Below are 1097163 nucleotides of genomic sequence, written 5' to 3'. Positions count from 1 at the left end.
CTTCAATTCCTAGCATTCACTTATTTAAGATTACTTATACAATAACTTTCTAGGTTCCTATATGAATGAGCAACATTCAAAAAAAATATCAAAAGTGATTTTTAAGGTTCACTATTGTGCCCATTCAGAAATCAGATGTATTAAAACCACCTATCTTAATGAAACAGTCATACTCATAATTTCCATCTTCCACTCTTAAAAAGTAATTGGTTCTAACATTCATATATTTAATATGCATGTGCTTATAATGTAAGATAAACCATCATGAATGATCATATATTCAGTTAATTTATGGATTAATAGTGAATTATTTTTTATTAAAATAAATGATCATATGCAACTTTCACTTAAATCCAATATTCTAGTTGATTAGGTACATGTCCAAGTTAATGTTTAAACTATCAAGCATTAAGATACTGGAATAATATTTTCTTTAATAGAATTCTTTTCGTGTTAGGTTATCAGGGTTTTTTTCTGGGCCAGGTATAATTTATTAATTAAATATTATATTTATATGTATGCACATATTGAAAACAGCATTAACCTATCTGATAACCTCAATAGCTGTAACTGTTAGTCAACTAAACGTGGTTAGAAAGGCATTTTCAAATTGGGCAAAATAGATTAACATTTTCAAATCTTTGGAGCATTTATTGCTCATAAACAAGTAATTATGGCTATGTACAGGTATATATATATTGAATCACATAAGGTACACTTAGATGAAAATGCAATATAATTATGTTATTTTTACAATATGACTTAGGATAAGCCTTTGCTTGGATTTATCTCTAAATCAGAAATAACTGATTCTTCAAAGTTCTTTTAATCCCCACCCCTAATTTGTTTCTTTGATTATTTTTAACAGCAAAAGCACACATTATCTCAACAAAGATTTTAAGCTTGCTTTTGTCTTATTGTGGGGACACCGGATGATTTGCATTATCATCCTCACCACCACTATCACCATTAAAATACAAATACTCTTTTATGGGATTTATCAGTTTCTGAGTTTATATAGATCTAGAATCTCTTATCTCTCCTCTGCCACACTTAGAGATCTTATTCCCTTTAAAACTGGTGATCTTATCCCCTTTAAAATTGGTGAATGCCTATTTTGCTCAATGTTTTTTTCCCCCACTATTAGTATATTTTAGGCCTTAAAAGCACTTGGACTTCTTTGGAAAGGGTGAAATAAATGTTTTAAGACAAATAAAATAAAAAATATAAATGAAGAATCAAAGAAAATAGCCTCTTTAACTCTTCGTTTGATCATCAATTCTCCTTTATGGTCCTATCCCTTGAGCTAGCCTCCTGCTACTTACTTCCACTTGACTTGAGAAACAACAGTTGGGAAGCTGCCTAGTTAAATAGTAGGAAAGAAGAGCAGGAAAACTAATGAAATATAAAGTGTCTCCTCGTGGCAGTCAGTTTATTATGGCTGACTGCATACAAATGTGTAAAGACTTGTCCTCCAATTTTACCAAAAGCCATTGGAAAAATATAGGTAGTCCTCAACTTATGACCACAACGGAGCCCAAAATTTATGTTGCTAAGTGAGACATTTGTTAAGTGAGTTTTGCCCCATTTTATGACTTTTCTTGCCACAGTTGTTAAGTGAATTATTGTAGTTGTTTAAGTTAGTAACCTGGTTGTTAAGTGAATCTGGCTTCCCCATTGACTTTGTCAGAAAGTCGCAAAAGCTGATGACATGACCCTGGGACACTGCAACAGTCATAAGTGTGAAAAAGGATCATAAGTCACTTTTTAAGTGCTGTTGTAACTTTGAACAGTCACTAAATGAATTATTGTAAGTCAAGGACTACCTGTACACACATCATTCAAAAAGGTCCATAAAAGGATGTAGGATGAATGTCTATGATAACATTCTTATCATTGTTTCTTTCTTCCCCTAAAGGTAATTGCAGGACATAAATTCTTGGATGCAAGGATCAACATGGGAATTATGATATTTAACAAATGTTACTATAAACAGCTAATTACTGTGGAAACTGGAGTAAAACAGCGCTATCACGTATCTATTTGCTTCTTCAAACATTTTTTCTCATCACAAATTTTATCACATCTCCTCTGATTAAAAGCCCAATACAGTTTACACTGCTTTTTTGTGGAAACAAATGATTTAGCTTATCCTCCTTCACTATCATTTTCTGGGCTAGCATGTATGCCAATTTCCTTTGTGGAAGTTAAAATAGACGATACACTAGAAGAGAAATAGCCAGTCTAAAATTGTCAGTATTCATGTCACACTGTTTTAAATGTGATAGGCTTCTGAAGAGTTAAAAAAAGATACACTAGAATATAGTTTCAATATCCATCTGCCCCTTGATTTATTTAGAGGATTTTTTTTACAGAGTTTTAATTTAAAAATGGAAACAAAAATTTGCCAGATTGGAAATGTTCATCTCAACCAAATCAAATTCTAGTATGAAGAAAAGAGTAATTTTTCAACTTGAATTGGAGATTACATCATTTAATTTTCAAGCTATTCTAAACTGAGAGGGAATAAAAGACCAAGAGTCAACCTCCTTTCCAGCAGGTGCCCAAATCTTCATATAAATTATTAGGTATATAAAGAAATATTAGTAAATTAAAGGATTCAAAAAGCTCCTTGTCATATTCAAATGATTCAAATTCCACACTGATTAGTTTAGTGCCTGTTGGATTCTCTTTTCACTGTCTTCTTCTTTGGAGATTTGTTTGCTTTGCAAGTAAAATGTATTCAGAATGAACATACAATTGGTGAAAAATCAATGCTAAAAATCTGAACTGATTATGTTTTCATTTATGTGATTCTAACAGAAAATTGTGTTGCTTTCTTTCTTTTCATTTTTCTCTTCCATTCAATCGTGTCCAATTTTCAGAGACTGCCTGGACAAGTTCCTATAGTTTTCTTGGCAAGTTTTTTTCAGAAGTGGTTTGCCATTGCTTCCTTCCAGTATCTGAGAAAACATTACTGGCCCAAATAATTTAGCTGGCATGGTGCCTAAGGTGAGAATAGTACTCAAGGTCTTCTGGCTTCTAGTCTGATACCTTAGCCACTATACCAAACTAGCTTACCTGGAACACAGTTTTCTTTTTTCACTGCAAAACTGAAGCATAATTTATTAGGATATTTGAAAAGAACAGCTTGTTAGAAATGTGGAAGGAGAAATGAAAACTAACATAAACCAATATTTTGAAAGTGAGATATTATTTAACAAATAATATTTGCCAGTATTCCATCTCACCGAGAAATATGTGAATTCAAAGTGGATATCTTTGTATTCTGAAACTAGATGCATCAAAATGTTTTACGAATTATCATCTATCTAACTAAACAATGACAGTCAATGCCTTTTCTTTCCCCAATATTAATATTTGGGACCTTGAAAAAGGGCCTTCTTGGTGGTGGCCCCTTCTTTATGAAACATTATTCCCCTTGAGGAATGGTTATTCCCCATACTGCTGCTTTTCTGAAAGGCCCCCAAAATCTTGGTTTTGTCAGCCGATGGAGATGGAGCCAATCAAGTGGTTAATTTGACTGGGTTATGTTGCCACAGGAGGTGGGGGGGGTTATGGGTTTTTATTATATGACCATTTTTTTATTTTTAATTTTTTTCCTCAGAAAAATAAGCCCAGAGTCAGCTTATTTAAATTTGATAAATAGGTAGGTAGGTAGATAATTTGCTTTAGCCAGTTACAAATATGCAACTCTGCTTGTAGGAAGTAATCAAGCAAGCCACTGAGATATTTATTTATTTATGAGACTTATATACCGCTTTAAGTGCAAGCACTCTCTAAGCGGTGTACACCAGTAAGCAATGTATCTATATATTTACATTGCCCCCAACAATCTGGGTCCTCATTTTACCTACCCCGGAAGGATGGAAGGCTGAGTCAACTTTGAGAGATTTTGTCAAAGATTATGTAATACAGCAAAAATAATATTTATTTAGTTGTTTACTAATATGGCATTTTTAAAGACTATTTTAGTTGTTCTGATTAAAAAAATATTTCTTATATATTATACTACTGTCAGATCACTTCATTTCTGGATTAGACTTTTGTCAATTTCTTCCTATATATATTCTCTTGTACCTTTCTTCATACATGGAAAACATGGATGTGTGAAGGAGAATAACATGAGACAGTAAGTGATAAATGTACATAGCAATGTCACAACTCTAACTCTACTCCTGATACCTTTTATGCAATGTCACATCCCAAGTACAAAGGTCACAATGCATCTTTCATTATTTTGGCATAATTGTGATTATGACTATGGTAGAAATGACTATTTGACACGCCTCTCAGCTCACAGCCTTGCTTCCCATACACTAGATCAGGGGTCCCCAACCCCGAGGCCATGGCCCCTACCAGGCCTTGGCTCATTCGGAACCAGGCCATGGAAGTAGTGGATGAGTGTGTGCAGCTCCACTTGTGCAAGCAATGGGTTAGCTGCACAAGCACACGTGCTCACTCACCACCCACACGTAACCATGCTCTCTCCCTCACCTACCGGTCTACAAAGATGGAAAGGTTGAGGAATGCTGCACTAAATACTGCAAACTAAAAATCAAATGAACTTTAAACAGTCCTCTTTCCCTATTCCTGTCTGTATTATTTGCCTCCTTCCAAAGTAGCTTTTCACCAACATAAAAGACCCCAAAGATTTCATTACACATTAGTGGTTTCTAAGATTAAACTCTCTGATAAGATATGAATGAAACATTATTGGGCAAGTTATTGTTTCTTATCTTTAAAAAAACACCTTTATTAACATAAGACAGATAAAATGAATCCAGGAGATATATTTAAAAGTTTGGTCGATTCAATTATATTCCCTTGAGGTAGTCATTTCAAATCATTTTCAACGACACTTATGTGAGTTGAATCTTTAATACACACATTAACTCACCATAAACAACAGATACACAATTTTCTTCACCCCTTTCTGAAATCTCTGTGGGCACTACAATTTTTATTTGTAATGTCTCTGGAAAGCTAGAGAAGAATCATCTCAGCTCCTTGAAGTGTACATAAAACAGCTTGCCACATGCCAAAGGTGGCTATGAGAAACCATTTAAAGGTGCCTATATTTAATAGAGTTAACATTAGTAGTGGACCTTTAACCCAAATATTCATACTCATATATTTCCTTTCAGAGATGTAATTTTGAACAGGAGCTGTTTTACCAAATCCTGCATATCTGTTCATGAAAACGTCAGATTGCTCATTGGTCTCTGATTTTAATATCTTTGCTTAACAATGTCTGCACCTGAGCTTACCCACAAGCAATTGAGCTGAGTTCTTCTACCATATCTTCCTCGGCCATCCTGCCATCATCATAAATTTACCAGGTCAAATACACTTTCTACTAAACTTGTATTAATCTTGCTTAATAGTAATACCACTTAAATACCGCTTCATAGTGCTTTACAGCACTCTCTAAGCAGGTTTACAGAGTCAGCATATTGCCCCCAACAATCTGGATCCTCATTTCACTGACCTCGGAACGATGGAAGGCTGAGTCAAGCTTGAGCCAGTCAGGATCAAACCCCTAACAGTTAGCAGAGCTAGCCTGCAATATTGAATTCTAACCACTGCGCCCCACAGCTAATCACCTTATTCTTCTAGTCCAGCCTTTCCTAATCTGGATATTCTCCTAGATGTATAGCTTTCAAAATGTAACATTTTCAGCTACTGGGAAATTCTCAGAGCTGAGATTCAGAGATCTGGAGGGCATTTGAGGCATGAAACATCTCTCTCTGCCTGACTCATCTATGGAAACGGTTGTGGCTTCCCCCCCCCCCCCGCTCAATGTATTTTTGTTGTTTTTAACTTTTTAGAACTTTAGAGCAGTGGTTCTCAACCTTTCTAATGCCGTGACCCCATAATACAGTTCCCCGTGTTGTGGTGACCTCAGGGGTGTGGCCAAGTGGGTGTGGCCACCAATAAGAGGGAGTAGGACAGCTAAGGAAAAGGGAAAAAAATGGCGGACAGCGTGGTTTGGCGACCCCCGTGAAATGGTCGTTTGACCCCAAATGGGGTCCCGACCCACAGGTTGAGAACCACTGCTTTAGAGTCACTTTACAAGTCAATGGCAATATATAATGATTATGAAATGTTTACCTCTATTTAGAATATTATTAAATATTTGTAAACACTGATTATAAATACTTCACCATGATATAGAAAACATTAGACTTACTTTGGATGTGTGAATACATCTATGAGCTTGACTTCTTCCACCATGTCTCCTCCAATAGATCGGATTAAATCATAGAAGTCATTTTCACAATATTTTTCGGACGGCAGCCAAAAGGATATATCATTGATTACAGGAGGGTATTTACTGAAAGGCTAAAAAATAAACAGAGATTTAAAAAAAATGAAAACCAATGCTCTGAAGTAAGAGGTAAGCGAGAATATAATAAAAATAGGTAAATTCTTCAGTGATTGCTCTGAATATTAAGTCATTGTGTTTATTTACTACTTTTCATTATAATCATTATAAATTGATTGCAACATAGGTTAAGCAACTATAAAGTTACATTATGTTAAAATAATATTGCATCTTGAAAACAGAATCTTTTACATTTAACTTTAAATAAAGTCATTTTAAGCACATTTAGAGTATTTTCACCTAGCTTTACCACATTTCAGATTAGCTCTTCACATGCTGATGTTCAAAAACCAGTTTTCAGTTTATATGTGTTTAATATCCATAGATACAAAGACTATAGACATCAGCACTGCTCCTAAGGTTAGTAGATTTTTAGTTAGCAAAACTAAGTAAGAAATTTAAAGAGAAACTTGAGTTAAAAGTATGCGCAAAATGGAAAATATCTCAAACCAAAAATGAACACAATTTTGGCACGGAAGATTAATTTAATTTAATTAATAATTTAATTTAATTTAATTAATAATTTAATTTAATTATTCACGATAATTTTGACCACCCACTTCAGAAGACTCTAGGCAGTTTACAAAATCCATGGGGGAAAAAATTAAAACCCACTAAACCAGCAGCCTGGACTCAAACAGATATAATGAATGAATGAACGAACGAATGAATGGAATGAATAAACAAACACATACATACATATATACAACAAGGGCTCAATCAAGAAATCATACTCTATCATGCTCAAGGAACCAAGAATAAAATGAGCTACTTCACAGTAGTTTCTTTATTGTTCGCCTATGAACAGAAATCTTGCCAAACGAAAGTAGATGCTGTTCCTGAGGCTGGGGATTATGACAGAAAAGGCGTGTTTATATAATCAGACCCCATGTCATGAAGAGCTTTGTAGGTGGTGACACCTTGTGTTGCATATTAAAGCAACTTGAATTGCATCCGGAAGACTACTGGCAACCAATGAAGCTCACGGTAGCAGCAGTGACTTTACTGCTTGTGTCACTGCATTTTGTGCCAGTTATAGCATCCAGATGGCCTTCAAGGGCAGCCCCTTGCAGTAGTCCACTCATGAAGTGATCAGTATTATGCTTTTCAGTTTCACTGTTACCATTCCATTTTAAACACTGCCAATGGAGCCTGTGGATATCCAGAATAAAATCACCATCAATAGGAACTTCATAGCGTGTGCATGCATGACGAAGTATATTGTACTGATAAACACCCATCATACAAGGGAAAGGAAATATTGTGTGTTATATTTTTCTTCTATTTTCCCCCTGGTATCATTTTGCCATTCCTAAATCACATTTTTAATATAATGCCATTGCAATATCGCAACCTGTTGCAGTCCAATCACAGGAAAGATACTCTTTTAAGTCATAAAATCTATTCAAAAAAAGGACAGGAAATATTGCCTCTACTCAGATGAGCTTTCTGAAACTCTGATTTATTGAAAAACATTCTTAAATGTTCACACTCCTTAAAGCATCACTAAACTTCTAGGACAGTGGTTCTCAACCTGTGGGTTGGGACCCCATTTGGGGTTGAATGACCATTTCACAGGGGTCGTCAAACCACGCTGTCTGCCATTTTTTTCCCTTTTCCCTAGCTGTCCTACTCCTTCTTATTGGTGGCCACACCCATTTGGGGGTCACCACAACATGGGGAACTATATTATGGGGTCACGGCATTAGAAAGGCTGAGAACCACTGTTCTAGGATTAGAAAAGCACAGAAAAAGAAAGAAGCATGGAAAGGGGGGAAAGTAAAATGTCTTTAAAGGGCAAACATTCATGAACATGAAATTTGATTCTTTAGATTTGGGCAATCTGGGCTGCACACATATACACACCGATACAACTATGCTAAAATGATCACAAAACAATAGATTATTTTCACCGAGATTATTAACGAATTCAGCGTTCCCAAAACTGGAATTGGACATTTTAAAAATAATTCAAATACCGGCTTCCAAACCTCTATCAATACAGTGACTCTGTACTGCACAGAAGGCCGAGTTGTACATAACATAAATCCAGGCTTTGTTTAACCCAATTACAGTTTGTTTAAACATCTGAACCCATGTCAAGCATCAATTTATGATTTATTTCTGGACAACTAATGCCACCGTTTGAAGCTGGATTACAAATTTCATATACTTTCTTTAAAAAGAAAGACCCTGAAATACGCAAGCAAACAAACAAATCTCACAGCCTGCATGAACACACAGCTTCCATCAGTGCCTTGCAAACATGCAAGTAAAAACCCCATGCTCTTCAATAAACAATTGTTTAATATTGTTTAAACAAAAGCCCGCTCCCACATAAACAGGAGCACAATAGCCTTTTACTCCTGGGAAACCTAAGATCCATCTGGATACTGTAATAGACAGAGGCAAAACAAATCATAGTTGTCTTAATAAACTGGGATTAGCCTGTCTACAAACTAATACATTGTTAAACAAACCATACTAAAGCAGTATTGGCTTACAATGATGAGTAAACAAAGAATTATTGAAACTCCTACTTTTCTCATCATGTGCTAAGACAGAGGAAAAATAGAACTTTTAACTTTCATGGATATGGATGGCCCTGCTCACAGTTTTTATTTGTAACTTTTTTCTCTAGCTAGAGGACCCAGCCAAGATGGACAGGATGAAGTAGAAAACAAAAACAACACAAAAAGGTGCTTCCTGGCTGTCAAATCCATCTTGCAAATGATCCACCTCCACCCTACATTCATGTTAACATGTTTCCTCTTTTGTCCTGTGCCCTATTAACTGATCCCCAGCTGCTTCAGCTGTAAACAATGTTTCTTAGTTTCCCTTTCTGCCCACAGCAGCTGATGCACTGCCTGATTAATACCATGTATTAACTCAATAGGAGAATATATATTATGCCTGGGAAATATTTTATGACAGAACAGTGGAAATCCTAAGTGAATACCTGATAAAGTAATAAACTTGTAAGAAGCGTAAATTTACAGTAAACTGATTTATACAGACCTGGCTGCAGATGACGCAAACATTTTAATGAATATCTGATCAGGAATACTATGAGAATTTCAAATTAACAACCCCACAGTGACTCCAATTGTGAATCACAAATGCTTATCTAACTTGTTACACGAATAAACTTGTCAAACAAATTCATTGCCTCAACCGTGCTTGCAAAACTCAAGCCTTGATAAAGCCATCACACATTTCTTGATAAAATACCAAAGTGTATGAATAAGCCTTTTGAATACCAATACTATTGCAGCACGTTAAAGAGCCTCTACAGAAAATGCATGAGCACAAAGCTCATGTGAACTGTGTGACTTATGTTATCAATATAAAACACTACTATGATTAGGACTGTATTTTTATGGCAAAAAATGTTGTTTGTATGTATTTCCAAATATGTTGTCCTGGAACATTACATATTTTATCCTGGAAATTAATTAAGTCAACCTTGAGCTGCAGAAGTACTGTGGTTAGAATGCAGTATTAGAGGCTAACTCACTGCTCACTGCCAGCAGTTCAATCCTGACCAACTCAAGGTTGACTCCGTCTTCCATCCTTCTGAGATCGATAAAATGAGGACCTAGATTGTTGGGGCAATATGCTGACTCTGCAAACTGCTTAGAGAGGGATGTAAAGCTCTATGAAGCAGTATATAAGTTTAAGTGCTATTGCTTTTACATGTTCTATTTATTCAAACTTATCCTATCTTCCCCCTGCTCCATGCAGCATTCAAGGAAAGGAATTAAATTGTATCATTAAAAAAAAAAGGGGGGGGGACTTAAATCAGACTAAGTGTGATGAAAAAAAGGATAACTTAATCAAACAGTGAAGCCAGCCAAAATGAAGGCCTACTTGGGTCTTCTGAGGTAAAAAGTTCCATTATCTAGGACGTTAAAGGCAGGGCTTTTTTTCTCATAGAATGCCCAGAACGGAGTTCCGGCACCTTTTTTGGATGGAACCTTGTAGGGTAGGCAAGGCGGGTTGTATGACATGTGTGAGTTCTGGCACCTTTTTTTTTTTTTTTTTTTAGAAAAAAAGCACTGGTTAAAGGTATACATATTTAGATTTTTATTAAAACGTGGCATTAATAAAAAAAAAGCCGAGGATACAACTTAACTTATAGACATGAATTGGCTTACAGTAAAGCTTTAAAAATGTTATGAATTGTGCAATGACATAAAAGAAGAAGAAAATGTTTAGTCACTGAAAACATAATAGAATACCGTAGACAAGAATGTCTTCATTCGTATTTGAGAATTCATTACAAATGCATAATCCAGAGTGTGAATTTAGCACTTGTTAGTAACAGACTAACCTATAAACCAAAAAGTTCCCAGGAACCAAAAAATTCCTATTTGCCCCTAGAAGTACCTTAGGATCACTTTTTGATATTGTCCTGTGCAATCTCCCTTTTCCTTCTTCTTTTATACATCAATAAGCACTGAACATAATATTTTTAGAGAGAAACAGAGAATGAATCAACATTCATAGAAAATTTCCTTGTACTGAAAAATGTCAACACACACAATCTTCTGTCTTAAATTTATATCATATCAGAACAAAATTAATTGTCATTTTGCTTGATTAAGCAGAAATCTCCCACTGGTCATATAGAGCTAAACATATTTCTTCTCCCTTCCAATTATAATTATCCATCTATCTGGAGAAACATGATGTGTGATTTTGCATATATTTTACATATATTTTGTTACATACAAATTACTGCAAAAACAAACATGCAAACACAAACTGCATCAGTAAAAGCATCTCAATTCCCCAATTACTGAGCTAATGTAATCGTTTCACAGTCACTGAGGAAACTGCTGTATTTAAATATTTTGTTTTCTCCAGCTGACATAATTCGGTTCACTGCTCAGGACCTTGTTGCAACGGCAGTGAAATATGAATCAAAGGATAAAGAAAATGTCCTGGCGTCTGTAAAGTTCCTAATATTTGGACAATTCTACACTTTTCAGTGTCACTAAATCTTTGTTCCCTAGGAGATTATTCTAAGGGTTAATATTCTGTTTGCAACTGAATGGAGCTCAGCAGCAGTGGATGTGAATTATTAATTGGATTAATAATAACATATATATTCTATCCTTCCCATACAAAATGTATGCCAGTTTTGAAACTACAGGCAATCATTTCTCACATAGGGACTGCATTACAATCTTAGAGGAAGTCCAATCTAACCCTTAAACAATACTAATAACTTTGGCCACTTAGAAAATTGATTTATCTTCATAGTTCTCAAACATCTAGAGGGAAAAAAACCCAACACAATAAAAATAATTATAATGTATGGCCAGATATAACAATAAATTATAAGAATAATACATGGTGAGAATATAAGATGCCAATCAACAGTCTTTGATATACAGAAACTTAAGGAATTATTTGCACATTTATGTATAAAAATACCATGCTTTTGCTGCTAGAAGTGACACAATCAGATTTTAATTAAATAATCCATGTTTGTTAAATTAATCTGCAGGCCACTTTTTTTTTCCACAAATATAGTAAATTCTTGGAATTTTTAATACATTAAAATATACCTAGACAAAATATTTTATATGTTAAGTATGTATTCTAGAATACATTTTGAAAATTTTAAAAACATATAGATGGAAAAAAATACAGTATTATAGCTTTTCTTTAAACAAACAAAAAAAAAAACCTTGCAAGACTTAGAGCAAAAATAGATTTGGCCATCAGTAAACAGGAAATCACCAGATCGATTGTTTTAGCTCAACATTTTGAAAAAATATAAATATTTTCTCTTAATCTACTAAGCACCTCCAGACTGATACACCCCCCCCCCCAGACTTGCTGGCAGAGCCAGGTCTTCAAATGATGTTTCAAACGACATCCAAAGAAGATACATAATAAATAAAATAAAACATGTAATGCTCTGACTTGCTTAAGTTGCAGCTTTCATAACATAAAAAAGACAGCCTCTCTTTACTGTTCAAACTAATAAGGTGGTTTAGGACAATGTTTTCTGCTATTAATCATAAGAATTTTTAAGAATTGGTTTATGGCTATCTGCATTTTTCTCGCTTTGTCACTGCTTTTGTTAGTTGCAAGCTAATGTTTGTCTGTTGCAAGCTGACAAGATATGTATTTGATATTGATGTATTGATATGTATTTCAATACCGGTAGTTAGAAATAGTTCTGTATGTTCATATCTAGCCTCCATGCATCTCTGACTTCAGAGGGATGGTATGTGTGTCATAATCTGCAAAATCCGGCTTAGCTGTGACACAGGGCACAATGACCAGTCCCCTCTAGTATACCAGGGCTTAAGTCTAAACACACAAACACACACACACACACACACACACACACACAAAAACACACTTATTTAATTTTAAAAAAACAACAACATAAAAACAAAAAGAAGAAATAAAGCTTTAAAAAGCTAGAAATAAAATAAAGGGAAAAATAAAAAAAATATATAAAACAAAACAGATATAAGGAAGTAGCTTCCAATATTCTTTACAGCAGTACTAAGACTAATGTACTAGGCTTTTTTAAAAACAACATGTCTACATTTATTTTTCCCTAAGCATCAATTCCCTTGATTTTTGAATTTTATTAGACTGCTTTTGTCCTCTTTTTAACCTTGTTTTTATTTTCTTTTACTATTTTATTTTATTCTTGAAGTATTTTATATGTGTTGTAAACCACATCAGGATGGCACAAAAATGCCTCAGATAAACAGATGCTACATTTTGCGATCATAATAAAAGCTAAGCTTTAAAATATAGTCATGTAAAAAGGTAAATACACCCGGTTGATTTTATTTTACTCTTTCAAACATATTTCAACATACAGATATTTGATCTCCATTTCAATAATGCTAACAGATAAAGAGAATGTAATATATCATGCACTGTTTACATTTTGTCGCACATTGTGTAACTTAAATAAACATAAATGCACATTTTGCATGTGAAAAAGTAAGTACAGCACTACATCTATCAATATCTCAAATACCTACAATTAGTATCAGATGCAGTACAGCTAGTGCAAATGATCAGAACATTGAGAGGATCTAGGAGGAACCTGTCTTATTTAAACATTTAATTTGATTTGCTTTTTGAAGTGTGTGGTGCCTAAATTGAAAATGTTCTCTAACGTCTTCAGAAAAAAGATTATAGATGCCTACGAGCTTGGGACCACCAACAAGTGGAGAAGATATCAAATAACTGCCAATTTGTCCAGGCCAGACATCCCAGCAAGTTCAGAATGAAGACAGATATTGAAAGAAATTACTAAGAATCCCAGAAATTACCTATGTGACCTACAAGTATCTTGCCACATTAGAAAGAAACTGAAAAAAAAAATACGAGATCTACACTGGAGGTCTGCCAGGAAGAAATCTTTGGTGTCCAGAAAAAACATCTGAACAAGACTAAAAGTTTGTTCATGGCACCAGGATTTCTGGAACATTGTGCTCTGGACAAACAAGGCCAAAACTGTATAGAATTATTTGATTATATCAGAAAATAAGTTTTTTATTAATGTTTCAGGAGCTTGGGTTTCAAAGTGTTCCATGTAGAGGTTTGCTCAAGCTCTAGAAAAATCGGATCACAAACCCAAACTCTGGCTCAGATACGTAGACGACACCTTCATAATCTGGCCACATGGGAAAGAAAAACTGGACAACTTCCTCACAGACCTCAACAGCCTACACCTCAAAATACAGTTCACCGTGGAAACAGAAGCTAACAACCAACTTCCCTTCCTGGATGTCTTAGTCTACAAGAAATCCAATGGCTCCCTAGGACACACCATCTACCAGAAGAAAACACACACAAACCGCTATCTGCACGCTCTCTCACAACACCACCCAGCACAGATCAACTCTGTAGCCAAGACACTCATCTCCAGAACAAAACGCTTAGCTGACGAACAACACCTAAAAACCGAACTACACACTCTCACCAATGTACTAAAATCCAATGGATTCCAAAGAAATAAGATTACAAACCTAATCCAAAAAGAAACCCCCACTAAAATCCAAGACGAAGAACAAGAAAACGGCAAAGCCCTCCTCCCAATATAAAAGGCACCACAGACAGAATCAGTAAGATCCTCCATAAACACAACATCAAAACAGCATTCTGCACAAACAAAAAAATATCCACCATCCTTAGAAACCCCAAAGAGAAAATTGAATTAGAAAATCAAGGAGTATACGAAATCCCATGCACCACTTGTCCCACCACATACATTGGACAAACCAACAGAAGAATAAGTGCACGCATTGAAGAACATAAGAACTCAGTCAAAAAAGAGGAACCAACATCGTCCCTGGTCCAACACCTTAAAGCCACAGGACATGAAATTGACTTTAAAAATACCAGAACCATTGTCAAAAGTGAACATTTTAATAACAGAATAATCAGAGAAGCCATCGAGATAGAAAAACGCCCACACAGCATGAACAAGCGAGATGATACCTCCCGCCTACCAGCCATTTGGAAACCCGCCCTTATTGACAAACGACTCCCTAATACAAAAAATGATACCAGACCCACACTCACAAAAACCACACAGGATGTCACCACCACACATCCACGCAAAAAGCCAACCCAAAGCCACACCGATGATGAGGCACGACCACAAACCAGAAGCCAGACCAGAGCTGCATTATTAGCCACTTTAAAGCCCTCCAATCCATACATGAAGCAAACTGACACCCTCCATGAAAATGAGGCACGACCACAAACGCAAAGCCAAAAAATAGCAAGGCAGCCCAAAATCTTAAACCCCTCTGCAACTCAGACTAACCTGAGCACAACCAAACAGAACACTCCCCCAGCCAATCAGAGCACAGCCAACCCCCCAGACAATCAGAGCACAGCCACCCCCCCAGCCAATCAGAGCACAGCCACGCCCCTAACCAATCAGAACACACCTCCACCCAATCAGAACACAGCCAAGCTCCCACCCAATCAGTTCATACCCCCACTGGCAGTTAAAAGGAAGAAACAGCTAAGACCACACATTGCTCCTCGAAGCACGAAGCTGAAAACACCAGCCTGAAGAGGACGAATCGGGCACTTCAGCGAAACGTCGACAAGACACTTCCAATTTTACGCGGAGAAACCCGAAAACCAAAGACATACATACAAACACCCGCGAAAAAACCATCAGAAAACATATATAAGATATATAATATATATATATATATAGATAATATATTTATATATATATATATATATATATTTCGCCGGGTATTGATGTAGTCTTTGGTTGTGGGTTTTCTACCGAGTCAAAATTGGAAGTGTCTTGGCGAAGTTTTTCGACGAAGTCCATTCGTCATCTCGGTGGTGTTTCAGCTTCTGCTTCGAAGCAGACTGTGTGTCTTAGCGTTTCTCCTTTAACTGCCAGTGGGGGTTGAACTGATGGTGGTGGGAGCTTAGCTGTGTTTCTGATTGTGTGGAGGGTGTTATGATGGATTAGGGGCGTGGCTGGTGCTACGATAGGCTTGGGGGGTTGGAGTGCCCTGAATGGTTAGGGGCTTGGCTGTGCTCTGATGGCTGGGGGAGTGTTATGTTTGGTTGTGCTCAGGTTAGTCTGAGTTGCAGAGGGGTTTAAGATTTTGGGCTGACTTGCTATTTTTTGGCTTCGCGTTTGTGGTCGTGCCTCATTTTCATGGAGGGTGTCAGTTTGCTTCATGTATGGATTGGAGGGCTTTAAAGTGGCTAATGATGCAGCTCTGGTCTGGCTTCTGGTTTGTGGTCGTGCCTCATCATCGGTGTGGCTTTGGGTTTGCTTTTTGCGTGGATGTGTGGTGGTGACATCCTGTGTGGTTTTTGTGAGTGTGGGTCTGGTATCATTTTTTGTGTTAGGGAGTCGTTTGTCAATAAGGGCGGGTTTCCAAATGGCTGGTAGGCGGGAGGTATCATCTCGCTTGTTCATGCTGTGTGGGCGTTTTTCTATCTCGATGGCTTCTCTGATTATTCTGTTATTAAAATGTTCACTTTTGGCAATGGTTCTGGTATTTTTAAAGTCAATTTCATGTCCTGTGGCTTTAAGGTGTTGGACCAGGGAAGATGTTGGTTCCTCTTTTTTGACTGAGTTCTTATGTTCTTCAATGCGTGCACTTATTCTTCTGTTGGTTTGTCCGATGTATGTGGTGGGACAAGTGGTGCATGGGATTTCGTATACTCCTTGATTTTCTAATTCAATTTTATCTTTGGGGTTTCTAAGGATGGTGGATATTTTTCTGTTTGTGCAGAATGCTGTTTTGATGTTGTGTTTATGGAGGATCTTACTGATTCTGTCTGTGGTGCCTTTTATGTATGGGAGGAGGGCTTTGCCGTTTTCTTGTTCTTCGTCTTGGATTTTAGTGGGGGTTTCTTTTTGGATTAGGTTTGTAATCTTATTTCTTTGGAATCCATTGGATGTTAGTACATTGGTGAGAGTGTGTAGTTCAGTTTTTAGGTGTTGTTCGTCAGCTAAGCGTTTTGTTCTGGAGATGAGTGTCTTGGCTACGGAGTTGATCTGTGCTGGGTGGTGGTGTGAGAGAGCGTGCAGATAGTGGTTTGTGTGTGTTTTCTTCTGGTAGATGGTGTGTCCTAGGGAGCCATTGGATTTCTTGTAGACTAAGACATCCAGGAAGGGAAGTTGGTTGTTAGCTTCTGTTTCCATGGTGAACTGTATTTTGGGGTGTAGGCTGTTGAGTGTGTGAGGAAGTTTCCAGTTTTTCTTTCCCATGTGGCCAGATTATGAAGGTGTCGTCTACGTATCTGAGCCAGAGTTTGGGTTTGTGATCCGATTTTTCTAGAGCTTGGGTTTCAAAGTGTTCCATGTAGAGGTTGGCAATGACAGGTGAGAGGGGTGATCCCATGGGTGCTCCTTCTGTTTGTTTGTATTTTTGTCCATTATAGATGAAGTATGTGTTGGATAGGCAGTGGTTGGTCAGATCTAAGATGTGTTTGGGGGGGTTATATTTGTTTTGGATAGCTGTCAAGGCTTCTTTGATAGGCACTTGGGTGAAGAGGGATATGACATCGAAGCTCACGAGTAGGTCGCTGGGCTGTAAGTTTTGTTTCTTTATGATCTCTAATAAAGTGGAATGAGTTTTTTTACGTGTGAGGTGATGGATTCTGCATAGGGCTGTAGTTGTTTGGCAGAAATTTGGCTAGGTTTTGTAGAGGTGAGCCTATGGAGCTGACTATAGGTCTGAGTGGGGTTCCTTCTTTGTGTATCTTGGGAGACCATAGAGTTTGGGGCATCTGGATGATTTCTCTCTGGGAATGATTCTTTGCTGGATCTCTTCGCTAATGGGGGAGGCTTTTATTTTGGATCTGGTGGTTTTTTCCAGGTAGGTGGTGGGATCTGTATTTAGGGGTTTGTATGTGGAGTCTTGGAGTAGGTTGGTTAATTTGGTTTGGTAGTCAGATGTGTTCATAACCACCGTGGCGTTGCCCTTGTCTGCTGGTAGGATTATTATGCTGGGGTCTTCTTCAGGTTACGTAGTGCTGTCTGTTCCTCTTTGGGTAAGTTGCTTTTGGGTGGCTTGCTGGTACAGAGGATGTTGGTGATTTCGAGTCTGATTCTGTTAGCATCGTCGGGGTTGATTTGGTCAGGCTGGTTTCAACTCCACATATAATGGTTTCAGTGGGGATGTGTTTGGGAGTGACTGCAAAGTTGAATCCTTTGAAAGGACATTGGTTTCGGCTTGGTGAAGATCCTATCTGAGATGTTATGCACTGTTTGTTTCATGTGTGGCTGTGAGGGAGGAGGGGTTTGTTTCTGGCGTTCTTGTAGTCTTCGGAGTTTGTTGGTGTGTGTATCTGTCTTGAGGGTGGTCTGTGTTTCGGCTCTCCAGACGGCGAGTTGTTTGGATTTGTCCCAAAGTGCGGGGTGGATCTTGTTGCTGATTTGAGGTGGAGTGTGAGGAGATCTTTGTTAATTCGGTCTAGGAGGAATCTTTTTGTGTGAAGTTCATTTCTGATTAGGGCCAATTCTGTTCTTTTCAGGATCCGTTTGGTGGCTGCAGAGTTGGAGTGGAATTTCAGTTGGAAACATGTGGGGATTAGATTTTGAGGATCTCGGCAGTTGCGTAGGAATGTGAGGTCGCATAAAATGTAATCTCTTTGGACTTTCAATTTTTTTCATAGGTCCTGGTCAGATGGTGGATTTTCCTCCCCGTATAAGGTTCAATATTTTTTTCTGAGGTTTTCGCGGGTGTTTGTATGTAGGTCTTTGGTTGTTCGGGTTTTCTCCCACGTAAAATTGGAAGTGTCTTGGCGACGTTTCGACGAAGTCCCATTCGTCATCTTCAGGCTGGTGCTTTCAGCTTCGTGCTTCGAGCAGCAATGTGTGGTCTTAGCTGTTTCTTCCTTTTAACTGCCAGTGGGGGTATGAACTGATTGGGTGGGAGCTGCTCAAAGCACGAAGCTGAAAACACCAGCCTGAAGATGACGAAATGGGACTTCGTCGAAACGTCGCCAAGACACTTCCAATTTTACGCGGGAGAAAACCCGAACAACCAAAGACCTACATACAAAATACCCGCGAAAACCTCAGAAAACCACACACACGCACACACACACACACCCACCAACACACACACACACATATATATATAATGTAAGGTCTTTGGTTGTTCGGGGTTTTCTCCCGCGTAAATTGGAAGTGTCTTGGTGACACCCCGGAAAACCTCAGAAAACATAATATATATATATATATATATATATATATATATATATATATATATATATATATATACATACATTCATACACACACAAACATATATATACATATATATATGAAAGTAATATAAGAAGCAGCTTGATGCTTCTTATTCATTTTAGTTTGCAGTTCATTGTATGAGTCAATCTGGCAGGAAGAGGGCACTATTACCCTGAAATGTATGGCAACAACAGCTACCGTATTTTGCCAATACCATTGTTGAAAGTTGTTCTGCAACAAATCTGCTGCTCAGGGAAATTTGTTTAAATTCTTCCTTAAAACAACTTTGGTGCAAATAGTCTAGAACTCTAAAATATATATGTGAGTGATGTCTCCTCCTCAATTGATTTATACAACAATAACAGCAACTTGTGGTTTTCAGAAACAATCATTTATTATGTAATTAGCTAATCCTATATATGAAACTACTTGTTCTAAATTGCTTTCTGTAAGAAAAGACTTGATTCTGATTTCCAAAATAATAATGTATTTGTAGTTAAAAATAAGGTTTTATTTTCCATCTAGGTCATGTGTTGAAATGGCCAAACAGCAAAATGCAGTTACTATTTAATTTTTCTTACTAGTTTTATTCATTTATAACATAAAATGTGAAAATACAAAAACAAATAGTAGGGGACAACAGTAGAAAAAGGGGAAACAAAAAAGGTGTGAAGAAAAGGAGGGGAAGAAACAAAAAGCATTAACGTCCGACTCTCTCTGTTGCAGTAAAATCAGACATTAATATCAAATTTCAACTTTTTACATTTCTATAATAGTATGCACTAGCATTTCTGTATCGGCAAATCAGTCTAATCGGTAAAACCCAAAATCATAATATCATTTTATTCCACCTCAAGCACCAAATCCAGAAGTGGTTTCCAAGTAGAAACAAAAGTACTTATATTCTTTTCTTTTATCAGCACAGTCAATTTGGCCATCTCTGCTAATTCCATCAGCTTTTGTAACCATTCATTCATGGTGAGAACGAGCATCCTTCCACTTTTGTGCATAGAGCAATCTTGCTGCCATCAACATATATAAAATCAGAGTTCCAAATTTTTTTCCAGTTCTCTTTCCATTAGACCCAGAAGGAAAGTTTCTGGTTTAATCTTTATGTTCACTTCAAGAATTTTCTGCATCAGTATATGAATCTTACTCCAATACTTCTTTGCCTTTTCACATGTCCACCATAAATGATAAAAATAAATGATTTACATTTCCAATGTTCATTTGAAATACAGTTACTATACTATTGACATACTAAAGCATTGATTACATTAGCCTTTAATAACTCAAGAATAAGCATTTGCCTTCCGTTGGTGTAGGCCATGAGTCTTCAAACTTGGCCCTTTTATGACTTGTGGACTTCAACTCCCATGCATGCCTAGCTGAGGAATTCTGGGAGTTGAAGTCCACAAGTCATAAAAGGGCCAAGTTTGAAAATCCCTGATGTAGGCTAAGAATTCTTTCCTGCCCCAAAAATGATCAGATTACAAATTTGCTTCTGCTTTAGTGCTCTTATGATTTAATTGTCTCCCTGCCTCTCGCCTCTGCCATTTTCAAGTAGCGTATCTTGTAGTTGCTAAGTGTAAACATAGACCTAATAGCAATCATCAGTCTTCCATGGTGCTATTTATTCTATTTGATTTTTTGCTAGATGTATATCCCACCTTTTCTCTAAGAGCAAAAGGAGGCTTACATAGAGAACTCCTTTATCACAACCTTAATAATACCACTATGAGGTAGATTGAGTTGAAGAAATGTGATTGGCTCCAAATCACCAGATGAATTTCCATAGTTGAGGGTGAATTTGAATTTCAGTTTTCCCAGTCCTAGTCTAATGCTTTATCCACTCTATTATACTGCTAAATAGACCATTGGCCATCTGCCTCATGTTATTCTCCTTAAGGCTTTTGAAAAAGCCTTCAGTTTTGTTAGTGTAAATAAAATTTCAAAATATATTTTTTCAAAATACATCATCTTATTTATTAACATGTCTAGGTATACTTTTGTAATAAGCATCTGATAAATTCAATCTCAGGCTTACAACTTGAAAAATAATCAGGGAAGTGCTCATAATCTAGCAGGTTCATAGAGATTAATTGCTTTATTATTGTCTAAGTCAGGGGTCTTCAAACTTGGCCCTTTTATGACTTGTGGACTTCAACCCCCAGAATTCCTCAGCCAGGCACGCTGGCTGAGGAATTCTGGGAGCTGAAGTCCACAAGTCATAAAAGGGCCAGGTTTGAAGACCCCTGGTCTAAGAGTTAAGGCCCACTAAGTCTTTGCTTTGCTCTAGTCTAACAGATTCACCTAGCCATTTCTTTAAAAAAGCAATATAATGACTTAGCAACACTGATTTTATTTTTCTTATTGTCTTTATTCTTATTTTGTTCCTCTGAATAAATGTATGCTTTTGATTTTTTTTAAAAAAGCCTGCATTATTCTTAGCTCCTGAACATTATCTAAAGCTCCAGAATGTACAGACATTTGTCTAGACTAGAAACTGAAATTTAGGCTGCTCTTTGCAAAATGGGTATTTAAGAGAGAACAAACGGTGAAATGAAGCAAAGGTCCCTTCTTTAAACTGGGAGAGAAGTATTTCATTTCCATTCTGTCTGAAATTATTCCCTTGTCCCAATACACAGGTCTTTTTTTTAGGAGCAAATAAGTGGTGACTATGGGGTTTTTGGTCTTTTGGTTTTGCTGAGATCTACTCTGAAAATGGAAAAAGGTTATTCTCTGTCTTTCAAGAGTACAATTAACTTTATGCTCTGGAGGCAGTACCATGCCATATACATTCTCAGCTCACTCCTATATTATTAGTACCCAGTGCTTTTTCTCTAAAAAAAAAAAAAAAATGTGCCAGAACTCACGCATGTCATACAACCCGCCTTGCCTACCCTACAAGATTCCATCCCCAAAAGGTGCCAGAACTCCATTCTGGGCCTTCTATGAGAGAAAAAAAAAGTCCTGTTAGTACCTACAAAAATATTGTTGTGGACTCACAGAAAAGGATTTGGAAGACTGTATGTGGCCCATGAGTGATGAGTTTAAATGACCAGGTCTATATATAATATTACTACCCTCTGAAACTCCAGACAGGAGTCTTTCCTAAGGTTATTTGGAAATCTGAAGGACTGGGCCTTCATCAAGCTCTGCCAAAGAGCTATTAGACTCTTTACTGGAGATCCTCTCCCCTCCCTCAGTCTAAAGATCCCATCACTCCCAACCAACATAGCCCTTATAATTATGGCAGGTGCAGTCCAATAGTTCTGGAGATCTACACCCAGTGGGGCAAGTTGCTGAGCAATTTACACTGCTGAGGACCTCAACTGTTGTTGAACACCAGCTGTGTATCACTAAAGAGTCTTCATCAACAGATCAAATCAAATCCTTATTATAGTTATAGGCCAGCATTAGGAGGGTGAAATACAGTCAATTTAAAAAAAATAAAAATAAAAGGTACATCAAAATCTATAATAATTTTTAAAAAGCTAAAAAACATAAAACAGAAAGTCTAATAAAAAAATCTAAAAAGAGGGGTAGGAGTATTAAATGGATGTAAATGAGCATAAAACTTAATGTTGAGTCCTCGGCTAATGGCAATGACGACGCGAGACATTCTTGATGTTCAGTAACCTTCTTTATTTCTCTTCAGCAGCCCCATTACAACTCAAGGCAGCACGGACTTCTCAGCCTCTCTTAAGGACATTTTTCCCCGGGCCAAAAAGGCAACATTTAGGCGTGCGAAGCACCTCGCGCATGCGCGCGAGCGCTGGCGCCAACCGGTCTGGTCCCCGGCAACTTGCAGCTGCCCAGGACCGTTGCAACGTCCCGAGCCTGCCCTTTTGCAGGCTCAGGACATAACACCCCTTCCCCCCCGTCTAAGACTACATGACAATTTTAACGCGACCTCAACACGAGCGTGGTATACACTCTTGTTAAATGGTACCACGCTATAGTGCTGGGGATTAACTCCAGTGTTCCCATTTCCGGCTTCCACAGAATACACTTAAGTCTTCTGCCTGGCCAGTAAGGTTATAAAATCTTCAAGATATTTGGGAGACCTCTTATCTCTCTGTGACGTACATAGGCCTGGATTATTTACAAGTACACCTTGTCCTGTGGAGGTTATAGGTTCACCCCCCTTCTCAGACCCTGGTGGCCCCCGTGGACTGTGCCCTGATGCCTGGCCTGCTTGCTTGCCCGCCGGGCTCGTCAGGCCAGGACTTTGCTCTCTCTCTAACCTGGTTGACCTGCCTAGTTGCAGGCGATCTGACCCTTCTATTAAGCTGCCATTGTTGGGTAGCTCTGAATGGCCTCTCAAGCCCACACTGGACCTAACGGGAGGCTGGCTTCCTCCACTCCCCAGTTCCATAGCAGGACTGTCTGTTATTTCAGTATTGTCCCAAAACTCAGTTCCCCCCTCCGTTGAACCAGAGGGTCCAATGTCTAAAATTGGCTCTTCTCCCACTTCCCTGTGGCAGTGTCCTTCTCTGGGGACTGTGGCTATGTTGGGCCAATTGTATTGATTGTGTGCCAGCTCTCTTGCAATGTTTGAGTTATTAGGATGCTCCCGGTTATTCTCCCTGACTGGAGTGCTGAAAGGTGTACGTGTGTAATGATTATGCCCCCGGGGTGACTCCCTGGCTGGAGTCTGTGCTGTAGCTTGTGCGCTAACTGGTTCCCTTGAATTCCTGTTTGGAACACTCGCAGAATCATGCGAAAGGCCGTCTGTGGCCTCACTGTGAGAGTCTGAATGCTGCCAACACCCTTCCCTTTGCCCGTAAGGGTCCCCCTCCCCCCCTGGAAAAGAACCAGGAGTCTCTGCAGGTGAGTCCAGCCTTGTACACAGCTGGTCAATATGCCGTCGCAGGATGCGGCCGTCTTCCAACGAGACCTCATAAGACAAAGGGCCTGTAACCTTGCTGTAAGGAACGTCCTTGAGTGAATCAGGCAAACAATACACCAGGCACGCTCCAGGATCCAACAAAGTTTATTGCACGTTGCAGGAAACAAAGTTTACCCTGGGGGAGGCTCCAAGCCCGCGCACTATATGCCGTCCCGGGCTACACCCATAGCACACACCCTCATCAAGCCTTATAAGGAAACCCCGCCTATAATCCACCCATCCACCCCACCCTGTGTTAACCTCCACCGTAGCAAGCCCCATGAAACAAATCCTCAGTCAGTCAGTCCCACAGCAGCAAGCCCCGTGAAACAAGTCCGGTTCCCACGCCCTAACTGATATTAGATCCTGTCAGACCCAGCGTCAATGCATAGCTCCTGCCCGCAACCCCCATTCCGTTTTGGCTTTCACGTGATGTCGTCACATGCACATTCAGCTGGCTGCACGCGGATCACGCCGGCGGTGTGGGTGCCGTTCCGCCGGAACCGCTAGGACGCGTTCGCCGTCGGCGCAGGCTGGAGGCTGCAGCCGGCCAGGTTGGCAGCGGCCAGGGTGGTAGTGTGCTGGGTCTGACATTCGGCTTCCCCTCACCACAACTCCCCCTGAAACAAAGGTAATAGATGAGTCACCGCGTGTACCTTTTGGCCAGATACACCAATCAACCGTCCCCTTGCCCCCGCCGCGCTCCGTGTTGTACCCTTTTGTGATACCTTTTAACTAGCTCGGGGGCGGATACATCCCCACTCAATACCCAGGAGGCTTCAGACAAAGGATACCCCTTCCACACGACCAGGTAGTATAGTCTATTACCCCGTAGTCGCGAGTCAACTATGTCCTCTATTTCGTACCGTCCTGGGGTGACAGGGCCTGGGGGTTGTCCATGGGATGTCCTCCCCACCGGCTTCAATAAACTTACGTGAAATGTCGGATGCATTTTTCCTAGAAGCTTTGGTAATTCGAGCCTCACTGTTACCGGATTGATGATTTGTGCTATGCGAAAGGGCCCGATATATTTTGGTGCCAGTTTCTTGCAGGGGACCTGCAACTTAACATATTTGGTTGATAAGTATACTTTATCCCCCACACGGAATTGGACCGGTTGTCGACGTCTCTTGTCGGCGTGGTACTTAGCCACCTGTGTCGCCTGGTCTAATGCCTGCCTTACATTACGCCACACCTGGCCTGCTCGAGCAAACCACCCCTCTGATCGGTGTAGAGGGGGGTCTGGTGACACACAATCGGGTAAGGGGACCACATCATACCCATAAACAACCTGAAATGGGGTTAGACCGGTACTGTTATGCACTGCATTATTATATGCCAGTTCAGCAAATGGAACATAGTCCACCCAATCCAGCTGTTGATACGATACATAACAGCGCAGGTACCGTTCAATGGCTGCATTTGCCCGTTCCGCCGCCCCGTTGGTACAGGGGTGGTATGCCGAGCTCAATCCTTGTGTGGTTCCAATACTGGCTAGGAAACCTCGCCAGAAGCGGGCTGTAAACTGCACACCACGATCTGAAATAACTCGACGGGGTGCCCCATGTAGTCTGTAAATATGTTGTACAAACAATTTCGTCAGGCGTTTTGCAGATGGCAGACCCTTGCAGGGGATGAAGTGGGCCTGTTTAGAAAAAAGATCCACCACTGTCCAGATCACCGTGTAACCCCTCACGTTTGGCAAGTCCACAATGAAGTCCATCCCGAGATCCTGCCATGGCCGGTCCGGGTCCGATACCTGTTGTAGTAAGCCCATGGGTTTTTTCGGTACCGTTTTCGCTTGAGCGCAAAGGTGACACTGTTTGACATATTCCTCAACATCCTTCCTCATCCCTGGCCACCAGAATTGACGTCTCACTAGATGGAGTGTCTTTACGAATCCAAAATGGCCGGCCGTTTTCGAGTCATGACATCTGTGGTACACTCGGTTTCTTAGTGCCAACGGAACGTATAGCTTATCCCCATACCAGGCCAACCCATCACGACGACTCAAGACCCCAGGGTTAGCTAAAATCCAGGGGTCTGTTAACAAAGCCGATCTCAGCCCATCCTCGAAAGCTCCTAACTGTGCACCCTTCTCAGGCAGGCCGGGACCCGGATCACACGGAGGTATGATAGCGTGAATCACCTGCTCTCTGTTACTATTGTACTGTGGCAGCCGGGATAGCGCGTCGGCCAGGAAATTCTTTCCTCCCGGAACGACTTTCAGGTGGAAGTTGAACCGTTGGAAGTATTGCGCCCATCGCACATGTTTGGGTGCTAATCTTCTTGGGGTTTGGAGGACCGCTAGATTTCGATGGTCTGTCCACACCTCGAAGGGATGCTGTGCGCCCTCCAGCAAATGACGCCATGTCGACAGGGCCCATTTCACGGCAAACGCCTCCTTCTCCCACACTGCCCAGCGGCGTTCCGTGTCCGTGAACTTTTTGGACGTGTAGGCGCACGGTTGTAGAAGTCCGTCTTTATTACGTTGCAACAATATCGCCCCAATGGCGACATCGCTGGCGTCGGCCTGTACGACGAATGGTCGGCCTGGATCAGGGTGTATCAGAATGGGTTCTCGTGCGAATAGTCCCTTAAGGGACTCGAAAGCCTGTTGGCAGGCCATAGTCCAGACAAGAGGTTGTCCTGGGCGAGGTTTTCCGGCTACTCGCTTGGTGCGCAACAGCTGAGTCAGCGGCAGGGCCACGTCGGCGAAGGAGGGGATGAACTGCCGGTAAAAGTTTGCAAATCCTAGAAACCGCTGTAGCTGACGACGGGTTTTTGGCGCTTGCCATTCCAATACGCATTTTACTTTATTGGGATCCATTTCTATCCCTGCCGCCGACACTCTGAAGCCAAGATAGTCAATACGCTCCTTGTGGAATTCACATTTCGATATTTTACAGTACAACTGAGCGTCTAACAATTTTCGTAGGACTATGCGCACCAATTCCACATGTTCTTCTAGTGATCGTGAGTAGATTAAGATGTCATCCAGATACACGAGGACACCCTTGTATAAGTGGTCGTGCAGCACCTCATTGATCAGCTGCATAAACACAGCCGGGGCCCCTTGTAACCCGAATGGCATTACTTTGAACTGATAACTGCCTAGCGGACAGTTAAAGGTTGTTTTCCACTCATCGCCCTCCCTGATGCGAACCCTGTAGTAAGCTTCACGGAGGTCCAGCTTTGTGAAGATGGTTCCAGTAGCCAAGTGGGTCAGAAGATCTTTTATAAGGGGCAGGGGATACACCTGTTCTATACACACCGCATTGAGACCGCGGAAGTCGACACATAACCTTAAACCCCCATCCTTCTTTCCCTGGAACAGTACAGGGGCGGCCATCCGGGACCGTGCTGGTACTATAAATCCTCTGGCTAAGTTCTTATCCACGTACTGCCTCATCTCCTGTAACTCCGTAAACGTCATTGGGTACATTCGGGCCTTTGGTAGTTTCGCCCCAGGGATAAGTTCAATCGCGCAATCTGTACGCCTATGGGGAGGCAGGCTGTCGCACTCCCGCTCACTAAAGACCATAGCAAGATCCTCGTACACTGCTGGGTACTCGCTCTGGTTCCCCTCCGTTATGTGATCTGCCCCTTCCCCTTTCATGTTGCTATTATACCGCTCCGGGACCGGTGGTTGAGGGCCTGCTGTGAGGCGTAGATGGCGGGAGCCATCTGCCCACCATATGGTTGGTGTCCACTTATCCAACCACGCCAACCCCAGGATAATAGCCTCTGACATGGATGGAACTACTATGAATCTCAACATCTCCCAATGCGCGGCTACTTCCATCCTAACGGGTTCAGTCACAAGCGTAGTCGGGGCCCCTCCTAATACGGATCCATCCACCTGCTCGAAGCGAATGGGGGACTTCAATCGGGTCACCCTGATATGCATCTGGGACACCACCTCCTTGCTAATGAGACATCTGGTGCAGCCAGTGTCAACCAAAGCCTGGAATGATTTTGTCTCCCCAGTGACCGGGCTAGTCAATGTTATCGGAATGTTAAACGGGACTATCGGTTCACTTACCATAGGATCCTCCACCTGGCCTTCCTCCTCATATTCGTGGAGCACTGGGGTCGTATCACCAGGGGTTTGGTGGAACGATGTCTGAGCCGTCTGGGATGCAACCCGGGACTTCTCCGCAGTTCTCTTCGGCGTAACGCCCGGTCTTCCGATTGCCGTTGGCGTCCCGGTCAGTTCGGTTAGATCTGTTATCCCACACTCCGCGGCCCGGTGACCCGGCCGGTTACAGCGGAAGCACCTGAATACGGGCTTCGGCCGGGTGGTACCCGGTATGGCTTGTGTACTGCCCTCCCCGGATCGGTCCGGAGCACGACGTGCGGGCGGCCTGTCGGCACGTACGTCAGGACGGTCCCTCAGTCCAAATTCCAACTCCTGGGCTGCTTTAAACCAGTCAGCCAGGCGTCCCACAACTCCTCTCACCGCACAGGCGCGACGTATGTCCGCATCCAAGCCAGCCTGGAAGTGGTGAATCAGTAACCGATCCGGCCACGACCTCAGCCTCCCAGCTGCCTTTTGGAATTCGCGGATATAGGTCTTCACCGGTCTACCCCTCTGCTTTAACCCCACTATTTGGGCCTCAGCTCTTTGTAACCGGGTTGGGTCGTCGAACCTTGCTCTCAGCGCCTCGAGGAACAGCCCTACGTCGGTCAACTCTCCGGCCTGGTCGCTGTATAGATCTGCGGCCCAAGCAGCGGCTTCACCCTGCAAGCATGCTGTGACCGCCACCACCATCGCCCAATTGGAGGAATATAAGGTGGTATAGCGGTCCAAGTGGTTTAGCACGTGGCTCAGGAACACTGCTAGCCGATCTGAGTCACCATCGAATGTGAGGGCGATCGGGGGGGGGGTTCCATACCATGTTCTGTGGCCATGGGGCTGGCGCCTGACCTCCGAAGGGGGCAATCCCCGGGTGAGGTGTAGGGCGAAACCCCTCCCCCATGGACCCTGCCCTTTGTCTGTCAGTACCTAAAGATTGTCCTGCCACCGGGCGTGGTCCCAGGCTATAACGGGGTCGTTCCGCTTCAACCCGCCCCGGGCCAGGGTCCTGGAACGCAAACTGGTCGCTTGATTTTAAATCCAATCCTGGACTGGACAGACGGAAACGGGAGGCATAGGACGGACTGTCCCTAACAGGACTACGGAGTGTTGCGGGGTGGAGACGTTCTCCAAACTGCTCTCTTAGCACATCTAAGGTATACTGTCCTGGAGCCGTGGAGCAGCTCCATTCCTCCTCTAGATCCCCAGTCACCCGACGTTCCCTCCATCCGGTGAAACTCGGCGCTAACCGCCGCCCCCTATTGTCCTCTGGTCCTCCCCACGCCGAACCTAGCCACCAGTCGGCCTCGCCCCCCCCCCGGGCGTTGCGGCTTTAAACTTGGTTCCAGCATCTCCGGAATGCGAACCCTCTCCTTTGGCCGCACTATTGGCTGCTCGACTGCTGCGCTGCCGACATCCGGGCTCTCCAGCTGTTCGTCGGGTTCCGCCGCCTCTGCGGTCTCCACCGGGTCTGCCCCTTGTGTTCCCTCCGCCATAACACTGCAGGTAACCGGCGTCGAGCAGCAAGCAAAAGGATGAGTGAGGGTAAACTTACTGTAAGGAACGTCCTTGAGTGAATCAGGCAAACAATACACCAGGCACGCTCCAGGATCCAACAAAGTTTATTGCACGTTGCAGGAAACAAAGTTTACCCTGGGGGAGGCTCCAAGCCCGCGCACTATATGCCGTCCCGGGCTACACCCATAGCACACACCCTCATCAAGCCTTATAAGGAAACCCCGCCTATAAGCCACCCATCCACCCCACCCTGTGTTAACCTCCACCGTAGCAAGCCCCATGAAACAAGTCCTCAGTCAGTCAGTCCCACAGCAGCAAGCCCCGTGAAACAAGTCCGGTTCCCACGCCCTAACTGATATTAGATCCTGTCAGACCCAGCGTCAATGCATAGCTCCTGCCCGCAACCCCCATTCCGTTTTGGCTTTCACGTGATGTCGTCACATGCACATTCAGCTGGCTGCACGCGGATCACGCCGGCGGTGTGGGTGCCGTTCCGCCGGAACCGCTAGGACGCGTTCGCCGTCGGCGCAGGCTGGAGGCTGCAGCCGGCCAGGTTGGCAGCGGCCAGGGTGGTAGTGTGCTGGGTCTGACATTTGCAAACAGTGGCAGGAACCCATAAATGGTTACGGGTCCATACAGGGGCACCCACTTGCAATTGCCGCGGTGCCCTGGGCTGTGTACCCCTAGGCGGCAGTCTGTCCGGATGCAACCGGTCAAGTTTAGTAATCAGTTTGCGCCCCCAACGAAGTTCAGCTGGGCTCCTCCCAGTAGAAGTGGAAGGTGTAGTGCGGTAGGAAAGGAGGAAGTCAGCCAACCTGTGATGCCAGTCCCCATAGGTAAGTCTCTTTAAAGCATCCTTGGTGATGCGGACCATCCGTTCAGCCATCCCGTTGGTGGAAGGGTGGAAAGGCGCAGAGGTGGCATGATGAATCATGTTGGCCTGTAAGAAAGCTTGGAATTCGGAAGAAGTGAATTGCGGGCCATTGTCAGACACCAAAACATCCAGAAGCCCATGTGCAGCAAAAATTCCCCGCAGTACTTGGATAGTCTTTGCAGTGGTGGTGGACGAGACAGGTACAACCTCAAGCCATTTTGAATAGCTATCAACCAGGACCAAGAAGAATTGACCCTGAAAGGGCCCAGCATAGTCAATGTGCACCCTAGACCATGGGGACTGTGTTTCCTCCCACCTATGTACGGGAGCCTGAGGCATTTCTGGGCGTGAGTGTTGACAAAGGTGACAAGCATGCACCTTAGCCTCAATTTCCTTATCTAACCCAGGCCACCACAAGTGGCTGCGCGCAAGCGCCTTCATTCGAACAATGCCAGGATGACCCTCGTGAAGGGACCCTAAGACTCTAGACCTCATTGAGGTAGGAATGACAACTCTGCTACCCCACAGCAGACAGCCCTGGAAGGTGGACAACTCGTTCCTTTTTAACCAGAAACTCTGAAACTCAGTACCTGGACAACTCTCTGGCCATCCAGACAAAACCCAGGATAAGACTCGAGAGAGTGTAAGATCCGTGGCTGATTCAGCAGCCACATCCCTGGCGTTAAGGGGTGACTCAGGCAGTGCTTGAATTGAAAGAATATTGATTGCCGGGGCAGGGTCAGCCTCAACTACCTGTAAGGGTAATCTACTGAGGCCATCAGCATGGCCCATTTCTTTGCCCGGTTTGTGAATTAAAGAAAAATCATAAGCTGACAGGAAGATTGACCATCTGAGCATCCTGGGAGAGATAATGTGAGGGGTCTGTTTGTTAGTTGTAAACAATCCCAACAAAGGCTTATGGTCAGTGTAGACCGTGAAATGTCTGCCATATAAAAAATCATGGAATTTTTTGATTCCAGCAACAACAGCTAAGGCCTCCCTGTCTATCTGGGCATAATTCCTCTCAGCAGAGGATAAAGTTCTGGAGTAATATGCAACAGGAACCTGAGTTCCATCAGGTGTGAGATGGCTGAGTACAGCTCCTACGCCATAAGGGGAAGCATCACAAGCAATGCACACAGGGAGTGTTTCATTAAAATGTGCAAGCACATTGTTAGATGTTAGCAAGGCCTTAACCTTATTGAAGCTTGCTTTGTGTGCTTGTGACCATTCCCACACAGCTTGTTTGTTCAGAAGCCCATGAAGTGTTTCAGCTACATTAGCCTTATTAGGAATGAATGAATTATAAAAATTCAAAAGTCCCAGAAAAGCTTGCAGTTCAGCTTTGGACTTAGGTCTGGGAGCTTGTGTGATAGCTTTTAATTTGGACTCAGCAGGATGAATCCCATTGGCATCAATTCTGAACCCCAGAAAATCTGTAGAAGACACCCTAATTTTACATTTGTCCTTTTTGAGTTTGAGTCCTGTTTTCCAAAACCTCAGCAGGACAGCCCTCAATCTTTCAGCCAGATTTTGGATAGACTCTCCAGCAATTAAGACATCATCAAAATAGGGGCAAACCCCTGGAATACCCCTCAAGGTATTTTCCATTACTCTTTGGAAAATTCCAGGAGCTACGTTTACTCCAAATTGCAGTCTCTTGACCTTGAATGCCCCCCTATGAGTTACAATGGTTTGTGCCACAGCAGCAGATTCGTCCACAGGAAACTGTTGATAAGCCTGAGATAAATCAAGCTTTGCAAAAATACGCCCCCCTTTGAGGGAAGCCAGAATGTGGCTGACAATAGGCACAGGATAGGCATGTTGTTGTAATGCCTTATTGAGCGTGCATTTGTAATCTGCACAAATGCGAATATCCCCATTAGCCTTAAGAGGCGTTACTATGGGAGTTTCCCATGGACTGGAGTCAACAGGTTCTAAGACTCCTTGCTGAATCAATTTGTCCAATTCAGCATCAATTTTCCCTTTTAAGGCAAAAGGTACCCTTCTTGCCTTTACTCTGATAGGAGTGACAGTGGGGTCTAATTTCAAAGACACTGGGGGACCCTTGTATGTGCCCAACTGAGGGCTGAATACATCTGCAAATTCCTTGCAGACTTCCTGTAAGTCTAACGTTTGCAAGCTGTTGAGCCCTGTAACTTGTATTCCCAGGGCCTCAAACCAATCGAGTCCTATGAGACTCGTACAATCACCCCCCACTACCAATACATCTAATGGACCTTCAAAATCCTTATACTGCACGTTAAGGGTGGCCTCCCCCTTAACACACACTTTGGAGTTTTGAAAGTCTGTTAGTACTATGTTAGAAGGCCTAAGCTTGGCCTGGAAACCACTACCAGAACAAATCTTTCTGAATGTGTGAATGGAGATGATTGAAAGTGCAGACCCAGTGTCTAGTTCCATGACCAATGGAACTCCTTGCAATTTCACCCTAAGTGACAGCTTCTTTTTAAGTGGTCTGTGTGTGCCTGTCTTAAAAATGCTTCTTCGTGAAGCATAGAAACCCACCCTGTTTTGGCTGGGGACCCTGGTACCTTTCAGGCGCAATTCTTCTTGGGGTTGTACCTTCTGTCGGCCCAGACACACAGCTGCTATGTGGCCTTGCTTCCCACATGCTCTACAGATTGCAGAATGGAACTTGTAGTCGGTCCTCTTGTGGCGACCTCCACACCCAAAGCACTTGGGTACAGGTGAAGATTTTTCTTTGCCTTCCCTCTGCTTTCCTTCTTTGGTTGGGTAGAGATGATCTATTTCTTCATCAGGCTCCTCTTCTGAGCTTCCTTGAACTCCCTCGTGATGCACGGAAACAGCTTCTGGAAAGCTTTTGATGGGCCTCATATTCTTGATTGCCCCATTTGCTGCCTCTTCTGCAGTAACCTCTCTCAAGGCATCTTGGAATGATATGTCCTCTTTGGCAAAAAGCCTTTGTTGTACATCTCTGTTTCCCAGTCTACATACAAATCTGTCTCTCAGTCTTTCCTCTAAGTCTTTAAATTCGCAATGCTTAGCTGCCCTTCTTAATGCAGCAATGTACTCTTTACCTGATTCACCAGCCCATTGATCCCGCTGTTCAAAATTATGTCTCCAAGCAATAACAGACAACTTGGGTTGAAAATGCTCTTTCAGTAATTTCTTAAGATCTGTGTAGGTAACAGATTCAAGAGGTGCAGGGGCTACTAAGTTTTCAGCAATTTCAAATGCATCTTGACCACAAACGCAGAGTAGGGTGGCGACCTTTAAGCCCTCTTCTCTTACTTGATTAACTCTGAAATAATTTTCTGCTCGGGCCACGTAAGATTCCTATCTTTCGGGATGTGTAATATCAAACTCTGAAAGTTTTCCAATCTTTGCCATTTTAGTAAAGCAGGAAGGGTCTATCAGCCAACTTACCTCCAACGAAGCTGTATTGGCAGGCAGTTGCTGAATTTAACGCCGTTTCCTCGCTGTGCTGGACTCCAGGGTAAGCTTAAAATTGTTTGCGTAATTGCAAGGCTATCCCATCCTCGTCGCCAGTGTTGAGTCCTCGGCTAATGGCAATGACGACGCGAGACATTCTTGATGTTCAGTAACCTTCTTTATTTCTCTTCAGCAGCCCCATTACAACTCAAGGCAGCACGGACTTCTCAGCCTCTCTTAAGGACGTTTTTCCCCGGGCCAAAAAGGCAACATTTAGGCACGCGAAGCGCCTCGCGCATGCGTGCGAGCGCTGGCACCAACTAGTCTGGTCCCGGGCAACTTGCAGCTGCCAGGGACCATTGCAACGTCCCGAGCCTGCCCTTTTGCAGGCTCAGGACATAACATTTAACATTGTGACAGACTATATCTATTACAGAGCAGTCTAAAATGACGAACAAGATGCTCATTTTACCTAATTTATGGCACAGCTCATCATCCGATAGACACTAAGTGCTACAGCACAGAACCTGGCAACACTATATGTTATAGCAGGGTTGGTAACTGACAGTGGAAGGGGATATAGAATTGCCCTATGTGGCTTGCCTATTTATGCACTAATGGTGAAGTGAGGATGGCCAAAGGGATGTCTCTGTCATATAGGCCCTGGTGAAGCACATGCTTTACTGTTTCAATGTGTCCAGAGTCACAGGGGAATTGTCTCTCTGGGTAAGGAGGTCTTCTTGTATCAGCATTCAAGACAGCTAAGTATGACATTATGCCAGAGTAAAAACCCTCGGATGTTTAGTACTTTGAGATTAGTTAACTATTCCATAGGGGAGGTTTTATCAACAGAGTAGTCATAATCAAGCAAGACAGCCATTTGCAAATCTATGCACTGGAATGCAGCTTTATTTTTATGGTATTCTGAAATACATCTGAGCTCAGCTCTGGTGCTATTAGCTGATCAACAACCAGTTTTTGGAGATTTTTTTTTTGTTAAAAAATATGCTCTTTCTAAGCTGGACAAAATTGCTGTTACCAGTAGAATTTTTCTATTTGTAGCTTCAGTCTGTTCTCCTAGCCGCCTGACTGAGAATCATACTTCAAGCATTGACTTAAATGTCTCACAGAAGCAGCCAAAAACTTTAGCCTTGTGACGCAATTCACAGAGGGGTTATTTTGGAACAAAGACAGAAGCTGTTTATAAAGATGCCAGCAACAGCAGCATTGCAGCTCATGAGTCTGTACAATCTTTCTCAGATTACACCAGGCAAGGCAATTGGAATTATGAGAACCAGTGCGTCTGTGTCTATCTCAACTATTATCTCTACAAGTTGATGGGTAGCATATTCTAAAAACAGAAGTGGGTTCTGGGCAATATAAAGATGACAATGAAAAATAAAAAAAAATGCCAGGAAATTGTTCTCTTGTCTTTGCTGCCACTTTTTCTAGACAAATTACCCTGTATCACTACCAAAACGGTTGCCTCTTTAAACATCACAAAATATGTTAGCTGGTTGCTGTACAAAGTATCTTATGCAATAAACCAGTTAAAAAAATATGCTGGAAGCTAAACATCTCAGCTCATAGCTTTTAAATTAACTGGATAACTTTGGAGACTTCACTATTTTTCAATAGTAAGGTAGGGATAAAAACACTGGTTTCCCATATAGGAATGTAACATGATTCAATAATTAATCAAATTCTTTTAATGAGTAATTATATAATTGAGTTGCAACATTTGTGCTGGAAACATTTTTGATTACACCAAGTAAGAATGCCCTTTGAGCAGCCTTAACTTTGATTATAGTTTTCAAATACTGCCTGCAGTGGTAATTGATCTTCCATCTTTGAAGACTGAGACTCAAATTTTGCTTTAGGTCTGACCTGGTGTCAAGCCAGTTCAGCTATACTAGAAATCCAGATTTCAAAGTCAGTGCTTATTAATTCTGAAATAAATGTCAGGCCTATGAGGTGGACTAGATCAGGAAATCAACACCACAGAGAAACTAGAATTATGTTTCACTGAGGTAGGCTGTAGTAAGAGCATCTCATGACTGTAACAGTAACTAAAAGGGCATAAGCAGTGCTTTTTTTTCTAAAAAAAAAAAAAAAAGGTGCCGGAACTCACACATATCATACAACCCGCCTTGCCTACCCTACAAGGTTCCATCCAAAAAAGGTGCCGGAACTCCGTTCTGGGCGTTCTATGAGAAAAAAAGCCCTGGGCATAAGCATTCCTTAAACTCTGGAAAAGGTGATAGTATTAGAACAGGAGTGTCCAACCTTGGCAACTTTAAGACTTGTCGACATCGACTCCCAGAATTCACTAGCCAGCCATGGAAATAACAGAATAATAGAGTTGAAAGGGACCTTGGAGGTCTTCTAGTCCAACCCCCTGCTCAAGTAGGAAACCCTATACCAGGGATAGGCAACCTTGGTTCTTTTATGACTCATGGACACGCTGGCTCAGGAATTCTGGGAGTTGAAGTCCATGAGTCATAAAAGAGCCAAGGTTGCCTACCCCTGCCCTATACCATTTCAGAAAAATGGTTGTCCAATCTCTTCTTAAAAACTTCCAGTGTTGGAGCAGCCATAACTTTTGGAGACAAGTCGTTCCACTAGTTAATTGTTCTAGCTGTCAGGGAATTCTGGGAGTTGAAATCCGTAGTTATAGTTGTCAAGGTTGGACACCCCTGAATTATGAAGAGACTCAGATTGACTCTTCTGTTAGAAAGAAGGAAGGAGAAACACAAAGGAGCCTTGCTAGATTCTGTTAATTTAGGAAGTCTTGATTAAGTTTATTGTGAAGTCTTCCTGTGGAATCTGTTTCCTCATCTGGCCAACTTTCAAGGGCTGACAAATGAGAGCAGTAGGAATACGCTACACGTCCCAAGATCAGGAAAAGTTCTTCTCTTCTCATGCATTTATTCCAGACATGTCAAACATGAGGCCCAAGGGCCGGATGCGGCCCGTGAAGTGGTTTCATGTGGCCTGTGAAGCGATCCTGGAAACAGTGAGGGAACGGCCCCCACTGCCTTGGCCCTGCCCAGGCCAGCTGGGAGCCAATGTACAATTTTGTGGTGGTCATCTATGCTGAAATGCATTCAGTCTTAGCTCCATAAGCCCCCCTCCTGCATGTCCTGAGAGGAACAGTGAGGCTCCTCCAGTGGACCATGCCTTGGCACTTGCCCTGGTCCCATCCCCTTCTGCCAGAGACCCTCAGATCTATCTCACTCCTTCCCAGGCCACCACAAGGCACCTTTGACGCGAACAATGTACAGCTGGCCACACCCACCCAGTAGGCCACACCCACTCCATCACGCCCACCCAGTAGGCTACACCCACCCTGGCCACACCCACCCGGCCCCCTGAGGGCAACCGTAATGCTGATGTGGCCCTCAGTGAAATTGAGTTTGACATCCCTGATGTATTCCAACTCTAAGGGTTTGCTTATTGATAGTCCCTTCCCTTTCAGCAATAGCACTTAGAGCAGGAGATGCGCTTCAGAAGACATTCTTAAATTTGGCCACTGGTGGGCAAAATCTCCCTCTCTCTGAGCCTCACAATGAACGGCTCTGTTGCTAAATTAATTTTAACTTTGATTAAAAAGCTGCCTCTGTTTCTGTCTCTCTCTTTCTCTTATAACCCACTTTTCAATCAAAGTAATGCAATTAGTATGGTAGGATATAATTCACGCAAGATACTAGGTACTGACAGACATAAGGCGACTATGCCTGTCAGTATTGGGTGACTTTGGGCCAGTAACTATCTCTCACACAACCCATCTCACAGAGTTGTCTTGGGGAAAATAGGAGGAAGAAAGTATGTTGGATATGTATTCACCGCCTTGAGTTATTTATAAAAATATTAAAGGTGGAATACAAACAAACAAATGTTTTTATAAGGATGTTGAGGCTTGCCTCAAATATTACAGATGGATTCAGGGCTGGGCAGCATATTTGGATGCCTCAGGCAGAGCAGCCAATCCCACCAAGTCAAAGTGGATAATGTTGAAAATTAATTATGATATTTTACCATCTGTCTGAAAATACCTGGAATACTTCCCCTCCCCCATTGTAACAAGCAGTGGCACTAAATTAAAAAAAAATAGCTAGATAGCTTTGCTGTATTGTTATTGATCAGCTTTGTAAGATCAAGCAACACACGTTAGGAAGAACAGCACTCATTAATATCTATAATTGACAGGAAACACTAATATTTTTACTGAAATATTTCATATTTGAACATTTGATCACGTGTTAGGAGGGTGAAGAGGCAAATTTAATAAATTTCATTATTACTGAGGATTGATATGCTAGTAGTTGAATTACCCAAAGATTATTAGAAGGGTTATTAACTGATAAAATTGTAGACCATGGAAGGGCCAGTAAAGAGGTACATGTGTACTTCTCTCTTTCCCTAATTTTACCTAGATAAATCTATCTTTATCTGGGCATATTACTGCATTTCCTTCCCTAAAATACTGAGATTAAAGCATATTTTCCCTGGTTATGTAAGAATCTCTTTGATACAGGGCAGAGGCATCATGGGGTAGTTGGCAGGTATAAAAGATCATTTTAGCCACTTCCCTTAAATGACATAGAGAATACAGTGACTTCTGTTTTATGATTATATTTGATAAAAGGTAGAGGTGGGGTCCTTGGTACTCTCTGAGCTTGATGGTATTCATTACCATACTAGGTAACATCATCAGTGCTGCATCATTAGAAGAGGTATCCTTGAACTGAGTTTGATTCCTAGTGACTTCATGGATATAACCAGTGTTTTTGTGATCACTTTGACATTATCTTTTCTCAGGAAATGTTTGATTTCCCCATTTTTCTGGTAGTCATAAGATCTTCAGCTGGATTCCCATCTAACTGCTAATCAGTTCTGATCCTCCTTAGTTTCTACTTGCTGCCTAACTTTATTTGTTCAGAATTCAGCACAATCAAAGTTTGCTTACAGATCTCACAATATTAAATATAATTTCTGTTTATGTTCCTCTGGGATGAAAGATAGCTATCTAGATGTGCTGGACAGACCAAACATCCAGTCAAAAAGATTGGCTGAAGCCAAAAATTAAGATGATAAACACCTCAAATGAGGCCTTCCTGGCTGCCAAAAGCAAAGACATACTGGGAATACATCAAAGGGCTTAAAACACAAGCCCTAATGTTTTTTTGACTGGGCACCTTCCAACAATCTGCAATCTTTATCCATATAAACCTAGGAGCTGTACAACATTTGGCTTGTTATTTTGGCTTTAAAAAAGTTAAGGGAAGCCAGTGTATAATTGTCAGCTTAGTAAAAAGGAAGATTATCTTAGGAAGAACTTATAACTACTTTGGACATCATCAGAGACAAGCTTTGTTTGTTCCCTCTAAATGCCAGTGGATGGAAAAGTACCCATAGGTGTTTTCCAGGAATGATGCAAGGCTTCCTGTTTCACTTATTTCTTTGAAATACCTAAATTTTCCCAGCCCCTCAAAAAAAAAAAATCCAAATAATTGGAATTTTGTACAATAATGAGCCAAGCCCAGAGCCATTCTTGGAAACAAAAATGATGAGTAGTTGTGTCCTACTGTTTTATTTGGAAAAGTGCTCACCTAGTAAGGGACAAAGAGAACTTAGAACCATAGAGAACACCTGGACCAGAGAAGGTAGAGCAACCACACCAGTTTTCTTTCTCAAAAAGTCATTTTAGACAAAGCAGCCATTTTGCTAGAGCACCTTTGACATGTTTTATAAATATGCCTCACCTTCCATCTAACTCCTGTCAGGAAAGAACGGTCACTTCAGATTTTCAAAAATTTCTTGACCTCTGGGCCAGGCCCAACACTGAATTTCTGTTTTTGAAAAGTCCTGGGCATTTGCCCTTTCCCTCTGAAAATGCAGAACTGAATGGAATGGAAGGAACACTTCAGGCAATTCAGACATGGTGCCACCCTTCATGTAGACTTAAGATGGAGTTGCCATAATTAGTCAAGTTGGATTCTGAAGGAATTTGTCCTCATTCTATCACATTCTGTGCATGTCAAATCACAAGGAATTATCTCATACACTGTGAGCTAACAAGGAGACTAGATTTAAAGTAAATCCCTTGTTTTTACAACTCATATTCAAGATAGTTGCTTCTTACTAAAATATGCTTATTTCCTCAAAATGTAAAGAGTGGGAAGAACAATACTAAGGGATAAGCAAATTCACTCTGATTCTCTAATCAGATCTATTAAAAATCCAGACTGAATATGGAGATAAGTTAGCATCAAGCTATTGCTCAAGAGAAATGTCCTTTACAAGAAGATCCAGATTTGTCTTTGGCATATCAAGAAGTTATTTTCTCATAGAAGCCAGGGATAATTATCATGCTAAAAAAATGAAATATCCCAAATATCACGACTCTTCCTCAAACCAGTCATTTCCAAATCATCTGAAGCCAATGTGTAAAATAGGCATAACTGTTTTAAATTATTGCAGATGATTTTATCAGTCTTGCATCCAGCAAGATTAGGTAATGAGATGGAGTAATGGATAACAATTTGACATGGCTATTTGTCAATTCCAATGGTGGAGAGTTTTTGCATTAGTCTTTTTTTTTAATTCAAGAATTTGTGCTTTTCTTTCAGTTGTGGAATGAGCAAACAACTGAAACCCTGCACACATGGAGGAAATTCAGTTAAAGAAGAGCATTCCAGAGAGCTTATATGATTTTGCTAGGCTCTGCTCAAGACTTCTAGACTCAAATAATCATTATTATTGGTAAGTGTAGAGATCCATACAACTGTTTTTTTCTTTTAAAAAAAGGAAAAGTGTTTTCTGTGGATCTCCATCTTCAGGGTCTGGCCAGAATGGAGTCACATGTCTATGAAAATGCAGTCTGGTCCCCAGGCTACTCAGCAGCTCTGAGCTGTTTATGGGAATTATGGTGTGAACATATAGTCCATTTTTACAGTTGCAATTTGGATAGCAGTCAACAAACCACTCTGCTCATCTGGTGACTCAGTACTTGGGAATAGTCAACCTCCAATTGACAATTATCTTTTACTATTGCAATTTTCATCAGGTCAGAATTCCTAATGCCAGCAAATAATGGCAGAATTCAGTCAAATATAATCCTAAAATGACTCAGAAATGGTGTTCTCCATGGATCCCAGTGGAAGGATCTCTTGTTCTCAAACATATACTTTTATACTGTGTAATCTCTTCGCCTTATTTTGTATTAATATGGAATAAAATTGCTGTTAAATATCTAGAGTGACCTAGCAGATAAACTTCAAGCATACCCTTCCCCAATTTGCATTGGCCAACTTGACTTTTAGTTCCCATAATTCCCAGATAGCATAGCCTCCTTGTTAGTTTAGATCAGGCTTGACACTCCATCAGCACCAACTTTCCAGACAATGCTATCTTCTCTCCCCTTATCAGTTGCTACAGTAAGTAAAGAGCCATGGAAACCTCTAGTACAGGAGGCTGCTTTCTTTTAGGCAAGGTGCCTCTGCACTATGGCATGCTTGCCAATGTCATATACTGCTTATCTTACTTACTCTATTACTTGATATATTCACATGCTAATGAATTCAAGGGCCAATACCACGTTCTCTTTTTATTGTGGAATACATGAACGCAGCTCTTATTCATAACCTTGAGAATTTCAATATATCCAGCAGGGGGAGCTTTGAGACTGCTTCTGAAGCTTAGGCAGTAATTTAGCAAGCAACAGCTTCCTTCGACTTCTGTTTCTTCTACTACTTCTTTACTTCCCTTTGCCTTCATGTTGGTAAGTTTGGTAAATCACACGAATTAAAGGAACTAAATTTCATTGACTCATTGTTTCAGAACTTCATTCATAATCACTAATTCTTCCAAAACCAGGAAGAAATTATATGTTATTCCCCACTGGAACCAAAGGGTGTGTTTGCGTGGGAATTTCCTACATTGCCAGAATTCATGCTGACCTGAAAATTTGAAAAAATAGGGATTTTTAAAAAGGAAGGGTTTTGTTATGTCAAGCAAGGGGAGGATTTGCATTCACCTATTAATTCTTTAGTAGTTGCTCTGGCCTATAGTTCCTGTTCTCTAACATGGAAACTTGTCCAAAATTGTGCTGAATTTAAGAGCTGCTACTTATCATTTGTCTCTGTTTATTATTTTGAAGCATTGACAACTCTTTCTTGACCTTTCTTGGCTGTATAAGAACTTCTGGGAACTGGATCCAAGCCTGACTTATTATCCTGATGAATATTTTACCAGTCTGAACTATGTATGTCTCTTATTTGGCATCTTACGCAGTGAGAATCTGTATGGGAAGGAAAACAACCAGATATCATCATTCTTTAAAAATCATTCTTTCTCTTTTACTCAGTTTATATCAGAGACCTCCAACCTTTTGGGCACCAGGGACCAGTTCCATGGAGAGAGTTTTTTCCGTGGACCAGAGTGGTTTCACGTGCTGCCTACATCCCGCAAATGGGGTTTTGCACTTGATTTTGGTCAAGCTGTTCTAGATGCCTGCGAGATGAAAGACATTCCTCAAAGGTAGTGCCAATCCAAATTCTTATTTCCAGGGTAACTTAAAATTCTAGATTCTCAATAGGTTTTCCTTGGGTTTTTTTGTTCCCTACCTGAAGTCCCAATATGACTATGGGCATATATCAAGGCAACAGACTGCAGATAGTAACCAAATCTCCATTTGAATTTAAGATTTCTGGAAATCATGACAAATCATGACAAAAAGTAAACCTTGACTCCTATTGGGTTCATCAACCAATTCATGTATTATTCTTAGCACAATATGGTAGTAGCTTATTTTTGTCCAGGATGTTTCTACAACTTCCCCATGAAACCTTCGGTTTTAGAGTTTTCTGGTTGTCTCTTATGAGTAGGGATGTGTGAATCAGTCCTGATTTGATTCGAACTGGAAATCTGAAATTCAAAATGACATAATTTAATTTGAATTTGTGTTCAAGAGTCATGCAATTCAACACATGTCACTTCAAGAGTCAATATTTTATTTAAAAACATAAAGATTTGTACAGAATTTGTAAGAGGGAAATTTGAAAGTCTCTGAAGTGCTGCAATGTTTAGCATTGTGGGATGAATATACTAGAATAGTAGATAATAAATCTTGTCACATCTCACATGAATATTTTCAAGGGTTTAACCACAATACATTTAAAAAATACTCCCCCACAATCTCTTTTAGAGAAAAGAAGGCAGTGATGAGTAAAAGACAACACAAAAACTTCTAATTTATCCAGCAAATGCTTACAAAGAAGCTGTCTGAATCAATGCAGAAAATACCCCACTCCAATTTCAAAACATTCATTTTCAAAAATCTTTCCCCTGACTTCCCCTTATGAACTTTCTGCATCTGGTCACTGGATTTTCTGGGGTTCCTAGAAGGGCTGCCATAGCTAGTTGCTAATTGGACTTCTTCTGGAAAAGGCTAGTATCACTATTGGGAGGCGGGCAGGACATGTTGGCAAAACCTGGCCTATGCCTAGCAGAACTCAAAAGAATTACCTCAGATTTGCTCTCCTCGGTAACGAGTAACATTAGCTCTGCTCTTTCTGATCACTGAGATTCCCGGGAGGCAGCCACAACTTGTTGGCATGCTTAACTGCCCCCTTGGAAAAACTCTCTCCTCAGTGGTAGGCCTCAGTTTCATATAGGTTGGGGCCTGGTGCCAATATTCTATGTCATTATTTAGCAGAGAAAGCAGAAGCAGATAGGCACAGTAAGATCCAGGCAAGCAGCAAAGAAGGAGGCTGGCACAGAGAAAGAGGAATCTGTAGTCTAGCTACCTCATCTTTACTTTTGGAGCACCCAACATTTAGTCTTTTCAATCCTGTATGTGAGAACAAGTGATTATTATCAAACAACTTGAAACCAGCCCAGTCTGAACTTCCAGTTGAGTTGACAGGGCCAACCCAGATGTGTAAATTGAATACTGAAACAGGGAATGAAGCGCAGAATAACATAACCCCTGACATCCCAGAAGAGCTGTGATAAGCAGGGAGTTAAATGAGGATTAAAGTTTGGCTAATCATATTAATATCCCCCATTTCATGCTTCTCCATACATGAATTGAATTTGTAATATTGTAACACCCCTAAAAGCAGAAAAGTCTTTGAATCTGCAAAGCTATGAAGGCTAAGAACTGTTTTGAAGCCACTTGATTCAGCTAGTCGCTTCAAGCAGTTTTTCTTTTGATTCGGACCTCTTCTTTTATGGGGCTATTTGAATTGAAGCTTCATCAAGCTTAAGCTCTTTCAGAGCGTTGTATAGCTGGATTAATCAAATCCAGGCCTGCTTAGCTTTTTAGGGTCAACCAGGGTCGTGACATAGCTGAATAGAAGTCATGATGGGCCATGCATATTTGTATACTTTTTAAAATACAAAACTGCAAAACCTGGAGAGAAAATTGACAAGACAAAGAATATTGGCTGAACTTATATATCAGCTGTTTTAGTCACTGAAATATTTTTTACTAATTACCTGCCTTTCTGTCAGTTAATTAATTGTTTAATCAATTAAATTTAAACACTTGTGCAAACCACTAAAATCTGCAAGATGATGAAATGCAAAACGTTGGCAATAAGAATGATTCTTAGACAAATTACTTATCTTAAATAGATGACTCAATTCTTTCTATTAATTTAATTTCTTATTACAAGAATATATCATAGCCAGATAGCTTAAAAATGAACTAATATCCATTTCACTTATAAAGAACTGACTTAGCCCAGAGTTTCCCAATCTTTCTGGGTCGGTGGTCTGGAGTGGAGGGAGGGGGAAAAGAGGGGATGGTTATGTGAGAGGGGCAGGTGTGCACGATCATCTGTTGCTCATGCGAGTGAGGCCAAAAGTACCCATGACACTTGTGCGAATGAGGCCCCGAGTGCCTGGGACGCTCGCGCAAGTGAAGCGCTGAGCACCTGCGATGCTCACTTGAGTGGGGCTCTGATTGCCCATGTGTCCCAGCTGGCCACTCACGCAGCCCAGTTGCGAATAGGCCACAGACTAGTAGTGGGCCAAGGCCCATGGGTTGGGGACCCCTGACTTAGCCTACCAATTAAACAAAATATTTGTGCAACATATTTCTGGGATGATTTCATATTCAAGTACCTTGACTCTTGCTAGGCCAGCTACACTTTGGTTAGTACTTCCAAACTTAATGCTCATTGCTGTAAGGAAGCCCTTTTTAGAAGGCTATTATATGAAAAATTGTGGGGTATTTTTCTTAGAGCAATATTCACATATGTTTTCCTATCAGGAAGACAAGTCTGGAAAATGAGATAATCAACTATTTTCAGCCTATATGGTTTTAAATGAGTAAGCATACATGAGCTGGTGGCTACTGTTTCACTCTAAATGGTACCAATGATTGCTAATCCTGCCACTGCATGCATGCATGAATAAATAATTAAATAAATGGGGAAAGGAAGAAAAAGATAAATGGGTATTACTAATCCATTTGAAAAAAGCATGCAACAACAGCTGATACATACAAAGGAGCCAACTGATAATTTTAAAATGTTTAAATTTTTGATCCATATTGCCTTCTTCACTCACAGAGAGCTTCCAGGTCTTCTAAATAATTTTCCAACTCAAGATTATTCTTTTTCTCTCTTGCTATTTTTTTTTTATTTCTCTTATTTCCTTTGAGGCATGACCAAAATAGTAAAGATGTTAAAACATTTGACATCTGAGTAATTCCAAATATATAAGCTTCCTACCATTTCAGATTTTGAACAGAGATATCTTTGCCCTGCTCTGTGTAAACATGGAATATTTGAAATCAAAATTCTTCCAGCCCTGTTAGAAACAATGAATACATTGAAAACTTGACAGCTTAAGGGAAAGAAGCCCATTTGGAAACACAATGTGTACCTTAGGGAGAGATGAGTTCACTGTATTCTGTTAAGAGAATTTCCAAAACAGTTTATTGATTGTTTAGGCCAGAGAAAACAAAATATACTCAGCTGTTCACACACAGAAATCCACACACACTGTAAATCATTAACACAAATGCAGAATTGAAGGAGCTATATTTGTCCACAAGGTGAATTACAAAAGGAAATCAGTAACCTGGTGGTTAAAAGGGTCAGAAGTCATAACAGGTGTCTTGGTTCTTTCCTACTAATCCAGTGGTGATGAACCTATGGCACGCGTGCCAGAGCAGCACTCAGAGCCCTCTTTGTGGGCACGCGTGCCGTCGCCCCATCCCCACCTCGCCCTGCAGCCTCCTCCTCACCAGCAGCTACCCAGGAGGAGAGTCGCCCCCAAGTGCGACCCACATGGAGGAGCGCAGCCAAGGACATGGCAGCCAGGCAGCAGGGACAGGACTCCGCCCTCGCTCCCCGTCACATGCAGTTGATGCTGTGGGGCACAGGCGGAGATCAGAACTAAATAATAATAATAATAATAATAATAATAATAATAATAATAATAATAATAATAATAAAGTTGGAAGGGACCTTGGAGGTCATCTAGTGCAACACCCTGCTTAGGCAGGAAACCCTATACCATTTCAGACAAATAGCTGTCCAGTCTCTTCTTAAAAACTTCCAGTGTTGGAGCATTCACCACTTCTGGAGGCAGGTTGTTTCACTGCTTAATTCTTCTAACTGTCAGGAAGTTTCTTCTTAGTTCTAGGTTGCTTCTCTCCTTGATTAATTTCCATCCATTGCTTCTTGTCCTGCCTTCAGGCGCCTTGGAAAATAGCTTGACTCCCTCTTCTCTGTGGCAGCCTTGCTTCTGCTACTTACATGCTTAGAGGCTACAGTCTTCCTTAATAGTCACTCTCCCCACAATTGGGTCTTCAGGATGATCCTGTTTTGAAACATGTCATCTAGATAAAATAATTACTTATCAGCGATGGATATCTAATAGCCACTGTGAAGCCTATCAATGGCCATTTCCCCATTAATGACTTAAAATGTCTTCATAGCATCATCCAAGCCATTGCTGAAGTGAGAAATATCCTGTCCCCATTGTGCCACAATAATGGTTGGATAATTCTAAGAGATGCTGTGTCATTAGTAGGAAACTGTACAATGACTGGAAATACTATTCTTATGATAGAATTGTTTCTTTGTATTTTTATCTATATAATTTGCTTTATAATTTTATACATGTATCTGTGAGCGAGCTGGGCAATCTCTAAAATAAATAAACAAATAAACAAACAAATAAATAAATAACATCTTTTATCCTCCTTTATTTTATCTCTACTTTGATTTTTATATTTTTCTTTTTGCACTTTCCCCAGTAATTTCAATCATTTCATAACGACTGACTGTATGGTGACGCTATTATTCCACTTTCTTTCCTAAGAATCCTTATTTTACTATTGTAACAATAGTTAAAATTATATAGACAAGAATCCAATCTACTAATAATCAAGGCAAATTGGTGCTAGAAAAGAGTTGACAGAATTTAAGGGGTTGGATTTAGGTCTCTTCTGGGAGCAGAGTGATTCCAAACTGATGATGCCTCAGCCTGGTCACCTCCTACACATTTGGAGATAGGGACAATGCCTTGTTTATCAGGATAAAGTGAAGCTTTGGTTTTTTGTTTCCTTTTACTCTCCCCTCCCCTTTCTTTTGCATTTTTCTGTAATCAACGGAAGCCATATGCTGAAAACTATTGCAAATTCACTTGGCTTCTCAACTTCCTGTGAGATTTACTGAGGGAATCTGGTGACTTAAAACTCAACTTAGGAGAAGCCCAGCTTTTCATGTTCTAAGTGACAGAGTAGATCCAATTAACATGGATTCTGGGTCTATCTTATAGATCCCAAAGAACAGGACAGATAGGTTAACAGAAACAGAGATCCAGCCGATGAACTGCGGCTGGTATGCACTGTTGTTTGACTGTTGAAGAATCTCAGTTGCATCATATAATAAGACAGAGCTATTAGGCTGAAGGAAGTGCAGAAAAAGAGAAAATATCAATCATTTTAAAAAAGACACAACCAACCCCAAAATAAAAAAAACCCCAAAACTACCTCTCGATATACATACATGTTGAGTTAAAATGTGATTAGTTTTGCTTTGTTTAATTTGTTGGATAAACCTAGTTAGCTGTGATTTCTCATAAATTTTGATATGTAATTTTTTTCAGTCCTACTGTAAGTCTATACAGTCCTCTACAGTTGTATCTGAGTCCACAAACTATTTTAAGTAAATTCAAAAATGTTTCCACAATGGCTAGACCAGTGACGGCTAATCTTTTAGAGACCGAGTGCCCAAAAACCACCACCCGCCCCCACTCCCCCTCCCGCCCTGCCTGCTCCATCCCCTTCCCTGCCCATCTGCAGGGCCAGGCACCGCCTCCATGGCCCGCCGCAGATTGCCCAAGCAGCCCTGCAGTGCCATGGCAGCCACGCCCTCTGCCCATACCCCGCAGCAGCATCTGCACGCTATGGGGCGTGAGGGCAAAGTCTTGTCCGTGCTGCCTGGTTACATCCTTGGCTATACTACTCCATGCAGACCGCGACCGGGGGCGCCTCTCTTCCAGGGGGCTGCTGGTGAGAAGGGGGCTGTGGTGGGAGGTGGGGCTGGGGCGACGGCGCGCATGCCCACAGAGAGGGCTCTTAGTATTCAGAATTCATTCTCTGCCATGAATGTTGCACTTGCAGGTTAGAAAGTAGATGATAGATGATTTCAATTTTTAATGAATGCGAAATAGATTTACAAATGCAGCGTATACAAAATGAGTACATAAGCACTGATTATGGAAATATTCCTCATATTTAAAGTAGCTATGGGAATAAATTGAGACATTATTATATTTATCTCAGTTTTATGGCTTCTGTTTTTTATGCAAGTCAGAGGATGAAGGTTCTGAATTAAGCACAAACTTCTAAGTCTAAGATGGAGATGGAGATGGGAAAGGCGGCTATAATGCTTCAACCCAAATTCTCTCCAGAGTCATCTGAGGGAATGCTAGGAAGAGACCACTATAGCCTTCCACAATATCACCTCCCATAATCCACTTTGTTTCAGATTTCTGGGAATTGTAGGCCAACATGTTTGGAAAACATCTGAGATGAGGGGAATAATGTAATCTCATTCTCCTTACAGGCTACTTTGAAAGCTGGAGAATGAATATGACATCTTCCTTCTATTACATTATTATTTGGCCCTTTTTACAATATCATTTTCACCCCGTAGGGATGTTGTAAAAGATTTATAGAGATTTTGTAACTGTTCTTCAATTTTTCTGCTGGGCTTTGAGAATTTGTGAGATGAGAGAATGCCTGCCAGGGAGTGATGAGTCTAATACACCAGAGGACTCCAGGTGGGAAAAAGATGACTGAAACAAAAACTAAGAAAAGCTGGTTATAGACTGAAGTGAAACAATGGGAGAAACACATCTTTGTAAATCAAGGAAACCATGGCTTTCCGACAGACTAGAGTTTTTTAACTGGAGGAATCTCAATACATGCCTGGAAAGTGTCCTTGTAAAAACTAGATTTTAAGGCCCACAGATGATTGCTGCTTCTGTGACATGCAAGAAATATTCAGGGCTTTCCAATGCTGAAGAACAGCTTGGCAGGCAGAAGGAATAGAGCTAATTACCTTTGTCACTATTTTCTTTTCTACCTAAAGTGAGCAGGAAGCATGTAATCTGTCCTGTCAGAGAGGAGATTGTGGAGGGTGAAGTCCCGCCCTTAGCCTTCTGCAACCCCGCATGCAGTTCCTCACAAGGCTGTCAGTGCCAAACAGTGGGGGCTGATGACAAATATTTTGCCAGGCTAGGAAAGGCAAAGTGGGAAGAGCAATGTGATTCACAGGATTCATTGGCAATTTGGAATTTAGGCTGAGAGAACAACAAGACCCAAAATGTAACTTCAGCTTTCTGGGTCCTTAACTCCTTATCCTACCAGCAAAGGAGCTAAATTGAAGAGCGAGCATTTATTCTTCATCATCTTGAATGAAATGTTTTCCAAATAATGTTCTTTCCATTCTGTTTGAGGCTACTTTGATCCACTCAGCCTACACTTACTAACAGCAGTATCAAAAGGAGTTTAATTAGCGCCATGTACTGTTGCACAGTTTTTGAACCCAGAAGTCAGATAATGAGCTGCTTAGTTCCTATTAAATCCAGGCAGCAAACCTCTGTTGGAAACTTCTGAAATTCTAAGCAGGACACAGTTTGTTCAGGAGGACAAACAACCTTAAATGAAAGGAAGAAAATGATCATCACACATCATTGCTTCATACAGAGTGGGCAACCCAAGGCTGTCTAACTCCTTTTGGGTTCTCTAGCCTTTGGGTTCTATGGATACAGAGATTGTCTACTAGTGACCTATCTCATACTTCCTAGTGCAGCTTAAGTCCAATAAAAGGGCAGACTTTTGTGTAAAGCCATTTTATTGCCAGAGTAACATTCTTCAATAATGTATTGCTTCCAAATTTTTCTCCAGCAGAGTAGGAGCATAATTCACGACAGCTGCATTGCTGTTCCTCGGAAATCATGCTCTAACAGGGTCTTGATTGTATAGAGGTTGCTGGGCTATTTTTTAAAAAAGATTGTTTTCCACAAATGTTAGAGCTATAGGATCCAGGATACAAAAATCCCGATGACCATTAAAGAGCAGCAAAAATTTAGAGCTTTCTGTACCCCTTTCCAATGTCTCATGGTTCTTTTCCTCCTTTTTCTCCTTGCTGCAAATCTGTGACAATAACTCCATTTTGTTCCACTCCTCCCAGGAGAAAATACCCCTGTCCCATAGCCACCCTCATTGGTCGATGGTTTCTTCAGTTACACAGCACCCCCCTCAAGCTTCCCTACTAAATTGCTTAGCGCTGGTTTCCCAAAAGAAAAAGGTTTCCAAGGAGTGGGAGAACGCAACAGAGTTGCTCAGCTTGTATGCACACACTTCTCTGCTCTAATTATTCACTTTCAAACTCTTCTGAGGAATTAGAGCTGTCTTTAGGCTAATTTATTAAACAGAGGTTCAGCTACTGAAACAGCTTTTGCGTTTGCAGGTCTGCTACAGCCTGGGAAGAAGGAGGCTTCCTGGGACGCACAATCCAGACTTCCTGAGTCTTGAGAAACACAAGTTAAGATAGGCAAGAAAATCGTTAGTGAGCACCTGTCCAGCCTAGATGAGTTCAAATCGCCAGGACCAGACGGATTACACCCCAGAGTTCTCAAGGAACTGGCAGATGTGATATCGGAGCCACTGAACTATATTTTTCAAAGATCCTGGAACACAGGGGAACTACCAGAGGACTGGAAAAGAGCTGATGTAGTTCCCATCCTCAAAAAAGGAAAAAAAATGGATCCAGGAAATTACAGACCTATCAGCCTGACCTCAATACCTGGGAAGATCCTGGAAAAGATAATCAAACAACGAATCAACGAACACCTAGAGGCAAACAAAGTCATTACTAAAAGCCAACATGGGTTTGTCAAAAATAGATCATGCCAGACAAATCTTATTGCATTCTTTGACCAAGTGACAAAATTAGTGGATCAGAGGAATGCTGTGGACATAATTTACTTGGACTTCAGTAAGGCATTTGATAAAGTAGATCACAACCTACTACTTGACAAGATAGAAAAATGTGGGGTAGACAGAACCACCACCAGATGGATCCGTAGCTGGCTGACCGGCCGTACTCAGCGAGTGGTCCTCAATGGAACTGCATCTATATGGAGGGAAGTGTGTAGTGGGGTGCCCCAGGGCTCTGTTCTGGGCCCAGTACTCTTCAACATCTTCATCAACGATTTGGATGAAGGGATAGATGGGGAACTCATCAAATTTGCAGACGACACCAAGCTGGCAGGAATAGCCAACACTCCAGAAGACAGGCTTCAGATACAGAAGGATCTGGACAGACTTGAACACTGGGCACTAACTAACAAAATGAAATTCAATGGTGAAAAAAGCAAGGTTCTACATTTAGGCAAGAAAAACCAAATGCACAAGTACAGCATAGGTGGCACCATGCTCAATAGTAGTAACTGTGAGAGGGACCTCGGAGTCCTAGTAGACAATCACTTAAATATGAGCCAGCAGTGTGCTGCAGCTGCCAAAAAGGCCAACACAGTGCTAGGCTGCATTAACAGAGGGATAGAATCAAGATCACGTGAAGTATTAATACCACTCTTCAATGCCTTGGTAAGGCCACACTTGGAATACTGCATCCAGTTTTGGTCACCACGATGTAAAAAAGATGTTGAGACTCTAGAAAGAGTACAGAGAAGAGCAACAAAGATGATTAGGGGACTGGAGGCTAAAACATATAAGGAACGGTTGCTAGAATTGGGTATGTCTAGTTTAACGAAGAGAAGGACAAGGGGGGACATGATAGCAGTATTCCAATATCTCAGGGGCTGCCATAAAGAAGAGGGAATTAAGCTATTTTCCAAAGCACCTGAAGGCAGGACAAGAAGCAACGGGTGGAAACTAATCAAGGAGAGAAGCAACCTAGAACTAAGGAGAAACTTCCTGACAGTGAGAACAATTAATCAGTGGAACAGCTTGCCTCCAGAAGCAGTAAATGCTCCAACACTGGAAGTTTTTAAGAAGAGACTGGACAGCCATTTGTCCGAAATGGTGTAGGGTTTCCTGCCCGAGCAGGGGGTTGGACTAGATGACCTCCAAGGTCCCTTCCAACTTTACTACTATTACTAATTACTAAATCCAGAGACCTGGGTTCTCAGAGGCCCTGAACCCACTAGTGAAAAAAGATGTGCATGGGGCTGCTGGAATTCCAGAGTTTTCAACCTTGGTAACTGTCTAGCCCCAGTCATCTTGCCTAGGGGAGTTAATGCAGTCAGCAGAAGACATTCATTAGAAGGCGTTGGAAGTTAAGCAGGTGCTTCTTTAAATTATGAATTGCTAATCAGGTTCTGGCATCTTGATTAAACTAGGGGAATTCAGCAAAAAGCCAGATTTGGTAAACAATTTTTTTCCCACAACAGAAATACCGGATGCCTCTTGCCTGTTGCTTATAATATTGCAGCAAGGCACTCCTAATGCCTTCCTCAGCTTCCAGTCTCCATGTTGCATATTCTTTTTCTCTTTGTTTGATTTTGCCACTAGGAAATCCCACTGTTTTATTCATGTATTTATTAATCAAATGTCCATGCTGCCTGACTCCCAACCAGTCAGAACATTATCTGCCATAATGGAGTGCAAGTTCCCACAATTAAAGACTAATGCTTCCTCCCCCCCATCAATTTGTTCTATGTCTTATAACTGCTATATGTTTTAATAAAGTATTTATTATTATAAAGTTCTCATATAATAAAGAAAAGAACATTAATAGTTTTATATGTAGGTATAATACTATACTATTATACTAGTTTACAGTATATATAAATAGTATATATTTATATAAATATAGTACAGCCAAAGCTTGTAGCTTGCAAAAAGGCTCATGTGGGTAATTTGATGGAATACACATTCAGATGGCATATTTGCAACTCAGCCAAAGCCAACTTGGAAGCCATCCTTGGCAGATGGCCCTTGAAATATGCTTGCTGATTTGGCTATACCTATCCCACCTGCATTGGGAAGTTTGTATGAAAATCTCCCACTTGTTATGATGACTCTGAGCAGCTGTTTGTTTTTTTTTCTTCTCTCTTGCACCCTAGTTCTGCTTCAGGAGAGAGTCTCATTGGCTTCCAAGTTCCAACTGCTCTTTATCATGCTGAAGATTTCAGAGTTGGTCAAGACTGATTTCCTTGCAATCTCTTCCAAATTTATAATTCTGACAAAAAGGCAGTTTTAGAGAGCAAGAAGACGGAAGTAATTATGGGCTACTTGCTTTGCCCCTTCTAGGTAAAGAGAAAGGGTGAATGAAGTTTTAGTGGGTATGAGAAAATGGGCCTGAAAATAAAGTAGGATATTAGACTTTCTTCTGTGCAAATGATCCTGTGTGTTTGTGTATGTGGGGGGAGTGGACAACATCCCCTACAATTCTGATGGAAACAGAAATCTATGACAATAGTGCTATGAAGTTTAACACGCTCAGGATACACAGACATATTTATCTTGCTAAACATTATATCATCCTAAACTGCAGATGGCATTCTTTCAAGGACATTGAATTCTGTGCAAGTACTAGCACTACAGAAACATTTTGTCATCTGAAGTTTGGCCACATATGTATAATAATATGAGTACGAAGCTGAATCCTGGCCCTGTTCAGAAATCCTTGCTGTTCAGAAATTATATGCATGAAGCATAGCTGTCCCAAGTTATGCACGGGATGTTAGAATTGTCTACACTTGGTCTGGTTAAATATTGCCTTCTTGATTTGTTGCATGTTAGCTCAGCATCTTATGATTCTTATTCTTACTGTAATTTTTTTTGTAGGTTTCAGAATGGAAGCTAAACAGGGTCAAGCTACCAGGAAATATCTAGGCTATTTGCTAGACTGGCAATCAAAGTAACATTCTAAAGAAGGCAGTGGCAAACTCCTTCTATAACATTGCCATGAAAACTGCACAGTCATGTCCATGAAATCATCAGGAGTTGATCCCAGCTCATGAGAATTTTTACCTATGGTGCTCTATTTATTTATAAAGCAAATGAGATAAATCGGTCCATTAGAAAAATAAAAGAAGATAACACGCTGAGTACTAAGGCAGGGTGTAGCTTTTAATTCACCCTGAAGCAATGGTCAACCAGATGGAAATGATTAAAGCCTCCTCCACTCTCTGACCAGGCAGTTCAGAAGCTGTGACCTGAATGTACAAACAAGCTCTTTGAGATGTGATACTGCAGATGTTCCTTCCAGTCATCATGGGCATTTGTCAAGAGTCTACATAGGTCAGCATCATGAAAGTCAATGTTGTGAAAAAGCTGACAGTGGCAAGAAGAGCATATGGAGCTGTGCTGAGCTTCTTTGTTGTATTTCACCACCCAGGTGGCTCTGCAGGAGCGTCATGTGGATTTGCAAAGAATAAATCCAAATGTCACGTCTCACTTTAGGGCTGATCCTTGGCTACATTGTACAACGGGTGTTTCCGGATCAACGAGCAGCCTGGTAGCCCTGAAAGCTAAGGCCATTGTTAGACGACTTGTTACGCAGACCTAGGTTTCTGCCTCACAGTAAAACAGTACAAGTCAGTAGCAAGTTTGGACTTGTAGTGTCAGGTTCAGTTTTGAGGCAAGCAATACATTTTAACAAAATCTAAAACAAAAAAAATGAGGGAGTTATCATTCCCTAATGTGTTTCCATTTAAATCTTTTGTTCTAAAGTAGCCTCGGATCAAACCTCTGCAGCAAGTGTCATGGTTCCAACAGATGAAACCATCAAAAAAACTCCCAGGCAAAACCTTCCTTAAAGAATATTTTATTTGGGAAAAAATGTTAGCAGCATTAACAGTAAGATTTTGAAACCAAAAGTATGCTGGAAAGATTGGTGTACCAGATGTGAAGCCAGATTAGTTTTCCCACTTTGTGAGCAGCGATTCCCATTTCAAACAGCCTCTCCTCTCTTAAAACATCATTGTCCATTGCCATCTTATCTGGAAACTTTGAAAAGAAAGAACAAGGAACGCAGTTATGAGAGTAGGGTGTTTATAATACAAAAAGAGACTACCGTAGGTAAGGAAATGAATTAAGTTAGAGGTCACAAAAAGGGCATTTCCAAAGTTGGGGAGGGCAAATAATAACATGTGACAAACGTGATGAGGTCATTTTGCAAATGTTCATGTACTTCTTTTTTACATTTATATCCGGCCTTTATTTTGTCTAACAGGCAACTTGTATAATACAGCCACCTCCTATTTTCCTGCAGTAACAACCCTGTGAGGGGGATAAATCTGAGAAAGAATGATTGTTCTAAATTTGCCAGCTGACTTCTGTGTCTAAGGTGGAACTAGAAATCATGGCTTCCTTTTCTAGCCCAGTACCTTAATCACAAATGTAATGCATTGGGTTGGATCAAATATCATGATGCAAGTACCTAACTGTAGTCTTTGTATGGTGCCATTCACACATAAGTCATCGATTTGATGCCCTCCTTTTTAGTTACCAGATCAAGACAAACTTTTAAATATTACTGAGAGTAGAAATCAGATGTTTCTTTAGTAAAAGTAATGTTTGAAATATATAAACAGCAGTTAGACCAGTGGTTATTATTACTATGAAAACAGAGTTTAACTGTTTCTGAACTTCAGTTTGTGCTCTTTTGAACCCACATTTTCTGTTGCATAATTTCAAAAAGACAAACTAAACAGACTTAAAGAGCATGAGTGCAAAAAACAGGTTGAAGCACCAGAAGCAATGGGAAAATTGGGGGAAAGAGTGAAATATTTGGAAATATTGGAATACCCAATACATAAATCATAATATTGGCTATTAAATTATACTCCCCAAAGCAGGAAAAAATAAAAGGGTTGGGGGGAGGGAAAATTTGGGTTTCAAGAAATCCCTCTCTCTTTTCCCCTGGCTAGGCCAACTATTTTTTTTTTTCAAAAAAAAAAAAAAAGCAATTGTAATCTGCACTTAATTCTATAGAATAAATAGCATATGTAAGCAACCCTCTTTTTAAGGACTGATTCAGGAAGCAAATGATTTTTCCATCTCACATCACTTTAATAATTGTCCTTGTAACACTCCTTGTTATTTTAGCAGACCTACAAATCCTCCACCCTCGAGTCCTCTGCTTCCCTTTCTCTTTCTGGCTTTCCTCCCTCACTCACTTTTGTCCATGTTCAGTCCTCATTATGGTGCCAAACCGATGTCACTGCTGCCTAGAAAGGGATGATCCTACCGATTATTACTTTCTTGTTGCTTCAGCGGAAAGAATGAATGAAGAGGAGCTACTGTGGTAGTCAGTCCTTGGTGCCACCATCCTCCCCTTGGACCAGGGGTAGTCAACCTTTTTATACCTACCGCCCACTTTTGTATCTCTGTTAGTAGTAAAATTTTCTAACCGCCCACCAGTTCCACAGTAATGGTGATTTATAAAGTAGGGAAATAACTTTACTTTATAAAATTTATAAAGCAGAGTTATAGCAAGTTAAAGCATATAATAATAATTACTTACCAAACACGACGAGTTGTGTTTCTACCAAACAGTTCTACTTTGGTTTCATCTGACCATATGACATTCTCCCAGTCCTCTTCTGGATCATCCAAATGCTGTCTAGCAAACTTCAGACGGGCCCGGACATGTACTGGCTTAAGCAGGGGGACACTTCTGGCACTGCAGGATCTGAGTCCCTGGCAGCGTAGTGTGTTACTGATGGTTGCCTTTGTTACATTGGTCCCAGCTGTCTGCAGGTCATTCACTAGGTCCCCCTGTGTGGTTCTGGGATTTTTGCTCACCGTTCTTGTGATCATGTTGACCCCACGGGGTGAGATCTTGCATGGAGCCTCAGATCGAGGGAGATTATCAGTGGTCTTGTATGTCTTCCATTTTCTAATTATTGCTCCCACAGTTGATTTCTTCACACCAAGCTGCTTGCCTATTGCAGATTCAGTCTTCCCAGCCTGGTGCAGGTCTACAATTTTGTTTCTGGTGTCCTTCGACAGCTCTTTGGTCTTCACCATAGTGGAGTTTGGAGTGTGACTGTTTGAGGTTGTGGACAGGTGTCTTTTATACTGATAACAAGTTCAAACAGGTGCCATTAATACAGGTAATGAGTGGAGGACAGAGGAGCCTCTTAAAGAAGAAGTTACAGGTCTGTGAGAGCCAGAAATCTTGCTTGTTTGCAGGTGACCACATACTTATTTTCCACCATAATTTGCAAATAAATTCTTTCCAAATCAGACAATGTGATTGTCTGGATTTGTTTTCTCGTTTTGTCTCTCATAGTTGAGGTCTACCTATGATGACAATTACAGGCCTCTCTCATCTTTTTAAGTGGGAGAACTTGCACAATTGGTAGCTGACTAAATACTTTTTTGCCCCACTGTAGAAACAGGAAGTCTGATGAAATTACATTTAATTAATTAAATTATTAATAAGATCCCTGATGCTGATGCTGCGAAACTAAATACTGGATATCTGGCTCAATTTTTGTAAGGAACAAACGAAGGTCTCCTCTTTCGGAAATATTCAGGCGGTTTCTTTCTTTGGTCATAATATGATTAACAGCACTAAAGCCTGATTCCACAAGATATGAGGTAGGGAAAGGTATCAATAAACTGAATATCATTTTCCACATATTTGGATATAAGGCAGGCATTTTTTTACTTTGCCATAGGTTTTCATATCCACCACTTTCAAATTTATGTTTACTTTCTTCATCATATCTAATTTCTAACAGTTCTTCTTGGCAAGTTATATCAGCCTCTTCAATATTTGCGGTAAAAGGATTTTTCATCCAGTCATACACCTTCAATTTCAAAATATCTTCAAATCGTTTTTCCATGTCCAATTTAAGTCCTGGGCAAGCAGGAATGAAGAGAAAGCCTTTATGGCCTCTACCTTGGTATTGAGGGAATGCCCAGTGGTTTGCCCCCGATCCGTGCCTGTCACAGCAGGATGAAGAGAGAGCCTGGTTTTTGTCAAAGATGCCTGAAACCTCTATGACTGAGGGCTCTGTGCGGCTCTCAAAATGGCGGCCGCACCAAAATTAGCGGCCGCTTTTATTTCGGCTGGGCCTTCCCAGCCATGAGGGGCTCTAAGAGGAAGCTTGTTGTTCGTTGTGCCTTTAATTTCCACCCCCCCCCGAAGCCGAAAATGAGGTACTTGCAGTTTTATCTCGTTGCGCAGCCTCTGCTGTGATCTGGATCGTTGAGAAAGTTGACGGGAGCCTCGCGATGATGGCGCGCTTCAGCGAAGCTCTCTGGCCTCCGAGAGCTCCGTGGGGGGTCGCACAGCTGAGGCTAACACCCCGCGCCTGCTGGAAAGCTCTGTGAGCCGATCAGAGGGCTCAATGGATCCAAAAATTTAAACGGCTCAATTGAATCCCTACCGCCCACCAAAAAAGCTGGAACGCCCACTAGTGGGCGGTAGGGACCAGGTTGACTACCACTGCCTTGGACAAAGGTTGTTATGTCCTGAGCCTGCAAAAGCAGGCTCGCGATGTTGCATTGGTCCTGGGCATTCCAAAAGCTGCCCGGGATCAGACAGAGCAGTGCCGGCCTTGTGTGTGCATGTGCAGGGCGCGAAAACACTCTGTTCCTATTGGTTGACACTGTCCAGGCTTCTGGCCATATAAAAAGGCCTGTGTGCCTTTTGCTTGCTTGGTTGTTGTAGAAGGAGAATAAAGTGTTTGTTCAGCATCGCCATGTGTCTTCATCATTCGCACGCGAACGAAGTATATAACAAAGGGAGACTGGCAACAGTCAAATGTGCAGATAGTCCATTGGTAACAGCTATTCTGTTGTCAATGATGGTTGTAACTGACAATTTCAACAGTTCGCTGCATTTGCCTGCTGTGTTTGAATCTAAAATCTCCTAGTCTGAGCTTTAAAGCTTTTTCTCATGTTAAAAGACATGTCTAGGAACTGAGAGTTTTAACTTGGGGGAAATTCCGCTGACTGTCTGAAGTGGAAGAAGAACATTCTTTGTCGTAATGACTGAAACTGGGAAGGAAGGAGCAGAGAATCTCAGATGATGGAAAGGCCCTTTACTTTGTTCATATCCATGAAAAGATGGGAGATAGACTGTCCATGGGGACTGGTGCACACAGGGTTCCTATGCTTTGTGGTAATTGTGTAGTATTGTGTAACCTTCTGTAGTATCTGTGTAGATACTAATCTGTTCTGATCTGCACTAACCTTTTATCTACTATGCTGGATTCTGAAAAGTTCCACTGCTCTTTGTTTCATGGAGATTTTGCTCTTAATTAGTTACTGAGTGTTAAAGTAGAGTATCTAAAGATATTGTGCTAGGAAGATACTAGTTTCCTAGAAACACTTGGAAGCTTGGCGTTCAGATAAATCTGCCACCAATAGACACACAGAAATGAACTATATTTATACATCATTTAAAGGAGACAAAAAGCTAAGAAAGGAAAAAAAAGTTAAGAATACATCCTGTCCAGCAGCCAACACTTAGATAAGCAGGGGTTAACATCAGGCAAACAATCAGAAAACAATTCCCTAATCAAAAACTACCAAGGAGAAAATCACACTCCCAGCAAAACTGGCAGGTCAAGCTATTGTATATAAACAGGGAGCACTCTCATATTGTTGATGTTATCTAGTTTGCTAATGAAATGTTTACAAGCAAACAACCAAGCTCTGAGAGGACCAAGCACACCATGGTATCTGAAGAGTGTGAACTGAGACATGCCGTTATTGAAGTCAGACATTTGGGAGCATCTTCATTTTGTCTGTTTCATAAGGTGAATGAGAGTATTGTCTGAATGATCTACTTGTAGAAACAGCTGTGTGGGAGTTCAGTGAGAGTACAACACAACACACACCTTTTTTTAAAAAGCCTGAGCTGCATTATTCTCTTCCTCTTCCCCATTTTGTACCCTTATTAATTGAGGGAATCTCCAGTAGATTATTTGTCTTTTCTGATACTTTGTTAGGTTGGGTCGCTCTATTTTTCTACAACTGCTTTTTTTTAGTATTCAATTTTTAAAACTATGTTGAAGATACCTTGAATGTTAACAAACCGGAATGGTCATCTTAAATATTAATAGTCAAATCACTCACTTCTTACCATTTTATTTCAACACATAAACTGATCCTCCTTACTCTCCCTCACTCAATTCTGGATCTGAAGATAGCATCTGTGGAATTACATGACCACAAATCTTGGAGATGACGATACCATTTTCCCCAAAGCCACCCAATGTTTACAGAGACATTTGTGGTTCAGGTACAGGCTCTATTCTATCCATAGTGATATTGTGGTATCCTCAGGATGATCAAACCATTCTTCCATTAGAAGCATGCTCTTCTGCCAATGCTCCAGAGGAGAGAGCAAAAAGCAATCCTCCTTTTCTCACCTGGGGTATCCAATTCTTTCCTGCACCATCAATAACAAGATGCTAAATCTGTTACTGAGGTTTGTGGGGTGGGTGGATTTGCGTCAGTGGGTGACTTTTATAGCTAAGAGAGTAGAAATTGGGAGGAGGGAGGGACTTCTGGAATGTGAAACAGCTGGTGTCTGAGTCATGGATCCAAAAGGCCTTCTTACTGGAAGGTTGAAGATGGGGAGTGGATGGCATTTATTACTGTCAATTTGGCTCTGTCATGAAGGAAAGGGTGGGAGGATCTGTCACCTTCTGGATATGGGCAAAAAGTCTTTCCTGGATTTCACCTTGTTGTGTTTTCTACAGTACTTACTCAAGATAGGTCTGGCAGGATGAGATTGAAAATATGTGAATCAGAGCTTCTTCTCCAATTCTCTCATCTTCCATAGATTGGGGAGATGCTTTACCCATGAAAATTATTTTCTGATTAGCATTTCCCAGCCATACATTTTGCACAGCACTCCACTACGATAACTGATTTCTCTCTATGGTGCCTCCTTTGTATGGAAAATCTGTTAGAGATAAATTGTGCAAAATTCTGCTTTGATCAAGGGTGCCCTTTTATTCAGTCTAGACTTTATCTTGAGGTCAATAGATGTCTTTGACTTCAGTTTAAAATGTCATTATCTTTCATTTTAATGAATGGGCAGAAACTCTTTCTATTTCACAGTAAGAACTTAAAGTAGCATTTCCTAATCTTGGCAATTTTCAGGTACATAGGCTTCCCCTCCTAGAATTCATAACAATTGCTATTTTGGCCGGGGAATTCAGGCAGGTAGTCCATTCCTCCTGAAGTTGGGGAACATTGTGCTATATATTTTGTGTCCGTGGTTGTGCTGTCTATGAGGTGTTCAACATAAAAATAGGTCCCTTATCAAATTTATAGCAGAAATGTATATGCAAAAATATAATAGTGATTTTCTGGAAGCAAAAAGAATCTAAATAGGATATTAAGGGATTGAATTTTTAGCAATTGGTAACATCTTGAAATAAACATTTTGTTTTATAGAAATCCCTTGTTCTTCTCCTATGTTTATAATTTTCAACATAAATGTGCTTGCAGTTCCCTATTCCCAATCTCTGTTTCCTCCACCAAATGCAACATATTTCTGAGTTTTATCTTTCAAAGGCCTGTACTGAAACTCATAATGCTATAATCAAGGGAATGTCTATGTTTTTGCAAGACTAAAACCTGCAGGGAACATTGACTGATCAGCTTACTCATTTTTCCTCCAGGCTTGCACAGTACCTAAGATCTGTCCTTTGATCTGTAGGTTCTGCCCAATATATAGAGATGTGAATTGACAAAAATAATCCTTCGTCTTCATTTCATAAAAAGAAAATTATTACCTCATCTCATCTGTCTAGATATATTTCTTAGAAAAGCTGCAAAAAATAATTCAAAGGGACTGAGAGATGGAAGAGGACCCCATTTTCTGTGAGGGAAAGAAAGATACTTGTGGTTTCAGAAGGTGCTAAAATGAAAGGGGAGCAAGAAATCAGAGAGGATGTGGTATAAAATCAGGCCATCTCTGTGAGCTACAGAAGCACTGATGAGTTTCCCATAAGATGAATGGGAACTCCAGGAACTCCATGTATTTCAAAGGAAGCATTTTAAACCAGTAAGAAATATGGGAAAAATGAATAAATATGTTAGAAACAAGACTGCACTGATTTCATGAAATTAGACATTGGACAAGAATTTTACCGGAAGACTGCCAATTAAGATTATTTTAAGGAAAAGGATGCCTGTAAGGTCCAAGAACTTACTTTTAATTCCTTGTCTGGAAAGATATACAGAATTTTCATTTAACTATCTACAGACCGTTTCTTGCTTCTAAGTAACTTTAAGAAATAAAACTGATTGTGCTTACTAGAGAATTCTGCTTATTTCCCCCCTTAGGCTCATCTGGAGTCTTTAGACCTATCCTGTCCTTCTTCTGCAGCTGGCACATCCTTATATAGTTCATTAATTTTTAGTGGACGTGGTCTTACTTTGGTATGGTAGCAAAACCACAATATAATTCCAGAACAGAACATTGGCAAGAGTAGGAAAGAGTCTCTCTTTCTCAACTTCTACTAGCATCAATTTATTATTTTTTTCTTCCTCTAGCATGTATCCTCTCGAGTTTTTGCTTGGCTTAATAATGAACTCAATAAGGAAGAGAGAACTGTTTTTTAAACCAGACAATTTCAATAGTCAATCATATTTTTGGCATGAGACCTATTCTGTATTTTGCAAATGGGAGAGGGCTGAGGGCTTGTGGTACAAGTGGGACATGAGAAAGAAGCAGGTTTAGCAGACGGCAAGTTGTCTGAAATGAAGATTTCTTGTCTTCTAAGCAATCAGGATAACAATATGAATAGATATTCTGGTTCTCTTGAGATATTTTGGACTCAACTTGCATCAGCCCCAACTAGCAATGAGAATAGAAAAGAATGATAGAAGCAGCAATCAAAATATCTGCAGTCACTAGCATGGGGTTACTCAGCTCTGAAAACAATCCCCTTTTCAAGTAATTTTAACCAGAAGAGATATCGAAATACAGGAGGCAGAGAGATGATGAAGTGGACTAAGTTACCATATCAGTCTAATTAATATAAAGCACCATAGATCCAAATATCTCCATAATAATCCTTCTTGAGTAGCAAAGCCTTGCCCTGAAGCAAGAACAGAAACAATCCTAATTAAGCTGCACAATACTGACAGAATCAGGAAGTGCTTTAGGTTGTGACTCCAATTGTGTGCTCCTATCTTTTATTTTTATCTCAGGTTTTTAATTTATTCTGTTTGTCTTCTTTCTTTGCCACATATCCAAATAGGATATTGAGGGTGAATGAACAAAGAGAGTCTGCAATCCACAATATGTAAGAGGCACAACACAAAGCAGAGCAGCCTGTCTTAAAGTCCCCTGAAAACATCAGACTCAGTGGTGCAATTCAGCCTGTTCACATCACTTCAGAAGAACCGATAGCTAATTTTTTGTTGCCCAGGCCCAGAATGGACTTCTGGAAGCAATATTCACGCAGAGAACAGGTTGTTCACATATTTGAATCCCACCACTGATCAGAGAGCAAGGTATGATTCAAAGGGGATTGATGGCAGAATGCAGATAGATAAGTAAATACTTCAAGAAACTAAATCCATGGTGACTATTCCATTTCCTTTGGTTCAGAACTCCATGTACTGAAAGAGCCTTTCCACATAGAACCAGGACCCAAAATATCACAGCCCTCTTCCTGAGCGACTCCATTCTCCTCCCTGCATGATAAAGCTCAAAGCAGAAAGTTGTTAAAAGGAGTCATGGTCACATCATTCATGAGCAGCCTGCAGCCATCTGGACCTTCTGTGTGGTGGAGACAATCTGTGTAGGAAAGAAATTGGAAGGATGTGTCGGAACTCCTTTAAAAGGGCAACCAATTTCATCTAATGGAGTTGTTACACGAGCACAGGAGGTGATTATACCATACAAAATAGCCACTGAAATGTTCTAGTATTAGGAGTGTTTAAGAAAGAAATGGAAGGAAAAATTATTTATATTAGCTAGTAATTACCAGAGTAAATAATTCCAGCTAGGAGTTTTAATTTTGTTATTGCTGTTCTTTTTCATTTTGTAACATGACAGTCTTTGGCTGTTCAGATAAAGATTCCATATTTTGAATATGTGTATGAGTATGTCTGTATAGTTACAAAAGCTTTGAGGGTGAAAAACTCCCAAATGGCTCTATTTTATAAGACAAGAGGTGGTTCAAGGGGATGGGGCATTGAGAGGGAAGTGGATAAATTATTAGGGAATATCATAATTCAGTGTTGGAAGTGAAGGCTATTAGTTTTAGCTCAAAATAAACTGGAATTCTCCATGTCAAAATGAACTTTCCTGAATCAGTAATATTATCCAAAGCACTGGAGGTAAGTGAGTGACATGCTCTTCCAGCTGTAGGTACAAAAACAAAGTCCTAAAGCCCTCTACATCTGGGTGGTTATAATACAGATATAAAGAGGTGGGGGTACATTAATTTCCCCTCAACTCTAATTGTGATCTTGTCTTTTTTCTTTACCTTAGAAAAAAAACTTATAAAAAACTAGAAAATTTTGGGTTCAACTACACAGTGAAGCAATGAATTTTAAAGATTAATGTTCAACAGAAAACCAAACTTTTTTTATTGGGACTAATGGACAGACAATTAGGAAAGATTTATGGATGATTATTTCTTGTAGTGAGATTATCATATGCACAAAAATGGAAAGACTCTGAAATAGCCACAGTGGAAGAATGATTAGTGAAGATGGTAGCATTTGTTTGATTAGGGAAAAGACAATCATACATTTGTCGGAGACTGGAAATCTTTATGGATATTTGCTGATAACATGAAAAAAATGAACCTATGATTTATAGGTTTGATGATTTATAAAGGTAGAATTTGGAAAGAAGAGGGCCACGATGTTATCTTAGAGAGAGAGGTTATAAATGCATTTATAACTCTGGTAAAGACAATTGGAAGCTAATTCTTTTTATCTTTTATCTTTTTCTTTCTTTTTCTTTTTTTCTAAGCTTCCCAGCCTCTTTTGCCACTGCCTGATTGATTGGGATATTGGGTTTCTGCATTGCTGGCCCACAAGGATAAAGCATGTCTCCCTTCAGGAAGTGATACTTGGTTCAGTGATGTTGTAGGAACCCACCCTGCATCTTTCCTGGGCAGGGCTAACAGATTTAAAGGAGCAAAAGGAGAAACTTTCTGAAGTCATGATTCACCTATCAGATTTTATGCAGATATTGAATCAAGTCTGCTCTCAGTGTTCTGTGATAAACTGGAATATGGAGCCTTGAATCCAAAATGCACATGGTTAGATATGCACCATTTCAATATCCCCAGTTTGAGATGTGTTCATTATCATTACTTTTTTTTAACCTAGTAGGCCAGTTTTCAGGAAGCTAGATAGTTGAATGTCTGTTGGAATATGCATCCATTCTATTTTTTAAGTGCCCAAATTATTTTGTCTATTAGAAGATAATGCAGAAGAAGAGCTGTGTTAAACTATGATTGCCCCAAATCCAAAGGAGTCTGATGGACCTTTTCATAATCTTCACATAAGCTTTCATGAGCCATAGCTCACTTCATCAAATACAATCATGAAATGAGCTGTAGCTCACAAAAGTGTATGTCTTTTAATAAAACGTAACAGTCTGAAAAAGTGCCACCAGAGTTCTGATTTTTTTTTATTACTCCAGAAACATACTTGCAATCAAGTCAGAAGTAACTATGGTCCCAGATCAATGCAATTGGGTAGGAATGAAATGTGGTCCTCCTTTGTATTATGGTTTATCATGATTAAACTCAGAATCTAATTGATAAAAATGAGTCAAATACAGACCTACACAATTCATTCAGAATAACAGCATAACAGAATAACAAGTTGAAAGGGAACTTGGAGGTTTTCCAGTTCAACCCCCTGCTCAATATAACCCTGTAATATTTCAGACAAATGATTGCCCAATCTCTTCTTAAAAACCTCCAGTATTGGAATTGTTCCTCATTCAGAGGAAAGGGGCACACTGATAAATTAAAAATAAAGGAATTCCTGCCATGGCAACCGGCTGTTTGGTGAGTAGTGGTGCAGGGATAGCAATGAGCTGGCAGTGCTGCTGTGGCCTGGAAGAATTGGAGATGCTTGACAGCCTGTTTATTGGGATGGTGATAGCAATGGCATATCCTTTCTGGAGGTGACAATGTTTGGTGGCAATGGATTTGCTGAGTTTTTTTTTAAAAGCACTAGTGGGTCACACAAGCCCGCTTGGCAGGCTCCATTTGTGCAGGCTCTGCAAGATAAATTATGGGAGAAAGACAGTTTACAAAAGAGTTTCTATTGGTGGTAAAGATTTTCTAAACCTATGTAAAACTTTAGAAAACTCAACTCTGGTTCTTCCCATATTTGACCCCATCATGAACACCAAGCATGTCAATGCTCAGCCACAGAAGGAGTCCTAAAAACTTTGTAGAGTGACTGTGTGAGAGTTGAGGCTTTGCTTCAGAGTAAGGTTTCTCCTTGACATGTTGATTCTGAGTTCAGATTCTTTCTCTCGCTATTCATTTCAGGATCGAAAAGGACGCTGAAGCCATCCTATTTTTTTTCTCAGAGAAAAAAAGTGAGGTAGAAATCTGTTTTCCCTTTTTAAGTGAATCCACCAACTAGGATTTCTCTGTTGTTAATGATAGGTCTATATGGGGTCATTGTGTTGCCAAGGAAGGAATGTATACATAATTTTGGAATACTCCTTGATTCATCTTTCTCAGTTGTTGGCTGTAATAGGTTTGGAGACTTCTGATGGTTTCAACATTTTCAATTGGTCTGTCAGTTTCTACAGATCCATGGATAGGCCCAGCCAGAAGACTTTACATCAGTGGTTCTCAACCTTTTTAATGCCACAACCCCCAACCGGTCGTAAGTCTAGGACTACTCAACCGGTCGTAAGTCGAGGACTACTCAACTGATGCAGCACCGTTTGCAGAATGGGACTTTTGGCGGGCTCAGCAGAGCAGAGACAGCCTGGACAATTCCTATTGGCTTTTGAAGGCCAATAGAATTAGACTCTATTCAAGAGCTAAGGAAAAGGGGAAAAAATGGCGGACTGTGTTGTTTGGCGACCCCCGTGAAATGGTCATTCGACCCCAAATGGGGTCCCGACCCACAGGTTGAGAACCACTGCTTTAGATTATGGTAACTTTCTCCCTAGAGTTGGAGCAGGAAACTGGTGTTACAATGAACCAGCTTGTTGAATCGTAAAACCAGTATTGTTGATAATAACTGTTGGCAGCTGTCTGAACATTGGAGCAGGTGTTTTTTTTTTTAGACTTAATTGGATAAATTGAACCCTCTACATGCAGAAAAGGCATTTTATTACTGAATTACAGCCTGTCCATTATTGTAATAAGCTACACTTAGGGCTGTCTTTTTTTTTATTATGAAAGAGGCAAGTAGAACAAACTGTGGCAGATTTTTGGTGCCAGGTATAACTGGGAGAAATCAAATGTAAGTTGCATTTTGAAATATATGCATTGGTTGCCTATGGACTTTGTACTAAGATCAAGAAGAAATGTTTAAAGTATTAAATGGCTTGGACCTTAGTACTGAATGCCTCTACTTGTATGTACCTTCCAAGTATTAAAGTCTACAGAGGGCTCTCTTTTGTATCTTACAGGTGGAATTATACTTTTTGAAGCAGAGATTTTTCTTGACTTTGGTGTTTGACCAAAGATAATTTTGATTTAAATTCAGTGTCGTGTTAAAATATTATAATTTATGCAAGAATCTGAACAGGCTGAATACAAAAGCGCGTTTCATCTTGCTTATTATCCATACCAATGATGTTGATGGGAATTGAACTGTATCCTTTGAGTATTATTCAGATGTTCTTTTATATCACATTCTGTGCTTCTGTGTAAATTGGGAATATTTTAACAAAATATGTAAATAAAACTGGAGGACTAGTTTGGTGAACAGGGCTCATTTTTATTGTCTCATTTTCTTTCCATGCATTCTTTGAATGTAGATTGACACACAGAAGACACATTGTGATAATCTGTTCATCTGAATTGCTGAAAGAACCTTTTTGGTCAACCATTCCTACTCTAAGTATTTTTCTTTCTTACTAAACAAAAGCATCATTTGTTCCTGACATGTTCAGGTTTGTTCTACCTATGATTTTATTTTGGAATTACTGGAATAAAGATATTAAGAAAATACAGATAGCAAGATCCTGGGCCTCTACTGTAATTATTAGAGGCTGGAAGGGAACATAAGTGAAAGCATTCTAGAACAACTCATCAAACAGTTGTTGCCACAAAACAAGAGATATTCGTGATACATTTGAGCAACATGGACATCTGTTGAGTTATGGGCTTAGCCAATCATATGTCACAGACAGTCAGCTTTTACAAAGAAAGAAGGCTTAATGAGCTGGAAAGGGAGCTCAAAAAGACCATAAACTTGAGTGGTAGAATGAGATGGAAGAAAAGCTGAATACAAAAATGACAGTATGCATCAAAAACAGTAAGAAAAAGGGGGAGGGAAAGAGTAAATTATACTAGGTTGTAAAAAGAAAAAGATAAAGACAAGAAAGATGCTTACTAGAAAATATATTGGAGGAATGTTTTTTTCTGTCTTTCAGATTAATCCCTATTTCAAGCTTATACAAGTTGGAAGATTTTACTTTTCCTTGCATAACAGTATCAGTTTACACACAGAATGTAAATGTAGAATTCTGCATTAAGTATAAAGGTATATGCAGAGATCTGTCATAGATGTAACCAAATCAAAATCATCAATATTTTTCTGTATGACAAGGAACTTTGGAATCCATCAAGACATGGGGAACTAAGGGCTACATATGGTTCCTGGCCCCACTTTTTGCTTTTCCACTCTGAGTTTTAAAGTATAAATATAGCTATAGCTCACTGACTCAATGTATCATATATGGCACATACTGATGGATCAGCTCAAAAACCTGGCTAGTGGGTAGTTAAAGTAACTACCTAGCTCCTGATAAATAGTCCACAAAGAGAGCCTAGATATAGCCCCCCCCCCACACACATACAACTCATACTCATGTTCCTCAGTAACTGATGTTCAAGTCATACTGCTGCTTATACTGGAGGTAATACATAGCCTGTAAGAGAAGGAATGGCACAACCTAGGATCCTTTAGCTAAGTTCAACCCCCTTGAATTCCATGGACCTTTATCTAACTCCAAGCATATATTAACTGTTAGTTGAGAACATTCCTGTGTGTAGGCTGTTTGGCAATAAATCACATGTGGACCTGGTCTTTCAAGCCTAATATAGCCATTATAATTATCAGCTATCAATCCTCCACAAATTTTCCTTAATCCCTTCTTGCAATCACCAACCAACCACTCAAGCAAATTCCATAATTAATCAATGTGAAAAATTACTGCCTTTTATCTGTCCTGTACTTCCCACTGTTTGGCTTCTTTAGCAAACACCAAGTTCTAGAGTAGACTTATAAAGGAGTAAGTAGCCCGTGTGGGAGAAAATGATCAGGATGCCTGCATGTGAGCATTCAGTTATATTGTAGTATATTCATTATAATAACATTAATGCTATTATAATAAATACTATTATAATACTATGATACTATTATAGTAAATAATACTTGATCAAGACATCCATTAAAGCAATCTTCCCCAAATTGGCACCTTCCAGATATGTTCGGAGTATAGGTTCCATCATCAAGTAGTAACTCATCTTTTCTAGAGACAGGTTGGGCAAGGCTGCCTTAAAATAATATTTGCAATCAGAGTGAGTTGGAGTTGTTGATATAATTTGTGAAGATAAGGGTATTTGTATTTAGCAATGGTTTAATCACTTAGTTGATGGTAAGTGGCTTTTATGCTTTGTATACTGATTATTCACTGCATTTAAATGTCCTGTTATGCACAGAAAGATAGTTTACAAATCTTGTAATCAATATATACATAATTTTGAATAAGAACAATAGCATTGGTTCTGCTGAAATTGCTACTAAAATACTATTATACTGTGCAGCAACTTGTAATATCAAGACTGTAAAAACCACAAGTAGATTATGCTGCATATTTTCAAAATAAAGAGAAATAACATTCCTTCTAAATGGTTCAAAATATGGAAACTCTTCAAAGAAAATATTTCCATTTTAACTGAATATGTATTTTCACAATATTTTTAAAAGCAGCTGATACAAAATAGGAAAAAAAATCAAGTGATCATTAAAGTTTGCATTGAAGAGGTCAAAACATATTGAAATAAAGTCAGCTGCAAAAGGATATAAAGGCCTGGATTCATGTCTAAAAACTATTAGAACTGGTTTTAAAGTTGCATCAATATCAACAAAACATTAAAGAGAAGAAGGGAGGGAGATACTTAGTAAGAATGGAAAGGAGATGTGGACATGGAAAGGCTATTTAGTGCATTCTTCAGACTTAGTTAGTCCTAAAAATATTAACAGTGATCCTAGTGAAGGAATTATTGATGCAAACAGAAAGGGATAGCATAAAAAGAAAAGATGTTGAATTTAATGTGACTGTGGTTGGAAAAAAACTCAGGATTTTAAGAAGAGTCATGTGAAGTTTGGTTTGTATCTGACATTATTCATCTGACATCATATCCATCAAATTATTTATATCATGTTATATCTTATATCATATATATCATTTTATATTTATGTCATTTAACATCTCATTCAAAGACTAGCCAAACCAACTTTATGGGAGGCTCATGGGGCATGAGAGCAACAGTTAGCAAAATTGACCTGAAATTCTAACTGAGCTCAATGAGATTTACTCCCAAGTAATGTGGATAGGGTGATAGCCTTTATTAGTATGTATCTTGAAGATGAGATTCTTTCCATGTGAAAACATCAAATTGTATATAATAGACCAGAACCACTTGTGATATATCTAATAAAATCTGTTTTCCCTATGAGGTAGCTGGACAAGAATTGGGATAACTAGAATCACTTTAGAAACCGCAAAGTAGAATAGAATAGAATAGAATAGAATAGAATAGAATAGAATAGAATAGAATAGAATAGAATAGAATACTATATTGGACATGTGTGATTGGACACACAGGAATTTGTCTCCAGTGCATAAGCTCTTAGTGTACATACAAACAACAAGTGTACATACAAACAATAAGGTAATATAATCATCAGATAATAATAGGAGAAGGTAACGGAAAAGATGAGATAACAGTGATACAGCCACACTACAGGGATAAATATCCTTAGACATAAGACAGTACTTTGGTAATTAGATCTTCAGCAGAATGATGAGGGGAAACCCAAAAGTATGGTAAATATCTACCATGCATGTTAAAAAAATAAATTTATTACAGAAAATGAAAATATAAATTATTATATAAAGAGGGCAAGTTGGACATTATGCATAGTCTGAAAAAGGAGGGTAAGGAAGTGGTTAAATGGAAGCAGAAACTTTTATATTTAAAGATAAATTCACACATTTTGCAGTGAAGAAAAAAAGCAGAATTTCTCATTAGGTTTTTGCTACTGATTATCCTACTCGGAGAACAGCATTAATTTCAACACCTCAGTGTGAGTTGATCTTCAGAAAAAGGAATACAGCTGAAGATGGAAGGACATTTAGGGAGAAGGCAGGTAAAATCATCTGTTTCTTATGAGAGAAGATTGAAGTAAGATAGCCTGCTTTCTGCCCCAGTAAACGAACTGAGAAAAATATATTCTCTATTCTATATTGAAAGTCCAGTATATAAAATACCTTGAAATTATTTCATCAGAAAAAAAGAGAATAACCATATCAAATGAAATTCTGTGAGCAATAATTGTAATAAGTTAACCTGATGAGTAGAGCCCTCAGAATGAGGAAATGGGAAGCAATAAACAGCTTATGATAGTGTAACAATATTGGCTTGATGAAGAGATTATTATTTGGGGCTCTATGTCCTGTAAAAGATTGTTAAGGTGCTGGTCTACAAACCAGGAGACTGTGAGTTCTAATTCTGCCTTAGGTATGAAAACCAGCTGGGTGACTTTGGATCAATCACTTTCTCTCAGTCCAACCCAACTCACAAGTTTGTAATTGTGGAGAAGATAGAACGAAGGAGGAATATTGATACATTTTCCATCTTGAGTTGTATATGAAAAAGCAGAATAAAAAAATGGCGTCCTGCTTTTTTCAAAAGAGAAGACAATTGAAAACCTTCAAGCAACTTTTGTGGGGTTTGATTGGAGATACACCCTAAACACAATCATACTGTCTTTTTGTGGAGATAAGTGGAGGATATCACTTAGTATTGACAAAAAACTGTTATAGAACTGAGATGTTATCATTCTTGTTAAGATGCCTTCTGAAGAACAATTCCAGTAGTGCCTTTTCTTTTATGCCTAGTTCGCAGAATGAAAGGGCAAGGAATATGGAAACTGCTCAGCAGGGCAAGTGAACAAGTAATAATACCAAATAGGAAGAATCACAGAGACAGGCAAAGTTGGCGATGGCTATGCAGATGGGAATGATTCTCAGCAGGTGCATAGTTATTCCAAGCCTTGGCACTGGAATAATACTTCAGAATTAAGCAGGCAGGAATTGAAGAAGATTCAACTAGATTGGTACCATTGCTTTCCTTTATGCCTAGTTCTAGACTACGTTTAATGAGGACTGTTGGTGCAACAGTCAAGGTGAAATATAAGACAAGGTTTTTCCAAGTCAGCCTTGACTCCTGGTGAATACAGGGGAATATTCATCTTGGCAAAAATAAAGGGACTGCCAATACATTTTCCCAGGATTTTTGTTACTTCTCAGATTATTCTATCTAATTTCCCATCAATAACTAAATCAGTTATTGATAACTGATTAACATGTGATCAGCCTATGTTAGCTTTGTTTTGTCATCTGTTGCAACAAACTTCACTATAGTGAAGTTCCAAATATCACATAAATTCTCAACATTATTTCCTCTTTATATATATCTCCCCTGCAGATCCTTCTTCAATGACTCTTGTATCTACTGCAAATTATTCAGCCACCTGACAAATTACTGTAACCATATATATTTCCAGGGGTTGTCACAAAGTAGAGGAGGTCAAGCTATTCTCCAAAGCACCTGAAGGCAGGACAAGAAGCAACGGATGGAAACTAATCAAGGAGAGAAGCGACCTAGAACTAAGGAGACATTTCCTGACAGTTGGAACAATTAATCAGTGGAACTACTCGTCTCCAGAAGTTGTGAATGGTCCAACACTGGAAGTTTTTAAGAAGAGATTGGACAACCATTTGTCTGAAATGGTATAGAGTTTCTTGCCTGAGCAGGGCGTTGGACTAGAAGATCTCCGAAGTCCCTTCCAACATTATTATTATCATCAGTGCTTTTTTTGTAAAAAAAAAAAAAAAAAAAGGTGCTGGAACTCACACATGTCATACAATCCACCTTGCCTACCCTACAAGGTTCCATCCCAAAAAGGTGCTGGAACTCCGTTCTGGGCATTCTATGGCAAAAAAGCCCTGATGATGATGATGATGATGATGATTATGATGAGTAGTAGTAGTAGTAGTAGTAGTAGTAGTAGTAGTAGTAGTATAGTATTAGTATTAGTTGTTGTTGTTTTCTATGTGAGCATTAATGGCAAAACAATACCATATTGCCTCTGAGAACAAAACCTCACACCTTTTGCCATACAAATTGAATATTCGCATTCTGAATGGTAGCACTTATGAAGCAAAGTGCCAAGTATTAATAAAAATAGCCATTTGTTATCTGAAAAATGAAATACATCTTGGAAATGAATAATCAATAATTATTATGTGGTTTCTTTAGCTAGATATTCCACCATTATGGTTTGCTGATAGCCTTTCTTTGTTACCATACCTCAAACCACCTTTTCATTGGAATTTAAAATAACTGTACCTATTTTCATTACCTTCTGTTGAAAGGCATTTTCTCACGTCTCCTAGAGAATAGAAACTGTCATGATGTTTTTAGATGTGTTAATTCATTTAACTTTGTAAATTTACAACTGTTCATTCTTAGGCACTAAGGTTGACCTAAAAAGTAATCTGAAGTGAGGGAAATGTAAATATTGACTAATTAGCAGTCTTATTTTCTCTCATAAAACTTGATATTTTTACCACTTTGGCCTCTTGTTTGATTGCATTCAATATTTTCCACTGCCCAATAAAAGCACTTTCCTTCCTTTCCACCAAGGCTAGCTATTTTTCTGGCTTTATAGATCTCTCATTGTCCCAATACAATGATGAATAGTTTTTTCATCAGATTTCTCCTTTTTTGAGCATCATACATAAGAACACACACACAAAACTGCCTCCCACTAGTCTTCATTGGTTTGTTCCTGGATGTAAATTCTTTGTTTCCTCTCACGGTACAAGTGTCATTTTACTCAGCAACACTGAGGCATGATGTTATCACCTCTTTCAGTTCCTGCAAAGGGTCACTTTGCATACATTTAAGCTATCAGAACTGCCACAGGCTGTAATTTATGTTAACATTTAGCTTCTGATTTTATATTTCCTCTGTTTATACCATGTGAATGCATGCGACTGAGGAGGTTTGTTCTTGCTCACAAGAGCAGGTCACTGAGCCCTTGGCTGCCACAAAGACATACACTAAACTTCTTATTTCTCTGACTAGGAAATCATGCCTATCAATGAAGCCTCACAGATAAAAAAAAATGCTCAGTGGATTTCAGTGCTGCACCCACACAGATTTTCAAACCCCTTGCTGCAGATGCACCTGACTGAGAGTTAAGCCTGAAATGAACAAAATGGTTTATCACCTTTGAAATGGAGTCCAAACCGTTAACATCTATGAACCTCTTCCCAAGCTTGGAGAAAAGAAGAGTGAGGAGGAGACATGTAGCTGTACATACAGGGAAGATAGTCAAGAACCCTCTTCTATGTCCAACAAAATCTAGGACTAGAGGTAATAAGAACAAGTTGCAGGAATCTAGAATATTTTTTAAATATAAGGAAGTATTAGCTGAAAGTAAGACCTGTATAAAACTGGAATATTCATGGTAGTTTTAAGGAAGAGGCTGGATAAGTACTTTCTGAGATAGCCACTTCTTGAGAATGAATTAATTCATTTCCCACACATTACAGAGCATTGGTCTAGATCAACTCCCAGAATCCCCAACTAGCATGCTGGGAGATGAAGTCTATACACCATAAAGTTACTGAGGTTGAGAAGCAATGAACCACTAGATGACCCTTCTGCTCCCTTCCAACTCTCCAGTTTTCACATAACCAGCTTCTTTGATGCAGCAATGTGATCAGTATTACATTTGGCTGTTAGGAAGACTAAAAGAGATAAAAGAAAGAGGCAAAGAAGATGGGATCAGAAGGAGCCTGATTTTGGTATCAATTTATTAATCAGAGAAATGCTAAGAAGGATTTCCATCTTGATTCGGAAATGTATAAAACTACTCATTTTTAATACATCAAAATACGTCTGTCAAAATCATAGCACTGCTAGATGTGAAACTGTCCCTCCAGGGGATGATGGGTAGGTAGTAATAGCTTTAATGAGATGCAGTGATGGAAACTGTTCTTTTATGGGCTGTTGCTTATGGGAAGATTGCCTAAACTAAGCAGCACAATGTACCCATTCTATGACATGCCTTCTTCTCTGTTCATTTTGCTTCAATTTACCTAAACTGGGAAATATTTCAAGGCATTTCATTCAAAGCAGGGATTGTCAATCCCTTCAGGGTTTATTCATGACATGTGGTGTTTGGCTCAAAGATAGAAGAGACAGAGCAAACAAGGTCCCAGAGAATCAGGGGTTTTGTTTGCGATTCTTCATAGTAATGAATTTGTAAGCAAAATAGATTGGGAACTTGTTTTGGATCCACATTTTTTTTTTTTACATTTAATCTGATTTTGAGAGCCAGAACTGAACTTGAACTGAACTCATTTGGCATGCAGTTCCCTGTGTTTTTGCTATCCAAGTATATATCTGCTACAATGCCTTTGGCATGGCATGTGAGATAAGCTCTTCTTTCTAGATTTCAGGGATTTGTCTGTAACCCCAAAGGATCCTTGCTTAACCTGGGTGCTCTAGGAATGGGAAGTTCAGAAGACAACATAATAAACACAAAGACACAGAATGGAAGAAGCCGAGGAGCAGAAAGAGCTATGAAAAAGCAGGAGCTCTGCAGAGAAACAGGAGGGGAAAGAGGAGGTTAGGAGCTCTTTTTCACTAGCTGTGTGAAGCTGACAAAGACTCCCTCCCACAGAAAGCTGGTAGCAAAGTACAAATGAGAAGAATACCTGGATGGAGAATTATCTCCCACTTCTCTCCTATTTACGCGCTGGATAATGCTAACTATAAATTAGAAACTGGGAGATGTTTCCAAAATATCTCATGTTGAAAGAAGAACTTTCATGAACAGATAGGAACCCAGCCATGATGAACACCAATTTTTGCATTTGGCCAGCAAGAATGCAACAAGATAAAGCTGAGAATAAAAGGGAACGGAGTGGATTCTAATTGTACTTCTATTATTCTGTCATATTCTTGAACAATGGTTTTTCTATCATTTATATAGCTCTGGCTCAAACAAGGAGTCAGTCCTGAGCTTGAAAGCTTCTTTCTCAGACATTTCTTATGCAGAATCACTTTACCTTCTAATGGAATTAAGACTCATCAAAACCTAGTGCCAAATGTCTATGGACATTCTCAGTCATCCAGGTCATAGTCTCAGAGGTTTTTTTTTTTTTTTTTAACCAAAGGCAACTGGACTGTTCTGCCTCAAGGAAAAAAACTGACCAGTTGCCTTTTGGGAAAAAAAAGCACCTTTGAGATCCACTGCCAAATATTCCACCAACAGGAGGAGTAATAAGGGAATTTCCCTCCCTTCTGGGCATCCAATAGAAAAAAGAATATCCCACCTCTAACTGTGAATTTCTGTAATTTTTCCTTATTATTAAAAAAACAGCATACAAACATATGAAAAGTATAATATACAGGTAAATGGGGACTTTAAACAACACTAAGGTATTGAGAGACAATACTTTTATGGAGCTCATGCATACATTGAATTCTTACAAGTAACCATGTTCTAGTTAGGTTTGGCGAAAGTCTCATGAAACTGTCTAGTTGCACTTGCCTTGATGGGTCATGATGTCTTCAGTTTATTTTTCTCCCCTTCCATCCATTCCTGCCTGTCCAGAATTGAGTCCCTTTGTGTGATCAACTTGCTGGTGAAACCTGATTGTCTCTATGCACTCCATATTAGCTGAGCTGTGACATGATGCTCTGGAATTCATCTCATAAAGTCTCTGACTAATGAGTTGTCTTCCCGCCATCAGAGGACTAGCTCCCTGCCCTGCCAGTTACAAATTTCTTCTTTCTGTCTCTCCCTCTCCTGCTTTACCGCATCCAACATTGGGGTCCTATATATGCTTCTAAGCTCTCTGCATCCTAACCACAGGTAACTCTCAAACCTACAGGTCAAGTAGCTGAAGGAAGGAATTTTATTATTAAATTATTAAATTATAATCTGGGGCCAGCAGCTCTAGCAAGAGCTAGCATAACGCTTTCCGAAAACCTGGTCTTCTATTTACCTAATATCTCTATTGCCTGCATCCTGCTGTTCAGTTTAACAAGCTCAACCTTTCTTTCCTTTTTTGCTTTACTGCCACCACTTACAATCTCAGTGGAAATGGAAATGTAACATTGAATCTTCCAACTCAAAAACACTTCCAGTGCTCCAAAAAGGTGAATTGTGTTTTCTCATTTCAAGTATTGGGAAATGAAAAATCCTGTACCGAAAGATTTCATATTCTGTGTGAATTGCCTCCCCTGATAAAAACAGATTGTGGGTACTTGTATATGATAACCTAGACTCTGCCTAAAAGCTAGAAGACCACTGTATCCCATCCTCTTATTATGAAAACCCTGATTTGTGTTTGGAAGCCGATTAAGAGCTTTTGGAAAGCTTATCGGTCAGAGACACCTGATCCATTCGTCTTTCTTTGCCTGTTGCTTCTTTTCAGGAATCAGTTTTTCCTGCAATGTGATTTAACAACAACGCTAATGCTGAAAAGGAGGAAGAAACCTTAAAGGAAAGGATGAAATGAAATCTAAGACAGGGTCCATGGGAATCAGTGGAAAAACCTCTCGTTGATTTTGATGAGTTTCAATGCAGCTTCCTAAAAGGACAGACGTGCAGGAGGCTGTCACAAAGGCCACAGGCAGCCATTGAAACAATATCATTCGGGGTACCAGGAGATGATCTAAAGGCAAAGAGATTGGAGGCAGTGCTCTTTCATTCTCCCCTCACTAGCGTGCTATGCTAATATTCTCTTTTTATCTTGCCCCTTTGTCTTCAATTAAACATTCTTTTCCTAGAAGATATTGTCACTGGCATTTTTGGCACCACCTGGCTGATTATGAGGCAGGTATGGGGATGGCAGTGTGGGGAGGAAACCTTTATCCCTGTCCCCTTAAAATCCATTGGGTCTATAAGTGATCCCCAGTGGAGAGTCAACCCAGCCTTTCCCTATCCCTTACCTGCTGCAGTTTGAAGTCAGGGTCATGGCAGGGAGGGAACAAATTCCACATGAAAAACAGAGGTTTGGGAAGTGTAGGCAATCAGATTTTCTTCCTCCACAAGAGATGTGATGGGAATATTTTTCCAATATTTGCTAAGCTGCACCTTTTTCACCTACTCCCAAATACTCTACCATCATCATCCAGACCATAATGAGACTATAAGCAAGAATGTTGCAAAAGGCAGATATGGGATAGGATTTTAGGGACTAAGCACACCCACACCCACAAGATGTTGTGCAGCATAAGTTGATGTGGAATAGGCAGACCCTCCCTTCTTAGGTATCTACCAGCCCCAAAAGGACAACCACTCAGATTTCACACACTGTGATGTATGTGAGCTATGTCACACATGCTGGATAGGAGTTTGACCCTTTTATAAACATTTTATCAATCTAAGAATGCATTGAGATTCTGTGTGGGTTTTTTTTTTAACCATTGATAGAAAATACTATAATTGGGAGAAGTGTTTCTTGAAACAAAACCTACTCTTCCCCATTTATTGTGTGGAATTATTTTATTTCTTATATTTGTATCCTGTCTTTCCTTCGGAAGCTGACTGTGGTACATAATGCTTCCTCCTCCGCTTTTATCCCCAAGACAAATTTATAAGAGGATTTATAATGGGAGTATAATGGTATAGCTGAAAACAGACCTGGATCTCCCAATTGTACGGGAACCACTAAAACATATTAGACATCCATTAAACTTCTTTTAAACCATACTACATCCAGTATAAAGTCTAAACTCTAGCTGAGCTAGCAGTTTAACCAAAGTAACTTTCCTTACAGACATCTTCCATCAGACACACTTGTGCTCTGACTACCCTCTCTTTCTTCTGGCAGAGCTCATGTTCTCAGCTTCAGAAGTCTAAGAGAGGAATTTTCCTCTCTCGGTTGAGAAAGCAGGGATCAGGGATGTGATTGGTAGAGTAAAATCACCAATCCATCATCAGCATCTGGGGTGTGTCCCAGTCTTACTCATCACTGTTAATAACAGGATTCTAAATCTGTCTCTTGGGGGGTTTTGAGGAGGGGTAGGTGGGAGGATTTGCTTCAGAGGTTGACTTTTATAGCTGAAAGAGAAGGATAGCAGTCAGTGGGGGAAGACTCATGACATGGGAAGCAGCTGCTGTTTGAGTCACAGAGAGAGAAGGTTTCCTTTCTGACAGGCAGTCAGTAATAGGTAGTCCTATCACATTTGGACTGCAAAAATCTAGATGACTATTACATGACAGCTGAGAGACACAGAAACATCAAATACTTTGCTACTATCCAATGGTTCTCTATATTTTTGCACTACCAATAAAGTAAAGTAGTTTAGCTGCTGTTAGATTTATATCCTACATTTAAATTGTACAACTCAAGATATACATAAGGCTCCCACAACTATGCGGGATGGGGAGGACCAAGAGAGAATGAGTGGGCCCAAACCACCCATTTGCTTCATGCCAAAGGAAGGACAAGAACTTATGTTTCCCTACTCTTAGCCCAATACCTAACCTTTAGACCAAATTGTCTTTTATCTATATCAATATCCAAATCTATATTCTGGGCTATCCTGTCCCCTACTATGACATCCCACTTTTGAGGCTTCCTCTAGCATATAGGCTCTTTAGGATTCAACAGAAGAAGTCTTGGCAGACCCATTGTTCTGAGAAAGAACAAGACTGTTGATAATCTACCTATGGAGAAGATCAGAACTCTTCACTGAAGTCATGAGTGTTCACCTATGCACAATATAGGGTGAACAATATTTAAGCATTCAAGTCATAAACCCCTTCAATTATCCCAGCAACTTTAAATGATGTGCAAATATTAAACCAATAGAAACAAATACAAAAGAGTAACAAAAAGCTGATTGTAGTGTATGCATATGCATCTCCAGGAAGGAAACACCAAGCATGAAGAAATAAAATCCCAGTATCAGTGCGGGGTCAAAATCACCTTGCCCAGGGCCTGCTGAAACATTTTAAAGGTTTTCCTAAATGACACAACAATTGAAGCTGTGTGGGCTTTTCAGGAGAAATCATCCCATATGTTGAGGCAACTGCATAATGTGGAGGATCCCAGTGGATGAGGTCTTCAAATGATCCTTATTTTAAACCATCAGTTATGAATGACCCATTGCATGACAAAAATTCTGAATTATTTTTCCCCAATGGCAGAGTCTTTCTAGAATCTCTTCATGAAAGTTCCCTCTTACAGCTCCCATGTCCAAGGAAAGCTCATTGTCTGTGGAGCATCTCTCTGGAGAATGGCAAATTAAATCATAGCTGGATAATTACACTGCATGTTTTACAAAATGGCAGGGAAAACAAGTTTGCTTTGCTTTAGTATTGCTTGGTTGACGGAATGATTTTTCAGTTAGAAAAAAGTACTAACAGTCCTCAATACTTTTAAGTCCTATTGCCAAAGCTGACTAGCATGGTAGTTTTTGAATCTGATTTTGATGGAATAAGAAATATGGATTACAGAAAAAATATACAAGAGGTATAAATTTGGTTTTGTTCCATTAACTGCTTCAGGCTTCTAATCCACTGAGATGACTCCCCTGGACCTTCCCCAGATACCTCTTCAGATGTCAGCTCCGAGGAAGATGAACCAGTTCCAGGCACGTCAGGAGGGGAGTTGGTTAATGGCTCCAAGCAGCCATCTGAGAATGATTGGACTGAAGCACAGGACAGCCCTGAGGCTTCAGATGGGGAAAGCAGGTGGCTGCGGCCAGTCAGCAATGAGGAAGAGGAACTGCTTTCTGCACCTGATCCAAGAACATGTAGGGCAGAGAAAAGGCAGGAGCAACAAAGGTCAGTCAGATTACTTATGAGGAGGCAGCCATGCCCCTCTTGATGGGCTGCACCATAAGTTGGCTATTTAGTACAGCAGATAGATGGAGGCAATGCTGGGAATAACGTGTTTGTTTTCTTGCTATGTGTTATTGCCTTGAACTTTGGATCATGTCTCTTCAGCTGTCTCCTTTGCCCTGCCTTGCCTTTGCCTGTGGATTTGCCTTTGTCTTGGAACTTGCTTTAGTCTAGAGGATGGGACTTGCCTTTTCCTTGAGGATTAGTGTTGATTTCATTTGAGTAGCCTGTGGAACTCATTGATGTTGAGCTGGCACAGGAAATTGCTGGGGAATACCAAGTTAGGCTTTGGAAGCCTTAATAAAGAATCTTTACATGCATGCTGTATGTGTGTGAGAGAGTGGAACATCCATATATAAAGTTTTGCTAGATGCAGTTCTAACTTTTACCATTCAGAACATAAGAGATTTTGTGGTTGGTAATGTATGATCTCTCTCTCTCTCTCTCTCTGAGACATGGTGACTTGGTTCAACCAACTAGAGAATTTGTTTACCTGTGGTTTATTTAATCAACCAAATCAAAACAAGAATCTAGATGATGGTTTAATAGAGTGTGCAACCCACCGCATGTACAAAGAGTATATAACATTGTATACAGTATATGCACTTCTTCTACATCTCTGATGGGTATGTGAGAAGATATGTTTCATCAGATCTCTTACTTGCAGATGAAACTCATTCTTCTGTTTATTTATTTCCATTTGTTGTCTCATCTTTTCTATCATCTCTAAGAGTATCTCTAAAAGTTGATTTGCACTTGTAGTTACTCCTCTGAAAATCATTTCCTGTCTCTTGTAGGCTTCAAATATAGGTAGATTTCAAATATGCCAATAATTACATTTTTAATCTTGTGGTCAACAAATGAAGGCTTTGCCTCACAGATGTTTGTAAAGCCTCTACCACACAATAGTCACTTTGATTATCTCCAAGATACTTGAAGAACATTGCCCTTTCAAAGATCTAAAGCATTATCCTGGCATCACCCAGGCTCTATATCATTAAGTGATATAGAGCCTGTCTTCATGACTGTTAGTTTGGCACAACAAGGCTTAGACATCTCTAGAAGACTCTATAAGTTGCTGCTAAGGAAAAGAACTAAGACAAAATTGCTGTTCCAGATAGTTAAGCAGATGATTAAGGTTCATGCAGAGATTTTAGGTACATATGGGAAAGATCTATTTTTGCCCTCAGACGTTTTACAAAGAGACACTTCCTTCCTATCCAACTTACACAATAATCTAAGAAGGTGAAGTGAGCTTGGAAGTTGAAACCCCTTGAGAAAAAGTATCTAATTATAATCCTAAACAACAATCCTGGTTACTGTGGGGTGGGGTGGGGGCTGTCATCTTGCATTCTCTGAAGACCAGGAAACAAATGGGCAGCCAGAGGTGCAGGTGACTGCAGACACCGCAGTGGGAAAAGCATGGAGGTTTTGAAGATAAGTAGTCCTTTGGGAGAGACTGATTGCCTGGGAGATGGCTTATTTCATTTTTTAATGTAAAATATTTATAGCCTCCCCACTATCCAGAAGTTCTTGTGGTGGGTAATAACCATTAAAAACACACTGCAATAACACACTTCCCAGGGCTTCACTCTCTCTTTGTTTTTCTCCCCCCCCCCCGCCTCATCTTCATTCAGTTTCCTTCTCTGTGCAACTGCTCCTTCCTCTCAGCCCGACTCCATTTGGTTTGGGTTCCTCCTCCCCACCACCCTTTCTTTTTTTCTACAGATTCTGCTAGAAGAAGTGAGGGGAACCTATGTAACTGGTTCTGCTATGTCTCTCGGTTTGAGAATGTTTTCTGTGCAAGAGGAAAAATGGTTGGTGTATGCAGATGGGGATCAACATTATCAGTGGGGTCTCATTTTACAGGCAATTGATTTTAATTGGTAGTTATAAATCAGTTCATTTCTTTCCCTCCTGAATTTGCTCTTGTTTTTCATTGTGTTACAAGAGCCAGTTGGACGTAGTGGTTAAGGTGCTGGCTTAGAAACCAGGAGACTGTGAGTTCTAGTCCCACCCTAGCCATGAAAGACAGCTGGGTGACTCTGAGCCAGTCACTGTCTCTCAGCCTAACCTACCTCACAGGGTTTTTGTTGTGGGGAAAAAGAGGAAGAGGAAGGAGCATTATGTATGTTTGCTGCTGTGAAGTATTTATAAAGTAATCAAGGCAGTATAAAAATCTCATAAAAAAATAAACAAACCTACAACTGACAAGGTAGGGTAGATTATTTCGAATATAGGGTCATCGTGTTCCTTTCAGGCAAATCCAGTTATAATAAGGCAATTCTTAATTTACAGCACTGCTGTTTTGGGGTCTCCTTGCTCTGACAGAAGGGTTTCATGTGGCTGAATATCATTTTTACATAAGCTTATGTTTCAAAAAAAAAAAAAAAGACCGATCAAAGCTCAGAAAGCCTTTGGTGCAAACTGAGCCTCTGGCTCGGTGTTGAAGGGTTTTGTTAGCCAGAGGACTCCCGACAACCTGTTTGCACGTGTGCGACCCGAGATAGACTTGCAGATCCATTTGGCCTGGCAATCAGCAGCTTTTGAGTAAGAATGGATTATTAAAATTCCCAGAAGTGTCTGTTTCCCATTATTGCTCAACTGCAGAGTCATTACCATTTAATAAGCACTAATCTCCCCGTGACCAGCTCTCCCTGCTCAGTAGGCACTCAGCCATCCCTAAAGACGTTATGCCCTTTTCTTTGTGTCCCTCCCAAACCTTTTGGGAACAAACCCAACACATTGCTTTGGCTCAGGGCCAGAGCAAAAATAAGCAATCCTATCTCCTCTCAGGAGAGAATCTGCAGGCTGCTCTAACAGTCTTTGGTCTCCTTCTGCTGGGAAGCATATGTGCTGCATACCAGGTTGGAAGAGCAGACTCTGAAGATCATATTGCTCCTCCATGGGAAAACAATTTCATTCAGTTGCTAGAGGCGACTGCAATTTTTAAGAAACAGAAGGGAAAAATATTCAATACAGGAGGAGTCATCATATCAACTGCACTTAACATACTCTACGTTTATAGAACATTTAATAAATGTGTAGTAAATCAAATTTGCCTTCCTTGGTCCAGCTGGTGGAACATGGCTCTTGGCACACCATTCAAAGATCAAGGTCTGTGGGTGATAAAATATGCTACCTGTCAGCATCTATCATTCTTTTGAAGATAAAACAACGCCAATTTGGAAGCACTGAATGTACATAGTCGTATAGGACTCTCGCTGTACAACTGTGGTGTAACATATTAGCATCCCAGCATGGGTAATGGCCACAGCTCTGTTCTCTCTTTCCTGTGTTTGCTATATTTGGAAGGGAAAGATTTAAATAAATCTTAGGGTAAGCCTGTATACCTGATGGCTCCCTAAATTCAGCACAGTTCACTAGTTACATCAGAGCTTACAGAGCTTCTGGTTTTGGCTGCCTGGCTTTGATTGCAGAAGCAGGAGGAGGATATTGGCAAGCACCTGGTGGCACTCTATACTCATGGGCTAGAAGGATCCAGTTCTACCATTTGCTTGGAATGGGGGGGGGGGAAAACGGGACATTGCATTGGAAATTGCCCAAGTTATTAATGTTTCTCATGCTTCACTTGGGCCAGGATGCTGGGAATTCAGGAATAACACATCAGGTGGGGATGAAGGGATCAGGATTTGAAAAAGCTAAACCTGAGCTTTCATTCAATCCACATAAATTGTCTCCACTGCATTCTTTTCACGGGTGAATCAATGTTTACTTTAAGCAGAGCATTAGTAGACTTTGACACTATCTTTTTTGCCTTTCAAACATAATAAAACCATTGTCATGTTCATTGGCTCGCTTGTCTTGAACATTTGCATTATGGATTATGTTGGTCCTGGGGACAGCTACTTTTGCTCCTGTCAATTGGTTTGACTAATTTCTCTTATAGTTCTTGGTGCACTTCTCTTCTTGTATTTTGTGCCTTTCTCCACAGACCCATGACTTACTAAAGATAAATATTTTTTATTTGTAAAGCACTCTGCCTAAAATAAGGCTATTGGATATATTCCAGAGTGTCTGTCAGATTTACATCAAACTCAGTGTTGCCATTATTCCATCCAGTGACTGCTTTTTAAAAAGACCTGGCTTCTGTGAAATCAAAACACGGGACCCAAAGCAAATAAACAAGGCTCACTGCAGTATTTATTGTCAACAGTGCACATTGGAGGATTTCCTCCAGAGAATAGTGGAAGGCAGAATGGGATAAATTGATGTGGCCAACTCACCGCAGTCAACTTGCCATGGACAACTTGCCACAGACAACTTGGCACGGCCAACTCACCCTGGCCAAATTGTGATGGGACAATTCGCTGTGGCCAACTCACCACGGGACAATTCAACAGTTCAATTTCAGAATTATTTTAATTTTTGTCATTTTATTTTATCCCTACTTTTTTGCATCCGTTCTTTAATGATTCTATTCCACCATTTCTTTGATATTAGTGTAACTCTTGTTCTGTGGCAAATTGTCCTGCAGCAATTTGCCCCACGGCAAGTTAGCTGCTTGTTCGCCATGGCAAGTTAGCGGTGACAAGTTGGCCATAATGAGTAGGCTACACCGAGTTGTCCTAGTCCCAGTGGGAGGAGTTCCTACAGACAAAAGGATGCACTCATATTTATACTTTTCAGAAAGGAGCAGAAGTTGATAAATAAAGGCATACAAATGCATAAGTAATAAATGATGCAAGCATATATATGAACAAATCTCAAGTGACTTCCCCATCCTTCTACTGTTAATAGCTTCAAGAATGAATTGTTATCAATAAAAGAAACATCAGTTAGTTGTCGTAGACATTTTGGTAAGATTTACTGAAAACCAGACACTTCAAGTTTGCCTTTTCTATGTGCCAATTACCACACATTCCTTCTATGTTTCTATTTTCCTAACATGCTTCTATCCTTTTAAGAATTTACTTTTCCTACATTTCCTAGGTTTAGACATAGAAGAAAGATATTCAGGACTGATTATAATACAGGAAGACCAATGATGCCTTTTAAAGCTACTGGTAGTCTTCACAATGAAAAGTAGGTGAAAAGCCTACTATTAATTGAACAGGCATGCCATTTGTTTTGACTATTGGTCAATTTTCTTGCCTGTCACTTTCCAAGAACTTAAGGCACGCAAGGGATCTGCAAATAACCCTCCCCAAACAAGCAAGAGGCAATCTAGGAAAGGTACACAGTACCTTATCCCATTCAGAGAGCAAGGCTGGTTACTATCTCCATACCTGATGGAATAAAGAAATCCTGTGATAATTCCAAAAATTTGGAAACTCAGAATGTTGAGCTACCAGTGAGAAAAGACTTCTGCTGTTTCTGGTATCTGAAGACCCAAAGCTAAGTGACAGATGAGGCTGGACTCTGAAACTGGTCTGGTTATTTGTGTGGTTAGCAGCTGACTGACTTCTCCATTGCTGTAAGTCTTAGAGTCTAAATCGTGATTCTTTAGTCATAGTTCACAAATAAGCTTGAGCCAGAAACCCTTGTTTGTGCATCATAATGGGTTTATATACACTGCATTAAATCAAAATTAGTCAAACCATATTATGGTTTAGCATGATGTGTGCACCTCAGAGCCCAGAGTTGCTCAGAATTTGGGGCTGCCTCTCAATTAAGCTATATCACGGTCTTAGTTTCCATAGGAAGGCTCTGTCAGCATGATCTACTAAGAAACAAATGCAAGGAAATACAGAAAACTGCTATATCTTTTATTTAGGATAGTTAATATTGCCTGGCAGAGATGTTCCAAGTCCTTAAGTAAGGGGTTTTTTTTTTTTATCATCACCAGGAGAGACTAAGGATTGAAACTGGTACCCTCTATTTGCAAAGGTGTGCTTAGCCATTGTCCTACTCCTTCTATTCAGTTAAACCTACTACCGTAATATCAATTATACTGCTACTAACAGAGAGCCTTCAGTGTGTGAGAGAACCACAATATTCCCTTGAAGGCAAAGGCTTAGTCTGCAGTACGCTGGCTTCGAAGCGACTTGGAAGTTACAAGTTCATTCTTTGTAGGCCTCTTGCCATCACATTGTAGCCTGGTCAGTTGTAATTCCTATGAGATGCTGGGACAGGGTGACACAACCAGAAGTCCTATCTGCTGAAAGCAAGCGGAAACCTTGCAACTGATCTTTGTATTTGTTTGGTGGCTTCTTTGCAATGGCCCATTCCCAAGACATTTTTATAATAAGTCATTTTTCCATGGGATTTTTATAATGAAGAGAAAACAAGTCTAAGTTGCAGCTAGGCAAGTATCAACAAATACTGGGTTCTAATGGATTTCCAAGAAGTGACCCTGTCAGTCTGCCACAGCAACACACAAAGTAAGGAGCATGTGAAGAAAATCTCCTCCTTTTCTTTTGGCAGAAGGCAGCAGCAAGGCGGGATTAGAACTCAGTTTTCTAGTTTCTAGTTTGATGTTTTAACCACTACACCAAACTCGATTCATTTCCATCTCTTAACTAAGAAGATTCACTTCCAGGAAACTGTGTAATCCTTGTCCTGGAGAATTAATGTTTGCATTGTTTCTAAAGCTTCACAATATGCATGGTTTTTGAAGCATGTTAGAGATAACAGTCCTATTAAACGACTTGTGTTTGTGTTTGTGTATCTGTATTCCTTATGAGTACATTACTAAATGTGTCATTTTTATTTCCTTTGCTTGACTTTAAGATACAACAAGAACAACCAATTCATCACTGTGCCTTCTAAAGGTCATGTTTTACAAGTAATACCCCATATGTGAATCCATTATTTTTAAACTTTGCTTTTGAATTTTGTAGCATTTACATAGTCAGCTCCTCAATGCTGTGGCCATTTCAACACCTTGAAAGTAATCATCAGGATTTTGCCAACATTTATGCATTTGGTCATATGAAAGATTGTGTGGAGACATGCTTCTGTCAGAAAATGGGATTTTTATTAGTCTGGTTCTGTTGTTGGAGAAAAAAGCTGCCTGACTGTGGATGATGGGGCTTATAATTCAACCTACATAGAAGTAGCCAAGTCAGTTGTGTCAAGGGGAGAGACAATGATGGTTGGGAGAGATTTGAATGTGGAGTATTAAGTGCATATAAAAAGTGCATATAGACAAACAGTTTCTGGGAAAAATGATGACAGAAAGATACTGTAAGAGATGACGAGGTGGAGCCTGAAGGCAGGGTCAAATGCACAATCAGTTTAGAGTTGCTATGCTCCAGCCCCTCCCCCCAGTGAATTCTGTTGACTCTTATCTAGCACCAATTTGCCCTGACCATTAGTAGATCAGATTCTTGTGTATAAGTAGCTTGCAATAAACTTGAAGTGCTTTTAGAACTCAATTCCTACTCCTGGTTACTTGCACCTGACAGATACTATATAATGCGCATAGAGAGGAAAAGTTACAACAGTTACAAATAATGTAGTCAAATAGATTGAGGGATAGTTAAGATTAAAATATGAAGAGAAAATGCAGAACAATTTTGATGGAAATTTATAAAAAGCAAAATATTTTGGAAGTGGGAGAACAGGTTTAAACAAGGAACATCCCACGTAATGAAGGAAGTTAAAAATATAAGTGACAAATTTATTTGGGGCACAACTGAAGGGAGGGAATGTCAGAAGGAATATGTTAGAGATATGTTTAGAAAGGATAGCACTGTGTCAAAGAGTGGAATTAGAAGAAATGCTATTAATGTTAATGTCCAAGAAAAAACAACTGATGAAAAGAAAATTATAAATGCTATGACACTATTGATAAATGGTATAGAGGAAAGTGTAGAGGGTATAACTAGAGAAAAGTTAAAATGTGAATGTGCATTGCTTATATGACTTATTTCATGTTTGTGAAAGGACTGCATCTATGCCTGATAATTGGCAGAATGCCAGTATTACTTCTTAAATATAAGGAAAAGTAGCAGTGTGAATGTACCAAGTGCAGGGGGGGTAAATTTGAGCAACATGCATGGAAAAGTAATAATAATAATAATAATAATAATAATAATAATAATAATAATAATAATAATAAATAATAATAAAGTTTTGAGGATGGGAACTATATCAGCTCTTTTCCAGTCCTCTGGTAGTTCCCCTGTGTTCCAGGATCTTTGAAAAATATAGTTCAGTGGTTCCAATATCACATTTGACAGTTCCTTGAGAACCTTGGGGTGTAATCCATCTGGTCCTGGCGATTTGAACTCATCTAGGCTGGACAGGTGCTCACTTACCATTTTCTTGCCTATCTTAAATTGTGTTTCTATTTGGTAGAACTCTGACTGAAAGGTTATAAGAGGTTAAAATGAATAAAATCTGGGAGGAATAGAGAAGCTTTATGCTAATGTATGTGTGTGCATAGACCAGATTCTTGCTCTTCTGCAAATCATTAAAAAATGTACATGAATGTGAAAAAGAAAGGCATATTTGTTGATTGAAGGGTATGCTAGAATAAATGGACTTGAATTATGGAATATATTGCTCAGAAATAAAGTTGTAGCTTAGTTACTGAATGTGATAAGAACAGTATATGATGAAAGCAAAGCATGCATGAAAATTAATGAAGAGCTCAGCAAGCGATCCAACATTGCACAGTGATTAAGCCAAACAGTGGGATGTGTCCTTGGTTGTTAAATATAATAGGTACAGTATATCACAATCTATTTATAGATAAATGTATAGAGAATGCTTGTGGTGACATTAGAGATGGTTGGTGTATATAAATATGTATGTACTTTTGTGTACAGATGAGTAATGTTCTTAGCTAAGAACATGACTGATTTGCAGCACAAGTAAGATAGTATGATACAAGGAATTATGGATTTGAAAATTAATGTATTAAATATAAAAAAAATTGTTTGACAAGGAAAATGGAATGAACAATTTCAAGTTATAAATAAATAGCAAAAAGTAGTTCAAATAAATAAATATGTCTGTCTACCATGATAGAATGTCTACATGGATAATGGATAGAGAAATATTAAGATGTGCTAATCCTGGTAGAAAAGTAGAAGGGAGCATGTGATCTTTTGCAAGAAATGAATGATGAAAGAAGGAAACCCACCTGAGTATAATAGTGTTCGAGATTTGCCCCTCTTAGCTGTGGAAGGTTAGAGTTGGTTATATCAGGAGAAACAAAAGTAATTTGAATGTAGTGGAAATGGGGTAGGTGAAAAGTATGTTTGATAAAACAAGAAAGAAGAGGGTAAAGAATGAATGCATGCTGAATGAATGCTGATGTAATGCAGTAAAAGGATGTTGAGGTAATTTGATAATATAGGAAAGAGATTAACTCACCAAACAAACATATGGATTAAAAGTCAATGGGTTGAGGGGAAGGGGAAGACTGAGAAGGGAATGGTTGAGTGAAGCTGATGAGTTCCTCAAGAAGAGAAAAGTAAGAAACTTAAAAAACAAAAGACAATTTGTGAAGCAGCCAATGGGTGTGGTAGAAGCAAGGATGATCTGCACAGAATCGCACTCTATCCCACCCCAACCCACCCTTATTTTTTAAATTCTTATGCCTTTATTTCTGCACTTCAGGTAAATTGCTTACTCAAAGAGGGCATTACATAATAATTGTTACACATTTAAACATGTACGTTGGAAGTGGAATGCTGAAGTCACACTACAGAACATCCAAAACTGATTCCTCTATTAGCCTGTGACAGTATTTTCCACTCCAGTCATGATCTGCGGTTACCACAATCTCTGCAACCGGTGACTCTCCTTCAGAGTTCCATGCAGAACACCAAATTCACTCTTCATTTGGTGTCTAATGATCTTCTTCCATTTATTTCTACAATGGCTGCATTTGGCTCCCTGAAGAATTTTCTGCCCTGCTCTTAGTTATTCTATACCTATAGATTATTTTGTGATGCAGCCCGTCTCAGGATTTAGCCCACTCACTAATGCAAGTATAGAATAACTATCATATTTTGGCCAATCCATATCCACAAATATTGCCCCGGTATGTGAGTGCACACAGTAGCTGCTATACCCTCACCAATGAAGCCATCAAAATGATAGCAGTGTTATTCATATACAGATTTTCCTCTTTACATAAAGGTTAGCTAGCACAATCACCCACAAGGCTAAGCTAATATGTTTATCCCATGCCACAGATGACAGGATGTAAATGTAGTCATATCTTATGAGCAGTAACAGCATTGTCCTATATACATGCCTACTCACAAGTAAACCACATTTAGTCCAATGAAGGTTGCAGCTTAAGTGAATTTCGCAGGTGAGGTGTGTAGTGGTTAAGATGTTGGATTAGGGTCAATGAGACCTGGGTTACAAGTTTACCCTCAATTACAGAAGATTATTAGATGACTCGGGGCCATTCGTTTCTTCCCAGTCCAAGTTACCTCTGAGAGAGGTTATTGGGAGGAAGAAATAGGAGGAGAGAAGGCTTGAGCTTCTGGAGAAAGACAGGATATAAACCAAACAAACATATAAATATGTAATGCTACATATAAGAAGTAAGAACTTCTTCATCCCTGCAGTTGAGAGCTTCGTTCACAGATGGTTCTTCCCTGTGTTCTTACTGCTATTCATTTAAAAAAGTGAATCAATTTTACAAAATGTATATTTTTACATATAAACATACTGTATAACAGAACAATTAGGAAGTGTCTGAGGAGTGTGTTGTCAATAGAATAGGCCTTACTGGCTCAGTAGCTGAAAGGGGTGGCAGTAGGTACTTTGACCAATGATTTATTGACAAACTATTTGAAGAATAAAGTTTTTCCATCTTTCCAGCAGAGATGGAGCTGAGAGAGGGGGGCTGGAAATAGCAGCAGCATTGGTAACATTTGTGCCAGACCATCTGGGATCCACACTTTCTGCCGAGCTTGTGCATGCCATTCATTCATGGCTTCCTGGGTGCAGGAATAGATAACATCCTCTTCTTCCAATTCCTAGCCTATTGCAAATGCATCCCTCCTGTGTTTTCCATCTTTGACAAAATAGATGTTTTCTAACCAAAACCGTCGGAAGCCCTTCAGAGTAGATGGTCTCCTGCATCTTTGTTCTGTTCTAACATTATCCACAGCTCTAAGTGAGTGCAGTGCCTGGCATATCCCTTCCCATGTAACAGCTGGACAATCTCTTGGACAGCAATTTCCTTCTGAGTTGCTGGGCTACTCTGTTCTCTGCTGATTGACACTTGCTGGGTTTTGTTTTTAAATAATCCCACAATTAACCCAAATGAAGGACTGTTAAGCCAATCCTCAATTTTAGAAGCTTATGCTCCCTTCAGCTCCTGCATCTCCCAATAGGCATCTTTTAATTTCTGTCCAGGCTGGATAATTCCAGAAGGCTATTTCCACTCCCTGCCCCACAGTACTGTAAAGCTTCTTTTCTTTTTTCTTTATTTTTTTTAAATAGGGACAACAACCACAGCAACAACACTTTTATTAGATTTAGAGTCTTGCTAATTTGTTTCCATGAAGCCAGGGGCCTATAGAGGAAAGTGCGAACAAAAGAACAACTTGTTCCCTATTGTTTTATTGTAGCATCAGAGTCAGAATAGTACATTAAGGGGGAAAAGACAAAGAAAAGGTCTTCATTAGTGTCAAAGGAGACAATATGGTAAGGAGATAAGACAGCCATGTGTGCAAACTTCTAGGAAAATAAAGAAAAAGACCAGGGATTAATGAGAAGAGAAAATTTCTAAAAGGAGAAGGCAGGCACTGGTACACTGGTCCATTCAGGAGCCAGCCAGCAAGATCTGCCCTCCCTCCATGGATGAGAAGTGCAAAAAATATGGCTACTAGAGGACCTGATGGGAATAAGGCCCTGTAGTAACCATAGTCTGGAATGAATGCCAGTTCAGTCTGATTGCCAACACACTACAGTTTGGATAGGAATGTCTGAAGTGGGCTTAAACAGCTGAGGACAGCATGGGAAAGAAGCTACTCAGGATGCAGAGCAGAATTGGGTGGACTGTCTTGCAGAAGAGCTAAGTAACAGTGAAGAGGGATTGTGGAGCACCTGAGTTCTGATGCCAGTGGGGTCTCACTCTAATAAAACAACTCTCAAGAAAAAGTTGGCATCCTTATATTTTCAATCTGCACATTATTCCCAAAGTGGAACATTGTTCTTCAAGGATTGAACAAAACTGGTTTGAATTAAGAAGTTCTCTAGATATGAAATGGGAAAGTGTTAGCTGAAATGAGAGTGCAGGGGTGTGTGGGTGTAACCTAATTTAAGGCTTTAATGGTTGATGGAGATCCTTTGGATTTTATTTGGAAGTTTGCTTTATGAAATAGTGAGAGGAAGTATTTTATTCACGAAGATGCAGCATGATAACTTTCCAGATTGTTGGCCTACATAGGAATGATTGTGAATATGTGAGTGAGATGGCTGTAGTTAATCAAGTTGATAGGGATACTGTATATCACAATGAAAGTGAGCACAACATGATCCTGGTTGTGACAGGTCAGAGACTGGGTGGAAAATGTCAGGCTCGCCATTTTGAGGCATTTGGATGGCAATCTCTACTTCTAGTCTGATGATCCCAGTCCTAGTCATAGTGGCCAGGTTGGTAGTGATCTTGGCCTCAAGTTGCTGATGGTAAATGCAAAATCTGTCTGTAATAAGGCTTTGCTCATATACAATCTGATTGAGGATAAGCAGGAACACCATTATCAAATCCTGGTTGGGTAAAGATGACAATGTTTTCAGGACTATCTGCCCATTCAAATTACCATTCTAACCTTTACTAACCTTAATTCCAGAGATGGAAAGAAGTGGTGTTGCTAATCTTTGGGGACCTTCTGTGACCAGTTCTTCCATTTCTGAGGTGACCAGGTAAGAGTGCCTGTACATTAAGAAGGGACAAGTTGGGTATACTTTGTAACCTACGTCCAGCATAATCCCATCCCAAGCTCCTAGATCTAATATTTAGATAGGTGATGGAGTATTTTTGCTTATTGGTATTCAGTAATTTTAATTTCCATTTGTTGGGGGTTCGATCTGAGAGGGCTTGAGAGTTCATGGCCATCATGCTGACCATGGCTTTGTTACAGGTAATGCCACACAGATGGTCTTAAATTAGAACTCATGTTTGCCTCTGAACAGTTATTTAGTGATCTATATAGGAGGAGGGCATAAAGAATGTTCAAACTATCGCACCATTGCACTCATTTCACATGCTAGTAAAGTTATGCTTAAAATCCTACAAGCTAGACTCCAGCAGTATGTGGATCGAGAACTACCAGAAGTACAGGCAGGATTTCGAAGAGGCAGAGGAACTAGAGATCAAATTGCCAACATACGCTGGATCATGGAGAAAGCTAGGGAGTTCCAGAAAAACATCTACTTCTGCTTCATTGACTATGCAAAAGCCTTTGATTGTGTGGATCACAACAAATTGTGGCAAGTTCTTAAAGAGATGGGAGTACCAGACCATCTCATTTGTCTCTTGAGAAACTATATGCGGGTCAAGAAGCAACAGTGAGAACCGAACACGGAACCACTGATTGGTTCAAAATTGGAAAAGGAGTCCGGCAAGGCTGTATACTGTCGCCCTGCCTATTTAACTTATACGCAGAGCACATCATGAGAAAGGCAGGGCTAGATGAATCAAAAGTTGGAATTAAGATTGCCGGGAGAAATATCAACAACCTAAGATATGCAGATGATACCACTCTAATGGCAGAAAGTGAAGAGGAACTAAAGAGCCTCTTGATGCGGGTGAAGAAGGAGAGTGCAAAAGTTGGCTTGAAACTCAACATTAAGAAAACCAAAATCATGGCATCCGGCCCTCTCAATTCCTGGCAAATAGATGGGGAAGAAATGGAGGTAGTGACAGATTTTATTTTTCTGGGCTCCAAGATCACCTCAGATGGGGACTGCAGCCAAGAAATTAAAAGACGCTTGCTCCTGGGGAGGAAAGCTATGGCAAATCTAGACAGCATACTAAAAAGCAGAGACATCACCCTGCCAACAAAAGTGCGTATAGTCCAGGCCATGGTTTTCCCAGTTGCAATGTATGGCTGTGAAAGTTGGACCATAAGAAAGGCTGAGCGCCAAAGAATTGAGGCCTTTGAACTATGGTGCTGGAGAAGACTCCTGCGAGTCCCTTGGACTGCAAGGCGTTCAAACCGGTCAGTCCTAGAAGAGATCAACCCCGACTGCTCTTTAGAAGGCCAGATCCTGAAGTTAAAACTCAAATACTTTGGCCACCTAATGAGAAGGAAGGACTCACTGGAGAAGGGCCTAATGCTGGGAAAGATTGAGGGCAATAGAAGAAGGGGACGACAGAGAATGAAATGGCTGGATGGAGTCACTGAAGCAGTAGGTATGAACTTAAATGGAGTCCAGAAGATGGTAGAGGACAGGAAGACCTGGAGGAACATTGTCCATGGGGTCGCGATGGGTCGGACACGACTTCACAATTAACAACAACAACAATATGGAGGGCATAACATGTAGCCTATTATCATGGTCAGACCACTTTCTGGTCCAAATGAGATTGGCTGTTACCTATCACTTCATAGGAGGATTGGGCAAATTTGTATGATCTTTCCTAGGTACCTTATGATTATAATTAGATTTGGGGCTGCTTTCTTCGGCTAGAATCAATCCATCCTTAAATGAAGCTCCTAAGGGAAACAGTTCTTGTAATCTCTCATTAAATGTACTTATGGGGAACAAGCCCAGGAACAGTACTTTCTGTGACAGCCTTCAGGTTAGAGAATGGCTTTCTTAAGAAAATTAGACTTCCCTGGACCTTGTTTTATAGATGCAAATTAAAACAGAGCCCTTTTGGGGAGCTTTTAATTAGTTGAAAAATGCAACTGATATTCTGTATAATGAGATATCCTCTATTTTAATTTAACTGTAATTATTTCATTTTATGTATCTTTTATTGTGGATGTTTTATGCATACATGACTGAGAATACAGAGTATTCTGAGTAAATGAGTATGATAGATAGATGACAGACAGACAGACAGACAGACGGCTATGGAATTTAAGATGATTTCAGCCACAGCTGCCCTTGAACTATACATCCCCCTTATGGCCTTTCAGATCCAAAGGAACACTAAATGGCAAACCCATAATTCCTGCCATTTTTGGCTTTTTTTTTACAGCCATATTAAAAAGTGAATTTTATATTTATATATCAGAGTGTTTCTTCTATTGTAGCATTTGCTGAACCAAAGTGTGCGTCTGAAGCAAAGAAACTATTGTAAGCATGTCTATGAAGGAGATACATTAAGAAGAGGACTGCTGCATAAAGGTTATCTGTTGAAATTGGTTCCTGACACAATACATGTAATTAAAACTTGGGGATCAGACTGTGTAAGAAAGAGACAGGCAACTGATGACTGGACCAGAATGCCCAGGTTTTTACTGCTAGTTTGCTCCTTGGAGGAATCGTCCTGATCCTAACTTTCAAAGACTTGACTTGCACTTGTCATCAGAATGTCTGCATGAGTTCAAAGGCTATTAGTCATGAGGGTTATATTATATTACTTCAACTCATGGAGGTGTTGGCATCTTAATACCAGATGCTGAAGGACTCAGTAGGAATGTACTTTTGTCTTGTTGTCCTGCCTAAGAATTTCTGACTAATATTTGGCTGAAAGATCTTTAGTCAATAGTCAACAGTGAATCAACACTTATTCTACATTCACCAGCCTAGAGTAATTAAGCTCTCATTCTGACTTCCACACATATGGATTAAGTACACAGAGCTTATGCTTTTAGAACCTCAATTTGTGTGCAATTAACATCACTCTATGAGATCCTGCAAAAAAAATGGGAGTGGGACAAGGATCAGATGTTATATAGACAATTGACACTGATACTTTTTTAAAATACAGATTCATATTTTGAGAACACATATATGCACAGGAGCTAAGACCAGACCAGAGTACAATCACACCTCATTTATCTTCTTAAATAGCATGGACTAAAAATATGTCACCTGTTCTGGGTTTCTTCTTCTGGCTAATTTAAATGAAGAAAGATCTGTGTGTTACACAGTAAAGTCCTATGTGGATTCTCTGCAAAAAGCAGTACAAGCTGTTCTAATCAGACAGTTAATCAGACAGTAATTCTTAGGATAACAACAGCTCCTTGTAGTCCCAGCTGAGACCAGTTCCTCAATCTGCTACATTCTGTGCAAACATGAACGGACAATTTCAGCCCTCAAATAAACCTACAGTGTTTGGACTATTCTTTGCTTATGTCATCAACAAGATCATTTACCTTACTATTTGGTGAACTTTACTTGGCATATTGCATTTTTAAAATCTTTTCCTTCTACTTGGCCAATTGTTGATTTAAGTTCAAAACAAAGCAATAATTATTTGGAAAAAAGGAAGGTTCATTTGGAAAAAGCAAAGCCTTAGAGGCAAAAGTGATCCAACCACAGATGCTTATTTAATTTTTTTTTTTTTAAATGACCTCTATCCTATTATTAAATAAAATGGTACTGTCCAAGTATCCAGTGTCTAGATCGGATCTGTTTTTTGGGATAATGCTCAGAGAAACTGTATTAAGGATTGTGAGTTATAATCACAAAGATAGTTATACTTGCTGTGATTCATTTTTTGAGGTGAATGACAGCTGATGTTGGGGTTAAGGAAGGGACAATTTGCCCATTAGCAGAAAATTAAAAGACTTTAACTCATTTCTTTTATAGGACAGAGCTTTTTAGGCAAACAGAGAGATTAATATGGGATTGCAAGAGTTGCAATTACAGTTCCCAGCTCTCCTCTATATTGGCATATTAATTGTAACTGTTGGAGTTGTCCTTAGAATGAAGCAATGGAAAAATATAGACCATAAGCCCTGCTGGGTCTCTTGTAATATTGTTTGAGTAAGAAGAGAGTTTGTTCTTTTGTTTGGAACAGCCTCTCTTAAAGAGGGAGCAAATTCAGGGGAAAAGCGTTGGTGTATATGGGTGTGGGTGTGTGTACATGAAAAGGCACATTTTAAAATAGCTTTAGAAGGCTTACTGCTTCATTGTATTTTGAGAAACTGATTTCTGTTTGTTGTTAGTTGAAAGGTCTTTGAAAGACATTAGGCCTATTTAAGCAAACATCCTACTAACTGGTATAGAACTCACTTGTCAGAAATACAATTAACTCTCTCAATGCCCATATCCTCGTTTTTCTCTATGGCCAAAAGAAGGAGCAATCACAAACCTCCATGATAACATATTTTATGCCTACCTTTTTGCAAGGGTTATTCAGTTTTGTTCTATTGAAGACAGCTATTCTAGTTTTCTTGTCTTAGGCTGAGTTCTGATCCAATTAAAATTGTTTCTCTGAATTGATTCAGATTGTTGAATCAAATTAAACTGGATCAGGGTTGATTTACTCAACTTTTACTATTCACATCAGCGCATGAACATACGATTTAAGCAAACATAAGCTAATCAGCATCTAAATAAAACTCTCTTTTTATGACCCTCCAATCCCTATTTGGGGGTAGAGTGAGGATGACTGGATGGAACTGAGAATTTACTAGCCAGATGCCTTTCCTAACAACCTATGCAGCAGATATGTTTTCTTTGTGCCCTAGGAGAGAAACATCTGCCACTACCTAAGATTGAACTCTCAGCCTTCCGAGTGGGAGGCAAGCATCTTCATCACAAAGCCACCATGCCCCTTTAATCAACACCTAGATAGTTTTGCCTAATTCATTATTAAGAAAAAGGTATATTTAGGACAAGCAAAAATGAAACAGTCTTTTCCCCTATTATGATGGGAGCAAGAGCCCTGAATAACTGTTTTCAGTAACAAGGAACACCTTTGATTAATGTTTCTAGTTTCTTTGAAGTAAACAAGCAAGAATGTGAAATTCTGATAAAACCCTGCCCAAACAGGCTGGAGACAAAAATTGTACAAAAAGTTGAACTGTAATAACCTGAAAACTCATTATAATGTCCAAAACACATCTTCTGAATATTAATTTGGTCATTAACAAGATTGTGCTAAGAATACTATGAGATGATATGAACTAGTAGATATGAGGCTAATGAGCATGCTTGGTGACTCAAATTATGCTAGCCAATGAGAGAATACCTGTTTGAGCTGTTTACAAGAGATTTTTTTTAACTTTTTAAGGATCATCTCACCTTGTATTTGTAAGAGACTTAAGTTTTATTTATGCATAAGTTAAAAGATGTTAATCTATTTTTCCAGGATGATCCTATTTTGGCAAAGGGCACTCTGGGCTAAGAACCTTTTACTGCTTAAATTACAGAAATTTGGGATTCTGATATGAAATTTCCAGGGTTATATAATGGGTAGATGATTTCCAGTCAGGAAATCTTTCAACTCAGTGGTGCTATTTCCAATCTTCTACAAATCCCTTTGTGGAAACATCTGGTTTAATTTGAAAATCAACTTATAAAAGTATGTATCTTGATTGAAGATAATTTTCTTGCATTTATCCCATATCTTGCCTGAAGAAGAGTTCTAGATAACATAAAAGTTTGCCAATTCTTAGGCATTTTGGTTGCTCATGATACTTAGGTTCAAGTATTACATAAGTCTTAGTAAAACAAATGATTCAATTATTGTATTTGAATTTCTCCCTGGAACAATATGCTTATTATAGGAAGGAGAGTTTGCTAGGGAAGAGGAAGTCTTCAACCATTTCTCTCCTGCAAACTGGCCTGAATTCAAAGTAGGAAGACAGTCCAAAGTTTAGAATCACACAAAGATTTTATGGAACCAGCATTTTCAAGGACAATCCAATGAAACATTAACACAGACATCAACACAGAAACCTATTAAATGCAACAAAGATGCTGATGGTAAAAGCGTAATGAACCTTTCCTTTCTTCAGGGAAGAAACAGATAGCTAAAATCGTCAAAAAGTCAAAGCTCCTAGAACGTGTTTAATTAAGATGGCAAATGTTTCCCTTTATGAAAAGAGGCTACAATTTAGAAATGAATTTGCATGTGCTTTTCTCTATTGCAAACAAATTTCTATACTGTATTGTGATAAAAAATATTGTGATAAAAATGCATTTTTCGTGTTTTTAATAATTATTTTAAAAGGAAATAAGTTATGAGAATAAGAAACTGAGTTCTGGCTTCATTTTTGGATTAATGAATCTCTCAGTTTCTGAGTTACTTACTATCTTTCGAAATCAAATTCCATCAGTATCAAAGGATGCCATACGCGGTATGTTTAATTCACAGTGGGCTTCCTACTGGCTTTACATATCTGAGCTCCACATTATCACTTATTATTTTATTAAAGCGATCTATAGATTACCTCTCAAAAAAGAGAAGGCAGTTTATAAAATAAAATGGTATTTGTAAACTTAGCCACTGTAACATGTAACTGCTGAAATAAATAAACAATTAAAATATGAGTATAGATGAAAAACACCAATAATTATTGCTAACTACATTTGGGGGAGGACATTCCAAACCAAGTAAGCATTTTTTGCAAGTCTTTTGTGAATTCTTGCTTTTTAGCTGCCTAAAAAAAAAAAATCAATTGAGCTCTTTTATGCAGCTAAAGTGCACCCTTTCCTTTATTTTATGCAAAACAAAAAAAAGTACCTGGAGATTTCTAAGGAGGAAGCTATGCTTAATAGCAACTTCTTGTTCCCTAAGAGCTGTTCCAATCTCACCTTTAACTGTTTGGGGGAAAAAATTGTCTGATTCAAAGAGGAATTGCTGCCTTTTACAAATCTCAGAGTACGCAGGATTAAGAATTGCCATTTTTGCCTGTAGTAGGGAGAGAGAGAAAGGGAGAGAGATGGCCTGAAATCTATTTGTGGACTTTTTCCCACCAACCTGCCCCTGTGAAAAAACACTGTACCTACCGTGGTCCTTTTGCAATGCTATGAAAATGAGGTTACCAAAGTTGGTGCCTTTGCCCAAAGATGGAGTCAGCCATTTCTGCAGTTGTATGCTCGTTGTTTCTCCTTCCCTGCAAGGAAAAAAAAGAAGGGAACATTTCTTCCTGCCACTCTCCCCATATTTTCCAAGTATGGATCCCACCAGGAATACCTGCCCTTACCTCTACATTTTCTGTTGGGGTGGCAAGGTACGATTCTTCCCCTTCTGTGCTGTCTCCCTCTCCCCCCCCCCAAAGTGATTCCTTTGCCACCTCTTGTGTGGCAATCCCTGCCCTTGCTTTGGTCTCCTCTCTATTATAGGAAGAGTAAACACAGGGATTGGCTTTCTGAACTTTATACCCCTATTGACCATTAGGGTCAATAAATGAAATGTAATGATGGCTGACGATTCTGGTTTTGCTTCCTTAAATCGCATAGGAACGCTTCCTTTTCTTATTGTAGTTTCCTTATGTTGATCAAGCCTTGGTTTCTCTTTGCCATGTATCTGGCAATGGACAAAACACCCTGCCAATGCTAAGGTACAGGTAATCCTCATGTAATGATTACAGCTAGAACTGGCAACTCAGTCATTAAGCAAACTTGGAGTTGCCAGTTCCAGTTGTGACTGTGCTTATGATCTTATTTCAGCTTTCCTTTTCTTTAAAGACCCGTGAAGATCAGAAATGCAAGGATTGGTCACAAAGTTATTTTTTCATCACCATCATAACTGCAAAAGGTCACTAAATTAGGCAGTTGCTAAATGAGGACTATCTCTATAGATAAACTGGTAACTTAGGCTTTCCTATCATAATGGCTTTTTTTATAAATAAAGATTATCAATATAGTATTTTCTTTGGTGCAACTTCTGAATCTACTGGATTTTTTTTAAGCATAATTCCAATTTTGTTTTTTCTCTGTCCTTTTTTAAATCACTTTATAAAGCTATCTGTGAATGTTAAATTATGTATCCAGGACGGAGGGAGAATTAAGATTAAAAAGAAATAGAAAGAATTTTTTTTTCTCTAAGAGAATGAATGCTTGTGAGTTTGCAAAGCAGGCAGTTTAAGTAAGACAGAATGGCAACATGTATTCAGCAAGGAGAGCTGACTCAATCAAACTGGTGTACAATAAAAACTACAGAAAATCCTTGGGCTACCTCATGTTCTGGAAGAACAAAGAACAACAGAGATTGAAAAGAAATAAGAAGAGTTCCACAAATAGAAAAGCCATGGCCACATATATCTCTAACTATAGATGATAATGTACTTGTACAAATAGAGGATAAGCAATCTGCAAAAAAAACGAAGAATACAAGAATGATTGCCAATGATTTCAGTGGAACAGTATAATTTCAGAAGTTCCTTTGATACTCCAGTTACGTGGCAGGAAAAAAAAGACTTAAGCATGGAGTCAATTTTTCAGCACACATGAACTTTCTCTTGGAAATTTTAAAGATGTTGGGGACTTCTGGATAAGAATAGCAGACTGCTATTGAGCCACGTGATACCTATTCTGTACTTGTGCATTTGGTTTTTCTTGCCCAAGTGTAAACCTTACTTTTCTCAGCACTGAATTTCATTTTGTTAGATATGGCCCAGTATTCTAGTCTGCTGAGATCCTTCTGGATCTTGAGCCCATCTTCTGGGATGTTGGTTATTCCCATCAGCTTGGTGCTGTCTGCAAATTTGATAAGTTCCCTTATATCCCTCATCTAAATTGTTTATGAAGACATTGAGGAGTACTGGACCTAAGGCAGAACCTTGGGGTACCCCACTGCATACTTCCCTACATGCTGATGTAGTTCTATTGAAGACTACACATTGAATGCAGTTTGTCAGGCAGTTATGAATCCATGTGGGATGCTGTCTATCCCACATTTTTCTATCTTACCAAGAAATGGGTTGTGGTCTACTTTGTCAAATGCCTTACTGAAGTCCCAAGTATACTATGTCCAGAGCACTACATGTCTAGGTCAGTTGCCAAAGAATACTCTGAAAATTGTGGGAACAGAACAGAACAGAACAGAACAGAACAGAATAGAATAGAATAGAATAGTTGGAAGGTCATCTAATCCAATCCCCTGCTCAGGCAGGAAACATTATGCCATTTCAGACAAAGGGTTGTCCAATTTCTTCTTAAAAACTTCCAGTGTTAGAGCATTCACAACTTCTGGAGACAAGTTGTTTCACTGATTAATTGTTCTGTAGAGGAAATTTCTTCTTAGTTCTAGGTGATTTTAATGAGACATTTGCACCAGTAGTCAAGCACATTTTAGTTAGGACACTTCTGAGCTCTGCAACCTCAAGAAGAATGCATGTTTAATTTCTGGCAATAAAGACAAGGGGTTTTTTTTGTATGTAGCCATAAAAAAAGATATATAAATGCAACAGTGTCCAAAATTCAATTACAGATTATATGAAGAAATACAATGACTAACAAAGATTTTCCATTATTATTCTGATTGAAAGAGAGAAATAATGGAAGATTCTTTTGTAACCGAAACAGAAAATCTTGAACAATATGGTTTATAGGATTGTCTGATTCTAATAAGGAGAAATGTAGCACCACATAACGCTGCCCATTAGAAAAGTTTCTTTAAAGACAAGGAAATAAACATAAGATAACAGTCAATGCATGGTAGCAATTGGTAAGTTCCTGGTTATGTAAATGGTGTCAAAGCCAGATTTTGTATCAACAATAGACATACTGAGCAGGAAGATGACTACACCAACAACACAAGATTGGACTGTTGTCAAGAGGATAAGAAGATATTTAAAGGGAACTGCGTGAATGATAAGCTATAAAGATGAAAATTGGGCTGAAGACGGATCCACTGCTCTAATTTTTAAAATGTTATTAGAATTGTTAAGGGCACTCAATCCCCCAAAATTATCAGATTAATTAGAAAGCAGCTTAAATTTGTGAAGAGCTAACCTAGCAACATCACTATGATTGGACTTTGAGACTAATAAACCAAACTTGCATTCTCCTTCCAAATTACAGAACATTACATTGTATGCAAAGCATTCTGATGCCAAATATCACTAAATGTGAGCTATGCAGGAAAATAACCTTGTTAAACTGAAATAACATTTCCTCCTCTCCCTCACCCTCCTCACCCCACTGGAAAGAAATTGTAGCAGATGCACTATAAAAGCCATTGCCAAGAGACCAGTTTCAGAATCTTCATGAAGCAGTGGGAGTTGTAAAGTGGTGCAGAAACCACTGAGAAGGGAAATATTGGAAGATTCAAGATTTAATGCCTAGGCTTTTAGCAACTTAAAAATCTTGAGAAGGTGCGAACTAAAAATTGAGCTCAGTGCCTGTCTAGACCGTCCTTTCAAACCTGATTTGGCCATTTGCAATCTTTCATTCTGGGGCAGGAAATCTTTGACCTTCCATGAATTATTGAGCTCCAGTACTTGGTAAGCAATATGAAACCAGAAGTGTGTGTGTGTGTAGGGCACACACAAAGGCACAACTTTCCGCTCCTATATCAGTCTTTACTTTTTTAAAATCTCCATCTGTTCATATCTCTCTAATCTTACTTAGTGCTTAGCCCTAACTTTTATGTTTGTTATCCATCCTATCATTATTCTTAATAACGCATCCAGGTTGACTCAGCCTTCCATCCTTCTGAAGTTGGTAAAATGAGGACCCAGATTGTTGGGGGCAATATGCTGACTCTGAAAACTGCTTAGAGAGGGCTGTAAAGCACTATGAAGCAGTATATAAGTCTAAGTGCTATTGCTATCTCTCCCACCTGTGGACATTTTTCTTTTAATTTTTCAATACAAGCACTCAGGGCTTTTTTTCTCATAGAACACCCAGAATGGAATTCCGGCACCTTTTTTGGATGGACCCTAATAGGGTAGGCAAGGTGGATTGTATGACATGTGTGAGTTCCAGCACCTTTTTTTTTTTTTTTGAAAAAAAGCACTGCAAGCACTAATCCTGCATTTGTTCTGCCAAAATTGGCTCTTTCCCTCCTGAAGGGAATCAGAGAAGCAAAACACACATGGCCTGTGAAGGTTTGATGAGGCTAGTACCATTCAGAAGTCTTCCCCCTCCTACATATCCACAGTAATCCATGTGCTATAAACAGGAATTAGAAAGGAAAAACAAAGAGGTGATGTTTCAGAACTAGCTCTTAGGTCAAAAACAAATCTGACAACAAAGTGAATAAATAATAATAATAATAATAATAATAATAATAATAATAATAATGGTGGTGATGATGATGATGATGATGATGATGGAAGGGACCTTGGAGGTCTTCTAGTCCAACCCCCTGCTCAGGCAGGAAACCCTATACCATTTCAGACAAATGGTTGTCTAATCTCTTCTTAAAAACTTCCAGTGTTGCTTTTTGTCCTGCCTTCAGGCGCTTTGGAGAATAGCTTGACTCCCTCTTCTTTGTGGCAGCCCCTGAGATATTGGAGCACTGCTATCATGTCCTCCCTCATCCTTCTCTTCATTAAACTAGACATACCCAATTCCAGCAACCGTTCCTTATATGTTTTAGCCTCCAGTCCCTAATCATCTTTGTTGCTCTTCTCTGTACTCTTTCTAGAATCTCAACATCTTTTTTACATCATGGTGACCAAAACTGGATGCAGTATTTCAAGTGTGGCCTTACCAAGATATTGTGATCTTGATTCTATCCCTCTGTTAATGCAGCCTAGCATTGTGTTGGCTTTTTTGGCAGCTGCAGCACACTGCTGGTTCATATTTAAGTGATTGTCCACTAGGACTCCAAGATCCCTCTCACAATTGCTACTATTGAGCAAGGTACCCCCTATACTATACCTGTGCATTTAGTTTTTATTGAAGAATCAGCCATCAGTATGATATTTTTGGATTCCAGTTATTCATAAGGAAAAATTTAACAGAATGAGGTCATGAGGTACAGACAGGTTTATTATTTATTTATTTAAAACATTTATATAGCTGCCTATTTTATAACCAACTCTGGATGGTGCCCTATCAAAAGTTAAAACAGCATAAAAGCCATATTAAAACTACAGTATAAAAGCTAAATACATTAAAAACCAAACCAAACCAAACCAAAAAAATATACCCCTGGTACCAAGTTAAACTTCTGATGTGCCATCACTTCATTTTATTCCAGCCACTGGGGGAAAAGTCAGGTCTTCAAAACTTTGCCAAAGGCTAAAAAGTTGGAGGCCTGCCAAACTTCAGGGTGCAGAGTCTTCCACAGGGCTGCCATGGGCAAGGCATACTTCCTAGTTCCCATCAGAAGGCAATGTTTAGGCGGAGGGACTAGGAATGTGCCAACCCTATCTGACAGAGTTGGATGGGTGGGTATCCTGGTTTTATGTCATATTGGGTAGGGTTAACCTGGTCTTATGTCATATAGGGCTTTAAAGATAACCAGAACCTTGAATAACACCCCGAAAGAAACGGAAGGCCAGTGCAGTTTGTGCAACAGAGATGCTATATGAGGCAAACCAAGGGGCCCCCATTACTGTGTGTGCTGCTGCATTCTGAACCAGCTGAACTTTCCAGGTGGTCTTCAAGGGCAGCCCATGTAGACCAGGGCTTTTCAATCTTTTCACCGATTGTACCACTTTTAGGATATGGCAATATTCAAGTACCACCTAGCAAGGTATCAAAAACTTGATGACCAAAAAAAAAAAAAAACCTGTTCAAAATTGCAATTGCACTGAAATGATTTATGACCATTTTTCACACTTATGACCATTACAGCATGCCCAGGGTCATGTGATTTATATTTGGATGCTTGGCAACTGATTCATATTTATAATGGTCACAGTGTTCCAGGGTCATGTGATCCCCTTCTGCAACCTTTTGACAAGCAAAGTCAATGGCAGGGCTGCTGGTGGCCAAGTGCTAAGGCGGGACTTCCTTCCTTCCCTCCCTCCTTCCCTGCCTCCCTCTTTTTCATTCCCATCTCCTTCTGAAGGAAGAATCCTCCCCCCCCCCGTATTTTCTCTCTTCCATATATTTATCAAACAAGGAAAAGCCTCCAGAGACAGAAAAGACAAACTGCTGAGGGAACTAGCTTTAAAAAGCGCATTCCCCTTTAAGAATTAGCTATTGGCTAGAAAGGAAAGTTAAGGAGCTGGCAGCCCAGCACTTAAGGAAGAAAAAAAATGTAGTAAGTACTGGCTGCAGGCTAAGGCAGTCTCCCCAAATGCTTCCATTCATAAGTAAAGGAATGCTACAGGCAAAATCCATACAGGAGAAAAATACTTCAAAATCTCTTGCAGCAAAACTTACAGCTAACAATAGCAGAGCAATAGAAGCTAACATGAGACATCAGCCAAATAGAAATTGCCAAACACTCCTTAAGAACACAAAGCCCACATTGCACAAATCCCAGAACTTCAAAGTCCCCAAAGCATATAAGAATCTTTCCACTCTCCTGGTTTGTTGTTCAGCTGAAATGGTACTTCGCTTCTGCCATTAAACGTCTCTGGAGCAGTCAGAGCAGCAGCAGCAGGAGGTTTGCTTCATCTGGTCTATTTTTTCTTTTCTCCTAAAGGTATAGCCTCCCAGCTGGAAAGCAAGCCCTTTCCTTCCAACACTCCCTCCCTCCTGCTCCTCCCTCCCTCCTTGTTATTGCCATCTCCCTCCCTCCGTCCTCACTTCCAGCCAATGCTGCCTTTCTTCATTCATCATGGAGGGCAACCTCTCCCCCACTGTATTTCTTGCCTATTTGTTGCTGCCAGCAGAGATGGCTGCCATGGAACTTGTAGATCAGCTCATGGCAGGCCTGCTTGATCGCCTCTCCCCCCCCCCACCCTCCTCCTTCTTTCCCTTCAGTGCACCTACAGCTGACTCCATCTCCTCCCAAGGCTGCGTCCTTTTTTCTCTCTCCCTCTCCCACCCAAACTGCCTCCTTTTATAGCCTCTTCTGTCTCTGCCCCCCTCCTCCTTTCTCTTCCAGATTAGTTGGAAGTGAGCCTGGGGCCTTTGCCTCACCCTAGCCACTCTGCAGCAATGTAGGACTCTCTCACAGTAAGTCTGCGTTGCACTGGCTCATTCCCTCCCCACTACACTTGGCTGGACAGGGCCACATACCACCTGCCATGTGCTAATGTACCACAGGTGGTACATGTACCACCTGTTGAAAAGCCCTGCAGTGTAGACTACATTGCAGTAATCCAAGTGGGAGGTGAAGAAGCATAGGCAGAGAACTCTAGATCACCACTAGATGGCAGCAACGAGTTGAAATTTTATGTACTGGACTGCCATTCTATGGTTTCTTGGATTGTTTCAGCCTGCATCTTACTTTCTGCTGATGTAGCAGTGTATTTGCAGAAGCCTGTTTCATCATGCTCCTTCTATCCCCAAAAACCATACAGTCATGATTAAGGAAATAACCTTTTTAAGATTAGAAGCAAAAACTCTTTCAAACTGATGTATAAACTCTCTTTCAATGTGACAAAAGAAGAGTGCATGGTTGGTAGATTCAAGAACAGTCATCTTGAAAGTAATTCTTCCAAATTTATAATACTCTTATCCTGCTGAATCAATAAGTTTACATTTCCTAAAGCAAACTCTTAATTTAAAAAAAGGTCTTTAAAAGGGTTAAGAAACAGTGGGAAGACAGTCGGAAGAAGATAGCAATTAGATAATTATGATTTGAAGAAAAGAAAAAGCATAGAAAATGATGTACTAGGAGGCAGAATGAATTGAGCTAACAAGTTTCATTGCATATGAACAGAGGATCATTCTTCTTTGAATGATTAGACAATGAAAGCTGCTGCTTTGTTCTTGTTACCAAGTAAACACCTAAAGCTGTGTCCATTAAAGAAGTGCAACATAGCAAAGTTGACTTTATTGCATCTTTCATGTCATCCTTTGCTTCAGTGGCCATTGTTCCAACTCCAAGCATAACAACATCTCATCTGATGCCCTAACACAGAACACAGAGAAATTTAATGGTCCTTGGTGGATGTTAATCCCGTTGTTCCCAATGAAACTAATTAATAAAAGATTTAAAACAGAGATGAGAAAATGTTTCTTCATGCACCATATAATCAATCTATAGAACATGCAGCCATAAGATGTTACGTTGGCTATTAGACCACATACCCTCCAAGAGTTCCTGGGCTAGAGGACAGGACTATCAATTACTGTAAGCTTGGCTGACTGAGTACTTCCTCCAAGGATAGAGTCCTGTCTGCCTCTACCTATAGATGCACAAGAGCAATAATAGGAACAGAGAGTTGCCTTGATTTCCTGTTTGTAAGACAGAAGGCTAAGTGAGCCAAAGCTTGATCCAGTTGGGCTATTGTCATGGTCTCATGTCCTCATGCCCCTTTCAAAGCCAAAAAAAAAAATTAAAATGCTCCCCATTTGTTCTTTCCATTTTGGCAAAGTAGATTCAGTCCCATTACACTTTTTTTCCAGTGAATATTTCATACCACCTCATTGTCATACATGTTTTCAAATGCAACTTTGATATTTGCATTAGCATTCGATGCTTTTATGTCTCTATACGGAACCACCAAGATGATCCTGGAGAAGGTACGTAGACGCTGTAAGCAAAATATAAATGAAGCTCTGGAAGGGAAGACGACAATAGAAAGAAATGTAAAGTGATCCTGCCTTGACTGTCTTTGACGTAAGAGGGAGGGAAGGGAAAATGTTATCAGGCCTCCAAGAACCTGTTACTATAGCTTGTATCAATAAAGTAGAATTCCAGTATGTTTTGGGTATTCTGTGTCTTGATCTGGCCTACCTTCAAGGGCTAATGTCCTCTCCTTCTTCTGCTTTACTATTCCTAAACACAGTAGGTTTTGTCAGTTTAGCTGCAACTTTGGTGCATCTGAGCCCACCCTTCTTAAAAATAAGAATTCTCAGATTTTGGAATACTTCAGGTTCACTATTTTGAAAGTGTGCCTGTTTTCTGCCTATTTTACTCGTCAAACTGAAATGAATATTTTGCATATCTGCATAAAATAATATGCGAGAAGTTGTGTAGCTACCCACAAACTACTGTCTATTCAAAACAAATGACTTCTTGTCATGAAATTCTGCAAGATACCAATATTTGGCTTTTCATATTCAGCAAAACAGAAACTTGTGCTTCGTGCCTCCTGCTGAAATTATGAGTAGACATATTGCTTGCTTTCTTCACATTAGCATTGCTAGGGACAATTCCTATAACCGCTCATCTGCTTTAGCTGACTTAATAAAATCTGCTATTAATGATTTATTATTGATACAAAACTCAGAAATACCAATATTGTAATAGTAGGACTGAGCAAGACATGCTAATTATCTGCAGTATTTTAAAATTTGGGTTTTTTAAAAAAGGTATTTATGCAGGCAAAAGGTATATTTGCATGCACACTACAACCAGGATGCATCTAGAGAAGGAAAGAAGAGCAAAGAGAAAGGGTAGGCTTTCCATATTTGCATGACAAAAATCTGGAGGAGTAGTAGATGATAACCAAGTGATATAATAATCTATCTTTGCTGTCATCTGTCCATCTATCTATCTATCATAAGCATTTGTAGGCCTGGTACTCCTTCAACACCAGGCAGTTTACAGTCATATAAATAGCAAATAGATAAAACCCATGAAAAACCCACAACCCTTCACTAAATAAGGTTTGTTTGTTTGTTGGTTGGTTGGTTGGTTGCTTGGTTGCTTGGTTGATTATCAAATTTGCACAGCCACCCATCTCACAAAAAATGATTCTGGGATGTAACTCAGAACAACCAACAAATATAAAAAGTACATTAAAATGCTATAAAAATAAGCAATGAGAGGATAAAGATAGTCACCTCAGCAATGGAAGCATCTAAGTATGTCTCCAGGTCCTTGGGAGCCCCAGGCCTGATAACAATCTTCAGTGATTCTTCTTGCTGAAAGCTTTAGGGAAGAAAACAGCTTAACTTGCCTTCCTAAATGTCATCAGGTTGGAAGCCAACTTGACCTGCAGGAACAAGCTATTACACAGTTTGGGTGCTGAATCAAGAAGGCTATCCTTGAACCCCACCACCACCACCACCACGTCCTTCGGTAGATTTAATCAGCCTTCTCTGAGCACTGACCCTGGAAAAGAACAAAGGTGTCATCTTGCTGTCAACAAGTATGTCAACAAGATATTTGCTCCTTGGCTGAAAATCCCAGGCAGAGTATAGTATTCAAAGAACAGACTCTGCTTCAAGACATATTTACCAATTTAGAATATAATTGTGCAAACTAAGATCAAAGATTACAGGAGGGTCCTTTCCTTTTCCTTTTCCTTTCCTTTCCTTTCCTTTCCCTCTCTTTTGCTAATATGTAAAAACAAAACTGAGCAAAACTGATGTCTTAAGCCATAGATGTGAGTGTTTGCTCTGAGGGCCAGCCTGCCCTTGAGTAATGTGCCAGAGCATGCTATTCCAACATGTAGTTGAAGCCCTGAAAAAAATGTGGATAGGTCCATTGAATTTGACTTAAGTGCAATTGTAATTGAATGAAGTATAGTTAATATAACAGCTCAACTTGCATTTAGTAAATTTATCCATCTTTCACGTTAAACATTACAATCTACTGGAAACTTTAAGAGGGAATTCTGGAAGTCTTTAGCCAAAGCTTTGAAAAACCTCTATTTTGAAAGTCTCTAAACTTGCTTTAGCTGTGGTTGTGGTTTTTGCTCCTTTTTTTCAGTTTAGGACAGATGAGCCAGTGAGATTCATATGAAAAAAAAAATTACACTTGGGAGAACAATGCATAGCTATCAGATTCCTATGAAATTACTCCCAAGAAAATCAAACTGGTTTATAACAAGTAGCACGGCACACTGATGCTTTATCTGTATAAGTTCTTCCCTTCTAAGAAAAACTATGGACCATTCAATTGAATGGAAATTCCATTGTATAATACATTTCAAAGCAGAGTGATATTCATCACCGCTGACTATCTTGGCTGAGACTGGATGTTTGGCAACATCTAGGAATCCACAGATTCCTCACAGTTGTTCTATTCAACTATGTATCTATGAATTTTTGATAATCAGGATAGCTGCCTGCTTATCTTCAGCTATTCATGAGCCATTTGATTACAGTGTAGAAAGTTTATGGGTTCTTTCATATGCTACCCACAAGTATATCACATGAACGGAAGCTTACACTCACCCACATATATGCCAAATGCATAAACATATACATTGTAAATGAAGCTTTCAGATGGACACATTAATATATTTACAGAGTAGGCAGAAGGAGAATGTAGTCCTTAAAATGAACACAGAAAGATTCAGGCATATTGGAAAAAAAGAGTTGAAAACTGAACCCAGATTTGATTACTAAGCTAACAAAACATTACATCAGCTAGGTATTAACCCATCAGGGGAAGCTGATATATTACTGAAAACCAAAGATAAAACCAAGGCTGCCTCCATTAAAAACAATTCTACATGAAAGGGGTTATTCATAAATAAACAAACAAAGAAACAAACAAATAAATAAATAAATTTGAAGAGAAACTCTAGTCATAGTCACAAAGGTATGGCTGCTATTGTTAAATAAATAAAGATGTAGGTCTTATATGTTTGCTCCACCGTAAAAGGACTGTGGTAAATTTTCCAGAAGAGGAAAAGAAAAATAATTTAAACAAAATTGCAGGGGAGACTAAAAGTAGGTTTGATATGAAGCAATAAAAACTATTCCGTGAACCTTTCTGTTCATTCCTATTGTAGTTCTGGTCCTTCTCTGCTTCATACCTGGTACCTCCAAGAGCTCCTTTCCCTCTGTTACGCCAAGCTTCATGTCTAGACGGTATCTATTTTTCTATGCAGATATGGGAGAGATCCCCTTTATGGATTACTGCCTTGTCATGGCGAAGGGGCTTGTGTAACTCAATGAAGCTATAAGCTATGCCGTGCAGGGCCACCCAAGATGGACAGGTCATAGCAGAGAGTTCTGACAAAATGTGATCCACTGGAGAAGGAAATGGCAAACCACTCCAGTATCTTTGCCATGAAAACCCCATGGACAGTACTAAAAGGATAGTGCGTATAGTCCAGGCCATGGTTTTCCCAGTTGCAATGTATGGCTGTGAAAGCTGGACAATAAGAAAGGCTGAGCGCCAAAGAATGGAGGCCTTTGAACTATGGTGCTGGAGAAGACTCCTGCGAGTCCCTTGGACTGCAAGGCGTTCAAACCGGTCAGTCCTAGAAGAGATCAACCCTGACTGCTCTTTAGAAGGCCAGATCCTGAAGTTGAAACTCAAATACTTTGGCCACCTACTGAGAAGGAAGGACTCACTGGAAAAGGGCCTAATGCTGGGAAAGATTGAGGGCAATAGAAGAAGGGGACGACAGAGAATGAGATGGCTGGATGGAGTCACTGAAGCAGTAGGTGTGAACTTAAATGGACTCCAGAAGATGGTAGAGGACAGGAAGACCTGGAGGAACATTGTCCATGGGGTCGCGATGGGTCGGACACGACTTCGCAATTAACAACAACAACAACAATGGGAGAGATTCTCTCTGTCTTCCAATTGTCCTTTTCAATCATCAAGTAGAGATTTTCCTCTCAAGTTTACTGCTGAAAAAGAAACTTATCCATAAAATTTACTGTTGGAACTATTAAAGGTGAAACCCAGTTTCTCAGATACGTAAATGTTACTTTATGAGAACATCCTTGATCCAAAGTGTAGGCTATGCTCATGAAAGCTCCACTGGAACCAGAACATTCATGAGCAAACTACAGTTAGTAGTGGTGAGCTGTTTGTGAACATCATCCAAGCAGAGAAAAGTCTTAAGTGTTGAAGTGCCAAGAGGGAAAGCCTGAACATCTTTTCATCTCTATTGGTTTTTCTTTTCTGATAGTGATATATCTATCTAATTCCAAGATATACTTCAAGTCTACTAAGGCAGAAGCAGGAAAATTGTGAACACCATCAAGAAAAGGAAAGTGGATGATTTATGGCACATGACGTAGCTTCAGAAATTTCAACAATTTCAAAGAAGGATTCAAGAGAAATCCAGTGCTGGAAGATGACACACATCACCTCCCATTTTCTGTTTTTGTCTTTCACTTTCTCTTCTTGCTTGCATAGACATATTCTGGCCTATCTCATAAACATCTTATAACACACAGTGATAATGTGGAAATTACAGGCAGAACTAGCTAATATGGCTACTCTCCTTTTACATGTGTTTAGTAAGTACTTGGTCAGAGACAGTGTTATCTATGGAGAAAAACCATAAGCTGTTAAAAGGCAAGCAGATTCTGAAAACTGAAAAATCAAACCACAGTTAGGAAGAAAAAGGAGAACACAGAAGAGCATTCATATAAAGCACACACATAGATTGTGTATCTTAACGTGTAAAAAGCTGACTCTAATGTGAGCTTTTGTCCAAATGAACAGGTGGAAGAAATAAAATGTCTATTTTATTAGGTGGTTTTAGAGATCTTGGTCTTTATATTGCTTCCATCTTTTCCTCATACCTGATTCCAAAGATGATATTTTAAAGCTATTGAATACTCACTAATATTAACACTCACATCCATTTTGTGCAAAACTTCAGTGATGTAGAAAAGAAATGATGGACCCAATAAGTCCTGAATTTATTACTCTGATTGAAGAAATTAATTACAGATGCAAGGGGAAAGAGGGACAGCTCCTCAGTTATTATCAATTATACTCATAAACTGTATACATTAAATCATGGTTGCATACACTAAATGCGAGTTGTAGAAGACACAAATAAAGTTGCAATCTAATATACACTCACATGAAATAACTGCCCACAAAGGCAGTGAAATTTGTTTCCAGTGGACCATAAGTTCTATCTTTGGGTCCCCATATGACCTTCCAGGAACCGTAGAAGATGGGGATATGACAGCAGCATAACGAATTCAAGAAAAGTATCCTGACTTATATGAAGAAGTGGAGATCTATCAAACCAATGCTTTGGAACATATTCTCCTTTTGAAGTACATTTTACAGGCAAACAACGGCTGGCTACTGACACTTATTTTGTCATTATCACCTTCATACAAGAAAAAGAAGAACAAAACTATTTTGAGATAAATATATTAGGCTCAAAGCAAGTTGCTGGAGGGAGGCAGTTAGCTGATATTAATCTCATCTAGTGCTTCCCTCCTCATACTTAAACTCCTCTTCATGCTTAGACCTCCATCAAATGAATCAGCAGGGCAGTTGCTCATTGTGTATTTCAAAAATCAGATTGTTTAGCTCTTAGTTACAGAAGGAAAAGCATTTCCAAGATTAATGAAAGATGTTACTCTTTATTCTTTAGACTAATTGGCTGTAGAAACAAGCACTGCATGGGATGTTTCCCCGGTGGGTGGGTGGGATTGTTCCAGTCAGCAGTTTAAGCCTGTGCTTTTCTGAAATATATGACGGTATGGATGGATGGATGGATGGATGGATGGATGAATGAATGTTAGCTCTCTTACGGAGCATCTGAAGTCTTTTGCACAGAAAGAAATGCTGCTTAAATATTACAATATTGACTGATATTCTGCCACCTCACCCTAGAGCTGCATTACTGTATTAATGAGCAGACCGCACACAAGATAATTAGAGCTTATTTTTTGCGCTCATTCCCAGTCGGTCTCCCAAGCTGAAGCCAATGACTTTGCTTTCCAGTGTGAGCCCTCATTAAACTTGCCAACTGGCCCTGGTGAACAACTTGTAGGTCATTATCTTTTGCCTTAACTCTAAATTCATATCAGATGCCAAGGAACTCTGTATATTCATGCAGGAAATTATTCACTGAGAATGAGACTAGAAAATTATGTTATCATACCTTTTGTTTTCCTTCCCACTAATATTATGGGTCTATATCAGCATTTCCCAACTTGCTGCCCTCCAGACATTTTAAACCTCATATCCCATAACCCCCAGTCAACATAACCTTTCCTATTTAGGAATTATGGCCGATAAGGACAAGGGGGGACATAATAGCAGTATTCCAATATCTCAGGGGCTGCCATAAAGAAGAGGGAATTAAGCTATTCTCCAAAGCACCTGAAGGCAGGACAAGAAGCAACGGGTGGAAACTAATCAAGGAGAGAAGCAACCTAGAACTAAGGAGAAACTTCCTGACAGCGAGAACAATTAATCAGTGGAACAGCCTGCCTCCAGAAGCAGTAAATGCTCCAACACTGGAAGTTTTTAAGAAGAGAATGGACAGCCATTTGTCCGAAATGGTATAGGGTTTCCTGCCTGAGCAGGGGGTTGGACTAGATGACCTCCAAGGTCCCTTCCAACATCATCATCATCATCATCATTACTATTATTATTATTATTATTATTATTATTATTATTATTATTATTATTATCAATCATCGCACAGTCAGCCAGATGTTCAGACTGGATTTGGCATTTTGTCTACCTATCGAGTCCTTACCCAGGACCTGGATAGGCAGATGTGGATGTTTGATGGTATTACAGATATCGTCGCAGGATGGAAGCAGTTCCTAGTAAGGCTGCCTTTTGCAATTGACTAATAGCGAATTTGTCAATGCCAATGGTGTTCAAGTGGTGCTCCAGTTGTTTTGGGATTGCACCCAAGGCGCCTATGACTATTGGTACTACCCTTGATTGCTTTTGCCACAGTCTTTCTATTTCTATTTGTAGGTCTTTGTATTTTGTTATCTTCTCCAGTTCCTTCTCTTCTATTCTGCTGTCTCCAGGCACTGCCACGTCCACTATCCAGACTTTTTTGTCTTTCTTATCGACAATTGTTAAGTCTGGGGTGTTATGTTGCAGGTGCTTGTCTGTTTGAATTCTGAAGTCCCAGAGCAGTTTAATTTTATCATTTTTCTATGACTTTCTCTATTTTATGATCCCACCAGTTTTTGCTTACAGGCAAATGATATTTTTGCAGATCTTCCAATGCACCATTGTTGCTACTTTGTCATGCCGCTGCTTGTAGTCAGTCTGTGCAATCTTCTTGCAACAGCTTACCAGGTGGTCCACTGTTTCTTCAGCTTCTTTGAATAGGCGGCACTTACTGTCTGTTGCTGTCTTCTCAATTTTGACTTTGTATGCATTTGTCCTTAAGGCTTGGTCTTGTGCAGCCAGAATTAGTCCCTCGGTCTCTTTCTTCAGTTTTCATGCTCTTAGCCATTGCCAGGTTTTATTATTATCTGCTTTCCCAGCTATTTTTTTCATGTATTGGCCATGTAGTGCTTTGTCTTCCCATGCCTCTATTCTGTTCTTCATTTGATCTTTCTTGTAGGCCCGTTTGGTCTCTCCAGTAGTTAGTAAACCTTCCTGATATACTAATTTCAGTGCATCTTCATCATTGTTCTTCAGATATTTTTCCAAAGCCATTTTTTCTTCTTCAACCATCTGATGTACTTGTAACATTCCACGCCCACCTATTTGCCTTGGTAGATAAAGTCTATCAATGTCACTTCGTGGATGAAGGGCATGATTCATTGTCATTATTTTTCTGGTCTGCCTATCCATTGCTTTTAGTTCTGCTTGAGTCCAGTCCACTATTCCAGCTGTGTACCTAATGACTGGGATTGCCCAGGTGTTGATTGCCTTTATGGTATTTCATCCATTGAGTTTGGATTTTAAGATCTTCTTCACTCTCTTGATGTATTCACCTCTAATCTTTTTCTTGACTTCAGTGTGCTTGATGTTGTCAGCTTGAAGGATACCCAAGTAGTTGTAGTACTCTTCCTCATCCAGACTCTTAATGTTATTTTTGTGGGGCATCTTGATTCCTTCAGTTTTCACTATTTTTCCTTGTTTGATAGTAAGTGTGGCACATTTGTCCAAGCCAAACTCCATTACAATATCTTGGCTAAATATACGGACAGTGTTGAGCAGCGATTCTATTTCAGATGATGTTTTTCCATACAGCTTCAGATCATCCATGTAAAGGAGGTGGGATAGTCTGGCAGATGTTTTTGATGTTTGATAGCCATGTCCTGAGTTATTCAGTATTGTTGACAGAGGAAACAGTGCAATAACAAATAGTAATGGTGATAATGAATCTCCTTGAAATATTCCTCTCTTGATATTAACCTCTCCCAGCTTCTCACCATTGATCTGCAACTGTGTCTTCCATTGTGCCATCGATCTTTGCACAAATTTTCTGATGTTTCTACTGACTCCTGTTATTTCTAGGCACTTTATTATCCAATCATGTGGCAGAGAGTCAAATGCCTTTTTGTAGTCAATCCATGCCACATTCAGGTTGGTCTTCCTTCTCTTGCAGTTTTCCAAGATCATTTTGTCTATTAGGAGTTGATCTTTTGTTCCTCTGCTATTGGGGCGGTTTCCTTTCTGCTCAGGTGGAAAGAGATTGTTTTCAACTAGATGCTGTTGTACTGCATCAGCTACCACACCAGTTAGTAATTTGAAAGTTGTTGGTAAGCAGGTAATTGGCCTGTAGTTACCTGGTGTTGCCCCTTTTGCTGGATTTTTCATTATTAGGTAGGTTTTCCCAGTTGTTAGCCACTTTTCAATTTCTCCTCCTTGTAGTATATTGTTGAACTGCTTGGCAATGAGTGGGTGTATAACAGTTAGATGTTTCAACCAAAACCCATGCAGTTCATCTTCACCTGGTGCTGACCAATTTTTGATTTTCTTTGCTCTTTTTTCTACCATTTTTGTTGTTATTACTAGTTCTTTCATTTCAACTTCTGTTTTATTTGCATCCACCTCTTTTAACCAAGCCGCATCCTTGTTGTATTTCTTTGGGTTATCCCATATCTGCTTCCAGAACTGCACTGTTTCTTCCTTGTCAGGTACTGACTGATTCCTTGCAGTTTCTCCATTGATGGATTGGTAGAAACGTTTCTGATTGGATTGAAATTGGAGGTTCTGCCTATAGTTTGCAATTCGAGCTTCATATCTACTGATTTTCCTGGCTATAGCTGTTATTTGTTGCTTTATTATTTCCAGTGCTTCCTTGATCTTCCTTGTTTCTAAGTGGTATTTCTTGATTAGGTATTCTTTGGTCTTCTTGTTCTTCAGCTTCTTTTCTTTCATCTGTTCTAGCTTGCTTGCATGTGATCTTAACTTGCTGATCTTATTTTCTAGTCTAACCTTCCATTTTTGTGGTGCACTGTTTGTTTGTTTTTCTTCTTTGTTGATTTTGCATCCCAGGTATTCAGTTATAACTGCAGCTGTGCTGTACATTAGTTGGTTTGTTTCTTGCAGTGAATTGGTGCTTATACTTGATATTGCAGTATTTGCATCTTTTAATGTTTGTGCTAGCTGTTTCTTTGAAACAAGCTTCAATGCAGGCAGTCTTATTCTGTTGTTTTTGTGCTGTTCTAGATGCTCAGTTATTCTTTGTTTCAATTCTTTTATTTCTTTAGTTAGAAGGTTTTGTTATTATTATTATTATCATTATTATTATTATTATTATATATTCATACTGACCTGGAGGGATTCACAATATTATTATATGAACATCTAAACCATGAAGGCTATTGGTTTTATTGGTCTATTCCTAGAATATAAGGCTATTGGTCTATTCCTAGAATATAACCTAGGAATATCAAAATCTGACCTAGAACTAAAAGAAGAATGGAATATCAAGAGTCTTATTTCAATTTTTAAATATATCATAAAATGTATCCCCATGGATATTCTCTGCTACCATTCCTTTTGCCAGTATTTTCTAACTCAAGCATATTTTGAGGGATCAATATGGGTGAGACATTTCCGTTGCTTCAGAAGTACTTGAGGCACTTTCATATTGATGGAATACACGACAGAAATAAAATCCATAACATATCATTATCAAAAGCTCCATAACATTTTTAAAGCAGAATTGTGGACTATTCTAAACACAGACTAAAGAACTGCAATCTCCAATATTTGCCCATTCCGGGTTTCATATCCTTAAAATGTTTAAATGGTATCAACGGATTTGGGAATAATATTGACTTATCAAATATTGTATTTCGAGTACATTGGATTCCCCAAAGGATTTACTTGAAAGGATAGATATCAGATTTCTGGGTGTTTATTTTTATTTTTAAGAACAGTTTCTTTAGGTTTTTTTTTTTTACTGTATATTGGTGTTTTGCTTATATTTTGTATTTTTCTAAAATTAAATAAATAAAACATTTGCAACTATTGCTTCTCATATCAGCCAAATCATGTCCTGCCCTGAACTCAGCCAGCAAAAATGGCCATCACAAAAGATAACAGGGCTGGATTGTTCCCCTTTGTCCCCATGCACAGACTAGTAATATAAGCACAGATCTCAACCAAAGGTATGAAAATATGGTCAGAGCTCGAATGGATTGAAGATGGCATTTTCCTGTGTCAATACCATTACTCCATCCTCAGGTGAGTTCGCATGCTTTGCTATTTGCAGAAACAGTTTACAAAAGCAGGATATTACTAACCTCTTTAATGAAAGCTGGCATCAATTTTGTACACACACACACACACACACACACACACACAAAACTTTATCATGAGGAAGAAACATCCACCCTATCATTTAAGCTGTTGCAATTTAGAGCATATTATTTATTGTGGCGTGTCTCTATCAACTCCATAAACCAAGAAGGCAATGGGATACAAATCAGATATTTAAAATAGTTTATTTATTTCGCATATGGCATAACATGCATGGACTAGCAAAATGTATTAACATTTCAGCTAGCTTAATAGAACCCAGTAAAATATAAATGTTAAAAAGATCAATGTTCAAATATCAATGTCTAGGCCATTTAACCATTGAAGCACAGCATCGTTTTAGCATGACAGCATGAACCAAACAAACTAAAAACTGCTGACAGCCAGACTACTTTATAGATTTTCCTGGCTTTCAAAATACATGGCAATGAAAATAAATTTTAAAAAAAGGCCCAAATGACAACAGAGATCAGGAATATTATTCAAATTTGCCAAATCAATGTTGAAGGGCTCAGCAGATCCAAGAGCCAATATGCTTCCAAACTTTTATTTAAAATAGTATCGTTAACATACTCCAGAGATGGAAGTCAATGAGAAAATGTCTGAGTCTTCAAGAATATTTTATAGCATACTCTAAAAAGGTATCATATCATACTATTATAATAAACTATTTCTAAGTGTGGATTCTCTAGTAATTGCAATGCCAGGGTTTATTAAGAAATCCACTATTTTTTCACAATAATAAATAAATCCTCCTTAAGTGCTCCAATATATTCTTTTTCATTTTTCTTAGCTGCTGTAGGGTCCTTTCCAGAAAAGAACATATATTCATCAGTGGAGAGAGATAATTTCCTTCCTTCCTTCCTTCCTTCCTTCCTTCCTTCCTTCCTTCCTTCCCTCCCTCCCTCCCTCCCCCCCAATGTCAACCAGTCTTAACACATAAGCTTGGATCATCCTATAGCTACGGGTAAGGCAGGACCAGTGGGTGGATTGAAAAACCAGAGTCATGGGCTAGGTCACTGTGTTCCATTTACACTTGCACACTTCATCTATTGAAGCCACATGGTGTCTCTCCAGCTGATAACACCTAACTATGCAACAGTCCATTATTTCATGCTGCATACAAAAGGGGAGGGGCACAACAAGTTCCCTGGTTGATATGAAACATATCAAATTGCTTATCTAACAGTTCGATATGGTTTGTAGCAACCAGCATTTACATTTTTTTCTGAAATTGAAAAAGCTGCACCTTTCCTCGTTTTGCATCCTTGGGGCTCCTGTCACTTAAGCAAGGTCACTGGAGGGGAACCAGGAACTGTGTTTTCTCTGTTGCCATCTTTCCCTTTTGGAATACCATCCTCTCTGCTGGACTTGACCTTGTCTGCATTTTGCAAGGCATTGAACTTCTTTCTCCAGGCACTGAATTGGGGAGTGACATTATCCCACTGGATGATTTTATGTATTCTTTTTATGTCCTTTTGTTTTGCATTAATTATTTGCTACATTATTTTTATATGGACGCAGTGGTTGTACTGATTATGTACATCACCCTGAGTCATGTGCTGAATGGGTGGCTATAAAAATTGAGCAAATGAATAACAATAAAAATTGAGTAAACAAGTAACAATAAATAAAGTGATGAATATATAAACAAATTGCTCTAGAACTTTGCACCGAGGGCCTGAAAAGGATTTAAAGTGGGTATGACAAGGCTCTTTTGAGAAGGAGCTCGTAGATAGTTGCAAAATAGTCAAAGCAGAAGAAGTGTGCTGATGCAGGTGAGGATGGAGTGACAGAGTTGTTCTTCACCCCATGGCCTAATGATTGTCCCTTCTTTCCTTTGTGAACTGAAGAGGAGCCCAGGATCAGCCCATCAAGACTGCCCACATTATCACTCTTGGGAATGCTCCATCTGGCAGGAGCTAGTTAAGCAGCAACATTTCCTTCTTCTTCCAGCTGGAAGAGCTTGCACCAACTGTATGGATGTCTTTGCCCTGAGCCTGCAGGATATTCTCCCATGTTTTCATGCTGAGGAGCACCAGGCAATTGGTGCAAGCTTGACCCATCAGCTAAAATTGCTACTGTCAATGGTGGTAGGAGACCATATCAGGGTGTCAGAACATACAAAGGACTTGGGTTTGGCTAGTCTAAAGAAAAGAAGAAACAGGGGTGACATGATAGCAGTATTGCAGTATTTGAGGGGCTGCCCCAAGGCAGAGGGGACCAGGTTGCTCACCAAAGCACCAGAGGGAAGGATGAGAAACAATGGTTGGAAACTGACCAAAGAGAGAAGCAACCTGGATTTAAAAAGAAACTTCCTCACAGTGAGGACAATTAACCAGTGGAACATCTTGCTTTCAGAAATCATGGGCACTCCATCACTGGAGATTTTAAAGAAGAGACAGGACAGCCACTTTTCTGAAATGGTATAGGTTCTCCTGCTTGAGAAGGGGGCTGGCCTAGAAGACCTCCACGGTCCCTTCCAGCTCTATTCTATTCTAAGCAGGTAATGGGGAATGCTACAGATGAACCCATTCTCTCATCTTGTCATGATAAGCTATTATTAGAACTGGTTGCTCATTAATTTAGATAACACCCTTGAACAGGAGCTTCCCACCAAGTTAGGTTGCTTTTTTTTTAAGGTAATGAACTAGAGGAAACTTTGTATTTGTGTGTGTGTGTGTGTGTGTGTGTGTGTGTGTGTGTGTTTGCTTTACTACAGAGAATAGGAAGTAGCCAAATCGAAAGAGTAGATCGGTAAATAAGGCTTTCACATTCTTCTATTTATGTTCTATCTTAGCTAAAACAAAGAAGCAGAAAGGAATAATATTAAAAGAGGTTGAGAAGGAAATAATATTACGTATAATAATACACTTTCTACAAGGGAGGCATTGCATTTTCGTTACTTAGAAACAGGATCAGGTAGCCTTGGAAGAGATTTTAATTCAAAGCCTCTGTATTTTATCTTTGTGGAGGGGTTTTCTACTTTCCTCCTACTTGCTTCTGCCAGGAGCATTCCATATCTCCACCTTTGCTTGTCAGTTCATGTAAAAATTAAAGTATCTACTGTAGTGATAATATTCTTAATTGCTAAGCCATCTTTCTCAAATAGGTGCCATGATTTCTCCCTCATAATATATATGCTCAGAGTAGTAACTTTTGTCCTATAATGTCCTTTAATTCAAAAACTGCATGTTTCCATACACTGCAACATTCTCAAAGATGCTGATAACTCTTCCTATTGAAAGTGGTATGTAGGATTAAACTGTTAGAATAACTATCAACCTTATTGGCATTTACACTTCTCAAAGGCTAGGTAACTTGCATTATAAAGTGTGCATTTTCTGGACACAGGGATGCCCAAGTTCCTCTGAACTCCCTATAACTTATTGGTTGTAAGACAGTTCATTGTCAGTGGTCATATGTGCATGTGCGTTTGTGTGTGTGTCTATGTATATTCATCTTCAATCTCTGAAATCTTATATAAGAATTCTGTGAATCAGTCTCTAGCATTCTTTAGTTTTAAAAGCAAGAGACCAGTGACTCCCTATAACTTGCTAGCTTTAATACAATAATTCTTGGATCCTGATTATTCATAAATTCTGAGTTTTTTCACCACATCTTGTTACCTTGTAATGGCCTAAAGCAGTGGTTCTCAACCTTTCTAATGCCACGACCCCATAATACAGTTCCCCATGTTGTGGTGACCCCAACCACTTATACATCACCAGGTGCCAGGGGCTTGGCCAAAGAAAAGGGGGGAAAAATGGCGGACAGCCTTGCTTGGCGACCCCCCTGAAATGGTCGTTCGACCCCAAATGGGGTCCCGACCCACAGGTTGAGAACCACTGGCCTAAAGCCTGGTGTTCTACCGGGATTAAGAAGTACTCCATTTTTGTTGCTGTCAATAGAAAACGTATCAAGTTTTATTTCAGTGCATTCTTTTCCCCCTTCACAAATATGAAAACAATAAACTTCTGTGAGGGCAAACATGATTAGAACAGAAAAAGAGAAGTTTTTGGTGTTTTTCTCAAGGAAGCTCCATTTTCTAGATATAACAGGCTCAGAGATGCTCTGTTAGTTGGTTCCCCCATTTAGTCAAGTGAAACTGAAACATTAAAGCACTAGAAAAGTCTCAGGGGAATCTGTGAGGTTTCACTCATTTGTCAGTCTTTGGTTCATAGAAAATCATGTTTCTTCTCATCCAGGCAGCCAGCACTTTTAAATGAGCAAAAGAAGCCCAGTCAGGAAAACGGAGAACTAATTTACCATACAAGTAACAGACACATCATAAAAAGGAATTATAAAACAAGATACACAAGTAGTCCTTGACTTATGACCACAATTAAGCCCAAAATTTCCATGAATCATGTTGTTGTTAAGCAAATCTGGCGTCCCCCATTGACCTTATTTGTCAGAAGCTCCCTAGGAAGGTTGCAAATGACAATCTCAGGACCGTGGGACCCTGCAACCTTTGTAAATACATGCTATTTGCCAAGTGCCTCAAGTTTTGATCATGTGACTATGGGGATGCTGCAATGGTCATAAGTGTCAGAACTGGTCATAAATCACTTTTTTTCAGTGCTGTTATAACTTTGAACTGTCACTAAGCAAATGATGACCCATATTTCCCTACAAAGTGATACTTGCCAATTTACCATACAGCTGTATATGAGGGTCAGTTCGAATCTGTAAATCCTAACACTAAGACAAGACTTTCATTTTCACTGTTCCATATGATTTTCCCATGAGAAAACCATGCTTGTAATCAAAGCTATACTTCATATATATTCTTATTTTTGTTTTATTTTTTGTGGTTGTGTTATTTATATGCCTTTACTAGCACTAAAGCTATAGCACTCAAGTAGGTGATTAATTTACCAACTGAGGGATTTTATACCTATCCATATATAACTATTCTGAGAACTTTTATTCTATACTTTTCAGCCAATGGAAAATTATTCCAGGAAACCAAAAAATTGTAGATTCTAGACTCCAAGCAGACTGTGTGAAGAACCACTGAATTCCAAGATACGTTATCAAACAGCTGAAAATGGTTCGCAGGAAAAATGGAATAGAAAATTGCAACATTTAAGAAATAATGGAACAATGGAAGAGATTACTAGAAGACTCAGAACATATACAGAGGCGATAAAATAAACTTCCGAAAACAAAGATCTAAATTCACAATTGGTATTAGTAAGCCAGTGATATCAAACACGCTGGATTGGGACAAGAAAAGTCCCATTATGGAGAATTAGGTTACAGTCCCAGGAAGAACTTTTGATATGGCACTTGAATGTCAGGGGAAAAAATGTCTGTGCTCTTGTATCAATGTTAGTATGAGGAGGTGAATATGCATAAATGTAACCTTCATGAGCTTGATTTAACTAAAGCAGAAATTAGTTTAGAAGAAAAGAATGTTGTCTTGAGAGAAATAGAAAAATGGAAAGTTCTTTAGTAGTGAGTCAAGAAAGCAAATCTGACTAAAATTTAAATAGATTGGCATATTTCTAACCAACCTAGCTAATCCATCTACAATATTATAACGGTTAAGAAAGTATATAAAATCATCCCTGTATATTTCTGCCCACATTTATTATCCATGTTTAAGAGTGGCAATATAGTAACTTTTGAATTTTGTCCTCCTCTTTTTAATAGAAATTTTATTAAAAATTACAATTACAAAGATAAAATCTAATATAAAATAAAAGAATAAAAATAGAAAGAGAAAGTGCAGAAAAAATAGAAAGAAAAATAGAAAACAAAGAAAAAATAATAAAGAAAAAAATTAATGACTTCTTCCTTCATCACAAATATAAACAATCTTACTAACTTATCAGTTTTCTTAAAATACAACAAATGATCTCTTCTTTTCTTATCCCTATAAACTAACAAACATTTATCTATAAACAAATCCTTAAAGCCTTCTTGATCAACAAAAGTCCATTAAGAATTACCCGAGATAACAACACATTTATTTTAACTTTGATGAAATATATCAACTTTTATGTTCTTTTTTTTTTACTTTTAACAATCTTGCTATTTAGTCATCTCAAACAATATCCTAGAACTTTATTTCTTTTCATGTTATCTTCATTCCCTCTCATACAATTCTTTAAAACTTTAACAAGATTCTTTTGTAAATCCAGTATAGCAAAATTATCCTGGTCACTCTCTTGGTTTGTTATTTATATATTCTTTTTAATTATTAAGACATCGCCTGGCTTCTTTTATTTGTCCAGTGAAGCAACTTTTTCTATATTATTTTTGTGGTTTGTCATGAGCCGTGATTCGAATGTAGCACTGCAGGCTAATTCTGCTGATTGTTGGCTGCCTGCAATTTGGCGGTTCAATTCCCACTGGCTAAAGGTTGACACAGCCTTCTACCTTTTTGGTAAAATGAGGATCCAGATGGTGGGGGCAATACACTGACTCTGTGAACCGCTTAGAGAGGGCTGTAAAGCACTGTGTATATAAGTCTAAGTGCTTATTGCTATTGATATTTTTAAAGCCACTTTCAATCTGAGGGTCCAATCTTACCATTTACAGGTAATCAACCACTGGGACCAAAACTGCCATCACTAAGCAATGTGATAATTAAGTGAGTCACACCTGGTTTTACAACCTTTCTTCTGTAGCAGTTAAATGCATTTAGCTTTCTCTTTTGATAGTTGCTTTGCTGGGACCCCCTTGGGAAGGTCACAAATGGTGATTACATGATCCTGGAATACTGGAACCGTCATAAATGTCTGCCAGTTGCCAAGTGATCAAATTCTGATCACAATACTACAGGGACATTGCAATAGTTGTAAGTACGAGGACTGATTGTAAGTCTTTTTGTTTTTTCCAGCACCATCGTAACTTTGAATGGTTGGTAAACAAATGGCCATAAGTTGAGGACTACCTGTACTGATACAGGCAAACACTCTTAAAATTAACTTTTGGGTGCATTTTTTAAACATATCCTTCAACATTAAAATATTTTGCTTCATTCTATATTAATTGTAAAGTTTGGTTCTTTCTGGTTCCCTCTAGTATCCAACCTTCGAAGTCACAATCTATCATTCTTAACGAGAATTCAAAACAAGTATTTTCCCATGGGAACGATTCTTATAATTAATTCCAAAATCTTATCGTAACTTTCCAAAATCAAAGTTCTAATCTTTCACTGTTTATTCCAAAATAATTTTTTAATTGCTTAGAATTTCTTTCACTAAGAATTAAAGGCAATTCACTTGGTTCTCTAAAATGTTTTGATTCAAAGGTTCCGAATAGCTGAAAAGCAGCTAACAAGCAATTTCTGAAAGTGATTTAAAAAAAAAAAAGAACGCAAACCCAGTGTCCTTTTAAAGCAAGATTCCCTTACCTTGCAGGGCTCTAAACCTGCCATAGACTGCAACTGTATGGAGCACCTATGGATTGTCTCAAATCCTCTCCTTATCCTGAGAAGAGTTATAAAGATCCAGTATTTAGTTGAGCCATATTCAGTTTGCAATTTCTTGTCTGGATGTTACCTTGAATTCTGTCCCTAATGATCCTATCTTTAAGCCGTTTTGCAGAATACAGCTCTCAATATTCTTCAGCTGACAGATATAAAGAGAGAAATGTACAAGGAGAAACATCGTAATGCATTGCATTTATCAAAACTCCACGACTAGTCCAAAAATTAGCAACATTGTTGTAGTATGAGCAGAAAATTTCATGGAAAATGACACTGAAGATTGTATTGAGTATGGCGATAATGTAATAGCATCACCAGAGATGGCAAGTATATTGTGGGTTATTTTTTAAATTGATTTGGTGGCTGACCATATATAGTCTCTGTTGTCTGAGACAAGATCCCAAGTACATTTGGCAAAGCAACAACTGGTGATGGACTGGAAAATGATTGTCATATATTTTACTTGATATTCCAGCTTATAGAACAGTTGGCTCAATAACAAGGGTAAATATAAATTTAGTGATGGTAATAAAATTGATTAATATAGTGCCACAAAGACAGCAAATCCTAAATACAATGGTCATGATGACAGCAAACGCTAAGTAAAATGAAACACAAGTGAGAAAATGGCTAAGGTGGGATTCAAATGCAAACAGTCCTGATAAATGTAGAAACAAGGAATGAGATCACTTAGATCAGATTCAAGGCCATTTGATTTATGTGGAAAGAAATAACTATAAGCATCTGCATGAAGTAGGATGAATTTATGAGGTGGGCATCCAGGCTGCAAAGAAGGGACTGAATGACAAATTGAAGATCTTGAATTGTGATGCACTTGCAAAAATTGCCAACTCTATTGGGCTGCATTTATGGGAAAGTCATGTGTACAGCTAGATTTTTTTTCACTCTGAAGAAGACCCATAGTCTAGCACTAGTCTCCCTCTTTTTAGTAGCACAGTTAAATGTGATGGTCTGGCAAATCATCAAAAGTGATAAGGAGAAGATCCCCTGAGGAAAGGTTAAGTGAGACCAGGATGTTGGACCTATTTTAAAAAGTAGCTGAGTAGCCACAAAATAGCAACTAACACAAAGGGGATATTTCTCACTAGATGTGCAAAGGATAATGGGGAAACAAAACAATCTGGATATAACTGCTGTTAGAAACACATGAGGTAAAAATTCAGAATACTGATTTTAGAATTAGACCTTAGTTTTGAGATGAAACAACTATTCTCAATCTGATATTGGATGGCCAGGGTGCTTGGTAAATCTGGAGGCACCACGTTGAAGAAAGATGAATTCGAATAAACAATCAAAACCCTTGTAGGAGTGGTTTAGCTATCCAAAGAGAATTAAATTATCCACAGTGATCCTTGCTAAGGACAGCAAGAGAAGAAACAAGGTGATCCAAAACTGTTAGTTTGGGAACGACTGAAAAAAGAGGTAACCTTCACATCCAAGAGTCAGTGTAGGATTTTGAAACTGGCACATCATCTGAACTGAAATATTTGTTTCCACTGAGCTCTGTAGGGAAGTGATCATGGCAAGATGATAAACCTATGTATGATGAGAAGTCCATCTGAGCTCCATATGCTTTCCTTCAAGAAAATGTGCATACAAGATTACAGCCTAAGGCTGTAGCAGTCAGCATATTTTCTTGATAGCATATCCCACTGAATTTAGTGGTACTTCCTTCAGAGATATAATCTTAGGCATACTCTATTAAGTTTGAGAGGGGGGAATAGAAGCAATGATTAGATTCACAGGAATCCGAACAGCTCTGATATTAAGACTGTTTAAAAATAAAGGTAGATCAGAAGTATCTACATAATGTCCGCCTGCTAAATCTTACCTGCTTCGGTGATCAGCCAGACATTTTCCTAAATAACTATTGTAATGTTACAGCTGAATTTAATGATTCCCACATTTCTGGAGTAAAGACATTCATGTATATTTTCCATATATACACTTGAGAAATCTACATTGTGTCCAAAATAATTGAGACACTTTTGATGGTTAAAGGATTACGAATGTAAAATTACATTCATAATATCCCAGGAGAGAATATTTTTACTTGGTGTCTTTAAAAGAAAGTAATGAGATTATACAACTGTGATATTACCTGTGAAAATAAACTTGCCTTGGAATTATGACCACGCTCCCTCCATGTGCCTGCAACATATCATCTGGAACAACTGGTTCAGGTGTCTGTTAGCCATTTTTCTTTAATGCTCTCAGCTGCTACAAAGGAGGCTGGGAGACTATAATTTCCCACTTCATTTCCTTTGATTTTTAATTATTATTGCCTCCCAGCATGAAATTTTGTTTCTTAGAAGTTACCAGTTATCACCAGACAAGGACCAGAAAAGTCCTTGTCTTGATTCTAATAACAATTTCAACCTCTGTTCTTCTGGGTGTTTGTGGAATTACTTCATTTATAAATATGCAAACACCCTGGCAGTTTAAGTGTGCCATAGGAATAGTGCAATGGCAAAAGTGATTGATTCTTCCCTTGTAATGAAAACATGCACAGAGCATTACATTATAATTCTCAAATATTGAATAATGCAACAATGTTTTATTAGAATATAGAAGTAGGCAACAATTGCTCCTGTAAATGCTTAGGCGTTTAAGTTACAGGACCATTCATACAAAGTAATACTCAAAACCAGGAGTAAAAATATTAAAATAAGAATCATTTAGTGATGGTTATAATCTTTAAGCACTATAAACAAGTATCCTTCAAGACCCAAACATAGCTGGTCATAATAATCCTAGTGGCTAACTTTTACTTCTTGGGTAAAATAGACAAGGAGCATGGGTTTTTTCAGAATTCCTTTTCCAAGAGCACTCCATTTTCAGAGGGGAAATCCAATTTCAGAAAATTTCTCCTGCTGCTTCCTAGAAAGTTCTGAGTAGTACTTTCCAGCATCAGAATTCTGACAAAGAAAGAATGAAACTCAAGACACAGGCATCATTCTTTTTCAGTGCTGATGAGGAAGTAGAGATGGGACATTCTCTTCAGCTCAAATTAACAAAGCATTAGATTCATCAGAGGCTCTGATACTAAAGTAATAATATTATACTTTTAGAGAAGTCATGGATCAAAAGAATCTACAGAATATTCACCTGATAAATTCTTATCTGCATATAAGTATGCCTTTATAAAAACAATAAAGCCTGACTTGAATTTGATGGCTTTCAAAAACAGTCTTACATTTCTGGGGTAATCACATTCATAGGAGAATGGAAGACAGAAGGATAAAATGCAGAAAGAAGCATATCAACAATTCAGTTAAAGAACTCTGCCATGCTCCCCAAAGATAAGTTGGATAATTATCTGAGAATGAGCGTGTTTTGGTTAAGAATGAGCTGATTTTGGTATATTGGTACTGAAAGTAATACTGATAGTTACCTGAAGGCCTCATGTTAACTCAAAAGCCTTCAGTGTCTTTTCTGAGAGTTTACCTTCCTTGATGTCAATACCAAAAATTGTCATAAGGGATATATTTATGCTAGGGATAGATTCTTAGAGATTTTCTAAGGAAAATGACAGTGGCATCTTTTCATTCTGATTTTTTGTTTCATAGTAAAATAAATGGAAAAGTCTGATTGCCATTGAAAATGAAACTAGGGTTAGGGTTAGTGCTAGGATTACAGTTATGTTTAGGTTCCATTGGAGTCAAGGGTTAAAACTAATGCTAGGGACAGATTCTTAGATGTTTTCTAAAGAAAGCAATGCTGACAGCTTTTCCTATTGCCCTAGAACAGTGGTGGCGAACCTATGGCACAGGTGACAGAGGCGGCACTCAGCGCCCTCTCCATGGGCACGCATGCTGTCGCCCCAGTCCTAGGCCTTCAGCTGGGTTTTATAAAACCTTTTCGCTTTAAGCCTCCACCGCTGAGTGCAAAAAACAAAAAAGTTCAATCAATCAGTCAATTTCAACTTCTTGTGGGAAAAAAAAAATCTTGCAAAGTTGGAATTGATTGATTTGAACGTTTTAGACCCATTCAGTCTGCCATTACCACCGCAGCCACGCCCAACCAATGAGCCACACCCACCTGGCACCTGACAATGCATAAGTGGGTTTTGGGTTGCAATTTGGGCACTCGGTCTCTAAAAGGTTCGCCATCACTGCCCTAGAAAGTTAAGCTAGGGTTGTGGATAGCGTTCAGGATCTGGTTAGGATTAAGTTTGGTGTCAGGACCAAAAAAATGACATATGTAGAGGTTATCAAAGAAAAGTGAGGCTATCAGTTTTTTGTTCACATTTATTTGCAAACAACACTAAGATACTGTTAGGATTAGTGTTTGGGTGAGATTTCCTTGGCATCAGGCCCTAAAATTGACATTAGGGCTAGATTTGTAGAGGTTTCCTAAGAAAAATGATACTGATAGTTTTTTGTTTGGACCTATATGTGGACAAAAGGAAACTGCATGGGGATATCCAATTACCAGGGAAAATTGACCTAGGGTTATGGATAGGGTTAGGATTAGAGTTAGGTTTCCATTGATAGGGGCAAATGCCGATGTCTGCATTAGATTCAAAGAGGTTCTCTAAAGAAACTGAAAGCTTTTCATTCAGACCTCTTGTGAACCACAGTAAAATGCCTGAGAAAAATTCAATTACCAGTGAAAATTAATGGGGGTTAGGGTTAGGTTTCTTTGGCGTTCAGGCCGAAAACTGACATCAATGTTAGATTCACAGAGTTTCTCTAATAAAAGTGAGGGTGACAGCTTTTTGTTTGGATTTATTTATGGACCACAGTGATATGCATGGAAAAATTCCATACCAAGGGAAAATTTATCAAGTGATAGGTATAGTGTTAAATTAGGTTTTCTTGATGTCAGGGCCTATAACTGATATTAGGGTTAGATTTGTAAAGGTTTCCTAAGGAAAGTGAGGCTGACACCTTTTTGTTCTGACCTATTTCTGCACAACATTAAACACGGTATCTGCATAAGATTCATAAAGGTTCTCTAGAGTCTAAAGAACCTCTAAGTGAAACAAGAATAAAAGCTTTTCATTTTGACTTCTTTGTGGACCACAGTAAAATGCATGGGAAAATCCCATTAACAGGAAAATTTTAATTAAAGGTTAGGGATAGGGTTAGGGATACAGTTAGGTTTCCTTGGAATCAACAAAAACCTAGATGTAGGTTAAATTTGTAGAAGTTATTTAAGAAAAGCTTTTCATTCCAACTTATCTGTGGACCAGTAAAATGCATGCTAATTTCCCACTATCAGGGAAAATTAAACTAGAGTTAGAGACAGAGTTAGGGTTGCTCTTAGGATTAGGTTTCCTTGGTGTCAAGGCTGAAAACTGAATCAACATTAATGTTTGGGATATTCTCTAATAAAAGTGAATGTGGTAGCTTTTTCTTCTGATCTATTTGTGAACCAAAGTCAAATGTATGGGAAAATCCCATTGCCAGAGTAAATTAAACTTGGATTAGGGATAGGGTTTGGGTTTGGATTAGGGATAAGGTTAGGTTCTTTGGCATCAGGGCCAAAAATTGTCAGAGTTAAATTCATCAATATTCTCTAAGAAAAGTGAGGGTGACAGCTTTACATTTGGACTTATTTGTTGATGATACTTAAATTCATATTCCTAATGCCAGGGTAAATTAAACTATGGTTAGGAAGTGATAATCCCTTGGGCTTTGGCATGTCCTGGAATTACATAAAATTTCCTTCCTCTAAAAAAACAACGAAAGGGAGAAAATAAATTGTTAGTTTGTCAACCAGAATGTACAAAAGAAGGAAGGACCAGTCAACCAACTTGAGCTGTTGGAATAGGAAGAAAGTTGCTTGATATTTAAGACATACTTCTTCCTTTCATTGAATTTCCATTGATAACAATTCACTTTTCCAACAGCTAAAATCATGATTGTGTATTAAAGGCTTTATGTAAGTAGATGGGTGGATGGGAAGTTAATGAACCCAGGGCCTCATAAATAAGATGAAGAAAGAATTTGGTACACATTATTTATATAAGCAGTGAAAATCATACCAGGCAGTTTTACAGGGATGGTAAACTAACTAGAAATGGACTATTATAGAATGATAAAGATTGGAGCTGTGCAGAGATCTGGGTTCAGAATGAAAAAGGAGATTTGCTTGCATTTTTTCCTGACTAACCTCATGGCAGCAGCACAGAAAAACATATAATTTAAGTATGTGTTGCAAGGTGCAACTCACGTAGCCATGAATGGCTGAATACACCTTTACCCTTTGAAGCCCAGCTTTTGCACAGACCTAATAAAGAATGTGGTTTGTTTGTTAGATTGTCTATGAAAGCTCTTGGAGAGTTCAAAGAATGAATGAGATGCAGCAAGAGTCCCTGTACATTGGGGCTACCAAATTAGGATTGCAACAAGGCAGTTAGCCAAGAAATGACAGCCAAGAAAAACCAGCAAATCTAACTCTTTTCTGCCATTCTTGTAGAAATTCAGATTTTTGCAGTCCAATTCTGGTAACCTTAAGTAAATGGGAATCTGATCCTCCTCCTGAGTCCTATGAAGCTCCAGGATTTCAAATCACAGAATAAAAGTTTGCCATTTGAGCTGTGTTGCAGCCAAGCCAAAATAATGTTGCTTATGTTGTTTGAGGAAGATAATATTGTGGGGAAATCTGGGTTACAATATCAGTGCCAGGTCAATGCAAATGTCACCGATGGGAAAAGAATTCATTGATTTACCTCTAATGTCCATATAGCTTTGTTTAGGTAATGTTTGGGCTGGGAGGAAATGAGACCCTACTTGTATCTTCTTTAAATGTGCTATGCTTATACAGCAATTACATATTGAGTCTGTTAATCATTGACAATCATTGATATTTCCAGGGATCAGGGCTATTGCACTTTCTTCAGCTCTCCTGAACACAGAAACAGCTGCAGCAGTCATCTGAGAAATAATTACTCCCCTCTTCGCACCAACATTTATTTCTCCCAATAGCCACAGGATCCCTGCATTATGATTCAGAGGTTTTAAAAGCACCACACAAACAGAAAGCTTGTATAATGTTTTAGAGCAGCGGTTCTCAACCTATGGGTCACGACCCCATTTGGGGTCGATCGACCATTTCACAGGGGTCGCCAATCAAGACTGTCCGCCATTTTTTTCCCCTTCTCCGACAGGTGCCTTACCTCCCTTGGGCTGGGCCGATGGTCGGCCTGCTCCGTCTCTGCCGCTTGCCAGCTACGCCTCTGCCAATGCAGGGGGCGGCACCTCACATGTGCGGTGCTCCCGGGCAGGGAGAGTCCTTGACTTACGACTGGTTGGGTAGTCTTCGACTTACGACCAGTTTAGTCCCCGACTTACGACCAGTTTAGTCCTCGACTTACGACCGGTGGGGGTCCCGGCATTAAAAAGGTTGAGAACCACTGTTTTAGAGAAACTTTTAATAATCTTTCCCATTAATTTCAATATAGATTCCCAGTCACAGTGCTTACAAAAACCTCTGATCATATGCTTGCAGAGTCACTATCATGTCCCACCAAAGAATTAAAGCAGTAAAATGTTTGGCCATACAAACCCAGTTATTGGCAGAACCTGTAATATATCCAAAGAAGAAGGAAATAACAGTACACCACCAGCAGAATGTAGTTCTCATTCCCAGTTTAAATTGCCCTTCTGAGCAGCATGGGATTGGCATTAGTCCAGTTTTTTCAATACTTTTTCAAAACAGCACCACACTTGTATTTATAAGGATCCCACATAAGACTGACAAGCACTATGGGTTTCTGGGGTAGATGTTCTGTGGAGACCAGATGCCTGGTCTCTCCTACACCCTGTGCCAAAGTGACCATGGAGGACAAATTGCTATAAATGGATCTCTGCCTAAAGTGATTAATAAGAGTTTGGCAAATCCCAAACACTGAACATGTTAGCAACTATACCACTGGACTCAGTTCTTGTGAGAGGGATGGCCATATGTGATAGCTAGCTAGTTAGAGAGGTAGATAAATAGATATAAAGAGATGGGGAGAGAAAGGGAGGAGAGGAGAGAGGGAGAGAGGGAGAGGGAGAGAGAGGGGGGAGGGAGAGGAAGAGAGAGAAATGTTATCCACAGCATTTCCATGCTTTGGGTAGAGTTGGTTCTGAATGTTTGCTGTCCAGCCCTTAAGCACTCTGCAATTAATCCTATAATCTGGTGCCTATCTACTTGGAGTAAGATCGCTGAACTCAACAGAACACAATTCTATTCTAAGCCGCCCAGAGTGATGTTGAGGTAAGATAGTTGGCCTGTAAATTTTATAATTTATAATTTATAAATTTATATTACTGTATTACTGCTTATAAGTAAATACATTCTTACGAGATGTGTAGAGAAGTAATTATTCATTTGCTACTTCTCTCATAATTTCGGTGATAATAATGATGATGATGACTATTCTTGTTTACAGAGTTAAAGTAGTACCTAGCTAAATGTCCTTTTCTTCCCTTCTCCAGCAGAACTTGAATTGAATGATCCTCAAGGGTCAGAGTTCCTCTGCCAGGAAGCTCTGGTGGTTATTTCCAGTTTGCTTGACTGTTGGATAAGAACTGTGATTTGTCAATTGCACCATACTTGTAGCATCACACATATGCATTTTAGCTGTCATTGCTTCAATTAGCCAACGGCAGAGAAGAGTTTGCTGATGAGAAAAATTTTGAAAATTGAAATAACCAATTGAAGTCCCGGGGGCAGAATGCTTCCAGGCCTGCTCTTCCTTTCTGGCCATGCAGAAATTGAAAATCTGAAAGCTACATCGCCCAGTGCAAAATACATGCAGAACTAAAGGTCAGAGGATAAGCTTAAGGATTCTTTTTTAGCAGCATCACTGCATTTGACTTAGTGTCAATTCACACCAAAATCTGCTCCTAGTCATCCAGGCTCTCCTTATTTCATCAGTTTATTTTAAGTGGGAAAATTAATCAGATGCCTTTCTCATTGTATTGCAGATCACCCAGAATTGTTTCAATGTTAGAATACATACACATGTATCTAATTTATCATACAAGTTAAATAATTCTAAATTCTAGTTAGCCACCTGACTGGTTCTACTTCAAGCATGGTGTTTACACAGAAAGACAAACAAGATGCCTTGTCATCAGGTATGATATGGCTCCACTTCTGCTGAAAGAGGAGCGTAATTGCAAAACAGGTTTATGTTCCTCTGCTGGATAAGGAGACTTCACAGCCATGACTAAAAGAACAAATGTGATATCACATCTATATGCAAGATTGTATTGCATTGACCTAAATGTAATTCCCTAAGAAAATAGAAGGAGACAGAAAAAGAAACAGATGCTTCCAAGCTTTAGCAAAATGTTGATAATGCTATTTGAGCACTTCCCTGCTGCTAGCAGTACAAAATCTGGGGGGGGAGGGGAATTGTCATGAGTAACACAAGACAAATAAAATCATTTCAAATTCTTTCCCAAACCAGGTGACTCTCAAGGCAAATCTTGGAAGCAGACATTGAAATATTTGGCACTTTCACTAATGATTTAATACTGTATTTTATCAGCATCTATATTATTCTGTAAACTGAATCTAAAGTGTGTACTGACTGAAATTTCTATTGGTTATTAATATGGCTCTCTTACACCTTTTAATCAACATTAACAACATTCCTATAATCAACATACAGGAGTCAGAAGTATTATCTGAATCCTGTCTGCAAAAGTCTTGGTTGAAACCCTAGCTCTCAGCAAGATATACATCAAGACATATCCATCAAAAGTAAGCAAGATATGGTTGGCATGGTCAGTGGCAGAAAGAAACAAGCCCAAATAAAAAAAAACGTAGTGGCTAAACAACATCAAAGCCACGATCAGTCAGAGCATAAACAACTGAAATAAGCTGGAGAATGTGGAGACAGTTGATTCCTACAATCACCAAGAATCAGGCATGATTGAATGGGTAGCTGCTTCTTCTTCTTCTTCTTCTTCTTCTTCTTCTTCTTCTTCTTCTTCTTCTTCTTCTTCTTCTTCTTCTTCTTCTTCTTCTTCTTCTTCTTCTTCTTCTTCTTCTTCTTCTTCTCCTCCTTCTCCTCCTCCTCCTCCTCCTCCTCCTCCTTCTCCTCCTTCTTCTTCTTCTTCTTCATCATCATCATCATAACAAAGGGATAACTATTTATTATGCATAGGCAGTGGGAATCTTTCAGTTCTGGTCATATGCTTCCATTTCTTCTTTATTTCGATACCTCCTTCTGCTCTTTTGCTTGTTCATTTTTCTATTCCCTTCCACTTTCTGCTGTCTTCCTCTACTCTCTTGCTTGCATGACATAGAATACTTTTATGAATTTAATTTTGGGTGCTATCCACTTTCCATTTAAAATAAATTATGTACCGTATTTTCCGGTGTATAGGACGACTCAGTGTATAAGACGACCCCCAACTTCGGAGCCGATTTGCATGCCTAGAAAGTCGTCTTATATGCCAGAAAATACGGTACTTGAAAAGTTCTAACTCCAAATACAGCAAATAGTTAAAACTGCAAGCACAAGTCACTGTGAATAATCCAATATCTAAGTCTCTCTCCTTTTCTTATGAATCCCAATCTTTATCTTATGTGAATCTAGATCTAAAATTGGAAATAGCTGACAGTTTTTATTTTGCCATATCACTTAGGACAGTTGATTGTTTGGAGCACCCTGCAGTCAATAAAGCTAAATATTGCAAGAGAGCACACTGAAGATGACCGTTGGTGCTCTGTAGTCTGCATGCAAAGTGTCGGACCCCAGCGTGAACACAGAATAAGCATCTTTCTTCTTCTTCTTCTTCTTCTTCTTCTTCTTCTTCTTCTTCTTCTTCTTCTTCTTCTTCTTCTTCTTCTTCTTCTTCTTCTTCTTCTTCTTCTTCTTCTTCTTCTTCTCCTCCTCCTCCTCCTCCTCCTCCTCCTTCTCCCCCTCCTCCTCCTCCTCCTCCTCCTTCCTCCTTCCTCACATTTCTCTTCCTCTTGCAGACTTAATAATTTAAGGTAACTGCACTTTCCATCTCAACATCACTGCTGAAATGTGAATGTGTCCATAAGTACTAAGCCGCCATTGCATTAATTCATGCTTGAAAAACACTGAACCCTCCTAATGGACCATATCGAGGAAACCTGATGACTTTTAGAAGGTTGTCATTTGACCCCCTACTTCATTGAGGAAGAAGTCTTTATAAGCCATCTTCCCTGAAGAACGTTATAGGAATACATTACAGAATTTGCAAATTGCAATACATTTGATGGCAAGACTTATTAACATCTGCATAAAAGAGGGGCGTCTGAGAAGTAGAGAAAGTCAGCCCATTGTGCTCTGTCTACACTTCTATTGTAATTTATAATAGTTGGTTTCCTACCAGGCTTACAACAGGTAGTTCTCATTTAACAATCACTCAGCAACTAGCCTGAATTTCTGACCATCACAGCATCCCACGGTCACATGACTGTGACCTTGTTGGCTTCTGACAAACAAAGTCGGGGAAGTTGGCAGGAAGTCAAAAGTTGTGATTGCATGAGGTCCTTGATTAACAACAATAACCACAGGTTGAAGGAACTGTTGGTGCTAAGAGCTGTAGACACGTGATGACCGCATTGTTTAACAATGGTAATTCAGATCTTAGTTTACATTGTTAACTACTTATATTCCTTTTTGCTGTGCAATGTGCATTGTTATCTGTGCACAGGTACCCAGTTTATAGTGCACCCTCTCCCCTTAACACTGGACTATTCTTTGTCCTGGGTCAGAAATTTAGCATGAAACCATGCTGCATATGGAGCCAGTGCTATCAATAGATATCACGAGGGGATCATCTCAGTTCACAGGGACTAGGAGGTTAAAGCAACCTCCTTGGTAAACCTCTTAAACTTGCTGGCTCTTTCCTTCTGGGCCTTTTCCCGCTTGCCCCCAGGTCTTTTGGACAAGCCTGAAGAAAAGGTACATGTGTTGCCAGATTATCTCCCTTTTCTACACTACTACATTAATGGAGAGATTGAAACTATTTTAAGCTCTTTCCTTATGATCCAGAATTGAGGAAAACTAGCTTGTGGAAGACCATTGATAAGAGAGGTCAAAAGAAGCAGCAGGGGGAAGTGGGCGAAGTAGAAGAAAAAGTAGAACATAAAAGGGCAAAGAAATCACCTGTGAAATTTCCAAACTTGGAATGGAGCACTGTGACATACAAATCCATGGAGCAACTGGCAGGGACCCTGTGTGATCCCCGTGGGATGTGGGCAAAGAGGTTGTGCAGAATCTTTGGGAAAGTTTAGCTAGACAATAGAGAAAATTGTGGAAGTACTTTTTTTTACTGCTGAATGTTATAATACCATCATGCAATAGCTCAGAACAATGACACTTTGTACCAACGTTTCCTCAATCTTAGCTATTTTAAGATATGGGGATTTCAACTCCCAGAATTCCCCCCAACCCATCTTAAAATGGCTAAGGTTGAGAAACACCATTCTTCGTATTATGTACTATTTATGTTGAGCCTTCTTGTTCATGGCCCATGAAATACAGTGCCGGTTATTAATCCATACTCATAATTTTTTGGTTGCTGATATTCTGTCTTTCCTGCTGCTGTTTCATTGTCACTTGATTTGCGAGGTATTGTTTTTAATTGTCATATAGTTCTTCAGTCAATCACCTTAAGCAGATACTAAGTATGGTCTCTACATTAATACCTCTTTTCAGAACAATTCAAACAAAGGAATAATAAAATACAGGATTGCTTGAAGAAGATACCACACAGAGCTAGGATTCTAAAATAAAGGTGATGTTTTTGCACCAAGTCTATGGGATAATGCCATAGGTAGGGTACAGTCCTTTGGGGGGGAAAGAGAGATGACCTGTGGCTTGATTTGCTCATCCATTTAATAAATATTCCTATCTATTGAAATTGCCAAAAAACAACAACTGCTATTGATGCAATTGCTTGAAGCATTATTGCAGCCATAACGTTTCCTTGAGCTACTTAAAGAATGAGTTTTCAAAATGAAAAGACCCATTATTTTTTCTTTGAGAATAAGAACAGATCACGAACCTGGCATAGAAAAATGTAGCCTGTTAACTTTCATGACTTTGCAAAAAGTCCAGAAACTGCTGGGGATGGGGAGATGGAAGCCCCGAAGCACCACAGGGTCTGGGCTGCTGGAGAGAAGGGGAAAATCCCAAGAACTGAGAGACAAGATGAAATGGGAATTATTTCCAGTAGGAAACCACAAATCCTTCAGGTCTAGAGGAAGTGCTAAGAAAAAAGATATCTTTGTCTGGGACAGAAGCAGAGCTGATGAATTACATAAATACAACCAGTTTAGCTGTCTAAGGCTCCCATAAGCCCCACCACTACACTGTAAAAAAGTGGCATTGATCTAATCATCAGACTTCCCTTATCCATAAAAGGGGCTTAAGTTTCATGCAACCTCTAGAAAATTAATCTCCAGACATGTTTTGATTAGTGTTCGGTTAAACTTTTTTCCCATTTTAATTTGCTCCTTCTTTGCAATCTACTGGTTATTCTCAAACCAGAAAAAAAAGTTATGTTTTTTATATAAGAACTTTGAAGGAAACTTGGCCAGATAATGGATTTTTCTGAGTCATCTGATTGTGGCCCACACTCCCCTTGTTAATTATCAGTCATTAAAAGTTGTCAGATGCTTCCTTTCTCTTTCTAGACTGTCCTTCTCTGCTTGCAGTTATTTAACATGCAAAAATCTTGTTTTCCATCTGCATAAAGCCTCTAGTTTGTGTGTGTGTGTGTTAGAGAGAGAGGGAGGGAGAGAGAGAGAGAGAGAGAGAGAGAGAGAGAGAGAGAATTTTATTATACTGTTAAATATAGTAGGACCCTCAGGATATTTATCCAGTATTTATTCACTTGGTACCTAATATAAACTTGGAGGAGCACAAGGTATTAATGAAATAGCAGATTTGATCTTCCCTTTCAGAGATCTGGAAGTTGTAATTCCACATATGTGGAGGACTCCATGGAGAGGAAAGTAGATTACATCATAGCAACTCACATGCTCCAACATGAAATGTTCTTAGCTACAAATGCTGCTTTATAATGCTTGTTCAGAAAACTCTTCAAAATGGAACTGTTTCATTCTTAAATCTACAGGATCTCTCTTTTGATGTTGGCATGGCATACACCACGAACTGAGATAGTGGGATTCAGGTTGTGCTAGTCTCTTTTGAAGTCATGTGAATTGGGGCAATATAGTCACATCATTAAGAACTAATGCAATCTAAGGTATATGGGCACTTTTGACACAGTTCACACAAGCAAGGCATGACCAGAAATCTTTTAGTGCACAGAGGTACAACATGTTACTTTATGCACAACTGTCCTTTAGCCTGTAAATTCCCAGTTTCACCACAGTACTTCAAAATGTTTTCTGGCATTTCATAATCAGATGGTGACAGCAGCTAGATAGAAAGCAATAATGTTTTTGTCAAAGTGAAAGCCAATATTCCTGAAAAAACAGTGGCACTTCATAGAATATGTTCTTATCATGCTATCCTGCAGAATTATACCTGCTTGATTTCCAAGTGTTTTTTTTTTAAAGAGAGAATATAGGTAACCACTCCATTTTTAAAACAGAAACATGAATTTGAAAAATTGTGATTTTCTTATACTCTAGTCAATGAACAATTTAAGATTTTAAATCATAGTTGGGGCCTGCCTCATTCCCATAACAACCTTAAATCAAATCAGAGTTTCTTGAGTTTGGAATTTACATGGATCAATTTATTGATCTAGCTATTGATCTAGCTATCAAATCTCTCAGAAGCAAAACATTTGGATTGGTTCTTCTGGACTACAGGTGAATTTAACATTTTAAGTGAATTAAAAGTTAGGGTAACTCATAAGCCCAAATGTGATTCATTTATGTACCAGCAACCTATGTTTCCAGTTGTATCTGAATCTGAAATCTTAGATTATGAAAGTGAATCTTATAACATGAACATAGCCTTCAGTTTTCAAGGTTGCTAAATACTAGGCAGTACTTAGAAAACAAAGCTCCTTTTATTGCCTTAGAGTGAACTGAGCTAACTGGAAAAACAGATTCTCTTTTTCCATCTTCACCACCATTTCTGATGGGCAAAAGAAAGATGTCAAACCTAACACATGCACACATATGCACATACACAAATAACTGATTGAAAACATTTTAAAAATTCAGTTTCTTTAAACTTCATTTCATATCCAGTTCATGCACTCCAACATGGTATGAAAGTGAAAAGCCCTCTTACTTTTAGTATACATATACATATACAATACATATACACACATACATATGTATGTGTGCATGTGTTAGGTTTGACATACATATATACGTTTCTGTGTGTGTTTAAGACAGAGGAACAGCATATATTAAATGGCACAACCAGGTAGCTAGTGTTGTGTACAGGAACATCTGTACAGAACATGGGCTAGCCTAGACCCTTCTAAGTCTCGATGGGAGATCCCACAGAAGGTTGTGGAAAATAAGAGAGCTAAGATCAGGTAGGATTTCCAGATCCAAACAGACAGGCAGATTAGCCAATCAACCAGACACTGTGATAATAGACAAAGACCGGAAGATAGTGGCGGTGATAAATGTAGCAGTGCCAAGTGACAACAAGATTAGGAAGAAGATGTATGAGAAACTGGAGAAGTACCAGGGTCTGAAGGAGGAATTGGAGAGGATATGGATAGTAAAGGCCAAGGTGGTCCTGGCGGTAGTAGGCACACTCAGGACTGTGACTCCTAAGCTGGGAGAGCAGCTCCAACAAACCCCAGGAACAACTTCAGAGCTCTCTGTCCAGGAGAGTGCATGCTAGGAACAGCTAAGGTCCTACTAGAACCTTCAAACTCCCAGGCCTCTTGTAGAGGCTCTGAGATTGAGGAAGACACAAGCTACCCATTAGGGTGAGAAGGGAGCGTGTGTGCAATTCCATTTCCCCCAATACTGGCTGTCACCTTTAAAGCCCTTCATGACTTAGGACAAGGCTACTGAGAGACCATCTTCTCCCAATTGTTTCTAACCTTTCCAATAGCAATAGCCATAGCACTTAGACTTATATACTGCTTCACAGTGCTTTACAGCCCTCTCTAAGCAGTTTACAGAGTCAGCGTATTGCCCCCAACAATCTGGATCCTCATTTTACCAACCTCAGAAGGGTGGAAGCTGAGTCAACCTTGAGCCAGTGAGACTCAAACTGCCGAACTTCTGGCAGCCAGGAGTCAGCAGAAGTCACCTGCAGTACTGCATTTTAACCACTGCAGGATGCTCTGGATTGCATCAGCCAAGGAATGTCGACTGGCAGAAGGAATGGCATCTGTGCCATAGTGTGTGCCCTCTGGAACATTTTCCCTCCAAGGAAAATGAAAGATCTTGAAGTACTGGTATATACCGAGGCTTGGATCCCAAGCATGTGATGGGCCCCTTTTTCTGATTATGCTTATATCTACAGATTTTAATAATACTTGGCTGCTATATGTATTACATTGTACTATGATTGTCACTGGTTTTAATTTATTTTATTATTCACCAGCCAGAGTCATTTGTGTGAGATGGACAGGAAGGAAGGAAGGAAGGAAGGAAGGAAGGAAGGAAGGAAGGAAGGAAGGAAGGAAGGAAGGAAGGAAGGAAGGAAGGAAGGAGGGAGGGAGGGAGAGAGGGACGGAGGAAGGAAAGAAAGAAGGGAGGGAGGGAGGAAGGAAAGGAGGAAGGAAGGAAGGAAGGAAGGAAGGAAGGAAGGAAGGAAGGAAGGAAGGAAGGAAGGAAGGAAGCAATTGTTATATCGCTTTTCTGGACTGCACCTATTGTGTGCCAAGCCCACAGACCTTGGTGGAACTTATATATATATGTGTATTGTTTTGGAAATAGTTATTTATAACTCAGTGAATGAAACTCTGAAATAAAAGATCTCATCACAAATACAAAGATAGGAAATGCATAATTCAGCTAACACTAATTTTGACAACTGATAGTTTTAACACAGTTTAGCACCTTGAAAGCTGACAACTGCACAAAATCATTGAAATAAGTATTTCTACTTGGTGCTTGCCATTTGTATCACTGGTTATGCGTGTTAAATCTAATGAGGGATAGACAGTGGCTCTATGGTGAGAACATACTTAGTATCTGGCGAATATTGGGTTCAGTCGCTAGCATGGGAATAGGGAATTTCTAGCTCTTTGGCAGATATAAAAATACAGTGGTGCTTAAAAATTGGTGAACCCTTTTAAATTTTCAATATTTCTGCATAAATGTGATCTGACTTATTCTGAGATAAGTCCTAAAGATAAAGAGAAGGCAATTAAATAAATGAGTCATAATCATTGTACTTGTTCATTTATTTATTGAGGAAAATTATATTTGTGTTTGGCAAAAGTATGAGAATCTTTGCTTTCAGTATTTGATGTGTCCTCTTTGGGCAGCAATAACTGCAACTAAATGTTGCCAATAAGTGTTGATAAGCTCTTCTGTAGGGAGGAATGGGCTAAAATTCCTCCAAGCTAATATGCATATGTGGCTGGAACACCCTCCCTAATTCACATGGATATAAGAAAGGGAAGAATACAGCATAACCAGATTTGCCATATTCTGTGATTATAGCTATTCCCGGTAAGTCATAGCCTTCTTATGGAGTTGATTCCTTCTCTGGTCTACTCGATGAGGCTGACAGTGCCATGGTCCCCACATTCATCTTTCAGCAGGGACAGATTCTTTTCATATATGGTCTGTCTTTTAGCTTAATTACTAAGAGCTACTTTACTTTTTTTAAATTTTATGATGCAGCTGAGAGACATTTGCTTGGGAATAAGCCATAGCAGTGAACTCTCTGTAACTATTTTAAGAAAAGACAACTTTACTATGGATTAACACTTACATTTCTCAATAGGTAGCAATTAGCCAACACTGGGCCTCTGCATCTATTCCATTCTATTTATTTATTTTTATTTTGTATAAGCAAACCACACAGTGATGGTGAGGACAGGAAGAAGGAACCAAGATAGATATTCAGTAATGTCAATCTCCCAAGTAGACCAGACAGGAAGCATGACAAAATGAGCTAATTCTACTATACTGCCGAACTATATTAATTGTATAAATAACTATATTTATTTTTATTCATTAAAAATAAATTTAAATTTATCAATTAATTTTTTTTGCTGCCAATGACATATGAATTTAATAAAGAATCTTGCAAGTCTGAAAACACAAATCTCCCACCATCTTATTTTTACAGCTTGATAAGATATGACAGATCCTTTCTAAGTTTCTTTCTCTGCCGATTGTTGAGCTGCAGGCTCCCCCCACTCTTTTTTATCTGATTGTTCCCCCTCATTTTTCAAGGTCATTCACACATACCATTACAGACAACTTTTTTCTTTCAGCAAGAGACAATAATGTGCTTCTGCAACCTTCCTCAAATTGTTGACTCCCCTAATGCTGGCTTTTAACTTCCAGAATGCCAACATGAAGAGTTGTGGCTGAGAATATTAGACAGAATATTGGTTGTGAAGATATTAATTGGGACTGAGCAGTCTGAACACAGTATTACTTCATGCCTTGCTAGTTCCACTGGTTCTGAGCTCAGATGGAAGTGCAAGTTTTGATCTTGAAAGCTCTTCACAGCTTAGAGACCGGGCACCAGAACTCTATTCCCAACCGATCTGTTTTCCAGATGTCTGCTCATTTGCAATAAAGGTCATGGCAGACTGCAGGGGAAAGGCCTCCCTATAGGTGGCCCCTTTCGATCTCCCCAAAATTTCATCTGATTTCTTGAGATCATTTCAGACCCAGGCAGTAATCCATTTATTTTTCTTCCAGATCTTTTATTCATTGGCATATTCCTTTCATGTTGACAGATGTTCTTTTGTTGTTCTATTCTGCTGGTAGTTCTGCATCTTTTTCGACTCTGCAGTATTTTTTTTTTAATATTATTCTTTTCAGGGCTTTCTGATGTTTTCATTCACTGCCCTGCATCTCTCTTAAGGAACACACTATAAATCAAATAAATAGGCTGTATGCTGTACTACCACTATGTTTCTACACCACCCTTAATTTAAGGAGAATATGGATATATGCATTATAGCAAAACGTGGAAGGAGGACAGGTTGAAAAGTCTGCACCTCTCTGGGATTTTCACCTCTGTTGGTTGATTAAAGGTAATATTCTGCTCTCTGGTTGAAAGAGTCAAGAGCTGCTGAGGAATTGCGAGATGATTGCCTGAAATGAAGAAACTAGAGTTTTTGGCATTTCTTTCCTGACAATTGCCTAAATTATTGCTTGAATTATGACAAGGCTTTTCCTATATTGCTATTGTGACAGCATTCTTAAGCAAGAATGCTGCTGTGAGCTTACCTGCCACCTTTCTGAATTTACTTATTCTGAAGTGACTGAATTCTTAAACATCAGACTGTAGCTGCAGAATGAGAACTAAACAGATCCTAGACAGAGCTTGTAGCAACTGCATTCCACGAGAATTGGAAGAATTCCAGAGATTTCTCTATGGGCACTATATTTCAAGGATGAAACTTAGAAGGACTCTGGCTGAATAGTCTTCTGTATATATTTTTTCTTTAAATACATACATTTTTCCTTGCTATATGTTCTATTGGGAGTATTTTTCTGTGAACTAGTAGTTTCATCTAAGCATATCTACCCTTTCCCAGTTTTTCAAGGATCTCCTACGTTATGTTTCATGTCTGCATTTCAGAGGATTTATCAGCAGAAAGCAGGCCTGGAGAATACCTTCCATGCTTTGAGCACAATCCAGGAAATTTATAGAGAAATAAGGTTTATTATTTTTTGTTACTTTTATGCAAAAACATCTTAATTTTATTAGTTAAAAACCCAAATGATTATACAGTGTTTTGGGATAGAGGATATAGATATTATGACTGTGCAATGTTTCTGGTTCAGTTCTGAAAAAAGTGCTTCAAATCCCATGAGGTCACAAATATTAAAACTGAGCTCTTTTGCAAAACATTTATAAACTAGAATTAGCCATCAATGAATATATTGATTTAACATGATGGTGCAACTGTTTTGGTCTGTAACGTTTGATTATTGTGTGGTTTTATTGATTTGGGTATTTTAAATTATGTTCACCATGGACGTTTTAGTTATTTTCTATATATGTTAGAAACCACCAAGCATTGTTTTTGACCATGGCAGGAAGTAAATATAATACACAAGTAGAGCATGACACAACTGTTCAGAACAGCTACATCTTTTCCCACATTGTGTAGCAGCTGCCCAATGCTAGGAAAAGGAAAGTGGCTTTAAAGAGTTGTAAATAGGTACTATATTTATGCTCCCCTGTCCAAAGAAGCATCTTTTCTGAATTATTTCTCAAGCATTACACAGTACTAAAAGATACTGTTTATCCACTTCTTTGTTCCATTCTCACAGTATTAATAATAGTGTGCAATGTCCCTTCCAGAAAACATAAATCTAAAATGAATGCAACTTCTGGAATATTAGTAGGAAATGGAATCATTTGACAAAAGCTTTTGAGGTTGTCATGTATGAAGCCTTGTACATGGCATAAATATAAGAAAGGAATAGAAACGAAAATGAACAGGCAAATCAAAGCCACCTGATGATCTTGGAGAGAGAGGAGAAAGATAACATAAATCAAATTATCTTTTATTTGGCATGAAGGCAGGCTGCATATGAACAAAATAAATGCCGTTGTTAGAACCTGTAATTAGTATGGATTATAGTCCAGCTGGTAGAGAAGAATGTAGAGATGCTGGGGTAACCATAATAAGAACATCTCAGTATTATCGGATATTACATTCCACTCATAAAAGCCACCATATGATTTACATTGCTTTATCATTTCTATGTAACCTTTCTGGGGTTATATAACACATAGCCTTCCTTAGTAATTCCTGTACTCAAGAGTCCAGTGTCAACTGTAGCTGTACATGCTAATAAAAGATAGTCTGTTGCATCTCTCTCCAAACAGTTTGGTTGTTTATTTAAATGGGCATCTTTCTGACAAAACACTGCATTTTAAGGCTATGTCTGAAATGTTCAATGAAAATTTCAAATCACAATACTTTAATAGAAGACATAGATTCCCCTTTAAAAAGGCAAGACCCAAGAGTCTAAATTTATTTATACTCCAGCAATACAGTTCTATTTAAATATTCTGCCCCTAATATATAGAGTTCCTGTGCATGAATGGGGCGAGGAAGGATGATAAAATCAGCACCATGGAAAGCTCAGAGAGTTCCAGTGGCTTCAATCAAATCTGAGAGTGAGACTTTTCTAGCTTTCAGGACCAGCTATTGAAGAGTGTAAGGTGCCTTAAAGGTGGAAACAATGCGAGTCTTGGGACTAATACTTCTAACACCATTTTCTTGAGTGCAGGTTCTCCTCGGGGCTGTGTCCTAAGCCTGCTGTTGTTCACCCTGTTGACCCATTACTGTTGTGCTAGGTTTGCCACCATATTGTGAAGTATGTGGATGATACAACCATAGTGGCCCTTATTCAAAATGACAGTGAGGGTGCTTACTGCAAGGAGGTAGAGCAGTGTTTCTCAACCTTGACAATTTTAAGGCATGTGGACTTCAACTCCCAGAATTCCACAGCCAGCAATGCTGGCTGTGGAATTCTGGGAGTTGAAGTCCACATGCCTTAAAATTGTCAAGGTTGAGAAACACTGAGGTAGAGAGTTTGGTGAACTGGTGTAACAAAAACAACCTCATTTGAAAAACTAGAGATCATTGTCAATTTCAGAAAAGGCAGGCACAGCCACACACACCTCAGTATATTAATGATTCATCTGTGGAGGTGGTTAGCCGCATCAAATTTCTGGGTGTGCAGCTAACAAATAGGCTAACTTGGTCACCCAACAGTGAGACACTGGTGAAGCGGGCAGAGTAGTGCTTGCATTTTCTGCGTCACATGAGAAAAATACATCTTCCTTCCCATCCTTACCACTTTCTATAAAGGGACAATCAAGAGAATCCTGTCATATTGCATTACTGTCTGGTTTGGAAACATCAGACAGAAAGGCAGTGCAGAAAGTGGTAAGGATGTCAGAAAAGATTATTGGTAGTTCACTTCCTTCTATCCAGGACCTAGCATAAATTAGTTTGTGTAAAAAATGACAATATATCTTATCTTATCTTTTTAAAGTTGCATTCAGAAGTCAGGTCTCTGCTGAGAGAGAGGATCCTAATATCTACCTCCAGTGAAACTGAAGAAATGATTTTGACTACCCCTCCTTATCAATTCTGGAGCCCACACTATTGTTGGGTGGGACAAGACTCTATATAAGGGTTGCTGCAGGTGGCTCTGAATCAGAAGATTGCATGCTTCTTTGGCATCCTGTTTGAAGAAAACCATATTCGCATATTGGAATCACTGCACAAAATTTGCATTGGCATCATAATTTAACAACGCAGTGCAGCACACAAGGTAATGCTTTATTTTCTTACTTATAGTCGTCAGAAAAAGAAGCTCAGTCAGTTATATCTATCCTCTTCCAATCTTGCTTCCTTGCTTGCTGTTACCTCCCTCACAGAATCAGAAATACCTTGGGCGAGTTTCTTGGTATAATTATTCTTCAGTCTGGTCCTTTTTTGATACTACAAACTTTTCTTTGTTACGTAGTTTTGATTCTAGCCTGGCCAGTTTCTTTTGGTACTTTGCCTCTCCTGAAAGTAGGTAGTTTTGTAAAGGGGCTTTCTAAACCTAGACTTTAAGGATGTATGCACTTCAACTTCCAGAATTCCCCAGCATGTTGGATGAGGGATTCTGAGAATTGATGTCAACAGATCTTAAAGTTGCCAGGGTTGAGAAACAGTGATTTAAAGCAGTGTTTCTCAACTTTGACAATTTTAAGGGATGTGGACTTCAACTCCCAGAATTCCACAGCCAGCATTGCTGGCTGTGGAATTCTGGGAGTTGAAGTCGCTGGCTGTGGAATTCTGGGAGTTGAAGTCCACATGCCTTAAAATTGTCAAGGTTGAGAAACACTGATCTAAAGCAGTGGTTCTTAACCTGGGCGATATTGCCCCTCAGGAGGCGATTTCATTTTTCAGGGGGGCGATGGAACAAAAAGGGGTGATGCGGGGGCGAAGGAATGAAAAGGAGGCGATATGGGGGCGATGGAGCGAGAAGTTTTGGGGACACTTTTGAGACTTTTTTGTACAGTGAATCGCTGTATATCTGTCGTACAAAAACATCAGATCGCTCACTATTAGTGGATTGAATTGTGTTTTCAAATGTTCCTCCAGCTAGCTTCAGTACATATGTGAATACGCATCGCTTATCTTCATGCGCGTTGCGCAGCAGCCTCTACCCACACAGTGGCGCGCCATTGGCCAGAATGGGTAGTGATGGAGGGGGGAGCGCTTTTTTCGAAACATCACATGCTGAGTGGCTGTCCCCTGTGACATCAGCTGTAATGTTGACGTCACAGTTTGAGTTTTCAGCTTCGTTTTCTAATTTTTGTTGTGCTCTGTAAAACATTTTGTGTGTCTCTTTGTATTGTACTTTTTTAGCGTGCACTCCAGTTTGATATTAAATTTTCTTTGTGTCTTTTTAATCCTTTTTACAGTGTGCGTGACTATATATACTTTCCTCAAATCTTAATTTAGTTTCAGAGTTTTCGTCTTGAAATTCTTAGTTCCTGCATTGCGGTTTGTTCTTATGCCCTTTTTATATTTCTTTTTACGTCTTAAATTTCACTTGTAATTCAATCATTAAATGTTACTGTTTTTCTTTTCAGGCATTTCACTTTCTTGCAATTGAATTTTGTTTTCAGTGGTCATTACATTTAAGTGTCTTGAATAAATAAGATAATAATGAAATACATGTATCACGAAGTTTGGGAATAAAGTGCTGGGTGGCACCAAAATTTTTCACATAGTTGAGATATGGGAAAAAGACTGGAAATAAACTATTTGCATCGATATGTCCTGATGACAATTTTAAAGAAAACAAAAAAAGTGTTTGCATAAATTGAAGAATTATTTCCTATGTTGTGATTGAGAAGTTATGTTGGGGGAGAGGGGCGATGACAACTTCTCATTGGCTCAAGGGGGAGATTTGTTCAAAAAGGTTAAGAACCACTGATCTAAAGGATAAGGGACTTCTAGCTAGTTCTGTCACAACTTAATTTTTTCACATCAGACTCTCATTCTTGCCCAGTTGTTTAGTCTCCTATTTCACCACACAAAAGATATTTGGGTGATTGTTCCTTTCAGTATATTTCATCTGCTGGCTCTGGAATATCTACAGGTGCCTCTGAGTCAGAGCGTGAAGTAAGCATTCAGCTGTGCTTTGTTATGACTGCAAGCTCAACTACATGAGTGCTTCTTCCAAAGAAAACAGTACACTTAATTACTTTTATCACACACAAAGTCTGAGTAGGACATATATGATCTGAAACCTTAGCAATACACTTCTCAGGTAGAAGTCCTACAGCCACCAGCTTGAGTGATTCCCACTCAGGTTAGGATCCTATCTATATACCATATCTTACTTTCCCCGCCCCCCCTATGGTTTTCATCTCTATACTGTTTCAAAACATTTTCACAGCCTGTACTGAGTAATGTTCTGATATCAGGATAATCGTTCAAAAGAAATCTGATCTATGTTGAGTCTTATCCGCGCAAGAGCTTGCCCCATTTGTACAGCAGCTAATTACAAAAAGCAAGAAACATTTTTTTTGAATATGTAAAACTAAAGAACTCTCTTCTTTCCAGCCTTAATGTATGGCAGGGTTGACCTTGTTAATATTTTTTAGACCTAATGTACAGCAATTCATTTTTCTTAGCAGCTTTGTTCTATTAATTACTTCTCGTAACAGTGTGATCAATCAGAACTACAGTTTCCTTCCTTTTCTGTTTCCAGCTGATAGGGAAAAATGTTGATCTGTCCTTAACCACACGCCCTTTAACTTTCATTGTTTCTGAATTGTAGCCTCATTTTATTATTCCAGTATTCACAAGGCTATCCTGTTTACACTGCAGAAGCTCGTAGGATTTTTAGCAGACTTTCCCACCTTTAGGTCATCAAACATTAACCACCCTGAGATCTGGATTATGCAAGGAGCTTGTAAAGGCTTCGGCCACTCGAACTGCAGCATTTTATTGTCACACAGGGAGATGACTGCAACATTACATATACAATGAGAAGCATGTGCTTTAGTCTGTGGCTTAGAGGATCTTGATGCTTGTAAAGAAAAATTACAGTGTAGTGACAAAGACTACAGCAACTAGTCCATAGTTAAGTGAAAGGGTCCCACATAAAACGTTCCTGTTTCTCTGCAGATAGCACCATGTACCAGGTGGTGTATCTATGTTATACTGAGGGTAAAAACAGGACAGGCTATTCATTTGCCTTCCCCATTTGAACAAAAATGAATTCTTATAGCCTCAGGGGAAGCAAACAAAATCAATTGTCAGACAAACTACTGTTAAGTGCAGTTGCTGGAAATATTTGTTCATTATTAAAAAATAGTGAGTTTGCTGAAACTCCAGTGCAGTGTTTAACAACTTGTGTTACATTATTAAATGCCACAAGTCTATGATTTGGGGCACTTGCCATCTGTAGCACAATGTAACCTGTTATACTGCTTCACTCCTGTTACCTCTTTGTTGGCATATGACAAACTTATTTGGGAGAGAAATAAAAGCAGTTCCTTTGATTCCCAGTCAGCACAAAAATAATTCATTTGTAGAAAGGCAAACAAATGCTTATTCCAGATCAAGCTGAAAATACAAGATGAAGAAATCAAATTCTTCTACTGTTCATGTTTACTTCTTTAAAAAAAAGTAGAAGAAATTAAAGACATTTTTAAAAGTGTATTTCAATCTATTCAGTTTTCTCAGAGACATTACAATATTGTAATTACAATTATTGTTATAATTACTATATATTATTATATAATGTATTGTAATTATTATTATAATTATGTAAAATATACTTTAGTATTTCCTTTTTATCTCATTTTTTTTTTCAAACCTGCCCAAATTGGATTAATTAGAGAGGTAGGAACTGTAACTTTAAAAGAAATAGCTTTGCCAATCTGTGATAATGAAGACAACCGATTTGTAGCATCCCAGGGTGAATCTTTTTAAGAAAGCTATTCCATCTATCTATTTCCAAAATAACTGTTTTTTAATAATGGTCCTGTGGATATTATCTGAGAAAAACAGTATTATCTTTGTTTCCAAAGAAATAGATTTGTGTTATTATTTCTGCAGTAGGTTAAGAATTTAGTGGTAATATCCAAAACACTAATTACCACTTAATAATGATTTATGGCATAACTTCCACTGAGTCAAGTAGGATTTATTTGTTTGTTAATATGTACAGAATTGGATTGCAATCTTTATCTTTCTATAAAGTTGGGAGAAAATCCTATCAGGAGAAATTTAGTCAGGATTGAGTTAGATAGGTACAACCTTATATTCAAGCTGCTTAATTCACATTGATTTCAGAAGCATAATGTGCAGAGACTGTAGCCCAAAGGGACATCCAGTTATCATTCTGGTTGATCACATTTAATTTTAGTTATGTCCTTACCTACCTCCAGTACAATTCCATAGTGTCTCTTCCTTACTCTGATCTTTCCGACAAAGGAACTCATACAAACAACACGTGGGAAAGGGAAAGGAGGTGGGGGGATTTTGAGATGGGATAATGAAGCAGCTACAGAGAAGAAAAATGTACTGCTCAAAAAAATAAAAGGAACACAAATGTATAGGATCCTATACGTTTGTGTTCCCTTTATTTTTTTGAGCAGTATATTTGTTTGAAAAACAAAAGGATATCTATGATGAACAAGAATATAAAACTATAGTTTGTGTGAATGAATTATTATTTTTTTTTAAAAAAGACTCCGGCAGCGAAGAAAAATGAGTGCAAATCTTCAATTAAACTCTTTAATATGATTCAATCTTTTGTATAAAAAAGTATACATGCATATGAAACCTTAGTGTCAGCACACATGAAGTGATGCCGACTAAGCAACAGCCCCTCAATGTCTGTATCAGCATTACTGATAACTATGTGCTTAGTGTTTTGCAAAAGGGATTTGTAGATTATGTCACTACCATTCTCTTTTTAATAACCCTGTCAAGCGGACAATGTAGCTACTCCAGACTTTCATTTGGGAGGTAAGGAAAAGGAGGCCGATGATTTTCACAAATAAACTGAAATTTTAACTAAACACAAGATATTTAAGGAAAGATGAAATCTAAATCAAAGATTTGGAGGCTATTTTGGAGGAAAAATAAACTGCAGTTATAACTACATGAGCATGGAATTAAGGTCCACCTAAATAAAGAATTCTTCCAAAATTCAGAACGGGTTTGAACTAAATTACTAAGGAAATACTGGAGTGGGGCTGTTTTTAGTGCTCAATTTCTTTCTTATTTTTTCTCTATACAGTATTACTTCTCAGAGCTTTGTAATGAAAATGTATTCTGTATGATTTGGACTTCTTCACACATTGGGACAATTTTTGTTTTGACAAACCTCTTCAAGTATCTTCAGCAAATGTTAATGCTACCCTAAGAGGCAGGAACAAGATACCAGCTGTGCATTTATTTGCTCTAACAAGAAGTCAAGAGTCCTGTTCTCCTGGCCCCAGCTAGAATTCACTCTTCCCCAGAAGAGCCAAAATCCACTCCAGTTTTTAAGCGAGATTCCTCAGGCAAGAAATTTTTATGCTTATCATGAAGTCTGGGGGTTGATGCTTTCTCTTAATTTACTAAAGGCATAAACAAAAGAAACCCTGAACTGGAGCATATACACTGGAACTGACTTTGGAACCTGCTGATTACTTCCAATGAATTCTGCCCACACTATGCCAAAGACATGAATTAAAACCATTAAAACAGTGGTTCTCAACCTTTTTAATGCCGCAACTGCCAACCGGTCGTAAGTCAAGGACTACTCAATCGGTCGTAAGTCGAGGACTACTCAACTGGTGTAGCACCGTTTGCAGAATGGGACTTTTGGCGGGCTCAGCAGGGCAGAGACAGCCTGGACAATTCCTATTGGCTTTTGAAAACCAATAGAATTAGACTCTATTCAAGAGAGTCTATTCTATTGACTTTCAAAAGCCAATAGAATAAAAGGGAGTAGCACAGCTAAGGAAAAGGGGGGGGGGGGAAATGGCAGACTGCGTTGTTTGGCAACCCCTGTGAAATGGTCGTTCGACCCCCAAATGGGGTCCCGACCCACAGGTTGAGAACCACTGCATTAAAAGGATAGTAGACTGCTCTGGGTGTGAACGGAACAGGCCAAATGCTTGAGGGACTCAGAACAGACAACTTCCTCGTTGTAAAAAAGCAATGGGAACGAAAAAGCTGCTTCGCAACTGCAAGGTTGTCAAGTTCGTTAGCTACCGAGGCACCCGCTCTCGAACTGGACGGTCCTCGATTTGGTATCACCCCGCTCCACTCCGCCCCCTTTAGTAAGTTTTCGAGTTTTGGTACCATGCGTGGGGGGTGGGGTGGACGGGGGATGAAAAAAAGGCTTCCAATAGTAGTGCAAACTACTAGCTGGACAGATCCCTGCCCAAGCCACATTTTCTGTCTCGACGCTTCTTTGCTTGGGGCCTTTTTAAGAAACAGTATGCTTACAGGAGACCCTTTTTGAGGCAGAGGTCCCCGCCTAACCCCCGCCTCCTTCCCCTTCCAGTGTGAAGTTAGCGGTGCCCAGGGGAAACTCTTGGACCACTTTCATTGCTGTTGGCAGAAGGGCGTTTAAATGCTCACGTGCACGCCCGAAAGGTTTAGCAGAAGAGCAAAGCCGCCGCCCCACGGGAGGGACGAGCGAGCAATCAAAAGGAGCATCAAACTCTCGCGCTGCTCCGGGCCACGTCTTTCCCTCGCTGCTCTGCCTTGCAATTTCCTCTCCCACCAGCAGCGAGCAGCAACCGGACGCCTGCGAGAGGAGGCTTGCGGCGCGCGCGCTCTCGCTCTCTCTCTCTCACACACACACCCTCACACACACATCGAGGGGAGGGGAAGGGCTCCAGAGGCTTGGCGTGTTACTGGGTGGAGGGGAATCAGTCAGCGAGCCTCAGCCACAAGGCACCTCGTCCATTCATCCAGCCTCCTCATGCCGGTTCCCGCTCTTTCCCAGCAGTCCGCCGCCTGGGACGCCAACCTGTTTGTGGAGGTCACTCCGGGGCCGCTTGCAGCCTGTGGCTTCTCCCTTTCCTCGCTGCCGTGCAGCGCCTGATGGGCTTGCCACTGCGAAGACGGCTCGGAGCTTGACACTAAGCGAGAAGCATCCCGCCTCGCCGCGACCTCGCACACCCACAGCGGAGGGATTTACTTTGTCTGGAGGAGCCCGGGGACTCGCCGCACGCCGAGAAAGAAAATGTTCCTCGACCCAGACGGAGCCAAAGGTAATAAGCGCCGCACCTCGCCCCGCCTGACTAACTAGCTGCATGGCGATCGGGGCAGGGACCGGTCCCCTGGGCAGCGCCAAGCACTCGCCGCGGGCCGCTGCCGCCTTTGTATGGAGGGACGTGGGAGAGAGAGAGAGAGAGAGAGAGAGAGAGCAGGAGAGGGAGGCGGAGGTGGAGGTCGTGGCGCCGCTCCACGCACCTGAAGGAGGAGGAAGAGGATGAATCCCCGCGGCTGATTGGGCGGGGAGCGCGAGGAGGGGAGGGGAGGGTTCGGCACTTCGCTAGGAGGCGGCGGGGAGGGGTCGGCTCGGCGGCGTCTCGTAGCTGCGGCGGCGGGGCGGGGCGGGTGGTGGCGGGAAGCAAATTCGGCGGCGACCTGTCGAAGAAGGTTGCGAGAGGAGGTGTGTTGGGCGCCGGATTCGAGTGGCCTGGCTCGGCGGGAACTTAGGGGGAGAAGAGCAGGGCCGCCTATGGAGGCGGAGCCCAGCCAGCTCCATAACTGCCTTGCCTTCTGGAGTCTGGCAAGTGGGGCTGTCGACGCCGGAGTTTGGAACGGAGGAGGGAAAAAAGGAAAAGAGGCCACCAAGGCGCGCGTAATTTCTCAAGCCCCCCGCCCTCTCCCTAGTTCTGCTCCCTTTGGGCTCCCCGCCTTACGCGGCCAGGCCCTGCTTCAGGTCCCCGTCGTGCCCGCCCCCTTCCCCTGGCTTCCCTAGACTTTACGGAGTTTCTCCTGGCCCATAAGCCCGGGGAGAGAAGACTCTCCGGCCGCCGCCGCTTTTCTTAAAAATCCGCTGACCTTCGGAGCCGCGGAAGAGGAGGCGGCGGCCCTTGCTACTGTATTCTTGGGCGAAAGTATGACCCAGATCGCGGCCGCCTGCTTCCCAGCGCCAGTGCTTGACCCGAGCCAGCCTTGCCTCGCCTCCCCTTTTCTCCTTCTGGTCTGAGATAGGCTTCTGGCTGACCGCAGCGCCTTTTTTTTCCCTCCCAGCGACAGGTTTTTTAGTCAATGAGATGCTGGAATGCTTGCTTTTCCAGGAATGCAGCGACCACCGCTGCCCTGCTGTGAGCAGACAGTTTCCATGAGCTTAAAAATAGCAAACAATACTTACATTTAACCCTACCCCACCCCCAGCAACTGTTTTAATTTGGGAGTATTGCTCCAGCCAAATCACTGTCTGCCTCTATATTCAAAGAGAAAGATTAAATCCCAAATAAAAGTGGCACCAAAAGTATGGAAAGCCGTGACTGTACTGCTTCTGCTATCAATGTGTGTATAAAAATCCACAGCTAAAGGAGGTTTTGCCCATTAATAGGGACATTAGTGGTTTCTTTATGTGGCCTTCAAAATCCTGTTGTGAAACAGAAAGGACTTGGGAGGTGCAAGGCTTCTTTTCCCAGTGCTGAAACTTGGGATTTCTGACAACAGATCAGCCTGTGAAAAATCTAAACGTATCTTGCAAGTTTATGCTTCTTCTAGTTTTTCAAAATGAGCAAAATCTGCAGCTGCAGACTACATATGATTTCTCAGAGACTTATTGTGAACTGCCAAAAAGTTTTTTTCTTTCATGACATGGGTGCTCTTTGAGTGGATGGACCTGCCGAGAGTGGTGTGATCAATGTGTCAAATTGAACAGAGCTGGGTGTGAATTATGAATTTCCTTGGGTTACAATCCTCTCAAGGACACTGTTTATTAGAGACTATCACTACACAGCCACAATGAGAAGATACAAAGCCTGGCCTTGTTATTGTTACATTAGCACTAGAATGACTGGGATAGTAATAGTAATAGTAGTAAAGTTGGAAGGGACCTTGGAGGTCATCTAGTCCAACCCCCTGCTCAGGCAGGAAACCCTACACCATTTCGGACAAATGGCTGTCCAGTCTCTTCTTAAAAACTTCCAGTGTTGGAGCATTTACTGCTTCTGGAGGCAGGCTGCTATGAATCCCTAGTGATGAAATCACTGGCCTGGTTTACCTCAGTAGATTGTTATATTGATAAGACGGGCAAGGGGGGGGGGGAAATATACACTTACAATGAATGGATGGAATTGCAAATGTATGGATAGATGGAACCTGTATATAACAAAGCTGTATATCTTGAAAAAAGCAACAACTTGATTAGATGGAATGAATACTCTTGGCTTCCTGTCTGCTTCTATACATTTGCCAGATGCCTCAGATCTGGTCACTACTAGAAAATAATGAAGCTCTGATAGAACTTAAGTTTGTTCCAGCAAGGCTATTCTTATGCTGTCATTGAAAAAACTGTAATCCAAAATCACCCTCGGCAATATCCTATGGCAACCATTAACACAAAATAATTATATTGTATATACTTCAATCTGAATGTTGCAGACTTGCTTTTACTTTTATTCAGGTGGAAGCTGAAAGAACACCCAGGAACCATCCTTTATAGTATTCATCATTAATAGCTAGTGTTATGTGTATAATTTTCTATTCAGAACAGCTATTCTTTTCTTCCCAGTCTCAGCTCAGCTTTTGTAGGCCTCTAAATTCATTTTTTCTGTTGTTTTGGAAAATAAAGAAGTCAAAACTCTGTACTGAGCCAAATCAAAAGAGAGTCTGCTGAAGAATGGAACATGGAGATGTGTTTTCACATTTTCCATGTTCCTGCTAGTTTATTTTTCACAGTTGCATTACACAATTCAGAAAAAGATATTAAGTTAGCTTGTGCTGTCTCAAGTAGTTTTTTTTTTTTCTGGTATACTCCCATTTCTACAGATTGTAGTACTTCAATAGCTAAATTGGCAATTCATTTTCAAACCATCACAGGGTCCCTTGCTTTGGGAATAGAGGTGCAGAGAAAGGTTTAATGTTAAAGATATCATTTAGCATAATCCAGTTTCTTTAACCCAGTCCCTTTTTAAAAAACTAACTCATACTGAAGACCAGATTAAGTTAAATTGTCTCTTTGCATTCCGTTCCTCATATACATGGCCTGTAAGTATGTAAACATTAATTCTTTACTTCCTTTTATCAATGAAAAAGGTCAGACTCTGTTCTCTAAAGCAGAGGCTCCCCACCAGGGACCGGTTCTGTGGAGAAAGATTTTTTTGTGGGCAAGAGGGGGTGTGGTTTTATGTGCTGCCTGCATCCAGTGGATGGGGCTTCACTTGTTTGCGTGGCCCAGTTGCTGGTATGCCACAGCCCGGTGCCGGTCCATGACTGGGGGTTGGGGACCCCTGCTCTAAAGTCTGTATACATCTTTCTCAGTAAAGATAATTATTCCAATATTAACCCTATAGCCAGTTGTTAACATTGTGGCTATGGACAATTGCTAGCTGTGCTCAAGGGAATTTCATAGCATAGTGAAGATTGTTCATCTTCCTTTCAAATTTTGCTGAAAACTGTTTCTGTTGAAATATATTTCTACCACCTGTCTACCTGCAGATCCTCCCCACATCTTAACTAATACCTTAACTAACCTATAAGTTTTTTAAAAAACTAATATATAGGTATGCCATCTCAGAATTCGAAGCATCCTCACACAGATTCTTTAAAAGTTCTATAACATAAGGAAATCTATGTTTTTTAAATTGTAGTATTCCACAAAAATCAATCTGTAAGAACATTGTGCCATAATTAATGCCAACCGTTTTTATTTTTAGTGTATTTTATTTCATTCTCTAACGTTATATAAACAACCTTAGGTTGAGTGTTTTTTATGAGTCTAATTCTGGCTGATAGCTGAGTTCCAGAGCTTATTTTGTGTACAACAGTTGTAAACTTTTCTGCTCATAAATCTCATTGATTTCAGGGAAACTTTCTTCTAGAGAGATGTGCATAAAAATGGAGTTTGTAATTCATTAGCACAAAAAGTGTATGGGTGGTGGTGGAAGGGGATGGGTTGAGGAACAGAAACAAACCTTATCCTTCTGCACAAATTATTTGCAATTTGGTACTCCAAATGTATTACACATTTCTGTTTGAGCTTGGGAATCTGTCAGGAATAGATAGGAATTAAATTCAAACTGTCTTCACAGTATGTATCGTAGATGATCTAAAAGAAAACAATGAATTTGAAAATCTTAACATGATAGCTAAATTATATATCTGAAGCCTGAAGAATTGAGATGGCCAACCTTTCCAGCCTTAAGGACTATGAGCTAGTGGGTCAGAGGTAGTGGTTGAATGCACGTCCATATCCAGTTGGATGTTCATATACCTACTCTTTCTCTCCTCTTTCGCTCTCACACATGGATTGCTCCATTGTTACAGACACACTGACACACTGTCATAAATGCATACAGTGTAACAGCCCTCTTTCTTTTATATAGACACACTCAGAGCATGGTTACTGGAAAGAAAGGGAAAATACAGGATTGCCTCCTGTTTGCTGCTTATTGGTTTTGGGCTGCAGGCATGATCTGTTACAGCAGGGATAAAATAATAAGATAACTTGACCTATTCAGAAACAAATTCAGCGGGTATGTGGGAAAATAGAATGTAACTGCCACCAACAGGAGAACAGGATATAGGCTGTGTGATATCATACACAACTGCATTCTAGATTTGTAGACTAAAGACTGACTAACCTTTCCCACTCTGGTGACTCCAAATATGTTCAATTACAATTCTTATTCCAAAGCAAGAAATTGATCAGATTGACCAGTTGATGATTAAGAAAAGTATCATTTTTCACACTCTCCTTGTTATTCTGGATGGGAATAACTGATATTTTTATTTCAACAATTGGAGAATAAAATGTCAGGAGAGGTCACACCAGTCCTATTCAAAGGCAGTGAATTTCTAGATCAAAAGGATCGTTTCTCCAAATTACATTTGTCCTCATTTGATCTTCTTTGACACAGCAGAGGGATGCCCTCTTGTTTGTGGTATGTGGTTACTGCATTGTCCCAAGCAGATACAGAACATTAAGTTCACTGAGGATAAAAAGGTTTTATCTGGCATACAGATTCTATAGCCAAGGCTGAAATGAATAAAGGTAGTCCTCAACTTATGACCACAATCGAGATTAGACATTTTGTTCAGCAAGATGGTTGTTAAGTGAATTGTGGCAATGTTACGGTCTTATTTGCCGTGGTCAAGCAAATCACTGCAATTGTTAAGTGAGTCAGGTGGTTGTTAAGTGAATCTGGTTTCCTCCATTGACTTTGCTTAATGGAAGATAGCTGGGAAGATTGCAGGTGGTACCATGTGACTCTTCCACAATTGTAAATACATGCTGGTTACCAAGCGCCGGAAGTTTGATCGCATGATTGTGGAGATCTTTGGAGGATTGTAAGTGCAAGGACCAGTTGTGAGTTTTTTCAGTGCTTTGTAACTTTGAACAATTACTAAATGAATGGTTTTAAGCCAAGGACTCCCTGTAAATTACATTTGCAAAATGTTACACACTAGCTTCAGGTCTTTGTAGATGCCAAGGATTTGCATTATTAATTTCAGCTTCACTCATATGGCAGTTGGAAATGTGGTTCAATTCACACTACTTCAATATCTGCAAAAATGTGGTGTCTCAGAATTTATCTGAATCCTTAGCAACACATAGGGGTGAACTCGGATGCAGACTACATTCAAATGAATTATGGAATACCACAAAAGTTATGGGAAGTGTGGGATTTAGGAAAGAAGGAGGAGATTTAGTTAGTAGAGTCTATATAAATATAAAGGGAAAAAACAATATGTGAAAAAACTGACCACAGAATTAACATATATGCAGTACACGAAGCAGATAAGCAAGGGTAGAAGTGGGAAAGTAATTTGAATGTAGTGCCAGAAAGCTTTACGTGGAAAAAATGGGAACTAGACATGACCATCTCATTGAGTTTACACTCCTCTTTTAGATTCTTGGCAGAGTTGCTTTTGTGAAGAATAAATTGAAAGAACAGACGATGTTAGGTCTACTACTGAAAGTTACTCCTAAAGCTCCTTTAGATTTTCAATATTTTGGAAAGTTTGAAGATGTGTAGTGGACAGTGCCACAAAACTGCTGTCACTGAGCTAGTAAAAACAACATTCTGTAGAAAAGCCAATCAGTGACATTAAAGGGCAAATAATCAAGATCTTAGATGTAATCATATCTAGCAAAAGGGAGATTGTATTTCAATTTGCATTATTTAGGATTACCCTAATCCAATTCATACCTGCAGTTTCTTCCCAAATTGGTTTCCCCCGCCCCCACCCCGCTTTCACCCTGCATACTAAGCATTCTTCCTGTTGCTCCTTGCAGCCATAGCATTAAGGTGGGTGGCCACTTTTGGGTTTTAGTTGTTTTACCCCTCCCCCCACTCTCTCCAGAAATATACCCATTGCTCCCTTCATTTGCATGATACATCTGGGGGGAAGGCTAGGAACAGTTTAGAACAGGGGTCCCCAACCCCCAGTCCATGGACTGGCACTGATCCGCAGCATGTCAGAAACCGGTTTGTGCAAACAAGCAAAGCCCCATCTGCAGGATGCAGGTAGTACATGAAACCATGCCCCCTCCAGTTCGTGGAAAATCTCTCTTCACAGAACCGGTCCCTGGTGCCCAAAAGGTTGGGAACCTCTGATTTAGGATATCTCCAACTTCCATCCGCAGTTGAGACCGGAATTTTGGTCACTAAGCAATGTGGTTGTTAAGCAAATCATCACTGGACCTGATTTTATGTTCATTTTTTACTGCAATTGTTTAAGCAAATCATGCAGTCGTTAAGTGAATTACACAGTTGTTAGGGAAATCCAGCTTCTCTCATGATTTTGCTTGTTGGGAGTCAGCTAGGAAAGTCACAATCACATGACTGCAGGACGCTGCAACCATTGTGAATGTGAATCAACTACCAAGTGTCCAAATCCTGATAACATGACCATGGGGATGGGGTGATGGTTGTAAGGATGGGTCATAAGTCACTTTTTTCAGTGCCATCATAACTTCAAACTGTCATTAAGTACATTATTGTAAGTATCAAAGAATACCAGTATTAGTTTCAACCCATTGCTAGCTATACTTTGTAAGAAGACTTTAGTCCTTATCTGATCAGATGCTTACAAAATGAACAGGCTGGGTGGTTAGACATTCACCTGAGGTTTTCCCAGTCATATGGGAATGAACAAGAGGGTGTTATTGGGAAAGGTGTCATATGCATTAATATTAGTTGCCTTTCCCCCCCATTTTTGAGTCAAAAATAATTTCACCTTTCTGTGCCTGATTGCCAAGAAATGTACTCATTGGGTGCATAAATTGTCATTAGGTCAACCATCAAATGTTTTCTGAAATGACTTGAGCAAGGGCATACCAAATTGTGACAAAGTGGTCCAGGAATAACAGGTTTAAATTATCATTTTTGCCTTTACCATAATGTTTTACAGGATCAAAAAAAAAAAAAAAAACCAGCTGTCAGCAAGATTGTTCCTTATTGTAGATAAATGAGTCCAGAATAAACATTCCTTTTAATTAAAATATTGCTTTAAAAAAAGCAATTTGTACAACCCAGATAACTGTTGGATGGTCACAAATAGTAAGTGCTGAAACAACTCTTGACGGTTGACCCCCTTGGGCGTCTTGCTACTTATTCACAGGCTGCCACCCAGATTGCCTGCCTATTTTAGGAAAAACGTATCTGCTGCAAATTGTGTGGTGATCGACCAGTGTTGATTTGAATTCATGTATTTGCTCGGCTGACTCCAGGAGAGAAATCAGGTTGTGTGTGTGTGTGTGAGAGAGAGAGAGAGAGAGAGAGAAAGAGAGCACAGTATAACAACCCACTAGGGATTGTGTTGCGCAAAAGAAAGCGTGGGATTCCTGCCCCACCCCTGCCCTCTCCAAGATAAAGAAGTCGCTTTGCTATCCGTTTAGTTAGGAGGGCACCACATGTCCGATGATCTTCCCAACCAAGACAAACGCACGGTGCTGGCTCGCTCGCTCCAACCGAGGGCTGATCAGCCCCGCCGGTATTGGACGGCGAGCCCCTCAGAACGCAGAGCGTGGCTGGTTCCCGCCGTTGCCTTTAAGGGCCAAAGAGGCTTTCTGACCCGAGCTAAATGTGGGGAGGCGGATGTTGAATAACCGAGCGCCTCGAGGGTGCCCGAATCAACCCCGCTTTTTCTTTTCCCGGAGGAGAAACAGGTCCGAGCTCTCTTGTAAGCGTCAGATGGCGGCAGAGGCAGAGTGGAAAAGAAAAGGGGGTTTCGAGCTCGGCTGGTTCAGAACAGGCGGAACCATCAGGGAAAAAAAATGTAGCTGAACCGCCTTTGTATTGTAAGGAGGCAAAAAAAAGGCCGGGGAGTAAGAGAAAGGGCTGGGCCGAGGTTCCCTGCGGGCTTTCGGAAATGGAGCGCGGTTCCCGGGAGAGAAAAAGGTCTGCGTGCGCAGCGCATCTCCTCGCTGCGGCTGGCTGGGCGCTTCTTCGAGCACGGTCAGACTTCGCCTGCGGGGTGGAGCCGGCACTGCAGCCGCGGTACGCTCGTCCGCCTTTGCCTCACCGAGTGGAACGCCCTCTACCGCTCCCAGCGATAACTACCGACGTGTTCTTTCACGCACATGGCTTCTCGGAACGGGCTCCTTCCTTTTTATATACGTATATACCGTATATAAAATTATTTTATATATATCCCGCCGATTTGTATCGGGATCTTTATAGCGATCGGTCGGTGCTGAGCAATCTCTTCGGTTTTCTGTTATTCCTAAACCGTGGGGCCCGGACTATTCAGGGATGACCGCTAGAAGCTCACGTTCTTGGGATTTTAACAAGGGACGGAGGCCAAGACTCCTGGGGGGACGTACGAGCCACGAAACTGTTGCTTTCACAGATGCTCGCCTTACCCTTCTAGTCTGTGGTCTAGATCCAGCCCCCTCGCTGTAAAATTCCTTTGATGCTGTCAGGTGTTAGCCGCCTCCCGGAATAGCTCTTGCCGTGCGCCCTGCCTGTGTCCTCCCCAGTCGAGCGGCAGGTGAGGCCAGGCAGCTAAAATTAACCCCAGTTTGGGTTAGAAAGAAGGAACGTATTTTTGCTAAAACGAATCTTCCGTCGTGGAAACATTTGGGGGGCGCGGTGCAGATTTGAAGTCAGAAGATGGTTTCTTCATCCGAAGAGGGGGGAGGGGACCAAAAAAACCCACAAAAAACCCTGGACTTAGCTCTTAACCTTCCAGAGAGAATCGGAGACTGACATGATGATAAAGATTGATGGAGATGGTATAATTGCTGCCATCTTTCAAGTCCCCAAGGATCTGGCTACTATATCGGTGATGAATTTAACAGGAGCAGGGTTTAAAGGACAGGGACTAAGGCTGCCATGGAGAAACTCTGTTTAAAAAGGACAAGCAGAGCAAGAGGAGAAGTGCCTCTTTGAATATGAATAAAGAAGGGGCTTCCCCCCCAAAAAAATCATCTTCTCAATTAGTCCACAGATATTAAGGGAAACTTGTATAGCAAGAAGAAAGATGCTGGGCACTTTCCCTTGTTTTAATGAGAAGATAAAGATTTGAGAGTGCAGGGAAAGTATTAATGACACTTGAAAGTATTATTATTCCCAGGCTATCTATCAAAATTGAACCACTCATGCCACCAATAACTCTGTAAAAAGGAGAGGCAGAGAAAGTAAACAATATAATTCTGTTGCCTCTCTTTGTACTTTGAGCATTGACAAATACACATTTAAAATACAGGTTTCTGATTGGTTCCAAATTTACAACCACTTCAGTTTTAGTAGAATATCCATATAGAATAGCCATTAGCTCACCATTAGGAAGAACTGTACTCTGTGTGGTCAGTAAATAGCATGCATAAGCAGAGCAAAATAATCAGCTGGTGAACAGTTAGAGTGGGACATTAAAATCTCGCATCTAGAATGACCTATGATTGTGTCTGTACAATGTTTATTTTATTCACTCGTTCATTAGATTTTAATCCTTTTAAAAAGTTCAGTTTCCTCTGCCATACCCAGAAATTGCTTTACAATGTCCGTCAATTTCAAAAGCAGCTAAATAAGTCATAAGGGATTAAGAATATATAAGCCTGAAGATTTTGTGTCTGTGTGTCTAATGCAGTTCTTCAGATATCTGTAAGAGTGGGTACCTGCTTCTGACCCATAATATGTGCAATGCTTACTGTGCCTTTTTTCACATTGTATTGCTGGCAGAAACATGCTGTTACTGACCCTGCCACCCCAATTGATGATACCAATTCATACATTATAAGTTACAATTCGGCTACATTTGCTGTAGACTGCAAGTTACATTTTAACATGTACTCCACAATATGTAAAACATTACTAAAGATGTGGACATTCAGAATTGAAAAATCTCTAAGCTATTTGGTGTTATTTTCTTTCTCCAAAGAATTCATTGTTTTTCTGAGAATAGAAGTTTGTGGTGCAAAAGCTAAAATGCAAGGTTAGTTGTGTTTTCATTTGGGATTGTTCATATTTGTTCTCTACTTTGGGAAGAAGTTGTTTTGCCAATCTGCTTTAAGATGGAATGCTTTAAATTATACCACTAGATATGATTTCCATCTCTTTTTAGATGTGCAGAATAAGACACATTACTTCTTTCTATACAAGATTTCTTAAAAGTAAGATATAGGGAACCCCAATATACATTGTGTTATTTACCTTGGAAAGATTTGGACCAAAGTGTCTTTTTAAAAAATCCTTCATTTAGCATAGTTTGCCACAATTGTACTTGGCTTAGAAATTATAAATCTTAAAAGTGAAAAAAAAGTGTGTATGTGGAGGTGGGGGGTTCTGCTGCTGCTCATATCAATCCAAAATTGGATGATGATGATGATGATGATGATGATTCATCACACAGCCGAATGTACAGACTGAGTCTGGCATTTTTATCCACCTGTTGAGTCCTTCCTAAGGACTTTGGATAGGTAGATGTAGATATTTGATGATGTTATAGGTATCATTGCAGGATATAAGCTGTTCCGAGTAAAGCTGCCTTTTGTAATTGACTGATGGTGTATTTTGTCAATGCAGATGTTGTTCAAGCACTGCTTCAGTTGTTTCGGGATTGCACCCAAGGCACCTATTACTATTGGTATTGCCTTTGCTTTTGCCACAGTCATTTTATTTCTATTTGCAGGTCTTTGTATTTTGTTATCTTCTCTTCTATTCTGTTCTCTCCAAGTATTGCCACATCCATCCAGACTTTTTTTTTGTTTTTCTGATCAACATTTGTTAAGTTTAGTGTCTTATATGGCAGATATAACTGAATTGCAAGGTCTGTTTGAATTGCAAAGTCCCAGAACACATTAGCTTCTTCATTTTCCATGGTCGCCATTTGCAACATTCTCTGGCTTCCCCATTGACTTAGCTTGTACAAAGTTAACATAGAACATTGAAAGTGGCAATCACATGATTGTGGAGGCACTGCTTTCAATGTAAGTGACATAAAATATAACTACCACTTGTTCAGGACCATCGTAAGTTTGAATAGTCACTGAAAGAGTGGTTGTTAAATGAAGACCACCTGTATATAAAATGTTTCTCATATTCTAAATATGTTGTTAGTTTAAAGAAGGTGAAGAAGTTTCTGCATCATGCAGTATCCCATAATCTTACGCTCACCAGCCATTGTGGATTACAACTGTTACAACTGTTGATTGGTAGGGATAAAGGGAATTATAGTTCAAAACATCTGAGAGGCTGAAGTTTGGTGAAGTTCATTTTAGATTTACTTTTCTAAGTCATCAAACGTTATAGGAATTAAAGCAACTAAAAGAGGGTCCAATCCAGACTGCTCGTATCTTTTTCATGATCTCCAACTTAAGTTATAGTGGTTTTTCATAAAATTAACCCCAACTCACCAGTTCAAAGAGCAAAAGACAGTTTACTAAAAGCATATGTCAAATACACATATACACACTACTATAAATAAAAATAGAGTTTTGTTGGGCTAATTCAGTTTGACGTTTATTTAATCAAACCTCACATAGGTGCAGATTTGTAAAATGAAGAGGTGCAGTACTTAATTTATCAGACTGAGACCTCCATGTGGCTTTGCTGCAGTTGCTTCTCCTACCCTTGTCTCTTGTCTGTGCATAAAAACTCCTTGCTTCAAAAGAAAGCAGATGGTTGAGGTGGATCAGCCCAACCTCTAATGCTTCCCTTTGAATACTAAGGCAGGTTGTATTACTGCTAGAACTTAAAGTGAAACAATAAGGTAGGCAATGCCTGCTTTGCACAGGCCTATGGAGCACCTCCTCATCTCATCCTTTCTCTGCCTTCCTGAAAATTCTAATCTGTGTTTAACTTACTTGGGTTGCAATACAGAGGATGGACCCAGGTGAGATTGCCTCTCACAATGCAGAATAAAAAGGATATATAGGAGGGAAAGGTGACCTTGTATTAAAATAATCAAGTCTGGATGGAAGTGGCCAATTGCATAACAGCAGGTAAAGGTAGGTCTTATCTAAGTCCAAGGAGATGATGGAACAGACATGGGAATTTTCATGCTCTTTAAATATTCTTTTTTCTTTGCCTTTTTAACAGATTTTTCCCCTGTTACAAATATTTACATGACTAAAAGACTGCAGCATTTAACAGTAATGATTCTGTGGCAAGAACTGTATGTTTTCAAAAACCTGGAAATATTCACTAATGTTAATATAATACATATTTATACATGCAAAGGAATTTAATTACCAAAAATGTCATTCCAGTACAATAAATGGATTTTTTTAAAAGAAAGAAAACTATAATTACAGAGGAATTGGTCCCTTGCATGTGGAAGCAATTTTTCCTCCCCTTGGAAGATCAATCTAGCTCCCAGTTAATAGATATATTTGTAATTGAAGTGGGTTGAAACTTAAAGAATGTAGTACTTATATTGGCATCAGGGGTACCATTTCAGGAGTGCTATTCCAATGCTCTGGAGCATCTTGTCTCAGCAATTGTCAGGGTTCCACTAGTAGCTGTAAATTTCCAGCGCTGGAATGCAGAATATTTATAAGTGAGCATGGGAAAAGAAATAATAACCAACTTGCTATTATACACTATGAAACACATATAGAGAAAAATATTGTTTTTGAAGCCAGGGAAAATATAAATGCAGGATTCAGCCTTATATAAGACTACGTCATTTGTAACGATTGAGTTCCAGTAAAGATTTACTCCTAGTCATGTCATACTTATTTTCTGGGAAGCTTTAGCCAAACTTATACCATTCTTGGGGAAGCCTCCCAGAAATGGAGGGAGAATGCATGTTAGAAATGTTACCACATTTTTCATAGTCTAACCCAGGGGTTCTCAACCTTGGCAACTTTAAGACTTGTGGACTTCAACTCTCAGAATTTCTCAGCCGGCAAAGCAAGTCTTAAAGTTGCCAAGGTTGAGGACCCCTGGTCTAACCAGTAATTGGCAACCTCTAATTTGTAAACTCTACAAACTGCAGACAAAATTTAATACCCAAGGCACAAAACAGTTATTAGAAAGTCTGGTCAAATGAATCTCCCATGTGTTCTTAATATATGAGAAGGAATGTCTATGGTGATTCTCAGTCATCCAGACCACGGTTGTCCCAAAGGTGTTTTTTTCAAAAGGCAACTGGACTTTCTTTGTTTTTTTCCTTGAAGATGTTTCACTTCTCATCCAGGAAGCTTCTTCAGATCAGATGAGAAGCAAAACATCTTCAAGGAAAAAGTTGCCTTTTGAAAAAGCACCTTTGGGACATATGAGGAAAAAATTATAAGTATGCATTATAAAGATCTGGACTGAAAAAAATGGCAATTAAAAGTATTGAGGCTAGCACTAAGGGAGAAGCAGAGAAGGAAAACATTGGCAGTTATTTGGAAGCAGAGTTCTTGATACCTCATGACTGAATAGTATAAATCTTTGATTTGATGTTGGCATTGTACTGGGACAATATTTGCATGATTTACATATGAATATGCATGACCTAAGAGAGATTGACTGACCTTTGTTCCAGGATATTGAGGCGCATGAATGAATCAAGGAACATATCTCCTTATAAAATTATCTGATTCATCCAGTAGTTTCACATTACTTTATTTCAGAAGCACATCTTTGAAAGGTGGCTTACAAAATAAAAATCTAAACCCCAAAACAAGTTAAAATGCAACCATAACATAATGATGCATAACAACAAAACCTCTCAATAGGTCATAAATAAAACACACTCACGTACTTCAACTAAATAATGCACACTGCAATAAGATGAATTTAAGAGACTGATAATAGACTGTAATGACATCAAATAAACCTCCATTAGAAGGCTGAGAAGTCCAACAGAAAGTGTCTTCTTATTCATTCTTACCAGCTCTTGTTCCATTGTTAATGAGATACTATATTGTAGAGAGCCTCAGATCTCAAGACGTTCAGATGTGAATATAAACTGGGGTTGTGTCATTTCAAGTTTTAAAAGTGTAATTAGCACCTTAAGTTGAGCCCAGAACTGAATTTGTCATTATATGAGCTACCTTACTGATTCCATGCTAAATGTAACCACAGTCTTCTGAAACTATTGATGTTTCAGGTTGACTTCAATCGCAGCTTGGTTTTAAGTGCATTACAATAGTTCAATGGAGGAGAGTCTGCAGTAGGAATAGTCAGAATTAAGTTGATTTTTGAGGGGAAAAAAACAGTTCATTAACAAATTAATTAGTTTGCAATAGTGGCAGATATCTGTAGCTTGGGTGTAGGATGAGGGTGAAGGTTCGTTCTCTGAGCTTGAGGGTTGGTTTCCAAATGTTTTGTTACCAGGCTAGGTAACATCTTCAGCGGTGTTTACGGGATGTCAGTGTTCTACTTATATAAGGGCTTCAAGTGTGTGAGTGTCAAGTGAGGGTCTTGTGATGGGCCAGATGGTGAGTCGTCAGAGACTGGCTTGTGATGGTGAGGTACTTCAGGTAAGGGTGATTGGAGGGTGTGAATTAGTGGGTCAGGAGTGAGTCATCAGAGGGAGGCTGGTAATGGGTCTTGTGATGGGGAGACTATATCAGGTCAGGGTCATTGGAAGGTGAATTAACTAATTAAAATTAATTATTAGATAGACTTGATTGGAGGCATATTTTTCTATCATTGTAACTTACAATTATATAAGCACAAATTGGTTGAGGAACAACTCCCAAGATGCAGATTTTTTACTTCCAGAATAATGCAAATTTATTTAAAGCAGGATGAAGCATCTCTTCCAAGATTATCAGTACTTCCATCCAATGGTTTCCATCACATATTTCCACCTTATTTCTGTACAATGTTGTCCACGCTTTACAAGGCATTCACATATTTTTTCAGATAATAAAATAATGCTGAAAATATATAAACATAATAAAATTAATAATAACTCAAAATTGTTACCATGTAGTGATAGTTGTTGAGATGTCCACGTACAAGTTGCCACCCTTTCTTATTCTATAACCTCCTTGATGCAATAATCCATACTGTGAACTATTCTAGTGCCCCTTTCAACAGAACTGTCTTCTCTGATCCCTTGGGTCTCTTTGCTTGAAAGGTCTGACTTACTGTTAGTATACAACCCTCACTCTCAGTTCTTGATGTTAGCTGGCTAAAAAGCCTGAACTGATCATATTTAGTGTCAAATTTTTCCAGTAGCACACAACCTGGTTAAGATTCATGATCTCCTTTCCCTTGATGTTATTGGCATGGTTCCCCACAGTGCATGTAATTTCACATTAATTCATCACATCTCTGACTGGGTAGCAATAATGCCTTTCTAACAGGGGGCATGAATAATATAAAATTAATTCCCTACTAGAAAATTTGCCATGAATCAATGCTTAGAATAAGGATGAAACATGGAAAATGGAGCAGCCTTGATTCAAAGCATGGTTTAAAAAATAAAGATAATCTTACATTATTAGGAATTGGGGAACAGATTGGAGCATGAGTCCTGTGAAATTGTTGGATGATTGCATGGTCATTCAGTTCATATGAGACAACCAAATTACAGAAGGAAGATGGCTGTTTTCTGTGGACACTTCAAACAGGAGCCATTATTTGTGCCAGTTGGACCAGACTGATGTCCTAAGATGCTTGTTACCTAAGTAGAAAAATGGACACAAGAGGTGGTAAAAAACACAATGAGATAGAAAGGAAGTTTGGTTGTAATTGCATGTTTTTGTCTTCTAAGGTAGTATCTCCTAGTATAGGCAGAGATACAGAGTTAATCAGATATTTGAATGAGTGCTTCCTTTTTCCTAGCCATGTTAAAATAAACCTCCAGGGAGCCTGTTTTATTGCAGCTGTATACAAGCAATAGTTAATTTCTTTAAAAAAAAAAAAAAAGCTGGGCTTAACCTCTCTGAAAACAAGGTCTTTTTTTCAGAAGGCTGCTTTCTAATCCACCAAATATAAGACATGTCCGTAATTGCTGATGAATGAGGTAAACACACTGGACATTTGGTCAGGAATATTTTTGATATTATTATTATTATTACTATTACTTGGCAGCTCAGGTTTGATTTCAACTATAAGCCTATCCTCTGGATTAGGTTATCCTTGTTTAAGGAAGTATCTCTAATTGTTCTTCTCAGCTTCACACCTCCCCCTCTTCCCCCGCTACCCCTGTCTCTGTCATCATAAATGCATATAAATAATTGAAATCCTTGGAAGCAGAACGGAAAAGTGATTTTGAATGCTGCCAAGGTGTAGGGCTAGTCCAAGGCAGCTGGCAGTTTCTGGCTATTCCTGTTACACTGAAACCATTTAGAGAGCTGTCCAGCAGGGCAAGGATTTCACTCAAAGTTTGCCCTAAAGGGATGGCGACACAAGTTGTATCTGAAGTGCTATAGTCTGCTTCTGCACCTCCCTCCTCTCACAGTGAAATATGCAGACTATCTGGAAGCTGTGTTAAATGTTTAATGAGGCCCCTGACTGAGCAAAGCTGGAGGAGCCACAATCAGAGGACTAGTTTCTTCCTCATGGGTCACTGATTTTACACATGGCTCACTCTGTGTTGCTACCCAAAAGCCCTTTCCTCATGGGAATGATTGTATGCAGAAAAAAGGGCATTAATATTTATAAAGCAAGCAAGCTCTACAACTGCTCTCAGGACTACAATTAAACTTTGACAATAGTAATAAGGAGTCTTGTGCCTTCTGCAGCTGTTGCTTGCCTTTGGTTCTGAGGAAGCAGACCTCACATAGACAATTGGGGAAGTGATATCCAGCCCACAGTCCACAATGATTGATGCAGTAGACCTTTAGAGTTTCATATGTGCAGTCAGAGGCAAAAGGGCTAATACTGTTCCTAGGTCTGTAGAAAGCATAAAAATCAGATGGGAGGTATTTCTCTAAACCCCTGACTCAGTGAAGATAGTTGAGGGCATCCTGTAAGAAAGGACCAGAGCTCTCCCACTGATGCTATTCTTGAAGAGATGAATGGATTGGTGTTAGTGGGTTCAGTTAATCTTAGACTCCAGATATTAGGGGCTCAAATTCTAGAATCTACATTTTTAATTTCGGGTAAGGCCAGGATGGTGGCAGTCTTGCCTCTGTAGTTCTACTTGCTTCTATGCGACACAGTTTACTTTTTTGGTTTGCAGTTTTGCCTTTAATGGCAGCATATTCTTAGGTTCTTTTAGACAAAAATGCACCCACCCCTTTGCCTTATAATACTGGGCGTTGTTTGACTATCAAGAAAGTGGCTTTAAGAGAGGGGTTTCTTTCTTCTAGCCATTCTAAGACACAGCAGTGTTCCAAGAAAACTCCTTTAGAAATCCTAATGGCCCACTTCCCCAGGGATACCCCTTCTAAACTGCATTCATTTGAGAATATTTCTTATGGAGGAGAAAATATATGTTGTTTCCTCTGACTCCCATCAATATATAATTCAAATTCAAATGCTTTTATGGCCGGTCTTGAATACTATAATATAATCACTCTCTAGTACTAGATTAATTTTTGTCTGAGTGAAATCATGGTTTCCTGGTGTCTTGCTCTTATTTGAGAGAGAAAACCAAATTCTTATTCAGTGTTTCGACTGCTGCATCCTGCAAACCTTTTAAGACCTCTAATTCTGTACACTTGAGTAAAATTCCATGTTGAAATTATGAATGGTCTCATTACAATGCAATTTTACTGGGATTTAAAATTATTCCTGGAATTTTCCACCACATTCACTGTTGGCCTTAGATAACTTACAAGCACAAACCTTGAAGAGAAAGAGAGAGGGGGAGGGAAGGTGGGAGGGAGGGAGGGGGAGAGGGAGGGAGGGAGGGAGAGAGAGAGATGACCATGTAGATCCAGTGGGAAACAAAATCCAGAAATGATTAGAGGAAGATTTATTATTTAAGCTAATGGCCACCACTTGGGAAAATGTTAGAAAGTAAGGCCAAGTTTGGCCAACCGAATAGGCATTCCAAGCAATTAAAGAGGATAGTGTTATTTTTAGGAGCTGAACCAATGAATGAAGCAAACATTGATTTGAAAATTATTTTAAATAACTGGGCTTTTTTTTAGATCAAAATGGGGATTGTCTGATTTGTGTTCAAAGCAATGATGTATTAATTTGTATGCAAAGAATCTTTGTCCAATGCCATTCAAATTATACCTATTTTTAAAATTTGAAATATATTTTTTAGAGCTGTTTGTAGCAAATCCTTTTTCCATCCCTAATTTTGACTTAGTGCTTTGGAACTAACGCTTTACATGACATTATAAAATGACAGTGAAGTAGTAGTGTAGTAGCCTCTTTGGCTGTTAAGTTAGAAGTGATACTGCATTTCTTGTGAACTTAGTAAAGGGCTGATTTTAGGGTGTGGTGTTCCAGTTCATTTCCTGTATTCATATAAACATTTGCATTCAGTGGGCCATTGAATGAAAGTAAACGATCCATTCATTTTGCATCAACTTCCAGAATTTTTTATGAAACAGTGACAAATTAAACAAGCAGTGCTACCTGAATGGTTACCTTGCTCTACTTCCAACTGCACATGTAAGAACTGAGGATGACAGATTATTAAGTATAGATTGATTACACATTAATGCACATTAATCATATTGCCATACTAAATCAAAATGGGGTGGGTTTTTTTGCCATAGCATGCTAATGAACTGGGATGGGGAGAAGGAGTTTAATTTGTGACTGTGAGCATGTGCCTTCATTGACAGGTCGGTCACAAAGACAGAGGCTAATACTGGGGAGTGGGGGTGTCATCTTTTTTCATTGAAGACCAAGGTCAGGATATGACTACTTAAAATGTATTCACTTCTTTGTTTATTTCTTTGCCAAGAATTTCTTAGTGACACATAGAAGTATTTAAAGTTACAAAAAAAAAGAAATTAAAATACAGTAGAGATAAACCAATATAATCACAGCAAGCAGATCTAATGATTTCAAACAGAAACCTTTGAAAGTCTCTTAAGTTTGCAGACAGCCTGGGTGAAACGGAAGGTTAGTTTCGGCAGCTTTCCAATGGATCTTACTACTTTAGGGTTAGGCTGCCTGAATTTGTCTTCCATCTTTCACACTCAACATAGCAAATAGCGAAGGACTTTGGAAATTATAACCCAAAACATCTGGAGGGTGGGAATCACTGCTATTACTGTAGTAAACAGTGTTGCTCAGAGAGCCTCCAGTGAATTCAAGGGAGGTGTGAATGAAAGCAGTCCTTCAGATATCTGGCCCCAAATGATTTTGATCTTTAACTGTTAAAACTATGTATGTATATAGGTGTGTATGTGTGTATGTCAGGCTCTCAGGTTAAACCAGATAAAAATCATAATCAAATGAGCTAATTCTACTTTATTATAAAGCTACATTTACAGAATATTGCAGGTCTAAAAGTACAGTACAATCCTCCACCCACCTATCTCCTTTACAACCCAAGAAACTAGGAAAGGTCCCTTCTGAGCCTCTTGCCCTGCCCACATTCCTGCAGTAGGCTTAGCTGCTTTTTACTGTATCTGACCATTCCCTTGGCTATATCTCTTTGCCTTGTCTTCCAAGGTCTTTCCCACATGCAATTGCACCAGGTATTCGGGTTCAATCTCTTCCATTTTATGTCAATGAGATACAACTAATATTATTGCTCCTATTGTTTATTTCAGACAGAATTAAAAAAAATAGTTTTTGCTAATAAAATAGCCGTAGGCAATAAAAGTGTGAATAATCAGCAAATCCAGAATAATCTCAAACATAATTTATATAACTTTTTAAAAAGAGTATATATTAATACAAGCTGGATTGGAAGAAGATGGGTATGTTTTTAAAACTGGAAGGAACATTAATAACCTGTGTTATGCTGCTGATGCTACTTTTATAGCTCAAAATACAAAAGATCTGCAAGCTCTTGTAGTGAAAATCAAGGAGCACAGTGGAAAAAATGGAACTCAAACCAGATATAAAAAAGACTAATGACAAGAGTACAACAATCTTAGAATTAACAATGACGATAATAAAATGGTAGGCAGCTTCTGCCTGTGTGATTTTGTAATTCCCAAAGGAAAAGGACAAAAGAACTGGCTCACCCAGTTTCAGCACACTGTTGACAGTCAGCTGTTTGGCGGAGCGCCACAGCTCCTTGCTTTTCTTCCAGCTGGTGACGACTTGGGCTGCCTGGGCAAACCCGGCAGCCTCTCCTCTGTCCTTTCAGTGGGTTTCTTCAGTCCGTCCAGACCGATTGTCATCTGGTCCAGACTCCTAAAACATCCCTCCTTCTTCATTGCCCCTCCAGGGCACCTTTCCGACCCCTTAGGGTCACTGGGCAGAAAGAAATCGAGCTGGGAAGCCGGAGTCCCGGGTTCTTCCACTGTCTCGTTGCACGCCAAACAGGAAGTCTTAGAATTAACATGGACAATACTAAAGTGGTAGGTAGCTTCTGCCTGTGTGACTCAAGCATCGACAGTAAAGAAACAAGTATTCAAGAAATTTGCTGCAAATTAGCACTTGGTAGAGTAGTTACGAAGACCTCGGAAAAGATAGTCAATTGCTGCAATGTATTTATAATTACAAAATCAGAATAGTACAGGGAGTGGAATTCCCCTTGATACTTTATGGAAGTGAAAGTTGGACTTCGAAGAGACAGGATAGAAAGAACTGCAGGATCCAGTCTGGGCCAGTCACTGGGACCAGAGGTTTTCTCTTCCAAGCTTTCAGACTTGTACTGGAGTCCATCTTCAGGGAACTTCTCTCTAGCAGAGTACGTGCTGTTCTGTGTGTAGTCTTTATATAGTGCCTGTTGTATGTGGCTTTTTAGATGTTGATTTGGGTGTTGATGTCTGGCTATTAAGTTGTTGGCTGTCATTTGCTTGTGCTGCCCAGCCCTCACCTTCTAAATACAGGTAATCCCCGAGTTACGAGCATTCACTTAACGCTCGTTCAAAGTGTTTACGAGCAAATCCCAAAATTATGATTACAGTACATGATAGGCTGGTGGTAAATCAGCACTCCTGTTGATTGACAAGGGGCCCATTTCCCAGACTTCAATCACTTCCCTGGCTGTTTTTGTGCCTGCTTATCCAACAAACTTTATAGATGCAAAATTGAATGCATGTCCTAGTTCATAGCACATTGACACTTTTGAACTTTGGTGTTCAAAGTTCAAGACTTCTGAGTAGCCCATGGACAGCCAGGGAAACAAATGATTTATCCAACCAACCAATCCAGAGTTGTCACTCAAGGCAAAAATGACCAGGCTCAAATCATCATACTTCAGACATTTTATGTCAAGATCTAATGCTGGGAAAGGTGGAAGGAAAGAGAAGAAGATGACTAGTAGCAAGGTAGATGGATACAGTTACAATGGTAACATAAGTTCTATTGGACCAGGTTAAGGACAGAATGCCATGGAGAAAATCTGTCTATGTGAAAGAACATAACTGATAAAGTTAAAGAAAATCTGAAATTTTACATTTTTTTAATGTATTCTGAAGATTAGAGAGGCTGGTCAACATGAGCTCATTGTGTCCAATACAAGACAGTCATTTATCTCCACTACAAAGTACATGCATATTATGGATTCTAAAGATACATTCCATGTAGGTCCTAAGGCAAAAGCTGATTAACTAGCTGGCAGCTACATCTGGTTGACTACAAGAACTTCAGCTAGCAGAGTGTCTAGCACAAAACTCTTCGGAGATTTTGGGTCCATGGTTGAGACCTCCTGAGCTTCTAAAAGAAATTAGTCTTCAAAAGACAATTGATGCCTTAAAGTGGTCTTCCCAACTTAATGTCCAAATGGACCTTTTAATTTTTATTATTTCTGTGTATCCTTTTTGCCTCAAGCTCTTTGCTTTCCATTTTTCTTTTTGTTGTTGTTAATTGTGAAGTCGTGTCTGACCCATCGCAACCCCACGGACAATGTTCCTCCAGGTCTTCCTTTTTTAAGGTGCTCTAAATACATTTCTCCTTCCTGCAGTGCACCTACTTTCTTTGCCTCTTCCTTTTTTGGTTCCCCTCATATGGTGAAGCACAGAAATATCATAAAGAATTATTGGATGAAAAAACAAGAAATCATCTCTCAGCCATTTAACTGGCTTTCAGGCAAAGGTTCTCTAAATCTTTGTATAAAAATGAGGAACTTACCTGAAACCATTTCCCTAAAGTGATTCTACTTTGCCATATCACTTCTTTGCCTATCACCTGCTTAACTGACTTATTGAATTAACCCAGTTACCCAGATGGGTAAAACACAGTGAACCATACACTAAACACATGGTTGGGTTTATATAGTATACCAAACCATCCACAAATTAGCCTGCCAGTTTTAACTTAGCATATTATGTGAACACAGCCAATATTTTTCATTGGGTTCACTTAATCTTTTGCTTGGGACATTTTCTCAGGCAGATGTCAGTGAACAATCAACTTTATATAAGCAATTAATTCCAGATCTAAGCTAACGATTCTGATTCAGTCTTAGACCTATAAATGTTCAAAATAAAATAGTTTTAATTATAATTTCCCTAGAATAATTACACATAGATAATGCAGTTATCTATTATATGTATTTCAGCTCTGATTTATATTAGCATTTTGGTGAGAGTGTTTTGGCGATGAGAAGTAGAGATTTTGCCATTATAACTAGACAGGCTTGATGAAAGGATTGTTTTATCCCTTTATTTAATGCTGTTAATCTCTTGCTTCAATGATGAAACAATCAATTCTGCTGACTTATTATATAAAGAAATATTTTCATTTATCAGTTTTGAATGTACCACTTTCCATTTCCATTTGTTGTTAATCAACAATTCTTTAGGAGGTGTTAAAAGCCCTTATTAGGAACAGAGAGTCACTTTGAGGTAATAGCTGTTGCTGCTGAAGCTTTTTAAAGACCAAAGTCACATGCAGAGGGAAAGGAAAGAACAGCCAAGATAAGGAGAGACAGTTTTTGTAATTTAGTGTCTGAAGTTTAGTTGCTGGAATAAAATTCCTGGCAAAGCATGCATTGCATAGCTACTTGAAATTCCAGCAAGGTTAGATAGCATCATTTTTAAATTATTTCTTGATTTGAGTCATCTTGCAACAAGTTTGTCTGACCTAAACACACACACACACACACACACACACACACAGAAATAAGAAAGAAAGAATGAAGGAAATAGTAAAGAAGACACGGTACAGAGCACGAATCACACGAACATTAGAAAATAGGAAGTGTATGAATAGTTTAATTACTGTGGAGGAAATTGGCTTAGCTATTAAGCAGTTAAAGGTTGGAAAGTCTCCTGGAACAGATGGACTGACTTCTAGGTATTATAAGATTTTATCTGAAGAAATGATAGAGCCACTAAAGGAACTCTTTAATAGTATTTTGTTGGGTATGCAAGTTCCTCCTTCTTGGAAAAGAGCTTTTATATCACTGATTCCGAAGGAAGATCAGGATCTTACAGAGCCTAAGAATTATAGGCCAATTTCATTATTGAATGTTGATTATAAGATCTTTACAAAAATTTTGGCAAATAGATTAATGCAGGTTATGAAAGACTTGATTCATAGTGATCAAGCAGGATTTATAACAGGGAGATATATGAAACATAATGTTAGACAAATTATTAACTTAATTGAGTACTTGGATAAGAATAATCAGATTCCTGTGGCTTTTATCTTTTTGGACGCTGAAAAAGCTTTTGATCAATTGGACTGGCAATTTTTATTTTCTTTGGTAGAGAAAATGAATTTTGGGGATAATTTTTTACATGCACTTAAAGCTATATATCAGCAGCAATCTGCACAAATTGTTGTAAATGGGGGATTGACTGAGAATTTCAATATTCAAAAAGGGACAAGACAAGGATGTCCATTATCCCCATTGTTATTTGTTTTAACATTGGAAATTTTATTGATTCAGATTCGGGAATCGAAGTTAGTTAAGGGTGTAAAGATAAGGAAGAATGAGTATAAATTGCGGGCATTTGCGGATGATTTGGTTTTAATTTTGGAACAGCCGAATCAGGCGATTGATGGTTTATTAGAACTTATAACACAGTATGGGAATGTTTCTGGTTTTAAAGTTAATAATTATAAGACTAAGATATTATCTAAGAATATGTCAGTTAAAGAAAGGGAAAGTTTGATTAAAGCCACAGGTTTTCAGATGGTAAAAAAGGTTAAATACTTGGGAGTATATCTAACTGCTTCAAATGGAAAATTGTACAAGAACAATTATGAACCACTATGGGCAAAAGTCCAAAAGGATTTAATAGATTGGAAAAAATTGCAATTGTCATTGTTGGGGAGAATTTCAGCTGTAAAAATGAATGTTCTACCAAAGTTTCTTTTTTTGTTTCAGATGATACCTATTCTTAAAAAAGAGGCAAATTTGGAGGAATGGCAAAAGGGTATCAATAATTTTATATGGGTCGGGAAGAAACCAAGGGTTAAATTTAAGATATTACAGGATGCTCGAGAAAGAGGGGGACTTAAGGCACCTAATTTGAAATTATATTATGATGCAGCCGCCCTAACTTGGTTAAGTGATTGGCTTAATTTAACAAATATGGATATTCTTTTTTTGGAAGGTTGGGATTTAATATATGGTTGGCATGCATATTTAATTTTTAATAAGAAAGTTGATCGGACTTTTAAATCACATATTTTGAGGAATGCCTTACTTCGTGTTTGGAAGAAGTATTATTATAGATTAAATTATAAAATACCTATCTGGGGGATTCCCAGACATGCAATTGAGGGAACCTCTAAGGGGACAAATTTTGATAAAATTTCATATAAAGAATTGTTAATTTGTTCTGGTTCGAATTGGCATTTGAAATCCCTAGATGTATTAAGGCAGCAAAATATTCTACAGTCATGGTTTCAATATTTACAAATAATGGATAGATGGACTGTAGACAAGAAAGAGGGAATAACACTAGAAGATAGACAATTTGTTATTCAGATTAAAAACCAAGGTCCGGCTCATATAAAAAGAATATATAATGTTTTATTAGAGTTAGATTCGGAAACAGAATTGGTTAAAGATTGTATGATTAAATGGGCTCAGAATATACAGGAGCCGATCTCATTGGATTTATGGGAGATAATTTGGATAAGAAATGTTAAATTTACACAAGCTCAAAATTTGAGAGAAAATTTTTATAAAATGTTTTATAGATGGCATTTAGATCCTAAAAAATTATCTTGTATGTATTCCAACATACAGCCCAAATGTTGGAGATGTGGCAATAATGATGCGACATACTTTCATATTTGGTGGAATTGTAAAAAAGTAAAGGCTTTTTGGATTATGATTTGGTGGAACATTCAAAAGATTTTTAGAAAGAAGATAAAGTTTACTCCTCAACTATTTTTACTTGGTATTTTTGTTGACTTAAATGAAAAAGAAACTACTTTGATGTTGAATTTATTAACTGCAGCAAGGTTACTAGTAGGTCTATATTGGAAGAAAGATTCTTTGCCTACTTTAGAAGAATGGATATTTAAAGTATCTAGTTTTGCAGAAATGGCAAAAATTTCTGCTTATTTAAAGGATCATACACAAGAAAGATATATTACTGTATGGGGAAGGTGGATAGATTATATTCAGAAAAAATATGGAATTAAAAAGTTTTATTTATTTTATGAATGAATATCAAATATTATAGAGAATTGTTTTATAAGTTATGGAGTTAAAGGTTAATTATGATATTTTTTTTTCTTTCTCTTTTTTTTTCTTTTTTTTAATTATTATAATTTTCTTTTTCTTTTTTTTTCTTAACCCTGTATTCTGCTCTGGGAAGTGAAGGGAGGGGGGGGGGTGGGGGTGGGAGGGAGGGTAAGGGGGGGGGGTTCTCTATTTTAAAATTTTATTGTATTTTTATAAATGATTGTATGTTTTAAAAAAATAAAAATTTTCAATAATAAAAGAAAATAGGAAGTGTAGTTGTCTGGACACAGGTTACTATTTTTTCTCTTGAGCATCTGGCAATAAAATATTAATATGATTGCCAAGAGTCAATCTTTTATTAGCTAGACATGTCTTATCATGCCATTACTCAATTCATTTTAGAGATCTTTCTTAGTCTATTCCAGCTGGATCTCAGATAATTGTGCTAAAATTGGATGCCTCAGAACTTTGCTGAATCACAATATTGAAAATAAAGGTTTGTTACAGGAAACTTCCCAAGGTCCAAAGATGAGATCTTCTGCCCAAATGAAAGTGAGATGGGGTAGGGAAAAATCAGTTTTAGACTGTTTACAATGCTGGGATAAAATCAGGTTTGCAGAAGATACTTCATGACACATAATTTGGACCTAGAAGAGAAAGTGCAAAAATTGCATTCACTATTTAAATGGTAACTCTCACCAGTTTATGCAGGAAAACAATCCTCAGCACCAAATTAATTATGAGGATTGTAAGATTGCTGGCAAAGCAAGAAAACGTATGTCACAGTAACATCAATTCAGTGTCCTATTTTGTGCTAAAAATACAAGATGGCATATATGTGTCTGTATTCATGTGAAAATTACTTTGGGGAAGCTAATCCCAAGATATTCATAGTATTTTACTACATTTTTCTTGTCGCTCTGGATTGGAGGCTGCATATAAATTGATGATAAACTTCTCAGTTAATATTCATGAAGCTTAAGCTTGGTAATGTCAAAGTGACTTGAGTGGTTCAGTTATACCTTAATGGAAACAGCTAGCTGGGCATGCTCGTCTCTTTTGGTTTGGCAGGTACCTTTTCTCGGATGCAAGTGTGAGACACTAGTGCAAAGGCAGTATCTATGAAATGAAAATATATCTTTTCAATCAATCAGAATACAGCTGAAAGGGACCTTGGAGGTCTTCTAGTTCAACCCCCTGCTCAAGCAGGAGACTCTATACCATTTCAAACAGGTGATCCAGTCTTTTTTTAGAAACCTCCAGGGATGAAGCACTCATGGCTTCTGAAGGCATTCTACTGCTTAATTTTTCTCACTGTTAGAAAGTTTCTCCTTGATTCCAAGTTGCTTCTCTCCTTGATTAGTTTCCATCCATTGTTTCTTGTCTTGCCTTCTGGTGCTTTAGAAAATAAGTTGGCCCCCTCTTTTTTGTGGCAGCCCCTCAAATACTGGAATTCTGCTATCATGTCACCCCTACTTCTTCTTTTCTCTACTCTAGCCATACACAATTCCTGCAACCGTTCTTCATATGTTTTTGTATTCAGGCCTTTAATCATCTTAGTTGCTCTTTGCACTTTTTCCAAAGTCTCAACATCTTTTCTGTAATGTGACCAAAACTGGATGCAATATTCCAGGTGTAGTCTTACTGAGGTTTTATAAAGCGGTACTAATACTTCACATGATTTCATTCTTCCTTTTTTTTGCAAAACCTTCCTTAGGGAACCTGCTAAGTTTGCTTACCAAAACATTGTTCTAGAACAGTGTTCCTCAACCTTGACAATTTTAAGGCATGTGGACTTAAATGCTGGCTGTGGAATTCTGGGAGTTGAAGTCCACATGCCTTAAAATTGTCAAGGTTGAGAAACACTGTTCTAGAATGACAGAGGTCTTGCTCAGTCAAGTTAACAGAACAGAGAACTGAGGAGTTAAGTGGATGATTTTGGTTTTGGCCACTTCTTACACCTATAAATTAAGCCCAGAATTCAAGGCTACTGTATATTAGGAAAGCCCAGTTGTGTCCTTCTGTATTAGATATGGATTGCTTTATTTCATTCATTTCTCTTGTTAAGTGCTATCAATTTAGTGTTTGGGCTTAGCTTCTCCAGAATAATTTGTTTTCAAATTGGTCTTTTAGGTTTCTCAGTGGTGTATTCCCTAAGGTTTTAATCAACTACATCCAGTTTGCTGCTGATCGTCTATGTAAATGCTCAATCATCCAGGTCATGGTTGCCCCAAAGGCAACTGGACTTTCTTTGTTTTTTATTAAACATCCTCAGTTCTGATTGAATGCTGGGGAATGGAAGGATTTACATTCTTGATCTCTCTATGTTTTACTGTGGATGGGGAGTCCTAAAGACAGACATTACTCACTAGTATAGTGTCTTGATTACGAATTCTGAGGTGATACTTGTCATTATTTTAGTCTTCTTTATATTTAATTTTTCCCCCTTTTTTCTCTTTTTTTCCACCGTGATCCTTGTTTTTCATTACTAGAACTTCCAGAACATTCACATTTTCAACTACTAGAGTAGTGTCATCAACACAGTGGAAACACTAATGTTTTATCCTCAACTTTTAAAATTTTAAAGCATACAGACTGAATAAACAAGGAGAGAGTATTTATTACTATTTATTTATTAATAAAATTTATACACCAGCCATCTCACTATCTAGAAGACTCTGAGTGGTTTACAAGTGAAAATCCAGCAGGAAGTTTGTACCTTCAGACTTGCAAGATTACAATAAAGTAGAGTTAGTTCATCTAGTAGTGTTTCCTGTCTGGTTTGCCTGGGATGACTGACATCATTCTTGTAAGTTTGCTGCCACTTTTAACTGCTTGATCCATGATTGAGGCAAGTCCTTCCTAAATTTCTTTCTCTGACTGTTAAGCCACTGGAGGCTCCTTCCCCCAATGCCTAATTATTTCCTAGGCAGCATCTCTTCCCTTCATCCCCCAAAGTCATCCACACATTCCATTCCAATTTTCATCTATTTGCTATCCAGTCTGGTTTCTTCTGTCTGTTGATCTTTGGCAGTCATTTTACAGGAGGGGTGTCAAACAGCTGGCCCAGAGGCCAGACGCATCACCAGGAAACCGCACCCACCCCATTGCCAGCAATGGGGAAAAAGCTCCGATACATTGTGCAACATCACGTGACGTCGCGAGTTTGACATGTCTGTTTTACACATTCATTCTTAATAATTTTGTTGAGTATAATCAACAGTTCCTCTGGCCCTCTCTCAATATGGTTCAAGGCTTCAAAGCAGTCACTGATACTCTTCGTGAAAGTTATGATTATATTAGCAAAAATGTGTTGCAGAAGCTGGCTGGGTCTTCCACTTTATCTTGACTTAGAACTTATAAATGAGCAGTTTGTGAGTGGTATCACAATTAGTTGCTGTACACAATTGTGTTGTTATAATCGAGCTCTTCCACTTCCTTGTACCAGTAATATAATCAGTTTGATTTTAGTGTGTTCCAGTGCTTTTTTTCTAAAAAAAAAAAAAAAAAAAAAAAAAAAAGGTGCTGGAACTCACACATGTCATACAATCCGCCTTGCCTACCCTATAAGGTTCCATCCAAAAAAGGTGCCGGAATTCCATTCTGGGCATTCTATGAGAAAAAAAGCCCTGGTGTGTTCCATCTGATAATATCTGTGTACATAGGAATCCTTTTGCCTGTTTAAAGAAATATTGCAATAGAAGAAATAAGACTGGCAGAAAATTGATTAGTCATTCTCTGTTTCATTTCTGTTTTCTAGGCTATAGAGTCTAACTGTGTTTTCCTCCTTACTTTTTCCAATTTAGGTAATCTAGGCTCTAACCACTAGTAGCACATATTGCTTGCATATTCTATTGACTTCAATCACACTCGATCATAAAAATAATCAACTTCCTTTTTGTCTGCATCAATATTTAAGTATAAACTTGAATAATTACCATGCTGAAGGGTTGTCTGCAAAATCTGATTAATATGATTTATTAGTCACTGATACCATTATACATAAGTACTTTGTGCTATATCCTTCCTATCATTGTTTTTCTTTGGTGTGTGTGTGTGTGTGTTTGTGTGTGCATTCTGGGTAGTATATAGTATGATCTTCTGACAAAAACAAATCAGAAGATTTTTGATAAATTATGGTGTTCTTGAATACCAACCCTCTTAAAGATAAACAACAAGAAAAAATATATAGAGAGAAAGATAATAAGCGAAGTGGTTGCTAAGTAAAACCATGACTATGCTTATGATCTTGCATCAGTTTTCCTTTGCTTTATAGACCTGTGAAAGTCATAAAAACAAGAATTGGTTATAAAGTTACTTTTTTAAATTAATGAAATGGTCGCCAAACAAGGCAGCTGCTAAACAAGGACTACGGGTATATGTAACAATTAGGGCATAAGCTACTGTATATATCTAATAATAAATTTCTAAAACTAAATTGGATATATATATATATGTGTGTGTGTGTGTGTGTGTGTGTGTTTTCTGAGGTTTTCGCGGGTATTTGTATGTAGGTCTTTGGTTGTTCGGGTTTTCTCCCGCATAAAATTGGAAGTGTCTTGGCGACGTTTCGACGAAGTCCCATTCGTCATCTTCAGGCTGGTGTTTTCAGCTTTGTGCTTCGAGCAGCAATGTGTGGTCTTAGCTGTTTCTTCCTTTTAACTGCCAGTGGGGGTATGAACTGATTGGGTGGGAGCTTGGCTGTGTTCTGATTGGGTAGAGGTGTGTTCTGAATGGTTAGGGGCTTGGCTGTGCTCTGATTGGCTGGGGGAGTGTTCTGTTTGGTTGTGCTCAGGTTAGTCTGAGTTGCAGAGAGGTTTAAGATTTTGGGCTGCCTTGCTATTTTTTGGCTTCGCGTTCGTGGTCGTGCCTCATCTTCATGGAGGGTGTCAGTTTGCTTCATGTATGGATTGGAGGGGTTTAAAGTGGCTAATGATGCAGCTATGGTCTGGCTTCTGGTTTGTGGTCGTGCCTCATCATCAGTGTGGCTTTGGGTTTGCTTTTTGCGTGGATGTGTGGTGGTGACATCCTGTGTGGTTTTTGTGAGTGTGGGTCTGGTATCATTTTTTGTGTTAGGGAGTCGTTTGTCAATAAGGGCGGGTTTCCAAATGGCTGGTAGGCGGGAGGTATCATCTCGCTTGTTCATGCTGTGTGGGCGTTTTTCTATCTCGATGGCTTCTCTGATTATTCTGTTATTAAAATGTTCACTTTTGGCAATGGTTCTGGTATTTTTAAAGTCAATTTCATGTCCTGTGGCTTTAAGGTGTTGGACCAGGGAAGATCTGCATCATTAGCCACTTTAAACCCCTCCAATCCATACATGAAGCAAACTGACACCCTCCATGAAGAGGAGGCACGACCACGAACGCGAAGCCAAAAAATAGCAAGGCAGCCCAAAATCTTAAACCCCTCTGCAACTCAGACTAACCTGAGCACAACCAAACAGAACACTCCCCCAGCCAATCAGAGCACAGCCAAGCCCCTAACCATTCAGAACACACCTCCACCCAATCAGAACACAGCCAAGCTCCCACCCAATCAGTTCATACCCCCACTGGCAGTTAAAAGGAAGAAACAGCTAAGACCACACATTGCTGCTCGAAGCACGAAGCTGAAAACACCAGCCTGAAGATGACGAATGGGACTTCGTCGAAACGTCGCCAAGACACTTCCAATTTTACGCGGGAGAAAACCCGAACAACCAAAGACCTACACACACACACACACACACACACACACACATACATATATATAATTATATATTATATATATATTATATATTATATGTTTATATTATATTATATTATATTATATTATATTATATTATATTATATTATATTATATTATATTATATATTTAAAAAAACCCTTTCCCTCACATATCTGAGATGTCTGTTTGAGATACCGCTCTTTAAGTACCATGATAATGATTGGAACTATGTCTTGTTAAATGTTGAGCTATGAGTTATTTTTAAAGCAAGTTTTACTTTCTTGCTTTTGTATTACCTGGGATATTCAGGCAGGAACTGGGAATATTAGGAATGTTTGTTTGGTTATCATCATTGTAATCCTACTTACTGGTTTGCCTCTTTTTCTGTTACAAGAATACAACAAGCACTGCTTAACTAAAACATATATAATGCTGCAGCACCCTGTGTTACAAATAGATGAATTGTGCAACATTAGAACTCAATGATTGGACTGCATAAGAACATTGCAGTTAAGAAAAGTTAGCTGAGTCACCAGCACAAAAGAAAGGCTAAACAATGTAAGCTGTAGCTTTAGCTATTCAGATGGATTGAAGTTCAGAATATAAATCACAGAATCAAGTATTTGTGAAAAGTGGTCTTCTGGCCATAGTTAGACATCCGTCAAGGATGAGCACTACTTCCCAAGAAAGAGGGAGGCCTAGGTAGGATATTGCTTTGCAACAGCAGAAATTCAAGCAGAATTCCTTGCTGCATTCAGTTTTGTGATGAGACAGAATGAGAAAAATCAATTTGTAGTTTTATCCATGGCTTGTGGTTCTGGGTTGACTTAAAATTATTCTTTAGAGAATATCCAAGATGTTTCCAGTAATGAAAAAACAGAAGCAGAGGAACTGTGGGTAGATTGTGGTGAAAGGTGAAAGAAACAGTAGACTTTTTTTCCTCTGTTCTTACGTCAGCAAGGGTCAACAGAGACAGGTGCCAAGCCATTTACAAGCAGTAAAAACTACTCATGTTGCTACCTCTAGTAAGCATTTTACCCCACCTGTCTTATGATCAGCTCCTGGTAGTAAATTTAATCTTAATCTTGTTTCATATTGACTGTTTCCCTGGCTAAAGCTATTTCACATAGGAACTAATGATCGGATTATCACTGAACTGCTAAATATTTTTAGCATTTAATCTTGGAAAAAGGCTACACATTATTTATACACATGTACCAGTTATAAAGTTGATTCCTGTGCAAACATATGAGCAAAAGAAAGAGGCTTCCCCCAGATCCATTTGGGCCTCACAGTTATGGGGTTGTGAAGCTCTTTTCTCAGGCCTTTAGCGAGGGTGAATGGAAGCCCTCTTGGACAGTATGGGTGCCTTTTATTCTTTCTTTTTGTTTCTTTTTTTAATTTTTTATTATTATTTGTCAGCAACCCAGAGTTGTTGGAACCTGGGTGGCATACAAATTTAATAAATACATTTCTCCTTTGACTGATTCCATGAAATTGCAGGATACAATTGAGTTGTAAGTGATCCACTTGGATGTTATGTGTACCAGTTAATTCATTTTACCTTCTTCCTTCCAGAATTATATTTTGGGATTGGGTGAGGCAATGGAAAATTTTATTTTTATTCTTTTCATCACTCTACCTATATTGAAAGAAAACAGTAGAAAAATTTCTAGCCAACATAGATGGCGCACAATGCCTTGGTTGGGTCAGTTATGTGAACATACTACCTGGCAGAAACTTCAGTGAGCCCTTTGGTGACACTGTAATTCATTCCACATCCATACTTTTGACAGATTTGAATGATTGAATGAATATTTCTGTAATTTCTTTGAGGCCTCTTGGGAGCACTTTACCTTCTGTGCATGTTGCTCAGTCTCAGGAAGAACTTGTTTCCTGATGTAGCCTAATTACACACAATGTTCTTGTTTTAAAAATGAGCTGTTACATCACCTTTAGAACTGAATCATGTTTTTTGTCCACTTATTGACAGGAAAAAAGATTCACCAGTTGAACTTTGAACATTTGAACTTTGTGGATAATGCTGTGGATAATTCTGGCATGAATTCTTGGTTTGGGGAGAGAATTGCTTATATTAGAAGAAGGGCAAAATTAAAAATTACTAGCGCCACTATTAATTTGCCACTTAGTTAACACAAAGCATGTCAAAAACTCTGTTTATAGTAAATAAAAAGAAGCTGATTGAGAAACCATACCCTTATCTACCTATCCAGAAAATCACAAGTGCTGAAGTATGATTCAACTTCTCAGCTTCTATGGGCCTTTCCCCACTATCAAATTACAGTGTACTCCACCCACTTCTGAGTTGATAGAAAACTATTCTTGCGTGAAACATACTGTTCCCATTGCCAATCCCTATCCTGTCCTTGTTGCTTCTATTCTTAGACAATGCCAGTTACCTAATTTCTCTCCACTTTAATGAGTGAGAAAGCTTGTCAGACTTTTAACAAATATCAAGGTTGCCCTTGAACAATGTTAAACTAAGGAGAGAAATTCTATTTCAACACATGAAAAACTAAGTGCCATTCATGGCTGTACCTGAATTCAAATAGAAATTTTGCCCTTATTCTAACACTTTGGGGGCAGCTTTGAGGTATGTAAAACTGTCAAAGCTGTCTTTATTCATGGGCTGGGAACAAGATAAAGTCCACATCAAGGACACCAAGCAGCAGAAGAAAGAAGATGTTTATGATGTACTTAATTCCATGTGAGTCTAAATATAGAATGAAATTAGGGTACTATATTTTTCTTTACTCCATACAGCAATGTGGCAACACCACAGAACATTTTTTGACTTTAATGCAAATAGATAAATTTCTAACCTTAGTGGTTAAAAACTACTTGTGTCCAATAATACAATTATAAGCATATTTGTTGAGATCAAAGTGGTTCCCAGTGATGTTTGTGTGAGTTAGGAATGTAGATTCTTGTTTAAATAGCTTTTGGTGCTCTGCAACATTATTAATAAGACCACTTTTAATATTTTTTTAGAGAAGCAGAGACTTCACTGAGATCAAAGTGAGAGGTATGACCATCATTACTATTTAAGAATTACAGGTCCAAACTGAAAATGTAATCCTCAAAGGCTCTGTATTTTAGTTATATCCCTCTTTAAGTTATAATGAATGGTAAACCTGGTATCAGGTAATGAATCACTCATTTAGTGATTGCCTCCTTTAGCTACTGTTTGCAGGTACAATCATGATGCAAAAGTAACTTTGTGACCAATCCTCACATTTACGATCTTCACAGGTATGTAAAGCAAAGGAAAGCTGAAATAAGATAATAAGCACAGTTGTGGTTTCACTTAGTGACTGCTTCACTTAAAAACTATGTTGCTGGTTCCAATTTTGGTCACTATACAAGGACTACAGTCTATTATGGGCCATCCATTAAGTGATGTAAGATCCTTATATAAAACTGTTAGCAGCTGAAAGAGAAATTGTAGATGGGATCCTGGCCATGTAATTGAATATGCAACCATAACCCTTTAACCTACAAGCAAGATTATTGATCTTCTGAATTCCTATTCAGTTCCAAAAGCCTTTTCTTTTCTTGCTGACATTGCCCAGGCATCATCCTAAGTTATGTTGAACAAGACATAATGGTTTGCAAATACAGTAATATTGTTATAAATGTTGGTTACTAAACCACCATACCTGAGTTCATATCACTCCAGGTTTTTAAGAAGATATTGGAGAGCCATTTGTCTGGAATAGCATAAGCTCTTTGCTTGGGTAGGAGGTTGGACTAAAAAACCTCCAAGGTCCCTTCCAACTCTTGTTATTTTATATTCTGTACAAGGGTAGTCCTCAACTTGCAACACTTGATTTAATGATTGTTCAAAGTTACAGCAGTACTGAAAACAATGACTTATGACCATTTTTCACATTTATGACCATTGCAGCATCCCCATGGTCACGTAATTTACATTTGGATGTTTGACAACTGACTCACATTTATGACAGTTGCAGTGTCTTGGAGTCATGTGATCCCTTTTTGTCACCTCCTGACAAGCAAAGTCAATGGAGAAACCAGATTAACTTAACAACTGTGTTACTAATTTAACAACCGCAGTGATTCACTTAACAAATATGACAAGAAGTTGTAAAATGGGGCAAAAATTACTTAACAAATTTTTCACTTGGCAACATAAATTTTGGGCTCAGTTAACTTGAGGACTACCTGTATATCACATTAGGCCAGGGGCGTCAAGCTGCCGGCCCGTGGGTTGGACACATCATGTGGAAGTTGCGCCCACCCCATTACCAGCAATGGCAAAACCGCCCTGATATGTTGCGCGACATCATGTGATGTCGCGAGTTTGACATGCCTGCATTAGGCCATGACTTTTCTTAGCCATAGCTTGTTGAATAAACTACAATCTGTGAATTTACGCAGGGCTTAGTTATCAGTCATTATGCATATAGCACACATTCCATTAAGCAAATCAGAGGAACCATCTGTGACTTGAAGTTGACAGAGTATTTCCAGTGAGACTAGCTTCTTGATACAGTAAGTGGCAGTCAAACATAGAGGATGAGTGTGGAAATAGATTTTATTTGTTTCTTTCCTGCATGCAAATACAAGGCCCAGTTATAGTACAATATAGATTGTTGAAGGACATAAGAAGAGTGTCATTGGTCAGTGATCTGTTTCTGATCATCATGTTCTTCCTCTTCCCCTGCTGGTAGGATATCACCCATGGTATAAGGCAGGGGTAGGCAGCCTTGACCTTTTTATGACTTGTGGACTTCAACTCCCAGAATTCCAGAGCCAGGGTTGCCTACCCCTCGTATAAGCACATTTATGAGAGATTCCCAAGTAACCCCTCTTTGAAAATCCTTTGGTGGTATTAGTAAGTGCAAACTAAAAGTCACACAAGCAATGAAACTTCAGTTTTCTGTGACATATTTGTGTTTATGGATGTGCACAGAACATAAGATGATGTGGCCTGATAGTCATGAAGTTCAAGATCAAGTTCAAGGGATTCAAATTGTTCTAATAAGCTTTACTTTTTTGTCCTTAAGCAACACAGAAGCACAGCTTGGAACTAGTGCCGCAATATTGCTGTTGTTCTCTTAGCTCTTTGTCCTTCACAACGTAAAGGACTCAGCAAGGAGGCAGTCAAGAGAGAAAGAGTCATAGAACTTTTCATTGCAGCTGAGTTAAAATGCTATTTCTCAGTCTTTGAGCTGGCAGAAAAATTATACTAATGTAACATTTGCCCCTATTGCCATGTCTTTTCTACCACAGGCACGGTGCCAGCAGTTAGTGCTGTCTTTATTTACATATTAATGGCATGGCTTCATGGATTCCACCAGCTTTGTTTCTCTCCACTTCTACCAAACATTACTAGCCAGTGGGAAGATATTCACTAGTCCCTCTCCTTGATGTTTACTAAGATCGGGGTTGAGGAAAGAATTAGGCTTTGACAGGTGGCTGTACTAGCAGCCAGACGGCATTTAGGCTTCTCTTGAACATGACTGTAGTGCCGTAGTAAAGGAATAATAAACTATATTCAAAAAGAGTCTGAATAACTGTCAGTGTGGGTTTCACCACCATGAAGCAATAGAGAAAATGGTCACCCTCTGTTCAGGCTGATTCAGGTGTCTGACTTGGGGATGGTCTTAAAAAGTACAGGTAGTCCTTGACTTACAGCCATTTGTTTAGTGACCAAAGTTATAAAAGCACTGAAAAAAGTGACTTATGACCATTTTTTACATTTACGGCCATTGCAGCATCCCTGTGGTCACATGATCAAAATTTTGATGCCTGGCAACTGACATGTATTTATGATGGTTGCAGTGTCCTGGGATCATGTGATTATCTTTTGTGACCTTCCAACAAGCAGAGTCAATGGGGAAGCCAGATTCACTTAGTTACAACAGTGAACATTACTAGCTTGACAACTGCAGTGATTCAATTAACAACTGTGGCAAGAAAAGTCGTAAAATGGAGCAAAGTTCACTTACCAATTGTCTTGCTAAGCAACAGAAATTTTGGGCTCAATTATGTTCGTAAATTGAGGACTATCTGCAGAAAGTATGGTGGTGACTCAGTTTGAAAGAACCAGGTTCTTTTACTGCCTAAAGCAAAATGGATTTAGAGCAAGGGTATCAAACTCGCAATGTCACGTGACGTGTCGTAACTTTTTTGCCATTGCCGGCAATGGGGTGGGCGTGGTTTTGTTATGATGCATCTGGCCCATGGGCCGGCAGTTTGATACCCCTGATTTAGAGGATAGGGAATGAAGAGGAGGCAGTTTATCCCCACCAGCTTAAAGTGGGCAATAGGTCTGGGCTTACTAAAATTGAGTCCTGGGAATCACCCTGACTGTCTCATTAGCACAAGGTTGGAGAAGCACATCAGATTGCGTCCAAGGCAAAATATATTTGGGATAAGGAGGAAGCAATGCTTTAAAGTTGAGTAAGGGCATCTTAAATCTATCTCTGGCATGGGCTGAGGATCAGATGAAGGTAACAACATGAGGACATGTTAGGCATGTTTGTGCTGCAGGTAGATACAAGTGAAGAAAAACTCGAATTCAAGATTCATTAGAATACAGGCCTGAAATAGATTGCTCTTTTATTAGCCTAGTGGAGGAGGAAATGCTATGTATGTATTCTTCACAGATCTTCTGGGAATTGCTGTCTTGGCAGATTTCAGTGTTGGAACGAAAAAGTGGAAAGTTCAGTTCTCAGAGAGATAAATCATGATGCTTATTGTGCAATGGGAATAATTTTCTTCCGAGAGACATAGGACAGGACCTGAACTTAGGAGATCTTATATTTATTTATCATTAATGTGCCAAGTGTTTGATATATTTATCTAATTTAGCATTAAAGCAACCCTATGAGTTGGATGTTGTATTTCCATTTTACAGGTGGGAAATCAAGGCTGAAAAATAATTGCTTTCCTCAGCACTAAGTTAGAATTAACTTAATTCTTCAAAGATTATCAGCCTAGTTATTCTGTATTCTTTCTGCCATCAGTATTCTGGTATGGTAACGTACTATGGGATTTTCTGAAGATGCAGTGCTAGCCCTGATAAAGCCTAAGACAGTGATTGATTAATTTGCCAGCTTATCAAAAGCCAAAACAAAAGCATCTCTTCCCAAACAGATCCATCCAAATGACCTGTGGTTACTTTTGTCTTCCCTATCTGCTTATCAAAGAGAGACTAGTGGTTAAAATGACATTGGCAATGATCAGCTGATGCTCATATATTAATTTGAATTAAGAAGTGAATCTTTGGCAATTGCTTCTGCCTTGGATTTTTCTGTAGTAAAAAAAAAAAAACAATCTTGGCATAGAATTTGCTGTCTCTGCTGGTGATCTCTATCCTGCCATAGACATGATGCTGTTCTTATTTGTAATTTACAGGGCACATCAAGGAAATAAATTTCCATGCAGTGGTTTCCTCTCCTCTCACAAAATATTACCAGGCAGTAAAAAAAAAAGCCATTAATCTTGACCATGGACTGGGATGGAAAAGGAGATGAGTTTTCATTTAGCTGGTAGTTTTTTTTTACTGGTTTAATATTACTGTATTATAGAAGAGCACTGTTCCAGAATCAATTGGGAGTCAAAGTCTTTTGTAACATTGTAAACCAATCAGCAATGTACCCACAAGGAGCAGGGAGAGTTTTGCTGTGAAGCAGTAGAAAGAGTTGTCTCTTTCTGATTTTACCATTTTTACGTGACTCTCCTACTCCCACTTGCTCAAAGATTCAGAATTTATCTTACTCGCATACTCAATTAGTCTGCTCCTACTGGTAGTTGTCTACTGTTTGCCTAAGGCTGCTGCCATGGTAGATGTCTTAGACCAGGGGTGTCAAACTGGCAGTCCATGGTCCGGATGCATCATGCACAGGCCATGCCCACCCCGGCTGCAAAAAGGCAAAAAAAAAGTCACAATACGTCGTATGACGCAATCGAGTTTGACACCCATGTCTTAGACTGTACTTGGTTCTCTCATTTGCTCAGACCTCCCCCATCCCCAAGAAAAGGCTGCAGATTGCAACATCCATTGTTGGTGAGTGCATATTATCCCCAGAAGAGTAGAACAAGGTTCTCAGTTGCCTCTTCAGCTTTGTAGTGAATTGGAAAGTATCTAAGGTTTAATGATAGATGTTTGAAATTGATCTAAGTCCACAAAGTTAGAATTGATTACATGCTCCCAATGAGTATGCCTTTATTGGTCTCTATTTCCTTGTTACCATGTTTCCCCGAAAATAAGACCGGGTCTTTTTTTTTTTTTTGCCTCCAAAAGAGGCACCAGTTCTTTACTTTCTGGGAATATGTTTTATACTCACCTCTGGCACTGACAGCCCCACCCAGCTGGTCCACTTCTTCTGGGCGAAGGAAGAGCTTCATTCTGCAGCTGCATTCCGGCCTGCATTTCGCAGTCAGGCCTTTCCGGAAGGCCACTGCAACTGAGTACTGAGCTATGGATTCAATCTGTAGCTCGGTTCTCAGCTCTATAGGCCTTGCAGAACCAAGCTATGGATTCAATCCATAGCTTGGTTCTCGGCTGCAGTGGCCTTCTGGAAAGGCCTGTGACTGAGAAATGCAGGCCTGGCTGCAGAAGATGCCGCAGAAGAAGTGGGCCAGCGAGGAGAGACCTGGCTGCAAAGTAAGTGGGTGCGAGACGCATAGGGCAGCTCCACCCCCATCCTAGCTTGATTTTTAGGTGTATGCCTCACCCCCAAACTAGGGCTTATTTTGGGGGTAGGACTTATATTAGGCTCATCTCCAAAATCAAACTAGAGCTTATTTTTGGGGTAGGCTTTACTTTCAGGGAAACACGGTACTTTCCCAACTGAAGTTTGAAGATATTTCTTCCAACACATTTTGAAACAATATTATTGTACTTGGAAGTTGACCATTAACACCTTTGGAAGAAGATGGCATGAACCTCTTAGAGAAGTAACGTCCATTCATTGGTCATGGTTTTATATCTTCAGGGCCTCAGGATAAGTTACTTCAGGTTCTTCATTGACAGAGCCAGTAGTAAGTACACATGATAACAATTCCTATGTTTCTATAGAAAGAGCATCCTTTTGGAAGAACTAATTGCCTTCAATATCATTATACTATTCTTACTGATAACAATATGCCTTTAATGTATTGCCTTCATTACAATGTGCACATATATATTGTAGGTATTAGAGCAGGAATATTTTATGGAGTTCACTACTTCTCAGCCAATCTACCTCAGCAATTTGCTGCTGAGAAAAATTCCTGGGCAATCTTCTTGAACTCCCAGAGAAAAGGTGAAATAAAAAGATAGCAATAAACCAGGAAGTCAAGGCCTTTCATGTATATAACTCCTGAATTATTGTAATAATCTTTTGTACAATTTAGACAATACTGCACATGAACAAATAAAATGGTATGCTGCTATCCTTACAATAGCAGTTTATGAAAGGGTACATTTTGAATTAAGATACACAACGTATAGCTTAGTGTATTCCAATTTAAAACATGTGTCACTGTCAGCCACTACATAGTAACCACTGGCCCTCAAAATTCCATTTTTAAAAATATATTTGTAAATTAAACTACCTGAAATCCTATGAGAGAATACATTTTTAGAAGAGTTATGTATATCTGACCAAAACCTTTCCTCTCTGTATATACCACTTTTAAACAGCAGAATAATACTTGTCTAAAGAAATAACTAATAGAGTGTAAGGGAATACGGCTATACCAGAGGTAGGCAACCTCAGCTCTTTTATGACTCATGGACTTCAACTCCCAGAATTCCTGAGTCAGCATAGCTGACTCAGGAATTCTGGGAATTGAAGTCCATGAGTCATAAAAGAGCCGAGGTTGCCTACCCCTGGGCTATACCTTTCACTGACAAATACTTATTGTCACGTTATATGTATACAGACAACCCTCACCTGGCTCTAAATTCACCAATGATCAGCAGGAGCTAAAAACACTGTGCTCTAATTAGTGTGTTTATTTTGGGTGTCTTTGTAAAGTCAACACTAAGCAACAAGGTGTCTAATGGTATGTAAATCCCAAAAGAAACGGCAGCTTTTTCTGCCTGGGATTAGAACAAAAATCTGTTTGCAAAAGCTGTTAAAAATTCACATGTGTTTCTAATATGTATAGACTTTAAGCAATGCAGAGTTGGGTGGAAGAAATCTGATCATCAGCCTAGTCTCTGGGCTCCTCTTTTCTCATGATTTTATTCCCTTTTCCTTGCTGTGCATATTACTGCAAATGCTGACGAATGTAACACAGGACTCTAAGGGCCCTAAACAAATATTGGAGAGTTCCCAACAAGCTTTCATTAACCATCGTGATTAGCTTTTGCACTGAAAGAAAAGCTAGAAACATACATGTGCAGAGCATTGATTACCTCTAGTGTTAGAAGAGGAGAAAGTCTAGACATTTCTGCCATAAATACAGTATGCAGTGGTCACTGGTTGTCCACTTACAGGGCTAAATTTTCAGTAAAATAGACCAAAAGAAGCAGAATTGGCCAACATTATTTTGTTTACACCATTAGATTAATATGAAATGTAGTGATTTCAGTAGACCTAAATATTACTAGATCAGGAGAAACAGAGTCAGGTACCTTGGAGTCTAAAGATAGAAAATCCTGGATGGACCACTATCCTGTTAAGCTAGCTTCTGATTGTGCAGCATCTGGGTGAACTTGACTGATTTTAGAGATTGGAAAACCACCAGAAATTTCAGGACTGTTGGCAAGACTGGGGTTTGGAGCATTGAAAAAAATATTTTTGAAAAAGTCAACAGCAATTCCCTTCCATAATATCATCAAAAAATGTCATAAAAGTGGCAATCAGAAGTTGACTTAAGGATTTGTGTAATTTACTTGCACTGTAAGTTCTTAGTGATTGAGTGATTATTTGCCATCAAATCAATGTTGACTCTTAGAAACTACATGGATAATTTTTTCTATGATCATCTGTCCCTAACTTTCACTTCAAGACTTCCAGTAACACACCTATCAACACTAAAACTGAACCCAGCTCTCTTATTGCTGGACGCTGTCTTCTTCCCTTTCTTCCCATCTCTTCCAGCATTAAAGTGTTCTCCACTAGATATCAACTCTACAAATGAGCATAGCTGCAGCATAGCTGCAGCCATTATTCCTACTCATTTTCATTTGCCACATGGTGTCATTCTTTGTGTTAGGGACTCGTTTGTCAATAAGGATGGGTTTCCAAATGGCTGGTAGGTGGGAGGTATCATCTCGTTTATTCATGCTGTGTGGGTGTTTTTCTATCTCAATGGCTTCTCTAATTATTCTGTTATTAAAGTGTTCAGTTTTGGCCCTTATTGACAAACGAGTCCCTAACACAAAGAATGACACCAGACCCACACTCATGAAAACCACACAGGATGTTACCACCACACATCCACGCAAAAAGCAAACCCAAACCCACACCGATGATGAGGCAAGACCACAAACCAGAAGCCAGACTACAGCTGCATCATTATCCACTTTAAACCCCTCCAATCCATACATTAAGCAAACTGACACCCACCATGAAGATGGGGCACGACCACGAACATGAAGCCAAACAACAGCAATGCAGCTCACTATCTCAAATCTCCCTGCAACTCAGACTAACCTGAGCACAACAAAGCCCCCACCCAAACAGAACAATCCCCCATCCAATCAGAGCACAGACAACCTCCCATCCAATCAGAGCACAGACAACCTCCTAACCAATCAGAACACACCTCTACCCAATCAGAACACAGCCAAGCTTCCATTCAATCAGTTCATACCCCCACTAGCAGTTAAAAGGAAGAAACAGCTAAGATCACACATTGCTCCTAGAAGCAAGAAGCCGAAAACACCAGCCTGAAGATGACGAATGGGACTTCGTCGAAATGTCGCCAAGACACTTTCAATTTGATGCGGGAGAAAACCCGAATAACCAAAGACCTACATACAAACACCTGCAAAAACCTCAGAATATATATGTATGTACGTACGTACGTACGTATGTATGTATGTATGTATATGTGTGTGTGTGTGTGTGTGTGTGTGTGTGTGTGTGTATGTATATGTATATATGTTTACCTTGAGCGTTTTTTGATGTACCCTGTCGGCCCAAATATGGGAGAAAGAAATCTTCTTTCTTTTTCTTTTTCTTTTGCCTGTATCAGCTCAATCTACAGCCATCCACAGGCAGCAGTCACCAACTGCGACATCATTTACATATACATTTTTTTAGATTGCTAACAAAGAATAAAGGGAGAACTGGAATAGCTATTTCGAGCTTCTTAACTCTTTTCAGCCAGACATACCCTTCTGAGATTTGAACCTGGGCTGTGTGCATGGGCCTAACATGCACACAGCCCAGGTTCGAATCTCAGAAGGGTATGTCTGGCTGAAGAGAGTTAAGAAGCTCGAAATAGCTATTCCAGTTCTCCCTTTATTCTTTGTTAGCAATCTAAAAAATGTATAGATAGATAGATAGATAGATAGATAGATAGATAGATAGACAGACAGATAGATGAAAACATTATTTTGATACCTGCAGTAAGGACCATCTACTGTACCGTTGTGAATCACCAGTCTCATTACCAAAGCACACACCGTGAACCATTCTCCTAGAAGTAAAAGGATTCCCCTTACGTTTCATTATTTATGGATTTTTTAAACTGTTCAAGGTCCATTATTATGCGATGCATGCTGTTCTTTTTCTTAGCCTTCCTATTGCTGTCTCCATACGTATTCTCTCCCTGTCATGGATTGAAATAATTGTTCCAGCTTATCTAACATGTGTTCCAAATCGGATATACTCCTAACCTGACTTTTGAAACACAAGAATAGAAATATGCAGTGTTAAAGCATGACTTACTAAGTTTTCATGTCATGATTCAATACATGCTTCAGCAATGAACTCCTCCCACTATGCATTAGAAATGTTTTTTCTTGAAGTGAGTGAAAAGTCATATTTTGATTTTTACAAGAGGTCTAATTGCTATACTATCCATATAAACATATGCTTGTTAGTAACATAATTAATTTTGTATCTTGTTTTTGAAATTGAATTGTTCTTTTTTTCATGGTGAAGTCTAGTAAATAAAATTATTTAATTTCAAGCTGTAGACTTGTGAATCAATAATTTACTCACAGTTTTGCTTCTGTGGTTATGATTTTTTCATTGTTATCTTAAGCATCACATTTAATATAAAATATATAATACACACACATAATATATACAGTATAAATATATTAGATATGGTAATATTTAATAACTGCCACAGATTCAGATAAGATGTTGATAATTTGATATCCTCCAGTTATTTCTGGATTCTGTATGTGTGATTGTCTGGGAGTAAAAATTCCACACTTCTACAAACAAATAAAAATCTGCTTCCCTAGTATGATTTATCAGTTGAGAAAATAAAGGCAAGACTTAGATAGATACTTTTATCAAAATCCTTCATTGACTTTAATTTACTTCAAACAGGTCTTTGTTTTGTTCTGTTTGCATCCTAAGTACTAACCATGAATCAAAAAAGTCTTTATTCTCATAAATAGAGAAACCTTTATCTAATAGGGTTAATCTTACAACAGAGATATTACTAGTCAGATGTGATTAGAAACCACCAAAATGAAGTGTTAATAATCTTTGGCAGTTGCTTGTTTTTTTTTTTTTTTTTTGTTCCTGGTAAAGAATATCTCTCTAAGGCTAGAAAGGAAGGAGTTAGACCAGTGGTTCTCAACCTTTCTAGTGCCGCGACTCCATAATACAGTTCCCCATGTTGTGGTGACCCCCAACCACTTATACATCACCGGGTGCCAGGGGCGTGGACAAAGAAAAGGGGGAAAAATGGCGGACAGCCTTGTTTGGCGACCCCCGTGAAATGGTCATTCGACCCCAAATGGGGTCCCGACCCACAGGTTAAGAACCACTGAGTTAGACTGAAGGTTATTTAAAAGAAGAAGAAACTCTGGGATTGTGTGATTTAGATACTGAATATTGAAATAATAAATACTTCTAATATCAGAAATAAATGATTTATTTGTTTACTTTGGATATATTAAAATAATAACAATAATAATTAACATTTGAAATATTGTGTTATTTTACTAAAGGCAGTTTACTAAAAACTGAAGGGAAAATTGGGCAAGAGTTATCTAAAACTCTCAACTATAATAAGGTTATATGAAGGTCTCTCAATTTAAATAAAATAAGAATTGTTTTTAATTTAGCAAATTAAGAATATGAAATCCATACATTTGATTACATGTTTATGGGATGCAGTAATTGGCTGAAGTATGTTGGGGAAAATTTACATTTTTGTTGGTCTGATTATTTCACTTTGGACTTCTTCCCTAATTTGTTGACAATCAATATATGTTGGTAAGTCAATTATTAAATAAACCTATCTATAAATTACTTGACATTAAAAAAAATTAACTGGATTTGAAAATATTTGTACAATGGAGCTAGGAATCAATCAGAATAGAACTGGAAGGGACCTTGGAGGTCTTCTACTTCTTGTTCAAGCAGGAGACCCTAGCCTACACCATTTCAGACAAGTGGCTGTCCTACCTCTTCTTAAAAATGTCAAGTGATGAAACACCCACAACGTCTGAATACAAGCTGTTCCACTGGTTGATTGTCCTCACTGTTAGGAAGTTTCTCCTTAATTCCAGGTTGCTTCTCTCCTTGATTAGTTTCCATCCGTTGTTTCTTGTCCTGCCCTCTGGTACTTTGGAAAATAAGTTGACCCCCTCCTCCTTGTGGCACTCTCAAATACTGGAATACTGCTATCATGTCCCCCCCCCCAGTCCTTTTTTTCTCTAAACTGGCCATTCCCAAATCCTGCAACGGTTCTTCATATGTTTCGTTCTTCATGTTTCACTTTCTATCCTTGTCCATACTATCTTTATCTTTTGAAGCTGCTTATCGTGTAACTTCACATCTCATTTTACTTTCCTTTGTTATTTCAACTTAAAAGCAAAATGGAGATTTGACCTCCAGTTCAATGAAGCTGAATTCATTTGTATGCAATTACACACAGTTATGACTTCACTGAACACAGGAAGCAACTGAATTTGTAGATTAAGCCCATCCATAAACTATCAACAACCAACAGATGAAGACATGAAAGGAAATCTGTTGAAATTGCCTTAAAAAGACAGTCGGCTGACATTCTTTCTAAGAAGCATTCATTTTTTCTTCATTTTTAATTTTTTCTTTTAAATTAAAACTGACCATAAAAAAATCTCAAAATGATAAAAAGAAGCAGCTTGCTGACAAAGGACAGGACTGCCCAGATAAAAGGCAGTTAAAATGGACATCATATTTCCAGATACTTTATTTTCTGTGACATATATTTTATTCTAAACTTTTGCAATAAAAGAGGGAAACGTTATGAACTTCAGTGTAATTAAAATAAAAGCTCTATAAGGACCAGGGAACAGGAAATAAGAGTTTTAAAAATATATTACATTTCATTACAACAATACATTACATTTCATTACAACAATAAAAAAAGGCTATCGGTTCCTCCTTCGTGTCAACATTAGAGCAAATAAAATACCTGCTTCATAGCGTCACTTCATGATATGATTCTAGTGCAAAATGCATCCATCAGTACCTTAACTTACAGGATCCAATCTGGGTCGGTCACTGGGATCAGAGGTTTAGTCTTCTGAGCTTTTGGACTTGTCCCTCCTCAAGGAACTTCTCACAACCAGAATGTGTGCTATGCATAGTATTTATGTGGTCCCTGGTTGTGTATAGCCTTTTTATTTGTTGATTGGGGTGTTGTTGGCTGGCCATTAAGTTATTGGCTGTTACTTTCTTGTGCTGCCAAGTCCTCGGTTCCTAAGTATCTGATAAGCTGATGGTAAATCAGCACTCCTGTTAACTGAGGAGCGGCCCCTTTCCCAGGCTTCAGTCATTTCCCTGGCTGTCTTTGTACCTGTTCTGGTCAACAATCTTAGTAACTGCAAAATTAAATGTATGTCCTTGTAACCTGCACCTAAGCATGGCTGTTACAAATTGTAGTGGGTATTAGCTAAATTATGTTTCAGCACTTATTAATCATCTTTTTTTAAGCAATAATCCTTTGTTTGAAGATTAAGTTACATAGATTTGACAGTATTGATAGACCATGATGATGTGTTTAAGAATACTGTATTAATGTCATGGAATATTTAAAGAGAGATTAGGAATCTCAGAGGTATTTGATTTTTCCTATACTCTCATCTTTTGTGTTATTAATAATATAGTAAACCAGTGACTTCATATAAAAGTTAAACAGAATATTTTTAAAAGTCAAGGATCTGAAGATTTCCTCCTCCCCAATAGGGATTGCTTCCAATCACTCATTGAAGAGCAGTTCCTCCACCCCCGACCCCATCCTCCAATATTATATTCTGGGCTAAGAGGAATTATCTCTGTATGGGAGGGCAATGCTCTATATACTCATCTGTAATTTAACAATGATTAAGGAGAATAGACACACTGGTACAAAGGCAGTCCATTGCCTTCCCATTACAAATGGATGACTTGCTAAGATAAGACCTTTATTTCCTGTGCAGAGTAAGAAACTTAGTGATGTCCCCCCTCCCCCGCGCCCTCCCAATTTTGCTCAGCCATTTTGCCAGCTGTAGTTGAATGAAGAATTGAACTAGTCAGCATCTCAAAAGAGTTCAATCAATCCAACAACGTAATGTTGCCAACTCCATGTGGAGCCGAGTTTAAAATAGCAGCACAAATAGCTTTAAAAGAAAAAAAGTAACTGAACCTATGGCATTCAGGAACTTTCATAGACAGTTTAATGAGTCAGAGTTAACGTCAGTGATGTAAGGAAGTTACTGTATCTCATTATGCCTGTTTTTCTTCTTAAGCGTATTAAACATCTCTTGATAAATATGTAATTGTCCTGGTGAATGCTGTGAAATGAATTCAATCACCCGAAGCACCAATACTACTTTTTTTTTAACCACTCAATTTTTCCCCAGAGACCTCTCAACATCCAAACTAAACTAGATTTCCCTGTATAGTTTATGAGAGATGACAGGATCACAGCCCAAGGTGATAAAGCTGCAAGCATGAGATACTGGGTTATCCAAGAATCTGAAATGGAAGTAACACTGAAAGCCCTTAACTCCTACATAAAGGCAGACATTGCTTGCTTCTGTTCAATAAATGATAAACAACAAACAAAATCTCAATTAGAAAGTGGCTTCTAGAGAAAGAGTTCATTTAGCCTTCACATTTTTAGCAATAGTACAGAAGTTTTATCCTAGACTTAGGAACAGTGGCATAAATATAGTAATAGCTTGTTTATAAATAAACTGAAAGCCATAGCAACAAAACGAAAATCAAACAAAATATACTACCATATATATTCTAAATCATACAAGACAGCTTAGAAATACTACAAAGCAGAACAAAAAATATTCTATAGCAATCCTTAACATAACATAAATAGTTTCTGAATACACATGCACACACACCTCATTCATTCTGTTCTGGTTCACTCCCTGGGAGAGGGAGACATTCTTGGGAAAGACATTCATCCAAAATTAGTGGATAAAATTAGTGGACCAGAGGAATGCAGTGGATATAATTTATTTGGACTTCAGTAAGGCATTTGAAAAGTAGATCACAACCTTCTACTTGATAAGATAGAAAAATGTGGGTTAGACAGCATCACCACCACATGGATCCGTAGCTGGCTGACCGGCCGTACTCAGTGAGTGGTCCTCAATGGAACTGCATCTATATGGAGGGAAGTGTGTAGTGGGCTGCCCCAGGGTTCTGTTCTAGGCCCAGTGTTCTTCAACATCTTCATCAACGATTTGGACAAGGGGATAGATGGGGAACTCATCAAATTTGCAGACGACACAAAGCTGGCAGGAATAGCCAACACTCCAGAAGACAGGCTTAAGATACAGAAGGATCTGGACAGACTTGAACACTGGGTGCTATCTAACAAAATGAAATTCAGTGGTGAAAAAAGCAAGTTTCTACATTTAGGCAAGAAAAACCAAATGCACAGGTATAGTATAAGGGGTACCTTGCTCAATAGTAGTAACTGTGAGAGGGACCTCGGAGTCCTAGTGGACAATCACCTAAATATGAGCCAACAGTGTGCTGCAGCTGCCAAAAAAGAAAACACAGTGCTAGGCTGCATTAACAGAGGGATAGAATCAAGATGACGTGAAGTATTAGTACCACTTTATAACGCCTTGATAAGGCCACACTTGGAATCCTTCATCCAGTTTTGGTCACCATGATGTAAAAAAGATGTTGAGACTCTAGAAAGAGTAGAGAAGAGCAACAAAGATGATTAGGGGACTGGAGGCTAAAACATATAAGGAATGGTTGCTGGAATTGGGTATGTCTCGTTTAATGAAGAGAAGAATGAGGGGGGAGCATGATAGCAGTGTTCCAATATCTCAGGCTGCCACAAAGAAGAAGGACTCAAGCTATTCTCCAAAACGCCTGAAGGCAGGACAAGAAGCAACGGATGGAAACTAATCAAGAAGAGAAGCAACCTAGAACTAAGGAGAAACTTCCTGACAGTTAGAACAATTAACCAGTGGAACAACCTGCCTCCAGAAGCTGTGAATGCTCCAATACTGAAAGTTTTTAAGAAGAGACTGGACAGCCATTTGTTTGAAATGGTATAGGGTTCCTGCCTGAGCAGGGGGTTGGACTAGATGACCTCCAAGGTCCCTTCCAACATTATTACTACTACTATTACTACTACTACTACTACTACTACTACTACTACTACTACTACTACTACTACCCTGGACAGCTCCTTCCGTCATTGATACGACAATATTCATGACCTCCATGGCTTGTCCCAGGCAACAACTAGCTCAATACATATGGGTGGGGAAGAATTAGACCTTAATTTTTCTTCAGAGATGTCTATATCATATGGATATAGAGAATGTTAGATTGCATTCTTTATTGTGGTCAGATATGAAGATAAAAATTAATTGAATAAAAGTTTACAAGATCCAACATGTTTGAGCACAAATTATCCTTCATTGGTAAAATTTAGAACAAGGACCAAACAGTCTCTGTGTTGGTATTCTCAAAACAAGGAAAATGTAAATGGAACATGACATTCATTTAGTACATTCAGTTTCTCAGAGTTTGGTTATCAGATATAGTCTTGTGATGACAATTTACCAGAGGGTGCACCTAGAACAGTGATGGCGAACCTTTTAGAGACCGAGTGCCCAAACTGCAACCCAAACCCCACTTATGTATCATCGGGTGCTGGGTGGGCGTGGCCCATTGGATGGGTGTGGCCAATTGGGTGGGCATGGCTGCAGTGGGTGAGACTAAAAAGTTCAATCAATCAATTTCAACTTTGTGAGATCTTTTTTTTCCCGCGAGAAGTTGAAGTTGATTGATTGAATCTATTTTTTTTTATACACGGTGGCGGAGGCCTAAAGCAAAAAGGTTTTATAAAACCCAGCTGAAGGCCTAGGACTGAGGCGATGGTGCACGTACCCACATAGAGGGCTCTGCGTGCCATCTGTGGCAGGGGTGCCATAGGTTCACCATCACGGACCTAGAACCTTGTATTTAGAATGCTGTAAGAAATAAATTGAAATAAATAAATTGAAATTCTTCTTGCTTATCTGTCTTACAACCTAGTACACAGGCTGATAGGATTCTTATGTTACAGTTCAAGAACACCAACTTACTCAAAAATAAATGTGTGGCAATAGTGGGACTTAACCTTAGGTCTATCCAAGTGCAGGACAAATCTTTAGGAACTAGGAGAACCTCTGTCTTCTGGCCAGGTCCACCGCCGATGTGGACAAATAATGAAATATTTATTTTTCTTCTGTATACATTAGGTAGATCACCCTAGCAACGCAGAGAAGATTTCATGATTGATATGTGTTTGATTGCAACTGAAGATGTAAAAAAAATGTATGATATTTCTCATGACATGGGGAGTGAGAACGGTACTGAGAAGCATCTTGGCCTCTGACAAAAATACAGACACACACACACACACGTGTGTGTGTGTCTGCATTTTTGTCAGAGGCCAAGATGCTTCTCAGTACCGTTCTCACTCCCCATGTCATGAGAAATTTCATACATTTTTTTACACACACACACACACACACACACACACACACACACATAGAGAGAGAGGGGGGGGGGTGTTCTTGAGGTGGCTATAAGGAACAAGGAGTGTTGGTGCCAGACTACAGCACAATTGGTGGTGCTGATAAAGGAAGCTCTTGAGAGCACTAGATGAAGTAAATCAATTCTCTGATGGTGATGAAAGCGGGCAGAAGTAAAAGACTAGTGTGTCCAATTAAAGAGTTAACTATGCTGCAGTCGCCACCTACCCTCTATGTCCCTACGGTGAGAAAAGTACACAAATAAGCTTGTTCTAATTATCCCTCTGGCAACCACACACACCAGCTAAGAGAAAAAAGTGCCTGTCACCTGTGGCCTTGTCCAGATTCGATTCCACATGGGAAAGAGGGAGGGAGCAGCACAAAAGTGTGTGCATGCACCATTTGTTGGGCTGTTGGGAAACATTTATTCTTGCCGTCTTGCATCTACAAGCCCTATTCTGTTCTAGGATGCAGAGAAATAGACGAATAAAAAAGTTAGTTACAGTGATAGTAACAATCTTAAGCTACTCCTTAGATTGCATGGCTGTTTTTTCCCCTTTGCATGGCCTGTTGCTGGACTGCATTGTGTAGAATTTGATTGATTTGATATTCAGCCTCTCTAATGTATCCCAAGGATTTATGTGGCATTTTTTAGAAATTCAGGAGACCACTAACCTAGCTTCAGACTGAGTGTGAAAATAGCATCTAAACCTCTTCTCTGCCTTATCTCATTTTTTGTCTGCTCTTTGTCTCATTTTTTACAGGAATAGAATTATCCTCAATGCTAGAATTAGCTGTAGAAACTGCAAGGATAGTTTATACTTTTCATTATACATTACTGTATATTTTTAATGATATAAATTATTTTATTCATGGTAATAAGATTTGGCATCTATATGTGTGTGTTCCAAATTTTTTACTATAAGGTTGACCATCTTGCTAGCACAGGAGAAGATGATAGCCTTTCATCAGAAACAGAAATTAGAACACAGTCCAAGATAAGAACTTTTAAGTCTCAGAAGTTCTTCATTTGGTAAGCAATCGAGGGGTTGCATAACACGACATTTCACTACTAGCTAGCAAAATGCAGTTCCCCTTAGACCAGCAGCTTTCTTGTGATGAAATTCTCACCATAAAGTTTTTTTCTGCCCTTGCCAAGAGGAAGGGGACGGGGAAAAAAAGGTCTCATTCTTTGTTCTCTTCAGTTTTCTGACCAGCTAAACATGTGACTGCCATATCCTCGGGGTATTGGATCTCCAACTCTGGGTTGGCCATGTAGTAGGTGTCGGCAAACTCCTCGAAGTAGCGGCCGATGTCTGGGTGAGGGATCTTGGATGAGGGATCTGGATTGAGTTCCAGATTCTCTTGGGCAGCATATCGGCACAACCCATCTTCCACCAAAACATTGTAGAAAGGCTAGTGAGGACAATGGGGCAGGCTGTGGACATTCATGTTTCGGATTCATTCATGTCCCATCATGCACGCTGGCTCCCAATCATAGATCACACAGTTTTAGCCGTATCTTTTGTGTTTCATAACCAAGCCGATGGAAAAGAGGACGTCTTTGTGTTTCTCGTTGGAATGAAGCTTCATGTCGGGACCGGCCTCTTCTTTCCGACACTCGATGTGCTCCAGGGTGTGCTGAACTAAATACCCCATGGCTCCTTGCTGGGAGGGGTCCAAGGCCTGAATGTGCTTCTCTGGCCAGATCCCAAAATGGAAATAGAGTCTCGCTTGGAGCATTAGATGCTGGACTTTGTCCGGATACATGGCCAAATACAAATCCAAAGAGTCCCTCAGGAGCTGGTATGACTGGTCAGTGCTTTCCTGCTTTCCAATATTTAGCAAGTTGCCCACCATTCGCTGTAGAACTTCTTTGGCTGTTGCCACACCATAAAATACCTCCGTCACATGGTGCCCAATCAAGTATTCACATTCTTTGACCATCAGTTGCTGCCCCTTCCCAAAAGCATCAATGTATGCATAGTCAAATATATTTGTGCTCCCTTCTTTTCCCTGACACCACCTGAGCAGAAAGTGACTGGGGAAATTGACCGCCTCAAGCTGGATGCCCAACTGCTTGGCAATTGTCAAATACAGCACCGACAAGCTGATCGGGATTCCGGTCCTGCGAATCAAAACCTGATGGATGTATGAATTCTAACAATTGTAATAATCCACCTCGTTTCCTCGGTATTTCAGCTGCTCATAGAGGACGCAGTTCATGGCATTGAGAACCTGCCCCTGAAGCTCCACCTGAGGGACTACCAAGACCTCTTCAATCCACAGTAGGATGTCTGGGGTTTCTGGATTTGAGAAATTTACAAACTTTAGCAGCAATGTCATCAATCTGAGCTTGGATACTCTTGAATGTGATGTCCGACAAAGGGTTACAGTATTGATCAATCAGCACAGCCCCTTCTAAAAAGGATTGCTTATCTGCTGAGTACTCCAGATAAGTCTTCAATTTCTTTAAAATGTTCTGTTGCCACAGGAAGTAAAGAATTTTCTTTGCATAGTACTTCCAGGTCAGCCCTTTCTGCCTGCTGTATTAAGAATGGACATTAGCTCATCCACAAAGAAATGGCTGGGACAATCAAGAGTCTTAATATCAGTGAAGCCATCACAGGGCACGTGCTCTGAAAAGAACCTTTTGGAAAACGAGGTGACGATCGTTTGGGCTTTCAATCCTGCTTTATGCCGTTCTTTGTATTCCTCCAGCCAATTCACACTGTGTGCCTGATTATAGTATTTCATTAAAGAGGGCCACCTCCTCTGTCCCTGTGCTCTGCACATGCTCCAGTCAATGCATTCCTGTCCAGAGTAAGTTCAGTGCTGAGGTAGGGGTGGGGGGAGAGAGAAAGGAAGCAACCCTACTTCACTAGGGCCGGTTTATCACATTTTGAAATAAATTATTGCTTGTTACAGGTAGTCCTTGCTTACCAACTGTCTCGTTTAGGGATTGTTGGAAGTTATGACATGTAAAAAAATAGCCCTTTTCACCAATTCTTACATTTATGAACACCGCAGCATCCTGCAGTCGCACAATCACTATTTGTGCGCTTCACCCCTGGCTTGCAACATGCAGAATTAATTGAGAAGGTGGAAGTAAAATTGTAAGTCATAGTCATGTAATGTTTTGCTGATGGGAAAATGAGGTCATAAGTCCATTCTGGTCATGTGATTTTCCGCTTAGCAATCACAGTCCTTAGCAATGGAATTGTTAGTCTCAATTGTGGTTGCTAAATATATCTTATATACTGCTCCCCCACCACAATAAGATCATTAAGTACACTCTAAAGTTACTTAACAATTTGCGGCAATTCCCATTAATAGAAATAGTATTAATATACTACGTTTGTTTTATCATTTCCTTCTCAGAGCTTGGTGGATAATGTCTGCTAAAATCCCTGCTACATCTTGTGTCTAGTTTGTGCAAAACAAATGGTACTTTCTGGCCATTTTTTAAAATCAGATAAAAACAATAAATTTCCTTGAAAATATCACTCCCTGTATACTAATTTTCTGCATATGTAATGGAGCTATAGTTGTACTTCCATACTATTTCAGCGTATAGAAAGTTTAGAAGAGGTTTTTTTATATGTAACAATGGGCGTGGTAATGAGTGCTTTGCCATTGCCTCCTTCCTAGGGCTGAGAGAAAATGAATCAGCCAGGTGCTTTGGGCACAAGTTGGGACTAAAACTCATAATCTCCCAATTTCTAGTCTGATGCCTTAACCACTATACCAAACTAGCTCTCAATGAGACTTCTACTGAATTTCTTTAAATAGTTGTAACAAAAAGCTCTTCTTCAAAAATGTAAAAATAGTATCCTTCTTTTCTAATATTGGAGATCCACAAATGTGCCAACTATTACTGCATTGACAGATCAGAAATTTTATCTATGATTTCAGAAACAGATGGATAGTGACACTGCAAATACAAGGTGGTATTATTAATCTGTTATTCTAATTCACATTAAAATAATTAGCTTTTAAAAATATTGTGCTTCATATTTCTGCACAAACCTTTTTAATGTTTATTGTGTTCTCATTTGTGTGCTGAAAAAAGATATCCAAGATTAACCTAAGAACAGCAATAAGAACAAACAGATTTGTAACTCCTGCAACCAAATCTTTATATAGCTCAAGGCTTTCGTAGATGGCAGCACCATCTAACCTTAGAGGACCCTGAAAAAATTAAAAGGGATATCAGACTGGTTTGTTCTTGGATGGATGACCTACAGGACATATGAGGCTATAAACTACACTGAAAAGTCAAAGACACTATAAAATCCCGAAGCTGTTAGACAGATGCAGAATTAGAGGAAAAAAACTTTGCAGAGGTCAATAACGAAGCAAAGTACATTGATGTGTTCATTAGACAAACCACAGTGAAATGCAACTGAACGGAGAGTTTGGGCAATTACATCTATCTATGGTATGAAAATGCCCCAGTTTCTGCCATTCCATGTCCTCATGATGATAGCGTTACCTCATCCCTACCTAATACCTAAGATAGCTTATTTAAAATTGTCCTTAATTGTCTGGGGTTAAAATAGAGATTTTCTATGTAAAGATGGAACAGGTCATGATAATTTTGCTGTGGGTACAATTTCACTAACCATTTGGATAGCGTTGAAGCCAATTGATCTCCAAGTGGTAGGATAAGTTCAATACCTATAAGTCCCTGTAGGCTATGACACATACATTTTTCCCTCTGGTTCCTGGGCACTACCACTCAGACATTCAGACATTAGCAGGGGAGTCCAAATCTTTCAAATTAGTGCACATGCATTTGGGCTCCAAACTGACCTAGATTAATTGTATAGCAATTGATTAGTGATGGTGATGATGGAGGATATAAAGTAAGGTGAAATGAAAAGAGAGATCATGTTATCTTTGCCATTTCGTGGCACAACCAGACTATCATACATGCTCATTACATTTTAACATAGGCTTACTGCTCATGTGTGAAAATAATTTAACAGATAATAAATATAGGGCTGGGGATTGTGCAATGAATTTGGAAATTGTGTTCTCATTAACTCAAACAATTTTCCTTGTTACCTGTTGGTAGGCTAGTTTTAGACTAGGGTTCAACCATTCTTCTAAAGAGTGGTATACTACATGTTTGAAGGTAACAGCTGGCAAATGCTGGAGGGCTATGTGGTGAAGCAGGAACTTCCCTGCACAACACTGTCCTTAGTGCCCCCCCATCCCTTGTTCAGGCTACTTTCAAATCAAGATTTACCACTCTGTCTTGTCCTTCTACCTGACCCAACATTGACAGATGATCTCAGCTTGGGAGAGGTGATAAGAGAAGGGGCGAATTGGCTTATGGCTTCTCTTGCTGCCACTTCTAGTCCTGATCATCTGGAGTGACTTTTGAAAGATGGTTAAACTTGTGATCTATCCAGTAATTGACTCACCTGCTCCTCAGTCCAGTAAAGCACCCGGATTGATGAATGTATTTCTACTGGCTGGTGATGTTTTATGGTTAGGTGGCTGGTGCAACCACATTCCTTAATTTGCCCTCAATTAATAAAAACAGTGATGTATGCAGGCAGTGTACCTGTGGTGGGATACAGAGCAGCAACAAATTTACTACCAGTTTAATTTTCTGCTAGCCCAAGGACTAGTAGGTAGCACCAACTGAACTGTGGGAAAGAGTCCATAATATTATTCCATTTTAGGAATGGGGAGAAGGATAATAGTTTGCCATTCTAAAAATACAGACATATCCAGTGATGCTACTGCTCTATACAGCAGTAAATGATTGTTCAACAAATAGTTTTTAAAATAAATTGTGCAGGACTTCCTGCTTATGTACAGTATCCCTGATAATGATTGTGCAGCACTGTGACATCCCATTGGCATAGCATCCATTTTGCAAAGGTCACTAATAGGCAGCTCTGTGCCAACCCCAGGATGCTTTCTGGAACTCTATGCAGAATAACAAGATTAGTCATTTCTTCATATGTTGTTGCCTGTGGTGATGACAGTATGAATTCATATACTTAAAGTTAATTGCTATTTTAAATTATTTGCAAAGCATGAGTGACAATATAAACATTGGTGCAGGAATTTTGTATGCACAACTATATGGGAATCACCAGAGGTACAGGCACTGACTTATTCTTAAACTGCAATGGAAGAAGGTCCATCTGCAGACCTCTTTGTGAGGTGTGTTGTATATATGGAATTTAAACCCTAGATTAGGCTATCAATCTATTTGTTCTCCTTTTGGAGCTAGGAAATCTCCAACATTTTGAGTTTCTTAGTAAGCTAGGAATGCAAGGGAACTCTGCCTGCTTCACTTATTTTCTCATAGGTAGGATTAGTTAAACAAAGAGTAAACATTTCTAACAGTCTACACACATAGTAGGACAAATTCACACACAGGTTCAAAATAATCCATATCAACCTACCAGTTAAATTATAAAGATTTTTTTTTGGGGGGGAGGAGAAAATATACACAGGATAGAGGAGAAAAGAGGTTAAGCACACAGTTCCAACAATAAACAAAACTGTATACCCCCAAATGTAGCTTAGAGATATATCATTTCTGTTATTTTTAAAAGAATTATACTGTATTTTTCAAAAATAGATGGGGCCAAAATCCAGCACAGGCTTGATTTGTAGGGAGTTTGTTTATTTATCTAATTTATATAGAGTTGGTATTAAAAATCTATTGATCAATATATGGGAGAGTATTAAGTGTTAATTATCCTGTCAATTTTGTAAATTTGCAAAAGGATGCTTAGAGTAGCACTAGAAAATAAGAAAAAATATGAAGAAAACTAGCTCTGCAATGAAAAGAACTGTAGCAAGCATGCAGTATGTTCTGAAGGTCCATGGCCGGGTATAATAGGGAGATTGTGTGGGTTTAATGAGTCATATGAATTCGTGCATTTGCATACGCATGCAAGTATGCAGTAGTTTGGAAAAGTAATCCTAAATATAGGGAAGAAGAGGCAGATCCTTGATTGTGGGACACTACATTCAGTTTTTTTCAAGATCAGTTAGATGCCAAGGATGGTTAAAATAACCCTTCACCTCTCTTAGTCTGTTTAAGTGGGATTATGACGGAGCAAACATGCCTTTTGGATGATACTGAATCATGCATTTCCCTGGAGATACCATAGGTGCAATTATTAATTCTCCCTCCAGAACTAGATTCCAGCATAGAATGTTTTGTGACAAAACAGAATTCCGATATTTCCTAGACCAACTTGGAGAGATAAAAATCCCCCATATTCCCCAGCCAGTATGGGAAATGGGAGAATCCCCCAAAATACTAATGTGAACTTGGGGGAGGGGGAGCCTAACAATAAAAATCTCCTTTCACACCAGAGCACATCTGCCCTGGTGATAGATTAGCTAGTTGCCCCCAGAGAAAGAGCTGCATTTTGATTATGCAAAATTAAATGAAGTAGACAAGGGATAGATGGTCTGAAAATATAAATAACTATGTGGGGAGTGAGAAGGTTTATGGTGTGAGAAGAGAGGATTGATTGACCATTTCCCTATGCTATTTTCCTGATAAACATGCAATTCATCTCCAGCTGGTATTTGTTCTTCCAAGCCAAGCATGCAGGTCTTCAAACGAGAATTGTGTGTTTTCATTTTATCCTTGGGGATGGTTTTATGTCATGCAGTTATTAATAGTATTATAATCATTTTATAAAACTGATGGCCATGGTTCCCATTTAACAAAAATAAGCTTAAACCTCTAAAAATGACCTTTGCAAAATCAGCCTTGATATTAAATCTGAATGTAAGTGTCCCATAGTCAAGGCTAGCAAACTTATTTGCTAATCTATATAATTTCCCAATTATAGTGATCTGCAACAAAAACAAGCTTGGAGAAACTATGCACTTTTAAAATCTGCCCCTGTTTATTTGTGTGATTTTAAGGACAGAATGGCTGTGTATTTTAATTATATCATTTTATCATGGCATGAAGCAAATTAGAGCCAGGCCTCTTGAACTCTCAAGAGCAATCTCTTGGCCCACTACTCACCCCAAGCAGCCACAAACTGACATGGCTCCATCTGTTCTGCAGTCATAATTATCTGGTTTTGAATTCAGGAGCTACTTTCTTTTACCATAAAATCTCAAATGGCAGGAAAATATAATTAGCATACCTGGATCTGGAATCTGTTCCCCTGGGCTAGGATCCAGCATTTGGCTGGTGTGGTAATTCCTCTGGTTGGTATATTTTCAAAATGTTTGTTTGATTGTTCTCTTATCGTCTTTGCTCATGGGCTCCTTCAACAACAAGAAACGTTGAAACTGGAAACTTCTTACGACAATAAAAGACTTTGGTTTTTTTAAAGGTGTTCATCCAGACAGAAGTGAGATTTATTACACAAATATAGTTGAGTATATTACAAATGTTTGAAATTGTATGTTGGGTCATGTTTTTATTTATTTTCCATAATGACTACTAGCTTAGCAATAAATGTTGCTGAGTAAGTTTGAATGCTCAATGAAGCATTCCTAAACATAGAGAGATGGAAATTTAGGTCTAATCTTCACAGGAGAAAAACCTTCCCAATTTTGTTTTTCAGTTTTGATGGTACAGGACCAATGCTCACGAGAGTCTACCTTGGAAGGCAGCAAGTTGAGGGAAATTGGACAAAACTTTCTTTTCTTATCTTCCAACTATAACTCTTATAGTTCAAATTAATTTTGTCTAGAATCACATAATATGTTGCTTTATGGGATCACATTCATCTATGTGATCACTAACAGAAAGCATGCCTTTTTTATTTGCCTTGTTTTTTACAGATAGTTCTTGATTATGACCACAATTCTGACTGGAATTTCAGTTATAAGTTGTTGTAGTCATAAGTCAAGTTGTACCCAATTTTACAATCATTGTAATACAGTCATTAAGCAAATCATTGTGGTTAGTGACTGTGGTCATTAAGCAAATCCATAGATGTTAAACGCACTTGCAGTCATAAATGCAAACCCATTTTTCCAAATCAGCATGTCTTTTGCTGGAATTGGCAGGAGAAAAAAAAAAGTTGCTTTGATCATGTAACTGTAGGACACTGCAACCAGTCATAAATGTGCAAGGACTGGTTGTAAATGTGAGGACCAAAGTTTTTTCCAGCACCATTGTAACTTTGAATGGTCACTAAATGAATGCTTATAAAGAGATCATAAGTTGACGATTACCTTGTATTTTAAAAGTTTATGTGAGAAGTTAGCTTTGCTGGATAAAAGAGAATTGATGAGTATTCTGGATGGAAGTTACCAGCAACCACCCATCATTTGTCTACAATACTACAGCAGACTTGCCTTGGTTGATTTACTATGTGCTATCTGGTCAGTGTCAGTTCTTAGTGACCACATGGATAGACCTTACCCAGGATGATCGGTTCCCAGCCTGGCTTTTCAGCTCTTTTTATGATGCCCCCATCACTGCTGTGATTGAATCCATCCACCTTGCTACTGGTGTCTTCCTCTTTCCTTCCACCTTTCCCAGCATTATAGACTTCTCAAGAGAGATACATTTTCACTTAATATATCCAAAGTATATATATCATTTGAACCTAGTCATTTGTGCCTTGAATGAGAACTCTGCATTGATTTATTCTATGGTCCATTTGCTTGTTTTCTTGGCTATGCAGTCTATTCTCAGGGTGTCTTCTCCAACGCTGAAGTTCAAAAGCTCCAATATTCTTTCTATTCTGCTTCTTCAAAGTCCAACGTTCGCATCTGTAGAGTGTCACTGGGAATACCATTGCCTGCAGGGTCTTCATCTTTGAAAGTAAAGCTATAGCATAACATCTGAATATCTTTTCCAAGCCTTCTGTTGCTACCTAGAAAGTAATAATCTGCAGTGTATTTCTTGAACAGGTTTATCTTACTGACTCTTAAAGGTAAAACCTGACTCTTTATGAGAACATAGTGATAATCTATGCCAAGTCCTAGCCCATTACATACAATTATCAGGTAGCATATATTGCCTGTATTGTGAGGGAGTTTGAGAACAGAAACAATGCAAGGGATTTCTGCAAAGTTGGAGCTGTCTAAGCACCTTCTTTGTGGGAGCATAATAGACAACAATTGTATTTCTTTTTATTGTTTTACCATTTATTGTTGAATGTTAGTGATTTGGCAATAGATCTTATTTGGAACAGATCATATAACACATATTTTTCTGTTTGCATGGGCTAAAAATGTTGCGCTAAAGCTGCTATTACCTACAAAAAGTCAGTTTCTCAGCTAGTAGCAAGTTAATGAGTATTGTCAGGTTATTGGTGAGGTCTCCATTACTTCTTCCAAAATGCACATCCTTCTCACTGCTTCCTCCCTTTTCTCTGCCCAGAGGAAGGCTGCTCTCATTGCCCAGAAATGCTTCTGATATCTCTTGACATTTTGAAAAGCAAAGAAGGAAATGTCCTTGAGTTTTAATCTCCTCCTTGTTACAACAATTATAAAATTGTCCTTCATCTAGTTCCATGGAGTCAAGCCTATTGCACCTGTACTCTCTTCATTTCCGTATCCCCATCGGTCATCCCTAAGGGTTTCATTGATAGGACCATTATTCAGTGCATCCAGTGGTCAAAAAATAATGAAGATGGAGTGAAGTTTCTGTTTTTCAATCATTCTTACTTCAAGAGTCCTTTTTTAAAAGCCAATTTCCAATAAACATGCTGCTTTTCCTAGGCATTTAGATTCAGCATAGAATTCAGAATATTAAGGGCATATCTGCACTGCACTCTTAAGCATTTCCTATCCTGAGCTTATGCTGATTTGATTAAAGGGGCTTTAAGTAAATCTTACTTGGACTGCGACACTTTGGCAACAGTTGGAAGATAATCAATTTTCACAGCAACTTCTCATTGCCAATTTCTCTGCAGTTGTGCCCACCCATTTTTGTTTCAGAAATTGCTGAATTCCTGAGTGTAGTTCTCATAGGATGTACATACCTTTATATGTTTATGTGCATGTATATGTGTATGTATACAAAACATTAAATCAAATTTATATATACAAAATGAAAGCATAAAAATGCATGGACATGCAGGTACAACAGCTAATTTTAAATAAAATTCCTTTCATGCTGTCCTGCTTATCTTTCAGATTTTGTATAGTTATATTCCCCCCCCCCCCAAAAAAAAATGCTGTAATAACACAAGTTCACTACGGTACTGTTTCATTATTTCTCCATTAACTTGAGTCAGGAGGGTTTGAGAACTGAGGGAGAAACTATTTTTTTCTTTTGACTCAAAGACAATGAAACAGTGCACTGCTGGATCCAGGGGAAAATAACTAATTCAAGGAAAGAAACATAGGAAATTAAAAAAATATTCTGTTGGGTTTCAGTGTCAACAACTTTGCCTTTACAAGGCAAGTGTTGTACAGTAATTATTACTCTATTATAGTATTCCTGATAAAAACAGTAAACATTGCAAACCATGATAACCATGCAGTCCTGCCTGTCTAGTAGCCGGTGATCTGCTGGATTAGCTTGCAATGAAATAAAGTACCAAACTGAATAGCAGTATTCAAGGCAATATTAGAGAGAAATGAGTAGAAGTGCAAAAGGAGTAGAAGTAGTCATCATTTAAGGACCACAATTGGGACCAGCAACTGCCTCTAAGTCATTAAGGGAAATGTCACATGACTGAGCCAAACTTATGAATTCAGTTCCACTATAGTCGATAAGCGAGACACTGTGTCACCACAACTTATGATTCACTGACAGCTTTCCCATTGACTTTGCTTGTCAGAAGCCAGCTGTGAAGCTTACAAATAGCAGTCACATGACTGTGAGACTGCAGTGGCTATCAGTTTGAGAACCAGCCATAAATCTAGTTTTTCAGTGACATTGTAACTTTGAACAGTTGCTGAACGAGGCAGTCAGTAAGCAAAGAAAAGCGCTCTCAGAAGAGACTGATCAGGTGGAGTGAATATGGAGCAATGTTCAAAAATGGTTGCTAGACTGTTCTGACAACGGGGCAATTGGCAGTGCAAATAAGCTGTATGAATGAATTAATCATGTGTCGTTCCACAAAGCAGGCAAAGAAGATTCAGTGCAGTGTTCAGACACAAATATTGTCACCTAAGATATGTGTATTCTGTATATGTCACAAATATTATGAGTAATGGGACAGATTTTGTAGTACAGAACGTGAGAAATAAAGAATTACATTTTTCTTTCCCACTTGACATCTTCTCTTCCACCATGTACTGTAGCAGTTAGGGAGAAAAATGTAACATTCTATTTGTTGGGATAAGAATGATGTTTTGTTTTGTTTTTGATCAGATTTAATTTCTTTACTAAAGAGGCAAAAAGACGAACTGGATCTATATATGGTGGTGGTGGTGATGATGGTGATAAAAAATTAAGATGGTGGTCACCGTTTTTTTAAATATGTGTCACCCATACAAATTACTATCAGTTAAGGCTTCAGTTGCACAGCCATACTCACCATTTTATCTTACATTTTTTTGATGCCTGCCTCCCACCCTACCCACAGTGAACTCTGGCTTAGGCCAGTGGTCTCCAATCTTTCTGGAAACAGGGACCAGTTTTGTGTAATGCAATTTTTCCACGGACTGGGGGGGGGGATGGACTTGTATGCAACCTAGAACCCGCATATGCACAATTGAAGCTTTGCTCACTCACCCGCCGCTTGTGTAGCTCGGTTCCTAATAGGCCACAGACCAGAACCGGTCTTTGGCCCAGGAGTTGGGGACCTCTGCCTTAGGCTATTTTTATGATACTCAGTTTTCTTCGAAGGGGAGTAATTTTTATTTTGGATTATATGCTATGCACTTCTGTTATAAGAGAGATGGAAGTAAGTAGAAAGGATGTTTAAGATTTCTGCCATATTAATCCTGCGCACCCGTCTCAACATTTTTCAGAATGACTTTTTCCAGCTTTCTTGTATTTATGTACCAGTTTTTACTCTCACCTGGTTAGATATAGCATGTAATTGGACTAGCATAACAAATATTAAGACAGCTGGTTGACCATTGATCTCACCAATAACCATGCTTTGTGAAACCCTGAATGACTTCTTTTATATTATTTTCAGCAAAACTAAGAAATGAAGACCATTACTGTGGGGCTTTCCAGCCGGGTAAATGTGCCCATTCTGTTCTCTGTTATGGACTCCTTTAAAATTCATCACACCATGGGAGGTATTATCAATGAAGTCTTCCAGGGGGAACATTTTTAAAATTATAAAGCTGGCTCAGCATGATAAGAAGAGTAGGAGCCTTTTGGATTGTAATGAGAAAATAAATGAATCTGAGTTGTGTCTCAGAGTGGAGGGGTGTCACTGGGGAAAAGCCATTGTAAATGTTTGTTGTAAGTGCTGGAACTCTCTTATGCAGGGCCAGCCTTTCACTTCGTTATGAGTGCTCTGGGATGGAAATTCCTTTATACAGGTAGTCCTCAACTTACAACCATACTTGTAAGTTGCTAAGTGAGACAGTTGTTAAATGAGTTTTGCCCCATTTTACAACTTTTCTTGCCACAGTTGTTAAGTGAATCACTGAAGTTGTTAGATTAGTAACAGGGCCGTTAAGTGAATCTGGCTTCCCCCTTGACTTTGCTTGTCAAAAGACTACCAAAGATGATCACATGACCCTGGGACACTGCGACCGCCATAAACATGAACCAGTTACCCAGCATCCATATTTTTATCACATGACTCTGGGGATGCTGCAGTGGTCGTAAGTGTGACAATCGGTCATAAGTCACCTATTCCAGTGATGTTGTAATTTTGAATGGTCTAAGTGAACTGTTGTAAGTTGGGGACTACCTGTACCTTGTCTACCTTATCCAGTATTGTCTGTTCCATCGCTCTTTTCCAAGGGGTTGGGTTGCATGGTTCTTTTAACTGGAAATGCCTGAGTTCTTCGACAATAAAAGAGATGCTCTACCTACCACTCAATTGTAATCCTTTCCCAGTATGATTAGTGTCTGGGAAGAGGGGGTGTGTATGTGTCGAGTGCTGTCATTGCTGAGGACCTGCTTTTTTCCAGAGAGGGCTCTTGTTTAAAAATAATATCAATGAAATAGAACATCAAGAGATCTTTCCCACCACTTTCCCTCGATCACACTGAGCTCTCTGGTCGTTTAGATTCAGCTCAGGATTCTGAGCGTGAAAGGCTGAATTAATCATGTGCACTGCAAACTTGCACATGATTATTTCAAGAACATTTCGCTGCGTCTAATGAAACATATTTCCAGGTTTAATTTTAAGAGGGCAGCTTACGTGGCTGTAGTGATGAGATTAATTCTGTACATGCACGCTCATATATATGAACACGCACACATATAGGCATGAAAATCTCTTACATGAAACGCCTCAGAATTTCATGGCTACAAGGCAGGCTCAGTTTCAAATCTTGTTAGAAGACATAATGCTCAAGTATACTGGGAACCACAGAGGCACTACCTCTTGGGTCTTCTGTATCAGCTTGAGAAAGATTGTTGTAGCATTTGGATCGAGGTCTTCTCGAATACTGGCTGCCTAATGTGTGATATGAAATGATAGACTAGTTGGCCTTTAGGACAAATCTAAGTGGGCTGTTCTCAATATTGAGTTATCAATTACCGATCTTTTCTTAGAAATCTGTGAAAACAGTTTATTGTTCAGTATAGCTTACTATATTAATTTCTTTACTTAGTCATTTGAAATAGTTTGAAGTAATGCTTTAAGTTTAAAATGTTTTGCTTCATTTCGTATCTTTATATACAACTGTTCTTGTGTTATTTATATGGCAGTTTTTCATTCAGCCAACCAATAGACTTGAAGCACACTTGCTGTTCTGCCATTGGGCCATTTGAATTATAAAACATAATCATATGGTTTTCTACACAGTAGCGTGTATGTACAAAACTACTATTACTCTTATTGCTTTCATCATCTTCATTAGTGTACGTGAGTGGTAGCCAAACAGAAATATTTGGAGTTCATAAAAAGATTTCTATACACAATATTTGTGTCTCTTATTGTGATTCCTTTAAGCACCTTTGAGTTTTTTTTCCTACTGGTGTGATTGATATGTATGTATGTATGTATGTATGTATGTATGTATGTATGTATATAAAACAAGAATAATATGTGCTCGTTACTGAAATAACAACAGAATGCTGATTAGCTATAAGAATTGTCCTAGTTATGCTTTGCAGCTGATACTGAGAGAATTCCTTCCATATGTATACTTTGTGTTTGTGAATAGCGCCTCCCTTCTGATTTTGGATTCTACAACAATAAGCTGAAAACCAGCCCTTGCCTTCAGAGGGTTAACAGTGGCTGCCAAATTATTCACATAGTAGCTTGAACACTTGACTGTATTATGGTAGTCTGGTGATTTCTCTATGGCAAAGTGGCACACTGAGCCTTTCTTTTTGATCAGCATTAATCAGCTTGTTACCAGTCCTTGACAGAAGAACTAACAGCCATAGCTGAATATCTTTGACTTGCAAATAAGACAGCAGGTTATCTATCTATCTATCTATCTATCTATCTATCTATCTATCTATCTATCTATCTATCTATCTATCTGTCTATCTGTCTATCTGTCTATCTTTCAGTGCTTTGTATAGACTTAGATCAGAGGTCCCCAACCTTTTGGGCACCAGGGACTGGTTATGTGGAGAGAGGTTTTTCCACAGACCGGAGGGTGTGTGTTTTTGTGTGCTGCCTGCATCCTGAAGATGGGGCTTTGCTTGTTTGTGCAGACCAGTTGATGGCATGCTGCAGCCCGGTAATGGTCCATGGACCGGGGGTTGGGGACCCCTGACTTAGATGATGCTATGCTTAAGCTTTTAAGCACAACTAAAGGATAATACTCAGTCCAGAATCTCCCCTCCCTCCCTCCTTTCAAACAAACAATCTGGACTTTCTGTGAAAGAGACATCTGGATCTGGGATGTGAACAGTTATCTTCTGTTACAGTGTTTCTCAACCTTGACAATTTTAAGGCATGTGGACTTCAACTCCCAGAATTCCACAGCCAGCATTGCTGGCTGTGGAATTCTGGGAGTTGAAGTCCACATGCCTTAAAATTGTCAAGGTTGAGAAACACTGTTCTATTACCTCTATTCACACGAATTTTGTACCTTAGTATCATGCTTCAGAACATCTGCAAAGTATGTGTGAATCTGTAAAGTCTTACTATTTATTGTAAATCCTGGTCCAATAAAATATAATGTCTGCACTGTATTTCTTATTCTGCAGGCCAATAGAGCAACAACTGTATGTATAGGGCAGTGGTGGCGAACCTATGGCACCAATGCCAGAGGCAGCACTCGGAGCCCTCTCTGTGGGCACACGTGCTGTTGCCCCAGCCTTGCCTCCCCCGTGACCCCCTCCTCTCCAGCAGCCCCCCTGAAAGAGAGTCGCCCCCGAGCATGGCCCACCTGGAGCAGCGCAGCCAATGACATGGCAGCCAGGCAGCGTAGTCAAGACTCTGCCCTCACACCCCATCATGCAGTTGATGCTGCAGGGCGCGGGCAAAGGGTGTGGCCGCCATAGCACTGCTGGGCTGCCTGGGCAATCTGCAGCGGGCCCTGGAGGCGGTGAGTGGTCTGTGGGCAGGCAGGGCGGGGGATGGGGGGCAGAGTGGGGGCGGGGCAGGGGGTGGAGTGGGGGTGGGGCCAGTTTTTGGGCACTCAGTCTCTAAAAGGTTTGCCATCACTTTGTAGGGAATAACTTAGAATCCAAATTATTAGATTTTGCAAATAGAGATGAGACTTAAAACAGATTCTAAACTAATAAAAATTAGGACTGAGTTGGATTGATTGGCCTTGAGGCTTATTCATGAATCATAGATGGGTTCTATATAGTTCTCCCAACTGTATCCTTATTCAGGATGCTTTCATATAGAAAAATGCAACATATGAATCCAGTTTCAGAACTATGGTTGCAATTCTCCAGAGTCATCTCACAATAATATGTCTCTTTTTTTTCAAGTACCGGTACCTCACTTTTGGCTAAATGTGCAACCTACTTCAAATTTTTAGAACTATTGTGTTATTTAATCTCTGGAAAAAAATTGAATGCACTATATAATTTTTTGTAATATAACATAAAATTTACCGAGTAGCATTCTAGTAAAATGTTGACCTCCCCTCCCATGCCAATAACCAACTAACCATTTTGTGAGAGTTCCTATTATACAGACTCAAAATTGCAAATATTTGGGAATTCTTATTCTGTTGTAAAATGACCTATGTGTTCTTGAATGGAAGATGAGATCAGATATTATTTCTAAAAATAAATATTCTTATCACTGGGACAGGCAATTTTTAAAACACTTTTTTTTTTAGAAAAGACTGACCATACTTATATCCCTTTCTCATTGAAAGCTTGTGTCTCTGTCCTCTTTGTATTGATCCACTGCCTTTTTGAAATCCTATACTATCAAATAGGATAGAACAAAATGGGAGGCATTCTGGATGTAAAAACAAAATGAAATACTCATCTGGAAAGAGTTATCTTTTGAACATACTTGAATGTGTTTTAAAAAAAACCAGAGCAAGCATTTCTCCATAATTCTACCTTGAAGCAATTCTGCATCATGTACCAAGCCCTGACAAACATATTAATAAGCAGTTGCATTGCAAACATGCTCAAAATACTTCATTTTTCAGAGAGGAACCCAATTAAATTCTCATGTGCTGGGTCATTATTGGATAGGGACTCTATTATTATTTTTTTCTCTGTAGGGCAGTGGTTCTCAACCTTTCTAATGCCGTGACCCCATAATACAGTTCCCTATGTTGTGGTGACCCCCAAGTGGGTGTGGCCACCAATAAGAGGGAGTAGGACAGCTAGGGAAAAGGGAAAAAAATGGCAGACAGAATGGTTTGGCGACCCCCGTGAAATGGTCATTCGACCCCAAATGGGGTCCCGACCCACAGGTTAAGAACCACTGCTGTAGGGAGTTATCTACAGTTTGGGCTAGATACAACAGTATACTGTGGTTGCATTTCATCAACAAACAATATTCCTTTTTGAGTAGCAGTTCTGAGATCAAAGCTATACCGACCTGGATATCACACATGAAATAGAAGAGTTCATATGAGTTAAAAATCCAAACGTTGCTTATTCATATGTAGTTTACCTATTCATAATTACTTTCAAAGAACTATCTTTTTAAAGAACATTAGTTGGGTCCTGCATATATAGAACATTTGTATAATTCATATCTAAAATAACAAAAACTTTTCAGGATTATTGCATTGCTGGAGAAAAAAGACTAAGGTTACATCTGAAATAGCCTGAGATAAAAAAGTCAGATCAATACTATGTTGCATATTTTGCAGGAAATTACAGCAAGAACAATCTGATTTATTAATTTATTAAGAACAAAATATTCAGAATGGTTTTTCTTCAGTAGAGATAAACTGGAATTTTATTACACATCATCAACTGCCAAACATACAAATTACTGAATTGAGTAATCAAGAAGCTAAAAACTTGTTGAGGTTTTGACCTTCCAGATCCCCCAAGAATGCCTCAAATTTTCCAAAATCACCAAATCTTATAAGACATAGACAAAAGCTGCCAATTTATTTTTGGCACTTTCAACTTGTCTGTCTATCTACCCATCCATCCAAACGCTTTTTTATGGCGAGATAATACCTAATTAGTAAGAGTGGTAACTGGCTTCATTTCTTCAGTGTTAGTTCTGGCATAGATGAGAAAAAGGAAGATTCAGATTTCTTGAAAGTCACTTCTCCCTCCCCTTATCAGAGATGGAGGAGCTTCTAGCTGATATATAATTTCTAAATACATCACCTTTACTTGATATCCTGATCAGTTCAGTATAATGGGTTCATAGCTGAACTGTCTTGACTATAAAATTAGCAGTTCTGTTCACAATGTACACATTAGACCTCAAGAGGAAAGAGGACAATCTGTGATCCAGGTCACAGTGGGCTGATCTTTCAAATAGGGCTGTTAGATATCTACAATGGACATAGAGTTGACAGTCGAACAAAACATGAGCAATATCTTTGTTGACTGGGACACCACATGTACACATCATCTCACAATATGACAAGTGATGAAAGTGCCCATATTTGGCCATGGAATCTAACAACTCAAATCTTGCTCTAGAATAGGCCTTTCTTAAGAATTGCATCAAACTCACTGAGGGCTATTTTTCAAATTTGAAAATTGTTTTGTTCTTAGTCAGCCAATTTAAATATTTTTATTTTATTTTATTTTATTTGCCAAATAGCTCCATGTCTACTTGGGTAGTGATATCTAGGACTCTCTGTTAAAAATGTTCTTTGCTTGAGAGGCTGTTGAGAATAAATACTGGATGGAAAACCCATGCTGTGAAATAACTTAGATCTAAGTCGGCTTACCCAGGAGGTGGGCCGAGCCATACTTATTTTTTTCTACTAACCATATTTTGGGTAACCTCTTCATTCAATCTATCATTGAATGGATCCTCTGCCATTATGTGAAAACTTTAATTATTGAGTGGCTATATATGGAGCAGATAACCATTTCTGTTCTGACCATGGGGACTGATATAATAATAATAATAATAATAATAATAATAATAATAATAATAATAATAATAATAATAATAACCTGCAACATAACACCCCAGACTTAACAATTGTCGATAAGAAAGACAAAAAAGTCTGGATAGTGGACGTGGCAGTGCCTGGAGATAGCAGAATAGAAGAGAAAGAACTGGAGAAGATAACAAAATACAAAGACCTACAAATAGAAATAGAAAGACTGGTGGCAAAAGCAAGCAAGGGTAGTACCAATAGTCATAGGCTCCTTGGGTGCAATCCCAAAACAACTGGAGCACTACTTGAACACCATTGGCATTGACAAATTCGCTATTAGTCAATTGCAAAAGGCGGCCTTATTAGGAACTGCTTCCATCCTGCGACGATACCTGTAATACCACCAAACATCCACATCTGCCTATCCAGGGTCCTTGGTAAGGACTCGATAGGTAGACAAAATGCCAAATCCAGTCTGAACATCTGGCTGACTGTGCGATGATCCATAATAATAATAATAATAATAATGTTGTAAGGGATCTTGGAGGTCATCTAGTCCAACCCCCTGTTCAGGCAGGAAACCCATTTCAGACAAATGGCTGTCCAGTCTCTTCTTAAAAACTTCCAGTGCTCTTGTCAGTTTCCAGGATGCTTCTTAAAAAAGAGTCTGAACTTGTCCAAGTGAGGTAGCATTTGTAAGGCCCTACAATTTCACATCATAAGTCAGCCCTGGGAATATTTTTGCCCTAAGATACTTTCAGTATGCAGGTCAAGGTACCCGGGTAATTGTAATTATATTGTTTATACAGTGCTTTTTTTTGTTTAAAAAAAAGGTGCCAGAACTCACACACGTCATACAAACCGCCTTGCCTATCCTACAAAGTTCCATCCAAAAAAGGTGCCGGAACTCTGTTCTGGGCGTTCTATGACAAAAAAAGCCCTGAGTTTATATAATCTTCTGGTAGTTGCCTTTGCCTCGCCTAGCTTTAGTACATGGTGTATATATTTCTGTGTTTTTGAGGATCCATGGGATGCAAATGGATCATTTATGACTGCCAAGTCATTGATAATTCATGTGCACCATTAGCATGCTAGAATCATCTAGTATGAGGCTACAAATCCTTCTTGGTTGTATACATAAGAACTGAGAGTAATTAACTGTTGAAACTGTAAAATCTAGAATGGGCCAGTTATCATTTTAGCTTGAAGTTCAGCATAATTCTTCTTCATCCTCATGCTAGTCTGACAAATGTGAAATAAATTAGGCACTATCAGTAATCATGTGGAAAATATCTTAACTTTCTGGATTTTTATTGATAATAGAATTCGTATTTCTACTTTGATACAGAATTTTTAGGTTGAAAAAAAAACTAAAGGAAACATTAGGTGAACAAAATTTTCTTGGGGGCAAAATAGAGCAAGTACTGGTGTTTAAAGAACCATGTGCAAATGTCTATGTATGAATCTCTGCTGGTAATTATATGTGTAAGGTGTCAAAATGGCTGCATCAGAAAGCCATTAGGCAGATTTATGCAAATAGTTATTCTTTTTCCGTCCATTTTTTCAGTTACCTGCTTGCAAACAGAAGAGTAAAGATGAATGTAGATATTTAAGATGTTGTTTAATGCAGCATTGGAGAATGCAAAATACTCGACATCTAATTTGTTGTGAATTGCATATAGTACGATTGAAAGCTCTGTACTAAGCTTTTGCAGAACTAATAAAGTAGGAAATCCAACAACCAATAAGAGCCAGTAAAAACAGATTTATATTCCTTCAAAATCAGTCCTGGTTTCTAAGCTTTCCTGCTGCTTTCTGCCATTTCAATCATTTCATCTCTTTCCTCTGATCACGGGAAAGAGGCAGTGGTCTGTTTGGGACCATTTATGCATACTGTCTGTGTATCAGGCAGTGCCAGAGAGGCAGTATATATGACAAAATAACAGGGAGGGAAGCTACACTAGCTATGGAACCATTTGCAGCCTACTATTAACAATGATTTTTTCCTTGACTCAATGGACATAGCATTCTGTCTCAAGCAAGCGACCTAAATCATGTAACCAGCAGCCACTAAATTTGGCACCAAGATACGCAATGACTTTTGCAGGCCCCAGAGCTTGCTGTTTCGCACACTTGTACTCTGAGTCTGTCTGCTTGAGCAGATAAAAGAAATTTATTGAGAGAGCTGAAGAAAGAAGAAAGAAGGTTATAATCAAGTGCCTTATTTGTCATATGTTCATCCCTATAACAGTAAATGCCCTCTCCCTAGACTTCAGAACTCTTTTTTCTTCTTCTCTTTTGTATGAGTTCAGGAACATACAGAAATAATCAGTTTCCATTACATTCACAAAATAATTACTTCATCTATAGCCTTTATATATCAAACATTGCTTTACAGGATTCCTAATATCCTGACTTTCCCTCGAAAATAGAGGCATTCCTCACTTTTTTTTATCCTGCCAGTGGAATGCAGACTTTTTAAAGATCTTTAGTAATTACAGAGAAAGAGAGAGAGACTATTAATACTGTTATATTGAAAACATTTATTGTGCATTTGCAGCAAGTTGTAGCACATAGGATCAATGTATTGACCCATCTTTTCCCTCCCTAAACCTTAGCAGTTTCACCGTTCTGTAAAGTCAGGGCTTTACAGCCATATGCAATCAATCTCCTTTTCTCTCTTCCCATAGAGCTTCCAATATTCTCATATTTCTACATGCTACCCTATCGCCATGGCAAGTTTCTGTATGCAGGTTTACTGGGATATCCTTATGGTCATTAAGCTTCAGTGTCCAGGGCTGTCTTTTATATTTTTTATAATTGGTTTTCCCTAACCACCAATCTTCTCAAGCCTTTGATCTTTTAATTTTTTTACTCGACAAAGGTAGACAAATATCTAGATTGGGGGAGAGACAAGAATGCTAACAAATTGTCTTATTTTTGTGAAGGAGAGAAAAAAATCTGCTTTATTTTTTTTCTTTTGGTTAATTCACAACTTGTTGTAGGTAAGGAATTTGCAGGCAAGTTCTGCAGCACTCCATTATTGCTTGGGTAGGGAAAGCATTGACTGGTTATATTGATTTCCACAACCATTAGATTCACATAACCATATACGTGTCCATAATGATAGTTCTATAAATATCAGCATAGATCTAAAATAGGTAAAGACAGTTTGGAAGTATTTTGAAATCATTTACTGGTTCATTCTAAAGATTTGGAAAATGGGCGGGTTGGTGAACTGAAAAGCCATAGAATGCTTTTTAACAGAATTGCTCTGCATACAGCATTTAGCTTCTGTTCATTATCCATTCATGTGTGAATCAACCCTTGCAACAATCTGAATATTATTAGGAACAACCTAAACATGACTTTTTCTCTGCAGCCTGCATGCTTTCTCAGTTTGTGTCTGTTCCTTTCCTCCTTATGGCTCAATATTCCTTTCTTTGCTGTTTCTCTTCTTTTGCTTTTTATTTTTCCCTAATGAGACAGAGAAAGATGCGTAAGTGTAAAAATGATGGAAGACTGAAATAGATATGTTTGATGAATGGGCGGAAGATACCTCCTCTCTATTGGCAGCTACTCCACAATATAAGCTCATTTTGGCCAAAAGCATTTCCAGATATTGTTCATTTTTGGAGAGAGAAGATCTTTACTGTGCTTTGCCATCAGAGATCTAAATTCCAGACTTCATTTGCCTACTCAAGATCCCATCATTTTTCAGTGGCACTTTCAAGGCAGATAATTCTGATATAAGAGGGGCTGAGGTTCTTGGGCTAAAGGTGAGGTTCCTGACTGATTCTGTCAATTTTTCAGCTGCTTAGGTGGGTTACTTTAAGTCCAATTTTAAAACCAAGTAAAAGATTAAAAAATTGCACAGATGCCTATCTTTCTGCACTCATATACTCATTTGGAGTGCCCAGTTCTCATCTTCTAAAAGGCATAGGAAACAAGATAAGGTAAAGCTTTTCTTGTGGAATTGCTGCTGTTTATAAAAATGTTCACATTTTGTGAATTACCAGCCACTTTGCAATAACACAGCAACAATTTTCTACTATACATTTTCTTTCATGAAACTGATGTCAGTTATTTTATTCTGACATATAGATGTAGTAGTACAAAAATTAGTAATTAAAACTAAAGGCAAGCCTGTTCTTTCAGAATACATTGAAATATATATGGTACATGCCCTTGGTCTTCAGAGATGTTTAAAACTGAACTTTTGTATGAATGCCATTTTTCATGCTTCCCCCCCCCCCCAAGTTCTATAATGCTGAGGGTTGTACAGATAGAGGGGCCTCCAGTATCTAATGACTGAAGGTTGTTGGGTAATTGGAAACAATTCTAGAGTAGCAGAGAGCAATAATTCCCTAAATGTGGCAGAGGAGCCCCTTAGGGAGATGCAAGCAAAGATGACTACATTCAAATACTGTCATGGTCTAATAGTGCTTAGGCTATCAGACTAAATCAGTGCAAGTTGGAATTGCATCTGTAGCTTATCTGATACCTGAAGCTGTCTGAGTCCTTGTAAAGCCACTGTCTTTTTATTCTATGGGAAGGGGTATATAGAATCTCCCTGAAGTAGGGCTTCTAAGTACAAGAGTCTGGGAAGGTAAAATCCTCTGGGCTGCAAAGACCCATAGGCGGACACTATTTCCTTCCACCCAAACCCTTGAGTGACTGGATAAGTGGGTTAAGTCTGAATAATGTAGTATAAAGTTGCTGAGTGAACTTGTTCTGCCCTACCAATGCCATAAGGTTCTTATGATGACAGAATAGAAGAGTTGTGTTTGGAACATGCAGACTGCTCTGAGTTGTGGGATAAAAATGAAATAAAACATACATTTGGGGTGATTTCTGCAGAATCCTATGCATAGAATTATACATTTGAAACCCCCTTCCTCCAACCACTTTTCTACACAATAGAAAAAAGGAGGAAAAAGTGGAATATTTCTCTGGGACTTTCAGTGTAGTGCTAGGAATTATCTATTTGGATGCCCCCCCTCCCCCAATGGCTACATGGCACAGAGCAGAGATAAGAAGCACTGTGCTCTTCTACCTCTTTCTGAAGGGAGATGCTGAAGGGCCCAGTGGTTCAGCCATATTTTACATTGAGATGCTTACCTCCACCCTTGAAAATAGAGGTTAGACCAGTCTTCCCTAAACTAATATGATATGACAGGAATCCTAGAATTTTCAGCCAATGCATTCAAGAGAAGATGGCTGGGCCTTCATTTTTCCATGACTGGTGACATGATTTTGGTACTATTAGAACCCTGTGTGTGCATTAGAATAAGTGCCTCATACTGAAATTAACTTGTTTTCAGAGAAACTGAAATGAACACAACAAATATTAAATCCTATCTTTAGAATAAATGTACAACAGAGTCATTATTATGTCATACATAAGAAGGCTCCAGTCTATGAATGGAGAGATCTGTATCTAAAATCAAGGATGAGAAATGTTATAGAAGTAACTTTTTAAAACATATCATTATAATCTTTCTACTGGACCAAGCAATTAGTAAGCCTTCATGGGTCTATCCTAGATATGCCATCTAATTAAAATCATCCTATAACTCTCTTGTGAGTGCTTTTGTAGTGATGTTTTATGTTGCTATTTGAATATTGTTATGTATTGAGTTACCATTGGTTACCATTATCAGCGTTTGTGATTTTGCTAACCCAGCAACATGGATTTATGTTTATCACTTCACAAACACAGTCCTATTCAGTAATTATTAGTCCTTTGTTTTTGAAAAGTGAGGTTCATTCACAGCCTATTATTACTTAAAAGTAAATCTACTATAATCAATAGGTCTTCTTTTCTAATTAAGAACATTTATTTCAGGTAAATATTTCACTTGCCTTTTGTTTCTCTAAGCAGATACAATTTTACAGTGCATCTGGTCTGTGGCTAAAAGGGATTGAATTTTATTACCAGGGCAGGTAAAACTTTACTTAACAGCAAAGCAAAGATTAGCATTACAGTTAATATGCATGCTTATTACATGAACTTCAAAATTAGAAACTTGGCCCAGATACCTGATTTATTATAGACCATTACATTTCCAGACAGTTCAGATTATTTATTATGGAAATTCACAGACAGAAACTGAATATTTCTGTCATGTATTACAAAGGCGAAAAAGCCTTTTTTGAACAACAAGATTGCTTGACACCTAAAATTATAAATAATTTTGTGCTATGCTGGTTATATGGAAATATAAGAAGCTATCTTTTCCCATGTCATCTCCGTTCACAGTACTCCAGTAACTGTCTAGTCTTCAATCAGTATGATTTTTCTCTTTGTTCATTCCTATTTTTCACTTATGTCACTCCATTCTTCCTGGCTATGCTGATATTTACATGCTTGCTTAATTATATAATGCCTGCCTATGTTTATTTCCTTTTTTAATATTTTTTATTGAGGTTTTTGATTACAATAGTGAAAACTAATACAAATTAGGAAAATAGAATAGTAAAAAAGAATAAAAAGTGCAAGAAAAAAGAAAAAGAAAAGAAAGAATATGATAAAAAAAGAAAAGTGTGTGTGTATATAACTTCCAACCTTCATTACAACAATTATAGACAAATCAAATTCACCCACTACAAGGTTACAAACAAGCATTGCTTCCAATCATATCCCATCTTTTTATCTATAAGCAAATACATAAAACAGCAACCATTCAATCTTGGTATCAGCAAAAAGTCTCTAAAGGGTTAGAGAACTTGATATGTCATATGCATTTTCCATTTAATTTTTAAAACTGTGCCACTTTCCTTGGTGTATACAATAAAGAGTCCTTTCCCAAATCATTCCCATGGCCTGTCATTTGTACCATATATTCTGGCGTATAAGACGACTTTTGAGAGAGTCGAAACAGCCTCCGAACTCGAGGGTCGTCTTATATGCCGAGTCGTCTTATACGCCGGAAATAAGGTAATTTCTGGCATATAAGATGACTTTCTAGGCATGCAACTCGGCGTCGATCATCTTATACACCGGAAATAACGTAGTTTCTGACATATAAGATGACTTTCTAGGCATGCGACTCGGCGTCGATGGTCTTACGACCCAGCATCGAACTAGGGGGTCGTCTTATATGCCGGGTCGCCCTATACGTTGGAATATACGGTAGTTCCACTTTTGGTACTTTCTCTGTCTTGTCAGACAAAATTTGTTCCACATCTATCATTGACATCTTTTGGACATAATCTATCCATATAATAAGATATCATCAGTGGCATTGCTGATATTATAGCTTGTAATTTCTGGCTTTGAGTCAGGCCTCCGGAACTAAGAATGACACGAAGAGTTATTGCAGAGTAATTTATTTATTGCTGCTCGCTTATAGGCAGAAATTCTGCCAGACTAAAGCAATTTTCTGCATAACTAAAAGATATACCCTGTAAACTTCTGGAGGGGGTCTGTTTTCACTCTCTTTCTATATACCAAAGATTCCAAACTATGTTGACTCTTTACTCCCCAGGAATGAGCCCTTCCCTCCTGTAAGATTTCATTCTTCAAAGATTTCCTTTAACATTTACAATCTTAGACATTTTATGTCATTTTGTAACTCCCAATTAATTCATAGTAAAAACTGGGTTACATTTTTCCCCCTTCTACTTAGAATATTTAGTCCCTTCTAGTGTCCACTTTCTAAAATCATAAAAGCACTTAATTTTGTTATGAGCCAAGACAGCCAAAATAACTCTGGATCTCACAAGAATTGATTTATTTTTTTATAGTTGATTTCAGATTATTATAATAAAAGTCAATATTCCAAATTTGACTGAAGCCTTAACACATTTTTAACTTACTTTGATCAAAATCTTGTTTTACTTTTTGCTGTTTATTTTAAATTATTTAATTTCTTAAGCTTGTAATTATTTTTTTTCTTTTGTTTAGAGTTGAAAGTAAACTCACGTTGCAATTTTTTAAACTTATTATTCTGAAGATCTCCAATAGTTTTAAGATGGTTAATAAGCAATTTCCAAACCTGATTAGAAAATAAGGCTTGAGAACTTAGTGTCCTTTGAGAGGTTCAACCCTGAGCAAGAAGGCTAATTCCTTCATCTTCTGGTGCTGAAACTATAGTTTCCTCACAAGGAATAGTCATCCAGAGTACCTGTGGGTATTCTCCTGACTTTTCCTTATCTGGAAAGGTTCTGAAGAACTGGTCTATTCACCAGTTCTTTGATCTTTGTCACAAACATCAGTTCCGCTTTTGCAGAGATGTCTCTACTTCACTACACCTACCCTAGAAATCTTCCTGTATTGATGTCCAAATTGCTGTCAGATACTTCTTAACTGTGGCTCTTTTTTTGTTCTTCTTGATAGCATCTCCCCTAGGTACCAGTGGATTGTGACTTTATCTTTATGTGCTAAAGCCATGTGGAAAAAAGACCATATATCTGATCATTTGACAACTGAACCAGATGGGTAGCTGTACTTAATTATATTTCTATCCAGTTTTCACAGGAAAACCTAGTCCAGCTTTTCACAGAATTGAAATGTCTATAAGCGGTAGGTGTTGGTAGTAACACGTTCACAAACTAATTAGTTAGGGTTAATTAATGGGGGGGGAATAGTTAGAGGATGATAGTAAAGAATAGAATTGAACCCCTCACTGTATGTTTATGTTTTTAATGTTATTAAGGTGAGAAACCAGAGCAGGGCTTAATAGGAACTGACTCGATGAGGAGCTCCAGGAATTTATATCTGTCATATTATGAGATGACTATAGTGCCATAAAGATAATTCTGTAATACATCAAATTCCACTGAAACAAACTTGTGGAAAAGTTGAAATGATTAACTGTGTAATTTTTTTCAGGAAATAATAAATGAACAGCTTTCAACAGGAGCTGAACATCCTGCTTCTGAGATCAGTTGAAGAAGGGCTACATGGCTGGCACAGTGAAATGTTTCCCAAAAGCTTACAGTCACAGAATTATTTCAGAAAGGCATTTCAATGAATTACTTAAGAGTGAAATGGTTGGGTGCTACTGTTCTACCTGTGTCAGAGAATTGTGTCAGGAAAATTCTATATTGTAATTTTAAACAATTATTTAAATTACATGTCCCACTAAGCTCTACTGAATAAACGGTAATTGGCTATAGTTCGTACAGACACATTGTATGGAGCCATTATGTGATTTATTTCACTTAGGCATAGCATGTTCTGTGACCCAGCCAAAAAAATGATAAGGGAGAAATAGTAAAGCATGGTCACCTCATGTCTATCTGTGAAAAGAACCTGCTTCATTGTACCAGGAAGTTACAGTACAGTTCTATTGGATCATTGCCCTTTTAATGATATTTAGTTAGCTATATTGTGATTCTACAGTAGGTGAGAGGCAAGGCTACCGGAGACTCAAAAGGTCAACAAAGGATTAGTTTGTCACACAGTAAGCCAGATATTTAGAATGGGTTTTGCATTTTATCTTGTTATTAAGTCCTTCTCAAAGACCTGGGATAGGCAGATGTTGTTTGATGGTATTAAAAGTATCATTACAGGATATAAGCTGTTCCAAGTAAAGCTTCCTTTGCAATTGATTGGTGGTGATTTTGTCAGTGCTTCTTGTTGGACTTGATCTGTAATAACTATTATTATTAATGGGCTCACAACAATGTGAAGTCACAGCTTTAGCTGGTGCTGGCCTTCATACATATTGTGTTCTTTCTAAGAACCTAGGATGTCATAATGTATTGGTTAGTATACGTATGGATATAAGCAGTGTGGCCTTTTGTAACTGACAGATGGACATTTTGCCAGTGTGCAGATTTTCTAAGTACCATCCCTTATTACTACTGCTTTTGCTTTGATGTATGCTTAAGGTTTCTGCCCATGGGGCACAAAAATATGACTTCAAAATGTAGGGCATGATTGATGAGTGGCTGAAATATATCCTAGAATGTTAGAGAATAATAGTGTTCACAAAAGAAGGTGCTAGAGAAATACAATCTATTCAAGAATGATGGAAGAGGATTAGGCTACAATTCCTTACATGCTTACTTGAACAGAAATCAGCAACCTGATGCTGTTCAGGTATTCAAGTCAGCTCCTGGTGATTTCATGGATGCATTCATGTAATTTCCTTGGTTACAACATGGGACTGGTTTGCCATTACCCTTTTCTGGGATTTAAAAAAAAAAAACTACTCTAGTTTACAAATCTGGAATTCCTTGATAAATTGGTGAGTTTTCATATATGTTGCTGACTTGGTCTAAAAAAAACCAACAGACAAATACTAAAATGATGTTTCATACCTTAATCAATGTTACAGGCTCATCAACTTCTGTCTTCTTGTCTTCCATCTTATTATTACATCATGGGTTGCTATTCCTCATTACTAGCCTCTTCCTCTCACGTGCCTAATTACTTCTGTTTTTCTCAGGCTTTCTTTTTTTGATTTGCATAAGGGAAGGGAAGAGAAGACAAATAAAACATCAGTGGACCAGAAATACTTTCTCAGAAGGTAATAAAACGCAATTTGCCTTTTGAAATACCTTTTTCTGTTTACATTGTTTTCTGTTTATGTGAAAGGGTATGGCAGAATGCTGTTCAGCCTAGATAATAAGTATACAAAATATTGTATGACTACAGCACCATACACACAGACCAATCCTTTTAGATTTAGCCCTGACATTTTTGTTATTTCACTGCATTCATCCATGGAAATTTATTCACAAACACACACACACACACACACACACACACACACAGAGAGAGAGAGAGAGAGAGAGAGAGAGAGAGAGAGATGTTTACTCTGTCATAAAACATTTTCTGCTTGAAGAGATTTATGTAAGTGGTAGTGCTTCTCATTTGTTGCAGAAATGCCCTACAAAATATTTGAGAACTTCCCAGAAGCAAATAGGAGCCAATATCTTTGGTAAACCCAAAGTACCAGACTTCATACTTCAGCATTTTTTCTGCATAGATATATATTTTTTAATTTGTAATCCAATAAGGATAGTGATAAGCTTTCTAAATACAATACTTTCAATGTTATATAGTTGATGGGAAGGGTACTTGCAATTACGGGCTATCATTCCTAATACATCCCACTGTTCCCTTTGATGAATTTAGTCAGTTGGCTTTTGTCCTTACTTCAATTGCTCATCAATTGGATATCTAAGACAAAAAGTCCTGTTACATATAGGGAAAACTCCTTTAGATAGGTGTCTCACCTGCAAGCCTATGGATTGGTGGAGATGGGTAGCAGCATCAAATTTCTGGGTGTGCAACTAATGAGTAGACTAGCTTGATCACTCAACAGTGAGACACTGGTGAGGCGGGCACAGCAGCGCCTGCATTTTTTGCATTGCATGAGAAAAGTACATCTTCCTTCCCCTGTCCTTACCACTTTCTATAGAGGGACAATTGAGAGCATCCTGTCATATTACATTACACTCTGGTTTGGAAGCATCACTGCTTCAGACAGGAAGGCAGTGCAGAGAGTGATGAGGAGGGCAGAAAACATTATTGGCAGTTCACTCGTTTCTATCCAGGACATAGCATGTAAGCATTGCTTGAGCAGGGTCCGCAGGATTGCCTCTTCACAACCTGTTTTCCTTACTACCTTCTGGGAGGAGGCTTCGTGGTATCCGAAGCAGAACATTCAGATTCAGTCACAGTTTTGTGCCATACAGTATTAACCTTGTGAACTCTCAAGTTTCCGCTATTTATTCAAGATGGACATTGATTAATATTTATATATAAGGGTGTAGGTATATGCATATGTTGTATATAGCATGTGTATATGTGTTTTATGTATGTGTACACTTTTGAGAGCAGGCAACAGAATTTCATCTTTAATGTGTGCCAGTGTGCCCACAGTAAAAAAATGACAGCAAAGGTTACCTTCTCTTCTCTTCTCTTCTCTTCTCTTCTCTTCTCTTCTCTTCTCTTCTTATCTTATCTCCCCCTACTCATCTGCTCATTTCCTAGGTAGAATGTAAAACATGTTGTGAGTCCATGGAAGAGGGAATGGTGAAGGAAATGTTTTGGAAGGGACCCTCATTGGTTGTCTGGAAAGTAAAAGGAAAGGAGAGGAGAAATACTTTCAGTCTTGCAAGGTTCTTTTATTTTAACTTTACAATAGGGCTAGTACTCCTGGTTATGCTGCTTATCTGGACTACCTTGCAGGGCTTACAGTCTCCCTCAAGAGACAAAGACTTTGGGAACACTTTGGGGGTGAGATGCTGTCGACATGAACCAACTCTCACTATTTACCTCTCCTATTAGAATGTGTTTCAGTTGATAAAGAAATGAGAGGCCTTATTATACCTCATATCCAGAGATTCTTAACTTATACTTATTCCAGTTCATGCTAGCAAGGGGTTTGTAAGCACTCTGGTCATCGTACATGGTCAGTACTAAGGCAATAGGAAAGCAAGTGCATAGACTCCTCTTGTCAAGCCTGAAGAACCCAAAATGACACATGGAAATATTTCTGAATGGTTTCCTTTATTGTTCTTCACCTACAAACAGAATCTTGCCAGACCATTTGCATAACTATAGATATACTCTGGGAATGGCCAGGGAGGAGCCATTTTAACCCTCTTCCTCCCTACCAAAATTTCCACGCTTCACTGCCTTCTTGGCTGCTGGAACGAAGCCCCTTCCTCCTTGAAATCCAGACTATATTCCATTTCATCTCTAGAGGTTAGACAAGGTACTCCTATCTGACTTCTACTTCAGCTTCCCTTCTATTCCTGGGTTGCATTAGAACAGTGGTGGCGAACCTATGGCACGCGTGCCACAGGCGGCACTCAAAGCCCTATCTGTGGGCACGCGCACCATACCCTGGAGATGGCAACCATCCCTCTTCAACCAGCCGCCCGCTAACTCACCAAGCTCCCATGTGGCTGGATGCATCCCACCATGGCTTGTTTCCCTCCCCCCCCCATCCCATCCCTCCTGGCCTTGCATGCTTTCCTTTTCCCGGGCACGACCCACTGCATCACCTCCTCAGCTGTCGGCCGGCTGGCCAGCTCAGAGGCAGCTTCTCTGAACTGCTGGCAGTGGGCTGCGGAGCCCCAAAGTGCGCTGGTCGAGGGGCCAGCAGGCTGTGGCTGCTGATAGACACTGTCGACCCCCATGCACTCCTGGATTCTGTGTGCGGGGGCCAATGGTGACAGGAAGCAGCCGCCTGAGCCCCTGCCTCGCCTTGCCCTGCGGCAATGGCACCCCTGCCCTGCCTCGCTTTGCCCAGCCTCACCCTGCAGGACAAGCCTCCTGCCCACCACCCCACCTGTCAGAGACTCCTGGATCTCCCCCAACCCTGCCCTGCCCCAACAGGTGTCCCTCCCCACGAGCAACATCGAGTGACCACGCCCACTTTGGCCAGACCCACCCAGTCTGCCATGATCACAGCCATGCCCACCTAGTGGGCCATGCCCACCTGGCACCCTGTGACATATAAGTGGGTTTGTGGTTGTGGTTTGGGCACTCAGGCTCTAATAGGTTCGCCATCACTGCATTAGAACTAGGCACTTGTTCATTGTTTATTTTTCTTCTGATGAATACTCATCTGGAACCCCACAGTTTGGGTGAGGAAACAAGAATAGAAGAAGCAAGCCAAGGCCAATTAACCCAAATAACTCTGCAGCTCCATTAAGATAAGATGCAGGAATTGGTTTCACATTGGTAGTACATTGCTGGCACCTGAGCATTTAGTTAACCTTTGAGCACCAGTCTTCATGCATGCCTGCATTCCTACACAAATACAACTCTGCTCTAGTTAGAGAGTAAAGCTAAGAGGAGGAGATTGACTGTGAGAAATTTGGGGGCAAGGAAAGCAGAAGTCAGATACATGGCAATTCAAATTTGTAAAGTCTCACTTCTTGAATTTGAGAAATGAGAGCTTTTAATGCTAAGTACCTTTAATTTTCAAGTAGGAAAAAATCATGTGGAGCAGGACAATAAAGGAATGACAAATCACTGTTGTTCTGAGATTACAGTTAAGACTGAAAAGCTGTGGAGACTGAGATAGAGCAAAAGCACCAATGAAGAAAAGGATAGAAGTGAGGGGAGGGAGGAAACATGTATGTGAAACAATGCCTTGGAGAGCAGCATTATTCAACTCTGCTACACAACTTCACAGGGTGCTGCTCAAGACTCTTATCCATTCCTTTCAGTCTCATGTGAGGCACTTCTGACACAATCCCAGTGCAGTGTCCAAGCTTCATGCCATACATTTTCCTCCTCCACATGTAGAGTAGCATAAGACAAGCATATTTGTTGCCAGCAGAAAACTGGAGCCAAGCACATGGGCGTCAAATACAGGTTTTAAAAGTGCAGTGTAGGAGGGCATGTTTGTGTTTCTTACTCTATGAGTGATTGTCCGTGGGTGTAGTATATGTGCGTGTGTGGGAATGTTCATGTGTGCATGAGAGAAAAGAGGACATTAATGTGCTGCTGAGAGAGAAAGAGAGAGGGGGAGGTGGGGAAAAAAAAGAGAATGCAAGCAGATAGTATCACTTTGGATTCTATAGTTATCCAGGCATTAAAGCCTCTATTCCATAAGCAGAGTAGGCTTGCACCAGCAAATTTCTCCCTCGGTCATTTGAATATTAAAAGTTGTTATGATAGATGAATTACCTGTTCTTATAATGTCTAATTTAGTTATTTCCCCCAGCAGAACATCCCATGATAGTTTGACGTCGGCTGTTGCTAAAAGAGGTAACAAAATTCGTTCTTCTCCAGATTTCCAGCAAGAGACAGAGCAAACCACACTTTTTGAGAGCAATATACCGTTTGCAAGCACTCTCTTCCACAAATAATGAGACACTGTACAAAAAAGCTTCTTTGCCATTTGCCTACTAACACAAGGCTCCAATGTTCAGCTTAGGTTCTCAGTTCTCAATCAGGACTGCTAATTATAAAACACAGTTGCAGATACCTGCCTCATTTTTCTTTCACCTCTTTTTAAATGTATGTCTTCTGTGCTCCATACTACATCATCATGTCAGTTGTAGGTAGTTTTGTTGTTGTTTTTTCAGTTCTCACTACCGGTAAAGTGATAAGTCATCTCCTTATCATACAGATTACTGGAAGATAAAAGATGAGATACTGTATAACCACAATTGGGATTATTAGAGATCCCTCTGAATGCATTAGTTTGCATGAATGAGCTTAACTGGATTAATGAGCACAAAGGGGGTTGTTAAGCTCTGATGTGAATCCTACTTGAAATATCTAAATTTTCAATAGAAGAGAATATAGGCAGCTCAGGGCTGAGCTGTGAAGTCCTTGGTAGTCTCTGAGCTTGATTGTTTGTTTGAAGACATTTCATTACCTGAGTAGGTAACATAAAATAATACTATAATCAAGGAACTACCAAGGAGAAAACCACACCCCCATCAACACTGCAACACTGTATATAAACAAGAAGTAAACCCCACTCCTTACTAGCAGTGATGACGTTACCTAGTCCGGTAATGAAACCTCTGGAAACAAACAACGAAACTCAAAGAGCACCATCTCAATTTCTCACAGAGTGCCAAATGGCGTGAGAACAAACAGCATAAAAAAGAGGGCATCTAAACTAGGGATGGGAATCTGGGTTTTGCTGAAATACAGTTCCTAGCATCCTCTGCCACACGCCAAGCTGAAGGAATCAAATTGGGGAGTTGAAGCTCATCTATAGGCATCAGGAGAAGATGTCTATATTGTATGGGGTGATAGCTGAAATATTTTCCAGAGCTTCCTGTGGATGTCCAGGCGTAGCATACAAAGATGATGTTGTGCCCTGATCAACCCTACTTTTACATACAGTTCTCTCCTTAGGTGAGATATATATATATATCTTTTTCAGCTTCAGTATTTTATGTAGATTTCTTTGGATTGTTATATTTTTACTTATTTTTTCGGTTACTATGTATTATTGAAGTTATTGTGAAGATTATGAAGTTTCACCAGTTTTATTCAATTCAAACGTATTCATCTTTTTTTTAGCTGGACAAATGTTTGGCTTACTTTCACCACTAGGTTTCTGTCTTCTCTTGTTTCTGTGTATATATTTATCACCATAAATCAAAGGTGAGGGAACTTAGCTTACAGATTTTGCAGCACTTGACATGAAAAATCCAACTTTGTGGCACATACATAGCATGAAACTGCTGCTGCAGATTATATCCTGTGTCCTGTTCACTTTATATCCATATTATGTTGCCATCAGATATCTGTCTGTGATCTATATATTTAAATAGTCGGAAAAGGGGAAATTACTACATCATGCTTTTATAGTATGGATATATCATCCTATATCAGTGATGGTGAACCTTTTAGAGACCGAGTGCCCAAAAACTGGCCCCGCCCCTGCTCTGCCCCCCATCCCCTGCCCCACCTCCCCACAGGACCACTCACCGCCTCCAGGGCCTGCCGCAGATGGCCCAGGAGCCCAGCAGCACTATGGCGGCCACACCCTCTGCCCACGCCCTGCAGCATCAACTGCATGATGGGGTGTGAGGGCAGAATCTTGTCTATGCTGCCTGGCTGCCATGTCCTTGGCTGCGCTGCTCTGTGTGGGCCACGCTCGAGGGTGACTCTACTTCAGGGGGGCTGCTGGAGAGGAGGGGGTCATGGGGGGAGGCAAGGCTGGGGCAATGGCACGTGTGCCCACAGAGAGGGCTCCGAGTGCCGCCTCTGGCACCCGTGCCATAGGTAAGCCACCACTGTTCTATATGTTATAGGAGACGAGTGCAGCAAGACACCTAAAATGTGTTCCTCCATGCTTAAAAGTTATGTGGGAATAAACCATTGGTTCTTTGTATAGAAAAAAGGAATCATTTAATGTTTACACTGAGATGGATGAGAAACAGATTCTCAGCATGTGGTTCCAAATACCTGGTGCTTCCTTTATATGTAATTTAATTCCAATGTATCCTACTATTTGCATTGTAAGAGCTCTGATAAATATTTATGCAGCCATCAAATGGTAATCTATGCAAGAATTACTCATGTCAATTAGGGTAGCATCATAGAAAGTATTCTTCTTCTCCCAATAATAGCTGAAAGCAACAGTTTGAGCTGTAATTTGGAGAGGAATAATGCTAGCAAATAGTAAAAAAAGCTGTTCAAACAGGAAGATCCAGAAAAAGCTCTGAAACATATTTTACGTCCAGCCCGGCAAAAAAGTGGTCCATTTGCAAACATCAAATGTGGCATAGCTGTCATTCCTGATACATTTTATATTATATGAAGCTTATCCCCCTTTTAAATCAAACCCTAAATGGTTTGGTAATGTGTCACAAGAATGTATATTTCTTACTGCCTTCCTGGCTATGTTAAGTATGATCTGAAGTGCAGCAGCCACAGGCAATAGAGTTGCTTTTGCTTCAGTAATGATTATTTCAGTATAGCCTAGCAAAAATTGTCATGAAGAAGCAGTAATGTAAGGAACGAGCATATTATCTAATTCTCCCTAGCACAATGGTGCTGTACTTGAAAATTGACACGGAGAGCAAATTACTTAAATATAGGCTTATAATTCTGCTTCTGAAACAAAAAGCATCTTCTAACAGACAGTATTTTGCAGGGAATTGAGCCCATGCAGAGGGGAGCTTTCTCTATAAATAGGTTCATGTACCAGACTGAACCAAATACGCTATTGCTAGTGTGTGTGTATGTATGCATCCATGTGCATCTTTATGTGTCATGCAAGCATGGCTGATCCACATTGATTCATTTATGATCCAGTATATTTTATGACTCCAGTAATTTGATTAATTCAATAACTAAGTTAAAAGGTGAACATAGGGATAACACAGTCAGGGTGAATGGCTTGGTTGAGGTGGCAGAGAAGAATCCCACCCACTGGCGATGACTTTCAACAGAGTCTGAATCCATTGCTTACAACTAGACAAATTTAGTAGGAGATCTACATGCACAATGTTTAGAATAAGATTTGATTATGCATGATTGTTTCTGTTCTCACTCATAATGGGCTGAGGATATAGTAAAATATAAAGCCGTGGTGGCACAGTGGTTAGAAAGCTAATTCTGCTAACTACTGACTGCCAGCAGTTTGGCAGTTTGATTCCCATTGGCTCAAGGTTGACACAGCCTTCCATCCTTCCGAGGTTGGTAAAATGAGGACCCAGATTGTTGTGGGCAATATGCTGATTCTGGAAACTGCTTAGAGAGGGCTGAAAAGCACTGTGAAGTGGTATATAAGTGCTATTGCTGTTGCTATAGAAGATAGTGTTACTATAGAACTGACCTAAGTTTCTACTCTTCTGCAAATAGGAAAGTTTGACAAATAAACGGGAAATAAAACAAATTGCCAATGAACCAATGTCCCCCCAGTTGATATATTTCAGTTTTCTAATCTGAGTGAATATTCTGTATAGCAGGCAATCTAGCCACCAATTTCTGTATACCCAAGAGCATTAATGGTGATCATAGAGCTATTAATGATTATGTGTCAGTCCAGCTACTGTGCAATAGTAATGAGATTGATTGATTATATATTATCAAGTCAATATTGATTCCTAGTAACCATTATCCAGAATGATTTGTCCCCTTAGATCTTCCATTGTTACATCTATCACTACAATAATTGAATCCATCCACCTTGATTGTCCTCTTCTCTTTCCTTCCACCTTTCCCAGCATGATTGACTACACAGAGAGATATTGCACAATGTGCTCCAAATATGATAGTTTTGAGACTGGTTATTTTTGCCTCAAGTGAGAAGTCCAGATTGCTTTGTTCTAAAATTCATTTATTAATAGGTTCAAGATATTATCAGGAGTTCTTTCCTACATCAAAGTTCAAAATCTATAGTGCTATTTCAAAGTCCAATTTTGAGAACTTCTATATAAGTTCAGAAGAAAATTCAGAAATTCAGAAGAAAAAAATAATGGCAAAGATCTGATAGTAAAATGGCATGGGACAGATTATTTATACGCTGTAAATTTCAGAGATGTCAATCCTCTGAACAATCTTTCACTGCCTTGGTCTTCATCAGTTTTTTATTATTTATTTCAATTTACAGATGGGTGGATAGATAAAGATAGATAAATCACTGGCAAGACCATACAAGATTATATGATAATGTGCTTTTTTCCAACAAAGAATTTTTAGGTTCTCATTTTTAGTCTACAGTATTCTGCATATCTTCTTCCTTTATGGACCAAGAAACATTCTTCTTTGCAGGCAGGCAGTTTATTTGTTTTACACTTATGTACATTTTCTTCTTTGGTACAATTTCCTTCCTTTCCCCCAAACTTTGAATCTTGTAGGAAAAAAGAGCCTTGGAATTAATGGCAGAGTCCAGAGTTTTGTTACTTTTTATTTTATTTTCCTGAGTTTATTTTTTTATTTTATTTTCCTGAGTATTTTTCCTGCTTTTGTTCTAACTACACTTATTTCAATATATGTTAAGTATAAGACACATGATAAACTCAATTTTACTTTATTTTAGTTTTCCTATAGACTTGGTCTTGCATGCAAAGGACCAGCATCACCTGCAAATAACTTGGAAGTTTAATTTCCTAATTCAGCAGGGGACAGATGGTTTGCAGTTGTGTCATATTTTTTTTTCATTCTTTCATTTTTTTTAAAAAAAAATGGATGTTGGCTTTCAAAGAGTGAAGTGGTTTCTATTTAATTAATTAATTAGTTATTAAGTAGGTTTATAAGGCCACTGAAGTCAAACAATGTAGCTTTGGGTGGCCTATGTCAATAAAAACAAAAGCCAAACAATGAACCACACATATTATTAAAGTATATACAATACTGTACATAAATAAAAAATGGTGACCAGACACCATTAAAGAACAAAAAAGGGGGGACTCAACTGGCCCCTAATGACTGGAGGAAAAGCCAGGTTTTAACAGTTTTCCTAAAGATCAGCAGAGTTGAAGTCTGTTATGTATCAGGAGAAGATCATTCCCAAGAACAGGAGTAACCAAAGGAAAGTCACCCTTCCTATGCCCCATGAGATGACAAGGTTTAAAAGTAGGAATCTAGAGTATGTCCTGTCTGTGAGAGCAGGTGGGATGGGTGGATAGTGGTTCCTCAAGTCCTTTAGGGCTTTAAAAGGTGAGAATCAGCACCTTGAATTACACCTGGAAGTCTATTGGAAACCAGTGTAGCTTACGAAGTAGCAGTGTTACATGGGCATATCGAGATGTACCCTTACCTATCCATATAACTGCATTCTGGGCCAACTGAAGCTTTGTAGATCAAATAACAGAATAGTTTATTAATTTATTACAAGATTAACTGGTAATCTTAGAAAAGTTTATTGTTAGAACATAAAAGTCTTTCAAATGTTACAGTAGGCCAAAACACTGTGCATGGGTCTTTTCCATGTACTTTGCACTTTTCTGAATTTTGAAGTATGAAAGCATGAGTATATGATCACTTAAGCGTTATTCTACTTATGCGGGAAATCTCTCCTGGACAATTAGTTTCTACATGGTAAAGAGAATGTTTAAAGAACCCTGAAGCCATATGGATATGGAAGGCAAAGCCTTTGGGCTTGTTGTCTTTCTGGGTAATGCTCTTTTAAACAGACATAATCTTTCATTTGAGATTGCTGCTTGGCTACCTTTCTGCAATCAAAAGATCTTATGAGACTCAATTCTTTCATGCACACACATGATACATATGCCAGAATATATTTAAGAAATTGAACCTTATGAGTTAGTACCATTTCATCTGTTACCTAGAATTCTTACTTGTAACAGTTCCTTTTTGAGGTTTTCTACTTTTAGCATTTGATGAATTGTCAAAATAATCAACTTTTTGAGATGACTTTTCCCTAGCTTGTCTTTTGGCAGAGGAAGTGTCCCATCCTGCTACTAAAAATACATTGGGGGTATTTGAGGGGGATGGGTAGATGGCTGGGTAGAATCTTTTCTAATGCATCTCAGTAGCAAAATATAATACTATACTATGATATATAATAATATAGTATAGTATAGTATAGTAAAGTATAATATAATATAATATAATAATACAATACAATAAACAGCAATAGCTGCTGTATTTGAGCAAAACATTAGTCTGACTTTCACTGCAAAAGCAGCATAGCTTGAGTGTCATCCAAATGAAGGTTCTGAATATTTACAGTTAGGTTAAGTTTAATGTGAATTTACAGGGAGAAAATTATTGCAATGCTGAAGAGCTGGTGGCCTTCCAGATGTTGAATTAATGGTGAAGGACTTAGAGTTTGTCCTTCAGTAACATAGACAATTTATTCATCAGCCATCTTTGTAGATCCCTGTAGACTATCATGTGGCACATACACAGAAAGAGCCAGATGCCCAAATGCCTATAGAATGCATATATGAGAAATCTAACAAACAGAAGAAGACAAACAAGCAATGAAATAAATTCTAAGCCGATCTGAATTAGGGCCACTTTTGAGTTGAAAATGTGCCAACCCATCTGTTCCTCAGACCACAGGGTCTTTCTGAGGAAAATATTATTGAGTTCAACTCCATGGATACAAATCAAGACTGCAGTACTGAAATATATGTGAATTGCACCAAACCCCCCCCCCTTTTTTTTTTTTTTAGAGAAAGTATACATTGTATGCAGGTGATTCAGACCTCTGATAAAATATTTGCTTGACGTTGTGGCTATATTCTTTGCACAATAATGCAAAACATGTATTGTATGTTATATTCTTGGCTAAGACCAAGCTGTAATTGGCAAATGCATTCTATGCGGTTTTCTAAAAATCCATTTGTAAATGTTACATTCTAAGTGAAAATTTAAATCAATAATTGAAGAATCTTAATTACCAAAATACATTTGGGTCAACTACTAAACATTCAGAACTGTGCAAAAAGTGCTTTTGAGATTACAGCTACTTTATAAGCAATATGTGTTTCATCCCTGTTCTATATTTGGATGTTCCTAGTTCATTTATCTTGTATCATTCATGCTGCTATATGCATTGTGTAGACAATATGTAGACATACTTTGTGTTAAAAGAGATTGAAAAGAAAGAAAGAAAGAAAGAAAGAAAGAAAGAAAGAAAGAAAGAAAGAAAGAAAGAAAGAAAGAAAGAAAGAAAATGTTATTGTTTAGTAGGAGAAGAAAAATATCTAAAACATTAGTCCAACTGGCTCAGAAAAAAAGCTTATGTATTTTGGGGGGAGGGGAATCAGATATCTTACTTTTAGTTAAACCAGTCATGGAAAATTGGTATGGAGAACATATAAAAGTATTGTAATGAAAACAAATGAATGGCCTATGCCATTTGATGTGAATGAGCTTTATTGAACTTTAATGGTATACTTCTATAACATGTCTAAAGATCTGATTTATAGAGAATGGCAGTACAGAATGTTATTCTTATTCACCTTTAATTCAAATAAATAGCAATGATACAAATAAAATAACTTTTATTTAAACAATGAGGAGACATTCCTATCAGTGGGATTGAATAAGATTAGAATTTTACAGTAACACAATTTAATTTTACAAAGAGAATCGTATATAATGATCCTTATAATATATTTGCTTACTAGTAAAAATATTTACATCAATGTTCCTCAATTAGTTATGGGGATGGAAGGAACCATAAGGATTTGTGATACAGTGCCTAGAAAAATCAATTTCAATTTCTTTATAGATGGCTGTCCAGTCTCTTCTTAAAAACCTCCAGAGACAGAGAACTCACAATGTCCATAGATAGGCTGTTTCACTGTGATACAGGTCTTATGGTCAGAAAATTTCCCTTATATTTAAATGAAATATAGATAGATGCAATTTATTATATCTGGTTCTAATTTCTGTGGTAATGGAAAATAGTTCCTGATCATCTTCCATATGGAATCCTTTTACATACCTGTATGCTTATACAGTATCTTTTCTCAGTCTTCTTCTCTCCAGACTGATTATCCCAGGTTCTTTCAGCTTATTTTATTACTGCATGTCTTCAAGTTGCCTTACTGTATTAACTTTGTCATTCTTCTGGAACCTGTTCTAACCTATCAGTAACCTTCTGGACATGTAGTGCCCAGAGTTGCACATAGTACCCAGGGGAATAAGAACTTTATACATCTTTGATATGATGCCTTGCTTAATGGAGCCTATTGGCATCTGTCTCAGACTATTGGCTCATCATCAGTTCTGTTGTCCAGGTCATGAATAAAAAATATTCCCAAGAGAGATGCCTTTACAGATCCCACTAGTTACCACTCTCCTGCTCAGTGTAGCACCATTAATCTTACTCTTTGAATATGGTTAATGAGTCAGTTGTGAACCTACCTTATTTAATGCCATTCAAATTGCATTTAACCTTTTGTCAAAGAGACTGTGTAATATTATCTGAGAATGACATTGGGAGGCGGGGAAGATGCTGTCCCAGAAATGGTTAAACAAAAAAGGGCATAGCTCTCAGCTGTGTAATGGATGAAGAAAGAGGTCCAGAAGGGACACACACCTCATACATTCTGAGGATATAAAGGAGACAGTGGGTGATTGTACTTTTGGACTTGCAAGATTCTGTCAATGTTTCTTTCAATAAAGTAGAACTAGCTTATCTGGTCACGTTTCCTCTCTGGTCTTCTTGGGAAGGCTGAAAGAATGTCATGTAGAAATTTGCCAGAAGCTTTGCTACGATTATGTTCCCTGTCCACTAAAATATTTTCTTCGTCAAAGAAGATGCAATTTAGCAATCATAGCTTACAAGAAACCTACATAGGCCTGATTTATTAGCTGCCCCAACATCTTATTGATAATACTTATTGGTTGATAGTTCTGGGATTGTCTTTGTCCATTCTTGAAGAATCGGATGACATTTTCCCTTATCCAATCATCTTGTATTATCCCACTTCTCCAGAATTCCTCACAGATAATCTTGTCATTTCTGAATGAATTGGATTTCAGTCCAGCATAATTCCTGGCCAAGATGGCTTTTCTGACTAGCTGGAAATTATGGGAGCTGATGTTTAACATATCTATGCAAGTAAAAGATGTATTACTTCTGCCACATTCTTTAGGTAGTACTTCGCAGAGATTCTGTGGGTAATAAATTGAAAAGATTGAGCATGGTTTCTGGCAGTTTTCACTTTTTATGATCTCTGTTTTCTAGCTTTATTCTTTTCTAGGTAGAATAAGATTCCATGACGGCTGCAGAGAATACAGCATGTATGTATACCAGTGGCTTTGATGTTGAGTGAAGCTGCTGAATCACTATTACATAGATAGCCATTTTTCTCTATGCATCACTGTTTATTCATGACATCATCATGCGATGAAAGCAATTTGCAAAGAAAAAGAAGGGAAGCTTTTGAAGTCACAGAATGTATTGAGGTCAATACAAATCTAGTGTTTGATAGTAGTGGACATAGAAGAGAGACTGACACTTCTTTGCTGGTCAGTGAAGAGCTTTGCTAATTGTTTCAATATCACCTTGGCATTTTGCTGAAAATGAATTTTGTCAGAGCTCGTGTGCATTGCAGATTATTGTTTTCATGAAAGGGAAAAAGAAAAAGCTGTAATTCAGTACCATGGACAGAACACAGTTTTTTTGCTATTTCCCTATTATCCAAGGCCACTTATAGTTCCTTAGTCCTGACAGTCTTTGATCAGCACCATGGAGAGAGACAGGTGATTCTTACCTACTTCTGCTGCCTCTGCAATTCAGGCTAAAAGAGTTTTACTGAATTACCCTTATAGTAGCTTATTTAGTTTCAGGTTATAAATGTTTAAAATTTAGGGATGGTCAAAATTCCTTCTAGGCAACTGTTGCTAAGTGTGTTCTACACAAAGGGTCATTGTTTCTGATCTGGTTAAGAGACTACATACACACACACACATGCATGCACACACACACACACACACACACACACATCTACATATACTAATGTATGTATCAGTTTCTTTAGGAAGATAAATGAGAAGTATCTATCATCATAATAGCCCATTGTAACAATTATTACAATGAGCTGATTCACTGTATTTCTCTGCAAGATAGTTATTTCCATCACTGCACCTTTTTTTAAGGAAAGAAAGCATCTGTTGAAACACATCTTAGAGCCCATTGGCAATGACACTGAAGGGGTTGAATACTTAATCAGGCATATCTTTTTTTTCTCCTCTGCTTCATTACTTTGTCTGAGAAATCATTTTCCCACCTCACCAACATATAATGCTATATTCCAGTCTTCTACAATCTGGTATCTTCCAGATATATTAGAATTGCAACTCACAGAATTGCCAAAAACTATGTTGGATGGAAATTCTGGGAATTGTGCTATAATATCCCTGTTGTTCCATCACATCTTGGGAAAGCTGCTGTTTTTTTCTTCCAGTTATTATTTCTCCTATAGCCCTGCAAACAATGTGTAGACTTAGGACAACATAGATGAGTTATATTTGTTCCACTCCAATCTTTTTTTTTCTACGTACCTTCCTACATCTACATTGTTAAAAAAAAAACTTGGCCCCAGAAAAACATCTACATTTCCCCTCTGTATTCCTACTTTCTGGACTGCAGCTGCATCCATTCTCCTCCAAAGAGGAATCTTAGTATTGTTTTTTGATTAGTGATACTTTTTTCTCTGATTCTCCCTATTTATGGTCTCTATTTAGTGTCTTTGATATACATTACTTTTTCAATTATATGCAGCATATTTTTGCCTCTGATTTATACCAGTTCACAAAAGTGGCCATTTTCCTATTTATTGAGAAGCTAGTAATGAAGGGATGAATTATGGGAGACTGGGATAGTCAGCAAAGAGTCAAGTCAAAAGCAATTCTCTAAATTAGAAACTGATATTAATAAATGCAATTTGAGAGGTTTATGGAGAAAGGAAAGGCATAGTATCAGAATGATTTAATATAATACTGGATTTGGTAATAATAATAATAATAATGGTTTAGAAATGCTGTGAAGTAGTTGAGAAGAAGGACTATGAAAAGAAGCTCTCCTGTGCCTCATGATTCATAAAACTCAGTCCAGGAGCACAAAGCACGGGCCTTTATTCTGCATCTGAAAATCAGTGCCCATGCTCCAACATCTCAAATGCTTTTCTAGCAAAATCAGCATTCTCCCATAATGTGTTGAGCTTAATTTTAGTCAAGGCATAATCTGGGATCATTTTTTCTAGCCTGGGGATAATCACTAAAAATTGGGAAGGAACAAAAAAGAGAGGGCTCAGAATGTGTAGTGCCATGTGCAGCTGAATATGATCTGTTCTCATGCTGTTGATGATTAGGGTAGGGAGTATAATTTTCAGGCTGCTTTGAGTCCTTGAATCCATTTTTTTTAAAAAGACAATGGGAGCTGGGCTTTGAAGTCACATTGATTTATTCTTTATTCTTCTTGTGTTTGTGTGTATGCTTATAATATATAAGCCTAATGGAGGGGAGATTTTGTTTGTTTCATTGGGGCAGAATGGGGCAGTCTTCCTTAAACTGATACCATCCAAATGTTCCAAATATCAATTCTCAGCTTAGTTCTGAGAGTTGCTACCCAAAAGATTTATAAAACCTCAAGACAGGGAAGGCTTCCAGAGCAATACAACAGACTGAGCACAATTCCGCTTTCTGTTGTGGAGGTGATAGCTGAATGTAGCTGAAATAAGAGCTGATGAAGGAATCACTCCTCAGAACTCCTCTCCAGATTAAGGAGAAAATGAGGATTGCCTATGTTTGGCTGTATTATAAGACTGATATGGAAAAAGATGTTGTCGATCCGAAAATGGATTTCAAAATGACAGAACAATGTAGAAAACAATGCCAAAATTAATTTACAAATGAAACCATCTGATATTTTAATAATCCATGGGGACATACAAATAATAAATCAAAAGAGTGACTTGAAAAGTCTTCTTAATTCTGGATATATAAAGAGAATGTGTGGAATCAAAGAAACTCTTTTTAAAATGAGACAAAAGAAAATTGCTCAAGTTGTTCCTGGAAATAGAAAGTGATAAGAAATCAATTTGTGGGACACTACTTGATGGGAGTAAAAATCAACTTTTTAAAAAATAAAAAGAAGATTTATAAAAATGAATCTTGGCTAAGGGATAAAATATATGTGTTATGTTTTCTGATTTCTGTTAATTAGATTTCTTTTTGACTAGGACTGTATGATGAGAACATACAGAAGAGAAGTAAACATATATACACAATCTACATAATTATATACAAAACTTCTGAGGGGGGGGGAAATGGCAGTGGCCTCATAACTGGATGTCCAATTCAGCCATTGCCTCTGGTATTGCTTCATGCAGATCTTCTAGGGCAACAGTCTCCAAACTTTTTGGGACCAGGGACCAGTTTCGGAAGGAAAATTGTCTTCCACAGATGTGGGGGGGGGGATGGTTTTGTGTGCAATTTAGATCCTGCCACGTGCAGATGAAGCTTTGCTCACTTACCAGTGAGCTTGCACAGACCAGTTCCTAACAGACCATGGACCAGTTCAACAGTTGGGGACCCCTGTTCTAGGGAACCAGAGAATGCATGTTGTGGGCAATCTGGTACAATATGTTTAGTAGTTTGCATATTCGTAGCACAATCACAACAAGGAGAAATCTTTCCATCCCCACTGAAACAGGGCAGAGGCACTTCTTCCAGTATCATACCTAATTCTGTTCAATTTTGTCCAGACAGAGCGAGGGAGGTCAAAACCATGTGGTTTGGTAGAGAGATCACTAATGATCAGATCACAAGAAGGCACTTTGAACCCTTCCTCTCTCCAGGCATTCTCAGGATTAAACTGGGGAGATGTTAACTGAATAGCTGTTTTCCATGCTGGCCTATGGGATTTTAATCTTGTGATGGGCTGTGCATTGTCCTGGTGAATAGGGAAAACCTTATTGTTCAGTATCCTTGACCATAACCAAGCAAGAGCTTGTTGTCTTCTAATGTGGGACGGTATGATATTGCTAAGTATTGGTAACCAGTGCACAGGAGTGGGATGCAATGTGCCAGAGATTATATGTGTTGTCTGGCAGAGTTGGATATCAACCGTTTGGGTGTGGGCGCTTGCACAATATTCAGCTATGAAATAAACCAAAGCCAAGGCTGTTGTTCATAGGGAGTTAGCATCAGCACCCCAGGATGTTCCAGCCAGGCTGTTCAGTAAATTGTTGCAGCTTTTCAATTTTGCAGCTGCTTTTTCCAGGTGTTGTCAGAAGGTTAATGATCTGTCCAGGGTTTCCTCCGGGTACTTCAGAGTGTGGTTACACTGCAATAGCTTTTGTATTAATAATCCTTTTGTAAAGACAAAGGGTACGTTTGGATTATATGGTTGAATATTTTGATTAATATTATGATACGTATGTTAATATTTCTAGCTCCTAATAGACTTTTGCTGATTAGGATTGAATGATGTGTTTTTGTGATTTTACTATTGGTAAAGGATGATTTTTTTGTGTGTAAATTGAAGTATTAGAGAACGTTTTTTTAAGTTAGCCTAATTGTTTATACTTGTCTGGAGGGAGATGGTTTTTTTTTTCTATTTTCTATCTTCACTTTTTCATTTCAATATTTTTATATTGTTTTCTATCTCTGCATTTGTAAACTTTAAGTAAAGTTATTGGGGGGGAGGGGAAAGACAGAGAAGACTGGTATAGTGTATATATAAAATCAGGTCCACTTTATGCTTCTGTTAAATGTTCATTGAAGAACATAAGTCAGAATATACCCATCTAAATCAAAGAAATTCTAGCCTCATAAAACCCAGGAGAACCTTCATGAAAATCCAGAGATGAAAGGATGGAGCACTGTCAGTTCTATACATAGTTCTCCCCATGCCTCAGTACAGAGGCAGAAGCCTCATGTGGCTGACTTTAACTTGGATAACAAGAAAGCAGAATAGAAGTCTATATATGGATTGTCAGAATCGTAAACTGATCTTGCCTTCAGTTGCATCACAGAGCCTGAATTTCATTAAAAACAGCTTTATGTCTTTCCATGAATGGTTATAATGACTATAATAGAATAATCAAGGAAAAGAGAACAAAAACTGTTCTAGAAGCAGAAAAATCTATACAGAAGCCCCCTCATGATGTGATATTTTTGCATCTTTTTAAAATATATGAAATAGTGAAGGTGTTAAAATAAGCAAAGAGGCATGCAAACAATGTTTGCCTTTTTATTTGACCAGTTTAAACCATCAAAAATGAGAAAAGAAACAAGAGGAGCCAAAATCTGAGAACACAAATGAAATTTTACCAAATTCAACAGCTAAGGACTTTGATAGATTCTGAAGAATTTGTCTTGTATTATTCCACATATCATATGTTGTTCATCGTATATTTTCCAGAATCTGGACCTGTTTTCATATTAATGACAAGCACGTAACTGTGGTTTAGTGAGTTTATTTAATATTCCCCAGCAATTACCTTCACCAAAACACAGATCTGTCCCGATTAAGTCCAGCCACAAACAGGCTTAATAGTCCACAAAGTAATTGAACGTTGCTCAAACAAAATAACTCCACCAGGCAAAATTTAAATCCACACACAAGGGAGCTCACATGGCAAGAAAAGTTCAGAGTCTCCAAGGCCCAATTCCAAACATGTGTCAAACAAGAGTGAAGCAGGAATCTTGATGATCAAACAAACAGCTGGAAAACCAAAATGTTGTTCCCAGCAACACCTCCGTCTGTCTGCTGTGATAAATAGCCAGCTTTCTCGTGCAGCCCAAGACGGGTGGGTTTTCTCCTCTCAAGTGGTCTGCCTGATCTCCACTGCTCCTGCCTTTTCTTTGCCCTGCGTGTTCTCAGATCAGGTGCAGAAGACAGTTGCTCCTCCTCTTCACTGGCTGTCTTCCACTGCAAACTTTCCCCAGCTGAAACCTCCTCCAGAGCCGTTCAGAGCCATCCATCAACCCAGTTCCTGATGTGCCAGGAATGGACTCAATCTTCCCTGAGCTGACAGCTGAGGAGGAATCAGGGGAGTTGCCCAAGGGAGACATCACATGATGTTACATTCAGAAATAGAATTGGATGAATCTAAACGTATTTTCATTTGTGAGAATTGGCTATTTGTTTTGCAAGGTGTTAGATCACAAACCAGATTATATACATAGGAATATCCAATTGTATTCTGAGAGCCAGTATGGTGTGGTGATTAAGGCATCAAGCTAGAAACCAGGAAACCATGAATTCTAGTCTTGCTTTAGGCACAAAGCATCTGGTTAAACTTGGGCCTGTCACTTTCTCTCAGCCCTAGGAAATAGGCAATGGCAAACCACTTTTGAAAAACTGTGCCAAGAAAACTGCAGAGACTTGTCCAGGCGGTTTCCCAAGAATCAGACATATTTGAACAGAGGTGAGGGGTAATATTCTACAAGAGTCTCATACATACAGTAGTTTTAAGTTGTAGAGAAGTCTGATTGATAGAGGATGCCATATTCTGCTTAAACTCTGAAGCTCATTTCTATCAGGTCTCTTACATTTGGAAGTCTTCTCATCTATGAAATGTACATTTATATGTATCTAATATAGTAACCATTTGAAGAGTCAATTGCCCATTTAGCTTTTCTGATATTCAACAATCTGTCGAGACCAAGTAGACTCTTATAGATCTGGTCTCTGTAGCCCCCCTTTGGACTATTTCATTCTGCATTTCAGTGCAGTACACTACTACTTGCCATCAAGTTCATGTCACTTACTGCTGAAAAGATATACTTATGGTGATCAGGACAAGACAAGTCGTTGTTCTTACTTAGAAGCTTTCTTTCCAAGGAAATAAGGGAAGGAGAGAGAGTCCATTCCCTTATTCATCCCCGTACTCTCTAATTTTCTCTCTTAAGTCCTCATGCTAAAGATTAGCAGGGGGGGGTCATGGTGCAGCTGACACTGAGCCAATGGCACCATAAGGAGCCTGAGTCTCTTTTTGGTTTCCATAATTTGAGTTACATTTCAAAATGTCAGTCAGATTTATTCCTTCTTTCTCTCTCTTTTTTCCCTTAGAAAAATGCAAAAATGTGTAATTTTTTTTTAAAAAAAACCATTTTGGAACATTTTGCTTTTGCACCCCCTCACAAGGACATAAACACATGTGCATGTACCTATACAAGCCCTACCCAAAACTGCTCCAGGCAGAGAACGTTACAACTGCCTCTTCCTCCCATTGTTCACTCCACTGCCTGCCTTATGGAACAATAGCACGAACTGCTTTCAGCATCTGTCATCCAGATGGAAGGCTCCATTCTAAACTACCAAGCATCACATCCAGAAATAGCACCCAACCATGTGTGTGTGGAACTCAGAAGTGTAATGGGAGAGAGGGGTTGGCAAGAATCTGGTGACAGTAGAAGCTTGACTGAATATTAATGGCAAGTCTTTAAAAAAGAAAGCTGTCCCCAAAAGAATGATTGAAGTGCTTCCTGCAAATTGAAGGTGGAATCTGTGGATAGGTGATTTCTGAAAGAGAACTCAGCAAGATGTTGTTACAATTTGTCCAAATACATCTTGGTTCAGTGAAGATCCCCATGACAGCTCTGCAAGGGACTCATTGTAGCTGATTTTGGACTTACAGCTCTACTTGAGTAGCAAGTAGAAACCATTGTTGAGGCACTTTGCCCAGTTTAAACTTGCATGCTGGTAGCAGCCCTATCTGCTTTGTGAAGCCCTGATAATAGTGACTCACAACTTCATCATCACATACAATGTGTTGTGCATGCAGCTACATTGAAGATGACTCCTCAGCTGCAGTTAGTACAAAATGTGGTGGCCAAAAACAAACAAGATAGGGTTAACAATAACACAAAATGCATATATTTACATTATATCTGCCTCTGGCTAGGTCTGGAAAGCGGGGTAGCCCTTTCAGAAATAGTCCTAACTGGGTTTTGGGTGTGGCATCAGCTAAAACACGAGTGAGTGTAGGGTGCAGTGATTGTTATCTGGGAATTTCTTCTGAGTCCAATTCAAGATGCTTTTCAACTTTAAAATCCTTCATGGCATGGGACTAGGTTATCTGCTAGACTGTCTGTCCCTGATTACCTCAGCCCAATAGATTCAGTTCAGCAGAGAGGGCATAATATGAGTTCCATTTGTGAGGGACTTAATAGCTGAGGGATCCCAGTGGGTGAGTCTTTCCTGTCTACCTTATGAAACATTCTCCACCCCAATGTCAATTTTAGCTCCATCCCTGTTAATGTTCAGTAAGTTCCTCAAAAGCTGTTTATGTCACCAAGCTTAAGGGTCTGAAGGAACCAATAACATTTTAAGGTGGCTCCCCTAACTTACTCTCTCCATTTGTGGTTTGTATATTATAATTATTAATATATTTTTTAAAAAATAAATATTGTCCATATTTTATTACGATTATTTTTATATTTGTTTATATATTGTGATTTTATTTGATTGTTGTAAGCACTTCTGGAAAGATGATCAGCTATATAAAATTTGAAAACTAATCAAGGAGAGAAGCAACCTAGAACTAAGGAGAAATTTCCTGAAAGTTAGAATAATTAACCAGTGGAACAACCTGCCTCCAGAAGCGGTGAATGCTCCAATACTGGAAGTTTTTAAGAAGAGACTGGACAGCCATTTGTCTGAAATAGTGTAGGGTTTCCTGCCTGAGCAGGGGGTTGGACTAGATGACCTCCAAGATCCCTTCCAACTTTATTGTTGTTGTTGCTGCTGCTGCTGTTGTTGTCTGATAAATAATTAAATATGTATTTGTAATATAATGCTTGGAATTGTGAGCCACCCAGAGTTTGTTTACTGAGATGGGCAGCTATAGAAATCAAAGAAATATATACATATATTCATGCATAAATCTCTAAGGAGCAAAAGGCATTATACAAGCTGCTCATCTTACTAGAAGTGCTTACAACAATCAAATAGAATCACATGGTATGCTTACATGATTGTAGTACAGGGTTGTACAAATTACGTGGCTTCAGATTGTTGAACTACGACTCTTAGCATGCATCACCTTTTGCTTGTTAACTGGGAATTGTTGGAAGATGTGGTTGAGCAACATTTTGAGGGATACATGTTTTCCATCCCTGCCTTTAATCCGAACTTAATGGTCCCATAGGGCCCTCTCTCCCACTCAGCTTGTTTTTGCATTCATTTTGAGAGAGAATGATGGAGCCTCTACTCTTCATGATTAAAAGGAATAAGAAATTGAGACCCCCACATTATTGAATATCCCAAAATACCTAATTGCATTTTTTATATTTAAAAGGGAGATTGGTTAAAATAGTTAAAATAGATTACAATAGTTGTGGGCTCAAAATCATCCAGTATAAATTTATTGTAGGAGTGTGAATCTGTGTCTGTGTCTGTTCTACAATCATTGCGCCATTGTTTTCACTTCCCTTCTGCCTCCATTCCTGGAACATTACTTGAAGTATCTTTTTTTTTAATGTTTCTTTGCATAGTAAAAAAAATGTTGTATGTCCACATGCGTAAGTTCTCATGTTTTCTTAACATAACAGTAATGTAACACATAATTATCTACTCTTCTACAAGAATGATCTGCCATTTTCAGAATCATTTTTAAAACCATTTTTAAAAGACGCAAGTCTTCTCCCTAGCAGCCCCCTGCCCTGTGGAACATCCTACTCCTTGGGAGCTCTCTGACAGCAAGGTTGCTAGTGACTGGATCACCACAAAAGGCTGCTCTTCCTCCAGGCTTTAAAGGTGAAGCGGGAACTAAGTGATTGTTATTATTGGGAAGTGGGTGCTGATCCTTTTGGGGATTTTTTTCAACATGTTTTTATTATTGTTGCTGTGAAGGGACCAGAATTATAATATGTAAGATGGGAGCCATATCATTTTTCCAAAGAAATAAACATAAAGTAAGAGTGTAATCTATCCTTTAAATCAGACATGTCAAACACAAGGCCTGAGGGCCAGATGCGGCCCGCGAAGTGGTTTCATGTGGCCTGCGAAGCCATTCTGGAAACAGTGAGGGAATGGCCCCCACTGCCTTGGCCCTGGCCCAGGCCGGCCAGAAGCCAATGCACAATTTTGTGGTGGCCATCTATGCTGAAATACATTCAGTCTTAGCTCCACAAGGCCGTCTGGAAAAGCGAGGAACCAGCCCCTGCCGCGTCGGTCCCACCCCCTGGGTGCATGCTGGGGAGGTGTCACCCTTTGTGAGGAATGAAGAAATGGGCCATGCCTTGGCGCTTACCCCGGTCCCACCCACTTCTGCTAGAGACCCTCAGATCTGTCCCACTTCTGCCCAGGCCCCCACAGGCACCCTTGATGCGAACGATGTAGAGCTGGCCATGCTCACCCAGTAGCCACACCCACTCCATCCACACCCACCCAGAAGGCCGCACCCACCCTGGCCACACCCATCTGGCCCCCTGAGGGCAACCGCAATGCTGATGCGGCCCTCAATGAAATTGAGTTTGACACCCCTGTTTTAAATGTTTCTTCCAAAGACTTGGTATATTCAGGAACAACAAGGCTGCTGCTTCTATTTTAATTCCTCTTTGATCTACTTGGGTAAAAATGTTTTAAGAAATTTAATGAAAAGCATAAATAACATCCACAATAAAAAAACTTATCTTGATCTTTTTAAACAACTTTCACACACATGCACACAAAACAAAACCCAAAACATTTCCTTTCATACCTAGATGATCACCATATATACTGAAACACCATTCTGAAGCCTCAGTGAGGCAGATTTCTCTCTCGACGTCCTTTTCACACCTCCTGGCTCTTTCCTGAAAACAAAATTACCCCCACCCTAAAATTATTGTTTTGCTTCAGCATCTCAACAAAAGCAATAAAGCACTTGTGGCCTAATAATTACTTTGTTCTGCTGTAGAGCCATGATATGATTATCATTAGGATTTTCTCAAAGCTCTTTGTGAGGCCTGATCTCTCTGAAGCTTGTCTGGAGATATGATGATATATTATTAATTGTCAAAGATAAATGGTTTAGCAAAAATCCTAGGAAAGAGAAGGACAGCTACAGACAATTTTTCATGTATTGGCCAAGTATCGTTGGAAAGCTTTTGAATGTGGTAATATTCCAAGGGTGACATTTCATCCTCAGTGGCAACATATTTACCAAATGAACTGTCATAATTTTCAAATTGTCTCCTTGATAGTATTGTCAGTTCACAGTCTCTTCCCACCTCTACTTTAACAGTGATGTTAACCCATTCCTTCACATACCATCCAGTTAAGAATCATCAAACTATGTAATTGTCCAGAGAATAAAGGAATCTAAAATCCAGATCAGACAAATCCAAATCTGCTGGTAGATCTTATAGTTGACAATGGAATTAGAACACTGTTTCTCAACATTGGCCACTTAAGATGTTTGGACTTCAATTCCCAGAATTCTCTATCCAAAATGGCTATTAGGAGAATTCTGGAAGTCCACATATTTTAAAGTTAACAAAGACAGGATTAGAATCATAGAATCATGCAGTAAGACCTTTCAAAAGGCAGTAGCTAACCTTCAGTTCTGTCACAGGCAATGAATTTCTTTCTAAATATCTGCTGAAAAAGCTGTGTCCTTGTATTCTAGGATACTTCCAGTCCCCAATCAAGATTTTACAGCTAGTTTTGGAAGCAAATTGGCAGCCAATGCAGCTCCCAGAGGAGATGTGACACATATGCACACCTGGGTCTGCACAAAACCATGTGGCCACTACATTTTGAACCAACTGGAGCCTTCTGCATACTTTTCAAGGGCAACACCATGTTGAGCAATGTGAGGTGTTTGTAAAGTATTTGTAAACTGAGTTTACTTTATTTATATAATAGCAAGGAAGATTGGTAATTTTTTAAGAGCAATGGGAACAGAGCTAGATTGATCTGTTTCTCTTAGCATAAATTACAGGACATGCATTTCTTAACATGAATTGCTACACAACATGAAGTAGCAGAAGCCTCTGTGCCATAATAGCAGGAAATCCAAGATATCTGGTGTGCTCCTAAGCTGTTGAGCTGACATAAAATACTAGGTAGATAAAAATATCTAATAATGCCATTAGAGTGGAGATTTGGAACAAAAATTATAGGTAAGTGGAAGGAGCAAGGGGGAGACCAAATACAGCAGGCCTGGCTTACATTTTGAAGTAGGGAAACAATTGTTACTAACTGAAGAAGGGGTCTGATAACTCTTAGAAGACTCAAAAGTCTTCCAAAAATATTTCTGAATTCAGAAGGCATTTCCAACCTTGAATTGGTTCTGTATATCAAAGGATGCCAATGAACATATAGTAACTATTTTAAAAATATCAAATGAAGAGGAAGAAGTAAAATGAAATTTTCTACAGTAGAGATGAAAATGCCCACAATGTCTATTTATAAGAACCTCTAGTAATAGAACATGCAGTTAAATTGTACTCTGGTCATTAGAAAGTGAAAAGGCTACAAGCGTTGAGGGAATCTACAGAAGTAGGGCATGCAATAGAAAAAAAATCTGTGCAGGTACTATCCAAATTATTCCAGCAAATATTGTTCAACTATATTCCACAATCTACTCTAAAATATCTTAAAAGAAAATCATGGATGATTTCCGCTTCTGTGCAATTTATTAGAAGCATATAGGTTCACTGAAGTCTTATTTTTCCTTCAAATTATATCTGGAAGACTACAGTAGATTGCATTACATTTTTCTTGGGCATGTGTATTGTGGTCTGTAGTGGTATAAAACATAGTGGAGTTCTATTATTTCATTACTATCTGAAGATGAATTCTCCAGACTCCAAGCTCATAAGATTTTCTCATTTGCATCAATATTAGTCAAGCCAAAAGGGGCTTATTTTATATCAGGCTTGCTGCAGGAAAATGCTCCCCAGAATATTTTACAGGGCTCTTTTTTTCTAATAAATGCATAAGGACTCTTAAAAAATCACATATCCCCTCCATTCAAAACACTCCATTCATGTTTCGGATGTCCTGCAAGAAGGATTCAACCTGTGTATAAAGCAACGCAATTTCAGTTGGGTAGTATTTTCTTGTCCTAAGGCTCCTATATTATTAGTGACTTGGATCAGATCTAAACTCAAGATGCTGTTATTACAGCTGTCAATATTACAGCCCTGTTTTATTGTCTTGCCATAGGAACACAAAATAATTATTCTTGTTTTGAGAGTAGACTGGATGAGGGAGAGTAACCTATACCAGCTGCTTGTTAGCTAGCCTGTAACCATGATGATCAAGGCAGATAAAAGATAACTTGAAAAGATAAACTGCAATTTCTATGTAGGAATCTTGGATTAAGCACTCAGAAATAGATGAAGCAAACAATAGCCATGTTAGCAAAGAAGTAAACATGTTAACATTTCCAAAGCGTACAACCATTGTTCTCATTCTCAAAAAATGACAAAAATCTTTTGCATATACTGAACCTATAGCTCATAATTTTATAGCTATGAAATATTTAATGTTCTCATATTTGTAGTTTTCCACAAGGTATCTACTGCACGAATTCATCTCTTGATATGCTAGGAAAAACATGCAAGCAATCTCATAGCACACTGAATACCTATCTACTATTCTTGGGGGAAGTTTCTAATCTTTAAGTAACAATTTTTATTCAGTGATAGCAGCTGTCATTGCTAATGCTGTGCAGACTCACATTAATGTCTGCCCTTTTTGTGAATTTCATTGAAATGTTTTGTCTCCATAAGGTCTACAAGTGAATTAAATATTAAATCTGTTTAATATTTATACTGCCATAGCGTATGAGCGCAGCATTTTACACTGGGGAGAATCATTTGCCAGAATCTGGGGCAACCAACTGTTAAGAATAAATGTAGATATTATCTTTTCTTTAATCAAGGAAGTCAATTTAACCATCTCTGCAAATTCCATTATTTTATCAATCATTCGTACTGTCAGAACCCATATTCTAAGGGGGCCCTTTTCTATCTTAAACTCTACTCTCTCTATATTTCTGGGTTCTGCCATGCTCCTAGAGGAGAGGGGGGAAAGCACTGCGGGTTATTGCCCTGTTTTCCTCTATCACTACACTGTAACACTTTTTGTTTCTGCACTTTGTGTTTCTTCCTCTGTGAACTATCTTTCCCCTTGATGTCAGCTAGAAAGGGGGGGGGAGAAGAAAGGAATGCACCTCCGACAACTGGTTTATCTCCGTTTCAGAAGGGAAGATGTGAAGAGCCTACAAAACATCACTGAAACCCTGAGACAGCCTGGTATTATCTGTTCTTTCCCACAATGGACTTAACACCTGAGGATTGGCCCGTTTGAACTGACCAGATGAGCCTTAGGGTGCAGTTTGCTTGGGACACTTTTAACCTATTGATCTGAGCGGGAATCCCTCAGATCCTGTCTATTATGCCTGCTATCAGCTTCTCCTAATAAAAGTTCTTTTTGGAAGAAACTGCTTCCATGAGTTCTGCTTTCTTAGGATGAGGTTTTGAAGTGGGCCCTGACACCTACATTGTGGGCAGTGTGGAATCTTTCTACTTTTGAACATATAATAATTTTTCTATAGTTGTTATATATGTAAAAAAGCTCCATGATTTTCCTTCTAGCTGTCTGTCCATTTGTTGCAAAAGTACAGCCTTTGGTTCTAATTTACTTTAGTCATTAAAATCTTCTGAATTAGTGAACATATTTAAATCCAAATTTTTATGGCTTTTTTAGATATCTACTAAACTTAAAATGTCCCTTCATGTTCATATTTCCAGTATAAATTTCAAGTATCTTTATACATTCTAGACAATTACTCTTGTGTCATATTCCAACAGCATATCATTTACAAAATTCTCTTTAAAACTAGAACATAATATAAATTTTAGTCTTTTTGACCCATATCATTCCATTGATTCATCTGTACGTTGTAACTAATAGTTTTAGTCCAATTTTATCATACATTATTTCACTTGTTCTTCTTCTGTCTTAAATTTTTTTTTATTGAAAATTTTTAAAAGTTTTTACAAATAAGGAGAAAAAAAAAAAAAAAAACAACCCTACCCAACCACCCCAACCCTCCCAGTCCATCCCCCCCACCTTCCCAGAGCTGAATATAGGCTTGATTAAAATTTCTAAAAATCTTTAAAAAAATTAAAAAAATATAAACCATTAATATATCTAAATACATTACCTAAGCTTATAAGATAATTAACAATAATATATATGTAAAAAAACAAAACATAGATATTAAAAAAAGAGAAAAAAAATTACTTAAAAAGAAAGAGAATAAAAGAGAAAAGAAAGAAGAAAAGATATATATATATAAAAAGAAGTAAAATAAGATGAGATAAAAATAAAAAATATAAGGAAAGAGAAGAAAAAAGAATACAATCTATAAAATATTAAAATTTATATATAGGTTATTGAAAAACTAAGTAATATTTTTTTATATCCAACTTATGTTGTATAAAATCTATCCATTTTTTCCATACCGCAAAAAACTTCTCTTGCGATTGATCCTTTAAAAAAGCCGAAATCTTTGCCATTTCCACCTTCTGTCTTAAATTTTAACATTGTAACAGCAACATGTACATAACTGTAATTCTGTTTCAAACTCAGTTTTATATTGTTCAAGATTATAAAATATTAATCCTCTGAATCTTTCTAATAGTTGTAAGAAAACCATTGACAATTTTACATTGTAAGATCCCTGATGGTGCAGTGGTTAGAATGCAGTATTGCAGGCCAACTCTGCCCATAGCCTGGAGTTCGATTCTGACCCGCTCAAGGTTTACTCAACATTCCATCCTTCCAAGATCAGTAAAATAAGGACCCAGATTGTTAGGGGCAATGTGCTGACATTGTAAACCACTCAGAAAGTGCTGTAAAGAACTATAGGGCGGTATATAAGTCTAAGTGCTATTGCTATTGCTATAATTCTGTTACCAGATATTCTCTTAATTTCATTTTACATTTTCACTTGAAAAAATTTTAATAGATCACAACAACTATTTATGTTTGCTTAGGATTTCTTACCTATAAGCACCTTTGATGCTAAAAGCTACAAAGATATTTTGGGTGCACAACCTAGATTTTTTTCCATATTGTCAAATGGTATGTCAAATGTAATGATTGTTAAAATCCACATTAAACTTAGCTTTATTGTACCACAAAATGCTGCCCAAATCTTAGATTGTATCATTTTAACTCCAACAGACTTCTAAATCACAGCAATACCCACTTTTTCATCCAAACTAGACAACAATGGCAAAATATAACTTCAAATCTTCCTCTTTCCTTTCCATCTTGTAACGTCTTATATTTAACTCATGATTTTCCCCCATACTAATTTAGATATATCATTCTGCCATTGTTTAAATAGTAGAGTGCATCAGTTGTCAAAATAGGCATTGTTTGAAACAAAAATAACATTCCATGTAAAGCATTCCTCTTAATCAGATTCTCCCAAGAATAACAGTTGTACTTTATCCCATCTTAACTTAACCTTTTTTATTTCATTCCATGTCTTAAGATATTTACTTTGAAATAACATACAGATTATATTTGTCACAGAAGTTCCCAATGTTTTATCTTCTTCTCAATCTTAAAGTACATTTCATTTATCAATTCTATTTGCTCTTGTATTTCTATATTCTTATTAACATCCTTTGTCTTCTATTCATTGATTTTGAAACCTACTAATCCACTAAATTTACTTTATATTAGTTGAATTATTAATAAGTATAATAAATCATAAATTAACCAGTTAAGACCTTTTGCAGATGATTTGGTGTTATTTCTGAAAGACTCTTTAAAGGGAATTTTGAATCCTGAACTTCAGTTTTTAATTAAAGATTCCCATTTCAAAATGTATTGAATTTGGCTTTTATGAGACAGTATAGTTATAGATTGGCCTCTACTATACAGTATTATCTTCTCCTTCGTCTGAAATCCTTAGGCCATTGGCCTTCTCCTTCATCTGAAATCCTTAGGCCATTGGCCTTCTCCTCTTCTTCAGTATTTTGTTATGGAAGCAACCTAACAAATCTTTTACAAATATTTTTCAACACAGAATATTTGGACTGCTAATGTTTAAAAGTACATTATTATATTTTCACATTCTGCAATTGACTTAAGTCTCATCATAATATGGTATTTAACTTATTTATCATTATGATTTATCACCCAGTCTGCCAGATATTTAAATTAGATTTGGCATTTTTATCCACCTATCAAGAACCTGGAATAGGAAGATGTTGTTTGATGATGTTAAAGGTAGCAGCATGCAACATTTTGCAGCATGGAACATTTTGAAATCCAGTTTGGTCTTTAGTGACTAAGGCTCCAGGCTAGAAAGCAGAAGACCATGAGTTGAAGTCCCACATTAGGCATGAAAATCAGCTGGGTGACTTTGAGCCAGGAACTCTCTCTCAGGCCAACTCACTTCACAGGGTTGTTGTGGGGAAAATTGGGGGAGAAAGCTGTGTTGGCTATGTTCGCCATCTTGAGTTATTTTTAAAAATAGTAAAGGTGGGGTACAAATAATAAATAAAAAAAACGTAGGATGCACCCAAGGCATCTATCATTGTTGGTAGTATATTTTCTTTCTTTTGCTACACAAGTTTTACTTATTTTTGCAGGTCTTTGTATTTTGTGATTTTCTCCAGTGTTTTTTTTTTCTATTCTAACTGTCTCCAGATACTGCTATGTCTACTATCCAGACATTTTTGTCTTTCTTACAATTGTTAAATCTGCAATATTATGTGGCAGGTGTTTGTCTGTTGGAATTCTAAAGTTTCAGAGCACTTTAGCTTCTCCATTTTCTATTTTTGTGGTCCAACCAGTTCTTGCTGCCAGATATTTATTCCAATAGACCACTGTTGCTGTTTTGTCATGCTGTAGTGTGTAGTCAGTCTGTATGATCTTCTTAACAGCAGCTGAGCAGTGGTCCATTGTTTTTTCGGCTTCTTTGCAGAGGCAGTACATACTGTCTGCTTCTGTTTTCGTAATTCTAGCTTTGTGTGCATTTGTTCTTAAGGCTTGGTCTTGTGCTGCCAGAATTCTGTCTCTTTCTTCCATTTTGTTGTTCCTAACTATTACCAGGTCTTGATATCTGTTTTGCCTGATATTTTTTTGATGTACTGTATGGCCATGTAATACTTTGCCTTGACGTGTCTCTTCTATTTTTCTTTCTTGTAGGCCAGTTTGGTATATCTGATATTCACTAAGCCCTTCATGGTCTACTAGCTTCAGTATGTCTTCTTCACTGTCTTTCATATATTCTTCCAATGCCCTTTTTTCTTCTTCAGTTGTGTGATGTACTTGCAATATTCTATGTCCATCTATTTTCCTTGGTAAGTAGAGTCTGTCAGAATCACTGTGTGGATGAAGGGTATAATTCGTTGTCATTATTTTTCTGGTCTTCCTATCCAGGGCTTTTAAGTCTGCTTGAGTCCAGTCCACTATTTCAGGTATTTAGCTAGTGACTGGAATTACTCAGATCTTAATTCCCTTGATGGTCTTTCTCCATTGAGTTTAGACTTCTTTTTCACTCTCATGATATATTCACTTCTAACTTCTTCTAGACTTCTGGGTACTTAATGTTATCAGTTTAAAGGATGCCCAGGTATTGTATGTAGTCATTGTCTTCATCCCTAGACTCCTGAGCTCATTTTCATAGGGCATCTTGATTCCTTCAGTTTTCACTCTTTTTCCTTTGTTGATACTGAGAGTGGCACATTTATCAAGCCAAACTCCATTGCAATGGCTGTGCTGACGGTGTTGAGCTGCTATTCTATTTCAAATGGTGTTTTTTCATACAGTTTCAAATTGTCTGTGTAAAGGAGCCTGGTAGATGTTTTTGATATCTGATAGCCATAGCTCAATGTTTTCAGTATTGTTAACAGAGGAATCTGTGCAATAACAAACAATAGTGGTGATATGAGATTCCTTGAAAGATTCCTCTTTTGATATTAACCTCTCCCAGTCTATCACCATTGACCAGCAATCATGTCCTCCATCGGGCCATCAATCTTTGCACAAAGCTTTTGGTGTTTCTATTGACTCCTGTTATTTCTAGGCCCTTCATTATCCAATCTTATGGCAGGGAGAGGAATGCCTTCTTGTAATAAATCCAAACTAAATTCAGTATGATCTTCCTTCTCTTGTAGTTTTCCAAAAATATCTTATTAATTAGGAGCTGCTCTTTTGTTTGGGCCTTTTTCTTTCTGCTGAGATAGTTTTTAAATAGATACTGTTGGACTGCATCAGTTACCACTCCAGTTAGCAATTTGGAAGTCGTTAGTAAGCAGGTAATTGGCCCATAGTTGCTTGGTGCTGCCCTTTTTGCTGGATCTTTCATTGTCAAATAGCTTTTGACAGATGCTAACCCATCTTCAACTTCACCTCCTTGCAATACGTTGTTAAACTGCTTTGCAACAAATGGGTGTAAACCAGTCAGATGTTTCAGCCAAAAAAACATTTGGCTCATTTTCACCAGGTATTGACCAATTCCTGATATTCTTTGTCCTTTTCTCTACCTTTTCTGCTGTTATTACAAATTCTTTTATTTTAACTTCTTTTTTACTCTTATTTGCCTGCACCCAGAACTGCAGTTTGTCAAGAATTGTTATCTGCTTACCAATAACATTTAAATTGTTAACTGATGTTGATGTAGTCCAATAGCATCTAGTATTATCATTATTTTGCCACAGCTCCTTGATACATTAAGCAAAAGTTGTAGCTCTCAGTAATGATTGCAAGGGGAAAGTTTTAACTGTATTTAGTCATGTATATTTCTTTGTATTTTTCTTGTACTGATATCTTGCCCAGTTTCTCTTTTTTTCCCAGAGTTCTTTCTTTCCTTCTTCCTAATCTTAATTGTTTGGCCAGCAGCAAAATTTGCCATCTCATTGCTCATACCTTTCCTGAACTATTAATAAATATCCTTGACATTGTTCTTCAATTTGTGCCAGAGATACACGTGCATATATACACAGTTCACTAAGGGAGGCATATTTAGAAATGATAGAAAGGACTTGAATCATACCATAGAATTGTATTATAGTTTATTATGTCAGCAACAACCACTTACACGTTTTAAGTGTCAATTAAAAGGGCTGCATATTGAGCTCTATTTCCACATTTTACTGTTTTCAATCCCCAATCTATTCATTTTGAGAACAGTTTGCAATTGTTGTCACTTCCAATGATTTCAGTATGGGAAAATCAATCATCCGATACCATGATCCAATCAGTGCTGTTTTAACTGACCAATAGCAGAGTACTAAAACTGCCAAGCAATGACAGTTCTTGGAATAGCAAAAGTCTCCTCAGCCCATTCCACATGAAAATGGGAAAAATACTCCTAACCTACAAATTGTATATACAAGTAGTCCTCGACTTACAACATTTCATTTAGTGGCCATTTAAATTTATAATAGCACTAAAAGAGTGACTTATGACCATTTTTCACATAACCGTTGTAGCATCCACACGTCACGTGATCAAAATTGGGACACTTGGCAACTGGCTCAAATTTGTGAGGGTTGCAGTGTTTCAAGGTCATGTGATTCCCTTTTGCACCTTCTGACAAGCAAAGTCAATGGGGAAGCCAGATTCACTTAACAACCGTGTTACTAACTTAACAACTGCAGTGATTGACTTCACAATTGTGGCAGGAAAGATCGTAAAATAAGGCAAAATTCACTTAACAACTGTTTTGCTTAGCAACAGAAATTTGGGGCTCAATTGCGGTCATAAGTTGAGGACTATCTGTAAAGCAAATCAGGTGTTCTTGTATACGGATTGTAAAGCTGGCTAAAAGGATGGTGTTCAGATTCACTAATAAGGTTGCCCCTGAGACCTACTAAAAAAGTCGGAGGAGAACAAGTGTAAAGCAGGAGTTCCTGGTGAAAGGGAAAATGGACTGTTCCGTGGTCCTATGGAGCTCCAACATTTGAATTTTTCTTCAGTACAAATGCTTTGTAGATAAGCCCAATGAAAATTGATTCTGCTGTGCAGCAGGACAACCTTATGAGAAGACAGCCAATTAACATCAATACCAGTCACTGCAAATGCTGTGAGTTCTTTCCACAGAATCCTAGTACATTTCTGATCCTCGGGGTGCAGATTTTATCATGCACACTAAGGCAGTAAGTAACACCTTGGTTTCCAACGGTGCTTCCAATATGGAATTATGCTGAGGCAGCCTTTACTCATGTGAGTGTTCCCAAGATCTGTGGACTTCAATTCCAAGAATAGCTAACTAATATAGGCATGTTGCGGCTTCTGTGTGAATTGATGTCCAAAATTGGAAGATGCCCAGCATGCAAAAAGCTATTCTGAGGAATTATGAGAAATATAAATAATGTCTGTCTAGAATACATCAACGAAGTGCACAATTGCAGTAAGCTTATTAAAAGTCCCACACTGGCATGCAAGCAAGATTTGTGCCAAGCCTTATTAACTTCATTGATTTGTCCCAACTGTGATTTAGCTAACTCTCTCCTATGGCTGCACAGGGAAACATTGATAACAGCAGATCAGCTGCCTTTCAGAGAAACTTGTCCTCCATTGTTTATCTTTCCTTGAGGAAGTCTCTACTAGGCTTCTAAGTCAACCACAGAGTCAAGTTTCACAACCACTGCACCAGGTATTCACAGTAACATGGTTTGTGTCTGTGTGTATGTTTTTAGAGTGTTCTTCAGTTGTGAGCAAAATTAGGCATTGCAATGCATGTAACAGGGCAGGAATCTGTTCCGAAAAGCTTATAATTTAAGAAGAGATGAAGGGAAAATCACAACTGTACTACTGATGGGAGTCTCAGGAATGGTGATTGCCTGTGATTACACTGAATTTAAATCCCGTGGGTATGTTAACTACATATTCTCATTTTTATCTTATTATATTGTTTTAAGATTGTATAAAACCTTTAAAAAGTGCATATTCTATTCATGAACTTCATTTGGTACTGGAGTAGGGAGATATGATCCAATTATGGATGTGTGTTAGGCCTGTGGGCCATTTGAACCAAAAGTACTCACAAAAACTATGAATTAGATGCTCTAGCTTTTAAAATAATTTATTCTCACTACTCTTTCAGCCAGATGCAGAGCCTATCCTGCTCCTTTTATACAATGGAAGACCAAACCCTTTAACAAGTCAGGCAAAATCCAAGGTAGCTGGAGCCCCAAAATGCTAACCATGAGAACTGATTCGTTTTAAACAAGCCAATGAAAGTTCTTATAAATAAGATTACCAGTTGACCTCTTTACAGGAGAAATCCTATATTCTAATGAAGGCTAATGCTACATAGAACATAAGCATAGGTAATTCAAAATTAAAATCAAGAGATCAGTTTGGGAAATACTACTAGTGGCCACAAAGCAGATATTCTGCTTATAGCTACAGTATGTCCACTCACGACACGTGGAGAGAGAGAGAGAGAGAGAGAGAGAGAGACTGACTCAATGAAATGTGGCTCAGCAACTCAGATCTTTAGTACAAACATTCTGTATCATCACAGAATGCCATCTCTTCCCAACTTATGAGCCTTAATGAACCATGGCCTCACTATTATGAATTCCCAAGAATTTCAGGCAAGGTACAAATCCCTTTCCTTGACAATTATACATACCTGCTTAAAAAATAATTTTGGAGCCTAGCATACTAAAGAAAAAAGAATTGTTTTCATTGTACTGTACTTGAGGATCATATATCTCCTGGAACTTGGTGGTTTTATCTTGGTGATTTTAACTTGGAAAATTATCTCTTGCCAAGCATCCACAAACACAAGCTGACCTGCAGTGGCTCACTGCCTTGGGCATATTAAAGGGTTGAAGCAAGCAGAGCCCCATTCAATTATTGCATGGAAAGAAAAGAAGGGAGGGAGGGAGGGAGGGAGGGAGGGAGGGAGGAAGGAAGGAAGAAAATAAATGGGTGTGGTTGAGTGAGTGTGGATGTATTAAAACCAATATTGTAAGCATAGTAACTTTCTGACATGGGTGCATTCTGGAAGGAAAATCTATTTTTCTGGGACTGTCAACTAATCACTCGAGCAGGCAGAGAAATGGGTAGTGGGGGACAAAATAGGCAGGGTGGTTCATGTGATTTTGCAATGAATCAACTTCACACAGATGCACAAAGGGGTGAACTTACATTGTGATATTGTGACCATATTCTTGCCCTTTTTGTAACACTTTCCCATGCAAGTGGTTCAAAGAATAGCAGGATTACAGAAGCCAAAATATTCTCTTCTGATACCTTCTATTATCTATAATGGTTTGCTATTGGGAGTGAGCATTTGGCTTTCTCATTCACTATTTTTCACATATTAAGACATTCTGGAACCTCTCTAATATTTCAGGAATGTTAATCCATTCAGTATTCCTTTTTAAAATTCCAGCTACAACTATGTGCACACAAAGATATGTAAATGCCCATCGCCCTTTGAGGATAAGCAATGTTATTCAGAGCTCAGCAAAGAAGTAAAAAATACACTTCCAAGCAGCTTCCACATTCTTTTTCCTTATGTCTACTTTCCATTCATTCTCTTAGGAGATGAATATATCTTCTGCTACTTTTTTATTCTTTCTGTACTTGTACCATATTTATTTATTAAATCTATAGGCTGCCTTAGTCTTTGCAACTTGGGCAGCTGATTTATAGGATACAACAGTTAAAAAAAAACATAAATTCTATAATCCACAAAGAAAATCTGGGTAAAATTCAAATAGCTAAATAATAAAAATATCCCATAAGGTGTCTATCATCCATTTTGAGCTAATAATATCATGCCCCAAACCAATGGATGACCCAACCTAGTGCCCTTATATAAATATTAAACAGGAAGGGCAAGAAAGCCTGAGACATGCTTAATACTATGGGTCTCTGGTTTAAACTCTGTCCTCTCCATCAAAGCCCGTTGCATTTGACCACAGCAAAAAGAGGAGAACCCACCAGAGCACTCCTATTCCTAATAAGTAAACCAGAAGGATACTACAATCTTAAAAGCCACTGAGAGATCATGTAGGACAGACATGTCAAACACAAGGTCCGGGGGCCGGATGCGGCTTGTGAAGTGGTTTCATGTGGCCCGTGAAGCCATCCTGGAAACAGTGAGGGAATGGCCCCCGCTGCCTTGGCCCTGGCCCAAGCTGGCCGGGAGCCAATGTACAATTTTGTGGTGGCCATTTGTGCTGAAATGCATTCAGTCTTAGCTCCAGAAGGCTGTCTGGAAACAGCGAAGAATCAGCCCCTGCTACGTTGGCCCCGCCCCCTGGGTGCATGCTGGGGAGGTGTCACCCTTTGTGAGGAATGAAAAAATGCACCATCGCCTGGAAGTGGCCAGCAAATGGCCCTCGCCTACTTCACATATCTGGCTTGATGGGCTCTGCCCTGGTCCCACCCCTTTCTGCCAGAGACCCTCAGATCTGTCCCACTCCTGCCCAGGCCCCCACAGGCACCCTTGATGCGAATGATGTAGAGCTGGCCACGCCCACCCAGTAGGCCACATTCATTCCATCCACGACCACCCAGTAGGCCACACCCACCCTGGCCACACCTACCCAGTCCCCCAAGGGCAACCACAATGCTGATGCGGCCCTCAATGAAATTGAGTTTGACACCCCTTGTCCCAGCTCCACTAAAAGTCATCAACCACCATGACTTATACACAAACAATTGTAATATTTTCACTCATTTCTTTTACTTTTTTTCTTCCATTTTTCCTATAGGTCCATTCTTAACACAAGTATATCTGTAGAAAAAAAGCATGACTTTTCTATCCAATAATTTCACAAGGCTTGTGGGGGGGAAAAAAACCCCAGAAATATTAGACAATGTATTTAAACAGATCTGCTCTAAAAACAATTGTCCAAACCAGAGACTCATCGTTCCTACTGACTTTTCCATTCTCTTTCTGTTTTTAGAACTCCACATTATTGCTAGGCAGCATGAACCCACTTAATGGTCCTAAATTTCGAACAGGGTACATGTGAGCTGTTTATTCTACCAATTGGACTGTCATTAATTTGCCTTCATTTGGGAGCATGGACTCATGGAAATATTCCATATCCTTTTAAGTCAGAGCAAGTAAATGAAACTACCCAAATACTACATTATACAATTCTTTATATTATTAAGACAGGAGGACATGTGCAATAAACAACCTGCTAAAGACTTTAAAAAAAGAATTAAAAAAAATAACTAAGTTTATTATTTCAAATAATTCTATAATAATAACATAGTTTCCTTCCCTTTGTTTGATCTGATTTCTTACATTAATTTGTCTTCTTTTCTCTATAAAGGTCAAGTTGGTGTACATGCTATGTTTATTTATTTATTAAAAATGTTTTATATCACTGTTTATTAAAACAAAGGTTTCCAAGGGATTCACTATTCCTAAACACATTTCAAAATAAAAATAGCATAAAAAACCCAAAGGAAGAGTCAAAACAAACATCACAACATATCCCACTTTAAAAAAAAAAAAAAATCAAATAAAAGTAGACTGTTATGAATTAAAGCTATCATAAGATTTAGAAAAACATCAACATTGTGTGCTGTTCTGCTGCAAATGGGAATAGATGCGTCCACAGAGATATTTCTCCAACATGCTGCCAAACAGTAATCTCTCTGATGTTACAGAGAGCAGATCTTCTCCAGTACAGGAGATGGATAATCCACTGATGGGTTTTCTCTGTCTGCCTGCTCTTGAGACCAAGTAGCCAAAATTTGACACGCCCCCACTTCCTGTGGAGTCCATTCTTAACTTGGTCTCTGCTCGAGAAGACTCATTTTGGCGTGGCTCTCAGCTTATCAGGTCAGACAAAGAAATCCATTGATTGATTATCCCTTAATAATTGGCTTCCCCTTCCAAAAAATTGCCACCTATAGGAGTTTAACCAAAAAAATTTCTGGAGATCAGTTCTGATCTCAAACCTAAAACTTAAAAGGGGATTGGTGGGGGGGGGTAACTTCCCCACAGATATCAGCCAGCCCTAGGGCTCTGGGGGTGGAAAGGGGGGGGAGAAGGTATCAGCAGAGACCACTTGCTGAACCTTTTCCCCAACCACTAATTTTTCCTTGGGATCATCCCTGATCTCATATCTAAAATTTAAAAAAGGGATGTGGGGGGGGGGAAATTCCCCATGGATCCCAGCCAGCCCCAGGGCTCTGGGGGTGGAAAAGGGGGGAAGAAGGCATCAGCAGAGACCACTTGCTGAGCTTTTCTCTCCAACCTTCCAAAAGTTTTTGTTTTTTTCCTCAATTTGGGGGAAAAAAAAAATAACAATCTCCAGGTCCGGATTCAAACTTGAATTCGGATTGTCGGAGATTACCTAGCAGCCCAGGGCAACCGCGGGAGCCATTTTAGTTGCCGCTTTTAGGCAACAAAGGCAATCCCCGGCTGGGATTCCCCTAAAACGTCACCAGCGTGCCAAATTTAAATCCCCGGGCACAAGCAGCTTCTGGGAGGCCGCGGAGCTCATTTTCAGAGGGAAACGAGCCGCGGCCACCCTCCCTTTTAAAAAAAGCCGAAGGGAAGGGAGTAAGCCCCAACTAAGAACCGGGGGCTAGAGAACCTTCCTGGGAACCGCGGAGCTCATTTTCGGAGAGAAACGAGCAGCGGCCGCCATTTCCTACCAGAGGAAGGCAAACGGAGATTAAGGAAGCTCCACAACATACCTGGAAGCCCTGATAGCGGTGGAATAGGAGCGCACAGCCAGCGCTCCACCCCCGATATACTTATATAATAGTAGAATAAAATATAATAATAATAAAAATAAATAATTAAAAAAAATTAAAGCTAAAAATTAAGCCACTGCAAGGCCAACAGTCCTAAAGGCAGAACACACAATATTACCATCATCATCATTATTATTGTTGTTGTTGTTATTATTATTATTATTTTATTATTATTATTATTGTTCCTATTACTATTATAATAGTAATAATATTAATAAGAATAAATTCCGCTCTTGGTGACCACCATTTGATACCTTGTTGTGTATTAGGTCAGGCCTACAGACCCTTTTGAGGTCGCCACTGATATTTTTTGCCTCCCCTTTTTCTACTGGTGCACGTTGCCTGGTCACCTAAGGCCTCCGGGCAGAACCCAAAGAGTGGTTCCAAACGTGCCTTCGGTACCTCCCTCAGCTACTGTGACCTTAGCCCAGAGAGAATATTTTTGTTGTGGTCGGGTGATCAGGGAAACAGTCCTGGTACTTGTTCCAATTTCGCTCCCGCCAATATTTGCCTGCCTGAGCGTCTTCTCAGTTTTTCTGGGACTGCTCCAGAGGAATGGAGGGACCCTCGTTGCCTCAATCCATGAGCACGACCCCTCCATCTCCCAATTACGGCTGCAACACACCTTCTGACCAGAAGGCGGCAGGCAAGTGCAAAGTGAAGACAAAACACTCGCTCAAGAGGCCCTCCAAGTTGGCGGAAAAGCAAGCCAGCCGTAGGCACCAGGCTCTGGAGAAGGAGTTCTCCAGAGCGCAGAGGCAGGCCCAATTGGAATTGGTTCAGATGGCGGCCACCGAGATGGAATTACCATTGGGTCCATCCACATCAACCCAGAGCATGTGGTCCATTCCAGGAACACCGCAACCACTGGATTTGCCATCCACATTGGCCCAACAAACAACCATGGCGGCAGGCACAACCACTAAGTCCACCTCTCCACCTGCGGTCACCACACCCAAAGGTAATGACATAGGGGACATCTGGGCAGATGGACAGCTAGAGGCCCTATTAACCAAAGTGGTGGACCGAGCCCTAGCACAGTGCTCCGCCCACCACAACAAGGGGCCCTCCACCTCAGCCATGCCACACTCGGAACTCCCCTCAGAGTCCTCAGGCATTCAGGAACCCGCCTCCCCAGCCCAGTCCGCCATGAGTGGTTATTCTTCACCACAAGAGGAGGATCAACCTGGGATCTCTATGTCAGAGGATGAAGAACTTCCCCCTGAGCCCCCCTCAGGGGGATTATTTAATCACAAACGCTTCCTCACGATACTACGCAAGGCCACAGCCATTGCGGACATGGGGACGGATCAGTTTTCTCAGCCGCAAGCGACACCGGCCACCACATCCAGACCCGTATTCGTAGAAAAGGTGACAACGCAGCACAATATACCTTGCCCCGCCATTTTCCTGAAAGGGATCAAGAAGCCATGGGACTCTCCCGCTTCCTTCCCATCAGTGAGAGGTACGGACAAAAAATTATACAGCACTGCCGCAGACCTCAATGAGACCTTAGAAATACCTAAAGTAGATGAAGCCTGGACCCCCTTGGTCTCCCAGACAGCCATGGCTGGGGACCTAGTGGAGGCCCTTAAGGCAGATGACAAAAAGTGGGAACAAGCCTTTCGCAAAACCCACCAGACAGCGGCATGGGCCATCAAAGCAGCCACCTCGGCTTCCTTTTTTGTCCGGGCCACCCTCATCTGGTTGCAACAACTACAAGCCATAGTTCCGATGGATGACATACGAACACACCAGGACCTGGCTAAGATGGTAGCAGCCACGGAATACGCTGCAGACGCAACGCTCCAATCGGCCATTTTTTCATCCAGATCCATAGCATCCAACATAATTGCCAGGAGAATGCTATGGCTAAAACACTGGCAAGCTGACACCAAGGCTAAGTGGCGGCTAGCGACCGCCCCTTACTCAAGCAATGGTCTGTTTGGGGAGGCCTTGGACCCCTATCTTGTAGAGAACAAAGACAAGCGGAAGGTCATGGCACACTTGAACAAAAGGTCAGACAAACGTACCACACCTTACTTTCGTAGGCAGTACTTTCGCCAACCGACAACCACGCCTATCAGTCAGGCACCCAAGCCATTCACTCCCAGGCAGAACAAACCGTACGGCCGCCCCTACGACAGACCGGGGTTCCAGCCCAGACAACAAAACCGGTCGAGACGACCCTTTCGTGGAACAGGTCGTCCGTACCGGAAGACAAAATGACTCCTACATAGACCTACCCATTGGAGGAAGACTAGCTCACTTCTTCCACCAGTGGGAGCAGACCTCCACGGACAACTGGGTACTACAAACCATCCAGTCCGGGCTGTCCCTGGAGTTCCTGGTCACACCCCCAGACCGACTCATCAACTGCTCGGTCTCCAGGAACCCCACCAAACGCAAACTCATGCAGGAGGCCATCCAACACCTGTTGGACATTCAAGCCATAGAACCGGTCCCAGCGGAATACAGAGGCAGAGGATTTTACTCCATCCTCTTCGTGGTTCCAAAGACTTCAGGAGGATGGAGGGCAATCCTGGACCTCAAAAACCTCAACCGCTACATCACATACAAAAAATTCAAGATGCAATCCCTTCAGTCCATCCTGGGAAGCATCAGAGAAGGAGACTTCCTGGCGTCGATAGACCTCACGGAAGCCTACCTTCACATCCCCATCCACCCAAACCACCGTCGGTTCCTACGTTTCTGTTACGGGGGAAAACAATTCCAATACAGAGCTCTCCCCTTCGGTCTATATTCGGCACCCAGGGTATTTACCAAGATACTAGCAGTGGTAGCCGCCAAACTGAGAAAAATCCCAATACGCGTCCAATGTTACCTAGACGACATACTAATCCAAGCAACATCCCTACAGACAGCTCAGGCGGACGTAAGGACCGTCATTCGCGTCCTCCAATTACATGGATTCTCAGTAAACTTTCAGAAGAGCCAGACAGTTCCCTCGTCCAGGCTGCTGCATCTGGGGGCCACGATAGACACAACCAACTGTATGGTCTATCTCTCCCAAGAGCGGGTGGCCGGCATCAGGGAACTGGCTCGCTGGGTTCACAGGCAGCGTTCAGTTCCGATACTAACACTTTCCCAATTATTGGGCAAGATGGTATCAGCCATAGCCATTGTACCCTGGGCCAGGTTCCACCTATGGGAACTACAGTGGTTTCTGCTCCCTTACCAACGGCAGAACACCAGCGCATCCAACCACCTAGTCAGGGTCACACCACAAATCCGCAGGGCGCTACGGTGGTGGTTCTCTCGGGCCGTGACCAAGGGGTCACCCTTCAAGGAACCAGTCAGAGTTACCATCACTACAGACGCCAGTCTGTATGGTTGGGGAGCCCATCTGGACTCCCAGTTTGTACAGGGACGTTGGTCTGCCGCGGATCTGAGAAACAACATCAACTGGCTAGAACTCAGGGCTATCCACCTAGCCTTGCAACAATTCAAAGACAGAATCAGAGGCCACCACGTTCTAGTCCTAACAGACAACGTAGCAGCCAAGGCACACATCAATCGGCAGGGGGGGACCAGATCAAAAACCCTGATGACAGAGGCACGACTCCTATTCAGCTGGATAGAGCCCAATCTGAAGTCACTAAAAGCGGAACACATATCGGGGGTCAACAACCAGCAAGCGGACTTCCTAAGCCGCACCACAGTGGACCCTTCGGAGTGGGGGCTACACCCGAACTTGTTCCTAGACATCTCCTGCAAGTTCGGGTACCCGATCCTCGATCTGTTCGCATCGTCAGACAATGCCCAGCTCCCCAGATTTTACTCTCGTTACATCAACCCGCGAGCAGAGGGGACGGACGCCCTGAGAACTCAGTGGTCTCAGGGTCTGCCTTATGCCTTTCCCCCACTCCCACTCATACAGGCGGTCATCCGCAAGCTGATTCACGAGTGGGCAGAAGTGATCCTAGTAGCACCATATTGGCCACAGAGACTGTGGTTTGCCGACCTGATGAACCTGTCTCAGTCGCCCCCATGGAACATTCCCCCTCATCAAGTGTCCCTACACCAGGGAACCATCAGTCACCCGGAACCCCAATGGTTACAACTGACCGCCTGCCACTTGAGTGCCGGATAATGGCACAGGAACTATTCTCTCCCGGGGCCATTACCATAATTCAAGCTTCACGCCGTCCGGCAACAAATCGCATTTACGACTCCACTTGGAAAAATTTTTGCCTTTGGTGCAGGGAACGGCAGTTTGACTTACACAAACTCTACATTCCTCAGAAGTAGATTACCTCTTGGAGGGACTAGACAGAGGCCTCGCCCCCGCGACCATCCGCAGGCAAGTGGCGGCCTTGTCCACCCTCCTCACCTGCACGGATTCAGTTCCCTTAGCTCACCACCCCAGGATCCGCGCCTTTATCAAGGGCGCCTATAACACCAGACCTCCAGTAGTTCACAGGTACCCGTCCTGGGAACTACCGCGAGTCCTTCACACGCTTATTCGGTCACCATTTGAACCATTGGCGACCGTTTCCTTGCGACACCTGTCGCTAAAGGTGGCGTTCCTGATTGCCATCACATCGGCCAGACGAATTTCAGAACTGGCCGCGCTGTCAGTCAGAAACGACCTATGCATTTTCCACAAGGACAGGGTGGTCCTTAGGTTAGATCCTTCCTTCATACCGAAGGTGAATTCACTCTTTCACAGGACACAGGAAGTAATTCTCCCAAACTTCTGTCCAAATCCAACACATGACCGGGAGCGGCAGTGGCATACATTGGACGTCTGCAGAGCCTTGCGGCGTTATATAAAGCGTACAGAACCCTTCCGCAAATCGGAGGCCCTATTTGTATCCTTCCAAGCGGGCACCTTGGGGCGGAAAGTTTCCGCGGGCACCATTGGAAGGTGGATCCGAAGCTGTATTGCAGAAGCTTACAATGTATCATCCCTGCCGCCCCCAAGTCATCTCACGGCCCATTCCACCCAAAGCGCTGCAACTTCGGCGGCATGGGCTACCCAGGCGTCAATCGAGGAAGTTTGCAGGGCCGCGACATGGTCCTCGCCTTCCCCGTTTATACAACACTACAAGATAGACCGCTTTGCATCGGCGGACACCTCCTTTGGTAGGAGGGTCCTCCAGCAAATTGTCTCAGAGATTAATCTACCGGCCTTATCTGTTTCCCACCCCTTGGGACAGTGAGGCTTTGGTACGTCCCATTGGTGGATTATCCATCTCCTGTACTGGAGAAGGGGCATTGGTCTTACCTGAATGCCTTTTCTCAGTACAGAGATGGATAATCCACACCCAACCCAAGGGCAGCAGGCCGCTAGTAGGGAGCTGAGAGCCAATACATCATCAATCATCAGCCAATTCGCCCTCGTTAAGAATGGACTCCACAGGAAGTGGGGGCGTGTCAAGTTTTGGCTACTTGGTCTCAAGAGCAGGCAGACAGAGAAAACCCATCGGTGGATTATCCATCTCCGTACTGAGAAAAGGCGTTCAGGTAAGACCAACGCCCCTTCTCTAAAAACCATAGGTGTCAAAGAGGCTAGAGAAACTAAAGATGTTATTTAAGATCATATGATTTCAAGGGATTTGTATATTAATAGTGACTCTTTAAATCTGAATTAGTAGTAGACTGCTAGAGATAGTATAGAATTTTTAACTCCATTATAGCATGCATAAGCATCCTCAGGAATGGATGGGGGGGGAGACTGCACTGTGGTTAGTACACAGATGGCTGAAATAACGTGCTGTTTGACAATCCAACCAGTAGCTTAACTGCTGTATTCTACAATAGTTGTAATTTCCGGTCCCAAATACTATATTGTGGTAGAAAGGAAGAAAGTTGCAGTTGATTCCCAGCTTATGTTTCACAGTAATAGAACATTGGTGGCAGATCTAAGATCACCCAGTGTGTCACCCAATGAGAATCTAGATCTCTCAAGTCCTAATCTGGCAATTTAACCACTATACCATATAGGCTCAAAATACAGAGGGCTTGGATATAGCAAGTCCCCCCATTGGTTTATTAATTTTGTATTCTTGAAATTGACTGGTTCGGTTATTTTTATTTCTTGCCTTTATTTAACAAAGAGAAAAAACTAAAACAATAGTAAAAGGGAAGGAAGGGAAGGAAAAAAATGCATCAGAACAACAAAATTATGTATCTGAAATTTTGTACAATAGTTGCAGGAATAGATGACCATTTTCACTGAAATTGTCTATACAGAATGTAAATCTGTAAGAAAATGCATACAGTTATAAGTAACAGCAGATCTTCAATCCACTGAGTAAATGGGTCTATAAATGTATCTTTCCATTGTTGAAGGATTAGTCTCTTAGCAATAAGAATCCAATTTCATTGTCCAGCTGTGAATTTCAATGTAATAATTCAAACAAATATGGACTTCAAAAATACTAAACCTTGTCTCAAACTCAAACTAATATATGTAATTGCTTTTTAAAGTTTTTATGTTCCAAGAAGAACTGACTGACAGTTTTAGAAGCATGTTACATTCTGCTTGGAGAAATAAAGAATTGAACTTGGAGCATTTGTTTTCATAGCATGAGCCTCCTCCTCCATCTTCTCCTCTGCCATCCTTCCCTATGTTACTGTTTAGGCATAATACTGTAAAGCATAACAAAAATTTCAAAAAATAACATTTTTAGCACATTGTTACTGTCAAAAAAAGTTGACTAATGGCAGACAGATTTGCCAAGAAATCAAATTTATCTTCTGATTTATTTAATCACGATATTGATGAATATTTACAATACAGAAATACCTAGTGCAGTGATGGCGAACCTTTTAGAGACTGAGTGCCCAAACTGCAACCCAAACCCCATTTATGTATCGTTGGGTGCTGGGTGGGCATGGCTCATTGGGTGGGCGTGGTTGCAGTGGTAACGGCAAATTGGGTGGGATGAAAAAGTTCAATCAATTCCAACTTTGCGAGATCCTTTTTTTCCCTGCGAGAAGTGAAATTGATTGATTAAACCTTTTTTTTTTTTTTTTTTTTTGCATACGGTGGCGGAGGCCTAAAGCAAAAAGGTTTTATAAAACCAAGCTGAAGGCCTAGGACTGGAGCAACAGAGCACGTGCCTACAGAGAGGGCTCTGTGTGCCACCTATGGCACGCATTCGCCACCATGGACCTAGTGCATTTCTGTAGCTATAACTATATACTTTTTCTATAGAATTAAAATGTTTTCATTCTCTCCTCTTCCTTTCTCAATTTTTATATCATGCTGTTATTCCAATTCAGTATTTTAAGCCTTGGGCCACACGCTTAAGCACCCTAGCCTAGCTTCTCAACAGAAGCATTAAAGCCTGCATATTTTTCCTAATTAGTAGTCTAAATAATTTGTTGTGAGACTGCACTGATTTAATAGCTTCCTCTGCTTTCAAGCTACCCTAGAAATAAATGTCACTAGTCTGCAATTGTCAATAATGCCAAAAGTATATTTTCTTCAGAGAGGAACATAGTACTAGTTACTTTCCAGTGCACCAGTGGAAAAGTAGCTATTCTTCATGATAAATTGTCCCTTTTGCTTCGTGGCCCTGACACGTTGTTCCTGAAAGCCTTCCAAGCTCTAGGAAAAATACCATTTGGCCCCAGTGATTTATGAGAAGCAAAAATATCTGATATCTGAGGAGGCAGTTCCATTCACAGTTGCCAAGAGAAATGACTGGATGGGAGACAGTTGTCCAGCTTTTCCTGGAAGCAGGAGTAAGTTTCTAAAATGTATGTGTGCAGAACCTGATAAAATTCCATTTGACACTTCTGAGACACTTGACTGAAGAAAGATGACAACTCTCTCCTAAGCCTTATTGTTGCATTGTGATTATCCATATTAGACTTTTTTAAAAAAACAAAAAAAATTCTCACTTGCAGAAAGCAGGCTTATTAGGGCTAGCTTTCATGCATGTACAAGTAAAAGAAATTCAGAGTAGTGGGCATTTGGTCTTTTTGAATAAAATCAGGTCACATCTTTAAAATATATACTGTACCTATAAAAATAGCCTTGATAACAGGCAAACGAGCCTGTAGCTTTTTTCCCCCTCTGTTAGAAACTGGTTTCCTGACCTAGAATAAATTATACCATTTCTTTGGGCTACAAATAAGCCAATTCGGTGAAAGAAAAAATAAGTTTACAAATGTTAAGCTCAAGAATATGCAAAAATGATTGCAGCATCAAAAATTACCAGGACACATTATAGTTATCTCTAATCTTGGATATTTCCTTGGTTGATTGATTGCATGCATATATTTCAAATGGCCTATTACAGCCTAATACTGAAGCCTAAACTTCAGTATTAGGGGGGGGGGAGTTACAAAGCTATTATGCAATTCATAAATAAGAAAATAAATGTGATCTGATTTCAGACAGTTTCAAGATAAAATACTGTGGCAGTTGTGTCTTTCAAAATCTGGGCAACAACAAACTAATGTGTTCTTGGAGGTCAGTAGTATGATAGATAGGATTTTGTTAGAGTACAGATGTCCCATCTTACTAACTAGCCGTGGGATTTTTCACTTGCTATAGGCAAGTCTACGAAAATGAATGTTTTGAAATACAGTTTCTAATTATTTCCAAAAGTGCAGTGCATGTGCCCCCTACTGACTTCTACCAATTTTAGCTTTCATTAGAATAACTCTGGACAGAAAAACAACAAAAAAGGACTAATGTATGTTATTTGCTATTTCATAGATATTTATTCCTGGATAAGTTGGATAGTTTTATAGAATAAGTCCCATAAACATAGTAGGTGTTACATTTGAATAAACATAAAATTGACCTGGTACATCTTTAGATTAAAAATAATCAAACCCCTGTTGTCTATTTGTGTTGAGGTATGAAATCAAAATTTTGAAACATTGAGAACAGCAACAACACTTTTGTTTGGAGGGTCCACCTATCACTGTTCCTATGAACCTTCATAACCCCATGATAAATGCCTCTTGGCTTTTAAGTGTTCCCCATTTAACCCTATAGCAGTGGTTTTCAACCTTTTTAATGCCGCGACCCCCAACCGGTCGTAAGTCAAAGACTACCAAACCAGTCATAAGTTGAGGAGTACCAAACCAGTCGTAAGTCGAGGACTACCCAACCGGTCATAAGTCAAGGACTTTCCCTGCCCGAGAGCGCCGCACATGCGTGGTGCTGCCCCCTGCGCCGGCCGAAGCGTAGCTGGCAAGTGGCAGAGATGGAGCAGGCCGACCACCGGCTGGGCCACCAGCTGGCCCAGCCCAAGGGAGGTAAGGCACCCACTGGGCCCCACATGCACCAGCAACCCTCCCTGCACCCACCGGCCTCCCACCTCCCACTCCTGGCCCTTTTACTTACATTTTTAGTAGTTGCTCAGCAGAGAGGGGTGGAAACTTCCAGATAGCTTGCCTTCGCTGCAGACAACTTGCAGCACCGTTTGCAGAATGGGACTTTTGGCGGGCTCAGCAGGACAGAGACAGTCTGGACAATTAGACTCTATTCAAGACAGTCTATTCTATTGGCTTTCAAAAGCCAATAGAATAAAAGGGAGTAGCATAGCTAAGGAAAAGGGGAAAAAAATGGCAGACTGCGTTGTTGGTGACCCCCGTGAAATGGTTGTTCAACCCCAAATGGGGTCGCGACCCACAGGTTGAGAACCGCTGCCCTATAGCATTAAATTGAAAAAAAAGTGTCTGGGAGGGAGGGTTTTCAACAATGGTACTAATTCCTGTAAGTCTGTTGTAACTCCTGGGGTTAAAAACTGCCTTACTGATTATCCTGTACCTGTTTATAAAGACATGTTCAGTTAGACAATACAGTAACAGTATTAAAGTAATAATAATAATAATAATAATAATAATAATAATAATAATAATAATAATAATGTTGGAAGGGACCTTGGAGGTCATCGTCCAACCCCCTGCTCAGGCAGGAAACCCTATACCATTTCAGACAAATGGCTGTCCAGTCTCTTCTTAAAAATTTCCAGTGTTGGAACATTCACAGCTTCTGGAGGCAGATTGTTCCACTGGTTAATTGTTCTAACTGTCAGGAAGTTTCTCCTTAGTTCTAGGTTGCTTCTCTCTTTGATTAATTTCCATCCGTTGCTTCTTGTCCTGCATTCAGGCGCCTTGGAAAATAGCTTGACTCCCTCTTCTTTCTGGCAGCCCCTGAGATATTGGAATACATTCCACTTGAATGATTGTAGTGAACTTAGCCTGGATCTAAACCAACATGAATTTCACCTTAAAGGCAAGCAAATTTAGCATTCCTTGCTTATTTTTTTGAAGAACCTTAAAAAATCTGATCTGTTACGTATCATTGAGGTGGCGCAGCAGTTAGAGTGCAGTACTGCAGGCCACTTTAGCTGACTGTGTTCAGCAGGTCAGCGGTTCAAATCTCACCGGCTCAAGGTTGACTCAGCCTTCCATCCTTCCGGGGTAGGTAAAATGAGGACCCAGATTGTTGGGGGCAATGTAAATATATATATACATTGCTTACTGGTGTACACCGCTTAGAGAGTGCTTGCACTTAAAGCAGTATATAAGTCTCATAAATAAATAAATAAATAAAATTCAAACAAATTGCACAAATCCTTTCAGTTATTCATATTGCTGTGTATCACATTTAGGTTTAGGTATTTTCTCCTTCCAGCACTACAACCTTTACATGCAGCTGAATGTGGTCTGCTGGGATGAATGTACTTATTCTATAGTCTCCAAGGCCTACATAGATATCATAATAGATAAGAAGGACAGATTTTTTAATTTAAAAATGTAAATTATATAGAAGAGGAAGAATTGGTGAGTGTGCTTTTTCTCAGTTTGGACTTGACACCAGGAATCTGCCAAAATCCCTTTTCTGCATGATGACTAATAATGATAGATAAGCCCTGTCCTCTGTTGCACCCCACCTTAGTTAGTAAACAGGGTCATGGGTTTCAGTGTATTTCCTACTTTTTCTTCTTTGATTGCATTCTTTATTTATCTCAAAGATGATGGAAAGGTAGTTGTTTAAGAATGCAAGAAGCAGCATTCCTTGCAATAGTTTTTATAGGAGAAGAGCAGGCAGAGCTAGGGGACAGAGTTAAATGCATCATCCTGGAGCTGAGCAAGTGTGACCAGTCCAAGGTTACCTAGTTGGCTTTGTGCCTAAGGTGGGACTAAAACTCATGGTCTGCTGGTTTTTAGAGTGATAGCAATAGTAATAGCACTTAGATTTATATACCACTTCATAGGGCTTTTACAGCCGAATAGAATAGAATAGAATAGAATAGAATAGAATAGAATAGAATAGAATAGAATAGAATAGAATAGAATAGAATTCTTTATTGGCCAAGTGTGGTTGGACACACAAGGAATTTGTTTCCAGTGCATAAGCTCTCAGTGTACATACAAGTAATAGTGATAATCATGATCATATACAACATGAAAATACATTCATAAATCGTGAAATACAACACTTCATCATAAATCATAAGATGCAACACTTAGTGATAGTCATAGAGTATTAGCTAAGCATACAACATAAATCATACTAGGGTACAAAAAAACCCAATATAAATTGTAAGATACAAGCAGCAAAGTTATAGTCATAAGAAAATAAGGATAGGTAATAGGAAAGATGAGGAACATCATAGTAATACAGCTTTACTAGTATTTTGAGAGTGTTGCAGGAATTAGTTGTTAAGTAGAGTGACAACATGGGGGAAAAATTGTCCTTATGTCTAGTCATTCTGGTGTGCAATGCCCTATAGCAGTGGTTCTCAACCTTCCTAATGCTGCGACCCTTTAATACAGTTTCTCATGTTGTGGTGACCCCCAACCCTAAGGGCTCTCCAAGTGCACCGACACCACCCACTCACCCGCCGGGCCGAGGGTTCAGCGTGCCTCACCTGTCCTCGCCTCCCTTCTGAAGGTCGCCAGCCTGCCCGGCTCCAGCTGGCTGGGGAGGGGAGGCAGGAAGGCTGCTCCGCTGGCTCCGCCCAGCCTGGTTGGAGAAGGCGGGGAGAGGGAGAGAGCGAGAGAGAGAGCCAAGAGGGCAACAGCGCAAGCAGAGCTTAGTTCAGCCTCCTCCGCAGAAAGGGCCGCTAAGCAGCCCAACCTCCCTTAGGAGATGCTTGACAGAAATGAATCCGATGCTGCAACGGCCCCCAGCTCAAAGCCATGTGGAGACGGATAGAGGAGGGGTGTCTCGGTTCCTATGACCATCGGAAATATGTGTTCTCCAGCATGATAGATGTAGCATCCACCGATTGGGTAATCAAAGCCTTCCTGCTCAGATTTAGACTAAGACCAAACTTTAGCCACGCCTCCCTTGGGCGCTCCTTTCCCAGTTTTGTCGTAGTCTATGCTCAGAGAGGACACAGTTTTGTTAGCTCCTCAGCAATTGTTTGTGTCTTTCCAACCTTCTTCCATGGGTCTGAAAGTATCATCCTCGACCATTGGTAGATGGATTAGGGCCTGCATCTCTCACGCTTACGGGACTCAGTCTCTTCCTGTTCCTCCTCGCATCACTGCTCATTCTACACATAGCGCTGCTACATCTGCGGCCTGGTCCACTCAGGCCTCGATTGAGGAAATTTGCAGGGCAGCCACCTGGGCTTCCCCCTCTTCATTTATAAGGCATTACAAGCTTGATAAATTCGCTGCCTCAGACGCATCCTTCGGCAGAAGGGTTCTGCAGCAGGTAGTCTTTACGCATGAGCCACAAGCCTAGACTTCTCTCCCGACAGGGACACGGGTGGCTTTGGTATGTCCCAATAGGTGGATGCTACATCTATCATGCTGGAGAAGGGGCGTTGTCTTACCTGAACGCCTTTTCTCAGCATGAAGATGTAGCATCCACACCCACCCTTAACACTTAGTCTAGGCAGATTTTTTTCAGGAGGAGCTACTGTGTCGGACCTAATGAACGCTTCGCCTCAACAAAACTGGGAAAGGAGCGCCCAAGGGAGGCGTGGCTAAAGTTTGGTCTTAGTCTAAATCTGAGCAGGAGAGCTTTGATTACCCAATCGGTGGATGCTACATCTTCATGCTGAGAAAAGGCGTTCAAGTAAGACAACGCCGCTTTTCCGATGGTCTTAGGCGACCCCTGTGAAAGGGTTGTTCGACCCCCCAAGGGGTCGCGACCCACAGGTTGAGAACCACTGCCCTATAGCATTGTCTTGAGGGAAGAAGTTGAAATAGTTTATGTCCAGGATGTGAGGGGTTTGTAGATATTTCCATAGTCCTCTTTCTTGCTTGTGCAGTATACAGGTCCTCAGTAGAAGGCAGGCTGGTAGCAATTGTTTTTTCTACAGCTCTAACTATCCGTTGAAGTCTACGTCTGTCTTGTTGGGTTGCACTTCTAAACCAGACAGTTATAGAAGTGCAAATGACAGATTCAATGATTCATTTATAGAACTATATCAGCAGCTCCTTGGGCAGTTTGAGCTTTCTGAGTTGGCGCAGGAAGAACATTCTTTGTTGTGCTTTTTCAATTACATTTTTGATGTTAGGTGTCCATTTTAAATGTCCACTTCATAGGGCTTTTAAGCCTCTGTAAGCGGTTTACAGACTCAGCATATTGCCCCCAACAGTTGGGGTCCTCATTTTACTGACCTCAGAAAGATGGAAGGCTGAGTCAATCTTGAGCCAGTGAAATCGAATTCCTGGCAGTGAGCAGTGAGTTAGCCTGCAGTACTGCATTCTAACTATTGTGCTCCTTAACCACTACAGAAATCTAGCTCTCTAAATTCTATACTAACTCACTATCAAATCAAATCAGGCAGCCTGATCAGGTTGTCATTAAATGCTCTTCCTTCCTTAGTTCCTTACAGTAATTCTTTCAGATCTAATCTTACGGTACAATTTCAAAAGGTAACAGAAATTGCTTTAGGTAAGGATATCCTTAAGTGGTTTTCTACTGATCAGTACCTGAGAAAGAAGATTTTCATCATATTAAACATCGCAGCGCCTCCTTAAGAGACAACAGAATCACTTCTTCAGAATTCTTCATGGATGATGTGAGGAATACACAATCTGAAACTCATAATAAATTACTGACTCTGCTACCAGAGGAGATGATGCTTAGCTAACATGAATATCTTTTAATAGGATTTGGATAAATTTATAGAGGAAAGGCTACTCATCATGAAGATATATGTTACTTCAAAGATCAAAGCCTTTGAATGAAAAAAACAGTTACTAAGGAGAAAAAAGGGATCAAGAAGAGATTATTTCCTCCTATTTCTCAGCTTCCCAGAGGCATTGAGTACTGTGAGAAATAGGACACTACAGTAGACAAGTCTTTGGTCTGGTCTCTTAAGTGCATTTCTAATGTTTCTTCCTCTTCTGTTATTGCACGCATGCTTGAGTGCTTTTTGCCAGTGACATAAAATCTCTCCTTGTGTTTAATTCTGAATAAATTTATTTTACTACAGATATACATAGATCATGCTAGGGTGGTTTTTTTGCCTTGAGCTTAGTATGTTGTAACAACAGCCACTGTGGTTATGACTTAACTAGGATGTGTGAACCATGCTTCAGCTTTTAATTGCAGTTATGTATCTTCCACTCCGGAAATGACCAACCTTAATGGTTCTTCTGTATTAGAAGTCATTTCCAGATGTTCAGTCCAAATATAAGAAGTATGGTAATTGTTTGTTCTTGATAGCCTACAGAGATTCAATTATGTTTGGCTTATAAAGCAACTGTTGGTAGGTGAAAAATTGGTAGAAGGATTAGATGGAAATATCACAACACCAATATATTAAGCTTAATAACTGATAATTACAATTATTAGCTCAAGTTTAAGGCATGAGTTTCACTAGCAAATGAGCCCCCCCCCCAATACACGGACGGGAAAACATACTTGATTTGTACCTCTCACTGACTGTTTGTACTTAGCACGTTTTATGAACTTAGGCAATTGTGAAATATTCAATAAACAATTATCAAACTGTAGCTTAGTTCCTAACTTGATCTTAGCCATAAACCCATGCATAAAACAGGGACTATAATAGTGTCAAGGAATAATAAAAAATAGAGTGCTACCATCAATAGAAAGGGGTCCATGTTTAGTCCCAAGCATTTCTAGTTAGAGAAGAAATAGGACCTTTTGCCCTGTGTTGTAAGGTGGAGGGGTCTTAAGCTGTGTGGTTGGCAGCAATATGAAAAAGTACTTTTTTCCTGTTCTATATAAGGAAAATATGACTTATCAGGCAAGGCACATACTAATGCGCAATACTTCATTAGGTATTACCTTTAATTTCAGTCAGATTTCAGCTGTTGTACAATACCTTTTATGCTGGCTAACCTATCAGTCCTAGTAATTTAATGATCTTCAAAAAAAACCCCAAAGCTTCATGTTAATATTGTGATAGTTTTAATCTAGTGAACAGTTATGTGTATGCAGTACCTCACTTTTGTTTTGCATTTCTTTCATTTGCTGTGTGTCAGATGTTTTTACAACTGATAGTTAATAGAAAGCTTTTAGAAATCCAGGCTCTTTGGTAAACAAAGAGGATTCATTCCCCAAAGATTTCAGAGAGGAGTGTCTAAAGGGCATTGTTTATTGTACAATAAATACTCAATCGTTTGGCAGATCCAGATGTTCTTTCCAAATGTAGCACAGCTGCTACACATGTAGGAAAATTATCTTGTTATTGAATTAAGATTGCACCATTTTATTTCTGAGATTCTTGAAATGTATATTAGGGACTTGGCAGTGGTCCAGAAATGGGCAGCTGAAGTGACAGAAAGGTTGGAACAATTATTTATAAGGAAATATTTCAATGTTTTGCCATTTTAGTTTGGGGGAAAAAGAGCAAAAGCAAGATAGATACATAATGTAAAGCATGGTGTTGGAGAAGCTGTAGAGAAATGCAAATATAATTCTGACAAAGATACTCAGGAGCCATTAAGAACATAAAAGACAACTCAGACCTGGGAAAGAGGAAGGTGTGAGAAAGAAACTGAACATAAGTTAAGGCTTTGATTCTGATTGGCATAAGAGAAAGCAGAAGGAAGATTGTGGTTATATCCTCCTATAGCAGACCTCTACAACTCAGGGTGGAAAGAGGCACATTGATAAATTAAAAATAATTGCAAGCCATAAAGGAATAGTTATTTTTTACTGAATTGTTTGGTGACTAGCAGCCTTGTGACAGTGAGGAAGCTGACCATGTCCTGGAGGCATTGTTGTCTTTCCAGGCAGTGATGGCAGATCATTCCTGGCGGTGGGAGCAATGGATTTATTGAATTTTCAAAAAGCACCTGGCTGCAAGGCTGGTTGGCAGGCTGCATGTTGTACAAGCCTGTCCTACAACAATAAAGTAGCATTCTTGTAATCCTTGTAAAGTCTGTTTCCTGACCTAGCCTATCTCAAAGGACTGACAGAAGCTAAAGAAGAAATTGACCTCCCTGTTTTAAAAGTGGGATCATTTACAGAGGTTGTATTTGGTAGGACAGATGCATCTTCACATAGCCTAGGGTAAAACCATTGAATTAAATTTCTCATGATTGTCGTAAATTTAGATTACTTTAAGGGAGGATGGACAAATTCTTTATGGAGGATACAGCTACTAGCCGTGATGGTTACTGGGGAGGCAGTATGTTGTGGACTAGTAGGGAGAGATGGTTATTGTCCTCAAGCCTTACTTACAGGCATTCAAATTTGTGTAATATATCTAAGCCTAATACCAATCATTTATACTGGTGAAATGTACCCACTGGAATTCTAATCAGTGGTAAAAAAAAAAAAAAAGGTGAACAGAGTTAAAGAGGAGTCAGATAAATGAGAAAGGATTTCTTGCATTTCTTTCTTGTATTGTTTTTATACATGAGCAAACTACCCTGAATTTTAATAAGCGCCTGTCTCCAGGATTTTCTGATTTGCCTTGAGTTCCTCCACAGGTTAATGACATGATTTGGAAATACGTTTTGTTACTACCGATAGATGTGCATTTGCTTCTACTGCACTTAATTGGGCCTCTTCATATTCATATCAGCAAAATATGTTGGAACACTCAGTTTGTTCTGCTTATGATGTTCATTGTTTTTCAGAACTCCGCATTTCTTTCATCTGTTTGGGGAAAAAAATCCTCAAACTATCATAATCCTTCCATTCCAGCTCATATAAAGGGATTGCCATGTCTGTCTGTTTCTGATGCTTTTCTATACATTTCTATTCTTTATTTTCCTGGCAGTGTTTTTCATAATATTTAAATCATTGCATAGGAATCAAGGACTGTACCCAAAGCCCCCACAGTTTCAGAGACACAATTCCTTTATCATCACAAGGGCAGAAAAGTTGCTGAAAGCAATGACTACCTTATCGTTCTGTTCCATGTCACTTTAGTAATATAGCAAAAGTTCCATAGGATCATCTGCTTAGAGTTCACTGGTTTGAACTGTACATAAATGTTATAAATATTAGATTATTTTCCACAGCAGGATTAGCATCAGTTAGCAATGCATTTAACTATCTGATTATAGGTTCAGACTGATCCAAGCTTGCACAGATTATAAAAAAAAAGATGCAGTTTTTCAGACTTGTCATGACAGAGTAGAGAATAAAATGATACAAGCCCCCCCCCCCCGAAGAATGCCATAGTTGAAATCTCAGAAATGGGTGAGATGAAACCATTAAGAAGTGACAGGGAGAACAACATGGAGATAATGAATCAATATAGCCCCTATCGTCTGCATCTCTATTAAGTTAGTAAGGAGACCTCTTCCTTTATTAGAGTACAACCAGTATAATTTACAAAAGAAAACTTGAAAAAAACATGTGCTGTTATTGCAAAACGTCCTGTAGCTTCATTTAGTTTACTTATATTGGGAAGAGTTACTGTATCAGAATGTGCTTTAAATTTGATGGTGGTTTTAATGGATCTAGGGGCCTGCAGGCTAGGGGTGTTTCTAAATATAATAAAAGCCATGTATTTTTCTAATGAGAGCCAAGGGAAGGGGGAAGGATCTGTACTTGTTTGTCTCTGGTCAGTCTTGGCTGTTTGTTTGGGGAGCTATTTTTGCTAGTTACATAGTTTTGCTTTCAGTCATGGGATTCAGCCAGTTCACACCACTTTGACAGAACCGGTAGCTAATTTTTTGTTGCCCAGGCCCAGAACAGACTTCCGGAAGCGGCATCCAAACAGAGAACCGGGTTGTTCCCATTTTTGAATCCCACCACTGTCTGCTTTCATTCATGTGTTCTTCTATCTCTTCATTCAGTTTGTTTGCAGATGATTGACTGCTAGCTTTGGTATGAATCTAGTGCAGTTAACCTATTTACTCCTTATTTTGTTGCCATTATTAAAATAAAACTCCTTTGCTATTTCAGTTAAAAAAAAAAAAAGTACTCCAGCTTTATTGATCACATTAGTACCCTAGAATACAACATCCTCTAACCCTGGTTAAGATGGAAAATGGGAAACATTTATTTATGTTTGGTCTTAACAAAAGATCTTCAGCTCCATCCAGATTCAGGGTTGGCAATTCTCCTTCAAGAGCAGGTAATGGCCATGTAACTATCGGTCTGGGCAGAACCATTTCACCTAGGACAGGCACCAGGAATCCAGAGAAAGAGAGAGGGAGGATGGCAGTCCCGATCGGCTTGTATGGCTCATTTGTAACAGTCACGCCTCTTCTTTCTCCAGTAGCTGCAATGTATTTTCACGGGCAATCTTCTATCATCAAGGCAGATAATTAAATATTCTGTTTATTAGTGCAAGATCCTAGAGCAAATAAGAGGACTGAATGCTATTTTTGCTTAATGATATAGCTAGCCCATTGGTCTATATATCCACATTTATTATTACCTATGGTTGGATTAGCCTTCTGCTTTTATTTCCATCTCCTGTGTTGTAATGAAAGAAATCTATAGGGTTTTTCGTGTTAGCACTTCACCCTCTTACACAAGAGGTTACTGTTCATTTAAGACACTGTGCCACATCTTCGCAATAAGTATTACCTTGAATTTATTGAATTCTAGCTTCTTCTGTTGATTTATTGCTTGGTTGCTCTAAATTTTCTCTAGTTGTTTGTACCCAAAAAATAATAATGAAATAAATGTTGAATTATAGTCTGTTAAAGAAAATGTTACACAATACATGCTTTGTCTGACTACTTATCTGTTGCCTTCCATTTATCTTCCTCTGCTAAATGTGGGCTGAGTCATAATACCTTGCATAACTATGTACATTTGATGTAAGGCATGTTTAAGTGGAGGCCTATGTGTGGAATTAAAGTTGTGCTAAGCTATCAAAAACTTCTGACCCTTATATATCTTGTGGAGGTAGCCAAATCATCTACTTACCTTAGCTAGCTCTAAACAACTGGGACCCTTCCATGTGAATTGCAATTAAAGTAGCTCTAGTTTTAATATTGTCATACTTTTCTAGGTCAAGGCCACTATTTTAGAATATGAATTCATTCTCTTGAGCTCTAATTAGAACCTGTGCTATTTAAACTTTAGATCACACATGGACAGCCCACAGCCTAGCAGGCTACATTCTCTGGCCTGTAACTCAGGGATATTTTTCTCTACTACCCATTTTATCAGCAGTAAGGAATAGATTTATCTTGTTACTATTATCCAGAAGAAAAACAACAGTCCTTGTTCAGGATCCTTTGCTCCAATGTTTATAAAATAATTGGAATAAAAATAGCAAAGTAGCATGAATCCAGGGAGTAAAATTGTGGCTTTAAACCCCATCTCCTTTCCAATTATCTTGAGGGATGTAAGAGAGAGTAAATAATCCAGACAAATAGCAGTTAAATACAGATTTCCTCCCAGCCAAATATCATCTTCCATCCTCCCCCCCCAAAAAAACTTTACTTTTATTTTACTTTATTTTTAATTTGTGAGAGGGGAGTAGTTCTTAAAAATTCCTGGATCTGTTCTCCTTTTTTTAAAAAAAAAAATGCAATGTTCTTTTGCTGCGATAATTGTTCTATAGAAAGCCGTGCAGCTGGAGTGCCATGAAATCATAAAGCATACTAATGATAATCTATGGTTGATTCTGGGTGCTGCATTGCAATAAGGCTTGCCCTGTCCATGTTAGGGACATGTGCGGAATTTTTCCATTACCAACCAAAGCAGCAGAGTTTCAATCACTGGTTTGATCTCCCCCGTCTGAGACCTTGCTTGGCAAAGGAACTGCCAAGAATTCATAATTGTTTTTTCTTCTTACACTCCCTTCTCCAAGGTGGAATGAGAGCAAAATATTAAAAAAAATATTGATTGAACCAGATGTCCGTTTAGTTTAACAGAAAACAGTACTAAGTACTAAGCCCAGTAGAAATCCAAACAAAATAGAACAAGACCTTGAAAAGTATGGATCTGAGGCAATTGACACATGCGTAGAGAAGAAACTGATGGCTTGCAGACCTTCCATTTTGTAAGGATTGCTGTGAGATGTGGACAAAAGCAAGTAAAAACTGTAAAGGACAATGCGGCGATGTGATGAGAAATTATTATTCAGGTGAATGTGGCTAACTTTGGGCTTTCTCTTCTCAGGGACACCCTCCCGTGATGTCCTCCTGGTTTCAGTCATCATCACCATTAGCCTTAGTGTCACCATTGTCCTGTGTGGAATTTGCCAGTGGTGTCAGCGCAAACTGGTAAGTTGTAGTTAAATATGATCAGCTACACAAAGGAGGAAGTCCCCGAGAGGTGGCAAAAGAAGTGGTTGTGTTTCCTTGGCAAACCATCTGTTTAAAGGCATGGAAACCCCAGAGAAATTATGAAATAAGCTATAAAAGCTTATAAGAGAAGTTCCTTCTGGGGAAGGGGGAAGACTAAAGCAGGAGTTTAATTGCAAAGAACAGCAAAAGAATGATCATGGGATATAGTGCCACCAATTACAATGGGTCTGCATATTTATTTTAATCACACTAATTTAAGATCCAGAGCTTCAGGGAAAGAGTTGAAACCAACACTAGATTGGAAAGAAGGGAGAGGTGGAAAGAGGCAAACAGGTGAACATTAAAGATAGGACGTGGGATTAAAAGATCAGAGCCCTTATAGGATATTGTGTTCTTTCATCCTGCCACCCAAATGAAGGTGCATGTTGATTAAGGCTGGCCATGTTATTTGGGCAAATGAACCAGAATGCACTTGTCTGCATATTTTGCAGTAAAAATACAGCAATAATAAATAATTATTTGTTGTGATTCTCTCTTTTCATGATATACTAACACCTGCTGCTTAAAGTAGTAATATTATTCAACACAATGGGATGGTGCTGAAAAAATATGAATTGAGGTTGTGGAAGATATCAGATCTGGGCATCTGATGGCACTCAGCAAATATAGCTGAAGACAAAGGGAGAGGGTGCACATGCTAAGCCAAGAATAATGAAAAGAGGTGTTTCTGCTTAACGCTTCTTTTATGTCAACTGCAGTGACAGTATCCAAGGCTGAGAGATATATATAAGGACATCATGGAGTTTTAAGCTGTTTAATACTTTCGCTTGAAACACTGTACACAATCCAAGGCTATATGACAGGATGGGGTGGGAGAGGGATAACTCCTTTATTATAAAGGGGAAATTCAGGGGAAAGGGGAAAAGAAATGAGCTAATTGGGGCTTTTCTGCTCTGTAGCCTTAAGCCGCTTAACTCCCATGTGTAAATTGGCTGGATAAAGCTCTCCATTATTTCTGCTTGTTGAAAGCTGTTTGTGAAGCTGTTTGTGAAGCATGATCACGTGACTGCGGAAAACTGCCACATATTGCCCATTGCAAAGTGCCTGAACGGCAATTTTGTGACCACAAGGTGCTGCAACAGTCATAAATGCAAGGATTGATCATGAAACTGTTTTTTTTTCTTCAACATTGTAACTTCAAATGGTCACTAAATGAGGTGGTCAGTAAGCAAAGTCTGTAGTAGAAAGTAACAAGAGAGTTCTCAACGGTTCATTAGTCAAACAATCTGAGATAAAAGAATAACATTAATCTCATTGAAGAAAGATGCTAAATAAACAAGTATTTGGTATTTTGTTTAATCCAAATTTGGGAGCTAGATGGATAAATGTTAACATCTTGCCCCTTTGTTTGAAAGTGTCCTTTCTAGACAATGTCTTATAATGGCATTTTACATAATCTGTAGTCACGTCTCTTTCATTCTCATGCACATCAGTCATAATCTTTTGCACCTCCACACATACCATTTTCCTTGCAGCAGAAAGCCTCGTTATTGTAGTTCTGAATGCTACTTAAAATTGTCCTAGTGGACAATTATTTAAATAAGAGCCAAGAGTGTGCTGCAGCTGCCAAAAAAGCCAACTCAGTGCTGGGCTGCATTAACAGAGGGATAGAATCAAGATCACGTGAAGTGTTAATATCACTTTACAATGCCTTGGTAAGGCCACACTTGGAATACTGCATCCAGTTTTGGTCACCAGGATGTAAAAAAGATGTTGAGACTCTAGAATGAGTACAGAGAAGAGCAACAAAGATGATAAGGGGACTGGAGGCTAAAACATATAAGGAACGGTTGCTGGAATTGGGTATGTCTAAAGAGAAGGACGAGGGAGGACACGATAGCAGTGTTCCAATATCTCGGGCTGCCACAAAGAAGAGGGAGTCCAGCTATTCTCCAAGGCGCCTGAAGGCAGGACAAGAAGCAATGGATGGAAACTAATCAAGGAGAGAAGCAACCTAGAACTAAGGAGAAACTTCCTGACATTTAAAACAATTAACCAGTGGAACAACCTGCCTCCAGAAGCAGTGAATGCTCCAACACTGGAAGTCTTAAAGAAGAAACTGGACAGCCATTTGTCCAAAATGGTATAGGGTTTCCTGCCTGTGCAGGGGGTTGGACTAGATGACCTCCAAGGTACCTTCCAATTTTATCATTATTATTATATTATATACATAGGTGTCACAATGCAAGCACAGAAGAAGAATACAGAGGGCCCGTTGAGGTGCCTGTAAGCCTCATAAGCCCAGATTCTCAAAGCATCTCCATAAATGCTGGCAGATGGCCATTTTCAGTGCAATAGAATGGGAAGCGTATTAAATGCATCAGAGAATACTATATTAACAGTAATTGATCTAATTTCCTTTAAATTAAATCTAATATAATTTTTTTCCTTAACATGACCATTTCCTTCTCCTGATCCACCTATATTTGGGAGGAAGGCTGCTGTCAAGGTTTTTCAAGAGTCTGACCTGGGTTTTGGCCCTAAACAGACTGTACTATATGCTGAATTGTTGGTCTATTGCTGAAGACATGTCTAGCAGCAGATATCACACATCCGCTCTATTTAACATTCATTACATATTTGTGCTTTTTTTTAATGCTATCTTTAAATGTAGCATTTGTCAATAGTTACAGAATTCTCCAATGTTATGGCTTTGCGACTTTAAAAAAAAACATTAGAAACTGTCTCAATATATTTATTACTTCAAGAAAGAAGAATTAGTAGATAATTCCCCCAGTTTCATTTGTATTTTATTGGCTATGCTTCATTTTATTAAAAAAATATTAATTTTTTAAGTGTAACCATTTCACTGACCTACGACACTGTTGAAAGAGTCAAGAAAATTGGAATGCATGTCTAACCTCATTTATGTTTAATTAGAAAGAAGGAAGGGAACAGAATTATCCCATTATAAGAAGACTGTAAAAATCTCTTTTCTCTTCCCATTAAATTTAGAATGAATTGCCCGCTTGGCCATTACTTAATGCGCACTTGTCCACAAGTGCTATAAATTTCTCTCATTTGCGTTGACCTCTGCTCAAGGTGCTCCTGGCTGCATACAACCTCCATGTGGGATACCCAATGAGGTTATGAAGTCTTTTCTTGACTGTTTATTACATCATTCTTCCTCTGCAAGGTATCCTCCAGTCAAGTTAAGTTGTAACTCCTAGAATTCCATTCAGTAAGTTGTTCACGGTGGCTGGAAATTATAATGGCAACATTTACAGTTCTTCCCAATACTGTAAAGCGGGAGTCTTCAAACTTGGCCCTTTTGTGACTTGTGGACTTCAACTTCCAGAATTCCTCACATTCCCCACCATCACCATCACCAATAATCATGTAATTGCAATCTGGCTGCTTGGTAACCTGTTCACACTTACAACCAGTGATCATCATTTGCAATCTTCTCTGTCAGCTTCTCCAAAAAGTCAGTGGGGAAGCGGGCAGGGAAGGTTGCAAGTGGCTGCTGCTGCCTGCCTGCTGAGAGGATTGACTCTTTTTTAAAAAAAACAAATTTTATTTATAATACAGTTAAAAACAAACAAACATTGGATTTGACATGACATTCCAGTATATACATTCTTATCAGATTATTCCACTTTTTACAATCAATTCTTCATCTCTACATATACATCTAAGTTTTATATACAATACTTGTTCTAAAATAACATATATTTCTATCTTAACGTTCATCTTTAATCCCAACCATCCTCTTCAAATTCCTCCAGCGGTAAAATTTATCCCAGGTTTCATAATAAATTGATCCACATTTATCTTTTACTATCATTGTGAGCCTGTCCATTTTCGCACATGCTAATATTTTATGTATTAACTCTTCCTCTGTGGGAATTTCCTTGCTCTTCCATTTTTGTGCAAAAGCAAGCCTAGCTGCAGTCAGGATGTGTAGCAGCAGGTAGATTGTTCCCTTGTCGTATTTTTTCTGTTGTTATTCCCAACAAGAAGAGTTCAGGTTTTAACTATAAGTCCAGTGTTAATATATCCTCAACCAGTTTCGTGTCCTGTTCCAATACTCACAAGAGGACTGACTCTTGTCTCTGTAGCTGGATGACAGAGCTGCCTGCTAAAAAATTTGGCAATCCAAGCAGGTACAAAAGTTGAAACCCTTAGGCAGGCAGCTCTTTTAGCCATCTCACAGAGACAAATGGGAGCTGAAATCCAAGCAGGCTTTTTAGCATGGTAATGTAAAGATTGCAGGGAACCTCAGGGCAATGGGAAAGGTCATGGAAATCCCAGCACAGGCTGCATGCAAGTATCTTTTCCACTCAGGAGCTGAAAACCCTGCTTGGGTTTTGGCAGGGAGAATTTGCAGCTCCTGAGCAGAGACACACTCGCACATGGCCTGTCCTGGACTTCCCAGTATTTCTTTCCCCCTGAGCTACCCCACACTTCTTATCTGGGACTCCATCCACTTAATGACTTACAAGATCATTTAATAACTGCAATCAGGCATACTATATTGTAGTTGTTGAGCAAAGCAGTCACATGACACTTAATGACTGCTTCACTCAGCAACCAAGATTCCAGTCCCAGTTTTGGTCATTAGTTGAGGACTACCTGTACATCAAACTGGCTTTCAAAGAAAGCCACTGTATACTTAAAAAGAATCCCATGACATATCTCTGCTGTATTTCTGTTGCTGCTTTCTCATGTAGCCTGTAATCCCTATGTGTCTGGTATGGTGCCAGAAGAGTATTCCTAATGGCTCAAAGGCTATTGAAAGGTGAAAATAAAAGTTGCAGGCTGAAAACATGTCATGAAAAATTCAAGGACTCATCCAGACAATAGCCAGGAGTCAGCATTGACTTGAAGGCATTAAAAAAAAAACCTGCGCAGATTAAAAAAAAATATAGGTACCAGCATTTTTGCAATTTTTTATGATGCAGGCAAATCATGTTTCAGGGATTTACTAAGTAATCATCCTGCTGTATTCATAACATTTTATAGGGGATAGAGATAATGTAGTCTTCCTTTTTTTTAAAGTCCATCTTTTCCACTACTTCCATCCTTTTTACATATAGACAAAATAGTAATTGTACAACTGCCTTTTCCTTAGGAATTTTCCATTTGGAAGTGCCTAGCAACATGAAATAGGCAACAAGTGCAATAAAAAATAAGTCATTGAACAAATGGAAAGATATATCACATACATTCTTCCCGTGAGATGCATCTTATCTAGAGACATGATTTTGCATCCTACCGTCTCTATTTCTGTAAAGGAAAAATGATAAATGAGTCAAAGGTGTTTCAAGAATAAAGATTAAGAATAGAAGTCCAGGGTGGGTGGTGAGTCTTGCATCTTCATTCTTTGGCATTTCAATGTGGAAAAAAAAAGGGACGGGTAAGAGTTGTGTTAATGAAGTAATAAAAGAATTGTTTGCAAAATCCAGGCTTTGTGATGGAGAATATAATCCTTGACTTCTGGCAGAGTGAAAGTTTGCTAATGGGGAATGGGGTCTGTGAATGAACTAAGATGTAACAACCAATGAATAGCTCTTGCTGAATGAGTTGTTTTCTTGGTTGGTTTATCTGTTATATAGCTTGTTAGAAGATATGTTACTTGAATGTTTTAGTGCAGGGGTCTTCAAACTTGGCCCTTTTGTGGACTTCAACTCCCAGAATTCCTCAGCCAAGTCCTAAAAGGGCCAAGTTTGAAGACCCCTGTTTTAGTGGAAGTGTTTGTTAGGACTGGTAAAAATAATCTACATTCAAGTAAAAATCTGCCTGGCTGGGATGAAGACATCATTTAGTATTGTGTTACTATTAATAAATTGTGTCGTTCTCTCTCTTGTACTATAGAATATTATAACAGAATATTACCTTTACACTTTTTAAAATGCTTTTAAGTAATTCAATTTGAGCCAATCACTCTCTCTCAATTTAACCTACCTCACAGGGATGTTGTGAGGAAAATAGGAGGAAGAAGAAATATTAGGTATGTTTGCTACTTTATTTATAAAAATAAAAGTGGGGTAATAAATAAAATATTTAAAGTTCATTACATTCATTTTTTATAATGTACTGTGTTGATCATGACAGTACCCAAAACAAAATGTATGTGGCCTTCCTTTCATTCCAGCCGTGTTCCCTCCTTAGGAATTTGTGAACAGACACTGGACATTCCCAGATCCTTCCTCTGTCAAGACTATTAGAGTGCTAAAAATAGTCTGCAGCTTTTTTTCCCTCTTAAAAAAAAAGAGATGAAAAGGCCCAGTGCTGCTTCCTGAACCTGCCCTGTCCTTGCTGTCCAAGTCAAACTGGTTCATTTTTCCTTGAACTTAACCTTCACATGGCTTGTCTGGGAATTCAGCTACTTCAAGTATGGCTTTATTTCTTTCCTTTTATCAATACCAAAATGCACAAATAAAAAAAGGAGGGGTTTCCCCAGGTTTCCTTTTCCTCAGCAGGGGAGCAATGTGTGATGAAGTAAAAAGAATAAAGCTAATAGATACTTATTTTAAAGCAGACTGTCCCAGGGCAGACATTAGCAGCATCCCAGCTGCCTTGCTTGTCCCTTTACATCCTGAGATGAAAGTCATACTTGCTCTGACTTATTAGCAGGATTGTGACCAGCTTCTATCTGGACATCGTCCCATTCCTTCCTAAGGAGAACCAAGGACAACTTCCTGGTTCAATCTACTTGTTTGGCCCATGACGTAAAAGAGAGCTTGCTTGTCTATGAAATACAATCATGCATTAAGCAGTGATATTGCAGCATTAATAAGTAAAGATCTTCACTTGGCAGCCAGATTAATAAAAGCAACTGACAGTGAGTGAGCAAGACGAAACGAATTAAAGGTCTCACAGATGAGAAAAGAAATAGAGAGAACCTTGACTAGCTCAGTTCCATTCCAGTAAATGAAAATGGCACCAAACCCCAAATAAATTGTTTAAAAAGCTTTCATGCTGAAAGACACTATTTTGCTTTGACCAGCTGGAAAAGATAACTATGAGAGGCTGAAGAAAACCAGACACTTGCTGGTAAAATGACAGGTAAAAGCTGTGAAGTAGCCATCTTCCCCATAATTGATTTGTGTGGCTTCCTTTCTGGTATTGGTAGTTCTTTTGCTATTTCCCATTGGTTTCCTGGCATCTTTGTTCAGGGATATGTAAGGAATTTATTTCTTTATATATTAATTGCCTTTAGGTCAGGAGTATCCCACCTTGGCAAACCTTAAGACTTGTGGCCTTCATGCTGGCTGGGGAATTCTGGGAGTTGAAGTCCACAAGTCTTAAAGTTGTCAAGGTTGGACAATCATGTTTAGGACTACCTTTAGGACTACCTTTTCCCACTGTATAGTTTTTTCCACTGCAGCTTCCCCTCACGCCCTTTGCCCATGTGATTCTTTCAAGCTCTGTTGAGAGATACTAAGGGACCTAAGGTCTCTGAGAGAAGTTCAATGCTGAGTTTGAATTGGAGCATGAGTCTCCCTTAGCTTACAGTGGAATTGTAACTGAGAATCTGGAAGAGTGATCCGCTGGGCTAGTAGGATTCTACTGTGGACTAGATGTCCTAAAGACATGGGGATAGTATTGTAGCAGAGATAGATGGCCAGATGATGAATTTTATCTGGCACAGACAAGGAGAGATCATGAAATCATCTACTTGTACTCTGGATAGCTGCTCCTCATGAGGAAACTGCAGCAACTGAGGGTATTGCAGTCAACTCATGAGTTGAGCAGCTGGAGATCAAGGGATTTCATGCAAGCTCATAGCCTGATTGCAGCCTATATGGACACAATGTTTGCAAAAGCCTGACTTTCTTAACCACTATTGGATGTAATTAATGTATACTTAGAGAGATTTTTCTGAGTGGCAGGATAAAATAAATCCACTTGGTGAGTCAACATTCTTTCTGGATTAAAGAGGAAGGGGAAAAGGCTTTAGGGGATTTAAATTTTCAGCAAAAAGCTAACAAGAATTGGGTATGAGAAAGTTTAAAATGGATGAAGGGGTCAGTAATTTTGAAATATTCAATTTTGATGAAAGGGTTTTTGAAAATACTAGAATTAAACAGATAAAATGTGTATATCTGTGGGAATGTTATCTGTTTTTGTGGGAATATTAACTGTTTAGCATTAAAGGTATAGACCAGGGGTATGCAACCTTGGCTTTTTTATGACTCATGGACTTCAACTCCCAGAATTCCTGAGTCAGCTATACTGACTCAGGAATTCTGGGAGTTGAAGTCCATGAGTCATAAAAGAGCCCAGGTTGCCTACCCTGGGTGTAGACAATTGGTTCAGTTTTATAAAAAAAATGCCCTTAATGCTAAAAAAATGCTTATTTACAAAATAAAAGTAAAGATAATATGAACTAGATTGCGATGGCGACTGTAATTACAAACTTTTTAAAATTTTTGTCCTGATTTATGGATTATAAATAATAATATGGAATGTAAATGGAACAAATGTTCCTAAAAGAGGAAAAAACATTATTTTTTAAAAAATAAAAAGATTTAATTTGCTTACAAAAATGCTTATTAGAAAAAAAGATATAAAGTATTTGACTTACAAAAAATTGGGTGACATTAAGAGAAATGGAGACAAAAATGAATTATGTAAAACAAAAGAACTGAACTTTCAGATAAACCAGGGAAATGGTTGGCATATTAATTACACAAAGAAAAGGAAAGGAAACAATATTGAAATTACAAGAGGGAGATACCGTAATAACAGATAATGTGGTTATTCAAAATATTATTAATATTATGTCAATATTATTCCAGTTTACCAAAAGGACAAGAAATATTCCTGAAGAAAATAGATTAATATTTAAGAAATATGGTATTATTTACCAAGGATTACAGAGAAATAGAAACAGGTTACAAATGAAGCTACAATAATAAGGGAAGTTGCTAACAAAAAACAGGAAAAGTCCATGGGCCATATGGTTACTGGCTTCTTGCTATAAATGCATTGAGGATGAACTTTTAAACAAACTCTATTTTACTCAGGCTTTCATGCCCAAGGTAAGTTGTTCATGATTTGGGCTGAGAGGTTTAAAATGATTTTCCAAGAATGAGGATTTATGAGGATCAATGTGAGTTTTTAACCTAAAAAACAGTTAAAAGATAATACAAGAAATGTTTTGTAAACTTTGGAATACTTGTAGCAACATAATGAAAAACAAGCTGCACTGATTTTTTTTTTAAACATAGAAAAGGCCTTTGACAATTTGACTGGATCTTCCTGTTTAATAATTCTCAGTGGAGATTTAATAAAACCCTATGAGATACAAAAAAAAGGAAGATAGGAATGCCCATTTTTTCCTCTCTTATTTATTTTAGTTTTTGAAATATTAATATTGTCTTATTTTCTGGGAAATACGGTATTTTATCAAATGATGTACCGTTAGTATATGACACCAGAAAAAGTATCTAGAAAGTATAAAGGTACTTCAAATCTATATTGGAAATGTGAACAACAAGAAGGGTCATTTTACCATGCTTGGTGAGCATGCAAAAAAGCTAAAAAAATTTGGGTTCAAATGCACGTACTAATTCAGAGGATTTTAAAGATTAGTATACAACTGAAACTAGAAGTTTTTCTCATGGAACTGATGGATAAACAGTTTGAAAAACATTGTGGTGTGTTGTTTTGATATATGATAACCTCAGTGAGATTATTATACACCCAAAGCTGAAAAGATTTGGCGATATCTACAACGGAGAAATAGTTAATTGAGATAATATAACTTAAGGAGATGACCAAATTGACCTGTTTCATTCGAAAAAGAGACAATATGGACATTTTGCACAAAACAGAAAAAAATGAAGATGAACTATGGTTTTGATGATTGGACAGATTATAGAAAGAGTCACAATGTAATTTTGGAGAAAGATAAATTTACAATTGTTTTCATGACAGCTGTAAAGAGGTTCAGAAGCTACTTCTTTTTTCTTTTTCTTCTATCTGCTTTTCTTTTTGCAATTTCTCTTTCATTCCTTTTTTTCTTCCTCTTACTTTTATTTTTAAATCTTTCAGTATAATTATATTTTAAAAAGACGATTAGCTGACCAGATCCAGCTGATTTGTTGACCTATAGCAGCATGAGACAGATTTTGCCTGCATTGAGGCAGTAGGTAACTCACATTAAATATAAATACATTTTGATCTTGAGGAGAGGAGCAAATAAAAGAGAGGGTTGTTTGTTTTGGAAAAACAATATGTGAGGAGTTATCCAAGAATGCTCTCTCTCTCTCTCTCTCTCTCTCTCTCTCTCTCTCTCTCTCTCTCTCTCTCTCTCTCTCTCTCTCTCTCTCTCTGTGTGTGTGTGTGTGTGTAAATTCATTCTCTTTACAAGATATAAAAATACTGTTGCATTCTCATAGGATGTATGTGCCACTAATGGAGGTTGCTGCTGATGCATTTTTTCCACAGTATCTGTGCTATTAAAGGGAAGACGGTATTATGGGAAAAATGCCAATTTAAATTAGGAACCAAAATGTTTGGAGATACAGACAACAAATTATACTTTATAGAATGCACAAATAACAATGATCACTGGATTCCCTGCCAAAGGATCACAGAAGAGTCCCTAAGTCCCCAAGGTTATAGGTAATATTCCCTGAAATGGCATATAGAACTTACAAAAGCAGTAGTAAATTGTAACACAATCTTTACTACAGGCAGGAGAGAATGGCTGATGAAGATCTCCTTTCAGGGCAGGCAAGAAATAGAAAAAACTTCCACAGAAAAGGTATACATTGCCTCCCATCCCCAGCTGTACCATATGTGTGTCACTGAGAAGTTTCTAGAGCACGGGTATCAAACTCGCCTTGTCAAGTGACGTGTCACAACGTGTTGTGACTTTTTTCACATTGCCGGAACTGAGGTGGGCGCAGAGGCAAGGGCCGGCAGTTCAACACCCCTGCTGTAGATAGTTGAAAGCAGTCTGCAATTTTGTTGTGGGAAGGGATCAGAACAAGCATCTGCATTAGGGAGTTTGAATGGGCCACCTAACATGTTTCTAATAAGATGTGCCATATGACAGACTATTTTATCAAGTGAGAAGGAATTATAAGAGATCATAAAACTTGTGCTTCCCGTCTTCCTCTTAACAAAAATGCTTTTAGTTTAGAGTCTCAGCAAATAACTTAAAATAACTTTTAAACTGTTTAATCATTGTTTAATAAATAGTGAAAGATAATGAAGTTGAAATACAGGTAGTCCTTTATGCTGTAATATGTTTTTTATTGAAAGCCATCTACAGTAGAGTCACTTAGCTGAGATGGATAGTGTAGATATGTGATGAATGAGTGAGTGAGTGAATGAGTGAGTGAGTGAGTGAGTGAGTGAGTGAGTGAAAGTCTAGAAACTGATTTAAAGCATTTTGTATTTCACTTCAGGGTAATTTTTTACTCCATCTGTAAGATGGGTAACTGCTGCAAAGATAGTCTCCTATTCCCTTGTCCACATTAAGAGTCAAAGCTCTTCCAAAACCCAGAAGGATCTTTTTCCAAAGCCAGCGGCTGACATCTCTCCGGTCTATGGGGTCAGGAAAGGTGGAAGTAGAAGATAAGTTGCAAATACCATATAGTCCATTGATATGCGCATATGATGGGGTGTTGATAGCACAGAATTTCAATGGACACTTATGTTCTTCTGTCAGGTTAAATTTAGAAGCATAATAGAAGGTGAAATTCTCACCTTATGCCAAAATGCAGATAAAACAGGAGCACCCTGTCCTTAATCAGGATCTACCTTCCTCCTGTTCTAGCTTCAGCAATACAATTTTTTGGATGAGACAGGGGTTAGAGGAGCCTGCTGTTCCCAACAAGGTTTCTGTCTTCAGAATTGAACTATCATTGTTTTATCGATGAACTAAGACAGAGGGCTTTTTTTCCCCCTCTCTGTCTCTATACGGCAGACCAGATTTTAATCCAGTGCATGTCCTGAGACCACCTGGACTCATTTGACAAGGACATTTGCTGGCACAGAGCAGAAGCATTTAGGAAAGAAATGAATTATGCACAGGGAGGAGCAGGTGAGCATCTTTATCTACTACCATTTAGAGAAATAAGAAGCAGCAACAGATGGCATGTGATAAGCTTCACCCCACCTTCCTCCAGCTATATGAGTTGTTCTTTGCTGAAGAACATTGTGGGATTCCCATATCCCATAGCTTTGAATACTCTTGTATAAATCATCTCAAATCATTGTCTGCTGGTGATGTCCTGGCTAATTGGGTTTTACTGCTATTAGTGACTAACCAAGGGCTTTCTGCTTGAAAATTGCTGTGTATATCCCATATTAAGAGGCTGTGCTTCTGACTTTATGAATCATGCTGCCCTGACAGTATATATATCTGCGTTACTGACCCAGTTGGAGAGAATCTGCAAGACATCATGATTTTTGCAAGCAGTTTATCTCTATATTTTGAATCAGCATGTCTAAAAGAGACTGAGTCAGCCTAGATGATCAAAGGATTTCTTTGTCTTCCGTTGCTTTCCCCAGGATCCTTCCAGGTCTCCTATGGAGTTGATTTGATTACACAAGGCATGTAGCTGTTATTGCAAGACATAAAACATGCCTTGTTTCTGAAGCCCATCATTGCAACCTCTTCTGAAATTTGTTCTCTGTTCACCTTTCTGATTCATTCTCCCAGCCCCCTAATCTGGACTTTCTGTACCACCACCCCCCAACATGTACATAGCTCAATATAAACTCTATTGTTGCTGAATGCAGCTATACATCTTATTGGGGATGTGCTCTGAATGTAAGGATATTGTATGTTCTCAATACTAGTGCTAAAAATGGGATTCTTTCTGTGGATTGTGATTTGAATGGTAAAGAATAGTATAAATGCTCCTTGTGCCATATTATGACTTTAGGAGATACAGGCTGTGTTTCAGAAAGTGATTGTACTTCCCCCAGATTTAAAAACAAGATTTCCTCTTCCTGTCATACTAACTTGCACCTTAAGTACATAATTTCTTGCCTTTATTTCTTCTTAATGTTTTGAGTTACACAAAGAGATTTATTTTTTTTAACCTACTAAAATAAATCAGTCTTAGTCACTTTTAGTTCTGGCATTAACGATATTTAGCACTGTTTCCAATTGTGGTAACAGTGGTAGAAATAGAATGATCTGCATAGAGTTGTACTATAAAATAGGTATATTAGCTTAAATGACTCATAAGAACTTCTAATAATTGGTAAGAAATTCCATAGCATTTATGGAGACATATTTAAAGCCTATGTGTCAGTTTCCTTTAGAATACCAGTTAGGGAGAAAAGTATTCTTTATAGATGTGTATATGTTCTTTGTTAGTTCAAAATCTTGTATTACTCAAAGTAATGGTTTGAATTCTTCAGTAAGACCAACATAACATTCAACCACTTGTATCTGTTTGGATAATAGATTAGCAATAACACTTAGACTTATATACTGCCCCATACTGCTTTACAGCACTCTCTGGACAGTTTACAACATCAGCATATTGCCCCCAATGATCTGGGTCCTCATTTTACCAACCTCAGAAGGATGAAAGGCTGAGTCAACCTTGAGTCCATCAGGATTGAACTCCAAACCGTGGACAGAGTTAGCCTGCAATACTGCAGTCTAACCACTGCGCCACCAGGTTAGGTTATTATATATTTGGATATCATATATGAGTATTTATCCTATATTTAATAACCAGGTGATGTTGAAGACATCTTAATTTTTGTTCTTAATGTTCTTTTGTCAGCTTATTTCAGGATAGATTTTGGTAAGTGAATATATACTGTTTGTTTATTTTCCTTTATACTTTTCCATGAATTCATCTTAATGCTTCCCAATAAATTTTGCTGAGTTACTTCTACATTTCTTGATCTCAAGCATCTTGATCTCTCCTTTTTATACAATCACAAGATTACTTTGCCATGGTAACCTAGAATATAAACAGTATATCATAATCCAGCTGCGGGCTTAGTAGCTTTAGCTTTAATTCACTGGAATCTAACTCATCAGCCTTCCTCAGTACTTAAAATAATACATGGTCTGGTGGTGTTGGCAAAGAAGGTCAAAATAAGTTAAACTGCCAAACATGAAATAATAGATTTAAGTTATAGAAAGGCAAATTCTAATTGAATAATGACAGAGAAGGGGAACAATCCTAATACTAGCATATGGACATTAAAACCTGTTATCCAGAGCAATGGTGGACTCTCCTTCATTGGGGTTTTTTTTTTCAGACTTCAGGTAGACTACAATTCATCTAGGTTACTTTGATCTGGATTTCTGCCCTGAACCAAGAATTCATCACAGCAATCTTAGCACCTAATTCTGTGATTATATTAATAACTTTATCTTCCTGTATTCAGTGACATACAATAGATTCTTTCTCTATGGTCATTAAACAATTGTAAACAAAGCTGATGTATAAATAATGTATATAACTGAGCCTACTCTGTAGTCCTAGTCTTTCCTATAATGGCACAATGATCTGAAAAGTGGTTAGAGTCCAGGCTAGAAGCTTGGAGACGGAGTTCTAGTCCTTCCATAGGCATGGAAGCCAGTTAGTTGACTTTGGGCCAGTTACTCTCTCAGCCCAACCCACCTCATAGGGTTGTTGTTTTGGGAAAAATAGGAGGAGAAATAAGTATTAATTATCTTCACTATTTTGAATTATCTATAATAATAGTAATAACATTAAGCATACTGAAGTCAAGAAAAAGGTTAGAAATGACTACATCAAGAGAGTGAAGAAGATCTTAAAATCTAAAGTCAGTGGAGAAAATACCATCAAGGAAATCAATACCTGGGTAATTCCAAACATTAGATACACAGCTGGAATAATAGACTGGACTCAACCAGAACTAAGAGGCCCTGGATAGGAAGACCAGAAAAATAATGACAATGAATTATGCCCTTCATCCATGCAGTGATGTTAATAGACTGTGTTACCAAGGAAAATAGGTGAGCAGGGAATGTTGCAAGTACATCAGATGGAAGAAGAAGAAGAGGAGGAGGAGGAGGAAGAAGAAGAAGAAGAGGAGGAGGAGGAGGAATTGGAAGAATATATGAAAGATAGTGAAGAAGATCCACTGAAGCTAGTATACCATGAAGGCCTACTGAGTACTAGAGAGATCAAAGTCATTTACAAGAAAGACCAAGTGAAAAAAAAGAAAGGAGACATGGGAAGACAAAGCATTACATGGCCAGTACATTAAAAATAACAGGGAAAGCAGATAATAACAAGAACTGGCAATGTCTAAGAGCAGGAAATTTGAAGAAAGTGACAGAGGGGCTAATTCTGGCTACACCAGACCAAGCCTTAAGAACAAATAATACAAAGTCAGAATTGAGAAGACAGCAACAGATAGCAAGTTCCACCTCTGCAAGATCACACAGATTGACTACAAGCAACAGCATGACAAAGTAGCAACAATGGTGCATTGTTAAGATCTGCAAGAAGTATCAATTTTCTGCTAGAAAGAACTGGTAAGACCATAAAATGGAAAAAGTCATAGAAAATGAAGAAGCTAAAGTGCTATGGGAGTTCAGCATTCAGACAGGCACCTGCCACATAACACCCCAGACTTACCAGTTGATGATAAGAAAAACAAAACCATCTGGATAGTAGGTCTGGCATTGCAGAATTGTAGAAAAGGAACTGGAGAAGATAACAAAATACAAAGACCTGCAAATAGAAATAGAAGAAATATGGCAAAAGAAGGCATCAGAAGTCCAAACAGTCATAGGTGCCTTGAGTGCAATCCCAAAACAATTGGAGCATCATTTGAACACAATCAGCATTAACAAATTCACCATTAGTCAATTGCAAAAGGCAACTTTACTCGGAACAGCTCACATCCTGCAACGATATCTGTTAACACAATCAAACGTCCACATCTGCCTATCCCAGGACCTTGGGAAGGACTCGATAGGCGGGCAAAAATGCCATATTCAGTCTAAACATCTGGCTGACTGATTAAAAGCAAGATTAAAAATGGCTATTATTCCTCAGTAGTATTATGTGAAGGATCCGGGGTTCTGAACCTGAATGTGAGAAGTATAATTACCTAACTTGGCTCAAATCTCCTTCTGCAACAGGGCCCTTGAGAAATAATCTAACCTTGCTGCTCAAGAAATTGTGCTACAATCAGGAGATTAAAGGAGCACAATAGGGCAGCCATATTCATTTGCTTTTATTCATTTTTTTCAAGGTTTTTTGTACTCAATGTACAACAAATAATAAGAACAAAATTGCTTTAGATAGCAGCAAGAATATATCCAGCCACTGAAGCATGAGTGACCCTTCATAACAGTTCTCAGATGTGGATTCATCGTGGCTGGCTCATGTTTCACATTAAGCTATGGTTTGTTTAACCCTGTTTATTGAACATAGTTGGCAAGATTCGTAGAAACAGTCAGCCCAAACTGAACAAATCATATGATTGTTGAACATGTGATATGTTTAAAAAGCACATTTCTATTCATACATTTATGATTTGCTGCTGCAGACAGTGTTAGAACACTAATAAATCACAACCATCATACAAAATGTTAAGTATCTCTTAACAAAATGGATACCTTCATATACCAAATACTTTTCCAGAATTGTTTTTTTTTTTCTGGTTATACAATATTTTGCCAAATACAAGTATTTTGCCTAAAGGAGCCATTCTAATCTTGCTCAGCTGACATTTTGAGATGTTAAGATACAGGCTTGATCTTTTTTTTTTTTTTTTTTTTTTTTAGCAAAAAATAGCTATTTTGGGAGTGACAAAAAATAAAAATTGTTCCTGAAGAATGGTTTAATTATGTAAGTTCAGACTGTGTGAGTTTCAAAGAAGCTTTCATTGTTGCAACTGAAAATCCCTTTGGAATAAAAGTAGCAGTTTGAGAGAGCTGATTTTTTTTTTAAAAAAAAAAACAAAACAGCCAGATAGGGAGAGAAAGAGCCTCCTCTGATACAAAAATGTATCTCATTTCTTTCAAACAAGTAAGTTTGACAAAAACATACATTGTTTACATTGTATTAAAGACTGTCTTAATTTACACTTTCCAAATTATCACACTAGTTGGAATGCAACTCTCAGTATTTCCAGTGATTCTTACTGTTAAATTATAATACATTTTTTTAAAAAAAACTGGGTTCATAATGGGATTAGTAATCTTAACTATTACTTAATAGTTGACTAAGATTACTAATCCATTATATACCCATATTATTTCTAAAAAGTGTATTATAATTTTAAAAACTTTTGACATTTACTTTCTCCATTTACCTAGAAAGGCTGAAGGTAGTCCTCAGTTAATGATGGTAATTGGATCTGAATTGCTGTTTCTAGGCAATGCCATCATAAAGCGCAACATTACGTGACCAGGCCACTTAGCAATGGCAATTACAACACTCCCAGTTGTTAAGCAAATCACAGAAGATCATGAAATGACCACATAGGTGGAACTTCTCCCGGAGATCTGTCCCCATCGAGTTCCTTCAGGATTCCCCATGGTTGCTCCCATCACTGCTGCAACTGAGTCCATCCACTTTGCTATCAGTTGTACTCTTCTTCTCTTTTCTTTCAGTTGAAATTGAAGAGATACATAATTCACACTAATACTTGCATCTTTCTTATATTCTCTCTTAATTCTGTTATATATTCAAGACGGACAGTGTTTAATATTCATATGTTATGTATATATAGGGGTGTAGGTCTATACATATGTTGTATGTAGTATGTATGTGTTACATATAGTATGTTTAGGTATGTGTCATGTATGTGTTCACTTTGAGAGCAAGCACCTAAATTTCATTTTTGATGTGCGTTGTGCCCACAGTAAAAAATGACAATAAAGGTTATCTTGCCTTGCCTTGCCTTATCTCCACAGGAGATTTTACTGTGCCCCTACTGTCTTATGATTTACTGATAGGACTCTTGTTATTCAGTTGTAAACTCCTCAGTTCGCTTTAAGTCAGTGTTGACTCCTGGTGATTGCCTGGATGAGTCCCTGCAGTTTTCAGAGCAAATTTTAAGAAGTGGTTGGCCATTGCCTACTTCCTAGGACTGAAATAGAGCATTTGGTCCAAGGTCACCTAGTTGGTTTTATTCCTAAGGTGAGACTAGGCACCAGATGCCAAACTGCTATCTCAGATATGCCATATCTTTATAATACATGGGATAAGTGCCAGTGCCTTTTTTTATTTAGCATTTTCTGCACTAACACTCCTCTTTCAATATTTTTAGCCTTAAATGGTTCCTCTATCCCCTATTTCGTTTCCCAATTTTGAATCACTCCCAAGGATCTTTGTTTCCCCCCCTTTTCTTAGGCAACCTAAATCAATCCTTTTTCATATACTATTTTCTATTAAAACCTCTGCTAGAAAATTTATTCCAGTCAAATTTAAGAGTCTATTACTTGCCCTCACTAAAAATATAATCTTCCATATGGTTTTATGGGACTTTCCTTTCCTGATTCCTCTCTATCTCTTACACCAGACATGTCAAACACAAGGCCCAGGGGCCGGATGCAGCCCGCGAAGTGGTTTCATGTGGCCCGCGAAGCCATCCTGGAAACAGTGAGGGAACGGCCCCCAGTGCCTTGGCCCTGGCCCTGGCCCAGGCCAGCCGGGAGCCAATGTACAATTTTGTGGTGGTCATCTATGCTGAAACATATTCAATCTTAGCTCCACAAGGCCATCTGGAAACAGCGAGGAACCAGCCCCTGCCACGTTGGCCGTGCCCCCTGGGTGCATACTGGGGAGGTGTCACCCTTTGTGAGGAATGAAGAAATGCACCATCACTTGGAAATGGCCAGCAAATGGCCCTCACCTACTTCACATATGCGGTTTGATGGGCTACGGGGGAGGGGTTTTGGCAGGCAGCGGGGCGCTCTCCTCATAGCGCCGAGAGGCTGAGCCAGGCAGTGCGAATCCAAAAAGAAGTGCGACGCCACTCAGCCCCCAGCCTGCCTGATTTCAGCAGGCAGCGGGGCACTCTCCTCACAGCGCCATGAGCTGGGTGGCGTGAATCTGATGAGAAGTCCAATGCTGCCTAGCCCCCAGCCTGCCCAGTTTCAGCAGAGAGCAAGGTGCAAAGCTGGCAAGCTTCGCACCTCCCTGCTCAACCTCTCGGCGCTGTAACGAAAGTGCCCTGCTGCCTGCCGAGACCAGGCAGGATAGGGATTGGCTGTCGTCCTGCTTGTTTTTGGATTCGTGCCACCCAGTTCAGCCTCTTGGCATTGTGAGAGCGCCCCGCTGCCTGCCGAGACTGGGCGGGCTGGGGGCTGGGCGGCATCGCACTTCTTTTCAGATTTGCACCACCTGGTTCAGCCTCTCGACACTGTGAGGAGAGCGCTTCGCTGCCTGCTGAAACCGGGTAGGATGGGGGCTGGGCGGCATTGTGCAGGTAATGTTGACTCTCACGCTGCTCATGGCATCCCCTCCCACAGAGCCCACCAAGCCAGATATGTGAAGTAGGTGAGGGCCATGTGCCGGCCACTTCCAGGCAATGATGCATTTCTTCATTCCTCATGAAGGGTGACACCTCCCCAGCTGTGTTTCTTGCCTGTTTTTCTCCCTCCCTCATCTCAAATATTTTCCCACACTCTGTACTTAGGAAGGAAGGAAAGAAGGAGAGGGAGGGTCTGAGGGAAGTCCTGCCTTAGTCCTGCCCTGCTATCCTTTCACTGTCCCCTTGCCATCTCCTCCGGGCCTATTCTGGGGTCTCCCATCCTATTGTTAAGAAAGCTTTGGATACAAAGCTGGGTCTACTCCCATGGAGAGGGAATGGGCCTCCATCTGACTTTTCCCTCGTATCCATCATGAGCAACCTGGTTAAGGAGAGCAAGCACAGCAGCAGCAGCCTTGAGGAGGTAAGTGCAGCTGGGTGCCCCCTTGGAGAAGTGGGGCTGGGCTTGGTGCTGCAGGTGCTTGAGGGCCAGGCTGGGCATTTGACCTCTGCTGCCCAGGGCTCCGGGCAGCCTATGCCACCATCCAGCCCCCCCCCCCCACATGGCCTGAGAGGAACAGTGAGGCTTCTCCAGTGGATCATGCCTTGGCACTTGCCCTGGTCCCACCCCCTTCTGCCAGAGACCCTCAGATCTGTCCCCTCCTGCCCAGGCCCCCACAAGCACCCTTGACGTGAACAATGTAGAGCTGGCCACACCCACCCAGTAGGCCGTACCCACCCTGGCCACACATCCCCCAAGGGCAACCGCAATGCTAATGCAGCCCTCAATGAAATTGAATTTGACACCTCTGTCTTACATTGATAATTTCTTCTCATTTTTTCCTTCTCGTTTTTTTTAAATAGCTTTAAATACTTCTCTTTTATTAATGCTGCTATTTATACAGTTCTACATGATGGCACATCTACCTCTTTCCTTTTTTTTTAACCACACTTACGCTAAAACCTCTGCTTATTATTTTTAAGCTCTAATAATCAAAATCAATTTTTCAACACCCATCTTTTCTCTTTCAGTATGATTAATCTCCCCTCTTGCACTTCTTTTTACCTTCGGTATGACTAATCTCTCTCTCCTGCCACTCCCTCCTATTAGAATTCTTGTGGCTTTTCTAGGTAGGCAAAAGTATCCATTGTTCATATTCAAAAAGAGTATTACCTGCAGTATTAAAGCAAAATTTAAGTGGGGCCACATTATGATCATTAATTTGCCAATTTATTATATATGTTTAAGTTCCATATCACAGAAACATGTACAATGTGCTGAGTCTCATACTGCAGAACCACTGTTTTCTTAGATGTCTATATTTGATAATAGGTGCTTATAAATCTCAGATTTGGGCAATTCACTAAATAGTTTTGTATACAGTATCAGTGCAGACAAAACATTTAGCTTTTAGATCAATCGATCCAAGCAGAAGCATTCACTTACTATCTACCGGTAGTTGTTGTGGGCAGTGATTATAGTTCTTAGTCAATAAAAATTAAAACCACTCATTTTCAATGCCATTTTAATGGTAGCAGATGGTTGAGGATGTTAAATGACACCAATAACATTTTCATTATAGTATATGTAGTGCCACCCCCTAGGGACTGCTTAAGTCCGGGCCCTCCCAACCTCCCCTCCAAGTGGCCGCCAGTCCAAGGAGGTCTCTCACATTGGCGCCTCTGCCTCTGCAATTGCTCCTCGAAGCATGAAGCTGAAAGCACCAGCCTGAAGATGACGAATGGGACTTCGTCGAAACGTCGCCAAGACACTTCCAATTTTACGCGGGAGAAAACCCGAACAACCAAAGTCCTACATACAAACACCCGCGAAAACCTCAGAATATATATATATATATATATATATATATATATATATATATACACACACACACACACACACACACACACACACACACATACATACATACGCACACACACATACGCACACACACACACGCACACACACAAATATATATATATTCTCATTTGAAAGGATGGTGTAGTTATTTGGTGTAATCTAGTTTTCATTCTTTTATTCATTCATTTATTCTACACCCAACATTATTTTCCTATATGGAAATACATTTTCATACACCATTTAATTAAAAAAAAACTGACGATTCTACCAAGTTACCTGAAATGTAGCTAAGCATCACATCTGCTATACTGTATATCACTGTAGTATTCTATAACTTTTTGCTGATCCTATCTGACTTAGATTGTTTCAAGACAGAATACATGTTCAACTCTGAAGAGAATATGCATTCTCTACCATCCTCAGATTCTCAGTGATTGTCAACTATTTGTAATGGCTACCATGACTGAGTTACAATAAAGATTTGATTCCCAGCTGTGTTGTTCAAATCCCTGGAGAGCTTCAACCACATTCATAACTTTTCAGAACCTAACATCCTGAAAGATTCACCTTTTACATAAAGACTTATAAGTTAAACCACACATCTAAACCATTCTTTTTAATCACAGAGGGGGATTACCCTAAAAATAGCACAGAAAAAAAAAAGACTTGCCTCCTCTCTTTCCGGTCCCAGAATGCAAAAAATCTCTTCTACATAGGTAGGCACACAGGTAAGTAGGATACCCCCCTCATTGTGTGGAAAAGCTTATTCCCAGGGTCTTATATTTTAACGTTATGATTTTGATTTGTTGATTGTATTTTTTAAAGTTGTAGGTCACAAAGGGGGATTGTATTCTTGTGGTTTGAGAGATCTATGCGACTTATAGAAGAAAGAAATTCAGAGAGCCAGTTTGGTCTAGTGGTTAAGATAGAAGGTAGAGAGCAGGAGATTGTGAGTTCTAGTCTAGCCTTAGCCATGAAAGCCAACTGGATGACCTTGGGCCAGTCACTTTCTCTCAACCCAACTCATCTCACAGAGTTGTTGTGGGGAAAATAGCACATCAAATAGCAAAGCACATCAGCAGGATGCAGGCAGTACATGAAACCACACACGCACGCACACACCGGTCTGCAGAAAAACCTCTCTCCACAGAATTGGTCCCTGATGCTCAAAAGGTTGGGGACCTCTGGTATAGATGGAATTGAATAATGTCCAGCTGGTCAACTCCTGTAACAACTGCAAAAACTTTCATTTCTGCAGTTTGCTCATGAGGATCAGCCATTCTGGATACAAGTGGGTTATCTCACAATCTCTCTTGATCCACAGAGATTTCACGGGTCAGCATCTACCCTCCAGCCAGAGTTCTTGGCCATAACAACTTTGGAGATGTCAGTCCACCATAGCCCTCACTGGAAGCTCCATCCTTTTATGTTAAATTTATTGCCCTTTGATATCAAACCTCTTAACCAAAAAAGGAAGATGTTTTGAGTTTGATGCCTGATACGCCTTAGGATAAAGTGAACTATATTACTGGTTTTGTACCAGAGAACTTGCACACAGAACTGCTTTCCCTCTGCACCTGTGCTTTCATCTGCTAATGGTTTCCTAATTAGCAATAATTGTCTCTTGTCTGCCCCTAGAATCATGAAGCACATTGAACCTGCCATCAGAAATCATAACCAAGTGGTATTATAATCAAGACCTAATTAAGAAGAAAATGCACATTTCATTATCTTATGGCATGTTTTGTTACTGCAAACATAATTAATTAGAGTTCAATTAATCCAAAAATGGCTTGTTCTTTCCCTACTGTGGATGTGATGGTAGTGAAGGCAAGCTTGGTCTTAGAGACTCCTCTTTGTTTGGTAGAGTGTAGAATTCTCACTGCGAACAGGGTTCAATCTAGTTTCCAGAAGACCAGCAGAAGGAATTGTGATAAGTGAACTCCTGCAGACTTCTTAGTTTAGAAGCAATAAAAATAAAGGGGGGGAAAGGTGTATTTCATTCAGTGTATAACTCTGAAAGTTTCAGTACATATTAGAAGATTAATGTTAGTCCTTCAAAGTAGGCCACCCTATGAACTACTGGAACTCTACCTCATTTTTATGAGCTATAACAACAGCATCTTGAAATTCTGACAGATATCCCTTCCTCTTAGACAAGGCAAGGTAGTCTTTAGTTCCTTACTAACTGGAGGCTGTGGGGTCCTGGATGGGGGACAACAGGCTTCGACTGAATCTTGGCAAGACCAAATGATTTTGGGTACACAGGGCTCAAGGATCCAGGACTTTGTCTTCTTTTGTCCTATTCTGAATAGGGTGGCACTGCCCCAGACAGATCCATAACCTGGGGGTTCTCCTGGACTCGCGACTCCTGCTAGAAGAACAGGTGGCAGTCGCGGCTAGACCCTTTGCACAACTTTGGGGGGGGTGTCAATTGTGGCCTTTCCTGAATCAGGATTCCCTGAGCTCAGTTGTTCAGGCCCTAGTTATCTCACATTTGGATTATTGTAATGCGCTCCACATAGGGTTACCCTTGAAGGGCATTAGGAAGCTACAGCTGGTGCAGAGTGTGGTGATGCAGTCAATTCTTGGGGCCCAAAGAATGGCCCTTGTAACACCAGTTGCATTTGCTGTCCACTAGAATTGGCCCATCCCACCCATGTCAGCAGAGGAGGCATACTGTGGGCCCATCAGCCCAATGATTCTGGTTAGCGGGGTCCAGGAGAAGGGTCTTTTCTGCTTTTACACTTGCCCTCTGGAACATCTTGCCCCCCGAAGTGAGGTTGGCTCCAACCCTCCTATCCTTTCATAAAGGCCTAAAGGTATGGCTCTGCCAGTTAGCCTGGGGCCTCGGTGGGGAAGCAGCACAGTGGAAATGGTTGATTGAGTAACAGCAGATCCCACCTCCCTCCACCCTGCCCCTGCCCTCCATATGTACAAAAATGTCTAGACTGCCCCAACCCATCGTTATCACTGCACAACATCAGTTTTAATATTTTTTCTCTTCATCAAGAGAAAAGAACAATTGAGACTTCTGTTTATTATTTCACTAAGTACCATCATCTAACCTCAGCCCTGTATCCAGCAAAGCCCCATGGCAAAACAAGTGAAAGAAGCCATCATGGTCATCATCGCTTTCCATTTTGAAACACATAAATCACATATGTATACATACCCAGCTCAGAATGCCAGGAAGCAAGGTGATTAGAGAAATTTGGCTTCCTTCTCTGCTCTATCATATTCTGTGTAGACATTGAACACATCATTTCTAGAAAACAAAACATTAAGATGCTTATGATGACTCCGCAAAATGTTTTTAAAAGACCTCTGATTGGTTTAAAGCTTAAATATGATTAGGTATCCTAAGTAATAAATAAACTCTGAACTAACAGGAACCTACCACAAGAATGGAATGGAACGGAACGGAACGGAACAGAACAGAATAGAATAGAATAGTTGAAAGGTCATCTAGTCCAACCCCCTGCTCAGGCAGGAAACCCTATACCATTTCAGACAAATGGTTGTCCAATCTCTTTTTAAAAACATCTAGTGTTAGAGCATCCACAACTTTTGGAGGCAAGTTATTCCACTGATTAAATGTTCTGTCAGGAAATTTCTTCTTAGTTCTAGGTTGCTTCTCTCCTTGATTAGTTTCCATTTATTGCTTCTTGTCCTGCCCTCAGGTGCTTTGGAGAATAGCTTGACTCCCTCTTCTTTGTGGCAACCCCTGAGATATGAATATTGCTATCATGTCACCCTAGTTTTTCTTTTCATTAAATTAGACATCCAATTTCAGCAACTGTTCTTTATATGATCACCTTTGTTGCTCTTCTCTGCATTCTTTCTAGAGTCTCAACATCTTTTTTACATCATGGTGACCAAAACTGGATGCAGTATTCCAAGTGTGGTCTTACCAAGGTGTTATAAAGTGGTATTAACGCTTCACATGATTTTGATAATATTCCTCTGTTAATGCAGCCTAGCACTGTGTTGACTTTTTTGGCAGCTGCAGCACATTGCTGGCTCATATTTAAGTGATTGTCCACTAGGACTCCGAGATCCCTCTCACAGTTACTACTATTGAGTGAGGAACTACCTATACTATACCTGTGCATTTGGTTTTTCTTGCCTAAATGTAGAACCTTACTTTTTTTACCATTGAATTTCATTTTGTTAGATAGCGCCCAATGTTCAAGTCTGTCAAGATCCTTCTGTATCAACCCACTCAAGGCAAAAACAACCTGGTTCAAATTATCCTACTTGGGACAAATGACATGAAGCTCTAGCTCTCTTGAAAGAGCTCTAATGCTGGCAAAGCTGGAAAGAAAGAAAAAAAGAGGATGATCAGCAGCAAGACAGACTCAGTTATAACAGTGATGGTCCACCATGGGAAGACCTAAGGGACCAGGCTGAGTAAAGATCTCTTGAAGTCCTCTTCAAGATGTTCTGTTTACGTGGTCATAGATCATAAACTCATTACTGACCTGATGGCACATAATTAATCAATTCTATTTAATATCTTAAATACGAACATTTCATCATCATCGTAAAATTAAAAAAGGGTAAAGAAAGAAGAAAATCAAGTTGAGAAAAGGACTAAAAAAAATATGTCTTACAGATATGCCTCACTTAAGGATGGAAATTGGGACCAGAATTTCCATTGCTTAAGCAGTGCTGCCATAAAGTGTGACATCATGTGATTGTCCCAACAATGGCAATCCCAGCACTCCTTTTTCTGTCATTAAGCGAGGTTTTCAGGTGGTTAAGGAAGTCCCAGGTGGTTTGCAAGCAGGTCAGCAGCCAGGTGGGAGAGGGAAAAAAACTAACATGAAGGTGGGAGGATGGGGGTGGTTAAGGCTGGGCTGGGGAGAGTGCACTGATGGTTCATGAGGTGAGGAGGGTGTGCAGATGGCTGCTGAGACATCACATGACTACCTGTATTTGTATATTATAATCAATTTCAATCTCAGTAATTTAAATGAAAAAGTCTCAAGTGCATTTGTTGCTTGCCACCTAAGAGATGCTTCGTCCTTACAAAACTGTTCCAAGAATAGTTCAAAATAGAGACTTGGGCTTGCTGGACCAATTTCTTGACATGAAACTTCAGTGAAAGCTAACATAGCTGAAGACTAATTAGTGAGGAGGCAAGTGAGTCTTCAAGTATTAATAATACTATCTTACATCACCTAAACCTTCATCCTGATACTGTTAGCCACTTTTTTCCTAAATTCAGGTTCTATCTAGAAAATCTACCATAGTGCTACCCTTGGGAAGTGTCACTTGGAAGCTGAGGTGTCACATGATAACTGCAAGTTTTAAGCTTATTTCAGCAAAGTGAGCTTAAGTCTCACTTCATTTTGTATTTCTAGTAGGTCTCCAGTTACTTTTCATTATTAGGGTTATGCAGCGCATCAACAGCTTTTCAGATCATGTGGGAGCATGAGTATAGATTCAGTCTGCAGTTCTTTAAAGCAATGTCACCTTTTTCTGGGATTGTTACAGCTGCCCTCTGAAGTTGCTGCATAATCTCAGAAAATTATGCAGCTGCTTTTAAAAAGAATTCCTGAAAGATGCTACCAGCATACCTCCAAAGCACTATTTCCGAATCAAATTCAAAGCGTTGTGAAGCCCTGCTTAAAAAAATTCCTCTACTTTCAGCCTTAACATAAGCAGATGTAATACTATAGGAATGAGGATGTGTGCTTGATATAAAGTTATGTGTATGGTAGCATTTTCTTAATGACTCCTTTCAAGTGAATATTTATCTTCCACATCTCTTTTTCATTTCATTTTAGGGCAAGCGTTATAAAAATTCCTTGGAGACTGTGGGAACGCCAGATTCCAGCAGATGTCGGAGTGAAAAGAAAGCCATTAAGTAAGTCCCAGTAGAAACTATTGGAGTGAATGGGCTTGAGGTGTTTGAGTTAGTCATTGCATAAACCTGCACCACAAGGATAGGTTTGATATTATACCTTCAAGCTACCTTGTATCTGAAAACAAGGCACTTCCAGTCATTTTGATTCCAGTGGTCCAAAAATCGAATTCCCATCTCCTCCACAATCTTATTACACCAAATATAAGTGCATACTCCTTATACTCTTGCACATTATTCATTTTGTTCACTTTGGGTAATTGTTCCTCTGTTTCCATAAACACCATGTTGTTCTTCAACTCCCTCATCAGATAATTTTGTTTCATTATTCAACATACTAATATTTTTCCTTGTATTATCTTAGCACATTGACTTATCTAGATATCTATGGAGATTCTCAGTCATCCAGGTCATCCAGTTGTCCCAAAGATGCTTTTTCACAAGGCAACTGGTCTTTCTTGTTTTTTCTTTGAAGACAAAGGCCACTCTTTTGAAGACAGCAAAATCCACAGTTTGGACAGAGAAGACTGCTGGTTTGAAAGAGGGGTCAAAGAGGCCATCTATGTCAAAATTGAACAGCCCTCTCTCAACAGAGAGGGGGGGATACAACATCATCTATCTCCAGTCTACAAGACATTCCTTTCAACAGTTCTAAGAAGGCTCCAAACCCATTTGCACTACTCAGGTGACCCTGAAGACAAAGATAAGCCTCCAGTGGCCTCAACGATTCTCTAAAAGAATGCAAATGACCAGCTGTCTGCAAGGAGTATAAATCCTTCCATTCCCCACCATCCAGTCAGAGCTGAAGAAGCTTCTTGGATGAGAAGCAAAATGTCTTCAAAGAAAGAAAGTCCAGATGCCTCATGAAAAAGCATCTTTGGGACTTACCTAGAGAGTGGCCTTCCTTTCTTTGTAATATCCCATATCTCATTATTCCAGGGCTACTGCATACCTCAAGATTTCAAAATCTATTTAATTCTTGTTACCAACCTGCCTTCCATCCTTTCCCAGGTTCATACCATGTACAATTATATCTATTCCATTAACACTTCCCCATATCATAATCGCCTATCTTCTTTTTTTAAACAAAGTCCAACTTAAGGAACCTTAAAAAGAGAGACTTTCCTCTTAACTGTTAGCACATGAACAATCATCACATGAACATAAATCACCCCAACAGTGTTTCCAGCTATTGTAAAACATGTCTTATATGCACCATTTCAAAATGTTCACTAGTATATAAAAGCTAACATGCAAATGTTGTAAAATTGTTTTCTCTTTTGCATGTTTTTATCAAACAATTTATAAATGGCTAACCCATTCATCCAGACACATTCCTCTTTTTCATATCTTATCTTCTTCCCCAGTTATTAAGAGATGGCAAGCTTTCTAAGAAATGCCCAATGTTATTTAATGTGTAAGCTATTCTCACTTGTTACATTCAGTTGAAAAGATTAATGTTTCTTCCATCTTTTGACAAATAATAAATTCTCCACCTAGAAAAGCAGTCAAATGATATTTTCAACTTTATGATCCTCCAGATACTAACAGACTACAACTCCAAGCAACCCCAGAAACATGGCTGATAGGGAAGGGTGCTAAAAATTGTAGCTGAGCAACATCTGGACTGTAGGTTCCCGTCCCTGTGGTAGGGTTTAATCTTATAGCCAGGTGCAGTATCAAAGTTAGCATCCAGAGGAATAGAGAAGTTATTATGCAACCACACAGATGTTTATATGGAAGCCTCTCTAATAAGTGGTTTAGAAGTGTAGGTTTAGTTACACAGAAAAGAATCAGACCTATCCTTTAAACTTGCTTATGGAAACAAAATAAGGACACATTAATAGTAACTAATCTTCTTCTGGCATGTGATGCCATTGCACCAAACATTAGGATATTGGAAACCCTGTGGTTACCTCAGTTATTTCCTGAGCAATATAACTCAACTGACAATGGATCGTCATTCCCCCATTTCTTTTACTTCATATTGCAAGGATATTTAAGGTGAGTTAATTTTTTATGGTCATTGCACATAGAAACACATCACAGTGAAATAATGCTTCTCTGTCATGGTCCCGTAATTTGAATTTTTGATATCTAGGCTCCCTTGTAGTGGGACTGAATATAATCTCATCTTCAGGAATTGTTAAAAATGTTACACTCTTGAAACCACGATTAAGTAATAATTTCCGTAAAATAGCTGTTTCACCTTCTGATATAATCACACAAGCTTTCCCTTGGTTCTTCTCTGACATCTGCCTATGGGATTCCCAAATCTAATTTTCTACAATAAAGAACACTGTAGAGTTTTGAGATTTGCTTGATGACGTTCAATGGAAAAGCTGGATGAAGGAACCTTGGTTATTGGCCCTGGAGCTATGGTGATTTAGCAAAAGAAGTGTTACCTTAAAAAGTACACCTGCAATTCTGCCTGTACATCTTCAGATGGGTTGATAAAATGAGTTGATAAAATTTCTGCCCCTCTGTGTGCATTCATGTTTGTGCATGCCTTTATATGTATTTGTGCATATATATATATAATTGTGCATAATATGTAGCTATCTATGTGTTTGTGTGCGTGAAAAATATGTATATATGTATGTTGAAGATATGTGCTCGTATATACAATAGTTGTTTGTTAATTCCTGGATGCATGGTCTCATCAGTAGCTTATGGTTCTAGATGACACTATTAGCCAATCCCTTAGCTAAATCAGACCAATGGATATCATGCTCCAAGGCCATTATAAATGTGTGAATCTGATAGTTATTTCTCTTGTGCTTTTGATCTCTGCATAGCTTACCTGGGGTTCATGGATAATTATGCTGAGGGTAGAACAAGACCACTACGAAACCATAGCCCTAAAACTTTTCTTCCTAAGCACCTGCCAGTAAATAGTAACAGAGATGCATAGAAACTCTCTTCTTACGCTCTGCAGCTGCGAAAACGTTCACTTCTTAGCCCCATATTGAAAAGATTCTACAAAAAATCTGACCCAAAGGCACTTGTCACATGATGATGGAAACGGGCAGGCAGGTGTAATGGCGAGTTTGGTTTCTCTACTTTTTTGCAACACTTTTTACTCATTTTTTCCCCCTATTCTTGGTATCCTGTGGATGAACCTTGAGTTCTTTGATGAGCCTCAGCTGTCCTTTATAGCAAGCTTTTCATCTTCTTTCTATACGTGCCTCAAGAAGTCATCAAAAGGCTTTTAATTCCTGCAAACGACAAGGACACTAGGTGAGTGGATGCAAGCAGATAGCCTGCAAGGAACCTTTGAGGTCACTAATAAATTTGTTAGACAACCACTTGACTTCAAAAGCCATTGTGAAATCTAATATGCTGTGACTCAGTTGCCATTGGAGGCACTCTAAATTCAGGAGGAGATGGTTGGTTAGGCTCTGGCTGTTTACAGAACAGGTGGTATAACCTACTTAGCAAGCCCTGTGAGCCCACAAACTCCAGCCTGAGGCAGATCACCCTCCTTGGCTCCTTCTGCACAGCTGAGCAGAAGATCTACACAAGGAAATGCCACGTCCCACAGGCTGAGTAGGCCTCTTCTTGAGGACAAGCATCTTAAGTTTTATCACTTCCCAGGCTCCAAAGCTATAATGACAAGGACAGGAAGAATGTTCAAAGCCAGCCTATTGTTTTGATTAAGATTTTTTTTTCCCTGTTCAAGGGACCACTATTGCCCTTCTCCATTCCTACAGAAACAAATTGAAGCCAACCCACAATTGTGCTTATCAACTTAAAATGGCCAAGAGCAACAGTGGAGGCTCTGAACTTATTTGAAGGTTATTAGAGACATGAACCAGGAGAATGGTTGAGGAAAGAGTCCCTGTCAATAGAGGAATGGAGTCAATGCAAAGCTGTAGCAGCCCAGGTAAAAATTATTAGCTTGGCTGCAATTTCAGGTACATGCAAATGACCTGGATCTGCAATACAGCTATCATCAACAAATCAGTTAGATTCAGAACAGATTCAGTAGCTGCAAAGCCCATTTGTGGAAGTGACCCTAGGTTCAGTATGACAATTGAGCATGGACTAAGATTCCTCCATAACCTTGAAGCTGTTTTCCCACCATCGCTTTATTATAGTCTGGTGAAAGAAATCTAAATAACTACCTTAAGATAATTTTCTTTTGGAAATTATCCCACGGGATTTGCCAATTAACTTATTCTCAAGGATCTTTTCTAATTGGGCAAAGAGGTGCTTTTCTCCAGTTTGATGCACAAATAAATACTGCACAGGAAACCGAAAAAGATTCTTTCTCTGCACAACAGCAATAGATCTAGCTAATGTTCCCACTATTTTATAAAAAGTGTTGCTATTGTCCAAGATGCTGCTTTGTTTTCCACATTACCTAATTTGGATGCAAAAAATACAGAAAGGCAAAAATCCTGTCCCTCTGGAAGGAAGAATACAGGTAAGAGACAAGGTAGAGTCCCAAGCAAACAAGTCTTAGAGTAATTTAACAGAGGTTTCTTTAACAGGCATTTCCCCCCCCCCCCCTTCTCTCTTTCTCTGTCTCATTCTCCCTTACCATCAGCTCTGGAGATGCCTGCTCCTATCTTTTTTCAGCTTTGCCTTACCTATATATCATCTGAGTGTGTATGTGTGTTTGTGTGGACACATGGGTATGAGGCACAAAGCTTTACCTTCCACAGGAGGAGAAGTCAACACTAACCTTGCTGTCTCTCGTTTGGGTTATATTTTTTTTTTCCTCCTTCCTCCCCTTGCAGGAATTTAGATTTTCTCTCTTGTATTTCCCTTTGTTTTTTTTTTCTCCCCTCTCACCGGCTGATCTAGTGATCTAGACAGAGACTTTTGGAATAACAATGACAACACAGTGCAGCAGAAATGGAGTTCCTACCCTCCCAAGGAGTTTATACTAAACATATCACCTTACGCCCCATATGGTGATCCACGACTTTCCCTCAAGTGAGTCTCTCTTTAACTGATTTGATCATACATAGTGAGTATATGCACACCTCTTTCCCACCTACCCCTTCCTGCTTTCCTTTTCCCCCTCCTCTTCTTCCCCTCCCCATGCACTCTACTCCTTCCCCATGGACATATGGCCATGGAGACGAGCAACCCCTCCTCCCTTCTGCTTCTATCCTGCTCTTTCAGTGGTTCACAACTACTGGATGGTACCTTTGGAATAGCAGATTTGTGTTTCCGTTATCCCAGGAACTCTATTACCTGGGCTCAATTTTTGGTCCCAGTGAAATGGAAAATACTGTTTGTTGAAACCAGATTAAGTCATTGACTCATAAAAGTTTGAAGTAGTCAATCATACAGCCGATTTAAAAGGTGGGTTTGGACCTAATAAATGCATTATGATTTCAGCCAACTGAAAGGGTTGGCACTGGGTAGCAACTTAACCCTTAAATCTGCATCAAAAGCCATTCTTTTTACTTAAGGTCTTAGCCCAGGCTTTTTCCCTGCTAGGCTGATATGGTGCTTCCAGTGGTTTGAGAACCACTGCCTAGCAACTCACTGAGAAAGGCCAGCCCCTTCCCTCCCTGTCCCCTGGTTCCTTTGGCTCTCCTCTCCCTCACCCACCCACTCCTTTTCTGCAGCACAGGATGGGGTTGCCCGTTTTGGTCACCCTCTCAGCGTATTCTCTGCATCTGCACTGTGTGGTGGTGGTGATGGTAGTGGTAAGCTCTCTCACTAACATTGCTTTTTTCTCCCTTCGCCTGCACAGTGCCTCTCCTAACGGTCTTATCCATTGTTCAACCCTTCGTTGTCTATGGAATTAACTTTGGCTGCAATCATAACCTCACAAGCCAGGGCTGCCTGCTGCCTTTGACTGGGACAAAGGCTCTACTTGGCCCTTTCTTTTGCAGTGCTGATCTCTCTCTTTCTCTCTGTCTGTCTGTCTGTCCCTTGTCTGTCTCTCTCTTCTCTCTCTCTCTCTCTCTCTCTCTCTTTCTGTCTGTTCTCCTCTTCTTCATGTGACCTCCTTCTCATTGCCACCTGCCACCTTCCTTTCCTGACATACCATAGTGGCTCATTGCTGTCAGGTGCAAAGTTGGCTGCCTCAGCCACAGCTGGGTTGGCAGGAGAGCGAGAAGGATGCCATGGAGAGAGGCAGCAGCTCCGAGAGGACGGCATGAAGAGCAGCGTGTCTGCCCACAGCGAGCCCAGCATTGGGAAGGCGGGGAGAGGCCGATGGCAAATGGTGCAGAGCCACCTAGCAACAGGGAAGCTCAGCTTATCCAAGTGAGTGAGAGTGCATCCCAGGCCTGGCGTGACCTGGCCTGCGGGCCCCAAAGACATTGCAGCTAGGAGGATAAACATGTCCAAATCCCATAATGATCTTTCTGCTGAAGTCCAGACAAGCACATAAAAAATATAAGGGCTGTCATTATGACAATATAACAGAATAGTCATAGTGTGGTGGGGATAAATAAATCTTGAGGCAGACGGTTGTGTTCTTCACACACACACACAAAGGATGGTTAGAGAAGAGCATTTTGACTTTTTAATGCTTTGAGATAGATTGCACATAAGTATGTAAAAGCTGCTCTCCTGTTGGGGCAATCTAAAAATCTTTGACCACAGATTTTTCATCAATGGCTATATTGCTGGGTGCTTCAGAGTAAAATATACTGTGAGTCACAACATAATTCTAGAATATACTCTTTAGTCATGTGATTTATTGCCATCCTTCTGCAGTCAGAAAAGCAAAAAAAAATGTGTTCATATAATCCATCAATTTCTAAGTCTAATTTAAATCCAGTTTTCATTATTTACTCTTTTGCAAGAGAATCATATTGTAATATCTCAAACTGGTGAACTGTTATACAAGGGAAGGAACAACTGACGAGTAAAGCACTTGCTGTATCAGATATTCCCTAAGTAGCTCCCTCTAAAGAATTTCTCTGTGAAATCTATTACTGCATTATGTTCTTAGTCATAGGCCAAAGATTGATGACCTGTAACACGGGTTATATATTTGATGATAAATAAATTTCTTGTAACTAAACTGAAAAAAATGAAGTACTGAAAAATACCTCAGTTATCCATAATTTATCACATTTGCTTGCTTAATTTCATCATTATTTTTTTTAAAAAAGCATCTGACAAGCAAGAAAGAAACAATGGAAGATGAGTCTGGCTGAATACTAGTGCTAAATATAAACCTAAGCCCTAATGAGCAATCTTCTCTTAATAAGGATTCTTTTATGGAATTATTAAGATAATTTGTATTTACCAGAGACTTTTGGTGGTCAACATCTTACAAGCAATGTTGGTATTGCCAGACTCTACTCCTCCTCTTATTCCCTTTGCTTGTTCACGTGCTCTGATTAGGTAAACAAAAACAAGAGCAGCAGTCTGCACTTTCTCTAAGTGTGACAATACGGACTGATTCCAAGAAAAGAGATCAAGCTAGTAGAAAGGAGAATAGGCAGTAATAAAGGTCTTGCTAGAGAGGGATGACCAGTCCAAAATCTTTTCCTGAGAACCCCATAAAACCTGAAGTGCAAATTTCTAATAGTTATACATGGAGAAAGCTGCACATGATGAAAGAGTTTTGGTAGATCTTGTGCTATGCAGTTGCCACCCCTGAGGCAAGGCAAAGGCAGTCTCCATATCAGCATGTGCTGCTTTGATGGAAACAGCATACAAATCTCAAGCTGTATGAAGTAGTAGGATAATGATTTTATCATGGATAAAATGGTGTATCAGGCTGCCACTCATTATTTTCAAAATAATTATATTTCATTAGTCCACCGAGGATAAAATGTGCTTTGCAAAATCAGTATTAAGGGCTTGTTAAGTTTGGAGACACCAGAGCTGACAAAGCTGCCATTGTCACCAAAGCCAAGCTCACCTTGCTGCTCCTGTGATTTGTATGATTACATTATGGCTCTTCCCGTGACCCACGGAGCCCAACGTGTTTATCAATGACCCACTAAATCTTGTCCTACTGCCTGTCCTCCCCACCAGACCAGTAAGTTCCAGTGTCAGCGAAAAGTTCCTCAAGGTGGATCTTTTTCATTTCCAACAATTTGGAAACTTTCTTTTAGAGTTTTTAAGTATATTTGACAACTCTTTGATAGAATTCATGGAATTCAGTGTGGTCGATATAGTATAGGATCTCCCTGTGGTCTCCTCTCAAAGCAGTGATCTTCTTAAGTTAAACAGTGTGTGCCCTAGAATCCTTTTGGAATTGTAAGGAATCAGCATCCCTTGGGCAACTCTTCTGATCTTTAGCTCTTCAAGAGATGACTTTATATATGTTAATGAATATGGAAATGTATGAAGGAAGTTGTTTCATAATGCTGTTTCCCACTCTATTCTCAACTGCAAGCTCACGGTATCTAAACAGAGTAATCTCAGAAATACATGTCACTATCAGAAGTGGCAAGATTAAGTTGGAAGGTTTCTTACAGCGATTCCCATGATAGAATATTTTATCATCCCCATAACTGGAAGCAAAGATTTGTCCTAAGGTATATGTACCCACAGAATCATTTACTCTGAAGTCTACCATCAATTGCTGGTCTTATAGCTATCCAGAATGTACATGCAGCATAGTTTACTTTCTTAAACTATATCTTAAAACCATCGGATTTGTGATACTTTCCAGGACTCTATTCTACCTATTTCAAAGCAAAAAATCAGGTTCCCTCTAGTCTGTTATCATTTATTATTGTGCCAAAAATATAAATGAATATTTGGGGAAAAGAGTATTTACCCAGGGTGTAAATGAATACATAAGCAGTATATTAATATTTTCCAGACATTTAGTCCCAGACATGGAGGGTTTTTGATCATATAGCACTTTCTGTGGAGTAAACCAATCTGATATATATATGGAGATATATATATATCCCTCCTAATGAAGACTTTTGTCTCTGTATCTGGCATGTGCGTTTTTTGTGACTGAGTGCTACTGTGCTTTGTCTGTCTGTCTGAAATAGCCCTTCTGTCTGTCTGCTTGCACAGTGGCCTTGTGGCAGAAACTAGATGGTAACCATCAGAGGTATCTATAGATATATCAGAGAGCCAGGTGTAGCAGGTACAGACTTTAAAGCACTGGGGCTACTTCCCACACATTTATTACCTTGATAGAAATATATGTGTTCTACTTATTCCCAACCCAAAAGAGCCAATTTTAGTTTCCTTGAGTGAGAGGCTTAAAATTGAACTAATTTTAGATTTGATAAAAAAACAAAAAAACAAAAATGAGGTCACTACCTGTGGAGCAAGCAGGGAGGAGAAAGGCCAATGTCTGCCTTTGCCAAGCAGGAAGGAGGTTAAGCTAGAGGTGGCCAGTACATAAGCAGAAGTACTTAAAACCTGTACCAAAGTAGGAAATGGGGAGAGATGTGAGTCATTTCTTACACAGATTTTCACAGTTCTTCTTTCTCTTTCTGCCTCTATCTATCTATCTATCTATCTATCTATCTATCTATCTATCTATCTATCTATCTATCTATCTCCTGACTACTCTTCACCCTACAAAAACTCAACCATTATTTTGTTATGACTTCCCTAAGCAATTCTACTGATTTGAGTTAAGATGGTTTCAGGCCAGGGTCAGCAGCAGGCAAAATATGCTAGATTCCAACTGCTATGAGATCTTAAGTTTCTGAATATTCTTAGTTATACTTAACTGGTTTGGCTTTACTTTTAACAAAGTGAAAAATGACTATTTTATGACTACTGACTCCATCTGGCTGCTCTAGAAAAAATGTTAGGAGCAATAAGACTGGTGGGTGATCAGCTGACTGTGCTCCTCTCTGCTTTCACATGTTCATCTTCCTGTTTCAGTGAGTGGCTGCCTTTGTGAGATACTCAGACAAATGGATAGCCATGCCTTTCAGGGAATACTGTACCCAGAAGCATCGTATATTCCGGCGTATAGGGTGACCTGGCATATAAGACGACCCCCTAATTCGATGCCGGGTCGCAAGACAATCGACACCGAGTCGTAAGACGATCGACGCCGAGTCGCATGCCTAGAAAGTCATCTTATACGCCGGAAACTACTGGTATTTCCGGTGTATAAGACGATCAACGCCGAGTCGCATGCCTAGAAAGTCATACGCCAGAAACTACCTTATTTCCGGCGTATGAGATGACTCGGCATATAAGACGACCCCCGAGTTCAGAGGCTGTTTCGACGCTCTCAAAAGTCGTCTTATACGCCGGAATATACGGTATTCTTTCCAACTAGAATATTTTCACCAGTTTGCTTATTCAACCACCCCATCGTATTCTACTGCTTTACATTTGGCCATGCATTTTCCATACTTCTTTTTGGCCTGTTCAAAAGTCCAGTTTTCAGTTTAATTGCAATCATGGTTGTTTATAAATGGAGTTCAAGTATTATTTTTTTTAAAAAGAAGCTAAATGGAAACATATTCTACCAAAACACATATTCTGTGCTTCAAATAAATTATGCAGATGTATGGTCCTTGCAATCTGTATTTGATCTCCATATTGGAGTTTGTGAAAAAAAATGTAGTATTTGAAGCAAGAATAGTGTCATGATTCCGATAGATGAAACCAGTTAAAAGAACTTCAAGGCAAGATTTCTTCCTTAAAGAACATTTTATTAGGAAACAAAGTATTGTCACTTACGTAGCTGAACCCAAGAATGAGATTCCCTCCTCCCAGATATAAAGTAACAAATTGCAATTCCCACCCCACAAGAGCTGTCATAAATCACATTCCCCAATTAGCACAAAACGTGGGCTTTTCTCTCCAGCCTCTCAGCCCGCCAAAAGCTTATCAGAATATGACCTTGAGTTCCCACACTTCTACATTGTTATGGCTAGCTAAACCTTCAGGCATTTACCCCATTCCCCCCCTCTTTCTACATCTGAACTCTAAAACAGGGCTTTTCAACCTTTTTACCAATTGTACCACTTTTAGGATATGGCAGTAGTCGAGTACCACCTAGCGAGGTATCAAAAACTTGATGACCAAAAAAAAATTGTTCAAAGTTGCAATTGCACTGAAATGACTTATGACCATTTTTCACACTTATGACCATTGCAGCATGCCCAGGGTCATGTAATTTATATTTGGATGCTTGGCAACTGATTCATATTTATAATGGTCACAGTGTTCCAGGGTCATGTGATCCCCTTCTGCAACCTTTTGACAAGCAAAGTCAATGGCAGAGCTGCTGGTGGCCAAGTGCTAAGGCGGGACTTCCTTTCCTCCCTCCCTTCCCTGCCTCCCTTTTTCTCGTTCCCATCTCCTTCTGAAGGAAGAATTTGAACCCCCCCCCCATATTTTCCCTCTTCCATATATTGATCAAACAAGGAAAGGCCTCCAGAGACAGAAAAGACAAGCTGCTGAGTAAACTAGCTTAAAAAGGCACATTCCCCTTTAAGAATTAGCTACTTGCTAGAAAGGAAAGTAAGGAGCACAGCCAGCACTTAAGGAAGAAAAAAAATGTAAGCACTGGCTGCCAGCTAAGGCAGCCTCCCCATATGGCTCCATTCATAAGTGAAGGAATGCTCAGGCAAAATCCATCCAGAAGAAAAATACTTCAAAATCCCTTGCAGCAAAACTTACAGCTAACAACAGCAGAGCAATAGAAGCTAACACGAGACATCAACCAAATAGAAATTGCCAAAGCCAATTGCACAAATCCCAGATCTTCAAAGTCACAAAAGCACATAAGAATCCTTCCACTCTCCATCTCCCTCCCTCGTGCCTCACCTCCGGCCATTGCTACCTTTTTTCATTCCTCTTGGAGGGCGACCCCTCCCCCACTGCATTTCTTGCCTGTTTGCTGCTGCTGCTGCTGCTCCTCCTCTTCCTTCTCCTTCTCCTTCGCTGACTCCACCTCCTCCCAAGGCTGTTGCTTTTTTCTCTCTCCCTCTCCTGCCCAAACTGCCTCTTTTTATAGCCTCTCCTGTCTCCGCCCCCCTCTTCCTTTCTCATGGAGGAAGGTGAGCCAGAAGTGAGCCTGGGGCCTTTGCAGCTCAAGAGGACTCTCTCACTGCAAGTCCTTGCCTGTGCTGTCTCTTTCCCTCCCCACTACACTTGGCTAGGCAGGGTTGCATACCACCTGCCACTCATTAATGTACCACAAGTGGTAGGCGTACCACCGGTTGAAAAGCCCTGCTCTAAAAGAATAGAAAGGCACATTAAAAGCAAGAGGAAAAAAATGGCTGCTGGTTTTTCAGTTGTCAGAGCAACAACATCCATTGTCACAGCGTTGACAAATAGATGTATAAGATAGCTTCGAATATAGATGTTCTCATATTCAGTCCTGCATTTAGGGCTGGAGAAAGATGCCCGCCTAAGCCCCTGGCAAGTCAATGGAGTTGATGAAGTTATTTGATATGAGGTAACATCCTCCCCCTCCTCCCCCCAATTCTTCAGATATTTTCAGTAATTTAAAACTTGCACAGCATATTTGATTCCTAGCAAAATGTGCAAAGGCAGCCTCATGGAAAATGAACAGCCTTGATCATGAATTCCTTCTTATCCCTGCATGTTTCCTTCTGCGTTGTCTTATGTCATTATGATCAACCATGCCTGTTTTTCTCTTGTTTTTGGCTATATGGGTAGCTATGTTGTGAATTGTGATACTCAATGGCTTGCTCTGTGCCATTAGTTGTGACAGCTTTCTGTACTTATTGTCCTGTCTTTCAAGCTATATGTTCTGTCCTGTGCTTCACTGTCCACAGGCTACAGATCATACCTACACGGGTTCTCTCACATCTACAGGTTTGTGGCCATCTTATATTTTTCCTACTTATCCCTCCTGGGTTTTTTTCCAACTAGGTGACTAACTACACGTTATGTGCAGATGCATCTATTAAAGTCAATCAGTCAATCTTTTATTACAGCCACAGACCAGAATTAAAAACTAAAACATTAAAATAAATAGAACAAAGCAGAACAAAATAGACTACTATATTACAGTTAGTGCTGACATCATCAATGGGCAGCCAAAGTCTGCCCAATTTTCACAGATAATATAGGAGAATTTAAGCTACACTCAACAGAAGCTGTATCATACAGATCCAATAGTAATAAAAGAAATCAGAATTTCTCAGATATTTTACCAGGTAAGCAATTATGATTCCATGAATCTTAATAGAGCAGTGGTGGCGGACCTATGGCACGCATGGCAGAGGCAGCACTCAGAGCCCTCTCTGTGGGCATGCGCACTGCCGCTGCCAGCAGCTTGCACAGATTTATTAGGCCACTGCCGCTGCCTGGAGCAGCAGCCCCACCCAGCACAAAGGAGGCGAAGTGGCCAACTAGCAAGCTCAAGTAGAAGTGGTAGAGCACGCCCACACCCAGCAAGCCAAAGGCCACCTCGAACAGAGAAAGCTGGATCCTCATCAGTGCCATGGCCCCCCAGTCCCAGCTAGGATTGTGTACCTCCTCCCATCTATGCGGGGCCTCCTGCCCACCGCCCTACCCACAAGAGACCCCCTGGATCTCCCCCAACCCTGCCCGGCCCCCACAGGCATCCCCCCATGAGCAACATCGAAGTGGCCGTACCCACCCCAGCCATGACCACCCAGTGGCCCATGCCCCCATGCCCCCCCTGAGGGCACCACAATGTTGAGGCAGCCCAGGCACTTTGCGATAAATAAGTGGGTTTTGGGTTGTGGTTTGGGCACTCAGTCTCTAAAAGTCTCGCCATCACTGTCACAGAGGGTACAATATAACAGGACATGAATTGTGTTTTCAGCCGCCCCTTTTCCGCAGGGCAACAATCTCAGATCGTACAGGACATTTTTGTATTGGCCCTTCGGAACTGCTATGGAGAGAGCATTACAACATGCTAGAGTTAGTGCCTTCTGAGACTGTTGTATAGGTATCCCGCTGGTTTATGAGTTGGGAGGGGGCTGACTGCTCAAGAAAAAGTTCTTACATAGAGCAGACATCTATGAGAAGAGACTCAGTACCATTTTTGTTTTGTAACCTTAGAAAAGTCTCTTTCGAAAATACAGTTGACAGCACACACAGGGCATTTTAAGTATTTTAAGATGTGTGTGCCATTTCTTTATTACACTTGCCTCACCAAGAGGCTTATCCAGGTTCCTTGTGTTTTTAAAAGGCAGACCTTTTCCACTCCCCTGCTTTTGGACTCCCAGTTTCCTTTTCCAAAATGGTAATTCTTACTCAGACAAATACCCTGGACCTCTCTCACTCTCTATAGAGATATGTGTGTATATCACGTGTAGTTAGACTCCTAATGGCCACTTCAAGCATTACATTTTTTAAAAAAAACACACATTTGCTTACAGACATGTATATCATGTAGATGCACTCATTCAGAAGCTGTTCTTGGCTGCAGACTGAGTATATGCTCAACATTGCACAGAAATGTATGACTTTGTGAGATGTGAAATGACCTCCAAATCCAATCCTCTAAGGACCATAATGAAAAAAAGGCTGCAATTTGTCTGAATCCATTGAGATAGCCCTATGATCAAAAACTCTGAATGCCATCCATTCAGGTATAGCCACACCAGAAAACAGAGACAATGTGCTAGTTGTTCCCTTACTATCAAGAGTTTAGAGGAAAGCTTAAGCACAGATCTTTTTCCTTATGATGTATTTCTGAGTTGCGTTTGGGGGATGAACAAGATGTGATGGCAAGAAACCTGTGATGTTAAGTTCTGATTCTTACCAAACAGTTGAGAAGTAAGCAAAATCCATTTCAAAGAGAGCTAGGGCAAGATCAACTAGTTGAATCTCCTCTTCATTATCTCCTCTGCTAAAAAGAAACACCTACAGATACATACTCATAATTCTACAGAATCTTTTCCTCAGCGTCTTTTTCCCTAGCTGACCAAAATTAAGCTCAGATGGGAGCAGGAGAAAAGTAACCATGGAAGAGTGCCAGTCATAAATGGGAAACAAATGGTTAAACTCCTGCTAACACATCTTGTCTCCCCTTAATTCTAGCAACTCTTTGACAATGACAGAAGCTTGAAGAAACAGACGTGCTAGCAGCAAAGCTAGTTCTTTTCTCAAGCAGTTCCCTCAGTTTCCTTGCTCAAAGAGGAGATAGGACAATGTTCAGGAACAGAAAACATTAACCCCAACACTCCTGTAATAATCCGAAACACCCTTGCCTTAGTTGTAGGATTGTCATTGTCTATTGTAGGTGCCTGGAGCTTTTACTGCAACTTCAGCAGGCTATAGAATGTGTGTTTCTGGGTCTCAGGCAGTTCTCAAAAGCATTTAAAGCTGACAGTAAAGAGGATAGACACCATTATTACATGTAGTTACCTAATAACATTATGATGTGCTCTGGAGGACAGTGCTACACCTACTCAGGAGAGAGATGGGGCTGCAACTCCACTAGGGGAAAATAAAACAGAGCAGGATAGGTGACAGTGCTAAATATCGCCACCATTTCAAGAAACGGTGTGGCTTCAGAGAGAGCCAATAAGGAAAGCAGTTGTGGAATGTGTCACATGTCACAAGCAACCCAGCACAGGCAACAGGGAATTTGTCTTCAGAAAGCAGTCTAATTAGTTTTGAAATGAGGATTGGCATTTTGACTCTCCTTTCAAGCTTGGGAGAAGAAAAAGGAGAAGTGGCGTGTGAACATTCTCATGCTGAACCCCAAGATTGGAAAGGATCTTGTGATCAAGGAAGGGTACAAAATGGCCACAAGGCAGGGGACCTACGCTGCCAAAAATTCAGAGCTAGAGGCACAGCTCCCAAGGACAGTGTGTTGCTTCCAACCATGCCTGGCTGAGAGAATGCTGTGCTGGGGCATCTTCTCTTTAACACTCTGCTTTTCCTTCCTCCAGTTTTGCCCTTTTACCTTCTTCTCCTTTTTCTCCTTTTCCTTGCCCTCCATCTCCGTAAGTTTTGAGGATTCCACCATGTCCACAGCCACTACCCTTGAGTATATCCCCACCTCAGCAGGAGACCCGAAATGCCAGCGCCCGCGCACCCTCTTGCGCCAGCAAAGCCTCCAACAGCCACTCAGCCAGCATCAGAACCCCGGCCACAGCCAGCCCACCACCAGCCAGAGCCTGGGTCACCTGCAGTCCCACACCAGCTCCTCCTCAGCCACTGGCAACCCTCGGGGCTGTCGGAGTGGGCAGTCACGGCAAGGGACCTCCGCTGGCTCCAAGCAGAGGACAGCTGGTAGTCGTAGCCGCTCCAACCCTGGGAGCTGGGATCATATGGTGGGGCAGATTCGGAACCGAGGCTTGGATATGAAATCTTTCCTGTAAGTTTCTTTGCTCTTTTCACTTTCTCTCTGTGTGACTTGCATTTCTTTATTGTTCTGTTTGGTGAATGTCCACTTGATGAGGCTCTTGCTGTGGTGCAGTTAGCTTCAAGCTGATTGCAGACAAGTCAGTAAAATGCTTGCCTTATTAGTTGCCTGCCTTTGTTGGGAAGTAACTTCTTCCTTTAAACTCCTCAGAACATGTAACATGATGTGGAAGTGTCAGTTCTCGCAATACAGAAAAGACGCTTCCTAATTCCAGATGAGGAGATTTTTCTTGCTCTTACCTATGGCAACAATTCTAGCCCTTATACGGTTTCATTTCTTAACCTTTCTAAAATGCTCAGTGAAAATCTTCAAAGGTTTTTCATTTAACAGCCACAAATATAGACTTGCTGTCCTCTCAGAAAACAAGTACAGCATAAAGTGTTTAGAATATGGAGAACAAGGCCTCAGAATAAGGGTCAAATTAGACAGTCTTCTAATTTATTCTCTGTCCGGGTAATGTAATTTTCTGCATCATTTGAGCAACACAGGGGTGTATAGCAGAATTGTATAATTGTATCACATCCTCAAGTTTTCAGAAGTTAATTGGGGGCTTCAGAGGCTAGGAGAAAGAAGAAGCCACGGCCGACAAGTGTTCCAGTAGCCTGTGGAGGGCCGTTTGCTCACCTTCGCTGATAAAGGACAGACCCATGTCATGGACTCTCGAGGGATTTGAACTGCCTCTTCTCCCTAGAATAATTTTGTCTTGAGTGGGAGGGAAAAGAAAACAAAATGCTAAAGGAAAAATCTTTTTTGTGCACTGACCTTACAGGAGAGCTGGCAAATGTCTCTGAAAGGGATTTGTCAGAGCAGTTTGAAGTTGTGTGTTATTTTTAATCTGTTTTCAATACTTTCCCTGTTGATGACAGTTTCTAAATTCCAAGCCCAGAGAAATAATCTGAAGCTTTGCTCTTCCCTTATCTAGAGGTGTGACAAAATCCATTATTTTCTTTGGAATGGGGTACTATCATCTATCCTTTACATTTGGTTTGCCCGTACAATATTCTTTCTATTATCTGTTGATCCAAATGGGACATAGCAAAGCGAGGTTGTGGAGTATGTAAAGACCACAAAGTACATAGACTTGTGTGTACTTGTCTTGTGTGTTTCCATAACTGGAAAATCTGTAAGTTGCATTTTATATTTCTGTAGCTGAACATTACATTCATAATTATATACAGCTGTACATCACTGACAATACAAATACAAACACATCTGTATAATACTAGCACTAATAGATTCTGCTTTCTTTCACTGGTGGTCAGGAATAGTTGAGATCAAAGATTCACATACACATAGAGATAATCGGTTTAGTCAACAATACATTGTTTAGTGTACCTTACCTCATAATTATGTTTCATAGTGCATAAAATTAAAACAGCATAACTGCTCCAAGCTGATTAAAAATCTTTTGTTAATCAGCTTTGTAAACACTGTTGCAAGAAATGATGTAAAATTGTGTCTATAGTGATAGGAGAACAGAACCATCATAGAACCATCTTGTAAATGTATAGGAATAGTGTTAATTACTAATAATTGCTGTTGTCTTTAGTTTTGCATATATTCCCAAATAGAGCAAAAAGACAGTGATGAGGTACCCTTGATAATACAATGTCTATCAAACTTTGTTGCAAATAAGCAAAATGATTATGAGAATGGTAGCAGGATTAAAGGTAAATTACATTATGAAAAATGGGGGGCATTGAATGTATTTAGTGAGAAGAAGAATAAGAAAAAGGAAAAAATATTATTTAGAAGAAAAAAGAATAGAGAATTACTCACAGGAATCAAAGTTATGTGCAAAGGCTTTTCATTTTAGAAAATATTTTGCTAAAATATTGGTAGAATATTTTAATATTTTAACTTTTAACATCAGCATTAGAGCAGTGTGACATTGGTAGTAATATCTGATGTTCTGAAGTTTTCAGGGAATAGCTTGACAAATATTTTTCAGGGCAGGATCTTATCCAAAATGGTGTTTAATGATATTCCTTCAAGCTCTTTTTTAATTAATTATTGCATTTAAAATATTTCTTAAATGCTTTATTAATGCAACAGAGAAAGCAGCTATTCTTCATAGATGCTTTCTGTAAAAGATGTATTTTTGTTAGAACAGGAGACAACAATCTCTTGCTTTTCCCCCAAGCTAGATTTTTCCATTTGTTTACAAAAGAAAAAAGCTGGATGGATTAATCTGTCCAGCTTGAATTAGGAATAGACATTTTGGAGAGCGATTGAACTCAGTTGTGCATAAATGAGGCTGCACTGAAATACTTGGGTCAAAGATTTCCAATAATGGGGTCCAATATTTAATTGATTTATATAACTGTGTTTCCAGTCTTCAGCTGAAACATGCAAATTATGATGATTTATCAATACAACAATGGCATGATGCCCATGTATACAACATAATCAATCTTAGGCAGGCCACTCAATATGTTTTCTTTGGGCTGGTTTTTATCGATGCCAACCTTAAATAGTTTTCCATCATTGGAGTTGAGGAGAATTTTTTTTTTCTGTCCAGGCTAATTAAACTGTAGGCAGTGATTTTTATTTATTTATCAATCACATTTGGAACTTCCTAGCTCCCTCACAGAAGGACTCCAATAGTGATAGTGAGGATGGTGGTGCTTTCAAAATTATATATTTATCAAAAAAAGAAAGCTCAGAGTGGTTTACAAAAAAACCCTAAAAATAAAGATACAGTAAAAATAGAATATCATAAAATGCAGCATTTAAATAGTAAGACTATGATTAACTCCAGAAGAGTCAAAGAAAACAAAAGACAAAGAAGTAGTGTTCAAAAATGACTTTAAAGAGGACAAGGAAAGTAAAATGTGTTTGTCTGCTATTGAAAGAACGTTATAGCCTTTAATAACTGTGGAGCAAATTTATTTATTCATTTTTGTTTCTCTTGGCTTACAGTTAGAGAAAGAGATAGAGATATATATAGAGAGAGGCATAGAGATATAAGTTTACAGAGCCAGTGTTTTTTACTTGCTAACCAATCAGCTCAACATCTAGAAACAATAGGAGAAAAGCCTACAATCATTTAGGGCAGCAATTTTGAGAATTCCAGCTGAACAGCCTAAGCAATTCTTCCCCTCCAATTAATGAGGAAGTGCCAAAAAAAAAAAAAAGGAAGCATGGTTTCCCTCCCCGTTCTTGCTTCCTTCCATGGTTGTCTTTGGGGCTTTATTTAAAAGGCTCAACTACAGAACATAAAATAATGGCAGAATGGCCCTCTGTTCTATTTTGAGAGCCCAGAGAAATGGTGGTGTGGCCCTACAAAGGCTATGCTGCTTTGAGAGAGGTAAAGCCTGAGAGATGGACATTATGAATCTGCCTATCTTGCCCAAGCATCTCAAATTGCAAAACAGAAGTGATGAGGCCAAAGCCCTGTGTATAAAGTGCCTCTAGCTTTCTCTTCATTCACATGGTTCCTGACTTATAGATGAATTTCATTTGAGCTCTGGGGGATTGTGGTTCTCTCTGCACAACATCATTTGCTTATTGATTGGGGAAAAGCTTCCACTAAATAAGAACAAGCTGCTTAGTCCAATTGATGTTCCTTTTCAAGAAGCTACAGCTTTTTAATACTCTCACTCTCCTAGCCCAAACACTAGAAAAGCCAATACCTTTAGGTTTATATTTAAAAAGAAATCTGGGTTGGAGGCTACAATATAATAAGGCCTTGCTGTCTGGTCAGCAGGCAAAATATTCATTGTGACAGAGATCACAGCTGCACCTTTTAAAAAGAATTCTATATGTTATAAATTTAGAATGAAGATAAAAAGCTCATTTGAGTCAACACACTTGGGCAGGGTTTTTTTTTTTTTTTTTACAACAATAAGAAAATTCTTTGCCACTGTTACTGTCAGGGATGTTTTTCAGCCATCTAATCTAGCCAACGACTCTGGGATTCTTTAAAAATCTTCCGACCAAGAACTAACCAGACTCAAGTGCTGCTCTCTGGTGAACCCTGTACAGAATAGACCAACAATCAAAGTTTTAAATCCAAAGTGCCCCTGCATCCAACCCTAAAAATAGTACACCAGTTACAAAATCTGTGGTATAAACAACAAACAACTTTTCAGTATAAATGGACAACAGAAAAGCTAATTAATCCATTCTTTCACAAAGATCCCACAAATGTCACAAATGGGTAGTACCATAGACCCACCCACTCTGCTTCGGTGGGGTTTTTTCCTCTTTAAAAAATGGTCTTAAACTTCAGCCAATGTTTCATTTTTCTCTTTATAAAGCTGATTAGTTATAATAACAATTGCTTTCGCCAAATTTAGCAAGGAAATTGCAAGTTCCCAGGAACAGAATAATCTTTATAATAATTTAATGGAAGTTATCTGGAAAACTGATACTTAAGCACCGGTAAAAGAATGGATCTCAGCTAACACTAATGACAAACACTTAATCTTGTTATCAGATATAGAAGCAGGCAGATACAGTCATGACCTCCCTTTGTTCAGTACCGATCAAACATAATGAAGCCTAGGAGAGCATTAGGTCATTTAGCTGTTGGCTAGTCTTGACCTGAATGTACATATTGTACATTGTAATATATGGTGGTCTTAATAAATAGTTTCAGCTAGATGAGCAAACTGAATCTCTTTGGAGATTCTCCTTCCTTGCCATGGTAAATCTCTGAGCTAATTTTTTATGTAGATGCAGGACATCTGGGGAAAGATTAGTAAGAGTCATAAAAATGTCAGAATAGTCTTCCCTCTTCATTGTTACTTGTTTTCCCCTAAGTTCAGCGAAGTTCATTTTCTAAATTCTGCATTTTACAATAAATCTTGCCAAATGGCTTACTTTGAATTGGAAAAGATGATGTACTAATAGAATGAGATCAGCAAAAGAACTGCCATTCTGAATGTGCCACACCTCACTTGAAAGACGTGCAACTGAAGAACGACATTGTCATATGAATGTGGTTGTCACCTGATAGGTGGAAATCACTGCATGGTGGCTGGCAAAGAACAGGGTTTAAGTTATTGATAGCAGATATTTCCTTGCTCTTCACAGCTCTTGTCAGTGAATACTACGCAGGCTTTATTCTAAAGCCCAGAAATATGGACATAGTGAGTAGTTTGCTGAAGCAATGTTTCTTTAGTGGAATACAGATCCTGGTGCGATTTCCATTTGCATTCTTTCCCTTCTGTATTTACAAGATATGTTCATACCTCAGATACTGTTACTTCCAAGACCCATCTTTACTAATCAACCCAGCCAAATATGAGAAGATAAGTGGACACTAACAGCCTTTGGGAAGCCACATATAGCCTATTCCAGGAGTCTTCAAACTTGGCCCTTTTATGACTTGTGGACTTCAACTCCCAGAATTCCTCAGCAGTGTACCTGGCTGAGGAATTCTGGGAGTTGAAGTCCACAAGTCATAAAAGGACCAAGTTTGAAGACCCCTGGCCTATTCCAACTGAGATCACATCTTTGGAAGTCCCATATGGTAGTAAATGTAGTAATTAGTAACTGAGAAAACCAGGCACTGAGAACTAAATGTGAACTTTACATGATTTACATGATATGGTTTATATTTATATACAATGAATAGTGAATTTGCTATCTCTCTGCTGCAAACATTTTCAGCTTTCGCAAGTGGATGCAGGATCAAGCAATAAATGCTTAAAAATCAGTTTTCCTTTCATTTTGATAGCCTGTTATGCAGCTAACAATAGTTAGCAGCTAACATCTTTAGACTAGAATAGAGCTAGAAGGGACCTTGGAGGTCTTCTAGTCCAGCCCCCTGCTCAAGCAGGAGGACCTATACCATCTCAGACAAGTGACTGTCTAGCCTCGCCTTAAAAATCTCCAGTGATGGAGCACCCACAATTCCTAAAGGCAAGCTGTTCCACTGGTTAATTGTCCTCACTGTCAGGAAGTTTCTCCTTAATTCCAGGTTGCTTCTCTCTTTGATTGATTTCTAGCGATTCTGGCCAGCTTATAACATTAAAAATCTACAACATAAAAACCCATAAAACCCACCTCTGTGTATACTAATGCCCCACCCCAAATCTATATGCTGCAGCAACATTTTTAAAATTTAAAAAATTTAAATTTTAAACTGATCAGTTTGCAATCATTGTTTCATGTCCTGCCCTTTGGTGGTTTGGTGAATAATGTGACCCCCTCTTCTTGGTGGCAGCCCCTCAAATACTGGAATACTGCTATCATATCTTCCTATTTTCTTCTTTGCTTTAGACTAGCCAAACCCAAATCCTGCAGCTGTTCTTCATATGTTTTAGTCTCCAGGCCTTTGATCATCTTAGTTGCTCTTCTCTGAATTTTTTCCAAACTCTCAACAACTTTTTTGTGATATGGTGACCAAAATTGGCTGCAGTATTCCAGGTGTGGTTTTATTAGGGTTTTATAAAGCAGTACTAATAGTTTGTGTGATCTTGATTCTATGCTTCTGTTTATACAACCCAGGATTGTATTAGCTTTTTTGGCTGCTGCTGCACACTGCTGGCTCATAGTCAAGTGATCGTCCACTAGGACTCCAAGGTCCCTCTCACAGTTACTGTTTTTAAGCCAGGTATCACTCAGTCTATACTTGTACTTTTGATTTTTCCTGCCTAAATTAAAACTTTGCTTTTCTCCACATTGAAACTCATTTTGTTGGATAGGGCCCATTGTTCAAGTTTGTCAAGATCTTTTTGGATCCTAAGTTTGTCTTCTGGGGTGTTGGCTACTCCTGCCAGTTTAGTGTCATCTGCAAATTTGATGAGTTCCCCTTCAGTTCCCTCATCTAAGACATTGATGAAGACATTGAAGAGTACTGGGCCTAAGATGGAACCTTGTGGTACCCAACTGCTTACCTCTCTCCATATGGATGTAGTACCATTGAGGACTACTTGTTGAGTAATAAGATTCTTAGAATAATAAAAAAACAGCAGTTAAGACAGCTTAGAGATTTAAAACACAAGGCAGGATAAACAAAAACAAATCCATGGAATAAAGCCTTTCAGTAGAAAAGTCTTAATCAATAATCAGTAAATGCTGACTCAATATCCAGTGTATTTTTAAAAAATTAACATATGATCTAAAGCTTACTATGAAAGTTTATTAAGGATTGCATCACATAATAAGGTTCCACCTCAAAAAAAATCCATTTTTCCAATTACTGCACCGTTCAATGATGAAAACTGAACATACCTAGAAGATCCACCACTGCGCATCTTAAAGATGGTCTAGATTCCTAGTCATTTTGCTTGTGGCTATATATAGCGATCATAACCATGATGGTTAACTCTGCATTACTATCCATAATATCTGTATACAATTAGTTCAAATCAGCCATAGTATTAGATGTATATAATGAGGCATTTTCAAACATTAACAATACTATTTCCATCTGGAACAGAAACTGTTGAGTCCGTCGCGAAATGGAAGACACGAGAAGCAGTTGTAGTTCTCAGGAAACCTTTTATTCTTCGGTTCAGCTTACATTGGAATATGGCGGCAATGCCCAAAACTCGCAGCCTCCTTTTATAGGACTTTCCCGGGTAAATGTGTTACTTTTCGCGCGCCAGCACTTGCGCATGCGCACAAGTACTGGCGACAGCCTGTCTGGTCCCGGGCAGCTTGCACCTGCCCGGAACCGCCTGCAATGCCCCGAGCCTGCTTGCAAGGCTCAGGACATAACACCCCTTTCTCCCAGGCTAAAACTACGACCAATGCCATAATAACAAACAACCCATTCTTAGTACAGTGCTCTGCTCCCCCAATGTTTGGAGTTTCCCCCGTTTCCATTGCCTTAGTGTTTCTACCTTTCTACTGGCTCTGTTTAGCCAATAGTGTTATGTAATCCTCTAAGTACTTAGGAGATTTCCTTGCTCTCTGTGACCTCCTAAGCTCTGGGTGTCTGACAGGTACCCCCTGACTGAGGGGTGACGTGTGCCTGTTCCCCTTGTTATGCCTTGGTGACTCCCAAGGACTGTGCTCCAATGCCTGGCCTGCTTGCTTGCCCACCGGGCTCGTCAGGCCAGGGCTTCTTTCACTTTGTGACCTGGTTGACCTGCCTAGCTGTAGGCTCTCTGGCCCTTCTAAGTGACAGTCACTGTTGGGCGTTTCTGTAGGACCTCCTAGGTCCGTCCAAGACCTGTCAGGAGGCTGTCCACTTCCTGAATCCCATTCTGTGTCCGGGCTTGTGTGGCTTTCAGTACTGTCCCAAAACTCAGTTGTCCCCTGAGTGTAGTCAGAGGTGTTGTAGTCGGGATTTGGTTCCTCGACCACCTCCCTGTGTGTTTGCCCCCTTCTAGGGACAGGGTTGAAGTCAGGCCAACTAGGAGGAGTGTGTGCAAGCTCTCTTGCAGGGGATGGATTGTTGGGATGCTCCCGGGTATTCTCTCTGACTGGAGTACTGAGTGATGCGGGTGAGAAGTGATCATGCCCCCGGGGTGACTCCCTGGCTGGAGTAGGCATTGGTGCCTGGGTTCTAGTTGGGCTCCATGACTTCCTGTTGGGAGCAATTGCGGAATTTTGGGATGGGCTGTTTGTGGCTCCCTCATTGGTTCTTCGAGGTCCTTGAACTCGCAATGTTTGGCGGCTTTCCTCAATGCGGCGATGTACTCCTTGGCCGATTCTCCGGGTCATTGATCCCTCGGCTCGAAGGTGTGGCGCCACGTGATGACAGACATCTTAGGCTGGAAGTGCTCCTTTAGTAACTTCTTTAGATCTGCGTAGCTGACAGACTCTAAAGGGACAGGTGCTGCGAGGTTCTCAGCGATTTCGAATGCATCTTGACTGCAAACGCACAGCAGGGTGGCAGCCTTCAAGCTCTCTTCCCTCACCTGGTTCACTTTGAGGTAGTTTTCCACCCTGGCTGCGTAGGACTCCCACCTCTCTGGATGTGAGACGTCGAACTCCGAAAGCCTTCCAATCTTTGCCATTTCGTATCAGGAAGGGTCTATCAGCCAGCCTACCCCCGAATGCATGCTGGATTGGCGGGTAGCTGCCGAGTCAACGCCGTTCCTGCCGCTTCGGAGTCACTCGGGTAAGCTTACACCATCTCTTCTTCGATGTAAGGCATCCCACCTTCGTCGCCAGTGTTGAGTTCGTCACGAAATGGAAGACACGAGAAGCAGTTGTAGTTCTCAGGAAACCTTTTATTCTTCGGTTCAGCTTACATTGGAATGCCCAAAACTCGCGGCTTCCTTTTATAGGACTTTCCCGGGTAAATGTGTTACTTATTGCGCGCCAGCACTTGCGCATGCGCACAAGTACTGGCGACAGCCTGTCTGGTCCCGGGCAGCTTGCACCTGCCCGGAACCGCCTGCAATGCCCCGAGCCTGCTTGCAAGGCTCAGGACATAACAGAAACATCTTCTGGCTTTTGAGTTAGTAGTAACAGTAGAATAAACCTTGCCAAGGAATTAAGACTTGTTCCAGGTGTTAACAGATGCAAGATAAAATGATTTCCAGCCTGACTGGTAAGTTGCAAGTAGCAAACCCTTAATTTTAGTGATTGCGGAATGAGATTACTTCATAGAACGAATAACTCAAACCTAACATTATTATTACAGAGATCTATAAAAGCAGAATCATAGTTTATACATTGTATATAGCAGATGTCATCTGAAAATTTGAGATGTGCTGAATATGATTAATCCCTACACTCTCTCCACCTGTTGCTCAACCAATGCAGAAATTTAGATGCCCTTGGTCATGAATCCATCAGACACAATTAAAAGTTAATTCATGAATGCAAAAGAAACCTCTATTCTGACAGATCTTGGGTAAAAAACTGGTATCTTTTCCATTCTCTTGCTGAAGTGTATAAACAGAATGCTAAGAATAGATCAGAGCATGTCATGCCAATAGTGTTTGTACAATAAAACAACAATTCATAAAACTATTGTTTTCAGAGAGGATTATCTTTGAGGCAATGTCTGCATAACTAAACTTCCCCTTTCTGCCAATTTTCCAACCCATCAATTCTACAGAGCAAATTTTGTGGTTGTGAAAGAGTGTGTTTCTATATGTCTCAATTTCTATCCCATTAATCTAATGTCTTCCCAGTGTGATGGGTCCTAATTAACATCGTTGCTGAAAATTATGAACATTGAGGTCTAAGATATCTAAGAAGGTCTGCTTAGGAAATGCTGATCTATTCTCTATAAATATTTTTGTATCATTATTATGAAAATGGCTGCAATTGGAATCAATGAAATGAAGCTAAAGGTTAGATCATAACCGTAAGGAAGAGATGTGTTTAGGCCAAGTTAGTCCCTGGGTTCCTAAGGGAAGTTGATGTTAGGAATGAAATAAATCAAGACATAACTAAGATCCAGAGTACACATTATGGTTAGTTCATGCTGCCAAAACTGTTTCCATGTGATAGCTACCATCTGTGTGCAATTTTGTTCTTTGTTTTTTGGCCAATATGGGAACAGAATGCTAGATTGGGTAGGTTTTGGTCCAACCCAATCCAACTGTCCTCTGAAATTTATTCAGAGTGATAAAAACCAAACTGATTGCAAAGAGCTTCAGAAGGTTCTCTGACAACTAGGTGTGTGGTTAGCCAAATGGCAAATGCAATTCAGTTTAACTACATTGAGGCATAGATTCACCTATACTGTATACTGATAGAGTGAGTAGTTTGTCATCAAGAAAAAGAAGTTGGGGACATTAATAGTGGAAAGTCCAATGAAATTGCAGAGTGTCTATGAAAAATATAAATTCCATGCTAGAAATCATTAGGGAAGGGCTTGAAAATAAAAGTGCCAATATTGCAATCCTTTTTTACAACTCTTATTGTATGCCCACATTTGGAATACTGTATACATTTCTGATTACCCCGTCTGTTAAAAGACATAATAAAGCAGAGACTTAATGCTCCTTTTTGAACCCTCACACACATTTTCAGACAATCTTAAATACTTCCCATTTTGAGGGATTCAGGAGCTAAAATGGCTAAACCAGTGGCACTCATCTTCTTTAAAATCATCAAGCTTTTCTATAACTTTTCACTTCAAAGAGCATTCCTATCATTATTTGTTACAGTATCTTCTGTTAACCTAACAGTTCTGTTTGGAAGCAAGACAAGCTCCCCAAATTAAGGTCCTGGCTTCTGCAAACTCAGGGTATGCAGAAGATATGCAGAGCCATATACATTTATGAATTAAAATAATTGTTAATTAAAACAATGTGGCTGGACTTGTGAGATGACATATTTTTAACTGCAGTTGTGGAACAGTGAGCCACAGAGAAACTAAGAGTCTGGGAATCAGTTATTGTCTTTGGCTGATTTTGAAAGTGAGAACAAGCACTTTAGCCTTTGTATCACTTTGGATTCTAAAGTACATAGAAGATAGAGCAAGCTGTCCATTACATTTTTATGTGTGGATAGCTCATTATAATTACTCTGAAGGGCAAGTGTAGAGTTATCTTCCTATCTTCTGAACTACACTCTCCTTGCTTTTTTCTATGCGAATGTAAGATACAGAAGCATTTTATAGAACAGCCTGGGAAAGTCTCAAAAATGTGAGGAAGGTTGAGAGAGGAGTTAGGACAGCATAAAATACGTCTAGAAATTTTTTCTTTTCTGATAGACAACTAACATTGGCAGAGATGTTCTTCTAGATATTATGAACTATCTCAGTAATCCAGCTGCAGACTCTTCTTCTTATTTCATTAATTTTTAAAATGGCTGCCGGATTGAATTCTCCTGAATTTATATCTCATCAAACATATGGTACATCAGTCTAAGAATCAAAAAAAAAATGTGCCCCCAATTTTGCTTTAGCATTTCAGAAAATAGGTTGCTTTACCTCTAGCTATTTTGGGAATTGCCTGCTTCATCTCTGATCCAAACAAAGCTCCCTTCAGAATTTCTAGGCTTCGTATGTCTTCCTACCAAATGACAGAAGAGAAACTTTTTAAAGTTTTTACTGAAATTTTAAATAGATTGGTACTATTTGAAGATTTTCTCTTTTTTCCCCCCAAACATGAATTTCCCCCAAACATTTCTGGGAAATGTACAGTGACATTAGCAAAAGTGGTTTTACATTCTGAAGAGATGATGCTTGCCAAATTTGGGAAAGTAAAAATTATACTCCCTAGCCTACCTAGAATGAGGATTCAAGCTTTATGATGGCAATGTTCAGTGTTACTACATATTAGAAAGTTATTCTTGGATCAAACCCACAAAAACATTTTTCCTACTACAGCAAGCTCAGGGTTTGGGACACATCCAAAACAGGGACCTAAACCTCAATTTTTCCCTCTTCTTGAGGTAGGCTGGAGTCATAAGCAGAAGCACTCTTCTTATGACATGGGATTCCACTGCAGATTTTTAATGCAATTCCTAAATAACCATTCTCAGCAGTACAGCTATATGAAATTGGGCTGGAGAGAATTTGTGACTAATTTTGGCAGCATTTTCCTGATGATATTGTGGTCTGGTTCATAAGCCTGTGCAAAATATTATTGATGTTGCAAAATATTGGTTCACTCTTAACTGTGCTCATTGTCCATGAAACTTTCTGTTAAATAAAGCACATAACAGGAGCCTTATTAATCAAAACTAAATTTCCCAGATAGGCCTGTGTGCTGATCCAGAATAAGGAGGAAATGTAAAAGAAATGATAAATAAAATATTAAAAAATAGCCAAGTAGAATAGAATACAGCTAGAAGGAACCATGGAGGTCTTCTAGTCCAGCCCCTTGCTCAAGCAAGAGAACCTATACCATTTCAGACAAGTGACTGTCTAGTCTGTTCTTTAAAATCTCCAGTGATGGAGCACCCACGATTTCTGAAGGCAAGCAGTTCCACTGGTTCATTGTCTTCACTGTTAGAAAGTTTCTCCTTAATTCCAGGTTGCTTCTCTCTTTGATCAGTTTCCAACCATTGTTTCTTGTCCTGCCTTCTGGTGCTTTGGAGAATAATTTGACCCCCTTTTCTTTGTGACAGCCCCTCAAATACTGGAATATCATGTCTCTCCTATTTCTTCTTTTCTTTAGACTAGCCAAACTAGCAGCCATTCTTCATATGTTTTAGTTTGCAGGCCTTTGATCATCTTAGTTGCTATACTTTAGCATTACTTCTAATTTTATTGCCATAGATTAGTTCTCTCAATATTGAAGTTTCTATGGAAGTCCTTTATTATTTACAGAACAAACAGACCAATATGACACTCATGGGCTTAGACTTTGCTCGGGGTTTTATTTTAAGCTGGCCCACATTTGAGACAAAACAGAGCAAGATCCTGCTGATTACAAATCCCTGCTTCTTTGTTGATTCATATCCAAAACCATATAATTATCTGTTTATTAAACATCTTTGAAACTCAGATAAAGAGGAAAGAACAGAGGACGATGGCCAGTTGTGATGTATTTGAATACCCCATGACATTTAGCCTGTCATAATTGCTCCCTTTTCTAGTTCCATGTCCTTTCACAAATGACAAGTGTGGCCTCTGGTACATTGCAGCTCAGACAGCTTCAGATTTTATCACAGAATTCCTACTCAGTCCATTTTAGTTACAAGAATGTTCTGACCCATTCTGAATTCAGCTATGTGGAAGGTCTCACAAGGAGTGACAAACAGGGTAGCCTGGATGACAGCGTGCAGACACCTCATACTTCAGTGACATATGAACAACACTGGAACTGTAGTCACAGCACTGTTTTTTGATGCACCACTGTCTTTTGCACCCTGAGGTAATAATAGCTGCTGGCCAACAAAGGCCAAAACATTCTTGTTCAGAGCAAAAATGCCTGGAATTCTCTAAAACTTAGAAATCAGCTTTAAAATCACATTGGGCACAAATTTATAAGGCCTATATATCAAAGTGGAATACCTGTGTTCTCCGGTTGGAATTTCAGATGTCCATAACATCCTTTACTGTGATTTTAGATTTGACCATGATAAGATTAAATATATGCAAGAATCTGAGTAGTATTCTCTACTACAAAAGATGGAAAAATATAAAATTCTAGCCCCAAACAATAAACAGGTTTAACTGCAGCAGTAATTGCCAATGGACTGGATAAATTCCCACCAAGGCACCTCTTCTTCGGTGCCAATCCACATGTATTATTTATTTATTTATTTATTTATTTATTATTTTTTATTCCACCCATCTCCCCTATAAAGTGACTGTGGGTGAATTACAAGTTATAAAACAAGTAAAAAAGTAATTAAAATGTTAAAACATTAAAACTATGCAGATTATGATTTTAAAACTATACTGAAACCACTTTTAGATTGGGATTAAATAAATGTCCTGGTTGAGAGTCCTTGCTGTTTACAGAACTGAACATCATTCAATAGCAATCTGAAAGAAGCACACGCCCAATATGAATGCCTGAATGACTAAATAAATCGGTAATGGTTTCCATAGTTTTGCATTGCTGTCTATAGCTATTCTTGGACTATATCAGTCACTTGCAGGATCCATCATTGCTATTGACCCCAGAGTAGTTCCAATAACTACATTCCAATGACAATAATCTCCAGTTATTATTTATTTACTTGTCAAATTTTTATAGCTGCCCATCTCACGAGAAGTGACTCTGGATAGCGTACAATAATCATTGTGGATAATGCCAAAATATCTAGTGGTTCTTAATAACTGTGCAGCGGCAAGCTACAGTTTTGTAAAATATACTGCAACAGGTGGAGTTATTTGTGCAACACAATTGTTTCAAACTGCCATCAGCAATCAGCACTATCCAAATCCATTTTCCTCTGTGGTATCTCACTGGATGGCTTGGACTAGTTATTCTCTCAGTCCAAATTATTTTACCAGATTATTAGAAAAAAACCCATGGGGAAGAGAATACCGTAAATATCCCTTGAGCTCAGAATATAAATCTATTAAGTAAAAATAATAAATGAACCAATGATTCTAGAAATACATCAAGTTTCTTATCTGTGCCAAAGAATGGTCAATGTAGCAAGATGCTTTTCTCTTGAAAATTTGCTTTCTGTGGCTCTGTCTTATGTAACTCTCTTTTAATAAATTCTTTTGTTTCTTCTAACCTCTGTTAATTCTTGCTCTGAATCTTGTCAAAGAAGATTGAGAATTTAATGTGTATTGTGGGAACAGTAGTTACATATTATACTCTCCAGTTCATTGTAATTTTACAGTATTTGTGTTCTTTCTAGTTTCTTGTCTTATGCTTTGTTCTTTTTTCTCTTTCCTGTCTGCCTCTTTTATCTGCATCCTGCTCACTGACTCTGGGGCCTCTTCACTCCCCTGGATGGATCACCTCTGGACAGGGAAGGCCGTATGGTGGTGCTATCACTTGTTTTGGGGCTCTCAGAACAGGACGACTTTGCCAATATACCTGATCTACAAACTACTGGGAACCAGCAGAACCAGAATTCTCAGGGGGACAAGAGGTATGAGTAGGAGACAGAGGCTTTCAGCCGCAAGAACCAGCAAGAGGAAAGAAAGCCTTCCATCCTAGCCCAACGAAAAAATGGAAGGCTGGTTCTGGAAATGGAAATTATCAGCTGATGAATATCTAAGCCACTCTAAAACCATCCTGCTGGCATTCTTGTTCCCCTGCTGGTTGCTGAGTTTCTCTAGGAAAATCACTGGAATCTCATGGCTAATATTTTCCCAAATTTATACTATGTACTTAACTCCTATAAATCCTAGTACGTTTCTCCAATTTCATGTAGTCCTTTTACTTGTATCCCTGAAAACATGTGAACACAGAGTATACATCCCGCTACCAGCATTTCTCTCTCTATCTCTCATTAGCGCATGCGCACGCGCATAGACACATAAACTGAAGAAGAAAAGAAAATATCATTTCCCAGGTTTAAGACTAGGCTTGAGACAAATCCGTTACATATGATGATTAAATATTAATTTGGAAGTAAAGTGGAATTCTGTGTGTCCTTGTCTGAGGACTAAATTTCTATTGAATGTTCTAGGAATTGTTTCCAGATATATTTATAAGAATAACTGGGACAGTATTTTTTGTCTATGACTTACAAAGATTTAACTAAAAAGGACGTGAGTTAATTTTACTTCATAAAATTAGTTCAAGGTCAGCAGGTTTGTTATAAAGATGGAGAAGGCATAATATTCAAATGCTATAAATGTCTAAAAAGAACTATAGGTTTGAAGAATAAAAAGATAAGCTGATATGTATTGCCTCTCAACAGCCATGACCTCTTATCATCAGAATGAAATTTCTTGAAAATGAACCTAGATTTTTAAGGGGATACGAAGTTTTCCTCAGCCATAATGCTGAGAATTCTTGGTGGAGAATTATTCTCAGTAACCTGCCCAATTAAAGTATACTGTTTACAGTGTGGCAAACAAAATGTTGTTTTTTAAAAAAGATAATCTTGCTGAAGTAAACTACAGAGGAACCTAAGCCATCTTCATAATGAATTATCATTGTAATGAAGCCCATCAGATAAATTCTAGCCCCAAATTGAGATTATTTATACAACATTGCCATAGTTAGAATGCCCTTGTATTTGGCTCTTGGATGACTTAAAATAAACTACCTAGTAGTAAACATATTGCTACAATACTCCATGATAAGCTATGATTCCTTGTTTTTCCTCTTCCCTACCTTCCATTCAGTAGGCTAAAGAGATTTACTAAGGTATAGTTGTTTAACTCATTGAAAGAGCTAAATAAGCGGGAGTTCTAGAAGAAGAACTGCCTAGCTTTGTTTTATAAATTTTATAAAGCCCTCAATAGTTCTGACATGAGTGTGAAATGATATGAAGGAGCAGATTTCACAAAATCAGTGAATTAATTTATTGGCATCATTTCTCACCTACCAGTTATTTTTAACCCTGTTGAGGCACTGTTTCACTAAATCTTTTCCCACTTCCCATTTGATGGTTCAGGTGCATGCTTCACATGGCTTTTTCAATGTATAATTTAAGTAGTAGTAGGTGAACAATCTCTCAAGTCATTGCAGTGCTCCAGGAGAGAAAATACCCTGTATTGGCTCATGGCATCTCTATTGGATAAGCTTAACTTAGTAAAAGTATCCTTTGTTGGGCAGTTAATAAACAATAGCCAATAAAAGATATCTTTCTAGAAGTGGTTATGAAGACCAGTTCCAGTTTTATAACATCGGCTTGTGTGAGACATTCTAAGTTTAGAAGTCTTAATAATTTACTTAATTGTGGAACCTTGAGCCTGCATTCATTCACAAATCATATTTGTGTTGTTGTTGTTTGTATTTATAAAACAAAGCAAAAAAGAAAGCCATTGCAAGGGGCCCTAATCAGATCAGGACAGTGGGGAGAAGACACTGTCCTCCCCAATCTTTATTCTTTGATGAAACGTCTTCCTTTCTACAAGCTGAAGGGAAGCTGACACTGATGTTCATAACAGTTTGCCTCTTAGACAAATAACAACTTAAAAAGGTCAGTTTTCCTTTAGAAAAAGAAGGCCCTTCTATTCACAGTGTAATCAGTCAGGTATCTCTGTAAGTCCATATTTTAATATTTATTCATTTTTTAAAACTCATTTTTTAATTTATGAAATAACCTACAATAGCTTCAGCATGCACCCATTTAATTATTTGTTACCTTTATTTAAGCAAACATTCAATAACAGTAAAAAAAAATCAGTAAAAGACTATATAATAAAGCAAAATGTTTAAAAAAAAACACACAATGCAAAGTACGAGCATAGATCTAAACCCATTTAGTAATTTCTGTATCATTGTGTAATTTGAAAACTGAGCTACAGATGGCTCATAAGTAAATAAATCTATCTTGCCATAATTATGGGTCAAATGTTTAGATATATTCCACTAATATAGCTGCCTCACTGTATTCCAGTGTTTACACTTTGTATTTCATGTGAATTCATCTTTAGCAGGAACAGGAATACCTAATATCAGGCAGGTACAGTAGATTTTTCATAAAAGTGCCCTAGATATGCCTTGGTAGGATCTTGCATGATCTATATTTTAAAAAAAGTACAGCTGGTGTTTTTAGTTTCATATGGAAAATATTCACATTGTCAGATTAAATGTAGATGTTAGCAAAGCAAGCATTTCCTTTTGGAAGTTTTGGAATAGGTCAGAACAAGCAAGGTATGTGTCTGTTAAACCAAAGATGCAGAGATCTTGTAACTTTGGTTTAAGAGAAGATTAGAATCCATGCCCTGACAAGTCTTAAGGGCTTCAGATATTTGAAGTAAATCCCATACAACGGGAAGCAAATTTTGTACAATCATTTATCTCAGGGGTCTTCAACTTGGCAACTTTAAAACTTGTGGACTTCAACTCCCAGAATTCCTCAGCTGGAATTCTGGGAGTTGGTCCACAAGTCTTAAAAGTTGCCAAGTTTGAAGACTCCTGACTTATCTGAATCAAAAATCATTTTCTTTGACCTTGGTTTCCTGTGAGAACTTTTGATAACTAATATATGCAGTAAACCTGCTGGCCAAATGTTACTCGGCCTACATCTTCCTGAGAATACCCTCAGCAATGATCAAAATTAGGCCATGCTAATCACATCATTCGTTCCCCTTCCCTCTAGATACTGATGTGTAGAAGAGACTGATGTAATTGGCTCAGAAAATTGCAGCCTTCTGCAATGGAGCCTTCGTGGGGTTTGTGGACTGGACAAATATTACCAGCAAGGATAACATTGGAATGGGATGCTAGTTTCAAGCCCTCTGTTCTCTTTCCCGCCTGTTTCATAGAAACATGTCTCTACTTGTTCCCTTTCCAACTGTGTTCAGTTTGCTCTTTTCTACCCTACACACGCCATGCTGCTTTCACTCCTCTGTGCTCCTTTTCCCGCATCTCCCTTCACTTTTGTGCCTTGCATCCCTTCCTCTTCTCTGTCTGCTTGGCCCTTGGAATGCTGACTTTGCCCAGTGGTTGCAACAAGCCTTGTGATGCAGTCCTGGGGGTGCCTGCCGGGAGGGTTCTGGTTGCACTCCAGCCACATCTGACTTAGGCCTCTCTCCACTGATCTTGTTTGCAGTGAGCCTATGAGTTTCTCATGCCCTGTGTCTCTCCCCCTCCCTCTATAATATCTTCTTCTGGCACCTTCTCTTTTTCTTTCTAGTCTTTCTACTGCTGCCGCCTGATCTTTCCTCCATTCTCAGCTTTGCCAACTCCAGTCTAGTGCCTTGTCCTGTGGGTGTGCTGTTTCTCCCTTACTAATGTTTGTGTGTGTGTGTATGTGTGTTTGTCTTACCCATTTCTTTCACCCTATTTCTGTTCTGTCAGGAGGCACCATGCAGATCCTGTAATAGAAGACCTTCTTCCTTTTTAGTCTTTTTTGTGTCTCTTTGCTTTTCTTGTGACTATGCAGCATTCATGAACTCCCAGACAGCTTTGCAGCTGATTCAGTATAGTGTGGTTGCAAAAATAAACTTTGGATTTGTTATAACTTCTGACAACTGATCTCACACATATGCTTACACTTTCTCTCTATTACACACACCCATACACACACTTATTTTTAACCTTTTTTCTTCTTCTTCAGCTGTTTTAGTCTCTTTTATCTGTGTATGCATGTGCTAGTCTCTATTCTAGGTATACACCGGCAGCATGTCTAGTTCTTTGCATGTGTCCAGTCTGTCTCAGAATATAACCTTTCTATCTGAAATTTCCTATGGCTTGATCTGTCCTGCGTATGTCTAACAAGCTTGAACCTGCCCCTGTACATTATTTGTTTATTGCTCTGTTTCTTGATAGCAGCATTTTTGATTCTGTAAGGATGAGTGTGTGAGAGAGTTGTCTGCATGTTTGGATACCTACAGATGTGCATGTGATAAGCCATTGCAACAGTTCATTGGTGCATCTGACACTTTGTATTACATGGAAAGAGATTCCTATCTCATCATGGTCTTGGATGTTTTCTCCCTTAGCATCTGTCTGATATTATTTGTCTGTCACTGAACGTTTATATATGTTTCTTCAGTTCTTTTTATGTATTTTATTGGCAACTTCAGTGAGTCTCTTCTTCTGACAAGATTTAAACCTGGTGTTGCGGTTGAAAACAATCAGCTTCAGGCTTACTGCTCTACAAGCCCATCTCTGCATTGAGAGACCTGCTCTTTTTGGAGCTCCTTGCATAACATGCAGAAAGAACCCCCAGCATGTATTCTTACAACTAGGACTGCAGCTCAGGAATAGAGTTATTTTTCCACCCATGGCTTCTATATTGGAAGGCCCCAGTAGTAAGTGGTGGGAACAGCTCTGCCTGAGACCACTGGACATTGCATCACATCAGAGCAAATGCAATTAGCTTAAATGGAAAAATAATCCCATCATCCTTAAGGCATTCATATGTTCTGATGATTTTTTAAGAATTTTGCCCTGAATGGATGTCAGGCACAGACAAAACCTACCCCCCCCCCGAGACCATTCTTGAGCACATCCAGCTCTGGGGGTAGTTATTTCTTGCTAGCTATATTTATTGTCACATGTTAGATTAATAAAGGCCATTGCTTTTCAAAACTCCCTTTCTGATGTTTTTAATTATCAACTGTGACTTCAGAAATTGAAAGTGGCATTCCAAGTTCCCCCCAGCACCAGTCACTAGGCTTTATGATGGGTGAGATTTTATGCCTTGGTTAACATTCAGAGGCCAACTATAGGAACAGACTTGCTGTATTTATGGCAAACAACCCTTGTTGGTATTTCTTTAACATTTTGTTCCTTCCAATTGTGGAGCTAGTGAAAAAGAAATACTACCATTCAGCAATGCACTTTCCTTGTCTCTGAGGAAACACATAGAGCATCACAAATGATACCCAGTAATAACTGTGGATTATGGGAATGCTATAAATATTTTAAAAATATAAAACTCTTCCCTAAAACTCACACAAGGGGCCTCGAAAGAGCAGGTTTCTGGCCAAGAAACACATACTGCAGGTCCCTCCAAATGAAAATTTAACACTTCAAACAAAGGACTTCTACCCTAGATTTGTTCAGTGTTCAGTATTTTCCTCACACAGAAAAATTAGAATGGATCTTGAAAAGGGCAGGTTTTCTAGCTTTCTACCTTTAAACATATAATGTATTTAAACTCGAGATGAATATTATTTATTTAACTGGGCACTAAATATTGCATTTGTTCTTCAACTTGTCCCAAAAGGGGTTGCATAAATTCTCTTCTATGTCTTTGTATATCATTGTGTGGATCTCGATATGTCTTTGTTAAATGTCCGGCCTCTGGAAATTGTAACCAGCTCTCTCATTGTCCCAAATAGTTTTCAGACAATAGGATATTTATATTTCTCCCTCTATAGATGCCCTTTTCACTTTCTAATGCCCACTAGTTCCTCTCTTTTTTTACTATCTCACTTCTCTATCCTATTACCAGAGGTAATAACACCCCTTCCTGACTAACTGAAAATGTTAGATTCTTTTACGTTTGCTAAGCTTGTCAGAAGGAGATGACCACTGATTAAAACAGAAGCCAATGAGACACCTACTTCATGTTTGAATCCCCTGGTAGGAAGCAGAAGGAGGCTAAGTTTTTAATATACTTTGGTGAACCTATAATTCAGACTAGGTGTGCTGGATATGTGGGAATAAGTCATGTTATATGGAGATCCATATTGAATGTTTTATTAACAGGTGAAATAAGCTTTTATCTGTACCATAGATATTACGTCTCAGCTCGACTTAGAGTCCATAGCTATGCCGTTGTGGAGACACAAAGGAAGCCAGGGTTTGCCAAGAAACTTTTGGTTAGCAATTTCCTCTCTGCTTCAATAGAAGTAAGCTGGAAGGCAGTACCTACATATGCTTTCATTGATACAGCTCAGTGGGGCATAATCAGTGGATAATAAGGTAATACTGCAACAGCTTGATTCATCTGGCAAAAAGTAAACTACAGTAGAGTGGTTTAACTCAGGTTGTGTCATGTTTTGAACTAGAGATATGATCTGTCATAGACAATCTATCCTAGCTTTTTGACTCTGTTCCTTTTCTAAGGCCCTGGAAGACATCCCTTTGTCACCCAGCACTCAGGTTTCCTAAGTGGTCTGAGTACACTGGCTGAGAAACCATCTGGCTGTACGTCATCTCAGAAATTGCCTGTCAAGGAAAGTAAACAAAAGCACTTCTCTCTTTGACAGAGGGAATGTTTGTGTTTGGAGAAGGTTAATGGCCTGTGAGGTAGGAAGGGAATTGGCAGCAAGCTCCACAGCAAATCGAACCAGCATTCATGATCTGGCTCAGCCTCATGAGATAATGAAAGCCAGTGTGGTATAGTGGTTAAAGTGCTGGACTAGCATCAAAGAAATCCAGATTCAGGTTCACCAGGAAACGTCACAAGATGACTTTGAGCCAGCACTTTCCTTCAGCCTAAAATCTGAAAAGTGTTTTTGGAATGGTGATCAATTGAAGGGATTTCCATATAAGCTACTTTGAGCTCCTGGAGAAAAAGCAGAATAGAAATCTGAATACACTATGTTGTTTTTATCATCCTCCTCATTATTAATCATTACCAGAAAAACCTAGCAATACCATATATCAGAAAAAAGATGGGCCACCAATGAAAGGGATCATAAATGATAAATTCAAAACTATATATCAGATGTTTAAATGGTAATACTGCATCATTTTTGTGACTTTTCTACTGTTGAATGGATCTACCATAATATACATTCTTTCTCCCTATTACAAATATTGAGTTTTTATTATATTCAAAGTATATGTAAAGGTTTCTCTTCTCTCCCACAGATTACCCTCTGGAGGGAAAGTTGTCAACACAACACCAGTGCTAGGTCAGACCCAGCATGAGGAGACTGATCACAAAACAGAGCCCCGTTCATCTGTCTCAGACCTTGTAAATTCCCTTACTAGTGAGATGTTGATGGTAAGTGTTGATCGTTTCCCCCTGATTTTACAGTATCTATTAATGCATGATTTGAAGAAGGAAAGGTCTCTGTGTGCCTTTATCTCTTTTCCTCCAAACTATGTCCACACCACCTCAAATGGTACCCCCAAATTAAACATGGTGTATTTTCAAAATGCAAAGGAAAGGCCAGAATGTTTCAAGATCACCAAATCTTGAGATTTCAGTGAGCTCATATGAAATCTTATGAAATTGTGCAATTCATGCAAGACTTGTCAGAGAAACTCACAATGAGCTTACCAAAATCTTGAGACATGTAGCCTTCCAACAACACTTGAAACAACCTTGCAGGGGTTGGTCGTTACACAAGCTAGCACAACATTGACATGGAACTGAAAAGGTTGTCCAACTGGTTTAAATAGTAGCTTGCATTCTCCTCATGAAAAGAACTACATAAACTGTATGTATTGTGTCAGCTATAGATTCATCTTTGAATATCTGACTCCCCTATTTCCACTGTAGCATCTTTATTCCTTGTCTTTTTCATCTCCTCATCAAACCTTTTCCCATTGTGTTAACTATGGCACAGATGTCCCCTCCCCCCCAATCTACTTTTCTGCTCTGTCCTTGTTTCATCTGAGGCAGCTTTAACTTATTATTCCTCAGCTTCTGTATTGCTAAAAGAGTGTTCCTCTCTTAAGCAGGCAACAGCTTTGGCACTTTACTGTGGGCCACTTTGCTGCACTTCGTTGACCAGTCTAATTTTCTTTTCCACCTCCATATTGTTACATTTTGTAGCAGGATTGCAAAAAGTAAACAGAATCCAAAAATACAAAAGGTAAACAATGAAACAAACAAAGCATCATAAAGAATACACTGCAAAAAACACTAAACAGAAAAAGAAAAAAACTCCAAAATTAAAGAATCCACAGGGGAAAAATTAAAATCCAACACTAAACATCTAATATGTATGTATGTATGTATGTATGTATGTATGAAAGAAGCATGTACAGCTCACTGGCTATTCTATTGGGGCACAGTGATGTGATCCCATCAATAAACCAGCCAAAATAGTAATTGATCAGTTGTAGTACTGGGGGGCTGAATAGTGAAATAAGAGGGTATGGGAGAGATTGTTCTTTTCCTACCAGTTCATGCTTCCATAAGCACAACTTGCAATTCTGGCATGAAGATATTATATTTAAACACATACCCCCCCCCCCATGTAGTTGTTAGCTATTCTTTTCAGCATAGGTTCAAAAAACTCTCTTCAAGAGGATCAACTGGGTGTGGATGTACAAACTTACTTTCTCTCTTCTTCACTGTTGCAACACCCCCACCACCATCATTGGTCAATTGCCAAGGGTTTGGCATTTGGTTTAAACATTTATTGATTTAGCAGAGGAGAAGTACATGGGAGCGTTGAGTGAAACAGTGCAAGACGCCCCTATCCTTTCCTCTGCCCAGACCCTACTACTTTTGAACATGACTTTAATACCCTGAAATAGTAACAAACCTGTCTACATAAGTAACCCAAATAACAGGCTCAGACAGACAAAGGATGCACATTATGTAACAAAATGATTCCTTTCCATACAGGTCTCTGGGTCACTTGTCACCAGTCTGGTTTGAATTTTGATGGATGGCTAAACCCACCGGTCTAGCCATCTGTCAATCTGCAATCTCATCCCATGCTGAGGATAGCATTTGATGGATTTTTTTCCCCACCTGCAAGTGAAATTTAGTAAGAGGGAAGGGAAACAGGAGAATCTGCCAGCCCTTTAACACATCCTGCCTGCAATAAATGAAGACACCACCTTTTGCCAGTGACAAGCCTAGAGCAAAGTAAGGATTAACTCCAGGGGCAGCTGTTCTTATGCTGCTAATATAATTTTCTGCTGGGTGAATAATACTTTAAATGAGCCATGAGGAAGAGCCCATTAACTTGGTCCTGTTTGCTAGGAATTGATTAACATGCTAGTCTAAACAGAGCACAGCCGGCAAAGAACAGGCTTCTGGAGCCATTAAATGACCCACCCAATGATTTAATGGAGTTGCTGTAAGAGGAGAGGGAGCCCAAGGCTAGAAACTGGGACCAGTGTATCATGATCAATAGGCAACCTTCACTTAAGTTATTCCTCTTAATAAATCCAAGAGGATGCAAGACAGATACACTTGACCTGTGGCAAGCTTAAACCAAGTAATACATCTGTATGAGGACTGTAATATGTTAATATATTAATATGCTACTAATCTGCTTTAAATACCTTTTGTTTATCACATTAATCCTTTTCAGATATACATATATATATATATATATATATATACATATATATATATACATATATATATACATACATACACACATACATACATACATGTGTGTGTGTGTGTGTGTGTGTATCAATGATCAGCAGCTAGAAAAAGGTATTATTATATGGTTTTATTTCATCTTGCTCATACTGTTTCATTAGACTAAGAATTGGAAGAGCCAATTCTGTGTTTATTTTGTAGTTTGTTTTGCAATTAAAGGAAAAAGCTAACAAAGAAGTTCTATACTGGATTTATAACAGCTAAGGTGTGTGTGTGTGTCACAGAATTTGATAGAACTCCCACCTCTTTTAATGGAACCTGAAGAACATCAGTATAGAGAAGGTACACTGTCAGATCATTGCAAAGCAGCCTTCTCCAATTTGGTATCCTTCTGGGAAATTGAAAATGATGGAAGTTGTAGTAGTATCCATCTTGGGAGATAGTAGCCTCAAACTCACAATTTGAATAGAGGGGTATACAGTATGCTAGAGGCTTGCATTCCACATCTTTAGTTCATTGTTTCCTTTCTTACAAAGCATGTCAGGATAGCCATTAATACTGTTCCCCATTGTTGGGTTTTACTAGGAACTTGGAATGTCCCCCCCCCCTTTCCTGGTCTAAGCAGGCAGGGCAGGATATATTTTGCTGGTGTAGCCACTAATGCTGCAACAGCATATTTATTGACTGATTGGTGAAATGTGAATTTATGCCCAAATTTTCAATATCCAAAGTGGCTTACAGAAATTAAATATATAGTGAAGCAGAATTAATACAATGAAAAGCGGTCATTAAAATTATTAACAACTAAAAGTTTGATGAAAAGATGTATTTTTAACATCTTAAATACTGGGAAAGCAGAAGGCAAATGCACCTCCTCATGAAGCTAATTCCATAATCTGGGAGTCACATTGCCTCAGCAGGGGAATGGAGGTATCCTCCTTATGTGGAAGATATACAGAGAGGCACTTGATTGAGGTTTATAAGCTGAGGAGAAAATGAAACCTTAACAATTGTCAACAGATACAACCTCCCCCCCCCCAAGTTCACACAGGATTTGATTAATGGATTTCTCTACCACAAATTGTGACAATGTTTGAAGAGAACTTTAGGCAAATGTTTGGAAGGCAAGGCTGTTAGTGGTTACTGGGATTCTTATACACTAACTCTAGTCAGAGGTAATAATATTCTGGAGACTATCAACAATTTTTTTTTTATTTCTTGGAGATATCTCTTTATAGAAAACAAGATACTTTGCTCCGGTTAAGTATATTTTTTCTTAATTCTTCAGGAGAACCTTCTCTCTTGAAAGGCTGGCATTCTATTTAAGATCAAATCAGAAAATGATATTAATCCATATTTTCTTCATTATAGGAAGATGCAATACTTTGAATTTGGCACATTTATAGTATAACAACTATATTATTTATACATTGATTGACATGTCATTTCCTTAATTATACCACTCCTGTGACACAAATCAGTGGGTATGTAGGTGTCAATTGCACAGGGGGAGGGGGGAGAGACATACAAATGGAACAGATCAACCATGAATCATAATATGATTTTTTAAAAATTTACAACATAGAACATAGAATATCAGAGTTGGAAGAGACTTTGCAGGTCTTTTAATCCAACCCCTGCTCAAACAGGAAACCCTATACCATTTCAGACAAATGGCTGTCCAGTCTCTTTTTAAAAGCCATCACTTAAAAGTGATGGAGCATCCGCTTCTGAAGGCAAGTTATTCCACTGGTTGATCGTTCTAACTGTCAGGAAATTTCTCCTTAGTTCTAGGTTGTTTCTCTCTTTGATTAGTTTCCATCTGTTGCTTCTTTTCTTGTCTTCTGGTGCTTTGGAAAATAAGGTGACCTCTTCTTTGTGGGATCCCCTCAAATACTGAAACATTGCTATCATGTCACTTCTAATCTAGAGATTTCACTAGATTAGATATACCAAATCCCTGCAACCATTATTCATGTGCTTTAACTTTCAGCCCCCTAATCATCTTTGTTGCTTTTCTCTGCACTCTTTCCAGAGTCTCAGCATCTTTTTTAAATCATGGTGACCAAAACTGGATGCAGTGTTCCAAATGTGGTCTTACCAAGGCCTTATAAAGCAGTACTAAAACTTTATTGCATTGGCTTTTTTGGCCTCTGCAGCACACTGCTGGCTCATATTGTCTACTAGGACAGCGGTCCCCAAACTTTCTGGCTTGGCAGCCTGGCGTTGGGGGGAGAGGGGATGGTTTTGTGTATGTGGCAGGTGCACACACATGCACAGCTCCATTTTTGCAAGCGGTGGGCAGATGTGTTCACCCCTCACTCAAGTGGAGCTTCGTGTACAGGCTCACTCCCCCACTACTTGCACAGCTTGGTTCTGAAAGGGCTGTGGCCCGGTAGTGGGCCACAACCCAGGGGATGGAGATCACTGTATTAGGACATAGAACATTTATTTATAGATCATATTTAGAGAACTCCCATCTCCATCGTAGAGCAATTCTGATTGGTGAGAATGTCACATGTATGGTCCGAGTTTGGAAATGAGACCTTAACTGATATAAGCAAATTTCTAATATAAAGCTGTTCTAACTTTCAGAATGATCACATGCCAATTATTTTGTGAATGATTTCACCAATGATTAAAGGAAAAGAAATTGGTTTAGTGATATACACCCCGTTTGTGAAACAGCTTTGAGAACCAAGTGAATCCACAGGTGTTATAAATGCAATGGAGGTCAATTACACAAAGTCATAAACTGTAGCTATCTTTTTATTGCTTGTACTGCTTTTCCTCAATTAGAATTGAGAAGTTGTGGAAAATTTCTCTCGTGAGAGTTATCAGCTGATACCTCAGGCTGTTTTTAACCAGGCTGAAGAAGTAGCCAGATTTCCCTCACATAAAACATAGGCAACATATATCATGTGCTTCCCTCTTGTGGTAGAATTGAGAAGAGCAGCCATGAGAGAAAGGTAATCTTAGAGGAGAGAAGTGGAAAACGACTTAGTCACATCGGACTAAATATTTGTATTCTGAAGAATTGTATCATAACATGGGGAGCAATGTGGTCGGTGATGGTGATCTTTATTCATTTCAAACCAGAGAGATCTTTGGTGATCTCTGATCTTAATTGTTTTCTTGCAGACATTTCAATAGCCAAGCTAGGTACATCATCAGTGCAAAGCACCATCATTTCAAACCTTTAAGAAAAGGATTTAAAAGTGATCACATCTGAATGAAGGTCTAGCCATTTGTGAAACTGCACCAGAACTGTAATCTATACTATGAGATGAAAAACCTCCTAAAGGCCCATTTAGAGAGGTGAAGTAAAAGTAATTGAGAAAGATTTGGGATCATATTAGGAAATAACTTTTTTTTTGTTATGTTTCATTGTTGTAAAACCTATTCTGCGCTACTTCTAACAACATTAATGAGGACTGAGTGCATAAGAACTGAAATTGTTATAGAAATGCTTATATTAGAAATTGGTGCACCATAATGCATTTATTAGTGAAAAAAGTATACAGCGCAAGACAAATGGCAGACAAAATTGCATAAATTGGAATAAATTGATGACATAAATACATTCAAGTTTTAAAAAATGCAAAGCTGAAGTTTTTCAAACTACCTTCAGACAATCAAGATATTGCCATGAAAAAGTATGTAGATCTACCTCATTTTACTGCCACTAGGGACTTACAAGATGCTATTTAATGGTCTCCTATGCATTTCAACAGGCTCCCTAAGTAGCTTTCTCCTGCATTAGTCGGTTTCTAAGAGCTTTGACAGGTCTTTTTATAAAGTAGCCTGAGTGAAATATCTTACTCCTAAAGCATCCTCCTACAAGCTGCTCTTCTTGTTAGTAGTTTCTTCTCCTTGTCTTTTGCCTATCTATGTTTCATCTTGAAGCTTTGTATTATTCAGGTCGCTGTAAATAGTAATGTCCATGGTTCTGCTATCAGGAGTATACAAAGGAAATGGAGCAGAATGCAACAGCTGGAGGGTAGAATGTGGCTTGGACTAAATAGCCCTGCCCATTTTGATTTTCAAGTGAATTATAGAAGAGGTATTGTTCTACTAAAGTCAATCTTCCTCAAGTAGTAAAGAATATCAGAGAAGTGGTAAAACACAGACATTTTTTTATTTAGTTTTGCTTGTTTGCATTTGATTCTCCTAAAAATCTATTTTCTAAACCAGATGCTCATCTTCTAGAACAGGGGTGGCAAACCTATGGCAAGGGTGCCAAAGGCGGTACTTGGAGCCCTCTCTGTGGGCACACATGCCATTACCCCAGCCTCGCCTTCCCTCGCGACCCCCTCACCAGCAGCCCCCCTGAAGGAGAGTTGCCCCCGAGCGTGGCCCACATGGAGCAGCGCAGCCAAGGACATGGCAGCCAGGCAGTGTAGACAAGACTCTGCCCTCATGCCCCATCAAGCATAGTTGATACTGCAGGGCGCAAGCAGAGAGCGTAGCTGCCATAGCGCTGCTGGGTTGCCTGGGCAATCTGCAGTAGGCCCTGGAGGCGGTGAGTGGCCCTGCAGGCAGTTGGGGTGGGGGATGGGGTGGGGGCGGAGCGGGGCTGGAGTGGGGACGGGGCCAGTTTTTGGGCACTCGGTCTGTAAAAGGTTTGCCATCACTGTTCTGGAACCAGGATGCCCTGTGCAAATTCCTATGTACCGTGATATAATTAAGCAAATTCAATCCTGTTTCCTCCATAGTTAAACATACCATCCTCTGTTATGCCAAAATAGTAGCATTGAAAATAGGCTTTTTATCTTTAATGGCTGGATGACACTATGAAAGTATTCTAGGCCACTAATGTGGAAGTAGACTAAGTCAGGAACTTCAAAGAGATCCATTTTAGCCTGTTCCTTGTTCTGCCTCTCACAATGCAATACTCTCCAGGAGTTTTCTTGCAAGAAACATTCCTATGGACAGTTGACTTATCTTTTTTAAGTAAGATGGCTAGATGCCAGAAAGGAGTGGGCAGATTTTAATCAAGTCTATATTAAATTGCATTCTTTAAAGAAGGGAGGGGAAGTTTCAAAACGCGCAGATAGGGCATGGTGGTAGGTTGCAGTGGCAAATGTAGCAGGCTTTTCAAGTTTTCAAACTAGTATAAATAAGCAGATGTTTACAAGCCTAAGAGCTTGGGGATACATAAAAGCTAGGGGATCCATGTATCTCACAACACAGAAATATTTTTAATTAAGTACATAGGATTTATATTTCCAAAAACAGAATTCACAAATGCTTGTCTTTTTATGTACCTTTCCCAGAGGCATGGTAGTTTTTGTTTATACAATAGTTTTAAATAAACAATGATTTTATACATAACTTTCCAAGTGCATACTGATCGATAACCATAAACATTCTTTGCTGGGAGTGAGGATGGCACTAAATTCCATTTATTACAACTGGGTGCACTTTGGCAAATCACAGCATTTTGACAGAGAAGACATCACCAAAGTTATCTGTTACATTACTATCCAGTATGGACTTACTTTCTGCACAGAAACATGTTGCAATAAAATTAATGTATAGTTCTCTAATAAAGATGTTGCACACCTCCTTTTCATTAGTACATGTGGTTTCAGTAATGCTTATGTGCCTTTTAAAACTCTGTTCCCCCAGATTTACAACCTATTAATGGGGCTGATAGAAAAAGCTGTGAAGAACAAGGACCTTTAGGGTAGCTATATTTCTTGCTTTCCAGAGGCTAGGGGTTTTTTGGTTGTTGTTGTTTTTTAGGCATTATCAGAAGAGCATCCTCTGTCTGAATAGCTATAAACCTGTCTAGTCCAAGTTCAGTTAGTGATCAAAAACTGAGTTGCCCATCAGTGGAGATTACCAGGTAAGAATTCTTCTCACTATGGAGAGATAGGCCTGTTTTTTGAGTAGGTAAATGTTTATCTACATCTATAAATTGACACATCTGTGATTTTTGCAAACATGCATTCCTCCCTCTCTTTCTTTCTTTCTTTCTTTCTTTCTTTCTTTCTTTCTTTCTTTCTCTTCCTTTTTATTTTTCTTTCTTTTTTTTCTTTCTTTCTCTTTCATTCTTTTTCTCCCTGCCTTCCTTCCTTTCTTTCTTTTTCTGTCTTTCTTTCTTTTTCTTCCTTTCTTTCTCTTTTTCTTCCTCCTTCCTTTCTTTTTCTTTCTTTTTTTCTTTCTTTTTCTTTTTCTCTTTTTCTTTGTTTCTTTCTTCTTTTCTTTTTTTTCCCTTTAATATCCTAACCCTACTTCTGGGCTTTCATATCTCCTAAATTCTTCACTCAGTTTCTCCATGAATTACAATATTTCTCTATTTTACATTACATCATTACATTTACATTATATTCATTCCAGCCCAACCTCCCCCCCCCTTGTGTAACTTGTATTACAACACTGTGAATCATGACCTTTTAAAATGTCCTGAATATTTCGGATTTAATAAGGTAATGAATAAGGAGATTGTATCTCACTGGGGAGCTGAGTAAATTCTGTGATGTTTTGCATTTTAGGCCTAAAAACTATGCATCCCCATTTACTTTGAATTGTCACATTTTGTAAGATGAGTTGCCATATAAATATTGGCCATAAATCAATAAAATAAATAAACTGTCCAGTTGCTCAGACAAACCTATCCATGGTTGTCAATAGTAGTAAAGACTTTACATACCCAAGAGCTATTTGCTAATGAAAGAAAGACTTTCATGTTTCAGCTACTAGGTTATGAATAGTTAAGTAACATAAACTGAGATTCAGTTTTGGGATCTTACTACAGTAAATGCCAAGGAATGTACAAGCCAGTCCATTATTTGAAGCCAAAGCTTCAAAGCTACCACCCAGATTTCAAGAATTATGGGAAGGCTGTGAAAGTAACAACAAAAGAGAAGATATATTGAATGCTATCCCACTCCTCAATCTAAAGCTGTGTAAGTCCCCTAGTGCTATCAAATCAACCACAACTACCACAAAATAAAGAATTCTGAAGTCAAAATCACAAACACCAGGTTACAGGAGGAGTAAGAGGATGAAGCACAAATAAAATTTGGTTGAGAGTTTGAAGCCAGTAACTTCAAGAATCTGTGAATTTTCAAGTGAAGTGGAAATGCTATTTAAGTCTCATGGCATTTCATCTCTATCAGGCTAATTAGCCTTCTGTGCTACAAACTATTTATTAGCATCGGTTTTGCTGAGTAAGAATGAAATAGCATCTCTGCCATGGACAGATAGCCTAACAAGGTTCGAGTCATCTTCTTCTGTCTCTGATGATTCCATGACAAAGTGCGTCCATGCTGCCATATTAGTTCTTTAGAAGGGGACTTGGAAACGTGAGGAGCAACTTTCAGGAAGATTTATTTAATTGATTCTCTGAACCCTCCTGAAGCAAGACTATGGCTCAGAGCCAGGGCCCCAACCCCCATTCCAACTGACAAGCTCCTTGGACAAAACCAAAGTCATGGTCAAAAATCCAAGATAAACTGTTTTTCATTTCTACTAAGCGGGACATGTCAGAGTTCAACTCTGTCCTGCTACCTTCTCATGAGATTTATATTTAGAGCAAACACAAAGAAATAACTCAAAGAACCTAGGAGCAAGATTTGGCAAAAATGCATAGCAGAAAAGTTCGCTAAGAGGGAGAAGGGAGAAAAGTCTCTGGAGAATTCAAAAAAAAAATCCTTAGAATAGCTTCACTTAAAACAGTGTTTCTCAACCTTGACAATTTTAAGGCATGTGGACTTCAACTCCCAGAATTCCACAGCCAGCATTGCTGGCTGTGGAATTCTGGGAGTTGAAGTCCACATGCCTTAAAATTGTCAAGGTTGAGAAACACTGACTTAAAATGTTGGACACCATTTTAAAAAATGAAAAGGATTTTTTTCTTAGGGGAAGGCATGAAATGTAAGAACCCAACAGAAAGTATTATTGCAACCATTGGCTGCATTTTATTTATTCATAACCATAAGAGAAAGTTTATACGTGCTACCTAACTCTTCTACATCCCAAAGTCACAACTAACCAAATATTGTCTGCAGCTTGATTAGTTTTGATAAACTTTGCTTGATCATTTTTAATAATGTATGGTAACTCTTGTTGTAATCTATTTGCTGTTAAGAACTTTGTGTCAATGTTAATCAGTCAGATTGCATCATAATTAGCATATGGGTATGATCTTTACCTGATTTTGGTATAATTGCAACATAAGCCTGAATAAATGTCTCTGATAATATTTCCTTATCAAGTATCTCATTATAAAATTGACAAAGTTTTGGCAACAAAAGATCTATAAATGTTTTATACTACTCTATAGGGAATCCATTTAATCCTGGTGTTTTACCACTTGCTATTCATAAAATTATTTGTTTAAAGATAATGAGGGAAATAAAAATTGTTTTAGATATCATCTAAGTGTGGTAAGTGTACATTGCTTAGAAAGGCCTCTATATCCTCATCCAATATATTTTAAAGTTTGATATATAGTTCTAAATAGAATTTTAGAAATTTACAATTTAAATCTTTTTAAATTTTATACATTTCATTTCTTTCAATGCTAATAATTGGAATCATTGCCCTATCTTTCTTTTGTTTGAAATGATGAGACAAAATCTTGCTAGGTCTTTCACCATTCTCCTAATATCTCTGTCATAAACATGTTTATATGAAATCTGTCTTCAGTAATATGATAGTATTTAGTTCATATTTCTTCTGTATTTCTATGTACAAGAAGGAGATGGGCATCTGTGCCCATAAATGTTTAATTCATCTTTCAAATTATTCTCCCTTTTATTTTTAATCTTATTTTTACATGATGCATAAGCAATTATTTGATGAATATAACATTTTTATGCTTCCCTTTCAAAAATTGGGCACTTGATGTTTCTGAATTCAAATCAAACTATTTCGATGTCTCTACCTGCATTTGTTGTACAAATTCTTTATAATTCAATAAGGAAATCTTGAAATAACAATTTCTCAACATCTTGACTGGTTTCTGAAACACAGTTTAAAATAATTGCACCATAGACTGATAGATAACAAACATCAATACTGCATTCTTGAATTTGATGATAGAAAGTCAATGTTATTTTAAAATAATAATCAAACTTTAAAAAATTCTGCTGCCACTTGAATAAAATATGTGTTCTCTTTGAGTTAGATATCTCAAATGCCAAGGGTCTACCAAAACCGTACATATAGATCTTAATTGTTTCCCTACTAATGACTGAGAGGGTTTTGTACATGTATTTCTATCCAGCTCAGGATCCAATATTTCGTTAAAAATCTCCTATTACCACTTAATCATAAATGCACCCATTGAAGTGTCAAAACTTTGATAAAATGTAACAGGAGAGTCTCACTTAGCTATATAAACATTAACCATAGCTATTACAGTCCCTGCTATTTTAGCACATATAATTAAATAAGGCCCATTTAGATCAGTAATATGTTGTAGATCAGCTGGAAATCCTGTTCAAACCAAAATAGCCACATCTTTAGCTATCATCGAAGTATCTGTGAAATAAACTTGTCCCACTCAATCCTTCATTAATAGAGATACTGTTCCATTGGATGAGTCTTTTATAGATAAGCAATACCTGTGCTTAAATTACTATAAATATGCTAAAATTACATTTTTTATCCTAGATTCCCATAGCCCATAATGTAAAATACTAACTTCATCCATTAATTTTATTTTTTGTCCACTTATTAATATTTTCCCAAAACCAGATTATTTTATAACCTGTACCATTTAACAAATCTCTAAAATGGACTTTTAAAAATATTTATCATATTTTCTAATATTGCTTACAGAATCATGGGAACTCAAATTACTATTCAAATAGCATTGTATTATATATCGAGAGAATCTTTACTTAAAAGAAAAAATGTGATTATGTGTAAGAAAATAGAATTGCTAAAAAGTAATATTCTTATAAAAAATGAAAAGAGAAAGAAAGAAAGAAAGAAAGAAAGAAAGAAAGAAAGAAAGAAAGAAATGCATGACTTCTTCTTCTTATAAGACTTCTCTTATTACAAATAAATATACAGAACAGTTTGCAAACCAATCATTTTAACTCAGATGCTAAGTATGGAGATAAAGACTAAAGTTGGCAATATGCCCAGACTCATTATCAACAAATTAACAAGAGTAGGGGGGGGGACTTTAAAAGTTCTCAAATGAGGATTTCCTTCCCCCCCCCCCCATTGTTCCTTGGGCAAACTCACAATTCTCCCTTAGCAATTCTATAAAGTGAAACACAATAAGACTTATCAACCAGAAGATAAAGGCCTCTGCATTCACAGTGTTATCAAATCTGTGAGTCTGATATTGATTATTAATGCAGAATGGAGTGGGAAAGCTCATGAGCTATTATAGCTGTGGTACTCTAGCAAACTTTGAACTTTTATAAACAATCTTCAGTTTCTCTGAAAAGACCTTGGTAAAATCAGGATAGATTGATATGTTACTTTGTCTAGAACCCCATGTCAGTGGAGATTTTTCTGATTCCTGGCAAAATATGTATAAAATCTCATCTCTTGTGGTAACCTGAAGGAACTGCATAAGAAAGGTATTTGAACTAGCTCCAATCTTCTGTCTTGTTAAAGGAATGGCATACACTTGTTCAAACTTGACTAGAAAGGCCATTCCCAAAGAGAAGAGCTTTCGGAAAAAAATGCTCCATATAATTCAGGTTTGATTGAGTTGGAGGATTTTCAATGCTGGTCTCACACAAATTTTTCCTGTGCAGTTGTGATTCTAAATAAGCAATTCATTTAGTCAATATATTAAGACTGGCTTGAGTTATGATACTGTAGGTTTGTAATCAATTTTCATATCTAACCATTTTATTTCTTGCCTTCATTTTAAATCATAAGCTCAGCCAGATCTTTCTGGATTGGCTTCAAGACTTGTACTTAGGATCTCTTTTTAACAAGTCAGTAGAAGAATCTTCCTCATCCTCTACCACTTTTCCTGGCTCAGCAGATGGTGACGCAGTTGAAATTAGATCAGCTCTTGACCGCTGGGATTTAGCTGCCATGGCAATAGCTTGTTAAAAACAAAATAATATATGAAGACAAATTAGTTCATTTGCAGAGAACATTCTTATGATTATTTCTAAACCTCATACTACTATTCTGCTGTTGATGCAAAATATAGATGTCTTTTTAGCAAAATAGCACGATACTTTATTCACTGGTTCAAACTGGAACTGATACCAACAGGTAAAAATTGGATTATTCATTCCTTTGAATATAAATTCCATATCCGCACCAGATCAATTAAATATTTAGGTGCGTATTGTCAACCCTCACAGATAAACTAGACAGTAAACAGGGCTAGGTGAACTAATTATATTTAATTGTTAGGATACATTAACACAATCTTGCAAGTCTGAAAGTACAAACTTCCTGCCACCATTTTTAACTGGGTGGTTCTTTCCTAAGTTTCTTTCTCTGACTTTTAAGCCATTAGCTGTTCCTGCTTCTCTTGTCTGATGGTTTCCTAGGCAGCATCTCTTCCCCTCTTTCCTCAAGGTCATCCATGTATTCCATTGAAGATATATACCAGTGGTTCTCAACCTTTTTAATGCCACGACCCCCAACCGGGCATAAGTCGAGGACTACTCAACCGGTCGTAAGTCGAGGACTACTCAACTGGTGCAGCACCGTTTGCAGAATGGGACTTTTGGCGGGCTCAGCAGGGCAGAGACAGCCTGGACAATTCCTATTGGCTTTTGAAAGCCAATAGAATTAGACTCTATTCAAGAGAGTCTATTCTATTGGCTTTCAAAAGCCAATAGAATAAAAGGGAGTAGCACAGCCAAGGAAAAGGGGGAAAAATGGCGGACTGCGTTGTTTGGCGACTCGCGTGAAATGGTCGTTTGACCCCAAATGTGGTCCCGACCCACAGGTTGAGAACCACTGGTATATACCAAAGGATATAAATCAGTTAGCAATGTGTAAGATAAAACACAGAGAGAGGTTTCTTCAAATATCCATAAATGGGAGTCATTAAACCTTACTCTTTGGGGAAAGGTGAATGCTCTCAGATTGTTCCCAGATTAATTAATGTCCAAGTGTATAAGCATGCTTGTGCTGTTTGAACCAGATATCCGTGATCTGAAATCAAAACCCTTTGCAAAATTGAATCAAATGATTTCCTGCATCATTCCTGTCCCCAAGTCTAACACTGCCAGTCATGGCTGTTTCTGCTTGGCTGACAACTTTTGGATTAAAATCATCCAGTATGTAAACAATGACTTTTGGGGATACTTGTTCCTTTTTTTTCAAAAGTGGCATAGAAATTTTCTATTTCAAGTTCCATTGCATCAGTTGTCGGTGCCTAGGCTTGGACAATTGTGATTTTGAAGGGCTCGACATAATTTGAATGGTTATGATTTAACTGTTTGGATAAGTTCCTTGCTTGTGATAAATACCACTCCATTCATTGTCCTGGTATAATGTCCCAAGTAATAGATAGTGAATTCATCAAACTAGAAATAACCATTGTCTATTCATTGTAGCTCACTGATGCCAAGAAGGTTGATTTTCTGGCTATTTCCTGTTTGATTATAGTATATCCAATTTATGCTGCCTCATTCCTTGGACATTCCATGTTGCTTTCTGGATTTGCTTTCTTGTTTTCACCAGGGGCTGCATCAGCAGCTGGGATTCCTGCTAGATTTGGTGGAGGCATATCATTCATGCCTCGACCACTTACTGTGGGCCCTTGCTCTTTCCCAATACTTGTTGGGTACCTTCTGGCCTAAGGATTTTACCATATCTGATTCATTTGAGAGCTTTTCCATAAATTTTTCTTGGCAAAGTTTTTTTGCAAATTAAGTTGCAGGTCTTTCTCAATCCTGCCCATTTATCCAAGCTTGGGACCAGCATGCAAGTGTATAGCTGTATAACATAAATGCTTATGTTATATTTGGGAGGAAGGTGCAGTTAGAATCCAGTGACTTTTAAAAAGAGTATTTTATCTGCTCCCACTTAAGTATCTGTTTATGCATGTAGTGATAAATAACTCCAGGAAAAAAAGAAGCATAGATTTCTTTTTTTACATCTCTCCAAATTCCTTCCCTCTTCCTTGTTTTTTTACCTTCAGTTCAATGTGGACTCTTGATAACTGCCTGGACATATCCCTGTAGTTTTCTTTAAAAGGTTTTTAGGAAATGTGTTGCCCTTGCCTGCTTCCTAAGGCTGAGAGAGGGTGACTAGCCTAAGGTCTCCCAGCTGGCTTCATGTCTAAGGTAGAACTAGCACTCATGCTCTGCCAATTTTTAGCCTGATGCCTAAACTATAACACTCAACTGTCTGTCTCCCTAATGCTTCCCTGAAATTAAAAGAAGAAGGATGGAATGTTGCTTAACAGTTTCTAGAGGTTTAAAGCCACCTTACTTCTTTCCTTGGCTTCCCTAGAAGGAAGAGTGTGATGCTAAATTAGAATGTGTGTAATTAAATTAACACACAATTAATTTAAACACTATTATAAAAAGAGTGAGGATGAATGGAATATAGAAATTGGTACTGTATAAAGAAAATTATAGAATATTTAATGGGTGATATATAAGTTAGAATACTGAGTAAAAATTGACCATAGTGCTATAGCTGTTGCAGATTAGTCAAGGGGTGTATCCAGTACATTGTCTACTCTTATTTTGTGGAATCAATTTCAGCAGTGCAGTAGTTTTATTTGTAGTAATCCTTTACAAACTACCTTTAGCCATACAATTTGAATCATTCTGTCTTGGACAGAAAAGTTCTTCCACAAGACCAAAATGGGAATATTTCCTTAGTGCAGAAAATTACTTGAGGGCTGAATGTAAAGGAAAAAGTAAATACTAAAAATGTCTTAATTAACATTAGCGATAACACAGAAAACACATGAGCAGGGATAGAAATATGGATTGAGCTGAACAGAATTACTAAAGAATTGAAACAGGGGCCTTTCAAGAGCAGAGTCAGCAGCCTTGAAGGCAAGAAGAGATTTGAAAGTCTTAAGACTTGTAGTAGTATGAGTAAACAGAGCCAGCAACAGTATTCTGGTTGACAGACATACATTGTTCATGTCCCTTTTAATATCTTCCTTTAATCCCCCCCCCCTTTTTTTAAAAAAAATAATAAAGTTGTAGTTTAGGTGCTGCCCGCTGAGCATGTACATCTTATTTTTTTCTATTTTCACTTAAACAGAGGATACCATCTGCAAAAAAAAATAGTACTTACTGCAAACTGTTTTTAGAATCAGAGCAGCTGAAGCAAATGCTATTGTATTTCTGATAGTATCATGAATTTCAATCAATCAGTCAATCAGAATAGAGCTGGAAGGGACCTTGGGGGTCTTCTAGTTCAACCCACTGCTCAAGCAAGAGATCCTGTACCATTTCAGACAAGTGACTGTCCAGTCTCTTCTTAAAAATATCCAGTGATGAAGCACCCACAGCTTCTGAAGGCAAGCTGTCCCAATGGTTAATTGTCCTCACTGTTAAGAAGTTTCTCCTTAATTCCAGGCACATGTTCAGAACATTTCCTCTGATCAGGATTCATCAGTGGGTTTATATTTTTATTTACTGATATTTTAATTATAGAGAATGTAAAAACAGTTGCAAAACATGGAATCTCAACAGGTAGGGAAAAGATAATCTTAGCTTGTTGAGTCATTGAAACTAATGCACAATGGACAGCTAAAACCTTTAAGTCCAAGTTCTGAAATTATTTGTCTGCACCAGTGAAAAATAAGCAGGAGAAACAGCACCACCATCTGTTTGTGTGTTATGAGAGAGAATTGTGCTACACAATTGTTTATTTATTATTATTTTGACAATTCATGCAGCATGGGAAATTGCAGACTGCAAATAAATAAAATGAAATCAAACTGAAAATGCTGTAGGTAAATGGAGAGCGCTTCCTGTTCTTGATCCAACCTCGGGGGGCTTATAGTGAAGTCATGAATGATACGGGAGGTGAAAAGTGAGTCACTTCACAAGGAGGCTGGAACAGTAGCTGCTGACAGTGGGACAAAGTCTTTTTGAGCTTTTCAACTTCACACCCTACTAATGAGTACCCAAGTTACACTGTTCTTAATAGAATATTTCCTGTCCCCCAGGCTTACTCCCAGTTGGGTCGGTGATTAAATAGAGCTTATGTTAACAGCATATCTCCTCTCTGTATTTATTTCCCAATGCTCTTTCCTTTCAACACTGCTTATACTTGGACAGGGTTTTTTTTAGTGTTGTTTCTCACCTAAGGACATCAGACAGCTTGGAAATGTCTCAAACTCTCAGAATCAAAGAGCTGCAGGAATTTCTTCTCTTTTGACTGTGAGGGAGCTAGGATGAAGCTGACTGTAAAAGAAAATGTTCTTTTGGAGTAATAAAATATAAAGCATAACATTATCATTACCTTATTAAAGGTAATGAACCATGAGAAATATGTTCTTATCAGTTGCTCATGTTTAACCTACAGGAGATCTCTATTAGCTAGCAGAGCAAATTCCTCTGAGGGTTCTTGTGTTAAAACTTAATTGGATACAGAAGATAAACATCACATACCAGACCTTCACAGCTATGTCTTTCTCCTGTTCTCTTGCACTATAGCTTTCCCCTGGATCTGAGGATGATGAGGGACATGACAGCTCCAGCCGAGAGAATCTGGGCCGCATCCAATTTAGTGTTGGCTATAATTTCCAGGAATCGACTCTCACTGTCAAAATACTGAAAGCTCAGGAGCTGCCAGCCAAGGATTTCAGTGGCACAAGTGACCCTTTTGTCAAAATTTATCTCCTGCCAGATAAAAAGCACAAACTGGAGACAAAGGTGAAAAGGAAGAACTTAAATCCACATTGGAATGAGACCTTTCTTTTTGAAGGTAGGTAAGAAGGTCTAAGATTCTGATTACTGAAGTCAAGGCTTTGCTAAATAAATCTGTCTCATAGTTAGGTTTTCAGCCTCTCAAGCATGGTAGTGGTCTTCATTTCCCAAACTTAAAGACAAGTAACATAGTTGAAAGAAAACTGCTGACACGCAGGAAACTTGATTGTGAATAGAAAAAGACAGTGTGGTCAGAGGAGGACTGATTAACTGTGGCAATCCTTTTGTCCTAGAAGGAATGTTTCAAAGTTGAACATTTTAACATTTTGGGGAGGTGCCACTCTTCTCCAGATGGGACAGAAAGAAAGGGTGGACAATGTTCATCACTCTTCTTGCCTTTTTTCACCAGGCTAGTGTAACTATTTCTGAAGAACACAAACATGTTTGAAGGCTTTAGAGTTTACACACCCAGGGTTTCTCCTAATGACCACACCATAATCCACCTCCTTTTATCTCTACTAATATTCTAGCATGGGAGAGTTAAAAGCTCTCACAAAATGAATATGTTCACTGAAGAAAAGAAAAACATAAGCATTGCCATGGTGGATCAGACCACTGGCCCATCTTTTCCAGCAGTCCATTCTCAATGTTAATCAACCAATCACAAAAGAAAGCCCACTAGTCTCCCAGCAGAAGGTCTTTAGAGACAGTCCTATTACCATCAAAACTAACAGCCCTTCATCCCATAACTTCCCTGAATTGGTCCAACACGTTTTTGAAGACAACCACTGCTGGTAACCAGGATTCGCATCTCTTGGTAGTAAATTCCAAAATTGCATTTCTAGTCCCAATTTCCAACTTCATTTCTGGAACACATTGGGTGTGTTGTCTGCCATTTACAAAATGTTATAACAGTTAGTAAAAGGAGGAGCTGTTGTGCTGCCAAACTCTCTTTCCTTTGTTGCTATTAAAAGCCTATGACTACAACTGATGATGAAAAAATAGCATAGAAGCAATTTTTCAATCAGGTGTTCTTCCAAGTAGCATTATAACAATAGCTGAATGTTGTTCTAGTGGAGGGGGGGAAATGGTACATTCTAAACAATGCCTGCAAGTTGGCATCACGACAAAATACTGAAGATTTTTGGTGAGCAGATGACTGGGTGGAAGAGACGGTTTTAGAGCAACAAAAATTAGACTTCACTGTAGCTCCCTTTGCCTTGCCTACTATGTATTTGGATATATTTTCAAGGATTAGCAAGTAATTCAAATACTGTACAGCTTAAATAAATGCCGTCAATATTTTAAAATACAATCATCATGATAATGTGTATTTGACTAGCTGAATGGAGAAAAAAAAACTCTGAGCAGTTGTTGTGAAAGAAAGCTTGTGAAACAATCAAGCTACCCTCCCCTTTTAAAAGCCCATGAACAGAATTGCATTAGCTGAAACCCAGAGGCCAGGAGACAAGATAAGGTAAGTCTTCATGCCAATAAACTGTTCAGAGTTCATTGAGGTAAAATAAAAGCCTGCTTTTTTATTACTTCAAGCACATGATTGTTGAACTGGACATTATCTCAGCTGCCAAACAGGTGAAGTTGAGGTAGCATGAAGCTCCAGATCTGAGTTTAAAGTAATGCAAATACCAGTAGGGAGATTCTGTGTGAGATTATTCTCATTCTCCCAACACAATAGGGATATCATTTTTGTGCCCTATAGCTGTAAAGAATGCAGTATTGACGTGGTGGTTCATGACAACAGTTTTTTTACATCACAACAAAAAAGCATTGCTATTGACCACTCCTACTAAAGGCTGAAATAAAAAAAGCTTCTTTAATATTTTAAATATGGAAATGTGCATGTACTGAGGGCATAAGCATGCAATTGTTGTACATACAATAGCATCTGAGTATTACGGGAATTGAAGTCCAATGTACTGAAGGATGTCAAGTTGAGGAATACAGCTCTAAATCATTGATCTATTACATTCTCTCAAGTCATACCATGGTCCACCTATTTCATCTGGTCAATTTGTGTTACCTTATGTCTCCTTTACTTTATCCAATTGTCTTGCCTTCTGCCAAGTTAGATCGTGCCCTTATTCCATTACATTTAGTACCATTCTCCAGGGAAACATAGAAAGAACCAAATTCTTTACTAGTAATCTAAGTGCAAATTATGGATGAAGGCCAGGATTAGTCCTAGCTCTTAGAGCAGCCAGTCAGTTCCCTGAAGCATCAATTTGAATTAATAAAACTTTATTATTACTCGTTAATCTAGAACAGTGGTTCTCAATCTTTTTAATGCCGCGACCCCAACCGGTCGTAAGTCGAGGACTACTCAACCAGTCGTAAGTCGAGGACTACTCAACTGGTGCAGCACCATTTGCAGAATGGGACTTTTGGCGGGCTCAGCAGGCAGAGACAGCCTGGACAATTCCTATTGGCTTTTGAAAGCCAATAGAATTAGACTCTATTCAAGAGAGTCTATTCTATTGGCTTTCAAAAGCCAATAGAATAAAAGGGAGTAGCACAGCTAAGGAAAAGAGGAAAAAAAATGGCGACTGCGTTGTTTGGCGACCCCCGTGAAATGGTCGTTCGACCCCAAATGGGGTCCCGACCCACAGGTTGAGAACCACTGATCTAGAAGACGAAAGCCAATTTGGTGTGGTGGTTAAGATAGCCGTCTAGAGATAGGCATTCTAGTCCTTAGAAGCCAGCTAGGTGACCTTGGGACAGTCACTGTCTCTCAGCCCTAAGAAAAAGGCAAGGGTAAACCATTTCCAGAACTGTTGCCAAGAAAACTGCATACTCCAGAGACAAGACAGACTTGAAGGCACAGGACAAAAAAAGTCTAGAAGACTAAAAAGTTATCCAAAGCTACAAGATTATCTGTAAGCATAGTTGCCGTTATCCTTATTCGATTTGGTACATTACTATGGAAAAGACCACTACATACAAGGGAATGACTGTCTTCAGATGAAGCCATTTTTACATTTCAAATTCTTGTTACTCTGCTTAACTATATTTCATCTCTTGTTTTCTTTATTTCTCTCTGTCTCTTTCTCATCTGCTTCTTTGCTTTCATCAGGTTTCCCATATGAAAAAGTGGTTCAGCGGGTGCTGTATCTACAGGTCTTGGATTATGATCGGTTTAGTCGTAATGATCCAATTGGAGAAGTTTCCATTCCTCTCAACAAATTGGACTTGACTCAGATGCAGACTTTCTGGAAAGACCTAAAGCCCTGCAGTGATGGGAGTGTAAGATACTAGTTTTACTTTGCAACTTTGCACACTTTCCCTAGCATGGCAAGAGGGTATCAAGCTTCTGAAGTACTGTTCATGAGATCCTTCCTGCTTCTTTTTATAATGCCATATAAGGGCATAAAACCTTAATACCAGCAAGATATCAAGTATGGTGGTAGATACCATGTAAGGCTGATACAGAGAGTGAGAGAAGCCACTAACCCTAACACCCACCTGTAATGCTTCTAAATATACTGATTATTTGTCAGCAGCACAAAACACAGTATATGAAGTTTGCTTGTTATATTCACTGAAATATTATTATTATTGTTTAGTCTATGATGAGAATATGACAAAATGGAAGTAAACATATATACACAGTCCACGTAATTATAAGTAAAACTTCTGTGGGGGGGGGGTATGGCAGTGGCTTCATAACTGGATGTCCAATTCAGCTATCCAGGTAATCGCCTCAAGTTGGTTCACGCAGATCTAGGGAACCAGAGAATGCACGTCATGGGCAATCTGGTACAATATGTTTAATAGCTTGCATATCGACATCACAATCGTAACAAGGGGAATTTTTCTCACTGAATGGTATTGCTACAATCAAGCAACTACAGTATATGTGATAGAGAAGGCATTCCTTTACTATAAAAAAAGACTATAACAAATGCTCTTAAAAAGCAGTCCTTTTTTCCAACGTACTCAATCCAAAAGCAAAATTGTTAGTCTTGCCTCCTTTTTGAATTCCCATGCTTGTTTATGCTATCCTGTTGTAATCCAAACTGGCACTCCAGAACACGGCTACCAGCCATAAGTATTGTTGTCCTTGATTAACATGAATACAAATAATTATTTCAGCCAATATTTTTACCAGTTAGCACAAAGGTACAAAAATAACAGCTCAAAAGCTGCAAACATCTTACCAACATCTTTTTGTGCCCCTGTAGATTCTTTTATAAGTGCCTTTGGTCCAATTTCTGCACTGCAGAAGAGCTAAAGGGAGAAAAGAGTGCCTTAAGACTAGCAGATAGAGATAATCACCAATATATAGATAGTCACTTAACAACCATTTGAAGTTACGTCAGACCTCCCCAGGGGTATTTACAACCAAGTTCTGAAATTCCAGTGTCCCCCACCCGCACAGTCACATGAATGCATTCTGTGCACTGAGCAACTGGACCACATTTACAACCACTTGCAATGTCCCATAGTCATGTGACTACATGTTTGCCAAAAACTGGTATTTACTTCCAGATTTCCACAAAACCAATCAAATGGTTTTGCTTAACGATCACAGCATTTGCTTAACGATCCTAGTATTTGCTTAGTGGTCGCAAATTCACCACCAAAAGGTTCATAAAATCGGGTTGGCCATGTGGGTAACCTGCTTTATGATTGTCACAATTTACAGTTATGGGCAGACTCCATTATGGTCATAAGTCAAGGACTACCTGTACTAAAAACACTTGTTTCAACCCTTGTTTTGTTTCCTGTAGGAGTGCAGTTTTCATTAGGTCACACAGCATGCTGTGGCTGTTGATCAGATGAAAGTTATGGACTCCCTAATTTAAGATGGGGGCTGTATTCTGTATAGAATGAACAGACCAAATCCAGAGGCATGCTCAGAAGACTTCAGTTCCAAGCATAGTGAACCTTTAGGAGGGGCATCAGTGATGTCAAACATCAGACAAAATTTTCTCATCTCTGTTCATTTTTCCAGGGAAGCCGAGGAGAACTACTTCTGTCCCTTTGCTACAATCCTTCTGCTAACTCCATTACTGTGAATATTATCAAAGCTCGGAATCTTAAAGCCATGGATATTGGGGGAACATCAGGTATTGAATTCCAGAACAGTAGCAAATAATCTCAAGTCAAAAGTCACTTACAAATTAACCTTTTCCTTAGAACAAAGATCCCCATCCCCTAGTCCATGGACCGGTACCGGGCCATGGCATGCCAGCAATGGGTCTACACAAACAAGCAAAGCCCCACCTGGGAAATACAGGCAGCACACAAAATCACGCCCTCTCTGGTCCGTGGAAAAGTCTCTCTCCACGTAACTGGTCCCTGGTGCCCATCAGGTTGGGGACTCTGCCTTAGAAGCTTGGACACTTATGTTTGTGGTAAATCTGGTAGAAATCTGTGAAATATCAGAATGTGTTTGATGAGCAGACCTTTTTCCTCCAGCTGGGATGCAAGAACTGGGTGTTATTTATGTTTTACATCACTGACTGACAGAAATGATGCAGCCTTACCTTATCCAGGATTCTGTGTGTAACAGGAGAAATACTAACCATTACCAAGGCGGTATTCCACTTACACGGTCAAAAGTCTTCCTAAAACAACAGGTGCCATATAGCAGAAGAGTCCTTTAAAGGGCTGAAAAGACAAGCCAAATTTGTGTCTCTATGTGCTTGTGTGTGTCCTCTATATTTGGAACAATAGCATAACTCATTGTGCATCATTTTAGGATGCATTGTAAATGGGAAATGCCAAAATTAACTAATTATTTTAAAAAAACAGGCTGGAGAAATGTCAATGTATATCAGAGATAGGTAATCATTTGGGTTTTAAGAGTTCAGTGTGACGTTGAGTGGTGGATTGATGGCTGCACATCCCCATGCATAAACAAAGTTGATCAAGTGGAGAAAATGGACAAGGCTGTCTTTGGCTTTCCAGTCTACAGAAGAATGATTAAAAGTCACATGTATAAATAACTTCCTGGAAATGAAATATAACAACTGATGCTACGCAGTATTTCAGATTTGATTTTTTTTTTAAATGGTACAAAGTATTCAGAAACTTGAATATAGCATTTTTTTTTGCAAGTCTTTAAAGTAGCTGTGTCTTTTCTGGGATTTTATGGGCACCCTTGGCAATGGCAGGGCTGCTTTAAGGAACTACATACATACTGTATTCATGCCCCACAGGCTCCCAATAGAACGAATGCCCATTCATTTTCCTATGTAGAACTTAAACTTACAATTGGAGCTTTTTATATAAATAAAACTGAACCTTGTACTTTCAAATTTCATTCAAGTGCATCACACTGTAAGAAAAAATTGATTATTAGCAGCTTTAATAAGTGTGATGCTTAACTACTGGCATGTTCCCTCTATAACTTACACTGTTTCCTCAGTTAAATCCTAGCAATCATGTCCATTTTTCTTGCATCAGATCCCTATGTGAAGGTGTGGCTCATGTACAAAGATAAGCGGGTGGAAAAGAAGAAGACAGTGGTGATGAAGCGATGCCTGAACCCAGTGTTCAATGAATCCTTCATGTTTGACATCCCCACAGAGAAGCTGAGGGAGACCACCATAATCATTACAGTCATGGATAAGGACAAGCTGAGCCGGAATGATGTCATTGGAAAGGTAGGTTATCCCTTTGGCTAAGGATAAGCTCCTTGCTTGCTTATCAGAATTTAGGATTTACATTCCTCCTCAAATACACATGATTTCCTGTCAGAAATACTATTACTGCTTTAGTTCCTTGCAGCTTTACATCAGCTGAACCCCTCCTCGTATATTTGAACAAAAATATTTTATTAGAACCCCTTGTATGATAGATGTAAGCCAAAATAATTTCAAATCACTAGTCCAGGAAAGAACAACTTTGCAAAAAGAAAATTTCCTCTACCTTTGGTCCCACAGCTAAATGTCAATAGTAAGAGGTAACAAGAAGAGATGAGACAATCTATATGTAACACAGGATGAAAACTAAAGCATAATGATAATGGAAGATACAATTTCTGTACAGGGTTTAGGATTAAAGGATTATGCCAAAGGCAGAAAGGGATGAATTATAATTGAAATTTGGTGGCTGGACTTTAACAGTATGATATTGGGGGGGAGGGGTGCTCCAAGTGGAAAGAACAGAGTTTTGACTCCCAAAGGCTTCCAGCTCCCATTTTGACCCTCACTTTCCCTCCAAAACATTCAGTTGTAGTTTAATATTCAGAGCAATCCTAACTCCCTTGAGCAGCCATTTCAGAAAAGAACAGATGGGGTAGATTGGTCCATTAGTTTTAGGGCTATTTTGCCTACCACTTTAGTCCTGAGTATATTTCTACTGTTCCTAGCAGTAGAAACCAGCAGAAGACCCTGGAATAATTCATGGGTTGGTCAGGAGCAATACACCACAGAAATGGATCCAATCATTTGTCCTCTTAGAAAATCTTGAATCTTTCACAACACGAGTCTGGAGAGTAGGTAACTAAATTCTCTCTCCATTACAAACAATTGAAGTGGGATGTGATAAAAAGAAAGCAAATTTACTCTACTATATCCAGACATAGCTTCTGCCCTTGCTGGCACATGTAGTGCTTGCAGCTTGTCCTACTTTAAATTCTATATCTCAAATGTCTACAAGAATAGCACAGTAGGAGATTTGTACTAAATATATCTTGATTTGTCTCAAAATATTCCTGCAGTCCTCATCCTTCTGGAGTAGAGAATATTTACTTAGGATAAACTTGAATCTGAGTTTCCAATCTGAGTCTCTAACAAAAATCTTAAATTAACCATTAACTAGATATAGATCTTTGGGCACTCTATGTGCAAACAGTGTGTGTGCTGCCAACAAGTTCAGTTTTTAATTTTTATAGATATCACAGCTGGGTATTGAGATAATATTAAGAGCAAATCGGAACCAACATGTTAGCACAGTTCCTTGGCATGTCCAGCAATTTCTGCTACAACAGTTCAGCATTCTGATTTGAATCTGTGCATAGTTATTCTACTAACTAGTATTATATTGTGACTTCTGCTTTAAAGCAATTTGTGGAAAATATTAGTCAAATGGATCCATCCAAAGCTTATAATTTGTAGTATAGGACAGAAGTAAATGCTTGGCAAAGTAATCACAAAATTATATGTCATGCTTCCTTACCCAATGCCATTTTGTACTGTTTTTTTCAACAAGGTCAATTATCCTTTGACATTTTGCAATTCAATGATATATTGTATAACTATTTAGCTTAATGAACTTCAGGAAATATTAAATGGAACATTTTAATAGCTGAAGAGTTGACTTCTTGTTTTAAACTGCAAGCTTATATACAGCACTTTAAATTAATTAGCTTTAAATCTGATTTAAATACATTAAATATATACAATTCTGTTCTCATTAGTGAATAATAATAAATTGACATCCTAATCTTGATGTTTGATTTGTGCCACAGAGAGAAAACTGTTCCATAATATGACATGATATTAAAACAAATGGCATGTGTATCAAATTAAAATCAACATAACATGAACTCAGCGTCAGTAAGATGACAATTTAAGCATAACAAAATTGTACAGGTAATGCATGCTTGATCTGGTCCTTGAGAAATTAGTGATTAGTTTTGCTCAAGACCCGTAAAGTCTCTGTAGAGAATCCAATTTCCTGAGGAAGGAAAGCAGACACAGGGTACCGATTCTTGACTTTCATGGGTTGCTTCTGTTTGGAATTGCAGTAAGTAGAAAACCAGCTAACTGTCAGACCAGACCAGGAAATCAACTCCACAAGAAGGCTTGTGTGTCAGGCTTGGAAAATAATGACCGTGCTCTGTGCTAATTTTCTGCAGGGCAATGCTTTAAGCATTGTTAAGATTCTTAACAATCTTCCCAAATACTTGCAAAGATATTGGATGGAAATGTAGGAAAAGAAGGGATTTCATTCAGGTTCTGATTAGTTAGGGAGAGATTCTGAGCAAAGTTAAAGCTAAGTTTCAGTTATGAAACCCACGGTCACTAAATAGAATAAAACATCAAGATCAACTAAAAGCAAAACTTACGCAATTTGAGTATTAGAATAGCTCAGCTGCCTCAGCCTCTGCTGAAACTATGTGATAATAATGAGTGAGTGAATAATTACTATTGTCAACCTCCAGTCAAGTTATGAAATCACATGGCTTTGAGTGAGAGTCAGAAAGCTACATTAGTGATTCTGGAAGACAGATCTTGGCTGTCATTGTGGGGGAGAAGATGACACACACATCCTCCATGCAGCAGTATAGAAACCCAGTTGATAAAAATAACTAAATCTACCACAGGGATTAACACTTCTTAGCTTTGCCATGTAAACTAATTCTGACACCTCCAACACATTTGCGCAGCAGAAGAGAAATAAAGGCTGGAGGGTAGCTGGTGTGGGTGAAAAATTCCAGCCAACAGAGCAACACATTAACTTCATACTGAAGATGTGAAATCCAGGGCAGTTACCTGGGAGTAAGAACTGGAGTTATATCTCTGAGTTCTGTTTTGTCTGCAGCAGTGATGCCAAAATGATAACATGTACGTGGTTACGTCACAATGCCTGTGTTATCATTACATATTTATAGCCTGACCTTTAATACAAATACATATGTTGTAGCATTTGTCTGATGAGTTTGTCTCACATATTTAGTTCTTGCTACCACCCATCCAGAATTCATATTTCTTAACTTAGTGTTCCCTCCCCCTCATATGCCCATCATTTACAACCAAAATGGTCATGATACTATGGGAGACGGCGTTACAGTCCAACACATTGGGAAACCATCAATTTAGGAAATATGGTTGGTAGAAACTCACGTTCTTTAATGGGCCCATAGTGATTAATAATAGAAATAGAATCATAGGGATGGAAAGGACCTTGAAGGTTTTCTAGTCCAATTTCCTGTCCAAGACAAGAGTCCTTTTTCCATTCCAAATAAATGGTTGTCCAGTCTTTTCTTAAGAACCTCCAGCAAAACCCAGAGCGTTTTAGCTTCTTCATTCTTTATTATTTTCTCTATTTTATGGACCCACCAGTTCTTGCTTGCATGCACATGGGATTTCTTCCAATGCATCATTGTTGCTACTTTGTCATGCCGTTGCTTGTAGTCAGTCTGAGTGATCTTCTTGCATCAGCTAACTAGGTGGTCCACTGTTCTTCAGCTTCTTTGCAGAGATGGCACTGCACTCTGTTGCTATTTTCTCAATTTTGGCTTGGTATGCATTTGTTCTTAAGGCTTGATGATGATGATGATGATGATTGACATTTATATAGCCACCCAACTCACACATAGGTGACTCCAGGTGGATTACAAAAATTAAAAACCTTACCATTTAATAAAACCCATTTTAAAAAAATCACTTGCTCCCCCCCCCCCATGGCAGCAACAACATAATTAAATCAGTCACTTGATTGGCTGCATCTCTAAAAACATGTTTTTAGGGCCTTTTGGAAAAGTGGCAGGTTAGGGGCCAACCATACCTCAGAGGAACAATTTTCCATAGACCACCACCAAGAAGGGCTTTTTTCAGGTGGCAATTCCTGCTAGGTGAAGAATTCCAGATAATGCATATCACCAACAAAATGCTCTTCCCTGACTTCTAGGAAAGAACAGTGCAGAAAATTTTGGAATTTAAATGTAAAATAGAACTCCATCTTATCTCAGTAGGTATAATCCCAGAAAAAATAAATACAGTAAATAAATAAAAAACATCAAATTTAATAAGATTCATGCTCACAGCAGCAGGAATAAATTTAGTCTAATGCTGGAAGAAAGATACAATTCTGACAATATCTGATTGGGAACTTAACTTGAGAATATGCAACAATGGCAAAATTAATAGTATATATTCACATCAGAAGCTTAACCAATTTTAAGTAAGAATGGCAGGCACAAACACATAGTCTGGCTTTTAAAGGGTCCATATGCTTATAAATATTGTAAATTAGCAAAAGCACAAGAGAGGGAAGTTAGAAGCCAGATGGCCTTCTTTTTCTCATCCTCTTTTCCTTTGTATTTTGATTGCTATCAAATTTGCTTTGTTCATTTCCCCTTCTTTTTTCCCCTTCAACATGCACAGATAATATTAAGCAACAATACAATAGAGATCTTAATGCTAAGTAATCAACTCAAGACAGAAATTTATTGTACTGTACAACAAATACTGTGATGCAATCTGGAGCAGCTTTTTAATGGTTGTATTCAGTTTCGGATGAAAAAGCCAAATAATCTTATGCTCATTAACACTGACATTTTATATCATAATATTGATATAATACTTCTCTCTTTTTTTAAAAAAAAGTAATGTTTTAAGTTAACTAAACTGTATTGAAATAATATAATGTATCATTCAAATTTTACAACTGTAATAAAGATTTTACCCAATTAAAAAAAAAGAAAAAGAAAGAAGTTATTAATACATACATACATACATATATACATACATACATACATACATATATATTAACCAACAAAGCAAAACAAAGCAAAACATAACACACATATACACACAGTATATACTCCTCCCCCTTTTTTTTAACAGCGATTATGTAACGGTAATCTTCTATTATTTACATTTCCCCCCTTATTCTTCTTTAGAATATTTGTCCTTATTGCCCCATTGTTTCTTATTTACATTTTTCTTCCTTCATATTCTACTTCTTACTAAGTATAATTCATATTATTATTATACATTATTATACACATATTTTCACTTTTGACCTTTCCATATTTATTTTCCTCTATTATTTCTAGTCTCCAACCAGTCATACCACTTGTTCCATGTTATATAGTACTCTGTGTCTTCCTTTTCTTTTATCTCTTTTGTTAATTTGTCCATCTCAGCACAGTCCAGGATTTTTCTTATCACTTCTTCCTCTGATGGTATAGAATGAAGTTATTCCTGTTACTATGTTTTGAAATGTTGGTGCATATGAAAACAGCCATTTTGGTCATATATGAAAAAACCATTTGTACTGGATTCTCTGGGAATGCTTTCAGCATATTTCTGTTATATACATCCAGATGAACTAATGCTTTAGCTAACAATGCATCATAAAATATAGATAACCAGACTAAATAATCCCCTGATCATATCTTAAACCAGATTTACATAGCCCAGGTACAATTCTGTGCATCCCAATAAATGGTGCTTCTGAGTACATCTAGTTTATTATGTAAAACAATCAAACAAAAGATCTTCAAGCAGTTGAAATATAATCATTGCTTAAAAAGGCAAATCACAATTTTACAAAAAACAAAGAAACCAAAAGAGAAACCTTGCCCTTTTAATTGCTTGTGTGAAATAACAAACTTATTAAGGGTAAAGAAAAAGCAGAATCTGGGCTTTCTTTGCCTACATCTCTTATGCTTTATCTTCTTTTATGCTGATTTGTCAGAAACAAGCCTCAGTATCCTGTCGTGCACATTTGAGAGCATGAAATATCCATCAGTTAGTCTGGGGACCTCTCAGACAGTGCCCTGTTGCGGGAAAATTAACTCCATCTCTCCAGAGCTCCATTCTTCTGTGTTCCACTTCTCCATACCATAGGACAGCACCCTCCTACTCCAAGAGGAATTCTTACTATAGATAAGCCTTGGCCATGCTGATATTTACATTTCCACATTATACACAAGTTCCATTCCAATGCATGATTCTATTTTAATCATGTAGCTGGCTAAAGGCATATGCAGCTGACCTTGGAGAAAATGTGAAAGAAGCATTTGGGCATACCAGGCTGAGGAATTCTGGGAGTTGAAGTCCACAAGTCATAAAAGGGCCAAGTCTGAAGACCCCTCCAATAGACTTAGCCACTTCTGTCTCTGGGCTAAAAATTTCATAGCAGGCAGTTATGCAAGCACTAAGATATGTGCTAAAGCTGACCTGTTTGGGAGGAAGAGGTACACAGAGCGGTAACTCAGTGAGGAGATGGGGATAAGAATGAACAGTGTGGCTTTTGACCAGTCCTGTCTAATTTGTTTCCCTGCCCCCATTAGATCTACCTGTCGTGGAAGAGTGGACCAGGCGAAGTGAAGCACTGGAAGGATATGATTTCACACCCTCGCCAGGCGGTGGCACAGTGGCATCAGCTGAAGGCTTGAGAGGCAGAAGCCAAGGTCTCGCTCTGGGGTTCGGTGCACCAAGTCAGCATTTATTGGCTACACTCTCATGACATGACTTTATGCACAGCGGCTGCACTGAGGTGTCCTCGTGAGAGAAAAGCTTGGGGATGGATGGACAGAGGCTAAGAGAGTAAACCTGAAATATGTACTAAAAAAAAAAAACTCTGGGCATGGGAAAGTGACGTCAGTGCCCCTTATGCTGGTTCAGCGGCACGTACTACTATGAGGAGCATTGTGACCACCCGACCTCCTGCTTTAGCCCGTCCTTCAGATTTCGTGCTTAGTAAGAACAAGCAAGAGGAAGAGCGAGAATAGAGGAGAGCCGCTCTCCAGGGGCTTCAGCCCAGAGAAATGAAAGAGGCCTCTTCAGCCTTGGTTTGATTGAGTTTGCAGTGTGGCACGGACCTTGAAGTAATGGGAGGAGAGGAATCTGTGATCGCCATACAAGACTGCCTATGCGTTCTTCCAGCCAAAGGCCCATTAGGATGGTAGCCTGCCCTGCCATGAGAAAGCTAGCCCTCATCTGTGGGTGCACAGACTTGAGAGGGGGAATAGCAAGATCACTTGCTCTGTTTCAGTGAGGTGGCTTCATTATAATTCAATACAACTTGTAAGAGTAATAATATAAATAATAAGGATGGCTAGACCTTTATCCTAGCCAGGCCTCTCAGCAGAGAGGAGCCATGATGCTCCCATAGCCCTCTGGGTGCATTTTGTGTGTGTGTGTGTGTGTGAGAGAGAGAGAGAGAGAGAGTAACTGAATGTGTGTGTGTGTATGCGTGTGTGTTGTAACTAGGTATGAAGAGCATTTATGTGTCACTTGTGTTTTCTTTCCCTCAGCCCCAGAGAAATTGTTTTTCTAAGGGAATGGATTGTCAGCCTCACAGGGATCAACAAGAACTTATGCCATGTGAGAAAGGAAAGCAGCTGATTTCCAGGCTTGGAGTCAGAGGGAAAAGAGAACAGTGAGAGGCAAGGAAGCTATTTTGATGGCCCTCAGGTCTGGAAGCCTTGAAGTACGTGTCACAAACTAAAGTTTCTTAGAGAGAAACTAATGTTTATTTACTCCTTTGATCTGTCAGTGGTGAAGAGACGTGTTAAATACTGCTGAATTTTCCCTCACAACTTGTTCCATCCAATCAGCCATAAGAAGTCTACCTATTTCAATCTGCACTGGTACCATCTTTCTTCTCCATCTTGTTTCCAAGGCTGGCATTTGCCCAGACCAGAGTCCTTCCACTGGAACAAGCGTGCAGCAATACAATTAACCAGTCAGTTTCCCATTAATTGTAAGATAGATTGCCTGGTAATGAACACCTCATTAACAACTTACATCACTCATGAGTGTATGACTTTTTAGAGAAGCATGCACTTCCACTAAGTACATCTCAGGATATTATTTTATATAATAAATTACCCCTGCTTGCTAATCAGAGACCCTAGGTGTCCTTTAGTTACTTAGATCTTGATTTGTTTTTCCCTCAGATCCTAGAACACCTTATGGTCTCCTAATTTTTCTCCTGATATCATTATCAGGAAAAAAAATAGAAAAACTTCAGTTTTCTAGGTATCTAGTTAGCATAAAAAGATAGAAGACAAGTGTGTTGAAGCAGGGATGGAGGTACTCTGAAAATAAATCAATGTAGCTAATTTCAGGTTAATTCACTTAACATAGAATGTATTAAAATCAGCAGGTTATCACAAATTTAGCATATCCTGCTTGTAATAATTAAACAAAAGTGAGCCTAGCCACAGTCCACAACTATTTTGTATATGTTTGACAGCTTCTCTACTTTCCACTCCAAATCAGGAAGGCTCTGTAAAAAAAAGGATTGTTCATCATAAAACATCCAGTGCTAACACTGCAATCTACCACACCCCACCCCAGCTCCTGATGGGTGCAGTGGCAACTGAGCAACATTGTGATTTTAACTGCATATTCACATAACTGATGTGTTGTGTTCAAAACTTAAGCTGCTATGGAAAATGGATGCCTTGATATATGTGCAAAGCAGTTTTGTGATCCAAGATGGCACTTGTTGAACTTTTTTTTAGCATCCATTAAACAAAATATACTTGGAAGACAATTAATTTCTCCTTTAATGTGTCATAGACAAGATTGCATGAATCAATTCTGAAATGACATTTCCAGATTACTGCCAGGTGCTCTTATCCAATTACAAGATGCTTTTACTTGCGGCTTTTGTCGTGCAGTGTCACACAGTTTAACCCACAGAATTCCATGGAAGGTCCAGATAGCTATGTCTTCCTTGTCTCTTTTCCATGTGTTCCCTCCAGTTCTTCCAGGCTTTTTCCTACCATGGGAAATCTACTAAGAAGATAAAGAAATAGAATAGTATAGCTCCAAAAGTAGAGCTAGGAACCTTCTTTCAGTTTGCAATGATATGGCTGGAAGGAAACTCAAAATCATAGTGCACTCAAGTTATTTGAGTAACAATTCCACTACTGGTTTATTCCTTATTAATGGTCTCTTTCTCATAAAACTTACATGAGAAGAAAGTATATGATCTTTCAAAGCGGTCTTCTCACTTATCTAATGGTCTATATTCTTAGGAAATTTCCAGTGGTCATCTGAAATCTCTGTTGTTTAAAACCATGATTCAGATCTTCCTCTCTCGCACAACAGAAAACAAAATTGTTTTGCTATTTATGAGTCAATGCTTCAAACGTCAGGCAATAATTATCATAACACTTCTTAAATTATTTGCTTAGGATAAATTATTACAAGATCCTCTTCCCTATCTTTATTGAATTAAGGGCACAAAAAGTGCAATCTGAGGTCATATGCCTTCTATGTAGATCTCTTTTGTGATCCAACAACTCAGACTGGAGAAAAACAAAACTTGATCTTCTTTTGCATTGGGGGGGGGAGCAAAATGGACACTTTAAGCTTTGCAAATACCCAAAGTATTAACATCAAATAATAGTTTCTGCCCACTTTTGGCATGCAATTTTCAATATCCCAGCCATCCCTCGGTATAGCCCTTAAACCAACAGAAGTTGCATGCCACTATCTCTAGACAGAGACAGGCTAGTTGGTTCAAGAAAATCAAGATGGTGGTTTCGGCTTCTCATTCTTTTTCTCCATCAAACTATTGTGTCATATTTCCTAGAATTTGAAAAACATCCCTATGAAACTTATTTAAGGAAATCTGCCTTAAAATGTCCATGGTTGGTCCTGCCCCAAGGCAAGCAGCTACAACTGATAGATCTGGAGCAGTGGTGGCGAACCTATGGCACAGGTGCCAGAGACGGCACTCAGAGCCCTCTCTGTGGGCACGCACGCCATCACCCCAGTCCTAGGCCTTCAGCTGAGTTTTATAAAACCTTTTCGCTTTAGGCCTCCACTGCTGTGTACAAAAAAAAAAAAAAGGTTCAATCAGTCAATTTCAACTTCTCGCGGGGAAAAAAAAGAGCTTGCAAAGTTGGAATTGATTGATTGAACTTTTTAGTCGCACCCAGTCTGCTGTTACCACCACAGCCATACCCACCCAATGGGCCATACCCACCTGGCACCTGACGATGCATAAGTGGGTTTTGGGTTGCAGTTTGGGCACTTGGTCTCTAAAAGGTTCGCCATCACTGATCTGGAGCATCAATAAAAAGCAGTAAGGATTATCATACCTTTTACTACTAAGATAGTGTTAGTTGATTTTTTTTTTTTGTTCCCTATTGTCATGGTTCCGATAGATGAAATGCTTCAAAGAACTTTGAAGCATTGTTTACCTTAAAGAATTTTTATTTTGAGTAGCATAGCATCGGCACTAGTATAATCAAAGCCAAAAACTAAATTCCCCTCCCCTGAGCACATAGTATCAAAGCACAATTCCCTCCTCCAATTAACTGTCATAAATCATATTTCCCAATTAGTGTGAAGCTTTCTCCAGCCTGCCAATTTCTTATCAGTTCTGGTTACAATAACCTTGTTTCTCAGGCTGGGTCCAGCATTGTTATGTTTAGCTGGACTCTCACTCACATTCCCCCTCCCAGCATCATCCAGCTCTAAAAGCAAAAAGTAAAAGATGGCTACATTCCCATTTGTTGTCAATGCAAAAACATCTGATGTTAGCAGCGTTGACACTCTATGCTGTTTCTTAAGCCATCTCTGCACACAAGAGCAGTTACTTCTGCTGCAAGAAAGGATTCTGAATGCTTTTTTTTTTTTTGGTGCAGGAACTCTAGGCAATAGTGACTTTGAACAGGGAGATTCAAGACTTAGATTTTTTTTTTTATTATTACATTTTCCGCAGACATTACCTTTATCACAGAATCTTCACTTGCTTCCTCTATAACACAATTTTAATAAATATGCCACCTGGTCCCCTATGAGAGAAGATGAGCTGGTGGGTATTTTTAATTCACCACATTCCTTATCTGAAAGTGATGCCAAGTCTTGAGATAATACACGTGACTGTCGCTGACAACAACATAGATAAAAACAAGAAGTTTTAAAGCCTTCTGTTCTATGAGCAATGGGAGATGAGATACAGATAAATCAAGGAAAATGGAAGGGAGCATAATATTTGTTAGGTGGCACCAATGTTCCATTTTGATTTTTTTTTCCTAAACAGCTTTATTAGAACCAAAGGGGAGATTGCTCGTATTGATCCATTTCTCTGAGGATAGGAATGCCTATATTGACAGGCAAAGTAACACTTTTACAGACTCTGACAAACACCAAAGACTGACAGAATTAGTTAAACATGATGGGCAAGTAACAAGATCATTTTGGCAATGCTATAAAGTCATAAGGAAAGCAAACATTTTTCAGTGATAACAGAAGGGGTTGTAGTAAGGAAGGAGGATGTTCAACTGGGTGAGGCCTGCACTGAGTACCGGAGTCAATGGATAACAGGATTCTCACAACTTCTAGACTTTTCTAGTCATAATGCCAGTGAAGTAGGCTAAACCCAAAGTTGTAGTTTTGGAAAAGAATAGATTTTGGTTTAATATAAAATGGCTAGATAGCTCATTAATTTTGGTTGAAAATCTAGGAATTATTTTAAAGCTGCTCACTCCTTCAACTTCAACTTCAACAAGATGTGACTGCTGGCTACCAGCTTAGCTGGTTGGACTGAATCAGGGAAATCATAGGGATCAATGGATATTAGTTTTGATGGCAACATGATTGCCTCTGAAGGCCACCTTCCTTGTGCAATTGGCTGGTCACTATAAGAATAGACCGCTGGGCTGGATAGACCAGCAGTCTGATCCAGAAAGGTCCTGCTTACATTCTTCTGTTGTTTTCAGGCCATTTAGTTTCCACAATTTTACTGCAATTTCATAATACCAGCTTCTTCTTCACAATGTTGTCCATCGCCTCTCTGGTAACTTTCTATAGACCATCGCCTCTGTTCTACACCTCTGTCCATCTTCTCTCCCAGTCCTCATCCCTATGTCCAGTTGATTCCTCTCCTTGCATTCCTCTCCCCTCACACACAAAATTTATTTGTTTCCCTTCCCCCCCCCAAAAAAAAGACTCCTCCAGATACAAAGTTTATAACCAACAGCACAGCAGCATTTTGCTTCTTTGAAGTCTCTTCAGATAAGTTTTCCATAGAAAAAGATTGTCAATAGCTTACAGTAGAGCATTTGACACCTCTCTCCAGTCTTGGCTATTGATTGTGGGGACACATGTTCCAATCTGTTACATGTCCCAGTGTTTAGTTTCCTCCACCAGGCAACTAATCCATGGATCTGTTCTGTCAATGTATTTGAACAGACTGACTTTTACAATGTACATAATATTTGTGATGGAGTTATAGGGATATATTTTGTAGACTTAGTCAGTGTGTTACTGAATTTTTCCCCTGTATGATGTACAGATGCTTGAATTATATTTCTGGCAGGCATATTTTTATACATATATCAAGACATTGCTAAGAATAATGAAGGCATGCAGGAATAAGAGAAAAACTCAAAATAACCAGAAAAGGTTTGAGAAAAATCAGGAACCAGGAAAATTTGAATTGTAATAAGTGAGTTTCCCACCTCATTCTAGGGCTTTTTTGGGGGAGGTGGCATCCTCTCAAGTGGGCCAGGAATTTAAAATCAAAGCTCCCATTTTTATCTATTTATTATTCTACTATTGAGGGAGCAGTGATAGTAAGGCATGATTAATCAACTAGCATTTGTTTAATATATCTTGCTAAAGAAATAGAGTATTGAAATGGGCAGGGCTTTATTTTATTGTTTTTCTGCCTCACCTGCAGTGGTGGGATTCAGCCGGTTCACACCACTTCGGCAGAACTGGTAGCTAATTTTTTGTTGCCCAGGCCCAGAATGCACTTACAGAAGAGGCATCCACCCAGAGAACTGGTTGGAATCCCGCCACTGAAGCAGTAGGAGTGAGCTTAAATGGACTCCAGAAGATGGTAGACGACAGCAAGACCTGGAGGAACATTGTCCATGGGTTCGCGATGGGTTGGACACGACTTCGCAACTAACAACAACAACAATGCTCACCTGTATAGTTGTCATGCAATTAGATGCAAAACAAAACAAAATACTGGATACTGAAACAACAAAAAGAATTTTTATGTCAAAAAAGGAACTGGAACATAGCTAACTTCCTATTGCAGTATTTGTTTCAATCCTGTTTTCAGTACTTTTTTCCTCAGCTTCTTCCTGACTTCAAAGTAAAATCACTGTCACTGAGCTACTTTTTAAATTAATTATATGGTCATCATAGTTGATCAGTTTTGCCCAATGAAACTTTAATTCCATCTTGCTCCTTTACAATTCATAAAAAACTATTGAGTGAGCTTCGAAACTCCATCAGTTGACTGTATCAGGCTATTTAATGCAAGCAAAAAAGATAATCTAAACACAAGCCATTGACTGAAACATTAAAAAGCTTCAGTTTGGAACAAAGTTATGTCCCAGTACATGTTTACAAAGCAAATTATTCTAACTTCAGAAATCATTTGAAAGGTGCTTTTATTGGAAGTTGCAAGGATTTCTCCAGACATGTAGAAACTGCAAAGTTGTAATTAATTTGCTAGATTTTTCCCTAAAAGATTGAAGTTCTTTTTTGTAACTGCCTCGTTATCATTCACTCAACAGCATTTCCCCAGAAGAAAAGATTATACACTGGACAATATGAAAAATTAGCTAGATCCAAAGAGATCCTTTAAAAGAGGTTACCACAGCCTTTTTTTTAAGGCTGCAGGTGTCACCAACCTTTGCAGGGAAGCACTGACCATCTCCAAGATCCTGGTGCCTCTTGTCCACCAAAAAAAATAATCCAATCCACAGATGAAAGATAAAATTTTAAACCACACTCTATCCATTTCCTAAGAGGTCATATAGAGTCCTAGACAACATACCATACCAGATTTACAGCTTCTCTGTCACTGTAAGCTCCAAGAAATGTAACATTTATCATGCCATTATAGCTCTTCATTTTAGATTCTCCGCTACTTTCCACAGTGGAAAGTATAAAGAGTAATGAAAAGTGGGACATCAACAAGTGGGAAGGGTGGTTAGACTCCATTAGTGGAAATTGACTCACCCAATGACTCTGAGCGCACATACAGATATATGCTTTCCCAAATCAACAAAGCCTACAGTTTTGGCTTCCTCCAAGCTAGTACTCTGTTCCCATGATTTTGGACATGATGATATGCTTAAATAAATTGAAAGAAATATATGTCAGTTCTGTACAAATTGTAAGCCACCATGTAGGCAGAATTTGCTGATTATGTGTCAGTTTCTCACTGTATTTGAGGGCCTTTGAAGCCCAAGTCTGAGATTAATCAAGCACTTTATTAGCTGTCAAACATTAACAGAATAAAAGGCTGCGGTGGGCCCTTTAATTAAAAATGCACTTTGACTGATAACAATATTCACAGATCCATCTGTACATGTGGAGCATTTCCACCTAAATCCCTCAGCCAGTTTGAAAGCAGCTCCAGACTTCAGTGACCCCACAACCTGAGCCCTGCTAGGTAGGCACGATGAGGAATTCCCCACTCAAATGCACACTGATTGAAACTGCTAATACAGTATGAAAAATTCTATCTTCAGCAAATGACTACTGAGGATTAAGGATACAGTATAACATTATAACAGGAATTATGTAAAGAATCTCACCTTCTAATGTGGGCATAAACTTTCCATATCTCATAAAGCAGCATCATAAATCATTTGTTCATAGGCTTGCATTTTTTTTTAAAAAAAATGGGGGTGGAGTCGTTTAATGGGGAATTGAAAGTCATACAAATATAAAGAAGAAATGTATGTGTGTATATATATATATATACATGTATATATGTTTCTCTGTGTCTATGTATGTGTGTGTTTGCATGGGTTGGTGGAGTTTGGCAGGACACTGGGTCTTCTTTCTATTTCTGCCATGGAGACAATTGAGGGGGAAGGGAGGTTATCAAGCTTCTCATTACCTCAGTTTGTCCATCTGTACAATGGGAATAATGTTTCCACACCTCATGGAGGATGAGAATGATATGAGGCTTCCATTATCAAGGCTCTGAGTGTGTTAAATAAAAACCTCACTGCTCAAGATCCCTTCACTTCTTAACAAGGCTTTAATGGGTAGGAAGTTTCTTTAGTTTGTGTAAAATTATCTCCAGCTGGGTTCCCAAATGCTAGAATAGCCTTTGATTAAAGGTGCTACTATTGACATGCAAAGTATTATGATCACTTTTGACAAACTGAGCATCTGCTCCAGCCAGCCTCCCTACAGAATATCTTTACCCCTCACCTGCCACCACTAATCACTCCTCCTCCCAAATAGAAGTGGTTTCTTTCGTACAATTGAAATTTTAAAAGTTGTGTTTATTTTTAACTTGAGCTCTTAGCTGTATCTTGTTCGGGTATTTCTTCAATGTGATTTTAACCATCTAGCATAGTATGTGCAAACAGAAAAAAAAATGAAAAAAAAAATACGAGTACATTGTAGCTGAGTTTGTTACTAGCAAGGAGGGTGGCCATCCAGCTAAGCTCTTTTGCTACCTTCTTTCTATTGTGTTTGGAGATGTTAAAATTCACGAAGCAGATGTGCTTTATAATTCAAAAAAACTTATGAAACACAAAAAATGGGGAGGGGGAAATTAACGTTACTGTTATTGCTATTACTACTAAGCCAGTGTGATTTGAAAAGCACTGATAACTACAAGGTAGGATTGTTTCCTTTTCAGAACCATATTTTTGGAGAACAAGGCCCCTTGTTTTGTAGAGAGGCCCCTGATCCAAACAATAAAGGAGAGCAAACCAAGCATCACTTGCATTCGTTCTTCTGTCTCAAAAAACAGAGAGGGAAATAACTTCATGTTAGCCGAGACTAGAAAAGAACGTTTTCGTTGCACAAAGTTCTAATTCCACTTGGCATATCACAACCTTCAACCGGACCATCCTGGGAGGTCAACTCTGTTTCCACTCCACTACGTTTCACCATGTTGTTCAGAATTGTCTCTTAACTCTGTGGTCTTTGGGGGGGCAGGGAAAAAGATCTGTGGGGCCCACGTGATGCCTTGAGCATGCGTAGAATTAAAGCCAGAAGTGTAGGATGGTGCTTTGCTTTGAAGGATGTCAATCCCCTTTTCTTTTTGATATTTCTTCAAATCAAGCCCAACAGGAAGTTTTAATTGCTAAGTTCAAAGAAAGTGCTATGGGTCCTGCATTGGAAATTTATATGCTGCCCATCTCACTCTTCAAAGTGACTCTTTTGTATCAGGGTAGATTAAAGTAAATGTTGTGATGACTATTTGGAATGTTTTCAGTTAACCGTACCTTTTATTCCCAAGGACTTACAGTTTCTGAAGTACAAAAGGGTGTTTTCTGTCTTCAGTCTCATTTTTCCCTCATTTTTATAGCACTGGTACTAATTGTCTCAATTCTGCCATTCCTGTAGCATTGACATATCCCAAAAAAATTTTAGTCTCACAACATGCTAGTTAGAGCTATGCATGTTTGGAAAGCATATTGGATGAGCTAGTTTGCTTGCATTTCTACATTTAGCAGGTGAGTGAATTGTTCCTCTGAGGAGTAGGAGCAAGAACAGCCTTGGATTATGACTAGCATTTTTAATTATTTGTTTATTTAGTGATTCCTAACTTTATCCCTGGCCTGGGGGGGGGGGTTGAGAGTAGAATTGTGCCAAGTTTTCTAGAAATTGCCACACCTCTTGGCAGAAACTATGTTAGAACTGTATAAGCCAGGGCTGGTTGCATCATATGGAGGCCATGCCCACCCCAGCTCCGGCAATGCAAAAAATATCATGATACATTGCAACATGTCATGTGACGTGGTGAGTTTGACACCTATGGTATAAGCCAGGGGTTCCCAACTTGGCCACTTTATGACTTATGGACTTCAACTCCCAGAATTCCTCAGCCAGCATGGCTGGCTGAGGAATTCTGGGAGTTGAAGTCCATAAGTCATAAAGTGGCCATGGTTGGGGACCCGTGGTATAAGCCATCCACATAGCACATACACTTAAGACTATCCCGGGCAACCCAGCAGGAAGTAGTAAACTTTCCTCATCTAATTCAAATCTATCAAAAGTAAGAAGTTAACCCAGCATCCAAAGGAGTTCTTCCACATATGCAAATGTTAGACCTAAGGTGTGGAGCCAACTTCTCTGGATCATGACACGTTGTTTCCCTTTCCTTGTGAGGTTAGTTGCAAAGCAATGCATCCTAGATACTAAGATTTGTGAAGAAGCTCCATGAGAGATGAGGCAGACTGAAGGGACCGTTACCTCACTTTCTAGGGTTGTAAATATCAGCAAAAATCTGTGTTACAGTGTCAACAGCAGCTGGGAAAAGTGGTCTTAACACACAGTCTTCTAATGGCCCATGAGAGAGAAAGGACAAAAAGGCGCATGCTTTATGGTTTGTTAACGGAACTTACAAATCAGTTCATTAAAAAGCAAGAGGGACACCTTATTTAGTAAGATGACAAATAAGAGTGATTTCCTAAGAGTTTGCAGAGCACACATCCAAGCCAGAATTAATGTGCTCTGTGAATTTCCATGAGAAAAAGTTGACCTAAGCAAACCACACATGAGCGAAAAGATAATGTTTCCACGTGCAGTGGAAAGGAAGTAACAGGCAGACAACGGGCCCAGTTAGATAGCTGCTGCTTGTAGTATAGAAAATCTTCAGGGAACCACCACACACACACCTGGAAATTCAAGGAAGTAACTACTGATACTTCGAATATGAAGGCCCTGCTAATAAGTGTTGAAAGGTGGGCAATGAAAATAGAGGCTACACATGGCACTGGACTCTTTCTGAATTATGGTTCTTGTTGTTCAAGAACTGCAAAATCAAGCCAAAAGAGGCCAAAGCCCCAAGAAATAAGTTTTAGCAATATTTACATTTCAGAATGTGTTAATGCACAACCGTACTGCTCAAATAATTCTCGATCATCATGCATATTATATTTCTCCTCTGTATATAATAAGATGGTAAGCTTTATGATGGGGGTGGAGAAAGATAGAGTGTGATTGAAAATTGTAAACTAGAAAATAATAACCAAAGTAAGACTGCCCATCAGTGGAAAGTAAAGTTTTATTTAGCAGAACATATTATTTCCCACTCACTCAAAGACATATTTTATAAAGACTACTTTGCATTGGTGGTTAAATAGCTTTTTCAGTTGCTGATCACAGAAGATGGAAAAAATGCTAAATAAACTAGAGAAAAGGGGACCTTCAACACCAGCTCACATGGTGGCATTACTCCTTCCGCCTTGCCCCCAAATGTGCTTCAGAGAGGTAGTATCTGGAGTAAACTTTTAACGTGAGCCAAGAAAAGGAAATCCATTTTGCCAATAATATCAATTCAGCTGCAAAAAAAAGGTTTATTTTACTAGATTTAAACCTACACTAATCTCTTAGAATAGGGCCAGGTGGGTTGTTTTCTTTTCTTTTTTTTTTTTTTTTGGTAATTTTGAAGGATGCGCTATAAATAGTCCTCAATTTACAACCATGATTGAGGCCAGAATTTCTGTGGCTAAGCAAGTTGGTTCTTAAGTGAGTTCCACCTGATTTTATGACCTTTTTGCCACAGTTGTTTAGCAAATCACTGTGATTCTTAAATGAATCACAGGGTTGTTAAATAAACCTGGCTTCCCCACTGAGTGCTTCTCAGAGGTTGACTGGGGAGGTCACCAATAGTGATCACGTGACCCGGGGGGACACTGCAACCTTCATAAATAGATGCTGGTTGCCAAACACACAAATTTTGATCACATGACCATGGGGATAGTGCACTGGTTGTAAATACAAGAACCAGTTGTAAGTCACTTTTGTCAATGCCTTTGTATAAACTGTCACTAAATAAATGGTTGTAAGTCAAGGAGCACCTGTCCAGGTCACTGGGCAGTGATAAAAAGCAGGCAAAGTTAATGGCCTTCTACTTGCATTGCATTGCAAGACAAACTTTTCCTTGAAATCTCTTTTCATTTGCTCTGTCCCAACTCGTTCTCGGCTCATGAAGCTTGACAACCTTAAGTCATGGTTAGCTGTATCAATGTTTTCCACTTATGCAACAGCAAGTAAGTGGCAGCTTAGAAATCAGAACAATCTGCTGTATTTGCTGACTCATTCTGTCTGCTGTGCGGCCAGGTGACTGGAGGGTGAGGGATGAGCCTATCCCTAGAGATCACTTTAGCAGTCGCTAAACAAGGACCGATTGATGAGATGAGGTTACTGCATGAAGAAAAGAGCCAGATCTCTTGGCTGTCGTTGAAGTAGCCTGTTCTCCCACAGTGTTGTGCGTCCCCCTTCAAAAAGCTCCTGACCCCCAGGCAAGCTTTGAGACTGAAAAGCTGATAACTGGGTTAAGGTGCAGCCACCCATCTCTATTCTTGACCCACATGTTAGTTATATAGCCTGCTTGTTTTAAGTCCTCTGCCCCTCAAGAGAATGCTAAACACTGTGTCAAACTATACCTGCTAAACAACTGATTATCAAGCTACGACAGGAGTAGGCAACCTTGGCTCTTTTATGACTCATAGACTTCAACTTCCAGAATTCCTGAGCCAGCCGTGCTGGCTCAGGAATTCTGGGAGTTGAAGTCCACGAGTCATAAAAGCCAAAGTTGCCTACCTCTGAGCTAGGGGAAACTGCCTCAAAAAAAAAATGGAAAGCATCCACCATTTTTGTCTTAAAGGTGCTTTCAAGAGACAACAGGACTGCTTTTTTCCTGAAGAAGAAGAAGAAGACATTTTGCTTCTCATTCAAGAAGTTTCATCAGTTTTGGCAAGATGGGGGACCATCATAAGGCACAGAAAGGAAATGATAGAAGCATAGGTAGAATACCTACTTGATGTGCTCTGGAGAGCACAAAGTAAAATAGCATGTCCTCCACATTGCATTCAATTTTTGGCAACTTAGTGGAGCTGTCCAAGCAGTTTTCTTACCAACAGGAAAAAAAATGCAATTGCCTTCTTCTGAGTTGCTTTTTGTCTTCATGGCTGGCCTACAGCCTTGGTATTCCCTGGAGGACTCCCATCCTCCTGCTATCTAGATCCTACCTCACTAGGCTTCCTATATGCAGAAGTGTATGGAGAAAGGCTTGAAAAAGGAATGCAACAACCATTAAGTAAATGTCAACTTAGCCCTGAAAAAAAGGAGGGGAGGTGAGAAAAATACTCCAGATAACGGCAGCCTTGGCTCCTTTTGGTAGAAAAGAGAACAGAGGGGCATTCTAACAGGCTTTTAAGATTATGTTGTTATAGCGCACAACAATAAAATAGAATGGCAATAGTGCTTGCAGGGTTTCCTAACTTGGCCTACCTTGAACATCAGCTTGGACAATGACAATCAGATGCCACTGTTTTCTAAATCACAACTGACTTTTAACAGCAGCCTATTTGCTATGTTTTTCATTATATTTAGTATGATTGGTGAATGGAAAACTAATAGTACCTATCCAATGAAGAACTTGTCAAGGATTTCAATATGTATTCCAATGCTGAATGCATCAACACTTCAGATATGAGTAGAAAATATAAACAAATAATAATTGTACCAATCTAAAGGATTCAATCTTTGAATCTTTACTGGGCTTTCTTGTGTCTTCTTTTTATGCTAGTAAATAGGATTATTATGTATAGTAGTATATTTAAAAGCCTTGATATAATATTTTAAAAAATGAATATCTGGGTGGAATTAACTATGGCATGAGTTTCCCAGCTGGTTCATCACATTTCACTTTATGAACCCATTCCTATCTCTAGTCACTGCAGCTAATGTAGCCTATGCTACAATTCTGTAAAGGTATAGCCAACAACAACAACAAAAACATTGTTTCTCACACTTATTCCTGTTCCCACTATACTCTTCCTTATATACATTTATTCTCCATAGCACCTGAGGGCAGGACAAGAAGCAATAGGGGGAAGCTCCTCAGAGGGAGATTCACTCTGGAAAAAGGAGAACTTTCCTGTCACCGAGAACAATTAATCCATGGAACAGCTTGTCTCCCAGTGTAATGTGGCTCAATCAGATACTGCACAAACTAGGATGTAAAAATAAAAGGGTAAATAAGAATTGTCATTATTTCTTCAAAAATAGATCATTCCACAAAACAATTCATCAAGAAAAGAGTCTGCAAAATACCATTTCTTAAGATGATCACAAGCACTGCAATGTTTTAACTCATGTAAAATGCAATGTAGCCCCAAACCATCCTGATGTTATTTCTTTCAGTTCCCTAATATGCTTTTTGTTTCCAGATCTCTGATACCTTTTTTGCTGCTAGTATTTTTAAGTTCTAGCACTGCTTAGCTAATTCCAGCAAGGAAGATCTTTAAAGTTATAGAACCAGTTTTGCAGTTTTCCCATCTTCCCCTTTGAGTTGGGAAATGGGAAATCATTGCAGACAAGAAATTTATATTTGTCCTTTATTTTTTTTATTTTTATTTTTTTATCATCAAGATTCTGGATCTTTTTTTTTTCAGGCCTAAATATCATTGTATAAAATCAAGCTTGCTAGCCTTCTAAATGGTAACCATTTGTGCACAAAGCTGAATATATCTCTGGATATGTAAATATGTAATGGATATTAACCCAGGTTCATGAACTTGGAGCAAAATTAATACAATTGAACCTGTGTATGAATTCAGGGCTGGGAATATCTTCCAAAGAGGTCTTTATGGCATGTAGTGTTTTAGGTTTGCAATGACATTTGGGCTGACTTACAGAAAGACTATGGGAGACGCTGGAGTGATATGTCGTTTATTGGGGTTGCTCCCATAACACCACATTTTTACAGGTCAGGCTCAATAGTCCAAGCAATGCAGCTGATCAGATTCCAACCTGACAGGGATAGAGGCAGCTTTCATTGTACATCTCCACTTGTGTAACATCTATATTAACTTGATGATTTACAAGGTTCACACCTTAGGTTGGCCAGTAACTATAGACAGGCTTCTAAATGCTGGTAATATGGCACTTCTTTTTCAATGTTTCTCATCCTTTTATCATGTTGAGGCAAGAGCAGCCATAAATCCTAAAAAATGAAAGTTATTTCTTTTCAGACTTGTGAGCCACAGACATAAATGGTAGAGTAATGTATATAATATAGAGCAGGTCAAGACCTTGAAATATGTCAGGATCACTTACTATGCCTTGGGCAGTTAGAGTACATCAATAAAAATCTGAAATAGAAATAGCACCAGGCCTAGCCTCAGCTTCTTTCATACTAAGAGTGATCTTTAGATATTACAGGTAATCCTCATATAGTAACCATAATTGGGACTAGCAGCTCCATCACTAAGCACCACAGTCACTAAGCAGAAAATCATGTGACCATGATAGATTTATATCACTTCCCATTAAGTCATTAAATGAAACATCATGTGACCGTGACTTAGAATGTAATGGTCATAAATGTGTGCCAGTCACAAAGCACCAAATGGCAATCATGTGACTACCGATGCTACAATGGTCACAATGCAAGGATTAGTCACAAAGCTAGTATTCTTACACAATCCTAATTTTGGTTGCTAAACGAGGCACTTTAGCAAGGATCATTTGTAATGACATTGGTATTGGTTCAAATGTTATATGGGTCTCAAATCTGTAACTATAAGGCCCGTTGGCCACTGAAGTTAAAAATTTTATGAATTGCATTTTAGGATGCCCCAGCATCTTCCAAATGTCTCCCTGAATCTAGAATTGTGCTTGTTTCTATCAAGTCTCTTGCTTGGATACAAACAAGTGTTTTTCTTCAGATCCATGGTGTCTTTAATATTTCTTGATGAATTGAAATCTTCCTGGAAAAAACCTCCTGAAGAAATTATGTGTAACTGTGCGTTTTTTATTCAGTTCTTGATTCAATGACAATCTAAACTCCTATCAGAAAAGAGGTATCTGGCACTGATCTCCAGAAAAAAATTGGGCATAATTCTTTCCATTTTCAAAATAGGAAATATTAGAAGTGTTGTAACATCTGATAGCTAATTTTCCAACTTTATAAAAAAAAAGTTTCTGTCTATCTTGGTTCAATATCTTATCCTCAACACTTCTGAAGGGCAATTTTTAACCCAACCCTTCAAAACAAGTATGGCGATGTGAAATTAGTAAAACAGTGAGTGGGACATTTATTTTTGAGATGTCAATTTTATAAGGATGAATGCTCAGTTGATATATCTTTTTTTTTTAAACACATGCGATGGACAAGTCAGAAGAGGTACATTACTTACTTCTTTTTCAGACTGGTATATAACTCTCCAGTAACATCATTAGGCACTGTTTAATAACTACTTAATTTTTCAAAGTGCTGTTAAAAATATTAACACTACATTCTTTCTCTGATTTGATTAAAAATTAGGTAGCCTAACTGTGTGGGTAAAAAAGCTGGCTGGTATCAGGATTCTACTGAAGCCACAAAGCAAATCCTATTCCTATCAAAACACAAGGTTAAGTGCAAAAAGGACAAACCAGCCTTTAACAGATCTAATAAGAGAAGAAGGACCTTTCTCTCTAAGAAACAAGGGTCAACCTGGAAAGCAGAAAACACAATTTTAAAAAAAGGATAATATTATTCAGAAACAGAGATATTGAGAGATAACCAGGCAAGTCGAATAACAATAATAATGAATTGTGTTCGAATGAGATCTATTGAAATTCCAAGACTGATCTTTACTGGGCTGATATTGTATTTGAGCTGCACCATATTTAAATCACATTAGCATCAAACACAGTTCCGACATCTCGTGAGTAGAGAGACATTCTCTGCTGCCAGAACAATGTTACTTTGATAGGAGAGACAAGATCTCCTTCAGGATGCTCACCTGTGATGGAATGTCTAACAGACCTGGGAAGAGCAAGAAGAGAGCACTGCCATTATTGGAGGAAGCAGGCTGTTGCAGAAAAATAATTCCAGGGTCCAGGGGAAAAGAATGTGAGAGTCTCACTCCTTAATTATACTAGGTATAAATCAAACTGGAGAATTGCTTTGGCAGGTTTTCTGTTACTGTACCCTACTAGCAATAAATATCTTTCCAGAAATCCTGGTCGGTTGCCTCCCTCAAATACTTGACATCATAATCTCAAATATTGCAAAGGAAATGCTGGCACCTAAACATAGAAACAATGTAAGCATAATTATAAGAATCACTTGTTATGTAAGACTGGAGGAAAGCATGCCCACTTATTGGATAAAAGATAGAACCTCTTTTAATGAAATCTGGGAAGTTCAAAACCAGGAAGTGCTGCTTTTTCATTTTTCCACTGAAGAATAGGTAGCTGAGAATAGGGCTATTAAATCTTGGTTGCAAAAAATGCAGGCAACCACTAGAAGGCAATAAAAATTAAAATATTCTGCATCTACAATAGTTAGTCATCTAGATTTTTACAGCTCAGATCTGGTCAACCTAGTTTGTGACCTTCACTATTGAGTTGAATATTAGGTATGCTGGAGAAGTAATTGCAAAATCCTGTGAATTCTGTAGTTCCTGAAACTTTGATATAATTAAACTGGCTTCAGTGACCAGGAAACCTCAGGCGGTGCTGGAGGTTACAGGGTAAATTTTAAATAAGTGTTTCATATTTACAAATACATTTGCAAAAATGTATTCCTGTATAACAAGGTGCCTAAAGAAGCAATGCATAAGTGCATCTTCTTCCTAAATATTCTATTGCTTCAAAAGATGGAGTTGTCCTGCTCAGTCAGAACAGTCCCTTTGGTCATAGTTATTCCTGCACTGTTCATCCGAGAATAGTCACAAGTTACATATTTTATAAAGAATATAAAACAATATTATCTGAATCTAAAATAATCTGCATAGGCATGCTCTATCAAATTTCTGCTAAAGAATGGTTATGACAGATTGCAAAGGCAATGAGCTTACTCTATAGCAATTTTGTTGTCATTCAAAGCACATTGATAAAGCTGTCTCAGATGTTCAAAACCCTGTATTTATATAGATTTCACTGGACCAGAGCCAGTTTAAATTAGCTGCATTTGAAACGCATGGGAGATTGTTATATAATTACCAACTTATATTCGTTGTTTCAACATAAGTACCACTAATTTTTGAGTTAGATCCTAAGCATGTGACATTTTCATTTGTTTTGTTAATTACAGGAATATGTCAAGCCATACATCAAAAGCAAAGTGTATGCCCTGTGAACTATGTAATAAAGAATGGCAGATGCCATTAACTTGTGTCACTTCCAACTTATTTCACAGCAAATTGGGCTTCTCTAGGAAAAAGTGGAGGGGTACCAAGATTTTTAACTGCACCTGTAAGTTCATTGTGACAAAGTGGTGACTCTGAGAAGGCAACATTTCTTAACTGCCTTCTTTCAAAAAGCTGGTTACTGTTGTCAGTAAGGGAATAAGAAAATATAGGATAAACGAGAGTGTAGGAAAGAATTGAAATGAATTTAAATCTCTAGAGCTAGATGGATTACAATCTAGAGTCTGAATTAGCACAGGTAACTGCAGAATCATCCTACAGTAGATAACGTTTCAGAAGACGTGGAGAATTGATGGGTTCCCAGAACACTGGAGGGGATCAAATGTCACTCTTTTCCAAAAAGGGAAATGAGGAAGGTATGGGAAGCTATAGATCTGTTAGACATTCCTATTGGATAAGGTCCTCAGATTACAGTATTAAGCAGCATTTTTATAAGCACTTGAATAGAAATGCTACAGTTAACAGAAGCCAGCAAAGACAAATCATGCCAGACTAACTTTGCATCATTCTTTGTTATCTGTTGAGCAGCTCAGAGGAATAGTGTAGATCAGTGTTTCTCAACCTCAGCAATTGCAAAATGTGTGAACTTCAATTTCCAGAATTTACCAGCCAGCATTGAGAAACACTGGTGAAGACATAGCATACAGCAAAGGCATAGGATACCTAATATAGAACTAGTACATATGAAAAAGATATAGATGTGCATGTCAATTGTAAGTTATACATGAGCTAGCAATGTGTAACAAGTAATGTGATCTATTTGCACATTCAAGTAGTTTCTGATTTCAGATGTAACAGCCAGTGATCGCATTCTCTAGCCTAATTATTTAACTAAAATTTCTTCTGATAAATGTGTATTTTCCACCAAAAAGATTAATAACCCAAATTAGTAAGTGTTGGGGTTGTTTAAAGATACCCTCTTTACTCTTTTATCAAAGTGAAACAGCAAGTGGACTCAAATATTCTAGATGAATTTACCTTCAACCCAGGTCACCTTTTCCCTGAACATTTGTCAGTTCTGAATTAAAATCTAAGGCAGAAATTAGTAAATTCTAGCTCATTTTTTAACAATCAGAAAAATATGAGTGAATGGAGTTCATAATTGTAAGGTTTCGTTATTGTAACTGTGTATTATATCCCCAACTAAGCTATTTGAAGATTTATTTATGCATTCATTCATTTATTTATCATACTTAAGAACTGCTCATCGCCCTCAAAGAGAATCAAAGTGGTGTACAATAAAAAATATAAATAAAAGAAACTATGTGTAAAATTAAAAGAATTGATATTCTTCCACTTTCTTTTAATGGTGAACTCAGATGCTGTTGCCAATCCGCTACAACCCAACGTTCTCTGTGTTGTCTTCCTATCTTTTGCAGGTCTAAGTAGTAACATTTTAAACCACTTAGAAAATGACAATAAAAATATCACTGTTCTTTTCTATGAATGAAACACCACAACATCTTTCAAGATAAATTTATTTTTTATTTTAAAGAAAGCCTCTTCTAGTAGCTGTAGCCACTAATTGTTTCCTGTTCATTAGTCAACCCTTGTTCCTATCAGGAATACCATTTTTTTTAATTATTTTCTCTTTCAATTTTTAATTTAAAAGTAGCATGATTTATGATTATGATATTTTTTCAAGGAAACCAAAAACCAATAGCTTAAAGCTCATCCTGTTGGGAAAGGCAATTAAGGGATATTTAGGATGTGATGAACAGATCACAATTAGAGGCTGACGCTACACCTGGGAAGCTTCTAATTAAAGTTAGAGATGATTCTTTGATAATCAGAATCCAATTGGAAGTATCACATAAGGGTTTTTGCTAGTCAATCTTCTATAACTGCCATAAAGAACAATATTTAATTCTACTTCTAGCTAACTGCAGAGAACCAGTTCTTTATTATTACTAAAGAGCCCTGGGTCATAGCCACTTTAAATAAGAAAACCTATTTAGAGATGACTGTGCCCCCCCTCACCCTTACTGGGGCTACAGTTGGACAATTATTGTATAATTTGTAGTGTATTGCACAGTAGGTGATCTGCTCTACTCCAGCAGGATGCTGGTTGCTTCAAAGACACCTCTCTAACCTCAGTCAAGGCTTGAAAATTCCCCATCCTAATGACAAAATGCATTTGCCTGAAGTGCAATAAAACCTCAGTTTGATGCTAACCCAAGACTTTTAGCTACTCAAGGCAAATGTTAAGATGTATGAATTTGTTTAGCAGATGAATACAACTTTAACACTGGTAACTGAATAGCACCTGAGGGTAGCAAGCTAGCATAGGAATGCAGAACAAGCCAAGTTGTATAAATGTTTTTCAACAAAGGGAATGGCACAGGAACAGCTGTTCCTCCCACCAGTTATCTATCATCTGAGGTCTCACATTGTCTCTGACAGGGACAGCCCTGATTGTGTTTTTCAAAGATGATGACACAATTCCACCCATTCCTCATAATTATATCATCAGCATACTCAACATTTCTTTACCACGGACCCTGCCAACTTAGTTTTCCATGACTTATTTGCTTTCTCTACTGCATTTTTCAGTTGCTAACCAACCCACTACTTGTTCAGTGTTTGCCAAGCAAGCAGAACTCTGCCAAATGTGAACTCTTCTTAATGCTGAAAGACACATGTTAGTGAACTGTCTCCACTTTGTAGCCAGCATGTTTTTCAATTCCTTTGGCATGCTAAATAACATTCTAGAAAGGAAACATTCATGGAAGATTAAAACCAGTCCAGGCAAAACATTTTGGTCTATGATGTCCTGTTTCTTAAATACTGGTTATCATTAATTATCTGAATGTTTTCAAGTTGTGGTGGTTAATACACAACTATAGAATTGGTTACAGTCATGATGAAAATTCACTTAAAAGTGAGAAATGACTTATCTGTAATGACTACAAAGACAACTACCGTACGGAACCTCTTAGAAGAAGAAAACACGAGTTTGGTAAATACTGATGCTAACTAGTTCGGGTGGCAACCTATGTCATGCAAAATCTGTTGTCTGCTTTGACAAAATCTTCCACAGTTCAACTATTGAACCAATACTTCAAACACATGGCATCACTTACTGCAATAAATACTGTGATGCTAAAAATGGATATGGAAGCCAACAAAAATTGCTACTGTGTAGTTCAATTATAACAGCACCATGTGGCTATGAGGCAGAAGCTGCATATGAATGACTTAGGTGTGTGACTACACATCTATGGCATGAGATTTCTCACCAAAAAAAGCACAGTGATCAGATGGTTAGCCTAACAAGGGTGCGAAAACATGCCATGTAAATGGTTGCAACCAATTTTAAAAAAAGTGAAGTTGATAATTGCACTCACTATCATTGTACAACACTGAAAAGAAAGCCTTTCTTCCTCTGTCAGAAAAAACAACAGTGAGAATGAAGGGGGATAGATAGATAGATAGATAGATAGATAGATAGATAGATAGATAGAAACAAAGAGTTAACAAAAATAATATTTTGTGGCAATCAGCCAATTAATGAAAAATAAACTATAAGATAAAATATACCATAAATGTTCATTATAAGGCTAAAATTAATCCAAGAAAAAGATGTTAACTTTGTTGATGCTGGCTACCATGTCATGCAGCACAAATATTGAAACTGAGGCTGAGCAAAGTGCCAATCCAGAGAAAAACTGAACACAGTTGACAAAGAAATATATTCTGAAAAGGTGGGCGGGGAAAGAAAGCATGGAACTATGGAAGAAAGAAAATCAGAAAGGGGACGCAAAGAAACCTCAGAAGCAGAAAAACAGAGAAAACTGCATGATCAGACATAGCAAAAGCAGGATTTCTAAAATATGTAACAAGGGTGCCTGAGAAACATGATTCCATTCACCAGATACTGCAATTTCATTTACAACTCTCTTTAAAACAGCCTTATACCTCACAACACCTTTGGTCTCTTGCTTTTATAGCAATCTCCCTGAGAATGTGTGCCCTTCCTTCCGTCTCTTCTCTAACGGGCTTTTATTGCTTAGATTTAATACAAATCTAGCCCGAAGGACCTCAGGAGAATGAACCTGTCACACTCCCATACAAGAAAAAGTCCTGTGGCTACCTCCCTCTTCGGTTTCAGATCCATGCAAATCTGCAGGGGCCAAGGTCATATCAGTTTTGCTTCTATGCCCCTTTAAGGGAATAGAAAGTTCAGGAAAGCAACAGAGTAATGCACGACCCTCTTTCCTGCTGTACACAGAATAGAATCAAAGCTTTTCCTGGACAAAAAGCTCTATGCACAAACAAGGATTTCACCTGAGCTTCTTCTCAAACCTGACAGCTGAAGGAACAGCACAAATAAGGTTTCCCTCCCAGTCTAATTCCAGTTATAGGATTAAAAATTTGATGATGAAAATTAATTATTTATGGGGATAAACTGGGGAATAAATAAACAAAATGGCTTTATCCTGTCTTGCTCTTATAATGCCAGGCAAATAGAATGTCAATCTGAAATTCTGTTTCAGCCATATGTGGTCATCGTAGATACTTCAAATTAGGGAGTTGTGCCCTAGGTTTAGACAGAACACAAAATTACCCATAGAGCATTACAGACATTTTGGCAGAGGCTGCCCATGATTCCATTGAGAATAAGAAGACAACAATAGGTGATCAATGTTCTTTACAAGAGGCTATCAACTATTGTGGTCATTTGCTACCCACAATCCTGCCTCTGACTGCAACTCTTGAAACAAGTGGGGAGTGCCCAGCTCTTAATTTTCTACAACCCATTTGCAGATTTGAAAACCTATCAGTACCTACTAGACTTCTTTAGCAGCAATCATGCCATTACTAATATCTCATGTCTCCTCAGGAGAGCATTCCAGAGCAGTAAAACTGCCCTCCTCCTCCAATACAGTGGAATCATTTTTCATATTGGGCTGTAGAACTTCAGATTCATTCTCTTCCTGCTCTTCTGCTTTTTGCTGTCGAAGAGCCTGGAGACGTTCCCCCCTAGACTCCATGAATTCCTGTGCTCCCTCACCCACTACAAAGACAGTGTCAGCCACACTGGGTGGCGCTTCAACTGGATTGTGGTCATAGGAGAAAAGACGTAGCCTCCGAAGGTGACTCAAGTCAGGGAATTCAGTAAGCTTGTTACGGTCAACATCAAGAATGTGAAGCTGACTCATGTGAAGCAAAGGTTTTGGAAACTCCTGAAAACGGTTTCCATACAACCAAAGTCCTCGAAGACCCTTCATGCGTGGCAGGCCATTCGGTAAGGTTTTGAGACGGTTGTCTCCCATTTGCAGGGATTGCAGTTCGGGCATCTGGAGCAGAACCTGGGGAAAGTGGTACAAATAATTGCTCTCAATCCACAAGCAACGGAGAGTCTTGAGCTGACAGAATTCTGCAGGGAGGCCAAAGAGGCGGTTGCTGCCCAGATAAAGCCGAGTCAAGTGGGGAAGGCGGCACAAGGTTTCAGGTACTTCCTCCAGCTTGTTAAAGTCCAGGGCCAGGATGCGCAGCTCTTGTAGGCCCCCAATCTCCTCAGGCAGTTCCGTTATCCCCGTGCCACTGATGTAGAGCTTCTGCAGGGTGCTCAGGGCACACACTGGTGTGGGCAGCTTCCTCAGGTGGCGCCCAGAGAGCTCTAGCATCTGATCTCCTCCACTCAGCTGTTCTTCAGCCACTGATGGCAGCCGCTCCTCCCTGCCTGAGGAACCACCACTGCCCATCCTCAGAGACAAGGGAAGGTGTGAGCAGGATGAACGCCACCACCTCTGCCTGGAATACTCCAAGACATGGCAACCAGCTAAGCTCCACCAATCCTCGAGACTGGGTTCCTCCTGGAAGGACAATCCGGTGGAAGATGACCCCTGCCAGGCCGGCTCCTCTTTCAAATCTCTTTCCTGTACCGGAAGACTGGGGTCCTCCAATCAGCTCGACTCCAGCTCGTGGCTCCTGGACTCGCCATCTGTGACCCCTGGGCAGGAGGGGCGCGGCGGGCGTCCCCGGGCATCGGATGGGTGAGCCTCCGAGATTAAGCTCCAAGAGCCGGGCTGCCTGCCCGCCTTCCAGGACCAGCCCATCCTTTAACCTCGAAGGCTGGGTTCCCGCGCCGGCTGCCGTCCATTACCAGGACCCTGAGAAGGAACCGCCTCAAGCTCTTCAGAGGACCGGTTCCGTAGACGGCGGCCGGCCGGCGGGCCCGCGGGTCCTCTCTGCCTCCCGGCTTCTCGCTCCCGGGTCCCCGCTAGGTCTGAGCAAGACTCCCACACATGAGCCGGGCGCCTAGCGACTCGGCGTTTCCATGGAAACCCCCACGCGGGATCGTCCACCTATGGCGGAGCCGAGCGGATCGGACGGGGCGGGATTAGGGATTCGTTCTTCCCTCTCTTTCTGCGACGCGCTTCCTACTCCCGGCCTGGCACGCCTCCTCCGGGGGACAGGACGGGTTTGGAGCCCGGCTAGGCGAAAAGCAGAAAGACGCGCCAAAAGCGCAGCCTCCGCCTCCCCCCCACCTCTGGGCTTCATTTCCCGGGGTCGGAGAAGAAGATGAAAGTGATCCGGGCTCTGCTTTGCTCGTCGGTGTGCAGAACCGCGATGGACTCCGCCGCTTCGTCCGAACGCGGAGACCCGCCCAGCCTCCTGCCGCCGCCAGCAGCTTCGCAAGGCTACTTCTGCATCCGAATAGGCAGCCCAGCCGTGTGGGGATCCCGTCCTTTTAATCTGCTGCGAGAAGGGCAGCATCTTCATAAGCAGTTTCTTCTTTGTCCCTCGGAAGACAGGGACAAGAGGACCACTCTGTTGTTGTTGTTAATTGCGAAGTTGTGTCCGACCCATCGCGACCCCATGAACAACGTTCCTCCAGGTCTTCCTGTCCTCTACCATCTTCTGGAGTCCATTTAAATTCACACCTACTGCTTCAGTGACTCCATCCAGCCATCTCATTCTCTGTCGTCCCCTTCTTCTATTGCCCTCAATCTTTCCCAGCATTAGGCCCTTCTCCAGTGAGTCCTTCCTTCTCATTAGGTGGCCAAAGTATTTGAGTTTTAACTTCAGGATCTGGCCTTCTAAAGAGCAGTCAGGGGTTGATCTCTTCTAGGACTGACCGGTTAGGGCCACTCTACTTTCCAAATTTCAACGTTCATCCTTCCGCTTTATAAAGCGGAAAATGTTTCCAATAGGATAGGAGACTGCAGGATGCAAGAACTGTTGCCTTCCAAAGGCTGGATTTCAGCTTTTATCAACCCCATCAATTGGAAATTTCTTTTAACAAATTATTATTAAAAGAATCAACAAAACATGTAATATTTTTTAAATACAGAACAATGGCCCACACTGAACCTCGGCTGTTTCTATTTCAGCAAAGTTGTTAAGAACTGACATCCATTATCTAAAGAGTCAAAGATTTCTTTGCTGCTACTTGACAATAGTCTTGAGAAAAAAAGCCAAATATTTTGTCAACTGGAAATACCATTTTAACAATGAATAACCTTATATAGTTTAGGAAGTTGGAGTCATGCCCTCAAATCTTTTCAAAATGACATGTCAGAGAAGCTTTCTGTCTACATTTCTAATAGATCAGTTAGCTGCAAAGTTGAAACCTGCTGAATGTTTCATTTTGTAGTGACCGTACAGAAATAAATCTCTGCAGAGCAGATCCATCCATCCAGGGGGAAGTTCAAAAATCAAGATCGGGCCACAAATATGCTATTGACGTGCTACCCATTATGTCACAACACATTAAAAAGGTGAGTTTTAAGATACATAGTTCTGGCCACCACCTTGACTTTTTTTGACTCTGCCTGTGGACACCCCTGCATCCTTCCCTCTAAAAATACACCGAGGAGGTTGTACACACCCATCAAGAGCACAATCAGATTTCCACATGGACTGACTTGACATAGTACTCTGCTTAACCAATCTGACAAAGCATTTCTACCTGCTTCAACAATCTGGAAAAAGGCAATATTTACAGCCTACTGTGCATGACACTGTTCTTCCTATGATTTTAGCGTGAACAATCTGCTGTAACACAAATACTGGCCTCTAGTCCTGCTGCCTTAGTGCAGGAAAATACTACTTTATCACAGACACCAACACATAAATTACTTCTGTAGCTGTGAAGCTGATGCTATGTCATTTAGAGTGGAACTACCATAATCCAGCAAATGAAATAAATAGTGAAGCCTCATTATGTCCTCTTGCCTAGGGTTGTAAGTAATGAATCAGCAACCCCAAATAGGTGCTTCTTTGGGTAAATGTTACCTTTTACTTATGGAAAAGTAAGCAAATATCTTTACATCTGCCTAACATGCAATAGTAGCAGATCATAACCATAAATGAATGCCAGCATTGATGGCACATGCACATTCAGCAACTGAAACAAATACTGGAGATCCTTAATTAGCTCCTACAGATACGAGCGATTCACATTAACTTTAATATCATAGATTCTACTCTGAGAAGTCTGTATCCAGAGAGATACTTATCTCAATCAGTTCACCCATCTCCAGCTCTCAGTCTATCCGACCAGTATGTTATTTTGATACCAATTCCCACTGGTATTATAGCTATTTTGGTACACAGACACACACACAGCATTGTAACATCATTGTGACACCCGCTCTGCATTTATTTCACTCCAGATGGTTGAGAAAAGGTGATGTGGATTCTTTTTCCACAATTATATGCCTGCATCTCTCTGTTGAGTCAATTGCCAGTTAATAATACAGAGCTGATCCACATGTCTATGTTCCTTTTTAGGCTCTAACATTGCCATCAGCAATATAATCACACATTAAATATCCATTCTGTAGTTAACCATAGCATCATCTTATAGCTTTTATACAAGCTTTTACCAAAATGGAAAACATACTAGCCTATCCACTCACAACATGGTAGACAAAAACACAATTTGGGACAATAACCCCCTACTCATTTAGTGACAGCATGGACTGCTTATCTTCAGAAAATACAGCTAATCCATCTGGGAAAATTCAAACACAGATATTCAGTGGGAGGGAAAAAGCAGAGAGAGAGTGTCTCAGACAGAACAGCATAGCAAAGAGTACAGTTTTGCAAGGTGTACGAAAAGATGATAATGTCAACATGGTAAAGGTATGGCCGTGAGTTAGCTGACACATGATAAGTGAGTAGCTACATTCCCCTTTTGTTGCAATAATAATAAAGCAGGTGGAATTTATTTTAGTTTCATTAAGAAAGGGGCAGCATTAGATAATAAGCAATATAAACTTATCACAAAGCCTTAAAATTGTTAAAGAAAAATTCAAAACAAAAAAAGTTGTAAGAATGGTTCCTGAACTTTAAAAAAATGAAAATATTAAAAACCACATTTTGAGACTACAAAATCAGCTGAGGCATAACCTCAGTGGAGACTGGATTGTTTAAATAGAAATGCACAGTGCTTTCTTTCCTAATTTCAGAAGCCCTCATACAACCTAACCTAGCTCTTAGATATATCCAAATGCAAAAAAAGACAATTTGTAAAACAAGAGTATGGGATTGACTAGGTAAAGGGTCCAACCATCACAAGCCATTTCTCCTTTCTCCAGTTGGAGTAACGTGTTATCTTAATCCAGGCTCCAGTGAAAAATTGATTAGATGCCAGATGACCCCACACTGAACATATAGCTGCTCTATGTTTTCCAGTAAGGCAGCAGCATGAAATTCATGAAAGCTCATGAAACATTCACCAGAGTGAAAACTTATCCACTGGGAGAAATGTGAGAAATGGAAATAAAAAAAGAGAATACAATGTGGCAGCTATTATTACTGGACAGAAAACTGAGAACAAAAGGAAAATTGGTGTGCATTACTCCTAACTGGTAAAGTAAACCATAGTGGCTTGCTGAAAAGGAATAATGCAGCATACAAGATAGTTTAGTTTTCAAGTCTGCAAGAGGTAACTTTTTCCTAAAGAGTCACACCAAAAAACAGAATTCTAATTCCAAATGTGCTTTCTGCAACTTCTGAATGTTTACTACATCAAATCTGAAATCAACAAAGTCTTGCTAACTCTATAGGCAGGTTAGTCGGTTTGTGTATCACAAAGAGGAATAGAAAAGTTTTGCAGCATTACGTTTCATCATACTTGGTAGGGAGACAAGAGATCCTTCTACCTGTGGCTGTATTTGTGTACGATTGAGATCAGGGAGTTATAGTATTTAATATCTGCTAACTTAAAGAATATGTAAAAAAAAAACAGGACTAATTTCTCCTGTGGAATTGAAATTTCCATCATATTCAGATCAAATCAATTTTATTTGAAAAATTGTAGAAGTTGAGCTTCCGGTTTGAGGCGACGGCGATGGCGGCTAGCTTTTAGCCGTCCAGCTGGGGAAGTGTCAGAGCCGCGGAGCGCAGCGTGCATCAGCTGGCCCGCGGCTCGGAAATCCCTTCCCGGGCAAAGGGAAGGGACAGAGAGTGCAGGGATAGAGGTAGAACCCCTGAACCCCCTCTGGATTTGTTTCTAGAGGGGGTGAAAGGAGTGTTCCCTCGGAGCTCCTGCTGATCTCCGCCTCCCAGCTGTTTTTGCTTCCTAGGAAGCAAAAGAAACCGCCGCTTCTATCTCCGTGTTTATAGCATTCTGGTGAGTAATTTTTAAACGGACGGAGCAGTTTAAAGGATTTTTTGTTATAATTTAGGTGTTTAATTTTTTTATTTTTTGATTTCTACTATTATTCCTCCTTTTTTTTTGTTATATTAGTGAAAGGATTTAAGATGGCGCTTTGAAAGTGTCGGAGTTTTTTTTCCTTTCTCTTTTGTTTTACTTTCCCTTTTTAAGGATTGGTTTTTGCCTTTACTTTTGTTTTTGGTTTAGAATTTTTTCTTTTGAATTGTTTGCTCTTTTATTTTTTATTTTTTGGATTTACTCTGGACTTTCAAGGACTATACTTTGTCTCTTTTTAAAAAAATTTTTTTTTCTTTTTTTTCCCCTCCTCCCTTCTTGGCTGGAGGGGAAAGGGAAGTGACAATTGTGCTTTTTAAAATGGCTTCAAAGAGGCAGCAGCCTTCCTCAATATCTAAGGTTATTTCTTCTCCTATAACTTCCACTGCACAGTTACAACAACAATCTAAACATGTACCACCGGCTCAGCCACCACCCTCCCCTCCTCTATCTGGACTTTCAGCACAAGAGGTTAGAGGCATAATGGGAGAGATTGTAGTTCAAATGAGAGAGGAAATGAATCAATTTGTCTCACAGATTAAATCAGAAATTAAATCTGATCTCAAAGAAGAGATAACGGGGATAAAGACTAAATTGCAAGAAAACAATAATGAACTACGACAAGATATACTGGCAGCTGTTTCAGGTTTGGCTACTGTGGTGGTTAAGCTCGATGCAAGGCTTGAGGAAGTGGAAGACAAAGTTGACTCTTTGGATGACAAAATTCAAGATGTGGAAAGGAAGGTGGACTCCTCACAAGAAGATATTTTGATGTTTCAGTACAGACAAATGGAGTATGCCTTGAGGATCAGAGGCCTCAAGGAAGATGTGAATCAAGATCTGGTGGAGGTGGTCCTTACTGATCTGGCGCTGGCCTTGGATATGGATAAAGGAGAATTACAGAGAGAAGTGGAAAAAATTTATAGGCTCAACTCCTGGATTGCTAAGCAGAAGAACTTGCCTAGAGATGTGGTGATTTATTTTACAAAGAAGTCCCTGCGGAATGAGATTATACAAGCTTTTTACAATAAAAGATTTCAGATTGCTGCCCAAGATGTCATCATTTTAAAGGAAATCCCATCCAAAATTTTAAGAAGCAGGAAAGACTTTGCTTTTTTAACCAATGAGCTTAAAGCTAGATCGATGCCATTTAGATGGGAAATTCCGATGGGTATTGTTTTGAGCCATGCTGGGACACGCTACAGATTGAACACAGTTGATAAAGCTAGAGACTTTTATACTTCGGTCCTGGGTGCAGGCTCAACTTCATCTGGTCGGAAATCTCTGAGTGGCAAGGAAGTTGAGCAGCAATCTGAGGCATTAGATTTGATTTCCGCTGGGATGATAGAAGCTGTAAAGCAACGCCAGACGGAGGTCAAAGAGCAGAGGATGACCCGTGCAGCCTATAAGCGTAAAGAGAAGGAGCAACGTAAAAAAGAGCCTAAAGAGAGTTCTCCTGGAAGTGCATCACCGCCGGTGGGAGGAGCAAGACCCAAGATATTTGTAAAAATTTTGGTAAATAGGCTTATGAGGGTGGTGCATCATCTTGTGCATAAAGATCAATCAGGGTTTATAACAGGAAGGTATATGAAAAACAATGTTAGACAAATTATTAATCTATTAGAATACTTAGACAAGAACAACCAAGTTCCTGCAGGGCTCATATTTTTAGATGCTGAAAAAGCATTTGACCAATTGAATTGGCATTTTATGCTAAGAGTAATGGAAGAAATGAATTTTGGTGAAAACATATTACAAGCCCTTAAGGTAATATATCAAAAACAAACAGCACAACTTATTGTTAATGGAGGTCTTTCGGAGGTTTTCACAATAGAGAAAGGTACTAGACAGGGGTGTCCTTTATCGCCATTGTTGTTTGTTTTAACATTGGAAATATTATTGATCAAAATTCGAGAGTCTCAGGAAATTAAAGGAATATATGTTAATAAAAAAGAATATAAGTTAAGAGCTTTTGCGGATGACTTGGTTGTTACTTTGTCGCAACCTGATTATTCTGTAGTAAACTTATTACAGTTGATTCATCATTATGGCTTGGTCTCGGGTTTCAAGATTAATGTAAATAAGACTAAAATTTTACCTAAAAATATGTCTAGTCAGGAGAAGCAGATTTTGACTAACCTGACGGGTTTTGAGATTGTTAATAAGGTAAAATATTTGGGGGTGATGTTGTCTGTTTCTAATGTAAAATTATTTAAAAATAATTATGAAAGGTTGTGGGTCAGGGTACAGAAGGACTTGAAGAACTGGGAAAAGTTGCAATTATCCCTCATGGGAAGAATTGCAGTGATAAAAATGAATATTTTACCCAAGTTTCTTTTTCTGTTTCAAATGTTACCAATTTTGAAAAATGAGATTAATTTAAATGAGTGGCAGAAGGGTCTTAATAAATTTATCTGGGCAGGGAAAAAGCCAAGGGTTAAGTTTAAAATTATGCAAGACTTCCGTGAGAGGGGTGGACTTAAGGTACCAAATTTGAAATTATATTATGATGCGGTGGTTTTAACACTAATCAGTGATTGGGTAAATTTGACAAACTCTGAGATACTTTATCTAGAGGGATGGGACTTACTTTATGGGTGGCATGCCTATTTAATATTCAATAAAAAAATGGATTGGGCTTTTAAATCTCATATCTTAAGAATCTCTTTACTTAGGATTTGGAGAAAATATTATAAAAGTGATTTCAAAGTACCATTATGGGCTATACCTTGGCATGCGATAGAAGCAATAAAAAGAGGGGTTAAAATGGATATGGTGTCCTACAGACAGTTACTTAAATGGGATGGACAAAACTGGCTATTAAAATCACGGGAAGAGTTAGCACAAGAAAACTTTATTTATTCCTGGTTCCAATATAGGCAATTACTAGACAGATGGAAGATGGATTGTAAGGTGGGTTTTCTTAGAGAAGATGAAAATCTTATTAAGCAAGTGAAGGATTCAAGACAAACCCACATTAAGAGAATTTATGCGGTTTTAGTTGAATTGGATTCAGAAACGGAACTAATTAAAGATTGTATGATAAGATGGGCGCAGAATTTTGGTGAGCCAGTCTCATTGGACACCTGGGAAAAAATTTGGGTGAGAAATGTCAAATTTACACAAGCACAGAATTTAAGGGAGAATTTTTATAAAATGTTTTATAGATGGCACCTTGATCCACAAAAAATGTCTTATATGTACCCTGACGTGCAACCCAAATGTTGGAGATGTGGTTATAAGGAGGCTTCCTATTATCATATTTGGTGGTCATGCAGAGAGATAAAAGCATTTTGGATCAAAGTATGGTGGAATATCCAGAGAATTTTTAGAAGGAGGGTAAAATTTACTCCGCAACTATTTTTGTTAGGTATTGTTACAGATTGTGATACAAAGGAGGTTGTACTGATGTTAAATTTGATCACAGCCGCTAGGCTGTTAGTAGGACAATATTGGAAGAAGGAATCCTTGCCTACATTGCAGGAATGGTTTCTTAAAGTAGCTTATCTGGCGGAAATGGCAAAGATCTCGGCTTTCTTAAAGCAACAAACGCAAGAGAAGTTTTTTGCTGTTTGGGATAAATGGATAAAATTTATACAATTTAGATTGGGTATACAAAAATATTATATAGTTTTTTCATAAGTTTTATTTTTATATATTTTATAGATAATCTTTTTATATATATAAATATAAAGTTCTTAATTTAATTTTTATTTTTACTTTTTAAGCCTATATTCTGCTCTGGGAAGCTCAGGGGGGGGGAAGGGAGGGGGGGGGGTTTGGGAGGGGTGGGTTTTTTTTTTTTTATATATGTATTGTTTAGTTTTATTTTTTTGTATATGTTGTCTCTTGTTTTGTATTTTTTTTTCTTTTTTGTAAAATTTATAAAACTTTTAATAAAAAAAAAAAATTGTAGAAGTTGTAGCAGTCATGTGCTCCATGCGGTCAAGTGATTGTGAATAATAATAATAATAATAATAATAATAATAATAATAATAATAATAATAATAATAATAGAGTTGGAAGGGACCTTGGAGGTCTTCTAGTCCAACCCCCTGCTCAGGCAGGAAACCCTATACCATTTCAGACAAATGGTTGTCCAGTCTCTTCCTGAAAATGTCTGGTGTTGTAGCATCTACAACTTCTAGAGGCAAGTTGTTCCACTGGTTAATTGTTCTAACTGTCAAGAAATTTCAGCTTTCCACAAGGAAACTCAGTAGGAAAGCCAGCAAGAAGTTGGAAGTAATTCTCACTTTCACTGCTTTTTTGCCAACCCATGGTTATTCTGGTCATTTGTTTAGATTAGTAAATACTGATGTATTATTGAAGTTCATTTGCCACTACAATTATTTTTTCTACTTATGGAAAATAATTGTATATTATTTTTAAATGATCACGGGACCTTCCAGCATTGGGGTAAAAAAATATATGGTTGGCTTAACATTTAATGTTCATTCTGGTCACATCGGACTGCATTATCTTTCTCTCAAACAATGGCCCAATGGGTTACAGGTTGTGTACTATTCTGTAAATAAAATAGTGTTAGGTTCAACTTGTAAAGGCACATTATATTGGCTCTAATATTCCATCAGTTTTCACTTTTAGCAGAGTGGAACTACCACTTCACTACAGATGAGAAATGAAGGCCTCCAGGGTGGAAGAAGAGTGATAGGAGTCTCCCAAAAGAGAATCTGGGTGTCTGCGGTCCATTTCTTTCTCATTTTGTGACACTTACATATGATCAGGTCACAAGCATCACCTGCTCAATGGCTAGGCTTATGACTCATGCTGTACTAAAGACCTATAAATAATAAAGTCTGAACCAAATGGAACACATAATGGGTAAGAATAATATAGGAAGTACGTCACAGATAGTGGCACTTTTATCTTAGATAGTGATCTTCCCTAACAGATTTTAGAAAAGATTGGGCAAAAGTAGTGATGGACTGTTTGGAAGTGGAAGAGAAAATGTTCCCCAAACCAGAGCATCCAGATATTTAAAGGCATGTTGCAAGTGGCATATGCATACTAAGTGTTCTTCTTTGTGATTGCACCCACATGCATTTCTCCTTGAGTCCTTGAGCTAGCAAAAATATATGCTGGCATAATTTGTGCAGCCCCAACTGCCAAGCCCTAGTGTGCCTCCATCACAGGATCAAGGACTACTCTTAAAGTTAAAAAAAAAGATTGATAGATTTCCCTGGCTTCGTCTCCGCTTCTACCAAGCTTAACTTGCCATCATAAAAAGCAGTCATCAATTACCTCTTAATATGTATTGAGACAAGTGTACATAGGGATCTTGGAATGGAGGGTTTAGTTAGCTTTAAAGTTACTGGGTTGGTGGCTCACAGATATAGAAGTGCTCCATGCCTGTGACTTGCCAGTTTGTTTGTTTTTTAACACAGGTGACGCCCAACTGATAAATCAAAGAAGGACTGGGAGTATTGGAGGTGCTACCTTCTAATACATAAAGCACTCCTCTGCTGAACCTTTGACCTGTCAGTTGGGCTCGGGGGGGGGGGGACTGTGGATCTAGCATTCTTTAGTGGTGCAGTGGTTAGAATGCAGTACTGCAGGCTACTTCTGCTGACTGCCAGCTGCGAGCAGTTTAGCAGTTCGATTCTCAGCGGCTCAAGGTTAACTCAGCCTTCTATCCTCCCAAGGTTGGTAAAATGAGGATCTAGATGGTTGGGGGCAATATGCTGACTCTGGAAAACGCTCAGAGAGGGCTGTAAAGCACTGTGAGGCGGTATATAGTCTAAGTGCTGTTGCTTTAGGGTACTTCTGCAGAAACTCTTGTGTCCTGGGTTCCAAATCAAAGTACCAATGGAGGGCCATGCCCAGCAACCAGCGGGAAGGGGCCATGTTCACAGCAACCTGAAGTGGCCAAGTGAATTGGACAAATCCCAGCCCAGCTGTACCATCAAACACATAACTGAGAAAGCATGAAAATATATAGCCACAACAAAAGTTGTCCCAGAAGATGGAAAGTATGGCTTCAAAATTGGAAGAGCTAAATATACATCTAAGCTTTTTCTACTGTAAATTAAGGATGAAATGAAAGCAGTGTCATGAGGACAGGCCCTTACTTGTTGGTATCTTTACTCTGTGGTTAGAGAGACATAAAGAGCTTTCAGCTAGTCAGATGCTCACATTATGTCACAAAGTTTGTACAGCTACAGAGCTATAGAAACTCTATAAAAAACATAACTATCCCAAAGATTTTTAAACCCCTGTTTCAATGTGCTGATCTAGGACAGGAGACATAGCTAGAATATGTCTTAATTTCTTTAAAACAATGCATAAAATAAGATAGATTTAGTATGACAGTGCAATTAGTGACGCTCCTTCCTTAGCACGTGGAGTGGTTCCTTGAAGTCTAAAGACATCACTGTGCTTTTCACTTCTGAACAGAGGCTGGAAAGAGGCAAACATATTAAATTAGGATACGTTTTTATGATGAAAGGAAACGTAAGGATGACAACAATATGAAAATAGTCTCCACTGATGATTTGTAAGATTCCCTCCCCTGCAGCATTGACCTGTAGCAAGTTCCTAGAACATTTCTTGAAAAGGGAAAATGACTTGATTGTTCTGTGTCATTTTGCTGTGTGTATGAGAGAGAAATATCAAATATCTGCATTTTTTCTCTGACACTGGGAAATCTTGAGTAGACATAGGAGGCACTAAACTGAGCTTCGGTTTCTCAACAGTAATTGAATTAAACTCATACAATATACTACCATAATGTAACATCTCTTAGCCTGATAATGCCATATTTTGCCCTGCTTTTGTAGTGCCTTAAAATGCAATGAACCAAATTACTTACTTAATTGGGGACAGTTGTCTGATGAAGAGCAGCAAAGCGACGATCGTGGGGAGAATCTCGATAGAATGGGTCAACTGTTGTAATTGTCCTATAATGGCAGAGGGCAAAAATTGGGAAAAAATTAATAAAGGAAGGTAGAAGGCACCTGAGGGAAGGAGAAGAAATGGCACCGGGCACCCGAAATGGCTTAATGGAGCAAAAGAAAAAGAAACAGCCCTGCCACTATGATGTCACCTGCCAACATGGGGATGAACAGTTCTCAAGGTTTCTGTGGCATTAGGATCGCTTCCTAAATCAGTTCCGTGGTTGTTGGTGGCAAAGCCACCTGCTTGTTGAGGCTGGATCCCCCCTCTGGTCCAGCCTTCCCTGTCCACTCCCTTTGAAATGGTTTCATAAAACCTAATAAAGAGAAAGATGATTAGTGCATGACTGATTCAGTTACTGAAGCTTGTGTTCTCACAAATATAAATCAGAGATATGTCTTTACCCTGGCACTTCTTGCCTCTGGCACTGACAATTTGAGAGTTCACACTACTTTATAAATATTTATTTTTCTACAAATAGCAGACCCACTACTTTTTTCTGCCCTCTGCTCTCACTACCCATCCTCCAAAATCCTTGCTTCGAATAACTTGATCCGTATAGATAAAAGAATCAAAACCACCTATTTAAATAGAAAATCATAGCTTAGGAATTTTACTATCCCTTTTTCTCCTTCCTAGCCTTTTCCTGTAAATTCGGGGTCTGTTTATCAGATCACCCAATTGTGATAGGTATTGAATGAGCTCAACATCATAAGCAGAGAGAGAATAACTGGCCCAAAGTCACCCAGCTGGCTTTCGTGCCTAAGGCAGAACTAGAACTCATAGTATCCTGGTTTCTAGCCTGGTACCTTAACTACTAGGCCAAACTGGCTGTCTGAATGTTACTATCCTAATATGGATGGCAAATTACTACCAAGCTCACTTGGAATTATAGCTGGTCAAAAACCTGTTGGGCAGATTTGGATCATAGGCAGGTGTCACATAATTAAGGTTGTTGGTGCTGAATCCTGTTGGCTCCTGTATGGAGATAGCCATGAAAGTAGAACTAAGGGCTTGATACCTCAAGAAAAGAACAAGTCTGCGATTATGAAAAAAGTTTTAAGATTCCCAGATAACCCCCGAATTATACATCTGACATACTTTGTTGCCCATATATTCTCGTCCTAGAAGATTGGTTTGTGTTTGAGGCTGTCGCTGATGGCCTTGGAACTGAGAATGGCTGAGTGGCCCAGATGCTTCTGCATTGGGTGGAGGTCCCTGGGAAAAATAAAGACCATAACAAGCAAAGGAGTTTAAAGTAGTTGATGAAGTATAGAGAAGCAAGTAACAAAGAAAATAGGGATCAAGATGTGAAATGTAATGGAAAATGGGCAAATAAATGGCTAAGAAAGTGTAAGGAGTTTGGGAAGCCCATAGATAACTGAAAAAGGAAGAAGTGGAGAAAAGAAAGGGAGATCTGTTGTAGATGCTGATAAGGAAAGTCAACTAGAGAAAAGTGTAGAAAAACAGTCAAAAAAGGGAAATGAAAGCAGAGAAATAGCGGGTAGAGGAACTACAAGCATAAGGATAATTCGGAAGTAGCTGTTAAAAATTTTGGACACATTTGAACAAAAGTTCAAAGCAGAGGAAAATGAAATGGGAAAAGACCGTTCTGTCAACAAGGAGCTGTCACCTACTGAAGAACTAAGGCGAAGATCCTTCTGCCGATTAAATCCAGAGCCCCGCTCAGAACCTTTGGAAAGGACCGGTAGAAACTCATCCCCCTTTCAGGAAGAAAAAATAAATAAAGATGTGTGGATAGCTACAGTATACACACACAGGAATAGATATTGGAGAATAAAAATGGAAATAATATTTGTTCATCCAGCCCCATCCACGCCAGCAGATGGACTCCTTACATGAGGAACAGAAGATGGTAGATAATCTGCTTTCATGATGCTGATTCCAGGATTGCTGTCCTAACAAAGCAAAACAAATGAAAAGTACTACTTAGACCTAGAGAGAGAGAAACAGATTGGATATAACAGTTATTTTATTATAGCTTTTACTATGTTGAAAAACAACAAGAAAGAGCCAGATTAACAGGAGACCTACTAATACTATCTGATTATCTGAACTAATACTGGTGGTATCTGGATCAGTTATGGCAGGGCATAAGTAATTATTATTACTACCTTATTATTATGGCAGGGTATAAGTAGTAATTATAACAAAAGCATATAGTGTATGTAAGTTTCCACCAGATATACCCTTTTTCATAGTACTCCATTCCATTAGGTTGTTTCCCCCACCCAGGATTTCAAGTCAAACAAGCATGCTCAGATTTCATTGATCTTAGCTGGGACCTTTCCTTTTTTTTTCTTTTCTTTCTTATAAAAGGTTTTTGTGTGTCTTCAAATCTAGGGGTTCCCTCAAGCGTCTCTTCTACAAGGAGGATACTCTTTTAGCCACATACAGATAAAGAAAATGAGTTTGCTATTTGTAAGGTGACCAACCGTCCTCTTTCAGGGAGGACAGTCCTCCTTTTGTAAGTTCTGTCCTCTCTCGAAAGATGTCCTCCTACATGTCCTCCTTTTTGATATTTGAAGACTAATCTGTAAATCTCTGTATTCGATTGATGCCGATCCAATCCGTTGCGTGTGATGTGATGTATTTGTATTTGACATGACGATTCGTCAAGGCTCGGTACAGTGCGGTGAGATGCGATTATGAGACGCATGCACTCCGCACAGGAGAATTGTTTTGAGAGAATGTGCCGTGCGCAAGAGTGCGCCACACGCAAGTGGCTTTGTTTACTTCTTACCGAAACATGACACGGCACACACGCACGCATTAGACTCAGTTTTTTTCTTCAATTTATTTGTGTCCTCCTTCTCATTGTAAAAAAGTTGGTCACCTTACTATTTGTATGGGGAACCTTAGGCAAAATAATATTCTGGAACCTTCAGTCTGGGAATTTGTGTCCTGATTTGTTGCAATTTATACCCTTGAAAAGGACCGTGCTGGGAAAAATAGCTCCTGAAAGCTATAACAAGCCAGAAAGTATCAAATTATTAGAATGCTACCTTACCCTCAAGTTTTGGCTCCTGTATGCTACCTTAGCATACCTTGGACCTGTTACTGGCAAGTGGGCATATTTCTAAAATAATCCATGGCTACAGCCATTCAATTTTCATAGAAGAAAAAGGAAAGATATATATTTGGGGGAAACCAAGATAATCCTGGGACCTGGCAAAAAAATTTTGCTTAATGAAAATATTTGAAATTTATTAGTAATAAAAAGTCCAGTGCTAGCAGAGAACATTGGAGTGCCATAGTACAATGGAAACAAGAGCATTTATAGAAAGTTATCAGAAAAGCAAAAACATAATCCTACAGGGATTCTGGAAATTTTCTAACAATGAGGAACAAACATTGTAATTATGGATCAAGCAAGCTGGGTGTTATTTGCATTTTCAGAATTCTAATGCACTTTCTTTTAAGAAGAGGTGGCTACACTGCCTAACATCCTAATCTTTTAATAATATTGATTTTTTAAAAAAATTGTGGATTGTTTTTAATATTGTTCATTTTATGGCTTGTTTGTTGTCCCAAAGGTGCTTGTTCGGAAGGCAACTGGACTTTCTCGTTATTCTTTGAAGACGTTTCACTTCTTATCCAAGAAGCTCCTTCAGCTCTGACTAGATGGTGGAGGATGGAAGGATTTATACTCCTTGCAGACAGCTGGTCATTTGTGTTCTTTCAGAGAGTCATGGGACTGAGAATCTCCATAGCTTGTTTGTTGTTTGCTGCCCAGAGTCAAATTTGTTTGTCTCCTTCTTGTTTATTGTTTGCTGCCTGAAGTCAGGTTTGCGAAATGGGCAGCTATGATAACATGCATATACATAAAAACCTTGATTGAAGAGAAGACAAATTAGACTGCAGTGTGCAGGGGAAGGCTTTAGCCCTCTTACCTTTGTCATGTTCCAGAACAAAGTCACCATACCACACATTTCAGCTTTTAGAGAGAAAGTTTCAAGGGAAGCCAATCAGGAACAAAGCAAATTTGTCACAGTTCTAAGACTAAGAAAGTCTGCTTGCTTGCCTTCTTTTATCATCATGCTGGTTTATGTATTATCTTGTAGGTCAAACTGAACATGTGAATAATTGTTACAACCTTTCAGATTTATGCTTGTGGGCAACAGAATACCATATCATGGAATGCTACTAGTGAATAATCTTAGCCCAAGGATTTAAATGAAGATATTCTGTACTTACCCTTGATTTAAACATGTCTCTCATTAAGAATGTTTCCCTTGCACCTCACAATCCCTTTTGTACTACAAATCAAAGAATTGCTCTCAACCTCAGTTGGTTTTGCAAAACGCTCTGATAATTCCATAAGGTAAAATAATGCCTTACTTTTTTGTTTAATGGAGATTTTTCTTCTTTTTCATTTACTTTCATTCTCAATGGAGATAAAAGAGTTGCTGCATGTTTCTAAAATGGTGATGTGCCTTGTAACTAATTATTCTTATGCTCGTGAAGACAATATTCTTGAATTTGATATCTGAGTTCCATAAACAGATTTTTAAATTATTTTTAAATTAATTTGACAACTTATTTCTATAACTTGAATTTATTCTTTTTTAGGTATTTGCTGAACTACTTGAAATGTACCCAAGTTATCCATTTAAAAAATATTATTATATCATATATATATATATATATATATATATATATATATATATATATATATATATATATATATATATATTCTGAGGTTTTCGCGGGTATTTGTATGTAGGTCTTTGGTTGTTCGGGTTTTCTCCCGCGTAAAATTGGAAGTGTCTTGGCGACGTTTCGACGAAGTCCCATTCGTCATCTTCAGGCTGGTGTTTTCAGCTTCGTGCTTTGAGCAGCAATGTGTGGTCTTAGCTGTTTCTTAGCTGTTTCTTGGACAATATATATATATTGTCCAAATTATTTTAGTATCCTTTTTTATATTCTTTCTATTTTCACCATTATCCATCTGTTGGGCTGAATAAAACCTTTACTGGAATGCGAGTTTTCTCCTTTCTTTTGTTTCACAAATTGTTCTGCTCCTCTTGTAAACAGGAATCCCTGCCTGGAGACGGTCAAAAAAGTTCCGATGGTGGCTACAACCATGCCATGCCCATTTTTATGTGCATTGTGATCTAAAAAGGTGACAGTTGGTCACATAGTTGTGGCCATCATCTTGATTTTTTGACCCCCCCCCTCCCGAGAGACAACGCTGACAGAAAGGGAGCCCAGGTATTGAGGGAGAGCAATTGTTGAAACTCAAGGAAAATTGTACAAGAGGAAGGGCACCAATTTGCCAGAGTCTGCTTTGCAGCATCTTTAACACGATGCCTCATCTGCCCCTTGGGAAGAACAGCAGAAGAAACCAAAGTTATCGGAGGACCTGAGATGTTAGTTTCTCCACAATGGGGTTAGCCAGGCAGCCTTCAGTAAATCCTGACTCTTCTTTGGCTCCAATTGTTTTCTTTTGCAGGAAATCTATATGGAGAAAAAAAAAAATAAAGATGTCCATTGAGAGGGAAAGGAGCATATGAAGTAGATCACTTCAAAAAATATCTTGGGAAGCTGGACTGATTTGTTCAGTTCTCACAAATTAACACCAGTGAGTCATGCAAAACCTTGTGAGAGTTTTAGCTTTGAATATTAAGTTTAAAAGGGTCTAATACTCATATAGTGCTATCCTTTTCTGAATGCTTTTCCTCTTTTAACTGCTATTCAGAGGTTTACTTTTTCTCTGATCCTAGAGCTGATGCCTAGCCAATTGTGATTAAAATTGCTTCATTTTCTATATAAACATAGCTGAAGCCTTAGCCATTATAATTTGCTATTTCCTCAAGTCCCTTGCATCTTACCCAACAGTGAAATCAAGGAAGGGAGGAGGGAGATGATACATTATTCTTAGCAAACCTTTGGAGGTTCCACCCGGCCCCCTTACTCAAACAACTGTTGTTCTTAATATATTCAAAGAGAGCCAATATGCCTTCATCGGTTGCTCTTTCTTCTATGATGCTCACTCACTATATGACAGATATTACATGCAAGCTTCATAGAAAAGAATGCTTTTTAAAAAACTGCAAAATTCCATAGCAGAAATCTGGAGTATGCAGAAGTGTTCCTTGAAATAGCTGCATGGATTTTGCATTGCTGCTACCTGTTATGTGAAGTTATTTTTTAGACAGGGCAGGGATTTGAGCATTTGTATGTGACATTCATCCAGTGAGAAACTGTCCCAGGAAATGAAGACTTTTCAAAGTACCTCACAGTTCTTGAGATGTTGTTTAAAAAATTTCTCTGATCTCCAGTTTTAAATTATGTAAGCAACTCTATCATTATTAAAAACGTATGGCTTCAGTGCCAAAATCACCATGGGACTAGAAATAAAAATGATAAAAGACAACCTTCCCCAAACAAAACAGAAACAAAATAATTATTGAAATGTATATTTAATAATCTCAATTGGTGCTTTCTAATGGTTGTGAAGTTACTGTATTAGTAATGGAAAGCAACAGAATTGGCTGGTAGATTCTTATCCAGCTCTCATTGATTGATTACGTGCCATCAAGTTGGTGTCGACTCTTAATAACATCATAGAGAGACCTTCTCCAACATAATCTGTCCAAACCTATCCCTTCAAGTCTTCCAATAGCATACCAACTTCAATATTTCACCCATTGACCTTGCTACTGATTGTCTTCTTCCTTCCATTTTTCCCAGCCTTATGGGTTTTTCATGGAAATTGGATTTTGGGGCCAAAGATAACATAATGGACCAAAATATTATAATTTGAATCTAGTCATTTGTCCTTCAAGTAAGACCTCTGCATTGATTTCTTCTATGAATGATTTGTTTTTGTGGAAATCCATAAGATTCTGAAAAGTCTTCCCAAGCTTCAAAAGCCTGAATACTTTTTCTGTACTATTTCTTCAAACTCCAACTTCCAAACAGTATCATGGAGAAACCATTGCCTGTTTGGTTATGATCTTTGTAGATGCAGAATATCATGGCAAGTGAATTCCTTCTGAATTTGGAAAATTTTTGGAAGACCTTTCTTATATTTCTATGTCTGTTTCCATCTCTGATGTCTTTACAGATGTTATAATACTGCTTGTGTTTTCTAACACCTGAAATTCTGTGTTAAGATTCTTTCTGATATCTTTGTTCTCTTCTCTTATTACAAGAGAAATATTTCTGCTGTATTGTCTTCTGATTGAAGGTGTCTACTTCCAGTGCATTTCAAGTGCCTGATGCCTAAGATTCATTTCACCTTTCATTGTGTTAAGCTTTCCTGTGTTCATGCTACTTATATTCCATGTTGCCACTATAATTTGGTCTTTACAGTTTTGGATTTTCCTTTTCTGCATGGTTGCATCAGCAAATAGACATCTCAAAAGCTTTAATTGAAGTACATCATAACTGAATGCCTCAGACTTGAGGGACCCAACACAGAGGACTGTTATCAATCACTTTCATCATGTTTATTCATGGAATTATCTTGGCAAAATATAAGCATGCTAAAATGTGGAGTGCCTTACCATTGCTGTTGTCATTAAAGTGATCATTGCCTCCAACATCTTATACCACTGTTGCCTAATAGAATCCTTTGTTTTAGCTGAGCAGCTGGGATGATCTTCACACCTTGGATGACCCTGCTAAAAGTACATACTCTTCTTCTATACGTCTGATGTTCCTCATTCTTTCCTCTCAGTACTTCCCTGCATTACCATTTTAAGGCAGCAAAGAAGGATCTGGGAGGAGGGGGGGGAGATCCAAAGTAAGCTGATGCAGAATAAGTCTGTGAAAGGCAATTCTAGAGGGCCAGAGACACAGCTAAAGCAAAATGGTTTAGCTATTCCGAATTAAGAGTTAAATGTGACATATAGTGTTTTGTGGATCTATAGTATTTCAAAGTGACTCTATTAAATCAAATTATCCCACTGAAGCATCACAAGCTCTATTTCAAACTATAATTTTACGTTTTAATATATTGATTTAGGAATTTAATATTCAGAGAATGGGATATGAGTTTCAAAGGGGGAGATACACTGATATAAAAAACCACCATGGATAGTTTCAAATGTTGTGATAATCCAAGCCCGCCACCCAAAAAAACAAATTATGCTTTAATGCATAATAGTAGCATAAACGTAGCGAATATTATGTTGTATTCCATGCATAGAAATTATACCTGGTTGCCCGGGAATGTTGAAATGGTACTTAGAGCCATATTCCGTGGACATGAACTGAGGTCCCTACAAATACAACAGAGATGAAGACCACATTCTCTGGAATTAACCGCTCTTCTCAAAGTCTCACTAAGCTATATTTCATCTGCTTTTCTCTTTGTGAGTAAACTAGTTATTCTTGCTGTACTTAGGTATCTCTAGTTTTCTTGCTCTTTTAAAAAACATTGCCCTTTCTCCTTAGCTGTCTTTCATGTCTGGATTTCATGTCTAATTTCTTTTCAATGCCAGCTGTTATTTTCTATAAATTGCTACTCAATGCTCACATTTTCTGTGATGTCTTTGACACAACCTCTCAGTCTAATTCTCAACTGTAATGAAGCCTGAGCATGTGTAGTTGAAATTGTCTTATTTTTATAGCTGCTGACAAGCTTCCAAGCCCAATTCAAAGTACTGGTTATCATTTATAAAGCCAGGGCTTACTCAGAATCTTTTCCTATTTGAGCAGAGCAGCAAATGCCTGCCCCTGGCCAATATCCTCTTTTTATTGAGTACCCAGGTTTATCCAAATTGTTCTGACATTTGAGGCAAAAATCCCTATAAGTGCTTCTCCTCCAATATCACGACCTGCACCACATATCAAATCCCCGATCCCTTACAGCCTTCTAATCAGTGGTGGGATTCAGCCAGTTCGCACCAGTATGGCAGAACCGGTAACCAATTTTTTGTTGCCCAGGCCCAGAATGGACTTCTGGAAGTGACATCCACACAGAGAACTGGTTGTTCACATACTTGAATCCCACCACTGCTTCTAATGGCATCTCACTTCAATTATTGGAGCCCACAGACTCACGTGTCTTGCATTTTCCACTTCAACGGAGCCTTTTCCAAATGAATTGTGGAGCACAGGGACATATCTGGGCTCCAGCCCTATCACAGCTTCAGGTCCCTGGTTGGCTGTGTCAAAATGGACCTTTTTGACCTGTAATATCAAATCCAGTTGGTCTCTGAGAAGAACAACAAGCTAAAACACAATGGGATGAAGGGAATGGAGATGCTGCTAAACCTGCTGTAGGAAAAGAGGAGAGAAGAAGGTCAAGGAGGACCATTCCAAGACATTTTGCTGAATGATAGAAAACACGGTGGCATCCAAAGTCCGCATTAAGACAACAGGGTCTGTTGGTGTGGGCTGATACCCCAAAGTTAAATAAGTAAGTAAGTAAATAGGCATGATTCAAAAGCTGCTGAAGTTTTTGGGCACCTGAGGCAGCAAACACACACTCTCTGTCCAAGAAACTCCAATAGATTTAGATAACTGTTTGCTGCCTTTTATAGTATCCAAAATCAGTCGTCTGAAACAAATGCTTTCCTCCATTGATAGGGCAAGTCTTGAAAGCAATCAGAAAGGGCAGAAATGCCAAGACAACATTTTCTATCTGTGACCCGCGTTTTATTTTATGGCCAGGTCTTGTTACCAGAAGACAAGAAAGCAGTGAAATAACAAATGTCATACCCCTCTGTCTCATTCTTTTTTTTTCTATAAACTTTAAACAAAATAGTATGAATTGCAGCAATTGCAGAATTGCATAAACATTTTAATCTCTGTTGTAGTGAACATTTTGAAAAATAAAGCTACGATATTTTTCTAAAAGCCCACAACATAGAACGTAAACTGTATTTTGTACAACAATGTAGTAAAGTAAGACCATAATTATGAAGCCTTTGCATTTGGCAAAACTAGACATCAATGCCACTGCCCTTTTCTTGTCTAAGTAGAATATAACCAGTTGCATATTTACAAGGGTAGCTGAGTTCTTATTAAAATTATGTTTGTGTGTTTTCAGGGCTCATATTAAGGCACAGACTTTCTCAAATAGCTCTCTTCTATCACAGCAGTTTCACTTGAAATGTTACCTATATTGACATGAACATACATATAGCAGCTCTCATTGGATCAAGTTCTAAATCTTGATGATGATTCCTCAATGCCTTAATATTATTTATTTTGAAAAGGAGGAATGTAGAATGAACTTTGGGAAGGATCAGGATAATTCAGTCTCTTACTAACCAGCTAGCCAAGCTTTGTTTGGTAATGCATTCTGTGCAGCCGGGTGGATAAGCAAGTAAACAAATAAATCTCCTCCCGTGTAAACAATTCTGTTTTCATAGTATCTCAATTTATGTCCAGATCTGAAAAAGTCAGAACAGTCTGAAACAATATCATCCTGGCTTTAAAAAAGAGTAAGCAAGTTTGCGGAAGATTTAATCTTATGAAAGTCTCCTGTGGCCACTTTCAACAATCAGTTGCTCTGCAGGTATATTGGATTTCCCCAGAATCCCATTCATGACTGTTGAATCATTTAAAGAACCACTCAGAAAACTGCAGAATTGTAGTTTTGGTAAATGAGTTTTCCAATGTTATTTGATAATGCACATATGGGTACTGTTTCTCCACATGTATACAGAGACACACACATACATTCAAAGCTACACAAGTCTGAGATATTTTTTGAAATGTTGTCCCATTTATCTATTGTACACACAGTACATTAAAATTGAATTGAGTAATATATATAGGATTGTGCTATACATAGTCATTTGTGCTGGTCCATTTGCGACATCAGATTTTAACTCTCTTAGTCATCTTTGTTCATTCTGAATCCTGACACATTCTCACCTGATCTTATAAATTTAGCAATTTTGCTTCCACAATCTTCACCTTGCATGGCAGTAGAATGCACTAATCTTGTGACTATGCAGAGAGAAGCTCAATTATCCAAAGATTTCAGCATTGATCCACATCTGCAGTGCAGGGAACCCTAACAGAATAACGGAATTGGAAGGGACCATGGAGATATTCTAATCCAACCCCCTGCTTAAGTAGAAAACCCTATACCAGTGATGGCGAACCTTTTAGAGACCGAGTGCCCAAACTGCAACCCAAAACCCACTTTTGCATCATTGGGTGCCAGGTGGGTGTGGTCCATTGGCTGGGCGTGGCTGTGGTGGTAACGGCAGACTGGATGGGACTAAAAAGTTCAATCAATCAATTCTAACTTTGCAAGATCTTTTTTTTCCCGCAAGAAGTTGAAATTGACTGATTGATTGAACCTTTTTTTTTTTTTTTTGCACATGGCGGTGGAGGCCTAAAGTGAAAAGGTTTTATAAAACTCAGCTGGGCCTAGGACTGGGGCGATGGCGCGCGTGCCCACAAATAGGGCTCTGCGTGCCGCCTCTGGCACCTGTGCCATAGGTTCGCCACCACTGCCCTATACCATTTCAGACAAATGGTTGTCCAATCTCTTCTTTAAAACCTCCAGTGTTGGAGCACCCACAACTTCCGGAGGCAAGTCGTTCCACCAATTAATTGTTCTAATTGTCAGAAAACTTCTCCTTAATTCTAGCCTGGTTCTCTCCTTGATTAGTTTCCATCCATTGCTTCTTGCCCTGCCTTCAGGTACCCTTGGAGAATAGGTTGATCCCCTCTTCTTTGTGCAGCCCCTCAAATATTGGTACACTGCTATCATGTCGTCCCTAATCCTTCTTTTCATTAAACTAGACATACCCAATTAATGATACTAACCCTAAGTCAATATCAGTGGATACTGTTACTGCTATTCTCAGGAAAACATACACCCACAAGAGAAAGCCAGAATGTAAAGTTAGGCTACTTACTGTTTTGGTTGTGGGAAAAGTTAGAGGTTTTTCTCGAACATACCCACTGCCTGGCTGATGTACACTCCAGGGAAGAGGATACTTCCCATCTGGGAGCTGAAGGGGCTGAAAATGTTTATTGGTTGTTGATTCGTAGTTATCCTGGAGGAGTTTCCTGGTTTAGGGAAGATAACATACATGTATTCAGCTCAAGAGCACTTCTGCTTTCCAGCCCAAAAGCATTTTAGGACTTTTGCTCATGTCCTAGATTTGGAGATGACTCCTAAAGATATCATGGATTATCAAACAAAACAAGCAAACAAACCAGAGCTCTTATCAATGTGGCAACATTAACCACATATTTAGTGCCAACATTTAATGTATGAGACTGATTGTACTCACACAATTTGTAGATTAGTGACAAATGCAGTGGTTGACTTTATCATGGCTTTGCCTGAGTATTCCAGCACAAGTCAGTATACCAAGGCCTTAAGTACTTTATTGTAGAAATACTGTTAGTTGTACAGTTCTGGATTCTGAATCCCATTGACTCAAAACCAATCTACCAAATGGGAGAATCCAGACTTTCTTCACCTAAAGCCCTCTGGTTTCATATTATCCACTTTAATGATGTCCTCTTGAGACAGATCATTGATTTTATAACCTCAAAATTGATGTCCAGATGCAAATAGTCTGTATTAGATCACTGAACAGTTTAAGAGTTTTTCCCATGTTCACCACACATTACCAGATTCACTTTTTGAGAACCTGGAGTGATCTGTTTTGCCAACCTAGTAAGAGTCATAGGCAGCATGCTGTTTTGAATTAGAGTTATCAAATACCTCCTGATCAGGTATCTGTACTCAGATTGCCTCTGTTTTTGAGAGTACCCATCTAGTCTTACTAGTCTTGGTGATTTAATATGCATTTCCCAAAGCAGGGTAAACATAGCTGCTTGTGCCTTTTTAACAAATGATGCACTCTACAGAAATAATAGTTGTTAATTATTATGATTCTCCAGAAATGAGCAGAAAATTATTTTGGAGAATTTCTGAAGCAGGATTGCAAAAGCAGATCGGTTTGAGCACTATTAGAAGCAAACTAGGGAAGCCATCTGTTTGATTTTGGGTTTTACCAGTTAGATAGACCTGATGTTATCAGAAGAGTTAGTTTATATTATTTTTTAAAAGGAAAAAGTTGAGCTTTGATGTTGATATTCTACTTTACTGCACCAAAGGAAGTCAGAAGTCGGTGCCTTCTCTCTCTCTCTCTCTCTCTCTCTCTCTCTCTCTCTCTCTCTCTCTCTCTCTCTCTCTCTCTCTCACCTCACTTCTCTACTCCCTTTCCCCTTCTCTATCTTTTCCGCTATTTACTTTTGTACTTTCATTGTATCGTATATTATAAACTAATAAAACTTTTGGCAAAAAAATAAAAAGAAGCAGGTGATTAAGTCTACCTAAGCAGCACCAAAGCTGTCCACTTTGGACAGTGATTTCAAACGTTGATGCTGCTGATGCTGAACAGTGTGGTTGTGTCACATTTTTTTATAGCTGGAAAAAAAATCCAGTTGAGAGTACAAGACAAATACTAACCAGAAAAACTGAATCCTGTAATGCACTGTCATAGTATAATTTCTAGTGGCGTGGATTATGTCGTACAAAATGTTAGCCAATGGTTATATTTGTAGATATGTGCTGCAGAAGCTATGTTGTTCTTTTTGCCAAAAATAGGAGGCTACACAGTGCCATTTGCTTTGGTGGAGCATTTCACGTTGCTTCATTTCTCCCTGTCTCTCACCTATTGGTTGCCAAATCAAGAGAGACTGGGCAATCACTGCAGAGAAAGAAGCTCTCTGGAGTCTAACAAGGAAAAACTAGAGAAGACTGCTGTTTTTTGCCAAAGCTTCTGGAAAACAATGGGGGAGGGTAGAAGGAATGACCTTGTAGGACAGGAGGAAGATCCGCTACCAAGGCAATAGTCAACTAAAAGAGGCTGAACATGGCCAAAAAAGAAATGTCTCAGACATTTCTCTACTTCACACAAATATAAAGGGAGGGAAGAGAGAAGCACATTCAGACTTGCATTATTCTGGGCATTTTATTATAGATTATTATAGGTAGCTTTACAATACAAGCAGTATCAATCTACCTGGCATTGGTTTTGTAGTCTAATCTATTTGGAAAGGCTAACATTATCTAGAGGAAGCAAGGAGGGTGTCTTCTGTAGTACTCACCAAAACCTTTGGCAAGCATTGCCAGAGGAGGCAAGCATCTGCCTTACTTGCCAGGTCTGGAGGATGAGCAATATCTTTCCCAATAGCTCTTGTCAAAGCTTGGTGAGTGTTAGCAGAGAGTGTTGGACAGCAGAGCAAATCAAAGCCAGGTGATCACTTAACTTGGCTCTTAACAGTGAAATGACTCGGTTGCTTCCTGAAGCAGTTTCCAGAAAGTGTTTCTTTCAAATATTTATCCAAGTCAAGCACTCCCTAGAAGATTTGCATAGCCCTATAATATCACGACCGCTCTGTCTGCAAAGAGGAAATGATGGAGGATGAGCACACTGAGTTTATGGATGTTCTCTGGTCACAGACTTTGTAGTTGCACTTTCTGGCAACATTAGAGAGACTTTAGGAAAAAGAACCATGCTGTTAAGGAGTAAGAATTATGGGAGTGCTAGATAATGTGTCATTGTTTCAGAGATATTTCCTTGCCTAAACAGAGGAATAGAATGAAGGAAAACAAAAAAGCAGTAGAAGCAGAAGTAACTTCCAACTTCCTGCCAGTTTTTTCATTGAATTTTCTTGTAGGAATCTGGCGGGGAGCATTGGAAATTTCCCTTCCTTTTCTTCCCTCCCCTTCCCTTTCAAGCAGGCAGGTAAGTGGCTGCTGCTGGGTGTGGGGAGTGAGAGAGGGATTAAAAGACTGGCTGGGAAACTGTCAGAAAACATTGAAAATGAAGATCCCATGAATGCAGCAGTTGTCAATAGCGCCAAAACAACTGTAACTTTCCCAAATGTCATTTTCATGTATTTTGGACACATTCTGTAAGTTAGCGCATTTGAGATACCTTGGTTCAAAAACTGTTGTCCTATGAGGCACTATTTCAATCAGTTAAAAGTCATGACAACAAAAGTCTTAGTGATGAGGAGAGAGAGAGAGAGAGAGAGAGAGAGAGAGAGAGAGAGAGAGATTAACGATGTACTCATAGAGAGGGTGGCTGAAACATCCGAGTTACTCTATCTCAGCCTGAAACATTGTACAGGCCTGAAAAAGGAGATACTGACCCCACAGCTGGATTATCTAATTTATCTAGGTTTGGGTTGTATTGGACAACAGGCCGGTAGTTGCTTTTATATCCTGCTCCAGAATGGAAGCCATTCCGAGGACGAAAGCCTTCCTGACCTGGGGGAAAAAAAAGGTTGTCATTATTTTTCTTATTATACTGCCAGACCAAATCACCTTTCCATCAAGGCACTGTAATAAATTATAATACAAAATAGCAGCTTAACAAGACTTCTAAATGTTGAAAACATGTTCTGATATCTCCTCAAATGGCTATCACAAGGAGGTTTGATTGTTTCCTCACAAAATGGCAGTCGTTGAGAGTGACCATTTTATTTGGTGAATTTGCCCTCTGCCAACCAGGACTCCAGCTTACTACTATCTTTTGGGGGCAAGTCTGCAGATTACAAGGGGGGGGGACTATGTTTGAGGTCCAGAAATTTTTGAAATAAAGATATTGCAGGTTACTACTTTGCTTTCTGAAGGGAAAAGGAAGAAGGGGAGAAGGAGGGAAGGAGGAAAGGGAAGGGAGAGAGAAGGGGAAAGGAAAGAAAAGGAAAGGAAATCCCAACATTATCATTTAATTAAAACAAAAACACCAGGAAAGAGAAATAGATAATAGTAATAAGCTATTTTAAATACAAACTTTTACACATTATTTTATGAAATATAAATTTATATAACCCAGAATGGTTGATGCATATAATATAATGTGGCAAATTTACCTAAGATTTATTACATTCATATAGATATACTATAGTTTTGATTATATTACTTAGTGTTGGTATTTTTTCCATTTCTTCCCAATTTCAAGCACGGAAGTATATGGATGTAGAAAAAGGAGAGTAGCTTATAACAGAAAGATATACTTAGCTGTTAATTCTGTGTATTTCTTGATATAATTCCCAAACATATTGTTGACATTTTTTAGAACAAATCCTAAAGAATCTCAAATTTGTCCTTTCCTCTCTGCTCATGTGCCACAGTTACTAACTTGTAGCTTTTCATCTGGACAAATTATATATTGGACGTTCTTCCAATCTGAAGTAAAAAGCAAGGTTCAAACTCTAGTTGTTAGATTAACTGAGGAGAATAAATTATTTTCTATATTGGTTAAAGTCTTACCATAAGCTGCCCCATAGCTGGTGCAATAGAATTTCATGGGGTCCATACTTCCACCAGAGCTTGTTTTTACATAGGGAGAAACTGAACCTAAGGGGAGACGTCCCATCTTCTCTGTGGATACAGAAAAAGTTTTTGTGATACAAGATTTTCCTGGGGAAACAGTTATCATAGAAGACTGGCCACTGATCATAGTGGAGAAGTACTAGAAAGCTGTTGAGTACCAAAAGGAAAAATCAGTTTGGCTTTGAGAGTTATTTATTTAGACTGTTTAGAATCAGATCACCTGGGAGCAGAGTGAGCTCACACACTGCTCTGTGACATCATAGAATCTTAAGATTTTTTTAAAAAAAAAAAACATAATAAAACTAAAGTGGATTGTAATTGGGATAATACAACAAAATGGCGTTAGCACTCAGGTTTGACACTATGTAGCATAGTACTCATTTTATTTGACTAGTCAACATCATTTCTATATCTCCTCAATTGTATGGATGGATGGCTTGCAATAATTTCAGCATTTAAAGCCATAAACACATAACAGAAATAACAGACTACAATTAATAAATTTCAATAGCAACTTTCAGTAGGTAAGATACTGAAGCTTTGCAGAAGATATTCATTTAAGGTTTCTTCTTAAATGTCTACCCTCTCTCTTTATTTACTTCAAGCGAGACATTATTCCACAGGTCTGAGGTAGTAACAGAAAGGGCATATTTTTCTGGTCTCCATCTCTAGCTTCATGAGGAATAGAAACCCACAGCATTTCTTGCTATTTCAATCACAAAGGAAGGGTAGATCCAAACTAGAACAAATTATTCCTCAGTAGCCAAGACCCAAGTCATAAAAGGATTTAAACTGGCACCTGGAACTGTATCCAGAAACCTAAGGGTAGCCAGTACAATGTTCAGAGGAAATGTGTTGTCAGCCACATTGAATAGCTGAAATATTTGAATGTCCCTCAAATACAGCACCAAGTAGAGTGTGTATTGTAGTAGTGTTAGGAATAAAATTTTAGAATAAAAAGTAAAGTTAAGTGACACGTACTCTGTAAAATTTCTACACGCAGACAGAAAGATTTCTACATAAAATTTCTACATGTAGACTGCAAGATTTCTACACAATTTCTACATGTACACGTACCTTGGAAGAGTTCTGCACGTAGGCTATAGGATTTCCACACTGAGCTATAGGATTTCATGATAAAGTACATATAAGGGAATAGTTGAAGCAAAATAGTAAGGGGCAGGGATAATGTATTTTGTTTAGGCGATCCTGATAAGATTGTAACCTCAGAGGAGGGGCCAAGGCGTCGGGATAGAATGTATATAATGTGTGTTTTTACTGTGACTAGGTGTGGCTCAAATATTTATTTGGAGTCCACCACGCTTTGCAAACCGTTGTAGCCAATAAATCTCTGTCTAATTTCAACTTGCTGTTTGGTGTTATTCAGTGGGCTAGAATTTCTACCAACAGTAGTTCAAGTATGTTGTAATGAGAGCATGAATAGGTGTAGCCAGTACACTAGCTGAAATTAGGTAAGGGTTTCTTGACCATAGTTTTCACTAGCTGTTCCAGCAGGAGCTCAGAGTCCAAATGAATTGCCAGAGGATATACCTACTCCATGAGGGGGAACACAACCCCATCCATTCTAGAAAATAAAATCCTTGAGTTTCATCTGTTTACATCAAGATAGAGAGATAGGGCTGAGTATTTTCAGCATAGTGATGGTATTTTACCTCAGGTCAGCAGCTAATATCTCATGATTTCAAATAGATGTTAAATAGAATGGTGAAAAAAGCACACCATGTAATAGGCAAAACTTTGATCTTTCTTCTCAAACAATACTGAGTAAAATCATCTGCTTTAGGAAGGAGTAGTGTAAAAGATGTACTTCCAATCTCCAACTCTCAGGAAGATACTATGGTTGATGTTATCAATGGCTCCTATGAGACTCCTGTGAATCTAACAGGATCAAAAGGGCTGCATTCTTTCCCCAGATCCTGTTGCAAGACATCCTTAAGAGCTATTAATAGTTTATATCCAGGTTTGAACCTAGTATCCAGAGAATCCACTTCTGCTATGATATTCTGCAAATGAACCCACACTACTTACTCTAAAGACTTCTCCCCCAAAAGGAGGATGAAATGGGGTAGAGATTGTCCAGATTTCCTGAATTTAGAAGTGTCCCATTCAGGAAGAGACATACTGTGTTATTCAGTGCAGAGAGCACTATCTACTCCCTTAAAGAGGCATTCATGACTTCCCTAATCCAGCTTCCAGTCCTCTTATTAACAAGAAAAGGCAAGGTTCCAACCGCTACATGACATAAATTTGTGCTATCAAGAATCTTGTCTATTTCCTTGGAGTCCACAGCATCAAATGTATCCCAGATAATCCAGTAGAATTTAGTTCCATTCTCCTTTTAAGGCTCTCCCTAAGTATCATCAAGCACCCAGATCTTATTTTAAAAAGTACAGGTAGTTCTCAACTTATGACTACAATTGAGCTCAAAATTTATGTCACTAAGTGAGAAATCTGTTAAGTGAGTTTTCCCCCATTTTACAATTTTTCTTGTCACATTTGTTAAGTGAATCACTGCAGTTGTTAAATTAGTAACACGGCTGTTAAGTGAATCTGGCTTCCCCATTGTCTTTGCTTGTCAGAAGGTTGCAAAAGGGGATCACATGACCCTGGGACACTGCAACCATCATAAATGTGAGTCAATTTTCAAGCATCCAAATGCAAATCACATGACTATGGGGATGTGACAATGGTCATAAGTGTGAAAAGTGATCGTAAGTCACTTTTTTCAGTGCCACTGTAACTTTGAACAGTCACTAAGTGAACTGTTGTAAATCAAGAATTAGCTTATTCAAAATCTGAGTTTTCTCAGGCTGTTGGTTCATTTGAATGATGTGGTTTTCAAGGGAATTATTGTTGTTGTGAGGATATACCAAGGCTTTTATACTGTTGCATCTTTTGCTCATTATTTTCTTTGCTTTGCTTTTAATATAGTTACTTTGAATTAGGTGGTCTTACAAATCTAATCAATTTATTTATTATCAAGTTCTGACTGAATAAGATTTAGTCTTCCAAATGCTTTGCACAAGGACCACAATGACTGAAGCAAGTAGTCTTGTTTGCCAATCCCCAGAAAAGAGTTGTTGGACAGCAATCTGAAGATATAGTAGTTGCCATCCTAATGCAAGATTCCAGTGTGTCTGGTCAGTTCATTTCGTTTTTTACCACTATCACACCAATGGTGGGATTCAAATATGTGAACAATTGGTTCTCTGTGTGGATGCTGCTTCCAGAAGTCCATTTTGGGCCTGGGCAACAAAAAATTAGCTACTGGTTCGAACTGGCTGAATCCTACCACTATATCACACTAAACGTCTCTTCTGCTGTTTCATCTCCTGAAGCTTTTTGGTAAATCCAGGAGTATATTACTGAAACCTTTTTATTGTTACTGCAGTTACTGGGGTGAACCCAGCTGAAATAAAAAGCTTTATAAAGGCAAGTCTGTTTATATTTTACTGAGCTTTGGAGAAATAAAATGCAAGAGCCCAGAATTTATAGCTGCCAATTGATAAGTATATATATTATTCCTTGTTGTTCATCTGAAGTGTTATCTATGTGGCAACTAGTTAGGCAGTAGTTAATTGATGCTAACATAACACAATCATTTTTTGTCATTTTATAGAATAACTCTTTGAAGCAGATATGTTGAAATTATTTCAAATACTGAAAATTTTACATAATATTGCTTCAAATACTCTTACAGCTAGCTCTTAATTAGTGCTGTATAACACATCCCATGAAATTTTATTCAAAGTTGCACTATTCAAAGTGAGATTTCTGTGGAAAATTGGGAAATTGGTTTCAATTCAACGGAAATAAGCAACAACTTTTAAACATAAATGTTTATATATATATCAATTATTAAAGAAAAAATATTTATAATTTAAATTTATAATAAACCAAGTCACAGAGTAGTTTTAGAAAGCAGAATAAAAACAAAAAACTTCTAAATTTCATTCCGAAAGGTAAGCTTACACTGACAAAAATGTGATTATTGGTTCTCGATCTCCTTAAAATGCAGTATTTACAAACCATAAAAAGCTGGTGCAATTTTACTTTTATTTCCCCTGCATTTTTATAATATTGTGCCCTATAGACTCAGGTATTCCAACAAGTTCCAAGTTCATGTTGTTCAATTACATCAATTTTTTTTGCTCTAATGTAATAACAAGCCTCTTCTTTTTTGAACCCTTACTCAAACTTGTACTGTTGAGCTTGATTCCTCCAAAAGAATCATCCTTTTCTCCATTGTGCACATACAAACATTAGCAACATCTAAAACTTCAACCACAGAACTTTCCAGTGCCAAAATGTCTGAAATACTGATAATAGACACATGTACTTACTCTTCTGGGAACTCACCAACTGAAATATGTAGGCATTCTCTAATGTATATATATAGCTAGGGAACAAGACCTAAATCAAGTTTTAAGTAATATAGCCACTTTTAAACAGATGCTCTGTTTAAACATGTGTAAGCACTGACATTTTCAAATGCACTATTAAATCCTTCAATAAATTACTTTGAATGTATAGTCCAGCACTCAAAGTTCAGTAACAAAGTATACATTTTAAATAAAAGTTTAATCTCTACAATATTATCCTTAAAAGGAATCAAATAGTATGGTTAGCTAATCTATGATAAAGTGGTTATCACCAGTCTGAACAGAATATGGTTCATATAGCAAATGGGAGAAGGCAAACTACATACAAGTTTGAGGCAAATCGCTCCTCTATCCTGAAAACTTATGTTTTATGAAGCAATGTCAAGATTCATCTTGCAATATCATGTTCTTACCTGCCAAAGTATTGATTGGTTTACTGCAATGAGCAGAATCCTTGTAGTGTCCCAGAGGACAAAATTATTCCCTTAAGTTAAGAACTTGGAGGAATGTGTAGAACTGAAGTAACAATAGGTATCCTAGCAACTAGCTCATAGCAACCAGCTCAAGAAAACTTGTCCACAAGACAGCCACATTTATAGAATCCAATAGAAAAGCCAGTGGAATCAGTTTGGTGGCTTTTTAACATGGCAGACACATTACAGATTATTATCAGATGTGAAGTAGATGTTCAAAGTTAACCTTCAGAGTAATGGGAAATGGGATGGGAGTTTTCTTAGCAATGCTCGAATTGTGAGCCTCAACCCAGTGTCGGACTAGATTCATAGAAACAGTGAATTTGATAGTAATAATGCTATTCCATTTGTGAGATTTGAAGCAATACTGATTGCACAAAATGGATTTATGTACATGCTTTCTACAAATCTGCAAGTATGAGCAAATTCCAAGTGAAGATTTTGGTATCATAATCATAGCTGTTTGAGAATGTAAAACTATCGTCATAGATCTGTATATTAGTTGACCTTAATAAAGAATCTATGGAATCTGGATCAAATTCCTAAGCAAGTCCTAAAATACAAAGCTACATAATATATTTGATCAAACCTGTATCTAAAATCTTCATTTTCATCAGCATTGAGAGTAGCACCTATAGGCATATAATGACACCCTGTGGTAGTTCCAGGCAACGCCATAGGGATATTGTTATATCAAAAAGATGTACATACAATAAAGAATTTTTTTTTTGAGCCTGTATGTTTAAAAGCGGGAAATTCTAGAAAAAAAACCTGTTTTAAATTGCCATATTTGAAAATAACTAAAAACTTAAAACTTTATAAATAAAAAGACATAGAATAAAATAGCTGTTTTAGTATATAATTGTTAGTCCAATGTTTTGTTGGCTAAAACTGCCCTTCATAACAAAATTAAATTCTAACCTTCTGAAAGTGTTATTTATAATTTGTTTAGCCAGCATGTGATCAACTGAGGAAAAAATACAGATTTATCTTTCCTTCAAAATAACATCTGATAAAACCATAAGGATGGCACAAATCAAACTGAATTTTTATTTCTTATGAATTAATATCACCACTTAAAGGGAACAGCAAATAGGAAGCAAGATGCTATGTTAATACAGCATCTTTGAATTATGCCTTAAAACAGTACAGATGGTATTGATTGATCAAGAAAAATACTTTTAAAGATCTTTTAATATACATCTTGCTTTTTAAGGCTTTCAAATACCCATCCAATTTTGAATCTCTGCACTTTCCATTAGAATCATAAAAATACTAAAGAGCTAAAGAAATTTACATACAAAATGAGCTTATCGTCTAAAAGCTAATTCAGACATTTACCATCTGCCAAACTTGTTAAATTACAGTAACCAGATAAGCAATGAATGTGTCTGTTAAGTGCAACTAATCTCCTATAAATACTCATTCTGATTATATTTTATTAAATGAGCTAAAAATTTTAATAGCCACTGCTGTACACAAGCTCCTTTGGAGACCTGTTATTTACAAGCTCCCCTGGACATTTATTTCTGCCTATCAATTGTCAATCACCACAGGCAAAATAGTCAGGGATGATGGGAGCTCTAGTGCAAAACTCTCATAATCACTAAGAGAGGGATGATTTGATTACAATATGGATCACTTACTCCCAATTTTTTTAAAAAATCCCTCTACCTAGGTTTTGAGAACACAGCATCTGAATCCAAAAACAAAGAATGCCTATGAAATTTCCTTTACAAAAAACCGATAGTTGCCTGAGAAAACTAAGACAGCAACACCTGGGCCAAGTAGATGGCAAAAACTGGACAAGCAGGCATAAAGTTGCTGCATACAAAGTAGTATGTGCACTGACATATCTGAATTAATATAATTTTGTTCACATGGTACTTCATTGCACATTATTACTGGTAAGCTGCTGTCCTGGAATTGCCCAAGATTAATACCTAATTGAATTAACAAATATTCACCGATGAATCAAATATCACTGACAGCTTTTGTTTCCATCATCCAGTAACCATGTCAGGAAGCTTTTGGGATTTAGATGGGGAGAAATGGGCCACAATTGAATTCAAGCAAAACACTAAGGTTCTCCTTGAGTTCTGGGTTCTCTCCCACAATAGTATTGCCTCTGAAAGGGGAATCTATGACTTAGGTGGCTACTACCAGGCAGGTACTATTAGGCAGGAAAAGGGTAGTTCTCCTGCCTTGGGCAGGAGGTTGGACTAGATAGAAGATGCCCAGGGTCTCTTCTAGCCCTATGGTTCTTTGATTTTAATGACAGCCAGGAGAGCCATTACCAAATTGTGACTGTCTGAAGCTGGAGGGATAGTAACTCATACTGTCATCAACACATTAGCCAGTTGCAATTCACTCTACGTGTTCAGTTTAAAAAGCTACTCTGAAACTGCAGTAGCACAACATACAATGGCCTCAGTGATGGGATTCAAATATGTGAACAACCGGTTCTCTGTGTGGATGCCACTTCCAGAAGACCATTCTAGGCCTGGGCAACAAAAAATTAGAACTGGCTGAAGCCCACCACTGAATGGCCTGCATGCTAACCAGCACTGATGCCATGAACATCTACCCATGGACCCTGCCTTGAATACCAGTAAATTTTCATGTAATTTAAAGTGTTAGTTTTAATCTGTTAATATCTTATATGGCTTGGCATCAGGGCTATTGTCTTCAACATTCTTCATCTTAATCTCTTATGGGAGATTACAGGGTCTAAAACAATGATAGCGAACCTTTTAGAGACCGAGTGCCCAAACTTCAACCCAAAACCCGTGGAGTGCCGGGTGGGTGTGGCCCATTGGCTGGGCGTGGCTGCGGTGGTAACGGCAGACTGGGTGGGACTAAAAAGTTCAATCTACCAATTCCAACTTTGCAAGACCTTTTTTTTTCCCCGCAAGAAGTTGAAATTGACTGAACCTTTTTTTTTTTTTTTGCACATGGTGGCAAAGGTTTTATAAAACCCAGCTGAAGGCCTAAGACTGGGGTGATGGCACGCGTGCCCACAGAGAGGGCTCTGAGTGCCGCCTCTGGCGCCCATGCCATAGGTTCGCCACCACTGGTCTAAAATGAGGAGGTGCTTCTCCATTATGATTACTGCCAGCTAATAGATATAAGTTTAGCCCCATCCTTTGGCGAGCAGGTTAAAAAGCCTTTTAAGTAGTTAAAATTGTGCCTTAGAAATCACACACAAAAAACACACACAAATATATATATGTTCCATTAGATATTTAAAAATATATTACAGCTATTTCAACTTCTGTTAAATTGCCAAGATCTGCATGGTCTAAAAATCTAATAAATAAAAGACAAAGTGCACTGTTTCTTAATGTGTGTTTCAGTCCTTCTTTCAAGAAAAAAACAGCTTTATTACAGAGCAGTACAATAAGGAAAAATGGCTATTTATATGAGAATTCACAGATTAGGCATAAAGTATTTTAAGAGGAGCCCATGAAGCACAAATATGATTTTAAAGGATTCTCCAAACTGGGCATTTATGGAAATACAGACAAGATCAGTGGGAGCCTTCGGCAAGATACTCCAGATCTGGTGGCCGTAGTCTCTTCTCTTTATTCTTGTTTTTAGTAAATTCTCTAAGCATCTGTAGAATTTCATTCTCAAAGATTTCTGGAGCAGGCTTTGTTTCTTGAAAAGAAAAAAAAGAGTGAAATTTTCCAGAAATCCAATAATCTTTTCCAAACAAACTTCAGTTAAGTTCTAGATAACAGACTGCATTAGTTTGCTAAATATAAAAAATGAAACATCAACTGATAATAATAATTTCTAAGGCCTTCTAAAGAATATTACTTTCATCTTCTTGTAAAATATATTCAAGATATCCTTATTGCAAATCTTATAACAATCATGCAGTTCAATCCTGTATATGTTTTTGGGGAAGTCCCACTGAATACAATGTCTATATGCCAATGCACAGAGTATGAAAATAAACAAGGGTGAACTAGAAATTCAGGTAAATGAGGGCAGATATGATATTGTTGCCATTACGGAAACATGGTGGGATGAAACCCACAAATGGAACACACAGCTAGAGAGATTTAAATTATTTAAAAGAAACAGACCAAACAAATGAGGAGTTGCTCTCTATATACGAAATAACTACATCTCTACAGAAATAGAGCACAACAATGATGAAAACTGTCTTGAATGCATTTGGGTCAATATAAAAGGGGGGGGGAGGAAATGACATTGCCATAGGTGTATACTATAGGCCACCCAACCAAACAGACGAAATAGATTAACTTTTTGCTAGTCAGCTAACTAAGGTATGTAGGAAGCACATCACAATAGTAATGGGGGACTTTAATTACCCTGACATCAACTGGGGGACAAACTCTGCACCAAGTGGAAGATCAAACAGATTTCTTGCAAACCTGGCAGACTATTTTGTCTCCCAAAAAGTAGAGAAAGGAACTAGGGGATTAGCCATATTGGATCTAATCCTCACTAACAAGAGATGAAATGATAGAAGGTGTTGAAGCCACAGGAACCTTGAGGGGAAGTGATCATGCAATATTGGCATTCAACATTCTGGAAGCACAAGCAATAGAACACGGTCAAACCGGAGTCTTGGACTTTAAGAGAGCTAATTTCAATAAATTTAGAGAGAGCTTGGGAAGGATTCCATGGATGAGAATACTCAAGGGGAAAACAACTCAAGAAGCTTGGGAAATTTTGAAAAGTGAGATAATAAAAGCCCAGTCTACACAATACCAACAAAGAAGAAAAATAACAGCTCTCAAAAGAAACCAGTATGGCTGCATAAAGAACTCTCTGATAAATTGAAAGATAAAAAGAACGTATAAAAAGTGGAAAGAGGGGCACATAACTAAGGCAGAATATCAGCAAATAGCCCAAAGGGAAAAAAACAGTGCAACTTATCAAAAACAGTAACATAAAAAACAGATTAGAAACACAAGTTAAGATAGGCAAGAAAATGGTAAGTGAGCACCTGTCCAGCCTAGACGAGTTCAAATCACTAGGACCAGATGGATTACACCCCAAGGAACTGGCAGATGTGAACTCAGAACCATTGAACTATATTTTTCAAAGATCCTGGAGCACTGGAACACTGGAGGACTGGAAAAGAGCTGATGTAGTTCCCATCTTCAAAAAAGGGAAAAAAATAGATCCAGAAAACTACAGACCTATCAGCCTGACCTCAATACTTGGGAAGATTCTGGAAAAGATAATCAAACAACGAATCAGCGAATACCTAGAGGCAAACAAAATCATTACTAAAAGCCAACATGGGTTTGTCAAAAACAGATCATGCCAGATAAATTTTACTGCATTCTTTGACCAAGTGACAAAATTAGTGGACCAGAGGAATGCTGTGGATATAATTTACTTGGACTTCAGTAAGGCATTTGATAAAGTAGATCACAACCTACTACTTGATAAGATAGAAAAATGTGGGTTAGACAGAATCACCACCAGATGGATCCGTAGCTGGCTGACCGGCCGTACTCAGCGTGTGGTCCTCAATGGAACTGCATCTATATGGAGGGAAGTGTGTAGTGGGGTGCCCCAGGGCTGTTCTGGGCTCAGTGCTCTTCAACATCTTCATCAATGATTTGGACGAGGGGATAGATGGGAAACTCATCAAATTTGCAGACGATACCAAGCTGGCAGGAATAGCCAACACTCCAGAAGATAGGCTTAAAATACAGGAGGATCTGGACAGACTTGAACACTGGGCGCTATCTAACAAAATGAAATTCAGTGGTGAAAAAAGTAAGGTTCTACATTTGGGCAAGAAAAACCAAATGTACAGGTATAGTATAGGTGGTACCTTGCTCAATAGTAGTAACTGTGAGAGGGATCTCGGAGTCCTAGTGGACAATCACTTAAATATGAGCCAGCAGTGTGCTGCAGCTGCCAAAAAAGCCAACATAGTGCTAGGCTGCATTAACAGAGGGATAGAATCAAGATCATGTGAAGTATTAATACCAATTTACAATGCCTTGGTAAGGCCACACTTGGAATACTGCATCCACAATGATCACCACAATGCAAAATGATGTTGAGACTCTAAAAAGAGTACAGAGAAGAGCAACAAAGATTATTAGGGGACTGGAGGATAAAACATATAAGGAACGGTTGCTGGAATTGGGTATGTTTAGTTTAATGAAATGAAGGGCGAGGGGGGACATGACAGCAATATTCCATTATCTCAGGGGCTGCCACAGAGAAGAGGGAGTCAAACTATTCTCCAAAGCGCCTGAAGGCATGACAAGAAGCAACGGATGAAAACTAATCAAGAGAAGCAACCTAGAACTAAGGAGAAACTTCCTGACAGTTAGAACAATTAACCAGTGGAACAACCTGCCTCCAGAAGCAGTGAATACTCCAACACTGGAAGTTTTTTAAGAAGAGACTGGACAGCCATTTGTCTGAAATGGTATAGGGTTTCCTGCCTGAGCAGGGGTTTGGACTAAATGACCTCCAAGGTCCCTTCCAACTTTATTATTGTTGTTGTTACAATATTGGTTACTTAACCATATGTAAATCTGGATTCTGATTTAGTCATGCTAGGAATAAGACTACTAAATTTAGCTTAGCAAATTAACTGCACTCCTCCCAAGTTTCATTTATTTCAGCAGATTTAAACCCAAGTAAGGATCCACTCTTTTAGATACAATCCTAGATCTCATTACTTGGAAAAAGCCCTAAATCAGGCATGTCAAACTGCCGGCCTGTGGGCTGGATGCGTCATGCCAAAACTGTGCTCACCCCATCGCCGGCAATGGGGAAAAAATTACGATATGTCGCGCAACGTCGCAAGTTTGACATGCCTGCCCTAAATAAACCCAGTGCATCTTTCAAAGATGAGCATCTGTGAATTTTTCAGTTCTATTTATAATTCTGCAGATAATACTGTAAATCACAATAGTGGTGAATTAATATCTCCACAATTGTACTTTTTAATAGATATGTACAGGATTGCATAGTCTCTTAGTTGTCAAGATAGCAAGTGATTTCCTTAACCATTTTACTGTATTTTACTGTATTCCTATTCCAAGGTAAAATTCTATTTCAAATTCCCATAAGGTTTCAGGGCCTATACATATCTTTTATAGTTTTTAAAGGTCTGTCTACAAGATCCCTGAAATATAAAGATAAGAAGCAGAGTCTCAAATATTGCCTTTATTGCTTCACTCAATATTATGAGATTAGAAATATGCTGAGAGCTACATATAGTCTGCTGGCTCCAAAACACACAGTTCTACATTACCTGTTGCCCAGGAATATATGTCCCAATCATTGCTAGGCTCATTTATGAGTCGGTCATAAAGGTCCAGTTGTTGTTCATTCATTTGATTCAGATTCTCTTTGGCAAATAGACTATTAAAAACAATTAAGAGTAAAATGCCAAAACAGTTAAAGCTGCTAAGCTCATACAAACCCAGTACACACAAAATGAAAAAAAGAATCAAAAACACATGTCAGACACATCAACAGGAGAACAACCTGATCTATCTTTATAGATCAGGGGTCCTCAACCCTGAGCCGCTGCCCACTACCGGGCTGTGAGTTATTTGGAATTGGTTGGCTGGAGCATGTGCGTGCGTGCACATGCACAGCTAAACTTGTGTGAGCGGCAGGCCAGCAGGCATTTGCGCACCGGCTGGCCACTTGTGCAAGCTGAGCTGTACCCATGCACGCTGACCCACCACATGCAAGAGCTGCATGTGTGTATTTGTGTGTGTGCCAGCCTGCAGCTCACACGACTCAATTCCCCTCTTCCCCCCACATCGCAAAAGTTGGGGACTAATGGAATAGATAATCCTAACTTATCTCTCTTAGTAGATTCCAATTAATTGTTTGCCCATTATCATTCAAAGAGGTAGGCACCAACTCTACCTCATCTGAAGATGGCCAAGTAACATTTAATTTTCAGATATATCTATACTCACAACAAAACATCTGCACTAAGTAAGTCTTTGTGCACGATGCATGCTTCTGTGTTGACTTTGAGGAGACAAAAGAACATATTATGTCATATAGCACATATTTAATATCAAGATCTTACAGGGAAAAGATATGGTAATTGCTACTATTTTAGACTGTTTTACAAATTAGTCCTCTATGGATAGGACTTAGAGAGTTCACACAGTAAACTTGATGAATAAAAACTTGGTAAGAAAAACTTTAGTTGGTCAACAGGTAATAAAATAAGGAAAATCCTCTCAAGTTGAACTTGATTGCTAGCCTATGTCCATATAGAAGCAATATGTATATGCCATTGTGGCATTGCAGGATTATTCCTGTTCTGGTTTACAGTTCTAAGATTTCCTGGTGGTTTACCATCCAAATATTAACCACATCTGACCCCCCCATCACTTTTCAAGATTTGTTAAGTGCTGATCCATGCTCTGCTGAACATCTCAGGGCAGGAGTCCCAGTGAAAGTTATGAGGAGCGGTTATTAGCACAATATTCAAACACAGTTACTGTATTATTAGCATTCAGCTTGTCCCAAAAGGGTCTCAGGTAAATAATACAGTAGTAAAAATTACAATTGCAGGACTCTGGACTAGCAGTTCTAAGTATAGGTGGTCCTTGACTTACGACCATAATTGAGCCCATAATTTTTGTTGTTAAGTGAGACATTTGTTAAGTGAGTTTTGCCCCATTTTACAACCTTTCTTCATCTAGCCACAGCTAAATGAATCACTGCAGTTAAGTTAGTTACACGGTTGCTAAGTGAATTTGGCTTCCCCATTGATTTTTATTGTCAAAAGGTTGCAAAACGTGATCACATGACCTTGGGATACAGCAACAGTCACAAGTCAGTTGCCAAGCATCCGAATTTTGGTCACGTGACCACGGGGAACGCTGCAATGGTTGTAAGTGTGGGGAAAAATGGTCATGTCACTTTTTTCACTGCTGTTGTAACTTTGAACGGTCACTAAATGAATTGTTGTAAGTCGCGGACTCTCTGTAGGCTGGCTGCGAAAGAGAGAAGAAAAACCGCCCACCTGAGCAGCAGGCAGTTCTCCAACATGCCTCTCTTGCGGCTCTCGTATAAGAGCCTCGCGCGCTTGTTCGCCAGGGGCTCGTGCGGCCGAGCCTGCCAGGGTGGGAGCGGGATCTCCAGCAGGTCCTTCCCAGAGTCAGGCGGAGAATCCCCGCGGTACCCACACTTGGGCAAGCGGAAGAGACAGCCGGGCAGCAGCAAGACACGCTGCGAGGAAAGGGAGATACGAGTGACCGTCATTCAGAGTAACGACCTTCCCCGGTCCTCCCGTTCCGCCTCCCACACTCACCCGAACCATTAGAGCTGCCATCCTGCTTTCTCCCCGAGCTACTCTATCATTCGCTCTCGACCATAGACATACAGGTAACGCGAACCAGGATGCGTTTGCTTTCTCCAGCTAGCCATAGAGCTGGTCGCGCATGCGTCTTAATTCGATAGCGTTCGAACGGCAACTTGTCGAACGCCGCCGGAAAGGGAGCCAAATAGTAAGTTTTGGTATTCGTACTTTCTTGCACGGAAAAGCATTAGAAACCGGAACAGGCGGGATTCGACAAGCCGGAAGGGGCGGAGCGGAGGAGGCCCTTACTGTGGGAGAGAGAGAGAGAGAGAGAGAGGTTCGCGCGCGTTTTGGGCCTGCTTGGGATTGTGGGCCTTTACGCGGTATAACGGGGCCGCCTAACACTGGGGAGAGATGAGATTTTTGACCGGCTGTCTGGTGGCGGCCCTTCGGGGGAGGGGGGGAATGGCGGGTTCCCTTTCCAGCGCGGGAAAGCGGGAGGCGATGGCTGCCGCGAGCGAGCGGGCGCAGTTATGGCGCCGACGTGGGGGGGGGGAGGAATTCTCCGTTTCCCACCTTGCTCCTCGACCGCTCCTCTTGCGGGGCTGGTGTAGTTCAGTCCTCAGATGCGCGCGGAGCAAAGGGGGGCGGGGTTGCTTTGCGGTCCTAGGCCCGCCTTGCTGCTGGCGGCAACAGAGGAGGGCCGGGCCCGGTTCGTAGCCGCGTCAGAAAGGTTACCCGGGGGTCCGCGTTAACCCGGTTCTTTACTTTGACCTGCAGTTGCCGCTCTTTCTCCCCGATTCTCTCCGTGGCGCTCCTGAAACTATGTCGGAAGGAGTAGACCTCATTGATATCTACGCCGACGAGGAGTTTAACCAAGTAAGTGTCGATGCGGCTTCATTGGGAGAGAAAGGAAAAGAGGGCAAAAGGGCACAAAAAGCGTCAGATCTTATTGAAGCTTCACCTTGTTACCTATTTGGGGGCAACAGCGTGCTGATTTAACTGAACTGGTTGGTGTTTTTTTTTTAAAGAGATTTTAACTCTGAAGAGGATTGCATACCAGGTAATTGTTGTTAAATTTCATTTGCAATTCCAGTTGGAATAAACTTTTCATGCAGTATTTGCCAGTTGGTTTCAAAAATGTTTTATCTGCAAGGAAGAAGAAATATTCCTTTATTAAAAGTGCAGTTTGGAAGAAACCCTATCCTTTTTTCTTGGGAAAGGCCAATTTGTGCATATTGAACTTTTCTTTTTAATGGGAGCCAAAAACAAAACTATGTTATCTGTAGTGTCACATTTACACACAAAAATATTGAAATTAGTTTGTATTTGAGTGTGCATTTCCTTTTTTATGGAATTGCATCTATTCAATGGAGTTGGATCTTTGTTTTGTTTTAGACTTGGATGTTGCATATGAAGAAGGGGTGCAGGAATTGGGTATATCTAGTTTAATGAAGAGAATTAAGAGTGCCATGATAGCAATGTTCCAATATCTCAGGGATTGCCACAAAGAAGAAGAGGTCAACCTATTCTCCAAAGCACCTGATGGCAGAACAAGAAGCAAAGGGTTGAAACTAATCCAGGAGAGAACCAACTAGAAATAAGGGGAAATTTCCTGACAGTTAGAACAATTAACTGTCTTGCCTTCAGAAGTTGTGGGTGCTCCATCATTGGAGGTTTTTCAGAAGAGACTAGACAAACACTTGTTTGAAATCATATAGGGTCTCCTGTTTGAGCAGAGGAGGTTGGACTAGAAGACCTCCAAGGTCCCATCCAACTCTGTTATTCTGTTGCAGTTACACCAGTTTGTCAATATTAGTTAAGCAGTATAGGCAGTCCTCAACCTATGACTACAATTGAGACCAGAATTTCTGTTGCTAAGCAAGATGGTTGCTAAGTGAGTCATGTCTGATTTTATGACCTGTTTTGCCATGGTTAAACAAATCAATGCAGCTAAGTGAATCATGCAATTCTTAAGCGAATCTAGGTTTCCTAATTGACTTTGCTTATTGGAAGCCAATTGGGAAGGTTGTAAATAGCAGTCACATGATCCCAGGATGCTTCAACCAACATAAATATGTTCCTGTTACCAACACCTGAATTTTGATCATATAATGCAATGTCAAAAGTCACGATCACTTTTTTCAGTGCTGTTGTAACTTTGAGCAGTTGCTAAATGAATGGTTGTAATTTGAGGACTGTATTCTTATCTCACTACTGATGCCATACTGATATAGCAACAAAATAAAGCTGAATAAAATACTGACAAACCATCAGTCATGCAATTAAATCCAGACTCCTCTTATCACCAGCAGAAGGAAAGCACAGTTAATATGCTATAACATGGTTCTTACAAATATTAATTACCATTTATTAGATTAAGATTTTTAGGGATAGGATGAGCAACTCTGGATTCCATTCTTATACTTTGGCACAATGAGTATAGTTAACTCTTGATACTTTTCCAAGCTGCGATATTAGATAATTTGTACGACATATAAAGGAAGAATAAATTAAAAGGCAGGAGACACTTTATAATCTGAGTTACTAGATTTGAGAAAAGTATGTTGCTTTAAACTTTGGAAAAGGGAAGTTACTGTTTTTGTCACTCCCTGTTTAGTTTGAATCTGTCTCCAAGCATGTTGCAAACATAGTTATACATTATTTTAAATAAAACTTTGGAAGCACTTGAGATCGTTGATGTGTTTCGTGATATAACAGCGGAAGATGCGGGTTCTTTTGCTTATATCTCCTCGTAGAATTACTTAGACTTATGTCTAAAATTCTTTTACGGACTTACGTCTAAAATTCTGTTACTGTAGATAGTGTTAGAAGGAATAGGTTAATAATGTAAGCAGAGTTCTTAGAAATGTTAAAAAATTGTGTAAGCTTCTGGGTTCGTACTCACATTTTTTTCTTACCAAATAGCTTCTTATAACAGGATTCAGAGATGTTTGCTTGGTATTGTATCTTGGGGCAAAGCAACTTTTATATCTTCATGGTAGTCTTGCCCTTTACTTAGCAGCAGCAGCCCACAAGGAATCCTGATGGATATTTTCTGGGTAGCTGTATCTGAGATACAGTCAGCTCCTTTTCGAATGATTAAAATTCGCTATCTGGATATCAGTTTGAAGCTTCCTTTCTGGGGTCACAAAAGTGCCTAATAGTATGTCCATGTTGTAGTCTCAAGTTAGCATTGTTATGCTTTCATTCTGGCAATATTTTTAGTCATCTCGTATTTGCAGCTAGGACAAAGAAGGATACTTTGGTAATTTTTCCAGCATGCTGGGCAATTTGTAATATAACAAGTGTTCATGGCATGCTACAACGTCTGCTGTGCTAATTATTATTTCGTGTTCCAGAGATCCAAGAAGTGATATTAAGACACAATAAGAGAATGGCATAGATGCTTGTTTCTTGTGTTTGTTTTTAAAGTTGGATTACAAAAGTCAGGAAACAATGTATGTTATTCTTTGGCCTATGCATATGTTAATTCTTCATTCTTTTACGTCTTTATTAAGTAAAATAGATGTCTGAGAGGATTACATGATTGACTAATGGTTGTCCATTACGTCTTTCATATTAGAACAATGTTCTGATTTTACAATTATTGGTTCTTTACAATCAATTTATCTAAGTCTTCTGTTCTGGGCAGGTTTTAATTAAATTTATTCTCTCATACAGAATTATTTTTATGCTTCTTTCTGTAAATCCTGGTAGAAGGTGGAGAGAAAAACAAAGGAAATAAGTATTACTTCAAAAGTGTTCTGTGATTTTGGAGTTCTGCATTATACATATCAAGACTGTTTTTTACTTATTATACATTCATCCATTTCATTACTAAAGAGTAATTATGTACAGTATTTGTCCTAGTTCAGTTTTATTGAGGGAGAGAGGTAGCATTTTGAAGCTACATACAGTATATATTTCCATAGGTTCATCTTGCTTTGAGTTCCTCTATAGCTCCCATTTGAATTGTTGCCTGTCCTTTTAAGAGAATTGATTTAAAAAGTAGTGGATATATGAATTTGCATTTGTCTATAATTTGCATTTCTTGACATACACATCATAGGAACTTGTATGTTTGTATTTGTGTACATAAACAGGTATACAGAAATTCTTAAAGGGTTTTGATTGCTTTTTGATAGATTAGGGTCCCCATCCGTGGGCCACTATTGGGCCTTGGCCTTTTGGCCACTGGGCCACAAGAAGGGAGGCCAGTATGTGTGTGTTTATGCATGCACTCACCCTCCACACTCACGCTAGTGCCTCTGTGAGCGTCCCTCGGGGCTAGCACTGCCCAGCCCTGAGTGTCCCACTGGCACTAGCACCGCCTCGAGCATCCCACTGGCATTAGTGCCACCCTGAGTGTCTTGCCAGCACTAGCGCCGCCCCACCCCAAGTGTCCCCTCCCATTTGTGCAAAACAGTGCCTGCCTCCATTTCCGGGCTGCCAAATCCAAAAGGTTGGGGACCTCTGTGATAGATCATTTGTTACTGTGATTTGTTGAATGGATTTTGGGTTATAAGCTAATACGGTTGAAGTGTCTACAAGTGGCAGTGTCCAGCAAATATTGATTAATTCCAACAATTAAACAAGATTAAAATCAGATTGGTATTTAGATAAACTATCAGGATTTAATTTGGTTGGCAGTATAGATTGGAACATTGAAAAAGGAATGATGAGCCATTTCCATATTGCCACTCGGAAAATACAGCATTGTGGACTGTTTTCAAGAATGACATGAACTTGTCATTGCCTGTGATCCTGACTTAAAGGAGCTTTGACTTTAAGCACTGGGTTCCCATAAGCAGAAAACTTAGTTGTTTCCAAGCAAAGGAATGGGAAGCTGATTGTGAACATCTGGAAACTGAAGCATTACAGTACTGCTCTTTCTGTAAATGAGCGAATGTGTGTACATACTTCTATAAATGCTGATGTATTCACTACAGGCTTTGAAATCGTTACTACTTCAATTATTTGCTCTGTGTACTCATAGTTTTGCATATGTTTTGTAAGTCCTGATTTTTTTTCTCTTCAATCTGAATCTCCCAATTTCCATGTGCTTTAGTTGTAATATAGCTATTTCACAGATACAATGTAATATTATTTGAATGGTTAGAGTAAAGATTCCATGCATTTTTGTAATAATCTAGTGGCAGATTCATTTCCATGGACTAAGTAGTCCAGTTCAGAATGTCTTTGTTTTTCAAGCTGAGTTTCCAAATTTGAGGGCATCTCTGATATATTTTCCTTTAGTTTTTTATTAATTACTAATCTATCCTCCCCCCCCCCTTTCATGTGATCCCTGGATTGTTTTAAATGCACTTTCTGTGGTGAGGTCTAGAAGTAAAGTGAATGCTGTCAGATAACATGCATAAATTATTGTTGCATTCTATTTTGCTTCAATATTTTGTTCCCAATTGTCCCTTAGGGAATTTGTATATGCTTATATTGCCCTTTAAGATTATCATTGTGTATTTTTAGCTGTGAAAGTAACTGATGCTTCTGAACTGTTTTTGGTAGATTATGTTATGCTTTTTATGTAAACATGTATTGTAGTTTTACCAAAGTGAATAGAATGTCAATGTCCATAATTTTCTTGTTTCGATTTCTTTTTTCCTAAACAGCATTTCGTTTTTCAATGCATATAGGTGCAAAGCCTACTGTTTTAAGAGACAGAGTTTTCTGAGTGGCAGGATGAGTTATAACGAGTGACCACGACCATGAGTTAAATTTAAAGAAAAGTTAGGTCTTGTAAGGATAATTCACTAAACCTTCTAAATATGTTTAAATCAGGTGTCTTCATCAGCCAAGTATTTCTTTTGCATTTCAGCAAACTGTTTCTTCAAAATATTCAAAGAATAGAAGTTCAGAAGTTCAAGGAAAAATATGTTCTGAGACTGCTAATACCCCTTTTTCATTGTAAATGTAAGGGAACTCATACCATGGCTTGGATTCAGATTTCCTATCAGCAGAAGCATAAAATGTTCACACAGGAAAGAGAAAGGACAGTTTTCACTATTTTTCTCCCTCACAATACTTTCTTAGGACATTTTCTCATCCTTTTATCTAGTGCAGTGGTTCTCAACCTGTGGGTCGGGACCCCATTTGGGGTCGAACGACCATTTCACGGGGGTCGCCAAACAAGGCTGTCCACCATTTTTCCCCCTTTTCTTTGGCCACGCCCCTGGCACCCGGTGATGTATAAGTGGTTGGGGGTCACCACAACATGGGGAACTGTATTATGGGGTCGCGGCATTAGAAAGGTTGAGAACCACTGATCTAGTGGAAGTCTGTGATTTCTCTTCCACAAATAAAAGGAGCTCATCCATTTGCAGAAGGAATACTTTGAATCCCTTCCTACCTATTTAATTTTTGAAAGGGAAAAAGATATAGAACTCCATGTGGCGAATGATGCCAAATATGTAGCACTCCTTTCAGCACTCCTGCATGAGCTGCATTAGTTACTGGTGTGTTGCCAGATGCAATTCTAGGCGCTGGTTGTCACCCTTAAAGACCTATATCCAAGAATCTCTACCTGTCCAATTCAATCTAGCAGATTGGGCATGGTGCAGATCCTGCCTGCCAAGGAGTATTGATGAGCATAGGCTAGAAGACAAGCCTTTCTGCAGTAGCCCCTACTCTGTAGAATATTCTCACTTTGGAGATTAGAATGGCCCCAACCCTATGGGCCCTTTGAAAGGCTTTAAAAATCTGGCTATGTACCCAAGTCTGGGGCACAGAATCAAATGTATTAAGAGCCCCCGTTTTTTGGCTTTACTATCAACTGGCCAAGTATCTCAGCTGCTGTGTATATTTATTTTGGATGCTTTTATTGTTTTTGGATTGTTTTATTGTTTTATACATTTGGAATTGTAAGCCATCCAGAGTCATTGGTTGAGATGGATGGCTGTAGAAATTGAAAGAATGAATGAATGAATAAATAAGCTTTCTAAAGTTTATAAAAAGATGCGTGTTCAAAACTGAAAATACTGTATATTTATGTTAAATATTGTGCCACACAGAACTCACTGTTTTTGCTAAAAGATTGTATAGAATCATGGCTTTTGGTTCATCAATTGTACCTAATGGCTTTCTTTACTTTTTACATTCCATTAAACATACGGCAAAATACAGAGTCATTAGGCAAGTAGCAGCTGCACGAATTCTGAGTTTGTGACTGTAAGTAAAATAAGAGCTACTTTGAAAAGGCCATGAGGAGTAACAAGTGATATTGGGAGTATGATTAAAAAAAAATGTAATGAGCCTGAAAAGATAAAGCAACTTTTAAGACTGCCTGGTAACCATTAAGTGCTAAAAAGCAAATCTTGAAATGTCTGGAGAATCTTAATATTCAATAAAAAAATGACAGTATCTTTAAGGTAATATTTGATTTGTTCATACAGCGAGGATGAATAAGAATCAAATCACAGCAAATGTATGAAAAAAAAGCAAATGGAAGAAGAAAGCAAAGACAGAAAGGCATATTTGAATGGAGTTTATTGCATGCTGATAAAGAGAGATGAGAAGTTTTAAGAACAGATTAGTGCACGAAACAAAATTTAGGCATGATAAAGCAGGACTGAGTTGCAAATTTTTAAAACAAGCATGAAGAGGAAGATGAAACAATGTTGGTATTATCTAGGTTTAGTGGTGTTATTCCACCACCCACCCTGCCTCATTTAATTTTTGGGGTGTACTACTTACAGATAGTCCTCACTTAACAAGTTATGACAGCACTGAAAGAATGTTAGTAACAACCAGTCCTTGAAGTTACAGCCATTGCAACACCCCACAATTAACGCAATCAAAACTCGGGCGCTTGACAGCCCACCCACATTTATGATTGTAGCATGTGCTTCAGCTCCCCCCATTCACCTATGTCCCTTCCATCTCTGCCCTTTTACCTGCCCTGCACTCCAGCATCTCTGCTGTGCTGCACTCCGCCTCATCAGCATTTGGAGGGAGAAATGAGTCTGGGTTGTGGAGTGCAAGTTGACCAAAAGAGTAGAGACAGTGATGATGAGCGACTGGTGGGCGTTGAAGCGGAGACGAGTGCAGCAGAGCAGAAGGATGAGGTCCTTATCTATCAATGGCATGGTTCTTGTCTAATGACTGCAACCAGGACTACCAGAAGTGCCATTACTATTCAGAGCAGTCAGATGATGTTTCCCTTTGCTTAACGATGGAAATTAGGGATGCTAAGTGAAAACCATCTGTATTCTATTTTTGTGAATAGTATTCCTTAAAGCAGACATGTCAAACACAAGGCCCGGGGGCCGGATGCGGCCCGTGAAGTGGTTTCATGTGGCCCGCAAAGCCATCCTGGAAACAGTGAGGGAACGGCCCCCACTGCCTTGGCCCTGGCCCAGGCCGGCCAGGAGCCAATATACAATTTTGTGATGGCCATCTATGCTGAAATGCATTCAGTCTTAGCTCCACAAGGCTGTTTGGAAACAGCGAGGAACCAGCCCCTGCCGTGTCGGGTGCATGCTGGGGAGGTATCACCCTTTGTGAGGAATGAAGAAATGCACCATCGCCTGGAAGTAGCCAGCAAATGGCCCTTGCCTACTTCATATATCTGGCTTGATGGGCTCTGGCGGAGGGGTTTTCGACAGGCAGTGAGATTCCTCCAGTGGACCATGCCTTGGCACTTGCCCCGGTCCCACCCCCTTCTGCCAGAGACCCTCAGAATTGTCCCATTCTTGCCCAGGCCCCCACAGGCACCCTTGACGCAAACGATGTAGAGCTGGCCATGCCCACCCAATAGGCCACACCCACTTGGTCCACACCCATCCGCCCCCCAAGGGCAACTGCAATGCTGATGCAGCCCTCAATGAAATTGAGTTTGACACCCCTTCCTTAAAGGAATAGCATGATAGATGCATCTGAATGTATATCACTGAAATGTTACATATTTATTTACTTATTTATAAGATTTATATGACTGCTTATGTCACAGGTGTCAAACCCGATCACGTCATGTGACATCGTGAAGTTTCTTGCCTTTGCACGTGACGCATCCAGCCCGCAGGCCACCAGTTTGACACCCATGGCCTATGTCATATATTGATTTTAGGCACTACACAACAATCCATAAGAACAAAACGAAAAACAGTTACTCCTCCCTCTCCCCAAGTATCAGACCAAATAGTCTCCCAGCTAAGGCCCCATCCTGATCCAGTGCTTGGGAAAAGACCCAGGTCACCCCATCCTCCAAAAGAGTAAATGGGTAGGTAGGGATCTCTCGGATGTACTGTAAAGGATTGGGACAGCCATCAGACAGGCTCACCTCAGAGGTTTCATCAGGTGGCAATATTTAAGTGAGGGAGCCTGGATACACACACTATCTAAACTGCTACTACAGACAAGTATTTCAGGAAGAGGCAGACCCACAAATAACATGGCCCTATTCTCTGTGTTAAATATAATGCTAGCACCATGAAAATTGATACAATAAATCCATCCCAACTTACTCAAAATTAAAATCCTATCACAGATAATGAAAATTAGGATTATTGTTAACAAAGTAAAATCAATCAATGGATTTTTAACTAGATTGTGGAAGCCTGGTAAGTGAATGAAACATAGAATTATCAATATGCACGCACACATAATTGAGTATTTTTAAATGTTAATTTTTAATCATTCTGAGAAATGAATACAACTTTTAGAGAATTTGTATTACATTATTTCTCTCTAATGCTACCAAATTCCAACCAACTCTGGGTTGCTCAAAAATAAAGAATATAAAAACAAGTAACTAAAGATATAACAATCCCTAAAAGGATTTACAAAATAGTTACAAACTGGTGATCCATACAATATAGACAACAGCCTACCCCAAGGCTAAAGAGAACAACTAGTATTTTCAGTCCTTCTGAGATATAAAAACAGGGGGAACCATCCAAACTTCTAAAACAACTTCATGCCAAAGGGCAGGAGCTGATACAGAGAAGGAACAATTCCTGGGTCCCAAAATATGACATTTTTTAATCAACAGGACTTAGAGTGCAGACACTAGCCAGGCAAAAACCATGAATAGGCTGTCCCTTGAATAACTGGACCTGAAGGGTGTGTAGGCTTTATGGGTCATAACCAGCACCATGAATTGTACCTGAAAACACTGGCAATCTGTGCAAATTATGAAACCCATCATTGAACATGATACTACATTCTGGACAAGTTGAGGCTTCTAAACCAGAGGTCCCCAACCTTTTGGGCACCAGGGACCGGTTCCATGGAAAGAGGTTTTTCCGTGGACCAAAGAGTGCATGATTTTGTGTGCTGCCTGCATCCTGTGGATGGGGCTTTGCTTGTTTGTGGGGCCCGATTGCTGGCATGCCGCAACCCGGTACTCATCCACGGACCAGGGGTTGGGGACCCCTGTTCTAAGCAATCTAATGGCACCCTCCTGGAGACCAAAACATTGCAGCCGTCAAGCTGTGAGATGACAAGGGGATGGGGGTTGAGTGTCTAGAATATCATCAAATTCAAAAAAGGACACAAATGCACCAGATGGAGCTGTGCAAAGATCTCCTTGACCATAATTCCCCTCTCCTCTTTAAGCAGGAGTTGAGTCTAAGAAAACTCACAGGTTGTGCCCCGCTCTTGAGGGAAAGTGCAAAATCCTCAAACCTAAGTGTCCGGGTAACCACAGCCACTTCTTGATCATGGTGAGAGAGAGCCAGAGTCCATTCTTCCCCATCTAAGCCTGCCTTCAGGTGCTCGAACATCCTTACTTGGCCTGATGTTGAAAGATATAATGGGGTATAATTGGCTGATGTTATTGAATCCCAAATTGGTGAGTGACCTCACACAAAGGTTTCATGTAGATATTGAACAAGAGGAGAGAAACTGCGGGGCCCTATTGCACCTCGCAAAGGGAGGGGTCTAGGGAACAACCTTCCCATGTCAACATCAACTGGACCTTGTCTTGAAGGACAGATCACTATAATGCAGTGCCCCCAATTCTTAGCTCTTGGAGTTGGTTCAGAAGAATACTGTGATTGATAGTATAAAAAGCTGGTGAAAGATCAAAAAGCATAACATGGATGTATTATCCCATCCTACCTCCACATCAGGTCATCATCAAGTATGACCAAAACTCTCAATACCGAATCCTGGCCTAAAACATGACTGAGATGTGTTTAGATAATCCATTTCCCCCAAAGTCTTTTGTAACTGTCGGATAACCATCTTGTTAACAAGGTTGGAGATAGAATGATAATTGTCTAAAACGGTTCCAAAAATGAGACCATCTCCTCCCTCAAGGAGACTAACATCACTGAATAGATCTAACTCCAGAAAACAGGTTGCTGAAGGAACTACACAGAGAACTTCAAAATCCCAACTCAGATAGTACATCCTAGATCATAACACAAGACTATGTCCCTGATATTTGGCCAGATGTGCCCAGCTGGAATTCATTCAGTCTGGATTTGATTTTCTTTATTTTCCAAATAATCAGATATTCTTCACAGCAGCCCTGCAAATGATCTAATACCATGCCATTCCCTAGCAGTGATCACACCACCCAGAAGGGCTGCTGAACAACATTTGGTGGAAGCGATAAGGGCAGAGAAATATTAACATTTACCTGTCCTTATTGCCACAAGGTCATTCCCTATTATGTACTCCTAACCTTGTTCAGTCATAGATATGTGAATATAAATTGGCACTGATGGCACTAACTCAAAAATAGATGAATTTTGTGTGCCATTTCAGTGTAATACTAACAGTATTATGTATGATCTGCTTGCAATCCTGTTAGCATAGGGTTAATTATAATCAGTATGCTATGGTAGTTATATATCACTGCCTCAAGTCATCAAAGTGAGCTGTTGAATTTTTTCCAGTGAGATTATGAGGATCAGAATGGGTAAGAACAAGCATGCCGCAAAGCTGGCAAAACCTGAATAGTATCTAGTGATTTTCAGTCCTTAATTCCAGAAATGGTGCCACTCAGAATTAGGGCAGAATCTGGAGACCCTCCTGGACTCATGGTTCCTGCTTGAGATAGGAGTCAGGGCCAGGAGGATATTTGCAGAAATATATCTTGTATGTCAGTTGCATGTTTTCCAGAGGCAGTGCTCACAGTTGCTCACACACTAATCACTTCCCAACTGAACTACAGCAATGCATGCTATATGGAGTTGCCCTTAAGGAGCATGCTGAAACACCAGCTGATTCCCAGTGCAGAGGCACATGCAGTGTGGTGAGCGCCAGTATAACACTAATGCTACATGATCTGCAGTATGGATTCAGGTGCAATTCAAAGTACTGATTGTTACTTCTAAATCCCTATATTGCATGAAGTTAAGTTAATCTGGGACATTCCCAGTGGGTTTCTGCCCATTCCACTAGATGCAGAGTAGTGGCTGTGCCTCAGGTTCCTTCAGTGAAACAACATTGCCTGGTGGGGGTCTAGGAAGTGTACCTTCTCTGTTTATGCTGCCTGCCACTCTAACCCATCACAGATTTCTATAGCTCTGAATCCACTAGCTTTGCAAAAGGCAATGAAGACCTGACTTTTCCCTAAGGTAACATCCACAGGATGTTAATGGGATTCATCATAATGTGTGTGAGATATGCAGATAATGTTACGATGTTTCCATGAGGTTTATTTATTTTTGTTTACTGCCCAGAGTTCCTCTAGGCCACAGGTCGGCAACCTGCGGCTCCGGAGCCGCATGCGGCTCTTTGAGCCTTCCCCTGTGGCTCCCAGCCTCCTCTGCCTTTGCAGAGAGAGACAGAGACAGAGAGAGGCCATTGCGCTTCCCTGCTTCCCCCCCCGTCTCTCTCTCTCTCTCTCTCTCTCTCTCTCTCTCTGTGTGTGTGTGTGTGTGTGTGTGTAAAAGAGAGTGCACTGACAGTGTTCTCCGAGGAGCTGAAAAGCTTACCGGGCGGAGCTCCTCCCTTTGCTGCGTCTCTGCAGGAAGCAGGAAGGGCAGGAGAGAGCTAGCTAGCCCGGCTAGGCTGACTCAGGAATTCTGGGAGTTGAAGTCCATGAGTCATAAAAGAGACAAGGTTGCTTACCCCTGAGCTTGTTGGACAATAGCTTGAAGCTTGCCAGGTGAGCAGCAGATAGGAGGGGGGGAGAAAGAGAGAGAGAGAAAGAGAGAGGGAGGGAAAGAGAGAGGGAGGAGGAGAGAGAGAGTGGGGGAAGAGGAGTGGAGACCAAGAGCAGATAGGGAGGGAGGGAGAGAGACAGAGAGAGAGAGACCCTTTTGACATCTAAAATGAAGATAACACTGCATATATCCTTTTTTTAACCTGTGTGTGTATGTAATTTTATTCTCTTAAAGCATTCTCTTGATGATCATTGTTTTAATAGTATGGATATTCCCAAGAGTCATATTTTTACTTTTATTTTTAGTGTGTGTGTGTGTGTGTGTGTACACACACATACATACATACATACACACACATACACACGCGCGCACACACACCTATAATAAAGGTAAAAAAGGATATATGCAGTGTTATCTTCATTTTAGATATCAAAAGGGTTTTGCGGCTCCCGGTGTTTTGTTTTTGGTGGGAAACGGGTCCAAGTGGCTTTTTGAGTGTTTTGGGTTGCCTACCCCTGCTCTAGGCTATATCAGCAATTGTATAATTTTAACAGTATAAGTACTGTTAAAAGATACGTGTATGTGCGCATGCACCTCTGTATGTTACTGAGCAGTGAGTTGGATCTAGTTGAAGTAGGTCTCATTAAATTCAGTGTGACATCTTTTCAATTGTATGGTTTCACAGATTAAAGATCAAAGTCGATTTCATATAAAAAGAATTTATAATGCTTTAATAGAATTGGACTCTGAAACGGAGTTAGTTAAAAGATTGTATGATTAAATGGGCGCAAAATATCCAAGAGCCAATTTTATTGGATACATGCGAGACAATTTGGGTTAGAAATGTAAAATTTACTCAAGCACAAAATTTAAAAGAAAATTTTTATAAAATGTTTTATAGATGGCATTTGGATCCCCAAAAGTTGTCCCGCATGTATCCGAAATTACAGCCCAAATGTTGGAGATGTGGAAATTTAGATGCAACTTATTTTCATTTTTTGGTGGACTTGTAAAGATATTAAAGCTTTTTGGATTAAGATTTGGTGGAATATTCAAAAGATTTTTAATAAAAAGATAAAGTTTACTCCGCAATTATTTTTGTTGGGTATTATTGTAGATTTGGATGTTAAAGAAACTAATTTGATGTTGAACTTCATAACTGCTGCAAGATTATTGGTGGGGCAATATTGGAAGAAAAACTTATTGCCTACTTTGGAAGAATGGATACTTAAAGTGTCTAATTTAGCAGAAATGGCGAAAATCTCCGCCTATTTGAAGGATCATTCACAAGAAAGATATATTATGGTTTGGAGAAGATGGATGATTATATTCAGAAGAAGTATGAAACTGAAAAGTATTATCTTGCTTTTGAATAGATTTTAGATAATTATTAATAGTATTAATGGTATTATTATTTTTGTCTTAATTTGTTTTTGTTTTTTTTTATTGAAAATTTTTAAAATTTTACAAAAAAAATTTTTCTCTTCCCCAGACCCTCCCAACCCACCCCAGCCCTCCCCCAACCTTCCCAGAGCTGAATACAGGCTTAATTAAAATTTAAAAGAAAAACACAAATAAATCATATACAAATTTGATTACAATAATTAAACAAATTATAAAATTCTTTAACACCCATATTTAGAAAACAAAAAGAGAAAAAGAAAAGAAACAAGAAAATGGAGGGGGAAAAAAGAAAAAAATCTTAAACTTTAAATATAAATTATTCAAAAACTAAATAATATTTTTTATATCATATTTATATTGTATAAAATGTATCCATCTTTTCCATACCAAGAGGTACTTCTCTTGCGATTGATCTTTCAAGAAAGCCGAAATCTTTGCCATTTCCGCTAAGTAGGAAACTTTAAGAAACCATTCTTGCAAAGTAGGCAAAGATTCCTTCTTCCAACATTGCCCTACTAACAACCTAGCCACTATAATTAAATTTAACATTAATATAGTTTCTCTACTGTCACAATCAGAAACAATACCCAGCAAAAACAATTGTGGAGTAAATTTTATCCTTCTTTTAAAAATTCTTTGAGTATTCCACCATATCTTAATCCAAAAAGCTTTTATATTTTTACATGACCACCAAATATGATAATAAGTAGCATCCAAGCAACCACATCTCCAACATTTAGGCTGCAAGTTTAGATACATATGAGACATTTTTTGTGGATCAAGGTGCCATCTATAAAACATTTTATAAAAGTTTTTCCGTAAGTTTTGGGCTTGTGTGAATTTAATATTCCTCACCCAAATAGTCTCCCAAGTATCTAATGGAACCGATTCATCAAAGTTTTGTGCCCATTTAACCATACAATCTTTAACTAGTTCTGCTTCTGAATCCAATTGCACTAACACCCCATAAATTCTTTTGATATGGGTTCGTCTTTGATCTTTTATTTGTTTTAACAAATTCTCATCCTCTCTGAGCAAACCCACATTGCAATCTATCTTCCACCTTTCCAATAGTTGTCTATACTGAAACCATGAATAAATAATATTTTCTTGTATTAGATCTTCCATGGATTTTAATTGCCAATTTTTACCATCCCATCTAAGTAATTGTGTATAAGAAATACTATCCATCTTAACTCCTCTCCTTATCCCTTCTATCGCATGCCATGGAATAGCGCATAATGGAATTCTAGAATCACTTCTATAATACTTTTTCCAAACCCGAAGTAAAGATATTCTTAAAATGTGAGACTTAAAAACCCTATCAACCTTTTTATTAAAAGTTAAATAGGCATGCCATCCAAAAAGTAAATCCCATCCCTCCAGGAGGAGTACATCTACATTTGTTAAGTTAATCCAATCACTAATTAATGTTAACATCACAGCATCATAATACAATTTCAGGTTCGGTACCTTGAGTCCACCTCTCTCACGAATATCTTGTATAATTTTAAGTTTTACTCTTGGTTTTTTCCCTGCCCAAATAAATTTATTGATACCTTTCTGCCATTCATTTAAGTTAGCCTCATTCTTTAAGATAGGTATCATTTGAAATAAAAAAAGAAACTTTGGCAAAACATTCATTTTAATCGCTGCAATTCTCCCCAATAGGGATAATTGCAGCGTCTTCCAATTTTCCAAATCCTTTTGTATTTTAACCCACAGCCTTTCATAATTATTTTTGTACAATTTTGCATTGGAAGCAGATAAAATAACCCCCAGATATTTTACCTTATTAACAACCTCAAAATCTGTCAGCCTAACTAGGGTCTCCTTATCCAAATTGGTCATGTTTTTAGGCAATATTTTAGTCATTATTATTAATTTTAAAACCCGAAACTTGTCCATACTGATGTATCAATTGTAACAACTCCATTACAGAATAAGTTGGTTGGGATAAAGTAACAACCAAGTCTTAATTTGTTAATATTTGTTTTGAGAAGGAGTTAAAGTGTATTATGGTTTTGATTGATAGTTTAGTTGGTTTATGTTAGCTAGAGTATGTTTGTTTATTTGTTACCCTGTAATCAGCTCTGGGAAGTGGGGGAGGGGGGAGGTGATGGGTGGGTTTATATTGTAATTTGTAAAAACTTTTAATAAAAAAAAATTGTATGGTTTCAGGGAATTTAGGCAAAGTCCTAGTCAATCAATACTTGGTTTATTCTTCCCAAAAAAAACAAAACGTGGTCTTGGTTTTTCAGTACAGCAGCAAATAAAACTTTTCATCTAATGTAAAATTGCTGAGTTTCAAATTTCATTCTAAAGAAATTTGTCGATGGAATCAAGGGAGATGATGCCATGTCTTTTTATGAGATAAATTTCCATCTCTTATTTGGTTGAAATCTCTTGCTAAATCAGATCATTATTATCACTGATTAGACAGCAGGGAAATATTTAGAAAGAGCCTGATTGAGTTATCTGTTTTTTGGTAAAGGAATGAGAACAGATAGGGCTGTTGATTTCACATTTGTAAATATACCGTAGTATATGAGAGCATGGAAACATAAAATGAAAATCTTTGTAAGTGTGACAGCAGTCAACTAAATATTCATTCCATTTGAAGAGGAACGTTAGGTGCATTTGTAAATAAATCCATCCTACTGGACTTTTTCCTCAAATTTTTAGGAATTCAGGAGATGTTGTAAGTCAGGCATGTCAAACTCGTGACGTCGCACGACATATCGTGACTTTTCCCCCATTGCTGGCAATGGGGTAGGCGCAGTTTCGGCATGACGCATCCGGCCTGTGGGCCGGCAGTTTGACATGCCTGATATAAGTGTATTTTAAAATATAGTAAAAGATTTAAAAACATTACTGGAGCTCTAGCCATGAAGATGCTTAGTGGTATCTTCCTCTTTCTAGGACTCTGAATTTAGTAATGCTGACCAGATGGATCTATATGATGATGTGCTAGCTGCCAGCTCACAACCTTCTGAAAGTTGCACTAGCAGCTCTGAGCCACCAATTGAAAGCCGCCAAGAACAATCTTCTAAGTCAAACAGCAAATCGCCTGCTATTTTGTATACGTACAGTGGACTGCGCAATAAAAGAGCTGCTGTTTATGTGGGCAGCTTTTCTTGGGTAAGTATTGTAAATTAGAACAGGAAATAAACAGTATAGTAAGTTGACTTTTTACAGAATACTCATTGATAATTTCAGAGAACAAGTGCATTAAGTACTTTTGTCATTTGTTCACTTTGATTCGATATAAACTATAATAGCCATAGATGCACTAATTGGTTGAAGCATTTACTCTATGCTACAAAACACAATTTTCTTCTGATGCAGGTGGCTCTTTTCAACAATAGATAGAGATACACTGTTGGTGTATACCTGAAGGGAAGAATAGTAATTTCTGCTAGCATCCATTTAGACAAAGATTTGATGAAAAATTAATGTAGTTGGTTTAGAGCAGTGGTTCTCAACCTTTTTAATGCCGCGACCCCCAACCGGTCGTAAGTCAAGGACTACTCAACCGGTCGTAAGTCGAGGACTACTCAACTGATGCAGCACCGTTTGCAGAATGGGACTTTTGGCGGGCTCAGCAGGGCAGAGACAGCCTGGACAATTTCTATTGGCTTTTGAAAGCCAATAGAATTAGACTCTATTCAAGAGAGTCTATTCTATTGGCTTTCAAAAGCCAATAGAATAAAAGGGAGTAGCACAGCCAAGGAAAAGGGGGGGGGAAATGGTGGACTGCGTTGTTTGGCGACCCCCGTGAAATGGTCGTTTGACCCCAAATGGGGTCCCGACCCACAGGTTGAGAACCACTGGTTTAGAGGTTCTGCCTTTTAAACCAGGAGTGCTGTTTTGAGGATACAGAAAACTGGATGATTATTAGATGGCAGCAGAAGAGTTGTTTCTGTATCATCTAGACAACTCAGATACGATAACTTTATTCTAAGTTAGAGCTGCTGGGTTCTCCCCCATCCCTCCAGAGAAAAAAGAAAAAAAAATGCTGAAGTAAATTTGTATAGTAAGAGGAAATAGTCTAGTCTAAAGAAATGTAATGAGAGTTCAGCAAAGGAAAATTGAGCATTGTATTATTTTACTAATTAACAGATAGAAATGTTACAGAGGTTTAAGATAACATACTGTGATTTTATATCTCTTCATATACAGTGGACAACTGACCAGCAATTGATCAGAATAATCCGCTCTATAGGTGTTTATGATGTTGTGGAGCTGAAATTTGCTGAGAACAGAGCCAATGGCCAGTCTAAAGGGTGAGCAATGCAGGGCTTCTCTGTTAATGATTGAAACATGAAGGGCAATCATTATGGAAGATACTGCAGAATAATCTGGACTACTTTATGATAAATCATATATATGAAAATATGCATGCAACATTCTGGCTTTTTGAATGTGGCTTTGTTTTTGAAGAAGCTGAACATTTTGCACTATGCTTGCCTGACAAAAAATTTACTTTGGTAAAATTTATATTTGTTTTGAATGGTATTCTAGGGCCACACTTCAGACAAAGATAGGACCATTATAAAGAAAAGAATGAAATAAGTACTGATTAACTTAATTTGAACATTTGGTTTTGCTTGATTGCTTCAGGAATATGCAAAATATTTCAGACTTGAAATGGATAGAAAAGGTGCTTTCAATCACAGAGCATTTTAAATTAGTGAATTGTTCTTCTGTTATATGTGTATGTGTATCCTCTCTAAGGAACCTGTCTTTGCTACTCCTTCACCCTCCAGCTATACATAGAAGGATTCCTGAAGGGAAGAAAGAAAGAATTTGTTTGCAGGAAAAGCAGACCACTGAAATCAGGAGTGTGAAGGGAAGATCAGACTGAAAAGGAATAGAAAGGGGAAATGCATGTCTGAAATTAGCTAAGAGAAAGAATGATCAAGGGAAAATGGGAGACACTAAGGAGATTGGTGTGGGCAATGGAAATAAATGAAGATACTATTAGGTGGAATTCTGCAGAGATGAAGAGGCAAAGGCCTTGAAAGGAAGCTGCTCTCCCCACTCCGCCCCCCCATATGATTAAGTACGAGGAAAGCTGGGGATTTACAATTGTACAGGAATAGCTAATTGTTCCCTTCCCCTTGTTTAGATGGTATTCCTGACAAGAGTTTCCTAATAGTCTTCCAATGATTTTTCTGTGGCTCTTTGAACAGATACGCAGAAGTGGTTGTTGCTTCTGAAAACTCAGTCCACAAACTTCTAGAGCTGCTACCAGGGATGATTCTAAATGGAGATAAGATGGAAGTGAAGTTGGCTACCCGGCAGAACCTTGCACAGTTTGAGGCACAAGCCCGAAAACGTAAGTTTAGCATTTGCAGAAATAGGAATACTTTTGGGGGAGGGAGGATGATTTCAGTGCATTTAAATATCATTGAAGCCCATCAAAACCTCCTGTTTGCCACCCTCCAAATTTCACGGGCTTAATTCTGAAGATTTCTGTCGTATCTGGAACACCTCATATCCATAAATAGCTGCACTCTGAACTTCCTCCAGAAGTGTTGTGTCTCTAAAGGGGAAAGGTTATGGTACTCTGTTTGGGACCATTGAAAATTGGCGATACATCTTGGGTTTTTCTGTTTAGTTTCTCCAGCACTGGAGATGGAGAATCCACCAATGGGTTTAGACTGTATTCCTGCCCAATCAGATCAAGTCAACCAAAGTTGCCACGCCTGTCCTGGACCATAGAGGTCCCAGTCTTGACTTGATCTCGCCCAGGACAGACGTGGCAGGTTTGGCTCTAGGCAGGTACAGTCTGCATTGGTGGATTTCCTTTCCCAGTAGCTGTGTAGGGTTGTAGTTAGCTAACTTGATTTTAAATTTGACTGCTCTTACCAAGTTCTTCCCATTCAGGAACTTGGAGTTTGTTCCTAATTCCCTTTAATTGGGAGCTAGACACCCAGTTCTTATTAAGGAAGGGGCTCCTTCCTCCCTTCCCTCCCCCCACCCAAATTTTCTCTACTCACTGGATTGATTGGGACTAATGGTTGTTAGCCCCAGCCAGCTGAGGAGATTAACAAAATCCCAGCAGAGTTTGCGTCTGTGACTCCGGTGACATTTTCACAGAGGAGGCTCGCAGGCCGAAAATACTCCCCACGGGCATTAGAACACCTTCCCAGCCCGTTTGGAATCGGTTGGAGCTCTGCGGGCTGATCCAGGCCAGCCGAGCAAATTTCGGCCGTTTTCGCCGCTTTTTTCAATCGAGAGGGGGATAAGAGAATGATGTTGTAGGTCCCAGTGTCGTCCAGGATTAATTTGATTCATTAGATTTTGATCCTGTTTTTCATCCCAGAGTTGAAGGTAGTATACATATCGCTCTGTCCTCTTCTTTTTTTCTCACGAAAGCACTTCTGTGAGGTAGGCTGGGCAAGAGAGAATGGCCCAAAGTAACCCACTGAACTTGCATCACTGAATGTTGCCTATAGACTAGTTTCCCCACTTAATACCTTAATCACTGCACCATGCCGGTGTGAGGGAAAGACTTAAAGAAATAGAATTTAATTAGATCAGCCAAATAGCTAATTCCCACTGTCATGTTTCAATCTAATCAGGTGTACTGTTTTTGTATTTTGCGGCTTTTTGTGATTTGTCCTAGACAATGGTCAGGTATCAGTATTGGGAATAATTTAAAATGCCTGTTTCCATTGAGTCAGATACCTGGATCTCTCTACAAAGTTTAAGCCCTGTGTGAGCATAAGAGCAGAATCTATCCTTCATGTGATATAAGCAATCAGAAACTAGAACCAAGTGGGGTTTTATTTATTTTACTTTGTCACAGTAATGTGACAAAAAGTATTTATTGGAGGGAATAAATGAAAGGGAAATCCTGTACTACTGATGTGCTTAATGCTTTTCCTCATTTGTGATGTCTAACAGGGGTGCCTCCCAGGGCTCACTCGAGGGATTCCTCAGACTCGGTTGATGGCCGAGCAACTCCAACAGAGAACGCTATCCCACCCCCACGCATTGAGAAACCTCCTGTTTTACCTTTCTTTAACCGCCCTCCCTCTGCGCTTCCTCTGATGGGGCTGCCCCCTCCACCCATACCGCCCCCTCCACCCCTCTCTTCGAGTTTTGGAGTTCCCCCTCCCCCTCCTGGTATCCATTACCAGCATCTCATGCCTCCCCCTCCTCGACTTCCCCCCCACTTATCTGTGCCCCCTCCGGGGTCAGTGCCACCTGCCCTGCACCTCAATCCAGCTTTCTTCCCACCCCCAAATGCGGCCATGGGGCCTCCACCTGATGCTTACAGCAAGGCTTCTGCACCGTATAATCACAGCAGGTGAGAACGAGTCCGCTCTTAAGAATGTGCCAAAACTGGAAGCAGCACGAAGAATAGTGTCTGGGGTCTAATTAAAAGAAGGGACTTTGTAAATTGTTTGTTAGGATAGAAAAATGTGTTTTAGCTGGGCAATATAGAAATGACCGAAAATGCCTCCAGTCACAGGGAAAGATGTCATCACTTAAGAGTCTTAAGATTACCATAATATCTGCTATGGTGGGAAAAAGAAAAGAGAGAGGGAGGGAGGGAGGGAGAGATTCAGCAAACTTTTTCCTTTGGGGGGGGCAAGGCTATTAATCATGCAGGGAAGGCAAAGTTCTGCTTGAAAAAATTGTTCTCTGCCTCTGAATGATGGGTGCATTCTTCTGTACTGCAGCAGGGAGTTGGGCCCATTACCTCCCCCTATTGGTGAATCAGAATTTGATGATATCATGAATAGGAATCGAGCAATTTCCAGCAGTGCCATATCCAAGGCTGTATCTGGGGCCAGTGCAGGTAAGTGCAGTTGCTTGATGCTGTCTTTCTTTCCTAGCTCAGGCCTCAGTTTTAACGTCTTGTTTATGTTGTTACGCTGCAGGGGATTACAGTGATGCTATCGAGACTCTGCTTACAGCCATTGCTGTAATTAAACAGTCACGTGTAGCAAATGATGAGCGGTGTCGGGTCCTTATCTCTTCGCTTAAGGATTGCCTTCATGGCATTGAAGCCAAGTCTTACAGCATGGGCACTGGCAGCAGCAGCAGTTCCTCGAGGTTTGTTACAACCAGCAAAACTATTTGTATTTATCCGGCTGGATTTATTATATTCACGATTCAGTCTTATTTTTTGGGGGGGGATTTGTACATCCATATAAGCAGTGTATCCCTTTGAAAACAAAAACAAAAACCTAACAGCAAGTTTATCCAATTACCACACTTGACATTTCTTGTTATTTTCCAGAAAAAGACATCGGTCACGTGATAGGTCACCCAGTCGGTCACGTGAGAGCAGCCGGAGGCACCGAGATGTGGTTCATAATGAAGATCGTCATGAGGACTATTTCCAAGAAAGAAGCCGGGAGCACGAGAGGCACAGAGACAGGGACAGAGAAAGAGATCGGCATCATTGAGAGAAGTGAGAACATTTTTTTAGATGGGTCAAGGGAATGTTAATATGCCTGTCTTTCTTTATTTCTTCCTCCCTTTAAAAAAAGAAAGCAATCTGTCTCTTCCCTCTAATTGGGTATCCTAGTCCATATTGTTGTCAGCAGAATCCGTGGCGGGCATTGGGCAGGAGAGGTGATGTTATGTTAAGACTTGAATCCTGTTTTTTTCTTCATTTGTGGGCATTTAATTTTTCAGTGCTTTGTAAAGTTGTTTCAGAAGTTTGGGGGTCTTGAAGGATTAGAAAATAACTTTATTTGTCAGTACTGTTCTTCCTGTTGTTGCCAATTCCTTTTTATATGAAGCAGCTTCAAGAACAGATAGTCCTCAACTTTCGACCATTTGTTCAGCAACCGTCCAGAGTTACTGTATATTCCGGCGTATAGGGCGACCCGGTGTATAAGACGACCCCCGAGTTTGACGCCGGGTCGCAAGATGATCGACGCCGAGTTGCATGCCTAGAAAGTCGTCTTATATGCCGGAAACTACCGGTATTTCCGGCATATAAGACGATCGAGGCCGAGTCGCATGCCTAGAAAGTCGTCTTATATGCCGGAAACTACTTTCCGGCGTATAAGACGACCCCCGGGTTTGGCGCCTGTTTCAACGCTCTCAAAAGTCGTCTTATACACCAGAATATACGGTACCACAATGCTGAACAAAGTGATTAGGATTGGTCCCCAAAGTTAAGAGTGCTGCAGCACTCCTGCAGCCACGTGATTGTGATTGGTGCTTGGCGATCCATTTGCATCTACAGCTGGTTGCCAAGTGCCTCTTGATCATGTGACCACCAGTTGCAGTTGTCCTTGCCAGCTTCCCCAGAAGGTTAATGGGGAAGCTGGCAGGGAGGGTCGCAAGCTGCTGCCACCTGCCGAGAGAATTCCCTCTTGTCTCTGGAGGCTGACTGAAAAACCTCTGTGCTGAGGCAGGATTTGGATGTTTTCCGCCAGCCCCCAGAGTTGTGTCACTGAGAGTTGGCTGAAAAAGCCTCATGCTGAAGTTTTCCTGGTCTGATAGTTCATCTCTTAGGGTGATTGAAGGAAAGTCTAAACCAGTGGTTCTCAACTTTTTTAATGCCGCGACCCCCAACCGGTCGTAAGTCGAGGACTACTCAACTGGTGCAGCACCGTTTACAGAATGGGACTTTTGGCGGGCTCAGCAGGGCAGAGACAGCCTGGACAATTCCTATTGGCTTTTGAAAGCCATTAGAATTAGACTCTATTGAAGAGAGTCTGTTCTATTGGCTTTCAAAAGCCAATAGAATAAAAGGGAGTAGCACAGCTAAGGAAAAGGGGGAAAAAATGGCGGACTGCGTTGTTTGGCGACCCCCATGAAATGGTCGTTCGGCCCCAAATGGGGTTCCGACCCACAGGTTGAGAACCACTGGTCTAAACCCTTTAGACCAACAGGATTCAATGGTATAGTCCAGGACCAGTAACTCACCATAATTGCCCATTTCCAAATAGAGTGGGAGCAAGTGGGATCCTCATTATGCTCGCTAATCCCCCGTGGGAGTCACAACCCATAACTTGAGAACTCTTGCCTTGAGCTTGCAGGGATGTAAGGAACCATGGCATTACTTAAAAATAGTAGCACCTTCTCCAAAATTTGGCTGGTTTTTCCTGTTTTTTTTCCCCAGGGAAAATGACCACATTGCTGACCATGCCCTCTTTGACCCCTGGGCCCAAAAGGATTATCCAGCACTGCTGTAGATAATCAGACCAGAGCTTCTAATTTAGCTACTTAAAAAAGAAGGAAATCCTAAAGTACATTTGTGCAGAATCTGTTTTGTTCTTCCCTGGGTGAAGTATATGCCTAACTTCATATCTTATTTCAGAAGGGGAAATACTAGTAAAACAAAATTTCTAAAAAAAATAATCTCAAATTTAACTGATTTTATTCCACTGTAATCTGCTCTGGGTTAAAGGGAATTGGACACTTCAAAAAAAAACTAAACTAAACTAAACTACAACCTTTTGATTTCCCCCTATTTCTGAATAGTTTCATAAGACCTGAGGTGGTGATCTTTTTTGGTAGGTGCCATTCTGTGATGAGAAGTAAGTAGTTGGGTTATGCCTAGTCTATATCATTCAGTGGCAGAAGAAACCTGGCTTCAAATCCTAATCCAGGTCAACTATGCTCTGAAACAATCCACAACTTTCAATTCCCTCTGCATATAGGAATTCACTCTTGGAACTATGCTCTCAAAAATGCCTTTAAAAGTGACTCCTATTTTATGTCTCTTTTTGCAGGGATGCTGGAAGCATTCAGTGTTTTTATGGACTTATATCCTGTCCTTAATCAAGACTAAAGGATGGGGATTCTCCACCCACTCCTTCCCGCTGCCCTCTGCTCTTTCCAGACCCCTTGGAAGTGACTTTGCCTATAGGACTCCATCTGGCACACTATGGCACTAAGACTTGAGTTCTTCCTAAGTGTGCTGCTGCTGCTGCTGTTGCTTGATGGAGGAACACTGAATGACTTGGAGTTTGGGAGGGGTTGTCTGAGCCACTGTGACCAGGGGGCCATTTCAATCCATGGATTCTTGGACCCAAAGAGAATGGTGCTTTCCACAGAGGTCTGTCACCTCTTTCCTTTCCATGGCGTTTTAGAAACACCCAGGGAGGAATACATCCAGCTTCTCTCCTGTAGGAAGACCTCATGCTTCAGCACAGCACAAGGTATATTACCATAGCCTCACTGGAGCTTATGTTCAAAATTCAAACTGCATTGTCTTTTTAGGCATCAGTCCATAGAGTCCCTCTTAATTTTTGATCCTTTTTCCAAAACAGCTTCAGTCTTGTACTCTTAACAGCTTTGTACACAGCTTAGAAAAGTTTTGTTTTTCTTTTCTGAAATGAGAACAGGCTAGCTGTTGCTTCCAGTCATGCCTCTTAATTCCTGACAGTTGTCATACCAATTTAACCTAACTTCTTTTAGGAGGGGCTGTGCCCATAAAATTGAGTCTCCCTTAAAAAAATAAATCTACCTTTCGCTATTGCAGGAACTCTATCCCCAGGTGATTTACTGACAAATTCCTTGCTTTGTTTCACCGCATTAGCTGCTCTGATTGTAATTTCGTACACAAACATTTATTTTCAAGGCCATCCTTTCCCAGTATATCACCTTCCTTGTTGTAGAGGAAGAGTTGTGACTAGATACAGAAACATGGAATTGGGGCAAAGTCAAGCTGAGGCTTCTGGACTTTATTGATTAGAGCACACCTTGAGCATTTTAAATTGTGTGTGATGTAAGTGTTGAACTAAGGTCCAAAACTACCCTTGCCCCCATTCCCATTTGGAATTTTCACTTTGGTGGGATTCACTCACACATTTGCTTCAGTGTCATAAAACCTTAGTGGTCTCTGGCGTGCCAGCTGAGGGAAAGAACAAAGTTTAAGTTTTTATTATGTAAACATAAAACTTAGGATTCCTGGATCCAGTGAGTCTTTCGGCTGGCAACCAATTGAAACCAGAAACATATTACATGAGGATCCTTATGGAAAAACAGTGGCTGCAGAAATCTTGATTCAAGTGTCATCTTTGAGAAGGAACTTTTTGAGATGTGCATTTTAGTTTTCAGTGCTCCATCCTAGCTGAGCACCCCAGTTACACAAAATCAAGTTACATACCCTGGATTTCTTTAGTAAGACCAACCGTCTATTACATTGTGACTATCCAACTGCATGGTGAAGCCCTCCTCATAAAAGGATCTGTCTTGTCTCAGAGAACAATGAATTGGATAGGTTAAAGAGGATAACTGTGTCACCAAGGGATATGATGCCTCCTTTTGTGCTGTTGATCCAAGAGGGTCTAAGGTCAATGTTCTTTTAAGAGGAAATAAAAAGTTAATGTAAGCCAGCGGAGAGAGCTTAAACTGTAAAGTATACAATATGGATTGGAAAAGTTGCTTTTTACCTAATGGGACATTTTTAGTTTGTTTTGAAATAATGGAAGAAAAAAAAAAGAAGAAAAAGAGAAAACAGAAAACATAACTTCAGTTCCCTTCTATTTTCCCACTCCTGTTCTTCGTGATTTGATTTGTTTGTCTTTTTCTGATAGGTTGGAAATTGTGTAATAAACTTGATGATATTGTCAATCTTTTATACTGCATTGTATTGTTTCTTTTCCTTTTGTAAGTTTTAAAAGGGAGGGTGAGTTGTTTTTTAGAAATCTCCATTAAAAAAAAAAAGATTGTAGGGGGAGGGATTGGGCTAAATGTGACTTAGAAACGTCAGTGAAGATGTATAAATAAGGCAAGTGCCATGTTCTAGCTGGGTGCTAGCCCTTGTACAACCATGGCTTTATGTAATGCTAAATTAGTTCAAAAACCACTTTGTGTACAAAAATTAAAATGCCTTTTTAAAAGATAAAACTTCTATCTCATCATTATATTTAACTAATCATACTTCAGACTGTGTCTGAACATTTGACAAAATCCCTGAGAATATTGACTTCTGGTTAAACTTAATAATTCCCAGGGGGGTTGCTGTCTTTACCTGAATTTAGGTTTTGGTCATGATTTTTTTTTATTGGGGGGGGGGTAGCCTGATTACTTTAGACATAGGAAAAACATGCTGGAGCAGGAAATATACCTACACACCTACATTTCATAGGAAAATATACATTATTGGGAGATTGCTATAAACTGGGCATAAGATCTATTTTGCCATCCTGCATAAAAGTTTGCACTTTACTTCCTCTGTATAACGACTGAGCAATCTTCTCAAGGATCCCTGCCAGTAACTTCTTATTCTCATTGGGCAACGGTTGTCCTGAGTCTAGTGAGCTGCTAGAGGAGAGCAAGCTTTTGCCAGAAGACAGAACGCCTTGCATACAAGAAGCAAACAGCTAAAAGAAAATCTGTGTCCTACTGTATGTGAACAGTGTTCCACTAAGCCTCTGGTTTGCCATAAAATGGTGCCGTCTGCAATATTGTAATCAGTGATGAGGCTTGAAGGATGTCCTGCTGTCAGAACACAGCAGCTTGAGTAATGGACTCCTGTGGGTGGGGCTTAGTTCTAAGGGAGTTGGGTTTGCCTAGTTGCTAGGCATCCATTATGCTCTTGTGCATCAGACGCAATCTCAAGTAGGCCAAGCAGGTAGCTGGCCTGAAGAATTGTTGCCATTTATCCTTTTCCACCATGACATACTCCCTGGAGTTCGGACTTGTCAATGCTGCAAACAGATACCTGACTGCCGAACCTTTCCGTTTCCAGGTGGCAGCCACAGGCAAGCAACTGAAGCCTCGTCAGGTGTGGGTACTGCAATTTGTGACCCCACATGGAGCTGGAGCAGCTGGCCCAGGAGAAGGGGCTGTCCAAAAAGTTCACCTTATCAGTGCCCTGAAACGCTACTTAGCAGCTGACCCAAACGGCAAAGTCACCTGTGACCAGGATAAGCCAGGGCCTCAGACGTTCTTCCTGCTGCATCAGTATCCAGATGGCAAGGTGCAGTCATTCAGGCCAAACACACCTATTGATTATATATCCCAAGCCACAGAATTACAACCTAGTTATTTCCAGTACTATTTAGGGTTGATTTGGTGGGACTGGGTTGAGGTAAAAGAGTGGGAGGGAAAGGATGGGGAGAAAGAAAAAGAAAATGGGAGTTGTTTGCTGTGAAAAAAAGAATCGTTTGCTGTTCTCCCATATGTGGTGAGCTGCTTATGGTTACAATGCATTGGTCTCTATAAATGGTAGATGTTAAAAGTATGCAGTGCTTGGGAACTAGTTGATTCTTAGTTTGTACCTAGACCTAAATAAATCAAGTTGGTAGTTTTCAATGTCCTACTGTTGGGCATAGACTGAGTATACTTACCTCCAACTATAACCAAAATCCTTAATAAAACAGCTAGTGGACCAAATACAAAGTTTGTTTTTACTACTTAAAATATGCTGTTCAACTATAATGTGTTGGTAGAAAAAGAATCTGAATCTTTACAGCAGAAGGGTCTGGACCAGGATGTGCCATAGGATGTATAGTTGCTGAAGGGCAAGTTTCAAATAAACACGCATTCCCTAACTCATGGTATACAATGCTGCAACTGACATTTAGTAATACCTGGAGAGCCATCGTAGCTTTTCGTTCTCAGTGTGAGCGTGTCCTTCGCCACCTCCACCCCCTTGTCTAATGAGGTTGACTTGGTAACATTTCTTTCCTGGCAGGTATCTCTGCAGAATGAGCAGTCCAAGCGTTACCTGGGCGGGGCAGAGGACAATGTTACATGCTTTGCCCAGGCTTCCAGTGAAACAGAAAAGTGGACCCTGCACCTGGCAATACACCCCAATGTTGCAATCTATAACCCCAACAGGAAACGTTATGTGCGTTTTGATGAGAAGGCTGAGGTATTGCGCTGTGATCGTGATATGCCTTGGGGAGCTGAATCAGTCATCACTATCTACTATGATTTCAAAGGTGGGGGAAAGTGATTTTAGATGTAATTATTATGCATAAGGAATTTTGGAAGTCCAGAGTCTTATTTGTATCTCTTCTTTAAGGTGACTCAACTTCTAAATAACTTTGCTTCATTTCCAACATAGGCAGCTGTCCTAAAACTAACATTTGAAACTGTCTCAAGAAGCAGGATGAAACTTTGAATTCCAAGATAAAACACACTGACTATCTCTAAATAGGCTTTAGTCTAAAATAAAATAAATCTTACAATTTCACACATAAAGGCTACATACATAAAGCTAAAATAAACCTTGATTAGGATAGAATCCTAAATACATTTGTTGCAAAGGTATCTCACTGAGATGAAGAGTGGCCTGACTAAACAAGAATAAGATTATACAGTACATATAATTTGAAAAAGTGAGCTGAATTGGGGCCTATGCATGACCACCTGTTCAACAGTTTCCCAAAAAAATCTGATTAAAATAAACACCCAGGGGGCAGTACATCACATTTTGTGTTAAATAAATATATATTTTCAACATTTTTGTCTTAGGCTACATTGTGTCTAACAAAATTGCAGAAAAATAATGGTTTCGTCAACTTTTAAGAAGTATAGATTTCTTCCATAGTAACATTCTTCTGTGACATGGTTGCTGATGACATGCATTCCAACATTACTGTCATGTCTACAATATTGCCAATATAATTTTGAAAACTTTTCAGAATCAAGTTTACTTTTAAAACTTATGCTGTCATTGTACACAGAAATAATCATGTAAATCTTAGAAGCAATCATCATCTTATTGAAAATGTAGGGTCATTCCTTCATCTTGCTCTCTTCCCTTAAGGTTCCTCATATTTTCCTCCTGGTGCCTCAAGATTTTGTCCCTTTTATCATGTAACTCTTTAATTTCTCTACAAAGAGGACAATGCACATTTTTTAAAAGCAGGAGCAAAATATCACCTTGAGACTACTAAAAATAAGTCAAGGTCTAATGACCTTGAATGAAAAAAAATCTCCATAGACAGACAGATTGCGTCATTAGGATACTATAGAAAGAACTATGGAGAGTAATCTGCTTGATTACTTCAGAAGGAGGAAAGGAGGATCCAAGAAACTACAGACCAGTCAGTCTGGTGTTGCTTATTGGGTTACTTTAGAAATTTGTAAATGTTTATTTGTTTTGTAGAATTTGTAAATTTATAGATCAATTTGTAAACATTTTGAAAATAATGCAATGACCATTGCATATCAGGAGGGATTTGTGGCCAGACTAATCTTATCTCCATTTTTATACGGTATCTTCATTAGTTGATTGTGGATATACCATGATTATAACATAGGTTGACTTTAGCAAAGCAAGTGATGAAAAAACTCCATGTGCTGATTAACAAACTGTTTTCAGTATGTCTGTAGTTGACTCAAAACCTACATTTATATACATCTATGAAATGTTTACTATGCAGTCTACACTGTTTATGAATAGTTGAACAAATATTTATTGATTTGATTGATTTGATTTAGAGGTGGCCCAACTCTTGAAACCTTTGGGTGACTTACATGTCAAAAGACAAGTTCATTGGGAATAGGTAACTTAACACATCAAAAGAAAACTACAGAGGACCAAAAGTTACCCTAACTGCAGGCCTGGGAGCAAAGCCAAGTTCCACAAGCAAGGCCAGAGGAACAGCTGCAGCGTGGGAGCCTTGTGAATCTCCAGGGGATACAATTTCATCTATTGTGGGCAGGTGCCACAATAACAAAGACCCACTTTCTAGGTTCCAATAGATGGTGTTGTTTAATTGAACCGACTCAGAATGTGCCCACTCTGCCCAGTCTTATTAGGTAGGCAGGAATTATTGGAGATAGATGGTCCCTCAAATAACCAGCCCCTGTGCAGGGAGCTTATCAGCTTATGTAAGCAATACAAACTTAGGTGAGATGAACAATAGCTTAAAAAAAGAAAATTAAAAAATAATATTGATAGGTTAGGGAGGGGCTACATCTGCATGAATTTGAATAGAAACAAATTACAATTTCTTCTCTTAAGAAAAAAGAAATCAAATGAATAGATATAGAGTAGGTAATATCTGCTTTGATAATCTTCCACATGAGATAGGATTTGATAATTATCAGCTGATAGGGCTGTCCAAAGGACAAAATAATTTAGGATGTATCAGTAGAAATGTTATTTGCGAATCATGGAAAGTAATAGTTCCACTGGATTCTGCACATCAAACTTCATTTGAAGTACTATGTCCAGTTGTAGGCCCATATTTTAAGAATTATTCAAATGAACAGGCTTATAGAACATAACAGCATGAGCAGCAGCAGCAGATGGCCCATCCATCAATCTGACCTTAAGAGTGGCCATCTGCATAGGGAAGCCTGCTAATCTCCCATCAGCTGGCCTTCCGAGGCAGCCATACTGCCTCAAGGCTAACTGATTCCCATGACTTCCATGAACTGATCCAATCCTTTAAACCAAAAAACCAAAAAAAAAAAAAAAAAAAAAAAACAGCCAAGCTGGTAGCCAGCACCATGTCTCATGGCAACAAATTCCTGTTGCATAAAAAAAAGGTTTTTTAATTGATCCTGATTCTTCCAAGATTCAATTTCATTGGATGACTTCTGGTCTGGTATATTCTGAAAGATAAAATAGCTTCTCCTTGCCCAGTTTATCCACACCGTGCATCATTCTGTGCAGCTCTATTATGTTCCCTCTCATTCACCTCCTTTGTAGACTAGAAACCAGGGCTGGAATACTACCCTGGAATCTGGGTAAGTTTGTCTTACAAAAAAGAAAAGAGGGGAAATTATATTATTTTTCAAGCATATGAAGGGGGCATCATAATGAAGAAGGGTAAGAGATAGAATGATGATCATGTTTGAGTAACATTGTCATATCTGCTAGTATCTTCCCCAAAAGCTATTAAGATAGCCAGACAAACTCCTAAAATAATCCTCTGTTTTAATATGTGAAAAAGTTAAGCTTGAGTCATTTGCATCTCCTCAATAGGTCTGGATTCCAGGGCACACAATGCTGACAGAAGGCAATTGTCCCCATACATACCAGGTGAATTCAAATTCTGCTTACCCAGGAAGTCACTATGGATAGTACAAAGTTTGATTTCCTTAACAGCATTTGTTAGGTAACTTGGGTAATTCCAATTAGACAGTAGTACAAGCACTGCACTGACACCAAAAAGGGGAATATGTTCACCAGGGAGGCTTCCATGCCCAAATTCAATCATCTTTGTCCTATATTGCAAAAATATCTATTCCTCTCTTCACTTCAAATTCCTCTTTCTGTCAAAGGCATTCCATACGGTCCTACTTTATCGTACACATGGGGACAACCATGAACATAGATGTGAAAATTAATTTCCAGTTCCTTATGCATCTGATTCTACTGGAATTAGGAGCCACAGTCTTTAGTTATACCAAGAATCTATACATTAAAAATCCTCAATAAAGTACCGGAAAGAAAATAAGACTGATAAGAAAACAGATGTGATTATAACACTTAAACTGGGGGCAAAGCTAAAACCAATTAGCTTAACCAATGCTTTAGAACAACAACATTTCTTCAAAAGTATTCTTTCTCAAAGCAAATATATATTTTTAAAAAGCCATATTGTCCACAAAACAAAAACAAAACCAAGGAGGCAATATTTTTCTTAGACTAACTGAAGAATGTACATTATAGTTGCAAGCCATGATATTTCCAAGCATTCTTCATCAGGCAAGATATTTAGAAACCAGGAAAAATGGGAGGGATGTGCAAAGATCTTATTTATGTCATGCCTATACAAGTTTCCATTTTTAGATTGACTGGCCCCAAGTCTCCAGGCATGCAGATTATTTAAGAGGCTATTTTGGGTATACCAAAGCTCTCCCAAATGTTGGGAAGAGAAAAGCAAAGGCACGCTATCTGATCTCTGTTCTGCATTAGATTCAGGATCATCCATTTCTAAGTTGGAAACCAAGGTGGAAAAATTTCGGAGCCCTCTAGATACGGTCAGAATAATGTTGGGACGAGATACTGTATTTTGGAGTCAGACTTTCTGAACCATCTCTGGAAAGATATCTATACAAATAAATATAAATATAAATTTGAACTGCTAAATTGAAAACACTTTCCAACGTTTATGAGATGCACAGATTCTTTGGTAGAAGGAAAACAGAAAGTAGATGAACAGGCTTTATATTTTAAAAAGTTCTAGGCAATTTCAGCTATTGAACTAGGAAACGAACCAATCCAAGAGAGAACAATTTAGTACTGCACAGAACACAATCCCAGTATACAGTAAGTACTTTAAAAATCCTCCTCTTGTCCTGAATAGAAGTTCACTCAGAACAGTTCAATTTGGACTTTAAATCTGATTTTAAAAAGGAAAAAAAAAGAATGTATGCAGTAGATTATAGCTATGGGAAACTGGGCTAATTCAAAGGTGGTGAGAACAAAGTTGTTGGAAATAGGGACTGTAGGTTGAAAGCTTCTGCTGTAATTCTAGAATGAAATAGTTGCAGTTCTGCTTTGCACACATTCATTTTGAGATTATTTTCCAGGATTGAAAGCCAAGCCCTGTCAACCTCTTTTGTTCTCTTCTCCTGCTCTGTCTCCAGTGAAGAAGTATGGATTGAGAAATGGGACAGGTAAACTCTTAGCTTCCAATGGTTCACTGGTATCTGACATTACTGCCCAAACCATGTACTCCTTGGAAGTCCATGGTGGCTTGGTTGCCTTCCGGGATGATGAGGGAAAGTATTTGACCGGACGAGAAGGTAGCATGAAAACCCTGAAGATGGACAGACCTGGACGGGATGAACTCTTCAGTGTGGAAGCGAGTCCTGCCCAAGTTTCACTGCGCTCCTCTTCTACCAACAAGTTTGTCTGTTGCAAGCCTGGTGAGTTGAGCGAAAGCGACGTTATCTGTCTAGATATGAATAGCAATCATGACCACTGAGCCTCTAACAATAACCTTTAACGGTAACTTGTTATTTTGCTGTGTCTGGTGAGCGGAATGAGTTTCATTAGTCTCTTGCCCTGGAAAGAACCTAGCCCCAAATCTACGAAAATGGAGAGATCTTACAAAAGCGATTCTTTGGGAGGGGAGACCCAAAATAAGAGAGGAAAGATTGGTTGAGTGTGGATTGTTATTAATGTCACCAGGCAGCTTTAAGAGCAAGGGAAAAGATGAAAAACAAAAAGGACATCTCACGGATGGTTTAACACAGTGGTTCTCAACCTTTTTAATGCTGCGACCCCTAACTAGTCGTAAGTCGAGGACTACCCAACCGGTCGTAAGTCAAGGACTACCCAACCGGTTGTAAGTCGTGGACTTTCCCTGGCCAGGAGTGCCATGCATGCGTAGTGCCACCCCCTGCGCCGGCCGAGGCGTAGCTGGCAAGTGGCAGAGACGGTGCAGGCCAACCACCGGCTGGGCCACCAGCTGGCCCAGCCCAAGGGAGGTAAGGCACCCGCCGGGCCCCACGCATGCCAGCAACCCTCCCTGCACCCGCTGGCCTACCACCTCCCACCCCTGGCCCTCTTTTACTTACATTTTTAGTAGTTGCTCAGCAGGGAGGGGTGGAAACTTCCAGACAGTTCGCCTTCGCCGCAGACAACTTGCAGCACTGTTTGCAGAATGGGACTTTTGGCGGGCTCAGCAGGGCAGAGACAGCCTGGACAATTCCTATTGGCTTTTGAAAGCCAATAGAATTAGACTCTATTCAAAAGAGTCTATTCTATTGGCTTTCAAAAGCCAATAGAATAAAAGGGAGTAGCACAGCTAAGGAAAAGGGGAAAAAAATGGCAGACTGCGTTGTTTGGCGACCCCCATAAAATGATCGTTCGACCCCAAATGGGGTCCCGACCCACAGGTTGAGAACCGCTGGTTTAACAGATTTCCCTGCGCAGTGCAAAGGCCTGGATTAAATCAGTGTTTTTCAAACGTTGTGTCTTTAATATGTGTGGACAGAATTCCCCAACCAGCATGGTTCTGGGAGCTGAAGTTCACACATCTTAAAATTGCCAAGTTAGAAAAACACTGGGTTAGATGATATTTGTGGCCCTTTGTAACTCTACAATTCTAAGGTTCTGTAAAAATGAAATGGAAGATTTGACTATACATAATCCAAGCATCTGGATAGGTGTCATAATAGCAATATTGGGTTGGATTCAGATATACTGTATTCCACTGAAATAAAAGGGACTTAAGGCAGATTTGATTTAACCCTAAAGAGTACTATAGATTAGTTTGAGAAAACAGCAGGCAGAAATCTTCCCCTATCATGCCATCTGCTGCCCATGGAGACTTGTATTGTGATTGAACTATTCTGATTCCATGCTGAGAAATGTATATAAAGGATAAAGGAAAATGTCTTGACCAACCCAAGGATACATCTAAAATTTTGCTTAACTTAAGCAACAAAGGTCCCACGAGAATGTCATGAAAATCAGATTGTTAGGATTTTCGTAAGGACAGGATTGTGGAAGTATTACAAATTCTTTTCCTGGTCTCTGGTTACTATCCTTTTGCAATACAGTTGAGCACTGCTTTAGCTTGACTTTAGACAACAAGGGACAATAGTTTTAATTTATTGGGCTGAAACCATAATGAGTCTTAACTTGTTTACTGTTCTGCAGGTGCTGACCTCTATGCCACTGCAATGGCAGTAAGTAACACAGAGATCTTCCAACTGTTGTATGATGATGCTACAAAGAAGGTCTGCTTTCGCGGCCATTGTGGCACATACATGTCCTTGGTGAGTCCATCTGCATAATGCACGAACGGGGATAGACTGGGAAAGATTAGCTACTTCAATCTGTTACTAAGTGTGTCATGACATTTGCCCTCATGGAAGGAAAGGTAGGCATTATCAGTAGTTCTTCTTTCCTTCTTTGCTTTACAAATTGTTCTCAACCTACAACCATTCGTTCAGAAACAGTTGAGAGTTACAACAGTGCTGAAAAAATGGACTTATGACTGGTCCCTGAAGTTATGGCCAATGCAGTCACATGAGCAAAGTTTGGGCATTTGGGAAGAAGGTCTGATGTGGCCAACAATTGCATCACAAAGGGTCAGACTGGGCATGACTCCTCAGCAGTGGGATGAAGTCAACAGGAGTGGTGGAGTGCAAGGCATCAGGGTCTCAGAGCGCAGGGCAGTGAGGGTGGTTGGGCTAGAGAAGCTGGGGTTTCCCAGGCGTTTAGCATTTCCCAGGGTGTGGTGGCTTTGCACTGTGCTGCTGAGGTAGCTGGGGCAGCCATGGCTTCCAGGGGTGACTGCAGCTTCATGTTGTGCTGCAGTTCAGGAGCTTCTTGAAGCTCCAGGCCCACAGCACACCAAGAAGCCTTTCAGCTGCAATGTATTCTTTCCCTGCCCGGCTGCACTTATGCTGTACTGCAACACTCCCTCAACTCTTGGACGGCCTGCACTGGGCCTCCCGGGTCCTCTCCCACCTCCTTGCAGCCCCCACGTGCTCCTTACTGGGATGCCTGGAGCCAAATTGCCAGGATTGCTTTTGCTAAGTGATACAGTCACCTGATGTTGTGCTTTACCACCCCATCACTTAGCAACAGATATATTGTGATCAAATTGTGATCATAATCCAAGGACTTACCTATACTCACACAGTTGCTCATCAGATTATATTATTCGAATTATCCATATGAATGCTCAATTATAATTTCAGTTAAGTAACACAATTGTGTGTCCCAGAAACTATTTAAATGTCAGTAGGAAATAGAACTATTTTTGTCTGTGTTTCATGAAAAACAATAACAAAATTGCTGCTGTATCAAAAACAAAAACTGAAAACATCCCAGATCTCCACCACCTCAAGAAATTCTGAAATAAGAGATGTATCTTGAATATATGTGGCATACCCTAATAGGCATAAATGTCCTTTGGTGGTTCTCTAATCCCAATAATCTAGGTAATTCCCCCAAAGATCTACTGATTTTGCTGCCACACCCAACCACTTTTCTAATTTGGAAATTCTTTTTTTTTCCCCTCTAATTTCTGGTGAAATATAAATAAAATATTGTAATGTTTGAACAAAGAATCAAATTAATTTTTATTGCATAATTTTAAAAGAGTGGTAAACAAATTCCATTAAAATTGCATTTTGGATTGACTTCTTTACAGTACATTCTGACAGCAATGTGACTGCTAGTAACTTATATTATGGGCTACTAACCTTTGTCTTTCCTGGCAATAAATACTTATTCCAAAATCTGTCACTTTGACAGATTGAGGTTTTCCTAGGACCAGGACTTTGAGTTTCTCTCTAAAATATCTTTCCAGAACTGAAACTAAACTAGGAAGTAGTGCCTTATGTTACCATTCTTTGAGTCACAGTTTTAATATATATTGTAGTTAGTAATCACAGAGTATATTTGAGTGTTGTGTCTACACAGTAGCACAAAGGCGGAATCATGCAACACACATAAATCACAATTTCTGGGTTCATGTAACATGTTAAAAAAAAACCTGTTAAACCACATTATGGATTATCACAAGGTACAAACCCAATAATCGTGTGTATTCATACAACACTCGAAGCCAAGCTATAGAAGATCATGTCCTGATAGCAATGAGGTCATGGAAGCAAATAGACTAAACTTTTAGATTTAGACAACACAATAAGTAAGCCGAATGCACTGCAGGTTAATGTGATACAAACACAGCCATTATCTTCAATCATTTTACAAGAGGTTGCTGAATTTGGGGCTGCGTCATGGCCTATATAGAGACAGGCTAACATATAAAACCAGCATTTTTAATGCAGTGCCATATAACAAGGACTGAAACTCAAGTTTCAATCTCAGGGTTAGGAATGTTTTTTTCAAGATCGGGTAAGGCAGAATGACTGAGTCCTTTCCAGTAAATATACTCTTTTCTCCTACAGGGACCCAATGACTGTATCATTAGCAGCACCAAACAGGACAAAAATGTTTGGTTTGATCTCCAGTATCAGGATCAGAAGGTGTTGCTTCACATGGGAGACAAGTATGTGTCTATGCGGCCCAACGGGCAGCTCCTGGCAATCCCCAAAGCTGCAGGTATACGTTGGTCAGTAGCTTTCATTGCAATTACATGGCTTCACCGTGGGCAGTATTAAAACATGGGCAAATCATGGAAATCACAGATGGCCCACTGAAAATTAATATTAAGGCTGAGCTTATAAAATGAGAGCTCTTTTCAAACTATTGATTGCTATTGTTAATAAGCAGCAGCGACATTCCTTTCCCTCTCTTAACTCCATTAAGTTCATAGATTGCAATCCTAGGTTGATCTTAGATTTAAAAATAGCACAGGACACCAAGCCCCATGCTTTTTTCATGGAGTGGCCTAGGTGAAACAGTAGGAGTTGGGTCTCTAAGAGGCTCCTTCTTTGTTCTTGGAGCAAGTTACAAGATGCCTGCTAGCCTTTGGGTATGACATTTCCCCCCTCTCCCTCACAAACTATGTTTGGCTACTTCTAGCAGAAACGCCTTTCAAGTTATTGCTTGACAATGCATTTAATAGAGCAAGTGCACTAGATATATAAAAATAATTAGGATGATACATCTGGGAACAAGTGCCTTTGAAATGTGAACACCCAATGATTAAAGGCTTTCTAGGCCAGTGTCACTATTGTGGTTGGTGTTAGTAAGACCAGGGGAAGGAACTATCAAACCAAATAGTCCCAACAGCTTCCTAGGATACTCATTCTGGGTACTTTGGGAATTTTTATCTGGTGGGTAAAAGGCATTTTAACAAACATCAGCAGGTGGTTGCAGACCAAGATGAACATTATCAAGAAGATTATATTGCACTTACAGGTAAAAGTGAAGATTTCCTGCTAGTCCTCGTAAACCGGCCTCTACTGATCCTGCACAGTGATGCTGGTTATGTTGGTCTTAGTTCTGATATGAGGCGGTTGGAAGGGAACTGTGTTGATTACGTGCTCAGCAGCCTGTCACTCAGTGAGGAAGGCTACTATAATTTCCAAATCAGTAAGTATATTGTAGTCTGATTGAGCTTATTTACAACAGAGACCCCCAGATTATATGTATTATGAGGGAAACCTGGCATACAGTACTACACTTTCACGCACAGACACCCCTCTAGCCTGGCCAGGTGACAGAAGGAAGATCCATAGAGATAAATGGAGTCAAGGCCATAACACATCCCCAGTTCTCATAACTGAAGAACTGAAGAAGCTTCTTGGATGGGAAGTGAAACATTTTCAAGGAAAAAAACAAGAAAGTCCAGGTGTCTTCTGAAAAGCCCCTTTGGGATAAGATGCTGAGAATACTACTTTCCTACTGTACCAGCAATGTTCTTAAACCCAGATTCCTGGGAGCAGAAGAGTTCTCCCTCGCGGCTTCCTCTTTTTTCAGCAAACTTTAAGATTTCCTATAGCTAATGTCATGGCAGTGCAAAACTAGCAAGCTACAGCCAACTTGCTGGTGAGAAGGAGAAACCAATTGTGCTTCCCAAACTCTTCAGTAATCTTGCATAAGATTACTAAAGGTGGCATGGTGTTCCTGTAAAAAAGCAAGATCTCGGTAAGGATGGGTGTGTGTAGTTCCCAATCTAGAAAGAGATGAGGCCCTTGGGGTCAAAAAAGTTGCCCACTTATCTTTAAACTTGGCACTTACAAGAAACATGGCTACAACCTATGGTTCCTTTAATTATCAGAACACCCTTAAAAATCAAGAAAGTGGAACAGCTTTGTTTGTCCTAAAATTTCCTAATTTTAGACCTTCCTTCCACTAACTCTGCCAGGTGGCAAATATTGGGCCTTGGATAAAGATGGGCAAATCCTGGTAACCAGTGACCGTCCTGGCAATTTCAGCCTCCAGTTTGTATCCTCCAGGTGTCTTGTAATCAAAGCTTCCAACAACAAGTATCTTGTGGCTGATCAAGGAGGTCGAGTATGGACTGGGACTACTGATGCATCAAATGCAACTCTGTTCCATTATTGAATGGTTCTGACCACAATTAAACTTCTGTTGTGTGTACTCATTTAATGCCTCCTACTAGAGATACATTATCATGAAAAAAATCTATGTAGATGCTAGGGGTCGAAAATGACTTGAGGGTACATCATCAATCAGTCCATCAGAACACATTTGAAGATGCACTCTAACTATAACAGTTAATATTATTACCAAACTATACTCAAAGTACCTTGGACAGCTATTGTAATGGCAGAGATAGCCTCGACTTATAACTTTCATTTATTGTTAGGGATAGGCAACCTTGGCTCTTTTATGACTCGTGGACTTCAACTCCTAGAATTCCTGAGCCAGCACAGCTCAGCTTGGAAACCTCTCCCTTTCCCCATGGCTGGCTCAGGAATTCTGGGAGTTGAAGTCCACGAGTCATAAAAGAGCCAAGTTTGCCTACCCCTGAATAGTGACTATTCAAAGTTACAACAGCATTGAAAAAAGCAATTTATGACTTAACGACCATTACAATTCAGACTTAATGACCATTACAGCGTCCCCATGGTCACGTCATCAGAATTCAGATGCTTGGCAACTGACTCATATTTATGACGGTTGCAGTGTCCCAGGGTCATGTGATCCCCTTTTGCGACCTTCTAACAAGCAAAGTCAATGCGGAAGCCAGATTCACTTAACAACCAAGTTACTAACTTAACAACTGCAGTGATTCACTTCAGCTGTGGCAAGAAAGGCTGTAAAATGGGGGAAAATTCACTTAACAACTGTCCCGCTTAGTAACAAATATTTTGATCTCAATTGTGGTTGTAAGTCGAGGACTACCTTTAATTACTATAACCCTGTTACCTCCCATCCCCAATTGAAAATAAGGGAAGTATGTCATCAACAACTGCAACAAAAAAATTGTCCAGTCATGTGTGAAAGGTATGAAATTAAATTGTTGGGGCTGTTCCTTCATATAAACCTGGTTAAATCAAAATTTTCCTTGAACTTAAACACACAACTGAAAGTCTCAGCCGCTATAGCATGTTTGTTTGTTTGTTTGTGTGTGTGTGTGTGTGTGTGTGTGTATCTTTCATTGGTTATATCACTTAGAACTATCACATAATTACAATAGTTGAAAAATAAGTATTTATGTCAAGGGTATTGTAGAAAAAAATCAAGTGTCAATCACAAATTGCCAATACACAACAATGACAATACTGATTTCTAGGGAATGGACATCTCTCTTAAGAGCAGGGCACAGGCTGTAACAAATAGAATTGACAAAGGCAGCCTAACAAGAGTCATCATACACATGGTAAAGACTTGAGTCAGTGTCAGAATGTTTCCATTTGAAGAATCTGAAGAGTACAGCACTTGCAGGCAAAATCTATGCACTGGTTGAAGTTCACGGATTCACAGTCTTGAGACTTGCAAAAATCAGTCTTCAACGCCTCCAAGTCCAAGTGGGTCAATTGTTATGCTCTAGGAGACATACGAGGATGATGATGAGGACGTGCTTAGGCCATCCAGTCTAGGATTGGCAACTCTACTCTCAGGACAGCGCCTCAGCATGCCTGAACCAAGACTGGAACTATATCTTCTTTCATCTTTTCCAAGAAACCAGCTTGCCAACTTCATTCTGGGCTAAGCACGGAAATGGTTTCATGCAATTTCCCTTAATCACAAAGTGTTTCACATAGTGCAATCCACAGAGATTCTCAATATGAATCCAAACTGAAAGGATAAATAAATAAAACAAGGAAATAACATAAGTTGGGCTGAGAGAGAAAGTGCCTGGCCCAACGTCATCCAGATGACTTTCATAGCCTAGGCCAGGCATGTCAAACTCACAACATCACATGATGTCGCACAATGTATTGTGACTTTTTCCCCATTGCCAGCAAGGGGGTGGGCATGGTTTTGGCATGACGCATCCGGCTTGAGGGCCAGCAGTTTGACATGCCTGGCCTAGGCAGAACCTGAATTCACATCCTCTTGCTTTCTAGCCCAGTGCCTTAACCACTAGACCAAACTGGCTTTCCCAATAAATCCCAGATTTACAAGAAAATTACCTGGAAAAGGAGGCTAAAGTTAGAATGCCCAGTAACAGCTCAACTGCATAGAAGAAAAGCAAGATGGCATTCAAAATGGCCTCCAAACGCAAGGCGTAGGTCTGCAGAAGTAGATAATAGGCTGCCATCACTGCTGCTGGAAAGGTTAGTGCCAGACTGACAGCAAGTGGCACTTTCCGCTGGCAAAGGTTACCTTTGGAGCCTGCCAGATATAACATATGGAACACAAAACACATGGACCATTCAGCAGAAGTTAGAAACCATCCAGTAAACCCTTTGAGATGTTCATATGAGAGCCCACCAGAGAAAAAAATTGAGCAGCAGGACTGAAAGGCACTTCAATGCATGTTAACTTGAATTTAAATCTCTCCTCACAATTTTTTTCTGCCCCTTGTTTCATCTGGGTCAGTGATGCCTCAGATATTGCAACTTATATTCATTTGAATACAAACAGGACTCTCTTTCAGACTTTGTTCAACAGAGGAAAGTGGCACACAAGTGTTGAAGTTTTGCATATATAGCTCTATGCTCTGCACATCCCACTCTTAATATATTCTCATGACATAAAAATGACCTATTAGAAATAATCCCTCCTAAAATGAAACAATGGCATTCTGAGCTTTACAAATTCTCAGAATATGATTTCATATGATCACAGGTCAAGGGGAGCAGTCTGACCAAAGCTTACAATTCCATTCCCATATGTCAAGTTGTTCCATAGTTCCTAATTATTTCCAAACTATGGAATGTAATCTAAACCACACAAAGAAGGGATGTCCATTCCTATCAACATCCATTGGAGCTGAATAGGAACATTAAGAAGGCCTGGGCACAATATACAGTCATAAAATGCTGCTAGCATTTATATATCTGCCCAGGGTCATTTTTCAAAAACTCATATATGTTGTTCTCAGGGAGTCAGGTTTCATTACTGACAATTTGGTGAACAATCTGAAGGTGTGGATGGGACAACATCTAGTAAGTTTAAATGCCACCAAAGAAGCTCGTTTTTAAATGAGAAATGCATGTGCTACTCCTCTAAGTATCATTATGTATCCTCTGATGCTTACCAAAAAATATTCTTGTGACTTCAATTCCAAGATAGAGAAAAAGCATAACCAAGTCCAAAGCCAGATTAGCAGATGGATAAGGCAACAAGAGACCTGAGAAGATACACAAATGGGCACATGAATTGGAAGGAAAGCAAGGTACCCCTTTCCATCTATTATGGGTTTTCCCAAAAAAAAAAGAGAGAGAGAAATGTTTGATGTTGATAAGGATCAAATGTAAAAGCAGAGGCAGTGAATCTCAGCTTGCATTCATTATACTACAGTCAGATAACCTCCTGCTTTGTAAGGAATGGCTTTGGAACAAGGCAATGGCAAGCGACGTCTGAAAATCCTGCTAACAAAATTGTGAGGAGTCTAGGCACTCACCAGGAATTAACATTGACTTAAAGGCAGACATACCAATATATCTTTTTTTGCTGGAGATGGGAAAATTTCAAGATATATGGAAGCTGTAGACCAAGGCTGGAAAAAAAGAGCCGAGGTTCTCTCTACTCACCAACCTCAATAATTAAATTATCAAAATCTCCAGGATATGAAAAGCCCAGGAATGATAGACGGGAGAATATCTGTTTCCGGAACCTTAAAGTAAGGTAGGTAACACATTTAACTAGGAATTTTGCTAACACCTCTTTTTTTAAAAAGTGTTTCTTAAATAATCTGCTGGTTTCCAATAATCTGCTCTGTAATTTGATATCCATCATTACTAAATATTGGCACTCACGATATATCTGAATATCGGAAAAGAAAGCCTGAAATCGCTTGTCACACACATCTGAACTATATGTCCGGGAAAATATACAATAGCAACATCATTTGAACTGTTGGATTTTTGAGCTTTAATCAGCAGAAGTGCTGCACAGGTTCTGAGTTCTTTGGTTTTGGGGTTTGTTTTTTTGTGTGCATTAGGATTAGGGGGGAGGCTTCCAGGTAAGGTACATATGATGGCAGCAGGGAGCATTATCCCAAAGGAGGACATGGAGCCAGATGAGAAGCTCTGATGGCTTCTGGAAAGGGGTATCCAAAATCTATCTAATTTTTCACTGGTTTCAATAATTCTACTATAAAGAAGGGTTCTGTAAATAAGAGTTCTTTACAATCATAGGTTAAGTTAGAGCAGGGGTTCTCAGCCTTGGCCACTTTAAGACTTGTGGACTTCAACTCCCAGAATTCCTCAGCCAGCAAAGCTGGCTGAGGAATTCTGGGAGTTGAAGTCCACAAGTCTTAAAGTGGCCAAGGCTGAGAACCCCTGAGTTAGAGAATTAATGAGGAAATAAAAAGTCACACTTTTCTATGATTCACTTTTTTCAGGTAAGTAACAGATACTAAAAAAGAACAAAGGAGTTTATGCAAAGAGGAAATCTAAGTGTGCCCCCCCACTAACTTCTTATATTTTAGACTCACCTTTATAGACAAATATGAAAATCTCCAGCAAGAAGTATGTGGCATAATACCAGCCATTGAGGAACAATAGAATTTCCAGAGGTGTAGAGGAAAGTTGACGATCTGAGGGTCCAACCAAAATATTAATATATATATCTGTGTTTTCATCTTTTTTCAAAAAGAAATGGATTTAACTTACTCAATGTTACATCGAAAAGAATAGTTTTGTATACTGCAAACCTGATGATAATAATCTCTATTCTGTTATAAATTTAAATTGATATTCCTAAAGATTATTTCATGAATGTCTGTATGTAGAGTGACACCAGTTGCTAGAGGAACTATGATTTATATGCGGCTAGAAAAAGGCACAAAATAATAATAATGGCATGACAAAGTAGCAACAATGGTGCATTGGAAGATCTGCAAAAAATATCATTTGCCTGTAAGCAAAAACTGGTGGGATCATAAAATAGAGAAAGTCATAGAAAATGATAAAATTAAACTGCTCTGGGACTTCAGAATTCAAACAGACAAGCACCTGCAACATAACACCCCAGACTTAACAATTGTCGATAAGAAAGACAAAAAACTCTGGATAGTGGACGTGGCAGTGCCTGGAGACAGCAGAATAGATGAGAAAGAACTGGAGAAGATAACAAAATACAAAGACCTACAAATAGAAATAGAAAGACTGTGGCAAAAGCAAGCAAGGGTAGTACCAACAGTCATAGGCTCCTTGGGTGCAATCCCAAAACAACTGGAGCACCACTTGAACACCATTGGCATTGACAAATTCGCTATTAGTCAATTGCAAAAGGCGGCCTTACTAGGAACTGCTTCCATCCTGCGATGATACCTGTAATACCATCAAACATCCACATCTGCCTATCCCAGGTCCTGGGTAAGGACTCAATAGGTAGACAAAATGCCAAATCCAGTCTGAATATCTGGTTGACTGTGCGATGATCCATAATAATAATAATAATGTTGGAAGGGACCTTGGAGGTCATCTAGTCCAACCCCCTGCTCAGGCAGGAACCCTATACCATTTCAAACAAATGGCTGTCCAGTCTCTTCTTAAAAACTTCCAGTGTTGGCGCATTCACCGCTTCTGGAGCAGGTTGTTCCACCGGTTAATTGTTCTAACTGTCAGGAAGTTTCTCCTTAGTTCTAGGTTGCTTTTCTCCTTGATTAGTTTCCATCCGTTGCTTCTTATTCTGCCTTCAGGCGCTTTGGAGAATAGCTTGACTCCCTCTTCTTTGTGGCAGCCCCTGAGATATTGGAACACTGCTATCATGTCCCCCCTCATCCTTCTCTTCGTTAAATTAGACATACCCAATTCCAGCAACCGTTCCTTATATGTTTTAGCCTCCAGTCCCCTAATCATCTTTGTTGTTCTTCTTTGTACTCTTTCTAGAGCAGTGATGGCAAACCTTTTAGAGACCGAATGCCCAAACTGCAACCCAAAACCCACTTATGCATCGTCGGGTACCGAGTGTGTGTGGCCCATTGGCTGGGTGTGGCCAATTGGGTATGTGTGGCCCATTGGGTGGGCGTGGCTGCAGTGGTAATGGCAGACTGGGTGGGACTAAAAGTTCAATCAATCAATTCCAACTTTGCAAGATCTTTTTTTCCCCCAGGAGATGTTGAAATTGACTGATTGATTGAATCTTTTTTTTTTTTTTTTTGCACACAGCAGTGGAGGCCTAAAGCGAAAAGGTTTTATAAAATCCAGCTGAAGGCCTAGGACTGGGGCGACGGTGCACGTGCCCACAGAGAGGGCTCAGAGTGCCACCTCTGGCACCCATGCCATATGTTCGCCACCACTGTTCTAGAGTCTCAACATCTTTTTTACATCATGATGACCAAAAGTGGATGCATATTCCAAGTGTGGCCTTACCAAGGTATTGTAAAGTGGTATTAATACTTCACATGATCTTGATTCTATCCCTCTGTTAATGCAGCCTAGCACTGTGTTGGCCTTTTTGGCAGCTGCAGCACACTGCTGGCTCATATTTAAGTGATTGTCCACTAGGACTCCGAGATCTGTCTCACAGTTGCTACTATTGAGCAAGGTACCACCTATATTATACCTGTACATTTGGTTTTTCTTGCCTAAATGTAGAACTTTACTTTTTTCACCTCTGAATTTCATTTTGTTAGATAGCACCCAGTGTTCGTGTCTGTCCAGATCCTCCCGTATCTTAAGCCTATCTTCTGGAGTGTTGGCTATTCCTGCCAGCTTGGTATCATGTGCAAATTTGATGAGTTCCCCATCTATCCCCTCGTGCAAATCGTTCATGAAGATGTTGAAGAGCACTAGGCCCAGAACAGAGCCCTGGGGCACCCCACTACACGCTTCCCTCCATGTAAATGCAGTTATTCTTGTTCTTTGCAAATTTGACTCAGAGCAAATCCGTGTTCAAATACTTCAATATTATTTTAACAGACACAATGCTCACAGTTACAAACCGAAACGCAGATTAAAACCGATGTTCCACTGCGAATAGCAGGGTATATCAGAATCCAGCCTTCCATCACCCCCATTGCGACATCCGAAAGACGATTAAAAAGAATGCTGTTTCCTTTGAAATATGGGATTAAATGGGGCATCTCAAAGTTAATGCTCGAACAGGAGAGGTGCACCCCGCCAGGTTTCGGGGATGCCGGATAGGCTGTCTCTTTTACGGCAGGCTCCCCTTCCTTTCCTTTCCCTTCCCTGTGCAGTATCTCCTGCCACGGCAGCCTCTGGAATCCCGGGGCCAGATCCCAGCAGGACCCCCCCACCCCACCCCCTGCGACTGCACCGCTCCCTGCCCGAGGCCGGAGCATTCGAACTTGGAACCTGGAAGCGCCGAGAGACCGCATTCTCCCGCCCCCCCCCCGCGCCCGCGCTTCGTTCGTCACATGACCTCGCCGTTCCTAACAGCACCGGCACCCTGTCACCCGCCGAGCCCTCCACTTACGCCGAGGTGCCATCTTCCGTCTCCATGGACACCACTACGCAAAAAAAAAAAAAAAAACCCACTTCCGATCGGAAGTCAAAGGGGCAGATTCCCAGCTCCCATAGAGAGAGAGAGAGAAAGGCGCGGGTTTTGGCTCGCGCCGTCGGCTGTATGAATGGCTAGGGAGCTGCGCTGAACAGCCGGAGCTGCAAAGGAGTCCCATCCACTCTCGGGTCGGTCCTGGAGCGAGGCAATGCAGAGGCCGAGTGCTGAAGTCGTAGCCCGAGTCTCGGCGGCAAGCCACATTGCCCTTTTCCCAAAAACTTGAGGGGGACGAAAAGAGGCGCTTTCTCCGATACGCAGCATATCTTTGAGCCACAAATGCTTATCGGATAGCGCCTGGACTTGCAGCTTGCCTTTCATCAGCTGAGCTGCGTCACCTGAATTTTTCACCGTTTTTCTCTAAATGTAGGTACAGGTAGTCCTCGACTTGCAACAGTTCGTTTAGTGACCGTTCAAAGTTACAACGGCCATGAAAAAAGTGACTTATGACTGTTTTTCGCACTTAGGACCATTGCAGCATCCCCAAGGCCACGTGATCAAAATTCAGGAGCTTGACAACTGACTCATATTTATGAGATTGCAATGTTCTGGGGTCATGTGATCACCTTTTGTGAAATTCTGACAAGCAAAGTCAATGGGGAAGTCAGATTCACTTAACAACTGTGGCAAGAAAGGTCATAAAATGGGACAAAATTCACTTAACATCTGTCTCACTTAGCAATAGAAATTTGGGGCTCAATTGCGGACGTAAGTCGAGGACTACCTGTACTGTACGGAAGTTGCAGCGAAGGGCTTTGATGAGCTGCTTCCACCCATTTCTGTCTGCAATTGGAGCCACCCTGGGTTTGTGCAGCACATGGGACATCCAACCCTAGAGCAGTTTAATGCTACTACCCTCCAGTCTATGAGGCTGCACAAAGGATAGCAGTAGAAGTATGCTCTGCATAGCTGCTTTCAGTTTATTGTAAGGCAGTTTAAGCATTTGTTGGTAGTAGGAAAAACTCTCACTAAGGACTTTCCCTAAAGGGGCAGAAAGGAGGAGAGGGCTAGAACAGTAGATTCAGCCACCTGTCAAAGCCTGCTGTGGGTGGGTGGGTCTTTCTGCTTCTATTTTATGAAGGTGGGCACTCTTGGATTGTATGTTGTATTTGCACCATAATGGTGGGGTGTCAAAAGCTGCAACCTTCATTGTTCCACTCCAATGCCTCAGAGGGACGGATGAGAGAGGACAACAGAATCCAGCGATTAGAAATAAAGCTTTAGGAAGAAAAATTGAAGGTGTTAGGAGTGATTGACCTGAAGAAGACTGAGGAGAAAGAGTAGTACAGATAGAAGAGACTACAACTTACAACCACAATCGAGCCCAAAATTTCTGTTGCTAACTGAGACAGTTAAGTGACTTTTGCTCCATTTTACGACTTTTCAGTTTAGTAAATCACTGAGTTGTTAGTTAACATGGTTGTTAATTGAATCAAGCTGCCCCATGGGCTTTGCTTGTCCTAGTACTAGCCCTCCATAGGATTCTAATACTCTAATTCTAAAATATAAAGCTTCTTGGATTTTTTGTTTTAATATGTATGAAGATTTGCTATCTTAATCTGAATTATGTCCAACTCAAAAACGTTGAACTAATATTCAGATAACATACACTTTATTTTTGGCTTAGTATATTATGCAAATAACCAAGGCTAAATAAATCAAGGCTTTGCATATTCAGTTAACCAAGTTAAGCATGCTTCTTTCTCTGATTCTGATTATAATTATCAATTAGATTGATTCAAGGACAACAAAATAAATATATACACATAGAATATTACTTCAAAGCTTAACTTTGCATGAGCTGTCTGTTACTATGAGATCCTACAAAAAGAAAAACCCAAATCACACTATTGTTATTGTAAAATGGCAGGTTTATTTTCTTGTAACTTATAAAATAAGTACAAAAGAAAAAAGTCAATGAGAATACCTTTGCCTACTGTAAGGATTTGGAACTAATCACATTGCTCATAATAAAGACAAGGGAATCTTTTTATCAGAGGCAGCAAGCAGACTGAGAAAATATTCACAAAAACAAACTGCAGGACTGCTACCTCAAAGTTCTCAGCCAAACCAATTTGGCACTTCATGTATTCCTCAAAAAAATTACAACCAGCTGCTGAAAGTGCAATATGCAGACCTGAGAGGATAAGTGGAAGCCTGATAGTTATGTAGTGATAGAGACTCCACGAAGAATAGTGTTGTGGATTAAATCATCATATAAAATTAATATCCAGACTATTAAAAAATTAGAAGAAAACTTGTCCCAGGATACTGATTGAGGTCTCTTTAACATTCCAGCATCTCCATATAATTCAGAAGTAGTCTCAACTGCGGACATGAGCAAATTCTTTCCGTAACCAAACAGAGTCTTGATAGAAGCGTGGATCCCCCAGATGAACAGCTGTTCTCTTGTAGAAATAGTAATATAGCACAGCCACTGCAATAAAAAAAATTGTGTTATTGAAGTTCTCGAGTCCCCCCTTCCCTTTTTTGTGTATCTTGAAGTCATTCTTAATCCCTGATAACTCTATGGAAAAGTTCATGTAATTTTCTGGAAATCATTTTTCAGAAGTGATTTGCCACTATGTTCTTCCTAGGGCTGAGGGAGAATGACTGGTTCAGACTTACCCAGATGGCTTTATACCTAAATCAGGACTAGAACTCACAGTCTCCCAGTATTTTACTTCAGTGCTTTTAAATACTGTGTCAAACTGGCTCTCCAATTTCCAGTCAAGGAAAATGTCACCATTGTTCCGGAGGGGATTTCTAGTTTGGAGGAATATTCCAAAACCGCTCTAAAGTATTTACTAACAAATTTGTGAAAGGGCATATGGTTTGCATGCAAACTCCAGCAACTTCATAGAGGGCTTGGAAAGGCTTGCCTGAAAATTCAAAGAATCATTGGCTGGTGACTATACATATCTAATGTCTGATATCTGACACAATTCCTACATTTCTCATATGCTGTCCCATCTATTTACATAGGAAAAATGCTGACTACGCCATCTTCATTTAAAAGTTCAGAAGTCATGACACAAAGGAAAATTGATATAACTTAATTCTTACCTAATCTCTGGAAAACAAACAGAATCTGCATCCCATTAGTCCATATAAAGATGTTTGAATTTTCCCAGCGGTGGTTCTATTTAAAAGAGAAAAGCATAAAAAGCATAAAATATCTTCTATCCAATATTTCTATAAGTGGAAAGTAGGATCAAGTTTTTCTCTTGAGATGTCAGTAGAGTTTACCATCAAATAATTAAACATTCTACAAATGCAAATATGCAATATCGTTTAATGCGTACCTAATCCCCAATGTATTGTTTTGTGTTCAAACACTTCTCATGCTAATTGTTCAAATTTCTACTGTTTGGCCAAAGACAGAATGATGAGTTTCCAAAACAAACATACCCATAATAAGTCCCAGTAAAAGTAGCATCTATATATAAACATGCAACTAGGATTTAATTTGATTTTACCCAGCAATTTTATTTACCTTTTAATATTGATTCCTAATACCACCTTCCCAGCTGGACATTAGTTAACTAACTGGCAGATGGTTCTAATAATTTTTTTTTCAAATCTTGGAAAATCTATAGCTAAAACTTAATATTCATTTAATATCAGTTTGCCCAACTATAGCTCACTCCAAGCATTCAGGTTTCATAAAAGAAGAATTTTTTAGATTGTAATACAGGAGTGAATGAGAATGGGATAAGGAAGATTTTTCCCCTTAATTTATTATGATGGACTATTTAATTTGGGCTGACAGACAGCTTCAAGTCCTAGATTGACACCCTCTGTCTTAGGTTTTTACATCTCTATCATTCTTTCTCACTGCAATCTATTTTTGAGGATAAGATCCCTTGTCTCAAATTGATGCACATATCCAAATGACAATATGGATTGAAATAGCTAACTTTGATATTGTTACACTAATGTTCCACTGATTTTGTCAAGTGCACTTTGAAGGATAGATTCCACAGATTTCTCTCCAAGGGAAATCTTCTCTTTCAGCTGCCTCTATCTCAAGAAACTGGATTGCTTGGAGATAGTAATACCTGGCAGAATAGTTTCCCCTGTCCCTCTGGAAGACCAGGAATGTAGATACCTGTACAGTTTATGGCCAAGTTAATCCTTAATCTTTAAAAAGCCACTTTTAAAAAAAGCAAGAAAATGGGATGCCAAAAGAGGTGTGTAGCAACTGATCCATTGGGAGTAGGAAAATGAATTCTTGTAAAGATATTATCTCAACATGGAAGTTACAACAGCTCTGAATATAAACCAATTTAAGAGGCCGCAAACAACATTCAAGATTTTTAAAGAGAACTGGAGAGGCTCTGTAGGAAGCAAGAATGCAACAGCCTAATGATTGATGTACATATTGCTGTGTTATAGTGACAGCAGTTTAAATCCCATCCATCCATGACTTTGGAGAAATCTCAGTCTTAATCTATAAATGGAACATTTCTGATAAAACACAAAAGGCTCTGAGTTCCTAGAGAAAAGACTAGGAATATTTGCAACAAATACATAAATTATTTTCTTGCTCTATCTCAATTTTTTTTCTAGAACAGTGGTTCTCAACATTTGTGTGACGGCGACCCCCGTCACACAAACGTTCTGCGCATGCGCGGCACCGCGCGCATGGGGGTGCCGCCCCCCATGCGCGGCGCCACCCCCATGGCGGCGCCACCCCCATGCACGGCGCGCATGCGTGGCGCCACCCCCATGCGCGGCACGCATGCGTGGCAGCGCCCCCTGAGGGGAGAAAATGGCGGATCGCCTTCTTTGGCGACCCCCGAAAAATGGTCGATCGACCCCAAATGGGGTCGCGACCCATAGGTTGAGAACCGCTGTTCTAGAACTTCTGTAAAGTACAATCAAAAGCCTTCACTTTTCCAATTAGGATATATTCAAATATAAAATGGTAAGCCAAAAAGTAAAGTATATTACAGAATTTTCTCTTTAATTCATAAATACCTGAATCAATTGGAAAATTGTGCACCTGTATTGCTCATTCCTCTGAGAAGCCCTAGAACTCATGTTTCCACTTTGGTTATAATCAAAGTAAAATATGATCACTAAAACCACACCTTCCTCCTTCAAATCTGTTTTACTGATTAAGCAGTCAGACACCACATGGAAAGTGTCAGTGCTGGAGAACATAGAAAGGTTAATCGGATCATCAGATTTATAGAGCACGTCAGACTTGTTCTAGCTACCAACAATAAGTCCCAGGAAATCCTCTTAAAATCCTGACTAAGCAAGGTTTTGGCCAAAACAGTCTAAGCAACTGAACCTAGACCATTCTCCAAGCTGACAGCTTTATCAAACTGCCTGAAAAGTGTTAGTTTCAAATATAGAAAAAAGCATAAAAATCAATTAAAGAACAGATGCTGAAAATAGGAGATGCCAAGAGACAGACTTGGACTCTGATACCTGATAAGATGTTCACTAATTAATTAAAAACTAGACATATTTGGAGGCTATCTACATATTCTCTTCTTACAATCGGTGTGTGATTGATTATAATGTAAAATAATGTCCTGATGAGATTGGCTGTACCCTTTAACAATTTCAATAATAGTTACAGAAAAAGTACAATTGCTGTTAAGTATTTATGTATTAAAGTCATCTCATAGGTTACTTGTGCAGTTATTATTATTATTTTATCCCACCTTATAAATATATGTAACTCAAGAAAGTAAATGTTGCTGTATTCCGGTCTATTTTCCCTTGACTTTTTTATTAAGAATTTTGATTACAATAATAAACTAAACTTAGAGAACAAGAAGAGAAAATATAAAAACAGCAGGAAAAAAGAAAACAAATAGTAAAGAAATAAATATATAAAGAAGTGATTTCTAACCTACATCAAGCAAGTATAAACAAATTTAGTAACTTTTCACTCCTTATGAGATATCTCTTCATCATATATTCTATTCATTATCTATAAGCAAATCCATAAAACATCAACTTTTTCAATCCTGGAGTCAGCAAAAGCCCATAAAGGATTGCCAGGACTTTGAAAAAAAAAAAGGTTTTATTATACATTTGATCAAATAAATTATATCCCTTCTTTTTTACTTCTAATAGTTTTAATGTTTTCTCCAGTCAAATATTGTTGAGGGATTTGATTTCAATTCTTCATCATATCACAGTTTTCTAATAGCCTTCTTTATAGATCCAATAAGAAAATATTTTACAGATCATTTTTTGGTTTATTATTTATATTTCCTTTTAGTTTTAAAAACTTCAGCCAGTTTCTTTTGTATATCCAATGAAGTGTCCTTTTGCAAATAATTCTCTTGGCCTGTCATTTGTAGTTCCACTTTTGGTACTTTCTCTGACTTGTCAAATAAAATTTGTTCCACATCTGTCATTGCTGCATTAACATCTTTTAGACCAGTGGTTCTCAATCTTTTTAATGCCGCGACCCCCAACCAGTCGTAAGTCGAGGACTACTCAACTGGTGCACATCGTTTGCAGAATGGGACTTTTGACGGACTCAGCAGGGCAGAGACAGCCTGGACAATTCCTATTGGCTTTTGAAAGCCAATAGAATTAGACTCTATTCAAGAGAGTCTATTCTATTGGCTTTCAAAAGCCAATAGAATAAAAGGGAGTAGCACAGCTAAGGAAAAGGGGGGAAAAATGGCGGACTGCGTTGTGTGGCGACCCCCGTGAAATGGTCGTTCGACCCCAAATGGGGTCCCGACCCACAGGTTGAGAACCACTGTTTTAGACATAGTCTATCTAGAGTATTGTACTTACTAACTTCAGGATCCATTATTTAAAGATCTCCTTTAACGTTTCCAATCTTATAATGTTTTTTATTATTCTGTAAGTCTGAGTATTTACAGGTTTTATATTTTTTTTCTTGTACTTGAAATCTTTAGTCCCCTCTAAGTCCAGTTTCCAAAATCATCACTTATCTTTTGTTATGACTTGCAATTACCAGGATAATCAAAATAAATCTGTTTCCCATGACTCGTTGTTTACTTGGTATAGTTAATTCCAAAATCTTATCGCAAAAATCAGTATTCAAAATTTATCTGGACCCTTAATCCATTTATAATTTTGTTAGCTCAAAATCTTTAGTTTTTTGCTATTTATTTCAAATTCTTTAATTTCTTAATGTTTTAATTAATTTTTCTTTGGTTCAGAGTTGAAGATAACTTCACCCAATGTCTTTTCACACTTGTTATTCCAAAGGTCTTTAATAGCTTTAAGATAATTAATAGGTAATTTCCAAAAGAGATTAGAAAGTGAGACTTGTGAATTTAGTGTCCTTTAAAACAGGGCTTTTCAACCTTTTCACCCATTGTACCACTTTTAGGATATGGCAATATCCAAGTACCACCAGTCGCCTAGCAAGGTGTCAAAAACGTGATGACACCCCCCCCCAAAAGGAAAAAAGTGATAAAGTACAGGTAGTCCTCAACTTACAACAGTTCGCTTAGTGACTGTTTGAAGTTACAATAGCACTGAAAAAAGTGCCCCCCAAGCCACAGCCGAGCAAGACACCTGCCTGCCTGCCCGGCCGCGCTCTTCCTCCTGTCTGAGGTTTTCATTGTTGTGAGCATTTCTGTGGAGGATTGGTAGCAGGAGTGGGGTGGGGGGTGTTTGGTTTTTATTCCCCCTGTCTGCTGGGTGGTTGCAGCAGGTTTTGGTCACTTCACATGACCCTGAGACACTGTGATCATCATAAATATGAATCAGCTGCCAAGCATCTGAATGTAAATCACAAGACCCGGGAGATGCTGCAACATTCCAGCTGATCGGTGCTTCTTCTGGGCTCAGCAGAAGTACCAGGATCAGTGCTGCTTTCCAGCTGATTGGTGCTTCTTCAGGGCTTAGCAGAAGCACCAGGATCAGCGCTGAGCTGCAGCTGGATCCTGGCGCTGATCATGGCGCTTCTACTGAGTCCTGACAGTCCCGAAGAAGTGCCAATCAGCTGGAAAGCGGCACTGATCCTGGCGCTTCCACTGAGCCCTGACAGCCCTGCAGCTCCAGCCATCTCTCGCTCAGGCTTGTGCGGTGCTGCCACCGGTTCAGCTCATTCCCCTCCCCCACTACCACTTTTCTAGGATGGTCACGTACCACCTGCCAGGTGCCAATGTACCACAGATGGTACCCGTTACCACTGGTTGAAAAGCCCTGCTTTAAAAGGTTGAATTGCAGTTGCAAGCTAGGTGGCTCATCCCTTCTTCTTTCAATGTTCATGGAAAACCACTATCCTGTGATCTCTTCATGAGGAACAGTTATTTGGAGCATATGTGGAGATCTTCCATGCACTCCTTATATGGAGAGACTCAAAGGGATTGATCTATTCATTGGTTCCTTGACAGCCACAGATCTCAGCTCCACTTTTGCAAAGATGTCTTAAGTTCACCATACCTCCCCCAGAAGTCCCCCATAATGACAACCCTGTGAGGTGGATTGGGCTGAGGGAACGACTGGCCCAAAGCGAGCTGGCTTTCATGCCTAAGGCACGCCTAGAAACGTGCAATCTCTTGCTTTTTAGGTCAGCACATTAGCCGCTACACCAAATATGTCCACAGGTTTCTGTAAGGGTAAATGAAGGCTGGAAGATAAACAGGCAGTTGAAGGCGTAATGTCATTGGTTGTAGGAGATTTACCACAGGCTGAACCTATTGAACAGAGCTTGGAGGTAAAGGATGATTTAAAAGAACACAGGATGACTCGTGCTGCGTATAGACGTAAAGAAAAGGAGCAGAAGCAGATGGCTAATTCTGGATCAATAATACAAGGTCCGATTACTACAGAGCCTGTGGAAGGGACATGACAGAAGAGATCAACGGCTGATCTTCAAGCAGTGTTCCAGAGGCTCTAGGCCACTAAGAATGGCAAAGTTTCTGACATGGAATGTTAATGGCTTGAATTCACCACAGAAAAGAAAGAAAGTATTTCACTACTTGAAACAACATAAGAATGACATTGTTTGCTTGCAGGAGACTCATATTGCTGCGAAAGATCAAAAGCACTTGATTAATTCTCAGTTGGGATCACATTTTATAGCTTCTGCCCCAGATAAAAAGGGGGGAGTAGTTATTTATGTAAGAAGAGATCTATCAGCTAGATTAATTGAATCTGATATACAAGGAAGATATGTTATTATTGATTTAGTGCTACAAAGCAAGAAATTTCTTATTATTGGATTATATGCTCCTAATCAACAACAAAAACAGTTTTATAAGTTGTTACATCATAAACTAATTCAATTGGATTATAAATCTGTTATTATGATGGGTGATTGGAATGGTGTTTTGGATTCAAGTAAGGACAAGAAGGGATCTTTCAAAACTTCCAATCATTCTAAATTACCTAAGGCTTTTTTTGATCTGAAAGAGAATTTGGAATTTAGAGACATTTGGCAAGAACAGAATATGGAGGACAGAGATTTTACCTTTTTTTCAGATAGGCATCAATCATTCTCCAGAACTGATTTTTTTTAAAATTACTACTGATTTTTTCTCCAGGGTCAAGAATGCTAAGATCTTTCCTAGAACATTGTCGGATCATAGTCCTGTATGGTTGGAGTTATTTGCTGAAGATGGGAATAGAAGATCTTGGAGACTGAATGAAAATTTATTTAGATATGAGAGGCTTTCGCAGAAATGTAGAGAACATTTGAAGGAATTTTTTGTTTTGAATATGCATAAAGGTACTTCGATGGCAATGGTTTGGGATGCTAGTAAAGCTTATATGAGAGGGGTTTTGACTCATATGAATAATGGACATAGGCATAAGCAGATGCAAAAACGTAAAGAGTTGGAAGAAGAGATTAAATTGAAGGAGAAGGCCTTTATTTTGAATCCATCGGATAATAGATTAAAGGTTTCTACAAATATGTTGAAAGAGCAATATAATATGTTAATGGATGATCACATTGCAACTAATTTGCGTTATGGGAAACATAACACGTTTTGTAATGTAAACAAGCCTGGTAGGTGGTTGGCTTATCAATTACGGAAGAAACAGAAATCATGTATTATAGAGAAAATAGAATATAAAGGTAAAGAGGTATACCAACAAAAGTTGATTAAAAAGAGTTTTTTAGATTTTTATACAAAATTATATGCTAGTGAAAATATACAAGTTTTAGATATAGATAAGTATCTATAGGCAGCACATTTTCCTAGACTTTCAAATCAACAACGAAAGGAGATGAATTGTTTAATTACTTCTGAGGAAATTATTTTGGCAATTAAACAGTTAAAAGTGGGTAAGGCTCCTGGTACAGATGGATTATCAGCAATTTACTATAAAATATTATCTGAAGAGATGATAGAACCATTAAAGGAACTTTTTAATAGTATCCAGATTGGAGGAGAAGTGCCTCCGTCTTGGAGAAGGGCTTTTATATCGCTGATTCCAAAGGAGGATCAAGACCTTACCCAGCCTAAGAATTATAGACCTATATCGCTTTTGAATACAGATTATAAGATTTTTTCAAAAATATTGGCAAATAGATTAATGCAAGTTTTGAAGCAAATGATTCATAGTGATCAGTCTGGATTTATAACTGGAAGATATATGAAATATAATGTAAGACAAATTGTTAACTTAATTGAGTATTTGGATAAGAACAATCAAGTCCCTGCGGCATTGATATTTTTGGATGCTGAAAAAGCTTTTGATCAGTTGAACTGGCAATTTTTATTGAAAGTTGTTGATAAAATGAATTTTGGGGATAAATTTTTATATTCTCTTAGGGCTATATATCAACAACAATTGGCACAAATCATAATTAATGGGGGATTAACAGAGACATTTAAAATTGAAAAAGGTACAAGACAGGGATGCCCGTTGTCGCCACTGTTGTTTGTTTTAACATTGGAGATTTTACTGATTAAAATTCATGCATCAACTATAATAAAGGGAATAAAAATTAAAAAGAATGGTTACATTGTTATTAAGATTGTTACATCTTAATAAGGGTCATTAGAGAGCCACAAAACAAAAATAGCAGCGTACATTCTTCCTCTCTGATATCCCAAATAAATATAGACTATCTTTAGGAGTGCAGGACCTTTAATTTTTTTAATTAGAATATTGTATTTGTTATATAAGTTTTATGTCCAACAATACTGAGTAGAAAAATCAACATTTATAATGACTGCAAGGGGAGGATGCAGTATATCAATAAGAGTATTTGGGGTTCCAATTTACTAAACATAATATTGGCAACGTTAACAATCTGTAATAGGGCATTTATATGGACAAAATATGCAACCACTGTTAGGCCTCTCATTCAATTACCTTAGACATAGATAGCACATATTCAACATAAATACCTATGGCAAGTGAGAGACATTCCCCATTATAAATTATACCTATCAAGAATAAAAATTCTATTTATTTGAAATTACTAGAAAACACCTGACCAATTCATGTGTATGAACCTATGTGAGATGAAATTGAAAGACTGAACTGTCAAAAAAAAAAGTATATTAGATAAGAATTTGCTATGCAGGATCAGTTGAAAGTCCTCTTGGATCTAGCTAAACATGTCAACATGATCAATAGTAATAAAATGGTAGAATTTGTCCATTTTTCTCTAAAATGCACATGGTGTCATGCAAACATAGAGCGGTTAGTTTAAAGTTCAGTGTGTTTTAAAAACCTAGCCACCTGGATTAATTCAGGAAACCAAGTATATGGTGTAAAAAAACCAGTAAAGTCTCTTCTAACTTAAGACTTTACATTTTTAAAAAATACAAGGAAAATTCCTGGATTATGTAAACTTAACTACTTGCATCTTAACTTACATCTTAGTCACACATGCCACATCAGAGCTTATGTCATCGATCAACTGGAGAGAGGATACTAACCTAACGCTTACTGTACAACAAAAACAATAACATGACTAGTACACACTTGGTCTCTGCTGATCCACAAAGGAAAGGATAATCTAACATAGTAATAAAATCATATAATTAATTTTTTAGACTTGAAAATTCTCAAATCCAACTTACAATTAGTTTCTGTTCTACAAATTATGCATGCATGGATTATGTACAGAAGTAACTGGGATGAAATAAGTTCTCTGCTTGTTTGAGGGAGATCATACTACTGTAGAGATAGACATGGAAATCTACAAGCAGTATTTTGCAAAAGATTTCAGGTATTACATATTTTTATCCATTGCACTCCTTTTTATAGTATCCAATTGTTTTTCCTTTTAAATTTTCTAAGTTAGTCACAAATGGAAAACATATATTACCTTTAACAGGCTCACATGGAAAATCACATTCTTCTACCCACCCTCATTCTTGCCAGCACTCCTCCAAGAAAATTATTATTATAGGTTTAATGTAATGTGTATTGAACAGATACATATTGAACAGATGTGTATTGAATTCAATGACGGGAAAAGAAACTACTTAAGCACAATGGATTTCAGTATAAATTTTATCTACTTAAGCACAATGGATTTCAGTATAAATTTTATCTAATTTCAATATTCAAGATAAATCTCTTTAAGAGCCAAACATAGTTGTTTCTTACCATGACCCATATGTGAAAAGATATACTCAAAGCAAGGTATGCTGCTGACAGGATAATAGTTCCTTTAAATTTGTGAAACAGGAGATTAACCAGGCCGGCTTGAAAAACAAAGGTGTTGAAGAACATGAGGAAGATGACGATGACATTGAAGAGGATGGTAATATCTTGAATGCTGTAAGAAAAAAGACCTTTTTTTTTTAATGAAGCAGAGATTGACATAGCCCCATACATCCTACAAAAATGGGCTTGCTTTTTACAAGCAGAGAACACAGCAACAGGGATGCTGAAATCTTTTTTGCCTATCTTTCCACTGGGATATTACTGTTTCATTAATAACAAGAAAAGGAGATCCCAAAGCTCTTGTTTAAAAGACTGTCATGGAAATAAGAGTCACATTGAGCTCCCTGTTTGCCATCAGTTCCATTTTTCTCTGCTATTCCCTAAGCACAATGATCTGAATAATACATCATATACATAGAAATGTTTTAGTATATTGTTCAAAACAGCACAGGTTACCAGTAATATGTACAATTCAATGTTAGATTTTAAAAATATTTTTATTTTATTTTAGTTTATTACTTCACATCAATCAACTATTGTCTGGCTTTCTCTATGTTTTCCTGAATGAAAGTAAGCCAGGAAGAGCAGAAACTAAAAATACAATTCTATGAATGTTTACCCCATTCATATTCATATTCATTATAATATACCCAGTAGACATTATTCTTTGATAAGTGGTTTGTGGGAGGGACTCTGAGTTAAGTCTTGATTTCTGGCAAATGAACAACTGGACAAGTTGTTGCAGTTTTCTGTGCAATAGTTTTAAAGTTGGCTTGCCTTCTTCCTAGGGATAACAGAAAGTCAGCAGCTCCAAATCACTACTTGACTGCGTGCTTAAGATGGGACTAGAACTCAGTCACCTATTTTCCAGCCTGGTGCCTTTAGCCACTACACCAAAGTGTTTTGTTTCTTAGCCTAAAACTGCAGTCCTATGCATATGGGATCAAACGGCTTGCTTTTATGGCTTTTTTAAAAAAAATATTGTAAACCATCTAGAGCAGTGGTTCTCAACCTTTTTAATGCCGCGACCCCCAACCGGTCGTAAGTTGAGGACCACTCAACCGGTCGTAAGTCGAGGACTACTCAACTGGTGCAGCACCGTTTGCAGAATGGGACTTTTGGCAGGCTCAGCAGGGCAGAGACAGCCTGGACAATTCCTATTGGCTTTTGAAAGCCAATAGAATTAGACTCTATTCAAGAGAATCTATTCTATTGGCTTTCAAAAGCCAATAGAATAAAAGGAAGTAGCACAGCTAAGGAAAAGGGGAAAAAATGGCGGACTGCGTTGTTTGGCGACCCCCGTGAAATGGTCGTTCGACCCCAAATGGGGTCCCGACCCACAGGTTGAGAACCACTGATCTAGAGTCACATTTGTGAGATGGGTGGCCATATAAATATGATTAATTAAAAAGTCTGGTACAGACTGAAACATTTCTCTATGAATATCTCATAGAGAATCTTATAAAAATATCTACAGTTCCCTTCATGGTCCACTTTGGTCTTGAAAACAGTTTTAAAAACTACAGAACTCTCAGGCATTGCTTTCACTTTTTTCCTGTTATGACAAAACCAAGTAAAGAAAAGAAAACATACTAAGAAGCATATACAAGTCTTTACTACTCACATGAAAAGCACAAGCTGGATGACAGGAGCCATGCGAAGCAATTCTGAGAAGGAGTTGACAAAGAGATCATAGGACAAGAGGAGGAATTGCAAAGACAGCACCAGGCTGTAATTGCTAGTCTGGAGCATCTTTCTTCCCTAAGATTCTGGGATCTCAGCATCTGCATTCCAGGCAGCAGAACCAGCTTCTACTCATGTTAGGAAAGAGGCAAGCTTCCTCCAGATAGATTTGCTGGGATGGAAAAGTGAAGGGAAAAACAAGTAACAATGAAAAATAGAGACACACATCTTATTAATTGCTGCTAGATGCATACAGTTTAGGTCAAATCCTAATAACGAAAAATGATCAAGCACTATTCCTTGAAGAAGGGCAAAAAAGGAGTTCTTGCTAAATTAAAGAAAATATATATATATATTTTGGTGCCTTCGAGTCATTGTTGACTTCCGGTCACTGCCTGGACTAATCCCTGCAGGATTTTTGGGCAAAGACTGACCTAAGGTAGCCCTACTAAGCGTGGACTAAAACTCAGGGTCTCCCGGTTTCTAGGCTGGTATCTTAATAGCTACAGCAAATTGGCTCTTCATTACTGATTTTTTTATTGCCAACATAATGTTTATACTTGGTACGGAACAGAATACTGCATTGTTTTTGACATCGAAAACACGGCCTATAAGTCAACCCGCATTTCTAGACCTGGGACAGGAGACCACGGGGGCTGGGTGTGGGGGGGGAGAGGCTGCTGACTATCTCCTCGGTTTATCAGTGAAAAGGGGAAACGCCCACTTCTAAGATACAGGACTTCACTAAGTGCAGGACTTACCCGCGTTACACAAGTCCCCTTCAACCGGAGGCTACGCGATCTCTCATAGGAGTCGAGTGCGCTCCCTTCTCGGGGATTGAATACAGCCCCGCGTTGTGTAAGTCACGAGAAACCGGAGGAAGTGAAGCCACTGCGCCGGGGCAGCCCCCGAAGAAGAGCAAACGGTGCAGGACAATTACTTTGCGCCGCCACAATCGGTCCCCATGGCGATAGAGTTAGCGGCGCGGAGGAGGCGCCGGAGCCAGCACGCCCGGAAGTGCAGCCGGAGCCGCAGAGATCATGGATGCCTAGAGGCCGAGGAGTAAGTTCAGGACTGGTTGGACGATTCCTGACCGCACCATCGCCTCGATCCTCAAGCGGCCTAAGGAGGAGGTGTTACTGGTATTACGGAGTAGCATGAGCTCCCCGCTCTTTCTTCATCGTTAAGCAAAACGATGGGCTCTATGGAATAGGAATGTCATTTAGCGTTCCCATTGAATTTTAGCTCGGTTTATGTTTTATACATGCCTACTGGGTGGAAAGGCTATTGAAATCAGTGAAACATACTTGGAAAAAAATTCCAGGGTTGTAGTTTAAATAAAACAACAAAAAAGGAATTAAAAAAAACATATTAAAGCCTCTTCCAGCACTCTAAAGGTGGCTGTGAGAAACCACTTTCATATTTATAAACTATTATTACAAATCACCATTTTACAAATTATGGTGACTGGGTTCAACATCTTTTCCGACTAATGAATTTTATTAAAAGATTTGTGAAGCGCAGCTCACTTTATCGGATCAACATAGCCAAAGAAACTAGCCACGTTATGTCTTCTGTAATGTGGAAGCTCAGCTTCTGGACGTACACGCTTAATGAATGAGGCAGCTAATAATTCATTCTAGGGATTGTAAACTTTCAATTAGTGCAGTGTTTCCCAAACTTGACAATTTTAAGGCATGAGGACTTCAACTCCCAGAATTCCACAGCCAGCGTTGCTGCGTTGCTGGCTGTGGAATTCTGGGAGTTGAAGTCCACATGCCTTAAAATTGTCAAGTTTGGGAAACACTGAATTAGTGTATGAGAAACATTTCCATCGATTTATCTCCTTGTCTGCATAAACGTGGTGCATGGCAGGCAATTGAAAAATTGCAGGAATCGGCACGACGCTTACGGCGGGATAATTTTTAAATCTCCCAGAAAAAGAAGATTTGCTACAAACCGCAGGTGTGGCTAAGAAAACTACATTTCCCAGACACCCAGAGAAGCCGGAACTCTTAATTGGGCGGGGTTTCCACCGTAAGAGCGAACAGAGGGGCTTAAGTTCTTCGTCTGCAATGAGCGGCGAAGACCATATTGAAGGGTCTGTTGAGGACTGGAACTACTTTTCCCGACTCTCTCTGCGACTTAGGCGGAAGCGAGGTCTGAGAGTGGTGTGCATTTTCGTTGTAATTGGACTGAAGAAGGGAATAATGATATTCTTTAATATCGGCAATCATTGTGACTGTAAGTCACCTACACACTCATTCTTGTAAAGGAGCATAGCATGTTCTCCCACTGGTATTTTGCTCAAGAAGATTTTGCTTCTGCTTTTGCTTTTTTCGCCAGTATCTGCCTTCTTGTGGTTTTGATTGGCGAATCGACAAAGTTCATTTATTTTCCCCAGGAGAGTGCTGCACACTTGTTAGTTCATGGATCTGCTGTTGCGCGCTTTGCATCATTAGAAACTATTAATACAATTGGTAATCTATGTTCTTGTGTGGGTAATTATTTTATCTTTTGCCAACAGAGTTAATGTTCTTTAGACCAGTTAATCTCAAAAATGGCTATGCATTTTTCTCAAAATGTAACACGGTGATGCACTTTATTGTTTATTCAGTAAGATTGGTATTAATCCCTCAAGCAATATAGAGCAGGAGCAACCTAAAGTTTGTAGCTCTTTAATAAAGCACAGCTTTGAAATTGTACCCTTTTGTGTTACTTGTTTTGCTATTGGTCAAAGAACAAAAGAAAAAAGAAAAAAAGAAACACAATAGCTGAACTATTTACTTCTGATAATTTTGTTGTTACAAAGCAGCATTCTTTTTGTTGACCTGGACAGATTTATGATACAAAACACTTAGATTTCTTCACTTGTACAGTCCATTTCAGCTTTAATTTACTTGAACTTCAGTAAGGCATTTGATAAAGTAGATCACAACCTGCTACTTGATAAGATAGAAAAATGTGGGTTAGACAGCATCACCACCAGATGGATCCGTAGCTGGCTGACCGGCCGTACTCAGCGTGTGGTCCTCAATGGAACCACATCTACCTGAGGGAAGTGTGTAGTGGGATACCCCAGGACTCTGTTCTGGGCCCAGTGCTCTTCAAAATCATCAACGATTTGGATGAGGGGATAGATGGGGAAATCATCAAATTTGCAGACGACACCAAGCTGGCAGGAATAGCCAACACTCCAGAAGACAGGCTTAGGATACAGGAGGATCTGGACAGACTTGAACACTGGGCACTATCTAACAAAATGAAATTCAATGGTGAAAAAAGTAAGGTTCTACATTTAGGCAAGAAAAACCAAATGTACAGGTATAGTATAGGGGGTACCTTGCTCAATAGTAGCAACTGTGAGAGGGATCTCGGAGTCCTAGTGGACAATCACTTAAATATGAGCCAGCAGTGTGCTGCAGCTGCCAAAAAGGCCAACACAGTGCTGGGCTGCATTAACAGAGGGATAGAATCAAGATCACATGAAGTATTAATACCACTTTACAATGCCTTGGTAAGGCCACACTTGGAATACTGCATCCAGTTTTGGTCACCACGATGTAAAAAAGATGTTGAGACTCTAGAAAGAGTACAGAGAAGAGCAACAAAGATGATTAGGGGACTGGAGGCTAAAACATATAAGGAAAGGCTGCTGGAATTGGGTATGTCTAGTTTAATGAAGAGAAGGACGAGGGGGGACATGATAGCAGTGTTCCAATATCTCAGGGGCTGCCACAAAGAAGGAGTCAAGCTATTTTCCAAAGCGCCTGAAGGCAGGACAAGAAGCAACGGATGGAAACTAACCAAGGATAGAAGCAACCTAGAACTAAGGAGAAACTTCCTGACAGTTAGAACAATTAACCAGTGGAACAACCTGCCTCCAGAAGTGTGAATGCTCCAACACTGGAAGTTTTTAAGAAGAGACTGGACAGCCATTTGTCTGAAATGGTATAGGGTTTCCTGCCTGAGCAGGGGGTTGGACTAGATGACCTCCAAGGTCCCTTCCAACTTTATTATTATTATTATTATTATTATTATTATTATTATTATTAGTAGTAGTAGTAGTAGTAGTAGTAGTAGTAGTAGTAGTAGTAGTAGTATTTTCTTTCCACATCTACTTCCAACTATAGAGCTTTGATGAGTTTGTATACCTATGCGGATAATTAAAAATAACATTTCTTTTATGGACAGTTACATATTCCTGGTTGATTCTGAGAAGAGAGCAGAAGTTACGACATTCAGAAGAATTGGATTTTGGCAAAACTATATTTCTGGTTGACACCTGCAACAGACGCACCATGTTTTTCTTTTTCTCAGAAGCCAAAATTGTTTTCATTTGTGTATCTTTCTGTAGAACTTCTGAAAGTGAAGTTTATATATAGCAAGCCAGAATACTATGCCTTCACCACATTGGTCCCAAATGAGGACTTATTGAATAGCAGTGTCAATGCTGCAAGTAGGAGAACAATATGTAATTTACACAAACGGTGGAAATAAAAACAGCTGACAATAACTACCAGAACAAACAACTACAAAGCTCTTTTCATCCTCTAAACTTTGGCATCCAATCTCAACCTCTAACCTTCAAAGAAATTCCTACATATGTAAGTCAGCTATGAAAGACCTGCACAACAGAAACTCTGTCACTGGATCCAAGTGACAGCAATCTATCATAAGTTATTGAGAAAAAAAGAAAGACTGTAATTGAAGCTCTTACTTTCTGAGGCGTTGTAGCTTCCTTTTATCATCTAAATCTTTCATCTTGATATGTATGTCTTCTGGGTGTCCAAATATGAAATGTGATGGGAAGACTGATGGGGTTCATATAACCTGCTGATCACAGATCCCTTGGTACAAATTATGCTGCAAGGCAATATCTCCAGCATATCGAGAGTGACTTCATAGTTTTGGGCGAAGTATACAGGGTCTTGGGTTTCAGGTGATGGTATCATCAAAAATTATTTTTGAAGGCTAAAGTCCAGGAAGGTGGGGGGAAGAACTCTTGGCAATAACATTGATGCAAGCAATATAGGTTTGAAGTGAATGTACTGTTGTCTAGAGATAGAATTCATCTGGTTAAAGTGAGAAACTACATTTTTGAATGATGAGAGCTAACCTGGCTAGGAGGCTTTTAAATTAGAGTGAGTGGAAATCGTAAGACCACTGATGAGTAAAGAATTGCCATGTAAACGGACTGAATACTTTATAGCAGCAAAGTGAAATAATTTGGGAATTTCCAGTTTTAAAAAGCAAGGTAGGCATAAAGAAAAAAGAAACTGAACACAAGGAAGCTATCTCATCATCTAAAATGCCCCTAAACCAGTCCTGCAGAACTCTTGGAAGTCAAAGTGGCAGATTAATTACCTTTAAAGTAATTGCAGGCCAGAAAGGAACAGCTGGCAGCACAGTGGCAGTGATGCAACTAGCAATGCCTTTAAGGCCTGCACTGTGTCTTTTGGGGTGGAAGTGACTGCAGAAAACTTGGTGGAAGCTTTGGCAGCAGTGGATTGGCTCTTTTTCCACAAACGCTGGCACAAAGCAGCTTGATAGGCTGCAAATTGTGCAGGTCTGCTCCATGCTAATGGCAAAGCATGGGTAAAAAGTAGATGATCTGGATCATGAGGCAGAAAGACAAGTATGGTATAATAGGGATTACAGAAACATTGGAATGAATCCCATCAGTGGAACACTGATCTTGATAAGTATATCTTGTTTTAGAGGAACAAGCAGTCCAAGAAGGGACATGGTATAGCATTATATAGTTAATAATTAATTTAATTGGCTGTAAATTAACTTTCCATAGGTCAATTGGATGGTTAACAGCCTGAGCATTGACAGTATCTGGAAAGCTAACAAAGGATAGCTTACATATATGCTGCAAACCAGTCAGAAGAAATCTTGCCCATGAAATCAGATTAGCCCTGACCCTGCTGGTTTTCCATAAGGCCTTAAAGCAGTGGTTCTCAACCTTTCTAATGCCGTGACCCCATAATACAGTTCCCCATGTTGTGGTGACCCCCAAGTGGGTGTGGCCACCAATAAGAGGGAGTAGGTCAGCTAGGGAAAAGGGAAAAAAATGGCGGACAACGTGGTTTGGCGACCCCCGTGAAATGGTCGTTCGACCCCAAATGGGGTCCCGACCCACAGGTTGAGAACCACTGCCTTAAAGACATGTTTGTGACACTGAGCTTGGGGTTCTGGACATATGGCAAAGCCTGTGCAATGATTGTGATTATTTGTTTGCTGGTGGTTGTTGTTGTTTTTTAACCATGGCTGTATGCATTATGTGTGTATTAGTTTTGTTGAGATGGGTGGCCATATAAATTGAAATAAAGATTTATTGAAGCAAATAATCCAAACCTTATAAAACCATGAAAGGGTTTCAGGATGGGAGGTTTCAACTCCCCAAACATCTGGCGAAAATCTGTCAAAAGAAGAGAAGATGGGAGGAATATAAAAAAATGTTCAGGTATTGTCAGTCTTAAAAGGTAGACCAGGCTGAGAAACCAATGCCATATAGGTCATGACTACTTTTATTGTAACAGTTATACTAACAGAACCTTGTAAGTCTAAATTTACTTCCCTCTTCCTCACTTTATCTTTGGATGAACTAGGAAGGCTCCTGTCTTGAGATGTTTATTTACATTATTTTCTTGGTCCAGGCTCAATCCCCTCTAATTTGACCATTGCCTTGGTAGTCCTCTCCTTTCACTTTTTCAAGACCATTCTCTATGCCCTCCACAGGTATATGGAAATATTTTATTTGGAATATGGTTGATAAGTCTTCTATTGCCAAGAAACTAGAATCAGAAGTAATGAATTGAGTTGCAGCTACTTAGATTTTTGTTAAAAAAAAAACTGGAAAACATTCTTGACAGTAAATCTATACGGCACTGAAACAATCTACATACAGTATAATGGTTTCAGATTCTCAACTCTGGAGGGGTTCCCCCCCCCCCCAAAAAAAGCTAGACAGCCACCTCTCACAGTTGGTTTGTATTTTTGCATGTTGCAGAGGGCTGACTACAGAATTATTGTGGTTCCTTCCAATTCAATTAATTTATAATTCTATCAAGAGAATAGAGGCAATAAATATAAATTAGAATGTGTGTAGGAGCAGAGCCAGATTAATTTGGCTGCACTAGAATTTGCTACCTAAATTCATCATCATACAAGGTACATATAAATAGCTTTTATTCTGATTAAGGTTTTCAGTGTTACATTTGGTTGGGTGTATGCATATGTATATAGATATCGCAAACATTATAAATACAAATTTTACTGTAACTCTCCATTTTTAGAAAAAGTATTGAAAAGTTGCCTGGCAATTTGGAGAAAGTACTATGTTTAAAGAAAATATTCAAAAAGAGCAAGCACATCCATTTCCTTTCTCCATCTATTAAGGTACTTGTGCGTTGTGAAGAGTGAAGTTTCAGTCATCACCATGAACTATTAATAGACATTTTTTGCTATTTATTCAGCCTCAACTTCTGCTTGAAAAGCAGAAGTGAACTCATAAGTGTTACCTTTCTCAAGAAGCAGTGGTTGCAGGTGCAATATCTACAGAGGGCTTTTGGGGACTTCTCTTTTGGGAAGCTTGATATTTGAATCTTGCCTATTTAATTTTAAAAATGTGATAACTTTTCTTTATTGAAGTAGCTTGATTGTAATCACTTTTATTTTTGCCTGCAACATCATTAGATAAGCTGGATATGATAAAATTAATCTTATCTCCCTGTGCTGATCTCGCTTATGTACATGCTTGCTTTGGCTCCTACGTAATGATAAAATTGATACAATAAACTCATTAGTTCCCCTAGAAACTATATTTAGTGATATGAGTACATAGCATTTCTGGCTTTAAAAAGGACAATAATCTTATCAATTAAACTGATGGTAATGATTGAGCTTTGTACATATTGCCACCCAGATAGAATATAATCAGCTTGAATCAGTCCAAAGACATTGTAGAGCTTTTGTTTTCTGAATGATGAATTTTAACAAGTAAACACATTAATATATTTTCTCTATCCCTTTCTCTCTAGCTCCTCCTCCTTGGGTGATAATGATAAAAATAGTAAAATTGAAGTGCATGTCCCGTATAGCGGAAACCAGTGCCATTTGAAGTTGGGTGAAGGCAATATTGGGCAGGAAGAATAGAAAGCCAACAGAGGAGATTTAGAATTTAACTTCTTATCAATAACCTGAACTGTTTGTTCAGTTCCTTTATTTTATTTTTCTCAGGTGTGCTTCCAAGTAGCACTGAGATGCCTACAGTTCCATTTCTCCCATATTCAATCCTTGTGGGAAATCTGGCTATTTTGTGTTTGGGGCTTACAATATACTGGAGTCAGCACTGGCTTCGCGGCTTTGCCTGGGATGGTTCTCACAAGATGTTTAATTGGCACCCAGTTCTCATGGTGACAGGCATGGTGATCTTATATGGTGCAGGTAAGCGGAAAAAAAAATCCAATTTCTCTGTCCTTTTCCTCTCCTTTTGCTGGATAAGTGGAGATAGGGAGAAGTGCTTCATCTGGCTCTGATGGTTTCCCCCCTTTCTCCCTGTAGCAGCCTTGGTGTACCGTTTGCCCTTTTCTCAAGTGGGTTCCAAGCTCCCTTGGAAGGTGCTGCATGCAACACTTGCTCTGACAGCATTTATTTTTGCCATTCTGGGATTGGAGGCTGTCTTCAGGTTTCACAATGTGCAGAAAATCCCCAACATGTACTCTCTACACAGCTGGCTTGGGCTCTCTGCTGTGCTACTTTTTTCATGCCAGGTAGGTAAGAGCATAGCAATGGATTGATTTATGTCAAAAGTATATATCCCACTAGTTTCCCAGAGAAGAGATGAAAGGCTGGAAACAAACAAGATCAGCAATATTTACAATAACTCCCAACCTTTTATTTTTATTACAATCTGCCTCCAATACTGTAGCTGATTTTCAGAAAGGATTAAGAAATCCTGCCTGAAACTCTAGAGACTCATTGCTAGTCAATGTAGATAGTGGTGGGTGAGAAAAATCAATGCTCTGGTTTAGTATAAGACAGTTTCTAGGACTCTGAAGGATAGTCAGTTAGGCAGAGATGTGAATAGCTTATCTTTTAATATATAATCAAATACTGCTAAGCTTTTTCTGAAGAAAGATTTGAGAGCATTTTTACATATCCTGTGTGTCTTCAGTTTCTTGTCATCAGAAATTAATTCTATAAACAGATTACTTTTTTCCTACTGGGCAAGTGGTTTTTTTAATCTTTTGAGATTAAACCAAAGAATTATGCATATTAATCATACATTGCCTAAAGAAACATGCAGTGTGTTGCCCACTTAAACATATTACATTGTGAGAGATGGAATCACATACAATAATCATATTTTTACAAATGTGCCCCTATGTGCTTGAAGATTTAAAATTATTTTTAAAGAAATGAAGGGGGGGGAAGAACTTCTGCTGGCTAAGTTACCACACTGGCATTGCTAATCAAGTACAAATAATTTGTATAGGTTCATGTACAATTCAGGTACTATAATGTAAAACGTCTAATTTATGTCTCTCCCTTCCAGTGGTTAATGGGGCTTGCTTCTTTTTTGTTGCCTTGGACGCCCATCTGGTTCCGAGCCCTCTACAAACCTGTCCATGTTTTCTTTGGTTCTATCATCCTTGGTTTGGCTATTGCATCCTGCATCTCAGGCATTAATGAAAAGTTATTCATGAAATTGTGAGTAATGAAATTTGGTTATGGGTTGATCAGAACATAGTGCAATGGGTATTTGTATTTTGTCTTTTGATTCTGAGGTAACAATTTCTGTAAAAAGTTAATGATTTGGCTTATCGGTTTCAATCTAGAAAAAAAAGGAAACAAAACCCAACCTGATCTGGACTGAAATTATGTATTTTGACAGTAACAAAAAATACTTCTAGATATGAAGCGGAGTGTTCCTAAGGATTTATCAGGCACTCAGAATCTAGCTACAGGGATGCCCTTAGGAATGAGTTCCCTGTGGCAAGTATTTTTCTTGAAATGTCTACATCAGTTTCCTCCAATTTTGTGCCTTCCATATTTAGAAATTTAACACCTCTTGGTGACCCTGGGATCTGGAAAGCTGGTATGGAAATATTTCCAGCTTTTGTATATTTAGTTTTTCCAGCAAAGATGTGAAACTGATGTGTGGAGATCTGTTGGAAATGAATACCATAAGCATGCCTAGGTCTTATTATGAAATCAGTAAATATTTGGAAGCCTGCAATAGCACAAAAAAAAAAAAAGCTGGTAAAAGCCCCAGATGACCACAGGAGACGAGCACAAAGTTTATTAATGCGTTCAAAGCATTCCCTTCTTTTTGGAGTTTTGCAGAAATATGTGAGTTTAACTGGTTTTCACCAAACACTTTGTTTGACTATCTTCTTAGAAAAAATTCAACAATACCATATTCCAAGCTTCCTGCAGAGGCTTGGTTTGCCAACATTCTGGGAATGTTGATCTTGGTGTTTGGATTGTTAGTGTTGTTGGGTCTTGCCATACCAGGATGGAAACGTCCAGATGTGAATTCACAAGACATTCGAGAGGTGAGGAATTCTGATACAATGAATTACGGTATAGAAAATGAATATGGCGCTTTAATGCATGTTGCAAAGTATTTGAATGCTACATACACAGAACACACACACAGATAACTTATACCAAAAGTCAGATGTGACTACATTCCAAAGAACTGGGGCAGATGTAGAGAAAGCTTGACTCCAGGTCACCCATGTGACAAAGGTAGGCAAATCTTCTCAGACAATCTCAATTGAACGGAGGTTGTGTTGGGAATCAAATAGAAAGAGGTGTTTTCTCAATCTGCTTCCTCTAAACCACACTGAGCTTTAAAGTTAATACTGCATACTTTCTATTTCACCACCCAAAAAATACAAAACAGAATTGGGCAGGAACTGTAAACTTTTCTGAAGAGAATTCCATATAAACCTGGTCAAGTGAGAATTAAATATTTAATTGATCAATCCCTATCCTATGGATCACTAACATGTAAATGCTGCTCAGGTAAAAATTAGTTCTGGCAGTCTAAAGATTTTAAAGACAAATAGCTGCATAATTTTATTTTGCTTCTAATACATAAAATACTAAAATTATATCTATTAATCTCTTTCTCCTGCCACACACATTTAGCCACCATTCTGGTTAATTAGATATTATTATTATTATTATTTTTTATTGAAAGTTTTTAAATTTTACAAAACAAATCCCTTCCCCAAACCCCACCCTCCCATACCCTCCCCCACCTTCCCCAAACCTCCCATACCCTCCCTCAACCTTCCCAGAGCTGAGTACAGGCTTAATTAAAATTTTCAAAGAAAATAAAAAATAGAAAAAAACTTAAAACACATATAAATCCTAAACAAATCTAAATACCTTAAATTAAACAAATTATCTTCTCTACAACATAATAGTTGCAAACATTAAACACACATTATAATATACTTTAAACATTTTCTAGTATTGTACTTATATTATTATCCATCATTCTATATAGAATCCCCAAAACACAAATTTAAACATTACTTTCTTTAAATATCCATACCTACAATGTAAGATCTAATCTCCCTCTTTCTTTACTCTAGAGCACAAAAATAAGCATATAAACATTCATTATACCATTAAGACTGGATACTCTTTGAATAGTTAAACTAAATACTTATATTTAAACTTCTTATCTAGAATTTTCATTCAATCTCCATAATCTTCTCCCCTATCAAAAAAAAAAACTTAAAAAACATATAAATCCTAAACAAATTTAAATACGTTTAATTAAACAAATTAGCTTCTCTTAAAAATAATAATAATAGTAGATCCCATAAACATAACTTAAAACATTAAAATTCCCTTATACCTGTTTAAATCTTTACCAATAACAAATTCCTCCACAGTAAACACATTCCTTCTCTTATCCATAAACCTCTTAAAGGTAATTCCAAAAAATTTGTAAATCTTAATTCTCCCGCAATCTCAATAGTCTTCTAAATACTTAAACTAAGTACTTAAACTTAAACTTCTTATCTAAATTTTTCATTCGATCTCCATAATCTTCTCTCCAATAGCCAGTTCCATCCACTGTAAACACAATCCTTATCAATCTCTCTTGTCCATAAATCTCGAAAGAAGTACTTTAAAATCTGCCCTTAAAGGTAGCTCCAAAAAATTTGTAAGTCCTGGTTCTCCCACAAACTCAGGAACCAATACTTGTGAGGCTTCCTTAACCTCCTTCTTCTGTTGGTCTTTCTCTTTACGTTTATATGTTGCACAAGTTGTCCTCTGCTCTTTCATCTCGACTAGTTGAGGCCCCTCAAGCTGAAATTTCCCATTTTTAATTAATATAGGCTCTTCACACTGCAATTCTGCCTTTAAAGGTTGCTCCAAAAAGTTTATAAATCCTACTTCTCCCGCAGATTCAGGAACCAATACTTGTGAAACTTCCTTGACCTTCTTCTGTTGATCCTTTTCTTTACAATTGTATGTTACACAGGTTGTCTTCTGCTCCTCCATCTCTACTTGTTGAGGCCCCTCAAACTGAAGTTTCCCAATTTTCATAAGTGTAAGCACTTCAGATTGCAATTCTGCCTTTTTATCTTCCAAAGCTTTAAACGTGATAGGTGGCGATGAGCATACCCCCAGGACCGAAGTATAAAAGTCTTTTGCTTTAGAAACAGTATTAAGACTATAACGTATCCCCAGGTAATTCACCACCATTCCAGTCGGAACATCCCATCTAAACAAAATTTGTCTCTTTTTAAGTTTGTCTGCTAAAAAAGCAAACTCCTTTCTTCTTCTTAAAATTTTAAATGGGATCTCCTTTAACATTTTGTGAAGCAATTTGAAACCTCTTCTTGTAAAAAGCTTGTATAATTTCATTGCGTAGGGATCTTTTCCCAAAGTAAATTACGACATCTCTTGGCAAATTCTTTTGCTCTGCCACTACAGAGTTAACTCTAAATGTCTGTTCAATTTCACTAAGTATTTCCTCTTTTTCTCTATTCAAAATCACAGCAAAGTCCTTTGCAACCATCTCTCTCAGATCTCCTTGCACAGACTCACCCAAACCTCTGATTCTTAAAGCATATTCCATTTGTTTATATTGAAGCATAAGAATCTCATCTTGAAAATTTTTCATCTCTTTTTCCATACTTTCAAATTTTTCCTCCATCAATTCCACTTTTTCTACTACTTCTTCTACGCGAGAATTCAACTTTTCAAGAACAGAGGCAACTCCTTTTAAAGCCAAAACTATCTCTTGCCTCAAAGTCTTATTGTTTTCCTCTAGAATCTCTTTCATTTCTCCCCTAATCTGAAGTATAACATCTCCCATCATATCTTGCAAATCCTTCACCATTGTTGACTGTGGCAAAAAAGAAGATGAGGCTATTAATTTAGGTTGTTGTGCTGATGATGACACCGAAGAAGAAGCCACTTTAGAAGCTGTAGGGATTACTGGACGCTTTGGAGCCATCTTAAAAAAATCTTTACTCCTTCTTAGAAATTGCAAAAATTAAACAAAGGAAAAAAAGAAGTTAACTCCATAAAATCAAAAAAAAAATTCCTTCAAGAGGAGATCATTATAATAAAAAAAGGAGTTCAAAAAAAAAGAAAAGAGAGAAAGAAAAAAGAACAATTAAATAGAAAAAATCCATTCCATTTTTTTTAAAAATACAAAAAGTACAAAAAACAAACCAAAAAAGTACAAAAATAATAATACTAACACTCCATTCCAATCATTAAAAAAAAACAAAAAAAAGGAAAAGAGAAAGGGGAAAAAAAAAACCCCAAAAAGCCTCCCGGTCGCCATTCTACCTTCCGAAAAAAAAAAAAACACCGAAAGGCTTGCCGATCGCCATTTTACTTTCCCTTTCAACAAAGGAAAAAAAAAATAAAAAGAGGGAATATAAAAGTAAAAATAAATCTTTAAACTTAAAATCCAAATAAAATCAAAGAAAGCAAAAACTAAATCCTCTACTCAGCTCTGTCCGCTTCTAAAAAAAACTCACCAGTTAACTTTAATCGCGGAGGTGGTTGCAGCGGTTTGTTTTGTCCCTAGGGACAAAAGCAGCTGGGAAGCGGAGACAGTCTGAACTCCATGGGAGCACTCTTTTCACCCCCCCCCCCAAAAAAAACTTTGGGGGTGCATAAGAGGCTCTACCACTATTCAGACACCTCTCTACCCCTCCCCTTTGCCCAGGAGGGGGTTTTTGAACCGCTGAACAGCTGATGTCCACTGTTCATAGCGATTCAAACACTTACCCAGGAGGACGGCTACAAAGTAGCCACCATCGCGCGCGCAGATCCACTGGAAGCTAGTTAATTAGATATTATTGAATCTAAATCTAAAACATTTAATTCTCAAACCCTGGACTATTTAGTCTCCAAATCTGAATTTAAATTAATTAAACTGCTGAAACAAAACTTTTGCAATGTATATAACTTTCAAATGAAATTTCAGTTTAAAATAGAGTAGGCCAATTAAACAGATTGTCATCTTGAAAATTGAAGTAATAGATGGTAAACAGCTACCCTTACCATTGACATAAGGAATTTGTGACTCTAGATAGCAATTAAAGAACAGTTCCTACCATTATTTTCCACTGTAGATACTGGTTGAAGTTATCAAAAATTGTAGCCTAGCAGTACTTAACAACAATACCACTTAACAATAACTCATAGCTGAAGCCACTCATATCTCAATACCTAGGCACAACTTTATTAACCTACGTTATACAGGCTGAGTCTCTTATTTTTCTGTAAAATGTGCTCTTAGAAATTAACATGTGAATACTAATCTTAAAGATAATTTAAGCTACCATAGTATCCCCTTTCACTATAGGAAAATGTTTTATTGAACCCAACTTCTGGTTTGTTTCCTCTACATAGCCTCTGTTACGAGAAGCCAGATGAAGAATTAAAGAACAGCTGTGCAGTTTACTTCCTCTAAGAGTTTTTTCATTGAGGTTTGCAGCCTTACTTGCTGCTGTTCTCATCAGTACAGGAGCTCACATCATGAACTAATTCAATAAGAGAAGACTTTTCTGGTAACAGACATTCAAATTTGTTCCTGAGTCTGATTTTTAAACTTCAAATGTTTGTACTGTCAAGGATTGCTGGACATTCAACCACATTTGAACAAATCCGTTTGCTAAAGTGCCATAAAGTTCACAGATTTTTGTGCTTTTCTATAGCCAATTAAAATCCCAAATAATCAAAGAAAAGCTGCCTTTTTTCCTGATACTTGGGTGAAAGGATGTTCTACAGCAGATATTTTGTGTAAGTTCAGAGCTGCGTTATTTTTTAATGGAATGTGATCTAATTTTCTGTGTTTTTTAATATGAATCTGTTCAGATTCCACATATTATAGAACATAGTTTGTTAGCTTTGATTTAACATGTTAGGTGAAGCCAGTATAGAGGGCCTCAGCCTTCTCTTGATTGAAAGAGAAAAGCTTTCATTTTGTTCAGTAATACATCAGATAGACAGCCAAATCTTTTACCAATTCACCCACATAAGTTGTGTTTATATAACATTTCAAGCCATAATTTGTTTAATGGTGATTTACCAAATAAACAAATGACTGGGTTCCCATAAAATCTTAACCCCTGGTTTACAAAACACATTACCTAGATTTATATGATTGGGCAAATAAGCAAACCAAATGTGGCACAGTGCAATAGTTTGTAAAGATTTTGGACTTGGGACCACTTTAATTTGTTAAAAATGATCGAAGTCCCCAAAGAACTTGGGTTTATATGGATTATATCTATCAATAGTTACTGCGTTAGAAATTAAAACTGAGAAATTTTAAGATATTTGATTTTGTGGATCCCTGATTACACTTAGAAAACTGCTGGTGTAATGTATTATGCAACTACTTTGTTACCTTTTCATGGTTTCTATTTACTTGGAATCAATGGAAATATTTTTTCCAACTTTTTTCATTTGATTACTGTAAACACTTCTGATCTAAAGAAAACACTGAGATTTCATGGGCTATAATTAGGTATTCACACATGCTAATTAAATATTTTTTTAAAAAAATATTTGGAGTTTTTTCAAATGGTCCAAAACCTGAACTACCTATTTCCCACCAATACAGTTCTTCTGTATCTATTTGTGTCAGTGAAACATAATCTTATTTTTGTGTTAACAGTACTGTGGCTACTGAAATTCACATGTAGTTGATGACAAAACATAATCATTAGTTAGCTTTAAAATGCCTCCTTTGCAACAAATTTATTCTCAGAATAGACTTTGTCCATTTGTGAGGGTGAAGAGTATACATATAATAATGTCTGAAACACTTGTCTTACAATCATGTGACTCTATAGTTAAGTTTACTTTTTTCTGAGAGCTACAATCTAATCACCTTATTTTAAGCCATCTTTCATTAGAGTTTAAATATGAGACTTTGCATTGGATCACATGTCTAGTCTAACAAGATACATCACCTTATATGCTGTCACGAGATTAAATCTTATTTAGAAAAAATAATAATGGATCCTTGATGCCTTTCTTATTTCTAATAATGTGAAAATTGAGCCGTTTTCTTATCTGTGCTAAATCGCTTAATAATGCTAATAAAAGATTATGCTGTTCTTCATAAACAACTATATAAAAATTCTTGTACTTAATCAAGCAATGTGAGCTGAACACACTCAAGGACTGGCCCTTGATATATAATTAAATTAAAATATTCTGTTGAGCTATTTATAGCATATAGTGTTACCAATTTCTGTTACTTGCAAGCTACATTTATTTAAAGAACCAAAAACCAAACCATTATACAAGTACCAGTAGTCCTCATTTAGCAACAATTGGGACTGGCAATTTAGTCCTTAAACAAAGTGCTTGCTAAATGTAACCATGTTTCTGCTTATGATCTAACTTCAGCTTTCCTTTGCTTTACAGACCTGCAAAAGTTGTAAATGTGAGAACTGGTTATAAAGTTACTTTTTCATCACAGTTGTAACTGCAAATGTTTGCTAAACAGGACAGTCACCAAACAAGGACTACCTGTATCTATTATGTGCTAATTACATGCAATGCAACATTAACTCCTTCTCAGTATCATTGTGTTAGCTCAAGATTGGCAAAATAGCTGAAAAATGTTTTGAAACAAAGTTAGTTTAAAGGCTTTATTTGGAAATAACCAGACAGTGAAAAAAAGTCTTATGTATATTTATTCTTCTATATTCCTTTTGAACATTTTCCTTAACACCATTTGTTTTTTCCAATTTAAATACAGGTAGTTTCACTTAATTATAACTGTGCACCTAGCTTTCATTCTGATTATATCGAATGAGTTCTTGATCATATAATTACGGTAGCAAAATATTTTAAAATGGTGCCTGCAGTTATCTAGATGAAATAACTTTGGGTTTTTGTGGCAGATAATATGACAGAAGTTACCTTTGTATACATGGGTCCTTGGCTGCCAGAGAAATATACCTGATAATTTCTTTCAATCTAAACTGTAATGCATTCTTTGTATAGCTGCTGCTGAAAATAACACCCACCTACCTGCCACATAGAAGATCTAATGTGTTAACCAGCATGTTACCTGAGTAATAATATACTCTACAATCCTGAAAGAGTGTTTTTTACTTATTTCCAATCCCAGCTCAAAATGCTTAAGTCCCAGCCTTAAGAATGCTAAATTTTATAAAGACGAATTTTTATCATCACCTGAAGCAAAATAGACAACCTTGAAAAACTCATCTGTAAATAATCCCCTTTATGAAGTTCCCAAAAGAGAGGTCTGGTCGCCAAGCTTCCTTTAATGTTATTTAGGTACTAGCTAAACATTTTTAGCAGGGTACATTTTAATTGATTGTATAACAGCTGAAACATATTGCCCAGAGGGTAAGCAGTTCAAAAATCCTGATGTAGATTTATGATGCCTTGTACCCAAAGAGGATCCCTGTAACTATGAGAATGTTGAGTTACTATCGAGGCTAAAAGGCAGATTATTTCAATTATGAATATATAGCAATATTCTTCTCAGCATCTACATATGTACAAGCTAAGTTAAATTGATCTGTTCCATATTTATTTAAGCTATATTGTACGCAAATAAATATGCGGTAGTTTAACAAGTGTGATGATTGCACTTATGAAATTGTGGGGCTCTCTGTGCTCCTCGGTCAGGGAATGGATTTAACCAGTCAATCTTGTTTCTCTCAGTGGCCAGTGAGATCTCTATGTGAAATCAACAGACAAGGAACAGAAATAGCATTCACTTTGCTCAACAACTCTTTAGATGTATACTGTGTTGATGTATTAATTTCAGCAGCTCCAGATGGTTTTTTAAAAAAAATATCTAGACTACAGTCATGGTCTATGAAATATTTTATAAAGATTCTGGCATACTACTTATACACCTGGTATCTAGAGTTAGAAAATCTTTGCATATATTTTACTTAGCTGTTCAAGCTATGTTGCTACACTATTGTTTGAATGTACCACTACATAGCTTCGACAAAACTTAAAACACCTCTTGTGTACAGCGAAGAAATGCAGTACATAAAAACTTGAACAACTTGAAAAGAGGACTCCGTAACAGTCAAAATATAAAAAGCATGAAAAAAAACATAGACCCCAGCCAAACATATAAACATAACTCCGTTCTCAAGCATGACGTTTCCAGAATAATACCAAATAATGTGCAAGAAAGCTTTGTAAGTTAAAATAAACTTTGTCATGCCAAAGGTACCAGGATTTAGTAAGACCTGCACAGCAGGGATAGAATAGTGATGGGACATTTAAACTAGTACTAAAATGTGATTTATATTAAGGAAGAATATCATGACGTTACTATGGTTTAGCCTGTAACCCTTCTAGCACTGCCCGGAGAATGGCTGCAGCTGCTACAGCACCAGGATCGGGCTGTACTAGGTGAGCTGAGCTGATATAACTGGCTCTGCCTGCAGCAGCTTCCATATTCTTCGTAGATTCAGCAGCAGCCTCTGCCTCCTGTAAAAAAAAAAGCAACATAAACAGGTATACTACAAACTTGTTCTTTATATAGCTATAACACTAGATATAATACAAAAAAGTTTCACATCTCAGTTTGTAAACACAGACATCATTTGGAGTCTAGATCTCTTTTTTTTTGTTGCTACAGCCTTTACCCTGATGCCGTTAATACTTATAGTTTTTGATTATCGATTTTAGCTGATTATCAAAGAGCACCTCTGGAGGAAGGAAGAATCTTTTAAAACAGCTCCTTTCAAGGGGCTGGCTGAAAAGAATGCCAATTCCTTGAAATCATGCTTTGCCCAACCTGGACCTTTCCCCTTTCCAGAAGGCTCCAAAGACTTAACCTCATATCTGTTCCTATGCTTTGAAGAAGCACTTCTCCAATAAAAAAACAGAAAGGTAAACTGCATGTTCCTCATCTTCGCTCTTACGAGGCAAAAGTGACTAACTTTGAATTGCATATATGCTAATAAACTCACATTCACAGCCTTGGCCAGAACCTCCATCAGATCAGCCTTAGGTGTCTTCAAAGCTTTGAGTACTTTTGCAGCAGCCCAGAGTGAATCCAGCTAGGCAAGAGATGAGGAATATTAGACAAACAATAGTGGCAAGATTTACTATTCTTCACTGGACATAAACAGACCCTTTGAAGAAAATCTTCAGGATTTGCTATAGTTGGTAAGAAAAATTCCAAACATTTTCAGTTGAAGTGCTGGCTCTGACAGAGAGGGAAAATACCAACTGGAAGGAAAGGGGGAGAGAGAGGAAAAGCTGTATAAGTAGTCCTCAGGTTACAATGACAATTGGGACCATGAATGCCTTTGCTAAGCAATGTAGTTGTAAACCATAATATCATATGAGCATATCACTTGGTCATAAGCCCAGGTCTGTGCAGGTCATTAAGCACAAAGCAGAGGAAGTCCCAGGCAAGGAGCGTGGGAGGCCTTGGGAAGGTTGCACACATGTATAGGAAATGCTGTGGGCAGGAGAAAAAGCAGTAGGAGTGCCTTGTAACCTTCCCTGCTAGTTTCCCCATTGACTTTGCTTGGTGGAAGCCAATAGGGAAGGTCACAAATGACTTGGCCCGTCTTGGCAGCAGTGGGAGGAAGATGTTAAAGGTCAGCTGGGATGGCAAGGTAGATGGCAGAGTGGAGGGCAGACTGAAGGAGAAAAATGGGGGGGAAATGGGGAGGCAGCTGAAGCACATACTGCGGTCATAATTGCAGGTGGGCTGCTAAGTGCCCAATTTTGATCACCTAACTCTGGGAGCACTGCAACAGTTGGAACTTTGAGGACCAGTCATAACTACCATTCATTCAGCACTGTTGTAACTTTATTTTTTTATTTATTTTTAAAATTATTTTTCACTATACACCATACACCCAAACAAACTTAAAATACATAAACATAAATCTTTTCTTTTAACAGAACAGTACTATACATTTTAAGCATTCTTTACATCTTATTTACATTTGATGTACATCAATAATTATGTCTTTTCCTTTCTCTGTTCTAGCCAATTATAACATTTATTCCAAATTTCATAAAATTCTGTCGCCTCCTTGTCTTTTAATTCTAACGTAAGTTTATTCATTTCTGCGCATTCCAAGATTTTGTACATAATCATATCATTTGTGGGAATATTTTCACTCTTCCAACATTGAGCATATGCTATACAAGCTTCAGTCAATATGTGTATAATGATATGTTGGAGTTGTTTTTCCATCTTTAAATTTATTATGCCCAAAAGAAATAATTCTGGTTTAAAATCCATTTGTATCTCCGTTATCTCCTGTATCCAATCTCTTATTCGTTCCCAATAATTTTTTGCTTTGGGGCACAGCCACCACACGTGATAAAATGTTCCTTCTCTGACTGTTGTAACTTTAAATGGTCACCAAAGTAATGATCAGAATCCAAGGACTCCTGTACATATGTAAAATTACCTATATGAGGCTATGATTACAAAACTATAGCATATGGCCCTGGAGATTTAATATTTAGTATACACTTAATGTATACATTTAATACAGTCTTGCCATGTAGAATCTCGGCAAAAAATATAACTGAAAAAAACAGTACAGGGAAATCTATGAAATATCCATTAGCAGAATAAAAACTGTGGTCCATATATTTCGAAGTCACCAAATTTGTAATGTATATTATCAGAACTTAAACTTTATTCTTTTATATGGATCAAAAAAGCACTTGGGAAACTGAAAGTGTGACTAAAAGCAAGCATGTGCACTGAAGAAAATAGCACATTGGTTGAATACACAGAGATAACTTATTAGAAACTACAAATCTTAGCTTTCTATAAAAAAAAAATCAAAAGCAGCCCTAAATCTACCCAACTATGCAGAAATCCATTTCTTACATCCAAACTTGTTTTCACAGTTTATTCTTTACCTCCATGCTCCTTCTTTCCTCCACTACCTCCAACAATGACACCAATTATAAAACTAATAATTGCTGTTTTAGTAGTTAACAGATTAAGACTAATGATTTTTTTTGAAAAGCTAATTGCAGGTTGTAGGAACAGTTATAACAATGAGGAATAAAATGCGTCATTTTGTCTTGACTGTACAAAAGTTAAATTGCAAGGTGATCTATGTTCGGGACACCTGCGGGGGCTAGTTTCACCTTGGAATGTTAAGCACAATGGTGGCACAGTGGTTAGAATGCAATATTGCAGGCTAATTCTGCTCACAGCCAGGAATTCAATCCTGACTGGCTCAAGGTTGATTCAGTCTTCCATCCTTCCGAAATTGGTAAAATGAAGATCCAGACTCTTGGGGGCAATATGCTGACTCTGTGAACTTCTCAGAGAGTGCTGTAAGTGTAAAGCACTATGAAGAAGTATATAAGTCTACGTGCTATTGCTAATCCTGCAAAACTGATCTCCACTACCCAATGTCAATAAACCTCCCCAAGTGTAAATGATCCAATTACTCTACTAGCATAAAGTACTTCACATATGTTATTATCGCAATTAGTACAGTTAGTGAAAGAAGGAAAATATGGCTGCCATCATGGCACTAGCAGAAGTAATTTAAACAAAAACTTAGGATAAATTTCTTACCATGGTCCTGTCTCCAGGTGCAGCTCCTCCATACCTGTCAGAGGAAATATTTATTAGTATAGTTTCTACGATGTGTGGGTAAACAGCTACTCCTTGAGTAGTTCATATAGCATATTTGTAAAAACTGGCCTTGCTTAATGCAAGCAATTAAACAAGTGATAGAAAACACAGAAGTTTGGGGGAGGAGCTGAAAGCCATACCGAGGAGCTAAAAGCCATAGTAACAAGATGATGAAACAAAGTGACTGGGATCACATCATACACGTGAATAATATTTCCTCACAGTAGTCCTGGTTTACTTTCTGTAAAAACGATGTCACTCTTAGATGTGACAACACATGAAATGTTATGAAATAAAAAAGTAACATATATTGCTTATATTTCCTCAGCTATAATTAGAGTTATACTCACCGCATCATAGCATTAATACCAGCATCCATTGCTAAGGACCAGGCTGCTAAGTCATCGTCAGTCCTTAGAGACTGAGCAGCTGCTGTCAGAAATAATCCATAGAGCTGCAAATAAAATAAATGTATTCTAAGTATTTGCTGATCTCTACATTAAGCGGCTTATATAAAAAATATGAAAATTGCACATATAGAATTTCATGATTACAAAAGATAGTATCTTGTTCTGTACATTCTTCCATCAACCTAACACGTGTAGATCTAAGAAGTCCTCAGTTTTTCCAGTTTATAAAGTAGTATATTGTTTTATTGCAGTCTACTAAACTAGACAAATCTAGACAGCATACTAAACAGCAGAGACATCACCCTGCCAACAAAAGTGCATATAGTCAACGCCATGGTTTTCCCAGTTGCAATGTATGGCTGTGAAAGTTGGACCATAAGAAAGGCTGAGCGCCAAAGAATTGAAGCCTTTGAACTATGGTGCTGGAGAAGACTCCTGCGAGTCCCTTGGACTGCAAGGCGTTCAAACCAGTCAGTCCTAGAAGAGATCAACCCCGACTGCTCTTTAGAAGGTCAGATCCTGAAGTTGAAACTCAAATACTTTGGCCACCTAATGAGAAGGAAGAACTCACTGGAGAAGAGCCTAATGCTGGGAAAGATTGAGGGCAATAGAAGAAGGGACGACAGAGAATGAAATGGCTGGATGGAGTCACTGAAGCAGTAGGCACGAGCTTAAATGGACTCCAGAAGTTGGTAGAGGACAGGAAGACCTGGAGGAACATTGTCCATGGGTCGTGATGGGTCAGACACGACTTTGCAACTAACAACAACAACAAACTAGACATCTGATTTACTTTGGCCATGTCATATTTGCAAATTCATTGCAGAAGTCAGTGATGCTAGGAATGGTTAGTAGATCAAGAAAGAGCAAGCAAAGAACTTGCTGGCTTAATATAATCAAAGCTGATACAAGAAGCTGTACTCAAAGGGGTAGAATGGAGAGCACTTAACTATAAAGTCACCAAGAGTTGGACAGGACTGAATGGTTAGAACTAACTATATTGTTTTTAAATGGTTTGACTCAACTATAAATCTGAGCATTTTATTCTTTTACCAGTTTTCCTAAAAGGCAACATTATTATAAATGCATATTTTCACATTTGATTATATTTCTTAATCCAGAAATTAAAGATTAAATTCTCCTGGGAGTTAAGTTTGATGCCTAGTAATTTGAAAAAAAAAAATCCATGTACACTTCTATGTACAGAACAAAATAGAGTGGTTTGCTATTGCCTTCTTTCAAGATATTATTTCAATTTCTCAATTAAACTGAGATACACCTTGGGATTTCCTAGAGGTTCTCACATCCAAGTATTGCTCAGGTCCTTGCTTTTCTTTTCTTTTCTTTCTTTCTTTTTTTTTTTTTGAGAAAATTTGGTCTGGCACTGTCAATTAAATTAATAATTTAAGAAACGTTCTCAATTTCTAACTGCTTTCTTCCAGATTAAACACATAAAACCTAGTAGTTCTATTTGCCTTTCATTTTCAACTAACAGCTAATCCACTTGGCCAACACTCACCGCTCCTGATGAGCCTCCCATCTTTTCCAGGAGCAACTTGGCTAGTGAAGAGAACAGTTGATAAGGTCGCTGAGGCAGAGCTTTAGCATCTAGCCAATTCTGGATTGCTGAGGAAGCAATAGTCATGGTTAGACCTGATAATCCTCTAGCTCATGGCTTTTCAACCTTTTCACCCATTGTACCACTTTTAGGATATGGCAACATCTGAGTACCACCAGTTGCCTAGCAAGGTGTCAAAAACTTGATGACCAAAAAAAGTGATAAAGTACAGGTAATCCTCGACTTACAACAGTTTGCTTAGTGACTGTTTGAAGTTATAACAGCATTGAAAAAAGTGCCCCCCCCAAGCCACAGCCGAGCAAGACACCTGCCTGCCCACCCAATGGCGCTCTTCTTCCTGTCCAAGGTTTTCATTGTTGTGAGCATTTCTCTTGAGGATTGGCAGCGGGGGTGGGGTGGGAGGTATTTGGTTTTTATTCCCCCCGTCTGCTGGTGGTTGCAGCAGGTTTTGGTCACTTCACATGACCCTGGGACACTGTGACTGTCATAAACATGAATCAGTTGCCAAGCATCTGAATGTAAATCACAAGACCCTGGAGATGCTGCAACATTCCAGCTGATAGGCGCTTCTTCTGGGCTCAGCAGAAGCATCAGGATCAGTGCTACTTTCCAACTGACTGGTGCTTCTTCAGGGCTCAGTGGAAGTGCCAGGATCAGCGCCAAGCTCCAGCTGGAGCCTGGCGCTGATCCTGGCGCTTCCGCTGAGTCCTGACAGCCCTGCAGCACCAGCCGTCTCTCGCTCAGACTTGTGCGGTGCTGCCACCAGTTCAGCTCATTCCCCTCCCCCACTACCACTTTTCTAGGATGATCACGTACCACCTGCCAGGTGCCAATGTACCCTAGGTGGTACCCATACCACTGGTTGAAAAGCCCTGCTCTAGCTGGTGTTCATTTTATATTTTTTTAATATTAATTTTTTAAAATTCCCTATTTTTAAGCAACAAGTTCCAAGAACGATTATTAAACAGGAAACTTAGCAGATTTACAATAAGCTGTCCTGACATCCATGATTTGGTATGGTAATTTACAGCACCAGGAGAAAAGATACAAAATCACTCCAGAAGTAGGAAACTTTCCATTGCCCTTTTCATCCCAGTTTGTATTCAACTACTGGCACACTTGAGGATTCATTTAGCAACAGATTCAGAAAAGAATGTATGGAGGTCAGGGTTGAACTGTGGAGTCTTTGATGGTCTCTGAGCTTGGTTGTTTGTTTCCAGATGTTTCATTACCCAACTAGATTAGAGCAACAATATTATCTAGTTAGATAATGAAACATCTGCAAGCAAACAACCAAGCTGAGAGAATACCAAGGATTCCAGAATTAGTAACAATTGAAAAATCTTTTCCTCTCTTGGGCAAAAACACAACTGCTTTCAAATTATTAATCTTAATGTATCCATAATATACAATTCAGAGTATATATAATCTCCAATTCTGACAGAGGAAGAGCAACAGCTCATATTCACTATATTGTTTTTGTTTTAGAGAAAACAGCAATAGCATCCAAAGCTAGTTCAAATTATGAATACTTATCAATTTGTTTTGCTCATTTGCAAGATCAATCATGTTTGGTCTGATCCCCATCTTCACCCTTCCATCCTAATTTGTCCCTGGTTTAAGTACAGCATATACACAAATTCTATTGTGTTTAGGCTCCATTTATGACCTTTACCACTTCTCCAACTCTCTGCCTCCCCCCATCTAGATCATAGTTTGGAAGAAAGCTTTACTCTTCTGGGCATACAGCTTAAATCTCAGTTGAGATTCTTCCCTCATGTTTATCAAGCACACAAAAGTTAAAATTTGTTCACAGTCTGAAATACAGCGATCTCTGTAGCCTTAGGTGCGGTTAGGATATTTCATGATGTAGCATGATTTTCATTGCTCTAACCAAAAATGAACCAAACTTTACAAAAGAGCTCAATGGAATTCAACACTGGACTTTTTAAAGAGAAGTCCAAAGTTGTCACGTGATATAGGTTGATGCCAAGACTTAGAGCAAGGGTGTCAAACTGCCGACCTGTGGGCTGGTTGCATCATACGGAGGCGCTGCCCACCCCACCTCCAGCAATGCAAAAAAATACCTCGTGACACGTCACTTGATGCAGCGAGTTTGACACCTGTCGCTTAGAGTATGATGAGAAAACTAACCAATGGCAGCCTGTGCATGTGTGTTGCCACAATCTCCATCACCTGCAGCACGGTCAAGTTCATTGAGTTGCTCCTGTAGGCTAAGCATTTTAGAGCACACACACTCCAGAATCAATCTCATGTGAGGAGAAGATGGCACTAAAGGGAATAGAAACTATTAGTTATTTTCTTGCAATAATGGTAAAGTTTCATACACTCCACCTTACATAAGTATCAATGCTGGAATTCATCTCTGTTTCTTGTGAATATATGTATAAAAAGATAATATCTAACTACACAGTTCACTTAAGCAAAACCAATCACTTTAATCAGAAAGTTATTAAAGAAATTTAAGTCTGTACTGGATGATTCATAACTTATTTACTCGGTGAATGATGAAAAAAATAAAACTTTTGTAAAAAATTATTGTGTTTGAAATGAATATTCTGCGTGTTTGTTCTATAATTCTCAAGTTTTGCAATACTGTAGCCACCTAAAATGATAAAATGAATTTGTGTGACTGCCCTATATAAAAAAAACTATTTCATTGGAATTAGAGTTAGGCAAGAAATAAATATTATTTTTAATAACCGTTAATCTAGATATCAAATAAAACAATAACTTTACAATTTAGTAAATAACTGTTACATTGGAAATCAACAATGACACACCAAAACCCCAAACCCAATTTCAAACCTTATTCTTTAATGGGAAGAATTATTTTGATTGCTTTGGCATAATTTCTGAAAGGGCGTTTCCTTATCTTAAATTAGCTTCATTTTAAAATGCTGCAACTTATAGAACCCTGACAAACTTGAATCTGCTTTTGGCTCTCTTCTTCCCACAGAAGACAAAAATCGCAGACCATCTTCTTTCCCTTCCCTTTCATTGTAATTCCCTCTGCAAAGTGAGCATCAGTTGGAGATTTGCATATCAGCCTTATGCTCTTTAGGTAGAATTGCAATTCTTTTGAAAAGAAAATGTGGTGTATCTAAACAAAAACAAAAATCATTCAACCAGAGCACTGGAACCAGACAGAGACAAGAAAAGTGCTCTGGCAATTCTCTATTGTTCCAGAAGCTAATATACATGTAATCCGTCTGTTCTACTACGTCACAAAAATATTAGAGGGCTAGGCTCAAGCAGAGATGGAAAAGAGAACAGAACTCAATGCAAGTCTTACTGACTTGCATTGATATCGATTAAATTCTATTTGTCCCATCATGATAGAGTGGTGCCTCAGATTTTTTATTCCCATTCTCTGTCTCTACCATTACCTGGAAGCCTGGATCAGTCTCGGCTGATGGCATGAACATAGCATAGCAGAAATTCCATTGTAGCTATAATAGATATTTCAGACTGTACCTTTTGCTGGGTCAGGCTCTTCTTCCTTAGAACACACTTTGGGTACTATCATCTGTATTTTCTGTCTTGTCACGGACATTCTGGCAGGTTTTAACCAGGCAATAGCTGTGGTATCTGAATCTAGGAATTTAAATATAATTGTGGACAACAGCTGAAGATAATTTCACAGTCACAAAAGAACATCAAAAAATGAATTGTTGAGAATTCTCACCAGTTTTTTTTTCTATGTAAAATAGAAACATATCTGGGAACAATCCCCAAATAATCAAATCCAGCACAACAGAAGCGAAGAGATACTATTCTCTATATAAATAAAAATGTAAATGTTCGTTTGCTCAAAATCTTAAATCTCCAAAAGTTCTTCACCGATTGTTTGAAATTTTGACACAACGTTGCATTCGAATTCATGCGTGTTTTTATATACCTATATTATATAGATGTCACACCTGTGACAGGTAAAAACATGCTTTTTGTGAAAAACAGCGCCATCTGTTGGACATAAAAGCAACACACGCTACAATTTCAGACAATCTCTGTATCTGCAGACAATGGAACAACAAAAAATATTGTATACCCACAATTAATGTGAAATTAAACATACTACAAACGTGCACTTTCTCTTTTCTTTCTTTTCCATTTAACCAGACTGAGCCACAGCAACGCGTGGCCGGAACAGCTAGTTTAAAATAAAAAGATACAGTACACCACTGAACATGCTAGGTATGAATCTGCATTGTGCATGCCCCAAATGTCAAAAATACCATTCTGAAGTGATGGTTCCACAGATATATTCTGATCCATTAACTTACAATTTACTTTCCCCACTAAAGCAGTGGGAAGGAAACCAACATCTAAGAAAATTACCAAGTAGGATCAAGAGTTCTTCATCCACCTGGAGAAGGGTAAGGGAGACACCTGCCATTTCCAATGCAGTCATAAAGGAGCCAACGTAAGTCCGGGCAACGTGAAAACCTCTGCTCTCTGCAATGATGAAGCAAGGAAAACTTGAAGCATTCTTCAGGGTGAACAACCAAAATGAGAAGGAAAAAGAAGTAACTGTCACGAATGAACCAGATTAAGAAAAATGAAAATTATATCCTTTTTAAATAATGCAAAGTTTGGGAAAACATGAGAAGGTTAATCATATATAAGCAACTGAAAAGTAAAGAAACCAGTCCATAAAATTTCCAAAGTGATGTCACTACAAGAAGAGGAAATTCAATACTTGGGTCTTATGAGATTCAAAGACCTCATGAACGGAATTGATTATGAAATATGGGTTCCTCGGTACTCTCTGAGCTTGGTTGTTTCCTTGCAGATGTTTTATTACCCCACTATGTAATATTATCAGTGCTAGAAGGTTATGGTTATGATCATGGAGTGTTTTATTTTTTAGAAATGCCTCCCTCACCTTCATCTCCAGAAAATAAGGAGGGTTGTGGGGCCTTTAGAACAGCCTGGAGGTATCAAAAGTGCATCAATAATTTTTTCCTCTTTCATGTGATCCTGAACCTCTAATTTTTTTTCTCCTTTCCCAAATAGGAATAATCCTACTTGAGGCAGGGCAATATCCATGTCAGGCCTATTTACTAATGGAATTTAAAAAAAACAACAACCCGCTATCAAGATCCCCCTTGAAGAACTTGTGCTTTTTTTGTTATTTCTTTTTCAAGTGTGAATTCAAGTTACAAACATCAATTCATTATGAATATACAAAATTCCTATCAGACAGAGATGAATATAAATTAACACAGATTATCACAAAGCATTTTTAGACAAAAAAACAAGTAAACATGGTATCATTAGATAAAAGTATCAGGATAGTATGGAAGAGAAAAGTAATGTATAGGTATGCAAAATATTGCCTACAAATTAGACATGAAAATTCTTAAAATTTAAAAAGTTCTAGAACACTTTTTTTTTTTAAAAAAAGAAGCGGAGAATCTCGCAATGGTAAACCTGAAATTTGGTGGTGTGATTTTCAAGTACAAATACATGAACCAAAAAGCCTCCCCCCAAAAAACCCCAGAGCAAAATTTCAGCTCTCCCATTCCTGGTAATCAACACATCATTGAATAGCCTTTTGCAAGTTGGAAGGATGAGTTTCTATCCCCAGACCAATGAAAGGTGTCTACTTTTATTGTAGTACAGTAGGATATGAGTTTTGGTGGGAAAGCATCCAATAATGTTTCTGTTAAAGACGGTTTGATGAATAGTTTACTGGTTCCAAGGACTGCTTCCTTGGGAATATAACTAACCCCTGGGCCAGAATAACAGTTACTGTGTATTTTCCCCCTTCCTTCATATACCGTAGATAATCAACTATTTGCTTGGAAACAGCTTTTATAGTATTCCAGTTGTCATGCTGCTCCAAATATTATGGGTTGATTTATAATGCAGTTGAATCCCAGTTTCTATCCAGGTTATGTTTTAATTCTATCAACATTAACTATATGCTACTAAAACTATAATTCCTGTAAACTTTAATGGGGCAAAAAGGTGTACCATAGGACAAAACGTTTTGAACTAAAATACCTCAAATGAGTTGATTCAGAGAATGTGTCCAAAATCCAGGACCCATGACTCCCATGGAATTGAAATTTGGCAAATTTTATAAATCATGTTATGACATAAACATTATCATAAAATAGTTTATGATATAATAAAATGTCATTAAATATTTCCTGTGTTGATATTTGACTGTGTAATATAGTTTAGTATGGGCTATTTTCAAGATACACTGTATCTCTGACTGTATCTCAACTTTTCCGATTAAGGGAATTCACTAGAAGTCCTTGTTGAAGGTATTGAGGAATCTGATAAGGAAATATCTCTGAAATGATGACCCAATAGAGAACATGTTGTCTAGCTATTTCAAAATAGGATTTGTGTATTTATTAAATTAAATCTTACATACATATTAGGTTAATAAATGTAGCCAAAAGATCTTGGCTGTTTATATGACAATGAGTTTAATCCCAAGTAATTAAAGTGGAGGTATGCAATGCATTCAAAGACGTGAGTACTTTGCTGGTAACTGGATGTTTGTTTTCCTTTACTACTACTACTACTACTACTACTACTACTACTACTACTACTAATAATAATAATAATAATAATAACTTACCAAGAGAACAAACAGCAGACCCAGCTACTATATTCAACTCAAGATAGGATAATCCACCCAGGTTGTTCACTACCAAGACCACAGAAGCCTCTGAAAGCCAAAGCAAACATTGGTAAAACTGAAAGGTGTTTCTATGGCCTGGAAGCCTAATATAAATGTAATCTGCAAATATCAATACACAAAGGATGCTAGATTCGTACATATAGTCATGGTAATAGTCACAACGGTCAAAATGCCCCTTGGATTCCTACTCACATACAGGTAATCCCTGACTTACGAATGTTCACTTTGAAGGTACAATGAAACCCTCTCAAAGGTACTTATAATCCTAATTAAAAGTTTCAATCCTTTCCCCCCTCCCCGCAGTCATGTGATCACATTTGGGCTTTTGAAAACTGGCTCACATGGCCATTTGCAGCATCCAACACATCGTGTATGACATTTTTTTGTCAAAAACTAGCATTTACTGTACTTCCATTCCAAAACAGACATTTTGGACAATGGGCTTGCTTAATGACCACAGTATTTGCTTAATGACAATGGTGTTCATTTAATAACTGCCACAAAAAATGTCATAAAATCAGTTCATTCATGTGGGTGCCTCGATTTACAACCACGGTGACATATGGACTCTTTATGAGCACTGATGATGTTACCTGGCTTGAGTAATGAAATGTCTGCAAGAAAACAAGCAAGCTCAGAGAGCACCAAGCACCTCTCATTTCAACCCTGAGCTACATCCTTTATTGGTATGGTAACATATAATATAAATTCCTGGCTGCAAAATTTCTTAAATTCCTGTAAGTCAAGGAATATCTGTAGTAAATTCGCCAAAAATGCTGTTGTTCAAGTAAAAATTAATTACATTGATTGTATGTATGTATGTATGTATGTATGTATGTATGTATGTATAGGTCTTTGGTTATTCGGGTTTTCACCCGCGTAAAATTGGAAGTGTCTTGGCGACGTTTCAACGAAGTCCCATTCGTCATCTTCAGGCTGGTGTTTTCAGCTTCGTGCTCCTCACGAATGGGACTTCGTCGAAACATCACCAAGACACTTCCAATTTTACGCGGGAGAAAACCCGAATAACCAAAGACCTACATACAAACACCCGCGAAAACCTCAGAAAACATATATATATATATATATATATAAAATATAAATAAATAAAAAAGAATCATTACCAGTGTCTTTTGAGAACTTTGGGGAATAATAGGTATGTCAGTCCAAAGTTACTCACTAGGCCTAAGTTGTACATGAGAGGCATTGGAAGGGTTGGTCATGTGATCCAGCATTATGTTGACTATCTGATCTGCTGTTGCCATCTGTGAAAACGACACATGTTAGTGGACAAGTTTACACTTCTAGGAATATAAAATGGGTCATAGTCAACTTACCTTTATTCTGCGCACACCTGCTTCACCGTGGATTCCTGCAGGTAAAACAAATTATCTTCAGTTTTTCTTTTTTAACTAACAAAAATAACATTAATAACAAAATCCTAACCACTCTTTTATTAAACATTAGAATTTTTTTGTATTTATACCATTACCAGCAGATTTTAAAAATTATATATTTTAAAAAGAGTAGCAAATCGACAAAACAAATACAAATACATTGAAAATAGTAAAGAAAATGGGAAATACAAATAAAGAATGACATATTGACATGAGCAGATAGTCCTGAAATCTGGATCATGTAACTAAAATATTCTCAGACACCATTAAAAGCTTATAATAGCATAACATATTTCATTTCAATTTTCAAATGAAACAAACTTGACTAAAATTACTTTGTTAATACAATTCAAATCATTAAAAAAGAATAAAAAAGTGATAAACAATACACTAAGACAGTGGTGGCGAACCTATGACACGGGTGCCAAAGGCGGCACTCAGAGCCCTCTCCATGGGCACATGTGCCATCGCCCCAGTCCTAGGCCTTCAGCTGGGTTTTATAAAACCTTTTCGCTTTAGGCCTCTGCCGCCGTGTACAAAAAAAAAAAAAAAGGTTCAATCAATCAGTCAATTTCGACTTCTCCCGGGAAAAAAAAAGATCTTGTGAAGTTGGAATTGATTGATTGAACTTTTTAGTCCCACCCAGTCTGCTGTTACCACCGCAGCCATGCCCACTCAATGGTCCACACCCACCCAATGGTCCACACCCACTCGGCACCCAATGATGCATAAGTGGGTTTTGGGTTGCAGTTTGGGCACTCGGTCTCTAAAAGGTTCACCATCACTGATTTAGAATAATAATTGACAAACTGAAATATATTTGGTTTTATCCCAGATAGAAATAATAATTCTTGTATTAGTCTGTCCATAATTGATAAGCTAACAATTTGGCTTGCTTCTTGCTTTTTTCAAAATATTTTCAAAAATATTTTGTCTAGTACAGTTAACTTTTTTGTAAGGTGCATTTATTTCTACTAAATAAAACTGGTTCTGTATTACTTTTATCTTTTGCTCTATATTCAAAATTGGATTTAGTTTCTTATTTATTTCTAATTATTTAAAATCATTCAACAATATATTTTTCTGCTTTTGGACAGCTTTTTTTTCTGTTTGACGTTAAAGAAATCTCTCATGAATGCTTTACTAACTTCACTTGTTATAGTTAAGGAAATCTTAGAAGTTAAATTTATCTGGAAAAAAATTTCTTTTGACACATCAGTTTAACCTCAAAGCAATTTATACTATAGAAGTGAGAGTAATAACCACATCATTCCATCAATAATACATTCATTACAACTAACTACATCTGATAACAGGCATGCAAAGATATAATTTCAACTCAAAATTGGAAACATTCCCAAAGAGACTGCATTCATGATGCCATTCTAAAGGAGGGGATAGACCAGTAGTTCTCAACCTGTGGGTCGGGATCCCATTTGGGGTCGAACAACCATTTCACGGGGGTCGCCAAACAATGCAGTCCGCCATTTCCCCCCCCCCTTTTCCTTAGCTGTGCTACTCCCTTTTATTCTATTGGCTTTTGAAAGCCAATAGAATAGACTCTCTTGAATAGAGTCTAATTCTATTGGCTTTCCAAAGCCAATAGGAATTGTCCAGGCTGTCTCTGCCCTGCTGAGTCCGCCAAAAGTCCCATTCTGCAAACGGGTGCTCCACCAGTTGAGTAGTCCTCGACTTACGACCGGTTGAGTAGTCCTCGACTTACGACCGGTTGGGGGTTGCGGCATTAAAAAGGTTGAGAACCACTGGGATAGACAAAAGTGATATATACATTCTTACCTAAACCCAGCTCAAATTCATCATCTGCAAGCTGGAAAGTGGGTCTGGATCCTGGGACACTGCAGGGGGACAGACTTATCCCAAGAGTGCCTATGCAAATAAAATATATAAAAAGAAAAATGCAGCTATACCAGATAGCATTCAGCATCAAGTAAGAAAATAGATTAACAAACATACTTATCATGTTGGAATATGACACACAATTCCAAACAGTAATTTCACTGTGTAGCATGGAATTAGGAAAAATGCCATAGTTGGATAAATACTATTTATATTACAATATCAAGTATATCTTTTAACAAAATGTATTATTGCTTTAGTCTATTCATCTAAGGAAAGATATGCGTAATATTTACATTCCATAGGTTTCTCATAAGTCCTGTCAGAGAACCTAAATCTAAGAGATTATGACTAACCTAAAGTCATCTTTTAATAAATTAGATCTGTAGTTGGAATTCAAAAATCTGGAGTGGGTTATTTCCTCATTTCAATTTCTACTTCTACACATTACCCTTGCTTATCAATTATTCGGTCAGCAACTGTTTAAAATGGTAATGGTGATGAATGAGGGTACAATCCTTGACTGTTGCTCACCCCTGAGGTCCTGTGCTTGTGATTGAAGTGCTTGACAATTGCACTTATGAGAATTGCAGCATCCCATGGTGGTCTGAATGCTATTTGCAACTTTCCCTGCCGGCATCCCACAAAGTCAATGGGGCAGGAAAAGTCACATGTTGTTTTGGTAAGTTTCTCTGGTCTTCCTGCACTTGTGCTGTGCCATCCACCCCTTGGCCTTCTTGCAGGCATGCACAGCCTGTCCCAGATCCATTCCCAAATCATGAATGGCCAGTGGTGGCCCTCCTCTAGCCTCCGCGAACTTATGAATGGCCTGCACCAGCCCTCCCTTTGTGGCAATAAGGGCAATTGAATGTAGTTATAGCTGTCCTTACAGTATAGCATCTGCAATCACGTCCCCACCTAGGTAAGGAGGGACCGTGGGAATACTTTCAGTTGGATAAAGTCACTTGGATTCACTTGGAACTGGAATCTTGCCTGGTTATATGGGCAGAATTTGACTCTGTATGCCCTGTTAATACTGTATAGACAAGGCTTTAGTGCTATGAATTTAGCTATCTGAATTTTAGATTCTTGTCTCTCCTGGCTGATTTAGCTCTCTTGGGAAGTAATAGACAGCTGGGTCCAGATGATAGTGAACTCACCTGAAAGAGGGAGAGGTTCCATGTATAGTGAAAAAGGTGATTGTCTATCCCCTCCTTAAGAAGCCATCTCTGATCCAACAGATGTGGGCAATTTCTGTTCTGTAGCCAATCTTCCTTTTGGGGGGAAGGTTTCTGAGAAGAAAGCTGTCTTATCATTCCAGAAAGCTCTGGAATAAGCAGATTATCTGGACCTCTTTCAATCAGGATTCATGTTTGACCACAGTACTGAGATGGCATTGACTGGACATGTCAATAGCCTTTGGCAGGTTACAGATGGAGATAGGGCATCCATCCTGGTCCTCCTTGGTCTCTCAGTTACCTTCATGCTATCCCTCAGGGATGATTTAGGACAGTGGTGGCGAACCTATGGCATGCGTGCCAGAGGTAGCACTCAGTGCCCTCTCTGTGGGCATGTGCCGCCATCACCTCAGCCCCGCCTCCCCCCACGGTCCCTTCATCAGCAGCCCCCCTGGAGAGTCACCCCTGAGCGTGGCCTGCACGGAGCAGCGCAATCAAGGACATGGCAGCCAGGCAGCAGGGACAAGACTGCCCTTGCATCCTGTCGCACACAGTTGATACTGCGGGGCGCGGGTGGAGGTTGTAGCTGCCATGGCGCTGTTGGGCCACCTGGGCGATCGAGTTGTGAAGGTGGTGAGTGGCCCTGAGGGTGTTCAGAGCAGGGGGTAGTGCAGGAGATGCAAGGTGGGGGCGGGGGCGGTTTTGGGGCACTCCGTCTCTAAAAGTTTCGCCATAACTGATTTAGGAGATTAGGAGTGCTAGGCACTGTATTACGATAGTTCTCTTCCTTTCTCCAAGACCAGTTCCACTTGATGCTTACAAAGGAGAACAGCTTGAACTGGAAGCCCCCACTTTATGGGATGCTTCAAAGCTCTATTCTCTGCCCACTTCTATTTAAATCTAAATGAAGCCACTGGGAGAGATCATCTGTCAATGTGGGTACAGTATCATCAGTTTGCTTTAATTTCTGCTTTAGACTGACAAGCAATGCCACTGATGTCCTCTTCTGATACCTGGAGGCTGAGAGTGACAATGAAGGAGAACGGGCTTTGGGTCAACCTTGAGTAGCTGTGGTTTTTAAGGCCACCGAGCTCTGGAGATTTTCCATATTTAACCCTGCCTGCAGGTGTACTTCCCCAGTTAGAGCTAGTGTGCAGTTTGGAAATACTTTTGGACTTATGGTTCCTGCTTGAAAAATATGTGGCAGCTATGGCTAATGGAGCTTTTGCACAGGTTTGTCTTGTTAACAGTTGCACCCATTTTTGGAGGCCTTGATCATGGTGATTTAGGTATTGGTAACCTCCTGCTTGAATTATTGCAATACACTCTCTAGATTTATATGTACTACCCAGAGTCACTGGGTGTCAGGCAGGGTTGGGGCTACCCTTGAAGATCATTTGGAGACTATAGCTGGTTCAGAATATAGCAGCATGGGGAGTTTTTGGCATCTCTTGATACACACATATAACATCACTGCTCTGAGAGCTGCACTGGCTACCAGCAAGCTTCTGGGTCCAATTCAAGCTGCTGATCACACTTATACAGCCCTATATATCATAGGACCAGTTTAGATAGATAGATAGATAGATAGATAGATAGATAGATAGATAGATAGATAGATAGATAGATGATTTACATTCAGTCCAGAGACTTATTCTAGAAAAGGGAAGTGAACACGTACCCATTGCTCCTACAATAGCAGTAATTCTACGAACAATTTCATTCAGACCGATACCTGCCTCAGCCAATGCTCCAGCCACCTAAATATAAACAGGAAAAAATATTACATGGAACCCCCAAACATAATGGTTGTAACATGTCACATTTCAATTCTGTACCCAAAAGAGTATGTGATGCTTCTCTTCTAAAACAGAAGGAAAATCTTTGTGAATAAAGTGTTAGGCTGTGATTCAGTGAAAGTACCATCTGCTAGAACTTATTTGAAATCTCTACACTTTATCTCTCCAAGAGTATAATAATTTGTAGTCTGAAAATTTAATAATTCCAAGATAGAATGCTTCTCTTTTAAGGATTACATTTGTTTAAAAAAATGGATTTATTTAATGGGCTTTACTTCCACATATTGCCTCTTGGGACTGTTTCAATGTAGTTTGAAATAAATAAATAATACATTAAATTCATAAAAACCTTTTTCCTATTACATATGTGCAGAGTTGTAATTTAATATATAGCAAAAACCCATTATAATTTTTAAAGTTGTTTTAAAATGTAAAAATGTAATTAGTGCAATTAAATTAAATTTTCTTTTTCCTTTCCAATGTATCTTGCCTCCAATTTCATTGCTTATTACTTCTTATTTTTTCTGTGCTTTGTACAATGTTGAAAGAAAATAGCATGATGTGTATATGTATTATATGAAGAAGTTTTATTCAGACAAAAAAGAGCTCATAAAAAAGTAGATGAAATACAAAACTAAATAAAACATTACTAGACAACCACGTGATTTTTTTTAAAAAATATGATTATGTGCATTTATCTTCAAAGTAATAATAGTTGGTTATAGTAATATCCTGTTTTCAGATTTTCAATTATAATAATAATAACAACAATAATGATGATGATGTTGGAAGGGACCTTGGAGGTCATCTAGTCCAATCCCCTGTTCAGGCAGGAAACCCTATACCATTTCAGACAAATGGCTGTCCAGTCTCTTCTTAAAAACCTTCCAGGGTTGGAGCATTTACAGCTTCTGGAGGCAGGTTGTTCCACTGATTAATTGTTCTAACTGTCAGGAAGTTTCTCCTTAGTTCTAGGTTGCTTCTCTCCTTGATTAGTTTCCATCGGTTGCTTCTTGACCTGCCTTCAGGTGCTTTGGAAAATAGCTTGACTCCCTCTTCTTTGCGGCAGCCCCTGCGATATTGGTGCTATCATGTCCCCCCTCATCCTTCTCTTAATTAAACTAGACATATCCAATTCCAGCAACCGTTCCTTATGTTTTAGCCTCCAGTCCCTTAATCATCTCTGTTGCTCTTCTCTGTACTCTTTCTAGAGCAGCGGTTCTCAACCTGTGGGTCGGGACCCCATTTGGGGTCGAACGACCATTTCACGGGGGTCGCCAAACAACGCAGTCTGCCATTTTCCCCCCCCTTTTCCTTAGCTATGCTACTCCCTTTTATTCTATTGGCTTTTGAAAGCCAATAGAATAGACTCTCTTGAATAGAGTCTAATTCTATTGGCTTTCAAAAGCCAATAGGAATTGTCCAGCTGTCTCTGCCCTGCTGAGCCCGCCAAAAGTCCCATTCTGCAAACGGTGCTGCAAGTTGTCTGCAGCGAAGGCGAGCTGTCTGGAAGTTTCTACCCCTCCCTGCTGAGCAACTACTAAAAATGTAAGTAAAAGAGGGCCAGGGGTGGGAGGTGGGAGGCCGGCGGGTGCAGGGAGGGTTGCTGGTGCGCGTGGGGCCCGGCGGGTGCCTTACCTCCCTTGGGCTGGGCCAGCTGGTGGCCCAGCCGGTGGTTGGCCTGCGCCGTCTCTGCCGCTTGCCAGCTACGCCCCAGCCAGCGCAGAGGGCAGCACCATGCATGCGCGGCACTCCCGGGCAGGGAAACTCCTTGACTTACGACTGGTTGGTTAGTCCTTGACTTACGACCGGTTGGTTAGTCCTCGACTTACGACTGGTTGGGGGTCGTGGCATTAAAAAGGTTGAGAACCACTGTTCTAGAGTCTCAACATCTTTTTTACATGATATGATATAATCTTTTAAATGATATGATATACTCAGTTACATACAATTAAGGAAATACTGTATTTTAAATGTCACAACAATTGTACAACTCTGTTTATTTATTGATAATTTATTTCTTTATCCATTATTTTTCTTTTTTCTTTAGTCATTATTCTGTTCTTCCGAATACTTCAATAAATTAAAAATAAGAAAGTCTGTGCTAAAAATGTATGAATTTTTGTAACCATTAAGAAACATCAGCAGAAACAATCAAATTAAAAATGTTTTACGTATATTTTCTGAATAGTCTCTATCTTTAAATCTACACAGAAGTTTACAAAGTTTTCTCCATATTCTCAAAACTAAACTTAGTGGTCTGTCACCAAATACTGATGCTGAAAGTCTGCATGCAATGAATAGCAAGCACAAATAAGACAAAGTACTTCAAAAGAATGTGTAGTTTGAGATGGCTCTTGTACAAATGAAAGCATAGCCAAAGACAACATTTGCCTTCTGATTAAAGATGGATGACACTTACCTTATGTACAAGCATTGTGCCACATAGACCTCTCCTGCCAGCCTTCTTCTTGGTGGCAAAGGCAGTGTCATCACCAATTATAACCATCTGCACAGAAATTTCTTCTGCCTGTGCCTGTTCCAATGCCAGCCCAAAATTCAGGCGGTCTCCTGTATAGTTCTTCACTATTAGTAATGTCCCAACTATAAAAGAAAGAATTAAATTTGTCTTCTGTTTCTTATCCAGATGGAATGTCAGTCCACCAAAAATGCTACCATACCTGCTCCGGCTTGTTTCACAGTCCGAATTGCTGCTAAAATGCTACCCACTGCAGGGGAAGTGAACACTGGACCAGCGACCACCGCAGTGAGCATTCCTCTTCCAATGTATCCTGTGGAAAAATAATAGACAGGATGGCATCTTATCTACACTTGGAGTATCTCGTATTTTGATTTTTCTACGAGTCTACTGATGACTCAACATAAATCAGCCAAATGAATCCCAGTCCAAGCCCTTACCCTTTTGTGTTCAGGACTGAAAAACTTTCCAGAACCCCATCCTACTAACCTGCATGTGCAGGCTCATGCCCTGATCCACCTCCAGAAATAAGTGCAACTTTGCCCTCTATATTCTCTAAATCAGAACGTAGTGCCACTCTGTGTCCATTTAGAAGTTGAAGATTAGGATTGCATGCCACTATTCCGGCTAATGAGTCATCCGCACAACTCAGAATTGTGTTCACTAGTTTCTTTGAGCCCTAAAAGAATGAGACATAACAAAAGAATTCACATATATTTGTCCTTTTAGAGAAAGCAATTCCAAATGTGTAGCAGCTTTAAAGATTAACGCATTTATTTAGATGTCAAAATGAATCATGATTCTCCTTTGAACTACTAAAAACAAAACATTACACAGCTGCTTATTAATACACACACATAAACCTTGGAAATTATTTTAGGATAGAAAAAATTCAGATATTTTATCACTTGAATTTGAATTCAGTCAAGATCTTAGGGACTATCCATAGGCAAGGTATGAAGTAGAGATGTTTGATTCTGCACACGTCCATGTCAACATGGATTCCACAATAATCACAAATATCCAACAAGACTTCCTTTCCCCACATTCAAGATAATTGCATTTACAGGAACACAAGAGCCCTGCTAGATCAGGCCAACCCATCAGGTACAACATTCTATACCCATAAATCCAAGCAGAAATATGTCAGAAGCTCATGAACACAGATGGTTAGTTTTCTTCTGATACTGGCAGCTGGTAAAGCACATAGTCTGACATTCAGGAGGTAGCCAGGAGCCATCAAGACAAATGAATCTTTTCTCAATAAACTTGCCTAGTTCTATTTTAAAATGGTTACAATGCTGGCCATATTATCTGATTACAGCAAATTCCACAGTTTAATTCTACATTTTTAAATTAATACTGCATTTTTAATAACTAGAACTTTCTGCATTCATTTTAATGGATGATTTAAAATCTATTATTTTGAGAGAGAGAAACTATTATCTCTATCCCATTTTCAATACTACTCATTATCTTTATCTCATTCACCTTCATTTTAAACTAATATCCCTTAACACTGCAATCTTTCCTTTTAGACAGTGCTACTTTAACTTCCCAAACATTCTCTTCTATATTTTCCTGCTGTGCAAGATATGGAGAAAGAACTACCCACAGAATTCCACCTCACAATTATTTCCTCACAATTATTTCTAAGTGAAATTCAATTTGTTATTGAAATTGCAATTTGTGGAAATAAAAAGGAAGCAGCTTACTATTTCCACTCACAAAGGCTCTCAAAATTACAGAGTTGCCAATAGAGGCTAAAATACAATTATTTTGTTCTCCTGCAAGGTAGTATCCTGCAGCCTGCCAACTATTGATTGGTGAGTAACCTGTGATTATTGGAAGGGGCGATAACTGCTTTTTGCCACTAGAATTGTGGCAGATCATACCGTGCCATAATTGCATGATATATTGTGCAACTGAAACAATTAAATCTTAAATGCTTTTAAGGGAAAACAAATACCGATGTGCAAAGGGTTCTGTGCATGGAACAGGTAGGGTCGGATGATCTGTTTCTGAACTAAAATTCAAGTGTTGGAGTGGAAACAGATTCAAACTACTATTATTCTAGTACAGATGCTTCACAGAGAATAGGAAAAAGCCACTGCCAATGTCGCAAGCACAGCATATCCAACTGGCCCACCAGCCTATTAGCCTTCCCAGCACTTTTCTTCTTCCCCTTAGCCACCAATATTTTAGCTACAAGCATGGTACATCCAAAGATGGTGGGGTGGAGAGGGACAAATGTTGCCACACTTGAAACTGAAGGCAATGATTGCAATGGCTAAATGGAAAATGAAGGAGTTAGGAAAATTATTGGGCTGATGAACACATAGGCTGTGTTGAAGAGTAAGATACAAAGTTCATCAGTCTTTCCATGCTTAATAACTCTGGATTTTGTCTTGACTAAAATCCAGGACAGTCAAAATGTTCTGGTTCTACTAAATTACTCTCTATCTAGATCGGCAGAATGTTTGAAACACATTTTTATACAGAAAATGTTTCACAATTTATGCACACACTAGAAATAATGCATGTAGCCATAAATTAGTACAGAGACAGCTTTGAAGAAAGTATTTAGCAGCTATCACATAAACATTAGCATGGTCTGAAAAGGGGGAGGGGAAAGAAAACTCATGTTTACTATGCCTTGATTCTCTTTGGTATAAGATAGAATGGAGGGGGAGAGACTTTGTCAGGTTTTCAAGATTTTGTTCTTAAACATAAGGACTTTATATTTATTTATTTATTAATAAAATTTATATGCCGCCCAATCCCTAGGGACTCAGGGCGGCGTATAGTAATCCTAGTGAGTCTCTTTCTTGACCTGGCCAACTTAAACGGCTGATAGTATGCATATCACGCTATGTCATAATATGGGTTTTTGGTTTTGGTATATAGAAAGTCATATGGTCTCAGCTACTGTATTATAGAAACCATAATTATGTAATGGTGTATGAGTCCAGTTAACAAACATGGAAAATGTAAATCCAGCCACAGCAGTGTTGTATATCTATCCAATAACTTTTTCCTTCCTTGCCTATGACATTACAGATGTTCATCTGGTCCCCAATGCATCAATTGGGCAAATTAAATGGCTTTAGCTATTCTGTAGTGTTTGCCCTTTTAAGCTGGCAACAAGCCATGCCAATTTTGCAATGGGTGCAATCTGATGCAATTTGCTAATGATTTAGTTGGGGTTACAGACCTCTAGGGGATGAGATCGCCCAGCATAAGCTCTCCCCTTTGTTTCCTGAGCAATGTCTCCCAGGATCAATCTGCTTTGAACGGCTGAAGTATCTAATTTTCCAATCTCAATCTTCACTCTGTATCTCCTGGTCTCCAAGCTATTTTCTGGCTCCAAAAATTGGACCATTGTGAACAGCAACTGACTGGTGATGTCAGTGTAGGAATTGCATGGAGCGAGCTGTTTTTCTCTCATGGCTGCTTCATGGAACAATCCTCTTCACATTTTAAATTGTTAGGTTGATTTGAAAACAGCTTTGGTATTCGTCTGGAATAATGCCAGATCTGTGTCCAAAGGCTAATCATCTATTTCAGGCATGGGTTTAGCATTATTGTGCTATTCAATATCAGATGATAGTCAGACTTCCTTTGAATGCACCCATACAAAACCAGAACTAATTTGATAGATGGCTAAACACAGTGTCCTAGCGTTGGCCCAAACTCATCTCCTTCGTAGTCATCTTAAGGAGAGTGATTGTTGAATGTTTTCCTGCTGGCTGGTAATTTGGCAATAAGGGAGGAAACAGAGCTCCATTCTAATAATGTCAAGTAGTTCAGTTGCACAATTTAAAAAAATACAAAATGTGTCCTAAATTTTATAATAGTTGGCTTGTGAAGCATGTGGTTTTTTTGATTACTTTTATACAACTGGTCAAAATGCTATTATTCAAGCAAACATACGACTTGGATAGTCACTGATAATGGTATTCTGTTCTTGTGTTACAGATTTCCAAATGTTTTGTAATTGTTGGTTAATGTTTATACATAAGGTGAGACTGACAACAAATTGTTGCAATATTGTATCTTCCTGTTCATTGTATGGTCAGCCCCACTTTGCTTCATTCCATTTTTATTTTACCTTCTTAGGTCTCCTTCTCATTTGTTTTCTATCCATCATCTTCTAATCTAATTGCTTTAATATTGCCTCTCGCTGCCAGTTTCCTTATTGTTTTGCAGTTTAACAGTTAAGAATAACTGCTACAAACATTTTCATTAATATTGGAAGAGCAGACAAAGCAGAATACTGTACTGGAAACAGCCAGAAATTCAAGTGCCAATGTATCCATCAAGTGCACCAGATGAGCTGGATTTCTAGTCATTCTAATACTTCTGGCATTTTAATTTATACACTACTCAAAGGAAAGACTTGCTAAAGCATGGTTCTCAACATGGACCATATAACTCCAGGGGAGCTGTGCCATTTTTCTAGGGGCCAAATATGAGATAATTCAGATAGTGAAGCCTTTTTTATACTAATGCTAAGAAAGGGGTCCAGAGGTGATGAGGCTCAGAAGGGGACCATGAGCAAAAGAAGACTGAGAATTCCTGGACAAAAACATAGAATAATAAACAGAGTTGGAAGGGCGGTCTTAGAGGTCTTCTATTCCAACTCTCTGCTCAAGCAGGAGACCCTGTACCTTTCCAGACAAATGGTTGCCCAGCACTCACAACTTCTGAAGCCAAGCTGTTCCACTGGTTGATTGCTCTCACTGTTCTCCTTAGTTCTAGCTTGCTTCTCTCTTTGATTAGTTTCCATCCATTGTTTCTCATCTTACCTTCTGGTGCTTTGGAAAACAGGTTGACCCTCCTCAAATATTGGAATACAGCTATCATGTCATCCCCCCACCCACCAAGTCCTTCTTTTCACTAGACTAGACATACCCAGTTCCTGTCACCGTTCTTCGTATGTTTTAGCCTCCATATGTTTTAGCATCCCCGTCTTCTCCTTCACCCCAAAATATCAGGTCTCACCTGCATGATGTCCCAAGTTTCAGTTGTAGAAGCCAGCAAACTACCTGGTCGCCACAATAAGAACCACCTTTTATTCCACCCTTTCCGACAGAAGGGATCGAAAAGGAGGTCGAGCTGAGCTCACGAGGACCCTCCACGGACTTTGACCAGGAATACAAATGTTGCGCTGGGCCAGAGAATGAAACACACGCGCGCCCGCCTGCCAGGGAGGGGAGGAAGAAGCTCATTGGTAGAGCACAGCGCGAGCTCTGGCAGTTGGCCGTGGGGGTCGCCGCGTCGCGCACGTACTCGGAATAAGGCGACGCACCGCTAAGGAAGGAACAGGAGAGCTGGAGCCCAAAGGACGATGCGTTAACATGTTATGAGCATTTTGGGCCCCCCTTCCCCCCTCCAGCTCGCTCACACAATAAACGGGTTTTGGTAGGTGCGTGCGCGCACGCGCATGGGATAAGGGCAACATCCGTCCTCCAAAATTCGCTTACTCCGTTCGGGCCGGAAGAGGGCACTCTCGCGCTGGTACAAAGGTCCGTAATCCTGTCGGCGTGCTCGTTTCCCGTCGTGCACCGCGCGAAGCGGGACGCCGGCGCTCTGGTGCTGGCGGTTTCTCACTGGTGCCGGAGGCAGTAGTGGGCCCTGAAGGCTGCGCTCGACACTGCCAGAGTCCTCGCCTTCCGCGTCGTCCGTCTCTCTCCCCCCCCCCCCCGGCCTCGCCATGTCGTGCAACTACGTGGTCACCGCGCAGAAGCCCACGGCCGTCAACAGCTGCGTCACTGGTAATGGTGGGAAGAGGGGCCTTTCCCGGGATAGGCGAGCGGGCGGCGGAGAGCGCTGTGGCGGGGAAGGATGAACGGAGGAGGCCGCGGGGCTGCGTGCCCCTCCGGCTTTGGGCTCTGCCAGTCAGACTGCCCTCACCTCGCGGCCTTTTCTCTTCGCCTCAGGTCACTTCACCTCCGCGGAGGACCTCAACTTGTTGATCGCCAAGAACACCCGCCTTGAGATCTATGTGGTCACCGCGGAAGGGCTGCGGCCCGTCAAGGAGGTGGGCATGTACGGCAAGATCGCGGTCATGGAGCTCTTTCGGCCCAAGGTGAGCATCGCCTCCTCCCGAAGGACAGTGCGGCCGTTGGGCACCCTTCTCCTTGGGCAGGGTAGGCCTCGATCCCTTACGGCTCTCTGTCCAGAAAGGAACTCCTGCAACAGATTGGGTTGGCTTCTGGTTCGACCGGCAAGTGTTACTGGTTCCGATCCTCATGGCTGCTAAAACCCCAGTCATTGTGGATCTTTGGGGAATGTGAACTCGGTAGAAACCTGGCCTTGTGGCATGCTAGCCAGGTGGAGGGTTATTGTTTTGTTAAATTTCAGCCCGATATTCTGTTGATATTGTGAAGGTATCTTTGAAACGTTCAGGTATGCAAAGGCTTATTTTTAGGACTGGTGGTCTGCTGGAATTTAGCACGTTGTGATGATTGCACACAATCAGTCTGTTGTGAGCTAATTGTGTGGACCTGTCATGTGGACGGAGTATTTTTTTCTGGGTGCTTCATTTTTGATTGATTCATTTTTGATTTGGTCATGACTTGGAAAATTGCCATTACTCAAGTATGTTGTGCCTGATTGCTGCTGAGATCAACAAAACTGAGAACTTGCTCTTTTTTAGGGCTAATATTTGAAGGAAAAGACATATGTATGTTGCTGTTTTCAATAGTAATCTTCTCAACCAACTTTTGTAAGTCTTTGAAAAATAGCTATGTTGTCTGGCCTGGCCATTTGAATAACATTTGAGGTAAAATGTTTGCATCTGTTTCCTGAAAGTCTCTTGAACATCAACATCTGTGATGCTTCTCATGTTCTTTGATGAATTCATATAGTGTTCACAAGAAACTAATTAATATACTTGCTGATTAAATATACTTTTGGAAGAGCTTATCATTTATGTGCATTTACAGAAGAAAATGCTTAATACAGAACAGGAAGTTGTGATGAGCAAAAGCATCTATTTCAGACATTTCTCATTTGAGATACACCTTTTCCAAATGGAATAATATTTTGTTGCTAGTGTGTTGCAGAATATTGAGTTTTTTTTTCTTTTCTAGCTAAAACTTTTTTTCCCTCCTTAGGGGGAAAGCAAGGATTTACTCTTTATTTTGACAGCAAAATATAATGCTTGCATTCTTGAGTATAAACAAAGTGGAGAGAGCATTGACATCATCACCAGAGCCCATGGCAATGTGCAGGTAAGAGGAAAGTGCATTAAGTGTAATAGGTACTTTGTAATTCAGGATCACACAGCAGTTTTCTGTATATTTTGTAATCTGAGTTTGAAGTTTTAGATTATATTCCAAGTGAAGTAATGTAAAATATTTATGTAAGTTGAAATTAATATTGCAATTTGAGAAGCAATACTTGTCTTTCTGTTGACAAACTATTTGATGGACACTGTTAAATTCTTTCTACTTTTCCATTAAGTCTTTATTTCTTTCTAGTGATGTGCAGTTAAAAATATATTTGTCATTATGAGATCTCAGTAGCCTTGTTAGTTCAGACAGCTATTTTATATTCTTGTGTACTTGTGTTCTACAAACTCTCATTGAATAGGTTTCAAGAAAAAAAAGCTTTTACACTCTCTCAGTTGCTAGATTCTTGTTCTCCATAAAACATTACTATTCTGTATAAAGGTAACTTACAAACAAGCCATTTTTATATACAGCAAAAATCCCTCAAGTGGTGAGTTGCCTGCTTTTACACTCCCCAAAGGCATCTAATTGATCACTAAAACCAGGTAGTTGAATTTATCTGACATCTAGCTGACCTAATAGGACTTTTATTTTCAGCATTCAGTTTTATTTAAAGTCCTTCTCTTGGAAAAATAAAGGGTCAACATTTAAAAATGTAAGCTATTTTTAGTAACTGAAGAAATCTGTCCTTATTTCTTTTCTTCCAATTTTGAATTGTACTAATTGAAACTCAGACTCCCCAGTTCTCTCTCCCTTCCATCCAAATGTGACTCTGGGGGAATGGATTATTTTTATAATTGCACTACCCTTCTCTGTAGTACTTAAAAACACAGTCATTTATCATGTTTGGAGGAAGGAGGGAATTATATTAAAAGTTTAATTATGTTTCAGTTGCTCCTACCCCACCATTCACCTTCCAGCTCCAAATTCAAATGAGATTACTTATTTTACATTATCCTTCTGAAGTTCCTGGAAGCCATCCACTCTCTGTGAGGGTAATAGCCTACTTCTTCTTCAAGACTGGAGAAAATATGTGCTTATCATAGCTGGCAGAGAATGATTAATACTTATAAGTAGTATTAGGAACCTCTTGTGATTATATAAAGGCTAGGAGCATTCTAATTATTTTTTTTTAAAAAAACTACTTTTAAATAGTATTTAAATACTATTGTCATGTAAAAATTAATAATTGCCTTTATTCCTAAGTTGCATTTTAGCTAGTTTAGAATATTATTTTTCAAAGGGTAGCAAGCTTCCCAGAATATGTGTTCTTGAGATATAATTTCACAAAGCCTCAAAACCCAATGAAAGCAACAGTGTACATATACAAGCCTTATAGTATAAGTAATCCTTGCTTAATTACCACAATTGGGACTGACAACTGCTACGTGATACATTTGTTAAGTGTATTATGAGACATCACATGATTGTGATGGCCTTATGACATCGCCTCTATGGTGGTTATTCATCAAGACATGTCTGTGATTTGTGATTTTACTGCTGGCTTCTTCCTTGACTCTACTATTGGAAGCTGCTGTGAAGTGTGCAAATCGCAACCATGTCACTGCAGGATGTTGTAGTGGTTGTAAACACCCGCCAGTTGCGAAGCATCTCAGTTTGGATCATGTAACCCCCAGAGAAGGTATGACAGTCATGAGATCTGATGGTAGTTTTTCAGCATCATTGTAACAGTTGCAAAACAGCTGTCGTTAAGAGAGGACTATATAGTATAAATCCTGCTTGCTTATAACTTTAAGATCTTCATCTTGGGCTGTTAAAAAGAAAGTCATAATAGACTTTCTTTTTATAAAAGCCTGTTAAAATAGCATGTATCCTGTTAGTTTTTAAAAGGGAAAAGAAAAATTCTACATTCATTACTTCTGTAAAATCGGATTTTTTTTCCCTATCAAGCTGCTAAAACTATTTCTGCTAAAGCATGAAAATCAAACATGTGTTTTCCAAGTATACATATGTAGGAACTACATATCCAATATAATATATAATTGAAATTGTAGATTTAAATATATAAATGCATATATACATAGCCTTGTCATCTGGGATCCATGAGTTATTTACTGTGTTTTTGAAATGGCAGTAAAGGATTCATAGTAATTACAAGATAAGGACAGATACACCAAAAAGAAAAATGACTGCTGATTGAAAATCTAGGTGTACATGAACAACATACATTAGCATAAATTACAATATTCATCATGAGTGAATCAACTGTTGGCTAATGCACAAACACCAAATTAATGGATTTAGAAGACTTAACCTTGCATGTTTTCTTTTTGTGACAAAAGAGATTGTACTAAGAATATTTATGTGTTGTCCTCTAGGATCGTATTGGTCGTCCCTCGGAAACAGGTATAATTGGCATAATTGACCCAGAGTGCAGAATGATTGGATTAAGGCTTTATGATGGCTTATTCAAGGTGATTCCTTTGGAGCGAGAAAATAAAGAATTAAAGGCCTTTAATATTCGACTAGAGGAGCTGCAAGTTATTGATGTGAAATTTCTCTATGGCTGCCAGGCCCCGACTATATGTTTTGTTTACCAGGTAATCAAATTGGGTCTGAATGTGTATTATAATAAAATAGGAGGACTAGTGGAGAAAGTGTCTGAACATTATTTAACATACCTGTTAATTATAAACAAATCAAATGAGTTGGTTAATGGGGAAAAAAAATCACAGGATCTTTAGTAAGGAAGTATTTATTTATTTATTTGTTACTAGAACAAACCAAATTGGTGCCAGATTATTAGCAAGTTTTTGAATACTTTGGGACTTATTGAGTTAGGTGTTATGAAAAACAAACTAGTCAGATAGGAAAGAAGCAGAAAAACCCAAAATCTAAATCAGAAATTTCAGTCATGTGGTTTGCCATTTAAAATCAGTCTCAGTATGATGATTGTAGAACAAATATGCTTTCTATAGACAGCTGTTGTCAATCTCAGGTTATATTAGCATTTAGGTAAAAATAATAATACAATTTTGAAGCATTATTTTCTTTTCCACAAACATTATTTTGATTTATTGACATTTTTGACTTATAACTCTACTAGTCCATAACTAAGCGTTACTGATTTGATTTAATTGTAATAGTTCTAATCTACAAGCAGATTTTTGAAGTTAAAATGATTAAAATAACTCCTTTAATGTGCAAAGCTGTTAAGAACTTTTCCTGATTTGTTACATTTTTGTTTTTCTGTAATGATCAGATAGAAAATTGGCTTAAGCACCCTCCAGAAACCATGATTTGATTTCTCTAGCCATTCAAGTTTAAAATTCAGTTTCCTTGTTCATTCCTGTCTGGGAATCACTTTTGGGACCAAAATATTAAAGGCAATGTGACTCAGGATTATTTTTTTTAATCCTTTAACCACTGCCCTTGAAAAGCAGCATTGCTAACCATCCTTGAAACTAGTTGCTTTCATTACTTTTATGTTTGGTATTCTGAATTATCTACTAATACATAATTTTGTGCTGGACAAAAAGGGAGGGAAATTCCCTTTCAGCATAGTCGCCTCCAGGCTCATAAATCCAATACATAAATAAAAAAGAACCAAGCAAGTTACCTGCAAGGGCCTGGAGTGCTTCTAGCAACTGACTGCATTTCTGTTCTCAATATACAAAAGAGGAGGTTCCCCCCCCCTCCATGTAGAACAAAAACACCATTTATTTGTTTTTTAAATTGTTATGGCTGCTGTTTAGGAGACTACATATTATAATAGAGGCAAAAACACATTAAAACAATTGAAAAATCTATATAGGCAGATAAAATCCCAGTCTATAATTCATTCAAACTACAACCACACAAGCTCCAGCTAACCACTAGACTTCCAAGTAGAAAGAGAATCCAAATAAAATTCCAGCAATAGTTCTGTTTCCAAAAATCTTATGTTTTATTGAATATATTTCATGGTTATGTCGAAGCAAAACTAACTCCCAGGTTCCCACACCAATTTATAGACTTTAATAATAGTTTTCCCAATCAAACCCTCAACATCTTACATAATCCATATCAACAAGTCCACTTTGTTATGAGAACCGTCTGCTACAAATCCACACCTGTTCTGGTGTCCTTGACAAGGCTTCAGGCTCCCATGGTCTGCAACTGAATCGAAGTTTAGTTTTTCCATCAACCCACTTGAGAGTAACACCTCCCCCTCATTATCTAACGGTGTTAAAACACAGAGGCATGTAGCTGCCAAGTTTCATCCTTGAAAGATGGGCTGATGGACAAGACAGAGCAATGTTTGTTTTTATCATCAGCATTGTCAGTTTCCCAACTTTTCATCCTTTGACAGAAATACAGTGTTGTGGCAACAGTAGCATGAGATGTTCTGAGCCTCCACATACTAACTGTTAGCTATTTGTTTACTTTTTGAGCATCTTGTATAAAAGTGGGGTATTGTGGCAAGTGGCAAATAATTTAATTTTGTAGCTCAAGATTGAACTGCTGGAATCCTTGGTGCTCTCTGAATTTCTTGCAGGCATTTTATTGCCAACCAGATTAGCAAGTAACTAAATGAGTACTTAATTTTACTGTCAGTCCTCTAAACTGTTCTGGGTATAAGTCTTTTTCCTGGACAGCTAGCAAAAAATGAAATAGGCTATCAGTAGAGACCTGGATCCACTGTACTTGTGTTATGCACAGTGTCCTTGTAGAGAAAGTCTATGGGGCTCATTTTGAGGTTGTAAAATATCTCAAATCTGGTTATAATTACAAGAGAGGTTTATATTAGTGATTTGTCCATTCTCCTTTAAGAGAGACACTGAGTGAAATTCTTTCTACATTAGTAAGAATCTTTTATAGGACTAATTTACAAGGCTTGCCTTACTAAATCAGTCCAGAATATAGCATCAGGAAAATGGGATTTTTAAAATCTTTGTTTCAAAAAGTTTGTCATAAAGTGGAGGAAGTTAAGAAAGAAATCTGAAGGCTTTAGTTAAATAAAACAAAATACTATTTGAAATAATGTAAAAGTATGTAACTTACTAATTCTATTAGCTGTATTAGGAACAATATTGTTCAGAATTAGGGAAATGCCTTATTTTGTGGGAGTGGGGCATTCTTTAGGTTTTGAAGTTGCTTTAATGAAAGTGCATCTATATATTTTTCAATGTACAAATGTTATAAAAATAGAAGAGAAATGCTTGATTTCAGGGAATGTTTGATTCTTGAACATTCGTATGAAAATGATTCTTATATGTTAAATGAGGGTAACTAAACAGTGATGGGTTTGTGTTCAGCGATTGTACTTTCCATCCATCTAGGACCCACAGGGCCGTCATGTCAAGACATATGAAGTGTCTTTGCGTGAGAAGGAGTTTAACAAGGGACCCTGGAAGCAGGAGAATGTAGAGGCTGAAGCCTCAATGGTGATTGCAGGTGAGTTTGTGTCTAAAAAAATAAGGTAACTATAGTTATTTAGATATAAAAATCAGCACTTAAAGAAAGAATTCCCGGAGCAGGGGTGTCAAACTGCTGGCCCACGGGCCAGTTGCATCATGTGAAGGCCATACCTACCCCAGCTCCGGCAATGCGAAAAAAGTCATGATACATCGCGACACGTCACGTGATGCGGTGAGTTTGACACCTGTGCCCCAGAGTCTAGACCAGGATGTCAAACTGCCAGCCTACGGGCCGGATGCATCACGCCAAAACCGTGCCCATCTCATTGCTGGCAATGGGAAAAAAGTCGCTATACGTCACGACACATCATGTGACGTCGCAAGTTTGACACCTGTGGTCTATTTTAGGCCACTGTATTAAATTTACATCTAGAAAAAAAGTTCTTTTTTGGATATAAGGGTGGGACAGTTGGTCCAATTCCGGTTTGTATAAAAATTTGGTTGTTCCAGGCTCTCGGGCCCAAAATAGTTATGTAACTTGAGCAGTGCCTATAATGAACGTAGTGCTGCCCAGTGATAACTACTTACCAGCCTCAGATTTTCTTATAATCTTAAAACCCATCATTGCACAGCTGCATTTTTTAGACGTAACTATGTTAACAGGCAAAACTTTAGAGATTTTAATATTCAAGGTTATTGAGGATGTAGTATCAAAGAAAAAAATGAACAGAGAAACCTAAGCCACAAAAAATGGTATTTTAAAGTATTTATTTGTAAATAAATTGCTGTTTAAGAAACTGAAAGAGAAATTAAAATTTACTTGTTTTTAGTGATTAAAGAAAAGGAAGATTGGTTTCTAAAGCATATAGTAAAATATGGTTAGGATATTTTCTGAATGACTCCTAGTAATCAGTAGTGTATTTGCATGCTTTAAACTAATTTGATATACTGAAAAGTGGCTTTTTTCTGGTGAGCAGGAAATTCTATCAGTATAAATAACAGCTATTGAATTTTTTAATACACTTGGGTTACCTGGTTTGTATTCCTTTTCTGCGTTGATTATACTTTATGCATATTCCCCACAATTTCTTTGTAGTGCCTGAACCATTTGGAGGGGCCATTATTATTGGACAAGAATCCATTACTTATCATAATGGTGATAAATATCTGGCTATAGCCCCACCCATCATTAAGGTAAACAGCAGAACTTTTGGAAAGTTATTTGCTTAAAGTTGGAATTCTGTGCTTCATATTTACAGTAGGTTTAGTGTGGATGTAAGCAAGCAGGTTCGCTCTGATATTTTATACTATATCCCATAAATCCCGAACAAATGTGATTTGTATAATTTATTGCAGCATCAGTTTGCTTGCCTCTAGTTTAAACATTTTGTTAGGGGCTGAAACTAAGTTTACTTTAGGTGTTAGGTGTTTTTGCTTTGTTTTAACTGACATTTTAACATTCTGTGAGCTGTCCAGAGTTGTTGGCAAGTGAAAGGCCTTAGGAATGGAAATTATAAATAAATCAGAATTTCTGTGGGCATCTGGGCCTACATGTAGTTTCTTAGGATAAGGATAGACACATTTGGAACCTTGAGAATGTGTTTCATGTGCACTTAAATGGCTGTTCTGTGAATTTGGCCAAACACAGAATGTATGTTCATCAGGAAGCAAACTAGGGAAGCTGTTCCTTATCTCCTATAGGATGATATTTTTACTATTGCAGCTTACTCTTTCGAGAGGAATAATAAAATTGTTTGGATCAGTATTAAGGTCATCCTGCCTTTTCAAAGACTTCTAAGTAACACCTTTTTTTTCTGAAACAGCAAAGTACAATCGTATGTCACAACCGGGTGGATCCAAATGGGTCCCGTTATCTGTTGGGGGATATGGAGGGTCGACTATTCATGCTGCTTTTGGAGAAGGAGGAGCAGATGGATGGTGGAGTCAGTCTCAAGGACCTGCGTGTGGAATTGCTTGGTGAGGTAGGTTTTGTTTTCTCCTCCATTTCTGGAACATTTGGTGTGTGAAGTCAGCTGGAAGAAGAACTAGAAGGAGTGGAAAAAAATTCCTGCAGATCAAGTCCTTTTCAAATACTATTTTTTTGTAACATTTGAAGATAGGATTTAAAATTGTGCTGCATTAAAATAAGCAAAACCTGGTGTTCAACAGCATTTTTAAATTTTGTAATTGAGTTTTATATTCCATGATTCATAATTGGAAGGCTATATCCATTATTTAATATTTTTTTCACCAATCTTAAGTTTTTAAAAATGTATTTCATTTATAACGTCTTATCAATTGAATATATAACCTATCTTTCCATTGGCAATTATCTCAGAGGACACTAAAAATAAAGTACATATTGAGGGAAAAATTATTCACCAAAAGCCACTCTGAACACTTTTCATCCCAGTGGAAATATGAAACAAATATTAAACAAAGCAAACCTTGACATCATCCTTGACCGGTTCAGAACTGGAACATAGCCATCTCTTGCATTCTCAGGTATGCCTCTGGTAGCGATAGGATCACAAGAACGATCTCTCACATATATGTTAAAGCCCAGAGTAGGACTTAAATACTGGCCTTCCTCAAAGGAGTTTAAAGAAAAGTGCTAACTTTACCATTTGAAGTACCAGATAAGGCCGAGAGAGAATGTCATCTAAAGTCACTTAGAGCTTTCATACTTGTGAGGGTTAAATCCCTACTTACGACTAAGACATATTTCATTATATTTTGTTGTGGTAATGTATGTTCATTGGATACTTTTTAACATGTCTTCTAATGCATTAGATACAGTATGTGCGGCTAATGTATAATATGTGTGCAACTATGGACATTCAAAGCCAGAAGCATGTTTGGGATCTAGGTTCGAGTACAATCACTGTGCTTGTCGGGAGCTCTGTAAAAAAGCCACAACATTTCTTAGCCTTGCTTAATAGCCGAACAATTCCAGGAATATGCATTTCTGAGTAAGGAGCTGCCAGCATATACATGAGCATATCCATGCCAAAATATCCTTCCTGCTTTGGGTTTAAATAGCTGCCCATCCCTGTTATCATGTCTTTAAAATGCCTAATATCACTCATTTTGCCTTACCTCTACCTAGACATCCATAGCAGAATGCCTGACATATTTGGACAACGGTGTTGTGTTTGTTGGCTCTCGTCTAGGGGATTCCCAACTTGTGAAGGTAAAGGGCAGCTTTTAATTAATAATTAGGTGCCAAGAAATAGTAATCTTTTACTTATGATATATTTATATGGCATTGCTGTGAGACATGTGATTTTATTTTTGTCATCCTTAAGAATTTTATTCTCTTGATTTTTGTTCATTTTATTTTGAAACAAAATAAGACAAAAACTGGAATTTCAATACATTTTGCTCAAGTAGTCAAATAAAGAAAATTGAAGCAAACCATTTATTTTCACAAGAAACTTATAATACTCTTATTTTCATTCCTAGCTCAATGTGGATAGTAATGAACAAGGCTCATATGTTGTGGCCATGGAAACCTTCACCAACCTTGGGCCAATTGTGGACATGTGTGTGGTAGATCTTGAGAGACAGGGTCAAGGCCAGGTAAAAGTTAATTCTTCGTTCCCTGCGCAAGGAATGATGGATCTTGCTAAGAGAGGTGCTTTATGCCCTCTTTGAAATATTGCTTTGCAATAATACAGTTGTGCCCAAGTTGATCTGTGTGATGTGTATGAATCTCCTTTGTTGAAAAACCCAACCTATTCTCTCTCACCAAACTTTTGTGTTATGAGGAAGTTGATAATTTTGGGTAGATCCAGCAATTTAGCTTCTTGCTGAATGCTGTTGTGAGCTTGGGTCTGTCCATTTCAAGCTTGATGTATTTTCAGTGTACCACACTGAGTCTAATAAATCTGATAATAGCTTGGAAAATTATTATTCTGTTGGCACTTGAAGTAAGACAGTGCAAAGACTATTTCGGGGAGCTAGAAAGATTACTTTTTCTGACATATGCCTTAAATTCTAATTCATATGCCAGAAACAATAATACAGAACCATTTCAGGAGAGTTTTACTATAGAAGTGGAAATGACTGCAGGATTTTGTCTTAACTGAGTTTTTTCATTAGATAATTTACTAAAAGATTGAGGAAAAACTCCTTTATCTTAAAGGGTAGATGTGTATTACTATTCTCTATAACACATTGCATGTTCGTTAAACATTAATAATGTAATTACAGTATGCTAACTATGTCTGCTTTTCATAGCTGGTTACATGCTCTGGTGCCTTTAAAGAAGGTTCTCTGAGAATCATCCGGAATGGAATTGGGATTCATGAACATGCCAGCATTGATCTCCCAGGGATTAAAGGTATGTGCGTGTCTCCATTAGAAACAGTAGATGAATAAATGAGAGTGCATCCTATTACGAAAGTTGTCAAATCTCAGATTTTTTGAATGAGCTTTTTTATGTGTGCTAATCCTCATGAAATCTTAGAAAACTGAATGTACTATTTAGGAAATTTCGGGGAGGAATCTGGCCATCAGAAAAAGGATTTGGGTATTTTATAAGTGCATGCATTCTATTCCTCTGTCTTTCCCCTCCCTTTGGTATATTACTAGGTATTCTCTTTTTTTATGTATTCTTGCTGTTATTTACCTTTTTGTTATGCAACTTATTCTGAGACTCTTATTGTTTGACAGTACAATACATTTTACTTAGAAACAATGTCCAATTAATTGAATATATTGTACAAGGCCAAGAGCTTTGAATTAGCATTGAGGAAACATTGATGATTCAAGAAGTGTTGGGTTGACATTTTTGTTTGTCAAATTATGAAATCCCTTGAGTTTTCCAGAGGAATTTAATAACACTGCACTGTGTCTCTAAATTGCAGGATTATGGCCTTTGAGGTCGGACTCTCACCGTGAAACTGATAACACCTTAGTGCTGTCTTTTGTGGGACAAACCAGGTAGAGGAATAATATCCATGAAAGTGTTGAATATGGCTCTTGGTTAGATCTTCTGGGGAGTTTGATTGGGCTTTCCTACGTTCTGCAGAGTTTTGATGTTGAATGGGGAGGAAGTAGAAGAAACAGAACTGACAGGATTTGTGGATGATCAGCAAACTTTCTTCTGTGGTAATGTGGCTCATCTGCAGTTAATCCAGGTAATCTCTGAATTTTTTTAGTGATAAAACATGAGGCATGAATGGCTAAACTTTTTGGGGTCAAGAGTCACATTTGGAACATAAGGAATATGTGAGGGTGAGTTATGTTCAAAACAGAATGTTACTTTGTCCACAGTAAGCAACATAATTTTTTTAAAACTCTAATATTTTTTTCATGATTTTTCCTATCAGGCTGTTTTCAGTTTAGTCAATCTTAAAATTAAACATGGTGGATTACATTTTCAAAAAAAATTATAGCACTTGAAGAAGAAGTTGTAGAAAGCCAAGACTAGCAAAAATGTTTAAAAATATGTCTAGCAATTGTTGGAACTGCAGACAAATCCAGGCATGTATTATCGTCTTTGGTGGACATGCCCTAAAGCAAAGAACTATTGGTCAAAAATACATAAGTGGTTAGAAAAGATGATAGGAGCACATGTAGACTATAAACCAGAATTATTTCTTTTAGATATAATTTCAGAAAATTATGATAAATGTGTATACTTAATATTACATATATTAACAGCAGCGAGAATTACATTTGCTCAATACTGGAAAAATGAAGAAATACCATCTGAAGAAGACATAATTAAGAAAATTTTGGATTGTGCAGATATGGATAGGCTCCCATTGAAAATGAGGGGGAAGCAAGATTCAGAATACTTTCAAACGTGGGATTTTTTAAATAAAAGGTTAGAAAAACGGAATAAAGGGTAGGAACGGAAATTGTATTACTATTAATGTCAAACATACAAACCCAAACATGTTGCTTACTAAATACTAAAGATTGTAAAATCAATAAAATATACATTAAAAAAAGTTGTAGAAAGCCTTATATGTGACATAGTCACACATTCTTATGTCTAAAGAATATGTTACCTTTCGGTTGGGAAGAAATAGCAATGGACATTTGTCCCTTTAGATAACATCAGCCTCAGTCCGGCTTGTCACTCAAGAGCCAAAGGCCCTGGTGAGCGAATGGAAAGAGCCAAATGGGAAGAACATCAGTGTTGCTTCCTGCAATAGCAGTCAAGTAGTGGTAGCTGTGGGGAGAGTTTTGTACTACCTGGAAATCCACCCCCAGGAACTCAAACAAATAAGGTCAGTCTGAGCTAACTATTCTGGGGTTATTGGTGTCGGAGCTGAGTATTGCTATAATGTTGATAGTTTAATATCTTGCTAGTTTTACAGAGATGGAGCATGAGATTGCCTGTCTGGACATCACTCCCTTGGGAGACACCAGTGGCATGTCCCCTCTCTGCGCTATTGGCCTTTGGACAGACATTTCGGCCCGTATTCTTAAGCTGCCCTCATTTGAACTGTTACACAAGGAGATGTTAGGAGGAGGTAAAAATTCCATTTGTGTGCTTGGTGTGGGAAGGGCAAGCTGTTGCAAAGAGTGGTATTACAAACTTGTATCCCTGTTTACAGAGATTATCCCACGTTCCATTCTGATGACCACTTTTGAGAATAGCCATTATCTGCTTTGTGCCCTAGGAGATGGGGCCCTCTTTTATTTTGGACTGAACATTGAAACAGGTAAAAATACAGTTTTCTTCCCTGCAGATTTTCTTTTTTTTTTTTAATTTCAAATGATGAACAGATTGCAGACACATCAGGTTTTAATAGAACTCAAAATCCAACAAGTAGAGCTTGGCCCAAAAAAATATAAGCAGGGATAGAAGATCTGAACTCCAGAAATCTCTTTGGTCTAAATTTGAACTTAGTTAAATCATTCCACATCAGATTTACTGTTTCCCCCCCCCCCCCCATTTTATCACTATATTGAGGCAGCAAGGGAATTCCATACAGTAACTGTCATTTCCTGGTTCACACATTGTATCAACTTATGATGTAATCTGCTTGGTTAACTCATCTGATTATAATTTACTGATGAAGTAATTATTAAATTATGGGAAATTAGACCAATAGAACTGGATCTACACCCTGTTATCATTTTGCAGCGATTCCTTAAAGCGGAAGCAAAATAGTTGGTAAGTGAACACCAGACTGAGAGGAAGAAAGGGAGATAGAGAGACTCTGGAAAGATCACTGGATGCTGCCATCTCTTTCAGATAGCTTTTTTGTATAACTTTGCCAGCTCTGGTACGTGTTCTGGTCAGCCACCCAAAATTTGGCTGTAAGTGTGTACATTGTTTAGAAAATGATTTTTTTTTAACCATCACATTTGCAAATGGTTGCTAAACATAGTAACTGCTGTCATTTTGTCTTAAGTAAGTCAAGTTAGACCTCCGGAGATCCGTGATGAGATTTTTCAGGGTTTAAGTATAAGACCAGCCAAGGGTATATGAATCTTATCTCTTTGAATTTTTCTGTTCTAAATCAAGCCCACCCAATATCCAGAAATTATTATTAGCTCATGGAGAAAAATACATTATGCTGTTTCTGTATAGACATATAGCTGTATTTTAGGATGTATTCTGTCTTTCAGGAATAATTTTAGTACATTTAAATTGCTACTGTAAATATACTTTTCTAAAATATAAAAACATTTCATTTTTTTCAATAATGAAAAGTAGTCACAGGTCACTAATTCGCCCCGCTCCCTTCCCATCTCCTAGTCTCTCTTAATGGGTAGCCTCTAATAGTATCCTTTCTCTGGCAGGTTTGCTGAGTGACCGTAAAAAAGTAACTTTGGGAACCCAGCCCACTGTTTTAAGGACATTTCGCTCTCTTTCCACCACTAATGTGTTTGCTTGCTCTGACCGCCCCACCGTGATTTACAGCAGCAACCACAAATTGGTCTTTTCCAATGTCAATCTTAAGGAGGTGAATTATATGTGCCCTCTTAACTCAGATGGGTACCCTGACAGGTAAGTGTGTTTGGTTCCTTAATTTCAGTGGGTCCACAAAGCATACCATGCTCTCTTCCTGCTTAGCCAGTCTGGTCAACCCCTTTAATTAAGTAGCCAACTTGTATCATATGAAGAACACAAAAATAAACGAATTACTTTTGGAATATTGGGATTAAGACAATAGGGACAAAATAGTAGGCAATTCCAAAGTAACAGAAGAATTGCTTACATTATATCCTTCCTGTTCTCCTCTTTGCTGGTGCACCCTGGCTAATGTTTGTTTTGAGAAAATACGAGTCATACTCACTCAGCCTGTCTTATATCTTTATGTAAGAAAGGACTCTTTTATTTCATCTATGTTTGATGTCATTTTTTGTGTTGTATTTTATGTAGTAATATCATAGGAAATCTTTTGAGGAGTCGTGAGTTTTGTCCCCCATTATGCTAGTTGCCAAGTGATGATCACTAGCCAAGAAAAATGGGATTTCTGTAAAATATTTTTCAGTGTTTCAAGTCTCCTGTTCTAGAATAGGTTTGATTGGTCAAAAATAATACTCTCCAGGAATACACTGGAGGTTCCTGATAGAATTGGTGAAACAGTAACTTGCATTTAGGATTGCATGTGGAAACATAGTTGTGAAGATAAAGATTGGTTGTGATCAACACTAGCAAAATTAGTCCATCTGTAAGAAAGAAGATTTGTTGAAGTTTAAAAACTTGAAAGAAGGTAAAAAGGCTCCTTTTTGTACTGCAGAAGGAAGCTGTTGGAAACAAAATCAGAAATACACTGCACCATAAACATACAAACTTCAACTCTTGTTTGTGTGTTCTACCAATACATGAGCTGTTTTCTATGTGTATTTTCTCCCTTCTATCTCTTAATGGCCAGATGCTCCTATGTGTATTTGATAGTTCATGAAACAATACTGATTTTGACATATATTTGCTGCAGGGTTGTTTTTTTGTTTGTTTTGTTTTTACATTTTCACTTCTGACAAGTCTTGTTAAGTACAAGTGCTAATATTGGATTATTTCTGAAATGTAAATAAATACTCTAGAATTGAGAGGTGTAGTGGAGTGATTTTTTTCTTGAAAATGAAATACTTTTATTTTGTAGCTTAGCTCTGGCCAACAACAGCACTTTGACAATCGGCACCATAGATGAAATTCAGAAGTTGCATATCCGCACTGTTCCCCTTTATGAATCACCCAGGTGAGCGGAGTTAAAGCTTGTTTCTGAGAATTCATCTGCTTTTAAATGTAACTTTTTAAACTATGTACATTTTTAGTACAATCCCTTCCTTCCTTCCTTCCTTCCTTCCTTCCTTCCTTCCTTCCTTCCTTCCTTCCTTCCTTCCTTCCTTCCTTCCTTCCTTCCTAGGTTGATGGATTTTTTCAAGGAAGCATACTTTTTGGAGCATTTTGAACTTCTTTATAGGGATGTTTATGAGTGAACTGTCACCTAAATTGAATACATTAAATATTACTTCTATGAGCAATGTTTCTTAGAGCATATGGATCTTATACGTACGAGTGTGTAGACACCATGTGTCCCTTTCTGTCATGCAGAAAGATCTGTTATCAGGAAGTATCTCAATGTTTTGGCGTGCTCTCCAGCCGTATTGAAGTTCAGGATGCTAGTGGAGGCACCACTGCATTGAGGCCCAGTGCAAGTACCCAGGTGAGAACCATCAATAATATTTGCGTTTAGGAATGCCTTGAAAATGCACTGATTTCAATAAACATTATTGCTTAACATTCTGATTATGTCTATAAATCACTCGAGAAATCTTCTCCATTTCTCATCTGATAATCTACACTTAAAGACAGCTAGGTGCTTGTTTTGGGATAAAAATATATTGTGGCTCATTTACCTGTTGGGCTTTTTTTGGTGATTTAAATCCTGGCTAGCCTAGCTTTCCACATTTACTTAGGTTTCTGCCTATCTTTTATGAGGAGGTCTTAGAATGTATTGGTATTTCTTCCACGTGAACTGATTTTCAATCCCTTCAGTTAGCAGGAAACTTGGTAGCTTCATACTGGTACTTTAACATAAATCATCTTCCATTACTTCGTTCTCTGTCCAAATATGGGTTTATTCTTCATAAATTAGTCACCTCCAAACCATCCTTTCCCCAAACAATTTTTGCCACACATTTATTTTTTTAGTTATTGTGTTCTAGTGAATGTTCTTTGGGCTATTTCTGTTATCTCTCTGTCTCTAGCAGCTTAAAATGCTACTTTTCTCTCCATGTTTTAGGCCCTTTCCAACAGTGTGAGCTCTAGCAAGTTGTTCTCTAGCAGCACAGCTCCACATGAAACATCATTTGGTGAGGAAGTAGAGGTACACAATCTGCTCATCATAGATCAGCATACATTTGAAGGTATCTGCATCCTAGGCTATATTTCACTGTTTATGAGAGAAATGTTTTGGGGAATCAAAAGCCATCTAGTGTATTTGTTGGCTTGGATCCCTTGAAGGGTCCAAAAGTTCATGGAGCATCTTGAGGGTCATTTTATTGAGCTTCTGTAAGTTTTTGTGGTTGCATGTTGCAGGATGTTCTAAACAGTGTACTGAAGTCTATATTTTGTTGAGCTCTTTAACTTTTTTTTTTTTTTTAACTGCTTGTCTTCAGTACTCCATGCTCACCAGTTCCTGCAGAATGAGTATGCACTAAGCCTGGTCTCCTGCAAATTGGGCAAAGATCCCAACACTTATTTTATTGTGGGAACAGCCATGGTATATCCTGATGAAGCCGAACCCAAGCAAGGCCGTCTTGTGGTGTTCCATTACTCTGATGGTAAGGACTAATGTTTTGGATCTCTTTCTTCCTAGTTGCATGGATTTGTTTTCTTCGATTAATTATTATTTTGTCATGGAAAAAGCGGGTTAGGTTCCTAGGTTCTTTTACTCTAAAATTCTAGAATATTCTTTTCAGCTCTTGAAGAGCCATCTTGGCTGCTTCATATGGAAAAAAAGTAACCTGAATATCTGGGTTTTTAGAGTTTGGGTATTTAAATTATTTATAATATGCTGAAGTTACCTGAGTGGCTTACAATAATAATAGTAATATTATTTTGTGTTATAAAAGAGATCTAGCAGGAGATCAAATTAAATCACTGTAACAACACCACATATCAGGGTCTGCAAAACAAATAAATAGATTTTTAAAATAAAATTTTAAAGCCTTGGAAAATAGGGGGAAAGTATTTACTTGGCATTAACAAACCCACAGTCATCAACCATTCAGTCATGTCCAGCCCTTGACTACTCTAGGGATCGGCACGCTCCATGCCCCTCCGTCAGGCACCGCCTCCTTCAGATCCACCATGGTCATCCTGGTGTCATCCTTTAGAGCAGTGTTTCTCAACCATTTGGGGTCGAACAACCATTTCACGGGGGTCGCTAAACAACGCAGTCCACCATTTTTTCCCCCTTTTCCTTAGCTGTGCTACTCCCTTTTATTCTATTGGCTTTTGAAAGCCAATAGAATAGACTCTCTTGAATAGAGTCTAATTCTATTGGCTTTCAAAAGCCAATAGGAATTGTCCAGGCTGTCTCTGCCCTGCTGAGTCCGCCAAAAGTCCCATTCTGCAAACAGTGCTGCACCAGTTGAGTAGTCCTCAACTTACGACCGGTTGGGGGTCGCGGCATTAAAAAAGTTGAGAACCACTGCTTTAGAGTGTCCAGCCAATTAGTATTAGGGCAGCCCCTTCTCCTTTTTCCACTGATCACTCCCATCATGTTTGACTTTTCAGCTTGCATGACATAACCAAAGTATGGTAACCTTTGCTTGGCAATCTTAGCTTCAAGTGATATTTTTGGTGAGATTTAGTCTAAGACTTTGTGATTTTTGCAGTCCATAGGATGCGTAATAGTTGTCTTCAGCACCATTATGCAAAGGTGTCCACTCTTGTCCTATTTGTCTTCTTCAGAGTCCCAGGTTTCGCAGCCATAAGTAGCAATTGGGAAAATTATTGCAATGGCTGCAAAACTTGGAAAACCACAGAATATTCACCAAAATAGCACTTTTAATAGTAGCTACCTATGTTGCTATTGCTAAAAGGAAGCATAAGAAGAAAGATCTCAAATGATAATCTCAAAGTATGGTTAGACGGTCAAATAAGGAGATATAAATTCATTCTGACTCCTATTCTCAAGAGCAGCCTAAGCCATTGATTCTTTCACAGTGATTAGTTGCATGCTAGTTGAGTGAAGAAGTGTTTATTTTCACCTCATTTTACCTCACCAAGAAAATGGATAGTCCAGGTGGAATTATCCAGATGGTTTTATGACTGTTGAAGATGATGAATAAAAATTTTAGTTAACAGTTGACAAGTATTTGGGGTGATACTGAGTAATATTGTAGAATGAGGAAAGAGCCTTCAGAAAGGTAGCTAGGAGTTAAAACTATGTATTGTAGTTGTTACAGAGTAAGTGCATGCTAGGCTTTATGTTGTGTTATCGTCACAGAAGAAGATTATCACGTAGCACCACATATTCGCAAATAGACTTTGGTACTTCACCCTGGTTTTGAGGGGTAGAATTAGTTATTAATTAATTAATTAGAATGATCATTGTATCTACCTGGCTGCTAAGAGTTGATACCAGCTTGATGGCACATAATCAGAAAGAGGGCCAAGGGGTTTTCTGTCCACTTCAACATTTGAAATTTCCTGAAGGCTTACAGCTCTCTAGGTGAGGCACCATCTTTATGAAGAACTCCTGGCTGAGGCGACCATAAAGAGATTGTAACTGTTAAAAAAAGACAATTAAAGACCTTGATATCTTGTACATCAATCTTGCTGTATCTTGTTCACATTTAAGGTTGGGTATTGGAATATTTCAGAAGATAATTGGAGTTCACTTACAGCTAGCATTTACATTACTGTAGATCCATAGTGAGCAAAATGCCTAAATTAACTTTTTTGAAAGGTTTCATGATAGAATTTTTAATATATTTTGTAATATCTTGCATTTTATAGCATAATTAATTTAATGCTGCAGAAAGCAAGGAGGGTGTCATATAATCCAAGGAGGAAGCTACATTTCAGGGCCTACGATCACCTGTTTCTGAGGATGTTAATCTTTTTGTGTTGCTATTTGTAGCTAGAACAGTAACCGGTGTATTTTTCAAGTATTGTTGTATTAATGTGTATCCTAGGTAAATTGCAGAGTCTGGCTGAAAAAGAAGTAAAAGGGGCCGTCTATTCCATGGTGGAATTCAATGGAAAACTCTTAGCCAGCATAAACAGCACGGTAAGGCTTCTGAAGCTCTCACATCAATATTTCCTAAAACTGGGTTTGCTTAGAAATGTTTCGGACTCTGCAGTATTGTTCCAGATCTGTTTTAGCCTTACGCTTACAAATCAATCTTGTCCTAACAGGTACGATTGTATGAATGGACAGCAGAGAAGGAGCTTCGCACCGAATGCAACCATTACAACAACATCATGGCACTCTATGTGAAAACAAAGGGTGACTTCATTTTAGTTGGAGATCTTATGCGCTCCGTACTTCTACTGGCCTATAAGCCCATGGAAGGAAATTTTGAAGAGGTATTAATTCAGTTTTTACCTCAGTGTACATAATGTAAAAATCCCTAAGAGATTAGAAGAACATTTGGTGGCAGAAGAAACTAGCTGTTTGTTTTTGTTTTTAATTTTAATTTGAGGTACCTAGGTTATCTTAGATTGGCTGGCCTTCTCTATTTCACTCTGCATTTAAAACTGGTAGAATTCTACTTCAGGCCAGAAAAGTCTTAACTTTGTGGAGAATAGATTGACTTGCTAGGTAAATTAACTTGCATATCTTTACAGATCGCTCGTGATTTTAATCCAAACTGGATGAGTGCTGTGGAGATCCTGGATGATGACAATTTCTTAGGGGCAGAGAATGCGTTTAACTTGTTTGTGTGCCAGAAGGACAGGTGAGATGACCTTCTAAAAAGGTAGGCCAAAGTAAGCAAATAGTAGGTTGGGACAAAGGGTTCCCCCTATCCTTTTCCTAGTAAACGTTTTGTATTGCAGTGCTGCGACAACTGATGAGGAGCGCCAGCATTTACAGGAGTTTGGGCTCTTCCATCTGGGTGAATTTGTCAATGTCTTCTGTCATGGGTCCCTAGTCATGCAAAATCTGGGTGAAACATCTACACCAACACAGGGCTCAGTGTTGTTTGGCACAGTCAATGGAATGATTGGTAAGGTTAGATATTAAGTCAGAAAATTTTGCCATCTCCCCATATAGTTTAACAAAATAGCTGGTACTTGGGGAGGGCTTATCTGGCACTAAAATAATATCTATCCTTTGATTCCAAAGTGATCCTATAAATAGATACCTATTAATTTCTTTTTAAAAATAATGCTCTGTCTTTATTCACAGGACTAGTGACTTCTCTGTCAGAGAGCTGGTATAATCTCCTGTTAGATGTGCAAAACAGACTCAACAAAGTCATTAAGAGTGTTGGGAAGATAGAACACTCTTTATATCCTTTCTTTCTTGTGTTTCTCTTTAACATACATAACACTTGGTAGCATTAGCCATTATACAAGAACTAGGAATGGTTCCTGCCTACCAGTTTACAGTTTACAGCACAGAACCAAATGGGTAAAGGTCAGAAATATGAATGTATTCATTCCTCTTATATCTTTAGGAAAAACTAGGGGTAGGATATTGTGTTTCTAGTTACAGTTATAGCTTATGTCCCTCTTGCCCCCCCTGAAAAACTGCTTTTGCAGGATGAGAACTCTCTTGACTGTAATATTTATAGGCCTTGGTGAAGATTAAAGTGAGGAGCGTTTTGGTGGTGTGCTGCCAGTCAAAATAGTTCAGCTTTTTTTTAGGAATTTATATAACAGCTGGAGATCACATATTTTGCTAGTACTTAGCTTATTTAATTATGGTTTATTAGATATAATTGACTGGGTTGACATAATAAATTATAAACCATTGTGTACAAATTACAGTAACTGGGTGAAACAGCTAGTGTAAGATAAGACCAAATAGATTACATTATGGCTTAATATGTTGTATGAACCAGACCAATAGCTACTTGCCAGACGCTATAGTAGAATCTTTCACAGGATGAAAAGAGTACTAAGCTAGTCTTCCATGAATTGTGGGTAATTTGAGATACAGTACAAAGGTGAATTATAAACAACATAAACAAGTGATTACCATGATACTGAATAATTATCTAGGAAATCTGCAGTCATTTGCATCTGCAATCAGTCTACATCAGAAATGCAGGAGTGAAACAGATGCCAAGGAAAACTAAAAACAGCATGAAGGGAGAAAGGAAGATATTCATGGCATGGTTAAAAATATTCAAGGGTTATCAAAATTGAAGAACTATTCTTTGCCACATTTAATATTCTATATTTGAGTATATGTTTATTAAATTAATTATTGTTAGCACAACATAAAGCATGTAGGCTTTCAAGCTTATAGAATCAAAATTTGGGACTTAGAATGAAAAATATTTTTTTCATTGAAGCTCCATACAGTTTACATGTTACATAGAGATGGCCAAATTCTGTTGATAACTATCCATAATACTGCAGGTATATACTTCATAATTTCATTAAATCAAGTTCTGTTTCTCTCCTATGAAGAATTATTTTTAAAAAATGTAATACTGAAGAAAGTTTCTGATTCAAGAGAATGTATTTTCAGTTTTTGAAGTGTGTGTCAGGAAAGTACCTTTTATTTTTTGTTGATGGCCATCAAGGTTATTATTTGGGTAACACATTCAGAATTTATTTTTAATTTAAGGTGTGCATTTTATGCATGTCACACCATGTACCTGCAAGCATTATATTCAGTGTAACATTCTATACACTATAATACGTCAAATATAATAAAACAGATTTTAAAAAAATATATAACCAATAACTAACTATGAGTTTTGGAATAGTACCATCATTAAATAGCAAATACTAAGAATTACTAAAATGTTTTCAGTGTTTGTCTAAATTATATGGTTAATATTGCAATTATTTTGTTCCCCTGAAAAACAACCTGACCTTTTGAAAGAGTCCTGTCACATGAGAATACAATCTGTCATCTCTAGATGAGGATTGCTATTATGTTGGGCTATGCACTACAATACGAATAGGTTGCTGTAATATTTGATTTTGACCATGAAGGCTGAGAATTCTCAAGATTGAAGTTTGACCTGGTCCGATTTCTATAGGATGACTGAGGGAGATTAATGACTTATATTACATTTCTGGTTCTGGGTGATAAAAGCTTGGGGACAGTTCTTGCAACATACTTTTGTTTTTATGGGAAAGTTGAAGGCATATTTTACTGAAGACTTTTATTTCCTTGAGTCTTGATTTTACTTGGAGATCATTTCATACAGAACGCAAGACAGAGCCAGCTACTGGATTTATTGATGGAGATTTAATTGAAAGTTTTTTGGATATCAGTCGACCCAAGATGCAGGAGGTGGTGGCTAACTTACAAGTAAGTTGAGAAAATTACCCATGTTGAGACAATCCTTGTTATTAGGCATGACTCTTGATTCTCTGCTTGCTCATTTGAAGCAAAGATACGAACTTGGGGATTGCAGTATCAGGATTAAGAAGAGGCATATGCGCTTCGTCTTCTGCCTGCCACACGACTGTGCTTCACCTCTGCCTCTTGCCTCCTTGTTTCAGATTGACGATGGCAGTGGAATGAAGAGGGAGGCTACGGTAGATGACTTGATCAAGATTGTGGAGGAGCTTACCCGTATCCATTAGCTGAATGAGAAGATACTTCCTGCACCTTCCTTCAAGGATAGCATATGGAGTCTTTCCCGACTGGTTCCCTCACCAGTTTCACTGTAATGCTAGAGCAGTAGCAATGTGCCTGGATGAAAGTGGGGAATCTCTGAACTGAAGCCATCTTGCTAAGGACTTGCAAATGCAGTGTTGGCTGTTGACGACATTGTATTCTGCTTGGATTCACCATTCATCTGCCACCTAATAGTGGTCCCAGCAGATTTTTCCCTCTGAGTAACAGCAGCTGGCAAAGATGTCCCTCTGCCTAAACTCTTTCCACACTTCATTTGCTGTTGTCTCTGAATTTATTTTGTTCCCGGTGTTTTGAAGTGGAGGTCTTTCCCCCTACCCCTCCCTGTTTGGATGAGAAGGTGGCTAGATGGCTGCAGTGGCTGTTGGAGAGATGGATGTGACATTTAGCTCTTACAAGGTGCTCTCAGAATTGGGGCTGCTTAATCTCGAGGAACCCAATTGTGGGTAGCAGCTTCTCTATTCCAACAGCTTGGCTGCTTATTCAGGGAGAAGAGACTAGATTGCAATTTTTCTGTTATTGGTTTTGGAATTTTATCAAATAAAAGTAGTCCAAGAGGAAAGGTTTGGCTGTTGTCAACATCTTTTCAAGTTTTTCTCAACTCCTTTACCGAGGAGGAAAGAAACTTCGTTCTCTTATTTTTTTTATATTTCAACACTCCAATTAATCTGTCTATAGGGAACTGACTAATTTCATTTTGCTCTTGTGTTTCTTTCCCCCAAAAAGTCTACTCAGTATGCTTGTAGAATTTTTTTAAAGGGATGACAATTTTATAACAAGGTATACCTCATTACCTTTTTTTTCCTCATGCTTGCCAGTAAGAGGCAGACTTTTAAGATGAGGGATTTTGTTGTTACAGTGTTTTTGGACTGATAAGCACAAGGCCCTCACTTCCCATTTTCTGGTGTAACATATTAAGAATTTTTATTCCCTTCTAGCATGTTAGCATTAGAAAAGACTTTTTGCATTGGACATTTTACTCAAGTTTTCTCCTCCTCCCTTTTTTTTGGGGGGGGGGGGGGTAAAAACTTGTCCTGACTATTCTGTGAAAGAATTTATGGGCTGGGGAAAAGGCTCTTCTTCAAATTCACTCCACAAATTCACATCATTGCATCACTAAATGCCAGAATTAGAGTGAAAGTACTTCACAATTCTTCCTTGATAAAAAGTTAAATGTACAGTGCAGTATGCCTCTAGCCATTCTCATGAAATCACTTCATTCTCTTCCCAGTTGGAGAGACAGAGGAAACCTAATATATGGTGGACTTTCAGTTCCATCAACAAATCCTGCATGCTTGTTTGATGTACAGTGGATGGGGTTTATTTTGTCCTTCAGGCTCCTGAAAGCATTTGAGCAAGCCTTAAGGAATTGTAAAAATGGAAAAACAACGCATAGTTCTTTGATATTACTTGGCAGAGGACAGAATATTGGTTACAGATGGTCCTCAACTTATGACATTCAATTAATGATGGTTCAAAGTTACAATGACCTCAGAAAAAGTGATTTATGACCTGTATTCACATTATGACCATCATACCACCTCCACATTAGTGTGATTGCAATCCAGAAACTTGGCAACTGGTTCCCATTTACAATTACATTTGCAGCATCCTGCAGTCACATGATTGTGGATTTACAACAGGGGTGTCAAACTCACAACATCACATGATGTGTCATGATGTATCGTGAACTTTTTTTTCATTGCTGGCAATGGGGTGGGCGTGATTTCGCCATGATGCATCCAGCTCGCGGGCCGGCAGTTTGACACCCCTGATTTACAACCTTTTTTGCTGATTTCCAGCAAAAAATTGGAGAAGCTGGATTTGCTTAACGACCAAGTGATTTGCCTAACTACTGTGTGATATGCTTAATGACTGCCATCACTGGAAATTCTGGTCCCATTTGTGGTTGTAAGTCAAGGACTATCTGTAATATGTTGGAAAGGTCAACATATGTTGGGGGCAATGTAAATATATACATACATTGCTTACTGGTGTACACTGCTTAGAGAGTGCTTGCACTTAAAGCGGTATATAAGTCTCATAAATAAATAAATAAATAAACTGGCACCTGTAGCAGCATGTACAGTATGAAGCAATTCCTGTACAAATCTTTCTTGTGTACTAGGTGATTGTGCTCTCCCATACTTTCTAAAATCATGCTCCAAACACTGTTGATGGCAGGTGTTTGGATCCGTTGCTTATATTGCCTTTCACATCTGCTTAGATAAGGTGTTACAGCTTGTTCGACTGCAACTAGCTTCCTGTAAAGTGGTATATATTGCCAAAAGGTAAACACTTGGAAAAGAAAACACTTGGAAAAACATTTGAAAATGTTTTACACAAAATGTATAAAGGCTCTGTAATCATGTCTTTAGCCTGTGATACTAATAGCTAAGTTGCTTGGTAGAATGGAAGGCTATCCAAAAGCCTGGTTCTATTCTTAGAAGGAATAATGAAAGAAATCGGAAGTTTCAGAGATATTAAGACTAACTGCATTTAGCAGTTAGTTTAGCATGGCCTTAAATAAACTACAAGCTTTTAATTTTTTTCATTAAGAGTTGTCCCTGCTGTAGGGAACCTGGTGTGCATGAATATTCAGATGTCTGAGCATATGCATTTCCGATATTGAAGGATTTTGTTAAAATTTTGAAAGCTCTGTTCCGTTACATACACAAACAAAGCGTGTGATACTTGTCTCACAATGGCAGAATGCTACTTTCATTATTTGTCCCCCTTGTGGATGCCTCTAATTCTTTATTTTATTGTAAAATCACAGTTGGGAAGTATCCCAGATGGGGAAACCATACAGGTCAAAACTGCTATTAAAGGAAGGGGTCTGTACATATTTTTTGAAGGAACCCCCCCCCCGTCAATCTACATTATGCTTGCCTTATATTTCCAAATGAATACAAGAGGCAATGCAGTAATATGTAGTAAATATTGTACAATGTATTGAAATAGATTCCTGTTTTAGCACACTGAGCTTCAGATTACAATTGATACAAAATAGTCTTTTTTATAGGATACCAGTACACAAAATGGGAGAAAAGAAGAGAATTTCCAGTATTTGCATAGCTGTGCAGTGCTTAGAAAGGGAATATATTTCTATAATGTTACAAAGAATCATTTCAAGAAAGCACTGCAGTGTGCCATTGTTTCTTTTTAATAGTAATTTTATTAACTATTACGATTAAAAAGATAAAAACTAATACAAATGAAAAATGAAAAAGTATAAAAGAAAAAAATAGTAATATATATGTATATATAAATGACTTCACCCTTCATCACAACATATAAATATTTTAGTAACTTATCACCTCCTCTTAAACTACAATAAATGATTTTTTCTTTCCATATTCCCTCTCTTATCTACAAATGATACTTAATGCCTCCTGGATTAGTCGTGGTTAGCAAAAATCAAGGGTTAGCAGAGATAACAACTTTAACCTTGATCAAATAAACCAAGTTTATATTCCTGTTTATTTTTAACAATTTTGATCTCTAATCCCTTCAAATAATATCCTAGATTTTAATTTCCTTTTTTTCATTGTCCCTTATGACATTCTTCAAAATGTTAATAAGTCTCTTTTGTAAATCCAATATAGAAAAGTTGTCCAGGTCATATCAATTTTGATTTGATATTTGTGTATCCCTTTCAATGATTAAGACATAACCTGGTTTCATTTATACCAGTGGTTCTCAACCTATGGGTCGGGACCCCATTTGGGGTCGAATGACCATTTCACGGGGGTCGCCAAACAAGGCTGTCTGTCATTTTTTTCCCCTTTTCTTTGACCACGCCCCTGGCACCCGGTGATGTATAAGTTGTTTGGGGTCACCACAACATGGGGAACTGTATTATGGGGTCGCGGCATTAGAAAGATTGATAACCACTGATTTATACTTTCTGTGTAGCATTTTTCCCATATCATTCTTACAGCCTGTCATTTTAAAATCCACTTTCACATCAGTCTGTCTTGTACCTTAAAACTTTTCATTTTCAATACTGACTTTTAAAGACAATCTATTTACAACACAGATACTCTTATTTTTAGCTTCTGAGTCCATTTTTCACAAATACCCTTTATCAACACTTTCTGCTAAGAAAAGGTGGGAGCTTCTGACCATCTCACACTGCTTTGCCATGTCATTTACACATTACCCCTTTGATCTTCTTGCCTTTTATCTGTTCTGCATATTAGTATTTCCATCAACCACATCCCTACATTATGTAAGTTATATATTCTGTATAATACTTATAATACTTCAGCAAAAGCATCTTGGGAACACAGCTTTAAAAAAAGGCATGTATTCACATGCTGTACAATTAACAAAGGTTCAGATAATTAATACAAATAGTTAATGAAAAGATTCAAGTGACCTTGAGGGCACAGATAAACCCCCAAGTGGCCTCAACACTCTCAAAGAGTATTAATGACCAGACAACTGTAAAGCAGGGGTGTCAAATTGCCAGCCCATGGACCAGTTTCATCATACTGAAGGCGTGCCCGCCCCATTGTCGGCAATGCAAAACAAGTGTCACGATATGTCGCGACATGTCGTGACGTGGCGAGTTTGACACCTGTGCTGTAAAGAAATACAATCCTTCCACCCCCCCCTACCATCTTATCAGAACCGATCCTTCCATCTCCCCACTATCCAGTCTCAACTGTCAATATCTATCCTTCCACCCTCCACCCCCCCCCCATCAGAACTGATGCTTCTTGGATGAGAAGCAAAATGTTTTCTTCCTCAAAGAAAAAAAAAAAACATTCCAGTTGCCTTTTGAAGAAAAAAGCACTTTTTGAGTTAATACAAATAATTCATAATACCTAGATGCAGTGGATCTCATACTGATGTCCAGGACTTTTTGATTCAAAGGGAGTCAATTGAGAGATTACAGTTCACCTGTAAAAACCACAAAATCAGGACATTTGCATTGCTGAATGCTTATTAAGAAAAAATATATAAAATATAAATAAAAATAAGGTTAGTCGTTTTTAGGGTTTATTTCAAAATGTGCCTATGCATAACTGTTAGAAATCTTCGTGTTTTAGAAAGCCAGCATGTTATGTAGAAGATTCCTGTTTCCTATACAAAATTGTTTACTTAATACTGACAGAAGTCTTAGAAGCGTGAACCTTAAAGGTTATTTCATCACCCAATTTTTAATTGGTACTCCCAGGACCACTTTTCCCCTGAACCTGTAGCTCAGCTGACCATAAAAAAAAATGATACCTAAAATTGTAGAGCATTACAAATAAACAGCAAAAAGAGGTTTTCTTGAAGGAATCTTGGTATCTTTTTCCAACATGAACATATACAACTTGATAGAGCTATAGGCTTTGTAGCCCAGGTAGCAGCAGAGTAAGCAAGTAAGTAAGGAGTAAGTTTATCCATGAAGCCAGCAAACATAATGTTGTTTGTTTTCCTCCTACTCCAAAAAACAGTGTGACTTGTTAGAGTCATTGTGGTGCAAATATAGCAATAGTGACAGCAATAGCACTTAGACATATATATCACTCCACTGCTTTACAGCACTCTCTGGAAAGGGTGGGGTGGAGGCAGAAAGATGGTGCCAAATACTTTGGATGAGAATGAAAGCCATAGTACTGTTTCCTTTATGCTTTCTCTTCTGGTTTCCTCCTACTCACTTTTTGTACAAGATATTAAAGGTTTCTCAGAGATTTGGGGGAAAGGCGAATTCTCAATTTCTAATTATGTTCCGTGTGTAGTTTCTCCCCACCTCCCAATAATTTCATCCGCAGATCAAGTTTTTGAAGGAGAGAACAATAAATTCCCCCTCCTGCTTTCTTAATCTCACTAGTGGAACCAGGAGGCAAGTACTGCGCTATGCAGGCAAACGTGACACATCCCAATTGGAAGAGAGCCCCTCCTGATAATAATCCAGAGTATATTTGATAAGTGCAGTTTTATATTTGAGAAAAATCAACAGAAAATAAGTTTGATGGATTAATCTTTCAGATTGTAAAATAGAATAGGTGGCCAAGAGGGGGGGGTCTTTGGTAAAATATGGATTCATGAATTGGACCACAATCTGCAAAAGAGAATAATATTTTTAGCCTCTAAAATGCTAAAAGATTGCTTAATTGCTTTTTCAATAGGATTGTTAGTGCTTTGAGTGATTCTTTGAACATTTCCAAGTTTAAGAGTTACAGGGAAGTGCTCTGCATCTGCTAAACATAAAACTTGTTTACATTCCCCAAGTTGCATAACCCTGACGAAGGTTGGTACTGGATTGCTTATTACCTATAAGAGTTGCCTGTGGCGGTAACACTAGTTGAGCCAAGAATGGCTGTTTGGGCAATTCCAAATGATACATTAGTAGAGGAAGGGAATCTTTGTTATTAGAGTGGTGGGGAAAATGCAATCTCTGGAGGAGGCTGGGCTGCTGTTGTAATTATTGAGACAGCACAATAGATTCCTTATGTCTACTGAGCAAGACTTGGTATTTTTCATTAAGGAGATCCAATTCCCCTGTGTTTAATCTTTCCTTTTTGCCTATCCCTCGAGAGAATCTATCTTAATTTTCATGCTTTTCTCTCTGATGAATTTCCCTCTTGAACTCCTGAACTGGATTAGAGTGAATCATATTAATAGCTGCGTCTATTTCTGCTCTGGGATAAGTGTTCTTTTTTTCTTAATGATAGCTATTAATGATTCTATTGAAGAATATGTGTGGGCTAAGCTCTTTCGATATGTACTTGTATGAATGCATTAATGTGCACAGCTTGGTAATCTCCAGTTACGGAGCAGTCATTACACCAAAACCTTAATGTTGGTTGCTTGGTTTTGGTATAGTTTGTGTGAATCATTGTTATTACTAAACCAGGTTTAATAGCTTAGTTTATCAGGATAAGGCAAGCAAGGGTTGTTCAATAAACCAAGCTTATGCAAGCCCTGCTTAACATGGATTGCTGGTGTCTCAGAGCGTGGTTTTGTTCACCTCCTGAAACAACACCTGTTTTTTCACAAGTGGAAAATCCGAAACGACAGCTGGGCAACTGAAGCGATTTTGGTTGAGTTCTTCTTCTTCTTCTTCTTCTCCTTCTCCTTCTCCTTCTTCTTCTTCTTCTTCTTCTCTCCCCGCTTTTCCCCTTCCCCCCTTCCGGCCCCAGCTTTGCGGCTCCTCTCTGGAACAAGGCCCCCAATGTATTGCAAGGGGGCAGCAGCCTAGTCTGCTATTCACATCGGATGCGCCTCGGGTCCTCATCCCCCTCGGAGCTGCTTTGGAAGCCTTTAATCTGCCGCGGCTCCTCTTCGGTCCAGACGGGAAAGCAGTCCAAGGAGGAGAAAGGGGAGGAGGGGACATTCCACATGCCAGATGTGGGGAAAGGAGACTCCTAGAAAAGGGGGCGGGGTGGGGGGCTCTTCTTAGTGCAACAACAAAGCTGCTGTGTTTTGAAGCCCGGGAGCCTCCCCCACATCGCCTCTCCTGGTTCCTTTACTCTGCGCCCCCCCCTCCACCCCGCGGAGGGTGGGGCGAAGCGAGTACCCTTTTGTACACACGCACGCACGCCCTCGCACACAGGCAATGCTTTTTCCACTCGGAACACCCGGGCTGGGGAGCCCCGCCACAATCTGAACCTTGCCTCGTGAGGAGGAGCTTTCTCCCCACGCCGCCGCCGCCGCCCCCAGCTCGAGAGCGCTGATCCTCGCTCCCCTCCTCTGCCCTGAAAGCGCCCCCGGCCGCCTCTTTGGTGGGAAGAGTCCAGACAGTGCAAGCCATGCTGTAGCAGGGGGCCTGTGGGGAGGGTGAGGGCGGGCAGGGCAGGGAAAGAGGCTTCGGAGGGAGCAAAGCATCTCTGCGGACTGGGAGACGCTGTCATGCTGGCCGGGCTGCTCTTCCAGGCTGCTTGGGTGGCTGTGCTCCTTCACGGCACTCAGGGGAGAGCCTACACGGGAAGGAGGAAGCTTGCCAACTTCGCCGCAGAGAGGTACCCCTCCGCCGCCGCCGATATCCATCCACCGACGGGGACAGCCTTGCCGTAGCAGAGCTACACTTTTCTCCCCCCTTCTCCCCCCCCCGAATTCCCCTGAGGCTGACTGGAGAACGAGAGGACGACGCCCCCTCGCCACCCCCCCCCACCCCCGCGCCACACGAGCTGGGCAGCGAGCGCTTCCAGCGCTTTGCATGCCGAGCGCTGAGGGAGGAGGCGGCGCGGGAGGGAGTCGGTGCCTTCTGAGGCAGCGTTGGTGCGCGTGCTGGGAGACGGCGGCGCTTGCTCTGAGAAGCGGGAATTGGTCTCCCTCCCTCTCACCGTCCTTCCTCCCTTCTTTCTTTCTTTCTTTCTTTCTTTCTTTCTTTCTTTCTTTCTTTCTTTCTTTCTTTCTTTCTTTCTTTCTTTCCTTCCTTCTTCCCTCCCTTCCTTCCACTCTCCCTCCCTCCCTTCTTTCCTTCTTTCTTTCCTTCCTTCTTCCTTTCCGTCCTTCTGCTCTTCCTCCCTCCTTCTTCCATTCCTTCCACTCTCCCTCCTTCCTTCCTTCCACTCTCCTTCCTTCCTTCCTTCCTTCCTTCCTTCCTTCCTTCCTTCTTCCCTCCCTTCCTTCCGCTCTCCCTCCCTCCTTCTTCCCTTCCTTCCGCTCTCCCTCCCTCCCTTCTTTCCTTCTTTCCTTCCTTCCTTCCTTCTTCCCTCCCTTCCTTCCGCTCTCCCTCCCTCCTTCTTCCCTTCCTTCCGCTCTCCCTCCCTCCTTCTTCCCTTCCTTCCTTCCTTCCTTCCTTCCCTCTCCTTCCTTCTTCCCTTCCCTTCCTTCCACTCTCCCTCCTTCCTTCTTCCTTCCTTCCTTCCTTCCTTCTTCCCTTCTTGTCTCTTCCTTCCTTCCTTCCTTCCTTCCTTCCTTCCTTCCTTCCTTCCTTCCTTCCTTCCTTCCTTTCATGCCTCTCCAGCTTGGCAGAATCTTAGAGGTGACCAAGCAGTTGAAGGTTGTGCAGTCCAAAGTTGCAGTTCAGGACTGAACGTCCAGTTAAACCAGTTTGCCATAATGAGGAAAACAGCTGGCTACACAACTGAGGGGTTGTGCTTGGAAGCAAGATAGAGGGGGCAATGATGTGTTTCCTTCACTGAGTGCTCTGATTTCAGGATGTCAACATATCCCATGTTTCTGCACCTGTGGCAATAGGCATAGATGTGCTTCAGTTCATGTTAGCGATGATGATTAGTTATTATATTTTAGTCTTAGGAAGAACTTATGCTTTGATTATCCATGCCATGTGTCTGGGTGTAGCTTTTTCTTTTTTGCATACTCCAAGTCCTCTTTTGTTTCAACAGCTTTGTCTCATTTTATAAATGCAATTTGTAAGGTAGGTGCTCCATTTTCTTTTTTGTGGGAAGAGAACTTTATCCTGCAATCACACCAAGGCACTTTTCTATAGCTCATGAGCAACCTGAACCCAGCACAGGGAATGATTGCATCACTGTTCTATGCATGAAGATAATCCTTCTGAACCTGTGCAATGAGCAAAATAACCATTAGGCTTGACTGAGTGACTTCTCTGTTCTCTGGCACATCTTATGCAAAGACTGTGACCATCTTTGGTCAACATCCACATCTCTGTGTCTCTATCATAGTGTAACTTAGTTCTTTTAGAGCTGGAGGTGCATTTCAGTGTGTAAAGATAGCAATTGGCTCAGAAAAATGAGGGGGGGGGAAGGAATATGCTGGATTTATGGCTTGTGTGCTTAGCACTGATCACCTTTCCCTCCCTTGGGGAAAGAATCTCTTTCAGGGTCTTCTGGCTAATTCTCCCCTAGGGCTTTGTGAACACTGTTGTCTCCTTCCTCCCTTCTTCCTGTCTTGGGTCATACTGTATATGAGGATGTCATCACTTCCCTTCCTTTCCTCCAGGGAAAACTCCTGTAGACTTTTTTTTCTCCACCCCTCCCTACTAGGAATTGACAACTGCTCCTACATTTGTATATCTTCACTTTCCACTTTTTTTCTACAGTCACTTTGTTTTGCAGCCTTTTCCCCCCTTTCTTTCCTCTTCAGCAATCTCTCTCTCCAACTTTGGATCAGACTGGCAGCAGTACCCAAATAACTGAGGAGATGGGGGTTCCCCCCCTCTATTCCACAACACCTATATAGTAGCCTGAACCAATAGTACTGCTGTCTCAACATCTCTCTACAATAGCTCTGGCTGGCAGCCAGGTCAATTCATCATCCTGCCCGACAGCGCAGCTGCACTTTCCGGCTAGAAATAAGCTTCTTCTCCTCTGTTCTGTCTCCATTTGTTGGACTCATGCCAGCCCAACAGCAGCCGTGCCAGGCCAATAAACAACACATGCCCCGTCTCCATGATGGTGGCAGTTTTTCCCAACTCTTCAACATTGAACAGTACTCTTACTCCAGAGGGAACTTGGTGAAGACGGTTTGTAGCATTTATTCTGGTGCTGCAGGGCAAGAAGCTTTTCATTGGTGAGAATTCCTGCCTCATCTCCTCTTGGGATTTCTCCTACTCTCTCTGAAGCCAGGGCACCACAATGTCTTCCATTCAGCCCCTTTCACAATGATCATATATATATTTCTATATGCCGCAAATGCAGTCAGGGAGTGATGAGATGGGATGCTTGCTGGAAACCTAATTTGTTTGTTTCCCCAGCTTTTCTGTCCTTCTCTTTCCCTATCCTCATCCTCTATTGTCCCAGAGAGTAGACACTTGCACAACAGCCACAATTAGAAGGCGGAGGCTGGTGTGCGGGTTGAAGTTTAATTTCTTAATTTCTTAAGATCTTACTACTAAGGATGAAGAGAGATGCTCACAATGTTATTCCTCTTGGGTCAAAATCTCTTGTCTGCCTTTATCTACTGTGGTCCTCTGACTAGGCTGGATAGGATGTTATTTTGTTCTCCAAAATATTTTGGACAACCACCAAATCTGGCTACTATAAACTTTTAAAGTGATAACTTCTGCAAGTCTGTGTTCCCTCCTGCCAAGGAAGAATTGTTTTTCTATGTAATTTAACCCACTGTACCTTTCATCCAAATACTTTCCTTGTGTCTCAAACACAGCATCAATTACATTTTTAGTCTAACATGCTCTTACATTTTGCTGGCATTATGTGTCCAGCTAGAGAAGCTCTGTGGCTGGCTTAAACAGTTGCAAGTCAGACTGGTTTGCACTTTATCCACAGTATTTAAATCTCTTTCTGCATACATAATGCTCAATTACTATGTACAAACAAAAAAGAAAAAAGGAAGGAAGGAAGGAAGGAAGAAAGGAAGGAAGGAAGGAAGGAAAGGAGGTAGGTAGGTTGGTCCTTAAACTGTTTCTTCCATCTTGTAGGCGTCGCATTGGACCACATATTTGTCTCTCTGGTTTTGGAAGTGGGTGCTGTCCTGGATGGATACCATCTCCAGGGAGTGGACAATGCACTCTGCGTAAGTTTCTAGAACCTGTTGCAGAATCACTACATTATGTGGCCAGCACTATATTATTATTACTTTTAATCCTTATTAGGTTGCTGCTTCTTAATGCCAGGTCGGTTATTAATAAAGCCCCCCTCATCCGGGACTTGATACTAGATGAGGAGGCCGACCTGGCATGTATTAGTGAGACCTGGCTGGGCCAAGAGGGAGGTGTTCCTCTCTCAGAGATGTGCCCAGACGGGTTTCAGATAATGCACCAACCGTGACTCCAGGAAAGGGGTGGGGGAGTGGCGATTCTTGTCCGAGAATCCTTGAGACCTCGCAGGATCCCAGCCCCAGAGGTTGTTGGGTGTGAGTCCCTTCTCTTGAGGTTGTATTCAAGGGTCCAGTCGGGCTTGTTGTTGACATACCTGCCTCCCAGCTATGTGACAACAGCCCTGCCTGACCTGCTGGAGGGGGTAGCCGGGTTGGCGGTGGAATTCCCCAGGCTTATGGTGCTGGGGGATTTCAATCTGCCGTCACTCGGTGAATCCTCTGGTGTGGCTCAGGAGTTCATGGCTTCCATGACAACCATGGACCTGACCCAGATAATTCAGGGTCCGACCCATAGGGGAGGACACACGCTTGACTTGGTATTCCTCTCGGGGCAGTGGAGACGTGATCTCAATTTAAGGGGTATAGTTACTTCTCCCTTGTCATGGTCGGATCACTTCCTGTTGAGGTTAGATTTCTCGGTCCTACTCCCCTACAGCAGGGAGGCGGAACTGATTAGGTGGTTCCGCCCCAGGCGTTTAATGGACCTGGAGGGGTTCCAAATAGCGCTTGGGGGTTTTCCTGATTCCCTCCTCCACGAACCGGCCGAGTCCTTGGTCGCTGCTTGGAATAAGGCGGCATCAGGGGCGTTAGACCGGATCGCGCCTTTGCGACCTCTCCGTGATTGTGGATCCTGGAGGGCACCTTGGTTTACCGAGGAGCTACGGGAGATGAAGCATCAGAAGAGATGTCTAGAGCGACGCTGGAGGGCTAGTAACTCCAAATCCGACCGGACACTTCTAAGAGCCTATATTAGGACTTATTTAGTGGCGATACGAGCGGCAAAATGTTCGCATTTTTCCGCACTTATTGTGTCTGCAGAATCTCGCCCCGCCACCCTGTTTAGGGTGACCCGTTCCCTACTTAACGTTCGGAAAGCCGGGGAGCCCTTACAGGGTAGAGCGGAGGAATTTGTGCAATTCCTATCAGACAAAATTGCTCAGATTCGGACAGACCTAGATTCCAATTGGGCAGGGCCTTCTGAGATGACTGGGGCAGGTCTTAGCTCAGTTTTATGGGATGAATTTGAGTCTGTGACCGCTGAGGATGTTGACAGAGCGGTGGGAGCAATGAGCGCCTCCACTTGTTTATTGGACCCGTGTCCTTCCTGGTTGGTCTCGGCTGCCAAGGAGGTGACACGAGGCTGGCTCCAGGTGTTGATCAACGCTTCATTGAGGGAGGGGTCTTTCCCGCAATCCTTGAAGGAGGCGGTTGTGAGGCCCCTTCTCAAGAAGCCTACCCTGGATCCGGCTGACTTAAATAACTTCCGTCCAGTCTCCAATCTCCCCTTTTTGGGGAAGGTTGTAGAGAGAGTGGTGGCGCTCCAGCTCCGACGGTCTCTGGATGAAGCGGATTATCTAGACCCTTTTCAATCTGGCTTCAGGCCCGGCTTCAGCACACAAACCGCTTTGGTCACGCTGATGGATGATCTCTGGAGGGCCCGAGACAGGGGTTATTCCTCTATCTTGGTGCTACTTGACCTCTCAGCGGCTTTTGATACCATCGATCATGGTATCCTTTTGCGACGACTTGAAGGGGTGGGAGTGGGAGGCACCGTTTTACGGTGGTTCTCCTCCTACCTCTCTGGCCGGTCGCAATCGGTATTGGTGGGAGGGCAGAAGTCAACCCCGAGGCCCCTTGAATGCAGTGTGCCACAGGGGTCGGTCCTCTCCCCCCTCCTATTTAACATTTATATGAAGCCGCTGGGTGAGATCATCAGACAGCACAGGGTGAGCTTTCATCAGTATGCTGATGATACCCAGTTATATATCTCCTCCCCGAGCTCTCTCAGTGAAGCGGCCGATGTGATGGGCCGTTGCCTGGAAGCCGTGAGGGTCTGGATGGGGGTTAACAGACTCAGGCTCAATCCTGACAAGACCGAGTGGCTTTGGATGTTGCCTCCCAAAGATCATGTCCAGTGTTGACTCTTGCGGGGGAAAATATACCCCCTTCAGAGCAGGTTCGCAACTTGGGTGTCCTTCTTGATCCACAGCTGAATTTGGAACATCATTTGATGGCTGTGGCTGGGAGGACCTTTGCACAAGTTCGTCTGTTGCACTAGTTGCGACCCTACCTGGACCGGGAGGCTCTCCTTACAGTCACTTATGCCCTTGTCACCTCACGTCTGGACTACTGCAATGCGCTCTACATGGGGCTACCCTTGAAAAGTATTCGGAGACTACAGTTGGTCCAGAATGCATCCGCGAGTGATAGTGGGTGCTCCTTGATACACCCACGTTACACCTATCCTCCGTGAGCTGCACTGGTTGCCTATTGGTCTCCGGGTCCAATTCAAGGTGTTGGTTATTACCTTTAAAGCCCTATATGGCTCAGGGCCAGGCTATTTGCAAGACCGCCTACTACCTCATAGTTTCCTTCGTCCGGTTAGATCCCACAGGCTGGGCCTCCTTCAGGTCCCGTCGGCCAAGCAGTGCCATTTGGCAGGGCCGCGGAGGAGGGCTTTCTCTGTGATGGCACCCACATATTGGAACCAGCTCCCCCCCGGAGATTAGGACCGCTCCCACCCTGTTGGTTTTCCGTAAGCTGCTTAAGACCTGGCTTTTCCGGCAGGCCTGGGGTTTATAAAATCTGACCTCTGGATGACTGTTCTTGTACTGTTTGTTTTGTTATGTTTTATGGTGTTTTTATTGTTAGCCGCCCAGAGTCCTCCGGGAGTGGGGCAGCTTATAAATTTTAAAAATAAATAAATAAATAAATATTAGCAAACTGATGTTCATTAATGTTTTGCTGCAAGGGTTATCATAATCTTAAGAGAGCACACAAGGGGTTCCAAAGGAAAGCAGACAGTGAGCAACAGCAACAGATAGCGCTGCAACTGATATGAACAGTGACTAGAGCTGCCCTTTATGGGACAAGTAGGACCAACATCCCACCATGCTATAGATCAGTGGTGGTGAACCTATGGCACGGGTGCCAGAGGTGGCACTCAGAGCCCTCTCTGTGGGCATGCGCACCGTCGCCCCAGTCCCAGGCCTTCAGCTGGGTTTTATAAAACCTTTTCACTTTAGGCCTCCGCTGCCGTGTGCAAAAACAAAAAAGATTCAATCAATCAGTCAATTTCAACTTCTTGCGGGAAAAAAAAGATATTGCAAAGTTGGAATTGATTGATGGAACTTTTTAGTCCCACCCAGTCTGCTGTTACACTGCAGCCACACCCATCCAATGGGCCACACCCACCCAGCACCTGACGATGCATAAGTGGGTTTGGGGTTGCAGTTTGGGCACTCGGTCTCTAAAAGGTTCGCCATCACTGTTATAGATGATTGCACTCCAGTAAAATACTCAGCACTGAAGCTCAGCTAATAGATTAGCTTTTAGGGAATTTTCATTTTCCAACTAATCTGGGAACTCTAATTTTACACTAATTACTCTATGGATAGTCTTTTCTACTTTTGATGAAGTGTTGCTTACTTTAGAGCTAGAAAACTACAGTCCTCCGGGTATTGCTGAACTATAACTACCAGCCTCCCATACCATAGCCATTTTGTCTGCAATTCTACACACACACACACATACACACACACACATACACACACACACACACACGTATATACAATTCTTGCCAAATCTAATGGATGTTTTCTTGGTCCTCCTCATAGCACTCTGTTCCTTTGGCTGTGGCAGCGGCTTCTGCATAGCTCCCAATGTCTGTGCCTGCCGAGACGGAAGGCAGGGTGTCACCTGTCAAGGTAAGCTGCACTTCCTGAAATACTATCAGGAGTACTGTTTACCAACAGGATGCATAATTCCTATGGAGGGTTTGTCTGGTACCATAAGATGACACCTTCAGTTTGTGGCTTTAGGATATATTTTAAAATCTGGGAGCCATAAGAGAGAGTCTATGGAGTGGATTGCAATTTTTTTTATTTCATTCTAATATCTTAGTTATACTGTATATCATTTTCCCATAATAACAAAGTCAAAAACACCCTGTGATGCAGTTCCTCCCATCATTATAGCTCTGTAAAGGGAGAACAAAGTGAAAGATGACAGAACTGAAAAACTGAAAAATGGGGAACAGTTTTCTGAGATAGGATGAGATCGTCTGTATTACAAAATGACTGGGGAAAGTTCTGCTCTATATTTGTAGGAACATTTATACAGCTTGCTATGGTGTATGATTACCAAGGATACTGTGCTTTTTATACACTTCATTATATATGGCTCATATGGCCTCTTGGACAGTTTAGACAGGAGGGAAAAACTTGTACTCATCTAGTATTAGGCTATAATCTTCATCAGTCTAAGTTAAATGATTAATAATTGTGGACTTACTTTATTTTATTGGTTAATATTGTTATTATATCTTATTATAATAAAAGTTGTTATAACTTTTAACATCAGTGCATTTAAATCAAATTTAAAGATTTAAATAAAACTAAACTCATAACTGAAATCATGTAATTGATTCCACGATTGTGGGAACCACAATTTATAAACTTGTGGATAGCCAGATATTCCTAGAGCCAGTGCTATAGTGATCCCAGCAAGGGATACAAATTCTTAGAATCAAATTTCCACCCTCTCCATTTTTAATGCTTAATGTCATTGATTCCGTTTCATTCATTCTTTAATATGACAATGCATGTAAATCATCCCTGGAAAGCCATAGACTATTTTGTATTTCCTTACCAGTGGGGAGTTTGTTATTCTTCGTGATTGAGTGATCAATTTGTTACGTCATCAAATTGGTGTTGATTCTGGGATGTGTATTGTTTTGGTAATCTGTGTTAACAGTGTAACAGGCAAATAATGTTTGATGTTTTCACTTTAAGCAGACCCAAGAACAGCTGAATGAAAATGATACTGGAGCTCTTGGACTTGGGGGTTTCTCCTTTCTGTGGGCTCTGCCAGTGCATCTTGCCTTTTCTATAAGATCTTTTCCAGGACTGCCAGTTCTGAGCTGCAGAACTGCAGAGGATCACAGGGTGATTAGTAAAAGGATAACAGAAAATCCTCTTTGTGGGGTCCTTGGTGCTCTCTGAGTTGGTTATTTTCTTGCAGACGTTTCATTACAAACTAGATAACATTGTCAATTAGTGCATCATCATCATCATTATCATCATTGATGGTGTTAGTTTGGTAATGAAATGTCTGCAAGTAAACCACCAAGCTCAGAGAGCACCAAGGACCCCATAGTTCAACCTTGAGCTACAAATATTAACTTCTATCAAAATCCTTTTTGCTACCATTCTAGTCATTCCAGGTTTTGCAGCTCTATTTGTCACCACAATGTAAAAAAGAAGTTGAGACTTTAGAAAGAGTACAGAGAAAAACAACAAAGATGATCAGGGGACTGGAGGCTAAAACATATAAGGAACGGTTGCTGGAATTGGGTATGTCTAGTTTAATGAAGAGAAGGATGAGGGGGGACATGATAGCAGTGTTCCAATATCTCAGGGGCTGCCACAAAGAAGAAGGAGTAAAGCTATTCTCCAAAGAGCCTGGAGGCAGGACAAGAAGCAACAGATGGAAACTAATCAAAGAGAGAAGCAACCTAGAACTAAGGAGAACTTTTCTGACAGTTAGAACAATTAATCAATGGAACAACCTGCCTCCAGAAGCTGTGAATGCTCCAACACTGGAAGTTTTTAAGAAGAGACTGGACAGCTATGTGTCTGAAATGGTATAGGGCCGTGGTGGCGAACCTATAGCATGCATGCTACAGGTGGCATGCAGAACCCTCTCTGAGGGCACGCACGCTGTCACCCCAGTCTTAGGCCTTCAGCTGGGTTTTATAAAACCTTTTCCCTTTAGGCCTCTGCCGCCGTGTGCCCCCCCCCCAAAAAGATTCAATCAATCAATTTCAACTTCCCTCGGGGGAAAAAAAAGATCTCGCAAAGTTGGAACTGATTGATTGAACTTTTTAGTCCCACCCAGTCTGCCATTACCACTGCAGCCACACCCACCCAATGGGCCATGCCCGCCCGCACCCGACAATACATAAGTGGGTTTTGGGTTGCAGTATGAGCACTCGGTCTTTAAAAGGTTCGCCATCACTGGTATAGGGTTTCCTGCCTGAGCAGGGGGTTGGACTAGATGACCTCCAAGGTCCCTTCCACCACCACCACTACCACCACCACCACCACCATCATCATCATTATTAAAGATGCTAGGATAGACATTTCTGTTCATGCAGCAGTGAAATTGAGGATGCTTTCCTCTACCTCGTCCCATCTCACAGCCCTTGCATTCTTATTACCTTACAGATTTCCCCTAACTGAAACCTCTCTGTGAAACTATCCCATCTTGCTTTTTTACAGACCCGCCTGGAGCCTGTGGGGAGTATGGCTGTGATCTCACCTGCAATCATGGGGGCTGCCAGGAGGTGGCAAGAGTGTGCCCTCTGGGATTCTCTATGACTGAAACAACTAATGGTGTACGTTGTGTGGGTAAGCCAGAAAATGGGGTAACTCCCTCCCTGGGAGTAAGGAGAAATGGACCTTCAACACAGGGGTCATAGGGAGTTTTTACCCTTTTAGACTGAGCAAGTCATTGGTCCTTAGCTTTAGCAAGATTGGTCAACATCTGACCACACAGCTATGGCTCCAGAACATCCCCTGCTGCTGAAATCTGGTATGAGCAATCGTTTTCACTTTTTTGCCCCCAAATGAGAAACAAGTAATCAGAAAGTCCAAAATTTTCAGTCCTAGCCATTTTCTTAACATCATATGCCATATAGGTCTTACATACTTCAGAGCACTCCCTAAGAGGTGGGGATTGGGAGCAAAGGAGAGGAAAAGAAAAGGGGTCACCCTTGTCCAAAAGATTGCCTGCAACTTCATTAAAAGCTCAATCAATAATTGTAACACTTCCAGCATTTCAGTATCCTGAAATGTATTTTTGAGCATAAGACTTGTGATTTGGAGGAAAGATAATGTATCTGGGTTTGGCATTTGATCAATGGCATGTTTATTTTGTTTACTACATTAAAAAAATACACTACAAATCTTTTTCACTGAAACACTTATTCTTTACACAAATGCACAAATATATCAACAACTCAATGCTAAACCGGCCCTGACCAAAATAATAATATTGAGGCTGTGCTAAGGTGAAAAGGGGTCAGGATAGGCTTCAGTGTTCTAAAATGATTCTGTATAAATCAAAAAGTAAAAGGAATCTATTCAAGTCAAGCTCAACTCTGATATCACAGACATGATGCTATGAAAGTGATTTGCACTGCCTTCTTCTGAAATGTGTTTCCAAGTTCTCAATCCCACCCACTACTCTGTTACACTTAGCCAACCTTCTGATCACTCAGTAGTGTCCTCCCTGGGCACTTTGACTTGTGTTATTGTAGAGACTGGATGTCTGATTTCCACAGACTACAACACTAGTCAATCACTCATAGGTGACTTGTATGTATGACTTTAACCCTCTTTACAAAGAGCATCTTTTAATTTGTCTTTTAAACTATGGCTTTAGCACTCTTTGGAAAAAAAGCCCTAGCTCTATGTTTAATAAGCAGAACTAGTATTCTCTTTTTCTACATGGCGCAGAAGTTGGTTTATACCAGATGATATCCTGCCGGCTGTAAATTGTTGGTTCTGTCCCATATGAATGCATAATCAGTTTTCCACTGGTTCTGGAAAACTCCACCCACACTGGGGAAGGGATGGGGGGGGGAATATCTTTAAATGCATTGCTGTCATAAGAGATGTCTCATTCTTCAACTATGATCATTTAGCCCTGAAATTGTCTCCATTTTTGTCTTTTAGTGCAGCTGGTCTCTTCTGCCTTCATATTTGCTGACCCACAAAAATCTCTTTTCTGCAGATATTGATGAGTGCCTGAGTGGTTCCTGCGAGGGGCTTTGTGTGAACACAGAAGGGGGCTTTGTGTGTGAATGTGGCCCAGGGATGCAACTTGCGACTGACCGGCACAGTTGTCAAGGTGGGTCAAACTCGGTCTGTAAGAAGGAAGGTCTGGATGAGGTTTTTTATAAAAATTGCAGAAGGAACATTGGTAGGATGGATTGTCATGGGCCAATAGTGTTGACCATCTTGATCCCAGATACTGATGAGTGCCTAACAACACCTTGCCAGCAGCACTGCCAAAACAGTATCGGCAGCTATCAATGTTCCTGTCATCCTGGATTCTACCTTCACGGCAACCGACATTCATGTGTGGGTGAGTGATTCTGCTTTTGTTGGAGAGTTCAGCAGATACCTTTCTTCTAAAATGAGTGGTTTACCCTAGCTTAAAAGCTCTGTGACAGCTATAGCTTTTTGGAAAACAAATTGGAACTGAATCATTTAAAGGATTTATTTCATTTCAGAAATGAGGTCCAGGCAGGTATGTTACCATCACTGCTTTAGTTTTTGGAAAACAGCCTATTTTGACTGAGACTTCAGGAGGCTGCAGTGTGGTTTGTTGCTGCAAATCAGAGTGACAACAGCTATTTGGGCTCCTAAAACTGCACATTTGAAAATGAGCTGAATAGTATCTTTGAGTTCTTTATTCTTTTTAGTAAACCTAACAGCGTCACATATCTAAATTTAGCAGAGATATTTTCCCAAACTGAGAAATGATTATGGAAAACTTTTCCTGTTCAATATTGTGGTAGTACAAGGTACACCCCCCCCCCCATGCAGACACTAAGCTGCATTCAGGATCAGACCTATGAGATTTCCCCTCATGCATATGAATTGCTTAAAGTGTCATCCCACAAGGTGCTTTCTTTGAACAGCAACAGGACTTTCTTGATTTTCCTTGAAGATGTTCAAGAAATTCTACTTGCTGCTTGAAAAAAGCACTTTTTGGGACAACCATGACCTGGATGACTGAGTACCTCCATAGATATTTTCCTTAAAGTGTTCTTATAAGAAAATATTAATAGCAAACTGAAAACAAATATTTATGTATATGTATACAATACAATTTATTTATTTATGTCACAATATCTCATGCTTTCTGGCCCTTTATGGCTAATTTCTGCCCAGCTACAAGCTTGGGCTGACCTAGCTGTGCTGTAAGCCTCTAGCACCCTGCGTCTGTCTGGTACAGATGTGAATGAATGCCGCCGACTCAGTGAGAAGCGAACCTGCCAACATTCCTGCCACAATACATTGGGGAGTTTTATGTGCAGCTGTCATCCAGGCTACCGACTCAGTGTGGACAGATTGTCTTGTGAAGGTAAGGACTGTCATATAGCTCATCCTGCAAGAAAGCCTTTTTGATCCTTTGCATTCAATTATTTGTTTATGGTGGTGCAAACTGATCAACTAGAAAAGTCCTGAGACAATGGGAATATGTATGTGGTCAGTGGGAGAATAGGGATATGTTGGTAAATGTGGAAATCTGATCCACATGTTTAGTAAGCCAAAATGACACAGCCCAGCAGAGACTGACTTGCTGCTATAAACTGCCTAGAATGGTGGTTCCATTTGTTCTTCTAGACAATTTCAGTCAGCATGTTGTTTCCCCTTCCTTGCTCATCTTATCTTTATTGGTAAATGTCTTGTTGAGTTTCATCAACGATAGTGCTTTTGCCAAATGTATTGTTCCAATGGAACAGAACTATGACAACTATCAATCAAAATCCCTCCCCTTTCTCTTTCTTGCTGACATCCCCGTCTTAGTTACGCCTGCTGATTCTTGGCCAACTCAAAAAACCAAGATCAATTCAAAGAGGTTCTCAGTCTGTTGGATTAAGTGAACATGTGGAACTCACCAGATCAGCTTTCCGGGGCAGGAATATATTTCTCTAAAGTAACCGACAAATAGACAGACAGGAAGGAATAGCCAGGATTTTTTAAAATGCGCTTTTAAAAGATCTGTAAAATAACTGGCAGCAGTTTTTAACAGTGTATTTTGTCATGTAGAGTTTGGTATGCAATCACCCTTGGTACATATTACATTGATAATCATTTCCAAGAAACACTTTATACAAATTTATCTGACCTCGTTTGTTACATAATTTTCCCTGAAGCGCAATTTTGCAATACACATTTTTCACTCTATGCACTTGATATTTTTTAATAAAAATAAACCTTTCTGTTTGCATCTTTTAGAAACATGTCTTTTTTTCCCTGAGTGTCTCTTAAATGATATTTTTATGTGAACTTTTTAGCAGATAAACAGAAATGAGTAATCTCTACTCAAAATTCTACCTGCTCCATAAGTAGTTTGTTTTGACAGATGCTCCCTATTTTTTTTCAAAATGGGGTTTTGTTTACTCTAGAAATACAGAATTTATGAATCCGTTGGGTTCCATTAACAAGGCTTTTCAAAAGCCTCTGTTTTTATAATCAGATAAGACTGAAGTCAAAAGCTGGGTAAAAGGCACAACTGAGAGTGCAGTGTAAACGCTCTTATTCATGGAAATATCTTCCCAATAGCGACTTGGAAGCTGTGCGTTTTGGGCAGGATGGGAGGGAAGGTGGGGAGGATTTCTGAATATAATTGGCCATTTCTGTAATGGAGTATGTGAATGACCTTGGGGAATAAAGGGAAGAGATGCTGCCTAGAAACAATCAGACAAGAGAGGGAGGAGCCCCCATTGGATTAACAGTTTCAGAGGAAGAAACTTAGGAAGGATCTGTCCTAATTGTTCCGGCAGTTAAAAGTGGTGGCAGGAAGTCTGTGCTTCAGAATTGCAAGATTCTGTTAATGTAGCCTTACAACAAAGTAGAATTAGTTTATCCAGTTATGTTTCCTGTTTGGTTTACCTGTGAGGGCTGACAGTTTCTCTCTTTGTGTGTGTTTGTGTGTCTCTCTCTCTTCCCTGTTCCTCCCTCCTGCCTCACAGGTTTTTCAAAGTCCAGCCTGGCCCCTTCTTCTATTTTGCAGTCTCTTCAACAGCCACAGACTCTGCTACGCCTTTCTCCAGAATCCATAGGACCCGTATTGCCGCCCAGGGGTTCCCCAGCACTTGCTCCCTCCAGTGTACCTGGAACCCCATCTCCTTTCCTGCTCCTTCCCATTCTCTCTGTGCTTCCACCTGCATCTTCCCCCACTTCCTCATCTCCTCCCCACAGCTCCTCTTTTGGCACCTCCTTCTGGCCCAGAACAGCCAGGCCTTCTCTACCAATAAGTCCTCTGTCACCACTGCTACCAAAGAAGGTTAGCCCATCTCTTCCCCCAAGCCCTTTGACTCCCTCAATTCCCACCCTGCCATCTGCCTGCTGGCATGGAGGGGTTCTTCATGAAGATAACAGCTACTGGATAGAGCCACCATGTCTGAATTGCTCCTGTGAGGTATGTGGCATATTTTGAGTTCTTATCTTAGTCTCCAACTTCAAGTATTATGTCGGTACTGCCTGTATTGTCTTATTTCAGGGTGGACAAGTGTTTTGTCGAGCTGTGACGTGTGAAGTTTCCTGCTCTCACCCAATTCTCCCAGCCCAGGGAGAGTGCTGTCCTACTTGCACAGGTGAGAAAAATACCCACTAGATCAAGGCTCTATATCAGAGGTCTTCAAACTTGGCCCTTTTATGACTTATGGACTTCAGCTCCCAGAATTCCTCAGCCAGCGTGCCTGGCTGAGGAATTCTGGGAGTTGAAGTCCACAAGTCATAAAAGGGCCAAGTTTGAAGACCCCTGCTCTATATGCTTGTGTCATATTGGATCATGTGGGTCTTCCCTTGTTCTAGCTGTGGAGGATTTTCATCATATACTCTCTTCCCCCTCAATTGATCAAAAGCAGTCCTTGATTTCTGGAACTTGTCTTGATAAGCCCCCATTCCTCTTTGCTTCCTGGGAATTATATAATGTGGTTCTAAGTTTCTTGAATTATCATATTTCATGGATCATCTCATTCACTAGGGCATCTGAAAGTTGGACACGATAGATGCATCTTTATTCAGACAGGTGCTATGTGTTGTGCAATCTATCATTTTATGTAAAATGTAAATGCTCATGTGAATCAAGCTTGGCTTCTAGTACTGAATTATGCAACATTCTGTGTACAGTTAATAAATTATAGGATAGTTTTGAAGGTTTTTTTAATTGAAAGCTAAAATAAATTGCATTGTCCCACCAATTTTAAAATTAAAAAGTTGAATTGGTTAAAATCTCATGAGGTTTTCAGGTCTTAAAAGATTTCAGTAATATCATCTATTGATTCTAGTATTGTTTGAACTTTGTAAGATTTGGCAATTTCATTCACTTTTAATGTAGTGAATTTATTTATTAATTAATCTTTTCTTCAGGAGCTCAAGGCAGCATACATAGCTTTCCCTTCATCTGATTTTCTCACACACACACACAAACACACACACACACACATCCTATGAGGCAAGTTGAGCTGAGAGAGTAATTGGCCCAAAGACACTATTGAATTTCTATGGCTAAGGGTGAACTGAGTTGAACTAAATCCAAGCACAATGCTACTCTAGCTCTCAAACATTATCGACATCATTTGAAGTATCACAGGTCTATCCTGGTACCCACAGACATTCCTTAACCTAGATTTACTTTAACCTTACTTTAAAAAATAGCTCTAAAATCTTCAAAAAAGGAATGCATACAGCAGATGGAGCAATGTTTCCCAACTTGGTGGCCTTCTTTAAGACTATTGGGCCTAATAGGAATGTATAGTGTAATATATATGGAGGTTTGCATGTTGGACGTAACTGAAATAGAGCTTTTAATTGTGTTCAACACAATTAAAGGTACCTTGAATTATCTGTGACTTGTGAATGGTGATATTGTTACAAGTGTTTTCTTCTATGGAATATTGGAGAGCATCTAGCAAGTTTTTGAAAACATTTACATGCTTCCCAGTTAAGAGAAAGGTGTAATGGGGCCTATTTCCCTTAGTTCTTGTCCCTTCAGAGAAGCATCTTCTCATTCCTGTTTCCTACAGGCTGTTTCTATTATGGGATGTCCAGAGTTGAAGGGGACGTATTCTCTCTCTCTGAGGAGAACTGCACAGTCTGTGTCTGCCTGGTGAGCCTCAGGGAGTTGGGGCTGGTATTTCTTTGAGGACATATAAATTAATACTTGCTAACATGTATCTTTAGATGGAAATAAAGCTTCAAGCTCCTAGCTTTTGCTAGGAGCCATCTAACAACATTGTACTGAAACTTGTAAATGTTTTGAAGGGCATCTGTTTTTTTGACCAATAGCCCAGAAAGCAGGGTTGAATTAAGAGATGGAATTCTTCTTCTTCTTCTTCTTCTTCTTCTTCTTCTTCTTCTTCTTCTTCTTCTTCTTCTTCTTCTTCTTCTTCTTCTTCTTCTTCTTCTTCTTCTTCTTCTTCTTCTTCTTCTTCTTCTTCTTCTTCTTCTTCTTCTTCTTCTTCTTCTTCTTCTTCTTCTTCTTCTTCTTCTTCTTCTTCTTCTTCTTCTTCTTCTCCTCCTCCTCCTCCTCCTCCTCCTCCTCCTCCTCCTCCTCCTCCTCCTCCTCCTCCTCCTCCTCCTCCTCCTTCTTCTTCTTCTTCTTCTTCTTCTTCTTCCTCCTCCTCCTCCATTTTACTTTAGTACAAATTATTATCCAATTTAACATGAAGTTTTAGCCCCACATGATTTTAACTGGTTAATGTAGCCATATCTTGGGTCATTAATTTTCAACTATTTGTCAAAGATGCCAAGTTTCAAAAACAAAAATACAGAAAAAAGGGAGAACAATACTAGAGTGGAAGACAAAATATTTTTCAGCTTCTATCAAACTTGCATTTTCATGTTGCTTTCATGCCACCGAAACTCCTTTTCTGAACCTGGCTGTTCAGAGGCACATACAAGGAGGGTTCCCTCTGATTTAAAACCTGTGCAAGGATCCCACAGGCAGGAGCAGGATATAGTGTGTTACTATCCTTCTCCCATAGCCTTTACAAACCCCTCACTACAAGCTGTACTCTCTTCCTTTTCAGCCTTCATTGTTAGCACTCTTATCCACATAATCACTGGGATGCCTGTCTCCAGTGGTTGAAGTCTGCTATCCAGGAAGAGTGCATAGAATTGATTGGGTGAGCAGAGTTTTTCCAAGGGGTAATTTTGTAGGTGAGATGCACTGAGACTCATTATCAGCCACATTGTGGCTAGGAGCAATACTAATCCTACTGTTAGGAGTAGGTGTCACGAAAGGAGAGCATATTCCCCAGAGTTAAGTTAATCAGTATTTTAATTATTGCCAAAGAGAAGCCCGTAGGATGTCTCTGTCCCAAAGCCAAAAATAGTGTTGGTGGTCTTGGTACTAAACACTTGACTCAGAGCATGTACTGCTTATTTGAGGTGGCAAAATGCACTGAGATGTTCCAGAGTGAGGAGCATTTGGAATCTAATGGAAACAATGGGTGTGAGCATTTGGGAGGAGAAGGATTATGTTCATGATAAACTATTCATTCTTTGTCACAGTTTTTCTCATGTTGTTGCCTAGAAATTATAGTGGCTGAAATCTAAATTCTCCTGATGCCACAAGTTTATGGAAGACATTCACAAATATAATTCAGATGTGATATTAGGCTGAAACTACATTGCAGAAAATGAAAAATCAACAATCTGCACTACAATGTTTGTTTTTCATTCTAGGCAGGCAACATTTCCTGTATTTCTCCAGAATGTACACCCAGTCCATGTCCCAGTTCTGTTCAGACAGACTGTTGTCCCTGCCAGCCAGGTAGATCTTGATTACTTAATCCTTGCCATAAAAACATCTTGTTTTTTAGACACAGTGTAAAACAAGAAGGGTAGAAATAATGGGAAGTCATTCTTTGAAAGACCTCATCTAAAATAGAATATCCTATGAGTAGGTGATGCTAGAATTCACAGTATAAAGTTTAATAAATTTACATAATAAGAGCTATGGGCACAAGAACATAAGAGCTATAAATTTGTAAATGTGATGCCTTAGATTAATTGGCCTTTTATCTGGTAACCAATCTTTCTGCTATGAATGTTGCTTTCTTCTGTAGCAGAATGTCATTTCCGTGGGCAAATATACACAGAAGGGTCCAAGTTCAACCCAGATGGTGATAACTGTACCACTTGTGTGTGCAGAGTATGTATTTTATCTACCTTTATTCATCTACCTTTCTTTTTATTGAAATTTGTTATAATATAAAATACATAGAAACAAAGATAATAAGGGAATGGGGAAGGAAAAGGAAAGGGGAAGAAACAAACGGGTGGAAACTAAGCAAGGAGAGAAGCAACCTAGAACTAAGGAGAAACTTCCTGACAGTTAGAACAATTAACCAGTGGAACAACCTGCCTCCAGAAGCGGTGAATGCTCCAACACTGGAGGTTTATAAGAAGAAACTGGACAGCCATTTGTCCGAAATGGTATAGGGTTTCCTCCCTGAGCAGGGGATTGGACTAGATGACCTCCAAGGTCCCTTCCAACTTTACTATTATTATTATTATTATTATTATTATTATTATTATTATTATTATTATTATTATTATTAAAAGCAGTGACTTCCAACCTTTTTCAGGGCAGTAAAATATGAAATAGAGATGGAACCTCATTTTTTTTATTTCACATAGCCATTTCTATAACTATAGTTTAATCATCAAAAGCCAAGATCAAAGTTTCATTTTTTTGTGTGTTTTGAGTATAAAGTTCAGAAACAGTTTCAAGTAGAAATAAAACTGTATACATTATTTTATTTTATTAAAAAAATTAATTTTGCCATCTCTGTCAGCTCCATCAGTTTTTCCATTCATTTTTCCGTTGCAGGAATTGATGTATCTTTGTGCATATAAAATTCTCACTCAAGTCAATGTATATAAGAACAAAGTTCCATTCCCCCCCCCCCCAAGCTCTTTGTCTAATAGTCCTAAAAGGAAAAAATCTGGCTTCCATTTTGTATTTGTTTTAAGAATCTTCTGAATTCAGAATCTTCTGAATAAAATATAAATCTGGCCCCAATATTTCTTTCTTTACCACAAGTCAACCAAAGATGATAAAAACTATCTTCTTTACAATTACATTTCCAACAATATTTGAGACACCTCTATACAATTTTTACAGTTTCTCAGATGTACCTTTACTTATCTCAGAGGGTGTTCCAATTAAGTTTTCTCACTTAGTATACACAATCTCTCTTGATTTCTTTCTCTTACGTACACACAAATGCACACTATTATAGTGTTACATTTTTCTCTCTTCCAATGAAAAGCATGTGATGAGATATAAACATTGGCAGCAGCTTAAGACTGTGCTTACATCATTTTACCTAAGAAACCATGCATCTCTTTTATTTCTGGTTTTCTTGAACTTTTGTAACTTTTCTTATCTGTTAAAAGAGAAACATTTTTTCTGCTTCACTGCAGAAACTTGAAACTATTACATAAGTTCTATTGGTATTCCAGAACTATATGTCAACTGTGAAATTGGCTAAATTAGGCCTCCGAAGGGAAAGCTTATTAATAGCCCTCGAATGCTCTGTGGCAAAGAAGGGGCCAGACAGACAATGTTGAAGCATTTTTTAAAAAGCACTGACAAATTAAAAATGCAAAAACAAACAAATAAACAAATACAGTCAATCTCAGTTTAAAAACATATAACATGTAAAAATCACATGGAACAACTCCAAGGGCATATTTCTGGAGATTTTTTTTATCCTTTTCCTAAATATGGAGCTATTTGGGCTAAAATACTATCATGTGGGAATGCGTTCTACAAATAATATCCCTTCTGCCTAACTGAAGAAGCCCTGAAGCTACTAAGATGATGGTACCCAAATAAGACAAATAGATCAATGGCACCCTGTTCCATCCAGCGCTTGCCAACAGTAGATCACTTACTAATTGAAACAGATCCAGAAAATCCTAGAGAAACTTTGCATCGCTTGAGAGATTCCCCTAATTTAATTTAATTTTCTGTTAAAAAGAAATTGTGGACGCCTGTCTTGATGACTTCCTCTCTGTATTCTTTTCATTAATAATGGTACCTGATCCTCCTTCAGCAAGGTGAAGTGGAGTGCTCCTTCATTCCATGCCCTACCCCGGGATGTCCCCATGAGGACTGGCTGTTGGCTCCAGGACAGTGCTGCTTCACCTGCCGGAAGACTGCACTCATGACAGGTGAGATCCTTGCAGTCAGCATGTGAGAACACATGCATCTATGATGTGAAGGTTCTTGGAAGTAGTAATAGAGTATCATTAAATATCTTTGGGGGAATTGTGTATTAATGTATATTAGTAGATTTATGGGAAATCTAACACTTAAAGATTACTTAACTACTGAGCTACTGGAATATTACAGGTTGTCTTCAACGTACGACCACAACCGAGCCCAAAATTTATGTTGCTAAGTGAGAAATTTGTTAAGTGAGTTTTGCCCCATTTTATGACTTTTCTTGCCACATTTGTTAAGTGAATCACTGCAGTTGTTAAATTAATAATACAGTTGTTATGTGAATCTGGTTTACCCATTGACTTCCCCTGTCATGATCACATGAATCCAGGACATTACAACCGTCATAAATATGAATCAGTTGTCAAACATCCAAATGTAAATCACATGACCATGGGGATGCTGCAATGGTCATAAGTGTGAAAAATGGTCATAACTCACTTTTTTCAGTCACAAAGCAAACTGTTGTAAGTTGAGGACTACCTGCATTTAATTAATATACATTAAGATGTTAATGTAATGTTAAATTATATGCCAAAGTTTTGGAATTTGATTCTTTATTGTGGTTGCATCAAGTGTTGAGGGTGCCAAACAAAATAATTATATAGTATCAAGAAACTGGAAAAGTGATATTATTCAAGATGCCAAAAAATGGTTGTCAGAAATATGCATCTATCTGTTTTGGAAAAATCAAAGGATGCAGCAGTAAGTTTTCATTATGGGAGAGATTTTGTGATATCTTACAATAATGTTTTCTATTGTTTACATTGCAGTAGTGAATTCACTGGTGAACCAGTGACTATTGATAAATATAATATATAAGATACATATTTTTCCAGCTTAGTTTCATTTAGTTTACATTTTTAATTTTTAAGCTTTTTGTAAGATTAAAGTTTGCATTGTGAAAAATAAAGATATTAAATTAAAAAAGATTAGTCCATAAGACCAGAAGGCAGACTGGCCCGGCACTTTTTTGCTAGCTTGCTGAAAGAGGATTAAAACACAGGATAATTTTCAAACATCTAATATAAGTTTTCTTTATCTGGTTAGTTTTCACAATGCAAACTTTATCCCTACTCCTTATGGTCCAAAATTGCTTCAACAAGAGCATCCTATTCTTTCTCTCATTCTCCTCCCTTAAGGACACAGTAACACCATCAACATCCACACCCAAGCATTCAATACTTACACAAAAGAATAAGATACACACAGCAAGCAAATATCAATGCACATGCAAATATAAAGTCAAGATAAAATTAGTAGATCATATAATCTTGGCTTCTGATCTCCCTAAGTAAAGCATTCTTTGGAATCAGTCATTCAGAGAGGGCCCTGCTGTTGTCATTGTCCTTACCTCAGGAAGGATCCTTTAGAGCAGTGGTTCTCAACCTTTTTAATGCCATGACCCCCAACTGATCATAAGTCGAGGACTACCCAACCGGTCGTAAGTCGAGGACTTTCCCTGCCCGGGAGCGCTGCACATGCATGGTGCCGCCCCCTGCGCCAGCCGAGGCATAGCTGGCAAGCGGCAGAGATGGCGCAGGCCAACCACCGGCTGGGCCACCAGCTGGCCCAGCCCAAGGGAGGTAAGGCACCCACCGGGGCCCATGCGCGCCAGCAACCCTCCCTGCGCCTGTCAGCCTCCCACCCCTGGCCCTCTTTTACTTACATTTTTAGTAGTTGCTCAGCAGGGAGGGGTGGAAACTTCCAGACAGCTCGCCTTCGCTGCAGACAACTTGTAGCACCATTTGCAGAATGAGACTTTTGGCGGGCTCAGCAGGGCAGAGACAGCCTGGACAATTCCTATTGGCTTTTGAAAGCCAATAGAATTAGACTCTATTCAAGAGAGTCTATTCTATTGGCTTTCAAAAGTCAATAGAATAAAAGGGAGTAGCACAGCCAAGGAAAAGGGGGAAAAAATGGCAGACTGCGTTTGGCGACCCCCGTGAAATGGTTGTTTGACCCCAAATGGGGTCCTGACCCATAGGTTGAGAACCACTGCTTTATAGCTTTGGCCCAGCCAGAGCCAGTATAAATGAAGGCAAGTAGAAAAAAACATTTGGATCACAATTCCTAGAAGCCTCTCTAGGAGTTGTAGCAAAAAAAATTACAGTGCATTACTTTCTTCAGTGAGATTCTTTATGGTTAAGACACATGGAACATATCAGACCAAATATCAAACTAGTTATCCATGCAGGTTTTGATTCTCTCTTTTACGACCATGGACATATTGATGTAAATTCCTGATAATACTTCTTCTAGCAAGCAAGCTGGCAAGAGAGAGCCTTTTTATTTTTCTGAGATGTTTCTTTTCATTGTCTCTCTTTTCTGGACAGGTTGCTTTATAGATGATAATGGAATTGAATTTCCAGTAGGACAGCTCTGGTCACCGGGTGATCCCTGTGAGTTATGCATCTGCCAGGTGAATGACAACCTGCTCTACTTCACTTAGTTTCAATCTTCCAATCTCCTATCACACATTATTATTATTATTATAGAATAATAACTTTATTTTCACTTTGAATGTACACTAATTGGCATACATTAAAATGAAATTTCGTTGCATACAGCTTTCAAAGGGTCACCACCTCCGATATACACTACATAAATATGACAAAAATAAATAAATAAATACAGAATTATGCATATACCCACATATATTATATGACACAGAGAAACAACAGTCTAGTTCCGGTTATGTATACATGTACATGGCAAGAAACACGAATCTTGTGTTTACCAAACGGATGACATAGGGAACAAAGCTATTACAGAATCAGGTAGTCCTGCTAGAAATACTTCGAAACCTCTTCCCAGAGGGGAGTAACAGAAACAGACCGTGAAGTGGGTGTGTGGGGGTCTCTAACAATGCTTTGAGCTCTAAGCACGTAGCACTTATAAGCAGCATCCTGAAAACCAGGGAGTGAGCTTCCTATGATCTTCTTGGCTGTACTTACCGTATATTCCGGCGTATAGGGCGACCTGGCGTATAAGACGACCCCCTAGTTTGACGCCGGGTCGCAAGACGATCGACGCCGAGTCGCAAGACAATCGATGCCGAGTCGCATGCCTAGAAAGTTGTCTTATACGCCAGAAACTACCTTATTTCCGGTGTATAAGACGACTCGGCGTATAAGACGACCCCTGAGTTCAGAGGCTGTTTCGACACTCTCAAAAGTCGTCTTATACGCCAGAATATACAGTACCACTCTCTGTATGGACCTTCTATATGAGGCACTGCTGCCACCAGACCAGACAGTGATTCAGTTTGTTAAAATGCTTTCAATTGTGCCTCTGTAAAAAGGGGCCAGGACAGAAGGAGAAAGATGTGCTCTCCTCATCCGATGCAGGAAATGCAGATGCTGGTTTGCATGCTTCACTAAGGATGACATGTGGAGAGACCAATTATTATATCAACCTCATCCTCATCATCATATTTTTATCTTGGACAGAGTCAAATATTTGTATTAAATGCAGTCCTCCAGTATCTAGTTGGACAAAAAATTATGCTTGCGTATATTGTGCTGCCTTCTTTGACAATCCATAGTCTGCTTCAATAATGAGGCTGCCGTTTTACTGTTTGAATGCTGGACAAGTTAAGGAAAGTGAAAGGAAACCACATGGCTTAATTTCTCCTCATACCAAGTGCTGTCTGTCAGTGAGGAAAACGACTACCATTGACTACTGACAACACCAGCAATTCACAAAAGACATTGGTCTATTGCTATTTCAGAAAGAGCCTTTCAAAAATCAGCCTGAGGCAGACAAATATTAGCTATGCATTACATGAGCAGATCCACTAGCCATCAGGGATCTGTTTTTTTCCTGCAGTCTAAACCAAAATGGCCAGGAGAGACAGTGCCCATTGTCTGCAGGCAATGTTGACTCCAGTGTATATCATGGCACCCCTTGGCTACACTGAATGATGGCATCACCTCCTACCAATGTGAAATTTTGCATTTTTAGAATTATACAGAGGGAGGGGTAGCACTGGTGCTCTCTATGCTTTGACACCTTTGGCCAGATAGAATAGTGCATATTCACATTATAAATCAATAGAACCACACTTAACAGTCTTGCATTTCCTTTCTTGTCATTGTTTCTTCACTGCTTGCAATCTCCTGGTTCGATAGTAATTTCTCAGTTTCCCCAGCATTCCAGATGCTGCCTGCTCATTTGCTAGGATGTCCCCATAGGCCTCATTGGGTAGAAGTTATGACACCTTCTCTGTTATTGCACTGATGCCTGGAACTAGGCATCTCTGGGCTAATCCTAATTGCAGAGTGCAGGCAGAGTACTAGTGAGGCTCTAGGATATGAATGCTAAGATTGTAATCAATTCTCCCAAGATGATACCATTCAACACTCACCTTATTTGGGTGTAAAATAACAGAAGACTTCTAGAACCTTTTGAAGGCAACTAATAGATGACTGATACTTCTGTTGGGGAGTGGAGGCAATGGAGGGCCTATCTGTCCAAAATAGACCAGCATTTTGTGCTGTGGGTTTCTGTGAAGTTCTTTTCTGTTACAGGCAGATGGTTCAGTGAGCTGTAAGAGGACAGATTGTTTGGAGATGTGTCCTCATCCAATCCAAATCCCTGGACAATGCTGTCCAGATTGTTCAGCAGGTAAAATTCCACCTTTTAAAAAGCTGTTTTTTTCTTAGGGGTGTTCCTAGAACATCCATATTGTACAACATAAATACAGTTGTTTTGAAAAACAATGCATACATAATCTTTAACATTTTTATACCAACATTGTACAGAAAATGAAGACAATCAAAACTTAAAAAGACTGCCCAGAGTCACTGAGCTTCAAGTAGCACGCACATTTAATAAATAAATAAAAGATCAAATACCATTTAATTCTGCTTCTTGACTCTGCCTTTTGCTTTTAAAGTAGACAGAATATTGTTCTGTTCATGTATAAATGTGAAAAACCTATCTCAAATGAACATTCTTGCTTTTAAAAAAATGTATCCTGGTACTCATTATGAGAAGACAATATGTATAGGCAAAGTCATTGTAAGCCGAGCAAATAATTTCCAAAACGATTACTTTTTGTGGTAGTTGTTTTTTTCAATACTTAACAGTAGCAGATGCTGTTTACATTACACTTGAGTACTTTCAGATGAACATTTCCTAAAGTTTCATCACAAGGCATTGTGCAGTTATTTTGTCCACCCATCCCAAATAAGCATCCATCCATATGATGTCTACCTGCCTTATGCTTTCTTGAAGGTTTTTATACAGGCCATCTGGCTCAAGTAGACCAAGTAAATACGTTTTTCCCTTTCACAACAAAAGGTTGTACCTATGCAGGGAAGATCTTCTATAACAATGAAACCTTCCCCTCTGTCTTGGACCCGTGTCTAAGTTGCATTTGTTTGGTAAGTCCTCTGCTTCTCTTACCCAGCTGAAAAAAATGCTAAAACTCTGGTAATTGTGAGTGAGCAAGAGTCTCTGTGAGTGAGTAGGTGGCTATATACATTTTCTAAACAAACAAACAAACAAATAAAGAAAGAAACTGTTAATAACCTTCTTTGGGCTAAGAAGCCACTTCCCAAGAGGGAATCAAAATGGTATATCCACTCCACTCTCTCTTAACCTTTCAGAGAGATACAGATGTAATTTATGTCATGCTTATATGCATGGGGTTTTGCGAGACTTCATGTAAAAACATCCCAGGATATCCCAAGAGAGTAGGGACATAGAAAATTGGATATGACTAAAAAGGGGAAGAATTAACCCTCTGACATTTCTTACTGAAATAATAGGACTTGAGTCAGTTCAAGGGAAAAGTCACAAGAAAGAATAAGCTGAAAATTGCTCATAATGTTCCATTTGCCCTTTTCTTCTATATTTAACACACCTCGCTTGACGCTTAGAAAACAAATCTATTTGCTATTTTTGAAATACATTCTTCTGTAATACTACAAGAAGTATATCCCTGACTACAACTATTACTAAGGAATGCGCTATTCTGGGGGGGGGGGGCGGAGGAAGAAATAGAAATAAGGAAAAAGGGAGGGGAGGAAACCTAAACAAAAATGTGTTAGGAGATGAAGATTTTAAATTGTAGTATAATAATATTGCTTTGCCATTAATATAGGTTCTTCCTTTGTGTGTGTGTGTGTGTGTGTGTGCTTGCGCATGCGTCTGCATGTGTGTGTATGGATCTTATAGCTGGGCTCTGTAGCCTGTTCTCCTGTGGACTGTGTCGTATCCTGTACATACCCTTTCCATCCAGAGGGCGAGTGCTGTCCAATTTGTCATGGTAAGCATCACAGCAATGTAACTTTTCTAAAAGACTATTCCAAATGGAACCTATATTCTGTACTACTAATTGCATTTTTTGCTATTGCTTTTCAAGAGAATTTGCATCTTGATTTGCATTTGAAGCACAATTATTTGTAGTTATTTTGCTATTAAGATGGAATTAAAGAAAAGTATTGGAGAAAATAAATAATAATAAAATAACCTTATTTTAGCATTGCAGCATCCTGCTTCTCCCAATGTACATAAGAACTGATTATGTTGCAGGAGAAAATTTAGTTGAAATGCCACTTCCTTATTGAAAAGGAAGCAATAAAAAGAGCAGAAGCTGAAGGGAGGGAATTGCTAGTAAAAGGCACTAAAAAGCCAGAATAATGCTTTGAAGTAAATTTTAGTTGGAATGGTGCCGGAACTGAAATTTTTGGCCAGTCCAGAAGTAAGCAATGCTATAAATCAAGCTTGGAAAAAATCTTATTAAAAAAGTGAGCAATCAAAGGACTGCAACTTTTTAAAAAAAAACATGCATTGTTCTCTTACAGATTTATTTTTGTATACTGTACTGTACTATGTTCTACTCTGTGAACTAATGAAAAGTTGGCATAACTTGTGTGTTTCATATTTTCATGCAGTGTAATTTGTTTAAAACAGTGTGCCTGCATTTGATATTTATTTATGTAGAAACTAAACAGTCTGTATAGTTGGTAAAAATATATGCATGGTCTTTATTGCTTCGATGAGACTAAAAATTAAAACGTTAGAGAAGTTTGTTAGTAACTGGTTTGATTCTTAAATATTCAGCTTGATATCTGATGGGTTGTTTACCTCTCTTGCTGTAGGAATTCTCATCTATACAATCATTTGTGCAACAGTCAGCAATTGGGATGTTCCAATAATCTTGAGTAATATTTAGTATTGAATTTTTATATGACACTATATTATAATCTGGTCATGTTGCCTAATAAGCAGGTCTCTGGATAGTATGTTCATGGTTGAAACTGTATTTCTTATGCATGTTTCCCCATAGACTGCAATTACAAGGGAAGAAAAGTAATCAATGGACACAACTTTGTTCCTGAAGATGAACCCTGTGTTTATTGTACCTGCCAGGTGAGATGTGAAGGTTTTGAAGTAAGAGGTTCTAATGCCCTCCATTTCTTTACACTCTTTCCTGTTGTTCTTTTGAAATCTTAAATAGGCCTCACTGAGATGTGGTTGATGACTCCACTGACAGTATTATAGGTCAACCATTTCTTCTTTGAGTCCTTATAAACTCCTGCTTGTTCCACCAGTTACCTTGTCTCCTGTCAGCCTGTTTCTTGATTGCCTCTGATTTTTCCAGCTCTCTCTCTCTCTCTCTCTCTCTCTCTCTCTCTCTCTCTCTCTCTCTCTGTGTGTGTGTGTGTGTGTGTGTCTTCTCTCATAACTTTTGTTTTTCCATTATGTATCCAGTATAATTGCTTTAATTTCTGTTGAATAGTCTGCAGGGTAGGCAGCAGAAACTGCAGAGTCTCTAAACAAACATTTATTCATAGTAAACACAGCAAATAACTTAATTAATCTATAGTAGATAAATATAGTATAGTACGGGTCAAAAAAAAGAAGCAAAAGAAATCTGATCAGTAGCAGTTGAAATCCCGCTAAGCAACAGCCATAACTCCCCCTGGCCTAAAAACAACAGAGGCCCTGTCTTCAAGCAATATAATTGTAACTCTTCCCACAATACACAACAGCTTCATTATTAGTGCTTCCAGTGATCAGTTTGGTATTGCTTCTCCCAGTATTACAATCCATTATATTCTCATCAATTTTCTCTAGCATGATATCTCAAGAGCATAATTTCTTCAACCTTGTTGAGGATCCAGGTTTCACAGCAATTTACAACAAAGAGAACATACTGTATTCAAGCTCTAAATTTAATTTTTCCCTTACATATCTTTGTGTAACTTCCAACTATGCCATGCAATACTAGTATAGTACGATATGGTACAGTACAGTACAGTACAGTACAGTACAGTATAGTAATCCTAGTAAAATAGAACATTCCTAGGAGAGGAGGACATTGAAAAGCAATGGATTCACCTGCTGCAATCAGTGGTTTCTTGCTGGGTTTGAACACCTCTTTTACTTTCTCTCCCTTCAGCTTGGGGAGGTGAGCTGTGAGAAGAAGACTTGTCCAAAGACTTGTACAGAGCCCTTTGGTCCTATAATTCATTGCTGCCCAGACTGCCAAAATAATGAAGTCATGGGTAAGTATTTTTTTGTCACATCTGTCTAAGGCAGGGGTAGGCAACCTTGGCTCTTTTATGACTCGTGGACTTTAACTCCCAGAATTCCTGAGCTTGGCTCAGGATTTCTGGGAGTTGAAGTCCATGAGTCATAAAAGAGCCAAGATTGCCTACCCCTGGTCTAAGGAATCTATTGCTCTTTGTTCCGTCCTCTCAGGTCTACAACAAGGATGCAACAATTTGGAGCACAGCAAAAAATTATGTGATATTATACTACTTCTTTTAAGTAGAACATGAAGGAAGAAAAATGTAAATAAGAAATAACGAGGCAATAAGGACAAATATTCTAAAGAAGAATAAGGGGGGAAATGTAAATAATAGATTACCGTTATGCAATTGCTGTAAAAAAAAAAGGAGGAGTATATATTGTGTGTGTATGTGTGTTATGTTTTGCTTTGTTTTGTTTTGTTGGTTAAAAATAAAAAATAAAAAAAATATACAACTTCTTTTAAGGAAATATATAAATATTCTATGCAGATTACAGAAGCTGCATTAAGTCTGTTGTGCAAAGTTAAATTGTCTGGGATGGCAGTGGAAGTCAGAACAGAGGAGATATTATATTTGTGATTATAGGGTATTTGAGACTCTTTGGGGAAATCTGATGAACAAATTCTAAAAAAGTCTGCCTTCCATCTTCTGACAGTCACTGGTGTGCAAGCACTTTTCTATTCAGATGTTCTGTAATGAGGTTTCTTAACATATTCAAAGCTGCAGATGTTACAACGTACTTTCTAGGTTCCCCAATTATGCTCTGTTCAAGCTGTATGAAATGATCCTTTGTTCATGAGTGATTACATCTACCTTTGTGATCCAGCAGGATGGGGAAGTGTTTGCACATGTTTGTGTATGCTCATGCACAGCTAAATTCACTATGGATTGAGATTTGTACAGCCTAGAATCCAAGTAATAAGTAATACATTTGTCACAGTGCTTCAGAGCAATGAATATTCAATCTAGTTTGCTTTTTTCACATCAGATGATTTGGCTTCCCTGGAGAATAGACTAGCCAGCCCTGTCTTGGAAGATGGAGCAGCAGAGACACCCTTGCAAAATCTTCAAAGAGGTCCTATAGCCCTGGTGTCTGATAGCTCTACCCCTAACATTGCCTCACTTACTCCAGAGGATCATCTTGAAGCAAGTAATGCAAATGATCAGAAGACTGTGCTTACGAACCCAATTGCACTAGGGAATGTTGGACTCCACCAAAACAGACCAGGAGAGACCACTAGGTTGCATGTCAATGAACCACCAAGTATCATCCCTCCTTCTTGGCTAGGCCACTCAGCAATTCCTCAAATAAAACCGGAGTCCATTGTACCATTTCTAAATAATCCAGAGAGCTTTGGAGATCCTCCTAGCAAATCAGCTGGGTCCTCCATGACTCATTCCAGCCTGTCTTCTCTTTATTTAAGAACAAGCAGAACCACTGCATCCCCCCCTGCTGCTCATACTTCTGTTCCATCCACTCCAGCTAATCTCGAAAAGTCTATAATGGCCTTATTTCAGCGTTCGAACATTCATAACCTTCTTTTGCAACCTCTGGCTGAAACATTTTCTTCTTCAGCCAGTTCTAATCTAGATTCTTTTCAAGAGCTTCCTAGTAGCCCAACCCACATAACACATTTTTCTTTGCGCCACCTAAATGTAGGGAACAACTCTAAATTAACCTCTAGTGATGAGAATAGCCTCACTGATATATCTCCATAGATTGGAGATTATTTTGAATAAGAGGAACATAACCACTTTAATCTCATAAAAACAAGAGCATCTGCCTATATGGTTGCTGTTTGCTAGATTTCCCACTACGTATTCATGGCAATAATCACTTTCTGGCTTCCTAGAAAGCAGGTCCTCACTTCAGCTCTTGATTGCATTGAAGTTCTTACTTAACTAATACCTCATTGGATTTAGAAGACAATAGAAAAATGGCTTTTATTTGCAAAATCAGTATAAACATTCCAGTAAAGCATTAAGATTTCAGAATGGAAGCATGACAAGTAGTAGAATCATAGGCTAATTCAACCTCTTGTTTTGCATGTTGTGTGGCTGGCCTAATGCTAGCAAGGGAAGCAACAATTTGTGCCAGAAGTCACATAATAAATTTTTTCACACTTTGTCTAATATAGACATTCTGTTGCTGCTTACTGTCTTATATGGACATTTCAGGACTGATTATACATATTGAAGAAATGTGGTTAGCTTTCCATGAAGTCAGAAATGAACTAAACATTGTTTTATAGACAATGTACTGCATACTGGTATGTACAACACTGCGCTGCATACTGGTATGTACAACACTATTTTAATAGTGGAAAATTTCCACTTCCTTGTTCTGGTGTATATAGAATTCTGCAATTCAGATTATAATATGAAATATATTTTATGAACATTAAAATCATAGCATCATACCTAAAGGTAAATGTATTTTTCTATGTCATAGTTAAAAGTACATTTCCAAGCTAAGCTTATGAGAATTTTGTTTAACATTTCTTGGGTGAAATTTGCCAGCCACTAAAGTCTTCAGGAATATTCAGTTTTCGAAAGGCTTTGAAAATCATGTGCAGCCCATTCATAAAATAGGCAGCATGACTGAATTTTGTCAACTACCTCAAAGGGGTGTTTTGTAAGGGCATATCAACTTTTGATAATTGAAACTAAAAAGACTGCTGTTGTTTTCCTCCATTTCAGTCTCTGGGAATTCTAATTTTGTGAGATGTTCAGTAAGTCTTCATTGGATAATCATTTATGTAACTTACGTGCTTCCTAAAATTTAATAACCAGCATCATTGTTCCTCAGTAGCCTTGGGTCTGATGTAAATGTGCAGGATTATGTACTGTACTAGAGCAGTGCAGTGCTTCAGTTTCAAAGCCACAATGGTGCTGTGTCTCCATAAAGCAACTGCATCTTTTCCCTGTATCACGTGACTATCCTTTGCAGCTGTAATAGTGTGTTATTGGGAAAAGATGCATTTGTTCTAGAGCACCCTTTTGCCTTTGAATCCAAAGGGCAGCACAGCCACATGAAATATAACTTTGGACACACCCAGTGGCAATTTGAAAAGTGATTAGAAATATATCCACAGTTCTTCCTTCGCTGGCTGGCTCAACTTCCTTGAGGCAGGTAGAGCCCATCTATCTTCAACTCTAGCTTCTGGCTTCTAAGCCTTAATCATTACTCAGAAAGGGCATTCTTCTCTGCAATTTTTAAAAATCCAGAAAGTACAATTTTTGAAAATCCAGAAAGTGCAAAAACAGTAGTAGCTGGACAGGCAAATCCACGTATTAACTGTAGGAGTCTGAAGTGTTTGATACATTATGCCACAGACATTCTGACTGACTTTGCTAAGGTTCTCAAACTGATTCAGTTTATGATCTATCAAAACCACCCTACCTCATAGTGCATGTAATGATTTTATGCTAGGTTAAAAATGAAAAACATGAGGAGATTAAAAATTCACTGGTCCAGATTCCAATTTTCTTTCATGGAACCACATTTGTGGAAGGGGGAATAAAAACCTGTTAAGCCTCATATCTCTATGCCTTGGTCTAACAATGGATTATGGCTTAAAGTGAATTGTCTGGTTATCAAGGCAGCTATATCCTTTTCTCTTGCCACTCTTCCTCCCCCCCTCAATTTCCTAAATTAGGGCAGATTAGGGCACATCACTCGATGCCACCTCTTGGACAATGTGACTCATCTGCATGCAAAGTTTTATTGATAGATATGATAAAGCCCCTTTGAGATTGCCACTACACACATGCATGTATTCATTTGGGCAGGAATTAAAGGACATTTCTATGTGAATTTACCTTGGTATGTTGCCATGTCAAAATAAATGCCTACACTCTGTTTTTCATATATTGATATAAAAAATTCGTATTACTGTGCTGTGAACATTTCCATTTAAACAAAATGGTTGGTTTTAAAAACTAAAATGTATATTATAATAAAAATTATGGCAAATAAATTTAATCCGAATATTCTTAAACTGGATTTTTTTTATAGTTTGATATAATTCATTTCTAAAAGGCTTGCTTTCTATATAGAGGAATATAAGCTTTAGAAAGTATATTTATTGACTTCTTTACTAATTGTAGGAAAGTTAAATGTTTGTTGAATGCTGGAAAAAACTTCCTAAAATTAAGAGTTGTTTGACAGTGATATCCATTATCCACAATGTTGGTGGGTTCCCCTTGGTTGGACATATTCACTTGGGAAATTTCACTTGAAATGGATTAACTTCAGTTTGTTAGTTGACGTGCATTTAGTGTGCAGTGAATATAAAGTCATTTATTTTTATATTTATTTATTGTTGCTGACATTAAAGCATGGGGATCAGGAGCATAATTGCCAAATTTAATTCCAAACAGTCAAGATTATCCTTAGGCTAAAATATGACCGATAAGCTGTTGCTATTTCTGTGCTATAGGAGCCAGGCCAACCTGGTTGTTTGCTCGGTCAAAGACACAATAGTACTGACGAATGAAGATATCACCAAGGATCCAAAAATCAGCTTGGAAGGGTATATCCTGGAAGCCACTCTGGCAATAACTTTGGAACTGAAAGAAAAGTTCAAATAAATGATGAATTTGAATGGCCTAAATAGAGAGCCATTACAAAGCATTTGGAAGCTGACATTCCCTCCCTCTCCTGTTGAGTTGTTCCTTATCCATGCTGGAGTAACAGAAAACCATATTTGCATTGAATAGGTTGTCTCCATTGTCTACCTTATTTAAATTTGGAGTCATCTGATTTCCCTCCAAGGTGATGGGTGACAAACCCTTACAGATTTTGCGTACCTTAAGCCTGCTGTTGACTTATGTTGGAGTAAGGGAAAATGCTATGTTCATCCTGGTATAGTTAACACTGACTAAAACATGGGTTGGGGAGAAAGTGAAGGCAATGCCATGGAAAAAGTAATCATTGCTAGAATATGATTGTATCATAGTTATATGCAAGGGAAAGACAGGGATGCTGAGAATCATGTTCAGACTCTGTATGAAACTTTCTAAAGAGCCCCATGAATAATATGTAACAGAGAATCATACTTGTTTTTTTTTTTTTTTTTCATTTAACCGTGCTTTCCTTGGACTGTGGCGTAATGAAATAATAATGCCGTAAGGAAAGAATCACTTTACGTATATCTTCCATACTATGAACATTAGGTTTATATTGCAATATTTGTGATTAAGCACAGTAGTTATTCTTGAGTCCCAAATGATAAGCTGATACAATACTCTTTCTGTAAAATAATCTCCTACAGCTTTCCTCAACCTGGTTCTCTTTAAATGTGTTGGATTTCTATTCTGATAATCCCCTAGATAGCCGAACACTGGGAATTGAAGTCTAACATATTGGGGATGGTCTACTATAGAGAAAAGAGATCTACTAAAAATGAGTATGATCTATATGAGAATAATCTTATCACTAAATGTGTTGAATTTCATGTTCAGAGTTGCAGAGTTTAATTCTTAATGCATAATGAAAATAGTGCTTTGCTAAAAGTTATCAAAAACACCTCAAATGTCAGAAGATGTCTCCCACTTGAATATAACTGACTGAGATTGTCTTGCTATAATTCTTTTATGGGTCAGATTTTTTTTTTCTCTAGAGGTTTATTGTATGAACTAAATCATTTGAGATAATTTTTGGATAAATCACAGATCTTACCTGGCGAATATAGGCACTGGCAGGCACAGGGTATTCAATGCCATTGATGGTGAAGACAATGTCAGGCAGTTGGTTGATAGCATTGCAGTTGACTATGTACTGTAGGATGAACAGAAAACACATATTAGCAGCCCCATAATATTTGAGAAAGAAAAAAAATCTGGGCGTTATGGACTAGAAATTATCCAGAAAAAAATGCATTAGAACAGACCTGGGCATTTTACAGCCCCCCCCCCCCCCAGGCCACCTTTGATCTTTTGGCTTTCTCTGACTGTCCCATGTGGATTGCTTTTATTTTGAAGATGACTGCTATTTTTTTTCAATTTACGTATGTGCATACGTGTGTGCCTATGCACCTTCATAGCCCTACTGGTTCAGCCCTCCACAATAGTCCCAGTTTCTCATGTGGTTCCTTGAGAAAATTAATTGCTCAGTCCTGCATTAGAATAAGATGTCCTTAGATTCAACAGTGATGACCTCAGTTCAGGATTATATTCCAAGTGATAGTTGTTTGCAGTGTGGAAGGCCTACCACATGTCAGCAGAACAATATCAGGAGAGGAAGAAGGTGAGCCTGTCTAGTAATAATCAGTTTGTATCTTTATGGGTTTTGCTTTCTTTCATTTTTATGTGTAATCTTGGTCTAGTAGAGGAATCAAAGGAACTTGAAGCGAGGGCTTGGTGGAGGATACATGGTCCATGATGAGGGTCTGGTGTAATGGTCTTTGCAATCATTGATCTGAGCAACACTGTCTTCCATACATGCACCACTCTATTCTGCATGGCAATTATATGAGACTGCTGATTAACTAGGGCTGAAAATGGCATTTCCCTAGCTTAATCACATTAGGAAATTAGGGCAAACCAAGAATCTTGCATAAGAATAGGAATAGAGGGAGAAAATGGATTGTACATAACAATAGCAAAAAACACTAGCAATTACCTGAAAAACCTCTTCTTAAGATTCACAAAATCAGTGAACCATAGATCTGTAAAGATATCTTAGCACAATACGCTTGGTCTGTCTTCCTCTCTCAACCTTTAAGAATTATTATATACACAATAATGTGGAAATCACGATTGCCAGTTCTTTAGCTAGTATTGGCCTTCATACGTATTGAGTTCTTCTGAAGAACCTAGGATGTCACAATGTATTAGTGTAACATGTGGGTGGAACCAAGTAATGTAGCCTTTTGCAATTAACAGATGGAAATTTTGTCAATGCACAGATTTTCTAAATGTCATCCAAGAATTTTTGATCTAGCACCCAGTGTACTGATAACCACTGGAACCACCACAGCTGCTTTACTTTATAACCTTTCAATTCTGATTTTCAGACCTTGATGCTTTGTGATCTTATCCAATTCTTTGTCTTCTCCAATCCTCTAGTACGACCACATAAATTATCCATGCTTTCTTCTTTTCAACAGGAGTTAAATTTAGTGTACTGTCAAACAGTTAAATCTAGTCAAAACTTTATTTGTTTGTATTTGGAAATCCGACATTTTAACCTGATCATTTTTAATACTTTTTATTACTCTATGTTCCCAACATTTTTTCATTACTGGTAATGATTAATTATTTATGTATATGAATTATAGTCTCATATCATTGTTATCAAGCTTACCTGACCATTGGAATCTTGGCTACCACCAATGAAGTTCTGAATGCTAGCAATGCCATTGGTGGGACCTGCCAGGAGGGCGGTACCAGTGTCAACAATAGCTTGGCAGCCACCGGAACAAGCAATGGATTGACCATTAACGGTGATACTGAAAAGAAATAGGTAAAGGTGAGAGAAAGAAAACTATCTCGACCTTTTGAAATTATAAAACTTTGCCATGGGAAAGGAAGAAGAATGAGAAAGATTCAAAATAATCCACCTTGATTTTTTTTTCCTACAAGAGGGGGGGGGGGCAAAAGGAAACTCTGGCAGGCTTTCAAGAGTCTATTATAATATATCACAATGCTAAACTATATTCCTATAATCGTTAAAGCATCTATTTTCTAATCTGGCCTACTTTGTAGAACTGACAGGCATCTTCTTTTGCCATTATCCTGCGCTTTGTTTTCAATTGCATCTATGCAAAGCGGGGATGTAAAGGCTGAAGGTGTAGGAATTGAGTTACCTGTCCAGAGTGATCTCCCAGTAGAGTTCAGCGGAAAGGGGCACCCAGTTGAGACTTCCAGTATAGTAGGAGTCATCAATGCCACCAAACATTACAAAACTCCCACCTTGCTCATCGCTGAAAAATGAACAAATAAGAACATGTCAATCAGAGGAACTGCAAATGTTTTTCTTTTCTTTCTTTTCCTATGATACTGTTGACCAATTGAATCTTTTTTTAAAATAATATCCTTAAAATGATGGGTTAGTTAGTTGATTGTTTCACCTATAAAATACTGGTAGTAGCAAAGAGTTAGAGAGTTGTATCTCTTGGCTTCTATCTAGTGATTATGAGGGTGGGGGTAAATGCTGTTGAAGAAATGGAATTTAAGAAAGGGAAAGCTCCGGGAATTGGTGTAGGAGCTGTAAAACTACAGATTCTTTCAGTCCATTTCCTTCCCTATATATATTCGGCATATACTCTAACTCAGGGGTCTTCAAACTTGGGCCCTTTAATGACTTGTGGACTTCAACTCCCAGAATTCCTCAGCCAGCATGTCTGGCTGAGGAATTCTGGGAGTTGAAATCCACAAGTCATAAAAGGGCCAAGTTTGAAGACCCCTGCTCTAACCTTTCATAAATAAAAGGGTGTACATTTTATCTTAATCTTTCGCTGACCTGGCACCAATCTGTTCCACTATATTCCCCTGGTCTACTGATTACTGTCCATGTATAAGTTTCATGTAAGGAGATAAAATGCTCTGTGGTTCTAAATTTCCCAAGGACATTTTGATCATGGTCAACACAGTCAGTGGACTTTCTGAAATCTATACAAGCTCGCATGAATTCTTTTTTGCTGTTTTTTCAATTATTCAGCATGCATCAACAATAAATTGTCTTTATCAGTGCTTTTTTTGTAAAAAAAAAAAAAAAGGTGCTGCAACTCACACACGTCATACAATCCGCCTTGCCTACCCTACAAGGTTCTATCCAAAAAAGGTGGCGGAACTCTGTTCTGGGCGTTCTATGAGAAAAAAAGTCCTGGTCTTTATTGTCTTATTCCTCAACATTTTCTAAAGCCAGCTTGAACATCTGGCATTTCCTCTTCCAGGTAACCCGCATTGGTTGATCCTAAGTTTTATTTTGCTAGCATGTGAAATTAAGAATATGGTATTATAATTTCTATTCTGTGCTAAACTTTCTTTATTTGGGTTGGTATGAACTGGCTTATACTTCAGATTTTCTGGCAGGTTTTCTTTTTCTGCCTGGCAAGATCAGCAACTAGACATCCCTGCATGTTTAATCTAGTTGTGTAATAAACACTAGTTGTACTTCAAAAGTCCCTCAGCTTTTCCTCAATAGTATGTGAATGTAACTCAACCTAAAAGGTTCATTATGAGGCACTATATTGTCATTCAATATACATTATCTACTCATGAGTTTACTTTGTAGTGGTTTATCATTTCCTTTTTCCATACAGTAAGAAAAGATGCCTTAGCCATTGCCACTAAAGTGATCATCTGCCTCCAGCATCTTTCTATACTGCCAGGAGCTTAATGACTGTCGCCAGGCAACTGTGATACCCATTATGCCTCAGGTGACCTGCTGCGAATACAGGCAGTCCACAACTTATGAGGACAATTGGGGCCAGAATATCTATTGCTAAGTGAGGCAATCATTAAGTGAGTCATGCTTGTGGACTTTTTTGCTGCTATCATTAAGTGAATCACTGCAGTTAAGCAAATCGTATGGTTGTTAAATGAATCTGCTTCCCCCATTTACTTCATTTGTCAAAAGCCTCATGAAGAGGTCACTAATGGCAATCACATGACTCCAGGATGCTGCAGTTGTCATAAATACATGCCAGTTGCCAAGCACCTGGGTTTTGATCAGGTGACCATAGGGATGCTGCAATAGTTGTAAATGCAAGGACAGTCATAAATCACTCTTTTTGGTGCTTCAAAACTTGTTGTTCAACTAATGGTCGTAAGTCGAGGACTACCTTTATATACTCCTGGAATATATTCCTAGTATTCTTCACTTCTCCTTCTCAGGAATATCCCTTCTGCCACAATGAGGCAGCCTAACAGAACTCACAGGGGTTAAAAGTAATTTACCATTGACTTGCTCCAGGAATTTTTAAAATATTTTTAATATTCTAGCCCAGGGGTTCCCAACACCCAGTCCATGGACCGGCACTGGTCCACAGCATACCAACAAGTGGGCCACACAAACAAGCAAAGCTCCATCCTCGGGATACAGGCAGTATTCAAAATCACATCCCCTCTGGTCCACAGAAAAACCTTTCTCCATGGCACCGGTCCCTGGTGCCCAAAAGGTTGGGGACCCTTGCTCTAGCCAGCAGTCCTGGAAGTTTTTTTATAGTTTCCCATCCAAATACTAAATGAACTAACCCTGGTTAGTCTTTTGATGATCAACCATAGTCACTTACATGTTGCCACCTGCTATTCATGGTGAATAGTTATATGCATATCACTTTATAGGAGGGGTGTCAAACTGCCGGCCTGCGGGCTGGATGCGTCATGGTGAAACCGCGCCCATCTCATTGCCGGCAATGGAAAAAAAGTCACGATACGTCATGACATGTCACGTGACATTGCGAGTTTGACACCCCTGCTTTATAGGGATATTGCTATTGTGATGTGCATGCTTTAAAAAAAAAAACCTCACTGGGGATTTTTCATAATATTTGACAAGTTGCAGTAATGCACTTAAAACCTGTAAAACTGAAAAGGATTGTCTACTGCTGAGTTTCTTCGAAGGTAATATGGTTGGCATCAATGCCCTTTCCCTTCTGGCAACAGATAATTAGTTCCTTCAGAAAAATGTGCACAAATCATTGTTACTTACGAACTCAGGAAGACGGAAAAGAGATCCTGGGATACCAAACCTTCACTCATCATGTTGTCAAAAACAGGAGTGGCGCCAGAGGCAGCCAGCCTAGGGAAAGCCAGACCCAGGATGCCATCAAAGGGGGCATAATAAAGGAAGCTGCCCGGCTCGGTCTCACTCAGACCAAAGATTTGTTTGCTGACTTGAATACTTGCCACCTTGCAGAACAAGAGGGAGAATTGGTTATAGAACTCCTTTTTAATTTCAAGCACTGCTACTACTTCTGTGTCAGAAGCACATACCAACACATTTTAATTTTAGTTTCAAGCAGATTTATGCATAGATACATGTATGTTTGCAAACAGACCTTGAGTGATTCATACAATTCACTTGATTCTAGTTGATTCACCACTTTTAAATAAACTGCTTGGCAGTTTAATGTCTATCTCATAAAATAGCCTCAAAGGAAGTCTCTATGTATGTCCTATTAGTTTACCATCTGCAACTATTTCTCTCTGCCCAATCTAAATTTTGAAAGGAGTGTAATTGACACAGAGTCAGGATTAATCTCCTGGCAAAGAATTGGCAATAATTTGCAAAAAAAGACACTGTTGAATATTGATTGAGCTATAATCCAATAAATGACTGTATCTTATCCATTATAATTAGCAGATATCCATTGATATCAAGATTATATATCCATATATACATCTCCTACAGATTCAATAGTGGACATGGAAGAATTCTATGGATAATACAAGAAGTAGCATCAGTAAAGGACATAAATATTACAAATGACTGTCTGGAATGCAAAAATGTGAGGAAATCTGATAATCAAGCTGGCTAAATTAACACAATAAAGCAAAAAAAAATAGAATTCTGTAAAGATAATTATTTGTTTATTTACAGAAACTACTTCAAATACAGATACTACACTTGGACTTCACTTGAGATATAAACCTTGAATCCAGTCAATTACACAATAGGAAACAAACAATTGAAAAATGAAATCTTGTAAGCCGGGATACTTCCAACTGCAGATTATGGAGCAGAGACCATGAATTATTGGTGTTTAATATATGGGTTAAACTCAGAAAAATAAAGAGAGCAGGTATGCCAATAAGATTTGATCAGAAGAACAAAGAAACAGAATCTGGGACCAACATGAGGCATTTATTTAATATTTTAATATAAACGACAGGCAGCCTGAGGCGTTCTAAGAAGGAGACCTGAAAACCAATACAAAGAGGGAAAAAATCCTCATAGTTTTCAAAATAAGGCCTCACAATAGCAGAGAAAGATAGAAAATTAAAGCTTCGTGCAACAAGTAAGATGACTGAAATTGACATTACTGTCAAGCAAAAAAGGATAGAAAAACTCTCTACAGAGAAAAATAACTAGAAAAATGAAGTTTTTTTTAAAGTAGAGCACTCACAGGATACCTTATTGCTAAAGTAAGGATACCCAACAGTAATTGTGGGAGAGATCTAATAGAAAAAAAATATAGATTGAAGGAAGGTGCCAATGCCAGGCATGCTGGCTGAGGAATTCTGGTAGTTGAAGTCCACAAGTCATAAAAGGGCCAAGTTTGAAGACCCTTGCTATACTGAAACCCTTTATGATGGGATTATAGAGTAATAGGAACATCTGTAGAGGAAGGGAATATATTCAGAAACCAACTCAAGTAGCATTTGAGATAGAAGAGGCAGTAGACCAGCTGTCAGACAGGGACAGATGAAAAATCCACTGACTCTGAGACAAGAAGCAAATCTAATTTTATTTACAGCTTTGTTGTCAAGAAATATTGTGTGAAAAAGATCAGTGTTTATGCCCAAGAAGGGAGACACAAGAGAATATGCAATTATTAAACCTCTAGATTAATTTCACGCACAAGTAGTGTTATTTAATGTCTCACAAAAAAAGCCAGAGCATGCATAGAGAAAGAAATGTGAAATGAACAGGTAAATGGCAGTAAAGGCAGGTTGGGGAGCGGGAAAGTAGCTAACTGACAGCAGATGAATAATGGAGAGCACAAGAAAACAGAAAGAGCAACTGCTTCACTGATTACAGCAAAGCCTTTACAGGTCAAGCCAGAATGTGGTATACTGTATATTACTAATGGGTCGTTATTCTTTTGAGAAACCTTATAGTGGAGAAGAAGCTACCATAGGAAGTGAATCTGGACAGTCAGAATGATTCAGAACTAAAAAGAGAATGTGACAAGTTCCATAGTTATCAGATGTGCTTTTACTGCAATCTATGCTAGAAACAATCCATGAAATGAGAATCTAAAAGGTAAGATTCATAGTATATATTAGAAGAGAAATGAATCTGATGTCACAAGAATCCCAAGAAATATTCTACTTTCAAATGAGACATTTATATATAAGCGATTCCAGGCTTGCAAAAACTGCATCTGTTTCCTTCTGCTTTTCTGTAAGGGACAGACATTTGCCTCTTTTATGAAGACAAAACAGAAAGTACCTCTGTTGTCACAACTGTCAACCCTATTATCAGCTCTCACAATACTGTGAAAAGAATCTCCCACAGTATTGACCTGTACCCATTTAATTTTTACAGCAATATATTAACAGAATAGTAGGATGGGATGAAATGGCAGCTGGAATCAAAATAAGTAGTGCTGCTTCTGAAATATGCTAATGACTCTGTTTTGCTAGTTCATACTTAAAAAAAGATCTCATTATAAAAATAAAAATAGAAAGTGAAACATCTGTGCTAATGCTCCAAATTAGTTAAAGTTCAATATTAAGGAAACAAACATAAGCTCAATCAGCAAGTTTAATGAACTTACAGCTGATGGCAAAGAAATGAAAATGGTATGTAGTTTTGTTTTCTTGGGGTCCAGAATAGATAAAAGTTGGCAGCGTGCTGTTATTTCCAGAGAAATTAATTGCAAATATTACTAAAGACAAAACAAGTTGATAGGAAAAAGATGAGCTTTGATGAAAACAAACCAAAATGGTTTCCGCAATAACTCTCTAACCTTCCAGACCTTTGGGAAGGTGTCAATGCGCAGATAAGCCAAGTGGCTCAATAGCAATTGTATCTTTGGACTTCCTCAAAAAGTCCTTCTTGTTAAAGTCAGCCGCCATGGAATCAGGTGCCCCATTGGAGTGGCCACTGCTTAAACTGCAGGAATAAATGAGCAATTCTTGCATTAGCAAGATGTGCACAAGTGGTTCTCCAAAGATCAGCATTTGAACTGATGGTTTTCACCTGGATACGAATGAACTGAGGTTGGGGTTGAATAATGAGATGATCATGCTTGCTATTGAAAGTGGCAAAAGCAAAAAGGGATCATGAAGGATCTCTGCTAATTGAATGGTGTGATTTCATGTACAACTCAAAGACATCAGGTTGCCTGCCCTGATATACATGCTGTGAGCTGTCACACATAATTACGTCTAGGTCTGTTGAAATGAAATGCGTAGTGCCCAATATCTTCATTTTTGAAAATATAAAATCTATTATCTTGTGAAAATGATGTTGCTTCATTACAGCATTATGGGTTGTTTTCCTAATTTGTTTTATGAATAGTTTGAACAGAAAGCCAGTTTAGTGTTTAATGCATCAAGCTAAAAACAGGGTTCTAATCCTGTCTTAGAAGCAAAATCAACTGGATGACTTTGGACCAGTCATTTTCTTTCATCCCTAGGAAAGAAGAAATGGCAAACCATTTCTGAAAAATCTTACCAAGAAAACAGTGGGACTTGTCCAGTCAGCCTCTGAAAATTGGCCATGATTAAATGGGGGGGGGGAGTTCAAATCACAAATAAAAAACAATTATGGGAGCACTTTCCAAGAGAAATGCTTATTGAACATTTGAATTTCTTGGATCTTCTAGGATATTACTGAATTTCTTAATTCTTTAGTCATGAGTGCATGCATGACAAGGCTTTGTTCATGAGTGCATGCATAACAAGGTTGTTAAAGCTCCTGTTCTTCTTGACTATGAAAAGTCCCAAAACAAACACCATGGCTGCCTCTGAGATTAACAGAGGATCAGAAGTTGGAAAGAGCTAAAAAAAAATTGCCATAAGTAAGATCTATACAGAATTCAATTAGGTTTTCCCTGTCTGTCCACCCAGAACCATGCTGACTCAGTCTAATTTCTCAAAGGATGGCTTCTCAATCTTTTTTTTTTTTTTTTGCAGTTTACCTGGACAGTATCATAGCCTAGGAATCCAGTCATGCTTCCGGTGCCATAGGCGATGGCTAAGCTCTGGCTGGTGGCCTGGAAAGTGGATGACTGTTGTGGATTGAATCTATGATGGTCAGCTGCAAAGATAAGTAATTGTAGTATGATGTGGGCATACTGAAATGTAACTTTCAGAACAGAACAGAGTGATAGAGAGTAAAAGAGATCTTGGCATTTAACTCATCCCAGTACAATACTCTCTAATGTATGAACTCTGTCCTCTGTCATAGCTAACCTGAACAATGTTATAATTTGGAGGAAAATAGTTATATTTTCCCTTTATGTCATGTGGAAAAAAATATGTAATAGTTCTATTATTAGACATTTTACTGTATCTGGTTTTATAGCTTTAATAAACTGATTTGATTATTCCTTACATTACATCCGTCGCTTCTATAACCAAGTTCATGCCTAAACATTTGCTATGTAGGAACATGTTTTGTTATTCCATAATGATGTCGCTTCTATAACCAAGTTCATGCCTAAACATTTGCTATGTAGGAACATGTTTTGTTATTCCATAATGATCCCCTTGAGTAGCAGCTCCCCAAAGCTGTCTCAAGCAGTCAATAAACCTAATATTAGTATGATCCATGTTGAACACATTGTAAAGACAGATGAACATGAGAATAAAGAAGTCTCCCTGATCTGGTCTCTTTAAAATGTTTTGTGATTGGAGTTCTTAGGATTCCCAGTTAACATGCCAATACAGGTGCTGTGATGGGGCTTACGGTCTATTACATTTGGAAGGCTTGAACAAAGAGTAGCCTCTTTCTGAAAGTATCAGTTATGTAGACTACTTACAACAAGCAGCACTGGAGCAATACACAGAAGGGACCCACAAGTTGGAAGAACCAGTGTCAAAGATGACTGCGAACTCTTGTGGTGGAGTGCCAATGAAGATAGAGCCAACGTACTCCAGCTGTGGAGGCAGAAGACAGAACATACTAAAGAAAACCCATCCCTGATATCTCCATAGCATTTTTGAGGCAAGAGAGATGTAAATTTCTTTGTAGACAAAGGTAAGTTTGACAAGCTTTTTAACAATACAAATCTGCTCAATTTGTTACAATAAAATATCATTCATGTCCCACGATCTCAAATCACTTTCAAACATTTAAAATTATAACTTCCTAAATCTGTATGTCTTTTTTACTGCTCTCCCCAGAGCAAGGGACTATTGAGTTAAATCAACATGTGTTGAGATTTTCTAGCTTTGTCCATTGGCTAAATGCTGAATATCTCCTCCTAATATGGAATACTTACATCCATATAATTTTGCATGGGTTCAGAGGCAAATGTATCTTGCAGCTTGGGGAAATATTTTGAGCCAAGGTTGTAAGGATGCTTCTTCAGAAATTCATCTAGCAGCCCAAGTTCTGTAAGGGTTTGCCTCACAGATTTTGTTTTCTTTAGGTAAACCCTAAGCATTGAATAATGGAAAGGAAAATATTAGTAAGTGAGAGATAGTGCTCATAGCATTAAAGATTGAAATAAAATGCATTTTGGACAGCATTCTCTGATTCAATGCTCTTAAGAGGGCTACAACCTTTAGAATTCCTAGCTAGAATGAGATTTATAATTGCAACATATCTGGAGGCCCTCAGATGAGGAAAGATAGTTTCAGATTTATTTCTGCTGAGGAAGAAGGACTTGAAATCTAGGTATATTCTGTAAAGAAAGAAGCATGTTCTACCTGATGAATACACCATACATTTGCAGATATAGCTATAAAAGGGAAATAAAATATTACTGTCAGTGGAAAATCTAGGCACATTACAGCTTTGTGGCTCGCCCACCAATCACAATAGAAAGTTTGTTGGAAGAGTTTGTGGAACATAATTTAGAAAGAAAATTAGATTCTTCTGAAGAAAACGGTACATGTTTTCTTGGAAGAAAGCACAATGCTCAACACTTACTTTGTTGTCAGACACTGGGAAAGTGCCACCAGGCTCAGAAGTAAGAGGCACTTCATGATTACACCTTTATCCCCAAGTTGTTGATTCAAATGAAGTGTGGGTCCCAGCTTCTAAGCAACACAGTTAGGTTTGCTACACGCATATATATAGCTCCAAGACTCTCTTATCATATTTGCATATCATAGAAAATGGCAGACATTCCTGATATGATTATCTTTTTTCAAATGCCCTTAATAAGAAATTTCCATGTCATTCTTTTCATTCTTGACCTAAAAACACGCTTAGACGTAGGTGACATTGCAACCATTTCAAAGACCTTGGTATATCCCAAGAGCACTAAAGCAATGTTTTCCATAACTTTTCAACATGTGAGCCAAAGGCAAAACTGTACATTTTTTTAAAGTAATCTGGATGGAATTTTATTTTTTTAGAAAATAAACACTATAATGAATTAAATATAAATTTAATTTTTACAATTGAGGGCTCCATATATAGTATACTCGGCATCATTCAATTCTGGGAAAGATTTTTTAGACTGGTTGGTAGCCTTTGCAACATTCTGCAAAAAACAGAAGTTCAGCTGGTGCTCTATGAGTTTGCTTCTGGTTTCAATTCAAAATGCTGGGTTATTTAAGGGATCACCTCTCACCAGATACATCTATCTGTCCCATCAGGTACAGCAGGAGAAGCATGTTTTGGGACCCATCCACTAAGGAGCCTTCTCTGAGGGGACTCTGGAGGAGAGCCTTTTCTGCCATGGCACCCATCTTTTGGGGCATCATCCCTTGCAGCTGAGACAGGCCCTGACTCTATCAACCTTTCAAAAGACTCTGAAAACCTGGATTTATTTAGGGAGTCAGTTGTGATGTGAAACCTGCCCAGTGGTTCTCCTGAATGTTATGAATGGTTTGCACTCGGCTACTAATTATGCTTGTGTGTTTTAACAAGGTGTTCAATAACGATTTTTTACTTAGGTTTTTATGTTATGTTATGTTTTATTTGAGAGTTGATATAGACATGACTTACCACTCTCAATTCTCCCCATGATGTCAATGTCCACAATTAGAGAACTTTACCAATGGAGGGTTTCTAATACTAACATTACCAGAGAAAAGATTTGGTGCAGCCATTCTATCTTTTTCACCAGAATGGATATTCAGAAATAAAAATATCATAGAAAATGGCTGGAACAGCTGATTACTGCGCCAAGTTTCAGTCCGGGTTCTGACAAGAAACGAATCCTCTGGTGATCCAGAATCTTATGTCTGAAGCCAATAATTTTCTCTAAAACCCACAATTTGTTTTCTTTCTAGCCTGTTCCGGAAAATGAAACCAAATCAGAAAAGTTCTAGTCAATTTCACTAAGGCTTACTTTTCCCCATAAAGGTTTGGTTGGGGAAAGTTGAAAGGAAAGTAAGGTGAGGAATAGATTTATAATCAATGAAAATAGCACAAGTCAAACCTAGATGCATTTTATTCTGGGATCAAATGAGTCGGAAGACAGAGGGGCTGAGTGTCTGGAAGTTCCTGAAGCCATTTGGGATAGGAAATAAAAAAGTGGTTACAATCTTGTAAAATGTTGCGCAATAAAAGTTTTCTTTCAACAAGCACAAGCCTAATATTCTCAGCTTCCTTCTGGTCCATTTCAAATTCTCTCTAACAGTTTTGTTAAGATGTTCTTTCACAAGAACATCTTGTGAAAGACGATGATAGTTGCAGGAGCAGTGGCCCAGATATTCCATACGCTTGAAATTTGCTGTGTATAATTATTAAAACCCAGTTGCAGGGGTAATCAGAGCAGTCAGACTGTGGGTTACAGCCAAGATGCTACTGAATCTGGGCACACAACTGCAAATTAATTGCATAGCAAAACAAATAGCTTTGTTGTATCCAAGCCCAAAGTTATCACTAGTATCCTATTAAGATTAGATAAGAGAATTTACTTTCCATTTAGGCCAATTGGGAACTCGCTAAGACTAGCAAACACTAAGTAATGTTGATTTCTGTGCGAGTCCTGGCTGTGGAAATTTCTAATATCTAAAAACAACCTTTATTAAAAGTCCTTTTGCAGTGTTATCTTCACATTCTTGTGCTGGCCATGGAAGCATATCTGCCCTCCTTTATCCTATTGTAGAAAATGGCATTTCAAATAACACTCATCAGCTACTGCTTGGCACTCTGTATTTGCTACTGGATGGAATCCAATTTTAACTTTTTTTCCAGAGAACTTTTTTTTTAACAGAGAGCCTGAATTACCAAGTACAAAAGGTCAAATCTGGGTCAGGGCTAAGCTGTGCTTGTTGGTAGGGTTCTGAAGTGACAACTATTAACTTTCCCCTACAAAACAGCAGCATGAACTGTGCATCTCACAAGTACTCAAAGACACGGAAAAAATATGCACCTGATCAATTCCATCTTAGTCTGCTGAAGGTTCCTGTACATGCTCCTGGATTCTTCAAAAAAGAATTTTGCAATAGAAAATGGTCATAATATATCTTTATGATAATGCCATTTTTTAAAGATGATTATATCTTAAATTTGTAATGAAAGACAAATGATGCAGAGGTTTCTCTTAATATCAGTTGGAATATATTAATGTACTTATCTTTATTAACTACCCATTACAAGTTGTAGAAAGAAAAGTCTTCATCAGGGTCAGTCCAAGCCGGGAATAAAGAAAACGGAGACTGCTTTAGAAAGAAGGTTGTAGTTTATTGCAGAGCAGAACCACAAGACATGAGGCTCTGGAGTGGCTGACCATATGTAGCAGAGAGTGGTGGGTTTTTATTCCTTCTTAGGCTTTTGTGTTTGGAGTTGTTTCTGTGGCATGAACTTTGACCTGAGGTTCAGTGTGTGCCTTTCTGGTATTCTGATGGTAGTGGGTTAATCCTATTATGTCCTAAAGATCATATCCTGCTTCCCTGGGGCTGATGATTATGTCCTGTGTTGGATTTTTTGGGGTGAGGGGTTGTTAATTCTAGGGATCTTTTGTCTTTCTAATCTCATCAGCTCAAGCTTCCTGGCTCCAGCCTTTTTGAAAGGATTATCACATCTGCATTTCTACAGACCTGGTTTCTGCTTGGGGCAGAGAAACTTGGGGGAGGGGGGTGGTTTCTGCCTTTAAGATCCTTTGGGGAAATATATTCTGCCTTTTAATATTCCCAAAATATTTCTTTCTCTGGGGGGGGGGAGTGCTATCCTCCCACAAAGTTTATCTATGTAAATTCTTACACCTAGTTAGAAAGAAATATCTTTTACTTTTGTTTACGTAATCTGTCTCAGAAGATTATCTGGAAAAATGAAATTGGGAAAAGTATGTTTTTCTGTAGTAAATGTGGTAGCTTTTCTCTTAATATCTCAAGACACCCTCTAAGTGTTCTGTACCAACTTACCTTTATAGGTTATTTGAATTACTTTGCAGAGCAAGAACAGTTACTATTGAGATATTTTTTTTGTTTCTTCAGTTAGAACAATTAATCAGTGGAACAACCCGCCTCCAGAAATTATGGGTGCTCCAACACTGGAGGTTTTTAAGAAGAAATTGTACAGTTATTTATCTGAAATGGTATAGAGTTTCCTGCCTGAGCAGGGGTTTGAACCATTGTCCCTTTCAACTCTGTTATTCTGTTAATTTCCTCCCTCCTCCATTAAAAATTAACTTCTAATGCAGAGGTCCCCAATCTTTTGGGCACCAGGGACCAGTTCCATGGAAAAAGGTTTTTTCGTGAACCAGAGGGTGCATTGTTTTGTGTGCTGCCTCCATCCCATGGATGGGGCTTTGCTTGTTTGTGCAGACTGGTTGCTGGCATGCTGCAGCCCAGTACTGGTCCGTAGACTGGGGGTTGGGGACCTCTGTTCTAATGCCTCATAACCATGACAAGATAAAATCAAATACCCCCATCTTCATGTTATTCAGGTTTATCATTTTCTCTTCTTGTTTGATGCCCTCCATATCTGCCCAGAAATAAACACTGCTGAAGTTAATGTGCTTCATATTTTTTTTCTCAGTTTATTTTAATGTGACTATTTTCAGCTTTGTCACTATTTGGAAGGGAGAAGGGAATGAAGAAAGGGGCATTTTTAAGTCTCTAAAACTTTTTTCCTTCAAAGAAAGAAGATGCTGGAGGAGAATATTTGCATTTCCATTTTTTATTTGATTGAGTAAGGCAGAAAAAGGGAGAAGATAAACTTTTGTTGAAGGAAAAGTTTTTATCATGGTTCAGTCCAAGCCAGGAATAAACAACATGGCAACTGCTTTAGAAAGAAGGTTGCAGTTTATTGAAGAGGAGAGCCAGACAGAGAGATGACTCTGGAAGAAAAGAGCAGTGAGCACATGTAGGGAGTGGGGTTTTATACCCTCTGGAGCCATTTATTTGGAGTTGTTCCTGTGGCATGAACTTTGACCTGAGTCTGAGTGTGCCTTTCTGATATTCTGATGGTGGTGGGTTAATCCTATTATGTCCCAAAGGTCATATCCTGCTTCCCTGGCTGTGGCTGATGACTCTTAGATTTTTGGTGTGAGGGGTTGTTGATTCTAGGGATCTTTCTTCCTAATCCGAGTTTCCTGACTCCAGTCTTTCTGACAAGATTATCACATCTGCAATTCTACAGACTTGGTTTCTGTTTGAGACAGAGGGACTTGGGGGTGGGGTTGGTTTCTTCTTTTAAAATCCTTTAGGGAAATATATTCTGCCTTTTAAACATTTCCAAGAATATTTCTTTCTCTGGGGGGTGCGGTCTGACTTCCCAAACTTTGCAAGAAAAACAGGAGGTTGTTCAAGTGCTAGCTTCCTTTCCCCAAGCCCTGGAAGGACTATCTGCTGCTGACTCTCTCTTCTTTTCTTTAGAGCTATTGTTCTCTCCTTTGTGGGACTCTAAAACATTATAATTATCTCTGCAGGACTATTTTTGTACATACAATTTTAAAATATGCAGTTACTTTTAAGACAATTAACACAATGGTGTTAATGTTCCTTCCCTTCTTTCCTTTCTCTCCTTAATTATAATATGCCATTATAATTTATGCTGCCCTAATGACCATACATTAACATGCTTTAGTGATGAGATTTATGAGCAGTCCTATTCTTATAGCTTTATTGGGGAGCAATTTACAGGAAACGACTGGTAGATCTCTCTGACTTCATTACCTAAATTCACCCAGCCAGAAAAATAATTATCTTTAACATGTGGTTAAACCATTAGGAGCAGGTGCCTGGGATTTAGCCATTTTTCAGACTTCCTGAGTGAGAGGTTGCCACCATGAATATGCTCTGCAACAGTAACCTGTCAGTTGGGCCTTTTCCAAAGCAACTTTCGTGATAGGTCGTTGGGGTAGAGAAATCATCTGGAATGAAGCAAGAAGGATCTTGCAAAGCATACTAAGAGACTTCTCTCCTGCTTTATCCTGAGCTTCTGTCAAGTGGACTCATATTGGATTCAGAGAACAGATGGCAAAATTGAAGAACTCTTGTCAATTTCACCCAGCTTCCAAATATCCAAAATCAATTAATGCTGCATGTGGTTGTGGCTAGAGGTACCTAAAATGATTCCATGGAAGTACCCAAAATGCTGTTGGAAGAACCCAAATGTTTCCCTCTTGTAGCAATAAATACACTAGGAAACCAGCCACATGAAACCTCTTGTCAGTGGACGCAGTGGAAACCTTATGCAATCAGTTGGGACAAAACCAGTCATCCATTATTAACAGAACTCAACTTCTTTCCCAATTTAGTCAAACTTTCCATTTGAACACATTGCTTTTAAAACATAGATACAATGCTGCTTAACATTGCTAAAAATTGGTCTAATAGTTTTTTAGAAAGAATCCTAGACTCTTTTTCCATAAGGAGCTCACATAATGCTGGAGTACTGTTTTGCAAAGTCCGGCATCATGTAAGCATATGACTCTGCAGAAGCCAGAGGCCTGAATTTTCCAGCAGCCCAAGTCAAAAATGAATACTGTATGGAACATTGTGCTTAGCAACTTTGCAGGTTTGCAGTGGTAGAAAGCCACCTGTAAGAACATACATGCAATATTCTGTCACATCATCACCTATATTGTTAACAAGGCATTGTAGAATGCATGTACAGCAAGTCTTGAAGGATCAGAACAGAACAAAAAAAAATCATAAAACTAGAATAACTAAATATAGTGGGCTGGGCAACAAGGCAAAGGCTCTACCATGAGCATGAATCCCTTAAAAGGTCAATGGGGCATTTTCATGCTATAGTTATTGGGGCTGAATCATTTTTTATCTATAAGTAACATGTTATAAAATCTTGTCTTGAAGACTGTTGTGGAAAAGATATCCACTGAATAAAGAGCTCAAGCATTTGGAGATATTACAACAAAGTATAGTTTATTGATATGCACAAACTTACAGGTCACTTAGTTTCTGGCCAAAGAAATGTCAAAGAGCCACCAGGTCTACGGGGTTATAGATTATAAGTCTTTATCAGAATTTATTATACAATCTTCATACAAAGAACGCTAACATCAGATTAGATGAGGGAGCTGACTTTACTGTGGCAGCCATTCTGGAGATTTCAAATTTTTGTATTTCCAAACACGTCTCTCCCTCTGCTCTTCTGTTCTGATACTAGTACTAGTTATCACAAACAACTGTTGTTTGTTATGTTCATCAATTGAGTCTTTTTACACTGCTAGAAAAGACAATAGCCTGCTTTATCCCAAAGATAGTTTTTTAGAAGGCAACTGAAGTTTCTTTTTTGCTAGATGTTTTGCTGCTCATCTAAGAACCTTCTTCAGTTCTGACTGAATGGGGGAGAATGGAAGGATTTATAGTCCTTGCAGTCATCTGGTCATTAGCACTCTTTCTGAGAGTCTTTGAAGCCACTACTCTCAGAAAGAGTGCCAGATGATTGCAAGCAGTGGTACCTGTTCTTTGATAGGGCTATCATGTATCATGTGGTCTTGCAGGAATTTTAGAGCAAGGATGTAAGACCCAGAAAACATCTAAGAACATAAATGAGCAAAATAAAGGGTGTTTTTTTTTTTTTTTAACAAAATGGAGTTTCTCTGACTAAACTAGCTATATTAGAACTACAATTTGAAGGATGCAGACCAAAGAAATGATTCGGAGGGAAGGATAGGCATAAGGAAGTACTAGTTATAGCCGTTTCCTTTTCGTATCTTATGCCTTTCATTTGTACGAATTATATCTTATTCCTTTTCTGCATTTTATTTTGAAACGCAACATCGTGTAGGGTATGGATGCGATATACTAGACGGTGGCAAAGAGATGAAGAAAATTTATCTTTTGCTTCCATCCAATGATTGTCCGGAGTTCTGCAATGCAAATAACCTAACCGTATAGCGGGTAGATAACCAAAGAAATCAGAGCGCCATGAAATGCAAAAAGACTGTCTTTCACAAAACACATACATTGGATGCGATACAAATTTTTAAATTGCATTTTAAATTGCCTCTATCTTCAAGACAAGAGATCCGTGAGACAGAGACCAAGTGTCAAATTGTCTAACTCGACTCTCGCAGGTACGGTAGCAAACTGCTTGCGATACGTTTCGTTGGCTCTGCCAGTGGAATAAACCATCTCTTTTCCGGGTGGGAAGAACACTTGAATCAATTTCCTCCCCCCCCCCCCCCGCGCTCATGGTAGTAACTTGAGCGGACCATTGAGCGGACGCAATTTCCGGCTTTCTCCCGGAAACTTCACTTCACGGGGTTGTAGTACTTTCTTCTATTCTTCTTCCGTCTCCCCGGCTTTTCACAGGTACGTCGTTATTGTCAGAGGGCTGAATCGCTTAACCCTTTCTCGCGAGAAAAGAGGAAGCCCCCTCCCGCCCCGCCCTTCTTTTTGGAACGGCGGTCTCAGTGGGTGTAGGGTCGCTGTGTGTCCCGCGAGATGCCTTCTTCCCCTCCCCTGCCGCCCTCCGGCCGGGCTGGCCCTGCGCGTGGCAGTCCCGCGCGGATCAGCTGGCGGGGAGGGGCGGGGAGGACAATGCTTTCCTTCCAGGCCCGCGCGCTGCGGAGGCTGCTGGCGTTCGCTCCGCTCTGGAAGGCTCCACCCTGTGACGGGAGCCTCACGCCGAGTCAGGAGGACCCTTCATAGGGTTAAAATAAATCTCGGTCTGGGGTCCTCCAGATGCAAGTCCCAGGATTGAACTGGCTGAACTGGGAATTATGGGAATTGTAGTAGATTGCTGTAATGCAACATATTGGGAAGGCACAAGATTGGGGGGGGGGGGAAGGGTGTATCAGTGGCGAAGTGGCGAAACAGGTTCCAGAGTAAATGTTTAATTCACATTTAAAAGGGTGGGGGATTGTGTTCTTTTGAGTGTATTAATAAGCTTGGAAGAGGTGTGCCGGTTGTTTTATTGTACTGTAATTTGTGACTAAAATTACAGTGAAAGCATAATTATAATACTATGCTGTAAATGCTTAGTTTGTGATAAGTTGTATTGTCATTTATCTCACGCAGCACCAAATTTATCTGCCCTTCATCCCTGTTGGACCCCAGGTGGGCGCTTCAGATTTATCAGTGGCACCAGTCTGAGGTATTTGTGTATGCTTTATGTATCTTTTGGGGTATAGAGAGCAACTTCCATAGTAATTAAAGTTTTGCAGATGTCATTTTTTCCTACTGGTAACTGATAACTGCTTCCTCTTCTTTTGCTATTCTCAAGGGTACCATGAACATTATTCTCAATTTTATAACTTTCAAAATCTTTAAAATGACTAGATGTATCACTAGATAATATTGGCTTGCAGAGGGGATTCATCTGCTATATCTGAAATATACTTTGCACAGGAAATAATTTCACATGCTCTTCTTTTCAAATTAGACAATTTCTTCCTGGGGTCAAGGCCATTGATAAATAGGAGTAGAAGGCCCTGTACTTGTATCATTATATATGAGAAAACATTGTCCTGATTTAACCCTATCTTTAACTTCTATTTTCATTCTTTATATTTTTTATGTTTGGTGGGTATTCATTTTTGTTGTTTTTATGGAATTTTATACCAAGAAAGTTTTATCTGATTTATGTTCTACGTAAGCCTCCAAGAGTCTTTTCATTGCAATGAGATAACAATGGATTAATAGTTAAATGTTGTACAAGAAGATCTGGGGATGTTAGCTAAATATTTATTGAAAAAGGAACTGGAAAAATTATTTCTGACACACACTTTCAGGAAAATATTATATTGCGCACAAACAAGTTGTCAGAGGCACACTTTCATTTTCACGTTATATGTAAAGCATCTTCTTTGTTACTCATAAACTTAGATTAAGAATAGTGTTCAATATAGATGGAACAACCTGATTATTACTTATAATTTCTCCTTAGAGGATATTTAGTATTCACTTTGGGAACCATGAAAGCAAATATAAACTTGGCTTTTTTATTTTTTTGCAGATACTGATGGTGACTCTTCAGAGACAAGTCTGTGAAATATTTTGTTTGAACCAAAGGTAGAACCATCAGTAACAGAGAGTAAGAGGCTATATATATATTTAAAATGGTCTCTTTTATATGTCCTGCTACTCAAGAATTCTGTCTAGTTTACAAGAGCCTGAGATATTGGAGTTAAATACAAGAGACTTAACTACCGTATTTTACGGCGTATAAGACGACTTTCTAAACCATGAAAATCTTCTCAAAAGTCGGAGGTCGTCTTATATGCCCAGTCATCTTATACGCCGGAAAATACAGGTATTCTATTTTATTCCTTTACACATGTGGTTTGGCATACCGCCTCCTTCTCTCTTCTTCCCTCTCCTTCGCCATCCCAATCCCTTGCCCACCCCTCCAGAACTGCGGATTGGTAGTGGCCATCCCGTGATTAATTCATTCGAAGGAAGTAGAAAGGGATGGCCCAGGGGGAAAAGAGTTGTAGGGTGGGTTTTTTTAATAATGAAAACAAACCTAAGCATCTGCATCCATTCGAGGCACTTCTTAGTGCTTCTTCCGCCATCATCTGGGGCCTTTTCGGCGTTGCCCTCTCACCCCTGGTGGGAGTCGCTTGGGGGAGGCGGAGCTTGAAAGGAGGCGGGGCGGTAGGAGATGCTCATGGGGGATGCAGTGACGGCTCATACTGAGTGTGCGACCGGCGGCTGCGGAGGTGGGCAGGCAGGTGGCGGCGGTGCAAGGCGTTCCCTCTTTCCTCGTGCCCCACACGGTAGGGAGGAAGGAGGAGGAGGCTATGGGTCTGGAAGGGGAGGGAGGGGTGTCAGCTAAATTCCTCTCAGATTTACGAAGCAGGAATGAGGGGGGACAGAAAACAGCTACACGGTCCTTTTGCCTGTCGACTTCCACCGAGCTTATTCCAGCGGTTTTCCCCCGCCTAAATAAACTTGCATGGTGCATTTGTGGTGTTATTTATGACAGATCCTGGCTGGTCAATCTGGCTCCCGTCAATAAGTACTGTAGTGCACTGAGTTTTAATAACAAATTTAATTTTTATTTGGTGTGCATTGGAAGAGTGATAGTCTTATACGGCGAGTATAGCCCAAACTCTATATTTTAAATGGAAAAGTTGGGGTTGTCTTATACGCCCAGTCGCCTTATACGCCGGAACATACAGTATATGTGATCCATGATTGTATTTCCTTGCTATTTTAAAAGACAGTGTAGCTGTAATAGGATTTTTATCTTTCTGCAGTTAGTTTCCTTTCATCATGCCATTTCTTTTTGAAATTAATGCTTCATCAATGATTTTGATTGCCAAAATATTTTTTATACAAATAGTCTTCAGCCTATGACTGGTCGTTTAATGATTGTTCAAAGTTATGATAGACTTCAAAAAAGTTACTTATGACCCTCATCAAAGTTACATGTTTAGGAATATTATTCATTTGTTAGAGCTATATTTTCGCTTTTCTCAAAGAGCTTAAGTCAGTCTATATAGCCCTGGTTCTATGATATTCAATCACGGTTCTCCATGATATCATACAAATAGTCCTTGACCTAAGATGGGATTGGGAGTCTTATTAAGCAATGCATTCTTAAACTGCAGCCACTTAGCAGCAGCAATCCAGGAAGTCCTGGTTGCCTTTGTTAAGGGAATATCCTGGTTGCTAGGTGAGGCAACTTCTTGCTGGCTTCCCACAATCAAATCAATGGGGAAGTTGGCAGGAGATTGCAAACTTGAGGCTCTCCTGGGTGAAGCAGGGAGTGAGGAGATATGGGGGAGAGTCAGGGAGAGTGCACAAGGTCCTCGAAACTGCTTGAAATTTCAATCTTCTGAAGCCTCTCCACTCTGGAGCTAAAAATCCTTGTTGGCTGAAAATTCTGCTTGAATTTTGGCATGGAATATTTTCAGCCAGCTCCCAGAGTCGAGAGGAGTCCTCTCCAACTCGGGGGGGGGGGGGGAGGGGATGGTTGAAAATGCCCCATGCAAAATCCTGCTTAGGCTTCAGCACAAAGTTTTTGGCTGACCCCCAGATATGAGGGGGAGGCGTATTGGCAGGCAGCAGCAGCAGCTTACAATCTTTCCTGCTGGCTTCCCTGTTGACTTTCTGGGGAAGCCAGCAGGGAAGATTGCAAATGGGTACTTGGCAACTAGTCACAAATGCAGACAGGTTGCCAAGATTGCAGTCATGTGACCAGGGGTTCTTCATTGGCTGTAACTTCGGGTCTGTAAGTCCCTTCATTCAGCACCTTTGTAACTTTGAATGATTGTTGATTGAATAACCATATGCTGAAGAGTACCTATACATATGGCTTGAGGAAAGCTGCTTGCAAAATCTGTTTATATACTGCAAACATCAAATTGTCTGGCCCTAGTGGATCACAAAAGACCACTTTGTCTAGGATCAGTCACAATGGGAAACTTCATTGGTTGCTTCAGTATAATTTTTATTGTACAAAGAAGCTGCTTGTGTGATTATTAAACCACAATAAGGTTTGGAAAGATGCTACAATGACACTAAAGGACTAATACATACCAATGGGGAAAATAGTAGAAAGTAACAAGAAGTTGAAAAATGTATTCTGATTTCTGCCGAAAAACCAGGAGTGGTTGTCTATCTTGACTTACCATAAGCTTTTTTGTGTGTCAGTGAGTAATAATAATGAATCAAAAATCTCTCTTACCTGTTAAGACGTTCTTTGAAACCATAATTTTCAAAAGGAAGATAAAAATTTATTTGTTTATTTTGAACAGGAAAGTGTCATTTAATGCCAATAGTTTTGTACAATAGTTTTGTGTAATGATTGGGGAAATTCAGCGAAAAAGATACTGAATTTTCTTTGTTGTAAAAATGAAAGCAAGTGATTTAAAAGGATTCTGCACAAGAAAAGATTAAAGTTTTTTTTAAAAAAATATTACATTGAAAATGAAGGATATACATATACGTATGTATGTATGTATGTATTCCAGTTCTCCTTTAATTCTTTGCTAGCAATCCAAATTTTAGAAATATATATGATGTGACTGACATGCCTGTGGATGGCTCTAGTTTGAGCTGATAAAAGGCAAAAGATTTCTTTCTCCCATATTTGGGTCGACAGGGTGTATCAAATAGCACTCAAGATAATTCTCCTCCCCTGTCTCTTCCCTCCCTGATACAGCTGGCAAAGTGAGAAAGAGCCTGTGGCCTAGAGGTTAAAACACAGCTGCTTAACATGCAGACAGCCCAGGTTCCAATCTCAGAAAAGGTATGTCTGGTTGATAAGAACTAAAGAGTTTGAAATAGCTATTCTAGTTCTCCTTTAATTCTTTGCTAGCAATCCAAATTTTAGAAATATATATATATACACACATACAGTATACACACACACACACACACACACACACACACACACACACACACAAATATATATCATTAGCTTTTGTTGCCAAGGTTGCATGTTAGATTGAGCCAAAAGCCGAAAACCTCCTGCTGCACAGGAATGTTGCAAATTCTTAAACTGATCTTATTTGCTCAGTTAATAGGCTGGTGGATTAAGATGGCAAAATTCAAATGGAGATTGTTGTGCAAAATCCCCTTCCTGTCCTTCAGCCATTGTATTTCTTGTCTAGCCACCATGCAATCTATAAAGCTGCACAAACCATTACTGGGTAGTTATTGAGTATTCTTCCTGAAACATAAAGTAACTTGAAGCAGAGATTATTTAGAACATTTTAGTTCACCTTAGTGTCATTTCATTTCTTCCTGTTACTTAGTTTTTGGAAGGTTTATGTTTTTTTCTTTGATCATCTTTGATCACACAAATAATGCTGTACAATATTCCTATTATTAGCGATAGGTACTAGAGAGATTATATTTAATTCTATCTGTCTTGTCTTTCATAGAGGATTAAATCGTTAATTAAAGGTGGCTAAGTTATGAATGAAACTAGGCCTGCAATAGTTCTAATTAAAAGCAGGAGGCTGGATCTGATGATGCTGGAGGGGAAGGAGACAGATAATTGAAACGCTTTTGTCGTCTTTTCCTGGTGTGAATGGTGACTAATTAATACCCAATAACTACCCAGTAATGGTTTATGCAGCTTTATAGATCAAATGGTGGCTAGACAGGAAATATAATGGCTGAAGGATTGGAAAGGGATTTTGCACAACAATTATTATAAATTAGTAAAGTTGTGATAAAAATCTAAATAAATAAAATATTGTTTATGTTAGAAGGTGGTGGGCTTGGAGCTTTTGCAGGAATGCAGAACTTAGAGGCATTGAGTCAGAGCATAATAAATTCACCCTATGACATTATCAGTTGTTATATTCTGACTGTAAAGGTCAGGCTGTGATTTACAATATTTTCTTTATTATTTCTGCTCTAGATGGACCAAAACTATATAATCTGTAATGTTGCTTTGTTTGGGGCTCTTCTGCAGTGCTTTGGCAAAGAGCCCAAGGATCATTATAGTTCATGTGTGCCAATAAAGGATACTTTCTTGCATCTTTGTTTTGGTCTCTCTTTTAAGGTGGATAATGCAGTACTTCGTATGATATATTTACATACATATGCTCATAAATACACGTACGGCCTTAATAGGCAAAACCTTCTGTTATTGGTGTGGCACTTGTATGTAAAGTTACCCTTCACATTAATATGCGAAAGTGGAGAAAGGACGAGTAATTATTATGCTGTCCTCTGATAACAATATTTGCTGGCGAATACGGCTTACCTAAACTGAAAATTACCCTGCAACCAAATATGCTTGGGTGATGATATGAATTTACTAATCATCTTCTTTTTCTCTTAATCCTGAAGGAATTGATGAACCCCCCAAAAGATGGAGACCTTCAGAGACAAGACTGTAGATGAATTGAAAGAACTACAGGAAAATTTGGAAGAGATTGAGCGGTTGGCATTGGAGTCTGATGAGGTAATCATTCATACACATGAACATTATTGAAGAGAGAAACTATTCTTTAAAATGAGCCATATCTACCTAACCTTTCATTTCTCAGGTCCAGGATATACAGTTGCAAAGGGAGATGGCTCTGGCCACAAATCGTAGTCTTGCAGAGCAAAACCTGAAGTTCCAAGAGCCCCTGGAAACAGGACGTGCAAACCTCTCTGACGGATATCAAGAGCTGCAAAAACTGATAGAGCGATGCCAGGAGCAGAAGTCAAAGCTTGGTAAATTTTTCAGATGGCTGTGGCTGATGGGGATAGAGGTGGAACAGAATTGGCTAATAGGCTTTTTCTAGCCAAGATTAATTTTGTGCATTTCCTTCATCTTGGTCTTGGGACATGGAATAGCTATGGGGGTATGGTTGGCACCTCATCTGGGTGCATTTGTTGATACTATCCAGTAGTCAAGCCTACACAGCATTATAGTGCCAGTGACCATCTTCAGTAAGGCATTTGATAAAGTAGATCACAACCTACTACTTGACAAGATAGAAAAATGTGAGGTAGACAGAACCACCACCAGATGGATCCGTAGCTGGCTGACCGGCCGTACTCAGAGAGTGGTCCTCAATGGAACTGCATCTATATGGAGGGAAGTGTGTAGTGGGGTGCCCCAGGGCTCTGTTCTGGGCCCAGTACTCTTCAACATCTTCATCAACGATTGGGATGAAGGGATAGATGGGGAACTCATCAAATTTGCAGATGACACCAAGCTGGCAGGAATAGCCAACACTCCAGAAGACAGGCTTCAGATACAGAAGGATCTGGACAGACTTGAACACTGGGCACTAACTAACAAAATGAAATTCAATTGTGAAAAAAGCAAGGTTCTACATTTAGGCAAGAAAAACCAAATGCACAAGTACAGCATAAGTGGCACCATGCTCAATAGTAGTAACTGTGAGAGGGACTTCGGAGTCCTAGTAGACAATCACCTAAATATGAGCCAGCAGTGTGCTGCAGCTGCCAAAAAGGCCAACACAGTGCTAGGCTGCATTAACAGAGGGATAGAATCAAGATCACGTGAAGTATTAATAACACTCTTCAATGCCTTGGTAAGGCCACACTTGGAATACTGCATCCAGTTTTGGTCACCACGATGTTAAAAAGATGTTGAGACTCTAGAAAGAGTACAGAGAAGAGCAACAAAGATGATTAGGGGACTGGAGGCTAAAACATATAAGGAACGGTTGCTAGAATTGGGTATGTCTAATTTAACGAAGAGAATGACAAGGGGGGACATGATAGCAGTATTCCAATATCTCAGGGGCTGCCATAAAGAAGAGGGAATTAAGCTATTTTCCAAAGCACCTGAAGGCAGGACAAGAAGCAACAGGTGGAAACTAATCAAGGAGAGAAGCAACCTAGAACTAGGAGAAACTTCCTGACAGTGAGAACAATTAATCAGTGGAACAGCTTGCCTCCAGAAGCAGTAAATGCTCCAACACTGGAAGTTTTTAAGAAGAGACTGGACAGCCATTTGTCCGAAATGGTGTAGGGTTTCCTGCCCGAGCAGGGGGTTGAACTAGATGACCTCCAAGGTCCCTTCCAACTTTACTACTATTACTATTACCATCTGATTAGTCAAAAGCTGCACTTTGGGGTTTAATTGATCACCCTTCCCTTCTTCCTCCTTGGTTATGGGTTCAGATTACATGACACTAGTTCTTAAAGCAACAGAATTCTTCTTTTAGAAGCTGGTTGCCTTCATGTACAGTATATGTGCATAACCAGGTGCTTGCATTGAAAGGAAGAAGAGAGGCGCGGTTTTGTCTAATTTTTAGGTGTCTATTTTTTATTTCTCAGAGCAATTCTCAGCAGCAACAAAGCCTGATACCCTGTTAGATCTTCTGAAGGTGGAAGGACTCAAAATTGAAGAAGAATCTGAGGTTGGTCTCTTATTTAAATTCCAGAGGGAATAAATTATTTTAATAGAAATTGAATGTTAAAAGTTAGTCCAGCTGAGCTTTCCCACCTTTTGTCCTTTCCCACATTTTGTCCTTATTTGCACAAGCAAATACCTGTGATTTCTATATGGCTCTTAGACACATCCCTTATTTACCTTTGAAATTGGCACCTGTTGCATCTGAAAATCCCACTGGGCTAGTGATCAAAGAAATGAAGTTTATTTCCTCCTCTTTCTCGTCCCCCGTGGGTCTGGCAGGTATTTTGCTTGCACTAAATCAGCATTTTTTTTTTAACCAGTTGTTGATCCTTCACTATGTGCATAGCATCTAACTAGTTCTCGAGTAAATTCAGTGAGGCATCAAAAGGAAGTGTTTAATAGTTTGTTAGCGTCATCTCACCTATTTTGAAGATTGTTTCACTCAAGCAAAGGTTTGCTTGGAAGGCTAATTGAGGTTAGTCCCCTAAACATGAATAGAGCACAGACTAAACTATAGCAGGCATTATTATTTAAGAATGAAAGGAAATTTACAGAACTTGCACCTTTTACTCAAATCCTTCATGCGTTTAACTTGGGTCTCATGCTTCTTCCATTTACTTTCTCTGTTGGAGAAAGTAACTGGAGGACTTCTGGTGATTTTATTTCATGAAGATAAGCTGGAAGGAGTGACTTAAACTTAATGAGTCAATCAGAATTAGGATGGATTTTTATCGGTCTGATATTTGTAATTGAAAAAAGTTTTAATATAAAGTTTGAAAATGTATTTTTTTCCTTTATATATAATACTTAAGTAATTCCCAAAGCTTGTAAAATATTATTGAAAGTGTATTTGAAAGTATCTGTGTTAAGAGAAAGTTAAAGAAAAAGATGTATTAGCTTAAATAAAGGTTTAGAGTTTTTAAAGGAATGGTTACAACAAGAAAAAATTATTCTGTGAGGATAACTTGGAGAGATTGATCTAAATTTAATGAGTTAATTGGAGTTAATTAGAATGTTATTGGTCTGAAAGTGAACTATACAGTATGTATGTTAAGAGGAAGTTTAAAAAGATGCATTAAAATGTTTTGATTTTACAAATGTCTTTAAACAAAAGTTTAGTGTTTTAAAATGGATGAAAAAAAGGATTTTTCCCTTTGAATCTGAAAGAATACAGTGAATTTTGTTAATATAAATGGTGATAGTTTATGAAGATTATTAAGTGCAAATTAATTATTAAGTGCAGAAATATATATTATTTCCACAGCAAAGAAAATAAAGCAGAAATGGTTAAATTGATTGCTTTATTCAAAGAGGAGAATATATTTAATTATGTTTTTTATCTAGATATCACTTCTGGATTTTGTATTTGTGATGAAAAAAAAATGAAACTTTGACTTTGGTTTTGCCGATTAGATAGATTTGTTGTTATAGAAATGGCTCTATATAGTATATTAGTATATATGGCTATATTACTAATATTAGTATATATGTTTTCTGAGGTTTTCGCGGGTGTTTGTATGTAGGTCTTTGGTTATTCGGGTTTTCTCCCGCGTCAAATTGGAAGTGTCTTGGCGATATTTTGACGAAGTCCCATTCGTCATCTTCAGGCTGGTGTTTTTGGCTTCTTGCTTCTAGGACAGGGGTTCTCAACCTTGGCAACTTTAAGACTTGTGGACTTCAGCTCCCAGAATTCCTCAGCCAGCTTTGCTGGCTGAGGAATTCTGGGAGCTGAAGTCCACAAGTCTTAAAGTTGCCAAGGTTGAGAACCCCTGTTCTAGGAGCTCCTAGAAGCAAGAAGCCGAAAACACCAGTCTGAAGATGACGAATGGGACTTCGTTGAAACATTGCCAAGACACTTCCAATTTGACGCGGGAGAAAACCCAAATAACCAAAGACGTATGTATGTATGTATGTATGTATGTATGTATGTAAAAAACTGAGGCTGTAATTTTTTCCCCCTTTCTTTTTCCTTCCCTTAATTTCCTATTTTTATTTTTGTATTTTATACATTGATAAAACAATAAAAGTCATGAATCCGAAAAAGAGAAAGTAAGTGGAGAAGAATAACCGTTTGTTTTTCCTTGCATTATCCTACCATTTGCAGGAGGATTTTGAATAGCTTGGGATAAGGAAGTCTTATTGTCAGGAATTAGAATACAGTAATGGTAATTGGGACTGGCATTTCTGTTGCTAAGCAATGCCACATCATTTAGCTTGGGAGACGCTTACCTGAGCAACTTGGGACCTGCCCTGCTGGCTTCCCCATTGACTCTGCTTATGGGTACCTGCAGGGAAGGCCACAAATGGTGATCATGTGACTGTAGGATGCTGCCACCTTTGTAAGCGCAAGCTGGTTGCCAGATGCCCAAATCATGATCACGTGACCATGAGGATGCTGGGACAGCTGAAACTGTTGTAAGCACCACTTCTTGCAACTTTGAATGGTCACCAAATAAGTGGTTGTTAACTGAAGACTATCTGTATGTTCCCTTTGATGCCGATGGAAGCATTATTTTAATATTTTTCTTTTTTTATTCCAGATGATGGCTGAGAAGTTCCTGGAGGGGGAGGTGCCTTTGGAGACATTTCTTGAGCAGTTTTCTACCATGAGGAAATTATCTCATCTACGACGAGTAAAAGTGGAAAAACTTCAAGAAGTGTTGCAAAAATCTCAGTCCTTGCCGGAGCCAGCAGATAGCAATGAATTTAACCACCAGTCTCCTTCCCACATATCTTCTGGACCTATAAATCAGCAGCCACAGAAGCGTTCAGCTGGGGAACCACCCTTTCCTTTACCTTATGGTCTATCACCTTGTATTCCAACAGGCCCTTCAGCTTATGGGGCTCTCCAGCCAAGGCCCTTTGGAGGAGCACCAGTCACAGTGGGACATGTTGCCTCCTCTCAACCAAGTGCCCAGCCCCCATTTCCATATAAACCACCCTCAGGTCCTGGATACCCATCTGTTCCTTCAAGTAATCCAGTATCCCAGCCTCAAACAGGAGACCTGCCTTCATCCAGGTACTCTTGGTCTCCATCCAGAACATCATCTTCTGGACCAGGGTATCCACAGCCTCCTCTCAGGGCTCCGTCAGTAGCGCCAGGATTTCCTCAGCCTATGCAGCCTCCCTATTTTCCATCAGGAGGAAGGCCACTATGTCCTTATCCCACTCAACCTTCAGCGACTAGCTTCCCTGTTCCGCCCCAGCCTCCATATCCCCCAGATCCAGCTCCATCTTTTGGATATCTGCCACCACCTCTTCCCCCTCGGGGCAATACTTGGTCTGGATATTAGACCAGCTTTCTAGGCAGTATTTTACATGGTAGCTGATGAAATGATGTCTTGCTAGCTAATCAGCCCCAAGATGAAAATTGGGGAGGGTCATCCTGAGAAACATATATACAGAAGCATTACACTGATGGAATAAATGATGGAATAATACTGGCAAGAGCTGCAAAGGAAGGCCACTGTTTGATGGTTTGTAGGTATAGTGATGGTAGGCAGCCTTAATGGAATCAGTATTGGCCAAACATTCAGTTCAAGCCATAGTATAAAATACACACAAAGACCCAGAGCTTTTATCATGGCATTGTGCTTGCTAAGCTCTTTAAAGAAGACTTAATGGACAGCAACCTCGATCTGGTTTTGTGTGTGTGTGCGTGTGTAGGCGTGTGTGTGTAGTTTTCTAATTTAGTATATTAGAATATATTAAAAAGTTGTATATACCTATATTCTTACAGAGAATCTGATGGAGAAATCAGTTACGCTTTTCTGATGTAAAACATGATTTCTAAGGAAGAAGTCTAAAGTGTCTCTTGGCATTAGGAAGTACCTCCTCAACAATAATGATATGTTTGCTAACTCCACAAAGAAAGAAAGAGTCTTCTCTGCTTGCTCATAGCTATAGCAGATTACCAAACAATTGTGGATGGATATTCCCATATGGAAGGCTTGGAGAACCCTTGTCAGTCTAAGGGAGCATGTTTCTTCATAAAACTGCATTAACAGCACTGGATGAGGTCAGCACCAAAGGCCAAAACTATTTTGCTCCGTTATTCTTGCCATCCCCCCAATTTTGCAATGTGTGTTGAGAGCTTCCACAGAATCCACAAAGTGCTCCTCTCATCCTATGCTGCATTTTTTTTTAAAAAAAGGTGCCATTGTTTGGATTCTCCTCTTTCTTCCATAACAAGTTAACTTGTACTTTCTTGATTTCATACCATGGAACGAGACTTAACCATGACTTCTTCAGTCCATAGGTTACCCTTTGAACAGTTGCTCTGTGATTTTGTTTGACCTAAGCAACTTGTGATCTTGGCATTGCTTGGTAGTTGGTTAGCATTATTGACCAATAGAAAGCCAAATCACTATGCATTATTTATATTGAGGAATAAATGACGTAATGTCCTACCTACATTATTGAGTGTGACAACCTTCTCAGGAATTTGGATTTGTAGGTTTCATCATATCCAGATCCTTTTCTTTAATCTTTTAATTTTACAGAGAATATAGGAAACGGAGGCATTTCCCTTCTTTTTGTTTATTGTTTCACTTTGGTTGAGAAGAAGAAACACTGGCTGTCAATTAATAGGGTGCAGGGGATGTAATGGAAAACAAAATAGTTTTGCTAAGCACTTTATCCTCTTGCTTGTCTGTAATTTATTTTTTAAAAATAAACAATAGATTTGACTGACTTTCAGATTTGATGGAAGCAATTGCATATATGTAATTGATTATGGTAATAAAATTTGATGAACTGCATATAATTGTGTTGCTATGAATTTTGGAAATGAGGCTGTAGCTGATTTATACTTGAAATTTTGCAACATGTTTTCTTTGATTTATATTGTATCAATAGGCGCTTCATTTTCATCTCAGATTCATAACTCTCTTGTACTAGCTGACCTTTAATTTACTTAAAGATATATATTTATTATTCTATCCCCCCCCATGGACCAATAGATTTAACTCATCTCCAATTCTTTTAACACTGAAGCATCTCCATTCTCTAAATTTTAATTTTCATGATTCATTTCCTCCTTTATTATTCTGTTATTGTCTCCCCATTCTCTTTATATCCTTCTTCCCAGTATAAATTGCTGCTTGGCCAATAATGATTTAAATTATTATTTAATTCTAGATTTTTCCAGTGTTGACCTAATGTGTAATAACTTCATATCTATATATCCATCACATGACTTTTTCTAGCTAAGCAATTTCATATAAAGTGTAGAAAGGAGTAAGAAATAAAAAATTAAAGACAGATAGAAAAGCAAAAAGCTGTAATTTACATGAACATGACTCATTAGACCACTCCAAATGTTTGTATCCTTGCGTCTTTGGTTTCACTCTTCCCATTCATTTCTCCATATGTAGCTTTTTGCTTTTTAAACTTCTCATATCTGTTTATTTGGACCACCAATTCTAATGAATCATGATGTCCTCTTCAGCCTTTCATTTTTTTCTTTGTATATTTGAGATTTGATTATCATTCTCTCCATAAATAACCAAATCACTCAAATAACCAAATCATTTCATAATATTCACTTTTGTATTCAATCCATATTCATCCAACACCCCTCGCCACTGACCACATCTTCCTTTGCTGCATATACTTAAGTACTGTACCCCATTCCAGCTGCATCCAAGTTCTTAACGTTTCTCCTAAGATATTCACCTTTCATTTCTGTATAACAAATTGGGGAGAAGCACATTGTTATACATAACAATTTCACACCAGAACACTTAAGGGCCACTACCTTTTTTGCCAGCATTTATCCTAAATTCTCCATTTTCCCATATTTAGTAAGCATCGCACCAAAGTACACAAACTGATTTGCTTGCTTTAGTTTTTCTCCATTTATATACTGCTCAAAAAAATAAAGGGAACACAAACTTATAGGATGTCTTATTTTTGTGTTCCCTTTATTTTTATGAGCAATATATATATCTGGCAGTCATCCACTCCATTTTGCCTGTCAAAGACAATCTTCTGTTTGGTATATTATTTTTCTGAACCTTGTGGCATCATATAGCCTAACAAACATTGACTGCAAATCATTCAGGTGTTTTGTCAACAAATAACATAGATGACATACCAAAAAAAACCCAAACCCAAAACCATTACTCTAAACTAATTCACCTATTAAGGTTACCACAAACATTCCTTAAATATCTATAAACACATCAAGCAATCACACCCTTCCCAATATTCGTTGTCTTAATTTGTGACCCCTATATTTTGACCTTCCTGGGAATGCAAGAAGATTCTCATACCAACTTAACTGGTATAATTCCAAGTTTAATGTTTTCTTCCCTAGTAAAAATTGTATGCTCTTAACTAAGTAATTGGTTGATCAAACCATCCGAAGATTTTGCGATACCATTAAAGTCTAAAAGTCGGGGAGTAGTATATCTTGTCACTTAGTTATTTGCAGGCTAGAATTTGTACCCTCATAAATCTGCAACAAACAAAATATGTGAGTCCTACATCACCTATGAAGGCATTTTTAATTATTATGATAGACTGATTCTTTGGGTTCTTTATGGAATGCATCATAAATATATCAATTTGTCATTTACTTTATATCTGTTTGCATATTTTTTCCTTTTGCACAGGGAAAGGGGGGAAATAACAGTGAAGTCCAAATTGTAATTTGCAGAATTTAAAAGCCATAGTCTGTGTCACCTGTTGCCAATTTCTATCTTTATTTTACTTAGGTTCCACCCCCCCTAGATTTTGTTGTTTCTTTACAGCAGGCGTGTCAAACTCGCAATGTCACGTGATGTGTTGCAACATATCGTGACTTTTTTTGCCATTGCAAGAAATGGGGTGGGTGCAGTTTCGCTATGATGCATCCGGCCCGCAGTTTGACACCCCTGCTTTTACAGTATTTTTCTAGAGGAGCTAGGATTGCAGAAGTTATTTCATTACACGTCCAGAGAAGGTCGTTAGTTTTTAATCAACCATTACTTTGAGGAAAGTAAGACATCACATCTTAATGATGGTTTAGATTATTATAATCGATTCTATATGGGTTGACCATTGCAAAATGTCTGGAAGGTTCAGATGTTGTAAAACGAAGAATAAGGCAGCTAACTGGTACATGATACATGAAGCGTAATGTTTCTGTTGGAAAACTGCCCTATTTGTCCATTGTTTTTCAGACAGTTGAAAATATTGAATTCAATGTTGAAAGCTTAGAAAACAAATATCTAAGGGACAATTATCTTAGTATGAACCTATCCAAATAGTAAACTCGGCAGAAGAAGCTCTCTTAGATGGCCTCTTGGACTAGTTCTTGTGTTCTTCTCAAGCTTTGTTTGGGATGCGTTCCCTTGGAAGTTACACTAAATCCAAATCTTCCAGTTTAACCAGGGATTTTTTATTTTGAATTACTTTAATTTTTATTATTGTTTTATGGGAATTTAAGTATTGCATTATTATTAGCTACGTTAAACATGGACAGAAATACAAATATCTTTTCCAGTAAAAGCTGATAATGATTATTTAATCAATTTAGCCACCACCTGTCTTTTCACACCACTCTGGATGGGTCACAATATAGCAAAACAGAATTTGAAAATAACAATGTACAAGATAAGTAGCCAGATATTTCATCTTGTTTATTCAAGAGAACTAATCTACAAAATGCCTGCCACAAAGGACATCTATTCACTCTAATTCAAGGCCTGGTAGAACAGCCAGGTTGTCAGCTGCCACCTCCCCCTTGCACTTTGCCACCGTTCAGTATTAGCTGCCGTGAACTCAAGGGGTGGTGGTGGATGGGAGGGAGGATGTTTTGAAGGAAACGAAACTTCATTGTATTTCTCCAAGATGGGCTTTAAGGACAATTGGCTAGGAATGGAGCGCAGCTGCATACCAAACCTCTGGCCTGAAGTGACCGTTCTAAAAATATCTTGTTTGAATTTGATTGGACATGGGAGCCCAGTGATGGATGGCAACTAAGGGAGGGAAAAAATAGACTTGGGAGTTTTGGTGCATGTTTTTCAGTTCTGGCTATGCGTTGCTGTAATTCACCTGACTTCCAGTAAACCATACCTTTCTCAATAAATGGGGAGGATTGAGGGTCGTTCTTACTTAGAGGTTCAAGCTGAGGCAGGTCTGACACAGGTCTTAAAAGCCTTCTAGATTACCAATGGAGTAGAACCACACAAATTTCAGGCACTGTGACAGAGAAGGTGCTGGTCTTTAATAGGCAAGAGCTAACCCACTCAAGGTTAGAGATGAAAAATCCCTGGATCCAGGAGGCCCTGTTGTCTGCAGCCACTCACAAGGATTAAGTTAAAACCAGTTCCTGCCCTATCCAAAGAAGGCACAGGAACAAAAGCCTTAATGAGTTTGACATGTTCTTTATTTTACTACACCCCAATTCAAGGAATCTGAGCAACAAGGGACATTTGTTAAACCGTGCAGACAATTGCATTGCAAATTGCTCTCAGTTGCATGCCAAAATTAATCACCAGAGAGTTGTTTTTGAAGTAATCTAGTTTAGATCAATATTATCTAAAAATTGTGAAAGCTTTTTATAGCTGCACACAAAGCTTAGATAAGCGTAGTTGTTTCATTGTTCCATTTTCTGATTAATTGCATACTTGGTTGTTTCTAATTCCATACAAATCAATAAAACAATCTACTTCTAGAGAATAGGCTTCAAGATTCTAGTTGATTTGTTAGTTAAAGGAACAGGTTTTTTTTTTCTTTTTAAAGTTTTGTGATTACATTTTTATGTCCAAGTGCCATTTTTCAAAGAACAATATATTTGGTTCTCCCTCTATTCTCATTGCTCAGCTAAGTCTATTTGAAAAGTGGTGACTGGCCTATCATTTTTGAAACAAGTGAGGATATAATCACCAATCTCTCCAGCACCAGGACAACATACTGGTCCTTTTTAAAAAGAATTACAAGAAAGTAATTGTATTGGCCAAACATATTTTCAGGTCTTTGGAAAATTCAAAATATTTTTTAAGTACTCTGGATCAAGATAAGTATGCTATTTGAATTTTCCAAATTAGGCTGAAGCTCCATAGATATTTACAATTTTTAACATGGGCTTCCAAAGACTTGGAATGAGGGGAGATCCATGTTAATCTATGGTATCAAAAAACAAAACATGAATCTGGAAGCACTTTTCCAACAAACACATTTTATTGTGGCGTCCTTGATGCTCTCTGAGCTTGGTGGTTTTCTTCTCATTATCAAACTAGGTGACATCAACAGCACTGATAACTAGTTACCTAGTTTGGTAATGAAACATCTATAAGTCAACCACCAAGCTCAGAGAGCACCAAGGACCTCACAGTTCAATCCCAAGCTACAAAAAATTATCTTCTATTGGTAACATATTTTATTAAAAGATTTAAGCTTTTGTAAGCTGCAATCCATCCAATGAAAAAGTACGTATCTGCATTTGTGCATGTGGTTATTTCAACTGACAAAGTGAACCGCAGCTTAAGAAAGCAAAAACATGTATGCCATTTATTAACTACTGTACAAAGAATGAGCTTCAGTATCATTTAAAAAAACTTTCCCTTCCAAATGTAGAACTAACTATAGAACTGGTTGAAAATGTTTGATACAATCATTTGTCCCACCAAAAATATATTAAATGGTTGGAGAGGCTACCCCCTTTCTCCAAAGACAGCAAGATAATAACCATGTTATTTTTGAAATGTACAGCAATTTAAACAGGTGAACAACATAGCATTAATCCATAGGAGAAATCAGTTGTGAACCAGATGTGAAAATTGGAACTATGGACCAACTTTTTGCAGTCCCTAATGTCAATAACCAAATAAAGAATGGATGTCATTTGAGCTACATGAATGTTGAATGCATAGTTCACCCCGCAACTACCATTCAGATTAAACTAGTGTTGCTTGAAGACAGTTCAATAGATCTAACAATTATTAAAGCTCTCACTAATTAGCTTCAGTATTTATTTAATTGCAACATATTTATAACACATAGAGTTATAATCTTTTTACAAGTATATGTTGATACTGTACACCCTAAAAAATGAACATTAATTTAAATGCTCTGGGCCAAGAGATGTATGCTATTTGAAATTTCCAACTGAATAATATTAGCTCTTCTGACTTATTCTAATTCAGTATCTCAGTAAGGTGATGATCCGTGTATCCACATTTCTGTACATATGGCTACTTAGTATATATATACTGCGTCTTCTTGAAATTTTAACTGACACATACATCTTCCTTATTTGGCTTGCCAGAGATCACCTAGCCTTATTTTGGGTTGTCAGGTAGGAGGATTTTAATCCTACAGTGGTCCATAATCCAAATTGGTTTTCAGTGTCTGAAATTGGGAGATTTCTATCTCTATCAGCGTCTCCTTGATGGACTGAGACTTATAGGCGTTGAAATGCAATATAGTTGGCTGGGAAAAACCTGCTGATGCTCAGGTTATGAGTAAGTTGGTGGACTGGTTTTGCTATCGCTGTGGAGGTAGAGAAACTCATCTATCCAAGATCTATATTACAAGTATCAGTTTCCTTCCTTTCAAAAACTGCTTTAAATTTATTACAGTGATCATGTCCCTGGAATTTACTATTCATTTAAAGGATATTCCATTATCAGATCTATATTGGGTTTTTTGCTCAGAAGCTCAAACCATACATATTGTGTTCCCCTCCAATTTTTCTCCACAACCGCCCTGTGAGGTAGTTTAAGCCTGAGAGAGAGAGAGACTGGCCTGAAGTCATCCAGTGAGCTGAGGATGGAGTAAGGGTCACTTCAATGCCACCTTAACCACTATACTGCAGGTGAACAGGAAGGAGTGTCATCCATACTTCACAGAGTTTACAACTGCTGTGCGGAACATAAGTCATAATCGCTGTCAGAGGAGTTATCCAAAGGGCTGGGAGATCTATTGGTTGCTCCTTCCAGAGCTGCATCATGGAGGAGAAAAAAACAAAACAAAATAACCCTCAGCATGGAATCACATTGCCATGAAATACCAATTGATGCTAATAGGTTACCCCTTCCTGAAATGACTGAAATCTTTGCATCTTCTACAAAGATGTTTAGAACAAGAAAGATGATTAGGGGGCTGGAGGCTAAAACATATGAAGAACGGTTGCAGAAATTGGGTCTGTCTAGTCTAGTGAAAAGAAGGACGAGGGGTGATATGATAGCAGTGTTCCAATATTTGAGGGGCTACCATAAAGAAGAGGGGTTCAACCTATTTTCCAAAGCACCAAAGGCAAGACAAAAATTAATGGATGGAAACTAATCAAGAAGAGAGGCAATCTAGAACTAAGGAGAGCTGTGTAAAATATAATAAAAAATAAACTACGAAAAAATATATATTATTTATGGACGCTAGGTGGAGCACGTGGCAAGTTATACAAAGAGATGCACTCAGAGGTTTCTGCTTCAACACAAACCATGGGTTTGTCTTTGCCATGTAATGTTGTCTTCAAGTCCAATCTGATGCCTGGTGACTCAAATCTTTATCATGTTCATAGTATGATACTAACAAGAATTGCTATTTCCTTTTTTCAGAATAACAATAATAGAGTTGGAAGGGACTTTTGAGGTCTTCTAGTCCAACCCCCTGCTCAGGCAAGAAACCCTATACCATTTCAGAGACATAGCTGTCCAGTCTCTTCTTAAAAGCTTCCAGTGTTGAAGCAGTCACAACTTCTGGAGGCAGGTTGTTCCACTGACTAATTGTTCTAACTGTCAGGAAATTTTTTTCCTTAGTTCTAGGTTGCTTCTCTCCTTGATTAGTTTCCATCTGTTGCTTCTTGTCCTGCCTTCAGGTGCTTTGGAGAATAGCTTGACTCCCTCTTCTTTGTGGCAGCCCCTGAGATATTGGAACACTGCTATCATGTCATCCCTGGTCCTTCTCTTCATTAAACTAGACATACCCAATTCCAGCAACTGTTTCTTATATGCTTTAGCCTCCAATCCCCTGATCATCTTTGTTGCTCTTCTCTGTACTCTTTCTAGAGTCTCAACATCTTTTTTACATCATGGTGACCAAAACTGGATGCAGTATTCCAAGTGTGGCCTTACCAATAGTTTTCCCAATCTGATTTATAGCCCTGGATTTTCCAAGGGGCAATAAAGGCCAAATATGGCTCTTTTAGACTTGTGCCTTGGCATGCATATTTTCCAGTGAGACAGACTGAGACAGGAAGATCATTTTATTACAATTTATCAGAATATTCAGACAAAAGGGATTTCTCTCATTCAAAGAGGGAACCCTGATCCTTAGCTTACATTCCCTTTTATAGTTAACATAACAACAACAAAAAAAATGAAAGAAGACAAGATAAAAATAACCCCTCCTTTGCAACAGTAAATTAACCACTGTTGGTTGTTTGAAGTTAGATAACCAAATGCCAGCTGACACTAAGAAACTTTATCTTATCAGGAGATAATATCCAGCCCTCTTTCTGTAATTTATTTTTTCAGTTTAGGAATGTTAGAAGCTGTCTAATCAATCCATACAGCCATAGGATAAGAAGTTTTCCTACATGCCAATCTAATGGTTTTATAAAACCTAACATCATTTTAAAAGAGAGAAAAGTAAATCAAATCAAAATACAAAGTAAATATGTTTAAAATACAAAGTAAAATACAAAATAACTATGTTTGCTAACAATTTACAAAGTTCATGTCATGTGCTCTTCAGCAATCTATCTAAATATTAGTCAGGTACTGGCTTATTAACATTATCCCATAGACTTAACTGTATATCAACTACGTACAGGTAGTCCCTGTTTAGTGACTGTCTTGTACTATGACATATGCAGTTATGATGAAAAAATAACTTTGTAACCAGTCCTCACATTTATGACTTTTGCTGATCTATAAAGCAAAGGAATCTAAAATAAAATGTGAAACTCATTTGCAGTTTCACTTAGTGAGTGCTTCATTTAAAGACCAAGTTGCTGATACAATTGTGGTTGCTAAATTAGATCTCTCTCTCTCTCTCTCTCTCTCTCTCTCTCTCTCTCTCTCTCTCTCTCTCTCTCTCTCTCTCTCTCTCTCTCTCTCTCTCTCTCTTCATCTATCTATTCATCTATCTATCCATCTATCATCTCTCTCTCTCTCTTGCCTATCTAATCTGTTCTTTTATAGCATCACAAATAGTAACCAAAATTACAGTTATAATGACCTTATGGGTTATATAAAATGTTTGCACTCTCTTATCTCTGTCACTGATTGCTTGTAAGTATCAGAACAAGATTTTAAATATGGTGCAGGCCAATATTAGCATCAATGCAGTTTTTGATTAAATGCAAAAATGGAAAGCTACTATTCATAATTTGTTCACAAAGAATAATTAAAAGAGATTTGTACTGGCATAATGAGAATTGATTAGTTTACTTCATCTGGATCCATCAGAAAATATAGATTATTGAGAAATTGGCCCTCCATTAGGATATTGAAAAAATGACACTGAAGACACAGCTAAAGTACATGTTGTAGTGCGATGATCTGATAAGCAGTACCTGAATGTAGCTTATAAATCAATTGCACACAGTGGAGATAAAAATAATATATATTCATAGCCTGGTACTGAATTGAACATTATTATGGGTCATGATGCCCTGTCTGTTTAGATTAATGTTTTTGGCCAGCACAGCTACAAATGATTGGATTCTAATATATGTGGGAAGGAAGGAATCAAACTGGGATAAAGTTATCATTTAGTATCAGAAGTGTCCATCTGGTCTGTTGTGAGACTAAGATGCTTTGGCTCAACATCTTTGGACAGATACATATTTTAAGAGGTGAGACACACTTTTAGTTTAAGCAAGAAAATGTTACCTGCATAGGGTGAGAGATAGGTTTTCTGGGAAGCTTTGTTCCCCTCTTCCTGAACAACTGGGCTTTCAAGATGGGTCTGGAAGGCAGTAGAGTTCTTGCGATGGAATGAAACTAAAGAAAAACATAATGTGAACTTTCTTTCTATATACTGAATCCCACACGTGAATCCCGCATGTGAGGATATACCAGTGATGGCGAACCGTTTAGAGACCGAGTGCCCAAACTGCAACCCAAAACCCACTTATTGATCGCCGGGTGCCAGGTGGGTGTGGCCCACTGGATGGGTGTGGCTGTGGCAGATTGGGTGGGTGTGGCAAAGGTGGGCGTGATCACCTCAATGTTGCTCGTGGGGAGGGATGCCTGTGGGGGCTGGGTAGGGTTGGGGGAGATCCAGGGGGTCTCTGGCAGGTGGGGCGGTGGGCAGGAGGCTCGTCCTGCAGGGAGAGATGAGGCAGGGCAGGGGTGCCATTGTCACAGGACAAGGTGAGGCAGGGGCCAGGGCGGCTGCTGCCTGACACCATCGGCCCCTGCACACAGAGGCCAGTGAGCGCATGGGTGCTGGGGTGCATCCAGCCATGTGGGACCTCGGTGAGTTAGCGGGCAGCTGGTTGAAGAGGGACAATTGCCATCTCTGGGGCATGGCGCATGTGCTCACAGAGAGGGCTTTGAGTGCCACCTCTGGCACGCATGCCATAGGTTCGCCACCACTGGGTTATACATTTCCTGACTTTGAAATTAAAATTATAGTTTGTAGGGAAAAGCCCTAATGAGCGATGCTTTTTGTGACACTGTTTTAAAAAAAGTTTATCCGGGAGTTGCCTCATTCATAACAGTTTATTGAAAGGAATAATGTCCATGTTCATGTACATCCAATATATTAATACCAACCACCATATTCTTAAAACAGTTCTAGTTCAACAAAACACATGCTTTTCTGGCTCAGCCTTTGAAATCACCCTCAACAGCCCTTCCACGCATACCTCTCAGTGCAAAAATGCACACACATACCTTTCTTTTTTTTAAAAAAAGATTTGCACTGCCATCCCAGGATTAAAAGCATCCTCAGTAGTGTGGAAGAAGAGGGTGTTTTGAACCCTACGTCCTGGGGACTGCGAGAAGGAGGTTTCAAATAGGTGTGCACACAGCCTGATCAAGGCCTTTCATTGCTGCTACTCAGAATTCCAAAATTAAAGATCAGGATTACAGTCACACAGTTAAATTATGAACAGTCTGGTTCTTCAAATGGGTTTGCTTGGCTAGATATCAACAAAAGCAGGTCTGCACTGCAGTCTTCATTGGGCTGCCAACCTACTTCTCGCCTCTAGAGGGAGCCAAACCATATTTTTGGGACAGGGTCTCTGACAATAACTGAACAGTAAAATAACCACACCGACCTACACATTTATTATTCTACCCGTGTTTTTCATTGAAATTGTGATGATGACACCAGATCTCTGTCCATAATCAGAAGAGGCATTTGTGGCATTTACATTAGAATTCTCATGTTTGCCAGGAAACAAATGACATTCGTCTTGCCTGGAATTCTTTTGCAGTTCCTCTCTGCCATATGTTTCGAGTTCAATAATGTTGCATCCACTGCAAAGACAGTGAGATGTTTAAAGGGGTGGCTGCTTTTCTTCCTCTGATGAAGAACTTGAAAGTGAGTGCTTTGGGAGCAGAATTTTGACCAGGACCCAGCAGATCTGTTTTGGAATGTCAGCTTTAGTTGTGAAATATATGGCCCAGTCATAAATAATAGAGTGCTATTTAAGAGTACATTTAGAAGAGAATTATCACTCTTCCCATAGAGGCTAGAATTACAGGATGACAGTCTCTTTAAGCAGCCTGTAACTCACAGGTATCAGTCAATGTCTTATGAGTCTAACAAATGTGAAAATCTGATCTCTTGGTATTCAGGTTTATGAAAGATAAAGTTAAACCCACAAAGACTGCATGATTGGGGTGGGATGAGTTTGCCCATCATCCAACAGGATTGTGCTTTACATTTAATGATGCAGGTGGAGCTACTGTAAGGTTGCCCATCTGCTTTCCCAGATGAGAGACTCACTTTGGGATGGAGGGTGACTAAATTGCTCTTTATTCTACCAGCCAGGTGAATTAAAAGTCCCACCAGCCCAAAGTCAGCAGTGGTTATTCTTATAACCCCCCATCCAAAGTATGTTGATCAGAAGGTATGTATGGCTCCTACTTTTCTGAGATCAAATCTGGCTAGGATGGTATAGTCACATCACCAACCTGAGCTCTTATATCCATTTATAATGAGAACATAAAAATTGCATTAGAAAAGTGTACATTCAGTGTCCCTGGGTACGTTCGAAAGCACATTCCCTTTGACTTGCAGGAGAAATCAGAACACGGATTCTTGTTCCCTGCTCTGCAGGTGATTTCTTACCATTCTGGTTCACCCCACTTGGGCCAATCCATTGTTGCTGCCTCTTCTTGGAATCTGCAGATAGAGGGAAAGAAGGGACATGGGACTGATGATATAACCAGGTAGGGCATAAATACTCTTCCCCCAAGTTCCATGAGTATAATCCTTATTAGTTAAGAACCTTAAGCTTTTAGTGCAGGGGTCTTCAAACTTGGCCCTTTGATGACTTGTGGACTTCAACTCCCAGCTGGCTGAGGAATTCTGGGAGTTGAAGTCCACAAGTCATCAAAGGGCCAAGTTTGAAGACCCCTGTTTTAGTGTATAAAGCATGCACCGTGCACGAAGTGGCACTGGATATCTAGAGAAACGGGCTCCTCTGAGCACCACTCAGTGGAAGGCAATGCTCTTTGGACAAGGAATTTATTGGCGACTTTGCATGGCTTGATCACTCATATTGAGGAGGATGGAAAGTGGTTACATAACATAATCAAACTACATGCTTTCCATTCCTAGGTATGCAGGAAATCTGTGTTTTTTTTAAAAAAGGGTGGTAAAATAATAGACTCATTGCCAGTACAGTTACCCCAATCTAACTTTTTATATTTTTTTAGACAGATTTGCTTTTGACCTCAGTAATAACTTATTAAGCAGCAGACTATCACAGCTCAGCACACTTTCACTCTACTCTTTGCTGCAAACACCTTTTTAACCTCCTCTGGATGGCCTTTAAAATTATCTTTTAAACAGCACTAATCACTTCCAACTTAGACATAATTAAAATAATAGTAAAATACTCTGAAGTGAAATGCTTTAATGCAATATATTAAGGAACCACTGATATTTTGAGATGATTAATGGCTGCATTCAGAAAGATCCTGTTTATTTTTTTTAGTAGTGCTGTATGCTTGCATGCTAATTAAAAAGCATGAAGAATGTTCCTATTCATTGCCATTAACTACATTCCAAAAACTGTGATGAATAGAAAGGATTTTATAAAATCATTTCGAATGCATTTTGTATATTCAGGCTGTTAATGTTCACAGAAGGATTAAAACATGCACAAAATTCTTCTAACAGTGTTGAAAATAACTATAATTCTATAATAGAAGAATTATTAATTAGTGCCAGGTACTGCTAGGAAACATCTGTATAGCCATTATATTTTTTGTGACCTGGTAAGAAACAGGGGACATGGAAACAATAATCAGAGAGAAAATGGGCCCAGCAGTATCCATCTATGGAGTCGTTTTTGCTCTCCAAGCTTGATTGTTTTTTTGTAGACGTTTCATTACCCACCTAGGTAACATCATCCCCCCCAATGCATTAATTATGTCATTTAGTGGGGTAATGAAACATCTGCAAGCAAACTACCAAGTTCATAGTTCAGTTCTGAGATACCTATACAGTATTTTCTTTTTATTGAGATGCATCTGAACTTTGATGGAATCTGATGCTGGGATTCAAACTTTAGTATTAATGGGGTTTATTTTCAAGACATTTCTAGATAGCAGAAGGTAATACTTAAATGAAGGCATGTGGACAAAATACACCATGCAAATTGATTTCATCAGGATACCTAAAAAAGAAAGGGGTACATGGGCATACTTTTCTGTAGAGAGTACAATAAAGCACACAGTAGTCCTAGAATAAAATGTGAGAACCAGAAAATTCCTGGTGCAATCAATGGATCTCCTAAGCCCCAGTCTTTTCAGCCTGAGCCACCAGACTTTTTGTCATCATGCTTTTTTCTGGACGACCATGTATTTTTTTTCACATGGTTGTAAGAGCACACAAACAGAAAAAGCTGAGGCCCAAAACAGACTCTGACAATCTCTTTATACCAGCAGTAAATTCTTACTTACATTTTTTCATAATTTTTTTGTAGGTAGGAAGAACACAGATACTCAAAAGAACAGCAGTAAGAACAAGACCAAGCAGGATTCCTAAGACAGTCTCTGAACTGGATTTCTGGGACTTCAAATCTTGATCTGGAGACAGAAAATCCTATAGATTATGAACTTTTCCTAACAGCTGGGTTTTCCACTTCCCAACTTAAGTTGAAAACGTGCTGAAGACTTGATCAGGTTCTCTGGATTATCTGCAGTTCTATTTGGTTATCAAGATGCTATGAAAATAATCGTATGTCTAAAGCTTGGAAAGAATCATCTGCCAATCACTGATTTTTGCAGTCTTTTCAGAATGGCCAAGAACTGATTTAAAAGGCCTCCACTACCCTTTGAATTCCCAAGGCTGGCATACTGGCAGTTCCATTGTGACAGGATCCCCAAAAGGATAACATAGAGTGAACCAACATGGATCAAGTTTCTTTCAAAAGGATTAGGGCATTCCTTTAAGCACAAAGTGCAATATATTGCCCCTTCAGAAGTTGCATTTGTTGCCATGAAACATTTCCTTGGCCACAAATATGATGCAACTATGAAAGAGATATACCGAAATTGCTTATAATGCTTATAATTATGGATCCGTAGCTGGCTGACCGGCCGTACTCAGCGAGTGGTCCTCAATGGAACCGCATCTACATGGAGGGAAGTGTGTAGTGGGGTGCCCCAGGGCTCTGTTCTGGGCCCAGTACTCTTCAACATCTTCATCAACGATTTGGATGAAGGGATAGATGGGGAACTCATCAAATTTGCCGACGACACCAAGCTGGCAGGAATAGCCAACACTCCAGAAGACAGGCTTCAGATACAGAAGGATCTGGACAGACTTGAACACTGGGCACTAACTAACAAACTGAAATTCAATGGTGAAAAAAGCAAGGTTCTACATTTAGGCAAGAAAAACCAAATTCACAAGTACAGCATAGGTGGCACCATGCTCAATAGTAGTAACTGTGAGAGGGACCTCGGAGTCCTAGTAGACAATCACTTAAATATGAGCCAGCAGTGTGCTGCAGCTGCCAAAAAGGCCAACACAGTGCTAGGCTGCATTAACAAAGGGATAGAATCAAGATCACGTGAAGTATTAATACCACTCTTCAATGCCTTGGTAAGGCCACACTTGGAATACTGCATCCAGTTTTAGTCACCACGATGTAAAAAAGATGTTGAGACTCTAGAAAGAGTACAGAGAAGAGCAACAAAGATGATTAGGGGACCGGAGGCTAAAACATATAAGGAACGGTTGCTAGAATTGGGTATGTCTAGTTTAACGAAGAGAAGGACAAGGGGGGATATGATAGCAGTATTCCAATATCTCAGGGGCTGCCATAAAGAAGAGGGAATTAAGCTATTTTCCAAAGCACCTGAAGGCAGGACAAGAAGCAACGGGTGAAAACTAATCAAGGAGAGAAGCAACCTAGAACTAAGGAGAAACTTCCTGACAGTGAGAACAATTAATCAGTGGAACAGCCTGCCTCCAGAATCAGTAAATGCTCCAACACTGGAAGTTTTTAAGAAGAGACTGGACAGCCATTTGTCCGAAATGGTGTAGGGTTTCCTGCCTGAGCAGGGGGTTGGACTAGATGACCTCCAAGGTCACTTCCAACTTTACTACTATTATTATTATTACTATTACTATAATTGCAAACCCCTGTTAAGATGCAAGCACGATCAGCAGATCATAACTCATTTCACATGGATACTGGGACTGCAGCTAGATGTGAAAGAGCTCTCTATCTTCAATAGTAGCAATAAGTTCATTTTCATAGAAATACTATAGTTTTTAGGCCCTCTCATTCAATATTTCAGCAGCAGAATGTTTCTGACTCCCCTTCCTCCTTTTTGCAGAACTGCAGGGTGTTGTTTTTTTTCCTTCCATCATTTAGCTTGACTGTACAGGAATAATTCCAGTACAGGAATTACTACTGTACTGGAATTATTCCATTATAAATATCATTCCACTATAAATATCATTTAGATACTAGCTACCACATACCATCTGTCACCCATTAGGTTGCTTCTGAACATCAACATTCAGAATACTTGTTAACAGACTAGTTTTCTTATCAGTATAATTCAAACCTCCCTTTCAGAGAGCTTTTAAGAAACGAAGAGCATTAGGATCAGGGGCTATACTGAGCTTGTAGAATTCTGGATGTTACTGTTCATACTATGGGAAGAGGTAGATTCGTATTTTTAGAATGCAGTGTAGATCTAGCATTTCAGGAATAACATTCCTCTCTTGGAAGGATAGTACAGGAAAGTTCTTTTTTAAAAAATGGGAAGGGAAATTAGAAAACATAACCATTCCTCCACAAGCTGGTACAGTTCCAGAATTCTAGTACATTACTCAACCACTTTGTACAAAGTTGCCCTCCCATAATTGCACTGAAAGACCCATTTTGTGTAATTTAAATGATGAGCACAAATGAAAAGCAGCACAGGGATTGAGTGTGCTCTTCTAGTGAGGTTTGCTCACCTGAGCATCTAACCAGTGTTAGGCTTAAGCACTCTTGTGTGCTTCCTGAGCAGTCACCCATGCTAAGATTCCTTTTTTCACACTGCAGCTTCTCCCAGTGGTGCAGTGACCCTTCCTTGTTCTGATCCTTGTGTCCTGGATTTTCACAGTTTACTCCCTGGCAGACCCTGGGTCCCAACTTATTCCACCATCTTTGTAAACTCAGGCACAGCATTTTCTTGTAGCTTTCAACATCTGGCTTCAAAATCCATGAACACAAGGAGGTTCCATCTTCAATGCTTGTCCTTGGGTGATCTGGGGAAGGTAACACAAGGCATGGATCAAGTACCATTAACAGTACAAGCGTCAAACTCAGGGTTTTGTGTTCATATTTTAACTTTTCCAATGAAAACCATAAATACTTCTGTCATGGTTCCGATAGATGAAACCCATCAAAAGAACTTCGAGGCAAAATTCTTCCAAAATTCTTCCTTAAAGTACATTTATTCGGGATACAAAGTATCGGCACTACATAGTTGAACCCAAAAACTAAATTCCCTTCCCCCAGATACAAAGTAACAAAGTACAACTCCCACCCCCAATTAACTATCATAAATCACATTCCCCAATTAGCTTAAAGTGTGGGCTTTCTCCTCAGCTCCACAGCCAGCCAAAACATTATCAACGTGTCCTTGGATTCCCACAGCAGCTTTATTATTATGGCTAGCTGAGCTTACATTCCACCCCCCCCTTGCTGCACCTAATTTCTAAAGTAAAAAAAAGCATGTTAAAGGAATAGAGAAAATGGCTGCATTTTCATCAGTTGTCAGAACGGGAACATCCAATGTTAGCAGCGTTGACCACTTCCTTATGAATACTTTAGAGATGATACGTGACGTGTAGACAGCTAATACTCTCCAGCTGTTTTGAATATTAACTGTCTCAGCATTAGCCAACATTGTCACAGGGCAGTTTTGGTTTATAAGCTTTGAGAGAATTTGACAAAGGTGAGGACAATCAAGATGCCTTAATTGAAGAATGTATTTTTATTCTGAATAAATGTTTTAAGGGTGGAGACAACTGTGAAAGTTCTGCTGCCTTTCATGTTCTTGTGAATGATCTAAAAATAACTATCCAAAGTTGTTGGAAGTCAGGTAGCATATAATTTTAAGTCACTATCACCATCAGCAAAGATTTGGGTTTTCCTACCAAAGGGTTTTGAGGAGGTCACCAGGGGTGCTGTTGTAGGCAAGAATATCGGAGTGGTTTGCACAGGAGCTGAAATGATAAAGATAATCCAAGGTATTTTAGAAAGAAAGATTTCAATCCAAGAGATAAATTTATTTTATTTAGCATAGGGCATATCATACATGGATTAGCAATATATATTAACATTTCACCTAGATTAGTAAAATGAGAGATAGTTTATCTATCTATCTTGCTCTTCAGTACTCAGCTATGATCTGGGTTTCACAACTTGCCAGCAAGTTGAACATTAATTCAGTTATTCACTTTGTCCCTTTCATCGTGCCTTAGCTAGACTTCAACTTTTTAAAAACATATTGAGATTTATTAACTTGTATCCTTATTTTTCTCTTTTATGAAAAGCTTATTATATATTCAACCATTCTTTGGGAAGCGCCTACATAAGATACATCTGCATGAGATTTTCAAGCCACGTCTAGATTAGCCCTGCATCCTGTGCCTTTTTGGTAGCTGAGCCAACTTACTTCAGACTCAACTGGGGGGGGGGGCAAGAGGCACCTCAGGGAAAGCCTGTCTGACAGTTTTGTTCCTCTCCTTCAACAGTGTAGGGAAGTAAGCAAGGATAAAAGTAAGAAGAGTTCTCAAGTGTACAGTCTGGGTCCCTAATATTGGATGCATTATTCCTGTCCACCCATGTCTTTTTTTCCATGGTGCAAAACAGAAAAAGTACCAGCTGATGTGCTATTTGCCATTTCTATTCTTTGACTATGTATATAGGAAAGCTGACATCCAGAATAACCAAATACTGTTTTTAGTACTGCCCATGCTGATGGCCCATTGTATCATTTCCATTGCTCTGGAAAGCTCTGTGCCTTTTTGATATATAAATATATGTTAATGTAGATTGTTGGCCTTAAGTCCTTTGCCTTTTTATTTCTTGATCATATTTCATTCTCTCTGCTTTTGCCTTCCTTTTGTTGTGTATTGCCAGCTAACTGTTTTTGAAGGATGCTGAATTTAAAAAAATAAATGTCAAATTATATTATGTGCTAACTGAACTGAGTGGTGTCTGTGCTTACTTTGATCTGGATATACGGAGTCTGCTGGGTGCATACTGCTGAAAATTACCCATACTTAATGTGTTTTCTTTCTATCTCTTCCGTGCTGAGGGGAGCCATGAGGATTTTTATGGCCACAAGACCTGAGGCAACACATTATGAGGTTGTGATTTGTTTGCTTCATACCCCCAATGCTCTGATGCTGGGAAGCTGGAAAAAAAAAATCTCAGATCCTCTTCCAAATGCTTCTGAAGGATTGTGGAAAGGAAGTGGTGCCAGTGTGGAAGTGCTCACAATCTCTGGGCCAAGGCATATAATGCAGTAACCTTCCTAAACCTAGGTAGAGTGACTGTTCAAGATTCTTGCAATTCCTAAGACAGGCTAGATCCATGTTCTGGCTAGATCCATGTTCTGTCCTCTATGACTGGTTTCCAATCCATGTTCTGTCCTCTATGACTGGTTTCCAATTCAACTAAACCACAAAATCAGTTTCCCAGAGGCTGTCCCCATATGACCCAGACTTTGTTCAAAGACAGCCTGCAAATAGGAAGGGGGTTGGTTGTACATACCTTGACAAACTAGGAACACAGCCAGAGAGGTGAAATTATGGGAATCACAGGCTATGCAGTCCTTGAGAGCTGTCTCGTTTCCTTGGCAGGTTATCAAGCAAGTCTCGTGCTTCTCCGATTCTTCAACATATGGTTGCAAGATCCCGAAGGGGAAGTGGCAACCAAGTTGTCCACAGGCAAGTTCTGCATTCTGCTGTGTAAAATTTCTGCTGTCAATCCTCTTCCATGTGGCTGCATGAAGCACCTCCAGCCACCCAGAACATCTGCAACCTGTACCATTAAGCCTCAAATCCATTTCTGGATAGAAAAAAAAAATGGAATTATTGCGGTCCTGGCAGATACATTGCAGTCTTTTTTCTCTTCCTCCCAGTGCTGCTGGGACTGCATGTGTATGAAATAATTGGTTTGCTTTAGGCTCGATGAGATGGGTGGACCGATTATGGTTTATTTATTAAACCATGGTTAAACATGGCTAGGCAGTGTAAGTGGGATTTCATAGTCTCTAACATTATAGACCTCATGCCTTTCCTTATTATGGAAACATGAAAAGAAAAGGTACCTACTATATTTAAGAGGAGCTGGGCATCACAGCCATCAGTAAAAATGAAAAAGCAAACATTATTTGTCTTGAAAAAGACATATCTACTTGCTTTTTTTCCTTTCAGACAAAATGAAGTCTGAACTGAGATTGCCACATGCTTACCAATCAACATACTTCCCATACTTTCATGACAATTAGATCCGAGTAAAGCTTATGCATATTTACATAATTGGATAATTCCCACCAGACTCAGACTTGCTCCTTAATGAGGGTTGGCATTTTGGTGCCTGAGGCAAAAAATAAACTGGCGCCCCCTCATTCCACACAGAGATGCTACGAAATTAGTAAATTTTATATTTCTACTGCTGGGTAGCTTAAGGGACTCAACAAAGAGACACAAGATAGGCCTTGTGACATAAAGAATATTTTCCTCTATAGAAGTCGAGGCTGGAGGGTGATAACTGACTTTCAATCAACCACCACTGTTTTTGTGAGAAGTAAGAAAGATGACCTTGATGGAGACATGAAAGTTCTGTCACCCAGGATCTTGCCTTACTCTCTACAGTTTCTATCCTTCTGCTGCCTATGTGATTGCTTCCTTTAACTCAGAGGAAAGAGTTAGAGAAGTAGGCTCTGCCCTGACTCAAAAACTGAACCTGGTGATGAAGTAGATTACTAACCTTCAGGATTTCTACTTTGTCCACTGTTACAAGTGACCACTGGGAAAAAAAAAAGAAATATAAAATAAAAAAGTAAACCTGAAATAGGCTGAAGACAAGAATGTGCTAGCCAGTATGCTTGTTGGTTTGATGGTAGTATGTATGCATGTAAGCATTTGCATTCAGCTTATCTCCATATGTTCAGGGTATTTTACAATCATAAAGCACAACAAAGAAAATATAAAATGCGACAAGAAAACTTTGGCTCTAAAATTAAGATAAATATTCATGCAATGTGGTTTTTCTGTTTATTATTACTTCCAAACCTAATTCCAACTTTGTCATAAGCATCTTGCTAAAATAGAATTAAAAAAGAAATTCCCAATAATATCATGTCACTGGCTAAGTTCTTTTTTAAGTAGTAATTTTATTAAAGATTGCAATTACAATAATAAAAACTACTACAAACTTTAAAAAAAAGATTAAAAAGAAAAAATAAAAGGTGGAGAAAAGAAAGGAAAAAGAGAAAAATACAAAGAAAAATAGGAAGGAAAAATAAGAGTATAATAAAGAAAAAGAAAAATATACAAAGAAGTGACTTATCCTTTATCACAAGGCACAAACAATTTTAGTAACTTATCACCTTCTCTTAAATACAACATTTCTTGTTTATAAACTAATCCTTAAACCTTCATCATCTCGGCCCTGATGTCGGCAAAAGTCCATTAAGGGTTGCAACAGATAACAAACTATCTATTGTAACTTGGTTAAATAAATTAACTTTATATTCCTTCCTTTTACTTATAACAGTTTTGCTCTTTAGTCCCTTCAAATAGTTTTCTAGTATAGTATTTGATTTCTTTTCACTTTTTTATTTGTCCCTTTTCACCAAAATTCTTCAAAGCTTTAACAAGTCTCCTTTGCAAATCTAATGTAGGAATGTTATCCAGGCCACTCTCTTACTTTGTTATTTTTTAATTATTAAAGCATCAGTCAGTTTATTTTGTATGTCCGATGTAACATGTTTTTCCATCTTATACTTGAAGCCTGTCATTTTTAAATCCACTTTCAAAGCACTCTCAGTCTTGTCAGGTTAAACTTGTTCTTCTTTCATAGCATCTGTCAGACACGGTCTATCTATCTATAGAGGCAGACATTCTTAAAATTAACTTCTGGATTCATTGTTTAAAACTATCCTTCAGTATGTTCAATGTTAACATATTTTGCTTCATTTTGTAATTGTGAGCTGAGTCTGAGTGTTCTTCTCCTTTAATTATAATCTTTAGTTCTTTCTACTTCCCCCAAATGTCCAATTTTTTGAAGTGTTATATTATGGATGGTCCTTGCTTAATATCCATTAGTTTGGTAACCGTTCAAAATTACAATGGCATTGAAAAAAGTGACTTATAATCAGTCCTTGCACTTATTTTGTAGAGTCCCCATGATCACATTATCACGATTCAGATGTTTGGCAACTGTTGTGCATTTCTAATAGTCAAAGCATCTTTTGGTCATGTGATCATTATTTATAACCTCCCCAGGTGGCTTCTGTCAATAAGAAAGCCAGCAAGGAAAGTCTTAAGTCACAGTCACATGATATCTTGCTTAATGGCCATGGTGATTTGCTTAATGACTATGACATAAAAGGTCATAATATTGGGTGGGTCATGTGATGCCTCATTTAATGATTGTACCACTTAATGATGAATTTTCTAGTCTTATTGTGGTTGCAAGTTGACTATCTGTATTACCTTTTTGAAAAGGAATTTAAACCAAATTTCCCATGGGAAGGATCCTTTATAATTAATTCCAACATTTTATTGCAAATTTATCTGGACCCTTGGGCCATTAGTAACTTTCTAAAATCAAACTTTTAATTGCCCTTTGCCCATTTATTCCATTTTTAATGTCCTTAATCTTGTATTTAAAATTTATTTCATTAAGAATTGAAGAAAACTCACCTGGTGCTGTAAAAATTTGTTGATCCAAAGGTTCCTAATAGTTGGGAAGCAGCTGACAAGCAATTTCCAAAAATGATTAAAAAAGGAATTATGCAGACTTAGTGTCCTCTTAAAGGGGCCAACCACAGTTTGAGCAAGATTCTCCTGATCTCCTTGGGCTAAAAACCCACTAGAGATTATTATCTTGCAGTCTCCTCGTCTGGAGCAGCTGTCTGGAACACCTGTGGGAGATCTCAAGTTCCCTCTTGTCCAGAGAGGAATTATTGAAGAACTGCTCCCTTTGCTAGCTCTTTAGTCTGCATTGGCTCCACTTTTTTGCCATTTCTTCCACAGAACATCACTGGCTAAATTCCAAGTTCTACTGAATGGTGTCCATCCAGGCCAAATCCATCCAGGGTTTACTTCACATATTACAGGATAAATGCCACTTCTGGAAAACTGTGATACTGCTTTTCTTAGGCTCTGTTATAACATGATGATTGAAAGAACCCATTCCCAAAGCTCATCACTCATTGCTTTGCTTCATAATAGCTCTATTAATGTGCTTTTTTCTAATCCTTGAATTGACATGAAAATATATTAGCATGAAATGTACTGTCAATTGAGTTCTATTCTGCCTAAGTAAAGAGGCTCACAAATGGCCCTGTCCTTAATTTTTAATGCAGAACAATTTAAGGGGTGTAATAGGTTAGAACCACTCAACTTGGTTTATACTTCCGTCCACATCACCTCCCAGTGGAAAATGCATCCAGCAAACACTCTCCTTAATGTGTGACAGGGGTAGTTGGATGAATGCAGGTACAAGCCTGGACTAATTATATACCCATTATTTGCCTTTATGGCTGTTCCTTATTCTGTTCTAAATATGACTCTGGTGCATTTTTAAAAGAGCATTAAATGTGTCCTTTGTCCAAAAATGACCCAACAGATAGATCATAGGCATATGACAGAATGTGCAGAATGAAGCAAAGAGTTCTCCTAGAAGACCTATTATATCAGGGAGTTCCTTTGAAGTCTGCTCTATTTGCCTACGAGCATTAAATATCACTCCAAACATCCAAGTAATTCTTGTTCCCTGAGTTTGCAGTATAGCAGGGGTGTCAAACTACCGGCTTGCAGGCCAGATGCATCATGCCGAAACCGTGCCCACTCCATTGCTAGCAATGGAAAAAAAGACGTGATACATCACAACACATCATGTAACGTTGCGAGTTTGACACCCCTGCAATATAGAGTCAAGTATATGACCTCAAAGAAACTACCTCAAACTTGTAGAATCTGTTTCCTGCTCTGGACAACATTCTAGAATAGCCAGCCTCAAAGGGCTTGACACTAGCTCATTCTAATGGAGGAAAGTTTGGGTGGAGTAGGAGATATGGGAAACATTGCCTCCTCCAGTATCCCTCCCTCATCTTATTACTTCCGGCGAACCAATAAAAATATTATAAATGTAAAAGAAATGCAGCTGCATGAAATTCTTCAGCAGTGGGTCCATTGTCTGTTGACGTGCAGAATTGCACTTGTGAAATTCTGTACAATAGTTATTTCCATTGACAGGAATGACTACCGCATAACAAAGACATTTCTGAATGTTTCTGTTTGTGGTTTACTGTGAGTAAGGGACCAAGTACATGCTAGTAGCAAATGGCCAAATGGATAATAATTGCAGTTGTGACCTTGCAGCCACACTCAGAATTATGCAAAATTATGTAGGAGTAGCTCAAATCCCTATCCCATTAAATAAAGATATTTTAAAAACACGACCAAGTAAAGCTCACTGCTGACAGAAGCTGTGGAAATTGCATATATCTATGACAGAGGTAACCCCCCCCAAAAAGCTGGCAGAACCTAGCTCTCATTCTTATTAAATTGGTCTTCTTCGCAGTACAAGACTACAGTGCTGTCTAGCACTTTCTTTTGACAGAGCCTCTTTTTAAAATACAGATCTACTGCTCTTCAAATGAAAGCTACAATAAACCCTTGTATATAAAGAGCCCACATACTACCTGAACTGTGGTTTCTGAGGAAACAGTGGGCAGGTATCTTTGCCGACATCATAGTCCAGGACAAAATGGCCATGGAGAGCTGTACTAGCAACAGGAGAGAGGAGGGCATGCCTGCAGAAGCCTAAAGTGGCCAATAGGATCTAGCTTCTAGCTGTGCATCATGGATCATATCCATGGCACAAAGAATATTGGGAAAAGAATAGGAACGCTACTTTAAAACTTTAAGCTGCCTCAGCTATAGTTTGGGATGAGATAAAGTAGTGTTTCTCAACCTTGGCGGCTTAACTCCCAGAATTACCCAAACAGATGAGATACACCTAGATAAAGGGAAACAATAGGAAGACATTTATTTTAAAAAGAGGTCATGTAGCATCTTCATGCTGTGGCTAGAGGGATGAGACAATGAGACATGTAGATGAGATCCAAAAGCCATGTATGTCAAAATTAGTTCTGTGCACATAGGAGACATCCACAGAGCTATTCAAAATTGAATACTTCTGCACTTTGCTAAAGCTAGCCTGAAATATTTTGTTGCCTCGACCAAAGATCAGAGATTCTTGATTGAGAGTTGATTTTTTTAAAAAATGGAGAGGGTCCTACTACACCTGAAGGCAGCAAGTGAGCTTAGGCAGTTTAGGACATGTGGTACACTGCACTCTCCCTCAAAACTTTACTCCCTTGGGTTATCCACTACTTGGGTTATCCACTACTTGAGATGAAGGTTGCACTCTGTATAATAATAGGGCCGGCCCTTGCACACTGCTTTGAAAGATACATCTATTCTGAAGAGTATGTTTTCAGGAATCTGAGGATTTACAGTGAAAAATCCTAGGGGTATATGCTGCAAAATCCTTTGGCTGATACATAACAATGTGGCCTTTGGAAGGGAGAAGAGAGCAATGCACCATTAAGGGAGAAGAAACAGCAGCTCACTCGTGACAAGGAGAAGCGTCAGAAGGAATCATTTGAAATCCTTTATAAGATGTTCATGGTCTCCATTTCACCAATAAAGAACATTCCTTGGCTTCTTCGGTTTCTTGACCTTACTTACCCTCAAGGATTGACATGGTATATGAATTGAGCAAGTGGGTTATTTGGAAGGATTCGGTTCAGAACCTGTTAATTTTTAGGTGGACCACTCGTATCATATTGGGCTCTCCCGCGCCATTGTTAGCAAGTCGGTTATCACTGCCTAAAAATTTACATAGATATTTATCCATTTATATATCAAATTTGGAATTTGCCCATCTCGCTCACATTGTGACTCTGGGCAGTGTGTAGTTTAAAACACAGAAACCATATAAATATTATGTTCCACTAGGAGGCAGTTAAAACTGGAACAGAATGATTCAAGTTAAAAAGTGGGAGGATGACAGTGAAGGCACTAAACAATTTCCAAGGTTGCATTCTCCTCTGCAAGCCTCAAGCAAGTAAGCAGATCCAGGTCTCCAGATATTTCTGAAAGGCCAGGAGAGTGGGGCTCGCTTCACCTCTGGGGGCAGAATATTCCAAAGGATGGGAGCAGAGAACGTGCTCTTCCTGGACCCCACCAGTCAAATACTTTAATTGGTAGGGTTTGTAAAACGCTAAACTCTTGACAAGTAACAATGACAGCACTTCATATGAAACCCCTATTCCTGCTATTATCTCTGAAAATGAACAAAGCTTTGTTATAGAGCAGAATGAGGCAAAGAGGTATTTGTAAAACAAATGAGCATTTGGGCCACTGAAGGAATATTTCCAGCAATGATTTTCTTAGCAAATTCTTAGTACCTGTTCTTTAAAAATGTGGGGAAAAAATAGTAAAGAAGGGACTCCTGAAATGCAAAAAGGCATTCTGATCAATACCAGTTTTATGGTACACTTGAGTTTAGCAAAAAGAATTTTAAATTTTGTATATGAAAACCCTATTACATGAGAACAATAATGCTTCTACTAAAATTAATAAGAAATGTGCAAATCAAAGATGAAGCTTGCAGTATTTTTGTTGATTCATAGTGTAATATGCGGAAGAGGTTACGTGAAGATGTAAATCACGCTATTTGTTCTGTTTCACTTACTCCGGTTTCAAATGGTTACCTTTTTTTGAAAGAATACTTTGATTAAGGGGAGTTTTCAGGGCACAGAGAAAATGGCATAAGAAAATCACAATGAATGCTCTTATGAAGAGTTCAAATTAGATTTCACTGAGATGGCTTTTATTTTCTTCAGGTATTCTCTCCCTATTACTCACTATTGATTGATTGATTTATTGATTTGATTTGATTTGTAGGGCTCTCAATCCAAAGTGACTCTGGGCAATATATAACCTCCCCCCCAAAAAAAAAAGAATAAACAAAAATAATGACAATACAATGTTAAAAAAAGAGCCATACTTAATTACAATTCTATTTACTTGTCTTGCTTTTTCTGTAGCTTAAAAATAAATTATTGTCCCACCTGTAGCATGCCACAATAATACAGAACAAATATATGAATTACAAAATACATACCCATTTGAAACAAGTGGTTTCAAACACCCCAAAGTGGTTTTTGTCCCACCTGTAGCATGCCACAATAATACAGAACAAATATATGAATTACAAAATACATACCCATTTGAAACAAGTGGTTTCAAACACTTTACAGAAACATGTAAAGTGCTAATGTAACAAACATGGTTTGCAAAGGCCTCTATCACACGGGGAAATTTGGGTTGACTCTGTCTCCCAATAAGCATCCATGTGTTGGCATAACTTGGTGGTTCCATGTGTCTGAAACTATAAAGTCCTGGTGATCCCCAAAGCTGATTCAATCAGACTGTTGCACAGAGAGTCATATTCTGAATGGTTTTCCCCAACCTGATGCTCATCAGTGAGTTGAACTTCAACTACCATAATCCTCAGCCAGAATTCTGACACCATATATAACCTCTCCTCATGAGATCATTGGCCTACTAATGTTCCACTAGGCTGGACATCCACTATTAGAAACTAGCCTGCATCCAGCTTGTTCTTTCAGTTAAAATGCAAAAAGCTTTTAATTCTATTGGGCAACTGAAACCCTGAGCATCATTGGTATTTTTCATCTGCTTCTTTAAAGTTCATATGCTTCTGTGATTTTAATTTTATAAAACTGCTTAAGGTTTTCTTTTTCAGGAAGTAAGCAGGCATTTAAATATGTTTTTAAAAAGTATGTTCAAAATACATAGATGAAGGAAGGAAGTGTATACAGAAAGGAATTGGAATTGGAATTGGATAGAATTCTGGGCATACAAAGTTTTAATCCAACACACTGAATAATATAATTAGTTCCCATATTAATGTTGAGGTAAAATTAACAACAAATAAAAGCATTATTTTTAGAAGACTGCTAAGAACTTTTAATGCATGGCTGATGTGACCTGGAAATCTACTGCATGCACCGATTTTCAGAATGATCAAGTTTTTAACCAAAAAAAAAAAAAAAAAGAAAGTTAATTAAATCTGGGTCACTTTTCATGGAATAGCGTGAGCTTTAGCTTCAGCTATCTTGTGAGTGGCACATTTTTTAAAAAAATATAATTGAACCTGGAGACTCCTGCTATTTATATTAAAATGAACATGCCACAAAAGATGGGTTTTGATCCTTTTGCTATTTCTCCAGATTCAATTCCTCTCCCAAATAGTTTTAGAGCTTGCAAAAGGAACCCAAAAATGGAATGGGGAAATTCTATTTATGAGAAAATGGGAAAATTCTGGTGGAGGTTGAAAAATTAAGTTACCCTATCCCCGGAGTCATCGTTCTGACCTGACCTGGGGATCTCATAATGTTCTCACCTTAAATACAGTAAGAAATCCATGGTCCTTCAGTGGTAGAGCTAAGTGCATTCAAATCTTGGACTTACTGATTTGGTGGGGCCTTAGTTGTTCATCTTTATTACTGCTCCCTTTCTCTCCCATTCTATGCTCTATTGTACAGGTGTTTCTGCATTTCTGGTATAATAGGGAAATAAATAAGCTAGCGAATGTTTGCCAGCTCTGCACCTGTGTGATTCCATATTTATTAAAGCAAGCCTATAACTTTGGTTTCTGAATTCTGACTCTAAATATATTTCCTGGGGAAAAGCATCACTATTGCTATTGCTGGTGCTTAAAAAGGATGCTATAACTTTAAAGTGAAAAGAATAAAATCTACACACTTTCTTGGTCACTTGTTCCATCTATCAATTACATTATATCTATATTAAATTACAAGGAAAAGTGCTGCAATGAATAATGTCAGTGAAGCATGCACACATTGGCCCAGAGCTAGATCTGTCTGCTGGGGTATCTATAGTGGCGGCCCCAAAAGATCTACATGGCAGCCATGATTACACAATCAAAACTCAGCTTTCTTTTTTCCTCATATGGCACATCACTCATATGAAATGGAGCAGTGCTCCAATTGTGCAATTGCCGCTGCCATTCTGAGTTCTCTGTGGACACACCACTTGTTTGCTCCCCATCATCTGTCTGCATCTGCTTTATCATTACTGTCCCCTCTGCTGAGGCCTTGCTCTATGGTCTGGGCTAGTATGTGCATGCTTGACTGACATTACTCATTGTAGCATTTTCCTTTTTAATTTAATTTGTTCAATATGCTGTTGTTTATAAGTACTGAGGACCCTATACAAGACTGCCTTTCATCTACAGCTGGCATAGCTAAGACCACAGCATTCAGAGTGCTCTCATTCAGTTAAAAATGACTGAATGTTGGAGCTTAAAAGAGCTTTAATGCAATCTCTTTTTCTAAAGAAAAGTTAAACAAACCCAAAATGAGAGAGGGAGAGGGGGAGGGGGAGGGAGGGAGAGAGACAGAGAGAATACTTGTGACTAGTTCTTCATGCTGTATCCCAAAGATGCTTTTTGTCCAAAAGGCATCTGGACTTTCTTGGGGTTTTTTTTCCTCTGAAGAACCGAAGAAGCTTCTTGGACGAGAAGTGAAACGTTTTCAAAGAAAAGAATGAGAAAGTCCAGTTGCCCTTTGGAAAAAAACACTTTTGGGACAACCATGACCAGGATGATTGAGAATTTCTATAGACATACATGCTGCATCGCCTCTACAACCAACACACAAATGCTTTTCTTCCCTTTCAGTTGTAGGCAATCACTTCAAATTTTATGGAAAAAAAGAGGCAGGCAAGGAGAGGTGTTGAGAGTGCCAACTAGCACGGAAAGGGTTTAGTGTTTTCGCTGTGACAGCATTTGTTGAGCATTTTTACATTTAAAACCATATAATAGAATAGATAATTCTATCCAAAGTTACATTTTCTATAGAATTTATAATAGAATAGATAATTCTATCCAAAGTTACATTTTCTATAGAATTCAGTGTCTTTGGCCAAGGTGAGTTTCCTGTATATTTTCTCATAATCTAAATTTGATTTTAAAAAATCTGGGCAGATTCAAGCCACACAATGCCTATTCATGCACCCAGAAAAATACATTTCATTTATTTGTCTAAGTTATAGATTTATCAGGTTTTGATAGCCTCAAGTATTATGTAAAAAAATAAATGAGACATTTTAAAAAGAAATACAAATAATGATGCTGCATAAGCGTCACCAAAATTAAGCATAGCAAAGAAACAAACCACTTTCCATTTTCAAAACTTTCTTTATGTGCTATAATTTCTATAGTATTTTTAAAACGTTTTCAGAGACATCATATGGGTGGGAATAAGAGGAAGTTTTACAAATTAGGTATGCATTCCGCAATTATAGTGGTATATATTGTAAAAAAAAATATCTGCTTTTATGTTTTTGCAGTAAAGATCATCAGCTAATGTAAATTTTAGAAAGATAGAATCACACTATCTGAGTTTCTATTTATATAAAACTGTGTTCCCAAAGAATGTGATAAATGGTGTGATAAATATATATCTTTTCGATATAAACATAAAAATTCTCTAAGAAAATAAACATGTCATATATTTTAGAATCTGTTGGCTCCTTAGTGAAGTAGGGCAAATTTTCTGCGTTTACAAAACAACAGCAACAACCAGCAGCTGCAATGGAAATGGTTTATATATATATATACTGCTCAAAAAAATAAAGGGAACACAAACGTATAGGATCCTATACCTTTGTGTTCCCTTTATTTTTGTGAGCAGTATATATATATAATGAAGAGGGATTTTTAAAAAACATATTCAAGGATAGGGAGCTCAAAAAGTAATTACTTTAAATTTATTATTTTAAATAATAATTGAAGCATAATGTTCAGCACGAAAATGCTTCACATTTTTAGTGTAATCATCCATTTTAAATACAATCATAAGACGTTTTACCCGGTAAAGAAAACAGGAATATTTAGCCTCATGACAAAGCAAAGATGCAAAAATCAACATATGGTATTCCCAAACACATTAGTTTATTTGTAGAGAATTATAGGATACCAGAACAACAGCACATTATGGAAAGATTCTTATTTTTGTGCTGAAGTAGGACGAACTAGGCAGTGATATGAATTGAAAACAAAACTCTGAGTTTGAACATGAATTTTTGGTATCCATCTGTAATATCTGACAGTAATAATTGCTTTTATTGTTTTTATATATTTATTGTTTTAGATTGTTATATGTTGCCCAGAGTCACCGTGTGAGATGGGCAGTTCTATAAATTTTATAAACAAACAAACAAACGTGTGTGTGTGTGTGTGTGTGTATGTATGTATGTATGTATGTATGTATGTATTTATGTTACAATCTCTAACATGAGCTACTGTCCTGATTTGGTCCTCTTGTGTCCAACAGGAATTAGAAGTTAAGTTTGTTTTACCTTAAAAACACATTACTATGAGTAACAGTAGTTTTCTCATTCAATTTATGTTGTGACTTCGGATAAGATCAGTATATCAGATAATCTTTTCAAGATATAGTTATATTCCATATATAAAACATGTGTATTCCATAGTTGTGGAATTGTGCCTGCATTGGCATGAAAGGAAAGGGGGAAGGGGAGGATAGGATAGGGTAGGATAGGATAGAATAGAATAGAATAGAATAGAATAGAATAGAATAGAATAGAATAGGAAAGAGGGAAGGGAAGGGAAGAGAAGGGAAGGAATAGCATTAAATGTAAACCATGGCAAGTGTATTGCCGTATAGATTCACTTTTTGCAGGACATTTAGTGGAATCAGTTTGCTTAGATTAGAACTGAAAAAAACATCCTACTTTGCCTTTCCCCCTCCCACTGCAATTAATTAAAGAACTGACTCGATTTCCTTATTCTGGTTTTCCAGTTGTAACCTAAGATCACCCTTCTATCTTCAGTACTGCAGGTAATTTTTCTTTTTTATTTACAATAATTATATTCGCTGGGTAGCTTGAGTGACTGGTGCAGCCTTCTGCTGAAATACTGATTCTCTGCTAGTCCTGCCAATTTTCAGCAGACACAATTCATGATCTCTAGTTAATTAAAATATAATGAGGGTGTGAACAGATAAGGAGGCATTGATTAATGACCAGGTAAGTGGATATATTAACAGGAAGACAGGTTTATATAGTTCAAAATGAATCAACACTTGGTACAAATAAGTACCAAGAATTCAGCAACAAATCTCTACCCAGACTATATACATATTTAATTACAGCTCAGTTTAATGGCTGCAGTTATATGGTGGGTAGGTCTGCAGCACTCACATAGATTATATCCTGTATTAACTTGTGTTTTCACATCAATCTTCCTTCTTTGGCTAGATTGACTAGGTTGGCTTGTGCTTTTATATTGGAACCTAGATTTCTTTCACCTAGAAAGTGGAATTTTTCAAATCTTCAAAAATGTTCATAGTTTTTAGAAATATAATATAGCTAGTCCTTGACACAGTCCTTAAGTAAATCCGGCTTCTCCCATTGACTTTGCTTGGCTGAGAAGGTCACAAATAGTGATCACATGAGGCCAGGATGCTATAACTATAGTAAATACATGCTGGTTGCCAAACGTCCAAATTTTGATCATGTGGCCATGGGGATATTATGACGGCATATGAGGACCTATCATAAGCGACCTTTTTCAGTGCTGTTGTAACTTGAAACAATCACTAAATGAAAGGTTGCAAGGTGAGGACTAGCTACATGTGCCCAAGCTGAGATTCTGACGTTTTTAGCCCATTATTGACCCCACAAAAGCAGAGCAATCTCAGAGGCATTACATTCATTCACGGGGCCCTGAAGAAGCCTCTCTATAAATATATGCGCCTCATGTTTATCCAATTTTTTTTTTGCTAGAGCTGGTTATTGAAAGTTCTCAGCAATTTATAAAATATTAGCAATGAAAACATAGTTTAAAACAGGTAGCAAAATAATGGAGGTCATTAGCAAGCTAGCCCACCAAGTTTGTGAAAAAAATATAGATAGGAGCAGCAACTGTCCAGCCATTTAAAACTCTTTATGCACATGGAAAATTTAATTGTAGCCTTCTTAAAAATGGAACACTTTAAATCAAGTACTGGGGAATTTAACAGGCACTTTGCCACAGAAAGGAATATCAAAGATAGGAAAGGTGTAGTGAAAACTCCAACTCCAGCTTCCCCCGCCCCCGCCCCCAAGCCCACTACTGTGAGGGAAGGAATCGATGACAGAGCAGAACCTATGAGACAAAGGGCCTTGCACAGAATCGATAATGGAATTCCTGGGCTTTGCACAGCCAACCCAAATTTCTTGCCAGAGGAAGCAAGAAGATATGGGAACACTGCATGCAACCCTCCCAGGAATGGGACGGGTCTAAAAGTTTCCAGATGAAAGAATTCAGTGATTCTTTAGTTTTTTCCCTTCCCCCAAGTATTGAAAGCCCTTCATACGCCCCTAGCTCAAAAAAAATTGACCCCAAGAAGAGTATCAGTCTTGCCTTTGTCTAATTAGATTGAAAGGGCTGGAGCTCAAGCTTAGCAATTGGGGCCTTATAAAAGTTTCTAAGTGATTTCTACTCTCTGCTGAGAGTTGAACTTGTGCAGATAGCGTAGCCTTGTAAAATTACTCACCCCACATCTCCACCAACATCAGTGGGATAAAGTCTAGAAGGTGCGTGGATTTCATTAGTCTGTTCCACCACATCCGATGTATACAAGCGCCCCTTTTCTGTCCTTGCCGTGGCTTTCTGCTACCTGCTATGGGTGAAGGGAGGGGGTAGGGAGATAGATTGAGTGCTTTTCCTCTCCCTCTCCCTCCTGATGTGGTTTTTTTGCGTCATTTCTCAATGTGTGGAGTGTGCTTCACTAGGTGCCTTTTAAAAGACTTAATAGTTTAGAATTGTGCCCCAGCTTCCTTCAACAAGGGATTCACACTATCAGACCACAAAAACATCCACCTTTAATTCTTGCTTGCTTAGCAGGCAAGAATTAAAAGCACCCTATGGGTATCTTTGAGACAGAATGGCCAGATTAGAAAAAAAGAGATGAATTGAATTAGAATTAGAATAACAGAGTTGGAAGGGACCTTGTAGGTCATCAATCTAAGCCCCTGCTCAAGCAGGAGTCCCTACACACACCATTTCTGACAGATGGCAGTCCAGTCTCTTCTTGAAGGCCTCCAGTGATGAAACACCAACAACATCTGAGGACAAACTCTTCCACTGGTTGATTGTTCTCACTGTCAGAAAACTTCTTCTTATTTCCAGATTGAATCTCTCCTTGATCAGTTTCCATCCATTATTCCTTGTCTGGCCTCCAGGTGCTTTGGAAAATAGGTTGACCCCCTCCTCTATGTAACAGCCCCTCAAATATTGGACACTGCTATCATGTCTCCCCTGGTCCTTCCCTTCAGTAGACTGGCCATGCCCAGTTCCTGTAACCGTTGCATATTGCAGCTAGCATAAAGGACACCAAAGTTTGAACAGATGGGATCATGCTCAGCATTGCCTAATTTGGAAGGGTCTGGAGGCTAAATCTGTTTGAAAAAACTGATGAGGAAGACTAAGAGTTAAAAATGAAGGTATAACCAAAAAGGCAATCAGGCACATCACCAGTCGCTCAAGAACAACATTCACTATCCAAACGGTAGGCTTGTGTTGGAACCGTTTCACTTGTGACTAATGAATAGTTAACCAGAGACAGGCTGCTCAATATTTCTGGTTGCCATGGGAACTATAAAAGTCAGATTTCAGCTCATACAGTGTATATATTTCTAGGAGCAGGACAGAGCTCATTGAGTTAGGGATAATAAGTGCTCATGTGGGGACCTAGGTCAAGGCCTATTGCAAACGATCTCTATACACTCGGGGCATCTGTGTGTGGAATTCAAAAGCATTAAAAAAACCTCTGTAATGCCTATCAATATGCCTCATTCTGTCCACCATTTTGTGTTGATCATGTCCTGATAATTCTTTACTAATTTTGTGCTCTGTCCAATCCTTCATGATCAAGCCCTGGTCTACAGATAATAAGGGGTTGGCTCCACAGATCACCATTGTTTTACTCCTGCAAAGAGAACCAAGAAATAACCAATAGGAACTTTATAAGAATGGTATATTCAGCCCTCCTTCTGTTAAGCTCTCAGAGCAGAGAGATACCAACATTGCGTTATATCATGATGTCAGGGTTACAGGGTTTTTTTTTTTTTTGTAACTTCCAAACATTTTTAAATTTTGTTTGTAAATATCAATATCTGGCAAATAATTTTGATTTTTTTATGGACCCCTGAGATGGTCATGAGAGCTCCTCAGGGCTCCTTGGACCATACTTTAAGAAACATTGACTAAAGTTTCCAGCTACCTGAACAGACAAAACAGGAAAACATCCTGTTCAACTTTCTTTGCATCTACAATGAAAATTACAGCAAAAAACTGCTTAGGCTAACTGAAATTATATTTCCAGCCTCAGAAAGACTGGTTATTCCATCTCAATGTTTTTCCAACATATCTTTATTTTCAAGAACATATGCTTAGCGATATTACGGAATCAATGACATGCTTTTCAAATTTCATTATCAAACCATAGAATGAGTCATGTGATCCATTGAGAACAGTAGCTGTAGATTTCAAGGTTAAAGCTGATTGCTGGAATCAGGAAATAAATTAAATGACATAAATATAGGCTATGAAGTCTTTTAATGGATGAGAGAGAAAAAAGAAGCAGACAATTTAAAAGGTGACAATATCAGAAAGTTTCAATGATTACTGTTGTGAAAATAATTAAAATAAAAACAAACAAGACATTCAAAAAACAGGCAGTATTTGACTTTAAGGCTATGCCTGCCAGATGGCTGATATGAGGGCAAAAAGGAGGACATGGTGGGGTGAAGGTTAGGATAAAATTGTTGCTGAGGGAACAACCTTCATCCTGCTTTATCTCAGATGTCCTTTCTACATCACCAAAACATTTTTGAACACACTTTTTCAGTCTTTCGGAAGACCAATATTCAAAGTAGCTCAAATGAATAAAGTATTTCTTCATTGGCAAACTATTAGCTAGGCATCTTGAAGGATGGCTGAAGTTTCTGTCACACTTTAAAGACAGCAATTAGTGATGTTTGTTCTACCAGCTATTCGCTATAAATAATAGAAAGATCAAAGCTGGATGAATTAGTGTACCTAAATTGTCCCAGGATAAAACTCTAAGGACAGGACCACTTACAAGTGAGCCTTGAGCCTCCTTACTAATGAAGATTACAGCTCTGATGTTGGGGCAGCACAAAATACGCTGGGCCTAGAACTGGAAGAATGCACATTATTGTGACTTAACTGATTAGCTAAGAAAAGTAGCTTAAATTCAGTAAAATTGCTATTGCTAAGCCTCTCTTTCTGTGGTTGCAAGCACAGGATAGATCTAGTTGCGCAGTGCACAGTAGAAGTAATTCTTTCATTTATGGTTATCTCCCAAAGCAAAATACCATGAAGAGTTTTATTTTTCTGGCTGAGATCCACACCCCTCTTCACTATGCATTTTTTAGAAACACCCCTATATAATATACCAATATTCCCATGATAGACAATAACAAGGTTGCAGCTGGGTTAATGGTGCACATTCCTCCTGAGAGTGCTAATGTCCTAAAGTGATTAAGAGCTCACACTCAGTTATATTAAGTCAGGGTTAGAATTAGGGTTAGGGTTAGAATCAGGGTCCTGGCCCATAATATCTGCTGAGGAAGCAGGCAAAGGAACAGCATTGACGCAAGCGTTGCTACCAAGATGGCCATGCCTCCTGACAAAAATAACTCCCTTTGTTTCAATAAATAGCCTCACACTTCCTGTGCCTGCCTATGTGTTGTATGTGTGTGTGTGTATGTTTGGTTCCTTCTATATTTACTTCTGATTATCTCAATCTGTGGTCTCTGCTTGAGGCAAGGAAGGTTTTTGCTCAAAATGACAGGAAATTCACAGACAACACGGTCGGGACAGCTTACTTTCAACCCAATTGTGCAGAACTGACTTCAGTCTTATCTGCCCGGCAGTCTTGCATCCACAGGGTACAGTTACAGAGGCAAGCAGGAAAATCAACACTGTAATCAGGGCAAAGCTACTAATGTGGCCTAGAGGGGCCATTTCTAAACTGAGGCAACACAAGTTGGGTTAGTTTCATCTTGATCCTAAGATAATAAGCTCCTGAAAGGTCACGAGGACTCTGCTGCAGGTTGCTTTTTCAAGTTCAGGCTGCTTTAATGCAATCAAAGCTCATCTCCTTTCAGAGACTCTCACAAAGAAAGTGAGTCTCCCTGAGAGATCAAGGAGATGCTTGAAGATCATAGTAAACATTCCAGGCCCTGTCTTTTCTCAGTCAACATTGATGTTGCATACAGATTTAGTGCCATCTCAGATGTCAGATGCCTCTTTTATTATCTCTGGAGATTGATAATGGCCAATAAAGTCAGATGTTTTTCCTTCCAAATGATACCCCGTCTTTCCCTTCCTTCTTCCCTCCCTACCTCATCTTGCTCAGAATTCACTTCCTGAGATAGAACAGGTAGAAACTGCAGCCTGAAAAAGTGCAATTCAGAAGTGACATTCCATGTCCTCCTAGTCTTTTCAGGATGTTTAGAAAGCTTGCTCATCCCCCAAGTTTTATTCATAAGCTCTAGGTCTTCCTGTCTATGGAGATTTTCAGTCATCCAAGTCATGGCTGTCCCAAGGGTGCTTTTTCAAGAGGCAACTGGACTTTCTTGCTTTTCTTTGAAGATGTTTTGCTTCTCATCCAAAAAGCTTCTTCAGTTGTGACTGGATGGTAGAGGATGGAAGGGTTTATATTCCTTGCAGACAGTTGGTTATTTGCATTCTTTTAGAGAGTCCTTGAAGCTATTTGGTGATTTACCTGTGTCCTCAGGGTCACCTGAGTAGAGCAAATGGGTGTGGACTGTGTTGTGGAGCTGTGCTTTCTGCAGGATGTTTTCTGCCCTGCTTCCTTTCATTGTTGAATACAGGCACAGGCTGTTGTGTTGTCTGCAAGGTCTTCCTGATATTGTCTTCACTGTAAACACCCTTGTCTTTGCTTATCTCCAGACTTTCATCTCTGCAGAATAAATAAACGAATAGCTCTCAAAATGCCTGTTTGAAAACAAATGGCTGCTAAAACCAGCAAAAGAGTCAATGTCAATTAAGCAATTTACAGCTGTTATCCCAAATGTCCATATTTAAATAGACTGCAAATCAGTTGTTTGGATGCAGACAGGAGGTCTGAATAAGGTAGGGTGGCTGGATTGTTGCAAGCTCTTTTGGTTTAAGAAGGCTATCTTGGACAGGATAGGGCAAGGCAGGACAGGATGCTTAGAAGAAATCCTAAGTATACTAAATGCCACTAATAATTTGTCAATATCTAGTATTGTTTCCTGACTTAATTGTCCCTCTGCTTAAAAGCAAGAATAAATGACTACCGGTAATTAAAAAGTGTTAATGAGATAGCAATAGCTTACCCAGACATTTTCTCTTCAATAGGCCACAAGGCTTTTATTGCTTTAAATTGCTGCAATTCTTGCGGTACCTAAAAACCTAAAATATTGGTTGATAATATATGCCCACACTAATGCACTGGTATTCACATTAAATGTTTATTTATGATATTATTTTGTATGTTTTGAACAGGCTTACCTGTTTGCCTGACTTTTATAAGAAAATATAGTCCAATTTTGCTTTAGATGTATTCCATTTCAAATTTCCCATGTCTTCTGTGAAGTAACATAAATTATAGCAAGGCTTGTCTCTATGTCTGGGCAAGGCAAAGTAACCATTTGGCTACTGAGGAACAAGCAGAGGTGACAAATTTCATCAGGGCCTGCATTTGCAAAGCTCCCTCTACTTATAGGGTTTTTTCCCCCCTTCCTATTTAAAAAGTGAGGAGTTAAGTTAGGTAATAATGGATGTGACTGCAGGTATTAGTTTTATTGCTTTTAACTTTAAATGCAATCATACTTAATCTGTAGGTATATAAAACATCCACCACCACCTGTATTTTGCCTATTAATCCATTTATTGAAAACACTTGATTGTTTCACCTTTTCCTAGTCTGAAGCACAAAATCACGCACCCAGCTGGGGTTCATCCCAGCCAGCCTTGTCTGAAAATGATGGATTATGTTATGCCTGTATCCAGATAGTAGGGGGTTGAATTTAAGGCTTGCCTGCCTTCTAGGAAAAAACAGACTTGTAGAATTTCAGAAATCTGAAATCGTGTTTTGTTCTTTTACTTTCCGTCACTTCACTATGCTGGTTTCAGTAAGATAATACTTGCTTAATTTCCCCCACCCACCCCCATTTTCTGGGTGGTGAGAAGCTCTGACCCACTTACAAGCTAGCTAGACTAGACATGTCAAACACAAGGCCCGGGGGCCAGATGCGGCGTGCAACGTGGTTTCATATGGCCCACAAAGCCATCCTGGAAACAGTGAGGGAATGGCCCCCGCTGCCTTGGCCCTGGCCCAGGCCAGCCGGGAGCCAATGTACAATTTTGTGATGGCCATCTATGCTGAAACCATTCAGTCTTAATTTCACAAGGCCATCTGGAAACAGTGAGGAACCAGCCACTGAGGCGTCGGCCCCGCCTCCTGGGTGCATGCTGGGGAGGTGTCACCCTTTGTGAGGAATGAAGAAATGCACCATTGCCTGGAAGTGGCCAGTAAATGGCCCTCACCTATTTCACATATCCGGCATGATGGGCTCCGGGGGAGGGGTTTCAGCAGGCTCTTCCAGTGGACTATGCCTTGGCGCTTGCCCTGGTCCCACCTCCTTCTGCCAGAAACCCTCAGATCTGTCCCACTCCTGCCCAGGCCCCCACAGGCACCCTTGACGCGAATGATGTAGAGCTGGCCATGCCCACCCAGTAGGCACACGCACTCCAGCCATGCCCACCCAGTAGGCCGCGCCCACCCTGGCCACACTACCCGGCCCCCCGAGGACAACCACAATACTGATGCGGCCCTCAATGAAATTGAGTTTGACACCCCTGAGCTAGACGATTCTCTTTAGAGAGGCTGCTTGAGACTTGCATCACTTTTGAACAGTGGATTTATTTCAGTTCAGCTGAACAAAGATTTGTGTCTCCAGTTCTCCAAAAAAATCTGATGTTTACAAAAGAGATCCTGGACTCCTACTGCCTTCAGGGAAAGAGGAAAATGAAAAGAGTTGTGTGCTGAAGTCTGAAGAAACTCATGGAGGTGTTCTTGCAGAGTGTGTATAGATAAGAAATGCAGCTGTGTCTAGTTACAATAATGCAATTGTATAGGGTTCCTTGGTATTTATAAGCGGCTGGCTTTATTACTTTAAGAGACCAGAGTGTACCTGCAGTCTGAGTTATTATTTCATTATTTACCACGACAGAAAGGGCCATTTAATACGGGCTTTACATGTGTTACATATAGCACAGACAACTAGGTCATAAGGCACCGATCCCTCAGACCTAAAGAGAGAGTTTTTGGGGATTTATCAGGCAGGGTTGCATTGATATGCGGACGGGGGGGGGCTCAAAATGACCTCCACTTCCCAGTGCTTGAGCAGATGGGAAATTGCATCTCAGACAGATTGCAAAGAGGGAAATTATATTTGGATTTGCAACTTGGAAACTGAATTCATGCTTCCTTTATGGAAAAAAATGAAGGTGGTTTCAACAAACCAAATTAGGACAACAATTTCAGGGGAATATCTCCAAATATCACAAGATGTTAGCACACACACACACACGCACACACACTCAGAGTACCTTCAAGCTAGTTTTGATTCCTGACAAATGCCTGAAGTCTCTGCAGTTTTTCTGGAAAGATTTTCAGAAGTTGTTTATCATTGCCCCTTTCCTAGGGCTGAGAGAGAGGGGCTGGCACAAGATTACCCAGTTGGCTTGGTGCCTAACTCAAAGTCTCCCAATTTCTAGCCCAACAGATTAACCACCACACCAAACTGCCTCTCTGAATGCTTATTTACTCAGGATTTTATTGTTTTAAAAAATAATCTGCGCAAATGGTATAAAAATTTGTTAAGTAGGACATGTTTTCTTCTGCGTTATTTTAAGCTGTATGAGCATATCTCACTTGGATCTGCTTTCATTTTATAATCCCCTGCTGTGCAACCCTTTCTGATCCATTGTAAAAATGGAGCATTTTTTTTTTTTTTGCTTTACTTGCATTTTCACATTATTAGAAAAAAAATCTTTCTGACACAGAGTATGTGTAAGGCTTTTTTTTTTAAACATTACATTTATTTGGTCCCTTGACATTCTCGAATAAGACCTTCCTTTCACTTCTTTGGCTGTTTCTAAATTTAGCACCAGCAGCAATGCTTCTAATGAAATCCAGTGGGGTTGCCAGGGCAACAGCTGATTGTAAATCATTTTTCAGAGCAGCACAACTGGGACACAATCTGAATTGGCATAAACCACACACAACCCTCCATTCCGAAGCTTACGTGGAATTGGCGCTGAAGATTAAGTTCACAATCCTTTAATATCCCTTTTAGATATTCTCCCGATGTTTGCTGAAGTTCTCTATATGCACCTAATCGCAGCACTACCTACCCTAGCAATGACTTTTACACAAACAGATCACCACCCCATGAGCAAGACAAGCTGAAATTGTCATAAGCTGAGCGGATGTTAAAATGAAATTCCCTTCTTTATTCTGACACTATCCAAGGACAGTCACAAGGTGGATCAAATATATCCCCCATTCAAATTAGGGGGAAATCAGGTGCCTGGAAGTGGCTTAAAAGAAAAGCAATAAAGGGAGGCTAGAGGTTGGCAGTGGAGACAGCAAGTTCATGCTAAAAACGTCGACACAAGGATGGGTGGACAACAGCAGGGGATGTTCCAATGTAGGGAGTCAAGATTTGGGGGAAAGGATCAGTCCACAGCTGCTGGCTGAGAAGACCGTCCTTCCACAGAGGGGTGAATTTACAACATTTGTAAATAAGGGAAGTAATACACACTGATATCTACACAGCATCTCCTCCCAAAAGATAATTATATTCGGAACTTAAAATATTCTCAATTATTTTAATGAAACAGATCCAGCAGATAGCAAGAACATCTTTTAAAAACAGCAACAACCTTGAACTGCATCATGAGCACAAATGCCAAACACAGATAAGCTATTGTTTAGTTATCTCTCTTTTGATCACCATTTGTTCAAGAGAATAAATACGAGGCAGCTGTGACAGCAGAGAGGCTGGAAGGTCAGGACAAGAGGGAAAAGTCTGAGGATATTCCATCATTATCTGCCTATGAACAGGACAGAATTGGCAGTATCCAGATTCTAAACCGCAACTCCTGAACCATCAAAAATAGAAACACAATATATGTAAAGGTTTCCTGTCCATTTGTGTCCGATTCTAGGGTGTGGTGCTCATCTCTGTTTTTGATCGAGTATTGTCCCAAAACATTTTTCATGGTCATGTGGCCAGCTTAGCTATATGCCAAAACTACGTAGAACACTGTTACCTTCCTACTGAAGTGAGACCTATTAATTTACTTGCATTTGCATGCTTTCAGGTGGGCAGGAGCTGAGTCAGGAACGGGAGCTCACCCCATTGCATGGTGCTCGGGTCTTGAACTCAGGCTGTCAGCTTTGATAAGCTCAGGGTCTTTAACCACTGAGCCATTGTGCCATCTACAATATGTGTGCTGTAACAGAAAATAGAAGCTCATATTCGAACAGAGTCTGTGTTGACACTCACATAGTTCTGGCACTGGGGAGAAGGAGTAAAGGAGCATAATTTTTTTTTGCACTGATATGCACTTAGTTGCCAGAAGAAGGCAGACAAAAGTGAACTAATTTCAACCATTTTTTCCCTCCTAGGCTGTAATTAGCCTAGAGGTCGGCTACATAATGACTGACACAGTTTTGACCTCATCGATTTTTCCCACATTGCCAAACTGCATAGACTTGGCTAGGGGATGCTTTATAAGATGTGCTTTATTGATCCTGTTAGTTGTTCCGGTGCTTGTGTGGGAGGAAAGAGTGGTTCATGACATACACGCTGCACAATTTCCCCCCCAGATTGGATGGAGCTAAGTCAGCAGGGCCAGAGGTATAGAGTAAAAAGGGCTCTGATAAATGTACTCCTTTGATGATAGACATGCATTTTCTACAGGCCAGATTAGAATTGCAGATCCAGGAGGGATTATTGTGTTCAGAACCATTTGAACTGATTCGTGTTGACCGGGGATCGGCAATTGTATTTGCCTCACAGCTGCACTTGATCTTTGAACCATGTGTTTGACAGGACCAGGACAAAAGCTAAATTTGATTAAATGCTAATTTTATTTGAGGCAGTTAGTATAATGATTTTATTGTACAACCATGGGAAAGAGCTCCACCCGTGTGAGGAAGATTGGGAACAGCTTCTGAAGCAGATGTGCCACACAAGTCTCACAAAAAATGGTTTTTGCTTTAGGGATTTGACTAGGAGAGTTTTATTCATGATAACACGTGCTTTGAAGTGTCTCTTTCTGGAATGCTTGACAGAGTCATATCCTCCCTAATTCCTTCCACCTTTCACATTAACAATTGTAGTTTAGTGGCTGATTTTGGAAATCTTTTGCGGTTGCATAGTTTTGGAAAACTACATCTAGTCCCTGTAGTATATGATTTTCTGCTCTATCCATCTCTTTCGAAGACCCCAGGCTGCCTATGATAGTTTTCCTAATGAGTTTTTGTAACACAGTGTTGATATTTTTCTCCTTGTAGTGAGAAGTGAAAAGATCAGGATGTGTTCAATTAGAAGCACTTACTTGAGGCAATCATCTTAGGTAGCTGATTTTCTCCAACTACATGTTATTTATTTGATTACCTTTTTTTTTAAAAAAAAATTACCTACCGACTAAGTGATGAACATGTACAGAATAAAGCACAAGACATAATTAAAAAGTTATGAATAAAATCACTAGAAAACCTCAGTACATTTTTACAAATGGGACTTAAAGGATGCCTACAACAGAAATTGAAACCAGAGCAAGGAGGGTAAATAGAAGAGGCAGAACCTGGACCATAAAACTCAGATGAAATACTGACAAGTTCATTAGAACATTAGCTGCTGGAACAAAGCCCCTATATAGTTCATGTAATTAGCTGGAGAAGTTGTGGCCAGTTCTGTGCATGTAGGCAGGGGCAGCCATTTTGCTATAGAATTCTATAAGTAACACCTAAGGCAGAAGCCAAAGGCCTCCAGTCTTAGTCCTTATAATTCATTGCAGCCTTGAACTGAATCTCTCTTGGTAGTATGAAGCCACATTTTGGAGAGTCTGAGCTTCTAATGCTGGCTATTCAGGAGCAGTGAAAAGAACTGCAGCCCCAGCTCCTACATACCTGTGTGTTTTATCCACATTTGTTTTCTATCTATATGCTGCCAGGTTGGGTGGCATATAAATTTAATAAGTAAGGTTTTATACTAAAGCAAGAAAACAGGTACAGATTAGGTGAAACCTGGCTCAATAGCAGTAACTGTGAGAGGGATCTTGGAATCCTAGTGGACAATCACTTAAATATGAGCCAGCAGTGTGCAGCAACAGCCAGAAAAGCCAGTGCAATCCTAGGTTGCATTAACAGAGGTATAGAATCAACATGAAGTATTAGACTGCTTTATAAAGCCTTAGTAAGACCACACTTAGAATACTGCATCCAGTTTTGATCACCATATTATAAAAAAAGATGTTGAGAGTTTGGAAAGAATGCAGAGAAGAACAACAAAAATGATTAGGGGGCTGGAGGCTAAAACATACACAGAACAGTTACAGGAATTGGTATGTCTAGTCTAGTGAAAAAAAGGACTAGGGGTGACATCAGTGGTGGGATTCAGCCAGTTCGCACCAGTTCGGCAGAACCAGTAGCTAATTTTTTTGTTGCTCAGGCCCAAAATGGACTTCTAGAAGTGGCATCCACATAGAGAACCGGTTGTTCACATATTTCAATCCCACCACTGGGTGACATGATAGCAGTATTGCAATATTTGAGGGGCTGCCACAGAGAAGAGGGGGTCAACCTATTTTTCAAAGCACCTGAAGACAGGACAAGAAGTTTCCATGGATGGAAACTAATAAAGAAAAGTAGTACCAACCTAGAACTAAGAAAATTTTTCTTGGCAGTTAGAACAATTAACCAGTAGAATGGTTTGCCTTCAGAAGTTGTGGGTGCTCCATCATTGGAGGCTTTTAAGAAGAGACTGGACAACCATTTCTGTGGAATGGTATAGCTGGGGGTTGGACTACTAGGAGATCTCCAAGGTTCCTTCCAACTCTGTTATTCTGTTATAATAAATAAATAAAAATGAATAAATTGATGTTTTCTGTTCAGTTGTTACCAGTCGTTTAACCATGAAATGGATTTGTGGTGCTGTGATCTCCAGGACACAGTGTCTGCTATGAAGCCATGTAATCAATTAGATCTGTGGGGATATCTGGGAGAGCAAATGAAGGTTTTTCATAACCCTCATTCTTAGACACAGAGAAGGAAGCATTTGTATCGATGGCCTGATCTTTTGCTAGAATCAAACTTTTTGTGACAGTATATCAGTAGCTACATGCTCTGAAATGCACATTTTAATTTTATTATTTTGATAAAAATGTAAAGGGGAGACATGGAGGTATATTTATGTAACCAACACAACACTTTCTGTTGTTCATGTTTAGGTGTCTGTTTGGATTTTGTTGATCTGCATTGCAATATTCTCCATGAGAATGAGGTCGATGTTGTGTCCTGAGCCTGCAAAGGCAGGCTCGGGACGTTGCAATGGTCCCGGGCAGTTGCAAGCTGCCCGGGACCAGACTGAGTGGTGCCAGCTTCGCGCGCATGCGCGAGGCGCAAAAGCACACCAGAATATTACCTTTTTGGCCGGGGATTCTATTAAAGGAGTCAGAGAGGCCTGCAAGCCTCAGAGCTGTGACGGAGAGAGAACTACTGAAATAAAAGGCTGTTGGAATTACAGAATGTGCTCCATTCATTCGCCGTTTACTCGAGGACTCAACAGTCGAGATATTTTGTTGCTTGTAATAGACTAGATGTTGCCTGTTCCCATTTCTCTGCTTAGAAATTGACTGAACTAGTAGTTTTCTCTTACTTCAGTATTGTGATGAAACAGCGATTTCCATGGAAGACAGAAGGCTAACTGAAAGAGTTTGGACAGGTCATGGAAATTATTCTCTCTGATGATAAAACTAGTCCTGGAATGTACATTTAGATGTACCTTTCCTTCTATATTTGCCTCAGTTATTCAATTACAATTGAAGCAAAGTAAGGGAGAATTCATCTGGCTGGCCACTGACACAGAATGGAGAATGAAAGGCACTTTGGCCTTGATCTAACTTTTCAAGAACATTTTCATTGCAGCACTAGCCTGAAGCAAGAACAGAAAAGGGGATTTTGCAAATCATCTGTATTGCTCTTGGATTACACCAGTTAGCACATGTACTTTGGGGGAAGCAGATTGTGTTAAACTGATTCTGAAAGATCTTATAAATTTTCCACTGTAACTTTTTTTTATCACTTGTGTCTTGAATTCGTCTGCTTCTTAACTTGCAGTAGGTGAATTCAGAGTTACAAAAACATTTCAGAATAATAGAGTTGGAAGGGACCTTGGAGGTCATCTAGTCCAACCCCCTGCTCAGGCAGGAAACCCTATACCATTTCGGACAAGTGGCTGTCCAGTCCCTTCTTAAAAGCTTCCAGTGTTGGAGTACCCACAATTTCTGGAGGCAGGTTGTTCCACTGGTTAATTGTTCTAACTGTCAGGAAATTTCTCCTTAGTTCTAGGTTGCTTCTCTCTTTGGTTAGTTTCCATCTATTGCTTTTTGTCCTGCCTTCAGGTGCTTTGGAGAATAGATTGACCCCCCTCTCTTCTTCATGGCAACCCCTGAGATATTAGAACACTGCTATCATGTCTCCCCTTGTCCTTCTTTTCATTAAACTAGACATACCCAATTCTTGCAACTGTTCTTCGTAAGTTTTAATTTCCAGCCCCCTAATCATCTTTGTTGCTCTTCTCTGCACTCTTTCCAAAATCTCAACATCTTTTTTATATTGTGGTGACCAAAATTGGACATGGTATTCCAAGTGTGGTCTTACCAAGGCTTTGGTAAGTGGTACTAATACTTCACATGATCTTTTTTCTATCCCTCTGTTAATGCACTTAGGACTGTTGCTGATTTATTCCAGTGATTTACACTAAATGAAGGTCTGTTGTTTTGCCTGGACTTTCTTGCTAATATGTTGAGTGAATTGTTTGCAGTTGGTGGCTAATGCACAAACAAATCTGTCCACTAGGAAGCCATTTTAAAACTGTTCTACCTTGTACTTGTTTAGTTGTGAAAAATTGCCCAGGGTAATTTACCTAAAGCAATGGAATATTTTTTATCTGGAGATCTGCAACTTCAGGAATTACAATCTCCATGTCAGTGTGACAAGACATGACTCAAGGTGGCCTGCTGGAGAAAGACAGACAATGTAAACAGAAGATCAAGTCTGCATCTATGGCAGGGCACCACTTTCCGTGTATTTAGCATGGTGAATGAAGTGACAGGATAAAAGGGGTCATTCCTTTAACTGAATGAAAAGATGAAACTGAGAAGGTGAAATTCTTCTTTTCTGTGCCTCTCCTCTGAGCAATGAACAATTTCAGGGGAATTATTCACAAGTCATCAGATGGCTCAGAAGGAAACAAAATGTCTTTTGTGTGCTATTATTTTCAGGTAGTCCTTGACTTACGACCACAATCGAGCCCAAAACTTCTATTGTTAAGCAGGACAGTTGCTAAGTGAGTTTTGTCCCATTTTATAACCTTTCTTGCCACAGTTGTTAAGTGAATCACTGTTCAGTTAGTAACATGGTTGTTAAGTGAATCTAATTTCCCCATTGACTGATTATCATAAGGTTTCAAAAAAAGATGATCACATGACCCTGGTACATTGCAACCATCCTAAATACATGACAATTGCCAAGCATCCAAATTTTGATTATGTGACGATGATGGGAATACTGTAACAGTTGTAAGTGTGAACAATGGTCATAAGTCACTTTTTTTTGTTTCAGTTGTAACTTTGAATGGTCACTAAATGAATGGTTGTAAGTTGAGGACTACCCATATCTAGTCTAATTCTATAACTCACTCCTATGTTAAAACATCTAAAAGCTGAGTCTTAGGTGACTGTTCACCAGCGTTAATGCTCAGTTGACTATTAGACATCTGGGAAAATCCAGTGCCAGAACAATTCTAACAGAAAGTTCTCCCATTAATTTGGACACGGGTTGAGTAACGTAATAGGGCGCACTAGCCTTTTCCTTTCAGACAAGTGTCACCCTTCCCAGTTGCACTAATATTACATTTCATCATAGTCTCACTCATGGACACATGACACTTGCTTTATCTGTCTTTCTGGTGCTCTTTTTTTCTCAAAACCAGTTCTCCCTCACTGCTTTTAGAAGAGAGAAATGAGGCAATGGAGGCTTCTGCATCCTGCCAAGTTTAATATATTTAGAGCTGTAATCCAATCAGATTCGCTGTGGGAATGCTCCTGAGGAAGGTCCAGCATTTGCCTACTATTACTATAATTAAGACAAACCTGTCAGAATACACGTGAAGACTATGTAACTCACCTAGGTTCATTCCAAGCACATAATAGGTAAACTATTTGCTAAACTGTAATCCATATCTAGCATTTCATCTTCTATACTAGCCAGATCTATGCTCTTTATTCATGAAAAGAAAGTTTTCTGTTTCTACTCAGGCCACCAGTAGACTTTCAAAATCTCAAATCTTGTACTTCTGGTAAGTTGAAGTGGTTTGGTATGTTTAGAGATACCGAGCTGGAGTTATGACTTTCCCATGACTTGGATCTCAGCTATATTATGCTTTAGTCCAATTTGAATCACCAGGATGAGCTTAGATACTCCCAGAGATAGTCCTACAACTAGGGGGGGAAAAGATGAGCCCCTTCTTGATTCATGTTGTTGGGAACTTTCCCTCACACAGATGCAAGCTTTCTTTCATTGCAGTGCCCAGATTTGTTTCAAGTTAAGACCCCGCCTTTCCATTAGGAGGAAGCAATGACCTGGTGGAAGGTAATGCACCTAGAAAAGCCATTGTGATTGGATATCAGGGGGCACATTCCACTTCCTGTGTTGATTTGAAACCATGCTGGATAGCGCCCTTATCAGAGCAAAGGCCAATGTAAATTACGATACAAAGTTTTAAAACAGAACAGAATTCTAAAACATCACAAATAGAAAAAATGGAGCCAGGAGGACAAATGTTTTAAAACAGAGCCAAAACATTTAAAAAACATTTGAAAGGCAAGCAGAACAAAAGAGTTTTAATAGCCAGTCTAAACCTAGAGGAAGAAAACTGCCTTGAGAGAAAAGAGCCTATCTTTATTTCCAACCAACTTGCAGTATCAAATAGAGAAAGTAACTTCAGGGAAGAACCGGGAGCATGAAATGGGTCTATAATCAATTGGCAGTCCATGCTATGACTAATAATGGTTCTTCATTTTCTGGTAAAATACTTTTTTCAGACTTGTGACCATTTGTTTTTAAAGCAATAAGTTCAATATGGGTAGTAAGTTATCAGTCAATATAACACAGCCAGCTTTTGTTGTTATTGTTGCTTGGAAGTGATTGAAAGTTTTGCCAATATCCACTCTTCAGTCTTCTAAACTGACTATAAGAAAAAATGTGAAAATTTATATTTTCAGTGCTCTGGGAGTAACTGATTATTCAAATCCCATCTAAAGCTTTGGGGTAGATTTTAGATGTACAGCATGCCACTTTTATTTCCACTGGGTAATATGGCGTATAATGTAAAAAAAAAAAAAAAAGGAGGGGGGTAAGGAGAAATGACAACACAGATATAAACTTATTTCCTTCATTCCAGCAGTCCTTTACTCTGACAGAGTATATAGAGAGTTAATAAATTTGGTCATGTGTAAAGCTGCACACTAAAACAGCAAGACTTTCAGGGCAAAAACCCTAGGCGTACTTTTAGAGGCAGCTTTATTGAGCTGCTTGATCAAATATTTGTGTGACAAGATTGCTTTGGAAACTTGAAATAAATATTCCACTTTCAGTCCTGTTTATATGTAGATTTATCAGTCAGATCAGCAGAATATTGGAGACATGCTACAAGTGCATTAGTTTATCCTACATTATAATCTGTAAAATTGTCAGAACTGAAAACATTCCTTATTCGCAACCCACAGGCAAGACATGGAATCTTTATTGATTTTTTCAAAGCTCCTGAGAAAAATAAACAGAGAAAGGATTGATGCTATGCTAAAGTTAAAATGTGACAGCAAATTAATAAACAATGTTTGTTAATTGCGGAAACCCCTCTGGTAAACTAGTTTAAAATCAGTTTGAGTTAGGAATCTCAAATAAGTGTTTTTGAGTCATTGTGCCTTTTTCTGTCTGTATCACATGCTTTGACTTCTTCAATGGAAATATTGAATCTTCCATCATCTGCCAGCAATGCCCTTTCAGAGTTTATATAGGACAAACGAGACAAACTTTGTGCAAAGAATTAATGGACACAAGTTTGACATCAGGACTCTGAAAAAAAAACATATCAGTCTCCCAGAGTACTATATAGCAGACTTCAAAGTGACTGTTTTGGGGGGAAATCGGAAACCGAGTGAGAGATTCCAAAACTCATATACTGTACATCAAAAGGTGTCAGGCAGTTGGGTATTTAACACTTTATAATTGTTGATTGAAACAGTACTGGTAATCTGGCTCCTGCATGAAACCAACATCTGTACAATTACCTATGTCTCTCTTTCCCCACCCACATTTAAATCCCACATCAGTCTAATTGCTCTGCTTCTGTTGAAAAGAGCTGCAGTTCATGGAAGCTTATGCCTTCCCAAACAAATTGTCAGAAATGGTGGCACCAAACTCCTTTGAATAATTTTTTTTTGTGACTATATAATAACACAATTCTCCTTTTACAATATTTTCAATAAAATATTTTTCAATAATTTTCGTGAGTGTTTACTGCTTAGGGGTACTTCACACACTTAAAACATTCTACTTCCAGGTATGCTTTATTCTAAAATGTAGTGCCAGTGAGATATATGGTTTAGAAGTTTGATTTTATCCTATTCAGAGCCAGGCAAATATAGCTTAATCTGAATGTGACACTATCTATCAATTTTGCATAATGTAAAATGGGGGTAAACCGGCAGAGGGAGGTGAACAGAAAAAAGAAGGAAAGATTAAGAGATAAAAACATATATGCTACCTTGAGCTATTTGTTTAATTTTCTGTTGTGGTTTATGTGTGTTTAAGCTTGCTAAATTCACTATATATATAGTATTATGTTACACCTGATATGATTGTTGAACTTTTATTTATATGTTGCTTTTCATTTGTAAAAGCCACAGTAGACACCTGTATTCTGGTTAGTTATAAATCCTTAAATAAACAAATAAATATACCCTTTATAATGCTAACACAAAACCTGTTCAGAAAGCTGATTTGCATTTTCAAATCCCTTTTTGGTGCTTCTGCAGAAAGATAGTTCAGCAGTAGCATTTGGAGAAGCTCTGGAGCTCATACACAAGGCCCTGGGGTGCACATGAACTTGAGATGTATGGTTGTATAATAGTGAAATTGAATCCCAATTGTAAATGTTCCAAAGATTTTTCTGGCCCATATTAAGAATGTGATGATTGTCTTATTGTCCTCCAAGACCTTGGAAGGACTTGGAGACAAGTCACTTCAAAAACATTGGAGCATGAACAGGAGAATATTGTGTCATGTCACTAGTTCCCTATTAATTATTTTATTTAAGAGATTTTAACATTAGCTACACTGGAAAAAGATAGGAAACTATTTGGTATAATTTCTAATGGCTAGCAGTGGCTCTCCAGTATTTCCCATTAGAGCTTTTTCTAAGCCATTTGGTAATGCAAACAAGGAAAACTGAGTCCCTTTGCACTGAAATACCATTATCAATCAGTCAAATCACTGGGTGCAGATTAGTGTTCAGCCTCAAGTACAGCCACCATGTGTGTTTATTTAAACTGTAGTTGTTTAAAAAAACAACAACCCACAATAACATAGAAGAGGTCAAGCTTGTTGCAATTTTCTTAATGTCTAGAATGCCTCTAGATAGCTCCCAGCGAGCCTAGGGGTATTCTGGGGAAATTAAGATGCCAGACATGACTAAAGTTTTTCTTTGTAATGTGCCTGAGTCCATCTAATTACTGAGAGAGAGATAAGGAAAAGATACTACTGCACAGGAAGGTGAAGTGAGCATAGAGAAGGAAGGAGAAAGTGGTAAGCAAACGGGAAGAGATAAAAAGAGAGGTGGAAGACGAAGACCGAAAGAGGAAGAAAGCAAGAATACTAAGGAGGCTAAGGAGCACATCCAAATGTCATCTCGTTTTGATGTCCCATCTATTGAGATTTTGATGTCCCATCTATTGAGATGGCCCATTTATTGAGATTCTTTCCCATCCTGGCAAAGAATAAATACTTAGAGAAATTCAACTGTACTATGTATCAGTTTGAAATGAAGGAAATGTAACTTAACTCCACTGCTGGGAGTTAAGTTACAACATGTAGTAACAAGAAAAAAGCAATAGTAACCCCAAGTAAGGACAAAGGACACGTAGAGCTTTTGTGTAAGATAATTCTATGGGGAAACTGACACATACTCAGGTGAGACGCAACTCCACAAACACGTATGCTAAAAGCAAGGTAGAACTAAAAAAAAAACAACAGTTCTGTGAAAGTTTACTTCCCCATTTCTTGAAAACTACTATATAAAAAGTCATGCTTTACTATTGTTCAGGGTCTCAGCCCCCTTAGTGGTTGGGACCCTTTTGCTGGAGTGCTTCAATAAAAGTTTTGCAAAAGTCTATCTCTCATGTCTAGCTCTGATTGGCTTCTGTGCCAGGCTGAACCAATTTTTTGAACAACAATCTAGGCCTCCATTAAGCCTGGCAGTGTCACCATTTAGCCTACTAGAACCTTTGTACAGGTGATTATGGCATTACTGATCTTACTATAAATAGTATTGTTTTACCAGGTTGTAAAATTTTGTTACCTGCCTTCCATCCTTGTCTCAGCAGAAAGGTCTGCTATTAGGCAAATAGATGACATAATAAACAATTGAGCCCCAAATTTCTGTTGTTAAGTGAGACATTTGTTAAGTTAGTTTTGCCCCATTTTATGACTTTTCTTGCCACAGTTGTTAAGCGAATCAATGCAGTTGATAAGTTAGTAATCCAGTTGCTAAGTGAATCTGGCTTCCCCATTGACTTTGCTTGTCAGAAGGTCGCAAAAAGTGATCACGTGACCTTGGGACACAGCAACGGTCATAAATACGAACCAGTTGCCAATCATCTGAATTTTGATCACATGATCATGGGGATGCTCCAAAGATTATAAATGAAAAATGGTCAGAAGTCATATTTTTCAATGCGGTTGTAACTTTGAACAGTCTTTAAATGAATTGTTGTAAGTCGAGGACTACCTCTACATGCAAATGATTGAAAGTGTCTGTGGTAGTGCAGGGAGGAACCTGTGGGGAGGCCAACAGGACTATTGTCAGCTGTCCTCTGTCTGCTGCCGACAACCTCTAGACACAGAAGGAACAAGTGACCAGCAAACTTTAACGCAAAAGAAAAAATCAGCACTGGGATGTAAATTTCTCCCAGCACTTTACATAGATGTGCCCCGCCCTCCAGCCCCACCCCAATCAGCAAACCAGCATCCGGTCCATATGGATAAAAGGCGTAGTTCCATGTCCGCTTCCCCCCCCTCCAGATGCATCAGTGCAGCCTCCGCAGTTCCAGCTGTCCTATCCGGCAACCAGGCAATATCCTGCCCCTTTCCCCCTGTGCCTGGCGAGAGGAAGAGGTGGCAGAGGTGAGAGGCAGTCCCTCCGGCATCTGGCTGACTTGCCTCAAATGCCCAGCCAGCGGTGGGGACGTTCCTGGCATCCGTAGACATGGAGGGAGGTGCCCACGGCGCATGGTGGCCTTGCCGACCCCCAGCTGATGTTTGGGAGCCGGGCTGACTCCCAGCTGCTTTTTGGGAGCTGGGCTGACGTGTGGAAGCCGGGCCGACTCCCAGCTGACTGTCGGGAGCCGGGCGGTGCATGGCGGCCCTGTCGACTCCTAGCCAACGTCCGGAAGCTGGGCCGACTCCCAGCTGACTTTCAGGAGCTGGGTGGTGCTCAGGGGCAGCATACGGACGTCGGCCGGCTGCTGGCTACTTCTTCCCCGTCTCCCACCGGCTCATGTCAAGCCCAGGGGCTTGACAACTATGATAATGTTTCTATAATTCATCACCTTCTGTGCAGAAAAACATATGGCAGCTGCCTGTGTGGCATGAAATCCTTTTTCCTAGAACCAGGGGTCAAACAACAGGGAAACAGAGATTCAATCAAAGGATGTAGTGGGTGCCCTGATGTGGGGATTCATCAGCCCTACCAGGGGTTTCCACACAAGGAACACAGCAAAATGAGCTAAGTCTACTTTATTGTAAAGCTACATTAAGAGAGTTTTGCAAGTCTGAAAGTACTGTACAGATCTCATGCTGCCGTGTTTAACTGCTTGGTCCATTAGGATCAGTGTCTTTTTCTGACCATTAAGCAACTGTGGGCTCCCAGCTCTCTTCTCTGAGCATTTCCTAGGCAGCACCTATTCCTCTTGTTCCTCAAGGTCATTCTCACATGCTATTACAGGATTATGGTATCCATTTGCACAACAGCAACATTTGAAGATGTTTTAATTTACATTTGGAATTCTCAGATAGTCCTATTTATGCATACTGATTCATAATCTAGGTTTAGAGCAGTGTTTATCAGACTTAGCAATGTTAATTTATCATGGATGGGAAATTCTGGAGTTAAAGTCCACACCTCTTACCATTGCCAAGTTTGAAAAACACTGGTCCAGACTGTGCTCAGGAGAACCCGTTCACCAAGCTTGTGTGAACCAGACAGCTGCTTAAGGTCTTTTTTGTTTAATACTTGAATTTTCAGAACAAACTATCTCAGGCACAAATTATGCAGTGTAACATATAGCCCCATATGTGACCATTTTAATCATGCAAAAGTGGTATTTCCGCTGCTTCCATTGCAAAAATAGTAGTTTTATTTAAAATTCTCCCCGGTCTGTGGCAACACAGCTCTATACCTTGGGCTGCTGTTGTTTGACTTACTAAAAGCAAAACCCATAGTTTTAAACTTTAGTGAGAAAGAAGTTTTCAAAAAAAATCCTTTCCAATTAATGAAATGTTCTTTCAGAAAAATACTACAAGCAGCACAAAGCTTTCTTTTTTTCTTTTAGAACTTTGAATAACACTGATGAAAATGGAAGTGTATAGATCTGAAGTGGCTAGCAATCTTTAGTTGATTGTCAACTATAAAATCCATCCTCAACAGAACAAACTGTGCTTAAGGACAAGTTGTTATGTGTAAAGAACTGGAAGATATTTGCCTGGATCCAAATAACCACGCAACTTGTTCCATACTTCAATTGGAACATCTGTTTCCTTTATGCTGGGTGCCAAATCTCCTGAGAAATTCAGAAGCAGTTTGAAATCCAAAAAGGCAATCTGTCAGTCATAAGAATTATATTCACAGTTGTACTTGGCATACAGAGCCAACATTCAGTGAGCATCTGAGGTACCTCTTTATATGTCACAGGGTGGGTGGCAGCCTTCCCCCCCCCCGGATAGCAACAGTACTTTATGGATAATCGGCCGGAAGAAGTATGCTTGCTGGTAAACTAGAGTCAAACCAAACAGGGGCTAGATTCAGAGGCTGAAGGATACTTCTTGCCTTACTCCTCTTAAGCACTACAGTGCTTGCAGAAATAGACTGAGAATTTGCTTATTTACATATATGTATTTATTACTGGATTTACATCCTGCTTTTTATTTGGTAGAGTGGTGTGTTGGCTCAGTGGTTAAGATGCTGGGCTTGTCGGCTGGAAAGCCAGCACCCCAGACTTGATCGCCACGTGACAGGGTGAGCTCCGATTCTCACCTCAGCTCCTGCCAACCTAGCAATTCGAAAGCATGCAAATGTGAGTAGATAAATAGGTATCACTTTGGTGGGAAAGTAACAGCACTCTGTGAATCACGCTGGCCCCCTGACTGCAGAAATGTCTTCAGACAGCGCTGGCTCAATGGCTTTGAAGTGGAGATAAGCACCACCTCCTATAGTTGGCAATAGCTAACAGAGTAAAATTCGCAGGGACACCTTTTATTTTGTACAACATAATGCTCCCACCTTCTATTTTTCCCACAACATCCCTGTGAAGTGAGAGAGAAAAACTATCCCAAAGTCATTCAAGGGATTGGACTTGATCATCTAAATCAGTGGTTCTCAACCTTTTTAATGCCGCGACCCCCAACCGGTCGTAAGTCGAGGACTACTCAACCGGTCGTAAGTCGAGGACTACTCAACTGGTGCAGCACCGTTTGCAGAATGGGACTTTTGGCGGGCTCAGCAGGGCAGAGACCGTCTGGACAATTCCTATTGGATTTGAAAGCCAATAGAGTTAGACTCTATTCAAGAGAATTTATTCTATTGGCTTTCAAAAGCCAATAGAATAAAAGGGAGTAGCACAGCTAAGGAAAAGGGGAAAAAAATGGCGGACTGCGTTGTTTGGCGACCCCCGTGAAATGGTCGTTCGACCCCAAATGGGGTCCCGACCCACAGGTTGAGAACCACTGATCTAAATAGTCCCTTTTGCTTTTATATTTCTATTTCATTCAGACAAGGCTGGTGATAACCCAAGGGCCACTAGCTGATTGACTCCAGTGTTCAGAATACGAAAACCCCTCTCACTAGGAAGGTATCTGTGCTGAGAATCAGTAAAGGCAGGAAAACAAAATATTCCCCAAAAGTTTGCAGGTTTAGCAATGGGAAGATATAATGAATACTGAACCAGCTTTCCTTAACCCAACATCCTCCAGATGCTTTGGGCTACAGCTGCTTTGCCCCATTGGGCAAGAGCCTTGTTGGCTGTGGATGATGAAAGCTATAGTGCATGATGCTGACTGGGGAATTCTGGGAGTAGAAGTCTAGACATCTTAAAGTTGCCAAGGCTGGGGAACCCTGCTCTGGAGGCTGAAGTATCCATACATCTATGAGAAGTCATGAGGTAATCCCTTGAAGAAACATAGAAGGGGAGGCAGAAGTATTTAGGTCAAGTGTTACCGATATGTTTGGTTTGTGTGTGTGTATAAAAGCCAGGGAGGGAGCAAAACTGCACTATAAAAATAGCCTTTTAATATAACAAAACCAACAATAAGAATAGTATACCCTATTTCTGGCAATTGTGGGTTACATGCTGAGTTTTTGAATGGGCGCTTCCTATCTTTCTTTTCTGTACTTTGCATTTCTAGGCCACAGGTGTTCATTGTTTCTATTTCAATTCTTCCTGTAGACACAACCTTCATTTTGTGGTTTGCTGCAACATTTCTCTCCCTCCCTCCCTCCCTCTTTCTGTTATGAGAACCTATCAGAGCTGATAAATAGCTGAAGGATGTGGCAGAGGGGGAATTTTCTACCAAAGCTGGTTTGCACCGATGTTGCTTTGTTTGCAACCACTTTCTGCTCCCCTCCCTTTTTGCCCTTTCATGCAATGGTTGTGAATGATCACAAATTCGCACATACATGCATGCCTTCTATGTTGCAGCCCAATAGATGCCACTGATTTAAAGATTGAATAAAAGAGATGTGTGTGAAATGGGGGACAATCCTGTCAAGGAAGTAAAGTGTGTCCCACAAATAGAATCGAGAAGAGTACAGCAGGCTTGAGAAAATCCTGATAAGGCAGTTTGTACTTCGATAATGTTGTGATTTAGTCCTATGTCCTTTGATTAAGCATCCTCAATATGCAAACTGCTGAGTATTAACAGAGCAGCCTTTTCTTTAAGTGCAACATCTGTCTTCTCACATCTAGATCAGAGAAATATTAGCACTGCTAGTTCACTGACTTTTAAACCAGTCTGGCACTGGTTCATAACCTAGTCAGTGGGATGGTTTGGATGTGCATACGTTCAACTGAGTTTCCTTAAAGCAGTGGTTCTCAACCTATGGGTCGGGACTCCATTTGGGGTCGAACGACCATTTCACGGGGGTCGCCAAACAACGCAGTCTGCCATTTTCCCCCCCTTTTCCATAGCTGTGCTACTCCCTTTTATTCTATTGGCTTTTGAAAGCCAATAGAATAGACTCTCTTTTAATTCTATTGGCTTTCAAAAGCCAATAGGAATTGTCCAGGCTGTCTCTGCCCTGCTGAGCCCACCAAAAGTCCCATTCTGCAAACGGTGCTGCACCAGTTGAGTAGTCCTCGACTTACGACCAGTTGAGTACTCCTTGACTTACGACCGGTTGGGGGTTGCGGCATTAAAAAGGTTGAGAACCACTGCCTTAAAGAAATAAAAAATAAGCTTGGATATTATTATGTTGGGTGGTAATAACTGTAATATTCTATGTTGTGAATTCTGAAATGGACATTGTGTTATAGATTATCTAAAGACAGCATCAGAAATGGAAGACTAATGAATTATATCATCCCGCATGTTCTCATATAATGTAAGCCAACAGTTGCAATGTATGCAGAGTTGGTATTAATTCACTATAATTCAGGAAGCTCTCACATTATGATTAAGAATTTTACCTCATTTGTGGTAAATCATGTGCCAATCATGGCACAGACATGCCGTGGCAACATCTTTTATGCAGTCTTCTTACCTGTTCTGATTTTAAAGTAGTTTTTTTCCTCTTACCATCAGGCACATTTCACTGATTATTAGGTTACTCATATGGTTAGATGAACCCTAGGGAATAGATCAGCAGGTCATCTATGGGCTACTTTAGACAGGTGTGGACATGATCCTTACATTCTGCTCTCTAAGCTTGCTCTCAGGGTTCATTCTAGTTTGGGAATCCAAGAGTTTGTTTCTTTCAAACAAAGTTCTCCAACTAGCTGATCAGCAGTGGTGGTGACAAGCAAAGCTCCCCGTGTCTTGCTGGCTGTTCTTTGGATGGCTTTTGAACATGGGTTTAGTGCTCTTCAGGAATAGATCTAAGCCCATGTCCAAAATAAGCCGCCCAAACATCAATTGATGTTAGCTAACATTCAGGCTTCCCTTAACTACATCCATAAACAACACTTGTACAAAGTTTGACAGACGACTAAATTTGATGATCAACAGCTGTCTATCAAAACGTGCCTCGTCTCCAATCCATATTTAGGAAAGTGAGTGATGAGTATTTCTCTCTGGTTGCAGCTGACTTTGGGGAGAGAATAAAACTGGGAGAATCAACCAGTTCCTATCCTTAGCAAATTTCTGTGCTGTAAATAAGCAAAGCGCTACTTGCCAGCATTGTTTTGGGGCTGGATAAGGATTGCTAGTGAGAGGAGCTCATTTCTTGCTAGTAGAGTTTTCTCCTGTGTCAGAATTGATAGGTAGCACTAACTGCTATGAGAAGAATTCTAAGCAAGATAGCCTACTCAAGATCAATGCAGAGGGCACCATACTCTGTCCTATGTAACAGAACTGAGGAAGAGCTTCTTGGGATGAACAGGATTTTCTACCTTTACAGTCTGACAAAGTAACATTGTGTTGCCAGACATTGAAGAAAGGGAGTGAACAGTTTTTGCAAAGCATGAAAAGGAAGGTGTTTTTTTCCCCCTCAGATGAAAGTCTGTTGTGGTACTTTGTGCTTTGCTCTATAAATTGGATAGTTATTTTGGTGTTATGGCTCGTATGATGAGGGGAGTTGGAATGTATTCATGTGCAATTTTCAGTATCAGAACAGTACATCAAAAATGATTTCATTTATTAAAGCTGTAATCCAAAGCAATCATTTAACACTCCTAGGAGGGATGATTGAAAGATGTGTCACCAATTAGTAAAAATGTTACAGATTGCAGGCACTATCTTATTAAAACCGATGCACAGCATAGCTACTTTAGAATTTTCAATTGCAGTGGATACATTAGCTGGAAAAGAGTAATAGTTTTCTAAAGGCTAAATATTATGGGTTTGAGGTATTGTTTCTATATAATATCTACCATGACATAATAAATCACTGTGGAAGCCAGGATATTGTATTTGCTTCCTGAGTATCAAAATCAGTAATGGCAAAAACACAAAATTTATTGAAGAGCACAGAGAAACAGAGACAGATTATGAATAGACCTATAATAATAAGGAAGTGTCAGTTATGTCATTCCTTGTTCTCCTTTTTACTACACTAGACCTACTCAATTCCTGCAACTGTTCTTCATATGTTTTAACCTTCTGCCTCCCAATCATCTTTGTTGCTCTTCTCTGCACTCTTTCCAGAGTCTCAACATCTTTTTTATATTGTGGTGACCAAAATTGGATGTGGTATTCCAAGTGTGGTCTTACCAAGGCATTATAAAGTGATAGTATCACTTCTCATGATCTTTTTCTATCCCTCTATTAATGCAGCCTAGGATTGCATTGCTATTTTGGCAACTGCAACATACACTGCTGGCTCATATTTAAGTGATTGTCCTCTAGGGCTCCAAGATCCCTCTTGAACCAAGTTTCACCTACTCCAGTGATGGCAAACCTTTTACAGATCGAGTGCCCAAATTGCAACCCAAAGCCCACTTATGCATCGTCGGGTGTTGGGTGGGTGTGGCCCATTGGCTAGGCATGGCTGCGGTGGTAACGGCAGACTGGATGGGACTAAAAATTTCAATCATCAATTCCAACTTTGCAAGATCTTTTTTTTCCCACGAGAAGTTGAAATTGACTGACTGATTGAACCTTTTTTTTGTACACAGTGGTGAAGGCCTAAAGCGAAAAGGTTGTATAAAACCCAGCTGAAGGCCTAGGACTGGGGCGACGGCATGCGTGCCCACAAAGAGGGCTCTGCGTGCTGTCTCTGGTACCTGTGCCATAGGTTTGCCACCACTGAGTCCTACTATGTACCTATGCATTAGGTTTTTCTTGCCTCTAAGAGTAAAACCTTATACATTTTACAGAAAACATAAAAAATAAGCTTATGATTTATGGTTTTTATTATTAGACAGGAGAGATTATAAAAAAGAGAGATTATATAGTAATCATAGAATAATAGGGTAGTATTTATTGTATCAATTGTATTTATAATTGCTTGAAAGAAGATACTTCTTTGTATTTTTTCTTTTTTTTCTTTTTTTTTCTATTTTTGTTTTACTTTACCCCCCTTTCTTTCACTTTTAGTTTTCTATTTGATCTTTTTTCTTTTACTTTCCCTTTTCTTACTTTATATTAGTTTTTTCTTCAATATGTCAGTGTGTATAATTATACACTAAATTTTACACACATGCACACAAGTGGAAGATAAAACTAATATAAAGTAACAAAAATGAAAGAAAAAATACATATACATACGTATACACACATCTATCTATCTATCTATCTATCTATCTATCTATCTGTCTACCTATCTATATCTATCTATCTCCTCATGCAGTAGTTTGCACTCACATGGGTGGTGTCTCTTTTTTAGGACTGGATATGCAGAGATAGTGAAAGCTGCTGAACCGACTGAAAGGGTTGTGGTGTTATTTTCTCAAACCTCATTGTCAGCACAATTCTTCTGACAGCAAAGCATGTCATCTCTCCCACCCTCCAGTGCAACTTGGGGTTAGTGAAGTAGGTCCAGCAATAGCAGCCGCATCTGCAGATCAACTTTAACTATATGCAGAGTTGGCCAAAGAGCAAAGTTAGGCTGCAGTAAAATCAGCATCCAACCCTATACTTGTTTAGCCTTGACCACTAGATGGCAATGAGCTGCAGGGCATCTGTTTATGGGAGGAAGGAGTTTTGAAGGCCTTCTGATAGTTTTGAGTTTGACCCTTCTTTAGCTGAAAGATGCAAGCCAGTTCTTCTAACTTCCGCTGGTTTCACGAACTATTTTGTGGTAATAAAACGTCAGGAGAAATACTAGAAGGGTTGAATATGGAAGACAGGAATCTTTTTCAACTTCATGTTTTAGATAGAATACTGCACTGCAAAATAAAAGCACCTTCTGGAAATTTCACATATTCTCTTTCCTTCTCTTTCTATTAATAGGCCAAGAAGAACATTCCCCATAAATTCTATCTTTGCTCCAAATCTCAGCATTCAGTTTTGTTTCCATTAAATATTGTTTGTAGGGTATCACATTGATTTAAGATGTTATACTTTTCTAAGCATAGTAATTAGGTTGGTGACTATAAATCTCTGTCTATGCATGTTGCCTTTACAGCAATTGTGCAATTGTAGCTTTTAGCCTAATTTTAGTAGAGGCTAGATCATGCCTGGGTTTTGGAGGAGGGAGGCATGTTATAAATTTAAGAAATATTTTTAAGATAATGAAACAGAGTCCCTACTCGATGACCCATGAATGTAAGCTTCAGTTTTCTATTGCTCCTTCACATTTAGAAGCAGCATAATACCAATCACCAAACAGAAAATAGAACACTCACTCCGTATTTTCCTTTTAAGGGTTATTTTATCTCTGAGCAGACTCTTTACTCAGTTATTCTCATGAGCCAAAGTGGAATAAGTGGATATGGCAGAGGGTGACCCTACTGTAGCAACCTGCTTCCTACTGTGCCTTATGTGGAATGCTCAAATAATACCTTCTTAGTTGAGTGCCCTACAGCAACAGAGATTCAGAGAAATTGCGGAATGTCTTGGGAAGGAGGAGGGGGGAACATGCAGCCATTAAGACTATTTAATTATTAATAGTCTTTTTTGTTGTTGTTCCTTTGTCTGGTATGTGGTACTTTATAGACGGATCTTTTGAAAACAAATTCTATAGTTTTATTATATCAGGAAGCCCTTCCTTTTATGCATGTTGAATCTCCCATCAAGCAGAAAGGACATTATTTATTTATTTGATTTGATTTATTTAAAGAACAGATGTGGCTGCTCACTTCACACGGTAACCCTAGGCCGCTCAGAGCAACCAATAAAAACAACATAAAAAGGCATCATTTTCTCTACCCATTTTTCACAACATTATGCACATTATTCATACTTTGCTCCAACAGCGTCTCTGGCTGTTATTTTTTAATGATTGACCAGTACAGTAGTACTGCAGCAGTTTGAAAACAGTTGGGAAAAGTTGCTTTGGAACACAAGGGAAAATGAACAAAACATATTTCTAAAACTCTTTAGTGCAGTCATCTCCACCCCCCAGTGTTGGTTTGTTTTCTTCACCGAGGTATCTTTTGTTCCCAAATCCAAAATATCAAAGAAGCCAACAAAATAGACCCTGAATTTCTTCAAGGTGGAGTTGTTCCAAGTACACTAAATTGGTATGCCGGAATCATGTCTAAAATCGTAAATTGCCAACACATTCTAACTTCCCTTTTGGAGATTGTTAAACCTTAGCCAGGGGAGAACTGTTTTGAGTCCCAAAGATTGTTTTGTTCAGTTTTCTCCATTGAATTATTGTACAACATTTGGATTGGTTTCATCTGAATTGTACAAATCTTTTTTAGGTATCAACTCAAAGGGCTGAACTGGTAGAGGTTCTTTCTCTCTTTGTAGGGGAAAAAGGTGATTTTTCTATATAAATAAGCTGCAATTGAGAGGTGATGTGCATATTATTATATTGTAAGACACCACAGTACTTCTGCTGGGTGATAAAATATGAGCTCCCTTTAGGGCATCACTATTGAAAAAATATATAGATCTCTACTGACTCAATATTCACTCCATGTCTTCAGAGTCTCCAATCTTCTGGTGTTACAGAACATCCCTTTCCTTTGAAGTAACTCTTCCTGCCAATCATTTACAATCCCTTAACATTTAGATTGGGGGAAAAAATATAAGAAAAAGATGACTGGGTCAGATCAAAGACTTCTCAAGTCTACTATCCTGTTTACCATAGAAACCTCTAAGAAGACCACAAGGAAGACATCAGAGCACTTCATCCATCCCAGATCGGACTAACCTTTTTTGGGCTGGTGGGCAGTTTGACAGCATGCAGGGGATGGGCACACAAAATGGCTGCCATAAAATGGCTTCAGTGATGGAGATGGCCAAACCTAAACTACCTCTTACTCATACACTGACTTAGCAGCCAGAATTTTGGGAGGCCGAAAAGTATTGGTGGAAATAAATATAATGCCAGCGTTTTGTTTTGTCTATTGCAGGGGTCTGCAACCTTGACAACTTTAAGACTTGCAGACTTCAGTTCCCAGAATTCTGGGAACTGAAGTCCACATGTCTTAAAGTTGTCAAGGTTGCAGACCTCTGGTCTAGTGTATGTACCGGTATGTATGTACCTATGTATATTTGAATGTTTTGTTATTTGGTGCATGGATCTATTGGGCATCAAGGGAGGTGCCTAGAAGCACCAGGACTACTAGGAAATCATGCTGTTTTTCTGTCCTCCATTCTGTTTATGGTCAACTCTCAAGCTGTGACCCTGAAAGGAATACTTGCCCTACTAATGCATAGCCCAGACTTTAATGAAACAGGATAGAAACAGTATTGACACTCTTGAACTAGGTATTGAAAATGATTCTTGAAAACACCGTGAACAGCTAAGGAAATCAACAATTGGATCATTGAGTAAATTAGTTCAGAGTTCTCATTTAAGGCACAAATGACCAGGCTCAAATTATCCTACTTTGGACACTTTATGCAGAAACCCAGTTCTTGGAAAAAGGCTAGGAATACAGGTGGAAGGGGAAAGGATGACTAGCAGTAATGTGGACGGATTTAGTTATAGAGGGGATAGATACACTGGTGGAAGACCTGAAGCAGCAGGTTAGGACAGATCATCATAAAGAACATCTGCCTGTGTTGTTGCTAAGAGTCAATGCCAACTTTATGGTGCATAATCAATCAACATGCATATGTTACTCCGGGGTGTTTAGCAGTGGTGGGATTGAAATATGTGAACAACTGGTTCTCTGCATGGATGACACTTCCAGAAGTCCATTCTGGGCCTGGGCAACAAAAAAATTAGTTATCGGTTCTGCCGAACTGGTGCAAAATGGCTAAATCCCATCATTGGTGTTCAGATCAGTCCAATGAAGAAAGAACATGCTTCGTGGTAAAAAAAAAGTGCTAGGGTAAGATCAGGAAGTATGTAATTAGGGGTGAGAAAATAGAATAAATCCAGGTGCCAATCATATTGCAACATTCTATTTGAGGTCTCAGTGTCTTCTTGCAAAATCTGATATAAGGGACATTTAAAAAAAAGACACCCAAACCCAAGGCAAAATTTTCTCTCTTTCTCTCTTGTCAGATTATTACACAAATGCAGCAACCTAGGTCATGCTGCAAGAATGAGTAATAAGAATACATACAGTTTCCTTTAGATATATATTATGCTTATGTCATTAGAGTCTTTCTGTTCTAGCAACGGTGCACCTTACTCTGTTTTGAGAGGCTTCAAGCTTGACATTCAAACAAATGCTTTTTGAACAGTGTTTTGTCTTACTTCCAGCTCATGAAATCATAGAGCTACACACATGTCAGAGGCATCCCAGAGGAGAACAATGATATTGCTATGAAGGGACTGAACATCACTACCCATTTCCTGTACACAAGAACAAAAAGAAAGTTTTCCATATTATAATTACTTTGGCATAGCATGCTAAGTCATAATTGGTCTAAATATTGAATTAACCAACATAGACTAGTTCTTGCAGTACATCAAACCACAAACCATCCTTTCCAAGCCATAATGGCAAAGGTTACAGAGCAGATAAGATACCAGGCCAAAGCCAGACAAATTATATTTTGGCTGCAACAATCCATATGACACTAAAATGGCATCAAAAAAACATAAAACTTTCCTTGCTCTCATTTAGTGGTTTTCTAGATTTTGTAGATGAGACATGATAGCTCTAGTTTTGTTCGATGGGCCAGTAAGACACTTAGGACATTTCCAAGTTGACCAGAGCTACCAATAAAAAGAGATGGACTAAACAACCTGTGTCTCCCTCCTTAGTAGAACAAGAGGTAGGGAAACATAGGAGAGTTGGTGTCTGGATCTCTACCTTACAATTCTATAAATAGGGAAACCCAATGACACACTTGCTCTGCCTCTCTCCCAGATGCACAAACCAGATTTGAAAGCATCCTACACTTTCTTTACTGATAGCCTTCACTTTAGCCATAAGGTGCTTAACTATAGAGTTCTTTGATCTTTCCCTTCTTCTGATTAGAACATAGGAAAATCTGGGAAGATAACAGCCCAAACATAGTAAAAGATCTTATACAAGGTAGGGCAATTTTGCATGCACTGATATACATATTTTGAATGGCTGACAATTCCTGCCATACATGTCTGGCATTTTATAATGTATCTATTCCAGGGCTTCAATGTAAAACACCTATACCCTCCTTTCAGAATTTTTTAAGAGACAGTCAAACTTTCTTCAAGAGAAGCAGCCCTGGCATCTCATTTCATCCATGAGAGAATCCCATTGCTCCCCCAGAAATCTGTAAGCAGTCTCAGGTCTTTAAGCTAACAATTTCCTCAAGGACAAAACTGGCCTCTTGGCTCCTGGAAGACAGGTTCTCAAAAGGCAGCAACAGCATCCTAACAAGGTGTTGTGGCTGGAACATTCTGCTCACAGGGCTTACATAGTATTTTGAAATTGAATCTTGCTTTGATGGCACCTCACTGTATGACAAAACAAAATCAAATGAGGGGAATCAAATCCAGGGCTCAGTGCTAATCGTAATTACCCACAGGAGTAGGACAGGATAGATATATGTGTCTTTATAAAGGTGGTATATTTCTCACTGAATCAGAGAGGGAAATGACCGTTGATGTGCCTTTGCAGTTGCTGAAGACCCTGAGATCCTCTGATCTGTTTCTTCAATGCGGAGTCCTCAAGGCTGAAAATGTGGGAAATGGTCTCTCTCAGTTCTCAGTTTATTGTTGCCAACCTTAGCCATTTCTGTAGGAGAGGCCAAGCATCTAGCTGTCTCCCTTCAGCAGCCCAGGTCCTTAGGATCACATGTTATGATGTTAACTGCTGTCAGATGAATCATTTCCAGAGCCAGTCAAGCCATTTGACCAAGGTTTGGCAAAAACTGTCAAGCCTGAAGCAAAGAAATGAGAAGAATAATCAGCTCAGGATCCAAGAAACAAAAGGCCGTGCTGCAGAAGGAAGAGATTAGGAAATGAGTGGAGAAATCTGGTGACCTACCGTATTTTCTGGTGTATAAGACGACTTTCTAAACCATGCAAATCTTCTCCGAAGTCAGGGATCGTCTTATACGCCGAGTCATCTCATACGCCGGAAAATACGGTAATTATCTAGCCAAGTAATCTTTTGGAATGAATGGGAGAAAAATATTGATATGAGAGATGAGAGCTAAGGCAAGCTTCCTGAACAGCCTGTCCCACTTAACTAGAGTTGTGAGAATTCTAGCCCCCACACATCTGGAAGGGGACAGAAGGGCAAAGCTGCTTTAAAGGACATTTCACCCAGCTGTGGCTAAACCATATGCAGAGGACTGCAACATGAAGGACCTATGCTTACACGAGGATGACAACAAGAGATTTTGTCTGTTTCTAATATACAGAAAAAAAATGATCCAATTTGGAGCTTCCATGGTATGTTCTGCAAAAATCTGGACAACTAGATAGAAACAAAGAGAGCGTTCTCTATATATATATGCTTGGGTGGTACTTTACTTCAAAATGTCTTTTAATGAACAATTCACTAATTGACTAATTAAAGGCTGTGCACCTGTTTTTAAGACATCCATTCTTCACCTGCAAAGGAAGGTTCATCTCTTTGTTGTTCCACGTGTTGCTGTGGTTTGTGGATATTCTCATACCAGTCTGCATCTCCTGAAGATGTGCTGTCACTGTCTTCAGCTGTGGGATCTGTTGGAGCAAACAATGAGTTTCTGAATGGAATCACAGAGCTACTATTTTTGCCCTTCTGAAACACCCATGCAGTGTCCTATGAAAGCTATCTCACTGGCTGCTGAAGAACCCTATGATTTTGACCAAAGTTCCTCCAGCTGATTAATAGGAGGTTGCAAAAATTGTGATCCAATTAGCATTCTTCACTCTAGCCTATTTATTCGCTAGCAAGGAAAACAATGACCGTTGTGTGGGAGAAGCTACAAAACTGCTCCTCAGATACATTTGAGAGAGAAGAATAAGAGCAGCGAAGAGGCACAGTCGCTTGATTTCAGGAGGGTGGAGAAAATTTCAGGATCTATGAGGCAAGAAAAAATAGGAGTTCCCATAAGTAAACTCCAGCTCTGAGAAAATGATGCAATACTATACTTTATTTGGAGCAGTGCGCCAAAAGTTCATTGTCATTGTAGAGGCTTACCCAAAAATAATGGTCATGTGGGAATACAGGAATGTGATCTCACTCCTGAATCAGCATAGCCCAGGGGTCTTCAAACTTGGCCCTTTTATGACTTGTGGACCTCAACTCTCAGAATTCCTCAGCCAGCATGCCTGGCTGAGGAATTCTGGGAGTTGAAGTCCACAAGTCATAAAAGGGCCAAGTTTAAAGACCCCTGGCCATAGCCCATAAGTGTGTGTGGAGGGGGGGAACACCCAATTGGCTAAGATCATTCATTCATAGTTAAAATGAAAAAAAAAAAATAATCCCCCCCAAATAAACCTGAAACCCAAAATAATGAAGTCAGAGGCTTTAACCATCTTTGGAAGCTTGTTTTAAAAATATTTATCCCTAAAATCATTAAGTATTGTATGTGAGATCTGATTTTATTTGGAAATGATTTGCTAGGCAACAGGTAGGAGATGGGAAAACCTGTGTCAGCATTCCCAACCTTACGTAGATTGCAGTTTCAGGTAATATAGTTAAAATTTGGGAAATTAGGTGAACTCCAGTCTCTTAATATGTCTGAATGGCAAAGACTGAGCTACATGGATAATAGTATAAGATGGTCTCCAAAATGTTACATAAGAATCTGAACCAATCTGATTAATTGGGTGAGCTGCTCAGGGCAGTTTTACAAAGCTATTGTTTTCACTTCTCAAACTCTTATTAGATAGTAATCCATGAGGGCTTTTTCCCACTTCTGCCATTTTAAAATGATGAATACAAGGGATAGAATTGCAAAAATATTCTCCTACCAAGCACTTCATATAACAGAGGAGGAAAAAGAGTAAAAACAAAATCCAGGAACTTGGCACTAGCTGAGCTGGTCTGGGGCAGAAAAACAACCAATGGACCCTCATCCTTCCCAGAGGGTATAAAATATGGAAAGCTATCTGGATATAGTTATAGTCAAGAAGAACTGGATATGGTGCAAAAAGATAAAACATCAGCTCTCACCCTGTTGTCGATAATCCTTGGGATGCTTGGTCTCTTGGCGCATTGTCAGCTTGGGGAAATTGTGGGGTGGTGAAACTTGGTCACCAGTTGCTTGATAGTGAAGAGAAGCTGAAAACATTAAAGTCCATTAAACTTTTAGAAATAGACCTTTGGGGGGAAAGAATTGGGTTGTCACACCCTTGCTTATTTCCTTAAAAGTTTTAGAGCTGGGAGATAATATCACTTTCAGGAAATGAACTATTACCCAACTCTTGTGATTGTACAGTTAGAACCTTGTTTAACATGAGGCTGTTGTGGATATTTAAATATATCAGATCTCTGATAACACTTGTCAATCCGCAGCATTTGCAAGGTATCGCTGGTCCATCGGAATTTACCTTTTCTGGTGAGATATAATGGACTTTGTCTGCTAAGAGATATGTTGTGATGGACTACAATGAAGTGACAGTTTCCCAGAAAGGAGGGAGCACATTCCAAAAAGGGGAACAAGACAAGAGACAACACAGTCTAGAGCAGGGCTTTTCAACCTTTTCATCCATTGTACCACTTTTAGGATATGGCAACATCCGAGTACCACCAGTCGCCTAGCAAGGTGTCAAAAACTTGATGACCCCCCCCCCCAAAAGGAAAAAACTAATGAAGTACAGGTAGTCCTCGATTTACAACATTCACTTAGTGACTGTTCGAAGTTACAATGGCACTGAAAAAAGTGCCCCCCAAGCCACAGCCGAACAAGACACCTGCCTGCCCACCTGGCGACGCTCTTCCTCTTGTCCGAGGTTTTCAATGTGAACATTTCTGTTGAGGATTGGCAGCGGGGGTGGGGTAGGGGGGTGTTTGGTTTTTATTCCCCCCCATCTGCTGGGTGGTTGCAGCAGGTTTTGGTTACTTCACATGACCCTCAGACATTGTGACCATCATAAATATGAATCAGTTGCCAAGCATTTGAATGTAAATCACAAGACCCTGGAGATGCTGCAACATTCCAGCTGATCGGTGCTTCTTCTGGGCTCAGCAGAAGTGCCAGGATCAGTGCTGAACTCCAGCTGGAGCCTGGCGCTGATCCTGATGCTTCCACTGAGCCCTGACAGCTCTGCAGCTCCAGCCATCTCTCGCTGAAGGCTTGTGTGGTGCTGCCACCGGTTCAGCTCATTCCCCTCCCCTGCTATCACTTTTCTAGGATGGTCACGTACCACCTGCCAGGTGTCAATGTACCACAGGTGGTACCCATACCACTGGTTGAAAAGCCTTGGTCTAGAGTGGGGTTGGAGAGAAAGGAAGAGATTTAGGATAGTCCCTTTATAGAATCTCTTAGGGTACATCCATTAGTGTTAGAATAGGATAGATTTAGTCTGTCAAGATTCTGTCTATTTGATGTGAACAGACTGGAATTAGACTGGACCTAGGTCCAGATTCTAGGTCACTTTGTGCTGGGCCTGACATCAGCAGATGAACAAAGAGATCTGCTGGCCATTAAGGAGTGTCTTCTCATGCTCCTTCAGTTTATCTATCTATAAATAAAAATAGAAAAACTAAGTGTTTGTGATGTTCATCCTGCTGGCTAGCCATCAAATCCCCTATTCCACTAAGAGATTTGGTCACTCTATATGGTTGAAGGCAGGGCATGCTGGGAAAAACCTAGGAAAACACTGCCACTTCTGTAGCAACTCTCACTACTTATAAGACAGAATGCTCATAATTGGCACTGGGAACAGTGGGCCAAATCAGAATGGAGATGTCTGACATTGTTGTACTGTATTTAGGTATAAATTCTGCATCATTATTCACTGATGTCTGAAATGTGTCTTAAAGACAGTAGTATAATTGCCAGGAAATAAGGCCATTTTACATGTTTTGCTCTGACTGTGTGCATCCAAGATTGAGGTTAAAGTAAAGAGTCTGGGAAGAAGCAATTATCTTAGGAAAGAAGGCATTTTTTTTTCTTCTGAACCCAGGAAGAACACCTTCAGGTTTGAAAGAAAGATACTTTTCTGCAGCTAGGTATAATTTGAATAGAATTCCTTTCTTGGTTTGTTTTCATCATGGGAACTACAATGAAGATTGAGTCTAAGTTTTGAAGAAAAGGGATCTCACAAATTGCCTCGATCTTTGGAGCAACACAACATTCAGCTGCAGGTGCGTATAAGTGGGGCAAAAGATAATGAGGGATTGCTCACTGTAGAAATTAGAGAGAGGCACAGGGGGCTTCTTGCTGAAATCATAGTCTTCATAATCAGAATCAGAGTCTTCATGGGCTGGTGAAGGGGTCACCTCTGTTTATGGAAGAGAAAATAGAAACAATTGTCTGAGGAAACCAGCAGAGTTTGGAAAAGGCAACATCTAATATACTCTGCTATGGTGTAGGACTGGCTCTTCAAAAGACTGCAGTCACAATTTCAAAACAAATCTTGATTATACAGGTAGCCCTCAACCTATGACCATAATTGACCCCAAAATTTCTGTTGCTAAGCAAAATATTTGTTAAGTGAACTTTGCCCCATTTTACGAACTTTCTTGGTAGAGTTGTTCAGCGAATCCCTGCAGTTGTTAAGTTAGTCACATGGCTGTTAAGTGAATCTGGCTTCCCCCATAGACTTTGCTTGTCAGAAGGTCTCACAGGATGATCACATGACCCTGGGACACTGCGACCGTCATAAATATGAACCTGTTGCCAAGTGTCTGAATTTTGATCACCTGACCATAGGGTTGCGGCAATGGTCATAAGTGTGAAAAAACAGTCATAAGTCACTTTTTTCAGTGCTGTGGTAACTTGGATTGGCCACTAAATCAACTACTGTAAGTTGAGGACTGCCTGTAATTACCAAACATTATCAACGAAAATTACAAGGCTCTCAAAAAACTAAATCATTTGAAGGAATTTATCAACATTGTGAAACACCGATTTCAAGAGAACTCTGAAAAGCTGGTTGGATTATCAAGGAATTTCTTTTTAGTGTTAAGCACTTTTATGATTTTTATGTTGGCTGGATGGGACTTTATATAAGTTTATTGTTATTGTTTTATCAGATGCTGTTTAAATTCACATCAAGGGGTGTCATTTATCACCTTTTGTTTACTACTGTATCATGCACTGTCATAGGCTGTGTCAGGACAATGCAAATATACATTTGATATTAGCTAAATATCCAAAGGTATCATCTCTCCTATTTGTTTTTAATTCTTAGCATTTTTCTTGAAGATGCCGGGTGCACTTTTTCAAATCAACCAAGTGTTGGTTCATTGATTGTGACAGGAATTGACCAACCTGCTTGTCATCTGAGCATGAAGTTAGATCTGCTAATATATTGAAACAAAGAGACTTGTGGCATATTAACATTAAGCACAACTGAACCCAGTGAAACTCAGTGGATACCAAAGCACAATTTTTCTTGAACTCCTCTGGTTCATTTTTTTTGTCCACCAGTAATTTCAGCAGGTTATTTTGGCCATTACCTATGTATGTACTAGTGTCTGTAATCATAACAAAAATATCTTCAAATACATTCTACATTATGTGTATGTGTGCGCGCACGAACACCTATGCATGTGTGCCTCTGAGATAGTGTTGGCTCCTGGTGAATGCCTGGGCAAATCCCTGCAGTTTTCTTGGCAAACTTTCAAAAGAGGGTTGCTTTTGCCTGCTTCCTAGGGCTGAAAGAGAGAGATAATGGTCAGCCAGTTGGCTTTGTTCCTAGGGCAGGACTAAAATTCACAGTCTCCCAGTTTCTAGGCTGGTGCCTTAACAATTACATTAAATTGGATCTGTATGATACATCTCTGCAGTATTCATTTACCAGTTTAGCCATGTTTTTATAGATGGTTGTGAGCCTCCTAGAATCACTGTATGAGATAGGTGGACATATAAGTCCTGTAAATAAGCAAATGGAATTATTTAATTAATATTTATATAATTCAGGTTGAGTAAGAAAAGTTCACAGAACCTGCTTATATGAATTTATTTGCTGCTGGGTAAATATTTTTTGACATGACATTGAATTTATATTTGTCTCAGCTGTTTTGGTTGTATTAATGAATTTATTCCTAAAACGTTTCCTATATTTTAAAAAAACATCTTTGGATACAGCATTGAAGATAGATGATTAAAAAGGTGCATCTTCAAGATGAAATATGCACCTTTCTGTATACTTCCTATTTTCACCAATGCCTCTTTCTCTGGGCTTTCGGATCAGAATGAACAGAGTTCTCATTCAAATGGGTTTTAATATATTTTAGTTTTAACTGCTATTTTATTGCCTTAGTTTTTAATGGTACTCGTTGTTTTCTTTTATATTCATTGTTTCTTTGTTTTTGTATTTGCTCTCCAGAATCACGTTGCCTAAGCTGGGCAACCATATCAATGCTTAAAATAAACAAATACTGATTTTAATAATGTTTTAATCTGTGTAGTTTTAACATTTTAATTATTTTTACTTGCTTTATAACTCACAAGCCGCTCAGAGTTACCTTGTAAAGGGAGACGGAGAGCATACAAATTTAATAAATAAAATAAAAATGGATCTGCTGCAATTCCCCCCCCCAAACATGCATAAAGCTAAGTGCTCTAATACAGTGGTTCTCAACCTGTGGGTCAGGACCCCATTTGGGGTCCAACAACCATTTCACGGGGGTCACCAAACAACGCAGTCCACCATTTTTTCCACCTTTTCCTTAGCTGTGCTACTCCCTTTTATTCTATTGGCTTTTGAAAGCCAATAGAATAGACTCTCTTGAATAGAGACTAATTCTATTGGCTTTCAAAAGCCAATAGGAATTGTCCAGGCTGTCTCTGCCGTGCTAAGCCCGCCAAAAGTCCCATTCTAAGCGAAGGCGAGCTGTCTGGAAGTTTCCACCCCTCCCTGCTGAGCAACTACTAAAAAAGGAGGTAAAAGAGGGCCAGGGGTGGGAGGTGGGAAGCCAGCGGGCTCAGGGAGGGTTGCTGGCATGCATGGGGCCCGGCGGGCACCTTACCTCCCTTGGGCTGGGCCAGGTGGTGGCCCAGCTGGTGGTCAGCCTGCGCCGTCTCTGCCGCTTGCCAGCTACGCCTTGTCTGACGCAGGGGGCGGCACCGCGTATGCGCGGCACTCCTGGGCAGGGAAAGTCAACTTACGACCGGTTGGGTAGTCCTCGACTTACTACCGGTTGGGGTCACGGCATTAAAAAGGTTGAGAACCATTGTTCTAATAGAAAGGAATGTTAAACCTTCTTTGAATTTAACACACGCACTTCCAGTATTTGCAGATGATGATGGCCGAGAGTTGGGGACAGAGCTGATAACAGTGGAGATTTTCGTCCTAGACAAATACGAACTTTAAAAGACAGATTTTCCCTAAGAACCCCAAGAGTTCTTTGTTGGCTTGTTTGCCTGCTGGTGTCCTACAGTCCCCTATGGACACCCAGGTCTGATGAATTCTAGCCTAATTGATCAGAGCTGGCAAAAAAAAAAAAAAATTGTCCAGGAGCAAACAGAAGGAAAAAAGAGAGGAGAAGAAAGATAGTAAAGATAAGAAGAGAACCCAGGCAGGCAGGCAGGCAAGAGCTTTTGATACCTTCTATTTTGTGGAGGCTCCGGGAGACATTCCCTTCAGTGGTTGACTTCTGCATGGTGTGATTCATCAGGACGGGGACAGATACTGGAGCAGAGGAAATAACACAATCTGCAAATTGAAAGGTCACTATGTAGGGTTACTGGGAAAGGGCCCGCTGCCTCTTCTTTCACCCACAGGTTTTCTTGCTATCAGAGGACACATCCATAGTAAGATCACATTCATTTTATGCATCTGTCCCAGATCTATGTCTCCCACTCCCACTATGCTTGCTACTTCACTAGGCTGCCTATTTCAGTTGAAAAGCATGTGACAAGATGCCAGACATTAGTTGGCTGAAGGTGATTACAGCTGAACAGCACTTTGATTTTTGATTTCCAGTTGGAGTTTTGGAGCAGAAATGGAGCACCTGATGGTGTGAAACATGCTAAAGAAGCCGCACTCCTTCCTGGAATATTAGAGCTATCTCACCTGGCTGGTTTAAGCTGGTCTGCATGGGTGCATTTACACTCCCTCAAACTCTAAAGCATCTTTTGGCAATTAAATTCAAAGTGTTGCACAACCATAAGCAGTACTGCATTAAAAAAATACCTCTTTTATCTCAATCTTCCAATACAAATAAATCTGACCATGCAGTTATCATAAACAGGATAATGTAAAAGATCCTGAGAAATAGTGGCTGCATTAAATATATCTGTGGAAAGGCTCTCAGCCTTCTGGCTAATCAGTCCATATTCCATCTGCATGTTCTTTCAGCAGATTGAAATTTCCATTGTAGCCTAATGGAGGTTTTCGAAAATGGCACGCCTACAAAAAGCCCTGAACTAATGCTGCTGTTTGCTCACTGTATGAAATCTTAGCAGGGATCTTTCACAATTACTTTGTTTCTGCAAAAAGACAATTGGTCTCATGTTTCAAATCACAGTTTACCCCAACACGATGCCCTCTAAATAAGATGCATTAAAAATCCCACCCCACCATAGTTCTTGCAACATTTTAATATGTTGCTCTCTCCTTGCTTTTTAAGCATAATATTTTAATTGCTTTATTTTTATATTACTGTTCTATAGTTTTTTTATTGTAAGCCATTCAGAATTATATTTTGTAAGGTATGCAGCTATATAAATATGATGAATGAATGAATTAATTAATTAATACAAACACAAAATATTTCTTCTAAGCTATTTCTCCCCCAGCACTAGTGATCCCCAGTATATGAAATATACCATTTTTCTTCTGTCTGTTCAGCAGAAGGATAATAATAATAATCAAAATGCTCAGAAAAAGGAGAAAACCCAGAACGATGCAGGTGATCCGCAGGTTCCAATGGGTTGATGTTGTTTTCATGACTTCAGGAGTTGTAAAAGCTGCAAATGGAAATGTTGATAGAAATGAGAAAATGGAGGAAGAAAACTGCTTTCTGAAGCAGTGTGTATATGTGTGTAGAGTGGAGGTGGTTGGCTCTTGTTTAATATGAGCAAATGTATATACAGCTTAACACTTTGTCCAAATCTGTCTTCCAAAAATAAGTTTTTATTTTTCTACTTCAGTCCCAGGTGCTTTAAAAGGTATTTAAAAGGTCTTTGGGTGATGTTTTGGAGCTTGCAGTTTATTCAAGGATGCTGAGGTGATTTGCGTCTTTCATTCTGTATTATAGCTATCCTGATCTGAATATACTCAGTGGGAGTTCTCTCGTGTTTTCCTTCATCATTTAGCTGGAGCATGAGAAGACAAAGGCTGCCAGCTGTCAGAATTGAGACTGAGGAAGTGAAATTGAACTACACTCTTAGCCATGGAAATTTTCTGGGTGTGGGTAACTGAACCATTCACTGCCTTTAGCAAAACCAACTGCGTAGGGGGATTTCACTGCAGAGAAAAATGAAGGGAGATTTTTTATGTAATCAGCCTTGAGCTGTTTGAGAAAAGGCAGGATAAATTTTTCTGTTTGTTTATTTGTATCCCATCTTAATTATTTTTACAGTGAAGGTGGGGCTTGAACACATGGTCTCCTGTTTTTTAGCCTGCTGCCTTAACCACTAGACCAAACTGGATCTCTTTTACTTTATTTTCTATTTAATGTAATAAAATTATTACTCCCTTTCATCTCATATCTAAAGTTAGTATAAGACTCTCACTCTTCACCCATGAGAATTTCTCCAAATATTTCCTTTATTTAAATCGAAAATCTGACAACAATTTCTTTACCATCAGATTAAATGAGAATCCAGGGAACAGAAAATCCAGAAGGAATCTCTAGTACAGTGTCAGAAAAAGATGCCCATAAAAAGTTGTGGTACTACTTTTATTATAATAATATACCCAACCAAGCACACAAACCTGGACTGTAAGTACCAATATTACATTGGGGACATAGACTAAGAATGGAGCTGGGTAAGGGATGCTTTCAGAGAAATCTAATAAAAAAGTAGGAATAGATTTTATCTGAAAATAAATTATACGGGAAAACCAAAGCATTATTAAAGAACATTGATTTTATCAGAACGTTCTGAAAGAGCCTATGAATAAGACCAGACAATTTCAGAATTGAGCAATAGAAGTATTTCCACCTGCAGCTCCCACAGAAAACCATGATGAGACCAACATGATAGGCACATAATAAAATCAATGTACACATGTACTCATGACACATCTGCATTCTGATATCTGATATATTAAACTGTGGCATTTATATGAAATTGTTCCCATGCATGGGCCATCAAATGCTTTGCCTGCAAACTATGCTAAAAAACACTTTCAACAGCTGGAAACAGACAAGCCAAACCACAGCATCTGAAGACACACAAGTTGTTTATTCCACTCATTTATCAGTTTATCTTGGTTTAGAAAAGTGTCTATTACAATTGAAATGCTACTTGGAAGGATAATACAAGATCAAAAGGTCAAGTTCTCCTAGATTGTTGGGCAATATAAACAAATGTAAGTTCATTTTTGGTTCCTCAAAAATTGTTCCTTTTTATTTTATCTTAATTATGCTTGTTTGTACATGGATTAATGAAACTATCTGGTAGAAAAATGACAATAAAAAGAACATAGGTTGAATAATTTCTCCTTATTGACTTATCTGACCTTTAGCCAGATATTCAGCTGCTGTCTTCAGATCAATATATGAACTTTATGGGTTCATATACAATCAGATATATGATTGTAAGCCACCCAGAGTTACTCTGGGTAAGATGAGTAGCCAATACATTTTACAGATAACAAACAAATTTTCGCTTTCCCCAGCTTTGAAGCTCCAGACTGGGCTCTTCTCTTTTTCTCTCTCCTTTTTTTCATGTTTATTCTTTGGGAGGACCACCTTTTTCAGTTGTGCCTTCTCTTTCTAGGACCTTTATAACTAAAGCTGCTCAGTTAGTGGCATCCAGGGTTCTTTCTAACTCTCTGATTTTCTGTCTTCAGAGGAGGTCAGCTCAGAGGTGAGGTTTTACTTTCTTCCAAAATGCATCATAAAAAATAACTTCTAGGGAACTTTTTCACTCAGAAGTTCTGAGACTATGGGTAGAGCCACGGGTCACAATTAGATCAGCCCAGGTAGAGTGGGAGGTCAACATTTGCTATGGGCTTTGATCCAGCTTTTGCCTGTGAAGACCCAATCAATAGTGGATATATGTGGTATCACATATTTAGAAACTGTAATTGAATTTTAATTAGTAAAACTAAAGTGGTATATTTATTTCTTATTTAACCTTAAGAGCAATTAAATGAATATATTGATTCATGAAGTTATACAAATGCATTTATGATTCTGGAGATCATTCTAATGCAAATTTTAGGAAGTACTAATTCAGTCTATTGGCAAATGTCAGTCAGATTGGAATTTTGCTTCTGACTGTTTGTACCACTAAGATGAGTTGGGACTAAACCAAAAGATATAGTTGATAAAGAAAAAAAAAAAAACACCACTCAAAGTGAATTGCATATAGTGAGCTCTTAATAAGTGGGCAACCTACAACAGGTTTGTTTAAGTAATTGCACTGTGTGCAACTGAAGTACTTTAAAGAGATTTCACTTACAGAGACTGGGTAGATGGGAGACTGAAGTCACAGTTTCTCTTTCTGTTGTATCTGTAACCGTTCGGAAGTCTAGTGAGTCTGAAATTATAAAAGGTTATGAAAAATAAAAAGAGAAAACAATTAACAGTGGGTCAGTTTCAGCTTTTTACTGAAATTTTTACAAAGAGCATAAAAACTAATGCAAACTAATAACAAGTAAAGGGAGACAAGAGAAAAAAGACAAAAGATAAAATGCAGAAACAATATAAAGAAATAGAAAATTTTTCTGATTTCCTTTGCAACAAATATAAGTTCTAAGTTATCTCTTCCTGATTGCAAAAGAAAGTTCACTCTTTTGTATTATTCAGGTTTATTTTCTAATCACTGAACCCCAAATCATAAGTGCAATTTTTTCATTTTATTCAAAAAGTCTATAAAAATGTATAGTCAACCATAAACGTAGGCACTGTTTATTTTCTTTAATCAAAGAACTTAATTTGGCAGTCTCCACAAGTTTCATCATCTTTACCAACCAGTTCAAATTTAGACAAATAGGGATATACTGAGTCTTAGTTTGCCCAGACTGTATATTCTAAGACAGGGGTGTCAAATCAATTTCATTGAGGGCCGCATCAGCACTGCAGTTGCCCTCGGGGGGTGTGCGGCCAGGGTGGGTGCAGCCTACTGGATGGGTGTGGATGGAGTGGGTGTGGCCTACTGGGTGGGTGTGGCCAGCTCTATATCGTTCGCATCAAAGGGGCCAGTGGGGGCCTGGGCAGGACAGATTTGAGGGTCTCTGGCAGAAGGGGATGGGACCAGGGCAAGTGCCAAGGCATGGTCCACTGGAGGAGCCTCACTGTTCCTCTCAGGCCATGAGGGGGGGGGAGCTTATGGAGCTAAGACTGAATGCGTTTCAGCATAAATGGCCACCACAAAATTGTACATTGGCTCCCGGCTGGTCTGGGCCAGGGCCAAGGCAGAGGGGGCCGTTCCCTCACTGTTTCCAGGATGGCTTCGCGGGCCACATGAAACCACTTCGCGGGCCGCATCCGACCCCCGGGCCTTCTGTTTGACATGTCTGTTCTAAGATAATTGTGCACATTAAGAAGAAACAGCATTCTCCCAGGGAAAGCACATATCTTAGGGACTCAGGATTATAGAGTGTATATGGGTTTTGCATCATGAACATTGTTGTATGGATCAATAGATCAGAATCAATAAAGGAATGAAGCACACCAGAGATTTGGAGCAAAACAATCTTTCCAATCAAAGCCATCTGAAACCTCCTACAGACCACAATAGCTAATATGATAGCCGGTTTCTCACTTTCCAAGCAAGCTACTTTGGCTAATCTGTCACACAGTTAGGACATTTGCAGATGGTGATGGTAAGACAGTTGCCAAAATGGCATCTCAAGTGCCCTACAGTAAGAACGTACCCCCCCAATCCTTTTTACTATACCCTCCCCCAAATCACAAGATTAAAAATCCTTGTACTCATCAAATCAATTTGTCAGCTGTCCCAGAACTACATGCTGTTGTTGGTTCTGCTCATCATTAAACCTTCTTTCCTAAGCAGCCAGCCTCCATTTTATTTCCAGCATCTTAGCCTCCATTTTATTTCCAACGTCTTACTTCCAGTTTAGAACTGGACCTAATTTTACTTTCAACAGCCCTTTCCAGAAAAATCAAACAGCTTCATTGTATGAAGTATATGCCGTAGCAAAAAAATCATAATTACCATCATACAGCACTGATAAGCAAGCAGCCAGAAGAGATGGCATTGATGCCTCTGCCTTTTAACTTAATATTTGCCATTCACCCTTGTTCTATCTACTACCCTTATTCTGTTCTATCTTCCTTTCCTTTCCTTTCCTTTCCTTTCCTTTCCTTTCCTTCCTTTCCTTTCCTTTCCTTTCCTGGTTTAAGGACATATTCATGCATATCCAGTGTTTCCCTACACCTTTAATTCTGCTGACTTCAAGTGGGGAAACAAAGAGCAAGAATGCTCACGGGTACTCACAGGTCCTGCAGTGGCAAAAATTAATAATAATAAAAAAAACCACCCCACTTCATATAGGTAAAGGAAATTATTTACCTGTACTCCTCCAGCCTTATTACTTCATATTTCATTTGTCTGACTATCTGCCAAAAAATCATGGCAGCTCTTCTGAGGGCTTAAGTACTTTCAAGCCACCTTTCCCCTTGAAAGATCTGCTAATATGGCTGCAGCCTAAGTGCCAAGTAATGGGGTGAGGAAGGATCTCTGTAAACAAGGAAAGGTTAGTCCATAAGCTCTACAGAGCTGCAATGTGCCAAAAGGCAAACCAGATTCCTGGCTGGACTTCTCCCTTTCAAAGATATTCAAATTTCAAATACACAGCGCTAATGCTAACACCCAGCATTAATCAGCTCAGCTACTGAGCTGAGGGACACAAATGATGCCACAGGGACACAAAGCCAATACACAGAACAATGCATGTATTGTGTGAAAAGTTACCTTAAGTGCAGGATGGGCAATATTACTGTTAGCAAGAGACACAGTTAATTGAACAGTCATTATCCTCAAATGCTCAATACATGGCTCAGCTTGTATCACTCAACAAATATCAGCACCAATGCAAGTAGAATGCCAATGATCTGTCTTAGGCTTTGTGTTATATTTGGACTTGAAATAAAGCAACCTGGGGACATTTATCAAATTTGCAGATGACACAGAACTAAGTGACTAACAGTACAAAATGCAGAATCAAAGACAGAATTCAAAACAATTCTGACAGATGGAACCCTGGGCCCAAAGCTATCCAAATGAAATTCAAGAGAGAAATGTGAAATCCTACAACCTGAATAGTAAAACATCCCAATTATAAGGCCAGCTAGGATATAATAAATGTAAAAATAATTTAATTTTCCTAGTGGCTCACAAGTTGAACACGATCCTTTTCAGTCAGCATTGAAACCTGAGCATGGAAAGTTGGGAACTGAACCCACATTGTCACTCTTGTAGGTTACTGATGATGAGGTTTCAAATGGGGGAGAGTGACCCTCTGCAGCCTTTAATACCATTGACCATAGTATATGTGCTCAGTTATAGTTGAGGGGGGGGGAAGGATTAGATAAGCTGTAGAGCTCTTCTGTAGAGACCTGGAGAGATGAAGCAAATGTTCAGAAAGCATTACATAAACAAAAAAAGACAGAAGCATTCTTTATGTCCTGGGAGGGGAGAGAATATTTAGAAGATGCTTACTATTCCCTGGGAAAATACACAATCAGACTCTCAAGATTTTGTTATTATAGCCTATCTTAATAAAGCATAGTTCTAGTCTTCCTGTGGTGTCACTTTCATGTCCTGGTTTACCTTGTAGGGCTAGTAGTGAGATGCCACAGACTCTCTCCTATCATGTAACATAAAACCACTGGGAACATTGTTCAACTATTTAGAATAAGGTATTGCAGAGATGATCTTGGAAATGATCTATAGAGATGATCTTGGAGAAACTAAGCTGAGATGATGGTTACAACAACATGTTGCCTGAGAAACAGAGAAAGTGTGAGAACAAAACTGAGACCGACTACTCACTAATTCACTAGTATAAAAGGGAGGGAGAGGAAAACTCAGTCAGGGTTTCAAGATTCTGTTGCTATAACTTATCTCAATAAAATCTAATTCCAGTCATTCGTGGAGTCATTTTTCTGTCCTGACTTACCTCAGAAATATTAACAATATGCAGATGATACTCAGTATTACATTTGTACTTCAGAATGTGTGGGTGATGCAATAAAAGTCTTGACCTGGAGCTGTATTGGTCTCAATGGAGAGAAACAGGCTTAAAGTCAATGTTAATAAGATAAGGCAGTTACGATTTCAGAAGCAATTTTATTTTGAGGAGAGGGGGTGCCATCTTTTGTTCTGGACAAAGATTTGTGGTGAAATATAACTGCTTAAAATGGTAATGTGGTGTTTGGCTGTGTTAAGAGAAACAGTGTACAAGATCTTAAGAAGTAATCCTTCACTTCTCTTCTATATTGGTCAGACTGCAGGCAGATTATCAAATCCAGTTTTAACACTACATTTTAAGAAGGATTTGAAGAATCTGGAAACCAAGTCTTACAAGTAATGGCCCAAAGACAAACATATTTTTAGTCTTGAGAAGAGTAGACTAGAAGAAGACATGATAGCCTAAGTATTTATTTATTTAGAAAATTTATATGGCCACTAAACTCGTTCTTGCTGACTCAGGGTGGCTTATAAAAATAAAACCCCAATTTGTTGTTGTTAATTGTGAAGTCGTGTCTGACCCATCGCGACCCCATGGACAACGTTCTTCCAGGTCTTCCTGTCCTCTACAATCTTCTGGAGTCCATTTAATTTCACGCCTACTGCTTCAGTGACTCCATCCAGCCACCTCATTCTCTGTCGTCCCCTTCTTCTATTGCCCTCAATCTTTCCCAGCATTAGGCCCTTCTCCAGTGAGTCCTTCCGTCTCATTAGGTGGCCAAAGTATTTGAGTTTCAACTTCAGGATCTGGCCTTCTAAAGAGCAGTTGGGGTTGATCTCTTCTAGGACTGACCGGTGTGAACGCCTTGCAGTACAAGGGACTCACAGGAGTCTTCTCCAGCACCATAGTTCAAAGGCCTCAATTCTTTGTTTCTCAGCCTTTCTTATGATTCAACTTTCACATCCATAAAACCCCAATACAAAAGCTAATTTAAAATTCAAGCAGAGAACAGAGCAGATGTGCCTCCTATTGCTTTAGAAAGCAAGATTAAAAGCATTACAAAGGAAACTGAAGATTTTGCCTAAGCATTAGTGGAAACTTTCAGATAATAGCAATACAATAGCACTTAGACTTATATACCGCTTCACAGTGCTTTACAGCCCTCTCTAAGCAGTTCACAGAGTCAGCATATTGCCCCCAACAATCTGGGTCTGCATTTTACCGACCACGGAAGGATGGAAGGCTGAGTCAACCCTGAGCTAGTGGGAATCGAATTGCTAAACTGCAGACATCCAGTAATCAGCAGAAGTAAATAATAAAATGTATCCAGCACTATTAAACATGAGGATTTTTCTTCATTGGACAATCCAATTCCCCAATGGATAAAACAAATTCACAAAACCATTTCATAATAACCCATATCAAATTTGGCACTAAATCTTCCTCTAATTTTTAATTAAAGTAGCTACAAAGCTAATTTAAATAATCTTCTGACTGCTACCATAGTTGGTGTTCATGAATGCACTCTGCTAGTCTTCCGCCTGCCTATCCTATTTAGTGGCAGTTTGTCCTTTGATTCTATGTTATAGATGACTCATGTTTTTTATTCTTAGCTACTGGGTCTTTTGGTTTACCTAATATGTTTTGGAGGGCTTTAGTTAGTTTGTGCTATGTAAGCTGCATGTCTATTGGTTGTTTCTAAGATGTTTTTGACATATGACAGTGTTAGAATAGAATAGAGCTGGAAGGGTCTTCTAGTCCAGCCTCCCGCTCAAGCAGGAGAACCTATACCATCTCAGACAAGTGACTGTCCATTCTCTTTTTAAACACCTCCAGTGATGGAGTGCCCACAACCTCCAAAGGCAGGTTGTTCCACTGGTTAATTGTCCTCACTGTCAGGAACTTTCTCCTTAATTCCATATTGCTTCTCTCTTTGATCAGTTTCCAACCATTAGCCTTTTTATAGCTTGCATTGACTGTGTACACTTGACTCCCCATCCACTAGTACAGTGGTTCTCAACCTGTGGGTCGGGACCCCATTTGGGGTCGAACGACCATTTCACGGGGATCACCAAACAACGCAGTCCGCCATTTTTTCCCCCTTTTCCTTAGCTGTGCTACTCCCTTTTATTCTATTGGCTTTTAAAAGCCAATAGGAATTGTCCAGGCTGTCTCTGCCCTGCTGAGCCCGCCAAAAGTCCCATTCTGCAAACGGTGCTGCAAGTTGTCTGCAGCGAAGGCGAGCTGTCTGGAAGTTTCCACCCCTCCCTGCTGAACAACTACTAAAAATGTAAGTAAAAGAGGGCCAGGGGTGGGAGGTGGAAGGCCAGCGGGTGCAGGGAGGGTTGCTGGCATGCGTGGAGCCTGGCGGGTGCCTTATCTCCCTTGGGCTGGGCCAGCTGGTGGCCCAGCGCGTGGTCGGCCTGCTCCGTCTCTGCCGCTTGCCAGCTACGCCTCGTCCGGCGCAGGGGGTGGCACCACGCATGCGCAGCGCTCCTGGGCAGGGAAAGTCCTCGACTTATGACCGGTTGGATAGTCCTTGACTTACGACCGGTTTAGTCCTTGACTTACAACCGGTTGTTTAGTCCTCGACTTACGACCGGTTGGGGTCGCGGCATTAAAAAGGTTGAGAACCACTGCACTAGTGCAAGTAATGAAACCAACTGCTCAGGGAGGAAAAGAACCCATGTAGAATAGTGCCCCCCACACGTCCCCTTGCAGACAGTCCAAAAGGATACTATGACCTATGGTATTGGATGTTGCTCAGGGGGTTATACTGTCATGCCACAGGTCACCAACATAAGCAATCCATGTCCCATATCCAGGCCTGAACCCCACTGAATATTAATTAAACATGAAACACAAACAACAGAAATTCACAAACCTAAACAAATCACACCAGCATCTTCCTTGTGTCCACAATCATGGCTCCTATTAGACAGACAGTCCCATAGATACTGTTCATCTCCCAGGCATTTCACTTCATCCAAATGGATGGGTCCTGTCCCCTTTGGGAAATGAGAGCCACTGAGAGCCCGAAAGGCTGAACCACAACCAAGTTGCTGACACACAACTTCAGCATCAACCAGGTCCCAATTGTCATCGCATACAGTGCCCCAGGTACCCATGACTTCCAACTCGACTCTGCCAGAACAGTTGCTTCCTCCATCCATCAGACGTAATTTTTGAATTTCTGCAAGATAAGAAGTTGAGATATTAAAGATAATCAGTGGTCATGCAATTGTAGACTCAAAAAAAAATAGGAAGATAATAAATATAGCTGGAGGAAATCTACAAGATTTGCTATTCTAAATTTATTCGTTTATTACGAGGTACTTGATTTGCAATGTAAGGTGCTTTTTAGATGAATGCCTCTTAGCAACGTCAGTCAAAAAACATAATGCAGCTATTCTGATTTCTTTTCTTTGACAGATTTTTGGAGACAGGGGAAGATGGAAGAACTGGGGGATAATTACAAATACATGTATGAAACACGATAATTGCATGATGAAAATCTTTACCTGAAACCATCTCAAACTGGTGTGAAACATGTAATACTTTGAAGATTTCTGAAAGAAATGGATGAATGCCTAAAAACAGAAAGCCTATTTAGAGTCTGTGGACTTTTTTCCACTGCTATTTGAAACTTTATCAATCCTTGAGGCAGTGGAGAACAACACATTTGCCTGTACAATTGTTGTTTCATGTCACTGCCAATCATTTGCCTTCCCACTAAGGCAATGGGCACAAAGCCTAACATATTTCATACATTCCTGATGGTGTAGGAATAAGGGAGACAAACACAATATTAATAACAATACAACTAAGGAGTGTTTAAATATGTCTCACTCATGGGCTGGGGACAAGACGGGGCTATTATCACAACAAGACCATGTTGCAAGGGTGTATTGGTGCTACAGTTAAGTACAAGTGGGAAAAGCTCTAAGTGACTATTGAAAGAAGATAGTAGATTATTTTTATTCCACTTCATATTATCTTATAACCATTCAATGCATAGTGAATGAACCATAAGAGACTCTCCTTTTCTAATTTCCTATTTGCAGGCAAGTGATAGTTCCATTTATGCAATGAAGTTCTACCGCCTACCTCAGTAGAAATAGCAGGGTACTACATTTATCCACTTAATAACAGGAGTTTAATATTCATTCATCAAGATCAGTGTCTACACCTAACAGCAGAAGGAAGTGGCGGTAAAGTGAATTGCACCATGTCAGATGATAAGCAGTTGACTTTTTGATTGCTCTATCATGCACCAAAAGTTCCTGCTAATTAAAAAAAAAACCTACCTATTAGAAAAAAATATTTAAAGTTGGCTCTATTGCAATGTTTCTCAAGTTTGGCAACTTTAAGATGTGTGGACTTTAAGTCCCAAAATTCCCCAGCCAGCATAAGTGACATATCTTAAAAAGTTGCCTAGGTTGAAAAACATGGCTCTATTTTTTTTTAACAATCAGAGAATGTAGAGAATGTGAAATGCTACAGCCGATTGTTTCTTCTTCAGGTATCATCATCCACTTCATTCTGTGCTTGTTGTGCCAGCCATCTTAAGTACAAAGAAACCAAAGGCTTTAACAGCACAAGGGAATCCATCTGAAATATGTTCTGATAGCGGCAGAATCCAATCATTGAGGAATCTCTCCAACCTGAGTTTTAGTTGAGAGACATTCTCATGATAATGTAGCATATAGGATGGCAGAATGTCTTAAGGATTTGAGAGTGTTTTGTCCCCTGCTCCAGTTAAGAGCAATAGGCAGAAGCATACTTCCTTTCCAAAGAAGTAGACAATTGTTTAAATGCTTAAAAAATGTTTTCCCTTACATTAGATGGCACTTGAGCACAAAGCAGTAAGTGACAATCATTTTTGCTTTCTACCAGAGCTTTTAATAGCTAAGCAGGTATGAAACTATTGTGGAGAAAAGGCATAAGTGGGAATTGTATATAATGATTCACTGTCCTTCTATCACACATACACACACTTCAGTGGGATTGACAAAACGAATGTTCCCAGGTGGATTAACTATTAGGGATTTCATAATACGGGTAGTCCTTGCCTTACAACAGTTCACTTAGTGACCGTTCTAAGTTACAACGGCATTGAAAAAGGTGACTTATGACTGTTTTTCACACTTATGACAATTGCCACATCCACATGATCAAAATTGAGACACTTGGCAATTGACTCATATGCATGACGGTTGCAATGGCTTGGGCTTATGTGATCACCTTTTGCAACCAAAGTCAATGGGAAAAACAGTATCAGCTAACAACTGTGTTGCTAAGTTAACAACTAAAATGATTAACTTAACAGTTGTGGCAAGAAAGGTCATAAAATGGGGGCAAAACTCACTTAACAAATGTCTCACTTAGCAACAGAAATTTTAGGCTCAATTGTGGTCATAAGTCAAGGACTAACTCTATCAAAAAATAGAATCTGCCAAGAACCACCCTAGTTTAGGCTGTGATAGAAATCCCCAGCACCACCCAATGGGTCTCCAAAAAGGTCACTAAAAAAGAAATAAAAATCATTCTCACCACCACCACCACCCCAGTCCTCTTATCAGTGAGGTTGGGTAAACACAAACTATCACCCACACGACTTCCTGCCTCTTTGATAAAAAATGTCACTGAGGTGAGTGTGCATGGAGTACAGGTAACCTCAAATACCACTGCTGAGGTAGACGCCTCTGCCTGGGAAGAATCCCAGTGGGGCACTTAGCTATTTTTGTCCAGCGGATCCCCAGGTACCCACTGAGCCCCACTCCACAACTGAAAATAGGGGTTGCATTCTTGGAAAATGCCAGCATAATTTCTCGTACAGCAGTTCTTTTTCAAACAGGAAAACAGATTATATTCCTTGACATCAGGAGCAGATGGGACAGACGTAGTGAAAATTGGTCAGCCCGTTTCCATCCGATCTCTATGCACATGGATTTTGGAAAGCAATGACGGCCAAGCAGATTTTTAAATCAATGCTACATCATCATATTTGGGATGCTATTGTTCTGAAGAGTCTATCTTCCATCAACGGTCAGAATAAAGCAGTCAGATGAAGGAAGATGCCTGGAGATCCGTATATCTCACTCTGTGCCACTGAAGAAGCTTACCCCTCTACTGATGACAGTGGCATGTGGAACATTAAAACTTGGAATGTAAGAGAAAAAGAAGCAGAGAAAATGCAAAGTGAATAAGAGGTTCTTTTGGAAGTGGAGAAGAATAAACAAGGGCCAGCAAGCAGAGAATTGAAAATGAAGGAGTCTTTTAAAGATTTGTATGTGAATTATAGACACAATAGTCAACATCATCAGCTTGCCTTAGCATGAGGATGGTCCACTGACCATTTCTCAAGAAAAGGACTGCATGATGTTGTCTCCTTTCTCCACTCCCAGCCCACTAGGAAGGCAACCTCTGCATACCATTTCCTCCCACATCCCTAAGTAGTGTCTTTAACTTGTGTCAGTCCAAGGATTTTTCATTTTAGCAAAAACAAACTTCTCCATTCCATTTGGCTGTTGAGTATAGTGACAGGAGCACTCCCTCCAATCGCCAATCACTGCCATCTATGGTCATATTATTTTTACAAGTTCACCAATGAGAAGCGGTGCTTTTTCTTTTATAAGGTCAGTAATGGAATGGTGAAAGAGAATTTTCCTCCTCCTCCTCCTCCTCCTCCTCCTCCTCCTCCTCCTCCTCTTCTTCTTCCTCTTCCTCCTCCATCACCACCACCACCACTACCACCACCACCACCATCACCACCATCACTACCACCACCAATCAGGGCTCATGGTAAATCTAGCATGTGCATCAAGCCATCATCTTGGCCAAAACAGAGAAAATTCAGAAAATTTTCTGAATTTCTTAAGCCTGCTTCATTTCCAGTCATCTTATGAGTAGAAGCTGAACAGCTTTAAGGCTTTAGTACAGAAAAGCCATAACCATAAATGAATGAAAAGGAGGTGATAAATGCTGTGGAGAAGTTGAAAAATGGCAAATATGCCAATATAGGATAGTGTAATTTGAAATGTATTGTAATTCATAAGTAATTTGCTTATCGAACTGCTGAGCAACTAGTAGTATTGTGCAAAAGGTTGCATCTATGCCTATCAGCCTGGAGAGTGAAGTTACAGATAGTCCTTGACCTATGGCTACAACTGAGCCCAAAATGTCTGTTGCTACTGTGAGACATTTGTTAGTGAGTTTTGCTCCATTTTATGACCTTTCTTGCCACAATTGTTAAGTGAATCACTGCAGTTGTTTAGTAACATGATTGTTAAGTAAATCTAGCTTCCCCATTGACTTTGCTCATCAGAAGTTCATAAAAGGTGATGATACGACCCAGGGACATTGCAACCATAATACCATATATACTATATGAGTCAGTTACCAATTCTGAATTCTGATCATGTGACCATGAAGACGCTGCAATGGTCATAAATGTGAAAAATGGTCATAAGTCACCTTCAGTGCTGTTGTAACTTTGAACGATCACTAAATCATCTGTTGTAAGTCGAGGACAACCTGTACTATTTCCTTGCACAAAGGGGAAAGTAGTAGCAAGAATGAATGTAGTAAAAACAGAAGAGAAAGAATCAAGAATATATGGGTAATGAATAAATAACAACTGAGTAAAAAAAGTGAGTGATCAATATGAAAGATACCTGTGTTTTTTTAAAGTCAACATCCAAAGCACTTCCTTGGGATTCCTCTTGTGAGGGAATAGCAAGGAGTATAAAGACATCACAGGACCAACAAAGTCACTTTTTGAGTGATTCTACAACAATTGAAGTCTTGCCCAAAGAAGCTGCTTGCCCAACAGGCTTTGTTATTTTGTAGCTGGGCAACCTCATTTTCCCCCCAATTATTAAAATCAAAAGGTTTATTCTGATATCCGATACTTGATTTTTCTTTGCCCTCCTTTCATTGCTTCAATTTGAATAAATTCATTCTTAGCTTCATTATATAGTAATATAGAAGGTTACTGAGGTACGGGGGAGGGATGAAATACGAATCTCTGAAATAAATAAAAAGCAACTGCTTAATACTAAAATACAAATTAAAGCTCATATTCGCTGCTCCAGTTCACTCCAACCTGGTGTGCTTTTCACTTTCAGCCACTTCTTTTCTCCACTTCCCAGGTGATTGGAGTGACTGGTGGAGAAGAATAATAGTGAAACCCTTTCTGCTCTTCCCACCCTATTTTTCTCCTCCTTCTCCTGCTCCTGGAAAGCTATCCAATGGGCAAAATTAATTGCTGATTTGAGGAGGGAAAAAAGATAAGAGGCAGATTGAGACCATTTCCTTATTGGTATTTTGCAGCTACTTCCATCCTTTACAGTGCTGAAATAATTGTAATAATGAAGGCTTTCAACCATTTCAGTTAGTTGGATGAAATTGTATAATAGTATAAATCACTAGTGAGGAACTGGTCCAAGAAGCAGAGCAGCAAAGATCATTCAAAAGAGTTCGTACATGTAGAGTTTTACAATGTGCAACTTAAATAAGGAGATTACTTGCTAGTTGATCCTGACATGTGCATCTCCAAAGAGTTGGTGAACCATGTTATCATATCCACGAAAACCTCTCCGCATAGTACACAGAGTACACAGTAACAATGGAGGAACATAGCGGGGATGTAGCAGTATGTGGTCCAAAACATCAAACTGGCCACAATGAATATACTAAACAGATGGAGCTTTGATCACATAGTCAGCACCACTATTTTCACTGTTTGGACTCTACCCTATAGACACCCTGATACCATGGATAGAAATAGGCTTGTGAGTCATTCCTTATTTCTACATGCTCTGCATCAGGGCTCCAGGCCTGCTAAGTAATATTTGTCCTCTCATCTTTAGAGAAAAACACACCATAGGTTTAAAAAGATTCTTCTTAAGTAAAGTTTTTCCCTCCCATGTTTTTACCTGGTTTTGCAGTTGTGGTGTTGTTGCTGGTATTTCTGAGAGCAGGAGGTTCGCTTGGCTTGGCTTTGACTGAAATTAAAAGAGAATTTAAAGTGAAATGTCACCAATATGTCACTATAGAAAACCACTTCCATCTTTAACCTAAAATGATAAAACAGCCACAAATAATCTAAACAAAAGCTCCTGTATCTAATTTAAAACTTGTTCAAATTTGAGAAAAAATATTTGGTACATTTTGAGTAATAAACTCTTTAAAAACCCAATCTCATGTTTGGAATATTTTTGAAGGCTTTTTCTATTAGCAGGTACTATTTCTTCAATACGGATCAAATTGGTCTTATATGCATCGAAGCTTTCAATTCCTCTAGCATTCAAGCTGAATAAAAAAAAATGGAGAGGCTAGCAATTACATTACTGAGAAAATGGTTTAATGGATGCACAAGAACTATTCATTCCAAATATAAATGCAGAGTCTCTAGACAGGGAGACGGGTGGCATATAAACATATTAAATATAAATATATTAATTAATTAAATCATAAATATTAAACATTTCATAGAGAGTGAGGTGAGTGGCATATTAATTTAATTAATAAATAATTAAAACTACAAAAAAACATAATAATGTATAAGATGTAGCAATTAAAGTTGTAAACATTTCTTGTCATTTTTTTCCCAAGAAATATTTTAACCTGTTCCAAGTTAAATTCCGGTTCATGTCACTAGAAGGCAAAATCACGAAACTGGGTCTCACTTACTTTGGGCCATGCCATGTGGGGGAATTCAGTGAAGAAAGCAAATTATATTTGGAAGAGTTAGCGGTAAAAGGAAACCAGGCCATCAAAGAACATGGTGGATGGACACCATCAAAGCTGACAGAGCATAGAAAAACCCAAAGAAGCAGTGCAAGATTGGAAGACGTGGAGAGACCTGGCCCTATAGGATCGCCAAGAGTCAAACACAACTGAATGGATATCATCATCATCATATCATAATCTACTTACATGAAATGTCAGTGCTCGCAGTAAAAATGAAACTGCAATAGAAATTTATTTTAAATATTTCCCATTTCTGATTTTTATTCCAGTTTACCTGCTGCTCAGAACCAGAGATTATTTTGAAAATGAAGTGCCAATCTATTATGAGAGAGTACTACAAAATTAAATACGGCATTTGATTAAGTAGTCAGTAATTCCTGCAACCTAACTTCAGAATAAATGTATTGATCATGAGCTCGTTTTTTTTTTCTGCAAACGGCTCAGAGGGTAACCTCTTTAAAAATGACCAAATCAACTGACTTTTTGTGTGACTCCATAGGCCCCAATAAGACCTATGAAATTATCTGAGCTGTGTCAAACAGAGCTTAATGAAAGAATTTTTTTTAGAGAATATTGGTTATTCTCTGCCATTTGATACCCCTGTTTTATTCAGCCCATTTTCAATGACACTCCGCAAAAAGAATACTGTATCTGTTTATGTCTATTAGAGGTAAATCATTCAAAGTTACCCTTTTTTGAGATGGGTGGATAGATAGATAGATAGATAGATAGATAGATAGATAGATAGATAGATAGATAACTTATTATCTCCAGGCAACATGGATAAATTAGCTAATGAAAGATGAATGGATCTTGCACAATACAAAAACTCTAGAAAATGCACCATCCAACTAGGAGCTTGGCAAAGCCATTATTTTCTATTGTTTCCTATCAGCAAAGAAAAGTAATTTCCTTTAGATAGACCTCTCTTTCAAAGGAGAAAAGAACTTTGGAGATGTTCTTAGGGGTGGACTATTCTTGCATTTCTACATTTGCATGTTGGCCATGGGTTTGATAAAAATATCAATATTTTTTGGTAAGGATAGTTATTTCCCCTAGTGATCTGCAGCCTCCCTGGCTTCCCACACTTTCATTAAACTCCAAGAGAAAGGCCCAGGAGGAAATCCATCCAAGGTAAAATATTTACCTTGAGTGTGATTACTATTAATGCTAAACGGGAATCTGCCCTTGAGGAGCAATTGGAAATTTTTTTCTTCTTCTCCTCATTTCAGGTAGATCATGGCAGATTTTAGCTTCTATTTTCCTATACCAACCTCCCTCCCTTACTATTCAGATGCTTTCGCTCTTGATTAACAACAAAGCAGGTCCCAGTGGGAGATCATTCTGAAATTTTTGCAGTGTTAGCATCTGAACTCAAACTAAGTATATGCATGATCTGAAATTAATTTAAATGACTGACATGACCTGAATGGCATTTCTACAGACTATGCAAATATGCATGCATTGTGGAAAGTGAAATTTGTGAAAATTAGTTCTGATGCTGTCAGAGAAAATGAGAGCAAATCTGACCATTGCAAAACCAGATAGAAATAGGTCAGGCCGTTCAAAAGAGAAGGCCAAGTTGTCTGCTGTTTAGGGCAGGGATAAAATGAAACTGAAGAAGGTTTCAACATCCTTTCTATAATTAAGTTGGACAGCTGAAATTCATAGAGTGGTGGCTTTCCAACTTTTTTTTAATAAGTATTATTTATACAAAGTTCTTTCAGATTTTTTTTGTCACCTTGCCCGCATGATTCCAGCCCAGTGTGATTGGGAGAGGACTAACAGCCAGTCAGTTTGGTATAGCGTTGAAGATGCTGGCCTAGAAATCAGAAGATTGTGAGTTCTAGTTCTGCCTTATGCATGAAAGCCAGCTGGGTGACTTTGGACCAGGCACTCTCTCCCAACCCAACCGTCAGGTACAAACAACCAGATCCACACGTATAGAGTATAAACTATCTGCTTTATTGCTCAATGCCTATTTCACTGCAATTTTTTCAGGCTGGCAGTTTGCCTCTGTGATAAAAAAAAGTAGATAAGGTTCAATAGCATTCAAGAGGGAGGCAGACCTTGCTCTCTTGCAAATAGCAATTCCAGACTGATCCCTGCTTGAACCCTCCTTCTGTCTGGGACAGGCTCTGTAGGAGATGGGCCTGAGGACAGGGTCAAATGCATCATCATCTGGAGTCCCTACGTCCCCTAAAGATACCCAAGTCCAATTCCCCTTGAAGTCCCTTGATTCTTATCTGCCGTCAATTTGCCTTGACCATTAGTAGATCAGATTCTTGTTTAGGCTGCATGGGAATAAACTCTATCCTGCCTCCTGGTTTCTTATGCCAGACAGTCTCTCTCTGACACCAACTCACCCCACAGGATTGTTGTTGTGGGAAGAATAGAAAGCAGGAACATTAAAAACGTCATTTTCATTTGTTTAAAGGTGTGATATAAGGATAATTTTGCTCTCAGAATTGGCAAAACATTTCATTTCATTTTAGTACTGCATAAATAATGATATAGAAGGAAAATTCTTTATCTGAAGCAAATTGCAATATCAGCCTGCTAACTACAGTTTGTTTGTAATCGTTCATTTCTTTTACATTTTTAAACCTAAAAATACCATGCATGTTGTATTTAATCTCACAATTATAAAAGCTTATATTAACAGTTATTTAAAAACTAATTAAGCATTTACTGATCTAAAGCAAATTACCACCTTAGTGGTAATTCTCTGTAATCTTTCCTCCAGACTAAAGAAACACTACACATTACATTTAATAAGTTTACAGTAACTTACTTTACAGTACATTAACAGTTACTTATAAGACAACTAATTAAATTGCTAAATGAAAAAGTCTTTGTGTCTATTTTTTTCATCTGGTTGGCTTCATCCTTTAAAACAGCATCCCCCAACCTTTCCGCCTTGGTGGACCCACGGAGGCGGTGGCAGCCGTGGGTCCACCAGCCGTGGGGGAGGGGAGAGAGGATGTTTCGTGCAGGTATGGTGCTTTCACAAATGCAGTTTCGCATGTATGCGCTCTCATCCATCACTTCTGTGGTCCAGTTCTGAAAGGACTACGGCCTGGCACCCAGCCATGGCCTGGGGGTTGGGGACCCCTGCTTTAAGAGGCAATTGAAAACTTGTGAAAAATCAAATAGCAAGGGACCCCATCAACTTAAGACACAGTCACTTAAACCTCATCATCTTCGCCTTGAAAGTAACACCATCCTACATTATTTTGACTGGAAAATCAAGTGAGTAACAAGTTCTCCTGGAGAAGAGAAAGCAAGTGACTTTTCTTTTTGATCAATACTTTCACATATTCTTGAAAATGGGCATCTTCTCCTCCAATATTCCTTTTAACTTAGATTGATGGAGATACATGTTTCTCTTTGAAAAAAAAACTTAAAACAGAATATTTTCTCTGGAGGTGGAGCAGGGCTCCAGTCAGTAGTAGTCTGGTAGCACCTTTCCCAATTAATAAACTTCATTAAAAGGCATAAGCTGCAGCTCACAAAAGCTTAGGCCTTTTAATAAAAATTGCTAGTGGAGAAAGCACCACCAGACTTTCCTGATTTTTGCCACCAGCAATGAACATGGTTCTCCCACAGCAGCTTTAAGTAATCTTAGGCTCCAGAGAGATGTGGCAAGTAATGCACACACTTAGCTTTCTGGGACCAGGTAATACTGCCGCCTTCTTTGGATTGATGCTCCCAGAAGGAAATCTGTGGCCCTTGAAATGTTGCTGAAACCATCACCAACAATCAGGAATGACTGGAGTCAGATTCTAAGGACAAGTGGAGGAGAACCTATTGGTCTGCGCCAGTGGTTCTCAACCTGTTTTTCAGCATGGAACTCCCCCCTTTAAATATTCTTTGTGGTCATGGACTATGATGACAGATCACCAAGACTTAACTCAAGATTTAAATCATAACATTGCTTCAAGCTTTTGTGGATCCCCCGTGATGACATTGCGCCCCCCCCCAAGGGTCCGTGGACCACAGATTGAGAACCACTGGTCTATGCAGTCAAGAAAAGCAGAAAAGAAATAGAATTAATCAGTGAAATATTTAAGATGCATATCACAGGGTTTAGCAATTATTTAGGAAACAGCACGAACAACATACTGTAAACTAATGCTTGCAAAAGAAAACATGAAAATTTTTTAAAGAAAATAGTAAAATGTTCTATCAGTGGCATAACTCAGATTTATTTATTTATTTATTTAGCCACCCAACTCACCATAGGTGGCTCTGGGTGGCTACATGGGTTTGGTTTTGCTTTTATAATTTTTAATCCTTTTCATAATTATTAGACAATGGTTTTATCCAGTGATTATCTTACGTATTTACTGTTTTACTGGATTGTTGTATGCTATTCAAAGTCACTTATTCTGAAATGGACAGCCAAATAATTTGATAGATAGATAGATAGATAGATAGATAGATAGATAGATAGATAGCTGCTTAAAAGATCTCAAATCAAGTACAAAGAGGGCAGAATTTATATAACGATGTTGTAATGCGTATTTGTCTTCTCTGCCCTCCAGATGCCCATAAAGAAATAAATATATTGAAGGAAAGTAATTCTCTTCACAATTTTTTTTCACTAGTATTTTTATGCAAGCGAAAATGACACTTTTTTGGGGTGGATCAACTGAATTTTTATTCATTAGTTGCAACATCAATTGATGAACCAGCTTGCCATCCAAGCCTGATGTTGTGGACTGAGAGAGAATAACTGGCCCAAGTCATCCAGCTGGCTTTCATATCTAAGGCAGGATTAGAATTCTACAACGCCCAGTGCCTTGGTTTGTAGCTTGTTGCCTTTGCCATTAGACCAGGGGTAGGCGACCTTGGCTCTGTTATGACTCGTGGACTTTAACTCCCAGAATTCCTGAGCCAGCATGGCTCAGCTTGGAAACCTCTCCCTTTCCCCTCAGCATGGCTGGCTCAGGAATTCTGGCAGTTGATGTCCACGAGTCATAAAAGAGCCAAGGTTGCCTAACCCTGCACTAGACCATATTGGCTCTCTTTATCATAACAATATTTAATTTGAATTAAATGGAAATGCAGGTGGCATTTAAATTCATTTATCTAGTTGTTTGTTCTTCATATACACTCATGCCCATTATTTTAGGAGCTGACTTAATCCAGTGATTCTAATTTTTATACAGCATTAGAAGGATAATAAGAAGGAGGGAGGGAAAGAGAGAGAAATGCAGCCCCACACAGAATCTATTGTCTAAATTATGCCAACTAATGTTTTTTAAAAAAGCCTTTTTGGAAATTTCTTTTGGCTTAATGAAAATAACAAGGGCTAGTTTGTAGTGATTAAGGTACCAGGGTAGAAACCTGGAGACCCCAAGTTCTACTTTTGCCTTAGGCTCAAAGCCAGTTGGATGACCTTGGCCCAGGTCTCTCTCACTCTCAACCCTAGGAAGGAAGCAATGACAAACCACTTCTGAAAAAGCTTGCTAAGGAAACTGCAGGGATTAGTCCATGCAATCTCTAAGAATTGGACGCAATTGAATGGAAGGAATATAGTTTCTTTCAATTTTTGTGTGTTATTTTGCTGTTTGCGATCAGAACAGCCTTTATAGTCTTTATACCTCATTCCAAGATAACTCAAGGTCCATGCACACTATTTGCAATTCTAAATATTCCCACAGCTCATGCCAAATTCATTAGCTCCACTGCTAAGTACAGATGAGTGTAATTGGTGTGAAACATTGTGAAACTAGAGCTACTTCTGAAACAAAGACCCCATAAAGCAGAGGTTCCTAAACCTTTTCCCATCACACTTCCCTTTAGTGTAATCTTAATATACACACCTCCCCTAAAAATCCAAACACCTATAGGAATAGTGAAGCTTTATTTTTAATAAGGCATAAAAAACTTAACAAATGCAATGATTCACTTAACAACTGTGGCAACAAAGGTCATAAAATAGGGCAAAATTCACTTTACAAATGTCTTGCTTAACGAAATAAATTTTGGGCTCAGTTGAGGTCATAAGTCAAGGACTACCTGTATTTTGGGAAAGTTGGATTTACTGTAACAATGTACAATTAAAAGATACTTCATACTTCCCTCAGAATCTGCCTGAATCTCCCCAAGAGAGGTACATTTCAGCTTAGGAAACCTGTCATAAACAAAGATATTCTCCAAGGTTTGTGAGTGGAGACCACTAATAAATTCACAGATTCAATAAAGTCAACTTAACCATTTCATTCCAATCCTCTTTCTGTCCATGCTTTTAATGGAAAAATGGGAACAATATTTCTGTAACTGCTCAGAAGTAAAGAATCTCTTATAGAATCTTGGTTCTGAGCCACCCCACTTTTCCTTGTCCATCTATTGAGTTTATTTGATATTCAAATTTTGATCAAATCCAGTCCAATTTCCTTAGTAGCAAATTTATAGTTTCCTAGGTCTGTAATGCTGTTTTCATCCAGGCATTGGGATGTGACTATATAAGGCTCATGTAATACAACTACGGTACAACATGGTAGAAATCGTTAGTAAGGGTATGGGAAATAATCTAATCTATTTCAAATTTTATAATTAATTTGTTCTCAATTTGCAATTTAATAAATCGGTCCAATTTCTAAATCTAATCTGTACAGATTGTGAAATGAATTTTGAAAAAAAGCATAGTTCTACATATAGAAAATATGGAGGAATCTATGAATTGCCTCAAAATCTTTAACAAATTATTTACAGAACGTGTGTGTGTGTTTTAAAAAAATTCCAAGATGTAAAAATAAATAGATAAAAAAGATCAATAGAATTCATCTACTTTTGGAATAAACTGAAGTGACGCTGTGGCTGATGTTTGTTAACTTGCCTGAACATATATATATATATATATATATATATATATATGTCCTTGATTATGCTAAAAATGCAAAATCCTGGGTATACTCATACTTAAAAGAAACAATCGAACACCAGGATAAAATACAAACAAAAGTGTTTAATACACTTAGCTTTCGTCAGCTAATTGCCGATGTCATCAGAGCAAAATGCCGGCATTTTGGCTGGCCAATTGGGGTGGGTAGACCGGTAACTCGCTCCATGAGCAGAGCGCAAAAATGGCTGGCCTTATAAGCAAGCTCCCAAAATGCTCCTAAAACTCTTATGTCTACAACCTTCAGTTGGGCAGAATGCTGCATCATAGGGCAACAATTTTTGAATCAACACACCTCAAATGGGTTAACTTGAAGACTGCACCCAAAATCTGGGACCCATGACTCCCATTCAACTGAAATTTGTCAAAGTTTGGGCACTTCAGTCCTTCCATGCTGTCATGTTACCATGCTGCCATGATCAACTGCAGTCATGTGAATGACATTTCCAATACTCCTTGCCAGCTTCCTACAAGAAAAATCAATGGGGAAGCCACCAGGAAGTTGGACGTCACTCCTGCTTCCACTGCTTTTTTGCTCGCCCATAATCATTTTGTTTCTCTGTAAGGAAATATCTCTGAAACAATGACCCAATGGGTCACAGGTTGTCTAATGGTTGGTTCTGATCATGGCAAAAATGTAATCATAGATTTGGAAAATTGGTGGCTTTCTAAACTGCAATATCCACTAGCTGCATCCAGCATGGCCAGAAATTATTGTCTATAGAATTATATACAATTTTATAACATAATACATATAATATATAATTATATAGCAAAAATATTATTTATAAAGTTACATATAAGTATAGGAAAGTGCAGTCCAGCATCAACTGGAAAGCTACAGTTTCCCACTTAGAAGCCAGAGTATTATATTAACACATATAGATACAAAGCTTCAGAATGACTTTCAAAACAAGTAGAGTCCCTCCAAAAATGACTACTAAAAGACAATTTGCCACATCGTAGAAAGAAATTATGAAATATATTCCTTATATACTTTAAGGACGCATAATGAATGCAACTGAAATCTGTTAATATTTTTTTAGGGGGTTAGTTGCAGACTACAGCAACCATCAAAAGCCGAAATATATTCTGCTGCAGTTTATGCTCTGCTAATTCCTTTGAACATCATGCGGGAAGGGGGAGAAGAGAAATCTCAAATTAAGCAAACAAGCAATTAGAATTGCACACTAATTCCAAAATACTTAGTTTATCACCTTTCTATCTTACAGTAGTTGAGTACCTTTAAATACAAATGAATAGAGACTAGACTAGACTAGACTAGACTAGACTAGACTAGACTAGAATAGAATAGAATAGAATAGAATATTTTTTATTGGCCAAGTATGATTGGACAAACAAGGAATTTGTCTCCAGTGTACAAGTTCTCAGTGTATATACAAGCAACAAAGTGATAAATCATAAATCATAAGATACAACCAACAAAGTAATAGTCATAAGATACCAACAGACGCAGTTAATAGGTGAGATGAGAAGAATAATAGTAATACAGCCCTATTACATGGTTAGATATCTTTAGGCATAAGACAGTGCTGGTGGAGTTAGTTGTTTAACAGAGTGATGGCATGGGGGAAAAAACTGTCTTTGTGTCTAGTCCTATTGATAAACTAAAACATCTGCATTTATTTTATGTTTGTACAAAACACCTTCCAGTGATCAGTGAAATATCTTGAAGAACTTATCTTGGTATTTGCTGTGTGACCTGGTCCAATAAAAAGTTACTAAAAATCCTCACAGATTTTCCAGGAATACTCTTGCACATAAATTTACACAGGACTCAGGATATGGTAAAAAATGTGATGATGGTGACCACAATGGTAAATTGATGCTTCATCTGCTTTTATATGTGTTGCACAGCCCATCTTGATTTTTTTCATAATAACCTGAGATTCCCCCCTGACAGTCATGATCAACCAAGGTAGTCAGCAGATTACTGTAGCAGAAATCTGCATTATTGACATTTGATCTTTCATCTCAGTATACAAATCTAATTAAGCAATATTTTAATTTCTCTTGAAAGCCATTCTCCTGAAATACTCATGAGTAAGTATATCTACATATTTGTTATAGTTTTATTTTCTGTAAACAATTTGTCCCTTGTTAATAATTGCAAACGGCTTGTAAAGAAGGAAAATACGTTAAATTCCTGGGTTGAAATCACTCCCGTAATTCAAATTAATGTTGTTCTGAAGTTTATTTTCTCAGTTACTGCTATATTGCATCAAAATTTATTCCGCAGAAATGCAATGAATTATTAATCGCATCTCCTAAGTCAGTTCCAGAATAGATTCCTGGTGGGGGAAAAATTTGCATGAATTTGAAAGAAAGAAAATGGCACATAATCAGCACATCTTTGAAAAGCATGAGACTGGAAAACTATACTGCTTCAAGCCCTCACATGAATGTTGACTTAGATTAATATCAGTGGTAAATAAATTCATATGGATTGAAATGAGAACACATTTCTTTTAAACTCTTTAATTCTAAATATACAAAAGCAGTATAAGGAGATTTTAATTGTCATCAGCATCAAATATTTTTTTCCTATTCTCAGAGTCCACCCACCCACCTAATCTCTAATTCTGTTTTATAAATTTAAAAAAACTGAAAGCAAATTAAAAATCCTATTTTTTTTTCCTGCCAAAGGGCCTATTTCTTGAAGGAACTTTTATTGGGCAGAACTGAAATTCAATTAAATCGCAATTTTCAAATGAATAGGTTTGTTTTAGGATTTAAAATACATTGATATTTGGCAGAATTTTGTGTGCACACAACCCAACTTTTTGTATTATTATTTTTATAATTAAATATGTTTAAATAACCTTTTGAACCTTATATCCCATTCTAAGTAAGCAACAGAGCAATTGAATCAGTCAGCTTGCCTTTATTTCTTTGGGCTCAATGGTACTGTGATATCAGTCCAAAATTTGACATGGCACATTATCAACTTGCTTATTTTTATTGCTTCTCTAATGAATTAAGTATATAGAAGCAATTGTAAAGCTAAGACTGAAGAAGGTGCAAAGAAGACACATGTCATTGACTTGTCTGGTTAAATGAAGTTTCTGCGAGATTATCAATCTTACTGCTACTTAACTGTACTAGGCACTTGCAAAACTGCATGGGAAATTGAATGTTTACAATTTTTAAATCATTCTTTATGTTTTTTTTCCAATTGTATAAATGTCAAGGATTTTATGAGCATGGATGACTGATATTTGTATTCTTGGAGGCCCTTCATTCTTCAAACAGAAACCTAGGAAATGATAATATAATTATTTGCACACAATCACTCTCTCATTTAAATTAGGCCATATGAGTTACGGTAAGTTAGCAGGAGATTTACATATGCCAGTACTGTATTTCATTAGATTCCATAACAGGCAACAAAGAATTTGCTTTTTCCAGTGAGATGTGCTTCTTTTCTGCTCTGAAGTAACTAGGTTATCAGGCAAGTGCATGAAGACATGGCTTGAAGTCTTTGGTGCTGCCTGCTGTAACACATATAGTTGTTTTCTGCCACAATGCATTGGCATATTGACAGTATAATAAAGAATTCTTGGGGCAACACTTAACTTTGCTGGGCCACAAATTATGGTTAACTGTATGTTTTTTCCCTTCTTTCCTGAAATCACGTTTGATTCTCAGAGACTGCCTGAAAAAGTCCATGCAGTTTTTTTGGCAAGGCTTTTTCAGATGTGGTTTGATATTGCCTCTTTCCTAGAGTTAAGAGAAAGTGACTGGCCCAAGATCACCCAGCTGGCTTCATACTCAAGTCATGACTATAACTCACTGTCTCCTAGTCTGTAGCTTTAATCGTTAGACCAAACAGGTTGCTTTAGCTTTATTGTTAAAGAACGGGATTAATCTTCTATTTTAAAAAAAGGCAGCATTCAATAGGTTGTATACTTTTGATATATCACTAATTGTTTCTTTATTAAAGAGGTAACTGGCAATGAGTTTGTCTTAACTTGGAAATATTTTTATATTTGTTAAGATCTTTGGCAACTCTACTAGCATGACCTTAAGTACCATCCATTTCCTTTGGAATGTCTACCGAAATGTATATCTTAGTAAATTAATATTTAATAATTTAATTATTAAAAATAAATGTATATTTATTTCTTGCTGTACCCTAAAGCCGATAAAATCCATTACTTTGGTGGATTTTCATATAAATCTCTCCATCCAGAGTCACCTTGAGGAGAGATGGGTAATATAAAAATTAAGTAAGTAAGTAAGTAAATGAATGAATAAATGAATGAATAAATAAATCTTTTTACTGGGTCACAGTGATACAAATCTGAGTATTCTTTAAGCAAATATCTCTGTCTTTCCTTTTCTATTTCTACTAAGTTTAGCTTAGCTGATTTCTTTTGTTCACAGCTTGCTAATACGAATTTTATTTCTCATATAAAACTAGATTTTTGATCACTGAGCAAACATAGAATAACACTGAATCTCCACAGTCCTTGAGCACTTCTGTGCTGATGTTTGGTCTTGAACTGTAAATAAATTTAATTTATTTACATGCCTCAAGTACGACAAACATATAGTCACATTTAGATTAAACCATAGCATTTACACCTATCTTGTGCTCCAAAAAAAACAGTTGCAACCAGAAAGTGACCCAATATGGCCTTAACCCTGACTATAATTGTTTGCCAGCTGCTCCTATCATGATAAATTCCTAGTATTAGAGTATTCCGCTGTTCTGAGAATCTCTTTCATTGGATCAGCCAGATATATAAACAATATAAACTGGGGTATTCTGGGAGCTGAAGTTCACCCATCTTAAAGTTGCCAAGTATGAGAAACACTGGTTTAGAAGAGTGAGATTTCCCCAGAACATACTAGAATTGCAAAACTTCTGGTCTAACCTTGAGCTGATAATGAAAGACAGAGCTTTACCAATCAAGTGAATTATAAATATAAGATAGAAAACCTGGAAGGAATATATATCTATTGTTATATTTAAAAAAATGCTTCAATGGCCTGAAAGGATAAATGACTTTCACTGTAGCTCCATGAACAAGATTCAAACCCACAAATAATCATTAAAACCCTTCTCAATATCTCTTTAGCCTTATCTGAAAGAAACAGAAGATGGTTCAAAGAGAGGATCGATTTGTTCAGAGGTTCAGAAAAGAGAGGCACTAATATTAAGGGCAGCAGGAACTGGTATCATGTAATCTTGCTCACTATTTCTGTTATACAACCATTGAGTAAGAATAAAATAATATATGACAAGGGCAAAAAGGCTATGTTGTAACCATTCATAGAGTGTTGTTCAAATATTTAAAGAAATAATGATGGGGAAACAGCAAACAAGTATTGACAAAAGGCAATGACTAATAAGCTCAAGCAACCATATTTTTAAGGAACAACAGTTTTACATTGATAGGACAAACCACAATTATAACCCTAGAGACTAAAGAAATTAATAATTATAGCACGCACTCAAACACTGACTCCTTTTACAACAATATATTGTTGTATCCATGTTAGAATTGAAAACTTTGTATTTCTATCCCAGGTAAATCTTGCAAAGTTCTTTAGACCTTTTTCAACTGAAGTTTACAAAGCAGATTAAATTTGAAGCACAGATGGTTGACTCATCCTCTGCCAATTTTTAACAAGTCATTCAGAATGGACCCTGAACACAATCTATAAGTAATGTTAACTTTGCTAAAATTTGAAGAATATGAATTATAATGTTTCAAAATGTTTGTTGAATTATTATCAGCAAATTATTATGGAAGCTTAATGGGATTTGGTGGACTACAGAGCAGTTGTGAAGCATACTTCTCCGGCGTGTTGAGGTGATCAGGTGTACTGTCTTCTAATAACAATTAACTAAGAAAAACAAATCTGGTACCATAAAATAAAATACAACAGGACCAAACTATAAGGGATGCATAGTTTTGTACCTGCATAACTAGTTACAGAAATAAAAGTTAACATGGGGGAAAAGGCTACATCAGACTGAAACTTTGTGCATGCACTACAGTACAAGTCTCTGATGGAATTATCCCACCTTCACAATTATTAGCAATGGCTGGAGCCAATGGGCAATTTCTTCCATTTTATAAATGGAAAAGGAAAGACAGGCTTCCTTTTGACTGAAGAGCAGGGGAGTGAAAAGATAAAAAATGTCATTTCCTCTCAAAATAAATCAATTATCAAGATTCTTCATTTGCTGGTTGGTTCACTTTTAAAAGATATCAACTGTACACTACGAGGGCAAAAAGGGTAATAAACTACATCAATTTCTAATTTGGCCAGTAATGAAGGTAGCAGCACTTTGTAAAATGCAGAGACTTTGCCTATCGTCCTGAGCGAATTAAAGACTGTTTGCAGTTCTCCTCATTACAGAATTATATGCCACAAATATATTTTCAAGTACTATGCTCAGAAGGTAATAAAAAAATATTGTTCTTGGGCAAGACACACAACTTGAGTTTTTTACAGAGCAGCTGAAAGGTGTAACACAGCATCACACCTTTCGTTCTGAACTGTTTCCTTTATTTTAGGAGCACACCCGACTTCTGGATTCAGATCTTTAAAATCTCTGTTTCCTAAAGTGGGAAAGCATGGCCAATTGCTCTGAATGTATATTTGTAATGTTTCATTAGGCCTCTAAAGAGACTAGCAATAAACTTTAATAACTCAGTCTGATAAGATGCAGTTGTGCCTCCAAAGGAAGCAAAAAACACCCAAATAAATGACTAACACTTAGGCCAAAGGTCAGTCTGTATAATAACTTTCATGATCATGAAAACCAATGCTCGAAAAGAACTTCATTCAACTTTAAGACTGACCTTGTACCAGTTATCAAATGCTATTCCAGATACTAATCCCCAAACAGATTCTTGGAGGATCCCAAAATCTGCTTCTTTGTAAGAATTCTGTTTATTTCCCCTCTTATTGTCCATAAGTTATTATTTAATTTACTTAATTTATTATTCCATTTATTATTCCATTGTCCTTAAGGAATCATACATGACGAATGTCCATGGAATCACATTTAGAAGTAGCTTCTAAAAAAGACTACACATACTGAAATGGCCCTATTGCTACTTGTCATTCAGCGCACATCTTAGAGGTGGACAGTATTCTTACATTCAATTCATGCTACGCTAACAGCCTAAACACAGTCAGATGGTTTCTTCTTCTACCTTGTAAATCAAATTTAAAAAAGGAATGCAGAACAAATGTGCAATTACGGCATAATATAGAGAATCTGAGGTCTTCTAGCTCCCATCAAACTGTAACTCCCAATATCCCACTCCCGTTATCCAGGGGGACTAGAGCTGCTGGAAGTTGTGATTCAGTAGCATATGGATAATGTAACTTTTTGCATTATGGATTGATAACTATTAAAGTACAAAAAACCAAAGAGGAGAGATAAACAGAATTCTTACAATGACCGCAAATTTTGAGGTCCTCCAGTGATCTTATTTGGACCAGTGCTATTACCAGCACATATTGACCAAGCTTGTAGGAAATAGCTAATACATGTAAATTCTGAAAATTCTATCAGGTGAACATATCTACCAGGTTCCTTCCCAACTGCAAAAAATAAAACAGTGAAGCAAAAGGCCTTAATATGAAATTCATTCTTATCAGATCTCTCTCTGTGTCTCTGTCTCTCCTTCTCCCTCTTTCTCCTGAACTATCAGGAAAGAGAAATCTGAAACAGTCCAGTGCAAAGAGCAAAGATGTCTCTTTGTATTCAGAAAAAGGATGATAATGAAATAATTGAGATTCAGTGCTTAGAGCAATTTTTTATTATTATACAGTATTTTTAGTGTTCTGGAAAAATGAGTAGAGGAGACATGGTGGAAGATTATAAAATTAACTGAATGTTTGATTTTACCATTATTATTTAAGAATCACCTGTCAAAATTAGCTGGCAGTAGATTCAGAACAAAAATAAATAGTCCCTTAAGGAATTTACTATCTCTGAAATAATTAAATAGCTCTTAAAGGAGGATTAAGCAAACACATAGCAAGTGAATAAAGCTAATAGCAGATATTAACTGAGTAGTTGCTAAAACTGAGCTGGCTGGGACTGCTAATTCCTAGCCAGGAGCAAATTGAGACTGTAGTGGTAGGAGTGGAGAAGAATCTTTGCTGGAATCCGCTGCTTGTGCACTTTCCAGCAATGGTTTGTTGGCTGTGGTGCTGGATTAGATAGGTCCTTGCCCCAAACCATTTAGCTTCTTTTATGTTGTTAAGCAGCTCCTTCAGAGGTCCCTGCAATCTGCATTTGGGGTAGTGTGATAAACGGGCTCTGCATCAATCCTCTTTACATATTAACTTTTTAAAGACTGTAGCCTTTTTCTTCTTCCACTTTTCCTAGCAGGGACTTTTTCTTCTTAGTGCAAACATTTGACGTAATGTTTGGAATCTAAGCAGTGAAATAATATTGATGATTAAGGGCTTAGAAGATTAGGAGACTTGTCATCTACCGGCTACTCAATTGCCTTTTCAGTTTCACTTCTGGAGCTATTTGAGGGCCATTGAAGAACTGCAGAAGAAATGAATAAAGGAATCTATTCCTATCCATTTTGGCAATGGGGTTAATCAGGAACCCTTCCTTGCAATCTATGCGGGATCGCATCGGATCACTTCTGCCTTGAACAGAAGAAAGAAGGGAAGAAGCAGCAGCTCTAAGCTTCATGTTCAAAGTGTTGCTGATGCCAACAAACTGCAGAAATTACAACTTCATCACAAAAGGCAGGGCCTAAAGGAAGGAGAAGGTTTGAATAATAAAAGAAGGGACATACTGGCTTTGAGCTGAGGCCTCATCCAAAGGTCCTTGAGAACATAGAATAATAGAATTGGAAGGGACGTTGGAAGTCTTCCAGTCCAGACCCTATGGCCTATACCATTTCAGACAAATGGTTGTCCAGTCCCTTTTTGAAAGCCTCCAGTGACGGAGCACCCACAACTTCTGAAGGCAAGCTACTTAGAAAAAGCTAAAGAAAAAAAAGAAAGAAAGTTGGAGAGGAATGAAGATGCAGAAATAAGCAAGAATGAAGAGGTACCTTCTCTGACCGCCATTAGGGAAAGGGCCATAACGAACACCTCCATCAGATCCATTTCTCTTGAGTGTATATTAAATACAAAGATCTTCAGAGTTAGGCAAAAAAAAAAAAATTCCCCCAGCAAGCTGTGTATTTCATTCTCCTGACGTTATAACTAATTTCCATATAGCAACATCTCTCTTTCACTTGTGGTTTCACTCATCAAGAAACTGTCAATATGGTCCTAGACTGGGTTGCAGCTCAAGGAAGCTGAAAAATGCAGCAAAGTGAGGCAAGAGCATTCAGAGGGTGGAGGGAGAAACAAAATGAAACTCTTATCAAATGATACTGGTGATCAAGATGCTACAAAGAAAGCATTAGGGCTTCTTCCAGGAGAAGCGATGAGATACAAAGGCTTGATAGTTTTATCTTGGCTCTTTTTCTCAGAACTGCACAATTTAGCTGTTGCTTTTTTTCTACGATGAACATATTCCCTTTTCTTTTGATGGGCTGAATTTTTTAATGAAGATTGTTGACGTCAATCTTGAAATTATAAAATTCTGTGCATTATTTTTCAACCACCTCTTTTTGTCTTTTTTTAACCTTCGAATTCATAGTCTCTTTGGTTTGATATCCCCTCATTCCCCACTATAAAACTCAAGGGAAACTATTCAGTCGCTGACTGAAAAAGATGGGCACTTAGAGCCAAACTGAAACATCTTTTGGCAATTTCTTAAGATCCTTCAGCTGTACTGAATAAAATCAGTTCAGCTCAATCCTACTTCCTTAATGATTTCCTTTTTCTGTAATATCATTTCTACTGGACTGCCCATGCACTAGCTTTTAATTTGCTGTTCAAAGTCAAAGAAATCAGAAAACACGATGTGCCGGTAAAGGGTGTCACCCTATAGTTTTAATTTTAACTTTGGCCTCTAGTCTTCTCTACAAAATCCCAGGAAGCTTTGAAATGCTGCCCTCCAATGGATTTTTATCAGTACTACAGAACACACGGGGGAGCATTCAATTGTATTGTAATGTTGCTAGGTTGAACCTCTATATGTTCTGTCCATCTGCTCCTGAACAAACCTGTTCATTGGACAATGGTCAGTGCAAAACAGTGGTAAACTATGAGAAACCCTGTTGTCTCCTCACCATCCATTTTCTCTCTAGGGTGCCTCAGTGCCAGATACCACTCACACTCCAATATGTGGGAGAAACGGCCTGCTGCCTTCCTCCCTCCCAGCTTGTTTTTAGAAGTGCATGGAACGCTATTACAGTACAGACAAAAAGCAATGGATGGAAAATAACCAAAGAGAGAAGCAACCTAGAACTAAGGAGAAATTTTCTAACAGTTAGAACAATTAATCAGTGGAACAACCTGCCTCCAGAAGCTATGAATGCTCCAACACTGGAAGTTTTTAAGAAGAGACTGGACAACCATTTGTCTGAAATGGTATAGGGTTTCCTGCCTGAGCAGGGGATTGGAATAGATGACCTCTAAGGTGTCTTCCAACTTCTTCATCATCATCATCATCATCGTTGTTGTTGTTGTTGTTGTTGTTATAGTATCTGCCTCTGCTGGCTACAGGTGCTCTCTCTGCAAAACTTCTATAAGTTTGCAGCGCAGAAATGATAAGGGTAATGGAGAAAAAACACAATAGGTTTGATTGAAAGCAGGAAAAGGTGTTAGCAGAGCTCAATATGAAAGATGCATCAAGGAGTTGCAATGATTGGACCTTAGGAATTTCCACTTGCACTTACTTTATCATTATTGGATGATAATAGATGGACTTTAATCTCAGGACAAATGCTGGTAACTGGGTGTATTGTTCTTCCACAGTTCTACTTTTTTGTTTGCTATTGTCATATCCAAAGGGAAACTCATATAGCAAAATATGCAAGTCTTATATTGCCTACATCCAAATCATGGCTTTGACTATGCATTTTCCCCATAAATGTTCATACAGAAGACAAATTAATAAAAACAGTAGGCACTTACGTCAGAAAGTCCTTTCAACTGCTTTTGTTAGACAAGTATGTACAGGGATCCACTTTTTTTTTGTTCTGCTAGTGATTTGGATTGTTATTTCTCCGCTGCCTGTATTTTATTTTTATAATGTTTTTATTGTTTTTATTTAATTCTATTTGAGCTCAGGATTACTAGATGAGATGGATAGTTATATACATTGGACAAATAAATAAAAAATAACCCATGCCACCTTCATATGTATTCCCACAGCTGTTGTTTAAAGAAGAATTACTTCAGCCAGATATGTCTAAAAGGCTTCCTCAAACATTTACAGCATCACCAGAATGGCCTGAAAATCCCAGTGATACCTTCTGGTTTCTTGACACCAATTTTTTCTCATTCCTAGGCTGCGCACAGTTGTGTGGGATAGCAAGATGGGTCATATATAAATGTAATAATAAATAATTTTAAAACATGATTTAAATAGTGTAATCCCATTGGTTTATATGTTACAAATAAACCAATTGTCTTCCTATTTATCATAGAACCATGATGGAAAAAATAAATATGGTAATTCTGCCTCTCTGCAATCTGATTTTTGAAGGAGTTAAATTCATGTGACCGGACCAGATTTTAATTGGTAGATTCTCATGCCCAAGTGATTTTGACACAAAGGCTACATCTTACATAAAAGAAAGGTGGGGAGCATGAGCCACCGGTTGTGTTTCAGCCAATCCCTGCCTTCAATATATCCGCCCTGACCCCTCCCAGAGTGTGTTGACCAGAACTTGCCTCAGTGAAGATTTTTGACTTGCTCAAAATTTACTTGTGGTAAAGTCCTTGTGAAGAGCCAGTGATTAGCTTGACAAAGTTCAAAGCAGAACAAAGGCGGTCTGTTTTGAAGAGTGATTTGTTTCAATCTCAGGATTAAATCTCAGAATCTCTGTTTTTGGTTCATGTGCTAGACATGTACTAAATGAATATTCAGCATAGCAACTCATCCACTCCCTTTTGCAGTTTAGAAGTGGGACTCTGCTTTTTAGTTTTGCTTCAAAAGGGCCCTTTTGCTCAAGCCTTACAAAAAAACAAATCCTATTTTTCAAAGATCTGTACTGCCTTACTGGACAGCACACATTTGTCCCAGGTGACTTAAAGTAGAAACAAGATTTCAAACAACGGAAGTAGGCCAGCAGTAACTGAATTTTGCTAAGTTTGACTGGTGAGGAAAGGCTTTAAAATCTGAACCTGTAAAGCAGTATTTTTCAAACTTGGCAGCTTTAAGGCATTTGGACTTCAACTCCAGAATTCCCCAGCCAGGACACTGGCTAAGGAATTCTTTAATTCCACCCATCTGCTATGAAGCTTGTAACTGTGATCTATTAGCTCAGTCATGGCAATTGCCTACTAGGCATTCACAAAACTGATTTAATATTTTGCCTACTTGTTTCTCTGCATTCCTTCCTGGCTGGTTGCCTGTTTTTGAATTCAAAGATCTGTTGCCTTAGTTACCCAGTCTTGACACTGTGAGTGGAGAAAGTCTCATTTGGAGAGAGGAAAAAGATCTTTTTGAAGTATTTAGTAGACTACTGTGGAATGCAAAGAAATGGATCAACTTTTTCTTCGATCTGTCCCAATTTTTCCCATTGACTTCTATATGCATTGAACTCAGAACTCTATATACATTATACTCAGAAATTGTCCTCCCAGTTTGACCAATGGGTTTGTTGACTGGGAGTTTTGAAAGCTATTGTCTGCCATATCTGGAGAGCCTAGAATTTATCTAATGCAGCCTAAAGTAGTGTATGTTCAATGTATCTTGAATCACACTGCGACAGGTAACTGATATTGTCCAATCTGTACTGTTTTGTAAACATGCTTGACTTCTGTCCTCATGAAACAGATCTGGGTACAATATTGGCACACGGGTGGCTCTAAATTAGCATAGGATGGTTTCCTTGCCAAATTATCTAAAGATTCATTATTGGTGCAGCTATCATTAATTTGGTTCTAGGCTAGCAAGAGTATAGATTTTGTACCAATAGGGATACGCCCCCAGTTTCAGCATCAAGCTGTTTGGACATAACTCAGCAAAACAAAGAGCAACCTTCGCCAAGTGATGATTTGGAATGCAGCTTCCATGTCAGATGGTTTCCCCCACCCACTTCATCTTTCTTATTTAAATTAGTTCAGAAAGTACCTGCCAAGATTAAAGTCAGATGTATGAACAGCAAATGTCTCTCGAAATTTGCTCAAGCTTTGCTTTAGGCCTCTGTCTTCCTCCTCTTGTTTTAAAGAATTGGTTGTAATTTCAAAGCAACACTTCTCAAATGGCATTTTGTTTTTTTTAGAACTCTAAGGTCTGGGCAGTTTCCTCCTGTTTTAAAACTTTCAGCATGCAACCTTGTTTAAAAGGCAATGAGAAATTAAGAATCAGTGCCATCATTCAATTAGTAGATCATGGGGGAATTAAGGGGGGGGAAGTTGAAATTTGATGACAACTCATCTCAAAAGCTCAGGAATTACATCAGAAGAAAATGGCACCATGAGAAAAGTGTTAATTGCGGCATTTGGGGATCAATTTGATTATTCTGAAAGATGGACATATTGCTGCGCAGTGACAAAGATCTAGAAATCTAGAAATCAAACTTTCAGCAGCAAAGGAAATTATTTCCAGCAGATATGATTAGGTTTAATATTTGAATCTGATATATTTTCCTCACTTTGGATATAAGAAATAGAACTATTGATTCACCTGTAAGCAGAACATTTAAAAATTGAACTGTTGATTGTCTGCAGGAAGATAGTCAATCAACTATCAAGCATCATGCCTGATTTTCCAATCTGTTTGACTCTAAAAAGTCTAATAGCAATAGTAGAAAGAAGCAGAGAGAGAAAGCAGCCTGCCTAGACAAGTATGTATCTGCAAAGTGGCTAAATCAGCCTTACTGATCATAGCAGAAATTTGCTAGATATGAAACCTTATAATTATGTTTACCGGCTCCCACTATGTGCTGCACCACAAAATGGAAAATTGTCTGCATCTATATCTTACCCCCTCCCATATGTCCATTGTTGCTGTAACCACACAGCTGTCTTACATTACCTCCCCAGGGCTTCATTCCTATCCCCCAAATGTCACTTTTGATTATGTATTAATTACTCATCACCCAAAGTGTGGAGGCACTGTAGTTAATACCCAGCTTGAATTTATACATCTTCCAGTTTGTCACTTAACTGCCTCTAGCAATGGCTGCCTTTATAAATGCCTCATTAAGTTTAATTTAGTCAAATGCCTTTGCCTTGTTAAAACAAAATGGTTAATAAAAAGAAGAGTACTGGTACTTCAACTGGCCAATGCCTAATTTTTATTATATCTACAATTTGGAAGAGCATATTTGAATATTGTAAGCCGCCCAGAGTTGCCTTACAATGAGATGGGCAAACAAATTAATTAAATAAATAAAAAAGTATTGAGTTTATACCTTATATTGTTCATTGTATACATTGTCTGGCTGAGGTGGCAGTTCACTGCCTACTATCTTGAAATGTAGGACAGTATTTTTGGAATAAAATACACTTAATGACTACAAAATAAGACATTACAAACTCAGAGAATATATCCAATCATAGAAACATGTATTTAGTGTTCATATTTATTTTATCATAGATTTTTATGTTAGCATGATATTTCTCATGCTGCTGGGCTCTGCCTTACTGAAATAATAGCGATTTTAACAGATTTAAAAGTAGTGATTTTACCTTTATTTTCTTGCCTGTAATGGGGGGGGGGGAGGAGAACAAGGATGAGTTAAGGCAGTAGAGGAAGCAACTGAGTGTAAATTAATTGTGTAATGGGGATCCTAAATGAGGATTCAGATTTTCATTTTTTCTAGATTGGGAACTAGAAAAAGGAATCAAGAATTAAGGCAGCACCAGAAATATTTTTTAAAATATAAATTAATTCCTTGCACCTTTCTGGGATTTTTATTTATTTTGTTCTCTGTTGAGTGGGGGAAGGCAAAAGAAGCTGGGTACAAGATACTCTAACAGCACTTTCATAATAAAAGTCAATGTATCTTGGAGGCAAGGAGATGGGTGAATTTTAATTTAATTTCGATTTTTTTAATGGAGAAGAGGAACCATCCACTTTCACTGGTACAGTTTTACTTGTTATTGTTTTGTTGTTGTTTGTTGTCTATTTCACTCAATCCATGCTCTATGAAATTTTAACTGACCAGAATAAAAGATTAGGACATCTGAGGGCACATCACTTGGCTAAATCTCTTATTAAAGACAGGCTATCCTGGATAGAGGTTTCAAATGAAACCAGCAAGCATCAAAAAGCAGAGGAAAACAAAGGAGATATTAGAACCCAAAGGCAAAAATACACAAAGAAAAGCCGAAGCCAAGAAGGAAGATATTGGAGTCTGGAAGGATCTTAGCGAAGAATATCAAAGAGTTCTTAGAAGCAGAATTAAACGAGCTTTGTAAAGACATCAAAGATGGAAACGAATACAAAGAAAGAAGAAAAGTCTTCCAAAAGACCTCCAAATGCAGAAAGTTCAAACCCTGAACTGATAGACAAAGGACAATAATTAATAACAGTTTCAAAAAAAAGATCAAATAAAGATGGAAGGGATATATTGAAATTCTGAACTGCAGAGATGTCAACATCCATGATACCTTAGAAAATATTTTTTACTTATAAGATCAGGGGCCTTCAAACTTGGCCCTTTTATGACTTGTGGACTTCAACTCCCAGAATTCCTCAGCCAGGCATGCTGGCTGAGGAATTCTGGGAATTGAAGTCCACAAATCACAAAAAGGGCCAACTTTGAAGACCCCTGTATAAGATGTTTCAGGGCTTGGAGCTGAAGTTGGATCAGCACTCCAGTCATTACCAAGTTAAAAGGCTACAGAAATTAATGGAATATCAATAGAAATATGGCAAGGAACAGAAGAAGAACCTGTAAAGGTGCTAATCAAGCTATGCCAGTAAATCTGGGGAAACAACACAATGGACAACAGACTGGAAGAAGTCAATCTACATATCAGTGTCAGAAAAGAGACTTAACAGAATGTGCAAACTGTGGTATTCTATGCTTATTTTCACATGCTACCAAAATAATGTTCAGAATCATCCAACACGCTTTAGGAAAGTTGAGGAATAAGAGACATTATTGCTAATGCACACTGGATAATTGAGAAAGCCAAAGAATACCAAAAAGAAATCAAAATGTACTTCATTGATTATAGAGAGACCTTTGATCGTATACTAGGCGGTTATCAAGCTGCAGAATGTCCTTAGAAAGATGGATATCCCAGAACACTTTCCAGTCCTCATGAGAAACCTATACATAAGACAGGAAACCATACTTCAGACAAAACATGGCAAAACAGGTAAAGGAGTGAGACAAGACTGTATACACTTTCCTTATTCATTCAAATAATATGCTAAATAGTTACTGAGGGAAGTTGGATTAAAAGAAGGTGGACGTGGTTTAAAATTGGAAGAAGAAATATCATTAACTTGCTGATGACATTACTCTGATAGCTGGAAATGCAAATATCCTGCCAGCTCTAGTAATGAAAGTCAGGTAATACGATAGAAAAAAATTGGATTAAAATTAAATATAAAGAAAATCAAATTAATGTCAGCAGGTATAGCAGCTAGCTTCAGTGTTGACAGTGAAGTTTCTGAAGTGGTAGATAGCTGCTGCTTTTTAGGAACAACTATCAACATTAAAGAACCAGCAGTCAAGAAATATGCCACAGTAGCTCTTAGCAGAAAAACAATGACAGCATCAGAATAGTTATTCAATTATTGTGATATATCTATATTAACAAAGATCAAAAACATTAGGCATTGGATTTCCCTTTGACATTCTATGGTTATAAAAGTTGGAGCTTGAAGAAGCAGAATAAAAAGAATATTGGCACTTTTGAACCTTGATGTTGGAGAAGATTCCTGACAGTAAATAATAGATAATAATTTAAAACAAACTAACAAATGGATAGCAATAGCACTTAGACTTATACAGTTTTACAGCATTCTCTGGGTGGTTTACAGAGTCATCATATTGCCCCCAACAATCTGGGCCCTCATTTTACCAACCTCGGAAGGATGGAAGGCTGAGTCAATCTGAAGATGGTCAGGATCGAACTCCTGGCAATTGGAAGAGTTAACCTGTTGTTGTTAATTGCGAAGTCGTGTCCGACCCATCGCGACCCCATGGACAACGTTCCTCCAGGTCTTCCTGTCCTCTACCATCTTCTGGAGCCCATTTAAGTTCACACCTACTGCTTCAGTGACTCCATCCAGCCATCTCATTCTCTGTCGTCCCCTTCTTCTATTGCCCTCAATCTTTCCCAGCATTAGGCCCTTCTCCAATGAGTCCTTCCTTCTCATTAGGTGGCCAAAGTACTTGAGTTTCAACTTCAGGATCTGGCCTTCTAAAGAGCAGTCGGGGTTGATCTCTTCTAGGATTGACCGGTTTGAATGCCTTGCAGTCCAAGGGACTCGCAGGAGTCTTCTCCAGCACCATAGTTCAAAGGCCTCAATTCTTTGTCGCTCAGCCTTTCTTATGGTCCAACTTTCACAGCCATAGATTGCAACTGGAAAAACCATGGCCTGGACTATACGCACTTTTGTTGGCAGGGTAATGTCTCTGCTAGAGTTAACCTACAATACTGCATTCTAACTACTGTACCACCACAGATCACACATCAATAAAATTCAAAGTTCTTACTGAAGGTCCAAATGACCAGATTTAAATAATCATATTTTGCATATATTACATGAAGACACAGCTTTCTTGAGAAGTTTATAAAATGCTGGGAAAGATGGAAGAAAGTTGAAAAGGATGACAAGCAGCAAGGTGGATGGTCTTGATTGTAGTGGTGATGGGTGCACCCATGAAAGATAAAGGGCTTGGTTGGGGACAAAAGGGCTAAAGAAGGTCTATCTGTATCAAGATATTGAGAATCAAAACACATAATCAGTCAATGAATTAATATGTTTCAACTCTGGTGACTCTTAAAAGACATTTCATTTAACAAACAGAGACATAGTTTTTTGAAAAATCTGATAGCCACTATATTATATCTCAGTTAATTAGAGAACCAACTAATCGTTATGTGAACTGAATATTAAAGCTGTATATTCATTTTGTCTTTGGTATCTTTTCCCTTTTTTATTAACTGATGCAAGATAATTCAATGCCTAGTTTATGTCTAGTTTAATGAAGAGAAGGACGAGGGGGGACATGATAGCAGTGTTCCAATATCTCAGAGGCTGCCACAAAGAAGAGGGAGTCAAGCTATGTTCCAAAGCTTCCAAATGGTATAGGGTTTCCTTCCTGAGCAGAGGGTTGGACTAGATGACCTCCAAGGTCCCTTCCAACTTTATTATTATTATTATTATTATTATTATTATTATTACTACTACTACTACTACTACTACTACTACTACTACTACTACTGCAACTCCAGTTCTTGAGGATAATAAATTAAATATAACTGCAAAATGCATTTTTAATTAAGGTTTACAACATTGATTTAAAACTTGTTGGTGGACTAGTTAACACAGAGATTGAGGCCCACCTCCCCTTTCTTTGGCTTCTACTCTTCCCATGCTTTTAGGCTAGCTATGAGCCTCGTTGTATTATAGATCTTATCAATTCTTCCTCTCTCTATAGTGAAATGTTTTGCCGAAGCACACAGATTCCTCTACTTGATCCAGCTTTTCAGGAATTATCTATATTTTGCAATTGGTCCTTGTATTTTCTTGACAAACCCAATTATGTTGGTATTTGATATACTAATTTTCAGATCCATACTTCTCACTATATCATACATCTGTGTAAAATTAACTGCATTTAGAATTTCAGTCAGGAATATAAAATTATTTGCGTACAATATAATTCCTGACTTACAACCACAATTGAGCCCATAATTTCTATTGCTAAGCAAGACAGTTTTTAAGTGCAGTTTGCCCCATTTTACGACTGTTATTATGTGAATCACTTCAGGTGTTAAGTTAGTTAGTAATATGGATGTTAAGTGATTTCCCCACTGACTTTGCTTGTCAGAAGGTCTCTAAAAGTGATCACATGATCCCAGAACATTGCAACCATCCTAAATACATGCCAATTGGCAAGCATCCAAATTCTGATCATGTGACATAGGGATACTACAATGGTGATGTGATAAATGTTCATAAGTCACTTTTTTCAGGGCCTTGTAACTTCAAACGGTCATTAAACATACTATCTGTATGTGTATATTTACATTCCCAACACACATACATTTGCAGTCATCACACACATTCCTTATGCATTTGTCTATAAATAAATGGTACTACATCCACATGGAGAGAAGTAAGCAGTGGGGTAGCACAAGGTTCCTTCTTAGGCTCAGTACTCTTAAATATCTTCATTAATGACTTAGATGATGGAATAGAAGGAGAAGTCATCAAATTTGCAGATAACACCAAACTGGCAGGAATAGCCAACATCCCAGAAGACAAGCTCAGGGTCCAAAAAGATCCTGACAAACTTGAACAATGGGGCTTATCCAACAAAATGAGTTTTAATGTGGAGAAAAGCAAAGTTTTACATTTAAGCAGGAAAAACCAAAGGTTTAAGTACAGATTAAGCGAGACCTGGCTCAAAAACAGCACCTGTGAGAGGGACCTTGGAGTCCTAGTGGACAATCACTTGACCATGAGCCAGCAGTATGCAGCAGCAGCCAAAAAAGCTAATACAGTCCTGGGTTGTATAAACAGAGGCATAGAATCAAGATCACACAAAGTATTAGTATGCTTTATAAAAGCCTAGTAAGATCACACCTGCAATATGCAACCAATTTTGGTCACCATACTACAGAAGGGATGTTGAGACCTTGCAAAAAGTTCAGAGAAGAGCAACTAAAATGATCAAAGGCCTGGAGACTAAAACATATGAAGAACGGCTGTAGGACTTGGGTTTGGCTAAAGAAAAGAATAGTGGAGACATGATAGCAGTATTCCAGTATTTGAAGGGCTGCCACAAAGAAGAGGGGGTCAAACTATTCTCCAAAGCATCAGAGGGCAAGACAAGAAACAATGGTTGGAAACTGACCAAAGAGAGAAGCAACCTAGAATTAAGGAGAAACTTCCTAATAGTGAGGACAATTAACCAGTGGAACAGCTTGCCTTCAGGAATCGTGGGCGCTCCATCACTGGAGGTTTTTAAGAAGATATATAGGTTCTCCTGCTCAAGCAGAGAGTTGGACTAGAAGACCTCCAAGGTCCCTTCCAGCTCTTTTCTATTGTTATTCTATTCTTATCTTAAACATCCAAGAGAACATCACACATCCTTACCTCACCCCTGCCCAACGGTGAGCCATTTGCTAAATATTGCATTTTTCTCCATCTACTTGAATTCCATTATCAATTATCACTTTCAATCACCAATCTGCATATTTCATACAAATTGAAATGGAGAATTGGAATATCCACTTTTGGAAAATCAGAGAATCTAAATTTTAAAAAATGTAAAAACAATGTAAATAAAAAAATGAGACAGATGGGAAAATATATAATAATTAAAAGTTTAAATGTGGTGAGGAATTATGCTCCTAAAAATGGATTTTTACATTTTATTGTGAGCTTCAGCTTATCCAGTCTGGGGTTTGACAAAGAAAATAATTCTATGGAAGGAAATTTATTCTGCTATTAATGAATGGATTCAAATTACTTAGTCTTTATCATTGTTTGCAATGACTTTATATTTTAAAGTAAGATGAAACAATTTGCTTCTACATTTAATGACAAACTTAAGGATTGAAGTAATCTTTCACTGAAGTGAGTTTTTTCTCCTAGTTTCTTTTATATTTTCCTTTGTGCTCAGTTTACTTTAATCACTGTAATATGTAGTTTTTTACTGTACAATGACTTACAAATTATTTTTTGTTATCTTACTTATTCTTTACTTATTTAAAATTCAGTTCCATAGTTTCCAAAACATTTTATAATTTCAACCTTATTCCCTTGCTATAAATCCATAAGCAGACAAATGTATTTCTTTCTTGTACTCATACAGCATTCAATTACCTGCTGAATAGCAAATTTCTGATCCACATATTCTCTGCTCATTATTAAGATTCACCTTCCCAGATGTTGGTTGCTGCCTCTGAGACCTTTTCAGTTAGAATTATGCCAAACACCTCCTCAGCTCCATTGTTTTGACCTTTCCTTTTGTATAAGGGCATTGCGCAGGCATGCATACAATTTGCACACATGTTAAAAAGTCACATAAGAGAAACATATTCATTTATCAACTTTCTTCAGTTGATATGCCATGTACTATTTTTCAGCATTGTCACAGAATGTACTGTACATCTTTGTTTTCATTCAGTTTTCATCCAGTAAAGTTTTTCATCAATTGGATGTTTACATATATAGCTTTTGTTTCATTTTTACTTCTTTAACATACTATTTTCATTCTCCTATGGAACTTTAGCATTCTTTTGCTTCAGTTTTATCCCAAAACATTTCATTCTTAATTCCATTCACTCTGTTGAAAGTTGTTTTTTTATTTATTTTTTTCAGCCATTTTCAAAACATTTTATTCAATCAAATCATTTTGTATTTTGTCAGTATATTTTATTCTGAACTACTCCTTATTCTTTTTTGACTATTGTGAGACAAGGCTACCATACCAAAGATGAAGCAGGCACATAAGCAGGATGGACAAAAGCCAGGAATCATATCTGAATCTTATCTAGAAGTCCTTTCAGGGAGGTAATTTAAGAAAGAGCCAAGTTCTTAAGGAGATAAAAGAAAAAAAAATGTCACATGAATCAGACAAAAGAAGTTGGGCCTGAGAACATGGAAGCTCCCAAAGACAGATCAGGACTTGAAAATCAACAAGGCAGTCTTCAATCAACAAAGTAAGGACTTTTGGGGGGATAAAAGGGGTCCTGAAGCCCACCGACTCTATGAATTGTGCTTGGATCCAGACTTGGCAGCTTGTGTCCCTCTGGCTAATGCTTGCCAGCCTAGTTGAGAAAAACTTGGTCTGTGTGTATGGGGTTTTGTGTGTATGGGTGTGTGTGTGTATGTATCTTGTAACAAGTAAACTTTTGCTATTATTTTAGATTCACTGGGTCTCCCCGTATTCCAAAGAACCAGTTGTGCCTCCATGAGCAGTTGAAAATGATTTGAGTGTGGCTGTTGACCAGGGTTATGAGTGTGCGAGTGAGTGATCATAAGCTGAACCTGGGAGCAGGTGTAACACTAAATGCTTTGCAACTATTTTTTCCTCTGTATGCACATTACACAGTAGCTTTTTCTCATCCTCATTTTTATAGCTGTTATTGTCTTGCCTGCATAGTTTCTTACCTGCTCCTTCCTTTACTACATCATTCCACAAAGCATTCTTCATTGTATTCCCCATTAACATTAAGTTCACATCCTTCCATTGCATTTTGCAACATAATAATTTCCACTGTGTTGTAAGCAGCTTCTTCATCTTTTTCTAGTATATTCACTTTCCATTCATTCAGCTGGGAAATTATTGCATAATACATTTACAGGACTCACACTGGGGTTTTTTCTTAATATTGTTCTACTTTTCTTTTTTCTTAGAATTAGTTGTATTCTTAAATTCCTATTTACATCTCTATGATATGTAGCTTAAACTGTATATTTGAAACAGAAAGAAACTTTCTAGGCAGATATTCACTACTAGTCACTATTTTTATATATTCTTGGTCTCTGAATGGTTGAATCACTTTTTCTATACTTCCTCACCTTATTTCTATCCATCTATGTCACCAAATGAATGACTTTCCCCTCCAAGTCACATTCAACTGGAGTATTTGAAATTTTTCCAAAAATTCACTAGAGCGTAACATGTAATCAACATCCTGGTATAAGGAAAACAGCCTAGTTTTAAATACTGGAAAAAACAAAGAGGTCATTGTTGATTTCAGAAAAGGCAGGCACAGCCACACTTCTCTGTGCATTAATGATTCATCTGTGGAGATGGTTACCAGCATCAAATTCCTGGGTGTGCAGCTAACGAGTAGGCTGACTTGGTCGCTCAACAGTGAGAAACTGGTGAAGCGGCCACAGCAGCGCCTGCATTTTCTGCGCAGCATGAAAAAAGCGCATCTTCCTTCCCCTGTCCTGACCACTTTCTACAAGGGGACAATCGAGAGCATCCTGTCATACAGCATCACAGTCTGGTTTGGAGGCATCACTGCTTCAGACAGGAAGGCAGTGCAGAGAGTGGTGAAAATGGCCGAAAAGATCATTGGATGTCCCCTCCCTCCCATCCAGGACATAGACTGCTTGAGCAGGGTCCATAAGATTATCTGGGACACTACACATCTTCTTCACAACCTGTATTCCTTGTTATCTTCTGGGAGGAGGCTTCGTGTGATCCATAGCAGAACATCCAGATTCAGCCATAGCTTCATTCCATACAGCATTAATCTTGTGAACTCTCAAGCTTCCTCTTTCCATTATATATTCAAGATGGACTGTATTTAATATTTATTTGCTACGTATATGTAGAGATGTGGGTCAATACATATGTTGTTCATAGTATGTTTAGGTGTGTGTCATGTTTGTGTTTCACTTTGAGAGTGGGCAACTAAATTTCATATTTGATGGGTGACGTTGTGCCCACAGTATAAAAATGACAATAAAGGTTATCCTATCCTATCTTATCTTATCTTATTTTATCTTATATCTTATCTTATCTTATATCTTATCTTATATCTTATCTTATCTTATCATCTTATCTTATCATCTTATCTCTTTAAATTTTTATTTTTCATATGCATCCATCCACAGCAATATAGATGACACCAGTTTATACTTACTGACACAGATTTTAGTCCTTTCGCTTATAATTACATTTTCACTTTCACTCTCCTATAGGGATTCATCAACTCAATTTTATGTGATACGATCACTTTTATTGAGATCTATTGTATATTTCCCCTTTCTTTTAGCTTTACAGACACATGCTTTTTTCTGTTGTTTCATTGGTTATTTCATGCTGCTTGTCATTTATTTTTCTTATGTTTGATCTCATTTGAATCAGTTACTATTTGTCCAGTGATACCTTTTAGTATTCCAGTTTGAGGTTGAAAACTTCTTCTGAGTTCAGAGTTCTTTTAAAAGACTTCACTTGTTTTTCCATGCTTGTTTCCATCTTTGTTATCTTTATAGATTTTGTAATACTGTTCCTTGTTTCTTCTAATAGCACACCAAACTAGTTTATTAAGTTCCTTAGTGACATTTATGTCTTTCTTGGCTTCCACAAGTTTCTTCTGACATCAAGTTTGCTTTATTCCCTTTTTTCAGTTTTGGCAGGGTTTTTTTTTTTTCACATTCATCCTTAACAACTTTAAGTTCATTCCATGATTCCTCTGGTTCTCTATCGATGAAGTTAAGAACTTGTTGATATTCTTCTTGAAAATGGTGAGTATACGTTTAAGATCATAGTGTGGAAACTCACTGGCTTTCTTGAAGTCACTTTAATGTGGAATGGTGGATTGATGTTCTACAAACCCCAGGAGACATTATGACTGAAAGGCAGCTGGGTTATTTATTTATTTATATTTATATACCACATTTATTATTTTTATAAATAACCGAAAGCAGTAAAACCACACAATATTCCTTCCTCTTCCTATTTTCCCAACAACAAACCTGTGAGTTGAGTTGGATTGATTGGCCCAAAGTCACCAAACTGGCTCTCATGCCTAAGGTGGGAGTAGAACTCACAGTCTCTTGGTTTCTCTTCAGATGAAGGAGAGATCTTGAGATCACCTATATGAACTCTGGATTGCTCTTTTTGGTGAGCAAGCAGCAGAAATTGATATTTTTGTGGTTGCTTGCAATCAAATGTGAGTTACAGGATTACATCATGCTATGAGCCCTTTCACCAACCGTATCTATTTAATCACTTTGGAATTTACATTTTTTTCTTACTGTTTGTAAAACATTGCAAAACCTTCAGAACTGCAAGTTTTTTTGTTCAATTCATTCATAAACACACACACACACAAACACACACACAGAGTACATACAGTTTTAAGAGGGTTTTTTTATAATATAGAGCAAAAGAATGATACAATGTAGATTTTAGAAAAAAATTTTTAAATAGATTAAGGGTAAGATTAATTTGAATTAAAGAAACACTGTGAAATTAATTAAAAGGATCCTTCGTCATGAGAAAAATTTCTTGACTTGCATTACAAACTGATAACAAGACTTTGAAGTTTGGACAGAGGGTACCAAATATCTATTGTAAAAGAAACATTTGATGTTTGTGTACAAGAGATTCTCAAAGTAACTCTATAATGGAATCAAAAGCTCTTATTGAAGAGGAACAAGCCCCACCGAATAAACAAAATAGACTTTACAGTGGATCTAAAGCTTAGAATTTACAAAAAAGAGGGAAATACTGGATTTAGAACTAGAATTGGATCATGACTCCAAAATAATAATAAAAAGGTATACAAATAATAAACAAAATGAGTAATATGGAGATGATAGATAGATAGATAGATAGATAGATAGATAGATAGATAGATAGATATTGGATGATAAGAAATTTACTGGAGCTGCTTCACTGGAACTACAAAAAGGACATTGATAAAGATGACAATAATTTTGAGAGACTACAAGAAAGCAGATGTTAGAACTTTGTAGGAATTAAAGATTGCTGGCAGAAAGAAGAAAAAAATACATAATTGGTTTATTTGATTATGATTAAAATAATCGTTTGCTATCTCTGGTGATGTCTACAGTTAGTCCTTGATTTATAACCAAAGTTACAATGGCCTCAGAAGGAATGCTTTACGGCCCATAAAGCACTTTCAGCCATCATAACATGTCATTCTGCCCCCTCCTGCAGTCACATGATTCCATTCCAGCAACCGGCTTGCATTTATAAATAGTTGCAGCACGCTGTGGTCATGTAACAATTATTTGCCATATTTCCGGCAAAAAAGGCCCTTTCAGGAGAATGGATTGGTCTAATGACTTTGTGATTTTCTTAATGAAGAATGGATTTCCTTAATGGCCATCTGATTTGGTTAATGAACTCTGTAAAATGGTAAAAAGAATCATGTTCAGTCACTTGGTTATCTCAACTCAAAATTCTGGTTCCAACTGTGGTTGACGTTGAGGACTACTTCTAATGGTTTTTTTTTTTTTAAAAAAAAAAATGGGATTGGATGATGACAGCTATTTGTGGTAATGTTTAATTAGGTTGTTGAAGGAAAAATCTTCACCAGTCCAAGCCAGGAATAAACAAAATGGAGACTGCTTTAGAAAGAAGGTTGCAGTTTATTGAAGAAGAGAGCCAGACAGAAAAATGGCTCTGGGAAAACTGACCACATGTAGCTGGGAGTGGTAGGTTTTTAAACCTTCTTGAGCTTTTGTTTGGAGTTCTTCTTGTTTTGAGGCTTTTTATTTCCTGTGTCATATACTTTGACTTGAGTCTGAGTGTGCCCTTTTGGTATTGGTGGATTAATCCCATTATGTTTCCTGTCTTTAGAATTTGGGTGCGGGTATGTAGAAAGGCTCAAACCTTTCTGAAAGGATTATTTAATTTGCATTTCTAAAAGCTGGCCTCTGCTGAGTTTTCTGCTTGGGGGAGAGGGGCTGGGGCTGGTTTCTGTCCTTTTAAAAAAGATCTTCTCCATTATTCCTTTGGGGAAATATATTCTGCCTTTTTAGTATTCCCCAAAATATTTCTTTCTTTGGATTCTTCCCACAAGGTATAATGGATTAATTTGTAAGATTATTTTTCAAAATGTTTAATTGCTGATTGGCATTGGATTTTGTTATTGGAGGGGGAGACTAGGGGCAATTTGCTCAAATGGAAATGGAAATATAAATATTTCAGTTGTTATTTCTGTTAACCCTTCTTGGCTATAGCTCATTAATAAGGCAAATTGAAGATCTGGAGATGGCTTTATGGAAAACAGGGTAAGGGATGGAGAGTGTACAAGTATTTAGTTCTATTTTAAGGTATTTTAGTTCTATGTTAAGGTCAATTATACTTACTGGAGAGGAAGGGAAAGTTTTGTCTTCTAATTTTTTTTTCCTTCCTTTTTCACATATGTGGTCCCATGCAATGTGAATTGCTGCCTTTGTCATTGTCTCTAAAGTGATCAACTACCCTGTCTTCTTCCTACATCACCATTGTCCTATGTCGATGCCCGCTTACTTTAGCTGAGCTGCTGGGATGATGTTCATGCTTTGGGTGACCCTGCTGGGAATATTTACTCTTGGTGTTCACTCCAGATATTCTTTGCTCATCCCTCTCAGGAACACACACACACCCAATCCATGATGCACAGGGGACTTTGGGGATGGGGGAGAGTAAAGCAAGGTATGTTTCAAAAATTCTTCTCAAAAATAGTATGGACCTGTTGAGAGCTTTCAATCTTCAAAAGTGAGATAAATTAGCGTGGATATCAAAATTTTGGTCTCTTATAAGAAAAGAAGTGAATAGGGCAGTGACTAAGTAACTAATTTATTAAATTATTATCCTGACTCATTTATAGGATTTTATAAAAGTTCAAGTGTTGTGGGAATCTTTTCTCTGTCTTGATTCTTTTTGTCCATACATGCAAAAATCTTTGCAGAAGAAGATGTGGAATAAATGTATAGGTTTTTTGACTGATTGCATTAGGGACAATTCACTTGGGGCCGATCCTACCTAAAACTATGTGGTCATGTGATTCTGCCTTGATAGACATACAGGAAAATGGCAGTTTGACTGTTTGTGTGTGTGTGTGTGTGTGTGTGTGTGTGTGTGTGTGTGTACAGCAGATGCAAAAGGGGTGGTGCTGCAAAAGGGGCAGGAGAAAATAAAGGGTCCCATGAAAAGGAACCCGTCTTGGCCAGCATAATAAGAATGTTTCCTTTCAGGGAAATGAGCACTCATGTGATGCTTGTCTTAGAGGGGAGAAATGGGGAAGTGAATGCAGCACTAAAAGGCTTTGGAGAAGAGAGCAGATCAGGAAATAAAAGCCAACCTAGAAAGATCCAGAGAGAAATGGCAAAGAAGTAAGATCCGTACAGAAGCAGAAACAAGGATTCCGAGATTGGGCCTCCACCATGGCCTCTCGGCGAGCTGAAGGGGAGTGCAATCCCCTGTTGGAGCAGAAAGAAGCCCAGCTCAGTGAGCCAATCCCATCTCCCTTTGAGGGCAGAAAGGCTGCCTGCCTGGCTGTGCTGCTGGTGGAGATCCTGGAGCGCGCAGCTTTCTTTGGTATCGTCTCCAACCTTCTCTTGTATCTCAACAGCAGCACCTTTAATTGGGGTGGCTCCCAGGCTTCTCAGGCAGTTTTGATCTTCATAGGTGCCTCCTACCTGCTCTCGCCCATTGGGGGCTGGCTTGCCGATGCTTACCTAGGCTGCTACTGGACTATTATCTTCAGCTTTCTGCTCTACCTTGTCTCAGCATGCCTGTTGCCCACTGTGGCCTCACAGGAGGGGCGCCTCTGGTTGTGTGGAGAGATGCCATCATACCCAATACAGCCTTCATGCCAAGGTGACATCTCAGAGTGTAAACAAGAGCTGCCAAATCCATATTGTGCCCCTCTCCTGTACACTGGTCTACTGATCCTGGCCCTTGGCATCAGCTCCGTCAAAGCCAACCTCATTCCATTTGGTGCCGATCAGGTAAGAGATAATCTTTTGGATCTATCCTTTCTTTATTTCAAGGCAAGCAATTTGGAATTATTACTAAATTTTTCATTGGGTTGCTGGGATGGTTCTGCCCCAGTAAGCCTCAGGGTTTTGCCTTAAAAACATATTTTGATGTAATGCAACGTCTTTTATTGTTTGCTGTTTACTGATTTCAGATAGTTGTACCATATTTTTTGATACACGTTTTCTAAATTATTGCCAAGTTCAAAAGTTCAAAGCAGTAAGACTATAGGAAGACATAATAGTATTTTGATTTAATTAGACAAAGATAGAAAAGGCCTCTGAAAATGAAAGGAAATTTACCCAGGGCTGAAAAGGCAAGCTTTGATGGCTGGCAAAGCTCTGGGGAAGGGGGGGGGGAGGAAGTTCCAGAACTCAAGAACATTAGCAATCATGATGTCACGATAGTCTCCTTCCCATCAAAATGATCTTTAGGCTAGGTAATCAAAGTAGCAGCACCCTTAATGCAAAAGTGAGAGTGATTAACAGCCTTGAGGAATCCTGAGGATCATATGACAATAATAATATAAAAAATTAGAGTGGGGAAAAGAAGAGACACAGTAAACCTCTCTTAAAACAATGGTTAATCTGTTGTGTGGAAGCAGTGACAGCAGTTAAGCAGGAGGATAGATATTTTTTTCTTTGAAAATCAGGAGAAGTCGTGTAGCACTTCTGTAATTTTTTGCGTTGTTCAAAAATCCTGAATGTATTCATTCATCTCTCTTTTTCAAATCATCAGGGTCTTTCCCCACTATTTAATTAGAACGGTGGACTTACTGCATGTTGTCAGGCAATTTACTGTCCCTTGTGTCAATATCCTGCCTCTGAGTCATATCCAAATGATAATTTCCTAATTGACACAATCCAATATTACACCAAAATGACAATACATGTATAACATCATCAAATGATTTCCATAGGTGCATTCTGAGGTCTGATGGAAGTATATAGGCCATGGGATTTGTGTCAGGACCCACATTTTGTTACTGATCCCTCTTGCCATTTCTGTGTATCTGTGGGGTCAATCACTGCCGACAGTCCTGCTTTGTTCCTGTTCCTTTCAGATCTGGGTAAAATATCCACTGATCAGAATACAGCAGAAGGAACAGGAGAGACCTGGGGTGGCTAAGCAGACTAGAACAAATATACTTCCTTTTCTCTAAATAAAATGACGGTGGTCTGCTCTTTTGTCACCTGTCTTGTTGGAAGTTGGGGGAGAGGCTGGTGTCAAATCAGAATGGAAGATGGGGAGATAGCTGCTCTAAAGAGAACTCAGGAAAGGAAGTGTTAACGGAGAGGACTAACTCTGGGAGAGGAAGTTGCCCATTAACCTCAGGGTGTCCCTTTGCTTCCCAGCATGCCTCTGATAAGATCCACAGTAGCTGACTGTGCCTCCAAGCTAAGGTGTGGTAAGGCATGCAAGATTTTACAGCCCTTGGGATAATGTTGGGGGGGGGAATACTGCTTTAAGGGCAGTATATCTAATAAAGATTTAAAGTTGTTTCATGCACAATCTGTAGACAATATGAAGGCAATATCATGCAAACAAACTTGTGACTCTATTATGTAAAGTACAAGCAAGGCTAAGGGCCTATTTTCAGTGGCATTTATTTCCTCCCCAGCTGTAAGGGCAGTGCCACTTGCAAAAAGAAGCTTTTAATACCCTCCCACCATTCAACAACTATAGGCCTCCATACTTTCCCATATGCAAGGAACTGCACTTTTTTGTGCAGTGTAATAGACTCATCTCCTTTCCCAGGGGATAAAACATGACAGAGGTTTACTTGTATTCTCATTTTTTTTTTAGCAGTGACACCCTTTATATCCATTCTGCACTTGCCAATAATTTGACAAAAATTGCTAAATTATATAGCTGTTTACTAGTCTGGGCCCGCTTTATATCTGGATGTAAGAAGGGAAGGGAAGGGAAGGGAAGGGAAGGGGAGAGGAGAGATAAAGAGAAAAACAACTAACTTGCAGGGCTCAGCATATTAAGGACTTATTCAGAAGAATCAAGCCTCTCTCTCTCTCTCTCTCTCGCTCTCTTTCTCTCTCGCTCTTTTTCTCTCTCTTCATTGCAGGTGACAGACCGTGGCCAGGAAGCTACCCGACGTTTCTTCAACTGGTTCTACTGGAGCATTAACATTGGGGCTGTGCTTTCGCTGCTGGTGATTGCCTTCATCCAACAGAATGTGGATTTCCTGATTGGCTATGCCATTCCTGCTGTCTGCCTGGCCCTGGCCCTTGTAATCTTCCTTCTGGCTACCCCCATCTTTGTCACAAAGCCAGCTGCTGGCAGTCAAGTTCTCACCATGTTGCATTTGGCTCTCCAGAACAGCTGTTGTGGCAAAGCATTGCAGAAAGTGACCATAAAAACCAGGTAAGGCAGACAGAGCTTCTTTGCACAAGGTGGTTTTATGGCTGCTGTTGTGTCCTGAGCCTGCAAAGGCAGGCTTGGGATATTGCAATGGTCCCGGGCAGTTGCAAGCTGCCCGGGACCAGACTGGCTGACGCCGGCTTCGCGCACATGTGCGAGGCGCGGAGCGCGCCAATTGTTGCCATTCGGTCCGGGGAAGCGTTCTTAAGAGAAGCAGAGAGGCCTGCGAGCCTCAGAGCTGTAACGGAGCAGAAGAGACTACAATAAAGGCTTCTTGACACTACGAGATGTTCTGTGCTTATTCACCATTAAGCTGAGGACTCAACACTGGTGACGAGGATGAGATGCCTTACAATTAATTAAGAAAAATTATAAGCTTACCCAGGAGTCCTGAGAGCAGTTAGGAAGACGGCATTAAATTCAGCACCTGCCTGCCAGTACAGCGTCGCTGGAGGTAAGCTGGCTGATAGACCCCTTCCTTACAAAGGAGAAAATGGCGAAGATAGGGAGACTCTCTGAATTTGATATCACACACCCAGAAAGATGGGAGTCTTATGTGGCCAGAGTAGAAAACTATTTTAGAGTAAACCAAGTAAGAGAAGATGGCTTAAAGGCCGCTACCTTGCTGTGTGTTTGTGGTCAAGATGCATTTGAAATTGCTGAAAACTTAGCAGCCCCTGCGCCTCTTGAATCTGTCACCTACACAGATTTACTCAAAGAACACTTTCAGCCCAAGTTGTCTGTTATTGCATGGAGACATACTCTTGAACAGAGGGATCAACGGGCTGGTGAATCAGCTAAAGAATACATTGCAGCTTTGAGAGGAGCAGCTAAACCTTGTAAGTTTAAAGACTTAGAAGAAAGGCTGAGAGACAGATCTGTATGTGGACTTAGAAACAGAGACTTGCAGCAGAGACTTTTTGCAAAGGAAGATATATTGTTCCAAGGTGCCTTGAGAGAGGTTACTGCAGAAGAGGCAGCAGGTGGGGCAATCAAGAATATGAGGCCTATCAGAAGCACTTCAGAAGCTGTTTCCGTGCACCATGAGGGAGTCCAGGAGAGCTCGGAAGAGGATCCTGAAGAAGAGGTGGATCATCTCTACCCAGCCAAAGAAAGGAAGCAGAAGGAAGGCAAAGAAAAGTCTTCAGCTGTACCCAAGTGCTTCGGGTGTGGAGGTCGCCACAAGAGGACCGACTGCAGGTTCCGTTCTGCAATCTGTAGAGCAGTGGTTCTCAACCTGTGGGTCGGGACCCCATTTGGGGTCGAACGACCATTTCACGGGGGTCGCCAAACCACGCTGTCCGCCATTTTTTCCCCTTTTCCCTAGCTGTCCTACTCCCTCTTATTGGTGGCCACACCCACTTGGGGGTCACCACAACATGGGGAACTGTATTATGGGGTCATGGCATTAGAAAGGTTGAGAACCACTGCTGTAGAGAATGTGGGAAGCAAGGCCACATAGCAGCTGTGTGTCTGGGCTGTCAGAAGGTACAACCCCGAGAAGAATTGCGCCTGAAAGGTACCAGGGTCCCCAGTTTCTGTGCTTCACGAAGAAGCATTTATAGGACAGGCACACAAAAGCCACTCAAAAAGAAACTGTCACTTAAAGTGAAGTTCCATTGGTTATGGAACTAGACACTGGGTCTGCACTTTCAATTATTTCCATTCACACATTCAGAAAGATTTGCTCTAGCAGTGGGTTCCAGGCCAAGCTTAGGCCATCCAATATAGTTCTAACAGACTTTCAAAACTCCAAAGTGTGTGTTAAGGGGGAGGCCACCCTTAATGTACAATATAAGGATTTTGAAGGTCCATTAGATGTATTGGTAGTTGGGGGTGAGCGCACGAGTCTCATAGGACTCGATTGGTTTGAGGCCTTGGGAATACAAGTTAAAGGGCTTAACAGTTTGCAAACAGTAGGTCTACAAGAAGTCTGCAAAGAATTTGCAGATGTCTTCAGCCCGCAGCTGGGTACATACAAAGGGCCCCCAGTTTCCTTAAAGTTGGACCCCACTGTCACTCCTATCAGAGTAAAAGCAAGGAGAGTACCTTTTGCTTTAAAAGGAAAAATTGATGCTGAATTGGACAAATTGATTCAGCAAGGAGTCTTAGAACCTGTTGACTCCAGTCCTTGGGAAACTCCCATAGTCATGCCTCTTAAGGCTAATGGGGACATTCGCATCTGTGCAGATTACAAATGCACTCTAAACAAGGCATTGCAACAACATGCATATCCTGTACCTGTAGTCAGCCATATTCTGGCCTCCCCCAAGGGGGAGTGTGTTTTTGCAAAGCTAGATTTAGCACAGGCTTATCAACAGTTACCTGTTGATGAAGCTGCTGCTGTAGCACAAACCATTGTAACACACAGGGGGGCATTCAAAGTCAGAAGACTACAATTTGGAGTTAATGTGGCTCCTGGAATTTTCCAAAGCATAATGGAAAATACCTTGAGGGGTATACCAGGGGTTTGCCCCTATTTTGATGATATCTTAATTGCTGGAGATTCCACTCAAAATTTAGCTGAGAGATTGAGGGCTGTCTTGCTGCGGTTCCGGAAAACAGGCCTCAAGCTTTAAAAAGACAAATGTAAAATTGGGGTGCCTTCTACAGATTTTGTGGGATCCAAAATTGATGCCACTGGTATTCATCCTGCTGAGTCTAAATTAGAGGCTATTATGCAAGCTCCTAGGCCTAAGTCCAAAGCTGAACTACAAGCTTTTCTGGGCCTCTTGAATTTCTATAATGTTTTCATTCCCAACAAAGCTAATGTAGCTGAACCACTTCATAGGCTTCTGGACAAACAGGCAGTGTGGCAGTGGTCACAAGCACATGAAGCAAGCTTCAATGAGGTTAAGGCCTTACTTACATCCAATAATGTGCTTGCACATTTTAATGAAACTCTTCCTGTGTGCATCGCTTGTGATGCCTCCCCTTATGGGGTGGGAGCAGTACTTAGCCTCCTTAGACCGGATGGAACTCAGGTTCCTGTTGCTTATTACTCCAGAACCTTGTCTTCTGCTGAGCGAAACTACGCCCAGATAGACAGGGAGGCCTTAGCTGTTGTTGCTGGAATTAAAAAATTCCAGGATTTTTTATATGGCAGACATTTCACGGTCTACACTGACCATAAGTCTTTGTTGGGGTTGTTTACTACAAACAAACAAAAACCCCATATCATCTCCCCCAGGATGCTGAGATGGTCCATCTTTCTGTCAGCCTATGATTTTTCTTTAGTTCACAAACCTGGCAAAGAAATGGGCCATGCTGATGGCCTCAGTAGATTACCCTTACAAGTAGTGGAGGCTGATCCTACCCCTGCCATCAACATCCTTTCCATTCAGGCGCTGCCTGAGTCACCATTAAATGCCAGGGATGTGGCTGCTGAATCAGCCACAGATCTCACACTCTCTCGTGTCTTATCCTGGGTTTTGTCTGGATGGCCAGAGAGTTGTCCAGGTACTGAGTTTCAGAGTTTCTGGCTTAAGAAACATGAGTTATCTACTTTTCAGGGTTGTCTGCTGTGGGGCAGCAGAGTTATTATTCCTACCTCAATGAGATCTAGGGTCTTAGGTTCCCTTCATGAGGGCCATCCTGGCATTGTAAGAATGAAGGCGCTTGCGCGCAGCCATTTGTGGTGGCCTGGGTTAGACAAGGAAATTGAGGCTAAGGTGCACGCATGCCACCTTTGTCAGCGCTCACGCCCAGAAATGCCCCAGGCTCCTGTACATAGATGGGAGAAAACACAGTCACCTTGGTCCAGGGTGCACATTGATTACGCTGGGCCCTTTCAGGGTCAATTCTTCTTGGTCCTTGTTGATAGCTATTCAAAGTGGCTTGAGGTTGTACCTGTCTCTTCAACCACCGCTGCCAAGACCATTCAAGTACTGAGGGGAATTTTTGCTGCACATGGGCTTCTGGATGTTTTGATGTCTGACAATGGCCCTCAATTCACCTCTTCCGAATTCCAAGCTTTTTTACAGACCAACATGATTCGTCATGCCACCTCTGCACCTTTCCACTCTTCCACCAATGGTATGGCTGAACGGATGGTCCGCATCACCAAGGATGCTTTAAAGAAACTGACCTATGGGGACTGGCACCACAGGTTGGCAGACTTTCTTCTTGAGTACCGCACCACACCTTCAACTTCTACTGGGAAAAGCCCAGCTGAACTTCGCTGGGGGCGCAAACTGATTACTAAACTTGACCGGTTGCACCCGGACAGACTGCCTCCTAAGGCTACACAACCCAGGGCACCAAGGTATCTGCAAGTGGGTGCCCCGGTATGGACCTGTAATTACGGGCCAGGTCACTTGTGGGTTCCTGCTGTAGTATGTAAGGTTACTGGTCCTTTGTCATACGAGGTCTCGTTGGATGACGGTTGTGTCCTTCAGCAGCATATCGACCAGCTGCGAACAAGACTGGACTTACCCTCAGAAACTCCTGGGCCTTTTCCAGGGGTGGAGGGGGACCACCATGGGCAAAGGGATGAGTGTTGGCAGCAGCCGGGCCCAAACAGAGAGGCCACAGACGGCCTATTCCAAGGTTCCGCAACTGTTCCAAATAGGAATCCATGGGAACTAGGAAGCACACAGGCACCAGTGCCTACTCCAGCCAGGGAGTCACCCAGGGGGCATACTCATCATTCACCAATACCATTTAGTACTCCAGTCAGGGAGAATAACTGGGAGCATCCTAATAACTCAAACATTGGAAGAGAGCTGGCACATAAACAGTATAGTTGGCCCAGTACTGCTGCTGTTTCCAGAAGGAGGCATTCACACAGGGAGGTGGTCGGAGAGGCAAATCCCAATTCTGACACCTCCGGCACAGATGGGGGGGGGCAACTGAGTTTTGGGGAAATACTGAAACCCCAGACAGTCCCGTTACGGGACTGGGAAGCAAAGGAATGTAGCCCCTTGATAGGTCCAGTGTGGGCCTGGGAGGCTCTACAGAGTTGCCTAACAGTGGCAGTTTTATAGAGGGGCCACAGAGCCTGCAACTAGGCAGGTCAACCAGGTTATTGGGAGAACAAAGTCCTGGTCTGACGAGCCCGGTGGGCAAGCAAGCAGACCAGGCAACGGGGCACGGTCCATCGGGACCACCAGGGTCTGAAAGAGGGGGCAACTTCATGTCATCCTCTGGGCAAAATGAAATTGAGGATTCTCAGGGTCTAAGGATATCACAGAGAGTCAAGTGATCTCCTAAGTACCTTGAAGACTTTGTAACTCTGCTGGCAAAGCAGAAACAGTGAGAGAGTCTCCGTTGTGGGAACAATGGAAATACAGACAGTGGGTATTAATCCCCAGAACAATAGCCCGGTACCATTTGGTGCATGGGTTGGCACACCACGCTCGTGTTGAGGTCGCGTGTAACTATTCATATAGTTTATTAGTCTTAGCCGGGGGGGTAGGGGTGTTGTGTCCTGAGCCTGCAAAGGCAGGCTCGGGACGTTGCAATGGTCCCGGGCAGTTGCAAGCTGCCCGGGACCAGACTGGCTGGTGCCGGCTTCGTGTGCATGCGCGAGGCGCGGAGCGCGCCAATTGTTGCCATTCGGTCCGGGGAAGCATTCTTAAGAGAAGCAGAGAGGCCTGCGAGCCTCAGAGCTGTAACGGAGCAGAAGAGACTACAATAAAGGCTTCTTGACACTACGAGATGTTCTGTGCTTATTCACCATTAAGCTGAGGACTCAACAGCTGCCATATATTTTTGGTGGCCTGTGCAGGATTAGTGTCTTCATGCATTGGAACTGAATGAATCTCAGCAGTGCATTTCCATCTGCGTGGACAAGACCTTTGAAGTAAACGTGGCTTTGCTGAATTTAGGACTGAACCATACACCTCTTTAAACCTGTGACTGTCCCTGCAAGGGGTCAACAGACAAATAATTGCAATATGTTCGGTGCATGTCCAGGAGAAGGAAATTGTAAAACTCCTGAGTAAGTACAGACTTTACTATTTTTATGGTGCAGAAGAAATATCCAAGGAACTCCTTGTGGATTGTCACCCCAAAAAGACAGGATGTAATCTAGTCTAAATAGGAATGAACTTTGCTTTCTGCTTGCGGAGCATTTTTAAAAAAACAAACAAACAAACAAACATGAGGAAGCATTATAAAATGGCAATCCCTAACTGCAGCTTGAAAAGATGTAGCCCATTTTACCAGCTTAAGGTATATCTCACCTCATCCTGCAGCTGGACCATAATGTCCTAAAGTGATGAATTCTTAATTCCTCTCATCTTCCAATTTGCTTATATGGATGATTGAAACTCCATGGTTAAACCATGGGCTGGGAGAGAGATCTATTCTACTATTATTAGGATTTTACTGTTGGAAATGGTATAAGAAGAGGCATCAAACAAGGGGGAGGAAATCTGCAGGTTACATTAGGACAGTGTTTGCTAACCTTTGCAACTTTAAAATACATGGAATTCTGGGAGTTGAAGTCCACATATCTTGAGGTTGCTAAGGTTGGGAAAACATTGCATTAGGAGAAGTAGTGCAGACTCGTCTCTCACCAGGGACATAAGAAGCTGCATTCCATTGTTAGGCTTTGTATACTGCCAAAGGCAATAATATGTTTGGGTGAGGCAGTCAGAGTTGTTTTGGCAGATCACAATGGGTAAATCCAGACAATGCATTTACGGCTTAACATTTTGTGCGGTCCAGGCAAATGGTGTTTTATTCAATGAACTGGTTAAACATCATACCATAACTCAATGTTTGAAGGCTGAGTCAGAGCCTTCAGTGGTCCATCCAGCTCAGGAAAAACATTATCTATTAAAACTGGTGGCTCCTTTCTAGATTTTCCCAGCAGTGGCCAGAATTGCTAGATGAAATAATGAACCAAATCACTGAGCAATGTCCTTCCCTCATGAGGTTTCTCTGACAACATGACTAGTGGGAAGAGAATTGCTCACTTCACTAACAAGGTTTAAGCACTTATTTATAAGATGTAATTGCCTTTCCTCTTGGAACCCCTAGCCCAGTGGTTCTCAACCTTTTTAATGCCGCCACCCCCAACTGGTCGTAAGTCGAGGACTACTCAACCAGTTGTAAGTCGAGGACTACTCAACTGGTGCAGCACCGTTTGCAGAATGGGACTTTTGGCGGGCTCAGCAGGGCAGAGACAGCCTGGACAATTCCTATTGGCTTTTGAAAGCCAATAGAATTAGACTCTATTCAAGAGAGTCTATTCTATTGGCTTTCAAAAGCCAATAGAATAAAAGGGAGTAGCACAGCTAAGGAAAAGGGGGAAAAAATGGCGGACTGCATTGTTTGGCGACTCCCGTGAAATGGTCGTTCGACCCCAAATGTGGTCCCGACCCACAGGTTGAGAACCACTGCACTAGCCGTATACCAAGTTCTTCCTTCTCCCATTTCCCCCCCAAAACAGCGACCCTTTGGGGTAGATTGGACTAAGGAAAAGTGACTGACCCAAAGTCACTCAGTGTGTTTCCATGACTAGGAATTGAATCAGGGTCTTCCCAGTGCCAGTTCAATTCATTATCACTGTGTTGGCCGTACTAGGTAAATCAGACAGGAAATAAGCTCCACAGGCAGGCTGATTGCAATGATTCTTTTCTTCCTCCTTTTTATAATTCATTGAACTAGAGAGGTGTCTGCCTGAGCCACTTCTCAATATTTTCTTATTATTCAGGATGAAATGAGATTTCAATCCTCTTTGCCTAGGCAATCAATTCTACTGGTAGTCCTCAATTTATGACTATAACAGAGCCCACAATTTTCGTTGTAAGTCATGATGAGCATAAAGCAGGCACTGTATGATCAGACCTGATGTTACAAACTTTTTTGTGGGGGTCATTAAGCAAATACGGCAGACGTTAAACGAACCCATTGTTCGTTTGGAATGGTTTTGGCCAAAAATTGGAAATGCATGCTGCTTTCTGGCCAAAATGTTGTAAATTGCAGCCACTTGTCTGCAGGGTGTTGCAAACAGCTATAAATGCATGACCAGGTGGGGCCCCCGGACATTGGAACTTCAAATCTGGTTGTAAGTAGGGGATTTTTTGGGGGGGGGGTGTCCATTACAACTTGAAATAATTCCCAGTCTGGTGCCCTCTGGTGGTTAGACACCAGCTTCCAGCTGGCTATGGATTATGTTCTAATCCATCTAGTGCAGTGGTTCTCAACCTTTTTAATGTCGCGACCCCCAACTGGTCATAAGTTGAGGACTAACCCGGTCGTAAGTCGAGGACTAACCCGGTCGTAAGTCGAGGACTACCCAACCGGTCGTAAGTCGAGAACTTTCCCTGCCCGGGAACGGCGCGCATGCGTGGTGCCGCCCCCTGCGCTGGCCGAGGCGTAGCTGGCAAGCAGCAGAGACGGAGCAGGCCGATCACTGGCTGGGCCACCAGCTGGCCCAGCCCAAGGGAGGTAAGGCACCCGCCGGAAAAGGGGAAAAAATGGCGGACAGCCTTGCTTGGCGACCCCGTGAAATGGTCGATCGACCCCAAATGGGGTCCTGACCCATAGGTTGAGAACCGCTGATCTAGTGGCTGGCTCTCCATTTTGGGGAAAGGTGTTTTAGACCCAACATTTTTCTTCTCTTTTTTCTTTACAGGGCAAGGAATCCCCTACTGGAAGCAGAGAGACCCAATCTCCTTTCAGGGGAAAGGAACCAGCCTATAGGGTCATCCTATGAACACGCCTTTAACCTCCAAGTGATGGCAAAGATCCTGCCAGTTCTGCTGACTCTCATCCCATATTGGATGGTTTATTTCCAGGTAGCGACCCTGCAGGGCACTCCTTCTTTCATATGGGAAGATGCCCTGACAGGTGGGCAATAATGCCAGCAGCAGAGGAAAGCATGGGGGCTTGTTGTGTGTTGGGATGGAGCATTTAGCTGGGACCTGAAGAGGATGCCAGTTTTAATTTGCATTTTAATAGTAAGCACTTACTCCATATTTATTTAGGGATTTATATTCCATCTTTCCCCACTATTTGTCTACATGCTATTGTACAATAAGATTAAACAGTAATAGCATAAAAATGAACTTATTAAAACTGAAGATGTGCAACGATGGCAGCAAAAATCCAGCTGAAATCAGATGAAGCCTTTTATTATAATGGTTTAAGGGAGTTGCCTAGCAACAAAATTGCCCAAAAATGGCCACCAAGCAGCTTCTTTGGGCAAGCCTTCCCTGACTGCAGGGCCATTTAGAAATATTCTCTCGTCTCCATTTGCAAGTTTCACCCCAGGGGAATGCCAGAGAAGGCTCTTGATGTTGATTTCAGTGAAAAGGGGAATTCAAACCGATGCAGTTTTCTACTTTGCAGTTTAATGCAATTAGAAGATTCTGTGTCTCACAGGTGCCTCAGAAAAGATGTAGCACCTTCAGAAACGTTCAAATCATTTTTTTAGGGGGCAGTTTAGATACATTTGTATTTTCTCTCTCTCCCAAAAAGTCCTTTCAGCCTTACAGATGTGTCCCTAAAAATACCGATTAACTGGGTCATAGCTATGGAACACTTCACATCTGCTGCAACCGGTTAGTGGGCTAACCTGCCAGATGGCTACAATTATGGTTCCAAGGAAATTTTACACTAAACATAATTTTCTGCTGGCTCAAGAACTGATGGATATTGTTTCAGCAGGTGTGTGTATGGCTGTGCCCAAAGGCAGGGCATGGGGTAAACAAGGCTCTGTCTGAGGGCTGAAATTGGTTTGCCCTTATGAAGTGTGGAATTTTGTGCAGGCTGGTTGTGCCCCTTCCTGCACTCACTGAGTCAGAGCCTCAAAGGCAGCTGCAGGAACAGTTTTGAGGGTGTGGGAAAGGATAATGCTGCCCAGTTGGAGGATGTGTGTTCTAATGCTAGGTGCTGTCCAATGGTTCAGAAAACCTGTTTTCATATTTCCAGGAGATGCCAAAGACTGAACCTGGCATCTATTATATGAAAAAGATGTGCTTCATCACCAGACTACAGTCCTCCTTTTCCCCTTTTCCATGTATTTCTCTGTACTGTCCATTTCAGTAATGCTCTGGTGAAGGACAATTAACATTGCAAAACACATCATAATTCTGGAATGTCACTGTCAGCCTGTATATAAAATGTGCACCCTGGTGTGGTTGCTGCTTTCTGTAGATTGCACATTTGTGGCAATACAAATCTGATCTTTGAAATGTTGTCTAGAGAGAGAGAGAGAGAAAAAAAAAGAGACAATCTTTTAGACACGCAGAAAAAGGATTTCAGCTCATGCCAGGAAAAGAAATTCCTCTTTGTGTTTTTTTTTCTTCCCTATCATTATTCATTCAATTTAGCAAAAGAACATTGCCTTTAGAAATTCTTTCAAAGAAAAAAAAAGCATGCCATGCTTCCATTCTGTTGCCAGTAAGATGATTCCCATACTAAGAAGTAAAAACACATTTTTTTTATTCTTAAAAAAAATGGATAAATCATCCACCTAATATTTGTGACCTTAAATTGGATGGAGAACCCTGAAAGGCTAATTTGGGGTAGATTTTTTTTCTGTGTAAAAAAAACAATCTTCATATCCACAAGTTTATTTATTTATTTGATATAGCCATCATTTTACTTAATCTTTAGAGAGAATCCCCCAGACTATCTAGCCCAGTGTTTCTCAACCTTGACAATTTTAAGGCATGTGGACTTCAACTCCCAGAATTCCACAGCCAGCATTGCTGGCTGTGGAATTCTGGGAGTTGAAGTCCACATGCCTTAAAATTGTCAAGGTTGAGAAACACTGAGCCTGATCATGCAGAACATGAAAATGGCTTGGTCTTTTTCCCCAGATAAATTCAGCCCAATTGTTAGCAGGAAGGCTAACAATTAGGCTTCAATCCAAGCACAGTTCAAATTAAACCCACTGAATAAATAGTACGCAGATTCACCTCAATACTGTCAATCTGCCAGGTTTTAGGCATTCTAAATTTTTGTAAAAGATTAGTTAGAGAAAAAGAGAAGCCTGCCACTTTCATTTCTCCCCAGATGCCTGTTGGCTATTATAGCACAGCAATAAAATTGATAAATGATTGTAATAAACTGAATGAAATGTGCATTTAAAAAAAAAGTCTGTATTTTTCTATAGTCTTTTTAAAAGAATTGTAAATCCTTGTTATGCAATGAATTTCATTTGCGAAGAAAATTTAAAAGCAATTATTCTAAAGAGATACATGAATGAGGAAAAGAAGAAGACAGCAAAACCGCCTTGGATTATCCTTAAGCACTTTCTCCCCATATTTGACCACAGGGTTTGTCAGAAAGGGGAAAGGAGAGCTGTACGTTTTGAGGGACAGTGTGCTCAGCCATATGGATTGAAAAATTCACCTCTTGAGTAGTTATTGATTGCAAATGATGCGTCCTGAAAATTGTTAGCTGCTCATTGTGAACAACTGAATGCTTCCTGCTGAATAAGCAGAGACTATTGCAGAAACTGTAGAGAGAATATAAGGCAGCTGGGATGGAAGGAGTGAGTGAACAGAACTAAAAGGAATTTTCAATGTCAATCAGAATAGAGCTGGAAGGGACCTTGGAGGTCATCTAGTCCAACCCCCTGCTCAAGCAGGAGACTGTATACCATTTCAGATAGGTGGCTGTCCAGTCTTTTCTTAAAAATCTCCAGTGATGAAGCCCCTACAACTTCTGAAGGCAAGCTGGTCCACCGGCTAATTGTCCTCACTGTTAAGAAGTCTGTTGAAATGCAACTCTGCATAAGGAAAGGATCAGAAAAAGAAGAAACCTAAGGAAAGAGTGATAAACCAAAATAAGAAATGATTGCATACTTTAGAATTCAACAGATTTTAGTAAACATAAGTATGTTTCCTTGGTAGAAGAAACTCATCAGAAGAAACAACTAGGATGAATAAGAGTTGCTAGAAATAGAAATACTAAAAGTACAATCACAACAACTCCAAAAGGAAGAAAATGGGGGGAGGGGTGTGCCAGCAGAACAACCAACATGATTGTACAAAACACTTAGTGAAAATCAAATAGAACTATTCTATGAAGATGGATAGAGTCCTATGTTAAAGATACAGGATAAGAACATTAATTTTCCCCAAATAAGTGCCTTTCTAATGCTTTAAGCTTCAGTTCCATCATCTCCAGCCACCATAACCAATGGACACATAAGCTGAGGGATTATGGGAATTGATCCAACATGACTCAGGGTTGCCAGGTTTAGTCTACATTATTTTACTACAGTATAGGAAAGCTCCATATAGAAAAACATTTAGGTTTTTTGTTTATTTCTTTAATAACACCACCTTCTACTTTATTTTAGATGCAGTCAACCTACTACTTGCAGGGCCTCCATCTCTCCATTCCCAACTTCTTTCAAAACAGTCATATGAATAACAGTGCACTCTCAACAACCGTAGATACTGTCTATACGGTAAGCTGTGGGGCAGGTGAGCCAATCGGTTTGGGTTGTTATGTTCTAAGAAATTTGGCTTTCGTTCAGTCATTCAGAAGTATGTTGCCCCTCTCAAATCATAATAAAGCTCCCTCTGATGGAGAAGCTCTAAGTGTCTAACAGCTCACATAAAGGGCCACCGCCAAATGTAGATGTGCTAATAAATAAATAACTCTGTTGGGTAGATGGAAAGTGATTGTGGAATGAAGCTTTGTGAAACAGATACTTTCAACTGTCCTTGTCTCCAAGAACCCAAGTTCACGAAACCTCCTGACCAACTGCATATGTCATAGTTAAGATCATAGGCCTTGATTACCACAGATGGAAGAGAAACTGTTCTATTTCTTTCAAACCACAAACTGTGTTGTGGTAGAGGAATTGCTGAAATAGGAGAAGAGAACTATATAAGTAGGAGACCAAAGATTCTAGAAAACTAGATGATTTCAACTTTTTCCCAAAGAGTTTCGTTATTTTAAGATGAGAATAAATTGGTTCTTTTCATTTTTATTCCCATCACACAATGCATTTAGATCTAGCTCAGTGTTTCTCAACCTTGACAATTTTAAGGCATGTGGACTTCAACTCCCAGAATTCCACAGCCAGCAATGCTGGCTGTGGAATTCTGGGAGTTGAAGTCCACATGCCTTAAAATTGTCAAGGTTGAGAAACACTGATCTAGCTGGTAAATATATTTGTTTGTGGTTAAGAGACTTCTACTACAATTTAACTGAATTTTTAACTTCTACTACAATTTAACTGAACTAATTTACAGCTCCATCCGCATTTCCTAGCACTTTTGTATCATTCTAGGAGCCATTCCTGATGCTGTGAATAGAAGGGGACTTTCACGATATAAGCAGTTGCATAAGTATTGGAAGCTGCATGATCTATAAATATTACAATTTAGTTTTGTTCATTGACTCCTTAGAGATCCAAAAAAATAACACAAATAGGAATTGTGGTTAAGTTGCTGAGCTAGGAGCAGGAAGACCAAGATTCTAGTCCATAGAAACTCCTTGACTTTCATTCATTACCAAACACTTTATAAGAGTTTGGGCAATGCAGAATAATATTTACATTCTTTTCCCCTCTCTCTCTCTTCAGTTTCCAGATGCCTGGCTCCTTCTAGCCAATGTAATGGTTCTGTTGATCCTCATTCCACTGAAGGACCGGGTGATAGACCCATTCCTAGCAAAGAAGAAGCTGTTGCCATCAGCACTGAGGAGAATGGCCCTAGGCATGATCTTTGGCCTTGGCTCAGTCCTATTAGCAGGTAAGCACTTCATTCATAAGCTTGTACTACCCCCACATTCCTTACCCCTAAAGCAGAGGAGGCTAAAATATTAAAACAAGAAACACCAGCCATGATTTGGTCATGACCTGGTTTGCCTGGCCTGAGGAATCATAACAATCATATTGGCCTTTGCCATGAATGGGCCTCTGAGGAAAATTTAGCAAATCCTGCTTAGAATGAATAGTCTAAACCAAAAATGATTAATACACCATAATAATTTAGTAAATTATGAAGTTATTCAATTAATTGGAACAGCTATTATGTATTCCTGATAGACTTTAATCTCTCTGTGGATATTTGTAAAAATCAGTTTATTATTTGTTGTCTGAAAGTTTTAAAAATATCTTAGAATAATTAGCCTAAGGGGAAAAAAAATCAGTTTGCAACAATTTGCAGTGTCTAAAGCTGCAGAATGACTGTTCATTCAATTAAATCTTCTAATTGTATAATTTGATCCAACTCCAATAGCTGCACATATAAAATCTGAGTGACTGTTAGTACTAAAATTGTTTTGAATGATTTTGAATGTACAGTATATACAGTATATAAAATGCATAGTATTTAAAAGGTTTACTAAGATGAGTATTGGTTATTTGTGAGAAGTTTGGAATAAAATTAAATAAACAATGTTGTTTCCTATAATTGTAAGATAAGTTTAGTTAAACAAAATAATTTTTTTCATATTTATTGCACCCATCAGAAAATATTTAGAAAAAAACTGTCGGCCAACTTCATAATTCTACAAATATAAAATTATGGAGGAGATACTTAGATATATGGTATGGGTTTGTCCCATGATTGTCCAATTCTAGGTTGATATACATATATTTGTTAATAATTATGCATTTGTTAATATGTTTTGGGGAAGATGAATATCATCCACAACTCTGAATAGTTGCTCCTCACAAGACCACAAGAAGCAGTCCCCAATAGATTTTGAAAACTGGAAGACAACAAGAACAGCCATCCTGCTTGCAAATTTGATATTTGCCCTTTAAAGGTTACTAGGTTCATGAATTTTCTTTTCTAATCACTTTTTTAAATGAATTAATTGTATTTGTAAGGAGTCCTTCCCAAAGGAAATAGATTTGTTTTTAGTAAGACATAATAAAGATAAGCAATTTTAAAAATTAGACACTAGAGGGAACTAAAGATTTTTATTAAAGAAGAAAAATGCATGAGCCAGCTAATTAACTGGGGTTTATAAAATGATGCAAAACGTTAAAACATTGAAAATACTGAAGGACACTTTTGAAAAATGGAATCAGAAGTTAGTACCAACAATGTCAATAGGAATGTTTGCTTCTATGGATAGACTGTGTCCAAAAGATGTTATGGAAGTAATGGCAGATATGGAACAAGTTGTATTTGAAAGGCAGAGATGGCATCAAAAGTGGGTCTACCAATGGCAGGCTATGAGATTGACCTGGAAAACAATGCCTCACTGGGCATATAAAAGAAACCAGTTAATGACACATATTCATCTATTTTTGAATTAGCTCTCTACTGATATAAAGGAAAGATGGGCTATTATTGTTCTATGTGGTCAAAGTTTAATGCAATGTTAAAAACAACAACTCCGATTTCCTCTTGTTTCTTCCTTTCCTCTTTTTTGTCTTTGTGTGTTTTTTTTTAATTTCCATCTTCTTGCTTTCTCCTTTGTATATTAGAGCAAACAAGCTTTAAAGTGAAATGTTGGCCACCTTCGCTTCTGCACCTTAAAAGAAGGCAATGCAAACCATTTCTGTATTGTGTGAAAATGTTACTTGTGTAGTTGTTCACACTATTGCCCCAATTTGGTTTACTGTAATAAGATCTATGCCTCCTTGAAAAATACAGCAGCAAATCAAAATTACTGTAATCAGCTAACATCTGTTTAACGGTTACTGCACTAGTTTCCAGTAGCTTTCCTGATGCAATTCAAAGTGCTATTTTTGACCTATAAAGCCTTGTAAAGCTTGGCACCAAAGTACCTACAGTATTCCTTTTCTCTATAGACGTAGCTAGTTCACCCAGCACTACCAACATCTTTTAAGGCATCCAAAGTGCACGCATTGAAGGCTCATGGACAGTTGCAACTCCCATATTACAGAATAATCTTCCTCTGAAAATCAGGCTACTTCCTTCATTGTTAGCCTGCCAGAACAAAGTAGTCCTAAAAGGATTTGTGCAGGGAATAGTCATCATAATGCAGTTATATTGTTGTAGATCTTGTTTTATCTTGATTTTTAACCTTTTTTTTTTGAGGTTTGTACTGTATCTTATACAAGGAGGTTTTTTTTTAAGTCTGGTAGTATAAAATGTAGTCAATCAATCAAGTAGTTAATAGAAACCTGACTCAAGGGAAACAATGCCTTTATTCTGTACAGTACGGTCTATATCTCAGTTATTAAGAACCTTGATAATTAACATTTAAGCCAACATACTTATATACTCTCAAGAGACTGAATGCTCAAGTGCCTGGCATCCCAACCTGTCCCTGATGGAAGCCCAGAGCTGTTCTGAGGATGTTCCAATGATATCTTTCTCTTTCTTTTTTTTTTTTTTTTTTGTAAAAATTTTTATTTTCAATTTTACAATACATAACAATCTTACAAATACTTCAGATAAAAAATAAAACAAATTGATACACACCACATTCGGTCTTGCCCGCCCATTTCCCCCCAAACCGCATCCCACCTCAAACCAACTTACTTCTTTCCTTCTTTTTCTTCACTCACCCCCCTCTCCTCCTTCACCTTCACCTTCCTACTTACTTCTCACCTTCTTCTTCTCCCTCTTGATGCGGTCCAGGGGAAATGCCCGAGCAGTTCCTCTTTCAAAATTAAAACATTAATATTATATACAATAAGACTATTTCTACTTTATCTGAGCTACTTAAACTTCAACCCATCCACCCCCACCCCCTCCCCCCCCCGACTTCCCAGAGCAAAATACAGGATTATGCAAACATATTCAACATAATCTATTTAAGTTTACTAATTATACAATGAACAAAATCATAAAAACCCTTAACCCTCTTCAAACTTTAACATCATAAGTTTATAAACAAAACCATTACTCATAGAATAAGTGAAACTTTGTAGTTCCATATTTCTTCTGAACATATTCTATCCATCTTCTCCATACGTTAAAATATCTCTCTTGTGAATGGTCCTTTAAATAAGCAGAACTTTTAGCCATTTCTGCTAAATTAGAAACCTTAAATACCCATTCTTCTAAAGAAGGCAGAGTATCCTTCTTCCAATATTGACCCACCAGTAATCTTGCTGCTGTTATTAAATTCAACATTAAAATAGTTTCTTTAACATTAAAATCCACAAAAATTCCAAAAAGAAACAGTTGGGAAGTACACTTAATCTTCCTTTTAAAAACCTCTTGAATGTTCCACCAAATCATAATCCAGAAGGCTTTAATAACTTTACAAGTCCACCAAACATGAAAATAGGTTGCATCCAAGCAAGAGACTGAATGCTCAAGTGCCTGGCATCCCAACCTGTCCTGATGAAAGCCCAGAGCTGTTCTGAGGATGTTCCAATGATCTCTTTCAACTCCATTAATCTCTTACCAAATCTACATCTCCCTCATCCTTGCCAAGCATAATCTTTTCTTCTAGTTCTTTGTGTGTTTTAAGTGGGGGATGTGAGTAAAAGAGTATCCGGTTTTCCAGTTAAAATTTTGAATGGTCTGTTTTGATGTTGTTCTCAAAAGGTGTTATGTGTTCTGAAATTTGGACACTTGAGAAAGTAAAAAAAAATGGATACTTTCAAATTGTAGCTATGGAGATGGTTATTAATTGTACCATAGACTGAAACAAGAACAAATTCTGGACCAAATTAAAGCTGTGCACTTGAGCTGATGATCAGGCTGTAGAATATCCTAAAGTGTGAAGTGCTTCATGTGGTTCCTTTTTAAACAGGATATACTACTGTTGGTTAGACATACTAAAACTCTTGTTATGACTTTTAACTGGGAGAATCATAGGGCAATAATTTTTGAACCAAGGTACCTCCAATGGGCTAATTTACAGAATGTAAATCCAAGACTTGTGATTCCAGAGGGAATGAAATTTGGGGAGGTTCTGGCTACTTCAGTGCTACTGGCTGCTGCTGCATTGCTGGGCTATACTACTGCAGTCCTATGATCTTCATTTTCAAAGTTCTGTAACAATTTCCCAGCCAGTCTCACAATCCCTTCCTCCCTCTCCCATCCAGCAGCAGTCACTTATCTGTCTGCTGGGAAGGAAAGGAAAGGAAAGGAAGGGGAGATTTCCAATGCTTCCTGCCAGATTCCCACATGGAAATTCAAAGGGGAAGTTGACAGGATGTCGGAAGATCCTCCTGCTTCCACCGCTTTTTTGCCACCTTTGTTCATTGTGTTTCTGTTTAGGGTAAGGAAATATCTCTGAAACAATAACCCAATTGGACATGGGTAGTCTAGTAAGTATTTTATATCTATAGTAAATACTTTATACCTAATATAACAAAGAAATGACCACTTATTTTCTAATTTTTAAAAATCTGCCTCAACTGTGAGTTACGTTCTTCACAATTGTATTCTGGATCTAAATGCTTTTCTCCTATCTAGGTTTCCTGGAGACTAAGCGGCTGCAATATGTGAAGAACAACCACACAATCTCACAACAAATTGGGAAAGATGAATACTTTGCAGCCCCACTCTCCATCTTCTGGCAAATCCCTCAATATTTACTCATTGGAATCAGTGAAATCTTTGCCAGCATTTCGGGTAAGCCAGGAAACAAGGTTTTATTCCCTGTTGTTCTTATATCGGCATTAAGCCAGAATTTCCTGGTCTGAATGTAGTGCAGCTAGTTGCACCAAAAGATGAAAAAACACAGAGTTTTCTCACCATGACTTCAGAAGCTTGAACTATCCTTCAGACCTACTTTAAATGTGCTCCTCTAGCTTGCTAATCCTTCAAATTCTTTCTACTTTTCCAGGGCTGGAGTTTGCCTACTCTGAAGCTCCCAAATCCATGCAAGGAGCAATCATGGGTCTTTTCTTCTTCATTTCTGGAGTTGGATCTCTTTTAGGATCTGGTCTCCTGAGTTTGCTCTCCCTGCCAACCAATGGTTGGATGCACTGCCCAGAAGATTTTGGTGAGCATCTTCCTTATGCTTTAGCCCCAGGGAACTTCCTCCACTAAGGAGAATGGAGGAGCCATTCAAAGAGTTTTCACTGTTCTCCAGCGATATTGAACATCTTTTGGTAATGGCATGTAGACTGGAGAAGACCTACAGAAAATTATTTAAAAATGTGTTGTCAAAAGACTGTTGTACACAAAGGATTTATGGACCTGTGAAGGCTGAAGAATGCAAGAAGACATCTTTCTTCTGCTGTATACTAAAGGCTCTTTTGCTCTCTCTTTCTTCCCTAGGAAACATCAACAAATGTCAGATGGATTATTATTTCTTCCTCCTAGGTGGGATTCAGGCGGTAACATGCATCCTCTTTATGTTCATCTCCATCTGCTATGAGCGTCAACAGCGACCCACCAGCTGAGAGAACAACTGATAGCATTTTTCAGGACTGCAAGAAGGCACCTATGCTCTCCAGCTCTCATCATAGTGTTCAGTGCTATGGCTGTTGCAGAAAGTTAACTGATTCAAATGTTATGAAGGCTATATTAATGACAATTTGAGAAAGCAATCCAGAAGACTACCAACAATGGCAGATAATCAGGGTACTAAAAACTACAGTTTCTTATTCAAAGTATTAAGAAGAAACTGAATATGAATGGTGGAGTTATGGGGAAGCTAGGCTGTAGTTAAATAGATCGTTTCTTAATCCATGAAAATGGTTCTTGCCCCTCTTAGTACTTACAATCTCCTTTGAGCTGAACCATTTTTGGCAGAGGCAAAATTAAATACTTAAAAAAAGGAGAATGACATACATGCTGTATATACTTGTACATAGACATTCACGTAATTTGGATACTTTACAGCCAAATATCAGTCTTGCAAATGGAGACTTCATGGGGATCAAAATTATGAAACAAAACCTTGTATTTATAGCTAACTTTTGTTAATGTAATAGGAATGTACTGGAAGTTCCTTTTTCAGCAACCTACCCCAGTTTTAAAGATGCATATTACCAGTAGCAACATTTATTTCTTTAAATAAATAATGCATTGTCCTTCATCTGTGGACATGGGTACCTTTGCTTCCAAGTATTATTGGATGTGAGATCTGAATAATACAGAAATATTGTATTATGCATATGGACATGTATAAAGGGAGCTACAGTTATGTGACTGAATGGCACATAGTGACTAGTTAAAACATGTGGGGCTTTAATTTTGGACAAATGCATTCTTGCATTCATGTATAAAATCTTTAAAACTTCAGCAACAACAAAAACCTTTTAGGAAATTGTTTGAAATTGATATGAAATCCATTATTCCTTTGGCAAGAATGGAAATTACAAGTATTGTTGCAAAATCTCAGAGACAGAATTGAAAAAGAGATTTGACCCAAGTAATTGGTATGAAAAATGTCCACCAAGGAGATGCAGTAGTTAAAATCAATATAAAAGTGAAGGAGATGGACGGTTTAAAAATGTGAAAAATGAATGAATGAATGAATGTGCTTTTAAGATTTTTGATCTGGATTGGAACATTAAATTTACTGTATTGGGGTTGCTTATTTCAGATCCAGTTTTCCAAGCATTCAATTTGCTCTTGAATTTTTAAAACTCAAATGTTAACTCTATAAAACTTCATGCTTGACAGTTCACCAGTTGTTAGCCCAGTAAAGTAGACCAGATTAAAAACAGATACCAAATGGGACCTAAATCTACTTTTATTAGAATAGCTACAGTAACAAAATCTTGTGCCTCCCTTCTTTCCTCTTCTATCTTCATGTGAACAGAGAAGGGACTGGGAGAATTGTCTGAGGTGCTTTTGTAAATCCATTTTTTTGGCCTGGATTCAAGCCACACTTGTCTGATTGTTGCCTTAGTAACAGATCTTCCTTCTGTCTTTCAAGACCATCCTGTACACTCTCCACACTTGTATAATATTAGACATAACCAGGAATATAGGACTGATGAGAAATAAAGCTATTTTAGCAGTGACATGAAATTTAATCTGAAAAAAATTGCAATTGATGATCTGTAGTTTACTATTTTATTTGAGGAGGCCTAGGAAGGAGAAAGTTGGTTAAGACAGCTGGGGAGAGCTCTGCACAGAGCTGACAATTTTTAGAATGCAGGAAGTCTAGAAATTGCTGCATAGAAGATAAACATTTTAGCAGATATAGCATGGAAGGATGTGAAGAGCAACATTTCCAAAAGGTCTCTTGCCGATACACATTGAAAAAGTACAAGGACCGAATAGTGAACCTGGAAGTTGTCACTGCAGCCGGAGGAGAACTGGTGCAACTGCTAGTAAGCTTAGGAAAGCAGCAACCAAACATACATCAGTCATGTGATTTAAACACCAGCTATATCACCTAATATGTTATTGCCCTCAGTTTTATTGAGCGCTATTATTTAGTTAGATGCTACACCCTGCATGAAGTTGATTCAGCAATTCTCATTCCCCACCACCTACCAGAGCCTGTTAATACATGTCATAAATCTATCTCTGTGTTTTCCTTTTCTATAAGCTGCCTCCTAGTTGCAAAGTTTGGTAAATAACTAATAGATACAGCAATGTTTCTCAACCTCCACCATTTTAAGATGCATGGACTTCAATTTCCAGAATTCCCTGGCCAACCCTGCCTTGGGATGCATCTTAAAGTAGATGAAGTTGAGAAACACTGATATAGAGAGTTCTTTGCTAGGAACTAATTTTATACTACAGATAGTCCTCAAATTTGTACCAGAATTTCTCTTTGCTATGCAAAGTGGTTGTTAAATGAGTCACACTCAATTAGCAAATCTGGCTTTCTCCATTGGGTTTGCTTGTTGGAAGCTTGCTGGGAAATTCACAAGTGATCACATGACCTTGGCATAAAGCAACCATCATAGGTACATGCCAATTGCCAAATGCTCAGATTTTGATCAAGTGAGCCTGGGGATGCTATAAGAGTTGTAAGCGTGTGAGAACCAGTCATAAATCACTTTTTTCAATGCTATTGTAAATTGAAGAGTAGCTAAAAGAATGGTTGTAAATTAAGAATTATCTGTATTTATAGTTTCAAATAGCTTCTCATAAAGAAAGTTTAAGTGAAGTCAAGCTATTCAGAAGATCTCTTGAATTGCAACAGGGATGATACACTGGCCCTAGGCTAGGATCAAGTCCACAAACATTCAAAATTAAAGGAATTGTTAGGTGTTTGGATTTAATCCCTACAGCAGAGATGACTACTTCTCTATTACCAAGGAAACACAAATAAATCAGACTGCACAAAAATGACACACCTTTCATTTTTAGTTATTATTTATTTTACTTTTTTTTTTAACAATGTAAGAATTAAAAATCTTCCATAAATAAAGGACTTGCCTGGCAGCCTCCCAATAGTACGGTATAAAATATGAGCGATTGTACAAAAACTCTTAAGGACACCAGGCACACAACCAGGGTGGAAAAGGCCCAGCCAGTGCTCCCTGGAGCTCTGTCCTTGCCCAGCTTTAGGGGAGGGGTCAGGGGGGAGGGGGGAGGGGCAGAGCCCCAGGCTCAGACCACAGGAAGGACAGAAAGACACTCGTTGTTCATATCATCACAATGGACACACACTGGCAATGAGGGTCAACGTAATATGTGAGATCTTGGATCAGCCCCCTAGATCACCTCCACAGTACATTGCAGCCAGCCTACCTCTCAGCTACTTTCCAGTCTGCAAACTCCTCATCCACACCTACTAAAAGTTTTTTTAGGGGGTAGAGGGAGAAGCAATGAGCACACATGGGCTCTCTTCCCAGGAGGAATGTGCTAGTTCTCCTGAGAGAATAATAGGTGGAGAGAATGCCTCTAACCAGAATGAAAAGGATAACACAGCCAAGGAAGTGGGACTCAAACACAGAGAGCAGCAGAAATATCTCTGGCTCATTTTCTCCTCACAAACTAGTCCAAGGCTGGTGTACTATTGTGGAGAGCCCTTATTTAAAAAGAAGCAGGTAGAGAGTTCAGCTGACTGATCCTAGGAGAGCATCTAAGGGGATGACCATCTTATTGGTTTGCCCATACGAATGGGCTAGGGCAGATCAGGAGCTACCTCGAATCCTTTCCATGTAGCTGCGCAGCTCATCTGGATCATGCAGCCCCATGTCCTCACACACCCAACGAATGTCGTCTTCGCTGGCTACCAGGATGGACTGAACTACTGGTCCAGAAACAGGGGGGCTTGGAGCAGAGATAGATGGTGAAGCAAAGGTCACAAATTCTACACGTTTCCGCCGGCCACCCACATCCCTGCCCTCTTTCTTCCTGGACAAGGTGCTGGTCAGTGCTGGGTTCCCTGATGCAGTCAGGCCCAAATTATTAGCAGAGACCCCTGTTTCTGGCTCTGGTAATGGAGCTGGGGCCTCTGAGGCCAAAGCTTCCAAAGTTCCTTCTGGCCCTGCACAGCAAGAGTACCCCTCGTTGGTACTAGAAGGGCCCCGAGGCTGGTCTTTGCAGTGTTGCTTGCACAGATCCAGCTGCCGACTAAGATCCTCCTGATCAGTGCCTAGCCAGACCCAATTGTGAGGCTGCTGGGCAGAAGAGGCTGGACCTGATCCAGCATCAGGAGGTTCCTTGCGCTGGTAACGAAGGACAAAGACCACACAGTTGACGAGGAAGATAAAGATGGCCAGACAGAAAACTCCCAGGAGGACATACATTCCAATCTCTAGATCTGTCACCCTTGCAGGTGCCTTCACCATCTCATCTTCCTCCACTTCTTCCACTTGTTCAATATCCTCATAGGAGCTAACCCCAGCTCCCTCAAATTTGGTCATCGGCGGCTCTCGTGCTACTGGGCCACGCCTTCTTGAACCTCTGCCATTCTCTGTGATAGCTGCAACGGTCACTGCTTCACCTGACATGGCACCTTCTGTTCGCCGAAAGGGGGCCTTACCATGTAGATGGAGATCTTCTTGCTGTGGGCTCTTAGTGGTCAGGAGGTGCCAGCCAAAGTTCACTTCCAGCCATGCTGTCCCCTGGGAAAGGGGAGCCTTATGTTTCCCCTTGCGGCAAGAGTCTGGGGAATGTAGGCTGAGCTGCAGGAGGGACCCCTGGCCTGGGCCTTCAGCAATGATCACTGGGTAAGCATGTTCCTCTTCCAGCCGCACTGATACTACATCAGGATTCAAGGAAGAAAACAAGACAGATGCATCCCGCCGGCCATAAAGCTCTACTGGAACCAAGGTGTGATCACTGAATACCAACCAGATGCTCAGAACTGCTTCCTGCAGGAAAAAAAAAACTGGGATCTCAAGTTGCCTTAAAATAGTAATGGTGGGTTGGGCAAGTTGACCAACAGAGGCATCATTATCCATATTGGTAGCAGATGTAAATCATGCCACCCAACTCAATGAAGCACCTTCCCTTTTACCAAATTTCTATCCCTCTTCTTTGACTGCTGCACATCACGGCAAGAAAACTCACCATACAGTGATCCCTTGTCATACCACCCAAATAAAACAGATTTTGCAAATCTTGGAGAGGACAAGACACACGGATTCTATATTTGAGGATAATTATAACATGACATTTCTATCAAGTCTAACTTTAGCTTAAGTGATATGAACCCTCAAAATGCAATTTAGTGCTTCTGTGACACAGAAGGATGGAAAGTTAAATTCATAATGTTGTGAATGGCTAGAAAAATTCTTCACCTGTTTCAGGGAATGCAGAGCAGAAAGACCCTGGCACATTGCAGTGAAAACATTTGGATGTCCTGGTTCTGGAAACACTGTCAATGATAGACCTGATACCAGCTGGGCCTGCAGCTCTGAAACTGAGACTTTCTCTTCTGACACCACCAGAGTCTGTTCCCCCAGGATAGAATCGGAAACAGGAGAACGCACCTGAAGAAAAATAGGGAATATATTGTTATTTCATAAGAAGACTTTGCACAGAAGCTGTATTCTTTGCAATGTCTCTTCTCATCCATCTCAACATCAAGTCATGGTTAATTGAATGGTTAATTTGCCAGCCAAGTGACCAAATAGGGAGAGTGAGTTCCCCTCAGTGACTGATAGATAGATGACAGATGATAGATAGATAGATAGATAGATAGATAGATAGATAGATAGATAGATAGATAGATAGATAGATAGATGATAGGCAGGCAGGCAGGCAGGCAGGCAGGCAGGCAGGAGATAGATAGGTAGATAGACAAATAGAGTCAGTAGAGATGCTTACAATGTACAGTATCTTTCATAGATTGCTTGTAAAGCTGTCACATCCCTCTTTCTTCATAACCACACCCACTATATCATCCCACCATTTCCCCAAACCGGAGACAAAAGTAACATCCAACAGCCTGTGCACAGCATCTGGTTCATCCCTTTGAACAACTATCATCATGCTCTAAGCAAGCTTCTCATCTCATTTCATCCCAACTCAGCAAGGAACCCCACAGCCCCCATTTTTTCTCACATGCTCCTTACCTCCACAGAGGTTATTCCTATTTCACGGCCAACCACCACTTTCCCACTTTCCAGTGTTGCTATTCGAGGGTCTTGGATTCTAGCATGCTTCTGCACCAGATGCGAAACATCCAGCAGCCAATCAGAGTTTGGCATATAGGTCAGGTGACGTCCACCCTCTAGAGGGTGAGCCACAAAATGGGTAAGGAAACGGACCCCTGCACGCTGGTATTGGAGCCGACAGCCACGTGCTCTCCTCTCAGCTTCTTCTCCACCCTCTTCTGGTTCTGCTGGACTGTTCAGAGAAGAAAATGCAAGGACTTAGCCCATTTACGAAGCATAAGGCAGTTTTCCTCAATTTAACATCCTCTGGATGAGTTGGGGATCACAGCTCACAATATTCTGTATCAGCATTGGCCTTGGTGGTAGAGAATCTAGAAATTGTACTCTCAAAACATCTACAGGGAGTTAAGTTGAGGAAGGATGCCACACCTTCAACTCATTGTTAGTGACTCTCCTGGAATCATAACACTTACCTCTCAGACACTGGGCCAGACACCCTCCAGCCTCGTATTTGCTCCAAAGAGGTATCAGTTAGCTCAATACGCAAAGGTAGAAGTGGAGCCCAGACAGTAAAGAGTAATGATGCATGCAGACGACGGTGCCAGAAATCCACCCGTACACCCCGTGCCCCTCGGCTCTCTTTTCCTCCTACATAGACAGCATCACATACATCTGATACCTACAGGTGAATTAGAAAATACATTCAGGTCCATAGATGTACATCCAAAGGCCTAAGGAAGTGTTAGAAGAAAGCAAGAATGCCCACACTGATTCCTTAACCCAGTATGGATTTCTCTGTTTTCTTTTCCTCTAGAATAATTCAAGATGGAACCATAATTGGAAATTGTTGTGAGTTCTTATACTCTATCAGTGGGAGATTGAGTCCTTTTGGGTGATATAAAGAAAAAAATTGTAAACTCCACAGAAAATGAGGGAAGCCTCCCATTACCATTGGATATACAAGTATAATTATTTTTCATGAGCTTCAACATTGCTCTGCTTCATTCTATATTTCTCATAGAAATGGTATATGCATGAAAACATGGAGGAAGAACATTTGATGTGGACAAAGACTAAGTTGTAGCCACTGATGGGAGCAGTCTAAAAATATAGCATGAGTTTGCTAGATCAGTAGAATGCCAAGTCTTAAAATGTATGAAGAGAAAGGGTAAATTAAGGGGAAGTGTCATCAAGAAGAAGCCGCATGGATTAAGGAACCAAGATTTCAAAGCATTCCAGGTAATAATGTAGGGTCTGTTTTTTCCACAAACACAGTAGACAATTGGAAATATAAAGGAACACAAATAGGCTATCTGATTTGGAATGGGAATTCCAGCTAAGTTTGTACTTGATTACTAATCTCTCTGTTTGCACAACAAACTAAGTCATAAACTAACTGAATCAGCTGAATTTGCTAACATCCTAAATTACAAATATTAACTATGATTAAAACTAAGTCTAACTTGTTGTGAGGATGCAACCCTAAAAATGTAACTGAAGTGATTAAGCATGGGTTATAACCCTGACTCCGACTCTCATTTGAGACATAATTTGGCAATCAGAGAAGAAGACTGCAGTCTTAATAAGTGTTGCTCCAGAAGAACACCCTTTATGACAGTATTTGTTTCTCACCTGAAGGACTTGCTTATTAGAGGATTCACATCCCATCTGCTGTGTTACTTCCGATACATCTCCTCCTGTTTCAACCACAACCAGCCTCACGGGCACAGACTGGGGGATTCCTGTGAGGAGTGCAGTGTTCACAATTTCCTGCTCCTGGAGAGAGTCAAGGGAATTGTGTAAGGATCCAGTGCTACCAGTTATCCATGAGAAGAAGAACACCAATTTTCAGGCCTTACCTTTACTAATGGAACCAAGGCCCGCACATCTCTCTCTGATACTTGGATCTCCCACACCATCTTGTCCTTCTCAGCCTCAGGATCCTGGCCAGGGTACTCCACTTGCCAGGTAACAGGGCGTGTAGCGGCCAGAGCACCTGTACCATTCTCCACAAGAAAATCCAAATATAGGAACTCTGGAGAATCTGCTACCCTAAATGGAGAGGTTAGAAGTCAACACTCAAGAGATCAGAGAACCCAGGGAAAACTGAGGAGACGACAGAACATCTGGAACAATAATATGTCCACCTCACTTATCTTGATCACCATGGAGCCGAAAGAACTGAATAGCACTCTCTGGTTCAAAAAACTGACCCATTCAGACTTTCAAAAGGTATTTCTCATATTGCTGACTAGAAAAAAATGAAAATTTTATGGCAGCTGAACATCTGCAGCTACATAATGGGCACAATATTCAGTTTAAAGACACAAAAGTACTAGCAATCTTGTCAAATCATCAAGCATGACTACTTAGAAAAGCTATTGAAATGTATAAACTTCCCAATAACTTGAACAAGACAGTTAACAAAGCCTGGTTTCCAGCTTTACATCATACCAAAATAAAACTTCCCTTAATTAACCAACACCATATAAACTTTACAGCAGTCTCATCTGGAATATACGGTAATAAACAGCAGCGTGTTTCAAAGACCAATGAAAAAATGAGTTCCTCTGAAACTTCCTCAAATCGGACATTTTCCTCTGGATAAAAACCCAATCAGAAACTGGCTTTCCAGAATACCAATGACATAGTCCAGTTAGAAATTAGTTCTGGTGCAAACACAAGAGCTCAGTTAGTTTGAGCTACCAAGAAATGTGGTAGTATAAAAGATCACTTTCACCTCTGAAGATGCCAGCCACAGCTGCTGGTGAAACATCAGAATAATTAGCCCCTAGCCTATTACGACAATGACAATAAAGGTTATCTATCTATTAACCCAGAAACTCAACACTATTAAATCAATTTCTGATATCTTTTCTGCTCTGAAGCATGATCGATGCAAAGAAATACAGAGTAGATGCTGTTTGAAATGCTTCCAAGATCTATGCTCAACCAACCATTCTTGTCCTATTTTTCCATAATAGGATTCAAGGATGGTGCCAGAATCACCCAAATGCCTCTAACAAGCATTCCATGTCTTTCCTATTTCCTGCCTCAGGGATGAGCAATCTGTGGCCTAAGGATTGTGTGAGCCTCTCTCCACTTTATGACTCTGAGAGTACTCTGAGACTGCAGGACTAAAATTTGATGGCAAAGCCACAATTTTCAGCAGAACATCTCCTTTTGTAAAAAAATTCCCCCTCCCCAATTCCTACAAAAGACTTAAGGGCTGAACTATTTCAGTTACATCTCTGGGCCTACCTACTCTTCTTTGTTTATCAATCAATAAATGTTAACATAGTATAATGCAGATATTTGGCCAGACTTTTTAGTACTAATTAAAGATGACAATAATGATGATTTTCATAACTGAAGTTGCATTTTTTATCTCAGATGTTAGTTCCCTGTAAAATAGATCTCTGATTTTGCTTTGTTTTGAACCTTACTCTTAGATACTGTTGTTGAGCTCATTCTATTTTGGAAAATGGTACAAGGTGCCAGTGCTACCCTTGGCTCCTGTGTTGAATCTCCCCCTCACTCTGAAGCCTCCCAGGTTGTCTTCACTTTCCAGTTGGAAAAAGCCTAATGAGAGAAGATCCTCCAGAATCTCTTTTCTTGAAATTTGGTGGAAGTATGAGAAGCCAGAGAGGTTATAGACCTCTGAAGAGGCAAGTGTACAATGAAAGAAGGGACAGTCTCTCTCATGATGTATCTCTTTATCACTATCAAGAACATGACATTCTAGGCCTGAGTAGTTCTCTCAAATGCTCAATTCCTTGAGAAGAATTTCTCAAGCAAATTCTCTTTCATTAAATTGAATTGAGAACTGATATTAACAAATACAGAATGGTGCTGGGAGGAAGCATGATTCTAGATTCAATATAATTGGCTGGATTTTGGGAAGAACTATCTTCTCATCCTCCCCCCCCCCCATGATTGTATCTACCCCAGGGGTCTTCAAACCTGGGCCTTTTATGACTTGTAGACTTCAACTCCCAGAATTCCTCAGCCAGCATAAGGGATGCAGTATTCAACTTCCCTTCAAGCAAAAAGTGAATTGTCCTTTTACAAGGAATGGGGTGAGACAGAGTAACTGGAGTCCTAATTCAGTGCTTTCTTCATAGGTATATGTAGATAAGGGCAAGTTTTCCTTTCAAAAGAAAAACACCTAATGCATTATAGTACAATCTGTTCAGAGGTGCTGCCTGATGCCTCATCCCAAGGTGAACCAAGCAGTTCTGTAGAAACAATTATGAGCCTCAAAGGCTACTTACTTCCAGTCCAACCCACTGCCAGAAGAACGACGACAAGTGATCAAAGCCGTGTGGTGTTTGGCACTCTTGAACTTGTCCAGCTTTGCCGTCCAAGCCTCTGGTCTGGTGGGGCGAGCAGCCAGAACCTGTAACCCTTTTTTTACCTTGATTCTGAAAGGAATGACAAGTAAAAAATAAGATATACAGAGAGAGAAGTAAAGACCATCTAGATTCTAGAGTAGACAGCCTCGGTGGTAAAGTTAGGATGAGCAAAGAGAAGTCTTCAAAGGATGAGCATCTTTGGAAGAGATGAAAACCTGGCTAAGAGAACTCAGAGAGTAAATGGGCATCAAGAAATCCACAGGCCGCTGTAAATCTCAGCTCTGCCATGAACTAATCAGGCAACCCACTCTCTCACATCTTCAATCTCACCTACAGGAGTTGGCTAAATAATATAGGAGCTCAGAGTCATTGTATATTTCACAAGTAAGAAATGTGTGCAATGAACTTGAAACAGTTGAAAACAATATGATACTTAATTGTTCACAATTATGATTATTTGTCAAGATTGTGTTCACTGTGACTGAAATGACTTTTGAATTCAAAATTTGTTGCCATTCGGATAAGTGCATGGCAACTGTCACTCACCGGAGAGTCAGCAGATCAGCTGTGAAGTTCTGTTGCAGAATAAGAGTGGCAGTGAAAAGCTGTCCTGGGCGCAGGGCTGTGTCAGGTACTCGGACCATCACATTGTCATCCAACCGCACTTCCTGCCGCCGTGGAGGGCTCATCACTCTGATATCCACAGGGCCCACATAGTGCAGCTGCTCTTTGGGGCTTTCTGTACCCGGATGCGGCCTCTGCTGGGTTTGCACATGGGGACACTCTCTGTGTACTTTCCCGGGTAGAGTGGCCTCCAACCTATAGTACAACTCTGCTCTTAGAGTTGGGGTGACTGAATCCTCTGATCTGCGATGAAGAGTGCCAAGTGGAGGAGAGAACCAGCGAGGGGGAAGTTCTAGTTCCACCACACACATGCCCAGGGGAGCCTAGATAGGAAAAAAGAGAAACTCACATGCTATTGACTCATTGTAAAGCTCACCCTCAAGCTATGCAAAGTTTATACAGTGTAATGGCCTGGTCTATCTTGCCTAATTCCACCTACTGAGGCCAATCTCTCTCTCTCTCTCTCTCTCTCTCTCTCTCTCTCTCTCTCTCTCTCTCTCTCTCTCTCTCTCTCTCTCTCTCTCTCTCTCTCTCTCTCTCTCTCTCTCTCTCTCTCTCTCTCTCTCTCTCTCACACACACACACACACACATACATACACACACACAGCTTTCTCACATTTTCACTAATGACTGCAATAGCTGGATCAAACTTGAAACCTTGTACAGTTGATTCCTTGGTACTCAAGTGCTTTGAAACTCATCAAGTTTGGTATTCAACATGTTTTGATGCAAAAATTTTGTCCCAATACTTATTGTTTGTTTGGTACTCAACGCACAAGCTAGAACTTGTCAGTTTGGCTGCCTTGTGACTCACTACATTATTTCTTATGGAAAAAATTTGTTTGGTACTCATCATGCCCCCCAGAACCAATTAATGATGAGTAAATACATGACATATGTGCTTTACTGCTTAGTTGTGGTCTCTGCCCCAATTATCTACTGATTTCTGAAAGCATTTGTCTTACCACTTTAGTGACAATTCTCTTGTTCTCCTCTCCTCTTTTTCACATTTTGGAGTTCCAACAGTCCTCAACTTACAACCACAATTCAGACCAGAACTTCTATCATTAAGCAATACAATTGTTAAATAAGTTGTGCCTCATTTTATGACCTTTTTTGCTGCAGTTAAATGATTTCAGCATCTCCCACTGACTTTGTTTGTTGGAAGCTCCCTGGGAAGGTTGCAAATGGTGACCATATGACCTCAGGATGCTGCAACAGTCGTAAATATATGCCAGTTGCCAAGAGCCCAAATTTTGATGACATGACCTTCAGGGATGCTGCAACCTCTGCAAGTGCAAAGACTGGTCAATGTCACTTTTTTTCAATGTTGTTGTAATGGTTGTTAAATGAATGGTCAGAAATGAAGGACCAGCTTTAGTGATGCTCAGGACAATGAGATCAGCACATAACAAACAGCAAAGATTCTGCATCAAAAATTGGCACTTGTTATTATATACACCCTAGCATAAATATCCCAGCACTAAGCTTGGAATCAATTTTCTTGCCCAAAGAAAGGCATTTTATGTAAGATGAAAAAAGGAGCAATTACTCCATGCCTTCTCCTTCGTGGCATTTGTGGGTGAGGGGTGGGAGGATTTAGAACAGTGGTTCTCAACCTGTGGGGCAGGACCCCATTTGGGGTTGAACAACCATTTCACGGGGGTCGCCAAACAACGCAGCCCGCCATTTCCCCCCCTTTTCCTTAGCTGTGCTACTCCCTTTTATTCTATTGGCTTTTGAAAGCCAATAGAATAGACTCTCTTGAATAGAGTCTAATTCTATTGGCTTTCAAAAGCCAATAGGAATTGTCCAGGCTGTCTCTGCCCTGCTGAGCCCGTCAAAAGTCCCATTCTGCAAACGGTGCTGCACCAGTTGAGTAGTCCTCGACTTACGACTGGTTGAGTAGTTCTCGACTTACGACCAGTTGGGGGTCGCAGTATTAAAAAGGTTTAGAAGGACAAATATATCTGAGAAAAGAAAGGTATGCTGCAGACCAGTCAGGTGCTTTGAATTCTACTTCTGTTTTAAGTGAGGTTTACAAGAAGAATACTATTATTTAAGATTTAACTACTTGTTAATATTTAATACTTAAATATTGACCTTTTCTGCTCTAGAATCATGGATCCTGGGATTAATTGCATGGCTCTTTACCATGAAGATCATATCAGAGGCTTGTAAAATTAAATTATCACATAGGCGTTTGTCCAGATCTCTTAGAACCTCCAAGCAACTTGCACCTCATAATTTTTCCTTACTTCCACATATTTACTTCCACTGTCTTCAACAGAATGCAGCCAAACAGCCACCGCAGAGCTTTATTTTCCACGGCATCCAAGAGCCATATACTTAATTTCTCCACAATTTGTGAGAGTGTAAACATACTCTCAGGTACTCTACCTACCTGAAGGTGGCAGGCCCGATGCACAGCCTGGGCCTGATGGAAGACATGCAGGCTGACGCAAGGCAGGGGGTGTCGTTTTGACATCCAATCCTGCCCTTGGAGGTGAAAAAGAACACGAGCGTAGGGCTCATAAGGAGATACTGTGCCTTCAATGGATACAGCACGGATGTCCCAGGTAGTAGAGAAACCTGTGAACTGGGAATTATCTGTTGGAAATTCCTGGAGAGAAAAGGAAATCTGAATTCAGAATAGAATCTCATTGAATAAATCCAGGGAAGAATGGAATTCAGCCCTATTCCATTTCTTACACAGGGAATCTTCAGTGTGTTGCCCTTGGGTACTTACTTGGTAACTATCAATGTTTCCTGCCCCGTTTTTTTTTAAACAACATATAAATAGTAAGCTAGCCAGTTACAAAGCCAAGTGGCAGCCTCTAGCATCATTCTACTTCACAAGCATGAGACTGGATCCGATGTGGATGCTATAAGCATTTTTAGAAAAGAAATACAATACAATGGCTGCAAATTTTTGTGTTGTTAAAAGCAACATTTATTTTTAAAAAGATAAAACTAAGCAGAAGAAATTAGCAACAGCCATAGCACTTAGACTTATGTACCACCCCATAGTCCTTTACAGTCCTCTCTGAGCACTTTACAATGTCAGTATATTGCCCCCAACAATCTGGGTCCTCATTTTACTGACTTTGGAAGGATGGAAGGCTGAGTCCATCTTAAGCCCTGTCTGGATCGAACTCCAGATTGTGGGTAGAGTTAGCCTGCAATACTGCATTCTAACCACTGTGCTATGATTGTGACATCAATGGTGTCCATTCCTAACCACAGGGACATCAGAATGTCAAAATATTACATTGTAATATCACATAAGTCCCACCAAATTTACATTTTTGTTGTAAATCATGTTTTAACATTTTCTCCTTTGCCTCCCCTCCCCTCTCCTGTTGGGAGAATCCTGAAAAGAGGGTGTAACAAAACACAAAGTCACCAGTTTGGGCCACATGGTGGACATTTTATGTGAGTTTCCATTGTATGTTTCTAAAGTTCTAAATATGACTCAAGGGTTGTGCTTTCCATTTTATATTGAAGCATATCTCTAAACAATTATAAGGCTAATTTACCTGCTGGGTAGTGAAAGGAAGGTAGGTAGCCTGGATACTGGGTTTTCCTGCAAGTCGACGATGAAGGAAGAGGAATGTCTCTGAGCGAGAGCTGAAGGAAGCATTTCCTGGTGAGTAACGGTCAGTACGCTGAAGACGGAAATATTCTGAGCCATTGAGTACTTTTAATTCAGCTGGCAAATACACCGAGTCAGGAGGATCAGATTCACAATCCGCTGCAAATAGGAGAAATATGCCCATCAACATCAGATATGTAACTCCCTCACTCCATAGACATTTACGTTTGTGACCCCATTCCCACTCCCAATCCTGGAGGGAAAGGCTAAGTAATAGCATGTGTTCAAGCTCATTTTGACAAAGCTAAAAACTCAGACTTATGTTCATGTTAGTAAAGTTGGAAGGGACCTTGGAGGTCATCTAGTCCAACCCCCGCTCGGGCAGGAAACCCTACACCATTTCGGACAAGTGGCTGTCCAGTCTCTTCTTAAAAACTTAAAAACTTGGATCAGAGATAATCAACTAGTCCCCAAAGAAACTATCTCTGGCTCCAATTACTCTAAAGTTGTGCTAAAAAAAAAAAAGAAACAATAATTCATCTGTACAAGTTTGTATCAGTGTTTTTCAGTGCACTCTCAAACAACAAAGTATGGCTTCAAGAATAGCCAGTATCTTGGCTGCAGTAATCTGACAAAGAGATATGGACCACTCTGTTTGTTGCAGTTTAATTAGAGACTGAATTTTTGCAGCCCAAATACTATACCTTTCTGCAAACAACCAACCATGATCTCTCATCATGAAAATCTATCTGTATAGTTGTTATGATTCAACACTGACTCAGTATAACACTCAGTACATTGAAGATGGAAATTCTCTGAGCCATTGAGTATTTTTAATTCAGTTGGTGAATCTGACAAATGACTGATGGCTTCTCCTATTGGTCTAATTCAGTACCATGGAGAGTACCATGTTGTAACTGTATTGCCATCATCGTCATCATCATCGTCATCATCATCATCATCATCATGTTTTGCTATTGATGATCTTTATATTAGAATGTCCATCATATGTTACAGGTTTTAATAGCTTTAGGATTTAAATAAACTAGATAATATTTCATTATATTTAAATAGCAATAGCACTTAAACTTATATACCACTTCATAGTGCTTTACAGCACTCTCAAAATAGTTTAGAGTCTGCATGTTGCCCCGCCAACAATCTGGGTCCTCATTTTACCAACCTCAGAAGGCTGGAAGGCTGAGTCAACCCTGATCTGGTCAGGATTGAACTCCTGGCAGTGGAATGCAGAGCTAGCCTGCAATACTGCATTCTAACCACTGTGCCACCACAGCTCAAAGTTTATTCATGCTTTGGATTCTGCTATCAATGAAAAATAGGTTACAAATTTTCTGAATAAACATACACTTAAATTAATAAGAAAAAATAAAAATGAATGAAATTATTGTTACTACTATTGCGATTTCATATATTTTAAGTTATTCACAAATTTACTTTATTCATTTCCTACATATTATTTCAAGCTTTCAAAGAAGTATATTGAGAGTGATCTAATGTTTACTTTTTGGTGAGTTTTTCTTCTTCCTTTTTACATAGCCCTGTAGTTCTGCAAATATTTTTTTAAAATAAATATTTCATTAAGTTTTTATAGTTATAAATCTTTAGTGCTTAATAAACAAAGTGTTGTCTGGGTTCACATATTTAACATTAATAGTAATACAACTTCCATTTGTACTCTCTACTCCATTTTTCCAGCCATTTATAGAAATTATCCCATGTTTGCAAATATTCTGTATCTTCTTCCCCTTTCATTTTCAATGTAAGTCTAACCATTTCTGCACAATCCAAAATTTTCCTAATTATGTCTTCTTCTGATGGTGTTTCTTCGTTTTTCCAATATTGTGCAAATGCAATTCTTGCTGCTGTTAATACATGTAACATTAAATATATACCTTTTTGTCATAGTTCTCTGTAATTATACCTAGAAGAAATAATTCTGGCTTAAAATCTACATGTTTTTTTAATATTTTCTGAAACCACATGTGTATTTTTGACCAAAAATTTTTTGCTTTAAGGCATGTCCACCAAAAGTGATAGTATGTGCCTGGCTTTTGCCTACATTTCTAACAATTACTAGACATGTTTTTAAACATTTTTGTTAATCTTGCACGTGGTAGATACCATCTATAAAACATTTTATATTGATTTTCTTTATAATTAGCTGCCCTTATTATTTTATACTTTCTTTCCCACAAGTTTTAACATTTTTCTAATTCTACATTGTGTCCAATTTTTTTTGCCCAACTTATCATTGTTTCTTTAACTTGTTCATCTTCCATCTTCAGGTTTAACCCAAAATGTATAGAGTTTCTTAATCAGTTTTTCATCTGATGACAATAGCATCTGGCCAAACACTGTTTGATCTTTATAAAAACCATATGTTTTAGCATCTTTTTTGTATCTCATTTGCATTTGCAAGTGTGGCCATCATGACAGCTCAATACCCTGTTCTTCCAGTTCTTTTTTAGTTTGTAATTTCCCATCAGTATTCAAAATGTCACAAGTTTCTCATAGTTGATTAAATTTGGGTGCACAAACGTTTCCATTGTCGAGATCCATCCTGGTATTTTCATATAAATTTTCATTTTTATCTTTTCCCATGTCAAAAGCAAGGCATTTCTTATATAATGATTTTGAAAGTATTTATGGATTTTTTTTCTTCCAATACCATAGAAAGGCATGCCATCCAAATTGTAGGTGATGTCTTTCTAGGTATAGTAGTCTTTTGTGTCTAAGGGTTATCCACTCTTTAATGCCGCTGCTTGATAGTATAGAACCCAGTCTGGTAGCCCAAATCCTCCATTTTCTTTTGCTTCTTGTAGCAATTTCAGTCTTTTTCTGGCTTTTTTCCCTTGCCAGATGAATTTCAAAATCAATGCATTTAACTCATCAAAAAAAAAAAAATCTCTAATTTTATAGGTATTGTTTGGAACAGGAAAAGTAGTTTTGATAAAATATTCATTTTCACTGTCACTATTCTTCTCAAGATTGATAATTGTAAATTCTTCCATCTTTCCAAATCTGCTTTTATTTGTTTTAATAGTTTAGCATAATTATCTTCTTTTAATGTTGTACACCTTGCCGTTAAGTATATCCCCAGGTATTTAACTTTCTTAACTATCTGGAGATCTGTTTTTTCTGACAATTGATTTTTTTTGTCTATCTGTAAGATTTTTAACTATCACTTTAGTCTTATCTCTATTTATTTTCAATCCTGCTACTTCTCCAAATTTTTCAATCTTTGTCAATAATTTAGGGCTTGTCTCCAAGGTATCCTCTAAAATAAATACCAAATCGTCCACAAATGCCTGCAATTTATATTTTTCATCTTTTATCTCCATACCTTTAATTTCTGGATCCTGTCTAACATTTCTATTCAGCACTTCCAGAGTTAAAATAAAAAATAATAAAGATAGTGGACACCCTTATCTTGTGCCTTTTTTAATATTAAAATTCTCTGTAAAATCTCCATTTACAATTACTTTGGCCATTTGTCTATAGTAAATTGTTTTAATTATATTTATAGTTTTCTCCAAAGTCCATATAGCTTAATTGTTGTACCATAAATTGTTAAGCTGACATTATCAAAAGCTTTCTGTGCATCTAAAAAAATTAATGCCATTTGTTTCCCTGGACACATTTTGTAATATTTCAAAGTATCTAAGATCATTCTTAGATTGTTCTTTATTTGTCCCTTTGGTAAAAATCCATTTTGATCTGGATATATAAATTCAATCAAAAATCTCTTTAGTCTTTCTGCTTGTAGTTCTGCAAACCTTGAAGTTCCCTCAAATGTGACATTAACTCTTAGGAATTGCATTATTTTGATTGACTAATCAAAGGGACTTACCTTCTGAATATTGAAATTGGTAAGCAATAACTATTAAAATTTTATATAAACAGATGTCTTGAATTCAACTGGTCATTTCTCAATTATGTGTGTATTGTTCAGGGAGTAAATCCTAATGAAGAAGCTTAACCTTCTTTGGAGAAAGTATCCTTAGGATTGTATTATAAAGTGAATTACTGTTGTATTCTACAATGCAGCCTAATTGTAATTGCACTAAAACAAGAATCTGTAGCACAATTTTACAATGGACTTCTTTGGAAAATGGCTTGCAGATTACTGTGATCAGTTACTGGAGGCATATTGAATGTACAAAATGATAGCATTACACATACAGTTTTTTTAAACAAAAAACATTCAGATATCAACAATTAGGAATTTAAGGTAGCTGACATGGAGACTTCCCTTCATTTGATTTCAAAAATGACAATCCTGCAAGGTATGCTATGCAGAGAGAGGATGACTGGCTCAAAGTCACCCAGTAACTTTACATGGCTAAGATTAGAATGCAACCTGGGTCTCACCAATCCTTGCCCAATATTAGCTCTTAGATCATACTAGCTCTTAGGTGTCCCATACATGTTCCACTTATAAGTGAAAATAGGCTATAAAACATCCTTCCTATGTTCTTGTGACATTCTGATTGAATTGAGGCCAGATTAAGTCACACTTAAATCAGGCCTACTGAACTAAATGAAATTTAGGTCAATGGGCTAATTTAAGTCCAGCTGATTTTAATGAGTTCCATCTAAGCATGGCCAAGAGACTGCCTTTGAATTGTGCTATTAGCTATTTTAAATCCTTGGTTCTTTTATAATGCTATGCTATTTTGTCAAAAGTTGCCTGTGGGGAAGTTGAAATGTTTTCAGGATGAAGGATTTTAAAAGATTAAGCAACCCAATAGTACAAAAAAAAAATCAAATCCTGCTGTAGTTATTTGCACTACCTAGGGCCAACAAATCTGCCTTTATGATTCACAGAAAGGCACAGTATAAACATCCTGTCTCTATTTCAGGTGTTTGCATTTTGCTTTTCCCACTTCCTATTAGAAATTCAATTCTCATCCTGCTCAGAATTCTCTGGACACCCATAGCTTGATAAAAAGTAAATGCAAGCAACATCTGATGAGGGAAGGGGATGAAAGCCGAATAAATGAGCAACATCAAGGCTGTGTATTTCCAAACTATCCTTTTCACTCTTTTAGAAGCTGTTTTGTAAGAAACAGATGTGAACCTGTTGGGAGGTGAGAAAGAAACCTTTGAAACAGCCAGGACTCAAACATACCTAGTAGCCAGAGCTGGACTACAGCCAACTAAAGCTGTAGTACAGGGGGCTGGGAAAACATAGATGAAGAATAACTGCATTGTAACGTTATTTTTGGTAATTATGGAACCCAGTATACTTTTGAGGGGAAGTGGGAATGTCTGAAGAGTATGGTAAGGAAAGAGGCTCTATTATAGAAATTTTATTTTATTTCTTGAATAATAAAAACTATTATGGCAATTTAGACTTCGAAAGGGCAAGTGATTTTGACCTCCATAATTGATTTAATCTTCTAGTTCATCCCCCATACAGGATAACTGAAGAGGTCTGTCTACAATCCCTTCAAGTCTTAAGATGTGGTTGAGAAGTCTTATAAACGGACATCTAGTTAGGAAAGATTATATAAACCTCTCACATGGATCTTCCAGAATATGGGCACAGCGAGGGGGAGGACAATTGTGTCAATATGGTAGTCCTGTCCCTCTTCATATGTGTGTAATGCATAAGATAAAAAAGGATGTTAAAAAGGAATGGGACTTCAGTTGCCTGCCATTTTAACTGTCCTTTAGACAACCCTGGATACAGCAACAATTATACCTTGAGATTTAGAGATAGGGGTACCTGTTATCCATGAAAATTCAATATGACATGCGAAGAGACTAACAGAGTAACAAAATTGAAAGGAACTAATCCAACCACCTGTTCAAGCAAAAGTCCCTGTACCATTTCAGACAAATGGCTGTCCAATTTCTTCTTTAAAATCTCCAGTGATGGAGCACCCACAACTTCTGAAGGCAAGCTGTTTCACTGGTTGACTGTCCTCACTGTCAGGAAATTTCTCCTTAGTTCTAGGTTGCTTCTCTCTTTGATAAGTTTCCATCCATTGCTTCTTATCCTGTCTTCAGTTGCTTTGGAGAATAGGTTGACTCCCTCTACTTTGTGACCATCCCTTAGATATTGAAAGACTGCTGTCATGTCATCCCTAGTCTTTCTCTCTATTAGACTAGACACGTCCAGTTCCTGCAACCATTCTTCATATCTTTTAGCCTCCAATCCCTTAATTATTTTTGCTGCTCTTCTCCACACTCTTTCTATTCCAAGTGTGGTCTTACCAAGGCATAATAAAGTGGTACTTATACTTCATGTGATCTAAATTCTATCCCTCTGTTAATACAGCCCAGGACTGCATTGGCTTTTTTGTGGCACATTGCTGGCTCATATCTAAGTGGTTATTCACTAGGACTCCTAGATCCCTCTCACAGAGCAGAGCACTCTGGCACAACAACTGGTTTACAGAAGTGAAAGACCAATTTCAATGATGCTCTTCACACCTTCAAACCTCTCTCCATCTCTAGTAATTTCCTGATATCTTGAGATAGTTTTCCATGGAAATGATAGCATCTGTCACCCCTTATTTTGTAATCCACAGAATTCCCCAAAATTGTCATGTTGAATTTTGATAGCAAGTAGAGGTATGATCTCTCACATTGTTCCAAACAAAATGACTATAAATAAAGGTTTAAGCTTATGTTTAGGTTTAATGCAGCAAGAACAGCTTACATCCAAAGCTTAACTCTTGAAAAAAAAGGAATTACCAAATAAATGTTGTTATACCCACTTTGGTGATGGTCTTATGCTGTTATTCTGACAATCTCAAAAGACTACCAATTATCTTTGGCTCATCAATAAGTGCTGTTAGATTGATGGACATGGGGAAAGGTCTCCTAAATGTCCTTTTTAAAAACAAAACAAAGCAAAATTCTGAAGACACAATTATACCTGTTTAATTTTTTAAATGTTGATACATTTTTATTTTGTTTTTTCATTTTTTTAATTGGAACTCTTAGCTGTTAATTAATTTCAATTATTCATCCACATTCTCTGCCCTCAATAGATCCTTTATAGTCATCTAAATTGCTTTGAGAAGACAAGGTATCCAGAAAGATGGGTTAAAATATTTTATACAAATAGTAAATTGACCTTGGCCCACCACTAAATAACTGATGGTAAAGACAAAAATAAAAGAAAACCACTGTAATGCTCAGTTTGTGTGATCTTGAACAATGATTTTACTTTGTAGGCTGCATAATCAAAATCAAATGAGTAAAAAAAATAATAAGTGCCAGTCAAAATATGGTTGATCAAGTTAATTTGTAATTTATCCAACAGTTACCTAGCTATTTCTACTTAAAACTCCCTTTATTTCAGCAGACAAACCTCAGTTTCACAACTCACTTGATGATTACAATGAATTTACCAAATGATCCTTCCAATGTTTGTAGTTCAAAATTGCTAGTCCTGGCTTTCTTATCTATCCGCTCGGTAATGTACTTTATCCAGTTTTCCTCATTTTATGATCACATCTCAGTTTCACTTAGGTTTTCTGTTCAAAGCAGCCATTTTATTTTTTTCTGGATGCGCAGTGGAGTAATAAGGAGTTTCTTGGAGGGTTTCTACTCCCCCTTCCCCCAATAATTTGAAACAGTAATATTCAACTAGACTTGGGTTTTGAGTTTTGGCATGTTTCCAGATTCCAACAATGTTGAAACTGATAAGGGTGTTGTTTTAATTAACGGAAATCTAATGAAGTGCTCTATGAATTACCTGTCTGGCAAAAGGTAGCATTTTCCTAGCAGTGAAGCAGCCACATGTGGAGAATATGTATATATGAGATAGATGGCCTAATGGAAAAACATTGGCATAATGTGAACTACATATTTTACACCAGTGATTTAGAATCTTTCCACTGTTGATTTCCTGAGTTTTTCTTCTTTTTCAGATATAATAACATATCCAGCTTTAGTAGCTGAAACCAAAACTAGGCATACCATATCTAAGATGCAAACATCCTAAAGGATACCTAGATGGCAGGAAAGATTTACAGAAAATTCTTAAGGTCTCTCACCATCTAGTGCAGGGTTTTCTAAACTGTGAGGTGAATCTCCCCTAGGGAGGTGAAGACAAAATCCAGGAAATGTATGAAGAATCTTTTAGTTTATTACAATAAATCCACTGTTTTCAAAGTTTCCTTGTATTGTCTTCTTTGTCCATTTTATTTTGGTGTCTGGATTTTTAAGGGAGTGTCATGGCAAAAAGTTTAGGAATCCCTGATCTAGTGTATCTGGAATTTTGAAACTCAGATATAACCAAATAAAATCTTCTGGATCCTATGAATAGAATGGAATGGAATGGAATAGAATGGAATAGAATAGAATAGAACAGAACAGAATAGAGGAAGGGACTTTGGAGTCTTCTAGTCCAGCCCCCTGCTTAAGCAGGAGAACATATACCATTTCAGATAAATGATTGTCTAGTCTCTTCTTATGAAGCACCTACAACTTCTGAAGGCAAGCTGTTCCACTGACTAATTGTCCTCACTGTTAGGAAGTTTCTCCTTAATTCCAGGTTGCTTCTCTCTTTGATTAGTTTCGATCCATTGTTTCTTGACCTGCCAACCATTGTTTCTTGTCCTGTTCATGGTCACTTCTCTCTAGTTCAAGTCTTCCTGGGCTGCTGCCTGGGCAGGGGATAGTTACAAAGTGATTAATATTTGCAGAACACCGTGTTGATCTCCACCCCAAAGTCCCAAAGCATGCTGGTAATTTTGGGAGTTGAAATCTAATGCTTCTAATAAAGCATTAGGCTGGGAAAGACTTTGGATAAATTCTAATAGGTAGTGTGTGGTGTACTTGACATATTTAATTACAATTTGGCCATAGATTCTGTGAGAGTAACTATCTTTGCTGCATTATCTTCTCTTTAGCTACCTGCAACCTGCTGGGTTTCCAGGGCTTTTGTAGAGTGGTGCAGCTATTATCACTAAGGGATAATCCTTCTCTTGAAAAAAGTGATAGAAACAATCTCTTTCCTCTGGAGATAATCATTTACTCCAATTCTCTGTCCACAAATATACTGGAGAATTTCAGAAGACAATTGGTATTCAACTCTAGTCCAAAGGTCGCATTCTAGGAAGCCAAATTGCTCTACCAAAATTGTACTTTTTTATCACTGATACTTCTTTCCTTCTCCAAAAATACACAAGATTTTTCTGATTCATTCCCCAAATACAACTGTAAATTGGGGTCATCTGAAAGGTAATTCTCTGCCTAAAAGAATAGATTTGCACCTGACTTTCCTTAATTCAAATCCAGCATCCCACTTGGTCCTCCACTGTAAGAATGAAAATACAACATCCTTCAAAGTCATATTGCAACATTAACTGCAGGCATGAGCAATGTATTTAGCAGAGTCCAGGGCCTGGGAATTGAAGTGGGCAAAACAAAGAAAGACACACTGCTTCACTGAATTACATCCTCTTCCAAATTCTCCTTTCAACAATTAATCAGCAGAATTGCAGAAGCTGTGAGTGCTCCATCACTGGAGGTTTTTAAGAAGAGATTGAACATCCATTTGTCTGAGAATAGTGTAGGGCCTTCTGCTTGAACAGGAGGTTGGATTGGAAAATCTCCAAAGTCTCTTCCAACTCCATTATTCTGTTATTCTATGTGTGTTAATAAAAGATTTATAAAACTAAATGGCCTACAAAATAAATGTGGTATTATTACATACCCCATCATATCAAATCTGCTACCTTTTTGAATGCCACTTCTTGGATTAAAGTATCAAACAATGCATAAACATTACAGTTGTGTCCATGGACATGAACAATTAAAAGGAGTTTCTATATAACCAGGAAAAACCCATCCTTATTATTAAGAATCGGGCAAGTTCTAATATGTGAAAGATGCATGCTAAACTTCAGGTGTGGTACAAATCCATGTGCAAAGTTGGATACCAGTGTTAAAAATCAGTTGAAAAGCCAACCTGAGAATAATAGTCTTCTTTCAAGGAACTGAATATTAGCTTGATTAAAAAGTCATTAAGGCTGAGATTATCATTGGTGACTGCTGTAGTCTTGATATCTATGCATTAGCTTTGAATCAGATATTGTATATGTCTTAATACCAGAGACTGGGCAACATGAGAAGTTGATGCTTGTGGGAATCCCTAGACATTTGGCTAATCCATGGTAGAGACGAAGTGCCAGACTACCAAATTCTCGCTCATCTGAGGTTTTTCTGTTCCTGAATGAAAGCTGACAATCCCTGTCCTCCAGTATCCAGCTACTATAAATGCAACATCTTAGCTCAAAAAATAGGAAGAATCCTCCCCCAGTTTTGAAAGACAAGATACATCCAAATATATTTATGTGGGGGTTTTCCCCCTGAAAACTAGAAACATTAGACTAACTCCTAAACAGCTTTTTCAGCTTTCTAAACTGTTGCAGGAGATGTATTCACTAAAATTGTGTGGCTATGAATATAAATTACATCACTACATTTTTGACCACAGACAACCATGAGTTAAAACGGCTATCTATATGGTCCTATCCTCAATTTATGCCAGATGAGCAAGGATAAAAAAGGATCCAGATTTCACTGTATTACATTGAGGTTAGTGGCCAGAGGCACAATGGGAAAGTGCTCAGTCCAACAATGAATTTCTCTCACACACATGTACACACAAAAATCTGTATCAATGGTTATAATGCAACCTCCATAAAACAACCTCTTTTGCTATCTCCACCTGCTCCTCTGTCTGATGTGAGGGCAGAGCAGAAAACAAATACCCCCCCTCTGATCTAGAGAACAATCAGTCCATTAAAAGATGCTGAACCCCATGGGCGCCCTTTATCAAAGCTACCCCAGGTTGTGTGTTACAGGATTTCCTTCTGAAGAAGCAGCAGATGGTTGAGAGATACCATGACATCACCCTCTGCCCTGTTAGGTTCCAGAAAGGGGTATGACAGGGAAGGACCAAGGGACACTTTACCAATCTGGTTTCCTCTTCCCCTGAGCTGTGACCTCTGACACCTCTCCTCCCTTCTATGCAAATGACTGTTTCTTCATCTATTTTCCCCTCATCAACTTGACATGGTGATCCAGCCACAGGCTTCCACTTCAGGTTAAGAATGAAGTATCTCCTTTGCAACAGATTTTAGGTCCATCTCCCACAGAATGCCTGCTTTCTCTCCCCCTCCGTTGGCCATAAGAAAAACCTTTCATATGCCATCTTGCATAACATAATTTCCTTTGGTGAAATGACTCTCCATTTCACAATCACAGCAAAATCAGGTATTACTGGCAAATATATCCCTCTCTCCCCAAATTGAATACACCCTCTTCAAGGTTTCAGGCAATAATAAACTTTCCTGCTTATCTTATAAGCTGGCCTTTAAGAAGAGAACCAGGAGGATTGATTCAGTACTATAAAATGGACCCAATAGCTCTTAGCCCCAAAATGTTTTTAATTCAAACCAGTATAGGATATAATCTATGGTTTGGAACAACGATCTCACACGGGCCACCTTTGTGCAAAATGATGCTGAAAATATTATTGGGAAGCATTCCCATATATTTCATTCTCCAATATTATTGAGGCAACTATATTCGGATGTAATCCTGATCATTGGTTTTGGGATCCAGGTTGGCTATGTACCTTTTGTTTATATGACTTCAGAGAGGGCTCAGAAATCAATTAAGACTGTAGTGAGAACCCAGGAATATAGCTTGTTGTCTCTAGGCTCTTGTAAAAATTTATACTACAAGAGAAACAAATAAAGGGTAGGAAATACATAAGCTTTTCTGAGCCTCTTTATCTCCCCCATGTGTGAACTTCAATGCTAAATGGTCATTCTAGCCAGGAAAGATTAATATTGTAGTCCAGCACCTCTGGAGGGTATTTGGCAGGGAAGGGTGCTCTACCCAAATCTAGGGTCTTGTCTTAATTCTTAAAACACTCCTGAGCACAGTTGCCTGAGAAATTGCTTAAAGTGCCATGTCGTTGGTAACTACATGAGCACTTATCCTCACTAGCTGTAAATATAAATAAGGAGGATTTGAATTTTTTTTTTCCTGGATTGCTTTGAACGAGAAGAATGCATGGAGTGAAGTCAGAGAGCAAGCAACTAGGTCAATGATAATCATATTTGGAGAGCTTTTCTAACCATCTTTCATGAGCTTTTCAGCCAGCTGGAGAGTCCGACGGAGTATTTTCGGGGAGCAGAAAGGCACAGCTGTATTTGCTTTTCTAGGGAATTTTATTTCCCGAGGGAAGCAGCGTCCGTTTCCCTTCTTCGAGACTGGGAGGAGGGAGGAGGGAGTCTCTCCACGGGGATTGACCCTGCCCTGCTGAAAGGGGGGTGGGGGGGGGAGGCGTGGACTACGGAAGCTAATTGAATCATAGAGATCCCAAACGTCTCCTTTGCCTTTCAAGGTAAATTTAACCCCGTCTTGCAGGTGAGGGAATTGTATCTCCAAGCTCTCAACAGCGCTCTCGGGAAAACCCGCGACGGCAGGTAAAGAAGGTGGCGGGAACTTGCCTGGGGAAAAGAATTAAAAATCCCGCAGCATCGGGGGATGTACAGGTTGCGGGGGGGGGGGAGGTCCAACCTGAAAAAAACACCGCGGGGAAACCTCTGGGCTTTGGCAAACCGCCGGAGGGCCCCTTCTTTATGATCCGTGCCCAGGAGTCCGAGAGGGGGAGCCCACGGCGGAGAGCCCCAGCTGCTCAGTCTACATTCACACACACACACCGCCGCCGCGCAAATGGGTTCAGTGTTTCCATGGTGATCACCTGGGAACGCGGGATAGTTTTCGGGAGCCGAAGCCAAGGGATTCCCTTACCCAACAAGTCTCAGAGGTGGCCGAGATCCGAAGATCCAAATTGGCTGATTCCCGTCGGAACAAGAGACTCCCCCTTTACACACACACACACACACACACACACACACACACACACACACACACACACACACACACACACACACACACACACACTTCTTCTGCCGGAACCCGAACTCAAGAAACCTTCCCGAGGAAGGATCGGCCCCCTTAAGGTTAGGAAGTTTTCCACCGCCGTCAGCCAGACTAACAACCGGGACTCACCTCTGGGAGCGCGCAGGAAAAGAATCGCGAAGACCAGCCGGAGCCCGGGGGTGGCGCGGCTGGAGCCCATTCTGTCGGACCCGACCCGCCTCTCTCCCTCCGCTCAGATGCCCACTCGCGCTGCTGCCGGACGCAGGTCCATCCCCGCCGGACCTGGCTGTCCGGCGCGGTTGCAGAACTCGGCTTCGGGTAAGCGCCGGTCGGTGCGCGTCCTCCCCTCGCTGCCCCGGTCGCTCAACGCAGTCCGTCCCGATAGTTGCTGAAGCTGTAGATGTTGCTGCTGCCGCAGCCAGGCTACTCAGACAATAGAGATAGGCGAGCGGAGGAGGGGAGCGGAGCCTCCGCTCCTGCCCGGATGCCTGCTGGGTCCTAGAACGCCTCTGTTGACAGCCGAGGAGACTCAGCCGTCCCGTTTGCCGCGCCTCCCCGGGACGAGGCCAGCGGCTTGGGCAGAAATGGATTGCGATCGGAGCCAGGCGGGATCGCGGCGACGGTGGCAGAAAAGGAGAGAGAAAGTAAAGAGAAGAGCCGCGTCTATGGGGGAAAAAAATATCACTTGTGATTAAAAAAAAAAAGACCAACAGATGTCTGGATACTCTCATGTTCTAAGCAGGAGCTTGCAAGAACTGAAAGAGGACTTTACTGACAGACAGTTCTAACGAAATGATGCCCGTCTGTCACAAAGAATCAGAAGCGACTGAATGGCTGAAGAACAATAACAACAATGGACCCCAAGCTGTCCTTTGCAAAGCCGCTCTTTTCCTAAATCAAGAAAGATCATCAGCAACTGGGATGTTCCCGTTGCAGTGAAATTTGGAAATTCCTCCCTCCTTTCTCAAGGTGAAGAAGTCGTTTAGATGTGTTGAGACTGCTGCTCTTGTAATTCTTACTAATATGGATTATGTATCATGAACCTCACTATGTCTGGAGGGCATTAAGTTGGATAAGACTGGTCTTTAGCGTCCTAGCAATACATAATAATAATTCACTGGTTTGGCACAATACACTACATAATAATGTATGTTAATCTGGTTTTGATGTAGCTTGTAGGAAGTTTCCTCCTATGATTTCCTTCCTTGAATGCACTGTGCATTTACATTGCTGGGTTGCTGTTTTTACAAAATAGTCATTAAAAGAAATTGCATATTTAACGTAGTGGCAATGTTTCAATTATTGTCCTAAATTATGGTTTGTTAAACCAAAGACAATAGACTGGCTTCATGATAAACATGTTAAATCAAAACAGATCTGGGGAGATTAAAATGGCCCACTAAAACATCATACCATGAAAGTCAGGAAATTCTTCAATTCAATAACCTGAGTGTTTCAACTCACTCTTTAATTCTAGGAGTTGGCAGATGGGGGGAAGCTGCTCATTCACTTCACTTAACGATAGATGGGATCCCTTTCAGTTGGTTCAACTGAGAGTTGATACAATTAAGGTGAGTTGGGAAGTCCCTTGTTCAGCTCCATTACCTCAATCATATACTCTCATTGTCTGCTGACAATAAGGATGAACTAACTTCAGTACTTGAATGAGAGGCCACTAGGAAATATCACGACCCAGACTCAGAAATCAGTAAAACATCTATGGGGAAAATCAGTCCTTTGATGAATGAAATCAGTTAAATCAAGTTGATATATACAGATATAAGGCCATCGCCTCATTAGAACAATCCCATAGATTTGCAATGAGAACTTTTTTATTTTATGTCTGGAATCCCCAAACTGACCTGTGTTCTTGATTTATGGAGATATTTTCCTCCCTGTTTTAATGTTTTACTGCTTTATTCCTCCCTTTTGGTTTCTGAAGGGAAATGGGCACAGGAAGTGACTAACAGCCCATTACTTATAGTAACTTGATATCCTCTACCTACGAACATGTATTGCTTAAGCATTAGTCTCTCTTGCCTTTCTGAAATGTACAAATAGGAGTGCATCCTTTGTTCAATATTCTTCGAAGAGAGTTCCACCAGCATGTGCTGTCTAATAAACACTGTAGTAAGCCTTGATTATTGGCTTTAGGTCCTACATTTGATTCCACACATCCCAGAAAAACACAATGGCAAATAACTTCTATATTCTTGATCAAGAAAAATCCAAACTTTCTCTAGTACGAGAGTGTAGAGAGATTTAAAAAGGAAGTGTACCTGCATAGTTTCTATAAGTTTCCTTCCCTCAAGCTATTGACAGCCAGGCCAAAAGCTATCTCTAAAGCTAAATATACTATAAAGTCATCAAGTGCAAAATCTATATGTTCAAATCCTTGTTGAATGTAGAATGTCTAGTATGGAGGATGTCTGTGTCTCAAGAGTCCCAATAAGGACTAAACCAGTGGTTCTCAACCTTTGTAATGTCACGACCCCCAACCGATCGTAAGTCGAGGACTACCCAACCGGTCGTAAGTCGAGGACTACTCAACTGGTGCAGCACCGTTTGCAGAATGGGACTTTTGGTGGGCTCAGCAGGGCAGAGGCAGCCTGGACAATTCCTATTGGCTTTTGAAAGCCAATAGAATTAGACTCTATTCAAGAGAATCTATTCTATTGGCTTTCAAAAGCCAATAGAATAAAAGGGAGTAGCACAGCTAAGGAAAAGGGGAAAAAATGGCGGACTGCGTTGTTTGGCGACCCCCATGAAATGGTCATTCGACCCCAAATGGGGTCCCGACCCACAAGTTGAGAACCACTGGACTAAACTGATTGTAGTCTTTACTCAATGTAACATCGTTTACCAAGGAAACTGGACATGTTTATGAAGCTGCTAGAAATCTAGCTTGACTCAAAGGAGATGCCATCTAATTGCAATGTTACGCATTATAACCTGGTTTATAAACCAGACAAAAACCACTTTTTCCTAACCACAGTGGCTGGGTCCACAAAGCTAGTTTCAGCCAAAGAGTATGCTTGTGTGTATGTGTATGCATGTACATTTGGCATAATGGATGAACCTAGCCAGTGATACTATCTGACTTGTTTTTTAATCTGTTAATATTAGTTTTGAATGCATGATTTCTAACTAAGCTTCTATCCAAAATCTTGCGTTGTCAAACACACTGAAATATCAAGTGAAGAAATTTAGAATGTTTTCTGCTTTGTAAAAAGATGATCTTTTCCCATTTGCTTATTAAACCATCCAGAATGACAGTCGTGACAGCAGAAAACCTTGACTGTGATTGTTGCTTGCTACAACTTCCTTGCTGACTCCCAGGCTCCTAGGTATGCACTATTTGCTCACTTAATAATGAATACAGTTGCCGTATCAGGGATTCACACATCCAGGCAGCTTTGTTTACCTAGGCTGGGATTTATTTCTGAATACTTACATTAAGGAAGTGCCCAGCACACAGGCCAAATTAGCATACCTCATTTCTGCTGCTTCTAGCAGATGCTTTTTCCCTGAACCAGCTGCAAAGAGAGCAGAGTGATAGTAGCAGAAAGACTTATCTGCATATTTTTCAACCTAAGGGCCATTCAGATCTCATATTCACCCTCTCTCTCTTATAGCATAGCATTTATTAAATTTTGACTGACAACTTTAATCCTACTGTCTCAGATACAATAAAAACATAAAGGCTACAGGGCTAGCCATGAGAAGTTCTACTACCTCCTTTCTTGCTTACAAAGACCAGCCAGAGGGCAACTGAATAACCTGGAGGGGAGGGACTGAATAGGCCCCCACCCATTCTGGAAGGTTTCAGTGCTCTCTTCCTTGTTCATCTACCCTTCTCCACCTAAGGCATCTATCCCACTCCGCCAATTGGAGGAGAGGAACTGTGGGATGTTGGCCTTTCATACTACTACTTAAAGCATGCCAAAGTCCATTGCTTTCAAATAGCTTATGTCTTCTGAATTATGATTGGAACATATAGTGCAAGCTACATCGTTAACATCTTTTTAGTGGAAGGGAGAGAAGGAGGGAGAATTGGAGAAAACCAGGAAGCAGTATTGTTTCATAACAATAATAACAACAACAACAACAACAACAATAATAATATCCACAGATGAGCCAAAATTTCTTAGGTCCAACCAAAATGAAAGCTACTCTGTCTGGGTTGTAAAAATCTGGAGAACCACTAGGAGGTGCCATAGAGCTTTCTCTGTCTCTTTGTTGTCACCTGGTGATCCTAACTAAAAGTATAAAAAATAGTGTGCAAACTGTTAAGATCTTCTGAATGCTTCATCAGGCCAAGTAGTTCAGTATGGTGGAGTGTTTGGCTAAGGTCAAATCATTTGCACACAGTTTTGGAGATGAAGTCTCCCTCAGACTGAACTTTGCTCCAGGTGACTTTGTGGAGACATCTTTGCAGGTTCTAGGTAGAACAAATTCCACAAAATAAACCTCCCCACACACACTTCTTACCATGACCTTCCTTATTTTGTTAGGCAATTCCAACCCATCTGGAATTAGCAAAATGGATATGGAGTTTAGAAATTGGCATCATTGACAATGGAACAAGAGCAGGCTTTGGCCATTCTTAGACTAAGGGAGCCTAGATGCAGAATTGCAAACAGAAACAGAAACATTGGTTCAGTTTTATAACCAGCTTACAGTTAGGCTATAGTAAGGCTTTTATTCTTTTTTATATCTGCCCTCAGCTATCCTGGAGGGCAAGTTTTAGAATCCCCCCCCCCGTCAGTCTGGGAATATCGAATCATTGTGTTACTGTACTCTGTTGTAGCTTCTATAGAGATATGGGTAGCAAGCTCTTAACATCCTTCATTAAGTTATTCCCCAATGACTGGATTAATTTCATGTAAATCTCCTTCTTGCAAACAAAGGCACGAAGATAACACAAGCCAGTTGCTAAGTTTGCCTTTGCAGCCAACAGAATTCGTGCTTTATTAATTGCAAATTAATTTTGGATTGATGTAGAGCACAGCATTTATTGTATCATATCAAATTGCTTTTAACAGAATATCCTTGGTGAGTCTGACCAACAGTAAAATAGTCAATTGTCAGAACAACCTCAAACCTAGATTCTTGAAGGAGAATTGAAAAAGCAAAGAAAGGTTGCTCTAGAAGAAAGAGAAAGGGGGGAAAATGAGAGGTTATAAAAGCAATAAAAAAGTCTGCATCTACAAAACATAAGAAATCATTAACAAAGATAAATAATTAGAAGTCAGAACAAGAGGAGTGAAGTGAATAATTTAGTGCTGCAGAAGGTAAAATGTCTGTTAAATGCAAGGTTAAAAGCTAAAAGCTGACTGAAAGGAATGAAATTCAAAAATGGTAGAAAAGAACAAATGTAAATGGATGATGCTTAATGTTGACACAAATAAAAAATTGCAGCATTTAGCAAATGAACGTCCTGACTATTTTGTGAGTGTGTGTGTGTGTGTGTGTATAATTATATATATATATATTGCAACAAAGACTTGTTGTAGCCAAAGTTTGCCGTCACCCCTTATAAGAATACAACTTACGACAGAGCTCATTTATACCTTTGGCATGTTATTGTTGCAGGGTTTCTTTTGCTTAATTGCATCTGTAATCCATTTAGAAATAGAATGCATAATTATGACATTTCACATTCTAATCAAATAATAGTTTCAAATAGCCAAGTTGCCTGGATTTTATCAATGACAGAGAATGTTATTCAATAAAAAACAAATGTGGAGTTAAGTTAGTGTCTAATGAGAGGAGCTTAAATATTGTATCTGACTAATAAAGAGTTGAGCTTGATTTAGCATTTCAGCCAGCATGCTGGCTAAGAATTCTGAGAGCTGTAGTCCCAACCCAACATTAGGAAAAGACTTGTTTTTTAAAAAAATCATATTTAATTAAATAAAAACCAAGTAGTTGTCCTGATAAAAATGGAAGAACATGAATCTAACAATATATATCATATATCTACCTCAGGGTTGAACTCTAGACTTCTTGGATTTGGGAGTTTGCTTGCAGACATTTCATTGTCTGATATGGTAAACTCATCAGTACACGCTTCCAAGAATCCATAAGAAGAACATGAATGTTTAACATATGAAATTTATGAATGGATGATGTTCTTCAAAACTTGGCCCATAGGTGAAAATAAACTATCTACTTGTAAATGCCAAGCAGAATAAGCTCGACCTCCATGTGGTGACTTCCACTCACTCACAACTCCATTTTTAAAGAGAAACATAGAATTTTCATAAAATTGGGGCTACAGTTAAATATTATTAAGTTAGCCAAGCTGTTGCCTTCTATGATGAGTCCAATCCTACTCCATGCTTATAATAATATAAGCCAAACTTTTTTTCATTACCCACATTATTGTTATTTAAAGTGGCCAATATGATATAGAATTAGTGAAATTACACAATTAATCATTTAGGTACTATAAATATCACTTCTCTTATGTCCCTATATATTAGATACAGTGGTATCTAATAAATAGGCAGATCATAACATTTCTTGCTGATTATGAAATTGATTTATGGACGGCATGAACCTAAGCCTCTATTCTTAGAAAATGGAGATAAATATCCTATGTTTCTGATCATGTTCTTCTTGGTAGAAGAATTGATGTGTGAGGGTTTAGCAGTCTAGAGCAGAGGTCCCCAACCTTGTGGGCACCAGGAACTGGTTCCGTGGAGAGAGGTTTTTCCATGGACCGGAGAGGGCGTGGATGGGGCTTTCCTTGTTTGTGCGGCCCGATTGCTGGCATGCTGCGGCCCAGTACTGATCCATGGATCGGGGGTTGGGGACCCCTGGCCTAGAGGCTGAGGTACAAATCTGGAAGTCCCCAGTTAATAATTCATATCTACTGTGTTCTCCACTAAATGGCATCCAGACTCTCATTTTCATTTTCAACTTATCTTCTCCTGAAATAAAGAAAGCATAGTTCCCAATTTATTTACAGGGTTTTTGTAAAGATTATAAGAAATTATAGATGTGTTGTATTTGGAAGCGGTACAACAGTGCTAGATGCCATTTTTAAAAAGCATTGCTATTTTGTTTGTTGGTTCCAAGCTTGAAGAAGACCTTCTGGAATTTTTCTCTGACCTCTAGTTAATTAATTCTGAAATCGTTCTTTCAGCAGTTGGTGATTACTTGACTACAGTAGTAGATAGATCTGGCCCCATTAGAGTCAGGAGAATAACAAGAGGCAGAGATTGAATTTGGATGAGGGAATAAGCAATTTATTGCTAAAGAGAGAGGTCTGCTCCTCCACAGCAAAACCTGAGCTGCCTGGCCCCAGGGCTACCAGCTCTGATACAGACAGGGAGAAGCCATCTATGCTTCTTGACAGCTTTTCTGTTGGAGCTTGTATGACAAATTAGGCTTTCAAGGCTCAGAGGTATTAGCTGGTGCAGCTATATAAGCAGGTTACAGTACATTTTCTAATATGAATCACAGAAAAAAATTATTGCTTTATTATAACAAGCTTAAGAATGTGGTTTGATCACCGCTATGACCTATTTGCACTGGCACGACTAGCAACAGACGTTTTAAAGTAGCCTGTAAATAAAATTTATATTAATAAACTAACAACCATGACAAAGAAGCTGTTACTTAACAATGAATGAGGCTGGCTTGAGAAATGAACAATAGAGCAATTAGTGTCTTTAGCTTGCCGAGGCAAAATTATGAATGGCTAAAGTGAATCATACATTAGCTTCTTGGAATAAAGTACCATCAAGATAAATGAGCTCTATTTATGGGCCGGCAGTTTTTAACCATTTGAAGTTTTCATCAAACCAACTGCTCCATTTTTGGATGTGAAATCAGTTCACTCTAGAGCAGTGTTTCTCAACCTTGACAATTTTAAGGCATGCTGGCTGTGGAGTTCTGGGAGTTGAAGTCCACATGCCTTAAAATTGTCAAGGTTGAGAAACACTGCTCTAGAGATTGTCTCCTCTTACTCATCAAAGAACAGCAGAGCTACTAGTTATATTTCTTGCCACAAAACATATTTTCTTTCACGCAGACAAAGTATAAAGACACTCAAGAGTCTTCCCCATTGCTGAGCAGAGCTTTCCATCTAGTCTTGAACTGGTAGAAAATGATACCGGCTTGAAATTTGCTGTACCCATTTCCTTCTCTTTATCAAGTCTGCTTACTACCATTTGGGCCCTTCTGACTCAGATAAGGGAATCTATGAGCCGTTGCTGTGTCCCAAGGTCTCGTGATCACCTTTTGCAACCTTCTAACAAGCAAAGTCAATTAAGGGAAGTCAGATTCCCTTAATTACAGGGTAATAACTTACCAACTGCAGTGATTCACTTAACAATTGTGGTAAGAAAGGTCGTAAAATGAGGCAAAACTCACTTTAAAAAATGTCTCATTTAATAACAGAAATTGAAGTCGTAAATCAAGTTGAGGTCGTAAGCCAAGGACTACCTGTACAGACAGCCCATAATATTTAGCCTGCATTACACAATGGCACAGGCTTAGTGAAAAGTTACACACTAGTACAAAAAGTCTTTGGAGAGCTTCTTAAAAATAAACTTCCTTGAATATTTCATAGAATGACCCTGTATAAAATGAGCAGACCTGACTCTGTAAACCACTTAGAGAGGGCTGTAAAGCATTGTGAAGTGGTATATGAGTCTGAGTGCTGTTGCTATTACTGTATGATGTTGTATTGTGATTGCATGCTTATACCCCCACCTAATATGTGAGACATTAATACCACTTTACAATACCTTGGTAAGGCCACACTTGGAATACTGCATCCAGTTTTGGTCACCATGATGTAAAAAAGAAGTTGAGACTCTAGAAAGAGTGCAGAGAAGAGCAACAAAGATGATTAGGGGATTGGAGGCTAAAGCATATAAGGAAAGGCTGCTGGAATTGGGTATGTCTAGTTTAATGAAGAGAAGGATGAGTGGGGACATGATAGCAGTGTTCCAGTATCTCAGGGGCTGCCACAAAGAAGAGGGAGTCAAGCTATTCTCCAAGGTGCCTGAAGGCAGGACAAGAAGCAACAGATGGAAACTAATCAAGGAGAGAAGCAACCTAGAACTAAGGAGAAACTTCCTGACAGTGAGAACAATTAACCAGTGGAACAACCTGCCTCCAGAAGCAGTGAATGCTCCAACACTGGAAGTTTTTAAGAAGAGACTGGACAGCCATTTGTCTGAAATGGTATGGACTAGATGACCTCCAAGTCCCTTCCAACTTTATTATTATTATTATTATTATTATTATTATTATTGATCATCGCACAGTCAGCCAGATGTTTAGACTGGATTTGGCATTTTGTCTACCTATGGAGTCCTTACCCAGGACCTGGGATAGGCAGATGTGGAGGTTTGATGGTATTGCAGATATCGTCGCAGGATGGAAGCAGTTCCTAGTAAGGCCGCCTTTTGCAATTGACTAATAGCAAATTTGTCAATGCCAATGGTGTTCAAGTGGTGCTCCAGTTGTTTTGGGATTGCACCCCAGGCGCCTATGATGATGATGATGATGATTACATTTACCCTGTACATGGAACAGATTTACCCTGAAAGGTGATCCTCACCCCATTCCAATTCTATCTAATCTCAGGGTGTGCAAAAGGTATGTATGGCTGTAGCATAATTGTTGAAAAAAATGTTTTTTTTGTCAAGTCAAACTAGAAACCACTATCTTCCCCCATCGTCAGAAGTTCACTCTACAAGATTCTGCACTGAGGAAAAAGATACCAATATAAATCTGTATATCCACAATCCTTTTTGAATCCAGCTTACATACCTGTGTATTTCCTCCCTTTAGGACCTGAAAAAGCAGCCAAGGACAATGGGATGTGATTAGATAGCTTTTATTTGGAAAACAGTAACAAACTATTCAAATTATCTAAAATATATATATATAAAGGCAAACAATATGTTGTTAACAGTACATTTTCTTATATGTACTGTAAACAACAGTACATTCTCCAATAGGCAAAGAAGTCTGAATTTATGGTTTTGCTTACTTGCAGTATAAATTCAATTTGGAGGGAAGGCCTGTGTATATTCCCTTGATTGTTTGTTTATGGCTTATCTCTGTTCTGGATCAGCAGGTAAACACCACTTGTCAGAACCGTCTTAAATTATCTCACACAAAGCACTGGCATGCATAAGAAAATGATGTAAACTTGCTTTTAAAAGGCATCTTTGGCTTGTATTAAAACAACTTCAACATGCACAATGTTCTGATTGCTGCATGGAGCACCACAAACAGAGTAGTCATCCTTAACTTTCCCAGAGGCACTGAGTTTTATAAATATGAGCATGATAGTGTAGAATAATCATGTCCAAGGGCCGGTGGTGAACTGTGTAAATTCTCATTCTCTTATCCCCAATCATGAAATTCTGGTTTGCTTTTTTTTTTCTTGTAAGAAATAAGCATTGTTCGTTACCAGGCCCGTTGTCTTTAAAGAAGCTGCCGTGAGTCAAATGAAAAACAGAGTGAGGAAAAGGAGGCCCGAGAAGGGGAACGAAAAGAACGAGACAAAAGTAGAGAAAGAGCTTTTCTAAATGTCACTACCAACTGAAAAGCTATAGTAGGTCAGGTGCAATCATTTTCTTAGGGAGGACTTCCAGCCTCCTAAATAGTAGTGGGTGGAAAAGATACCATCCAGGAACATCGACAGACTGAAAAAGAAGTAATGTAAGGGATAGAGGAGGAGGGAAATGCAGCTGCTTCTTGGAGGAAATGTGGTCAGCCCCCTGCCTGAAATTTATTCTTCATCCAGATATCGGGGAGACCGTCTCTGCCGGCGTTGCAGTTCCTCCACTTGGCGCTCCAAGCTGTGCACTTTAGCCTCCAGCCTTGCACCAGAGCGATAGGATCCACTCAACCAACCCAGCAAGACATAGAGAGTCAGCAAGGCCAATAGAAGTAAAACCTGTACCTGACGGTCAGGCACGGTAAACACAATAAATGCAAAGCAGCCTCCAAAGAGAAGAAACTTGAGGCTCCACATGATGCGGCTCAAGATAGTGAGCAACAGGCTGAACAGCAGTGAGAGCACCCAATAGCTAATCAGGGCAGCCAGGCTCCAGAGCAGCAGTGCCTGAACCTGGTCAGGGCTCAGTTTCAGAAACTGTGTTAATCCATCTCCTGAAACAAAAAAAGAAAATAGCAATATGTTCAGTCCAATGTAGCACTACGGCAGTCTTTCCCACGTGATACCCCAGGTGAATTAAGTCAAATTTTCCGCCAGGATGGTCTACCTCTCCGGTAGTTTAGGAGGAAGTGCTATTGCATGCAGGAAAGAAACATGCTTACTAGCTACTTACACTCAAGTGTTAAGTATTACAGTTCAAACAAATTCCTCCTTTCTTACCTCGTGGTGTAGCTTAATTCCAGTATGCACAGAGCAGCAGGCGGGCATTTTATGGGCATAAATCTTTGTTTGCCTATTAAGCTTTGGGCTGCTTCTTTGACTCATTGTGAACAAGGAGGGTGGGGCGTCCGTTGGCTCCCCTCTCAGCACTGATGCAAACACTCAAGGACATTTCAATCCATGGAATGATTAACCTCATATCTGAACAAGTCTTAAGATTTATATGAGTTCATTTTTGAAATTTATAAGGATTAGGGTACTATCCCATATCTGGCTGACATACAGTAAAAATAATCATACAATATACTTTTAAACTCTGGTAGACAAGCAAACATTGAAAGGCAATCAGACCCACAAGACCAGCTTCTTACTCTAACCAAAAGCCGGGGGAAAAAAAGTCATGTTTTCAGAACTCTTTGGAACAAAGGCAGGGTGGGAGCCACATAACTCTGGGGTGGGTGGGGGGGAACAGTGTAGCAACAAACAATGCACACTTCCTAGGTCTTATCAAATGACACTGCTTTGTGGATGGGATCTTTAGCATGGCAACTCTGTCCAATCATAGAGGCTGGGCAGAGGTCACCAAAGACAGATGGTCTTTAGATAACAAGAACCTATGCCATGGAGGGCTTATAGCACCTTGAATTGTGTCCTGAAGTCTACTGACAATCAGTACAATTCAAGGAGCAAAGGTATTACACAGACTTATAAGTTATGCCCATAATTGATCTGCCACCACATTCTGAACCAGCTGCAATTTTCAAATAATTTCTAAGAGCAACCTCATATAGAGTACATTGTGGTAATTCATATGTGAGGTAATCAAATTGTGAGTGACTGTCTGAAAGGTCTCCTGGTCCAGGTAATGACACAATTGGCACACAGGATGGAATTGTTGAAAGGCTTTCTTAGCCTTGGCTTCTACTTGTTCAACCCACACAATGTTGAGCAGGAGCTGTGAGTCCAACAAGACCCCCAACTTGCATATCAATCCCAAAAGAAAAAGTGTAATCCCATTTAGATTAAAGATAAAACATCCCTTGCCCTGGGGGGGGGGGTTCCAAAAGGCTACAGAAAAAAAAAAGCCTATAGAAGCAGTATGGATTTTACAGCACATATTTGCATGGGAGATAAGATTAAGCTAGTGTTAAGATTAGTGTTAATCATCAAGGACTACAGTTAAAAATTAGTGGTACAGTAAGTACTACCACATCATACCAATTCATGGTTGGAATCTCCTGCATTTAGAAATCAAGACTTTCCTTGGTTTTGCTATTTCTACTTTTAATCTCTTCACGGATGTTGTTATATCTTCTAATAGCTGTTAAGTTTGTTCTGAGATACAGTAATATCTTTATTGGCTTTGACTTGTCAATTTTACTCTTTTGACACTGGTTTCCTCTGTTTTTGGTCTTAGGCAGCTTCTTTACACATTTACCCCTAGCAATTTACTTGATTTCATTCTTTAGTTCCCTATCAGTGAAGTCCAGGACATCAAAGAGATTCCTGGAATTCTTGAAAAGGATTAGCTTTCAGGAACATATCATAGAAACCAGTTGGCTTTGTTCTTCCATTTTAGCTTACTTGAAATTTAAATATGAGCAGTTCAAATCTGTTTCAGTCAGCCTCTGGCCATGTCTTTGCTATTATAACTGAACTCTTTCACCTTTTTGTCTCATAAACATAATCAATTTGATTTCTTTGTGCTGTTCCTCTTTAGCATGTTGAATGGCATGCGACCTGAGGAGCCCATCTCCCAGTGCTATATTATCAATCACATTATATTGTCTAGCCATGTGATTTTCTTGTTAAAAAAAATACAGGAGTGATTTACTATTGCCTTCTCCTGCATACTGTAATATGAAATGATGCCTTTGCTATTGTCATAAAATTTCCATCTGTATTCCCAGCTGAAAGTTCAGGGCAATCCCTAGATAGCACAACAGTCTTGTGAAGGTACAACCTATCTAAGACCAAGGCTAATTGATCTTGTCAGGACTGAGAGTGAGTCTGTTCCTCTCCAGCCAGTTCCAGCCTTCAGAACTCATTCAGGATTTTGATATTATCTCTTGGGCAGCTGGCATGACCACCATGTCTTGGGTGACCCTCCTGGAAGAAAATATTCCTGCTACATTGGCATCCCTCCCAGAAACATCCTGCCACTGCCCCAAAGGGGCTACATAGCAGGACGTGCTATGACAATTACAGCTAACCATAAAAATGCTAATACTGGCCCTTATAGTAATACTTACAATGTAACCTTAAACATTCCATACCTTAAGTTTACCATAATTCCAGTGCAAATAAATACTGTAAACTGAATCTCTAAAAAAATCTCAACTGTAATCTAAATCTAAGGCATAAAACAGTGCTCTCAGACACTATCCTGGCACTAATTTTAACTGAAAGCTTTAATGAACTCAAACTCTAATTTGACTAAAGTCCAGTACTATAAACCTACTCCCATAACAAAATCTCAACCGTTACAAGAGAATAGCAAGCCAATGTTTGTTCTTAACTTCAGATTCTAACTTGTTATGGAGGAACCAATCACAGACCTTAATTCTGATATAATGCTGAATAAATCATGAAGATTGCTGGGTGTACTTTGTTATTTCTGAGATGAGAAAGAGCTAAGATGCATCAAATTATTAGCAATCATGCTCATTTATAATAAACCAAAATTGGCTTTTCTGAGATATACAAATGTCAACAAAGTTACCTTTAATTTCATCGATCTGGGCAGGGTATAGTATTGTTTTTGCAATAGACATATTCATATTTAAATATATTTTTAGATACATTATCAGTTCAGAAAAGACACAAGACTACATCCTGAGCATCCTGTATTTGGAAACTGACTCTGCTAAACCCAGTGGACCTTTCCTACTGGAAAATGCCCCCCCCCCCCACGGACTCAGGACAAAGTGCATTTATGATGAAGGCAAAAAGATGCCAATGTAACATTCTCAGCCATATAACTGGTCAGCAACACATTTTCCAAAAAGAAAAGCATTGAGGATGTCAGTAAGAAAGCCTATAGGGAGGGAAGAAAAAGGCTTTTCTTCCAGATTAGCAGAAAGGTATATAAAAAAATGGCAACCAGAGAAAGGCATGGGATTTACCAGTGGAATGGCTAGGCCACCCCAAAAGCTCCCAAGATAGCTTAAGATTTGGGAATACTTAGTAGCAAACTTAAATGGCTCAACTTGGGTTTCTCTCAAAAAAAAAACTACCCAGGATTGAACTGTTAAAGAAAGGGCTATCAGGAAGATGAATAGTATCTTGTCACCAAGAAAACCACATGGGTATCTTCTGATCGCTAGGAGTTTGGTTTTACCTCTTTGAAGAAACTAATAACTTTCTGAATGAATACTAACAACAATACACATGCTACGGTACATTACTAGTCTAAGATTAATAGGAACCAAACCAGATGGGCTTTTGCTGCAAAAAAAAGCATGCTGATTCCCACTCAGTAGTGATTCAGTTTAGGCACACATTTAATATCACAATCCTTCCTTTGCTTACTTGGAAGACAATTCCACAAAATTGAAAGGGGGACTAAAGTAAGAATAGGACTGTGTCCCCTGATAACTGTTAGATTGCAGCATGCTTAACTTCTTCTGTTAACTTGCATCTCCCCCCCCCCACTATGCCAATAACCTGGTTACTTACCAGCCAATCCAAAGGATGTAAGAAACTGTCCTACAATTCGAGCCACAACAGATAAGGCTGAAGAGATTCCAGAGGAAACTATCCAAAGCAGGTTAGACATATTCTGCAAGGAGACCAAATAAAAAATACATGTCAATCTACCATAAAGGGGATCGCCTGGGCCACATAGCAAATAGTAGGGCTGCAGCTCCCTCCAGTGCTGAAATGAGTTGGGATTAAATCGAGCAGCGATAATAAGGTGCAGATTTAACAGATGACTAAAATTGTAAACCAAATGGAAAGCATAAAAGCACATGTGCTCTGAATGGCAAAAAGAGTTAGGAATCATGCAGAAAACTAAGAGCCTGCTTGACTGATATAGTAGCAGATTTGAAGATACCAGCCACTAAAAGTATCGGAGCCATTGGAGAATGAAATAGAAGTAGGCTGAAATCCAAAGGAAACCTTTCCAGGATAAGACATCTATCCTGCCCAGCATACTTTAAAAAAGTATAAATGGCTTTTACAAAGTTATTGGCGTGGCAATGCTTTCCCCACCAGTTTCATTCTCCCACCATCTATGCAGTGAAAGTGTCTGTGAAAGACGAACGATCACAAGCTTTTATACTCAAAAGGATTTTGCAGAACTGAGACCTTATTCTCACAGAACTCCATCTGCATTGGTTTCTCCCCTGTAAACTCTACTTCATTCTCAACCAAGTGGGGTCAGAAAAGCCAGGCGGTTTTTGTGATACTATTCTAAGGCTATGGGGAAATCCTTTCATGTAATTTATACAAAATACGGTCACCAGCTATGACATTACTTTTGAACTTTGGAATAGCTTACACTGAATTGGGAGCATATGTTTATTTATTTGTTGTTGTTAATTGCGAAGTCGTGTCCGACCCGTCGCGACCCCATGGACAACATTCCTCCAGGTCTTCCTGTCCTCTACCATCTTCTGGAGTCCATTTAAATTCACACCTACTGCTTCAGTGACTCCATCCAGCCATCTCATTCTCTGTCGTCCCCTTCTTCTATTGCCCTCAATCTTTCCCAGCATTAGGCTCTTCTCCAGTGAATCTTTCCTTCTCATTAAGTGGCCAAAGTACTTGAGTTTCAACTTCAGGATCTGGCCTTCTAAAGAGCAGTCGGGGTTGATCTCTTCTAGGACTGACCGGTTTGAGCGCCTTGCAGTCCAAGGGACTCGCAGGAGTCTTCTCCAGCACCACAGTTCAAAGGACTCAATTCTTTTGCGCTCAGCCTTTCTTATGGTCCAACTTTCACAGCCATACATTGCAACTGGGAAAACCATGGCCTGGACTATGCGTACTTTTGTTGGCAGGGTGATGTCTCTGCTTTTTAGAATGCTGTCTAGATTTGCCATAGCTTTCCTCCCCAGGAGCAAGCGTCTTTTAATTTCTTGGCTGCAGTCCCCATCTGAGGTGATCTTGGAGCCCAGAAAAATAAAATCTGTCACTACCTCCATTTCTTCCCCATCTATTTGCCAGGAATTGAGAGGGCCGGATGCCATGATTTTGGTTTTCTTAATGTTGAGTTTCAAGCCAACTTTTGCACTCTCCTTCTTCACCCGCATCAAGAGGCTCTTTAGTTCCTCTTCACTTTCTGCCATTAGGGTGGTATCATCTGCATATCTTAGGTTGTTGATATTTCTCCCGGCAATCTTAATTCCAACTTTTGATTCATCTAGCCCTGCCTTTCTCATGATGTGCTCTGCATATAAGTTAAATAGGCAGGGCGACAGTATACAGCCTTGCCGGACTCCTTTTCCAATTTTGAACCAATCAGTGGTTCCGTGTTCAGTTCTCACTGTTGCTTCTTGACCCGCATATAGGTTTCTCAAGAGACAAATGAGATGGTCTGGTACTCCCATCTCTTTAAGAACTTGCCACAATTTGTTGTGATCCACACAATCAAAGGCTTTTGCATAGTCAATGAAGCAGAAGTAGATGTTTTTCTGGAACTCCCTAGCTTTCTCCATGATCCAGCGTATGTTGGCAATTTGATCTCTAGTTCCTCTGCCTCTTCGAAATCCTGCCTGTACTTCTGGTAGTTCTCGATCCACATACTGCTGGAGTCTAGCTTGTAGGATTTTAAGCATAACTTTACTAGCATGTGAAATGAGTGCAATGGTGCGATAGTTTGAACATTCTTTGGCATTGCCTTTCTTTGGAATTGGAATGTAAACTGACCTTTTCCAATCCTGTGGCCACTGTTGAGTTTTCCAAATTTGCTGGCAAATTGAGTGTAGCACTTTTACTGCATCGTCTTTTAAGATTTTGAATAGCTCAGCTGGAATACTGTCACCTCCACTAGCTTTGTTGTTGCTCAGATTTTCTAAGGCCCATTTCACTTCACATTCTAGGATGTCTGGTTCGAGGTCATGACCATCTCATTGTGGTTATCTGGGATGTTAAGCTCATTCTTGTATAGTTCTTCTGTGTAGTTTTGCCATCTCTTCTTAATCTCTTCTGCCTCTGTTAGGTCTCTGCCATTTTGGTCCTTTATCATGCCCATCTTTGCATGAAACGTTCCCTTCATATCTCCAATTTTCTTGAAGAGATCTCTGGTCCTCCCTATTCTGTTGTTTTCTTCTATTTCTTTGCACTGTTCATTTAAGAAGGCATTCTTATCTCTTCTAGCTACTCTCTGGAATTCTGCATTCAATTGGGTGTATCTTTCTCTTTCTCCTTTGCCTTTCGCTTCCCTTCTTTCCTCAGCTATTTGCAAAGCTTCCTGAGACAGCCATTTTGCTTTCTTGCATTTCTTTTTCTTTGGGATGGTTTTAGTTGCTACCTCTTGTACAATGTTGCGAACTTCCATCCATAGTTCTTCAGGCACTCTGTCTATCAGATCCAGTTCCTTAAATCTATTTGTCACCTCTACTGTATATTCATCAGGAATATGATTTAGTTCATACCTGAGTGGCCTAGTGCTTTTCCCTACTTTTTTCAATTTAAGCCTAAATTTTGCAACGAGAAGCTCATGATCTGAGCCACAGTCAGCTCCTGGTCTTGTTTTTACTGACTGTATAGAGCTTCTCCATCTTTGGCTGCAGAGCACATAGTCAATCTGATTTCTATGTTGACCGTCTGGTGATGTCCATGTGTAGAGCCGTCTCTTGGGTTGTTGGAAAAGAGTGTTTGTTATGACCATCGTATTCTCTTGACAAAATTCTATTAGCCTGTGCCCTGCTTCATTTTGTACTCCAAGGCCAAACTTGCCTGTTATTCCGGTTATCTTTTGGCTTCCTACCTTAGCATTCCAATCCCCCATGATGATAAGGACATCATTTTTTGGTGTTAATTCTATAAGGTGCTGTAGGGCTTCATAGAACCGGTCAATTTCATCCTCTTCAGCACCAGTGGTTGGGGCATAGATTTGGACTACTGTGATATTGAATGGTTTGCCTTGGATTCGAATTGAGATCATTCTGTCATTTTGGGGATTGTATCCCAGTATTGCTTTTCCTATTCTTTTATTGACTATGAAGGCTACTCCATTTCTTCTGAGGGATTCTTGCCCACAGTAGTATACCTGATGGTCATCTGAGTTAAATTCACCCATTCCTGTCCATTTTAGTTCGCTGATTCCTAAGATGTCGATGTTCAGTCTTGTCATCTCTTTTTTGACTACGTCTAGCTTGCCTTGATTCATGGATCTTACATTCCAGGTTCCTATGGAGAAAAAATCTTTACAGCATCGGACTTTCCTTTCACCACCAGATATATCCACAGCTGAGCGTCCTTTCGGCTTTGGCCCAGTCGCTTCATTCTTTCTGGCGCTACTAGTACTAGCCCTCTGCTCTTCCCCAGTAGCATATTGGACACCTTCCGACCTGAGGGGCTCATCTTCCAGCGTCATATCTTTTTCCTTTTAGTACTGTCCATGGGGTTTTCATGGCAAAGATACTGGAGTGGTTTGCCATTTCCTTCTCCAGTGGATCACATTTTGTTTATTTATTTATGAGACTTATATACCGCTTTAAGTGCAAGCACTCTCTAAGCGGTGTACACCAGTAAGCAATGTATATATATATTTACATTGCCCCCAACAATCTGGGTCCTCATTTTACCTACCCCGGAAGGATGGAAGGCTGAGTCAACCTTGAGCCGGTGAGATTTGAACCGCTGACCTGCTGAACACAGTCAGCTAAAGTGGCCTGCAGTACTGCACTCTAACTGCTGCGCCACCTCGGCTGTTGGCATAATCAGGAGTCTGATGTTTGAAAACTTAGCAGAAAATCTGTTCTTTAAAAAACAGAAGTATAAGATTTGGACTTGACGTTCAGAAAATGATTTGTATTACAATCTGAAACTAAACTGTCATTCCTGTGAGGAAGCAAATCAATTTATATTTTCTTTCCATCCATTAGATACTCATTATAATATATTATACTGAATAAGCTGTTTAGAATCCCTTTGAATATAGAAGAAACCAGTTCTAAAATCATCCCAAGAAAACTGTAGGGACTTCTGCAGGCAGTTTCCAGAGCTCAGGACTGACTTTTTTAAAGCGTGTGTACATGCACACCCCCCACCCACAAGATAAAAAGGGTTTTAGGAGTAAGATGGAGAGAGAATATTTTTTCTTCCACATTTCGGGTACACTGCACTCTCAAAATATATCCTACTTAAAGAGCTGATGAACGCTTGTGGAGGAAATATGAGGGAAAAGACTCAAGTAAAATATTTGATGGTGGAGGAGAGGGAAAGAAGAATTGCAGCAGCAGGAGAATGTGATTGTACAATTTAGAATTCATTTATAAACCATAACGTATATTAAAATTGATTATGGTTATATTAACTCTTTGCAAATATAATATTTACTGAGTTGAATATCATTTGCAAATTATTACATATCATCACTTGGGGGGGGGGACATCAAGAATGTTCATAAACTGCAATCAGCTAACCAAAACTGCAGTACAAGACATTTCCTATGTCCTTTTGTGTGTCTGTGTAAAGAAAAGCTGAGCTATTTTAAGCAAAAAAACAACAACAAAAAAACGGGATACAAATCAATCCTGAATAGTGCTCAGGAAATAATATATTGAAATATTTCTTCCTATGAAAAACTGAAAAGACTCAAAAATCAATATGAAGGCTATGGACGTATTATATACTAACTATTGGTAAACAAAGTTTTTGTTTAAACAGCATGACTGAGTGTTCTATCTCTGGATAATTTCCTAGAAAACTATGTAACTATATATTTTCCCAAATTGTATCACTCATGTCATAAGTATGTGACTTATTTTCCACATATATATAAAAATAAGGACAGCGCTGCTGTCATACCTCATTCAGCATCCGAAAGTTCTCTTTACCAATCAAATTCTCCAGTGCCTTCCTTACAGTACCAGTCATTTCAAATAAAAAGTCAGGTTCCACACGCTTCTTTTCCCAAGATGATCTTTGATGGTGTTGGGCACTGGCAAAACAGGTGTTCATGAAAGACAGCAACACAATGATGCTCAAGAATGAGGTAAGCATCATCTTGTGGCAACTCCATAAGTTAAGTTTCCCTCCAATCATCTTTCCGGTGTTTGTCTTCAACTGTCTTTCTGCAAGTATGGTTAAAAAAAAACAGATTAAAATAAAGCATATTTCTCTCCATGTTTGTACCCAGACAGGGTTGTAAGAGGAAAGGCTTTTGAAAATCAGGTCCTACACAGCTTGAGAATTAAAAGTTAATGGTGACACCTTCAACTGGGCACAGTAAGCAATCATTCAGCTTAGATGTCATAGCACTAGACAGCAACCAAGCTGCAACTGTTTACACTAATTGGAACTTCCAGATACTTTTAAATATTAGTTCCCCAGAGTGCTTGTTCAGCCAACATGGTGTAACTACGGCATGGAAAATGTAGGTTATTACTTGATGCTTAGAGAAGACAAAATTGCGTAACTGGTGGTAAATGCAAATGCTGATTGTATTGTCATTTTCTATTGCTTCACAATTATGGCATCTCCCCAGCAAACCCCCCAGATTCTTATTAAAACAATCGAGAATTCAAGGGATGTGAAATTGTTGGTATTTACAATAAAGTCTATGGCTCAGCCTGTGCTCAGAAGCACTCCACACTGTTCCCTTACACAAATTGCTGCTTTGTTTCAAGCCTCAGTAGTCAGAATTTCCAGATTCACCCAGAAAACGAATCATATCTCCCAAGTCTAAAGTCTGCTTCGGAAAAGCTTCCAACTCTACAAATAGAGTTTACCTACTCTAGGCAAACTACCGGATATAGATTTTAAAAAACTACTCCAAATAAAGAGGCAATTCCAAGCCAAATTAATCTTCTATACACTCTTGGTGTCTCTATCATTATAGCCTGTTTCCAGAAACATAAGAACAAATGCATAACCAATCTCAGGACCCGTGTATATAATCCACGCCGCTTCCACCGCCACCTTTATTTTCTAGCAAGCTGAACAAGATCCGATTCTCTTTTTTTAAAGTTCATTTCTCGGCTTAATCACAACCTACAGGAAAGCCACAAAATTTTCCGCAACAGCCGTCGTGAGCAGCGCGTGATAGAAGGTGATCTCCACTCTCTCGTCAGCTCATCTGAAAGCGAGAAGCTGCTTCTTCCCCCCCCCCCCGCAAACTTCAGGTGAGCTGCATTAAAGGAAGATCCCATGCAGGAGAGAATGGCGAGGCGACCCGCAGCTTGGCGACCGGACGCCGCCGCCGAGGAAAGTTGGGTGGATAGTTACCTTGTCCTGAGCTTGAAGAAAAGGAGTGGAATGGCAGCTCCAGCGGTATGGACAAATTTTTTTTTCCTCTCCCTCGGGAGAAATTCAAAAAATAGCTCCGGCCTCCAAGTCCAACTACTTTCTGGGAAATGCAGTCCAAGCAGCGTCGGAAGACGGTTTAAAACTTTAAATCCTAGTCAGGAGCATGCTCAGAATTGTACTCCTGTAATTATTTATTTTGGAAGATATAATACACGGAATCTCTTTTAAGCTTATCTGCGGGGGTTCGCTCTTCCCACGGAGGGCCTTCCCTTCAGAAATAAGACCCGCGCCTTCCCTGTCTTTATGGAAAGCCTGTGAAAACTTGCCCCAAGGGCGGGTAGCGGGAGTGGCCAGAGATCCATAGGTTGTGATTATTGAATCTGGTATATGATGGTTCCTTTTATTATTATTTGTATTTGATTGCGATGATTATGTGTACTGCATAGTGCATGGTATCGGAATAATTGAAGTGGCATAAGGCATCTGCTTAGTAAATGAAAAAGAGCAACATAAAAATAAATTATCTGTGCATTCTTGTTATGCGCTCATAACACTGGAATGCTTCCAAACGTTTCTATGGCAGCGATGAAAGTTGAAAATGGTCAGCCTCCGAAATGTTCTTGTCGCCTAAATCTTCAACTATTTATGGCAATTTCTGCCTCCGAATTGGGCATGCTATCGACGTTTTTGGTCTATCGCCAACAATCAGTTTCGAACACAGCGAAGGGCTGATTCCAGTCTTTCGAAGTCATCTAAAGGTCATATGAAAAGTAATGTGGTTACTTTTGCTGTTACTTTTCCTGCTGACTTGATACATGACTAGATAGGTACGTGAATTTTTATTTATTGATTTTGAGACCCGCGTTATGCCGAACGTTATGCATGACGGGAATGGTAGTTTTTTCCGGGTCCTCTGGATCCGGAAGTAGATTGTTTTCGCCGGAGGGTTAGGTCACGCGGCGCGGGTTGATCCTCTAACGGGACCTGAGAAAGAGAAAGAGGAGAAATTCCATTTCCGGCCTGCGCTGGAGGTTCGCGCGCTATTCGTGGCCTGCAGTGTGGTGGCGTTTTAAAAAAAAGCTGAGGCGGATTCCCGGAAGGCGAATCTTCCTCCTTGGCCTCGTGGCCCCCGAAGCAGCCATAAGGATTAAACTGAGGATTGTAATATTACAACATCCACGGGGGGATTATACTGCGCGCCATGTCTCTCATATGCTCCAGTGAGTGACCCGCTTTCTCTTTGGCTCCTGTTCTTCCTTCCCGCACAGCTGCGGCCTCGCACGGAGGGGGAAGGCTCGAGAGAGAGAGAGAGAGAGAGAGAGAGAGAGAGAGAGAGAGAGGCAGGCTCCCCTTTTAGCAGTAGCAGCAACTTTGGTGGTTAACTATGACAGTTTCCGAGTATTGCTCTGCCTGAGGGCTTGTAACGTTCACAGTCAATGGGATCGTATGGTCAATGTTGTAAACTGCAGGTAGACCTAGGTATGAGCTGAGAGGTTGTCACAGGACAGGAAAAGAAAGCCAAGACCTTTTTCTCTCCCCCCCCCTCCAGAAGACGGGACACCAAAGAACGGATTCAGTATTCCGTTTCAGTGTTGGGGGGGGGGGGACCCTTCTTCACAGTTTGGTACCTGGTCTCTGAACAGTTCCTAGATGAAGATGAGGCTTGCATGTCTCAATTATAACTCTTAGGGAGTTTTTTTTTTTTTAAATTGATGGCAGAAACTGAATTCGGTTATAATGAACTGTACAAATACTTAATCCATATAGAAGTGGAAGAGGCTATTGAAGCTATCAAGGCCAAACATCTGCTCAGTGCAGGAATGTTATATTCACATTTTTGAACCATCATCTCCCTCACAGAGAATGCAAATTAATCATCAATTCCAAATTACAATCCAGCCCTTGCTAGTATAAATCCAGTGAAGGGGAGCCAGTACCTCTCTAAATAATTAGTTCCTGTATTCATCTGTTCAGCTAGAATCCACCTTTCTGCAATTTAAGATCATTATTCCTTGTCCTGCATTTTGGAATGATGGGCATCAGTTCTTGACCTGTATTATTTAAACCAATTATTTCCCCCCCCCCCTCAAAGCTAAACATATCCAATTCCTTCAGTGTCTCATAAGCATTTCTGGCCCTCTGATTTCCTTGTTGTCCTCTACCTGTGCCATTACTTTGAATCTTTTGTTTTTGGGGTCCACAAATGGACACAATATTTTAGAGCTACCTGAATCAGAATGTAACAACCTAATTTGAAACTACCATCAAAACAGATTAAACTTACATTCAGGTTTTTGGCAACTATGTGATTTTTCATTGCTCATATTTAGCTTAGATTAACACAGGTCTTTTTCACGAATACTGCTATCAACTTTTCATTTTCTTTTCAGTGAAGATATTTTCAGATGAAAGACATTTAATCTCTTATTTTTATTTTTTTCTCTATCTTGTTTCTAAATTTTCCTACCAATTACATTCTCAGTTTGACTACATTTATAATAGCATAAATTACAGATTGTGATGTGGGGATACATGGCATTTCCATCTTAAGACCTTAAGAAATGCCTTGCATCTGATTTGCATGAATAACATTTCCAACAGTAGTTTTTTTTTAGATCTTATTAAATCAATGATTTGTTATCTTCTTTTGGGACTTGATATTCTAACTGAATATTAATTGTTTGTAACCATCTTGTGAGTTTCCATATATTGGGAAGTCTTGCTGTTATTTCTGTATATTTTTAAACCCAAAGGCAGTTTAACAGTTTACAGAAGATGTTTCTTTTAGTGATTTTTTTCCTCTACCGCCACCTTTTTTCTTGCAGTTTCTAATGAGGTACCAGAGCATCCCTGTCTGTCTCCGGTCTCAAATCATGTTTATGAGCGAAGACTGATTGAAAAGTATATTGCAGAGAATGGGACTGATCCAGTAAATAACCAGCCACTGTCTGAGGAACAGCTGCTAGATATCAAAGGTAAGGAAGATCAGGAGAATTACTTTGTTGAATACAGAGTACCTACTCTGACTGATCTCTTACAACCTTGTATGAAAGTCTTGAAAATATTTGTTAGTTTATTGTAAGATGTGAAATGATTCCAAAATATCAGGGCCAGGTTTAAGGAGAAGATTGTTCAACAGACCCATTTACAACAATATTTCAAAAAAGTGCTATATGTATACATCTCATTTATTTATTAAATTATATGCTGCCCATCTCCCTAACCAAAGCAACTCTTGACTAAAATGTATATCTGGCACTTCTTCCTAATCAAAAATACCACCTCTGTTTACATCCACATTTTCTCACTTTGCACTTTGTCCATTGTTTCTATGTTGCTCTTTCCATCCGATTTACTTGAACATCTGTCTCCAACTATAATTATATCAATGTCTGTGGTCAGGTTTTTTCAGCTCCTTTGGTTTTAAAATAGCAAGGCATGAATATAGCAGCTTTGCTTTTCCAATGCCATCCATAGTCTTCAATCCTACTCCCAGCTGGATCACACTGGAGGAAACCCCACAGCAATAGGCAAAAAATAATTCACTAAAATTAAAGTTGACAGAACTGTCCTAGCCACAGTTTAAAGACTTGTGAGGGTAAATATTGGGGTTCTCTAGAATTAATGCGTGTATATATTTCATTCACAGTTGCCCACCCAATTCGGCCTAAGCCTCCTTCTGCTACCAGTATTCCAGCTATCCTGAAGGCCCTACAAGATGAATGGGTATATATATATATTTTCATACAGTAATCCAGAATTCATATTTTATCGTGAGCAAGTAAGTTCTGCCACTCGTGTAACATCCAGAATCAGATTTTGTGCTCATAGAACAAGGGATTAGTAAAAAAAAAAAAAATCAATAGGTTGATTTCAGATGTTATGAAAGCTATCCATTTTCACTTTGCTTTTCCTGTTCACAAGAGTGGAAAAACCAAGGCAGAAATTAATGGGCTGCGTGTGCTGGCATGCTGTGTGTTCGCAGTTATTGACTAAGTCAGCATGTCCAGATATCGTCCCATACAATATTAATGTGTGAAATTGCTTCCTTCAGGATGCCGTCATGCTACACAGTTTCACTTTGCGCCAGCAGCTTCAGACTACACGCCAGGAACTTTCTCATGCACTCTACCAGCATGATGCTGCCTGCCGTGTCATTGCTCGTCTCACCAAAGAGGTGACTGCTGCAAGAGAAGGTACAGCACAGAATATTTATTTTTATTTTTTTAATGGTGTCCAAGAAAACACCCCATTATGCCAACTGTGTTAAACCTGCCAAATCATCTCTTTCTTCCCAGCTTTGGCAACTCTGAAACCCCAGGCCGGCCTCATTGTTCCCCAAGCTATACCCTCTTCACAACCAAATCCTATGGTACGTTCCACGTAATTTCGTAATTCTCTTCATGCTGTGTTTTCTTTCTCTGAACTGAAATGCTTTATTTGCTCTTTTTCCAGGGTGCCGGTGAACCAATGGATCTAGGAGAGTTGGCAGGAATGACCCCAGAGATTATCCAGAAAGTAAGAAATGTTTTGGGCTCAGGACTACAGATAAACAGTTATAATACTTTGACCTGAGTGTTAAATACATAGAAATGATTGTGCCATTTCTGTAGCAGGAATGTGCAAAAAGGTTTCCTTTGAATCAGTCTGAATATGCAACTTTGCAAAACACCTAACTTCAAGCATGAAATTGCCTGTTTCAGGGATTTTACAAAAGTTTGAAAATGTTTGAAGTGGTTCATTTCATTCTCAAGGGGTGATTTTATGCGTGAAACACACACTTTTAGCCTATCCTATATCACTGTGCCTTCAATTTTATATTAAAACTGCTATGTCTAATGTTATCTCCAGCCTCTTTGTACACGATTATGGCATAGTTTTTCTAATTTTCCTAATGTTTTTCTATCTTGCAGCTTCAAGACAAAGCCACAGTGCTGACTACAGAGCGGAAAAAGGCAAGTGCCCCTTTTTAGTAAACTTGGCTGTGGAATCGGTTGATTCTGGGATATGCATAAAAATTCTCTTAGCAGAATAACTGCTAAGAGAGTTCCAATTGCTTGTCCTAGGTAGTTTGTGTTCTTGGTAAGTGAGTTTTCTTTTCTTCTTTTGACAGAGAGGGAAGACTGTGCCAGAGGAGCTGGTGAAACCAGAAGAACTTAATAGATACCGGCAGGTGGCTTCACACGTGGTAAATACATGATCAATTGAGAAGATTGTCCTAAGAGTCCCGAAAATTGCTAAAAATTTTTAACACTGCTGGTGAATTTCCTCTTTGGTGTCTGATGGGAACACATTTAAATTAATGATAGTTCTCTACAATTTTAGATATTGCTGTGGTTCTGGAATGTCTGAGAGATTATATATACTTGGGCCTTTCAAAAATACAGAATTTCTAATATGTACCTGCTACCTCTGCATCGTCATTTTCACAGTAGATTTTGGTCTTTACTACCAAAATCCAACATCTAACAGCAAACAAAACTATGGACTAAACACACACTAACACACACTCCACACACACCTTTTGTAAAAGCTTCCTCCTATGTTGCTTGCTGGTCAGTGAATAAAATGAGAAGGCTTGGAATGCTAATTGCAATACTTTTGTGTTTTTAAACAGGGATTGCACAGTGCCAGTATCCCTGGCATCCTTGCTCTTGACCTGTGTCCTTCTGACACCAACAAGATCCTAACAGGTATGTTAAGACTTCTGCTTCCTTTTCCCCCCCAGAGTGCTGTTTATTGCTCCCTGTTTATATTTGAAAGGATAGTAGCTTACAAGTCATTTTCGTGTTGCTGAAGTCTATTTCCATGAAACACTAGTAGTAATGTTACTGCAATATTACGCCAGTAATATGTGTTTTAAATCAACCACTGAAGAACGCTTTCTGTTAATAGATTCTGCTGCTGAGCTGCTCTGGTTTCTTAGTTTTGTCTTGTTCGCAGGTGGTGCTGATAAAAATGTTGTTGTCTTTGACAAGAGCTCAGAACAGATCCTGGCCACCCTGAAAGGTCACACAAAGAAGGTCACCAGCGTCGTGTTCCACCCATCCCAGGTAAGAGCTCTAGATTTTCTGCAGGATTTTTCTGTGAGAAAATCTCAGACTGATTATATTTATACAACCATAAGCAAGGTTTCTGTTCTGTCCCAGCCTATGTGAGTCCTTGTTAAGCTCATAAGGAGAAACCCCTCTTCCAACAAGCAGGCTGGAATCGCAGGAAAAAAACCAATCCTCTTTTATTATTTACAGACCTGTGTAAATGTCCAAGACAAACAAAACACAGTTCACTGAAACTTGATTCCTTAACACAAACGGTTGCTTTCAGCAACCAGCACCTCCCACACCTTCCCTTTTATTATGCAGCCAAGGCGTGGCTTCCCAATGCCTTCTCCTTTGCCTTTGGAGCCACCCCATTGCATTCCTCTGTCCAACTCTCTTTGTTTGCCTTTACGTGCATCCTGGATATCTTCCAGCTGTGTGTCATCACTGTCTATCTCAGCCTCCCAGCACAGCTGTAACTCAGCCTGAGCGTGAGTAGAGGGGCTCCTCATCAGACTGTAAGTCTGGAAGCTCCTCAGAGCCTTCCTCTGACTCTGATGTCACTCCAGGCCCCTCCTCCTTCTCCTCCTCTGATTCCTCTGATTCAGCTGCTGGGTCCATTGGCTGGCGAGGAATCACAACAGTTTCAAGGTTTTGTTATACATTAATTGAAGGAGTCGGGTTTACACGTGGTCTTACAGAATTGGTATTTGAGGCAATGACGTCTCTTTGCCCTCCAGGAACTGGTGTTCTCAGCATCTCCAGATGCCACTATCCGGATTTGGTCAGTCTCTGGCGCTTCCTGTGTACAGGTTGTACGAGCCCACGAAAGTGCTGTCACAGGGCTTAGTCTCCATGCAACTGGCGATTATCTTCTGAGCTCTTCTGATGACCAGGTGAGAGTGAATCCAGAATATCTTCAACATAACAATAATGAAAGTCACAATCTTCTGGCGCCAGCTGCTTATACAAAATCTCAAACCTTTGCTTTTTATAGTATTGGGCTTTCTCTGACATCCAGACTGGCCGTGTTCTCACCAAGGTCACAGATGAAACCTCTGGCTGTGGTATGGATTTTGCACTTAAAATCTAAATTTAGCACTCTGTGAGAGTTGCTGGAGTGAGTGTAGTCTCAATGTGTTTGGCATCTGTGTAGGAATAACCTGGTTGGAGCTCCCTCACTTACGCGGTGATCCAATATTCTTTTCCTGCAGCTCTCACCTGTGCTCAGTTCCACCCTGATGGGCTTATTTTTGGGACAGGAACAATGGACTCCCAGATTAAGATCTGGGACCTAAAGGTAAGAATTGGCTTGTATTATGACAATGTTGGAAAATTTTACTTTGCAAGACTGATTATTAAGGATTTGTTGACACTGACCATGCATATTGTAAAATATCCTTATCTTTTTAGAGCTTTGAATGACAAATGCTCTAAAGCTATTAACTAGAGCTTGGAGATTTAAAATAACCCAGAAGTCTAGTAATACACCCTACATAGTTTTATTTGTTGCTTATCTGCTGTATTATCTGGTTTTAAATTCATAAGATTATCTGTTGCTTTAAGTTCAGCATTATATTTTATCTCGAGTACTTTATGCTTTAAAGCCTTGCAATGCATACTTTTGGGAACACATAATTAATGTTAATGAATTGAAATATGAACTCAGAAATATCACTACTATTTCGATTGTCAATTAATGCTTTTGTTCATAAGTAGATATGGCCTTGTTATATACCATTGTTTAGAAAGTTTTCATGCTGAAACTATAAGAACGTGGAACTCGGCTTCTTCCTAGTTGCAGGACAAGAATGAGGGTGATGTCAAATATTCCTCTTTCCTAGAAGAGTAGATTCAAAGAAGGGGATAACTTGAAATAAACCCACTCTTCATGTGTTATAATCACCATTCTTCTGAATCAAAAGATAGTTGAAACAATTATGTTTATATTTTTATTGATGGATTCAATACAAAGATTTAAGGTATCTACATGATTGTGTAAACTAGTGTCTTGAGAAAATCATTAGAGAGGTGACATAACAGTTTTTTTTAGTTATCACTATGTTGTATCACCTAAAGCAAATGGAAGCACTTTTGCGACGCACTAAAGATTAATTTTATTTTCTTTCAGTTTTTTAATCTCTTGAAATCTGATCTATCTATCTGAAGTATGTATACTTCTAGGTATTGCTGTTAATGTCACGTTGAGCTCAAAACATTATACAGGAATATTATTGAAAGGACAGTGATCTCAAAGGCAGGGGAGAGACATGAGTTGTATTTCTTTGGAGGGTAGAACATCACTCTACTAGCACTAATTACTTGCCTTCCTCAGGAACGGACTAATGTCGCAAACTTCCCTGGACACTCTGGTCCCATTACTAGCATTGCCTTCTCCGAGAATGGCTACTACTTGGCCACTGCTGCTGATGACTCCTCAGTCAAACTCTGGGATCTCCGCAAGCTGAAGAATTTCAAGACGCTGCAGCTGGATAATAACTTTGAGGTTTGTCTAGTTGTATTTTGTTTGTCAGCTGTACATTTTTGAGCCCTCTGTATTTTAATATAGCCATTGAAATCTCCTCTGACAGAATTCATCTAGCTGCTTTTAAAGATTCTAGGTGGCTTACGTTATAGTACAATGGTTCTCAACCTTTTTAATGCCGCGACCCCCAACCGGTCATAAGTTAAGGACTACTCAGCCAGTCGTAAGTCAAGGACTACTCAACTGGTACAGCACCGTTTGCAGAATGGGACTTTTGGCGGGCTCAGCAGGGCAGAGACAGCCTGGACAATTCCTATTGGCTTTTCAAAGCCAATAGAATTAGACTCTATTCAAGCGAGTCTATTCTATTGGCTTTCAAAAGCCAATAGAATAAAAGGGAGTGGCACAGCTAAGGAAAAGGGGGGGAAAAAATGGTGGACTGCGTTGTTTGGCGACCCCCGTGAAATGGTCGTTCGACCCCAAATGGGGTCCCGACACACAGGTTGAGAACCACTGTTATAGTATAATACAAAACAATCCAAACCGTAACAGATAGTCAGTAGTTCCCAAATAATCACTGGCTACGTTCATTTGTGACATAGACTAACATTTATTCCAGGAAGACTCTGCAGAAGAGCAGTATTTCCTGATAGGGAAGGCACCATTCCTGGCATTGGGAGGCAAACTCAGAATGTAGGATTTGTGGCAGAAACGGTTGTTTCATGGATCCCATTTCCCTTAACGTGGGGATTTATGGCATATTTGTATTGGCTGGGTTGATTTAGTCAAAGTAGATGGTTTCGGAGATGTCCTAGAGCAGAGGCACCCAACCTTTTAGGCACCACGGACCGGTTCTGTGGAGAAAGATTTTTCCGCAGACCAGAGGGGGCGTGGTTTTGTGTGCTGCCTGCCTCCCATGGATGGGGCTTCGCTCATTTGCACGGCCCGGTTGTTGGCATGCCGTGGCCTGTTGCCAGCCTACAGACGGGGTTGGACACCACTGTCCTAGAGCATGTGAACATACAATGGTTTGCTTCTAGAAACTTATTTTCTGTGCCTTTCCTCTTTAGGTGAAGTCTCTCATCTTTGATCAGAGTGGTACCTATCTGGCCCTGGGTGGTACTGATGTCCAAGTGTTCATCTGTAAACAATGGACAGAAGTTCTTCATTTCACAGGTATGAGATTGTTGGCTTTTGTATCACTCTCCAGAGATACTATACAATACTGTCTTTTGTACTGGTGGTTAACATCAGCACTTTGGTTATATCTGCTCCCTTCTGTTTCTTTGAAGTGGTAATCATAGAGTGAAAAATATCTCGTCTGACTCTCCTGTCTTTTTTCTACAGAGCATAGTGGGCTGACAACAGGAGTAGCCTTCGGGCACCATGCTAAGTTCCTCGCTTCCACAGGCATGGACAGAAGCCTGAAGTTCTACAGCCTGTAGCTTCTGTTTCTAGGATGCAAAGCATCTGGATCCTATTCTTTGCTGTAATGAAAAACTATGGGATAAGCATGGGGTGTTGGACTGATGGAACATCATGTACATTATAGCTGCTGATGTCAGTTTTCTGTAGCATGGAAAATTGCCCACAGTTTTAAACATACTTGTTTTCCTCTGTGTTTGTTTTTCATGTAGATCTGTAACTATAACAATACTTAGTCAAAACCCATGCACTGCTGACTCTCTAGTAAGGATAGTGGCAGAGATGAGGATGAAGAAAGGGTTGGGGAGATGTGCAGTTTTTTGTATGCTGCTCTCTAGTTTCATTAAAAAACAATATTCAACTGTAACAATGTGCTTTTGGGTGGTATCTTACATTTCAAACATTTGTATATTGAACTACATTTTGCCAACACACACAGGTTGGCTCTATTACAAATGTTTATACATAACAGCTTTTGAATTTCTCACAGCATGAGAAGGTATCACAGTGCAGCAATTTTGATGATGAATTCCTTAAAGATAGTATTCAATTTATAGGCACATTCTGAAGGCAGAATATTCTGGTAGCCAGTCATTAAAATGGAATGTTTGAAATACAGCCTGAAATAGGGAGCATGCACACTGCTTTGAAATGTGAAATCTGCTACTTGTTTTATTACAATAGACAGTAGTATGCTATGTGGACCAGGACCTGATTTGCACAAGGTGCCTTTCTGTGTCTAGATATCAGTGTGGTTTTGAGCAGCTCTTTTCTCTGGGCCTCTTATTTCCAAATACTTTCATTTTAGTTTCATTTCTTTCGTAAATATATAAACATGTACATTTTATTTATTGTTCTAAGCATCACTTGGTTATATTGGGCTAAAACAAAGGCCACAAAGTAGTTAACCATGTTTTAATCTAACATTTTAGGCAAAGCCATCTTCTGTGGTTAGTTTATGGATAATTGGGTTAGGCCAGAAGATTGAAATAACTCAACAAACTGGTTAAATTAATCCTAGAAAGTGTGTTATATTACCACAGCCCCAGCACACTGTTTTCTTCAAAACATACTTTCAGGATTTTCCTGAGAACTTGCACACAGGAACTGTCATAGGACATTAAAACATCTAGTACGGCGGTTCTCAACCTATGGGTCGCGACCCCATTTGGGGTCGAACGACCATTTCACGGGGGTCGCCAAACAAGGTTGTCCGCCATTTTTCCCCCTTTTCTTTGGCCATGCCCCTGGCACCCGGTGATGTATAAGTGGTTGGGGGTCACCACAACATGGGGAACTGTATTATGGGGTCGCGGCATTAGAAAGGTTGAGAACCACTGCCCTAGATACTGATACATTGAGATATACTTAACCTCTTTCGTTTCCCATTCTGCTAATAACTTGGTCACTTACAATTCAAGTCACAAGAAGTAAGGCTGAAGAGATTCCAGAGGAAACTGATCAAATCAGAGAAGACATTCTGCAAAGACACCAAATATGAATTCTATAGTACCTATTATCAAGCATTCTACAAGTTAATTTACCATAAAGAATATGGTCTTTTTCCTGGGCTACATAGCAAATGGTAAGCTGCAGACCCCTCTAGTGCTGAAATGAATTGGGATTAAATCAAGCAGTGATAATGAGGTGCAGATTTAACCGATGACTGTGAAACACATGGAAAGTACATGAGGATACTTTGCCACACCAAACTGCAAGAAGAGTTAGGCACTAAATTAAGAGCTTGCCCAGCTGAAGTAGTAGATTTGAAGATATAGTGACTAAAAATATGAGAGTCATTAGAGAATGAAATAGAAGTAGGCTGATTTCTGATGAAAAATTTTCCAGGATGAGTTTTCTATCCTGGGCAGCATACTTTAAAAAAGGATGAACTTCTTTTACCACTTTATTGGCATGGCAATGCTTTCACCACCAGTCTCATCCTCCCACCATCTATGCACTGAGTGAAAGAGGAATGACCACAAGTATAAACTTTTATACTGAAAGGATCCTGCAGAGTTGGTTTCTGACCAAGTGGAGGCAGAGAAGCCAAGAGGCTTTTGTGATAACTATTCTGTTATGGGAAAACCTTTTCACGTAATTTACACAAAATACAGCTTACACTGAATTGGGAATATTTGTTGGCATAATCAGGAGTCTGATGTTTAGCTGAGAATCTGTTCTTTAAAAAACAGAAGCAGAAAATTTGGATTTGACATTTGGAAAATGATTTATATTACAATTTGAAAATGGTTTATATGACAATTTGAAATTTGTAGGAATTTATAACTGTCATTCATACAAGGAAAAAACATCAATTTATACTTTATTTCTATCAATTAGATACTCATTATAATATATTATATTGAATAAGCTGTTTAGAATCCTTTTGAATATAGAAGAAATTTTCCCAAGAAAACTGCACAAACTTCTCTAGGCAGTTTTCAGGAGTCAGGTCATCTAAATTTCATACGAAAAGTAATTTGGTTACTGCTGTTTTCCAAGTCTGACTAGAAATATTACATAGGTACTTTTTTGTTTTGTTTTGCTTTCTTCATTGTTTGCAGCTTGGCAACTGACCCTCAATAAATCTATTTTTCCAGCTATATATACTATATTTCGAGACCCGAGTTATGCCGAACAAGTGCATGACGGGAATGGTAGTTTTTCCCGGGTCCTCAGGATCCGGAAGTAGATTGTTTTCGCCGGAGGGTTAGGTCACGCGGTGGAGGTTGTTCCTCAACGGGACCTGAGAAAGAGAGAGAGAGAGAGAGGAGAAATTCCGCTTCCGGCCTGCGCTGGAGGTTCGCGCGCTATTCGTGGCTTGCGGTGTGGTGCCGTTTTAAAAAAAGCTGAGGCGCACTCCGGGAGGGCGAATCTTCCTCCTTGGCCTCGTGGCCCCCCGAAGCAGCCATAAGGATTAAACTGAGGATTGTAATATTACAACATCCACGGGGGGATTATACTGCGCGCCATGTCTCTCATATGCTCCAGTGAGTGACCCGCTTTCTCCTTGGCTCCCGTTCTTCCTTCCCGCACAGCTGCGGCCTCGCACGGAGGGGGAAGGCTCGAGAGAGGGAGAGAGAGAGGGGCAGGCTCCCCTTTTAGCAGCAGCAGCAGCAGCTTTGGTGGTTAACTATGACAGTTTCCGAGTATTGCTCTGCCTGAGGGCTTGTAATGTTCACAGTCAGTGGGATCGTATTATGGTCACTGTTGTAAACTGCAGGTAGAGCTGAGAGGTGGTCACAGGACAGGAAAAGAAAGCCAAGACCTTTTTCTCTCTTCCCTCCCCCCCCCTCCAGAAGACGGGGCATCAAAGAACGGATTCAGTATTCCGTTTCAGTGTTGGGGGGGACCCTTCTTCACAGTTTGGTACATCTTAGGGAGCTTTTTTTTTAATTGATCACATTTTTTAAAAATAATGGGGTCTTCTGGAAGCAGTAATTTTTTGGAAATACTGCTATCAACTATTGTAGGCGTCCCACATCTCTAGCCTTTCATTTTGTTTTTCTTCAGTGAAGAAATGTGTGTTTGTCTCTATATCTTATCTCTTTTTTTATTTTTTTATTTCCCCCCCTCCTTTAGCTTGTTAAAGGGAAAGTTTGTATATTTTTGTTCCAATCATATTTTCGTTTGTGTGATTACATTTTATTTATATAAATTACAGATTTGGTGATGTGGGCATACATTGCATTTGCATCTTAAGGCTTTAAGAAATGTCTGTGAGTCTGATTTGCATAGATAACATATATTTTTAATAGTAGATTTTAAAAAGATCTTACTAAACCAACTTTTTACTTGTCTTCATTTGGGATTTGTTATTTAACTGAATATTACTGTTTGTAGTCATCCTGTGAAGGTAAATGTTGTGCAAGGTCCTGTTATTTCTATACATCTTTATATCCAAAGACAATTTAATATGGTTTACAGAAGATACTTGTTTTATTCCCAATCACCTATCTATTTTAAACATGTCTACCATTTAATCTATGCTTTCCACAAAGGGAGAAATGCCTACATAACTTTCTTAGGATTTCTGCAATATATCAATTATCCAGCTCCATTTTGGGCCTAAGTAAAGGACTTGATTTTAGTTACCTTCATTCTGTTTGTTGAAAACCAGGATGGGGGGAATGGACTCATACATCTGTTTTCTTGATGACTTTCAGTATTAGTATATATCAGAAGAAATGGATGGAAATTGGTCAGTGTTTCATGATGTGTCTGCATTTAGATTCCTGTTTGGTACCTTTAGTATGGCTTTATGGCTTTCTTCAGTATTTTGCCCTCCATGCTATTTAACATATGTATAAAACGTCTGGAATTTGGGGAAACAGTATTACCAATAATTGGCGATACCAAATCCTGTCTCTTCTTTCCAATGAAATTCAAAGAATCTTGCTATTCATTGAGGCTTAATCAACACAAAACAAAGATACTGTATTCCCGATCACTCAAAGTACAGACTAAGCATTAGATATTTAATCTGTGTTATATAGGATTATGCTGCTCTTGAAAATTCAGGTCTGCACTTTCCATGTAATCTCAGATTCAGACTTGAATATAGATGTCTACACTTTAGTGGTATCCAGAAGTGCATTTGCACAACTGACATTAATATACAAACTGCTATTTTTCAGGGTATCCTGTTTGCTAATAGTAACATATATTTTATCCCCCCATTAATATAATGTGTTCTGCATAGGAATACTTTGAACAATGCTTGATAATTTTCAGCTATGCTGCATCCAGACTATTACATTGCAATGGATTTCTAAACATCTGATTCCCTTATTCCAGCAATTTTACTGGTCAAGATTCCCATCACTCAAAGGTTGTCCCTGTCAATATACTGACCTTGACACAATGGATTGTATTTTACTGCATTGTGATTTTTGCAAGAATTTTTGGCAGGATATAAATACACATATTTTAAAATTGAGACCAGGGAGATATATTTTTGAATATGTTAAAATTTTTAACATTCTCGGAGGAAATTTCTAAAATTACAGTGGCAAAGGCAAATTTTTAACTCTGGCTAGCAAAACAAATATCAATACATTCATAAAATTAAGTTTTAAAATGTTTTATGATCTACTGACTTAACCGTTAAACTGTGTTATCTTACATCAAACTTTTAAAGTACAGTATACCTGAATTTGCTACTTATGTATTAGGGCCCCAGTAAACATTATTTACTGGTAGCATACTGGTATACACAATTATTAATGGGTTTGAAAGTTTTTAAGCATATCTTTTTATGAGTATTTTAATCTGTCAGTGCAGTGATAATGAACCCTTTGGGCTTGGTGTGTCAAAAATTTAGAAAATGCCTAACTTGATTCTGCTATGTGTCCCATCCCGAATGAATAAAAGACAAATAATTATGTATCTCTGCTGCCCATTATCTAGGCCTCCTGAACAGTGGTACTTGGCAGCACTGCTGAGGCTCAGCCTGAAACACCAAGGATCCCATAGCATAGTTTGTTACATTGTATTAATATTTTCAAAACAAAAGGAAAGATACATATTAATATTATTGATAGAAGACAGGCCTGTCAAAAATTGTTCCTATTGTTTGTAAATGACTAAATCCAGCATTTTTCTCTACCTCCACCTTTTTTCTTGCAGTTTCTAATGAGGTACCAGAGCATCCCTGTCTGTCTCCAGTCTCAAATCATGTTTATGAGCGAAGACTGATTGAAAAGTATATTGCAGAGAATGGGACTGATCCAGTAAATAACCAGCCACTGTCTGAGGAACAGCTGCTAGATATCAAAGGTAAGGAAGATCAGGAGAATTACTTCCTTGAATGCAGACTACCTAATCTGACTGATCTCTTACAACCTTGTATGAAAGTTTTGAAAATATTTGTTAGTTTATTGTAAGATGTAAAGCAATTCCGAAATATCAGGGCCAGGTTTAAGGAGAGGATTGTTCAACAGATCCATTTACAACAATATTTCAAAAACTTGCTATATGTATACATCTCATTTATTAAATTATATGCTGCCCATCTCCCTAACCAAAGCAACACTTGATTAAAATGTATATCTGGCACTTCTTCCTAATCAAAAATACCACCTCTGTTTACATCCACATTTTCTCACTTTGTACTTTGTCCATTGTTTCTATGTTGCGCTTTCCATCCGATTTGCTTGAAATCTGTCTCCAACTATAATTATATCAATGTCTGTGGTCAGATTTTTATAAAACATGTGTCTCTTTTGCAGATTTTTTCAGCTCCTTTGGTTTTAAAATAGAAATGAATTTAGCAGCTTTGCTTTTCCAATGCCATCCATAGTCTTCAATCCTATCCCCAGCTGGATCACACTGGAAGAAACCCCACAACAATAGGCAAAAAATAATTCACTAAAATTAAAGTTGACAAAATTGTCCTAGCCATGATTTAAAGACTTGTGAAGGTAAATATTGGGGTTCTCTAGAATTAATGCTTGTATATATTTCATTCACAGTTGCCCACCCAATTCGGCCTAAGCCTCCTTCTGCTACCAGTATTCCAGCTATCCTGAAGGCCCTACAAGATGAATGGGTATATATATATATATATTTTCATACAGTAATCCAGAATTCATATTTTATCGTGAGCAAGTAAGTTCTGCCACTCGTGTAACATCCAGAATCAGATTTTGTGCTCATAGAACAAGGGATTGGTAAAAACAAATCAATAGGTTGATTTCAGATGTTATGAAAGCTATCCATTTTCACTTTGCTTTTCCTGTTCACAAGAGTGGAAAGACCAAGGCAGAAATTAATGGGCTGCATCTGCTGGCGTGCTGTATGTTCGCAGTTACTGATTAAGCCAGCATGTCCAGATATCGCCCCATACAATATTAATGTGTGAAATTGCTTCCTTCAGGATGCCGTCATGCTACACAGTTTCACTTTGCGCCAGCAGCTTCAGACTACACGCCAGGAACTTTCTCATGCACTCTACCAGCATGATGCTGCCTGCCGTGTCATTGCTCGTCTCACCAAAGAGGTGACTGCTGCAAGAGAAGGTACAGCACAGAATATTTATTTTTATTTTTTTAATGGTGTCCAAGAAAACACCCCATTATGCCAACTGTGTTAAACCTGCCAAATCATCTCTTTCTTCCCAGCTTTGGCAACTCTGAAACCCCAGGCCGGCCTCATTGTTCCCCAAGCTATACCCTCTTCACAACCAAATCCTATGGTATGTTCCACGTAATTTCATAATTCTTTTCATGCTGTGTCTTCTTTCTCTGAACTGAAATGCTTTATTTGCTCTTTTTCCAGGGTGCCGGTGAACCAATGGATCTAGGAGAGTTGGCAGGAATGACCCCAGAGATTATCCAGAAAGTAAGAAATGTTTTGGGCTCAGGACTACAGATAAACAGTTATAATACTTTGACCTGAGTGTTAAATACATAGAAATGATTGTGCCATTTCTGTAGCAGGAATGTGCAAAAAGGTTTCCTTTGAATCAGTCTGAATATGCAACTTTGCAAAACACCTAACTTCAAGCATGAAATTGCCTGTTTCAGGGATTTTACAAAAGTTTGAAAATGTTTGAAGTGGTTCATTTCATTCTCAAGGGGTGATTTTATGCGTGAAACACACACTTTTAGCCTATCCTATATCACTGTGCCTTCAATTTTATATTAAAACTGCTATGTCTAATGTTATCTCCAGCCTCTTTGTACACGATTATGGCATAGTTTTTCTAATTTTCCTAATGTTTTTCTATCTTGCAGCTTCAAGACAAAGCCACAGTGCTGACTACAGAGCGGAAAAAGGCAAGTGCCCTTTTTAGTAAACTTGGCTGTGGAATCGGTTGATTCTGGGATATGCATAAAAATTCTCTTAGCAGAATAACTGCTAAGAGAGTTCCAATTGCTTGTCCTAGGTAGTTTGTGTTCTTGGTAAGTGAGTTTTCTTTTCTTCTTTTGACAGAGAGGGAAGACTGTGCCAGAGGAGCTGGTGAAACCAGAAGAACTTAATAGATACCGACAGGTGGCTTCACACGTGGTAAATACATGATCGATTGAGAAGATTATCCTAAGAGTCCCGAAAATTGCTAAATCTCTTTAACACTGCTAGTGAATTTCCTCTTTGCTGTCTGATGGGAACACATTTAAATTAATGATAGTTCTCTACATTTTAGATATTGTTGTGCTCTCGATTATCTGAGAGATTATATATTCTTCAAAAAACGGAACCTCTTCTATGCACCTGCTACCTCTACATCAACGTAGCACTGAATCTTGGTCTTTACTACCAAATCCAGTGATATACTACTCATGTTTTGCTTGTAATTTCAATCTTGGTTCCGCTATTTCATTTCTTTGGACAATTATTTTGCCTTGTTGCTGGATTTCCTTTTTGCTTTTTCTGCTAATGTTGCAAGTCTGAAGTAGAATAATTATCACAGCTTGCCAGGATAAACACTGCTTAGTTTTTAGGAGCATCATCAAATAGAAATATGGACTAAACACAAACAAATATCTCTCCACACACACACACACACACACAGGCACCCACCTTTTGTAAAAAACCTATGTTGCTTGCTGGTCAGTGAATAAAATGAGAAGGCTTGGAATGCTAATTGCAATACTTTTGTGTTTTTAAACAGGGATTGCACAGTGCCAGTATCCCTGGCATCCTTGCTCTTGACCTGTGTCCTTCTGACACCAACAAGATCCTAACAGGTATGTTAAGATTTCTGCTTCCTTTTTCCCCCAGAGTGCTGTTTATTGCTCCCTGTTTATATTTGAAAGGATAGTAGCTTACAATTCATTTTTGTGTTGCTGAAGTCTATTTCCATGAAACACTAGTAATAATGTTACTGCAATATTACGCCAGTAATATGTGTTTTAAATCAACCACTGAAGAACGCTTTCTGTTAATAGATTCTGCTGCTGAGCTGCTCTGGTTTCTTAGTTTTGTCTTGTTCGCAGGTGGTGCTGATAAAAATGTTGTTGTCTTTGACAAGAGCTCAGAACAGATCCTGGCCACCCTGAAAGGTCACACAAAGAAGGTCACCAGCGTCGTGTTCCACCCATCCCAGGTAAGAGCTCTAGATTTTCTGCAGGATTTTTCCATGAGAAAATCTCAGACTGATTATATTTATGCAACCATTAGCAAGGTTTTCTCATACATTAGTTGAGGGAGTCGGGTTTACACGTGGTCTTACAGAATTGGTATTTGAGGCGATGGCATCTCTTGTCCTCCAGGAACTGGTGTTTTCAGCATCTCCAGATGCCACTATCCGGATTTGGTCAGTCTCTGGCGCTTCCTGTGTACAGGTTGTACGAGCCCACGAAAGTGCTGTCACAGGGCTTAGTCTCCATGCAACTGGCGATTATCTTCTGAGCTCTTCTGATGACCAGGTGAGAGTGAATCCAGAATATCTGTTTGCCTAGATTTTTTTTTAAAAAAATAAGAATTCAACAAAACAATAATGAAAGTCACAATCTCCTGGTGCCAACTGCTTATACACAATCTCACACCTTTTCTTTTTATAGTATTGGGCTTTCTCTGACATCCAGACTGGCCGTGTTCTCACCAAGGTCACAGATGAAACCTCTGGCTGTGGTATGGATTTTACACTTAAAATCTAAATTTAGCACTCTGTGAAAGTTGCTGGAGTGAGTGTAGTCTCAATGTGTTTGGCATCTGTGTAGGAATAACCTGGTTGGAGCTCCCTCACTTACGCGGTGATCCAATATTCTTTTCCTGCAGCTCTCACCTGTGCTCAGTTCCACCCTGACGGACTTATTTTTGGGACAGGAACAATGGACTCCCAGATTAAGATCTGGGACCTAAAGGTAAGAATTGGCTTGTGTTATGACAATGTTGGAAAGTTTTACTTTGCAAGACTGATTATTAAGGATTTGCTGACACTGACCATGCATATTCTAAAGTATTCTTATCCTTTAGGTGTTTTGAATGAGAAATGGAATATTTAATACATCAGTATATTAACTAGAGCTAGATCATTACTGATTTATATAGTTGGTTAATATGTTTGTGAATAAATACAAATGGTTGGTATATATACCATTATTTAGAAAGTTCTTACGCTAATGTTAAAGAGCATGGAACTCTCCTTGGCTTCTTTTTTGTTGGGGGAAAAGACTAAGGAGGGCCATGTCAAATGCTCCTCCTCAAAAGATGTAGATATAGATGGGGAACAGTTTGGATAATTCCTACCTTCATGAAATATAATCATTCTTCTGAATCGAAAGATATTAGCAACAATTATGTTTATATTTATATTGGTTTTTTAAGGCAGGGTGTTTCAACTCATGATACAGGTACCACTGGCGGTACTTCAGCACCTGGCAGGTGGTACGTGATCTAGACAAGTGTACCTGGGGGGGATGAGCTGAAGTAGTGGCAGTGCTGATGAGTTGAAGCAGCGGTAGCGCCACACAGACCTGGGGGGGGGGAGTCAGCTGGAGCTGCAGTGTTTCCAGGGCTCTGCTGAGAGCCCAGGATCAGCATGCACCGCTCTAGCTGATTGGTGCTTCCGGCAGCCCCTGTTATCACCGAGAGCAGCAGACAGGCCTTGGGGTGAGAGAGTCAGCTGGAGCAACTGGGGTGAGGCAGAGGCTCCAGGGTTGGCGCGCGTGGCTACGCACTGATCGGTGCTTCCAGCGCAGCCGGGAAAAAAAGGACGAGGTGGGAGAGAGGAGAGGATATAAAAGGAGGAGGTTTTGACAGGAGAGGGAGAGGGGGAAAAAAGACAGTGGGGAAAGAGAAGGAGACGGAAAAAGAGAGGGAGAAGTGGCTTTTGTGAGACAGGCAGTGAGGAGAAAGAGAGAGGGAGAAGAGGTTGTGGAAAGAGAGCCCAGCACACAATGAGGAGAAAGAGAGAGGAGAGGATCAGAGGAAGAAGGGCCGACCAGCCTGCTGACCACTAAGATCAACATATTAATAAATATGGATACATTTTTTATACATTCATCAGTGCAAAGGGAAAGTGATTCAGAAAGGAACTGCCACCAAAGAAATTAAAACTGGTAACTTTTTTCCATTTTTTAATGGTTTGTAACATTTTATTAGATTATAGAATAAAATACAAAAGCAAATAGTAGGACACAGTTGGGAGAAACAGGGGAAAGAAAAATAAGGGGGAGAAGGGAGAAAGAAAAGAAAAAGCTTTGACTTCCAACTTCCTCTTTTGCAGTAGAATGAAGCATTAACATCGAACGTCAACTTTGCCATAATAGTATAAGCTACCATTTGTATAAAAACAAATCAATCTAATCAGTAAAACCCAAAATCTTTTTTTTTTTTAGTCATCAAGTTTTTGACACCTTGCTAAACACTGGTGGTACTTGAATACTGTCATCTCCTAAAAGTGGTACAATCTGTGAAAAGGTTGTTTCAAAATATCTAAATGATTATGCAAAGTGTTCTGGGAAAACATTTCTTTTGAGAGGTGACATATCTGTTTTTAAAGTAATTTTTTTTTGTTATGATGATGTATAAAGGATCATTTTTTTCTTTCAGTTTTTTAATCTCTTGAAATCTGATCTATCTATCTGAAGTATGTATACTTCTAGGTATTGCTGTTAATGTCACGTTGAGCTCAAAACATTATACAGGAATATTATTGAAAGGACAGTGATCTCAAAGGCAGGGGAGAGACATGAGTTGTATTTCTTTGGAGGGTACAACATCACTCTACTAGCACTAATTACTTGCCTTCCTCAGGAACGGACTAATGTCGCAAACTTCCCTGGACACTCTGGTCCCATTACTAGCATTGCCTTCTCCGAGAATGGCTACTACTTGGCCACTGCTGCTGATGACTCCTCAGTCAAACTCTGGGATCTCCGCAAGCTGAAGAATTTCAAGACGCTGCAGCTGGATAATAACTTTGAGGTTTGTCTAGTTGCATTTTGTTTGTCAGCTGTACATTTTTGAGCCCTCTGTATTTTAATATAGCCACTGAAATCTCCTCTGACAGAATTCATCTAGCTGCTTTTAAAGATTCTAGGTGGCTTACGTTATAGCACAATACAAAACAATCCAAACCGTAACAGATAGTAGTTCCCAAATAATCACTGGCTATCTTCAGTTGTGACGTAGACTAACATTTATTCCAGGAAGACTCTGCAGAAGAGCAGTATTTCCTGATAGGGAAGGCACCATTCCTGGCATTGGGAGGCAAACTCAGAATGTAGGATTTGTAGCAGAAAAGGTTGTTTCATGGATCCCATTTCCCTTAAAGTGGGGATTTATGGCATATTTGTATTGGCTGGGTTGATTTAGTCAAAGTAGATGGTTTCGGAGATGTCCTAGAACAGAGACCCCCAACCTTTTGGGCATCACGGACCGGTTCTGTGGAGAAAGATGTTTCCGCAGACCAGAGGGGGCGTGGTTTTGTGTGCTGCCTGCCTCCCATGGATGGGGCTTCGCTCATTTGCACGGCCCGGTTGTTGGCATGCCGTAGCCTGTTGCCAGCCTACGGACAGGGGGTTGGACACCACTGTCCTAGAGCATGTGAACATATAATGCTTTGCTTCTAGAAACCTATTTTCTGTGCCTTTCCTCTTTAGGTGAAGTCTCTCATCTTTGATCAGAGTGGTACCTATCTGGCCCTGGGTGGTACTGATGTCCAAGTGTTCATCTGTAAACAATGGACAGAAGTTCTTCATTTCACAGGTATGAGATTGTTGGCTTTTGTATCACTCTCCAGAGATACTATACAGTACTGTCTTTTGTACTGGTGGTTAGCATCAGCACTTTGGTTATTTCTGCTCCCTTCTGTTTTTTTGAAGTGGTAATCATAGAGTGAAAAATATCTCATCTGACTCTCCTGTCTTTTTTCTACAGAGCATAGTGGGCTGACAACAGGAGTAGCCTTCGGGCATCATGCTAAGTTCCTCGCTTCCACAGGCATGGACAGAAGCCTGAAGTTCTACAGCCTGTAGCTTCTGTTTCTAGGATGCAAAGCATCCGGATCCTATTCTTTGCTGTAATGAAAAACTATGGGATAAGCATGGGGTGTTGGACTGATGGAACATCATGTACATTATAGCTGCTGATGTCAGTTTTCTGTAGCATGGAAAATTGCCCACAGTTTTAAATATATTTGTTTTCCTCTGTGTTTGGTTTTCATGTAGATCTGTAACTGTAACAATACTTAGTCAAAACCCATGCACTGCTGACTCTCTAGTAGGGATAGTGGCAGAGATGAGGATGAAGAAAAGGTTGGGGAGATGTGCAGTTTTTTGTATGCTGCTCTCTAGTTTCATTAAAAAACAATATTCAACTGTAACAATGTGCTTTTGGGTGGTATCTTACATTTCAAACATTTGTATATTGAACTACATTTTGCCAACACACACAGGTTGGCTCTATTACAAATGTTTATACATAACAGCTTTTGAATTTCTCACAGCATGAGAAAGTATCACAGTGCAGCAATTTTGATGATGAATTCCTTAAAGATAGTATTCAATTTATAGGCACATTCTGAAGGCAGTAGAGTCTCGTAGCCATTCATTAAAATGGAATGTTTGAAATACAGCCTCAAATAGGGAGCATGCATACTGCTTTGAAATGTGAAATCTGCTATTTGTTTTATTACAATAGACAGTAATATGCTATGTGGACCAGGACCTGATTTGCAAAAGGTGCTTTCATCTTTTGCCAAGGATCAGCCAGTGGAATCACTTTAATTTCATTCTGGGTAAAGATCTCAATAAATTAAGATAATGGCAATTGGAGCATTCCTAGTCTTCCTAGGAGCAGAATCTCTGCCTTTCTAACAGGGAAAAAGAAAAGAAAAGAAACACTATGCAATACAGAATCTTTGGAGTGGGATTGTGAATATACCAAGTGGGAAATTGGCATCCAAGTTTAGTATAACTATGTTATTAAGTATTGTTTATTGGTAATATATCTTAGTGATACACACTTTTAACTCATTCAGTACAAGAGGTCTTATCTTAGGCCATGATGGATTTCTTATAGTCTTACTTTGTATAATAGCAGGATCGGTCCTGAAAGAAAGAACTTTTCATACAGAAATAATATGTTCAGCTTATGAAATAACAAAATTTGAGAGGCATAGACAAAAGGAGTAAATAGACATTTACCTACATCTTGGTATTAGGCAGAATAACAGAGTTGGGAGGGATCTTAGAGGTCTTCTAATCCAACCTCCTGCTCAGGCAGGAAACCCTATACAATTTCAGTCTCTTCTTAAAAACATCCAGTGTTGGAGCATTCACAGCTTCTGGAGGCAGGTTATTCCACTGGTTAATTGTTCTAACTGCCAGGAAATTTCTCCTTAGTTCTGAGGCAACAGATCTTGCTGAGAAAACAGCTGAAAGGACTTGCTGTGCTACCTAGAAAAACTTTAGAAAAAACTTTAGAAAATGCACATTTTCACAATGCTCATATTGTCCAAGGGGCACAGGAAACAAGGAACAACAATGTGTATGTGTACAACATCTGTGAGACCTGCTTCATGACTATCTACATAATTTTTTTTTATTTCATTTTTTTACGGTACAGTAAACCAAACTCAGGTTAGTTATTCTCAAAAGCAAGCAACATTCTGGAGATCTATATGCAAGTTAGGCAAACTGCTGAGCAATTTTGCTCTTCAGGAAGATACTAAGAATAGCTGAGGGGTCATGCTGAAACTGCAAGATTCAGACTGAAAAAGACCAAAGTTCTAGATCCTTCCAACTGTTAACTGTGTCATAGTGTTTCTTTTCTTTTTCCCTGTTAGAAAGGCAGAGACCTGAAATCTGTTCAGTTTTTATATACGTTTGATACCTTGGGCAATTAAAATGACCACAAAAGCAATTGATATTGTGGCTTTGTGATCTGCAAACATTTCCCCTCCCTTCTGCCTTTTAGACAACCTGTTTCACTCAGACTAGGAGCATAAATATGGACTTTGCTTACATGGCTATCTACAGAGTGTGGCCAGAAAATTCAAGGTGGCAGTGACAACAGGGCGATCAAAGTTCCACCTGTTTGTGTGTGTTTTTTCAATGGGAGACGCCCACAGTACACTATAAGAGAGGCAGATATCTAAATGTTTAAATAATTGTGTGACATCATCATCTTGATATACAGGATCACAGCCTATTTGGCAATTAATGCACTTATTAATTGCCAGATTGCGTGGTGTGTATGTGTGTTAAATTATGGATTTTTAAACTAGATTTTAAGTGCTGTATGTTGCCCAGAGTCACTGTGAGACAGGTGGCTATATAAATTTGTTTAAATAAACAAACAAACAAACTTTGCCTGAGGGAGAGTGGGGCCAAAATAAAACTATTTGCTCTCAGCCGAACAGAAAGAAAGCCATGTTCATCAAATGTCAAGAAACACGGGCCAGAACAAAAGCAGCCCCACCAATTTGTGGTGGTGAACAGTGAAGCCTGCCCACCTCCTGACATTTGCTAAAGTAGCAGAGATAGTTGTTCTGCTCTTGTAGAAAAACGTAAGAGACTTTTATGAATTCCAGAGGGTGTTAGCAGAGAGATTTATTTTGCTCAAGGTTCAGAAGCAATTCTGAACAAAAAGGGTGGGTTCAAACTACAGCTTTTTTTTATAATTTTTTACAATTTTACAATAAAAACTCCTTTCCCAATCCCTCCCAACCCTCCCCAAAACCCCTCATTCTTCCCAAAGCTGAATACAGGGTTAACTAGAACTTAAAAGAAAAAACTTTTAAACTCAAATAAACCTCAAACAAATATGATTACATTCAATAAACAAATTGTTAAGTACTTTAACTCCATTATATATAAAAAACAAAGAGAAAAAGAAGAAAAGAAAGAAAATAAGAAAAATAATGAAAAGAAAAAAAAACAAAACTATTCTACACTTCTAAATAATATCTTAAACTTTAAATATAAATTATTCAAAAGCTAAATGATATTTTCTAATATCATACTTATATTGTATAAAATTTATCCATCTTTTCCACACCAAGAGATACTTCTCTTGCGATTGATCTTTCAAAAAAGCCGAAATTTTTGCCATTTCAGACAAGTAAGAAACTTTAAGAAACCATTCCTGCAAAGTAGGCAAAAATTCCTTCTTCCAATATTGTCCTATTAACAACCTTGCCGCTGTAGTTAAGTTTAACATTAAATTAATTTCTTTGTCATCACAATTAGAAACAATACCCAACAAAAACAATTGTGGGGTAAATTTTATCCTTCTTTTGAAGATTCTTTGAATATTCCACCATATCTTGATCCAAAAGGCTTTTATACTTTTACATGACCACCAGATATGATAATACGTTGCATCCAAGCAACCGCATCTCCAACATGTAGGCTGCAAATTTGAGTACATACGAGACATTTTTTGTGGATCAAGGTGCCATCTATAAAACATTTTATAGAAATTTTCCCGTAAATTTTGCGCTTGTGTAAATTTAACATTCCTCACCCAAATAATCTCCCATGTATCTAATGAAATCGGTTCATCAAAATTTTGAGCCCATTTAACCATACAATCTTTAACTAATTCTGCTTCTGAATCCAATTCCACTAATACACCATAAATTCTTTTTATATGGGTTCGACTTTGATCTCTAATTTGTTTTATCAAGTTCTCATCCTCTCTAAGCAAACCCACTTTATAATCTATCTTCCACCTTTCCAATAATTGTCTGTACTGAAACCATGAATAATTAATATTTTCTTGTGCTAATTCATCTATGGATTTTAATTGCCAATTTTTACCATCCCATTTAAGTAATTGTATATAAGAAATACTATCCATCTTAACTCCTTTCCTTATTCCTTCTATTGCATGCCATGGAATAGCCCATAATGGAATTCTTGAATCAATTCTATAATATTTCTTCCAAACCCGAAGTAAAGAAGTTCTTAAAATATGAGACTTAAAAACCCTGTCAACCTTTTTATTATAAATTAAATAGGCATGCCATCCATATAATAAATCCCACCCCTCCAAAAGGAGTATATCTACATTTGTTAAATTAACCCAATCACTAATTAATGTTAAAACCACAGCATCATAATACAATCTCAAATTCGGTACCTTGAGTCCACCTCTCGTATATCTCGTATAATTTTAAGTTTTACTCTTGGTTTTTTCCCTGCCCAGATAAATTTATTGATACCTTTCTGCCATTCATCTAGATTTGCTTCTTTCTTTAGAATAGGTATCATTTGAAATAGAAAAAGAAACTTTGGCAAGACATTCATTTTAATCGCTGCTATTCTCCCCAATAGGGACAATTGCAGCTTTTTCCAATTCTTTAAGTCCTTTTGTATTTTAAACCACAGCCTTTCATAATTATTTTTATACAGTTTTGCATTGGAAGCAGATAAAATAACCCCCAAATATTTTACCTTATTAACAACCTTGAAACCTGTTAGTCTAACTAAGATCTCCTTATCCAAGTTGGTCATGTTTTTTGACAATATTTTAGTCTTATTGTTATTAATCTTGAAACCTGAAACTTGTCCAAACTGATTTATCAATTGCAGCAACTCCATTACAGAATGAGTTGGTTGAGACAAAGTAACAACCAGATCATCTGCAAAGGCCCTTAATTTATAATCATTTTTGTTAATTTCTATTCCTTTTATTTTAGGTGATTCACGAATTTTGATCAGCAAAATTTCCAAGGTTAAAACAAACAGCAAAGGCGACAATGGACAACCCTGTCTAGTCCCCTTTTCAATTGGAAATACCTCTGATAAACCTCCATTAACTATAAGTTGTGTCGTTTGTTTTTGATAAATGGCTCGAAGAGCCTGTAAAATTTTATCTCCAAAATTCATTTCCTCAACCAATCTTAACTTAAATTGCCAATTTAACTGATCAAAAGCTTTTTCAGCATCTAGAAATATCAATTCTGCAGAAATCTGGTTGTTCTTATCCAAATATTCTATTAAATTAATAATTTGTCTAACATTGTTCTTCATATATCTTCCAGTTATGAAACCAGATGGATCCATATGTATTAGTTGATTCAACACAGTCATAAGTCTGTTAGCTAAAATTTTCGAAAAAATCTTGTAATCTACATTCAAAAGAGATATAGGTCTATAATTTTTTGGTAGAGTAAGATCTTGGTCCTCTTTTGGGATCAAGAATATAAAAGCTCTACCCCAAAACAGGGGGGGTCTCTAATCCCTGTAATATATTATTAAAAAGTTCCCTTAAAAGTTCTATCATCTCATCTATCAAAGTCTTATAATAAATTGATGTCAGTCCATCAGTACCCGGTGCTTTACCTACTTTTAATTGTTTAATTGCTGTAACAATTTCCTCTATAGTAACCAATCCATTAATTTCTTGTTTCTGATCTTCTGTTAACTTAGGAAAATGAGCATCTTGTAAATATTTATCTATATCTAAAGCCTGTACTTTCCTACCCATATATAATTGTGTATAATAATCTAGAAAAGATTTCTTGATCAATTCCTTCTGATATACCAATTTACCATTATGATTTATTTTATCTATAATTCTCAACTTCTGTTTCTTTCGCAATTGATAAGCCAGCCATCTCCCTGGCTTATTAGCATTACAAAATGTATTATGTTTCATATAAAGTAAATTAGTTGCAGTCTGATCTGCCATTAACATATTAAATTGCATTTTAAGCAAATTTATAGATTCCTTAACCTTCTCATCTGTAGGATTCAAAATTAAAACTTTTTCTTTTAATTTAATCTCATCTTCCAACTCCTTACGTTTTTGCACCTGTTTCTGTCTGTAAGCCTTATTCATTTGTATCAAAACCCCACGCATATAAGCTTTACTTGCATCCCATACCATTGCCATTGAAGTTCCCTTATGCATATTTAAAACAAAATATTCCTTTAAATACTCTTTAAGTTTCTGAACATTCATTTCTTGTCTAAATAAATTTTCATTCAACCTCCAAGATCTCCTCTCCTCTTTTTCAGTAGCCAGTTCCATCCACACTGGGCTGTGATCTGTTAATGTCCTTGGAAATATCTTTGCATTCTTTACCCTAAAATATAAGTCCATTGTAATAAAAAAAAAGTCAATTCTTGAAAAAGATTGATGTCTATCCGAAAAAAAGGTAAAGTCTCTCTCTTCCATACTATGTTCTCGCCAATAATCTCGCAACTCCCAGTCCTCTTTCAAGTCAAAAAAGGCCTTAGGTAATTTACCCTGTTTAAAAGAAGTAGAAAATCCTTATTTATTTATTTATTTATTTATGAGACTTATATATCGCTTTAAGTGCAAGCACTCTCTAAGCGGTGTACACCAGTAAGCAATGTATGTATATATTTACATTTCCCCCAACAATCTCTATATGTATCTAGAACTCCATTCCAATCTCCCATTAATATAACAGATCTATAATCCAATAAAGTCAATTTTTCATGTAACAACCTATAAAATTGTTCTTGTTGTTGATTTGGTGCATACAAACCTACTATAAGTATTTTCTTGCCATACAATCCCACTTCAATCATTACATATCTCCCTTGAGGATCAGAATCTACTAAACAAACTGATAAATTTTGCTTAATATAGATGACTACACCCCTTTTTTCCCCAAGAGCAAAGGATACAAAATGAGATCCCAATCGAGCACTAGCTAAATATTTTTGATCCTTAGAAATAATATGCGTTTCCTGCAAACAAATAATGTCATTATTATGTTGCTTCAGATAGTAAAATATTTTCTTTCTCTTCTGAGGGGAATTAAGGCTGTTAACATTCCATGTCAGGAACTTTACCATCTCCATCATCCAGTAGCCTAGAGAAGACTGCTTGGAGATCTGCCATTGAGGATTGCACCGAAGATCTCTTAGGTCTTGCTCCTCCCACAGGCTCAGAAACAAATTCTTGTGAGACTTCTTTAACCTCCTTCTTCTATTGTTCCTTTTCCTTACGTTTATGTGCAGCTCGAGTCATTCTCTGCTCTTTCATCTCAGCTTGTTGAAACCACTCAGCCTGTAGTTTTCCAGCTTTCATCAATACAGCTTCTTCAGACTGCTGTTCTGCCTCCTTCTCTTCCAATGCTTTTAACATTATAGGTGGTGATGAGTGTGCTCCCAGGACCGAAGTATAAAACTCCTTTGCTTTAAAAACAGTATTAAGTCTATAACTTGTCCCCACATAGCTCACCACAATTCCAATCAGAATATCCCATATAAATGGCATCTGCCTCTTTTTAAGTTCATCTGCTAAAAAAGCAAACTCTTTTCTTCTTCTTAAAATTTTAGATGGGATCTCCTTTAAAATTATAATATCTTCTGCAGCAATCTGAAACCTCTTATTATAAAAAGTTTGTATAATTTCATTACGCACCAATCTTTTCCCAAAGTAGATTACCACATCTCTTGGCAGATTTCTTTGCTTTGCAACCCAAGAATTGACTCTGAATATTTTTTCAATTTCTCTGAATATTTCCTCTTTTTCTCTGTCCAGAATCACAGCAAAATCATTTGCTACCATCTCTCTCAAGTCTTCTTGCATATTCTCTCTCAGACCCCTGATTCTTAAAGCAAATTCCATCTCTCTATATTGAAACATAACAATCTCATCTTGTGAATTTTCCATCTTTTTTTCCATTCCTTCAAATTTTTCCTCCAACACCTCCACTTTATCTGCAACTTCTTCAACATGAGAATCCAATTTTTCAACCACAGAAGCAAGTCCTTTTAAAGCCAAAACTATATCTTGCCTCAAAATACTGTTATTCTCCACTAAAATCTCTTTCACTTCTCCTTTAATTTGAGATATAACATTTCCCATTACATCTTGCAAGTCTTTTACCGTTAGTGGTTGTATAGGAGGAGAAGATGGTGGTGTGGCTTTAGGTTGTTGTGCTGGTAATATCACCGGAGAAGAAGCCACCTTAGGTACCGTGGAAGTTGCTTGGCGCTTTGAAGCCATCTTTTTTTTTAAAAAAATTGTTTCTTCTTTCCTCCTTCTTGAAAAATACAAAGAAAAAATCCCTTGGAAAAATAAAGAAAAATAAACAAAAAAGATGGAAAATAATCCTCCTAAAACCCAAATCCTCCTTCAAAAATTCATTATAATAGAAAAAGAAAAAAAAGTAAAAAAGAAGTAATTAAGTAACCAAGTCCGTTCCGTTCCGTTCCCTTAAAAAAAAAAAAACAACCTCAAATCGCCATTTTACTTTCCCTCTCAACAAAATAAAAAATAAAAATAAGTCTTTAAAATTAAAGTCCAAGTAAAATCAAAAGGTAAAATCCTCTGTTCAGCTCTGTCCGCTTTTTAAATAACTCACCAGTTCTCTTTGATCGTGGAGGTGGGAGCGGCGTCTTGCTTTGTCCCAAACAGCGAGAGACAAAGACAGCTGAGAAGCGGAGACACCCTGAGCTCCGTGAGAGCACTCTTTTCACCCCCCAAAAAAGATTCTTTTGGGGATTTCAGAGGCTTCTGTGGTTGAAAAACTACTCAGGGTGATACTCCCCTCCTTCCCTTTGCCCGGGAAGGAGGTTTTAAACCGCGGAACAGCTGATGCCTGCTGTTCTCAGTGGTTTTAACACTTTCTCAGGAGGACGCTACAAAGTAGCCGCCATCGCCAGCTCAGCACCACCGGAAGACCAAACTACAGCTTTATACTTTCCATTTCTTAGGAACAAAGGAGCTCACATAGAAATCTACATTGTATTTCCTTCAGTTAGTTTCTCACAGGCATACACTGAAGAGAGTTTTGCTTCATACAATGTTTCTAAACGTCATGCATATTTGGTCAGTCACAGATTGCTTACACAGCTTTATTCCAGTAACTATGCAGACACATCATTTTTCTTTTAGTGATTTTTCATTATTATTATTCCACTTTATTCTACTTTATTCTTCATTATTCTTTATTATTCCACTTTATTCCCCCCTTTGGAGGTTTTCCAGCTTAAACTTCCATTATTCTACCTCTGATTCAGGATCTCTAGTGGGCACCATTTTATAAACATCAAAGGTGACGCTAAAACTGGAGTGTGGGTTGGATTTCCATTGGGAGATCCCTAATAGTGCCTGGTCCTTATAGCTACTTCTTGTTCTATGTGTTCTGATTTGTAAGGCCCAGCTATCAGGATCAGACTTTGGATTATAACACTGATATTGGATCCCTTTTCTATAGACTTTATATGTAGTTCTATTGTATGTACAGGAGCCAGGGGAACTATCTTGGCACCCTTCTGGTTTCACTGTATGATAAATCAAAGTCTTGGTTATCTGGTTTCCTTGTTTTGTAGTCTTGATGCAGTTTTGACAACCTTGGTTTCCCTGGGTTTTTGTTCTTTCTTTGTGTGTGCTACTCAATAATTTTCTATTAAAGGATTTCTGCAGTATGACCTCTTGTGTAGCCATTGCACTGATTTGTGTAGGAATGTGTGTGTATATTCCTAATGTTAAATAACTAACAAATATTATGAGCTGTAGAATCCTCATATCTTCCACTGTGCGTAGAGAGACAGCTTCCAGGGTGTCTCAGCAGGGTTGTGATGTCCACACCATGTATTGAGAACCCATTGCCGGTAGGGTTCGACAGGGTGTATTTCTTGTAAATTTCAACACCAAAGGTTTGTCAGTTTTCTCCACCTTGTAACTTACTGGATCTGCAGGTGCAGCTGCTTTCAATCTACTCCAGTGGATCCAGGACTTTCCCTCCAAGGTTTTCACTGCCAAAGGAGAACACATGACAACAGTATACGGTCCTTTCCATCTTGGGCTCAAGGGGTCTGATTTCCAGTACTTTACCCATACCGTATCTCCTGGTTTGAACCCATGTGTTGCCATGACCACTGGAGGGGGTTGTTCCATCATATAATGGCGCAAATTTGAAACGGACAAATTATGAAGCTGTAACTGATGTAACAATTTCTGTTGATCTATTCCCCCCTTATGAGCCAAGTCCGGCCAGCCTTGATTGTCAGGTTTAAATAGACAAGGGGGACGGCCAAACATGAGCTCATAAGGACTAAGTTGTAATTTAGTGCGGGGGGGCAGTCTGATTGCATACAAAACCATAGGCAAAACATCTGGCCAATGGAGATGAGTTTCCAAACAAAATTTGGTAATAAGTGTTTTAATTGTGCGATTAGCATGTTCCACCCTTCCAGCCGATTGAGGGTGGAAGGCACAATGAAATCTCCACTTAATTCCTAATGCTTGGGCTAAAGCCTTATTAATTTGGTGTACAAATTCAGGGCCATTATCTGATGAAATCCTAGAAGGGCAACCAAATCTAGGAATAATTTCTTTTAGAAATATTCTGGCAACCTGTATAGCTTTCTTATTTACAGTTGGAAAGGCTTCAATCCATCCTGAATAGGTATCAATTATTACTAACAGGGCTACATATTTCTTACTCCTAGGCATATCAGTGAAATCAACAACGACATAGTCCATTGGAAAATAAGCAATTGGTTGTCTACCAGGTGGTACTATCGGTCCTTGGTGTGCATTGGTTTGGGCACAAATGGAACATTGCGAACATACTTGAGCTGTTAGCGAAGAAGCAAAGGGAAGATAGAAAAATCGTTCAAGCTGCTGTAGTAATGCAGTTTTTCCCAGATGATGTTGCTTATGGGCTTGAAAAATAAGGGGGTGAGCAAGCGCCAGAGGAACAGCAATGCGCCCATCGGGAAGGGTGTACCAGCCTTTAACTAGTTTGGCTTGTACATCCTGCTTCAACTCCTTCATATATGTAGGATCAAGTTGTTCTAAGTAGGTGTCTAAATTCATGAACCTAGTGACATCTGACTGGAGGGGGGGAGGCCTTCCAATGCAGCTCTTTTGGCTTCTTTGTCTGCCTTCCTATTGCCCTGGGTAATAAGGCTTGAGTCTTTTTGATGTCCAGGACAATTGATTATTGCAATTTTGGGTGGCAATTGTGCTGCCTTAATAAGTCTTTTAATTAAAGTTGCATATTGGATAATCTTGCCTGTGGAGTCCAAATATCCTCTCTCTTTGTAGATTGCTGCATGTGCGTGGATAGTCAAAAATGCATATTTACTATCTGTATATACATTTAAAGTCATTCCTGCAGCTATTTCTAATGCTTTGCTTAGGGCATACAATTCTGCAAATTGTGCACTTGCTTGGCTAGGTAACTGTGCTGACTCTACAGTTGCAGTTTGAGAAACAATCGTGTAACCAGAGTATCTAATTCCTTGATCCATAAAGCTGAATCCATCAGTAAACCACTGAAAGTCTGGATTATGCAAGGGTTGGTCCATAAGGTCAGGTCTGCAAGAATATTGTAGTTCTATTGTTTGCATGCAGTTATGTATAGGCATAGTTGAATCTGGTATTGGCATTAGAGTGTCTGGATTGAGAGCTGAGCACTGTTGCAGTGTAACTTGTGGATTTTCTAATAAAAGGGCCTGTATTTTATGCATCCTTTGATTGCTGATCCATAAATGTCCCTTATTGTCAATAATTGTCTGCAGGGCATGACTAGTATAAACAGTCACTGGAGCTGAAAAGGTTAACTTATTTGCCTCTTGTAGTAACAGTACAACTGCTGCTAGAATTTTTAAACATTGTGGCCAACCCTGCGAGGCCATATCCAGCAGTTTTGACAGATAAGTGACTGGGCGGTTCCAACTTCCCTGCTTTTGGGTAAGAACTCCTAAAGCCACATTCTGTCTCACATCGACATAAAGTGAGAACGGCCTAGATATATCAGGTAGACCTAGAGCTGGTGCTGTGGTAAGAGCCTGCTGAAGGTATTCCATTGCTAGGGTCCGTTCTTGTTGCCACAAAAGAGGTTCCTTTTCTGGTCCCCTTAAAACTTGGTATAATGGTTTAGCTGTGAGAACGAAGTTAGGAATCCAAATTCTACAGAAGCCTGTAATTCCCAAAAAGGCTCTAACTTCCTGTTTTGTTTGGGGTATGGGAATCTGTAACACAGCTTGCTTTCTCTGGGGGCCCAAAGTTCTTTGTCCCTGTGATAGTTCATAGCCTAAATACATTACAGTCTTTTGAACTAATTGTGCTTTCTTTCTGGATGCTCTGTAGCCATAGTCTTGTAACAATTGGACCAATCTGGATGTGTTTTCAAAGCAATCCTCCCTGCTTTGTCCAGTTATCAGAATGTCATCTACATATTGAAGACAACAATCCTCTTTTTTGATTAACTTCAGATATGCCAGATCTTGGGCTAAAGCTTGACCAAAGCAAGTTGGTGAATTTTTAAAGCCTTGTGTTAGCCTAGTCCAGGTATATTGAGTCTTAACTTGTGCCTTTGGATTAGCCCATTCAAACGCAAAAATTGGCTGACAATTCTCAGCTAAGGGTATGGTGAAAAATGCATCCTTTAAGTCCACAACTGAAAACCATTTAGCAGATGCAGGTATTGTACTTAAAAGACTATATGGATTAGGAACAGTTGCGTGTAGGGTTAGGGTCAACTTATTCATGGGGCGGAGATCCTGTGCCAGTCTCACTGTCCGTCGGGCTTACGAACAGGTAGAATTGCAGTATTCCAGGGTGACTGAATTTTTCTAATGATTTTTGCTATCAAGTATTTTTGGATTAATTCTTGAATGGCAATTGCAGCCTCTGGAGTACAATATCGTTGAGGCACTCTAACAGGATATTTATTTATTTATTTATTTATTTATTTATTTATTTATGAGACTTATATACCGCTTTAAGTGCAAGCACTCTCTAAGCGGTATACACCAGTAAGCAATGTATATATATATTTACATTGCCCCCAACAATCTGGGTCCTCATTTTACCTACCCCGGAAGGATGGAAGGCTGAGTCAACCTTGAGCCGGTGAGATTTGAACCGCTGACCTGCTGAACACAGTCAGTTAAAGTGGCCTGCAGTACTGCACTCTAACTGCTGCGCCTGTGGCTTTAGTTCCACCATAACGGGTGTGGCACATTTTGCAAATCCAGGGGGGTTGTTTTCTGCCCACAGGAGTGGAACATTAAATTGTTGCCAATTAGAATTTCCTGTTTCTTTTTCTGTCATTATCATCAAGCGCCATATTTCTTCCACTGGGTGGTGCACTTGCATTAATTGTTTTCCATGGTCAAATGATATGGTCGCTTTCAATTTAGTAAGCAAGTCTTTCCCTAATACCAGAATGGGGCATTCTGGGGCATATAGGAACTGATGTTTAATGATTCCTTGTCCCACTTGGCATGTTAGGGGTTCCACAAGTGGTCTGGATTGAGTTTCTCCAGATACTCCCTGAATTTGGATGGTCTGTTTTGATTGCTTGCCAATAGATTTATTTAGGACAGATTTGGTGGCTCCTGTGTCAACTAACATCGGGACAATCTGTCCTCCCACCCGTATTTTAACAATGGGCTCCAGGGGTGGGGCCATAGAACCCTATCCTCTTCAGTCTCCCCATTCCACGTTAGCTAAGCCAATCATGTTTTCTTCTCTTTCTTCTGTCTGACTGGGGTAGGCTGGATGCCCTCTTCCTTTGAAGCTTCCCTTGTAGCCTCTCTGGAAAGTCCCTTTAAATCCTCGTCCTCGTCCTCTTCCATGCTGGCAAGATTGTACCCTGTGTTGGCCATTTCTCTGGGGGCACTCCCTTTGCCAGTGTCCTTCCTGTCTACAGATGGCACATTGGTTGGGTCCAATATGCATTCCCCCCAATGCCACTGCTAACATTTCAACTTTCTTTTTCTCTTTCTGATCTGATTTACGCTCTTCCTCCTTCTCACGGTTACGGAATACCTTTTGTGCTATTTCCATAATGTCTGCTATATTCTTGCCTAATGCTCCCTCTGTGCGCTGTAACTTTCTCTTTATGTCCGGGGCACTCTGGGTAATAAATCTTTCAATTAGGAATGGGTGATTTTGTCCCAACTCCATATCAAGACCTGTGTTTACTTTATAAGCCTCTATCAGTCGGCTGAGAAAAGCAGTTGATGGTTCATTTTTTTCTTGCCAAACGCTAGTTACAGCAGCATAATTAACTGGAAGGATTGCTACTTCACTCAAGGCTTCTAAACACAAAAGCCTGTAATTTTGCAACAAAGTTTGGTGCTGCATATCGTTAGCATTTCAGTCTGGTCTTTGTTCTACAGCTTTGGTATCTCTTTTCGCCTGTCGACGGATCAGTACTTTCAATTTTCCTAATCTATATTTTTCTCTGCCTTCCAAATCCAGTAAAGTAGAAATAAGCTGTTGCATATCATCCCACATGGGGTTATGCATTTGAATAATAGTTGAGAATAATCAATTATTTCTTGAGGTTTCTCTGAAAATGGCCCAAATTGCTGTTTCCAATTTAGTAGATCAGTGGTTGTAAAAGGAACATACTGGAGCATTGTAATATTGGTGTTATTTGGTCCAGGGACCAAAACTTCTCTTAGAGGGGCTATAATTTCTTCTGTTTTGACCCCTGTTTTACTTTTAGCTCGACTAGAAACTGATGTTTTGCTTTCATCGCTATCTAAGTCCTGTTCTTTTTTAAGAACTGTTTTATCTTCTTTTATCTTTCTTTCCACACTGGCTTCTGGTTGAAGATGGACTTCATTTCTTTCAACCGAGGGGGGTGATATTTGCTGATGTATTCTCCCTTCTTCTCTTCTAGGAACATAGGGAGGAGGTCTGGCAATTTCCTCCCTGTCTTCCTGGCTGAAAATCTTAGCTTTTGTCTGAGGCTTGGCTTTTTGGCTTGCCAAATATATTTTAGCACATTCTATCTGACACTTTGCTAACCATCGAGGCTTTTCTGCAATATTGATCTGCCACTGGTCGATATAGGGATATTGGTCCCAATGACCACTTCCAGTCACAATTTGATGAACCCGTGCTATGAGTTCGGGATTCGCTGATTCCTTTTTGGGCCACCCTACGCCAAAGGTGGTCCATTCAGATTCACAGACTCTTTTGGATTTGGTCTTGGGTCCCCATAATCCCTAGAAAAAACCTTTTTGAAATTTTCTAACATACACTAAAGAGGCATCTGGCCAACGCCCTTCTTGGACTGTTTACCTCCCATTTCTCTCTAATACACTACCATCGACCTGAGGCGCTGGTCGTTCCAACGGTCACTCTGCAGGAACAGCGATGGTTTAACCACCCACACAATCCTACCTATTGAAGACTTAAGGATGCCGCCTTGTCTTCTAGGGGGTGATCAGTCCCCTCTTCTGATCCAAAAGGGATCAGGTTTCCCCTTTTACAATACTTGCTTGCAGGCGTTTCCAGACTCTTCCCAGGATTAAAGATCCGTCTGATACCCTCGATGGATCCTTGACTGAAATGCTTCGCTGGTGGGTGTGTTCCCTCCCTTCCTGTCGAGGTCTCCCCGTAGACAAAAGCCACGGAGCCGGCTTGGAGCAGTCGTCGTTAGGAGAGGCGCTCTCCACCAGGGAAGTCCATCTGAAAGGTCAACGGCCTCTTCCTAAAAGTCCCATCTGGGGGTGCCAGAATTCTTGTAGAAAAACGTAAGAGACTTTTAGGAATTCCAGAGGGTGTTAGCAGAGAGATTTATTTTGTGCAAGGCTCAGAAGCAATTAACAACCAGCAGTTCTGAACAAAGAGGGTGGGTTCAAACTACAGTTTTATACTTTCCATTTCTCAGGAACAAAGAAGTTCACATAGAAATCTACATTGTATTTCCTTCGGTTAGTTTCTCACAGGCATACAATGAAGAGAGTTTTGCTTCATACAATGTTTCTAAATGTCATGCGTATTTGGTCAGTCACAGATTGCTTACACAGCTTTATTCCAGTAACTATGCAGACACATCATTTTTCTTTTAGTGATTTTTCATTATTATTATTATTATTATTATTCCATTTTATTCTACTTTATTTTTCATTATTCTTTATTATTCCACTTTATTGCCAGCATTACACTGCCAGAAAAACTAGCCCTTCATGAGGCCAGGTGAGACCCCCACCTCAAGAAGCCCCCTCACAACCAGGCAGGGCTGAGATGGGGGGGGGGGAGATTGTCAACCTCAGAAATCTCTCCTGGTTGACTGGCTGCTCCATCAGGGGAAGCTAACCCAGGGAGGAGCAAGCTCTCATTTGAGGGAAAGAGTAAAGTTTCATTAAATTGTGGGGTTACTCTTATTGCTTTAGCAGAGGCATTAAAATGCTGCCTCGGTTCACCGAAGCAGCCTCAGGCCTGTCTGAGCCACAAAGCCTTTTCCAGGGCAACCATTCCAGTAAATCCTGCCAAACACTTTCGTGCTGAGGCAGGGAGCCTTGACTTCTCCCTTTAGGGAGGTAGACAAGCTGGGTTGGGTTTTTTCCCCTCCCTTTTCCTAACTTTGGTTAGGGTGGGTGTCTGTAAAGCAAACCCAGATTTCAGCAACTAGGCAACAATTCAGTGAGCTCATCCTTCCCATTAAAATAGGCGATTAGGCAAAGAAAGGAATTTAGATTTGACCTTGGTCATATTCAAAAGACTGTGGAGGGGACGATGTAGTCTTAATTTTGTTAGATTTTTTTCTCCCATTACAATTCTCCCCCCCTTTCACTGCTTGTTCGGCACAAAGCCAGCTGGGTGTATCTCTTTCTCATCAACTTGAACCCTAATAAAATTCTAGTTTTATTCTTGCAGATAGGGTATCCACACAAATTCATTTTCTAGGTCTGGGGTATCAAACTCAATTTCATTGAGGGCCGCATCAGCATTCCGGTTGCTCTCAGGGGGATAGATGGGTGTGGCCAGGGTGGGTGCAGTCTACTGGGTGGGCATGGATGGAGTGGGTGTGGCCTACTGGGTGGGCATGGCCAGCTCTACATCATTCGCATCAAGGGTGCCTGTGGGTGCCTGGGCAGGAGTGGGACAGATCTGAGGGTCTCTGGCAGAAGGGGGTGAAACCGGGGCACGTGCCAAGGCATGGTCCACTGGAGGATCCTCACTGTTCCTCTCAGGCCATGCGAGCAGGGGGCTTATGGAGCTAAGACTGAATGCATTTCAGCATAGAGGGCCATCACAAAATTGTACATTGGCTCCCGGCGGGCCTGGGCCAGGGCCAAGGCAGAGGAGGCCGTTGTCTCACTGTTTCCAGGATGGCTTCGCAGGCCACATGAAACCATTTCACGGGCCGCATCCGGCCCCCGGGCTTGTGTTTGACATGTCTGGGCTAGATGGACCATTTTTAGACAGTACAGATTTTTACTGAGAATATAGTTTCCTGGTGGTAGCTTGATTCTTTTGGCATTAAAGCCCTCAGATGCACAATGTGTCTGGTGAGATTCATTAGTCTGGCTGGGTAGGCGGTAATGTTTTCAAATACTGATTTTGGTCTGAAATTTGCACTCTTTTGGAGTCTCTACTTTCTTGGTGCACGTAACTGTGGAGTTTTATCTGTTTTACAGAAAGTGTTTTAAGCAATTCTGCCTTGTTTTGGGTACAGTATATTTTAAGGCATTTAAGGGTTAAAAGAAAGCATTATTTATTTAACTACTCCTTAAAATGATTGTGCAGAAAACAGTAACAAATAGAATACTGTACTTTGCTGTTCCTGATTTTTTCTAAAATTGCTTGTTCCAGTCTATTAAATTCCACTCCAACTTTTATATCACCCTGAGAATTAGTTCGAGTCAAATGGGGCGGATCCAGCTCCTTATTTTCCAAAATCTTCTCTGGTTCTTCTTCTTTAAGGTGCTGTTTGCTCCAGAGAAGAGTGTGGAAAGGAGTTCCGAGTTCTGCTCAAAGTTTATTTATTTTTTTTCCTTAGCCGTCAGCTGGCAGAGCAAGCCTTTATTCTGGAAAAGTTTGGAACTGAAAGGTATTGTATTTGTTGTGGGTTGGAGACAAAGAATTGCACTCTCCATTCAGGTTGAGAGAAAAGAATGTGGCTGTGTGAAGCTGATTCTGTAATCAGGCAAATCCAGAGGCTCACTTTGAGCTGGAAGGGGAGGGGAGGTGCGCAAAATCCTGACAAGCTTTGCCTTCTCCTCCCCTCTTCTGCTCCATGGGAGGGAGTTAGCTTAAAGCAGTGGTTCTCAACCTTTTTAATGCCATGACCCCCAACTGGTCATAAGTCGAGGACTATTCAACCGGTAGGACTACTGAACTGGTGCAACACCGTTTGCAGAATGGGACTTTTGGCGGGCTCAGCAGGGCAGAGACAGCCTGGACAATTCCTATTGGCTTTTGAAAGCCAATAGAATTAGACTCTATTCAAGAGAGTCTATTCTATTGGCTTTCAAAAGCCAATAGAATAAAAGGGAGTAGCACAGCTAAGGAAAAGGGAAAAAAAAATGGCGGACTGCGTTGTTTGGCGACCCCCGTGAAATGGTCGTTCGACCCCAAATGGGGTCCTGACCCACAGGTTGAGAACCACTGGCTTAAAGGAAAGTTTGTTTAGCTGTCTAAACAAACATTCATAGTGTTTGGGGAAGTTCATAGTGAACTGCAAAATCATCAAGTTTGGAACTGCCTGTGGAAAGAGGATCTCACACAGGTGTGTATCCAAAGCTGCTTATTGTTCCTTTTCCTGCCTGCTGGTTTTAACAACATTTTAATAATCTTGCAAACTGATCTGTGGCATAAACCGGTTGATGCCAATAATTTCAAAGTAGGAAATTGTAGATGTGTGTTCACAAAAGATATCCACAGTTGGTTAAATGAGATGCATTTCAATTGATGTCACCCCCTCCCCAAAACATAGGAGCATTTATGAAATCCTCCAATAGGTTCTAGTGTTGGGTTCTCGGATTAAGAAGTGTCTGAACAAGTTAATGAAACAGGCACCTCTGAAATACTTCAGCATTGCAACATAGGACTGGCAGAGCAGTGTAGATGACACCTTGACCACAGATTGAGGACCAGCATGATTTAAGAGGGGAGAGATAAGGAGACTGAAAAAGTCCCAAATTTATATGATTAGGAGCCTGACTTTCCCCAGGTACTGGCAGCTATGGTCCACCTCAGTGTCACTCCTGAAGTCTCCCTTGCTGACTCGCCAGTGAAGATTTATGCCTCTGGTCTGGCGCCTGCCCAGCTTGTGACCCTACATGCATCACTGACAGATGAAAGGGGAGTGAAGTATACAGCCAGAGCCTTTTACCAAGCCAATCAGAATGGAGAAGTAGATGTGGCAGAGGCCTCTGCTCTGGGAGGCAACTATACAGGTGTGTGGTCCATGGGCCTCTTCTACACTCTAAAGGCTGAGAAGATGTTCCACAGGCTGCTCAAACGTGATGTGACAGGCAGCCCCTTCTATGTTCAGATTAGTCTCTTTAATTCTACTGTGATTGTGCCCTTGCCCACGCATGAACCACTGGCTACTTCCACTGTGGAACGATGGTACGCAGCCCCCGGAGTGGAACGCATCCCAATTAAGTCTGGCCGGGTCCGGGGAGCCCTCTTCTTGCCTCCAGGTAAGGAAACTGAATTCTGTTTTCTTTTCCACTTCCCTTTATTGCCTCAACCTCTTGCATGCAACGGATGGTGCCTCCAAATGTATTTAGGGTGTTAGTGCCTAGACTGCCTAGCCAGCATGGAAGCAGTATTGATTTGTGCTTTGATGAGCACAAATGAGCAATCTCAGAATTTGTTAGCCCTTTGAGATCAGCCAGACCAGGAAACCATTTTCACAAGTTTGTCTTCATCTATATTTTATTGATAAATGCCATATCTTCCCAAATTTCCTGTTTCCTGGTACCCCTAGCAGTTCCCACACTGATTTCTAATATTAAAATTCCTGAAGTATCCATCTGCTATTGCTAGATTGAAAGATCTGATCTCCTTCTCCACATCTGCATCTCTGCTTTGTACAGAGATTGGCTGTTCTGTGTACAGTAGTGGCCACAATTGTGGAAACCTTTTGAGAAAAGTCTATTTTTGAGGTTTGATGGCTAATAACACCACTTTTTTTGAGTAGTACCATAAAATTATATATAATAATAATAATAGTAGTAGTAAAATTGGAAGGGACCTTGGAGGTCATCTAGTCCAACCCCCTGCTCGGGCAGGAAACCCTACACCATTTCGGACAAGTGGCTGTCCAGTCTCTTCTTAAAAACTTCCAGTGTTGGAGCATTTACTGCTTCTGGAGGCAAGCTGTTCCACTGATTAATTGTTCTCACTGTCAGGAAGTTTCTCCTTAGTTCTAGGTTGCTTCTCTCCTTGATTAGTTTCCACCCGTTGCTTCTTGTCCTGCCTTCAGGTGCTTTGGAAAATAGCTTAATTCCCTCTTCTTTATGGCAGCCCCTGAGATATTGGAATACTGCTATCATGTCCCCCCTTGTCTTCTCTTCGTTAAACTAGACATACCCAATTCTAGCAACCGTTCCTTATATGTTTTAGCCTCCAGTCCCCTAATCATCTTTGTTGCTCTTCTCTGTACTCTTTCTAGAGTATCAACATCTTTTTTACATCAATGGAAAGATAATTTAATCAAGAATGTAATGCAACAAAGTTTGTTCAATTATCTATACTGTATTCTATGAAACGTTATAGCCAAATAACCAGAAAAAGGAAGCACAACTTGCTTAGGTTGATATCAGGTAGCTTTCTGTTGAGTCCTTGGCGGGAAGCAGACACGAGAAGCAGTTGAAGTTCTCAGTTTCCTTTATTCTGCGTTCAGCTTACAAGTAGATGGCTTCAGCAGCTCCCAAAACCTCCCAGCTTCTTATATAGACGCTTCCCGGGTAAATGTGATACTTTTCCTGTGCCAGCACCCGCGCATGCGCACGGCGCTGGCGACAGCCTGTCTGGTCCCGGGCAGCTTTGCACCTGCCCGGGACTGCCTGCAAACGCCCGAGCCGTTTGCAAGGCTCGGGACATAACACCCCTTTCCCCCGGGCTAAAACTACTACCAACATATAATCATTTATTTTATGCAGTGTTCTGCTTCTCAGTGCTCCTATCGTTACCTGGCTTTTGTTTAGCCAGCAATGTTATGTAATCCTCTAAGTATTTAGGAGACTTCTTTGCTCTCTGTGACCTTCTCAGCTCTGGGTTACTAGCATGAGTTCCCTGACTGGAGGGAGATGTGAGCCTGTTCTCCTTATTTTGCCTTGGTGCCTTCCAAGGACTGTGCCCCTGCCTGGCCTGCTTGCTCGCCCACCGGGCTCGTCAGGCCAGGGCTTCTGTCACTTTGTGACCTGGTTGACCTGCCTAGCTGTAGACCCTCGGGCCCCTTGAAGTGATAGCCACTGCTGGGCGTCTCTGTTGAACCTCCTAGGTCCATCCAAGACCTGTCAGGAGGCTGTCCATTCCCTGAACCCCGTTCTGTGTCCGGGCTTGTGTGGTTTCTGTACTTTCCCAAAACTCAGTTACTCCCTGATTTGGGCTAGAGGTGTTGTAGTCGGGACTTGGTTCCTCGACCACCTCCCTGTATGTTTGACCCCCTGTAGAATTTGGGGTAAGGTCAGGCCAACCTTGGGGATTGTGTGCCAGCTCTCTTGCGGGGAATGATTTGTTGGGATGCCCCCGGGTATCCTCCGTGACTGGAGTGCTGTATGATGTGTGTGGACAGTGAGTATGCCCCCGGGGTGACTCCCTGGCTGGAGTAGGCGTGGATGCCTGGTAGTTAGGTAGGCTCATAGAATTCTTGTTCGGAGCTCTCGCGGAACCCTGGGATGGGCCGTTTGTGGCTCCATCAGTGGAGATGGGCAGCAGCTCGTGCCCTTCCCTTTGCTCCAAAGGGTCCCCCTCCCCCCCTGGAAAAGACCCAGGAGTCTCATCTGAAAAGTACCGCCTAGGGCGGAGTTGGTCGATGTGCCGACGCAGGACACGACCGTTGTCCAGGGCTACCTCGTAGGAGAGAGGACCTGTGACCCTGGAAATAGAAGCGGGGACCCAGGTATGACCAGGCCCGTAATTGCGAGCCCAAACCGGGGCACCCACAAGTAGTTTTCTCGGTGCCCTAGGATGTGAGGTAGGTGAAGGCAGTCTGTCCGGATGCAACCGGTCAAGTTTAGTAGTAAGTTGACGCCCCCAGCGAAGTTCAGCTGGGCTTCTCCCTGTAGAAGTGGACGGTGTGGTGCGATAAGAAAGGAGAAAGTCAGCCAACCTGTGATGCCAGTCCCCGTAGGTGAGTCTTTTCAAGGCGTCCTTTGATGCGCACCATACGTTCAGCCATACCGTTGGTGGACGGGTGGAAGGGTGCAGACGTGGCATGACGAATCATGTTAGCCTGTAAGAAAGCTTGGAATTCGGAGGAAGTGAATTGAGGGCCGTTGTCAGACACGATGACATCTGGAAGCCCGTGTGCAGCAAAAATCCCCCTCAGTACCTGAATAGTCTTTGCAGTGGTGGTGGAGAGACAGGTACAACCTCAAGCCATTTTGAATGGCTGTCAACAAGGACCAAGAAGAACTGGCCCTGAAAGGGCCCAGCGTAGTCAATGTGCACCCTAGACCATGGGGACTGTGTTTCCTCCCATTTATGCACGGGAGCTTGGGGCATCTCTGGGCGAGATCGTTGGCACAGGTGGCATGCATGCACCTTAGCCTCAATATCCTTATCTAAACCAGGCCACCACAAGTGGCTGCGTGCAAGAGCCTTCATACGAACAATGCCAGGATGACCCTCGTGGAGGGATTCTAAGACCCTAGTCCTCATTGAGGTGGGAATGACAACTCTGTTTCCCCAAAGCAGACAACCCTGAGAAAGGGACAACTCGTTTCTTTTGGACCAGAAACTCTGAAACTCAGGACTAGGGCAGTGCTCAGGCCAACCGGACAAAACCCAGGAACGGACACGTGAAAGTGTGTGATCTGTACCTGTTTCAGCGGCAACATCCCTGGCACAAAGAGGGAGCTCGGGCAAGGCTTGGATTGATAGAATGTTGACAGCTGGCGCAGGGTCAGCTTCTACTACTGGCAGAGGCAATCTACTGAGGCCATCAGCATGGCCCATTTCTTTCCCAGGCTTGTGGAGTAAAGAAAAATCATATGCAGACAGAAAAATAGACCACCTAAGCATTCTAGGGGAAATGATTTGGGGAGTCTGCTTACGTGTGGTAAACAGTCCCAGCAGAGGCTTATGGTCAGTGAAGACCGTGAAATGCCTGCCATATAGAAAATCGTGGAATTTTTTAATTCCAGCAACAACAGCCAGAGCCTCCCTGTCTATCTGAGCGTAGTTGCGCTCAGCAGAAGACAATGTTCTGGAGTAATATGCAACAGGAACCTGAGTTCCATCAGACCTGAGGTGGCTCAGGACAGCTCCTACCCCGTAAGGGGACGCATCACATGCGATGCACACAGGAAGAGATTCGTTGAAATGTGCAAGTACACTGTTAGAAGTGAGCAAGGCCTTGACTTTGTTAAAGCAAGCCTCATGTGTATGTGACCACTGCCACACTGCTTGTTTGTCTAGTAGCCTGTGAAGAGGCTCAGCTACACTAGCTTTATGTGGAAGAAAAGAATTGTAGAAATTCAGGAGGCCCAGGAAGGCCTGAAGTTCGGCCTTGGACTTTGGCCTAGGTGCTTCTAAAATAGCTGTTAGTTTGGATTCAGCAGGGTGAATCCCAGCAGCATCAATTTTGAACCCCAGAAATTCAGTAGAAGGCACCCCAATCTTGCATTTGTCTTTTTTGAGCTTGAGGCCTGACTTCCTGAATCTTAACAGAACAGCCCTTAGCCTTTCAGCTAGAATGTGTGTGGAGTCTCCTGCAATTAAGACATCATCAAAGTAGGGGCAAACCCCTGGTATACCCCGTAGTGTGTTTTCCATTACGCTTTGGAAAATCCCAGGAGCGACATTCACTCCAAACTGTAGCCTTTTTACCTTAAAGGCTCCCCTGTGGGTCACAATAGTCTGAGCTATAGCAGCATCATCATCAACAGGCAGCTGTTGATACGCTTGAGCTAGGTCAAGCTTTGCAAAAACGCGCCCCCCCTTGAGGGAGGCCAGAATATGACTGACCACAGGAACAGGATAGGCATGTTGCTGCAATGCCTTATTCAGAGTGCATTTGTAGTCAGCACAAATGCGAATGTCCCCATTTGCCTTTAGAGGCGTGACAATGGGGGTCTCCCAAGGACTGGAATCAACAGGTTCTAGGATTCCCTGTTGGATCAGTTTGTCTAACTCAGTGTCAATTTTACTCTTTAAAGCAAAAGGGACCCTTCTTGCTTTAATTCTAATGGGAGTGACAGTGGGGTCTAGCTTTAAGGACACAGGGGGTCCTTTGAATGTGCCCAGCTGGGGGCTGAAAACATCTGCAAATTCTTTGCAGACTTCCTGTAGGTCGAGTGTTTGTAAGCTGTTGAGTCCTGTGACGTGTATCCCCAGGGCCTCAAACCAATCGAGTCCTATGAGACTCGTTCGTTCACCCCCTACTACTAATAAGTCTAGTGGACCTTCAAAACTCTTGTATTGCACGTTAAGGGTGGCCTCCCCCTTAACACACACTCTTGAATTTTATTAAAAGTTTTATAAATTTTACAAAAAAAAACAATAACAATACAGAACAAAAAACAACATATACAAAAGAAAAAAAAAATTAAACAATACATATAAAAAAAAAAAAAAAAAAAAAAACCCCACCCCACACCCCTCCCAAAAACCCTCCCTTCCCCCCCCCTGAGCTTCCCAGAGCAGAATATAGGCTTAAGAAATAATAATAAAAAAAAAAAATAAAAATTAAATTAAAAACTCTATATTTATATATATAAAAAAGATATCTATAATATATATAAAAATAAAACTTATGAAAAAGCTATATAATATTTTTGTATACCCAATCTAAATTGTATAAATTTTATCCATTTGTCCCAGATAGCAAAAAACTTCTCTTGCGTTTGTTGCTTTAAGAAAGCCGAAATCTTTGCCATTTCCGCCAAATAAGCTACTTTAAAAAACCATTCCTGCAATGTAGGCAAAGATTCCTTCTTCCAATATTGTCCAACTAACAGCCTCGCGGCTGTGATCAAGTTTAACATCAATACAACCTCCTTTGTATCACAATCTGTAACAATACCTAACAAAAATAATTGCGGAGTAAATTTTACCCTCCTTCTAAAAATTCTCTGGATATTCCACCATATTTTGATCCAAAATGCTTTTATCTCTCTGCATGACCACCAAATATGATAATAAGAAGCCTCCTTGTAACCACATCTCCAGCATTTAGGTTGCACGTCAGGGTACATATAAGACATTTTTTGTGGATCAAGGTGCCATCTATAAAACATTTTATAAAAATTCTCCCTTAAATTCTGTGCTTGAGTAAATTTGACATTTCTCACCCAAATAGTTTCCCAGGTGTCCAATGAAACTGGCTCACCAAAGTTCTGCGCCCATCTAATCATACAATCTTTAATTAGTTCCGTTTCTGAGTCCAATTCAACTAAAACCCCATAAATTCTCTTAATGTGGGTTTGTCTTTGATCCTTCAGTTGCTTAATAAGATTTTCATCTTCTCTAAGAAAACCCACCTTGCAATCCATCTTCCATCTATCTAGTAGTTGCCTATATTGGAACCAAGAATAAGTAAAATTTTCTTGTGCTAATTCTTCCCGTGATTTTAATTGCCAGTTTTGTCCATCCCATTTAAGTAACTGTCTATAAGACACCATATCCATTTTAACCCCTCTTTTTATTCCTTCTATCGCATGCCAAGGTATAGCCCATAATGGTACTTTAAAATCACTTTTATAATATTTTCTCCAAATCCTAAGTAAAGAAATTCTTAAAATATGAGATTTAAAAGCCCAATCTATTTTTTTATTAAATATTAAATAGGCATGCCACCCATAAAGTAAATCCCATCCCTCTAGATAAAGTATCTCAGAATTTGTCAAATTTACCCAGTCACTAATTAATGTTAAAACCACCGCATCATAATATAATTTCAAATTTGGTACCTTGAGTCCACCCCTCTCACGGAAGTCTTGCATAATTTTGAACTTAACCCTTGGTTTTTTCCCTGCCCAAATAAATTTATTGAGACCCTTCTGCCACTCATTTAAATTAATCTCATTTTTCAAAATTGGTAACATTTGAAACAAAAAAAGAAACTTGGGTAGAATATTCATTTTTATCACTGCAATTCTTCCCATGAGGGATAATTGCAGCTTTTCCCAGTTCTTCAAGTCTTTCTGTACCCCGACCCACAACCTTTCATAATTGTTTTTAAATAATTTTGCATTAGAAACAGACAGCATCACCCCCAAATATTTTACCTTATTAACAATCTCAAAACCCGTCGAGTTAACCAAAATCTGCTTCTCCTGACTCGACATATTTTTAGGTAAAATTTTAGTCTTATTTACATTAATCTTAAAACCCGAGACCAAACCATAATGGTGAATCAACTGTAATAAGTTTACTACAGAATAATCAGGTTGCGACAAAGTAACAACCAAGTCATCCGCAAAAGCTCTCAACTTATATTCTTTTTTATTAACATATATTCCTTTAATTTCCTGAGACTCTCGAATTTTAATCAATAATATTTCCAATGTTAAAACAAACAACAATGGCGATAAAGGACACCCCTGTCTAGTACCTTTCTCTATTGTGAAAACCTCCGACAAACCTCCATTAACAATAAGTTGTGCTGTTTGTTTTTGATATATTACCTTAAGGGCTTGTAATATGTTTTCACCAAAATTCATTTCTTCCATTACTCTTAGCATAAAATGCCAATTCAGTTGGTCAAATGCTTTTTCAGCATCTAAAAATATGAGCCCTGCAGAAACTTGGTTGTTCTTATCTAAGTATTCTAGTAAATTAATAATTTGTCTAACATTGTTTTTCATATACCTTCCTGTTATAAACCCTGATTGATCTTTATGCACAAGATGATGCACCACCCTCATAAGCCTATTTACCAAAATTTTTACAAATATCTTATAATCCACGTTTAAAAGAGATATAGGCCTATAGTTTTTTGGTAAAGTAAGATCTTGATCCTCCTTTGGAATCAATGATATAAAAGCACTACGCCATGAAGGAGGAATCTCTAAACCCTGTAGGATACCATTAAAAAGATCATTTAATGGTTGAATCATCTCCTCCATTAAGGCTTTATAATAAACAGCTGTTAACCCATCCGTACCCGGTGCTTTCCCTAATTTCAATTGTTGAATTGCTGAGGCGATTTCCTCCTTAGTGATTAAACCATTAATTTCATATTTCTGATCCTCAGTCAGTTTAGGAAAACTTGCCTCAGCTAAATATTTATTTATATCTAACAGTTGTACATTAGTAGATTTGTATAGGTTTTGATAATAATCCAAAAAAGATTTTTTAATTAATTCCTTCTGAGAAACTAGTTTACCCTTATAATTTATTTTCTCTATTATTCTCTGTCTCTGTTTCTTTCTTAATTGATAAGCCAACCATCTCCCCGGCTTATTAGCATTACAAAATGTATTTTGTTTCATAAATAATAAATTGGTTGCAGCTTGATCTGCTATCAACATATTAAATTGTGACCTTAATAACTTTACAGATTCTTTAGTACTTTCATCAGAAGGATTTAGAATCAAAGCCCTTTCTTTTAGTTTAATTTCATCTTCAAGTTCTCTACGTTTCTGAATCTGATTTCGCTTATAAAAATTATTCATTTTTATCAAAACACCGCGCATAAATGCTTTACCTGCATCCCATACCATTGACATTGAAGTCCCCTTGTACATATTCAAAGCAAAATAGTCCTTTAAACACTCCTTTAGTTTTTGAACATTCTTCTCTTGTCTAAACAAATTTTCATTAACTCTCCAGGATCTTCTTTCCTCTTTCTCTTGAATCAACTCCATCCAAACTGGACTATGATCCGTCAGTGATCTAGGAAAAATCTTTACATTCTTTACTTTATTATACAAATCCGTGGTAATCAAGAAAAAGTCAATTCTTGAAAAAGATTGGTGTCTGTCAGAAAAAAAAGTAAAGTCTCTCTCCTCTTGATTACGTTCCCGCCAATAGTCCCTTAATTCCCAGTCTTCTTTCATATCAAAAAAGGCTTTAGGTAGCCTTGCTTGTTTAAGAAAAGGAGAGGAACCTTTCTTATCCCTTTGTGTGTCTAAGACACCATTCCAATCACCCATTAATACCACTGATCTATAATCAAGCAAAGTTATTTTTTGGTGTAACTGTTTATAAAATTGTTCCTGTTGTTGATTTGGAGCATAAAGTCCAACTATAAGTACTTTCTTACCATAAATACCAAGTTCAATCATCACATATCTCCCCTGGGGATCTGATTCTACCAGACAAGCTGGCAGGTTTTGTTTGACATATATAACAACTCCCCCTTTCTTCCCAGGTGCAGGAGATATAAAATGAGATCCCAAACGAGCATTAACTAAATATTTCTGATCTTTAAGTAGAATATGAGTTTCCTGTAAACAAATAACATCATTGGTATGTTGCTTCAAATAATAAAAGATTTTTTTCCGTTTCTGAGGAGAATTCAATCCATTAACATTCCAGGTCAAAAACTTTGCCATCTCCCTTGGCACGCAGCCTGGAGAAGACACCATCAAACTCTGACAGAGCTGCATGTGTTGCATAACTCTTGGGTCTTGCTCCTCCCACCGGCGGTGATGGACTTCCAGGAGAATTCTCTTTGGGCTCTTTTTTACGTTGCTCTTTCTCTTTACGCTTATAAGCTGCACGAGTCATCCTCTGCTCTTTAGCCTCCGTTTGGCGTTGCTTTGCCACTTCTATCATCCCTGCGGAAACCAAATCTAATGCCTCAGATTGCTGCTCAGGTTCCTTAACACACACTCTTGAATTTTGAAAATCTGTTAACACAATGTCAAAAGGCCTTAACTTGGCCTGAGTTCCACTACCGGAACAAATCTTCCTAAATGTATGCAAGGAGATAATTGAAAAGGCAGACCCTGTGTCTAGTTCCATAGATAATGGAACCCCTTGTAGCTTCACCTTGAGTGACAGCTTTTTCTTAATGGGCTTGTGTGTGCCTGTCCTAAGGATGCTTCTTCGCGAAGCGCAAAACCTACCCTATTCTGGCTGGGGAATCTGGTACCTTTCAGGCGCAGTTCTTCCTGAGGTTGTACCTTTCGTCGGCCCAGACACACAGCTGCAATGTGTCCTTGTTTGCCGCATGCCCGGCAGGTAGCGGAGCGGAACTTGCAGTCGGTTCTCCTGTGGCGACCTCCACAGCCGATGCACTTGAGCGGAGCTGAAGAGCTTCCCTTCTGTTTTTCTTCCGTCGTGGGGTGGAGACGGTCGACTTCCTCGTCCGGATCCTCCTCGGAGTTTCTTTGGGCGTCTTCCTGGTGCACGGATGCAACCTCTGGACTGTTTCTGATCGGCCGCATGTTCTTGACAGCGCCGCCTGCTGCTTCTTCTGCGGTGACTTCCCTTAAGCCATCTTGGTAGGACAATTCTTCTTTAGTGAAAAGTCTCTGTTGTAGATCTCGATGCCTTAACCCGCACACGAATCGGTCCCTCAGTCGTTCTTCGAGGTCTTTGAACTCGCAGTGCTTGGCGGCCTTCCGTAATGCGGCGATGAATTCTTTGGCCGACTCACCAGGCCGTTGATCGCTCTGCTCGAAGGTGTGGCGCCATGCGATGACGGACATCTTGGGGTGGAAGTGCTCCTTCAGTAGCTTCTTCAGATCTGCGTAGCTGACAGACTCTACTGGAACAGGTGCTGCAAGGTTTTCTGCGATGTCGAAGGCGTCTTGACTGCAAACACAAAGCAGGGTGGCAGCCTTCAAGCTCTCTTCCCTCACTTGGTTTGCCTTGAAGTAGTTCTCCATCCTGGCTACGTATGACTCCCACCGCTCTGGATGTGAGACGTCGAATTCTGAAAGCCTTCCGATTTTCGCCATCTTCAGGAGACGGGTCTATCAGCCAGCCTACCCCCGAATGCGCACTGGATTGGCGGGTAGCTGCCGAGTCGACGCCGTTCCGCCGCTCAGGACTCACTTGGGTAAGCTTACACTTCTTCCTTTCCAGGCGGTGTAAGGCATCCCATCCTCATCGCCAGTGTTGAGTCCTTGGCGGGAAGCAGACACGAGAAGCAGTTGAAGTTCTCAGTTTCCTTTATTCTGCGTTCAGCTTACAAGTAAATGGCTTCAGCAGCTCCCAAAACCTCCCAGCTTCTTATATAGACGCTTCCCGGGTAAATGTGATACTTTTCCCGCGCCAGCACCCGCGCATGCGCACGGCGCTGGCGACAGCCTGTCTGGTCCCGGGCAGCTTTGCACCTGCCCGGGACTGCCTGCAAACGCCCGAGCCGTTTGCAAGGCTCGGGACATAACACTTTCCTTCATCTGATTGTAGCCAATGAGCATGAGTGTTTAGAGAGACAATCAGGTGTCATCTTGTTTTGGCAATGAGCCAATCAGATTACAGTAGGATTCAGGTATTGATGTCATGTATTGAAGCTGAGAGGAGGACATTTGTCAGTGTGTTATGTGATCGCTATCAAGTTGATTGGATTTTTTTTCCCTTTCATTTAGTGAGCTTGTAAAACGTAATAAAATTAAAGTAATGGTGCAAAGAGTTGACTGGTTGCCCAAAAAGGGATGTAAAATAGTATTGTTAAGTGAACAAGGCTACAGTTATAAAGAAATTAAAAGAAAAATTGGTGGAAACTTAACCAAAGGTGGCATTTCTTCTGCACACTTTTCCCAAAAGGTTTCCACAATTTTGGCCACTACTGTATATGAGCACAAACTGTTTTCCTTTATTCAAGTTGGATCATAGTACTGATAAAAGAGACCATGTGCCCATGCACAATTCTTAGTAAAGATTTCAACACTTTTTGAAAAAGTTGCATATAAAAACTAGAAAGGCATGTCATGTCACAAGGAAGGGAACAAATAGGTCACCCAGATTTGCACAGATGTTGTTGGGAAAGCTAAAGCTGAGAATCAGCTGAAGTTAGGGAAAGATGCTAAGAACAAGAAAAGGCTACTTGTCATCATTATGTCCAAAGAAAAAACAATAATTTGTAAATGAGCTATGAGAATTAGACATTTCATTCTTTGGCCTAGTCTTTCCTGAGAAGCAGATAAGTACTCCATGGGACACTAACATAGTCAGGGAACACTTATTGGCTTTAAAGGAATCTTTAAACCAAATCTTTTGGCCTAGATGATTCCTAGAGCACTGAAAGAACTTGCTGATGATCTGGTCAAATCATTATCTTTCAAATATTTTAGGGAATGTGAAATAGCAAATGATAAGAAATACTTGAAGCTTACTTATTTGCAATAGTATTAATTCACAGTATTCGTGTACCGCCCCAATTATGAGAGTCTGTTACTACTCACCACTATAAGTTAGCATGGATCAGACTAAGCTTTACTTTCTATTAACTTCTTTCATAGATTATGGAAATGCTATAGATACAACATTCTATAATCAAAATTTCATCAATGCATTTGACAAAGTATCTATGACAGCAGGTTGGATGATTGTGGTTGAGTGACATGTCAGTTAGGACAGGGGTCTCCAACCTCCGGTCCGTGGACAAGTACCGGGCCACGTCATGCCAGCAACCAGTCTGCACAAACAAGCAAAGCCCCATCTGTGGGATGCAGGCAGCACACAAAACCACGCACCCTTCGGTCTGTGGAAAAACCTCTCTCCACGGAACTGGTCCCTGGTGCCCAAAAGGTTGGGGACCTCTGAGTTAGGATATATAGTGATCCGAAAATCATATTCAGGTGCTCATTTAATCATGATTTTTTGTGAAACTAAAGTGAGATACTGAATTCAGTGCTGAAAACTTCAGCCTGGGTCTGACACAATGCAAACTTTTTTTATTAATGTCTTTGATGATGGGGTACAGGGAATGCTCTTCAGATCTGCATATGACCCAAAATTAGCTGAAATAGCTGATGCCTAGCCTAGAAGATACAGATAAAATTGAACATGGATGTAGTAGCTTAGAGAAATGGAACAAAAGGACAGAAATAAATGGAGACAACGAAAAGTCCTTCATGCATCTCACAAATAAGATGTGAGATGCATAGCTTGCTAACAGTACCTATGAAAAAGATTTTGCAAGAGTAGCTGAGTGAAAATTAAATTTGGCTCAGCAGTATGACATCGCTACAAAAAAAAAATGCAGTTCTAGATATCATTAAAAGCATTGTTCCCAAATCAGAGAAAGTAATGTATTTGACAAAAGGGATATTACTCTTTGTTTTTTATTTCTTCACTTATCCTTGTTTTTTCTCCCTCTCTGCCTCACCAGATTCTGGGCCATTTCCAGGACTGATTGACCTATTTGGTGGAGCTGGAGGACTAATCGAATTTCGAGCTGGCTTATTGGCTAGTAAAGGCTTTGCAGTTCTGGCTTTGGCTTACTTTGCATATGATGATTTACCACAGACTCTGGAAGTAGTAGATCTGGAGTATTTTGAGGAAGCATGCAGACTGCTCTTGAAAAATCCTAAGGTGTGCATGAGATTATATCTTTTCTTAAACTTCTTGTTGACACTCAGGAAGATCCTAGAGTTTATTCTCTATTTGTTATGCAGAATACTTCATACAAACTAGCATGCTATGCATCTGCCAGATATGCAAGCTAAAGGGATTTGGGGCCTGACAAAGCACAGCACAGCACAGATCAGTAGCATCGTTCCTGAGGGCAGAAGGATGAGAGTAGCGCTGCATTGCCACCTTTTGTATGTGCGTTGTGATACATTGCTGACCCCTCAATGCTGCAATGCTCTTTTGTCATTTTGTGGACACACCCATTACAGTATATCCACCCTCTCAGTTTTCATTAAAGCATACAATTTTTTTTCTTAGGCTTCTTTATGTGTAGCTGAAAAACATGCAAAAATATGCAATTAAGAGTCATGCTTAAAAGTGCACTGCTTTAATAAAAGCAGCAACATTTTTTTCAGGCTTCCTTCCTTCCTTCTGTCTATCACATCTCTTGTCTTGTATTGGCTGGCTGGCAGAAAGAGAAGGTGACAAAGTTCATTTTTGAATGTGTAGATCTGCAATAATATAGCATGTGCATTAGTATGTCATTTTTTATAACTTTGATATCACTCCTCATTGCTTTAAGGAAGAAACTGATTGAAACTTTTGTATGTCTCTCTGTATTTGTTCCTCCAGGTAAGAGGTCCAGGACTTGGAATTATTGGTTTATCCAAAGGAGCAGAAATTGCATTGGCCATGAGTACTTTCTTAAAGGAAGTAGTGGCTTCAGTGTGCATCAATGGTCCAACAATATTGAGTACACCACTTCACTTTCATGATGTCAGTATCCCTGGAGCTTCCTACTCAAGTGAGAAGCTTCTCATTAATGAAATGGAATTGGCAACCATTTACTATTACTTGGGACATCCTCTGGATGAAAAATATGAAGTGTCTACCATTCCTGTGGAAAAGGCCCAAGGGCACGTCCTCTTTGTGGTGGGGGAAGCTGACCAAAGCTTCAATAGCAGGGTGTTTGCTGAAGCAGCCCTGGCTCGAGAGAAGAAACATGGGAAAAATCATTGTAGCCTGTTGTTTTATCCAGGGGCTGGACATCTGATAGAACCCCCTGGATCTCCAGTTTGCTTTGCCTACCCACTTCGGTTTTCTCCCTTGCCGATCCAATGGGGAGGGGAAGTGAAGCCTCATGCTAAAGCCCAGGAGCACTCCTGGAATGAGATCCTGAATTTTTTAAAGTTTCATCTTGGGCCACTTCAGAATAGCAATTTATGATAAAAGAAAGGCCAGATTGTTTAGCTTCCTTTTTTGGTTCACAAATCATCATACAACATAATGTGATTTGCTTGGATTTGTCTTAATGTGATGTGGGAACTCATTGTCAGCCCCAAGGAACCAAGAAGGACACAAGGAGCTACTTCAGAGTATTTAGAGTGTTCCACTATCTGGTCAGAACCAGTAATGGGATTCAGCCAGTTCGCAACACTTCAGCAGAACCGTTAGCTAATTTTTTGTTGCCCAGGCCCAGAATGGACTTCCGGAAGCGGCACCCACACAGAGAACTGGTTGTTCACGTATTTGAATCCCACCACTGGTCAGAACCTATCCTTCCATCCCGTCCCACCCCCATCCCCTGCCATCACAATTGATGACATTTCTTGGATGAGAAACAAAACGTTTTGGTCCTTCTTCCTCAAGGAAAAAACAGTCCAACTGCTTTTTGAAAAAGCACCTTTGAGACAACTATGACCTGGATGACTGAGAATCTCTACAGGCATTGAGCTATTTCAGAGTGCTTTCTTTACTATTGTTCACTGTTGTTTCTGTCAATAGACAGACATCTTTCCAGATTACAGCACTTCTCTGTGTGACTATTAGATTTATCCTGTGTGAACTACTAGGGAGAGTCTGCCTTTGCCCTTTTCCTACATACTAAAGATTCAAACATCTTGTCTCTTTGCTCTCTCCTGCTATTCTGGACTACATCCTACCATCCTCAGACTAGATGAGAATATCCTTATGACATTTCATGGATTCTGTAAAGTACATATCAGAAATATAACTTTGTAGTAAAGGGCAGGTTTCTATTTGTCGTGTGCTTCCATAAGATGGATTGGTATTTCAATCAACTATAAAGTGCTTAACTATAAAATGAAATCAGTAATGTTTTTTTTTCCTATTCCTATTCCCAAAGAAATCTTCAACTATCGCTAGGCTAGCCCACTTACTATATAAATAACAAAAAAGGCTTCTCAAACAAAACCAAAGTTAACTGTTCATATCTTATATTAAATTACAAAAAAAAAAAAAAATCCCTCTGTGAAGCAATGAGGGTTAGCTCTATCACTCCCCTGGTGTCCCACAAAACTAAGTCAGTGGCTGCTTGACTCTGCTCATTAATAGTCTAGGGAAGTATAGTCTAATAATGGAAAACATAATACAGTTTAGCTGTTACTGGCTTGCTAGAGCAGTATCTTTTTTTCACCAGTTGGCAGCAGTGAGAATCAGAAGAGAGAAGCAACTTTGTTTGGGTGGGTGAGAAAGATCTGATTTAGCCCACTGCTAGTGAGTGAAGCGGAGTCAAATATCCTGGTTAAAGGCAGATTGGGAACTTCAGGGAGGTCTTGCTGAGCGCACTTCAAGACTGGACAGTGCTATGGACAATGCCAGAGACACCACAGGGCTAAACTGACCAGATTCGGACTGAGAGAAGTATGCCCATCTGATTGTAAACTCTTGAATATTCATTGATAATTGCCCAATCATATTAAGCGGAAACACTAAAAGGGATTAAACCCACAAGTAAGACACTGTTAACTTCACAAGAGGTCTCAGGTAGTCTTATTTATGACTACACAAGACAGGAGGATTTTGGTGGCAGGAAAGACATCATATTAAGTGCCATATTTTAAAACCAAACACTGGACAAGTTTATATTTTTCCCAGGAGAATTCCATCACATCCTTTGACAAATTCATTCTCTGTATTTAGGCTTTTGTGATAAATGTTTGGATCAGGATTAAGTATTTCCATTTTCCCTGGGTTATGTTTGCATGACCACTTTTCAAGCTTCCGTGAATTATTTTTAACCTTGTCTATTACATTTCTCTCCTTATCCACCCAGGTAAGAGGTCCAAGAGCTGGAGTCATTGGCTTGTCCAAAGGAGCTGAAATTGCATTAGCCATGGGAACCTTCTTAGAAGAAATAGCAGCTGCAGTGTGCATCAATGGTCCCACAAGTATGAATGGTGCACCCCTCCATTTTCGCGATATCAACATCCCTGCTGTTCCCTACTCGGCAGAGGCAGTTTTCATCAATGAAATAGGATTAAAGTCCAGTTTCAATGTCATGGGAGATCCTCTAGATTCAGTTCATGAAGTCTCTGCCATTCCTGTGGAAAAAGCCCAGGGTCACATTCTCCTTGTGGTAGGAGAAGCTGACCAAGGCGTGAACAGTAAGATGTTTGCTGAAGCAGCTTTGAGCCGCGCAAAGAAGTATGGGAAAACTAACTGTAGGTTATTATCTTACCCTAAGGCTGGACATATGATAGAACCACCTGGATCCCCAACTTGCTTCGTCTCTTCTATCCTGGGTAGTTCTATACCCACAATATGGGGAGGGGAGATGAAGTCTCATGCCAAAGCTGAGGAACATTTCTGGAAAGAGGTCCTGAAATTTTTTGAGCTCCATCTTAGCCCAGCTAAGAAGGAAGTGCAGGTTGCATAGGTTCTTTATGAAATAAACCCTACTCACAAGATAGAAATTGGGTTCTCATAATGCATGTTTCATAAAGATAATTAGATAGTAAGAATCATATATGATGATAAGACTCTGGAAATGCAAAAAAGATTAGTGTTGTTGTCTTGTTTGGTCTATTGTGACTTTCAGAGTACGTCTATAATTTCTCTTTCAAATAAAATAATGAGTTAATGATAAATATGTTGACTTTGAAATGAATCCTTTGTATACAAAAATCTCCATAAATTCTCAGTGTGTTGCATCCATTGTTGTAAACAGCTTGTTTCATAAGCAGCTATCATCTGTAGGATTCCTAATTAATCTCAGGGTGGAACATAGTTAAACCATGCTCGGTTCTATTAGGATATTGACACATGCATTATAATCAGCTTTTGCACCAGACAAATCTCATGCAGGCTTGAGAATCATGTACATGGATGTGATGCATTGAAAGAGGGAATAAGGGAGGAATGATTGATGTCATCTTTATGATGTAATGGCTCTGTTGTCTGATTTTCATTGGCTAACAAAGTTTATAAAGCAATGCTACCAACTTTCTAAAGTGTGGCACTTCTGGACGTAACTCTGCATTCGAGATTGTTGGCCATCCAGCTGCTTGATTTGATCAAATAAAGTGCTGCTTGATCAAGAAGTCTCCACTTGGGTTATCTGATTAGATTGACATGGTATCTCAAGTTCAAGTAAGGGACTGGGACCTTACATTTCAATACCCCAACCCCTTCCCCCCTCCTCCCAATAAACCACATTATGGCTTAATGGGATCCTTAAATCTAATCACAGATAGGAAAAGTAATAACCACCATCACCACCACTGCATCCGCCATCAGCATTGCCATCTCCAGTTGCTCCTCCACTTGCTCAAGGCTGAAAGCAGAGGGCTAAGTAGTATATAGGTAGTCCTCAACTTACAACTATTCGTTTAGTGACTATTTCAAATTAAAACAGCAATGAAAAAAGGGACTTATGACAGTTTTTCAGACTTACGAACATTGTAGCACCTCCATAGTCATGTGATCAAAATTCAGACACTTGGCAACTGGCATGTATTTATGGTGGTTGGGGTGTCCTGGGGTCATGTGATCACCTTCTGATAAGCAAAATAAATGGAAAAGCCATTTTCCCTTAACAACCGTGTTACTGCAATGATTTACCTAACAACAATGGGGAGGAAGGTCATAAAATGGGGCAAAACTCACTTAACTGCTATCTTGTTTAGCAGCAGAAATTTTGTTGTAGTCAATTATAATTGTAAGTCGAGGAGTACCTCTAATGCAGGGGTGTCAAACTCAATTTCATTGAGGGCCGCATCAGCAGTGGTTGCCCTCGTGATGTCCAGGGTGGGTGTGGCCTACTGGATGGGTGTGGCCTACTACATGGGTGTGGCCTACTACATCGTTCGCGTCAAGAGTGCCTGTGGGGGCCTGGGCAGGAGTGGGACAGATCTGAGGGTCTCTGGCAGAAGGGGGTGGGACCAGGGCAAGCGCCAAGGCATGGTCCATTTCTTCATTCCTCACAAAGGGTGACACCTCCCCAGCATGCACCCAGGGGGTGGGGCTGACGCAGCAGGGGTTGGTTCCTTGCTGTTTCCAGACGGCCTTGTGGAGCTAAGACTGAATGCATTTCAGCATAGATGGCCACCACAAAATTGTACATTGGCTCTTGGCTGGCCTGGGCCAGGGCCAAGGCAGCGGGGGCCGTTCCCTCACTGTTTCCAGGATGGCTTCGCGGGCCGCATCTGGCCCCCGGGCCTTGTGTTTGACATGTCTACTCTAGGTCAAAACCCTGCCTGAAAGTTTTTGTCATTTTTAAAACAATATTAGACTAGCTTATATCTTTGCATTGATATTTTTTTGCTTCTGTACAGAAAACAAAAATGTAATGGTGTAGACAAAGGGGGTTTCCAAGAATAAAGGCCTCTCTCTGCTGTAATTGAAGCTGAAGCACATTCCAAAGATAGGTAAACATCCCCATGCAACATCAATGGCAGCAAAGATACGACAAAAGTGTGGTTTGCCATCCGCTTCGGGTGATGTAGTTCGGAAGCTGTTTTGAAAGACATAAAAAATGGATGAGCTGGAAAATATGGGAAAGCAAGAGTTGCTTTACTACCAGACATTTTTGCCCCCTAAATAGATGCTGCTCTTCTCTTCCCATTGTTGCATTTATGCAGATGATCTCAGGGCACGTTTATAAATCTGCAACTCATATAACTCACATGAGTTATAACCAGCAATAATTCACTATGTTTTTATTTCTCGGAAATCACTTAATAAATCCCAGAAAAGTTTTCTAGAATCTCTCTTCCATGCTTCATTTAATATAGCCAGTACTTTTAGTTTCATCCCTCCTCTTGAAGTAATATTGAAGCATTAGCAATAAGCTTAGAGGATATTACACAGGAATCTATTTAAAATAAGAGATTGTCTCTTTGCACATGCAGTATTAGTGTAAGGGCATAGTTTTTAAAAGAGGATCCATAAAATAAAAGAGGGAACAAAGCATAATTTTGATATAAAAAATGGGTTTCTTGCATTCATAAATGTAGCAATGTAAAGATAGCTAACATCTACATAAAAATTGAATTACTGGAAGTAATCACTAAATGGCCGATTTTCTGTCTAGTCAGTGAAGAAATGAAATATCAAGAGACTCTTTATAAGCTACTGTGTATAGCTTTATTTATATATTTTCTGTACAAATTTAGAGCTTGTCATCATGCTTTTTTTCTTCCAGAGCACTAGCACAGCAATAAATAGGATAATCCCAATGATAGGTAGTACCACCAAAAGCACCAGAGTCAGGTCTTCACTGGAGATCACATCTGTGGATAAGAGAAAACAGTTTGTAATTCACTCATTGTCATTTCACAAAGCAGTTGCCACTTGACCAGGCTACTGAAAAAACATTTTTCTTGCTATGTTATGATTATTCTGTAGGGGCCACAGAAATAGCACTGCATAAACTATAATGATGTCCAAATAGACAGTGGTTTGAGATCCAAATTATTAGCAAATTCTATCAGCATTACCCAATTTGAGGTAAAAAGACTGAGGGGAAGGGGATGCTTACAGCTTGGATTTTTCTGTAATAATAATGTAACAGCTTCAGGACTGTCAGCTGGTGCCCATTTACCAATATTCACTTATGAATATTCCTATTTAAGTGGCTATGCATATCAAGCATTCACTTTATAAAGGAATGTAGTAACCTGAGGTTAGTGTTTTAAGGAAAATATCGAGTATGCTAAATATATTATTTTAATTCCTGGCTCCTCATTATTGCAGTTACTTACCACTCTCCCACTTGACTTGTTTCTCATGAATACTCTCTTGAAAAATTACAGCTCCATAAGTGCTTACTAAGTCCAAGGATTCTGTCTCATTCTCCTCCTTCAAAAATCGACGGCCTCCTAAGATTTAGGGGACAAGATCTCCAGTAAGATACATAGAAATGATAAATTCCCAGCAGGTTGCAATATATTTCCATTTAATTACAAAAGGGGAAAGTTCTAAAAAAAAAAAGGGGGGGGGGATTGTTGAAGAAAAAAATTGAAAGGAAGAATTTAAAAGACAATTTTCCTCAGCTCAATCCACCTCACAGAGTTGTTACTGGGGAAAAAAGAGGAGGCAGGGGCATTAGGTATGTTTGCTGCCTTGAGTTATTTATATAAAAAAAATAATAAAGGTGGGATGTAAATAATTTTTTTAAAGAAATATTATCAATTAAACATACAAATGACATTTTTTTTAAAAAAACGAATCCATGGGAGAATCAGGAAATTATAACATAGTAAGCTTAATATCAGGCAAAGTGGTGAAAACACTATTCAATGAAAAAGTATTAATTGAGGCACACAGAGGCATAAGCCCTACTAAAGAAAAATCTGCACGGATCTTACAGTGGTAAATATTGCTTTACCAATATTTGATTTTTTTTAAAAAAAAAATAACCTCCAAGTGAATGAAAATAACCGTGCTTGTGTTCAATATTTGGATTTTCTAAAAGCCTTTGGCAAAACTGGTAATGAAAATACAATTTAGTGGCAATGAGATCAAAGGCTTTGTTCTCGTACACATTGCTAACAGGCAAAACAAAAAACTAATTAGTAATGTGCTGAGTGGAGAGAAAGAAGTAGAATTCCTCAATAATTTGTTTCAGAACCAGAGCTTTTTTTAACTTAAAATGCACCTAATCAATGTTGGAAGAGCTCTTAAAACTTTAGCTAGTCCAACTCGTCCTTCAGTGGAGGAACTGCTAAACATTTTGGACATGTGGCTATCTATCTTCTATTTGAAAACCTTCAGTAAAGAGCAATATGTCACATCACGTGGAAACATTCCATTGGTTTGGAATCATGATCACCATCACGAAATTCCTCTTAATATTTAACAACCTGTAACTGTGGTGCTGGAGAAGACTCCTGCGAGTCCCTTGGACTGCAAGGCGTTCAAACCGGTCGGTCCTAGAAGAGATCAACCCCGACTGCTCTTTAGAAGGCCAGATCCTGAAGTTGAAACTCAAGTACTTTGGCCACCTAATGAGAAGGAAGGATTCACTGGAGAATAGCCTAATGCTGGGAAAGATTGAGGGCAATAGAAGAAGGGGACGACAGAGAATGAGATGGCTGGATGGAGTCACTGAAGCAGTAGGTGTGAATTTAAAGGGACTCCAGAAGATGGTAGAGGACAGGAAGACCTGGAGGAATGTTGTCCATGGGGTCGCGATGGGTCGGACACGACTTCGCAATTAACAACAACAACAACAACAATCTATGTCCTTCTGATTCTTGCACTGCCCTCTGCCTCTGGGGTGAAAGAGAACAAGCTTATCCTCCACTATATGACTACCTTTGATATATCTGAGAACTGCTACCATGCCTCGTCTCAGTCCTCTCTTCTACAGGCAAAACGTACTACCTCTCTAACTATTACTCATGAGACTGTTTTTGTCAATCCCCTTGCCATCTTACAGTCATCCTCTGAACTTGTTCCAATGTATCAATGTCTTATTCTATACTAATGTCCAGAGGTGCACACGGTATTCCAAGTGGGGTTTGATCAAGGCAGAATAGAATGGGACAATTGCTTCTTATGGTCTTCCTCGCTCATACAAAATTTTGAGCGAGGCTAAGCAGTGAACTAGTTGGGTTTATGAGCAATACTAAACTATTGAAAATGATTTTAAAAGCCTTTCCTTAAACTAGATCATGTTCGATTTCTTCATGCATTCAAGATATATTTATGTTACCATAGCTATTTTATATGTTATGTGCCTTGTGAACCACTAAGCAGAGAGAGAAAAGTCTTTTAAAATTGTGGCAGTGAAGCATTCTAACTTACTTGAAGCCACTGGCATTTGACATGCAACCCTGCAGGAATCATTATCAGACGGATGGCAAACAGATACGCTGCAGAAAAGGTACACCTAGAAAAGATATAGCATGAGTCCTTTAACAGAGTAGACCAACCTCAATCTTGTCGGATCTCATTTTAGTTAATTTCAACTCACATGAGATTATAACTTCTATTAAGATATATCTCCAAAATATGTACTCATTAATGCCTTGCTAAAAAAAAAAAAAGACATCTTCAGCCTCCTTTATTTACCCAAATAAGCAAACAATGGGCAGTGCCCTAACAGTTAAGGTATTGTATATTTGCTCCATCTCTCTTTAGGTATAAGATATGCACAGCTTCCATTAACAGTTCTTTAGATAAAGGTCTCCAAGAAACAAGATTTCTTAAACAGATATGTAATAAAAGATGATCACAACTAAATATATTCGTCTCACCCCAAAATTCCCATTAAAAAATTCAGGTTAATACCCTCCAGAGATTTATTTCAGACCTGCTGCTTAGCAACATGTGTGATCTGTACTAGTATTAAAAACCCAACCACAACGTTTCTTTACTATATTTTCCCCCTTTACATTCGGTAGCATATGGTGGCACATTATCCCGTACTGTCTTAGAAGGTAATTTCATTGGAAAAACTGAACACAATAAGCAATTGCTTTGTTTATCTTCTTACCCAGCCATCTAGCACCACTTGAGGGGCAGAATCCACAAATGTGAATGTGTAAATGATGAAACGCTGGTAATGGTTAGGAAAGCGAAGATCTGATGTAGCAGGTCCCATGGGTACTAGCTGGGTTCTGTAATTGTCTCCTTCAAACGGGCACCTGGGAAGAAAATGCATTAGAAAGGCTGTCAAGACATGGCTCTTTCTCTAAGCCATGGGATTGTGATGTGTTGAAGGCCCAGTTGCATGATAATTTCATTTCTATTTGGATCTACATTTTATTATTTCATTATTATCAACTGGTTTATGTATTATGGGCTTTTAATCAGATTTGCTGAATTTTCTTGTAAGTCACCCAGAGTCACATTGGTTAAATTAGATATAAACTTGTTTTAAATAAGATAAGTAAAACATTGCCATTGAAACACCCCCCCCCCATGCTATGAGAATTAATGTTTTTCTTTTTTATTGACTTACCCATCTACTAGCACTGGCCACTGTAATTGCTCAAGGGGATTTGAACTTGGAGTAGCCCAGCACTCATGGAGAACCAGAACTAGGGATGGGTCCAGTCTCTGTAGGATGCGAATCTCCACATGCACAGGCTCTCTCAGGATCTTCACAATAGGATACTGTGTATCTGAGTAGTATGAGGTATAGCTCGAGTCTGGGGACAAGAGGCAAAATGCGGCTGTGTGGTTTTTCAGAGAGAGAAGATGCCTAGCGGACTTGATATCAGACATTAAGGCAGATGTACCTGTGGCAATGCGCAGCTCAAGCCGGAGGGGTCCTACTTGGAAAATTGGAGCTGGGCTGGGAGGTGAAAACACTTCAACCTGAAGTGGCAGGAAATCAGTAGCATTGTAGATACAACGAGCATGAAGCCTAAATGTACAAAATACAAGAGATTTTCCTGCTAAATCATTTCCTTTGACTAGAATGTTCAAAATCAATCTTAGTTTTGGTAGATAGCTATCCTTCCTAAGGCTTTGCATTAACAAACCTCTGTTATAACCTGATTATTTATTGCAGTCTAAACAAACGTGAATCAAGCTGCACTTAAACTGTTGGATTCTTTGGAAAGAAGAGCTATGCAAGATTAACCTTAGTTTGCCAGCTATGTACTTTAAAGGCAGTCCACAACCAATCTATGCCAAAAGTGGGGAACCTTCTATAATTGGATTTCCATTCCCATTCCAATCTGCTAACGTGGCCAATTGTCTGGAAAAATAACTATATAAATCAAAAGCTAAAGAACCAAGGTCTAATATGTAAAACTTAATTTAGAAGACTAAAAATATTCATATCTTAAAACTAAACGGAGAACTATCTCATCGGTACATGGCAAGCTCAACATACATGAAGGTACTATCTCGTGTAATAGAGCCATCTGGCCCTCTTAGGATGTCAAGGCCAGAAACGAGCTGGTTTTCGTATATCAGTTTGTCACCAGTCACCTAGAAGGACAACAAACACAGCCATTTTTATATGGTCTAGTAATTAAGTCAAAGATCCTTCAAGAGCACTTGCCTGGACTGCATCCTCACCTGAATTGTTGTGCCACACTGTGTGAGAGAAAAGCGGAAGACCAGGAAAGATTCTGTTTTCCTGACTGGACCACAACCTGCTTGGGCATAGGAGAGCTTAACACTCTCCAGGATGATTGGATAATCCAACATATCCCTGGAGATTACCAAGATGAAGTAGCCATCTCGAAGGCACTGAACAGTGACTGCAACACACAAAGTGCAGAAGTTACAAGCGGAACAGATCAAGAACTCTCTTGTTGTGTGTGTGTGTGTGCGTGTCTGTTTATTTTCGGAAAAAGGCAGGAGTGATAATTCTCTCACCCAGTCTCATCATACTATTGCACACAAATCCTCTTTTTAGGAAAATGACATTTTAGTTTCAAAGCACAGCAATGGCTGGATCCCAGGCTCAGCATTAACTACTTTTTACTTTTTACCTGTGTTGCCATAGTAGCATGGAGTCGCCGGATCCATAGCATCATAACAACATCCAGTCTGATGACAAGCTGCTGGTCCTTGTACATCTGCACAGGATATTCTCCCAGAAGAAACCTGGCATTGCTGCTGAGTTAGAGGGCGACCTGGAAGTAAGAGAAATTGCATTGTTTGGGAAATTAGTCCTTAATGACTAGAAGCATGTAAATAAAACATAATGTTTTAGTCTTAATATAAGGTCATAATGTATGAGCTTAGCATCACAAAATTTTGTGATTCACGGAACAAAGAGAAGGCCAGTAATACACAAGAAACTGAAAACTGGAAGGTCTTTATACCTAAAGATAAAGACAACTAGACTTGTCCTGTGACTTGTTAGATTGTTTCAGAGATATTTCCTTATTAGATTCCTCAATGCCTTAAAAAATAGCAGAGCTTCCAATGGACATCAAGAGTTCTTAATGTATCTCCCTTGAAAGTAGCCCATGTTCAACTGTATAGCAGTCAAACATCAGAAGCTGACGTATGCAATGTTTCATGATGTCATATGTATTGTATGTATTATGTCATAAAATACTTTGATAATTTTTATGTCATGAAATGTTTTATAAAACTTGCCAAATTTCAATTCCACAGGAGTCATGGGTCCCAGATTTTGGATGTATTCTGTAAGTTAGCCCATTCGAGGTTATTTGGTTGAAAATATTTTGCCCTGTGAGGCCATTTCACCCAGTTAAAGGTTACAGACACACAGGATTTAGTAGTATATAAATAAGGAAAATAAGAACTAGAAAAGCAATATAGAGCAATAATACACACACACACACACACACACACACACACACACGTGTGTGTGTATGTATGTATGTATGTATGTATGTATGTATGTAAACACTTTCTCACCATATGATAAGACCTCCACATTCTTAAATTAAAAACATAAAGCCAGAAACCAAAGTTACTCTGGTTATGGAGTGATTGTATGTGCTTTATATTGCACATTATGATACTGGCAATAATAAACATTTTAATTAAAAGATAAAATTCACTTACCTACACTAGATTGGATGACCATTGGATGCACAGGCCCAGGGAAGGATTCCTCTGGATTAACATGGCTTGGCTGAAGTGGGTGAACAAGGTCAGGCTGGCGTGGAAAAAGCTGGCCAGGTTGGGATTCACCTGGATATACCAGGCCTGGCTGGAACTGCCCTGGATGCACTAGGCCAGGTTGTAACAGACCTGGATGCACTATGCCAGGCTGGAGTGGGCGCACCTGTCCTGGTTGGATGGGATGCACGAGGCCGGGCTGGGACTCCCCTGGGCGCACCTGTCCTGGATGAATGGGATGCACAAGGCTGGGCTGGGACTCTCCTGGACGCACCTGTCCTGGCTGGATTGGGTGTACAAGGCTGGGCTGGGACTCTCCTGGGTGCACCTGTCCTGGCTGGATGGGATGCATGAGGCTGGGCTGGGACTCTCCTGGGCGCACCTGTCCTGGCTGGATGGGGCGGAGGAGACTGGGCTGGGACTCTCCTGGGCGCACCTGTCCTGGCTGGATCGGGCGCACGAGGCTGGGCTGGGACTCTCCTGGGTGCACCTGTCCTGGCTGGAGGGGATGCACGACGCTGGGCTGGGACTCTCCTGGACGCACCTGTCCTGGCTGGATTGGGCGTACAAGGCTGGGCTGGGACTCTCCTGGGCGCACCTCTCCTGGCTGGATTGGGCGCAAGAGGCCGGGCTGGGACTCCCCTGGGCGCACCTGTCCTGGCTGGATGGGGCGCAGGAGACCAGGCTGGGACTCTCCTGGGCGCACCTGTCCTGGCTGGATGGGGCGCATGGGGTGCACGAGGCCGGGCTGCGACTCTCCTGGGCGCACCTGTCCTGGATGGATGGGATGGACGAAGCCAGGCTGGGATTCACCTGGGCGCACCTGTCCTGGCTGGATCGGGTGCATGAGACCGGGCTGGGACTCCCCTGGGTGCACCTGTCCTGGCTGGATGGGACGCACGAGGCTGGGCTGGGACTCTCCTGGGCGCACCTGTCCTGGCTGGATGGGATGCACGAGGCCAGGTTGTGACTCTCGTGGGCGCACCTGTCCTGGATGGATGGGATGGACGAAGCCAGGCTGGGATTCACCTGGGCGCACCTGTCCTGGCTGGATTGGGCGCAGGAGACCGGGCTGGGACTCCCCTGGGCGCACCTGTCCTGGATGGATGGGACGCACGAGGCTGGGCTGGGACCCTCCTGGATGCACCTGTCCTGGCTGAATGGGATGCACGAGGCTGGGCTGGGACTCTTCTGGGCGCACCTGTCCTGGCTGGATGGGGCGCAGGAGACCAGGCTGGGACTCTCCTGGGCGCACCTGTCCTGGCTGGATGGGGCGCATGGGGTGCACGAGGCCGGGCTGCGACTCTCCTGGGCGCACCTGTCCTGGATGGATGGGATGGACGAAGCCAGGCTGGGATTCACCTGGGCGCACCTGTCCTGGCTGGATCGGGTGCATGAGACCGGGCTGGGACTCCCCTGGGTGCACCTGTCCTGGCTGTATGGGACGCACGAGGCTGGGCTGGGACTCTCCTGGGCGCACCTGTCCTGGCTGGATGGGATGCACGAGGCCGGGCTGCGACTCTCCTGGGCGCACCTGTCCTGGCTGGATGGGACGCATGAGGCCGGGCCGGGCTTCTCCTGGGCTCACCTGTCCTGGCTGGATGGGATGCAAGAAGCCGGGCTGTGACTCTCCTGGGCGCACCTGTACTGGCTGGATGGGATGCACGAGGCCAGGTTGTGACTCTCCTGGGCGCACCTGTACTGGCTGGATGGTACACATGAGGCCGGGCCGGGCCTCCCCTGGGCACACCTGTCCTGGCTGGATGGGACGAACAAGGCCGGGCCGGGCCTCTCCTGGGCGCACCTGTCCTGGCTGGATGGGATGCAAGAAGCCGGGCTGTGACTCTCCTGGGCGCACCTGTCCTGGCTGGATGGGGCGCATGGGGCGCACGAAGCCGGGTTGTGACTCTCCTGGGCGCACCTGTCCTGGATGGATGGGATGGACGAAGCCAGGCTGGGATTCACCTGGGCGCACCTGTCCTGGCTGGATCGGGTGCATGAGACCGGGCTGGGACTCCCCTGGGTGCACCTGTCCTGGCTGGATGGGACGCACGAGGCTGGGCTGGGACTCTCCTGGGCGCACCTGTCCTGGCTGGATGGGATGCACGAGGCCAGGTTGTGACTCTCCTGGGCGCACCTGTCCTGGATGGATGGGATGGACGAAGCCAGGCTGGGATTCACCTGGGCGCACCTGTCCTGGCTGGATTGGGCGCAGGAGACCAGGCTGGGACTCCCCTGGGCGCACTTGTCCTGGATGGATGGGACGCACGAGGCTGGGCTGGGACCCTCCTGGGTGCACCTGTCCTGGCTGAATGGGATGCACGAGGCTGGGCTGGGACTCTCCTGGGCGCACCTGTCCTGGCTGGATGGGGCGCATTGGGCGCATGAGGCCAGGTTGCGACTCTCCTGGGCGCACCTGTCCTGGCTGGATGGGACGCACGAGACCGGGCCGGGCCTCTCCTGGGCGCACCTGTCCTGGTTGGATGGGACGAACAAGGCCGGGCCGGGCCTCTCCTGGGCGCACCTGTCCTGGCTGGATGGGATGCAAGAAGCCGGGCTGTGACTCTCCTGGGCGCACCTGTACTGGCTGGATGGGATGCACGAGGCTGGGCTGGGACTCTCCTGGGCGCACCTGTCCTGGCTGGATGGGACGCACGAGGCCAGGTTGTGACTCTCCTGGGCGCACCTGTCCTGGCTGGATGGTACACACAAGGCCGGGCCGGGCCTCTCCTGGGCACACCTGTCCTGGCTGGATGGGATGAACAAGGCCGGGCCGGGCCTCTCCTGGACGCACCTGTCCTGGCTGGATGGGATGCAAGAAGCCGGGCTGTGACTCTCCTGGGCGCACCTGTCCTGGCTGGATGGGACGCATGAGGCTGGGCTGCGACTCTCCTGGGCGCACCTGTCCTGGCTGGATGGGATGCAAGAAGCCGGGCTGTGACTCTCCTGGGCGCACCTGTTCTGGCTGGATGGGACGCATGAGGCTGGGCTGGGACTCTCCTGGGCGCACCTGTCCTGGCTGGATGGGATGCAAGAAGCCGGGCTGTGACTCTCCTGGGCGCACCTGTCCTGGCTGGATGGGACGCACGAGGCCAGGCTGTGACTCTCCTGGGCGCATCTGTCCTGGCTGGATTGGGCGCACAAGGCCGGGCTGGGACTCCCCTGGGTGCACCTGTCCCGGCTGGACGGGGCGCAGGAGACTGGGCTGGGACTCTCCTGGGCGCACCTGTCCTGGCTGGATGGGGCGCATTGGGCGCACGAGGCTGGGCTGGGACTTTCCTGGGCGCACCTGTCCTGGCTGGATCGGACGCACAAGGCCAGGTTGGGACTCTCCTGGGCGCACCTCTCCAGGCTGGACTGGGTGCACCAGACCTGTTTGGGATGCATCTGGTTGCAATAACCCAGGTTGGAGTGGGTGTACTTGGCCAGGCATAAGTGGGAGAAGTTGACCGGTCTGGGATTGCCCTGGATGCACTAGGCCAAGCTGCGACTCCCCCAGGTGCACCTGACTGGGCTGTAGTGGGAGAAAACCACTAGGGCGGGACTGCCCATGGTAAACCTGGCCTAGATGGGACCCTCCTGTTTGCACTAGAGCAGGTTGAGGCTCTTTCACATGGCTCATGTTGTTCTTTGGGGTTGTGACATGCTCCTGTGGCTTTGGGCAGATCATGTTGATGTCATGAGCAGCAAAGACTCTTCGGTTCCTTGTTAGTTCCTCTAAACGGATCTTCAAATGATGTGTGCCATCCTAGGAAAATGTTAATCCAAAATGTTAGAATAATATACTACAGCTGGCTTATATTGTAACTAATGACTTTTTTTGTTCGTGGTCAGCACTAACAGAGTAGGTAGTGCTGACCACAGTAGTTCAGCAACTGCTGACAAGTACAACGGTGCTGAAAAGGAGACTTGTGACTGGTCCTCAAAGTTGTGGCTATCGCAGAACCCCATAGTCATGCAACTGCAATTCAGGTGCATGACAGCTGGCTTGCATCTATGACAGTTGCAACGCCCCACAGTCATGTGATCACAATTTGTCACCTTCACAGCAGCTTTTGACAAGCAAAATCAATGGGGAAGCTGGCAGGGAATCACAAGTTCCAGTCAGATGACATCACATCATGCTAAATGGCCCATAAAGATTTGCTAATGGCTGCATCCGGAAGTGCTGTCGCAAGTCAGCATGGTCACGTGATATTTCACATTACAAGTGTGCCACTTAGCCACCCGCTAGGGCAAGCGTCTTCAAACTTGGTCCTTTTATGACTTGTGGACTTCAGCTCCCAGAATTCCTCAGCCAGGGTGCCTGCGCTAGGGTCATTAACCAAGAACTACCTGCCATTCATCTTCGAGGAGTAAAGGGGTAAAAAGCATTGAATGATTTGGTGGATTAAGCTGTCTTTATCAATAAGAACTATTAGTTAGAACACTTTATTGAATCAGATGCTTTTCAGAGGTACTATATCAATTCCTAACTCCTGTAGCCAGTAGGGGAGTTGTCACAGAATATTGTTAAAGTAGGACCAATACACAAGTCCCATATTCAAAAGCTCCTTAAGTTAGTTGGCAAGCTAATCTTAGAAATAATGGGCGTTATTACATCAATTGCTCTGCTTCAGCCAGTTATTCTCAGAAAATGTTTTAACAGTAAAATTGGCAGGGACCTCTCCCGTCTTTTAGCTTGCAAGAATGGAATTTCCCTTCCACTGATTTAACACAACTTGTTTCTGTTTATAATATGTGAATAAAGGGAGCCTAAAGGTGACCTGTAGGTCCTATAATGTAGGCCAGACTAAGAAATTCTGAATAGTCTGAAACATAATACTATAGTAACAGAATTCCCCTCCTTCACTTTACCTTGATGCTAATTAGGGAGAAGGTTGTCTGACATGTTTTCTCCAATTAAATTAAATTAAATTAAAATGGACTCAAGCCCTGCTTGTCTGCTTTGGTAGCAACTCTAACTTCTGTGCTTCAGATATTATTCCCTATGCTTTTTACATTGCTCTTGAATTTGTTTGGAAAAAAATGCAGACCCAGATGTCTACATAAATTATATTTCTGCCTTTCCCAGTCTGGGACCTTGCAGAAGTTTGGGAAGGCAGTTCTCCTAATTTCCAGCCAATATTGTTTTTTGTTGGTGCAAATTTAAGCCAAAAATATCTGATGAAGAAAGATTGGGAAAAACTCTTCTAAGTAGAAATTCAGAAATACAATATAAGTCTACAGCTCCCCCCCTCCCAGCATTTTCTAGTGAAGTCTCACCTTCTTTATTACATGGCATCCACCATAGCCAACAGACAAGGCAATAGTCCTATTATGTGACGTGATCCAGTGATCACAGCTAGAACAGTTGGAAACTTCAAAGATTCTCCCGGATTCATCTGTTGACAAAAGATTAATGCATTAACTAATAAATGCTATTTATCCAAAAAGATTCCAAAGATAGTAGCGTTAATAGGCTCTGCAAATATGTCTTCTTTGGATTACTTACATGGTCTTCATAACCGCACCACACCATTACTGAAGAGATATAAAGGCTAGAAGCAGATTAAAGAATTTCTGAAATTTGTGTTTGTTATAGATTCCATGGAATCTTTGAGTTTCCTCTACAGTACAGTTAAACAAAAACAAACTTTGGATTACAATTTACAGAATTCTCCCCAATAGGCATACCAAGAGGAGAATTCTGGGAGGTTACAATAGTCAAAATTTAGTTTGTTTGTTCTTATGGCTAATCCCAGCCATGAGGATTTGTAAATCATAGTTCATTGTATGAACCAACCAATTATAGTTTATTTGATAAACCTCATTTAGGTAATCCAAGTTTACAATATGTGAATTAAGACATAGTCTCTAAGCTGACATTCTTATAGGAGGCATTCATCTCAAAGCAAATTCTGCAAGAATTAGATGCTAGATTAAATTATATGAAGAAAGGAACTACAGAAATCTTAGCAAGTCATAGCAATAAGCTTCATTTTAAAAGCCAAGTTTTGCCAATAGCTTTCCTGGCTTTACTTTTCTAAACCTCCAATTTTACTCCCCAAGGATTGCGGACTTCTTACACACTCATACAAGTTGCTAATCTTTCCTAGTGTTCTAATTTCCTTGTTTGTAAGATTTCCTGCTCCTATTAAATATTTCACACCAGATTATCTAGCCAAAATTATATTAGAAGAAAGCTGCTTGTGAACCATGGATTGCCAATAGCTTGTTTTTCCCCTGCTCTTTTTACTATAATTGTTTCTGAAAATCAGTGTAGGGCAATTAGCATGTCATATAAGACCCAGGGCAATGTGGGTTTAAATCCCTCTAACCACAATACTCTCTGGGTGACCCTAACCAATAAACAACTGAGAATAACATATGAGAGGTGAAAGAAGGCTTAAGGTTATGCCTTTTAATAAAGTTTGTTAGTGAGGAAATGTTGCCAGGCTCCTTCAGACTGTTGGCTTCTTTAAACCAACATGGCTCTCCCTCCTAGAACATCAAGTTGTTAGGAAAACCTACATCTATTCTAACCTGTAGAAATGGCAACTAGGTATTTTGAGTCAACTTTATATCAACTTTCCACTCACAGGGAGAAAATTGACTAGCTTCCTTTTGCTTGGTAGTACAGAATATATAGGCATAGCCACCACACCCACCCTAAAATGAGTTACTATGTGTTGTAAGCATAAAGTCCCCTACAGCCACAAGTGTCCTCTTGTTACAAGAGATGTTACGACTCCAATTTAGTATTTTGCAGGAAAACAGACTATTGTCCTTACCCAAAACTTTAAGTTGGACCTCTTGGCCATGACTGGAGAACACAAGCAATTGCAAACCATGGACTCCACAGTTATACCGATACTGGATGGCTTCAGTGTCACCTTTCCAAAGGTCTGCTTGCCCGTGACATAACTTCAGAATCACCAGGATTACTAAACCTAGAGAGCCACTACAACCCCACCCCATGGTTGTAGCGGCCAAAAAAACAAATGCTGCACCAGCAAGCTGCTATTGCTGGTAAAAACAGGAGGGAGGGAGAACTGAAACTATAAAAGAGCAAGGGTGGAGATGGATTGGCTGAAAGGAAAATTCAGCCAGCAGTGTCTGCAGCTGGGGATCTGCAGAGGCCAAATGAGGGACAGGGTCAAAAGAACAAAACTCAACCAAAAAAGAAACATACACAATATTCATCCAATAAGCACTTCCCTCCCAGTTTTTTCTCTCATCCATTCTTAGGCTGGGCTGGTAAAAACAATTCATGTTAGAAATTATTGCTGATTAGAGAATGAAACAATCCCACACATACTAACTTGGAAGCCAGTTTCACCAAATTATTAAGTAGGGCTATCTAAACTAAGTTTTGCATAGACTTTAGTAGCAGGTGTTCTGTCATAGTAGTTCTTTACATTTTTTTTTCTTATGCTGCCCCCTTTTCTGAGACTGCATGCTTTCATTTTCTCTGAACTTTTTAGGGCAAATAGAAATTTAGCAAGATAGGAATAGCTTCTCCAGTTGAATTTCATCCTATTATACACCACAGTTTTTTAAAGAAAAAATACACTCTAGAGGCAAACCAGAGATTTGTTATGAAAGGTGCAAGTTTAATTATTTTTATGATGTTTATAGGATTTTTAAAAAAGAAATTAAACAGCCTGCACTGTTATAATGTACAGTTATCCTGTTCAAAGTACTCCACACCATGCTTCTTGTCACCCATAGCTTTCCATATTTCTTCCTCTTGAGCACTAATGCCTGGGATAATCTGGGATTAGGCAGTTTTAGGTTTCATACCCAATTTTCTCCTTTTCCTTGAATCTTTTTTTGTCTTTCTGCAAACTTTCAAAGTTTGCAATCTGCTCATTCCTCCTTTTTGTGATACACAGAGCCCAAAGATTGGAAGAAGAAAATATTATTAGCTCTGAAATGAAATAAGTGTTTCAGCCTCTATTTTTTTTACTGGTAGGATGTTGTTTACTGTATTCCTTCCAGTACATATTCATGGTCTAGGGTAGTGTGAAATACTGTCAATAAGTCTAAAAATAACTGAGTTTTGGCCAGGTAAGTACTGTTACTTGTAATCAAATAGATAGTAAAAGAGCAATTTGAAGTGTTTGTATTGTCAATTTTACTTCATAGCAAAACTACAAGAGTGACCCAATAAAATATATTTTCATGTCAGTGACAATAACTGGAGACCCTCTGGGAATATTTTATAATCTGTACCATTTGGGGATATGGTCACATCACTTACTTTCTAGTTTATTTTGCTTTTCTCTGCCTTATTCTAAGTTGCATTAACTTTAATGTTAAACTTAATTCCATCCTGACCCTAAACATGTCTATACCAATAAAACATCACTGAGGTAAATGATCGCACTATTTCCATTTAATATGTCTGGTATATTTGTTCCAGTCATGATTTGGGTTGCAAAAATGCAGGTGACCACTAGATATGTGGCTAAAAGCTTAAATGCTAATAAACACAGTTGTAATTACCACCAGAGTTTCTAACGTTCTTAAAGAAAGGAGGATTCAAACTTTGGAAAAGATGGGCAAAAAATTAATGTTGAAAAAGGAAAAATGATCACCTTCTCTGGAGGAAATTTTCAGGTGTGAGAGAAAAGACATAGATTTACAGCATGAGAGAGTTATACATATTTCCCATGATCCTTGCATTTATTATCACAATGTTCTCATTTCACCGCATGTCCGCTCATACATAGTTGGATTGTTAGATTGTTTTTTCTACAATGTGAAGTCACAAGGGATGAAACATTCTTTCATTTTAAATATTGCTACTAGGAACTTCCAACCATCACTATCTATAGTTCCGCTTCTTCTCAAATAATGTGGGGCTAGAATCTGGTGAACTTTTACATGTCTGTTAGTTATGTCAGACTTCTACTCTCCAATGCCTTTCCTGGGAAGTGAGTCTGTTAAACTTATGTGGAAATGGATCTTGCTGAAAGTTTTTGGAAGCAGGGACCATCGATCCAATTATGCTGTACAGTACTAAAGATGCCCTTTTTTTTTTTGGAGTATTGGTAATTCTTCCACAACTTTGCAAAATTTCAGAATTTCCAGTGTTGCTTTCAAGAGTCTGCTGCTTCATAAATCAATGACTGCAGAGTGAAATAATCATATTCTACCTCCCGAGACAAGCCAACACTTTCAGAGGAATTAAACTTCTCTAAGTGCCAAATTTAATTTGAATGAAGGAATATGTTTGCTTTAAGAAGTTTCCATTAAGAAGTTAATCAGATTATTGCTGGCTTTTGTTGTGGATTCGTGGAAACTGCTTGCTAATTTTTTCCCCAGGTCTGTTTCTTTTTTCCAGAATGCAACTGTTGCGTCCTTGGCGGGAAAACAGACACGAGAAGCGGCTGGAGTTCTCAGGTTCTTTTATTCAGCGTTCAGCTTACAGGAAGATGGCTTCAGCTCAGCCCAAACGCCTCACAGCCTCTTATATAGGCAACTCCCGGGTAAATGGGTTACTTTTCCCGCGCCAGCACCCGCGCATGCGCACGGCGCTGGCGACAGCCTGTCTGGTCCCGGGCAGCTTTGCACCTGCCCGGGACTGCCTGCAAACGCCCGAGCCGTTTGCAAGGCTCGGGACATAACACCCCTTTCCCCCGGGCTAAAACTACTATCAACATACAACATTTATTTTACACGACAATTTGCTCCCCAGTGTTCCCACTGTTTACTGGCTTCTGTCTTGCCAACAATGTTATGTAATCTTCTAGGTACTTAGGAGATTTCTTTGCTCTCTGTGACCTTCTTAGCTCTGGGTTACTGGCATAAGTCCCCTGACTGGAGGGAGGCATGAGCCTGTTCTCTCTACTGTGCCCTGGTGTCTTCCAAGGACTGTGCCCCGATGCCTGGCCTGCTTGCTTGCCCACCGGGCTCGTCAGGCCAGGGCTTCTGTTGCTTTGTGACCTGGTTGTCCTACCTAGCTGTAGACCCTCAGGCCCCTTGAAGTGATAGCCACTGCTGGGCGTCTCTGTAGAACCCCCTAGGTCAGTCCAAGACCTGTCAGGAGGCTGTCTATTCCCTGAACCCCATTCTGTGTTTGGGCTCGTGTGGGTTTCTGTACTCTCCCAAAACTCAGGTGTCCCCTGATTTGTGCTAGGGGTGTTGTAGTCGGGACTTGGTTCCTCGACTAGCTCTGTGTATGTTTGACCCCCTGTAGGATTTGGGGTAAGGTCAGGCCAACCTTGGGCATTGTGTGCCAGCTCTCTTGCGGGGAATGATTTGTTGGGATGCCCCCGGGTATCCTCCGTTGCTGGAGTGCTGTGTGCTGTGTGTGGAAAGTGAGTATGCCCCCGGGGTAACTCCCTGGCTGGAGTAGGCGTGAGTGCCTGTTGTGTGGGTAAGCTCCAAGACTTCCTTTTCGGAGCAATTGCAGAACCTTGGGACGAGCCGTTTGTGGCTCCCTCAGTGGCGATGGGCAGTAGCTCTTGCCCTTCCCTTTGCTCCAAAGGGTCCCCCTCCCCCCCTGGAAAAGACCCAGGAGTTTCAGCAGAAAAGTCCCGCCTAGAGCGGAGTTGGTCGATGTGCCGACGCAGGACACGACCGTTGTCCAGGGCAACCTCGTAGGAGAGAGGACCTGTGATCCTGGACACAGAAGCGGGGACCCATGTATGACCAGGCCCGTAATTGCGAGCCCAAACCGGGGCACCCACAAGTAGTTGTCTAGGTGCCCTAGGATGTGAGGTAGATGAAGGCAGTCTGTCCGGATGCAACCGGTCAAGTCTCGTAGTAAGTTGGCGCCCCCAACGAAGTTCAGCTGGACTTCTCCCTGTAGAAGTGGACGGTGTGGTGCGATAAGAAAGGAGAAAGTCAGCCAACCTGTGATGCCAGTCCCCGTAGGTGAGTCTCTTCAAGGCGTCCTTTGCGATGCGCACCATGCGTTCAGCCATACCGTTGGTGGATGGGTGAAAAGGCGCAGATGTGGCATGACGAATCAGGTTTGCCTGTAAGAAAGCTTGGAATTCGGAGGAGGTGAATTGAGGGCCGTTGTCAGACACAATGACATCTGGCAGCCCGTGTGCAGCAAAAATCCCCCTCAGTACCTGAATAGTCTTTGCAGTGGTGGTGGACGAGACAGGCACAACCTCAAGCCATTTTGAATGGCTGTCAACAAGGACCAAGAAGAACTGGCCCTGAAAGGGCCCAGCGTAGTCAATGTGCACCCTAGACCATGGGGACTGTGTTTCCTCCCATTTATGCACAGGAGCTTGGGGCATCTCTGGGCGAGATCGTTGGCACATGTGGCATGCGTGTACCTTAGCCTCAATATCTTTATCTAAAGCAGGCCACCACAAGTGGCTGCGTGCAAGAGCCTTCATACGAACAATGCCAGGATGACCCTCGTGGAGGGATTCTAAGACCCTAGTCCTCATTGAGGTGGGAATGACAACTCTGTTTCCCCAAAGCAAACAACCCTGAGAAAGGGACAATTCGTTCCTTTTGGACCAGAAACTCTGAAACTCAGGACTAGGGCAGTGCTCAGGCCACCCGGACAGGACCCAGGAGCGGACACGTGAAAGTGTGTGATCTGTACCTGTTTCAGCGGTAACATCCCTGGCACTAAGAGGAAGCTCGGGCAAGGCTTGGATTGATAGAATGTTGACAGCTGGCGCGGGGTCAGCTTCTACTACTGGCAGAGGCAACCTACTGAGGCCATCAGCATGGCCCATTTCTTTCCCAGGCTTGTGGAGTAATGAAAAATCATATGCAGACAAAAAAATAGACCACCTAAGCATTCTAGGGGAAATGATGTGGGGAGTCTGCTTACGTGTGGTAAACAGTCCCAGCAGAGGCTTATGGTCAGTGAAGACCGTGAAATGCCTGCCATATAGAAAATCGTGGAATTTTTTAATTCCAGCAACAACAGCCAGAGCCTCCCTGTCTATCTGAGCGTAGTTGCGCTCGGCAGAAGACAATGTTCTGGAGTAGTATGCAATAGGAACCTGAGTTCCATCAGACCTGAGGTGACTCAGGACAGCTCCAACCCCGTAGGGGGATGCATCACAAGCGATGCACACAGGAAGAGACTCGTTGAAATGTGCAAGAACACTGTTAGAAGTGAGCAAGGCCTTGACTTCTTTAAAGCAAGCCTCATGTGCTTGTGACCACAGCCACACAGCTTGTTTGTCTAGTAGCCTGTGAAGAGGCTCAGCTACACTAGCTTTATGTGGAAGAAAAGAATTGTAGAAATTCAGGAGGCCTAAGAAGGCCTGAAGTTCGGCCTTAGACTTTGGCCTGGGTGCTTCTAAAATAGCAGTTAGTTTGGATTCAGCAGGATGAATCCCAGCAGCATCAATTTTGAATCCCAGAAATTCAGTAGAAGGCACCCCAATCTTGCATTTGTCTTTTCTGAGCTTAAGGCCTGATTTCCTGAATCTTAACAGGACAGCCCTAAGCCTTTCAGCTAGAATGTGTGTGGAGTCTCCTGCAATCAAGACATCGTCAAAGTAGGGGCAGACCCCTGGTATACCTCGTAGTGTGTTTTCCATTACGCTTTGGAAAATCCCAGGAGCGACATTCACTCCAAACTGCAGCCTTTTTACCTTAAAGGCTCCCCTGTGGGTCACAATAGTCTGAGCTATGGCAGCATCATTATCAACAGGCAGCTGTTGATATGCTTGAGCTAGGTCAAGCTTTGCAAAAACACGCCCCCCCTTGAGAGAGGCCAGGATGTGACTGACCACAGGAACAGGATAGGCATGTTGCTGCAATGCCTTATTGAGTGTGCATTTGTAATCAGCACAAATGCGAATGTCCCCATTTGCCTTTAGAGGCGTGACAATGGGGGTCTCCCATGGGCTGGAATCAACAGGTTCTAGGATTCCTTGTTGGATTAGTTTGTCTAATTCAGTGTCAATCTTACTTTTTAAAGCAAAAGGGACCCTTCTTGCTTTAATCCTAATGGGAGTGACAGTGGGGTCTAGCTTTAAGGACACAGGTGGTCCTTTGAATGTGCCCAGCTGGGGGCTGAAAACATCTGCAAATTCCTTGCAGACTTCCTGTAGGTCGAGTGTTTGTAAGCTGTTGAGTCCTGTGACGTGTATCCCCAGGGCCTCAAACCAATCGAGTCCTATGAGACTCGTTCTTTCACCCCCTACTACTAACAAGTCTAGTGGACCTTCAAAACTCTTGTATTGCACGTTAAGGGTGGCCTCCCCCTTAACACACACTCTTGAGTTCTGAAAATCAGTTAATACAATATCAGAAGGCCTTAACTTGGCCTTAGTCCCACTACTGGAACAAATCTTCCTAAATGTATGCAATGAAATGATGGAAAGGGCGGACCCTGTGTCTAGTTCCATAGATAATGGAACCCCTTGTAGCTTCACGTTGAGTGACAGCTTTTTCTTCATGGGCTTGTGTGTGCCTGTCCTACAAATGTTTCTACGCGAAGCGCAAAAACCTACCCTATTCTGGCTGGGGACTCTGGTACCCTTCAGGCGTTCTTCTTGAGGTTGTGCCTTTCGTCGGCCCAGACACACAGCTGCAATGTGCCCTTGTTTGCCGCATGCCCGGCAGGTAGCGGAGCGGAACTTGCAGTCGGTTCTCCTGTGGCGACCTCCACAGCCGATGCACTTGAGCGGAGCTGAAGAGCTTTCCTTCTGATTTTCTCCCTTCGCGGGGTGTAGACGGTCGACTTCTTCGTCCGGATCCTCCTCGGAGTTTCGTCGGACGTCTTCTTGGTGCACGGACGCACCCTCTGCACTGCTTCTGATCGGCCGCATGTTCTTGACGGCGCCGCCTGCTGCTTCTTCCGCGGTGGCTTCCCTTAAAGCGTCTTGGAAGGATAATTCTTCCTTAGCGAAAAGTCTCTGTTGTAGCTCTCGATGCCTCAACCCGCACACGAATCGGTCCCTCAGTCGTTCCTCGAGGTCCTTGAACTCGCAGGGCTTGGCGGCCTTCCGTAACGCGGCGATGTACTCCTTGGCTGACTCCCCGGACCGTTGATCCCTCTGCTCGAAGGTGTGGCGCCATGAGATAACGGACACCTTGGGGTGGAAGTGGTCCTTCAGCAGCTTCTTCAGGTCTGCGTAGCTTACAGACTCTACTGGAACAGGTGCTGCAAGGTTTTCTGCGATTTCGAAGGCGTCTTGGCCGCAAGCGCAAAGCAGGGTGGCAGCCTTCAAGCTATCTTCCCTCACTTGGTTTGCCTTGAAGTAGTTCTCCATTCTGGATACGTAGGACTCCCACCGCTCTGGATGTGAGACGTCGAATTCCGCAAGCCTTCCGATTTTCGCCATCTTCGGATCTTCAGGAGACGGGTCTATCAGCCAGCCTACCCCCGAATGCGCACTGGATTGGCGGGCAGCTGCTGAGTCAACACCGTTCCTCTTCCGCCGCTCAGGACTCCTTGGGTAAGCTTACACTTTTTCCTTTCCAGGTAGTGCAAGGCATCCCACCTTCGTCGCCAGTGTTGCGTCCTTGGCGGGAAAACAGACACGAGAAGCAGCTGGAGTTCTCAGGTTCTTTTATTCAGCGTTCAGCTTACAGGAAGATGGCTTCAGCTCAGCCCAAACGCCTCACAGCCTCTTATATAGGCAACTCCCGGGTAAATGGGTTACTTTTCCCGCGCCAGCACCCGCGCATGCGCACGGCGCTGGCGACAGCCTGTCTGGTCCCGGGCAGCTTTGCACCTGCCCGGGACTGCCTGCAAACGCCCGAGCCGTTTGCAAGGCTCGGGACATAACAGCAACCATTCTTAATTTCATAATATGCTTATACTTTCAATCAAAGCGTCTTTCTGTTTAGTTTTCTTGAACTGCTTTTCTACTAATAAAACAGATTTGTTTAGCTCTGGGTTTTACAAAACAAAAAAAATGTGAGAGTTGCTACAAGCAGGCTGAGATCAGATTATGTTTCTTTCCAGTCAAAAAAATTATCACTGTTTCAGGATACTCTCTCTTGTAACAATTAACTTGTAACGTCAAGTACAAAAATGTTTGCCAGCCAGCAAAGCAGAGGTATATTTTATATTGCATTTATCCTCTCTATCCTCTCCCATTCCCCCAGCTCCACCGTTCAAGGTAAACTAAAAGTTTATTTTTCTTCAATATCTTGACATGCACATGGGTTGCAAAATATTTGACAAAGAATTCCATGACATTTTGAATAGCAAACACGCTTACTACAGGTTAAGTGGATTCCTGTCAGGGTTGGAAAACATGCTGAAAGAGTAAATAAATATTCTCCTCTATTAGTAAAATTACTAATAAAAGAGAATATTGTAGCTCAGGATTGAAATGAGGGGTCATTGCTGCTCTCTGAGTTTGGAGGTTTTCTTGTAATATTTCATTACCCAACTAGGTAACATCATCACTGCTAGTAGAAAGCAGGATGTGCAAGAAAATCATTAAGCTCAGAGAGCACCAACGACCAGTTGTGGGATTCAAATATGTGAACAACTGGTTCTCTGTGTAGATACCACTTCCAGAAGTCCATTCTGGGCCTGGGCAACAAAAAATTAGCTATTGGTTCTGCCAAAGTGGTGCGAACTGGCTGCCAATGACCTCACAGAGTAAAGTGAGCCATGGTTCTTCAACAGACTGGAAAGAGGAAACTTGAGTGGCATTGCTGCAAGACTCCATCCTAAGTTTTACATTAGACAGTGTCTAATCACAGTTTCTACATTCTTTAATGGAATGGAAAATTGACCAGAATCAACCAGCCCATTATGTATCGGAATAAAAGATATCTCAATATAAGACTACAGAAGTGTTATGTTTTCCGTTTGTTGGCAATTGACGAAGACACATGGTGAAAACAACAAGCTCTTTATTACTCTTTTCCTAAAACCAAGCAAACAGCAAAAGGCACGCAGGCCTTTTATAGTGCCTGAAACCCTGACAGTGTGAACCAATAGGAATTGGCTGGACCCTCTGAGTCCAAGCCAGTGTACTTTGGAGGGGTGGAAGTCCCCAAGTCCACAATGGACTCGTCTTGGGAACACTGTCCCTCGAGCCCAAGGCTAGCAGGTGGAGAGGCCTGAGTGGCGGAAGTGCCCCAGTACTCTGTAGCCCCGGAGCACATGCCAGAGGTGCCAGAGTCAAGAGCCGCCTCCATGGCAAACTCCTTTGCTACTGACTTGCGAATTATGAGAATGCCCCTGTTGGAATTCCCTTTCTCTGGCTGTGTTTGATGTATGTAGATACCCCAGGTCTGTCTCCCTGTCTGGAGCACTATCTGACATGTTTGAATAATGTGGATACCCCCGGTGTGACTCCCTGTCTGGAGCAATAACGGATGTGCAGGATGACCCCCTATCTTGGGAATTCCTGCTTGGAGCACTTGCAGAGTCTTGGGATGACCCCCAAACAGCCTCAGCAGCTTGTGAGGCCCTGTTAGGCCTGGGAACCTGTGACCCAGAATGCATATTATGGTCCTCCTCCCCCCCAGAGCAGAGCCAGGAGCAGAAACGTGGCTGTCCAGTCTCCAACGCAGTTGGTTTATGTGCCTGCAAAGAACACGGCCATCCTCCAAGGCAACTTCGTATGACAATGGCCCAGAGACCTTGCAGACCACAGCTGTGACCCAGAGATGTCCAGGCCCATAGTTCCATGCCCAAATCGGATTACCCACCAGAAGTCTCCTAGGTGCCCGTGGTTGTGACACCTGTGAAGCCACCCTGTCCGGGTGCAACCTGTCCAGTTTGGTGATGAGGCGGTGACCCCAGCAGAGTTCTGCAGGGCTCTTCCCTGTGGCTGTGCAAGTTGTGGTGCGGTGTGCAAGAAGGAAATCTGCTAACCTGTGATGCCAGTTACCGTAAGTCAGTTTCTTGAGAGCATCCTTGGTAGTGCACACCATTCTCTCTGCCAGTCCGTTGGAAGATGGGTGGAAGGGAGCAGAAGCCGCATGCCAGATCAAGTTGGTCTGAAGAAAAGCCTGGAACTCAAAAGAGGTAAATTGGGGGCCATTATCTGAAACCAGGACATCTGGAAGCCCATGTGATGCAAAAATTCCTCTCAACACCTGGATGGTCCTGGCAGTAGTAGTGGAGGAAACAGGAACAACCTCTAGCCACTTGGAATGGCTGTCAACGATGAGAAGGAAGAATTGCCCCTGAAAGGGCCCAGCATAATCTATATGCACCCTTGACCATGGGGGTTTGAGTTTCCTCTCACCTATGTACTGGGGCGTGAGACATTTCAGGCCGTGACTGTTGGCACACTTGGCACCCGTGCACCTGAGCCTCGATGGCTTTATCGAGTCCAGGCCACCAAAGATGGCTGTGCGCAAGCGCTTTCATCCTTACTATACCAGGATGTCCCTCATGCAGAGAGAGAAAAATTCTAGACCTCAATGAGGCTGGGATTACTACCCTACTACCCCATAACAGGCACCCCTTGAAAGTGGAAAGTTCATGCTTCTTGTGCCAGAAGCTTTGGAACTCAGTATCTGGGCACGTGTCAGGGCATCCTGACAACACCCAGGTCAGCATGCGTGTGAGTGTGTGATCAGTGGCAGTTTCTGCAGCCACATCCCTACCATTTAGGGGAGATTCAGGTAACTCCTGAATGGAAAGAATATTAATGGCAGGAGCAGGATCTTCCTCTATCTATTTAAGAGGTAATCTGCTGAGGCCATCAGCATAGCCCATTTCTTTTCCAGGTTTATGAATTAGAGTGTGGTCATATGCTGACAGCATATATAGAGAAATAATATGTGGTGTCTGTTTGTTAGTGGTAAACAAACCCAGCAGAGGCTTATGGTTTGTGTAGACCATGAAATGGCGACCATATAAGAAATCATGGAATTTCTTTATGCCAGCCACTATGGCCAAGGCTTCTCTGTCAATCTGAGCATAATTCTGCTCTGCAGATGACAGAGTCCTTGAGTAGTAGGCCACAGGGACTTGTGTCCCATCAGCCTTCAGATGGCTAAGTACTGCTCCCACCCATAAAGAGATGCATCGCATGTGATGCAAACGGGCAATTGCTCATTGAAATGCACTAAAACAGCATTTGAAGAGAGCAAGGTCTTAACCTCACTGACACTCCTGTCATGGACTTTAGTCCACTGCCATGGAGCTTGCTTGTCTAAGAGCCAGTGTAATGGTTCAGCCACTGCAGCCTTATATGGAAGGAATGCGTGATAGAAATTTAAAAGCCCCAAGAAAGCTTGCAGCTCACTTTTGGTCTTGGGCCTTGGGGCCTGCTGAATTGCTTAAAGCTTGGATTCAGCATGGTGAATGCCTTGGGCATCAATCCTGAACCCTAAGAAGTCAGTGGAAGTGACTCCTATCTTGCATTTATCCTGCTTCAGTTTAAGGCCTGCTTTGCAAAAACGAAGCAAGATAGCCCTTAATTTTTCTGCTAAATTTTGAGATGACTTCCCAGCAATGAGGACATCATCGAGGTAGGGACAGACTCCAGGAATACCTCGAAGTGTGCTCTCCATGACACTTTGGAATATGCCAGGGGCTACATTTACCCCAAATTGCAGTCTTTTGACCTTGAAGGCCCCCCTGTGAGTTACAATCGTCTGTGCAGATGCCTCATCAACAGGTAGCTGTTGATAGGCCTGTGCCAGGTCAAGTTTCGCAAAAATGCACCCCCCCTTGAGGGAGACCAGAATGTGGCTTACAACTGGCACTGGATATGCGTGCTGTTGCAACATTTTATTCAGTGTGCACTTATAGTCTGCACATATACGGACTTCCCCATTAGCCTTTAGAGGCGTTACTATGGGGGTTTCCCATGGACTAGAATCTACAGGTTCTAAAATGCCCTGCTGGAGCAATTTGTCTAGCTCAGCATCTATCTTACCTTTGAGAGCAAAAGGCACCTTTCTAGGCTTGACCCTAATGAGCGTGATAGTTGGGTCTAACCATAGTGCAATGGGAGGCCCCTTGTAGGATCCTAGCTCTGAACTAAACACATCCGAAAACTCCTTGCAAACCTCTGCAAGGCCCAACATTTGCAAGTTGTGCAGCCCAGTTACTTGGATTCCCAGAGCCTTGAACCAATTGAGTCCAATAAGACTCATACGTTCACCCCCAACTACCATCACATCTAGGAAACCTTCAAAATCCTTATGCTGTACCTTGAGCGTGGCTTCCCCTTTTACACAGACCTTAGAATTTTGAAAATCAGTGAGTATTAGATTTGATGGCCTGAGTTTAACTCGAAGGCCACTACTGCTGCAAATCCTTTTAAAGGTGTCCAGTGAAATGATTGATAGAGTGGACCCTGTGTCCATCTCCATCAATAAGGGAACCCCGTGCAACTTCACGTTAATGTGAAGTTTTTTCTTAAGGGGCTTGTGTGTCTCTGTTTTTAGAATGCTCCTGCGCGATGCGCAGAATCCCACCCTGTGTTGGCTGGGGACCCTGGTACATTTCTGAAGCAATTCTTCCTGAGGTTGGACCTTCTGGCGACCCAAATAGATGGAGGCAATGTGGCCTTGCCTGCCACACGCCCAGCAAATGGCAGAGCGAAACCTGCAGTCAGCTCGCTTGTGGTGTCCTCTGCACCCGAAGCACTGAAGAGATGCCGGGGCCTTGTCTGGATGCCCCTTCAGCCTTCTTTCTGCTGGCTGATGCAATCTGTCCACTTCCTCTTCAGGATCCACCTCGGATTCTTCTCGAGCGTCCTCTTGATGGACAGTAGCTGTGGCTGGAGGGTTCCTGGTGAGCCGCAAAGCCTTCACAGTGCTGCCTGCTGCTTCTTCAGCTGCCACCTCTCTTAACGCGTCTTGGAAGGAGACATCCTCTTTTGCAAAGATCTTTTGTTGTAGATTTCTGCTCCTTAAGCCACACACGAAGCGATCACACAGTCTGTCTTCCAGATCCTTGAACTCACAAGGCCTGGCCGTTTGTCTTAAGGCAGCAATAAAGTCCGCAGCAGATTTACCCAGCCTCTGGTCCCTCTGCTCGAACGCGTGCCTCCAAGTGATCACAGACAATTTCGGCTGGAAATGTTCCTTCAACATCTTCTTCAAGTCAGCATACGATACTGACTCCAGAAGTGCAGGGGCCACCAGATTTTCCGCGATGTCAAAAGCTTCCTGTCCATAGGCACACAAAAGAGTTGCTGCCTTCAGGCCATCTTCTCTTATTTGATTTATTCTAAAGTAGTTCTCCATCCATGCTACATATAAATTCCATCTCTCTGGGTGGGAGACATCAAAATCAGTCAAACGGCCAATCTTCGACATCGTAAGCTTGACGGTCTTTGCTAATTGCCTGCTCTGCAGGCTAAGATTTGGTAAAGGGTCCTTTTGCCGAGCTCATCTCCAGTGATGCTGTACTGGCAGGCTGAGTCGCGAATGCAGGACGCTGTCTTCCCGATCATCAGGACTTCCTTAGTGAGTCCTAATCCTTTTCCTTGCTTGCAGGGATCCCACCTTCGTCGTCAGTGTTATGTTTTCCGTTCGTTGGCAATTGACGAAGACACATGGTGAAAACAACAAGCTCTTTATTACTCTTCTCCTACAACCAAAAAACAGCAAAAGGCACACAGGCCTTTTATAATACCTGAAACCCTGACAGTGTGAACCAATAGGAATTGACCATTTTTGCACCTTGCGCATGCGCACAAGGCTGGTGCCACTCTGTCTGGTCCCGGGCAGCTTTTGGATTGCCTGGGACCAATTGCAACAATTCTGAGCCTGCTTTCAGCTCTTGCAGGCTCAGAACACAACAAGAAGCATGTTGTTTGGTTAGCAATTTGACAAGGAAAGCAAAAGAAAATTATTCCACATGGGTAATCATGGAGCTGCTTAGGGGGGAAAAAAGGAATATAAAGTTCTCCTAAAGCACAAGAAAACATATGAAATAATTCTTTAGCACTCCCTCCTGACTGTCATAGATTTAAAAACACAGTATTAATCTGGAAAGGGGACATGGCAATTTGGATCAAGGTAAGAACTTTTTAGAAACTACTAGAGAATCCAAAAAAGAATGGGAGAACCATTACAATAGATTGTTTGCTTCCTATCCCACCCAGGGAATTTTTCTAATTAATCTAAATCTTATTTTCTAGTTCCTGTCTCTCTAAAAGAAATTGAACCTCTGATTCTGACTTTGTCTCAGGAGAAGATTATACCCATGGAGATTCATTAAAAGTAATGGAAGCCTATTTTGGTTAAACTTTTTAATAACATTAACTCCTCATGCTAATTCCCCCAAGAGGAGTTGCAATGCAAGCTTAGTGATCCCAATATGAAAAGATAATCCTCCAGGGAATTATAGACCAATTAGGCTGATTGACATCACAGCCAGATGTATGCAAAACATCTAGCTAACAAATTAGAGGACTGGATCACTGAAACAATGTATTTGCAGAGTAACAGGCAAGGTTTAGAGTAGACTACTCAAAAATTTGTACTGCATGAATTGATAACTAAGTATGTAAAAAATACCTTCAGGATTTTGTTGCCATTGTGGATTTCTGTGAAGCTTTTGATTCTATCAATAAAAACAAGCTATGGGTTAAGTGAGATAGGTTATTGATTTTAATCATGGTTGTGTTTAATACACAAGCAATCCAATTCAGATTAGGGTCATCCCAGGAGGACGTCTGACCACCCCAACAACATAACAATTTCTAAAGGATGTGAGCTTACACTGCTCCTATTTCATCTATGTCAGGGGTCTTCACACTTGGCCCTTTTATGACTTGTGGACTTCAACTCCCAGAATTCCTCAGCCAGTGTGCTTGGCTGAGGAATTTTGGGAGTTGAAGTCCACTACTCATAAAAGGGCCAAGTGTGAAGACCCCTGATCTATGTATTAATTAGGAGAATTTTGTTTCCCCAGGAAATGTGGGAAATAGGAACTTGTCCCTATTTTAACCTTATGCAGATGACTTATTGCTTACATCTTACTCTCAGATAAGCTGGCTTGTTATAGCTCCTCAAAATACAGTACTGAATCCTGAAAAAGCAAACGTGATGGAAAAGAAGTGGGGAGCCGTGTGTAAGTGCATGTGTGGAGCAATTGATGTGAAGGAATGTGCAGAGGGGGAGACTTTTGTCAACCCAGAGATTTCCCTGAAAGAGGCCTGGATTAAGACAGTGTGTGGTCCTAAGTGGAGGGGGAGAAGAGGTTTAGGGCAGCCTCTCCCTAGGATCTCTCAGGATATATCTAGTTAAGTTAGAAGTAGTTTGGCAAACTTCTGCCCATTAAGTGCAAGCAAATAAAGAACTGAACTCAATTGGACCTCACTGTCTTGACTCTGGGTTTGGGCCTGATAATTTGTATACACAAATAGAGGTATTTCTTGTACATGTGCAAAGCAAAAAGGGACCCACACCACTAACTGTTCACTAATCTTCCACAGTACCAATAGCCAGAACATGTACTGCTCATAAAAAATATGAAAGTCAAATTATTTCAGCAAACTGGATCAGGCTCAGTGGGACCTGACATGCTCATGCTGCCTCAGATTCTGGCCCAAGCCTTGCTTTCTCCAGCCCCTCCTGCTCTGAGAGCCGGGAGCAAAGATCTTCGGGCCCTGGATGCATTAGAGGTACTCCTCGACTTACAATTATAATTGACTCCAACAAAATTTCTATTGCTAAACAAGATAGAAGTTAAGTGAGTTTTGCCCCATTTTATGACCTTCCTCACCACTGTTGTTTGGTAAACCATTGCAGTAACATGGTTGTCAAGGGAAACTGGCTTTTCCATTTACTTTGCTTATCAAAAGGTGATCACATGACCCCAGGACACCCCAACCACCATAAATACATGCCAGTTGCCAAGTGTCTGAATTTCGATCACATGACTATGGAGGTGCTACAATGTTCGTAAGTCTGAAAATCTGTCATACGTCCCTTTTTTCACTGCTGTTTTAACTTGAAATGGTCACTAAATGAATAGTTGTAAGTTGAGGACTACATATATACTATTTAGCCCTCTGCTTTCAGCCTTGAGCAAGTGGAGGAGCAACTGGAGATGGCAATACTGATGGCGGATGCAGTGGTGGTGATGGTGGTTACTACTTTTCCTATCTGTGATTAGGTTTAAGGATCCCATTAAGCCATAATGTGGTTTATTGGGAGGGGGGGAAGGAGTTGGGGTATTGAAATGTAAGGTCCCAGTCCCTTACTTGAACTTGAGATACTATGTCAATCTAATCAGATAACCCAAGCGGAGACTTCTTGATCAAGCAGCACTTTATTTGATCAAATCAAGCAGCTGGATGGCCAACAATCTGGAACACAGAATTACGTCCAGAAGTGCCACACTTTAGAAAGTTGGTAGCATTGCTTTATAAACTTTGTTAGCCAGTGAAAATCAGACAACAGAGCCCTTACATCATAAAGAAGACATCAATCATCCCTGTACACTCCCTTATTCCCTCTTTCAATGTATCACATCCATGTACATGATTCTCAAGCCTGCATGAGATTTGTCTGGTGCAAAAGCTGATTATAATGCATGTGTCAATATCCCAATAGAACCAAGCATGATTTATCTATGTTCCACCCTGAGATTAATTAGGAATCCTACAGATGATAGCTGCTTATGAAACAAGCTGTTTACAACAATGGATGCAACACACTGAGAATTTATGGAGATTTTTGTACACAAAGGATTCATTTCAAAGTCAACATATTTATCATTAACTCATTATTTTATTTGAAAGAGAAATTATAGAAGTACTCTGAAAGTCACAACAGACCAAACAAGACAACAACACTAATCTTTTTTGCATTTCCAGAGTCTTATCATCATATATGATTCTTCCTATCTAGTTATCTTTATGAAATATGCATTATGAGAACCCAATTTATATCTTGTGAGTAGGGTTTATTTCATAAAGAACCTATGCAACCTGCACTTCCTTCTTAGCTGGGCTAAGATGGAGCTCAAAAAATTTCAGGACCTCTTTCCAGAAATGTTCCTCAGCTTTGGCATGAGACTTCATCTCCCCTCCCCTTATTGTGGGTATAGTACTACCCCGGATAGAAGAGATGAAGCAAGTTGGGGATCCAGGTGGTTCTATCATATGTCCAGCCTTAGGGTAAGATAATAACCTACAGTTAGTTTTCCCATACTTCTTTGCGCGGCTCAAAGTCGCTTCAGCAAACATCTTACTGTTCAAACTTTGGTCAGCTTCTCCTACCACAAGGAGAATGTGACCCTGGGCTTTTTCCACGGGAATGGCAGAGACTTCATGAACTGAATCTAGAGGATCTCCCATGACATTGAAACTGGACATCAATCCTATTTCATTGATGAGAACTGCCTCTGCCGAGTAGGGAACAGCAGGGATGTTGATATCGTGAAAATGGAGGGGTGCACCATTCATACTTGTGGGACCATTGATGCACACTGCAGCTGCTATTTCTTCTAAGAAGGTTCCCATGGCTAATGCAATTTCAGCTCCTTTGGACAAGCCAATGACTCCAGCTCTTGGACCTCTTACCTGGGTGGATAAGGAGAGAAATGTAATAGACAAGGTTAAAAATAATTCACGGAAGCTTGAAAAGTGGTCATGCAAACATAACCCAAGGAAAATGGAAATAGTTAATCCTGATCCAAACATTTATCACAAAAGCCTAAATACAGAGAACGAATTTGTCAAAGGACGTGATGGAATTCTCCTGGGCAAAGTATAAACTTGCCCAGTGTTTGGTTTTAAAATTTGGCACTTAATATGTCTTTCCTGCCACCAAAATCCTCCTGTCTTGTATAGTCATAAATAAGACTACCTGAGACCTCTTGTGAAGTTAACGGTGTCTTACTTGTGGGTTTAATCCCTTTTAGTGTTTCCCGCTTAATATGATTGGGCAATTATCAATGAATATTCAAGAGTTTACAATCAGATGGGCATACTTCTCTCAGTCCGAATCTGGTCAGTTTAGCCCTGTGGTGTCTCTGGCATTGTCCATAGCACTGTCCAGTCTTGAAGTGCACTCAGCAAGAGCTCCCTGAAGTTCCCAATCTGCCTTTAACCAGGATATTTGACTCCGCTTCACTCACTAGCTGTGGGCTAAATCGGATCTTTCTCACCCACCCAAACAAAGTTGCTTCTCTCTTCTGATTCTCACTGCTGCCAACTGGTGAAAAAAAGATACTGCTCTAACAAGCCAGTAACAGCTAAACTGTATTATGTTTTCCATTATTAGACTATACTTCCCTAGACTATTAATGAGCAGAGTCAAGCAGCCACTGACTTAGTTTTGTGGGACACCGGGGGAGTGATAGAGCTGACCCTCATTGCTTCACAGAGGGGTTTTTTTTTTTTTTGCACTCTAAGGCAAGAATTAAAGCTTCTGACTTGTGCACATTATCTCTTTAACAAATTTATAACAGGGTGAATTTTCATTTTCAGATAACTGAAATGATACTTTCACCAACTTTTATGTTTAGGCTTTTCATCCTCACAGCTATCTGTAATTTGTCTTTCTGGGCACCAAAATAAATTATAGAATTAAGATAATAATGCTGTGTTTCCTTAAAACAACTATAGTTATTATCTTAATTCTACAATTATTTTTTTTCTAAAGACATCTATCCAAATATCTCTATTCATCTTCCACTCTTGTCCCTTTCTTTTTTCCTAATCATGATACTTATAATCGTGTTTTCAAAATTGACTGCCTTATCTTGATATTTTAAAGTTCATTGTGCAAAAAGATCAAAGGGTAGAAAACAAAATAAAAACATTTGACCTATAAAAAAATAAAGACTCCTATTCTGACTCAAATCTAAAGTGCTTCCTTTTAAATCCAGTCAGATAGTTAACTCAAAAGAAATGATCTTATAATAAACAAAATATATTTTAATGAGAAAGATTACTTGCATTCATGCTGTGGTTGACGCTCCTGAAAATACATCTTTTTCCATCTTTTAGACCATCCCTTTAGGTAAGAGAATATTGCTCTTCATACCATCTTTATAACGACTCAGGCTCATTGTGTGACCTTCCATGGCCCATGTTTCTTACAGACAAAGAGATTTCCATGTGGCTTGTGTCTAGGAAATCTCCCCATGACCTTTGAGACTCTTCCCACTGACCCATCAACATACATAGCATTTAACCCAATAACTACCAGACACTCCAACATAGAGCTATATAGTCCATAGAGCTATATGGTCCAGAATACTCCCCGCTTGGAAATTTATATTTCCACTACTAAAATAGTAAAAACATAGCATCAAGGCATGCAATACTCATTGTTAACTAACTTGTGACTAAATAGGTAAAAACTTGGTATCAAACATGCATAACTATTGGTAAATATAAAACATGCACAATTATGAAAAAAGGCAAATATTACATCAAACAATGCATAAGACAATACATAATTTGAGGTTTAATCTTCTGGTTCAGTCTTCATCAGCAACGGGACCAAATTGGTGATCAGCCAGGAACAAGTGTCTTTGAGTCACGACCTGGCTCACGTGGCTTTACGATCTGGACCTCAGCTGGGCAAACTAGTTCGTCAAGTGAGTGGGCCCGGTGTGCAAGTTCCATGGGCCAATAGTTCTGGTATGCAGTCTTGTCTCCCAGTGAGACAAGGTCTTCTTCCTGTGAAGGAAACTGGAACCAAATCTGTAACAGAAAAAACTGGAACCCAAGCTTCTCGGGAATGAGGGGAACTGGGTTCACAGGATACTCAGGAACTGAAGAATCTGGAAAGACATAAACAGCTGGATCTGGAAACACAGGAATGGCTGGGGCTGAAGAATCAAGATCAGGAACATCAGGAAACTCAGGAACAGCTGGAGCTGGAAACTCAGGATCAGGAACATCTGGAAACTCAGGTACATCTGGAAACAGCCGGAGCTGAAGAATCAGGAACAACAGCTGGAACTGAAGGGTCAGGAACAGCAGCTGGAAGTGAAGAATCAGGAACAACAGCTTGAGCAGAAGACTCAGGATACTCAAAAACCGAAGGGTCTGGAACCACCGGTGGAGTATTGAAGAGGGCTGCTACTGTTGTCGTCAGGGTGAGGACTTCATGTGTGGGTGTTGGTGTATTTAATGACATGGAGTCCATGAAAGGCAGTAAGTCCTTGCAGGCTCCTACAAAGCTAATTCTTGGGGTGCTGAGATAAGCGATCAAGATAATCAAAACTATGCCTAATTTCAGGTGTCTCCATTTAGACAGGGTTTTGAAGCGGATTGGTTGATGTTTACTGGGTGTCTGAGGTTGAAGGTTGGCACTTTGATCTGAAGCTGGAAGTGCATAATGTTTTGGTCTATGTGGCTTCTGTCTATTTGGACAGGCCAAGAGCTGAAGACTTTCTAGCCAGATCAGTTCTGTTATCTGTGTGGCAAGGTTGGGGCACTTCACTTGGTTAACAAAGTTCTTATTTGTTGGCCCATGTTGCCATTGTTCAGGGCTTAAGGATGTTTTAATCCTTTTCTCTCTGTTGCTTACATAGACGTAGAAGTGTCCGCTTTGTTTGCAGATGTAGCTTGACATCACCTTGCTGTCTGTGTAGAAGGTGGTGGACTGTAGTTCAAGGCACAACATCTTTGCTGTCAAGTTGGTCAGCTTTACAGCCAAAGTGGTGCCACATAGCTGTAACCTTGGTACGGTGTGGCCTTCTTGCATTGTTAGTCTCGCTTTCCCTAAGAAGACACTGAGACTGTAGCACTCCCTGCTGTAGACTCTGATGCATCTTATGGTTGCAAACAAGATAATGTAAGTGTGGCTCTCCCCGCTGTAGAGTGAGACGTATCTTAAGGCTGCAGTCACCTTCGTAGACACATCTAAGGAAGTGTACAACTCTTTCTTCTGCACTGGGGCAGGTGAGCTGGAGACATACGTGCGCTGCACTTGCATGCTTTGGAGACATTTTGGGAGTATGCTCCATGACTCCCAGTCTTGGGGGCATTGTTTGTCTTGTTTGTCCTTTATGGACAAAGCTAAATTGTAGTAAGTCTTGCTTGTCTGGAACACGGTTGCTTCCAAAACAGGTTTGGTTTTTACAAGCGTGCGATGCTCTAGGTGCGGTTGGAACACTGTTGCTACCAAAACAGGTTTGGTTGTCACAAGCATGCAGTGTTGTTTTAGATGTGGTTGGAACACTGTTGCTACCAAAACAGGTTTGGTTGTCACAAGCATGCAGTGTTGTTCTAGGTGCGGTTGGAACACTGTTGCTACCAAAATAGGTTTGGTTGTCACAAGCGTGCAGTGTTGTAGGTGTGGTTTTAGAGGGTTCAATGGGGTGGCAATGGTGGGGAGATCTTGTGACCTAGGTATCGCGACATCAACTCTGTGGCTGGCCGCCGCATCTGGTCGTTGAGATTCCTCTGTTCCCCTACTCAGTCTTGGGGGGCTTGTGGCTGGCTGTGGCGCTCTTGCCTGTGCATTCTGGAATGCACTTTGGTTGTCCATGTAAACCTGTGTGCGGCTACGACGCTCTTCCTTTTCCAGTTGTTCCCTATTAGGTAAGAAAGTGGTGTTCTGGAGTATTCTCTGAAGGCCTTCCGCTCTAGCCATTTTGTCTGCCATAACTCTTTGGCTTTGAGTAAGTTCAAGTTCTTCTTGGGTGTCTTTTCTTTTGGCCTTCATTTTAGCTGCTATAGCCTTTCGTTTGGCTTCCATTTGAGCTGCTTCATTTTCTTGATCAGCCTTCAACCTGGCAGCTTCAGCTTCTCAATCGTTCTTCATTTTGATTGCTTCAGCTTCTAGCTTGGCCTCTATTTTAGCTTCCTCAAATTCTATAGCTGCCAATTTCTTCTTTTTCTTCTGCTCCTCCTGTACTAGCAGCTTTAGCATCTATGATTATTTGCTCTTCCTGTGAAATTCTGGATGCTCGGCTATGATGGGAGGATGCCTTCGAAAGGCGGGAGGCGCCTGTGACATGCGATTGTTGGGACACACTGGAATATGCCCTGGATGTGTGGCGAGAGGATGAGGCCATTCCAGACACGTGGGATGGAGCTGCATGCAACCGTTGAGAGGGTGCATGTGAGGAGCAGGAAACTTCGGACTCAGCCCTGTCAACCAGTCTACCTCTCTGGCGAGGCTCGGGCTGTGGGGAACCCTGTGAGCTCTCTAGAAACTTCTTACGCTCCTTGTTTAGTAGCTTGAGGCTTTGCATCTCACTATCGACAGTTGAGTCTCTTAATTGTTCTTGAATGTCCTCGAGCTGCCATTCAGACCTCCTCCATTGCTCAAGGGCATCTTCTTTATCTTCTTCCAATTCACTTGCCTGTACAGGGGAAAGCTCCTCCTGAGGCTCTTGGTAGAGTTGGAGTAGTTTCCTCCAGTGTCTTTCATGGCGCTTGTAGTTTGACTCCCATCTTTCCATCAGATGTGAGTGCATGGCTGCTGTGGCTTTCTTTGTTGTCTTAGATTGTATTGACCCTGAGACGTTTTTGGCTTTGTTGAGGCTTGAGCTTCAACCTCTGCAAAGTTGAAGCTCAAGATTGGCTGTTTGCAGCATCTCTCCTTGACTGGCTGGTTGGGGTGTCTCAACTAGGCTGGTTAATTGAACCCTTTCATCCAAATCAATAAGACACTCCTCCATGGTTAGGGTAAGTTCAGTGTTCTTCTCAGCGATTTTGAAGAAAATTTGAATAATTTCTCTCTTTGACCACTAGGGGTCGCTACTTGTAGGTCAGCTTCTGAGGTGCTATCTGTGGGTGGAGATGCCATTGGGTGCGTTCTCCTGAGTTTGTGGGTACTTCAGTGCAGTTCACCCCTTCACCACTAGGGGTCACTTGCTGTGGGTCAGCTACCAGGGTGCTCTGGCTTCGAGGCTCACCCTTTGTCCACTAAAGGGCCTTCTCTGGGTGTGGTTAAAGGCTTGCATGTAGTGCCTCCTTTAACCCTAGGGGTCGTCTGAAGAAAGGCTAGCCAAATTCTTCCTATTACCATGTTACTGCTAGTGGCCACTGAGAGAATGTAGAGGTAAAAACTCCCACCTGGCACTGTTGAGCTTGTGGTAATAGCCAAAGAGACTTGGCTTTGATTTCTTCTGCCTAAGTTCCTTCAAGCTGGAACAGCTTGGTGCTCAGCTTGAGTGAGTGAGTGAATGCTTCTGGTAAGTTCACTCTGTGCTCTCTAGGGGGTGTTGGTAGCTTGGGATAACTTTAAGTAGCTTGCACTTTAACTAACAGATTTGCTCTGCGTAGTGCAGTGAAGTACTTTCTTTCCCTCTGTGGTGTGCTGAATTAATTGTGGCTGTTGTAACTCAGCTAAAAAAAAAATTTGCATGACCACCAGGGGGTGCTTCTGCGATGCTATTTAGGGTTGGTTCTGCCTCTGTAACTAGATTCCTCCTTATTCGATAACACTGGCTGAAATTCCAAGCATTCCTAAGGGGGGAAGGGAGATTAGCTTTCCACCGGTGCTGTATTACTAAAGCAACGAATGGGTTTATTGAAAGGCAATCAGCCTTCCTTGCTAGCAAACTCATGGAGAAGAAACAAATTTGTTGTTGCTTGTTATTCTTCAAGCGTAAAATTCAACATATTTCTAAATGCTTAAGTTTCAAATCTTTATTGCATCAGGCAAGCTGAGAGAGAGAGAGACGCTTTCCCTTTGAAGGCAGTGAAGAGTTAATTGTCTGCCTTTGGCTACCTTGCCTTTCCAAGCTTTTGTCTGAATTTTAGAGCAGTCATTAAACAGTTCTTTCTTTCAGGCTGCGTAATTCACTCACAAAGAGAGGAGGGGGATAAAGCCCAAGCTCCTTTTGGTGTTAAAATTCAAACTTTTCATGCAAGGAACAAAAGTGTAGATTTTTTCTTTTCTCTTCGCTATAAACATTAGCTTGTGAATAGATCCAAAGGTAATTTTAAATCAGATACAAGGCACTTTTTACTTTGAAGCATTGGCTAGCAAGCAGAGTTACTAGCGAATTAGCAAGACAATGCCTCTGAATCACTCCTTGAAAGCTGTCTTTTACACAGACACGCTGGCTTTGCTTTGCAGGCTTTTAAAGGCATCAAGAGAATCTTTACTTTACTTCCTTGAGGGTTAATGTAGAGAAAAAGGCTAACAAAATTGATTCTCTTTCTTTAAACTGCTGCAGCTTTGAGAAGAAAATTAATCTTTAACAATTTACTATTTGCTTTCAAAAGATGGCACGAATTATGAAGAACAATATTCTCTTACTATTCTGACTCACAACTAAAGTGCTTTCTTTTAAATCCAGTCAGATAGTTAACTCAAAAGAAATGATCTTATAATAAACAAAATATATTTTAATGAGAAAGATTATTTGCATTCATGCTGTGGTTGATACTCCTGAAAATACATCTTTGTCCATCTTTTAGATCATCCCTTTAGGTAAGAGAATATTACTCTTCATACCATCTTTATAATGACTCAGGCTCATTGTGTGACCTTCCATGGCCCATGCTTCTTACAGACAAAGAGATTCCCATGTGGCTTGTGTCCAGGAAGTCTCCCAATGACCTTTGAGACTCCTCCCACTGACCCATCAACATACATAGCATTTAACCCAATAACTGCCAGACACTCCAACATAGAACTATATAGTCCATAGAGCTATATGGTCCAGAATATCTCCTTTGAGTTGATCTTGACTGCCAATGACATAAAGGACATTTCATTAATTTTCTTGGCAATAATAATAGAAGCATTCACCATTGCTGTATTCTCTGGTGTTTTTTAAAGTTTTGTTTAGCCTATAGGTAACCCTACAGGTAGTGCTTACTGACCATTCAAAGTTATGACAGACCTAAAAATAGGTACTTATGACCTGGATTTTAAGTTCCAATGTCTGTCTCCCATTCACAACTGGCCTGTATTTGTGGCCTGTTTTTATGGCTGTTTGCAGCATCCAGTGGTCACGTGAGTACAATTTATGACATTTTTTGCAGGAAACTGGGATTTACTTCCAATGGGTTCACTTAACAACCACTTCAAAAACAGTTATAAAATCAAGTTGGTCATGTGATGACCTGCTTAATGACTGGTACAACGTCTGACCATAAATTGGGCTCAACACAATCCTAGGCTGAGGACTACCTGCATTGCCCTGAATTTTCCTGATTGCCTCCTATCTCAGGTCTAAGAACAACTTATCCTGCTTAACTTGTTTTGAGATGAGCCAAAGTGCTCTCATCTAGATGGATCACTAGATACATCCAATCATAAATCAGATCCTTCAGAAAACTTACAGCAAATGACCAACCACATTTCATTGATAACCCCAGGTTTTCTTGACACCAGTTTTTGTATATATGCAAGAATGGGAGAAAGAGAAGACTTCAACACATAGGCTTATTTCCAGAAGTCATCCATTGCACTCCACATTTGTGTGACAATGGTCAGTTTATTTTTTTGACACTCAGTATGATTGATTTTTTTGTATTTGGTGTCTGTTTGCCTCAGAATGAGGTATGCCCTGTTTCCAAAACTTTTCCTTAGAAATTTCCATCTGGGTAATAATCAGGTCCAACTATATTTGGCTTCCAAGGACAATTAGGTGCTGCTAAGATGGGAACTGATCCATGCAATGAAATAAACTCTCATAATTTAATATAAGATAGGAACAGTTAACTTTGGTTTTGGTTGAGAAGCCTTTTTTTGTTATTTATATAGTAAGTGGGTTAGCCTAGCGATAGTTGAAGATTTCTTTGGGATAGGAATAGGAAAAAAAAACATTATTGACTTCATTTTATAGTTGTGCACTTTATAGTTGATTGAAATACCAATCAATCTTATGGAAGCACACGACAAATAGAAACCTGCCCTTTACTACAAAGTTATATTTCTGATATGTACTTTACAGAATCCACGAAATGTCATAAGGATATTCTCATCTAGTCTGAGGATGGTAGGATGTAGTCCAGAATCGCAGGAGAGAGCAAAGAGACAACATGTCTGAATCTTTAGTATGTAGGAAAAGGGCAAAGGCAGACTCTCCCTAGTACAGTGATGGCGAACCTTTTAGAGACTGAGTGCCCAAACTGCAACCCAAAACCCACTTATGCATCGTTGAGTGCCGGGTGGGTGTGGCCAATTGGGTGGGCATGGGTGCAGTGGTAATAGCAGACTGGGTGGGACTAAAAAGTTCAATCAATCAATTCCAACTTTGCAAGAACTTTTTTTTCCTGCCAGAAGTTGAAATTGACTGATTGAATCTTTTTTTCTTTTTGCACACGGTGGCGGAGGCCTAAAGCGAAAAGGTTTTATAAAACCCAGCTAAAGGCCTAGGACTGGGGCGCGTGCCCACAGAGAGGGCTCTGAGTGCCGCCTCTGGCACCCGTGCCATAGGTTTGCCAGCACTGCCCTAGTAGTTCACAGGATAAATCTAATAGTCACACAGAGAAGTACTGTAGTCTGGAAAGATGTCTGTCTATTGACAGAAACAACAGTGAACAATAGTAAAGAAAGCACTCTGAAATAGCTCAATGCCTGTAGAGATTCTCAGTCATCCAGGTCATAGTTGTCTCAAAGGTGTTTTTTCAAAAAGCAGTTGGACTGTTTTTTCCTTGAGGAAGAAGGAACAAAACGTTTTGTTTCTCATCCAAGAAATGTCATCAATTGTGATGGCAGGGGGGTGGGGGTGGGATGGGATGGAAGGATAGGTTCTGACCAGTGGTGGGATTCAAATATGTGAACAACCAGTTCTCTGTGTGGGTGCCACTTCCGGAAGTCCATTCTGGGTCTGGGCAACAAAAAATTAGCTAACGGTTCTGCCGAAGTGTTGCGAACTGGCTGAATCCCACACTGGTTCTGAGCAGATAGTGGAACACTCTAAATACTCTGAAGTAGCTCCTTGTGTCCTTCTTGGTTCCTTGGGGCTGACAATGAGTTCCCACATCACATTAAGGCAAATCCAAGCAAATCACATTTTGTTGTATGATGGTTTGTGAACCAAAAAAGCATGATGTTTTGTATCCTCTGGGTGATTGGCATTTTATGTTAATCAGGCAGCAATGGCTTATCCAACAAACTATGGATCAAACAAACTATGGATCAGGAAACCCTGTGAATGGTCTTTTTTGTGGTTATGATTACTGCCAAATTTTCAGATGACATAAAACTGCTTGAGAGCTGAATAGAAATAAAATCCTGAATTATCTAGATAGGTAAATAAACTGGTGGTAAAAAAAAAATTAAGAGAACCGAAAGTGAAATTAAGCATTTAGAAAGCAGAATTCAGATGCATACTTATGGGATCAAAGATATTTGATTTGACACTAGTATCTCAAAAAACAAACAAAAAACAGCTTAGAATAGTTGTTGATTGAAAACTATGACATCGCACTGTGATTATAAATAAAAGGGCAAATGTAATTTCCTTTGCACCAGAAAAAATGTAAATTCCAAATCTCAGGAGGAGATGTTTCATCCTTTAAGAATTCACAGAAACTGTTGTAGTTTCAGAGAATGGCAAGTAAATTCTCTGAAGGCAGAATGAAGAATCTTTTTTTTAATAAATTTTTATTTTTTAAACCAACAAAACAAGACAAAACACAACATAACACACATACACACACAGTATGTACTCCTCCTTTTTTTAACAGCAATTTCGTAACAGTAATCTTGTATTATTCACATTTCCCCCCTTATTCTTCTTTAGATATATTTGTCCTTGTTGTCCCGTTGTTTCTTGTTTGCATTTTTCTTCCTTGATACTATACTTCATACTAAAAATAATACATATTATTATTACTATACATTATTATACACACATTTTCCACTTTTGACCTTTCCATATTTATTCTCCTCTATTATTTCTAGTCTCCAACCAGTCATATCACTTATTCCATATTAAATAGTACTCTGTGTCTTCCTTTTCTTTTATCTCTTTTGTTAATTTATTCATCTCAGCACAGTCCAGGATTTTCCTTATCACTTCTTTCTCTGATGGTATATTCTCATTTTTCCAGAACTGTGCGTATGCTATTCTTGCTGCCGTTTTTATATGTAGAATTAAGTACCGTATTTCTTTACTATATTTTCTGTTTAAAATACCCAGCAAAAAAATCTCTGGTTTCCAGTCTACGGGTTGATCTATTATTTCTTCTTATTTTAGTCCAGTATTTTTTCGCAACTGGGCATGTCCACCATAAACGATAATATGTTCCGTGTACTTTTTTACATTTCCAACATGTTGGCGAATTGTTCTGGAACATCTTGGCAAGCTTTGCTGGTGGAAGATGCCAACTGTAAAACATCTTCAACTGGTTTTCCTTGAATGCTGCTGACATAGTCAATTTTATGTTTATTTCCCATATTTTTTCTCATTTCTCCAATTCTATATTATATCTGAAATTTTTTGCCCATCTAATTATTGTATCTTTGACAACCTCGTCTTCCATTTTATATCTCAATAGGTATTTATATAAATTACTAATTAATTTTATTTCTCTTCCATGTATAATTTTATCCAATTCTTCTGGCTTTTTTTGTATTTCATATATATTTTTTGTCCTCTTTATATTTAGATTGAATTTGTGTAAATGTCCACCAGTCAATCTCTCTGCCTATATCTTGTTCCAATTCTTGTTTTGTTTTCAGATTTCCCTGTTTGTTTACTAATTCCTTGTATCTAATTATCTTATTTATATCCAGTAGGTTTGGGTGTTTCAGGGCTTCTGTTGGGGATAACCACATTGGAATTCTTATATAATGTTTTTGTTTTATTTTTTCCCCAAGTCTGTAGCAATGCATTCCTAACTATGTGTCTTTGAAAATATCTGTGTATTTTGTATTTTTTGTCCCATAGGAATGCATGCCACCCCGCTTGCAAGTCATGTCCTTCTATTGTTAAAACTCTGGTATTTTTCAATTCCATCCATTCTTTTAGCCAAATTAGGCTCGATGCTTGGTAATATGTTTCTCACTCTGGTAACGCCAATCCCCCATTATCTTTCATATCTTGCAAGAGTTTTAATTTAATCCTGGGTTTTTTCCTTTGCCATATAAATTTAGTGACCAATTTATTTAATTCTTGAAAGAATGTTTTCCCTAATTTTATTGGAATAACTTGGAACAGAAATAATATTTTTGGCAATATATTCATTTTGACCGTAGCAGTCCTCCCTAAAAATGAAATTTGTAGATTTTCTCAATTTTTTAAATCTTTTCTTATCTGGTGTAATATTTTACCATAATTATCCTCCTTAATCGAGGAACACTTTACTGTAAGCCAGATCACTAAATATTTTATTTTCTTAGTTATACTTATCTTTGTTTTATCTTCCAGTTCACTTTCCTGTGCCTTTGTAAGATTTTTGGTTATTAATTTGGATTTATTCTTATTAATCTTAAGTCTGGCTACCTCACCAAATTCTTCTATTTTTTTAATCAGTTTAAGGCCGGTTTCTAATGGATCTTCCAAAATAAATACCAAATCATCAGTGAAGGCTTGGACCTTATATTCCTCCTTCTTAATTTTTAAACCCTTTATTTCTTGGTCCTCTCTGATTTTTGTCAGGAGTATTTTTAATGATAAAATAAATAGAAGAGGGGAAAGTGGGCATCCTTGTCTTACTCCTTTGGTTATATCAATTTTTTCTGTCATTTCATCATTTATAATTACCCTAGCTGTTTGTTTAGTATATATTTTCTCAACCATCTTTCCAAATTTTGTCCCAAAATCCATATAGTGCAATTGTGTTATAATAAACTTCCAATTCAGATTATCAAATGCCTTCTGGGCATCAAGAAACACCAGTGTAGCTTGCTTTCAGGATGGACTTCATAAAATTCTAAAGTATTCATTATTATCCTCATATTATTTTTTATCTGTCGTCCTGGTTGTTGAGTCCGTGGCGGGAAGCAGACACGAGAAGCAGTTGAAGTTCTCAGTTTTCTTTATTCTGCGTTCAGCTTACAAGTAGATGGCTTCTGCAGCTCCCAAAACCTCCCAACTTCTTATATAGACATTTCCTGGGTAAATGCGATACTTTTCCCACGGCAGCACCCGCGCATGCGCATGGCGCTGGCGACAGCCTGTCTGGTCCCGGGCAGCTTTGCACCTGCCCGGGACTGCCTGCAAACGCCCGAGCCGTTTGCAAGGCTCGGGACATAACACCCCTTTCCCCCGGGCTAAAACTACTACCAACATATAATCATTTATTTTATGCAGTGTTCTGCTTCTCAGTGCTCCTATCGTTACCTGGCTTTTGTTTAGCCAGCAATGTTATGTAATCCTCTAAGTATTTAGGAGACTTCTTTGCTCTCTGTGACCTTCTCAGCTCTGGGTTACTAGCATGAGTTCCCTGACTGGAGGGAGATGTGAGCCTGTTCTCCTTATTTTGCCTTGGTGCCTTCCAAGGACTGTGCCCCGCTGCCTGGCCTGCTTGCTCGCCCACCGGGCTCGTCAGGCCAGGGCTTCTGTCACTTTGTGACCTGGTTGACCTGCCTAGCTGTAGAACCTCGGGCCCCTTGAAGTGATAGCCACTGCTGGGCGTCTCTGTTGAACCTCCTAGGTCCATCCAAGACCTGTCAGGAGGCTGTCCATTCCCTGAACCCCATTCTGTGTCCGGGCTTGTGTGGGTTTCTGTACTTTCCAAAACTCAGTTACTCCCTGATTTGGGCTAGAGGTGTTGTAGTCGGGACTTGGTTCCTCGACCACCTCCCTGTATGTTTGACCCCCTGTAGAATTTGGGGTAAGGTCAGGCCAACCTTGGGGATTGTGTGCCAGCTCTCTTGCGGGGAATGATTTGTTGGGATGCCCCCGGGTATCCTCCGTGACTGGAGTGCTGTGTGATGTGTGTGGAAAGTGAGTATGCCCCCGGGGTGACTCCCTGGCTGGAGTAGGCGTGGATGCCTGGTAATTAGGTAGGCTCGTAGAATTCTTGTTCGGAGCTCTCGCGGAACCCTGGGATGGGCCGTTTGTAGCTCCATCAGTGGAGATGGGCAGCAGCTCGTGCCCTTCCCTTTGCTCCAAAGGGTCCCCCTCCCCCCCTGGAAAAGACCCAGGAGTCTCATCTGAAAAGTCCCGCCGAGGGCGGAGTTGGTCGATGTGCCGACGCAGGACACGACCGTTGTCCAGGGCTACCTCGTAGGAGAGAGGACCTGTGACCCTGGAAATAGAAGCGGGGACCCATGTATGACCAGGCCTGTAATTGCGAGCCCAAACCGGGGCACCCACATGTAGTTGTCTAGGTGCCCTAGGATGTGAGGTAGGTGAAGGCAGTCTGTCCGGATGCAACCGGTCAAGTTTAGTAGTAAGTTGACGCCCCCAACGAAGTTCAGCTGGGCTTCTCCCTGTAGAAGTGGACGGTGTGGTGCGATAAGAAAGGAGAAAGTCAGCCAACCTGTGATGCCAGTCCCCGTAGGTGAGTCTTTTCAATGCGTCCTTTGTGATGCGCACCATACGTTCAGCCATACCGTTGGTGGACGGGTGGAAGGGTGCAGACGTGGCATGACGAATCATGTTTGCCTGTAAGAAAGCTTGGAATTCGGAGGAAGTGAATTGAGGGCCGTTGTCGGACACAATGACATCTGGCAGCCCGTGTGCAGCAAAAATCCCCCTCAGTACCTGAATAGTCTTTGCAGTGGTGGTGGATGAGACAGGCACAACCTCAAGCCATTTTGAATGGCTGTCAACAAGGACCAAGAAGAACTGGACCTGAAAGGGCCCAGCGTAGTCAATGTGCACCCTAGACCATGGGGACTGTGTTTCCTCCCATCTATGCACAGGAGCTTGGGGCATCTCTGGGCGAGATCGTTGGCACAGGTGGCAGGCGTGTACCTTAGCCTCAATACCTTTATCTAAACCAGGCCACCACAAGTGGCTGCGTGCAAGAGCCTTCATACGAACAATGCCAGGATGACCCTCGTGGAGGGATTCTAAGACCCTAGTCCTCATGGAGGTGGGAATGACAACTCTGTTTCCCCAAAGCAGACAACCCTGAGAAAGGGACAGCTCGTTCCTTTTGGACCAGAAACTCTGAAACTCAGGACTAGGGCAGTGCTCAGGCCAACTGGACAAAACCCAGGAACGGACACGTGAAAGTGTGTGATCTGTACCTGATTCAGCGGCAACATCCCTGGCACTAAGAGGGAGCTCGGGCAAGGCTTGGATTGATAGAATGTTGACAGCTGGCGCAGGGTCAGCTTCTACTACTGTCAGAGGCAATCTACTGAGGCCATCAGCATGGCCCATTTCTTTTCCAGGCTTGTGGAGTAAGGAAAAATCATATGCAGACAAACAGATAGACCACCTAAGCATTCTAGGGGAAATGATTTGGGGAGTCTGCTTACGTGTGGTAAACAGTCCCAGCAGAGGCTTATGGTCAGTGAAGACCGTGAAGTGCCTGCCATATAGAAAGTCATGGAATTTTTTAATTCCAGCAACAACAGCCAGAGCCTCCCTGTCTATCTGAGCATAGTTGCGCTCAGCAGAAGACAATGTTCTGGAGTAATATGCAACAGGAACCTGAGGTCCATCAGACCTGAGGTGGCTCAGGACAGCTCCAACCCCGTAAGGGGACGTATCACAAGCGATGCACACAGGAAGGGACTCGTTGAAATGTGCAAGTACACTGTTAGAAGTGAGCAAAGCCTTGACTTTGTTAAAACAACCCTCATGTGTTTGTGACCACTGCCACACTGCTTGCTTGTCTAGTAGCCTGTGAAGAGGCTCAGCTACACTAGCTTTTTGTGGAAGAAAAGAATTGTAGAAATTCAGGAGGCCCAGGAAGGCCTGAAGTTCGGCCTTGGACTTTGGCATAGGTGCTTCTAAAATAGCAGTCAGTTTGGATTCAGCAGGGTGAATCCCAGCAGCATCAATTTTGAACCCCAGAAATTCAGTAGAAGGCACCCCAATCTTGCATTTGTCTTTGTTGAGCTTGAGGCCTGATTTCCTGAATCTTAACAGAACAGCTCTTAGCCTTTCAGCTAGAATGTGTGTGGAGTCTCCTGCAATTAAGACATCATCAAAGTAGGGGCAAACCCCCGGTCTGCCCCGCAGTGTGTTTTCCATTACGCTTTGGAAAATCCCAGGAGCGACATTCACTCCAAACTGCAGCCTTTTTACCTTAAAGGCTCCCCTGTGGGTCACAATAGTCTGAGCTATAGCAGCAGCATCATCAACAGGCAGCTGTTGATACGCTGGAGCTAGGTCAAGCTTTGCAAAAACGCGCCCCCCCCTTGAGGGAGGCCAGAATATGACTGACCACAGGAACAGGATAGGCATGTTGCTGCAATGCCTTATTCAGAGGGCATTTGTAGTCAGCACAAATGCGAATGTCCCCATTTGCCTTTAGAGGCGTGACAATGGGGGTCTCCCAAGGACTGGAATCAACAGGTTCTAGGATTCCCTGTTGAATCAGTTTGTCTAACTCAGTGTCAATTTTACTCTTTAAAGCAAAAGGGACCCTTCTTGCTTTAATTCTAATGGGAGTGATAGTGGGGTCTAGCTTTAAGGACACAGGGGGTCCTTTGAATGTGCCCAGCTGGGGGCTGAAAACATCTGCAAATGCTTTGCAGACTTCCTGTAGGTCGAGTGTTTGTAAGCTGTTGAGTCCTGTGACGTGTATCCCCAGGGCCTCAAACCAATCGAGTCCTATGAGACTCGTTCGTTCACCCCTACTACTAATAAGTCTAGTGGACCTTCAAAATTCTTGTATTGCACGTTAAGGGTGGCCTCCCCCTTAACACACACTCTTGAATTTTGAAAATCTGTTAACACAATGTCAGAAGGCCTTAACTTGGCCTGAGTTCCACTACGGAACAAATCTTCCTAAATGTATGCAAGGAGATAATTGAAAAGGCAGACCCTGTGTCTAGTTCCATAGATAATGGAACCCCTTGTAGCTTCACCTTGAGTGACAGCTTTTTCTTAATGGGCTTGTGTGTGCCTGTCCTAAGGATGCTTCTTCGCGAAGCGCAAAACCCTACCCTATTCTGGCTGGGGAATCTGGTACCTTTCAGGCGCAGTTCTTCCTGAGGTTGTACCTTTCGTCGGCCCAGACACACAGCTGCAATGTGTCCTTGTTTGCCACATGCCCGGCAGGTAGCGGAGCAGAACTTGCAGTCGGTTCTCCTGTGGCGACCTCCACAGCCGATGCACTTGAGCGGAGCTGGAGAGCTTCCCTTCTGTTTTTCTTCCTTCGTGGGGTGGAGACGGTCGACTTCCTCGTCCGGATCCTCCTCGGAGTTTCTTTGGGCGTCTTCCTGGTGCACGGATGCAACCTCTGGACTGTTTCTGATCGGCCGCATGTTCTTGACAGCGCCGCCTGCTGCTTCTTCTGCGGTGACTTCCCTTAAGGCATCTTGGTAGGACAATTCTTCTTTAGCGAAAAGTCTCTGTTGTAGATCTCGATGCCTTAACCCGCACACGAATCGGTCCCTCAGTCGTTCTTCGAGGTCTTTGAACTCGCAGTGCTTGGTGGCCTTCCGTAATGCGGCGATGAATTCTTTGGCCGACTCACCGGGCCATTGATCTCTCTGCTCGAAGGTGTGGCGCCATGCGATGACGGACATCTTGGGGTGGAAGTGCTCCTTCAGTAGCTTCTTCAGATCTGCGTAGCTTACAGACTCTACTGGAACAGGTGCTGCAAGGTTTCCTGCAATGTCGAAGGCATCTTGGCCGCAAATACAAAGCAGGGTGGCAGCCTTCAAGCTCTCTTCCCTCACTTGGTTTGCCTTGAAGTAGTTCTCCACCCTGGCTACGTATGACTCCCACCGCTCTGGATGTGAGACGTCGAATTCCGAAAGCCTTCCGATTTTTGCCATCTTCAGGAGACGGGTCTATCAGCCAGCCTACCCCCGAATGCGCACTGGATTGGTGGGTAGCTGCCGAGTCGACGCCGTTCCGCCGCTCAGGACTCACTTGGGTAAGCTTACACTTCTTCCTTTCCAGGCGGTGTAAGGCAATCCCATCCTCGTCGCCAGTGTTGAGTCCGTGGCGGGAAGCAGACACGAGAAGCAGTTGAAGTTCTCAGTTTTCTTTATTCTGCGTTCAGCTTACAAGTAGATGGCTTCAGCAGCTCCCAAAACCTCCCAACTTCTTATATAGACATTTCCCGGGTAAATGCGATACTTTTCCCGCGCCAGCACCCGCGCATGCGCATGGCACTGGCGACAGCCTGTCTGGTCCCGGGCAGCTTTGCACCTGCCCGGGACTGCCTGCAAACGCCCGAGCCGTTTGCAAGGCTCGGGACATAACACTGGTAGAAATCCATTTTGATCTGGGTGGATGTAGTTATTCAAAAAATTTTTAATCCTTTCTGCTATTATTGTTGCAAATGTCTTATAATCTGTATTCAGTAAAGAAATCGGCCTATAATTTTGAATTTGTTGCAGATCTGAGTCTTCCTTAGGAATGAGGGTGATGATTGCTTCAATCCAAGTTGTCGGTATCTTCGTCTCCTCCAGCACCTCATTATACATCTCCAACATTATCCGTTGTAGTGACTCTTGTGTATTTTTATAAAACTCAACTGGAATTCCATCTGGGCCTGGTGATTTATTGTTTGTTTGTTTTTTTCAATGCTGTTTCTAGCTCTATTGTGGCTATTGGTCTATTCAACATTTCCTTTTGTTCTTCGGTGATTTTTCTCATTTTTGCTGCCTCTATATATTGTTTGACTTTATCATCTGCTATATCTTTCTGATGGTATAGCTTTGAAAAGAGGTTTTGTATTATATTCTTTTTTTATTCCCGTCTATATTGTACTGTTCCACTTCCATCTTGTAATTGATGTATTGTTCTTTTGCTTTTTTCTTTTTTTAATTTATAGGCCAAACATTGACCAGTTTTATTCGCATTTTCAAAATAATTTTGTTTCGCCATCCTAATTTTCTGTGCCATTTCTTTTTGTGTTGTCAGGTTAATATTGTGTTTTATAATATTCCATTTTTCTTTTATCTTTTTGTTTTGTGGATCCTTCTGTAGGTCACCTTCTATTTTTTTAAGTTCTTCTTGTAATTTTCCTTGTTGAAGTCTCCTATCTTTATTTATCTTAGAATTGTATGCAATTGTCAATCCCCGAATGTAAGCTTTTGTAGTATCCCACAAATTTTGTGTTGATGTCTCTTCCTTTTTATTTACCTGAAAAAATAATGTCAACTCCTTTTCTAGCATCTGTATATATTGTTTATCTTTACACAGTCTTTGATTCATTGACCATCTTTTTCTCTGTTTCTGGCCTTTCCATTTTATTATTATTGGGTTATGATCCGCCCAATCAATTTCCTCTATCCTGTTTTGTATTTCTGTTGTTGCCCAGGCCATATCGATCTTAGACCAAGATTGATGTGGATACGAATAAAACATATATTGTTTGTCTGACATGTGTGTCTCTCTCCATATATCCTGAAGGTTGAGTTCTGTTACCATATCAAAGAACGATTTTGGTAATATATTTTTCTTCTTTTTATTCTTTTTACTACTCTTATAATCTTTTTTAACATCAACTATTGCATTTAGATCCCCAATCATACAAATACTTTCATAATCCAGATCCACTAGCTTCTTATGTACCTTTTTAAAAAAATTCATGTTGATTATTATTTGGTGCCTATACTGCCGTTAATAAGATTAGTTTTTGCTCTAATTCTATTTCCAACATTAAAATTCTCCCCTCTTCATCCGAATATATTAATTTTGATTTTATTTTTTCTTTGACATATATAGCAATTCCTCCTTTCTTGTTGTGTATATTGTTCCTAATTTTACATTCTCTAGTAGTTTTCTATAATCCTTTTTTATATGAACTTCCTGAAGACATATCACATCTGCATCCAATTTCCTTAATTTGTTAAACATTTGTGCTCTTTTTCTTGGTATATTTAAACCATTAATGTTTACAGAGAAGAGCTTAATTGTGTTTCCCATTTTTTACTTGGTCTATTTTTTTTATGCTTCTTGTCTCTATTACCCTTCCTTTTGCTCCTTCTCTTTCTAACTTTTCTCTTTCTTGTATCTTTTGTATTTCTCTTTCTCGTTCAACTTCCTCTAATAAATCTTTGTCCTGACTTTTACTCTCTGATTCTTCCCTACTTTCTTGTTCTTCTCCCTGCGTAAAGTAACATTCATAAAAGTCCCGCGCTTTCTTGAGTGTATCTATCTTATATTTTTTTTCCTGCCATGTTAGAAATATACCTTCAGGTATTAACCATTGAAACATAATTTATATTTAATTAATTGAGTTGTTAAAAATTGGTATTCTCATCTCTGATTTCGTATTCTATGTGGTATTTGTTTTAATACAATTATTTCTTTACCCTTATATATTATTGGTTCATCTCTTGTTTTTGTATATATTTCATCCCTTATTGATCTTCTAGTAAACCTTATATGCACCTCTCTCACCAATCTATGCCTTCGTGCATAATTTGTATATACTCTATATATTTCGTCTATGTCTCTTCTTGTTTCCTGTTTGTCCTTTCCTAATATCTCTGCCAATATCTCCGCCATCTTCTCTCACAAATCTTCTTCCTTTTCCTCTACAATATTTTGGAATCTTAGAAAGAACAAAGCTTTTTGCATTTCCAAGAAGGCAATAGAATCAATCAACTCCCTATTTACTTGCTCGGATTTCTGTTCCATCCTTTCTATTTTGCTATCAGCTTGCTCCATTTTTGTTTCAACTTTTTGAATTCTTTGTTCATTTTCCATCATTGTTTGTTGTATACTCCCTATCTTATCATTCATGTTTTTACTTTTGTCTCTCATTTCTCCAATATCATTCTTGATTTCTTTGTGATGTATTTTCATTTCTTCATGATTATTTGCTATTTCCTCCTGGGTCATCATCATTATTTCTTGAATCGTTTGTAGTGTTATCTGCATGCCCTGAGGGTTCATTGCCAATTCTGCTTTTTCTTTTTCTTTCCCCAACATGGTCACTATCATTCTTTGATCTGTAGGAGAGGCCATTATAGGTGTGGGATTTGTAGCTGTTTTTTTGCCTACTTTAGTTGTTGTTTTTATTACTTAAATAATATTTTTCCATATTCACATATACCAATTTATTGCAAGTTGTTTTTGTTGATCAAGATGGTTTTCAATCTATATAGTCTAAGCTTAAATATGTATGTGTGTGTGTATATATATATATATATATATATATATATATATATATAATATAGTAAAAAGTATATATATATATAATATTTCTAATTATGTATCAATATATATGACTATATATATATGACTATAATACCTTTATAGAACATTATTCTTAGGGTTAACGGTAAAAATAAGATTACAAATAGAATTATACCTTTCCTTATCCCACTATTATATAGTATAATTTATAATATGCTTAACAGCTCTTATATATATATATTTCTATAACACTACACACAATACATATACATATACTATTCTCTAAGTATTATCACCACTCTTAATTTCATTCACTATCACTCTTATTTGAATAATACTCAATTATGCTTATTTCTATTCGTTAATACAATTCATTTGCTTCATTCCTTTTAATACATTGCCTGATATCCCTTTTCTGCTTGTAGCTTAATTACTGCTTGTATACGAGTGCTACAATATTGCATCAGCCTTTTTCTCTCTGTCTCAATTTGATGTATCTACAGATCCACCAAGTGTCACCTCTTATTTTTTCTTCTATGAATCCAATATTTCCAAAAATTAAGAGAACCGAAATTGAAATTAAGCATTTAGAAAGCAGAATTCAGATGCATATTTATGGGATCGAAGATATTTGATTTGACACTAATATCTCAAAAAACAAACAAAAAACAGCTTAGAATAGTTGTTGATTGAAAACTATGACATCGCACTGTGATTATATTAAAAAAGGGCAAATGTAATTTCCTTTGCACCAGAAGAAATATAAATTCCAAATCTCAGGAGGAGATGTTCCATCCTTTAAGAATTCACAGAAACTGTTGTAGTTTCAGAGAATGGCAAGTAAGTTCTCTGAAGGCAGAATGAAGAATCTTAATGCGTGTAGCTTTATGAAAAACAAAGAACGGAAGGAAGAATATAGTAGCATTCATTAAGAAGCCCACAGAGAATGCTAACATCTGTTTTCTTCTCAGACTGTGGGACATCTAAACAGTGAGGCAGACTCTGTTTGAATGTTCTGAAAAATTTACTAACACCAAGCAGCAGTTCAACAATGGATCTAATCAGTGGAAGAGCTAGAGGACTCCCCTTCATCTAAAGGAGTTGTCTTAACTTTAACCTCTGCACAGGGTAGAAGATTGGAGTTCAATGGCTCCCTCCAACTCCATAATTCTAAAGGAAGCTAAACAATCTGGCCTTTCTTTTATCATAAACTGCTATTCTGAAGTGGCCCAAGATGAAACTTAAAAAAATTCAGGATCTCATTCCAGGAGTGCTCCTGGGCTTTAGCATGAGGCTTCACTTCCCCTCCCCATTGGATCGGCAAGGGAAAAAACTGAATTGGGTAGGCAAAGCAAACTGGAGATCCAGGGGGTTCTATCAGATGTCCAGCCCCTGGATAAAACAACAGACTACAATGATTTTTCCCATGTTTCTTCGCTCGAGCCAGGGCTGCTTCAGCAAACACCCTGCTATTGAAGCTTTGGTCAGCTTCCCCCACCACAAAGAGGATGTGCCCTTGGGCCTTCTCCACAGGAATGGTAGACACTTCATATTTTTCATCCAGAGGATGTCCCAAGCAATAGTAAACGGATGCCAATCCCATTTCATTAATGCGAATCTTTTCACCTGGGTAGGAAGCTCCAGGGATACTGACATCATGAAAGTGAAGTGGTGTACTCAATATTGTTGGACCACTGATGCACACTGAAGCCACTACTTCCTTTAAGAAGGTACTCATGGCCAATGCAATTTCTGCTCCTTTGGATAAACCAATAATTCCAAGTCCTGGACCTCTTACCTGGAGGAGCAAATACAGAGAGACATACAAAAGTTTCAATCAGTTTCTTCCTTAAAGCAATGAGGGGTGATATCAAAGTTATAAAAAATGACATACTAATGCACATGCTATATTATTGCAGATCTACACATTCAAAAATGAACTTTGTCACCTTCTCTTTCTGCCAGCCAGCCAATACAAGACAAGAGATGTGATAGACAGAAGGAAGGAAGGAAGGAAGCCTGAAAAAAATGTTGCTGCTTTTATTAAAGCAGTGCACTTTTAAGCATGACTCTTAATTGCATATTTTTGCATGTTTTTCAGCTACACATAAAGAAGCCTAAGGAAAAAAATTGTATGCTTTAATGAAAACTGAGAGGGTGGATATACTGTAATGGGTGTGTCCACAAAATGACAAAAGAGCATTGCAGCATTGAGGGGTCAGCAATGTATCACAATGCACATACAAAAGGTGGCAATGCACCGCTGCTCTCATCCTTCTGCCCTCAGGAAGGATGCTACTGATCTATGCTGTGCTGTGCTTTGTCAGGCCCAAAATCCCTTTAGCTTGCATATCTGGCAGGTGCATAGCATGCTAGTTTGTATGAAGTATTCTGCATAACAAATAGAGAATAAACTCTAGGATCTTCCTAAGAGTCAACAAGAAGTTTAAGAAAAGATATAATCTCATGCACACCTTAGGATTTTTCAAGAGCAGTCTGCATGCTTCCTCAAAATACTCCAGATCTATTACTTCCAGAGTCTGTGGTAAATCATCATATGCAAAGAAAGCCAAAGCCAGAACTGCAAAGCCTTTACTAGCCAATAAGCCAGCTCGAAATTCGATTAGTCCTCCAGCTCCACCAAATAGGTCAATCAGTCCTGGAAATGGCCCAGAACCTGGTGAGGCAGAGAGGGAGAAAAAACAAGGATAAGTGAAGAAATAAAAAACAAAGAGTAATATCCCTTTTGTCAAATACATTACTTTCTCTGATTTGGGAACAATGCTTTTAATGATGCCTAGAACTGCATTTGCTTTTTTTTTTTTTTTGTAGTGATGTCATGCTGAGCCAAATTTAATTTTCACTCAGCTACTCTTGCAAAATCTTTTTCATAGGTACTGTTAGCAAGCTATGCATCTCACATCTTATTTCTGAGATGCATGAAGGACTTTTCGTTGTCTCCATTTATTTCTGTCCTTTTGTTCCATTTCTCTAAGCTATTACATCCATGTTCAATTTTATCTGTATCTTCTAGGCTAGGCATCCGCTATTTCAGCTAATTTTGGGTCATCTGCAGATCTGAAGAGCATTCCCTCTACCCCATCATCAAAGACATTAATAAAAAAGTTTGCATTGTGTCAGACCCAGGCTGAAGTTTTCAGCACTGAATTCAGTATCTCACTTTAGTTTCACAAAGAATCATGATTAAATGAGCATCTGAATATGATTTTCGGATCACTATATATCCTAACTCAGAGATCCCCAACCTTTTGGGCACCAGGGACCAGTTCCGTGGAGAGAGGTTTTTCCACAGACCGGAGGCTGCGTGGTTTTGTGTGCTGCCTGCATCCCACAGATGGGGCTTTGCTTGTTTGTGCAGACTGGTTGCTGGCATGACGTGGCCCGGTACTTGTCCACGGACCAGAGGTTGGAGACCCCCGTCCTAACTCAACCACAATCATCCAACCTGCTGTCATAGATACTTTGTCAAATGCATTGATGAAATCTTTTTTTAATATACATTTTATTGGTTTTTTTAATTTTAACATCGAAGTGCTCAGGAAAACACTGTGGTGAAAGGGTAATCAATCATAACAAAACAAGTCATATATATATATATATACAAACTAAATATATATATTGTATATATATATATACAAACTAAAATTAATACCTTAAAAAAATAATAATTCCCCCCTCTATTTCCTCACATGATATAACAAATTTAGTTTAATCTATTTCTTCTTAAAATTCAATCAATCCACAGAATCATCTCTATATTACATCTACATAAATCACTCCTGCTTTTAAGCTCCACTAATTTTCAATTAAAATATTCCAATTGATCTTAAACAAACATATTAATAAAATTTTGGGTATCCCTTCTACAACACACATAATATTCCAAGAATAACATTTTAATATTTTCACATATATTCCATGTCTTAATTTAATATATCATTAATTAATACTCTTTCTTCTCTTATCATAGATCTCTCTAATTCTTCTGCTATTACAAAATAGTTTTCTATATAAACAGAGTAAAAAAACAAAAAAAGAATCATTTTGACCTGTTAAATAAAATTTAACTCTCAACCAAATTAACTATCGTATCTAAGACAAACATATTATTACACCAATTATTATATTACTGCTTTCATTTAGTCAATTAGATTATCCAATCAGTCCAAATTTCTAGAGTCTTTTTGACCCAATAATTAAAATTTTAAATCACATTTTTAAATCTAACTCTGGCTTTTTTTCTACACCAAGCTGGTTTCCGTAATGCCGCTTCTAGGTTATCAGATCTCAGTATTTGAGTACTAATGTTTATCAAAAAATCGATCTGATCAAAATTCTCTTCCCCTTCTTCCAGTATCATATATGCAATATAGTCCATTTTATTCCATATTATAATTTCAGCTTGCTTATCCAGGTTGTCATAACTTTCAATCGATCGCGTCTGGCTGTCAATTCCTGTTAATTTTGGCAATGGGAGAACTTTACTTATAGTCATCTTTTGATCTTCAAAGTTCTCCATTTGTACATAGACTTGTGAAATATCCTCTTCTATAGTAGTTAGTTGATTTATAGAGCAGTTATTTAAGGTCTCAATCTGGGATTTTGGGTCCAGAATTTTTCTAAAGTTCAATTGATCAGTGAGTTCTTCCATCTCAAATTGTGTACACTGTTGCATATAAGCTTCTTCTTGGCCTGTAGATTGGTCTTTTAAAATTTGGTGCTCAGCTTGTGATTCTAGAAGATGGTCTTTAGTTTTTCTCCATGACTTCATCTCCTCTGTCATTTTCAATATTTTTTCCAATATCAGCTCATAATCCAGTCCAGAATTCAACTGATCAGTAACTTCTTCTTCCATCTCAGATTGTGTATACTGTTGCATATAGGCTTCTTCTTGGCCTATAGGTTGATCTTTTAATGTTTGAGGCTCAGCTTGTGGTTCTGCAAAATAACCTTTAGTTTTTCTCCATAACTTCATCTCCTCTGTCATTTCCAATATTTTTTCCAATATCAACTCATAGTCAAGCTGTGGGTAAAAGTTTCCTATTTCGATAGTAAAAGAGTCTTTTAAAGTTTTTATGGAAACTATATTTATTAAGAGTCCATATACATCCGCCTCCACAATTTTTAAATCACAAACACAACCCACAGCTGTTTCCAAGCCTTTATCTTTTCTTCCTATTAATTCCTGAAGTAGTGTTCTCCAAACACTATTTTCACCACAAAATGTCCTCAGTAAGCTATAGAAAGCTTTTTCTTTCCATGTTAAAAGCCTTTATCTCATTAAGAATGACAATAAAAGAGACAGGAAAAAAAGCAAATATCTTCAGTATAGTAAGTAAAATAATGTTCTAAATTAGGAATTTTCCAGGGATGCCCAATATCCAAAAGGTTCAAAACATAATAAGTGCTATTCTATAGTTTTGTTTAAAGTATTATTATTATTTTTTCCCCAAACAGACAGAAGCTGCTTTCTTAAAACAGGGAACTCATTCAAAAAGCAAGCTCTTTGCAAGAAAAATAGTTCAGAATGGAGAGAGGGAGGAAAGGTCTCACCCAGATTCACCACAGTGGTTCTTTGTGCTTAGATGATTTTCTGACTTCAGCTAGCACAGCGAAGTGGTCAGCCATTTTACTGACCGATCTTCTTCTCCATCAGCCCTACGTAGTTAGCTCAGACTGTAGGGGAGCCGCCGCTCCACCGCAGCAGAGCAAAAGCCTCCTTGACAGTGGTCGCCCCTCCAGGGCGATTTAAGACCAACATAACGGTCTACCGGTAGAGAGAAAACAGCTAATAAAGAGCGATAGCTCTTTGCATGGCTGAAAGTGCTGTGATCCGGAAGTGGAAGTCGCATTGATGAAATCTTGATTATATAGTGTTGTATCTATAGCATTTCCGTAATCAATGAAAGAAGTTAATAGAAAGTAAAGATTAGTCTGATCCATGCTAACTTACAGTGGTGAGTAGTAACAGACTCTCATAACTGGGGCGGTCCACGAATACTGTGAATTAGTACCACTGCAAATAAGTAAGCTTCAAGTATTTCTTGTCATTTGCTATATCACATTCCCTAAGATATTCCAAAGATAATGATTTGACCAGATCATCAGCAAGTTCTTTCAGTGCTCTAGGAATCACCTAGGCCAAAAGATTTGGTTTAAAGATTCCTTTAAAGCCAATAAGTGTTTCCTGACTATGTTTCTGTCCCATGGAGTGCTTATCTGCTTCTCAGGAAAGACTGGTCCAAAGAATGAGATGTCTAATTCTCATAGTTCATTTACAAATTATTGTTTTTTCTTTGGACATAATGATGACAAGTAGCCTTTTCTTGTTCTTAGCATCATTCCCTAACTTCAGCTGATTCTCAGCTTTAGCTTTCCCAACCACAGCTGTGCAAATCTGGGTGATCCATTTGTTCCCTTCCTTGTGACATGATATGCCTTTCTACTTTTTATATGCAACTTTTTCAAAAAGTGTTCACATCTTTACTAAGAATTGTGCATGGGCACATGGTCTCTTTTATCAGTACTATGATCCAACTTGGATAAAAGAAAACAGTTTGTGCTCATATTCAGTAGTGGTCAAAATTGTGGAAACCTTTTGGGAAAAGTGTGCAGAAGAAATGCCACCTTTGGTTAAGTTTCCACCAATTTTTCTTTTAATTTCTTTATAACTGTAGCCTTGTTCACTTAATAATACTATTTTACATCCCTTTTTGGGTAACCAGCCAACTCTTTGCACCATTACTTTAATTTTATTACGTTTTACAAGCTCACTAAATGAAAGAGAAAAAAAAAAACCCAACCAACTTGATAGCGATCACATAACACACTGACAAATGTCCTCCTCTCAGCTTCAATACATGACATCAATACCTGAATCCTACTGTAATCTGATTGGCTCATTGCCAAAACAAGATGACACCTGATTGTCTCTCTAAACACTCATGCTCATTGGCTACAATCAGATGAAGGAAAGCTACCTGATATCAACCTAAGCAAGTTGTGCTTCCTTTTTCTGGTTATTTGGCTATAATGTTTCATAGAATAGAGTATAGATAATTGAACAACTTTGTTGCATTACATTCTTGATTTAATTATCTTTCCATTGATATATAATTTTATGGTACTACTAAAAAAAAGTGGTGTTATTAGCCATCAAACCTCAAAAATAGATTTTTCCCAAAAGGTTTCCACAATTGTGGCCACTACTGTACACAGAACAGCCAATCTCTGTCCAAAGCAGAGACGCAGATGTGGAGAAGGAGATCAGATCTTTCAATCTAGCAATAGCAGATGGATACTTCAGGAATTTTAATATTAGAAATCAGTGTGGGAACTGCTAGGGGTACCAAAAAACAAGAAATTTGGGAAGATATGGCATTTATCAATAAAATATAGATCCAGACAAACTTGTGAAAATGGTTTCCTGGTCTGGCTGATCTCAAAGGGCTAACAAATTCTGAGATTGCTCATTTGTGCTCATCAAAGCACAAATCAATACTGCTTCCATGCTGGCTAGGCAGTCTAGGCACTAACACCCTAAATACATTTGGAGGCACCATCCGTTGCATGCAAGAGGTTGAGGCAATAAAGGGAAGTGGAAAAGAAAACAGAATTCAGTTTCCTTACCTGGAGGCAAGAAGAGGGCTCCCCGGACCCGGCCAGACTTAATTGGGATGCGTTCCACTCCGGGGGCTGCGTACCATCGTTCCACAGTGGAAGTAGCCAGTGGTTCATGCGTGGGCAAGGGCACAATCACAGTAGAATTAAAGAGACTAATCTGAACATAGAAGGGGCTGCCTGTCACATCACGTTTGAGCAGCCTGTGGAACATCTTCTCAGCCTTTAGAGTGTAGAAGAGGCCCATGGACCACACACCTGTATAGTTGCCTCCCAGAGCAGAGGCCTCTGCCACATCTACTTCTCCATTCTGATTGGCTTGGTAAAAGGCTCTGGCTGTATACTTCACTCCCCTTTCATCTGTCAGTGATGCATGTAGGGTCACAAGCTGGGCAGGCGCCAGACCAGAGGCATAAATCTTCACTGGCGAGTCAGCAAGGGAGACTTCAGGAGTGACACTGAGGTGGACCATAGCTGCCAGTACCTGGGGAAAGTCAGGCTCCTAATCATATAAATTTGGGACTTCTTCAGTCTCCTTATCTCTCCCCTCTCAAACCATGCTGGTCCTCAATCTGTGGTCAAGGTGTCATCTACACTGCTCTGCCAGTCCTATGTTGCAATGCTGAAGTATTTCAGAGGTGCCTGTTTCATTAACTTGTTCAGACACTTCTTAATCCGAGAACCCAACACTAGAACCAATTGGAGATTTCATAAATGCTCCTATGTTTTGGGGAGGGGGTGACATCAATTGAAATGCATCTCATTTAACCAACTGTGGATATCTTTTGTGAACGCACATCTACAATTTCTTACTTTGAAATTATTGGCATCAACTGGTTTATGCCGCAGATCAGTTTGCAAGATTATTAAAATGTTGTTAAAACCACAGGCAGGAAAAGGAACAATAAGCAGCTTTGGATACACACCTGTGTGAGATCCTCTTTCCATAGACAGCTAAACAAACTTTCCTTTAAGCTAACTCCCTCTCGTGGAGCAGAAGAGGGGAGGACAAGGCAAAGCTTGTCAGGATTTTACATGCCCCCCCCCCACCTTCCAGCTGCTCCTCCTCAAAGTGAGCCTCTGGATTTGCCTGATTACAGAACCAGAACCAGCTTCACACAGCCAAAAGAATTAAGCTTCCATCAGGAAACTATATTCTCAGTAAAAAATCTGTACTGTCTAAAAACGGTCCATCTAGCCCAGACATGTCAAACACAAGGCCCGGGGGCCGGATGTGGCCCGTGAAATGGTTTCATGTTGCCTGCGAAGCCATCCTGGAAACAGTGAGAGAACAGCCTCCTCTGCCTTGGCCCTGGCCCAGGCCCGCCGGGAGCCAATGTACAATTTTGTAGTGGCCATCTATGCTGAAACGCATTCAGTCTTAGCTCCATAAGACCCTCCCCCACATGCCCTGAGAGGAACAGTGAGGCTCCTCCAGTGGACCATACCTTGGCACTCGCCCTGGTCCCACCCCCTTCTGCCAGAGACCCTCAGATCTGTCCCATTCCTGCCCAGGCCCCCACAGGCACCCTTGATGCGAATGATGTAGACCTGGCCATGCCCACCCAGTAGGCCACACCCATTCAATCCACGCCCACCCAGTAGGCCGCACCCACCCTGGCCACATCCACACGGCCCGGAGGGCAACTGCAATGCTGATGTGGCCCTCAATGAAATTGAGTTTGACACCCCTGATCTAGCCAAACTAACAAAATTCACAGTCACATACAATAAATGGTATTGATGAAAAAAGTTTCAAACATTCCATAAAAACAACATTCCGAAACACATTTCAGGCAAACTCCTGTATTTCCCAAAATTAGCACAGAATGACCCATTTCCCCATCCGCCAAACCAAACAATTTAAGAGTAGATCACAGAAATGGTGTCACCTCCGTCCGTCGTTGTCCAATGAAACAAAGTCCAGGTACAAGGTGGTTAGCAAGGTTTATTCCCAGCAAACGAAGTCAGCACTGTGAGTGGTTTGCTCCCAGTGCTTTACATAGTCGTGCCCCATCCTACAGCCCCACCCCCCCCGGCAGCAAGCCAGCATCCGCCCAGAGCGTGTAAAACCCCCAGGTCCCTTTCCGGCCTTTCCTTGGCCCGACCATGCTTTGCTGGCCCTCCGTCCAGCAGCTACAACCAAGTCCTACCGCCGGTTCACCAGGCTCTCCATGCTGTCCATGCCCTTGGCTGTCCCCTCTGGCCTCCCATAGGTCTGCCAGGATGTCAGCCGCCTCCTCTCACCTCCTGGAGCCCTCCATGTCCTCCGGAGGCTTTCTGCAGAGGCCAGAGGCTTTCCTGATGCCCAGCCACTGTGGCTGACATCAGGCCTTCCTCCCAGCTGCCGGCGGACCTCCGCGGCTGGCTAGAGGCAGGTGACGTGCTGCAGGTATCACCGGGGAAGGGTGGAAGGCTGTCCCTGCCTTCCACCTGACCCATTCGGCAGCTGGCTCGGCTCCGGACTGTGGGCGGCATCTGGCTGTTCAGCTGGCTGCTCCAGTCCTGGCTGGCTGCTCTGGTTCACTCCCCCCCCACCGGTGAATGGCAAGCCCTGTGGGGCTAGACAAATAGGACATAAAAACCTTCTTTGGAAAAGTGTATATTTTGGAAATTATTTGGAATAATATCCCATTCAGCTAAAACAAACACTTTTTAGATAAGAATAAGCAGAGCTTTTTTTGTAAAAAAAAAAAAAAAGTGTCGTAACTCACACGCGTTATATAACCCGCCTTGCCTACCCTACAAGGTTTACCTTTGTAGTTGGAAAAAAAACCCTTCAATTTTTAGTGTATCTAAAACACTAGGATTTTGTTCAAGGTAAGTTAATACTATTAATGTTACCATGCACTGTGTGGCTTTGAATTATAAGAAGGCATTTTATTAATCTTTTGGGACATTTACCACTGGCATACCCATTAAGTTTAATGAGTGGAAATGTCAGTTTTCCATGTGGAATGAAATTGGCCCAATAAAACAAAATTGCTTGTAAAAGATTGAATTATTTTTAAGAAGTCGCCCGACAAGGTGGAAAAATTTACATTTGGGGTTTAATATTGATATTGACTTGAAACAAATTAAAGTTGAAACTTTGTCAGTGAACAGATTACTTCAAATTTACCTTTAGGTTAATAATTTAATAAATAGATCTAATTAAACTTCATACTGTATGTAAGTCTACTTTTACATCTGACCAATACGTAATTAATATGTATTATTAATAATAATAATATCTCCAAATCACAAGACTTTGGCTTTATTCTTATTCTTCCCCTCTGCAGTTTGAATATAAAGTATAAAAAACTAAAAAGAGATTTTCGTAGACTTTGAACTACCCAAGGAACCGAAACAGCAGTTTCACTGTCAGGCAAGCTTCCATGCCAGCCACCTTTCTTTCCTCTCACTTCGCCTCTTTTTAACCTCACACCCCACCTTCGGTAAGGGAAGGCAAAAGGCTCACTCACCCTCTCGTGAAAGATGGTCTCCATGCTTATGTGTCTCCCACTGCCACCATTGGCTTCCACACCACATGGTCCGACCAGTGGTGGGATTCAAATATGTGAACAACCGGTTCTTTGCATGGATGCTGCTTCCGGAAGTCCATTCTGGGCCTGACCAACAAAAAATTAGCTACTGGTTCTGCTGAAGTGTTGCGAACCAGCTGAATCCCACCACTGGGTCTGACCCAGGCAATCAAACCACGCTCTGACTGTGGTGCTCCGGCGCCTCATGGTTCCTCCTAGAGAAGGCAGAAAATGCCAGAGGGGATCCCGCTTGCACAGTACTGCCAGTGGGGCACTTTAAAAAAAAAAAAATGAGGATAGGAAGGGAAACAATAGGAAAAGAACGCAACTCTGGAAAATCTGTCGAAAAAAGATGCTGGAACTCTGTTCTGGTGCATTCTATGACAAAAAAAAAAAGCCTTGAGAATAAATGATCTTCTTGTACTTTCACCCAAAATGTTCAAGGGTACCATGGTTTTGTTATCTATGTTAGATATTCAAGATAACATTATTTGTTTTTCTGATATATGAAAGTTTGCTTATGATGCACAAACAGGACATGTTGTTCCAGAATGTTTTCGATCATATTGATTCAAGTACTGTGCTCCTAATGACTCTTGACTTTGGGCAATGATGAAATCATCCTTTTGCTTTGATCCTGTGTGAGAAGCAAATTTCAAGCTAACAGGATCTGTCCCGTCTATTTTTCTGTGATTGGTAGTTTTGGTTTGTTTGGTTGATTAGGAAGCTGGCATTTTGTGTAGTTTTCTAAACAAAATTTTACTTGGAATAGAGTTAGGGATAATTGGATAATTTCTATCTTAAGATCTACTTCAGGGTTTTTTTTTCCAAGTTGGCAATATTTCATGAGTTGGCTGAGATAATGGTATTCCTATCAAAATTCTAGTTCTTTTAGTCCTAATATTAGGGGAGCTTAAGTGACTGTGAGATACAGTTCCTTTGTTTCCAACATTTTAAAGAGTGAGGTGATTAATGAAGGTCAATTTTGTTCCCATTTATTTTCAATGTATTCCAGAGCATCAGTCTATTTCCGCCTATTTTGCTTTTATGCTTGCTTCCATATCATCTCTTTCTGCTTCATTTAAAGTTTAGAGCCATAAACAAGCAGGTTAACAGGAGGACAAATGGGTTCTGGATTATCAATTCTCCCCAGAAAAAAATAGCTTCTCAAAAAATCATTTGTAATAAGAAATTGCAGGTCATACCTGGAAAAGCTTAAATCCATCTCTGCAGTTAATGTTGTAAAACTGAGAATCTATTCCCATTTGGTAATATTTGTGAGATGGTTTCATGTGGCCCGCGAAGCCATCCTGGAAACAGTGAGGGAATGGCTCCCTCTGCCTTGGCCCTGGCCCAGGCCCTCCGGGAGCCAATGTACAATTTTGTGGTGGCCATCTATGCTGAAACACATTCAGTCTTAGCTCCATAAGCCCCCCCCCGCATGGCCTGAGAGGAACAGTGAGGCTCCTCCAGTGGATCATGCCTTGGCATTCGCCCTGGTCCCACCCCCTTTTGCCAGAGACCCTCAGATCTGTCCCACTCCTGCCCAGGCCCCCACAGGCACCCTTGAGGTGAATGATGTAGAGCTGGCCATGCCCACCCAGTAGGCCACACCCACTCCATCCACACCCACCCAGTAGGCTGCACCCACCCTGGCCACACCCACCCAGCCCCCTGAGGGCAACCGCAATGCTGATTCAGCCCTCAATGAAATTGAGTTTGACACCCCTGGACTAGACATTTGAGTATTGTGAGAACATGTTATCCATATCATATTCTTCATTTTTTTTTATCCTGCACTTCCTTGTCAGCTATTCTCCATCAAGGAAGCAAAATATTTATTTGGTTATAACCATTGCTATATAAAGTTGGACATATGAACCTATTTCTATTCATTTAAAAAACCACATCTAATTGTGGTTGCTTATTTGAATCCATGTACATTGAGGTCTTTAACATATATAAATCATAATGTATAAAATGTGATGTTCCTTCTGGCTTTGCCTATGAGATATGCAGAATTTTCCCTGCAAGTTCTTAAATCAGAATACTAAAATAATTACTTTCAGGATTGTTCCTTTTACAGGTGGTCCCTGACCATCCAACCATTCATTTAGTGACTATTCAAAGTTACAACAGCACTGCAAAAAATGGCATATTTTTCACACAATCCATTGCAGCAGCATCCCCATAGTCATGTGATCAAAATTCAGAAACTTGGAAGCTGGCATGTATTTATGACAATTGCGCTGTCCTGGCATCATGGGATCACCTTTTAAAACCTTCTGACAAGCAAAATCAATGGGGAAGCCAGATTCACTTAACAACTGTGTTACTAACTTAACAACTGCAGTGATTCACTTTGTGGCAAGACAAAACTCACTTAACTGTCTTGCTTAGCGATGGAAATTTTGGATTCAGTTGTAGTTGTAAATCAAGGACTACCTGTATTGTAGAACATTATTCACCATAAAGTTATATCTATTTGTGACAATGTTATCTACTGGGCTAACAATACACAAAAGTTTTAGATAAACAAGGTGAAGGTGATTGCTTTGTGTATCTGAAGTTGTTACACAAAGATTAGACTATTGACTGAGACTGTCCATGCTACATATGCATGAATTCATACATATATAGTGTTGAGTCCTCAGCTTAATGGCAATTAATCACAGAGCATCTCGTAGTGTCAAGAAGCCTTTATTGTTGTTTCTTCAGCTCTGTTACAGCTCTGTGGCATGCAGGACTCTCTGCCTCTCTTAAGAACGCTTCCCCGGACCAAATGGCAACATTTGGCGTGCTCCGCGTCTCACGCATGTGTGCGAAGCCGGCGCCAGCCAGTCTGGTCCCGGGCAGCTTGCAACTGCCCGGGACCGTTGCAACGTCCCGAGCCTGCCTTTGCAGGCTCAGGACACAACACCCCTTCCCCCCCGGCTAAGACTATATGAATAGTTACACGGGACCTCAACACCAGCGTGGTGTGCCAACCCTTGCTCCAAATGGTACGGCTATTGTTCTGGGCATTAATACCCAGTGTCTGTATTTCCTTTGCTCCCAACAGTAGACACCTTCTCACTGTTTCTGCTTTGCCAGCAGAGTTACAAAGTCCTCAAGGTACTTAGGAGATCTCTTGACTCTCTGTGACCTCCTTAGACCCTGAGAATCCCCAATTCCATTTTGCCCAGAGGATGACATGAATTTGCTCCCTCTTTCAGACCCTGGTGGTCCCCATGGACCATGCCCCGATGCCTGGTCTGCTTGCTTGCCCACCGGGCTCGCCAGACCAGGACTTTGTTCTCCCAATAATCTGGTTGACCTGCCTAGTTGCAGGCTCTCTGCCCCTCTATAAAACTGCCACTGTTAGGCAACTCTGTAGTGCCTCCCAGGCTCACACTGGACCTATGAAGGGGCTGCATTCCTTCGCTCCCCAGTCCCGTAACGGGACTGTCTGGGGCTTCAGTATTTCCCCAAAACTCAGTTGCCCCCCCCCCATCTGTGCCGGAGGTGTCAGAATTGGGATGTGCCTCTCCGGCCACCTCCTTGTGTGAATACCTCCTTCTGGAAACAGTAGCAGTACTGGGCCAACTGGACAGATTGTGTGCCAGCTCTCTTGCAATGTTTGAGTTATTAGGATGCTCCCGGTTATTCTCCCTGACTGGAGTGCTGAATGGTATTGGTGAATGATGAGTATGCCCCCTGGGTGACTCCCTGGCTGGAGTAGACACTGGTGCCTGTGTGCTTCCTAGTTCCCATGGATTCCTGTTTGGAACACTTGCGGAATCCTGGAATAGGCCATCTGTGGCCTCTCTGTTGGGGCCCGGCTGCTGCCAACACCCATCCCTTTGCCCATGGAGGTCCTCCTCCCCCCCTGGAAAAGGCCCAGGAGTTTCTGAGGGTGAGTCCAGTCTTGTACGCAGCTGTCGATATGCCGCCGAAGGACACGACCGTCATCCAACGAGACCTCGTACGACGAGGGACCGGTAACCTTGCATACTACAGCAGGAACCCACAAGTGACCTGGCCCGTAATTACGGGTCCATACCGGGGCACCCACTTGCAGATACCTCGGTGCCCTGGGTTGTGTAGGGAGGCAGTCTGTCCGGGTGCAACTGGTCAAATTTAGTAGTCAGTTTGCGCCCCCAGCGAAGTTCAGCTGGGCTTTTCCCAGTAGAAGTTGAAGGGGTGGTGCGATACGCAAGAAGAAAGTCTGCCAACCTGTGGTGCCAGTCTCCATAGGTCAGTTTCTTTAAAGCATCCTTGGTGATGCGGACCATCCGTTCAGCCATACCGTTGGTGGAAGGGTGGAATGGTGCAGAGGTGGCATGATGAATCATGTTGGCCTGTAAGAAAGCTTGGAATTCGGAAGAGGTGAATTGAGGGCCATTGTCAGACACCAACACATCCGAAAGCCTATGTGCAGCAAAAATCCCCCTCAGTACTTGAATGGTCTTGGCAGTGGTGGTTGAAGAGACAGGTACAACCTCAAGCCACTTTGAATAGCTATCAACCAGGACCAAGAAGAATTGACCCTGAAAGGGCCCAGCGTAATCGATGTGCACCCTAGACCAAGGTGACTGTGTTTCCTCCCATCTATGCACAGGAGCCTGGGGCATTTCTAGGCGTGAGTGCTGACAAAGGTGGCATGCGTGCACCTTAGCTTCAATTTCCTTGTCTAACCCAGGCCACCACAAATGGCTGCGCGCAAGCGCCTTCATTCTTACAATGCCAGGATGGCCCTCACGAAGGGAACCTAAGACTCTAGACCTCATTGAGGTAGGAATAACAACTCTGCTGCCCTATAGCAGGCAACCCTGAAAAGTGGATAACTCATGTTTCTTAAGCCAGAAACTCTGAAACTCAGTACCTGGACAACTCTCTGGCCATCCAGACATAACCCAGGATAAGACATGAGAGAGTGTGAGATCTGTGGCTGATTCAGCAGCCACATCCCTGGCATTTAAAGGTGACTCAGGCAGTGCCTGAATGGAAAGGATGTTGATGGCAGGGGCAGGATCAGCCTCCACTACTTGTAAAGGTAATCTACTGAGGCCATCAGCATGGCCCATTTTTTTGCCAGGTTTGTGAACTAAAGAAAAATCATAGGCTGACAGAAAGACTGACCATCTCAGCATCCTGGGGGAGATGATATGGGGGGTTTGTTTGTTTGTAGTAAACAACCCCAACAAAGGCTTGTGGTCAGTGTAGACCGTGAAATGTCTGCCATATAAAACATCATGGAATTTTTTAATGCCCGCAACAACAGCCAAGGCTTCCCTGTCTATCTGAGCATAATTTCGCTCAGCAGAAGACATGGTTCTGGAGTAATATACAACAGGAAGCTGAGTTCCATCAGGTTGTAGATGGCTAAGTACTGCTCCCACCCCATAAGGGGAGGCATCACAAGCGATGCACACAGGGAGAGTTTCATTAAAATGTGCAAGCACATTATTGGATGTGAGTAAGGCCTTAACCTCATTGAAGCTTGCTTCATGTGCTTGTGACCACTGCCACACTGCCTGTTTGTACAGAAGCCTATGAAGTGGTTCAGCTACATTAGCCTTGTTAGGAATGAATGCATTATAGAAATTCAAGAGGCCCAGAAAAGCTTGTAGTTCAGCTTTGGACTTAGGCCTAGGAGCTTGCATGATAGCTTTTAATTTGGACTCAGCAGGATGAATCCCATTGGCATCTATTTTGAATCCCAGAAAATCTGTAGAAGGCACCCCAATTTTACATTTGTCTTTTTTAAGCTTGAGGCCTGTTTTCCGGAACCGCAGCAGGACAGCCCTCAATTTCTCAGCTAAGTTTTGAGTGGAATCTCCAGCAATTAAGACATCATCAAAGTAGGGGCAAACCCCTGGTATACCCCTCAAAGTATTTTCCATTACGCTTTGGAAAATTCCAGGAGCCACATTTACTCCAAATTGTAGTCTTTTGACTTTGAATGCCCCCCCCTGTGTTACAATGGTTTGTGCTACAGCAGCAGCTTCATCAACAGGTAACTTTGCAAAAACACGCTTTTTTAGCTTTGCAAAAACATGCCCCCCCCCTTGAGGGAAGCCAGAATATGGCTGACTACAGGTACAGGATATGCATGTTGTTGCAATGCCTTATTTAGGGTGCATTTGTAATCTGCACAGATGCAAATGTCCCCATTAGCCTTAAGAGGCGTGACTATGGGAGTTTCCCAAGGACTGAAGTCAACAGGTTCTAAGACTCCTTGCTGAATCAATTTGTCCAATTCAGCATCAATTTTTCCTTTTAAAGCAAAAGGTACTCTCCTTGCTTTTACTCTGATAGGAGTGACAGTGGGGTCCAATTTTAAGGAAACTGGGGGCGCTTTGTATGTACCCAGCTGTGGGCTGAAGACATCTGCAAATTCTTTGCAGACTTCTTGTAGACCTACTGTTTGCAAGCTATTGAGCCCTGTAACTTGTATTCCCAAGGCCTCAAACCAATCGAGTCCTATGAGACTCGTGCGCTCACCCCCAACTATCAATACATTTAATGGACCTTCAAAATCCTTATATTGTACGTTAAGGGTGGCCTCCCCCTTAACACACACTTTGGAGTTTTGAAAGTCTGTTAGAACTATATTGGATGGCTTAAGCTTGGCCTGGAACCCACTGCTAGAGCAAATCTTTCTGAATGTGTGAATGGAAATAATTGAAAGTGCAGACCCAGTGTCTAGTTCCATGACCAATGGAACTCCTTGCAACTTCACTTTAAGTGACTGTTTCTTTTTGAGTGGCTTGTGTGTGTCTGTCCTATAAATGCTTCTTCGTGAAGCACAGAAACCCACCCTGTTTTGACTGGGGACCTTGGTACCTTTCAGGCACAATTCTTCTCGGGGTTGTACCTTCTGACAGTCTGGACACACAGCTGCTATGTGGCCTTGCTTCCCACATTCTCTACAGATTGCAGAACGGAACCTGCAGTCGGTCCTCTTGTGGCGACCTCCACACCCGAAGCACTTGGGTACAGCTGAAGACTTTTCTTTGCCTTCCTTCTGCTTCCTTTCTTTGGCTGGGTAGAGATGATCCACCTCTTCTTCAGGATCCTCTTCCGAGCTCTCCTGGACTCCCTCATGATGCACAGAAACAGCTTCTGGAGTATTTCTGATAGGCCTCATATTCTTGATTGCCTCACCTGCTGCCTCTTCGGCAGTAACCTCTCTCAAGGCATCTTGGAACGATATGTCTTTCTTAGCAAAAAGTCTCTGCTGCAAGTCTCTGTTTCTAAGCCCACATACAAATCTGTCTCTCAACCTTTCTTCTAAGTCTTTAAACTCACAAGGCTTAGCTGCTCTTCTCAAAACTGCAATGTATTCTTTAGCTGATTCACCAGCTTGTTGATCCCTCTGTTCAAAAGTATGCCTCCATGCAATAACAGACAACTTGGACTGAAAATGTTCTTTTAATAACTTTTTAAAATCTGTGTAGGTTACAGATTCAAGAGGTGCAGGGGCTGCTAAGTTTTCAGCAATTTCAAATGCATCTTGACCACAAACACAGAGCAAAGTAGTGGCCTTTAAGCCATCTTCTCTTACTTGGTTTACTTTCAAGTAATTTTCTACTCTGGCCACATAAGACTCCCATCTTTCTGGGTGCGTGACATCAAATTCAGAAAGCCTTCCTATTTTCCCCATTTTTCCCATTTTCTCTTTTGTAAGGAAGGGGTCTATCAGCCAGCTTTCCTCCAACGACGCTGTATTGGCAGGCAGGTGCTGAATTTAACGCCGTCTTCCTAGCTGTTCTCCGGACTCCTGGGTAAGCTTACAATTCTTTTAATTGATTGTAAGGCATCCCACCTTCGTTGCCAGTGTTGAGTCCTCAGCTTAATGGCAATTAATCACAGAGCATCTTGTAGTGTCAAGAAGCCTTTATTGTTGTTTCTTCAGCTCCGTTACAGCTCTGAGGCACGCAGGCCTCTCTGCCTCTCTTAAGAACGCTTCCCCGGACCAAATGGCAACATTTGGCGTGCTGCGCGCCTCGCGCATGCGCGCAAATCCGGCGCCAGCCAGTCTGGTCCCAGGCAGCTTGCAACTGCCCGGGACCGTTGCAACGTCCCGAGCCTGCCTTTGCAGGCTCAGGACACAACATATAGCATTTTCTGTGTATGTGTGGCACTTTTTTTACTAGAAGAATAAAGATAATGAGAATATCAAAACAAAATGCAGACTATTATACAAGCCTGCTGTTTCCCTGAAGATTAAAATTTAGCATCTGCGCATGGGAGCAAATTTAGTTGCACTTTTCAGACTTTTTAAAAATGAGGTCTAGAAATTTGGGGCCAGTTCATAAAAACTATTGGGCTCAAATGATAACTGGTTTAACTTCTTCTTTTGGCCTCATATCTCAAGGTATGCCTGAGGAATTTCTTAATACATTGTAAGAGCAAGAATTACATCCCTTTCATTAGTAAAAAGAAGTATTTGCTTTTTACAAGTAGCTTTTCACAGTTCGGCAACTTCCATGCTAAGTTTTGTTTTGTTAGAGGATAAGCACAGGTAAAGCTGATTGCCCAATTTTCTTTACTAAATGAACCAGTTTCTCAGGCAGGTGGAATTGATGCCAATAAGTCATTCAGCTGGCTTTCATGCCTAAGGCAGGATTAAAATAAACAGTCTCCTAGGCCAGTCTCCTAGTCTTCCTGCTGGCTCAGGAATTCTGGGAGTTGAAGTCCACGAGTCATAAAAGAGCCAAGGTTGCCTATCCCTGTCCTAGGCCAACACCTTCACCATTACACCAAATTGGCTCTTACACAATAATTATGATCCTGTTCATATTTCAGCATTCTTTCTTGCATTTATAGGTTGTAATGGTATGTGGGTATGACCTTGAGGGAGGAGGAGAAGAAATGCTGCCAAGAGCTATATCAGATAAAAGCTGCTTAACAGTCAGAGAAAGAAACTCAGGAAGAACCTACCCTAAATTGATTAGGCTGTTAAAAAAAAAAAAACAGTAGGAGATTTGTACTTTTAGAATTGCAAGATTCTGTTAATATAGCCGTACAATAAAGTATAAGTAGTTTGTCTGCTCATGTTTCCTATCTGGTTTGCCCAGGAGGACTGACTGACTGACCTTGCGAGTGCCTCATTTAGTCACAGTTAAGATGGCAATGTTTATTACCCTCATATGTTTGAAAAGCAAAAGAAAGCTGAAATAATATCATCAGCACAGTCACTGTTTCTCTTAATGACCAAGTTACCAGTCCCAATTGTGTAGTCCGAAGCATATCAATACTATCATAATAATTTCATAGTAGTTTTGCATGCCTTTATTTTTATAGTCCAGAGAGTAGCTAAAGAGCTATCATAGGTAGTCCTCAACTTACAATCTTTCATTTAACAGCCATTCAAAGTTACAATGATGCTGAAAAAGTGACTTATGACCAGTTTTCACACTTATGACCAGATTGTCACAGCATCTTCATGGACAAGTTATGTAAATTCAGGTGCTTGTCAACTAACATGTATTTACAACGACTGCAGTAGCCTGTATGATCACCATTTGTGACTTTTCTAGATTAGGGCTTTTCAACCAGTGGTACTGGTGGTACATTGGCACCTGGCAGGTGGTATGCATATGATGGGTTGAACAGCACTGTAAAAAAAACTGTAAAAGTGGATCAGGTGAAGCGGTGGCAGTGCCGCAAAGGCTTGTGGGAAAGTCAGCTGGAACTGCGCGACCCAATGTCTGGGTCCTGCTGAGAGCCCAGGATTGGCGCGTGCAGCTCCAGCTGATTGGTGGCGGCCTTGGGGGTGGCAGGCAGCCTCATGCAATCTTCAGGCAGAGATTCAGCTGGAGCTGCGCAAGGCATTGCCTGGGTCCTGCTGAGGGGGAAAGAAGAGCGGATATAAAGGAGAGAGAGAAGAGAGGATATAAAGGGGGGAGGGAGAAAATTTGTTAAATGAGTTTTGCCCCATTTTATGCCACAGTTGTTAAGTGAATCACTGCAGTTGTTAAATTAGTAACATGGTTGTTAAGTGAATCTGGTTTCCCCCTGACTTTGCTTGTCAGAAGGCTGCAAAAGGGAACCACATGACCCCCGAACAATGTGACCATCATAAATATGAATCTGTTGCCCAGCATCTGAATCTAAATCACATCACCATGAGGATGCTGCAACAGTCATAAATGTGAAAAATTATCATGTCACTTTTTTCAATGCCGTTATAACTTTGAACAATCACTAAGCGAACTGTTGTAAATCAAGGACTACCTGTACTTTATCACTTTTTTCTGGGTCATCAGGTTTTTGACACCTTGCTAGGCAACCAGTGTTACTCAAATATTGCCATATTCTAAAATACAATCGGTGAAAAGATCTAGAATGTCTTTACACACAGTTTCTTATGTCCCAGTTTGCTTTCTCATAAATATGATGACCTGGAAAAACACAGCTGTAAAAAAGTGGGGATCTAGGAGTAGCTAAGTTTAAATGGTACATTTAAGAAGGAAAGGCCATTGTCCCCACAGTCATACTTTATTTTACAGTGGGTGAATTAGATATAGTTTATGTTTTTCAGTTAATGATTACCACTAGGTGCTTTTGATAACCCAATATAAACAGGCCAGGTTAATCAGTTGTAGGAACAAAGACCTTATTCTCAGATTTTAATTTATAAAGTGGCATTTAGAAGAGCTTGGATCCCAAGCAAACAAACAGAAATAGCAAGAAGAGAAATTGAGAATTGTGAGAAAAGCACTGGAGAAAAGTGAGTTTGGAGTTTTTTGTCAAAACTTGCCTACTATTTGGGGAACCACTTTTTTCATGGGAAGAGCTTTTGTGGTGCAGATTGAGTGACTGATCTAATGTACGGTACAGCCAATAGCTACTCCACTGAAAAGATCATATGGTAGTTAATCTCAGGGTGCTCATATTTCAGAGTGAAAGAAACATTCAGTAACTGAGTGGGAGGACAGCTGTTAATGTATCCCAATATCTCAATCTCACTGGGGAGGTTTCATCACTTAACTAAACAAACTAGATAGTTCATTGCTCCATTTTATTTACCTGGTATTGTTTTGCAATCTGTTGTTAATGTTAAACTGAAAGCCAGCTGAAGTATTCATTGCAAACAGAATGGCAGTATTAAAAAGTTTGAAGTGTTTAGGAAAGATGCTTCTTCGCTTCTTCCCCTCCCCTCTCCCCACACCTTCTGAGAGGAAAGCAGCTCTCAAGCTTAAAAAAAAAATGTAATTAAAATCAGTAATAAACTCCAATAGAAAGAGTTAATGTTGTACAAGCCATTCAGTATCTTGCTCTGTAGAGTATTGTTCAGAAACAGAAAAGGCGTGCTTAGTCTTGATCTTAGAGATCAAGGAAAATTGGTCATTTGAGGCCATGGAAATTGAGGGATGAGGCCTATGGAGATGCAATAATAGCAGGGTTAAGTATCTTTCAGAATAGTCATGTCTGAGAATGAGATCATTACCTCAGAAGACAAGGAAATCTCTCTTTCCTCGGGGCTATACATAAGTTGAACAGAACGTGATAGTAGTTAAAGGGCCATAAAGGAAGCTATTTGGACAAGAATGCTTTGTTCAGCAATAATGCCATCAATAATCTTTACTGCATGAAAAGTGTGGGAGGGAATCTGCTGAGAAGACTGTTGCATAGCAGAGATACAGGACTCCTCATTTATATTCCAGTTATTTCCGGTACCCTTTAAATATTAAAATTGGACCTCCAGGCCTCTTTCTGGATTTTAGAAAACATGAAGCTGTGAGGTGAATCCCAATCTTTCCTCATCAGGATGAGATTAAAAATGATCAAATGTTACAAATATTACCAAATGGGAATAGATTCTCAGTTTTACAACATTAACTGCAGAGATGGATTTAAGCTTTTCCAGGTATGACCTGCAATTTCTTATTACAAATGATTTTTTGAGAAGCTAAATTTTTCTGGGGAGAATTGATAATCCAGAACCCATTTGTCCTCCTGTTAATCTGCTTATTTATGGCGCTAAACTTCAAATGAAGCAGAAAGAGATGATATGGAAGCAAGCATAAAAGCAAAACAGGCGGAAATAGACTGATGCTCTGGAATACATTGAAAATAAATGGGAACAAAATTGAACTTCATTAATCACCTCACTCTTTAAAATGTTGGAAACAAAGGAACTGTATCTCACAGTCACTTAAGCTCCCCTAATATTAGGACTAAAAGAACTAGAATTTCGATAGGAATACCATTATCTCAGCCAACTCATGAAATATTGCCAACTTGGAAAAAAAACTCTGAAGTAGATCTTAAGATAGAAATTATCCAATTATCCTTAACTCTATTCCAAGTAAAATTTTGTTTAGAAAACTACACAAAATGCCAGCTTCCTAATCAACCAAACAAACCAAAACTACCAATCACAGAAAAATAGACGGGACAGATCCTGTTAGCTTGAAATTTGCTTTTCACACAGGATCAAAGCAAAAGGATGATTTCATCATTGCCCAAAGTCAAGAGTCATTTAGGAGCACAGTACTTGAATCAATATGGTCAAAAACATTCTGGAACAACATGTCCTGTTTGTGCATCATAAGCAAACTTTCATATATCAGAAAAACAAATAATGTTATCTTGAATATCTAACATAGATAACAAAACCATGGTACCCTTGAACATTTTGGGTGAAAGTACAAGAAGATCATTTATTCTCAAGGCTTTTTTTTTTTTTGTCATAGAATGCACCAGAACAGAGTTCCAGCATCTTTTTTCGACAGATTTTCCAGAGTTGCGTTCTTTTCCTATTGTTTCCCTTCCTATCCTCATTTTTTTTTTTAAAGTGCCCCACTGGCAGTACTGTGCAAGCGGGATCCCCTCTGGCATTTTCTGCCTTCTCTAGGAGGAACCATGAGATGCTGGAGCACCACAGTCAGAGCGTGGTTTGATTGCCTGGGTCGGACCCAGTGGTGGGATTCAGCTGGTTCGCAACACTTCGGCAGAACCAGTAGCTAATTTTTTGTTGGCCAGGCCCAGAATGGACTTCTGGAAGCAGCATCCATGCAAAGAACTGGTTGTTCACATATTTGAATCCCACCACTGGTCGGACCAATGGTGGCGGTGGGAGACACAAAAGCATGGAGGCCATCTTTCATGAGAGGGTGAGTGAGCCTTTTTCCTTCCCTTACAGAAGGTGGGGTGTGAGGTTAAAAAGAGGCGAAGCGAGAGGAAAGAAAGGTGGCTGGCATGGGAGCTTGCCTGACAGCGAAACTGCTGTTTCGGTTCCTTGGGTAGTTCAAAGGCTGGGATGTCTACGAAAATCTCTTTTTAGTCTTTTATACTTTATATTCAAACTGCAGAGGGGAAGAATAAGAATAAAGCCAATGTCTTGTGATTTGGAGATATTATTATTATTAATAATATATATTATGTATTGGTCAGATGTAAAGGTAGATCTACATACAGTATGAGGCTTAATCAGATCTATTTATTAAATTATTAACCTAAAGGTAAATTTGAAGTAATCTGTTCACTGACAAAGTTTCAACTTTAATTTGTTTCAAGTCAATATCCATATTAAACTCCAAATGTAAATTTTTCCACCTTGTCGGGCGACTTCTTAAAAATAATTCAATCTTTTACAAGCAACCAAATTTTGTTTTATTGGGCCAATTTCATTTCACATAGAAAGCTGACATTTCCACTCATTAAACTTAATGGGTATGCCAGTGGTAAATGTCCCAAAAGATTAATAAAATGCCTTCTTATAATTCAAAGCCACACAGTGCATGGTAACATTAATAGTATTAACTTACCTTGAACAAAATCCTAGTGTTTTAGATACACTAAAAATTGAAGGGTTTTTTTTCCAACTACAAAGGTAAACCTTGTAGGGTAGGCAAGGCGGGTTGTATAACGCGTGTGAGTTCCGACATTTTTTTTTTTTTTTACAAAAAAAGCACTGCTTATTCTTACCTAAAAAGTGTTTGTTTTAGCTGAATGGGATATTATTCCAAATAATTTCCAAAATATACACTTTTCCAAAGAAGGTTTTTGTGTCCTATTCCTGTGATCTACTCTTAAATTGTTTGGTTTGGCAGATGGGGAAGTGAGTCGTTCTGTGCTAATTTTGGGAAATACAGGAGTTTGCCTGAAATGTGTTTGGGAATGTTGTTTTTAAGGAATGTTTGAAACTTTTTTCATCAATACTATTTATTGTATGTGACTGTGAATTTTGTTAGTTTGGCTAGATCACGGTTGTCAAACTCAATTTCATTGAGGGCCGCATCAGCATTGCGGTTGCCCTCAGGGGGCCGGGTGGGTGTGGCCAGGGTGCGTGGAGCCTACTGGATGAGCATGGATGGAGTGGGTGTGGCCTACTGGGCGGGCATGGCCAGCTCTACATCATTCGCATCAAGGGTTCCTGTCGGGGCCTGGGCAGGAGTGGGACAGATCTGAGGGTCTCTGGCAGAAGGGGGTGGAACCAGGGCGAGTGCCAAGGCATGGTCCACTGGAGGAGCCTCACTGTTCCTCTCAGGCCACGCAGGGAGGGGGGCTGATGGAGCTAAGACTGAATGCATTTCAGCATAGATGGCCACCACAAAATTGTACATTGGCTCCCGGCTGGCCTGGGCCAGAGCCAAGGCAGAGGGAGCCGTTCCCTCACTGTTTCCAGGATGGCTTCGTGGACCACATGAAACCATTTCGCGGGCCGCATCCGGCCCCCGGGCCTTGTGTTTGACATGTCTGGGCTAGATGGACCGTTTTTAGACAGCAGGGATTTTTACTGAGAATATAGTTTCCTGGTGGAAGCTTAATTCTTTTGGCATTAAAGCCCTCAGATGCACTATGTGTCTGGTGAGATTCATTAGTCTGGCTGGATAGGAGGTAATATTTTCAACTGCTTCCTAAAATACTGATTTTGGTCTGAAACTGTAACTGAAATTTGCACTCTTTTGGAGTCTCTGCTTTCTTGGTGCATGTAACCGGCGAGTTTTATCTGTTTTACAGAAAGTGTTTTAAGCAATTCTGCCTTGTTTTGGGTACAGTATATTTTAAGGCATTTAAGGGTTAAAAGAAAGCATTATTTATTTAACCACTCTGTAAAGTGATTGTGCAGAAAACAGTAACAAATAGAATACTGTACTTTGCTGTTCCCGTTTCTTTCTAAAATTGCTTGTTCCAGTCTATTAAATTCCACTCCAACTTTTATATCACCCTGAGAATTAGTTCGAGTCAAATGGGGCGGATCCAGCTCCTTATTTTCCAAAATCTTCTCTGGTTCTTCTTCTTTAAGGTGCTGTTTGCTCCAGAGAAGAGTGTGGAAAGGAGTTCCGAGTTCTGCTCAAAGTTTATTTATTTTTTTTCCTTAGCCGTCAGCTGGCAGAGCAAGCCTTTATTCTGGAAAAGTTTGGAACTGAAAGGTATTGTATTTGTTGTGGGTTGGAGAGAAAGAATTGCACTCTCCATTCCGGTTGAGAGAAAAGAAGGTGGCTGTGTGAAGCTGATTCTGTAATCAGGCAAATCCAGAGGCTCACTTTGAGGAGGAGCAGCTGGAAGATGGGGGGGGGGGGCACGCAAAATCCTGACAAGCTTTGCCTTCTCCTCCCCTCTTCTGCTCCATGGGAGGGAGTTAGCTTAAAGGAAAGTTTGTTTAGCTGTCTAAACAAACATTCATAGTGTTTGTGGAAGTTCATAGTGAACTGCAAAATCATCAAGTTTGGAATTGCCTATGGAAAGAGGATCTCACACAAGTGTGTATCCAAAGCTACTTATTGTTCCTTTTCCTGCCTGCTGGTTTTAACAACATTTTAATAATCTTGCAAACTGATCTGTGGCATAAACCAGTTGATGCCAATAATTTCAAAGTAGGAAATTGTAGATGTGTGTTCACAAAAGATATCCACAGTTGGTTAAATGAGATGCATTTCAATTGATGTCACCCCCCTCCCCAAAACTTAGGAGCATTTATGAAATCCTCCAATTGGTTCTAGTGTTGGGTTCTCGGATTAAGAAGTGTCTGAACAAGTTAATGAAACAGGCACCTCTGAAATACTTCAGCATTGCAACATAGGACTGGCAGAGCAGTGTAGATGACACCTTGACCACAGATTGAGGACCAGCATGGTTTGAGAGGGGAGAGATAAGGAGACTGAAGAAGTCCCAAATTTATATGATTAGGAGCCTGACTTTCCCCAGGTACTGGCAGCTATGGTCCACCTCAGTGTCACTCCTGAAGTCTCCCTTGCTGACTCGCCAGTGAAGATTTATGCCTCTGGTCTGGCGCCTGCCCAGCTTGTGACCCTACATGCATCACTGACAGATGAAAGGGGAGTGAAGTATACAGCCAGAGCCTTTTACCAAGCCAATCAGAATGGAGAAGTAGATGTGGCAGAGGCCTCTGCTCTGGGAGGCAACTATACAGGTGTGTGGTCCATGGGCCTCTTCTACACTCTAAAGGCTGAGAAGATGTTCCACAGGCTGCTCAAACGTGATGTGACAGGCAGCCCCTTCTATGTTCAGATTAGTCTCTTTAATTCTACTGTGATTGTGCCCTTGCCCACGCATGAACCACTGGCTACTTCCACTGTGGAACGATGGTACGCAGCCCCCGGAGTGGAACGCATCCCAATTAAGTCTGGCCGGGTCCGGGGAGCCCTCTTCTTGCCTCCAGGTAAGGAAACTGAATTCTGTTTTCTTTTCCACTTCCCTTTATTGCCTCAACCTCTTGCATGCAACGGATGGTGCCTCCAAATGTATTTAGGGTGTTAGTGCCTAGACTGCCTAGCCAGCATGGAAGCAGTGTTGATTTGTGCTTTGATGAGCACAAATGAGCAATCTCATAATTTGTTAGCCCTTTGAGATCAGCCAGACCAGGAAACCATTTTCACAAGTTTGTCTGGATCTATATTTTATCGATAAATGCCATATCTTCCCAAATTTCCTGTTTCCTGGTACCCCTAGCAGTTCCCACACTGATTTCTAATATTAAAATTCCTGAAGTATCCATCTGCTATTGCTAGATTGAAAGATCTGATCTCCTTCTCCACATCTGCGTCTCTGCTTTGGACAGAGATTGGCTGTTCTGTGTACAGTAGTGGCCACAATTGTGGAAACCTTTTGGGAAAAGTCTATTTTTGAGGTTTGATGGGTAATAACATCACTTTTTTTTAGTAGTACCATAAAATTATATATCAATCGAAAGATAATTTAATCAAGAATGTAATGCAACAGTGTGTTATGTGATCGCTATCAAGTTGGTTGGATTTTTTTTCCCTTTCATTTAGTGAGCTTGTAAAATGTAATAAAATTAAAATAATGGTGCAAAGATTTGACTGGTTGCCCAGAAAGCGATGTAAAATAGTATTGTTAAGTGAACAAGGCTACAGTTGTAAAGAAATTAGAAGAAAAATTGGTGGAAACTTAACCAAAGGTGGCATTTCTACTGCACACTTTTCCCAAAAGGTTTCCACAATTTTGGCCACTACTGAATATGAACACAAACTGTTTTCTTTTATCCAAGTTGGATCATAGTACTGATAAAAGAGACCATGTGCCCATGCACAATTCTTAGTAAAGATTTCAACAGTTTTTGAAAAAGGGGCATATAAAAAGTAGAAAGGCATGTCATGTCAGAAGGAAGGGAACAAATAGGTCACCCAGATTTGCACAGATGTTGTTGGGAAAGCTAAAGCTGAGAATCAGCTGAAGTTAGGGAAAGATGCTAAGAACAAGAAAAGGCTACTTGTCATCATTACGTCCAAAGAAAAAACAATAATTTGTAAATGAGCTATGAGAATTAGACATTTCATTCTTTGGCCTAGTCTTTCCTGAGAAGCAGATAAGCACTCCATGGGACAGAAACATAGTCAGGGAACACTTATTGGCTTTAAAGGAATCTTTAAACCAAATCTTTTGGCCTAGGTGATTCCTGGAGCACTGAAAGAACTTGCTGATGATCTGGTCAAATCATTATCTTTGGAATATTTTAGGGAATGTGAAATAGCAAACGACAAGAAATACTTGAAGCTTACTTATTTGCAGTAGTACTAATTCACAGTATTCGTGTACCGCCCCAGTTATGAGAGTCTGTTACTACTCACCACTATAAGTTAGCATGGATCAGACTAAGCTTTACTTTCTATTAACTTCTTTCATAGATTATGGAAATACTATAGATACAACATTCTATAATCAAAATTTCATCAATGCATTTGACAAAGTATCTATGACAGCAGGTTGGATGATTGTGGTTGAGTGACATGTCAGTTAGGACAGGGGTCTCCAACCTCCGGTCCGTGGACCAGTACAGGGCCACGTCATGCCAGCAACCAGTCTGCACAAACAAGCAAAGCCCCATCTGTGGGATGCAGGCAGCACACAAAACCACACAGCCTCCGGTCTGTGGAAAAACCTCTCTCCACGGAACTGGTCCCTGATGCCCAAAAGGTTGGGGACCTCTGAGTTAGGATATATAGTGATCCGAAAATCATATTCAGGTGCTCATTTAATCATGATTTTTTGTGAAACTAAAGTGAGATACTGAATTCAGTGCTGAAAACTTCAGCCTGGGTCTGACACAATGCAAACTTTTTTTATTAATGTCTTTGATGATGGGGTACAGGGAATGCTCTTCAGATCTGCATATGACCCAAAATTAGCTGAAATAGCTGATGCCTAGCCTAGAAGATACAGATAAAATTGAACATGGATGTAATAGCTTAGAGAAATGGAACAAAAGGACAGAAATAAATGGAGACAACGAAAAGTCCTTCATGCATCTCACAAATAAGATGTGAGATGCATAGCTTGCTAACAGTACCTATGAAAAAGATTTTGCAAGAGTAGCCGAGTGAAAATTAAATTAGGCTCAGCAGTATGACATCGCTACAAAAAAAAAAAAGCAAATGCAGTTCTAGGCATCATTAAAAGCATTGTTCCCAAATCAGAGAAAGTAATGTATTTGACAAAAGGGATATTACTCTTTTTTTATTTCTTCACTGATCCTTGTTTTTTCTCCCTCTCTGCCTCACCAGGCTCTGGGCCATTTCCAGGACTGATTGACCTATTTGGTGGAGCTGGAGGACTAATCGAATTTCGAGCTGGCTTATTGGCTAGTAAAGGCTTTGCAGTTCTGGCTTTGGCTTTCTTTGCATATGATGATTTACCACAGACTCTGGAAGTAGTAGATCTGGAGTATTTTGAGGAAGCATGCAGACTGCTCTTGAAAAATCCTAAGGTGTGCATGAGATTATATCTTTTCTTAAACTTCTTGTTGACACTCAGGAAGATCCTAGAGTTTATTCTCTATTTGTTATGCAGAATACTTCATACAAACTAGCATGCTATGCACCTGCCAGATATGCAAGCTAAAGGGATTTTGGGCCTGACAAAGCACAGCACAGATCAGTAGCATCCTTCCTGAGGGCAGAAGGATGAGAGTAGCGCTGCATTGCCACCTTTTATATGTGCGTTGTGATACATTGCTGACCCCTCAATGCTGCAATGCTCTTTTGTCATTTTGTGGACACACCCATTATATCCACCCTCTCAGTTTTCATTAAAGCATACAATTTTTTTCCTTAGGCTTCCTTATGTGTAGCTGAAAAACATGCAAAAATATGCAATTAAGAGTCATGCTTAAAAGTGCACTGCTTTAATAAAAGCAGCAACATTTTTTTCAGGCTTCCTTCCTTCTGTCTGTCACATTTCTTGTCTTGTATTGGCTGGCTGGCAGAAAGAGAAGGTGACCAAGTTCATTTTGAATGTGTAAATCTGCAATAATATAACATGTGCATTAGTATGTCGTTTTTTTATAACTTTGATATCACCCCTCATTGCTTTAAGGAAGAAACTGATTGAAACTTTTGTATGTCTCTCTGTATTTGCTCCTCCAGGTAAGAGGTCCAGGACTTGGAATTATTGGTTTATCCAAAGGAGCAGAAATTGCATTGGCCATGAGTACCTTCTTAAAGGAAGTAGTGGCTTCAGTGTGCATCAATGGTCCAACAATATTGAGTACACCACTTCATTTTCATGATGTCAGTATCCCTGGAGCTTCCTACTCAAGTGAGAAGATTCTCATTAATGAAATGGGATTGGCAACCATTTTCGATTGCGTGGAACATCCTCTGGATGAAAAATATGAAGTGTCTACCATTCCTGTGGAAAAGGCCCAAGGGCACATCCTCTTTGTGGTGGGGGAAGCTGACCAAAGCTTCAATAGCAGGGCGTTTGCTGAAGCAGCCCTGGCTCGAGCGAAGAAACATGGGAAAAATCATTGTAGTCTGTTGTTTTATCCAGGGGCTGGACATCTGATAGAACCCCCTGGATCTCCAGTTTGCTTTGCCTACCCACTTCGGTTTTCTCCCTTGCCAATCCAATGGGGAGGGGAAGTGAAGCCTCATGCTAAAGCCCAGGAGCACTCCTGGAATGAGATCCTGAATTTTTTTAAGTTTCATCTTGGGCCACTTCAGAATAGCAGTTTATGATAAAAGAAAGGCCAGATTGTTTAGCTTCCTTTAGAATTATGGAGTTGGATGGAGCCACTGAATTCCAATCTTCTACCCTGCGCAGAGGTTAAAGTTAAGACAACTCCTTTAGATGAAGGGGAGTCCTCTAGCTCTTCCACTGATTAGATCCATTGTTGAACTGCTGCTTGGTGTTAGTAAATTTTTCAGAACATTCAAACAGAGTCTGCCTCACTGTTTAGATGTCCCACAGTCTGAGAAGAAAACAGATGTTAGCATTCTCTGTGGGCTTCTTAATGAATGCTACTATATTCTTCCTTCCGTTCTTTGTTTTTCATAAAGCTACACGCATCAAGATTCTTCATTCTGCCTTCAGAGAACTTACTTGCCATTCTCTGAAACTACAACAGTTTCTGTGAATTCTTAAAGGATGAAACATCTCCTCCTGAGATTTGGAATTTATATTTCTTCTGGTGCAAAGGAAATTACATTTGCCCTTTCTTTTTCTATAATCACAGTGCGATGTCATAGTTTTCAATCAACAACTATTCTAAGCTGTTTTTTGTTTGTTTTTTGAGATACTAGTGTCAAATCGAATATCTTTGATCCCATAAGTATGCATCTGAATTCTGCTTTCTAAATGCTTAATTTCACTTTCGGTTCTCTTAATTATTTTTTACCACCAGTTTATTTACCTATCTAGATAATTCAGGATTTTATTTCTATTCAGCTCTCAAGCAATTTTATGTCATCTGAAAATTTGGCAGTAATCATAACCAAAAAAAAGACCATTCACAGGGTTTACTGATCCATAGTTTGTTTGATCCATAGTTTGTTGGATAAGCCATTGCTGCCTGATTAACATAAAATGCCAATCACCCATAGAATACAAAACGTCATGCTTTTTTGGTTCACAAACCATCATACACATAATGTGATTTGCTTGGATTTGTCTTAATGTGATGTGGGAACTCATTGCCAGCCCCAAGGAACCAAGAAGGACACAAGGAACTACTTCAGAGTATTTAGAGTGTTCCACTATCTGGTCAGAACCAGTGATGGGATTCAGCCAGTTCGCAACACTTCGGCAGAACCGTTAGCTAATTTTTTGTTGCCCAGACCCAGAATGGACTTCCGGAAGTGGCACCCACACAGAGAACTGGTTGTTCACGTATTTGAATCCCACCACTGGTCAGAACCTATCCTTCCATCCCATCCCACCTCCACCCCCTGCCATCACAATTGATGACATTTCTTGGATGAGAAACAAAACGTTTTGGTCATTCTTCCTCAAGGAAAAAACAGTCCAACTGCTTTTTGAAAAAGCACCTTTGAGATAACTATGACCTGGATGATTGAGAATCTCTACAGGCATTGAGCTATTTCGGAGTGCTTTCTTTACTATTGTTCACTGTTGTTTCTGTCAATAGACAGACATCTTTCCAGACTACAGCACTTCTCTGTGTGACTATTAGATTTATCCTGTGTGAATTACTAGGGAGAGTCTGCCTTTGCCCTTTTCCTACATACTAAAGATTCAGACATGTTGTCTCTTTGCTCTCTCCTGGGATTCTGGACTACATTCTACCATCCTCAGACTAGATGAGAATATCCTTATGACATTTTGTGGATTCTGTAAAGTACATATCAGAAATATAACTTTGTAGTAAAGGGCAGGTTTCTATTTGTCGTGTGCTTCCATAAGATTGATTGGTATTTCAATCAACTATAAAGTGCTCAACTATAAAATGAAGTCAATAATGTTTTTTTTTCCTATTCCTATCCCAAAGAAATCTTCAACTATCGCTAGGCTAACCCACTTACTATATAAATAACAAAAAAGGCTTCTCAACCAAAACCAAAGTTAACTGTTCATATCTTATATTAAATTATGAGAGTTCATTTTGTTGCGTGGAAGCCAAATATAGTTGGACCTGATTGTTACCCAGATGGAAATCTCTAATGAAAAGTTTTGGAAACAGGGCATACCTCATTTTGAGGCAAACAGACACCAAATACAAAAAATCAATCATATTGAGTGTCAAAAAAATAAACTGACCATTGTCACACAAATGTGGAGTGCAATGGATGACTTCTGGAAATGTGTTGAAGTCTTCTCTTTCTCCCAGACCTGCATATATACAAAAACTGGTGTCAAGAAAACCTGGGGTTATCAATGAAATGTGGTTGGTCAGTTGCTGTAAGTTATTCTGAAGGATCTGATTTACAACTGGACGTACCAGTCATTAAGCAGGTCATCACATGACCAACTTGATTTTATAACTGTTTTTGAAGTGGTTGTTAAGTGAACCCATTGGAAGTAAATCCCAGTTTCCTGCAAAAAGTGTCATAAAGTGTACTCACGTGACCACTGGATGCTGCAAACAACTATAAAAACAGGCCACAAATATAGGCCAGTTGTGAATGGGGGACAGCCATTGGAACTTAAAATCCAGGTCATAAGTACCTATTTTTAGGTCTGTTGTAAATTTGAATGGTCAGTAAGCACTACCTGTAGGGTTACCTATAGGCTAAACAAAATTTTAAAAAACACCAGAGAATACAGCAATGGTGAATGCTTCTATTATTATTGCCAAGAAAATTAATGAAATGTCCTTTATGTCATTGGCAGTCAAGATCAACTCAAAGGAGTCTTTATTTTTTTATAGGTCAAATGTTTTTATTTTGTTTTCTACCCTTTGATTCTTTTGCACAATGAACTTTAAAATATCAAGATAAGGCAGTCAGTTTTGAAAACACGATTATAAGTATCATGATTAGGAAAAAAGAAAGGTACAAGAGTGGAAGATGAATAGGGATATTTGGATAGATGTCTTTAGAAAAAAAATAATTGTAGAATTAAGATAATAACTATAGTTGTTTTAAGGAATCACAGCATTATTATCTTAATTCTATAATTTATTTAGGTGCCCAGAAAGACAAATTACAGATAGCTGTGAGGATGAAAAGCTTAAACATAAAAGTTGGTGAAGGTATTATTTCAGTTATCTGAAAGTGAAAATTCATCCTATTATAGGTTTGTTAAAGAGATAATGTGCACAAGTCAGAAGCTTCAGTTCTTGCCTTAGAGTGCAAAAAAAAAAAAAAAAAAAAAAACCCTCTGTGAAGCAATGAGGGTCAGCTCTATCACTCCCCCGGTGTCCCACAAAACTAAGTCAGTGGCTGCTTGACTCTGCTCATTAATAGTCTAGGGAAGTATAGTCTAATAATGGAAAACATAATACAGTTTAGCTGTTACTGGCTTGCTAGAGCAGTATCTTTTTTTCACCAGTTGGCAGCAGTGAGAATCAGAAGAGAGAAGCAACTTTGTTTGGGTGGGTGAGAAAGATCTGATTTAGCCCACTGCTAGTGAGTGAAGCGGAGTCAAATATCCTGGTTAAAGGCAGATTGGGAACTTCAGGGAGCTCTTGCTGAGCGCACTTCAAGACTGGACAGTGCTATGGACAATGCCAGAGACACCACAGGGCTAAACTGACCAGATTCGGACTGAGAGAAGTATGCCCATCTGATTGTAAACTCTTGAATATTCATTGATAATTGCCCAATCATATTAAGCGGGAAACACTAAAAAGGATTAAACCCACAAGTAAGACACCGTTAACTTCACAAGAGGTCTCAGGTAGTCTTATTTATGACTACACAAGACAGGAGGATTTTGGTGGCAGGAAAGACATCATATTAAGTGCCAGATTTTAAAACCAAACACTGGACAAGTTTATATTTTTCCCAGGAGAATTCCATCACATCCTTTGACAAATTCATTCTCTGTATTTAGGCTTTTGTGATAAATGTTTGGATCAGGATTAAGTATTTCCATTTTCCCTGGGTTATGTTTGCATGACTTTTCAAGCTTCCGTGAATTATTTTTAACCTTGTCTATTACATTTCTCTCCTTATCCACCCAGGTAAGAGGTCCAAGAGCTGGAGTCATTGGCTTGTCCAAAGGAGCTGAAATTGCATTAGCCATGGGAACCTTCTTAGAAGAAATAGCAGCTGCAGTGTGCATCAATGGTGCCACAAGTATGAATGGTGCACCCCTCCATTTTCGCGATATCAACATACCTGCTGTTCCCTACTCGGCAGAGGCAGTTCTCATCAATGAAATAGGATTGATGTCCAGTTTCAATGTGATGGGAGATCCTCTAGATTCAGTTCATGAAGTCTCTACCATTCCTGTGGAAAAAGCCCAGGGTCACATTCTCCTTGTGGTAGGAGAAGCTGACCAAGGCGTGAACAGTAAGATGTTTGCTGAAGCGGCTTTGAGCCGCGCAAAGAAGTATGGGAAAACTAACTGTAGGTTATTATCTTACCCTAAGGCTGGACATATGATAGAACCACCTGGATCCCCAACTTGCTTCATCTCTTCTATCCGGGGTAGTCCTATATCCACAATATGGGGAGGGGAGATGAAGTCTCATGCCAAAGCTGAGGAACATTTCTGGAAAGAGGTCCTGAAATTTTTTGAGCTCCATCTTAGCCCAGCTAAGAAGGAAGTGCAGGTTGCATAGGTTCTTTATGAAATAAACCCTACTCACAAGATAGAAATTGGGTTCTCATAATGCATGTTTCATAAAGATAATTAGATAGTAAGAATCATATATGATGATAAGACTCTGGAAATGCAAAAAAGATTAGTGTTGTTGTCTTGTTTGGTCTATTGTGACTTTCAGAGTACTTCTATAATTTCTCTTTCAAATAAAATAATGAGTTAATGATAAATATGTTGACTTTGAAATGAATCCTTTGTGTACAAAAATCTCCATAAATTCTCAGTGTTGCATCCATTGTTGTAAAGAGCTTGTTTCATAAGCAGCTCTTATCTGTAAGATTCCTAATTAATCTCAGGAGGGAATAAGGGAGTGTACAGGGATGATTGATTTCTTCTTTATGATGTAATGGCTCTGTTGTCTGATTTTCATTGGCTAACAATGTTTATAAAGCAATGCTACCAACTTTCTAAAGTGTGGCACTTCTGGACGTAACTCTGCGTTCCAGATCGTTGGCCACCCAGCTGCTTGATTTGATCAAATAAAGTGCTGCTTGATCAAGAAGTCTCCGCTTGGGTTATCTGATTAGATTGACATAGTAACTCAAGTTCAAGTAAGGGACTGGGACCTTACATTTCAATACCCCAACTCCTTCCCCCCCTCCCAATAAACCACATTATGGCTTAATGGGATCCTTAAACCTAATCACAGATAGGAAAAGTAGTAACCACCATCACCACCACTGCATCCGCCATCAGCATTGCCATCTCCAGTTGCTCCTCCACTTGCTCAAGGCTGAAAGCAGAGGGCTAAGTAGTATATAGGTAGTCCTCAACTTACAACTATTCATTTAGTGACCAATTCAAGTTAAAACAGCAATGAAAAAAGGGACGTATGACAGTTTTTCAGACTTACAAACATCGTAGCATCTCCATAGTCATGTGATCGAAATTCAGACACTTGGCAACTGGCATGTATTTATGGTGGTTGGGGTGTCCTGGGGTCATGTGATCACCTTCTGATAAGCAAAATAAATGGATAAGCCAGTTTCCCTTAACAACCGTGTTACTGCAATGATTTACCTAACAACAGTGGCGAGAAAGGTCATAAAATGGGGCAAAACTCACTTAACTACTATCTTGTTTAGCAACAGAAATTTTGTTGGAGTCAATTATAATTGTAAGTCGAGGAGTACCTCTAATGCAGGGGTGTTAAACTCAATTTCATTGAGGGCTGCATCAGCATTGTGGTTGCCCTTGGGGGTGTATGTGTGTGTGTCCAGGGTGGGTGCGGCCTACTGGATGGGTGTGGCCTAGTGGGTGGGTATGGCCAGCTCACATCATTTGTGTCAAGAGTGCCTGTGGGGGCCTGAGCAGGAGTGGGATAGATCTGAGGGTCTCTGGCAGAAGGGGGTAGGACCAGGGCAAGCGCCAAGGCATGATCCATTTCTTCATTCCTCACAAAGGGTGACACTTCCCCAGCATGCACCCAAGGGGCGGGGGCGACGTGGCAGGGGCTGATTCCTCGCTGTTTCCAGACGGCCTTGTGGAGCTAAGACTGAATGCGTTTCAACACAGATGGCCACCACAAAATTGTACATTGGCTCTCGGCTGGCCTGGTCCAGGGCCAAGGCAGCGGGGGCCGTTCCCTCACTGTTTCCAGGATGGCTTCGCAGGCCACATGAAATCACTTTGCGGGCCGCATCCGGCCCCCAGCCCTTGTGTTTGACATGTCTGGTCTAATCCGTATAAAAAGATTTAGTTGTAAATATATTTTTACATCAGTAAGATTTCCCTTAATTAAATATACATTCTTCATATTTTGTTACATCCACCACAGACCAGAAAATGTTGAAAACATTAACATTTGCATATAAATGCAGCCAAAGTCTCTATATTTTACCCAAAGAATCCCAATGTGCCATGCTGTAAGTTGAAATTGACACAAGTGCCATCCACCATTCTCTATAAAGGTAGTCTTCTACTTACAACAGTTCATTTAGTGTTTGTTCAAAGTTACAATGGCACTGAAAAAGTGAGTTATGTTTATCACACTTATAATCGTTGCAGCATCCCTGTGGTCATGTGATCAAAATTTGGATGCTTGGCAATTGGCATTGTATTTATGATGGTTGTAGTGTCCTGGGGTCATGTGATCACTTTTTGTAAGAAGGCATAGTCAATGGGGAAGCCACTTTCATTTAACAACTGTGTTACTAAACAGCTGTAGTAATTCACTTAACTGCAGCAAGAAAAATAGTAAAATGGGGCAAAACTCACTTAACAAATGTTTCATTTAGCAACAGAAATTTTTGGGCTCAATTTTGGTCGCTAAGTTGAGGACTACCTGTGCTACACAAGAGTAAACACATTTTATTTTGCCATACTGCGTAGAGCAAGAAACAGCAATCTAATATCCTTTGTTTAATATATGCTTAAAATATATGCCGTCCTTTGTCTAGTAAAGATCAGAATTCTGTTATATTATGAAAGTCAGAGAAGACACTGAGTTTTTTTTTTAAAAAAAATCCCATAGACAACTCCACTAAAAAAACCAACCCAAGCTACCCAGATTTTACCAAGTCCTCCACAATCAACATAACCCATGAAGCGATTTGAGGGACCATATATTTTTCCTCAAAGTAAGTTTTTTTTAAATATTATTTTCCTTCTCATGGTTAAAGAGGAAAGATAAGTTCTGGAAATTACAAATCATCCGGAAGCTGTAGATTTTGTAATAATATCCCAGCTGTTCTCCCCACATTTGTTCTTTTAGTACCGAATCTATGAGAAAAGAAATTATTCGGATACAATAACATATTTTGCAGGAAGGGTAGGGGAAGGTCCTCTTGCTGATTGCAGGAGAAGCCAAAACAGCAACCTCTCTTTGTACACTGGATTCTGTGTCTCAACCTGTGCATTTCAAGAAGTCTTTCAATGTGCTACAAAAGAGACTTCCGCTCTCTTATTGCTTGGCTGCTTTAGGTTGTGCCTGGGTGTTCTGCAGCAAGGCCAGCGTGTCTCGCTTCTCAATACGCCGCAAATGTTTCTTCTTTGCACGCTTCAGTTTTAAGGGATTTCGAATCTGAAAAGAAAAGGAGAAATATTGGTCTTATCTCATGTATACCTAAGACTTGAAAACTTTTTGAATAGCAATCAACCAAGCTAGAGGTTTCCAGAATGTTACTACTACTAGTTTACAAAATTCCACCAGAACAAAACACAGCTTTTCCATAGAAAAGAATGAGTATTAAACCTTTGTCAAAGGTGCCTAGATCAAAGGAAAGCAACAGATTAAACTCTACACACGGAAGAGGAGGCCAAACAAAATGTAGAAGTAGGATTGGCACATGCCTGCATCACCACAAACAAGCTCCTTCATCCACAAACTGTTATCTGGTAACGGATATTCCACCTGTCAAGGATAGAGGGAACCAACCCATCATCTCCACATTTTTCCTTTTTCTGAAACGTTCCGTACCCCAAATAGCTACTATAAGACATTGTAAATAAAAAGCATCTTTTCCCCTTTCTTCTAACTTTTTATGCAGAAAGCAGAGAAAAATCATTTAAATATATGAGACCCTTAATAAAAACGATAGCGATTTACAATCATGTTCATATGGTACAGATTGCCTATGAGGATCCATTTGTACTGCTGTATGACTTCCCATGTTTGTATGCCTCTGACTTTTCCTATGTTGCTAAATTGATGGTAATGATCTCCTAATAGTATGGAATTCTGAATGATCTTGGTAGTAAAGTATTAACAATGAAACATAGCTGTCTGCTTGGACTCTGGAACTAGCTTTCACACTTGGATCAGAGCCCGGATAATTGAAAGAAATGGCCAGGTGAACTCCAGTGACACACTTGCATTACCAGTTCAATTCAAGAGGCAGATGTTCTCTACAATGGATCTTATCAAATGCCTTTGAAGCTCCCCTATTCATGGCTTGGTCCAAATCCTAGCATGCATCTCACATGTTGGCTCATTCTCAAAAGGAATCTCTGTGGCAAAAATGTAGGAACTTGGTTCAAGCAGATTTACATGTAAAGTTAGCAAGTCATCTTTCCATTTAAACTCAGCCTAGGAGACGAACTTAACCTCCAGAATCCTATCCACCATCCTAATGCTTCAGGCTGGGAGAGAGAGAGCCAAAGTCCTTCAGTCATGGCTGCAAAAAACTAGCAACACATCAATATCTTGATCCCAAATCTATTTACATCTATGAAAATCTATTTACATACAACTATTGTACAATTTTACTTGTTTTGGATTGCCAGCGTCTCACATTGAGGCCCTTATGCTTTCCTTCCCCAAGAAAAATTAAACGCAGTTCCATTTCACCAAAGACTTCCCATTTGAGGCAACAGAGATATAAAATTTGTGTAGTTATTGGATCAATAATTCCGCCTCCAGTTTTCAAAATGCTCCTCCTTAATGGCAACGAAGAAGCATAACTTATTATATATTGCTATTGACTTAAATCATTATAATGTACTTCTACCAAATTAAGTAAAACATTAACTAATGATGAAATGCACTCCACTCTTCTTCAACCAAGGAAGGAAGTTTTCTTTCTGGATGAAAATAACTTGATCCAAAACTCACCACTTGCACAACCTCTGCTTTCCTCTCATTTTCTAGTCTTCTTTTTAAGTTATCCCTCCTTCGCTGTTTTTTCTCCTAAAGGGGGGGAAAAATCATGCATGCTATCTTATTTGTCCCAGCCCAAAAAATAAGACCAAACAATTCCAAAAAATACAGAATATAAATACTGATAGAAAAAACAGCATTTGCAAACAGCTTTATGAATCCAAAAGCTGACTTTATTAATGAATCTCAATATTAAGTAGCAAAATTATATAATACCAGAAAAAAGTTTTACTGAGTTGCTTATTACTTGAAAAGTTCTCACTCATCAAACTTTTACAGACAGATAAACTAGAATAAAAGTTGCTACTTTATGAGGCCCTCAGAGGTTTCTTTTAAGCAGAACATGATGTGACTTTAGAATCTATGTGTTGAGACCTTCACTGTAATGAACAGAACATTTGTGGGATTTATGTAAGACAAAGGTAGCTCAAATCAGCACTGATTTTTTTAGTAAAGAACTTGTAAATTAGCCCTAATGATTTTTTTATTTGAATTGATTGAATTGGGGGGGGGTCAGACTGGCACATGTCAGCAGCATCTGCGTAGTAACAATATCAAATACAAAAATTATGTCATGACATCTAATGCAAGTATCATTTACCCCATCTTTCCCCCATGGATGGCCATGTTGTATATTATGTGATTTTGTTTATGTGATAAATAAAACAAGCATGAAGCTCTGGTATTACATTTTCCCTCAGTCTTTCTTAATATATACGTATTGAAGCTCTATTAACATTCAATAACAAAGATATGCACAAATTCATATTCTGCTTTACAAAATAATGGCATCATCAAAGTTATGCATGTATGCCTGAATAAAAGGGTAGCAGTCCTATTTTAAAATTTTAATAGAAGAAATAAGTACAAAACTTGTAGATGCCTAATTCAAAATAGCTACAACATATCAATCTGCAGGACAAAGGCATATGCATTAGATATAGCAAGAATTTTGTTCACAATTCTTGTACAGTGTCAGAAAAGAGGGTGTGAGTTCAACAGACTTAGGACTAGTCCTTTCCTGCTAATTCAGTCCATAACTTAAATTAGAGTGACAAAAAATATTGGTCTCTGGGCAGAGATGCTTGGGGATACATTATAGTTACTTAATAATATTATGGATATATTGCTTCCAGAAATATGAGAGAAACATATTTTACTTACCTCACGCTCTCTTTGTTTTTGTTCCTTCAACTCCTGGGCAAAATCTTTGATTAGCTTCTTTTCCTGACGTATTTTCATTTTATGTTGCCAGGAAGTATGTAAAGGCTTGTCCTGGATCATGTGGGAAAACCTAGGGAGATGGGGAAATTTACATCCTCAGCTAAAAATAAGAGCTTAGCTTCAGCACTAGATGGTATCACCTTGTGAGACAGACATAGTGTGCCTTAATAAAGCCTTACTGAATAACTAATACTCAGATAGATGCAATACACTAAGCCATAAACTAAACAATACAACTAAACCAAACAATCTTAGTAATATTTAGTATATTGTGTGAAGCAAATCTATGATAAGAGTCCTGCGTACTCTTACTTGACAAGGAATTCGAAGTAAACAAAAGCTTACTTTCGCACATCAAAAACATTATCATAACAAATAAAAATGATATTAAAAACACCCTATGAATTTAATTTGGGTGTGCCACCAAAGGTTGGTTATTCAATATAAACTCTAAATGTACTCAGTTTGAACTGAGGATGAATATCAACGTTTTATTTTATTTTTGTAACATTTTAGTGTGCATGCCAAATAGATATGAAGTGCATAAAACAAACTCTTCTAGGAAAACTAACCAATACACAGTATTTCTGTTTAACAAAGCGGTATGAAATACACATAAACAGCAGCCCATTTCTCTTTAACTCAAAGCAGCTTTAAGATGTGTGGATTTCAACTCCCAGAATCCTTGCTGGGAAACTCTGGGAGTTGGAAGTCCACTAAAGTTGCTGATGTTGAGGAAACCCGCTCTTACTGCTCCCCAAGATGCTACGTCCGATCATCTGGCGACCAAGATCGCATTCTTACCGCTTTTTGCCGGGGTCTTTCCATACTCGCCCAGATTTAGGCTTTCCTTTGGGGATAGGTGGTGCCTCCTTCCGCTTCTTACCCAAAGCAGTTACTTGCAGCTTCCCAGATCCAGGTTCCACTAAGGCGATAGCCCCTTCCTCGTTTCCCAGCTGAAGTTGCTCACCCCGTTCCGCCTCTGGACACAGTCGGTCGGCTTGCAGCCGCTCCTCGGGGATAAGCGCTGCCATCTCCTGCCTTTCTGTCTCTTCGCTAGAGAGCAAACTTGTGCTCTCTCTGTCCCTCCTTCTCTCCCCCCTTCTCCCACCCCACGAGGAAGACTCCAGTAGGGCCCTTTCGGATGACGTCCCCACGAGGAAGACTCCAGTAGGGCCGTTTCGGATGACGTCCCATATGCGACGCACGTGGATGCGCAGATCTACGAACGAGATAGCGTTCTTTGTAGCAGTCCGCAGCGAATGCTGTGTTCATTGGAAGTTACGTAAGCTAGAGCTCTTCCTTGGCTAGAAAAGAGGGTAAGTTTCAATTGTTCTTGAATAGAACTTCCGGTATTCGCTGCTTGTTAGTGGAATCCATATGCGGGGCAAGAGTGCTTAAAAATCCAATACAATAGTCTTCGCAGTGTAATGCCCTGTAAGTATTTTGGAAATAGGAGGGCCAGAATTCTGAAAGGCATGCTGGTTGGTCATTCTGAGCTTTGTAGTAACGATACATCTGGAAAGCGTTTGGTCGGGGAAGTTCCATTAAAAATACCATTATATACTCAATGAAAGCTGATAGTTGAAAGTTTAAAACAATTGTCTAGAGTTAGAAGTATAAAGGGTTTTTGGTGATAAGGGTGTTGCTTATTCCCTCCCCCCCCTTTTTTTTGAAAGAAAAATATGGTGAAATATTTTTGGTGAACAGCTAATAATTGAACAGTGACAGTACGATCAAAGTTAATACATAGTATTGATTAAAATACATTAAAAGCAGATAGATCAATATAGTGGAACATAGAACGTAGTATTAATATAAGATTAAGTCAATCCTTTATTTTCTTCCTGGCATATATGATTTGGGCTGATCTCTCTTGAGACTTTTAAACTTTCACATTGTCCTTAATTTAATAGAGTTAAAACAGAATAGAAATTAAATCCACTTTTGCCATGAAACTAATGCATTCATCACCAACCTACCTGAAATTTAAACATATAGAATAAGAGAAGTTTCAGGCATTTCTTGAATGTTTAGATAGAAGAATACATATTTAATGGGCATTTAATATGGGCATTTAATATGATCTTTAATATGATCTTTGTATTTAGTGTATTTTATTTTCATTTGATTGAACTTAAAAGTCTGCTTTTAGCAATTACATTTTCCTTACTTGATTCCTAATTCCTAATTGAATTAGGAAAATACAATTGGGGGAAAAAAACCTTTTTGTTTGGTCAACTCTTAAACCAGGAATACCTAGTCATCCCTGAACCTCTCACTTCTGATTTTTGGCCGTGGAAGATAGTTGTGGAGAATCAGTATAAGCATATTAAAGACTTCAATCAATGATTGATGGCTTCAGCCATAGTTACTGTTGCATTTATATATATTTATATAATATATGCAAAACACTATTTTGAATAACATTAATACTATAAATGTCTAAGAAAAGGCAGTTCCTGTAGCTTTGGCCAAACTACTTTGAACTTAAAAGTTAAAATTTGAACTAATTCTTTTATTGACAGGAGCACTTGAGTATAACATTCCTTATTTGTTTTTAATAGGAAATTTGTCTTTGAATTCATTGGAATTTGCTATTTGTGTGAAAAAGCAAAGAATGTAAAATTTATTTTGAAAATTTGCCAAATCTGATCAAACTACAAGTATGATTATCCTGTTTTCTGTATCATACGTGAAAAACATGTGAACTTGTGAAAAGAAAATGAATTTGACATCATTTTGATATTCTATTCTAATATTTCAATCATTCAGTGCTTAAACGTAGCACAGAGAATAATGTGGCACAAAGAGTAATAAATTGATAATTGTATAAATTTGTATGGATCATTGTCCACATGAGATGCATGAATTTGTTACGTTGTTACATATTATGTCTTATTCCCTGGAATAAAGTTATTAAGATAACTAGAAGTATTGCTTAATTTACTTTTGATATTTTAACCCTATCTTTGTTTACATCAATCTAAAGTTGTCTTATATATTAAAAATAGAATATAAAATAATGCAATCAAAATAAAAACTGAAACTAAATTCCATACCATTACCATTTCCTTGAGAACCTTTAATCATGCTTCTGGTGAAGGGAATCTTCAGAAATGTATTTCTTATTGATTTCTTCTGGAGGCACATTGTTCCACTGATTAATTGTTCTAACTGTCAGGAAATTTCTTCTTAGTTCTAGGTTGCTTCTCTCCTTGATCTTGACCTGCCCTCAGGTGCTTTGGAGAATAGCTTGTCTCCCTCTTCTTTGTGGCAACCCCTGAGATATTGGAACACTGCTATCATGTCACCCCTAGTCCTTCTTTTCATTAAACTAGACATACCCAATTCCAGCAACCTTTATATGTTTCAGCCTCCAGTCCCGATCATCTTTGTTGCTCTTCTCTGCAAGTAATTGGTCATATTAACTAACAGGAGAGGCAGTTGCCTGAATGAGTCATTGAACAGCAAGTTATGATTTGTCAGAAATAAGATTGGTTTGGCATGATTTTTAACAAACCCTTGCTGGCTTCTAGTTATTTTGTTTCTAGATGTTTGCAGGTCTGTTTTTTTATGAGCTTTTCCAGCATCTTCCCAGGTATTAATGTTAGGCTGATTGGTCTATTTTCCAGGGTCTGTTTTTTCCCCCTTTTTGGAAAATGGGAAACACACCAGCTCTTACGATATGGTACAGCTATTCTTAGGTAACAACTGCCAACTCCTTCAGAACTCTGGAATGTAATCTGTCAGGTCCTGGTGATTTATATTCATCAAGATCAGACAGGTGTTATCTTATCATTTTCTTGCTTATTTTAATTTTTATTTCTAGTCTGTCTTTTGTGATTATGTTTTTGATAGGTTGGGCTATAGTTTCTTTTTATGTGAAGACTAATGTAAGGAATGAGTTAAGCAGCTCTGCTTTCTCTCTACTGCCTGTTACTTCCTTGCCATGTTCTCTCTTCAGTAGACTGTTTTCTTTACTTTTTTATTATTTATATGTTGAAACTTTTTTTATAATTATCTTTGACTTTTGTTGCAAATCTTTGTTCATTCTGAGCCTTTGCTTTCCTGACTTCATCTTTGCAGATTTGGGTTATCCGCTGATATTCTGCCTTGGTATGTTAACTTAATGATTGAGTTAACATAAGGTGCCTGTCTCATTCCATTAGAACTAATTTAATGGGCACTGGTTGCAATCTTGGGGTAGAGAAGCAGCAAATTTCTTCAGCATACTGAATGCTTTCATAAGTTGGTAAAACAGTATACTGTTAAAACAGTATACAGAACTTTGGGGTTTCTACAGCCTCAATCATCATACCCAATAGAAGATTTAAAATTGGCCTATAATTATTATAAAAAATCTTCTCTTTTCCACATATTTTCATATTCTTATATCTAACTCTTTTGAGCAGTTAGGAACATATTCCACATTCAGAGATATTGGTTGCCTGTCTTAATCATGATGCCTGAACTAGAGTAGCCAACTAGGAAGGGCAAGGATTAAACAAATGGATGACCGCCTCATCTCTATATATACCCTCTCAATGTCCTCAAAGGCTGCAAGCTATGTGAACTTGACAAGCAGTTGTCAAGTTACCTGATATATTCCAAACCTGGAATCCAATTTGAGGTAATCCTTGTTGACCTAGCTTGCAAATAAAGGTGAAAATTGCTTACAATTAATCTCTGAAAGTTCTAGCTCTTTCCCCTTTACATCTTGCTGGAGATGCTGTGCAGTGTGAAAAAAAGCATCAATAGCCTGTTCATCTATGGAGGCAAGTAAGCCCTGCATCTACTACCCTGGGTTAGGATTTCAAATGGGCTTAAAATAGGGTCCATTTTCTGTTCAATTTGATTCATTACAAGACTCCTTCATTACAAAGGAGTCTTTTATATATCTGCTCTTCTATATTTGAACTATTATGATTAATATAATTGGGATATTATTTTACTTAAAGCTGTCTCTATGAAGAAACAAGAGGATATGGATTGCCTTTCAAGATTTATTAGGTGTATTCTGTAACACTAGATTTCATCATATTGTGGATCTGCTGACTATAACAGGAATTATCAGAACATGCATAGAGAAAAAATTCCTCAGGAAATTTTTACCTGACATTTATTAGCACACTTACTCACACCACAGTATTTGGTTATGTAATCTGAATACAAAAAACCCAAACAAACACTGAATGTAATACAATTATTCAGGAATAGTATATAAAAATATAGGTCTCTATAGAGATCCCAATTCAAAAATGCCTGGGAGATTACTGTATACAGCATGTACAGAGCACCTGCTAGGAATTATCTTAAAGCAAGTGTATCTTTTGCTGTGTTCTGCTGCTGCCCTCCATAACTGATACATAAGCCTGGGTAAAGATTATTTAATTTACAGTATTCCCAGTGAATGCTACAAGTGCAAGCACATGTTCCATAAATCATGTTTTTCTTTTCAGAGCTGTATATCTGAATAATCCTAATAAGGGATTAGAAAATTGACTTACATTAAGTACAAGAAATATTTCTGATAATTATACAAATGTTAACATACATTCTCCAAAGTAGTATTAATGCAACTGTTAAGAATAGTTATTTCAATGCAAATATCAATGAGAACATGGCAAGTCATATTTACATAGTTTAGAAAACTAAAGGCACTTGTTTCCATTACAAGAAGCACCCATTACTATGTTAAAAAATGAACAGTAGAAATGGAGGCATTCACAATATTTACTCAAGCACTATATCCCAGTCACTCTGGGACCTGTCTTATTATGAAAGAGGCCTACACAACCCCCCTAAAATTCATGATGATTTTGAGTTGAAGTACAGATTGCTTGGTGAAATGGCTCTTCGTTTCACAGCTTTACAGGAAAAGCTGTAAACATAATAAGGTCATTTTACTTGCATTAAAATACTTGCAATAGATGTCATGAGATCTAGGAGGTAAAGGATGCAATCCAGAGGTGTAAGAGGCAACTCAGTCCAAATATTATGTGTGAAAGAAAGGGTGTAAACAGCCCTTCCCTAATCTTTCACAGAACATGGTAGATACAGATAGTAGCCTGCTCAGTCTGGTAAGATTCTGTCTATAAGTATGAAATACTAAAGAACTCAGTTTGGAAGAATTACCATGTGTCATTCTTAGTTTTTAGCCCTGGCATTACCTTTGTATATATCAACTGTGAAATTTAAACATGGGCAGACACAAAAGTTTCTCTAAAACTGAATTAAATTAAAAAGTAAGCATTTCATATGGAAATAGCTTGTGAAGACAAAACAACCAAGTCTTTGTGAAACAGCAGAAAAATTCATCTGATCAAAAGAGACATTATCAATCTGAGTGGTTATATTGGATCTGTGGGCCAGTTAATGTATTCATGAGGATGAAATACTAAACCTTTGCTACAGAAAGTGGGGCAAGAGAAGTCTTTAGGCAATTCCTTTTTTGCTGAATGCCTAAATTGGCCCATAATCATTTGTTTCTTTTGCCTATGGAAATAATTCTGTATGACATCACAGTGTGGTAACGGTTTAAGAAATTCAATTCAAGCTCCTGATAGGTTGCTTCAGTGCCATGTATTGAATGATTCCTCCTTTGGCAGGGGTTGTCTTTTTTCCTCAAGGCAACACATCACTGCTAATTACTTGGTAACATATTGCCCATTCTCTTTTATTATCTTTAATAAACTAAAGCAGTGATGGCGAACCTATGGCACGGGTGTCAGAAGCGGCACTCGGAGCCCTCTGTGTGGGCACACATGCCGTTGCCCCAGCCTTGCCTCTGCCCGTGACCCCTCCTCACCAGCAGCCCCCCTGGAGGAGAGTCACCCCCAAGTGTGGCCCATGCGTAGCAGCACAGCCAAGGACATGACAGCCAGGCAGCGTAGACAAGACTCTGCCCTCACGCCCCATTGCGCACAGTTGATGCTGCGGGGCGTGGGCATGGCCATTGTGCTGCTGGGCTGCCTGGGTGATCTGCGGCGGGCCCTGGAGGCGGTGAGTGGCCCTGTGGGCATGCAGGTGGGGCAGAGTGGGGGTGGGACATGGGCAGGGCAGGGGCAGATTTTGGGCACTCAGTCTCTAAAAGGTTCGCCATCACTGAACTAAAGTAAAACTAAACCCCAGGGCAACAAAAATAAATTAACTTAGCAGAACATCTCTCTCTCCTTTCAGTACAAACACTAACCACTTTTCTGACTCCTAATCAGTGCCTTTCATTATAGTACAGTTCAGTGCTGATTGGAAACCTTTATTGACCTTTTGTGTGAAACTAAAAAAAATATATGAAATTACGATACATTGTTTTGATGATTAGAAAGTAGTTATAAAAATGTAAACAGTGTTGTAACTATAGGGTAAAAGCTTAATGTGCATATATAGCATATATAGCTGATGTAAAAAAAATCAGAAATTATATTTTTCGGTGTTTTTTTCTGTTCTTATTTCTTTTCTTTCTTCCTTTTTATTCTAATATTAGTTCTCAATAGTTTCTGTCATCTTAAAATTTTAATAGTTATTTATAAAAAAGAAAAATGTTGAAAAAACTCAGAAAGCCTGCTTGGCGAAATCTGTCTCTCATACAAACACACAGATGAAAATATACAAATTTTAGGCGATTCCAAACAAATGGCATTGCCGGGGGGGGGGGAAGGGGAGGAGGGGAGATCACTTGCAGATTATCTGTCTCTTCTTCATGAAGACCTCAAAAAGTTACAAATGAAAGGGAATGATGGTAGAGCTATGATAAAATCTACACTGAGAACCCCTAGCACATATCAAGATTGGTGCTTGTCAGGCTAAGTTGATGAAACTACAGAGGATATTTCATAATGCAGGGAGTGTAACAGGCCTTGTATTTGGGACAGTCCTGTGGCTTTCCTAGGGTATATAGGAGAAGTTCATAATAAACAAATACAAAACTTGTTCTCCATTTCTAGATGGAGACAGGTCTTTGGGATTTAGCAAGGGAAGGGAAGCTTTACTGAAAAAGTCAAGAGATGGTAGGAAGCTCACACTAGCTTAAGCCAGGGAAGTCGCTAGAGTAAATATTCAGCATGGTGCGACAGGAGAAGAGAAACCACTTGTCTTCATGATGTCTGGAAAACATACACAATAAAGATTAATCTAGCAAATATACAGGCTTTTAACCACTTAATTGCTCAAGAATAAGGTTCATTTTTCTGCATAATAATTCCCAAAATAGTAGAATCAAAACGCCTGGAGAACACTTGGGAATCTCTAAATATTAACAGAAGGAGGTTCAGGATTTGAGAGTGCTCAGGTCCTGAAAACCAGAAGGAAGCTCTGGTGCACCTTTTCCAACTAACAAATTTTATTACAGGGCATAAGCTTTCATGAGCTGTGGCTTACTTCATCATGTATATAGAGTGATGTGGATTTAATAATATTTGTTAGATGGGAAAGATACTATCAAACTCTTACGTTGGTTTTTTTTTTTTTTTTTTTGCTACTATGGATTATACAGAATTCCAACAGAGTTGGAAGGGACCTTGGAGGTCTTCTAGTCCAAAATCTCTGCTCAATCAGGAAACCCTATACCAGTGTTTCTCAACCTTGACAATTTTAAGGCATGTGGACTTCAACTCCCAGAATTCCACAGCCAGCAATGCTGGCTGTGGAATTCTGGGAGTTGAAGTCCACATGCCTTAAAATTGTCAAGGTTGAGAAACACTGCCCTATACCATTTCAGTCACATGGCTCTCCAACCTCTTCTTAATAACTCCAGTGTTAGAGCACCCACATCTTCTGGAGGCAATTTGTTGCACTGATTAATCATTCTCACTGTCAGGAATTTTTTTCCTTCGTTTTTAGATTGGATCTCTCCTTGATAACACAGATTATCTAGCTCCTTGATTAACATGGCTCTCCTTTATAGCCCTCAAAGCTCCTGGTTTAAGACTACATTTGCTACATCAGTAACCCAGACAAAAGTAAAATAGACAAGCTAGTTGGGTTTTTATCCTCACCATTGGTTGATAGGTCTGTTGCTTTTGAATCTTGAGCCTGATCACAGCCATGACAGCTAAGAATACTTCAAGAAGCACAAAGATGATGAACACAGAGTTCAGGCCATACAATATAATCTGTGGGGAAAATCACATACAATTGTGCTGATCATTACCACTCTACCTGACTGTAAATTCCTCTGTTATATAAACCATAGAATTGAAAACATTATCATTATAGTTGTTTGGGACTACAGGAAATCATATATCAGTGAAGTGAAAAACAATTAACTAAAAATCCAAATATTACTCAATTATTTACTTTTTTAATTTAGTTACACTTAATATAATCTTAGTTTAATTTGGTGTATGTTGATAACTTGGGGCTTATTTGCTCTTTTTGTACCACGTCACTCAGGAGTACTGCCTGAGCTCCTCTGAAATAAAAAGCGGGGTACAGGTGAAGGCTACAGGAGTCACCTACTGTGATCCTCAGTCAGGAAGCCTGAGGGGATGGGCTTTTGCTTGCCTCAGCTTCATCCTTCCCATGCAAGACAAGACCTTTTTCAGACTTTTGCCTAGGGTGCCACCTTCCTTGAGTATCCAAGGTGGGCATGGAATAAAATGGCTTCATTCACCCAGGTCTTATCTTTCCCTTGCAAAGAAAGGCAGGGTTCCTTCTTTTTCTCCAAAGTGGCCTGGTGACCACAATAGGCTTCTTTGCTTTTCCAGGGTTTTTAGTTTCTTTTGATTTTACGTCTTCCTTATATTTCTAGCTTTCCCATTTTATTCTGGCTACAAAACTATGGAGCAATTTTTTATGATGAAGACTGAAGAAACAGTAAACAATCAGGATGCACCTCCCTCCTTTCAAATGAGATCTTTTCTTTAAGCTAGTGACTGAACAGTGCAGGCAGCACTGTTGCATAGATCTTCAACATAATTATTCTTCCAGACTGATCTGACAGCAAAACAGTGCTTTCTTATAATAGTTTCTGTGTTGTTATACTATAATGTAATAAGAAAATTGACACATTAATTCAGTTTTTAATCACCCTGCTAGACATATTCCAGGTGACAAGCTGCTCTTTCTGCTTGTCAGAAACCTCACTACCATCTGAAGTAGACCTGACTTTAATAGGCAGCAGAAGTCAGCACCTCTTCCATTAATCTCTGTCCCATTTGACAGCCTCAAATATATTCTTCAACCAGCTTAATTATTGCCTACCATTCAAAATAACATCATTGTAATGGAACTATTGCTACATAGATGGGCTTTCCACCAACATAGATACATTTTTAAAAAATCTGTGTTGACATAGCTGCTCAACTTAATTTAGAACAGTGGTTCTCAACGTTTGTGTGACGGCGACCCCCGTCACACAAACGTTCTGCGCATGCGCTGCGCTGCCGCATGGGGGCGGGGGCCGCCCCATGCGCAGCGTGCATGTGCGGGGCCGCCCCCTGAGGGGAAAAAATGGCGGATCGCCGCCTTTGGCGACCCCCGAAAAATGGTCGGTCAACCCCAAATGGGGTCGCGACCCATAGGTTGAGAACCGCTGATTTAGAAGCTGTAAAGTGGCTTCTTCAGATACACTTAGTATTTTATTTAAATTTAACATTTCAGTTGTTTCCTTTCAATTGTGTTACCAAAATGAGGAATTATTTGGCTTCCCTTCAATTTTATCCACACTGGATTTTTTGAGAACCCAAAATATAATGTAGCCAGTCAAATTCTAATGTTGCAGATATCAGTAAAGAAAACCCAGAGATGTTGTATATCACTAGATCCTTGCTTTTCCTAGCCCCTAGAAGTTCTCATAATCCTAAACCAGATGTTTATCATGTTTGAAAATAACAGATATGAAGATGGGCTGACTGTCTTGGTAGGACAATTGCCATGACTGACTTTTATGTCCTTTGAAGTGAGAGACACAGGCCTGTGATGTTGATCTGAATACGCAACGGTATGTATGAGATAAGGTTTCTAGCAGCAAACAAGCTTTATTTTATACATACATAAAAAATCCTATATGCCTTCAGTGATTCTAAAAAAGGGAAACACAAGTGAAGCAATCCTAAACCTTTTCTCACAGAAAATATCCAAGCATCTGGTTTCTTTAGAGATTAATTACGATGACTTCAAGTTTTCCTATTTATGGACCCACTATAAATACACATGTATTTCATTTTTTCAAATTGCAAAACTATTGATATTATTGCAGATGTTCTGGGCAATGGGTACATGAGCCAGAGAGCATTTTGTAATTCTAATGTATTTTTTTTGTGTGTGTGTTAAAGTACATGCACAGTTATGCTCATAAAAATTACTGCTACATTCAGGGAGATGATACGCAGGGAAGTGTTGAAAAGAAATGCTAAGATGGAAAGGCTGAATAGATCAAAATTCAAGAAATTATTTCATGAGTTTCTCAATCAATATAGAAAGAATACAGTAATTGGATTTTGACACTACACTTAGAAATAACACTACACTTAGAAATAATGTTTAATTTTGACTTAGCATCCTGTGTGAACTCAACCACTGTGAATTGTTAATACTAATTTATATCTTAGAATGTTGTGTGTATTTATTTGCAGTTTACTTGTCAAATCATGGTAAATCATTAAGGAAATCATGGCTTAATGTAATATGTTAACTCAGTCAATGTGTTTGTTTCCATTTAAAAATATCAGAGTAGCACAATTTAATTATAGTTCTGCAAGTGACAGAAAAAAGTACAAAACAAAACAAAATAAAGCCCATAATGGAGAACAGGGCTCATATCTATACTAAATTTAGACTAGTTGAACAGTCTTTTAAGGTCTGAATCTTACTATGTCAGAATCATTTCAGTTGCAGCTACGAACACATGAAGGGAGGTCAGGAATTTACCTGATGATAATTTCGGCAGTAGTGACTGGGGTGCGAGTCACATGGGTTTCCTTCTTTAACAGTTTGTGCAATCTCAATACCATGTAGGACTATTGCAATCAATCCAGCTATACAAAATATCAAGTTGGCAAAGAAAGCAGATTTCACCTACATCAATATATTAGATAAATGTTAGTTGTTATACATCTTGTGTAACTCTTAGAAGCATCTGTCGATATAGTACTAAAATTATTCTTGTCATGACCTTTAACCAGGCAAAATGGTGCATCATAGGGCAACAATTTTTGATTGGGCTAACTTACAGAATGAATCCAAAATATAGGACTCATGTCTCACGAATGAAATTTGAGAATGTTGTGGCTGCTTCAGTGCTACTGGCTGCTGCTGTACTGATGAGCTGCTGCTCCAGTCGCATGATCTTCATTTTCAATATTCTGTGACAGTTTCCCAGCCAGACTTGCAACCCTTTGCTCCCTTCCCCTCCTCTGGCAGCAGCCATTTACCTGTCTGCTGGTATGGGAAAGGGGAAGGAGCTGTTGGGATTCCTCATCAGCCAGTGGACCTGGCAGCTGAATCAGAGGAATTAGAGGAGGAGGGGCCTGGAGTGACATCAGAATCAGAGGAAGGCTCTGAGGAGCTTCCAAACTTACAGTCTGAGGAGGAGCCTGGCCCCTCTACTCGCACTCAGGCTGAGACACAGCTGTGCTGGGAGGCTGAGTTGGACAGTGATGACTCACAGCTGGAAGATATCCAGGATGCATGTAAATGCCAGCAAGAAAAGAGAGTCGGACAGAGGAATGCAATGGGGCGGCTCCAAAGGCAAAGGAGAAGGCACACCTTGGCTGCATAATAAAAGGGAAGGTGTGGGAGATGCTGGTTGCTGAAGGCAACCATTTGTATTAAGAAATCAAGTTTCAGTGTACTGTGTTTTGTTTGCTTTGGACATTTATTCAGGTCTGTAAATAATAAAAGGAGTTTTTTCCTGTGATTCCAGCCTGCTTGTTGGAAGAGAAGTTTCTCCTTGTGAGCTTAACAAGGACTCACAAAGGCTGGGACAGAACAGGAACAAGGAGGAAGGATCCCCCCCACACCTTTCTCAGCCCACCCACTTGCATTTCTCCTGACCTGAGCTGCCCCAACATCTTCCATAACCCACGCCACCCCTTTCCCTCCCACACCTGGTATCTGGCTATTTTTCTCTGTATATTGCCTCTTAAAAGCTAAAATAGTGAAATGATAGCATGTCAGTAATTCTGCAACCTGGTTTCTACTAATAGGAAGAAATTATACCATCCATGAGCTCATTGGAGCAATCATAATTTAATCCCTATCCCAGAGACCTGGATCAACCCAAACAGCAGCTGATTACTGGGCTGCAAGGGTGGATGGGAGCAGCATGGTGAAGTAGTGAAACCAGCTCTCTCTACTATTTCACAGCCCAATTCTCCTCAGTGCTTGTTAGCAGTCAGAAAGGATGCCAATGATCAGCTGATATCAGTTGACAGATTCCTTTTGAATGCATCCATGCGAGGCATTTGTGAGCAAGTTTTAAAAGCTGGTTAATCATTGTCAAAAATTTCCTCCTCCTCCTCCTCCTCCTCCTCCTCCTCCTCCTCCTCCTCCCACCTTCAAGAGAGTGATTTGGTGAGAGCAAAATCCACCAATTTGTCATAGATAAAGAGAGCACAATTTGCTAGTTTTGTATCTCTGCAGGGTGACGTTTTGGAGATAGCAAATTTTATACCAGCATAATTTTCTGCCAGTTCAAGAATTGATGGAAAATACTTTAATTTGGCCATGAGAAATGGCTCTGTACTTTGCTTATAAACTCCAAATTACACTACCTATAGTTTCTTTATTATCTATTGTGAGCACTTTTGTCTTGCTTCCATGATATAAACCTCCTTCTCTTTTTCCTATACATTAGTATAATTCAGCAATTTTTTGTTCAAGTAGTGAAATTTACCTTGGCCACCATTCTATGGTAGCTTTACCTGAGCGAGGAAAAACAAAGCCAGACTGATAAATCTGGGGATATACTTACTAGTTGAACAGATTGTCTTTTCTCAACTTCTACCAACAAAGACCCAGTGATCAAGAGCTACAGAAGCAAAGAAAAACAAATAGCAGGTATGAGGGCAAGCCTATTTTACATTGTAGAACCAGTGCTCCTAGAATCAAACTAAACATTTATTAATTAAATTTACATCCCTCTTCCTTACTCAAGCATTAAGAATTGAAGGCAACTAAAAGATGAGAAAAAGCCTATTCCAGTTTCCCTTAGGAGTAGGTTAAGGCATGCCAGTTGAATTTGCTCAGAAACTTAATATGCTCAGAAACTTAAAAAGTCTTCTATGTGAAAAAAAAGTATCCCTTAACCTGATGTCTTTGGCTTGCATTGGATTTTAACTTCACTATTTTCTAACCAACACTGATATTATGAGAACTGAATTCAAAGATATCTGGAAAGCACCAAGTTGGGGGGGGGGAAAGGTGTCAGGAAAGGTTTGTGCTGAACAAACATATTGCCTACTTGGGGAAGGGGGTTTGCTAGATCTCTCCCTGATTCTGAAACTATATAGAACCCTACAGAAGCTTCTATAGACTGAAGATGGGTAAACCTTTGTGCCTCTCAAAAAGTTTGCTTACCAGGATTCCAATCCAGAAGTAAGTGCCACTTTGCACAGTGATACTGAAGCTTTTTTGAGCTGCTGTCAGGGCAATGCCAAAGCTCACGTGCGTAACCCCAAAAGCAATCTGCATGATCTGAAGGAAAAAAGAAAAAGGGTGCAAGCGATGTATTTAGGTATCTAAAGCATCAACATCACCATTTAACAGACCCAAGGTGTATTTTGTACTATGCGATCCCCAATATGTCAAAAGTTTTAATGAGAAATATCCTACAAAATCAAGTTTTTCCTCTATTAGAAAGAGTATTTTGGATAAGACAGCAATATTAAACAATGGGGAGTGGGGGCAGACGAAAATCAACTCAGAATTATAAATAAAATCACTGCCATCATTTCAACTAAATGGTGAATTTAAATATGTTCTTGGGATTTCAGCATAGATTCAAGATTATTTGCAGGGGCTCAGCTGGAGAGAGATCATCCAGTGCCCTCCTTGTGCTGCCCCCTCCTCCTTTGGCTTTCCTTTTTTAAAATATAATCCTCACTTTTTAAAAAAGAAACATAGAGTGGACTTTGAGCATTGGTTAAGGAAAAACCAAGCCATTAAGAGGTGTCTTGCAATACTAATTTTTTTAGGCATGCCATACTAAAAAGTAGGAGTTTGTCTTCAATGCTGTCCAAAACCAAAAAAATTTCTAGGTTTGTGAAGAATCCAAGGTTATTCTTCTATACTGTATCTGGTTACCAACAATCCCAATAGAAGTAATACAGTAGCAAAACTATCTGCTAAAAGCATATTAAAACAAAAATAGCTGTAATATCTTTGGAGCACGAGCTTCTTATTTAGGGATTAGGCAAAAAATGTGGATGGTAGCAGTCCAGGTAATAAGTTCTACTACAATAGAATTCAGGAATGGATAGAGGAAGGATTAAACCATGCTCTCCCTCTACATACGGAACTAAAATTTAGTGTACCTTTCAGACACTAGCATAATTATTTAAAAATGAAAAGAGTCTGTGATTCTACTTATAATTCCATTTGTTAAAAAGTCTTCCTTGAACGGTGTTGAGGATCTGAATTGTCTCACCCAGAGAAATGTGGAGGACTTCACAGAATTTGGGCTTAGTTGGACAAATCTAGAGGACCTTACCCCAATCACATTGAGCAGAGTATTCTTGATCTTTTTGTTATGGGTTAGTACAAACTGAGATGCCCCGGAAGCAGAGTCAACCACTCTGACGGTAGCTGCCGGTGTTGGCACAGAGCCTGTCTGTGGGACTGTTTGAGTGATGATCCTCACATTTCCATGCTCTGTCACAGTGCTGGCCATTTCTGAAGAAAACAAAATGCATAATTACCAAGAGCCAAAATGAATGTGTTCCAGTTTATAAGAATCCGGGTGAACCCATATTTAAAATGAATCTGACCAATTCAAAAAATAGTGGAATTGTTTTCCCATTATATTTGATACATCATACTACTTTCTAGCCTGGTGCCTTAACCACTAGAACAAACTGGCTCAGATTCCAATCAATTAGTATTCCAGGAATTTTTTCACCAATACTGTTACCAAGCCTAATATCCTCCCATCCTATCTCTGTTGGTTTGATTTCTATTTCCAAGAATTTTACACTCATTAAATACACTGTTGTTGGTTTTAGCCCATTTATCTAACTTTACCCAGATCATTTTCAGTTTTTCTCAGAGGGGGTATATTAATTTTTGTATCATTTACAAATGTGGTAAGCATTTCTGCTACCTATTTACCAAAGTCATTAACAGAGTGAAGAAGAGTGGTAGGTAGAGGGCTGAACTGGCATCCAACTTAATAAGCCACTTCAGTTTTGCCACCAAGAGTCTACCTAAACAAAGAAACGGTAACTTCATTAAACCATAGTAGCAAGTTCCATATCTGATCACAAGATGATTACTTTTAGGAGTGATTGGCGCTTCCAATCAAAGGTTTTATTGTACAATTTCTTACTGCATTCATAGGAAACCAAAGGGTTTCCATATTTCATTATTTTTCATGTGTAATTGACCCACCTCATTCATGTCATCGTTCAGAAAACCCTCCATCTGGAAGCTTTTTAGCAGTTAAGAGAACTACAGTGTATTTCCTGGCCCTCTTATTGATGATAAAGCAAAACAAGTTTTTAGAAAGAACATTTTCTATTTCTTCCTCTTTAGGAATTGATTTCACCATCTCCACAGACATTTCATGTTTCATTTTTGGCATTAAAGAAAAACACTCCAGTCAACCTGTTCATCATGTATGTGAGTTGCTTAATTCATGATCAAAGGCCTGGAGACTAAAACATATGAAGAACGGCTGCAGAATTTGGGTTTGGCCTAGTCTAAAGAAAAGATGAAATAGGGGTGACGTGATAGCAGTATTCCAGTATTTGAGGGGCTGCCACAAAAAAGAGGGGGTCAAATTATTCTCCAAGGCACCAGAGGGCAAGACAAGAAACAATGGTTGGAAACTGACCAAAGAGAGAAACAACCTGGAATTAAGGAGAAACTTCCTAACAGTAAGGACAGTTAACCAGTGGAGCAGCTTGCCTTCAAAAGTCGTGGGCACTCCATCACTGGAGGTTTTTAAGAAGAGACTAGACAGTCACTTATCTAAAATTGTATAGATTCTTCTGCTTGAGCAGGGGGCTGGACTAGAAAACCTCCAAGGTCCCCTTCCAGCTCTAGTCTAGTCTAGTCCAGTCCAACTGAAAGGAAATGAAAATGGCAGCATATAACTGGAAATGTTGCAGAACCACAGAGTTGACCTGGAACAGATGAGATTAACACAAAGAGCAACTACATTAATGGACTTTTCAAAGCAAATAGCAAGGCCCAATCCAGATGGTTAGCCTGTGTATGGGGATAGAGGACCACACCAATGCTCCAAAGCGGAGTCGATCTGTACAACCGCTATTTACTTTTTAAAAGCCAATCACATCTGCGGATGGGATCTCAACTACCTTGGCTCTCCCAAAGCACAACTACTGAGGCCAGATTTTTAATAATCAATTTACGAACAACACTGCTGCAAAAGTCCACCTTTGAGGACCAATTGCCAAATTAATGAAATTCCAGTCTAGACACTAGTGTGCAGAACGCGGAACCCTTTCCTGTCCAACTTCGATCCCAATACCACGGGGGAGGAGGGGGGTGTCTGCGTTTGCTGTCTCCTCTGAAGACGAGGACAGCTGAAATCCGTACTCTTCCTCCACTACACTGCTGCTAATAAAAATCCAGTCAAGTAGATCATAACTGAATGTTAGATCCGTGCTCTGACTTGGCTTCGCCCGTAGGAAGCAACGCGGCTCTCTGATTCCCCCGCGTCGTTTCTTGGTTTTACCACGCCCGCTCCTTCCGCCCACGGAAAAACATAACGCCGGTCCAGAAGTAGCCGGGAAGATGCTCACCCGCCAGAGAGTCGCTTCTTCCCTTCTCTAAGCTTGCAGTTCTTGCTCGGCAGCTGCCGCAGGAAGAAAGCTCTTTCGTTCCCCGCGTCAGCTTCCCTCTCCCGAGGCCAGGCAACTGCGGGCGGTACCCCTCGATGACAGTTTCGCTCGCATCGCTTTTCCGGGAAAAGGAAACGGAACGGAGGCCAGCAGGGGCGGCGAAACGCCGAATCTCGGGTTTGCGCGCGCGTATTGGCTCCCGAAAGCGGCTACTTTTGGGGGGGGGGGCATTTCTCGGAATGGTTACTAATGTAGCGTCGCCAAAGATTGTGACGAGAAGGAGGAGGAGAATGCGAACGCCAGCTGCTCCGATCGAGAAATGACTTTATTCGTAATAAAAGTTTATGTGATACTTTATGGAAATGTTGCTTTAAAAACTTGGTGTATGTATTTATGTATGCATGCATGTATGTATGCATGCATGCACGCACGTAACTATTTTCTAATTTCCTAATTCTTAACCGCTCTGGGCAGTGTACAATATAATTAATATCCCAGAGATGCTGTTTTAGGAGGCAACTGGACTTTCTTGTTTTTCTTTGAAGACGTTTCGCTTCTTATCCAAGAAGCTTCTTCAGCTCTGACTGGATGGTGGGGAATGAAAGGAAGGATCACCACCATCCAGTCGGAGCTGAAGAAGCTTCTTGGATGAGAAAAACAAGAAAGTCCAGCTGTCTCCTGAAAAAAACACCTTTGGGACAACCAGGGCCTGGAGGACTGAGAATCTTCATAGACAATATAATTAATAAAATTAACATTAAACTCTGACTTAATTTAAGATTTAAAAGTTTTAAACTTACAAAAATAACATTACATTTCAAAAGGTGAGGAATTCCAAGATGGAGGATTAGCCGTTGTTAATGGGGGGGGGGGTAAGGAGTTGTTGTCCTGGGGTCAGCTAGCCCCATGGTTGTGTGGGTCTCTGTATCCCTCAAGCAGGGCCCTCCAGCCAAGTTTTGACCCCTTTGCGGAAGGCCAAGAGATGTCTCTAGACAGCTCCCCATGAGCCCTCCAAATGGTTGAATATTATCATGCTGAGCAATGGGGTAGCTGTAGGGCGGAGAGAGGGAGACTTGCCCAAGGATTTCCCAACAAGCTGCATTGCTAAACGAAGTTCTGCCTTCTAGTTCAAAAACATTTATTCACTTTGTAAACTATCACAATAATGTAAATCAATATTTCTCAATCTTGGCAGCTTTCAGAACCGCATTTGAAAACTGCCAAAGTTGAAAAATGCTGATCTAAGCGAGTCTAGGCTGCATGCAATATGTTAAAACAGTGAAATAAGTAGAAAACGACAAGCATCAACTACCGCCAATCTCTGTTTATCAGGGAAGGAAATAACAAGCACCAAGGAATAAAATCCAAAATCACTGTAGCGAAAGGCCTGCTGAAAAAGGCAGATTTTAAAGTCTTCTCTAAACAAAAAAAAAAAAGGCCGAAGCTATTTAGATTTTGGAGAGGATTCAATCACATAGACTAGTAGGGGAGGGGCCCACATACAAAGAGCCCATTTCCAAGGTCCACAAGATGACATGTTGTGAGGTTATGTGGAAATGGAAGATGGCGAAAGAGATGTTGCCTTGGGAAACAGCCCAAGTTCTCAGGCTGTAAAGGAGAGGCTGTAAAGGAGAGGGTGGGAGATTGTACTTTTAGACTTGCAAGATTCTGTTTATGTAGCTTTACAATAAATTAGAAGAGCTCATCTGATCAAATTTCCTGTCTGATCTACCTAGGAAAGCTGATACATATTAACCATAAGACCTGCAGTAAGTCTGATGTCCTAGATCAAGGGTAGGCAACCTTAGCTCTTTTATGACTCGTGAACTTCAACTCCCAGAATTCCTGAGCCAGCATCACGAGTCATAAAAGAGCCAAGGTTGCCTACCCCTGTCCTAGATCTAATCAGATGTAAGGTATCATTGAACAAGGCAGTCCTGCAGAGAACTAGGCCTTGAGCTTTGAAAGGCCTTAAACATTAATCAATAATGCAGTTATTCTGTACATACATTTAATATGAATTTATTTATTTTTATTAAAAGATTCACAGTCCCACCCTAGATGCTAGCCTTCTGCAACTTGGCATTCTCCAAATGTGGCAATTCCCAGCCAAAATGGTGAAAATGTTTATTATCTGGCAATTTGAGCTATTGAGGTCTGAAAAGATCTGGAGAATGTTCTGCTAAAGAAATTTGGAATAGGCATTTATTGAGAAGTAAATCCTGCTGTTTGTTTGTTTGTTTATTTGTATTCTACCTTTATTATATTTGCAAATAACTCAATGTGGCGAACATACCCAACATATCCTCCCTTCTCCTATTTTCCCCACAACAACAACCCTGTGAGGTAAATTGGGCTGAGAGACAATGACTGGCCCAATATCACCCAGCTGGTTTTCATGGCTAAGGCTCCCACTTTCTAGCCTGGTGCCTTAATCACAAGATCAAGCTGGCTTCCTAGTTGCTTGGAGAGTACTTTCTAACAATTGTTTAGGGAAATTCCAGATACATCTTTCATTGCACTGTTATGTAATTTTATGAGGAACTCAGATATTGCTCTCCTCCAGTGTTACAGTAAATATTGCATAAATATAACTTATGTTAGCCTAATATCCTTCCTTTTCTCTAACAGCCTAAGTGTCATGGTTCTGACAGATGAAACTCTTCAAAGAACTTTGGGGCATTGTTTACCTTAAAGAATCTTTATTAGAGAAGCATAGCGTCAACACTAACATAATCAAAGCCAAAAACTAAATTCCCCTCCCCTGAGCACATAGTATCAAAGCATAATTCCCTTCTCCAATTAACAATCATAAATCACATTCTCCAATTAGTTTGAAATTCAGGCTTTCCCTCCAGTTCTCCAGCCCACCAATTCTTATCATCTCATATTTCAATAACCTTGGTTCACACACTAGGTCCAGTATTGTTATGTCTAGCTCAGTGTTTCTCAACCTTGACAATTTTAAGGCATTGCTGGCTGTGGAATTCTGGGAGTTGAAGTCCACATGCCTTAAAATTGTCAAGGTTGAGAAACACTGGTCTAGCTAAAACTCTCATGCACATTCCTCCCCCCAGCATCATCTAACTCTAACTCTAACTCTAAGAGTAAAACATAAAAAGAAAATGGTTGCATCTCCAACTGTAGTCAAAACAAAAACATCCGATGTTAGCAGCATTGACACTAAGAGGCATTCAGTGTGCTGAAAGATAGTCCTTGTGAGGAACATTGGGTTAAAAAAACAGTGAATGACTTAAAGCTCCTAATCACTGAAGGATGGTTTGCCCTGCTGCAGGGAATCTTAATAACACCATCAAAGTATTGCAAGATATTACAATATAGCATCACTAGATTGTATTGCAATACAATCCATGTAAGAGAATGTCTCAGTACACGTAAGAGCCCAGACTATGAAATGCTTTTTCTTGGGCATTGCACCAAGAAGAAAAAAAAGACTTTCCACTTCAACTAAATCTTCTAAGTGGGTAGAACGATAATTTCAGCTGTTGTTTTTGTGACTCTTAATTAATTTACTTTTTTTTGGGATAGCATTAATTATATTTATTTTAAAGAAGTTATATGGCTGCCCAACTCTGAGCAGCTTGTAACAAACCAAAGAAAACTAACCAACCCAATTTCAATTAAAATATAATACTAACAAATAGAAAAAAAAGAACAAGGTTGGGGGACAGAAAACTACTTGGAGGCAGAGCCTATGTCTTCCAAAATGTGGTCCTTGATACATTGAATTGTTCTTTCATGCTACGTGTTTCCCATTTAAAGAAGCAATCAGTGGTAATGAGGTTTGGGAAACTTGGATCCAATACTATATTCTTGGGTGAAAAGACCTGCCAAGTTTCTCACTGCTGGTTGGTTAGGCTGGGAGTAAAGGGAGGTCGATCCCAAAGGAGTCAACTCTAGAGAGCTCCAAGCTTCCGCTTCCAACAGCAGAGATCTGTGAGAACAGGAAGGGGAGATTAAGTGGTTGCACGAACAATGAAAGTACACGAGAAAAAGGAAAGATCAGCAAGTATCTATTCCTCTTTCTGAAAAGAATCCAAGCAAATTAACCAGTTGAAGCTACTGTCCAATTTACCTTCTTGTGAAGATCTTCAGGAAGACTTCTCCCTACATGACAGACTTTTTTTTCCTTAATTCTGAATTTCCTTTCTTTCTCCAAATAATATAAGCCTCCCTCAATACGGCACCCCCAAAATGTGATACATTAAGACTGAGTTTATACATTTTACTATGACATGGTTTACTTAAAGAAACATCCCCCTCCCCCATTAAAAAAAAGTGACCAACCATGGCTTACAAACAACTTTGGCTGCTTTCTCATCATACTGGGATGTTCTGTGTGGATTAGATCCTACCGGGAGGTATTAGAAAAGAATCACATTTAAACTGAAAACAATAAAGCTGGTCAAACTTGCAGAGGCAAAGGGGGAGCACTGCTAAAATCTGTGCTTGGCTTCCCTCTTTACCTGTGCAAAGCAGATGCTGCCTTCCCAGGCAAGCAGGAAATGACTTTTGCAAACATTCTCACTTTGCCTGTGCAAGGCCCAGTGAGCATGAGCAGAGCCACCAAGCTGGAGAACCCTGTGACAGATGCTTAAAAAGTCAATGATGAAAAAGTAGCTAGCCCAGTGGTGGCGAACCTATGGCATGGGTGCCAGAGGCAGCACTCAGAGCCCTCTCTGTGAGCACACGTGCCATTGCCCCAGCCTTGCATCCCCCTGCGACCCCCTCCTCTCCAGCAGCCCCCCTGAAGGAGAGTCACCCCCGAGCGTGGCCCACACGGAGCAGTGCAGCCAAGGACATGACAGCCAGGCAGCATAGACAAGATTCTGCCCTCACGCCCCATCACGCACAATTGATGCTGCAGGGTGCGGGCAGAGGGCATGACCGCCATAGCGCTGCTGGGCTGCCTGGGCAATCTGCAGCGGGCCCTGGAGGCAGTGAGTGGTCTTGTGGGCAGGCAGGTTGAGGGATGGGGGGGGGCAGAGCAGGGGCGGGGCAGGGGGTGGAGCAGGGGCGGGACCACTTTTTGGGCCCTCAGTCTCTAAAAGGTTTGCCATCACTGAGCTAGCCTATTTATTTCTTCCCTAACTCTATTGCCAATACACCAGGTTTTTTTGCAAGGTTTGTCAGTTATTTTATTTCTCTCCCCTCCCCCATGACTTTCTCTTCCCTTTTTTTCCTAGAAACTGAGAACTATGACTCAGACCGGGCTCCAGAGGACTCTACTGGTGCCTAAGCAGAAAGTTCGTATGAGTTCATATTCTTTTACTCTTGTGTTGTCACAGGCCATCTTCACAAGTGGTGGCACATCACAAAAGTAATGGTTGATGATATTACTATCATGGAAGCATAGGTGGAACATGTTATTGGTGTGTGCAATGGAACAGGACACAGAGTTTCTTGAGCGTGGCAGTGTTGTGAAGAAGTGGGTTGCAAATGGCCACAAAGTGGTCATAGATCATGAAGGCCAGTAGGACGCATTCACTCCAGCCCATTCCAGCAGTAAAGAAAAATTGGGCTGTACAACCAGAGAGGGACATGTGGTTGTGCTTCCATACACAGACATAGACAATTTGAGGAGTGTAGACCAAAGAATTCCAGGTATTCAGGAAGGAAAGGCTACCCACAAAGAAGTACATGGGTGTGTGCAAACAGGAATTCCAGGTTCCCAATCAATATTAAGAAGTAGATGACTAAGAACCAAGAATACCACAAAGAAGCTTATGCATAGAAATGGGTCTGTTGTAAATCCAACAGACAAAATCAATACCAGTGTCCAATTGTCTTCACCTTCCATTATTTTCATAGACTTGATCTGTTTAGGAAGGAAAAGAAGAAAGAATGTTGCAATTTGGGGGCCTGCTATGATTTTGAAAAAAGTTTTGAAAACACTGTCATATAGTATTTGATACCGCTGTTGCTAATTTTGCTCCAAACTGATTTTGGTTCTAACTTTTTGAACATTCTGTGAATGTTTTACATAAAAATAATAACATTAGGTCTTCCTTGCATTAGGTCCTCTGGAATCTATGTGTTTTGAAACCCTTTCCGAAAGCAGATTTCAGCATATAGACATCAATCAAACAAACAAATATTGTTGAGAGTCAGGTGGCATACAAGTTTAATAAATAATAATTTTGTCAATTAGGAGAGGACTTTCCACAGTGATTTGTTACCCTTATTACTTGTCATCGCTATGATCCCACTTCTAATGTTTTGAAGAAAATGAATCTCTGCTAAATAGCAAAATTGCTAATAAAGCATCACACTTGCTTTTTAGGGATGACCTGAATCTTTATGGAAAACCAGAAATCAAAACCCAGTCACTGACAAACATTATTAAGATTTTTTAGCACAGATATAGCAATGGAATTTGGCCTAAAGAAATATGCTACAGTAACAATAAACATTTAAACCAAACATTTCAAAAAAGGACTGTTCCCTATCCCTTTCTCAGAGCTACATTTTGTCATTGTCTTGTCTCTCACATCCCAAGTTCCTTGTCATTGAAGGGATTGATTCCTGCTTCTCTGGAAACAAAAAAACTCTGAAATGTAGATTTGATAATAAATTGAGTAATGAACTCAACATAGAAAATGTGTATGTGTAACATTTTTCTAATAAAGGATTATTGTTATTGTTAGTTGCGAAGACGTGTCGGACCCATCGCGACCCCATGGACATCATTAAGGTCTAATTATCTACATTTTAAGCAGCATTTCCAAGCAATCCAATCAAGATGGTGTCCAACATTAATCTAATATAGTATCTCTAAACAATTATACAATAACAGAGCCCTTAAAATAGTGGTAACTGTGAAGGAAGAAGTATTTAAGATGTAATTTAAAACTGCTAAAACAATTTAAAAGTCTGAATTAACAATAAATTGTGCCCAATCTTCTGAGGGAAGATCTCTTCCCAAAGACACCAGGACAGCAAGGCCTCTGTTTTTTTTCCCCCTTCATTTCAAAACATGATATTTTGCAGAAATAAGCTGTCAAGCAATTGTGATAGGAGCTGTTCCTTGACTGTTGACTTTATTATCTCTACATGCAGGATGCCTTTTTGCTGGTGCAAAAGGTTGAAGGAATTCTTGAGAGCGTTAAATCTCTCCTAGAGTCTTGCAAAGCTTTCTCTCTGACCATGATTTTCCCCCTTGAATCCGATTTCACTCATAGAAATTACACATATAAATCCATGTAATTTTCTAGACAACATTCTCAGAAATGTCTTTTCATTTATTATAATTCCCAAAGTATTCTCAGTTTTCCTGTTTATACTTCATCTGCATACTGATTAACTCATTCATTTAAAAATGTCTGGGATGTTCCAAGATTATTCTGGACCATCCAGAATAATGACCATCCACGTCATTATTGCTGGGAAACCTATCCCAGCAAATCTTTTCTCATGCAAAAATTAAGGATTCTCAGCAGAAGCACCTACAACAGTTTGATTTCTGTTTCAACAAAAAGGGCCAATAAATCAAGTTAGCTACAATTAATTTAGGTGTCCTACATTCACCACACTCTGTCAAGTATTTGTTAACAAGATAGATGCTTTGAAATGGTTATTTGTTATACTGTTGTCTTTTGTTTTAAAGTTATTATAAGTCCACTCAAAAATATTGAAGACTTTGCTGTTCCAATAACAGAGATGGCACATCACCCCAAAAAAATTTCAAAATTTTACTTTATTGATGCTACATGTGTTGACTGAGAGACAGAACAAGGAGTAAAGTCAACCTTCTCTTCCTTCTTAGGTTATTTTTTGCTCTTCAACTTTTGCTCTAGGACAGGGCTTTTCAACCAGTGGTACGGGTACCACCTGTGGTACATTGGCACCTGGCAGGTGGTATGTGACCATCCTAGAAAAGTGGTAGCGAGGAAGGGGAATGAGCTGAACTGGTGGCAGCACCGCACAAGCCTGAGTGAGAAAAGGTGGAGGGCTCAGTGGAAGCACCAGGATCAGCACCAGGCTCCAGCTGGAGCTCGGCACTGATCCTGGTGCTTTTGCTGAGCAGTGAAGCACCAATCAGCTGGAATGTTGCAGCATCTCCAGGGTCTTGTGATTTACATTCAGATGCTTGGCAACTGATTCATATTTATGACGGTCACAGTGTCCCAGGGTCATGTGAAGTGACCAAAACCTGCTGCAACCACCTAGCAGACGGGGAATAAAAACCAAACACCCTCCCCACCCTACTCCCGCTGCCAATTCTCAACAGAAATGCTCACAACAATGAAAACCTCAGGCAGGAGGAAGAGCGCAGCCGGGTGGGCAGGCAGGTGTCTTGCTCGGCTGTGGCTTGAGGGCCACTTTTTTCAGTGCAATTGTAACTTTGAAGAGTCACTAAGCGAACTGTTCTAAGTCGAGGACTACCTGTACTTTATCACTTTGTTCCTTTTTTTTTTTTGGTCATCAAGTTTTTGACACCTTGCTAGGCGACTGGTGGTACTTGGATGTTGCCATATCCTAAAAGTGGTACAATGGGCGAAAAGGTTGAAAAGCCCTGCTCTAGGAAACCAAGGTGATGGATGTGGAAGTCTCCCCTCATTTTATCCCTACAACAAAGACCCCAAATAGTAGGTCAGACTGATCCAAGTCACCCAAGGAGTTCCATAACGGAGAATATAGTTTTATTTAGGTTTCCCCTGTCCCTTTCACACCTATAATAATTGCATCGCGATGCCTTGTATGTCAACATTCCCAGGAATAGAAGTGAAAGGTGCTCATCTACTGGGGAATTTTCTTTCCCATAGATTTTTTCCATTGGGAAAAATTAAGTTGGGATTGGTCATCCATTTCTATATTCCCCAAATTGTTGTTGTTGTTAATTGCAAAGTCGTGTCTGACCCATCGCGACCCCATGGACAACGTTCCTCCAGGTCTTCCTGTCCTCTACCATCTTCTGGATGGTATTCCCCAAATAGGTACAAGCAAAAGGGAAAAAGTTCCTCTGGTTGCTAATATTGTTCTTGCTGGCTGTAAACTCGTTTAAAAATAATTCATGCAATGCAAATTCAGAGCAAATCCATTCATTCATTTTCATAATTTGAGGCCATAGATTCTTGGATTCTTGTTGTTTATGTTTCCTTTTGCCTGTAAGCATTGTGCCTCTTTTACTTGCTGGTTTCTTTCCACTTTATATGTTTAAATAGGCCCCTCACAAACAATTTCAATTGGAGTGGCTTATGAGCCTTGTAAAATGAATGAAAGGGATGGATGGATGATAGTAAGTAAGAAACCATATTGGGGAGAAATGGCTTAACACAACCTTGTGCTGTATCTGGTATTAAAGCAGTGGTTCAAGTACAAGTGACTTTCTTTTGTCTTTCACCAGAAGGGAAAAGGAAACTCATGGCATCTTTTTTCCTCCCAGTGAAGCTGCTGAAAATAGCCATTGCAGCAAAGTGGAACAATTGTGCCGAGATGCACAAGAAAGCCTTGTGTCTCCCTCTTATCTTCCAATGAAGGCCGCTAGATTATAGATCTCTGTCTTTGCAGGGACATATGTGCATTTTTGTAGGTCAGGAGATTATCTGGATATATCCCAAAGGTGCTTTGTCAGGAGGCAACTGGACTTTCTTGTTCAAGAAAGTCCAGTTGCCTCCTGAAAAAGTACCTTTGGGACAACCATACCTGGATGACTGGGAATCTCCATAGATAACTGGATATATGTTTGTGCGTAGAGTTCTATCTCAAAACTCCCCAACTTTGTTTACTCAGAATCAACCCCCATCTTTTTCAGCATATCCTTCAAATGTTTAAAATTACCATCAGATTTCATTTTGTATCTTATATTTTCCAGGAAAATGTGTCCAGCTTTCCCCAACATTTCCTTTTAAGTGCAGTTTGGGAAACTTTCAAAGCAAAGATGTCCAGCAATAGACATGGTCTTTGTAGTGAAGTTTGGTCAAAGCAGAATAGAACTGTGTCTACTCTGGCTATTGATTCACTTATTTATCCTGTCCTTTCATTCTGGAGCTCAAGACCACCTACATAATGTTCCTCCTCTTTCTCCCTATGGACACTACTCTCTGAGATATATTGGACCTGGACAAGATGGTCCAAAGCCACTCAGTAAGGTAATATATTGCTATTGCAGAAGTCCAAGGCTTCTGATTGCTCATAAATGATGAATCTCCTATGGGTAAAATAGGTATTAAACATGGCCAAAATATTTCTAGTGCAAACTTTTCACTATAACATAAATGAATGAACTTATTTGCCACATTGCTTCCTTTTTGTGGTGTTGTGTGATTGGGAAAAGCAAGCTACTGTTTTCATTGCATCACATTATCCAATTATTCTGAAGGAATTGTATTATTAGGCAATTGTTAAACATGAAACCTTGCTGTTCTGCCATTGTTCTGCCTATTTTTAATTATATTTTATTATATTATATTATATTATATTATATTATTATTTTATTTTATTTTATTATTTATTTTATTTTATTATTTTATTATTTTATTTTATTTTATTATTTTATTTTATTATTATTTTATTTTATTATTTAAATATGGTCATTTGGACCATAAGTACTTTAGAACCCAATTTATGGAACCACAGAGCATCCTGACCATCATTCCCATTGGAATTCAATGGATTGAAGGAAACTCACAATGTTTTCAGAATTCCTGATTCAAATTCCAGATAGCTGAAAAACAATTACTGAAAGTGATTAGAAAAAGAGGCATCCAGTGTCTTTTAGAAAGTGCCAACCATGATTTGAGCATTTCCTTGAGTTCTAAACTCCTCATAAGGAGAAACTGTATAAAGTACCGGTACTTGGGGCCTGATGACTTTTCCTTGTGTGGAGAGGAATACAAAGAGCCAATCTATTCACCAGCTCTTCATTCCATTATGGCAAAGCTGTCTTCAGTGAGCTATTACTTACCTGAAAGTCAAACTTTTTCTCCAGTTTATTATTGTCCAATGATTTCCTTCTGATTATGCCTATTCTGTAGTAATCTCTCTGGTCTACTGCCGCTCTCCACCATAAGGAGGGAGGGAGGCTTACAGAAACTAGACCCTAATTTCTGCAACTACAAACTAATTTCAATAAACAGTATATCACTGACATTCATTTGTGTGCTACAAATCTCCCCCAGACTTTCTTGAAGGCTGCCTTCACATCTTTGTTGCGTAAGCTGTAAATTAAAGGGTTGAGCAGAGGGTTGACTACCATATAGAACAATGCATTTGCCTTGTCTGAATTTGGAGTGTGTTGAGAGTGGGGTCTGCAATACATAATTAGAATGGAACCATAGAAGAGGGTGACTGAAACCATGTGAGCAGAGCAAGTGAAGAAGGCTTTGCGTCTCCCTGCAGCTGAGCGGATGCGGACTATGGCTGCCCCAATACCAATATAGGAGCTCAGGATCACAACTGTGGTTGCTAACATATTACTACCAATAAGAGCAGTCAGAATGAGTTCATATACCTGTGTGTCATTGCAGGCCATCTTCACAAGTGGCACCACATCACAAAAGTAGTGATTGATGATATTTTTCCCACAGAAGCGTAGCCGAAAGGTGTTAGCAGTGTGGGCAATGGCATTGGCAAAACCAGCTATGTAGGAACCTACCACCAACTGGACACAAAGCTTCTTGGGCATGGCAGTAGCATAAAGGAGTGGGTTGCAGATGGCCACAAAGCGGTCATAGGCCATGAAGGCCAGTAAGAAGCATTCACTATAGGTCAAGCCAGCAGAGAAGAAGAACTGGGCTGTGCAACCAGCAAGGGACATGTGATTATTATTATTTTTTTGGGACATGTGATTGTTCATGGACACACAGTCAAACAAGATCCGAGGAGTGTAGACCAAGGTGTACCAGATATCCAGGAAGGAAAGGTTGCCCACAAAGAAGTACATGGGTGTGTGCAAGCAGGAATCCAAGTAGATCAGGGTCATGAGACCCAAGTTCCCAATCAATGTTAGGGTGTAGGAGACCAAGAACAGCACAAAGAAGATTATGTGTAGAAATGAGTCTATTGTAAACCCAATCAGGACAAAATCTGTAACCAATGTCTGATTGCTTTTCATTTCCATTGTTTTCATAAGTACAGCCTGTTTACAGAGGAAAGAAAACTAAAAATTTGGCAGATGTCAGTCCAGGAATAGAGAATTCATTCAAAACTTTTGAAGGATGTGTTGAACCTCCAACAGCTTTGGTACAATTTTGCCAATGTTGCCCCAAACTGATTTTACTTCTGCTTTTTAGATTGATGAGAGTTGGACACCCCCTCCCCAGCCCAACCAAGAAATAATCTAGGAACACCCCAACTAAATTGGGTCAACAGCAGCCTGAGGCTAAATGGCAAACACTTGACACACAATGAGGAACCAGCTAGCAACAATCAGGACACAACAATAAAGTAATTAACACCTTTCAGGCAGGATTAGCAAAGAAATTTAACCAACAATAGTCACTGACCAACAAATCAGAAAGGGCAAATTCAAACTCACCAATTAGAAATGATAAGTTTGTTACCAATCAGAAATGATAAAGTTTGTTACCAATCAGAAATGACAAGTTTGGAAACCACAAAGGGGTATAAAAACCCCTATTTAAAGATCACTCTGTCTAGCTAGCCGGGGACTCGAGCTGAATTGTCACTCAACGCTGATCCTCGAAATAAAACCTCTTTCTGGTAGCTGGCTTCACGATCTATTTCTTCTGCACTGCGCCGTCAAGAAGAATCCCGGCTGGAAGAACCGAACGGGGGAGTTCCTCCCAACAATCTGGCGACCCAGATGGGACTTCCAGCTCACCCAGCCACCGGACCGGGCCCGGAAGAGTCATCACCCAGCCGGCAGCGGACACTTTGATCCGTGGGGAAGCCTCCTCGGACCCTGCCCGGTCGGCATCGGGTAGCAAAGGGAGTTTTTGAGTCTTACGCTCGAACAGCTACCAGGAAAGAGGGTAAGTGCCACCAAATTTAAATCTATTAGATTAAAGGGTCTGGGGGGACGAAAGGAAGAATGCATGAGTGTGTGTGTGAGGCATCCTCCTCTTAGAATCAGCTGGAGCTCGCTCCCTCCGTGTGCCCTCTAGCCGCACCCCGACCTGCTGCTAGCTCCAGTGGAGCTGTGACCGGCGGAATTCGGGAAAGCAAGGGGGGGGCATCGGAGCGTGAGACCTTCTGGTGAGAGAGGAGGACCGAGCGGGCAGAGAAAGAGAACCCTATTCTGGGCAAGCCAGGACCCCTTCTGCCAGTAAATATTAAAGCAGTAGCCCCGAGCGGAGGTGGCCGCTCACCTCCGAGAATCTGTATTAGGAGAAAGAAGTCTCGCAAGGAGACTTCGACTGTATTAGGGGAAAGAAGTCTCGCAAGGAGACTTCAACTGTATTAGGGGAAAGAAGTCTCGCAAGGAGACTTCGACTGTATTAGGAGAAAGAAGTCTCGCAAGGAGACTTCGACTGTATTAGGAGAAAGAAGTCTCGCAAGGAGACTTCGACTGTATTGGGAAAGAAGTCTCGCAAGGAGACTTCGACTGTATTGGGAAAGAAGTCTCGCAAGGAGACTTCGACTGTTAGTACCCTTTAACATTGAAAGGAAAACCCCGTTATAAAAGAATGGGGAGTTCCAATTCAAGGGCTGAAGTGGGTTTAAAACCCCGTTATAAAAGGTTGGGGAGTTCCAATTCAAGGGCCGAAGTGGGTTTCCCAATTGAGAGCTTGCTCGAAGCCTGGGACAGGAATCAGCTTCCTGTCCAGGCTGGAATGAAGAAGAAGCGATTAGAGGAATTATGTAGGAAATGGGCTTTGCTTAAAGATGACCGCGGGAGACAAATTTGGCCCGAAGGTGGCACCCTAGAAATCAGAACACTAAAAGAACTTAGGTCAAGGATAGAGCCAACCCAACTACCCTACTGGTATTGCTGGGCCGAACTGTCCAGACAGAGGAACCCAACCCAAGTCAACTTGGACCCCCAGCCTCCCTTAGATAACCCTAAACCGACCTTCATGGCCCCCCTGTTAAACAGGCCCGTACCCGGGCGACAGAGGGGCCAGACTGAACACATTTTAACCCACACCCCTTTCTCTCCGTCTGATTTGGTCATTTGGAAGAAAGATACTCCCACCTTCCGAGCGGACCCTCAAACCGTTATAGAGACCATAAAGTCTATTGTAGACACTCACAATCCGTCTTGGGCAGACATGACCCAGCTGCTACACGTGTTTCTGACCAAAGACGAATTGATAAAACTTTTTGAAAAAACAGAAGAAATAGCCCGGCGTCCCGTAATACCCACGCCTGGGCAAAGAGCCCCTGCCAGGATAGCCTGGCCCCTCGACCGCCCAGATTGGGATTATAATAATCAGAACCACTGGGACGATTATACTAGGGCAAAAACCAACTTAATGGAAGCCCTACAGGAAATAGGAAAAAAGCCCCTCAATTGGGCTGAGTTCCAAAAGACCACACAGAGAGACAAAGAGACCCCTGATGCCTTCTGGGTCCGCCTCTTAGAGGCCGGAACCGCATATGCACACTTAGACATAGGCTGCTCAAAGGATAAGAACATTCTTGCAGCCGCTTTTGTTAACCAATCGGCAAGCGATATCCGGGGGCACTTCCAGAAGATAGTCTCCAACTGGTCCACCTTAGATATCTCAGAGTTGCGCAGGATTGCGAACTTTGTATTTGACCAGAGGGAAAGGCAAGCAGAAGAAGAGAGAGAAAGGAAGGAAGCGGAACGAGAAAGGGAGAAAGAGAAAAGACACAGAATGGAAAGGAGGGAGGATTTGCAAGCTTTTGCCATGATAAATAGGGAAAGTGGGAGCAGATATCGTAAACCTACCTCAAGGGAAGCAATGTGCCAGCGGTGCAAGACTGAGAGACAACCCTTTTGCCGGCATTGTTTCCGTTGTGGTAGGGAAGGGCATCTTATGAGATACTGCAGGGGGGAACCGGAGAGGAACACCTGGAACCGTCACAAGCCAAGGCCCCCCTTCCCAAGGATGGCCCCTCATCGTCAGAATGAGGAAAGAGGCCAAAATATTCCCCAATGGGGACAGACAGAACACGACCTAGCCTGACTAGAAATTGATTATAAGGCTACATTTCAGGGGTTAGCTATCCCCTTAAAGGGCGGCCCTGATGGGGAACCCCTGTTAACAATCACTGTAGGGGGAAAGACATATGAATGCCTCATTGATACCGGAGCAACCTCCTCCCTTCTCACAACGGCACCCTTTAAGGATTCAATAGTGCCTGGGGCCAAAGACAATGTAATGGGGGTTGGAGGAAAACTTATCCCAGTCGAATTTACAGATAACTTGAAGGTAGAAGTTGGCCCCTTCTCCTTAGAACACCCGTTTACTGTTTGTCCTCAATCCCCCTTATCCCTCCTAGGTAGGGATTTGCTTTGCAAACTTGGGGCAACTATTAAATGTACTGCAGAAGGGCTCCACTTAGACATCCCAGTCAAACGGGCACATTTTTCCATGGTTTGTTCAACTGGCAAGGAGATCCAGCTGCCTATGGATCTCCGAAGCTTGCCAGCCTCTCTGTGGGGTTGGGACCCTACCGAAGTGGGGCTGCTAAAAGCAGCTACCCCGGTTACGATCCAAGTTAAGCCAGGACCACCACCATGTATTCCCCAGTACAAGATACAACCGGAAGCGATAGAACCAATTCAAAAACTGATAACAGCATACCTAGAGCAGGGGGTGCTGCGTAAATGCACTTCCCCTTGCAACACCCCAATCTTTCCGGTTCGAAAGCCAAAGGTAGACAGTGAAGGGAACCCCATTTACCGCTTTGTACATGATATGAGAGCCGTGAACAATCATGTAATACCCAGAGCACCGGTAGTACCAAACCCAGCTACCATAATTACAGAAGTACCAGCGTCAGCCACCTATTTCACAGTAATTGATCTCTGTGCAGCCTTTTTCAGCATCCCTGTGGACCCTGCATCGCAATACCTCTTTGCCTTCACATGGGATAAGCAACAATACGCCTGGACTCGATTGCCGCAGGGCTATACGGAGTCTCCCACTTTGTTCTCACAGATTTTAAGGGAAGACCTAGCTTCCATCCTTCTACCATGCAAATCCACACTTATCCAATACGTGGATGACCTACTGGTAGCTCCCGAAGCTGAGGAGAGCTGTAGGGCAGATACCTACCACCTACTGAAATGTCTGGGGGAAAAGGGGCATAAAGCATCTCCTTTTAAATTACAGTACTTAAAAAGGGAAGTGTCCTATTTAGGGTATATTATTGCCCCTGGGGTCCGAAAGTTAGCACCCGAAAGAGTCGAAACCATCCTAAGAATGAAGCACCCACAAACAAAATGCCAGGTGCGTGCCCTGTTAGGGGTCTTAGGATTCTGCCGACCCTGGATACCAGCCTTTGGGGAATTAGCAAAACCTTTAGTCCAACTAACAAAAAAGGACCAACCTGATCCTATTGCATGGACAAAGGAATTGGCAAACACCCTAGAGAAAATAAAGCAGACCCTAGCCTCAGCCCCAGCTCTGGGTCTCCCTAACTATACGAAACCCTTTTTCCTTTTTATTCACGAATGCAAAGGCATAGGTTCAGGGGTGTTGGCGCAGAAGTTTGGTCCAAACCTTAGACCGGTAGCCTATTATTCAGTCCAGCTAGATCCGGTAGCTAGAGGAGCTGTTCCATGCCTGAGGGCAGTGGCTGCCACGGTAGAGCTAGTTAAGCGATCAAAGGACCTGGTTTTGGGATGCCCCCTCACTCTGAGGGTTCCCCATGATGTGTTTGCCATACCCTTAAAGTCGCAAACCCAGGCATTTACCCAACAACGCCTGGCCCAATACGAAGCAGAACTATTCACTTCAGAAAATATTTCCTTTGAACTCTGCAACACGCTAAACCCAGCAACATTGTTACCAACTAACCTAACAGATAAAGCATTACATGACTGCCTGCACCTAGTCCAGGATGCTGAACTGCCACGTCCTGATTTAACAGATAATCCTCTCCCCAACCCAGACCTAGAGTTATTTACCGATGGCTCTTCCTACCTTCTGGATGGGACCCGCATAACGGGAGCAGCAGTCGTTTCTCTGCATGAGTCAGTCTGGGCTTCCCCCTTGCCTCCACATTACGGCGCTCAAGCAGCTGAACTCATTGCATTAAAAAAGGCATGCGAAATAGCCGAGAACCAGTCTGCCAATATATATACAGACTCCAGGTATGCTTTTGGAGTCTGCCATGCGACCGGTGCCCTTTGGAAACAGAGAGGGTTTTTTACGTCCAGCGGCCAGCCAATTGCTCACGCGGACCTCATATCTGATCTGTTGAAAGCTATCCGTCTACCCTCATTCCTAGCAGTCATCCATTGCAAAGCACACCAAAGGGACGATTCAAGGATCACGAAAGGGAACCACTTTGCTGACGTCACGGCTAAGTGGGCTGCCACTCAACCCCTGAAGGCATTCACCATGCTCCCCACGTTACAATTAAGACCAGTAACACAATACCAAGAATTGCTAGAACCTGGGGAAGAGAAATTATGGGAGGAAAAATGCGAGGCAATATATAAGGAAGGATTTTGGTGGGTCCCGGATGGAAGACCCATAGTGCCCAGACGTCTGCTACGGCTGATCTGTCAACAGTTACATTCTAAGGGGCACTGTGGGACACAGGCAATAGTAGATGCCATAAGGAGGGTGTGGTATGCCCCAGGAATCTATAGTGAGGCCACTCGTATAGCTAAAACCTGTCAGGTATGCCAAGCAAATAATGCTTCCTCAAGAAAGGCCACACACACAGGGGGAAGACCATGGGCCCAACGCCCCTTTGAGAAACTCCAGCTGGATTACATTCAGCTCCCTAAAAGTAACGGCTACCAATACGTGCTAGTCTGCAGGGACCAGCTGACTCACTGGGTGGAGGCTTACCCATGCCGCCATGCCACAGCTCTGGAAACTGCCAGACACCTGCTAAAGGAACTTGTGCCCAGGTTTGGAATCCCAAGTGTTTTAGACATGGACAGGGGCACACACTTTGTGTCACAAGTAATCACGCATGTTCTCCAAGCATTGGGTATCAGGCAAGAACTGCATGCACCCGGACATCCCAGCTCCTCAGGGGGGGTGGAAAGACAAAATAGAGAATTAAAGACTCTCCTAGGCAAACTCTGTCAGGAAACCCACCTGCCCTGGCCCCAAGCATTACCCATAGCTTTGTTCCATCTGAGAACCCGACCAAGGCGAGACATAGGCATCTCCCCCTTCGAACTGCTATTTGGTCGACCACCTGACACACTCAAAGGCCTGGACCCCCAGTCCCTCTGCTTGGAGAAAGGGGAGGTAGTCTTATCATCCTATCTTACAGCTCTGCACCAGAGGCTCAGAGAACTGTGGAAGCAAAGCGCCCTGACGCAGACTTTACCACTAGAAGAAAATCTACACCATTTTGAACCAGGGGATTGGATCTGGATAAAGTCATACAGCCGCAAGTCACCACTGCAACCAAAGTGGAATGGACCCTTTCAAGTTCTACTAACCACCCAGACAGCAATCAAGGTGGCTGAAAGGAATGCTTGGATCCACTGGACCCACATCAAGCCAGCAGTCATAGACCACAGCATTACACCTGAGACAACACCCAAGGTTCCACCCCTGAAGCTCAAGAAAAACCCCGAAACTGAAGAATGGACACTAAAAACGTTTTTTGAGATTGAAACAAATGGGGGAGGGAATTAAGTTTACCTTTGTTAGAATCTTATATGCAACTTGTATGATGTTTTTATATTTGAAATGTACCTCTGGGTTCATAGAACCAAAACTATTTCCGGAAAAGGGGAACGTGTGGGAGTATTTAGCGAAGGAAGTACTGAACACTACAGACTTTTGCCTTGCTGGAGGTAGGTCAGTGAAAGACATCTTAACCACATGCTTGATGGGGGTAGCAATAGCACCAAAAGCTATCACCAATGACACTAAGTTAAGGGGACACTCATTGATAGCCTCATACTATAACATTTTTGACTGGGGAACCAGTACAAACATAAAGGACAACAGCATGTACACATTACAAGTAGCAGCAGTAACCCAAGCAGCTACTTGTTTCACACTGACTGGATGCCACCAGCCTAAAGTCTCCAACTGCTACAACCTCACAAACACTGAACTGGTCTGCAACAACACCAAGGCCATCACCTTCTCATATGGCTATGTGAAACTTCCTACAGGATGGTTTCTATTATGTGGCCTGAGAGCTTATTCCTACCTGCCTGCAAATTCCACTGGGGGCCCTTGCACGTTAGGACAACTAACCATGCTGATGCCCTCCCTACAAAGGCGGCAAAGAAGGAGCTTCCACACATTACCTCCTGACTGCGATTTCAAAACCCCCCTTCTCACGAAAACTGAATATATTGCATTGGCTGTCTCTCTAGTGGGAGTGCCAGGGCTCGCAGCACGAAACTCAAGGAATATAAACAGCCTGGCATGTACCCTAGCTAAAAGTTTAAACACCACTTCCCATGCACTGGACGCCTTAAACAGAGAACTAAGGCAAATCAGAGAAGCCACCCTTGAAAATAGAGCAGCCATTGACTACCTATTATTGAGGCACAATCATGGCTGTGAAGAATTCAGAGGGCTCTGCTGCTTCAATTTATCCGACCAATCTGGGCTAATTGAACAAGATATCAAACATTTAAAAGAACTAGCACAAAACATTGGGCACAACCAGTCATCCTGGGACCTTTCCTGGCTCTTTTCATGGTTACCAGACTTCCATTGGTTGAAAATTCTTATTGGTAGTATAATCACAGTCATAATAGGTGGAGCCCTCCTTTGTTGCCTATGCCAATTAATTCCTTTAGGGTTAAAATGCCTAAAGATCTGCACAACTCCCATCAGGAGCAAGGGACAAAGCAAGAAAACATCTCTCATGATGTGCCAAATTGATCACCACTACCGTATATATGAACCAGTTGGGCTAATCACTGACACTCCAGTGATAGCCCAAAATGGGGGGATTGATGAGAGTTGGACACCCCCTCCCCAGCCCAACCAAGAAATAATCTAGGAACACCCCAACTAAATTGGGTCAACAGCAGCCTGAGGCTAAATGGCAAACACTTGACACACAATGAGGAACCAGCTAGCAACAATCAGGACACAACAATAAAGTAATTAACACCTTTCAGGCAGGATTAGCAAAGAAATTTAACCAACAATAGTCACTGACCAACAAATCAGAAAAGGCAAATTCAAACTCACCAATTAGAAATGATAAGTTTGTTACCAATCAGAAATGATAAAGTTTGTTACCAATCAGAAATGACAAGTTTGGAAACCACAAAAGGGTATAAAAACCCCTATTTAAAGATCACTCTGTCTAGCTAGCCGGGGACTCGAGCTGAATTGTCACTCAACGCTGATCCTCGAAATAAAACCTCTTTCTGGTAGCTGGCTTCACGATCTATTTCTTCTGCACTGCGCCGTCAAGAAGAATCCCGGCTGGAAGAACCGAACGGGGGAGTTCCTCCCAACAAAATGTTCTATAACTATTTACAGGATGAAGGTCCTGTGAGCTTTTCCAACTCTTTCTGAATGTAGATCTTAGCATACATGAGTATTTGAGTGACGTTATTGGCTGTCTGATCTTTAGGAGGATTGGGGATTTTGGTTGGAATTTTGAGGAAGACTAATCTAAGAGATACATCCTAGGATAGATAACGTGTAGCCACATTTACATATTTGCCAAGATAACTACTTAGACTTGCTCATGTAAACACGAAGAGTCAACTGGACTTGAAGGAAACATTGGCTTTTCCAACCGGACACAGGGAAATGAGGGCATATATTCCACATGGATTCCTTCTCCTAAGGGGATATAAAAAAGGTTGGGCAATGATTTCCCATATTGAAATTGTGTCTGGATTATTTAAAGGAGAATAGTGCAATATACTATAGGAGTTTTCTTAGTGGACCCAAGACATTTCAGTCGGCTGAATAGGGAAAGAAAGTTAATGGATATCAAGAAAGCAGAGTGATATTAGGGGGGTCATGATTAATACTTGCACTGTAGTAATGACTGTTTTTCTATTGTGCTATTGAAATTAACTGCTTTATTCTGTGACACCTACAGTGTTCAGTCTTTTACAGCTTCCTTGCTTAATGCATTCAGATTCCCTACTTCAGGGGTAAGCAACCTGGCTCAGGAATTCTGGGAGTTAAAATCTACAAGTCATAAAAGAGCCAAAGTTGCCTAACCCTGCCCTAGTTAGCCTGAGCAACCCCATGCCTAAAGCTCTATAATCCTTAAAATATTCTGATCTCCAAATTATCTCATATGATGCAACTCTTTATTGAAACACTCTCCAATTTTCTAGACCTTTGAATCCTCCCTCAGAAAATTAGTCCATTTAAACATTTCTTGTATCTTCTCAAAAGCCCCTCTGTGAGGAAGATGGGCAAGTAAGAAGTTTGATAAATGAATGAATGAATAAAATATTTTTCTCAGCCGTATAATCACCTAGCTTTCCAAAGCACTGATGATACCTCAGTTTCACTATTCTTCACTGCTCTTTGTCTAGAAACGTTCATAAAACTAAGTTTCCACCAACTTAAGTTCAGTTGTTCTCTTGGAGGTACATCTTCTCTGACCAGATTTCACCAGAATAACCAGGCACAAACCAAGGAGAAATCCAAACAAAATTATTTTTCAAATTTGGGGGAAAAAAAGAGGAAAAAGATTTTCTTGCTTTTTAATGAGAATCCCAAATTGGTTGCCTGAAGTTACTGCCACTCAAGCTGTCCTTGAAAAGGCATCATTTAAGTACAAGCAACAAACAAAGGGGGGGGGGCAATACTGTGTAACCTGCATGCATCTTTGAAGACCTTTTCTGTATCTGAAAGAGCATATGCACTTGTCTTCCTAGTGTCACTGAGTGACCTCATTTCCAGCCAATGGAGCTTCAGGAAAGTTCTGCCTTCTTTCCCCACGTTTTTTCAGCCAAGATTCTTTCTGAGACTTATCTCAACAGGGGGTTGCCGTCTTCTGCTTAATCCAGGTTAGTGTCCTCTTTCCTCAAAGGTGTGAGCATCTCTCTTTCCACTTCATAGAAGTCAGCTGTTTAGGTAATTAACCATTTCACCATGTGAAAAGCTTTTTCTCTCCTTTCTCACAGCTCTACCTGGACTTTGTCTTTCAAATCCTGTCAGAAGCAGATTTGACACCTACCTGCTGTTACAGAAAGTGTGAAGAAATTGAAGGGTCACCATGCATGATGCAGGGATCTGCTTCTGGGGTGAATCAGAAGTCAGAAAAGTGATCCGCCTTTAAACATCTTAGAATTAATTAGTTAAGTTCTGGCTGGGGAAATCAGAATCTTAGTGGGAATCTCCCTAAATTAATCTTGGAGATTCCAAACTTACCTGAATGAAGCAGAGCAAAGTCTTCCCACTTAGTCTGATTGGACAGGCTAACAGATCACCCTATATGGGAGCCTTGTGTTTTCCTAAATAGGGTGAGCACAATATTCCTTCAAATTAAGTAGCATCAATTCCCAGTGGAAGTACTTAGACTGAGTCTTTCCTCTGATGATCTGAATGTGGAACATTATTCTTATGCCAAAAGTTTTTTCTTAACTCTCCCAAAGGGAGTCTCATCTAGGGAGAGAATGGGGGAAAACCACCATTCCCTACCTGAGATTTTCAAGTAAACAATCATCTTCCATATTCAGTCATTTTATTTGATTATTTATTTTGTATCCCACCTTATATCACTTGTCTCAGGGCCTTTTCTGAAGAAACAGTAGTTGTTTATGCTTGACAATGGTCAGCCTTATTATTATTATTATTATTATTATTATTATTATTATTATTATTATTATTATTATTATCAATCATCGCACAGTCAGCCAGATGTTCAGACTGGATTTGGCATTTTGTCTACCTATCGAGTCCTTACCCAGGACCTGGGATAGGCAGAAGTAGATGTTTGATGGTATTATAGGTATCGTCGCAGGATGGAAGCAGTTCCTAATAAGGCCGCCTTTTGCAATTGACTAATAGCGAATTTGTCAATGCCAATGGTGTTCAAGTGGTGCTCCAGTTGTTTTGGGATTGCACCCAAGGAGCCTATGACTATTGGTACTACCCTTGCTTGCTTTTGCCACAGTCTTTCTATTTCTATTTGTAGGTCTTTGTATTTTGTTATCTTCTCCAGTTCTTTCTCTTCTATTCTGCTATCTCCAGGCACTGCCACGTCCACTATCCAGACTTTTTTGTCTTTCTTATCGACAATTGTTAAGTCTGGGGTGTTATGTTGCAGGTGCTTGTCTGTTTGAATTCTGAAGTCCCAGAGCAGTTTAATTTTATCATTTTCTATGACTTTCTCTATTTTATGATCCCACCAGTTTTTGCTTACAGGCAAATGATATTTTTTGCAGATCTTCCAATGCACCATTGTTGCTACTTTGTCATGCCGCTGCTTGTAATCCCAAACAGTCTCATTCTCATTTGTATCCTCTTCTCTTTAAAAAATATTTTATTGTAGCATACAATCTTAAAATAAATTTCTGAGTGCATTATTACCAAATATCCTTGGTTTTTTAAAAAGTTGATATATTTTTCTCCCTCTTATATTAGTAAAGCTTTTCTCCTTTAATTATAATATTTATTTATTTCTAGTTGACTTAGTGTTCAACCTTTAAAGTCTCCTTTTATCATGGGTTTTAATCTGCAACGTTTCCACAAGATTTCTTACACTTAAGATCCAAAATCTTCAAATGTGTTAAAAGGATTTAAGAAACTCAGAGGAAGGATTGTTCTAATTAATTTCAAAATCTTATTTCCAATTCATCTGACCCCCACAGTCCATTTATAATTTTCCAAAAGCAAATTTCTAACACCCTTTTGCTGTTTTTTTTTAAAAAACAAATCCTTAAATTTATATTTAAAATTTCTTTCAAGTATTGAAGGAAACTCACCTGATGTTTTCAGACTTGTAGAGCCATAGATCCCTAATGGCTAAAAAGCAATTAACAATCAATTTCTGAAAGTGATTAGAGAAGGATATATGTGAACCTGGGCATTCTTTTAAAGGTGCCAAGCATGGTTTGAGCAACATGCTATAGTATTATCTCCCAGAACACTAAACTTTCCAGAATGCTGGCTCCTTGCAAGGAACAACTGTATACTGTATAGCAGAGCATTTGTAGGTGATTTGAACTTTTTTCCTTGTCCAGAAAGAAATTACAAAGAGCCAGTCTATTCATCAGCACTTCAATCTGTTGCAGCAGAGCTGTCTTCAGTTTGCCAATTCTTACCTCAAAGTCAAACTTTTTCTTCAGCTTCTCATTGTCCAATGATTTCATTCTGATCATGCTGGGTCTGTTTCATTCGGTTCCTGTCTCTGTGTAGGATGTTGTAAAATAGGAAGAGAAATGGGAAGGTGTGTATACTGGAAACAGTTGCTCACAATGACAAATAAGTGTGGAAAATTTTTGAGGATTGAAGATGGTGGTTAATCCTTGCAATAATCTCTCTGGTCTGCTGTCTTGCTTCACCATCTTTTATGAAGGAAGGGAGGGAGGGAAGGAGGGAGAGAAGGAAGGGAGGGAAGGAAGGGAGGGAAGGAAGGAAAACAGTGTAGATGGGGGCTTAATTTGAAGTAATACAGTATCAATGACATTCATATAGATGCTGTGAATCTCCCCCAGATTTTTTTGAAGGCTGCCTTCACATCTTTGTTGCGTAAGCTATAAATTAAAGGGTTGACTAGAGGGTTGACTACCGTATAGAACAATGCATTTGCCTTGTCTGAATTTGGAGTGTGTTGAGAGTGGGGTCTGCAATACATAATTAGAATGGAACCATAGAAGAGGGTGACTGAAACCATGTGAGCAGAGCAAGTGAAGAAGGCTTTGCGTCTCCCTGCAGCTGAGCGGATGCGGACTATGGCTGCCCCAATACCAATATAGGAGCTCAGGATCACAACTGTGGTTGCTAACATATTACTACCAATAAGAGCAGTCAGAATGAGTTCATATACCTGTGTGTCATCACAGGCCATCTTCACAAGAGGTACTACATCACAAAAGTAGTGGTTGATGATATTTTTCCCACAGAAGCGTAGCCGGAAGGTGTTAGCAGTGTGGGCAATGGCATTGGCAAAACCAGCTACATAGGAACCTACCACCAACTGGACACAGAGCTTCTTGGGCATGGCAGTAGCATAAAGGAGTGGGTTGCAGATGGCCACAAAACGATCATAGGCCATGAAGGCCAGTAAGAAGCATTCACTATAGGCCAAGCCAGCAGAGAAGAAGAACTGAGCTGTGCAACCAGCAAGGAACATGTGATTGTTCTTGGACACACAGTCAAACAAGATCCGAGGAGTGTAGACCGAGGAGTACCAGATATCCAGGAAGGAAAGACTGCCCACAAAGAAGTACATGGGTGTGTGCAAGCGGGAATCGAGATAGATCAGGGTCATGAGGCCCAGGTTCCCAATCAATGTTAGTGTGTAGGAGGCCAAGAACAGCACAAAGAAGATTATGCGTAGAAATGGGTCTGTTGTAAACCCAACCAGGACAAAATCAGTAACCGATGTCTGATTTCCTTCCACGTCTGTCATTTTTATTAGCATAACCTGCATAGAAAGGAAAGTGAAGTAAGAATGCTACAGTTCTCAGCCCAGAAATAGAGAATTCATTTCAGTCTTTTGAAAGATTTGTTGAACTCCAAAGACCTTGGATGCCCCAAACCTATTTTGCTTCTACTTTTTAAATGTTCTATACACATTTATAGGATGCTGGTTAGAAATAATTATATCCAATGTTATAAATGATGCCCCAAACTGATTTTGGCAGCTGTTTCTAAATATACCTCTTAGCATATGGAAGTAATTAATTTATATTATTGGTTATCAAACTTGTAGGATAGTTGGGGATTAGTAGAGTTTGGAGGAAGACAGTGAGGAAGATTAGTCTGTGAAGTTGGAGACATCACCTAGGACAAGTTATATCTAACCACTTGTACATATTTGCCCAGATGATTAACCTCTTTTTGTTATCGGACCACATAGAAAAAAAGAATGAGAGATTAAAGTGATCCAATGTCTAGCATTCCAAATTAAAATTAAGAAAAGTATCCTAGTACCTTAAAATGGAGAAGGTCTCTTGATCACAAAAGAAATAAAAAATGCAGATTTGGTGAGGTGTGGACTTCATGTTTGGGCAGAATGTGTAACACCATTTAAAGTCTCAGCTCCAGACAGGATGAGACTACTTTATTGTAATGGGGGAAGAGTACATTTAGTTGGGCCTTCTGCTGCTAACATGAACTGCAAGTGGGAAAAAAAGGTCATGCATAAATACCTGAGAATCTGAAGGCCCAGTTTTGCACCTTTTGATTTTACAATAAAGCATGAATTTTCAGTCTGTAAAAATCAGAAGGAAAATGATGCATAATATTTGATATCAGCATCTCACAAAGCAGGTTTAGAGGGGATTTTATTCTGGAATGATTCAAATTTAGTCCAAATATTTTAAATCTTGCAAAAACAACTGAATACTATGACCTCTGGAATTGACCACCAGAGGAAAAAAAAATCTCATAATTGTCGAGGAAATTGATGTATCTGTTGCGCAAATTTTTAAACAGACAAACATATCTTTTTAGAAAGTCTGCATTTTCCTAAATAAACCAACACACACACACACACACACACACACACACACATATATATATATACACACACACACACACACATACATACATATACACATACACATATACATATACATACATCCCCCAATCATCTCAAGGCATACACGATTCCTCCCCATATTGTTTTTCCGATAATCTTGTCAGGTGCGACAGACCAAGAGAAAGCAATGGAATGAAAATCAGTGAACTTCATATTTGAGCACCATCTGAACATGGGTCTTTGCATTCATAGCAATGACATACCACCCACCAGTCTATTACATGCCAGTTATGGACAAATGGAACTCTCAGATCAGTAGAATGAATATTGCCCCACTCATGTTCTACATTAAGAGAAGAGGGTCTCTCCCTCAAAAGAAAAAGTTGAAAACACAAATTGAACTATTAAAACATAAGTTAAACTTACTTGAGACAAATACAATGGCACAACAGATTAAAAGGTCTAAACAGAATTTTTTTGAAAATGCCAATAAACCTGAGAGATGGCTGGTATATAGATTAAAAAAAAGAAAGAGAAAAGAGATTAATAAGTAAGCTACGGGATACAGACGGTGACCTACAATGTCATAATGACTTAATGAAAAAAATTACGAAGGAGTATTATGAAACACTTTATAAGGCGGAGATGGTTTCTAAAGATGTAATTCAGGCTTATTTAAAAGAAGCAAATCTCCTAAAGGTTCCTGAGAATATGCGTCAGAGGTTAAACAAGAATGTTTCAATGATGGAGATTACAGAGGCAATAAAAAAGCAAAAGAAAGATAAAACACCAGGATCTGATGGTCTTCCTGCTGAATTTTTTGTAGTGTTACAAGATATTATAACTCCAACTTTGAAAGACTTATGTAATGAAGTTTTTACACAGACAAAAATACCGGACTCATGGACTGAAGCTAATATTACTTTGATACCTAAAGAAGATACCGATCATACACTAATTAAAAATTACAGATCAATATCGCTACTAAATGTGGATTATAAAATCTTTGCTGCAATAATGGCAGAAAGAATGAAAAACTTTTTAAATGAATTTATACACCCAGACCAAAATGGTTTCCTACCAAAAAGATAGATAAAGAACAACTTGAGGATTATTTTAAATGTCTTGGAATACTATGAAATCCATCCAGGGAACTAGATGGCATTTATAATCCTTGATGAACAAAAAGCCTTTGATAACTTAAATTGGCAATTTATGTTTCAACAACTTCAAGAAATGGACTTTGGTGAAAATTTTAACAAAGCAATTCAAGCAATTTATAAGAAACAAACAGTAAGAATAATTTTAAATGGAGATTATACAGATGGATTTGAGATTAAAAAAGGCACTAGACAGGGATGCCTGTTGTCTCCTCTGTTATTTGTTCTTCCATTAGAGGTTCTGGCAAGAAATATCAGACAAGATACAGAAATTAAAGGCCTGGAGATTAAAGACCAGAAATATAAACTACAGGCCTTTGCGGATGACTTGGTCTTCATTCTAGAGGAGCCATTGCAAACAGTTGAAAAATTCTTGCAGAAAATTGAGAAATTTGGAGAAGTGGCTGGCCTGAAAATAAACAGGGAAAAGACTAAAGTAATAACAAAAAATTTAACAGACAAACAGAAAATTCAACTCGCTAAAATGACAAATCTTCAAACAGTTAAAAAAGTCAAATATTTGGGTGTTTATTTAATGGCAAAATGTACTACACTAAAAGAAGATAACTATGAGAGATTAATGAAACAAATAAAAATAGACTTGGAAAGATAGGAAAATCTTCGATTATCACTTCTAGGAAGAATAGCGACGGTTAAGATGAACATTTTACTAAAGCTAATTTTCCTATTTCAAACAGTGCCTATTAAACTTACTAAGAATTTTTTTGATGATATAAATGCAATGATTTTAAGATTTATATGGCAAAAAAGAAAGCAAGAATCAAATGTAAATTGTTACAAGAATCTAAGGATAGAGGGGGCTTTGGACTTCCAGATTGGAGACTTTACTATCAAATGGCTATTTTGCTTTGGCTTAAAGAATGGATTGTATTGAGAAATAAAAGATTGCTTTACTTAGAGGGACACAACCTTCAGTTAGATTGGCATTCTTTTATATGGTATGAGAAATCTAAAGCACATAAGTACTTTCAAAATCATGCGATAAGAAACGTACTACTTTTAGAATGGGAGAAAATTAAACATAAAATATATATGAAAATACCTGAGTGGCTCTCAACAATGGAAGCATTTGCTTATCCAAATCTGATTATGACAAACTTAGTTAGTTATGAAGACATTTTAGACAAAGAGGGAAAACTTAAGGACAGGCAAACTTTACAACTACAAAGTATTGACTTGACATGGTGATCGTATTTGCAAATTCAAACAAGATACGAAAAAGATATAAAATCGACAGGTTTTTACAAAGAACAAACCCCATTAGATAAAATTTTGTTAAAAACAGATGAGAATTTGATTAGAAAACTCTATAAATTTCTTTTAAATTGGAAGATGGAAGAAGAACAAGTGAAAGAAACAATGATAGTATGGGCAAAGAACTTTGGACATTCTATAGATTTGGAAGACTGGCAAAAACTTTGGGATAAAAATATTAAGCTTACAAAAGTGATAGCATATAAAGAAAATTTATATAAGATGTTTTATAGATGGCATATGACACCAGTTCGCTTAGCAAAAATGTTAAAAATGTCTCGGATATTTGCTGGAAATGTAAACAACAGCCAGGGACTTACTACCATGCCTGGTGGATATGCCCTATCGCTAAGAAATATTGGTCTAAGAGCCATAGATGGTTGGAAAAGATGATGAAACTACAGATAGAATTTAAACCAGAATTGTTTTTGTTAGGAATATTAAGACCTAATTATGGTAAAGAGAATAACTACTTGATATTGCATGTTTTAACAACTGCAAGGATAGTATTTGCCCAATTTTGGAAAAATGAGAATTTACCATCTGACCAGATTATAATTACTAAAATTTTAGAGTGTGCAGAAATGGATAGTCTAACATTAGAAATTAAAGAAAAAGATGATTCAATTTATTTTAGAACTTGGGAAAATTTTTATCAATGGTTAGAGATACGTTAGAACTTGAAGGATTCAATATTTTAGAATAGATGACTGATTTTTAATCGAGTTCTAACTAACATTTTGATGATATGATTATTTTTCCTGATTTACTGATTCTCATTTGTTAATTTTGATTGTTAGGATTTTTTGAGATTTTATTAGTAGTGTTTACTTATTAGATCAACGTATTTGTTTACTAATTGTTTTTAATATGTTATAGTCTAAGCTTTGGTAAAATGGTTGAATATGATATTTACTCATTATTATGATCCGGACGGTAGGTTGTTTGTTGAAATATGTGATTGTACCTATCCTTTTTTTTACCCTAATGCCTTATTCCCTTCCCTTCCCCTTTCCTTCCACCCCTCCCTTTATCATACCTGTATTGTTCCTATTTTTCCTCATCTATATAAACTTTGTTAAAAAAAGTAGAAGAAACATTAGAACTGCATATCCAAAACTATCAATGACTGTATTACTATATATACTCAAAACAACTGTAATAAAAAGATAAGAAAACTTAGAGGTATCCTATTAGTACCAGAAAAAGATATTATGGTTTTTTTTTTACAATTTCTTATTCAGCTTGATTAAAACCTCATGTGGAAACTGCTCTCATAAAGTTTTTTTAAAAAATAAATGAATAGTAAAGAAACTTTCACATATTGTATACAATTGTACATATTGTTGCCACAGTGAATGTCTCTTCAATACAAATAGTGGACTTAGCAATTAAGAATGCCTATTAAAGATATACTATGTAACTTTTTGGTAGGGGTTTGTTAAAAAAGAGAGAGAGAAGAATGTCTCTGTCATACAGTATGTCCAAAATTATCTCATCTGGGGGCCCTGCATTCAGAAAACTGGCAACTGACATCAAATTAGTTTGTGAAGATGCTCCCAGTCCCCATTCTCAGTCTTTCTTTTTGGTTCACGACTCTCCTCACCTTAATGTGCTTTGGCAGCATTAGTAGTGGATTCCATAGTTTCACCCTTAATATTCTGTCATCAAACTTCAAATACTTCACCAAGCATTCTTAACTTGGTTTTCTCTTCCCCAGTATACTGGAAACAGTTCTCATAATGCTCATCCAGAATGGTCACTGCATGACCAAAGTGACTGAAAGTGCAACACATCTGGGAAGGCAGCTGGCTAGAGACAGCAGACTTCACCAATGGCTTCCTCTGCGGTGGTGAAGGCCAAAATGTATCCAGATATCCAAACCATCTTCTGGATTGTCCTTTGTTTCCTGTCACTATCTACCTGTTTGTTTCACATCACTTGCATAAATACACCATTATGCAATCTGGAGCTCTTACATGCTGGGGATACTTGTTCAATAAATCTGAGGCATGCACTTTCATTTTTCTTATTGACATTAATTCTAATTTTGCTGACAACCAGGGCTGATCTTTCAGGTTTTCAAGGATTTCCTTAAATGAAGGATAGGGTCCATGGAACAGTTGAAAGTGCAACATTATACAGTTCCTTAGGCATAGGCCCTGTAATGAATCCAGTATGAATTACTTCCAAACATGTTGATGTAGGACACCATACAAGAGAATGCTTGCTACCAAAGATGCTAGGTCACATATTAATTGTTTTGCATTCCACACAATCAACTGGAGAGCAATTCCTCCAAAGCAGAATTATTTCAAAATTGCAGAGAGGGAAAACTTAGACTGGTAGACAATTCTGGAGCTTCAGATATAGAGAAAGAAAGAGTTAATGGATTTCAAGAAAGCAGAGTGATACTATTCTGTGACATCTACTGGGTGCTGTCTTTTACAGCTTCCCTGCTTAATGCATTTAAATTCCTTAGTTAGCCTCAGCCATCTCATGCCTAAATCTCTACCTTTCCTGTAATCCCTAAAATATTCCGATCTCCCAATTATCTCATATGATGTAACTCTTTATTGAAAAACTCTTCAGCCTTCTAGACCCTTGAAATCCTCCTTCAGAAAATTAAACCATTCAAATATTTCTTGTATCTCCTCTAAAATTTTCTCAGCCTTGCAATCACCCAGCTTTCCAGAGCACAGAGACAGTTAACTCAATTTCCCTATTTTGCACTACTCTTTGTTTACAAAATTTCATAAAAATAGATTTCTACCAACTTCCATTAAATTGTTCTATTGTTCGTATTGTATAATTTAAGTACAGCTTCCCTGTCAAGATTACATCAGAATAACCAGTCACATCCAGGTCGAAAATCCAAACAAGATATTTCTCAAATGTGGGAAAAAGGAAGAAGCAGAAAGATTTTTTAATGAGAATCCCATACTGACTGCCTGAAGTTGGTTGCTCCACTCTGCCATTCAAGCTGTCCTCAAAAAGGAATCACTTAAGTACAAGCAAAGTACAAGAAAAAAGCACAATATTTTTTTTCTGTTTTAAGGAGAGTCCCAGATTGGCAGGGTGAAGTTGACTGTTCCATTCTGATTGCTGCCTTTGAAAATGCATCTTGTAGGTACAAGCAACAAAGGAGGGTTCTCAGTGTTGTGTAAGCTCTGTGCCTCATTGAAAGACATTTCTTGTGGCCTAAAGAGAATGTCCACTCTTCTTCCTGGTGTCATTAAGTGACCTGATTTCCAGCCAGTGGGGCAGCGGAAAATAATCTGCACTCACTTCCCTTGTGCAACACTAATTTTTTTAGCCAAGGTTTTTCCCGAGACTCATTGCATCAGGAACTTACCATCTTCTGCTTAGGTCTATGTTACTATCCTTTTCCCAGTGATGTGTGAACAGTTCTCTTTCCAGTTTATAGAAGTCAGCAATTTCGGTAATTAAATATTTTAAATAAGTGCGGTGTTTTCACTGTCCTTTCTAAAGCTCTGCCTGGACTTTGTCTTTCAAATCTCCTTTTAAGATTTTTGTCAGAGGCAGGATGGATTTTAGCCTTATTTTAGAGAAAGGGGGAAGAAATTGAAGGGTCACCATGCATGATGCATGGACCTGCTTCTGGGGCAAATCAGAAAACTGATCCACCTTTGAACACTGCGGAATTAATTAGTTAATTGAACACTGAGGAGTTAATTAGTTAATTAACACTGAGGAGTTAATTAGCTGGGGAATTTAGAATCTTGGGAGGAATCTTCCTAAATTACACCTGGAGATGCAAAGCTGACCTGAAATAAACTGAATACATTTTTTTGCTAATTCTGTTTTGACAAGCTAACAGATCAGCCTACATAGGAGCCTTGTGTTATCCTAAATAGGGTGAGAACAATATTTCTTCAAATTAAGTAGCCTCAGTTCCCTTTGGAAGTACTTAGATTGAGTCTTTCCTCTTGATGATAATAATCTGAAGATGGAACAACAGGATCATGCTAAAAGATTTTTTTCTTAATTCCTCCAAGGGAAGTTTATTCTACAAAAAAAGAAAGAAGAAAAATCACCATTCCCCGAAGCTACCTGAGATCTCCAGGTAAGCAATCATCTTCCACGTTGAGGAGCCTTAGACATTCAGCTACAATCATCACTTTTTCATGGTCTTTTCTGGAAACAAAATCTGTGGAATGTAGATTTCATAATGGTCATCCCTTTTAAAATTAGAGAGAGAAAAACTAAGAAAACAACAAAAGAAAGAAATGAAAGAATCAATAACAAACTAAAGAGAGAGAGAGAAAAGGATTACTTACTAAGAAAACCTCCGGTCATTTCTAGAGCGAATGATTAACCTGAGGAGGACCCTGGTTCTAAGCCTATATGGATTCAAATCAATAGTAACTAAAGTGAATATAATGGCTTCATATTTTGGAAATAACTCCAATGGAGTTGATATGGAAATTAAATAGCAGTGGGGACAATACACATCCTTGCCTGACACCTTTCTTAGTTCCGGTGACCCCGGTGAAGTGGCCTGGGATTTACTCTTACTTTGAGCGAGGTCCCTTTATGAAACATAGGTATTTAAAAAAAAGATGTTAATCAATCGAGGACATCTCCAATCCCCCCCACACACACACACAATTTAGCTCAGAATATAGAATCAAATGCTGTTTTAAATTCTACAAAAGTGATATATAGGGAGGTTGTGTTGTGGAAGAAGTATTTTTCAATGAGATAATAGACTACTGGACAGCCATTAATGATAGATCAGCCTTCCCTAAAGCCAGCCTGCCCTTCTGGAAGTATGTTCGCTTATTCCAGCCAGTCCTGGAAATTCCTTGTAGGTGTCTTGCATAGAGTTTGGCTAAAGTGGATAACTATCAGAGCCATAGAATCAAAGGGTTGGAAGGGACCTTGGAGGCCATCTAGTCCAACTCCTGGAACCCTAGACTTCATTATATTTTGGGAATAAACTCCAATTATTGCAGAGGTATATGTTCAGTGGCATGCTGGAGATAATTTTTACCAGTTTGTGAGAGCCAATTTTTACATTTTCTGGTATTTTGAGAGATAAGATAAGATAAGATAACCTTTATTGTCATTTTTTTTTACTGTGGGCACAATGGCACACATCAAAAATGAAATTTAGTTGCCCGCTCTCAAAGTGAAACACATACATGACACACACCTAAACATACTATGAACAACATATGTATAGATCCACACCCCTACATACAGTATGCATAGCAAATAAATATTAAATACTGTCCATCTTGAATATACAATGGAAGGAGGAAGCTTGAGAGTTCACAAGGTTAATGTTGTATGGAATGAAACTATGGCTGAATTTGGATGTTCTGTTACAGATACCACGAAGCCTCCTCCCAGAAGGTAACAAGAAAAACAGGTCATGAAGAGGATGTGTAGTGTCCCAGATAATCTTACGGACCCTGCTCAAGCAACGCTTCTGTGCTATGTCCTGGATGGGAGGGAGGGGACATCCAATGATCTTTTCGGCCATCCTCACTACTCTCTGCACCTGCTTCCTGTCTGAAGCAGTGATGCTTCCAAACCAGACCGTGATGCTGGTTGAAAGTGGAACTAAGCAGCAATTCCTGGTGATCCAATCAGCAGCATGGTGAGCAATGACAATGAAGCCAGCAGAGGTAGTTGTTGTAAGCACACCACTGCAGATACTCCATATGGATTCTCCCTCCCATGGCCAAGTAGTTACCATTGGCGCTTGCTAGAATATATAGTGTTATGGATCAGTGATGAGAGTGAGGGGGAAATTTCCTTTTTGCCAACTTGCTTGCAACAGTTCTGTCAGCTGCAAGATTGATGCTAGAGGTGAAGAGTCTCAGGGCTGCTACAGTTCCTTGGAGGCCTTCTAGTTCAACCCTTTGAAACCCAGGCCTCATTACATTTTGGAAATAAACTCCAATTTGTGCATTAGTTTTTCTGTATTTTTTTTAAATCAGTACCTTAAATGCAAGAAAACAAACCTTGCTTTAATCTTAGTTTTTTTTTAAAAAAAAGTTTTGTTTTTATGGGTTTTTAAACTCGTTCCCTTGAAATGCTGAAAAAAAAAATTTTTGAACTTTTTATTTTTTCTAAAAGTCAAAGACACATAGTTTGGCCAATTTTTAGTAGGAAACATGTGCAGATGAATGTATGCATGTAAACATACACATGCACCAAGGGTTGGAAAAATTGAATAGAAAAATATGAACATTTATACACTGTTGAAAGAAAAATCTTCATCAGGATTCAGTCCAAGCTGGGAATAATCAAAATGGAGACTGCTTTAGAAAGAAGGTTGTAGTTTATTGAAGAGGAGAGCCAGATAGAAAGATGGCTCTGGAAAAAACGGACCACATGTAGTAGGAAGTGGTGGGTTTTTATATCTTCTTGGGCTTTTCTTTGGAGTTGTTCCTGTGGGATGAACTTTGACCTGAGTCTGAGTGTGCCTTTCTGGTATTCGGATGGTGGTGGGTTAATCCTATTATGTCCCCAAAGGTCATATCCTGCTACCCTGGGGCTGTGGCTGATGAATTTTGGATTTTTTGGTGTGAGGGACTGTTGATTCCAGGGATTTTTCCCAGCTTCCTGACTCCAATCTTTCTGACAAGATTATCACATCTGCATTTCTGCAGACCTGGTTTCTGTTTGGGGCAGAGAGACTTGGGGGAGGTTGGTTTCTGCCTTTAAAATCCTTTGGGGAAATATATTCTGCCTTTTTAATATTTCCCAAAATATTTCTTTTTCTGGATTCTTCCCACAACACATAAACATTTTGAAGTACTGTAGTCTCTGTATCAGATTTTATTTCCCCACTAGCAAGCCATGATTTAATTTGATACAATTTAAGTAGTAACACAAATATTCACACACATCCCCTCCAACCCAAGGGCAAAGAATGATACTCCTTATCCACATGTCTAGAGATGTCAGGATCATGATTCTGGCCATGGATGTCACATGACACCCAGTAAAGTGGATAAATGCAGGAATGATGATAGGGCATGCTTGGGCACCAACTACATGTGATTTCAGCTGTGAATCAAACTCTGTTTTGTGTTGGGAGATATAGAGTGGTTTAAATGATGAGATCCTGAACCACCATCACTTTATGTTTCCTTGAAAGCTTCTTATGAAGCAATATTGATGTGTTGTGAGATGGTGATTTACAGCTGGAGGCCACTATTATAAAGAACAGAAGGGGCAGACTCAGCAAAATAAGGACTGTGCTATTCACCCAGGGCTGGTAGGGAAAACAGAACACCATCTTGATGAAACCATAAAGGTTATGTTTTATAAGCTGCAGAGGGAGGTGATAAGTGGGTCGTTGTTATTTTCTTTTCCCCAACAAGAAAAACTGCTGTTTGTATTGTTATACACTAAACATTCAGATGGGTAGTCCTTCAGCTTCAAAGAAGACATTCCTGTGCAGTTTATCTGTGCCTCTGCAGTAGTAGTCTGAAAACACAGAATCTCCAGCACAATGAGGACCACTGGAAGCCCACTGTTGCAGCAATTGTGGATGTTACTCTATGATGCTGCTCACGGTTTTCCATCAGTTTTTGGCATCACCTGTTTGCAAAGCCGGTAGAGGCTTCATAGCCCAGGGCCAGCCAGCAGGTTCTGTCAACAGCTACAGCTTCAAGTTCCCTTGGCTGGATGCCACAAAGGCATCTCTGTGTCTTTGTGGTGCTTGCATGGATGATCTCGAGTCTATTCCTAGTCTTTAGTATACCAGGCAGCAACTGGCAAGGCATATGGTGGTCATCCATTCATAAGATATGTCGCCCACCACCACACCACACTGATGGATTTTGCACAATCCAAGACTCTGAGGTTGGAGACACAGTCTTATCAACATGTGCCAAGGTTGGAGTGAAGGGCCCACATGTGATATTTCTCCAAGTGTTTGATTTTTAATAGGGACACAGTCCAGTCCTCAAATCCATGCCACATACATTTAGGTATATAACTGAGAATGAAATATAAATTGTTACAAGATGCAGAAGATAGATTGGGATTGGGTCTACTTGATTTGAGATAATATTTTGCAGGTTGTTGTTTAGTTTGGATGAAAGAATGGATCTTGCTGAGAAATAGAAAGCTTTTGTATTTAGAAAGATATGACTTGAGATTTGGGTAGCATAGATATTTATGGTATGATAAATCCAATTTTAAACATCATTTTGTTAGAAGTGCTATTAGGAGAATTTGGAATAGATATAAACCTTCCACCAAGGAGGGCCCAAACATATTTAATGGCTCACACTGCCAGTCTGGCAACAATAAAAGTAACAACATCAACAATAACACAAAGCAAATTAAAAACTGACAAAACTATTTAAAAAGTCTGAAATAAAAAGTCAGGGTGCTGCTAGCTTAGAAGAAGACTGGGAAAGTATACATATGGAATAAAATTGCTGACTAAGAAAAGTATGCACAGGAAGTTTGAGCATAGGGGATGATTGCTGATCTTTGAAATTAATTCTGAACTTCTGATTTTCTCCACTTTCTTTTAACAAGGAAGCAAATGGGGGAAGGAGCAAAGAAAGAAAGTGGCTGGTTGACTGGCAGACACTGGAGCATAGAAATTAAAAACTGCTAAAACAATTTAAAAGTGTGCTGATGCTGTTAGGTTAGAAGATTCGAAAGGTACACATATGGGATAAAATTGCTGATTAAGAAAAGTATGCATGGCTATTTTGAGCATAGGAGATGATTGCTAATCTTTGACCTTAAGTCTTCTCTCTCTGTGACTTTCTCCACTTTGTCTTAACAAGGAAGGAAGTGAGGGAAGGAGGACAGAAAGAAACTGGCTGGAGGGCATTGGAGACTAGAGTTTAATTTTTCTCCTTTAGGCAGTCTACCCTAAAGAAGGAGTTTGCCATTCATTTGTGTGCTGTGAATCTCCCCCAGACTTTCCTGAAGGCTGCCTTCACATCTTTGTTGCGTAAGCTGTAAATCAAAGGGTTGACCAGAGGGTTGACTACTGTATAGAACAACGCAGTTGGCTTGTCCCAATTTGGAGTGTGATAAGAGTTGGGTGTGGAGTATGTAATGACCATGGAGCCATAATAGAGGGAGACAGAGAACAGGTGAGCCGAGCAAGTGGAGAAAGCTTTGTGTCTCCCAGCAGCCGAACGGATGTGAATAATGGCTACCACAATACTAATGTAGGACTTCACAATGACAGCAGTGGCTGCCAGGAAAGTGAAGGCAATGACAGTAGTGAGGATGATTTCATATACTCCTTTGTCATCACAGGCCATCTTCATAAGTGGTGGCACATCACAAAAGTAGTGGTTGATGATATTACTACCACAGAAGTGTAGGCGGAAGGTGTTACCAGTGTGTATTATAGCATTGGCAAACCCCACTGCATAGGCTCCCAGCACCAGCTGGACACAGAGCTTCTTGGGCATGGCAATGGCATAAAGGAGTGGGTGGCAGATGGCCACAAAGCGGTCATAGGCCATGAAGGCCAATAGGAAGCATTCACTCCCACCAGCTGTAGCAGAGAAGAAGAACTGTGTTGCACAACCTGCTAAGGAAATGTGGTTGTTCTTGGACAAAGAATCATATAAAATCCGAGGAATGTATACTGAAGAATACCAGACATCCAGGAAGGAAAGGCTGCCCACAAAGAAGTACATGGGTGTGTGCAAGCGGGAGTCCAGGTAGATCAGTGTCATGAGGCCCAGATTCCCAATCAATATGAGGATGTAGGAGGCCAAGAATACCGCAAACAGAATTGTGCGTAGAAATGGATCTGCTGTAAACCCAACCAAGATGAAATCAGTAAGGAATGTACGATTATCTTCAACTTCCATCTTTTTCCAAGCATAATCTATTTAGAGAGGAAAAACAAGTAAGAGTATTGCATTTTGGTGCCCTGCATAATGAATTCATGCTATGATTTTGAAAGATGTTTTGTAAATAATTTATGATATTTAGTATGCTGTTGCTAATTTTGCCCCAAACTGATTTGGCTTCTAGTTTTTGAAAATTCTGTAAACTTTTGTAGAATGCATGTTTGGCATGAAATAATAGTATTATGTCTGCTAACATTACATGCACTTGACTCCATCTATTTGGCAAACCCTTTCTTATGACGGGCTTTAGTATCTAAAATAAACAAACCAATATTGTTATGAATAAGAGGGCATACACATTTAAATAATAATAAGAAGAATTTGTGGAAATGAATTATGCTCTTTATTCTCGCAATGATGTTCACAGAAATACAAAGGAAAATAAGTAGATACTGGATGTTGCAAGTAAATCATACAGTTGAAGAAGAAAAAAGCACATCTGAAGAATATCTGTTGAAGGACAGTAAAGAAGATGCACTAAAGTTATTATTGGGTGCAATACCAAAACAACTGGAGTGCCACTTAAACATCATTGGCATTGAGCGATTCACCATCAGTCAACTGCAAAAGGCAGTTCTCTTCGGAACAGGTTTTACCTTTAATATTATTTAGCAAAAACATCTGCCTATCCCAGGTTCTTGGGAAGGTCTTGATAGGTGGATAAAAATGCCAAATCCAGTCTGAACATTTGGGTGGCTATGCAACAAACCATAATTAATTATCTCTAGTGAGGGACTACTTGACTATGATTGTAGAACTTACATGCTGTGAAGAAGATAGGAGCTATGCCAGAGGTTCAATCATACTGGACAACTCTCATCGGAGGAATCAGACAAAGACTGTTTCTATCATGAAAAAATATGGTGAAATGTAAATTAGATAGATAGAAAACAAAGAAATAATGGTGTCTTATTACAGTTCAAGCCCAACAAAAAGAGAATATTTGAAATGAATGGAAAAAGCAAAATCCAGTATCAGAAATAACAGATTAGAGGCTAGCAGATCAACATTGATTTATAATACAAAATAAAGTATTCACAGAAGCAGTACTGGAAGAATTGTAAAGGCCAATTCAGTGCAAAGGAAAGAAAGCCTTGACAGAAGTAACTCAGATTGTAGAGGCAAACCAGGGGGAGTTGACAGTAGAGAAAGCCAGCACGTCTGTTGAATCATTTTAGTTCTGTAATCAGGTATCCTCTCTTCTGCCTCAGAAAAAACTAGCTCTCTAACTAAAGAAGTAGAAGAATTGAAATGAAGAATCACTGAACATCTAGAACAGCAGAAAAACAAGAGAATAGGTTTGCTTGCATTGATGCTTACTCCAAGAGAAACAGCTAGCACAGGCATTAAAAGATGCCAATATTTATGATATCAAATATAAGCACCGGCTTACTGCAAGAAGCAAACCAACCAATGTATAGCACAGCTGTAATTATAAGTGAATAACTGTGATCTTTCAAGCTGACAACATCAAGCACACCAAAGTCAAGAAAACGTTTACATGTGAATACATCAAGAGAGCAAAGAAAATCATAAAGTCAAACACCTTCAAGGCAATTTACCCCTGGGCAATTCCAGTCGTTAGATTCACAGCTGGAACAGTGGACTGGAGTGAAGCAGAACTAAAAGCCATAGATAGGAAGACCAGAAAAATAATGAAAATAAATTATATCCCCTTCATCCTTGCAACAATGTTGACAGACTCTACTTATCAAGGTAAATAGGTGGGTGTGGAATGCCACAAGTACAGTTGACAGTTGACAACTGTGAACTGTGACTTCCTGTGAACATGTCCAATGGATGATATACCCAGGGAAGTTTGTCCCTCTGGAATGTTATTTTTTTTCCAAATTATTAACAGAAGGAACAAGCTTTTCTTCAATTTATATGACTCTTCTCGATTACAGGGAGTCGTAGAATTAATCTACAAGATCTTCCATAGAGCAGCGGTCTGCAAGAAGTTTCATGAGTTCTGCTTCAGAGCATGTGATGAACTGTTCAACAATCATTTCGTAGTGGAAAAAGTAGCCATTTTGGAATTTATTCTTCAAAGGAACAATAAATTGTGCCTTTCATTTCTTAATCAATTTATGGGATTACTCTCTGAATTAGTTAAAAGAGGCTTTTTTTTCAGTTCACAGCTTGCTACCTCTTTCTGAAGCTCTGTGCAATTTTTGAGACTTTATTGTTAAATGACAAGGAAGTGGGTTGCTGGAGGTAATCTAAAATAAGGAAGCATGGAGGGATTTGTTTTTTGGATAGAGAAACATAAGGATAGAAATTTGAGGTTTTATTTTACTATTTTTAAATAATCTTTAGCTTTGGATTGCTTTGTTGTGAGTGGCTGAAACTCCGATTTTTATGAACTCTGGCCAGGAACTAGCAACTGCTTTATAAAAAAATCTATTCTTTGACCACAAGGGGGAGCTAGGTCGATGGCTAAATACAAGCATATTTTTAGAGAAGTATTTGAAACTTTTTTTTTTTTACAGAAAACTATTCACTTTATAGACCAATTATATTCTAAGGAAGATATCAATATTATAGATAATGTAAAGGAAGAGCAAGAGGTGCAATCACATAGAGAAAATTATCAAACCACTGAGGTAATTTCACAGATATCTGACAATGTAAAGGACTTAACTGCAACTTTGGAATATAAATCTGACACCAATCTTTGTTATGATGATGGATTAAATACAACCTTCTCAGTGCAACTGAAACAAGCAAATCCACAACTCTCAAGAATACAAGTTTGGGACTTTTTCTTCATGGATACTAACAAGATTGAGAATTTTTTGAGAAAACAGACTTGATAGACTTTCCAGAGAAGAAGATTTTATTCTATGGATAAGCCGGAGTGAGTTAAACTTAATGAGGCAATTGGAGTTAGGATGGATATTTACAAATCTAATAGATGTAACTGAAATAAAGTTCTAATATAATTTTATGTTTATAAAGTAGATTTGAAAATGATTTTTTTTCATATTCAATGCCTGAGTAATTCTTAAGGTTTGTAAAATATTATTGAAACTGAATTTGAAAATATGAATGTTAGGAGGAAGTAAAAAAAAAAATCACCAGTGGTCAATTGCAAAAGGCAGCTTTACTTGGAAGAGTTTACATCCTGTGACAACACCTTTAACGTTGTAAAACATCCACATCTCCCTATCCCAGGTCCTTGGGAAGGACTCAATAGGTAGATAAAAATGGCAAATCCATTCTCAACATCTGGCTGACTGCAAGGAATCATAATTGATGATAATTATTAAAGAGTAACCACTGCCAAAATTCTTCATTAGAAACTTGGCCAGAGGTTTGGATTTGAATGTACTGAGTAAAGTCTATTAAGTTGAAAAGGTTTCTGAAATGAGTAGGTCAAAATCTATGGAACTTTTAAAATCCCAATAGAGAAGCAACTGGTGGACAAAGGCCCAAGATGGACATAGGAGAGAATCAATCAAGGGCAAGAAAATAAGAGCAGCAGTTTGGACTGAAGGGAATACAAAGTCCATGTTCTACACCCTGAGAGTGAGGGCTTCCACCATTTCTATGCTTCAGAGACACATCACTGCATTCCGTCTTCTGTGTTATAAAATCACTTTTAAATCAATACAGTAAACCATTTCCAATATTTTTAAAAACTTAATTTTGTGGGGGCCGCAAAGAAAAAAGTGAAAGAATAAGGGATTATAACAATGCGTTATATAGTACTCCAAGTTATGACAAACAAAATCCTCCTGGAGTTTGGGTTCCAGACAATATAAAAGCCATTCATGTGTGTTGGGGAATGCTGGATTTGCCAGGGCCTCCTGTTCAAAAAGATAAACTGCAAGTGAGGAAAGGGACATGGATAAATACCTGGTCAGGCCCAGAGTCCAAGTTTTACAACAATGGATGTATTCTGAGTCTGCAAAAAGAAAGAGAGGAAAAATGGATGAGAACTATAGTTATATCAGCATCCCCCAAGGCAAGGAAATAACGGATACTCTTCTGGAAAATAATAAAAAAAAAAACCTGAATGCCGTGTATTGCATGTGGTGGCACATCACAATTCCTTCCCTATACCTGGCAAGGAATTGATCCATATGTTGTGTAAATTCTTAAACCAGGGGTAGGCAACCTTGGCTCTTTTATGACTCGTGGACTTCAACTCCCAGAATTTCTGAGCCAGCATGGCTGGCTCAGGAATTCTGGGAGTTGAAGTCCACGAGTCATAAAAGAGCCAAGGTTGCCTACCCCTGTCTTAAACAGATCAATTAAAAGTAGATCTACTTGCAGTTTATGTCTCGATTCATATGAATTTGAAATGCATTTCGATAAGGTCTGGAACCCAAAGTGATTGAATTAAAAGTATGATAATGAATATCATATCTGAAAAGTATTTGAATCTGAAAGTTTGTATTAATGATAATAATATACTGTATCAACCAGGCATTCTATTACATGTCATTTATGGACTAAATGAAATCTCAGACTGGAAACATAAAATTTAGCATTCAGAGTAGATTTTCTGAGGAGCTTGCAACCACAAAGTTGGCATCAAATTAGTATCTGAACATGTTCCCATCTCTCATTTTCAACCTTCCTTTTGGCGTATAATTCTTATTTTGACAATATTAATATTGGACTCAGAAATTTGAACTTTACCATCAACCGTCTGGCATCAAACATCTCCAAATATTCTCCCAATGCTCCTAATTTTCTCCAAAATCTTCTAAATTCTTTACATTTGTCATTTTTTTTCTTGATAGCTTTAACTTTTTTTTTTTTTTTACCTGCATCGTGAGTTCAGTTCCTTAGTGTCATTATTCCATGTCTAACAGCTTTATTTCCATTTCATGGATGTCAGCAGTTTAGGTAACTAAACATTTTACAGAAATGCTGTGAACACCTTTCCCTGTCCTTTCTCAGAGCATTACCTGGACTTTGTCTTTCAATTCCCATTCTAAGGCTCTTGGCAGAGACAGGACTGATTCCAGCCTTTCTTTAGAGAAAGGGTTGGAAGACATGACCAATATGCCCGTGATGTATGGAGCTGCTTCTGGATAGAAGCAGAAATTGGAAAAGTGAATCACTTCTGAACAACTTGGACAATCTGTTCACAGAAGAGCAAGAATCAACAGGGCTGAAACAGTCTTTGCACTCAGATGCAACAGAGAGGACCAGATAACAATTGATCAAGTCCTACCTATTAAGAGAGAGGGGGGAAGGAAATCTCCCTAAATGACACCTAAAGATCCAATCTTACCTGAATGTAGCAAAGTATATCTTCCCACTTAGTCTGATTGGACAGGCTAACAGATCAGCCTATATGGGAGCCTTGTATTTTCCTAAATAGGGTGAGCACAATATTCCTTCCAATTAAGTAACCTCAATAGCATCAATTCCCTGTGGAAGTACATAAATTGAGTCTTTCCTCTGATGATCTGAAGGTGGAACATCAGTATTTACAGGATACAGGAAGGATAAAAATCACCTTTCCCAGGATAAAAATCACCATTTCGTGAGGCTTACTGAGATCTCTAGGTAAGCAATCATCTACCATGTTGAGGCCCCTTAGAGGTTCAGCTGCCATCACCACTTGTCTCAGGACCATTTCTGTAAAAGAAAATGGTGGAATGTAGATTTCATAGTGGGCATCCCTTTATAATTAGTATAATGATTTATTTAAATAGGTTTTACAGAAAAATACGAAAATACAAAGAGAGTGAGAGAAACAAAATAAAAAACAAAAAACAATAAAAGAAATAAGAAACTGAAGAGAAAAAGTGAAAAAAGGATTACTCTTCTAAGAAAGCTGCCAGTCAATCCTAGAGCGAATGATTACCTAAGTTGAAACCCTGGCTCTAAACCTATATGGATTCAAATGAAAACTAAGTAAAGTGAATCAAGCAATTAAATCTTTATTATGGAGTCCAGAATGAAGGACAATTCTCAGATAATTGAAATGGGAGACCTCCTCAGTCTTTTGGCCATCTAAACTCCAGGAGTGGCTCTTGGTCCTTTTGACAATTGCCATGATTTTGGTTTTCTGATTATTGAGTCCTAGTAGTGTTCCTGCAATATTCTGCTAGTGCTTTCAATGCTCTTCTAAGGCTAGTAGGTAATTTTGAAAATAATGCTGCGTCATCTGAGCGAAACTGGGATGTGTCTTCCAGAAATTTTTGAGGGGAATGAAAATTCATGTTGAGAAGGCCCATCATTGAGTGGATGTAGTAATTATACAGGAGTGGGGAAATACATATCCTTGCTTGATAGGTTTCTTAATTTTTATGGCCTTGGAGAGATGGCCCGGGGATTACTCTTATTTTGAAGCATTTCATGAAGCATTTCTATTTAATGAAGCATTTTATGAAGCATTTCTACTTAAAAAAAGAGTAGATGTCGATCAATTGACAATGTCTCCAATTTTTCACACAATGTAGCTCATGATATAGATTCAAATGCTGCTTTAAAATCTATGAAAAATTGCATATAGAGACGTGTTGTGGAAGAAGAATTTTTCAATGAGGTGATAGACTACTAGACACTTCCCTAAAGCCAGCCTGCTTTTCTGCAAATATATTTTCTTTTTTCAGCCAGTCCTGAAATTTCCACTGTAGATATCTGGCATAGAGTTTGGCTAAAGTGGATAATTAACAGAATCAGAGAATCAAACAATAGGAAGGGACCTTGGAGGCCTTCTAGTCCACTCCCTGAGACCCCAAACCTCATCATCTTTTGGAAGTAAACCCAACTTGTGCATTAATTTTTGTATTTCTGTACCTTAAATGCAAGAAAAATAAGTCTTGCTTTAACCTTTTTTTCCCAAAAAAATACTTTTATTTTTTTTAAGTATTTAAACTCACTGCCATGAATGCAGGAAAAAATACCTTTTTGAAATTTTTACCTTTTCTAAAAGTTAAAGACACATAGTTTGGCAAAATTTTAGGAGGAAACATGTACATATCTATATAGGTAAGCACACACAAAAGACACTGAGGTTTGGAAAGCTGAAATGAAAAATACGAATACTCATCCACACAACTATTTTGAAGCATTTCCTGTATAACATTTTATTTTCCCAACAGCAAGCCATGATTTAATTTGACATAATTTAACCAGTAGGATCTCGATTCCGTGCAGAGGCTGAAATCTGACAGCCAGTAAGGTGGGTAAAAGCGGGGATGAGAATATGTCAGGCATATCTGGGCATGTGATTTCAACTGTGAATCAAACTTTATTTTCTGTTAGGGTGATTTAAATGATGATGAGTTCCTGACCCATCAGCATTAAATCACTGTGTGTCTCCTTGGAAGCCTCTTATAGAACAATATTCATATGTTTTGGGGTGGTGATTTACAGTTAGAGGACACCATTGTGTAGAAGAAAAGGGTCAGATTTAGGAAATTAAGCATTTGCTATTCACCCACAGCCTGGGGGGGGGGAATAGGTTTTGTTTTATAAGCTGGGGAGGGGGTATAAAGGTAGGGGGTTTGGGGACAAGAGTCCCCAACAAGAAAAACTGCTGTTTGTATTGTTATACACCAAACATTCGTATGGATAGTTCTTTGGATGCCAAGAAGATATTATTGTAGAATTCATCTATGGATCTGTGGAGATGCCTCTGCAGTCCCAATCCGGAAGCGCAAAGTCTATGGCACAATGGGGGCACTGGAAGTTCATTGTTGTAATAATTGTGGGTAATATTCTAACGATGTTGATTAGAGTTTTCCATCAATCTTTGTTGTCATCTCTCTTCAAAGCCAGTGGAGCCTTCATAGCACATGGCTTGGCAGTAGGTTCTGTCAGCAGCCCACAGCTTCTACTTCCCTTAGCTGGATGTCACAGAGGCATAGGATTTCCTTTATAGTATGTTTGTAGTGCTTGCATGGATGATCTTGAGGTCTCTTCCCAGTCTTTAATGCAACATACAGCAACTGGCAAGACATATAGTGGTCATCCATTCTCCATCCCCCACATTGGAACTCTGATAATCAGGGAATGAACATTGGTGGATTTTCATGATACAAGACCCTCAGGTTGGAGACAGAGTCTTATCCACAAAAACCAAGGATGGAGCAGAGGATGCACAGGTGAAATCTCTCCAGATGTTTGACGTGTCATTGCTACAGAGTCCAGGAATGACATCTATGCCACACAAACAACAACAGTTAAATCTTTGAGAATGAAATATACAGTGTTGTAAGATGCAAAATAAAGAGAATTGGTTTACTTGATTTGAGATTATATTTTGCAGGTGGTTGTTTAATTTGGATGAAGGAATGCATGTTGCTGAGAAATAGAAAGTTTTTGAATTAGGAGGATATGACTTGAGATTTGGGTGGGATAGATACTTATGGTACAATAAAGCCAATATTAATGCATATTTTAAAAATCATTTTATTAGATGTGCTATTATGAGAATTTGAAATAGAGAGAGCCTAAATATATTTAGTGGCTGACACTACCAGATTAGAAGAAATAACATCAACAATAACACAAAGCAAATTAAAAACTGACAAAACCATTTTAAAAGTCTGAAATAAAAAATCAGGGTGCTGCTAGCTTAGAAGAAGACTGGGAAAGTATACATATGGAATAAAATTGCTGACTAAGAAAAGTATGCACAGGAAGTTGGAGCATAGGGGATAATTGCTGATCTTTGAAATTAATTCTGAACTTCTGATTTTCTACACTTTCTTTTAACAAGGAAGCAAATGGGGAAAGGAGCAAAGAAAGAAAGTGGCTGGTTGACTGGCAGACACTGGAGCACAGAGGTTAATTTCCTCATCTGCAGTCTACCCTAAAGAAGGAGATTGCCATTCATTTGTGTGCTGTGAATTTGCCCCATAATTTCTTGAAGGCTGCCTTCACATCTTTGTTGCGTAAGCTGTAAATCAAAGGGTTGACCAGAGGGTTGACTACCGTATAGAACAACGCAGTTGCCTTATCCCAATTTGGAGTGTGATAAGAATTAGGTGTGGAGTATATGATGAGCATGGAGCCATAGAAGAGGGAGACAGAGACCAGGTGAGCCGAGCAAGTAGAGAAAGCTTTGAGTCTCCCTGCAGTGGAACGGATGCGAATAATGGCTGCCACAATACCAATGTAGGACTTCATGATGATAGCAGTGGCTGCCAGCAGATTGAAACCAATGATAACAGTCGCAATGAGTTCATATAGTCTTGTGTCATCACAGGCCATCTTCAGAAGTGGTGGCTCATCACAAAAGTAGTGGTTGATGATATTACTACCACAGAAATGTAGGCGGAAAGTGTTACCTGTGTGTACAATTGCATTGGCAAACCCCACTATGTAGGCTCCTAACACCAGCTGGACACAGAGCTTCTTGGGCATGGCAGTGGCATAAAGGAGTGGGTGGCAGATGGCTACAAAGCGGTCATAGGCCATGAAGGCCAATAGGAAGCATTCACTCCAGCCCAATCCAGCAGAGAAGAAAAACTGGGCTGCACAACCAGCTAAGGAAATGTGGTTGTTCTTGGACAAACAATCATATAAGATCCGAGGAGTGTAGACCGAGGAATACCAGACATCCAGGAAGGAAAGGCTTCCCACAAAGAAGTACATGGGTGTATGCAAGCGGGAGTCCAGGTAGATCAGTGTCATGAGGCCCAGATTTCCAGTCAGTGTTAGGCTGTAGGAAGCCAAGAACACCACAAACAGAATTGTGCGTAGAAATGGATCTGCTGTAAACCCAATCATCACAAAATCACTAAGGATTGTGTGATTATCTTCAACTTCCATCTTTTTCCAAGCATAACCTATTTAGAGTGGAAAAACAAAGGAAAAAAAGAAGAGAAAGAATGAGGGATTATAACAAAGTAATATGTAGTGTTCCAAGTTAAGACAAACAAAATCATCCCAGTAGTTTTAATAGGACTGAGATGGAGAAGAAAGTCTCCTGATCCCTTCCAAAATCCCAAAACGAACAACAAAGCCTTGAGATACTCTTGCTATACCAGAGTATAGGCAAGGAGGTGGCTTCATGGTTGGGAGGGGAGGCAGTAAACTATGTAGAATTTGGGTTCCAGACAATATATAAAAGCCATTCTTGTGTGTTGGGGAACGCTGGGTTTGCCAGGGCCTCCTGCTCAAAAAGATAAACTGTAAGTGAGGAAAGGGACACGGATAAATACCTGGTCAGGTCCAGAGTCCACGTTTTACAACAATGGATGTATTCTGAGTCTGCAAAAAGAAAGAGGAAAAATGGATGAGAACTATATAGTTATATCAGCATCCCCCAAGGCAGGGAAATAACGGATACTATGCTGGAAAATAAAAATCTGAAAGCTGTGTATTGCAAGTGGCTACATAGGGAATGCTTTCCTATACCTGGCAAGGAATTGATCCATATGTTGTGTAAATTCTTAAACAGATAAATTAAAAATAGATCTGCTTGCAGTTTCTGTCTAGATTCATATGAATCTGAAGTGCATTTTGATATGGTCTGGAGCCAAAAATTATGGAATTAAAAGGATGTCAATGAACTTCGTATCTGAACAGAGTTTGAAACTTTGCATTAATGATAATAATATATTGTACCAAACAGGCATTCTACTACATGTCATTTATGAACTAAATGAATCTCAGACTGGAAGCATAAAGGTCGCCATAACCAAAGAGAGTACTCAGAGTAAATTTTTGTTACTTATCCACCTTCAAGTTATCTGAAGAGCTTGCAATCCAAAAGCGGGCATCAAATTAATATCTAAACATGTTCTCATCTCTCATTTTCACCTTTGTTTTTGGCTCACAATACTCTTTCCCATTATTTTGACAGTATTAATATTGGACTCAGTAGTTTCAACCTTACCATCAACATTTTGGCATCAAACATCTCCAGATTTATTCCCAACGCTCCAAATATCTTCCAAAGTAATTCCTAAATTGTTTATCTTAGTCATTTTTTTTTTGCTAGCTTTAACTTTTTTTTCTCTCTCTCATTATTTACTCGGATATTTTCAGGGTTCAACCTTTTACAGCTGACCTGCATCGTGAATTCAATTCCTTAGTGTCAGTTACTAAATCTCTCCTAAATGTCCCCAAATCTCTCCCATGATATTCTCTAAAATATCATGATTTCCAGATTACCTGATATGAGCATGCACTGCTTTCTTGAAAAGCTCCTCATATTTCCAAAGCCAAAATAATTCCTAATATTCTTCCATAGGAAAGAGGACAATTCAAATATTTCTTCTATAGTCTCTGAAGCTTTTCTCAGCCATGCAATCCCTGGATTTTAAAGAGCACTGTGGCTGTAACTTGGTTTCACTGACATGTCCTGCTCCTTGTTATAAAATCCCAGAAATCTATATTTATACCAACTTTACTAAGTTGTTGTATTTGATTGTACTCAAATGTATAATTGCACTACAGCTTCTCTTTCCAAATTTCACTAGAATAAGCAGGCACACCCCATCTAAAAATATCTGAACAAGATTCCCCCAAATGTGGGAAAAAGAAAGAAGCAGAAAAGACTTTCTCTGTTTTAATGAGAATCCCAAATTGGTTGGATGTAGCTGACTGCTCCACTCTGATTGCCATTCAAGCTGCCTTTGAAAATGCATCACATTGATACAAGCGACAGACAAGTTCCCCAATGTTGTTATGTAAGCTGTGGGTTTCATTGTAAGACCTTTCTTGTGGCCTAAAAAGAGTGCCCCTCTTCTTCCTGGTGTCACTGAGTGGCCTCATCTATAGCCGGTGCCACAGCAGAAAAAAAATTGACCTCATTTCCCTGGTGGAACTGTATGCTTTTCATCCAAGGTTCTTCCCGAGATTCATCACTTCAGTGTGTTGCCATCTCTGCTTAGATTCAGATTACTGTCCCCTTTCTTCAAAGCTGTGAACAGCTCTCTTTCCACTTCACGGAAGTCAGCAGTTTAGGAAATTAAACATTTTAAAGATGTACTGTGAACAGCTTTCCCTGTCCTTTCTCAGAGCTCTGCCTGAACTTTGTCTTCCAACTCCCATTCTAAGGCTCTTGTTGGAGGCAGGACTGACTCCAGCCTTCCTTTAAGAAAGGGTTGGAAAAAGTGACCACCATGCAGATGATGCCTGGATCTGCTTCTGAGTGGAAGCAGAAATTGGAAAAGTGAATTACTTCTGAACAACTTGGAGCATCTATTCACAGAAGGGCAAGAATGAACCAACTTGAACATGGCTGAAACAGTCTTTGCACTCAGATGTGACAGAAAGGCCAGAAAACAATTGATCAATAATAGAAAATTGGGAGACAATCTCCCTAAATGGCATCTAAAGATGCCAAACTTACCTGAGTGAATGAAGTGAAGTATATTTTCCCACTTAGTCTGATCTGGACAGGCTAACAGATTAACCTATATGGAAGCTTAATATGCCTTCAAATTAAGTAGCATCAGTTCGCTAGGGAAGTACTTAGACTGAGTCTTTCCTCTGATGATCTGAAGGTGGAACATCAATATTTACAGAATTCAGGAAGGAGAAAAATCACCATTCCCTGAGGCTTACTGAGATCTCCAGGTAAGCAATCATCTACCATGCTGAGGGCTCTTAGAGGTTCAGCTGCCATCACCACTCGTCTCAGAGCCATTTCTGTAAAAAAACAATGGTGGAGTGTAGACTTCTTAATATTCATCTCTTTAAAATTATTGTGATTATTTATTTAAACAGATTTTACAGAAAAATGCAAACATACAAAGAGAGAGAGAGCGCGAAACAAAAAAAGAAATAAATAAAAGAAACAATAAAAGAAACAATAACAAACTGAAGAGAAAAAGTGAAAAAAAGGATTATTGTACTAAGAAACTGCCAGTCATTCTTACAGTTAATGATAACCCAATCTGAAACCCTGGTTCTAAAGTGACATGGATTCAAATGAAAACTAAGTAAAGTGAATCAAGCAGTTAAATCTTTATTCTGGAGTCAGCGTGAAGGACAACTCCCAGATAATGGAAACAATAATCTTGCTCAGTCTTTTGGTCATTTAAACTCCAGGAGTGGCTTTTGGGCCTTTTGGCAAATGGCGTGATTTTGGTTTTCTGGTAATTGAGTACTAGCTAGTGTTCCCTGCAATATTCTGCTAGTGCTTTCAATGCTCTTTTAAGGCCTGTAGGTTTCTTGAAAATAATGCTGCATCATCTGAGTAGAACAGAAATGTATCTTCCAGCAAATGTCTTGAGGATGGAAATTCATATTGAGGAGGAGGCCCACCATGGTATTGCAGAAAATCACAGGACTCAGACCACGGAATCAAAAGTTGGTTTATTTTGCGCAAAGGTTCAGAGCACTATATTTGTAACCACATCTGAACAGCTTCTCATAACAAAACACAAGTTTATATATTCTCATCAGAAACAGCAAAACACGGAAATGTAGCTGATAGCATGGATTGGTTGCTTTGAATCATAGCCCCCTTACAGCCCCCCTGTTGCTACGCTAATGTAGCTAAAATACCTTACTAAAGCTTCTAAATGTCTAAATTTCTTGTAACATACTTGTGATTAGCTATAGATGAGACATAGTGATATATGTGGTCAGCTGTAGCAGAGCTTCAAACTTTAACACCTCTGTGCGACCAATAGATGAATCTGTGGTTTTGACATCTTTCACTTCCTTCTGTTCTTCTTCTAACTAATACATGCTTTTAAGACTTCTGTCCTGTTTTATGACTCAAGCCCTGCTTTGTGTCTGGCAATACACACATTCAAGTCCCATGTTCCGCTCCATGACCCCTGCCCTCCTTAATGGAGTTAATATATAGAAAGTAAAAAGGAGTGGGACAATAATATACTTGCTTGACACCTTTCTTAGTTCTGATAAGCTTGGAGAGGTTGTCCTGGGGATTACTTTTATTTTGAGTGATGTTCCTGTTTGATGCATACATATTAAAAAAAGTAGATGTTGATCAATTGAGGAGGTCTCCAACTTTCCCCACAATTTAGCTTCAAATATAGAATTAAATGTTTTTTAATTCTATATTTTAAAGTCTGGGGGGGGGGGCATCATGGCTCAGATGCTGAGTGTCAGCTGGAAAGTTGACAGCTTGGGTTTGAGATGCAAGTGCCCTGCAATGGGATAAGTTCCTGTTACTTGCCCCAAGTCCTGCCCACCTAGCAGTTTGAAAGCAAGTAAATGTGAGTAGATAAATAGGTACCACTTCAGTGGGAAGGTAACAAAATTCTATGGGCCTCAGGTTATAGTCATGTGGCCAAATGACCAAGAAATGTCTTCAGACAATGTTAGCTTCCTTGGCCAAGAAAGGCAGATGAGCACCACCCCTTAGAGTTGGACGGGACTGTACAGGGAAAACCTTTACCTTTTACCTTCTAAAGACTATGGAAATGACATATAAGGAGGTTGTGTTGCAGAAGGAGTATCTTTCAATGAGATGATAGACTACTAGAAACTCATTAATGGTAGATCAGCCTTCTCTAAAGCCAACCTGCGCTTCTGCAAGTATGTTTGCTTATTCCAGCCAATTGTGGAATTTGCATTGTAGGCATGTTGCATAGAGTTTGGCTAGAGTGGATAATTTACAGAATCAGAGAGTCAAATCAAACAATCAAACTGTTGGAAGGCCTTCTAGTCAAACCCCTAGAACCCTAGGCTTCCTTATATTTTGGAAATAAACTCCAATTTGTGCATTAATTTTTGTGTATTTCTAAAGTCAATATCTTAAATGGAAAGAAAACAAGCCTTGCATCTATCATTATTTTTTTAAAAGAAAAAATAGTTTTATTTTTATGGTTTTTAAACTCATTCCTTTGAATGTAGAAAAAATTAACTTTTTGAACTTTCTTCCTGAAAGTTAAGGACACATCGTTTGGCATCCTCTCTGCCTCAGAAACATGTATGTATGTATGTATGTATGTATGTATGTATGTATGTATGTATATATGAATGTATAAACACAAACCTTCCCAAGATTTAGAACATTGAATTGTAAAATATGGATATTCACACACATAAACCTTTTGAAGCTCTTCCTGTATCAGATTTTATTTCCCCACTAGCACACCTTGGTTAAATTTGACACAATTTAATCGCTAACACAAATGCTCTCATACATTCCCTCCAACCCAAGAGCAAACAATGCTACTCCTTAACTATATATCTAGATATGTCACAGTCCTGATTCTACACAAGAGCTGAGGTCTGATTCATGTCAGCCAGAAAGGTGGGTGGGGGTGGGGATGATGAGATCTCCAGGCATATCTGGACATCAATTGCATGTGATTTCAGCTGTGAATCAAACTCTTTTTTCTGTTAGAGTGATTTAAATGGTGATGAATTCCCATCAGCACTAAATCACTGTGTGTCTCCTTGGAAACTTCTTATAGACCAGGTGGGTCAAACTCAATTTCACTGAGGGCCACATCAACATTGTGGTTGCCCTCGGGGGGTGGGTGGGGGTGTGACCTACTGGGTGGGTGTGGCCAGCTCTACATCGTTCGCGTCAAGGGTGCCTGTGGGGGCCTGGGCAGGAGTGGGACAGATCTGAGGGTCTCTGGCAGAAGGGAGTGGGACAAGGGCAAGTGCCAAGCCATGGTCCACTGGAGGAGCCTCACTGCCTGCTGAAACCCTCCCCCGGAGCCCATCAAGCCAGATATGTGAAGTAGGCAAGGGCCATTTGCTAGCCACTTCCAGGCAATGGTGCATTTCTTCATTCCTCACAAAGGTGACACCTCCCCAGCATGCACCCAGGGGGCGGGGCCAACACGGCAGGGGTTGATTCCTCCCTGTTTCCAGATGGCCTTATGGAGCTAAGACTGAATGCGTTTTAGCATAGATGGCCACCACAAAATTGTACATTGGCTCCTGGCCGACCTGGGCCAGGGCCAAGGCAGTGGGGGCCGTTCCCTCACTGTTTCCAGGATGGCTTCGTGGGCCACATGAAACCACTTCACGGGTCGCATCCGGCCCCCGGGCCTTGTGTTTTACAGGTCTGTTATAGACCAATATCCATATGTTTTGGAGTGGTGATTTAAAATTAGAGGCCATCATTGTGTAGAAGGGAAGGGACAGTCAGAGGAAGTTAAGTATTGTACTATTCACCCATAGCCTGAGAAAAAAATCACCATCTTGATGTAACCATAAAGGTTTTGTTTTATAAGCTGGGGAGAGGTGTAAAATTGGTGCTTTTTTTTTTCACAAGAATCTGCAACAAGAAAAACTGCTGTTTGTATTGTTGTACACCAAACATTTGTATGGGTAGTCCTTTGACTTCTAAGAAGATATTATTATGGAATTCATCTATGGAGATGCCTCTGTAGTCCCAGTCTAGAAGCTCAAAGTTTATGGCACAATGGGAGCACTGGAAGTCAATTGTTGTAGTAATTGTGGGTATTATTCTAAAAATATTG

The 1097163-nt window shown here is 39.6% G+C and overlaps 31 protein-coding genes, 2 long non-coding RNA genes and 1 pseudogene across 76 annotated transcripts; 12 read left to right on the top strand and 22 right to left on the bottom strand.

Moving 5' to 3' along the window:
* Positions 1-41943: 41943 nt before the first annotated feature.
* Positions 41944-128487, bottom strand: LOC120308349. Of its 4 annotated transcripts, none has more exons than XR_005556829.1 (3): positions 128374-128487; positions 101624-101730; positions 41944-42855 (listed from the first exon to the last, which is right to left on the bottom strand). It is a non-coding gene; the product is annotated as an uncharacterized LOC120308349 (long non-coding RNA). The 4 variants fall into 4 exon arrangements; XR_005556830.1 differs by lacking the exon at positions 128374-128487 and adding an exon at positions 101821-101910; XR_005556827.1 differs by lacking the exon at positions 41944-42855 and adding an exon at positions 101353-101525.
* Positions 128488-156703: 28216 nt separating this feature from the next.
* On the top strand, positions 156704-399922 carry SYT7 (synaptotagmin 7). 5 transcript variants are annotated; one of them, XM_039344301.1, is made up of 13 exons: positions 156704-157810; positions 300235-300338; positions 327480-327559; positions 332369-332500; positions 333575-333790; positions 343392-343760; positions 359064-359186; positions 366491-366626; positions 384503-384773; positions 387807-387976; positions 389688-389802; positions 391145-391344; positions 397710-399922. In XM_039344301.1, the coding sequence occupies exons 1-13, from the start codon at positions 157783-157785 to the stop codon at positions 397812-397814; spliced, it is 2049 nt and encodes a 682-aa protein (XP_039200235.1). In that variant the 5' UTR covers positions 156704-157782; the 3' UTR covers positions 397815-399922. The 5 variants fall into 5 exon arrangements, with proteins under 5 accessions (XP_039200235.1, XP_039200236.1, XP_039200238.1 ...); XM_039344302.1 differs by lacking the exon at positions 359064-359186 and having other exon boundaries at positions 156705-157810; XM_039344304.1 differs by lacking the exon at positions 333575-333790 and having other exon boundaries at positions 156707-157810.
* LOC120308348 lies at positions 170308-181464 on the bottom strand. Its single transcript, XR_005556826.1, has 3 exons — positions 178231-181464; positions 173615-173801; positions 170308-173049 (listed from the first exon to the last, which is right to left on the bottom strand). It is a non-coding gene; the product is annotated as an uncharacterized LOC120308348 (long non-coding RNA).
* On the bottom strand, positions 210859-213075 carry LOC120308347 (annotated as a pseudogene).
* A 13126-nt stretch (positions 399923-413048) lies between the features above and the next one.
* Positions 413049-423329, bottom strand: LRRC10B (leucine rich repeat containing 10B). Its single transcript, XM_039344300.1, has one exon. The coding sequence runs from the start codon at positions 422240-422242 to the stop codon at positions 421364-421366; it is 879 nt and encodes a 292-aa protein (XP_039200234.1). The 5' UTR covers positions 422243-423329; the 3' UTR covers positions 413049-421363.
* Positions 413049-458157, bottom strand: PPP1R32 (protein phosphatase 1 regulatory subunit 32). 5 transcript variants are annotated; one of them, XM_039344298.1, is made up of 14 exons: positions 455235-458157; positions 450356-450466; positions 449233-449350; positions 445971-446124; positions 443149-443277; positions 442301-442364; positions 439499-439593; positions 435972-436031; positions 435750-435836; positions 435214-435330; positions 434996-435090; positions 434264-434428; positions 434030-434117; positions 433270-433617 (listed from the first exon to the last, which is right to left on the bottom strand). In XM_039344298.1, exons 2-13 carry the CDS (start codon positions 450459-450461, stop codon positions 434030-434032), a joined length of 1278 nt encoding a protein of 425 aa, XP_039200232.1. In that variant the 5' UTR covers positions 450462-450466; positions 455235-458157; the 3' UTR covers positions 433270-433617. The 5 variants fall into 5 exon arrangements, with proteins under 5 accessions (XP_039200230.1, XP_039200232.1, XP_039200233.1 ...); XM_039344299.1 differs by lacking the exon at positions 455235-458157 and adding an exon at positions 450105-450271 and having other exon boundaries at positions 450356-450450; XM_039344296.1 differs by lacking the exons at positions 433270-433617; positions 455235-458157 and adding an exon at positions 413049-413338 and having other exon boundaries at positions 450356-450598.
* A 477-nt stretch (positions 458158-458634) lies between these two features.
* Positions 458635-464808, bottom strand: SDHAF2 (succinate dehydrogenase complex assembly factor 2). The gene is made up of 4 exons (XM_039344294.1): positions 464599-464808; positions 464311-464516; positions 462565-462674; positions 458635-458954 (listed from the first exon to the last, which is right to left on the bottom strand). Exons 1-4 carry the CDS (start codon positions 464617-464619, stop codon positions 458824-458826), a joined length of 468 nt encoding a protein of 155 aa, XP_039200228.1. The 5' UTR covers positions 464620-464808; the 3' UTR covers positions 458635-458823.
* CPSF7 (cleavage and polyadenylation specific factor 7) lies at positions 464697-491632 on the top strand. 2 transcript variants are annotated; one of them, XM_039344292.1, is made up of 10 exons: positions 464697-464923; positions 465367-465465; positions 481989-482207; positions 483249-483352; positions 484262-484407; positions 485982-486387; positions 486764-486882; positions 486965-487139; positions 487327-487500; positions 489782-491632. In XM_039344292.1, the coding sequence occupies exons 1-9, from the start codon at positions 464729-464731 to the stop codon at positions 487493-487495; spliced, it is 1632 nt and encodes a 543-aa protein (XP_039200226.1). In that variant the 5' UTR covers positions 464697-464728; the 3' UTR covers positions 487496-487500; positions 489782-491632. The 2 variants fall into 2 exon arrangements, with proteins under 2 accessions (XP_039200226.1, XP_039200227.1); XM_039344293.1 differs by having other exon boundaries at positions 464880-464969.
* Positions 491633-492101: 469 nt separating this feature from the next.
* LOC120308340 (fascin-like) lies at positions 492102-504952 on the top strand. Of its 2 annotated transcripts, XM_039344289.1 has the most exons (8): positions 492102-492978; positions 493696-493945; positions 496948-497004; positions 498558-498839; positions 500581-500699; positions 502848-503001; positions 503764-503937; positions 504713-504952. In XM_039344289.1, exons 1-8 carry the CDS (start codon positions 492673-492675, stop codon positions 504910-504912), a joined length of 1542 nt encoding a protein of 513 aa, XP_039200223.1. In that variant the 5' UTR covers positions 492102-492672; the 3' UTR covers positions 504913-504952. The 2 variants fall into 2 exon arrangements, with proteins under 2 accessions (XP_039200223.1, XP_039200225.1); XM_039344291.1 differs by lacking the exon at positions 496948-497004 and having other exon boundaries at positions 492106-492978.
* A 1050-nt stretch (positions 504953-506002) lies between these two features.
* TMEM216 (transmembrane protein 216) lies at positions 506003-512417 on the bottom strand. Of its 3 annotated transcripts, none has more exons than XM_039344288.1 (5): positions 512371-512417; positions 509423-509524; positions 508022-508114; positions 506952-507153; positions 506003-506613 (listed from the first exon to the last, which is right to left on the bottom strand). In XM_039344288.1, exons 1-5 carry the CDS (start codon positions 512381-512383, stop codon positions 506598-506600), a joined length of 426 nt encoding a protein of 141 aa, XP_039200222.1. In that variant the 5' UTR covers positions 512384-512417; the 3' UTR covers positions 506003-506597. The 3 variants fall into 3 exon arrangements, with proteins under 3 accessions (XP_039200222.1, XP_039200220.1, XP_039200221.1); XM_039344286.1 differs by lacking the exon at positions 512371-512417 and adding an exon at positions 511867-512169 and having other exon boundaries at positions 509423-509569; XM_039344287.1 differs by lacking the exon at positions 512371-512417 and adding an exon at positions 511867-512169 and having other exon boundaries at positions 506003-506361; positions 509423-509569.
* Positions 512418-514304: 1887 nt separating this feature from the next.
* On the bottom strand, positions 514305-527766 carry TMEM138 (transmembrane protein 138). The gene is made up of 5 exons (XM_039344285.1): positions 527493-527766; positions 526673-526903; positions 524989-525160; positions 515518-515593; positions 514305-514888 (listed from the first exon to the last, which is right to left on the bottom strand). Exons 2-5 carry the CDS (start codon positions 526798-526800, stop codon positions 514776-514778), a joined length of 489 nt encoding a protein of 162 aa, XP_039200219.1. The 5' UTR covers positions 526801-526903; positions 527493-527766; the 3' UTR covers positions 514305-514775.
* Positions 527767-528754: 988 nt separating this feature from the next.
* On the top strand, positions 528755-543377 carry LOC120308337 (cytochrome b ascorbate-dependent protein 3). 5 transcript variants are annotated; one of them, XM_039344282.1, is made up of 7 exons: positions 528755-528891; positions 534036-534138; positions 534979-535185; positions 535303-535511; positions 536297-536451; positions 537143-537299; positions 541651-543377. In XM_039344282.1, the coding sequence occupies exons 3-7, from the start codon at positions 535002-535004 to the stop codon at positions 541672-541674; spliced, it is 729 nt and encodes a 242-aa protein (XP_039200216.1). In that variant the 5' UTR covers positions 528755-528891; positions 534036-534138; positions 534979-535001; the 3' UTR covers positions 541675-543377. The 5 variants fall into 5 exon arrangements, with proteins under 5 accessions (XP_039200216.1, XP_039200215.1, XP_039200213.1 ...); XM_039344281.1 differs by lacking the exon at positions 534036-534138 and having other exon boundaries at positions 528761-528891; XM_039344279.1 differs by lacking the exon at positions 534036-534138 and having other exon boundaries at positions 528765-528975; positions 541651-543374.
* Positions 543378-543932: 555 nt separating this feature from the next.
* TKFC (triokinase and FMN cyclase) lies at positions 543933-571736 on the bottom strand. Its single transcript, XM_039344278.1, has 17 exons — positions 571282-571736; positions 566767-566956; positions 566480-566590; positions 566221-566402; positions 563681-563759; positions 560762-560851; positions 558905-558939; positions 558748-558832; positions 557505-557594; positions 555242-555358; positions 554378-554497; positions 553034-553171; positions 550820-550926; positions 549241-549344; positions 548831-548864; positions 546228-546317; positions 543933-545742 (listed from the first exon to the last, which is right to left on the bottom strand). Exons 1-17 carry the CDS (start codon positions 571285-571287, stop codon positions 545584-545586), a joined length of 1737 nt encoding a protein of 578 aa, XP_039200212.1. The 5' UTR covers positions 571288-571736; the 3' UTR covers positions 543933-545583.
* Positions 571737-571862: 126 nt separating this feature from the next.
* Positions 571863-596197, top strand: DDB1 (damage specific DNA binding protein 1). Its single transcript, XM_039344277.1, has 27 exons — positions 571863-572054; positions 572220-572368; positions 573399-573515; positions 575855-576076; positions 578798-578912; positions 579972-580069; positions 580699-580857; positions 581985-582068; positions 582341-582457; positions 583118-583220; positions 583747-583822; positions 583911-584019; positions 584942-585120; positions 585203-585366; positions 585451-585558; positions 586646-586853; positions 587953-588048; positions 588405-588516; positions 589096-589219; positions 589472-589636; positions 592001-592095; positions 592224-592394; positions 592656-592765; positions 592866-593035; positions 593218-593320; positions 595182-595305; positions 595500-596197. The coding sequence occupies exons 1-27, from the start codon at positions 571994-571996 to the stop codon at positions 595581-595583; spliced, it is 3423 nt and encodes a 1140-aa protein (XP_039200211.1). The 5' UTR covers positions 571863-571993; the 3' UTR covers positions 595584-596197.
* A 6819-nt stretch (positions 596198-603016) lies between these two features.
* Positions 603017-636920, top strand: VWCE (von Willebrand factor C and EGF domains). 7 transcript variants are annotated; one of them, XM_039344275.1, is made up of 20 exons: positions 603017-603596; positions 606944-607038; positions 610959-611048; positions 613623-613751; positions 615139-615255; positions 615376-615492; positions 616369-616497; positions 618113-618561; positions 618643-618736; positions 620171-620253; positions 621834-621921; positions 622217-622302; positions 624215-624332; positions 626721-626806; positions 628917-629013; positions 629692-629774; positions 630571-630661; positions 631685-631767; positions 632801-632906; positions 633922-636920. In XM_039344275.1, exons 1-20 carry the CDS (start codon positions 603487-603489, stop codon positions 634650-634652), a joined length of 2982 nt encoding a protein of 993 aa, XP_039200209.1. In that variant the 5' UTR covers positions 603017-603486; the 3' UTR covers positions 634653-636920. The 7 variants fall into 7 exon arrangements, with proteins under 7 accessions (XP_039200209.1, XP_039200205.1, XP_039200204.1 ...); XM_039344271.1 differs by having other exon boundaries at positions 629626-629774; XM_039344270.1 differs by having other exon boundaries at positions 616339-616497; positions 622220-622302; positions 629626-629774.
* A 315-nt stretch (positions 636921-637235) lies between these two features.
* LOC120308333 (pepsin A-like) lies at positions 637236-649836 on the bottom strand. Its single transcript, XM_039344276.1, has 9 exons — positions 649714-649836; positions 649061-649217; positions 648599-648716; positions 647756-647874; positions 643594-643793; positions 640745-640861; positions 640243-640387; positions 638617-638715; positions 637236-637505 (listed from the first exon to the last, which is right to left on the bottom strand). The coding sequence occupies exons 1-9, from the start codon at positions 649767-649769 to the stop codon at positions 637359-637361; spliced, it is 1158 nt and encodes a 385-aa protein (XP_039200210.1). The 5' UTR covers positions 649770-649836; the 3' UTR covers positions 637236-637358.
* A 7537-nt stretch (positions 649837-657373) lies between these two features.
* VPS37C (VPS37C subunit of ESCRT-I) lies at positions 657374-670703 on the top strand. 4 transcript variants are annotated; one of them, XM_039344266.1, is made up of 7 exons: positions 657374-657467; positions 658176-658251; positions 659113-659168; positions 663912-664026; positions 664112-664283; positions 665865-665947; positions 668484-670703. In XM_039344266.1, exons 4-7 carry the CDS (start codon positions 663934-663936, stop codon positions 669234-669236), a joined length of 1101 nt encoding a protein of 366 aa, XP_039200200.1. In that variant the 5' UTR covers positions 657374-657467; positions 658176-658251; positions 659113-659168; positions 663912-663933; the 3' UTR covers positions 669237-670703. The 4 variants fall into 4 exon arrangements, with proteins under 4 accessions (XP_039200200.1, XP_039200198.1, XP_039200199.1 ...); XM_039344264.1 differs by having other exon boundaries at positions 659113-659190; XM_039344265.1 differs by lacking the exon at positions 657374-657467 and having other exon boundaries at positions 657957-658251; positions 659113-659190.
* Positions 670080-703616, bottom strand: CD5 (CD5 molecule). Of its 2 annotated transcripts, XM_039344262.1 has the most exons (9): positions 703500-703616; positions 690575-690613; positions 689354-689650; positions 687730-687798; positions 686542-686835; positions 684024-684149; positions 682183-682236; positions 679770-679880; positions 670080-676873 (listed from the first exon to the last, which is right to left on the bottom strand). In XM_039344262.1, the coding sequence occupies exons 1-9, from the start codon at positions 703570-703572 to the stop codon at positions 676785-676787; spliced, it is 1152 nt and encodes a 383-aa protein (XP_039200196.1). In that variant the 5' UTR covers positions 703573-703616; the 3' UTR covers positions 670080-676784. The 2 variants fall into 2 exon arrangements, with proteins under 2 accessions (XP_039200196.1, XP_039200197.1); XM_039344263.1 differs by lacking the exons at positions 670080-676873; positions 679770-679880 and adding an exon at positions 680477-681472.
* Positions 703617-732791: 29175 nt separating this feature from the next.
* On the bottom strand, positions 732792-778407 carry CD6 (CD6 molecule). Of its 4 annotated transcripts, none has more exons than XM_039344259.1 (10): positions 778216-778407; positions 761415-761483; positions 755360-755668; positions 748779-748856; positions 745971-746111; positions 744748-744855; positions 741379-741474; positions 739202-739309; positions 737624-737763; positions 732792-736970 (listed from the first exon to the last, which is right to left on the bottom strand). In XM_039344259.1, exons 1-9 carry the CDS (start codon positions 778268-778270, stop codon positions 737630-737632), a joined length of 1098 nt encoding a protein of 365 aa, XP_039200193.1. In that variant the 5' UTR covers positions 778271-778407; the 3' UTR covers positions 732792-736970; positions 737624-737629. The 4 variants fall into 4 exon arrangements, with proteins under 4 accessions (XP_039200193.1, XP_039200191.1, XP_039200192.1 ...); XM_039344257.1 differs by having other exon boundaries at positions 737650-737763; XM_039344258.1 differs by having other exon boundaries at positions 737650-737763; positions 744748-744831.
* An 18750-nt stretch (positions 778408-797157) lies between these two features.
* Positions 797158-821709, top strand: SLC15A3 (solute carrier family 15 member 3). The gene is made up of 8 exons (XM_039344255.1): positions 797158-797864; positions 799973-800271; positions 808856-809018; positions 812537-812647; positions 813773-813941; positions 818550-818708; positions 818923-819081; positions 819360-821709. The coding sequence occupies exons 1-8, from the start codon at positions 797298-797300 to the stop codon at positions 819482-819484; spliced, it is 1752 nt and encodes a 583-aa protein (XP_039200189.1). The 5' UTR covers positions 797158-797297; the 3' UTR covers positions 819485-821709.
* Positions 821710-822347: 638 nt separating this feature from the next.
* TMEM132A (transmembrane protein 132A) lies at positions 822348-848298 on the bottom strand. Its single transcript, XM_039344254.1, has 11 exons — positions 847215-848298; positions 834082-834296; positions 832947-833165; positions 830464-830864; positions 829837-829986; positions 827422-827614; positions 827195-827338; positions 826036-826241; positions 825521-825794; positions 824744-824935; positions 822348-824314 (listed from the first exon to the last, which is right to left on the bottom strand). The coding sequence occupies exons 1-11, from the start codon at positions 847282-847284 to the stop codon at positions 823130-823132; spliced, it is 3249 nt and encodes a 1082-aa protein (XP_039200188.1). The 5' UTR covers positions 847285-848298; the 3' UTR covers positions 822348-823129.
* An 8633-nt stretch (positions 848299-856931) lies between these two features.
* On the bottom strand, positions 856932-869400 carry TMEM109 (transmembrane protein 109). Its single transcript, XM_039344253.1, has 4 exons — positions 868858-869400; positions 867439-867704; positions 862138-862240; positions 856932-858233 (listed from the first exon to the last, which is right to left on the bottom strand). Exons 2-4 carry the CDS (start codon positions 867673-867675, stop codon positions 857851-857853), a joined length of 723 nt encoding a protein of 240 aa, XP_039200187.1. The 5' UTR covers positions 867676-867704; positions 868858-869400; the 3' UTR covers positions 856932-857850.
* Positions 868762-879196, top strand: LOC120308324 (pre-mRNA-processing factor 19). Of its 2 annotated transcripts, none has more exons than XM_039344251.1 (16): positions 868762-868902; positions 871704-871853; positions 872528-872604; positions 872933-873074; positions 873177-873250; positions 873334-873396; positions 873792-873833; positions 873992-874066; positions 874496-874571; positions 874822-874931; positions 875657-875812; positions 875914-875983; positions 876131-876216; positions 877252-877422; positions 878472-878577; positions 878749-879196. In XM_039344251.1, the coding sequence occupies exons 4-16, from the start codon at positions 872942-872944 to the stop codon at positions 878844-878846; spliced, it is 1260 nt and encodes a 419-aa protein (XP_039200185.1). In that variant the 5' UTR covers positions 868762-868902; positions 871704-871853; positions 872528-872604; positions 872933-872941; the 3' UTR covers positions 878847-879196. The 2 variants fall into 2 exon arrangements, with proteins under 2 accessions (XP_039200185.1, XP_039200184.1); XM_039344250.1 differs by lacking the exon at positions 868762-868902 and adding an exon at positions 869867-870098.
* Positions 879197-881572: 2376 nt separating this feature from the next.
* PRPF19 (pre-mRNA processing factor 19) lies at positions 881573-892105 on the top strand. Its single transcript, XM_039344252.1, has 16 exons — positions 881573-881819; positions 884458-884607; positions 885303-885379; positions 885707-885848; positions 885951-886024; positions 886108-886170; positions 886566-886607; positions 886765-886839; positions 887444-887519; positions 887769-887878; positions 888045-888200; positions 888336-888405; positions 888553-888638; positions 890533-890703; positions 891381-891486; positions 891658-892105. Exons 1-16 carry the CDS (start codon positions 881801-881803, stop codon positions 891753-891755), a joined length of 1515 nt encoding a protein of 504 aa, XP_039200186.1. The 5' UTR covers positions 881573-881800; the 3' UTR covers positions 891756-892105.
* A 17203-nt stretch (positions 892106-909308) lies between these two features.
* LOC120308323 (acyl-coenzyme A amino acid N-acyltransferase 2-like) lies at positions 909309-928466 on the top strand. 2 transcript variants are annotated; one of them, XM_039344249.1, is made up of 4 exons: positions 909309-909526; positions 910649-911123; positions 923885-924087; positions 924760-926680. In XM_039344249.1, exons 2-4 carry the CDS (start codon positions 910661-910663, stop codon positions 925351-925353), a joined length of 1260 nt encoding a protein of 419 aa, XP_039200183.1. In that variant the 5' UTR covers positions 909309-909526; positions 910649-910660; the 3' UTR covers positions 925354-926680. The 2 variants fall into 2 exon arrangements, with proteins under 2 accessions (XP_039200183.1, XP_039200181.1); XM_039344247.1 differs by lacking the exon at positions 924760-926680 and adding an exon at positions 927203-928466 and having other exon boundaries at positions 909315-909526.
* Positions 928467-930513: 2047 nt separating this feature from the next.
* ZP1 (zona pellucida glycoprotein 1) lies at positions 930514-943908 on the bottom strand. The gene is made up of 12 exons (XM_039344311.1): positions 943707-943908; positions 942199-942317; positions 936877-940681; positions 935826-935969; positions 935407-935591; positions 935219-935316; positions 934617-934744; positions 934337-934526; positions 933869-934019; positions 933178-933262; positions 931131-931247; positions 930514-930659 (listed from the first exon to the last, which is right to left on the bottom strand). Exons 1-12 carry the CDS (start codon positions 943891-943893, stop codon positions 930514-930516), a joined length of 5355 nt encoding a protein of 1784 aa, XP_039200245.1. The 5' UTR covers positions 943894-943908.
* Positions 943909-960517: 16609 nt separating this feature from the next.
* LOC120308321 (acyl-coenzyme A amino acid N-acyltransferase 2-like) lies at positions 960518-994301 on the bottom strand. Of its 5 annotated transcripts, none has more exons than XM_039344245.1 (5): positions 994233-994301; positions 989513-989987; positions 984337-984539; positions 983489-983660; positions 961145-961331 (listed from the first exon to the last, which is right to left on the bottom strand). In XM_039344245.1, exons 1-5 carry the CDS (start codon positions 994290-994292, stop codon positions 961285-961287), a joined length of 957 nt encoding a protein of 318 aa, XP_039200179.1. In that variant the 5' UTR covers positions 994293-994301; the 3' UTR covers positions 961145-961284. The 5 variants fall into 5 exon arrangements, with proteins under 5 accessions (XP_039200176.1, XP_039200178.1, XP_039200179.1 ...); XM_039344246.1 differs by lacking the exon at positions 961145-961331 and adding an exon at positions 970851-971495; XM_039344242.1 differs by lacking the exon at positions 983489-983660 and having other exon boundaries at positions 960518-961331.
* A 9325-nt stretch (positions 994302-1003626) lies between these two features.
* Positions 1003627-1018516, top strand: LOC120308320 (acyl-coenzyme A amino acid N-acyltransferase 2-like). Of its 5 annotated transcripts, none has more exons than XM_039344238.1 (5): positions 1003653-1003747; positions 1008272-1008398; positions 1009174-1009648; positions 1012011-1012213; positions 1017371-1018516. In XM_039344238.1, exons 3-5 carry the CDS (start codon positions 1009186-1009188, stop codon positions 1017971-1017973), a joined length of 1269 nt encoding a protein of 422 aa, XP_039200172.1. In that variant the 5' UTR covers positions 1003653-1003747; positions 1008272-1008398; positions 1009174-1009185; the 3' UTR covers positions 1017974-1018516. The 5 variants fall into 5 exon arrangements, with proteins under 5 accessions (XP_039200173.1, XP_039200172.1, XP_039200174.1 ...); XM_039344241.1 differs by lacking the exon at positions 1003653-1003747 and adding an exon at positions 1012872-1013043 and having other exon boundaries at positions 1007911-1008398; positions 1017371-1017566; XM_039344239.1 differs by lacking the exon at positions 1008272-1008398 and having other exon boundaries at positions 1003627-1003747.
* A 1788-nt stretch (positions 1018517-1020304) lies between these two features.
* Positions 1020305-1025006, bottom strand: CCDC86 (coiled-coil domain containing 86). Its single transcript, XM_039344236.1, has 4 exons — positions 1024640-1025006; positions 1023776-1023905; positions 1022567-1022641; positions 1020305-1021036 (listed from the first exon to the last, which is right to left on the bottom strand). The coding sequence occupies exons 1-4, from the start codon at positions 1024867-1024869 to the stop codon at positions 1020917-1020919; spliced, it is 555 nt and encodes a 184-aa protein (XP_039200170.1). The 5' UTR covers positions 1024870-1025006; the 3' UTR covers positions 1020305-1020916.
* Positions 1025007-1031309: 6303 nt separating this feature from the next.
* Positions 1031310-1042101, bottom strand: LOC120308318 (membrane-spanning 4-domains subfamily A member 8-like). The gene is made up of 7 exons (XM_039344235.1): positions 1041763-1042101; positions 1039488-1039669; positions 1038356-1038472; positions 1037751-1037807; positions 1035707-1035853; positions 1032832-1032948; positions 1031310-1031940 (listed from the first exon to the last, which is right to left on the bottom strand). Exons 2-7 carry the CDS (start codon positions 1039665-1039667, stop codon positions 1031932-1031934), a joined length of 627 nt encoding a protein of 208 aa, XP_039200169.1. The 5' UTR covers positions 1039668-1039669; positions 1041763-1042101; the 3' UTR covers positions 1031310-1031931.
* A 6690-nt stretch (positions 1042102-1048791) lies between these two features.
* Positions 1048792-1053883, bottom strand: LOC120308354 (olfactory receptor 9G4-like). The gene is made up of 2 exons (XM_039344310.1): positions 1052945-1053883; positions 1048792-1048869 (listed from the first exon to the last, which is right to left on the bottom strand). The coding sequence occupies exons 1-2, from the start codon at positions 1053881-1053883 to the stop codon at positions 1048792-1048794; spliced, it is 1017 nt and encodes a 338-aa protein (XP_039200244.1).
* An 11902-nt stretch (positions 1053884-1065785) lies between these two features.
* On the bottom strand, positions 1065786-1074708 carry LOC120308317 (olfactory receptor 9G4-like). Its single transcript, XM_039344233.1, has 2 exons — positions 1074286-1074708; positions 1065786-1067436 (listed from the first exon to the last, which is right to left on the bottom strand). The coding sequence occupies exons 1-2, from the start codon at positions 1074286-1074288 to the stop codon at positions 1066477-1066479; spliced, it is 963 nt and encodes a 320-aa protein (XP_039200167.1). The 5' UTR covers positions 1074289-1074708; the 3' UTR covers positions 1065786-1066476.
* A 4473-nt stretch (positions 1074709-1079181) lies between these two features.
* Positions 1079182-1086080, bottom strand: LOC120308316 (olfactory receptor 9G4-like). Of its 2 annotated transcripts, XM_039344231.1 has the most exons (4): positions 1086066-1086080; positions 1084676-1084724; positions 1081577-1081659; positions 1079182-1080789 (listed from the first exon to the last, which is right to left on the bottom strand). In XM_039344231.1, the coding sequence occupies exon 4, from the start codon at positions 1080770-1080772 to the stop codon at positions 1079831-1079833; it is 942 nt and encodes a 313-aa protein (XP_039200165.1). In that variant the 5' UTR covers positions 1080773-1080789; positions 1081577-1081659; positions 1084676-1084724; positions 1086066-1086080; the 3' UTR covers positions 1079182-1079830. The 2 variants fall into 2 exon arrangements, with proteins under 2 accessions (XP_039200165.1, XP_039200166.1); XM_039344232.1 differs by lacking the exons at positions 1084676-1084724; positions 1086066-1086080 and having other exon boundaries at positions 1081577-1082689.
* Positions 1086081-1089179: 3099 nt separating this feature from the next.
* On the bottom strand, positions 1089180-1093218 carry LOC120308314 (olfactory receptor 9G4-like). The gene is made up of 3 exons (XM_039344229.1): positions 1093095-1093218; positions 1090957-1091005; positions 1089180-1090581 (listed from the first exon to the last, which is right to left on the bottom strand). Exon 3 carries the CDS (start codon positions 1090562-1090564, stop codon positions 1089623-1089625), a length of 942 nt encoding a protein of 313 aa, XP_039200163.1. The 5' UTR covers positions 1090565-1090581; positions 1090957-1091005; positions 1093095-1093218; the 3' UTR covers positions 1089180-1089622.
* Between the last annotated feature and the right edge of the window lie 3945 nt (positions 1093219-1097163).

The sequence above is a fragment of the Crotalus tigris genome, unplaced genomic scaffold (genome assembly GCF_016545835.1).
Source record: "Crotalus tigris isolate CLP2741 ecotype Arizona unplaced genomic scaffold, ASM1654583v1 scf7180000017899.1852299, whole genome shotgun sequence".
Taxonomy (NCBI): domain Eukaryota; kingdom Metazoa; phylum Chordata; class Lepidosauria; order Squamata; family Viperidae; genus Crotalus; species Crotalus tigris.
The sequence above is the reverse complement of the archived record's forward strand: the minus strand, read 5'-3'. Positions and strand labels throughout refer to the sequence as shown.

Bases quoted from the DNA above. Each gene is read 5' to 3' on its own strand.
- LOC120308333 (XM_039344276.1), bottom strand. From the start codon at position 649,769: ATGAAGTGCCTCTTACTTCTGAGCCTGGTGGCACTTTCCCAGTGTCTG. The intron at 648,717-649,060 runs GTAAGTATTCCA...CTGCCTCCACAG, and splicing joins CCATGCAAAATTATATGGAT to CTGGAGTACGTTGGCTCTAT. The intron at 640,388-640,744 runs GTAACTCAATTC...ATTTCTTTTCAG, and splicing joins TGGGAGATCACTCTGGACAG to TATCACCGTTAATGGTCAAT.
- LOC120308321 (XM_039344242.1), bottom strand. From the start codon at position 994,292: ATGGGAATAGATTCTCAGTTTTACAACATTAACTGCAGAGATGGATTT. The intron at 989,988-994,232 runs GTATGACCTGCA...GACTTTCCCCAG, and splicing joins ATGGATTTAAGCTTTTCCAG to GTACTGGCAGCTATGGTCCA. The intron at 984,540-989,512 runs GTAAGGAAACTG...CTGCCTCACCAG, and splicing joins AGCCCTCTTCTTGCCTCCAG to GTTCTGGGCCATTTCCAGGA.
- ZP1 (XM_039344311.1), bottom strand. From the start codon at position 943,893: ATGGGGTGGGGTTGTAGTGGCTCTCTAGGTTTAGTAATCCTGGTGATT. The intron at 935,317-935,406 runs GTGAGGATGCAG...TTGTCCTTCTAG, and splicing joins AGTGTGGCACAACAATTCAG to GTGACTGGTGACAAACTGAT. The intron at 931,248-933,177 runs GTAAGTTAGAAT...CCTAAATCTTAG, and splicing joins TCAAATGCCAGTGGCTTCAA to GAGGCCGTCGATTTTTGAAG.
- CD6 (XM_039344257.1), bottom strand. From the start codon at position 778,270: ATGGATCTGATGGAGGTGTTCGTTATGGCCCTTTCCCTAATGGCGGTC. The intron at 746,112-748,778 runs GTAAGTGAAATC...TTCCATTTGCAG, and splicing joins CTCCCATCTACCCAGTCTCT to CTTTTACAACTCCTGAAGTC. The intron at 736,971-737,649 runs GTGAAGAATGGA...TCTTTGCTTCAG, and splicing joins AGATGAACCTTCCTTTGCAG to GCTTGACAGTTTTTGCCAAA.
- PPP1R32 (XM_039344296.1), bottom strand. From the start codon at position 450,545: ATGATCAGTGGCCAGTCTTCTATGATAACTGTTTCCCCAGGAAAATCT. The intron at 436,032-439,498 runs GTCCTCCGATAA...TTGCTTTGTTAG, and splicing joins TGGAGAAACTAACATCTCAG to GACAGCAATCCTGGAATCAG. The intron at 435,091-435,213 runs GTATGTCAGATG...ATCTCCATACAG, and splicing joins GAGAATATATGGGCAACAAA to GAGCCAACAGGATTCAGCAC.
- LOC120308320 (XM_039344239.1), top strand. From the start codon at position 1,009,186: ATGGTCCACCTCAGTGTCACTCCTGAAGTCTCCCTTGCTGACTCGCCA. The intron at 1,009,649-1,012,010 runs GTAAGGAAACTG...CTGCCTCACCAG, and splicing joins AGCCCTCTTCTTGCCTCCAG to GCTCTGGGCCATTTCCAGGA. The intron at 1,012,214-1,017,370 runs GTGTGCATGAGA...TTATCCACCCAG, and splicing joins TGCTCTTGAAAAATCCTAAG to GTAAGAGGTCCAAGAGCTGG.
- SLC15A3 (XM_039344255.1), top strand. From the start codon at position 797,298: ATGGCCTCTCGGCGAGCTGAAGGGGAGTGCAATCCCCTGTTGGAGCAG. The intron at 809,019-812,536 runs GTAGCGACCCTG...ACTTTATTTTAG, and splicing joins ATTGGATGGTTTATTTCCAG to ATGCAGTCAACCTACTACTT. The intron at 819,082-819,359 runs GTGAGCATCTTC...TTTCTTCCCTAG, and splicing joins GCACTGCCCAGAAGATTTTG to GAAACATCAACAAATGTCAG.
- LOC120308323 (XM_039344247.1), top strand. From the start codon at position 910,661: ATGGTCCACCTCAGTGTCACTCCTGAAGTCTCCCTTGCTGACTCGCCA. The intron at 911,124-923,884 runs GTAAGGAAACTG...CTGCCTCACCAG, and splicing joins AGCCCTCTTCTTGCCTCCAG to ATTCTGGGCCATTTCCAGGA. The intron at 924,088-927,202 runs GTGTGCATGAGA...TTATCCACCCAG, and splicing joins TGCTCTTGAAAAATCCTAAG to GTAAGAGGTCCAAGAGCTGG.
- SDHAF2 (XM_039344294.1), bottom strand. From the start codon at position 464,619: ATGGCAGCTCTAATGGTTCGG. The intron at 462,675-464,310 runs GTGGGCGGTTTT...TGTTTTTAATAG, and splicing joins GAGAACTGCCTGCTGCTCAG to TCTATTTGCCAAAGAGAATC. The intron at 458,955-462,564 runs GTAATGTAGAAC...TTTCTTTTCAAG, and splicing joins CATATATTCCTGGGCAACAG to AAACAAAGCCTGCTCCAGAA.
- TMEM138 (XM_039344285.1), bottom strand. From the start codon at position 526,800: ATGCTCCAGACTAGCAATTACAGCCTGGTGCTGTCTTTGCAATTCCTC. The intron at 525,161-526,672 runs GTGAGTAGTAAA...TTTTTCTTACAG, and splicing joins ATCCAGCTTGTGCTTTTCAT to CATTCAAGATATTACCATCC. The intron at 514,889-515,517 runs GTAAGAATTAAG...TTTTTATTGCAG, and splicing joins GTTTGTTTTCCAGAGATTAG to TGGCTGTGCTATATTACTAT.
- VPS37C (XM_039344266.1), top strand. From the start codon at position 663,934: ATGGAGACCTTCAGAGACAAGACTGTAGATGAATTGAAAGAACTACAG. The intron at 664,027-664,111 runs GTAATCATTCAT...TTCATTTCTCAG, and splicing joins TGGCATTGGAGTCTGATGAG to GTCCAGGATATACAGTTGCA. The intron at 664,284-665,864 runs GTAAATTTTTCA...TTTATTTCTCAG, and splicing joins GGAGCAGAAGTCAAAGCTTG to AGCAATTCTCAGCAGCAACA.
- CCDC86 (XM_039344236.1), bottom strand. From the start codon at position 1,024,869: ATGGCAGCGCTTATCCCCGAGGAGCGGCTGCAAGCCGACCGACTGTGT. The intron at 1,023,906-1,024,639 runs GTAAGAATGCGA...CCATCTCCCTAG, and splicing joins AAAGACCCCGGCAAAAAGCG to GTTTTCCCACATGATCCAGG. The intron at 1,021,037-1,022,566 runs GTGAGTTTTGGA...TTTTCTTTTCAG, and splicing joins AAGCAGAGGTTGTGCAAGTG to ATTCGAAATCCCTTAAAACT.
- TMEM132A (XM_039344254.1), bottom strand. From the start codon at position 847,284: ATGGGCTCCAGCCGCGCCACCCCCGGGCTCCGGCTGGTCTTCGCGATT. The intron at 830,865-832,946 runs GTAGGTAGAGTA...TTTCCTATCTAG, and splicing joins ATCGGGCCTGCCACCTTCAG to GCTCCCCTGGGCATGTGTGT. The intron at 827,339-827,421 runs GTAAGGCCTGAA...GACTCTCTCCAG, and splicing joins CCTTGGTTCCATTAGTAAAG to GAGCAGGAAATTGTGAACAC.
- TKFC (XM_039344278.1), bottom strand. The intron at 560,852-563,680 runs GTACGTGTTCAC...TTATTTGCATAG, and splicing joins TGCTATTGTAGGAGCAATGG to GCACTCTTGGGATAAGTCTG. The intron at 553,172-554,377 runs GTACAGTCTGAA...TATTCCCTTTAG, and splicing joins AGAGCCTGACCCAGCAAAAG to TGCCATCTTCTCCTCACATG.
- TMEM109 (XM_039344253.1), bottom strand. From the start codon at position 867,675: ATGATTGGAGGGAAACTTAACTTATGGAGTTGCCACAAGATGATGCTT. The intron at 862,241-867,438 runs GTATGACAGCAG...GTCTCCTTGCAG, and splicing joins ACTTTCGGATGCTGAATGAG to AATATGTCTAACCTGCTTTG. The intron at 858,234-862,137 runs GTAAGTAACCAG...TTTTTGTTTCAG, and splicing joins TACATCCTTTGGATTGGCTG to GAGATGGATTAACACAGTTT.
- CPSF7 (XM_039344292.1), top strand. From the start codon at position 464,729: ATGCGTCTTAATTCGATAGCGTTCGAACGGCAACTTGTCGAACGCCGC. The intron at 464,924-465,366 runs GTTCGCGCGCGT...TTTGACCTGCAG, and splicing joins AGAGAGAGAGAGAGAGAGAG to TTGCCGCTCTTTCTCCCCGA. The intron at 486,883-486,964 runs GTAAGTGCAGTT...GTTACGCTGCAG, and splicing joins TGTATCTGGGGCCAGTGCAG to GGGATTACAGTGATGCTATC.
- LRRC10B (XM_039344300.1), bottom strand. From the start codon at position 422,242: ATGGGCAGTGGTGGTTCCTCAGGCAGGGAGGAGCGGCTGCCATCAGTG.
- LOC120308318 (XM_039344235.1), bottom strand. From the start codon at position 1,039,667: ATGGCCAGCACTGTGACAGAGCATGGAAATGTGAGGATCATCACTCAA. The intron at 1,038,473-1,039,487 runs GTAAGGTCCTCT...TTTTTCCTTCAG, and splicing joins CTCTGCTCAATGTGATTGGG to ATCATGCAGATTGCTTTTGG. The intron at 1,035,854-1,037,750 runs GTAAGTATATCC...ATATTGATGTAG, and splicing joins AAAGACAATCTGTTCAACTA to GTGAAATCTGCTTTCTTTGC.
- LOC120308337 (XM_039344279.1), top strand. From the start codon at position 528,807: ATGAGCGGCGAAGACCATATTGAAGGGTCTGTTGAGGACTGGAACTAC. The intron at 528,976-534,978 runs GTAAGTCACCTA...TATTTTTCTCAG, and splicing joins TATCGGCAATCATTGTGACT to GTGTGCTTCCAAGTAGCACT. The intron at 535,512-536,296 runs GTAGGTAAGAGC...TCTCCCTTCCAG, and splicing joins TGCTACTTTTTTCATGCCAG to TGGTTAATGGGGCTTGCTTC.
- LOC120308324 (XM_039344250.1), top strand. The intron at 871,854-872,527 runs GTAAGGAAGATC...TTTCATTCACAG, and splicing joins ACAGCTGCTAGATATCAAAG to TTGCCCACCCAATTCGGCCT. The intron at 873,834-873,991 runs GCAAGTGCCCCT...TTCTTTTGACAG, and splicing joins TGACTACAGAGCGGAAAAAG to AGAGGGAAGACTGTGCCAGA.
- PRPF19 (XM_039344252.1), top strand. The intron at 884,608-885,302 runs GTAAGGAAGATC...TTTCATTCACAG, and splicing joins ACAGCTGCTAGATATCAAAG to TTGCCCACCCAATTCGGCCT. The intron at 888,406-888,552 runs GTATGGATTTTA...CTTTTCCTGCAG, and splicing joins AGATGAAACCTCTGGCTGTG to CTCTCACCTGTGCTCAGTTC.
- LOC120308340 (XM_039344289.1), top strand. From the start codon at position 492,673: ATGACATACTCCCTGGAGTTCGGACTTGTCAATGCTGCAAACAGATAC. The intron at 493,946-496,947 runs GTGGGGGAAAGT...TCTCCTCAATAG, and splicing joins TATCTACTATGATTTCAAAG to GTCTGGATTCCAGGGCACAC. The intron at 503,002-503,763 runs GTATACGTTGGT...TTGCACTTACAG, and splicing joins GGCAATCCCCAAAGCTGCAG to GTAAAAGTGAAGATTTCCTG.
- TMEM216 (XM_039344286.1), bottom strand. From the start codon at position 512,017: ATGCCCCATTTAATCCCATATTTCAAAGGAAACAGCATTCTTTTTAAT. The intron at 508,115-509,422 runs GTGAGTCTAAAA...GTATCTTCTCAG, and splicing joins TTTCATATTTGTCTATAAAG to GTCTCTTGTTGCCTTATCCA. The intron at 507,154-508,021 runs GTAAGCATCAGA...TATATCTGGCAG, and splicing joins AGTCACAAGAATATTTTTTG to GCTCCAAAGGTAACCTTTGC.
- LOC120308314 (XM_039344229.1), bottom strand. From the start codon at position 1,090,564: ATGGAAGTTGAAGATAATCACACAATCCTTAGTGATTTTGTGATGATT.
- DDB1 (XM_039344277.1), top strand. From the start codon at position 571,994: ATGTCGTGCAACTACGTGGTCACCGCGCAGAAGCCCACGGCCGTCAAC. The intron at 586,854-587,952 runs GTAAGTGTGTTT...TTTATTTTGTAG, and splicing joins TCAGATGGGTACCCTGACAG to CTTAGCTCTGGCCAACAACA. The intron at 595,306-595,499 runs GTAAGTTGAGAA...TCCTTGTTTCAG, and splicing joins AGGTGGTGGCTAACTTACAA to ATTGACGATGGCAGTGGAAT.
- LOC120308316 (XM_039344231.1), bottom strand. From the start codon at position 1,080,772: ATGGAAGTTGAAGATAATCGTACATTCCTTACTGATTTCATCTTGGTT.
- CD5 (XM_039344262.1), bottom strand. From the start codon at position 703,572: ATGTGGTGGAACAGACTAATGAAATCCACGCACCTTCTAGACTTTATC. The intron at 686,836-687,729 runs GTAGGAAAACCC...TACCTTCCCCAG, and splicing joins GACCTCCTCAAAACCCTTTG to ATCACCCAAGGACAAGCATT. The intron at 679,881-682,182 runs GTAAGAAATCAC...GTTTTTCTTTAG, and splicing joins AAGTGGGGTGAACCAGAATG to TTTCATTCCATCGCAAGAAC.
- SYT7 (XM_039344301.1), top strand. From the start codon at position 157,783: ATGTTCCTCGACCCAGACGGAGCCAAAG. The intron at 389,803-391,144 runs GTATTGAATTCC...TTCTTGCATCAG, and splicing joins GGATATTGGGGGAACATCAG to ATCCCTATGTGAAGGTGTGG. The intron at 391,345-397,709 runs GTAGGTTATCCC...TGCCCCCATTAG, and splicing joins GGAATGATGTCATTGGAAAG to ATCTACCTGTCGTGGAAGAG.
- LOC120308354 (XM_039344310.1), bottom strand. From the start codon at position 1,053,883: ATGGAAATGAAAAGCAATCAGACATTGGTTACAGATTTTGTCCTGATT. The intron at 1,048,870-1,052,944 runs GTCTGGGGGAGA...CTGCATGTAGAG, and splicing joins TGAAGGCAGCCTTCAAGAAA to ATAATAAAGTCAACAGTCAA.
- VWCE (XM_039344269.1), top strand. From the start codon at position 603,487: ATGCTGGCCGGGCTGCTCTTCCAGGCTGCTTGGGTGGCTGTGCTCCTT. The intron at 615,256-615,375 runs GTGGGTCAAACT...TCTTGATCCCAG, and splicing joins TGACCGGCACAGTTGTCAAG to ATACTGATGAGTGCCTAACA. The intron at 632,907-633,921 runs GTAAGTATTTTT...TTTTCACATCAG, and splicing joins CCAAAATAATGAAGTCATGG to ATGATTTGGCTTCCCTGGAG.